This window comes from Saimiri boliviensis, chromosome 4, assembly GCF_048565385.1.
Source record: "Saimiri boliviensis isolate mSaiBol1 chromosome 4, mSaiBol1.pri, whole genome shotgun sequence".
Classification (NCBI taxonomy): Eukaryota; Metazoa; Chordata; class Mammalia; order Primates; family Cebidae; genus Saimiri; species Saimiri boliviensis.
The window spans coordinates 121,925,884-123,079,316 of NC_133452.1; the positions used below are offsets into that span (position 1 = coordinate 121,925,884).

General features: G+C 36.3%; 6 protein-coding genes, 1 long non-coding RNA gene, 1 other non-coding gene and 2 pseudogenes across 15 annotated transcripts; 3 read left to right on the forward strand and 7 right to left on the reverse strand.

The window, feature by feature from the left end:
- The first annotated feature begins 97,106 nt into the window (after positions 1–97,106).
- LOC141579921 (protein eyes shut homolog) lies at positions 97,107–632,170 on the forward strand. Its single transcript, XM_039467768.2, has 10 exons — positions 97,107–97,213; positions 125,860–126,052; positions 127,164–128,933; positions 282,664–282,854; positions 294,223–294,314; positions 337,086–337,236; positions 404,111–404,223; positions 468,528–468,760; positions 620,629–620,775; positions 631,969–632,170. The coding sequence occupies exons 1-10, from the start codon at positions 97,166–97,168 to the stop codon at positions 632,124–632,126; spliced, it is 3,096 nt and encodes a 1,031-aa protein (XP_039323702.2). The 5' UTR covers positions 97,107–97,165; the 3' UTR covers positions 632,127–632,170.
- Positions 173,467–173,570, reverse strand: LOC120363499 (small nucleolar RNA U13). The gene has a single exon (XR_005579043.1). It is a non-coding gene; the product is annotated as a small nucleolar RNA U13 (small nucleolar RNA).
- A 12,499-nt stretch (positions 632,171–644,669) lies between the features above and the next one.
- Positions 644,670–654,637, reverse strand: LOC141584328 (uncharacterized). Its single transcript, XR_012517324.1, has 3 exons — positions 654,549–654,637; positions 653,156–653,310; positions 644,670–651,685 (listed from the first exon to the last, which is right to left on the reverse strand). It is a non-coding gene; the product is annotated as an uncharacterized LOC141584328 (long non-coding RNA).
- A 34,242-nt stretch (positions 654,638–688,879) lies between these two features.
- LOC141584329 (protein eyes shut homolog) lies at positions 688,880–943,782 on the forward strand. Its single transcript, XM_074398129.1, has 8 exons — positions 688,880–688,983; positions 708,710–708,930; positions 824,652–824,824; positions 892,696–892,878; positions 916,497–916,663; positions 917,485–917,629; positions 920,126–920,300; positions 943,505–943,782. The coding sequence occupies exons 1-8, from the start codon at positions 688,882–688,884 to the stop codon at positions 943,761–943,763; spliced, it is 1,425 nt and encodes a 474-aa protein (XP_074254230.1). The 5' UTR covers positions 688,880–688,881; the 3' UTR covers positions 943,764–943,782.
- LOC104651116 (melanoma inhibitory activity protein 2-like) lies at positions 827,756–829,543 on the forward strand (annotated as a pseudogene).
- LOC120363249 (high mobility group protein B3 pseudogene) lies at positions 851,650–852,661 on the reverse strand (annotated as a pseudogene).
- Positions 943,783–982,724: 38,942 nt separating the features above from the next.
- Positions 982,725–1,072,002, reverse strand: PHF3 (PHD finger protein 3). 7 transcript variants are annotated; one of them, XM_003926354.4, is made up of 16 exons: positions 1,071,682–1,072,002; positions 1,060,770–1,061,038; positions 1,029,032–1,029,193; positions 1,022,966–1,024,745; positions 1,016,016–1,016,322; positions 1,012,670–1,012,853; positions 1,009,527–1,009,671; positions 1,009,291–1,009,447; positions 1,007,351–1,007,467; positions 1,005,232–1,005,363; positions 1,004,183–1,004,318; positions 995,748–995,943; positions 994,519–994,666; positions 992,230–992,319; positions 989,901–990,096; positions 982,725–989,680 (listed from the first exon to the last, which is right to left on the reverse strand). In XM_003926354.4, exons 2-16 carry the CDS (start codon positions 1,061,011–1,061,013, stop codon positions 987,555–987,557), a joined length of 6,120 nt encoding a protein of 2,039 aa, XP_003926403.1. In that variant the 5' UTR covers positions 1,061,014–1,061,038; positions 1,071,682–1,072,002; the 3' UTR covers positions 982,725–987,554. The 7 variants fall into 7 exon arrangements, with proteins under 7 accessions (XP_003926403.1, XP_074254227.1, XP_074254226.1 ...); XM_074398126.1 differs by lacking the exon at positions 1,071,682–1,072,002 and adding an exon at positions 1,071,040–1,071,153; XM_074398125.1 differs by lacking the exon at positions 1,071,682–1,072,002 and adding an exon at positions 1,062,374–1,062,476.
- An 11,706-nt stretch (positions 1,072,003–1,083,708) lies between these two features.
- On the reverse strand, positions 1,083,709–1,085,225 carry LOC101035668 (14-3-3 protein theta). Its single transcript, XM_003926356.4, has one exon. The coding sequence runs from the start codon at positions 1,085,117–1,085,119 to the stop codon at positions 1,084,382–1,084,384; it is 738 nt and encodes a 245-aa protein (XP_003926405.2). The 5' UTR covers positions 1,085,120–1,085,225; the 3' UTR covers positions 1,083,709–1,084,381.
- Positions 1,085,226–1,104,527: 19,302 nt separating this feature from the next.
- Positions 1,104,528–1,111,431, reverse strand: PTP4A1 (protein tyrosine phosphatase 4A1). 2 transcript variants are annotated; one of them, XM_003926357.4, is made up of 5 exons: positions 1,110,983–1,111,087; positions 1,109,351–1,109,443; positions 1,108,864–1,108,994; positions 1,108,551–1,108,625; positions 1,104,528–1,107,842 (listed from the first exon to the last, which is right to left on the reverse strand). In XM_003926357.4, exons 1-5 carry the CDS (start codon positions 1,111,085–1,111,087, stop codon positions 1,107,725–1,107,727), a joined length of 522 nt encoding a protein of 173 aa, XP_003926406.1. In that variant the 3' UTR covers positions 1,104,528–1,107,724. The 2 variants fall into 2 exon arrangements, with proteins under 2 accessions (XP_003926406.1, XP_074254231.1); XM_074398130.1 differs by having other exon boundaries at positions 1,105,481–1,107,838; positions 1,110,983–1,111,431.
- A 6-nt stretch (positions 1,111,432–1,111,437) lies between these two features.
- On the reverse strand, positions 1,111,438–1,115,303 carry LOC141584330 (uncharacterized). Its single transcript, XM_074398131.1, has 2 exons — positions 1,115,054–1,115,303; positions 1,111,438–1,111,533 (listed from the first exon to the last, which is right to left on the reverse strand). Exons 1-2 carry the CDS (start codon positions 1,115,090–1,115,092, stop codon positions 1,111,438–1,111,440), a joined length of 135 nt encoding a protein of 44 aa, XP_074254232.1. The 5' UTR covers positions 1,115,093–1,115,303.
- Between the last annotated feature and the right edge of the window lie 38,130 nt (positions 1,115,304–1,153,433).

Below are 1,153,433 nucleotides of genomic sequence, written 5' to 3' on the forward strand. Positions count from 1 at the left end.
TAACAAGCAAAACCTCATCTGTATTTATAGCTGCTCCCCGTCACTCACATTACCGCCCTGAGCTCTGCCTCCTGTCAGATCAGCAGTGACATTAGATTTTCATAGGAGCACAAACCCTGTTGTGAACTGTGTGTGTGAGGGATCTAGGTTGCAAGTTCCTTATGAGAACCTAATGCCTAATGATCTAAGGTGGAGCTGTGGCAGTGATGCACTGGGGAGCAGTGGGGAGCAGCTGCAAATAGAGATTAATGTTAGCAGACAAGTTTGACTGCACAGAAACCATGATGCGTGATTGCTTCTGGACTCCTATCAAAATCCTATTAGTGGGTGGCAAATGACAAGCTGCATCTAGTGGCAGACTTTTAAATCAGAATCTGACACTTGTTTTAGTTGATGTGTGGTCTGCTCATTATTTTATTTGCCACTTCGATCTATAGCATTTTCTCACACTACACACTTGTCTCAGTCACAGTTTTGGTAAGCCCACAAGCTAACCCTAGGCAAAACGAGTAAGAAACAAACATCACTGGAGAGCTTCTTTGAAAACAGGGAAGATTCAATGATGAGACAGCGGAAATAAAGCTGCATTTAAAAGAAAATATCAAGAGTCCTACTTAAATTATGGGTTCATTGCAACAGGTGATTCACATTCTCCAAGCCCACTTTGTATAATACGTGCCAACCAGCTATCCAACAAAGCCATGAAAACTTCAAAACTGCCTCACCAGGTGGAAACCAAGGAAATTGCATTAAAATACAATCCTTTGGGAGTTTTTCAAAAGAAAAAAATTGTGAATGTAAAGAACAGAAGCAATTATTGAAGACCACCACCTCATCAAATGTATCTACACTGAGAGCATAATTCTTAGTGGCTAACTGCATTACTAAAGCTTAGAAGCTCTTTACTGTTGGTGAAGAGTTAATCCTGCCTGTTGTTAAGGCCATTTGTCATGAACATTTAGGAGAGTCTGCAGTTCGAAAGGTGGCAACGTCTTCCTCTTTCAGCCAGCACCATAAGTAGACAAGTGGAGGAAATGGCAGAGGATATTGAAGCAGAATTGTTAGAGAGGATTAAGGAGTCACCATGGTATGCAATCCAGGCTGATGAGTCTAGTGATGTTGACAATGAGGCAAAAATACTTGGTTCTGTGCAACATGTTTTTCAAGAGGATGTGCATGAGGACATGTCGTATGTGTTTTTGTTGCCAACCAATATCACAGTTGCAAAACTGTTCAAGTCTTTGAATGGTTACATACCAGGAAAACTGAATTGGTTTTTGTGTTTAATATATGGACAGATGGAGCAGCTACCATGACTAGACTGCTTTCTGGTTTCACTACTTGAATCAAAGAGATTGCTTCTGAATGTGAGTCTACACACTGTCATTCATGTCATCCTGATACCAAAACCCGGCAGAGACTCAACAAAAAAAGAAAACTTCAGGCTGATATACATGATGAACATAGATGCAAAAATCTTCAAAAAAAATACTGGCAAACTGATTGCCACAGCACATTAAAAAGCTTATCCATCACAATTAAGTAGGCTTCATCCCAGGGATGCAAGGCTGTTTCTATAGACGCAAGTCTGTAAATGTAACCCACTACATAAACAGAACCAAAGATAAAAGCCACATGATTATCTCAATAAATGCAGAGAAGGCCTTCAACAAAATTCAATAGCCCTTTATGCTAAAAACTCTTAATAAAATAGGTATCGAAGGAATATATCTCAAAATGAAAGCTATTTACTACAAACCTACAGCCAACATCATACTGAATGGGTAAAAACTGGAAGCATTCCCTTGGAAAGCTGGCACTAGACAAAGATGCCCTCTGTCACAACTCTTTCAATGTAGTATTGGAAGTTCTAGCCAGAGGAATTAGGCAAGGAAAAAAAGGGGTATTCAATTAGGAAAAAGGGAAGTCAAATTATCTTTATTTGCAGATGACATTATTGTATATTTAGAAGACCCTATAGTCTCAGCCCCAAATATCCTTAAACTGATAAGCAACTTCAGCAAAGTCTCAAAATACAAAATCAGTGTGCAGAAATCACAAGAATTTCTATACATCAATAACAGACTAACAGAGAGCCAAATCATGAGCAAACTCCCATTCACAATTGCTACAAAGAGAATAAAATACGTAGGAATGCAACTGACAAAGGATGTGTAAGACCTCTTCAACAAGAACTACAAACCACTGCTCCAGGAAATAAGAGAAGACACAAAGATGGAGAAACATTCCATGCTCATGGTTAGGAAGAATCAATATCGTGAAAATGGCCATACTGCCCAGAGTAATTTGTAGATTCAGTGCTATCCCCATCAAGCTACCAATAACCTTTTCCACAGAACTTTAAAAAACCACCTTAAACTTCATATGGAACCAAAAGAGAGCCCACATAGGCAAGACAATGCTAAGCTAAAAGAACAAAGATGAAGGCATCATGCTACCTATTTCAAATGATACTGCAAGTCTACAGTAATCAAAACAGTGTGGTACTGGTACCAAAACAGACATATAGACCAATGGAACAGAACAGAGGCCCTGGAGGCAACACCACACATCTATAACCAACTGATCCTTGACAAACTGACAAAAACAAGCAATGGAGAAAGGATTCCCTGTTTCATAAATGGTGTTCGGAAAACTGTCTAGCCATGTGCAGAAAGCAGAAACTGGACCCCTTCCTGACACCTTACACTAAAATTAACTCCAGATGGATTAAAGACTTAAACATAAGACCTAACACCAAAAAAAAAAAACTCTAGAAGAAAACCTAGGCAAAACCGTTCAGGATATAGGCATAGGCAAGGACTTCATGACTAAAACACCAAAAGCATTGACAACAAAAGACAAAATAGACAAAAGGGATCTAATTAACCTCCAGAGCTTCTGCACAGCAAAAGAAATTATCATTAGAGTGAATCAGCAACCAATGGAATGGGAAAAAATTTTTGCAATCTACCCATCTGACAAAGGGTTAATACCCAGAATCTACAAAGAACTAAAACAGATTTACAAGAAAAAAACAAACAAACCCATCCAAAAGTAGGTGAAGGATATGAACATACACTTTCAAAAGAAGACATATATGAGGCCAACAAACATATGAAAAAAATGCTCATCATCACTGATTATTAGAGAAATGCAAATCAAAACCACATTGAGATACCACCTCTTGTCAGTTAGAATGGTGATCATTAAGAAATCTGGAGACAACAGATGCTGGAGAGGATGTGAAGAAATAGGAACACTTTTACACTGTTGGTGGGAGTGTAAACTAGTTCAACCATTGTGGAAGACAGGTGTGGTGCTTCCTCAAGGACCTAGAAATAGAAATTTCATTTGACCCAGCAATCCCTTTACTGGTTATATACCCAAAGAATTATAAATCATTCTATTATAAAGACACATACACACGTATGTTCATAGCAGCACTATTTACAATAGCAAAGACCTGGAACCAACCCAAATGTCTATCAATGATAGACTGGACAAGTAAAATGTGACATATATACACCATGGAATACTATGCAACCATAAAAAATGATGATTTTGTGTCTTTTTTAGGGACATGGATGAATGTGGAAACCATCATTCTCAGCAAACTGACCCAAGAACAGAAAGTCAAACACCACATGTTCTCACTCATAGGTGGGTGTTGAACAATGAGAACACATGGACACAGGGAGAGGAGCATCACACACTGGGGCCTGTTGTGGGGGCCCAAGGGAGTGACGGGGGGTCAGAAGGTTGAGGAGGTATAACATGGGGAGAAATGCCAGATGTAGGTGACGGGGGGACAGAGGCAGCAAACCACATTCTATGTATGTAGCTATGCAACAATCCTGCATGATCTGCACATGTACCCCAGAACCTAATGTACAATTAAAAAAAAAACAAAAAACAACAGAAATGCTGCCAAACTAAAAAATGTCACCTGGACTTAACGGTTTGTAGTATATGATTAAAAATTTTCAGCCACATTAAACTGCACGCCTTTAATTCACATCTGTTTGTGAAGCTCTGTGAGGAGATGGACACATGGACACAGAGCACATGTGTCATCTCTTATACACAGAAGTGAGATGACTTTCTAAAGTAGATCACTGACCAGAGTTTTGGAGTTATAAAAACCACTCTAGAGATTTCTTTTAGTCACCACTGGAAGCACATTTTGATGACACAGAATGGGTTACAAGACTTTCTTACCTGTGTGACATATTCAACCTGCTCAACAAACTCAGTCTGTGACTTCAGGGGCAAATGTGACTTCCGGGGCAAACTCTTCCAGTTGGCAGATAAAGTGGCCGTATTCAAAGCCAAATGGGAATTTTGAGGGCAGTGAGTGAACATCAGGATTTTTGACATGTTTCAAACATTAGCAGAGATTTTCAAAGAGACTGAGCCAGGGCCGCCTTTCTCCCAGTTTGTACATTGTCACCTATCTCAGCTTTCAAGACTCTGAGCATTACTTCCTTCCCAACCACAGACAACCCCAAACTTGGAAGGAATGGATCTGTGCCCCATTTGTGAATAAGCCAGGTTAATCGACTGTGCTAAAAAAGGATCAACTGTTTGAGATCACAAATGATGGTGGCCTTAAAGGTATGTTTAAGACAACTTCAAATCTACATACATTTTGGATTAAAGTCAAGGCAGAATATCCTGAGATTGCCACAAAAGCACTGAGAAGCCTGCTTCCATTTCCAACATCCTGTCTTTGCAAAGCAGTGTTTTCTGCAGTGACAACCAAAAAGCAATTTTGGAGTAGACTGGACATTAGCAACACACTTCAAGTGCCACTGTCTCCCACCAACCCCAGAAGAGACCATCTGGTGGCAGGAAAATAAACTCAAGGCTCCCACTGATTCTACATTATGATGAGTTCTATAAATATTTCATTTATATAAGAATGTAATAGAAATAAACTACGTAATAAATATAGTGCGCTTTAATCATCCCAAAAACCATACCCTACCCTCAGTCCATGGAAAAATAGGCTTCCACAAAACTGGTCCCTGGTGCCCAAAAAGTTGGGGACTTCTGCCTTAAACTATTAATATAATTTGCTTTGGTCACCTACACATTAACACGTCTAGAAAAGGGCAGGAGAGTTTGAGACTAGATGAACATTTTCAAGTGGCACGTTATAAATAATCTAATTTTGTTCTCCTAGCAAATGGTAGAGGGGGTGGTCTCATCAGCCTATTTATTTTATAGGTCATGAAAATGTGTCTCAAGTCAAATGGCTTTATTAATGTCATACATGAGTCCATTGCAGGATGAAGATTTTCAAAATGTGTCTGTCTGTTGACAGTGAAGTCTATTCCATCATATTGCTTTCTGCTAAAGCCATGACTGAGTCAAAAAAGAAAGTATTCTTCCCCATTATCCCTTACTGGGATTTATAATCTCAACTTGGTAACTACAAAAAGACACTAATTAGACTCCTTCCTGTACTAGCTTTCATCTTTTTTCTCATCATTAATCACCGAGTTACTCAAGCCCAAAACACTGAGCTTTCCTTTGTACCCTCTCTTTGTCCACCACATGCAATAATTTACTAGTTATTGTCTGTTAAATGGTTCTTGAATCTTTCCAAGTATTTCCATTTATTTTACCACCATCATTGTAATGCAGACCACATTGCCTTTTAGAGAGACAAAGATCTCCACAATTTACTTCTTTGATTCATCTTCCAAAATACAAACATATTTAGCTTGCTATTATAAAATTTGCAATAAATGGACACAATTAATTCTCTGAGAATATGTGGCTTTGTGAGCCCTTGAAAAGCAAAGAAACTGGAGGCTCATATATGGGAACATAATGCCTTCAGTAATACATTTTTATGCACAGTTTCCCAAGGTTATTCATTTCATGGAGCTTTGCCAAAGTGGGACAGTCCCCTTCCAGGAATTCAGTGGAATAAGAAATACAGGAAAGTCCTTCTTAATATATAAAGAAGTTTCACAGAAAACATTATTTAACATATATATTGAGTGACGATTACATAGGTCTCATAGAGTCACTGAGAAATTCCAAGAAGTGTCACTTCTCAAGCTTGTTGACCTTACCTGAAACCAAGAATAAGTCTTGCCCTCCCCAAAACGTGCACAAGATTTATAAGTAAATATTCTTTATTTCTATGTCCCTTATACTTCCTAGTGTGCCTGATGCAAGCTGCTGCTTATGCCTTAAGGAATCTGTATTAGGTGAGTGATTAATTAATAGCCAGTCTTTTATAAACTTATGAAGGAAGCATCTCCTTTTGAACAAATGGAGAGAATAGCGTTCTTTTATTTCAAATCTGTTTTTAAAATGCCATTTAAAGATCAAGCTGGGGACACAATTGAGAGTTTTCATGCTGACAGCGTCATGAATGTTGAAAACAGTCACATTCTGTGCTGAGACTATAGGTGACAATTGTTCTGATCCAGACCAGCGTATGTTGGATTTGGAGAGGAAGGAGGTTCAAAATGAGTCTTTTTCCCTGCTGCAGTTTTGGAAAGCATATTCTGGAACCCAAAAGGGAATGCTGCTCAATGCTGCCGCATGTTTGAAGGAATATTTATCGCCTTCATTTTATATTTATTACCCATAACACTGGCATTTTAGGACATAAAATTACTTTACAAAGTCATATTAGGTACACTCATCTTAAAAATGCATTTCCCTTGGCTGTTTTCGCACTTCAAAAGATGGATAGGGACCTGTGGGTGTTTGAACATTGTTTTGTTTGGTTTGTGAATATTTTGACTGTGTCAGTGGTGTTAGGGATGATTTTAGAATGCCTTGTTCTAATAGTTGTTTCGATGTGTGCCTTTATGAATTTCATCTTTGGAAGCAAATTGTGCTACACTCCATTGCCTTGGAGAATTTGGCTCTCTTGTTACTGAGTTGTCTCCTGTTTCACCTAGAGCATTTCAGTTTCTTTTGCAGGGTATGGGACCTGAAATGTCTCAGCCTTTCTATGGTTTGAAACAACTTTCAAGAGAAATGAACAAATTGCTTATTCAGGAAATTACTGCAATGCCATTAAATGGCGTTAATAATTAAGGGGTTGCTGTTGTGGTTTGCAACTTTTTGGTGCAGGAAAATTTGCATAGTTGGTGCTATATTCTGCCAAGTATACACAATATTTAAAATTCCGCTGGGATCATTCATTGCTTCCAGAACATTAATTTCTTTTTTTGTTGTTGTTTCACTATTGTCTCAATTCAGGCCTTTATCATTCCTTGCTTGTGCAGGATCCTAATTTGTTGCTCAACAAAAAATTTCCATAATTCCCCAACTTCCTTCCACCAGCCTCCTCCTCCTTTAACATTATCATGATCCTCACAATCAAATCATTTTTACACTGGTGCTGAAGCTATCTCTCTGGAGTAGATGAATCATGCTTCCACCAACACTCTTCTCTCTTTATTCAAGACACTCTATGATGTGTGCTCCACCTACCTTTTGTGCCTCATATACCTTAGCTCCTACATATTCTATAGGTGAGAATGTTAAGGTTGTTTCTTAGACTCACATTCACACACTATTTTATCTCACACACAGATTGCTATGTGTCTTTTTCTCTTATGGAAATGATAGCAGCAGGAGGCAGCCAAATGCCTAGGCAGATAGAGACAGGTACCTAGTGAAATCTCCTCTCCAAGCCATAGACACTTTGAAGCCTGAAAGGTAACCTGCAAGTTAAATTCTGGAACCATATTAAGAACTTGTTTTCCTGTTTACTGCACTCTCCTCTGATTGATCCCTACCCTTCATGTATTTCCATATACCTACACTTTCCTAATTGTTATTGTACACTGTGGTGCCCACCTTTGAGTGGTGTCTTCGATTTAACCATTTTGCAGACTCACAAATGAATCAGCATGCCCTCCCCACCCTATGCCTATAAAGACTGCAGATTCAGTCAGTAGAGGAGGAGATGGCCTGACTTCAGGAAAGAGACAACCTAACTTTGGGGATGATGACCTCCCCTTCCTGTCCCCTCTCCAGCTCCCCTCTCTGCTGAGAGCCGTTTTCACTCTGCCTTCACCATCCTTCAATTTCTCTGTGTGACCTCACTCTTCTTGGATGCCTGATATGAGCTGGGGACGCACTGATGCAAATACCCAGAAAGGCTGTCAGGCACTATCCCTTTACCCTTGCCAGAGGAGGGCAGCTATGTCATGTGATGAAGCAAGGGGCCAATTTAGCTGATAACACACCCCCATTCGTGAACGGAGGAACTAAAGGAACACTGTAACACCCACTCTGGGGCCTCAGGGTTGCAAGCACTCTTATCTGGACACTGCTGCAATCACCTCAAGGTGACATTCCTGGAGTGGCCACAGGCCCTGCATGAAGCTTGTTCTTGTGTTGGCACCTGGAGTGGCTGGCTGGGTCTCACACTCACTTGCTCACACTTGGTCTGGCCATAGGTGTCACACAGAGCTGGTTCTGCATTGGCACCTGGAGTGACCAGAGGGATGGCTCACCTGCTGCCTCCTGCAAGAGGCTGAGCACAGTGGGCCAAGCAGAGGGGGCACACCCTGTAGCAAGTCTGGCAAAGGTTGCAAGAAATAGCATTGAATACTCAGAATCAGAATAGCATACTTAGAATAATATTTATACTTTTTACCTACCTAGCTAATTTGAATTTATCCTTTAAAAATTACCTTATTATTCATTCATTTATCACAGTAGCTGTTCATTGCCAATCATGACTGAGGTATCGTGTTCCAAACTAAGATTATAAAAATGAATAAAATACAGTTAATTCCTTTAAACCAGGCATCCCCAAAGTTTTTGCACAGGGGGCCAGTTCACTGTCCCTCAGGCCGTTGGAGGGCCACCACATACTGTGCTCCTCTCACTGACCACCAGTGAAAGAGGTGCCCATTCCTGAAGTGTGGCGGGGGGCCAGATAAATGGCCTCAGGGGGCCGCATGTGGCCCATGGGTAGTTTGGAGACACCTGCTTTAAACAACTAAGTCTTTCATGATAATCCCCTCTCTTCCCTGGCTTGTCTAATCACAAACACAAAAGGAAATGTTTAGTCCAATCTCTTATCCCAATTCATTTTATTTTTATTATGCTGTGTTATATATTACATCATATGTGTGTCTGAATACCTTCCTTGTTAAATTTTATACCTTTGGATCAATATTTTATATTACCTTGTTTCTACAGAATTAAACTTGACAGAGGAATGAGCTGATTCATTATATTCTTTATATTCTCCAGTGATGCCTAAGACCATGCCAAACTTAATGTGTCTTGGTTAATGGTCATGGTCAGAGTAGAGTAATTTGACCAATTTTAGTAGATTTTCATCTTGACATGCATGCATTATGTGTGCATATAATATGTAAACTAATGAATTGCAATTCTTAGTTGTTTTTTTCCTCTTATTCAAGAAAGTTAAAAAAATTCAACCCTGTGCCACCATTGTGGGCACGCATATATGAGCCACATGTATAAAACAGGGAGTTTAAAACAGAATGAAAGTGTCAGCTGTCTAGATACAAGGGTATATTTTCTATTTTCTAAAAACAGGTGTTCCTAAGTTTAACTTTTAAAATACAGTGTTGCTTCCTCTTTGGAGCAGTTGTCTTAAAGTCTTTACTTTCTTGGAAATCAAATACCGGTGCAATCAATTTTTGAGGTAAACAGTGCCTCTTTAATTATTACTAATGAGATATCTAATTACAGCATTAGCACTAATTCATGCCTTATCAAGATGAGGCAACCTCATCAGAAAATTGTATTTTCTACAAAAATTGTATTTTCTCTCTATTTCTGTCTTATGGTACAGCATTTTTCTTTTTAAGGCAATATTCTTTTTCTGTTGAGCATCAAGTCCACAAAATCTCTGTGTAACTTTCAGGTTTATTAGGGGTGGCAGCACCTATATTATTTCATAAAGTGAAAACCAGACTGCTGCTTTTGAACTATAAAGTAAGTTGTCCTGACCATAGTTCAAGCTACTCCAGCCTCCTGTGAGCACTTGCATAAATGTTCCACAGGAAAACATGACAACCTCCCCCAATCATATTCTAGAGAGCACTGTGCGAGCAAGTGAGCTTCTATTTAATGTTTCACAGTGTCGTTTTGTTAACAGGAAGGAAGAAGGTGAGTGTGAGTTGTCCAGGTCCTTGGTGTTTTGAACAAAGAATTGGACAGAATTGTGCAAAGTAATGAAGGAAGGAAACACGGGAAGGAAGCAGCTAAAGCAGGGGTTTATTGAAGTGGGAAGCCACTCCACAGGTTGGGAGTGGGCCTGAGCAAGTTGCCTGAGGGCCCAGTTACAGGTTTCTCAGTTGTATGTACTCCTTCTGAGGTCCCTGTTGGCTACCCCTTAACTGGATGAAGGATTTGGTCCATGGCTAATTAAAGGCTGAAGTGAATCAGTGCCCTATGCAGATGAAGAGATGGTTCCTGCTTGGCACTCTACATTTCCATCTGAGATGTGGTAGAAGAGGAAGGGTTGTAACACTTTAATAGTGGATATAGAGCTACTGTGAACATGACAATACCTGCTGTGAGATGCCATGTGGAAAACCTTCTATATAATGAGGACACATGGATTTTATTGTGACCCTATTAATTCTTGTCTTTCCAACCTCAGACAAATTATTCTGTATCCGCAATTTGTCATTTATACAATGAGAATTTAATCATTAATAATCATGTCCCTGTTTAGAAGATGTGTTTATTAGCATCTTTTTTTGGTTTCTCCCTCTTTTCTAAAAGGAAATACTTATTTTTAGGAGTATATTTCCTATAAAATATTCATGTTTTCATATTCTTTATATTTTAGAAAATTAATCTGAGGGACTATTTCTGTATCTATCAAGTAAAAGACAATTGGATTATAAGTCACACAGTAGATTCACAGACTGTTAGCTGAAGAGTACCCGAAAAAAAAAAAAAAAACACAGATTAAAAATACTTTGAAAATATGCCTAAAGAAAAAACCACCAGTTTGCAACTGCTCATGATTTATTAATTTTCATGCTGCAAAGTTAAAATAAATGGTCCATCATGTTAATGTACAGCTTATATTTCAACAAGAACAATGTGTTACCACATACTGCTTCCCTAGGATAAATTTTCACATTTGGCATCTAGTTCCTTCATCCATCTGACTTCTCATCTTGGATTTTAATGGACTATACAATTTACATTCAACATTTTGTTAGTACCTTCATTGCTTCAGGAACACCTAGAAGTGATTATGGTAAATATTATTCTGACTTTCCTAACAGAGGTATACTTGTCAGCAAAGTTGTTATTTAAAACACCTAGGTATTGTATTGAATATAAAATATTAAAATATTTAAAATATGAGCAAATTTAGAGATGTACAAAAGAATATAAAGAGACAAAAATGAAATATTTATATAAAGAAGGTGTAATATCTAACTGAGTATAGAAAAATGTTCAGCATTTGATTTCTGACACTGTGATGACTAATATCACTTCGATGACGTATCACAAGTGTAGGAATTTCACACTTTCAAATAAGATGGTATAAGTTACAAAACAAATAAATGATTATTAGAAAGACGAATCCAATAGGAAACAAAGAAAATTCTAACAATCAAAGGTAATTACTGTACCCCTTTGATCATTTTTTCAGATTTTTTTGAACGTATTATATTTTCATCTATATATTTTCCATTGCACATAGATAATTCAGAGCAGCACTTACTGCTCTGTGTGTGTGTGTGTGTGTGTGTGCGTGTGCGTGTGTGCCAGGCAATCATCTTTGCCCTATACATTAACTAGTACAATATTCAAAATAACCACAAGATTTCAAAAACCGGGAAGGGTCAGCTATTTTATGCTTTTTGTAAGCTTACAGGTCAGATTACTAAAGTTTCATAAATTCTAATAGAATGTAAGAGATACCTGAGTCAGAAACAATAGACTTGATTTCTCATGGCGTAACAGGCATCACATGCTTCACATCGTTTGAGTTCTCCTTGCTTCCATGACAATGCAGACAGTCCACATGGATGCTATACATGCTGTGAGTTTGCATCACAGCTGGGAAAGTCCAAGTTTAGGTAATCCCAATCTTTTATAGGAGATATACTAGTAAACCTGCCCAACTTTTGCTCTGGGATACTTCTTTTTCCTAACTAGCAAACAAATCTGTCATTTACCCAGAAGAAAGACAAACATCCTTGTGAAGATTGTCCAGAATATTGCTCCTGTGCACATGACATGCAGAAACGTGAGAGACTCATGGACAATTGTATCTTTTCTAGGTTGTTTGTATGACAGACAGCCTTGGAGGGTAGATACTGTGTTTCCATTGGTAGTAGAGAACTGGTTTGTTTACTGCCTGGTGTGATAAAGTCAATTCTCCCTTGGTGCAATGGTGAGGCAGGTTTGCAGCCCATTATACAAAATTTGGGTTTCCAGACTTGGGGTTCTTTGGTTGTAAAGCTAATCCATTTCATAAGCTCCATCCACTTGGATTACTCCCCATTGTCCTGTGGGATCTGGGGAGCAAGAGGAACAAAAACAATTACAAGCCTATGCCCCTGCTCTGGCATGAGTAATCAGGTTAATCAGGTTTTTTTTTTTCCCTCTTACCTTGTCTCTCGTCTTCTGCCAGTCACCTTAAAACCTTGACGTGCTTATGAAGATACATTTAGCTTGTGATTACAGCAAAATTTCTGAAGCTTCGCAGTTCTTGAGTGTGTGAAAAAAATGTTTAATCACCTTATTATTTAACCACGTATGTCACATTAACAGGTAATACAATGTTTTCTGCTCTCCCCGTTTTTGCAGTAAAATGTTTTTCTCTCGTGCTTTGCAAAGCATTGCTTTTAGCCATTAAGAATTTGTTACAACCAAAAACACTTATTTCCCTTAGAATTAGTTAGTTACACTTTCAATATTTCTGTTTTCAAATGCTTAAGCTTGTGGCTTTAAATATTTATGTCTGTATTCACAGTTCATAGTACAGAGTATAGCATTAAGTGTTCCGTAAAAGTTTGCTAAATAAACAAATGAATAATGGATGCCCTTTCTGATCTTGTATTCTTTTTATGGCCCTTGATAGTATAAACTTGAATGAACCCAGAGATCAACAGAAAGCACTTTGAAAACAGTTATTACACAGGAGAACTAACAGATGTTATTTGAGGTGGCACATTTTTTCAACCTGTTTAAATATCTCATATATCTGAATCTGACATTGACAGTGTTCTGATTACATAAAGTACATAAATCTGTCAATATAAGTAAAATATAGATATTTAAAAGTATTTTTAAGTCTATATTATACAGTTTTAAATTTTATTTTATGTAATTATGTATGTGTGCATGTCCTCATTGTCCTGGTCCCATGTTGAGCCTTTTGAATACATTTTTGTCTTTTAATTTAGAAAAGCTGAGGCCATATGAATGATACTGGTAGGTTCCATTCTCTATTTCATCTGTGTAGAAAGGGTGTGAAACTTACTTCTTTTTTTGTATTTGTAAAAATATTCATTCTGGAGAAGTGTTTATTTCACAGACATGTTTTTCTTTTAAAATATGTAAAACCCATCCAACTGTGTTTGAAGCCCAATTACCTTAGCAGATAATGTCTACTTTATTTATATTTAGGTGAAGTTGAATCAAACAAGGTTTTGTGTCACTGAAAACCAATAAGGAAAAAAAATCATTTTGTGACTAATAACCCAACGGTAGGCCGGGCGCGGTGGCTCAAGCCTGTAATCCCAGCACTTTGGGAGGCCGAGGTGGGTGGATCACAAGGTCAAGAGATCGAGACCATCCTGGTCAACATGGTGAAACCCCGTCTCTACTAAAAATACAAAAAATTAGCTGGGCATGGTGGCGCGTGCCTGTAATCCCAGCTACTCAGGAGGCTGAGGCAGGAGAATTGCCTGAACCCACGAGGAGGAGATTGCGGTGAGCCGAGATGGCGCCATTGCATCCCAGCCTGGGCAACAAGAGTGAAACTCTGTCTCAAAAATAAATAAATAAATAAATAATAATAATAATAACTCAAGGGTAAAAATTATTGCATTTTATTTTAATAGTTAACATATAATATTCTCTCCATTCTCAAAATAAGTCTTATAAATTGCAAAGCAGAATTTTTATTTGTATAAGTTTAAGAGCTACAGAAGCAGCTTTGTTACATTGATATATTGTATAGTGAGGTTTGGCCTTTACTATACCCATTACCTGAATAACTTACATTGTACCTATTAGGTAATTTATCATCCCTCACTGCCCTCTGACCCTTGTGAGACTCCAGTGTCTATTATGGACACTTCATGTCCATACCTATACATTATTTAGTTCACAGTTTCAGTGAAAACATGCAGTATTTTATTTTCTAAGTTGTTCTGCTTAAGATAAGGCTTCAGTTTCTATCCATGTTGCTGAAAAGACATGTTTTAACTCATTTTTATGACTGAGTAATATTCCATAGTATATGCATACTACATTTTCTGTATGCAGTAATTCATTGATAGACTCTTAGGTTGATTCCATGCCTTTGGTATTGAAATACCAAAGGTATGTGAATAGTGCTACAATAAACACAAGCACAGTTATCCTTTTATAATGATTTCCTTTCCTTTGGGTAGATTCTGGATATCGGTCTCTTGTTAGATGCATAGTGTGCAAATAGTTTCACCCATTGTGCCATTTGTCTGTTCACTCTGTTGATTATTTCTTTTCCTGTGCAGAAACAGTTTAATTAATTTTCATTTAACTGTTTTCTTGCTGTTGTTGCATTTGCTTTTGAATTCTTTACATAGGCAAATATCCAAGATTTTTTTTAGGTTTTCTTTTAGTTTTTATGGATTCAAGTCTAACATTTAAATCTTTAATTAATGTTAAGTCAATTTTTGTACATAGTGAGAGATAAGCATCGTTATATTCTTCAGCACATGGCAATCCAGTTTTGCCAGCACCGTTTATTGAATCGGGTGTCCTTTTTCTAGTGTATGTTTTTGTCAACTTTGTCAAATATCAATGAACTATCGTTATGCAACTTTATTTCTGGGTTCTTTATTCTGTTTTCATTTATCTATAGGTCTGTTGTTACCAGGATCATGGTTGTTTTGGTTACCATAGTCTTGTATAATTTGACATCAACTTATGTGATGTCTCCAACTTTGTTCTTTTTGCTTAGAATTTCATCGGCTTACTTGGGTTCTGTTTTGGTTCCATATGAATTTTAGAATTGTTTTTATTAATTCTGTAAAACATGATGATATTTTGAAAGGAATTTTATAAGTCTGTACTTTGCTTTGGACAGTGTCGTCATTTTAACAACATTAACTTTTCCAATCCATGATCATGGGATATTTTTTCATTTGTTTGAATCATTTATGGTTTGTGTAATCAGTGTACTGTAATTTTCCTTATATACATCATTTCCCTTTAGGGGTAAATATATTCCTAGTTATTTTAAATTTTTGAGTATTATAAACATAATTGACTTACTGATTTGTATCTCTTTGTCATTTGTGAATAGAAATTCTACTGAGTTTTGTATGTTGATTTTTCATTTAGAAACATTACTAAAGCTATGTGTCAAATCTAGAAGTCTTATGCAGAAATTTTTAGGCTTTTTTAGGTATAAGAATATATTGTCAACTAACAGATAATTTGACTTCCTCTTTTCCAATCTGGATGCCTTTTATTTCTTTCTATTGCCTCATTGCTCTGTCTAGCACCTCTAGTAATGTGATGACTAGAAATAGTGAAAGTATACATCCTTGTCTTGTTCCAGTTCTTAGCAAATTTTTTTAAGCTTTTCCTCATTTAGTATGATGTAAGTTGTGAGTTTGCCTTTGGCTTTTGTTATTTTCGGGTATGTTCTTTAGATGCCTGGTTTCTTGAGGGTTTATGTCATGAAGGGATACTACATTTCATCAAATGCTTGTTCTGCATCTATTTAGATGATTACATAGTTTTAAATTTTAGTTCTGGTTATGTCTTGAATCACATTTATTGATTTGTGTATATTGACTCACTTGATTATGGCCTATTATCTTTTTGATGGGCTGTTGGATTCAATTTACTAGTTTTTTGGTGAGGAATTTTACACCTACATTTATCAGAGATATGGGAGATTTTTGCTTCTATATTTATCAGAGATAGAAGTACATAGTTTACTTTTGTTAGTATTGTGTCTCGTTTTGGCTTTGACATCAGGGTGATACTGGGTTTGTAAAATGGCTTATGGTAGAATCCCTCCTCTTTGATTTTCTGGAAGAGTTTCAGGAAGTTTGGTACCAGTTCTTCTTTGTAAATTTGGTAGAATTCATTTGTGAATTTGACTAGCCTTAGGATTTTTCATTTGGGAGATTTTTTATTGATAATTTAACGTCACTACTTGTTATTGACCTATTCAGGATTTTGATTTCTTCCTGTATAAATCTTCCTGAATAAAACATAAAGTTGTATGTTTTCAGAAATTCACTCATTTTCTTTACGTTTTCTGGTTCGTGGGTATACAGTTGTACACAGTAGTCTCTGATGATCCTTTAAATTTCTGTGGTACCAACTGTAAAGGAGGCCCCATTTTTATTTCCTAATAATTATTTATTTTACTTCTATTTTAAGTTCAAGGATACATATCAATGTTTGTTACAGAGGTAAACTTGTGTTATGGGAATTTTTTTTTTTTTGTACCGATTATTTCATTACCAGGTATTCAGCCCAGTACCAAATAGTTATCTTTTCTGTACCACTCTCTCCACCCATGCTCCACCTCAAGTAGACCCCAGTGGCTGTTGTTTCCTTCTTTGTAGTTATAAGTCATCATCATTTAATTCTCACTTATGAGTGAGAACATGTAATGTTTGATTTTCCATTCCTGTGTTAGTTTGCTAAGTATAATAAGCCTATAGCTCTACTTGTGTTCCCACAAAAGACATGATCTTGTTCTTTTTTTATGACTGCATCATATTCTATTGTGTATATGTACCACATTTTCTTTATCCAGTCTGTCATAGATGGGCATTTGAGTTTATTCATCTTTGCTTTTGTGAATAGAGCTGCAGTGAACATTCACCTTCATGAGTCTTTATGGTAGACTGATTAATATTCCTCTGGGCATATACCTAATCATGGAATTGCTGCATTGAGTCATAGTTCTTTTTTTTTGTTTCCAATATGACCTTTATTGAGTAAGTACTGCTCTGACATTTAACATCGATCAACATAAGATTGCAAACTGTGCATGTTGATGAGGTTCTCCCATGAACGAAAGTCCATTTTAAATGGACCAGTGAGGTAAACATAGTTATTCATATATAGCTTTCTTAAGGCTAAGAGAGTTCTCTGTTTCATTTATTGTATTTGGCTCAGTAGGTACTTTGCATAATACATCCCAAGACATCCCCTCCGAGTGACCCCCTTCCAACAGCTTAGGATAATCATAGTTCTGCTTTTAGCTCTTTGAGGAATCACCATACCACTTTCCACAATGATTGAACTTAATTTAACTCCCACCAATAGTGTATAGATATTCTGTTTTCTCTGCCACCTTGCCAGCATGTTGTTTTTTGACTTTTTAATAATAGCTATTCTCAATGGTGTGAGATGGTATCTCATTGTGGTTTCAATTTACATTTCTCTGATGATGATTGATACTGAGCTTTTTCTTACGTTTGTTTGCCAAATGTTAATATCTTTTGAAAAGTATCTATTCCTGTCCTTTACCTACTTTTTAATGAGGTTTTTCCTCTTGTGAATTTATTTTTCTTAGAGATCGTCAATATTAGACCTTTGTCATATACATAGTTTCCAAGTATTTTCTCCCATTCCATAGGTTATGTATTTATACTGTTGATCGTTTCTTTTGCAGTGTAGAATCTCTTAAATTTAATTAAATCCCACTTGTCAATTTTGTGAAAAATGGTCATACTGCCCAAATTATTTTTTAGATTAAACACCATCCTTGTCAAGCTACCAGTGACCTTCTTCACAGAACTGGAAAAAATCACCTTAAACCTCATATGGAACCACAAGAGAGGACACATAGCTAACACAATCCTAGGTACAAAGAACAAAGCTATAGGCATCACACTACCTGACTTCAAACTGTACTACAAGGCTACAGTAATCAAAACAGCATGGTACTGGTACCAAAACAGAGATATGGACCAATGGAAAAGAAAAGATGCCTTGGAGGCAATGGCATACATCTACATCCATCTGATCTTTGACAAAGCTGACAAAAATAAGCAATGGGGAAAGGATTCCCTGTTTCATAAATGGTATTGGGATAACTGGCTAGCCATGTGCAGAAAGCAGAAACTTTACCCCTTTCTGACACCTTTCACTAAAATTAACTCCAGATGGATTAAAGACTTAAACAGAAGACCTAAATTCATAAAAACTCTAGAAGAAAACCTAGGCAAAACCATTCAGTACATATGTATAGGCAAGGACTTCATGACTAAAACACAAAAAACATTGGTAACAAAAGTCAAAACAGACAAATGGGATCTAATTAAACTCCAGAGCTTTTTTACAGCAAAAGAAACAATCATGAAAGTAAACTGGCAACCAACAGAATGGGAAAAAGTTTTTGCAATCTACCCATCTGACAAAGGGCCAATATCAGAATCCACAAGAAACTAAAATAGATTAACAAGAATAAAACAAACAGACCCATTCAAAAGTGGGCAACAGATATGAACAGACACATTTCAAAAGAAGACATAAATGAGGCCAAAAAACATATGAAGAAATGCTCATCATCATTGGTCATTAGAGAAATGCACATCAAAACCACATTGAGATACCATCTCACGCCAGTGAGATTTTTTAATGGTGATCATTAAAAAATCTGGAGGCAACAGATGCTGGAGAGGATGTGGAGAAATAGGAGCACTTTGACACTGTTGGTGGGAGAGTAAATTAGTTCAGCCATTGTCGAAGACAGTTTGATGATTCCTCAAGGACCTAGAAATGGAAATTCTATTTGACCCTGCAATCCCATTACTGGGTATATATCCAAAGGATTATAAGTCATTCTATTACAAAGACACATGCACATGTATGTTCATTGTGGCACTGTTAACAATAGCAAAGTCTTGGAACCAACCCAAATGCCCATCGATGATAGATTGGACAAGGAAAATGTGGCACATATACACCATGGAATACTATGCAGCCATAAACAATGATGAGTTTGTGTCCTTTGTAGGGACGTGGATGAATCTGGAAACCATGATTTTCAGCAAACTGACACAAGAACAGAAAATCAAACACCACATGTTCTCACTCATTTGCAGGTGCTGAACAGTGAGAACACATGGACACAGGGAGAGGAGCATCACATACTGGGGTCTGTTGGGGAGGCTAGGGGAGGGACAGCGGGGGTTGGGGAGGGATACCATGGCAAGATATGCCAGATATAGGTGACGGGGGAATGGAGGCAGAAAACCGCATTGCCTTGTATGTACCTATCCAAAAATCCTGCATGAACCGAAAGTACAAATTAAAAAAAAATGAAAAAGAAGAAATAAACTTCTACCAGCATTATTCTGTAGTTTCTAATGTAAAACTCATTCACATTTTTCTTAAATTTGTTGATATTTATATTGTGCTTTCTTAAAAAGATATTCCTATCAAGTTGTAAACATCATTCTTCATAGACAGAGCAAAAATTCTAAAATTCCTATGGAACCAAAAAAAAAAAAAGCCCAAACAGCCAAAGAAATTCTAAGCAAAAATAATAAAGCCAGAGGCATCATAAAACTCAACTTCAAGCTGTACTACATAGCAGCTATAAACAAACCAGCTTGGTGCTGGTACAAAAACAGGCATATAGACCAACAGAAAGGAATTGAAAATTCTGAAATAAAGGCACACACTTACAACCATCTATGCTTTGTTGAGGTAGACAAAAACAAGCGATGGGGAAAGGACTCCTTATTCGATAAATGAGGCTGGGATAACTGGATGGCCATCTGTAGAAGACTGAAGCTGGATGCCTACCATTCAGCATATTCAAAAATTACTTCCAAGTGGAGCAGATATATAAATGTAAGACCTCAAAGTATAAAAATCCTGGAAGGTAACCTAGAAAGAACTCTTCTGAACATTAGCCTTGGCAAAAATTTTTGGCTAAGTCCCCATAAGCAATTGCAACAAAAACAAAAATATCTAGATAAGTTGGAGTGAATTAAACTAAGGAGCTTCTTCACAGCAAAATAAACTGTCAACAGTAGAAACATTACCTACAGAATGGGAGAAGATATTCACAAACTATGAATCTGACAAATGTCTTATATTCAGAATTTAATAACCCCATTAAAAAATGGGCAAAGGATGTGAACAGACACAACTCCAAAGAAGGAATCCAAGTGGGCCACAAATGTGATAAAATGTTTAGCATCACTAAATATCAGAGAAATGCAATTCAAAACCACAGTGAGATATTATCTCACAGTAGTCAGAATGGTCATTATTAAAATGTCAAAACACAGCAGATGCTAGTGAGGCTATGGAGAAAGAGGAAAACTTATGTACTACGGGTGGGAATATAAAATCAGTCCAGCCACTGTGGAAAATAGTATGGATTATTTCTCAAAGAACATAAAGTAGAGCTACCATACAACCCAACAACCTCATTACTGAGTATATAGCCACAAGAAAATAAATTGATCTACCAAAAAGACACACGCACTCATGTGTTTGTACTGGGCTATTCACAAGACCAAAGATGTGAAGTCAATCCAGGTACCCATCAATTATAGATTGAATAAAGAAAATGTGGTACATATACACCTAGAATACTATGCTGCCATTAAAAGAATGAAATCATGTCCTTTGTTGCAACATGGATGGAGCTGAGGGCCATTAGCATAAGCAAATTAATGCAGAAACAGAAACCCAAATACTGCATGTTCTCAATTTAAAAAAGGAGCAAAACAATGAACACACATGGACATAAATGTAACAGCAATGAACACTGTAGGCTACTAGAGGATGGAGGAAGGTGGGAGGGTTAAAAAATGACTTCTGTTTTGGTACCAGTACCATGCTGTTTTGATTACTGTAGCCTTGTAGTATAGTTTGAAGTCCGGTAGTGTGATGCCTCCCGCTTTGTTCTTTTTGCTTAGAATTGACTTGGCTATGCGGGCTCTCTTTTGGTTCCATATGAAGTTTAAGGTGTTTTTTTCCAGTTCTGTGAAGAAGGTCATTGGTAGCTTGATGGGAATAGCGTTGAATCTGTAAATTACTTTGGGCAGTATGGCCATTTTCACGATGTTGATTCTTCCTAACCATGAACATGGAATGTTTCTCCATCTGTTTGTATCCTCTCTTATTTCGTTGAGCAATGGCTTGTAGTTCTCCTTGAAGAGGTCCTTTACGTTCCTTGTTAGTTGTATTCCTAGGTACTTTATTCTCTTTGTAGCAATTGTGAAAGGCAGTTCGTTCTTGATTTGGCTCTCTTGAAGTCTATTACTGGTGTATAGGAATGCTTGTGATTTTTGCACGTTGATTTTGTATCCTGAGACTTTGCTGAAGTTGTTTATCAGTTTCAGGACATTTTGGGCTGAGATGAAGGGGTCTTCCAGATATACAATCATGTCATCTGCAAATAGAGACAATCAGAGATATAGACCAATGGAACAGAACAGAGGCCTCAGAGGAAATACAACATACCCACAACCATCTGATCTTCAACAAACCTGACAAAAACAAGCAATGGGGAAAGGATTCCCTGTTTAATAAATGGTGTTGGGAAAACTGGCTAGCCATGTGCAGAAAGCAGAAACAGGACCCCTTCCTGATACCTTACACCAAAATTAACTCCAGATGGATTAAAGACTTAAACATCAGACCTAATAACATAAAAACCTTACAAGAAAATCTAGGCAAAACCATTCAGGACATAGGTGTAGGCAAGGACTTCATGACCAAAACGCCAAAAGCAATGGCAACAAAAGCCAAAATAGACAAATGGGACCTAATCAAACTCCACAGCTTCTGCACGGCAAAAGAAACAGTCAGTAGAGTGAATCGGCAACCAACAGAATGGGAAAAAATTTTTGCAGCCTACCCATCTGACAAGGGGCTGATACCCAGAATTTACAAAGAACTAAAGCAGATCTACAAGAAAAAAACAAACAAGCCCATTCAAAAATGGGCGAAGGATATGAACAGATACTTTACAAAAGAAGACATACGGGAGGCCAACAAACATATGAAAAAATGCTCATCATCACTGGTCATCAGAGAAATGCAAATCAAAACCACATTGAGATACCATCTCACACCAGTTAGAATGGCGATCATTAAAAAATCGGGAAACAACAGATGCTGGAGAGGATGTGGAGAAATAGGAACACTTTTACACTGTTGGTGGGAATGTAAATTAATTCAACCATTGTGGAAGACAGTGTGGCGATTCCTCAAGGACCTAAAAATAGAAATCCCATTTGACCCAGCAATCCCATTACTGGGTATATATCCAAAGGATTATAAATCATTCTACTACAAGGACACATGCACACGAATGTTCATTGCAGCACTGTTTACAATAGCAAAGACCTGGAACCAACCCAAATGCCCAACGATGATAGACTGGATAGGGAAAATGTGGTACATATACACCATGGAATATTACGCAGCCATCAAAAACGATGAGTTCACGTCCTTTGTAGGGACATGGATGAACCTGGAAACCATTATTCTCAGCAAACTGACACAAGAGCAGAAAATCAAACACCGTATATTCTTGCTCATAGGCGGGTGTTGAACAATGAGAACACGTGGACACAGGGAGGGGAGCACTACACACTGGGGTCCGTTGGGGGGAAATGAGGGAGGGGCGGGGGAGTGGGGAGGTGGGAAGAGATAGCATGGGGAGAAATGACAGATACAGGTGAGGGGACGGAAGGAAGCAAAGCACACTGCCATGTGTGTACCTATGCAACAATCTTGCATGTTCATCACACGTACCCCAAAACCTAAAATGCAATAAAAAAAAATGACTTCTGGGGTACTGTGCTCACTACCTGGGTAACAGGATACTCCAAAGTTCAACTGCACATATTTACATGTAACATGGTTCTGCACATGTAACCACTGTATCTTAAAGAGAAGCTGAAATTGAATTTTTTAAATTGATTTTCCAAATAGTTTCCATTACATATAAAAATTCATTGACTACATGTGCATATATACTATATTCTAAAAAATACTCTATGTATTAATTATAGCTGTTCTGTAAATTCCATACAATTTCTGTGAAGACAATCTTATTCTACATGTATATAGACATATTTGTTTCTTTTTATCCAAACTACGAAAGGGTTTTATGTCACTGAGCACAACGTTTATGGTGACAGAACCTAGGTCACACTGCACCCGGAATATGAGACATGGAGACGTTTGCCTCCCTAGAGGCCTCCTGCAATTTGCCATAGTTTTTTGTCCTCAGAAACTATATGTTATATGTTACTTACATAACTATATGTTCACATGTTACTTATAACCAATTTATGTAGGCACTCTGTAAGTCCTTTCTCCTTCGCTGCTTCCCCCAGCTTTCCCACTTTGTCCCATTGTTACCCTGGTATTCTCCGAGTACGTCTACTTATCCCTCGCACTGACCAGGTTCATTCTCGGGAGTCCTTTGTACATTGTTCCTCCACTCTGTGCTCAGGTGTTCCTTCATTGGGATCTTCAAACTCCCAGGTTTGTGCACCAGAAGAATGTAGGGATCCAGCCCCCACACACCATCTGTGGATACCCCGAGTTCAGTGGCAACAAAGGAATGAGAAAAAGAGAGGTTAAGAATGCACAAAGTAGGACCAGCGGGCCAGTGCGTAAACGGGGGCTGCAAAGGCACCGAGCCCTGATCTTCCACCGTGTTTATTCATTATAATCACTTTGATCTACAATGTAGAGGTGGAGTGATGGTGGGGAGAGGGTGACGTGATGGTGTTGTGAATCAGTGAGCTGGAACTGGTTCATCATTCTAGAAATTGATACCTGGTGGTTTCGGGAGTTTCACAAAACAAGAACATGTGGTTATCTTTGTGCAGCTGGTGGAACATGAGCCTCACAAGGAGCCTACAAATCTGGTTACATTTTAGGGCTACGAAGGGATTTTACATCCTTGAGTACAATGTTCACAGTAACAGAGCCAAGGTCACTCTGCTCCAGAACTTACAGCATGGAGAAGTTTGCCTCCCCACAGGCCTCCCAGTTTGCCACAGTTTGTTGTTCTCAGTTTATACGTTTCTTATAACCAGTCATGTAGGCAGTCTGAAAGTCCTTTCTCCTTTGCTGCTTCCCCCAACGTTTGATAGAATATACTGGTGAAACCAATTTATTTAATACATGTGAGGACTACTCAGATTTTCTATTCAAATTTTTCTCATTTGGGAAAATTGCGTTTTGCTAGGAATTAGTTTATTTTATTCAATTTTTCTATGTTTTTAAATTAAATTATTCACAGTATTCTAATTCTTTTCATGTTTATATAATTCTCTTTCATTGATTATATTGCTAATATTTGTTTTACTTGTTTTTACTTTATCGGTATTTCCAGGCATTTATTTTTTCATTCATGTTTTCAAAAAAACAACATTTGTATTTGTAAAAGTTTAGTCTTATTTGCAATTTAAATAATTAATTTGCTGATGTGTATTTACTTCCCTCTATTTTATGGATATTTATCTTGCTATTTCTACTTACAGGTAGAAGTTTAGATCATTAACTTTAAATGCTTTTTATTTTTCATAAAAGCTATTAAAACTGTATGTCCCTAAGCACTGCTTCATCAGCTTTCTATATGTATTTTAATATGTTTTTATTGGTAAAAGTATTTTTTTTAGTGCAGTGGCACAATCTCAGCTCACTGGAACCTCCACTTACAAGGTTCAAGAGATTCTCCTGCCTCAGCTTTCCAAGTAGGTGGGACCACAGGTGCATGCCGTCACGTCTGGCTAATTTTTTGTATTTTTAGTAGAGATGGGGTTGACCATGATAGTCTTGATCTCCTGACCTCATGATCCACCCACCTTGGCTTCCCAAAGTGCTGGGATTACAGGTGTGAGACACAACACACGGCCCTGTTAAAACTGTTTTCTAATTTTTCTTGAAATTTTTTCATTTGACTCTTGAGTGATTTAGAAGTGTATTGAATAATTTCCAAATATATCTGACTTTTTCCATATTTTCTTTTTTTTATGGTACTTTAGGTTCTGGGGTACATGTCCAGTTCATGTAGGATTGTGGCATAGGTACATACATAGCAAGGTGATTTGCTGCCTCCATCTCCCCATCACCTATATCTGACATTTCTCCCCATGTTGTCTCTCCACAACCTCCCCACCACACACTGTCCCTCCCCTAGCGTTCCCTCAACAGACCCAGGTTCCCTCCCTGTGTCCATGTGTTCTTATTGTTCAACACCCGCCTATAAGTGAGAACATGTGGTTTTTGATTTTCTGTTCTTGCAACAGTTTCCTGAGAATGATGGTTTCCAGATTCATCCATGTTCCTACAAAGGACATGAACTCACTGTTTTTATTTGGCTGCATCTTATTCCATGGTGTATATCTGCCACATTTTCCTTGTCCACTCTATTATCCATGGGCATTTGGGTTGGTTCCAGGTCTTTACTATTGTAAACAGTGCCACAATGAACATACATGTACATGTGTCATTATAATAGAACTATTTATGATCCTTTGGATATATACCCAGTAATGGGATTGCTGGATCAAATGGAATTTCTATTGCTAAATCCCTGAAGAATTGCCACACTGTCTTCCACAATGGGTGCACTGATTTACACTCCCACCAATGGTGTAAATGTGTTCCCATTTCTCCACATTCTCTCCAGCCTCTGTTGTCTCCAGATTTCTTAATGGTCACCATTCTAAGTGGTGTGAGATGGTATTTCAATGTAGTTTTGATTTGCATTTCTCTAATGACTAGTGGTGATGAACACTTTGAATGGGTTTGTTTGTTTTTTTTCTTGTAAATCTGTTTTCATTCTTTGTACATTCTGGATATCAGTCCTATGTCAGATGAGGAGATTGAAAAATTTTTTCCCATTCTTTTGGTTGGTGGTTCATTCTAATGATTGTTTCTTTTGCTGTACAGAAGCTCTGGAGTTTAATTAGATTCCATTTGTCTATTTTGGCTTTGTTGCCAATGCTTTTGGTGTTTTAGTCATGAAGTCCTTGCCTATGCCTCTGTCCTGAATGGTTTTTGCCTAAGTTTTCTTCTAAGGTTTATATGGCGTTAGGTCTTATATTTAAATCTTTAATTCAACTCGAGTTAATTTTAGTATAAGGTGTAAGAAAGGGGTCCAGTTTCTGCTTTCTGCACATGGCTAGCCAGTTATCCCAACGCCACTTATGAAACAGGGAACCCTTTCCCCATTGCTTGTTTTTGTCAGCTTTGTCAAAGATCAGATGGTTGTAAATGTGTGCCATTGCCTCTGAGGCCTTTGTTCTGTTCCATTGGTCTGTATCTCTGTTTTGGTACCAGTACCATGCTGTTTTGATTACTGTAGACTTTTAGTATAGTTTGAAGTCAGGTAGCATGATGCCTACAGTTTTGTTCTTTGTACCTAGCATTCTCTTGGCTATGTGTGCTTTCTTGTATTTCTATATGACGTTTAACGTGTTTTTTTCCAGTTCTGTGAAGAAGGTCATTGGTAGCTTGACAGGGATAGCATTAAATCTATAAATTACTTTGAGCAGTATGACCATTTATACAATATTGATTCTTCCTAACCATAGACATGGAAAGTTTTTCCATCTGTTTGTGTCTTCTCTTATTCCTTGAGCAGTGGATTGTAGTTCTCCTTCAGGAGATCCTTTACATCCTTTGTTAGTTTTATTCCTAGGTATTCTGTTCTCTTTGTAGCAATTGTGAATGGGAATTCGTTCACTTTTTATTTGGCTCTCTGTTAATCTGTTATTGGTGTACAGGAATGCTTGTGATTTCTGCATATTGATTTTGTATCCTGAGACTTTGCTGAAGTTGCCTATCAGTTTAAGATTTTGGGCTGGATGACAGGGTCTTTTAAATATACAATCATGTCATCTGCAAATTTAGACAATTTGACTTCCTCCTTTCCTAATTAAATACCCTTTATTTCTTTTTCTTGCCTGATTGCTCTGGCTAGAACTTCCAATACTGTATTGAATAGGAGTGGTGAGAGAGGGCATCTTTGTCTAGTGCCAGATTTAAAAGGGAATGCTTCCAGTTTTTGCCCATTCAGTATGATATTGGCTGTGGGTTTCTTATAAATAGCTTTTATAATTTTGAGATATGTTCCATCTCTATCTAGTTAATTTAGAGTTTTTAGTATAAAGGGCTGTTGAATTTTGTTGAAGACCTTGTCTGCATCTGTTGAGATAATCATGTGGTTTTTGTCTTTGGTTCTGTTTATGTGGTGGATTACGTTTACAGACTTGGGTATTTTGAACCAGCCTTGCATCTCCTGGATGAAGCCTACTTGATCGTGATGGATGAGCTTTTTGATTTGCTGTTGCAATTGATTTGCCAGTATTTTGTTGAAGATTTTTGCATCTATTTTGTCATGGATGTTGGCCTCAAGTTTTCTTTTTTTGTTGAGTCTCTGCCTGGCTTTGATATTAGGATGATGTTGGGCTCACAGAATGATTTGGGAAGGATTCTCTCTTTTTGGATTGTTTGGAATAGTTTCTGGAGGAGTGGTACCAGCTCCTATTTTATGTTTGGTAGAATTCAGCTGTGAACCCATTTGGACCTAGACTTTTTTTCGTTGGTAGGCCATCAATTTCTGCCTCAACTTCAGCCCTTGTTATTGTTCTATTCAGGGTTTCAACTTCTTCCTGGTTTAGTCTTGCAAGGGTGTAAGTGTTCAAGAATTATCCATTTCTTCCAGGTTTACTGGTTTATGTGCATAGAGTCATTTTTAGTAATCTCTGTTTTGATTTCTGTGGAATCGGTGGTGATATCCTCTTTATCATTTTTTATTGCATCTATTTGATTCTTCTGTCTTTTCTTTTTTGTTAACATAGCTAGCAGTGTATCTATTTTGTTGATCTTTTAAAAAACCAGCTCCTAGATTTATTGATTTTTTTTTGAAGTGTTTTTTGTGTCTCTATCTCCTTCAGTTCTGCTCTGATCTTAGTTATTTCTTGTCTTCTGCTGGCTTTTGAGTGTTTTTTTTTTTTTAATCTTACTCCTTTAGCTCTTTCCATTTTGATGACAGAGTGTCAATTTTATATCTTTCCTCACTTCTCATGTGGGCATTTATTGCTCTAAATTTCCCTTCAGACATTGCTTTAAATGTGTTCCAGAGATTCTGGTACTGTGTGTCTTTGTTCTCATTGGTTTTAAAGTACATGTTTATTTCCTCCTTCATTTCATTGTTTATCCACTCAACATGTAGGAGCCAGTTGTTCAGTTTCCATGAATTTGTCCAGTTCTGAGTTAGTTTCTTAATCCTGAGTTCTAATCTGATTGCACTGTGGTCTAAGCGACTGTCTGTTATGATGTTTTCTTTTGCATTTGCTGAGGAGTGATTACTTCCAATTATGTGGTCAATTTTAGAGTAGATGTGATGTGGTGCTGAGAAGAATGTATATTCTGTGGATTTGTGGTAAAAAATTCTGGAGATACATATTAGGTCTGCTTGATACAGATCTGAGTTCAAGTCCTGGATATCTTTGTTAATTTTCCGCCTCATTGATCTCTCAGTATTGACAGTGAAGTGTAAAGTCCCCTCCATTATTGTGTGGGAGTGTAAATCTCTTTGTAGGTCATTAAGAACTTGCTTTATGTATCTAGGTGCTCCTGTATTGGGTGAATATATATTTAGGATAGTTAGCTCTTCTTATTGCATTGGTCCTTCTAACATTATGTAATGCCGTTCTTTGTCTCTTTTGTTCTTTATTGGTTTAAAATCCATTTTATCAGAGACTAGGATGGCAACTCCTACTCTTCTTTGTTCTCCGTTTGCTTGGTAAGTCTTCCTCCATAAATGAGACTTACTCATTTATTTTGAAAATTTCTTTTATTTGTAGTTATTAGTCTATTGCCATTTAATTTATTGCAACAATTATATGGTTGGATTTGGGTTTGCCCTGTTATTATTAACATTCTATTTATCCCATCTGGTATTGATAATTTACTTCCTGTTCTGTCTTCTTTTCAGTTAACTGAAAGTTTTTAATGTTTTAATTTTTCTATTGACTGTATCTCTATGCATTCCATTTTTTATTAATTCCTTGTGATTGAATCTTTAATTTATTTCAGTTCACCTAGAATTAATATTGTAACACTTCCTATAAAATCTCGAAAACCTGTCATACTATATTTCCATACTCTTGCTAGGCAATTATGTTGTTGTTGTTGTTTGTGTGTGTGTGTGTGTGTGTGTGTGTGTTTGCATGTGCCTGGGTGCACCCACACATATTCCGTGTATCTCTCTATATATTTTTATAATTATGTGTTATAATTGTTGCTTTTAAAATGGTGTGCTTTTAAAAATAAGGAGAAAATATAAGACATGTTACATTTACCTACACATTTGCTATATCTGGTGCTCTTCATTCTTAGTGTTGTCTTCAGTATAATTTCTCTTCAATTGTGTTTTTTTTTAGCATTTACTTTATTGCAGATGCACTGTAATGAATTATTATTGAAGCTCAAAATAAGAGGTTTATATTCAGAAATGTCTTTTTTTACTTAGTTTTCATTTTTTAAAAATACTTGTGATGGATAATATATTTCTGAACAGGTTTTATATCACTGTTGTTTTTGATGGTAATTCGTTCAGCACTTTAAGGATATCATTTCATTGTCTTCCAGCCTACCTTTTGGTTTTCTTTGACCATTCAGTTATTCTCTTGTATAAAAGGAATCATTTCATTCTCTTTTAAGATATTTTCTTCACCTCTTAAAACACGCGTCATAAGGTTTTGAAAGGAAGGCAAGGGTAAAAGAACGGCAGAGTGAAAGAGTTGGTGGCTCAACAGCAACACAGGTTTATTGAACAAAGAACTGTGGAGGCGACAACAGCCAGTGCAGGAGCCTGCCCTCGCTTATAGACTGTGGTAATTACAGGTGTGGGCAGGAGAGCTCTGGGCTTGCTATGAAACGTGTGGGCAATGAGGTTAGCTGCTGATAAGGGAGAAATTTCCTGTGGTCAGTCGGTTAAGCCTGTACTTCTCCAGCAGAATGTTTCTCATGGTCTGAGCCCTAGCGGAATTTTTTTCTCTCACCAAGGTCTGCACAATGGTGAGGTTTTACACAATGGAGCAGCTTGAGCTAACATGCATAAGTTGCAATTTTGACTTTGTATTAATTCTTTGGATTTGTGGAGCTTTTTGTGTGTGCTTTGCACTTTTCACCATGTTTGGTAAAATGTTAGCTATTAATTATAGTTTTCTGCCCCATTCTTTATCTCCTCTCCTAGGACATCTAGACTCCATTTTATTTTCAAACTTGTTCTCTCCTGTATTTTCAGTACATTATAAATTACTATTTAAATTACTTTTTCACTTTTATCTAATAAAATATTAAGCAAATTCAATAAATGCTTTATTTTAGATAACGCAAATTTTAGTTTTAAAATTTTCATTTGGGGCTTTATTATAAAGTTTTCTGTTTATCTGTGAATGTTCCCCATTTGCTAATTCATGTGGCCCTAGCTTTTTTTTTTTTTTTTCTTTCCCTGAGGCGAAGTCTTGTTCTGTTGCCTGGCCGGAGTATAGTGGCATGATCTCCACTAACTGCAGCCCAGCCTCCACATCGTAAGCTTAAACAATTCTGCTGTCTAAGCCTCCAGAGTAGCTGTGCCTACAGGCACGTGCCACCACACCCAGCTAATTGTGTGTATTTTTAGTAGAGACAGTGTTTCACTGTCTTGACCAGTATAGTCTCAGTCTCTTGACCTCGTGATCCACCTGCTTTGGCCTCCCAAAGTGCTGAGATTACAGACATGAGCCACCATGCCTGGCCACTTTTTAAAATTCTTTTAGCTCCTTAAATATATTCATAGTGGCTCCTTTTAATTATTTGTCTGCTTACCAGAACTGTCTAAAATATTTATGATCTTAGTGCAAAATGTATGTGTAGATCACATTTTTTTATTTCTTACCATTAAAAAAAAAAAAAAACGGATTATACCTGAACATTGTGAATGATAGGCTGTTGAGCCTTTGGATTCTTTTTCTGAAGAATGTTGATTCTGCCTTTAGTAGATAGATGACATGTCAGGATTACTACTCTAAACTCTGCCTTGTCTGGAGTGTACAGCAGTAAAGTATCGGCTGAGCTCTGTCAGCCTTGCAGCTACTGCCTTCCGTGTGTATCTTCATGCCCTCTCCTATACATGAACTGTTTCTGTGTTAGTCAAGGAGTAAAGATTTCGTGTGAATTTTTCTTGTGGGTAGCAGGTATCTGAGTTACTGGTGGAGAATCCGTATGGGTCAGGCAGCAACCTCAATTCTTGCCTCCTCAGAAGTAAGAATTCAACTGAGCAGCATAAGGCAGAAAAAGAGACCGAGGCAAGTTTCGGAGCAGGAGCAGAAGTTTATTTAGAAAGGCTTTAGAACACGTAAAAAAGGAAAGTACGTTTGGAAGAAACCCAAGTGGGCATGTGAAGGTCAAGTGTGGTGTTCAACCTTGATCCTAAGATGTTACAGATTGTCCCCTTTCTCAGTATTCCTTCCTGAGAATGGGCGGCCTACATGCAAGGTGCCCTCTTTACCCTTGGGAGGTGAGCACTTACAGTGTGTCAGGAAGTTGTGCACATGCGCCCGTGGGGCTTTCTTCACTCTTCTGGTGTAGTGCCCCCAGAAAATGGTCATACTCTGCCATTTTGTCTCTTAATGAACGTGCCCGGGAGGTTGTGTCTCCCCGGCACCTGCATCAAGTTGACACTTTCATGAACCAGTGTGGACCTTCAGGAATTGGCCTCTCCCTGGTGCCCACTGCCAGTGTATCACTTTTAGAGAGGCAATGTGTTAATTGCTGAACCATCAAATGACATTACTAGTGGATGATGGAAAAGCCCTCTCCAGCCCCACCCATAACTGTCTCACTTCCTAACTAGCAAAATTGTAACATTTTAGCTATATCAAATGACTGTTTCCTTTCTAGTATTTGCCCTGCAAATACTAATATTTCCCCCCTCATCTTTTAGTTATTCTCTAAGTTATTATCACACTCTTTGAGCCAGTGAAATTGCAGCTTTGTATTTGATCTCTAGTAACCCCCACACAAAATGCCATGGAGGTCCAGGTATGACCCTCAAGCAGTAGCCCATACAATAAAGAATTCCCCTCCCTCGGTGCAATTATTTTCTTTCCTTTCAAGGGTTGAATCTTCTTCAGTTTCTTCCTGGTTTTGCTTATGTTCTGGTGCCTCCAGTTATGTTTTTATATTTTCTCCAGATTTTTAAAGACAGCATTCCAAGATAAACTACTGTGTCAATATCTAAAGTAGTTATTTGTGAGGCTAATATCTGAGATATGTTTAAATACTTCCCTCCTGCCCCAGGCTCCTCTTAGCTGCTTTTTTCCCTGTTTCTCTCCGGTAGGCTAATTGGCATAAGGATTAATTTGTTGCTGTCCTATATATACCGGTCGCCTCTTAAATTCTTAACCACAAAATTTTCTTTGTCATCAAGATTGCCTGTGGTTTTGCACTTCCTCACATTATGCTTCAAATAAAAATTAGTTCCTTGGAGAGAGTTTGAGAACTCTCCAAGAGTTTTATGGGCTGTGTCTTCCCCAGGGCAAAATCTCTGACTTACTCCTCCAGGCCTTGGGTGAAGGTAAGAGCTCCGGGACCTCTCTGCGTGTGAAACCCCCATACTATCAGCAAGCTGGGGCTAAGGTAATCAGTCTCCACATATTCTTGGCCTGCTGAAACTGAGGTCAATATTATGCCCTATGAGTTTGGGTTGGGTGCAGAAAAAAGGAAGCCATAAACTCAGTCACATTAACCAGGAACTTAGCCTCTGCAATTCAGCATTTAAGCAGATAAATGCTGGTGGCTTTTCCATTTCCAGTGAGATACAATATCTATTGATTAGGAGTTGAAAAGAGAGGTAGCTTCCTCTTCTCAGCCACATTCTCCATGAGTAGAAACTCCAACACAGTCAGCTGGAAGCTGTGGTTAACGGGTTAACAGACATTCAGCACTCATATGAATTAGTACATTTTCTTAAATGTTTCCTCATTTGTTGTCTGCCTGTCTGTAGAACATAAAATGATCATTCTGTTATAGTTTTTCCCAGTTATGGTGGTTTCACTGTGGATGGCATCCACAGGGTAGGTCATGCTGGATTCTGGAGGTAGACTCCACTCTGCTTTGCTTTTAAGACTGTCTCTTCCAATTGCTTTCTTAGACTTTTCCTTACTTCATCAGTCACTTTGACTGTGGCACACAAATAGTCTTTCCCAAACTCTCTTTATTTTATATTTAAGGGACTCTCTGTTTTATTAATTGAATATGTTTTTTTTCCCATGATCTAGGTTAAAAAAATAATTCTCCATTTTAATGCAAAAAAAAAGAATTATTTCATTTTGACACATGTGAAACCTAATTTATTTTCTCTATGGAATAATTTGGCCTGTACAGTAGGATATCTTCGCAGAAGAGATAAGAATTAAGTTGGAAATTATATAAAGGAGAAAGTAACTAAAGACAAAGAGCTAATCTCTATGATATTAAAGAGTTCTGGTAGAATAAACAGGTTAGAATACATGTATAAAATTTTCAGAAAAAGAAATAAAATAGCCTGTATACATGAAAATAGGCTTATCTCACTCATAGTAAAGCAACAAAAGCCAAAATAGACAAATGGGACCTAATCAAACTCCACAGCTTCTGCACGGCAAAAGAAACAGTCAGTAGAGTGAATCGGCAACCAACAGAATGGGAAAAAATTTTTGCAGTCTACCCATCTGACAAGGGGCTGATATCCAGAATTTACAAAGAACTAAAGCAGATCTACAAGAAAAAAACAAGCCCATTCAAAAATGGGCGAAGGATATGAACAGATACTTTACAAAAGAAGACATACAGGAGGCCAACAAACATATGAAAAAATGCTCATCATCACTGGTCATCAGAGAAATGCAAATCAAAACCACATTGAGATACTATCTCACACTAGTTAGAATGGTGATCATTAAAAAATCTGGAAACAACAGATACTGGAGAGGATGTGGAGAAATAGGAACACTTTTACACTGTTGGTGGGAATGTAAATTAATTCAACCATTGTGGAAGACAGTGTGGCGATTCCTCAAGGACCTAAAAATAGAAATCCCATTTGACCCAGCAATCCCATTACTGGGTATATATCCAAAGGATTATAAATCATTCTACTACAAGGACACGTGCACACGAATGTTCATTGCAGCACTGTTTACAATAGCAAAGACCTGGAACCAACTCAAATGCCCAATGATGATAGACTGGATAGGGAAAATGTGGTACATATACACCATGGAATATTACGCAGCCATCAAAAATGATGAGTTCACGTCCTTTGTAGGGACATGGATGAACCTGGAAACCATCATTCTCAGCAAACTGACACAAGAGCAGAAAATCAAACACTGTATATTCTCACTCATAGGCCGGTGTTGAACAATGAGAACACATGGACACAGGGAGGGGAGCACTACACACTGGGGTCCGTTGGGGGGAAATGAGGGAGGGGTGCGGGGGTGGGGAGGTGGGAAGAGATAGCATGGGGAGAAATGACAGATACAGGTGAGGGGACAGAAGGCAGCAAACCACACTGCCATGTGTGTATCTATGCAACAATCTTGCATGTTCTTCATACGTACCCCAAAACCTAAAATGCAATAAAAAAATGAAAATATAATTAAAGTGGTATTAAAATATATTTTTTAAGTTATGGCAACAGCAAATAACCAAAATGATGACAACATACTCAGTTGTCAAAGCTGCAAATGCCCTCTCACACACTGCGCTTGGGTGTGAAGACCTATTTAACCACATCAAGGAAAATTTGGCCATGTTTTTAAAATGATCGCATTAAATAGCACTGACTCATAATTCCACTTCCGGGACTCTATACTGAAAACAGGATTCTACAGATAGAATCAATATACGTGTTAGACTATTCCCAGCAGTATTACATATAACAGCAAGAGGTTGTAAACAATCAAAATGACTGCAAATAGTTGACCTGGTTGGAAAAAAAAACATATATAGCTACATAAAGGTGTAATAAACAGGTGTAAAAGCATGAGGAAGATTATGGAGTACTTGAAACAATCCTTAGACTGTATGTATCCAAAAAGGTGGTGCAGAAGAAAAACTATGCAGCCTTTTTCCTAAGGAAGGAAGGCAAACACACACAAATGCACATACACACTTAAAACATGCCCAACAATACACTCATACATCCATAGCAAAAAGGACCATCAGAAAGATAAACCAGAAACTAATTAAAGAGGGAAATCTCTACAAGAGGATTGGATTTGGTGGTGCAGAGAAGAGGATAGAAATCAAAGTGTAACTTTTTAAACTACAGCATTTTTTATAGATTGTAAATATATAAACTTTAAATTATATAAAAGTATAACATATTAAACACATTTAAAAATATCAAAGTGGTAATTTTTTTTTTTTTTTTTTGAGAAGGCGTCTCGCTTTGTTGCTCAGGCTAGAATGCAGTGGTACAATCTCGTCTCACTCCAAAATCTGCCTCCCAAGGTCTAGGAATTCTCCTGCCTCAGCCTCCTGAGTAGCTGGGATTACAGGTACGCACCACCAAGCCCAGCTCATTGTTTTATGTCTTTAGCGGAGACAGGGTTTTACCATGTTGACCAGGTTGGTCTTGAACTCCAGACCTGAAGTGATCCATCTGCCTCAGCTTCCCAAAGTGCTAGGATGATAGGCGAGAGCCACTGTGCTGGCCTCAAAATGATATTTTTAAAATACAAAATTGGAAACAAACTAAACAAATAAACTCAACTTCTATCAAATTCATAGCAAAAATACAGAGTGAAAAAACCATATTTCAATTTTTTTTTCTTTTCTTAAGATGGAGTCTTGCTCTGTTGCTTAGGCTGGAGTGTAGTGGCCCCGTCTTGGTTCACTGCAACCTCTACCTTCCTGGTTCAAGTGATTCTCCGGTCTCAGCCTCCCGAGTAGCTGGGATTACAGAAGCTACACCACTGTGTCTGACTAATGTTTGTATTTTTAGTAGAGACAGGGTTTCATCATGTTGGCTGTTCTCAAACTCCTAAACTCCAGTGATCCACCCACCTTGGCCTCCTAAAGTGCTGGGATTACAGGCTTGAGCCACCGTGTCCAACCTATTTTGAATGATTTTTAACACAATATCCTTTTGTCACATCTCTACTAGGTTTTGAGTATCAAAAAGAATAAGTACAATATATTTTGAGGACAAAAAGTAGCACATGTAAATCTAACTTACTCTTTTTGACACTAAAAAGCTAGTAGAGGTGTGACAAAAGGACACAGGCGCTACCCTGAAGGGACCTAGGGGCAAATGTGGCATAATGTGAGCATAAGAAAGAATAATGGGCATAAGTAAATATAAAACAACAATGAAAAAAACTCCTGATGTCTTAGTGTTACTAAAATAAAATAAAAAGAGGAAAAACTTTTACCCATTATCTTTGAAAATTACTATTACTTCAATTTCCTCTTCTTTTTTATAGCCTTTTTTTACTTTTAATTTTTGTTGATACCTAGTAGGTATATATGTAAATCGGCTCTTATTCTTAATGTTGGTAATTAAAGGGAAATAATTATGGACTTTCTCCTTTTGTTTTTCTTTTTTGAGACAGTCTTACTGTGTCACCAGGTGCCAGGCTGGAGTGCAGTGGTATGATCTTGGCTCACTGCAACCTCTGCCCATAGGGTTCAAGCAGTTCTCCTGCCTCAGCCTTCCAAATAGCTAGGACTATAGGCTCATGCCACCATGCCCAGCTAATTTTTGTGTTTTGGAAAAGATGGGATTTCACTGTCTTGTCCATGATGGTCTCGATCTCCTGACCTTGTGATCTGCCCGCCTCAGCCTCCCACAGTGCTGGGATTACAGGCTTGAGCCACCAAGCCGGGCCGATTTTCTCTTTTTAAGACAGATTGTAGTTCATACTGACTTGATGAGGCAAAAAAAAAGAAAAAAAAAGAAAAAAAAAACCATTTTGTTATGTATGGAAATGACAGAATTAGAAAAAATATTTCTTTATAACTAAACAATTGATTTTTGCTGAAACCTCAGTGGATGCTGAAACTATTATAAGAAATATTTCATTTCATAAACCACCATAGTAAAAGTATCATTCACTGCATATTTTCTAATTGCAAACAAAGTTATGAAACTCTGAAATAAAGTGATATGAAGATCATCTTAAATCATCAGTAAAATTTAGCATTACTACTTGTAAGACAATTTGATATTTGTCTTGATGTAATGTTATATGAAGAGCTCATGAAAGATGTTACTGACTGTGGCTAACATGATTTAATCTGGTCTTAGATCTCATTTCCAATTTGGCAGACATACTGAGTTTAGAAAAACTGAGTTAGCAAATAGTAAAATTCATAATTTCAGATATTTAATAAAATAGCATGTTTTTTAAAAAAAAAAATCAGTTAAGCTCTTTTAAATTAAGACAGAGAACATTTCTTTTTTTTTTATTTATTTTTTTTTTTTTGAGACGGAGTTTCGCCCTTGTTACCCAGGCTGAAGTGCAATGGCGCGATCTCGGCTCACCACAACCTCCACCTCCTGGGTTCAGGCAATTCTCCTGCCTCAGCCTCCTGAGTAGCTGGGATTACAGGCACATGCCACCATGCCCAGCTAATTTTTTTGTATTTTTAGTAGAGACGGGGTTTCACCATGTTGACCAGGATGGTCTCGATCTCTTGACCTCGTGATCCACCCGCCTCGGCCTCCCAAAGTGCTGGGATTACAGGCTTGAGCCACCGCGCCCGGCCCATTTCTAATAACTATATGAAACTTAATTCCATCCTGGTTAAAAAACAATGCTAAACTGAAGGCAAAACAGTTATGAAATGCATTAAAGCAGGCATCCCCATGCGGCCCCCTGAGGCCATTTATCCAGCCCCCCGCCGCACTTCAGGAAGGGGCACCTCTTTCATTGGTGGTCAGTGAGAGGAGCACAGTATGTAGCGGCCCTCCAATGGTCTGAGGGACAGTGAACTGGCCCCCTGTGTAAAAAGTTTGGGGATGCCTGCATTAAAGGAACAATCGGGGAGATTCTAATAAGGCCTAGATGTTAGCTAATATCCAATATTTATGATTAATATTGTTAGGTGTGATAATGATCTAGGTAGCATCCAGAATATCCAGATTATTATTAATTAATAACAGACTCATGCTAGAGTATTTAAGGATACAGATTCATGAAGTCTCCCACTTGTTTTGAAGAGGTTCAAAAAGCATGCATTTGCTCTTAAACATATAAAGTGGACAAATGTTTATGTGCCCACCCGAAATTCATAGGTTGAAGTCCTAACTCCCAAAGTGAAGGTATTAAGAGGTGGGACCTTTGGGAGATGATTAGATCATGAGAGCAGAGTCCTCATGAATGGGATTAGTACTTTCAAAAGAACCCAGAGAGAGAGCCCTTGCCATCATGTGAAGTTACAGTGAAGAGAAGGCCATCTATGAAGAAGCGTGTCCTCACCAGATACTGAGACTGCCGATGCCTTGGCTTAGACTTCCCTGTCTCCAGATCTGTATGAAAATAATTTCTATTATTCACAAGCCACCCAGTCTATGGCATTTTGTTATAGCAGCACAAACAGACTAAGATAACATATATACACAAAATGTATGGCAAAATGTTAACAATTATCGAATTTTGGTTTTAGGTTTATTGATATGTATTGTGCTATTTTTTAAAAATTTTACATATGTTGACGTTACTTGTAATGAGAATTATAAAAAATCAAAATAATAAATTATTTTAAAAAGTGAAGCTAGAAATGTAGATAACGAACTATCATTTATTAAGTGCTTATACTTCTCTCTCTTTAATCTTCTTAACATGTTTGAAAGTTTCATATTATTATTCCCTTTTACAAATAGGAACTAAGGCATACAGTAGTTAAGTAATTTTCTAAAATAAGAGACCATAGTGCAGGTAAAGTACTTACAGGATAGGTAGAGAAAGCTGTAATTAATTCCACATGCAGTGGGACCCTAAAAAAGTTTCCAACCACAGGCCAGGCATGGGTGCTCATGCCTGTAATCCCAGCATTTTGGGAGGCTGAGGCAGGCTGATCAACTGAGATAAGGAGTTTGAGATCAGTCTAGCCAACATGGTGAAACCCCATGTTTAGTAGAAAACTAAAAATACAAACATTAGTTGATTGTGGTGGTGGGCGCCCGTAATCCGAGCTACTCCGGAGGCTGTGGCAGGAGAATGGCTTGAACTCAGGAGGTGGAGGTTGCAGTGAGCTGAGATTGCACCACAGAACTCTAGCAAGGGCAAAAGAAGCTAGACTCCATTTCAAAAACAAAAACAAACAAACAAACAAAAGAAAACCAAAACAGAAAAAGAAGGGTTTGCAATCACAGGCATATGATCAGAATCTTAGTTTAGGAGGATTTATTTTGCAATTGCATTTATTAAGAACTGAAATCAGGGAGGATAGCTTTAAAATATTTAGGTAACATTCTAGTGAACAGATGATACATGACTGAAGATACTGAGTGTAGGAATGTAAGTGGGGAGCAAAACCTAAGGCATTTGGAATGTATACTATACATGACTTGGACTCTGACTGAAATTTAAGATAGAAGAAAAATGAGCCAAAAATGCTTAAAGCTTAAATTAACATTACTAAAATATGGTACTGTCATTAATTAAAACTTGCATATGAGGTTTTGAATTTGGTGGTGGAAGTGGGGCGTGGCAAAACAAATTTTATTTTGGACATATTGATTTGGGCATCACTGTAGATAAAAGTGGGTTATTGGCAATTTCAACATGATGTCGGGTCATGGCTGGAGTGTCATAAACATCTGAGTTCCTGAAAATAAAGAAATCCCTAATGGTAGAGCATATGGAGAAACAGAGCTCAGCAGAAGGCTTTAAGCATTAAAACTTAGAAATTTTCTTTCTTCCCCCAAGCAGTTGTAGTATAATAGAGCCTCAAAGGTAGAAATATATACATATTAATGTCAGATATGGTAGAGACATACAGATAAAAGAGAAATATAATTTTAAGAAGAAGGTTTCTGTGTAGGCAAGAACGAGCAAGGTAAGCCAAGAACCTCCTGTTCCTTAGGCAATTAACAGTGTTTTGGTATATTAAAGATAATAGTAAATATGACAGCAGGAATTGGGGATAAAGTGTATCCATCCCTTCATGATTTTAAATGTTTCTCTGTTTTAAGAAACTCTATGAACTGCCTCTTAGGGTTGCCAGCTGAGTATTGAAGACTTTCATTTTACTGACAGTAATTGTGCTTTTCCTGCATAAGTAGAGATCCTGAACTTATTAAATAAAGTTCTTAAACCCTTTCCCATCACATAAGAAAAAAATGTACACACTTTGCCAAATTGAAATATTAGTGAATGAAGTCTCAGAGAAATAGGGACATTTTCTCTTCTCAGAGTACCTATCAAACAATCCTCTACATGATGTGTCAGCTGCCCTCTGCTCAAAAGGTCAAGCATTCCAAGGATATTTGTCCTGCTTCTTCCCTCTGCCAATAAAAGAGATGGATAAATTTATAAGATCTATTCTCAGTGGAGAATAGATTTTAAATATTTATTGAAGTTCATAGTCCTCTATGCAACTTTTATAGGACATTTCTCTGTATCACTAGTCAAAAAATGTCATCTGCATATATATATATATATGTATATTTCATTAAGTTTTTTGGCTTTTCAAGTATGTGGGCTGCTTCATTGCTTTTATATTAGTTACATCTCAGCACATTTGTTTAAATCTTTAAATTGTAGCATTGTTTAGAACACATATTACATCCATTATTTAATTTACATGCTAATTTTCTTTAAAACATAAATTTTTCTACCAGTGCAAAGAATGAATTTCTATTTATTTAACTGTTGCTTTTTCCTAATTTGGTTGTTGCTTTGCAGCATTGTAGGAATGCATTTTTAGGTACCATAGTAGGCATCATTAAAACGTTGTATGAATGTGATTTAGTTGTCTGTAGGTACCTTAGGAGGCATTAAAATCAGCATTGACATCAATGAGATAAAAATTGTCAACTCTGATTATTTCTGAATTTAGCAGGAAATAGCACATCCAGGCCATGTTGATTCATTTTTAAAAATCCTGAAGAGACAGCTTTATCATGATTAGTCTGAGTAAGTATAAGATTAACTCATTCTAATTCTCAGCAAATGTTATTTCCTTGTTAGAGGCAAAATAACTAGACAGTGACTTTTAAAACTTTGTGGCTGTTGGCAGCAGTACATCAAAGTTTCAATTCGTTTTGAAATTGTGGCACTAGGATATTTTATTAAGGGCAAAGAATGAGATAATGTATTCAAATAGTAATTGAACATGTTGCTTCTTAGCATCTGTTCATATGATGAAGGAGTTAGTATTATCATAACTCAGTCATACTATGATGTCCCTATGGCCGACATAAATAATGTTCATCTTCCATCTCATATATATATACATATATATATATATATATATATATATATATATATATAATCAAAATAATTGTTACAGTAGCCTCTGTGTCTTGGATGTCTGTGCAGTATTTACCTGTGTGATGGGTGAGAAAATTCTAAAAGAGTCTATCAAAATAATGAGGTATATACTAATATCCTGAATATGAAATTTTGTGGCATTTTTTTACAGAAATTATTAAAACGAATATCCCAACTTTTGAATTATAAAAGGAAGGATAAAATTGGTTCTAAATTTAAAATACTTTCCCCAGTATAGCTTTAAGCAGAGCTAGACTAACTATAAAGATAGAATTCATGCAGAAGTTGAAAAGGAATGTTTCTAAATTTTAATGTCCTATATCTGTAACTTTTTCTAAATATGAAAGTTCCCCTTTCAACTAGGTTTCAGAATGCTGGCAATATTTCATTTCCCTATGAGGGTTATAAGTTAAGAGTAGTAAAGTAAATAGTTTGAGTCACTATCTGCTTTTCAGGCCTTGGTTCAAGTTCAACCAAAGAAGTTAAATTAATGTTTTCTTCTAGTTGTCAGGAAGAGCCGTCACAAAGAGAAATTTATTAGTTATAACTTCTGTCTACTATGCAGTTACTGAATTCAAAAGACCAAGGCACATCAGCTTGAGGAAGCTATTTAGTTCAGTTGTGTAAGTCTCAGAAATCCAAATTGATAGTGGAAAGGGAATAGTGAGAGAATAAAAGGGTTGAAATTATATATTTTAGAGGAATTTACATTAGTGTGTGTGCAATACAATATCCCCATCATAGAGAGTAATAAAAAGTGAATGTCTCTCTGCTATTTCTTTTATGCCTCCCTTGAATATTTTAAAAGGCTTGAGGGAGGTTCAAATCCCATTATACCTAAATTAGAATCCTAGTCTAAGAAAAGAGGAAGAAAGTTTAGTTTTCAAAGTCATCAAGATACATAGAGTTCAAATACAGGGGGAAAAAAAACCCAGAGAACTCAGACTGTATGTACTTGTATTTAAACAAAGGTGCTGTCTTTCGGTGTGATAGGCTAATGCATTTGAGCCTTGGAATGCTGCCGTTCTGTGGCTGCTGTTTCATTACCGCTGAGTAAGATGATTTGGGAAAAGGACAGAGGCCAGGGAGTGAGTAATCAGAGACCAGAGCATCAGTTAAAATGGAAAGGTTATTGAAAAAAAAAAAAAATCTCAGAAGCTAAATATATGTTTGAAAAGCCTCCGAAAGACATAGCTATGAAATGACTTTCCTTTAAAGTTATCTAGATATGATCTAAAACCAGAATAATTCAGTAAGAAAATGCCACATTCATTTAATTTCATCTAAGAATTCAGTAAAATAATTGTGCTATAAAGATGCATAAATTCTTCTTGGTGGATTTCCACATATTTGTGTATGTACTTACTGTGAAGTGATCATTGATCATAAATTATTGTTTTTTTTCTGTCAACATACTTAATAATAATGTTTTAGAACATGTAGCAAATCTTGTGCATATCCAGGGAAATGAATACTTCTCAAACACTGAGCAAGAATATATTAGTTGCCATATTCTAATGTGGTGAGTGGCTCTGTCTTCTAACATTATTTTAAAAAAAATTTCTATTATAATACACAACTGAGAACCCTTAGTATAATATTTGCCACAAAACTATCAGATGTGTATTTGCTGTTATTTTCATCATTTAAATATATAATCTGTTCAGCGTGTTTTTTAAAAAAGACAAAGGATAACTAGGTTGAAGCTCCTTCTTCATCCCTGAAATGAAAGGCCAACATACTGTTTCAAAAAGATGGTTCTGGCCGGGTGCAGTGGCTCACACCTGTAATCCCAGCACTTTGAGGTGGGCAGATCACAAGGTCAGGAGATCAAGAACTTCCTGGTCAACATGGGGAAACCCCATCTCTACTAAAATACAAAATATTAGCCCAGTGTGGTGGTGTGCACCTGTAGTCCCAGCTACGCGGGAGGCTGAGAAAGGAGAATTGCTTTAACCAGGACAATGGCAGTTGTAGTGAGCTGAGATTGTGCCACTGTGCTCCATCTTGGTAACAGAGCAAGAGTCTGTTTCAAAAGAAAAAAGAAAGATGATTCTTGACTCATTTGTTCTTCTATAACAAACATATCATACATAGATGGCTTATAAACAACAGAAATTTGTTGCTTACAGTTCTGGAGGCTGGAAAGTCCAAGCTCAAGGTGCCAGTAGATTCAGGGGCTGGTGAGGGCTGTCTCTCTGCTTCATAGATGGCTCCTTGCTGTGTCCCCACATGGTAGAATGAGCTGGCTATCCCTCTGGGGTCTCCTTTATAAGGGTACTGTTTCATTCATGAGGGTTCCACCCTCCTGACCTAATCACCTGCTGAAGCCTCCACCTTCTAATACCATCACACTGGGGACTGGATTTCAATGTATGAATTCTGGGGAGACCCATTCAGACCATAGCAGATGGTCTGACCCTTTATCTTCCTTAAGCCTCCTCCAGGTAAAGAAATAGATGCATTTCTTCAGAGTTTCAGAACTTAAAAGTAGAGTAAATTTGAAGAAGTGTTTCTAGCTCTGAGAGAATGGAGGCAAAATAAAGTATTTTCTCCATGTGGGAGGAAGAAATAATAGGCCTGGGAATGAATCTGTGGTCTTTCCAACTTTGGGAGAAGAAATGGGTTCCAGCAGCAGAGTTCAGGTCTCCACTTTTACTTAGCATTTAAGATTGGACGGTTGGGGAGGGAGGCTGCTGTTGAAGGAGAGGGTCTACTGTGAATTACTATCCTTACTATACCTGAGGAAGCAACTCCCAAGAAAAAAAAATGGTAGAACCCTGAGCTCCTGAGCAATGTAGAGCCTGGGAACAGAAGTACAGCATTCTCCGTGAAATGTATTTATGTCTTTGGCCATTTTTTGGCACTAGGACAACCAAGATTCTTTAGTCTTCATTAGCAGACAAAGAGTAGTTCCTAAAACAAGCAAGATCGTATTTCCCTGCTTCCTGGGAAGCTGGGAACTCAGAAGATTCTGACTGTGGTGTAGTGAAATAAAGAAATGCAAAAGATCTCATACTCTTAAGTGTAAACAACTGAAGCTGTGTGAATGCAGTAATAGTAAAGGTCAAACATAACACGGTTCTGCCTGTAATTTTTCTAGTACTATTATTAGCCTTTTTTTTTCTCTCTCTTTTTAATCTTATTTTATTTTTTTTTGGCCACTTTGTATTTTCAAAGTAAAAAAAATGCACCGGGCAAAGTTAATCAGCCAATGAAGACTTCACTTAAGGCTATTCAAATAGGGAGAGGCAATAACTCAGTCTGAACTCAGCTCCTCTAAAACAGGGTGTAGAAGATCTTTTAAAAATGAGTGTGAAAGGGTTTCCCTAAGTCATCCGTGTTTGTTAATTGGCTTTACCCAAAGGAAAAATACACTTTCTTCATGATGGGAGTTTACAACTTGGAGTAATGTACCCACCAAAGTTAGACTCCTACTTGCCCTTAGAGACTGAGAGATCAGGGCACTATCTATATGATTATATTTCAAAAGAGTAGCTCCCGGGTCCTTGAGAAACTTGGTCATAGGTTGCAAAGCTTGTAAGAGAGTTTTCAAAAGATTTGCATTTCAAAGGCTAGAAAGAGAATAGTTAAAAGTCCTCTATGGTAATTGCTCTAAGAAAGGGAAGGTGAGGAGCCTAAACAACCTGTTCAATGTTAATCTGAGAATATTAAGGCCATTTTGGTCAAGATGCAAAATTAAGTACCATCAGATTAAGAATATTTTGTGAATTTGACCATGTTAGTATAATTATCAGTTTTTTTTTTCCCTGCTACTGTCAAATTCTGATTTTAAAGCTGTATCTCATTCTAACTCAACATTCTGAAAAGAACGGAAACCAAAAAAAAATGTCATTTTAAGAACACATAAAATATATGTAGCCTTTATAAATCCTGAAGCCCAAGCAACCAAGGCTCTGCAGAGATTTGCACATATTAAAGCACAGTTCATTGTACAAATATAAATAAGCACAGTCTCTTAATTGTGTCTCTTAAAGGAACATTAGAGGAAATTCATTTCATTATACATGTAATCACTTCTCAAAGCCCCTTTTTAGCCCCATCCAGTTCTCTCATTCACAGAACTGGTCTGGTGTTCTTCAGTCACTGAATTCCACAAAACTCTTACACAAGTCCAAATCCGAGGACATTTCTCTCTCTCTCTCTCTCTCTCTCTCTCTCTCTCTTCATCTTTCCTTTACTCTGCAAATGTCTCTCTCTCTTTTTGCTTCAAAGGATGAGTATCAGTTTCTTTTTTTCAGATAAAGATCAGAATCTGTACAGATCATATCCATTCAAACTTCTTAAGTCTGTTTGCAGCTCCTAGCATCTTAATCTGTGAAGTAAGATTGTTACATGGTCAATGTCAAAATTTCTATTACAGTTTGCTAGTATTTTTAATCCTGTTTGGTAAGGATCAGTTACATATGTTTCAAACTGAAATAAGTCAACTTGTTTCCTTTTGTTTTCTAAGAAACGAAATGAGTGAGCATATAAAGGCCATGTTAAAACATGGGTTCTCATTTTTTACAGTAATATAGAAGATATTGTGGGGGTTATTCTCTAATTTACTTCAGAGAAGAAACATTGGAAGATATAGGCAGAAGTTAAGAAGAAAGAAAAGTACATAGACCACGAACTCTAATTGGCAAAATTAGTGATTTATTTAAACTAAGTAAATTAGGGAAAATGATGGTCAGAGTGCCAGGCAGAATCCACAAGAGTTACGGTTCTAGCTGGAAGGCTGGGTGAGGACAATGCCATAAATAGGGACAGAAGACACGAAAAAGGAGCAAATCATGAAACCTAAAATAGATTAAAGCAACAAGTATGATAATGATTTAGGGAAAATATTTATTTTGTCCTTTTCCAATCTCTACACCTCAGAGGACTTTTTGTGAAGTATATTTTGAAGATAATTCACACTTTTCTGTACTTTTAAAACAAAACAAAATGTTATTATGATAGGTTTTATTTTCTTCTATTAATTCCGAAAGGTTTGTTTTATTTTGGTCATTAACACGATTGTTCTCCGCTAGTCCTTTTAGCATGAAAACATTAAAATAATTAATATCTTAACATGCAGTTTACTAGTCTTATTGCCTGTATCAACTGTATTTGCTAGTTCCAGGTTGCTTTTGCTTTTCTAATCTTTCCAAATATTCTGTAGGTGATTTTACTTCAAGCAGTAGTTCCCACATTTTGAGCAGCAGTAGCCTTATCTGAGAAGTTATTATAGATGTAAATTCTTAACGCCCAACTGTAGACTCACTAAATAAAAACTCCGGGATGGGTCACAATAAGCTGAATTTTTAAGCCCTCCAGATGTTATGATGCATGCTAAATTCGAGACATGTTGGCTTATAACATTTACCTGCAAACAGTGGCTCAAAATCTTTAGCTGAATACATGGAGTCCTTTCACTCCTCTACCAGCTTGTAGAGTATCTTTCATTAACATATATTTGCATATGAATTTATTTCATTCGTGATGGGCAATAAAATCATCATAATGTTAAACTCTTAAAATTATATTTAAATTACCTTTCATTTTGAGTATTTCTAACGTATTATGGTTGCGGAATCTCCCCTTATATGAAAATACAATAATCTCAATAAATGAAAGAAAACTGCTACTCTTTGAAGAAATTTATAAGAAACCAGAGAATGAACTCAGAAAAAAAATTAAAAATAATGAGAATATATGTAAGTCATAAATTATATTATAAGAAAATAGCAAAAAAATTAATAAGTTCCCAAATGACCTTTTTAACAGAATGTCCTCCACAGCCATCCATCCAAGATGTAAAAGACATAATGATGCCATCTGCACATTGTGTCCAAAGCTGCAAGGCAGCACTGGGGGCATCTGCTCTCTCCACCCACGATGTAACTGCCATCAGGACATCAGGGGAAGGCTCCATGTATTTGGCATCTTTAAGAAATTAGGAGTTCTAATAAATTAATTTTTATACTACAAACTTAGATACCAGTGAATGATGTTAATCATTTTAAGGGGAAAATATTTAAAAAGTTCTCACGTTCTTATACATTTAATTAAGCAGAGAATCCTGAATGGGGATATAGGGAAAGAACTTGGTATTCTTAAACATCAACTCTGAAACTCCTCTTGATTTCTGTGTCTTTTTGTGATGTCACAGTGAATAAGATTATTTACTCCTGTCCCTAAATGCTGTTGAGCTGTAATAAAACTATTCTGTCTGCCCATTGATCTCAATGGGGAGCAAATAAAACAAAAACATGAAAGTCTAAGAAAAGGAAAGAATTGAGAAGTATTTCAAACACTCTCAAAGAAGTCAACTGATCAAGATGAAACAAGAAAAAAAGAATTCTTACATAGCCCCTTAGATGGAATCAGGTTGTGAGGAGGAAGTAGAATAAATTGATTGGTTACTGGCATATTCCTTTTGAGGTGTGTGTGGAACATTCATGTGGAGATAACTAAGTGACCACTGCCAATATAGGTCTAGTTTAATAAGAGCATTTAGGACTGGAAACACAAGTTAGTAGTCATAGTCATATCAGTTATAAATAACATTCATTTGTAGTTGGTCTTATTTAGCAATAACTTATTGAAAAAAAAGAAAGAAAGCAGGCAACAGACTCTAGAGCGCAATGAAACAGTAACGTTTAAGACGTAGATGATTGAATTTGACACAGTGAAAGAAAATGAACAAGTAGCAAAAGATTGGAACGGGAATGTCATGGAAACCAAGGGAGAGTTAACTTCAAGGAGAGGGTGATTTATTGCATGAATCCCAAAATGAAGTCAGAATTAGCAGAGAATCTTTACTTTTGTAATCATTAAATTGAATGATTCTTGTTAGAACAATTTAAACATTAGAGGTGAGATTTGTTGTCATGAATTGAGAAGTAAATGAGAAATTTAAAAAGCGATGAGTACAGGTTATTCTGTTTTGTTTTTAACTTTTATTTTAGGTTTTAGGATACATGCGAAGGTTAGTTAGATAGGTAAATTTATGTCATAGTGGTTTGTTGTACATATTATTTCATCACTCAGATATTTAGGCTCAGTCCTCCATGGTTATTTTTCTGCTCCTTCCTCTCCCTCTTTCCACTCTCCCCACTCAATTAGATACCAGTGTCTGTTGTTCATTTCTTTGTTTTCATATGTTCTTATCATTTAGCTACCACTTATAAGTGAGAGCATGCAGTATCAGGTTTTCTGTTCCTGCATTAGTTTGCTAAGGATAACAGCCTCTAGCTCCAACCATGCTCCTGGGCCTCCAGCCACCCCCCACCAGAGTACACATTATGTTAAGGAGGAAGGGAAAACAGCAAATCAGATAATAGGGAGGAAAACAGGGTGTTCTCTTAAGAATAGAAAGACAAATATATGATATGTTAGCAAATAGCGAGGCCCAGCTTTGGAAAACAGTAAGAGCATAGCTTTCTCAGAACAGCAGGAACTGAATTCAGTATAGGAAAAACAAAAGGAGGAGAAGGTTTTGGAAGTGAAAAAATGTGACAATTGGTTAAATTAAAGCATAGTATTAAGTGTGTTTTTTTATGTCAGTATAATAATGATTTCTAAATTTGTTTTAAATGTCTGTATACAGATAATTTTAAGACCCATTAATTTAAGACATTAAAATATAATACAATTGTGCTTTTAGCATAATGATAATTTTTGAAACATCAAAAAAATTGAGAATGACCATATTAATAGTGACTAGAGCTATTTCTCTGAGTTAAAGTTTTAAACAAACCTGGAACCTAAAACACAGTCTAAACAAAAAAAGACTATGAGCCAAGCAAGGCTAAATTTGATTTAGTCTATAATAGTTTGAAATCCAATTTGGCTAAATCCCTTACTCAGAGCACTTACAGCAATGTAATTATGTTTTGCTTTAATCATTTCTACCTCACTCTTGCATTTTTTTCACAATTTAATCCATATTACCTAAAAAGATTATTTTATTATTTAAAACACATATGTGAATTTACTAATTATTAAAAACCTCACAAACAGTGTTTTATAAATGCCAGAACATTATTACAATGGACAACGTTTTGGGGAAAATATACAGTGTTTCATTTAGGAAAACTTTCAAAGTCTATATTGTTTGTATCACAATTGTATCATGTTTACATATTCCCACATATGTATATTTACAAAGATAAGATGTTTCATGTGACTTTTTTCAAACATAGGCAGAAATAAGCAAGAAATTGATATTCTCTATAGTAATGTTAATAGATGTATATTAATATAGATGTAGATAATCACCACATTTCATGTTGTGGTACTTGTCTTGGTCTCTTCTGTTTGCTATAACAAAACACCTTTAACTGATTGGCTTGTAAACAACAGAAATTTATTTCTCATAGTTCTGGAGGATGAGAAGTTCAAGATCAAGATTCTGGCAGATTCATTGTCTTGCGAGGGCCCATTTTCTGGTTCATAGATGGCCAGCTGTCTTCTTACTGTGTCTTCATATTGAAAGGACAAATGAGCTCCCTCTGGCCTCTTTGATTAAGAGTATTACTCCTGTGCATCAGAGCAAAGCCCTCAGGACCTAATCATTTTGTAAAAGTCCCACCTCTCAATGAAACCCAACCTTGAAGGTTAAGATGTCAACGAATGAATTTGGATTGGAGGAATGTAAACATTCAGCTCACTGCAGTATTTAATAACTCCCTTGGCCAAATATCCCACTTCTCCTCTTTCCAGACATACCATATGACTGTACGTCCTAGCTTCCTTCTGTTTGGATGAAGGAGCGTCAGTGTTTTTCACTAATGAAGATGGCTGAAAGTAACATATGTTTCTTTATAAGAAGAGCAATTAAATACTCTTGAGAGAATTTCGAGGCTCACTTCTTTTGCTGATATGGACATTGGCAATGCGTCATCAACCAGGTCCAAAGTGAGGACAATGATCAGAAAAACGTAACCCTGGTGAACCTGTGATAGCTTTGTCTTATAAGCCAGAAATTACCTTTTGTTATTTTAAGCCTCTGAGATTTGGAGATTATTTTTTCAAACAGCATAAGTTAGTCTACCATGACCAATTCACTTATCAACCTTTTGAAAAAGGTATTAACTGACCAATTAATGGTGTTACCAAATGAAGTGGTATCCAATTAAAGTTTTCCTCACTCAGACTTTTTGAGATTTAATGAAAATGAAAAGTTATTTTCCTTATTAGCAATGCTATATTTCATCAGAATATGGCTTTTTTGTTTTACAAGTATATGTAATTACTCTTGTTAGTAGATTTTGAATTTTTAGCATAATTGTTACCAAACTAACGAGTAACATTAGGAAGTCTAGTTCTATTATTTCTTGGGAAAAAAAATCATCAGTTCTTTATGCTCTCATTGACTCTTACAGATTTTTAAATATCTAGCTGTCTTCAATAAAAAGTTATTTTCTCAAATCCATTCCTATTTAAAGATCTACAACTTTATGCAATGTCTGGCATGAATATGCACAGATACTTGGTACTTGTGTGTTTAGATGGAAACAGTCTATGCTCCTTTCAGAAAATGTCTAAAGCAGTAATTCTCAAAACGGAATGATCTCAAGTCAGAATTCCTTGAGTTAGAATCCAAAGCCATTATTTGCTAACTGTGTGATCTTGGGACGGTACTTAACCTTATTAACACACAGTCATTCTCCTTTACAAAACAAAAATAAGAATCAGAACTATCTCAATGTATTATTTAATTAAGACTAGATTGGAGAGCATTTGAAGAGTTGTGCATTTAACGGGAGTTTAAAAACGGCATTTGAGAATAACATTTGCTGGATTAGATGCAAATCTGGTTGCTGTCCCCATGGGACAATAATTGATAACCTTGAGGTTATTTTTGTTTTCTTGTGAACAGAAAGTATTTTCATCTCTACTGAAGAAAAGTCTGTAAACAAACTAAGTCTGTAACTTTTAACTAATAGTCTTAAAGATGCAAATACCTTATCTCCCTCTGTCATGCTGTTGTCTACTGGATGACTATTACTCCTACTGCTCTGATCCTACCATTTCAACCTTTTGCAGCCAATTGCTAGCCAACTGTTTATTTATCTATGAGCTTGAGGGCTTTCAGAAACTGCTTTCATGCAAAGCAGAACAGAAATGCTAGGGAATTAACATTCTTTGTATCCTCATCCTCCCAATTCAGGATGCAGCCCCCAACAATTACTGATGGACGTTTGTGTATACATACTTTATCTTTCTCAGCCCATCAGGTGGGATAATTCTGAAGTGTGTGTTTTTTATGGTTGAACAGAGGTTCCTGGGGTAATACCCCTAAGCACCCACTTCAGTAGTTGACTTAATTTCATTTTCTAAATTCTCTTTCATCTACCAACTTACTCAAATTTAAGTGTGTTTTATATCTCCTAAAAAACTACTTCCAATAAACTCTTTGCTCAAGGTCTGGCTTCTGGAGAATCCCAACTAAGTTATTCCTGTCCTGGAAAGATTCCCAGGACCTAGCATATTCTCCATCTATCAGTCAGGGCTGTAGGGGTAGTTGACAAAATATGTGCCTGAGTTAAGCCTGTTATTCCAGAATAATTGCTGATGCTCTTCTAACTCACTCTCAAAAGAACAGGTAAGGGAAAATCTCTCTCCACCCCCCACCCACCCACTCAGTTGTATCTCTCATTAGACACCGTTGTAAAACATAGTAGCATTCATATTTTCTGTGATGTTTGTTTTTCTCTCTGTATTTGATTATAATATATGCAAAGATCTTGCCCATGGTGCTCATCATTGTATGAAACCTACTCTAGTACCTCATAACATAATAGGTTATTGACAAATACTCCTTGAATGTTGTTCATAAAAGAAAGAGAGAAAATAGAAACAAACATAAAAACGATGCTCTTATCAAAGAGATGAAGACAACCATAGGCAATTCCCCATCTCATGTATTCCTTGGTAAAATAAAAAGTAGAAACATTATAAATTGACATTTTTAGGTGACAACTCTTATAAAGGAGTTAAGAATCAATGTTGTGCTCGATTTTAAACTCTATTTTTTACTTTTATTTTGATGTTTGCATTAAATATACTATTCATTATGGATTATATTTATTACTAAAGCAAGAGCTGTATGAAAAAACCAGTAAGAAGCCAATTTATTTGACAATAAGCCATTTTCTGAAGACAATTATAAGTTGTAAAAGATATCTATTCCTAAGGTACTATGGAATGATAAACTGATATTCCTAGAATCTCTATGTAAAAAAATATGAGTAAGTCAGTCATATTTGTTTGCTCAGAACATATTATGTGATGCATTTTTAGAATTAATGACCATTTTAAGGTATATAATATGATGTTTTAAGACATATGTATAGCAAAATATACATTTTCTTTATGGGTATGTCTGTTTTCCATTTGTTCTAATTACTATGTGACAAAGTGTGAATGCTCCACAATGAAGGGCTAAAATAATAGATGTTAATAAGACTCAGATTTTAACATCATGCATTAGATATTTTATATAAAATATTAATAAATTTAGACATTTTGTAGGCATCAAAGATTGCTATCCCAATAACATTATTAGACCTTGAGCAGAAAATTATTCAAAAGCATATTTAATAAATATGAAACCTATTTATTTTATCAAAATAGAAAGTATTTCACTGTAAAATCAATCACCTCTCTTAATGCAGTTCAGCAAGGTCATTTCTTGTAGGTATTAATGTAACAGGAAAGCATCTAGCTCAAAAAATTTCTGGCAGGTCTAAAGATGTCTGAATTTTATAGCTGTCCTTGATCACTTTTCTTGGGGTGGGGGATGAAGAGGAAGAGGGCTGCAGGTGAGCATTGATTAAATGAATGATAAGTTCTTTGATGGATCGATTTTTTTCACGTTTTTAATTTAGAAAGTAAAACTTTCTATCACAGCTTAAGCTAAAAATTATGGCTGAGATAATAGAGGTCTGATTCCAGTGCAAGTTAAAGAGGAAAAAGTTGCTGCTCAAATGTCAAGACATCTTGTGGTCTGGGATGATTAAAACTAAACTGTTTGCTATATGAATCCCAAGGTGCAGCTAAATCTCAGCTTTGGTGACATTTAGCCAGTGACTTTTCATAGCTTGTTAATAATGTATAGCTGTCCCTATATAAATTTGCAGTGACAGAAGTGGCCATTTGGAGTGGAGCAGTTAATGAGATTTATTCTTGACAGAAAATGCAGATTTGAAAATATTTCTAACAAATCAAGATTGATGTCAAAAGAAATCATGTATTTAAAAGACAATAGCATCATAACAATTTCTCAGGTGTTTTAACTAAAATCACAGAACTTTGTCAAGTGACGTTTATTCTATTTTTAATCTACATTCTATACAGCACAACTCCCAGCTCCCTCTGCAGCTTGGTTCTACTTACCTTGCATACATTGGAAAACTTCACCTTACAAATCACTTCCTCAGAGGGCATTTTATTCACCTTTGACTTGGTTATTTCCATATAATTCATGTTTCCCATTATAAGACCAACCATAAATTTCTGTAATTGCTTGTTTGATGCCTGTCTTTCCCACTAGATAACACTAGCATATTTCTTAGCCAATTTTTGAATTTTGATGGATCCTTAAATGATTATTGAATGATCAAATCAACACTAGCAAGAAGAGATATGCATATTCTTAAAAGTGAGAGCTATCATTAATTTGTTAGACAATGAATTGAAGTTTTATAAGAAAAAATCAGTGCATAGTCTATTAATATTAATCTCCCATTAGTTTTTTTGCTCTAGTAGAAACAGAAAACTGCTGTTTCCAATAATATCTGTTTCTAATACTTCAGTTTAAAACATGACAGATATACAAATAATGCATAAACTGTTAAATGTCATAAGGTAAATATGAAGCGACTGAATGTGGAAAACAGAATATAGGAAAGGAAATAATTTTACAAGCTAGCAGTTCATCTTTATTGAACATCTTTATGAATATAAATAATCTCCATCATTTGCTTAATTGAAGAGGGTTGTCTACTTTTTGTGATTATCAAATGTATTTGTGTATCGAAATAACACGTATTATAAAAACTTCAAAAATTAAGAGGAGGCTAGGTGTGGGGGTTCATTTCTGTAATCCCAGCACTCTGGGAGGCAGAGGTGGGATGATCACTTAAGCCTAGGAGTTTGAGATGAGCCTTGGCAATATAGCAAGACCTCATCTCCACAAAAAATAAAAAATTAGCTGGGCATGGTGGTGGGAGCCTGTGGTTCTGGCTACTCAGGAGGCTGAAGTAGGAGGATTGCTTGAGCCCAGAGGTTGAGGCTGCAGTGAGCCATGGCCATGCCACTGCCCTCCAGCCTGGGCAACAAGGCCCTGTCTCAAAAAAATTTTTAAAAATTCTTAAAAATAATATGAGCAAAAAATATATAAAACAAATTAATAAACTGAAATGTGTGAAATTGCCATGTTTATAGGTTAAATGTGGCCAAATATTAAAAATTGCATGTTAACCCACCTAAATATATTCCCAATAAAGGAGATAGTCACTGTTAAATTTTGTTGCAATTCCATCTATATGAGCATAAAGGTACCAGCATGAGCATAGAGATACATGTATCACTTTCCTGGCTGCCATAACAAACTATCACAAACTAGGTGGTTTAAACAAAAGAAATTTATTGTTTCACAGTTTGGTGCTAGTCTGAAATCAAGGTATTGTCAGGGCTGATTTTTTTTGCTGGGAACTATAAAGGAAAGTTCCTTTCCTCTCTAGTAGCTTCTGATAGCATGAGGCATTCCTTGGCTTATAGATGGTGCTCTCCCTGTGGCCAGATAGGTTTCGTTTGGTGCATTTCTCTTTGTTTAGTCCAGTTTTCCCATTTCAGTAGGGACACCAGTCAGACTGAATTCGAGTCTGCTCCAATAACTCCATCTTACCTTTATCTGCAAAGATTCTCTTTCTAAATAAGGTTACATGTGTAGGTACTGAGAAATAGGACTTCAAATATATTTTTTGAGAGGTACAATTCAGTCTCTAATGAAATATGCAATGTAAAATGTTTGAATGTATGCAAAATGCACAAACACACATATATGTACACACACATGGAATTTTATACACGGTTCTTACAAAGGCTCTAAATAGGCTTTGCAAACATGGGAGTTAATTGCTGTGTGTAGTGTGTCATATTTTGATTACCTGTTCTTTATTGCTACATGTAGAGGGAGTTTTCATTTGCTTCCTACTGTAAATGATGATGGGGATATGGTATTAGTTTCATATTTCTGAATAACAAATTATCTCTCATTTAGAAGTAAGAAACAACAGAAATTTATTTTCTTACAGTTTTTATAGACTAGAAGTTCAGGCATGGCATGGCTGGTTCTCTGTCCAGAGTGTCACTGAGCTAAAATCAGAGTGTTTCCTGGGGTTTTAGTTTTTCTCTAGGCCATAGAGTTCTCTTCCAAACTCAATGGATGGTTTTTTCTTGTAGCTGTAGGACTGAGGTCCATTTTTATGTCAGGTAGAAAATACGTTCAGTTCCTAGATGCATTGTTAGGTCCTTTCCCTCATGTTCACGACACAAATTATTGCTTCCTTCCAGACCAGCCAGAATGAATCTTGCTGCCCCTTCTGTGCTCCATCAGAGTAATAAATGAGCTCACCTAATTAGGTTAAGGCCCACCCACAGATGATTTCCCTGTTGTCATATAACTTGTTCACAAAGTGACATTTCATAATATTAGTAAGTTTCATCTATACTCAAGAGTATATGCATGACTATGGGTCACCTTAGAATTCCGACAACTAAAAATCATCTCATTGGTTCAGCTTTGTGTTTTTGAGAGTAACTTTTCTAGAGTAAGTTCTTGCCAGGGAAATTGCTCCTTCAAAGTAAGTACACAGTGTTGTCAGCTTTTAAAACCTGTTGTCAAAGTCTAATTTTCATTCCCACGAGTGCACTTGGGAATGTCTGTATGCCAGTGTCATCCCAAGTAACAGAACTTTATCTCAACATTAAACAATAATAGCAAAATCTTTTGATAAGCAATATAATAAAAAGTGTGTCTTATTTTATGTGACTGTAGATTATTAAAATTATAAATAAGAGGAAATATTTAATTAGGTTTATTGTTCACTAATATGTCTTTTTGTTCATATTGATTTTGTTCTATTTTTCCATTCTCAGTGATATAGAAAACCCCTTATGTTAACAATATTGAAATTTTCTCTGATATGTATTTTATGTTTTTACAAGTCTGTTGCTTGCCTTGTTGTTTTATTTTCTTTCTCATTTATTTTACTTTACTATCTTTCATATTTTCTCTATCCCTCTCTTCTGATTATTCTCATGAATTTATTCTCTAATGCCTTATTTTTGGATACTTTAGGTAAAACAAACATAATTTTTGAACCACACTTATAATATATAGATACATTCTTAATATGAGAGATTCAAGTAATATAGAACTATAGACTACAAAATTTCTTAAAATAACATCTTTCCCCTGGCAACTATTTAGGTTTTTTTTTTTTTTTCCAGAATAATTACAACTAACAGAGGGATATGTAAGCATTCTATCATTTCTGTATGCATTTATCTATGTATAATATTCATGTATAATATCTATGTATAATATTCATTTCTTTTTTTAAGTTAGAAAGACATTGGAACCAATTTTTAAGTTACAGGCTTTTTTAGTTAATCATATCTTGGGCATCTGTCTACAGAAATAGATAAATTGACTCCTTAATAAAAACAATATAATATTTCATAATATAGGTAAATCATAACTTATTTAAGAGCTATTGTCAGACAATAAGGTTGTATGTATTCTTCTATTAGTCAAACAATAAATATGAAGATACATTTTCATATTTAATTATTTTTAATATATTGCTGTGGTCTTTTTGTTTGTGATTTCGTCACGATTTTCAAAGCTATGTTTATAATTTATTTTAGTAGGTAAATGTGCTTACCTGGATGATTTTATTATCAGATTACTCTAGGTTTGTATGCAGATGTGAAAAACACCTTTTTTTCTATGTTTTAAGACAGTTTATATAACATAAATTTACATATTTCTCAAAATTTTTATAACACACATGGTAATATAGCTCAGGCTTGGTGACTCTATAGGCAGTCAATATTTTTACTGTCTTCTATGACAATTTGTATTTCCCAATTTTCTACCTTTTCTCAAAATAATATTGAAAGTTTATTTTCTTTGAAAAAACATTTACTTAATGTAGGTTTACAAGCATACTGCTGTAGAAAACTAAATTCTCCTATGAATCTTTGATTTAATCCACATTTTCATCGGTTCATCTTTCATATAATTAATGTTTTTTATTTCTTTGTGTGACTTCTCTTTATTTTTAATCATACTGGCCAAAAGTTTTCTACGCATTGTTAATGGAATAAATGTAACAACTAAACATTTTGGTTTTGTTAAGTATTTTTAAATTAATGTTTGATAGCTATTACATGTGTTACTACTTTTATTAATATAATTTTAGTTCATATTTTATTTATTTTATAGCTACTTATGCTAAATATTTAGTTTACTTAATTTTATTTTAATATTTTCTAATATATGCATTAAAAACTTAATTTTTTCTGAGACTGCTTCACTAAACCAGAGTTTTTTGCTATGTAGTAATTGCATGGCTTTATATATAGATTCTTATTTAAATTTATATTTTCTATTTAGCTCATTAACTTAATGGCATTTTCTAAAATTCTCAATGGAAATATTTCTGTTATCTGTGAAATTTTGTTAAACATCAAATTGTATTAAATTTTTATTTTGAAAATTTTTTCTAAATGATTTCTGATTTGGGGAAATTATTAAAATTTATCTGATACTTAAACAATGGTTAACATCTGTGAGTAATCAGTGGCACTGTCACAAAATATATTCTATGTTTCCTTGGCCCATGGTTGTAGATACATATTTTTTAGATCAAATTTCTTAATCATGTATTATATACTTGTTAAAATTCTATGTTTTTTTTTTTTGTTTGTTTTTTGTTTTTGTCCACTCTTCCATCACTTTCTGAAAGAAAGGTATTCACATTTTTTCTCTTGGACAATGATTTGTCATATATTTAAGATACTTGTCAGATAAATTGTGATAGGAAAATAGAAAACAAGCAAACAAAAATGGGAAGCAATTATTATCTCTATAAAAAGAAAGCAGTTATATAAATATATGGAATCCTAGTATTATTTGTGAGCCATATTATTAAAGTTACAAATATGGATTTAACAAATCTGGTTATAACTAAAATTAAAATTATAGTGGTAAAATCTGGAATGTTGAGTGTGTTTGGTGGTGAGGTTTTATGATGGAAAAATATCTTTTTTTTCACAAAATTTTATTATAATTTCAAACTTATAGGCAAATTGCAGTAATAGCAAAAATATGCTTGTATACTCTCTCTGGATTCATGCACTCTTAACTGTTAGATCTGCCAAATCATTCTCTTTTTATCTCTTTCTCTATGCGTAAGATAGTGCAAAATATACCCATACACACCCAAGTACTTAAAAATTTTTTCTGAACCATGAGAGAAAATTTGCAGACATTCAGAGCCCTACCCCTAAATACTTAACCATTTCCTAAGAACAATAATATTCAATTACATAACCTTGGTAAATTATCAAAATTAAGATATTAAACTTCATATAATACTATTTTATAATTCACAGGCTTGACTGAAATTTCATAAATTATCTCAATAAAATTATTTTCAGCTTCCTTCATTTCTACGTTTCCCGCTCTAGAATCCATTCCTGAATTATAGTTAGTGGTTGCATCTTCTGAACAATTCATCAACCTATCTTTCTTTTATGACCTTTTCTTTTTGATGAGTATAAATCATTTACCTTGTAGATTCTGCCTCAATTTTGGTTTATCTGACATTTCCACATGATTGGATTCTCAGGAGTACTGTGTTAATTTATAATTAATCAGTTTTTTAAGTGTCCATAAACCTTTGTACTCTAACCTATAGATTGTAGTGGTTTTAGAACATATTCCCAAATTATCTGATACTCCTCTTACCAATAAGTTATACTATGACACTCCCTTAAACACGGACAGAATTTTATGATCTTCTCAACCAATCGAGGCAGAAATAATAGAGTAGAAATGATGTTTCCATGGGTAGGTTGGAAAACGCCTTTTAGCCTCCACCAGTTTCTCTTGGTGTTCTTTTTCTGGGAGTCTCTGGCTGTCCCAAAAGCCATGCAGTTACATCAAGGCCATGATGAGGAGAAACTAACTAGTAAGACCAGGAGTAGGGCAAGAAGCTCAGCTGTGTCAGCCCCCAGTGTTAGTGTTTTCAGTCCAAATACCAGGCAGGTGAGATAACATCAGAGCCAGCCATTATAAGGCTATGAGTGTATGAGAAACCACATTACCTAGCTGGACCCAATGAACACAAGATTTGTATGCAAAATACATGATTGATTAATCAACCATTTCAGCATACCTGGCTATACAATGGTTGTAATTACCCTGTAATTTACAGGACAATTGGCATGATCACATCAATTATTAGTAGACAAATGTCAGAAAAGTAGATATTTTTTCTATAGAAGCTTGTATTTTTCTTAAAACCATTTATTTATTCATGAAGGCACTCATTCATTCTATAAATCCTTATGAACACCAACTAGAGGTTAAATAAGCAAAAGGTTTCCTATCTGTGAGGAATCAGTTGAACAATTTTGCCAATGAAGAATGACAAATGCTCTTGGATTAAAACCTCTGGTAAAGAAAAAATGTTTGAAAAATAATAATGGTTATTTTTTTTTCATTATTTAACTGCATTTTAATATAATTTATGTAATTTTCTGATTATGAAAACAATTTTTATTATCAAAATATTTTAAAAGGTTGAACAAATAAAAAATGTCAGCCATAATCTTGCCACATAAATGATAATCATCAATATAGTGCCATAAAGCATCCTTCCTTTGTAATAATTTATATATATATAGTTAAAATCTGTACCTAAGTATTTGTTTATTTAATAGTTTCTAAGGTTGTAGAGTATTCAAAATAAATATAATAAAAAATTCCAAAACAATATTTCCTCTATTAAGATGATAATTCTATCTTGTAGAGTTTAAATAACTTACTTCTAGAAGTTCAGTATTGCTAACTAACTCTCATTATATTTGTGTTTGTGTTTATTTAAAAACTGCCTTTCATATGAGAATGTTCTTTTTGCATTAATTTTGACCTTTCTCAGTATTACTGTTGTTTGTACCCATTTTTGTTTAGAAATGCTTTTGTCAAGATGTACTTTACCAAAATTTGGTGAATAATAATAGGAATGATATCATGAAGAATTTTCAAGTGATGTAGTTTACATTTTTATATGAAATGTTTTTGACATATAGTTACTTCACTACAAAATTTTGTATATATTACTGCTTGAAGTAGAATGTATCTCATAGTTACAGGGTAAATGGTTTCTTTTATAAGGTGAAAAATTATTTAAAAAAATCAACTCTTACATCTTTATTAGCATCTTCTTTGACATTCCATTCACTACTGTTTCTTCACCTTTATTAAAATTCCTTACAAATTTTTGTCGTAACCTGCACAAAGAAGTATAAACTAGGCAACACTCCAAGAACTCATCACATGTTAATAGTATTACTATGCTTATGAGGAATAATGCAACTCAGCATTTATAGTTTTCTCACAAATATGTCAAGCTTCATCAACATCTGAAGGCAGACAATTATGTACTTATGATAATGTTTGGGAAAAGAAGGCTAAATGTCTCTTTAAATTACCATTATATGAGTCAGAATCGTATGTCTAGAGAAATTAAATCTTCATAATGAATACAGTGTATGATTCACTTACGATTTTTTCCCTTTTTCGTGTATTTTACCAAAGTTGATCATGTATACTTGTTATTTTTTATTGACAGCCCATCCACAAATCTAGATAGATTTTAGGGTTATATATATGATAATATGTCTCTATGCATCAAATGAAGTAACAGAACAGAAGTGGTACTTCCACAACTAGGTTAGAAAATACCTTGTAGACCCTTCCAGTTTCTCTTGATTCTCTTTTTTCTGAGACTCTACGGTTGTTATATAAGAAGTACAGCTTCTTTGAGACTTTAGGATCCCCAAATAATTATTACTTTCTAGGATAGTTTTTCAATATTAACATTTCAAACTTGTTACCAATAAGTCTAATATTATAACACTTTGTCTGTTTTAGCAGAAACATAAAAAGATTAAAAAATATACTTTGTGATCATAAGAACAGCAAGCTGTATTTCTTTTAGAGTATGTGAGCAAATGAAGACAGATTTACCTTATTCATCTCAACGTTATGCCTTTTGCACTATTATTAATAATGTCAATTTAATAATTATTCCGTAACAACAATCACAGCAATAAAATAGAACAATAAAAGAGAATTTAAAAGTCACCTATTTTTGACAGCATTCTAATTTATATTACACTTATTATTTACATTCATCTTTAAAAAGACCTATGATTTTGGTTCTAATGTAATCCTAATATTGTAGATGAAAAAGCTTATGCATATTTATAGATGAAAAACATCTGTCATTTATGAAGGTCACATGTCTAATTCTCCGTGATCTTATTCATCTTTATGCCATCTGATATCAAGAACTTTAAAACTCTGACTCTTAATATTGCACACCCTTACTATTGCATACTGCTGTTTCTTGGTTTCTGTTAAATTAGAAAATGGTTGTCTGGTGAATTTCCCATGAAGTCAATTTCAGATCCATGATTACATACAGGACTGATGTTCCCAGAGAGAATTCAATATTGTAATTTGTCTAAAATCGTTCTACTTTAAGTTGTTTAAGCACCTCATTGAAATCTTAATGCTTCTGTTTTATTTGTTGATTCAAACACATGACTGCTCCACTGTCTGATTTTCAATGTTTCATTGCTCAGATAATGTGTTCATTTCAATCTCCCAGTTGCTTAGTGTGCAGCCTAGGTTTTAGCAGTGAAATATACCTAAAACTTTCTATTAGTCTGGTGGCAAAGAGAAATGGTAAACAGTATTTTGTTTTCCAAAGAAATTTAGCTACTTCTTAAAGCAGGCGTCCCCAAACTTTTTACACAGGGGGCCAGTTCACTGTCCCTCAGACCGTTGGAGGGCCCCCACATACTTGCTCCTCTCACTGACCACCAATGAAAGAGGTGCCCCTTCCTGAAGTGTGGCAGGGGGCCGGATAAATGGCCTCAGGGGGCCACATGCAGCCCGCGGGCCATAGTTTGGGGACGCCTGTCTTAAAGGATAGTTGATGTAAAATAGTAATCTGATGCATGAATTGATAAGTGATTATTTCTAGTTGTTTACTCATTAAATATCATTAGAGATTTAAAAAACAGTAATAAAATTTTACACACAAAATAACTACTAATAAAAGAGTTCAGGCAGCTGACATGCTGATGCTGCATCCTGTAGGCTCATGTAGAAATTTCTCCCACCCTGTAAATATGCAACATTTTTATTCAGAGCTGTCTGGCACGGGTAAATGATTGCACTAACTCTGAGAATATGACATGAGCTATAGTTAGCAACTGCAAGGTAAGAGAACCCAAGCCATTATTTCACTGCATTAAAATATACATTTATATCAATTCAGATAGGCTGAAATCAGGAACCGGTTTGCGAACATGTTTTTCCATGCATATATAGTTTTCCTGCTCATCATATTTTCATAATATCATAATCTAATATTCTACTACTCTGGATATTAATGTATTTAAAATGGTTAAACAGAAGTGTAAATCTCCAGAATGTATTAGCTTTGTAATAATTCTTGTGAATATAGTTTCTATCCCCAGAGTATACATTCCTAAAAGCATATTGCATATTAAACAATAAAAATGCATACATTCTTATCATGATTAGGCCTCACAATAGAAATAATTTCCTATCTTAATTCCTCTTACTCTCTTGATTCTCACCCTTTTTACTCCATCCCAATTTTTTAAATCCTAAGATGACAAAAATGCTGTTTTAATACTTTCAACTACAAGTTAAAAAAATTAACTTTGCCTAATTAAATCATATATGAAATTTTTATAGCTCATAAAACTAAGATGCTCCATTATGAAGCTAATTTCAAGCACAGCTGGATCCAGGAATGACTCTGTTCAGAAATTATTTCTCTGTCTTTTGACTCTTCTCCCCTGTATATAATGACTTTACTGAAATGTAGACTGTATACATATGGTGGGAAAAATAGCTGCTGATAACCTTGTCTATATATTAGATTACAATTCAAAAGAAAAATCAGGTTAACTCATATAAAAATTAAAGTAATACCATTTGAGTAAAATTCTCACTCCAAAGCAAACAAAATTACAGGAAATATATTATTAACCAGTTTTTGGATTAACCAGCTTGGATCACTGTAGTCCCTTATAGAATGTATTGGTCCATTTTCGTGCTGCTAATAAATACATACCCGAGACTCGGCAATTTAGAATAGAAAGAGGTTTAATGGACTTATGGTTCCACATGGCTGAAGAGGCCTCACAATTATGGTGGAAGGCAAGGAAGAACAAGTCACGTCTTACATAGATGACAGCAGGCAAAGAGACAGCTTATGCCGGGAAACTCCCCCTTCTTAAACCATTATATCTAGTGTGACTTATTCACGATCACAAGAAAGACCCACCCCCCTTTTCAGTTACCTTCCACTGAGTCCCCTCCCGTGACGTGGGAATTGCGACAGTTACAATTCAAAATGAGATTTGGGTGGGGACACAGTCAAACCATATCAAGGGATATTTGGTGGGATATCACTGTTAACATTACACACTTTCCTACACCTGCACTCACCCCCAACTCTGCCCAAGACCACGTGGGTTTTTCCTTAGAGGAAAGATGCAAACATCCAAATAGCGTAGGTACTTTATACATAGGATGACCTTACCTACCACTTGGTCTGAAATTCTTTTTGTTTATTTCTGTTTTTGGCCTAGGACAATTAATAGTAAGAACTGCTTTAAACCTCCAAAGTATCAGGTAAGTGCAAAATTAAGTGCAGTTTTGCCATCACTTTAACTGAAGTTTTGCCATCACTTTAATGGCAAAACTTCATTAAGGTGATGGCAAAACTGCAATTACTATTGCAGCAACCTAACATCTAAATCTAGATGCAAATTAAACAGTCACTCTGTGGATAAAAGTACATGTCTTCTCTCCTTAAGCAAGGAAGTGGGTGCATTTGGACCAATTAAGAGAAATTGAAAAGTTGACTTTTCTTCACTACTATCTATTAATAAAGGAAGGGTTGCACATTTCTTCTGTCCTCTCAGTGTGGAGAAGGAATGAACAGAGAATGAAAATACTAGATACATAGATTTTGTTGTTGTAGTTTGTTTGTTTGTTTTTAGTAATGCATTAGCTGGACAAGTGATAACTCACTGGCAGGAATCTTGGCTATTCGGAAACTGTAAGTTCTCTTCACAGGCAGCATTTCATTTACTGTTTCTCCAAAGAAGAGGAAAACTCTTGATGGTGAAGTAATGTGGACAAAATGATATGGAGACAAGAGCACAGCACAGAAAGGGCTATAGCATATGCCTCATCTGCACTCACAGTAGAATAACCTTATATGCTAGGGGAAGAAAAGGCTATATCATTTGTAAATATAAGAACATATGTGTGTACAACCATGGAGAAATACAGAGCATAATATATAATGGCACTCTAAATCTCAGCTATCATAATTTTTCAAATATAATTATTTCTATGTGTTCTTTGAAAACTAGTAAATATAGTTTATTAAAATGAATGTTAAATATAAAGATAAATTATGAGTGAGATTTAAAACAAAAGTGTTATAAATCAAGATGCTTTTGACTTTAAGAAACCACCAGAACAACAAACTGCCTAATGGACAAACAATACAGATTTATTTTTTTCCCAAAATTACAAAACCTAGGAATTGGTGATTCCAGATTTCTTTCAGCAGCTGGATGATGCCATCAGGTAGTCAGGATCTTTTTGTCTTCATGTTATTTCCAGTCTAACTACATTGTTCTTTTTGTGGACACAGTGATAGAAACAGCTATCTCACCCTTATACCAGCAGTTCCCAATCTTTTTGGCACAAGGACTGGTTTTGTGAAAGACATTTTATTCCACATATGGGAGGAGGAAGTCAGGGTTCGTTTGGGGATAAAACTATTCCACCTCAGATCATCAGGCATTCAATTCTTATGAGCAGGCAACCTAGATCCCTTAAATGTGAGGTTCACAATAGGGTACATGCTCCTATGAGAATTTAATGCGGCTACTGGTCCGACAAGAGGCAGAGCTCAGGAGGTCATGCTCCCTTACCCACCACTCACCTCCTGCTGTGTAGCCCAGTTCCTAACAGGCCATGGACACGTACCAGTGCACAGCCTCAGTACTGGGGACCCCTGCCTTACATAATAAATGTTTTAAAGTATGAAAGTGGACTTCATTCCCCCCACCGCCACCACCACAATATCTCTATGAAAGAGAAAAAAAGAGGGAGAGCAAAACATCGCCTTCTGATGCTATTTTGAACCCATTCATTGATTTGATTTGGTCTTCTTACTGGACCATACAATCTGTACCCTGTAAAGTTGGCAAAATATTGTAAGCGTGACATGGTTTGGATGCGTCCACACCAAATCTTATCTTGAATCCCCACGTGTTATAAAAGGGACCCGGTGGGAGGCAATTAGATTATGGGGGAGGGTCTTCCTGCACTGTCACTATCACGAGAACAGCGCAGGAAGACCTTCCAGCATAACTCTCACAAGATCCGATGGTTCTCACAAGCAGAGCTTTCCTAAAAGATGATCTCTTTGCCTGCTGCCGTCCATGCAAGACAGGACTTGCTCCTTCTTGCCTAACACCATGATTGTTAGGCAGCACCAGCCACGTAAAACTGTGAATCCAGTTAAACCTCTTTCTTCTGTAGATTGCCCAGGCTTAGGTATATCTTTATCAGCATTGTGAGAATGGAGTAATACAAAGCACTTCAATTGTGAAGATATAGCTTTGGAGTGAAAAAGAAAAAACATCTGCCTGCTCTCCCTGGTTAGGCAAACTTTCATTTCAAATGAACATTTCTTTCTTTCTTTCTTTCTTTCTTTCTTTCTTTCTTTCTTTCTTTCTTTTTTTCTTTCTTTCTTTCTTTTTTTTTGAGACAAAATCTTGCTCTGTTGCCCATCCTGGAGTGCAGCGGCTCACTCTTGGCTCACTGCAACCTCTGCCTCCCGGGTCCAAGTGATTCTCCTGCCTCATCCTCCGGAGTAGCTGAGATTCCAGGTGTCTGCCACCACGCCTACCTAATTTTTATATTTTTAGTAGAGATGGGGTTTCACTGTGTTGTTCAGGCTGGCCTTGAACTCCTGACCTCAGTTGATCCACCCGCCACAGCCTCCCCATTCCACTGTGGCTCATGCCTGAGATTACAGGCATGAGCCACAGTGCTCATCCTTAACTGAACATTTTTTGTAAAGTAAAAATGTCATGTCGTTAATGAAAGATAGGATCCAGAAGTCCTAAGTGCCTCCTGAATAGGACAGCTGACCTTAGATTATAAACTTTGTTTTCCATTGGTATTTATCTAAAATGAGACACTAAATGTGTTTAGTGATTACAAAGAACAAGAAAAGAACAAAGAACTATTTTTGTTTTATTTTCATCGTGAAGCTTAATAATGTCTTTTTAAATACTTTGCATGAATTTTAATCTTTAGTGTAAGGGCCTCCCATGCAATGCCTTTTCACTAAAAGGCTCAAAAGGCTTTTTAATTCATGGAATGTTTCGAGGCTTGTATATTAAGAAATGAAAAAAAGTCTGTATAATGCTTATAATTGAGCATAATTTTAAAAGCCATAAAGTGGATGAAGAAAAAGATGTATATTTATATATAATACTCAAGCCTGAAAACAGAAACGTTTTTGAAGTTTCTGAAAATTGATTTTAATAGTTTTCTAACCTGCTTTAAGGTTTTAGAATATGTTTGAATGTCTAGCCTTACGTAGAAATTTCTCTCTGTACTTTTTTCATGTCAGTGTATCCCTAGAATTTTTCTTCTGGTTGTGAGGGAAATGTTATGATATACATTTTGTTCCTTACAAATTTATATCTTGAAATCCTAAACCCCTAGTAAATCAGAATGTGATTGTATTAGAAGACAGGCCCTTTAAAGAGATAATTAAGGTACAATAAGGTCATCAAGATGGGCCTCAATCCAACATGGGTAGTGTACATATAAGAGAAAATGAAGACACAAGGACACATGGAAGGAAGATCATGCAGTGACATAGGGAGGAGACCATCTTCCACAACAAGTCAGGGAGAGAGCTTCAGAGGACACCAGTCCTGTCATCCCACCCACCAATGGGTTTTCGACATCTAGCCTCCAGAACTGTGAGAAAATGATTTTCTGTTGTTCAAGCCACCAAGTCTGTGGCAGCAGGCAAAGATAGAGTTTCCTTTTTGAAAACCTTCAGTTCTTGTGAGACTCAGTCACTATCATGAGAACAGCGGAGGAAAGACCCTCCCCAATAAGTCAACCTTAAAAATCTACTAGAGGCAGGGAGGTAAACAAGGGAAGAATTTACCAAAGCAGCGAAAGAACTGTTAAATACATTAAGAGGTTAAAGACAAAATGAGCGGATGATGTCGGTATTTGGTAATATTAAAACAGCATTTGATAGGGAAGTAGAAACACCAGCACTGTGTTCTAACACTCTTAAAAATCCCAGAGGAAAGATATATTCAGAGAAAATTGCGTGCAGTGACTGCATTTTAATATTTTGAGGCCATGGCTTTAAACCCCCACTACAAAATATTTGTGAGATAGATGTATCAGGGAGGATTTTGTTGTCTCAGGGTGAAGATAGTCTAAAAAGAACGCAGGCAAGGTGTCTTGCTCTTTCTAGAACTCTTCCAAATAATGAAAAAGATACATGTTAAAAATTAAAAGAAAATGAAAAATAGAGAGAAAACTTGCCTGAACTAAGACAGGAGCTTTTTGCTGTGGAGGCAACTAGAAGAGGGACAATTGACGGATCTTAGTAATTACCACATTATACATTTATTTATTTTAATCATTTAATTTATTTGTATATTCTATTGCAAGCATAATTTGTATTCTCACTATTTTAGATATAAAAAGATAATCTAGTTACAGCTTCCTTAGAGAAGTGGCATGTATCTATCTGTGACTAAACACAGTTTTAGAAATAAGCTGATTCTATTTAAAGTTTAGTTCTATCCTTGCTCAGAAGGGCCTGAATTCTTCCCAACATGTATATACAAAGTTCAAAGCAGTTTGCCTGTGTGTAATGTTTTCTGAAATAAATAATTAATTTTTCAAATACCATATAGTCGTATTTTCGAACCATCAGTTTAGGACAGTGGGATTGTCTGAAATGTTCAGTGTATCCTGAACGTTAGTATATTTGAATTCTGTTGGGTTTGTTCCATCAGGGTGCCCGGAGGAGTTGTATTTATTTTATATTTTCTTTTTTAAAATAAAAGTGATCTAGAAATACCATCCTACTGTAAAAAGAAACACTTGAAATTTTTTTCTTTAAAATGTTTTTCTTTTCTGCCAAATCACTTCTCATCTGAAGGAATGATTTCTTTTTTATGTTTTTTTCCCATTAACTTTTATTTTAAGTTTTGTGGTACGTGTGCAGGTTTGTTACATAGGTAAATGTGTGTCATAGTGGTTTGCTGCACAGATCAACCCATTACCTAGGTATTAAACCCAGTCCATCAGCTCTTCTTCCGTATACTCTCTTTCTCTCTGCGCTCTGCCCCTACGGACAGGCCCCAGTGTGTGTTGTTCCTACAGGTTCCTTAGTGTCTATGTATTTATTCTCATCACTCAGTTCCCACTTAGAGGTGAGAATGTGTGGTCCTTGGTTTTCTGTTTCTGCATTAGTTTTCTGAGGATATTGGCTTCTAGCTCTCCATCCATGTCCCTGTAAAGGACATGATCTCATTCTGTATTATGAATGCATAATATCCCATGGTATATATGTATCACATTTTCTTTATCCAGTCTATCATTGATGGGCATTTAGGTTGATTCTGTGTCTTTGCTTTTGTGATTGGTGCTACAATGGACATATGTGTGTATGTGTATAATAGAATGATTTATATTCCTTTGGGTTTATACCCAGTAATGGCATTGCTGGGTCAAATGATATTTCTACTTCTAGATCTTTGGGGAACTGCCACACTGTCTTCAACAGTGGTTTAACTAATTTACATCCCAAATAACAGTGTACCAGGCGTCCCTTTTTCCCACAACCTCACCAGCATCTGTTGTTTCTTGACTTTTTAATAGTTGCCACTCTGAATGGTGTGAGATGGTATCTCATTGCGGTTCTGATTTGCATTTCCCTATTGATCGGTGATGTCAAGTTTTTTTTTTTTTTATGTTTGGTGGCTGCATGAATGTCTTCTTTTGAGAAGTGTATGTTCATGTTCTTTACCCACTGTTTAATGGTATTGTTTCGGCTTTTCTTGTAAATTTGTGTAAGTGTCCTGTAGACTGGGTATGAGGCTGTTGTTACAGGGATAAATTGCAAAAATTTTCTCCCATTCTAAAGGCTGTCTGTTCACTCTGATAATAGGCTTTTTTTTTTCCTTCTGTGCAGAAGCTCTTTAGTTCAATTTGATTCCATTTTTCAGTTTTTGTTTTTGTTTTAATTGCTTTTGGTGTTTTTGTCGTGAAATCTCTGCCCATGCCTATGTCCTGAATGCCATTTCCTAGATTTTCTAGGGTTTTTAGTTTTGAGTTTTACATTCAAGTTTTTAATTCATCTTGAATTAATTTTTGTGTAATGTGTAATGAAGTGGTTGAGTTCCAATTTGCTGCATATGGCTAGCCACTTTTCCCAAGACCATTTATTAAATAGAGAGTATTTTCCCCATTGCTTGTTTTTGTCAGATTTTTTGAAGATCAGCTGGTTGTAAGTTTGCAGTCTTATTTCTGAATTCTCTATTGGATTCCACTGGTCTGTGTGTCTGTTTTCATTGCCAGTACCATGCTATTTTGGTTACTGTCTAGTTTGAAGTCTGGTAGTGAGATGCCTACAGCTTTGTTCTTTTTAGTTAGGATTGATTGTCTTGGCTATACAGGCTCTTTTTTTATTCCATATAAATTTTAAACTACTTTTTTTCTTAAATTATGTAAAGAAAGTAAATGGTAGTTTAATGGGAATATCATCGAATCTATGAATTACTTTGGACAATATGACCATTTTCATGATATTGATACTTCCTATCCATGAGCATGCAATGTTTTTCCATTGTTTGTTTCTTCTCTGATTTCCTTGAGCAGAAGTTTATAGTTATTCTTGAAAAGGCCCTCCACTTCCCTTGTTAATTGTATTCTTAGGTATGTTATTTTTTTTTTGTAGCAATTTTGAATGGGATGTCATTCATAATTTGGCTCTCTGCATCCCTGTTGTTGGTGTTTCGTAATGCTAGAGATTTTTGCACATTTATTTATTTTCAAAGCTGTTCATGGGTCCAGGGGAGGTCAGCTTGTTTATAATGATTGGTATGTACCTATGAGATAATCAGTATATCTAGAGACAGCAAGTTATTCAGAATGGAAAGAGGACTTTCCTGCTGAGAACTTTAGAGTGGCCCAGGTTCTACACACATCTACTTGTCCCAAACCTTATGTTGACCCCTGATTTCATCCTCAAAGAAAGCTTATATGACTCTCACTTGCTCCTGCTGAAAAATCACACTTAGTTACAGTAGCATGTCTTTCCCTGCCTGGCTGGTTTGTCTGTTTTGGAAATCCAGTGGAAAGAAGACTCTGCCCTCTGCTGCCGTACTTCCACCCCATTCCAGCTTCCTCATCTGCCTCACTACCTTGGGGGATAATAGGATTGGCCTTAAAGCTAACCAGCCCCACGTGGATTTTAACCAGCCCACTTTGTCTTCACTTCGCCCCTCAGCAGACTGCCCTCAGTTTTTACTCTAAAGTAGCACAGCTTATTGCTAAGGCCCACTTACCACTAAGGCCTTGCCAGATGCTCTTTGCTGTCTCTGGCGAGAGCTTAGGCACCATCACTCAGTGATGTTGAGAAATAAGTTACATGTGAAGTGCTCAGCATGAATGACCATTCCTAAAATGGCAGAAACTATCTACTAGTGTCATCTGTATATGTAAACCTTTTAAATTCCTTCATCTAGACTTAACTGAGCCTGATTTTAGGTTATCTGTAGATATTTATGAATTCATGATTGAAAGGATCTTTTAGAAACCATGTTATTTGAACCCTGGGAACACAGTTAAAACTATGATCAGACAAAACTAAGAAAAACTTGTGTAAGTGTTTTATATAAATTCTTTTCATAAACACTTTTTATTAAATAAGTGACTATATCTAGACTAACTTTTTATTATATTCTTCAGAAATCTTATTAAAATTACTCAGTTAAAAAAAATAGGGTACAAATGTACAGTTAGAAGTAAAATGTGGTGTTTGATAAATTACTAGAGTTACTATAGTTAACAATAATCTATTGCACATTTCAAAATAGCTAAAAGAAAATAGTTTGAATGTTCCTTGCATTAAAAAAAGATAAATATTTAAGGTGACAGATATTCCAATTATTCTGATTTGATCTTTATAGATTAGATGAATGTGTAAAAATGTCACATGTACCCCAATATATGAACATCTATTATGTATTAATAAAAAAATATTTTATGCCACAGTTACTTCACAGCTATAAGTTTTATAGAGTTAATGGCATGTTCCTCACTATACTTCTTCAGGATAAATACGATTCTACAATATAAATTAGTATCTACAATTGGGGCTTGTACTTGTTTTCCCTTCATTCAGTTTTCTAGCAACAACATCTCAAATTAGAAAGAATGATCATCAGGAAATGTTTTGAAAGTAAGTGGAGATCAGAATAGTTGATCAGTGTTTTAAAAAGCTTAATAGAAATCATAGATCCTCTTAAAAAGAAATCAATTATTTAGATATAAATAATCCTAAAATAATTTCTGAGAGTCCAGTTTATGCATTGATTTATTAATTATAAGCTGATTTTCCTGATTAGTGGCTGGTGAGGTTTTAAATTCACTTGTGTTCATTCATGGAGAATTACAGAAGGCATACTTGCTTTATGCTTAAGAAATCCTCAAAATGTTGGATATATTAGTGATGAGATTACTCACAATTTAACATTCAAAAATTCTTTTATTCCATTCTAAACAAGACTATATATTCAAAATTTATTTTAAAATAAACTCTAGAAATGGCAATTATCTAGGAAAGAAAGTATATTTTAACATGCACCTATTTCTCTGCTATGATTTTTGGCAAGATGGGAGAAAGTAATACCATGCCTTCAGACTTTCATCTTGGTAGAGCCATCTATGTAAAAGGACGGAAATCAGAGAAGTAGAGTTCTTTTCAAACTACATATTATATAGTTAATTAAATGCAAAAGATATTTTCTATGAGTATTCATTAGTTTTGCTAACTTTCCAAATTGTGCTGTTACAAGCTTACATAAGAAATTAAAACTTTTCACTTTTAATGTAAATCCCAACTCAAACAGGCGTTGTTACCGAGTACTACTCACCCATTGAGGAATCAGGAATCAGACACTTGAGAACTGGCAAAAAAAAAATGCAATGCAAATACAAAGGAATGAACTTATGAGTAGAATTTAAAATCTTGTCATAGACATAGGATCTTCCAAAATGGACAAAAGTTCTGCTGGAGGATTGTTTCAATCATACGCTATTGCCAATGGAGATTGGACAAAGTTAGGCTGGCTAAAACTGCACAAGGGAAAATCAACAAGATTGTTTACATGAGAGGTTATTAAAAAAATAATGATTTGTGTATTGAAGATGAAGAGAGACATTTTGAAAACCTGAGAAAGTTATAACAGTTTTATTAAATTAATTTTACTCTGTCAAAAAAGAAATAAAGAATGCAATAAGATAATATTATACATGTTAGGATTGAGGGGCATGTCATAAACCATAACTCATGATTTTGAATGTGCTTTTGTAAAACCTAAGATATCCTTTAAAATGTGTATATATTAGTATTTTTCTAAGATTAAACAAATTTTTGTTTTCACTATGTAATGTGCAATTTTGGTCCCCTTGTTAATTTGCTTTAATTTTAGTTCCCTGGGATTCTTACTCCTGTTACTCCATGATGATAGCTTCTATATCTTAGGTACATATGTATGTTTATCTCTCTATCTACATGTGTACACACACATCCACACCATAGGGCTTACAGGTACATATATGTTAAAATAAAATGCATTTGAAAATGTTCAAATGTAAAACATTGAACAGCTCCACCATAGGATTACTCAGATATTTCTTATTTGTTCACACACAAAAAAGTAGTATAAAATGTATTCTTTGTGAAAATAACCTTGTTTTTCTATTAACAAATATATGTGAGTCCACATACATAGACAAATATTAAAACATCTAAAAATGTAGTATTAGTGTGTGGAGCGTAGGAGTGAATATCTAGTTGTTGGAAGAAACTGTTCTTCCAGAGATGGGTGGTCATGGCAGTGATAGATACAGAAGCTATGCTTTATAAGGAATGAGTGAAGAAAGTTAGGAAATATCCCATTGAAATAGGAAATTTTTGTCATTAAATGAAAGATGTTTTCAAGTACATGTAAAATGGATTAGAATGTTCATGGATCATTTCTGCTAATAGAATGTCATCAAATGGATGGAAGAATATTTTTTTGTAAGATGAAATCTCACATTGTCTGTGGCCCAAGCTGTAGTCCAGTGCTGTGATCTCAGCTCACTGCAACCTCTGCCTCCCGGGTTCAAGCGATTCGCCTACCTCTGCCTCCCAAGTAGCTGCGACTACAGATGGGCACCATCATGCCCATTTTATTTTTGTGTATTTAGTAGAGACAGGGTTTCAGTATGTTGGTCAGGCAGGTCTTGAAATCTTGACCTTGTGATCCGCCCGCCTCAGGCTCCCAAAGTGCTGGAATTATAGGTGTTAGCCACTGTGCCCTGCTGAATTTTTTTTTTTCAGTATATCTAAGATGCAGTGGCTCACACCTGTAATCCCAGCACTTTGGGACACCAAGTCAGCGGATCACTTGAGGTCAGCAGTTTGAGACCAGCCCAGCATAGCAAATCTCCATCTCTACAAAAAATAAAAAAATTAGTCGGGTATGGTGGTACACACCTATGGTCCCAGCTACTTGGAAGGCTGAGACACAAGAATCGCTTGAAGTTCACTAGGAGGAAGAGGTTGCATTGAGATCACGCCACTAGACTCCAGCCTGGGTGACAGAGTGAGACTCTCCAAAAAAAAGTAAGATCATTAAAATAACAAAATGTCAAAAGGCTTGACACTTTGCAAGTGTTATAAAACTGGGGTTAAATTTAAGTTTTCATGTTAGAGCTGTTGCAAAACCAAATTAGCTGTGAAGTTGTGTGTTTCTTGACACTGGAAAGGCCCTGAAACATTCAAATAATAACTTCTTGAATGTGCTTTTTGGAAAATTTCAGCACTAGAAGATGCAGACATTCAAATGAAACAAAAATTTAAAAATATTTTAGCAGAAACCACTTTTATCCCTGAGTATAGGAGTGGCTCAGGATGTGGACTGACTCTTTCCATGGGAACACTATGTTTTCAGTGAAACCTAAAATTGTTCTGTCAACAGAATTTTTTTTTTTTTCATTTAAGCTCAGAGCAGATACAGGGCTCCATTTACTGGTAGACTCAAAATATTTTATCTGTCTTAGATTGTGTTCTCAGGATTTTCAAGTATATATAAATGACCCTGAAAAGTGCACAGTGCATAGCTATAAAAGGTAATTACCATTAACGTTATAATATTTGTTTATAATATTTGCTGACTTGACGGGTAATCTTATATAAATTTGCAAACTTTCTTGATAATTGAGAATTTTGCCTTGAGAAGAGCTTTCTAATCACAGTAGAGTAATATAGAAAAGGTAATATAAGTTACAATAGATCGAGGAAAGTTTCATTGTCAAAGTAGGTTCTGGCTGTTTGCTTGTTATCTCTTAAAAATAATCCCCTGAAAAAAAATCCACTTTCTTTTATATTAAATGTTTTATACTTAAAAGTAGCATATAGAAGAAAAAAAATCTTAACCAACGTTCTCGGTGTAATTTGAATTTATTACAGTCCCTTCTCCATTTTGTCTTATGTGTTTTTTAACATATGAAATAGGTTGGGGCTCCTCACATGGCTTGTGGAGCAGTTGTTTTTAATGCCTTTTGTCTCATCTATGCTGTGTTAGACAATTTTCAATATATTGGCTTTATATTGGCTTTTTTTTTTTTTTTTTTTTTGGAAGCTGGGAGATCTTACTGAGGAAACACACAAGGTAGCCACTCATAGATCAGCCCAGAAGTTCTCCCCTGTTGGCCTATGGGCAACCCTTGGCTAACAGGGAACAAGAATCTGTGAATAATTGCTTCGTTCTCAGTCATTCTGAGTAAATTTCTGATTTGTCTTCTTTACAGATTTTCTGTCAGTGCTCATCGTGTACATAATTATTTATTGCACATACAAATTACCCTCAAAATTTTGTTTCTTAAAGAACAAGCATTTATTATCTCACCGTTTCTGTGAGTCAAGAATTTAGGAACCCCGTTTAGGAACAGCCATTATCTGGGTGGTTGTGGCTGAGTATATTTCATGAGGTTGCATACAAGACACCATCTGGATTACAATTATATGAAGACACGCATGGGGTTGAAAAATCCTCTTCTATATAGCCACTCATGTGGCTATTGGTCAAGGCTCCAGTTCTTTTCCACATGGGTCTCCTTGTAATGATGTATGAGTGTCCTTATGATAGAGCATCTAGCTTGCCCAGGAGCTCCAAACAGCGTAGGAGGAAGCCACCCTTCCGAGGAGAAGGGGAGTAGACTTCATCTTTGCTGAGAAACGTATGAAAGAATTTAAAAACTACTGTAGTCAGATTGAGTCCCAGTTACTCATAGCGGCAAACTGCTAAACAACACATTTTTAGATGACTTTTCTTTTTCCCTGTTTGTTCTTTCCTTCACTTCTGCTTACTTGGATCATCTTCCAGAAAAACAACCGGCACCCAGCTCTGTCTTAATTTCTGCATATGGAGAATTCCAAATTAATGAAATTTAAATACAATCAATATCAATATATAAAACAAATTTTACTGAAAACTGAGGTGAAATGATATCACCTACAATAAAGGAACTTATTTGGAGTTTTATTCATTCACAACTACTGAGACACTTGTAGATAATGTCCTTTTTACCTAAATCCTTGTATATGTCCAAATACAATTTGAAGAGTTATTTAGACAATATTCCAGTTTTTAAAGTGGTTTCAAGAAACTTTGATTTATGTTACAATAATTGCTAAGCATAGCTTCTCTTAATCTGTGTGCATAATTGATAGTAATAATAGAATTACTCAGGATAAAAGTAAAAATGTTAAATTAAAATGACCTTCAGGATACATAATTTAAACAATACTAAAATTGCTTATTTTATAATTCAATTTGGATTATACTTTATACAGTTTACTAAAGGCTATAATAAAATTAAATTACACATTTGGAAATACATATAATAATTTAGATTTCCATCTATCACAATCTCTGCCACAAAAATGAAATGAGGTTAAAGTACATGTATTTTTAAAAATTTAGAGCATATAATGTGCTCAATGGAATAGTAATGAAGATACTGAAATGAGAAGCAGTATAATATTGAACTGATAATCAAGACCATTCTGGTCAGATCATTGGCTTTTCCTAGTCACTAGGCCATCCCCTACTTATCAACTGGAGGTTTCTATTATGTTTGCCAGAGACATAGTAGTTTATAATATCAATTATAAAAATAATGTTTTACAAAAGAATACAAATCAAATTTGTAAGTCCATGGCATTCATCTGAAGGATGAATATAAATAGAAGTATGTGAATTCCAATGACCTAGATCAGCTATAGGACAATTTCTGATCCAGTTAGAAGTTCTGGTATGTCATCAGGACAGAGAAGAGGTCAGGATCCAGTGGTAAGAGAAGTGTAAAATGGTTTGTTTTGGTTTGGTTTATGGTTATTCTTCAGAACTATAGCTCCTTATGTAAAAATAAGGTAAAAATACCCAAAGGTCAAAATTTTTGACAACAGCATAGGTAAATAAACAAAATTAGGCCTAATATCCTAGGTATGTAGATTTCTAATTGGAGGCTTTCTATTCATGACTATGATCAGTTACTGATAAACAGAGTATCTACTATTAAAAACAGTAAAGAAGTTATGTGTAGTTTTGGTCACTAATTATTAAAAAAGAAGAAATATCACAAGAAGGAACTGTGGGGATTCTGGAATTGTATAAAGTCATTTATACAATTGTATAAAGTCAATTATACAATTGTATAAAGTCAATTATACAATCACACATCTGATACTTTTCAATGATTGTAACAAGAATTTCAGGCTTCAGCAAAGTTTGTAAATAAACACTCAGCTTCTGAGCATTTAGAGTTAATGTATTAAAGTCGATGCTTTGCAAGTATAAAAAGCCATGTTATAACATGATTCCCTTCTTGACTATTATTAAACTACATCCCTATCAACCATATTATCAAAGCCCAGCAAATGGGATATTAGAAATTGTAAGTGTACTTCTTTTTAACTGTAAATATTTCAAAGTCAAATAAGAATTTAGTGAGTGTATGTAAGTTGAATTAAGTCACATTTAAATTAAAATTTTATCCATCTAAACAAAAAACGAAACAAGTTTCTGACTAGAGTAGATTCTGGGAGATGAAAATTCTGTTTTTGAAAGCTTCTTCTTTCTTACCTCAGTGGAATGATACTAGGCATATTTTATTTGTTTAATAAACAAAGCAATTCTGGAGAATTGCTTTGTTATGTGCCTCATAACTTATCTTAATAAATGAATCAAGTACTGTTTTTGGAGTGGTAAAATCCATAAAGCTCCCATGGACAAGACCAACAGCAGACATGGGTTACGTTTTATCTTTAAGGAACAGAAACAAGTGAAGGAAATACTGGAAAATAAATAGTATGATGTTGGGCTTAATCAATGTAAAATAAAAGTAGGTGTATCAAAGGAACAGTGTCAGCAACAATAGTAAGGGCCTAAAGGAGGATTTTCAGGAAGGACTTGGGTAATAAGTGGTGCCTAGCGACATGGTTATTGGAAAGTATCCACGCCAGGTGGCTATCCAAACAGCTGCAAACCACACAAAATAATTTAATTTACTTCTTATCTGCAACAACAGGTTGTAAAACAGTGTTTACCAATTTGAAAAATCGTTTGAGAGTGGCTCCTGTCACCTGCAAATAGCAGTTAAACTAAATTTTTTGTATCAGTAAGCTAAATGGAAGCATGACATTGGGCCCCTCTAATGCTAAGCTCTGAGTTCTCATTTTTAGCAATTGCTTTGAGTGTTATATTTTATAGTTGCTATGCTGCAAAATTAATTTGTCTTTTATGCCCATTCTCCTAGTATGGCAGAGCAATTCTTGTGTCAAAACCCTAGTGTGACAGTGTCATTATGTAGTAGTGTTTAATAGTTTTTAATAAATCCTTTTCTATAAACAAGTTGGGTATGTTATTTCAATCTGTCAGGCATTTTATTACAGTGCTTATAAAGTGAATAAATATGTATGGGATAAAACTGCTTATAATACTAATATAAGTAGCACAATTTCCCCATATGTTATAAATTTTTACAGATCATCGTGTAAATATTTTTGTGAAACATAGGGTTATAAATTGTAATGCACTTCTATTTTATAGGAGTTTTGAAAATGCTTCCTCCATTCAAGCTAAGAATGTAAACATCACATAACCTTGAAGGAACGAAGAGTAAAAGTTTAACATTAAAAGTTTAAAATTTAAATCATAGGCGCTTTGTAAATAACAAGAAGATGACTGCAATAACATACTCTGAAATGAGCACGTGGAGTTCATTCCAGGAAAGCAAAGCTTAGCACTCACAAAGTATTTGATGTAATTCACTATATTAACACTTGGTCAAGAAAAAGACATATGACTGTATCAACCATTATCATATCATATATCAGTTAATCAATATAATTATATTATATCAACAGACGAATAAGAAAAATCATGTACCAATAGCTATGGACATTACACTTTAATCAATGTCATGGATCCTCCATCAGTTCTTGAAACATGGTTTAACAGGTGACATCTGAATGGTTTATATAAAAGCATTTAAAAAAATTAATAAAAGGAAATACAATAGTCTCTGAACTATTGACTTTTTCCATATCTTTTCTTCCAATTATGGAGCATACCTTTCATGACATGCCCCCAATTTCTCCATTTTAAGAAGTCTTCGAGAGACCTCTGTTTTATTTCTTTTCAAACAATTCACTTGGATTTAAGCAGATAGACACAATAATATCATCTCCTATATTAGTTTCCTAGGAATGACAACAAATGACCACAAACTTGCTAGCTTAAAATAACAGAAATTTATTTGTTCATAGTTGTGGATATCAGAAGTTCATAATTAAAGCATCAGCAAGGTCATGCTTCCTCTGAAAACTCTAAGAGAAAATCTTATCTTTCCACTTCCAGCTCCTAGAGGGTCTGGGTGTTCCTTGACTTAGGGTTGCATAACATCAATCTTTATGTGTATCTTTATGTGTATGTTCACATGGCCTTCCCCCCTTGGGTCTCTGTCTTCTGTGCTTATAAGAACACTTGTCACTGGATTTAGAGCCCACCGAGTTAATTCAGAACAACTTCATCTCAAGACACCTAATTAAATCTGCAAAGACCAGATTTTTCAAATAAAGTCAAAATCACAGATATTTAGTGTTAAGTATTAGACATATTGTTTTGGGGCCACAATTCAACTCATTGTATCGCCCCAAAATAGGCTCCCAGGTACATGTTATTGGAGCTCTGAAAATACATTTGAGCGATGGAATCCCAAGATGAAAAGTGATATTGCCCATGTGTACAATATATACAAATATATTTTTCATTTTTTTTTTAGTTGTCTTCCTGGATTTTCTGGTCAATTTTGTGACATTAATATAAATGAATGCTCTTCTTCACCATGTCTAAATGGTGCAAACTGTGAAGATCACATCAATGGATATGTTTGCAAATGCCAACCAGGTAATTATTTTAAAAATAATAATCAGGTATATTACATATATATTAAAATAATATATATGTTTATGTAAATGTACATGTGCATGTGTGTATAATACAATTTTGACAGTTTACTCTACCAATACTGTTGTTGACTATTAAGTTATAAGCAATGATTATTCTTTAAAAACCTGAAACGAATATTGTATGATACTCGAAAGCAAGCACTTGGCTATAATCAGGAAATCTTAATGTTTAGACTATAATACCTTATTCATGGATTTTCCAAACATAGACAAATATTTGTCTAAATATTTGTGTCTCCCTTAAAATCACATTTTGAACCCTAATCAACAATATGATAGTATTTATAGGTGGGACCTTTGAAAGATGATTAGGTCATGAGAGTAGAGCCCTTGTGAATGGGATTAGTGCTTTCATAAAATAGACCCTAGAGAGCTAAGCTAGTTGGCTCTTCCAGAGTGTGAGAACACAGCCAGAAGGCACCACCTAGGAATCAAGAAGCAGGCTCTCTCCAGACACAGAATCTGTCAGCAACTTGATCTTGTGCTTATAGTTTCCAGAACTGTGAGAAATAAATTTCTGTTGTGTGTACAAAAATACCCAGTTTATGGTATTTTTGTAGTAGCAGTATAGCTGCTCATTAATAACTGGTCTTTTTGAACTATCTCTACCTTTGGTCATATTCCTTTAGATCCATATTGATATAAGTGATTGGTGTTCTTGCATCTTTTTCCTTCCTTTTTCTTTAGATTTCTAACTTCAGATTTGTTGCTCTCTTCCTAAATCTTCTGCCACTCATCTTATTTTCAACATTCAGTTACATCCACCCAAAAGGGATGTTGGATGCCTAAATTACCTTGAGCAGTGATACTTTTGCAGGAATATGTGTAGGAGATATTTTTGGTCACTTTAAAGAAAATTATTGAGCCAGGCATGATAGTAGCATGCCTATAGTTCAAACTATTTGGGAGGCTGAGAAAAGAGGATTACGTGAGCCCAGGAGATAGAGGCTGAGGTATGCTTTGATTGTATCTGTGGATAGCCACAGATCTCCAGCTTGAGAAATATAGCAGGACTTCATCTCTTAGGAAAAAAAAAATCTCACTATTCACAGAACTCACAGAAGACTTCAGAACGCTTATGGAAACCCAGTGGGTTCTGGGCTTCTGGTTATTGGCGTCACTAAAAAATTATAGCCATGTGAGTATTAGGACTAACATGATTTATGTGAAGTCATGCAAACTGCTGAATAGCTATCAGCTGAGTCTAACCCACATACTGTTTAGAAGTTAAGCATCACTCATAGACCTACTCTATTTTTTGAACACTTATTACTAGTACTAGGCTTTATTTGGTTACATAGAACATCTGCAGAACTTTGCACTTGCCTTTTGAAATACACACTTGTACATAAAACTGGAACTTCTGTAGGTAAAGTAAGTAGAATAAAATTAGTTTTCTTATATAAGAAATGAATACTATTTCATACATTTTGCACCTTTAAAGCAAAATATGTATCTATCTATCTATCTATCTATCTATCTATATATATATATATATCTTTATTGTGCCCTGAACACTTAATACTCTATGGTAGCTAGCATAAACAATAAAAAATTCTACAAAAACAGTTATGAAGTAAAATTCCCGTATAAATTTTGTCACAATAGTTATCTTATAACTTTTACCTTCATTTTCTGTTTCATGTTAATAAATATCTTACAGGTGCTAGATTAGTTTTGATGCTGTAGGTTGATTCCACTATTCTAGATTCACTTGGAAGCATGGGACTGATTTTGAAACTGTTGAATCATTCAGATAAAGCCATATGATGAGGCTGCTTTTCAGATACCTACTGGGAAGCAGAAGGCCTCAAAATGATACCCCACTGTGCTGTTAGGAATTACTCAGAATTTGCTGATATATTTGACTGATTTACACTCTTCAAAACTTAGTTATGGGAGGGAAAACTAAGTGGCAAATGAAAAAAAACAAATTTTTGGAAAATGCTATTGACATCACCCGAAACTCCTGTCTCTGCTCCAGCCATAGCTTTAGCTTTCTTTTCTTTTCTTTCCTTTTTTTTTTTTTTTTTTTGACTCTTTTGTTACCCAGGCTGGAGTGCAATGGCATGATCTCGGCTCACTGCAACCTCTGTCTCCTGGGTTCAGGCAATTCTCCTGCCTCAGCCTCCCGAGTAGGTGGGATTACAGGCACACGACATGATGCCCAGCTAATTTTTTGTATTTTTAGTCGAGATGGAGTTTCACCATGTTGACCAGGATGGTCTCGATCTCTTGACATTGTGATTCACCTGCCTTGGCCTCCCAACATGCTGGGATTACAGGCTTGAGCCACCGCACCCAGCCCCAGCCATAGCTTTTAATCTTGTCAATCCATCCTCCCTTTAATGTTATTTAGGAATAATCCTTCTCCTGCAGATTATTCTTCATCCATTTCTCAGTTTCTTTATGAGCATAGTTTGCTTTAGTTTCAGGGTGTTTTTATTCCCACAGTAACATTAACTCTCTGGTGTATAATTCTATGGTTTTGGCAAATGCTTAAAGTTGTATAACCACCCTCCCAGTAAGGCAATTAACCACCATCCTCCAAAATTTGCTCATGCTGTCCCTTTGTACTAACTTTTTCTTTATCCCCAGAAGGAACTGATTTTGATAGAAAACTATTTTTTCTCTATTTTTAATTGAAAATTCTACCCTTTTTTGAGCTCCTTTCGTTGTATTATGAATTTGATATTTCAAAGGTCAAATGTATGGGTTCTTTGGCATGTATGTGTTTAGGAAATGATGATAATATCAATATTACTGCATAGACACCATGTTATTTTAGATGTGTTAACTGATTAAGTTTTCAGAACAACGTTGAGAAGAGGGCATCTCATTTTACTCATCTCATTTTTCTAATAAGGAAACAGTCCCAGAACCACTGGGTAATGCCTCACAACATGTTCGTGGCAGAGCTAAGAAGTCTGTACTGACACTTGAACATTCATCATCTCTCATATTCCCCCAAAATGTTATATTGGTGAAGAGAAACTCCCCATAAAGTATAAAGTTTCAGTTATGCAAAATGAATAATTGCTAGAGATCTATATAATATCATGCCTATAATTAATAGGAATGTATTATATGAACGTGTTAAATGGTGAGAGTTTATGTTAAATGTGCTTACTACAGTAAAAAATTGAATCATTAAAAAAAATTCAATCATTAAAAAAAAAAAGACTTCCACAATAAAACCCATCAGTGTGGTGCAGCTTAGTCTAGATCAGGCATCCCCAAACTTTTTACACAGGGGGCCAAGTCACTGTCCCTCAGACCATTGGAGGGCCACCACATACTGTGCTCCTCTCATTGACCACCAATGAAAGAGGTTCCCCTTCCTGAAGTGCAGCGGGGGGCTGGATAAATGGCCTCAGGGGGCCACATGCAGCCCGCGGGTCATAGTTTGGGGATACCTGGTAGATGTTAGCAATTCTAACCATTGTGAGAATTCTGAAAGTCTCCCACCCAAATCTATCTGATTTTCTCTTTAAAAGATTCCATTAGCAAAAATATAAAACTTTTCACTCTCCTAAGTCGTTCACAGCAATTTGCTTTCTCCTAAATGCCATAGAAAAACACAAAGGCTGATTCTCTTCATTTACACATGTCCACTTCTCTATGTCATGCATTTTTAAAAAACCTTAAACAATTTTGATAATTCTTTTCTAAGCTTTGACCTCAGTCATGCCATTATCTTTATCTTACACAGTTCCAGGTAGAAAAGTACACTAAGTATTCCTTTGTCTTAAAATTGGTTAAACACTATAAATCATTGCCATTTTCTTCAGTTGTGGAAATCTTTCTTATATTCACATTGTGTTGCCAATTATCAAAATTCTCTGTCTTTCTAACAACACTGCCACTATTGTAACCCTGGGTAACTCCTCCTCTATGCCAAAAGGTTTGTAATTTTCTCTCTTTTCTCCCTTCCTTCTTCATTTTAATACAAACGGAGCTGTGTGACTCCTGCAACATTCTGAACAGAACACAGTATGAAAAACTAAATACTGGTTTCCCTACCAGATATTCTCCAAAACACACTGAAATTTAAACTGGATATAAGGGGGTTAGAAAACATTCTAAACGTTGTTTATTTTTGTGCCACCTCATAGAGTTTGTATTGTAATGAGTCCTGCATGAGTGTTCAGTACATATTGAAAAGGTACAATTCATTTAAGATGGCCTATGTTCAGTTACTGACGGCCATGGTAAGCATAAAGCCCTCCACCATCTCTAGGCAGAAAAATTATATAAATATACCCCTTCCTCCACACCAACAAGGTGTAATACTGGACAAGTGGAGCACAGGGTAGATTTTAGACATCACTCATCTTCTCTGCATGAGGTCTTTGAGCAACAAACAATCTGAATATCATTGAGGACAGTCCTAATTAGAGAGTTCTTTCTGTACCTATATAGGTAATTAAATGGATTTTTGAGCTCATTTCCAATGAAGTATCAATATAGGTATTCAGATGGTTTTTCTAGAACTAGAAAGACACTTTGTTTTTAGCCTAAACAGTATCATGTATAGTGTTGAATATAATGTTGAACACCCAGTAAGTGAAATCAGACCTATCCCATGAGGAGCAAATTGAAAGTAATAGGGAATAGTTTCTGTACTGCAAATTCACTCAGAGTTGTTCTCAATCCCTGGACAATCACTGTGCCTAGATACTTTTTATACCCAGCAGGGGTGCAATGGTTTATATTGGTGGTAATGCAAACTTCAAATGCATATTTTGGTCTTAAAGTAGCCTTGTTCATTTTGTAACAGAAATGCTGCACTATCCTTGGGTCAAGAAAACAGAGAAACAAACATAGATAATATCTGCCTATAATTATTTTCAGTGATGAGGTGGCTGCATTGAGAACAGAAGAGATACTGAATAATCTTTTGAATCAAGATCCATTAAAAGTAAATAAATCCTTATTATGAGATAAAAGAGTGTATACAGTTGTAGTTTCATGAAGATTTACATGTAAAAATTAATTTTTCTATGTATTCTAGAGTTATACTAAGAAAGAAAATAATTTTGTGTTATCTAATTACTAAGTAATATATTAACTTGTAAGATGAAATTATTTTAGGTTTATTTTTATTTTATATTCATGAGATCAGATACAAATCACTATGGGCTAAGAGGGAAAATGAAATGAAAATAAGATATATAAATCTTAGAAATTGTGACATTTATTTTCATTAATAAAGTCAAACTATTATAACTGCTATATTTTAACATAAAATGGTAATATTAAAAATGGTCATTATTTCTAGCTGGATGTATCAATGTATTTAAAGATTTCATTTAGTCTTCAACTTAAGATAACTAATTTTAGGCTGGGTGAGTTGGCTCTTGCCTGTAATCCCAGCACTTTGGGAGGCTCAGGTGGGAGGATTCTTTGAATCTAGAAGTTCAAGACTAGCCCAGGTAATGTATGTTTCTAAAAAATTAAAAAAAAAAAAAAAAAGGAGATGATCCAACATTGCCAAATAGGAACAGCTCTGGAGTGCAGCGAGTTCCCAGCGAGAACACAGAGGGTGAGTGATGACCACATTTCCAAATGAGTTTTTACTGCCCACAGACCAGGAGATTCTCAGGTGGAAGAGTGCCACAAGCCTCCAGCACGGCTGTTTCAGCCGGCACAGCAGGTCTCCACACAAAAACTGATACAATCTGGGTGGCTGTTTCAACTGGCGCCTGGAACACCTGGAAAAAAGAGTTGCTCATTCAACTGAAAGAAAGGAGGCTGAAACAGGGAGCTGGGTGATATGCCTCAGTGGGTCCCAACCCCACAAAGACCAGCAATCTGAAACGCTCTGGACTGAGAGTTTCACAGCAAGCACAGCTGGACCTAGGACAGTCGAGCTTTGTCGGGGGAAGGGCATCTGCCATTACCGAGGCAGTCCGCCATTACCAAGGGAGTCCGCCATTACAGAAAAACTCTGCCATTACTAAGACTGACAGCCATTACCAAGGCAGTTCTAACTATACCTCTATAAGCAAAACCACAAGGAAATTCACAAAGTAACATGGGTAGAGCCCACAGCAGCTCAGCAATGCCTCTGCTGGCAGACTGTGACTAGGCTACCTCCTCAATGGGCAGGGCATCTCTGAAAAAAGGCAACAGCATGTCAGGGATTTATAAATAAAGCCCCACCTTCCCAGGACAGAGCACCTGAGAAAAAAAAGTGGTTATGAGTTCTATTGCAGCAGACTTAAATGTACCTGCCCAGCAACTCTGAACAGAAAATGGAGCTCACCACTCAGCACTTGAGCTCCTATAAGGGACAGACTGTCTCCTCAAGCAGCTCCCCAACCCCTGTATATCCAAAGAGACACCTCATAAAGGAGACCTCAGGCTGACATCTGGTGGGTATCCCTCTGGGACAAAGATAACAGAATAAGAAACTGGCAGCAACCCTGACTGTTCTGCAGCTGCTGCAGGTGATCCCTAGGCAAACAGGGTCTGAAGTGGACCTCCAGCAGTCCTACAGAAAAGGGGTCTGACTGTGAGAAGAAAAACTAAAAAACAGAAATAACTTCATCATCAACAAAAAGGACATCCACTCAGAGACTTCATCTGAAAGTTAACAACTACAAAGACCACAGGTAGATAAATCCACAAAGATGGGAAGAAACCAGCACAAAAAAGATGAAAACATCCAAAACCAGAATGCCTCTCCTCCTCCAAAGGATCACTACTCCTCACCAGCAAGGGAATAAAGCTGGATGAAGAATGAGTTTGATGAATTGACAGGAACAGGCTTCAGAGGAGGGTAATAAGAAACTTCTCCGAGCTAAAAGAAAATGTTCTAACCCGATGCAAAGAAACTAAGAACCTTGAAAAAAAGATTTGATGAGATGCTAAGGAGAATAAACAGCTTATAGAAGAATATAGATGAATTGATGGAGCTGAAAAACACAATGTGAGTACTTCATGAAGCATACACAAGTTTCAATAGTCAAATTGACCAAGTGGAAGAAAGGATATCAGAGATTGAAGATCAACTCAGTGAAATAAAATGAGAAGGCAAAACTAGAGAAAAAAGAGTGAAAAGAAATGAACAAAGCCTCCAAGAAATATGGGATTATGTGGAAAGACCTAATCTACATTTGACAAGTGTACCTGAATGTGATGGAGAGAATGAATCCAAGCTGGAAAACACTCATCAGGATATTATCCAGGAGAACTTCCCCAACCTAGCAAGGCAGGCCACCATTCAAGTCAGGAAATACAGAGAACACCACAAAGATATTCGTCAAGAAGAGCAACCCCAAGGCACATAATCATGAGATTCACCAGGGTTAAAATGAAGAAAAAAAGGCTAAGAGCAGCCAGAGAGAAAGGTAGGGTTACCCACAAAGGGAAGCCCATCAGACTCACAGCATATCTCTCAGCAGAAACCCAACAAGCCAGAAGAGAGTGAGGGGTCAATATTCAACATCCTTAAAGAAGAGAATTTTAAACCTAGAATTTGATATCCAGCCAAATTAAGCTTCATAAGTGTAGGAGAAATAAAATCCTTTATGAACAAGCAACTGCTCAGAAATTTCATCACCACCAGTCCTGCCTTACAGAGCTTCTGAAAGAAGCACTAAACATAGAAAGAAACAACCATTACCAGCCATTCCAAAAACATACCAAATGGTAAAGAGCATCAGAGCATCGACACAATCAAGAAACTGCATCAATTAATGGGAAAAACAACCAGCTTAGCATCAAAATGGCAGGATCAATTTCACACATAACTATATTAACCTTAAATGTAAATGGGCTCAATGCCCCAGTCAAAAAGCACAGACTACCAAATTGGATACAAAGTCAAGATCCATCGTAGTGCTGTATTCAGGAAACCCATGACACATGCAAGGATACACATAGGATCAAAATAAAAGGATGGAGGAATATTTACCAAGAAAATGGAGAGCAAAAAACAGGAGTTGCAGTCCTAGTGTCTGATAAAACAGACTTTAAACCAACAAAGATCAAAAGAGACAAAGAAGGGCATTACATAATGGTAAAAGGATCCATGCAGCAAAGAGAGCTAACCATCCTAAATATACACATGCTCAACACAGGAGCACCCACATACATAAAGCAAGTTCTTAGCTACCTACAAAGAGACTTAGGCTCCCACACAGCAATAGTGGGAAACTTTAACACTTTACTGTCAATATTAGACAGATCAACGATACAGAAAATTAAAAAGGATATCCAGAACTTGAACTTAGATCTGGACCAAGCAAACCTCATAGACAGCTACAGAACTCTCCACCTTAAATCAACAGAATATGCATACTTCTCAGCATCACATCATACCGACTCTAAAACTGACCACATAATTGGAAGTAAATCACTTCTCAGCAAATGCAAAAGAACAGAAATCGTAAGAAACAGTCTCTCAGACCACAGTGCAATCAAATTAGAACTCAGGATTAAGAAACTAACTCAGAACTGCTCAACTTCATGGAAACTGAACAACTGGCTCTTGAATGTTGACTGAATAAACAATGATATGAAGGCAAAAAGAAAGATGTTCTTCGAAACCAATGAGAATGAAGACAAAACGTATTCTGGGACACATTTAAAACAGTGTCTAGAGGAAAATTTATAGCAATAAACGCCCACATGACAAGCAAGGAAGAATCTAAAATCAACACCTTATAATCAAAATTGAAAGAGCTAGAGGAGCAAGATCAAAAACTCAAAGGCTAGCATAAGACAAGAAATAACTAACATCAGAGAAGAACTGAAGGGGATAGAGACACAAAAAACCCTTCAAAAAAATCAATAAATCCAGGAGCTGGTTTTTTGAAAAGATCAACAAAATAGATAGACCACTAGCCAGATTAATAAAAAAGAAAAGAGAGAAGTATCAAATAGATGCAATAAAAAACAATAAAGAGGATATTACCAGAGATTCCATAGAAATGAAAACTACCATCAGAGATTACTACAAACAACTCTATACGCATAAACCTGTAAACCTGAAAGAAATGGATAAATTCCTGGAAACTTGCACCTTCCAAAGCGTAAACCAGGAAGTAGTTGAAACCCTGAATAAACTAATAACAATGGCTGAAATTGAGGCAGCAATTTGGTTGGCAGCTTACCAACCAAAAAAAAAACCAGTTCCAGATGGGTTCACAGCTGAATTCTACCAGACATACAAAGAGGAGCGGGTACCATTCCTTCTGAAACTATTCCAAACAATCCAAAAAGAGGGAATCCTTCCCAAATCATTGGATGAGACCAACATCATCTCAATACCAAAACTTGGCAGAGATCAACAAGAAAAGAAAACTTCAGGCCAATATCCGGGATGAACATAGATGCAAAAATCTTCAATAACATACTGGCAAAGCAATTGCAACAGCACATCAAAAAGCTTATCCATCACAATCAAGTAGGCTTCATCCCAGGGATGCAAGGGTATTTCAATACACGCAAGTCTATAAATGTAATCCACCACGTAAACAGACCCAAAGACAAAAACCAAGTTATTAATTTAATAGATGCAGAGAAGGCTTTTGACAATATTCAGTAGCCCTTTATGCTAAAACCTGTCAATAAAATAGGTGTGTATTGAATGTATCTCAAAATAATGAAAGCTATTTATGACAAACCAGCCAATATCATACTGAATGGGCAAAAACTGGAAGCATTTCCTTTGAAATCTGGCACTAGACAAGGATGCCCTCTGTTACCACTCCTTTTCAATATGGTATTGGAAGTTCTAGCCTGAGCAATCAGGCAAGAAAAAGAAACAGAGGGTATTCAGTTAGGAAAGGAGGAAGTCAAATTGTCTGTATTTCCAGATGACATGATTGTATGTTTAGTAGACCCCATTGTCTCAGCTCAGAATCTCCTGAAACTGATAAGCAACTTCAGCAAAGTCTCAGGATACAAAATCAATGTGCAAAAATCACAAGCATTCCTATATTCCAATAACAGACTTAAAGAGAGCCAAATCAAGAATGAACTGTCATTCACAGTTGCTACGAAGAGAATAAAATACCTAGGAATATAACTAATAAAGGATGTAAAGGTTCTCTTCAAGAAGAACTACAAACCACTGCTCAAGTAAAAAAAGAAGGACACAAACAGATGGAAAAACATTCCATGCTCAGGGTTAGGAAGAATCAATATTGTGAAAATGGCTATACTGCCTAAGGTAATTTATAGATTCAACGCTATCCCTATTAAACTACCTATGACCCTCTTCACAGAACTGGAAAAAAACCACCTTAAACTTCATAGGGAACCAAAGAGAGCCAACATAGCCAAGGTAATTCTAAGCAAAAAGAACAAAGAAAGACATCAGGCTACCTGACTTCGAGCTATACTACAAGGCTACAGTAATCAAAACAGCATGGTACTGGCACCAAAACAGATATATAGACCAATGGAAGAGAATAGATGCCTCAGAGGCAATGCGACACATCTACAACCATCTGATTTTTGACAAACCTGATAAAAACAAGCAATGGGGAAAGGATTCCCTGTTCATTAAATGTTGTTGGGATAACTGGCTGGCCATGTGCAGAAAGCCGAAACTGGACCCCTTCTTGACACCTTACACTAAAATTAACTCCAGATGGGTTAAAGACTTAAACATGAGTCCTAACACCATAAAAAGCCTAGAAGAAAACCTAGGCAAAACCATTCTGGACATAGGCATAGGCAAGGACTTCATGATTAAAACACCAAAAGCATAGGCAACAAAAGCTAAAATAGACAAATGTGACCTAATTAAACTCCAGAGATTCCGTGCAGCAAAAGAAACAATCATTATCGTGAACCAGCAACAAACAGAATGGGAAAAAGTTTTTGCAATCTACCCATCTGAAAAAGGTCTAATATCCAGAATCTGCAAAGAACTAAAACAGATTCACAAGAAAAAAACAAGCCAATTCCAAAGTGGGCGAAGGATGTGTACAGACACTTTTCAAAAGAAGACATCTATGAGACCAACAAACACATAAAAAAATTCTCATCATTACTGATTATTAGAGAAATGCAAATCAAAACTATACTGAGATACCATCTCACGCCACTTAGAATGGCAATCAAATAATCTGGAGACAACAGATGTTGGAGAGGATGTGGAGAAATAGGAACACTTTTACACTGTTGGTGGGAGTATAAATTAGTTCAACCATTGTGGAAGACAGTGTGGTGATTCCTCAAGGAACTAGAAATAGAAATTCCATTTGACTCAGCAATCCCATTTCTGGGTATATATCCAAAGGATTATAAATCTTTCTGTTATAAAGACACATGCACACATACGTTCATTGCAGCACTGTTTACAATAGCAAAGACCTGGAACCAACCCAAATGCCCATCAATGATAGATAGGACAAGGAGAATGTGGCACATATACACCATTGGATACTATGCAGCCATAAAAATTGATGGGTTTGTGTCCTTTGTAGGGACATGGATGAATCTGGAAACCATCATTCTGATGCAAGAACAGAAAATCAAACACCATATGTTCTCACTTATAGGTGGGTGTTGAACAGCAAGAGTGCATGGACATAGAGCGGGGAGCATCACAAACTGGGGTCTCTTTGGGGAGACTAGGGGAGGGACAGCAGAGATAGGGATTTTGGGAGGGATAACATGGGGAGAAATGCCAGATATAGGTGATGGGGATGGAGGCAGCAAACCACAAACCACATTGCCATGTATGTGCCTATATATTTATTTATATATTATTGCACTTTAGGTTCCGAAGTTCATGTGCAGAACATGCAGGATTGTAATATATATATATATATATATATATATATATATATATAGAGAGAGAGAGAGAGAGAGAGAGAGAGAGAGAGAGAGAGGGAGAGAGAAAGAAAGAGAGAAATAAAAGTGGTCAGGGATGGTGGTAGCCACCTGTAGTCCTAGGTGCTTGAAAGACTGAACTGGGAGAGGATCACTTTAGCCCAGGAGTTTAAAGTTGCAATGAATTGTGACCATGCCACTACACTGCTGCCTGGGTGACAGAGCAAGACTGTCTCGAACATAATAAAAATTAAAAATGTACTGTGATTTTGTTACAATGTGCCACCTAAAGTTGTATTTATTTTACACCACCATTATTTTCAATCATTTATTCCTTACACACTTGCTTATTTTGTGTCGATACTAGATTAATGCTATGAGTTTAACACCATAATAATTAGATGACTTTTACTAGATTGCTAATGACAGCTTTTGTTTTTTTGTTTTCAGTTGCCAAACCATTTTCTGAATGTTTGGTTACCTTGTTAAGAGTGAAAATCAAAGCTACATAAGACTCAAGAGATAACATACTTTGTTTCTGAACATTAAAAAAAAAAAACCTCTTGTCCAATAAGTATTAATTTGGCTGATTTATGTTTTGTTATTCTGGTCTAATTTCTTACCATGACATTGTCCTACACCACTATAAGCACCTATTCATCTTGGGTGTTTCTTCAAACCAATGGGTATGATTGACACTCAGTATCCATTCCCATCTAGTGTGGTTTCCTGTACTACAGAGGCAAGAGTATTAAAAGCTGCAATTTCCAGACTCCCTGAAAGCTGGAGTTGCAAATATTATTGAGTTCTGCCAATACTAAACATACCTAAAATCTCAAGGCTCTGATGGAGACCATTTCTGGGTATCTTAGCAGATTTTTCTGTTAAAATAGTCATGGAGAGATGTGGCTCTTTGCAGCAGATCTCACTGTAGAGTCATTAATTCAGTGTGTAGGTGCATTGAATTGGCAGCTTCCTGGTAATCAGCCTTCCTTGGATTGGCACAATGGGTTCTTGAACTCAGAAATTCTAATGGTGCTTTAATATTTCTCATCTTCCTAATCCTGGCTCAGGGGAAAGAATGTCTCTTGACTTATTTTATATCCTTGTTTGTTGTCTTTGACCAAGACAGTCTTAATGTTTTTCTCAGTTTGACTAGGCTTTAAACAGACTTTTTACTGACTACAGGTCCTGATCTCCCTTTCCTTAGAGCATTTACTTTAGAAAACTTGTAGTTGTAAATTATTTCTCTGTCTCTTTGAGATATATATCTTCTCTCAGGCTGTTTCTCATGGACCAGGAAGTCTTTCCTTCAAAATGTAATGTTGTACTCTAGAGGCTGCAGTAAGAAGATTGCTTGAACCCACGTGGTTGAGGCTGCAGTGAGTTGCGATCATACCCCTGCACTCCAGCCTGGGCACCAGGGTGAGACTTTGTCTCAAAAACAAAACAAAACAGCAGTAACGACAACAACAAGGCAAAACAAAACAACAAGTAACCCTGGAAGGCGACAAATAGTGCCCTTATTTTGCAGTTTCTTTGGGAGAGTAGAACCCTAACCTCAGTAAGAGACAGTCAGCAAGTACAGGTGGCCTAACCACATTGACCAAATTCCCACCCACACAAACCTCCCCGCAGTACTTTTCTGTTACTTCACCAGGCATTTAAAAATCTTTCTGCTGCCATTTATTTTACTGGGATTGAGTGCAAGCTCTCTCCCCTACTATAAGAGTCTCTGTCTCCTATTGCAGTACTCTTGAATAAAGTCTTCCTTGTCTGTATAACTGGTCCAGTGCAATTTTTCTTTTATAATTCCCATCTTATGGTTTAAAGGTTTGTCATGTTCTTCACAGTATAAGAAGCAAAAGAAAAACTATATTATCATTTTCATGGCTTAAAGTATATTTGGAAATATTTTATTCAATCAAAAGAAGATACATAAAAATATACACTGTAATAAATGTGTATAACACCATGTGTTCTGAGAAATAGAATATTATCAATAATTCTCACTTCCTCTATATGCCTCCAGGAACATCCCACTCCCTGCAGTAACTACTGTGAATTTTATATTCAACATTCCCTTAGTATTCCTTAGAGTTTTATTTATATATATATATATATATATATATATATATATATATATATATATGCATCCCTAAGCAATGTTATTAAGTTTCATGTGCATTTGAATTTTATAAGCACAGTCATCAGGGTGTATTTTTTATGGAATATATTTTTATGCTCAATAATATGTTTGTGAGACTCAACTATGTGAATGACTAGTATTGGCTTTTTATAAACCCGGCAAAGATGGTTTTTTCCATATCACCTTTTATAGCCTCCTTAGTAGAGTTCCCAATGGAATCAGCTCAGCACATGAAAGAGCATTGGAAAGTGGAAAGAGTCTTGGATGACGATTTGATAAGTTTAGTCTCTTGGCAGCTATTTCTAAGCTTGATATGGATATTGCCATGTCTTTTAAAGTCAGGCCTTATTTTTTTCTTATAATGCAGTATTTCAGTAAATCATTGCTAATTACCTCAAAATATGTATTTAATTGTTTTGTTACAATTTATCAGGGGAGAACAATCGAAATATCTTCCTAAGTATGAACAATAAGTTTTACATTTCCCAACAGCCAGGGTTCAGATTAAATGCTAATAGATAATATATAGAAAAATAAAAGTTAAGAAGTTGTAATTACAGTGAGCATATTTAGTCAGTGAGCAGTGAGAGCTGCCTGTGAAGACCCATTGTCCCTATGTATTAGGGTATATTTAGGTTAACATGATGTTGTGGATAGCATGTTAGGCATATTAAGATTCACTAGAAGTAATTATCTGATAGGGAAGAATCAATGGTTTCGAAAAGTGTTCCTGATATGTATGTACCCAGTAAATTATAGCTGAGATATTAGCTTATAGAGTACTTAGCAATGTTGGTCGATAGGTTGATGATGAAAATAATGAAATGTTTGACTAGCAAAAGCCAAACAAAATACATACAATCAAATTATGTTTTGGTATGGAAAATTAGATTGTCATGTTTAAGGAGAATTTTTACAGCCAATGGCCAAATGTACAAAGATACCATATTTATATTCCAAAGAACCACATTGTAACAAATACTAACGGTAATACTACAAGTATTACAAAAACATTGTATATCTAGATATCCATAGTAGTTGCTTTCTTCGGAATTTAAGAATCATATGAAGGGAATTATGAAGTGTCTTTATTCTGTTGCCTTCCATGTATTTATTCCAACATAAAATAGGTAAAGACATTTGTATATGCAATGTTGAATGGCACCATGAATAAGAGCTGAGACTTATGATACTTGTACTCGCTTTTATTTATACTTAACTGTATGATTTTACAGCAAGTTATTTATTTTCTCTGAGTTTAACTTTCTCATGAACTAAATAGAGATAGACTAATAGCTACCCAATAAATATGATCATGAAGATAGCCGGGCCTAGTGGCTCATGCCTGTAATCCCAGCACTTTGGGAGGCCAAGGTGGGTGGATCACTAGAGTTCAGGAGTTTGCGACCAGCCTGGCCAACATGGTGAAAGCCTGTCTCTACTAAAAATACAAAAATTAGCCAGGTGTGGTGGCACATGCCTGTAATCCCAGCTACTTGGGAGGGTGAGGAAGGAGAATCACTTGAACCTGAGAGGCAGAGGTTGCAGTGAGCCTAGATCACATCATTGCACTCCAGCATGAACAAGAGGGTAACTTCGCCTCCATAGCTAGCTAGCTAGATAGATAGACAGATAAATAGATAGATACATAGATACATAGATACATAGATATAGATCAATTGATCATGAAGATACACTCAGGTAATTTGTACAAAACACCTAGCATAATTATTTTAAATGGTAAAATCCAATAAATATAAGCTATTAACATAACTGTTTTTATTATTTTAAAAAATTGCAGCTGGGCATGGTGGCTCAAACCTGTAATCCCAACACTTTGGGAGGCTGAGGTGGGTGGATCATGAGGTCAAGAGATCAAGACCATCCTGGCCAACATATTGAAACCCCATCTCTACTAAAATCCAAAAATAAATTAGCTGGGCATGGTGGTATGTGCGTGTAGTCCCAGCTACTCAGGAGGCCGAGTTAGGAGAATTGCTTGAGCCCAGGAGGCGGAGGTTGCAGTGAGCCGAGATTACGCCACTGCACTCCAGCCTGATGCCTGAGACAAAGCAAGACCCTGTCTTAAAAAAGAAAAAAAAAATTGCATATCTGCTTTGTAATTTTGTTTAACAGGATGGTCTGGACGCCACTGTGAGAAGGAACTTGAATGCATTCCCAACTCATGTGTTCATGAACTGTGCATGGAAAATGAACCTGGCTCGACATGTTTATGCATACCTGGATTTACGGTAAAGATTACTGGTGGTTTTGGTTGTAATATTTTTTTTCGTTCTCTTGGCTGTGCAATAAATAATAGAAAATTACATGGTGAAAAGTAAGGTTGTAGTAGTTAACCTTTAGTGCATCTCTCCTTCTCTGTACAGGCTACATTTTTCTCAGCATTCCTTTTTCCCTTCTTGTCCGTTCATCACTTGCACCCTCAGTCCTTTCAGGAGAAAAACATTCTGATAAATTGATCCACACTAAGGTGCAAGTGACTTAATGTATTGGCCTTTAATGTCTTAATGCATTCGGAAGGAGGATGCCAATAGAGGAATTACTTAATACTGTCAGGGTCTTGGCAGAACTTTTATTTTGCCCAAGGACATAGTGCTACTTCCAGGGTTGGGCTCAGCATATTGTATGTCCAAGGAGGACAAATCTGCTTCCTCAGCAAATTTGAACTCGTCTGAACTCCATTAGCACTAGAAATGACTTTCCTTGGTAAAAATGTCTCTATTAAAAAATAGCTTTTGACCACAGTCTTTTAACAAAACGGACTGCAGCCCATGAATATAGTAAAGAGACAGCAATTGGTAAGACTGGGTTATCAGAAATCTTAAAAGTGTATTTATAAATATCATTATTAGACCAAGCTTCACTGAGGTTAAGGCTAAATAATTAGAGAGGGGGTATAGTCAGGTGACCCAGTGCAAGAATAAAGAATCATACTCCAAGCATCTGGCCAGTGTGTAAGAAAGATGAACAAATGGAAATAGAAATGCAAATGAAGCTAGAAACTCCTTCTCAGAGCTAGCTGAAAGATCAGAAAGGACAAATCAGAAACAAGAGTCACTAGACAAGGTGAAGGAATTACACAGAAAAATATGATCAATAACTGTCACCAAACACAAGATCTTGAAAACACGATTGTGGAAGGGCTTGGCCTAAGCCCAGTGCTTTTCCCTCTTAAAGGACATTCCCAGGGCTCGTCTGTTTTGGAGGGATATGAAGGAGGTCAAACAGAAGTCTTCCTTTCTCTGAGAATTTTCTAATTTTGGATTTGCCCTAGGAAAAAGATTTTCTCATACTGCTCCCAAAGGGATAGATCTTGGGAGAAAAAATTCAGGTGCTGTGTTACTTAAATTGGAAGTTAGTTGGTATCAAGAAATTATTTTTCTGAAACCTCAGATTATACCAATAATGTCTTCCTCAAAGAGTCAGTATAAAGAACAAAATGCTAAGATGTGTTTTTTATTTAACTATATCTTCTGCCAATGCAGCTTACATACATAGAAATCTAAGTCACTTAGAAAATCAATGCTTATTTTAGAGATGATATGTTTTCATAACCAAAATAATTTACTACCAAATATCTCCCAAATTTCCTAAAATAGATAATCTCCTGGTATATGTTCTTTCACATGTGAAATATGAATCTATTAATACTTGAGCTCTCTCTTTAATAAAAAATAAAATCAGAAGGATAAATTTATTAGTTTATGTTAGAAATATAAACATCTTGAAAAAATATAGCTTCATAAGACCACATATCTACTAAATAGGATAAACTTTTACAGACACAATGCTTTTAAATTTTAGTAAACCATTTACTAAATTAATTTCAAATTGATAGTTTTATAACTATTCTCTAAGTACTTGAAAGCTGAAATGAAATTTAAAAACTTGTCATAGCAAGAGATAATGTTTGTGTGAAATGTTACAATGAGATAAGGCAGATTCAACGTTTGCTAATACATTAGTCATACTTAAAAATGATTAGCTAAAGATAAGGGAAATTTAGTTTATTGAAAAAGAATTTTAACATTGAAATGTTATTCATGCCAATGCTATAGCAGTATATATCTAGTCTAAAGTAGTTATTCTTAAAAAATATACTTTTGAAAATCACATGCAAATTATTAATTGGAATAGAAAGTAAAACAATCTGCTGAAGTATCAGAAAATCAAAGAAAATATTCAAAATATTTGAGTGAAAAAATATTGGTAGCAAGTTAAATTTGTAAATATTGAGACAAAATAATGAAAAGGAAACAGGTATGGAAAATGCATAAAAACATTAGAAAATTGCTTCTTAGGTTTATTTTTCCCTCCCCCATTAATCTTGAGTGCAAATGGGATATTAAAGGAATAAAAGGAAGATATTAAACTTGAGAGAGTCTTAAGAATAAAGCAGTTACCATAAAAATTAGAGAAAAGGTAAATTGATTTGCATTAGTACTAAAAATAAAGGGTGTACGTAGAGTATAGGTGAACATGGAAACGGTTTCCATAGCAGAGAGTTGACAATGTACAGGGGGTAATTCATGGCATTCTAGCACTAGAGTAGATGGGAAGAAACTAAATATTGCATCAGTTATCACTTTCTGGTAGAACATTTGCTCATTTCTCTGTCTAATCTTAAACACTGTAAATTCTTGAAGGACAAAGATAATGCTGGATGTTGCAGTATTTCTCAGAGCACAGAGCACAGTACAAGTGTTCACTAATTTACAGTTTTTCAACTTTATCATTGTACAACAGTAACAAACATTCAGTAGAAACAGCATTTTGAGCATCCATACAACCATTCTGGGTTTTCCTTTTAGCACAGCATTCGTTAACTTACATGATCAATTCAACACTGTAATATAAAATAGGTGTGATGTTGAATGATTTTGCCCAAGCTGTTGGCTAATGCAAGTTTTCTGAGCATGTTTAAGATAGGAAAGGCCAAATTACGATGTTCAGTAGATTAGGTGTATTAAATGCATTTTCTACTTACAATATTTTCAACTTATGATGGGTTTATTGTAGTATAACCCCATCATAAGTCAAGGAGCATCTGCACATGTGTTTTGATTTTGGTCATCATTGTTAAGGTTGTTTTATTAGAGCTCGTGGCATATTAGTCACATTTGTTTTAAATTCCCAGCCTGATAATTGCAGAATCCCTGTCATATCTGAGTCTCACTTCAGTGCTTACTCTGTCTCTTCAAACTGTTTTTTTTTTGGCTTTTAGTATATCTTGTATATACTAAATATACTTATATTTAAAGACAGTATGCATTAGGTAAAAGGAACTAAGATAAACAGGCCTATGGCATAACATTTTATGTTTATCTGGCTAAGAGGCACGCTGTTTGCTCTGCTGTAGATATAGGTGTCAGAGGTTAAAATTTCCTCTCATTTTTATTTTCATCTTGCCTGTTGTATTTTGGTTTCATTAGAAAATTCTTCTCAAATAAGTATGAGGTGTGCAGTTCTTCCAGTTGCAATCTGTTGTTATAAAAGATCCCTACTGATAGTGTAAGGTATGGGGAGAGGGTAAGCCTTTAATAGTCCTATGATGAGGTCTCAGTCTTGGTGATCCTGTGTCTCTGGGCTGTGACCTTCAAATGTGCTTCTCTGTACCCCATTCCGTTAGGTGAGACAGAAAAGCTACAGAAGGTTGGAGTTGGGTATTTCCCTTCCCACAGGTCAATTAGGCTCTGGTAAAATAGTTTCACTTGAGGACGAGCCTCTTTAAGAGGAACAGAATGCTCTGGGAGTTTTCAAAATGGCTCCTCTCTCCTCTCCACGCTGGAAGCGTGAGGGCATTTTTTTTCTCCAGACCTCACTGCGAGAACCTTGTAGCATTTTTGAAGGTAAAGTTCATTACAGTGTGGGATATTCCTTAAGAGTGGGCTTCCCTGTAGTTTCCAAGTAACTCTCAAGCTTGCACACACTGAGCCTCCAGCGTTTCATCAGTTACAGTTTGTTTTCCTACCCTGGTTTTGGCTCCAGCAGAGGTTTCTGCTTCTGAGTTTCTGCTCTGGTAAGTTGTGATTCTTTGTGCCTGCCTGACTGTCTCTCCGGTATTTGGGGCAGTAGATTTCCCTATGACCTCAGTGCTCTTAAAAATCTCAGAAGGGTTGTTGAGTTTTGGTTTGTTTGGCTTTTCTTATTGTGTAGATGGAAGTAATCTCTACACGCCAGACCAAAATCCAGAATTCAGAATTCTGTGAGTGTTTTAGAATAAAAGGACTTATGAATATATTTAATAAGAAAAAACGAATGCATTTTCTTTCATTCGTATAATTCAATGGCTCTTTTAACAAATGGATTTTATTGTTCTGATTAGGCTTTTCGGGTATCTAAGCTTGAATGGTTGTCCTATTTTTCATAGTTGGTAGAAGCCTTTATGAAATTGTTCAAAACTCATTCATTTGGCTGGCAGTCAGTCTCCATTAACATGTAAAAACTTAAATTTAAAAATTGTCTTGCATGTGTGCTCTAATTATACCAGCTAATATAGTAGCACATGTAGTCTGTGTAAACAACATTAAAATAATTCAAGTAATTGAAATATACATGTATTGAATTTTTAATTTAACATGAAACAACAAAGCATAATTCAAAGCAATAAGCCTTTTACCTAACAATTTGTAGCAGTTCTCTTCACAGTAAATTCTTTTTATGTTCACCTGAACTTCCCTCTAACATCTTTCTTCTCAGAGATCTTCAGAACAAAATTGCACTTTTTCCAGATTCCTTTTAAGCTATTGTAAAAGTTTCACTAATTAGGTCATCATATAAAAATGTTAATGCAGCTACATATTTATAGGATTAGAGAGGATTAATATTACCACAATTATTTTTGTTTAATAATGGAGAGTGAATTGGGAGGTAAATAGTCCGTGCTGGATAGGGAGATGGAAAGCTATTTTTTTCTTTATTTCTGAGAATTAATTTTTTGTAGATAACACTAAAGGCCTGAACTCTCAGGTTTTTCTTAATGTTTAGAGCTATGACAATCTCTGACAAGCTGATAATTAGTGCAGATTATTCTTTTTAGCAGATCTAATTACAAAGTGAATCCAAACAAGATTAAAGTACTTACATCATTTTGAATTTCAAATGCTCTGTAAAAGAATTTAAATGGCAGAATGCAATTTTTGAACATCCTAGACTTGCTGAAAAATTCAAGAAAAATGACCGTTCTCTTTTTAATTTGATCAGAAAACTGCTCATTTCTTCCTCAGTAAATGAAATTCTACCAAACAAGATTGATCTTCATACATTAACTCTTGATTGGTCTGGATTATTGTTTTGCAAAAGATAGAGTTGATGAAAGTGTTAATTAAAGTCTTACATTAAAACACAAATATCTATATAGTGTGGAAGCCGTATGTGTGTTAAAATGAGGAAAAAATGGAGAAACTGTTTTCAGAGAAAAATGGATTCTGAGTTCTACAGGAGTATAGTCTGTTTGTGGTTTGGGGTTTTTAAATGTCATCTTCAAAATAAACCTAAAACAGAAGACACTAGTACCGCAAGGCAAACATTTTGATGTATATCTATGGTTCTGTTTTTTATTTCCTCATGAAATAGTGATTAATATTATTAATAAATATTTACCAAGTGTTTTCTGTGTTCAAGATGACTAATTCTATTAAAAAATAATACTCATTATCTCTTAATAGGAAATAAGCAAAGATGTAATTTTAGACACTCATAATTCTCTTTTGAATAGATATCTTTGTTGTTTTGACATTTATCCTTATTTGAATTCAAGTAATTTGTATTTTAGATCAGTCAAAACACTTCCTTTGGATACTCACTAAAACAATGTATTTGGAAAACTTATAAAGAAATCTATATACACTTTTCCTATATTCAAATTAAGGAAAAGAGGACTGGCTCACATCCTTTTGCAATGCACTAAAAAAATCAACAATGTTCTTATTTGGGTGAAATTGATACTTTGTTTTAATATATGTTGAGCACACTTGTTTACAGATCCTTAAAATAATACAAAAATCAGATAGTTTCAATTTGTCACCCAAAGAGAACATTCAGCTGTGTGGAAGAGACAAATAATGTGTGGGATAAAAAGGAAGTCAGCATTGGGTTCAAAATGTAGGAAACTGTATGATGAGGGTAATAAAAGCATTAGCTAGGACACTTATTTGGTAGTAGTATTAAAAAATAATAAAGCAATTGGCAAGCCGTGAGTAAAGTAGTCATTAGGAGAGATTTCTCAATGGACAAAAGATAATGGCTGCTTCTTAAAAATTAGAAAGGTATCCCTAAAAGTGCTAAAACTTAATCTGCACTGCATAGTGGAAGTCCACCCTGAGGGTTTGCTCACTACTACTAATGAGAATGCTAAATATGAAATAGCCATAAGAAATAAGGCTTGATCTGCTTCTCAGGACAGGTTTCACCACAAACAACAGCAAAAAAAAAAAAAAAAAAAAAAAAAGATATTTTCCTCTCCCAAGATCAATTATGCTCTGGTAAAAGAGAAACAAGATGCTAGCTTTTATAAAATCTGTCACCCAAAAGCAGAGGATTGCAGGGGCGAAGAAACAAAATTATTGTTTATTTATTTGTTAATTTGTTTATGGGCAGCAGTGAGTGCTATGGGGAAGAAAAAGGTGAAGGGATATGTGTTCTGAACATTTCTAAGCAACACAGTGACAGTATTTTGTAATGCAAGGTATGCGAGGGTTTGGAGAAGGAGGAAATGGTGAAATCTGGAATGAAAAATATTAATGCAAAGAAGAAGTTTTCTGTATTAAATAAGTATAATATATAATGAAAAAATGTAGTCTAATATTTTCAGTAGAATACTGAAAATATATTGCCTTACATTTATATAATAGACATAGCACAGCTATGATGTACAATCTAAATGTCTTACAACATGCTGGGTGCAGCGGCTCATGCCTGTAACCCCAGCACTTTACGAGGCAAAGGCGGGTGGATCACTTGATGTCAGGAGTTTGAGAGTAGCCTGCACAACATGATAAAACTCTGTATCTACTAAAAATACACAAATTCGCCAGGCATGGTATTGGCTGTCTGTACTCCCAGTTACTCAGGAGGTGATGCACAAGTATAACTTGAATTCGATATTTGGAGGTGGTAGTGAGCCAAGATCTTGCCACTGCAGTCCAGCCTTGTTAACAGAGTGAGACTCCATCTCAAGAACAACAACAACAAAAAAAGTCTTACAACAGTAGTTTTGATTGGTAAATGGAGTAGAGTATAATAATGACCAACTCATAGACCTATTTAGATATTAAAGATAATGAATGCCTACGTTTTATCTTCATGCATCACAGTTTTGCTTGAATGTGACTGGTAGAAGAATGTTTGTATTTGGTAGAAACCTAGAATATGTTTAGTGTCATATGGATGCAAAAATGTAATAGCTTAACATTTTAGACTTCAGTTAGATGGAAACTTCTCTCAGCCTCAGTTTCTTCACTTTTAGCGTGAACACATGGATGAATTGAAAGCTTGGCCATGCAGAAAATAACATTGTTAATTTATTGGAGAGTTGGGCACAGAATCTTAAATGCCCATACTTACAAACTGGTAGATCAGTGTTTCAGTGTTCTTTTCTCCACACCATGTATCTTATCCATTTATTTTTAAGATAGATAAATAAATGTAATATCAATTTATTTTTAAGATAGATAACTGTATGTATGTGTGTGTGTGTGTATATATATATATATATATATATATAAATCTTTTGAGATGAGATCTTTCTCTCCTGCCCAGGCTAGAATGCAGTGACATGATCATAGCTCACTGCGGCCTCAAACTTCTGGGCTCAAGTGATTCTCCTCCATCAGCCTACTGAGTAGCTGGAACTACAGACATGTGGCCCCATAACCAGCTAAAATTTTTTAAAATATTTTTTGTAGAAATGAGGTCTCACTATGTTGCCCAGGCTTGTCTGGAACTCCTGGCCTCAAGCAGTCCTCCCGTTTCAGCCTACCAAAATGCTGGAATGACAGGCATAAGCCACCATGTCTCTACAAAGATATTAAGCTACTCTAAAATAAAAGCATAGACTGGATTCCAAAATCGATTCCAAAGTACTGCAACCTTGCCGTGGTCAACAAGGCTATGTACAGTTTGGCCCCTTCCTGATAACTTCTCTAGCTTCACTTCCTCCTGGTCTCTTACTAGCTCTGTATGGTAGCCTCCTATTTAAGCTTCAGCTGCTCAAATATTCCTTCAAAATTCTGGCTGTGTGTCTTTGCACATGCTACACTTTAACCTAGAATGATCCCCAGTCCTTCCTGCACACTCTCCCAATTCTAGTTATCTTTCGGGTTTAGCATATGTCTCTCTTTTTCAGGAAAACCTTGTGATATTCCCACAACAGATGCTTAGGCAACTTTTCTTAAACTATTTTCTGGAAGAGCTTTAGGTACACAGAAAAAGTGAGCAGAAAATACAGAGAGTTCTCATATACCCCTCCCTATACACATGCACAGGCTCCCTCACTGTCAACATCCCATGACATAGTGAATTTTTTTTTTTTTATAATCAATTAAACTTTACATCATTATCACCCAAAGTCTGTAGTTTACAATAGAGTTCACTCTTGTCCTTATACATTACTCGGGTCTGAAAAAATGCATAATAATATGTAACCACCATTATAGATACAAAATAGTAATAATACCCTAAGAATCCTCTGTGATCCACCTGTTAATTCCTCTGTCCCTCCTCTACCTCTGACAATCATCCATCTTTTTAGGGTCTCCATAGTTTTGCATTTGTAGTGATGCCATATAGTTGAAGTAATACAGTATGTAGACTTTTTAGATTGGCTTCTTTCAGTTAATAATGGGGATTTAATGTCCTTCCATGTTTTTTTCATGTCTTCAGAGCTCTTGTCAGGACTGAATAATGTTCTGTTGCCTGGATATACCTTGGTTTATCAATTTAGCCTACTCAAGTTTTTCTTAATTGTTTACAGTCATGAATAAGGCTGTTATAAACATCTTGTGGAGGTTTTTGTGTGAACATGTTTTTGACTCATTTGATAAACATCAGGGCACACACTCACTGGACTATATAATAATAGTGTGTTTACTTAAAAACTGCCAAACTGCCCTCTAAAGTATCTGTACCATTTTGCCTTCCCACAAGAAGTTAGGCAGCATTTTCTAATTTTTTCTCATTGCAATTACTGAAACTGTAATTCATCAATTATTTGTGTGTTTCTATTTACTGTTTGACCATCTATTTACTGTTTAACCAACCACTCTCACCTCTGTTCTTCTCCTTCTCTATTCCTTTCTTCCTCTCTGGTCTGCTTTTCTCCTCTTCAATACGTTCTATAGAAACAGGAGCTGCACACATATTACCTACTTATTTCCTCCAGGAAGATGCCACATAGTCGATTCTAAATAAAATTGCGTTTATTATTATAAATGAACAACAACATGGATGGATTACAGTTAATTGGTGTAAATCATAACTAAGCACAAGAATTTTGTGGAATAGTCTGTTGGATGCAATATCATAGGCTGTTAAAGATATGAAGCATTGTTTTCTACAATATTTAGTGTGATTTAAAATATCACTTGGGCCATAAACTTCCATTAAAATGTTATTATTTATGAAGGAAGCCTAGCTATTTGCCACGTTAAATGTCTCAGATGCTTTACCTTAATGAATGTTTAAGACAATTTTGCGATGTAAAACTCATTATTTATCCCTGTTGTGATGATGAGAAAACAGATGTTTGTTGCTTATTCATAGGGGGCAAATGTTTAGAATGTAGTTTGTCCGGTGAATTCAAACCCTGTATCCATGAGCACTAAGTCAGAAAGTTCACACTCTGCAACCAAATACAGTTCTAGGTCTTCTCACTCTGAGCTATGCTCAGATTTCTTTTGGTGAACAGAAGACTACATCAACTTATGTAAAGATTTAACTTATAAATTCTGTTATGGCTTGAATGTTTGTATCTGTCCCACTCAAATTCATTGTTGAAATCCTAACCCCCAAGACTATGGTATTAGAATGTAGGGCTTTGGGGAGGTGGTTCAGTCATGACGGTGGAGTACTCATGATTGGGATGAGTCCTCTTATAAAAAAGACGCAGATACCTAGATATTTCGTCTCTTCCAGCATATGAGGACATAGCTAGAAGGCACCATCTGTGGGAAAGCCCAGACACTAAACATCCCTCAGCTTGTACTGCCAAGCCTCCAGATCTATGAGAAATCAATTTCTGTTATTTATAAGTCACCCAGTTGATAGTATTTTTGTTACAGCAGCCTGAACAGACTAAAGATGTGGTTCTTTCATTTTTTTTCCATTTTTTTAACCACAATTTCTTTTTTCACATGCTTCTTACATTATAACAAATGGAACTGTGCATTTTACACCTGATAACTTATTCTATAAATAATTAAATTCTGGCAAGGCAGTGGGAGGAAATATAACTTGCATCTATTGCAGTTTTGATGATAAAAGCCAATCTCTGTTTCTCTGCTTTTTCTGGCATTGCCACTGAGAAACCGCAGGGTTTTAGTGCTTCTCTTGTGGCTTAGAAGTCTTTTTTTATTCATACAGAAAGCACCTGCTTTAAGCTTTTTCCCCCTTAATTAAAAATAAATGAAACTAAGAAAAGAGTCAATGTCTAGGAAGGAAGGAGACCTGTTGGTTGTTGCTTTCCATGCAGCTCAGGGACACTGACGTACAGCACAGAGTATTTTGCTTGCTGCTTTTGATATGTTTTGGATGTTAGGTGGTGTCCTTGTATGCTAGTGTTTGAAGTTTGGTTTTGTCTTATTTTCTGTAACTGTTTTCACATCATTTGCACTTCAATTTCCCAAGTAAGGAGAGGGCTGTATGCATATTCAAAGATCCGCTTCAAAGACATTCTAACTATAAGGCTGATTCACTTCAATCTGAAAGGAGAAAGAAAAAATGTATTGCTACAGTATGTTTTAGAAAATGAGAGAGGCTTGAAAATGTTCAGAAGACATTCTTCTTAACGTTCTAAAATGAAGATGCCAACTTTAAGTTTTTGATGATAGACTACTTAAAGAAAATGATAAAATGATCAGTGTATTCATTGGTATGTGACAGGCACACAACTGTGGCTATTTGGGTTGGTATAGAATAACACTCCATGGGAGAAATGGATAAACAAATAATAGGATATATTAACTAATATGTGATGATAAAGGTATAAACACAAAATGCGATGGATGATAAAGGTATGCAGCCCAAATGTGTTTGCTCAGATTAGCTCAAGTGATAGTCCCTAAAGTAGGTCAAGTGTAGCAAGTATGCATGAAGAAAAGGAGTCATTGTTCTAGGTATAACAAGTAGGAATGCTTACAAGTTAGTTTCAATGAGTCTGAATGGAAAGACGTAGGGTTATGTTTTTTAAAATATCCTTTATGACACATATTTTAGCACTGAATATATATTATTGAACTTAGGGTTTAACAACTATTTAAGAATTTTTTTATGCTAACTAGTTCAAAATCATAGAGGTACAATATGTCAAAAACAATTATAGAATAGAAATGGGTAAGCAGCATAAAATGTAAACACATAAAATTACAGACATTCAGAGGATGAAGACATTATTTCAAATGGAGGAATGTAAAATGTTTCATGAAATAAATGTGTTTTCTCATGAGCAGTCAGTTGAACATTCTGTGACTAAGGAAAGCTTCTGTAAATGGTATAGCTATTTGGTGGTGGGAAAAAGAAAGTTTTAAATTTCTACTTACCAGTTCTCAAAGATCAGTTGGGGTGTACTGGGTTCATCACATTGATGACCCATTGATTTACCTATAGTGTCTGCTAATTTCATGCATTCTTAGTAAAATAGTAGATAAGGTCAGACAATTTGACTTCTGAAATGTCTCATAGCCCTTTTACCTGTATATATTCAGGGTTCTGCATCAGACATCAGCTTCTAGGACTGGTGAGTCATAAACAGTGGTCTCTGGGAAATGTTTAAGGTGTTTGATTTCAAATAGGTGAGAATTTGGAAAAAAAAGCTATTCAGAGGATGCTATAGACAGTAGGACCACAGAGATTTAGTTATATTACATATGACTATATATATTAGTCATACTGATAATTTGTATCTGTAGTAATTATGAGTTATGGAATTGTTCTGATATGATGACTGACAGAACAGTTTCCTGATTTTATATTGTTATGCGGAGTTAAATACAAAGTACTTAAATTAAAAGCAGTTATATTTCCAATAGGAACCGGGCCATAGTCAAGCAAATATTTTTAACATTCAAACTATTTTTGCTTTTAAAACTCAATATCTGTAAAAGTAGTTAGTGTGTAAGAAGGCTCTTGGCACCTCTTTGATTACGATCATGGATATTGAAAATAATTGACATGTAATTAAAGTTAATCATTGTGAACAGTCAAGAAAATCCCATATAGTTAAAATTTGGGAGTAACCTGAGTAAGTTTCTTACCATGTTTTCAATAAGAAAAAAAAAATGTTCAACAAGAAATAGCCAGTAACATTGTGTGGTAGGTTAAATTGTTTTACTTTTTCCTCAGAAGAGTGGTAAATCAGTGATGACTGTTTGAATTTAGAAATGACCTGGTCCAACTTTTAGTTTGAAAGATAGCTCTAGCATGTATTTGGTACATAGTAAATGTGCTTTTGAGACCTTGCCTTGGAAACAATGCATCTTGACCTCTTGTCTCATCAATTTCCTGCAATATTTGTTGCCTGAACATCTGCCTCTAGTATTAACCTTGACATCTCCCATGAGCTGTGCTTTCCATTTCCCTCTTTATTGCATCTTCTTTTGGATAGGCTAGAAACACAAATGAAATTCAGTGCATTCCATAAGACACTTATTCTTCCATTTATTAGTCCTCAAGAAGATCTCTCTGAAGATTAAAATTATATAGAAAATCAATGAACTTTTGCTTTCAGAAGCATTGCCACTGAAGCAAATCCCCTGAAGATCTGGTAGCCAAATTCAACAAGGAAAAATAAAATTATCCTTAAAGACTTTACTTCCAATTATCAGACACCAAGAAAAGAAGTAACTATTTCACATTTATATTGTTGTCACCCCATAAAACTTAGATGGAGCTTGTGTGCTTCTACTATATGGAAAATTTCACAAATTCTTTATGATCTTCAGACTTCATACAAATTGATAAAAATTATGGACCCCTAGTTTTATTCATGGGCTATGATTTTCTTCTCCTCTTTAACCTTAAGAAAGATGAAAATAACTGATTTGAATTAATAATTAATTGACATATTTTAAAAAGTTTTGAAAAGTTTTGAAAATTTGGGCCATACACTGTCATGTTATCAGACAGAAACATTGTTATCCTCCACCAGGAAAAGACATTTTAAACTTTCATGACAGGACATTGTGGATAACCTAGGAAAATAAACAACAATATTACATTGCAGTGTCCCAGGCAATGACTCTCAGGAGTCGTTCTAGATGAATGAGTCTAAGCTCAGAGAAGGAGAGAGACAGAGATACAGAGAGAGAAAAGCACGTAAATTTGTTGCATCATGTTCTACCCAAAAGTAAAAAGGAGAGAAATCATGCAGATTTGGGGAATGAGAACTTCTGTTGTGTGTTGTCAAGTTGTCATAAGGGAAGAAAAGGATACCAGCACTATATATATATTCTTTTTGTTTGTTTTTGAGGCAGAATATCCCTCTGTTGGCCAGGCTGGAGTGCAGTAGTGCTATCTTGACTCACTGCAACCTCTGCCTCCCTGGTTCAAGCAATTCTCCCACCTCAGCCTCTGGAGTAGCTGGGATTATAGGTACAGACCACCACACCTGGATAATTTTTGTATTAGTAGAAATGGGGTTTCACCATGTTGGTCAGGCTGTCTTAACTCCTGGCTTCATGATCTGCCCGCCCCAGCTTCCCAAAGTGCTGAGATTACAGGCATAAGCCATCGTGCCTGGCCTGTACTATGTGTATTCTTGAGATCTTGTCCACCTTTTTGGTAGGTGCTTGAGGTAGAGAAAACAAGCATGCACGCACACATACAAGTATCCATTTATCCTTAGTACTATACACAGCCTAAGCAGAGAAATGATTCATGGGCTATGTAGTACTATTCATATACTACATTAAGATAGACTCTGTACAGAGGACATGCGTAGATCACCCTTCTTCGCATCTGACCACTGACTCACCTCCACAGAAATAGTTTGAATGATTGATGACCATCTACTCCTGGGAGCCCTATCACATATAGAAGACTACATAAAGGGGCTTTCCTTTTTGGAGTCTTAGGTAATGTCTTTTTCAGATCACAGGGTTTATATGAGGCTGTATATGATTTTGATAAACAGCCTACATGGATTGGAAATCTGAGAGAGACTTCACCAGATTCCTCTAAAATTCTGAAACATTTCCCGCCTAATCTAGTTTTTCAAGAAGGGTGAAGTTATGTGTGCTCTTGAGATGCAACAGAGGTTTTTCAGGCACTTAGAGGTCTCCTGATCTCTTATCTCCCTCTTTTCACTTCAGCTCATTGTGTATTAGTCACAGTGAAACAAAATCTCTATGGGGTTATACTCTTGAAGAAGAAAAAGGAAGAGGAGCAGAAGTAGGATAAAAAATAATCAGAGGATGGAGTAGAAGGGGAAGAGAGAGGAGGAAAAAGAAGGAAAGAAAAAGAAAAGCTAAATGAGACTAATTATTTTGTCCTGCGAGCATTTCTTTTCTTATAAATCTTTCCGTGTTTAAAATAGCTTTCCTGAAAAGGGCTAGAGCTACCAGGTAGAGCAGCCATTGAACCTGGAGGCACTACCTTGTGAAAGATTAGCATCCATTATATCAGATATGCTAAACGTCCTAGCCTGTATAGTTCATCAGGAAGTCCACCTAGTACAAGAGGCCATAGGACCTGTTCTTCTATCAGCTTGCATTTTTCCTCTAATGACTTGCTAAGCAACCAGAAAAACTTACCCAGGGCTCTGCTTTTATTAGTCCCTAAAGCCTAGGCTCGACCTGACACTTGTTTAAATGGGATGGTGGTAAATGGCTTTGGCTTACTTAGTTTTCCAATTGCTAAATTTTCAAATAATTTGCCAATTCTTTTGAGCTCATGGTAGTTCCACAGCATTAAGCATTTCTTAAGGAAAGATCTTGTAAAAGGGGGGAAATGTTTCTTGACTGGTTAAATGTCATGGTGTTAAATGGCTTTGAGCTTACTTAGTTTTTCAATTGCTACATTTTTAAATAATTTACCAGTTCTTTTTAGCTCATGTTAGTTTGGCAGCATTAAGCATTTCTTAGTGAGACACCTTGGAAAGGGGAAAAAATATTTCTTGGGTGAAGAGGACACAGAGAAAGAGTGTAATAGTTCTAACTGCACTTCCATTTCATCTGTCATCTCCGGTTTCAAGATGGACTACTCACATGATGTGGGCCCTTATTTCTCAGAGTAAGCTTGATGACTCTCGTAACTTGAAACTGGCACCTGTTGAACTCTCAGATTTGGTTGGTTGTTTTTCTTGTAATATAAAGACATCTAAAGGGCCATTCTGTGTGTCAAATTTTAATTAAACAATTTATGAGTAAAAATACATATATTTTGCCTGCTCAGCTATATTTAACCTAATTTATAGTGACAATTTTGTAAATACAGTTTTATATTCATTTAACAAACACTAATTGGTTAGCAGTATACAAATAGAGTGTTGAATACAATGCAGATTGGAATAAAGATAGACTTCTACCTAGGGACATTTACAGTGTACTAGGAATGACATATAAATTAAGACAACAGAAAAACAAAACATAATTCAAACTGTATTTAGTAGTCAGGAGAAAAAGTTATTGTGACAGAAAAATAAAGTAGATGGTAGAAAAGTTTTCTCTAAGGAAGAGACGTTTAAGTTATAACTTGAGGGATAAAGAGAAATAATCCAAAGAAAGAGTGAGGATATGGATGTGGTGTTAGAAGTTCAGCATATACAAAGGTCATGAGGAAGAAAAGATCTTGTCCTGTATGGCACAGTAAAGATTGGATAATGGGAGCTGAGCACAGTAAGTACAGTGTGGGTAAAGGCACAGAAGTGGCTGCAGAAGAAAGCAGGGCCAAAGTAGGTCGAGAGTCAGAAAAACAGCAATTAGTTTAAATTCTCTTCAAATTCTTTTGACATATATACTAACAAGTTTTTTTCCAAAAGGGAAATGATGTGATCTTAATCAGGTTTTTAAAATATGTGCATTCTTCTGTATCAGGAGCAGCCACAAGAAACAGAGCTCTCAATCACTGAACAGGGAAGGAAGGAGTTTATTATTATTATTATTATTATTATTACGGCCAGGAGCTGGGAGATGATTTGTCTAAGTAACCCAGCTAGTCTGACAAAGAGAGGCTCTGCCTTTATATAGGCTTATGCTCTAGATATTACACATGAAAGAATCTTAGGTTTACAGCCTTAGAAATTACGAGTGAAAGGGTTTCGGCTTTACAGCTCTAGTCTTGGGTTTATAGTTTTAGAAATCACATATGAAAGGGTCTTGGGTTTACAGCTTTAAGAATTACATGTGAAAGGTTTCTGGTCTCCCGATGGGGGAGTGGGGCGGGGGTTTGATCTTGTTTAAGTAAAAACAGTGTCTTCCTGAGAGTTTCCCCAATACCGAGCTTGCTATTTACAGGAAGGTGATTCAGGAGGTGCCAGTAGGCCAGCCTTTTCTTCTATTGAAATGCAGTGTGGAAGTCAAGGGGGCAGGTGATCCCAGATGCCTGGGTCTCCTTCCTCACTTCCATAAAGAAAGATCTAGAAGGAGGTTAAAAGTGGGAGTGAAGAAACTAGCTAGGCTCTAAAGATTATTACGTAAAAGATAATGATGGCTTCATATTTGTGGCAAAGCCACTTCAGAGAAAAGGCTGGATTTGAAATATGTTATGAAAAAAAAATTAGCATGACATCGTCTTGAGTAGATGTGCGAGATATTAGAGAATAAACAGTTGAGGACTTCATTAGTGCAGTGATGATAATAAATTTCCTGTGATCCAACAGATGGTTGGAAGAACATGTTAGCATGGAGGGACTGAATCAGCAGTACGATGCTGTACATGTTATGTTTAAGGTGCCCATGAGATATTTAATGATTTTAATAAGTAGTTGGTTATATAAGAATGTATTGCAGAGATGTGTGAAGTAGAGATATAATTTTGGGACTCATCAATATACGATATCTTTATAGCCTTTTTGAATATGTCACAATACTTTTGGGGAGAATGGATAAAAAAATGAAAACTAAGCTATGGAAAGTTCCAAACTAGAGGCCACAAAGAGAAGGAGCCAACAGAGGAGACTGATAATGAGTAGGAGAAAGAGGTAGAAGGTTAGCAAGAAACCACATTTTTTTGGAAGGTGGTAGTTAAGTATGTTGAATATTGTTGATGATTTAAATAAGATGAAGACCAAAATCTGTGCTTTGCGTTTAATAGCACAGTAGGATTTCTGAAATTTCACTGGAACAGTCCTAGTGGCAGGAAGAATGGCTTGGGGAAAGAATGAAAAGTTTAGATGATTTAATGAATATTTCCTTCAATACATTTGTCTAGGAAAGGGAAAGAGAAATACGTATATACTTAGATAAATATGTGTTTTTAATAGTTTCTCTTAGTTTTTTTTCCAGTAAATGTTTACTGATCACCAAGTACATCAGTATGTGCCATCCATCATGTTAGTCTCTGCCATTCAGTGGAAAATGCAACATAGTTCCTTGTTTATAGGCCCTGGTAGTATGCTGGAAAAGACATAGAGATCAATTTGGCATAACAACAAGAATGCTATTAAAAACTGTAATTAGTACCATAAACCCTATATACTGATTTTGTGTGGAAAAATCTTTTTAAAATACTACAAATATTTAGCCCAGTTATATTCACAAAAATATCTCACTAGTACCTGTTCTAGAGCTAAGTATACTTATTTTTTATTTTTTATTTTTTATTTTATTTATTTTTTTTTTTGAGACGGAGTTTCGCTCTTGTTACCCAGGCTGGAGTGCAGTGGCGCGATCTCGGCTCACCGCAACCTCCGCCTCCTGGATTCAGGCAATTCTCCTGCCTCAGCCTCCTGAGTAGCTGGGATTACAGACACGTGCCACCATGCCCAGCTAATTTTTTGTATGTTTAGTAGAGACGGGGTTTCACCATGTTGACCAGGATGGTCTCGTTCTCTTGACCTCGTGATCCACCCGCCTCAGCCTCCCAAAGTGCTGGGATTACAGGCTTGAGCCGCCACGCCCGGCTAGTATACTTAACAGTTGATATTTGATTATTAAAAGATTTTTTTAATATGGGAAATGGTATCAATCTTCAGAATATTATTCCCACTGTCTGGCTGCCACACCTACTTTGTCTTTTGTCGCCCAATCAAGTTAGATAACCACATAGAGAAATAAACCATATATCTTTCATAGAACATTGAATCTGTTAATTTCTTAACAAGGAAAACAGAAATCATTTCTAACACTTAATAGAATTGGATATACAGGTGAAAAAAGAGAACTGAAATTGAACCAGGGGTTAGTGAGGTAAACAGAAGTCAGCAATGGCATGAAACCACTCCAGGTTGCTGGAAAGACAAACTGAAGAGAAACAAGTCACCTGATGGATGCCGGGCTTTTTCTGTATCACGTACTCCTTATTTCAAGTAGAAAATAAGGATAAGCCACAACCTTTTATCTTCCAGTGTTACTGCCAATAGAATGAAATATACTAATAGTTGACTGGATTGTAAAGTCATTGAGATAATAGAAACTATTATGCCCAGATCTTAAACGTGGTTTCTGATGATTAAATTTAATTGACACCAATGTTTGTTAAGTAGACTGTCAGAGTAGAAGATTGTTTTAGGTTTATTACCTAAAATAATCAACTTTAACATAGAACTGTTGATAACAAATCTTGACAATGTTTCATATATCAAAAATATAGTATAGTGGTTTTAAGTGTGGGTTCTGGAGACCCACTTCTTGTTAAAAATCTTGTCTCTGCCATTTTCTGGCTCTATTACCAGAAAATTAGACAGGACTGTGGGATAACAGTGCTTTTCTTTAAGCCATACTTGTTTACTTTATTGAAACTATTTAAGAAAAATTCTGCCTCAAGAGAGACTCATATTTTCACCTTGTTAATATCTGGTAGTCAGTAAACTTCTCAAATTTAATATATTTAAACAGAAATTGTGATCTACCCTCCAATCTGTAACTGCTCTTCTTTAACTTAGCGAATTTGTTTGTCTTCCTTAATTTTTATTTTTGTTTTATTGACAAGAATATAAATTTACAGATGATTCTCTAAACTTCATTTATTCTCATCCCATACATCTAGTTCATCAGCATATATTATAAGCTCTGCCTTCCACATATATCCTGAATAGAAACCTTACTCAGTGTATTCACCATTTCCACTCTAGTTAATTATAAATGTTTCTCTTTCCTAGACCACTGCCCAATTCCCAAATATAAGCTTCTATTACTCCCTTAAACCCAAACGCCACTGAGGGTCTGTTATCTACAGTAGCCTTTTGATAATATCGTAAGATCATAACTTTCACTTCAAATAATCGGGTAGCTTCCCGTGAGTCTCAGAATCAATTCCAAATTCCGCAGCAAACAAGTAAACAAACCGCATTACCTGGTTTCTGATCACATCTGTGACCTCACTTCTCCCTACACGGCGTTCCCTTACTCTCTTCAACTGTCCATCTTGCTTTTGTGTAAACAAACTAAGCATTTTCTTGCCTCCAGGCCTTTGCACTGCCATTCTTTTTGCCTTCAAAACTCTTTCCTCAAATACTCACATTAACTTATATCCCTGTTCAGAGAGGACTTCCCTGGCCACTCCCTCCAGAACAGCACTTGCTGTTTTTCCTTATGTATTTTGGGATATTGTGTCTTAAAATCATTTATCACTAATTAATATTAATTCATATTTCTTTCCTAAAATGCAAAGTATATAATGGAGAAACTTTACCTGTCTTGTTGAATTTCCAACAGTTAGTCACTGGCACTTAGATATTGATCGATAAACATTTGCTGAGTAAAGACGTAGAGGGCTATACAATGTCCATGTGAAAGCAGATGACCATATTCTCTTAAAGCTGTGATTCAGAAGATCTTGTTTGTATGGTTTTTCTCAAACATAGATTTAGAAAGAAAATAATTTTTAAGTCGTGATGTTGCATAGAAATTACAGTACATCTTGGCACCTGTTTTTAATAAATATCAGTGATGCTGATGTTTATTACATATCAAACAAGTAGTGTGCCTATCACACAAAGTACTGAGTGCCTATCAGTACTTGTTTGAGGCACTCAAATAGTTTGACAGGCACTCAGTACTTGTTTGAGTGCATACTGAGTATGCTATTTGTGATAGGCACTCTGTACTTGTTTGAGGGCCTACTCAGTATGCTATTTGTGATAGGCACTCAGTACTTGTTTGGCAGATAAATAAATGAGGAAAAGAGAGATAGATTAGTAAAACAAATTAACTATAGTAAGCATGAAAAAGAAATATTCAAGTTAAATGTTTACTGAGTTAAAGCTAACTATTTGAACTTACTATATTTGTCCTGTTAAATCAAGCACTTGAGAAAAGGAAATTCCCAACCCTTTTTGAGATGTTTTCTTTTGGTTTTATTTTCTTGTAGGTATTAAAGAATATTAGAAATAGCAGGTGAGGCAATGTTTTGCATGTATGCTAGGGCAATGACAGCTCCTGTAACAATAACCTCCAAAATTCACTAGATTAATAGCAATATATTTTCATTCAAATGAAGCTCAAATGAGTGTCTGATTTTAGCTGCTGTCCTTCAGATAGAGATTTAGGACCCAGGCTGTTTTCTTTTTTGGCTTCATTATCTTTAACATGTGTCTTCACAGATCACCAGGGGGAAGAGGCTGGAGGTTCATACATAGCAGACATTCATGGGTCAGTCTAAAAGTGGCACACTTAATGATCATTCACATTTAATTGATTAGAACTAAGTCACTCAGTCACAAAGAGTGACTGAGACATGTAATCCAAAAGTAGGAGGAATTAGCTTTAGCAAACCTGTATGAAACTTTGCCACACAGTTTGGGATTTAAGGATAATACAGAAATTTCTCTAGAATGATTTGTATTGACATGCACTGGTGTAACTGGTCCTCATATATATATATATATATATATATATATATATATATATAATTTATTTATTTATTTATATATATATAATTTTTAAATTGCATTTTAGGTTTTGGTGTACATGTGAAGAACATGCAAGATTGTTGCATAGGTACACACGTGGAAGTGTGATTTGCTGCCTTCCTCCCCATCATCTGTATCTGGCATTTCTCCCCATACTGTCTCTCCCCACCTCCCCACCCCGCACTGTCCCTCCCCTATTTCCCCCCGACAGACCCCAGTGTGTGATGCTCCCCTCCCTGTGTCCATGTGTTCTCATTGTTCAACACCCACCTATGAGTGAGAACATGCAGTGTTTGGTTTTCTGTTCTTGTGTCACTTTGCTGAGAATGATGGTTTCCAGGTTCATCCATGTCCCTACAAAGGACGTGAACTCATTGTTTTTATGGCTGCATAGAATTCCATGGTGTATATGTGTCACATTTTCCCTGTCCAGTCTATCATCGATTGGCATTTGGGTTGGTTCCAAGTCTTTGCAATTGTAAACAGTGCTGCAGTGAACATTCGTGTGCATGTGTCCTTATAATAGAATGATTTATAATCCTTTGGCTATATGCCCAGTAATGGGATTGCTGGGTCAAATGGAATTTCTTTTTCTATATCCTTGCGGAATTGCCACACTGTCTTCCACAATGGTTGAATTAATTTACACTCCCACCAACAGTTAAAAGTGTTCCTGTTTCTCCACATTCTCTGCAGCATCTGTTGTCTCCAGATTTTTTTTAATGATCGCCATTCTAACTGGTGTGAGATGGTATTTCGATGTAGTTTTAATTTGCATTTCTCTAATGAACAGTGACAATGAGCATTTTTTCATATGTTTGTTGGCCTCATATATGTCTTCTTTTGTGAAGTGCCTGTTTATATCCTTTGCCCATTTTTGAATGGGCTTGTTTGTTTTTTTCTTGTAAATCTGTTTTAGTTCTTTGTAGATTCTGGATATTAGCCCTTTGTCAGATGGATGCATTGCAAACATTTTTCCCCATTCTGGTTGCTGATTCACTGTAATGACTGTTTCTTTTGCTGTGCAGAAGCTCTGGAGTTTAATTAAGTCCCATTTGTCTATTTTGGCTTTTGTTGCCAATGCTTTCGGTGTTTTAGTCATGAAGTCCTTGCCTATACCTATGTCCTGAATGGTTTTGCCTAGATTTTCTTCTAGGGTTTTTATGGGTTAGGCCTTATGTTTAAGTCTTTAATCCATCTGGAGTTAATTTTAGTGTAAGGTGTCAGGAAGGGGTCCAGTTCCTGCTTTCTGCACATGACTAGCCAGTTTTCCCAATAGCATTTATTAAACAGGGAATTTTTTCCCTATTGCTTGGTTTTTGGAAAGTTTGTCAAAGATCAGATGGTTGTAGATGTGTGGCATTGCCTCCAAGGCCTGTGTTCTGTTCCATTGGTCCATATCTCTGTTTTGATTCCAGTACCATGCTGTTTTGATTACTATAGCCTTGTAGTATAGTTTGAACTCTGGTAGTGATGCCTCCAGCTTTGTTCTTTTTGCTTAGAATTGACTTGGCTATGCAGGCTCTCTTTTGGTTCCATATGAAGTTTAAGGTGTTTTTTTCCAGTTCTGTGAAGAAGGTCATTACTGCTCAATGAAATAAGAGAGGACACAAAGAGATGGAGAAAAATTCCTTGCTCATGGTTAGGAAGAATCAGTATCATGAAAATGGCCATACTGCCCAAAGTAATTTACAGATTCAATGCTATCCCCATCAAGCTACCAATGACCTTCTTCACAGTAGCTGGTCTTCTTTATGGATTGGTGTGTGTGTGTGTCTGTGTGTGTGTGTGTGTGTGTGTATGTGTGTGTATCTATATACATATCCAAATTTAACATGTTCAATGAATGCATTAATATATTGGATAGATAAGAGAAAGAAAGAAGGTCAAATAGTTATGATCTACTTGAAGGACCATTAAATAAATTATACAAGTTGATAATTTCTAGTACTTAGAGAACGTAAACAGACATTTGCTTTCAAGTTCAAAATAGAGAAAATAAGTTTGCCTTTGGGAGTTAAACTCCAAGAACAAAACACAATGAATGTGAGCCTAGGCATGCAATATAAGAAAGAGAAAGTATGGCTTCCTGTCTGCTGAACTTAAGTGTAACCAGAAATAATGAATGTGGTAATATACCCAATGCTTTAGTAGTCCACATTATTAGAGAACATATGAAAATCATAGAGAAAATGTTGTCAATACCAATATAAACTTGCGTAAGGATACATAGCTTTACACAATGAGCAAATATTCCAGACCTATTGATGAGATCATTCTTATGGTAATATCTTAATGTTATGTCATTGAACATTTGAATCGCCTAATTCTACATATTCTGATATATAGTGCCCATAGAGGAGACCTGTTCTTGTATATCTATGCTGACACAGAGAGTGGGTTGTTGATCATGAGGCCTTTGATAGTTCCCTGATTCTGTGATGGTAATTTTTCAAGGTAATTAATAATGAAATCTGATTGTGATTTGGGAGAAAACTGCTGACCAGGGCCATGAAAGTATTTATGAGCTCTATAACGGCTACATTTTATGGCAGGCTGATATGTTGCCATTCTTATGTCTACCCTAGTTTTATGTACATTTCTATTAATCTGTAAAGTCTTTGCAGGGCTTGTTTATTAACTTAGAGTGGAGAAAAGAAAAAAAAATCACTGAGTCTTTAAGGTGTGGAATCATATTCCATTATTTTTCTTGCTGTTTCTTCTATTCATTTCCAACTTCTCCTTTTATGGTTCTCTTTTTTCTTAATTTACATGCATTCTTTTTTCATTAGGGTTATGGATCGTATGGATCCTGTGTTTTTGCTATAGATATTTTTCCATTTAATATTTAGGTTTTTATACATAGACACTTTATTGTTCTTTTGTTCTTTTATTTTTAGTTGATGTGTAATTGTACATATTTATGAAATACAGAGTAATAGTTCAATGCATGTATACATTGTGTAATCAAATCAGGGTATTAGCATAATATTGAAGATATCTTTTTTGTTGTGACCATTAAAAATCTCATTTTGCTTTTAAAAAATCTGTTTCAAATTAATGGTTACAAATGCAATTTTATTACATGGTTTATGGTATAGTAATGAAATCTGGGATTTTAATGTATCCATCACTCCAATAACATACATTGTACCCATAAGCAATTTCTCATTATCTACCTCCATTGTCTTCTGCAGCCCTTCTAAGTCTCCAGTGTTTATTTTTCTACATTCTATCCATGTGTACACATTATTTAGCTCCCACTTGTAACTGAGAACCTGTGGGTGTTTGCCTTTCTGTGCCTGGGTTGTTTCACTTTGGATAATGACCTCCAGTTCCATCCACGTTGCTGCAAACACCTGACTTAATTCTTTTTATGTGGTTGAATAGTATTTCATTGTGTATATATACCACAGTTTTCTTGATCCTGTCTTCACTGAAAGACATTTAGATTGATTCCACATCTTTGCTGTTGTGAATGGTGCTGTTATAAACATATAAGTACATGTATCTTTTTGATACAGTAATATTTTTCCTTTGGAGGTATACCCAGTAGTGGGAATGCCGAATTGAATGGTAGTTCTATTTTTAGTTCTTTGAGAAATCTCCATACTGTTTTCCATAGATGTTGTCCTAATTTACTTTCCTACCAAAAACGCTTGAGAGTTCCCGTTTCTCTGCATCCTTGCCAATATGTTTTCTTTTTTGTCTTTTAATAATAGCCATTCTAACTGATATAATATGGTATCTCATTGTGGTTTTAATTGGCATTTCTATAGTAATTAGTGACATTGAGCACTTTTTCATATGTCTGTTGGCCATCTATATGTCTTGTTTTGAAAAAATGCCTATTCATGCCCTTTGTCCACTTTTTTTGATAGGGTTGTAATTTTTATTGTTGAGTTGTTTGATTGAGTTCCTTGTAAAATTCTGAATATTAGTTCGCTGTTGGATGCATTGTGTGAAAATATTTTCTCTCATTCTGTGGGTTATCTGTTCATTCTGTTGATTGTTTTCTTTTCTGTGCAGAAGCTCCTTAGTTTGACTCAATTCCGTTGTCTATTTTTGGTTTTGGTGCTTGTGCTTTTGAGGTCATACCCATAAAAATATTTGCCTATACCAGTGTCCTGAGGCATTTCCTCTGTGTTATCTTCTAGTAGTTTTATTATTTGGGATCCTGTGCTTAAGTCCTTAATATATTTTGAGTTGGTTTTTGTATATGATGAGAGATAGGAGTCTAGTTTTATTCTTCTTCATATTAATATCAAGTTTTCTCAGAACTATTTATATTTATTTATTTATTTATTTATTTATTTTTGAGACTGAGTTTGGCTGTGTTGCCCAGGCTGGAGTGTGGTAGTGCGATCCCAGCTCACTACAACCTAGCCACCTCCTTGATTCAAGCAGTTCTCCTGCCTCAGCTTCCCGAGTAGCTGGGATTACAGGCATATGCCACTATGCCCGGCTAATTTTTTTTTTTTTTTGTATTTTTATTAGAGATGGGATTTCTCCATGTTAGCCAGGATGGTCTCTGTCTCCTGACCTCAAGTGATCTGCCTGTCTCAGCCTCCCAAAACTGGGATTACAGATGTCAGCCACCAAGCCAAGCATCTCAGAACTATTTATTGAAGAGAGCCTTCTTTATCTAATGTTTGGTGTCTTTGTCAAAAATCAGCTAGCTGTAAATATGTGGACATATCTCTTTCTTCTTTATTCTGTTCCATTGGTCTGCATGTCTGTTTTTATACCAATACCATGTTATTTTAAGTTATTATAGCTTCATAGTATAATTTAAAGTCAGAGAGTCTGATGCTTTCAGCTTTGTTCATTTTGCTTAGGATTGCTTTGGCTATTCAGAATCTTCTGTGATTTCATACAAGTTTTAGGAATTTTTTGCCCTACCTCTGTGAAAAATAACATTGGTATTTTGATAGAGATTTCTTTGAATCTGTAGATTGCTTTGAGTAGCATGGTCATTCATATAGCTCGAATATTTGTCCCTGCCCAAATCTGATGTTAAATTACAATTTCCAATACTGGAGGTGTCGCATGGTGGGAGGAGTTTGGACCATGGAGGTGGATCCCTCATCCATTTCTGCTGTTGTCACAATAGTTGGTGAGTTCCTGTGAGATGGGGTTATTTAAAAGTGTGTGTCTTTTACCCATCTCCTCCCCAACTCAGGCTCTCTCTCTTCCTCTATCTCTATTGCTCCTGCTTTTTTCATGCAATGTGCCGACTCCCTCTTCATCTTCTGCTATGACTGTAAACTTTCTGGGCCTACCTTAGAAGACAAACAGGTGCCAACACCATTCTTCCTCTAAAGCTTGCAGAACTGAGAGCCAATTAAACCACTAACTATCAGGTATTTCTTTATAGCAGTATGGATGGCTTAATACCGTCATTTTAACAATACTGATTCTTCTGATCCATAAGTGTGGGATATCTCTCCCTTTATTTCTGTCCTCTTCAATGTCTTCCATCAGTGTTTTGTGGTTTTCCTTGTAGAGATCTTTCACCTTCTTGATTAAATTTATTCATATGTATTTGTTTTGTGTGCCTATTGTGACTGGGATTGCTTTTTTATTTTCTTTTTCAGCTAGTTCATTATTGGTGTATGGAAACACTGCCAATTTTTGTATGTTGTTATTTTTTATTTGACAATTTCACTGAATCTGTTCATTAGCTCTAAGAATGTTTGTGGTGGAGAATTAGGTTTTTTTATATATTAGATTATGTCTTCTGCAAGGAGAGTCAATTGGAATTCCTCTTTTCTAATTTAAATTTCCTTTACTTCTCTCTCCTTCCTAATTGCTCTTGTTGGCACTTCCAGGACAATAGAAAATAACAGCAATGAAAGTGGGCATCCTGTCTTTTTACAGTTTGTAGAAGAAGGACTTCCTGCTTTTGCCCATTTAGTATGATTGCAGTTGTGGGTTTGTCATTTGTGACCTTCATTGTGTTAGGGTATGTTTCTACTATGGCAAATTTGTGGAGAGTTTTTATGAAATGATGTTCAATTTTATCAAATATGTTTCTGCATCTATTGAGACATTTATATAGATTTTGTCCTTGACATTGATGAATGATAAATCACATTTATTTATTTGAATACATTGAGACATCCTTGCATGCCTGGGATCAATCCCACTTGATAGTGTATTACCTTTTAAAGTGTTGTTTTGAGTTTGCTAAGGTTTTGGAGAGAGCTTTTTCAACTAGGTTCATCAGTGATACTTGCCTTTGGCTTTTTAGATGTTCTTGTCTAGTTTTGGTGTCAGGGTAATGCTGGCCACATAGAATGAGTAAGGAAGTATTTCCTTCTCTTCAATGTTTTATAATAGCTTGAGAAGAATTGGTGCTAGTTCTTTTCTAAAAGTATGGTAAATCTGAGCAGTAAAGCCATCTGGTCATGGGCTTTTCTTTGTTAAGAGAAGCAGTTATCTAACATCAGGAATCATCTGACATTTATACAAAACTTTTGGTGTGAGTTGAAAGTGATTACAGAATATGGAACTGTGGAACCACCACCTACATCTGAAACAAGACTTGTATTCTGCAAATTAGATGTAATATTGAACAAATTTTAAAACACCAAAAAAGGGATGCCTGTTAAGTATGTCTTTAGTATTAGGAAATAGACATGTATTTGTATTTTTATTTTAAAATCATTTTGAAATATTATTTTCTTACAAATAAAAATGATTCATATAGTATTACTAGCTTTTAACTCTACATTTATAAAAATATCTCTCTGGTCCACTTGTACTTATTTACACATCATCACAATTTTCTTTCACAGATTCTTCATGTGAAAGCTATTTTACAGGATATGGTAGAAATAGCCTATTTATGTCAAACTAAAACATGTAAAGATCATTCCTACTGTAAGCCAATACAAATTAATATGATTTACAAATCACAAGAATATGTGTTCAAATTGTCTGTTGTAGACACTGCATTTTACATTAGTTTGCAACTAAATATGACTTTTAGAGCAGAAAACTCTTAAAATTTGTAAGGTAGCTTTATATATCCACATTAATTACCATACAGTACAAATTCCTCATTGGAAACTATCCTAAAAACAACTGTAAAATAATATTTTGACTTAAAGGAATTAAGAATAAATTTGGGCATTAAGCTGTGCACATTTCAAATTAAAGGAATTGAGTCAATTTTGAAGTAAGAGTAAAATTTACTGTAGAGCAGGCGTCCCCAAACTTTTTACACAGAGGGCCAGTTCACTGTCCCTCAGACTGTTGGAGGGCCGCCACATACTGTGCTCCTCTCACTGACCACCAATTAAAGAGGTGCCCCTTCCTGAAATGCGGCGGGGGGGTGGGGGGGCGGATAAATGGCCTCAGAGTGCCCCCCCGCAAGCCGGGCCGTAGTTTGGAGATGCCTGCTGTAGAGATTTAATTTTGAAGTAAACTATTTTATTTGAGCTATCCAATGTGTCTAAGAAAATGCAAATGGATCTCAAAACAAACCTAGGGTAAAATTTACTGTAGAGATTTAATTTTCAAGTAAACTATTTTATTTGAGCTATCCAATGTGTCTAAGAAAATGCAAATGGATCTCAAAACAAACTTTAAAATTTCTCTCAGGAACAAAGAAACTGAGCTTAATTTCATTACTGTAATTGTCGTTTGCAGACCTGCTCCGTTGGGCTTCTTTGTGATGATGAAATAAGGAGAATTAGCTGTTTACCTCCCACCTTTCAAAGAACAAATGCCATTTTCACACAGACATATACAGTTCCCCCTTCTGAGACTTTGGTCAGTAGCTTTCCATCTGTAAAGGCTACAAGAATATTGACCATAATGGACACTTACCCAGTTGATCAAGGTAAGTAAAAGTGAGTAAGATATTAAGAAGTTTGAGGTTGAAAAAGTTGTGTTATAGAAGTGTATTTTCTGAGTTATTTAAGTTTTTTTTTCTAAGATACAAAGTATAAAATTGAGCATTATTGGTTATGTGTCCTATTTTATGTTTTGTTTTAAGCAATGTCATTTTCTAATACTATTTCTGGATCAGTAAAAAAAAATGTAAATTAACAGTTTCTGTTCAGCTGTGTAAATTTTGATAGACAACTGGACCTCAATCCCAGCACATTTCGTTTTAAAAAGGCCTTGTGCTACTTGCCTCCATGTCTCCTTATTTAATATTTTCTGAGTCATTAATGTAATTTTTATATTCCTATCAAATTATTTGACTAACACTCAGATAAAAGATATTTGCTTATTTTCCTATTGTGAATTATTGTAACAACTTGAAGCTGTTTCCTACATGTCCTATTATTTAACTTTCTAAATCAAGTGATGTCATATTATAAATAGTACATTGTACATTAAATTTCAAATTTACTCTTCATGTAGCCAGTGTCATGTATGATAGAGTAAGAATTATAGCTCTTAATAAATTTCTTAAGAAAAAATAACTTTGAGAGTATTGGAAATTCTAAATAGAAAAGTACATTTTCTATTTTTTGTCTATGTAATTTCTATTCCTTTAAAGAATTAAATTTAAATAGAGTGTTATCTAATAAAAAGAAGAACATTTTGCCTTTTGAAAAAGCAAAATAATATCTTACACGTTTCTAACCTGATAGGTCAAATATTCATTGATTGTGTCAATGACAAGGAATTATAATTTTTCATGTTTTCTATTTCAAAAGAGTCATTTAGTTGGGAATATGTGAATTATGTGTAATGTCACTTGTTCTGACGTTAGCCCTCCCATGGAGTGTGAATAATAAGAATCTTTGCATTTATGCAATTTGCGAAGTCATTAAACATCCTCATAAACTTTTATTAGAAATATGATTTACGGACCATATTTGTCTGCATATAATGGATGTGAGGTGGCAGTACAATTTGCTGAAGACTTAGCCCAGAGCCAAAGGTGTTCATTTTTCATTCATTTTCCTAATTTTTTTTTTCACTTTTCCTTTTTGTAGGTCTAAAACAGACAGGTATTGTCAAGCATGACATTCTCCCAACCACCGATTGGGCAACTTTAAGAATTAGCACATCCTTGGAAAGCTACTTCCTCGAAGAATTGATTGTCACTAGAGAGCTTTCAGCAAAACATAGTTTTCTTTCTTCCACAGATGTTTCTTCTTCTCGATTTCTGAACTTTGGTATTCATGACCCAGCACAAACTGACCAGGGCAAAACATCTGTATCAAATATGCCTGTTCAAACTTCAGCAGCCACACTAGGTTTCTTTCTCTCCTTTCTTGATAGGAGAGCAAGGACCCCATTTATCATGTCTTCCTTAATGACAGATTTTATTTTTCCTACACAATCTTTATCATTTGAGAACTATCAGACTGTTGCTTCATCTGCTACCACAATGACTTCAATAATTAGAAGCATTCCAGGGGCTGATATTAAGTTAAACAGGCACTCATTACTCTCCCGTGGATTCCTGCTTACAGCTGCCTCCATAAGTGCAACTCCAGTTGTCTCTAGGGGGGCTCAAGAGGATATTGAAGAATATTCAGCTGTTTCTTTAATTTCAAGAAAAGAGCCCTGGAGATTGCTGAGCTCCTCGATGTCTCCCATTTTTCCTGCCAAGATAATTATATCTAAACAGGTAACCATCTTAAACTCATCAGCCCTGCACCGATTTGGTACAAAAGCCTTCATTCCCAGTGACTATCAGGTTATTACTGAAGCTTCAAGCAACCAGAGACTCACAAACATCAAATCACAGGCTGCTGATTCTTTAAGAGAATTAAGCCAAATATGTGCAACATGTTCTACGACTGAAATAAAATCCTCTCATGAATTCTCAGATCAAGTTTTGCATAGCAAACAGTCCCACTTTTATGAGACATTCTGGATGAACTCAGCGATATTAGCCAGCTGGTATGCACTAATGGGAGCTCAAACTATCACTTCTGGGCATTCATTTTCTTCTGCTACTGAAATAACACCATCAGTGGCATTCACAGAAGTGCCATCTTTATTTCCTTCTAAGATGAGTGCAAAAAGAACAATTTTATCCTCATCCTTGGAAGAATCCATTACCCTATCAAGTAATTTGGATGTTAATTTATGTTTGGAGATGACTTGTTTATCCATTGTCCCTTCACAAACTATGTCTTCAGACTTGATGAATTCTGATTTGACTTCACAACCAACTAATGATCAACTGTCAGTATCAGAAAACATTTTAAAACTATTGAGAATAAGACAATATGGCATAACTACAGGACCCACTGAGGAACTAAATCAAGACAGCTTATTGGACATGGAAAAATATAAAAGATTTCATACACCGTTCAAACTTCACCCAAGTGATAGTTCTCTGGATTTTGAGTTAAACTTACAAAGTCATCCAGATGTTCCTTTAAAGACATATTCGGAAATTAGACATGCAAATGACCTAAAAAATAATCTTCCACCATTGACAGGCTCAATTCCTGATTTTTCAGAATTATCCACCAACGTTGCATTGTACACAGTTTCAGCAACTCCAGCACTTTCAATACAGATTTCCTCCATGTCTGTAACTAGGCCAGATTGGCCAGATTTTACAGATTATATGACCTCTCTTAAAAAAGACATCAAGAATTCTTCAGAATGGTTCAAATGGGAACTTCAGCCTAGTGTGCAGTATCAGGAATTTCCTACTGCCAGCCGTCATCTTCCCTTCACTAGATCTCTTACTTCGTCTTCACTGGAATCCATTCTGGCATCTCAACCGCCGATGATTTCTGGTGAGTTTCTCAGTTTCTGTTCAGTAAACTTTTAGAAATGAGTTTCTTTTCTATAGAGAAGAAAGAGTCTGTCATGGTCACCAGGTGCTCTAAACAGTCTTGTAATCAGGGCAGCAGTCAGTTCAATGGCGAAGGCACCTGCTGTTGTACCTGACACAGATGGTTATTCTTTATGCACTGCCACAAAGGCTACCAGATCAATACAGTAGTAGGTTGGAGACAGCTATACTGCTGGCAAGCAATCAGAAACTGAACTAGTTCAATTCATTACAACAGATCTTTCAAAGTTTAGAAATAACTCTTATTATTCTCATTTCTTGAAATAGCTTCTTTGTCAGATTGAACACAATTTAACACTCTTTCTAACGTTACCTTCAGCACTGGCATTTTTTAATATGGGAAAGGTGAAATCACTGGAACTTTATTGCAATTTCCTATCCTCTATGGCATGTTATATCATTGTTAAATTTAAAATTGTGGTGTTTCATTTTATATGATGCAGAATATAAGTTAATTCCATGTCTTCTATTTAACAAAAGCACTATACAAAAATTAAAAGAGATAATAGCGTCTGTGAATTTGAATTCAGAGTCTTCATATATTAATGACAATCCAGTTTTCTTAGATAACACTTGTTACTTTAAAGCACCATTTGAAATCACCAATCTCTTCTCTCCTTGTGATTGCTATCAAATTGGCAAGGATATAAAAAAGGAAAAAACTTTAAAGAATTGCATTTATCAGAAAGACAAAATTTTTCATTATTTAAAGATGTTCTATCTTGTGGAATTTTTAAGTGTTACTTTGTGGCAGTGAAATTAATTTTCCTTTGATAAAAAATGTTTACTCTTTTTAAGTCTGTATATATATGGGTGTGTGTTTTTGCTTTACATATTGCCTCAACCTTTAAAAGGCTTTATGTGTGTAATTTATGGCTGAAAATTCAGTAACATGAAAAAACAAGTCATTCTTCTTGTTGGTATATTCAGTATGCTGTAATTTTCTCTATACAATTTCTTAACATGATAAATTAATTGCAAGTTTAAATGTAGTATTCTCCTTGTATGTTTACAGGCTGATAGAATGTGGTTTAGCTGATATGACCCATATACAATGCCTAATATGTCTTTTCTCACATACAAGGTTCTCGGCAAATGTAGCAGAGTTAAAATGTATCTCAAATAATTTGCCTCCTAACCACCTCTTAAAAATAATTGGGGCACTAATTCTTTAGGACCAGGAAATAAAACTTCAAGTTGGTTCTTGTTAAACATAATCCTGCTAATTTTCAATTTTCCCATCCTTCATTCCCATTGCAACTTTTCTTTTATGATTTTGACCTCACCCACATCTCCTAATCTCCTTCCAGTTTTTCTTGCCTTCCTAATCATTCAGTCATTATAATACATCATTTGCAATGCATTTGTTGGCATTCTCCAACATGTTCATCAGGGTCACATTGGTGAATAAACATACTCTAATTGGGTATTTGGGGAGAGTTTAATAGAGTGATTATTTGCTAAAATGTGGGTAGAGTTTAAGAAAATCTAAGGATAGTATGGTTCTGAGGAGACCCATAACAGCAAAACATAGTTACCAGCCTTGGGCCTAAAGAAACAGAGGATGACGGTTTCCAGGTTCATTCATGTCCCTACAAAAAGACACGATCATTCTCAGCAAACTGACATAAGAACAGAAAACCAAACACTGCATGTTCTCACTCATAGGTGGGTGTTGAACAGTGAGAACACACGGACACAGGGAGGGGAGCATCACACACTGGGGTCTGTCGGGGGGAAATAGGGGAGGGACAGTGCGGGGTGGGGAGTTGGGGAGAGATAGCATGGGGAGAAATGCCAGATATAGGTGATGGGGAGGAAGGCAGCTAACCACACTGCCATGTGTGTACCTATGCAACAGTCTTTGCATGTTCTTCACATGTATCCCAAAACCTAAAATGCAATTAAAAAAAAAAAAGAAACAGAGTAAAGAGAAGGACTAGAACTTTAAAAAGGAAAGCTTCTAGGTTACAGAAGCTCCAGCCTTTGGAAGTAGGACATAAATAATCCAATGCGAACAGACAGGGAGGAGACTAAACGATACCAGACAACCCCTTTCCTGTTGGCTTCTAGTCTTCTGCAGGTGCTTCTTATTAACCAAACCCGATCAGTAGCTGGAGGCTGAAGCCAATCCTTTGAACTGATCTCCAGTGTTTTCAGGGTACAATAAACAAGGGTGGAAAGAAGATCTGGAAGAACAAATGTTGATATATTAGGTTTCTACATTTGTCAATTCCCAGCTTATATTTTGTCAAAATTCATAATAATGTCTTGTTTCACCAAAAATCTGGATTTCCTTAAGTAGGCTCTTAATTTTTTTAGGCTATCCTAATTAATTTTGAATTGGCTTCTTAAAATTTGCATCACAGTGATTATTTTAATTTTTTTCTAATATTTCTTAGCATGAGTGTCATAACCATCTTATTTGTTTAGCAAATGAGCTTAGTTTTAACTTCTCAACTGACAAATACCATCTAATCTAATTAGTCTTATTTCCAGACTCCATCTTAAAATTGTCTAGCAGTGAAGGAAAGGAAAATAAGAAGCCTTGGTGATAAAATTGTTCCAGAGCACTATGCTTAAAAGCCTATTCCTTATCCATGGAATGACTTTCACACCTTTCAGAACTCAATTGATGATAAAAAACTCAATTTTATACATATACATGTGGGTAAACTTCTGCAGTCTTAGTTTTTGGTTTTTGTTTTGTTTTTTTTTTCTGTTAATCCATATGTCTTTCTTTACCCAATTCCAAACTGTCCTGATTACTATAGTATTTTCTTCTTTTAAAATTGTTTTTCACAATGTAAATGCAGATGTTTTCATAGTGGTCATTGTTTGGCATCCATGAAAGATTGGGTTCTAGGAACCTGCATATACCAAAATCTATAGATGCTCAACTCCCTTATGTAAATTAGCATAATATGGCAAGTAACCTACACATATTTTCCAAGATCCTTGTTACTATACCTAGAAGGATATCTGTTTCTCCTCCAAAATCTTGTCATGCTTCTTAAGCTGAATTGGCAAACCATAGCCCTTGAAGCCAAATCTTTTTCCATGCCTGCTTCTGTAAATAAAGATTTATTCAAACACAGACATGCCTATTTGCTTACATATTGTCTACAGCTGCTTTCATACTTAGTGTCACAAAAGAATGAGTAGTTGTCAAGGAGGTCCTGTGACCTACACAACCTAAAATACTTACTGTCTAGCACTTTATAGAAAACGTTTGTCAGTTCCCACGTGAAGCACTTTCATATAGGTTAGCTAATATTTGACTAAAATAAGTATAATGGAAAAATCTACCTATTTACTTGTTTTCCTCTATATGTATGCATAGTTTGTTCTTTGATTTTTTTTTTTTTAACCAAGTTACTCTCTAGGCACAATGTACTTACATCATTTTTTGATTTAAATCTCATTATAATATACTCTAAATAGAAGTAGAATGACAAATATTTCCAAGATGCTAAAGGATTAGTATAGTATTTATCTATTTTATACATACAAGGATCTAGAAAATTTTTATCATTTTATCATTGAAAAACCTAGGTATAGAGATACATTTTTGATGATAAAGCAAATTTGATAATTAAACACTGTATTGCTTATTGGAAATTTGTAATTATATTAAAGTCAGCAAACGTAAAACTAGCATACATTATTATTATAAATATGAACTTAATATAAAAAGGCAGTTGAAATACATATGCAATAAAGTACCTAAGGTAGCTAGCCCATCATTTTAGACTCTCTTGCTCTGGTAATTTTTTCACTTTCTATTGGGCCATGAGGAAAAAAATTGACACTCCCAGGTAGTGAACATAGTATCCAGTAGGTAGGTTTTTCAACTCCTACTTGCTCCCTCCCCTACTTCTATTACTCCACAGTGTCTACCTGTTCCTATCTTTATAGGTACTCACTGTTCAGCTGCCACTTAACACATGAGAACATTCAGTATTTTGTTTTTTGTTCCTGTGTTAATTCACTTAGGGTGATGACCTCAAGCTGTGCATATATTACTGCAAAGGACTTGATTTTGTTCTTTTTTGTGGCTGTGTAGTATTCGATGATATATATGTACCACATTTTATTTATCCAGTCCATCTTTGACTGGTACCTTGTTTGGTTTCATGTCTTTGCTATTATGAATAGTGCAGTGATGAATATGTAAGTGTGTGTGTGTCTTTTTGGTAAAACTATTTTATTTTGAGTATATATCTGGTAATGAGAGTGCTGGGTCAAATAGTAGTATTTATTTTATCTCTAAATGGAAATTTTTAAGTCTGAAAGCAAAATTAGAAAATTATAAATTAAATGTTGATAGTGAGTACATTTTATAGTACATTAACTAAAACTAATGCCTTTCTAAGCCAAAAGATGATCTTAAATATTGTTAAAGAAAATATATGCAGCCATGTCTTGCCTTCTAAGACAGACATTTGATTATTAAGCGTTCTTTTAAATTGATGAGAAAATGCTGACCACTGCAACAATAAAACAATTTCCAAATAAAAGCTATAAATATGCATTAAAATATATTCAAAAATTATTAAGAGCAATCCAGTATCAAATTCAAAGTGGAACACAAATTTTAACTACCTGTTTGTATTTTTTTTTTTCTATTTATAATGGTCTGAAGTAGGAAAGCCACAGTGAAAACACACTACAGGTGAGAGAGTAAATGGCACCATCTTTCTAGAGGATTATTTGCTAACAGAAATTTTAAAAGCATTAAAAATAATTTCAATTTTAGAAAATTATTACTGATGAGAATGATATTATTAAAATTAAAATTTGAAAACAATTATCCTAAGATAGCTTTATTAAATAAATATTGACATGGAAAACTGATCATCTCATCCTATGAAACAAAAATAGTAAAACCATGTATACAACCTATTTTTAAAAACATGTATACATGCACAGCACATATATTTAACCTAATTCTTCTAGAACGTTAGTATTGTTTTTAACACTTATTTATATTTTCTGCATGTTTTACACATTAGTATTTTCTTTTTATCAGAACAAATATGTTTTTGCAAATATGTTTATAGTGAGAAATTAAGAATTTTTCAGAAAGCATATTTGATCATTTTATTCATATTAGATTAAAATATTTACAAAAATTTTGAAAAATATGTAGAAAATTATTATAAGTCATAGCATTATAATAGTTAACAGGAAATCAATTGAAAAAAGTGTAGTATATATCTTGCATGGAGCATAGAGCTATATTTTATGTCCAAACATGCCATCTACATATTTATAATAAGATGATTATGTTTATGTTGAAATCATTAGTCACATTTCTACAGCATTATTTACATTTTAGTGAAATTAGAAGAACAGTTGGATGGAATTAATCACATCATTTTATTCACTATCCAGTTGTTCAACTATGATTGAATTGTTTGCCTGCTTGCTTATTTGGTCCCAGAAATGTTCAAATATGAGCTACAGCTCTTTAAAATAATATCTCTTTGTTTTCTACCTATTTTTAATCACATGTTAATATCCTAGAGTTTTTTGAATAATGTTTACATCCCAGGGTTTTCATACTCCACATTCTTATATTTACATTTTGTAAAACAGCAAATGTGGAAGAAGTTGTCCTTCTTATTAAAACTGTTAAAACACCAAAGATGGTCTTGCTATAACTGAAATGTTGACACTTCCAACCATACCTCCCCAAGTTACTTTACTACGTCAAGAGCCACTCACGACCCTTTTCCTGTGGTCAAGGAAGTATTTGCATAGAAGACAGAAGCTTTTGTACCAATATATAGTAGTTACTTTTGTTCTAACTTACTTAGAATATATACAGTTCACCCCATTTAGAACTGACCCAATGAATGCTGCTGGTTTTCCTACAGTGCCCAACTGTTTCTGCTGAAACCCAGCACACACGAGCAATAAGATCAGAAGTAAAATCCAGGTACTTTCTTTCCTGTACATCTCCTAGCATTTTCCTAAACAATGAAACCCTGGGCTTTTGTGGTGTTTTGTGTTGTGCTAGTTTGCAGTATACCAGAGCATTATTTGCATTTCATTCCCACTAGTCACTGCATGGAATAGTATTATTGACATTATATACAAAATACAGTAGAGTGGTTGTGATAGTTTAATAATACAAACATTTTTGTGCAATGCTACAGGTCTTTGGTTTTGAAATACTTTCATTTTCATTGCTGAATATCCATCTCAGTGGTAAATGACCTTGGAAAAATAGCATAGAACAAGGACTGGCAAACTATGGCCTCCAGGCCAAATCTGCCCCGATCCCCATTTTTGTAGAGTCTTACTGTAATACAGCTATAACTATACCAATTTATGTACCTCAGCAGTGCCCAAAATTTCTGGCACAAGGGACCAGTTTCATGGAAGACAGTTTTTCCGCAGGGGGACTGGGGGATGATTTCAGGATGAAACTGCTCTACCTCAGATCATCAGGCATTAGATTCTCATAAGAAGCACACGCCCTAGATACATGTGCATTTGACAATGGGGTTCACTTCCTATGAGAATCTAATACAACCATTGATCTGATGGGAGGCAGTAATGCTTGCTCCACTGCTTACTTCCTGCTGTGCAGCCAGATTCTTAACAGGCCACAGACAGGCACTGATCCATGGCGGGGGGTGGTTGATGAACCGTGTTTGCATATTATCTATGACTAATTTCATACAATAACAGCAAAGTTGAATAGTTGTGATAGAGGTTGTGTTACCCAATGCAGGCCCAGAATACTTGCAAAATTCTTCTTTATAGGAAAAGCTTGCCAGCATCTGATATAGTGATACAGATAAATTTCGACAATTCTCAGTTTGGTTTATTTTACTTTTCTGGTCAAGTTTTAGTGTCAGCCATGCATGGACTCAGAAAAGTTTAGATTTCAGATTTCCTTAATCCTATTGTTATATCTCAAGTCACAATATCCCTGTCTTCTCTACCACTCTGATGGCACCCTATCATAAAGACATAGACAGTGGTAGACACCCATTATCTGCTCTTCATGAAGCCCTCAGATCTCTCCAGTGTTGGTTTCAGGGGTGTGTGATCTCAGAAGGACTTCACACTTGATGGAGCTGTGATTGGCTGTAATAGCTCAGTGAGACTCAAAGAGAGTGCAAGGTAATGGCGTTATACAAGCCACTGGCTTCCAAAAAGCATTGTTAGAATATGCACAAATCAGAAAGTAAAATGAAAGTTGGTAAGTTAGTTTTCCTCAGTGTTTCTAATGTTGTGGTAAGAATAAAATGCATGTAAGAACCTTGATATATAAATTTTGTCATTTTGATGTTTCCTCCTAATTGTTAAATTCTCTTATTTGTCATTAAAGCTGATGTTACACAACATAAAGATAAATGGTAGTAATGCCAATATTTGAAAATATTAACTTTGCTTACTAGAATGATATTAAACAGCATATAAAATACCATAAAATAATGAAAAAAGACCATAAAAAAAGCTTTGTATCTAATTATCTGTAATAATACATTTTCCCTACTTTTTTGAACAGATAGTCCTGATTTTCATTTTCAACTCAGACCAGAAAATTTTGTATGTAGCCCTGCCAAGGTGCTACTATTTTGTAATTTCCGCCTCTACTCTCCCACCCCAGTTTTATGCACAGACTCCTCTTCACATGCTGACCCCTTAACTGTTAGAATCCTCCACCATGTGTTCTGAGATGTTCCCCATCACTCTCTTTCTTCTTTCTTCCTTTCTTTCCACACATCTTTCATTCTTTGGTCAGTTCTTTTTCCTTTCTTCCACAATTTGTCTTTGCATTTTCACTCATAGCTTCAAGTATGTACAGAGATATATACTGTTGTATTTTGTACTGTTTATTGTGTTTCACCTATAAGCCTGTCAGTACGTTAAACTTGAAATAAAATTGATACCTTTCCAACACCAAAATCTTCATCTCTTTCCCTACCCATATTTTATTTCCCCTGATTGATTTATCACATGAAATTTACATCCATCTGGAATTCTAAACTTCAGGCTAAACTTTATGTTATCAAAAATACTATGAGTTTTCTTTATGAATTGTCTCATTCGGCTTTTATGTCTGTTGATTTTATTCCAGTTTTGGCTCGTATGATCTCTTTTGAACTAATGCAGTACTTTCTAAATGGATAATTTGTAGTCTCTATTCTTTCTATTCTGTCTTCTATTTAGAGGTTTAAAAATAATATATACATTTATGTCTTATTTTCATTCCTCTATTTTAGAAAGATACAAGAGTTACTCGTTTTTTATGAGAAAAGTTTTAAAATCTTTAGCATTCAAAATAGAATATTCAACCTGATTGCAACATCTAAAGTCATTCTCTACCACTCATTTCTAACCTGCTTTATGAGTCACCATTCCTCAGTTCTGTCATACAGTTGCACAACTCTGCACTTCGGTGTTCATAGTCCCTCCTCATGAATGCCCTTTATTGCTCACTTTATCAGAATTCCTGTCAAATTTCACTGCCTATTGGAAGACCTCCGTTTAAAAAAAAAAATCTTGAAGATTTAATTTTTTTTCTTTGTATCCTTGATCCTAGAGAATATTGTGCATAACTCAGTGTCACCTTGACTTTGGCCATTTGTTGTTTCTGTTAGTTTCTTTCAGCAGTATTTGGGCATTTTCAGGAGGAGTGACATGTTAATAGATATATTTTATCCAAAGCTTTGCTGTAAGGATGGAGATCCCAGGAAAGGCTGTAAGACATCTATCTTAAAAATTGTCACAAAGACTTAGCAACTTCATATAGGTTAAGAAGGCTTAGCTGTGAAAGTTTTTATGAACAGAGTAATGTAATCTATGAATATGTAGAAATCTAGGAATGGAGAACACACTGGGACTGAAAAAATAAATAAATCGAATGCAACTGGTTCCTGAGGAAGAAGCTGAGTAGTTCAATATACAGTAATCCCAATAAATTATCAACTTAATAATGGCTAAGAGCAACTTTGATTGGGTAAATGATTTGGTACCAGGAGACTCTAGGCAGCTAGTGAGACATGTAAAGGTAAGAGGTCATGGCTTATTTCTAAGTAACCAGCCAGTAAAGGGCTTGATTCCAGAAGTCCAGAAAACAGGATTCATGTAGGAAAGAACTATCTGTTCTTGAGCAAGGATTCAGTACAGCAGAAATTCAGAACATTAATATCAGTTCTCCACTGAAAGTATGAATGAGAATGAGCATGTTCATGTTCTAAGCAGAGGACCTAAGCCAGTGACCTGGTCCAGTGATAATAAGTCTTGTGAAGGACATTTATAGGGAGGAAAGGGTTCGGCCAAGAAACAGCACAGATACTCAGTGGACATCTCTCTAAATCATGGAAATGAAGACAAAAATTCCTGGTTTCAAGGATAATTATTATAGTAACTGACATTTATTTAATACCTGCTTCATAAATGAGAATGATCTGGGGTTGAAGATTTGGTCTCCGTACAACTTTGCAATGAGATATAGGCAAAGACTATCTTGGCTCAGGTTCCGGTGAGTTGGCATTACAATTTGACTGTCTGAAAGCCATGGATTTTTCCATCCAATAAACTCTTAAAGGAAGGAAGTGAGGTTCTGCTTGTTATTTTTGTCCTTCAGGCCTTCATTGACTTTCCTGCCAGGGCAGACCTTAGCTGGGCCTTCTACTGAAGGGCATCTTTCACTTTAGGTATTGAGAGAGGCTAGGTCAGCATTGGTTAAAGCAAGGGAGCAGGGATCAAAACTGGAATAAAGACCTGAGACTCACATGCTTTGGCCCATGGGTAGGACCAACATACCTAATTCTGCTAATGAGAAGAACTTGCTTCTCCACAGACTTTTTCAATTCGATTTACTAATGTCAGTCACTTGTACATAGAAAATTAATAAAAAGATATTTCTGTTGCCTCCCAAATCTATTTATACTTGAAGCATGTGGTGCAGTATGACAAGTTGTCACTTTAATAGGCATCAATTAGCAATATTTTGAGATGGTATTTAACGTCAGTAATTAAGATACTATTTAAACCCCTCAACAGTGTTATCGCCTAAGTGTAATAGTGATGACCATAAAATATGTTCTTCCATAATAACCATGTTTCACTTAGCAGCATATTTTATTGTGAGCACACCACATCTTGGACTCCATAGTGAGTTATACATGACTAAATCAGAAAACAAAACAAATGTTCTGCCCTCTGGAGCTTAACTTCTAGCAGAGAGGGACAGATAAGAAACAGTAAGGATAAAACACACACACACACACACACACACACACACACACACACACACACAGAGTATATGATAAAAGGAAAAGAAGTAGAGCAAGTGTGGGGTGTCACAAGTTCTGAGTTGAAGAGTGAGAGATAACACTACTACATTCTACTGTCAGGATTGATCTCTTCAAGGAAGACAACTTGGAGAGAGCTAGCTGTGTAGCTGTAGGAGGGAAGACTATCCCGCAGAGCAAATAGCCAGTACTGTGTTAAGGTAGGCATGTATTGACATTTTCTAGGATCATCAGGAGAGACAGTGTGTATGAGCAGGCAAGCGAGGTAGAGACTTGTAGAGGATGAAGTCACATAAATAATGGGGGAGAGGAGTACAATTAGATTCTGATAATTTTAGGCAATTTTAAGAGCTTGTTCTGTATTTCGAATGGAAATAAAGACTTATTCCAGGGGTTTGAGCAAGGAAGCGAAATAATCTGAGTGACCACTCTGGATGCACTATGGAGAACAGATCAGTGTGTGGATCTGGGGCAGGAATACAGGAAGGGAGAATAATTAGGAGGCTAATGCCCTAATCAGGGGAGAAATGACCATGGCTCAGCCTAGTCTGCACTATGGAGAACAGATCAGTGTGTGGATCTGGGGCAGGAACACAGGAAGGGAGAATAATTAGGAGGCTAATGCCCTAATCAGGGGAGAAATGACCATGGCTCAGCCTAGTCTGTCAGCTGTGAAGGCTTGAGAAATGGTCAGATTCTGGATGTATTTTGAAGGTTGAGCCAGTGCGATTTTCTGATGCATTGGATTATTTTTATTTTGACAATCAATTTATTAAGCAGACAGAAGTATTTCTTTTTTTAAACTTAAATATGTCATTTATTGATATGGGCTTTAAATGAATACATTTAATTGTCCTAACAACCCCATGAGGTGGGTACCAATATTATTAAAAAGAAAAAATAGGCAGTAAGAGGATAAGTAATTTACTCAAGGTCTTGGTGTCAGAAGTAGAATTTATTTATTTATTTGTTTTTATTTGAGACAGACTCTTGCTCTTTTTTTTTTTTTAATTATTAGACGTATCTTAAGCCAAGCTGTAAAGACAAAGGAAAATAATGCAAACCAACGTTGAGACATGCTACAAGTAGGCTTCTCAGAAACTTTTATCAGCTATAAAACTGTCTCTAACAACAGCTCTATTATAATGCAAAACTCAGATAAGTTTATAATGACATTCCTGATTATAACCCTGAGGCGCAGAAAGGTCCTCTGATTTCTGCATCTGCCAAGAATTAATACTTTATGTTGACTCTGAAATATATGTTTAGTGTTGTATATCTATACTCATTCTTGGAAATTCATATCTTCACATTGAATTGAGAAATTTTCCTTAACTACAATATTTAATAACCTGAGCTATGAATGTTCTGATCATGTGATTTTAACTAAAATACTCTATGTATCTCTCTCTCCTCTCTCTCTCTCTCTGTGTGTGTGTGTGTGTGTGTAGTGTGTAGTGTGCATTTTAATGTAACAGGAAATCAAAATGGAGTGGAGAGACTTAAATACAATTTGAACTATTGAGAGAGAGAGAGAAAGAGGTACTAATCAGAAAACATAGAACTACAAAATAAAATATTTAAAGAGAAGGGTAGATGCTGAAGACATGGGATTTTTAAATATTTACTCTAAATGTTTTCATTGTGACACCAATGCTGGAATAGTGAATATATTTTGATGAACAATGTAACATCTATTAGTCTTCCAGGGCTGCCATTATAAAATACCAGAAACTGGTTTTCTCAAAACAGCAGAGATTTATTGTCTCACCGTTCTGGAGCCTAGCTTCAGTACTAAAACAAAATGTCAGCAGGGCCATGCTTCCTCAAAAACCTGCGGGGATCATCCCTCCTTTCCTTCCCCTAGCGTCCTTGGTGGCCGTCGGTCTTTGATGTTTCTTAACTTCCAGCTGCGTAACTCTAATTTCTGCCTCTCTTGTCATGTGCATCCTCCTGTCTTCACAGGATCTTTTTATAAGAACACCAGTTGTAATGGATTCAGTCTCCATCTCATCTTAACGAATTACATCTGTAATAACTCTATTTATAAATAACGTCACATTCTGAGTTATTAGGGATATGACTTTAACATGTCACTGGGAGAATATAATCTAATCCGTTTTAAAAAAAACTACGATACTAAATTAGCTTTCTTAGAGATTACAGCTTCCTCCTAATGGCAAATTAAGCACAAGGCTGACACATCATGAAAAACAATTGCTTATATTCTTCCTAATATTATTTTTTAGTAATTTCCTTAAATAAGAAACTAATTTTAAATAAATTTTTTTTGAAAGCTTAAAAGAAATATGAGATCTTTGTGATTCAGATCGAAATTTCCTGAATATACGTAGCACCATAGATGTGTTGATATTCTTCATACTTCTAAAGACCTTTCCCCATAAATATCTAAGTGGGAGCAAGTGAACAAAGACACTCCTAACATGTTTATGTGGTATTTTCTTCCCTCTGGCCCTGGACAGACATATTTTTAAAATTTTAAGTGTATTAACCTGTCTTAATTTTCTCACCTGAAAAATACTAAGGACTTTTAAAGTCACTTCTTTAACATTCTAAAAACCTGGGTTGTGCATATATTTGTTATAAATGAGTCTCATTCTCCAAAAAGATGGATTGTGGAAGATATTTCCAAAGAACAAGTAGGAAATACACTGATCACCGAGTCCTAATGTTGCTTACAGGATTTTGGTAGAACGCTCACTGTTCTCTGATCACTTATTACAGGTTTTTCATTGGCGAGTCAAGGGTGGTATAAATGCTACCACAGTTAAGCAAATGGTAGCTCAAAGTCCTTAAGCATTTGGCAGCCTGTTCTCTAAACTTTTAAAGGCCTTTAGTTATCCAATTTCAGTGCCTGATGATACGGCAGAAGCTTGGAAGGTGAGTAAATCGCAGAATTTCCATTCTATAACTTGCTAGTGCCTTGTCTTTAGAAAAGTTCTATGATATAGCCTCAGTTTTCTCCTCAATAAAATAGGGCTGCCATTAATTTTGTGCAGTCATTTTGAGGATTATATGAATTAGTCTATATGAATTGTTGTCACAGTGCCACCTAAATGTTAGCCTGTCCCCAAACTTTAAGTTTTTAAATGTAATTCCATATATACTATTTAGTTTCTAAACTATGGACACAACCCATTTGTTACCTGTCTAGTTCCTTAAGCTTAGAGGACTTGCAATCTAAACTTGATGCTTGCCTTGAATTTCATTTCTATATACCATACCTTTGACTTGTTCACTTACTACTGACTAATTTACCCTATCTGACGTTAGATTTCAAAACCTGGTTACAATCTTGCCTCTGTTGTGGTTCTATATACCTGACCATACTTTAGCCAGGGGCTTCCAGCACTTCTCTAGATCTTCTTAAGAGCTATTTAAACGTTTTAATGTTTGGCTAGCTCGCTGATGCTCTGAGGCGGTTCTTACCACCTTCCCTGGACTCCATGTTTCTCCCATGAGGCTGTCTCTTCCTTCCTAAAAACCATACTCCCCATCCTGCTTTGACGACTTGAGGTTATACAATATCTAACACCTCTCTTCTATGCTTTTAATTCTAAGAACCTTAAAATGTAGAACCCACATTCCAATAATATCTTCCTTTTTTAATAAAATGCTCTTTTCTTTTTTCTTTGAAACGTTCATAATATTTTACTTTCTGAAAAGCAATTTAATCCTGAAGAAACAAGACATGAAAATTCAATCCACATTTTCATGAGGATACAATTCTATATATAATTTGGAAACTTGAGATAATGAGAATAACTCTTTTGATTCAAGGTTATGACTAGGCACTATACCTTTCTGTTTGATTTTCAATCACACTCTTATTCTGGGTAAATTTCTCTAAGAAGCTTATCATTTTGGATAGATGTTGGATACGTTTTTATCTTCCCTAGTGTGCTTTCTGTCTTTTTTTGATACTAGTTCGTCTATCACTCTCTAAACAGTCTGACGAGCTTTCTGCAATAGAAGGAAATAAAGTTGTATTTTATCATGTTGACACCTTAAATCAATAGAGTGAAATTGTGTTGTGTTAGATCATTTAATATTTATACCTGAAGGCATATAAGTATCATTGTGTATACTTGGAAAATACTTCATTTTAAAAACCAGCAGGGCCTGTAAATGAAATTACATATTTTTCCATCAACTGGATAGAGAAATGTACCTATTTTATTAACCCCACAGGAATTATGCCCCGAATTTTATATTTGATTGAATTTTAAAACCACATGAAATACATATATCAGTATTGTTTGTTTATTTTTGTTTTAACTGTGAACATTTTATTAGAACTAATACTACTCAGGATTTTTGTTTCCAGTTGAATCCCATTATTGACTCAAGGTAGCTTTTGAGCAAATCTTACCCTGAGACTCTGTGACTAATGCATTCTGTGCTTATCAGTATCACACTAGGAAGTGGTTTATTGTTTTATTCAACCAGAGCTAAACTGAAAATCTTTTTTTTTTTTTTTGGATTAATTGATTTTTATTTTTTATACTTTAAGTTCTGAGATACATGTGCAAAATGTGCAGGTTAGTTACATAGATATACATGTGCCGTGGTGGTTTCCTGCACCCATCAACCCGTCGTCTACATTAGGTATTTCTCCTCATGCCCTCCCTCCCCTAGTGCCCAACCTCCCAGTAGGCCCCGGTGTGTGATGTTCCCCTCCCTGAGTCCATGTGTTCCCTTTGTTCAAGTCCCACTTATGAGTGAGAACATGTGGTGTTTGTTTTTCCGTTCCTGTGTTAGTTTGCTCAGAATGATAGTTTCCAGCTTCTTCTATGTCCCTGCAAAAAACATGAACTTATCCTTTTTTGCGGCTGCATAGTACTCCATGATCTATATGTGCCACGTTTCTGTTATCCACTCTATCAGTAATGGGCATTTGTGTTGGTTTCAAGTCTTTGCTATTGTGAATAGTGCTGCAATAAACATGTGTCCATGTGTCTTTATAGTACCATGATTTATAATCATTTGGATATATACCCATTAATGAGATTGCTGGGTCAAAGGATATTTCTGGTTCTAGATCCATGAGGAATCAGTACAATGTTTGAGCTAATTTACATTCCCACCAAGGTGTAAAAGGTTTTCTGTTTTTCCACATGTTCCCTAACATTGTTATTTCCTGACTGTTTAATGATCACCATTCCAACTGGCATGAGATGGTAGATATCTTATTGTAGTTTTGATTTGCATTTCTCTAATGACCAGTGATAATGAGCTTTTCTTCATATGTGTTTAGGCTGCATAAATGTCTTTTTTTGTAAAGTGTCTGTTCATCTCCTTTATCCACTTTTTGAGGGGTTGTTTTTTTCTTGTAAACCTAAGTTCCTTGTAGATTCTGGATATTGGCCCTTTGTCAAATGGATAGATTGCAAAATTTTTCTCCCATTCTGTAGGTTGTCTGTTCACTCTGATGATAGTTTATTTTGCTGTGCAGAACCTCTTTATTTTATTTAGTTCCAATTTGTCAATTTTGGCTTTTGTTGCCATTGCTTTTGGTGTTTTAGTCATGAAGTCTTTGCCCATGGTATGTCCTGCATGGTATTGCCTAAGTTTTCTTCCAGGGTTTTTATGGTTTTAGGTCTTATATTTAAGTTTTTAATTCATCTTGAGTTAATTTTTGTATAAAGTATAAGGAAAGGGTCCAGTTTCAGTTTTCTGTATATGGTTAGCCAGTTTTCCCAACACCATTTATTAAATAGGGAATCCTTTCCCCAATGGTTGTTTTTGACAGGTTTGTCAAAGGTCAGATGGTTGTAGGTGTGTGGCATTATTTATAAGGCCTCTGTTCTGTTTGATTGATTGTGAGTCCTCTCTCACAGTACCATGCTGTTTTGATTACTGTAGCTTTGTAGTATAAAGTCAGGTAGTGTGATGCCTTTTAGCTTTGTTCTTTTTGTTTAGGATTGTCTTGGCTATATGGGGTCTTTTTTGGCTCCATATGAAGTTTGGAGTAGTTCTTTCTCTTTCTGTGAGGAAAGTCAATGGTTGATTGGAATCAGATTGAATCTGTAAATTACTTTGGTCTGTATGGTCATTTTCACAATATTGATTCTTCCTCTCCATGAGCATGGAATGTTTTTCCATTTGTTTGTGTCCTCTCTTATTTCCTGGAGAAGTGATTTGTAGTTTTCCTCGAAGAAGTCCTTCACATTCTTTGTAATGAATTAGGTATTTTATTATCTTTGTAGCAGTTGTGAATAGGAGTTCACTTAAGATTTGACTCTCTGTTTTTCTATTATTAGTGTGTAGGAATGATTGTGATGTTTGCATTCATTTTTGTATTCTGAAACTGCTGAAGTTGCTTATCAGCTTAAGGAAATTTGGGGCTGAGACAATGGGGTTTTCTAAACACACAATCATTTCATCTGCAAATAAAGACAATTTGAATTCCTCTCTTTCTGTTTGAATGTCCTTTATTTCTCTTGCCTGATTGCCCTAGCCAGAATTTCCAATACCATGTTGAATAGAAGTGGTGAAAGAGGGCCTCCTTGTCTTGTGCGAGTTTTAAAAGGGAATGGTTCTAGCTTTTGCCTATTCAGTATGATATTGACAGTGGTTTTGTCATAAATAGCTCTCATTATTTTGAGATACCTTCCATCCATTCCTAATTTACTGAGGGTTTTTAGCATGAAGGGGTATTGAATGTTATGGAAGGCCTTCTCTGCATCTATTGAGATAATCTTGTGGTTTTTGTAATTGGTTCTGTTTATGTGGTGGATTACATTTATTGATTTACATTTGTTGAATCAGCCTTGCATCCCAGGGATGAAGGCAACTTCATCATGGTAGATAAGATTTTTGAATAATTTCAGAATAAGTGAAACGTGCTTCTGGATTCAATTTGACAGTATTTTATTTAAGATTTTGCATTGATGTTCATCAGGAATATTGGCCCAAAACATTATTTTAAGTTGTGTATCTGCCAGGTGTTTGTATCAGGATGATGTCAGCCTAATAAAATGAGTAGGGATGAGTCCCTCTTTTTCTATTGTTTGGAATCGTTTCAGAAGGAATGGTATTAGCTCCTCTTTGTACCTCTGGTAGAATTCAACTGAGTTACTGTCTGCCCTTGGGCTTTTATTGGTTTGTAGGCTATGAATTACTGCCCCAACTTTAGACCCTGTTACTGTTCTATTCAGGGATTCTACTTCTCCTGGTTTAGTCTTGGGAAAGTGTACGTGCCCAGGAATTTATCAATTTCTCCTGTATTTCCTAGTTTACTTGCACAGAGGTTTTTATAATATTCTCTGATGGTAGCTTGTATTTCTGTGGGGTCATTGGTGATATCTTCTTCATCATTTTTTATTGTATCTATTTGATTCTTCTCTACTTTATTATTTATTAGTCTGGTTAGTGGTATACCTATTTTGTTAACCTTTCAAAAAACTGGCTCCTGGAGTCATTGTTTTTTTGAAGGGTTTTTCACATCTCTATCTCCTTCAGCTCTGCTCTGATCTTAGTTATTTCTTGTCTTCTGCTAACTTTTGAATTTGTTTGCTCTTGCCTCTCTAATTCTTTTTATTGTGATGGTAGGGTGTAGATTTTAGATCTTTCTTTTTTTTTTTTTTTTTTTGAGACAGAGTTTCGCTCTTGTTACCCAGGCTGGAGTGCAATGGCACAATCTCGGCTCACCATAACCTCCACCTACTGGGTTCAGGCAATTCTCCTGCCTCAGCCTCCTGAGTAGCTGGGATTACAGGCATGCACCACCATGCCCAGCTAATTTTTTCTATTTTTAGTAGAGACGAGGTTTCACCATGTTGACCAGGATGGTCTCGATCTGTTGATCTCGTGATCCACCCGCCTCGGCCTCCCAAAGTGCTGGGATTACAGGCTTGAGCCACTGCACCCGGCCTAGATCTTTCCTTCTTTCTCCTGTGGGCATTTAGTGCTATAAATTTCTTCCTAAATACTGCTATGGCTGTGTCCCAGAGTTTCTTATATGTTGTGTCTTTGTTCTCATTGGTTTCAAATAATCTATTTATTTCTGCCTTAATTTCATTACTTACTCAGTAGTCATTCAGGAGCTGGCTGTTCAGTTTTCATGTAGTTGTATGGTTCTGAGTGAGTTTCTTAATCCTGAGTTCTAATTTGATAGCACTGTGGTCTGAGAGACTGTTTGTTATGATTTCTGTTCTTTTGCGTTTGTTGAGGAGTGTTTTACTTCCAATTATGTGGTCCATTTTATAGTAAGTGCAATGTGATGATGAGAATAATGTATATTCTGTTGATTTGGGGTGGAGAGTTCTGTAAATGTTTATTAGATCCGCTTTGTCTAGAGCTGAGTTCAAGTCCCAGATATACGTGTTAATTTTCTGCCTTGTTGATCTTCCAATACTGACAGTGGGGTGTCAGAATCTCCCACTATTATCATGTGGGAGTCTAAGTCTCTTTGTATGTCTCCAAGAACTTGCTTTATAAATCTGGGTGCTCCTGTATTAGGTATAGATATATTTAAGATTGTTAGCTCTTCTTGTTGCATTGATCACTTTACTATTATGTAATGCCCTTCTTTGTCTCTTTTCATCTTTGTTGGTTAAAGTCTGTTTTATTGGAGACTAAGATTGCAAACCCCACTTTCTTTTTTCTTTCCATTAGTTTGGTAAATATTCTTCATCTTTTTATTTTGAGCCTGTGTGTGTCTTTGCCCATGACATGGTTTCCTGAATACAGCACACAAATGGGCCTTGACTCTTTATCCAGTTTGCCAGTCTGTGTCTTTTAATTGGGGCATTTAGCCCGTTTACATTTAAGCTTAATATTGTTAAGTGCTATCCATCTGACAAAGGGCTGATAACCAGAATCTATAAAGAAATTAAACAAATTTACAAGAAAGAAACAACCTCATCAAAAAGTGGACAAAGGACATTCAGTTTTCTAGTTGTTTAGAGCAGAAGGTTAAATCTGGACCCCATTATAACATTATGGCTGGAAAAGGAAGGTAGTTTATTTTTTTATTGCTCTTAAGATATCTCTTTTGTAAATGTCATTTTGATGCAAAATTCTTACCACACATTATGATTTTCTATGTAATTCTTAATTCAGTTCTGGTTTTTAGAAATCGTTTTCCAGCGAAATCACTTGATGTCTTTCATATATCACTCTTGAGAGAGGTTTTTCTTCTACCTTCATTTATCTTAGGTGTCCTCATATTGTGCTACCAAGTTATTCATTCTCTTCAGTACTTTATTTTCTTATTTATAACTTTCCTTTCACTGGACAGTGAGTTCCCTGTAGAAGGATAACAATTCTTATATTTATTTTTGTGTATAATATGTAATACCATGCTTGATACCTAGAATGTCTTGAACAACTATTTGTTTAATACACATTAAGTAACCAAATAGATAAATTAATGGCAAGAAATACATTCCTTTCAATATAGAGAATTAGGGTTAAGTGGTGGATGCAGCAAACCACCATCATGACAAACCTGCACGATCTGCACATGTACCCCAGAACTTAAGTATAAAAAGTAAATTAAAGATTAAATAACTATAGCCAAACAAACAAATAAATAAATAAATAAATATATACTATAAGAAAAAATGAGAATTAAATTTACACTTAGGTGGTTATTATTGAATCTTGTTGACTGCATAAAATGTTATACTAAATTTTGTTTTGATGTATGCACTAACTCTGTATTGAGAAATCATGCCACTGCACTCCAGCCTGGGCAAAAAGAGTAAAACTCTATCTCAAAAAAAAAGTTACAATAAAATTGGTGCTATCCTTAATAATGCACAGGATCAAATGCTCTGTAATTTACCTACATGTTTTCCTTTAGTACATGATTTTAACCTTTGTATTAAATACCTTTCACCAACCTTAAGCCTTTGGTGGACTGATGTAGAGTGTAAATAATGTTTAACTATCCAATATAAGTGATAGATTCAATTATTAAATATAAGATAAATGTGTAGTGCCTAGGACATATAGCCGGCACTACTTTAGAAAGAAATATGAATTAAGTGCCCATTTTTATTAATTCTGCATTTTATCCAGATTTGCTGAAGTAAATATTGTTGATTGTTAATACCAATGATGATAATACTGATAATTTTGATGATGACAGTAATAGTAACTACAATTTATTTCACAAGTTTTTCCCAGCGGCACTGTTAGTTTGTAAAATTTCTCAGAATCATGCATCTGGTCACTGTCAGACCTGGGTTTTAAATTTGGGTCTTCTCTCAGAATGTCAATTTTTCTTTCCTGTATAGAAGAAAGAATACAGAGAGATAATATACTTTGTTCTATTTGCTTGCCTATATTATATTAGTGAGATAAGGTGAAGTAAAGCACCATCTCATTATGGAATAATTGTGCATAAATCTCATTCCTCCTCATATAGGATAACATAATGAAAAGCAACCTAGGTTGAAAAGTAGAGAAAAAATTTTGAAATAATATAGAAAGCCACATATATATATATATATATATATATATATATATATATATGATTTCTCTTAGATTTGTAAAATCAGATTTCTTAAAAGCACACATATACACCTATATATATTTTATTAATTTGTACTTTCAATGGCTTCATGTTTATTTTTTTAATTTGTATAACTTTTCTTTCTAACCTTATTGAGATATAATTGAAAAAAATTATATTGTATACATTTAAAGTACCTAATATTATGTTTTGATATGTATATATATTATTAAATGATTGTCGCAATCTAACATATCCATTACCATGTATAGTTCTTTTATATGCATATTTGTGGTAACAACATGTACACATGTAAGTTCTATATTCTAAATTTTCAAATATACGATACAGTTTTATCAACTATAACCATAATGCTACATATTAGAACTTTTGAACTGATTCAGTCTATACAACTCAAACTTGATACATTTTGCCCAGCATCTCTCCATTTTCCCTTACCTCCCAGCCTGTGGCAACCACCATTCTATTTTCTGTTAATATGAGTTCAATTGTTTTGATACTATAGATATAAGTGAAAGCATGTGGTTTTGCTTTTGTTTATTATTTCACTTTGTATATTGTCCTCCGAGTTAATCCATATTTTCATAATAGCAGTATTTTCTTGAAATGCCAGATGTAAGGGATGGGGGAGTGGAGGCAGCAAACCACAGTGCCATGTGTGTACCTATGCAACAATACTGCATGATCTGCACACGTACCCCAGAACCTAAAGTACCAAAAAAAAGTAAATAAATAAAAATGAAACTAAATTTTTTTAAAAACAGTATTTCCTTAAATACCACGTTTTCTTCGTTCATCATCTATAAATGGATACTATTACCTCACACCAAATAAAAATAAACTGAAAATGATGTTAAGACTTAAATGTAAGACCTGAAACTGTGAAGTTACTAGAAGAAAACTTAGGAAATAAAACTTCCTGACGCTGGTCTGGATAGTGATATTTTTTGATATGGCATCAAAAAGCACAAGCAACAAAAGCAAAAATAGACAGACGGGATTGCATCAAACAAAACCAAAGGTAGACAAACGGGATTACATAAAACTAAAAAGCTTCTGAACAGACAAGGAAGCCATCAATAAAGTGAAGAGACAGTCTAGGGAATGGGAGAAAATATCTGCAAACCACACATCTGATAAGAAGATAATATCCAAAATACATAAGAAACTCAAACAGAAAATCAACAGAAAAAGTATGCAAAGGATCTGAATACACATTTCTGAAAAGCAAACATACAAATAGCAACAGGTATATGAAAAAAGTTCAACATACTAAAATCAGATATTATAAATCAAAACCAAAGTAATATTGCACCTCACATGTGTTTGAATAGTTATTAAAAAGACAAAATGTACATATTGGTGAGGATGTGGAGAAAAGGAAACCCCTTGCACAATGTTGGTAGAAATGTAAATTGGTACAGTGATTATGAAAAATACTAAGGAGTGTTTTTAAAATTATTTTAAAATTAAAAATAGCATTAATCTGTGATCCAGCAATCCCACTACTGGGTATATGTCCCAAAGAAATAAGATTAGTTAAACTGATGTTCATTGCAGCATTCTTCACAATAGCTAAGATACGACATTTGTTTTGTTGAAAGCAGGATGAACTAAATGTAGAATCCATACTGAATTAATCAGTGCAATACCTCTGATAATTTTCAAATAGTTATATGAAATAAATGGAAAATTATAAATTTAAAAAATAAAAACTCTTAGATATTTTTTGTTTTCTAAGATTTACTTTGAAAATATTTCATTCCATTTATGTTTTTATTCTGATATATAATACTTTGTACCTTCATTTTGCAATCTATGTAGTTAATATTTTGCATGTGACTGATTAGTCTATGAATATTTCACTAGACTGTCAATCCCTTGAAAAAAGGGACTGTGTCTTTTTTATTCCCAAGTATGGTAGCCTTGATGCTCAGCAAAAGTGTTAGTAGATATTTCATAAGATTGGTTGAATAAATGAGTTAATTACAATGATGGCTTATATAACATGAAATTTGACAAGTATTTTTAGACATCAGGATCTGGTTCAGATTTAGTAGACATAATGAGTACTCTCTGTGCATCAATTATAATAATAAGACTGTGAGAATCCCTTTAAATTAAGTCAAATTCGGTCTCAGAATTTTGAATATATGAGATTTCTCTATACAGCTTAATTATTAATGATTATATTAGTGTTTGTTTGAAAAGGCTCTCTGATGTTCTTTAAAGACCAAGAATTCTTTTTCATCTGCATCAAAAAAGAAAAAGGAAAAAGAACACTGTAAACTAGTTCTCTGAATAAGAGATAAAATATTGAATGTCAGAACTTTAGACTATACATCTTTAATGAGCTCTAAGTCCAGAGAAAATATATTCCAGTAATAACCTAGAAAATGTGAGAACTTAGATGGTCATTGACCTTTTCTAGCCAACCAATTAGGCATTTTGATCGTATAAATTATTAATTTCATCTCTAAAACTAAGTACCTACTTCAATCTCTAATTCCAATGTACTATTGTTTTATTATTAATGAATATACTTAAAGTTAAAATATTTGCATTATTCACAACCATTAAAAAGTCAATTATTCTTAATGCATTTGCATATTGCATGAATTTATTGTGAGAATACTGAGTTTTACCATTGACAGTTGTGCAGTTTACTGAGAATGATTCATTTGTTGGCAACCAGATAAAAACCATTTATTTATCTTTGAAAATCCAGTTAATAACTATTCAGAAAAGTATCTGGCAGAAGCAAAGACATAGTAAATATTGTTTTAAATGAAAGAATGTGAATTATCTTCTGAAAGTTGTGTCACCAGTATTAGACTGACATTAATTATTAAACATAGGAACATAAACATAGAATATTAAAGATAAAAGTTTAGAATTAATCTATAGCAGTCTTCTAATTTTTTCAGATGAAAAATCTGAAATACCAGTTCAGATTTCTTTCTCTCTCTAATAAGTTAGAGGCAGAGGATAAATTACAGTAAAAATTTCCTCACTCTAAGCCAGATACAGGATAATTGTACTCAACTATCATTAAATGAGAAAAACAGTTTTTTTTAGTAAGCAGTATTACTGATTATTTAGAGATTAATGGGTTTCCGCTGATTCTTGAATACTATTAAACCTTAGGTTTTATAATTTGTAGACTTAGTCTATTATTTTTCTCTAAGCTTCTGTTAAAAAACTCACTTTTCACTGAATTAAAGATATACATATTTTTACTAAGAAACTAGATTGAACAAAATATTGGTCATTAAAAAGTATTTTTGAAGACTTCTAGGAAACATCAAATTTTACTAAAAATATATTTTAGAAATTTCAGAATTAATAAATAAAATAAAAAGATAATGATGAATGTCAAAAGTGAAGAAGTGCTTAATCCTAAAATGAAATCCTGATGTTGAATAGAATTCCGTTAATAAATGTAGTCTCTAAGAAGGCCTAACACTCTGAAGTCATTCAATTAATATTGTTTTGAATAGAAGAACAAATAAGGGTATGTTTCCATTGATCTGTGTGCCTGTTTTTGCACCAGTTCCATGCTGTTTTGGTTACTGTTGCCTTGTAGTATAGTTTAAAGACAGGTAATATAATGCTTCCAGTTTTGTTCTCTTTTGAGCTTTTTTTTTTTTTTTGATCCACATGAATGTGAGTTTTAAAATAGTTTTTTCTGGTTCTGTGAAAAATGTCATTGGTAGTTTGGTAGGAGTAGCATTAAATCTGTTGCTTTGGGCAGTATAGCCATTTTAGGGATATTGATTCTTACAGTCAGTATGGGAGATTTTACTATTTGTGTCTTCTCTGATTTATTTGAGCAATGTTTTGTATTTCTCATTGTAAAGATCTTTCATCTGCCTGGTTTGCTGTATTCTTAGGTATTTTATTCCTTTTGTGACAGTTGTGAATGGGATTGCCTTTCTGACATGGCTCTTGGTTTTTCTCTTGTCAGTGCATAGAAATGCCAGTGATTTTTGTACATACATTTTGTATCTTGCAACTGTCTTCTGTTATATTTTAAGTTCTAGGGTATATGTACAGAACATGCAGGTTTTTTATATAAGTATATACAAGTGCCATGGTGGTTTGCTGCATCCATCACCTCGTCATCTACATTAGGTATTTCTCTTAATGCTATCCCTCCTCTAACCCCGAACTCCCTGCTATCCCTCCTCCACCTGCCAACAGGCCCCAATGTGTGACGTTCCCCACCGTGTGTCCATGTGTTCTCATTGTTCGATACCCATTTATGAGTGAGAACTTGTGGTGTTTGGTTTTCTGTTCTTGTGTCCATTTGCTGAGAATGATGGCTTCCAGATAAAGAAAATGTGGCACATATACACCATGGAATACTATGCAGCCATAAAAAAGGATGAGTTCATGTCCTGCAACTTTTCTGTAGATGCCTTTCAGTTCAGTGACCTTTTGGGACAAGATTATGGAGTTTTCTAGATGCAGAATCATGTTTTCTGCAGAGACAGTTTGAATTTCTCTTTTCCTATGTAAATGCTCTTTATTTCTTCCTCTTGACTTATTCTTCTGACTAGGACTTTCGATACTATGTCAAATAGAAGTGGCAAGACAGGGCATTTTTGTCCTGTGCAAGCTTTCAAGAGGAATGCTTCTAGCTTTTGTCCATTCAGTATAATGGTGGCTGTGGGTTTGACATAGACAGCTCTTATTATTTTGAAGTATGCTCCTTCAATACCTAATTTATTGAAAGTTTTTAACATTTAGGGATGTTGATTTTCTGCATCTATTAAGTTAGTCGTGTGGTTATTGTCTTTAGTTCTGTTTATGTGATGAAACACATTTATTGATTTGTGTATGTTGAACCAACCTTGTATCCCAGAGATGAAGCCTACTTGATCACGGTGGAGTAACTTTTAGATATGCTACTAGATTTAGTTTGCAAGTACTTTTGAGGACATTTGCATCACTGTTCATCAAAAATAATTGGCCTGAAGTTTTTGTTGTTGTTGTGTCTCTGCCAGGTTTTGTTATTTCTTATTGTTCTCAGACAATGCTATATCATCTGCTCATATCTCATTAGTACAAATACTCTCATATCTCTATTTTAGACAAAGTTTGGAGAAGTCAGGCACCCCCTTTGCTGAGCCTATTTTTATATAATACACTCTATTTTTTAATGTTTTTGAAGTAAATTTTTTATTAGTAAATACAATGAGGCATTTCATGAAATTATGTAGGACACTGTTTACCTATATATTTCAGAGGGCTTGCCTTCAGGTATATTTTTGAAGTCTGATGAATTAGGCATAATAGTGAGATGGTTTTCTATATTTCATGAACCTTGTTGTTTCCATAGGAAATTGACAGAATAAGGGAATTGAAGTGTATATTTGAGAAAATCATTTGGACTCATACATAATGGAACTTTTCTTTAAACCAGTTTGTGTTTTCTTTAAGAAAAACACCTGTCTTATAATTCTTGTGAAAATTAATTCAGATTAACTATAATAGATGCAAAAGAAAATAAGGTCAATGTATATAATCTTGTCAGAGAAGAAAATTTTTGTATGCACAAGTATAAATTATAAAGCCTAAGATTTCTATAATGTCCATAAAAATTAAATTTCTACACATCACAGGGACTATTCATAAAGTTAAATTTAATGTAAAATGAAACTAGGAAAATATAGTTTAACATATATGGAAAAAAATTAATATATTTTGGTATGATTTTCCATGAAGTAAGAGGCTAGATTATGAGTGGTATATAAATGTTCTCACTTATAAGTGGGAGCTAGATGATGAGAACAGGTGAACACAAATCGGAGAACAGCAGACACTGGGTCCTACCTGAGCATAGAGGGTTCAAGGAGGAAGGGGAGCCAAAAAAAATTGCTCTTGGATACTGGGCCTGAATACCTGGGTGATGAAATAATCTGCCTAACAAACTCCTATGACAGGAGTTTACCTGTATAACAAATCCGCACATGTACCCCTGAAACTAAAAGTATTTTTTAAAACAGTAGTATATAAAACGTGTATGCATTTTCAAAAATTCAAAGTTGTTTAATCTGTATGTAATACAATTGTGTCTAAAGTTTTAACAAAGAATCAGTATTACTTTTGAAATAGTGCATTCTTTTTGTGATAGTTTAAAAAATTCTGTTCAAACGTGACATCATATGGGAAAACATTAGGGAAATACATAAATTTGTTTAATGGCTATATATCAACAGTAACCACAGAAATGTAACTTTGAATCAAAACCTTGCTTTTATATTAGTTTTATCAGCTGTTTGACATGTGAGTAAATAATGGACACTGGAACAAAAATGCTGCAATAATTAATGATAATCAAGAAGTATTATGGAATGCTAAAGTGGAAGGATCTCTTGAGCCCAGGACTTCAAAAGTGCGGTGAACTATGATCCTGCCACTGCACTTCAGCCTGAGAAACAGAGCAAGACTGGGTCTTTAAAAGCAAAAAAAAAAAAAAAAAAAAAAAAAGTGTTAAATAGTTTATGGTCATTACTAATGACTTTAGCAATAAAAATTATTACATGTATTATTTAGACAAAAGGTTTGTAAAAATTGAGCATTAATATGAACAGAATTAAGGAGATTAGACCATGTCATAATTCTAATTTTTGTGGAAATTTTTGGTGCTGAAAATTTTAACATCAAACAAAAATCTTTAAAAACTACATGTGGCTGTTAGGGCATGCTTATCTTTCCTCTGTAGTCAAAAACACACTGCATTAACATGCAAAAACTTTGAAACTGCCTTGTGATGTGATCCTAGAGTGGTTTCAATGAAATAGCCTCAAGGCCATGTAAAAACAGTCCTTGTAAAAGTGACACTTTAACACTGAATTCCGGAGACAATAATATCAACATGGTAACAGCTAATTTTTCTTGCAGGGAAATTATATTCTGAAACTTACTAAAAAGTCCCTAAACTTATGATCCTTGTGATTATATAGTGTTTATTACATGATTTCTGCTGTAAAGAGTCTCCTTATTTTTCTTCAGAAAGATGCTGCAATTGGTGTATATGCAATAAAAGCTGACCTGGAGATGAGAATTCTGAGATAATCTTTTTATCTCGAAATATATTTACTTTATGTTTTTTGTTTTGTTCTGTTTTACTTTGTTTTATCATATTGCTATAGAAAAATTTATCAACCTCAGGATTATTGTCATTTTGGGATTCTCGGTTGTTGGGTTCGTCCTACACATTGTAATGTTTAGCAGAGCAACTGGCCTTTTTGTACTAGATGCCAATAGCATGTTTTTCTTCCTCCACTAGAATTGTGCCAATGAAGAATGTTTACAGATATTGCCAAATTTCCCCTGGAGAGGCAAAATCACCCCTAGCTGAAAATTACTCTACAGAAAAAGTATAAAGTTATTTTTAAGAAATGGTTTTGTAAGGCAGAATGTTCATGATTTAAATATTTAGTCCAAGCAACAGTCTTAAATTGAAGTATAAAAATATGTATTTAGAAAATACTTTCTTCAAGCAATCTACAGTTTTAATTTTCAGGGTTGCATCTCTTACATTATGTCTTTGCTGTCACCCAAATTTTTAAGTTCCAAAGTTAAAGAGAATTCTTTCCTTTTGTCCTATCCTATTAAAAAGAAAATGCAACTCTCTCTTTTTAATTTAGTTGAAAGTGTCTGTAGTATCACAGATGCCTCTATGGTGACTGTATAAGCAGTGCAGAGGCTGACAGGTCTGTAAAAGAACAGATAGTAAACATTGTATGCTTTGCATACCAGAATGTTTTTGTTGGAGCTACTCAGTTCTCCCACTGTAGTATGAAAGCAGCCATGAACAATATAAAAATAAATAAATCTGATTGTGTTCCAATAAAACTTTATTGACAGAGTTTGGAAGCAGGCTGGATTTAACCCATATGCCATTGTTAAACCTTATAATAAATACTGTTTCTTTCCTATAATGTCAAATTTATATAATTTACTGTTAAACTTTTAGTAATAAAGTTAATAGTTAATACATTTTTATATTTGTCCATGTATCACTGTGGTTCATTTTATGAAGGCGATTATAATTTACTGTTTTTTTTTTTTTTTTTTTTTTTTTGAGACGGAGTTTCGCTCTTGTTACCCAGGTTGGAGTGCAATGACACGATCTTGGCTCACCTCAACCTCCGCCTCCTGGGTTCAGACAATTCTCCTGCCTCAGCCTCCTGAGTAGCTGGGATTACAGGCACACGCCACCATGCCCAGCTAATTTTTTGTATTTTTAGTAGAGACGGGGTTTCACCATGTTGACCAGGATGATCTCGATCTCTTGACCTCGTGATCCACCGGCCTCAGCCTCCCAAAGTGCTGGGATTACAGGCGTGAGCCACCACGCCCGGCTATTTACTGTTTTTTAACCTTTTTAAAAATACATTTCTAGAGTGACTAGACTATACAACGTTGTTGTAACTGAAAATAACCAACACTGTGACTTTAAATAAAAGAAAAAAGACTCTTACTTGGAAAATGAGATTGACAATTCAGTAATTTTCTCTTACAATATATTTTAAAAAAACAAGTTTTGGAGAATGAAGTAGTTTTTATATATTTTAATATTAAAAACCACCAAATTAATCTTGAATAGAGTTTAAAAAGATATGAATATGCCAAGTCTTCAAACTTGTAATCACAGTCTTGCTTCTAGTATCAATTTCACTCCATTTGTATTTCTCTTCTTGCTAAACTGAACTCTTTAGGAGTTCTTTTAGAAAGATCTATTTGACAGTAAAATTGTTTTATTTTTATTTTTAAAAACGGTGTTATTTTTCTACTTATTGTGAGCTTAGTTGAGCAAATAATTGTACGTTGTAGTTATTTTTCTCTTAGAAAATGTTCCTTTTCTGACTTCTCCATATGTAATGTGATATCATCAATATCACCTGTCTTTGTTAATAGTAGTATTGAAAAATATGTTTTTGTTCTTCATGTTCTGCAATTTTAATACTGTGATTCTTCTTATTTACTTAGTTTTAATTGTTCTTGTCTTTCAGTGATAACAGATCAATATAAAGATCTATGTCTTCAGTTCTGAAAAAGTTTTGTAAATTTTACTTGAAATATTTATTCTCCATCACCTCTGTTTCACAGCTGCCTATTCTTGTTCTGCAATGCCTTCTTATTTTTTTCAAGGATATAATTTCCTCCTTAATCTTCCCGATAATTTTTTTTAAAATTAAGTCTATTGAGATATAATTTTTTTACAGTAAAATTCAACCCTTATATGTATACAATTTAATTTATATAGATATATAGTTTGCATATAATCAAAATATGGACTATGTCCATTATCTGAAAAAGTCCCCTCATGCCTCTTTGTAGTCAATAACCCACCATCAAACTCTGGATCCTCAAAAACCACTGATAGTATTTCTGTCCTTATAGACTCTTCTCTCCTTAAATATCGTGTACATGGGACCATATACTACATAACTTCTGTGTCTGGCTTCTTTCACTTATCACATCGCTTCTGAGAATTGTCTACACTGATGCATGTACCCATAGTTCATTCATTTTGATTGTTAAATAACATTCTATTCTCTGAATATAACATACTTTTAAATCTGTTCTCCACATAATAAAAATTTAGTTTCCATTCTTGTCAATTTTGAATAACATTGCTATAAACATGCACATGTCTTTGTGAAGACAAATTATTTATCATGAGTAAACATAAAAGTGAAATTTCTCAGTTGTTAAGTATATGTTTGAACACAAAAGAAACTTTCAAATTGTCTTCCAAACTGACTGTACCATTGCATTCTCACTAGCATTATGTGAGAGTTCCAGCTTCTCTATATCCTTGTCGGCGCTTTTTGTCTGTATTTGTTCTTTAACTTTTGCTAGTCTAGTGGTGTTTTCAGTATTATTTTACATTGTACTTTTCAGTTGTTTTTAATGTCTGCTTTTGTTCTTGTTTAATTTTTTATTTTTTGTGGTGTGTACAGTACTTTAATTTCACTTTTCAAAAGAAATTATATATAATAGATGTACATGTTTTCATCATACATGTGATAATTTAATGCATTCATGTAATGGGTGATTCAAATGTTCCTAGCCTAAAGAAAGGACTAATATTTAAGGGGAATAATATCCCAGTTGCCCTGATTGATCATTTTCATTATTATAATAATGACTTTGAATATCTTTTTACATGCCTGTTTGCCATCTGTATTTTCTTTTTGTACCTGTATTTTGTTTGTTTGTTTGTTTGCAACGGAGTTTCACTCTTGTTACCCAGGCTGGAGTGCAATGGCGCGATCTCGGCTCACCGCAACCTCCGCCTCCTGGGTTCAGGCAATTTTCATGCCTCAGACTCCTGAGTAGCTGGGATTATAGGCACGCACCACCATGCCCAGCTAATTTTTTGTATTTTTAGTAGAGACGGGGTTTCACCATGTTGACCAGTATGGTCTCGATTTCTTGACCTCGTGATCCACCCGCCTCCGTCTCCCAAAGTGCTGGAATTACAGGCTTTAGCCACTGCGCCTGGCCTTGTACATGTATTTTTTAATTCATTTTTTAATTTACAAATTATTTTTATTGTATACAACATATTTCAAAGTATTTGTACATTGTGGAATGGCTTTGTTAAGATCATTAATACATGCATTACCTCACTTTTTTATGGTAATAACAATCAAAATATTCTCTCTTCGCAATTTTCAAGAGTACAATGCATTGTTATTAACTGTAGTCACCGTGTTGTACATTAGGTCTCTTATTTCTTCCAGCTGAATAAAATTTGGTATCCTTTGTCCAACATTTCCTCACTTCTCCATGCCCCCATACGTCTCTGATAACCATCTTTCTTCTCTTTACCCTTCCAAAGATTCAACATATATAAGTAAATTGTGTGATAATCTGTCTTACTGTGCCTGACTTATGTCACTTAATATAGTATTCTCAAGGTTAATCCATGTTGTAGTAAATAATAGGATTTCCTTTCTTTATAAGGGGTGTGTGTGTGTGTGTGTGTGTGTGTGTGTGTCTAAAAGATGTACATGTTTATATGACTGTTCATTTTCTGTTGATAGACACCTAGGTTGATTTCATATCTTGGCTATTGTGAGTAGTGTTGCAATAAACATGAAAGGAGAAATATCTTTTTGACATGCTGACTTCCTTTCCTTTGTATATATACTAAGAAGAAGGATTGCTGGAGCATATGGTAATGCCATTTTTAATTTTTGAGGAATTTCCATATTTTTGTAATGCCTATAATGATTTACATTCTCATTAATAATGTGCAAGGATTCCCTATTCTCCACATTCTCGCCAAGGCTGCTACTTTTGTCTTTTTGGTAATAGCCATTCTAACAGCAGTGAGGAGATACATCTAATGGTGGTTTTCATTTTCATTTATCTGATGATTAGTGACATTTTTTCATACACTTGTCCATTTGTATGTCTTCTTTTGAGAAATGAATAGACATTTCCCATTTTTTGATTGGGTCATTTGTTTCCTTACTGATAAATTTTTCAAGTTTTTATGTATTTTCAGTAGCCCCTTATTGAATCTATGATTTGCAAACATTTCTTCCTATTCCACAGGTTCTCTCTTCATTCAATTGTTTGTTTCCTTGGCTTACATTTATGTTTACGTTTCTGAAAGTCCTTTATATGTTAACCATTCAAGGTCTTTTTTTTTCAGGGTTTAAATTATCTACTTATTAATAATTATCTAATTTGTCATTGTTATTTACCATTTTTAGTGTAAGCTATACTTATGCCAATTCTTCTGTACCTAATTGACTCATTCCTTCACCCCAGAAGACACACCATTTTCCTTCAAATTGAAAATGAAACAATTTGGAACCCTGTCAGCATTTTCCTCTTTATCCATTTTAGCACTTAGAGTTATTTCTATGGTATAGCAGAAAATGTAATGGCATTACAATATAAACGCGTAAGTAGGGTTTTGTTTTATTTGGCAAAGATGAAAATAAGAAGCCAGGGACTATAGCTATTTAAAAGTTGAGTTTTCACCTTGTCTGATGGAAAAAAAACTCTTAAGTACCTTTCAATATATGCTAATTAAATGGAATCTACAAACATGTTTCAGGAATAAAGTAAAAAATCTGGTGTGTGATTCCCTTTGATGCCATTTCATCATCTTACCACAGAAAATATTATTTTAAAAGTGAGTCTTATATATCTGTATAAGATAATTGTAGGAAGGCAATGAAAAAAAAAGTGACCCAGCACTGGCTTAAAGTCTTACAGTTATAAGAAATAGAAATAAGAAACACATACAGTGTATGTAGAGGAAAAATTATTAGGAATATGGAAATGATACTATTTTGCCAATTATTTCTTCATAATTGGAGAATGTATTTTCTTTGGTGTATCTGCATTTTTCTGAAATTTAAAATGAACAGTTACAAAGCTGTAATTTATTTTTTAAAAGAACCCCCATTAAGGAATCTAAGACCTATGAGTGCTTTGTTGACAGAGTTAACTCAGGATACTTGAAATGATTTCAACAAAGGCACCTTATGCTATTTAAAGCAATTACTTGCTTGTTGCTATAGTGATTGCTAGAGGAGTATGCACATTTGCCTTGTAACTGCCTTTGGGTCAAACAAAAGTCACAGATGTTTTTGATTTTCATTTCTAAAACTGTTAAAGCAAGCTTTTCACTAATAATTCTCAGATATAAATGTGCTACAAGCCTGTGGAGTTTAAAGGATGGACCTTCTATGGTTGAAGTAGGTAGTAACCTCCATAATACATTGCATACTTTAAATAGAAAGCGTTAAAGAAGGAATATAATCCTGTCAGTGTAATAATAAATTTGATGTAAGATATTAATAAGTGATGAAAGGAAAACTAAAATCACTTACTATGCTTATGATAATTAAGTATATTGCTGGCTAATTTCTTTTAATGCTTTATGTTTTGTTCACAAAAAGGGTCAAATTCTGTGAGATATTTGGAGATTTACCCTGAGCAAAATACGAGTGACTTTGTCTCTATGACACAGCTTTATGAGATCCTGAGAACATGTGCCCAAGGTGGTTGGGCTACAGCTTGTTTTTTTTGTTTGTTTGTTTTTGTTTTTGTTTTATTTTAATATAGACATAAGACATCAGTAAATACATGTAATATGTATATTAATCAAATCCGTGTACAAAGTCGGGACAACTTGAAGTGGGTGGGGAGGGAACTTCCAGATCATAGGTGAATTAAGATTTTTTTTTTTTTTTGAGACAGAGTCTCTCCCTGTCGCCCACACTGGAGTGCAATGGTGAGGTCTTCACTCACTGCAGCCTCCTCCTGCTGGATTTAAATGAGTCTCCTGCCTCAGTCTCCGGAGTTGCTGGGATTTTAGGTGCACGTCACCAGACCCAGCGAATTTTTTGTGTCTTTAGTAGAATTGGCTAATTTTTGTATTATTAGAGACCCTCACCATGTTGGCCAGGCTGGTCTCCAGTTCCTGACTTCCTGATCTCCTGGCCTTAGTCTCCCAAAGTGCTAGGCCTACAGGCATGTGCTACCTCGCCCAGTGGAATTCAGTTTCTAATTGGCAGTTGGTTAAAAGAGTGTATCTGGCCGGGCGCGGTGGCTCAAGCCTGTAATCCCAGCACTTTGGGAGGCCGAGGCCGGTGGATCACGAGGTCAAGAGATCGAGATCATCCTGGTCAACATGGTGAAACCCCGTCTCTACTAAAAATACAAAAAAATTAGCTGGGCATGGTGGCGCGTGCCTGTAATCCCAGCTACTCAGGAGGCTGAGGCAGGAGAATTGCCTGAGCCCAGGAGGCGGAGGTTGCGGTGAGCCGAGATCGCGCCATTGCACTCCAGCCTGGGTAACAAAAGCGAAACTCCGTCTCAAAAAAAAAAAAAAAAAAAAAAAAAAAAAAGAGTGTATCTGAAGATCTGGAATCAACAAAAGGGAGTGCTAAAATCAAGGGCTATGGAGAACCAGGTTTTATTATCTAGATGAAGCCTCCGGGTAGCAGGCTTCAGAGGGAAACATTGTAAATGTTTCTTTTCAGACTTTATAATGGGTCAGACTCCTTGTTAATTTCTCTCCAGATCAGTAAAAACACCTGAAAAGGGAAGGAGATTCTCTACAGAATGTAGATTTTTCCCCAAGAGACAGTTTTACAGGGCCATTTAAAAATATGTCCAATAAATATATTTGGGGGTAACATATTAATACTTCAATTTTTTTAGAACCTGCTGTCATGTAGGTATCTTATTGCTATAAAGAGTCTATTCTGTCAGTCTTAAGGTTTCTGTTTTAATGTTAATGCTGGCCAGCTGTGCCCAAATTATTCCAGCTGAAGAAAGGGGTATGAGACATATCTGTCCACCTATTCCCATCATGGCCTGAACTAGTGTTTTTGGTTTACTTTAGAATGCACTTGGCTGATGGCCGGGCGCGTTGGCTCATGCCTGTAATCCCGTTACTTTGGGAGGCCGAGGTGTGCGAATCTCTTGATGTCAGGAGTTTGAGACCAGCCTGTCCAATATGGCAGAACTCTGTCTCTACCAAAAATACAAAAATCAGCTGGGCATGGTGGCAGATGTCTGTGGCCCCTGATATTCAGAGGGCTGAGGCAGTAGAGTAGCTTAAACCCAGGAGGCAGAGGTTGCAGTGAGCCATGATTGCACCACTGCACTCTAGCCTGGGCAACAGAGCAAGACTCTGTCTCAAAAAAAAAAAAAAAAAAAAAAAAAAAAAAAAAATGCACTTGGCTGAGAGGAGGGGTCTATTCAGTTAATCAGGGGTGCTTAGAATGTTATTTTTGGCTTACAGTTTCCAGATTATTTTTCTGAATTGATTTGACACCCAGGTAGTCAGAAGTATGGGCAAAGTAATCAGATGTGCACCAACAGCCACTAAGTCTCCTCAAATGAAATACTCCTTCTGCCCCTCACATCTACATTTGGTTGTTGGATTCCTCTGACTTTAAAAAGGTACTCTCCAACTCTTTATTTTTTGTTCACCTAAAATCAGATAAATTTAAATCAATTTATTAGGAAGTTACTGCATATACATATCTTTAAATTATGTTATTTTCCAAATTCAAAATATATTTGTAGTTGCCTAAAAATAGAAAACAAAAGTGGGATGCTACTCTAGAAAGGCTTTTCTGCTAAGCACTCAAGAAATTTCTGTTTCTGTACATTTTGAGTAATTACTATTAGAAGTAAAAGCAGTATTGAAGATTTAATGTGTTGTAGGAAGGAGTTAGGAGTGTATATTGGATATTTTATGTTTGTAAATTTGAAATCACATGAAGAGTCAGCTACCTTCTGAAAAATTTTATTTTCCATGAATTTAATCATAAAACCAGAGGAGAAGGAAATAAAAATTTATGAGTGGGCAGGAGAAGTTTATCCCAGAACATAAAAAGGTGCATAATTGCCGTAGAAAGAATTGGTCACATCATTGATTAGCATTGCCTTTCCTTAGCCATGTCACACTTAATCTTCTTCCTGTGGAAGTAGATGGAGGGGCTGCTTATTATTAAAATTGTGATAGAAAAAGAAATGTGACACAAAAATCAACTAAAATATTGAGAAACATGGATGAATTCTATAATATTGGTTGCATTGTTTTACAAATAATTACAGCAGTACCATTGGCATCTTCCAGGAACATGTCAGTTTTTGTTTCTTCACTTGAGATCCTTTGCTGATGATATGGGGAGGCAGAGTGGAGGTCAGGTTTTACATATTGAGTGTATGAGTGTCTGAGTCTGAGAATCTGCTTTGAAGGAATATTAGCATGGGTATCCCCAATAACTAAGTGTAAGGCGATGTTTCTGCCTTTGAAGGGTAGGTTTTATAGCTGTTGAGTACCTAGTACTTTGTCAGAAGTAAGAACCTCATTTGATAAAATGAATACGGTGATTTGAGCGCTTCTCCTCTAATGATCATGTATTAAGAAGGTTGACCGCTCTAGGTGCTATTTCTCTGGATCCCATATTACCTGAAATCTAGCTGAGTCAGCCTCCAGAAACAGGCAATAATAGTAGGGAGAAAGGAACTCAGGTATTTCTCCTCTTACTCCGCCTTAGCAGCTATTCTTTGTTTTTTTGTTTTTTGCTTTTTGTTGTTGTTTTTGCTTTTTTTTTTTGAGATGGAGTTTCGCTCTTGTTGCCTAGGCTGGAGTGCAGTGGCACAATCTCAGCTCACCGCAACCTCTGCCTCCTGGGTTCAAGAAATTCTCCTGCCTCAGTCTCCCGAGTAGCTGGGACTACAGGCATGTGAGCAGCTATTCTTAAAGTGGCTACATGTCCTCCATGTCTCCAACTCCCACGGAAATGGTCCACTGTAACTCAGCTCTCTTCAGAGACTGGTGCTGCTTCAGATAACACCACAATTTTCCTTTCTCCATTCTAGGAGGAGTAGATGGCTTCCTGAAATTCCTAATAGATAGGTTCTTTTACTCTGTCCTCAGTGGTCCTCAGCACATTTTTTACCATCTTAACCAAATCTTTGATCTGAAATCACTTAGTTGCAATGCTTATTTTCCCTAGTCATGCCTTGGCTGAAATAGTCAAAGTGCAACTACATTCGCTATTGAACCTATTTATGTAAACGTATTCCAAATTGTATTCTCCCAGCGAGTGTACAGATTAAAAAGAAAGTTCCTGAATCAAAGGGAAGGCTGTTTTTTGTCTCAGAAACGCAAATGGCAGTAAGAGTTATAGGACTCGTGAACCATCCAAAACAATTCAACCTGTTAAGCAATGGGAGTTAACAGTATTTTAAACACAGTTTCATATATAATATTTCCTAGGACATATGTTTTGTACATTCAATATATTATGGCTATGAATAAGAAATTAAGTAATCTGAATCTCTGTAAGAGATTATGTGCTTACCAAGGAAAATGTAGCATTTTAGAGCAGGGAGTATAAAGTTGAATACTAATATAAAGTTGTAAGCCTACAACTTTCTCTTTGTGACACCTTAGGTCTCTTAGTCTGTCTAGATTTTGGTTTTCATATAAGAGGGATAATACTCATAGGATAGGAAACTGATAAATTGTTTTATTCTCTGGACCTCAAAGTCCAATAACGAGTGTAAAAGTGAAGTGGATTTTTAAGTTTCCAAAATTCTTGATTACAAATGTTTATTTACAAATAATGTGTTGTAAAGTTTTTTAGTGCTCTTTGTTAATACTACTAGAATGCATTAATTGTATTAATTTTACTAGCAAACATTTTATAATAGAGCCTTTAAGCCATTTTCAGAGGTAGCAACATTTTAAATAAAACATAATCTAAATTTATAATACCACAAATATCTTTTGAATTTTAAATTTTAAGAATATTTGTAGTTCCAAGGAAAATTTGTCCAGTTAGCTTTTTTCCTATAAATAAAATCATTATAAATATAGTAAAAAGTCAGTTTCTTTAATTAACTATAATATAAGCAAATGTGTCTGAAATAAATAAGCCATTAGGAAAATTGGCCTGCATTTTAATACTGTGTTTTTTTAAAGTCTGTTTTTTCTGTAATTCATTATGAATGCTATTTCATGTTTCTCTTCTCATCTCTGATGATTTAGATGATCTCAAGCAGTCAAAGGGGAAAATGAGACTTAAAAAGCTCCAGATATTGTGATAACTTAAAATTCTTCTTTGAAACTTAAGGCTCTAAATTAATGGCAATAAAAAATAATAAATTACCTGTTGTAATTTGTGGTGATGTGTCAGATGCTAGACTTCAAAGGACAAGGACTGGTGAAAGCCAACACCTACTCAAACATGGAAATTATGTGACTGAATTATAGAGCTACATAACAGCATTTCCTTTTAAACTAAGACATTAATTTCCTAGGACATAGAGTTACTTGTACATAGTATATTTATTTGTTTTGGTATATAATTGCAAATGCAGGAGTTTCTTGATAAGATTGAAAATAAAAAATGAAACAAATCTTGCATTAGAACCTCTTCTAAAATCTGCAGTAAAATCATTCTCAAGGAAATTGTTCTGTGGTCCCTATTATCATAAGCCTCCTTATAAATACAGCTTTTCTTTTATGAAGGATGTTTAGCCTATTTGTTAGGTTTCTGATGTGTGTGAATAGTCCACATCAGATTATTAATTATTATTGGTCATTTTATATATGTTCCTTTATAATCACACTTTATTCATCTTAAATGTAAAATTGAGCACTGCTTTAATGTCAGTTTTAGAATGCAAAGGAGACAAGGCTCAAAAACCTGCTTTCACAATAACTGTAGACCAAATCAAGATACAAGAGTATCTGGCAGTAAATCTTAGGGGCCCAAAATTCCCACTAATCTGTATCTTCTCTATCCAAAAGCTTTATATTTAGGTAAATGCTAGCATTTATATCTCAGCTAATAAACAATATAATTGAGAGGTTTTTCCTCCCTAAGGAAAGAAGTATATAAACTATGTGTACTAGTAATACTAGAACTTCTAAGTAGGCAGAATAATAATTTGGGAAACATGAAACACAGTTCTCAGGTACATTTTGTTAGATGATGTTTACATGGATTAAGTCATAAAGATTGACTGTGACAGCAATATTAATGTAATAATATAAATGAAAAAAACATATTCGAGCAAGACAGCTATTTTTCTTTCTTGATGGAAAACTGAACATGTTGATTTGCTCATCAAAATTCAGAGATGGACTATTTTATTATTTTTGACAACTAACATTCAGAGCTTTTGATTTCTTGTTATCTTTGCATTTTAACAAACTGAGTTCAGGTTCAAAAACAATATATATTATACAGATACAAAAGTAATAACACTTTTTAAAATGGTGTGTGACTAAATAAATACAAATGAAGAACCACATTTTTAAATGCAAAGGTCTGTTTGAGAGCACTTCCCCATTTAGTATCTTGTTTCTGACTGTATAAAATGAAAGCAGGACGGCCGGGCGCGGTGGCTCACCCCTGTAATCCAAGCACTTTGGAGGCCAAGGCGGGCAGATCACCTGAGGTCGGGAGTTAAAGACCAGCCTGACCAACATGGTGAAACCCTGTCTTAAAAAAGAAAAAAATAATAATAATAAAATGAAAGCAGGATAGTTCTCTAGATAATATGTAAAACTTTGTAACTACAAAACACCTTCATTTGTAGGACCATCTTTCATTCTCACAAATCTGTGCAAAGTAGGAAATGCAGACATTTTTAATAACCATTTACAAATGTATAAATTATGCCTCAGTAGGATGAAGTAAGTCACATGATAATAGCAGAAATGAACCATTTCTGAAATATCAGTGGAATAGGAAGGTGAATGGCAATGTTGAAAGAATAGAAACAAATACGAAAGGGAAGGGAAAGTATACACTAGTAATATGTGAAGAAAGAATAGAAAATATGGTATGTTTGAGGCTTCTGAAAACAAAATGAAACAGAGAGGAAGGAATTCCTAATTGACAAATCAGAAATATGAGTTAAGAGCACAATAGTGGTGGGATACAGTTTGGAGAGATAGATGAGCACTCTTTTTCCTAAGCAAATAAAGAGGTAAATTTCAAAAAATCTCAAGATTATCCTTTTGTTGGCTAAGAAGATTTATTTACTTTTTTAATGCTCTTGGAACCTGTGATAGGAATAATGAAAACAAGTATCTTTTCTTGAAAATGAAGTATTTCTAAATACAAAGCATAGCTGCCCTTGAGTACGGGTGCCATGAAAACTATGAAGATAACTTAATAAGAGGCCTGACCTGACCCCTCCAGAGTCTCTCCAGAGTCCAGAGACAGCTCTGGCCAGTCATTGATGGAGTGGAGAGTATACCCTTGGTCAAGACCAGAATCTGTAAGATCTATTAAGGCTTGATCAATGGGCAAAACTAATTTGATGTTTAGGCATTTTGTTTCCAAGAAATCAAGATGAACTCAGGATTATTCCAATTAATGCAGATATATAGAAAAGACACATGGGAAGTTAAAGAAAAATAAACTCAACATCGATGAATCAACAGATGAGTTTCAAGGTCAGTGCAGCTCTGGGAATAATTGTCTTGGTGAAAGGCGTCTATTGATTCTCTGCTTTCCTGTTAATTCTCTTTGAATCACATTAATTTCCCAAATCAGAAGATACTGGCATAGCACATTGCCATGTAATACAAAATTGTCATGTCAGGACACTTCAATTACATATTAGAAGAACCTGTAGGCCAAGCATGGTGGCTGATGCCTGTAATCCCAGTATTATGGGAGGCCGAGACAGGCAAATCGCCTGAGGTCAGGAGTTCTCAACCAGCCTAGCCAAAATGGCAAAACCATGTCTCTACTAAAAATACAAAAATTACCCAGGTGTGGTGGTGCATGCCTGTGATCCCAGCTACTCAGGAGGCTGAGGCAGGAGAATCACTTGAACCCAGGAAGCAGAGATTGCAGTGAGCAGAGGTCATGCCACTGTACTCTGGCCTGGGTGACAGACCTAGACTCCATCTCAGAAGGAAAGAAAGGAAGGAAGAAAAGGAAGAAAAGGAAGGGAGGGAGGGAGGGAGGGAAGGGAGAGAGAGAGAGGAGAGAGAGAAGGAGAAACCTGTAGATGGACTTCAGTATCAATTTCTATTGGCTTTATCATATATCAGTGAGGGTGGCGCTACAAAGCACAATAGATAATGTATAAATAATCACCTTATGTTGCTCCTCTCAACAAGTGGCTGTTAGCATGGTTTCCTCAAGAGAAAACTTGGAGATTCGCAGTATGAAGGTGAGACCCATAGGTCCTGCTCAGGTTTGGTGAGCTACTTGAGCAGTCAAGCCAAAAAAGGATGTAAAACAGAAGCTGGAACCTGGGATTGAGGTTGCAATAAAAATTCTCCCCACAGGATTTAAAGTTGCTTCCTCAGCTGCAGGCAACTGACGGCGGCTTTTTATCTGGAAAAGATTTTGCCTGATATTTTCTCAGACTCCGGAAAATCATTCAACTTGTCAGTGAAGCTGAAAAGACAAGCTCTTTGATATGTAGCAGCAGCTTAGAAATGGTTCCTCTCTTCTCAGCTGTCAGGATAGGAGAAAACTTTTCAACAAGTATCATCACAAAAGATATTTCAGGACACAATTATTTTAGAAGTTTAAGACAAAAATGCTTCCAAGGCCAAAGACATTATTAGAGTCTGAACTGTGTAGGGAATTGAAGGGCATCAGAAACATTGGGCACTTTTTGCTCACCTGTTTTACTAGTGTGAATGAGGACATGCATGTTAGTTGGAAAGAAATATGGTAGAGAGCCGAAACTCAGTAGGTTTCCTCAGTATCTTACATGCCAATTCAAAGCAAATGGCAGCGGTTTCTTAGAGGTCTCCCTTGAGAAAATATCTGTACCCTTGCATGGCAAAGGGTGCTTACGAACCAGCATCAGCGTCACCTTGGGCTCACCCGAGACCCACCAAATGAGAATCTGCTTTTTTGTTTTGTATTTTTGGTTTTTTTAAGACAGGGTCTCACTCAGTTGCCTAAGCTGGAGTGCAGTGGTACAATCAGCTCGACAGCATCGACCTCCCAGCCTCAAGCTGTCCTCCCACCTCAGCCTCCTGAGTAACTAGTCATACAGATGTGCACTTCCACACACAGATGATTATTTTATTTTTATTTTTGTAGAAACAGGGTATTGCTATGTTGCCCAGGCTGGTGTAAAACTCCTGTTCTCAAGCTATCCTCCTGCCTGGGGCTCCCAAAATGCTTATATTACAGATGGGAGCCACTGTGCCCCGCTAAGACTCTACTGTAAAAACCTGTGGTTAAGCACATATAAAATGTACTAACTTAATTTTTAAGTGTGACGTTCTGTAGTGTTAAGTATATTCATCATGTAATGCAGCCAGTCTCCAAAATTTTTTCATCTTGCAAAACTGAAAATCTATACCCGTTAAACAACAACTTCAGCATGCACAGAACTTGAGGACATTATGCTAAGTGAGATAAGCCAGTCACAAAAGACAATTACTGTATGATTCCGATTGTATGACAGTCTGTGTTTTAACACAGTTCTCAGGTGATTCATTTGAACACAAGAGCACTAATTTAGAGCACATCTGGGCTCAGCAGGCATGAACATCATAAAAGATTAGCAGCACAATTATTAGATACGTTATGTCTGGTAGTGTAGAAAGAATATGGCTTTTTGAGTTCAAACGGATCTGTTTATACTAGTTCTACTGCTTACTAGCCATTTGTTAATGGGAATTTAGGTTGTCTAAGCCTCATTTAAAAAAAAATCTGTAATATGGTTGTAATTAAAACCCATTATAGACTTTTTTCATAGTTAAAGGAGATGCATGCTGAGCATTTATTGCAGTCCTTGGATACAGTAAGTGTACTTCGTAAATAATTTATTAGTATTGTTATCTGGGTGAAAAATACTATCACCACTGGCCTTTCAAATGTGTTCTTTACTATACATTTTTATCTGGGTATTGTTATCTGGGTGAAAAATACTATCACCACTGGCCTTTCAAATGTATTCTTTACTATACATTTTATCTGTGTATTATTATCTTGGTGAAAAATACTATCACCACTGGCCTTCAAATGTATTCTTTACTATACAGCAAGATAATGAGTTCTTGAAGTTTACAAAATCACGGCCTAATAGAAGGAATAATCTCAATATGATTTAAGAGAATATGATTTAAGGGCATGGATATTATGAAAAGAAAAACACTCTACAGTTCTAAATAACCTTGAAATCCATCTTTATAAAAGACTAAATACATATACCTTACCAATTATATAATTTTCCTATTTCTGGCTCCAGAAAGAAAATATCAGTGATCAATTCAGGAATCTATTACAATTATTCAAAGTTATTCAACTTTAATTATCAACAGATTTTAAGTAATGTATTTTTCTCCTAATGAAGAATAAACTAATTTGTCTAAATCATTTATCCCTGGAAACAAAAATTTGATAACCATTAGGTATTATATCAACATACCTCAAGCTAAATGAAAGTTTGGTTCCCTTAGACCATATTATCATAAGCACCAGCCAAAATTTTTATCTTTTCTTTATCCTCATAAATCTGATGCTGGATAATATTCTTTTGCCAAAGGTTTCCTGAATAATTTTTTGTGCACCCTAGATATATTCTTAGTAGCTTGTTTAATCTTTACATCTATGGTATAGACATTTATTAAACATCTTATCCTGTGTGACTAAAGCCAATATTTTAGTTAGCCAGAATTGTGCCTGGGATCTCTTACTCAATGATAAAATATATTCCTCAAACATTTAATGAAAATATGTTCTCATTCATAGTTAGCTCAACTTCTGTTTGCTTTATAAATAAAAAAATACATTTAAAAAAATGTTACCCCAGAGGTGGTAGCAATGAAAAGTCAAAAACAAAACAATGGTTCAGAGAGTTAAGAATAGAAAAAGAAAGTTAAAATAACAAAATTGTTAGAAAAACTTAGGAACAAATAAGCACTCAACATGCAGTTTCTAAAAAATACTTAGGTGTGCTCTACAAAGAGATTATGCATTAAATGGAAGTCCAGTGAGTAACTTAGAGCAGCTATAAAAGTCAATAAATATTATGGTAATACATTTTGAGAGAAAAGCCATATGAATAAAAATATATGCTTTACTTTCAAAGAAATAGGAATCAACAAAATGGAAGTATAAACTGCCACTTTTTATTTATTTATATTTTTTATTTTATTTTTAAGTTCAGTTCTAATGAGTAATATGCTGACGTTGTAGCAAGGTTAAAGGGTGGCACATCTCACACAAGTGTGTGAACACCCAGTCATCATGCTCATGAACTACAAAAGGATCAAAACTGCCACATTTTTAAGAGTATCATAATGTATTTATGTAACGATGTGTTAAAATAAATTTTATGAAGAGGCATATAAATTCAGCTCTGATATATAAACAAATGTATATTATTGAGGAAAAAAGACTCTTGGACAAAATCTATTAAATTAAAAATCATGTAACATGCTTGGCTAAAGAGTTATACTTATTTACAAAAAAGTTATATTTTTGTGTATGTAAAGAAATAAATGTAAATATATATGTGTGTGTGTATATATATATGTATATATATATGTGTATATATATATGTGTGTGTATATATATATATATATATATATATATATATATGTGTGTGTGTGTTAATAAGTACAGATCTTCAGCTAAGGACATTGCATGACATTTACATTATAAGCCAAATGGTAAATGCTATTTATCTTTCTTTTATTAAAATTTCTCTTCTCTTTGTAGAGATCAATATGAATAGTTCCATTCACTTTTCAAACAAATTAGGATGTAGCGCTATGCATTACCCCGATTTGGGGGAGAAAATATAAAAATTAATTTGGCTAGATTTTCTTCTAGGGTTGTTATGCTGTTAGGTCTGATGTTTAAGTCTTTAATCCATCTGGAGTTAATTTTGGTGTAAGGTGTCAGGAAGGGATCCAGTTTCTGCTTTCTGCACATGGCTAGCCAGTTTTCCCAACACCATTTATTAAACAGGGAATCCTTTCCCCGTTGCTTGTTTTTGTCAGGTTTGTCAAAGATTGGATGATTGTAGATATGTTGTGTTTCTTCTGAGGCCTCTGTTCTGTTCCATTGGTCTATATCTCTGTTTTGGTACCAGTACCATGCTGTTTTGATTACTGTAGCCTTGTAGTATAGTTTGAAGTCCGGTAATGTGATGCCTCCTGCTTTGTTCTTGTTGCTTAGAATTGACTTGGCTATGCGGGCTCTCTTTTGGTTCCATATGAAGTTTAAGGTGTTTTTTTCCAGTTCTGTGAAGAAGGTCATTGGTAGCTTGATGAGAAGAGCGTTGAATTTGTAAATTACTTTGGGCAATATGACCATTTTCACGATGTTGATTCTTCCTAACCATGAACATGGGATGTTTCTCCATCTGTTTGTGTCCTCTCTTATTTTGTTGAGCAGTGGCTTGTAGTTCTCCTTGAAGAGAAAAATGGTAGATTTTTAAAATAAAAAACCAATGCATATGTTGGTAATAAGCAGACATTTCAGAATGTTACAGGTACTTGTTTTGGTACTCATACACACTGACTCAACTCAAGAGGTTCAATGTTGAACCCTGTAATAAAGATTACTTATAATTCTCATCATAATGTTGTGAAGTTACCATCATTGAATAAATGACTTATTCTGGAGTTCCTGCTGACAGTTAAGGTGAATGATCTCTGTTACACAGTTTATTAGGAAGCTCTTTTTTATTTTCCCTTTTTGTTCCCTTTGTTTTACTTGATTTTTACTTCCATTTGTTTTCCTGAAGCAGGTAACAGGACAGCAGATAAAATGTGTTTATTCATACAGATTAATAAATTATTTATCATTGGTTAATACAGTTTTTCTTATCAAAAATATGTGAATAAAACTCCTAGAATTTGCTTTTTCATGATTTTTAACCTATTATAGTTATATAAAAATAAATGTTAAAATTATACTTAATAACATATAGCTGATATATTAGAAGACAAACTTCTTTAAAATTTGTATTCTCATTAGTGAGTTTAATGAAACAGTAAATTAAAAATAAAACGAAGCCTTAAAGAAGTTGTAAAATGATTAAATTAATAATACAAGACTTAACTTAGGCTAAGGTTAAGATAGTATTTTATATCAATGTTCTTGAACTTTTTCTTTTAATTTATTTACTATGCTTTAAGTTCTGGGGTACATGTGCAGATTGTGCAGGTTTGTTGTATAGGTATACACATGCCCTGTTGGTGGTTTGCTGCATCCATCACCCTGTCATCTACATTAGGTATTTCTCCTAATGCTATCCCTCCCATGTTCCCCCACCCCCTGCTATTCCTCTCCTATCCCCCCAACCAGAACTGTGTGTGATGTTCTACTCTCTGTGTTCATAGGTTCTCATTGTTAAGTACCCACTTAGGCGGTGTTTGGTTTTCTGTTCTCATGTCAGTTTGGTGAGAATGATGGTTTTCTGTGTCATCCATGTCCTTGCAAAGGACATGAACTCATCCTTATTTATGGCTGCATACTATTCCATAGTATATATGTGCCACATTTTTTTAATCCAGTCTATCATTGATGGGCATTTGGGTTGGTTCCAAGTCTTTGCTATTGTGAACAGTGCCCCCAGTAAACATACGTATGCTTGTGTCTTTATAATAGAATGATTTATAATCCTTTGGGTATATATTCACTAATGGGATTGCTGGGTCAAATGGTATTTCTATTTCTAGATCCTTGAGGAATCGCCACACTGTCTTCCACAATGGTTGAATTAATTTACACTCCCACCAACTGTGTAGAACTGTTCCTATTTCCCCACATCCTCTCCAGCGTCTGTTGTCTCCAGATTTTTTAATGATCACCATTCTAATTTGCATGAGATGGTGTCTCATTGTGGTTTTGATTTGCATTTCTCTAATGACCAGTGATGATGAGCATTTATTTCACGTTTGTTGGCTGCATAAATGTCTTCTTTTGAAAACTATCTGTTCATATCCTTTGCCCACTTTTTTATGAGTTGTTTTTTTTTCTTGTAAATTTATTTAAGTTCTCCATAGATTTTGGATATTACTCCTTTGTCAGATTGATAGATAGCAAAACTTTTTCCCATTCTGTTGGTTGCTGCTTCAGTCTATTGATAGTTGCTATTACTGTGCAGAATCTCTTACGCTTAATTAGGCCCCATTTATCTATCTTGGCTTTTGTTGCCATTGCTTTTGGTGTTTTAGTCAAGAAGTCTTTGCCCATGTCTATGTCCTGAATAGTATTGTGTAAGTTTTATTCTAGAGTTTTTATGGTGTTTCTTCTAAAGTTTTAGGCCTCATGTTTAAATCTTTAATTCATCTAAAGTTAACTTTTGTATAAGGTGCAAGAAAGGGATCCAGTTTCAGCTTTCTGCACACTGGTAGCCAGTTTTCCCAACACCATTTATTAAATAGGGAATCCTTTCCCCATTGCTTGTTTTTGTCTGATTTATCAAAGATCAGGAAGAATTTGAATTCCTTAATAGACCAGTTACAAGGTCAGAAATGGAGGCAGCAAGTAATAGCTTACCAACCAAAAAAAGTCCAGGACCAGACATGTTCACAGACTAATTCTACCAGAGGTATAAAGAGGAGCTAGTATCATTCCTTCTGAAACTATTCCAAACAATACAAAAAGAGAGAATCCTCCCTAACTCATTGTATGAGACCAGTATCATCCTGATACCAAATCCTGGCAGAGACACACACACACGAAATTCAAGCCAATATCCATGATGAACATTGATGTGAAATTCTTCAATAAAGTACTGGCAAACAAAATCCAACAGTACATCAAAAAGTTTATTCATCACGATCAAGTCGGCTTCATCCCAGGGATGCAAGGCTGGTTCAACATCCACAAATCTATAATCATAATCCATCACATAAACAGAACCAAAGACAAAAACCACATGATTATCTCAATAGATGCAGAAAAGGCCTTTGACAAAATTCAACAGCGCTTTATGTCAAAAACTCTCAATGAACTAGGTATCAATGGATCGTATCTCAAAATAATAAGAGCTATTTATGACAAACCTGCAGCCAATATCATACTGAATGTGCAGAAACTGGAAGCATTCCCTTTGAAAACTGGCACAAGACAAGGATGCCCTCTCTCACCACTCCTGTTCAACATAGTATTGGAAGTTCTGGCTAGGGCCCTCAGGCAAGAGAAAGAAATGAAGGATAATGAATAGGAAAAGAGGACATCAAATTGTCCCTGTTTGCAGGTGACATGATTGTATATTTAGAAAACCCCATTGTCTCAGCCCAAAATCTCCTTTAGCTAATAAGCAACTTCAGCAAAGTCTCAGGATACAAAATCAATGTGCAAAAATCACAAGCATTCCTATACACCAATAATAAACAGAAAGCCAAATCATGAGTGCACTCCCATTCACAGTTTGCTACAAAGAGAATAAAATACCTAAGAATACAACTAACAAGAAATGTGAAGGACCTCTTGAAGGAGAACTGCAAACCGCTGCTCAAGGAAATAAGAGAGGAAAGAAACAGATGGAAAAACTATGGTCATGGTTAAGAAGAATCAGTATTGTGAAAATGGCCCTACTGCCCAAAGTGATTTATAGAGTCAGTGCTATCCCCATCAAGCTACCAATGATTTTCTTCACAGAATTGGAAAAAAAAAAAAAAAGAAAACTACCTTAAACTTCATGTGGAACGAAAAAAGAGGTCCCATAGCCTAGACAACCCTAAGCAAAAAAAAAAAAAAAAAAAAAAAAAGCTGGAAGCATCACACTTTCTGACTTCAAACTATATTACAAGGCTACTGTACTCAAAACAGCATTGTACTGGTACCAAAACAGAGATATAGACCAATGGAACAGAACAGAGGCTTCAGAAACAATGCCACACAACTATAGCCATCAGTGTTCCTGAACTTATTATTAGTTGACATTTTAGTAAATTAAAATGACAAAAAAATAGTTAAGTACTTAAGATATGACACTCCCCTAAAAGCTGCAGAAACATCATTTTAATCCATCAATGTTTTAATGGATATAAATGGATTTGAATTTTTTATTTTTATTTTTTTGAGACAGGGTCAGTCTCTGTTGCCAGAGCTGAAATGCAGTGGGCATGATCATGGCTCACTTCAGCCCTGACCTCCCAGGCTCAAGAAACCCTCCCATTCTCAGCCTCCCAAGTAGCTGAGAGTACAGGCACCCATCACCACGCTGGCTGATTTTTTTTAATTTTTGATAAAGACGAGGTCTCACTATGTTGCCCAGGATGGTTGCAAACTCTTGAGCTTAAGTGATTCTCCTGCCTCAGCCTCCCAAACTGCTGTGATTATAGGATTGAGCCACTGTGCCTGACTGATTTTAATTTTGTGATTGTGGACTCAGGGTTATTTTGAATATAACAAGTCAGTATCCAAAACATGTTATTCTGTTCTTCAACTAGAGTTACTCAATGCCTGGTTTGACATAGTAAGATTTGTTCATTTATTATTACATAATTATTTTAGGAGCATATTAATCAGAAGGTAAGAGAAACAGTAAAATTCTAAGGCCTAAAGTCAGATTTTGAAAATTCTAATTCTCAGACTTAAAAATAATTTTTGGTCAGTATTGGTCAAAAATATAACAAATCAGTATCCAAAATGTACGTTATTCTGTTCTTCAACTTGAGTTACTTAATGCCTGGTTTGCCATAGTAAGATTTGTGTATTTATTATTTCATAGTTATTTTAGAAGTGTATTTATCTGTAGGTAAGAGAAACAGTAGTATTCTAAAGCCTTAAAGTCAGATTCTGAAAATTCTAATTTGCAGGCTTAAAAATAATTTTTGTTCAGTATTGGTCAAAAACATTTCAAGACAATTTGGGAGTTTGTGAGTTTGGGGAGGAAAGAAAGGGGGACTAAAAATACCAGCTCAGATAAACGTTGGGAAAGCAGGAGAATGAGCAGGGCAGATGCAAGCATAAAACTAAATGGAGCGAGCTACATCTCAAACTAAGACAATGAGCAAGGCCAGGCAATACCAAAGAGGAAGTTTAGTAGATATACTGAGAAAAATATAGGCGGTATGTATATATGTGTGTATGTGTGTGTACATGCACCTTTGTGTGCAAACTGGATGTCTGGAAAGGCCTGAACAGTCATATTATATGTCAGTTTGCCTGTATCACTAGCTCACTACTGGCTAATTTCCTGATGACTGTCCATTGAAAAAAAAAAGATAGTGTCATTTACATTCCTCAAAATGTGTTGAATTAAGCAATGTGTTGGGAAATAAAATTTGTTGTATCAAAATTAGGGCTAACAAAGTTGCAAAATAATTAATTGGAAGAGCAAAATTTTAGTCCTGGTTGATGAAACAAGTTGAAAAAGTATTTTCAGGCCAAAGATTAGAAGTCAAACTAAAAGAAAGAGAAATATGAAGAATAGCTATAATGACAAGAAAATACATAATCATCAGAGGAGCAGAAAGAAGGCAAAAGGGAAAGAGAAATACAGAAAAAATATATAAAATTTTTGGTTTACTTTAGCTTATTTACTGAATGATTAATATAAACTGAAAGATCTTAGTGAGAAACAAGATTTCTTGTTGAGGCAATGCTATTATTTTATTTATTTAGTTGTTTGGTTTTTTTTTGTTTTTTTTTTCTTTTTTTTTATTGCATTTTAGGTTTTGGGGTACATGTGATGAACATGCAAGATTGTTGCATAGGTACACACATGGCAGTGTGCTTTGCTGCCTTCCGTCCCCTCACCTGTATCTGTCATTTCTCCCCATGCTATCTCTTCCCACCTCCCCACCCCCCCACCCCTCCCCCATTTCCCCCCAACGGACCCCAGTGTGTAGTGCTCCCCTCCCTGTGTCCATGTGTTCTCATTGTTCAACACCCGCCTATGAGCGAGAATATATGGTGTTTGATTTTCTGCTCTTGTGTCAGTTTGCTGAGAATGATGGTTTCCAGGTTCATCCATGTCCCTATAAAGGACGTGAACTCATCGTTTTTGATGGCTGCATAATATTCCATGGTGTATACGTACCACATTTTCCCTATCCAGTCTATCATCGTTGGGCATTTGGGTTGGTTCCAGGTCTTTGCTATTGTAAACAGTGCTGCAATGAACATTCGTGTGCACGTGTCCTTGTAGTAGAATGATTTATAATCCTTTGGATATATACCCAGTAATGGTATTGCTGGGTCAAATGGGATTTCTATTTTTAGGTCCTTGAGGAATCGCCACACTGTCTTCCACAATGGTTGAATTAATTTACATTCCCACCAACAGTGTAAAAGTGTTCCTATTTCTCCACATCCTCTCCAGCATCTGTTGTTTCCCGATTTTTTAATGATCGCCATTCTAACTGGTGTGAGATGGTATCTCAATGTGGTTTTGATTTGCATTTCTCTGATGACCAGTGATGATGAGCATTTTTTCATATGTTTGTTGGCCTCCTGTATGTCTTCTTTTGTAAAGTATCTGTTCATATCCTTTACCCATTTTTGAATGGGCTTGTTTGTTTTTTTCTTGTAGATCTGCTTTAGTTCTTTGTAAATTCTGGATATCAGCCCCTTGTCAGATGGGTAGACTGCAAAAATTTTTTCCCATTCTGTTGGTTGCCGATTCACTCTACTGACTGTTTCTTTTGCCTTGCAGAAGCTGTGGAGTTTGATTAGGTCCCATTTGTCTATTTTGGCTTTTGTTGCCATTGCTTTTGGCGTTTTGGTCATGAAGTCCTTGCCTACACCTATGTCCTGAATGGTTTTGCCTAGATTTTCTTCTAAGGTTTTTATGGTGTTAGGTCTGATGTTTAAGTCTTTAATCCATCTGGAGTTAATTTTGGTGTAAGGTGTCAGGAAGGGGTCCTGTTTCTGCTTTCTGCACATGGCTAGCCAGTTTTCCCAACACCATTTATTAAACAGGGAGTCCTTTCCCCATTGCTTGTTTTTGTCAGGTTTGTCGAAGATCAGATGGTTGTGGGTATGTTGTATTTCCTCTGAGGCCTCTGTTCTGTTCCATTGGTCTATATCTCTGTTTTGGTACCAGTACCATGCTGTTATGATTACTGTAGCCTTGTAGTATAGTTTGAAGTACGGTAGTGTGATGCCTCCCGCTTTGTTCTTGTTGCTTAGAATTGACTTGGCTATGCAGGCTCTCTTTTGGTTCCATATGAAGTTTAAGGTGTTTTTTTCCAGTTCTGTGAAGAAGGTCATTGGTAGCTTGATGGGAATAGCGTTGAATCTGTAAATTACTTTGGGCAGTATGGCCATTTTCACGATGTTGATTCTTCCTAACCATGAACATGGAATGTTTCTCCATCTGTTTGTATCCTCTCTTATTTCGTTGAGCAATGGCTTGTAGTTCTCCTTGAAGAGGTCCTTTACGTTCCTTGTTAGTTGTACTCCTAGGTACTTTATTCTCTTTGTAGCAATTGTGAATGACAGTTCGTTCTTGATTTGGCTCTCTTGAAGTCTATTACTGGTGTATAGGAATGCTTGTGATTTTTGCACGTTGATTTTGTAACCTGAGACTTTGCTGAAGTTGTTTATCAGTTTCAGGAGATTTTGGGCTGAGATGATGGGGTCTTCCAGATATACAATCATGTCATCTGCAAATAGAGACAATTTGATATCCTCCTTTCTAATTTGGATACCCTTTATTTCTTTTTCTTGCCTGATTGCTCTGGCTAGAACTTCCAGTACTATATTGAATAGGAGTGGTGAGAGAGGGCATCCTTGTCTAGTGCCAGATTTCAAAGGGAATGCTTCCAGTTTTTGCCCATTCAGTATGATATTGGCTGTTGGTTTGTCGTAAATAGCTTTTATTGTTTTGAGATACGTTCCGTCAATACCTAGTTTATTGAGGGTTTTTAGCATAAAGGGTTGTTGAATTTTGTCAAAAGACTTCTCTGCATCAATCGAGATAATCATGTGGTTTTTGTCTTTGGTTCTGTTTATGTGGTGAATTATGTTTATGGACTTACGAATGTTGAACCAGCCTTGCATCCCCGGGATGAATCCTTCTTGATCATGGTGGATGAGCTTTTTGATATGCTGTTGCACTCGGTTTGCCAGTATTTTATTGAAGATTTTTGCATCTATGTTCATCATGGATATTGGCCTGAAATTTTCTTTTCTTGTTGAGTCTCTGCCGGGTTTTGGTATCAGGATGATGTTTGTCTCGTAAAATGATTTGGGAAGGATTCCCTCTTTTTGGATTGTCTGGAATAGTTTCAGAAGGAATGGTATCAGCTCCTCCTTGTATGTCTGGTAGAATTCAGCTGTGAACCCATCTGGACCTGGGCTTTTTTTTTGGTGGTAGGCTCTTTATTGCTGCCTCGACTTCAGACCATGTTATTGGTCTATTCAGGGTTTCGGCTTCTTCCAGGTTTAGGCTTGGGAGGTTGCAGGTGTCCAGGAATTTATCCATTTCTTCCAGGTTTACTAGTTTATGTGCATAGAGTTGTTTGTAATAATCTCTGATGATGGTTTGGATTTCTGTGGAATCTGTGGTGATATCCCCTTTATCGTTTTTTATTGCATCAATTTGGTTATTCTCTCTTTTCTTTTTTATTAATCTGGCTAGTGGTCTGTCTATTTTGTTGATCTTTTCAAAAAACCAGCTCCTGGATTTATTGATTTTTTGAAGAGTTTTTGTGTCTCTATTTCCTTCAGTTCTGCTCTGACATTAGTTATTTCCTGTCTTCTGCTAGGTTTTGAGTTTTTTTGATCTTGCTCCTCTAGCTCTTTCAATTTGGATGATAGGGTGTCAATTTTAGATCTCTCCTTTCTTCTCATGTGGGCACTCATTGCTATATATTTTCCTCTAGAGACTGCTTTAAATGTGTCCCAGAGATTCTGATATGTTGTGTCTTCGTTCTCATTGGTTTCGAAGAACATCTTTATTTCTGCCTTCATTTCATTGTTTATCCAGTCAACATTCAAGAGCAAGTTGTTCAGTTTCCATGAAGCTGTGCGGTTCTAAGTTAGTTTCTGCATTCTGAGTTCTAACTCGATTGCACTGTGGTCTGAGAGACTGTTTGTTATGATTTCTGTTCTTTTGCATTTGCTGAGGAGTGATTTATTGCCAATTATGTGGTCAATTTTAGAGTAGGTGTGATGTGGTGCTGAGAAGAATGTATATTCTGTGGATTTGGGGTGGAGAGTTCTGTAAATGTCTATTAGGTTTGCTTGTTCCAGGTCTGTATTCAGGTCCTGGATATCCTTGTTGATTTTCTGTCTGGTTGATCTGTCTAATATTGACAATGGGGTGTTAAAGTCTCCCACTATTATTGTGTGGGAGTCTAAGTCTCTTTGTAAGTCATTAAGAACTTGCCTTATGTATCTGGGTGCTCCTGTATTGGGTGCGTATATATTTAGGATCGTTAGCTCTTCTTGTTGCAGTGATCCTTTTACCATTATGTAATGTCCTTCTTTGTCTCTTTTGATCTTTGTTGCTTTAAAGTCTATTTTATCAGAGATGAGAATTGCAACTCCTGCCTTTTTTTGCTCTCCATTTGCTTGGTAGATCTTCCTCCATCCCTTTATTTTGAGCCTTTGTGTATCCTTGCATGTAAGATGGGTTTCCTGGATATAGCACACTGATGGGTTTTGGCTTTTTATCCAATTTGCCAGTCTGTGTCTTTTGATTGGGGCATTTAGTCCATTGACATTTAGGGATAGTATTGTTATGTGTGAATTTGATACTGTCATTTTGATGCTACCTGGCTGTTTTGTTGGTTAGTTGATGCAGATTCTTGATTGTGTTGATGCTCTTTTACCATTTGGTGTGTTTTTGGAGTGGCTGGTACTGGTTGTTCCTTTATATGTGTAGAGCCTCTTTCAGGAGTTCTTGTAGAGCAGGTTTGGTGGTGATGAAATCTCTGAGTGCTTGCTTGTTCACAAAGGATTTTATTTTTCCTTCACTTATGAAGCTTAGTTTGGCTGGATAGGAGATTCTGGGTTGAAAGTTCTTTTCTTTAAGGATGTTGAATATTGGCCCCCAGTCTCTTCTGGCTTGTAGGGTTTCTGCTGAGAGATCTGCTGTGAGTCTAATGGGCTTCCCTTTGTGGGTAACCTGACCTTTCTCTCTGGCTGCCCTTAGCATTTTCTCTTTCATTTCAACCCTGGTGAATCTGACGATTATGTGCCTTGGGGTTGCTCTTCTTGAGGAATATCTTTGTGGTGTTCTCTGTATTTCCTGGATTTGAATATTGGTCTGCCTTGCTAGGTTAGGGAAGTTTTCCTGGATAATATCCTGAAGAGTATTTTCCAGCTTGGATTCATTCTCTTCATCACATTCAGGTACACCTATCAGACATAGATTAGGTCTTTTCACATAGTCCCACATTTCTTGAAGATTTTGTTCATTCCTTTTTGTGATTTTTTCTCTATTCTTGCCTTCTCTTTTTATTTCATTGAGTTGATCTTCGACCTCTGATATCCTTTCTTCTGCTTGGTCAATTCGGCTGTTGAAGCTTGTGCATGCTTCACGAAGTTCTCGTGTTGCGTTTTTCAGCTCCATCAATTCACTTATACTCCTCTCTATGCTGTCCATTCTCGTCAGCAGTTCGTCCAATCTTTTTTCAAGGTTCCTATTTTCTTTGCGTTGGGTTAGAACATGTTCTTTTAGCTCACTGTAGTTTCTTACTACCCACCTTCTGAAGTCTGATTCTGTCATTTCATCACCCTCCTTCTCCATCCGGTCTGGTTCCCTTGCTGGTGAGGAGTTGTGATCACTTTTAGGAGGAGAGGTGTTCTGGTTTCGGGAGTTTTCATCCTTTTTACGCTGGTTTCTACCCATTTTTGTGGGTTTATCCACCTGTTGTCTGTCTCTGTCCCAGGGAGTTGGAGCTTTATGAGTTTCCGTTGCACTACTGCCTTTTTTGATTTTTCTTTCAGGTCGGACCCGCCCAGCTAGCAGCACACCTAGTCTCTGCCTGCCCGCAGGGGCTTTGCTGAGCTGCTGTGGGCTCCGCCCAGCTGCCCTGAGCTCTTCCCTGCAGTCCTTTTTATATGGGCGTAGTTAGAACTGTCTGGGCAATGGTAGCCCCGCCTCTGTTATGGCGGACTCTCTCTGTTGTGGCAGGTTGCCTCAGCAAGGGCGGGTTGCCTCGGCAACGGCAGCCTGCCTGTAGCGGTGGAGAGTCTCAGTAATGGCGGAAACCCCTCCCCCACGGGCCGACCCATCCGGGTTCAGCTGTGCTTGGTTTGAAGGACTCAACCCAGAGGGTTTCCAATTACTGTTTTTGTCTTCGTTGTTGTTGGGGGTGGAGGGGTGGGACCAACCTAGCCTGATCACCTGGCTCCCTGGCTCAGAGTCTTTTCTTTTAAGTTGAAGGACCCCGTGTTCCAGTCGCTTGTTGAAAAGGCACCAGGATCTCCCATGCTGCGACTCACGGAGTCGGCTCGAACTGCGGCGCCAGCTCCTGGCGGATTTTTTGCCTAGGAATCTCCTGGCCTGACTTGCTATTTCAGATGAATGGGCAACTCTGCCGTCTCAGGGCTCTGCTCACCAGCTAAGAGGGCTCCCAGACCAGTGGCTTTTGTACGGAGAACCGCAGCAACAGGGAGTGGTCACAGCAGCCGCGCGGGTGGAATCAGCCCCGCGGGGGCCAAAACAGCCGCACCGGCTGGGACTGTGACGCTGGCGACCCCTCTGCCTGGGTATCTCCTGGTCTGTAGGCAATAAGAGTTCGTCTGGAAATGCGGCGTCCACTCACCCTCTGCACTTTCACTGGGAGCTGAAGTCCTGAGCTGTTCTTAGGCGGCCATCTTCCCAGCATTCTAGTTGTTTGTTTTACATAGAACAGATTATGTTCCCTGGTAACACAGATTCATTTTTGGAAAATTTGATAAAGAAAACCAAGAAAAGTAATTTTAATTTTGTGATTGTGGACTCAGGGTTATTTTGAATATAACAAGTCAGTATCCAAAACATGTTATTCCGTAAAAATTTAAATTAAAAAATAAAGTTTAGTAGCCAATTTAAATACCTTGAAACCAAAACAAGAAAGAAGAAAATAAATGTCATCATCATGCTAAATTCATATGCATTCAATTTTTATTTTTTAATATTATTTTTATAATTTACAATGTATAGGTCTAAGGTTAGGTTTGATGATTTTTCAGAATTTTATATGCCCATAGAGCACAAAAAAACAAAAGAGAAAATATTCCCATTATAGCGGGACAATTTCTTGTACACTTTTCTAATTAACTCACACCTGCCCCAACTACTCTGTGATTTCTAATATGGTAGAGTAGTTTTGTATATTCTGAATTCTCTTTGTCTTCTTGTCATATATTTTACTTCTGGATGTAATATAAACCCTGTAATACATTGTTAGATTTGTTTTAACTGAGCAACCATTTTTAATATTATTTTAATTATATATGTGCAAATGTATGTGCATACAGTTATGTTTGTGTATATGTGTGTGTGTGTGTGTGTGTATGTGTGTGTGTGTGTGTGTGTTATTAAAAATGTCCTTTGTGTTTAATGGCATTTTTACCTCTTTGGGTTCTAGGTTTTTCTCTAGAGCTCTAGATTTTTGTCTGATATAATATTCTGTTAGCTTGAACAAGTATTTTTAGAAATTTGTATATTGTAAATATGCTAAGGACAACTTATCTCAGCTTTTATTCTGCCTAAAAAGTGTTTTTATTTCTCCTTTCTTTTTGAAAAACATAGATATAGGTAAAGAATCCTTAATAGAGTTTTCCCTGGCATTTTAAAGATTCTGTTCCCGTGTCTTCTGGCCCCAGTGTTTCTTAAGTCAATTGTCATTCTTACCATTGATGCGATAATGTGACATATCCACCCTACTGCTTTAAATTTTTCTGTTTTTCTTTGCTTCTTATCAGTTTGATTTTAATATACCTAGATAATTTATTCTTTGACTTTATCTCGCTTGTAATTTGCTGAGCTTCTCCGAAATAAAGATTTATGCTTCTCATCAATTTTAGAAATTATTACTACATACTTTTTCAAGTAATTCTTTTGCTCCACTCTTTCTTATTTCTCCATCTCTAGCTCTAATTATGTGTGAGAGGCTATTTGTCATTATTCTACAGCTATCATAGGCTCTGAACTTTTTTTAACAAATTTTCTCTTTGTGTTGATTTAGACGGTTCCTATGGAAAGCCTTTAGATTCACTGATCTTCTTCATGGTTTTTAATCTTTAAACCCTTCAAATAGATTATTCATTTATAATATGAATTTTTTTAAGTTTCAGTCTCTGTTGACATCCCGTGTCTTTGCGCATACTGTCCCCTTTTCTTCCTTAGATCTTTTAATGTGTTACTCATAGTTGTTTAAGAATCTTTATATGATGATTCCAGCCACTGAAACCAATTGACTGTTTCTTCTTTAGACCATGAGTTGCATTTTATTGTATCTTCAAGAAACTTAAAATTTTTTATTATATGTTAAACATAGTGTGTGAGAGAATTGCAAGCATTGTAGTAAATAAAATTTTCTCCTCAGAATATTTTAAATATTCCTGGTTTGCTAAATTGAGGGAGTCTGAGTCAAACTAATCTGTAAGTAGACTGGTTCTCAGCTTTGTTGCAATTTCAAGTCAGTGGATCACAGCCTTCACGTATTTTGAGAATGAGGTTATGATGTTTTCAGCAAGATTTGGGATCTGAGCTAAATGAAAATCCTAAGACTTCTTTGTATTTTGTAGATAGCTGTCAGCTTTCCAAACTCTAGGACATCAATTTCTGTTTTGTAGCCTAGCTGATGACTATGGTTTACTGAAAAATTTTCATTGCTGTCTAGTACTGCCAGATTTTCTGAACCTCAGGAGATCCTTGCCTGTCCTGCATCCTGACTCTAGACTTAGGAGGGCTGCTGCAGAGAATTCTATAAACACCCATGTGGCCTGGTAGAATTATCTTACCTCTCATACTTTATGCCTGCCTGTTTAAGTTTGCAGCAGGAAAAGGGATCCAAGATGGCCAAATAGGAACAGCTCTGGAATGCTGTTCCCAGTGAGAACAAGACAGAGGGTCAGTGATCACCACATTTCCAAATGAGTTAGTACTGGCCACAGACCAGGAGATTTCTAGGCTGAAAAGCTCCATGAGTTTCCAGCATGGCTGTCTGAGCTGGCACAGCAGGTTTCCACACAGAAACTCACAAATCTGGGTGGCCGTTTCAAATGGTGCCCGAAATCCCTGGGAGACAGAGCCAGGCACCAATCATTCATATATATATATATATATATATATATATATATATATATATATAAAGATTGCAGCAGTGGATACAATAAAGGCCCAGAAGACTTGAAAAATTTTTTTTCATCTCACTGGCATGATTCCAGCCTCTGTACTTGCAGTGTGCTCAGTGAAGACCCATGGGAAAGAGTTTACATGTTCGTAGACTTACTCCATGGCCAAGGTGCCTTGATATTCTAATCCACCACAGACCTGGCAAGAACATTTAAGAATTTATTAAAATTTTAATTTTAAGTTTATTTAAACTTTAATTTTATTAAAACTCAATTTTCCATTAATTTTATTAATATATAATACAATGTAACCCAGGTATACTATGAAATCCTCTCTTTCCTGTTTCTCTGCCAGGGATAAAAGCTACCATTGACTAATTTATTTCTTTGAGCTGGTAACTCTTATAGCTTATTGTTATTCTTAGGATGGGAGTAATGGTCCTTTAGGACTTTCTATATCATAAGTTATGTTTTTCTTTCAATTTTAATCAGAAAGTGGTACACTATATTTAAAAATATGAGAGCTGTCTCACGTAAAACTTTCTAATTTCTCTTGTTTCTTGACTACTTTAGATATGTTCTTCTTCTGTAACATGAGAACTCCATTTAGTTTTGAAATTGCCCTTAATCACAAAATAGTGTGGCAATCTCTCCAATTTTACAGGTATATCAAAGGTTAGAGGTGGAATATCAGAAGAACTCGAAAGTGGCAGAGATTGTTCAGAAAATGGATATAAGTAGAATACATTTCTTGTGACAAATTTTGGATTAATTAGATTTGGAAAGGATGTACTTGCTTTTAGCCTTTGGAGTCTGTGTGCTGTGATTCTGCTTCATTTTGAAGAAAATTTTATCTTAATGAAACATTTTTAGACTCCTTCCTCCATAGCTAGGTGTTGTTTTTCAATATTATTAGAAGCTTAAAAATCAAGGGTTTTTAAATCCCTAATAGCTTGTCACTAAAAAGGTAAAAAACAAGCAAACACAAAAACAAAACCAAAGTCATTAGTTAACATTTATATACCAAATGATGCTTCTTAACTTGGAAAAATAAAGAAAATGCCATAATAATATTATGTTATAAATCTCCAAGTTATTAAATCAATCCTATATTTGTAAAAAATGATAATACTATTGCATGTATGTTTATTTTCTAATTTTATAATTTCTGGAAAACATGTTTCATAACTCTAGGAACACATGTCCTGCAGATATAAACATATAAGAGTATCAGTCTAGAAAGAGGGATAGAGAAATAAAGATAATTTTTATACTTCAGTTATATAATATCTATTCTTTTCACTTGCTAAGTCTCCTGTTCTTTAAACATTTAATGAAAATCCTAGATATTTTAGTACTTTTCCTATGTAAGTGTCTGAATGCATTTGGTTAAAGTTTTTAAAATTAATGGTTATTTTACTTATCAGTATCTGATAATTACATTGAAGCAGTCACTTTACTTAAAACCACTATACTAAAAAGACTTTTGCATATTACTTAAATAAAATAATAACATTTAGTTGAATGTTAAATATGGACTGAATACAAAAATGACTTGGATATTAAGGTCTAATACTTCTTGCTGCTTATCCTCAATAGGAGAAATATCCATGCACAGATTTCAAGTGACCAGCCACTTTGAAGCTGGCCTTCTACTTAAAGAATCTTTTTCCTCACTAACATTGGATTCTTAGATTCCATCTGAATTCTTTCTGCTGAAATTTATTTCTCTATCTTCATTTCATACATTTCAAAACTTTATATTACTTAACGTGTTCTGCTTGGCACAATCAGCAACTCTGCAAACTTATTTTCTGCTTTAGGTTTGTAAGCTCCTTGACAGCTGAGCTCTAGTATTCCTCTTTTAAAATTTTGTTTTAACAAAATCTCATCCAGTATTGATAATATATCAAGCAGTGTTCTAAATGCTTTACAGTCATTTAATTAATAAAACAATCTCTTAAAATATACTATAATTATCCTCATAAGAAAAACATCATTCATCTTTTAATTTTTATAGTAGGTAGCACATAAGAGAAGTGTATTAAATGTAGAATTAGACTTGAGTCATTTACTTACTAAGCATTTGTTTAATGTCAGTGTTCATAGAACTCCACTAGGGTATATGGATTAAAAATGGTGATTAATCTGGGTCTCATCTTCACAATTAAATCTGGGAGAATGGTACAAATTGGATAATGAATGGAGGGATATAGGAAGATATGATCAAGAATTAAGACTGTGTACAAATTGGTATTTCATAATATACAGACAGGCAATAGAATGTTAATAGGAAGTCAAACATTGTAAGCAAAGAATAAAAAGTTGTGACATATTTGAAGAACTATAAAGTTTGTTGAGGCCAGGCCACTGAAAGATGTACATGAGTAGGACACAAAGTAACATGGCATGTTTCTTTGTTCAGTGCTTTCTTTGTACATACAAAGCATGTCAGATTTAATCCTGAAATAATTTTTCCATAATGTGTCCTAGGGAACACTGTTTCTGTGTGGTTGTTTATGGGAGAACAAATAAATCTGAAAAAAAAAAAGGAAACCTTTTTAGGATCTAATAATTTCAAAATCTCTGTATACTATTGTATATTTTGCTCTAGGAAAGAAACATTGTCATATAAGGAAATTATTTATTGTTGTTTTACACAAATTTCCTTATCTATTTGATGATAGAACAATTTTTAGAGTAACTCCAATAATTATCAACAGAACAAATTTGATAAAGCGGTGTTGTAAAATTTTCACCAAATCTGTAGCATAATTCGACTATTACTCTAGAAGGTTCTGTATACTGACAGCACACAGATGGACTGAAGAAGTCAAAGTAAAAGGTGGCTGGTAGCAGTTATTTCCTCATTGAATCTCCCAGGAGTAATTACCCAGGAGTAATTAGAGTTGCTAAGGGCTGACTAAGGTGGCTGAGATTGGTGGGAGGAGACATTTTTAACACAGCGTTCAAAGTAAAAGTGCTTAGTACTAAATAAGTAATGGGAAGATAAAAATCAATGACTTTCAGATTTTTGACGTGAATGACTAGTTCAATATTTGCCACAAGCTAAGATAAAAAATTGGAAACAAAGCACATTCCAGGAGAGAGATAATGATTAAACATTGCTGTATGAATTCGAATCCATGTGGAACATCTGAAAAGAGCCATCTGCTAGGCTACTGGCTCTAAAGAAGTGGATGAGGTCATGAGGGAGAAAAAGAATAGAAGAACCCTGGGACTGAGAGCCATAAAGGAGGCTATGTAATAAGAGATGATAACAGAAAAGAGGATAAAGGAATATGCAAAGATGCAGAAGTGAAAAGAGGACTGAGAAGTCCTTGGTTGATAAATGATGTAGGGGAGAAGACTCGGGGAAGAATAATACAAGAATACCTGTCAATGCATGAATGAGAGTGGTAAAAGTAAAAACCTGGAGGAACATGAAATATACAGCAATCATTTTTCAAACTTTGGAAAAACGTATTCCAGATTATTTCTTAGAGTCATTCAAATTGCTGATATGTTGTAGCTGAATTCATATTTTACCATATGAACTAATTTTCTACATACTCTAGGACAGTGGTTCTGTGAGTTTATGTATATCCACATATATGTGATATATTTATATATAGAAATCTGTCTTGTGTATGATGCTCCAAATGAAGAAAATTCTCAATTTTTAAACAATGTTTTTCTCTAAGTAATAACTTTTAAGTAAATTGGCACTCTCCTGCGATTTATCTTTTTCCCTTGTCTTTACATTTAAAATTTTCATCATCACTGGTCATTAGAGAAATGCAAATCAAAACCACACTGAGATACCATCTCACACCAGGTAGAATGGCGATCATTAAAAAATTGGGAGACAACAGATGCAGGGGAGGATGTGGAGAAATAGGAACACTCTTACACAGCTGGTGGGAGTGTAAATTAGTTCAACCATTATGGAAGACAGTGTGGCAATTTCTCAAGGATCTGGAAATAGAAATTCCATTTGACACAGCAATCCCGCTGTTGGGTATGTACCCAAAGAACTATAAATCATTCTACTATAAAGACACATGCACACATATGTTTATAGCAGCCCTGTGTACAATAGCAAAGACCTGGAACCAACCCAAATCAATGATAGACTGGACAAAGAAAATGTGGTACATATACACCATGGAATACTATGCAGCCATAAAAAATGATGAGTTCGTGTCCTTTGTAGGGATTTGGATGAATCTAGAAACCGTCATTCTCAGCAAACTGACCCAAGAACGGAAAGCCAAGCACCGTATGTTCTCACTCAGAGGTGGGTGTTGAACAACAAAAATATGTGGACTCAGGGAGAGGAGCATCACACACAGGGGATAGTTGGGGGGTTAGAGGGAAGACAATGGGGAGTGAGGAGGGAGGGGAGGGATAACATGGGGAGAAATGCCAGATATAGTATGCACCTAAAGAAAAATAAATAAATTTATTTAAAAAAAATCTCATGAACCAAAGGGCAAAACAACCAACCAAAAAAAATTTTTTTCAAAAATTTCTATATTTTCTCTTGATGCTACAGGTAAAATGTTGTACAACAAAAACATATACTTTGATTTTCCTTTAAACTTTATTTTTTATTTATAGTTCCTTATTAAATATCATATGTAAAATAAGATGTGCTTACTATACGTAATTTTTGTGTGTGTAGGAAATACCAAAATAATAAACATAAATTTCTTTCTTAATTTACCCTAAGCATTTATTTCAGTCATATTTCATTGAATTGTACTTATAGTTCAAAAAACATTTTGTTTTAGCAAAAGAAAAATAGCTTGTTCACTTAAGATATCAAGATAATCAAGAATAGTTGTGTGAACAATGGAATGTTTCAAAAGTGTATATAGTCGGGGAAATAAGAATGCCTCTGAAATCCTGTTAGGACTGCTAAAAACCTGAATTTTATTATTTGCAGAAGTTGACTTGCAGGTATTATTTTATTAAAAGCATTAAATAAAAAGAAACAGAAGAAAGCCCCTAGGTCTGGGTTATAAATTTCCATTTTGTTTTACTCCTATCCATTTTTCTATTCCCGTTTTGGTTATTTAAAACAGGCAATAGAACTTGGCCATGTATTGAGCCCGGGAGCACTCACTTAAATATGTTTCTGTTTCAAATTCGAGAACATTTGTTAACTGTGGAAATATTCAGTAAATCTCTTTATCTATCTTTTGAACTTGTTGTAGCTATTTCCTTTTAATCTAGGTATTTTTATTTATTTCTAGCAAAAGCCTTCAAAATTTCACAAGAAAGAAATGTTTTAAGAATTTTTTTCTTTACTCAAAGGATTATCAAATATTCTCAAACTACGATTCCCAGGATGGAATCTGCTCTCTGTGCTCTGTTTTGTATAGATAGTAGCCTAAACTATAACCTGTTGGATCACTAGAATTTTACAGTACCTAAGTCAATACAATTATGTAGCTCAGTATCGGCCTTGCTTTAAGAAGAATCTCTGCTAATAAACAGTGGCACAAAAGTCTGGATGTTGGGAAACATGAATCCAAGTCTCAGGCCATTACTTACTTGAAGTATATGTCTTTTAATTCCTTCAATTGATTTAGAAACCTGAACAGAATAGAAATGTCAATAATAACTATTGCCTTCACATCTCACTCCTAATCTTCTTTTTCTTTATTCCTCTTTCCAAAGAACAGGATATGGTAAAATTTCAGATACTCTGGCGTGTACTGCGTCCCGAGCTGCACAAGGGTTCAAAGACATAAGAGGGAACGGTGGGGGATGAAGAAAGACACAAGACAGACATAGGAGAAAGCGGAGGCCAGGCGGTCCTGGAAAGTGAAAGTATCAATTTCTCTGGCCCCATCCTAGCTCAAAGTACTTTATTTTATATGTTCAACAAAGCACATAGCATAGGGAGAGTGCAGTTACCCAGAACAGCCTGTGGCTATAATTCACCTACTTCAGTTAAAATATCTCAGCTAACAACTATCTTGCAACAAGGTCTGTGAAAGCTGGTTGTCTATCTTTAGGTCCGACTGCTCTTCCGCGAGACATACACATCCCCCTGTTAATGGTTTCGCTTCTCTTGGAGTTCACCCAAAGTTCACAGCAGCTTTGCTGCTGATCCTCACAGACAGGGTGGGCTACTCTGGCTTTCTATAAAATATGATGAAATTCAGAAAACAAAATTTAAAAAACTATAAAAATGTAGGCATATATTATACATACATAATAATGTAATGCAGATGGTACAACCCATGTTTAACTGTAAATATGTAATAATTTGGCCATAATCTACATTTTAAGTCTGGAATAAAATATAATTTTTTAAATGAATAAATTAGATCTATTTAATTTTTAAAAATTGTTTTAAATTAAACTTCTTCACTTTGAGGTAATTGTAGTTCACACATAAGAGATAATGCAGAGATTCAATGTACTCTTTAACCAATTCCCCTCGTAACGTTATGCAGAACCATAGCAGAATGTCAGCTGGTATGTTGACCTTGATACAGCTAGGATAGAAAACAGTCCTATCACCACAGGGATCCCTGGTGTTGCCCTTTCATAGCCAGTCATTTTCCTCCTACCCGCAACTCTCTCCGTAAACCCTGGCAATCACTATTCTGTTCTCCTTTTCTATAATGGTGTCATTTCAAAAACAGTCTATAGGGAATCACACAGATGTAACCTTTTAGAATATGTGTTTTTTCACTTAGCATAGTTTTCTGAAGATTTATCTAGGCTATTACTTGTTTCAGTAGTTTGTTCCATTTATTTGTTGCATAATAGTCTACGGATGGCATGAGAGTTCTTTTTACCAGGTTTTTTTTTTTTTTTTTCCTGTTACAAAGAAAACTACCATAAAGATTTGTGTACAGGTTGTTGTGTGAAGACAAATTTTTGTTTCTCTGTATTTGAATGTCCAAGAGTGCAATTTCTGGGTCATATGGTAGTTGCATGGTTAGTTTTTTAAGAAAGTGGCAAACTGTTTTAGAGTGACCGTACCAGTTTACATACTTACCAGAAATGTATGGCTGATCCGATTTCCTTGCATCCTCATGAGTCTTTGGTGTTGTCACTCTTTTTTATTTTTAAACTTTTATTTTAGGTTGAGGAGTACACTTGCAGCTTTGTTGTATAGCTATACTCATGTCACAGGGGATTGCTGTACAGATTATTTCCTCACACAGGTACTAAGCCCAGTACCAAGTAGTACATATTTTTTCTGATCCTCTCCCTCCTCCTACTCTCCGCCCTCAAGTAGTCCCCCGTGTCTATTGCTCCCCTTTTGTGTCCATCACTTCTCCTTATTTAGCTCCCATTTGTAAGTGAGAACATGTGGTATTTGGTTTCTGTCCCTGCATTAGTTTGCTAAGGATAATGGCCTCCAGCACCATCCATGTTCACATAAAGACATTATTTCCTTCTTTTTAATGGCTATGTGGTATTCCATTGTGTATATGTGCCACATATTCTTTATCCAGTCTATCAATGATGAGCATTTAGGTTAATTTCACATCTGTGCTCTTGTGAATAGTGCTGCAATGAACATTTGTGTGCATGTGTCCTCATGGTGGAATGATTTAGATTCCTTTGGGTACATACCCAGTAATGAAATTGCTGGGTCCAATAGTGGTTCTGCTTTTAGCTCTTTGAGAAATTGCCATACTGCTTTCCACAGTGGTTGAACTTATTTACACTCCCATCAAAAGTGCATGTGTTCCCGTTACTTCGCAACCTTGCCAGCGTCTGTTGTTTTTTTGACTTTTTATTAATATCTATGCTGACTGCTGTGAAATGATATCTCATAGTGGTTTTGATTTGCATTTTTCTAATAATTGGTTGCATTCATATGCTTTTTGGCCAGGTGTATGTCTTCTTTCAAAAAGGTTCTGTTTATGTGCTTTGCCCCCTTTAAATGGTGGTACCATAATAGACCCATAGACCAATGGAACAGAACAAGGAGCCTGAAAATAAGACCATACCCTTGCAACCATCTGATCTTTGACAAAACTGACAAAAACAAGCTATGAGAAAAAGACGCCTTATTCAATAAATGATTCTGGGATAACTGACTAGACATATGCAAAAGATTGAAACTAGACCCCTTTTCCATACCATATACAAAAATCAACACCAGATGGATAAAAACTTAAGTGGAAAACACAAAACAATAGAAACCCTAGGAGATAACCCTAGGCAGTACTATTCTGGACATAGGAACAGGCAAAGATTTCATGACAAAGACACCAAGTGCAATTGCAACAAATGCAAAAATTAGCTAGTGGGATCTAATTAAACTCGAGAGCTTATGCACAGCAAAAGAAATTATCTACAGAGGAAATAGAGAACCTACAGAAGGGGAGAAGATATTTGCAAACTATACATCTAACAAAGTTCTAATATCCAACCTCTATAAGGAACTTAAGCCAATTTACAAGACATTTTAATTTTTATCTTAAAGTTTTTAACTTTGAATGGATTTTAAATTTGTCATAGCTGAATTCAAATGTGAAATTATTTTACATACATTTCATATTAAAAAAATCAAGAATATATGTTTTGTGTGTATATGGACAAAAGCATGTATTTCTTACCTGTGAATTGAAAGAAAATAGTTTCTAGCATTTGTTATGGTGGTATCTCAGAAAGTTAAGCTGTTAATATGTGTGATCTTTAGCTCCCTATTTATTTCAGTATGTTTCCTGGATGATAAGTAAAAATCGTAAGTTATAAGTCCTAAGAGGAGAAATAACCAAATAATTATTCAATCATGGAAATCTCTTATTTACATAGATAAAAATTCAATTTCTTTATTTTGGCTAAGCCTTTTAAATGGATGGTTTTTCTAAAGATTTCAGATGGCAAGAAGGAGGAAGTGCTTTGATTGAACATGACAAACATCAGCTAGAAGAATCTTACCACCATTTTAAACCTGAATTTTGGATACTCAGCATTCAGGGAGTTCCACTTGGCCTAGTCACATCATCTTTTCATTTTCCTGAGGCCGTTCTTTATTATCTTTTATCATACCCATGCCTCTGTTGAGAAGCAAATAAATTTTTATCCCCCCCCTTTTGACACAAAATAGTTTATAACTTCCTTACTAAAACCTTGGAACCAGAAAACTTTTACAACTTTGGGGTTGTGTCTTCCATTCCAAGTATTTATCAAAAAATTTTACCAAATATACAGTATCATGCTTAAAGGAAAATGTAGGAATATCCTGATTTGTTAATAATTGTGCATGAGAGTAGTAATAAATGGATAAAAATCCTGCAGTCACATGGCTTATGGATAGTTACATGAATCTACTATTCATTTCAGAAACTCCATTCAAACTGAAAAAAATAAAGACAAAGTGAAAATGGGATTAAATCAGGTAAAAACTATTGAGTAGGAAAGGGACAAAATGAAACAAACTGGCCAACTAAGCCAACGTCATCAAAAGTTATTCTTACTTGTATTTTCTTATTTTAACTCTCTGAGCATATTTGTTTTAATCAATGTTTCTAGGAAGGTCAAAACCATTACTAGTAAAACAAGAACTTCCCACGCCAAGAGGATTTAGTTGTAAGCTCAAATAGCTCTGTTTAAATGCTAAAACTGTTAACCATTTCACCTGTAGGACAAAAACATCTCATAACGTTTAACTAAAATGACATGTCATGCCCTGATACTATTTTTTCTTTTAAACAGGCAAAAGAAAACAGAACAAAATAAATTATCTTCTAGTTTTAAATATGTCATTGATCATCCAGATACTCTTGATCACCCAAATAACTGAGCTGTTTTCTTTTCATCTTTAACTGTGCATTTCACATTGCTGTCACTTGGAGAACTTGGCGTTCAGATACACTTAATGATATTTTGTGCTTCCCTTTGACATCTGTTTTATTTATAAATTGTGCTTTATATTTTTAACCTTCAGCGATCAAGTATATTTGAAAACAAAAAGACTTGAATATGTGAAGGAAACAGTAATTCAGGTCAGAGTCAGTTAGAGCTACATGGTATGGATGAGAGCTATTAATGGGGGCCAGATGCTTCCTGCTCAGTCTTGCCTCCCAATAACCCAGTTTCTACATACCTGCATGGTTGAGAGGAGGCCTTGGGATTATTAGGAAATTGTGTATCAAACTGGTTTCACAAAAGAACATACAGATACATTCAATTTGTCTTTGAACACCACCTAGGCTTCCCTTCTTCCAACATCTTACGTGCTCCGGATGCATGTTGAACTTCGGGAATTTCTTCCCACCCTACTCCACTGCCCGTTTAAGTCTGACTTTATGTTCTTTTCTGTATTCCAACACTAGTTAGTGGTGGTGAGTAAGAATATAGTATGGCTTATTCAATTCATAATGCCCTGAGTGAGAAGCATGATTCATTTATGCTTCTGTATACCATATATGGTGATATCTGCCCTGAAAAAAGACATAAAATGAAACTATTTTTCAAAATGTCATATAAAAGGCATTACCAATTGAAATTGAACATTTGTTTTTGTGTAGCACAAGGAATACACTCCATACTTCAATTTATGTTCCCAATTTTTTAGTTTGTGCATTTAACACATCAGTGCGGCACCTTATCCTCAAATATCTTCCTGAAGTCTTCCTTTAGATACAGCATTCTGTTGTCTCAGAGATAAAGGATTGCTTACTGTCCACATATGAAAAATGTGTCTATGTTCATTCACGGACTTTCAGTAAACACTTGAGTGTTTCTCGTGTGCAAGCAAGTGTGGATGATAAGACTACACTTCTGAGAAACTACATCTTGTCACTCCTTGTGCTCAGAGCCTAACTGAGAGACTGAAAGATAGTCAAAGCAGGCCGGGCGCGGTGGCTCAAGCCTGTAATCCCAGCACTTTGGGAGGCCGAGGCGGGTGGATCACGAGGTCTAGAGATCGAGACCATCCTGGTCAACATGGTGAAACCCCGTCTCTACTAAAAATACAAAAAACTAGCTGGGCTTGGTGGCGCGTGCCTGTAATCCCAGCTACTTAGGAGGCTGAGGCAGGAGAATTGCCTGAACCCAGGAGGCGGAGGTTGCGGTGAGCCGAGATCGCGCCATTGCACTCCAGGGTAACGAGGGAAACTCCGTCTCAAAAAAAAAAAAAAAAAAAAAAAAAGGTAGTCAAAGCTCCCATTATATGCTGCATGGATAAATGAGCAAGTGATTGAATCAGTATGACTCCTGATCTGAGGAGCACCACACTTACCAATATAAAATAAGAGATTGATAGCAGTAAAATGTAAAATGCGTCACTATAAAAATATTCATCAGGGAAAAGGAACAAAATAATAAGTGCCAAGTTAGTTGTGCTGCATGATTGGTTGAAAACCTGGAATCACTGTCATCCTTTTCAAGAAGAACCTTTCTTAGAGTGTTCTGCCCTTTGTGGTTCTGTGTTGTCTGTCAGTGAGGCTCTCGTGCACAGTTCGGAAGGCAGAATAAAAAGAGCAGCCGTATTTCCCTCAGCTTCAGGCACATCTATGGGAAAGCTCCTTGAATCATCCGCTTCAGTGCTTTAAGTAGCTGAGATAGCAAGGAGGTACTTTTTTTGTTGTTGTTTTCGTTTTGAGACAGAGTCTCGCTCTGTCGCCTAGGCTGGAGTGCAGTGGCACAGTCTTGGCTCACTGCAACCTCCACCTCCCAGGTTCAAGAGATTCTTCTGCTTTAGCCTCCCCAGTAGCTGATAGTACAGATGCGTGCCACCACGCTGGGCTGTTTTTTTTTTGTATTTTTTGTAGAGACGGTGTTTTACCATGTTGGCCAAGCTGATCTCGAACTCCTGACCTCATGATCTGCCCACCTCGGCCTCTGAGATGGTGCTTAGGAATTACATCTGTTGGTGCTACAGCCAGAAATAATCTGTGGCAGCCCCTCATGAGTCATGAAATTGACAGTGACTTCTGGGCAAGCTTTTGAAACCTACCAGATGCAGCTGAGATACCTGACCTTCACTTCCATGATTATGTAAGATTCTGATAAACTGAATTAAATTTGGCCTACATCTGCCTTTGTACATAGCACAATGTAACCTCACCTAATATGGAAGCAAACTGCAACTTAACTGAGAGAGTATTCTTGTAACAAAGTCTAGGCCAATCATAACAGCTTAGCTTTAAGTCAATTGCAGCCTGAAAACTATGCAGAGATGTTCAAATAGGGCAAATCTTGAGCTGTAACCAGTCAGGATACTGACTGTAACCAGTCCTCTATGCCACTACCTTTCTCTGTTGATAAATATTGCCTGTCCACATTGCTGGGTGGAGATCTCTAACTCTTTAATGGTTTTGGGCACTTTCTGATTCATGAATTGTATCCCTGCTCAAGTAACTTGGCTAATTTTTTTTAAATTTTTCTTTTAATATCCTTAATTCCTGGGATCGAACTCTTTCTTACCTGGAACACGTAGAGCGGCTTATCTTTTCCTGTTCAAATCCTGACTGACACACCCAGAGTTCTGAGAGTTTTAAATTCAAAAAAATGACATCAAAGTAAATAATTTTGTGTGTGCTATGAAGTTTACAGTGCCTGTAGCAAGGCTAAGTGGTTCATTGGATGAGTAACAATGTGAGGGAAAAAATTGTAAAACGTTGTACTAAATCTTTTCTCCTGGCTGAATGTACATATTCATTCTCTCACCCACTAGAATGAAATAGAATTTTCTTGTCATTCTGAAGTCATAAAAATATCCTGAAATAAATTTATCCTCTACGGTGTTAATTCATTAATATTTATATCCAACTCAGTATTATAATCAAAATTCAAACTCCACTCAAAATCAAGTTCCCACTTCTATAGCTCAGGCTCCTATGGGAAAGAAGTTTATAATGGGAAAGAAATTCTTTGCTGGATTATTTTGTTTTTATTTACCTGGTATTACTGATCTCTAGCCCTTATCGTTGGTAATAGTAGAAAAACAATTAATATGACAGAAAAATAATCTACTTCATAGGCATAAATCTAAAATGTGTTTCTGTCACATTTGTGATGAGTTAAAGCTGACTCGTAGGGGCATTTTTGCATTTTCTTAACATCCCCTCCTCCATGACCGAGTCTCTCACCACCAGTTCTCAAAATAGTTCAAGAACACTCTATCCAGCTGGTGAGCTCCACACAAAGGTTTACAAATACTCTTTGACGGGATCCCATCAGCCCTGCATGTGTACCTTTTAGCCAGGATCTAGGACAGCCCCAAACTGTTTATCCTCCTTTCTCTCTGTTTTTAGAGTTTCACAGTGGGTCCAGAAGAATCACATAATGTTGAACCATGCTTGTGTTGGACGTACAGTTTCTTGCTAAGTTCAGCCCTTTTTTCATTTTGCATATGGTAGTAGTTTCAGTCATTGTTTCTTACCCTTTATATTTCTAGATGTGAGTTAGAGATTTATCCATGCTTTTATAAAAATTCCACAGACACAGAAAACACTGTGAATGGTTTTATGACATCCCTTGCTCCCCAGTTTGGTTTGCAGTGGGTATAGAACACCATCCCTCCCTTATAGTTTAAGGGACTCAAAGAACACAGACAATAATCTCCAAAGATATTCTTTAAGTTTCAGCCTCCTATGGTCTCTATGATGTTAACCTTTCACATCCTCCAATGGGTGAGTAGACAAGGGGCACAAAACTTGTTTATAGCCGCCTTTTTTCCAAAGCCTTCAAAGTGATTGAGTGCATTCCTCTGGTTTTTAAAGATAATTGACAGCTATTTTGAGGGATCTCAGCTAAAAGTGAAACAAAGTCATAGAAACACATAAAGACATTTGAAAGTTACTAGAATTTCTTGCCTCTTTACCAAGGAAAATGTATTTTCTCCTCTTCATTCAGCATTTATGCTTCTGAGTGATTTGTGCATCCTTAAATTAGGAGCAGGCAAATGTCCATATCAAAGACTTACAAAGAAACAAACAAACAAACAAACAAAAACCAAAACAAACTAAAGTCCTCTGTGCTTTTTTTCCTCAAGAAACCCCCAGCACCACTCATGACAAAGCATTTTATTGACAGATTTTGGCAACTCATAATCCCTCCCAGGTGCTGTTTACTTGGTCCTTTCTACTCTTCTCAAGTTGAGCCACTCTTATTTCCTGGAAAATGAGAGGGTTCTCCTTTGCCTTGTTCTACTACTACCAGTGCTCACCCATGCACCTACCCAGCTTCATATCCACTTACCACAGCAACCTCCCGGGAGGCTCTGCATTTAGGATTTAATAATTAAGGTACATGTGGTTTAGTTCTCTAGCTGCTTTAAACTTCATGTGGTACTAAGCAAGAGCCCACATAGCCAAGATAATCCTAAGCAAAAACAACAAAGATGGAGGTGTCACCCTACCTGACTTCAAACTATACTACAAGGCTACAGTAATCAAAACAGCATGGTACGGGTACCAAAACAAGAGATATAGACCAATGGAATAGAACAGAAGCATTGGAAGCAACACCACACATCTGCAACCATCTGATCTGTGACAAACCTGACAAAAACAAGCAACGGGAAAAAGAATCCCTGTTTAATAAATGATGTTGGAAAAACTGGCTAACCATGTGCAGAAAGCTAAAACTGTTCCCCTTCCTTACACCTTACACTAAAATTAACTCCAGATGGATTAAAGATTTAAACTTAAAACCTAACACCATAAAAACCCTAGAAGAAAACCTAGGCAATACCATTCAGGACATAGGCATACGTAACTATAAAAGAAAGTTTTAGTTGCTTTGACTAAAACACCAAAAGCAATGACAACAAAAGCCAAAATAGATAAATGGGATCTAATTAAACTCAAGAGTTTTTGCACAGCAAAAGAAACAGTCATTTGAGTGAACCAGCAACCAACAGAATGGGACAAACATTTTGCAACCTCCCCATCTGACAAAGGGCTAATATCCAGAATATACAAAGAACTAAAACAGATTTATGAGAAAAAGACAAACCCATTCAAAGTGGGTGAAGGATATGAATAGACACTTTTAAAAAGAAGACATTTATGAGGCTAACAAACATATGAAAAAATGCTCATCATCACTGATCTTTAGAGAAATGCAAATCATAACCATATTGAGATACCATCTCATGCCAGTTAGAATGGTCATCATTTAAAAATCTGGGGACAACAGATGCTGGAGAGGATGTGGAGAAATAGGAACACTTCTACACTGTTGGTGGGAGTGTAAATTAGTTCAACCATTGTGGAAGACACTGTGGCGATTCCTCAAGGACCTAGAAATAGAAATCCCATTTTACCTAGCAATCCCATTACTGGGTATATACAAAGGTTCTATTATAAAGACATACGGACACATATGTTCATTGCAGCACTGTTTACAATAGTAAAGACCTGCAACCAACCCAAATGCCCTTCAGTGATAGACTGTACAAAGAAATGTGGCACATACAGGGACATGGATGAATCTGGAAACCATCATTCTCAGCAAAATGACAGAAGAACAGAAAACCAAACACCACATGTTCTCACTCATAGGCAGGTGTTGACCAATGAGAACACATGGATACAGGAAGGGAAGCACCATACACTGGTGTCTGTTGGGGAGTGGCTAGGGGAGGTACAGTGTGGATTTGGGAGGTTGGAGACGGATAACGTGGGGAGAAATGCCAGATATAGGTGATGGAGGGTTGGAGGCAGCAAACCACATTGCCATGTATGTACCTATGCAACAATCCTGCATGATCTGCACGTGTACCCTAGAACCTAAAGTATAATAAAAGAAAAAAGATCCAGCCTAGACTAGGTTACATGATGGAGACCAGCCATAGGATGAAATGGTGTGGAAGGAGTCTGCACTAATCTAAAGGTTTTATTAGCAGTAAAGTGTTTTGTTTTTGTTTTTACATGCAAAATCAGTTAGGTCTATTCCTTAGAAATGTGTAGAGAATGAGAGAGAGGTTGAATTTTTTTTTTTTAGGAGTTTGTCACTTTGTTATGCTGACAGCATCAAAAATTTGGGTAATGTTTTTAAGCTGTTAAACATCAGCTTTCCAGCGCATATGGGAGATTGTAAATAGCATGTAAACATTTGAAATGAGGCCAGCCTTGTAGGGCACTTTTACATCTCTGCCTCTGTTAATGAAATGGCTGGATTACAAAGAAAAGGTAAGTAACTTTTGGAGGACACCTAAATAAACATAGGCAACATCAGCTGGAATAGAGCAAAGGGCTAAATGTGCTTTGCCACGTAAGTTATTCTCATGTTTGCAGCATAAAAGGAAATGAAAATTTAAGTATTGAGAGTTGGTTTATAGATACTTTTCTGGGGAAGTTTTGAGGTGCTCCAAGAATGTGTACAGTACTGTTAGTGGAAGAACAAGTGTAATAGAGTACAGTAGTAGAAGTAATTTTTTTACATTGTCTATTCTGAGGGCCATTTAAATTTCAAAATGAGAAGTAATTAATTGGGCTTTCACAGGCCTCATGCTAACATGAAGATCCTTTCTCTTGGCAAGATAAATGGAAGGAAGCATTCCTAACTGAGCTCTCCACACTGACCTTGTTCCGCTACCTAGGGAATTGTCTTGTTCTCCATCAACTCTTGATGTTTTGAGTTTTTTTTGGCAAATGGAAAATTGTGCTGATTGATATGCTTGTAGTTTAGTGAAGTTTCAACTACTGCCAAACCATTATTTATTCCCCCCCCCCGCCCCCTACACAGTTATCGCCATACATTTCTACTTCTCATAGGAATGGCTTTTCTACTCACTGCCTACTGTTTGTTTACCAAAACCTTCCCCAAATTCTCTCCTGGCAAATTATCTTACAATGTATAGTTACGCATCCCTCAAGTTGTCTGCCTCTGTGCCAAGGCATTCATCTTTGCTCTTGTGCTCATCAGAAATCTGGGTGCCTGATTTCGGGTGTCTTTCTAATTTGTGGGGTTCTTTTCATAACAATTTGGCCCCGTCTGCCCATTACTAAACCTAGAATAACTACTATTGTACTATATTACTGAGAAAGACCAGGATAACTGCAAATCAATGGCTTTTAAGATATGACAGTAAATACTCTTAAAAATGAAGAAGTGAATATTTTTTAACATCTCTCCAATAAACCTGAAAGTATTTTTTCAAAGATATTTATGCTGTGCTGGTATTCAGAGATATCTTTAACAAAGCATGACTTTTCCCTCAAAATAAATTGACATTTGCAATTACACATACTTATGTAATAGACATTTGTAGAGTTCCAAATACGTTTTGATATTTAATTCTATATTTTTTCTACAATTAAACTTAAAACATATTTTTCTGTCTTACTTTGGAGCTAGATCTCATACCAAAGTGAAATATAAAACAACTAAAATAGTAGAAAACAAATTTTATTAGACTAAGCATCTATGAAACCATTTTAATTTTCCGTTTAACCAATTACAAGTGTGGATAGGTTTATTTCCCTCAGTGCTCTGCTATAACAGAATCTGGGACTGTAATTGTGTAGAGAAAAGGGTTTAGGATGGGGAAGGTCTGCTATTGTAGGACTGACTCAACTTCATACTCAACTTCAGGTGAAGTATGTAATTTTAAGGTGATGTAGTTCTGTTTGTAGGTAAATTTAGCTCACTCAATTTTGTGATTTAAAAAAATATATATTTCATTATTTTTAAAAACGTATTTGTTTAACTTTCTTTTAAGTTTAAGGGAACAAGAGCAGGTTTGTTACATGGGTAAACTTGTGTCACAGCAGTTCCTTGTAGAGATTATTTGCACATTCTGGTATTAAGCCTAGTACCCATTAGTTACTTTTCCTGGTCCTCTCCCTCTTTCTATCTTCCAGTGTCCAGAAAAGCTCCAGTGTGTGTTGTTACCCGCTATGTGTCCATGAGGTGTCTTTAATCTTCAATACTTAATTTAATGTTTAGAGATTCATTTAACATGAAAAATATAAATTCAGAATGTTTGATGTAATTATTATAAATTAATTACATCTTAGGTGACTTTTAAAAGCTGTACTTTAATGCACATATATTAATGGGAAAACCTAATTAATATACAATAAAATTATATGAGAATTACTTAAAGTTAGGCTGTAAATGTAAATCACATTCTTATTAGCATATAAAACTTTCAGTATTGCTGTTCTCAGGATATTTAGGCATTGCCATAAAGTATAGATACAGCCAGAGTTATTTTTTTTTTAAATAACAACAGGATTCTTTCTTTTATGTTTTTGGTGATATTAATAATGTATTAATTGCTTAAAAACAATTATACTAAGTGGTAATTTAATGAGTAACATTATCAGCATTGCCTAAAGATTTTGTCACAGATACAGTGACATACGTAGGTACACACATATGTATCTCATGCAACATGGACATAGCAAAAAAAATTAATATATTAATAACAACTTTTAAACTTTTTGATATTTAGCACTGACATAAATCAGGGTCTACATCAATTTTAAAAAATGCCAAAATGACTAAAACAGAAAAATTGAGATCATAAGGTTTTAATAGTACTAACATTTAATAGCAGGCATTCATAACAATTTTTTAGCAAAAATTAAGAAATAAAAAAATTTACTTAAAGTTAACTAAATATTTACAAATTAAATACATAATCATTATGATACTTAAAGCCTTCCTTTTCACTTATTTGTACAAATAAATCTATAGGCTTAGTCAAGGTATTTTCTTATTTATATAGAAAGTGAAGTTACATTTTACTAATCAAGCACAAAATTATTCTTAATCTGTATTAAATTTCAAAAATAAATTACTGTGTTTTTGCCAATGTTATTAAAAAATGCACAGCCAAACTACATTATGTTCACTAATCACTAGTCTAGACAAATTTGCTTTCTAATTATTTTCAAGGTAAAGTAACTGAACTAGTAGAAAATCAATAGTGCAAGTAGTATCTGGAGCTGTAAATTCTGTAGACCTGTTTGGAAAATAAATTCAACAAAAAACACGACAGTAGAGAAAAATTGCACAAATATAAATATAAGGCAGAAGAGTCTTACACATGTTTATAATGTGCAAGGCAAGATTTGCAACACTCAGATATTTGTGATACTGCTTTGCTTTTGTAAATAAAAATTTCCACCCTTAGGATTTTCTTACTAGTCTTTGTTCACTTTCCAATTTTCCAGTTCCCCCACCTCTTTAATGCTATCAGTGTGTCCTGAGTTTGAATTTCAAATTCACCTCTCTATATAGCCCTTTCTTGGATAATTATGATGATATACTAATCAGGGTTAGGTTGAACCTGACTTGGAAAACAGTTGCTCACAGAATCTTGCTCACGGAAGGAGTCCTGAAGAATCCTTTTTTTTTTTTTTTCTTTTTTTTTTTTTTTGCAAGAGAAGCCAGATAAAGGCAAAACTTTGACAAGAGAAACATAACTAGGAATATCATTACTGTCTTTATCACAGCTGGACATTGTGGACATTGTAGTTGCTATGAATAATTTCTCAAACCTTATGCCTTTGCAGTATTCCATTAAAATATGAAGTCTTCTGCAGGATTATTCATTTGGCTATGCTTCAGTCACAAGGCCATGGCCCAGCTGTCCATAATGGATAAAAGGAAGGTGTTTGTTCTTTTAAGATCAATGGGACCACGTAGTCTCATAATTTGCAATCTGTCTGTTACTGTTTTCTCCTTCACTTCCTAATTAGCACTGAAATTCATCATCCTGCACTGATAACTAATATCCCCAATGATTTCTGTTTTCTGACATCTTGGTATTCCCTTACACTTGAGTTTACATATTTGATTAACATTTACCTGAAACAGGTCCAGGGCACAGAATCATAAATCATAATTACATAAATTACGTCCTAGCCAGAGAGAAGATCACAATCAATGGGAGAGCTCAAATAATGAGCCATTCTCCTGTGTAATAAATGCTACTCTAATCACAGACATAGAGTGATATCAATGCAGATGAGGAATGATTCAATGAAGGATACTTTGAAAGACATCATAATTATTTCTACACTATTGACCCTTCCTTGACCTTACTGCCTCTGGTCCATTCGTGCTACGCTTTCTTGTAAGAATATTCTTTCCATAGTACAGCAGCAGTCATACTGTTTTCTATTCTAAGATCTTAATTGTTCTTCTTTTACAAAGATAGAATTAAATCTATACTCTACCACTAGATCTAAAGTTCCACAAGATTGAGCCACCATTGACCATTATAATTTTTCTTCATGTTAATCAAAATTCTTCTTCTCCAGGCCAGGCACACCAAAATTTTACACTAATTATAACATGCACTGAATTAACACATTTACTCACATTTTGCACTCTGTGTGTAATATCTCTCTCTTAATTGTTCCTGTAAAATTCTATAAATATTGATACTTCAAATATTCCTGATGATTTAAAGCCTTACTTGCTTGCCTTGGCATGAGGAATTTTCTTAGTGCCATCCATTAGCTACTCATTATCCATTACCTGTTTAGCACTTAATCATTTGTTGTAGGGACAGTAACAATATTTTCTTCCTATTTCCTGTTGAATGTGTCATGCAGTTAATAGATATTACAAGTTTTTAGGTCTCAAAATTAAACAGTAAGTTAATATTTATCTCTGCTTATACTAGTTTAACATTTCAAATTTTTCATAGAATGTCAATTTAAAGTATAAAAGTAAACTGTCTAATGAGCAGCAACAGGGATTTTGAAAAACAGTAAGTTTAATAATGACACTTTTGCCAATTTGTAAATTTTGTGGGTAGAGGACACAGCATCTCACAAAGAGCTAATCCATTTTAAATTCAATTATGTACTCTTCTATGAATTTTAAATTACCTATCATGAGAATGTCTACCTAGCTATTTTATACTTAAATTGAATTGAATTACCTGATAGGTTTAAGATTTACATGAACTCTATAGTAAATCTATATCAAAGTATTTATATAAGAAGTAAGTAGAAAAAATATGCTATGTATGAATACTTGGATCAATCCTACTTAAGTTACTTTTTTTTTTTCCTTTGAGTAAAATCAATGGGATACACTACTAGGAATTATATATTCATTGCTTTTTCAAACTGTCTTTATTTTTCAGAAAAAAATCTTTTAAAAATAAAACAATGTGCAACTATAAAGATGAAGAGTACATAAAAAGGAGTGTTTTTGTTTGTTTGTTTGTTTGTTTGTTTGTTTGTTTTTGAGACGGAGTTTCACTCTTGTTACCCAGGCTGGAGTGCAATGGTGCGATCTCGGCTCACCGCAACCTCCGCCTCCTGGGTTCAGGCAATTCTCCTGCCTCAGCCTCCTGAGTAGCTGGGATTACAGGCACGCGCCACCATGCCCAGCTAATTTTTTGTATTTTTAGTAGAGACGGGGTTTCACCACGTTGACCAGGATGGTCTCAATCTCTTGACCTCGTGATCCACCCGCCTTGGCCTCCCAAAGTGCTGGGATTACAGGCTTGAGCCACCGTGCCCGGCTGTTTTTTTTTTTTTTTTTTTTTTTTCATCTTTTTGTTTTTTTTTTTCCTTTTTGTGGAGAATGGGGTCTCGCTATATTGCCCAGGCAGGTCTCAAACTCCTGGGCTCAAGCTATCCTCCCGCCTTGTTTTTTTTTTTTTTAAAGAATCATTTTACACCTGATTTAGGGAAAGTTCAAACCCTAAAATCCATTGTGTTCCAAAAACTTCTGCAGGCTGTAAATTTAAGCTGTTTGCATTTCCTTACTTCTGTGTTTATTATTTGTCCTGGGGAAATCACCTGTGCTTTGTTTCCTTCTCTCTCAATTTTTTTCTTTTTTTTAATCTCTTTCATTATTTACTCTTGCGATTATGACCTGCCATATCTTTCAATTCTTTGCCTTTTTTTCCACTTTTCTCAAATATCACAGATCAATCATAACATAATCTTCAACTCTTTGTCTTTCTTAAGACTGCCTGTCTCTTTTTCTTAACCACTCCTTCCTTCCTGACTACAATCCAGGGCAGTCTAGACGGCCCCCTCCCACATCCCCTGGGCCATCACAGTAGAGAACTTCTCTGATGAAGATTACCATCTTCATTTTCCAAGTCAGGATTTCCTCATTTTCATTTTGCTTAACCCTCCTGTAATATGTACTGCCTACTTATGAATTATATTGCCTATTTTGGCTGGTACTATTCTTTTCACATCTCCTGTCTCTTTGAACTTTGTTGGTGATGCTTTGCAGTGTCGCTTCTCCTATATAATAAAATACATTCTAGCTCTTTAGAATCTTTTATAAATACAAGTCTTCATTAACCAGTGAAACCCCGCTCTGGAGAATTAATTAAATGCACAAACGTATCACATGTACACACATGTGTAAGTGTATATATGCATGTATGTATGTGTGCACAAATGTGTATATATACACATTCACGTAAAAGGAGTATTTATCAGAAGGATATTGAGGAAATAAGCTGAAGAGGTTTCAGAAAGGACAAGATACGAAAAAATTTGGGAACAATTGGCAGGAACTATTGATGGTCTCTTCAGATACTGCCATTCCCATGAGCTTCTTCCACATATTTCTTAGTTTATATATTCTTTACCTAAAGATGGACATTTTAGGAAGCTAGCATCTGATTTTCACAGCTAAGGACAGGAGAGGTGACATATTTTAACAACCCCAGGAGCATAGTATCTAATGGCTAAATTACACAAACAAAATTCAGATGTTTTTAAGAGAAAAGGAGAAGTAGACACTGTCTAGACAGGAATAGCAGCCATCTACTGTATGTGCCTTTCTTATTCTTTGAGAAAACACCCTTTCTCTGAGAGGATGTAGAGAGGGAGTAAAGTCAGGGAGACGAACTGAAGCAGGGTTGGTCTCCTGGAGTCACTGGGACCCAGAGTCATGTACATCCTTCCATCTCTATTCAGTGGCACAGCATAAATGTGGCTAAACCACACAGCGATAGTCTCATAATGGACATTCAATTATTACATACTACACTAAAAGCATTAAACAAGGGCCTCAAGAACACAGTTTATTTTTTAGATCTTTTTGATTATATACGGTTCTTTGTCCTAAATAATCCTGAGATTTTCTCCAAAGGGAAATATTAACAGATAAATAAGAAGGAAGCAAACACACTATTTTTTAATATGAATAATTCCTCTATTTGGATCATATATTCAACATATATATATATAAATATATATATATTTGACATATATATAAATATATATATATTTGACATATATAAATATATATGTATTCACAATTATATAAATATGTATATTTATAATTGTTATAAACATATAAATAGAACTATATATTTATAATTGTGGCCTTTTCTTCTCTGTCAGCTACATTGCATCCTTAACTGGATGAAGCAAACAGTGTTATACAAATAATTATTGTTGGTCTTAATAATTATTTTTTATTTATAAAGAAATATTTGTCTACTATGTAATATAGTTCAGATCTTTCTAATCAACCACGAGTTTCTCCCATTTTTGCTAGTCAGAATTAAGAGAGGGCATAGGAGGAGAGAAGGACAGAACAGATGAAGCTGAAGCACTATCCAAGGAAGGATGGGGTCTGGATGTCTTAACTGTGGCCCCAGGTGTAAAGCCAAGTGGCTGTGGGGATACAGACTATCCACTCTGTGGAATTGTCTCAGGCATTACTGGAGAGGAATAGTACAGTTTTTAACATATTTTAGAGATGATATTCACTGGTTTCTTTACAGTAATACATATGTGAGAGATACACAGATGCTTTAACTACATAACTAAAGCAAAACTGAAATCCTGATGCATTTTCCACCTGATTTTATCAAGTACTTGACCAATATTTTGGGATTATGCAAATATACATATTTAAATTATAACTATGATTTATGATTGTAAAACAACATTTACAGCAATTCACTCTTTGAGCAGTGCACTAATAGTCAACTTTTTTTTTTTTTTGAGATGGAGTCTTGCTCTGTCACCAGGATGGAGTGTAGTGGTGCAATCTCAGCTCACTGCAACCTCCATCTCCTGGGTTCAAGCAATTCTTCCACCTCAGCCTCCCGAGTAGCTGTGACCACAGGTGCGTGCCACCACACCCGGCTAATTTTTTTTGTATTTTTAGTGAGACGGAGTTTCACCATATTGTCCAGGGTGGTCTCGGTCTCTTGACCTCGTGATCCGCCCACCTCAGCCTCCCAAAGTGCTGGGATTACAGGCGTGAGCCACTGAGCCCGGTCTAATAGTCAACTTTTAAAATCAGGTTTTATACAGAGGTATTTTTGAGTTCTTAAAGATAATTGTGTTTTTAGTAAAGTCTGCATTTTTAAGTATGCATAATCTTTCCATATATATTTTTCTCCTTAAGGAAGAAGTTTAAAAAATGCATTCATGAATAATTTCTTACAATTTTTTTAAACCTACATGTATCATATAAGACATAAAATTTTTAGAATGGCATTAAATAAAACGTTGTGGGATAGTGTTAAAAGTTTTTAGAAAAAAATTAACTTCTCAACATTTTTGCTAATAATTTTAATCTTTTTTATTACTTCAATGTAAATGTTCATGATAAAGTACATATTAATATTTCCAAAAGCAACGTGGTTCTTGGAAATTAATTATGAATGTTTATACCAATAATATTCTTCCATAAAATTTCATTCAGATGTTGTATCATTTTATGTTTTATCTTTTGTGTTTTTTCTGATCTAAATAATTTGAGGTTATTTGTCTTCTCCACTTTTTCTCAAAGCAGCCTTTAAATTATTACTACTGCTATGCAATCATTTGCTGCTAGACTAAATTTCCTACTGGGTATATTTGAATATGCATTATGACGTATGGGAAAACAAAATAATAAAATCAGTGAAAAAGAGATTGACTCCCTGTATTTATTGTAAGAAATAATGCCCTCATTAAAATTTGTGTGGGAGAAAGGAATTGACATAGAACTATCTTCATGAATTGGCTTAGCTCTTGCCTATGTTGCTCCAAAAGTAGCATTAACAAAAGTTTGCAATGATATTTTTCTTTTCCTTTCTATACTGCACATTATTGCGAATATCACACACATAATTGTTGCCATTCTAAAACAGAACAAAAGCCATCTGTTCTTGATTATTTTGTATGATAGAGAGTTGCTCCTGAAAAAGACTCAGGCCCCTTGATATATATAATTGAAAAATACTCTTTCACTACAGGGAAATTACCGTGTACCACACCACATCCATTAGTGTGTGCCCTGTAGAATTGAAATAGATTATTATTTTATTGTAGCCATGACGGCAGTCTCTATATTTTCCTAACCACATCAATTCCACTGAATACATTTGAAGTTTGTTCCCACAAAGACAATGAGCAAGTGGAGAACGAAGGACAATTACATGACACACTTTAAAGAACATATAATTTCAAAGATGAAATGGTGGAGTCGGTGCAGGAAATTCTGCCACAGAAAGCTTTAGAAATCTGCAACCTCAGACAGTGTGTCAGGAGATCATCTACTACACTGTCAGGCAGACAAGTCATAAAGAAGGAATTACTACCAGGATAAAATTTGACTAGTTCAGCAAATGCAGTGCCATCAACCTTTACACAGCCTAGAAAACATTCTTAAATCTAAAATTTAAAGATAAAGGAATAACCATAATGCCTTTTAAAAAGTATTAAACTAAAAGGACTTGCCACAGCTCTGTTTGTGAAATGGTAGTTTTTGTAATTTAAAATTAAAACTTTAACATTTTTCTTCTTTCAAAATGGATGAACCAAAAGTTCCAGTCTCTTTTAGCAAGAGGAGGTAGAGATGATTTATGTAGTAGACACAGGAGAAATAATATTTTGTTGATCTGCTTAAAGAAGTTGGCAAAAACCTGCCCAAAGAAGAACCCAGAAAAAGGTACGAGCTCTGGCTGAAAGCATAAAAATAAGCAGCTGAGGTCACAGTCTGTAACCTAAAGATACAGTGAGGAAATTTGCTCCCTTTCTTTGAAGACCAATTTGAATCACGCTAAAACTGATGAGGCCAAAGGTTGCTGGAGAGCTTAGGTAGAAATTGGCAAGTGACACTTAACATTCGTGATCACTTAAGTTTTAATGTACTATAATGTAATTCACAAAAACAAAAGCTCTTTGGAGTCCTCAGTAATTTTTAAGAGCACAGGAGAGTTCTGAGACCAATAAGATTGAAAACCACTAAAAGCCTAAGATAACAAAGGCAACAGGCAGTTGAGTCCAAGCCTAATAATAATAGGCTTACTTAGAAAAGCAGAGCTCACACCAGTGATTTCTCCTTTGTCATATGATCTTAGAGCTTGAAGAAAAATTATAGCTCGTTCTTTTTTTTTTTTTTTTTTTTTGAGACAGAGTTTCGCTCTTGTTACCCAGGATGGAGTGCAGTGGCGTGATCTCGGCTCACTGCAACCTCCGCCTCCTGGGTTCAAGCAATTCTCCTGCCTCAGCCTCAGTAGCTAGGATTACAGGCTCGCACCGCCATGCCCAGCTAATTTTGGTATTTTTAGAAGAGACGGGATTTCACCATGTTGACCAGGATGGTCTCGATCTCTCGACCTTGTGATCACCCACCTCAGCCTCCAAAAGTGCTGGGATTATAGGCATGAGCCACCGCGCCTGGCCTAGAGCTTGTTCTTAAACAATTCATTTTAAGGTTGGAGAAACAGACCCAGAATACAAACAACTGCATAATATTTAATGCAGGAAAGAACCTGTAATTCTTGACCCTAGGGCAATGCTGTTTGAGTTATTCTGCATGGCTTTATTTGGAATTTATATTAGTATTTTATTTAGCTTTAAAGGAGCATTATTTCCCTGTTTTGATTGATAAAGAATAACTGAAAGCAACAAGACCAATTTACTTATTTGTTAGAACTTTTAATTTGTGTATGTGTGTGTGTGTGTGCATAGTGTTTTCTCCACATGCATGCTACTTTCTTTAAACAAATATTTTAGAAGAAGCAATAGAACACTTTATTGTTATATACCATTTTCATGTTTCCCAATATTAGTATCTCTGCTAATGTGAAAATATATGAACATTCACAATGTGAGACACCCAAACTACCAAAGTGGTAGAAAGCATAATCTCATTAATTTCAATAAAATTGATTACACCTTGTCATTCCACTCAGGAACAGTCTCAAGTGTCAAAGCCTTTGGTATTGCTTTGTCACTGTATTAAAAATTTGTACTTGTGAGTCCATTCTTTCTGACCTCTTTATTTGTGGTACTAGCCTTTTATTTTTTGAAAGAAAGCAAAACTAAACAAAGAAAACTTATTTTTATGGAAGCCAGACCCTAAGATAATTCCTCAGAAAATTAACCAGTGGAATTTTCAAATAAATGTGGAATGAAGAAAGAGTGGGATCTCTTCGACCCTCCAAGTTTCCAAATCCTTGTTTTGCCTGACTTGAGAGATTCTTATGGCTTTAAAATTGTTTAGTTCTAACTTTATCCAGTTGATACTTATTATAGTACCCTAGAACTTAAAGAATTAAAAAAAAGTTTTCAATTTTTAAAAAAAGCAGTATGATGCATCCTCTTTTTATGGATGCCATATTGAAATAAAAATGCTCCTGGTTCTTTGTTGTAGCAATTGGGAATGGTAGTTCATTCATGATTTGGCTCTCTGTCTGTTATTGGTATTTAGGATTGCTTGTGATGTTGAACATTGATTTTGTATCCTGAGACTTTGCTGAAGTTGCTTATCATCCTAAGGAAGTTTTGGGCTGAGAAGATGGGGTCTTCTAAATATGCAATCATCTCGTCTGAAAATAGAGACAATTTGACTTCTTTTCATAATTGAATATCCTTTATTTCTTTTTCTTGCCTGTTTGCTCTGGCCGCAACTTCCAATACTATACTGAGTAAGAGTGGTGAGAGAGGGCATTCTTATCTGGTGCCAGTTTTCAAAGGGAATGCTTTCAGCTTTTGCCCATTCAGTATGATATTGGCTGTGGGTTTGTCATAAATAGCTTTTATTATTTTGAAATATATTCTTGATGTGCTGTTGGATTCGATTTGCTGGTATTTTATTGAATATTTTCACATCAATGTTTATCATGGCTATTGGCCTGAAATTCTCTTTTTCAGTTGTGTCTCAGCCAGGTTTTGGTATTAGGATGATGTTGGTCTTAAAAAATGAGTTAGGGAGGATTCACTGTTTTTGTATTCTTTGGGATAGTTTCAGAAGGAATGGTACCAGCTGCTATTTGTACATCTTGTAAATTTGGCTGTGAACCTGTCTGGTCCTGGACATTTTTTGGTTGGTAGGCTATTAATTGCTGTGCCAACTTTAGACCTTGTTATCAGTCTGTTCAGGGATTCTACTTCATCATGGTTTAGTCTTGAGAGGGTTTAAGTGTCCAGGAATTTATCCATTTCTTCTAGATATACTGGTTTATGTGTATATAGGTGTTTGTGGTAATATCTGATGGTAGTTTGTATTTCTGTGGAATTGGTGGTGATATGCCCTTTATCATTTTTTATTGCATCTATTGGATTATTCTCTCTTTTCTTTTTTATTATTCTGTCTAGCAGTCTATTTTGTTGATTTTTTCAGAAAAAAACAGATTCTGGATTCATTGATTTTTTTTGAAGGGTTTTTTTGCGTCTTTATCTCTTTCAGTTCTGCTCTGATCTTAGTTATTTCTTGTCTTCTGCTAGCTTTTGAATTTGTTTGATCTTGTTCCTCTAGTTCTTTTAATTGTGATTATAGGGTGTCGATTCTTTCCTCACTTCTCATGTGGGCATTTATTGCTATAAATTTCCCTCTAGACACTGCTTTAAATGTATCCCAGAGATTCTGATACATTGTGTCTTTGTTCTTACTGGTTTTGAAGAACATCTTTATTTCTGCATTCATTTCATTATTTATCCAGTAGTCATTCAGTAGCAGGTTATTCAGATTCCATGTAGTTGTGCAGTTTTGCATGAGTTTCTTAATCCTCAGTCCTAATTTGATTGCACTGTGATCTAAGAGACTGGTTGTTATGATTTCTGTTCTTCTGCATTTGCTGAGGAGTGATTTACTTCCAATTATGTGGTCAGTTTTAAAGTAAGTGAGATGTGGTGCTGAGAAGAATATATATTCTGTGGATTTGGGGTATAGAATTCTGTAGATCTCTATTTAGGTCTGCTTGGTCCAGATCTGAATTTAAGTCCTGAATATCCTTGTTAATTTTTTGTCTCGATCTAATATTGACAGTGAAGTGTTAAAGTCACCCCCCACTATTATATGGGAGTCTAAGTCTCTTTGTGGATCATTAAGAACTTGCTTTATGTATCTGGGTGCTCCTGTATTGTGTGCCAATATATTTATAATACAACTAACAAGAGACATAAACGGTCTCTTCAAGGAGATCTACTAAACCACTGCTCAAGGAAATAAGAGAGGACACAAACAGATGGAAAAACATTTCACGCTCATGGTTAGAAAGAATCAATATTGTGGAAATTGCTATACTGTCCAAAGTAGTTTACAGATTCAGTGCTATCCTCATCAAGCTACCATTGACCTTCTTCACAGAAATGGAAAAAACCAACTTAAACTTCCTGTCTAACCAAAAAAGAACCAGCATAGATAAGACAATCCAAAGCAGAAACAAACAAACAAACACACATACAAAAAAACTGGAAGCATCATGATTCCTGACTTCAAACTATACTAGAAGGCTATCAAAACAGCATGTTACTGGTACCAAAACAGAGCTATAGTCCAATGGAACAGAACAGAGGCCTCGGAATTAATGTCACACATCTACAACCATCTGATCTTTGACAAACCTGACAGAAAAAAGTAATGAAGAAAGGATTCTCTGTTTAAAAAGTGGTGTTGGGAAAACTGGCTAGCCATGTACAGAAAGCTGAAATTGGACTCCTTCCTTTACCATATACAAAAATTAACTCTAGATGGATTAAAGTTTTAAACATAAGACCTAACACCATAAAAATCCTAGAAGAAAACCTAGGCAATACCATTCAGGACATAGGCATAGGCAAGGACTTCATGACCAAAACACCAAAAGCAATGGTCACAAAAGCCAAAATAGACAAATGATATCTAACTAAACTAAAGAGCTTCTGCACAGCAAAAGAAACAATCATTAGAGTGAACAGGCAACTTACAGAATGGAAAAAAATTTTGCAGTCTACCCATCTGACAAAGGGCTTATATCCAAAGCCTACAAATAACTTAACCAAATTTACAAGAAAAAAAACAACCCCATCAAAAAGTGGGCAAAGGATATGAACAGACTCTTTTCAAAAGAAGACATTTATGCAGCCAACTAACCTATGAAAAAATGCTCATCATCAGTGGTCATTAGAGAAATGCAAATCAAAACCACATAGAGATACCATCTCACTCTAGTTAGAATGGCAATCATTAAAAAATGGGGAGACAACATATGCTGGAGAGGATGTGGAGAAATAGGAATGCTTTTACATTGTTGGTGGGAGTGTTGATAAATTCAACCATTGTGGAAGACAGTGTGGTGATTCCTCAAGGATCTAGAAATAGAAATACCATTTGACCCAGCAATCTCATTACTGGGTATATACCCAAGGGATTATAAATTGTTCTTTTGTAAAGACAGATGCACAAGTATGTTCACTGTGGCACTATTTACAATAGTAAAGACTTGGAACCAACCCAAATGCCCATCAATGATAGATTGGATAAAGAAAATGTGGCACATATATACCATGGAATAGTATGCAGCCATAAAAAAGGATGAGTTCATGTCCTTTGCAGGGACATGGACAAATCTGGAAACCATCATTCTCAGCACACTGATGCAGAAAAGAAAACCCACCACTGCATGTTCTCACCCATAAGTGGATATTGAACAATGAGAACACATGAACACAGGGAGGGGAACATCACACACTGGGGCCTGTTGTGGGTTGGGATGGCTAGGGGAGGGATATCAGGAGGTGGGATAATTGGGGAGGGATAACATTAGGATAAATACCTAATGTAGATGACAGGGGGATGGATGCAGCAAACCACCATGGCATGTGTACACCTATGTTACAATCCTGCATGATCTGCACATGTACCCCAGAACTTAAAGTATAATAAAAAATGGAAAAAAAAATGCTCTTTGTTCCCTCTTCAGCTTTCAAAGATACCTTATGTGATGAATGGCCCTGTCTGTTTTACATTATGCATGTATAGGGAATGGACAATTTTTTTAATTACCTATAAATTTTTATAAATACTTCTGTGTTATTTAAATTATCGCTTCATCCTGATTATATAAAAGAGCCATGAAGAGTTCATTTTCTTCTCTCCTCAGCTTTTAAATGGGTAGTCTGCTTAAACAACAGTTTTAATATTCTTTCTATTGAAAAATCCTTTAGAGGTTGATTTATTGTCAGATATGTTATGATAATAAAATTATGGTTGTCAGTACCATTTTACCACAAAAATGTTTAATTTAACTGAACATTTTATGATAATATTTGCAGTATCAGATTTTTATAAAATCCTAAAGATTTTTCCATATTCAGGTGGAAGAACTAAGTCTTAATTGAACTGACTTAATTACTAATAGACCAGCTGTGAATTCAGCTTTTCACTTGTTATAGGAAGCAAGGTAGAAATCACAAGAAAAGGAGGCGGTGTTCCTGTTGAAGCTGAATATAATTTCGATGATATGTTCAGGTTTGCAAGGAAAGAAATACTTTTAAATGTAAAAACAAAGTTATCAGATAAAATCTGTCAAACAATAAACAAATTCTAGTATTATATTCCTCACCCTCATATTTGCAAAGATTAAATGAATAGCTTCTTGTTTGCTCTACCCAAATGGTAAAAATATGTTTACTATATATATAATGTGTCTATACATAATGCATATATAGTTTTGAATCACATGCATGCTACTATATATACTACATATATCCATTATATATGTATATATATACATATATATGTGTGTGTGTGTGTGTGTGTATGTCTTGTTTTATTAGCATGCTTATTCAGATAGAGACAAGAAGAGAGAGTATGGTGGGGGTGTCATTTTGCTTCTATCTGCTACTCCAATTTCACTCCATGTTCTAGGATACTTTGGCTCCTCTCCTTATTAGTTGTTGAGGAGCATGAGAAAAATTGAGTACTATTTATTCAGCTTCCACTTTATTGTCCATGTTAATATTTGTTCCTCCACAAAGGCAGGTAAAATTAATGAGATTGTGGTATTTGTTGCCCTCCATTCCTTTATGATACAGGTCAGTGCTTCCATGTGCCATACACTCTTGTTTTTTTCAGTTCCTCCTAGACTTGACAGTCTTCAGGTATAACAGCCCTTATGCTTTCATTCTCTAGGCAGGACGACTTCCTCTTCCTGAACAAGCTGTCCTCTTCGGCAGTTTGTACAGCAGAGGTGAGGTGAATTATGAGGTCAGTGCATTTTCCAGCCTCTCTACCTTCAACTTGAAGGTAAATGGAATGGAGTGAGCCTGGTTATCGTGAATTAAAGGTGGTAGGTCAGAGACAGAACTGTGATCTTCAATAGTGCTATCCAGCTTTGTCAGGAAACTAGTACTATAATAGAACCAATACTTGGATGACTTTTTGTCTCTTGGGGTTCAAACCAGGGTTAAAAACACAAGAGAGGATAAGAGAAATACATGATTAGATTCCCAACATCCAGCAGCAAGCAAATAACCAAGTTAGAGAGAAAAACACTTACCATGTTTTTTATATAATTAGTTAAACTTTCCCATATAATTAGTCAAATTTTAAGTTACAATGAAGTGATTTAGAAGTCCCATGTATGGAAATTTATATGTGTTCATTATATTTTGAAACCTGTTATAATTAGAAATCGTTTTGCTCTGCACATCTGACAGCACTCATTTTTCTCTTTGCCTATAAAACGTGAATAATCAACAGAACAAATTCCAATCTTTATCCACTTTTTCCTAGTAAACATTTTGATGTATTAAATAACATTTTGGATGCATTGATTCTTAGACTATCTTAACATTTATAGAAAGAAAATAGAAATCTTTCTTTCCAGTGTGCAGTCATTATTAAGGTTCCTTCAGTTAACTCATGCTGTGTTTTAGAAAGCCTAACCACTGTGAGATTTAACAAAAAGCAGTCAATACGCTTGTTCTCCTATGTGGTTAGGAGTTATATTAAATGGACTCCTAGTGAATTATTACTTATCAGACACAGAAATCATTGTAGATCAAATGTTTTAGAGCTTTCACATCACAAATTTAGAAAATAGAAAATCAACACTAGCTTCTTCATATAAGAGTTGGATAGGTAAATAGAGAACATTTGGAACAAATTTAAGTGTTGTTCATGTATGTTTAGGTCTTTAGTGTTAAGCCATGGGACTTTAGATAGCTGGTGTTTGGTTTTGTGACTTCAAATGTATACAAGATTCTGTCACCAAAAACATACCTCCCCTTTGTGATTTCAGCCTCATAAAAATAATTTGGAAACAAAGAGAAATCATAGACAAAATATGGCAAATCCTTACTTTGATTATCAAAAAGAAGACCACTTCAGTAATAAAATAAAATTATTAAAATAATCATGACAAAATATATATAAATAAAATAATCATGACATCGTTCATCCTATTTTAAAATACTGAAAAATTTACATTAAGAAACTAGAATTAATTCAAAATTAAAAGTAATATATGACAGAAGCCCTTGATAATTATAATCTGTAAATAATGTATATACAAATTTTATTTTTACATATTAAAACTGGAGAACACCTCTAGTTTTTATTAGGTAAGGCAGTTTTAAATCATGAAAAACTGGGAAATTAAGCGACTTTGAACTGATCCTTTGTTGAGATTTTCACTCCTCAGCAAAGTGCTATGAAGGATTATTACATTATTAAATTTTATTGTGCTAAAACTAAAGTGAATTTCAATTGTGAATAACAAATATTTGTTCCATCCAAAGCATAACCGTACATGTTTCTTCCTTTAATGTTAGCTTAGAACTAACTCAGTTTTATCATTAAATTATCCCGTTTAGGAAACAGTTGATCTTCAAACAGACATTTTTTAAAAAAATTTAACTTTGTCAGCCAAATTTAATACAGGAGAAATGAATAGTGGGCATAGAGTTTTAAAATATGTCTCTCTCAGAATGAAAATACTAATTTTGCAATAAATTTACTGACTGTTAAAGTCCCACAACCAGAATTTCTATAATTCGCTTACATCCATGTAAAATACAGTTTTATAAACTATACTGTATTGAGATACTTGTATTTACCTTTTTTTCAATTTCTATAATGCTATGAGGGAATAATTTCTGTCTTATAGATGAGAAAGAAGATTTTGGGGAGATTGCACGACTTTCCTAATAATACCATGACTGAGTTGCAAAGGCGGTGTTGAAAGGACCACATTGTCTGATTTCAAAGCTGTCACTTATTTCAGCTGGCCTACATAGCTATGATTCTCAAGCGTACCAGCATACTGAGGTGACTTCAACCATGCCAAATAATGCTTGAAGTCATTATTTATCAGTTGTTTCTATTGTACCCAAAAGCAAGTGCAGATCATAAGTTTTGATAATTGAAGTTTTTATGTGATTGTAGTTCATGGTGCAGACTGAAATTGTTCATGTATTACCTTTAATATTTAGATTCTTAAAGTTGGGCAGAAATCCCAGAAGGCCAAAGAGTTTAATTGATATGTATATCCTTTTTTTAAAGCTGCATTTAGAAATTATCCCTACAGATGACAACTCAATGCTCGAATATTTCTGAAACTACAAAAAATAAAAAGACAAGTGGATATAACAAGGAGAATTGATTTTGCCATTGAGGTTCTAGAAATAAGACTTGCACCCCTGAATGGACTGCAAGCCTCCTCAAGGGGGTGTATCATTGAGGGTGAGCCTGTGACTGTGAGGATCTTTTAAGGTCATTTCTATTTGAATAAGCCCGAAATACATAAGCAGTGTTAACCTAAATAGTTTTCAAATAAATATGAGTTCATTTACACTCAACGTATTTCTGAAACATTTTAGGTTGCTTAGGATAAAAGCTACAAAAGAGTTAACATCAATATAATTGAAACAGAAAATAAAAGCCATAAAAAGGAAGAAGCATGCATGCCAACTGTGAGGACCACATATAATTATTGTATAACTCAGAATTTCCCTGCCTTCAGGAAAAGGAGGAAAAAGTTATGGGAATGTCAATATCCAAAAGAGGAATCAATGGTAAAATGTATCTCAACTCCAACATTATTCTGCATCTCCACCCCTAGACTCTTACAGCAGCCTCCTAACTAAGCATTCAAGTCAACAGATAGTAATTAAGCATATGCTATTTGTTTGAATCTGTTCTACATTCTGGTAATACAGGAATTTTCAAAGCACAGTAACAGTCTATTCCATTAAGAAATTCACAAACAGTTCATCTCATAAATCTGACTGTGTTATTTGCCTTAACTTTAAGTTCATCATGGACCCTTCTTGTTCTACAGAGTAAAACTTAGAATGGATCTTAGCATCCTAAGTTTTTTATGACCTACCCTGAGAGATCCTTTTCATCCTCAGCTCCTGCTAGTCTTCCTAGCCACGTGGAACTTCCCCCTCTTAACTACACATACCTTTTCTCACTGTTTACTTTTCACATCTGTGCTGCTGCCAAAGCTCAAATATCTGTCCCTAAGGCCCTTTCCTGTTCTTCTACATACAAATATTTACTTACAATGAAACACTTTGCCAAATGCCACTTCTTGCTGTAAGCTTCTTCCTGAGTCTCCCAGTCTTCACTGCTTCTCATAACATCCGCTTTTCCTGTCTCTTTCCATGACTTGACAGTGAGTTTTCTGGGAGTAGTAGTGAATATCTGGCATCCAGCACAGACTCTGGTCCCTATGGTAGTTGGTCAGTATTTCTTAGATAAATAAATGAACAAAAAATTAACAGTGACTCTTCAACAAAAGTATTTTTCTTCATGCCCGCAAAACATTGTCAGATGGGATCTTACATTTGGGCAATTCAGCATTGTAACAGAAGTGTCGTTGGTAAGGATTCTGAAAATGTTAGGGTGATTTTCAAATATCCTGATTTTATGAGTCCTCTGAAATTTGAGGGAATAATGATAAAAGCAAGGATGATGATCATTCTCAGAGCTGAGATAATGAATTTCAAGAATGTACCATTTCAGAGATCTAATCGGCCATAAGACTAGAAGTCAATGTATCAGGCGGAAGAGAAGGATGTCAGGGCCCTTCTTTTAGTCTGTTCTCACGCTGCTATAAGGAACTACCTGAGATTGCATAATTTATAAAGAAAAAGGGTTTAGTTGACTTATACATCCACAGGCTGTACAGAAGCATGGCTGGGAACCCTCAGGAAACTTAAAATCATGGTGGTAAAGGGGAAGAAAGTCATGTCTTACTGTGATGGAGCAAGAGAGAGAAGGAGCCAAGGGGCATGTACCACACACTTATAAACCATCAGATCTTGTGAGAACTCCGTGTCTGCCATGAGTACATCAAGGGAGAGGTCTTCCCCAAGGATCCCATTACCTCCCACCAGGCCCTTCTCATGACATGTAGGGACTACAGTTCGACATGAGACATTTGCGGACACAGAGCCAAACCTTATCAGCCCCCAGCTTCCTCTATTAAATATTACTGAGCTTTCCGTGATTCAGAGCCAAGACCATTCTCTACGTTGTGGGCCTTTCTGGCATTAGTGCCCCATGCTGCTGTTTCGGGACAAATGTGAGGTAGCCAAACTATCACTTTGGACGTACATACATTGCAAGAGTTAGAGAGCTGAATCTGCAGCTTTGACACAGATACCTGGCTGGGGGAGTTACCTGTAAACCCATTAAATCTCTCCTGAGAAATTATTACTAACAATCACCAGAACACTTTAATTCCATAGAAGCAGATTTTAAAAAGCCTAAAAACAAGATTTTTCTCAAAAACCATCATCACATTTACCTAGGAGTAAGTAAACTTTGATTCAGATCCCCCAGAGTTTTACAACATAAAGCCCTGAAAGAATGATTTGACGTGGTTTTTTTTTTTTTTTCTTCAAATCAAGCCAGCTTCCTCAGCATTAGAAAATACATCCCAAGGACTGTCTGTCTTTGAACTGACTAGTGTACCTGCCAGGAGAATGTAACTGCCAAATGTTTCCATAGATAAGTGACGAAATGGGCTTACTTTGTAAAATGATTTCATATTGACTATTAAATTACATAAAACATACAAAAAGGAAACATACAGATTTTGAGAGAATGTATGTTTTGTCTTGACAGACAGAAATAACTGAATATTTTAAGCTCATGATAATAAAATAACATCAGTAGTCTAGAGGAGATAGTTATGGCAACTTGTTTTGGAAAGAGGAAGGAAGTTAAGCTCATCTAAAAACAGTATCGGATCATTAAGAACTTACATTGCTGTTAAGAGGCTAAAACAGCTCAGACTTACACCATGAGAAACTATGCTTTGATGTGCTATAAGGATATTTCTTGCTCCCTTTGTTCTCTTTTAAATCCCTATGATGTGCAAATATCAGGCATCCATTTTAAACTGATTTCATTTTAACCAAATATAATTTTTGGTTTCAAAGATTATTGATGGATGAATTTATGTTAGTTTTCCTCCAAGAGTCGAGCATAAGATTTAAAAAGAAAAGCTATCAATAGCAGATAAAATTAAATAAAATTGATTTATTCCTAATAGAAAACTTAAATGTGACTTTTTAAAAGGAAAATAGATATATAAATAGAAAAGGATTATTTTGAAAATGAGTACATTGCTAACATACAAGAAATTGATGGTTAACCTTAGAAAAAAAAAAAAAAGCCTCTTTCTGGTTCTGTCATTTCTTTTAAATCTTTAGTCTTGTCACTCATTCTTATATATATGCACCCATACCACAAGGGGGTTATTAACACAAATGTAAAAGAAATATAAATGTAATGATTACAGCTAATGCTCGTATGGCATTGCTATAAGTACTTGACATGTATTTACTCATTTGACATTTGTGAGAACCCTGTGAGATTGGTGCTATGTTATCACTACTTTGTAAATGAGGCAATTGAGGCACAGTGGTTAAGCAATTTGCCCAAGTTCCAGAACTAGTGCATGCAGGAGGCACTCTGGCACCCTGACAGTCTGGTGCCAGTGTCCTCACGGTCATACATAGTGGCGGTGAAGTACCTCCTAGACTTTTGCTTTCTTATCCTTTTATGCCAAGGAAGCTCACCTGCCCACTATTGCTAATGTTAAGTCACTGCACGCTTATACCAGGAAAACCTAGACCTTTGCATTTATCCTCACAATCTTCTCATTCGTGACTACTGATACTTATTTGGTTTTACTTCCTTAAAATTTGTCCAGACTTCTTTTATTCAAAGTTTGCGTCTCTCTAAGTAGCACTTTGAAGTAAGAAACCCTAAATCAAAGCTTATTCCTTCCTTCCCAAAAGGGCATCTTCAGTTAATAGGTATTCATTTTCCCTGATTAACATTTTAATATTTTTTATGAGGATTTTCTCAAAATCTTGTTTTATTTTTAATTAAGATAAATACATATATATGTGTGTATGTTTATACACATATATTTAAAATAGTATGAAATATGGAACTGCATCGCAGAAAGAAACTAACATTTTTTGTTTATGCTTTTTATGTTGAATCTATCCTAATGATTTGTTATTATTTTTTAATATTTTCAGATATCATTACTTATTTTGGTATTTAACAGCTCAAAATACCACAAGGTAAATGGAATAGACATTTGCTCTCCTGTTTCACTTATGGTGAATAAATACTGTTTATAGAAAAGGCAGTATGCCCTGTGCTATTCCTTCTCTTCTTAGGAAATAAGGTACTTAATCATAGGATGCCAATGACTGGGTTTTTCTAAATTGCAGAGCAATGAAATTAGTAAATAAAAAGTTTAAAAAAAACCTAGATTTTAAGATGGGGAGGAGGAATTCTAGAGTTCTTTTAAAAAAATTCTCCCAAAATGATGGCAAGTAGAATGTACCTAAACAACCCAAATAAAAAGAAATTGTGCCAAAGTCAATCTGTTATTTTAGCAAACTTAATAAGTAAATTGGAGCTCTGCACAGTTAACATAATCAATGTTATGCAATCAATAATGACAACAGCCAAAAACACTGACTAAACCTTGCCATGGTCAATTTAGTCCCATCATCTTGACACAATCACATTGGTTTTCTACAACAGTTTTCTTCCTGATGGATGCTCTGAGAACATAAAATAATCCATTTAGGCTCTGTGGTAACAGTTTACCACACTCTGAATCTGAATTTAAAATGTTTATGCATCTTTCGCTAATTCATTGCAAGGAGGACATACTTGGTGAAGCATAATAAACCAGGGTTAATCAATATAATTAATAACACAATGTCCTTCTGATATATATGTTGAGGATATTTTAAACACCGTTGGTATTTAATTGACACAAAATAATTTTGCCAAACCTACACAATTCTTTTTCTCAGAAATGCACATTATTTGAATGTGTGATGTAGCCTTTTAAAATCAAGAAATTTGAGTATCAAGAATAAATAAAATTATTCCACTAGAAATTCTGAGCCTGTCCTTAAATCTGCAAAAATTTAGAAATGACAATGTCAGCTTAAAAGAGGCTTTATATTATGGAGATTTTGAATCTGGAGCAGACATAAAATTGTTGTTCCTAGGAGCTTGTCTAAGAACAAACAGATATGTATCATGAAGCAGGAAAATTATAGTCCTTCAATATTAATGAAATTTTACAAATGTATCAAAAAAGACCTAGAGCAGTTATTTTAATATTTTATCCAAATATTTGGAATATTCAAAAATATTGAAAAACTGTGATTATATAGTATGGAAACATATCATTTAAAATAAAAAATATTGAAATACATGTAACTTTTAATTGATTTTTATTACTTGAAACTTTAGTAGTTTGCCGTTTATAATTTTGAAAGAATTAGTGTGGTGGTCGTTTTGTGGTTCCGAAATTCCCCTTTAGGAAAGAAAATCGAACTTTCACAGCTGCTGCAAAGGATGCTGCATAAAGCCCTTAGCTATCAGCTCACTGTAGGGACCACAGACCTGCCTAAATCAAGGTCAGGCTTCAGTTTTGGGGCAACCCATGTCTGAGGCCACTAGAGCTTCAAGTTCAAACGTTGTTTTATATTCTGGCTAATCTGTCTTCTTATACAAGCTTCAAAGGAAACAGCTGAATGTTGTTAGTTCACATGTATCTTCATATACTGCAAATACTTATTTAAAAACTTGAAAATAGTAAAAACTCACCTTTTGACTACTAAAGGTAACTAAATACATATGCTACAATTTTGGCTAATTTCTTGTAATTTATAATTAGGTAAAAATTAGGAAAACGTAAAAACTGTATCTGTATACAGGATATTCTGGGGCAGGAGAGGAAATCTGAAAAAAAAAAGATTATATTTAGCTAACAGTTCTATTTACTTATTTTTGTCATTTTATTAAATTTATTTTCATCATAACTAATTTTTTACTTTATGTAATTTATTTCCTTCACTTGATTTTAAGCCCTTTTTATAAAAAAGTAGAGTGTTACTTGTCTACTTGTGGTAATGTCCACATCAAAAGTTACTTTACAGTAGACCAAAATGACTATTTCTTGTAGCATTCTAACTTTCCAAAGTTGTCTTCATTGAGAATGGCATTTTTTTTTTTTCTTTTTTTTTTTTTATTGCATTTTAGGTTTTGGGGTACATGTGATGAACATGCAAGATTGTTGCATAGGTACACACTTGGCAGTGTGCTTTGCTGCCTTCCGTCCCCTCACCTGTATCTGTCATTTCTCCCCATGCTATCTCTTCCCACCTCCCCACCCCCCGCCCCTCCCCCATTTCCCCCCAACAGACCCCAGTGTGTAGTGCTCCCCTCCCTGTGTCCATGTGTTCTCATTGTTCAACACCCGCCTATGAGTGAGAATATACGGTGTTTGATTTTCTGCTCTTGTGTCAGTTTGCTGAGAATGATGGTTTCCAGGTTCATCCATGTCCCTATAAAGGACGTGAACTCATCGTTTTTGATGGCTGCATAATATTCCATGGTGTATATGTACCACATTTTCCCTATCCAGTCTATCATCGTTGGGCATTTGGGTTGGTTCCAGGTCTTTGCTATTGTAAACAGTGCTGCAATGAACATTCGTGTGCACGTGTCCTTGTAGTAGAATGATTTATAATCCTTTGGATATATACCCAGTAATGGGATTGCTGGGTCAAATGGGATTTCTATTTTTAGGTCCTTGAGGAATCGCCACACTGTCTTCCACAATGGTTGAATTAATTTACATTCCCACCAACAGTGTAAAAGTGTTCCTATTTTTCCACATCCTCTCCAGCATCTGTTGTTTCCCGATTTTTTAATGATCGCCATTCTAACTGGTGTGAGATGGTATCTCAATGTGGTTTTGATTTGCATTTCTCTGATGACCAGTGATGATGAGCATTTTTTCATATGTTTGTTGGCCTCCTGTATGTCTTCTTTTGTAAAGTATCTGTTCATATCCTTTGCCCATTTTTGAATGGGCTTGTTTGTTTTTTTCTTGTAGATCTGCTTTAGTTCTTTGTAAATTCTGGATATCAGCCCCTTGTCAGATGGGTAGACTGCAAAAATTTTTTCCCATTCTGTTGGTTGCCGATTCACTCTACTGACTGTTTCTTTTGCCGTGCAGAAGCTGTGGAGTTTGATTAGGTCCCATTTGTCTATTTTGGCTTTTGTTGCCATTGCTTTTGGCGTTTTGGTCATGAAGTCCTTGCCTACACCTATGTCCTGAATGGTTTTGCCTAGATTTTCTTCTAAGCTTTTTATGGTATTAGGTCTGATGTTTAAGTCTTTAATCCATCTGGAGTTAATTTTGGTGTAAGGTGTCAGGAAGGGGTCCTGTTTCTGCTTTCTGCACATGGCTAGCCAGTTTTCCCAACACCATTTATTAAACAGGGAGTCCTTTCCCCATTGCTTGTTTTTGTCAAGTTTGTCGAAGATCAGATGGTTGTGGGTATGTTGTATTTCCTGTGAGGCCTCTGTTCTGTTCCATTGGTCTATATCTCTGTTTTGGTACCAGTACCATGCTGTTTTGATTACTGTAGCCTTGTAGTATAGTTTGAAGTCCGGTAGTGTGATGCCTCCCGCTTTGTTCTTTTTGCTTAGAATTGACTTGGCTATGCGGGCTCTCTTTTGGTTCCATATGAAGTTTAAGGTGTTTTTTTCCAGTTCTGTGAAGAAGGTCATTGGTAGCTTGATGGGAATAGCGTTGAATCTGTAAATTACTTTAGGCAGTATGGCCATTTTCACGATGTTGATTCTTCCTAACCATGAACATGGAATGTTTCTCCATCTGTTTGTATCCTCTCTTATTTCGTTGAGCAATGGCTTGTAGTTCTCCTTGAAGAGGTCCTTTACGTTCCTTGTTAGTTGTATTCCTAGGTACTTTATTCTCTTTGTAGCAATTGTGAATGGTAGTTCGTTCTTGATTTGGCTCTCTTGAAGTCTATTACTGGTGTATAGGAATGCTTGTGATTTTTGCACGTTGATTTTGTATCCTGAGACTTTGCTGAAGTTGTTTATCAGTTTCAGGAGATTTTGGGCTGAGATGATGGGGTCTTCCAGATATACAATCATGTCATCTGCAAATAGAGACAATTTGATTTCCTCCTTTCCAATTTGGATACCCTTTATTTCTTTTTCTTGCCTGATTGCTCTGGCTAGAACTTCCAGTACTATATTGAATAGGAGTGGTGAGAGAGGGCATCCTTGTCTAGTGCCAGATTTCAAAGGGAATGCTTCCAGTTTTTGCCCATTCAGTATGATATTGGCTGTTGGTTTGTCGTAAATAGCTTTTATTGTTTTGAGATACGTTCCGTCAATACCTAGTTTATTGAGGGTTTTTAGCATAAAGGGTTGTTGAATTTTGTCAAAAGCCTTCTCTGCATCAATCGAGATAATCATGTGGTTTTTGTCTTTTGTTCTGTTTATGTGGTGAATTACGTTTATGGACTTGCGTATGTTGAACCAGCCTTGCATCCCCGGGATGAATCCTACTTGATCATGGTGGATGAGCTTTTTGATATGCTGTTGCAATCGGTTTGCCAGTATTTTATTGAAGATTTTTGCATCTATGTTCATCATGGATATTGGCCTGAAATTTTCTTTCCTTGTTGAATCTCTGCCGGGTTTTGGTATCAGGATGATGTTTGTCTCGTAAAATGATTTGGGAAGGATTCCCTCTTTTTGGATTGTCTGGAATAGTTTCAGAAGGAATGGTATCAGCTCCTCCTTGTATGTCTGGTAGAATTCAGCTGTGAACCCATCTGGACCTGGGCTTTTTTTGGGTGGTAGGCTCTTTATTGCTGCCTCGACTTCAGACCATGTTATTGGTCTATTCAGGGTTTCGGCTTCTTCCAGGTTTAGGCTTGGGAGGTTGCAGGTGTCCAGGAATTTATCCATTTCTTCCAGGTTTACTAGTTTATGTGCATAGAGTTGTTTGTAATAATCTCTGATGATGGTTTGGATTTCTGTGGAATCTGTGGTGATATCCCCTTTATCGTTTTTTATTGCATCAATTTGGTTATTCTCTCTTTTCTTTTTTATTAATCTGGCTAGTGGTCTGTCTATTTTGTTGATCTTTTCAAAAAACCAGCTCCTGGATTTATTGATTTTTTGAAGAGTTTTTTGTGTCTCTATTTCCTTCAGTTCTGCTCTGATCTTAGTTATTTCCTGTCTTCTGCTAGGTTTTGAGTTTTTTTGATCTTGCTCCTCTAGCTCTTTCAATTTTGATGATAGGGTGTCAATTTTAGATCTCTCCTTTCTTCTCATGTGGGCACTCATTGCTATATATTTTCCTCTAGAGACTGCTTTAAATGTGTCCCAGAGATTCTGGTATGTTGTGTCTTCGTTCTCATTGGTTTCGAAGAACATCTTTATTTCTGCCTTCATTTCATTGTTTATCCAGTCAACATTCAAGAGCAAGTTGTTCAGTTTCCATGAAGCTGTGCGGTTCTGAGTTAGTTTCTGCATTCTGAGTTCTAACTCGATTGCACTGTGGTCTGAGAGACTGTTTGTTATGATTTCTGTTCTTTTGCATTTGCTGAGGAGTGATTTATTGCCAATTATGTGGTCAATTTTAGAGTAGGTGTGATGTGGTGCTGAGAAGAATGTATATTCTGTGGATTTGGGGTGGAGAGTTCTGTAAATGTCTATTAGGTTTGCTCGTTCCAGGTCTGTGTTCAGGTCCTGGATATCCTTGTTGATTTTCTGTCTGGTTGATCTGTCTAATATTGACAATGGGGTGTTAAAGTCTCCCACTATTATTGTGTGGGAGTCTAAGTCTCTTTGTAAGTCATTAAGAACTTGCCTTATGTATCTGGGTGCTCCTGTATTGGGTGCATATATATTTAGGATCGTTAGCTCTTCTTGTTGCAGTGATCCTTTTACCATTATGTAATGTCCTTCTTTGTCTCTTTTGATCTTTGTTGCTTTAAAGTCTATTTTATCAGAGATGAGAATTGCAACTCCTGCCTTTTTTTGCTCTCCATTTGCTTGGTAGATCTTCCTCCATCCCTTTATTTTGAGCCTTTGTGTATCCTTGCATGTAAGATGGGTTTCCTGGATACAGCACACTGATGGGTTTTGGCTTTTTATCCAATTTGCCAGTCTGTGTCTTTTGATTGGGGCATTTAGTCCATTGACATTTAGGGATAGTATTGTTATGTGTGAATTTGATGCTGTCATTTTGATGCTACCTGGCTGTTTTGTTGGTTAGTTGATGCAGATTCTTGATTGTGTTGCTGCTTTTTTACCATTTGGTGTGTTTTTGGAGTGGCTGGTACTGGTTGTTCCTTTATATGTGTAGAGCCTCTTTCAGGAGTTCTTGTAGAGCAGGTTTGGTGGTGATGAAATCTCTGAGTGCTTGCTTGTTCACAAAGGATTTTATTTTTCCTTCACTTATGAAGCTGAGTTTGGCTGGATAGGAGATTCTGGGTTGAAAGTTCTTTTCTTTAAGGATGTTGAATATTGGCCCCCAGTCTCTTCTGGCTTGTAGGGTTTCTGCTGAGAGATCTGCTGTGAGTCTAATGGGCTTCCCTTTCTGGGTAACCCGACCTTTCTCTCTGGCTGCCCTTAGCATTTTCTCTTTCATTTCAACCCTGGTGAATCTGACGATTATGTGCCTTGGGGTTGCTCTTCTTGAGGAATATCTCTGTGGTGTTCTCTGTATTTCCTGGATTTGAATATTGGTCTGCCTTGCTAGGTTGGGGAAGTTTTCCTGGATAATATCCTGAAGAGTATTTTCCAGCTTGGATTCATTCTCTTCATCACATTCAGGTACACCTATCAGACATAGATTAGGTCTTTTCACATAGTCCCACATTTCTTGAAGATTTTGTTCATTCCTTTTTGCGCTTTTTTCTCTGTTCTTGCCTTCTCTTTTTATTTCATTGAGTTGGTCTTCGACCTCTGATATCCTTTCTTCTGCTTGGTCAATTCGGCTGTTGAAGCTTGTGCATGCTTCACGAAGTTCTCGTGTTGCGTTTTTCAGCTCCATCAATTCACTTATTCTCCTCTCTATGCTGTCCATTCTCGTCAGCAGTTCATCCACTCTTTTTTCAAGGTTCCTATTTTCTTTGCGATGGGTTAGAACATGTTCTTTTAGCTCATTGTAGTTTCTTACTACCCATCTTCTGAAGTCTGATTCTGTCATTTCATCACCCTCCTTCTCCATCCGGTCTGGTTCCCTTGCTGGTGAAGAGTTGTGATCACTTTTAGGAGGAGAGGTGTTCTGGTTTCGGGAGTTTTCCTCCTTTTTACGCTGGTTTCTACCCATTTTTGTGGGTTTATCCACCTGTTGTCTGTCTCTGTCCCAGGGAGTTGGAGCTTTATGAGTTTCCGTTGCGCTACTGCCTTTTTTGATTTTTTTTTTTTCAGGTCGGACCCGCCCAGCTAGCAGCATGCCTAGCCTCTGCCTGCCCGCAGGGGCTTTGCTGAGCTGCTGTGGGCTCCGCCCAGCTGCCCTGAGCTCTTCCCTGTAGTCCTTTTTATATGGGCGTAGTTAGAACTGTCTGGGCAATGGTGGCCCCGCCTCTGTTATGGCGGACTCTCTCTGTTGTGGCAGGTTGCCTCGGCAACGGCGGGTTGCCTCGGCAACGGCAGCCTGCCTCCGTAGCGGTGGAGAGTCTCAGTAATGGCGGAAGCCCCTCCCCCACGGAGCTGGACCGTCCCGGTTCAGCTGTGCTTGGTTTGAAGGGCTCAACCCAGAGGGTTTCCAATTACTGTTTTTGTTTTCGTTGTTGTTGGGGGTGGAGGGGTGGGACCAACCGAGCCTGATCACCTGGCTCCCTGACTCAGAGTCTTTTCTTTTAAGTTGAACGACCCCGCGTTCCGGTCGCTTGTTGAAAAGGCGCCGGGATCTCCCGTGCTGCGACTCACGGAGTCGGCTCGAACCGCGGCGCCGGCTCCTGGCGGATTTTTTGCCTAGGAATCTCCTGGCCTGGCTCGCTATTTCAGATGAATGGGCTATTCTGCCGTCTCAAGGCTCTGCTCGCCAGCTAAGAGGGCTCCCAGACCAGTGGCTTTTGTACGGAGAACCGCAGCAACAGGGAGTGGTCACAGCAGCCGCGCGGGCGGAATCAGCCCCGCGGGGGCCAAAAGAGCCGCACCGGCTGGGACTGCGACGCTGGCGACCCCTCTGCCTGGGTATCTCCTGGTCTGTGGGCAATAAGAGTTCGTCTGGAAATGCGGCGTCCACTCACCCTCTGCACTTTCACTGGGAGCTGAAGTCCTGAGCTGTTCTTAGGTGGCCATCTTGAAAGTCGGATCGAGAATGGCATTTTTGATGAGCTAAGCAGATGATCAAACTACAAGAAATAGCACCATATCTAATTTACTCAGGAGCAGGGATTTGTTTATCTTATTAACATAACTTATGTAGCAAAGTACAGTTCTGAAAATCAGAGACATAACATTTTAATAAGGGAGATGCAACTAAGGAACTTTAAGGCTCTCTGAGGCCAGGTGGATTTGCAGGTAGTACTAAGAGCTTTAAGTAGGAAGAATAAAGAAGCCTCAAAGAAGACAAATAAGAGATGGGATATGAGCAGATCATTCTGGCTTGACCAAAATAAATAATTAAGCCAGGACACTAAAACAGTGCAAAAGTCTTAGTCTTGAATTTCTTGTGTACACTCAATTGCACAGGCATGCCATAGCAGCAAGACTCCAAAAGTCTAGATTTAAAACAAATAAAAACAAAATCAGACCCAGACAGTTGGTGACAACCATAGTATGCTTTACAAGCATAAAAGCTGATTAGTAGTTTTCTAGTTAGCCATGGGAATTTTCTGTTCAGTTGAATTAGTATGTGAAAAGCCAAGAGACATGAAATAGTATGATACAGTCTCTGTGCTTGGAGAGCAGATCATTATAAATGATTCTACTCTAAAGCCACATGCACACATACGTTTATTGCAGCACTGTTCCCAATAGCACAGACCTGGAGCCAACCCAAACGACTGTCAACCACAGACTGGATAGAGGAAATGTGGCACATATAAACCATAAAATACTATGAAACCATTAAAAAAGGGTGAGTTCATGTCATTTGCAGGGACATGGATGAAGCTGAAAACGGTCATCCTCAGCAAACTAACACAGGAACGGAAAACCAAACATTGCATGTTTTCATTCGTAAGTGGGAGTTGAACAATGAGAACACATGGATACAGGGAGGGAAACATCACACACTGGGGCCTGTCAGTGAGAGGGAGGAGAAGAAAGGGAGGTCATTAGGACAAACATCTAAGTCATGCAGGGCTTAAAACCTAGATGATGGGTTGATAGGTGCAGCACACCACCATGGCACATGTGTACCTATGTAACAAACCACATGTTCCGCACATGTATCCCAGAACTTAAAGCAAAAATTTAAAAACGTGAGTATATAGGAGCTAAAAGAGGTAGAATAGATGTGACTTGCTTATCCTAAACTGACTATTTGGTAGGCAGGAATCAATCTATATACCAGTAGATAAGTGGAGAAGATTCTTGGGTTCAAAAATTGTCTCCAGGACTTACTAGCTTTGTTACATTTGCTATTTGATTCTCTGTACTTCCCTGTTCTTATCTATAAAATTATATAATAATTTAGTAAGTCTCTTATAGGGTATTGTGAGCATTAAACAAGTTAAAATATGTAAATCACGCACAGCAGTACATAATTTTAAAAAAAATACTAACAATAGCTATTTATACAAAAACTACTGATTGATGCTTCTTCATAGAGAACAGAGATGGTAGAAAACTGCCACAAATCAAAATAGAGAATGTAAGCATCTAATTAAAGTGAGTCTGGTTTTGATTTACTTTATCATTCACTGTAACTATACCCAATATGGAAGTTTGAAAATTTGATGTGTTTGGTTTTCCCTTCTCTTCACTCCATCTATACCCAGACTTGAAATAAACTCACTTCCCAGTGCCCTTGTCTATATGCCTGTCATTACCACTCTTTTTGTTTACTCAGGCTAAAAAATTTATCATGGCTTTGATTCATCTTTCTTCTTACTTCCTTTTGTCAAGATAGTTACTAAGATGTATTATTTCTGCAAACAAACAAATAATCAGAACATCCTCATCAATCACTCTTTTACATTCACACTTCCAAATCTCAATCCAGGTTGTTATTATAACATGCCTGGATTAATGGGATACCTTCCAAAGTGGTTTGCCTGCGAATCTATCACACCTACTCATTATGAGATTTTACATACACATAAATTTAGTCTATCACCCCCTCTACCTACACTTTTCAGTATAATATGCTTCTACTACCTTTTCCCCTATACATTTGTTCTATTTTGTGTATCAATTCTGCCTCCTACTCTTTTGTTAACCCTGCTCTTTCAGTGCGTTTGTTGTTCTTGCAATCACACTGTACCCATCTCCTTCTGGGCTTATGTTTGTTTGTACAAAAAAATTGTACAACCAAGTAATATACATTATATGAAGAATACAGTCTTGGGTGCAATACATTTTACCTGGGAAACCAGAAAAGATACCTCAGAGAAAGTAGGTGGTGAAAGTCTGAGAATACAGGTAAGGTATTTGGGCTTTATTGTATAGAAAATAATGAACTCATAAAAAGTTTTAATCATGTAAGTGCCATCATCAGATTGCATTAAAAAAACAGCTTTAGCTGCTCTGTGGAGAATGGTTTCAGGAGAAATGAAATCATACCCAAGAGACCAGATGAGAGTCAGTTTCCCCTCTTGGGACAATGAGGATAAGATGGACAGAAATATATGCAGTTCAGAAGTTGAATTTTACATATATAATGCAGGAAAGCATCCTTGTGACATGTGAGTTTTTCTAGCACTGTATGAATAAGACAATTATGCAACTCTACTATGTTCTAGTGAAGATACTGTTGGCCATGTGGCTCAGAAAATAAGCTGAAACAGTACCTTTCTTCAGGATCAGTTGGTCCTTTTAACAATTGGAGTTCCTGTATATCCTGGTACCAAGTCTGAGAACCATGTATTGGGCAGAAGGTGGTTCTGAAAATAAGGAAAAATATACCTTTATGTCAATGCCTCTTGGTAGTTCTTAATTTAGGAGAAATAGTCAACTTAAGTATAAGGAGAAGGGGAGTTATTCCAGTCACCCTGTTATTCCAGATCACCCTGAATGTTGAGACCTAAGTCAGTAAAGATAGAATACAATGGCCTTTTATTTACTTGCAGTATACTCAATAGTTTGGCTTTTGCCTGTTCTTATTTATAACCCTGCCTTCCTTTTCTAGCTGTGAGCAGATTTTCCCTTTTTATGGGCTTCGGAAAGTCCCTCTAGATGATTTCTTATATTTAATTATTTTGATTTGCAGCTCTGCTATTTGGTTTTTATATTCCTTCTTGTTTAGAGTCATGTCTGCTGTAGTTTGCTGCTTTATTAGCTGTTTATTATTAAGTAGTAAAGGCTTCTGAATCAGAAATAAAAATTATAAATGAAAAGGAAGAAATGCCTCTCCTAGTTTTTTGCCTCAATGCTCCAGGTATTCCTCTAGGCATGGATGAATTAGCATGGCAAAATATTTTTTAATAGGAATTAAAACTTAAGAATGCTCCAGGTGTCCTATTCTAGTTTATTCATATTTTGTGTTCAGACTCCTTTCAGTGCTTTTGAATTTGCTTGCGTTATGACAGTAGCAGACAGAAGTTCTTTCCATTTCATCATTGTATCTTTAGCCTTTAGAAATTAGCTTAAAGCAGAGAAGGCACTGACTGAAAAATTCAATTTGACTCATAGCGCTCTCTCATTTTACTCTATCTCTGCTGTCTGCTATCTGAACTAATTTATGTGCTTCTCTCTACATTACTTCCTCATGTCTGTCATCACTTTATCCACCTGATGGATTCCAATTCCATTTGTAAGCCTCTATTCCTGCTGTAGATCTCCAGAGTTACTCCTTGGATAAAGTTAGTTGTTCTTCCCCACAAACTCAGCATCTTGCATCTTCTTCCAACTAATATTTAAGAAGATTAATTATGTAATTCCTTGTCTTTGTTATGACTAAAATCCAGAATCTTTTGGTAGGGTGGCAACATAATTTATCACCCAAATTAGGACATTCTTGTTCAAGACAAATGCTAAATAGAAAAAGAAAAAACACAGGACCGGCATGACTTCAGATGGTTCCGTATATAAGCCAAGGACCGTATTTTCATCTGTGTTAAAATTGCCTAGCATAATTTTGGGCACACAAGAAGTTCTTAAAAATGACTGTGAATTTAAAATGTCTATAAATGTATGTAAGTATTTAATAATACATAGCAGAAATCCTTAAGATTTGGTTATGAATACATTGACTGTAGGCATTGGTCCTATTTACTAATTACATTTATGAACTTGGGAAAATTTACCTTTAGTATTTTCCATTCGCTCCTTGTTGATATAGCAATTACACACCCTTTTATGTAACTAATAAACTAATGTATTATTGAAAAAAGGTATAGGTTATATCGATAGTAAAATAAGTAACATAAAAATGTTAGTAGTCCTCAAATATCTAAGTTGCTATTTTCCTGGACACTACTTGTTTTCTCTTAGCTATAGAGTTCTCATAAAATAAGAGTGCCGTACATTCCAGGCCTGAAGTTCTATGATTAAAATCTCTTGGTAGTAAAAGAATTAATATATGTAAAGTATTTAGAACAAGGAATAGCATGTGTTATTTAAGTGTATGCTTAATGATTAAGTATTAATTTTATCCTATTTTTTTGCATGATGACACTAACAGACAGAAGGATAAATTTACTTTTACAAGCAACCTGCATTATAGAGTCACCTTTATAATATAGCTTCTAAGAGTTTAAGGGTATAAGCTCTGCTTATGAGTTAGGTCTTTGAAACACTACAATTGTTGTCTCGGGCAACATATTTTAGCACTCTCTGTGTTTCCATTAACTCATCTGTAAAGAGAGAATAATGTACTTATTTCATAAGGTAGTTTATGAATATTATAATAGCCATTAAAATTGAGACTGTAAAAAGTATCTAGATCAGTACCAGCACAAAGAAATGTAAATAAAAATTTTCTGTTAGCTATTGTTTGTATAATGTGTAAATAAAATTTCAGATATGTTCATGGTATTCTCTGGGATCAGTCATAATATTTCTGAAAATTTGAAAATGTCTATTAGAATTGAAACTTGCCTGATAAGGAGATAATTTGAAAAATCAAATTTCTATCAAGTAAATACATTTTTTGAGAAAGTTTAAAGATTTTTTTTTTTCTAGGATAAGATTCTGTCAGAAATACTCCATAAGGAGTTGTGGTTTGCTACTTTTCATTTTAGGATAACAGAGCTTTATGTGCAAACATAATATTCTTTAAATGTTAAATTAGATTTAACATTTAAATTGCTCTGTAAGCTCGTGGATCTAGTTGTCTCCAAGCAAGGACATGGACCCCATTAAAAGTGCCTTCACATTTGGTGATATTCTGATTATCATTATTATCCATGCCATCCTTTTCCTCCAAACATTAGTTAATGTTGGTCATTTTAACCTAATAAATAATTAGTTCAATGGTAGGAAAATTATCGGGTTTCTGTAGATTTTATACAGTGTTTAAAACTAAAATCTGTTGATTTTAGTGTTTGTTGGGTTGATATATTTACCTTTTCCTCTTTTTTAATAGTACTACCACATAATACACGTAACTAAAACAAAATATGTAGTTTTATAAGTAATAAAAACTGGTGCTTCATATAGAAGTTTTAAAATACCTTTTCAATCTTCCAAGCTCTGTCCATTTGTCTGTGGTTAATGCTAATCGTAGTTCCCAACATTTTAGTCATTAATATACTGAAAATAATTTAAGAAGTGCTGTTGCTTTTTCAGTATTTATAAATCTTTCATCTGTCTTGTTACTTCATTTCTTGTAATACTACACATTTTATGGCACTGTGTTGAATTTTAAAAAGGCCTTATATTAATATTCCTTGTAATCTTCTGACTTGAAGCATTCACATCTTGATTTGAATGCTGGAAAGATACACGTACCACACACCAGAGGTTTCTGCCATCATTAATCACAAAGAAATTAAAAGCATGAATATTTGGACTCTGAGTTATAAGAATTTGCTCTTATTGATGATAGAAATTGCTTTCGATGTGTATTGTAAAATATTGATTTATATGAAAAAATTAAACAGATACTACCTTCTGTCTTTTAACTACCATGACATATTATATAATCATTTAGTCACTAAAAGAAAATAGTTTACTTGAGGAAAACTGTTAAAACATGGTGTTGTGCTTGGTATGTGGTAGGTGCTCCGTATTTATTAACTGTTGATGGTTCATTTTCAGTTTTAGTGTATTCTATTGTTATTTTAGGCAGTAGTCTTAAATGGCCCAGATTCCCTACATTGCAATTCAATCTGGACCCTAGATTTCTACTTTCATGAAAAGGAAGGATACCTGTTGTTCACTTCTTAATTCACAATTTCAGTTCATGCTATAGAGTGACAGAGGTTTTTTAATGAATAAACATTCTAATCATTAATAAAATTCTCTGAGAACTAAATTAGTTCTGACATTAATTGCTTTGCTGGAAGACTGCCTTTTCAGACTAAGCCAAAGTGTGCGTGAGTCACTCTCATTATGTTATTCATTTATGAGGCCTCTTCATGAAGTATGTGTTCTCGAAAGACTAATTATGAATTCAGAAAGGAGACAATCTTTGTAAAGAGCTCCACAATGGGTAACCAGAAGTATATAAAAATATGTAATGTTAGATGCCAACTCCTGAACATTCTGATGAGGAAACAAGTGGTTCATGTTATGCTTTATGATGAAGTAAGTTTCTTTAAAAAATACGAGAATTTTAATGTACTTAATGACAATAGTCTTTCAGTCTATGATGATAGTAGAAACATTACATTAACAAGTATCTAAAATAAAAATAAGAAATTAGTAGATTTTATATTAAAACTTGATTTTAATATAAAATCTATAGTAGATTTTTATATTTCCAATGTTGGCATACTTTTTTTCTATTTTGAATAAATAGTAAATCGATTTATTTATATTTAAAAAATAGGCATATTGATATGTATAGTCAACACATCACAAATAGTGGTCTCTATTTTTATTAGAGACAAGCGTATACAAAGAAAAAATGTATACAAGTGTATACAGAAAAAAAAAAATCTGAATTACCTGACCACTAGAGACTAGGGTTTAATAAATTTGAATTTGAAAGCCTCTTAACCACAGTTAAAATTCACATAGCAAAAAAATATTTTGAAGTTAGATTTTATATTTCTATGGTGTATATACAATGATATACATTTTAGTAAAACCTGAGAACATATTTTCTTACATTGCTAGTTCTCTAATCTCTAATCTCTAATAAATCTGTCTATTAGAAAACAGTATGTGAGTACTGAAAACTAAAGAACAGAAAGCTGGGTTCTTCATAGTTCTTTTGTTTTTCTGTAAGACAGCGTTTTTTTCATCATTCTTCTTCAACTAAAGCATTCAAAGTATTATAATATAATGAAAAATGTGCTCTAAAATGCTAAGAAATTAAAGTATCATATCATATGGAAGTAAATTTAGTAATATCAAATAGTTCCTAAGAGTTTACTATGTACCTGACACCATACAAATCATTTTATGAGTATTAACTTGTTACCTCTCCTAACAACTCTGGGTTTTATTCTCCTATTACAAAGAAGCACGAAAAGGTTAAATATTTGCAGCATAATTCCAAAGCCTGTACACTTTGCCATGGATATAGTGACAAAGAGTTGTAGCTTTAACATGCTGTCTTCATGTTCCCTCTACTGTGTTTACTTTTCACTGAAGAATATTTAAGCAGCTAATTTGGTTTCTCTTTAGAAATTATTTTTCATTGAAACAAATAATTATAACAAATTCTATATAATATAAAAAGGATTCTCATAAAACTGTAGCATAATGGAACATGGAATGTACTAACTAATTTCAGTTCATTCTTAACAAATAAACATGTTCTTTCTGTGACTTAATCAGTCATAGCAATTGCAGAAATGATAAAAAGAGGCAGTCACTCTCTGGTGTGGATGAAATAACTAATTTTAGTTATTTCTAGAATTAATTCATGTATACTGTATTTTATTTTTATTATTCACATTATCAGTCTTCCTTATTCTAAAGTTATTTATACAGGAGAATTTTCCCAGATTTCGTTTTGAAATCATTTCTTGGTCAATTATCTATTTTGCAGTTGCATATAGTAGAGTGTCTTATAGATAATAGTGAATACTCATCTGTTTAATTTTGTTATAACAATAGTCTATTACAACAAAGTTACCTAGGTGTCCCATAGTGCTAACCACAATAGCACTTTGTAAACAATTACATCTCTTTTTGATTTTATGAATCCTTTCCAGGTAGAGAGAATCCACCAGTCAGCACACAGTTGTATGATTGTGATATCTGGGTTGATTCTGAAGTCTAAGTTTGGCTGAGCCAAGCAATTACACTTGCTATTATATTTGCTTGACTTCCTACCTCTAGCTTGGGATTTGGCTGAATTAAGGGTATTTGAAAAGTCTTCTGGTGAAAACATTAATATTGAATTATCAGAAGAGATTTTTTTTTACAAAAGCATTGTATTACTTAAAAAAATCTTCCATTCTTTTTCAAAGATAGGTCAAAACAACCCAACAATTTCATGTATTTAAAACCAAATTTAGTCAAATATGAACTGCACAGATATTGAGTTGAACCTAGAGATAACATGGGTAATTAAATGTCGAATATCCCATGTTGCCATCAACTGACTTGAAGTATTTTGTTCAACTGGGATCTGGGTTCATGTATGATATTAGATTTAGATTCTGTAAAATTTATTCTACAAAAACTAAGGTATGACTAATTGGTCATATTCCTTGAGGCCTAGAACTACTTTTATATTCCTATTGGTTTTGACTTCTACCACTTACATGTAGTAAATACTCAAAAATATGTATCGATATAAGTAAAAATTATTACACTGTAGATACACCTTTACAATCTAGTAGTACAGAGGCATATTGCACAGTTTTTAAAAATAATATATATATAAACATATGCTTGTTAGAAAGCACACATAAGAATTATAAAACTAAAATTATTTATAGTAACCCACATTTAATATATGCTTATAGATTTAAAATCAGAAATGAAAAAATAAAAGAATTAGTAGCAGGTTTCTTTCTCTTCCTTTAGTTCTAAAATACTTATATGGACACTTGACTGATAATTTTGTTAGGATACAAGTAACATTTTAACTCATACATTTTAAATGGATATTAATAACAAATTATGTTCATTGTTTTATTGTTGCCGTACTAAAGAAAGTATCTAATTAGAATAGATATGGTTTTAGTTTTCTATGGTGTTATGTTTCTCAAAAATGAATATATCATTACCATTTTACAGCTGTTTTTTGTTGAATTCTCTTTTTGCTTTCTCTATTTCTATGTGACTTCAGGTTAAGAATGAGCAGTTTATACATTAACAAACATTCTGACAACAATAAACTGTCATATAAAATGGTGGCTCCAATAAAATTTTCTCTAAGGTTTTCTTCAAAAATGTTATGTCTGCTTAGCATGAAAAAGGCACTCTAAACTGTCTCTCTTAAGTGCCAGTAAATCTCTCTAGATAAATTTATACACAAATGCTAAATTATTTTTTAATGAGCCAAAGTTTAGAAAACGTTATCTTTGCATTACTTTTTACCTGTACTGGAATGATGGAGTATGAAGAAAAAAACCTTGGACCAATGTTCTGAAATTATTAACTAGAATAATTATTCTATGTAATTTATTATAGCGACCTGTATTTTCTAGTGTATTAACTGTAAAAAATAATAAATTAGTGTAAATTGTAGCAGCATGGTTATAGGATTTTTGTAGGAGAAGATTCCACTTCCTAGGAATGTGGTCACCTCCTTGCCTAGGTATCTCTCATAAAAGCCTCCCAATGTTCATTAAGCCTGGATGATTTATGTGAAGGCAGCCACAGACTGAATTAGATGACCCTTTAGGATTCCTTGAGGACTCATGATTATTATTCTAAGTTGATTTTAAGTTCATTCCCGAATTGATCATGTGGAACGCATGGATAGTTTTCCTTAGAAACATATCCAGGGACAGCTTCTGGTTGAAGTTTATGTTTTTAACATACAGACCATATGCTTGCCTCTCTGCTACTATGCAAGCTATTAATCAAGTGTAATCATTGTGCCCCTGTCTACCTACAGTAAATATGTTACATCAATAATTTTGACAACGAGTTATATACACCATGATGACTGTAAAGCAAAGTGCTATCTCTTTAAAAATAACTTATTATTCAAAATCTCCTGAATTTTTTTGAATTTTCTTAGGGCATCATAGCTGTTAACCTCTGTTATCTGACAAATAACAGTGAGTTATAAGACTCTCCAAGATACTGTAAGCTACTTTGTTCCTCTCACAGAGGCTATTTTTCAAAACTAAAGTATTGTGGAATTGATCGTGATATGTCCTTTCACAAAACCACATAAATAACTGTATTCTCTCTTTGCTTTGAGCCAACTTAAGCATCACTTTCCATGTCAGAAAACAGTCTTATGTTGCAGGAATTAAGTATTTAACCTTTTTATTTCTAGTATTACACCCAAACTCTGTAATCATTGAATTTTGAGATCCTCTGTAACTACTTTTAATCACATTTGATTACAATAAAAGGTTAGAGTTGAAAAATAACACTTTTTAAATAGCTATTACTTCTTTAAAACCAGCATGTAGTATCCTTTGTCTGTTTTTCTCTTGAGTTCTTTCTGAGTTTGCTATCATCTTCAAATATAAATCCTCAATATTTATATAATCATAATATAGAAAGTATTTGTTGAATAGTAAATTAATGAATCATAAACATTGACAGTAGTCTACTTCAGTAACCCTTAGGCCCAGTAATTAATACATGTTTGCCTTTGGATTCAGTGTAAAAAGTTCAGTCCATCTGAAGTCGTTTGTTTTGGAGGAGTTTACTAATAGCCTCCTCAACTGAGTATACGACATGCTTCATTTGGTGGTTAGCAATCTTGGGGCTCAGAACTAATCTTCTACAATCATTGAGAGGATTTTCTAAGTGAAATAAGTATAGAAAACAAGGAAATGTTCTCCAGATTTCTGCTAGACCCTAGTAATCAGAACACTGAGTGGGTGGTTTTGGAAGCGTAAGGGTGATTTTGTCACCACCTCAGTTTGGATCAATGAATAGTTAATCAGTGTCTCCTGATTGCCTATTGAGCAAAAACATAAATAAAAATATAGTCCAATGCCACACACTGCCTATGGAAATTTCCCTTAACATCCATACATTTCTTTCAGTTGGGGAATTAGCGTCAAAGTAGTCTTAAACTGAAGCTGGTGTTGTTTTTCAAGTTTTGGCCTCCTAATGGCTTAGAGAAAACCAAGGCTTCTGTCGTGAGCCACTAAATACATTGTCTTTTCTTAATCCTAAAGGGTTCTCTAACATTTCCCTGTCCTTCTCTTCCTTCCTACAGGCCCATTCAGCAAGTGCTTATCAATTTTAGCTGCTTCTTAAGCTGGCCACTTACCATTTCTAACACAGTAGAGGCAGTACTTTCTTTCCTTGGTCTCAACACTTTCCTTTTTTGGGACCACTGTGTGGCCCAAATATTTGTTTTTTCTTTCATATTCCTAAATCAGTAAGCTCTGAGTCTGACAAAAGCATCCACTGTTAAAACAAATATTTATTCCCTTCACATTTTTGTTTGAAAATCGAATCTAGTGAATACCTCCCATTAGAATAACATTTAACTCGGGCCACACCTTCGTCTATGCCTGTCCTACCTGGCTCTTTTTCCCTACTTCAGATCCCTAATTTCATAAATGTCCTTGAAGATGTGCTGTTTCTTACCTTTGATATCTTTGCAACTCATTTATTCTTTGGAGAGTTTTATGGCCCTTAATCCTGAGGACAAGTCCCATGAATTTTCCTTGGTCCTCAGCACCCAATGGAATTTGGGGTACTTAATCTAACACTGTCTTGTTCTAAGCACAGATAATTTAAAAGTAAATCTTAACTAGAGCATCCACAGGAATAATTCATCTTGTAATTTAAGGTAACAAATGTTATGCTACACACCAGTGCTAAATGCAAGCATGGACACTATCCTTTTTCTATATCATGTTAGCCTCAGCCAGGACTGTAAGAAAAACCTAAGCCGTAGCAACCTACACCTAAGGCCAACCAAGTCAGTTAAATCTTTGGAGTGGGCCCTTCGTTCCAACTGGCAGGGCCATGATGCTACTTTCTGACATGCATGAGCAACATTTTTGTTAAAGCTTGCAACAGCCACTCTTTTTGGCTCTTATGCCCTTTGCTGAGGTGCAGTCTTTGCCGAAACCCATAACTTGGCTGAATCAACATAATCTGCCTATGTTTACTAGGCTTGTATACAGCCAGTATTGGGTGAAGGCATTCATGTTCCACCTGAAATTAGAGGCAGTCACTTTTGTTTAAAGTAGGTAAGGGCTTCATGCCATTCCCTTAAGGTTTAGGAAGGTGGTCCATCTGTAAACAGGAACACCAAAAACTGATGTGTCTTAACATACTGAAAATCTCATGTGATTTTCACTCAAGGTGTAATGACACCCACCCAAGTCATAATAGTAAAAAGTCAATTGAAGAACATCTCATGGCTCAATTTAGTCTCTTTCAACTGACAAGATCAAAACTATTTTCCCACATATTAGAACTTAATCCCCAAAGTCATGGACACCGAATACTTCGAAATCCTCTGCAAAATTGTAATCTGTGTCTATATGTCATGAATAAGATTATATATGTTAGAATTTTAGAAAGCACACAATAAATAGCACCTCCCTTCCCCATTAAAGTCTGAAATAAAATAAGACATAGTAAGTAGTGATCTATGTCTTAGAAACATGAGAGATCAAAATATCCTCTTATTATTAATTAAACTAACACTAGAATGTAGCTTGCATCTGAGGACAAATGAGTTGCTAAATATCTCTCCAGGAAATCAGACTTAACTGGTTGTTGGTACTAGATCAGGGCAGGCTTCCCTATCCAGAAACAGAGCTTGCCTCTCCAAAACTATGAAAAAGCAGAGAGGAATCTGATCCCTTGAGGCCACCAGATAGAAAAAGGAAGGGAAGAAAAGGGAGTATTCCAGTTTTAAAATTTTGATTCAGATGAATGATGTCCTCTTACCTAGTGAGAAGTGAGAGAGAAGCTGGAGCTAAGGAAGAATTTAACTCTAAAAGAACTCCTTTTACATGAAAGGAACCACTGATGTTGGGAATACAGAATTCTTCAGCACCTCTAACATTTCCCAGTTTTTTAATACTCTTGACCTGATTTCTTCGGCCATATTTTTGTTTAACCATAGGGTGTCAATGTTTTACTCCTTGAAGGGAAGACAGCAGGGAGTCTTTCCCTCATTTCATAGAAGTTGTACTTTTTGGTACATAAAATTTTATTGAAACATATTTATGCTGATTCATTTTATATTGTCCATGGCTTTTCACACTACAGAGAGAGAGCTTAATATTTGTGTTAGAGCCCCAAACCCACAAAGCCTGAAATATTTACTGTCTGGCCCTTTACAGAAAAAAATTTCTAATTCTCTGTCCTAGAAACAGGAAACATAACTTGATCATATTCAGATCAGCTCCAGTGGCCAACAGAATAAATCTTGCTAAATGTGTTGATAGTTCAGTGATAATACCCATTGTTTAATAAGGTAGATTGGTAGACACTGCCACTGCTATGGTTTTTATTTCTAATTTGGAATCTACGAAAACACTTTATTTGAGGAAGTAGCAAGAAGTTCATTAAGGAAGTAATATACAAGAAATATACTTAGGAATCTGCAGGTAAAAAATTTGTTAGCTACTGTTTGCAACACTTTTTGTAAGATCTTAGCTCCCACCAGATGCAAATTGTAAGCAAAAAAAAGTTTTTCTTAAATCTTCATGCTAAAATACAATTTCTGTGTTGTCATATCAATGATAAGACAATGATAACTATCAACCATAATATAATAATAGCTCTACATTACATTAATAAAATATTTGTTATATGTCATACAACTCTGTAAGCTATTTACTGTATTCATTAATTCCTTCTATAAAAATCTATGAGGTAGAAACTACTATGTCCATTAAACTGATGAGTGAACTGAGGCAAATAGAACGTGAATACTTTTGTCAATATTGATAAAAATGGCAGAGCCATATTTGAAAAAATAAGCTATCTTCTTAAAAAGTAAATCCCTGGATAACTTACACATATGTAGGCAAAGTATTTTGAAAGGTATGATATATGGTGGCCAATACTACTTAATTAAGAATAAACTGGCCGGGCACGGTGGCTCACGCCTGTAAACCCAGCACTTTGGGAGGTCGAGGCGGGTGGATCAAGAGGTCAAGAGATCGAGACCATGCTGGTCAACATGGTGAAACCCCGTCTCTACTAAAAATACAAAAAATTAGCTGGGCATGGTGGCGCGTGCCTGTAATCCCAGCTACTCAGGAGGCTGAGGCAAGAGAATTGCCTGAACCCAGGAGGTGGAGGTTATGGTGAGCCGAGATCGCGCCATTGCACTCCAGCCTGGGTAACAAGAGTGAAACTCCGTCTCAAAAAAAAAAAAAAAAAAAAAAGAATAAACTGATAAATGGATAATGTACATTTGAATCCCCAATATTCACTCCCCACTGGCTGTGTAAGCCAAAATATTGTTCCTATTCCCCTTGTAAGTGAGTAGATCAGGAATGGACAAGTTAAGTTACCTTAGACCAGTGAAATAGAAAAAGCAGCTTGCTAGCACCTTCTAAGAAAAAAAAGGTGATTTATTTTTTGTTTCATTGAATAAAAGCTAGAAAATATAATTGTGATGGTTTCTAGCAGCTAATGATTGAGTTAACCTCAGGATAAATGTTGTGCTATGGAAAGAAAATTGGTAACAGGAGAATATGGCTCAGCCAACCAAACCTGAGCTCACCTTACCTCCTTTGTTCTTCCTATAGGTGAATATATGCATTAACTTAATTTTAACATGGTGCTTGAGTTTGATTTATTTTTTGGCATTCATAGCTGAAAGTGTCCAAACTAATAAAAAATTAAATCAGACTTAAAATCTTAAGTGTAGAGAAAAGATATTAAGCACTTTGTCTAACTTTTATTACTTTGCACAAAGTAGGTGTCTTTAAAGAGCTTGAAATATTGAGCTGATACACTTAAGATATACTGGAATGAACACTTGGTGTGAGTAGATCTGGGTTCTTATTTTGACCTTGTTTGTAACACCATGAGATTACTTGATCAAATTAATTCAGGCCTCTAAGCCTGTTTCCTCTTTGAAGATGAGAAATTTAAATATGTTCTCTGAGTCTATTTCAGGACTAACTTTCTGTGGCATCAGTTTGGGCTGAATTTATACTAAATTTCATACTAATCTTTAAAAGAGGTTTTCCTTAAATATCATATTAATTCATTCATCTATATGTATTAGTGTGTGTGTATGTGTGTGTTTATATATATATGTATATAAAATCACGTATATATACATACACAGGTGAATATGTAATCACATACATATACACACAAACATACATGCAAGATGTGTATACATACATATGATTATATATAATCACATATATACATATGACTTTTTTGGCTATTTGCCTAATGAATGGACAGCTATGAGTTTTCAATGGCTTTTTATAATAATGACAAAAATAGCACACTAAATAAATTCATAACTAAAATAAGTCATATTTAAAGAAAACTGTTCAGCTGAAATATTGGATTTTTTAAAAAACTATCATTGTGCAAACAGTAAATGATAATAAATACCAAGGTTATTTGTGAAAATATGATATGTTGTGACTTCAATTTGAATCAAAACTGGAAAAAAAGTCTTAGAAATATCTGATGACAATAATCAGTATAACTACAACACAATTTGAATGAATACAGATTTTTTGTTTTACCTGATGTCCAGCAAATTAAAATGTATATTGTAGCTTATAGTTGATAATTTACGCAACAGCAGTAGAATAAGTGCCAGACAAATTAACAAGTTGATTGTGCAAGTGACAAACCTCATTTTAGCTAAACCGCATTTGAAAAATTACGTGACATTCTGCCTGGTAAATTTGAGATTTATCATGTTTACTGCTATCAAAAATAATGAAACGGCAGAGAATTTCAATGTCTGACGTTTAATCTGCACATTTTACTTTTCTTCTTATCAATGCTTAATTCTGGAATATATTTTATGTTTTGTTACTCCTTTGGCTGTAAACTTTGATGTAGTCTTATCAACATTAGCTGAACCGTAACATCACATAAAGATTATTTTTCTTCACTCTTCTCATTTTTAAGGATGAGAATTACTGTGGGGAAAATATTTTTTAAAGTTTACAAGAATATCCACAATTAAAACATTTGCAAGTTGAGTTGAAATTTGGTACTGTATCTTTTAAATCACATTAGCAATCCATTGGTATGATTGATGTATGATAACAGAGTCATTTAATGACAGATTTAAAGATAAAGAATCAGTATTTACTGTAACTCCTGGTGGTATACTTATGAATGGTTCACACCCATAAGAAATAAAATTTCCAGTTTCCATGTATGAAATATCAGACTTTTTTTTAAATCTCCAGTGAGTATTTCATGAGTTACTAGTGGTATGAGTTACAAAGTAGACCACTCCAATTGGAGAAAGTGAATGAAATAACATTTTTATATAGGGTTAAAACAATTACGGCTTGCTTGAGAAAGCTTGCCTGTGATTTCTGCATGTGTGTATGTAAGGCATGGCACTGGACTCATGAGACTGATTTTCACACCAAACTGACTGCTCGTTTCGAATTCTGCATTTCCAACTCCCCTGTTGTTTTTTTGTTTTTTGTTTGTTTGTTTGTTTGTTTGAGGTGCAGTTTCACTCTTGTTACCCAGGTTGGAGTACAATGATCTCGGCTCACCGCAACCTTTGCCCCCTGGTTCAAGCAATTCTTCTGCCTCAGCCTCCCAAGCAGCTGGGACTACAGGCACATGTCACCATGCCCAGCTACTTTTCGTATTTTTAGTAGAGACAGGGTTTCACCATGTTAACCAGGATGGTCTCGATCTCTTGACCTCATGATCCACCCCCCTTGGCCTCCCAAATTGCTGGGATTATAGGCATGAGCCACCGCGCCTGGCCTCAAACTCCCACTTTAGAGGCAACAGACTTGCTCTATTTTCATTGTTGTCGCTCCAATATTTTCAGACCCACCCCCCTCCAAGGCTCTCAATAGTCAATTCATTCTCTTTGTGCCAAGTAAGAAAAATGAAAAAGTAAACTGTAGTGTATCATGCCATGGAAATTTGGGTGTTTTTTGCTACTCCAGTTTAACCTAGCCTATCCTGATAAATTCAGCCTCTACAGAAAGAATTCTGTATCTAGTAACATGTCACTACAGCTGCTTAAAGTGTTGAGAAGTAGTTTAATCTTCTGGCTTAAATTGCTTGAAATTATCTTTAAATATAAGATTAGTACTATAGACTGAGGCAAGGTTAAGGAACAAAAAAAGAAGTGGCTTCATATTTAGAAAAAAAAGGATTTTAAAAAAAGAGCCAAGCATTTGTAGTTCAGGGAATGATGCATTTCCCAGTGTGACAGAGAAGAGTGAATTGTCCAGTGCAGCTGGCATTTACAGTAAGAGATTGGCGGGAGTTGGCAATAATGGGCAGTAATGTAAAGTAAATGGCAAAATTAGAAAGTGACATTCTTTGAAAGGTCTTGAATGTTCTACTAAATAGTTTGAATTTTATGGAGCACACAATATCCTAAAGTAGTAAAATGACATAATCAAAACTGTTAAGGGAAAGTAGTGAAGCGGGAAGAATCCTAGAAGACTGAGTCTTGAGGCCAGTTAGCAGGTTTTTGCAGTAGTTCAGACAATACCTAATGAGAGCCGTAATGTTATTAGAAAGACATAAAGAACTATAATGCTAATCTGTTAATTGTTTATTCAAAGCATTTTCTACTATACCATGTTACCTAAAGATTAACTTTCACTACATTTTTCACTATATTGATTGATGATTTTGATAGTAAAAGAAAAATGTTTAACATTGTGATTTCACTAAACAATATATGACATTGAATAAACTTCTGGGAATATCTTGACAATTACATTACTGTCTACCTTCAATTAGTTTACATATAAACTGGATAAACAGTATATTCTTTTATTATTCTAAAACTCTGAAAAAATGAAACAGATTATTTCTATGAAATTACCTTAAAACCTTTGTGTCCTTAAAAATTCATAAGAGGCCGGGCGCGGTGGCTCAAGCCTGTAATCCCAGCACTTTGGGAGGCCGAGACGGGTGGATCACGAGGTCGAGAGATCGAGACCATCCAGGTCAACATGGTGAAACCCCGTCTCTACTAAAAATACAAAAAATTAGCTGGGCATGGTGGCACGTGACTGTAATCTCAGCTACTCAGGAGGCTGAGGCAGGAGAATTGCCTGAACCCAGGAGGCGGAGGTTGCGGTGAGCCGAGATCGCACCATTGCACTCCAGCCTGGGTAACGAGCGAAACTCCGTCTCAAAAAAAAAAAAATTCATAAGAAAATTATTTTTAAATTAAGATAAAGTCAATTACTATTAGACTGTAGATTATTTTTATATGATAGAGTTAAACATAAAATACATATATCCTCAAAGCCATAGTTTACTCATATTAAATTGGGATCGTAATGGTGCCTCCTTCTTAAGATTATTATGGATATTAAATAAAATAATATTTGTAAAGCAATTGACTTATCTGACAAAGAGTAGACTATATAAATGTTAGTATTAATATTGTTACTATATCAATCATCAAATAGAAGTAACAGACCAAAAATAGAAGTAAAAAAATGAAGTGACAAATGAGTCATTTAATATGAAAAATACTGGCAATAATGTTTTCTTTTGCATAGCTTTTAAATAAAGAAATAATTTTAAAATTTAAAAACCTGTAAATACTATAATTGTCTAAATTATTTTTTCCATCCATTCAACTGATTTTAGTAAGTGTCCGTGATGTACATTATTCAAGTTTCTGAGCTGGAAAGATACAAAAACACAGTTCTAGCCCCTAAAATTTTACATTCAAATGGGGGAAAAGCCATTTTTAAAAGTAAATATTATTGAAAACATAATACATTAATAAAATTGCATGCAGAAGGTGGTAGGAATATAGCTAATTAGACCACTTAAATACCTTTTTTAATAGATGGTAGGGTTTTACAGAGCAATTAGGTATCTTTGTTGAATCTTGATGGAAAACAGTTTATTAAGGATATGATGGTGGAAAACTGAATACAGAATCAGAAACGATACACACAGGCATGTAAGACCAAATACATAGTAATGGTACATAGTGCTTTTGCTGGGAGAGAGACGAATGGTAACGACGGGAATAAAAATCAGAGGTCTATTTTACAGATAAGAAAACTGAGATGGAAAGGCTATGGTTTGTTTGACTCATTCAGTCAGCAAATGTGAGGGCACTGATTGGAACACAGATATTTTCTGAAATATTTTTGATGTTCTACATTGCTTTAATTTTTGAAGATATTTTTTCAAATCACATAATTTTAAACATGACACACATGCTTCCTTTTGAAGCAATATCTCAGTAGAGTAGTGTTTCTCAGCTGGCCCATCGGCCTCTATTTATCTTGTAATGTTTCCAAAACACTTACAAATAATAGCGTGGTCTACCATCGTTTCTAGTGAAAAGTACTGATGAATTGTAAGCAGAGGATTTGGAGATACATCTCCTTTGACACAACAGCAATGAATAGAAGGGTGGCAGGGGGTCGGGAGGTGATCAGCAGTGGGCCATGTGGAAAGAAAAAGAAGCGTACTTCCAGTTCTATTTATACATCAGACAACAGACAGCATAAGGTAGGGAACAAATTATTTACTGACCACAGCACGAAACATAAGTTCGAAGTCAGCATATCAAAATTTGTCTTTCAGTTATAAAATATGTTATGCCCCTATGCTCAAGTAGCTTATTCTCCAACAGGTTAAATAGTACGTGTGTATTGGTATTAGAAAAATGAAGGATGCAAGTGTAGCATTAAATCCATAGGAAGTGGAAAGAAAAGAAAACATTATTTTTCATTGGAGAACTAAAAACAAAGTTAACTGAAAAGAAATGATGTGTAGAACCTTTGAAGGGAAAGCATAATTGACACTGAAAGATCTGTAGGGGCTGGTGTGAGGGCCTTGGTGAGTAATTGATTGGGGATGCTCTTGAAATTTGGTAAGAAAATGACAGGAAAGAGAATCTTCTTTCTTTTTGTCATGTTAGAGAATCGTATTCCTATATTCCACTAAATGAATTCGTCTGTATTTTATAATACTGAAATACGGCTAAGTTGGCGGATGTAACATGTGCATTTCATAAAACTGTTGCTTCCCTAAACTACATCAGGTCAATGAGAAACTGAATGGTGTCATTTGCACAGTCTTAGGTAAGATGTTTGGGCTACATATTAATTTTTAGCTTGAGGTATGCTTTTTTCTTGACAAATAAGAAAATTTATACAACTATTGGAAAATGTGTGTATGTGTTCCCCTATGACATGTTTATATACCTTTGAAGGAAAGAAATTATTTTAAACTGACCTTGGCTTGTATCACTTTGCCAATAATAATGAATATAGAGCCAAATGACTAACATAATTGGCCCTTCTGAGATGAAAGGAGCAGTGGGGATCCAGAGAAATTCAAAATGATCCCCTTTCTTCAATTAGTAGAGGCTTTTTGAAAAGGAAGAAATATATATTTTCTATATTTTTTTCACCCTGCAACAGAGTTAACTATATCGTCTTGGATACACCTAGAGATCTTCTGGGGAGAGTTTGTACTATTTTATCATTCTGATAGTGCTTTTTCTATGCTCTCTAAATCTAGAAGCAGAGAAACAGGTACGTTACTTCCAAAAATAACATTAATTCATCGCATCTTTTTATGTTATTTATTCACATGTTAATGTAACAGATCATAGAGTATCTGAAATGTGACACATAAGACAGAGGCATGCAATATAAAGACAGACATGCAAATAGTTAGCTGCAAGTAAAGGCTAAAGGAACAGTAAGGCAGCATGCATAGATAGCAGTGAGGAAGAGTTAACTATTGGTCTCTAGGACTGCTAATTAAAAACTTCCTGGGCTGAATGGCCTAACGGTTTTCTTTAAAAAATATTTAAAAATTCAGAACAAGCCTGGGAACAGTGGCTTACACCTGCAATCCCAGCACTTTGGGAGGCCAAGGCAGGAAGATGGCTTGAGGCCAGTAGTTACAGACCAGCCTAGACAATATAGCAAGACATTATTTCTAAACAAATTATTTTAAAAAATTAATTGGGCATGGAGGCAGGTACCTGTAGTCTTAGCTACTTGGGAGGCCAAGGTGGGAAGATAGCTTGAGCCCAGGAGTTCGAGGTTACAGTGGACTATGAACATGCCACTGCACTTCAGCCCCTGGTCAACACAGACTTTGTCTCTTTAAAAAAAAAAAAAAATCAGAACAGTAATGTTTTTAATACAACAATCTTGCAAATTAAATGATGCTTTTTGTTCTTTTCCCCATTTTAAAAAAGAAGAAGTTAAGGCTTTGGGTGTTTAACTGACTTGTTTAATAGAGCTGGACTGCTAAGTGGCAGCATTGGGCGGAGAACCTAATCATTATGGTATTTGTCTGGTATTAAATGTTTACTATGTGCCAGGAACTGTGTTAAGCACTCAGTATTTTTTCTTCTCATTTAATATTCAGAGGAAACTATACAGTAGACACTATTTGTGGAGTGTAATGAGAGGCAGAAATACAGTATATTGGAAAAATGTAACATATTATTTTCAGGTAATATATACCACATGAGAAAACTTGTCAAATTAAGAAGAGACATTGGGAAAGAGTTATAAGAACTTGTGAACACAAAAATGTCTTTAGTAATTCAAACCTGATAGTGTACTGCTGACTTAATTATAATGTAAAATAAAACAGAAAGATATTTGTAAATTTATGTTTTCTCGCCTATATTTCCTGTTCGCCATTGCCTCATGTCAAGAAACCCACGAGAAACAGCTCAGCTTGAAAGAAAATGTGGCTATCCATTTTCCTGAATGATGTGTTTCCTCTCCTTTATAGTAGCCAAAAAGAGAAAGAACGTAAGTGAGATGTACCATTGAAACAACACAAATGCTGTATTATTTTGTAGTTGAGGAAAACTGAAGTTTCAGTAAATTACCCAAAGTCTCACAGATTGGCAAATTGAACTTAGGCTTTCTGAATACAAAGATTGTTTAAGAAATATACTGCATTGTTCACCTTGAGTACTTACCATGCTGCTTCTTAACAAAGACCTTCTTCTGATGCAGGTTTGTGAAATAGTCTACAATACATGAAAATTTACCACATCAAATCACTTCTGATAAACTACTAATTCATGGTGGCTGTCAATATTAATAACAGGAATTGAAAAGTTAAGACCTGTGGTGCCCGTCATCTAGAGTATGCAAATTTATGATTAACTTAATAAGCTTCTAGGATGCCAAATGGACTTAAAAGTTGCTTTTAAAGTGTTCTTTCATATTCATTCTGTGATTCTAAACAATAATCTATATGGACAAAGAAAAATGAAGGCTGAGTATATGTTAATAGAAAATATATGTGCTGTTTCCTAGTGACTCTGATTCTAAAACAGGGAAGTAACCCCCCATGGTATCATGTATGTGTAATTTCATTATATTTTAATAATAGGAAAACATCATTGAAGATTTATGCTGGCCTTAGATGAACAAATTATAAATTTATATATAGAAGTCACTGAAGCAATCAGTATCCATTAATGAACAAAAATAAATTTATTATAACTCACTATAATGGGTTTAAAAAACACCACATTGACATAATGTGAGCCGTGTCTCAAGAGGAGAAAGTTAGAAATAAAATATTTACTTGGCTCTGGAGAGAAGGTTCAAATGATTAAAGAAGAGGGTCTTTTAGGTTGGGGAACTAAAAACGGACAAAAGTGGGAATATACGAATTTACAATTAATGAGCATAATTAAGGTTTTAAAGCAACTGTTGATAAGTAAACTCATTTTGACCAGATGAGCAAATAATTGTTTCTTGGTAAGAATATTCTGAAACAAAAGGTTATTCATGGGTTTAGTTTTACTTTTCCAGCACAAAATTTTTCTGAACCCAGTAACTAAGTCATGTACCCATAGGTGGTCTACACAGTCTTATCTAAAATCTTGTTGACAACAGACACTATGTGAGACCCCTTCTGGTTGTCGATTCATGGGCCCAAAGTGGGAGTCCCAGAGATCCCCTTTCTTTCTGGTTGTGACCCTTTGTCGCACTGATTACATAATTAATAGTTTCTGTCATTCTGACATGTATCAAAAGGTAGTGAAAACAAATTTTTAATTTGGAAATAGACACATGGTCTTTTATTTACTCTTTTTGTTGAAATTTAACTTAAATGATTATATTTGTTATTTACTAATATTTGCTTTGTAAGTGACATTAAGATTTCCACGCTGTTGCTGTAATCATAAACTCCAAAAAGGTCATGTTAGCAAATTTTTTATTCATTAGTCTTAGGTGTGTCGTTTGGTACTGACTGCGGAGTGATTTATGCATACCAATTACCATTATTTCTATTTATTCATATTAAAGTATTGTAATAATATTTTTGTTCTACATCATTGGGTAAATATTTCACATTAAGATAAATGCCATAAAATTAACATGCCACTAAATTTTCTGTATTCTTTAACCTAATAAAGAACACAGCATGACTGTTACTGATTAAACTTAGACTTCTATATTTCAACTCATAATGTTCCCAAATATATAAAGGTATAAGAAAACAAATATCCCCAGAGTTTTATTAAATTACACATGTATCTTTCTCTTATTTCAGAAACTTCTAATTTTCTTCTACATCTTCATTGGTTTCCTAATAAGTTGACTAATAAATGCTGGATAGTAACTATCATAAACATGATATTTTTTTCATTGAAATAAATGAAAGTTCAGGCTGAAAAATAGTAATTTCTCATGGCAAAATTGCAGGATTCGTATTACAAGTTTAACTCATATCAGTTAGTAAAAATATGCTCTTTGATCTTGCATGGGATATGAAAGTGTTTTTAGTTGAATTCCTTTACAAAAGTATGCTTTACAACTAAGGAGTACTATGTGTGGGATTATTAAAGGATGTCATTGCAGTGATATTTAGCTACTTCTTTTGTCTTCCTTTGTCTTCTTTGTATTAGGTCTCATCTAAACACACCTGAGTGCTATTTTTTATGAATAAGTATCAGGATGTAAATTGGTATTTGAGAAGTACTTTGCATCTATTTTTTGATGTGCATATATCATATTTAAATGTCTTCTGTTGAGATAATCATTTTGCTAAATTTTACTGGTGAAATATTTACATGTTTTCTCAAATTCCTCATTAAATTGATGAGCAAACAGACTTAAAGTTATATTTTGTATTTTTCACAAAATCAAAACCTGAGTTTGACATCCTGAAGGTGGTTGCATACGTTTCTTTCAAGTGAAGATGAGGGGGAAACAGTTGGTTTTAGAAATACGCCAAATCTGTTGAACCAAATTTGATTCTGTATGTTTTTCTTCTGATCTCCATTCTTACCACCACACACAATTCTCTCATGTTGACTTCTGAAATAAATCAATCTGTAATGGGCCACATGAAGAGCCATCTCAAATAACTGAGAGAGCTGACCCTTAGAGGCTCCTTCTCACCTCTACCAAACAAAAGGATAAAAATGGCAGTGATAGCAGCAGGACCATATTTACTTGGCCTGCATTAGCAGGATCACCAGATGTGAAGGCTTATGGACACCTAAATCTTGCAGCTATATATGACTTGTATTTATATTTAGTCTTTCCATTTTATAGTGCATTTTTGTGTAGTAAGCTATAGTACATTTCCAGAATCACTATAAAGCAAACCGGAAATCTCTGATATTGTAATACATGTGTACAATGTGTAATGATGAAATTAAGGTATTTAGGATATCTGTCACCTCAAATATTTTCTTTGTGAGTTGGGAACATTTCAGTTTTCTCTTCTAGCTATTTTGAAATATAAAATAAATTGTTAACTGCAGTCACCTTACTGTGCTATTGAAGGCTTGAACTTATGTCTTCAATATAATACTATGTCTGTACATATTAGCCAATATCGCTCATCTTCCCCATTAGAGAGTGTGATGCTTCCAGCTTTGTTCTTTTGCTCCGTATTCGGAGTCTTGGAATTCCATATAAATTCTAGTGTTGTTTGTTTGTTTGTTTTTTAAGTTATGTGAAGAATGTCACTGGTATTGTGATACAGATTGCATTGACTCTGTAGACTGCTTTGGGAATTATGGTCATGTAAAAAATATTCTTCTGATCCATAAGCATTAAGTATCCTTCCATTTGCTTGTGGCCCCTTCAATTTATTTCATCCATGTTTTGTTGTTTCCCTTATAGAGGTCTTTTAACTCCTTGGTTAAATTTATTTCTAGGTATTTTTTGTAGCTATTGTGAATGGGATTATTTTCTTGATTACGTTTTCAGCTTCTTTGTTATTAGTGTGTAGAAACACTGTTGGTTTTGTATATTGATTTTGTATCTATGCTTTACTGATTTTTAAAATCAATTCTAGGTGTCTTTCGGTGTCGTCTTTAGGCTTTTCTTTATATACAATTATATCATCTGCAGAAAAAGAGAGTTTGACTTCCTCTTTTCCAATCTAGATGGCTTTTATTTTTTATTCTTGCCTGATCTAGTTAAAAATTCTAATACTGTGTTAAATAAGAGTAAGGAATGTGGGCATACTTATCTTGTTCATACAATATTCTTTACCTGCAGAATTTTTTTCTTTTATTACATTAAATATATCATCCCAGTCTCTGCTAGCCTTATGTGACTTGACGCTTTTTTTATCTTTATGTTTATACAACACTTCTTCCTTTGTCTTTGATTTTGGACAGTATGGCAATAATGTCCCTTGAAGAAGACTTTTTTGGGTTGAGCGTATGTGGGGATCCTTAAGCTTCTTGTGTTTGGATGTCTATATCTCTTGGAAGACTTGGGGAGATTTTAAGCTATAATTTTGTTAAATAGGTTTTCTATGCCTTTATCCAACTCATCTCCTAAAATTCTCAAAATTCAAATATTTGTTCTCTTCATGGTGTCCCATATGTTCTGTTAGCTTTTTTTCATTCTTCAGCTTTCTTTTTTTTCTTCTTTTTTGTCAATGTTAGTATAAAAGACTTATCTTCAAATTCGTAAACTCTTTCTTCTGCTTAATCTAGTCTGAGTTTGTCCAACAGCAGCCATGGGCTATATGCAGCCCAGGATGGCTTAGGATATGGCCCAACACAAATTCATAAACTTTATTAAAATGTTATGAGACTTTTCAAGATTTCTTTTTAACTTATCAGCTATCATTAGTGTTAGTGTATTTTATGTGTGACCCAGGACAATTCTTCTTCCAGTGTAACCTAGGGAAGTCAAAAGATTGGACACTCTTAATGTAGTCTGTGATTGAAGATTTTATTTTTCGTTTAATTCACTGCATCATTCAATTTTAGGATGTCTATTTGGTTCTTTTAAAATAATCTCTACTTATTTTGTTTTTTAATTTCTCATTCAGCTTCTCAACTGTTTTCCTGGTTCTTTTTGTATTGTTTATCTGCATTCTGTGGTATCTCATGATTTCTTTAATATCATTCTTTCTAATTATTTTTTCAGAATTTCTGGAGTCTTATTATTAGAATTGCTCAGTAGAAATTATTATAAAAATGAAAATCAAAACTACAATGAGATACCATCCTACACCAGTCAAAATGGCTATTATTAAAAAGTCAAAAAATAACTATTACTTGAGAGGTTGCAGGAAAAAAGAAAAACTTATACACTGCTGCTGGGAATGTAAATTATTTGAGCCATTGTGGAAAGCATTTTGGCAATTTCTCAAAAACCTTAAAACAGAATTACCATTCAACCCAGCAATCCCAGTATTGGGTATATGCCCAAAGGAGTATAAATCATCCTACCAAAAAGACACATGCACATGTGTGTTCACTAAAGCACTATTTACAATAGCCAAGACAGAGAATAAAGCTGAATGCTCCTCAGTGGCAGACTGGATAAAGAAGACATGATATGTATGCACTGTGGAATACTGCACAGCCATGGAAAAATAAGAACATGTCCTTTACAGCAACATAGTTGAAATTGGAAGCCATTATTCTAAGCAAACTAACTCAGGAACAGAGAACCAAATACCACATGTTCTCACTTGTAAATGGGAGCTAAACATTGAGTACATTTGGACACAAAGAAAGGAACAACAGACACCAGGGCCTACTTGAAGGTGGAGGTTAGGAGGAGGGTAAGGATCAAAAAATATATATTGGGGACTATTACCTGTGTGATTAAATAATCTGTACACCAGATTCCTGTGACACGCAATTTACCTGTATAACAAACTTGTGTGTGTACCCTGAACTTAAAAGTTATAAAAAAGGGAGATAATTACTGTGTTCCTTTGGAGTTGTCATATTTTTTTTGTTTTTTCGTGTTTCTTGTGTCTGTACATTGATAACTGTGTGTCATTGAAGGTATCAATGTACAGACACAAGAAACATGAAACAATCACTTCTTCCAATTGTTTAGGTTGGTGTTCATAAGGAAAGACAGTTCCTAAAGATGTATTTATAGTGTTGTTCAGGCAAGGCATGACTTTGGTTCTAAGTAGACGCAGTAATGTAATCGCCATGTGAGCTCTTTAGCTGTAATCAGTGGCAGTGGTGTCAGTTCCTCAGTAGCTTAGACTGTGTTTGTTAATGGAGGCTGTGACAAGGCTTTGTTGGAAATGAGGATGCCAGGAAGTCCAGTCCTTGGACACCAGTAATGATGGCAACAAGCTGAATATGTTGATCTTTGGGCTACTGGTGGTGATGTGGGTACTGGTATTGTTAGGTCTGGGCAGGTTGGTTCTCGGGTCTCCGGGCAGCTTGCTTGGGTTCTGACAGTGAGAGTGATGAGTTGAGGGCATGAATTAGTCCCTCAACCCCCAGGTAATATACATGTTATTAATGGTGGTAGTAGCAGATGTTGGCCAACCCTCAAGCCCCTGAGTGGCACATACAGGTGCCAGCAGTGGCATTAACAGGCTGGGCAGGCAAATCCCCAGGTTCCTTGGGTGGCATATACAGGTGAGTGCCAGTAGTGGCGGTAGCAAGCTGGGTAGCTGATCCCTTGGTCCCCAGAAGGTGCATACAGGTGCCATTGGTGAATGGGGTGAGCACTTCCTTGTTCCTCTGGGTGATGCTTCTATATACTGGTAGCAGTGTTCAGGGAAGGCCTATACCTAGCTCACAAACAATGCACACAAGCAGCGATGGTGGGAGAGCAGGCCCATTCTCATGTTCCCAGAATGTGTGCATGACTGTCTGCAGTGGTGGTAATAAGCAGGGTGGGCCTGCCCACAGGTTCCTGCACATGTTGTGCGCAGATACCAACTGTGGCAGGCTAAGCTGATCGATCTCCAGGCCGTAATTATTCTTTTTGATCAATATTTTACTCATCAGAATTTACCACATTGATGAATTATGCATGCTTCCTAGTACATATAAGCAAGAGTTTCTTTGTAAGCATGCAAGTGGACTTGCTAGATCGTAGAGGGTAAAAACATTAAATTTTTCTTAATGATGTCAAATCAGTTTTTCAAATGCCATCATCTATTTCTAGCCCTACTTACATTATATAACTGTTCTAGCTATTTTATAATCTTGGAAACACCTGAAATTTTCAGACTGTAAAATTTTTACCAATAAGTTGGTTATTTAAAAAATTCTTAATCACAGTAATTGTATTCCCTGAATACCAATAAATATCAGCAGTTTGTCCCATGTATTAGAAATTTGCATTTCCCCTTTCAAGAAGAGTTTTCCTAAGACTTTTACACACTTATCTGACTGTATTAATTTTTTTTTCTCATTAGACTATAGAAGTTTTAGTTTGTCTGTTTGTACTGGTTAATACCTATCTTCTGTCAGTCGCATGTTATACAGAAGTCTTCTTGCTGTTGCTACCTTTTCTTTCCTTTATTTTTTGTATTGTCTTCAGATTAACAGACTTTTTTAGAATTTTAAATTAAATGTATTATTTTACATGATACAAACTGTATATATCATGTACAACATAGTATTTTGAAATGTCTATATATTGTAAAATGACTAAATCAAGCCAATCAACATATACATTACCTCACATACATATCAATTAATGTGGTAGTAACTCTTAAATTATACTCCGTTCATAATTTTTCAAGAATATATTAATATATTGTTATTAACTAGGGTCACCATTTCATACAATAGGTATCTTTTTTTCTTTTTTTTTTTTTTTTTTTGAGATGGAGTTTCGCTCTTGTTACCCAGGCTGGAGTGCAATGGCTCGATCTCGGCTCACTGCAACCTCCGCCTCCTGGGTTCAAGCAATTCTCCTGCCTCAGCCTCCTGAGTAGCTGGGATTACAGGCACATGCCACCATGCCCAGCTAATTTTTTTGTATCTTTAGTAGAGACGGGGTTTCACCATGTTGACCAGGATGGTCTCGATCTCTTGACCTCGTGATCCACCCGCCTCAGCCTCCCAAAGTGCTGGGATTACAGGCTTGAGCCACCGCGCCCGGCTACAATAGGTATCTTTAACTTACTCCTTCTAATTGAAATTTTATATCCTTGGACGAACATCTTCTCAACCTCCTCTCCAGTCCCTGTTAACCAACATTCTACTTTCTGTTTCTTATGAGTTCAACATATTTAGACTCCACATATAAGTGAGATCATGTTGTATTTGTCTTTCTGTGCCTGGCTAATTCATTTTCCATGGTGCTCCCCAATTTCCTCTTTTGTATTGCAAATGACAGGAGTTCTTTCTTTTTTAAGCCTGTATAGTATTCCATTTTGTATATATACTACCTTTTCTTTATCCATTCATCCATTGATGGACATTTAGATAGATTTTATAAATAGCTATTACAAATAATGCTGCAGTAAACATTGAGGTGCAGATATCATTTTGACATATCATTTGATGACCTTTGGATGTATTCCCAGGAGTGGGATTGCTAGATTATATGATAATGCTCTTTTTTATTTTCTTGAGAAACCTAATACCATTTCCCATAATGGCTGTTCTAATTTACATTCCTACCAACGATATTCAAGTGTCCCCTTTTGCCACATCTTATTTAATACTTGTTATCTTTCATCTTTTAGATAATAACCATTCTAACTGACAGGAGGTAGTATTTCATTGTGGTTTCTATTTATATTTCTCTACTGATTAGTGATCTTGAGTATTCTTTTCAGATAATGTTGGCTATTTGTGTGTTTTCTTTTAAGAAGAGTCTATTCGCACCCTTTACTCATTATTAGAGTTGGAATATTTGTGTTCTTGCTATTGAGTTGTTTCCATTTCTTCAGTATTTTAGATACTAATCTTTTAACAGATGTATGGTTTGCAAATATTTTCTCCAGTTCTCCAGCTTGTTTTTGCACTATGGTGATTATTTCCTTGCCTGTGCAGAAGATTTTTACATTAATGTAATCACAGTTGTCTATTTTTTCCCTTTTATTACCTGTGCTTTTGGGTCACATCCAAAAAAATCTTTCCTCAGACCAATGTCATGAAATTCTTTCTCAAAAAGTTTTCTTCAACTAATGTTACAGTTTCAGGTCTTACGTTTATGTCTTTAATCTTTTGAGTTTATTTAATTACATGGTGTGATGTAAAGGTTTAATTTTATTAGTCTGCATGTGAGTAACTACTTTACTCAACACCATTTATAAAAGATATCATCCTTTTTTTGGCGTCTTTGCCAAAATTAATTGGCTTTAAATAAATATATTTGTTTCTGGACTCTATGTTTTGTTCCCTTGGACTGTGTGTGTGTTTTTTGCCAGTTTCATGCTGTTTTGATTATTATAGCTTGGTAATAGATTTTGAGCTCAAGCAATATGCTGCCTCTACCTTTGTTCTTTTTGATGAAGCTTGCTTTGGCTAGTCAGGATTATTTTGTGGTCACAAAAAATTTTTGAATTTTTTATCTATTTGTGTAAAGAATGTTATTGAGATTTTGACAAGGATTGCATTGAATCTGTAGATCACTTTGAGTAGTATGGACGTTTAAGCAATGTTTACTCTTCAAATATATGAACAAAGGATATTGTTTCCTTTATTTGTGTATTCTTCAGTATATTTCATCAGTGCTGTTTTGAATGTACAGGTCTTTTACCTCTTTTATTAAATTTACTTCTAAGTATTTTACTTATTTAGTTATTTAGATATTCACTTATTTATTTTGTAACAGGAATTTTTCTCTTGAATTATTTTTTGTTTTATTTTTAAATGATAGTTCTATTTAAAACATTGCTACTTCTTTAATGATTTGTTTTCCAGATTTAATAAAACATTTTTTTATTTTAAGGTAGCTGTAGTTTACATTTAGTTGTATACATTTGTGAACCAAGATGAAATAATTTTTCTTTCTAGAATTCAGAAATTATTAGTACTTCTTATTGTTATAGTAATGTAGTTATTTATATAAGTTTAATAATAATCTGTTCTCTATATAAAAGAACATAGTGGGAAACATTTGTTATATAACCCAGTTATCTTGGCCTCTTCGTTGTATAGTTTGTTGTTGTTAGTATATAGAGACATGACTAATTTTTGTTGATTTTGTATTTTGCAACTTTGCTGAATTTGTTAGTTCTAATGGTCTTTTTATTTGAGTCTTTAGTGTATCCATATAAAAGATTATGTTGTTTGTAAACAGGGACAATTTAACTATTTCTTTTCCAATTTTGATGCTTTTTGTCTTTTTTTCTATGCTAATTGCTTTGGCTTGGATTTCCAGGATTATGTTAAATACAAAGCTTCCTCATCTTGTTCCTGACCTAAGAAGTGTCAATGCCAATTATTCCCTCCTCTTTAATATTCTGAATGAGTTCGATAAGAATTGGTATTTGTTCATTAAATTTTTAGCAAATTTAGCAGTGAAGCAATTAGCAGGGATTTTCTTTGATAAGAAACATTTTATTACTGATTCAATCCTCTTATTTGGTATCTCTTATGATCCTTTGTATTTCTGTGGTATAATTTGTAGTGTGTCCTTTTTCATTTTTGATTTCATTTATTTGGCTCTACATTCACAGTGACATGCTTATAGAGTAAAGCATAATCTCTTCTTTTTTCTTATATTTTTCACTGTTATGCATCTAATTGCATTATTTTCACTATTCCCCAACTTTCAGTAATTGAAACTTCAAATATCAGAAATATTCAAAGTCTCCCATTGGTTTTACCATATTATATAAAGCTCTGGACTGAAAATTATTATTCGAAGGTAATTCTAGAATGTAAGGATCAACCTGAAGGCAGCAAAGGCTTAACTAATATTTGTAGATTTAGATGACAAGTAGTACAATGTGTCATAATGCAGAATGTTTCACTAGAAGGAAAGCTGACTATACGCCTAGAATCTATTTATAAACTTACATTTTTTACAAACCAGTGATCGGAGTTGCAATCTAATCCTGATATGGGAGGCACAGTCTACACATATATTGAATGTGCCTTTATGATTAAAGCTGAGAATTAGCTGTATTTGAAAGCAATTCTTTAGTGAAGTAGAAAAGAATTTTGATAGCTTTTTAAGTGAAAGATATAAAATAATAAAAATTGGCATCCCGGTTGAAGATAATGAATTATTTTACATAGATTTATGTGTACTCCCTACTGAAATCCCACAAATGATGAGTCAAATATTTGTTAAAGCTAGCAACTCTTAGAATAAAACAAAAGGAGAAAACAGACAAAATCTTGGAAGCTAAAAAAAAAAAAAAAACAGTTAAACAAGAAGTAACAGACTTAGGAGATCTGAGAATTTGGAAACTGAAATTGGCAGTGAAAAAAGTGGTAAAGCATGATGATTTATAGCACAGCACCTACAAAAGCCTCAGGAAGTGGTAGCAGGAGATGACTAGAAGGGTGAGTAAAAGTGAAATAAAAATTCCACTAGTTAAATGTTTTCACGCTGATACATTTTTCACCAAACCGTCTATATGCTGACATATCCAGCAGTCTTTGAATAAAATCAGACTAATTTTTAACCTTAATATGTCAAAGTGTTCTGCATAACCCACTGAGCCCAGTGAGATGTACAAGGACATCCAGATGACGAGAAGTTTCAAATTTGTACAAGATATTTTCTTAATTAAATGCTGAGTTTTAAATTTCCCATTTTGATTGCAATTTGTACTCTGAGCATTATGTCATCCAAGTTAAATTAAATTTAGTCTATACATCTGTATCTTACACAACTCTAAAAGGATTTATTTTAAGTTACAGTATAAAATTATTCCTCAATAAAATTGTGAAGTAGGTTTCTTATAACAGAAAAAATAGAAATATTAAGTGCTTGTTACAGTTTTGAGAAACTGTAATAATTAACACATTTGAAAGCATTTTAAACACAAATTGTTACTTCTTAAATGTTTTATTTTCTGTCCATTCATTTACAAGTATGACATAGATAAGTGATGTAAAATATCTGTAAGTTTCTAGAAGGGAAATTTATTGCTTTTTTTTTTTTTTAAACAAAGGAACAACTTAGCCTTTTTATTGAATAGGACGAGTTACAAATTATTTCTCCAAAAATCAAAATAAAATTAATTTTCAAAACAAGATGGTAGATTAGTAATCTCTGTAAGTTTTTACTAATATTTTTAGTGACCTGGAGAAATATGCAAATATCCCAGTAAAAATATCCCAGTTAACCACTTGCCAAAATTATCACATTGAGAATATTTTAAAATGATAATTTTTATACAGACATATTATCATGCTTCCAAAATTTACACAACTATAAAGTAATTAGTCCACATTCAAACTAGGTCTTCTGAGCAAAGATCCAATATTCCTATTGTTAAAATGATTGCTCTTGATCAGCTTTCGGTAATGTAAATGTGCATTTCTATTAAACCACTGGAATGTCCATGGTAACTGGAATATAAAGAAAATAAGGCAAAATATTTTTAAATGTGTCTAAAGAACACAAAATCCATATTTAATGTATTTGTTCTTCAATCTTTCATTAATGCTTCCACAAGATTGTTACCATATATAAACTCCTGCTACTCATTTCTCCTAATCCCGCCCTCCCTGAATGTGTGTGTATATGTATATGTGTGTGTGTGTGTGTGAAATCCTCTCTCATTTTCTTTCTCCACAATAAAATCCAAAAGACTAATGGTTTGAAAGAATGTCACGTAATGCAAATAATTGAGGGAAAATAACATTTTTATGTGGTTAATGCCTTAACTTATTTCAATCATAGACTTATAGATAACCAAAAGGCATACTAAAATGTTAGTGGTCAGTAAGCCTTCTTAGAGTTTTCAACAGGCAGCTATTTTCAATGTAAATCTTCTTACATTAAATGTCCAAACTCCAGCATTGCCTGAGGGAAAATGTTCACCTGCAGGAACCACTCCCATCAGTGAGTAATATTAAGGATTGCCTTGTGCTTGTGTCTTATGTATATATATATATATATATATATATATATATATATATATATATACATATATATATATGTGTGTGTGTGTGTGTGTGTGTGAGTGTGTGTATGCACAATATATGTACTTTTTTATCTGCATAGTCTTGGTGTACCTATTTCCCCATATTTTGAGAAACATGAATTTGTTTTTCTTCTGTACCCTCCTCTACAGCCAGCTGCTAGTTGATAGTAGAAATCAGTGCTGAATTTTTTACAATGTTGAAAAATCAGAGGAAGAGTTGAAAATTACATTTGATTAAAAGCTGATTGCTAGAAATTAGGTTAAATATGGAAAATCACTGTTGACACCTCTATTCCTCCTAACTGTCAGAAAGTTTGAACCTTAAGAAGAATTAAAGTTGATTTCCAAGACAGCTTCAGGAAGACCATTAGACTATAGGCATTTTTGAAGCAAAGTGATAGATTGTGAAATAAAATATACTTAATAAAAGTTATTAGATTAATAAATACAAAGCATATATGATTTTATCTAATCATATATGAGTAAAGAATTGTTCACTTTTTTAAGCATAGGGAATCTATTTGACTCTCTAACCATTGCCTCAAATAAGCAGTAACGTATCTGGAAAATTAGGAATGAGATTTTCTAATTTGTGTTAGTTGTAACATATATTGTTGAGACAGATTATTTGATTATGTTGCACATGGGAATAGTACCGAGTGTAGCATTTGCATTTTGTTTCACTAGAGATTATACAGATAACGCACATCAGTGATCAACTTTTAGATCTTCTTAAATCCTTAATTTTCCAATGTATTATGAATAATCATTATGGCATAAATCTAATGGCTTCTGAAACCTATATAATATGACATAACTACTTAAGATATAACTACTTAATATTTATCCACATTTGTGCCATAGTATATTATAATGTACATTGAAATGACAAAGTTTCTCATTCAATATATTTTTAACATATTTTGTTATCACCAATCTTCTACTTGGAAAATTGAATCTTTTAAATAGTAAAAAAAAAAAATGATAAATATAGGAACCTAGCATTGAAACAATGGGCTCCATCCAAAATTTGAATGAAAGTTATTGAGCAAAGTTCTGGCACAACAGAAAAATCTCCTGAATCACTAGATTTTTGTCTTTCATATATATATATATATATATATATATATATATATATATATATATTAGTTGGTCAGAAGATGTGATGGTTAATATTGAGTATCAACTGAAGGATGCAAAATATTGTTCATGGATATGTCTGTGAGGGTGTTGCCAAAGGAAATTAACATGTGAGGCAGTCAACTGGGAGAGACGTACCCAGCCTCGGTCTGGATGGGCACTATCTAATCAGCTGCCAGTGTGGCTAGAATAAATCAGGCAAAAGAAAGTAGAATGAACAGACTTGCTCAGTCTTCTAGCATTCATCTTTTTCCCATGCTGGCTGCTTCCTACCCTCAAACATAAGATTTAGGTCTGGGACTCTCGGACTTATGCCAGTGATTTGCCAGGGGCTCTTGTGCCTTCAGCCACAGACTGAAGGCTGCACTGTTGGCTTACCTACTTTTGAGATTTGGGGACTCGGACTGGCTTCCTTGCTCCTCAGTTTTCAGATTGCCCATTGCAGTACTTCACCTTGTGATAGTGTGAGTCAGTTCTCCTAATAACCTCCCCTTCAAATATGTGTATATCCTATTAGTTCTATCCCTTTAGAGAACCCTAATAAAGAGATGAAACGTTTAAGAAAAAATAAGAATTCCTCAGTGTTCTCATACTCTCATTTCACTGCAGAAATATGTTTTTCTCATCAAATTATCTTTTAAATAATGGATACACTTCTAGCCTATTTATAAAACCCTGTATAGCCTATGATATTGTTTACATATTCAACAACAGAAGGAAAAGGAAAAATATTATACAAATCATCTCATAGATTAAATATAAGTTAATTTCCAATTATTATAGACTTGCTATGAGTTTAATGGTAAAACAATTCTTAAAACCTAGCTTATGAAACATTTTTGGAACCCACTGGTAAATGAACAGTGTTTATACATTGACTAACATTAATTGTTACACCACTCTCTCCATGTAGAATTCCTATCAGGATTTACATGGGACCTCTTAAAAATGAGTATTTTTTTAAAAGTATTGCAGAGACTATGTTTAAAATAATAAACAGCCTATTCATACAGGATAAAACTGGTGTTAAAAAATATGTGCCTTATAGAAGCCCATTTCCAATTTCCATAATTTTGATCAAATTACCTTCACAAATCTTTGGTTATTTAGCGTAAAAATACAGGGATCAGAGGATTTCCATGGAGGGGTGAAACAAGATGGTAGAGTAGTAGTCTCCGTAAGTTTTTACTAATATTTTTTGCAATCTGGAGAAATATGCAAATATCCCAGTAAAAAATAAGATTCAATCCAAATAAGACTATCTGAAGATATATTATAATCAAATTGTCAACAAATCAAAGACAATGAGAGAGAGAAAAAAAAAAAAGACAATGAGAGGATGCTAAGAGCATCAAGAGAAAAGAAGCAAGTAAAATATAAGGGAGTTTCAACACACCTAGCTGCAGAGTTTGAAGTCGTAACCTTATGGGCCAGGAGATTGTGGAATGGTATAGTCAAAGTGCTGAAGAAAGTAACAAAAACAGTTAACCAAGATTGCCATATCCATCAAAGTCATCCTTCAGAAATACAGGAGAAATAAAGACTTTGCTGACACACAAAGCCCAAGGGAGTTTATTACCACCAGATTTTGTTTTAAATTAAATGCTAAAAATAGTTCTTCAAGCTAAAAAAGAAGATAATAGGCAACGCAAAACCTTTTAAAAGTATAAAACTCATTAGTACAAGTAAGCATACAGTCAAATTCAGAATATTCTAATACTCGAAGGGTGGTATATAAATCACTAATATATCTTTGGTCTAAATGTTTAGAAGACTATCAAAAACATAAGAGGTGCAATAATTTCTGAAGGTATATGTAATATAAGAAAATGTCATTTATCACATCAAGAACTTACAATGTGAGGCATAATGGAGTCAAAGTGTAGAGAGTTTTTTCTGATCATAGTTATATTGTCATTCATTAAAATAATCTATCATAACAACAAAATATTTTTATATAATAAGCCTCATGGTTACCACAAAGGAAAATCCTATAGATACACACACAAAAAATAAAAAAGCAACAAGAAAGGATTTGCAGAACAACTAGAAAACTGCAGTTATAATTCCTTATCTATCAATAGTTACCTTGAATATAAATGGAGTTATTTCTCCAATCAGAAACATAGCGTGACAAAGTGGGGGACGGGGGGGAAGACCCAACTATCTGCTACCTACAAGAGACTCATTCACTTGTAAGGACACATAGATTGAAAATTAAGAACTGAAAATGGGTATTTCAGAAAAATGGAAACCAAAAGAAAGAGTAGCCATACGTATTTCAGATAAAATGGATTTTAAATCAAAAATGATTTTAAAAAGACAAAGTAGGCCACTATATAATGATAAAGTGGTATATAACAATATATGCGGTACAAGAGGATATAAAGAGGAGAGAGAGATATATATATATGAAGCAAAGATCCGGACATCTAAACACATAAAGGAAATATCAATAGATCTGAAGGGAGAGATAGACTACAATATGATAACAGTAGGCAATTTCAGTGCCTAACATTTAGCAGTGATCAAATTATCCAAACATGAAACCAGAAAACGATCATGAGACATAAAATGCATTCTAGAGAAGATAGACCTAAATACATATACAGAACATTTTATTTAACATCCACAGAATACACATTTATTTTTCCAACTAAACATGAGGCATTCTCTGGGATAAATCATATGTAAGACCACAAAAAGTCTTAAAAATGTACGAAGATTACCATTATATCAAGTATCATTTTTGACTGTGATTATATAAAGTTTGAAATGAATAACAAAAGAAATATTGGAAAATTAATAAATATACATAAACAACTATGGAGTTAATAAATTGAAAAGAAGTTTAACATTTTCTTAAGACAGAAATGAAAACACAGCACACAAAAACTTACGGGTAACCTCAAAAGCGATTCTAAGGGGTAACTTTATAGCAATAAATACCTGCATCAAAAAAGGTCATTGACTTACATACTTTTCAGATTAAAGTTAGACTCAATTAGGTAATGTATGTAAAAGTGCTATGTGAAGAGCAAAGGACAATGTAACATGCATTATTCTCATAAGTAAAATTTAAAGCCTTAACAATGAAACAGGTAAAAATGTAAGCTGCTTTTATAATAATGGGAAATGAAAGCCCTTTATGTACCACAGTGGAATCCTTAGGGCTCCTTCTAGATCTGTTTAATATGATAATGACATGTGATTCAGACTTTTCCAAATACATGCCTCAGAAAAATTTCGAGTACATGCCTGCAAAAGAAACTCACTTTATAAATGAAATTTTTGTGGCAGAAACTTTCTATTTCATAACAAGAATAATGGTCTTCTGTAAATATAAACTGAAACAAATTCTAATATCTAATGTTCTTATGTAGCATAGCACAGCAACCCTCTCATTGACATGGTATTGATGAAAAAACTGAAAGACTCAAGGAGGTTAAAAGATTTCTTCAGTATCCCATAAATGTAAACTAACACAGGAATAGAAAACCGAACGCCACGTGTTCTCACTCATAAGTGGGAGTTGAACACATGGGCACAGGGACGGGAACATCACACACTGGGGCCTGTTGAGGGTAGGGGTCAAGGGGAGGGAGAGCATTAGGACAAATACCTAATGCATGCAGGGCTTAAAATCTAGATGAAGAGTTGATAGGTGCAGCAAACCACCATGTTACATGTATACCTATGTAACCTGCATGTTCTCCACATATATCTGAGAACTTAAAGCAAAATAATAATTAATAAAACAAAAGAACAGATAACTTTAAACTCAAATGTTAAAGCTTGAAAGTCTTACCAAAAAAATCAAAACAAGAAAAGGAATCTTATTGACATTGTTTCAGTTCAATGTTATTTCTGAAGGTTCTAGGCAAAGCAATAAACTAATAAACTATTTTAAGAATTAGAAAGGTTTTATTATTCAAAAATGACATAATATTATTAAAAATAAAGGAGGATTGCCTGAGCCCAGGAATTCAACATCAGCCTGGACAATATAGCAGGACCCTGTCTCCATACACACACAAATAAATAAATAAAAAGAAGATTTCAACAAGGCTGTTTAGTGTATACAAGAATTGTACATCTGTACATCAATATAATGAGTTAAATAGGTGTTATAAACTATTTTAAAATGGCAACAAATTAATAAGGTTTCTGTAAGTTAACTTAGGAAAGTAAGCACATGCTCTTTAAGAAGAGAAATTATGAAACTACATGAAGAATGTTTTAGTAACCATTGTATAAGGGAGATATCACCACATCCACATACAGGAAGATAAAGTATCACAAGGATATAAATTAGAGTTATTCCTACATATCCCTTGGTGGTGGGCATTGCTTCCAGAACTCCCACACACACCACTACCAAAATCTGTGGATACTTGAGTAGTGCAGTTGGCACCACAAAGTCCAGTAGAACTTCTCTGTATGAAAAGTCCCCTACCCAACCCTACATATAGATTTCTTATACCACAAGTATACATATTGCATTTTTGGTGGGCCTTTGGTTGCAGATACAGAACCTACCAATTGGGAGTACAGAATGCATTTATTGAAAAAAGTTAGCATATAAGTGTACCTGCGCAGATCAGATTCATCTTCAAAGGTCAAGTGTACTTACACATTTTCTGTAAAACAGCGGAATTCAAATCAATTTCTGATGAGCTTTTTAAGCAATTTAGTAGGATGCCTGCATATGTAGCTGATTTCAATATTTATATTAAAGGGCACAGGGCAAAAATAAAGCAACACAATCCTGAAGAAGAACAATATCCAGACTTGACCTATCCTATAAAAAAAAAAAACTCATCATAAAGCTAATTAACTCCATGTTTGATTGGTTAATGGTTGACAATCTGTCAAATGGAATAGGATAATGAGTCCAGAAACAGATTCATGTACATGGAAGAACGCTGCCTGACAGAGCTAGTAACACAGATGAATAAAGGAAGGATGATTGTTTTGTATGTTATCCTAGAATAATTGGTATTCTGCATTGCAAGGCCAAAGGCAGGGGTGGAAAGATTCTATGCAGAGTGAATACTAAACAGTTTTGTCATAGGCAACAGGCAAAAAAATGTTTTTAAGCAAGGGAGTGTCATGATTTGATTTTTATTTTAGAAAGTTACTTCCTATCCTTACAAGTTGCTATTAAAGAATATTTTTCCTAATTTATCTCAATTTACTGGTGAAGAGAAATATGACTATATATGTTTTGCTTCCCTTCAAAAAGACAATTGACTACTTAGAGGAAAAATGAAAATTATTCAACTACTGGACTAGTTCTCCTGGAAATTTCCTTGCAATCATCTATTTTCATATAATATGCCTCTATTGCATATATATTTCCTTTGGCCACATTGAGGAGTCTCTGAAATCTTAAACTGTGTAGTCTAGTTTTTAATTTCAGTAATGTTGACTGTTTTGTAATTTTTTGGCATATTATGATTAATACTTGCTCTAAAACATTATGCTTTATTATAAATTGTGACTTACAGTTAATGTGCTAATGAATCTGCAAAAATATGTTAAAGAAAAAATGCTTCATAACTTATTTTAAAATATTTTTATATGACATAAATCTCTACATTGCCAGGGAAAAAAAATCAGGATTTCAAGAAGCCTGTGTAAAGCTCCTAATAAACCTATCACATAGTAAACAGATAAATGCTAATTTTCTTACTTATCCTGCTCTGTAAGTGGGTATTAAGCTAATTGTGATCAACTAAAATGGATTATGTAAAGTTGGATTTTAAGGTGAATTAGAGGCAATTTGTAGCACACAGAAGTAAAAAGTATTAAATATGGAGAGATTTTGTAATGATAAAATTCAAGCTCCTCTTTATAGAGATAACACTAAGAGACCCAAGTTTTAGACAGCATCTGTAGCTAATACACAGTTGCTGATCTTCTTACTATTAGAATCAAGAATCAAGATGTGATACAGCTTTCTTAATAAACAGCACAGTAAGCATTTCAATATTAATTATATTTAAGTGTCATACATAAAATGTTTTTTCAAAATAACACTCCATTTGAAAGAAAAAGTTGCACATACATTATAAACTTCCATTATTATTTCTTAGATATTGCTTTCAAGAAACCTGGAAAAAGGGTCATACTACATTCTGGGTGCAAAAATATTCTCTAACATTTATTTAATGCTACATACTGCAGAGAGCAATACTCTTTCTTGGAGCAATTACTTAAGGATTATACTATATAGGCAATAATGACCAGATATGGAGCTAAAAAATATATATCTTTACTTAAGCTACCCAATCACTACAGAATAATTATCAAACTATCAGTTTTATAGAAAAATCCTAGTATTATTCTCTCATAATATTTCAACTTTAACATTTAATCTTGTATGTAGAAACACTAACTATAAAAAATTTGGTTACTAAAAACTGATACAGAATTTTATGATCTGCTAACCAAAACAAACAAAGCCAGAAAAAAGTCCCAAGCTAAGATTCTTTTACACTTTAAAGTATATATATTTCTTTTATTAAAAGGAATATGTGGTGTTCAAGTAAATGTTCATAATTTAAGAGAAATTTTATACTCGTTTATGTTGTTTTGTATATATATATATATATATATATATATACACACACACATATACTTCACAGTCTCTATTATTTATTCTAAAATATATATATTCTATTATTTTTTCTATTCTATTTAAAAACCTCTCTTTGTTGCAGTAGAGGGGGAAGGGTCATTGATTCCTGATTTTTCTCTTAGACAGCTTTTATGTTTCCTTGTCATGCAATGGGAGTGGCTAATAATGTACATTAAAAAATTATTACGTGTAAAAAAAAGAAAAAACTGGCAACTACCCATCTATCAACAACCACGTTTCAAGTAAATTTTTAAGTGGCTAGACTCATCCATAAACTCAATATAAATTTCTAGATATAAAGGCAAGAGCTACTATATGAAAAGAGAAACAGACAAAGTTGAAGATGAAAGTTAACATCTTCACCCTACACATGTAATTCTGCATCTTAAGTCTCTTGACAGTTAGATATTAGCCCAGAAATAATTCATGAATTTGGAGAAATACTGGAATTTGATGTTGAGGTTTTCCTCCTAAAAGAATACCAGTTTCGCCCATTGTGAACTCCTGTCTATAGCTCTCAGTGGGAGCTGACCCCATCCTCATCTCCAGCAGAGGGCTTCATTCATCACCCAGATACAGCCAGTTAACTTCTAGGAAAGGTTCACTTTAACTTGAGACAGTTCTTTCTTCCTCTTATGACAGAAGCACAGTATTGGAAACTGAGTGATGCCCATCACATTGGAATCATGAGGAAAGAAAGTCTCATATTAAAGCTCAGCTTGTGAATATCAGAGTAGAAAGACAGAAGTAATTTAGGTCTTTTATGAGAAGTCAGTTAAGCTTTTACATAAACACACATCCATCAGGAAACCCACCCTATTCTTGAACTTCCTTTTATGTAAGCTATTTCATTTCTTCATTGCAGAAGCTATTTAGAATTGGCATTTCTGGTTATTTGTACCAAAAGCATACAAAATTATATGTATAGTCACAATATGCATCCATACAATTCAGATAAAGATTCCTCTATTTAGGAAGGTAAATGTAAAAATTTATTATTTAATTATATGTAATAAAAATATATAGAATTATTATTTTCCTTTAGCCCATTATTGCTGAAAATAATCTCTGTATTTATCTTTTCTTCACAAAACTGTTTCATGCTTGCTATAACCATTATTCACATCTGTTTAAAATTTTTGCTGAAGGAAGTATAAAATAAAATATTTACTTACGTATTTGAATATAAAACACCACAAATATGATTGAGGACACTATGCAAAATATCTTCCCGACTAAAAATCTATATTTAACTGTATAATTTTCCAAGCACATTTAAACAAAAGCATTTATATTTTCCATTAGATAGTGTGTTCACCTGTTTTTTGATTGCTATCGAGACCTAAGGCTGGGTAATTTATAAAAGAAAGAGGTTTAATTGGTTCATGGTTCCGCAGGCTGTACCAGCATGGCCCCATCGTCTGCTTGGCTTCTGGTGAGGCCCTCAGGAATCATGGTGGAGGTGAATTGAAAGGCAAGGTATCACATGGCAAGAGAGGAAATAGAGAGAGAGGAGGTACCACACTCTTTTAAACAGCAGTATCTCATGTGAACTCTGAGTGAGAACTCACTCATTACTGCAAGGATTACACCAAGCCATTCATGAAGGATCAGCCCTCATGATCCAAACACCTTCCATTAGGCCCCACCTCCAACATTGGAGTTTACATTTCAATGTGAGATTTGGATGGGACAAATATCCAAGCTATAGTATGTGCTTCCACATGCTTAACAAAATCAGGTATTGTGCTAGGTTGTTGGAATAGAATGATAAACCCAACATACTCTCAAGTACTTTCTAATTGAGTGCCTATGTGGGTTTCTATCCAGAAAATTAGTCACATAATGCAAAAGCCACCAATTTTTTTAATTTAGTCTATAAAACACATATCTTAATAATATTAAGGAATTCTTGAGTTACCTATTGTCAGGCAATATATTTCTATAAAATAATATGAAAAGACTTCAAAACGTTGTGAGAAGTGAAATTAAACATTTTAAAAATAAGCTTTATTTATCAGGATAAACCTCATCAAGGTCAACATATTTCTGTAAGCAATGATACCAGACATTTAGTTCATCTCTAAGGAAATGAGTGTCTTGGGACTTTACCCATGTCACTGCAGCCTTTTGTACATTATTAACTGAAGAAAAATAGATGCCCTTTACACATTTTTTAAAGATTAGAAAAAAGAAAGAAGTCAGAAGGAGGCAAATCAGAACTGTAAGGTGGATGCCTAATGATTTCCCATTGAAACTATCAAAATTACTTCTCATTTCATGAGAAGAATAAGCAGGAGCATTGTCATGGTGGAGGAGTACTCTCTGGTGAAACTTTCCTGGGCATTTTTTTGCTAAAGCTTTGGCTAACTTTCTTAAAATACTCTAATATTAAAGAGAGACATGTTATCCTTCTTTGGCCCTTTAGAAAGTCAAAAAGAAAAATGTCTTGAGCATCCACCAAAAAACTTTTTTCATGACTGTATTAGTCCGTTTTCATGCTGCTGTTAAGGACATAATGGAGACTAGGCAATTTACAAAAGAAAAAGGTTTATTGGACTTACAGTCCCACATGGCTGGGTAGGCCTCACAATCATGGTGGAAGGCAAGGAAGAGCAGTCATGTCTTACGTGGATGGCAGCAGGCAGAGAGGGCTTGAGCAGGGCAACTCCTGTTTTTTAAACCATCAGATCTCGTGAGAACCATACACTATCACAAGAACAGCATGGGAAAAGCCCATTCCATGATTCAGTCATCTCCCACTGGGTCCCTCCCACAACACATAGGAAATGTGGGAGTTACAAGATGATATTTGAATGGGAGCACAGAGCCAGACCATATCAATGGTGTTTGATTTTAACTGGTCCACTTTTGATCTGACTGGACCACATACACCTCTGAATAGCCATTGCTTTGATTGTACTTTGTCTTCAATATCATACTAGTGGAGCTATGTTTCATCTCCTGTTACAACTCTTCAAAGACATACTTAAAGATCTTGATCTTATTTGTTTATAATTTCAGTTGAAATCTCTCTTCTAGTCTACAGCTGATCTGGGCACACAGTTTTGATACCCCTGAGTGGAAAGTTTGCTTAACTTTAATTTTCCATTCAGAGTTGTGTAACCTGAACCAGTTGAGATGTCTATGGTATTGGCTATTGTTTTTACTATTAATTATTGGTCCTCTTCAATTAAGGCATGAATATGATTAAATTTTCCCTTGCAAATTGATGTGGATGGTCAACCACTAAGGACTTCATCTTCAACATAGTCTTGTCCCTTCTTAAGACAAGTTATACACTTGTAAACTGTGAATTTCTTTTGAGTATTGTTCCAATAAATTTTTGTAAAGCTTCAGTGATTTTTACCATTCTGATACCCAAGCTTCATCATAAATTTGATATTTGTTCTTGCTTCAATTTCAGCAGAATTCATGTTGCTCTGATAGGGGCTCTTTGCAAAAAAATGTCTTATTCTTCGTAGTAACTCAAAATAGTTTCTGTTCAGACATGTCATGATGAGTGAAATTCATCCATAGTTTTTAAATAAAACACAATTTATGTGAACTTTTTGAAGAACTCCTGTATGTAGTTGTTTGTTTTAATTTTATCAGTATTGGATTTTTGTTGTAATGTTAGTTTTTGAAAATATTTTATGCTCTTTCACAACTTGGAACTTTAAATCAAACTGATATATGACTTCATTCTCAATTAGTTAAAATAAATGCCTGAAATCTTTAAAACACTTTCTTGTTTAAAATGTTACTGTATTATTCTTTTAATATCACCGTTGAAACTCGGCAAGGGAAAAAAATTCCCTATCATTTAACAACTGAAAAAATTAGAATGTCAAAATTGAAAGGACATTGTTATTTTTTTCAATCATTAAGCTGTCCTTCACTAATGAAGTCAGTCCTTGATTACACACACACACACACACACACACACACACACACACTTTTATGTCTATAAAGTACAAATGTTTCCTGTCAGTATTTTAAACCTTGTTATTTCTAGTTAAAAAAATTAGTTTGAGGTTTAGCTGATTATTTCTTTAGAAATTGTTAAAAGAAGGAAAATGTAGCAAAATGAGTAATTCTAAAGCTTCATTAAAATTTCCAAATAAAGATAGCACACTTAGGATATAAAATTTCTTGAACTTTGAAAGGACAGATTCAAAAACAAATATTATCCTATAATAGCAAACTAAAACTCACATTGTTTTATAAATAACATTTTCTAGTAGTTATACATAATTGGAAAGTTTTAAAAGAGAATGAAAGCTTGTATTGGGGAGGTCATGAAAATAGCAAAATAAAAAAGGAACAGGAAGAAAGATGATATTCAAATCATTTGTTTCAGGAATCATTAGCCAACAGCAATCAATCCAATATTTATCAAGCAAAAAAAAGATTTAATATAAAGTAGTTAACAACTTACTCAAAAGCAAGATAACTTAGTTTTATTAATCACATATTTATAAATTTAAGAAAATTGTGGAGTATTTTGCTCAAAGTGTCATTTTTTGCTGAAACACTACAGCTAATTAGAATATCATTCAGAAGTTGAGGGAGAGTTGTTAAGAAGCTCATATAATTTAGAGTGTTGATACAAAAGGTTAAAAATTTCTCTGCTTCTCAATAATCTCTATCACTTCCCCACAAACCTCCCTAATCAAATTATTAATGTTGATCATAATTTTGTATCAATATCTTATATAAAGAACAAATAAGTATGTATTTAGAAAATACACCTTTTTTCCGTTAACCTGTAACATAAAATCTAAGTAAAAGCAGTGTTGAAGAGTAATCATCTTGACTTCCTTGCCTTACAGTGAGGTTTGTCATGAAGCCATCAAATACAAAGAAGTCATGATACAATCGCTATGAGTATTCCAAAGGAAATAAGTGCCTGAGCTTGAAAGAGGCAGGGAAGAGTCACATTTGAGCCATCCAGAAAACATAGGCTATGTTAATAATGTGAAACCTAAGTATTGAGTATTTATTTCAACCTAAATTGTATGTTCTTTCTGACTCCACAGATTTCAGCTGTGTTCGTTATCATGGAGATTCCTATCTAGAATTTCAGAATGTGCTTTTAAATCCACAAAGTAACATCTCCCTAGAATTCCAGACCTTCGGCTCCTATGGACTCCTGCTCTATTTCAAGGAAGACTCAAATTTAGTAGATGGATTTTTTATTCAATTGTTTATTGAAAATGGTACTTTAAAGGTAAGTTATTCAGTTCATTTAATTTTAAAAAATTTACAAAGTTGTTCTAATTCTGTGCTTTATTGGTTATTTTCAAAATAAAATTTAAACTTAACTCTATATTTTATACTCATTACCAGGATGTCACTTTTTCTTCTTTTATAATTTCTACTTTCACATATACATACATATATATATATATATATATGAACCAACAACAATCAAGTATTTTTCACTCAAAAAATGATTTAATAATAGCATAAAGTGGTTAGCAATTTATTTGAAAAATAAGCTAACTGGGTTTCATTAATCACATATTTATAAATTTTAAACATTTACTTGTCAGAGTATTTTGCTCAAAATATCTCTGTTTCTTTTTTTTCTGAAAAATATTACTAATTAGAATAGCATTCAGAAGGCAAAATAGAGTTATTAAGAAACTCATACATAGAGAAAAATTTACACTCATACAGATAGATCAGTTTATAGATATTTAGATATTTATATTTCAAACATTACATGATTTGAATTAACATTTATTGTCTCTTTTTTCTCTCCTTATTTTTAACTTTTCTTCTACTTTTTTATTGGCCAGTTTCTCGATTTCTTAATTTCTTAATGACAATAATTGTTACTGTTTTTATAACCTTAAGGGCGGGTACAGCCTGGGAACCCCTAGGCAATCCCAAGATTCTTTTAGAGGGTCCTGAAGAGAAAAACCTGTTTACATAAGTTTTCTCTGTAGGCAAGAGGTGTTATTTGCCTTTTTCATGTTTACTTTCATAAGTGTATAGTAGAGTTTTCCAGAGGCTACATGACATGCAATAAAGTCCTTGCTCTAATCGCTAATGTATCATTTTATTATGTATTTTTGTATTTTCAAAATGTCTGTTGTAATTTTTAGCATTGTAAATATTCTTTTATTTTACTTCATTTTATTATGCTTTAAGTTCTTGGGTACATGTGCAGATGGTGCAGGATTGTTACATAGGTACACAGCATGCCATGGTGGTTTGCTACATCTATCACCCCGTCATCTACATTAGGTATTTCTCCTAATGTTATCCCTTCCTAATCCCTCTACCTACTGCTATCCCTCCCCAAGCCCCACACCCCACAACAGACCCCAGTGTGTATGGTTCCCTCCCTGTGTCCACGTGTTCTCATTGTTCAACACTCACTTATAAGTGAGAGCATGTGGTATTTTGTTTTCTGTTCTTGTGTCAGTTTGCTGAGAATGATGGTTTCCAGCTTCAGACACACCCAATTAAAAAAAAAACTCTTTGGAGTTCTCAATAATTGTTAAGAATGCAAAGGGACTATGATATCAGAAAGGATGACACTGTGTACTTTGCAATTGGTGAGCATTATAATAAGCTTCTTTCAAACGTCCAAGATTATGCAGCTAATAACATTTTGAAGCCAACTTTGATTTGAAGCCAAGTTTTTTCAACATCATTCCACCTTGACAAATTGATTCATATTCCTTCCTGCTCTGAATACTTGGTTTAGGGAAGTCGTCCCAATCATTGTTGCAGAAAGGTTTTTAACTCAGCACAATAAGTTAATTAACTCATATAATTCTAATATATGAAACATAATAACTGTATTTGGTCTACCATTTCTTTTATGATGTGATTGAGGTGTACATGTTGTAAATTTCCATGAAAGGATGAGTTATACCTTTTTATTTAAATAGGCAAATTCCCTTACTTTGATTTTCTTTAAATGCTCATGTTTCTTAAGTAATAAAATAAATATACAGCATTTAACACAGTTTATGATATCATAAATAAATGCCAACCAAACATAGTAGAGAATTATATGCAGAAATGCATTTATTCATTCAGGTATTTGTTTACTCATTCCCTGAACAAATATCTACCATCAGTCACTATTCTAGGATCTAAAAATTCAGTGGCAAACAAGACCCACTTTGTATGCCACACACTGCTTTCAAATGTTTTAAAATAACAAGAACAGGTGAAACCAGAAGAAAAAATAAATAAAATACTGTAATGAATCATCAACCATCAATCTGACCCTTTAGGAAAATGTTTGCTGATCCCTGTGCTATAGTATTTTTCTCAATTTAGGCCAAAAACCTCTATTAGCCTTATAAGAACCAGCAAAAATGTAGAAACTTAATGTAAAAAGTTATCAAGCACATGTAATATTGACCATCGGTCACAGAATGTCTCTTCTTAGTACATTTGTTTTATCTGTTAATTTAACTGCAACTGAGTGTCTAACTCAGTCTCCTTAACTTGTTCAAATATATTAGAAAATTATTTTTAGGCATTAATAAGGCTTATTAATTTTCTGTCATATACAGGACTATCAAAATAGAACATATATGAAGTATTTAAGAGGCAATTTTATTAACTTAATTTTTTCTGTTACAACTAGCTGCTGTATATTATGGATAAAACAATAGCTAGTGTTTATAAAATAATTACATCACAAATTTTTAAAAGCACTTTACAAGTGTCAACATAAGCATTATCATTCTAAGGCAAAACTAACAAACAAAACTATATGATGTAGGTACCATCCTATTATTATCCCCATTATTCAGAGGTAGAAACTGAGAAAAAGTGATTGGCCTTCATCCAGAGAGGCACAGTGATTTGTGACACAGTTATGAATACTTAGTGGAGTAAATCGTACTTGAATCTCAATGATGGACGTATCTACTTATCTTCTTAGTATGCAAATGATCCAAAGTAATATTTTTAAAAATTAAGTGTGTTAAATTAAACTTTTCTAAAAACCCAGATTTCCTAAAATAAAAAACATTTTATAAACAATTCTGCATTTCTGGAATTTGAATAGGTCTTAAGTTATGATTACTTTAACAGTGCAAATATAAATATACCTTTGTGTAAATTATAATGCAAATACTTTCCATGTATAATTATACTTTTAAAATAGATGAGGAAATTGAAGCATATGCTCACAAATCACAGCAGAACAAGAGAGATTTTTAAATCATGATGATAGAATAATGCTGAGATTTCTTCTAAATTATTCCAAGGAAGCAATGATGTGTAGTAGAAAGAACACTGCTATTTGGAGTTACGCAACAGTGAAAATTCCTGATTTGCCATCCTTAAGAGATTTAGAAGGGCATATGTAATATAGTCAAACAATGAGAGCTTCATTTTTTTACAGAATCTTTGTGGGATGCAGAGCAAAAATAGCTAGCCTTGGGCTAGGCGTATAGGCTCAGGCCGGTAATCCCCACACCTGGGAAGGCTGTGGGGGCAGATCACTTGAAATCAGGAGTTCGAGACCGGCCTGGCCAACATGGTGAAACCATGTCTCTAAAAATAAAAAATTAGCCAGGTGTGGTGGTGTGTGCCTGTAATGCCTGCTGCTCTGGAGGTTGAGGCAGAGGAATTGCTTGAACCTGGGAGGAGGAGGTTTCAGTGAGCAGAGCTAGCACTATGGCACTCAAGCCTGGGAATTGGACCCAAAAAAAAAAAACAAAAAAAACAAAAAAAACTAGCCTTCATATATGATTATGTCCCAGGTATAATTCTGTGTTCTACTTTGATTGACTTATTTGACCATTCATAATATTTACTTCACAATATTTTTTTCATTTACTAATTTAAATCAGACAAAAATTGTTATTACTCCATTAGTAGATTTCATCACACGGCACATGTAAAGTCTCAAAACTCCTAAGTAACAGAGCTGGATTTAAGCTCTGATCATCTAGCTGTAGAGTAAATGATCTTAAATTTTTTTTAAATGGAGATTGACAAAGTATTACAATTCAGCAAATAATAGTAATCATTATAGACATGTAAGTACATATCCTTTGTTTTACATAAAACCAAAGGGAAAGATACTTCTCTTCACTCATTTATTATTATTATTATTATTATTATTATTATTATTGTACTTTAGGTTCTGGGGTACATATGCAGATAATGCAGGATTGTTGCATAGGTACATACATGGCAACGTGATTTGCTGCCTCCATCCCCCAATCACCTATACCTGGCATTTCAACCCACATTACCCCTCCACACCCTCACCACTGCCCGCTGTCCCTCTCCTAGTACCCCCTAACAGACCCCAGTGTGTGATACTTCCCTTCCTTTGTCCACATGTTCTCATTGTTCAACGCCCACCTATGAGTGAGAACATGCGGCATTTGATTTTCTGTTCTTCTGTCAGTTTGCTGAGAATGATGCTTTCCACATTCATCCATGTCCCAGCAAAGGACATAAATTCATCCTTTTTTATGGCTGTGTAGTATTCCATGGTGTACATGTGCCACATTTTCTTTGTCCAGTTTATCATTGATGGGCATTTGGGTTGGTTCCAGGTCTTTGCTATTGTAAACAGTGCAGCGATGAACATATGTGTGCATGGGTCTTTATGTTAGAACAATTTGTAGTCCTTTGGGTATATACTCAGTAATGGGATTGCTGAGTCAAATGGAATTTCTATTTCTAGATCCTTGAGAAATTGCCACAAGGTCTTCCACAATGGTTGCACTAATTTACACTCCCATCAACAGTGTAAAAGTGTTCCTATTTCTCCACATTCTCTCCAGCCTCTGTTGTCTCCAGATTTTTTAATGATCACCATTCTAACTGGCATGAGATGGTATCTCAATGTGGTTTTGATTTGCATTTCTCTAATGACCAGTGATGATGAGCATTTTTTCATATGTTTGTTGGCTTCATATATGTCTTCTTTTGAAAAGTGTCTGTTCATATCATTTGCCCACTTTTGGATGGGTTGGTTTGTTTGTTTCCTGTAAATCTGTTTTGGTTCTTTGTAGATTCTAGATATTAACACTTTGTCAAATGGCTAGACTGCAAAAATTTTTTCCCATTCTCTTGGTTGCCATTTCGCTCTAATGATTGTTTTGTTTGCTGTACAGAAGCTCTGGAGTTTCATTAGATCCCATTTGTCTATTTTGGCTTTTGTTACCAATGCTTTTGGTGTTTTAGTCATGAAGTCCTTGCCTACGCCTATGTCCTGAATGGTTTTGCCTAGGTTTTCTTATAGGAATTTTATGGTTTTAGGAATTTTATATTTAAATCTTTAATCCATCTGTAGTAAATTTTAGTGTAAGGTGTCAGGAAGGGGTCCAGTTTCTCCTTTCTGCACATTGCTACCCATTTTTCCCAACACCATTTATTAAACAGGGGATACTTTTCCCCATTGTTTGTTTTTGTCAGGTTTGTCAAAGAACAGATGGTGGTAGATGTGTGGTATTACTTCTGAGGCCTCTGTTCTGTTCCATTGGTCTGTATCTCTGTTTTGGTACCAATACCATGCTGTTTTGATTACTGTAGCCTTGTAGTATAGTTTGAAGCCATGCAGCCTGATGCCTCCAACTTTGTTCTTTTTGCTTAGGATTGTCTTGGCTATGTGGGCTGTCTTTTGGTTCCATGTGAAATTTAAAGTGTTTTTTCCCAGTTCTGTTAAGAAGGTCATTGGTAGTTTGATGGGGACAGCATTGAATCTATAAATTACTTTGGGTTTTATGGCCACATTCACAATATTGATTCTTCCTAACAATGAGCATGGAGTGTTTTCTGTTTGTGTCCTCTCTTATTTCCTTGAGCAGTGCTTTGTAGGTCTCCTTGACAAAGTCCTTTACATCCTTTGTTAGTTGTATTTCTAGGTATTTTATTCTCTTTGTAGCAATTGTGAATGGGAGTTTGCTTTTGATTTGGCTCTCTGTTTGTCTGTTGTTGGTGTATAGGAATGCTTGTGATTTCTGCACATAGATTTTGTATTCTGAGGCTTTGCTGAAGTTGCTTATCAGTTTAAGGAGATTTTGTACTGGGACAATGGGGTCTTCTAAGTGTACAATCATGTCATCTGCAAATAGAGACAATTTGGCTTCTGTTTTTCCTAATTGAATACCTTTTATTTCTTTTTCTTGTCTGATTGCTCTGGCTGGAACTTCCAGTACTATACTGAATAGGAGTGGTGAGACAGAGGACATCCTTATCTAGTGCCAGGTATTGGGAATGGTTCCAGTTTTTGCCCATTCAGTATGATATTGGCTTTGGGTTTGTCATAAATGCCTTTTATTATTTTGTGATACTTTTATTATTTTGTGATCAATACCTAGTTTATTGAGAGAATTTAGCATAAAGGGCTGTTGAACTTTGTCGAAGGCCTTTTCTGCATCTATTGAGATAATCATGTGGTTTTTCTCTGTGGTTCTATTTATGTGATGGATTACACTTATAGACCTGCATATGTAAACCAGCCTTGCATGTCCAGGATGAATCCTATTTGATTGTGATGGATAAGCTTTTTGGTGTGCTGTTGCAATCTGTTTGCCAGTGTTTTACTGAAGATTTTTGGATCAGTGTTCATCATGGATATTGGCCTGAAGTTTTCTTTTTTTGTTTAGTCTCTGCCTGTTTTTGATATCAGAATGGCTTTGGTCTCCTAAAATGAGTTAGGGAGGATTCTTTCTTTTTGTATTGTTTGGAATAGTTTCAGAAGGAATGATACTAGCTCCTCTTTGTATGTCTGGTAGAATTCAGCTGTGACCTCATCTGTACCTGGACTTTTATTGGTTAGTAGGCTATTAATTGCTGCCTCAACTTCAGCCTTAGTATTGGTCTACTCAGGGTTTCAACTTCTTCCTGTTTTATGCTTGGGAGGGTGCCAGGAATTTATCCATTTCTTCCAGGTTTACTGGTGTATGTGCATAGGGTCGTTTGTAGTAATCTCTGATGGTAGTTTGCATTTCTGTGGAATCGGTGGTGATATCCCCTTTATCATTTTTTATTGCATCTATTTGATTCTTCTCTCTTTTCTTTTTTATTAATCTGGCTAGCAGTGTGTTTATTTTGTTGATCTTTTTAAAATACAGCTTCTGGATTTATTGATTTTTTGAAGGGTTTTTTGTGTCTCTATCTCCTTCAGTTCTACTCTGATCTTAGTTATTTCTTGTCTTCTGCTAGCTTTTGAATTTTTTTGATCTTGCTCTTCTAGCTCTTTCAATTTTGATGATAGGGTGTCTATTTTAGATCTTTCCTTGTCTCTCATGTGAGCAGTTATTGCTATAAATTTCCCTCTAGACATTGCTTTGAATGTGTCCCAGAGATTCTGGTATGTTATGTCCTCGTTCTCATTGGTTTTGAAGAAAATCTTTACTTCTGCCTTCATTTCATTGTTTATCCAGTCGACATTCAGGAGCCAGTTGTTCAGTTTCCATGAATGAGGTTGTGCAGTTGTGAGTTAGTTTCTTAATCTTGAGTTCTAGTTTCATTGCACAGTAGTCTGAGAGACTATTTGTTATGATTTCCATTCTTTTGCATTTGCTGAGGAGTGATTTACTTCCAATTATGTGGTCAGTTGTAGAGCAAGTGTGATATGGTGCTGAGTAGAATGTGTATTCTGTGGCTTTGGAAGGGAGAGTTCTGTAAATGTCTATTAGGTTCCCTTGTTCCAGATCTGCATTCAAGTCCTGGATGTCCTTGTTGATTTTCTATCTCATTGATCTGTCTAATATTAACAATGGGGTGTTATGAAGTCTCCCACTATTATTGTGCTGGAGTCTAAGTCTCTTTATATGTTTTTAAGAACTTGCTTGATGTATCTGAGTGTTCCTGTATTGGATGCATATATATTTAGGATAGTTAGTTATTCTTGATATATTGATCCTTTTACCATTATGGAATGCCCCTCTTTGTCTCTTTTAATCTTTGTGGGTTTAAAATCCATTTTATCAGAGACTAGGATTGCAATTCCTTTTTTTGGCTCTCCATTTGCTTGGTAGATCTTCTTCCATCTCTTTACTTTGAATCTGTGTGTGTCTTTGAATGTGAGATGGGTTTCCTGGATACAGCACACTGAGGGGTCTTGACTTTTTATTCAGTTTGCCAGTCTGTATCTTTTGATTGGGGCATTTAGGCTGTTTACATTTAACATTAATATTCTTATGTGTGAATTTGATCCTGTCATTTTGTTACTGGTTGTTTTGCCCGTTGGTCAATGCAGTTTCTTCACTGCATTGTTTGTCTTTACCATTTGATTCATTTTTGCACTGCCTGGTATTGGTTGTTCCTTTTCGAATTTAGTACTTCCTTCAGGAGCTCTTGTAAGGCAGGTCTGGTGGTGACGAAATTTCTCAGTAATACCTTGTCCATAAATTATTTTATTTCTCCTTCACTTATGAAACTTACTTTTGGCTGGAAATGAAATTCTAGGTTGAAAGTTCTTTTCTTTAAGGATGTTGAATATTGGCACCCACTCTCTTCTGGATTGTAGGGTTTCTGCCATCAGATCCTCTGTGAGTCTGATGAGCTTCCCTTTGTGGGTGACCCAACCTTTCTCTCTGACTACCCTTAGCATTTTTTCCTTCATTTCAACCCTGGTGAATCTGATAAATATTGCCTTGGGGTTGCTCCTGTGGAGGATTATCTTTGTGGTATTCTTTGTATTTCCTGTATTTGAATGTTGAACTACTTTGCTAGATTCAGGAAGTTCTCCTGGATAATATCCTGAAGAGTATTTTTCAGCTTTGATTCAGGACAGGGAGAATGAGTACTGGTGTACTCTTCAGGTACACCAGTCAATCATAGATTAGGTCTTTTCATATAATCTCATATTTCTTGGAGGCTTTGTTCATTTCTTTTCACTCTTTTTTTCTTTTTTCTTGCCTTCTCTTTATATTTCATTGAGTTAATCTTCAATCTTTAATTCTTTCTTCTGCTTGATCAATTCAGCTATTGAAACTTTTGTATGCTTCGCAAAGTTCTTGGGCTGTGTTTTTCAGCTTCATCAAGTTGTTTATACTCTTCTCTAGGCTGGCTATTCTAGTTAGCTTATCATCTAACCTTTTTCAGTGTTCTTAGTTTTTTTTGCATTGGGTTAGAACATGATCTTTTAGCTCAGAGAAGTTTGTTATTACCCACCTTCAGTAGCCTGCTCTGTACTTCTGTCTGTCTGTCAAATTCAGTCTGTGTCCTGTTTTGTTCTCAGGGGAGGAGAGGCATTCTGGACTTTGATAATTTTATACTTTTTGCGCTGGTTTCTTCCCATCTTCATGGATTTATCTATCTTTGATCTTCGAATTTGGTGATACTGGATGGGGTCTCTGAGTGGACATCCTTTCTGTTAAAGTTGAGGTTATTGCTCCTGTATGAGGCTTTATTTTTTTTTACACAGGGTTCAGTGTACTGCTTAAGGCAGTCTGTCCCTTGTCTGCCTATGAAGGCATTGCTGGGCTGCATTGGTCTCAGCCAGGCTACCGTTTATTCTTCTCCTGGTTTCTGTTTACACTGTTGAGATTATCCCTGCCTTCCCAATGGCAGGTCTTTCCCTTTGCTGAGCTGGCTTGTCTGGAATGGAGCTCAGTCTCATGTGTCAACTTCAAAACTCTCATGCGATAGGGCTTCCACTTGCTGGATCTTGTGGGACTGGGACCTGTCTGCCTGTATCATCCAACTCCCTACTTTGAACTCTCTTTCCTTCTGTGGGACAGGCAGTTCAGACCTGCAAGACTTCTTGGTGTTAGTTTAAGTCTCTGCCCTGGTCTGTGCCGACAATTTGCGGGCACCAGGCTGTCCAGGGCTGTCACCCAGGGCTGCGACTCGGGGTGGTTCTCAGCCAGGCAGCGTTTTCTTGGACTATGGATTGCAGAAGTCATAGAGTGAAGCACAGTATCTGAATTGAAGTACCAAAGGGTGAAGCCCCCAATCCTCTGTGCCAGATGCACTTCCTGGGTAGGGCAGAGCCCTACCTTTTCTTGGCTTGCCCTCTTTGGGCTGCTCTCACTGCCTTTTTAGGGGCTGTTAATCCCACTTTTCAACTAGTCCCTTTGAAAAGAACCCAGTACCTTGTTCAGCGACACAGAAATCACTCTTATTCTGTCTTACTGGGAGCTGCACTCCAGAGACGCTCCCTTTAAACCATCTGGACAGAAGTCCTCCACTCATTAGTTTTGCAGTTCCTAAAATACATTTAACCTATTGTGAATTAATTTTTTATTTTCTTTTTGAGATTGAATCTCACTCTGTCCCCCAGGCTGCAGTGCAGTTGTGCAGTCTAGGCTCACTGCAACTTCTGCCTCCTAGGTTCATGTGATTCTCCTGTTTCAGCCTCCTGAGTAGCTGGGATAACAGGTGCATGCCACCATGCCCAGCTAATATTTGTATTTTTAGTAGAAACGGGATTTCACCATTTTGGTCAGGCTGGTCTTGAACTCCTGACCTTGTCATCTGCCAGCCTTAGCCTCCCAAAGTACTGGGATTACAGGTGTGAGCCGCCATGCCTGGCCGTCTTAATTTTTTCCCATTTGACAGGGAAAGTAGTGGCTATCCATCAGTCTTGGTAGTATGATATTTCATTGTTTTCACCCACAATCCTACAAGTCTCTGATAAGTCTTCCTCATGCTTCTTATTGGAGTTCTTAAAGACTCCTGACAGTAAATAATCTTATAAAGGAAAGGAGTATTTTGCAAAGGCCAAATATCATAAAAAGTTAAAATATATAGCATTATCTTTATCTTTGGACTACATGTGAGGGGATTTGGGTATTTCAACTTAAATATAGCTAGGGGCACAAGTTATGAAACACTATGCAAGTGAATTTCTTAACACATGTGGGTTATAGATCACTTTTAGATAACATAAAAACATTAAAGCCCCTCTCTGGGAAAGAATAGACACAGTATAATTAGTATACATGTAGACACATGATTGCTAAGAAGCTTAATAAGCCACCGTAGCACATCCATGGAATTTTGGGGCATGCTTGGTCAATCATACCTGTTACAAACATGAGTTTTCCTCTCTAGATCATATCTTAGTTGCCATTAACAGTAATTCTACAAATGAACCTAGATACCCTGACATCTCAGAAGCTTGGAATGAATGATTAATCTTCACAATCTTGAAGTTTCCCTTTCTGTGACGTTAATATTGTCCTCTAAATTGTATTAACCAATCTTTGCCTTGCTCAACTGCTACCATGTTAGTAGCTTACCTGCTATTATGTAAGGACAATTCCAGTAATACTTGCTTTCTGCTAGTAGAGGCACTTGCCTTTCTCAACCATGTTCCTCAGAATATTGAAAAAGAATCTAGACTTGTGTGTGTTTGTGTGTGTAGACATGTATGCATGTGTATTTATATCTATATAATACTCATGTTTATGTGTATTAATTTTAGAACTTACTAGTTGTAAACCTTACAGCTTACTAGTTGTAAACCTACTTGTCTTTAAGTTTCAAACTTCATGTCTCTCCAAAGTGATGTAAAATATGCTGATAAATTATAAATTCCAGTACAAATATTAATATTAATTAATATTTGAATATTAATATGTTGAAAATAGAATATTAATTTCATGCTGAGAAACTGAGGATAAACCTTTTTCTCCCAACAGTACCACCTTTACTGTCCTGATGAGGCAAAATTGAAAACCATTAATACTACTGTTAGAGTGGATGACGGGCAAAAGTATACACTGCTTATCAGGTAGGATATACTTATTTCTTTTCCACTTAATCTCATTAAGTAGCAAAGGCTATTCCTCTTAATATTTTCTTTGTCATTTCAAAATTGATGTTATCCTGATTAGTATTAACATGTGCATGTGTGTGAATTAATGTTTGTCAAGCTTTTCTGTATATTCTAAAAATTATACTGAGAAAAGAATATTATAGGGATTATATTATCAGTGAACTTTCATAAGGAGATTTACAAAGGATCCATGAAAGCCTCATATTTTTCCTTTAGGGCAGTTGTAACAAATCAAACAAAATGTTAATTTATTTTGATAAACAAAGTAAATTATATTCAGTGTAGAAACTGTGGAACTTGCAGAAAAGCATGAAGAAAGAAATTAAAATGGCGCACCACAATCCAGGTCGAGTAATTAAGGTGTATGATTCATAGTTTTCAAAAGCTGTGTTTGAAGGTGACCCTATCCCTAGAACCTCTGAAATAAATCAGTTTGCCAATCTGATAAATTTTTCCTTTTTCTTCTTTGATTTTTTTTAAATTTTAATTTTTAATATATATACACTGCTTTTTTGTTATGTATTTTTTGTTTATTTAAGTGATGCTGAAAACACATACCACAGTCATAAGCCAGTATGTAGACTGAATTATTTTTTGGCAATAGATTATTTAGTAAAAGGAAACATCTATTTAAAGTCAATACAAATGAAGGAAAAAGAGTCCTGAACAGAGATTGGGAAAGAAGTTAAATGAGAGGTTTTAAGAAGTTCTACCATCATTGTGCAAGAACTACCCAAATTGTATTATCTAGACTACAGAAATGTCTAGGTAATTGACCAAAAAATAATGTGTTATCAAATAAATCAAGGAAAGCCTACATCACATCTACCCCCACCCCAGAATACTCAAAACGAACATAAGCATTTTATGACCTCTGAGATGCTGTTTTTAAAACATCTTTTTTGTTTATTTTCTTAATGCTTTAGTGTCACTATACTTAAAAGTGTAATGACACAGACAAACAACATTTAACATCTTTCCTCATCATTTTAATCTCCTAAATAACAAGTGTTGGGGCCAGTGCACTTTGGAAAATGACATCTTAGCTATGGTCATCATTTCCCTGGGCAGGGACTACCATCATCTGTAGGGAAGCAAGTGCATGAGCCTTGGGTGGGAGTAAGAATCAAATCATGAAAGACATAGATGGGCTCCTGAGGCAAAATGACAGATCGTATCATGGAGAGACAGAGGGAAAAGCTGCAGAAGCTGTTCTGGCCTCAGGCATGGTTGGACGAGAGTAAAAAAGTATATTGAAAAAAATCCTAGTTACAGTTTATTTAACAGCAATTTATGTCCAGTACTAATTATATTACATATATGGATTTATTCCTATAAACAATTAAAATTATTATCTACATTTTTTAGATGCAAAACAGACAGGGAAATTAAGTACAGATAATGACCTAACTAGAAAATGACAGTCTCAAAGCTGCTCTCATTCCAAAATCTGTAAGTGTGAAGTCACAGGTCCCTTGAACCAAGCTAGAGAATTGTAATATGAATTGAATTCCTGTTTTCTCCCCAACAGCAAAGAACTGCTGTATGTTCAAGATCAAGTAAAGATAAGAATTATAAATGATGTGTCCGGTAAAATTACTAGCAGAAGAAACAGTATTAATTAGCCCACACTAAACAATTACCATGTACCATATGCTTTACACACACACATAACTACATCTAATCACTGTAAAACTTTTAATGCCTTTTTCACTGGGCTGCTGGGCTGCCATAAAAAAATATCACGGACAAGTTGTCTCAAACAACAGAAACTAATTTTCTCACTATTCTATAGGCAATTTAATATCACAATTGCAATTTAGTCTCACAATTCTGAAATTAAAATGACAACAGGTTTGATTTCTTTTGAGGTCTCCTTTTGCTTGTATTCAGATGGCTGTATTCACCCTTTGTCTACACATCATTTTCCCTTTGTATGTATCTCTGGTCTAATTTCCTCTTGTAATAAGATCACCAGACACATTGGATTAAATGTGTCTAATGACCTCATTTTAGCATGTCACTTCTTTGAAGATCCTGTTTCCAAATATAGTCACATTCTCATGGACTGATGCCTAGTGCATCAACATATGAATTTTGACTGAAACACAATTCAGCCTACAACAGTCATTTTGCATATTTGAAAGCTGAGACTCTAGAAGATGGACAGCTTTCTCTATCACTTGCTAGTCAGTAAGGGAGCAAGATTAGAACCCAGATCTCCTGCCCCTGACTTGATCATTGTTTCTACTAAACACACAGGCTGTATTTTTTAAAATAACAAAACACTAGTCTTCCTTAAAAGAAATATTAAATGTGTAAGATTTTTTTAATCCCAAGAATACCTATTTTTCACTATCCCTATTACAAAATGTCACTGTTAAGAGTACTTAACCAAAAAATCACTTTCTTTTATGTTATATGACTACAATGTTGTTTCAGTTTACATACACTGTTGCTTTTTATTTTTATCAAAAAGTAATCGATATCCTGGTTATATCTTATCTAACTAAACTCAGAAATATTTCTTCTCAGGTCTTTGGTGTGTTTAATGTTGTAAAAAATTTATAGAAATATATTTTCTCCATGATTATCACCTATAAAGTACAAAAGTGAAGCTCCATTAGTTTTATTTTTCTGTATCTTTAAAATAGAGTCCTGGGGAGAAAAAAGGCAAAAACCTCAATTGTGAGTTGAACACAATTCACGAATGTTGAAGCTATAATTTTTTGACCATTAACATATTCTTGTTAGTAAAGGTAAATTGTGTGCACACATTTCACCCCCAATTTTACACTCTTTTGTTATTATTGAAATATGGCTTTCCTCGTGAATATGAATATAGGAGAAGGGTCTTTCTTACATACCCTTATAGAACCTTGAAGAAAAAGGACAGCAGAATTGTGCTAGGCCCATGATGAAGATCTGTTTCAGAAAAAGTGAAACAAATATGCTCTATGAAGAAGTAACCTGGCTTGTTATGTTTTAGAACAAGGAAGGATAAGCTGTTCTTCAGAGCAGGATGGCCCTTGTAAAAAAGAAATGTGTGATTGCTTAAAATAACAAAAGCAGGAAGGAAAATGTGGAGTGCTTAAAATCAGGTGAAATATACTTTGGCATAATAAAGATACTAAAAGCACACATACTAAAGTTATTTTAGTGAGAAATTAGCTATAGCTGGTGCTCATATTTTAATGAAAGGGACCGAGAAATGGGACAAAGCAGTAAAGTTAGAAAACAGAAAAATAGCGTAGAGTATGTTATGAAGCAAAATGCAAATGGGTGTGCATTTGTCACTCAACTATTGAACGCCACCAGACAGACCATTAAGGCAGAAGGCGCTGAGAAGCTGAAGATAGTGGTGCATGTATTTTCTGTAAAACACAATTAGGATAGTCTCGTGTTATATTTTATTTATGTCTGTTGGTATAGTTATAATTATGTGTATATATTATGTTAATATATACTAATCTTTATTGCACATATTACACTATAATATACATTACATTATAATTATATACTAAAACATAATTATATTAATATAATTTAATTTGCCTTTAATAACAAGTGTATTATGGGATTTTTTCTCTTCCATTTAAAGTCACTGCTTAATTTCTACCTTGTCCTTGAAGAGGGTAGAATTTGGGATTCAAAGAGAGTTATGTTTAGCTATTCTGACCTCCTCAACTTTGGCACTTTAGATTTTTCTAAGTGTCTACCAATTAAAAATACTGCCATGAATTTTTAAAAATTATTTGTTGCCTTAGACTTAAGATCAGAGTCAGTATCCTAACTTGTAAGTAATTCACAAGAACTCTATCAGTTCTAAAACTGTCTCATGGAGAATTTATTGGTTTGGACCTTTGAGGGCAGGTAGCTTCTATTCTACAATCTCTGCAAAGCCAAATAAACTAGAACAAATGAGAACATCTTTAGTTATCCTTGAGAGAATAATTTACCAGCGATTGTTTATGTACAGTCATCTACATGCATTGGATACAAAATGTATTGTATTACACATGCAATAAATCACAATGAGTTTTGAAAAGGGGTATACAATCTACATAAACAGTAAATGACACTTTAGAAGACTGACATGTACCAATGAAATCCACACATTGGCATATATTTTCTCAAGTGATGTAGAACCAGATTCAAAGACTGAATGCCATGATAATAGGAGAAGGGTGTTCCTTAGTAAGTACAGCTATCAAAAGAAGAAAGGAAGGTAATAATTTGAGATCATTTAGGTAGGGAGGAATAAAAATCAGATATGGAAATGCAGTGGTACTCAGGTTGCACAGGTCATCAAATGGAACAGTAAGAACTTTTTTTTTTATTTTTTTATTTTTTTTATTGCATTTTAGGTTTGGGGGTACATGTGAAGAATGTGCAAGATTGTTGCATAGGTACACACGTGGCAGTGTGGTTTGCTGCCTTCCTTCCCCTCACCTGTATCTTTCATTTCTCCCCATGCTACCTCTTCCCACCTCCCCGCCTCCCCGTCCCTCCCCTATTTCCCCCCAACAGACCCCAGCGTGTAGTGCTCCCCTCCCTGTGTCCATGTGTTCTCATTGATCAACACCCGCCTATGAGTGAGAACATGTGGTGTTTGATTTTCTGCTCTTGTGTCAGTTTGCTGAGAATGATGGTTTCCAGGTTCATCCATGTCCCTACAAAGGACACAAACTCTTCGTTTTTGATGGCTGCGTAATATTCCATGTTGTATATGTACCACATTTTCCCTATCCATTCTACCGTCGATGGGCATTTGGGTTGGTTCCAGGTCTTTGCTATTGTAAACAGTGCTGCAATGAACATTCGTGTGCATGTGTCCTTATAGTAGAATGATTTATAATCCTTTGGATATATACCCAGTAATGGGATTGCTGGGTCAAATGGGATTTCTATTTTTAGGTCATTGAGGAATCGCCCCACTGTCTTCCACACTGGTTGAATTAATTTACACTCCCACCAACAGTGTAAAAGTGTTCCTATTTGTCCACATCCTCTCCAGCATCTGTTGTCTCCAGATTTTTTAATTATCGCCATTCTAACTGGTGTGAGATGGTATCTCAATGTGGTTTTGATTTGCATTTCTCTAATGACCAGTGATGATGAGCATTTTTTCATGTGTTTGTTGGCCTCCTGTATGTCTTCTTTTGTAAAGTATCTGTTCACATCCTTCGCCCATTTTTGAATGGGCTTGTTTGTTTTTTTCTTGTAGATCTGTTTTAGTTCTTTGTAAATTCTGGTTATCAGCCCCTTGTCAGATGGGTAGACTGGAAAAATATTTTCCCATTCTGTTGGTTGCCGATTCACTCTACTGGCTGTTTCTTTTGCCGTGCAGAAGCTGTGGAGTTTGAATAGGTCCCATTTGTCTATTTTGGCTTCTGTTGCCATTGCTTTTGGCATTTTGGTCATGAAGTCCTTGCCTACGCCTATGTCCTGAATGGTTTTGCCTAGATTTTCTTCTAGAGTTTTTATGGTGTTAGGTCTGATGTTTAAGTCTTTAATCCATCTGGAGTTAATTTTGGTGTAAGGTGTAAGGAAGGGGTCCTGTTTCTGCTTTCTGCACATGGCTAGCCAGTTTTCCCAACACCATTTATTGAACAGGGAATCCTTTCCCCATTGCTTGTTTTTGTCAGGTTTGTCGAACTTTGAACTACATCGTATGCAATAGAGACTTACTGAAGGATATTTAAGTAAGAGCTTAGACACATAATCAAAGAAGTACTTACTTTCCTTAATAGGGTGTACTAATCTATAGTACACAGTAGACTCTAGATGTTTGGGTGTCTTCAGATCAATTCACACTACAGTTTGTTTCTCTTGCTTCTTTCTGCACGGGTCCTTTGAGATTTACCTGTGTGGATTATATTAGGGAGCTCTTTTATGGATTGAATTGAGTTTTCACAAAATTCATGCATTGAAGTCTTAACCCTCAGTAGCTCAGAACGTGACCTTATTTAGCTTATAAAAAGAGAAAGTTAGTACACAGAGAGACCCGTATAGAAGGCAGACACCAGGAAGACAGAAAAAAGAGTGACATCTTCAAGCCAAGGAGAAAGATCTAGAACATATTCTGTCATCACAGGGAAAAAATAGGGAGGCTGGAAGGTAAAGTCAGAATGTGTATTCCCTTGACCTTGTGTTGTGTCCCATGGGCTGGATTTCTACCTAAAGTCAAGGTCTTTGCTCCTGGCAAATGGCCCTCTACTCTGTTCTGATAACTCCTTTCTTCCTCTAGTCTTTAGATCTGTAGAGGTAATGTCAGAGTAACTATGTTGTGGTCCTGGCATTCTGTTCTATCCCCTTTGGCTATTCTGCTCTCCGACCACATCCTTGTGAAAAGTTCATTTATTTAACCTTACTCAAATTATATTAGTTGAAATGTTCCACATATATTCTGCTGAGTACGTGAGTCTTCACCAGTCAGTATGGTGAAGAACAGGTGAAAGGTTTAATGAGGCAGGACTAGAAGTGGCAAATTCCACCCCTTTCTGCATTCTATTAGCTAGAGCTTAGTCACATGGAGACACCTAATGACAAGGGAACCTGGAGAAGGTTTTCCAGCTTTGCACCCACGAGGAAGAGTATATCAGCTAAAACTATGTGGAATAAACAAGATGATAATTATTTGTATAATATAACTGTCTACCTTTAGGATAAAAACAAACAAACAAAAATCAGAAAACATAATTTATAACACTTAGTAGTTGAATTTGAACCAAAGTGTTCATATGTCCTTTAATCTTGGTTGTATGTGGTTTATTGTATTGCTTATAAAATATGAACTGATAATATGCTATTTATCAATTAAATAATTATAATTTTATCATAATGCACACAGTGTCAGATTACATGTTATAAATAATTGCTTCTTTCTACTATCCTTCTATTACTTAAACTACTCCAGGATTTACCTAGTGTATTTGTGCATAATGCCTAGAAATGAAAAATTGTTTTATCATCACATCATATGACTTCTTATGCTGTTTGAGTGGTGGAAAATATTATAAAAATGCAGCAAATTGTGCATTCAAAACACAAAGCTGTCTGAAAGAAACCACTAATTTTAGTGACAATTGGAACAAAGACAGTAGAAACACTATCACTACAGTAAACAACCAAGTTTTGCACTTCATTTGGAAGATACTAAGAATGAATCCAAGAACTGAACATGTGTCAATTAGAGCAGGAAAACTATGGCTCAGCATACTAGAAAATCAGCAAAGTGAAAACAAAAGTTAACTATTTAACCACTTCCCAAAAAATAAAAATTTTGCTTCTAATAAAATGTATACATTATTTCATTAATCTTTTAATTAACCCATGTCAGTAGTGTCAAGAAAAGCATTATCATGGAATAATGATTTTACTTAAACTTGAACAAAATAAAAAACAAACAACTGATTTTCATTTTAAATGATACTTATTCACCCAAGGAAATGTTTCTGTAACATAAACCGATTTTTCTATTCCTTTCCAAAGTGGCATATAGTAATTTAACATAAAATATAGAGTAGGAGTGAAACTTCATCATTTAACATGGGTAAAGGGGATTTTAAAGTGTAATCTACAAAGGCCAGTTAATTAGACTAGAAATTAACAATGTTTAAGTTTTTGTAATTTTTTGTTTGTTTTGAAATGAAGTCTCAAAAAAGAGTCTCACTCTTTCACCCAGGCTGGAGTGCAGTTGTGCTATCTTTGCTAGCTGCAACCTCCACCTCTGTGGCTTAAGTGATTCTCTTTCCTCAGCCTCCTGAGTAGCTGAGATTAAAGGTGCCCACCACCATTCCCAGCTAATTTTTGTATTTTTAGTAGAGACAGGGTTTCACCACCTTCGCCAGGCTGGTCTCAAACTCCTGACCTCCGGTGATCTGCCCGCCTTGGCCTCCCAAAGTGCTGGGATGAGGGAGATGAGCCACTGCACCTGGCCTATAATTTTTAATTCACTTTATTCAAGTGTTCTGATAAACTGATTACCAATCACCTTTTAGGGGCTATTTTTAAACACAGATTAACATAATTACACATTTAAAAGTATGAAATTTTCCATCATTCTACTTGAAAACATATTACCTCTTACAAAATTACTGAATTGAATAAAAATATACTACTGTTATTAATGCTGTTAGTCAAATCAGAGGAGCATAGAGTAGTCTTGGTTTTACTTGATACATCCACTTAGCATTAGAGTTTTGGGGGTTTTTCCTCTTGAAAAAGATATTTGTGGGCTGGGTGTGGTGGCTCATGCCTGTATTCCCAGGACTTGGTGAGGCTGAAGCAAGTGGATCACCTGACATCAGGAGTTCAAGATAAGCCTGGCCAACATGTTGAACCCCCGTTTCAATTAAAAAATACAAAAAATAGCTGGATGTGGTGGTGGGCGCCTATGATCCCAGCTACTCAGGAGGCTGAGGGAGGAGAATCACTTACACTCAGGAGGCAGACGTTGCAGTGAGCTGAGATCTTGTCATTGTACTCCAGCTGGGGTAACAGAGTGAGACTCTGTTTCTAAAAAAAGAAAGGATATTTGTTGTTATTCTTTGGAAGTTAAGCTGAAATTAGGGCACCAATGTCAGTCAAGAAGTTGTCTGGACCTTAATGGTTTAGAAAATATTTTTGGTTGATCATCATCAAAAAGTGCCGATGTTATCAGAAGCAGCACATAGCAGCTGCATTTATGCAAATTTGCTGGGAAGCTATTGTATCAGCTATTTTATCATATATCCAGGATATTAAATGTCAATGTGTACACAAGTCAAAGGCCTGAGTCTTACTCTTTCAGCAAAATTAATTTGAAAATGTATTTTGAAAGCACTTTTTAAAACAAGAGAATAATATGGGCTAGAAATAATCAAGATCATAAAGTATAATTGGCTTCCTTCTTCAAAATGCATGCTCTTGGTGAAAACTGGATCATGACAATGTAGTGACATCTCCTGAGCCACACAAATGTATGTCCTTTAGAGGCTCAACAACTTAGGAAAACAGAGATCAGCACATCATAGGGATAGGGTTCAACAGGCACATGCTGACTATTCGTGTCCTTTAATTTTTCCTGAAATATGTCTTGTTTTTATGATGTTTTTTACTCTCACCTCATAAGAGAAGTTCTAATATAAATGACCTAAAGTTAACATTTCTACTTAAATATTTCTGCTGCATAGGATTCAGTTGACTCAGCTATAAATCTAGCTTGCCTCATTTTTCTATCTTTGCCAAGAGGTGAACTCTCCTATACTAATATAAACATATTGAAAACAAACTGAAAGTGGATAGTTTATAATTTTAATATTTCATGTAAGTAAAGAGAGATAAAAAAATATTCTTGCCAAAAAATAAAACAAGGTTATATTAATCATATTTTTGGAAAACCTTCCTGTGAGATATTTTAGTGTAAATATAACAATAAACAAAGTTTATGGTAATCTTATTAACAGAAGTGTAATATTGAAGGCAATTATTGAATGATAAATTTTAATTCTCATTAACTTGTGCTATGATCTAGTTGAGTGCTCTGAATTTAAGTCTTTACAGTGTTTCTTATAGATCACCATAGGGTAATTAGTTTACTGAATCAATAAATGTCAGAAAATTCAAATGTTGAAAGTCAGTTGTGTTAAGGGAGGTAAACTCACTTTTGAGAACCAATTAGAATAATTATCATTATTTCGGAAAAGTTAATAAAGTGATTTTACAAATACTGTCAAAATCTTTTCACAGGTTGAAAAGAACATATCCTACTTCATTAAGTGTTATTTCTTAAGTATCCTCTATTAATGAAAAGTGATCTTGTGAAAAGGAATTCTGAAGTATATATAAAAATCGCTGTCATATGCTTTCTCATTCTATGTTCACTGAGATGACTTCAGAATCAAAAGTCAAGCCCTTATTTGCTTCCTTCAGTTGTGTATTTTCAGGGTTAAAATACATAATATATTTTGGTTTACCTCAAATCTTCACAAAAAGTATAGCTAAATATCTTTTTGTAATACGTCCTTTGTAAATATATAATGAGAGCATACTAAAGGTAGCAAGCTTTGAGTTAAATCACTACAACAATAGCAAAGTTAAGTTTCAAAGTATTCTAATTAGGAAGTGTGACACACTTCCAAAAGGGTCTTCACAGTTAATTGACCAGAGCCCACATGGAATAATGTGGTCTGCATATCATTTAGCTTATATACATCAGTCTCTTCCCAGATTGACATTCTTTATAGTTGTTGGTTTTCTGCTGCTTTGGTATACTCTCTGTTATGACCTTGCAGGTTGCTTTAATTGTTAAAGCCTCATTGATCACCACATGTCAATAAAAATGAATACATTAAGTCTGTATCCACAGATTGACTAGCAGAAAAATTCCAGGAACCATTGAAGTGTAAATTCCTAGATAATCCTGTCAGATGTACTTATTTTTAAGGGAACTAACCATTAATGACTAATTACCATGCTACTGCAATAAAACACAATGCTAATTAAATTTGCCCAAATTTAAGCTAAAAGAAAAATTGATCTATTTATTTTACACTTGATAGCCAAAAGGCTGAGAAGCAATGATCTAGTTTTTTGTTTTGTTTTTCTGGTTTTTTTTAGAAAAAGCATTTTTAGAAAGAGCTTTGCAAGAGTTTCATAAATGTCATTTGAAACAATACAGTAATATTGTGCAAAATTGTCCTTACATATAATTGACTAAATAATTACTGGAAATAGTGATTCTGTAATTACCAGAAACAGAATAATTCTAAAAAAGTCGAAAGAGTTCAGCATAGATGGAGACTTCATTTGAAAACTGTGGATAGTCATGGCATGATAAATTGCTAATAGAAGTTTAGAATAGAATAGTCTGAAATCTAAAGGACAGGGTTTAAGAGAAATAGCTAATCCCTGTTGCTACTTGCAGCACTTGACCCTATTCTGTCCAAAGCCAACCCCTCTGCCAACCCCTAGACGCCATCCCTTTTCACATTCTCAAGGACTTCTCTTCTTCAGGATCACCTTTATTTTCTTGTATTATTCATTTTTTTCTCTCTGCTGGACCATTTCCAGAAAAAAGGGGAGGAGGGGTAAAAAAGGCTTTAAAATTTCTCAGCTGCAACACAGCACCTCTGGAGAGCTTATGTTACTTTGATCCTGATCCTCTTCAAAACCAACATGTCGAAAGTTTGCTACACATGAGATTCTCATTTTGTTACCTGTTACTTATTATTCAATCCAATCCAATCTAGCATCCATGTTCCCACAACTGAGACACCTTTTGTTAATATCACCTACGAGTAGAGAGTTTTATCATTCAAACTGTTAAATATTTTAAAATTTGAAAAAAGAGTGTTGTTATGACTCTGGGACAATGTACAAACAGAGTCTGTTCTAAGCAATACGAGACAGTGGTCACTCTATACAACCTTCATGTTGACAAAGCCAGTTTTCTGTCTTTATTATCCTAAGCGTTTTAGTGAACACGCTCTATCTTCTTGAAATAACTTTGTATGTCTGCTTCAAAAACAGTAAATTTTTGGTGTGTCTCATATCTCAATGGCCAATTGTCCTTTCTCTTTTTATACCTGTACTAGCTTGGACCTTTCTTATGAATTTCAGACTCATCTATCCAAACACCTAACATTTTCTTTTGTATGCCCCATTTGTATCTGAAATTTAACATATCCAAAATACAAGTCCTGTTCTCCTACCCCTAACATTGCTTCTCTACTTTCCTTTCCTTCCTTCTTTCCCACTCACACATCCCCCTATGGCCTTCTTGTCTCAGCAAGTAACACTATTTTCTACCTATATAATGAAAGTCATTTTTTACCCTTTGAAGTTTATCAGCTGTTTTATATCTGTGTGCATATTTTATGTAAGTTGTAAACTGTCAAAAATATGAAACCAGAGTTGATTTAGCTGAGTTATCATTACTGTGGTTATTTTAAATAGATAAAATCATTAACTCGACTTTTGAGGAAAACTTTATCTCCTAATATTTTATAGTTGAAGAATATGTTAATTATTGAAGAAACTTCTCACTAAAATAGAAACTTAATTTTATTCAAATGGTTGAAAACTTTAGGATGGATTTAAAAAGGAATGCAATATGGAAGCTTTAGTGCTGCAATAAACATTTTCTTCCATAAAATGTTAGCATTTTAAAATAATCAAAAGTGATTATATTCATCTTAAGTTTGTTTACAAGCAACTTAAGTAACATGACCCATTCAGAGCTATAAAAAGCTTGTCATTGGTGATCTTATTGGCAACTCTAAAGAATTTGTCATTGGTGATCTCATTGGCAACTCTAAAGTTTCTTTTTTGTTTCAATTTTTTTTTTTTTTTTTTGAGACCGAGTACTCTATCACCCTGGGTGATGTGTAGTGGTGCGATCTGGTCTCGCTGCAACCTCCACCTTCTGGGTTCAAGCGATTCTCCTGCCTCAGCCTTTCAAGTAACTGGGATTACACAAATGTGCCACCATGCCTGGCTAATTTTTGTATTCTTAGTAGAGACAGGGTTTCACCATGTTGGCCAGGCTGATCATAAACTCTTGACCTCATGATCCACCCACCTTGACCAAGAGTTTGTTTTCTTAACATATCTATGAAAGGAAAGTTACGCCTCTGTTGGTACTCTACCACCTCTAGAAGCATGATGATTCTGTAAGGTTAGGAAACACTACCTCCTACACATCTGTCAGCAATTAGAACTAATTAGAAACCTTAATATTTGTATATATTAAACTTATAGTTAAAAGGTTTAGCTGTCTGAATTTGAAATGGACATTGATTTTACAACTAGGAAATTAAATGTCTTAATGGTCTAGATTTGATGGTTCATACTAATCTGTATAGCATGTGACATCTTACTTGAAATGAAAGTGGTTATATTATTGAATTCATTTCCTTTCCAATCAGTTTTCATATCAATAATAGTTAATCCATGAAGAGAAAATACTCTAAAATCAAAAGCTGAGTATTTTGAGAATGAGAACTTTGCTTATTTTTTTTTTCAGTGTCCTCAGGATTTGACAGATTGCACTGCAGAAAAATCAGGAAATGTTTCCTAAATGATTGGTTGAGTGAATGAATAAAATATTTACAAAGTAGGCATTCAACACTTTAAGAACAAAATTATCTAAAAGAAAAACTAAAAAATAAAAAAGTATTTTATATGCCTATAGTCCTAATGGGCACATACTACATTTTAAAAGACAGTTATAAAACGTTATCTATATAAAAAGAACTATTTATCATGCACATTATTATTCTGAAGGAAAAATCTACTACAGATGGAAGTAATGAATACTCTTAGATAAACTTGTAAGGTGACAGGAATATTAAACCAAGTGGTAGCACAAGGTGAACACAGACATTATGCTCATAATAATTAACCTCTCCATCGTTGTAAGAACAATTAAGAACAAATTTATTAATAGGTTCTAGTACGCCAATGTGGTAATAATCATGTGAGGATTACTTCTGAGACTCCCCTAAAAAAAAATAAAAGCAAAATGGGACTCAAAGATAACACTAAGACAGTATTTCTATACTCAATTAACCAATTGAGCCTTCAAAACAGAAAGTTCCATGTTTCCTCCCTGAAGCATCCCAGCCCTTCCAGTTGACCAAGTACTCCAAGGTTTTAAGGTGCTAAGGTCCTCAGCAGATGGAGAATAGCAATACGACCTAACAGCCTTTATCTACCACTGCCCTATTTCTTGCTACAAAGGAGAATTTACATGTTTATCCATATTCCAAGAGGCATAGACCCTCGGCTTGTCTGTATCCCTTTCAGCACTGCACAAATGGCCCACATTTACTTGCCTAATGGAATGAGGCAATTGAATGACTGTTCTCGAAATAAATAAGGTAACATGTTTCCGATAACCTGAAGTCTTTCCTTCAGTGGGCATCCTTTAAATTGTCTTTATTGGAAAAAATGATGTCTGTCTGTCTATCTATCTATCTCAGCACTATTGACATTGGGGCTGGATAATTCTTTATTGTAGGGTGCTGTCCTTTGTATTTTAGTGTGTATAGCTGCAACTCTGGATTCTATCCCTTCCCTCACTTGTGAGGAGCCAAAATCATTCCAGTTGTTGTGAAATATTTCTGGAAAGGGAGAATGGAGAGGAAAAATCACAACCCCTCATTGAAAACCTCTGATCTAAACACACACACCACACACACACACACACACACACACAAAACACACACACACACACACAAAACACACACCATACAAACTCTCTTTCTTTCTCCCTAAACTATTTGAAAACACTAATCAGCAGTTTCCACGTTATTACAAAATGTGGGTAACTTTTTATTTTTGTATCCTAGTTCTGAGAAAGAGAAAAAAAGGAAGCTGTTAATCTGTGCATTTTGAATTTTTAAAAGAGTAAATAGCACATTGATTATGTTTAGGATTTACAAAATGGATTATCGCTAAATGGTTAATGAGTCAAAGGTATTGTTACTTGTCAGCCTAACCTGACTAGAAGAATATATTTAATTAAAAAAAAATTCTCTAGATATGGAAGACAAAAGTAATGTGTATTTCTAGTTGAGAATTTAAGTTATACTAATGAGGAATGACATCCTCCTAAATTACCCTCCCCTTCAACCACAGCCTCTGATACAGTTTGACTACATACCCACTAAACTCTCATCTTGATTTGTAATTCCCATAATCTCCACATTCAGGGGAGGGACTCAGTGTGAGGTGAGTGAATCACGGGGCAGTTTCTTCCAAGCTATTCCTGTGATATTAAGTTATCATGAGATCTGATGGTTTTCTAAGTTTTGTTCTGCCCTCATCTTCTCCTTCCTTGAGCCATGGGGAGAAGGAAATGTTTACTTCACCTCCCATTATGATTTTAAGTTTCCTGAGGCCTCCCCAGCCCTGCTAAACTGTGGGTCAATTAAACCTCTTTCATTTATAAATTACCTAAATTGCCCAGTCTCCTCTGGTATTTTTTTTGAGATGGTATCTTGATCTGTTGCCAGGCTGGAGTGCAGTTCTGCGATCTTGGCTCAGTGCAACCTCTGCCTCCTGGGTTCAAGCGATTCTCCTGCCTCAGCCTCCTGAGTAGCTGGGACTACAGGTGCATGCCACCATGCCCAGCTAATTTTTGCAGAGTCAGATTTCACCATGTTGGCCAGGATGGTCTTGATCTTTTGACTTCATGATCCACCCACCTCAGCCTCCCAAAGTGCTGGGATTACAGGTGTGAGCCCCCACCCCTGGCCCCAGGTATGTCTTTATTAGCAGTGTGATTATGGACTAATACAGGAAATTGGTACCACAGAGAGTGAGGCACTGCTATAAAGATACCTGAAAATGTGGAATTGACTTTGGAACTGGGCAACAGGCAGAACATGAAACAGTTTGAAGGATTCTGAAGAAGAAAGAAAAATGTGAGAAAGTTTGGAACTTCTTAGAAACTTGTTGAATAGCTTTGACCAAAATGCTGATAGTGATACGGACAGTGAAGTCCAGGCTGAGGTGGTCTCAGATGGAGATGAAGAACTTGTTGAGAATTAGAATAAAGGTGATTCTTACTATGCTTTATCAAGGAGACTGACAGCATTTTATCCCTGCCCTAGAGATCTGTGGAAATTTGAACATGAGAGAGATAATTTAGGGTATCTTGTGGAAGAAATTTCTAATCAGCAAGGCCTTCAAGAGGAAGCAGGGCCTAAAAGTTTGGAAAACTTTTAGCCTAATGATGCAATAGAAAAGAAAAACCCATTTTCTGGGGAGAAATTCAAGCCTCCTGCAGAAATTTGCATAATCACCAAGACAGTGGGGAAAATATCTCTAGGGCATATCACAGACCTTCACAGCAGGTCCTCCCAATATAGGCCCAGAGGCCTAGGAGGGGAAAATGGCCCATAGTTCACCCCCAACCCCGCACCACTGTGTGCAGCCTAGGGATTTGGTGCTTTGCATCCCAACCACTATAGGCCATTGCCCAGAGTCCCAAGGCATAGTTCTGGCTGTGGCTTCAGAGGGTACAAGCCCCAGGTTTTGGCACTTTCCATGTGGTGTTAAGCCTACAGGTGCACAGAAATCAAGAATTGAGGTCTGGCAAACTCTGCCTAGATTTCAGAGGTATGAAATCTAGTTATGAAAACTTTCATCCTTCCAGGTATGAAAACACCTGGATGTTTGGGTAGAATTTTGTTTCAGAGGCAGAGCCCTCATGGAGAACCTCTGCTAGAGTAGTGCAGAAGGGAAATGTGGGGTCAGAGCCCCCACCAGCATCCTCACTGGGGTACTGCCTAGTGGAGCCATGAGGAGAGAGACACATCCTCAAGACCCCAGAACGGTAGATCCACCAACAACATTCACTGTGAGCTTGGAGAAGCCAGAGACACTCAACACCAGCCCCTGAAAGCAGCTGGGAGGGGGGCTGTCCCCTGCTAAGCCACAGGGGTAGTGCTGCCCAAGGCTGTGGGAGATCACCTCTTGCATCATCGTGACCTGGATGTGAGACATGGAGCTAAAGGAGATTATTTCAGAACTGTAAGGTTTAATGACTGCCCTACTGGATTTTGGATTTGCATGGGAACTATAGTTCCTTTGTTTTGGTTGGCCAATTTCTCCCAGTTGGAGCAAGTGTCTTTACCCAGTGCTTTTACTCGCACTTTATCTAGGAAGTAACTAACTTGCTTTTGATTTTATAGGCTCATAGGCAGAAGCAGCTTGCCTTGTCTCAGATGAGACTTTGAACTTGGACTTTTGGGTTAATGCTGGAATGAGCTAAGACTTCAGGGGGCTGTTGGAATGGCATGATTGTGCTTTGAAATATGAGGACATGAGATTTGCAAAGGTCCAGGGCTAGAATGGTATGATTTGACTTTGTCTTCACTCAAATCTCATCTTGAATTGTAGTTCCCATAATTCTCATGTGTGGTAGGAGGGACCGAGTGGGAGGTAATTGAATGATGGAGTTGGTTTCCCTCATGCTATTCTTGGGATAGTAATTTCTCAGAAGATGGTTTTTTTAAGGGGCTTTCCCCTGCACACATCTCTTATTCTTCTTCCTGCCACCATGTGAAGGACATTTTTGCTTCCCCTTCCACCATGATTGTAAATTTCCTCCCATGCCATGCTGAACTGTGAGTCAGTTAAACCTTTTTCCTTTATAAACCACCCAGTCTTGGGTATGTCTTTATTAGCAGCATGAGAATGGACTAATACAGCTACTTATAATAGTCTAGAGAGGAGGATTTGTGGGAAACTAGCCAGGATAAAAATTTTAAGAACTCACAGGGAAGCTGTAGCAAAGATTATTTTGTAGTCACACTCAGGGCTGTTCTGTTTGATCTTGCATTTTTCCAGTTCAGCTGACACCCTGCTGACACCCTGGCACCCCCACAGTACTCCAGAGATTTATGGAAGCAGAAACCTAGTGACCATTAACCACAGTTCACAGAGCATCCTTAATACCACAGCATACCTCATCTTTTCTCAGGGACTATGTGATCAAACCACCATAAAAATCTAAGTTGGAACCAAAGTGGGGAATAGAGTGAGGAGCATGACTCTGGTGAAACTTACTCATTTTTCCATGAGACAGAGCCTTCCCCCAATTATAGCCATATTTTTCAATTGCAGCATACAGGAATCTCTGCCAATAACTCAGGTTTTAAGCAAGACATGTAATTTTATTTTCTGCATCTTAATTTACATTTCTAGTCTCCATTCTGATGAGATAACAGAAAATCAATTTCAGTCAATGAGAGTTTCCTTCTCTGTCCCTGTGATTTTATCACAGTGCCAAGGCACAGATAGTACAGGTGATGATGTAGATATTAATATTATCCAATCACATTGGCCTCTGGTGAAATAGACCAATTTTTCCTGGTTTTATCATTCAAACACACAGAAGGCAGAACACAGGAAGGACTTTTTTAGACATAAGGGCAAAAAGAAACTCACTTTAGTGCTTTCTTCCCTGTAAGAAATAGCATATAAGTAGTTATTAGAAAATTAAATGGTTATTGCTTTCCAAAACATTACTCTGAATCTTAAGACATATACCTTAATGTGTACTCAAGTGTATTCAGTCATGAAGAACTAAATAGCCATACCAGAACTTTGCAGAGATTTTTTTTCAAACAAGATCTTATGTAGATAGCTATAGTATGATATAATTAAAGGAGAGCCTCTTCTGTTTAAGACCTGGATTGGAGGTAATAGGAGGAGTTAGATATGGAACTCCTGGCCCTACCCTGTGGTTTCTGTTTCTGCTAGAATTTCTCCTGTGTCACCACTCTGGAATCTAAACAATCACATGAAAACATTTTGAAAAACACTGCTGCATTTTAAATGTTTTAATTTGAATAGCATAAATAGCAAAACTGTTACAGGTAAGTATATGCATTATTTGCTAGAGTTAAAAACTAGAATTTTTAAAATCTTATTCCTGAAATAATAATTAAGATGCAACTAAATTCTAAAATAATAAAAAAATAAAAAATAATCTTCCTGAATATCACTGCTTTATAATTGTTGGAAACTTGTCATTATTCAATGAAATCTAATTCAACAACAACAAATGTATTTAAATGGCCTGTTTTGATAAGGCATGAATATTTTTCACTTTTTTTTGGAGAAGGAATAAAGCATACCACTTAAAACAAGTTTCTGGAAACAAGTAAATTAAAACAAATTCTAATACTGCCATCTATTCAAACCTCTGTGCTTGTTAACAGACAACTCAGAATTTTAAATCTCTCATTGGTTAAATGCAGGTAATAATAGTACCTGCTGCAGAGGGTAATTGTGCATACGGTATAATGTACTGCATGTGCTTTGCGTGTGGAAAGTGCTCAATGTTTGTAATTATTTTTACTCGAACATTTTCAAATTACAAATATATGTGTATAGCTTTTCATTGTAGTGAATAAAAGCTATAATTATCATACCACTGTGTCCAGGAACATGAAGTAATGGTTCATTCAACAATATGTCATTATTATTGCAGTACCATACAATGTTGTCTTGAAAAGAATGTGTCTTGAGTTGGACAGTTAGAGTTCTTCTACCGTCATCACTTGCTGTGCAATTTGAGTCAAGTCCCACAACTTCCCAGTTTTACTGGGCTTATTGAGAATCAAAAAAGCAAAAATAGGTGAAAACATTTAGTATCACTTAATAAATATTAGCCAATATGATTATTAATAGGTTATCATCAACATTGATACTTTTGTTATCTATCATTATCTTTTACTTAAAGGCAGCCACTTTATGCTGGGTGGTATTTGGAAAATTTACTCATGTGCCTGGATAGAACATAGAAAATTTTACTAAGACGTATCATAATGTCTCAAAAAAGTTCAAAATAAAGATGCGTAAATAAAGGTAAACCATTTTCTTAGCACTTAGCTATGGTGAGTGATAAATATTAAGTATTTATAAAGATTTGCCTAATGAATAAATGAATGAATGAAGTGTGAATAAATGAGGTAATCAATACAAGGAAGACAAAACAAACCAGAGGATAAGCAAAGAAAAACAAAGGCCTAATGGCTTATAAAGAACTCATGCAGAGATACATCCACGTACACTAAAATGTGAAATAATTTTAACACGCTCAGAATTTGAGTGGTTTACTGCTGCTCTTGTTAATTTGGCATGAGTTCAGCTGCCATAGATCAGAGACTAGAAAATGAAGATTTTATAACACCAGGGTGAGGATTAATTTAAGCATCAGAATTTTATATCTGAGTTTAGGTTCTTATTCCTTTTGATTATAAATGTAGAAAAAGGGATTTGACTTTGAAAGTACTTGCTAAGGAATGATCATACAGGCAAAAACACAAATTCCAGGAACTGAGCCAGGCTCTGATTTCTTCTGTCCCTGGAGTGTTTTATTTAAGGAAACCATTGATTTCTGCCACTACTCTGAGGAAATTCATGTGCGAAAGTTGCCAGAAAATCTGCTTCCAATTCAGTTTTCTAGGATCCTTTCCAAGGAGAGATCAACTTCTTTTGGATTAGCACATGAGCAGCTTTGCTGAAAGTAGCCTTTTATATATTAAGCTCAGTTTTTGTCCAATATGTAAAAAGGAAAGAGAAAACTCTCTGTGATAGTTTCTATGAAGCTCAGAAACTACAGCTTGCTTTATTTTAATATTTAGCAGAAAGAAAAATACTACTATAATCAAATGAAGTTTTTCCAAAGGGAATGTCAACTGTTTATGATTTGCCTGAGGCTTATTTGAGAGCATTTCCTTACAATATGCTAAAGTACAATTGAAAACATCTAGCTTTATGTCTTGTGATTTGAAGAACACTGCAAAATGACTAGCAAATTTTGTTAATGAGTAAACATTCTTTCAAATTAGGTCAATAAATAAATTCCACACTTTGCGGCTTAAAATAATGGAACATATGAACTCCTCCAAGTAACCAAAGTATTTACTCTGAATGCATATGGACAGAACATGTACCCTCAGAATGGGCCTCAGACTCATACATAAAACATCCGGGAGCAACCTGATACAGGCAGAGCATGCTTGATGTTCTCGCCAAGAGTAATTCTGTATTAGGATGGAGAGAATGTAAACCATGATGGTGTTTAGTCTCAAATAAACATGGCCAGTGATGCCATGACTGAGAAGCTACATAGATGCAGTTTGGTTAAAAAGTTTACTATTTTTTGGAGCCTCGCAGAAAACAGAACCGAAAACACAGGGCTGCCACATGACTTGTGGAATTTGTGCTTTCTGTGTCAGAAGCCATAAGGCCTATGTTCTTGTTTGAAATGAATTTACAATTGCATGAAAAACACCTATGTGGCTCTCAGTGTACTTGAAACACCACCAAGCCTACCACCAGATACTAAAGATGCTGCAATCCATTTAGTGTAGTAATTCATTACCAACATCCAGAATCTTCTTCACCAGTGTGGTTCTTCTGGTCACATATTGCCTATTCTTGTGTGTATGTTCATACAACTATTGTGTTTGTTGTGTTTTTGTGCTGGGTTTTTAATTGGAAAATTAAAGAGCGATAGACACACCGATCCTCTCCAAATCCTACTTTATTTCAGAGGTAATTACTTACATGTTTTTGGAAGTTTCTTCTATATTTCAACATACACACTTCTAAATAATAAGTACATTTTGCTTTTTCTGTATTCAGTTCCAAAATTGTCACTGACTTTTTGTTATGAAGAATGAGGAATTACCTATCTTATATCAACCCTGCCTGTTTTGCTTGATTGTCCCCAAAATTAGATCCATTGTTTGAAAAGCACAAACAAAGTATAAACCATTAGAAAGAGCATATACTGGTATTTTTGCACAGCCAAGTATACTATAGTTACCTTTCCTTATAACTTCACCACCCTCTCCAGGAAATAATGTCCTTGTTTATATTTGCATGATTTTATTATGCTTATCTTTTTTAAACTCTTCAGGAGATTTACTTTATGACTCCTAGCAATGAAAGTTCATTTTGCTATTCCATGTTTGGCCAGATGGTTACTGAATGTCTTATTTTCTCTTTCTTTTAGTTTCATTTGTCTGAAATAAAATGCTAGAACACAGTGTAGATTAGCTTTTTGAATCAAAGGTTGCTTAGAAAGTGACAGTCTTGCCACATCGTTATATATATTTATTCCACCCTCAAACTTAATTTTACACTTAAAATTTATACACAAAATGTGAACCATTTCCCGCAGAATTTGGAAGGCATTGCTCCATTGATTTCTAGCATCCTGCGTTGCTATGAAATGTCTAATAACTTTCAGATATTTACTTATTTCTGTATGATATCTTTTAATTTCTCTTCATTTCTCATGAAACTTTGGAGGTTTCTTCTCTATTTTCAGTCTTCTGAAATTTTGCAAAATTGTAGTCTTACTCCATTGTGGCTGCTATAACGAAATACCATGAACTGGGTAGCTTATACATGATGGAAAATGAATTGTACATGATGGAAAATGAATTGTCATAGTTCTGGAGGCTGAGAATTACATGATTAAGGAACCAGCTGATTCAGTCATGGGTAAGGGCAGGATTCCTGGTTCATAAATGCTGCCTTCTCATAGTGTCCTTACATGGTGGAAAAGGTGAGCAGTCTCTCTCAGACTTTTCTTATGAATGTACTAATCTTATTCATGAGGACTCTGCCCCCATGACCTAACCACCTCTCAAATGTGCCACGTGCTAATAACTTGAGGGTTAGAATTTCAACATACAAATTTTGGAAGACATAAATATTTAGACCATAGCATGTGCTTAGTGTTTTCCTTTTATCTTCCACTCTGCTGGATTCCCATAAGCCCTTCGTGGCATCGTGCAGCAGTACTCGTTTCTTAGTCTCTTACATTCTTTCATTGATTTTCTACATTTTTATCTTTTGTCCTAAGCTTTGGGATATTTTCTTTACTTCATGTTTTTCCTGATACTGTTGTTTTTTGACAAGAATAACCTTCTGTTTTCTCTCTCAGGGTATTATTACATTACAGTTTTTTGAAGATTTTGTCTATTCTCTGATGTATCGATCACGGTCCCAGCCAGAGACAAATATATTTACCCTCAAAGAGTTTAAACACAGAGAGGTTAATGGAAATGTCATTTACAGATGTTTGGACATTGGCATGGGAAGCAGCAGGAGACTCATGATGGCTGAGAAGCCATTACCAACTGCAGGCCTAAGAAGGAGGAAGTATGACCATAGCCTAGATCTTGGAGGAGGCACTATCTGACAGAAGTTTGCAGGATGGAGAATCAGAACCACTGCCAAACCAAGGCAGAGTAGAGGGGATAAATATCTAATCACCTTTAAAGGAGAATGGGGAATATATGGCTGCACAAGGTGAAGAAGGGGAATTTATTTGCCCTGAGCATAAGCTTCAACTAGTAGCCATAGTGTTAATCCTGCTCCTTTCAGCCTGTATCCCATGCCTTTTAGTTTTATGGAATAAGCTGACTCTCTTCTACTAGTATCCTCCTCTGCAGGCATGAATCATAAATTCTGCTAAATTAGTTAGCACTTCTTCATCCAAAATTTAGTCTCCTCTTTTAACTTTACCGTCCACTTATATATGCATCCATTTTCTATATCTTTGTGGATTTTTACTTTATACTAAAGAAAAAGAAAGTAGAATCTCACTAAGGAGAGGCGATAGAGGATAACTGCACATGGCTGATTCTTTATCTTTAAACAGAACTAGTAATACAATTTACTTTTGTGATAATATCCAGTTGCAATGTAGTGGCCATGCTCATTTCTACCAGAAGAATACAGTACATGCTTCACAGCTGCAACACCTGAGGTTCTTTGGGAAAAGAGAGAAAAAAAATTTTAAATGAGAGTCTTACTAGACATCAACTTCTACTATTTTTGAAAATCAAATTTGCCATTATTAACCCCCTTCGCAGCTCAAATGCCTTCTCCCTTTTTTCTGTACTTATTCATCTTCCAGTATATCTCTATCAACCCCAATATTCATCTGACATACTTAGGTAGACACCAAAATAGATAATTAAATACTAACAAATACCTTTCAAGATCTCATCAGTCTAAATCTCCTGAGCCCTCATTCTTCATTATTTGTTTGGGGACAATTGTTTTAAAGGCTATTAAAAATTTTTATTTAAAACTTTTTACTTATACTAGTTTGTCAAAGAATGATTATTTTTCATGTGCTCTTAAAAAATTTACTAAAATATTCATGGTTACAAAAGCTAAAACAAATATAAAATATTCTGTGGATATTAGAAAATTATGTATGTTCTGTTTATAGGCAAAAATTTGATATCTATTTTAATTACGTTTTATTGGTCACATTTTTCAAATGTTCTATATTCTTATTTTTTCAGTTTATTTCATAATCTCGTAATGTATTAAATTTCCAGGCTATATTCAGATATCAGTTCATTCCCCCTTAATTTATAACAGCTTTTACTAATACACATTCATCATTTTAGATATATTTATGTATATATACACATATATATGCATGTGTATATAAATATACATAAATACATAAATTATACACATATACATATATGTTGTATATATACCTACAAATATACACATATGAAAACATATATGTATAGATGCATGTGTGTGTGTGTGTGTGTGTGTGTGTGTGTGTGTGTGTGTATTTGCTATGAGGTCTCACTTTGTAACCAAGACTAGAGTGCAGTGGCACAATCATAGCTTACTGCATCCTCAAACTCCTGGGTTCAAGCAATCCTACCAACTCAGCTCCTGAAGTAGCTAGGACTATAAATGCAAGGCACCACACCTGGCTGATTTTGAAATAAAATTTTGTGTATTAGTAGGATCTCACTATGTTGTCCAGGCTGGTATGGAACTCCTGGGCTCAAATGATCATCCTGCCTCAGCCTCCCAATCTCCATGCTGAGATTATAAATGTGACCCACCCTCCTCGGCCTATTTTATATATTTAAACTGCTTTGGGACTTTTATAAATATATAAGCCTAATTATCTCACTTTCTGTTTTGAATTTTGATTGCTGCTGAATGCTAATGCTTGACCTAATTTTTTGGATTCCATTTGTATGATCTAACTTTGCCAACTCACTTCTGAGTCATTGGTTCTCACATGTATCTTTTATTTAATTCTCCAAATTTGAGAGACTTTAACCTAATTTTAATAATTTGTGTTCTGCTTGTTACTGTTTTATGTTTTATGGATTGTCAACATTTTTCTCCTCTTTGGTGTTATATGATGCTGTATTGTAATCATTTTCTCACTAACTTCTTTTTTTTTTTTTTTTTTTGGAGACGGAGTTTCGCTCTTGTTACCCAGGCTGGAGTGCAATGGCGCGATCTCGGCTCACCGCAACCTCCGCCTCCTGGGTTCAGGCAATTCTCCTGCCTCAGCCTCCTGAGTAGCTGGGATTACAGGCACACGCCACCGTGCCCAGCTAATTTTTTGTATTTTTTGTAGAGACGGGGTTTCACCATGTTGACCAGGATGGTCTCGATCTCTTGACCTCGTGATCCACCCGCCTCTGCCTCCCAAAGTGCTGGGATTACAGGCTTGAGCCACCGCGCCCGGCCTCATTTTCTCACTAACTTCTAACATAAACCATTATTTTGTAATTTGTGAATGGTCAAATTAATTTTATATACAGTCATCTTCAATATATTATTAAATAGCTGTCAGACTTAAAAACAGAACTACGGCTTTTTAACATCCCTTTAAGCAAGATTCAGTGTTTCTCTCCTTATTATCCCCACACATACACTTTGTAATTTGTAAAATCATTCATCTTGAATTTCTAAAGACTTAAAACAGTCCACATTTTCTTAAAAACTGATTAAACTTTATGCTGTTAGTTAAAACCAAGATTGAAATAAAAATTACTACCCAACTAAAAATTTTGATTATCCAAAATTCTAATGTTTTTCACTTATCAGAAATGTTACAGATTTTGTCTGAGGAACAAAAATGTCCTTGAACAGAGCATAGAAAGTTTATCATCACAGTAGGTGAGAGTACATAGAGTAAAAACCAATATATACACATCAGGGTGACCATGTAATATTTCAGTCAAGCCAATGTTCTGGCTAGAGTCTATGTGTTTTATTTGTCATGTTACTCTAAAAGACAGAGAATTTTCCGTGGCTTATGAAAATATGAACATGCTTTTCTCACAAATACAGACACACAACAACAACAACCTGGGCTTCTTAGATTTAAATATGAGTGTGAAAGACAGAATGGCATTTAGAACGAGAAAGACGTTTAGTTTTCATTTAAATCCAACTAAGATTGTCTTTCAATGGCAGTGATTATTAGCCATCTTTTCCCCTTAGAGACAATTTCAGTGCTTGCTTCAGTGGAAGTAAAAGGCTCATTGGCCGTGAAGATTCCCAGTAGTGACAAGAGAGCGAAGACACTCATTTTCAATTAGTAAAGGCTTGAAACTAGGTACAATAAAAATCATATTCAGTCTCAGATACTATTTTGAGGATTCACTCTCATTCTAGGGTAGGAAAATATAATAAATCAGATTTTATTTGTAGCCTTGAGTTTCTATCAGCCATCAGAGAATGCTGCAGAACAGAATCTGACTGTTGGAAGCAAAGAGAAAATGTTAGCCAAGACCCCTAAATGTTGTGTTAATTCTCAGACTCATGGGTCCTGCCTGGCTAAATGTCCTGAATCCCTTTTTTTTTCATCTGCACTAACACAGTTCTATTAAATCTTAAGAGTCCATGGATGCCCTAATTTTACAATTACAAATGCCCCAAGAGTAACTCATCTGTGTTTGCCTCTACTAATAAGAATCACTAGTTACTCTTAAAAGATAGTGCTGGATTTTTTAAACCCTAGAGTACATAAAATATAAACTTACCCCTAAATAAATGAATTTGTTTTCCCTCCTTTTGTCTCACATATAAATCCTCATTAAGAGCACTTTCATAGTACATAGCTTTAAAAAAATTCAGATTTATCAAAATGTGCGTAAATATACTTGAGACTCTATAGACCTATCAACATAAATGGATACATCAACAACTTACTATAGTGTGTGTTATCAGCTGCCATGAACAAAAACCATGTATCTCCTGGCTTTACTCAGATTTCATTTTGCTTTGTACTTTCTGAAGCAAGCCAATGCAGACCCAAATAGTAAGAACATTTTTTCAGATTCTAATAATCCACAAATGGAATTGGTGCTTATTTCAACCAAAGCCCCATGACCAGTGGCATTTTCTATTTATGGTCCTGCCTTGGTAAGGATTTCTTTGTATTTTGCTAGATTAAACTTCTAGCTCTTTGCTGGAAAGAAGAAGAAAAAGGGAGAAACTGTGTTGTGCTGTCAAGGATCATGTTTTTCTTTGCAGAAACTCTTTAGCTTAATTAGGTCCCACTTGTCAGTTTTTGTTTGTATTGCAGTTGATTTTGGAGTCTGTCATGCCTGGTGATTTCTCAAAGAACTTAAAACAGAACTACCATTCAAGCCAGCGATCCCATTGCTGGGTATATACCTAAGGGAATATAAATTGTTCTACCATAAAAACACTTGCACTCATATGTTCATCGCAGTACTTTTTACAATAGAAAAGATACGGAATCAACCCAGATGCCCATCAATGGTGGGCTGGATAAAGACAATGTGGTATTATACACTGTGGAATACTATGCAGCCATAAAAGAGAATGAAATCACATCCTTCTTAGTAACACAGATGTGGCCAGAGGCCTTAATCCCAAGCAAATTAATGTAAAAACAGAAAACCGAATATCACATGTTCTCATTTATAAATGGGAGCTAAACACTGAGTTTCCTTGAACACAAAAAGAACAAGAAGCACAGGGCCTCCTTGAAGATTGAGATGGGAAGAGGGTGAAGACTGAAAATCTTCCTATTGATTTCTGTGATTATTACCTGTGTGACAAAATCATTTGTACACCAAACCCCAGCAACATGCAGTTTACCCACATAACAAGCCTGCACGTTTCCCCTGAACATGACGAAAACTACTAATACTTTTGCACCAACCTAATACAAGTTAGAGGGGAAAAAAAAGGGTCATGTCGATGATGGTATAATTTCAGAGTTGACCAATGCTCTGTACCCACAGGAAAAAAAAAAGGGTCATGTCGACGATGGTGTAATTTCAGAGTTGACCAATGCTCTGTACCCACAGACACTACAGAAGTTTGTTTTTTGTATCTCCCCTTACAGGAGAATGAACACATTCTGTATCGTATTTTCTCTCACATAAATACATGCTATGCAGGGCTTTCTGGAAAAGACAAACACAGTTTTAGGAGAATAGCCTCTCTTGGAATTCGCACTATCCCTGTACCCAAGCTTGGGCTCAAGTCTTGGAATCATTACTTTCTCAGATATACCTCTCCTGTAAGCATTCAGATTTTTTAAATTGTGGAAATATATTTACCAGTATATTTAAAAATACTTGGTCACAGAATTGTCCTTCATGTTGCTTTCAGGCATCCTCTTTCCCTCCTCAGGTGATGGATTTTCTATATAAGAGAAACTGAGTTACACAGTATAAATTAATGTTTTTCTTTGTCTTGTGTAGCAGTCACAGTCACATTTATGTTATATACCTAAAGATCTTACAGGCCTTGAACTAAAAAGCATTATGTTTTAAACACATAGTAATGAGAAAACATTTCAGTTAACTCATTATTTATTCTCCATTTGCTCTTCCGTGAAACCGTTCCTTCTCCATAGGATTAGAACAGAGACTGCAGAAAAAAATACTCCAAAGATAATTTATTGTAAAACTCTGTTACGTATTCCATTGTTAAAAGAATAGTGTGTGTGGCCGGTATGGTGGCTCACACCTGTAATCCCAGCACTTTGGGACCTGAGGTGGGTGGATCACGTGAGGTCAGGAGTTCGATACTAGCCTGGCCAACATAGTGAAACCCCATCTTTACTAATAATACAAAAAATTAGCTGGGTGTGGTGGCAGGTACCTGTAATCCCTGGAGGAGGCTGAGACAGGAGAATTGCTTGAAACAGGGAGGCAGAGTTTGCAATGGGCCAAGATGGTGCCATTGCATTCCAGCCTGGGCAACAAGAAAGAAATTCCACCTAAAAAAAAATAATGTGTGCATACATATACATATATGTACATATGTATGTTAATACCATATAGTTGTACTTTAAATTGCATTTATCTGATTCTTAAAATAGCATATAAAACATTCCTTGAAAGCAATTTACATTTGTATAATACTGAATCAGGCTTAAAATCTCTGGTGAAGAATTAGAAGCCCCACTTCTTTCATTAGCATCAAGTATACCAATATATTCCAACGCTTCTGTTTTGCCATAAATGGTGTTGTCTTCCATATTAATTAATGAAGCCTTATTTTTTGTCTTTTTTGAGACTGAGTCCATCTTTGTCTACAGGCTGGAGGGCAGTGGTGTGATCTCAGCTCATTGCAACCTCTGCCTCCTGGGTTCAAGGGATTCTTCTGCCTCAGCCTCCCAAGTAGCTGGGACTACAGGCACACACCACCATGCCCATATATTTTTTGTATTTTTAGTGGAGATGGAGTTTCACCATGTTGGCCAGGCTGGTCTCGATCTCTTGACCTCATGATCTGCCCACCTCAGCCTCCCAAAGTGTTGGAATTACAGGCATGAGCCACGGCACCCAGCCAATGAAGCCTTTTTCTAGAGTCAATTTGAATTTAAAGAATGAACCATAGTTTTAGAGTCTGGCTATATGCCGCCAATGAAATGAAAAGTTAAAGTTTTGTGGTTCAAACCATCAATTTTCATTTCACTCTTATTGTACATCTTCAGGTTATAGGAAAAAATGGTCATAACTATGATTTCTGGATCTAAAGGTGCTGCAATTCAGGACCCCATAAGTGTAGATATCATAGTGACTGTGGATTTAATGCTGTATTAGGTTTGCCTAAATGTCTTCCCAGGGCAGCTTTTGGCTGATACCAAATGACAGATGGCAAAACCCAACTGCTCATGAAACTTTATTGCTGTGTGTGTGTGTGTGTGTGTGTGCACGTCTAATAAAAGTGAATTCAGTGTAAGTTAATACACACACACACACACACACACACAGCCTTTTTATTTCCATGGATCTCCTATTGCTTTCCATAAATAGACCCTTGGGCACGTGGGCACATGGCAGAGATTCATCAGCACTACTTCATACCCATTGTGGTGGCCTTTATCTGTTTTCTCTCCCCTTAGCATGTGTCAGAGAATGTCAAAGAAAGCAACAGGGTTTTAGAGTGAAGGATCAAGAAATCCCAGCTCTGGAGCCATGAATAGTGACTTTGGACAAGTTATTTGCTCTGGTCAAGTCTCTGGATGCTGATTGTCAGCTACAAAATGGAGATTCTAATAATGCATAAACAAGATGGCATAACATAGAGCACTTAATATCTGACTCAGTCCATTAGGCTGCTATAAGAAAAAGTAAACACAGACTAGGTGGCTCATTAACAGGAGAAATTTTTCTTCTTGTTCTGGAGGCTAGGAAGTTCAAGATCAAGGTGCCAATAGATTTGGTGTCTGATGAGGGTCCCTTTCCTTGTTCATATGTAGCATTCTAAATGAATTCTCACTTGGGACAAGGGGCAAAAAAGCTCCCTTGAGCCTCTTTGATAAGAACATTACTTTCATTCATGAGGATTCTACCTTTATGATCTAATTACCTCTCAAAGGTACCACGTCTTAATGTCATTTTGCAGATTCGGATTTCAACATACGAATTTGGAGGGAAATGTAAATGTTTAGACTATAGCAATATCTAATATAGATAAAGAGATTAATAAGTTTTACCCAGAAAATATGGTAGTAATAAGTGTCTGAATTACTTTATTGGAGGTGAATACCTGATTTCCATACAGTTCCAAGAACAGGACATCTGCCATAGTTCAGTGAACATTGTTTTCCTCAGTTTAGTTTCATTTAGACAGTCTGTGCTTTACTTCAATAGTATTCTGGTTGCTGATGGTAATATCACTTTTACTGTAATTTCTACTCCATTGTTTTTCTCATTCTCTTACTCTCTTAGTGTTAACCTTAGTGCATGCAATCTGTATTTGGTAAATATGTATTTTTTCACGATTAATTTAAAATTATTTTACAGAAACAAAAATAATTTTATACATATGAAAATATGATTATGGTGTTACCCATTTCATGATCCAGAGTTGAATAGTAAGTTAAGACGAACTAGAATACTGACATTTTGAAGCTAGAAAGATGCTGCTACACACAGAGTGTAAAATGCAAGAAGGATAAAGCTAGACAGTTTTTTTTTTTTTTTTTTTTTTTTTTTTGAGACAGAGTTTCGCTCTTGTTACCCAGGCTGGAGTGCAATGGCACGATCTCGGCTCACTGCAACCTCCGCCTCCTGGGTTCAGGCAATTCTCCTGCCTCAGCCTCCTGAGTAGCTCGGATTACAGGCACGCGCCACCATTCCCAGCTAATTTTTTGTATTTTTTAGTAGAGACGGGGTTTCACCATGTTGACCAGGATGGTCTCGATCTCTCGACGTCGTGATCCACCCGCCTCGGCCTCCCAAAGTGCTGGGATTACAGGCTTAAGCCACCGCGCCCGGCTATTTTTCAATTAAAAAACCTCTTAAGAAAAGACTGAGTTCTAAAGATTGTCTGCCCTAGAGTGAAAGAAACAGACAGAATTAAATTTTAATAACAGTCTAAACAAATCAAATGATATGGACTAAACTGTGACACACATGCTTCCCCCAATTCATATGTTGAAGTCCTAACCTCCAGTACCTTGGAATTTGATAGTATTTGAATATAGTGGCTTTAAAGAGGTAATTAAGGTTAAATGAGTGAGCCCTAGTCAAATATATGACTCGTGTCTTTATAAGAAAAGGAATAGACATGAGGGATATTTGCACACAGAGAATAGGCCATATGGGACACCTGCAAGCTAAGGAGAAAGGCCTCAGGAGAAATCAAACCTGCCAGTATTCTGATCTTGGACTTCTGGACTTTAGAACTGTGAGAAAATAATTTCCTGTTGTTTAAGTCACGCATTTCATAGTATTTGGTTGTGGAAACCCTAGCAAACAAAAAGCATAACACCAAATCAGAATAAAACAAACTCCCTTTAAGAGGAAAACGATGATAGACTGGACAAGGAAAATGTGGCACATATACACCATGGAATACTATGCAGCCATAAAAAACAATGAGTTCGTGTCCGTTGTAGGGACATGGATGAACCTGGAAACCATCATTTTCAGCAAACTGACACAAGAACAGAAAATCAAACACTGCATGTTCTCACTCATCGGCAGGTGTTGAACAATGAGAACACATGGACATAGGGAGGGGAGCATCACACACTGAGGTCTATGGGGGGAATCTAGGGGAGGGACAGTGGGGGTGCGGAGTTGGGGAGGGATGACATGGGGAGAAATGCCAGATACAGGTGATGGGGAGGAAGGCAGCAAACCACATTGCCACGTAGGTACCTATGCAACAATCCTGCATGTTCCTCACATGATCCCCAAACCTAAAATGCAATAAATATGTATATATGTGTGTGTGTGTGTGTATATATATATATATATATATATATATATATATATGAAGAAAACGAACATCCATTGAGCACCTAACTGTTCTAATTTCTCACGTCTCCTATTTGACAGTGAATAGATGGGTTAATTAAGATATACATTTCTACCAGTAACTTTAGACACATCATTTTATGGATATGAAAACTGAATGTGACACTGGGGCCTGTTGGGGGAGTGACGGGTGAGAACATCAGGAAAAATAGCGAATGCATGCCGGGCTTGATACCGAGGTGATGGGGTTGACAGATGCAGCAAACCACCATGGCACACGTTTACCTATGTAACATCCTGCAGATGTAACCCAGAACTTTAAAATGAGTAAGAGTATGTAAAAAGTTAAGTGGCCTTGCCTTTTTCCCTAATCCCATTTTCCCCACCAGTGTCCCCACACATGGACTTACTTCAACTTAGGCCATCTCACCTTCTGCCCCCAAGAACTTTTGTATATTCTGTTCCCTCTGCCTAGCACACTCTTACCTAGTTCTGCTGGTCCACTGATTCTTATTTATTATTTAGATTCCATCTCAAATCTCACTTCCTTGGGAGTGTGTTTCCTGACATTTCAGATTAAATCAGTCCCCAATCCCATTAAGCATCTTGATGTTTGATGCATGTTATACTCTCCCTTGAGATTTGAATTACAAAAGAAGGGCTTTAAAGCTGTTTTGTTCATCTCGCATCCAGCATGGACTGTCTTGCCTGACACATGGTCGTATTTTAAAATATCTATCTGAGAAATAAAGAGTAAAAGTTTGCTAGAGAATAAATGGTAAAGCTGTGATTTGAAATGGAGCCTTTCTTACTCCAAAGACCAGGCTTTCCCTATTTCCTCTTACAAGTGCACACATGCACACACACAGACACACACACACTCACTCCACATATGTATAACAATTTAGGAAAGGACTACAGAACAAAAATAATTTAGGTGTTTCTGAAATAAAATCCAGGTGAATCAACAGCATATATGGTTTCAAGTCACTATGAGGCCTTATTGTCTCTTTTATCCCTCATGTGTTACAACAAAGTAATCTAAAGCTCCAGCGACATTGTCAAAGTCTAATTGATTTTATGAGTTGTTGTAGAAATGCAACTAGATTGAGCTGAAAATGCCCAACTATAATGTTGAGTTTTGTCAAACTTAATTATATGACTAATCTGACTAGGGATTTATTCCCCAATTTTACACAATTAAATAGCCATTACTCTTCAAAGTGTAATGGGCTAACCACCACCAGCACGGGATATAAGAAATACACTTTCAGTGTAAGCCCTACCCAAACTCCCAACATCTCAGCAATCTCAGCAACCCAATGGGCTGGTTTTTGGATTCATGAACAAAAGGAGGTGAATCCAGCTTCTCAGAGGAAAGTTGCATTGCACAAATCATTTTGAAGGTGCTTTTTGATCCTCCCTTCACTTCTGTAAATCAGCAGTCTTGATTCATCACCTTCACCTCCAGTGTTTTCTTGAACCGTTCTTCCTGATCTGAGTACTTGCGGGTAGTGACAACATGGCCCAATGTTATCTTCAGGATTGCCCACAACTGGAAGAAAAATATCTAACAAATTAAATTTAAAAATTACTTTGTTGGGGTTTTTTTATTCCTTTTAATAAATAAGAAAAATAAAATTTCAAAGACTTTGAATATTCAGAAATTGTCAAATATCATATTTGTAAATATTTTATTTATAAAATTTTGACAAATAATATAAAATATAAATGCTAAATTAACCTGGTTTTTTTGGTGTGTTCCTTTTATAAAATCAATATTTTATCTTAAGGGAATATTACTATATGTGGCTTAATTGCTCATAATGATAGCGATAATTAGATACATTGTTCCTAATGAAATTGTCAATGATCTTAGTATTGAATAATCTAATGTCAATTATTTTAGTATTAAGTATTATAGCTCCTGAAATATAATTTAATTAGAATCACAATGATTAATGCAGAGTATTAACCATATCACTAATAATTAATCTCAATCACAAATGCAAAAATGTATTTTAAAATCTATTCAGTGGAAAGATCTGAATTTCTAGCAGTTGCTTCAGAAGAATCATGACACAATATGGAAATAATTTTGTCCCACATGCAAACACACACACACACACACACACACACACACACACAAAAATGTCTGTTTACATGGTTTTTAAGAGTATGTACCCTGAAAGAAAAAATTCAACCAGAATAATGTTTACTTTAGAATCTGCCAGGGAAAAACTCATTTGCATGGTATTTTTAATATAGAATTCAAAGTTTTTAGCTAATCTTTGTTCTGCTGCCTATCAGTTTTAGAAAATGTAACTAGTGCTCATTGAGGGCTAACAGTTGCTTTGCCAATGAGAAGAACCTTGGGCAGAGGAATGATCTGATCCTAACATAAGAGACCAGAACCAATCTGTAGTCGAAGGAGGTGGCATTTAAGCACTGGCTACATGATGGCTTCCTGCTAATGAAAAGGTCACTACCTTAGAAGCACATTTATTTAGGACAGAAGAGAGTATTTGGTACATTTCTAGGAACACAGTTGTTTCTATCAACTAAAACTCAGATGTTGTTTTCTAAGATCTTAGTCAAATGCCTAAGTTTTATCAAGAAATCAAAGATGGATAAATCATAACTCGGGTAATTGAGAGGTTATTTTTTCACTGGAGAAACAAACATCATACAATCACATAAAAGGAGAAAGCAATATGTAATTGAATGCACAAATGAGTGGCACCTTTTAATGGGGTTAGACATTAAAGAGATCCCTAAGACTGCAGATTAGAAGCTTTTTAGGTAGTAGGTGGGGCTTACATATGGTCTTAATTATAATATGTAAGTTGATAAAATAAAAACCTTGGCAAGTAGGGAAACAGGATTCAGCAAAGGGCCAGAAGAATTCAGACAAGTGGAGATCTTTACGTAACTAAGAGACTGAGAAGTACAGCATAAAATGTCTGTTGTAGAGCTGTCATAGGTATACATAACCAAATAAGAAAAGCCTAAATTGGAGACTTCGGGGCTTGAATTCCAAATGAATTTTTAGACATATGTAGACTTAATTATTTTGGCACTATTCTACCATTCAAAGTTTTAAGCGAGGAAGTTCACTTTAAGTTTTTCAAAGATATGACAGGATATAGTAGAAAGTGGGAACAATTCCATGTCACCTGTGGAAATTACTTGAATAAATATTATGAGAATTGAATAAGTCTCCTTAATAGACATATCCACTATATCTGTTTAACTCCCTCTAAAAATCGATTTGCAGTTGAAGTTTAATAAATATTTTTAAGCTAATGCATGTATTTTATATTCATTTGAATATAAAATATCTGTAGCTATATGGGGTAATTTGATAAGATTAAAATATTGCAGGAAAAATCATATATACCCCATAAATATGTACAAATATCATGTGTCAATTAAAAATTGTATCATCAAAAATCTAAGTTGATGCTTATAATTTTTATTTCTATTTGTGTGAATAGCCAACTTACAGGCCTATATCTTCCTTGAAAGGGTAAATTTGCTTTTATTGCATAATAATTTCTTTATCTTTTTATGACTGATTAAATACATTTTTAATACAAATACGATAATCAACAAAGTAGACACACACGTGTTCAGGTTCTATAGGAACGTTTTATTACTTTCAATTAAGAACAATTTTGTTAAGCTTAAGATTCAAGACAGTAATTTCTGAAGCTTGATCATTGTAATGCTCTGAAACAATCAGATGAGACAGTTGATTTCCAACATGATGGAATTTTGCTATTTTCTGCCTTTTTAAATATTTAACTACAGAATTTGCCTATTTCATTGATACCCTCTGTCTCTGCTAACACCTGTGCAAGTTTAGAACTTGCTGTGTAATGATACAGTAGCCATGTGAATAATATCACAGTAGGTCCCACTCATCTCTCTGGTGTGCAGCAGCTACTTGACCTTTCCTGGCTTCTACTCTGAATACTTAATGGACAGAATTTATGGCTCACTAAACTTTTCTCCCATGTTGTACTTAGAGAAGAGTAGTTAATGATTACTGTTATTTAAGTCCAAATGACAAACAGGAACAATCACTGCAAGTTTGGAAGAACAATTAAAGGTAGTTCAAACATCAGTGGTCCTCAAGAGAGTTTTACATATAATTACACAAAAAGGAAAAACTATTCTACTCGTTTGACCTTTAAAGCACCCTCTGTGCTGATTTTAGAAAAAGCCTTTAAAAAGCCTCGATGGAAAAATTTTACAGTGCATGGTGAGCTAAGCAAACTGTTCATCAGCAAATGCTAAACAATAATGTTGTAAGACTGTTTTTCTATGTTCAGTCAATTCAAGTCAGATTCAATCGAGCACAATCAGCACAGGATTGCCTCTGTTCTGATAAGCCTACAGGGAAAGATATGACTGCTGTTAAAACTTGTGTCTCTTGAATAAAATAACAACCTGATAGATGAAATATTAGAATTGCATCTATGGCAAAGAAAACCTGATGGTCTACGCAGTTATAATGGAGGCGTGCTTACCTTTCATCTTCCTTCAACATAGCTGCCAGCTCTCTAAATATATGTATGAGAAAAGATGATGTACCATCCTTGTATTCATTTACAATGGGTGATTTATTTCAGATATGATAATATCTTTGAAGACAAGGATAACCATGCAGAATTTTAAGTATGAAAGAAAAATTCCCATATTTATCTAAAGGTGAAAACCGGCACAATTATTATATAGATAATAGTATTCCTGGTGGTAAAGCTGACTAGCCTCTGTGACAATGAATAGAAATTCTACTAAAATAATAAAACCCCTAAGTTTCAAGGAAAAACTTCAAATGTAATATGTCTATAAATAATTTCTCCTATGATATATTAACTTTCCCCAAGACCCTTTTTTCTTCTATTTATTTATTCATTTCAAAAATCATAGCAATTCTCTAGCTTAGAGTTGATAGTCAAAGGCTAATCACCTGATTCATTGCTGTTCAGGCAGAAAATCTTAAGGAACTGAATTCCATGCAGCTAATACTAATTAAGAGAGACATAAATTGAGATTTTAACAGAAAGTATTAACGGGACCGGGTCCAATTAAAAAGTTAAATTATACTCCATCAGCATTAATACAGCTTCAAATAAGAAAATGTAAAAGATATTTTTGTTCAGTGAGTCAAAAAATCAATCATCTTGATACCCTAAGTACTGTAGGTAACACAGTCTCAGTCAGGGTCTTACCAGTGAAACAGAACTAACAGAAAATTTATAGTAAGAGATTTATCTCAAGGAATTGGCTTATGCAGTTGTAGATTTTAGATGAACAGGTATAAAATTTGCAGAGTAGGCCAGCAGTTTGATGATAAATCATTAAAATTATGTATAATTTGATTCAGTAATTCACTTCTAGTGAATAAATTCTCCTTATGAGAAAATAACTAAACAAGGGTGAGATGACTTCCCAAGTATTAATCATTAAATAATTGTGGTGTGCTTCTGTAATTTCAAACGGTAAACAAAATATCCAATCATGAGATCCACTTAAATGGTGATATAGTCATATAAGAGAAAATTATGAAAACCAGAAAATAAATGCACATACATAGTTATTGAGCTATAGTTTAAGTCAATTGATGTAGTAGTTGATATGATTATAAAAGCTAAGTGTGGATGTTGGGTAAGCTTGTTTATTTTTAAAATATTTTATAATGAGCTTATATTGCTTGTTTAGCCAGGAAAGAAAACATAGAGTACATATGTATTGTTTTATGTTAGTCTTTCAGTTGTCATAACCAAAGATCAAATAAATGTGTTTGATATCTTAATGGGTTTCATTTCTGAGAAATGAGTTCATTAGCAAAGTGTGAATGAATAATTATTATGACTATTTTAATATTATAAAACAGTACAAACTCTTTTTCCAAACATTAAATTTTAGAGAATTATTAAAGCAATTGTGCTTTTTTATTTTTATCATTTAATGAATAGCTTCCTGGAAGCTATATTCTCCCTCAGATATTTTTAACAGTTTAATTGTAAGAAGTAATTAACCCAGAAAGCTTCTAGTTTGCTTCTAAATACAGAATTCAAGAATATCTAGTGGTTTCTAAAAATGTTGAACACATTTTTCTTCCATATTTTTAACATAGGGAATATCATTGATATTTTTTAAAAATTGTGAAAGCTTTCTTTATCAAAGCCACAGGTTGGCTGTATGACCATACCTGGTCTTAGGTCTGTGAGGTTCACATCATGATATATATAGGATGCAAAGAATATCTGTAAACATTTTCTTAAGAAGAAAAATGTACATACATGATAAACATGATTTCACTGTTTTTTTACATTCTACATTTATTATAAACCTGTATAAATGTGTTTGTGTGTGTATATTTGTGGTGCATGTGTGTGTGTAAATCCTGACGATATTCACATACCAAGAACACATCACCCAACAGCAGACTTTCCAGTGTTATGTAAATGTTATTAAAATTGACCATATGCTGGGCTGTGCAGCCTCAGTCAACGTATTTCAAACAATTAAAAGCAAATATTTTCTTACTGAAAGAGAATCATTCACAGGTCTGACCTATTTAATCCATTTTAATCCATCTCTTTCCATCTTTTCTAACATACGTTCAAGTTTAAAACTTGCTGTATAGGCCAGGCACAGTGGTTCATGCCTATATTCCCAGCACTGTGGGAGGTTGAGACTGGTGGATCATAAAGTCAAGAGATCAAGACCATCCTGGCCAACATGGTGAAACCTTGTCTTTACTAAAAATAAAATAATTAGCTGGGTGTGGTGGCACACCACTGTAGTAGCAGCCACTTGGGAGGCTGAGGCAGGTGAATCCCTTGAACTCAGGAGGCAGAGGTTGCAGTCAGCTGAGATCACACCACTGCACTCCAGCCTGGTGACAGAGCCAGACCCTGTGCACCTCTTTCATCCCCCACACACACAAACACAAAAAAAAACTTGCTGTGTAATAATGTAGTAACCATGCAAATAATATCAGTTGTAGGTCAGCCACATCTCTATGGTGTTCAGCAATTACTTGGCCTTTTCTGGCATCTACCTTGAATATCTATTATTAAATACCTATAAAATTATTAAAAATTAAAGGATAATATTTTCTGAACAATCTCGATTTGAGCTAAAATCAGAATATTTAAAAAATGACAAGAAAATAACTGTATATTGGTAAATTTGACAATGCAATTCTAAATAGCATTGAGGCAAAAGAAAAAATCACACAGGAAATTAGAAAAAAATTTGAACACATAATAATGAAAAATAGAACTTGTTGAATACAGTTAAATTTGTGTTTAGAAGAAAATTTTCTACCCTGAAAGCATATGTTAGAATAGAAACCTTAGAAACAAAAGATTAAATTAAGCATGGAGAAAGTTAAAGGAAGGAAATCACAAAGATAAAAGCAGATAATAAAGTAAAAACAGAGAATAGAGACTATCAACAGTACCAAAAGTGTGTTCTTTGAATTTTTATGCTTCCTACCAACATTGATTTACAAAAAAAAAAAAAAATTAGGACACAATTATCATACCAAAAAAAGGCAGACATCAGAATTCCAAAACCAATACCAATCTTAAAAAAGGAAATTATGTAACACTTTTTGCCAATAACTTTGAAATTTTAGATTAAATTAAAAAATTCTAGACAAAAATATAATGTGACAAAATAGACATGTTAATTCATAGATAATTTATATCAACTGAATATATATAATTTATATTGATCATCTCCCCAAAGTAAAACAAAGAAAATTTCAGGCTCAGTAGGCTATACCAGTGAATTCGACCATACATAAAAGGTAGATATAAAATCAGTGTAACACCAACTTCCTGAAAAAATGTGAGGACAGCATAACCTTGATACTAAAATTGTACCAGAGCAGTACAAAAATTGAAATTGAAAGGCCTATACTTTATTAACATGTATGTAAAAATTCCTTAATATATGGAAAAGTAAATCCAATGTTATATAAGAAAGGCATACGTATATCATAACCAAGTTAAACTGACTCTAGGCATATATCTAACTTTTGAAAAACAGCAAACATAATTCATCCCAAGTAAGAGAAAAAGAAAAGAAAAGTATATTTAATTATCTCAAAAAACTGAGCAAAGTAGGACAATTTACTGTACAAAATATCTAGACTTACAAAACATTAGCATTAGGCAGTATCAGTATCGGGCAGTGTATTATTTGATACAAAAGTAGAAATACGAACCAATAAAAGAGAACTCAGGAACACACACACACACACACACACACACACACACACACACACACACATATGTTGCAGCCAAAACAATGTAAAGGGGGATAGATGAAGTAGGAGGACTTACTCTACTGGGTACTAAATACTGTATTTTTAGAGTAAGTCTTAAGACAGTGATATATTGGTACAGAGACAGAAAAATTGACCAGTAGAACAGAAAAAAGAGTCAACAAATAGACCTACATATATATGGGTGTGATTTATGACAGCAATATTAAAGAACAGTGGAGAATGGATAGTTTTCTTCCACTCATGTTAGCGAGTCAATTGGATTTCCATAAAGAAAAAATAAAAACTGATACATACTTGGGACTATATAAAAACCAATCTCAGATGGATGGTAGATCTAAATGTCAATTGTAAAATACATTTTCAAAAATGGAGTAGATCAGGAACAACAACAAAATAGTAATTGTTAAGTAAAAGATTGATTAGTTGGCATAAATTAAGATAAAAGAACTTCTGTTTATTTAAAAAAAAACACCAAGAAAAAGTAAAACTGTAAGACATAAAAAGGAAAAATAAAATCCTTGCAAAATATCCTGAACATAGAGCTCTAAATTTTGGGGGGGTAAATGCTCAACAGAAATGCACATTTCTGCACACTAAACAATACATACAAGCACATCTATAGCAGCACTATTCATAGCTCAAAAATTTTAAACATTCACAGTATACCAACATTAGAATAAATTATAAAATATCTGTTTAGATACATTGAAAATGAATAAGCTAATAAATTCAAATATATTATATATATTATATATATATACATATATATATATATATAAAACAATGTTGAATGAAGACAGAAGAGTTGTAAGAGAGAGAGAATGTGTGCTGTGTGCATGCATGTGCATTGGGGAGGAGTGGTCTAGATAGTATTTTGTGCCATTTGGACTAGGTAGTGGGTACTCTAGTATGTTCACAATATAATATTTCATAGAGCTTTATTCTTTACCCTCCTTATTATGTATGCCATAATTCAATATAAATATTTGAAAACCAGAATGTCACATATTCTTGGAACAGAATGACATTGATGGTTGCTGTGTAGATGCCTTTTATAGTATAGTATGTGTAGTATTACTTTGAAAAGGATTATCATAAAGATTACTTGCTTGGTAAGTAGATAAATTGAACAGAAAGTGGATTTACCACCTTTTTCTATAAGGGTTAAATAGTAAATATTTTTGCCCTTTTGGGACTTAAGTCTTGTTTCAGTTATTCAATTCTGTTATTAAAAAACCCATAGACTATAGGTAAAGAAACATGTAACTGTGTTCCAACTAAATTTTATTTACTAAGAGATGGCAGGCAATATTTGCCCTAGGGTGCAGTTTGTCAGTCTCTGGATTAAACGATTAGTTAAACTATGGCTAGAGTAAGTGTCACATGCATTTCTACATGTTAAAGTGTTAATAAAGTATTTTGTCTGTTTCATCTTTTTAAAGAATGGGCATACGGAAATTATTACTCGGAGCTGCTTCATAAAGTTATATTTGATTTGTTCTTTTTTTTTTTTTTGAGACAGAATCTCGCTCTGCCACCAGGCCCCAGGCTGGAGTGCAGTGGCGCCATCTCGGCTCACTGCAATCTCTGCCTCCTGGGTTTAAGCAATTCTCCCGCCTCAGCCTCCTAAGTAGCTGGAAGTACAGGTGCGCGCCACCATGCCCAGCTAAGTTTTTGTATTTTTCAGTAGAGACGGGGTTTCACCATGTTGGCCTGGGTGGTCTCAATTTCTTGACCTCATTATCTGCCCGCCTCGGCTTCCCAAAGTTCTGGGATTACAGGCGTAAGCAACCACACCCTGCCAATTTGTTCATTTTTGAATTTTTCTGCACTTATTCATATAATTTATATTTCTACCACTAACTACTATCTGCAGTACATCATAGAGTGATACAGTGTACAATATATCCTCAGGTTTTTTGGGAAAAAGTTATAGTTTTCTGCCTAAGTATATATTGTATCCTGCATGACTACATTTAAATTTGATTATTTTAAATATTTTCACTCACACAGAAAATTTAACAATGTAAAAAGCTGAAATGGAATATTGTAATTGGTCATTGTTTCAGTTACAATTGAGAAAGATCTGTTTATTGTCCAAATTTATTTATTTCATTAGTTGATTGCTGTAATTTGTTGTGTTGTCAGACTTTGTATTTATGTACTTAAAGCATTAAGGATTTCTAACTTAGAATAGATTGATCTACTTCTGGCTTTGTTTTATTGTAAGATAATCTATTTACTTAAATTTTACTTTTGATAATAGCTCAATTAATTGGTCAGACAAATGTTTATGAAACTCATACCAAAACCATAAATTTCTTTCTTAAATGATTACAGGCAAGAGTTGGATCCATGTAAAGCTGAACTGACTATTCTGGGGAGAAATACACAAACAAGCAAATCTATCAATCATGTGCTTGGAAAACCCCTGCCAAAATCAGGATCTGTCTTTATTGGTGGATTTCCAGATCTTCGTGGGAAAATCCAGGTATTTCTATTGATGTTTTAAAATATTAATTATGTCATCATATTGAAAAATGGATATTTAAGTCTTTAATCCATCTGGAGTTAATTTTGGTGTAAGGTGTCAGGAAGGGGTCCTGTTTCTGCTTTCTGCACATGGCTAGCCAGTTTTCCCAACACCATTTATTAAACAGGGAATCCTTTCCCCATTGCTTGTTTTTGTCAGGTTTGTTGAAGATCAGATGGCTGTGGGTATGTTGTATTTCCTCTGAGGCCTCTGTTCTGTTCCATTGGTCTATATCTCTGTTTTGGTACCAGTACCATGCTCTTTTGATTACTGTAGCCTTGTAGTATAGTTTGAAGTCCGGTAGTGTGATGCCTCCTGCTTTGTTCTTTTTGCTTAGAATTGACTTGGCTATGCGGGCTCTCTTTTGGTTCCATATGAAGTTTAAGGTGTTTTTTTCCAGTTCTGTAAAGAAGGTCATTGGTAGCTTGATGGGAATAGCATTGAATCTGTAGATTACTTTTGGCAGTATGGCCATTTTCACGATGCTGATTCTTCCTAACCATGAACATGGAATGTTTCTCCATCTGTTTGTGTCCTCCCTTATTTCGTTGAGCAGTGGCTTGTAGTTCACCTTGAAGAGGTCCTTTACGTTCCTTGTTAGTTGTATTCCTAGGTATTTTATTCTCTTTGTAGCAATTGTGAATGGCAGTTCATTCTTGATTTGGCTCTCTTTAAGTCTATTACTGGTGTATAGGAATATTTGTGATTTTTGCACGTTGATTTTGTATCCTGAGACTTGCGTGAATCGGCATCCAACAGAATGGGAAAAAATTTTTGCAGTCTACCCATCTGACAAGGGGCTGATATCCAGAATTTACAAAGAACTAAAACAGAAAAAAAAAAAAACAAGAAAAAAACAAACAAGCCCATTCAAAAATGGGCGAAGGATATGAACAGATACTTTACAAAAGAAGACATACAGGAGGCCAACAAACATATGAAAAAATGCTCATCATCACTGGTCATTAGAGAAAAGCAAATCAAAACCACATTGAGATACCATCTCACACCAGATACAATGGCGATCATTAAAAAGTCTGGAAACAACAGATGCTGGAGAGGATGTGGAGAAATAGGAACACTTTTACACTGTTGGTGGGAATGTAAATTAATTCAACCATTGTGGAAGACAGTGTGGCAATTCCTCAATGACCTAAAAATAGAAATCCCATTTGACCCAGCAATCCCATTACTGGGTATATATCCACAGGATTATAAATCATTCTACTATAAGGACACATGCACACGAATGTTCATTACAGCACTGTTTACAATAGCAAAGACCTGGAACCAACCCAAATACCCAACGATGATAGACTGGATAGGGAAAATGTGGTACATATACAACATGGAATATTACGCAGCCATCAAAAACGATGAGTTTGTATCCTTTGTAGGGACATGGATGAACCTGGAAACCATCATTCTCAGCAAACTGACACAAGAGCAGAAAATCAAACACCGCATGTTCTCACTCATAGGTGGGTGTTGAACAATGAGAACACATGGACACAGGTTGAGGAGCACTACACACTGGGGTCCGTTGGGGGGAAATGGGGAAGGGAAGGGGTGGTGGGGAGGAGGGATGAGATAGCGTGGGGAGAAATGACAGATACAGGTGAGAGGACAGAAGGCAGAAAACCACACTGCCATGTGTGTACCTATGCAACAATCTTTCGTGTTCTTCACATGTACCCCAAAACCTAAAATGCAATTTAAAAAAAAAAAATGGAAAAAAATTTAGAAAAGTTTTCTGGGTAGTGGGGCCATCTGCATTGTTTCAAAAAAGTTTTTGAGTGATTCTACTAACGTCTGATACATACTTTATGTATCATACCAAAGTCTAATGTAAGTTGACTGTTCTCGTTAAAAAATTGCTCCAGTGTCAGTCCATTTTCCCATCTTATGGCTATAGTATGTGTATTACATTTCTTAATACATAGCACGTGAGCTCTTGTACACCACTAAACTGGTGATTTTCACTGGCTATTTGAATGGGTTGTCTTAATAACACACCACAAATATAGTTTGAGAAATGAAATTGGAAGACCATCCAAAGTCTCTGTTTCATATGAGCTTACTAAAATGTGAGAACGTTTATTATTACAGTGTTTTGCACACATGCCAGCCCACTCTAAATTTCCATTTAGATAATTAGCTTCTTGTTTTCATTATTAAGCTATATTTTAGGAAAATAGCTTGAAAACTGACTTAAATGCTACTATTTGGTTCCATTTTACGTTATTGCAGCAAATTGCTTTAGAAATTTAAGGTTGTTTGTTAAGTATAGCAGTAGCTTATTACATTTATTAAACTTTTTCTTTATTATATTTACCATTGTGTTTTACCTATTTGAACGTACTATTTTTACATTATTGGAAATATAAAATGCTATTGTTTGAAAGTCCCACAAATAATGCAAATTGATCCACATACATCTACTTACTACAAATTTCATGACTCCATAGTATACAAGATAAAACAATACATAAAAACAAAATTCATAAGCATATTTGATATGACAAGTATGCCTTTAATGAAATAAGAAAATTCTCTATCTGTAAGGATACAGAGATTCAGATTCTGATTTACTGCATTAGCAATATGGTTGTTGATCTTTAAACAGTTGTTTGTAACTTTTTCTATAAAATTAATTTGTTTCATTGAGTTTTTCATAGCTGAAACCATCCTTAAGCTCCATAATAATACAAAATATGTTTTGTTTACTTTTTTATACACCAAAGCAAGGACAGTTCCTGTCACATAGTTGGAGCTCAATGAACAGCTTTTAAATAGAGGTCTCAGTTAAAGCATGGATGAAACATAAATATAACCTTTAATAATTTACATTTATCCTATTTTATAAATATTTTTTCCAAATAAAAGAAAAATTTTAATATAGAACTCAATTTAATTGAATATACATTAATTGAATGTAACTTCTTAAGACTGAATTAGCTACACTTGAATATAAATATGGCTGAGCATTTACTTTGTTATAAATGAAAACAATATGCCCAAGCAATATAGAAAAAATAGAAAAAGATATCTTTTGACTTCCCTGAGGAAATACAGGAGTTTGTAATTAGCAATTTGAAGAAAGATCTAGTGTCTGCCTCATAAATAATATGTAGGCTGTCATTGGAGGCAGAGGCAGGATTGCATACACACAGGCTTAGGTAATGGAAGGGCCTGGGGAGGGGGAGGTTGAAGTAGACATGATTTATTATTATGGAGACATGGAATTTTTTATAAAGTGAACATGAAGAAGACTTGATTTTGGATAGGTGAGTGGGAGCCAGAGAATAATGAATCCTATGTAAAATGCAAAATGGTATGTATTTACATACAGGAGTCATATACATATATACTATACATTATATACTTCTTAAATGGGGGAGCCATTTAAGAAGTTTGAGTAGGAATTGCCATTTTGCTGTGTTCACTCTGATAGCAACTGAAGTGTACACCGGAGGAGTTAGGACTACAGGGTAAGAAATGGCAAAGTCAGGTTTATTCAGAATAATTAACAACGAAAAAAAGGTATTGCAGCAATAAGGGTGAGAGAATAACTATGAATGCTATTGAACTTAAAAATAATTATTGGTAAGGCTGGTTGCAGTGGCTCACACCTGTAATCCCAGCACTTTGGGAGGCTGAGGTGGGAGGATTATGAGGTCAGTATATCGAGACCATCCTGGCCATGGTGAAACCCCATTTCTACTAAAATACAAAAATTAGCCAGATGTGGTGGTGCGCACCTGTAATCCCAGCTACTCAGAAGACTGAGGTAGGAGAGTCGCTTGCAATGGGGATTCAGAGATTGCAATGAGCCAAGACAGTGCCACTGCACTCCAGCCTGGTGAAAGCAAGACTCCATCTCAAATCAAACACCGCATGTTCTCACTCATAGGTGGGTGTTGAACAGTGAGAACACATGGACACAGGGAGGGGAGCACTACACACTGGGGTCCATTGGGGGGAAATGCGGGAGGGACGGGGGGTGGGGAGGTGGGAAGAGATAACGTGGGGAGAAATGACAGATACAGGTGAGGGGAAGGAAGGCAGCAAACCACACTGCCATGTGTGTACCTATGCAACAGTCTTGCATGTTCTTCACATGTACCCCAAAACCTAAAATGCAATTTAAAAAAAAAAGACTCCATCTCAAAAAATAATAATAATTGGTTAAAAAAAAAAAAAGAAATGTAGAAAATTTGGAATTTTAATGACCAGGTTAACTTATGTAAACATAGAATTTATAGAGCCATTCTTAAAATAGGGAATGAATATGGGGAAATGGCACTTTTATCATTGCATTTGAGTTGCTGATATGATGTGACTGTCTCCCTTTGCAAATATCACCTTGAGTTGTAATAATCTCCATGTGTCAAGGATGGAGCCAGGTGGAGATAATTGAATCGTGAGGGTAGTTTCCCAGATAGTGTTCTCCTGGTAGTGAAGACATCTCAGGAGATCTGATGGCTTTATAAATGGGAATTCCCCTGCATAAGCTCTTGCCTGATGCCATGTAGGATGGGGCTTTCCTCCTCATTTGCCTTCCACCATGATTAGGCCTTGCTAGCCATGTGGAACTCTGAGTCAATTAAACCTTTTTCCTCTGTAAATTACCCAGTCTTGGGTATATCTTTTTAGCAATGTGAGAACAGACTAATACAGTTGCTTTTGGGCAGAAATGATTTTCAAATATTTAACAACTGGCTTGTCATCACCACTAATCCATCAGTCCATTGTGTGTTCCTGTTGAATATCATTCCTATTAGCAGAATGTTGTGATGCAAGAGTCATTTGAAATATGGGCCTTCAGTTCACCAAAGATCGGTTCACAAACATATGGCTGTGAGAGTCTGTACAGGAGATAGTGGAAGCCATAATAACTGATTAAATTGATTTTGAAAATTAAGATAAAAGAGGGTTGAGAATTGGGAATCAGCAATCACGAACTAGGCTAAGGAAGAAGTATACACCAAAGTAGTTAAGGAATAGGGAGTTTGGCAGTAGACAAAGGAAAAAAAAGACGCTGTTACAAAAACCAAAGATGGAAAAAGTTTTCAAAAGAAGCATCTGTTGAACACCAGTGCTACAAAAGGTCACCCCCGAGTTTCAGGAGAAGAGATTTAACAAAAATCCAATTGTAATATTGTGAGGAAGAATCCAATAACCTGAAGAAGCAACAGAGTGGGTTTAGAAGCTTTTTAATAAGACAGAGAGGTTGTTATGCAGGGGAGGACAGAGTTTAGAAATTTCAGAGAGATGATGACAATAATTGACTATATTTCTAAAGACTTTTTCTCCTAAAAAACTTGTCTGAAAGATTGACCTTTACTAAAGGATTATCTCACTAAAAAACTTAATATTCATTCTGTGATGTAAGGCAGCTGGACATTTGTTGTAATCGCATTTGGGGGAACATTCAGCATGTGGACCAATAAAGTTACCTTGAAATTAAAAAGGCAGCCAGCTAAGCAGGTTTTCCCTCCTTGTTAAATATGCTGTAGTTGAAAGATTTCATGTCAGCCCCTCATTGATTTTTTTTATTCTTTTCTTATACTGTCACAGTATCACAGTAACTATGTGTGTATGTGTGTGTGCTAGATTATGTGTGTGAGACATATGCTTATATTGCTATATACCAGGTGACTGATGCAAACTGTAAAATATATCTAGATGTTAATACTTAAAGAGAAATCATATGATGAATCAGAAAAAAAAAAGGAAATTCAGTCTTGTGAACCTGTTTCTGGATAATGCGACTCCTCCTAATATCTAAGTCTCATGCAGGCTCTAACTATCTAATGATTGTGTTCTGATTAAGAGCTATTTAAGCACAGTGGGCTGTTAGTGCTCAGGAAATTAGAAACAACAGTTTTGCAATATAAAACACTAAGGAAAAGAGCTATAGTTGATTCCTTGAGCCAAAAAAATGTTAAGTTACATTTATCTTCTCACCTCTAAGTTTCCAATAATGTCTTTTGGAACTAGCCAGAGCCCCTCCACATGATAAGAGTCCCTAATCCAATGTGTAAGTGCTGACAGGTTGTTTAATGCTTCCTTTAACAAAATCACCCAGAACTCAGTATGTGAGAAGAGAATGAAACAGTTAGACACTTTCAGTTTTGTGCCTGGGGTGTGAAAAACTCTGCTTCCCCTGATGACCATAAATGATGATAACTTTCAAGGTCTGAGAGTAAATGCCCTCTCTCTGGTGGTAGAAAAACACTTTCCTTGGTAGTGCTTTAATTGCTTACACTTTTCAGTGCATGGACTCTTGCTTTTGGGTCCAAGTTAGTAAGGACACCAAACCTTAATTCCTAGTAAATACAGATGGTACCAGCTATTCTCCTTGCTAATTAAGAGAGGAAATAAAATAATTATGGAAAGAAATAAATATTGTTAATCCATTAGTAGATTTGTGTTTTTATATATTCAGAAGTTGATATTATAAAATAAGTTCTAGAAATATGCTACCTTTTTCAGATGCAAATCAACCACTAAGATTAAAAACAGATGTGTAATGGCATGTACTATTATACTGGACTGGAATTTTTGAAGAATTAGTGACAGACTCCAAAAATCTAAGCATTCATCTCAGTTTTCAAATTTATAATTTCAGCATAGTAAAGAAGCTAAATAATTTTTAAAAAAATTAATTTCCAACGTGGTCAATCCATTTATAAATAAGGAAACTGGTAAAGCCAATAAGTATTATGCACTTCATGTATGTTCAAGACATTGACTTACAAAGTCAGCAATTAGTTGCCTACATTCACTTTTATAAAAAGGCCTGTCAATCATTAGCCATCAAAATCCTTTTAGCCAAAAAAAAATTACTGTTTAATTAATAGTCTAATCATTAAGAACAGGATTCTCTTTTAAGAAATTTGTGAGAGATTCTTGGAGAACAAATGAAAAAAGAAACCACTTCAGTAATCTGTAGAAAATTTGGGTAGTTTATATTACTTGTCTCAGCTTATCATCAAGTTAGAGACATTATATATATCAAATGGCACTTCACTAGATGTGTTTATGATATTCTGTTAGAAGATGCTTGCCAACCTTTTTAAGCTCTTCAAAGACACTTGTCTAATGGACACAAGAAAATTAGAAAAAATTGGAATGCACCATTGAAGAGATCAAAAAAGGTAGCAATATTCAACACCTTTGGGTTTTGTGAATTATGGAGAAAAAAGGTAATCATTACCCACCCTTATTTTCTGTCCAACAATGTGTAAAAAGAGAATCACTACACAATAAATATAAGTCTCTTAAATAGCCATTTATAGTTCACTTATTGATGAACATAAACCCAAATCTCTGATAAAGTAATAAAGACATCAAGGTTTCACTGCCATGTTTTAAAATCCATTGCTCCTTCTAGAGGGTTTGTGGTAACTGATGCATTCATTCTTCACCTGCTTATTCTGCTTAGCTACCGTTTGGACTTGGGCATCCCGTGTCTAGTCTTTTCACAGCACTTAATCACAAATCAAGAAATTATCAGATGCAGATTCATCCAATAAGAATTGTTTCCCATTCCTTACACATATAAAAATTACTTTCAATTTATTCCTACATGAGGACATGCCTTTTTTTTTTTTTTTTTTTTTTTTTTTGGAGACAGGGTCTCACTTTTGTCACCCAGGCTGGAGTGCAGTGGTGCAGTCTCGGCTCACTGCAGCTTCAACCTCCTGGGCTCAAGTAATCCTCCCACCTCAGCCCCCAAAGAAGCTGGGACTACAGGCACATACCACCATGCCCTGCCATTTTAATTTAATTTTTTATTTTTTGTAGAAATGGCCTTCTCCATGTTGCCCAGGCTTGTCTCAAACTCCTGAAGTCAAGTGATCCATCTGCCTCAGCCTCCCAGAATTCCAGGATTATAAGCATGAGCCACCCACCATACCCAGCCAGGCCTTGCCTTAGTGAGACAACAATCCACCATGGATTGGACCCCACTGCCTGGAGCAGCAGAAACTGGCTCCTACCCAACAGAAAGAAACATCTTTTCCCACCAACCCACTTTTTCCAACCCACAACTCTTCCATTTGTTTTTTTTAGCTCTGATGCATCTTTTTTTCAGTTCTGTACCTATATCTTCCTGTCCTTATAAAACTCTTGAATGACAGTAGTCTAGAAGGGCCTGTCCCTGGTTCTGTCTCCACTCAAGATCCTCTCTTAATCTGTGTGTTTTCAACATCCTTAGGACCTCTGTTTGATCTCTCCGTTTGTGTATACTTCTATTTTGAAACGGTCTCCATTCATTTAATCATAGTTGCCGCTATTCAAGCACTCTCTGGCTTAGATCCACCACTGTATCTAAATCACCCTAATTACTTATTAGAAAATGTAAAACTAAGTTGTATTTGCACATAGACACCTATGAAGATTTGAGAAGGAGATGTCAAGCATCAGCCTTGGACTTCCGGATTAAGTAACTAAATGGAGGTGACAGTCATCACTACGATGGGGAAGAGCTGAGAAGAAAATATTTATGGGAGAATGACAAGTTAATTAGTTTGGCCACTTAAAAGTTTGAGGTGTTTCTGAGGCTTGCAGGGAAAGTTACCAGGTTAACATTTATATTGATGATTCAGGAAGTTCTCAGGCTGTAGTATTTAAACAGTTAAGGCCAGATGATATAACAACCTCAGGAGAGAGTGAAGTGAATAAGACAGAAAAACCAAGAACAAAATTTTGAGTAAATCTGACATTTAATAAGAAAATAATTCAATATCAGGCAGAAAAATAGTCAGAGGGGCAAGGCACAGCCCTTCATAAAATGTATTATCATTGAAGCAAGAAGAACAGAAAATTTTGAGAAGGAGGGGCTGTTTAATCTTGCTACAGTGAGGTCCAGCAAGAATTGGGCTAAAACTTAAACTAAAAAAAAAAAAAAAAAAAAAAAAAAAAAGGATAAGGTCTGAAAGGCATCCATTGGATTCTTTGATATGGGTATTATTGAAACACTTATAAAAGAAATGACCACCTCTATTTAAGTCCATGATAATGAGCAAAGGAGCACCATCTGTATTCTTTAAAGAACTAATGCTTTCCTCTGACAAAAAGGGAATATTTTAGAGGAATTTTCTTAATGTTAACTTTTAAATTTGTAAATTGCAACTGCAGGGAAAATGTTTACCACATATATAGTTTTTCTAAATATGCATTAAAAATCATTCTGGTATCACTTAGAAAGTCGAAGATGTGCATGTCTCAAACAAAAAAAGTTTCCTGTTTAGGTGAAATTCCTTGATGTGTATATAAGGAGACATGGTACTGGAATGTGCATAACAAAATATTTGTAACATAAAAAGTAAAAACAATAATGTCCATTTAAAATACTATGTATATTGTATATACTACAAATATACACATTAGTGAAAATCAGTGACTGTCAGTACATATCAACATGAACACATCTCAAAAAATAATGTGGAAGAGAAAAAAGCAAATAATAAACAGATATCCCATTATATAAATTCCCCAAATAGGAAAACCTAAACAATATGTAATCTCTGATATATTTGTGTGTGTATATGTGTGTGTGTGTGAATATATATGCACATGTATAAATAAAAAAATACATATACTTCTGTACACATGTATATTTGGTAGGTTATAAAGATATAAAGGACAAGGAAACTCAGAAATCAGTATAGGGACAACTAGCTAAGAATGGAGAAGAGACAAAAGAGTAGTTCTCAAGATTCAAAGCAGGTGTCACCCTTGCTCATAATACCTTATACTAACTAGGTAGAGAGTACGTGCATGTTCATTTTATCATTAGTGTTTCAAATACTCCTATCCTCATATCCATTATATATTTGTATGCATATACACCTGTGGGGGTTATAGGTGTAACATCTGTGTTGTAATCCATATTTTTTAAAGTGCCTGTGTTATAACAATCAGTACTAAAATTATTTGGTGTGTAGCAATTCAATTTTACCAGTTTCATACCAATAACTACATTAAGTTAGATATTCCAACTTTGATTTTATAATGTTGTAGTCTTGCTTCTATTTAGCTTGTCGATTTGTTTTGGTTTTATAATTATCTGAGGCAATGAATATAAAAAATCGTTTCTGACATTGTATTTGACATGAAGTGTATAAAGTAGTAATGTTTTACTAAAATTATAAGTAAGGGAATACTGAAAATTTCTGAAAGTTATTTTTCTGTGAAAAATGTCAGTATGTCACTCAGCTTTCGGCAGTATTAGTATTGAGTTTGAAAAGTGAGGCCGCAAATGAAAAGAAACTAGATAGAAGGCCAAAGAGTTTCCTACAGCTATTACACATGAGGTGATTATTGAAATCTCAAACACAAATTAACATATTTACATTTGTTTTTACAAATTCTTGTTTCAAGCATATGGTTATTAAGCATGCATCAGAGCCTTTTGGTATGCAAGCCAAACTCTTTACCCTCAAATAGAATGATGTCTATCATGTAATGCTCTGTAACTCTACCTGGAATAAAAAAAATTTTTAAAGTTGCAAATCGGCAAATACCACTATGTGGGGGAAATATCTATATTTTATATTTATAAAATTTATAATCTTTTTCCAGACACAATTTTGTTTGATAGAAAAAATACAGGCTTGAAACAAGGACACCTGATTTTTAATCATGTGTCCGCCAAAAAATAATAAGTTTTGTAACACTGTTAACCATTACTTGAAATCTATTTCCCCTAAGCTACTCTTCCATAAATGATAAAGTTGGACTACATTTTTTAAAGTTTATTCCAGCTCAAGATGATTCTATGCATATATATGTATGCATATATATATATAGATATATAGATAGATATATATATGTAACATATCATTTCCTCAGCATGTAAATTGCACAGGCATTCATTGTATTAAGATATTATACCAGTCACAAATTCTATTGTGTTCCCCTCACCTAGAATCACCTCACTTTCATATGATATCCCTAAGGACACTTCTTGAGAAACTCTCATCTGGTGTTCCTTCTGTTTCTACCTAAATTTTCATTTAATTGTAAAAGACGTCAAAGGCTTTTCATTTTAAAACTAACAAAAACAAATCAACAAAACCATACAATAACAGGTCCACAGTTTAAACTTTGAAATAAATTAAAGATAAAATAGAGACAAATGGATATATATTCACTTTTTTTCTATGTTAACAGATTTATTAAAATCAAAGTCCTTCAATATTCCCTTGCAAGTGGTTAGGGAAAAATGGGTTAAGTAAAGCAAGAAGTAATCTGGTTGATATTAGTTAGGGAATTCTAGTAATATAGATCACAATTTTAAAACTCTATTGAATTTTGTAATGTAGTCTATGTAACTCAACAGTGAGTAAAATGAAATCAATTTTTGGCTTAAGTGCTTTGGGGCTATTAATTTGGGAGAGAGTTTTCTAGTGAAATTGAAGGACTTAAGGCTAATTCAGCCAAAGGCTATAGAAAAGAATCCCCAGGTGAATGATCTCACATAAGAAAATTATAATGTAAAATTTAAGGAGGCTGAAAACTCAAAAAACATGTGAAGCATGAATTTAGTGAGTTTGCAGCATAATCCATAAAGATGAAAATAAAGTACTTTGTAAAGTCAATTGTAAAATGTTACATAATCCAAAGTTATTAAAACTGCCTTTATCAGTAACTACACTGGCTTCTTCAAAGGCAGAAACAGAACAGTATCTAGTGACAGGGCATGATAAGACAAAACTAGCTTTCTGATAATTAAAAACCAATCCTCTTAGTGCTAAGATTTTGCAAACTTAAGGTTTTTGAGATATGCTCCATTTTCTCCGTGACGTGCAATAGTGCTTTCTTAGGAATTCAGTAGTATCACTACAAGTGCTAGTTCAAAAGGGCCAGAAGAGATGTGGCATTAAGAATTATAGATCTGGAGTTGGAATCCTGGCTTTCTCAATTCATTGCCATGGTGCCGTGGGCAAGCCATTTACCCTTGCTTGGCTTTTTCTTCACCTGCAAAATAGAGACTCTACCTTCTTAAGGTTGTAGGAAGAATGATTAAGATATTGCACATTGAACATTTAATAACTGTTACCCTTCACTATTAAGTTTCTCTCCAGCATTGATATTTCATTATACTCTGTGCTAATCAAACATAAAAAATAATTTTTGAAGTTATTTCTAGTCCTATATAATGTGTATTACAAATGGATTACATATAATCCACATGTAATTATGTACATGTACAAGAACATGTAATTAAGTACATGTGGATTATATGTAATCCACATGTATTATGGATTATATAGGACATATTCTGGAAATGAAACTTTAGAGATTGACTGTGATACACAAATAGATGCTCATGTTATAAAGCATTTGATCCTAGTTCACATGCTAAATATTAATTTTTACATATTTAATTTAAAAATAATTACCATTTTGCTTTTCTAAAATACTAACCATGTTTCATTTTTATATCACTTAGAAAAACATATTAATGAATATTCAGCCTCCTGGTATTTAAGACAATGTAACTTGTCTACCTTTCTAGATGAAGAAAACAAAAATTATTTTCTATACTTCCATGAAATCTTATTCTTCACTGTCATTGACATTGTCTTTTGACTGTTCTTAGGCTTTGACACTTTACCCTTAATCTTTATTATTAAAGGGAGGAAACACATCATGTATACAACACTAAGGGGCATTCATGCGCCCGTTTATTCAACTAGTAAGCAAGCATTCTGGAGCATGTAGCTTTTTATTTATTTATTTATTTTTGTCTAGGGTCAGCTTTAAGTTCATTACAAATACTAGCTGATTTAATTCTTATACCAATTGAGTAGATAGGGACTTACACATATTTTACAGCTGAGGAAATTGAAGCATAGCAAGAACAAGCAATTTGCCCAAGCTTATGCAACTAGTGAGTGATGGAGTGAGTATTTGACCCCATCAGCAGAGCTCCAGCATCGACTTTATTGTAAATCTCAGTTGCTTTGGTTATTAGACTACAGTGGAGAGACAGAGTCTGATGTTTCAATTATGTAAGATGATTTTAGAAGATCATTTGTTTTCTAAAAAAATCAAAAATGCAACTTTATAAAATGCCTTTCTTTATAAAATTATTGTCCTTTTAATTGTAGTTAGTAGTTATTAAATACATTCCCTTTGGTAAATAGTTGTACGAGTACTTCACGTTTACTATCTCATTAATGTTTTAAGTAGCTCTTTGCACTAAGTAATATTAGTATCTCCATTTCACAGATAAGGGAATTGAGGCTCACAGGGGCTGAATGGCCTGGCTTTAGATACACAGTTATTGAATGCTAGGGCCAAAATTTAATCCCACACTTTTAAAACATAGGCTATACTGACTCACTACAAATAACAAAGTCAAACACCTTTTACCAAACCATTGTTTTTTGGTCTACTTTAATGAGAGACTTTCAATTCAATGTCTGTTTTAAACAAAATTTTTAAAACATTTAGTATTATAACAAATTGAAAAATCCTAATATGTTTCATTGAATTTGCTATCTATCGACTCTCCTTTTGAATCAGTTCATATTCTGGAAAACATCTCAATTCATTGGTATGACTTTTTTTTTCAATGAGATAAGAGCCAACAAAAATGAAGACATTTATGCAGCCAACAAACATGAATAAAAAGCTCATCATCACTGGTCATTAGAGAAATGCAAATCAAAACCACATTGAGATACCATCTCACGCCAGTTAGAATGGCAGTCCTTAAAAAAATCTGGAGACAACAGATGCTGGAGAGGATGTGGAGAAATAGGAACGCTTTTACACTGTTGGTGGGAGTGTAAATTAGTTCAACCATTGTGGAAGACGGTATGGCAGTTGCTCAAGGTTCTAGAAATGGAAATACCATTTGACCCAACAATCCCACTACTGGGTATATACTCAAAGGATTATAAATCATTCTATTATAAAGACACATGTACAGGTATGTTTCTTGCAGCACTGTTTACAATAGCAAAGACTTGGAACCAACCCAAATGCTCATCAATGATAGACTGGGTAAAGAAAATGTGGCACATATACATCATAGAATACTATACAGCCATAAAAAAAGGATGAGTTTATGTCCTTTGCAGGGAAATGAATGAATCTGGAAACCATCATTCTTAATAAACTGACGCAAGAACAGAAAACCAAATACCACATGTTCTCATTCATAAGAAGGTATTGAACAGTGAGAACACATGGACACAGGGAGGGGAACATTACACACCAGGACCTGCTGGGGGGTGAGGGAGCTAGGGGAGGGATAGCAGAAAGTGGGGAGACCGAAGAGAGATAACATTAGGAGAAATACCTAATGTAGATGACAGGGTGATAAATACATGACATATGTATACATACATAACAATCCTGCAGAATCTGCACACGTACCACAGAACTTAAAGTATAATAAAATAAAATTAAAACAAATTAGAAAATCATTCATTAATCCAACAAGTCTGTCTGTCGACCTACCTATCCATCCATCCATTTATCCATCTATCATTCCATCCATCTGTCTATTTATTCATCCAGCTAGAGAGTATCCCCTATGTGCCAGGCATTCTGTGGTTCGCGATTCACTGGTGAATAATCTCTGTCTTCATGCATGTTATGCATTAATGAAAAAATTCTCAAAGACTTTCTCTGCCTTCTCAGGGTCAGTGTTTTAAGGTGAAGTAGTGGGTGCAGTCCAGTATAACAGCCAGGTTTCTATTCTGGGCTGATTCAGTAGCTGAGGAAACCTACCCTGAAATGGAAAATATAAGAAAGGAATCAAGTTGATGACAAAAGATGACAAATTCACCTTTAAAAAAATAAATTTGATTACGTATATTTGAGGCTTGTCATAAGCCTCAAATGACGAATCCACTTTTGTACCAGTTAGTCTCAAGTGCCTATGGGAAAATCAGGTTGAGATTTCCCTGAGACAATGACTTCAGCCCAGAGATCATGTCTGATGGGTTAGCTGTAGGGGAAGCAATGAGGGGAAATGTGATTACCCTAGAGAGAGTGCAGAATTCTAAAACCACTTCTCAGAGAACAGAATAGCTCAGGCTCATCACATACCTTCTAGAAATTGCTGGAATTCTCAGTGTATATGGAGCAGACAGAGAAGTTTCTAAAATATATCACTGACTCATTTCAAATTATTCAGCCTCCTTTTATTCCAGTTTGCTAACACTAACTTTTCCCCAGTCCTTAATTTGCCTGGGTTTCATATCTATCCTCAGGTTTGCATTTCCATGTAGTTTTCCCTAGACCCTGTTCTGTCTGTCCTTGGGTGTCAGTTCTTGTCTGTACCTACAGGACAACCTCTAATTACTCCCTGTAAAATGATTTGCTGGCCTATGTCTGCATTTCTCCAGTTATGGAAAATTCTGTACTGCTTGAAGTATGTAATTTGTCCTTAGACTCTGACATACATTCGTATTTTACAATAAAATCTGTCTTCCTATCACCACATCATTAGTCCTTATCTAATTCTAAGGTAGAGATTGAGGAAGAAAAGAATCTTTTTGTGTGTCATTACTTTTTCTTTCTTTCTTTGATCGTTTTAATCACTTCCTAACTTCACCCTCATGTTTACTTTTCCTTGATATTCTTCTGAATAGTTGAGTTTCTGTCTAAATAGAAATAAATTCAATGAGACTTGCAGAGTAAAAACCAACAATAAAAATGCCATTTAAAAATAGTCATCTTTTACTAGTCATACAGGTTATTTTTATTTTTATAGGTGTTGGGGTACAAGTGCAGTTGTGGTATACAGATATATTGTGCAGTGGTGGAGTCTGAGCATTTAGTGTACCTATCACCCAAATAGTGTACATTGTATGCAACAGGAGGTATTGCATCCTTCACCCTACTACCCCCCACCCACCTTTTAAAGTTCCAAACATCTATTATTTGACTTAATTGAACAGTTTTCCTTAAAATGTAAAAGCAGGTAACATTCTTCAATAAAAATTCTTAGAACCACTTAATTTAGGTTAGATTGATTTTTCTTTTTTTTTTAATTGTACTTTAGGTTCTGGGATACATGTGTAGATCATGCAGGATTGTTGCACAGGTACATGCATGGCAATATGTTTTACTGCCTCAATCCCCCCATCACCTATATCTGGCATTTCTCCACATGTTGTCCCTCCGATGCCCCCCACAGCAGACCCAAGTGTGTGATTCTCCCTTCTCTATATCCATGTGTTCACATTGTTCAGCACCCACCTATGAGTGATACCATGCAGTGTTTGGTTTTCCGTTCTTGTGTTAGTTTGCTGAGAATGATGGTTTCCAGATTCATCCATATCCCTATGAAGGGCACAAACTGATCGTTTTTTATGGCTGCATAGTATTCCATGGTGTATATGTGCCACATTTTCTTTATCCATTCTATTTTAGATGGACATTTGGGTTGGTTCCAGGTCTTTGCTGTTGTAAACAGTGCTGCAGTGAATATACGTGTGCATGTGTCTTTATAATAGAATAAATTATAATTCTTTGGGTATATACCCAGTAGTGGGATTGTTGGGTCAAATGACATTTCTATTTCCAGGTCCTGGAGGAATCACCCCACTGTCTTCCACACTTACATTTAAAATAATAGTTGCCTAAATCAAGCCACTGAAGGAAAAATGAGAATATCTAACTCTCACATTTGAAACAAGGATGAGTGTAATTATGTGTGTGTGTATGTGTGTGTTTGTGTGTGTGTGTCCTAAATTATAAACAACTTTGAAGAAAAAAAAATCCAATTGTTAAAGCAATACTTTTGTGATCACTTTTTTCTCAAACCCCAGAGAAGATGTTATTATTAGTATTAGGTCTGTGAAAATTTGTTTTGAAAAGTTGTTGCTTTTGTTACAGTAACAATACCATAACTAGAATGTTTAAATTATCAAAAATGGGTCTGTAGACTACAAAATTTTAATACTATTTTAAAGCCATAGTTGTATCATATAGATTATATTATCTTCTTTCTTCAAATTTAGCTGCATTGTAAATTCTTCGCTGGCCTCTCAGGGAGAATCGATCTTTTCCTTATCTGCATTCCTGTAATATTGTTTACACATTCCTTTACTAGTTATCATATCACTCTGTAGTCATTCTATGTGTCCGTGACATTTTCTGGGCAGTAGTTTTCTAGGAACACTGATGGAATGTTATTTGCATTCTTATCCTGAGGATTTGGACAGGGCCTTGCACATACTAAGCAGAAAAAGACATATTTTCTGATTAAATCATAAAGTTTTCTTTAAGAATGGATTTTTATACTTCTTAATACAGTGATGTGATAATCAAAATATATAGTTACATATTTTTAGAACAAAATTTTCCAGGAAGGGGCACGTTTGGGGTACACTGTTGTGTTCAAACAACCTTCAGCATGATTGTTTCTCCCTGAGATTGATTTTTCTTAGGTTTTCAAGAAAAAAAAAAAAATCCACTCTGAGTCCCTTTGCTGCAAAGGGCTGGATCAGCTAAGCTTCTTTTGTTTGTTTGTTGTACATCTGAGAGCCCATAAAGAATAGGAGCAGGCTAACATACGCATTGAAAAGTACGTCTCTTAAAATCTGCCTTTCTTTAAGAAATAGTTACTTTCTTTGGCATTCACTAACCTAGCTGGTACATTTTATGTAGTAACAAGAATATTGGTGTTCTGTTTAGCATTCAGCAGGCCCAGTTGCATATAGAAATAGAGCTGGGGCTTTATGACTATGCTGTGTGTATGTATATGTGTATATATATATATGTATATATACATAGATATACATAGATATATGTGTGTGTGTATATATATATATACACACAGTAATAACACAAGTTAAAAGAAGAGAGAAACGAATTTTCCATCTAAAGTTTCATATTGGGCTCCCTGAAACTGAGACTACTATCTTATAATTGAATTTCCAAAAATTTTAACTTGACAAAGAAAAATGTATCCACAGCTGAGAAAAGTAACAAGGAATAACTTTCCCTTTCACTTGCTACTTCCAGGTCAGGATAGCACCAAGTCTAGGGTACCAAGAAGGTCTAGCCCAAGAGGTAGGTCATGATAATGACATGGAGGCACACGAGAATGCTGAGTAACTTCTCAGCTAGTGCAGAGCCTCTCCAGTGGTAGCCTGTGTTTCCATCTTCAGTTTAAGGGTGTAGCATGCTTCTCCAAACATCACAACTTGAGGTCAGAGTGTGGAAAAATACATGAAGTTAGAATTGTTAGAATGGTCAAAAGATACACAACTAGGCAGTTGTGAAAGACAAATTGAAGATCTGTTTCCTCTAATAGTTTCCTCATTTCCAGTTTGGGGATAATACCTACCTTAGAATTAGATAAGGACTAATGATGTGGCGATAGGAAGACAGATTTTATTGTAAAATACGAATGTATGTCAGAGTCTAAGGACAAATTACATACTTCAAGCAGTACAGAATTTTCCAGTAACTGGAGAAATGCAGACATAGGCCAGCAAATCATTTTACAGGGAGTTTATCAAAGCTATTCAAATATGAGAAGTATTTAAATTGGGTTAATGGTTCCCAAATATTAATTAATAGAAAAAATGAATTCTCATTATTCTTGGGTGACGTGAGAATTTTTCTTTCATTTTCATAAATTTATTTAAAATAGGAACATTTTAAATCTTATAGTATCTTTTCTATTTATGGCAATAGAATATTCTTTACTTGAAACCATAATATGAGTTTTTAATGCTCTTGAGAAAAATATTAAGTGGACACCCTAACAAATCTTAATATTTTTGGAAATTTGGATTGTCTCTGATATCTGAATAACTAGAAGACAGGGATAAGAGAACTGTTATTTTCTCTTAAATGACCGAAACTTTTAAAGTCTCCCTTTATATACCCAGTAATAGAGGAAAAATAAGACATTGTCTGAAAGGGAAACTTATACCTAAATTTCTGTTTGATGACAATATCATGAATGATCTTGATCCTTCAAGACCCTAGACTCACTTGGCCACTGATTGTAGCAACTTGCCAATTCGTATTTGCTATTTCTTCTGCTTTGACGTATGCTGCTGTCTATCCTCTTACTACTTTGCCTACTCTCAACTATGAATTTCTCAGTTTCCATTTTCTGGCATTGAATTTCTGGCATACTTTAGATTCTGTCTCAACTCAGCATGACCCTAGATCATTACTACCTGCATGTGTATTTACCATACACTGTAAACCTTGTGACTTGTCTTTTAGAATAGACCCTGGAGAGTGAGGAGCACCAACTTAACAATATTCCAGCAGAGGCACTGCAATCCTCATTCATGGCTGACATAGAAATTATGGGAAAGGTTTTCATCCTGAGATCTGAGGGTGGCTAGTTTGGCAGTGGAGGTTGAATGTTCTTGTACTGGAAGGCCCCACATGAAGCTACGCAGACCACACTCCTTGGGAAGGAATTGCATCCCAAACACATATAGGTACCAGAGCACTTAGGGTAATATATTGTAGCTGCTCTCTTTTCATGTGCAATTGAACACCATATTGTCCACCAAGTTTTGCCACTTTGTAGCAGGTTTAACATACCAGGCAGAGCTCTGAGGCACCGTAACTGACTGGCATTCTCTGGTGAAAGAGCCTTTCAGATGCTATTTCAAAGCTATTTTGACAGTCTTTATCCAGTTGCAAGCATCGATGCACAAATACCGATGGATACAGATTGGCAAAGGGACTAGCAATAGACCCCACCTGGGCAAGTGAAACAAGTTTAGTTTTTCTAAGTGGCACAGAAAGATTTCAGTACGGCCAGGATATTCAATCAAGAATTCAGCATCATTATCCAATAAGAGGAGCCATACGCATTTTAGTTACCAAAGGACATGGCATCCCATCAGACCTTCTAGAAATTTCCCTGATTTCCTTTGGTCACAGCTGCATATACTTGAATACAAGCTGTATAGAACATAGCCTTGCTTGAGTAACTAATGGGAAATCTTCCTTCACTAGGTTTACTTCACCAGGCTTGGCATGAGACTATATCAGCAATGAAAAAATACTGCCCTTGGGCCAAATTTGACCTATGCCAACTGTTTACATGTTGCAGTTCTGTTGGAACACAGCCACCACACTTTTTAACGTTTTGTCTTGTGCTGCTTCACACTACAGGGGCAAATTTGAGTAGTTGAGACAGAGATCAAGTGGCCCTCAAAACTCAAAACTTGCTCTCAGTCCCTTTATAGAAAAAAGTTTCCTGGCCTCACTATTGTATAACTAGAATCAGAACACTTAGGCCTGAACCACTTCGCTTCCTTTCCCAACAGGCTTGCAAAATTCCGTTCACACACATCCCTTTATGTAACGCTTCCAAAGTAGAAAGAGGGTAAGTTCGCCAGATATGTCTGAGAGTTGAGAAACATCTTCCAGATTTTTGCCAGAGCCTTGAAAAATTATTTTGAAGTCGTGGCAAAGAATGGGAAGTTTCTTTGTATCCCTTTCAGATGAAAAATAAAAATATCACTTGTCTATCAACTAATAGACAAAATCTATCAACTCAATTGATTTGGCAGTACAATCTGACTGTGGTTTCTTTAAACTGGAAATAAGACAAGAGGCGACTCGCATAGATACAGTTGTTATTGTTTACTTCACTTTATACAGTATTTATGATGTTCTCTGGAAAAAAAAAAAAGGTCATTGACAATTGTCTGTTTAATTCTGTCATGAGAAACAAATAACCAGAGTCTGAATTCAAATTATCTTCACTTCCACTTTTTATGTAGTTCTTTTATTACATATTTTAATTATTTTGTTTTGATTCAACTTAATGTCACCCAAATATTAATTGGCCAAAGAGAACCACTGAATAAATGCAAATTGATTCTGTCCCCAGAAATAGATGTTGACTAATTCAAGTTTAATGAGCCTCAAAATAGAATTTTAAGTATATTTTTATTTTTTATAGACTTTAATCATATCTGTCTTTAGGGCTTGGATTTAGAAATGCTAAAGAACTATTCTGGGCTAATTGAGCATGCTCACCTGACAGGTTTTCCCCAGCTCACCAGATTCTCTGCTGAGGGCGATAGCACCCATAGTTACAATAAGGAAGAAAAGGAAATTTTGTTTAAACAGATTTTGACAATTTAGAGACAATTCCATCCTCAAGAATTGCTCTATATAACAATGTCGCATATTTCTTCAAAATTGTGTATATTTGGCAAACACTGGATAATTGTGTCATCTGTACACCACAACCTGAAGCCTGCGCTGAGATGCCTCCTCTCTGATCAAGGAATTCTTCCAACGGGTGGAAACCTGCAAAGGGCTGACATTTAAAAGATCAGGAAAACAAAATTTTAGTGTTACTAAGCCCAGACTAAGAATATTTATTGATTGTTTTGAATTACAATTTAAATACTCAGAAATATAATTATTCTACAGATAATGAAACACATTCTCCTAATGTATAAACTGCTTCAGGGGGAGGAAGATGCTAAGTAATTTTGGAAGCCTTGCCAACTCTCATGGGACGCGAATGTGGCATTTAATTTTCTAAAGACATAAGTTACTAGAGTAAATAGCATTCAAATGGCAAGCCAGTTTTTCCACAGCTGTGTATTGAACAGATTGTCTTTTCCCCAATGTATGTCCTTAGTGTGCCTTATCAAAACCTCTCATGATGCACACCATAAATATATATAGCTACCATGTACCCACATATAAGAAAATTTTTTTAAAAAATTATAGAAACATAAATGACAAGTCAGCAAGTGGGAAGGAACACAGATGAAACAGTAATTCCAAGCCCCCACATGTAACTTTAAAATTTTTTATAATTGATATTTAAATAATACAAATAAGATGATATGTTGAAATATTAGACCTGGGCTCAAACTTCACTTTGCTGTTACTGCTTTTGCAGAAAATGGAAACTTACTGGCATGGGGTCCTGAGTAAATTAGACAGTGCACATAATGATTTTCAGAGTGTCTGGCACCTTAAAGTTTCTGATCAAATATTAACATCTTCCCGATTCTCTGAGCTGGAAATCTTCTTACCTTTCAGAGAACTTCCAAAGCTAATCTCTTGTGGACCTCTCCTGTGGTACTTGCCACTTGCTAATTATACAAGTGTTATCTGTTAACTCTCCTAGGGATAGCTCTGCCTGATGGATTCATCTTTGTATCCCTTTCATATCATCTGCCTTATGCACAGCAGAGACTCAGCAAATATTTGAATTAAAGTTTGAATTGATTAATGTATGCTCAAAACAATAAGTTAGCATCTCCCAGGAAATAAACTACTCAGGAAAGTGGTTTTAGACTTACTTAGAAGCATCTGCAACTGTATTGAGAACTTGGATTCGGAGCAAATAATCTGGGCTTCAGTTTCAATTTAACAGTTAGTGTTGGAGTATTGAATGCATGGAAAAGTCAATGAATGCAAATATCCACATAACGATTATTTCATACACAGTAAAAATTAGCACAAAGTGTGTGTGTTATGAACTGTGTGAAACTACTCTAATTTTTTAAATGTTATCTCAATTTTCACAAGAACCCTGTGAGGTAGATGATTTATTATTCCCATTTTACTAATGAGGAAACTAAGGAATCTGGAAGTCACGTGGCTAAGCAGTGGGATAAGAAGTTCAACCTGGGCAGCTCACTGCAAACTCCATGCTCTTAACTAATTTGTACACAAAACTGTTTTCCCGTGTGTATTATACACACAATTAGGAAATTACGAGGTAATCGTAGGCAGCACATGGACAAATTTTTATTTTATTTTTTAAATTCTATATTTATTTTAGTGTGTATTGATGTATCATGCACATGAACTTATTATTTCATGAGTATTTTTACTTAGTGAAAGACTAGATTGGGTACTGTTTTGGTCCTGAATTGTTTTAAAGAAACATATGAAGTAAAGATAGGAGGTATTCAGCTACAGCAACAAATGTAAGGCAGTTTGTGAATGACTGAAGTCCACGAATCCATACTAAGGAATATCCCGGAAAAGGGCTCCTGTGTTTCAGCTCATAGGAATATATTTTTCCTTCCCTAATATATTAAATAACCAAAGGAGTTGATGACTATGTATATACATAATTATAATTAAGCATTGCATTATACATATATGGTATTTTTTGTATCATATGTCATGTATTCATACATATGCACATTTTAATAGAATTAAGTAATAAAAATGACACCCTTGATCCATTACACATATTTCCAAACCAATCTAAATAGCATGCAGAGACAACTAATTGACTGGGAAATTTTAGAATGCCAATTTTTTGTTACCTCTCAAATGAAGGAAAAAATAGACCACCACATGAAAGATGAGAAAATCATGGCTATTTTTGCAGATGCTTATATCATCTATCATAGATTGTGAAAGCAGAAAGAAAACATCTAACATTCCCTTTTCATGGATGAGGTAACAAACTGTGAAGTGAAGCTTCTGTCTTCGCTTTTACTTACCCACCTACAGAATCACTAGCATGTAGGATTAGAACATATATGTCCTATATGAAAATTAACTTAAAAATTAACACTTTAAAGGTAACAAAAAGGAATGATCAATAATGGTGATGTTGCTTGTGGGAGTAATTTTTTGGGTGTGCAGAAATAGTCACTTTGGAACTTCTAAAATAAGTGTATCTGTTAACGAAAAATTAAGATTGTGTTTCTGTTTTCCAGAAAAAAAGTATGCAATTGTTTATATCTGACATCTCTGCCAGAGTTTGCTTGAATTAATCAGGGACTGTGATACATATATCTAATACTCTATTGCAGGCGTCCCCAAACTACGGCCCGCGGGCCGCATGCGGCCCCCTAAGGCCATTTATCCGGGCCCCCGCCGCACTTCAGGAAGGGGCACCTCTTTTATTGGTGGTCAGTGAGAGGAGCACAGTATGTGGCAGCCCTCCAGCGGTCTGAGGACAGTGAGTTGGCCCCCTGCGTAAAAAGTTTGGGGACGCCTGCTCTATTGTGTTAACTTTTTGTTTTCAGAAACAAACCTCTGAACTCTATAATTTTGGTTGTTTGGGGTGGGCGTCTAGTGCTTTCAGGCTGTTTTGAATGACGTTTTCCGCCACCAAGGAGAGCAATGTTCAGGCAGGCCTTTGCCAGTTTCGTCACTGCAGCTCCCCTCCCGTGGCTCGCAGTGCCGGTTGCTGTTCTCTGTATTTACAAATTCACTTCTAGTAAACCATCGTTTCTGGCAGGCCCAGCACAGATGTTTCCGTACCTCATCAGGCTGGAAAAACTAGACTGTAGGCAGTAATGAACCCACCTGGCAGGGCTGACTTCTACCTGCCAGTCTCAGGTACCCTCAGTCTTCCTTCACGTGTCCCTCAAGCTCAGTACCCCTGCACTTTTATGAGCTTTTTTCCATCAGTTCTTGTTCTCAGAAAGAAACTGATCAAAGCAATTGTAGCAAGTTGTTGAATGTTTGATAATTTAACATGCCTTCTTTCCCAGGAATAGTTACACGTCAATGACCTAAACGCCTTTATCCAAAAGAATAAATTTCAGAGGATGAGATTTCTGGCATCAACAAACCCATAGAAAAAAAATTTTGTTTGTTTTTGAGATATTCCTAATGCCCTTGAAATTACATCAGGTCTGCTTCAACCAAGTGATAGGAGGATCTCTTAAGTTGACCATATTGCCATTGATGCACAGAATTTTCTAATGCCTAATCTAGAAGATGAACTGGTAATGAAAAGAAGAAATTTTTCAAAACCAAAACATTTTACATGTTTTAGTGCTTGCTGGATTGCTACAAGACTCAAACGATGTATAATGTTTAATTTCTGGTACATTGAACTCAAAGTCATAAGCTTTCCCTTTTCCAACTGACTTTTACAGACTGTTATTCAGAAAGATGTGTGAATACCACCAATATAATATTATATAGCATTTATTTTTTAAATAAATATCAGGGATAAAGCAGGGAATAGGAATACTGTGTCCCTCTATTCATGAAGCACCAAGTTATATTGCATTATAATTATTATTTTGTATGTGGGGAGGTATTCTCTTCCAAACTGGTAACCATTTCAGGGCAGGGATATGACTTCAGCATTCCGTTTGTAGCCCATAGCTCAATTTATAGTGAATGTAAGACTCAACAAATAGTTGTTGAATAAATTATAGAGAAATATTGCTGTAGAACCTAGGTAAAAACCATTAGAATGAACTGTATAATTAGGAGAAATAAACAATTTTGGAAGGAGCTGGGCAAGAAGACAACATTGATGGAGAGAAAATTACAAAATTAACAATAAAATTATATTTTCCCAAGGGGCAAAAACAATTATTATTCAAATAATTATGATTCTGTATCTTTTACTTCCACATAGATATAAGAAGAGGAATTTAAAAATTAGAAAGCAAGTATGTTAGTGTTGAATTTGTCTTTCCATCCCATGTGTTATAAGTTGTTAAATCACTCATTAAATCAACCTGTCAACAGATATTTATTAAGGACTTGCTATATACAAACAGTGAGATGGACTCAGGGTAAGATGAAAAGGCAGGCCGTCAAAATAATAGAGTTCAGAGGTTAGATTGTGAGATAATTTTAGGCAGCACATGGACAAATTTTTATTTTTTTAATTCTGTATTTATTTTAGTGTGCATTGATATAGCATGCACATAAACTCATTATTTTCATGAGTATTTCTGCTTATTGGAAAAATAGAATGGGTAGTGGTATTGGTCCTGGGTTGTTTTAAAGAAACACATGAAGAAAAAATTAATACAGGAGGTATTCAGCTACAGCAACAATTACAAGGCAGTTTGCGAATGACTGAAGTTTAAGAATTCACATTAAGGAATATCTTCAAAAAGGGATCCTATATTTTAGCTCATAGGAATGTATTTCTTCCTTCCCTTATATACTAAATAACCAAAAATTTGATAACTGTATATACACACATAATTATAATTAAGCATTGCATCATATATATATATGTTATTTATGTCATATATTCATACATATGACCATTTTAATAGAATTTGGTAATAACACCTTTAATGACTCTTTTTTAGAAGAAAAATATCAGGGCCTTTGTTCCCCTAGAAATCCTCAGTCATCTGATGATTTACTTACAGACTTGGTATCTATTTGTTTCAAATGACCATGTAGTCCACTGAAACAAATATTAATTTTTTATTTTTGTATATTTTCAATTTAATATAAAGTATTCTACTCTCATGTCTCTTTGTAAATGATGGTGATAGATGACAAATGGAAGCTATCTGTAGGTGGGTAGTCATATTTACAACTTTGGTTATAGTGTATCTCTAGATAAACATAAATATAAACATGATGCAGACAGACGATAGAGAGAGAGAGAGAGAGAGAGAGAGAGAGATTCATACTATAACTATGTAATTAAAGGGAGACAGAAAGAAATTCTAGAATCCATGAATACTACTTGGTTTAGCCTACCTCTGTCAGAATAATTCTTTGCATCTTTGCTACATTTAAATAAATAGAATAAGTGAAAATAAAACTTGCATTGACTAAAATAAGACTGAAAGAATCCCTGAATACTGAACTCAGTATTTTGTTTCTTCCTTAATTTAAAATGCAAGTAGGTTATTAAACTACTATAGCAGTCTTCACTCAATTTGTTCTTGTGTGGAAAACTGAATTTTCTAGATGTATTAGTCCCTTTTCATGCGACAATAAAGACATATCTGAGACCAGATAATTTATAAAGAAAAGAGGTTTAATTGATTCACAGTTCCACATCGCTGGAGAAGCCTCAGGAAACATATAATCATGGTGCAAGGGGAAGGAAACAGGTCCTTTTACACATGGCAGCAGGAGACAAGTGCCAAGTGAAGGGGAAAGAAACCCCTTATAAAACCATCAGAGCTCCTGAGAACTCACTCACTATCACAAGAACAGCGTGGGGGACTTGGCCTCATGATCTGATTCACCTCCCATGAGGTCTCTCCCACAACATGTGGGGATTACAGTTTGGATTACAATTCAAGATATTTGGATGGGGATACAGAGCCAATCTGTATCACTGTTTCAACACACAAAATTAACCTGTATATAGACAAATGTGGCATTTGAGGATGTAAGAATTTTCCCCCAAAAATTCCAGAGCTCTACACTGAATCCTTCTAACTTAGAGACTTATTGCTCTTTTCAGCTATTTCCTTGTCACTTCCAAAATAGAGACTTGAGAAGGATAGCATAGGTAGATGTGCGACACGCTAGAGCAGAGTGGGGTTAAGATCAGCCTCATGCCCAGATCCATCACCTGGCTCTCTCCTTATGATTCCAAAGTCTGAGAAAATGGTATTAAAATTATATGCAACAGCTGGATAGTGGGTTAATAATGATTTACTGTAAACTCTGGAATATAGAAAAATGTTTGTGAATTAATTCATTAATTTTAACATTTGGAATTTGGTAAAATAAAATTTTCTTAAACAAGGGCTTATCATAATGTAACTATCGTTCTTAAAGTCTTAGCCTTTTATTCAGATTCTAAAATAGTCTAAAATTATTTTTTCTAAAATTTGTAATCTATATTCCAAGATTATACATGTGGGTCTGAAGTAATACCATGATCTGAAGAATATTGTGAATGACAAAAAATATTATCATTATTAGACTGAGTAGAGACAGTTCTGTAAACTTGCCAAAATGACTTCTTTTCTGACAAACCTAATACATAATTGAGTTACAAAAGTCCTGGAAGTCAAGTTGGTTACTAGTATCAACACACTGGAATCTCCTTTATTTCTAAACACATTTTGTTTTAGTGAACTGTCATTACCAAAAAAAAAAAAAACCTGAAACATTTGACTTAAAATTCCATTTATTTTTATTGCTGACTTCTTCAAGTTGCCGTTTTTAAATGGGAAAAACTACATGTTTCACTTTGTAGTTCCAGGCAAATACAGGACCTACCTTTTTATTATATTATGCTCTAGCAATAAATATAATTATTGAATTATTATTTTAGAAATCATTCAACTATCAATAGGGCATTAACAAATTGCAGACAGTTTAGGTTTTCTTGAAGAGTATCTTGGATTTTAGATTTTTAAATTGGAAAAAAATTTAAAAAACATTCTTTAATTTTTATTTAATAATCAAAGGAGATTTTTCAACTTATATAAAAATAAATACTTTGTATCTAATACAAGATTCTATTTTATAGAATCAATAACTCTTGCCTAGTATTCAATAATATTACAGACTAAATTTTTATTTTAGCTGGCATTTTCCTTATTGTTCAGACTGAAAACAAATATTTCATTTTTTGCATCTTAAATTATGGTTTAGTTTTCATAAGGTATTTTCAATAAATGTTACATTCATGATAAAATCATATAGGAATTGATATAATTAGCACCTATATAAATTTCAACTTGGAATGGTAGCAGATTGGTGATCCCAAGAAAATACATTGCAAGTCTCAAAATTTGAGCTTTACAGAATGAGTTGGGAAATTTCTGTCTATTCTTTAACTGATTGACAGACTTTTTCTTTAGCACGAACCTAACTGCATAGCTTATTCAATAACAATGGCTCTAATGGTCTAAATTTTCTATCAAAACCATACAATTTGAGTGCAGGTTTTAATAGGAGTTCAAATAAGAGTTTAATCAGAGCTTTTGTTCATGTTATCTCTGTACTCATATGTAATTGATCAAAGAATATGGATAACCAGACACTGCTTACACATTTATATTATTTAGTTTATAGGAATATTATATATTGTGGGGTTTTTTTGTTTTTTGTTTTTTGTTTTTTTCTTTTTTAGAGATGGGGTTTCACCATGACGGCCAGGCTGGTCTTGAACTCCTGACCTCAGGTGATCCACCCACCTCGGCCTCCCAAAGTGCTAGGATTACAAGCGTGAGCCACCACAGCTGGCCCTATATATTGTGTTTCAAAGTTTTCTTGTAATACTACAATCTGATTAATCTTACACCAAAACTGAGTGTATATTCTAATAATAAGGTGCTGACGTCTATGACAAGATTTTTTTCTAACTTCAATGCCATTTCATGTGATTTTAAGGTTAAAAGCAAACAAGACACAGAACACTGTATTCAGTCATCATGTTGAAACATTATTATGATCATGTAATGATCCATTATAATATTTCAAGTCCTAATAAAAGCACTGGACAAAACTACAGAATGTAAGAAACCTTCAGTAACACATCATTTGCAATATTTGAACAACTCAATAATGCCAAATGGCATTATTAGTAAAAGTATAGTGAATACGACTGTAAAGATTCTCAGTATAGTGAAGTAAGGAAGAGCATGTCTGGTGTCAATAGCCTGAAACTGAGTCTAGTACTGTTAAGTCATGTCTTAGGCTTGTGACTTTGAAAAGAATACCTTATTTTTTTTAATTTATGCTTTTTTTTATTATACTTTTAAGTTCTGAGGTACATGTGCAGAATGTGCAAGTTTGTTAGATAGGTATATATATATGCCATGGTGGTTTGTCGCATCAATCACCCTATCATCTACCTTAGGTATTTCTCCTAATGCTATCCTTCCCTAATGTCCCCATCCCGATATCCCTCCCTTAACCTCCCCACCCACTGACAGGCTCCAATGTGTGATGTTTCCCTCCCTATGTCCCTGTGTTCTCATTGTTCAACAACCACTTATAAGTGAGAACGTGCAGTGTTTGGTTTTCTGTTCTTGTGTCAGTTTGCTGAGAATGATGGTTTCCATTCATCCATGTCACTGCAAAGGACATGAACTCATAGTTTTTTTATGGCTGCATAGTATTCTATGGTGTATATGTGCCACATTCTCTTTATCTAGTCTATCACTGATGGGTATTTGGGTTGGTTCCAAGTCTTTGCTACTGTGAACAGTGCTACAATAAACATATGTGTACACATGTCTTTATAATAGGATGATTTATATACCTTTGGGTATAAACCCAGTAATGGGATTGCTGGGTCAAATGATATTTCTATCTCTAGATCCTTGAGGAATCGCCACACTGGTTGAACTAACTTGCACTCCTAGCAACAGTGTAAAAGTGTTCATATTTCTCCATATCCTCTCTAGCATCTGTTGTCTCCAGATTTTTTAATAATCACTGTTCTAACTGGCATGAGATGATGGTATCTCAATGTGGCTTTGATTTGCATGTATCTAATGACCAGTGATGACAAGCATTTTTTCATGTTTGTTGGCTGCATAAATATTTTCTTTTGAGAAGTTCATATATATATATATATATATATATATATATATATATATATCTCCTTTGCCCACTTTTTGATTTTTTTTCTTGTAAATTTGTTTAACTTCTTTGTGTAGTCTGAATATTAGCCATTTGTCAAAATGGGTAGATTGCAAAATATTTTTCCCATTGTGTTGACTGCTAGTTCACTCTAATGATAATTTCTTTTGCTGTGCAGAAGCTCTTTAGTTTAAGTAGATTACATTTGTCTATTTTGGCTTTTGCTGCCATTGCTTTTGGTGTTTTTGTCATGAAGTTCTTGCCCATGCCTGTATCCTGAATGGTATTGCCTAGGTTTTCTTCTAGAGTTTTTATGGTGTTAGTCTTATATTTAAATCTTTAATCCATTTGAAGTTAATTTTTGTATAAGGTGTAAGGAAAGGATCAAGTTTCAGCTTTCTGCATATGATTAGCCAGTTTTCCCATCACCATTTATTCAAAAGGAAATCCTTTCCCCATTGCTTGTTTTTGTCTGGTTTGTCAAAGAACAGATGGTGGTAGATGTGTGGTACTACTTCTGCGGCCTCTGTTCTGTTGCATTGGTCTGTATCTCTGTTTTGATACCAGTACTGTGCTGCTTTCATTACTATAGCCTTGTCAGGTAGCGTGATGCCTCCAGCTTTGTTCTTTTTGCCTAGGATTGTCCTGGCATTGTGGATGGGAGTTCACTCATGATTTGATTCTCTATTAGTGGTGTATAAAAATGCTTGTGATTTTCACACATTGAATTTGTATCCTAAGACTTTGCTGAAGTTTCTTATCAGTTTAAGAAGATTTGGAGCTGAAATGATGGGGTCTTCTAAATATACAATCATGTCATGTGCAAATAGAGACAAATTTGACTTTCTCTTTCTAAATGAATACCCATTATTTCTTCTTCTTGCCCGATTTCCCTGGCCAGAACTTCCTATGATGTGTTGAATAGGAGCGGTGAAAGAAGGCATCCTTGTCTTGTGCCAGTTTTCAAAGGGAATAATTCCAAATAAACATATTTAAAATGTAGGGAGAAATGGAGACTTTGAAAAACTAGGGCATTTTAAACCAATGTGCTGGAGCTGGAAAACTGCTTGGGATATCGTGGTGCTAGGAAAGAAGCAAAGTAAACACCAGTGGAAATCATGTTGGAGTGCCTATACTAAGAGATGTTTTTTAATTTTTTTTTTATGTATCTCCTAACATATGCATAAGTAGATAGAGTAGTATGACAAGCACATTATAGCCATCTGCCAGCTTCAACAAATATAAAAATGCATCCACATTTATTTCATCAAATCCATTAAATGTATCCTACACCCTCCATCTTTAGATTTTTGGAAACGTACCTCAAAGATCTGAAGATTTTAACTGTAAATATTCTATATACATTTATATAAGCTAAGAAGTCTTCAAAATGTATAACTTTAATTGCATTAGCCTGTGTAAAAATTAACAAAAATTTCTTAATATCATATATCTAGTTAGTTTCACATTTTTGACTGTCATAATCTTGTTTTTAAATGAATTTGTTTAAGTCAAACCAAATAAACCAAATACTGTAGATAAATGATATTTGGGAGACAATTAATTACAATATGATTTATAGATTCTTCCTCTATTTTATTATTTGAGCAAAATTTTGTGGAAGAAACTAGGTCCTTTGTACTGTAGAGTTTCCACGGTTTCTTATTTTTCCCTAGATTAGACATTTCTCCAAAGAATGTGATGTAAAATAGCTTTTAGAGATTATAAATGAAATCTTGATCTACCTCTTGCTGCTGCATTGTTACTATTTTAAGCTTCTTCAGTATTCATAGCTAGAAAAGAGTTTGTTGGTTTTATGATAAAACAAATCAAGAGCTATAGTGATACATATAATCAAAATTGAGAAGTATGGGGTTTTTAATCTCCTTCCAAACATGCCAATGATATTATTATAATTACACATTTCATGTTTTGGACAATCAGTAGAAGTCTCCACTAGAGTAACTTCATCTTTAGTAGCCCTATCAACTGACTAAAAACGGTTTAATAATTTAGCTGTTGTTTTCTGTCCTTAAAAACCACTAGAGATGTGTATCCAAATTACTGTGTTTTTAAATCACTGGATTAGACATTTTATGTGTTTTTGTGCCACCAGTGAATGACACAGGATTGTTTATTTAACTTCTGATTTTTACATTTTAAAGTTTATTTCATTCTGTAACTATGCTATGATTATACTAAATGTATACAATATATTTACATCATTTTAAATGAAAATCCATATCTAAAGATCTGTCTTAAGAAATCTAGTTTCTGTTGTGATCTCACCCATTTCCCTCCTTCTAAGTAACCATATTTTATGGTTTAGTCATTTGTTGTTAAACATCAACAAACAACACATGCAAGTACATATTTTCATATTCCTCCATTATTAAATAATAGCACATTCTGTATACTTTTCTTCATTTTGCTTTTCTTAGTTAACAGTGTGCCGTGGTGATCATTCTACCGCAGGTTGTATTCTATGGAAAGCAGACACCGAGATAGACATTAACAGGCAAGTGGTTAGAGAGTGTTCTGGAAACAGCACCTATGAAAGAAAAGGGAAAAGAAGGAATTGGGTACAGGGAGTAGTTTGGATGACATTCAGTCACTTATTTTTTTTTAATTTCAGCTTTTCTTTTAGATACAGGAGTTAAATGTGAGGATTGTTACATAGGAGTAAGGGAGCCAAGTAATGAGCATAGTACCCAATAGGTAGTTTTTCCATATATGTACTCCTCCCAGCCTCCTCCCTCTAGTAGTCCACAGTATCTGCTGTTCTCATGTTTATGTCCGTGGGTGCTCAATGCTTAACTCCCACTTATAAGTGAGAATATGAGTATTTAGTTTTGTGTTTCAGAATTAATTCATTTAGGATTATGGCCTCCAGCTATATCCATGTTGCTGCAAAGGACATGATTCCACTCTTTTTAATGGCATTGTAATATTCCATGACCCATATGTACATCATTTTCTTTATTCAGTCCACCATTAATGGGCATTTATATTGATTTCATGTCTTTGCTGTTGTGAAGAGCATCACAATGAACATATGAGTCAATGTGTCTTTTGGGTGTAAGACTATATTCCTTTGGATATGTGCCCAGTAATGGTACTGCTGGGTTTAATGGTAACTCTAAGTTCTCTGAGAAATCTCTAAACTGCTTTGGGATGGGGTGGCTGAACCATCACCACCAACAGTATGTAAGCATTCCGTTTTCTCTGTAGTCTTGCCAGCACGTGTTGTTTATGATTTTTTATAATTGCTATTCTGAATGGTGCGAGATGGTAACTCAGAATGGTTTCATTTGTGTTTCTCTGACAATTAGTGATAATGAGCATTTTTCAGATATTTGTTGGCCATTTATCTCTTCCTTTGAGAAGTGGCTGTTCATGTCTTTTGCGTACATTTTAATGGTGTTAATTGATTATTGCATGTTGATTTCTTTAGGTTATAGATTCTGAATATTAGACCTTTATCAGATGTGTAGTTTATAAATATTTTCTCCCATTCTGTATGTTGTCTGTTTACTCTGTTGATCATTTCTTTTGCCATGCAGAAGCTCTTTAGTTTAATTAGTCCTCACTTGTCATTTTTTGGTTATGTTGCAGTTGCTTTTGGGAACTTGGCCATAAATTCTTAGCCAAGGCTGATATCAAGAAGGATATTTCCAGTTTTCTTCTAGGATTTTTATAGTTTCAGGTCTTATATTTAAATCTTTTATCCATTTTGACTTAATTCTTGTATATGGTGAAAGGTAAGGGTCTACTTTTATTCTTCTACACAGTCAGTTATTCCAGCACCATTTATTGAGTGGAAATTGAATTGCTCATTTTTGTTGGCCTTGTTAAAAATCAGATGGTTTTAGGTGTGAAGCTATGAGTTTTCTGTTTGTTTCCATTGGCCTTTGTGACTGTTTTAGTAGTCATGTCATGCTGTTTTGTTTATTGTAGCCTCAAAATACTTTTTGAAGTCATGTAGTGTGATGCCTCTGGCTTCATTTTTTGCTTAGAATTGATTTGGCTATTTGGCCTCTTTTTTGATTCCATGTGAATTTTACAATAGTCTTTTTCCTTTTTTTTTTAACACACACACACACACACACACACACATTTTTACTTCTAAAATTTCAGAGGATAGGTCTCTATCATATACTTCTGCAGGACTGAAAAACAGACAAAACCTATTTTTTTTACTTGTATGCTCATTTAACCATTTTTTTCATAGGTTATTGTGATACAGGTGGTATTTTATGACATAAATTCTTTAGTGGTGATTTTGGAGATTTTGGTGCACCCACAGCCCAATACACTCAATTTGTAGTATTTTATTACTCACCTGCTTTCTTTCCTTCCCCCCCAAGTCTCCAAAGTTCACAGTATCATTCTTATCCCTTTGTTTCCTCATAGTTTTGCTCCCACATATCACTGAGAACATACGATGTTTTTCTTCCATTCCTGAGTTACTTCACTTAAAATAATAATCTCCAATCTCATCCAAGTAGCGGCAAATGTGGTTAATTAATTCCTTTTTATGGCTGAGTAGTATTCCATCCATTTGTTCTGCAATAAACATGCATGTACAAGTAACTTTTTTGTATAATGACTTTACTTTCCTCTGAGTAGATACCCAGTAGTGGGATTGATGGATCAAATGGCAGGTCTAGTTTTAGTTCTTTAAGGAATCTCCACACTGTTCTCCCTAATAACTATACTAGGTTACATTTCTACCAGTAGTGTAGAAATGTTTCCTGATCATCACATCCAAGACAGCATCTAATGTTTTAAATTTTTTTTTTATTGTTACCATTCTTGCAGGAGTAAGGTGGTATCATCACATTGTGGTTTTAATTTGTATTTCCCTGATCATTAGTGACATTGAACATTTTTTCATGCTTGTTGGCCATTTATATATCTTCTTTTGAGAATTGTCTGTTCATATCCTTAATCCACTTTTTGATAATATTGTTTGTTATTTCCTTACTGGTTTGAGTTCATTGTAGATTCTGGATATTAGCCTTTTGTCAGATATATAGATAGTGGAATTTTCTCCCACTCTGTGGGTTGTCTGTTTCCTCTGCTGACTGTTTCTTCTGCAAAAGCTCTTTAGTTTAATTAGGTCCCAACTATTTATCTTTGTGTTTATTGGATTTGCTTTTGGGTACTTGGTTATGAAATTCTTGCTTAAACCAATGTGTAGAAGGATTTTTCCAAAGTTTCTTCTAGAATTTTTATAGATTCAGGTCTTAGATTTAAGTACTTAACCATCTTGAGTTGATTTTTGTATAAGGTGAGAGATGAGGATCCAGTTTCATTCTCCTACATGTAGCCAGTTATCAAAGCACCGTTTGTTGAAAAGGGTGTCCTTTCCCTGTTGTATGTTTTTGTTTGTCAACGACAAGTTGACTTTAAGTATTTAGGTTTATTTCTGGGTTCTCTAATCTGTTCCATTGGTCTATTTGTCTATGTGTATACCAGTACCACTACCATGCTGTGTTGGCAACTATGGCCTTATAGTGTAGGTTGAAATCAGACAGTGTGATTCCTCCAGATTTGTTCTTTTTCCTTAGTCTTGCTTTGGCTATGCAGGGGAATTTTAGAATTGTGTTTTTCAAATTATGTGAAGAATGATGATAGTATTTTGATGGGAATTGTATTGAATTTATAGACTGCCTTTAGCAGTATGTTCATTTTCACAATATTGATTCTGCTCTACCCATCCATCAGTGTGGGATGCATTTCCATTTGTTTGTGTCATCTATGATTTCTTTCAGTCGTGTTTTGTAGTTTTCTTTGTAGAGGTCTTTTGCCTCCTTGGTTAGGTATATTTCTAAGTATTTTATTTTAGTTTTTGAAGCTATTGTAAAAGAGATAAATTTATTGATTTGATTTTCTGCTTGGTTGCTGTTGGTGTATAAAAGAGCTACTCATTTGTGTACATTTAATCTCGTATCCAAAAATTTTGCTGAATTCTTCATCAGTTCTAGGAGCTTTCTGGAGGAATCTTTAGGGTTTTTGAGGTAAACAAACATATTGTCAGCAAACAGTGAAAGTCGGATTTCCTCTTTACCAATTTGGATACCCTTTATTTCTTTCTCTTGTCTGATTGCTGTGGATAAAATTTCCAGTACTATATTGAAGAGGAGTGCTGAAAGTGGGAATCCTTCTCTTGTTCCAGTTTTCAGAGAGAATCCTTTCAATTTTTCCCCATTCAGTATTATGTTTGCTGTGGGTTTGTCAAAGATGGCTTTTATTACATTAAGGTATCTCCCTTGTATACTAATTGTGCTAAGCATTTTAACCATAAAGTGATGCTGAATTTTGTCAGATGCTTTTTCTGCATCTATTGAAATGATCATATGATTTTTGTTTTTAATTCTGCGTATGTGGTGTATCACATTTATTGACTTGTGTATGTTAAACCATCCCTGCATCCCTGGTATGAAACCCTCTTAATCATGGTGGATTATCTTTTTGATATGTTGTTGGATTCAGTTGGCTAGTATTTTGTTAAGGATTATAGTATCTGTGTTCATCAGGGATATCTGTCTGTAGTTTTCTTTTTGATTATATCCTTTACTGATTTGGGGATTAAGATGATGCTGGCTTAATTGAATGAATTAGGGAGGGTACCCTATTTATCTATCTTGTGGAATAGTGTCAAGAGGACTGGTACCACTTCTTCTTTGAATGTCTCATAGAATTCTGCTGTGAATCTGTCTGGTCCTGGACTTTTTGTGTCAGTAATGTTTCAATTACCACTTCAATCTTAATGCTTGTTATTGATTTGTCCAGGGTATGTAATTATTCCTAATTTAAGCTAGTAGTGTTATATTTTTCCAGGAATTTATCCATCTTTTCTAGGTCTTCTAGTTGATGTGGGTAATGGTGTTTATAGTAACCTTGAATGACCTTTTGTATTTCAGTAGTGTCAGTTTTATTATCTCCTCTTTGTTTTCTTAATGAGGTTATTTGGAGATTCTCTCTTTTTTTTTCTTGGTTAATTTTGGTAATGGTTTATCAATCAATTTCATTTACCTTTTCAAAGAACTGGCTTTTTGCTTCTTTTATCTTTTGTATTTTTTCATTGTTGTTCTGATTTCATTTAGTTCCACTCTGATCTTTGTTATATCCTTTCTTATGCTGGCTTTCAGATTGGTTTGTTCTTGTTTCTCTAGCTCCTTGAGGTATGACCTTAGAATGTAAGTTTGTGCTCTTTCAGTCTTTGATGTAGGTATTTAGGACTATGAAGTTTCCTCTTAGCACTGCCTTTGCTATATCCCAGAGGTTTTGGTAGGTTGTATCTGTTAGGCACATCGCTCCCATAAAGTGACCTGCACACGGGCTTTGTGTGGACAACAAGGCCATTTATTTCATGCTTGGGTGCAAGTGGGCCAAGTCCAAGAAGGGAGTTAGGCAAAGGGGGTAGGTAAAGTGACTGGTTATAATAGTTTGGGGCAAATGTTCAGTTAAAGGTGGTAATCTATTTTAGGGAGGGAAAGGGCATCACGGGATGCATGGTCACAAGGGTAGGGGGTCATCTATTACAAACAGGCATAAGCATAACACTGGGGGTTATTGGTTGCAAGCAGAGGGGAGGATGAGGTAAATTACATAGTTACAGGTGTGGGGGTCTTGAGAAACCCAGTATCCAGGGGGACATTCTGCAAAGCTGAGCAGGAATGATGGTTGCAAGTTGCAGGTGAAGAGCAATTAGTTGAGGCAGGAACAAATTGTTTCACTTCTCTTTGTGGCCATTTCGTTACTTCAGACTTTGACTCCTGGGGACCATCCAGAGGTGTGCATGTGGGTCACCAAGGCTATAGTGGCCAGGCTAAACTTGAAGACCTGACATTCTCATCTTCTTATATACATGTAAAGAAAAAGGTTAGAGAAGGAAGTAAGGGTGATGTTTCTCCAAGCGTGACAGGGGACTGTGCAGACACCTAAAAGAAAAGTCTGTGATTTTTGTAGTTTATTAAGCATTTGGTTAAGTCCTGGGCTTTGGGCTACACTTTGTGTATTCAACAAGGTGCCAGGTAGCATATTTTTGAGCTTCAAATTGTCCTAATAGGATGAATTCTCTAAAAACAGCCTTTAAACATAATAGCTTTAAGGTGGATGGTGATCAAGCCTTAGGCCAATGTTGGAGGGGGATGATCCCAGAAGCCTTGGATTGAAAGGGCTATGAGTTGGTTCTGGAGAGGTATTATGCTACATCTTGACATTGGCCTGGAGTTCATGAGTGATGGAGTGGTGTTTCTGGTTGATCCTAGAAAGGTGAAGGCTATGAAGTAGAACAGAGGATTATTAGTAGTGATGGAGGGTTTGTCAGTAAAGTGAAGTGATTATGCTCCTACAGTCATATTAATGTGTGTGTCAGGGCCTTGGAGAGTAAAGGAGCACTTGGAAAGTGGAAGATTATGCAAGGGAATTCCAGTAGTTTGGGAAATACATAGAGGAGCAGGAGTGGGGATAGTTGTCTGTGTAGTAAGGGGTCCCAATATGGGCGGAGTCTAGTTGACATGAGGTGAGAATGAGAGTAAGTAGGAGCACTTGATGAAAAAGAAAAGTATTGTACTCCAGGAGGGGATATTGGTGCACTTGCTGCATTCTTAGCTGTTTCGTCAGCAAAAGCATTTCCTTGGGCAATGAGATCTAAATGTTTTTGTGTCCTTTACAATGGAAAACTCCAGCCTCACTGGGAGAAGGGAAGCTTTAAGGAGAGCTTTTATTCAAGCAGCACTGACAATTGAAGATCTCTGTGTAGTGAGAAAGCCCCTTTCTGCTCATATGACAGCATGGTGGCGTAGGATGTGGAAGGTGTATTTAGAGTCACTGTAGATATTTACATGTAGTCCTTTAGCAAGAGTAAGAGCCTGGGTTAAAGTAATTAATTCAGCTTGCTGAGAAGTGGTAGAGAGAGGGAGTGTGGCAGCCTCAGTGATAGATGAGGGGAATACAACCACATAACCAACTTTAGCTGGTGCCAACTGACTGGGCTTTGAAGAACTGCCATCAATAAACTATGTGTGGTTTGGGTCTGGAATGGGAAAGAGAAATAGGTGGAAATGGGGAGGATGCTATATTGATGAGGGAGATACAGTCATGATGTGCGGGGCTTATGTTTGGTATTAGATGAGAGGCTGGATTATAAATCGGGACCCTGTGAAATAGTCACAGAGGGAGTTTCAATGAAGAGTGAATAGAGCTGGATAAGACATGGGCAGATAACAGATGTGGAAGATATAAAGAGGATACCAAAGCCTGAAGATTCTGAGAGCTGTAGAGCGTGAGTGAGGCATAGAATGTGACTTTGAAGGCCTCAAGAAGCAGTAGAGCAGAGGCAGCTACCACATGCCGGCACGAAGGCCAGCCTATGACAGCGAGGTCAAGTTGTTTAGCAAGGAAGGCAACAGGACACGGGCCTGGCTCTTGTGTAAGAACAATTGCAGCCAGTGTGGGAGCAGTTTCCAGAGCTCTCTTTAAAGATGAAAAGGAGGACTGAGGAAAAGATTCAGAATCTATGGGGTCAGATAAGTTTCCCTTGTTGAACTTATATAGTGTGGTATGGTCGGAATGGCAAAACCTGGTATCTACAGGCGAGAGTATCCAAACTACACCTAGGAAGGAAAGGAGCTGTTGTTTGGTAGAGGGAGCTGGTGTTGAAGAGATTAACTGGGTACGGTTGGTGGGAGAGTACAGGTGTTTGTGACAGATGGAGAAGAAATGTGGGCCTTTGAAGGGGACACAGCATATCCCTTTAAGAATAGGTGCTGGCCGGGTGCGGTGGCTCAAGCCTGTAATCCCAGCACTTTGGGAGGCTGAGGCGGGTGGATCACGAGGTCAAGAGATCGAGACCATCCTGGTCAACATGGTGAAACCCCGCCTCTACTAAAAATACAAAAAAATAAGCTGGGCATGGTGGCACATGCCTGTAATCCCAGCTACTCAGGAGGCTGAGGCAGGAGAATTGCCTGAACCCAGGAGGCGGAGGTTGCAGTGAGCCGAGGTCGCGCCATTGCACTCCAGCCTGGGTAACAAGAGCGAAAACTCCGTCTCAAAAAAAAAAGGAGCGTATCTTACTGAGAAGCTTTATAAGAGGGGCTGCACAGGAGGAGGTCACCCATGTATTGAATAAGGTGAGAAGTCAAAGGACAGAAATAGAGCAGGTTGTGAGCAAGGGCCTGACTGAAGTGGTGTGGGCTGTCCCTGAAGCCCTAAAGCTAGACAGTCCAGGTCAGATGTTGTAACTAGTGAGTGTCAGGGTCAGTCCAAATGAAGACAAATAGATGTTGGGAGGAGGGGTGTAAGGAGATGGGGGAAGAAAAGTATCTTTGAGATCAAGTACAGAATAATGGGTTGTTGGGGGAGGAATTGAGGGCAGGAGAGTGTATGGGTTTGGCACTGCAGGATGGATAAGAAGAACAATTTGGTAAGATGAAGGTCTTGGAACAGCCAGTAAGATTTATCCAATTTCTGGAAGGCAAGATAGGAGACTTGTAAGGAGAGTTGGTAGCTTTAGGGGACCATGCTGTAACAAGTGGGTAAAAGCAGGTTTTAGTGTTTTGGAGCTTGTTGGGGAATGGGGTAGTGGCATTGGGCAGGGTAGGGATGACTGGGTTTTAGGGGGATAGTGATAGGTGCATGGTTGATTGCTAAGGATGAAGTAGAAGTGTCCCACACTTGTGGGTTAAGGTGAGGAGACATGATGGGAGGCTGTGTGGTAGGCTTTGGGGTAAGAGCACAGCTGTGAGATGTGGCTGTCGTCCTGGAATAGTCAGGGTAGCAGATAATTTAGTTAAAGTATCTCACCCGAATAGTGATATTGGGCATGTGGTGATGACTAGGAAAGAGTGAGTAAAGGAGTGTTGTCCCAGCTGACACCAGAGTTGGGGGGTTTTGAAACCTGGAAGTCAATTATCCACAACAGTCTTAGAGGCTAAGGAAACAGGCCCTTGAAAGAAAGGCAAAGTGGAGTGGGTTGCCCTGTATAGACTAAAAAGGGGATGGACTTACCCTCCACAGCATCCTTGATGGTCCAGGGGGCTTCCGAAGCAGTCAGGGAGCATCAGTCTTCAGTTGCTAAACTGAGAAGCTCTGGAAAGGAGTCAACTGGAGAATATTAGGCTTGAACTTGTATTATGAGCTGCACAGTTTTTCCAGAGGGGTCCCCCACAGACAAGACATGGCTTAGAGGGTGCATTGGGCTGTGAGCATTTGTTACCCCAATGTCCAAGTTTTTGGCATTTGAAGCAGGATAGAGCCCCAGGCTGTGGGCACTCCCTGACCCAGTGGCCAGTTTTCTGGCATGTGAAGGAAGGCCCTGGAGGAGGATAGCTGGAAGGAACACCCCATGTCAGTTGCCTCGGTGCCTTGAAGTTTCTTGTCATTGAAACAGTGTCTGGGGTTTGCCTTACCGCAGAGGCAAAAAATTGCAGCTCTGAAAAGCGTTGCTGCTTGGTTGCTTTGTTCTTATTGTTAAACACCTGAAGGGAGGTTAATTAAATCCTGTTTTGGAGTTTGAGGGCCTGAGTCCAGTTTTTGAAGTTTTTCCTAATGTCTAAAGCAGATTAGGTAATAAAATACATATTGAGAATAAGGCGACTCTCCGGCCCTTCTGGGTCTAGTGCTATAAAGCATCTAGGAGTTTGCTAGGCGGGCCATGAATTCGGCAGGATTTTCATGTTTGCCCTGGGTTATTTAATTAAGAAACAGTTTTGTAAGCTACCTGCTTAAGTCCCTCAACTAAGCAAGAAACCATATAGTCATGCTTGGCAATGTCAGGTGAGCCCACCTGGTATTGCCAATTGGGTTCTTCCCTAGGTACCGCCCTGAGGCCCTCTTGGAGCGCTCATGCTGTCTGCTGGTGTCGGCATAAGACTGAGCCAGAGTATTAAGCCCATTTTGATCATCTGGGAAAGAGTAGAGATTAGAATGACATTTAAGTCATTCCAGATTAAATTGTAGGACTGAGTAGATACTGAAACTCTAGAACATATTTAGTAGGATCCGATGAAAAGAATTCTAAGCACTGACTAATTTGGGACAGATCAGATAGAGGAAAAGGCACATGCACCCTGACTATGCCCTCCGCTGCAGCCACCTCTCAAAGGGGAAAACTGTTGGGCAGACAAGGGAGAGCTAGTTTTAAGGTTGAATTGTGCCCTGGAGTGGGTATGCGATGGAGAGGTGGCAAAAGAGGTATAAGAAGGAGGGGATGGGGCAGTGGGGAGATTAGGGTTCAGTTTGGCTTGATGAGGGGCAGCCTGAGGGGAAGGGAAAGGTCAGAAGAGTATTGAGAGTGAAGAATCGGGTCAAATTGGAAACAGAGACTGGGAGGAGTGAAAAATGCCTGAACGTCAGAGACTTCAAACCACTTGTACATTTTACAACAAAAGTTGTTTAGATCCTGCAAGGTAGAAAAATCAAAGGTACAATTTTCTGGCCATTTAGAGCTATTGTTCAATTTAAACTGTCACCAATCGGTATTGCAAAAGAAAGTAAGATGCTTGGGTTTTAGGTCAGGTGATAGCTCGAGGGGTTTGAGATTTGTCAAAATGAAAGCTAAGGGAGAGGAGAGAAGAATGGAGGGCAGGATGTTCCCCATAGTTTAAGAAGAGAGGCAGAGACCAGGAAAGTGAATGCATGACCAAGCAGTCTGGCAGGTGTCCCAGGCTAAACTTTGGTCTATACCTGGGATGAATCAGTTAAAGGGGCTTCCCCTGTGTTGATCTGTCATCTATGAGTGTGAGTGAGTGACCAGAGCAGATGTCTCCGCAATGATCAGTCACTGAGGGAAGACCGTCTTCTCAGTTCTGTGACTCATGTAGGATTTTTTCCTGTCATGAACCTCACGGAAAGTCCTATCTTTCTTTTCTGCTGAAAGGGAGAGAAAAATGAAACTGAAAGGAGGAGGAGACTGACAGGTAGCAAGACGGGCCAAAGACGGGTTGAGGCAAACCACTTACCTGATCTGAGGATGGTGAGTGGAGCTGTAGGCTGGTCTGATGAGCCTAGGTCGTAGGTAGGTCTCTTCATCGAGGAAGCACAAGGAGTAGGGAGAGGGGGTTTGGTCTCCTGGGGGAGTACCCCCATCCTGGATTTCAGCACCAAATATTATGCACCTTTGCTCATGTAAAGAGACCACCAGGTAGGCTTTGTGTGGGACAACAAGGCCGTTTATTTCATGCTCAGGTGCAAGCGGGCCAAGTCCAAGAAAGGAGTTAGACAAAGCGGGCAGGTGGCTATATAGGTTGAGGCAAATGATCAGTTAAAGGTGGTATTCTATTTTAGGGAAGTTAAGGGTGTCACAGGGGGAGGGGTTATCTATTACAAACAAGCATGAGAACAAGGGTGGGGGTTATCATTTGCAAGCAGAGGGGAGGGTAAGTTGCAGGGATGGGGATGTTGAGAAACTCAGTGTCCGAGGGGAAATTCCACAAAGTTGAGCAGGAACAATGGTTGCAACTTGCAGGTGGAGAAAAATTAGTTGAGGCAGGAACAAGCTGTTTCACTGCTCTTTGTGGCCATCTGGTTACTTCACACTTTTTATCTCCTGGGGGCCATCCAGAGGTGTATGTGCAGGTCACCAAGGCTATCGGGGCAAGACTTGAGCTTGGAGGCCTGACAGTAATATTACTGTCATTGAGTTTGAATAATTTTTTAATATCCATCTTGATTTTGTTTTTGACCCAATGTTCACTCAGGAGCAACTTATTTAATGTTCACATATTTGCATGGTTCCAAAGTTCCTTCAGGAGTTGATTTCCAAATTTATTCCACTGTGGTCTGAAAGAGTGCTTTCTATAATTTGAATTTTCTTAAATCTGTTGAGGCTCATCTTATGACCTATCATATGGTCTATCTTGGAGAAAGCTGCATGTCTATTGAATAGAATGTGTATCTATTCTAGTGATTGTTGGATAAAAGTTTCTGTATATATCTGTTAAGTCCATTTGTTCCAAGGTATAATCTAAATCTGTAATTTCTTTGTTGACTTTCTGTCTTGATTACCTGTCTAGAAGTATTGATGTCCCCCACTATTACTGTGTTGCTATCTGTCTCATTTCTTTGATTTATTAGTAATTGTTTTATAAATATAGAAGCTCTAGTTTTAGGTGGATATATCTTTAGAATTGTGATATTTTCCTGTTGGTCTAGGCCCTTTACCAACAGAGCCTTGTTTTACAGGTCCTGTGTGATTTATGCTTTAAAGAGGTTCTGTTTTGATGTGTTTCCAGGATTTTTTTTTCAAGATATAGAGCACCTTTTAGCAGTTCTTGCAGTTGTGGTTTGGTAGAGGTGAGTTCTCTCCTCGTTTAATACTGTATCATTCTTAAATATATGATGCTTAGTTTTGCTGGATACAGAATTCTTGGCTGATAATCATTTTGTTTGAGGAGGCTGAATATAGGGCCCCAATCCATTCTAGCTTGGGGGAGTTTCTGCTGAGAAATCTGCTTTGAAACTGATTAACAAATTTTCCTTTATAGATCACCTGGTGCTTTCTCTCACAGCTCTTAAGATTCTTTCCTTCAATGACCGAATAAGAACAGCTCTGGAGCACAGTTTCCAGTGAAAACAATGCAGGGGGTGAGTGATCACCACATTTCCAAATGAGTTTTTACTGCTCACAGACCAGGAAATTCCTGGGCTGAAAAACACCATGACTTTTTGTTTCAGCTAGCCCAGCGGGTCCCTGCACAAAAACTCACACAAATCTGGACAGGCATTTCAACTAGTGCCTGGAATGCCAGGGAGAAAGAGCCACCCATTCAACTAAAAAAAAGGGGGTTAAAACAGGGAGCCAGGTGATCTGCCTCAGCAGGTCCTACCCCCACAAAGACCAGCAATCAGAAATGCTCTGGATTGAGAGTTTCACAGCAAGTGCAGCTGGACACAGGACAGTCCTGTTCTATGCCGGTAAGGGCGCCCACCATTACCAAGGCAATTGGCCATTACTGAGGCAGTCTGCCATGAACAAGGCTGTTCTAACTGTACCTCTGTGAACAAAACCATAAAGAAGTTCACGGAGCAGCTGGGCAGAGCCCACTGCAGCTCAGCAGTGCCACTGCTGACAGACTGTGACTAGGCTACCTCCTTGGGCAGCGGCATGTGAGGAACTTATAAATTAAACCCCTGGGAAAAAAGTGAGTTATGAATTCTGCTGCAGCAGACTTAAATGTACCTACCCAGCAGCTCTGAATGAAACAACAGAGCTCCCAGCTCAGCATTTGAGCTCAAGCAGCTCCCTGACCCCTCTATATCCAAAGACACATCATAAAGGAAAGCTCAAGATGACATCTGGTGGGTAACCTTCTGAGGCAAAGATAACAGAAGAAGAAATTGCCAGAAAACCTTACTGTTCTTCTGTATCGCCACAGGTGATACCCGGACAAACAGGGTCTGGAGTGGACCTCCAGCACTCCAACAGTTGACTGTTAGAAGGAAAATGAAAAAACAGAAATAAATAACTTCAACATTAACAAAAAGGATGTCCACTCAGAGACCCCATCTGAAAGACACCAACTACAAAGAACACAGGCAGATAAATCTACAAAGATGAGAAGAAACCAACACAGAAAGAAAGAAAACACCAAAAACCAGAACACCTCTCCTCCTCCAAGGAATAACAATTTCTCATTAGCAAGACAACAAACCTGGATGGAGAATGAGTCTGATGAATTGGCAGAAACAGGCTTCAGAAGGTGGGTAATAACAAAATTCTCTGAGCTAAAATAGCATGTTCTAACTGAATGCAAAGAAACTAAGAACACTGAAAAAAGGTTTGACTAAATGCTAATGAGAATAAACAGCTTAGAGAAGACTATAAATGACTTGATGTAGCTGAAAATCACAACATGAGAACTTCACAAAGCACACACAAGTTTGAATAGCTGAATTGACCAAGCAGAAGAAAGGATATCAGAGATTGAACATCAACTCAATGAAATAAAATGAGAAGGCAAGATTTGAGAAAAAAGAGTGAAAAGAAATGAGAAAAGCCTCCAAGAAATATGGGATTATGTGAAAAGACCTAATCTTCATTTGATGGGTGTACCTGAATGTGATGAAAAGAATGAATCCAAGCTGGAAAACACTCGTCAGGATATTATCCAGGAGAACTTCCCCAACATAGCAAGATAGGCCACCATTCAAGTCCAGGAAATACAGAAAACACCGCAAAGATACTCCTCAAGTAGAGCAACCCCAAGGCACATAATCATCACATTCACCAGGGTTGAAATGGAGGAAAAAATGCTAAGGGCAGCCAGAGAGAAAGGTGGGGTTACCCACATAAGGGAAGCCCATCAGACTCACAGTGAATCTCTCAGCAGAAACCCTAAAGCCAGAAGAGAGTGGGGGCCAATATTCAACATCCTTAAAGAACTTTCAACTTAGAATTTCATATTCAAACAAACAAGCTAGCTTCATAAGTGAAAGAGAAATAAAACCCCTTATGAACAAGCAATTGCTGAGAGATTTCATCACCACCAGGCCTGCCTTACAAGAGCTCCTGTAAAAAGCACTAAACATAGAAAGGAACAACCAGTAATAGCCACTCTCAACAAATACCAAATGGTAAAGACCATCAAAACAATGAAGAAACTGTATCAACTAACTGACAAAACAACCAGCTCCATCAAAATAATGGTAGGATCAAATTCACACATAACAGTATTTACCTTAAATGTGAATGGGCTAAGTGCCCCAATCAATAAACACAGACTGGCAATTTGGATAAAAACTGAAGACCCATTGGTGTGCTGTATCCAGAAAACTCATCTCACATGCAAGGACACACATAGGCTCAAAATAAAGGGATGGAGGTAGATTTACCAAGCAAATGGAGAGCAGAAAAAAAGCAGGAGTTCCAATTCTAGTCTCTGATAAAATAGACTTTAAAACCAACAACGATCAAAAGAGACAAAAAAGGGGATTACATAGTGATGAAAGAATCAATGAACAAGAAGACCTAATGATTCTAGATATATATGCACCCAATAAGGAGTACCCAGATACATAAGGCAAGTTCTTAATGACCTACAAAGAGACTTAGACTCCCATATAATAATAGTGGGAGACTTTAACAGTCCACTGTCAATATGAGATCAATAAGGCAGAAAATTAACAACAGTATCCACAACTTGAACTCAGATTGGGATGAGGTAAACCTGATAGACATTTACAGAACTCTCCACCCCAAATCCACGGAAATACATTTTTTTCAACACCACATCATACCAACTCTAAAATTACCCACATAATTGGAAGTAAATCACTCCTCAGCAAATGCAAAAGAACGGAAATCATAACAAACAGTCTCAGAGTGCAATCAAATTAGAACACAGGATTATGAAACTAACTCAGAACCACACAACTTCATGGAAACTGAACAACTGGCTCTTGAATGTTGACCAGATAAACAATGAAATGAAGGCAGAAATAAAACCAATGAGAGCAAACACACCACGTACCAGAATCTCTGGGACACATTTAAAGCAGTGTCTAGAGGAAAATTTATATTAATAAATGCCCACATGAGAGGCAAGGAGATCTAAGATTGACGTCCTATCATCAAAATTGAAAGACCTAGAACAACAAGATTTAAAAAAACTCAAAAGCTGACAGAAGACAAGAAATAACTGAAATCAGAGCAGAACTGAAGGACATAGAGACACAAATAACCCCTCAAAAACTTAAGAGAGCAGAACTGAAGGACATAGAGACACAAATAACCCCTCAAAAACTTAAGATCAACAAAATAGACCACTACCCAGATTAATAAAAAAGAGAGAAGAATCAAATAGATCAAATAAAAAATGATAAAGGGGATATCACCACTGAGTCCACAGAAACACAAACTACCATCAGAGATTACTACAAACAACTTTATGCACACAAACCAGTAAACCTGGAAGAAATGGATAAATTCTTGGACACTTGAACCCTCCCAAGCCTAAACCAGGAAGAAGTTGAAACCCTGAATAGACCAATAACAAGGGCTGAAGTTAAGGCAGCAATTAATTGCCTACCAACCAAAAAAAGTCAAATCCAGAGGGATTCACAGCTGAAATCTACCAGAAATACAAAGAGGAGCTGATACCACTCCTTCTGAAACTATTACAAATAATCCAAAAATGAGGAATTCTTCCCAAATCATTTTATGAGACTGACATTATCTTGATAGCAAAACCTGGCAGAGACTCAACAAGAAAAGAATACTCAGGCCAATATCCGTGATGAACATAGATGCAAAAATCTTCAATAAAATATTGGCAAACTGATTGCAACAGCACGTCAAAAAGCTGATCCATCACGATCAAGTAGGCTTAATCCTGGGCATGCAAGGCTGGTTCAACATACACAAGTCTATAAACGTAATCCACCACGTAAACAGAACCAAAGACAAAAACCACATGATTATCTCCATAGATGCAGAGAAGGCCTTCAACAAAATTCAACAGCCCTTTATGCGAAAAACTCTTAATAATCTAGGTATAAATAGAAGGTATCTCAAAGAATAAAAGTTTTTATGACAAACCCACAGCCAATATCATATTTGACATGCAAAAACTGGAAGCATTCCCTTTGAAATCTGGCACTAAATAAGGATGCCCTCTGTCAACACTCCTATTCAATATAGTATTGGAAGTTCTAGCCAGAGCAATCAGGCAAAAAAAAAAAAAAAAAAAAGCAAAAAGGGTATTCATTCAGGAGAGGAGGAAGTCAAATTCCCTCTATTTGCAGATGACATGATTGTATATTTGGAAGACCCCCATTGTTCCAGCCCAAAGTCTCCTGAAACTGATAAGCAACTTTAGGAAAGTCTCAGGATACAACATCAATGTGAAGAAATCACAAACATTCCTATATACCAATAACAGACTTAAAGAGAACCAAATCAAGAATGAACAGCCATTCACAATTGAAACAAAGAGAATAAACATAGGAATACAACTAACAACGGATGTAAAGGACCTCTTCAAGGAGACCTGCAAACCACTGCTCAAGGAAATAAGAGAGGACACAAACAGATGGAAAAACATTCCATGCTCATGGTTAGGAAGAATCAATATTGTGAAAATGGCCATACTACCTAAAGCAATTTATAGATTCAGTGCTATCCCCATCAAGCTACCTATGACTCTCTTCACAGAACTGGAAAAAAAACTCCTTAAACTTCATATGGAACCAAACCAGAGCCCATGCAGCCAAGACAATCCGAAGTAAAAAGAACAAAGCTGAAGCCATCACACTACCTGACTTCAAACTATATTACAAAGCTACAGTAATCAAAACAGCAGGGTACTGGTACCAAAACAGAGATACAGACCAATGGAACGGAACAGAGGCTTCGGAGGCAACACCACACATCTACAACTATCTGATGTTTGACAAACCTGACAAAATCAAGCAATGAGGAAAGTATTCCCTGTTAATAAATGATATTGGGAAAACTGGCTAGCCATGTACAGAAAGCAGAAACTAGACCCCTTCCTGACACCTTACATTAAAATTAACTCCATATGCATTAAAGACTTACACATAAGACCTAACACCATAAAAACCCTAGAAGAAAACCTAGGTAAAACCATTCAAGACATAGGCACAGGAAGAACTTCATGACTTAAACATGAAAAGCATTAGCGATAAAAGCCAAAATAGACAAATGGGACCTAATTAAACTCTACAGCTTCTGTATAGCAAAAGAAACAATCATTAGAGTGAACTGACAACCAACAGAATGGGAAATAATTTTTGCTGTCTACCTATGTGACAAATGGCTAATATCCAGAATCCACAAGGAACTAAAACAGATTTACAAGAAAAAAACAAACAGCCCCATTTAAAAGTGGGCAAAGGATATGAACATACATTTTTCAAAAGAAGACATCAAACATCAAAAAATGTTCACCATCACTGGTCATTAGAGAAAGGCACATGAAAACCACACTGAGATACCATCTCACAGCAGCTAGAATGATGATCATTAAAAAATTAGGAGACAACAGATGCTGGAGAGGATGTGGAAAAATAGGAACACTTTTACACTGTTGGTGGGGGTGTAAATTAGTTCAACCATTATGGAAGACAGTGTGGTGATTCCTCAAGAACCTAGAAATAGAAATTCCATTTGACCTAGCAATGCCGTTACTGGGTATATATCCAAAGGATTATAAATCATTCGATTACAAAGACACATGCACACATATGTTCACTGCAGCACTATTTACAATAGCAAAGACCTGAAACCAACCCAAATACCCATCGATGATAGATTGGACAAGGAAAATGTGGCACATGTACACCATGGAATACTATGCAGCCATGAAAAATGATGAGTTCATGTCCTTTGTAGGGACATGGGTGAATCTGGAAACCATCATTCTCAGCAAACTGACACGAGAATAGAAAATCAAACACTGCATGTTCTCACTCATAGGCAATTGTTGAACAATGAGAATGCATGGACACAGGAAGGAGAGCATCACACACTGGGGTCTTTTGTGGGGGAATAGGCGAGGGACAGTATGGAGTAGGGAGGTTGGGAGGGATAACATGGGGAGAAATGCCAGATATAGGTGATAGGGGGATGGAGGCAGCAAACCACATTGCCATGTATGTACCTATGCAACAGTCCTGCATGATCTGCACATGTACCCCAGAACCTAAAGTGCAATAAAATATTAAGAAAAAAAGATTCTTTCCTTCATCTTAACTTTTTATAACCTGATGACAGTGTGCCTAGGCAATGATCTTTTTGTGATGAATTTTGCAGGTGTTCCTCGTTCTGTATTTGGACATATAGGTCTGTAACAAGACCAGGGAAGTTTTCCTCAATTATTTCCCCAAATATGCTTTCCAGACTTTTAGATTTCTCTTATTCCTCAGTAATACCAGTTATCTTAAATTTGGTAGTTTTTCATTTAACATAATTCCTGATTTTTGAAGGCTTTGTTCATATGTTCTTATTTTTTTCTTTGTCTTTTTAAGATTAGGTTAGTTTGAAGATCTTATCTTCAGGCTCTGAATTTCTTTCTTCTATTTGTTCAATTATATTGCTGAGATTTTCCAGCGAATTTTCCATTTCTGGGTGTCCAGTGTTTTCTGAATTTTTTTTATGCTATCTACTTCCTTAAATATTTCTCCCTTCACTTCCTGTATCATTTTTTGGATTTCCTTGCACTGGGCTTTGCCTTTCTATGGGGCCTCCCTAATTAGCTTAATAACCTTCTGAATTCTTTTTCAGGTTAATCAGAAATTTCTTCTTGGTTTGGATCCATTCGTGGTCAGGTACTATGACTTTTGGGGGATGTTAAAGAGCCTTGTTTTGTCAAATTACCAGAGTTGGTTTTCTGGTTCCTTTTCATTTGGGTAGGCTCTGTCACAGGGAAGTCTAGGGCTGAAGGCTCGTGTTCAGATTCTTTTCTCCCACAGTGTCTTCCCTTGATGCAATTATCTCCCCCTTTTCCTATGAATGTGGCTTTCTGTGAGCTGAAATTCAATGATTGTTCTCTCTCTTCTGGGTCTAGCCACACAGCAAGTCTACTCACTGCCAGGCTGGTACTGGGGATTATCTGCACTGAGTCCTGTGATGTTAACTGTCAGTGGGTCTCTCAGCCATGGATACCAGCATAGTATTTGGGGTATCTCCCAGGCCCTGCAGGAGCAGTTCACTTCCTTCAAAAGGTCTGTGGGTCTTCTTGGGATTCCTGATTTGTCCTACATGAATAGTCTTTTCCTAATTCTATGAAGAATGGCATCGGTACTTCAGTAGGAATAACATCAAATCTTCAAATTCCTTTGGGTAATATGGCCATTTCAATAATATAGATTCCTCAAATTCATGAGCATGGAACATTTTTCCATTTATTTGTGCTGTCTCTTATTTCTTCCAACAGTGTTGTGTAGTTCTCCTTGCACAGTCTTTCACCTCTTTGGTTAGCTGTGTGCCTAGGTATTTTATTTTCTTTGTGGTTACTGTAAACAAGCTGGCATTCTTTATTTGACTCTTAGCCTGGATGTTACTGATATATAGAAATGCTGATTTTTATACATTGATTTTGCATCCTCAAATCTTGCCAAAATTATTGATCAGTTCTGGTAGCTTCTTGGCAGAGTCTTTAGGGTTTTCTAAATAGAGAGTCATATCACAGTAAAGATAGATAGTTGAACTTATTTTTCTAATTTGGATGCCTTTTATTTATTTCTCTGGCCTAATTACTCTGGCTGGATATTCCACTTGTATTGAATAGGGATAATGTGAGGGGCATCCTTGTCTTGTTCACATTCTCAAGGAGAAAGTTTTTGCCCATTCAGTATAATGTCAACTATGGAATTGTAATAAATGGTTCATTATTTCAAGGTATCTTCCTTCAATGCCTTGTTTGTTGAAGGTTTTTTTTTTGTTTTTTGTTTTTTTTTTTGAGATGGAGTTTCGCTTTTGTTACCCAGGCTTGAGTGCAATGGCACGATCTCGGCTCACCGCAACCTCCGCCTCCTGGGTTCAGGCAATTCTCCTGCCTCAGCCTCCTGAGTAGCCAGGATTACAGGCACGCGCCACCATGCCCAGCTAATTTTTTGTATTTTTAGTAGAGACGGGTTTTCACCATGTTGACCAGGATGGTCTCGATCTCTTGACCTCGTGATCCACCGGCCTCGGCCTCCCAAAGTGCTGGGATTACAGGCTTGAGCCACCGTGCCCAGCCGAAGGTTTTTAATCATGAAGGGATGTTGGCTTTTATCAGAAAATATTTTATGCATCTGTCACAATGATCATATAAGTTTTGCTTTTAATTCCGTTTTTGAGATGAATCTCATTTATTGATTTGCATATGTTGAACCAATTTTGCATCCCAAAAATAAAATTTACTTCATCATGGTGAATGAATTTTGTGATGTGCTGCTGGATTGTTTGTTTGTATTCTGTTAAGAATTCTTGCACCTGTGTTCATTAGGGATATTGACTTGAAGTTTTCTTTCTTTATCGTGTTTTTGCCAAATTTTGATATTAGGCTGATGTTGGCTTCCTAGAATGAGTTAGGGAGGAGTCCCAAAGGCTCTCGACAATCGCAGGTGCAGTTTGTAGCTGGAATGACCATTAAGAGTTGTCAAAAGTTAGGGTGATGGGTTCAGGCTGTTGTCCCTTCTTGGCCCATTGTTGAATGCAAACTGCTTCCAGAAAAGAAGAGTAAACTTAGATGATGCCACATTCTCGGGCTAAAGTAATTCCCAAAGAATGCTTATAAGTAAAGTCGACTTGCCAGCAGCACTTGAAATAATGAAAGGAGGGTGAAAAGCCTTTCCACCTAAAGGGAGATCTGGATGGACACTACAGCATCTACTGCACACCCCATATGTTCACACTTGAACATATTTCTACTTCCAATTCATGAATGTAGTTATACATAAAATCAGCATGACGATTTTGCCCCTAGCTACTAGCTCCCTCCTCAAGATTTATACTGAAGTAATTTTACTTTACTGAAGTAATTTTACTTTAGTGTATTCAGGAAACAGGGACTCGAATATTTCACACAAATACATAAATAAAATTCATTTGTTGAGTCGTAATTCTCAAAAGAAATGCAAATATATCTACACACAAATTTGTACATGAAACATCATAGCAGAAGTATTCATACTAGCCAAAAAATGGAAACAACCCAATGGTGAGTCACGTGATGAACAGATACAATGATAATCCATGCATTAGAATGTTATTCAGCAATAAAAAGGGGTGAAATACTGACACATATTACATCATAGAGGAATGTTAAGAAAACTGTGCTAAATGAAGAAGCCGATCACGAAAGATCACATATCATATGTTTGCATTTTTATAACATGTCCACAATAGGTAAATCTATGAGGATACAAAAGTAATGTTAGTATTTCCCTAGCACTGAAGATATAATAGAGATGAATTGCTAAGAGGTAAGGTGTTTCTTTCTGGGGTGACAAATTATTCTAAAATTAATCGTAGTAATGATTGAATAACTTTGTGAACATACTAAAATCCTGATTGTATTTTTAAATAAATTGTGTATGATATGTGAAGTTTACCTCAATAAAGCTGTTAAATAATAAAGAAATCATGGGAAATTAGTATACGGATAGCTGCATTTAAATGATATGTGTGAATGTCTGAGGATGGGGTAGGTGCTGTAGAGATTGTAGTGTGGAAAGAGCATGCCAATGATTATTTGTTCCTGAGTTTCAATACTTTGTCCTCAACCACAAAACTTATAGAGGTTCCTACGCAGCTTCTGTAAATTTCATCTGCCACTTGTAAATTCAAAATACAAGAGGAAATGTCAAGATCACTTTCCTTCTCTCTGAGATATTGGCCCCTCAAGTCCTTCCTTCCATAGAATTTTATCTGAATTCTATCTAGCCCTCTTAATATGAGGTTTGGTCTCCAACAAGCTACCCTGCTGTTATTAGGAACAAATCTATCAGTCTATTTTTTTTTAACTGAACTTTATCTAGGTTTCTACTGACATTATATTGCAACAATACCTAGCCCCACAGATGTTACATGGTGATTTTGTTTGAATTACAAAAAGTAAAGCCTCTTGGTTTACAGATTTTTTTTAAAGCACACCTTTTTTGAGCAGACAGCTTGGGGAAATATTTTAGATTAAATTTTCAGGCTGTACTCCACTGTATCGGCTAGACTTTATCAATTTTCAGCTAGACTTTGTCAATAGACAATGTGCATAATCATACATGGTGACCCTGTGCCTACTATGAGCTTAGTAAATAGTTGTTAAATCAATGTATGAATTTTATATTTGTATGGGGAATTTGACTTCACCCACTTTCTGTTTTACTTCTATATGTAGACTTTGTCCACTTGAACCACATAAATGTTAAAAAGTGCATAGTGAATATATCAAAATAAAACATAATTGAAATATCACCAAATTTTATGAACTAAAATATTCCTATATTTATATAGTTGTTTTGTCGCTAAGTTGCTAAAGTTCCTCATTTAAGATATTTATAGACTAAAGTGACGGTTGGTCTTATACACAACGCATAATTACCATCCAGTGTTTTTTTTTAATCCTATATAACAACTAAACATCAGAAACACTATGTTAACGTCCAAGTTGATGTGTATGGCCGGAGAACCAATTTCTCTCTTTTTCTTGACCTATTATTTTCCAAGGTCCAAAGCCATGGAATGATTTATGAGAAACTAATAATTACTTAGTAGGCATTTAATAAATATTCATAGCATTGAATGGACTACTTCTTTATTTTCATCTTTTCTCCTTTATGTCCCACATGTAATTTATCAAAGTCCATAATTTACTCACCACAGTACCATTCACGTTCTTTATACTTTTATCTAGTGGCTAAATAAGTATAGGACAAAATTACACCAGCCCTATGTTACATTATTAGCTTTCAAATACTCCACTCATTTTGAAGCTGGTACTAATGATATTATCATATTAGCTATGAATATACCAACAAAGAAATAAACTATGTCTGAGTAACATACAGAATTCAGTTAAGAGTAGATTCACCATAAGAGAGCAATAAAGTAAAATTTAAATATGGTAATGGAAAGACTGTAAAAATTTAAAAGATAAAAATAAAAATTAGTAAGTATTCATAGTATTGGAATAACAAAAAGAGGGATTTATATCTGGTAAAGTTTGGTAATCATTGAAGCATAAACACTAAGCCAATTAAAAATGTGTAAAATTTAGAAGTTAATACACAGAAGTATAAACATATTACAGTACTTAGAAAGTTTACAGTTGGTAACAGGAAAAGTTTATGAAAGCGTGTGTAAAATTTTTGAGTAGGGAATCAGGGCAGTAGTCAGGGTTTGGTACTGGAAACTTCATGTTACAAGCCATGTAAAATTTTTTTACTTAAAAATAGCATATTTATTTCATGTTACAAGCCATGTAGAATTGTTTTATTTTTAAAAAAACAATATAGGTTTTCTGGCCATGAATGAGTAATGGCACTACAATATTCTTATTGCCATAAACAATTGGAACATAGGGAATAATCTGGAAAAACACAAAGTAATAATACAGTGTCCAAAATTCAATAAACATGATTAAACATGGAAAAAATTATGAGAAACCATGCCCAGTAATCAGGTTAAAAATTAGTGAAAGAAAACCAGTAAAGAAAGAAATAATAGAGATTATATGATCAGCATAAAAGGACATTAAAACTGTTATTTTCAGTTTGGCCAAGGACTGAAAGAAAAGTTAAATAGGAGAAAAGTGGAAATTAAAGAAGAATCTAGTACAGAAATAATCAACGAAGAGTCGACTAATAAAGAGGAACAAGTAGAACGTCTAAGGATAAAAATAAAATATTTCAACCATGTTTAACAACATATTACACACTGCAGTAGAAAAAAATCATTGAACTTGACAGCCATAGAAACTATGCTAAAAAGGTATAAAATGCTGAGAAAAAAATGAACAGAGACTAAATAACCTATAGACTCAATGACCTAAATGGATCAAAATTCCAAGTAATTGGAGATTCAAAAATAGAAATAATTAAGAACAGAATAACTATTTGAAGAAATAACCAAATTGTCCAGATTTGAAGAAAAATATCAAACCATATAATAATCTTAATAAGACCTAATAAAAAGAAAATTATCACCGACTTCTCATCAGAAACAATGCAAAGCAGAAGGCAATGGAAAAACATCTTTTAAGTGCTAAATTAAAAAAAAAAAAAAAAACCTTCAACACATAACTCCAAATCCAACAAAAATACTACTCAAAATAGTATAAATGAATGACATTTTTAGGCCAAAAAATAGCCTAATGGAATATGCTTTAATTAGATATACATTATAAGATGTGTTAAAGGAAGCTCTTCAGGTGATAACTTGGAAATGCAAGAGGGAATCAAGAGAGTGAAGGGAGGGATGAGGCGTAATGAGAAAAATTAAAAAAACAGCACAGCGGCAGCAGAGAAGAAAGGTATTGTGGCCGCTTAACTGGAATGTTATCTGTAATTTAAGTGGGACTCTTTATCTATGCATCCATCTATCTGAGATTGCCTGTGTTTACACGCACACGCACACACACATGCACAAACATATCTTCAAAAATTTTCTCTCTCTTATGAGGTTTAGCTTAATTTAAGATATATTTTTCAATAGAAGCTTTATTCAAAGTAAATATAGTGCAGAAGGCCAATATAGAGAGTATGTACAAGTAAAATTGTTCCTTGCTAACAAGGGAGCAGAAACCCTATTCATAGTCTTTCTCCTCCTGCTAAACAAAGTTTCTCTCAGAAAACTTAGTTTCCTCAATAGCAGGATGAAAACCATTGATTTAATCAGCTGGTACTGCTAGCTTTAAGAATCCCTATTTTTTACATTTCTAAAACCTTACCAAATTATTAATAAGGTGGTACCTAAAAAGATAATTTCAAAAACAAATAATAAATCCACCATAAAGATGAAACTACTGAAGTTGTTTATGTAATACTCATTGACTATTTCTTAACTGATTCCAAACCAACTTTATTGGTTTTCAAAGTCCACTAATCTAAAAAGTCACTTAAATTGGGCTGAATGAGTTACAATAGATAGCATAGACTACCATTAAAAAACAGAAACAGCAGATTCCCTCCTTTTGAGGGAGTTCTTCCCAAATCATTTTATGAGACCAACATCATCCTGATACCAAAACCTGGCAGAGACTCAACAAGAAAAGAAAACTTCAGGCCAATATCCATGATGAACATCAGTGCAAAAATCTTCAATAAAATACTGGCAAACCAATTGCACCACCACATCAAAAAGCTTATCCATCATGATCAAGTGGGGATGAAAGGCTGGTTCAACATATGCAACTCTACAAATGTAATTGACCACATAAACAGAACGAAAGACAAAAAACACCTGATTCTCTCCATAGATGCAGAGAAGGCCTTCAACAAAGATAAAATGCCAAAAGCAAGGGCAACAGAAGCCAAAATAGACAAATGGGACCTAATCAAACTCCACAGCTTCTGCACGGCAAAAGAAACAGCCAGTAGAGTAAATCGGCAACCAACAGAATGGGAAAAATTTTTTCCAGTCTACCCATCTGACAAGGGGCTGATATCCAGAATTTACAAATAACTAAAACAGATCTACAAGAAAAAAACAAACAAGCCCATTCAAAAATGAGTGAAGGATATGAACAGATACTTTACAAAAGAAGACATACAGGAGGCCAACAAACATATGAAAAAATGCTCATCATCATTGGTCATAAGAGAAATGCAAATCAAAACCACATTGAGATACCATCTCACACCAGTTAGAATGGCGATAATTAAAAAATCTGGAAACAACAAGATGCTGGAGAGGTTGTGGAGAAATAGGAACACTCTTACACTGTTGGTGGGAATGTAAATTAATTCAACCATTGTGGAAGACAGTGTGGCGATTCCTCAAGGACCTAAAAATAGAAATCCCATTTGACCCAGCAATCCCATTACTGGGTATATATCCAAAGGATTATAAATCATTCTACTATAAGGACATATGCACACAAATGTTCATTGCAGCACTGTTTACAATAGCAAAGACCTGGAACCAACCCAAATGCCCAACGATGATAGACTGGATAGGGAAAATGTGGTACATATACACCATGGAATATTACGCAGCCATCAAAAACAATGAGTTTGCATCCTTTGTAGGGACATGGATGAACCTGGAAACCATCATTCTCAGCAAACTGACACAAGAGCAGAAAATCAAACACCGCATGTTCTCACTCATAGGCAGGTGTTGAACAATGAGAACACATGGACACAGGGAGGGGAGCACTACACGCTGGTGTCCGTTGGGGGGCAATGGGGGAGGGACGGGGGGGTGGGGAGGTGGGAAGAGATAGCATGGGGAGAAATGACAGATACAGGCGAGGGGACAGAAGGCAGAAAACCACACTGCCATGTGTGTACCTATGCAACAATCTTGCATGTTCTTCACATGTACCCCAAAACCTAAAATGCAATTTAAAAAAATAAAAATAAAAATAAAATAATAAAATAATAATAACTATTTATGACAAACCCACAGCCAGTATACTAATGGGCAAAAACTGGAAGTATTCCCTTTGAAATGTGGCACTAGACAAGGATGCCCTCTCTCACCACTCCTATTTAATATAGTATTGGAAGTTCTACCCAGTGCAATCAGGCAAGAAAAAGAAATAAAGGATGTTCACTTAGGAAAGGAGGAAGTCAAATTGTCTCTATTTGCAGATGACATGATTGTATATTTAGAAGAACCTATTGTCCCAGCCCAAAATGCCCTGAAACTGATAAGCAACTTCAGCAAAGTCTCAGGATACAAAATCAATGTGCAAAAATCACAAGCCTTCCCATACATCAATAACAGACTTAGAGTCAAATCAAGAACAAACTGCCATTCACAATTGCTACAAAGAGAATAAAATACCTTGGAATATAACTAACAAAGAATGTAAAGGACCTCTTCAAAGAGAACTACAAACCACTGCTCAATGAAATAAGAGCGGACACAAACAGATGGAGAAACATTCCATGCTCATGGTTAGGAAGAATCAGTATCATAAAAATGGCCATACTGCCCAAAGGAATTTACAGATTCAACACTATCCCCATCAAGCTACCAATGACCTTCTTCACAGAACTGGAAAAAAATACCTTAAACTTCATATGGAACCAAAAAAGAGCCAGCATACACAGGACAATCCTAAGTGAAAAGAACAAAGCTGGAAGCATCACGCTACCTGACTTCAAACTACACTACAAGGCTAAAGTAATCAAAACAGCATGGTACTGCTACCAAAACAGAGATATAGACCAATGGAACAGAACTGAGGCCTTGGAGGCAATGCCACACATCTGCGACCATCTGATCTTTGTCACACCTCACAAAAACAAGCAATGGGAAGGGATTCCCTGTTTAATAAATGGTATAGGGAAAACTGGCTAGCCACGTGCAGAATGCAGAAACTGGACCCCTCCCTGACACCTTTCATTAAAATTAACTCCAGATGGATTAAAGACTTAAACATAAGACCTAACACCATAAAAACCCTAGAAGAAAACCTAGGCAAAACCATTCAGGACATAGGCATAGGCAAGGACTTCATGACTAAACCACCAAAAGCATTAGCAATGAAAGCCAAAATAGACAAATGGGATCTAATTAAACTCCACAGCTTCTGCCCAGCAATGAAACAATCCTTAGAGTTAACTGGCATCCAACAAAATGGGAAAAAATTTCTGCAATCTACCCATCTGACAATTGACTTATATCTAAAATCTACAAAGAACTAAAACAGATTTACGAGACAAAAAACCTGATTGAAAAGTGGGCAAAGGATATAACCAGACACTTTTCCAAAGAAGACATATATCAGGCCAACAAAAATATGACAAAATGCTCATCATCACTGGTCATTAGAGAAATGCAAATCAAAACTACATTGAGATACCATCTCACGCCAGGTAGAATGGTGATCATTAAAAAATCTGGAGACAACAGATGCTGGAGAGGATGTGGAGAAATAGGAAACACTTTTACACTGTTGGTGGGAGTGTCAGTTAGTTCAACCATTGTGGAAGACAGTGTGGCGATTCCTCAAGGACCTAGAAATAGAAATCCCATTTGACCCAGCAATCCCATTTACTGGGTATGTATTCAAAGGATTATAAATTGTGCTATTGTAAAGACACATGCACACGTATATTCATTGCAGCACTGTTTACAATAGCAAAGACTTGGAACCAATCCAAATGCTCATTGATGTTAGACTAGACAGGGAAAATGTGGCACATATACACCATCAAATACTATGCCATAAAAAACGATGAGTTCATGTCTTTTATATGGACATGGATGAATCTGGATACCATCATTCTCAGTAAACTGACACAAGAACACAAAATCAAACATCGCATGTTCTCACTCACAGGTGGATGCCAAACAATGAGAACGCATGGACACAGGGAGGGGAGCATCACACACTGAGGTCTGTGGTGGGGGGTATTAGCGGAGGGACAGTGTGAGGTAGGACGTTGCGGAGGATTAACATGGGGAGAAATGCCAGATATAGATGATGGGGATGGAGGCAGCAAACCAGTGCCGTGTATGTACCTATGCAACAATCCTGCATGTTCTTTACATGTACCCCAGAACCTAAAATGCAATAAAAATTATATATAGTGAGAAATAATAATAAAAATAAAGATAAACAGAAGTGGTAATAACAATATAAAAAGAAAGAACTTTACTGATTCAAAAGTAAAAGGAAAGTTTAATGGGCACAAAAATGTAATTAGATACAATGAATAAGAGCTAGTATTTGATAGTACAACAGGGTGACTGTAAGTCAGCAATAATTGGTTGTATATTTTAGATTAACTGAAGGAGTAAAATTAGAATACTCATAAAACAAATGATTGTTTGAGGTGCTTGATACCCCATTTACCCTGATGTGATCATTACACACTGTATGTCTGTATCAAAATATCTCATGTACCACATAAATATGTATACAGTACCTACTATGTATCCATAAAATCAAAAATAATTTTTTGGGGGGACGGAGTCTGGCTCTGTCACCAGGCTGGAGTGCAGTGGCACAATCTCGGCTCACTGCAACCTCTGCTTCCCAGTTTCAACTGATTCTCCTGCCTCAGCCTCCCAAGTAGCTAGGACTACAGGCATGCCACCATGCCCAGCTAATTTTTGTGTTTTTACTAAAGAAGGGGTTTCACCACGTTGGTCAGGATGGTGTCTACCTCTTGACCTTGTAATCCACCTGCCTCAGACTCCCAAAGTGCTGAGATTACAGGCATGCACCACCAAGCTCAGGCTAGTAATTTTTTTAAATAAAAAAATTACACATACAAAAATAAATTTAAAAATAAAAACTCAATTGGAAAAGGCCTTTCAGCTCAAAATAAATGGTACCTTAGTATCAGGTTAACCAAAATTTAGATATTCTTCAAGTAATTGTGTCTCTAATATGTGAAGGGGATATGAACACTTCTCACACTTTCACGTATTTTCATAGCATCAAATATTTAGACACACGATTTTCAAAAAATGTGATGTGTTTGTAATTAAAATTATTTAGTTATAAATCTAGAATACTGTATACAACAGTCTATGCTATCATCATGGAAGCCCTGTGTCTAAACTTTGTGTACCTGCTATTAAATACTAATATGGAAATTGCTTATAGAGTATGGATAATCCACTGATTTCAACTTTCTTTAAAGGAATGAGAGCTAAAGCCATCAAATGCCAGAGAGAGAATTAAATATTACTCTATTAACATGGAGGTAAAATATAACATATTGAAAATATATTTAGAAATTTAAGACAACATGTTTGAAATTTTAAGAGTGTGAATTCTGTTATGTACGGCTCAGTATCATGAATTATATTCCCACTATTATGAGTTGGCCTACTATGTTGCTATTTTACATTATTTAGATATAACCAGAAGTTATTATTTGATTATTTGTCATGGATTAAAAATAAGAACTGTGTTTGAGAAATCACAGCAGCACATGTGACTATAATTTTTTAAATGAAGTTATGCAAATGGTACCACTCTTATAATCTAATGTAGATACTTTTTTATTTCTTATGTTTGTTTTACATAACTTATCATATGAATTGTGTATATTTATTTCCCTTCTAATAATTTTAAGAATCCTGTCCCAGAAACCTAATTAACTAGATTATTTTAAACACAAATTCACGGAAAAAAATGTTTCCCCGCACTCAAAATACTCTAAAAATCATAAACTTAGAGTTTAATATTAAGGCTCAGTATTTGAGTTCAGGTTTCATTTATGTTTTACAAAATGAAATGTTAATATATGCTTTATTATTTTTAATAAATTATTTTCTTTTTGTTGTGAAAACTATATTAAATAAAAGACAAAAACAATATCTACTATCAACAATCACCATCATATTATAAAAGCAGAAACATTTGAAATCAATGAAGATGGAATAAATGTAGACTCTTTATGGAAAATTTCTTCTTTTGATTTTTAACTTTGTTTTAATTGAAAATTTAAATTTTATTTTCATATAAATGATAAATTCATCGTGGTTCCAGCACTTAAAATATATAAAAGAACATTCAGTCCAGTCTTCCTATTTTGGTTACTCACATGCTCAGTTCCCTTTCTCTTTTTTTTTTAACAGCTTTTTAAAGTATGGGTATTTTTTTTAAGTTCAGGGGTACATGTGCAGGTCCGTTACATAGGGACACTGGTGTTGTGGGGGTTTGTTATACAGATTATTTCATCACTCAGGTATTAAGCCTAGTACCCAGTAGTTACTTTTCCTCATCCTCTCCTTCCTCTCACCCTCCACACTCCAACAGGCAATAGACCTAGTGCATGTTGTTCCCCATGTGTCCAGCTATTCTCATCCTTTAGCTTCCACTTCTAAGTGAGAATATGCAGTATTGGTTTCCTTTTTCTGTGTTAGTTTTCTAAGGCTAATGGCCTCCAGCTCCATTCATGTCCCTGCAAAAGACACGAACTTGTTTTTTTATGGTTGCATAATATTCCATGGTGTCCATGTACCACTTTTTCTTTGTCCAATCTATTATTGATGGATATTTAGGTTGATTCAGTGTCTCTGCTCTTGTGAATAGTGTTGCAGTGATCATGTATGTATATGTGTCTTTATTATAGAAAGATTTATATTCCTTTGGGTATGTACCCAGTGATGGCATTGCTGGGTCAAATGGTATTTCTTGGTTAGGTCTTTGAGGAATTGCTATATTGTCATCGACAATGGCTGAACTAATCTGCACTCCCACCAATGGTGTATAAGTATTCCTTTGCCTCCACAACCTTGCTAGCATTTTTTTTTTTTTTACTTTTTATAATAGCCATTTGAACTGATGTGAAATGGTATCTTATTGCGGTTTTGATTTGCATTTCTCTAATGATCAGCGATGTTGAGCTTTCTTTAAATATAATTTTTGGCCACATGTATGTCTTCTTTTAAAAAGTATCTGTTCATGTCCTTTGCTCACATTTTTATGAGGTTGTTTGTGTATTTAAAGTGAAACAAAAATGAGAATTTATTTGGAAGCTAAATAACTATTCCAAACAGTACCACAAAAAAAAAAAAATGTGTTATAGAACTAGAGAGTGGTCAGTCTATTAAAATATAAGAAGTGAAGGAATTCTGAATTACTTAAATGTGAAGGCTAATGTCTGGCAATTTTTTCTTGCCATTTTTCGAAGCCCAAGGTGAATAAATTAATATGCATTTTAAATTTATAATGTGTAAATGAAATTGCATCATCGAATTCTGAGAAGTATCTCAATAGTCATAGAATCACTTCCTTTATAGACCAATTTTCATAGCTCTCTAGTGTCTTTAATTTAAAAGGTATTACTTTCTCTTTTTTTTTATAATGACTAATGAGGATAATAACAGAGAAAAATATCTACTACAATGTAAATATACTTTTATGCCATTGCTGAGCTATGGCAGAATTAAGTTTGAACATTCACTATCATTACAATCAAAAGTATTTTTGTAAGACCATTTTATTTATTTTTAATAGTGAACTATAATGTTTCAGGAGATACAGACATCAACTTTATGTTTAAATTTTAAAAACTAAGTTAATGTGTAACTGTAATAAAAATTAAATCTAAAAACAGAATTAATAAAGCTCAGATAAACTTTAACAATTACAAATCAATACTTTCCCAAATGCAGCATGTAAAAACCAAGTGTTTCTATAAAATGGTTTCTTTGGAATCTACTTGACTTGTTTATAAACTGACTGTGTGAAATACTGCTTTATTTTCTAGGTCAGTCATTTTTGACATTTGACAGAGTATTACTAGGTGAGAGTCTTTGTAGTACATTTGAGCCTATAGTAAGAGGAAGAAAGAAAACTTTCAAAGTTTTTAAACTGAGATTATAATTTAAAAGGTAAAATGAAATATATTTCCTGAAATTTCTTTAAAAAAAGGCAAAGGCTTTATTCTATTAATTATTTACAATATTATATTCAATAAGATACAGAGGCTTGAGATGCAAATAGTGTATAGTTTTAATTCAAAAATCAAGATAATATATTTCTCAGTGTATAAGTTTAGTGGTTTCTCTGGTCATAATTTGTTCCTCCTAAGCTTAAAATTGTTAGTAATATTAAAAGCTTATGAGAGGACAGAACTTGAATGAATGCCTATTTGTAACTATCAAATTCTGATCTATACTCACTTTTATTTTTCTCATAAATATAAATTTAGATACACATATAATTACTAGTATAATATTGCATGTTCATAATGACTTTTTTTTACCAAATAGAATGTTCTTCAATGTATTTATTTTCTCTTCTTGCTGTTGGATCCTTAGCATCACTTTTTTTTAAAATCTTTTTTTTCCCAACATATTGCTAAGGAGGATATGCTTCAGAACACAAAAGGCATGCAAAACATGTTACAAATATTTATAGATTGCTTTGTTAGCTTTGGTCCCTAGACAAGCATTTCTTCTTGATGTTTTGATAGCAGTAGACAGGGCAAGGCAATTGACGTCTGAGAGAAAATACTGCAAGAAACAGGCCAAAGATGGAAAAATGTAGTGTCTTGATGGGAAGGATGAGTGAATTAGCTTTTCTACTATTTTTCCTTGATGATATACTGTAATTATACAGTTTTTTTATTCAAGTATTAGTGACTATGCAATCTATACAGTACTAAGATACACAGCCATAACTTTTGACATAGAAGGTGACATTTTTTCCTACTGAAGTTTAAAATAAATTTTATTGTGTATATTCAAGGTATGGGCCACATCATGTTATGAGATACACATGGGTAGTAAAATGCTAACTATAGTGAAGCAAATTAACATCCATTTAGTTACCCATTTTTCATATGCGTGTGTGGCAAGAGCATCTAAAATCTATTCATTCAGCCAAAGTCCCAAATACAATGCAATATTTTTAACTATAGGCCTTATGTTATACATTAGGTCTGTAGATTTGTTTATTCTAAATATCTGATGCTTTGTATCTCTTACCTAAATCTGCACATTTTCTCCCCACCCCCAGTCTCGGACCTTGGCTTTGTAACGACAGTTTTATTCCCTATTTCTATTTGAGTTCATTTTTCAGAGTCTACATATAAGTGAGATAATTATATACGTTTGTATCTAACTTATTTCACTTAGTATAATATCTTTCAATTTCATCTAGATTGTGACTAATGGCAGGACTTCCTTCTTTTTTAAGGCTGAATAACATTTTATTACATGTGCATGTGTGTGTAGACAAACATAATTTCTTTATAATTTTTCCCATGTTCATTGTAGCATTATTCATAATAGCCAAGATATAGAAAAATCCTATTACTTTTACGATTGATATTTATGAAAAGAGTTGAATTACCGTACTATCAATATGATGAATAAATCAAATCAGCCTCCAAATCCAATTGCATGCCTTGACCAGTTTGAAGCAGGAATAATATATAAGAAAATAACATAAATTCTCTCTACCCCTTTCTCTCTTTCTCTCTCTCCTAGATCCCTATACCAGTCAAGAATTTTACTGGCTGCATAGAAGTTATAGAAATAAATAACCGGAGATCTTTCATTCCATCCAATGCAGTGAAAAACTACCACACTGACAACTGCAGGTAAAATAGCAGTAGTGATCTTTCAAACAGCCTGTTCAAATAACCACGCCAGAAGGTATCACTTCTAACTGAAATAATCTAATCGAGCCTGTACTATACTTCCTTTTGTTTTTGCTTCACATTCCTGCGTTCTACTAACCCTCTTACAGATTATAAGCTATATCCCAATTAAGATGGACCATTACTTATAAATGGTATCTTCTTTGTGATATATACATAAACCATCCAACAAATAATCAGTCACAGTCAGAAATCATCCTCTATCAGAGTTAGGTTAAAAGTTAAGCACGCTAACAAGCATGCCTGTGGTATACTATGTAGAGTGCTCAACTACGTCCTTTCTCCAAATTATCACTGTCAAAGAGTTGTCCTGGTGCTTCAGTTTCCATTATTGGAGACGTATTTCTTTCAGACTCTGCTTCTGGCTGCAGAAATCCCCAAACGTGGCTTTGAATTGAGTGAACTAAAGAGATAGCACATTTCAGACAATATTAGGCATTCATGCATTGCTACGAAGTGGTTAAAATTTTGTGTTTTTCCCTGATATTGTTAAAATGGAACTCAGACAATTAAAATGACCCTTTATAAAAGGGGTCATTTGGGGAGTTTTGTGGTAAATTAGAAAAGGAGAAGACGGCATGGTGAGGCAGGATATTTGATCACAGGAAAGCATAAAAGTTCACATATTCATATGTGAGAAATGCAAATCAAAACTACAGTGAGGTACAGTGAGGTCATACCTTACTGTAGTTTTGATTTGCATTTCCCTATTAATGTTATTGAGCATCTTTTCATGTATATATTGTATATTTGCATATCTTTTCCTGAAAAGATTTTTTGATTTTTTTTCTCCATTTTTGAATTGGATTGTTTGTTTAGTTTTAGGAATTCTGCATATATTCTAGACATTAATCCCTTATCAGATATATAATTTACTTCCATTCTCTGAGTAGTATTTTCTTCCATTCTCTGAGTAGCCATTTTACTGTTGATAATATCTTTTGATGCACAGATTTTTTTAGTTTTCATGAAGTCTAATGTCTTTTTTCACTGCATGTACATTTGGTGTCATATCCATATTCAAGAAATAACTGCCAAATTCTATGTTATGTGCCTTTTTCCGTTTTCTACCAAGAACTTTAAAGTTTAGTTTTTTGAGTCCATTTTTAGTTCATTGTTGTATATGGTGTTAGGTAAGAGTCCAGCTATTTGGGCCCTTCTCTTGTATGTGGATATCCAGTTTCTACAGCACCATGTGTTCATAAGACCAGACCATTCTTTCCCCATTGAATTGACTTGACATTGTTTTCAAAAATCATATATGTTAGGGTTTATTCCTGGTCTCCTTATTCTGCTCCATTGGTCCATATGTTGGTCTTTATGCCAATACTACAAGATTTTAATTACAAAGGTAGCATTGTAATTAAATTTGAAACAGTAAGTGTGAGATAACTAATCTTAATATTTTTCAAGGTTGTTTTGCGTATTCAGAGTACCTTGAGATTCTACATAACTTTTAAGGTGGACATTTTTTATTTCTGAAAAAAGAAATCATTGGGATTTTGCTGGGGACTGCATTGAATCTGTAGATCATTTTTTTTCCAATTCATAAACATGAAATGTGATTGCATTTGTTTATGTCTTTCTTTCAGCAATATTTAATAGTTTCCATTGTAGAAGATATTCAGTGCCCTGGTTAAGTCAGCCTAAAGTCAATTGTATTTCTACACACTAAGCATGCGCAATCTGAAAAAGTAATTATGAAATCAGTTTTATTTATAATACCATCAAGTAAGTTTGGTAAATTGAATCTTCTTTTTTTTCTCTTAATGCATCTAACTAAAGATTTGTCAATTTTGTGGAATTTTTCAAACAGCCAACTTTGTTTTCATCAATGTCCTCTCCACTTTTGGTTTAGCTTGTTCTTTCTTCTTTTTTAGCTTATTAAGTTGTAGTTAACGTGTTGAATTTGAGATCTTTCTTATATTTTAACATAACCATTTATGGCACTAAATTTCCCCCTTACCACTGCTTTCACTGCATCTCTTACATGTTGGTGTGTTGTATATTCATTTTTATCTCTATTTACAACTTTCCATTATAATTTATTCTTCGATCCTTTGGTTGTTAAAAAGTGTGTTGTTTAGTTTCCACAAACTTAGGAATTTTCTGGTTTTACTGCTATTATTGATTTTCAACTTTAACTATCGTTATCAGAAAAGGTAATTTGTTATATAGGTGGTTCCTTCTATTGAAACTTAATTTGTCACCAAACATATACTCTATCCTGGAAAATGTTCCATTTGCTTTTAAGAATGTGTATGCTGTTGTTGTTGCATAGTATGTTCTGTGTATGTTTGTTGGATCTAGTAGGTTTATTGTGTTAAGTCCTCTATTTCCTTACTTATCTTTTATATGGTGGCCCTATTAATTATTGAGAATGGCTATTAACGTCTTCACTATTATCAGGTGTCATATATATATATATATATATATATATATATATATATATATAATCTTCTTGCCGTATTGAACCTTTTATTAACATATAATGTCCTTCTATGATTTTAACACTTTTAAAGTCTATTTTATCTGATATTAAGAAAGCAACCCTTACTCTCTTTTGGTTACTATTTGCATAGAATCTTTTCTTCTATCCTTTCAGTTTTAATATATTTAATATTTGTGTTTTTAAATCTAATGTTTAGTAGAGAGGACACAGTTGAATCAAGTGTTTTTATCCTTTCTACGGGTTTCTCTTTTTTTGATTTAAGAGTATGATCGTTTATAATTAAAATAATTGCCAAGAAGGGATTTACTTCTGCTATTCTGTGATTTGTTTTCCTTATTCCTTATAGCTTTTGTCTCTCATTTTTTACATTACCATCTTTTTGTGTTTAGTTTATCTTTCATAGTGAAATATTTAACGTGTTTTCTAACTTTCTTTTGTATATAACCTATAACTATTTTCTTTGTGGTTACCATGCAAATTAACAGCTTAAAGTCATAATACTCTAATTTGAGTTTATAACAAACAAAAACTCTACTCCTTTAACAGCTCTGTTCCTGCTCCTTTTCATTGTTGATGGCACAAAATTACATCTTTGTACATTGTGTGCCTCCAAAAAACTAGTACTTTTTGAAATGCATTAGTCTTTTAAATTACATAGAAAACAAAATATAAAGTTATAATAATAGCTTTTAGAAAAATTTAGTGTATTCATCTCTTTATTTAGAAAGCTATTAGAAATTATTACAAAACAAAAAGTGCATTATAAATCATTGTTACACTAATGTTAACTTTAGCAGTTGTCTATGAATTTACTCTTATTTCTTCATTCAACATCCAATTATGGCTAGCATCTTTCATTTCACCCTACAGGATTCCCTTGAGCGTTTCTTGCAAGTAATGTCCAGGTATCAAACTGTCTTAGCTTTTGTTTATTTGGAAATGTCTTAATTAGGACCTTTTTTCTTTTTCTTTTCTTGAGACAGAGTTTCACTCTGTTGCCCAGGCTGGAGTGCAGTGGTGCAAACTTGGCTCACTGAAACCTCTGCCTCCTGAGTTCAAGCAATTCTATTGCCTCAGCCTAGTGAGTAGCTGTGATTACAGGTGCATATGACCATGCCCAGCTAATTTTTTTTTATTTTTAGTAAAGATTGAGACTAGCCTGACCAACATGGTGAACCCCAAACTCCTGACCTCAGGTGATGCACTTGCCCCGGCCTCCCAAAATGCTGGAATTACAGATGTGAGCCACCATACCCTCCTCTACCTAACTTTTGAAGGACTGTTTTGTCAAATATAGAATTCTTGGTTTACAGTTTTTTTTTCTTTCAGCATTTTGAATATTTTGACCTTTTGTCTTCTAACCTACAAAATTACTGATGAGAAACCTAATAATTTTATTGAGGAGTTATTTTTTCTCTTGCTGCTTTTAGGATTTTCACTTTCTCTTTAGTTTTCAAAAATCTGATTATAATATATATCCATGTAGCGTGTTTTGAGTTTGTCTTACATGGAGTTTATTAAAGACTTCTCAAGTCTTTTATGAATCCTTTCCTGGGCATGGATGGCCATTTTTAAATTTTCATCATATATATAGTTAGTTATGTTTGAATGTTCTAAACTTTAATGGCTAGATTCCAAAAGTATGAAAAGAGATAAATAAAGAGGAGAAAAATAGTTAGAGGTTGGGGGAGTAACAACAATGGAGGGAAGTGTGTCAATTACCACCATCTATTTCACTGATCAGCTCTATTATCAGAAGCTGTAATCAGTGATCAAAGCACAGATGTCCAATATGTGGAGAACAGGATCCATTTGTCCACTGTGGCCCTCATAAGCTATGTACAGAAACATGCACATGCTGCTAGCCACATGACTAAGGAGTGGGGGGGTTGGGTACATAATATTATTTTAAGAACTAAAACTGACCAAAGTTAACCAATTCAATTTAGGAGCCTTTATCTGGAAAGTTGTAAACCTTCAATAGACTTCACTCTTTCAAAATAGTTACATCAAAAATATTCTGCCAGTTCAACTGTTGTCTAGGTGGGGAGACAGATTTCTACTACTCCCTACTCTGCCTTATTTCCTTTGTTAATTCTTATAAAATAAAATGATAAATGCAGGATATTTTAATATGAATGCAACATAGCATGTTTTATGCAAAACAGATTTACTTTTCCAAATAAGATAAATAATGACAAAGTGGCACTGTTACATGTTTTCAGCAAAGATATTTAATAGCTTTAGGCACATGGCTAGGCCAGTTTTTCCAACACCATTTATTGAACAGGGAATCCTTTCCCCATTGCTTGTTTTTGTCACATTTGTCAAAGATCAGATGGTTGTAGATGTGTAGTGTTGTGTCCAAGGCCTCTGTTCTATTCCACTGGTCTATATCTCTGCTTTGGTACCAGTACCAAGCTGTTTTGATTACTGTAGACTTGCAGTATAGTTTGAGGTCAGGCAGCAAGATGCTTCCAGCTTTGTTCTTTTTGCTTAGGATTTTTTTGGCTATGCAGGCTCTCTTTTGGTTCCATATGAAGTTTAAATGTTTTTTCCAGTTCTGTGAAGAGGGTCATAGGTAGCTTGATGGGGATAGTATTGAAACTATATATTACTTTGGGAAGTATGGACATTTTCATGATATTAATTCTTCCTAACCATGAGCATGGAATGTTTCTCCATCTGTTTGCATCCTCTTTTATTTGCTTGAAAAGTGGCTCATAGTTCTCCATGAAGAGATCCTTTACATCATTTGTTAGTTGTATTCCTAGATATTTTATTCTCTTTGTAGCATTTGTGAATGGGAATTTGCTCTTGATTTGGTTCTCTTTTAGTGTATATTGGAGTATAGGAATGCTTGTGATTTCTGCACATTGATTTTGTATCCTGAGACTTTGCTGAAGTTGCTTATCAGTTTAAGGAGATTTTAGGGAAATTGACTCCAGTTGGACTAAAGACTTAAACATAAGACCTAACATAATAAAAACCCTAGAGGAAAACCTAGGCAAAACCATTCAGGACATAGGCATAGGCAAAAACTTCATAAATAAAATACCAAAACATTGCCAACAAAAGCCAAAATAGACAAATGGGGTCTAACTAAACTCTAGAGCTTCTGTACAGCAAAAGAAACAATCATTATAGTGAACTGGCAACCAACAGAATGAGAAAAAATTTTTGCTATCTACCCATCTGACAAAGGGCTAATATCCAGAAGCTACAAAGAACTAAAACAAATTTACAAGAAAAAAACAAACCCATTCAAAAGTGAGCAAAGGACATGAACAGACACTTTCCAACAGAAGACATATATGAGGCCAACAAACATGAAAAAATGTTCATCATCACTGGTAATTAGAGAAACGTAAATCAAATCCACATTGAGATACCATCTCATGCCAGTTAGAATGGCGATCATTAAAAAATTAGGAGAAAACAGATGCTGAAGAGGATGTGGAGAAATAGGAACACTTTTACACTGTTGGTGGGGGGTGTAAATTAGTTCAACCATTGTGGAAGACAGTTTGGTGCTTCCTCAAGGACCTAGAAATAGAAATTTCATTTGACCCAGCAATCCCATTACTGGGTATATATCCAAAGGATTATAAATCATTCTGTTATAAAGACACATGAACACATAGGTTCATTGAGGTACTGTTTACAAAAGCAAAGACCTGGTACCAACCAAAATGCCCATCGATGATAGACTGGACAAGGAAAATGTGGCACATACACAACATGGAATACTATGCAGCCATAAAAAATAATGTGTTTGTGTCCTTTGTAGTGACATGAATCAATCTGGAAACTATCATTCTCAGCAAACTGACACAAGAACAGAAAATCAAACACCACATGTTCTAATAGGCAGGTTCTGAGCAATGAGAATGCATGGATACAGGGAGGGGAGCATCACACACTGGGGTCGGTTGGGTGGGACTAGGAGAGGGCCAATGGGGTTAGGGAAGTTGAGGAGGGATAACATGGGGAGAAATGGAGAAATGCCAGATACAGGTGACAGGGGGATGGCAGCAGCAAACCACATTGCCATGTATGTACCTATGCAACAATCTTGAATGATCTGCACATGTAACCCAGAATCTAATGTACAATATATATGTATATGAAATTACTGAATCAAAATTGAAATTATTTCATCTGATTATATTTTGCCAGAATTATAATAAATTACTTAGAAACAAGGTAAATAAAAAGGATATTTAATAGCTAGATTCTCATATGTGCTTCTGCATTCAATCTGTCCTATAATAATTTTGCTGAAGTTATTGGAGAAATTCTGGCCTCCCAACACATATATATTTGGAAAAGATAAAAGTGTTTTAATAGACTTTTCAAGTAATCTAGAGTATGCTTCTTTGATATTATACCAAAACTTGATAAGTAATAAATTGTTAAAGGCCAGTAGAAAAGTAGAATGTAAAACCCAATCAGTGGGCATTTTATACTCAATTAAATTAATATTCATTGCTCTGTGGTACACTTTGAATGGATCTTTTATTCATGCACAATTTTTTACTGCCAAAATATTGGTCTCTTGAGTTACTCAGCTCTACTAAATATCAACATATATGTTTATAAAATATTTAAAAATCATATTTGTTCATATCCCCTCCAATCACATAAGAAAAGGTTGTAAGTATTGTATAGCTATCATTCTCACAAAGGTGGATAAGACTTTTCCAAAATTTGGGAATTTTTTGATAGTTTAAATTTTACATTGGCAACAAATCCTGTTACCTGTTTGATTTGAAGTGACAGACCCAAAGGTCTCAATAAATTAGGAATCAATAGAATGTATCTCAAAATAATAAGAGCAATTTATGACAGACCCAGAGCCAATATCATACTAAATGGGCAAAAACTGGAAGCATTCCATTTGAAAACCGGCACAAGACAAGGATACCCTCTCTCACCATTCCTATTCAAAATAGTATTGGAAGTGTTGGCCAGGGCAATCAGGCAAGAAAATAAAGTGTATTCAATTAGGAAAAGATGAAGTCAAATGTCTCTACTTGCAGATGACATGGGATTGTATATTTAGAAGACTGCATCATCTCAGCCCAAAATCATTTTAAGCTGATAAGCAACTCAGCAAAGACTTGGGATACTAAATCAGTGTGCAAAAATCATAAGCATTCCTATACACCAGCAACAGACAAAGCGCCAAATCATGAGTGAACTCCCATTCACAACTGCTACAAAGAGAATAAAATATGTAGAAAGGAAACTAACAAGGGATGTGAAGGACCTCTTCAAGGAGAACTACAAACCACAGCTCAAGGAACTAAAAGAGGACACAAACAGATGGAAAAACATTCCATGCTCACGGTTAAGAAGAATAAATATCATGAAAATGATCATACTGCCCAAAGCAATTTATAGATTCAATACTGTCCCCACCAAGCTACCATTGACTTTCTTCACAGACTTGGAAAAAACCAATATGGAAGCAAAAAAGAACCCACATAGCCAAGACAATCCTCAGCAAAAAAAAAAAAAAAAAAAAAAAGTGGGAGGCCATCATGCTACCTTACTTCAAACTATACTACAAGTCTCCAGTCATCAAAACAGCAGAGACAAACCAATGGAACAGAACAGAAGCCTCAGAAATAACGCCACACATCTAGAACCATCTGATATTTGATAATCCTGACAAAAACAAGCAATGGGGAAAGGATTCCCTATTTAATAAATGGTGTTGGGAAAACTGGCTAGCCATCTGCAGAAAGCGAAAGTGAGTCCCTTCCTTACACCTCATACAAAAATGGATTAAAATTTTAAACTAAGACCTATCACCATAAAAACCCTAGAGGAAAACATAGGTAATACCACTCAGGACATAGGTAAGGACAAGGTTTTTATGACTAAAACACCAAACGCAATGGCAACAAAAGCCAAAATAGACAAATGGGATCTAATTAAACTAAAGAGCATCTGCACAGCAAAAGAAACTATCATTAGAGTAAACCAGCAACCAACACAATAGGAAAAATTGTTTGCAATCTACCCATCTGACAAAGAGCTAATATCCAGAATCTACAAAGAAATTAAACTTATGAGAAAAAAATGAACGACCTGATCAAAAAGTGGGCAAAGGATATGAATGGCCACTTCTCAAAAGCAGACATTTATGTAGCCAACAAATATATGAAAAAAGCTCATCATTTCTGGTTGTTAGAGAAATGCAAATCAAAACCACATTGAGATACCATCTCATGCCAGTTAGAATGGCGATCATTAAAAAATTAGGAGACAACAGACGCTGGAGAGGATGCGGATAAATAGGAATGCTTTTACACTGTTCGTGGGAGTGTAAATTAGTTCAACCATTGTGGAAGACAGTGTGGCGATTCCTCAACGATCTAGAAATAGCAATACCATTTGACCCAGCAATCCCATTACTGGGTTTATACCCAAAGGATTATAAATCATTCTATTATAAAGACACATGCACAAGTATATTTATTGTGGCACTATTCACAATAGCAAAGACTTGGAACCAACCCTAATCCCATCAATGATAGACTGGATAAAGAAAATGTGGCACACATACACCATGGAATACTATACAGCCATAAAAAGGATGAGTTCATGTCCTTTGCAAAGACATGGATAAAGCTGGAAACCATCATTCTCAGCAAACTGACAAAAGAACAAAAAAGCAAACACCACATGTTCTCACTTATAAGTGGTTGTTAAACAGTGAGAACACATGGACACAGGGAGGGGAACATCACACACTCAGCCTGTCAGTGGGTGGGGGCTAGGTGAGGGATAGCAGGGGGTTGGGAGTAGGGGAGGGATAGCATTATGAGAAATACCTAATGTAGATGACAGGGTGACAGATGCAGCAAACCATCACGGCACATGTATACCTATGTAACCTGCATGTTCTGCACATGTACACCAAAACTTAAAGTATATAAAAAAGAAAATATCTGCCCAAACCTAAGAATGCACAGCTTTGTAGCTTGAATGTCAGTTGTTCTTACAAGTGAAACTCTGTTCCACAAAAATTAGCATCTACTTACATCACGTCAAAAATGGTTCATGCTCCTCGTTGAGCCAATCATCTTACTCCAGCTTTAAGACTTTTGACCTTACCCTGGAGTAAGAACAAAAGTCCTATGGCAGAAACACTTTATGCATACTCCCCTTTTCATCATAAGTATTGTTAAAAAGAAATGTAATTCCTAATTTATGATTTAATAAAATTAATGTTACCAAGTACATTTTTAAATTTTTTAGAGCAGTAATACTATATTTAGTACAGTTGGTGCCACTGTTTTTATCATACTAAGCCATCAGTAGTTTTATCCATTATCCTTGACAATAAGTGCAAATATAAACACAGTGAAAAAGTCAAATAACATTTAAATAACCCGCAGATCACACTATGAAAATTGAAGCTCTCTACTGATTTGTCTGGTAGCTCTGTTTACCTGATTTTTACAGCAAAGCTCATCTGGACAGACAGTCCTTGGAAGTCTGCATGTGATGCAGAATTTTATTACAGGGAATGTAGTCCTACTTTAACATTTGATATTAATTCTATCACTGAGGTTCTGTTATTGAGAAGCTAAAAGACCTGCACGCCTAAAGTCACGTGACTATCACCACAAATTATACATCTCTTGCTTGATGCTCACATTTTTAAAATTTACCAAAATATTTAAATTTTTAGAATAGCAGGATCTATTTCCTCACTTCTTTGCCATTAGCTTTATGCTGATGATAAAATCTAGCAATAGTTCTTAACATAGCATTGACAGAGAAATTGATTCACCAATTTGGTATTTTGGGTTTTGTTTATTTGATGGTGGGGATTGTTATTTGGTTTTATGTTTGCTTGAATCATTTTACCAAGGTTTTTTCCAACAATAGAATTGATACTGACTGTATCTGTGTATATGAAAAATAATTCCATCTTTGAATTAATTCTTATAGCATTTTCTGTCTCTATTTTATAGTCACCTACATTTAATTCACCTGTGTTCTTCATAATTAGATAGAATATACCTCAGGCACAAAAACTTTATCATCACATATTTGTTTATGTCTTGTGCCGAAAATATGAAACGTTGATTTTTTTCATTCAGGCAGAATAGACAGGTATCAATGTAATATGACGTTAAGAACAGCTAAATCAGTTATTTTACCTCTAGTTTCTCCCCTACAGAAGCAATCATGTATAATCTAACGACTCTCTGAATAGCCTTATTAGAAATAGAACATTGCAAAACAGGGAAATGGATGCTTAAAAAGGTAATAATTGAGATAGAAAAGTAATACTTGTAAGTCAGCAAAAAGAATAAAATACATCTGTGTGCATCAATATGGATATTTTTTAAAAAAAAAATACTGTGTTGTAAAGAAAAAAAATAGCTACAGAAAACACACCCTTTACATACACCTTTAAAGCTACCTTATATCCAAGCACCATCTTGCCCTTTATTACAGATTCTCAAATTTTTCCATATAAGGATAACTACTCTGGACTAACATGTTACCCTGCCATCCTCTTTTAAATAATTACTATTCCAGGAGGAATGTGTTGTGATAATGAGAAGTATTTAAATAGAAGAAAATGATTCAGAAACCAAAGACAGAAAGTACCAGAGATCATTTTCCAATTTTATCCCCCACAAATCATCTCAAAATGTGATTAGAATCCCTAAATTGGATACTATTTGCTTTTCAAAAGGGAGTAAGTCGTAAAGCATACAACCTGTTTTTATACATCTGTATAAACAAACATGCGCTTTAAATGTTTGCATACGTGTATGTATTTGGCTACTCTTTAAATATTAGGAATAAAGTGACCAGTTTTGTGAAGTCATAATTTTCTAAAATGAATTGAGCCTTTATTCTGTGTGCAAATTCTGTCCTTCCCATTTCATGAGGAAATTTAAGATTAAATGTAGAGCTTTTGTTATAGTCTCTGCTTACGTTTTTAAAGTAAAGTGATATTTTGTTATCATTAACAGTCTGATTCTAAAGCTTAGAACCAATCATATAGAACTGTAAGGAAGAACAATGGTGCTGGAACCATACATTGAATGCTGGTTGTACTACTTATTTCCTACGTGAGTTTATGGTTTCTTCATCTATAAATGGTGATGATGGAAATAATACTGGCCACAGAGTATTGCATGATTTGATGTTCATTTTTCTCAGTCCTCAAAACGGGGCCAAATATATAGCATGCAGGTTATCATTGAAGTTATTGTTACTGTAATTGTTATTTATCATTTTTAATGATAAATCATTTACCATTTTATCATTTGTCATTAAAAATATTTTATCACTTAATCATTTTATCATTTATCATTTTATCATTGTTTCTCCTCAACCTGAAAATCAACATACTCCCTTTTCCTGAATTTTTCTGAAAAGAAACTCCCCTCCCACAGAATTTGGTTGGGGAGGGGTCAGGAAGAAGAGGTCAGGTATTTCAAAAAACAGCACAACAGAGCAGAGATGTAAATAAATAAATATATCAGCTATCCTCGGTCTTAGAAATACCTTGGCTACTGTTACCTCAAATCTTAAAAGATCTGCTCTTGGACTCAGTCCCAACCTTATTGCAAGTTCTGTGTGCTCCCCATAATCTGTCCTCAACTCATTATTCCAGAAACCCTTAACCCCTTGCTCTCTAGCAAATTAATTTATTTTCCTTTATCATATGAAGAAGAACAACTAACTTTCATAATATTATTTTTTAAACTTTTGGACCATGCCCCAGGACTAATCTTTTCACTATTAAATGTTCTAACATAGTATTTCACAAACTAAAGGCTATTCCCAAAAGTAATTTAAGATGTTTCTCCATGTTACACAGACTGAATCACAACACATGGTTAATATGCCGCAACTCCAGAAGAATTGCCTATGCCATGTTACACAGATGGGAACTAGAGAGCTTAACTTTTGGTTTTGTGGAAGTGGGTTTGAGTTAAGCTGTTATATTTCTATGGAGAGGATTTAAAAGTCAGATACACCAAGTTTCAAAGTTCAGCTATGTTGCTTACTATTGATATAACCTTAGGAAAATTACTTAACCTCTCTGTACTTCAGTTTTCTTACCAACAAAGTGGAGACAGTAATATTGGTAATCATAAGGTTGACATAAGGAATAAGCCGTGCACTTAGCACAATGTCTGGACACAGGAATTATTTCAATTTTGTTCACATATAATCAGCCATCTTCACAAATGTTTATTTGACAATATTTCCAATAAATTTACAAGAATAATTTTCTAAGAGTAAAACTTTTCATAACAAATCCAAAAGTCCTACCTTCATTGTTTAAAGTATCTACTTTATTTCAGTAAAGAAAGTGAGAATACACTTAAAAAAAAAAGAAATAGATATAAAGATACTTAAGAGCAGAATACAAATACAAAATTCATCGATTTTTGTTATGTATTGGATTTATTTCTATTCCAATTTGACTTTTTAATTTTGCATAAGTTTTTAACTGAAATATAATTTCACTTCCCTGCACTGTAGAAGTTTGCAGTGTTCTATTCCTGTCTTATTTAAATCTTTGTGCATTGTGTTTTCCTTGACAATTGAAAGCTATCAATATTTACATTTTAAAATCTATTTTAATACTTGGGAAATGAAACATTCAAGAAAATAAAACTATTTTTATTTTTGTAATTAAATAGGGTTTACTTATACAAATATACTCCTATATGAAATAATTTGAAATGAACCATTTTCAGATGTTACCATTTAAGAATAAATATTTTATTATAAAAATAAAACAATTGTTCATTTTCGACTAATAGCATTCATGATAATGTTCATGGTTAATGACAGCCCTATTAAAACAACTGCATATATTTAGAACTGTAGTGACACTGATAAGAGCCATATCCTCCAGTGGCCTGAGGCATCTATATATTGTACTACCCATATATATAATATACATATATACACACATATATAAACATATACGTATACATGCACACAAACACACACATATATTATTTTCAGTATCTGCTTTGGGTATTAACAGATGGCAGTCTTTCAAATACTTATCATGGCCTTCTGAATAAAAGTTAAATTCTCTACTAGCTTTGCAACAGAAGAGCTTATACACCCACTCCACAATTTACAATTGTCCCCTAGAAGTAGTTGCCAGCCAATGATGATTTGGCTCAGTCTCCTCCATCCCTCTTGCATCTAGGTGAGGCTACAGAGCTAGTCCTCATCAGTGGAATGCCAACTAAAGTGTGTGACTTCTGGCTTATGTTTATTAAATGCATTTGCTGCCACTGAGGATGAGGAAGACTTCAAGGACACAGATTATAATTGAAGCTTCTGAAGTTAAGAAAGCTATTTCTAGAGTCTCCCCCCAAGAAAAGAATTAAGAAGTTATAATGCTAGAAGTAACACAGGCTCATTAAGATATGTTAGTGAAATAGAAGAGCCAGCTGCGAAAAAGACCAAATCAAAGGTTGCTCCATTTCCTCCAAGTATATTGTTCATATCACCTCAGGCATCTGTCATTACTTTGAGAGGTAAAGGTATAAAAGGAAAAAAAATAAAGAAATAGAACCAGCTTTAGAATTATGCCAAAGAAAGAATATTATGTGTTGTTATTAACATGTATCAGACTAGATGCAAATAAATCAGTGCTTCCTGCATTTTGAGTTAAGTATAATTTCAAGAAAACGACAAACCTAAGTCAAAAAAGCCTGTAACTATAAAAGGACACTTAGGCCCCCAAATTTATACTAACATGTAAATATTTACAGTATTTGAAGGCTCTGCATTCTCCAAGCAGTATATACTGCCCCAAAACTCTCTTCAGATACGCCTGGAGGCCAGGTGCACCTAGGGCCAGGTACAATGGATGAGAAAGTTACTCCCCGAGAGAATCAGCCTAATGAAACAGCTTAATAGCATAATGCAGAGGTGCGCAGCATTATACTATCATTATAATATCATCATTTTATTATCTATTGTAGTATAATGCTTTGCACCTCTGCATTATGCTGTAGTAATGAATTAGTCACTTTTCATTATTGCTATGCAATCCTGTTCCTCCATTTCTGTATGGGAATTTTGTGCAGTTATCCTCTCCCTGCTCCGCCTGTTTATCTCAAGGGTGGTGGAAGAATTGTCTTTTACTTTGTGGTTCTGCAGACCTAAAAAAGCCACAGCCATATGGAGAGAACTGGACATCACCCAGAAATCATTGACACTGATCTGGATGCAGTAACTGGATGAGATTGCATGCGCTATATTTTGGGAAGGGGCTGGATACATTCTGTATGAGAGAAAGGGAAAATGCATGGATATTTCGTGGCCAGAGGAGCAGCCTAAAGGACATACATCTAGCTGTACACCAAAGCCATGTGGAGCTTTCACTAAAGGCAGCGGTTCAGACACTGGAAACCTTTTCTAGTCTTCTTACCTCTAAGTCAGGGGTCACCAAACCTCAGCCACAGGCTAAATTCAGTCTACCACCTGTCTTTGCAAAGCCTGAGAAACAATATTTTTAAAATTTTTTAATGCTTGGAAAAGTAAGAGTAATAATTTTTGACACTTGAAAATCACATGAAATTTAAATTTCAGCATGTATAAATAAAGTTCTACTGGAACATAGCCACACTGAGCATTTACATATTATTTATTGTTGCTTTCAGCTTACAACCACAGTTGAGTAGTTTTAACAGAAATGTCTGACCCACAAAGCCTAAAACATTTACTATTTGGCTCTTTATATCAAAAAGTTTGTCAATATCTTGTGTAAGAACATAGGACATAGGCCGGGCACGGTGGCCCAGCACTTTGGAAGACCGATGCAGGTGAATCCCAAGGTCAGAAGTTTGAGACCAGTCTGGCCAATACAGTGAAACCCCGTCTTTACTAAAAATACAAAAACTTAGCCAGGTGTGGTGGTTTGTGCCTGTAATCCCAGCAACCCCAGAGACTGAGCCAGGAGAATCACCTGAACCTGGGAGGTGGAGGTTGCAGTGAGCCGAGATCACACCACTGCACTCCAGCCCTGGTGACAGTGTAAGATTCTGTCTCAAAAAAAAAAAAAAAAAAAAAAGAAAAGAAAAAAGAAAAAGAGAACATAGAACACAGACCTAGTTCTCACCAATGAAATATGAGGAGAAATGAATTATTCCACTTAGGACTCAACGTATGAAAGATGAATGATTCTTTGGACTCTCTATGTTTGCTATTCTTTCTCCCTCACCTCTGGCTGGAGGAAGAGGATTCTAAGCCCCTCCCCCAAAATTATATCATAGGATGGAAGTTTCCGAAAATCCTGTCTGTTCTCTCAGTCCCACGGAATATAACCACCAGCAGTAGAATGTTAAGTTAGCTAAAATTAACAATTAAATTAGGCTACTAAAATTTGGTGATATATTTGTTGTATCAGTGAAGATTATACAAACTAAGGTAGGCTGCTAAAATTTTACCCTACCTAACTTGCAAGGATATTTCTGTTTATCCTTGAGCACACTTATTGATCTGTTCCATTGTATTTCTCCAGCTTCCATCTCACTACTGCTCCATACTGTCCTGCTTTTTCTTACACTTTACAGTATTTTAACTCCTGCTATTTGTAAACATTAAGATAAATAAAGTCCCTATCATTAAAGAACTCACAGTATCCTGGGGCGGTGGGGAGAACACATACACAGATAATTATAATAGAAAAGGAAGTTACAAGTGATACAAATACTTCCTTGGTTGCCATAGCAATGCCTCTGACTGATGGACAGATATCAATAAACAGAGCAAAAGACAATTAGTACAGTGTGGCTGAGTAGTGCAAAGTTGCCTATACTGAGCTCATTCCTCTCAGAGAGACAACGTCCTTGGCCTTTAAGTCCCAAAGAAGACCTTCAGCTACAACAAACACCACTTGGTACAGTAGATAGTGTCTTTAAGTCTATTAGATAATTGTCGAATATCATTACCAAACCTTCTCGCCTTTTCTACAGACATTGCCAATTTGACTGCCTACTTACAAGGCATATGTACTTGTTAAACCTCAGAGAATTCTGTGCACTTACTAAGGCACTACATAAAACAAAATTCAAATTTCTAAGAGTACCATGCTCTTCGGCCTCAGCTAGAAATTACCTGAGTTTGCCTAAGGTTTATTCCTGTAGCATTCATTCATTTATTCAGTAAATACGTATTGACCTTTTACTACTATTGATGGTCAGATTATCTTCTAGATACTGAGATATAAAGACAAACAAAACAGTTCCACTCTGTTCCTCATAAAGCATATATTTGTGTAGTTACTTTCAGGGAGTGGGTTTGGGAGAGAGAAAATACCCAAAACCCAGCACAAAACAGGCATGACAGAATCAGAAACCAAATCACTATACCTGGCCTTCCTCTTTCAGGGTCTGAAATACCTTTCAAGTATTTGGGAGAGGTAGAGCATTCCCATATGATGAGAACTCCTGCCCTTGTGAGAAATTGGTGAAATAATATCATATCATTTGAATTTTCTGGGATATGGGATACAACAAAAGAAAGCAAAAGCAAGGATCACTCTTGTAGTGGATATATGAGAGATTTTTTGTTGCCCAAAGGAGAATCACCTTTCTCAGCCTGAGAAAGTGTGGGCACGCTTTGTAAAAGAAGGAATGCCTGAACTTTGTTCAAAAGTGGGAGTTTACCAGAATGGGAAAGAGAAAAGCATTCTAGATAAGGAGCTAAGATTTTTAAATATTGCCATGTTTTTGGTGTTGCAGGAGCATAAAAATTAAGTTGGGAAGTCATGATTGGTAAGCCTGAAAACTTAAGCTCAGAACAGATAATGAAGCCTTGGTGGGTTAAAGAGCTTGGAGCTGCTGAAACTCAGGGTTATGTCAAGATATGTATTTTAGATGAATCACCCAAATCACTTTATGTAGATGTGGAGTCTAAAAGTGAAGAAACGAGACTGGAATTAGGAAAACCAGATAGGAGGCTTTTTGAATAAGAAAAAAATGAGTGCCTGAAACAAATCAGTGTTAGCAAAAATAGAGAGGAGTGATGCATCTGCTCTTTAGAAGGAAATACGGCTAGATTTAGCAACTGTTTCTAGCAGATTGAGGAAGAAAAGGAGGCAAGAATGACTCCTAGAATTTCTACTTCAGTTTCAGGGCAAAAGTGAATAACATCAGCAGATATCACCGAAAGAGGAGCAAATTTTTATGATGTTTCAGCCTGGATTTTTCCTGTGCTACTATATACTTAATTTAAAAATGCAATCATGTGGAGCACAAGAGAGAGAAAAGGAGAATAAAGTAGAAGGGACAGAGAGCTATATGAGGATGTGTTATCAGGACAGATGCTACCTGGTAATAAGTGGGACCAGTGCTTCAGTCTCACTGGACTCAATCTTGTTGAAGGCCATTTAAGTGACTGCCTCTGGAAAAAGTTGCTCAAAGTGAAGAAAGAAAACTATTTTGCTCAGTAGCAGTGAGGGCTGGAAGGAGTGGTCTGAGTCTCCAGAAACTGGTGAGGCAAAGAGGATCTTGATTCCTGTATGTAAATCATACAATTCCATATTGGATATGTAGAATTTGAACTCTTGTGGGAATAAGTACCCAGGTAATGTCTAGCAGTCTGATTTATATTAAAAGGTCTGTCACCCAGTATATGATACGAATTAAAAAGTTTAAGAACATTAAATATAAAAGCAGCAGGAAAAACATTAAAGTTAGCAAAAAGACACCCAAGGAAAGTGGGCAGAGTGAGAAGAGCAGTGGTCAAGTACAAAGACCCAACAAACATCTTTCTTTTTACAGCTGTCAATCCCTGAAATGCATCAAAGACCTGGCTTTCTGAAGTGTCATTTACTGTCTGTTCCCAAACCCCTTTTGCAAATGACTTTTATATATCAGTGACAATGTGTTCTTCACAGGTGTTCCATTTACTTGTTATGTTTTGTGATTCATTTCTCTCACTTAGGTAAATATCAGTTCACTCATTCAAAAATTTGTATTAGAGATCCTGCTAAATGTTTGGGGCTCAAGGCTGAGCTTCCCAGACTTTGTTGTTATCTCCATAGGGTTACTTCATATTAGCCATGGAGACGCCAAAAGTTCTCTATGAGCAAAGCCATGAAAATATGATACTCTTTCAGGTCTACTGTTAACCATGAGATGCGTTTTGTCAAGATCTAGAGGACCGTGAAGACATATTATTTCTTTTAAATAAAGTGATGTCACAACATGCACTCTAACAACAGAGGGTGGTATTTTGCAGAATTATGCTCACTGCTGTTGGCGGCACCATCTCATTACATCTGAGAAGAACCAGTTCCTTCACGTTGCTCCATTGCTGACATTTGCAAAGTGGTGAACTTTCCAGGGCCATGTGTGTGTTAGCCACTTGCTACATTTAATGATGAGTCTGCTGAGATATGAATTGATTTCATTTACTGCATTGGTTAACAAGAATATGCTATGCAGTATTCAATCCTTTTTATTATATGTGTATTTTGCACTCAATATTAAATTTTTAATAACATTTCAGATAAAATCCCAAGCATGAAACATAGCATCATTTTAAAATTTTATAAAAACTTCATATGTGTGAAAATAAAGACATACAAAATCATAGAACATAGCATGATTACTGGCTGAATGGTATGTGAATTATTTTGTGACTGATGCTGGAAAACAATTACATACTCTTTTTGGCTGTTATTGGAGAGTAGCTAAAGGCAGTGACTTAATTAAGGCAAAAGGAGTGAAGGCATTTGGCTTTTTAAGGTTACTTTTCATGTATACAGTTTTAACTTCTAATAAACAATTGAGCTTTAGCACTAACCTTTGTTATTTCAGTTATTTTAAAATGAAAATAAAGGTTGGAGTTTTTGTTTTTACATATAAATTATTCACATCTCACCAGGCTTCCAACATTTCTAGATTTGGCACTGAAAAGTTCAATTTTATTAAGATCATTATTGTACCAGATGTGTTACTATAAAATAAAGTACAGAAAATTAAAATGTATATTCTAAACCTATCTAAAAGGAGAATTCACTCACTAAAGATAAACTGATAATTTGCTTGATTTAATCAAAGTCAAGCCTATATAAGAATGAAAGTACTAAAAATGTCAAATTAGATTAAGTCTTATTCCTTAAAAGAATAAAGTGATAATATTCAAAAATATTAAGCTTTTCTTTTATACTTCTTTATCTTGAGACATAGAGCAAGTTGAAGGAAATCTACCTTGACAGTGTGATGGACAAGATGATTTAAGTTTCTATTTTCCAATTCAAATTACTCCTATTCATACATAATATCTTTTTCTATTTTGAAGATTCTGCAATATCTGTGCAAAGCAGGGCAGCTAAAGGTGATCTCGTTTTAAGGATATCACTGCCTTTGGCACATGTGAATATTACGACATAAATATATCTATTGGTTTACCTTTCTGATGTAAACTATATTTATATTTAACAAACTCTCAATTGACTCTGAAAGAATTATTTAAAGTGCAGACAATTTACAGGAAATGAAAAGCAGGTACCACTCTATTAATTGTGTCATACTGCCTATTTGTTAGAGGAATGTGTTAAAATCCTTCAGCATTTAAGGTTTAAGCTCTTTCAACTTTATTTTGGCCTCAGGGTAAAATTCATGTTCTTTGGCAAAGCCTGTAAGTTTCTTCATGGTCATCCCTCACTACTCCAGGTCCTGATTTAGGGTAGTTTTAGAGGCAGGACATGTGAGATGCTGGTGGAGTTTCCTGGGTATATGAGCTATGAATCTCAATTTGAGAAAGGAAACTCACATATGCTTAAAGCCCACTATATTGCCAGCACTATGCTAAATTCTTTCTTGCGTGCTTAAATAATGTATGTGGCATATCCTATTATTTGTCCATTTTACAGGTGAGAAAACTGGACCAAAAAGGCTTAGAAGCTGATATGATTTGGCTCTGTGTCTCCACCCAAATCTCATCTTGAATTGTACTCCCCTAATTCCCACCTGTTAGGGAAGGGACCTAGCGGGAGGGAACTGGAATCATGGGGGCAGTTCCCCATACTGTTTTCATGGTAGTGAATAAGTCTCATGAGATCTGATCGGTTTATCAGGGGTTTCCAATTCTGCATCTTCCTCATTTTCTCCTGCCTCTGTCATGTAAGAAGTACCTTTTTCCTCTTGTTATGATTCTGAAGTCTCACCAGCCATGTGGAACTGCAAGTCCAATTAAACCTCTTTTTCTTTTCAGTCTCAGATATGTCTTAGCAGCAGCATGAAAATGGACTAATACAGTAAATGGTGCAGTAGAGTGGGGTGCTGCTGAAAAGATACCTGAAAATGTGGAAGCAACTTTGGAACTGAGTATCAGGCAGAGGTTGGAACAGTTTGGAAGACTCAGAAGAACATAGAAAAGTTTGGAACTTCCTAGATATTGGTGAATGACTTTTTAAAAATGCTGATAATGATATAGACAATGAAATCTATTGTAAAGTGGTCTCAGATGGAGAGGAGGAACTTGTTGGGAACTGGAGCAAAGGTGACTCTTGTTATTTTTCAGAAAAGAGCCTGGTGGCATTTTGCCCCTCCCCTAGAGATTTGTGGAACTTTGAACTTGAGGGAGATGATTCAGGGTATCTGGCAAAAGAAACTTCTAAGCAGCAAAGCATTCAAGAGGTGACTTGGGTATTGTTAAAGGCATTCAGTTTTAAAAGGGAAGCACAGCATAAAAGTTCAGAAAATTTGCACCCTGACAATGGGATAGAAAAGAAAATCCCATTTTCAGAGGAGAAATTCAAGCTGGCTGCAGATATTTGCATTAGTAACAAGGAGCCAAGGAGCCAAGTATTAATCTCCAAGACAATGGCGAAAGGATCTTCAGGACATGTCAGAGATCTTTGTGGCAGCTTCTCCCATCACAGTCTCAGAGGTCTAATAGAAAAAAACGGTTTCAGGGGCAGGGCCTAAGGTCCCCATGCTGTGTACAGTTTAGGGACTTGTTGCCCTGCATCCCTGCTATTTCAGCCTTGGCTGAAAGGGGCCAAAATAGAGCTTGGGCCATGGCTTCAGAGGGTGCAAACCTCAGACCTTGGCAGCTTTTGGGTCGTGTTAAGCCTCAGGGTGCACAGAGTCAAGATTTGGGGTTTGGGAACCTCTGCCTAGATTTCAGGAGATTTATGGAAATGCCTGGATATCCAGGCAGAAGTTTGCTGCAGGGGTGGGGCTCTCATCAAGAACCTCTGCTAGGGCAGTGAAGAAGGGAAATGTGGCGTTGGAGCCCCCACACTGAGTCCCTACGTGTATACCACCTGGTGGAGCTGTGGTAAGAGGGCCACCGTCCTCCAGACCCTAGAATGGTAGATCCACCTACAGCCTACACCCATAGAGATTCAACCCCAGCCCATGAAAGCAGCCAGAAGGGAGGCTTTACCCTGCAAAGCCACAGGGGCAGAGCGGCCCAAGATTGTGAACCCACCTCTTGAATCAGCATGATCTGGATGTGAGATCTGGAATCAAAGATCATTTGGTAGCTTTAAAATTTGACTGTCCCACTGGACTTTGGACTTTAATGGGCCCTGTAACCCCTTTGCTTTGGCCAGTTTCTCCCATTTGGAATCACTGTATTTACCAAATACCTGTACCCCCATTGTATCTAGGAAGTAACTAGCTTGTTTATGATTTTACAGGCTCATAAGTGGAAGGGACTTGCCTTATCTCAGTTGAGACTTTAGACTGTGGACTTTTGAGATAATGCTGAAACAAGTTAAGACTTTGGGGGACTGTTGGGAAGGCATGACTGGTTTTGAAATGTGAGGATATGAGATTTGGAGGAGCCAGGGTCAGAATGATATGGTTTGACTCTGTGTCCCCTTACAAATCTCATCGTTAATTGAACTTCCATCATTCCCATGTGTTGTGGGAGATAACTTGAAACATGGGGGCAGTTTCCTCCATACCGTTCTTGCAGAAGTAAATAAACCTCATGAGATCTGATGGTTTTATCAGGGGATTCTGCTTCTGCATATTCCTCATTTTCTTTTGCCACCACCATGTAAGAAGTGCCTTTCACATCCTACCATGATTCTGAGGCCTCCCAGCCATGTAGAATTGTAAGTCCAATTAAACCTCTTTCTCAAGTCTCAAGTATGCCTTTATCAGCAGCATGAAAATGGACTAATACAAAAGCATATCCAAAAGCATACCCATTATAAAGTAGAAATAGGATGTCACTCCAGCTTGTGAGTTCCTTCTAATAGACTAGATATGAAAAACGTGTTTTCACCTCTTACCAGGCAGGTTTGTCATTCATTTATTTATTCAATCAGTCATCTATTCATTCATTCTATAATCCTTTAGAGTAGACCCTATGTGTTCAGTCATGTTCTAGGCTTTGAGAATACAGTGTGAACTAACTGAAATCTGTGCCATCACAGAGTTAATATGTTAGCATAGAAGACAAGCTACAAACTAATAAATTAACAGTTATATATCCTAACTTTTAGAGTTAAGGGATACATAAAAGGCAAAGTAAGGAATCAGAACATAATGATTCTGACCTAACTACTTTAGTTACACGGGGCAAGAAAGGCATCTCTGAAGAGCTGGCACTTTTAAAAAATGTGAATCATAAAAGGACTTGACCAGGACAATATTTGGGGAATATTTCAGGCAAAGAAACCAGATAACATAAAAGTACTCAAGTGAAAATGAAGATTGTATATTCCTGTAACACTGTCACTGGAGCTAAAGTGGACATGGACAATATAGTATAACATTAGATCAGAAAGCTTCCTAGGGAATTTATAGCCCACATTAAAGACTTTAAATTTCAATTTCAGACTGATGGAATCGAGTTTTGAGCAGTGGCGAGACATGATGTAATATATATGTTAAATATATGTGATTCTGGCTGCTGTCTGGTAAACTGTAAGAGACAGAACTGAAGTTAGGGAAATAGTTTTCATAAGCATGAAACAATGAGAATTCATCAGATTTGTGATACATTTGGAATGGAGAAGCAATAGACTTTCTAGAGGATTGAATGCTAGTGGAGTAATTTGAAAGAATGTTTTCTCTCAGTAGTTCAGGCATAAGATGGCAGTGTCTTGATCTAGGGTGCTATTCCAGTTATTATGTTCTACCGTAAAATTGTCCTAAAATGGGACTGCTGTGAAACAATAATTAATTATGCCTAAGAAATCTGTGGATCATAAATTCCAACAGAACACAGCAAAAATAGTTTGTTTCTCCCCCAGAACATTTAGGAAAAAACTTGGCTGGAAGACTTGAAGCCTGTCAGCTGGAGTCATCTAAAGACACATTCACTCATGTATCCAGAGATTGATTCTAAGTTAATTCTAAGCTACTTTGTTAGATTAGAACTAATACTAGTTCTGAGAATTAAATGATTTGATTATATTTCACTCCTGAGAGGGCTTTGTTTTCACTTTCACTTCCAGCGCTAGACTTCTGTAAGAATACACAAAAGGTTGACTCTAATTTGAAAGCATCAGACAAAGAAAAGGGAACTTATTGTAGAACTGTTGCTTGGTTTTCTATATTAAACCCTATCCCAAAATCTTTGCAGCTAAGAATGATTATTTTATCACCCCAAGAATCAAGGTATATAGCTGAACAATTCCAATCTCAAATTGTCCTTCTACTGGCTGCTTAAAATAAATTGATGGGCCAGTTTATATGATGATTTCATTTATTTTTTTCATACTGCTTGCTGTTGCTTTTCAGAATTGACTATTTGTATGTTTACCCAGACACCAGGATAGACACCTTCCTTTCAGTTAGAACCTCCACCACCATGTGTAATCACAGTCAATGTATTCTCTCACCACGCTGCCCTTTATACAGTCAGTAAGTTCCATCAATTTTATCTGCTAAAACTATCTCAAAAATTTCCCCTCTACTCCACATTCAAGGCCAGTGCCTTAGTTCAGGATTATTGCAAAAAACTCTCCAAACAATCTTCTTACCTTCTATATTTGTTCTCCTGAATCTTTTCCTTCTTCTTTTAATACATTGCTGCTAAAGCAAGTCATTTACATTGAACGTCATGCCATATATGCACAGTGATTAATATGAAAAGTTCAAATTATTTTTATGGTGGTGCATTATGCCTTTTATGATCTATCTGTGGACTAGAAATGACAGATATTACCCTAGTCTAAATAGAATTTTAGTTCTTTACTTAAAAGATTTTCGGCCATTGAAAGTCACCTCTGGTTTGAAAATGTCAAGTTAACGTTTATCAGTGCTTTAACAGTGAGTGATAATTGAGCTAAACTTGAACATAAATTTTAAAAATTATATCAGTCTTTACTATAAATACTTGCATATCCTGATTTGAGTTTTAATTAAATTTACAGATTTGTTAGGCATTCATGATCCACATATAATAGTTTAAATGATGCAATTCATTTCTAAGGTACTTCTTTTAATGTGCTTTTGAAATATATGAGACTGCTGATTTTTAACTTCTAGACTTGACTCTCGCATTGGCACTACTCATTTCTCACAGTTTAATAAGATACAAGTGGTTACTTTTGAGATTATTTTGAGCTGCTATATTTTTGAGATTTTTTGAAGGATGTGTTAAGTCATAGATAAAATTTACATAATAATCAGAAGCCTTCTGATCAGAGATTAGCTGACTATAACAATGTCGAAGCCAATTAAAGGATTGCAGTGTCCAAGAATTAAGTATGTCAAATTTTGTTTATTTTTTGAATTTTAGGGCAGAATGACTTAAATAACGCCTCAGCAGTAACATATATTGTCCTTCATGAGCCCTTGACTGGAAAAGTTAATAAAAATACTCCTATCCACAACCATAGTTAGTTGCTGCAGAAAGACAGATACTCTTACCAACAAAGGAGACATTCATTTCCAAAAGCTACATATAAATATTTTACACAGTTACCTAATTTTCTCAAAGTTTAAATTGATTATAAATAGTTTATGTGCTTTTTCTGTATCTGAAACCTGCGGAACTCCTTAATGAAATCTTGCTTAAGCCTTCATCAATAAACCAAACTTGATGCACAGTACAGCAGTGCCCCCTGGAGTTAGATGACTTTACAAATAGGCATTTTTGAGCTCTTTTATTTGATTAGAATTACAAAAGCAGTGATTAATTTTCTCAGGCTTCATTTCTTGCAATCTAGAGAATAACGCAATGGTAACTAGAGAATCATATTCACAGGGTTTTATTTTACTTTAAATGCCTTTCCACAGATCTATCGTATACAGTGTTGTGTACAAATAGAACCATCTATATAAATTTACAGTGGAGTGTTTCTTTAGCACATGATTTAGATTTGTTTTCTTCATTTGCATTTGTGAATGAAGTCACACATCCACAGGTTTGACTCAAACAGCCTTAGATTCATGTATAGTATTTGCATAGTCTAGAAATCATGAGAATAATCGAATTTTTGAGCTGGAAAATACCTCAGAGATCATCTATTAACACACTCATTTCTTATCTAGATGAGGTTAAGTCACCTGCCTGCAGTCACACAATCTGGTTCATGATGAAGCCAAAGCAGTGTATTTGTTCATGGGGTGATCAGTAACTAAAAATGCAAATGCCAGTGTTAGATAATACATTTATTTATATCTATAATGATATATACATTCCTATTTACTTGATATTTTTATTTGAGAATAAATTTTTACATTTCTACCAACAGCTATGTTATTTACAATAACTTATTTATATGTGAGAGAGCAACAGTGTGATTTGTATGACTTCCGGACTGAAAACACGACATAATGGGAAACAATTGATAATCTTTTCTTTCTCTGCATACTGCTGTGTCCAGTGAATCATGCCCTAGTTTCTGGAGCTCCAAGGAAATAAAGAACCAAAGCAAGAAAGTGATTAAATCCAGGCCAAATTAGCCTTAATTATTTAATTTGATGCAGTTGCAGAAACACGAACTGCATTCTAAAATATGTGACTCTTAAAACTTGATATAGGAGTACAAGCTGCTCAGATTGTAGAGAAAGCAAGAATAAAGAGAAGAAAGAAAAGAGACAAAAGAACAAAAGAGGAAAAACGAACAACAGGCTGCTTGCTTCTGTGTGTGGTGGGAGACAGTAATTTAAATATACTAGAGGACAAAAATACTTCTCCTTAGTATTCTTAGTCCTAAGGATAAAATATAGCTGGAAAAATAAACTATCCATTCCTCCAAGTCCTGCCCGTTGCTACAGTAATGTGCATCTGGAAGTCAGATACTTCCAAGATGCAGGAAATGAAGCCGAGAGCCACATCCCTGATGTCTTTCCTAACGCAACAGCCATCATTTGCACCTTACCCTGACAAGTGGATCGAAAAGTCTCTAGAGAGGTATGGGAAGCAGCCATAGTAAAGAGGAATGTGGTCATGGCCTTTATTCCTCAACTCTGACTATAAATTTTGTGCCACCAAAAAAAAACAAACAAACAAACAAAGGAGATCCATTTGTTTTAGCTTCAGGCTGATACAAGCTTCATGCTTTGCTAAAATGCTACCTGTCCCTTTGGAAATCCACAATGTATGTATTACAAATATTCTTGCGAGTAAAAACAGCAGATTTTTTCATAAAATGATCTCAAGTTATTAATGTTTCTTTCCGTGTGTTTTTTTAAAGCAAAAGCTAATAGATGTATAGGAAATCATAAAAAAGTACTTTTTTAGCTTTTTTATTCTACCAAAAGCAAAAACGAATATGAAGTTTTACACGTAAGTTAATAGGAAAATTAAAAGGCAAACAAAAAGGGTTGGAAGATGGCAGCATGTTTTTGTAGTAGTGAAAATTCATTAGTAAAGATTTTGGCTGAGGTAGGAGGATTGCAGGAGGCCAGGAATTTGAGACCAACCTGGGCAAGATAATGAGGCCTCACCTCTACAAAAAATAAAAAAAAAATAGCCAGGGTGGTGGCATGTGCCTATAATCCTAGATATTCCGAAGCGTAAGGCAGGAGAATCACTGAGCCCAGGAGTTTGAGGTTTCAGTAAGCTACAATCATCTCACTGCCCTCCAGCCTGAATGACAGAGCAAGACCCTATTTCAAAGACAGAGAGAGAGAGACAGAGAAATTGATTTTGGCTGACTAAACTATACTAAACCTTCTAACTATGTTAAAAAAAAACTGGGCCTTTTTTTTTTTTTTAAGCAATCAGAATATGACCTTTTGGTATCCCAATTTGTCAAGAAAACTTTGAACTTTTAGACAATGAAATATTTCAGTAGTGTATTTTGGGGTTCCTAAGTACAGTAAACAAACAATTTTATTTTTTCCTTGGGATGGTCCTAAAGAAGTTTCTTAGACCCAACTGCGATATTTTTATTTTAATAAAAATATCTCAAGAATTTACAACTCCAAAGTTCAACTGTGTCACATGAAATTAAAAGGCAGAATGGTTATTATATATGTCAGACATTAAAAAGTATGTTTTTCTTAATAATGGAATAATTTCATTCTTAAAAGCTTATTTAAAACGTGATTAGAAAACATATTACAAATACACGATCTTGGTATTTTATTGCAAAGATAGTAAAGATCTACAAATGACATCCATTAATTAAAGAAATATTTGGCAGTTGCATAAACTTTCTCTTCTCCAAGAGATATTTGACAAGTGGTCATTCAGCTTATGTTTAAAGAGTTAGTGGCATTAATTACTTCATAAGGCAGCCAATTACATTTTCAACTGCTGTAAGAGCTCTAATGCTGAAATCTTCAACTACAGCTTCTTTGACTTAGAATCATCTTCTACATGCCCATCTGATTTCTTAAAGACAGGCCTATGCTAAATATTTTCAAGTCAAATGTCAGCAGTTTTGATTTTAAATGATATAATTTCTGAATGTTTCATACTCTTTCTTTTTCTAGTTTTGATAGATTTCATCATTTAGTATTTACTTTTGGCCCAGAACCAAACTTTTTCAAATGGGATCTTAAAAGTATGAATTAGACTGAATGTTGTTTGCTCAGAATTTCAGCCTGAGATTGCATTGGAATTTTTGAGCTCATCCAAACACTTTTTCTCCATCCTCCTTGATTATTCAGATATTTAGGTATTTACATCTGCACGTTGTTTCAGTACCTTGAGATAGATTTGACTGACACTTCAATTCAATTCTGCTTTATGGTATGCAGGATAAAGTTTCCATTTTGCCACTCATTCTCCTTGAAAGGAAAGAGTTATATAATTACATTTCATTTCTGGATTCCATGGACATTATCTTATCTGACCAGTGACTAGGGCCAGCTCTTCAACTTATTTCTTCTTTCAATAAATATAGAAAATAAAGTCTCCTGTGCTATGGATAGTTTTATAAATCCAGCTCTTCTTGTGTTTTTAATCTTACAGGTTTAGGTAACATTAGCATGTGTGCCCTTGATAATGAGAACTTCTTTGCAAAGCCAAATTAATTTTCTCATCGGAATTTTTTGAAATTGGGTTATCAGACTGTCTTGGGATCCCTGCGTATGTTCATATATATGATGCTACATATGTGTAGAGGAAGATGTGTTCAACACACCTGTGGAAACTGCAAATGTGTTTCACAAAGCTGTCTGTAAACATCACTTTTATTTTTATTTGGGGGACAAGAACTAGGAGAGAGTTTGTGTTCTGTTCAATACATGAATGAGTTTAACAAGTCCTCGTGTATTCTTTGTATAGTGGGTGTTACCCATGGTCACAGAAAGATTTAAGAAATGCTACCATAGAATATATTATTTTGATTTGCACAGATCCTGAGAAAGACTGCATCGATACATTAGCTGTTACACATTTTCACAAGCACTAAATTTTTTGGCTTGATTTATAAAAGTTTTTGACATTTTGCAGAATATGTTCAAAACTAATTCTATTTTGAGAATAGCTGATGTTAATCCACTCTTGCGACAACAATAAAAATGAACCTAGACTAAAGAGGCCATGTCTAGGTTTTGACAAAAAAAATTACATTATCATAGAGCAGGGTATCTGACTTCCTGTTTTTCAAGGCAAAGAAGTATTACTCTTCATGAACCAATTTTATTTGAGTATTTCAAGATGTTGAATACTGCATATAATCACACATACGCTTTCACCATTACTAACTTTTTGAAAGGCTTGTTACAGGTCTAGCATTACACTCTTTTATTGATATTACAGTAGTAGTGTGGCTTGTTCAGTCTCTGAATATTCTAGATTTCTTTGATAATTAGATATTATTGCATGATTTAGGTTGACTTAAGTGTTTAGGCATAGATTAAGTTGCAACTATTATGGAACTCATTTTATGACAAAATAGTAATTAATGGACAGAGATGAGTAAAATGTAAACAGATTTTCTAATTTTAACCCATTTATTTTAGAAAAGAGCAAAGAGGAAGGAAGACTTTTGAAGAATACAGTTGACATATCTAATTACAGAAAGCATCTTTCAAGGGTATAAAATTGTATCGATCAATATATTAGCCAATAACAAACCTCCAGCCTAGTAATCAAACTATCAATCATGAAGTTAACAAAAAACAAGTTCAAAGTGTATCTAAAGTCCAGATGTTAAAATATTCAGAAGGAAAGAAAATATCTTGATTATCATTGGGCTATACAGTTTTGGGGCAATGCTTTATTAGAAAGATAAGAAGCTATATAGTTTATTAAAAGTGTGATTGAATGTACCTTTTAAGGTAATAAGCTTTAAAAGAAGATAAGTGTGTAATCATAATTGGCCTCGATTCTGTCAAAATTTAGACAATGTAGAATAGAGCTTCAAAGTTTCTTCCAATCATATTAAAATGGCCAGGTCTATATGTCTTTAAATGCAGACTTATGTGTACTCCACCACCCAGTCATTTAAGATTAAATGTAAATAAGCAAATAAAACTCTATCAAAACTTGAAAGATGGGTTAGCACCAGTTGCAAACTTATTTCAAAGTATATATGCAGATTTAATTTGGACTAAACCAAGAGGATGCTTCCTGTTTATAGATATTTCTAATTTTCTCCCCAGAGCAATAGAAGGAAAATAGATTTGAAGGAAATCAACATAGAAAACTGTGAAAATATCCCATTACTTGCCACCAATTTGGAGGGCTGAAGGTTGTAGGTGTGACAAGGTTGCCAGTTGCATGCTTTATGGGATGTTCTCGAAGATCAATAGCAAGCTAGAGAAACAGAACTTGAAGAAAACAGCTGAGATTATGTGCAGAGCTTATGGCAGTCTTATCCCAGCTTCCAGTTCCCAGATAGTCTCCATTAGGCATTCAATCATTTCTCCATTTATTTAGTCAACAAACAGGGATTGAATGCTTATGATAGCCAGGCAGTCTCCTTAGCTCCATGGATACAGCAACGAACATGGTCAGGCTGTCATTCTCACCAAGCCTAAGTTCAGTACTTGTAGACAACTCAGACATAACAAAGACACCATACTAATGTCACAACCTAAGTAGGAGTGGCAGGACTTAAGGCTTTAAATAGAATGGTCAGCAAAGTTTTCTTTTAAAGTGGAATTCTGAGTTGAGATCTGATTAAAGAAAAGGAGGATAGTTACCCCACTACAAAATCCTTAATGTGACCATACTTGGCAAATTCGAAGGTCAGTAAGATCAGTGTATCTGATATGTTTAAAAAAAAAATGGCTGAGTATAGTGGCTCACACCTGTAATCCCACCCCTCTGGGAAGCTGAGGTAGACAGACTCCTTGAGCCCAGGAATTTGAGACCAGCATAGGCAAGATGGTGAAACCTCATCTCTACTAAAAATATAAAATTTAGCCGGGCACGGTGGCACAGGCCTGTTATCCCATCTACTCAAGGAGCTGAGGCAAAATAATCGCCTGAACCCAGGAGACACAGGTTGCAGTGAGCCAAGACCGCACCACTGCACTCCAGCCAGGTCGAGGGGAGTAAAACCCTGTCTCTGAATAAATGAATGAATAAATGAATGAATGAATGAAGGGAGGGAGGGAGGAAGGGGAGCAGATTAAGTAAGCAGGGCCATACCGTATAGGCTGAAAAGTGAATACCTATGGACAGTCATTTAAAGGTTATACACTGGGATCAGAAAAACAATTTTCTGAAGCACGTTTAGTCTAGATCACTAGGTCATGAGTAGAAACATGATTTGGAGGGATGAAGTCTGGGAGCAGGAGTTAGTTGTGGAAACAGAAAGTAGTCTAGAGGCAGCCAGTGCCAGAAATCCAACCAAATGGCAATAAGTGTCTGCATACAGAGAAATGCGCTTGACTCAACCAAAAAGCCAGAGAGACTTGAAGGTTTAATAACTTAACAGTATACAAACACAGTTGCAATGGGAAGGAAGAAAATAAAGTCACTTTGCCAAAGTGACTTTTCAAACTGCACAAAAATAGAAAATATGCAAGTGGAGTTTCCAAGCTGCAAGTAACCATGACCACAGCTCAGCCTGCCCAGCTAGATTAAGAGGACAGATAATGCACTGAAATAAAATCTAGTATCTGTGAGATTTTCAGTATTTAAGGAAAGAAACGAATGGTGCCCATGAACAAAAAGAAGAATCTGTAAGGAAAGTATGTCCACATAACTTAGGTTAGTAGCTCTCAGAAGAATTAGGAGCTTATAAAATTGATGAATTTCAAAATACACAAGCCTATACAAAAACTCAATAGAGGAAAAAACATAGAGACTATATAGTTAGTTAAAAAGAACTTTAGAAAAAAAATGGTGGAGAAAAAAAACATTGAGAACAGATTTATCTCAAGAAAGATTAGATTGCAGATAATGACTTTAAACTGACAATGATGTTAAAGGAAATATGCCCTTATGAAAAATAAAGAATTCAATCAGAAAACAGAAATTAAATTTTAACGTGTGACTGTCTCAATAAATGCTAGACATTTAATAAAATGTAATATCTAATCACGATACAAAGAGTTAGCAAACTAGGAACCTGATGAGCAAAAAGCAGAACAGACACATTGTAAGCAACTGAGAAACGTTAAGCTTTTTAACACTTCCATTCATCATGTTAATAAACTTTCTAGCTAGTGCAGTAAGAAAATAAATTAATGAAAGTTTTGTAGATTTGTTTAGAAGAAAAACAAAATTCATAGATTACCTCATAGGAAACTGAAAAGATAATACAAAAACATTATGGGGATGAATAAAATTGGTTTGGTGAAACTATGTATGTGAAAACAAATTGCATTTCTACATATCAGTACCGAAGTTTTAGAAAATATAATTTATAAATGCATAAAATACATATAAAAGAGTATAAAATTACAGCATGTGTATGAAGATTATAAAACCTTATTGAAATATATTCCCTCACCTCTTAAACGGATATCTTGAATAAGGAGATTTAAGATGTGCTATTGTTTATTCTGCCCTACCTTACATGTACATAATGTTAATATACATATAATTACATACATATTTAATACAATTTCAGTCAAAATCCCTATGGGTTTCTCTATCTTTTGAAGAAGAAAAAATAAAACTATGCTGTTTCAAATGGGGGTCAAAACAAAAAATATAAAGGAAAGCAAATTGAAATTCAAAATAAGGAATGCTTTGTGGAGGAGTATGAGGCGGAGGACTGGGGCTGAAGAGACTAAACCCGTGCTACTGATGTTTTAGTAAGTCACTAGGCTGATGACTATATTATTATGCTTTAAAAGTTAAACACATGTTGCATATGCTTATAGGAATATATTCTTTATCTGCTCTTACAATTTCTATAATCCCTCATATATCACTCTTCCACTTAGATTTTCAGTTAATATCTTAACTTTATACTTCAGTGCATATAAATTTTTCATTGTCATTCAATACCAGCCGTTGATTATGTGAATTTCATTAAGTGTTGATTTATCCATTTTTAATTTTTAATACTGTGTAGTTAGATAAGATGTATATGCTTTCCCTCACCTCTCAATACCCCAAATAGATCTTTAATTACTAGGTCTGCAAAAGCAGAAATTGCCCCTCATCTTCATCACTATCTTTTACCAAGTAGTGACTGGTGCTGTATCTCAGAAAAAGTTGAGTACATAAGTATATATGCTATGTATTACACATGCAAGTCATCTTGAAGGAAATTCACAACTACACTAAAATGAAAAGAGGATACCTTGCTGCCGTGAACCAAATAGTGTATGTAAATAGCACTATTATTCATTTTAAAAATGGTTCAATACAAAATAAAATTGTAAAAATATGTCTAAGCCAAGAATTATGATAAGTACTAAGGCTGCATTTTGTGGTATCAATCATTACCCAATTATCCAACAAACTAGATAAACAGAATGTTAAATTAATTGTCTAAGAAAAGATTTACTTAAAGTAGGTTGATATCATCCCATAAAGTAAGTTTTATTTTGGACCTTTGTAAAAGGATTATAACAGAGCTTTTTAAAAAATAGGAATTGTTTCTTTTTTTACTGCAAAATCAAGATATGTTTGTTGTAACATATCCTAAAGACAATAGCTTGCTCATATTTTGCATATATATACTTTTGAATGTATTAAAATCTTAGCAATATTAAAAATATAAAAGTATCACAGACATCTATTAGAGATAACAGAATTTAATGATAAAAACAAAACAATTTCAGAATTTCAAATAGCAGGAAATACAGTAGAGTCAAAAATTAAGGAAAATATTATGTCCTAAAAATAATTTGGCTGACAATATATGTATATCAAGTCTGACATCTAATATATCAGTTTGCTAACCTGATACCTCTTTTTGAGTCTTTATGATTAACAGAAATGTAATTAAAATTAGAATAATTTCTGAAATCTATTTTTTTGTTTTGTTTTTCTGAAATCTATTTTTTTGTTTCATTGGTTTTAGGTATCTTGCAAAGATTACCTGGAGGAATTACTATCTTTTCCCTTCTAGATATTAAAAACACAATGAAATTACTTTAAAGCAATGAAGTAAAGCAGCATTAATCACTCCAGGATTTTTCAACAAATTATTTTTATTTTCCATTTTTATTTTATTCTATGAAATAATTATATGTTACTCACACTGATTTTTCAGCCCCCAACTCTTAGAGTATTTTGTTTTAATTGTTCCTTACAAGGTTAATCTATTCCCTCTTAGATGGGCAAATTGTGGTTTCCTTGTTCAAGCTCTATAGTAAGCTGGTACCTGCTTCAAAGACAAACCATTCTTGATCATGATGCCATTGCCCTGTCATAGCCTAGTTGGTACACAATGATGGGTCAGTTAGAATCTTTTGCTCTCTTTGAAAGCACTGAGAAAATTTACCAATTTTCTACTAGAAATATCACACAGGAGGAAGCATACTTTCTTTTTTTCAGACAGTGGAAGATATATTAATACTGAGAAATGCTCTCATTTTCTGTTTTTGTTAATTCAGATATATGTTATCTTTGCAAAGTGTTGTCAATGTCTGCAGTATCCCCTGCTAAGGCAATGAATAGCATTGATCAATTCTTTCATCTCAGAGAAAGAAGAGCTAAACCACGGCAAATCTCCAAATACAATTTCCTCAGCCTGAGAGCTTCTCCTATAACACTGCCCCCTCCCACACTCATCTCATTTTTGTAAATAGCACCGTTATCTATTCAGTTGCTCAGGTCAGAATCCTCAAACAATTCTTAACTCCTTGCATTTCAGTCACCAAAATTCTATCTATCAGAAAGTGCTGTGTATTGTACCATTAATATATACTTCCAACAGATTCATTTTCTTCACTTCCATTTTCTCCCCAGCTCCTATAACATCATCAGTACTTGGGGTGCTGCGACAGCCTCCTAACTGATCTCCCTTCTCAGATGTGTTTTCCACATAGCAATCAGCACAGTCTTTATATTGTTCTTTCACTATTATGTAAATAATACAAGTAAAACACTTTACCCAAAAGGCTATACATTAGAAGTGATTCTCCCTCCCACCTCAGAACTCTATCTCTAGTCCCCAAAATTGTTTCTTATATACCCTTCCTAACGTTTTCTATTTCTATATATACCAATTTATATGCATATATATCCTCTTATTTTCCTACATCAGAAGATGCTATAAACAGAATTGTGTTCTTTGATGTTCTCTTTTAATAGTAATTACTGGAGACTTTTCATATCACTACACATAAACCCACTTCTTTTTAACAGCTACATAATATTTAATTTTATGGATGTTACATAGTTGACTTACATTCCTATGATGGTGGATTTGTTGGTCACAGTTGTGTGCTAGGAAAAAATGCTGTGATTAAAATATCACCCACTATATATTTGAATATATGTGCAAGTATATCTGCAGGCTAAACTAAATGGAAAGACATATGCTTTTAAACACAAAATCAATATTGGCAATTAACCAAATTTCAAGGAAAGGGTAGCAATTCAATTCCTGTCACCATCTACAACATAACAGAGCAATAGTTTCTAAAACCTCACTATAATCAGGTTTTTAAATTTTGCCAATCAGATATGTAAAACATGAAAATATTTAAACTGTGAGTAAGGATGAGCAATTTTTTTATTGTAAGATATCTATATTCCTTTTTCTGCATTCCGACCTTTGGTTATTTTTACATTGGCTTTTGGGTTTGTTTATATTTATTCCCTCAGTCATAAATGTTGAAAAATTAAAATTTTTATCTAGTCAAATTTGTTGGTTCTTCCCTTTAGCCTTTGTTTTTGTGACTAGTTTCAAGGTTTTTTTGCATTTCAGTATGTTTTATGTCTATACAGTGTTTCTGTGCCATTACAGGTTTATTTTATTTCTTATATTAAGATCTTTAATGCCAGTGGAATTCATTTTGCTTTAAGACTGCATCTAGTGGGAATGCTAGGAGGAAAATGCAGCTTCATTATAGGGAGCTATCAAGGGTAATGGAAAAGAAACTGCCCACAGACCACATGGATAGAAGAGAGGTGAAGTATGGGTGTCAGAGATAGTAAGAAGGGAAAGAGATAACAGAGCAAATATAAGAGGCACAGAACCCATTTCAGGACTTGACGTTTGAGGAAGTCTTTTAACTACTTTTCTTTATGACACTTGCTCCAATGAATAGCAGCCCCATTAGAGCCTCTCAGATATTGAGCGTTGGATTGTGGTGTTAATTTCATGCAACATTTCCCCTCCAAAAATGGTAGGATAAATAAATTTCTTAGAAACATACAAAAAGCCTTTACTTGACTAAGTATCTTTAGATTGTTCAAAAATTAAAAGTCCCCCCCTTTCTCTCTCTCTCTCTCTCTCTCTCTGTATATATCTCAACATTTTCTCAGTAACCCCCCAATAGCATAATTCTACATCATTATTTTGAAAGTTGAATATTTAAAGCATGCACAGTGTGACTATTTTCACATTTTCTTACTTTTCTAAATGAATACATAGGCCATAAGCAGGTGCTTTCTTCAAAACATCAACTATCTTGATAATAGCTTTAATGGTCACTATTTGCAGTGGTTTTATGTTTCTAGCACTTTTATCTTCTTTCACCATGGTCAGCCTATTGCACTGTGTCTAATTTGGTGGAGACTTACCAAACACCCTGGTTTTGGTAAGTGCCTAGTTAACAGCTTACAGTTAGCCTGCCCCTAGAGAATAATGATGCTGACTCCTCAGACACATGTGGTTGTACAGAGGGTTGGTTCACCAAGCCTTCATTAGAACTGTGTTCTGGATGAGTGAGGTTGCCATAAATCTAACCTCCATGTAAGTGAAGTGTCATTGTGACACTATCTCAAATTTTGTCCTTAAATGACTTGCCTTTAAGAAAAAAACAGAATTGGTATATAAGGTCTTAAATCAGCATCAGTTCAGTAACACTCATTTTAAAAGTGGTTTGTAATAATGGAACTGTAAACTCACTGAACTGAAGACAGTTTCACCCCGAGGAATATAACTTTTGTACACTTTTGCTGACTGGTAAAACATTACTCACTCGGGTTTTTTTAGTTCGGGGGATTTTTTTTAAGCTAAGCACTCTTTATTGTTCTGCTTTCCAACAGGAATATTTCACTAACCTCTCACCCAAACTTTAATCATAGTTGCTTAGGTATTACCCATGTATTAATACCAAACTAAAACTTAATTGTCTTAATGAAAATACCCAATCACTAATAAATTGAGTATTTAGTGTCTGGGTGTTATGTGCTTATAATTTTGTGAAGTAAAATTACAAGCTAAATACATAAAGCAAGCTGATTTTCTTAGAGTTTTATTAACTCTTTGTAATAGCTATTCCCTCTTGATTCTCTTCATATACACACTTAAAAATTAGATATATTTAATAAAAAAAAATTAGACATTTTCAGTTCCTGTGAAAATGGAAAATTTCATTTCATGGGTACTTGAATGGGTAACTGAATCTAAAAACTATTACCACTCATAACTGTTTGACTGAATGATTAAAACAACAAACAGGGAATGTGGAGGTGAAGAACCTAGAGCAAAAGTATGGTCATAATTTTATAATTCACTATACTAACTCCAGGAAGTCCTGATCAAGGCAATGCTTTGAATGAGAAGGGTTACTTTTTGGGAAATACATACTATGGTCCAGACATTGTACTAGGCACTTTATATAAAAATCTCATTAATACCCAGGACAGCATTTTCAAATCTGGAATCGGTTGTCAAGTAACTTGCCAAAAGTCACATGGGAAATGGGAAGTACTAAGATGTGACTAATGTCAACATGCCTGTCCTTTCTATTTTGAGTTTCTGAGGTGTATTATTTAGTAAAGTTTACTCGAGTTATCTATTCTCAATTTCTGATCACTACCTGGTCAAAATTAGTTTGTCAAAAGATGATGAGACCACACCATATTCTACAAATTCTTTTCTAGATATAAAACATCATGAAAATTTCCAGTTCAGGACCAGGAGAAGTTCAAGCATCTTCATTTAAAATCAAGATAATTCAGCATCAGGCTAACTGCTAAGTATAGTCTGGTCCAACATTGGATCCTACAGATTCAATGTTGGACCAGACAGAATTACAGGCACCGGCACCCAGCAAATATTTGTATTTTTCATAGACATGGAGTTTCACCATATTGGCCAGGCTAATCGTGAACTCCTAAGCTCAAGCGATCCATCTGCCTCAGCCTCCCAAAGTGCTAGGATTACAGACATGAGCCACCATGCCCAGCCAGTTGCTGTTTTCCTTAAAAAGTGTGATCAAGTCCTACAGGTCCAATGTTGGACCAGACTACACCTAGCAGTTCTGTCAACATATTATTAGTGTTTTCTTTAAAGTTTTCAAATTACTGTCAAAAACTGACTTTTAAAGTAAACTGTCAACACAATGAAAAGAAATATTCTACAAAATACATATTGGCATTTTTTTGTGACTTTAAATGGCATACTGTTTTCAGTCTTTTACATAAACCATTTATACTTTCTGAGGAAATAAAAATAAGAAAATTAAAGTAACATCTATAATCTTTGCCTTAAATTTTAAAATAAAAATAACTCTCAAAATGACAATATTGAATGAGAGAAATAGTCAAATAATTTTGTTTTACTCTAATAAAATGTTATAAAACATTTTATGGCTTCTCCACTGACAGATTGGTGTAAAATGTCCATCCATACTGTTTACAATGTGAATTAATGGCTCTTTTATTTTGTGTGTGTGTTTTTTGTTTTTTGAGACAGAGTCTCACTCTTTCACCCAGGCTGTAGCGTAGTGGCACAATCTCAGCTCATTGTAGCCCCAGACTCCTGGGTTCAAGAGATTCTCCTGCCTCATCCTTTTGGGTAACTGGAATTACAGGCACCCACACTTGGCAAATTTTTGTATTTTTACTAAAGTTTCACCATATTGGCCAGGCTGGTCTTGAACTCCTAAGTTCAAGTGATCCACCTGCCTCGGCCTCCCAAAGTGCTAGGATGAAAGGCATGAGCCACCACGCCCAGCCAGTCGCTCTTTTCATTAAATAGTGAAGTCTATTATCTCACACTTTGACTCTGAGTGGGTTTTGTGACTTACTTTTGCCATTATTTTGCAGCAGAAATGACATGGTGCCACTTCCAAGCTCAAATCTCAAAAGGTATTACACACCACTCTCCTGAATTCCCTGTGACCATTCTGTAAAAAAAAAAAAAAAAAAAAAAAAAAAAAACAAAAAAAACACTGGCAAGCCTGCAGAACAGAGAGAACATGTGGAACAGAAATGGGTAGTCCTAACTGAGACCAAGTTAGATCATTTGGATCTAATAGAGGCAGCAGCTGTCAGAGGAAACCTGATTAAGCCTAGGTGAACCAAGAAGAACTGCCCATCCAAGCCTAGTTCACATTACCAATCTGCAGAACTGGGACCTAAGTTAAAAAAAGCATAGTATTTTGAAGTGGTTTGTGACATGGCATTAGTTAACTAATAAATCACCATTAGCTAGTTGAGGGTCCTAGGTTTTATTAGAACCTGAAAACTAGGCAGCCTTCCCATTACCATACAGGTACTTGTATTTTTTTTTTTTTTAGCTCACTAGAGTATTGAATATTCCATCTGAAATATCTATAACAACAGAGAAGACTAAGCTTTAGCTATGCAACATGTAAATATGTGGGTGTGGAATATAAGGATAAAATCTGCCTTTGTAAATATAGTTCTGCAAATTAAAGCACTTGCTGATGGGAAAGACAGAAAGATTACTGCATAATTTTGCATATTTGAAGTTGCAGGTTTTAACTTGTTCTTCCTGTATTGAGAGAAGATATTGTTTTGTTTTTCATAGAGCCACAAAAACAGAACAGTTTTTAGATCCTAATTTTTTGGGTCAATAACTTTAGGTATCATGCTACCTTCTGGATCTACATTTAATAAGGGTCTGTTTTTCAAATCTATATGTCCATGTGGCTTGTCAGTCCTCAGAGCCAAGGGAAATGACCATCTCCTGTTGGTTAGGAAGTCCTCATTATAGCCACGGCTATAATGATAAATTAAAATGAATACTGATAAATTAAAAACAACAGTGACAATATGGCTTTCATGAAACAATACTAATGCACAAAAGAAAAGACACATCATCTTGAAAAAGAAAGAGCACCTCTAAAATGTAGCTTAGTATAGATCCATGGGAAAATGCCATATTAAATCAAATTCAAAAGTTATTAAATAGGACAATACTGTCATAAGGAAAGAACAGTCTGGCTTAAAAGAGTGAGAAGATGAGATATAAAATCAACAAGCTTAGATGAAAAGGGATCTACATAAGATAAGAAAAGATTTCAATAAAACTAATATTGCAGAAGTTTGAGTAAAATACACATTGGATTTACTGAAGAAACTTGGTGACATGAGAAAAATCAAATCAGAAGAGAGAAACTTTTTCAGAATTGTCCCCAGAATAAAGAAGAAAAAGGAAAAAGAGAGATGACAGTGAGGAGATGGTAACAGTTAACATTTACTGAGCAATTACCCTGTGCCAGATTCTTTAATAATACAGATTACTTTTTTATCCTTGTAACAATTTCATTTCGTTTGCACTATCATTTACTATCATCACCTTACACACAAAAAGCTGAGGCAAAGAAAGCTTATGAAAGCTTCCCTAGTCTGCAGAATTATAAATAATTGACCTGGAATTTAAACCAAGATAGTCTGACTCCAAAAATCATGCTTTTAGCACCAGTGTAATAACGTTACTCCCTTTTTCCTGAAGAATAAAGACATTAAAAAGAAAGTTTTCTGGTGCTGAAATGAAGGCTGTGTAAACATAGCAAAAGAATTTACTGTGATGGCCGAATAGGAACAGCTCCCGAGTGCAGTTCTCAGCAAGAACAATGCAGAGGTTGAGAGCCCACTACATTTCCAAACAATTTTTCACTGCCCACAAACCAGGAGATTCCCGGGCCGAAAAGCACCACAAGTTTTCAGCATGGTGGTGTCAGCTGATGCCAGCTTGGTGCAGAGAAACTCACACAAATCTGGGCAGCTGTTTCAACTGGCACCTGGAATGTCTGGGAGACAGAGTCGCCCATTCAACTGAAAGGAAGAGGGCAGTGACAGGGAGCCAGGCAATCTGTCTCATCGGTACCAACCCCACAAAACAAGCAATCTGAAATGCTCTGGATTAAGAGTTTCCCAGCCAGCACAGCTGGTCCCGGGATGGTCCAGCTCAGTGGGGGAAAGGGCAACCACCACTAATGAGGCACTTCATGCTGCAGCTAGGCAGAGCCTGCAGCAGCTCAGCAATATCTCTGCTGGCAGACTGTGACTAGACTACTCAATGCGGGGCAGGGCATCTGTGATAAAAGGCAGCAGCATGACAGGAACTTATAAATAAGGCTGATCTTCCTGGGACAGAGCACCTAGGAAAAGAGGCGGTTATGAGTTCATCTGCAGCAGACTTACAAGTACTTGCTCAGCATGTCTGCATGGAACAACGGAGCTCCCAGCACAGCACCTGAGCTCCTATAAGGGAGAGACTGTCTCCTCAAGTAGCTCCCTGACACCTGTATACCCAAAGACACCTCATAAAGGAGACTTCAGGCCAGCATCTGGCAGGTACTCTTCTGGGATGAAGATAACAGAAGAAACTGGCAGGAACCCTTACTGCTCTGCAGCCCCCGTGGGTGATCCCCAGGCAAGCGGGGTCTGGAGTGGACCTCCAGTAGTATTGCAACACAGGGGCCTGACTGTTAGAAGGAAAACTAAGAAACAGAGAGAAATAACTTCATCATCAACAAATGGACATACACTCAGAGACCCCATCCAAAAGTCACCAACTACAAAGACCACAGATAGCCACTGAGATGGGAAGGAAACAGGACAAAACCGATGAAAACACCAAAAACCAGAATGCCTCTCCTCCTCCAAAGGATCGCAACTCCTCAGCAGCTAGGGATCAAAGTTGGATGGAGAATGAATCTGATGAATTGATAGAAACAGGCTTCAGAAGGTGGGTAATATCAAACTTCTTAGAGCTAAAAGAACGTGTGCTAACCCAATGCAAAGAAACCAAAAACGTAGAAAAAAGGTTAGATGAGATGCTTAACTAGAATATACAGCTTAGAGAAGAATATAAACGACTTGATGGAGCTGAAAGACAGGACAAGAACTTCATGAAGAATACACAAATTTCAATAGCCAAATCAACCAAGCAGAACAAAGGATATCAGAGATTGAAGATCAACTCAATGAAATAAAATGAAAAGGCAAGAATAGAGAAAAAAGAGTTAAAAGAAATGAACAAAGCCTCCAAGAAATATGGGATTACATAAAAAGACCTAATCTACATTTGTCAGGTGGACCTGAATGTAATGGAGAGAATGAATCCAAGCTGGAAAACACTCATCAGGATATTATCCAGGAGAACTTCCCCAGCCTAGCAAGGCAGGCCAACATTCAAGTCCAGGAAATACAGAGAACACCACAAAGATATTCCTCAACAAGAGCAACCCCAAGGCACATAATCATCAGATTCACCAGGGTTGAAATGAAGGAAAAAATGCTAAAAGCAGCCAGAGGGAAGATCGGGTTACCCACAAAGGGAATTCCATCAGACTCACAGCGGTTTTCTCGCAGAAACCCTAAAACCCAGAAGAGAGTGGGGACCAATATTCAACATCCTTAAAGAAAAGAACATTCAACCTAGAATTTCATATCCAGCTAAACTAAGCTTCATAAGCAAAGGAGAAAGAAGATCCTTTATGGACAAGCAATTGCTGAGAGATTTCATCACCACCAGGCCTGCCTTACAAGAGCTCCTGAAAGAAGCACTAGACAAGGAAAGGAACAACCAGTACCAGGCACTCCAAAAAATACCAAATGGGGGCTGGGCATGGTGGCTCAAGCCTGTAATCCCAGTACTTTGGGAGGCTGAGGCGGGTGGATCACGAGGTCAAGAGATCGAGACCATCCTCCTCAACATGGTGAAACCCCGTCTCTACTCAAAATACAAAAATTAGCTGGGCATGGTGGTGCATGCCTGTAGTCCCAGCTACTCAGGAGGCTGAGGCAGGAGAATTGCTTGAACTCAGGAGGCGGAGGTTGCGGTGAGCCGAGATTGCGCCATTGCACTCCAGCCTGGGTAACAAGAGTGAAACTCCATCTCAAAAAAAAAAAAAAAAAAAAAAAAAAAAATATATATATATATATATATATATGTACCAAATGGTAAAGGCCATCGACACAATGAAAAAAATGTGTCAGCTAACAGGCAAAATGTCCAGCTAGCATCAAATGGCAGGATCAAAGTCACACAAAACAATATTAACTTTAAATGTAAATGGACTAAATGCCCCAATCGAAAGACACAGACTGGCAAATTGGATAAAAAGTCAAGACTCATCAGTGTGCTGTATTGAGGAAAGCCATCTCATGCGCAGGGACACAAATAGGCTCAAAATAAAGGGCTGGAGGTAGATTTGCCAAGCAAACAGAGAGCAGAAAAAAAGCAGGAGTTGCAATCCTAGTCTCTGATAAAATAGTCTTTAAACCAACCAGATCAAAAGAGACAAAGGAGGGCATTACCTAATGGTAAAAGGATCAATGCATCAAGAAAAGCTAACGATCCTAAATATATATGCACCCAAAATAGGAGCACCCAGGTACATAAAACAAGTTCTTAACAACGTGCAAAGAGACTTAGACTCCCACACAATAATAGTGGACAACTTTAACACTCCACTGTCAATATTTGACAGATCAATGAGTCAGAAAACTAACAAGGATATCCAGGACTTGAACTGATATCTAGACCAAGCAGATCTAATAGATGCATACAGAATGCTCCACACCAAATCCACAGAATATACATTATTCTCAGCACCTCATTGCACCTACTCTAAAACTGACCACATAATTGGAAGTAAATAACTCCTGAGCAAATGCTAAAGAATGGAAACCATAACAAATAATCTCTCAGACCACAGGGCAATCAAATTAGAACTCAGTTGAGAAAGTAACTCAGAACCGCACAACTTCATGGAAACTGAACAACTGGCTCCTGAATGTTGACTTGATAAACAAAGAAATTAAAATAGAAATAAAGATATTCTTTGAAACCAATGAGAATGAACACACAATGAACCAGAATCTCAGGAACACATTTAAAGCAATGTCTAGAAGGAAATTTATAGCAATAAATGCCCACCTGAGAAGCAAGGAAAGATCTAAAATTGACACCCTATCATCAAAATTGAAAGAGCTAAAGGAGCAAGATCAATAAAAACTCAAAAACTAGCAGAAGACAAGAAATAACTAAGATCAGAGCAGAACTGAAGGAGCCAGAGACACAAAAAACTCTTCAAAAAAATATACAAATCCAGGAGCTGGTTTTTTGAAAAGATCAAAAAAATAGACCACTAACCAGATTAATAAAAAAGAAAAGAGAGAATAATCAAATTGACACAATAAAAAACGATAAAAGAGATATCACCACCGATTCCACAGAAATACAAACCACCATCAGAGATTATAACAAACAGCTCTATGCATATAAACCAATAAACTTGGAAGAAATGGATAAATTCATGGACACTTGCACCCTCCCAAGCCTAAACCCAGAAGAAGTTGAAACCCTGAATAGACCAATGACAAGGGCTGAAGCTGAGGCAGCAATTATTAACCTACCAACCAAAAAAGTCCACATCCAGATGGGTTAACATCTGAATTCTAGCAGATGTACAAAGAGGAGCTGGTACCATCCCTTCTGAAACTATTCCAAACAATACAAAAAAGGGGAATCATTCTCAAGTCATTTTATGAGACTAATATCATCGTGATATGAAAACTGGTCAGAGACTCAACCAAAAAAGAAAACTTCAGACCAACATCCATGATGAACATAAATGTAAAAATCTTCAATAAACTACTGGCAAACCGATTGTAACAGCACATCAAAAAGCTCATCCATCACGATGAAGTAGGCTTCATTCCAGGGATGCAAGGCTGGTTCAACATATACAAGTCTATAAACGTAATCCACCACATAAACAGAACCAAAGACAAAAACCACATGATTATCTCAATAGATGCAGAGAGGCCTTTGACAAAATTCAGTAGCCCTTTATGCTAAAAAAAACTCTCAAAAAACTAGGTATAAAAGGAACATATCTCAAAACAATAAAAGCTATTTACGACAAACCTACAGCCAATATCATACTGAAGGGGCAAAAACTGGAAGGATTCCATTTGAAATCCAGCACTAGACAAGGATGCCCTGTCTCACCACTACTATTTAATATAGTATTGGAAGTTCTAGCCAGGGCAATCAGGCAAGAGAAAGAAATAAAGGGTATTCAAATAGGAAGAGAGGAAGTCAAATTGTCTCTATGTGCAGATGACACGATTATATATTGAAAAGACCCTATCTTCGCAGTCCAAAACCTCCTTAAACTGATAAGCAACTTCAGCAGTCTCAGGATACAAAATCAATGTGCAAAAATCGCAAGCATTTCTATACACCAATATCACACTAACAGAGAGCCAAATCATGAATAAACTCCCATTCACAATAGCTACAAAGATAATAAAATACCTAGGAATACAACTAACAAAGGATGTAAAGGACCTCTTCAAGGAAAACTACAAACCACAGCTCTGGCTCAAGGATATAAGAGAGGACACAAACAGATGGAGAAAATTCCATGCTCATGGTTAGGAAGAATCAGTATCATGAAAAGGGCCATACTGCCCAAAGTAATTTACAGATTCAATGCTATCCCCATCAAGCTACCAATGACCTTCTTCACAGAACTGGAAAAAACTAACTTCAACTTCATATGGAACCAAAAGAGGGCCTGCATAGCCAAGTCAATCCTAAGCAAAAAGAACAAAGCCAGAGATATTATGCTACCTGATTTCAAACTATACTACAAGGCTACAGTAATCAAAACAGCATAGTCTGGTACCAAAACAGAGATAGACCAATGGAATAGAACAGAGGCCCTGGAGGCAACACCACACAGCTACACCATCTGATCTTTGACAAACCTGACAAAATCAAGCAATGAGGAAAGGATTCACTGTTTAATAAATGGTGTTGGGAAAACTGGCTATCAGTGTGCAGAAAGCAGAAACTGGAACCCTTCCTGACACTTTACACCAAAATTAACTCCAGATGGATTAAAGACTTAACATAAGACCTAACACCATAAAAATCCTAGAAGAAAACCTAGGCAAAACCATTCAGGACATAGGCATAGGCAAGGACTTTATGACTAAAACACCAAAAGCACTGGAAACAAAAGCCAAAATAGACAAAAGGGACCTAACTAAACCCTAGAGCTTCTGTACAGCAAAAGAAACAATGATTAGAGTGAACTGGCCACCAACAGAATGGGAAAAAAATTTTGCAATCTACCCATCTGACAAAGGGCTAATATCCAGAATCTACAAAGAACTAAAACACATTTACAAGAACAAAACAAACCTATCCAAAAGTGGACAAAGGATGTAAACAGACACTTTTCAAAAGAAAACATATATGAGGCCAACAAACATATGAAAAAATGCTCATCATAACTGATTATTAGAGAAATGCAAATCAAAACCACACTGAGATACCACCTCATGCCAGTTAGAATGGCGATCATTAAAAAATCTGGAGACAACAGACACTGGAGAGGTTGTGCAGAAATAGGTACACTTTTACACTGTTGGTGGGAGTGTAAACTAGTTCAACCATTGTGGAAGACAGTGTGGCGATTCCTCAAGGATCTATAAATAGAAATTCCATTTGACTCAGCAATCCCATTACTGGGTATATACCCAAAGGATTACAACTCATTCTATTATAAAATCACATGCACACGTATGTTCACAGTGGCACTGTTTACAATAGCAAAGACCTGAAACCAACCCACATGCCCAATGATGATAGACTGGACAAGGAAAATGTAGCACATATACACCATGGAATCCTATACAGCGTTAAAAAACGATGGGTCTACGTCCTTTGTAATGACATGGATGAATCTGGAAACCATAATCCTCAGAAAACTGACACGAGAACAGAAAATCAAACACCGCATGTTCTCACTCATAGGTGGGTGATGAACAATGAGAACACATACATCACACACTGGGGTCTGTGAGGGGCCCAAGGGAGGGACGGGGGGTGGGGAGGTTGGGGAGGGATAACATGGGGAGAAATGCCAGATGTCAGTGATGGGGAGTGGAGGCAGCGAACTACAGTGCCATGTGTGTACCTATGCAAGAATCCTGCATGGTCTGCACATGTACCCCAGAACCTAAAGTACAATTAAAAAAAGAGAGAATTCAACAGATTCTTCCAAAGTTCATGAAGAGAGAAACATACTGGAAAAGTCTTGGAAAAAATTGTTCATGTTGAACAGGTGTATTGACAGGTGTATTAGTTAGGATCCAAACAGGAAACAGATGCACAACATGTCACAACAACGCAAGCAGGATTTATTTACTATGTGGCAAGAATAAAGGAGTGGATGAGGTTTAGTGAAATTCCAGAAATAGTCCAGAACCTCCAGGCAAGCACCTGACAAGCTATTACTATCCCTGGGCCCTGGGGACAAAGCAAGAGGGAGGGTATATAGGAGTCAGTGACTTCTATCAAGGGATGCAGTCAACATGATGTGACCTCAAAGATGGGAATTTATAAGGATGAATATTACTCTAACCCCAATGTCATGCCTCCCTCCCAGCTCCTACTAGGACTTCCTTTTGGGCCAAATAGTCTAAAATCTAGGGCACATAGAGGCCCTACTGATGTAGAAAGATAGGTTAGCTCTCCTGACATAGGCCATGCAGGAGCAAGCTAGAAATTGACCCTGGAAGAGCAAACAAATAATCTGTCAGAGTGGCATAGATTGAAAACAGTATGCACCTTTCTTGTTATAGTGCTACTTTTTAACTACACAGGTGACACCAAACACGTAGACACAGACTGTTTTCCAAACTAACATGTCCTTCTGTGAAATGTTTAAAAAAATTTTTTGAGAGTAATATTGTAGCTAGAAAACATGGGGAAGACATGTTCCTGGGAGGCAAGAGGGTGTCACATGAGAAAGGCCAAATAATTCTTTAACTAAGGCCTCCCTAGAGCAGAACCACTGTCTGCCACCAATTTCCCAAATCTGGCTTTCTTGTACCAGATTTCTTTGAAAACAGAACGTGAATTAAAATCTTAGGTTGATTACAGTCCCCAGAATGAAGGCAAGTTGGGGGTTAAAGTGCATACAGAGGACAAATAAGGAGGGGCCATTACTAAGCAGACCACAGTTTCCTAACAGTCACAGTTGATGGCTCTACCACATGGGGCATCTTGAGATAGCCCTATACACACCACTTCAGAACAGTCTTTTAGTGGAAAAAAAAGGTGAATTTATCCAGTGGCCCTGTTCCAGCCCTTGACTCATACTGGGTAAATCTGTCCTCTTGAGAATCAGCTCCCTTGGCCAGGCACGATGGTTCACGCTTGTAATCCCAACACTTTGGGAGACTGAGGTAGGTGGATCACTTGAGGTCAGGAGTTCAAAACCAGCCTGTCCAACATGGCAAAACCCCATCTCTACTAAAAATGCAAAATTAGCCAGGCATGGTGGTACATGCCTGTAATCCCAGCTACTCAGGAGGCTGAGGCAGGAGAATTGCTTGAACCTGGGAGGCAGAGGTTTTAGTGAGCCAAGATCGTGCCACTGCACTCCAGCCTGGGCAACAAGAGCAAAAGAGAATCAGCTCCTCTGCACTAAGTTGCCTCAGTGATCAGTACAGTTAAATTTAGAGGATAGGCAAGAATCCTGCTGGTTCAGGGTACAGGTGCAGTGATTTTTCCTATAGATGACAGCATATGAGGGCCAGGTGTCAGTACAGACCTTTTACTTCTTTAGTGATGTGACAGCTAAAAAGACACTGGTGCTCGCTATGGTCTCTGGACACAGCAAAGAAAGTCTTAAGACCAGGAAATAACCTGTAGCACTGACAGTGACCCACGACTGTAACTATGGTAGTGCAAAATTGTGCAAGTCTTTTTTGTTCTCACAAGAAAGCACTGATGTGTAAACTATGATGCCACTGATGTGTAAACTATGAAACTATCACTTGCAATGAGAAGATGTGACTTTCAAACACATTTCAATCTGGGCCTATTATTCCACTTCACATAAAGCCCACTGATATCTACAACAATATTTCTAAAGAGTTTCTGATGTGTGCAGTAAAGGCTGAGAAGCATAAGGAAATACAATATTTTGTGCCTTACTCTAGTAGCAGAGTACATAGAATATTTTAGTAAAATGTTTTATTTTAAGCCATACAAATGTTAAATTTAGTTTAAACTGTTTAACTGATATATTAATTAGCTTCAGGGAATACTGACATTCCCAGAAGCTACCCCATGTGTATCCTATGGGTTTCAGTGCTTCCTCACATATAGTTAAAAGTATTGATATAAAGAATAAGGTCCAAATTTCTCAACATAATATGGCCTTTATGGTAAAGGCTCTAACATTTTATTTATTTATTCAACTACTCTGCAACTGTTGAATGCCAGCACTGTTAAAGGGAATGTATTGGGCACACAGACATAAGCTATCGCAATATAGGGTGATAAGATTTCCAGTACAAGTACAGGGGGTTAAATATATAGGACTTGTCTAAATTGTACTAGAGGATTGTCAGGCAAAGCTTCTTAAACAACTATCTTCTAAGTTAAGAATTAAAGTACAAATAGGCATCCATCAGGGAAAGTAGGACAAAGCGGAGAACAGCAAATTGTTTGAAGGCTGAGAGATTAGAGATGAGACTCCTCAGGAGGCAGAACCAGTTTGTGAATGGCTTTGAAAGCCATGGTAAGAAGATTAAACTTAATACTAAGAGCCATGGGGAGTCTCTGAATGTTCTAAGAAGCCGAGTTATGTGAACAGGTTCACATTTTTGATCATCCTGACTAGGATGATTGACAGGGTGATTAAGACTGGAGGCAAGGAAGCCAATTGAACTGTTTTTGTAATCACTTAGGCATGAGGTAGTGATAATCAACAGTGAACGGAGATATATGCCAATGGACTGAAGATACCTTGGCGATCGAGTGAATACGTAGAGAAAGGAGGAGGAAAAACGATTATGCTCAGGTTTCTATTTTGAGTTTGGGCTATATAGGAGAGCATCCATGAAAGAGTGGAGAGGGTGAGAGCTCAGGGGCCTATACTGCATTTAAAGAGAGTCGCACAAATGGATCCCATCTGAAGCACTAAAGAGAAATTGGGACTTTTCAACACCTGTAAGACAAAATATTCCAAAGCTAGCATTTAAGAATTTTCAAATGACAATCCCATCATAATTTATACTGACTTCTAAATCTATCCTCTAAAATTTATTAAATTTTCTGGTTGCCAGTACTGGAAATTTTTTACACGTTTTCATATACTGTTTTTTCAGCCAAGAATAACCTTTTCTACCTTGAAATCTCCTCTCTGTTCTTCGGGATTTAAATCAGTTGACCTCTCTTTGAAGCCTTCTTAAATTCCTGATGCAGACTTAATTTCTTCCCTTTTGCCTTTGGAACTTCTCTTCACTTACTTTGTCTGTGCATCTCATTAACATCTTCAAGAGCTGAATAGTGTGTGACCAGATGATCTTTGCATACTCACAACCTAGCACATACTAGGCACACAGTGAATATTTATGGAATAAATGGATAGGTGAACACAATTATTTCAACAAAACATAGTCATAATACTGGTTTTATAGTAAAACAAATAGAGAAGATGAATAAGATGGCATTTTATGTTGGGAGAATCATATAACTGCTTACTTTTTTAACAGAAGAGAAGAAACAACTCTGAATAATTAGTTCATAATTATCTCCCTTTAACTGTGCCTCAGTATATTGTTGTCATATTCTTCTCCTCTGAAGTGAATCCCCCTTGGCTTTCCTGAAGGTACTTTAATACCTCATTAAAACAAGATTGCTTATATAGACATCAGAAGCAACTCTAGTTATTGAATACTGCTATACAATAATTCTCTGAGGTCCACATATTCTCACCTGAAATAGTTCTAATAGTTCTCTGAAATTTGATGTTCAACTCATGGAGATTACGAAATTGAGTTGCTGTAAAGTTTATTAAACAAATCTACCTGTCTTGAGATAAGCCGAAGGATTGTAAAGACTATTTTAAGGCCTCTTATTTGACTGCATAAGAAGTAATGGTAAATAGACTATCTCTATTGTCCTGAGGATACTGCCGGTTAAAGCCAATTACCCAGCTTTTCACAGACAAGCCATTAATAAACGTTCATATCAGACAAGGCAAAATCCATTGCTTCAGTAGTATAATACTCGGTGTAATGAACAAGGTGAGATAAAGAGTGTTGCTTTAATTTATTAACTATCCTTTCCCTCAGCACCTTTTGATCTACTTCTGTTTCCTTACATTATCTAGTGTATTTTTAGAAAAGATTAAACTATACAAATAATTTAATGTTCTTTTTTATTCCAGGATTTGCATAAAAGAAAAATAGTATGCCAACACTTCTATAAATAATGAAAGATATATCTCTACTTGGTTTCTTTCCACAGAACTCACAGAGAAATTAATAGAAGGCCCTATGTGACTGAGCTTGTTCTTTTTAATACAACAGAATTTTAAGTAATGACTTTACATTTGGATTCTAGTTTTTTAGGTGCATGCTTTTCTAAGATCCAACACAAATTTATCAGCGCATTTGTGATTCCTCACGGTAATCAGAAACTGATGTCTACCCTTCAATGAAAGCTATTGCATTCTGAATGTAAAATGATTGTGTCTAATTTTTAAAAATTCTTTTGAATTTTGAAATGAACGTTTTTCCATCTTTGCTTTAGCTATTTATGGCTCTATTTTATTAAGCCTAGTATGTTGAAATAAATCTTTTAAATCATTCCCCTGATGCAGTAGACATTTGTAATAACTGTAAGGTTTTCTCTTTAGAGAAATGAGTCTTTTCCCCTGGCCACAGTTGCCTGCAATTCTGCTGGCTGCCCCCAGGTGAATGATGGTATTGAGGGTTGTGATATTATGACCCAGCAGAGCAGGAATGTTATTAAATGGATCACTGTTTATTTGTAAAAGGTATAGTTTACTGACTTCTCATGCAATGTGGTGACATAAGTTCATGTGCTCAAGTTTCCACTTTTCCAAATTGCCAAAGAAATATTTTTAAAAGATCAAAATAATAAATCAGATCTGGAAAAAAAAAAGATACAAAATGTGAGGAATTTCTATAAGATATACAATTAGAACCAGATGGAGTGAATTTTTTCTCAGCATGAAATTTGTATCTTCCATTTCAGTGAATTGTACTGTTCACACAGTTACCTAAATTCAAAGCCTGAGATTCATCACATTTTCTTCCCCTTCTCCCCGGCTCGGTATCTTCTGCCTCACTTGCGGCTCTGCTCTCCATTTTTCCCCACTCTGCCTCATACCCTAAGAGGCTGACTTTTATTGACTGCAACTACCAAACTCCCCACTGCCTCTGACTTCCAGCTGCATTTGGGCAATGTGATGGGAGGACACTGAAGGAGCACAGAAAGAAAAAGGTCAGAGGATTTATTCCTTATTCTCTATCTCTACTCTCTGTGTATCTCTAGTACAAGTTTGTGGTAGATGCATTCCCCTCTCCAGGACCAAAACTCTTATCCGATGATTCTTCTGATACAGGGAGATCTGTCCACATTGCAGAAATTATTCCATCTGCTTGCCTTTTCAAGTCCGTTGATTATTATCAGATTCTAGCCCTGGGAATCTTCCTATCTCTTGTTGATTCTCTTAAACTTTTCCAACTTGAAATAGTCTGTTCGTTAAACTCATTTTAATTACCCTTCCTATTTTTTTATTTGTATAAATTTATGGGGTGCAAGCACAATTTTGTTACGTCCGTAGATTGCATAGTGGTCAAGTCAGGGCTTTTGGAATATCCATCACTTGAATAAGAAACATTGTATCCATTTAGTAATTTCTCATCATCCACCCCCTCCAACTTCCTCACTCTTCCTAGACTCCACTGTCTATCATTCCACTGTCTGCATCCATGGGGACACATTATTTAGCTCCTGCTTCTGAGTCAGAGCATGTTATATTCGTCTTTCTGTGTCTGACTTGTTTCAAATAAAATTATAGCTTCCATTTCCTTTCATGTTGCTGCAAAAGACATGATTTTATTCTTCCTTATGGCTATATATACTGCATTTTCTTTGTCCAATCATCTATTAATGGACCCTTATGTTGACTCTATATTTTTGATATTGTGAATAGTGTACCCATTTACCTTCCTCCCAATGGTGAGTAAAAGTTACCCGTTTTCTGTATCCTTGCCAATATCTGCTATTTCCACCCTTTCTGAATGTACCATCTGTTTCCTGACAGCCCCTGACTGGTGCACACTTCATACTCAAAACCAATCACAGAGTCCTTTTGGAAACAAACCATATTTCTCCCAAATTGCTTTACTTTTTTACATTCCCACTAACCTTCTCTTAGTTCAAGTATCAGTCCAATTCTCCTCCTCCTTCAGCTGCCACCAGCTCCTTTCCAAAGCATCCTCCATACAAAAATCAGAGTGGAGTTTCAAAAATAAACATGGATTATTAATTTCCTGATTAAGAGACACTGATGACTTCACTTCGCCTTAAATCATGGCCAGCAAGCCTCCTCATATTCCAGTTCTGTCTCTCAAGACTCACCTACTGGCAACCTTAATTGCACTACATACACACACACACACACACACACACACACACACACACACACACTCCCCACACCAAATCGCTTGCGATTCTCCGCGCAGGGTATCTCTTTCCTCTAGATCTTTAAACACGTAACTTCATCTGGCAGGTTTCTGAGAGCCCTTCCTAACATCACAGGCTTCTTTGCCTCTCCCACTTTTCCTATAGCAAACTCCATCTGGTCTTTTAGGACCCAGCCTCTTAAGGATATCCTTGCTGATAGTAATGTCAAATATATTCTTATCCTCAACACTGTCATCAGTACGTCGCCTTTTTGTGTCCTACCAACCGTGTGTAGAAATTTTAGGAACTTTTAGTTCAGGGTTCAAACTATATGAGTTCAAATTCATTTCCACCATACAAATATTTACCTTGAGACCCTGAGCCTGTTTATTAAGTATATTAAGTGTTTTCTCATTGTGCACTTAGGAAAATAAAATTAGGGTTTATTTTAGTTCTTGTGAGAATTAAATTATAATTATATAGAAGCAGCATTTAGAGCAGTATAGGTATAGAGTCACCCTCCATGCATTATGCAATTTTACAACTGTGTTTTTTCTCAACTCCACAAAACTGAATGTTCCTTAAAAAGGGTCCAGGATTTATTGGTCACCTTATAATTTTGATGAGTGAGTTATTGTTGCATAGAGGGTAATTTAGAAGTCCTTTTTGGTTACATAAATGAATTAATTGTGTGTAATTAATCCTAGATCGATTTACTTGGCTTTTCTTTTGGTCTATGTTGTTTTCCAAATCCTGGCTGGTGTTGTCTATGTCTAGATTACTTAAAGGAGTCCTTTCCATGAAACAGATACTTTTTGAGATCCTGTGAACCTCAGAAAGTTCCTTCCTCCTTTTAAGGCTCAGAGGACACAGTTAAATTTGTCTTTGCCAGCACCTATGTTCTTACGGCTGGAGCTAAGCATGTGATTTTTAATTATGTCACCTTGATTACTCACTTGTCTTTCATTAATTTGGATTCACTTTCCAGGTAATAAATAATCACACATTTTTAATGTTGGCTAATATTTTAGAATATTTCTCTTTCCTGTAAGTTTTATGTTAATTTGGAAGTCTTCCAGAGTACTATCTCTCCATATTTAAATGCATAAATTTAATTAATATAATAAATGTTTCCATTTGACATGAAACACTTACTAAAATACTGCATATTTATGTATTTCTTACTAACCATAGTGGCAAGGCATTCAAACTTCAGACTTCCAAATCTAAATGAAGCCATTAAGAAAAAACATAGCCTTAGTCAAATACAAAGTTTTTATACAGTTTTCAGTTTAATTTCTTGCATTCCCTCAAATATCTACATACTTTTTGCATTTGAATGTGAATTTGTAGATTTAAGAATCCATGCTACAGAGTTCACTTCCCACAGGAATTCACCGCATTTATATCTAAAAATGATTTGCTTTTTAAATGCCTTTTCTCGGAATGTATCTATGGATTAGAACATATATAAAATCAAAAAATACTTCTCTAGCAATTACTAGGTGTCAGAACTATGCTAAGTATTCGTTACTTAAGTAAACAAATGACATTGCTTTAAGGTTTTAATCATAGAAAGGGAGATGGTTATAGAAAAGCAATTAAGTGTTCTGTGGTACAAATACAGTATATAGAATATTGAGCTTTGCAAACTGTACACACATATGTAAGTCTACTTCTATCTAAAATCTATAGGAAATGCAAGAGCATAAGGACATCACACAAACACAAACATACCCCTTCAAAACCTACATTCATACATATCAGTGTTGAAAGCAGTAAGATTCCTTTAAGAGATAAGCATTCTGAGAAATGTCTGTAAGATTTAACAGTAACTATGACTTCCATTGCAGGTAGTATAGCAACTGAAAAAAAAAAATTACAGCTGTAAGACATATGAACATATATGCTAACACAGAGAAAAAGTACTAAATTACTATGAGCCAAGATAATAAAAATTCTTACAGCTGATAGAAAGAAATTAAGAAAGAAAAGAGGGGAAAAAGGATACTTAAGGAAACTTAAATATCTCGCCTTTATGTAGGAGGAGGAAAATCTTCCCCATTTATTTGCGACAGTAAACTAGCTGGATATGGAGGTTAATGGACCAAACCTATTATTTACCCAAACTTCTTAAATAACATTTTGTTTTATAACATTTCCTATTTGGAATTGTCCTTAAGCATGGACAAAGCAAATGCAAATTATCTCTGGAGTAATAGCTTATCCTCGGGCATCAAAGTAGACAGAAACCAGCCGAACAAAGCGGGTGGCTTGGATCTGCAAAGACCAGATGTTGCCATTATCAAATACAGAAGTTTTTAAAAGGTATGCTTATTTTTTTAAGAAATGAAACAGGAAGATTAAAGTAGGTATAAAGAAAAAAAGATGTCATAAAAACACAGTAGTAGCCAGGCACATTGGTTGACATCTATAATGCCAGCACTTTGGGAGATTGAGGTGAGAGGATCACTTGAGCCCAGCCAGGAGGCTGAGGCTGCAGTGAGCCATGATTGTGTCACTGAACTGCCACCTGGGCAACTAAGACGCTTCCAAAAAATAAAAATAAAAACCCTGAGTAAAGAGTTTTAAAATATAAGCAAATAGAAATTCAAAAAGTAAAAATATATATAAATTTTTTAAATAGATGGATTAAACTTCTGTTTAAAGAGAATTAATAGCAAGATAATATACCTAAAAAAATATTACGAGTTGGAAAAGGTATGTTGCAAAAGGAGCTGAGGATATGGAGAAAAAAATAAGAGAATTTGATCTCATATAATACACACTTTAACAGGACACAATAAAGTGAAGGTGAGATGACTATATTTGCAGCATAGATAAAAACCATAAATTGTCTCAATAGAAAAGCCCTCTGAAAAACACCTAACCCAGATGAATAAAAACAATTCTTCATCTCAACACATCACACTGAAAAAGTTCTGTTCAACCAAGACAAAGGGAACTCCTTAAAAATATCAAGAGAGGAAATACAAGTTTCCTACAGACGTGATAACTGGACTTAACAAGCGAATTTTCAACAGAGTCAATGGAAGAGGGAAAACAGTGAAAACATTACAAAATTCTCAGAAGACCAACAAATCTTTTTTGGAAAGATGTAAAATGAACAAACATCCATTAATAGAATTATGTCCTACAAATTGAAAAATGAAAACAATTGAAGAAGTGAGGAAAGAATGTTTTCTAGCAATTCAAAATAGATAAAATATAAATGAAAAATGATCTATCAGATATATAACCAATTAAATGAAGATTACAATTAATTTTAGTGAGGGATTGGGGAAATTAGTACTCAAAAATATTTGGAGAGCTTAATTTTGTAATAGTTTTTATGGAGTACATATTAAAATGAAAACTGGGCACATTTTTTGACCCAGTAAGTTACATTTCTAGATATTTATTCTTCAGATGAACTCACAATGGTCACAAGATATTTGTATGATGATATTCACTGTAGTATTTATAACTTTTGAAGCAACCATTATGTTTATCAATAGGGAAATTATACAATACATTGTGATTCATCATCACTAAAAACTTAACCTCAGTAAAGTTTCTGAGTTATATCATGTATAATGACAGTAAAAGATCCCCAAGATCTTTTATTGTGAAAAATGTGAGATTTTAAAGTTAAAGTTAGCCTCAGAGGAATCTCAGCATATGAAAACCATAAAGCATGGAATATTGAAAATATTATTCGTAGATGTAGCTAGAACATACATAGGATATATAGGAAGACACTCCAGACCGATGAAACTGAAAAATGGGGTAATGATAATACAAACCAGACAAGAATGCATACTTTGAATTGGAAAAAATTGGGGCTAAGAATAATACAAGAAAGATGAACATCAGGAGAAGGATGAATTAGAGAATGATAGGAACTAAAGTAAGGGATGTCAAAAAGGAAATATGAACATAAACCTGTTGAAAGGTCTAGAGGGCATTTTACTGTACAACAATAATTTAAAAAATAGGGTAGAATTTGAGGTGTGGAAGAAGAGAAAGAAAAGGAATCCAGTTTCTGATACTTCGATTTGTTTTATATGCAGAAAGTATCAATCTAAATCCCATCCAGCTTTGGGCTCCAGTTTCAAAATGCCTAGAGTTTGCCTGATCTCTGTGATCAAGAATAACCCTCTGTACTCTGGTATGAGACAGGAAAATCATAATCTATCAAGGCAGAGTGAGTGTTTCAAAAATACCCACCCTGCATACTGAGAAACAGCGGTCTGGAATGCCCTGAGCTGCCAGTCTTGCCTAACACACAAGGATGCAGGGAAAATGAATCATATGACAAACATTATAATCTAAGATATCTTATTTGTGACTATGTAATAGCTAAAGAACAGAAGATGGCAGGAACAAAATGCATTTGTCTAGTGAGAAAAATTAGGAAAATATGAAAACAAGATCCATTAAAATTACACTATTATGTGGAGTGAATTAGTTCATTTGCATTTTTAAATGACAATCTTACTAAACTTATTAAAATGTAATTTTTATCCTATTAGATAAATGTTAAATTCAAAAAAAGAGGAGTAACACTTGGGATTATGTTTCTCCAGATTAATTTTTCCATGTATAATTTGTTTTAATATCTAATATTTATTTTGAATGGCAAATGAGAATTTTTCATGTACTAACAGTAATTTTACATTTCTTTTTTAATAATGACAATTATATACATTTTAAACAGCAAAAGTATTTTTCTATATTGCTTTGCCCTCTGACAAAATTCCCTGTGATTATTTTCAAAATTATTAATCAAACTAAAAACAACATAACATTTTGGAACTAGCTGAGCATGCTGACAATTTCAACTTTTGAAGTCATTTTTCCATATGTTTAAAGCTTTATTTATTATGATGTTCTCAATATTTGAAAGTTAAAACGATAATTGAATTATTTTCTGGATTTATTCCTCTTAGCCACGCCACTAAGACATCATTAGCTGTTTTCAGTTATCCTGTTAGAAAACTGAATACCTGACAACTAAAAAACTCCACAGAAATAATATAGGAGATGATACAAGTTATACATATAGGCATAGATGTAGATATAGACATAAGTATATGAAATACATGTGTATGCATTTATAGCTGTGACATTTGATAATGCATGGAGAAACAGAGGGCTTAGAAAGAATGGTAAGCCATCACGCCCTTTACTGTACATTACCGGCAAAAGGCATTCTACTCAGCTGGTCGGCCCATGTGTGACTCCAGGTGAATGAAGCAGATGTTAGTTAGGCAAGTTCAGAAAACTACTTTTCATTTAAGCAGGGTGGTGGGGAATTATTCTGCATGTGATACTTACTAACAAAGAAATATAATTAGAAACATCAAGTTTCCAGTTTTTATGTAATTGCAAAATTGTAAACAGCAAACTTTGATGAAGAAACTATTGGTGTAAGTACAGTAAAAGTTGTTACTGTATAAACTGTGGCAACTATTCTGAGGCAAATTTGTCAAAATTCATAAAAAACTAAGTGTACATACTACTTATAAGAGTTTGTGATGCCCAGAACTGGGGGATAGAACAAATAAGGAGATTTTTGTCAAAGATACAAAGCAAAAAGAATTTTTGATCCAACAAGGATATAGAGAATTTGAACTCTTATATTTTGCTTGCAGAAAGGTAAAATGGTGAAGCCTCTTTGGAAACTAGTTTGGCAGTTGCTCAAAATGTTCAACATAGAATATATAATCCAGCAATTCCATTCCTAAGAATATTCCCAAAAGAAATTCAAACATACCTCCAGACAAAAATTAGAACATGAATGTTCATAGTATTATTTACAATAGCCACGAGGTCAAAAAGGCCCACATATCTTTCAACCAATGAATGAAAAAATAAAATATGATAGATCCGTATCCATGCTAAAAATGAATAAAGTTCTGATTGAGGCAACAATATGGATGAACCTTGAAAACATTACACTAAATGAGAAAGACAGTTGAAAACAATATGTTATATGATTTTATTTATATGAAACGTCTGAAATAGGCAAATTTTTCTATAGAGACAGAAGGTAGGTTAAAGGTTTACTGAGACCAGACTGAGGATGTGTGGTGGAGAGTGGCTGTTAAGGGAAATGGCACTTCTTTTACCAATGACAAAATATAAAGCTCGATTGTGATGATGTTTGTACAATTCTATATCTACTAAAAATTACTAGATAATGCATTTTAAATGGGTACACTATGTATGTATATTGTATCTCAGTGTAACTACTGAAAATAAAGTTATGATTCAGTTAACAAGAAAAAACTCGAGACAGCTAAAATATATCAGGTAAACATGGGGAGAAATGTCAGATATAGGTGACAGGGAGGAAGGCAGCAAACCACATTGCCACGTATGTACCTATGCAACAATCTTGCATGTTCTTCACATGTACCCCAAACCTAAAAAGCAATGAAATAGATAGATAGATAGATAGATATAAACTTATAGAATCCATGATGATATATGCAAACAATGAAAACACTCTGCAGCTTTTAAAAGCAAAGTGAAGAACAAAGCAGTCCATCAAGAACTATTTTTAGGTGGAAAAAAAAGAGTAGAATAGTGTATCTAAGTGGAAAGACAAAGTGGAATGAAGTATATCTTTAGAGTATATTCTCATTTTTGTAAAAAAGTCCTTGTTTTCTGTACATGAGATATATGGATTTTGTTTTCCAGATTATAACTCATTTATTTTACTACTCTTTACAATCAAGCACAATTATTTTTGAACCTTTTCTTCCCCTTAGACTATTAAAGCTCTAAACTGAAGAGTCTTCCAGCAGTGTTTATTTAATACTTCATCATCATTCTAAAAATGATCCTACTTCTGTACTTGAGAAGCCGTGTTTCTAGGCACATTTCTGAATCAGCCCGCTCTTCCTTCTAAAAATTTGTGCCAGACAAATGTCTGTTGAGCAGTGGTGAAGTCAGCTGGCAATGAGCAAAATCCTTCAGGCTGAAGCAATGTGAAATGTTTAGTCCCATGGTTTTCATGGGCTGCTTGCCGTGGGATTGAAACAATGAGAAGTATGTTTTCCTTTCCTGTTCCAACTAGAGTTCCCCAACATGAATTGAAAATTGCTGTCCTAACAAGGTGTCTTTCTCTAATGATCAAGTTTGGTTTTGAATCAAATGAGCATATGTTATTCAGACATTAATTCATTAAGAAAAAGTTATTGAAGACTTACCTCTTGCTATAATAATGGCTGATTTATCACTATAACCTTGTACAAAGTTGCCTAAGAAGAAATCGAACAGATTTCTGCACTTAACTGTTTTCTAAACTCTCATACATTTATGATTTCTAGAATTTTAAAAATGGTAATTTTACTGTTCCTTTTTTACATTGTTAATTATATTACTATGTCCATCATCTAGTTATGTTTAATAAACCTCCACAATCAGTTGATATTTTTAACCTGTATGTGAAAATAAAATTTCAGCAGTGTGAACTAATTGTCGTTTTTAAACATATAACAGATTGAATACATTTTAATTCTAAGTTTTAAAACAAGTAAATTCATGATATAATTTATAACCTGCAAAAATAAAACTGAAAGCCAAAGACTATTAATAATTATATATTGAATATGAAATTTGATCTTTTTAACAAAGATCAAATGATTAATGTTGCTTTCAAAATGATTTGTTATCCTGTTTTTAGATCAATTGATAGCAATTATTTTTGTGCAATCAGTTAACAAATGAAATGTGCAAAATATTGATATTTTTTCAGGTGAGACACAGGCTCCCTGGGTAGCTACAGTAGGAAAAAGAAGTAGTGGCATTTAATTCTCTCGAATGTATTCCTGAGAAAGTAGTGATTGACTGCAGTTCATGAAGTCCATGGTAAATGTTAGATGAAATGGTAAAACTATTCAAAAACATTAAGACTAAAAATTAAATTAGAATTCAGAATATTGAATAATAAATCCCATGTCATTCATATTAGCATTGCCATTTAACTTAAATTGCCTTAAAGAGACAAACTGATAGTGTAAGTGCTAATAGGAAGAAGCATGCTAATTTTCTAATAGAGCAATATCAGAGAAAGCTGATTACAAAACTGTATCAAAAGAATTAGAATTTATATTATTTATAAAATTATAGAGTTATATAATAGAGTTATAAAATTAACCCGGGGTGGCAAAATTATTTCACTTGCTATTTTTCTTGTTAGTAGTGTGGTACAGGACAGGTGTGGTGATTCAGGCCTGTAATCCCATCAGTTTGGGAAGCCGAGGCTGGCAGATCACCTGAGGCAAGGAGTTAGAGTCCAGCCTGGCCAACAAGGCAAAACCCCATTTCTACCAAAAATGCAAAACATCGGCCGTGCATGGTGGCAGGCACATATAATCCTAGCTACTCGAGAAGCTGAGGCAGGAGAATTGCTTGAACCCAGGAGCGAAGGCTGCAGTGAGTCAAGAGTGCACCATTGCACTGCAGCCACTGGGCAACAAGAGTGAAACTCCATCTCAGACAAACAAAAAAACAACAACAAAAAGTAGTATGGTACTTTGCATTTTTACAAAAAATGATTCAGATTCATTTATGTAATATTTATTGGAGAGCCTACTGGAGATCAAGCATTGTTAGGAATACAATGAAAAGCACAGAAGTCATCCATGTATCCTTCATGTAAATTGCAATTCAGAGGAAAAAGCAGTGGGTCAGGCTCAATTATGAATAAAATCTGTGATGAACTTCATGAAGAATTTCAGTTTGCAAAAGAACTGACCTGCACATTAACATACCAGTAAAATATAAATTATCTATTTCACTTTCTTCAACTCTTTTATTCCAATAAGTTGACATTAATGTGTGTGGTACATCTAAAAATAGGTATTCCAGTCTCTAATATCAGTTGGGGATGTTTGAAGTGACTTCTTTTGCTAAGGTTTATCTTTAGGACAAGGTACAAAATAAAATTTCGTATATTTCATTGTTGGTTATTTTTATTGTAGCAAGGTTTTATACATTAAAAAGATAATTATCTCATGATTACATTAAGGGGAATTCTAAAAACCCTTCCCAAACAGTATTTAAAACTCATGAGTACTTTGAAGACAATCATTCAACACATTTTCATTAAGTATTATAAAGATTTCTGATAAAATGAGAAACTTTTGTATGGAGGGAGGAAAAAAACCGAATATGTACAACCTAAATAGTAGAGGCTACACATGAAATAACTGTACTACAAGTGCATGGTAAATATTCTACCAGTGCTACAAATGAGATGTGCAGTTGTAGACAGGAGAGAAACATCAGTTACATCTTGTTGGCCGGAGACAAAAACTAGTACAAGCATGGGCTTAGCACTGTGGGCAAAATTTAGATAGGAATTGAGAAACAATGCATAAAAAAAAAGTAGACTCAACAAACTTCCAAAATTAGGAAATTTCAGGGTTTTTAAGGAATAGTCATCTTATTTGGTTTGAGAGAATTTAAGGTACTTATTAGGAATCATGAAAAAGTAGGCTGGAAGAGCAGAGAGAAATCAGATTGTCAAGGGGTTTTGAATCTGAAAGTAGGAAATTTCACGTAATTCAGAGATAATTTTGTCACTATTTATTAGAAAAGATTAAAATGGTATTAAAATTTGTTAAAAAAAAAAGTTAGGGAGTATATGTGGCTATTTCTAAGGTACCTCTTGGATAGCTCCCAGAAATTAATGCTAAGTCAGACTGATGATTGCACATTTCTAGCAGTTAACTTAGAAATTTTTCAAATTCAAACCATTTTAGCATGAAAATGTTACATGACCTAATTCTTGATCTTAGGCTCATAAGATAAGAAACAGCTAAAGGAGGACTATCTTTTTTCCATAAAATTACTGAGAAGTTTATGAAGATCATTTCTTCCACGATTCTTCCTACTACAGGGTCATATGTGGCTCAGAAATTTTTAACATTTATGTATCTCATAATTGTGAAACAAACATTATAATTTTGTCCTCAGTTAAACCTTGGATCAGTGTTGCTTTGATTTTCTCTTATATTAAGTCAAATTTTATATTATTTCTATTTATATTTCTAGTTCTTTTACTTATATTTTGTTTTCTGGTCTGTTTATAAATCACAGGTCCCAGGGTTTTATGCTGTCTCCAACAGCCTCCTTTGTTGATGATTCTGATGTGACACAAAGGATTGATACCATGTGGACTTCCATCACTCCCTCTGTTGCAGCGCCATCTGCGTGCCAGGAGAATCTATGCCACAATGGAGGCACATGCCATCCCATCTTTCCCTCCAGTGGTGTAGTCTCATTCCAATGTGACTGTCCACTACATTTCACTGGACGCTTCTGTGAAAAAGGTAATCAATCTTCATTACCCTTTTATATTTCTTTTTAAACGCCAGAGAATGGATGGGAGTTGAAATGTATTATAAACACAGTGATGGGTACTAGCGCAAACAAGAAACATCTGTATAATTTTACTTAAAAATGAATTCTGATAGAATAATTTCAGTTTAGTACTGTAGAAGCAAACCTAAGATTTTTTTTTTCCTTTTTTGCCCTAGGAATGCCATTCAGCGTATATTTCCAATTGCCATATAAAATAGAAGTTAAAATTCAGTGTTTTATATGTAGGTACTTCTAAAAGTATGGTGAATCCTTCCTTTGTTTTGCATAGAGACAGTTAGGTTCTAATTAATAGTATTTTTATTGCTTAATTGCCAATCAAATAGCCACATTTATATACTTCATATGCAAATCCTTTATTTGAGTTTAGTGCTAAGAATAGTACATTAATTTTTTATGCTTAAGAATATGGCTTTAAGATGAAGCTGTTAATGAATTTTTTTAAATTCTTCTACTGTCAACATCTAAAAGCCTCCTAAGAAGTTTTCAGTTAATTAGGGAAGTGCTAGACAACTAAAGCCAGAATCACGCTGGACAGATTACAAAAACGTTAGGTCATGACGCAGCCGACTGGTTGTCTCTGCACTGATAGCTGAAAAGTGTCATTGTTGTCTCTGTACAACTAATCTCTAGTTATAAATTAGGGAGGAGGGAATGGGGATTTTTATTGGGTTATGATTCAGAGAGCGGATAATTTCATGACTTATCCAAGACTGTATTTCCTAAGTCCCCTTTTAAGTGCTAAAATGTGGGACCTCCTAATGTTAATTCAAAGGCGGGTGTGTGTGCGTCTGTGTGTGTGTTATTCAACCCTTCTTCCAAAATGACCTTGTATGACTGTGAATGTTTACCAGTCAGCCATGTAAGCAAGCAAAGACACTAAAAGGCGCAGAAATGGAAACAGTCTATTTTCATGTTCAAAGAATTGGAAACCTACCCTATTTTTGCTGTAGGAATTATGCTTCCCTATTATTAATCATTTCTACTTCTTAAGTTTTTAACTATTTTTCTTGTTGAATTTACAATATTTTAAAAACTAATAAATTGGATGTTTGGCTAAGCACTAAGTAATCTACTATAGAGTACTTTTTTCAAAGTAGATGATAATCAGACACTAATATTTTTTAATAAGTAGTAGTTACAAAATTGTATTTTAAAGAGAAATTTTAATTCACTAATACCTGAGACATATGATATACTAAACAAAATTAATGTAATAGGACTATTTTTAGATTATTGTAGCATAGAATCTGTAATTTTTTTGTTCTCGCCTCCTTTTGGAAAATGATTCCATATAATACATAGAATGCCATGTGATGTGCATGTTCAAAACTGAAATTTTATTTATAAATATTAAAATGACAAACATTTATTTCTCACCATTTACTCCTTACATTTGAATGAAGTACCTTGCCTCATTCTGTCATAAAGAAAGCCAAGGGCAGGATTGCGTTTTCAACCTATTGCTGTAAACGTAATTTGCGATGTTGCACGCCTTAGAATCCACACTGACACATGTTGGCTACTGCTACTGCCTAAGGCCTATAATTCAGGAATCTGGTAGTAGGATGTAGTTTTTTATAGGATGTTTCAGGTTGGCCAGATCAATCATCCTATAAAATGACTCATCATCCTATAATGATGAAATCTAAGTGCAAATTTCAATAAATATTATATACCACTTTTAAGTTGTTCAATGTCCTGGTAAAAACCTTGCTTTGGATAAACAATCCCTAAGTCTTCCCTATTTATAAATATTATACTTATGTAATTTCTTAGAAATGTTGAAATGTTCTCAGTAGTAAATGCTTACAATTTACAAGGAAATCAGAATTTACAGATAGAGTACCATGAAAATGATTTTTAAATAAATTCCTTATTGAGTACAATCAACACCTAAAATATATGAACTTCTGCTTCAGCAATGAAATTTGCATAATATTACTGTGAAGAGACCGGATTTACCAGACACTGCACTGAGAGCTTCATGCATCTTATTTCACTTAACCCTCAGAATAACCCTGCTGAAGTAGGCTCTCTAAATTACCCCCATTTACAGATGAGCGATCTAAAGCTTAGAGACGTCACTTTGTCAAGGTCACACAGTTTTTACATGGTAGAAATGGGATTAGAAGTAATCTTGGCTGACTCCAGATTTCACATTTAACCACCATGCTATATTACTGTACTACTTGGAAAATGAAATTTAACGCGATGGCATGAAATAAAATTTTTAAATTGTCCCACTGTGTCATCTGTTTCTAAAAATCATCTTTGCTTCAGAAAAAAAGTTTTTGACAAATAAAATTTCAAAAATTATCAAATCAAAGAAGTTAATGTTTATCTAGTAAGCTTTTAATTAAGAAGATATCAAAATCCCCATAAAATGAAACTAAAAAACACATTAGGTAAGCCCCAAAATTTGTGTCTAAGTGGTCATATCTTTTCATAATGATTTCACTTAAACTAAAATATAGAAGGTAGATTTTAGAGTATTTGATTTTCAGAAAAATCTAGACATAACTGATAAAAGAGCATGACTGAAAAAATATATAATTGCATAAACATCCAGATATAAAGATATGTTGGAAATTCATTTTTCTTCCCAAGCCTTGCTCCTTTTTACTTCCAGTTAATCTTCTTAACCTGTGACAGAATGTTAGAATATTTTATTTTACAACTTTGATGTTTCACAGTAAAATACAGTTGTCACTTAAAGTATAGGGCCTGAGCTAAAATAGTACTAGAGCCAGTAATACAGAAAAAGAATTTCTGGAGCTATAAGACTCAAGAATGGGTCACCCACACACTTACTTCCCATTTACTTGGCATTACATCATATGCTGCTCTACTTTATCAAATCATCCATATCCAATCTGCTAATAACATTGACTTACAGAATTAGTTTGATTTAATATGTGCTTTTTTTTTCTTCAACACATGCTATCTTAATTCATATTAGCTAAACCCTGTTGCCTACTTCACCATAATGATCCTGCATCCCACCAAGGGAAACATAAGAGCGTATATTCTTGCTTTGTTTTATATGGCTGCATGCAGGCAGATGGCTGTCTCCTACTGTAAAGTTCAGAATGACAGATTTAGAATATCAGTGTCTTGTGCTGGGGAAAAGCGTATGCCTCTGACTATTAATTATAGGATTAACATTTTTAAAGAGCCTCATACTTTTTAGTGTTCTATAAAACAGTTTTATAAATAGTACAATAAAGGAGTATTTAAATGCCATACATTAAAAGCAAAAAATATTTTGTTTTAATTGATATTCTATCTGCATATATTCCATATATGTTTAAAGGTTAACTGTACTGAGTAAATTACAAACATAGAAATAAAAGTGAGAGGCTTTACTAGGTGTTTTGTTTTGTTAAAAAAAATAGACTCCCTTGATATCTTTGTTTTTTACTATAACTGGAATGTATCTTAAAAGTGTGTAAGAGTAGTCCGAATTTATTAACTTTAAATCAGGTGGCTGAGTGTCAGGGATTCCTGGGCTAAGAAGGCAGGGAAACAGCATCAGCAAGCTTCTTAAAACAGTGATTTATCTCTTTTCCAGAGAACTGATGGTCTATATCATCAGAAAAGGACCAAGACATAGGTATTTGCCTTTTCAAATGTTAATATCTGTGTCTGAAAATCTGTATGAAATCACAGCAATGCTGCATATTTATTAATAAATGACAATGGCTGGAATACTGATATGTTAAATTGAAAATAAATGGGGATTTAAATCAAGAACAGAGGCTGACAGGAGACAAGATTACCTATTATCAAAGACAGGGGATTTCATTTTTGAAGTCAGAGGTAGACTGGAGGTTTATAACCTGCTCTGCTCTTCTTCTGTATGAACTGCTACATTCTCCAGCAGGGAACACCGGGCTCAGCTGGAGACAAAGACAGCCTGCTCCCTATTCTCGTGCTTCTAACTATGACACAATCCTCAGTGAGCTTAAATCAAGGTTTTGACAGGGCTGTGTTCCTTACTGGAGTATCTAAGGGAGAATGCATTTCCTTGCCTTATCCATCTTCTAGAGGATGTCTGCATTTTTTGTCTCAGGGCCCCTTCATCTCTTTTCAAAGCCAACAATGACAAGTCTAATGTTTCTCACATTGTATCTCTCAGACATACTCTTACAACTCTCTTTTCTATGCTTAAGGAGGCTCGTGATTGTATAGGGCCCACTGAGATCATCCAGGATGATCTCTGTGTCTCAGAGTCAGCCGGTTAGCAATCTTAACGCAATCTGCATCCTCAGTTCCCCTTTGTCATGTAAGGTAAGAGAGGCGCAGTTTCTGGGAACTGGGCTTTGGACATCTTTGGGAGGCCATTATTCTGCCCACCAAAGGATCTCTGGTCATCTCTTGGGGGACTTACATGATTATATAAAAAAAAAGAAACCTATTTGGTTTATCAAATATCTAGTGTTCATCAAATTGTGGGAAGTAAATTAAATCAGTTTAGAAAATGTACTGAAGGATGTTTGATATTCTGGAGGGCCACGGAACAAGAGCCATCATGAGGCTGATCTAGGAACAGACTGGTCTATCCGCCCCCAGCACTGGACATGTGCCATGTTCTGAGCCACTTGATCAAGATTCAGAGTCCCAGGAGATACTCTGAAATTGTCTAATTGGCAAAACCTCAACCATATGCTAACCCACTGCCTGTGCAAGAGAAGGAGGAGAGGAACAAGAAGGGCCTTTTGCCTTGGGCTTCTGAAATAGTAACTAGACCATACAATCCAACAAGATTCACAAAACAGGCCTGTTCTTTATTTCAACACAAAAGATAATCATTCACAAAAGGCATTCATAGCATGTGTGCAAATTTTTTTCTCCCTGGATTTCTGTCTTTTATATCCATTTATTTTGCAGAATAGTTTAGCAAAACTTTTTGTTGCCTTTCATCTGTGCAAACACACTGTAAATACATCATCAAAATATTTTCATAAACAAAGAATTTTCCCTTTCTTCTTATCAGTTTAGGTCATCAAGAAAAATGTTTTATGGAGAAGACAGTATCTGAAATGGTAGTTAAAAGGATCCGTTTAAACGGTGCTTAAAAAAATTAGAATGAACAAGTACATGAAGGACAAGGGAGCTGTCTAGTTTGGTTTGGGAGCAGGGCACATATGGGATCAACTGAGAGGTAAAGCTGGAAATTCAGTTGCGACTTATACTGCAGAGAACCCTAAATGACAGATTAAAATATAAAACCATTAGAAAGGTTTTCAATCAAGCAAAAGACATAATTGACCAGAATTGGGCTTCAGAATGATACATCTGAAAGTAGAATATAGAAAGGATTATGGTTGGGAAGGAGATGAGATAGGGAGAAAAATTGAGAAATAATTACGACAGGCTAAAAATATAGGATGATAACTCTTTAACCCTAATGCTTTGTAACAATTTGGAAGCATAGAAGATGTTTGTGTTCTCATGTGCAGAATACAGTATTGATTTTTTAAATCAAAAATGTACCAGACTGGGTAACACTTTTATCCTTTTGTGTATTATTTTGTGAAGAAAAATATGTGGTATGAAATGTGATCATAGAAAACAAGTCACAGTAAATGTTCCTTCCATTCTCTCCTCCTTTTTGGCACTATCTTCTGCCCCACCTATTCACCAAAAAACTGAATTATATGCAGTAAAAACTGACCATGGCACAAATGATATGGATAATAAGGGAAACAACATAGGCCTGTTATAAAAAGGTTACAGTCAAAGCAAGAATGACCAACTAGCTAAACATTTGCAAGTACATGTAAACATGCACACTGGGAAGAATGTTTTATCTTATATTTCTAATTCAGGACTAACTTTCTTAACAGCCATTATTTCATTGCATGCATTCCTATTTGTTTTTAATTATTATATACATCACATGTACACCGACACATAAAGATAATTTAGCACATAAAAGATAATTAAAATACGTGTTTAAAATTTTTGTAGAATTATTACAATCATTCACTATTGGTAAACATCTTAAAATTAAATTAGTTGAAAGTAACATTTCAGTGGTACAGAAACAATGTTCCAAAAATGTATAGTAACTTAAGTAAACTACTAAAGGCAAATATAGAAATAGAATACAAGGTCCCTACAGAAAATGTACCACACAGCATGTGTCCCCCAAAGTTTTTCAGGGATATATTCCAAGTTGAATTGCAAGAAAAATTCACTGAGTTGCTTAAATACGTGAAATAAGCAATAGAATAAATAGATAAATTAAGATACTGATGACCTCAAGTATACCAAATTATCTCTAGAGAGATAGACAAATATTTTACTTGAGGTATAGAAACTTAATATTTGATGAATTTACTAACAGTCCTTTTAATTGACAGGCATCTTTAAAGGCATTTTTTTTTACTGATATCAATTTGCTAACAAAAATGGCAGAAAAGATCATTATAATTTCTTATTTGCTGCCAATGAAATCACTTTATGCGATAATATTTAAACAGTGGGAATAATTACAAAAAATTGATATTCAGTGATCATGCAACTTATTTTTAATGACTCCAAGACAGGGTGCACTGGGAGTGGGAAAAGTCCTATTTAAAAATCTACAACATGGAAATGTCATTTAAGCCAAAACTTAAAAAACAGAAAGTCACCATATTTTGAAAAGCAGAGGAATGTTCCAAAGACAATAGTATGCTCCCATGAACATGAGTATATAAGAATGATTTTATGAGTTTAAAAAGGAAAAACTCTAAGTACCAGTAATTTTCTTAGACTTAAGACTAAAACAAATTATTGAAGAAAAAACAATGCCTCTTCACTGATGTATTTTAAATTTATAATGAGCCTATTGTCCCTCATCTCATTAAATTGAATAAAGTTTTATGGCCAAATGCTAAATATGGCTATTTTTTTCTGATACTGCAGCTCATAGTCTTTCAAAGAAAACACTACACTTTTTCATAGAACACATTATCTGATAATTAAATTAATGGGGTTTAGTTGAGAATTTTAATATTATTTGACATCTTAATATTTTAAATAACAGCAGAGGAACTAAACTAATACTTTTTATTATACTATTTACAATAAAATAGTAAAGATGTGAAAGAAAATGCTCTTCTCTAGTTAACTGAAATAAATCAGGAAAAAGGACTGAATAATATAAATTTGGATATGAAAACAGGCCAACAATAAAAACAAATGCTAATGTGAACCTGCCCTAAAACATTATTACACGATGGCAAAACAACAACAAACTATAATGAGCAGAGATAATTAGGAACAAAATGTTCAGTCTCTGAGAAATTGATTTTCAGACATTTTCATCAACATGTGATGTGTCTTTGGTAGAAAAAAACTTAATTTAAGAACTTGCAGGTAAAAGACAACATCATGCCCTTACTTGTAAATACAATCATATTAATGAAACTAAAAATTACCTGAGCAGAAGAATTTATTATTTAACTGTCCTGGAAATACTAAATCAATTTCCACGGCTTTAATCTATTTTGGTAAGCTTTTTCTGTGGATGTCTCTATTCTTTGTCCTCGGATCATACATACGATATGGATGTAAATAAATATGAAGAGATATGAAGCAAAATGGAAATTTAAAATAATCTTTACACAAATGCCACCTTTTGCCTGCAGTTCTCTTAGTTGCCTGTGGTTCAAAAGTAGGAAATGGATACTTTGGGTAATCTCAGTTTTTCTGAAGATGACAGTAGTCCCCATTAATCCACAGGGGATAGAATTCTAAGACCTCCTCACCCATGCAGTGTATGCCTGAAACCTCAAATAGTACCAAGCCCTATATCCAGTCATCGTTTGTACTTACGGGAGATTGGCTCCAGGACTCCTCTGGGATACCATCAACAATCAAGTTTCTTATATAAAATGGACAAAGGAATTTTTCACATCCCAGGTGGGATGGACGGGGATGGTATGAGATTTCATCATGGTATACAGAAAGATGTGCAATTTAAAAATGTGTGAAGTGTTTATTTCCGGAATTTTCTATTTAGTATTTTTGGACTGCATTTGACCAATGGACTAACTGAAACTGAGGAAAACAAAGCAGCAGATAAGGAGGAACTATTGTAATATCAGATTGTCTTAGCCCATTTTCTGTTGCTGTAACAGTACCACGGACTAGGTAATTCATAACAAACAGAAAGTTAATGGTTCATAGTTATGGAGACTAGAAAGTCCAAGATTGAGGGGCTGCATCTGATGAGGACCTTCTTGCTGTGTCATCCCATGATAGGAGACAAAAGGAAATAAAGATGGTGAAAGACAGAAAGAAAAAGGGAGCCTAACTACCCCTTTTAATAATGAACTCCCTTCTGTGATAAAGCGTTAATCCATTCACTTTGTCCTCACGGCCTAATCACTTCTCATTACACCCCACCTGCCAACACCGTTGCATTGGGGAGTCAATTTCTAACACATTTTGGGGTTTACATGCAAACCTTAGTACTAATGTAGTAACTAAGAAACAGAAAAGCAACAGATAATAAAAGCTAATATTTGCCATTGTACACTTGGTACACACTGTGCTACACCCTTTTCATGCATTTTCTCTTTCATTCCACACACTGACTCTGTGAGTCAAGTAATAATTTATTAGTTGAAGGTTTTCTTGTCTCCAAGTTATAGAAACCAACTCAATAAAAAAATAACTGGTAGTAACTCATTTAATTATCATGAATCAGTATGATTTTGAAGTAAAAATTATTCTGTCCACTTAATTCAAGAGAAAAAAAACAATGGAGGCAGAGAGTTTTAAGTGTCTTGTCCATGGTTACTGAGCCAGTAAATTCTGGAACTGAGATTAGAGTCCAAGCTTTTTGAACTAGTCTACCTAACCAATCCAAGTTAAAATAAGCAAAGACAGAATCAAATTTATTATATGAATATAGAGATGGAATTTCACAGAACCCCAGAATGAGAATACAAAGATGTTTGCAGAAGGGAGCTACAGGTAGAAACAAAAGCCCTCTCAGTATTTTTTCTGTTCAAGTGATGTTTCATTCTTCCTACCGTGTCCTGATCAACAACGGATTTTGAATGAACATTGTAGAGTTCTTCTCTCAAAAAAAAGAGCTGAACTATCCTTAGATTAAACCTGGGGAAGAGAAACTAGCTATCCAGTTTGGCTAAGAGAACCACTCCTCATCCAATGGCTCTAGCCAAAAGTATGCCATGCCAGCCTGTCTGCTCACTCATCTATCTACAGATCACAAAGGAGCTGCCCAAGAAGGAAGAATTATGGTAGGCTGGGAATATACCATGAAAATTTTTAGACTACAACTATTCATATTCCCATCCTAGTGGTGAAAAAACTGTGCACAAAGAAAATAATTTGTGGGGTCAACAAAGTTGGAACTCAATAATTTGTGATTACCAAAGCAAGAACTCAAACCAAGGTGTATTTAATGCCAGGAACGGTTTTCTTAAACTGCCATACATTTCTATTAAAAAAAATTTTCTTAACAAAACCAAAAATAATGTCATCTATATTGACATAGTAATGCATTCAGTTATTAAATGACCTGACTTGGTAGATTGTACTCAAGAATAATTTCATTTCTTCTAACGCTGACTAAAGAAATGTTCTATCAGATTTCTCCTGCCCTCTTATTTTGTGACAAACAGAAAATATCCCATAGATCTCATGTCACTTGTATTGAAAAATCTAATCCAATTTGAAACTTCACTCCTATATTCAATTTGAAACTGTCCACACCCTTCTGCCTTCCCTTGAATCCACTTCCTCCTCAAAGCTAGAGTCTTCAAGGTCACGTCAGGATAGGAGGAATCAGAAAAAGCATCAAAAGTCCTATTATTTAGCAGGTGTTGATTTAATTCTGCATGGGCAGCAAATGCATTCTGTCACTGCAGCTACATCAATGGTTTGATGGTGATTCCCCACACCACCTTTCCCTGTCTTAAATTGTGCACTGTCAGCTGATATCCTGCAAATTCTCTTCAGCAGCTCTTGGGGAAGTGCACGCTTGCCCTTTTTGACTGGTGCTCATGACAAGTTAGAAATGTTATTAGACAAGATTATTTCTAGATGACTTGAGCCTTGCTACTCTCCTTATCATGAATTGGATCCCAGAAAATATCAGGCATCACTGTCCTGCCAACTAAGAGAAGTCTAAGTAAACCCATGGGTGAATTCTGACTCTCGTCAATAACTTCACAGGCTACTCCAGCTCTCCAGCTGCCTTCAAGATTCTCCCAGCAAGAAGCAGGCTCCGGTTTCCGTTCCCTGCTTCCTAACTGTAGAATGTCAAAGGCAAACAAGGCTAGACATTATTTAAAGCAGTGGAAACAGATTTTATTCAGTACTGACAGTAGGAGAAGAGCTGAGCTTTATTCTGACTTGTGTAGAGGCGATGGAGTGTTTTTCAGTGAGAATGAGTGAGGGGGAAAAGTAGGAACTCAAGTAGAGTGACGGAAGTGAAAAATCACTAAGGGGTGGTCAGCGTGAATGTGATTCGGCCAGCTGTGTCTGCTCGCTGGCAACTCTCCCAGGTTAAGGCTCTGTCCTCTGAGAGAGGATAGAAGAGAGGTTCGACCCTTCTTGATGACAATTCAAAGAAAAGGCTCTCTCTGTCTTTAAGAAAGAAACTTCTGAGTTTTAAGAGCTACAGTCATCTCAAAGGAACACAGAAAGGAGTCATGATTGTAAGGCTTTTTAGTAAATCCTCTATGAAAGGGAGGGCAGAGGCCTCACTTCAGGCATGGCTGAAGCAAATCAATTTACCTGGCAGTATTGCGCTTTCTCAGGTAGGCATTTCAATGGAGGGGCAGGGGCACCTGTGGTCATCCTGTGGACAGGGCTTCATGCTGCTAGAGATCCTGCTAGACTGTGATCCTCTCAATGCAGAGACTCATATGAAGTCATTATTTGCTGAGATTTCTGCGCTTCTCACGGAACACGTGTCTAGTACTCCCAAAACTCTCTCTACACAGATAGCAACAGAGAGAGTACTACCAACTGCTTCAGCTCTACGAGCATGTGCCTCGCCATCAACTATTTCTGCCTGCTGCTTTTGGGGATTTCCTCACTTGGTTTGTGGTGGGGGTGGGATATGCCTCAGTGCTTTCTACTCTTCCATTTTTCTGAAGCATCGCTCTCTTTGATAAACTCGAGCTTTCTCTCACAAGATTTGGGGAGATGGTAGCTAGGCCAATGATAGGTTTAATACCCATCTTTAGAAGAGGAGGTAGTATATCACCATTGTTTGAAGTCTGCAAACTTTAATAAGAATTTTGAGAAAATAGGAACAAGTTCTCTTATAAATATTATCATATTAATGTAAAGATAGAATGCATTATAATCAAAACAGAAATGAATCCACTTTTGAGGGTTAATGGTACTTCTGTCTGGAGTTCCTGTTTTGGTTTTTGTTTTTTTTTTTTGAGAGAGAGTCTTGCTCCGTCGCCCAGGCTGGAGTGCAGTGGCCTAATCTCAGCTCACTGCAAACTGTCTCCTAGATTCAATGGATTCCCCTGTGTCAGCTTCCCAAGTAGCTGGGATTACAGGCATGCACCACCATGCCCGGCTACTCTTTGTATTTTTAGTAGAGACAAGGTTTCACCATGTTCACCAGGCTGGTCTCAAACTCCTGACTTCAGGTTATCCACCTGCCTCAGCCTCCCAAAGCGCTGGGGGTAGAGGTGTGAGCCACCATGCCCAGCTCTTTCTGCAGTTCTTTTCTAATATTTATGTTGACTTACGCCTAGTGGCAGAGGAGTTTCAACTATATCCAAAAGGGTTCTGAAGACATAGTTAAATTCTAAAGATTTTGAGATTGTGCCACTGTACTCCAGCCTGGCAACAGAGTGATACTCTGTCTCAAAAAAAAAAAAAAAGAAAAAGAAAAAGAAAAAAGTCACGTGGTACTTACATTCTACAACACATATATTGTGGTATAAACATTAAATAAAATCATTCTCCATGAATTTTTATGTTTCTCCTGACTACAAGCAAATCTGTTATGCTGGTGCAGTTTCCTGGAGACACATCTATTTGAGAAGCACAAGTTTACTGAAAAAAACTGGGAGTAAGAAGATAGGGAATTCAGTCTCGGTCCAATTCTTAGTTATATCGCTTTGGAGAAATCTTGACTTTTTTGACCTTCAGTTTCTTTATCTCTGAGAGCCCCTTTTAGCTCAAAATTTATTGATGCCCAGGTTGAGTGTCTAACAAGAAATCGTGTGAGTTCTGTTCAGCCACTGCTCTGTACTTTCTCAGACTAAGGAGCAGCCTATGAAAGTATGCTTCACCAACAGGGATGTCTCTTTACCTTGGCAGAAAACCTTGTTAGTCAGGCTCATTTCTTACTTTGCTACCCATTTTTTGCAGAATGTGTTCTCTGAGAAGCAGAATCCAACAGAGGGATTGTCATGTAGGAATTGTATAAAGGGAGCACTCTCAAGATCAGCACATGTGGGGAAAAAGAGGTAGCAGGATTGTGGAGGGAGAGTTTTGTAGCATCCACCACACCTGTATATCCCCCTATGACCTCTTGAATTCAACAGTAGAGTATCCCTGTGTTTATCAAATAAGAATTCTACCATGGGCTTCTCTTAGGCATATTCTCTGACATTACTCACAATCAAAACAACTTCTGAGAAACAAGACTTTGGGATAAAAGATGTCGTTTGGAATTGTAGAGAATATCTTAAAGTTCATAGGAATTTTGTATTTCTAATTTGGAGACTTTGTTTCTCTCATGGAGTTTGAAAATACGATTTCTTCTTACACATGATTACCTGGGGTCTTCTCTTGGACTCTCAGGTGTTTCACTGATCTAGATCTATTACTGACTTCTTTTCCAAAGGATCTGTGCTTAATTCTTCTTCAAAATATGTTTATTTACCTGACATATGTCCTTCATGAGCCAATGCCTGCTAATTTGCCTATCTTTGTTTTCCCTCAACTTCCTGCTATCCAAACCTATAATCCAATTATACTAAGTGCATCTTAATTCCCCAACATTTCATGTCTTCTTGTCTTATGTCCCATGCCCACCAATGTTTCTTTCATGTGGGACAATATTTCTTAACCTGGTTAGCTCTTTTTCTTCCTTAGAGACTTGAATCAATTATCAGTTTTGCTGGGAATTCATTTTTTTTTTTTCACCTACACTTCCATAGTATCCTGTGCCCTTCTTTATTTAACATCTTCTCTTTTCACAGTGTATTAACTTAGTCTATCTCCTAGATGGGAAAATACTAAAGAAAGTGACTTTTTTGCTTTCATATTTTTCTTTCCCTGCATCTAGCGTAGCACCTGGGATATAGGAAAAAACTAAACATTTTTATTACATTTTAAAATAACAGGGTATTTTTGTAAATAGTTAAGTAATCATTTAGCTGTTTGGGTATATCTAGCAAGTAGCTTGGTATTTAGAGAAAAAAGTAAAAATTTATAAAAATTTCTTCCATTTATAGCAAATTAGAGGCACTATCCCTGATTTTTCCTCCACTCAAATTAGTTCTGAATTTGAACATATTTTAAAATTTTACATTCACTTCAGTCTGTGCCCTGAATATTCAGGCAAGTCTCCTAACTTTAATTCACTGAAGATCCTTTTATAAAACTCACATTTACCCTCTATTCTTTTGCAAATAAAGTATAGAATATTTGGATGATAATATTTACAAATATACTTGAAAAACACTTAAAAAATTCCCCAGGAAGCTTCCTCATGGTTATCACAGCATTTAAAACATGACAACTCAACAGCTAGATAAAATATTTTGGGTACATCTCTGAAACTTTGTTATAATTTCTTTTCCTGAATAAATTGAAAACAATCTTTCATTTTCATATTTCATATATTCATAAATATTTATTACTCTCAAAAAATGCAAACAACTCAACAATATTTTGATCTCAATTTTAGTATCATAAATCACTGAAGATTATCCTCCAGATCTTTGTATGATAGAATTCAGAATAAAGACAATGAAATGACTTACAATCACTTCAACTAGAGTGGAAATTTAAAACCAATTCTGTAAATTTTCTAGAACTCCTTTGACAAATTTTACTTATTAGCTAAATCAGATTTGCATAATTTTACATATATATTACGTGCATTTCACATTAAATATTACATATATACAATATGCATATCAAATGGCATATTACAAGGACTTACCAGTTAATGTTGTTGCTAATTCCCTTCCATTAATCAAATAATAAATTCCTTAACATAAATGTGCATCCCATAAATGTGTTCTAGCCACACATGCCTCATACTGCAATGCTCACTGACAATTACATTTAAAAGATATTTATTATATATTTTATTTAGTCACAACTTTTTATGTTACTTCTATGATTATGACTTCCTATGGTATTTTGTTATCATATTTACTTAAATACATATTTAATCTGTGTAGACATTAATATGTATTTAGTGTACATACTCTGGGATATGTGGAAGTATATCCTGTGGAATGTGCATTGTCATGAATAATTGTGTAGTTATATTTCTTTCTACTACCATAAAAGACAGATGGAAAATGACAACTATTACAAGATGCAGTTTAATTACTCCAGAAAACAATTAATAAAATGTTCTATGGCTTAAGTGCTTCCGTAACACAGTCTTTTGCTTTTTCACATATTTTTAGCACCTGGGTTAAGAAAGAATCTAAAAGCCCTATCTGTGTGGATTCCAAAGTGCAGCACATCTGTCATATCTTGGCATAAAATGCAAAAGAGCCACTTAAGATTACTTCTCATATTCAAATTAGCATGTACAGTGCCAAAACTATATTCTGAGAAGAACTTGCGTACAGTTAACTTTTGGAAAATGAGAAGAATTAAAACAAAACGAAAAACAAAAGCCAAGGTGAATTTTACTTCTTACACAGGGATTTTATATTGCATTTCTGTTCCCTTTCTAGGTTGAAACTTAAGATCTGTACACATATTCACATTAAGTTGATTTATAATTCACTTTTTGTAGAGGTAATAAAAAGGCATTATGTGTAACTATCAAAAAAGATTACTGTGTAATCACTTGAAAATAGCCGACATTGAGAATTGCTAAAATGATGAATGTATGACTGTGGACACAATTAGAGTTTGTGAAATCAACCATACCACTGTTCAGATGTTTGAACATATGTTGAAAAGCCCAAAGCGTATGTGTATAGAATTGTTCCTTATTGTAAAGCAGTGTTTCCTTCATTTTAAACCCATTTGTATTATAAAAAAGATGTAATCCACATATATCAGGTTAATTTACATTTAGATCATTTGAAATGCTGTCTTTTAAAATGCCTTCTAATGATTCACTGTTAATATATTTTAAGGCATTAACATCTCACATTAATGCATCTTAAGTCTCTGGATTAGAGTGTTATCTACATTTCATTTAAAGCCAGAAACTTTAATGGTAATTGTGGCCCTCATGCAAACTTCATTTTATATGTATAGAGGTTTTCATCACATTTAATATAATAATTTTTATATTAATTTACAAATATAATACTTATACAGTCATACTGGTCATGCTGATGCATTTTCTATTTTGATCTGTTCCACATCAAACTATTCATTGTATTTTGAAATAATATTTTCAGGGGCTTCTCAGAGGCTTTGCTAGTAAACATATTTTCATTTATCTCTAAAGCAGAGACCTTTTCAGTTGAGCTCATGATGACTCAGATTATAGAGCACTTGAACAGAGAAAATTTAGAAGGATTTTTTGATATGTATTTACTGCAGTTTGAAAGTCCCCACCAAAACTCATGTTGAATTTTTTTTTAACTTTTAATTTCAGGGGTACATGTGCAGATTTGTTCCATAGGTAAACTTGTGTCTCAACGGTTTGTTGTACAAGTAGTAAGCCTAATATCCATTAGTTATTCTTCCTGATCCTCTCTCTCCTCCCACTCAGCGCCCTCCAATAGGCCCCACTGTGCGTTGTTCCCCTCTATGTATCCCCACTTATAAGGGAGAACATGCAGTATTTGGTTTCCTGTTCCTGTGTTAGTTTGCTAAAGATAATGACCTCCAAGCTCCACCCATGTTCCTGCAAAGGACATGATCTCATTCATTTTTATGGCTGCATAGTATTCCATCATGTCTATGTACCACATTTTCTTTATCTAGCCTATCACTTATGGGAATTTAGGTTGATTCCATGTCTTTGCTATTGTGAATAGTGTTGCAATGAACATACGTGTGCACTTGTCTTTATAACAGAATGATTTATATTCTTTTGGGCAAATAATAATGTATTCCTGGGTTGAATAGTATTTCTGTCTTTAGATCCTTGGGGAATAGTCAAACTGTTTTCCACAATGGTTGAACTAATTTACACTCCCACCAACAGTGTTTAATTGTTCCTTTTTCTCTAAAACCTCACCAGCATCTGTTTCTCTTTGACTTTTAATACTTTAAAGGTGTTAAAAAAAAAATCAGTCAGCTCACAAATTGTAAATGAGAAGGTTGTGAGCTATAGTTGGTGTAGAAGCCAAGTTACATATGTATGAGTGTATATGTGTGTGTATATATGTAACAATATACAAGTTATTTTTAATATATTATATATACATAAACCAGATTTAAATCTTCCTATTATAAAATTAACATTTTGTCATTTATTTTGATGTTTTGCCTTTTAGAACTTACTGTTCTTTGTATTATATGTATTTATCTTAATTATATATCTTGTCATCTGTCTTTTATTCATTACTTTTTAAAAATCTGACCTAATCAGTAAATTGTTTGAGTAGTCCTACTTTTGTAATTATATGCTTCTCCAGATTTTCTCTGTGAAAATCTGGAAAATTATATTTCCAGATGATCAGAAATTACAGTGACAATTTAACTCAATATTTTACTTCTCTTAAGCTATTATTAAATTATTAATTATTAGTATTATTATTTGAGATGGAGTCTGGCTGTGTCACCCAGGCTGAAGTGCAGTGAAGCAACCTCCACTTACTGCAACCTCTGCCTCCAGGATTCAAGCGATCCTCCTGCCTCAGCCTTCCAAGGAGTTGGGATTACAGGCACATGCCTCCATGCCCAGCTAATGCTTGTGTGTTTAGTAGAGATGGAGTTTCACCATGTTGGCCAGACCGTTCTCAAACTCCTGACCTCAAATGATCCACCCTCCTTGGCCTCCAAAAGTACTGGGATTACAGGCATTAGCCAAGGCACCTTACCAAGCTGTATTCTTTTTGAGAGGATTAAACAATATTATGCCTGTTTTATATTATAAATACTATAAATTACAAAAGGCTGTAAACATATATGGATATGTTATATATATGAATTAAATTAGATTAATTTAGCAAAATTTCAGCCAAGGAAAAGAGATGCTAGATATCATCCACATAAGGGTGAAAACAGACTCCATGAGATTGAGTGACTGAGACATCACAATCTGAGAGCAAATTAAACTTTATCCACTGACGGCATGGGAAATGATTTTAAGCAGTGCTTGAACCAATAGTATTGACATTTTAATACCCAATGAGGAAGTTATTTTTCTAGCAACTGTCTTTTGATCCTTCTGATTACCTAAAATCTCAATTTGTTGTTGTATCTCTAAAATGTCTACATTTGCCAATTAAAAAATGCAGACCTCAGATTGAGAACCTTGCAGTAATGTCATTAGTCAGGGTTCTCCAGAGAGACATGACCAATAGAAGATAGATGGAAAGATAGATCAGAGGGGATTTATTAGAGGGATTGGTTCATGCAGTTATGGAGGCTGAGGTTTCATGACAGGTCTTCCACGACTCCAAGACACAGGACTCAGTCTAAATTCAAATCCAAAAGACTCAGAACCAGGAAAGGTGATGGTGTAACTCTCAGTTACCGGTTGAAGACCTGAGAACCTGGAAGGCCAGTGGTGCAAGCCACGGAGTCCAAAGGCTAGAGAGCCTTGAAGTTCTGAGGCCCAAGAGCAGCAGAAGAAGCTTCAGCAGGGAGAGAGAATTCACTCTTCTGTTTTTTGTTATATGCAGGCCCTCAGCCAATTGAATGGTGCCTACCCACACTCAGGGTAGATTTTCTCCACCCAGTCTACTGATTCACACACCAATCTCCTCTGTAACACCCTCACAGACACACTCAGACTTAACACTTCACCAGATCTCTAGGTATTTCTTAATCTAGTCCAACTGACACCATTGAGAAGACACAATATCCATCCTGAATTTAATCATTGCAATTAATTTTAAAGTTCCTGTTGTGGTTTGAATCGTTTCCTCGCACAATCTATATGTAGAAATGCTCTATCCCAGTACTTCAGAATGTGACTATATTTGGAAATAAGGCCTTAAAGAGGTGACAAAGTCAAACTGATGCTATTAGTATGGGCCTTAATTCAATTTGACTGGAGTCCTTATAGGAAGGGGAATTTGGACACAAAAGGAGACAGCACAGATGCAGGCTCACAGAAAGATGAGAGGACACCGAGAGAAAGCAGCTATCTGGAAGCCATGAAGAGAGCCTTCAGTAAGAACTAGGCTGGCCAACACCTTGATCTTGGACTTCCAGCCTCCAAAACGATGAGAAAATTAACACTGTTTAAGCTACTCAGTCTGTGTAAAATAATTTGCTGTGGCAGCCCCTAACAAACTAACATAGTTACCGTCCATTTTTGGAAAATGCTCATGTAACTATTTGCCATAGTGATGTGAAGCTGTCTTTTAAAAATAAATCAGGTTATTCAAAAAGGAAAAAAACAATAAATTAGAACAGCATTAACCAAATTCTTAAAGTTTAGGATATGTAGAAAATAAGTTGTAACCTACACATAGGAAACACCAAAATTTAGAGTTACATGAGGAAAAGAATGAATAAAGAGACAGAAGATTAAGGAGTTATCAAAAAGGCAGGCAATAAACTAGAGTAAAATAGCATCAAGGAAGTTAAAGAAAAGTTTAAGACTCATGGTATGTCATTGTGTAAAATACAAAGATCAAGAAAAATAAAAGTATCTAAAATATACTGGATTTTCCATTAAGAAACAGAGGTTGTGAAAGGCAGTGTGGTACTTCCTCAAGGACCTAGAAATAGAAATTCCATTTGACCCAGCAATCCCATTACTGGGTATATATCCAAAGGATTATAAACCATTCTAATATAAGGACACATGCACACGTATGTTCATAGCAGTACTGTTTACAATGGCAGAGACCTGGAACCAACCCAAATGCCCATCAACAACAGGCTGGACAAGGAAAATGTGGCACATATACAACATGAAATACTATGCAGTCATAAAAAACGATGAGTTTGTGTCCTTTGTAAGGACATGGATGAATCTAGAAACCATGATTCTCAGCAAACTGACACAAGAACAGAAAATCAAACACCGCATGTTCTCACTCACAGGTGGGTGTTGAACAGTGAGAACACAGGGACAGAGAGGGAAACATCACATACTGGGGTCTGTTGAGAAAAGCCAAGGGAGGGACAGCAGTGGGAGGTGGGGAGGTCAGGGAGGGATAACGGGGAGAAATGCCAGATATGGGTTACCAGGGGATGGAGGCAGCAAACCACACTGACATGTGTGTACCTATGCAACAATCCTGTATGTTGTGCACATGTACCCCAGAACCTAAAGTACAATAAAAAAAAAAAAAGAAAGAAAGAAAGAAAGAGAGCCACAACCAGACTTTTGGAAGGTGATTGGAAAATAAGCTGAAACAGTGGTTAAGCAGATAGGGAAGAACAAGGGCAGCAGCTAAAGGCAGAAAGAGAAAGTAGTAAAGATTTTCAAATTTAAGAACAAGAGCTGTCCTAAAAGCAGAAGGAAGGGACTAATAAGGACAAAGATTTGAATTTAAAAAACAGCCTTGTAGAAGTGAGATCCTGAAGAGTTACTGCAGAAAGAATATAATCGAGAATAGAATAGAAAGCCTGGTGGAAAATAATCAAATTGAGGACAAGCATAAATAAATGATATTTAAGACTGCGTGGCCATTATGCAGATATATGAATATTCAATATGTAAAGAATTGAGAATCATATATTCAGCTGTGATATGAGAAACTGAATTCATGTTTAGATGCAACTATGACAAAATATTTCAACTTAATCAGTTCTCAGGATTCATGAGAGAAGGAATTAATAAGAGTGAAAAGAGAGAGAGTCTCAAGAAATGACCAGTATGATACCATATGATTTATGCTGTCTTTGAAACATAAACCTTGTGCAATTCACATAGCATGATTATTAGTAGGAAAAAATATGTATTATTGAATGATAGATTTATGTAATCTACTCAATCTGATTTATAATTTTTAAAAAAATGTAAGAAATATCACCTTACAGAGTGGCTTTTAAAGTAAAAATTGATATGGCAGTCATTAAGCAGAATTTCATTTCCTTGGTATTTGCATGGTTTACTAGCTCATTATTTTTAGATAGTAAAAATATCCCCTTAATGCTGAAATGTCAATGCAAAATATATATAGTACAATGAAGAAAAATAATATAGTAAAAAAATTAAACTCTGAAGAGGCCTTGTCATATTCTTGCAAGAGAATATTAGTATCTGTTCATCAATTTAGTCATGCTTTTATTCAAAAACATTTATTGAATGTTTAACATGAGCAATTAAGGGTAATATGCACATAAAAACAGAATATTTCTCTACTTTTGATTTAATATTTGTAGTTCCCTCTACTTTTTTTCCCCTGTAATTATGGTGACAAATATATTAATTAAATTAACGATATACTTACATTCAAAAGTGTATTAAAGTAGCTCATTAAGAGAAAGTAAGCATAAATACTTGTAACCCAAAATACTATCACACACCATAATTATTAATTTTGGATTTCTAAAATATTTGCATTTTATACTGTTTTATATTTTTGGCCTTAAAATGTACCTCAAGTAATCTGAGTTCTAAACCTTTATTTGAATAGCCATGAAAATTCACTGTAATATAATGCATTTTGTTTCTTTTCTGTGGCTAACCCTCCCAGAGAATAGCCAGGCAAAGTCTGGTATTTTAGTAAGAGAGGAGATACTAAAGACAGACTGATTTCATATACTAATATTTACTGTCCCTAAAGCATAATGTGCTCTTTTAGCTGTATAACAATGTAATAAAATACATATTTAAGATTCTACAATGGCTTTAGGAGAATTCAAAATACATAAATGGATTTAAAAGGCTGTATAATATTATAACCTATATTGGAGGAAATCAGACAAAAAAGTTTCCTATTATAAATACTGTTTACATCATCCCCACACACAGGATTGACAAGAGAATTCTCACAGAGATGGTTGTGTGGAACACATGAATGATAATGCTGTGGTGACATTGCCATCCTTCACATCACAAGATAAACTAGCTGAGAATAAATTATTTTAATAATAGGGCTTTACCCCATAGTGCTCCACATCTCATATATATTTAGGTCAGAAGAATGACAAACAAATTTTGAGATCTGCACATGCTTGCATCACCTGTATAAACAATACCTGAAAGTTGGCCTAAACCTGACCAGGTGCAGTGGCTCACACCTATAATCCCAGCACTTTGGGAGGCCGAGGCGGGTGGATTACTTGAGGTCAGGAGTTCAAGGCCAGCCTGGCCAACATGGTGAAACCCCATCTCCACTAAAAAATAGAAAAATTAGCCAGCTATGGTGGTACGTGCCTGTAATCCCAGCTACTTGGGAGGCTGAGGCAGAATCACTTGAACCCAGGAGGCAGAGGTTGCAGTGAGCTGAGGTCGCACCACTGCATTCCAGTCCGGGTGACCAAAAGACTCCCTCAAAAGCAAAAAAGGAAGTTGGCATAAACCTGATATATGAAAAAAACCTTGATGAATTCTGTTTTGTAAAAAGAACCCATTTTCTCTCCTTACCTTCTCACGTCTTTCACTCCCCAAACTTCATGCAGTGTCCTTCAAATAATTAAGACTGAGGTGATTCATTAGCTAGTGTGTAAACTTTTCCTGTTATAAACAGCTACCATCAGTGAAGTGTCTTAGTCTGTTTTCTGCTGCTATAACAGAATACTGCAGACTGGGTAATTTGTAAAGCAAAGAGACTTAGTGGGCTTATGATTCTGGACCTTTAAAAGGCCAAGATTGAGGGACCATGTCTGTTAAGGGCCTTTGTGTTGCATTATCCCATGGTGGAAGAGCAACACACAAGACAGAGAGGAGATGGGGACTGAACTTGGGAGTGGGTTAATTATCAGGAGCTCAATCCCACAATAATTAACCCACTCCCAGGATAATAGCGTTAATCTGTTTATGAGGGCTAACACCCCTTTAAATGCCCATCTCCCTATACTGCTACATTGGCAATTTAATTTAAACATGATCACTAACACAGACCCAGAAAATCAAATACCGCATGTCATCACTTGGGGGCTAAATGATGAGGACCCAGGTACACATAGAGGAGAACAACACACTGAGACCTACTGGGGGTGGGGGCTGGGAGAAAGGAGAGGTTCAGGAAAACTAACTAATGGGTATTAGTCTTAATACTTGGGTGATGAAATAATCTGTACAACAAACCTCCATGACACAAGTTTACATATGTAACAAACCTGCACATGTACCTGAACTTAAAAGTTAAAAAAAAAAATTTCAACATTCATTTTGGAGGAAACATTCAAACTATAGCAAATACATACCAAAAAATCTGTTTTTCTAAGTCTTCGTTGTTCAGATGCTCTACAATCTGAATTCCCACAATCAATATAGTGTAAGACAGTTAAGTCTGTCATGATGTGGAATATGCATCAGTAACACGACGGCCCTGTCATTCATCCTTGGGTAACAAATGGCTATCATGATCAATCCAGTTCCCATCTTTGGATGTTGTAATCTTTCTCTATGATTTTCACATATCATAAAATTCATGACAAGCAAATCAATTCTGAAGTTGCAAAGATGACAAAAGTCACAGAATTTTTAAGGTCAATTATTACATAAAAGCCACTGTCCGATAATAACCTAGCAACTGTAAACCACATAACGATTAGTTTAAATTAGAGACTCAAAAATAAGTTTTATGACAGAAACGCTGTTTCAAAATGTTATTTGAATAACAAAATAATAAGAGAGGCCCTTGGGAAAAATAAATGAAGTCCTCTAACATTTTTTCACAAAAATGTCTTTGGAGCAAAACATGAAAAGTCAAATGTGGTGTAAATAGTGCTATATTGTGCTATTAGACCGATTTTAAGAAGAATTATACCAGTAACTAAGATACAGTTTTAATTTATAAAATCTACACATTAAATATAAAATAAACTTATTTTTATAGTTTTTAGTTTCTTTCAAGAAGATAAATTCTTAATCAAATATTTTACGTGTGTGTTCCTTTTTTAAACTGAGTTTTACTAAGTAGATTATTTTGGACAGAGGGAGATGCACATGCCACTTATTCCTTCAAATGAAAAACTTGGTACATTCAGAAAAATTTCTGAACAAATAGTAAGTTAAATGCCTAATAATAAGATACTTTCTATAAAAAATAGAGTATACTGGCCGGGCGCGGTGGCTCAAGCCTGTAATCCCAGCACTTTGGGAGGCCGAGGCGGGTAGATCACGAGGTTAAGAGATCGAGACCATCCTGGTCAACATGGTGAAACCCCGTCTCTACTAAAAATACAAAAAAATTAGCTGGGCATGGTGGCACGTGCCTGTAATCCCAGCTGCTCAGGAGGCTGAGGCAGGAGAATTGCCTGAACCCAGGAGGCGGAGGTTGCGGTGAGCCGAGATCGCACCATTGCACTCCAACCTGGGCAACAAGAGCGAAACTCCGTCTCAAAAAAAAAAAAAAAAAAAATAGAGTATACTTTGAGTGAGCAGTTGATAAGGCCACTTGCAGGTTTTTATTAGTGAGTTATAAAATCTATATAAATGCCTATTCCCTTTGAAAGGCTTTCTCAAATATTATAAAATGTTGCTGATAACATGAGATTTTGACATGGTGATCTTCAGTATTTCAACATCAAGGGGTGTCTGTAAATCATCCTAAGAAATAGCAGGATATCCTGGTACCTGGTTTATTTAGAGACTAGGTCAACCCTAAATTACTTCAGAAAAAATCCTGAACAAAATTGTATGTCTGCACATAATTACTCTCATTATAAAAAGAATTAATCTATATATCTAGATTATTATATGTTCTGGTTAGTGAAATTTCGAATGAGAAAACTTCAAATAGCTGCAAATTTACCATTTTATTCTGCTTATACACAAATTGCCTTCAGTGGACTCAAGAAAGTGCTCAAATTGAAATCTATCAGGTCATTATCATCAGACGAATGAATCAACTCTAAATTGTACCGTCGTGTGTATGTATAAAATTAACCGTGATTATAAAGATCAAAGTGCATCACTCGATTATAATTTAAAAACTAGAAAACACAAAGGAATAGTACAAATATGACTGATCTTAATAAAGAGACAAACTAAATTGAATAAAAGCTTGTAAAGAAATAGAATTATGCAAATCTTTTTGGTTTCTATGGAAATACAATATTTTTAAATGATTTTAAGCAATTCCTATGTGAATGTTAATTAGAAAATGGAAGCATAAGCTACGAAAAGGGCTTTCAATTTTTCCTCTACACTTTCTTATGTCAATCTCAAACTACAGAAGAGCTGAAAGAATTCTTATAACTGTATCACCACCACCTAAATTCTGTTAACAGTTTACCATAAATATTTCATTAATACCTACCCATATCTTTATCAATCCATCAGTGCATTTTTGATACATGTCAAAGCTGCAAGTTTCAGTCCACTACACACCCAAGCACTGTAGCATGCATATTACAGAGCTTAATATTTGCTTATAAATCTTACTTTTGAGGTAAAATTCACAAGAATGAAATATTCAATTCTTTGATGTGCCATTAAATGAATTTTAACAAATGCATGCATCTGTGTAATACAAATCCCTATCAGACATTAAAACATGATTCCAGAAACTTTTCTTGTCCTTGTTCATAGTGAATCCCTTCCCCAGAACTTCCAGAAGCATGCATTATATTTTTTTCTGTTAGTTTAACTTGTTCTTCAGCTTCATATAAATGGAACTCCTATGCAGTGTGTATATACTGCTATGCAAGACTGTCAGCATGTTTTTGAGATTCATCTTTTTTTTTAGTGTATCAGTAGTTCATTACTTTGTTTTCTTGAGTAACATTTCATTGTATATTTCCCCTTCCTAATAATGGACACTGTGGCTACTTCCAGTATCCTATATTTGCTACAATGAGAAAAGATGCTATGATATTTCTGGAAGAGTCTTTTGGGGAACACATGTTTTCATTTTTCCTGAGTAAATTCCCAACAGTGAAATTGCATAGGATAAGTTTATGTTTAACTTTATGAGAAAGTGCCAGATCTTCCTCCAAAGTGATTGTGCTTTTCTTTTTAAAATAAAATGTTTCCTGGATATTGATTTTAAGCAACAACCTGCAATGTCAACCTGAAAGTCTTAGAAAGAATACACATCAATACCTATGTTTCCAGAGGAGAGACATAAATTATTCTCCATATTGACCCCTTTTAATTACATGCTGTACTTAATGTGCTTAAATAAAATATTTAATGCCAGATATCTTAGCCTCAAAAAGTATATTTTCATATATAGTTAAATGTGATTTAATTTTTAATCTACAAAGGTAAGAACCTTAGAATGCATAAAATTTATATTAGTTACTAATATATTTTAAGAAGGAAATGATAGTAATAATTACTGGCACTGTGGCTTCAATAAAGAATTTGTTGATTAAAGAACTGAATACAATTTTTGTTTTATTTTTTCTGCTCTCCCCTAAAGCACTTGTTCATTCATATATAAATGTACTAATCAACCCAGTAATAATTTATGGAGTGCTTACTGAAATCTGGAACAAGTCAAATATATTTACTGTAGTTATTGGTATAGTTCTGTAACTGTTTTATCCTCTTTATTTTTAACATACAATCTTTTTCGTTTTTAATGCCCCTCCTTTTCTGTCTCCTATTAGCTGTCATTGTAACACATTCAATCCTAAAACATACAGAAAAACACGGTCAGAGACAGAATTTTTGGCATAATCGTGTAGAAACCATGCATGCATGAGCTATACTGCCTTCCAATTAGTCAAGTGGATGCTGTGCTTTATGGGACCCAAATAATACTGCAAGAACAAAAGCCTCCCTGACCTGCAGCCTGGCTCACCTAGATGCCCCTACCCTCTTCTTTATGCCCTCACTCTAGCTGGTGACTAGGGTCCTGCACCCAGGGCACTATTCTCAGGTTTACAGTAATGCCATCACCTAACAGAGAACTTTACTACTGCCAAGCCTTGCCCACCACTTGGGTCCTCTTTAGCTTCATTTCATGTTGAAACCAAGCCCTTTCAGACACTGACTCCACTGGCTACTCTGTTCATGAACTGGCTTCCAGTCGTGGATTACTACCCTTTAAAACAGACATCTAGCACATTTTGACACTCATTTCTGCCATTATAGTCAATCTCTCAAATGACTTGAAATTATCAGACTTATTACTCCTCTACCTTCAGGGCTTCCTGGACATAGAGAAAACTCTTGTGGTGCCACCTCATATCTCTCAGGTCTTTGACTCTGTGTTAGTATCTGAGGGCTGCCTGTAACAAATTACCATAACTGAGTTACTTAAAAGCAAGAGAAATTTGTTCTCTCACAATGTGGAGACTACAAGTCTGAATTTAAAGTGTTGACATGACCCTATTTCCTCCGAAGAATGGATGGAAGAATCCGTCCTTGCCTTTTCCAGCTACTGGTGACTCCAAAGCATTTCTTGACATGTGGCTAAATAACTCTAATCTCTGCCTTCATCTTCACATCACCCTTCCTCATATATCCTCTCCCCTTCTCGTCTCTTCTCTTCGAAGGATACATATCGGATTTAGGGCCTACTCTCATGGAGAATGACCTCCTCTCAAGGTTCTATATTAATTACATCTGCAAAGATCCTTTCTCCAAATAAGATTACATTTTTGAGTTCCTGGTAGATACATATATTTTGATGGGTCACAATTGAACTCGTTACAAGCTCTCTCAATACTCTTCGATTATCTATGCTTCTTCATGTAGGCCTAATCCAATTTCACACTTGAATGAAGAATACTGTCAACTTGCACATATCTTCTGAAATAAGTTTTAGTGATTATTGTTAAAGTAAAAAATAATTGTTTTTTGATTTTTTTCTAAAAACTAAACAAGAAATTTCATGCAGCATGTTAGCCTTTTGGTTTCGTGGTGATGGGTAGAGTCTAAGGGGAGAGAACGTATCTTCCTTCATCTTCCTACAACATGATTTTAGAGATGCTTCTTAGAAAATAACTGGGAGTGGGATTTTAAAGGCCAACTTGAGTTTGGTCTCCCACTCCAGGGATTGATCTGAGCAGTTCACGGTATGAAAGAAACCCAGCTAAGGGAAAATACATGGAGCAGACCCAGCCCTCACACTGACAGCAGTCTGCCAAGACTCCTGAGGGTGTATCAGAAGAAATGAGTAGGGAATCCATAACCATTGGTACTTCTTGATGTACTCCAAGTTGTGGGGACCAAAAATATTTCCAGACATTGTCAAATGTCCCCTAGAGAACAAAATCACTCCTAGTTGATAACCATTCATCTACATGAACAGGATTAATATTCACCGGCAAAATTATACCCTTAAATTATATACATTTCTGTTACTTTAAAGTTGCTGTGAAGCCATCTTATGAGATGCAGGAGTTTTTCAATTAAAAATACTTTAAAAACCTTTTGGATTCTCTGTAGTTTGACAATTTTTTGTTCCATTAAGTGTACCTTTTAGATAGGTGTAACATCTATTTCAGCTTTTTGAGGATTGATATAATTTTTTTCAATGTAATAGGTCTATTTAAGCCTCTTATATTCCAAGTCATTAATTTTAATGGTTAAGACATTGTTATATGGCACTCTCAGACAGCAAAGGTGCACGCTGATAATTCTACTCCTGTGTGAGGAAATATTTTCTTGGTAAAGACAAAACATTCCTTTGAATTTAGAAACATTTCATTTCTAAAGCTCCATTTTATTTAAAGCTCCATTAGCCCCAACATATTGAATAATAGCTCACTATTTTGCCCCACATATGATTCATTTGAAGAAGTAGAAAAGCTCATAAAAATATCTAACTGGTATTTATAGACCTTCTGTTTCTCTGTAATACAATGGGAAGTGTTTCTAATTAAACTGGGATAGAAAGAAAGCAAGCAAACAAAAGATGTGAAACCACAGCCTATCCTTTATTTCAGATAATTTCCTATCCTTACTTGAATGGATAATACTGTAAAGTTATCTATTAATATGTCAACTCTCCTTCATCTGGCAAAACCTGTACTAAAATATTTTAAGTTACTATTTAAGAAGCATATAATATGATTAAAAGCTGAATCACATTGGCTTTTATGTTTCAGATGCCAGAAAATTCCAGAGTTTGGTAAATTTCTAAGAAGATGGATCAATTTGGGCAGTTTCAGTCCAATAAGACATTTATTATAAAAATATGATTAGTGGGCAAAGATAAAAGACCTACCTGAACGAAGTATGCACTAAATACTCACGACTCCCCCCTTCGGAGACTTTCTTTTATATGGTGTTTCCAGGTTTTGTGTGGACTAACATGTAATTCTGAGGGAGTGGGCCTCTTAAAAAATAGTACTATCAATACTAATGTAAGCTCACAGTCACAAAAAAAGAATCTTGCAAATTGATAACCCTGAAGCTTCCCAGCCACTGCGTTTATCAGGATCCACTGTTTTTTCTGCCTCTCTCCTACTTCACATCAAAATACCTCCAGGAATTCTGAGCTATAATGAACTGCAAATGTGACAGTCATTTCCAACAGCTCTGAGGAAGAGAGAGGACAGAATGACACAGTGGCACCCTTTCTTTTTGGTGTTTTCTTTACTTATCATAAGCTAGTATGCAATACTTGGATTTTTTTTTACTTTATAAAAATGTTTTAACTGTTATTGAGCACATTGTACAGAGTTATATGTACCCTAACAATTTCCTCTCATTAACAACTTGTATTAGTATGATACATTTATAATTGATGAATGAATGTATTATTGTTAACTAAAGTAGTTTAGAGTTCACTCTGTGTTGTACGGTGCTGTAGCTTTTGACAAACGTGTAATGTCATGTATCCACCAGGAGAATATCATGCAGAATAATTTTGCCACTCTTATATCCCCTGTGTTTTACTTATTCGTATCTCCCCATTTCCTTGTAAGCCCCTGAAAATCACTGGTCCTTTATACTGTCTCTAGTTTTTGATTTTCCAGTCTGTCATATGGTTAGGATTACATAGCCTTTTCAGACTGATTTCTCTCAATTAACAATACATATTTGCATTTCTTCCATGTATTTTTGTGGCTGGATGTTTATTTTTTTCCTAGTTTTTTTTTTTTTATTTTCTGAGTACATCACAGTTTGTTTACCCATTCACCTATTGAAGGACACTTTGGATGCTTTCAGTTTTGGGTAATTGCGAAAAACCTGCAATAAACGTTTAGGTGCACTTTTGTGTGGACATAGTTTCGAAATCTTATCTGTAAAAAACAGCATTTTTTTCATATGTTTGTTGGCCATGTAAGTGTCTTCTTTTGAGAAGTGTCTGTTCGTATCCTTTGCCCACTTTTTGATGGGTTTTGTTTTTTTCTTATAAATTTGTTTAAGTTCTTTGTAAATTCTTGATATTAGTCCTTTGTCAGATGGGTAAATTGCGAAAATTTTCGCCCATTCTGCAGGTTGCCTGTTCATTCTGATGATACTTTCTTTGCAGAAGCTGTTTAGTTTAATTAGATCCCATTTGTCAGTTTTGACTTTTGTTGCCATTGCTTTTGCTGTTTTAGTCATGAAGTTTTTGCACATGCCTATGTCCTGAATGGTATTGCCTAGGTTTTCTTCTAGGGTTATGATTGTTTTAGGTCTTATGTTTAAGTCTTTAATCCATCTTAATTTTTTTTTGAGATTTTTTTTTTTTTTTTTTTTTTTTTTTTGCTTTTGTTGCCCAGGCTGGAGTGCAATGACAGGATCTTGGCTCAGTGCAAACTCTGCCTCTCAGGTCCAAGTGATTCTCCTGCCTCATCCTCCCGAGTAGCTGAGATTACAGGCATGCACCACCATGACTGCCTAATTTTGTATTTTTAGTACAGATGGGGTTTCTCCATATTGGTCAGGCTGGTCTTGAACTCTCAACCTCAGGTGATCCGCCTGACTTGGCCTCCCCTCCCAGAGTGGGATTACAGGTGTGAGCCACCATGGGCAGCTGAGTGAATTTTTGAATAAAATGTAAAGAAGGGATCCAGTTTTGGTTTTCTGCATATGGCTAGCCAGTTTACCCAACACTATTTACTAAATAGCGAATCCTTTCCCCATTGTTTGTTTTTGTCAGGTTTGTCAAAGATCAGATGGTTGTAGGTGCATGGGCTATTTCTGAGACCTCTCTTCTGATTCATTGGTTTATCTATCTGTTTTGGCACAAGTACCATGCTGTTTGGGTTACTGTAGCCTGGCAGTATAGTTTGAAGTCAAGCAGCATGATCCTTCCAGCTTCATTCTTTTTGCTTAGGATTGACTTGTTTATACAGGCTCTTTTTTTTTTTGGATCCATATGAAATTTCAAGTAGTCACTGGTCATTATAGAAATGCAGATCAAAACCCACAAATGAGATACCATTTCATGCCAGTAAGAATGCTGATTATTAAAAAGTCAGGAAACAACAGATGCTGGAGAGGATGTGGAGAAATAGGAACACTTTTACACTGTTGGTGGGAGTGTAAATTAGTTCAACCATTGTGGAAGACAGTGTGGAGATCCCTCAGGGATCTAGAACTAGAAATACCAACTGACTGAGCAATCCCATTACTGGGTATATACCCAAAGTATTACAAATCATTCTACTATAAAGACACATACCCATGTATGTTAATTGCAGCACTATTCATGATAGCAAAGACTTGGAACCAACCCAAATGCCCATCAGTGATAGACTGGATCAAAAAAATGTGGCCCATATACACCATGGAATACTATGCCACCATAAAAAAGGATGAGTTCATGCCCTTTGCAAGGAAATCATTCTCAGCAAACTAACACAGGAACAGAAAACCCATGGACACAGGCAGCAGAACATCACACACCAGGCCTGTCACGAAAAGGGGGGCTAGGGGAAGAACAGCATTAGGAGAAATACCTAATGCAGATGACAGGTTGATGGGTGCAGCAAACCACCATGGCACATGTATACCTATGTAACAAAACTGCACATTCTGCACATACATCCCAGAATTTAAATTTAAAAAAATAACAGTTGTACAATAGCCTGTCTCATGGAACCTCACATGAAATTCTGTTAATGAAAGCTTCCTCAGGCACAGCGACAAAGGCGGGCTGCTGGAAACTGTGTTGCTCAAAGTTTTATCACACTCCACAGCTGACTACAGCCTCAAACTGGTATTTTAAGCTTAATTCCTGCACACAGAGTTTCGGCTCAGCTGTGGACAACAGATAACCACCAAAAGAGAAAAAAAATAAGGGCTCAGAGAAACTAAAAACACAAAAGCAATGCATTGTTATGTTAATAAAATAACTTTATATCGTGTGAAATACGTAGCTTAATCTGCACACAGCCATTTTTTAGCCTAAGCACAACTGAATAGCTACCTTGTTTCAAGTCTTATCAGTGTCTTTTTTTAATACCAACATCCATAGCCACACACACACAAAATAACTAAGAGCATAATTGCTGTATCATATTATAAAGCTATATTCAGGCTAGTAAGAATCTACTAACTTTCAACCAAAGTAACAATGACATTTTTATTCCCATTAGCAATGAATGAGAATTTGACATCCACACGAGCATTTGGTAATGTCACTTTTTTTTTTTTTTTTTTTTTGAGCCTTTCTAATAAGCATGTGTGGCATCTCACAGTTCCCTAATGAATTATATGGAACATCTTTTGTATATGTTTGTTTGTTATCTGTATATATTTTGGTCAGATATTTACTCAGATATTTTGCCCATTTTTAATGTTTCTTGTTGACTTGTTTTTGAGTTTTAAGAGTTATTTTACTTATTGGAACAGGAATTTTATGAAATATGTATTTTTCAAATATTTTCTCCCAATCTGTGGCTCATCTTTTTTTTTTCCAAAGTATCTTTCATAAAGCAGAGATTTTAATTTTAGTAAATTCTAATTTACCAATCTTTTCCTTCATAGGTTTTGGTTTTAGTGTTGTATCTTAAAAACTCACTACCAAACCGGAGGTCACTTAAAGTTTCTCCTGTGTTGTCTTCTAGAAGTTTTAAAGGGCTACATTTACATTTAGGTCTATGAGCCATTGTAAGCGTGTGTGTGTGTGTGTGTGTGTGTGTGTGTGTGTGTGTGTGTAAAACATATAGAGTCTGTGTATTAATCAACTTAGGCTGCCATAATGAAACATCATAGACTGGATGTCTTAAAAACTAGGATTTTATGGGCTGGGCATGGTGGCTCAAGCCTGTAATCCCAGCACTTTGGGAAGCCGAGGCGGGTGGATCACAAGGTCAAGAGATGGAGACCATCCTGGTCAACATGGTGAAACTCCGTCTCTACAAAAAAATACAAAAAATCAGCTGGGCATGGTGGCATGTGCCTGTAATCCCAGCTACTCAGGAGGCTGAGGCAGGAGAATTGCCTGAACCCAGGAGGCGGAGGTTGCGGTGAGCCGAGATCGCGCCATTGCACTCCAGCCTGGGTAACAAGAGCGAAACTCCGTCTCAAAAAAACAATTAAAAAAGTAAGATTTTATTTTCTCACAGTTCTGGAGGCTTAGAAGTCCAAGATCAAGATTTTAGCAGGGTTTAGTTTCTGATAAAGGCACTCTTCCTCACATTCCAGTGGTGGACTTTTCTCTGTATCTTCACATGATAGAAAGAGATTTCCCTATCTTCTTACACAGCAGCAATCCTATTGTATTAGGGCTTCACTTTTATGAACTTATTTAGCCTTAATTATCTTTCATAGACCCTAACTCCAAATGCAGTCACACTGGTGATTAGAGCTTCAACATACAAATTTTGGAGGAATATAGTTCAGTTCATAGGCGGATATATTGTGTTTATATTCACTTTTGCATACAGATACCCAATCATCTCAGCATCATTTATTTAAAAAAATCTTTTTACACAGAAAAAGGATTGTCATTTGTTGAATCGGTACATCGAGTTGAAAAGAATGGACATCTTAACACGATCAATTCTAAAATCCATGAGCATGAAATATCTCTGCATTTATTTAGTTCTTGCTTGATTTCTTTCATTAGAGTTTTATAGTTTTCTTTGACTAGATCTAATAATTATTTTACTAGATTTATACATAAATACTTTCTCTCCTTGCTTTATGTTAAAGTATTTTTTTAATTTCAATTTCCAGTTTTTCATTCCTGCTATACAGGAAAGCAATTAACTTTTGTTTACTAACCTTGTATTTTGAGACCTTGCTGTAATTGCTTATTAGTTCCAGCTTCTGCTGCTTTTGTTCATTCTTTACAATTTTTCTACATATGTCATCTGCAAAGGTCATTTTATTTCTTCCATCTGTACAAATTTCTTCCAATCTGTATTCCTTCTAATTTTTGTGTCTTATTATATTAGTAGGACTTCCAGTACAATGTTAAGTAAGAGTGACAAAAGGGGACATCCTTGCCTTGTTCCTGATTTTTAAAAGAAAACATGTTGTTTCTCACCATTAAGTATGATATTAGCTAAAGGTTTTGTGTAGACTTTCTTAATCAAGTTAAAGAATTTCCCTTTCACTTTCAAATAACATTATATTGTTTCAGAGGTAGTGTATTTTATGACAGTTCATCTCTGTTATCTCTTATAACATTACTGTCGTTTATTTTACTTCACTTTATTTGCACTGAAATCACCAAATACAGGTTGCCGTTAAGCAAATAATTATCTATTAGAATAGCCATTATATTAAGCAAATAATTATCTATTAGAACAGTTATATATAAAAGACTTTATTTTACTTTCACATATTTCTTCTCTAACATTTTTCTTTTCTTATGTATTTATGGTCTATAATATTTTCTTTCCTTTGAACTTCTTTTAGCATATCTCACATGTCAAGCATACTATGACAATTCCTTTAATTTTGAGTTGCCCAAGAAAGTCTATTTCTCTTTCATCTTCTCAGTATGTGGAATTTCAGTTTTACATGTGTGTGTGCATGTTTCTCCCTCAACACTTTAAATGTTCTGTTTCATTATCTTCTCTACTGTATAGTTTCTGAAAAGAAATCTAGAGTGTAATTCTTATTCTTTCCGTCTTTAGGTACAACTTTATCTATACCCACTAGTCCATGCCCGGCTTCTTTCAATATTTGCTGTTGGTTTGGGGTTTTCTGTATTTTGAATATGAAATGCAAACCCAGATGTTGGTTTTTTATAATTATACTGCTGTTTCTTTGAGTTTTTGGATCTATCATGAGTTCAGTTTCTGTCATCAATTTTGAAACATTTTATCACTACTTCTAATATTTCTTCTGTTCTTTCTCCATTTCCTCTCTTTCTGGTATTTTTATTATGTATATGATGTATTCTTTGTGTTTGTGTCATGAAGTTTGTCATATTAAGCTAGAAAGACTTAGTTAAAATACAAAATCAAGTTACCTCTTAAGAAAAAAACTGCTGAATAAACAAAAGTTTGTTTTTCTTACAGTCACAATAAACCAGGGAAAGAATCACACTGTTGAATAAAACATCACAACTATAAGCCTCTATGGTCATTCAAGAATAAATTTTCCTTTTGTTCCATAAAATGTGCATAAAATTAAAAGGGTAATAATGTAATATAAAAAGTCAAACACAAAGATAGCATAAACTTAGTTTATATAAAATGTACTGTCTTTAAATCAATGATTAGCACTCAAAGTAATTTGTCCTTTTCCACATTAGAAAAAATTTGTAAGGGGTTTCCACATAACATAGAGGAGCTTCCCTTTTTAGTTTAAGTTTTGTGACCTTTAATCCTCCGTATTCTAAGTCTGTCATCCCAGGGGTGTTACGACTATAAAAATCTAAAATATTAGAGAGCAATTACTACAGATGTGGAAGAGATAACACTTGTATAAGACAATGCCGTAATGGACTTCTATAACAAGGTCCCCTGATATTTATGCCTGTCTTACGTTGAGGGATGCTGAATAAGGAGACCATCTCCCTGAAATATATTAATAATTTTCAGAATTATGGACAAAACTTTTCTGAAGCAGAATTAGACTTTATTTCCCATTTGAGTGGAGCTGTGGGAACAAGTTCATATTGCAGTGGAAACGTTAAATCTCTGATGCACTGTTAAGTGTCAAGGCTACTGTGGCAATGTGTTTTGCAAAGTTCTCAGTAATTTCCTCTCTCCAATCAAATTAGGGTTCATATTTAATTTGCAGATTGTCTCATTCATTGCCCCCCACTGCTCAATCAAATCAGGTGAAATAATGTAGTTTTACCTTTTTTACAAAATGGTGGTTGGTTCTTCAGACACCATGTTATTACTCTTAATAAATCTACAAAAAAAAAAAAAAAAGAAAGAAAAAATTTTGTGGGGGTGACTTGAATTACTGATAATGGGAATAAGCTGGTGCTTTTTTTTTAAGTCTGAAGATAGTTGAACATTTCATTACATTCTAATTTTTAGGTCTGTAATAAATGTTAGAGATGATGATTGTAGGTGATGGATAAGTTGAAGTTGGGTTAGAATATTACCTTAATTACTGACTCAGCAGTTCAAAGTCCAGTTGCTTGAATCGAGCATAACTAAGGTTCAGAAAGCAATAAGCCCATTAAAGCACTCTTTTTCATTCTTCTCTACTCTATTTACTGATATACTTCCAGCTATCTGATTAACTCTTTTATTAAGATTTAAAAATATCATTGCCATAAAATTTTCATAGGTTTTTATTTTAAACCTCTCTCTCTCTCTCTCTCTCTCTCTCTCTCTCTCTCTGTCTCTAACTCTCTCTCTCTTTGGAATGTACAGAAGAGATTTCTGGGGAGATGTTCTAAAAAAGATTTGTTATATCTCTATATTTAAATCTGCCTTTTCTTAAGACAGTGGGCTGCAAGTGATACCCTGAGTGGTACAAAGGTGTCAACAATGAGAATCAGGATAGGAGAGGCTGGACACTAGCATTGAGAGTCTTAGGTCTCACCTTATTGATTTGGATTATGTAGGGTTTTGAAAGAACTATCTTTATGAGAGTAGGTGAATTTTTTGTTAGGAAGAGAGTTTTTAAACAGCAATATTGAAATACATGCTAGATTAAAAGCTCAGAGAACACATGAAAATATTTTACATGGAAAATTAAAACAGAATTTCCAAATTATCAAGAGAAAATTTTGAATTAATAGCAACTTAATGAAATCATCAAAAACTAAGAAACCATAGATCATTCCACGATGGCCAAATAGGAACAGCTCCAGTCTGCAGATCACAGTGAGACCAGTGCAGAAAGCAGGTGATTGATTTCTTCATTTCCAACTGAGGTACCTGATTCATCTCATTGGGACTGGTTAGACAGTGGGTGCAGCCCACAGAGGATGAATAGCAGCAGGGTGGGACATCATCTCACCCACAAACTGCAAGGGGCCAGGAAACTCCTTCCCCTAGCAAAGAGAAGCCCTGCGGAACTATGCTACCTAGCCCAGATACTACACTTTTCCCATGGTTTTTGCAACGTACAGACCAGGGGATTCCCCCTTGTGCCTACACCACTAGGGCCCTGGGTTTCAAGAACCAAACAAGGCAGCAGTTTAGATAGACACCAAGCTAGATGCAGGATGCAGGAGTTTTTTGTTTTTTTTCTATCCCAGTAGTGCCTGGAACCCTAGTGAGACAGAACCATTCACTCCCCTGGAAAAGGGGCTAAATTCAGGAAGCCAAGTGGTTTTGCTCAGCAGATCCCACCACCATGGAGCCCAGCAAGCTAAGATCCATTGGCTTGAAATTCTAACTGCCAGCACAGCCATCTGAAGTCGACCTGGGACAAGCAGTTTTCCATCCACAATGTAAACAAGCCACCTGGAAGTTTGGACTGAGCAGAACTCATCACAGCATGCCAAAGAGGCTGTGGCCACACTGCCTCCTAGATTCCTCCTCAATGGACAGGGCATCTCTGAAAGAAAGGCAGGAGCCCCCATCAGGGGTTATAGATTAAACTCCCATCTCCCTGGGACAGAGCACCCAGAGGAAGTGGCAGCTGTAAGCACAGTTTCAACAGACTTAAACATTCCTGCCTGCCAGCTCTGAAGAGAGCAGAGGATCTCTGAGCACAGCACTCCAGTTCTGCTAGGATACAGACTGTCTCCCAAAGTGGGTCCCTGACCATCGTGCCTCCTGACTGGGAGACAGCTCCCAAGAGGGGTCAACAGACACCTCATACAGGAGAGCTCCAGCTGACATCTGGTGGGTGCCACTCTGGGATGACACTTCCAGAGGAAGGGACAGGCAGCAATCTTTGCTGTTCTGTAGCCTCCACTGGTGATACCGAGGCAAACACGGTCTGGAGTGGACCTCCAACAAACTCTGGCAGACCTGCAGCAGAGGGGCCTGTTAGAAGGAAAACTAACAAACAGAAAGTAGTAACATCAACATCAACAAAAAGGGTGCCCACAAGAAAACCCCATCCAAAAGGCATCAGCATCAATGACAAAAGAAGATAAATCCGGCCAGGCACGGTGGCTCACACTGGTAATCCCAGCACTTTGGGAGGCTGAGGCAGGCGGATCATGAGGTCAAGAGATTGAGACTATCCTGGCCAACATGGTGAAACCCCGTCTCTACTAAAAATACAAAAATTAGCTGGGCATGGTGGCATGTACCTGTAGTCCCAGCTACTCGGGAGGCTGAGGCAGAAGAATGGCTTCTACCCAGGAAACAGAGCATGCAGTGAGCCAAGATCGTGCCACTGTACTCCAGCCTGGTGCCTGATGACAGAATGAGACTCTGTCTCAAAAAAACAAAATGTAGATAAATCCATAAGGAAGATGAAAAACCAGTGCGAAAATGCTGAAAATTCCAAAAAAAACAGAATGTCTCTGCTCCTCAAAAGTATCGTATCTCTCCTCACCAGCAAGGGAACAAAACTGAATGGAGAATGAGTTTGATGAATTGACAGAAGTAGGCTTCCAAAGGTAATAACAAACTCCTCCAAGCTAAAGGAGCATGTTCTAACCCAACGCAGGGAAGCTAAGAACCTTGATAAAAGGTTACAGGAACTGCTGACTAGAATAAACACTTCGGAGCAGAACATAAATGGCCTGATGGAGCTGAAAAACACAGCATGAGAACTTCGTGAAGCATATACAAGTATCAATATCGAATCAATTAAGCAGAAGAAAGGATATCAGACATTGAAGATCAACTTAATGAAATAAAGTGTGAAGTCAGTATTAGAAAAACATGAATGAAGAGGAATGAAAAAAACCTCCAAGAAACATGGAACGAAATCCAAACTAATTGTAGGTTTGGAAAAGACCAAACCTACAATTGATTACTGTACCTCAAAGTGACAGGAAGAATGGAACGAAGCTGGAAAACACACTTCAGGATATTATTCAGGAAACCTTCCCCAACCTAGCAAGACCGGCCAACATTCAAATTCAGGAAATACAGAGAACACCATTAAGATACTCCTTGAGAAGGACAACACAAAGACACAAAATTGTCAGATTCACCAAGGTTAAAATGAAGAAAAAAACGTTAAAGGCACCCAGAGAGAAAGGTCAGGTTATTACAAAGGGCAATCAGACTAACAGTAGATCTCTCTGCAGAAGGCATACAGGCCAGAAGAGAGTAGGGGCCAATATTCAACATCTATAAAGAAAAGAATTTTCAGCCTAGAATTTCATATCCAGCCAAACCTAGCTTCATCAGTGAAGGAGAAATAAACTGTACAGACAGGCAAATGCTGCGGGATTTCATCACCTCCAGGCCTGTCTTACAAGAGCTCCTGAAGGAACACTAAATATGGAAAGAAAAGACCAGTACCAGCCACTGCAAAAAGATACCAAAATATAAAAACCAATGACATTGTGAAGAAACTGCAGCAATTAATGTGCAAAATAACCAGCTAGCATTATGATGGCAAGATCAAATTCACACATAAACATATTAACCTTAAATGTATATCAACTAAATGCCCTTATTAAAAGACACAGACTGGCAAATCGGATAGCATCAATACCTACTGATGTGTTGCATTCAGGAGATCCATCTCATGTGCAAAGACACACATAGGCTCAAAGTAAAGGGATGGAGGAATATTTACCAAGCAAATAGAAAGCAAAAGAAAAAGCAGTTGTTGCAATCTTAGTCTCTGATAAAACAGACTTTAAACCAATGAAGATCAAAAAAGACAAAGAAGGGCATTACATAACAGTAACGGGATCAATGTAGCAAGAAGACCTAACGAATCTAAATATATATGCATTCCATACAAGAGCACCCAGATTCATAAAGCAAGTTCTTAGAGACCTACAAAGAGACTTAGACCCAACACAGTAATAGCGGGAGATTTTAACACCCCACTGTCAACATTAGACAGATTAACAAAACAGAAAATTAACAGGATATTCAGGACTTGAACCCAACTCTGCACCAAGCAGACATAATAGATGTCTACAGAACTCTTTACCCCACATCAATGGAATATAAATTCTTCTTAGCACCCCAAAGCACTTATTTTAAAATCAACCATATAATTGGAAGTAAAACACACTTCAGCAAATGCAAGAGAAAAGAATACCACAGTGTAACCAAATTAGAATTCAGGATTAAGAGACTCACTCAAAACTGCACAATTACATGGAAACTAAACAACCTGCTCCTGAATGACTAGGGAGGTAAATAATGAAATGATGCAGAAATAAGTAAGTTCTTTGAAACCAATGAGAACAAAGACCCAACGTACAAGAATCTCTGAGACACAGCTAAAGCAGTGTTTAGAGGGAAATTTATAGCACTAATTGCCCACAGGAGAAATCAGGGAAGATCTGAAATTGATATCCTAACATCACAATTAAAAGAACTAGAGAAGCAAGAGCGAATAAATTCAAAAGCTAGCAGAAAACAAGAAATAATTAATTTCTGAGCAGAACTGAAGGAGACAGACACACAAAAAATCCTCCAAAAAAATCAATAAATCCAAGAGCTGTTTTTTGAAAAGGTTAACAAAACAGACTGCTAACACACTAATGAAGAGAAGAGATAAAAATCAAATAGACAATAAAAATGATAAAGAGAATATCACCACTGACCCCACAGAAACACAGACTACCATCACAGAATACTATAAACACTTCTATGCAAATAAACTAGAAAATCTAGAATAAATGAACATAAATCTGGACAAATACACCTTCCCACGACTAAAACAGGAAGAAGTTAAATCCTAAAAAGACCAATAACAAGCTCTGAAATTGAGGCAGTAACAGCCTACGAACCAAGAAAAGACCAAGTCCAGACAGATACGTAGCCCAATTCTACCAGCGGTACAAAGAGGAGTGGTGCAATTCATTCTCCAGCTCTAGAAAAAGAAGGACTCCTCCCTAGCTCATTATATGAGGCCATAATCATCCTGATAACAAAATCTGGCAGAGACACAACACAAAAAGAAAATTTCATGTCAATATCCCTGATGAACATAGATGCAAAAATCCTCAGTAAAATACGGCAAACCAAATCCTGCAGCACATCACAATCAAGTAGGCTTCATCCCTCGGATGCAAGGCTGGTTTGACATATATAAATTAATAAATGTAATCTATCACATACACAGAACCAGTAACAAAAACCACATGATGATCTCAACAGATGCAGAAAAAGCCTTCAATAAAATTCAACACCCCTTCACGTTAAAAATAATAAACTAGGTATTGATTGAACATATTTCAAAATAGTAAGAGCTATTTATGACATATCCACAGCCAACATCATACTGAACAGGCAAGAGCTGGAAGCACTGCCTTTGAAAATCAGCACAAGACAAAGATGCCCTCTCTCACCACTCCTCTTCAACATAGTATTGGAAGTTCTGGCCAGGCCAATCAGGCAAGAGAAAGAAATAAAGGGTATTCAAATAGGAAGAGAGGAAGTCAAAGTGTTTTGGTTTGCAGATGACATGACTGTGTATTTAGAAAAGCCCATAGTCTCAGCCCAAAATCTCCCCAAGCTAATAAGCAACTTCCTTAAAGTCTCAGGGAAAAAAATCAATGTGCAAAAATTACAAGCATTCCTATATACCAAAAACAGACAATCAGAAGCCAAATCATGAGTGAACTGCCATTTTCAACTGCTGCAAAGAGAATAAAATACCTAGTAATACAACTTACAAGAGACATGAGGAACCTCTTCAAGGATAACTACAAATCACTGCTCAAGGAAATGAGAGGACACAAACAAGTGGAAAAACATTCCATGCTTATGGATAGGAAGAATAAATATTGTGAAAATGGCCATACTACCCAAAGTAATTTATAGATCCAATACTATTTCCATCAAGCCAACATACCTTCTTCACAGAATTAGAAAAAAACTACTTGAAATTTCAAATGGAACTAAAAATGAGCCTGTATAGCCAGGACAATCCTAAGCAAAAAGAACAAAGCTGGAGGCATCACGCTACCTGACTTCAAACTATACTGCAAGGCTACAGTAACATAAACCATGGCGCTGGTACCAAAACAGATATATAGACTAATGGAACAGAACAGAGGCTTCAGAAACACCACACATCTGGAACCATCTGATCTTTGACAAGCCTGACAAAAACAAGCAACGGGTAAGGATATATTACTTAATAAATGGTGTTGGGAAAACTGGCTAGCCATATGCAGAAAACTGAAACTGGACTCCTTCTCTACACCTTATATAAAAATTAACTCAAGATGGATTAAAGGCTTAAATGTAAGACCTAAAACTATGAAAATCCTAGAAGAAAACCTAGCAATACCATTTAGAACATAGGCATGGGCAAAAACTTCATGATTAAAAACACCAAAAGCAATTGCAACAAAAGCCAAAATTGACAAAACAGGATCTAATTAAACTAAAGAGCTTTCATACAGCAAAATTAACTATCATCAGAGTGAACAGGTAACCTACAGAATGCAAGAAAACTTTTGCAATCTATCCATCTGACAAAGTCTAATATCCAGAATCTACAAAAAAAGGAATTTACGAAAAAACAAAACAAAACAAAACCCAATCAAAAAGTGGGCAAAGGATATGAATAGACACTTCTCAAAAGAAGACATTTGTGCAGTGAGCAAACTTACAAAAAAAAAGCTCATCATCACTGGTCATTAGAGAAATGCAAATCAAAATCACAATGAGATACCATCTCAAGCCTGTTAAAATGGTGATCATTAAAAAGTCAGGAGACAACAGATGCTGGAGAGGACGGGGAGAAATAGGAATGCTTTTACATTGTTGATGGGAGTGTAAATTAGTTCAACCATTGTGGAAGACAATGTGGCCTTCCTCAAGGATCTAGAATCAGATATACCATTTGACCCAGAAATCCCACTACTTCATATATACCCAAAGGATTATAAATCATTCTACTATAAAGACATATGCACACATATGTTTACTGCAGCACTATTTACAATGGCAAAGACTCGGAACCAACCCAAATGCCCATCAATGGATAAAGAAAATGTGGCACATATACACAATGGATTACTATGCAGCCATAAAAAAGAATGAGTTCATGTCCTTTGCAGGAAGATGAAGTTGGAAATCATCATTCTCAGAAAACGAACGCAGGAACAGAAAACCAAACACCGCATGTTCTCACTCATAAATGGGTGTTGAACCATGAGAACGCCTGGACACAGGGAGGGAAGCATCACACACCAGGGCCTGTTAAGGGGTGGAGGGCTAGGGGAAGGAGAGCATTAGGAGAGTTACCTAATAAATGTGAGCCTTAAGACCTAGATGGCAGGTTGATGGATACAGCAAATCACCATGGCATATTATACCTATGTAACAAACCTGCAAGCTCTGCACATGTATCCCAGAACTTAAAAGTATAATAACAAAAAATAAATAAATTATAAAAGAAACTGTGAAATAAATGATGGAGCATAACTGAATAAGTAAAATTAACAATTTAAGTCATTAGAGTAAATGTATATGAATTGAATTTTCCCATTAAGATTCAAACCCCAGCTTTAAGACATTTTTTGAATTTACAAGAAGTTAAAAATAAAGGTGCACAGAAATACCTGGTAAATATAGCAAAAAAAATCAATCTTAAACAAGATGGAATTTAAAGTAAAAACCACTAAACGGATTAAAAAAGCAATACCATATAATTATACCATATAATGATAATGGGTACAATATATTTTTGATGGGAACATTATAAACCTCTGGGCACTAACATTAAATTAAAAAAAAAAAAAACAGCAGCAAGTCTATACAAAGATAAAACTTTTGAAATTTGAGGTAACTATTTCTGACAAAAATGATAAGCCAGACACACTTATTCTCTTGCCAAGAATGATTAAAAAGGAGAAAACAATGAGAAAAAAATGTTTTAATTTTAATGAACTAGAAAAAAACACAGAAGCCAAAAACTAAGTGAACTTAAGAATTCAAAGAGATAAATGGAGCACAAAAATGCCTTTCACCTTGATAAAATTTGCTTCACTAGTGAACTTGAGCACTAGTGAACTTCAACTGATGGGACATACGTTTAGGGACAGGAGATAAATCTTAGAACCTATTTCCAGTGAATAACCAAGTAGATTTTCCCATCTACAGGTAAAAGTGAAATTCTATGGCTGAAAGTATAATGGTGAATTGGAAATTTCAATGTGCATGTGTGCGCACGCTAAGAAAATCACCTCTCTCAACAGCACAGGGTTGATGGAAATAAATATTTCATAAAAATATGTAACTATCTTCTAGTCTTTATGGGTTTTCAGCCCAAACTAATGCTACCTAAACAGTATGAAAATAATTTCAAGCCAGTAACTTTCACTGAATCTCTGCAAGTTGGTAATGCCCTAAGACCTGGGTGATATATCTTTGGAAATTACTTTTACAAGGAGACACAAAGAATAATGACAACTACAGCTGCAAAATATTAAAACTTGCAAAAAAAAAAAAAAAACCACAAGGCGCCAACTGTAAAGACAAACAGGAATCACAAAAAAAAAAAAAAAAAACACAGTAATATCCTTAATGACTTCAAATATTAAAATTATCAAACACATAAAGTAGGTGTGCTTTCTGGCTTTCTGTTCACAATAGCAAAGACTTGGAACCAACCCAAATGCCCACCACTGATTGACTGGATACAGAAAATGTGACACATGGAATACTCTGCAGCCATAAAACAGGATGAGTTCGTGTCCTTTGCAGGGACATGGATGAAGCTTGAAACCATCATTCTCAGCAAATTAACACAAGAACAGAAAACCAAACACTGCATGTTCTCACTCATAAGTGGGTGTTGAGCAATGAGAATACATGGACACAAGGAAGGGAACATCATACACTGGGGCCTAGTGGGGGTGAGGGCTGGGGGCATCTAGAAAGGGGTGGGGGCATAGGGAATGGATAACATTAGGAGAAATACCTAACGTAGTTGAAGGGGTGATGGATGCAGCAAACCACCATGGCACATGTATACTTATATAACAAACCTGCACGTTTTGTACCTGTACTCCAGAACTTAAAGTATAATAAAAAGCAAAGTATTTATGCCTTATTATGTTTAAAATTTTAATACACTGAGAAAATGAATAAGAAACAAGAGACTATTTTAAATGATCAATTAAATTTGAAAATAAAGAAACAGGTATTTGGGGTAGCAATTTATTTAGACATATATACGTAAACACACACAAATACAGAAACATCATAGTAATATAGAACAAAGACAAATATACAACCATAAATTCAACAAAAAGTAATAAAAATTTATCTCAAATAAATAAAAGTTGAGAATTTAATTTTCAAAGGAAACAATGGAAAGTCATTGAATTGCATTTTTTAAATTGAGAGTCAAATTAAAAATTAATGTCAAAAAATAGTTTGTTGCCAACAGACCTTTACTGAAGAAAAATTTAAGTGATAAATTTCTAACTAGAATAAAGGGATTCAGTTGCATAAACTAATATGCAAAAAAGAGAGGTGCTTAAAGAAAATTGTAAATATATAAATGAATATAAATAAATATTGACTATATATAAACAAAAAATTTCTGGGACTAAAAAGAAGTAAAAAGTAGAATTAAAATATATAAATGCAGTAGAATAATAGGAAAATGAAGTTGCAAACAGCAATGTTTTAAGGTCATTGTTATACATGAGTTATGCATGCAAATTTTAAACCACAAGTAGAATAGTAATTCAGTGTACAAGTTCCAAACTCTAGCACAGACTTAAGGACTCTGTTATCAGATAAATACGATTATATTATGAAATTTTAGCTTATCTTTCTCAGCATTTCATAGAACAATTAGGCAAATTACCTCAGGATATTAAAGATTAGAATAATAAAATTAATAAACAACACTGACCCAAACCATCATAGAATATACATTGTCCCTAATCACAAGAAATATCCCTGAAAATTGACATTATCTGGTCTAAAAAGCAAACCTAGTATCATACAAGTCATATTTTCTGACTAAAATGCAATTATATTAAAAATCAAAAACCAAAAGGTAATTATAATAAAATATTTTTGCACAATTAAGAAATATACTTCCAATAAGTATATGACATAAGTTATGAAAGATCAAGGAAGAAACTACAATGAAAGATATAAGGTATTTAGAACTCAATAGTAAAATGTTTACACAAAAACCTATTTGATGTAAATAAATTATTAATAGTAAATACAGGAAAACTTATACCATTAAATGTTTATATTAGTAAAGATGAAATTCTAAAGTTAATCATCTAGGCATTCCACTTGTGAAGGTAGAAAATGGCAGGACAAACTCAGAGAAATTGAAAGGCATTAATTAATATCAGAACAGACAAGCCTTCTTGACTCTAAAGAGTAAGGTCTGTGTGTTGGGTTGGTTGGGGGATGTTCTTCCAGGTACTAAGTTTTGTTAAAACCTACAGTATCTCATTTTATGTGAGGCACATAATTAAATATGCAGAGATAGATTCATCTTCTTAAACTGGAACATTATCTTGTATATATTTCAATTCTGCCCCAATTGATCTATAGCTTCAATTCAATTCCAATCAAAACTACTTCAATTCTATTTTGTAAAATTTGATGAACTGATTCTAAAATTTACATGGAAGAAAAAAAATTCTACAAAAAAAAAAAAACACATTTAAATAAAACAAGGGGAGGGATTTTTGTTTCCAGAAATGAAAAATTATTTTAAATCTGTAAGAATTAAAACAATGTCACACTGACATGCATATTGAAAAATGATGCCAGCAAAACACACTGCATAGAGCACAAACAAACCACACACAGAGAGAAACATGATTTACTGAAGGGTTGGCAACAAAGATCAATGGGACAAGGATAAACAGTTTAACAAATTATGCAAGGGTAGTTAGTTATCCACATGGGAAAAAGCAAACATACCTCTCCCATTAGGCCATATATGAAAATCAATTACAAGTGGGCCTTAGAAATGAAAGAGAAGAAAGCTACTTTAGCTGAGTATATAAAAAATTTCCCTGTGATCTGAAGGTAAAGAAGGATTTCTTAAAATAAGGCACCAAAAATGTGTAACAATTTTAAAAAGATAAATAAGACAAAAATGCATTCGTTAAGAATTTTAATACCATAAAGAAAGCAGAAAGAGAAGCCAAGAATGTAAAAATATACATATATACACACACACACACACCCCCAAAGATAAAGGATTACTATGCAGATTATTTTTAATTCATACACATCAATAAGAATAAGAAAAAATGACCTATGGAAAACTATGCAAAACACATATATTTCTCAGAAGTAGAAATAAATGGCCAGTAAATGTATGGAAGTGTTTATTACTAATTAGAGAAATATAAAATAAAACCACAAAGAGACACTGTTTTTCTCCTGCTTTCTTGAAACGTCAAGACACCTGGCATAGTTCTAGCCGGTGACATAGGTAGTTAAGTAAGTGTTTACATGTATAATTAATGGATTGCTTGGAGATAAACTTGTTCATAAATGTGAAATTCTTCTCCAGCCTAACTTTGACTTCCATTTTCTTATCTTACAATCCTGTCCTAACACATCCTCAGGCATCCTCCACGGAAGGAAGAGAGAAAATTGCAGTGGTAACCAAAAGACCTGTATTCCAGTCAGATCACTGTCACAAATGGAAAGATTTCAGTCAAATCCCCTAAGATCTTTGGGTTTTAATTCCCACTTATGAAACGAGAAGAGCTAGTTTTACCTCAGGAATTTTAAGCTGGCAGCACTTGAAACCTGAAAATCTGCTTTGTTTGGCATGCACCATGCCTTTCTGAATGTTTCCGATGTAAATGTCAGTACCTGAAGATTGCATGCTCTGAGACTTCACAGTCTCCCTCATTCCATACTGTGTTAAATCCTAACTGCTTAATTGATATGATTACCCACCTGTCATGGAAGCAATGGTGGTGACTTCTGTTTGATAATATCTGAATTTTCTTTCTGAAGCTCAAAACACATGTACAGCAGGCTCATATCCAAAAATGTACTTACTTAAAATAAACAAGGCAAAGTAGGATGTTCAGTTCACATGTGTGTTTCACTTTGAGGGTACAGTTTCATTTAGCTTTCCTAGGCATGGGCTGTTTGTACTAGATGTCTCTCCAACGTTCTCATGCAGCACACCTGCTTACCTACCAGTACCTTCACAGCATTGCCACTTTGACGATCTGTTCCCAATCCAGCCTGTCTGATAAACCAGGATAGAAAGTTTATCTTGTTGATTGTATTGCTATGTAGCTATTCCTGCTACAAAAGCATCAATAAATATTAACTGAATGAGAAAAGGTATAGATGAGGGAAGGAAAATGATTTAGCTCCAATTTCATCTGTGTCTAGCACAGGGTTCAGTCAATTTTTCTGTATAGGACCAGAAAGTAAGTATTTTCAGCTTTGTAGGCCATACATTCTCTGCTGTAATTATTCGAATCTGCTGTTGTAATGTAAAAGGAATTGGCTCACACAATTGTGGGGGCTGGCAAGTCTAAAATCCATAGGGTAAGTCAGCAGGCCAGAAATTCTGGTAGTTAATGCTACAGTCTGAAGGCAGATTTTTTTTTCTAGAAAAACCTTTTCTTCGAAGGCCTTTAACTGATTGAGTGAGTCCCATTCACATTAATAAAGATAATCTCCTTTACTAAAAGTCAGTTCCTTCAAGATGTTAACCATATCAATAAAATACCTTCACAGCAACACCTAGGTTGGTGTTTGATTAAATAACTCAGTACTAGAGTATAGCAGAGTGGACACATGAAGCTAACTATTACATAATGTCAAGCAATCATGAGCAATATGTAAATGAATGGACATGGCCATATTCCAATAACATCATATTTGAGTATCATATACTTTTCATTTATCACAAAATATTATTCTTTGGATTTTTTTTCCCAAACATCTCAAAATGTGAAAACTATTCTTAGCTCATGGGTAGGGCATGCAAAACCAGGTGATGGGCCGTACTTGGCCCAGTGGCCATTGTTTGCTCACCCCTGCTCCAGCATAACATTATGCATGTTTTTATTTATAGACATTATAAATGCATTATGCTTAATTATATAGCATTTATTTACATATGTACTTATAAAGGACTTTAAACTGGTGCTGATGACAGCTATTCTCAAAACAGGGCTTAAAAGTAATTTTAGTTATTGTGGTTCTGAGGTTGGCAATGTGATAAGGGAAATTGTAAAAATTCAGTTTTAGAGTTTTTTAATGATATTACACCTATTATTTTCTAGAAATGATTTTCTGTAATGTTCTCTGAGGAAAGAACTATGCAATAGAATATCTACCAAGGTCTTGCAAGATCTTTAATTCCAGACAGCAGTGGCCAGCAGTAAAAAAATGATGAAACATCTAGATAAAAGGGAGGTGGAATGTAACACTTCCCTAATGTAGAAACCACCCCTTTTCATACTAACTAATCCTCAGCACCAGCTTCTGAACATGTGCACGCACGCACACATACTTTATTATATATTACATGCATTACTAATGTTATTATTATGTGTCAGGCTTTTAAACCAGCACTGGTGATTTAAAGATCAATGAGACAGGTTTCCTTTTTTATTATTACACTTTAAGTTCTGGGGGACATGTGCAGATCATGCAGGTTTGTTACGTCGGTATACACATGCCATGGTGGTTTGCTGCATCCATCCCCACATCATCTACATTAGTTCTTTCTCCTCATGTTATTCCTCCCTAAGACAGATTTCTTTAAGAGTTCACAGGATTCAGCAAGAAAAAAAATTGTTGGGTATCCACCATTTTCAGAGCTGTCAGCTAAATTACCTGATTTAATGCCCAAAATAGCTCAAAGCGGAGTTGTCAGATAAAAATACAAGATCAATTAAATTTGAATCTCATATTAACAGCAAATCACTTTTTTTTATCATAATATACCTCATGCAGTATTTGGGACATATGTTTACTAAAAAGCAACTGAAACATACTTATGTTTAAAAATTATGTGAAATTCACACTTGTATTTTTACTTGTTAAATATTGCAACCCTAGTTCAATGAGATGTAGGCCTTATTGAACCCAATTTATCTCTTAAGGAGATGATGAGAACGATTCAGTTTTTTAAGTTCCTAAATCTGGAATTCCATGCAAATTTTCTTTGAGCTAAAACCAGATGGGGAGAAAAAAAATATAAGGAAATGGAGTACCACTTAGGTATATTGGCAAGGCGAAAAGGATGAAATTAATGTAATCTGTGGAACTTCAGATGGTTAAATGTTTGAGTGAAGACTAAAAAGTGATTAAATGTAAGTAAAAATAAGAAAAGAGGAAACAAATTTGGACTACTTAAAATGATTATTTCATCTGAAAACAATAATCATTTTTTCAAAATTCTCTTTGCAGTTAACATCACCATCTCATTACTCTGTATGTTACAGATATATTTTCAATAGATAATCATATTTTCTTACTCTTTTCAGAATACACAAATAGTTTTGAAGATGCTAATTTTGAAGATGTTAATAGTGTTAACATCAACATTAAAAAGTTCAAAACGTTATAATTTGTAAAAAAAAAAAAAAAAAAAAAAAAAAAAACCCTCTTAAACACAGAAAGCCAGTGAAATTTTAAAAGAAAATTTGTCTAGTTACTTTCTTATAAGGAGTTCATGGTAGATCAAAGGAAGAAAGCTAAAGAAGCTAAAATAGTTATTTCATATATGGAGTCCTTAATGAGATAAGAATATCTATTGCTTCCTGGTTTCTTCTCTGTAGAAGATAACGATAATTGTAACTGACAGTTGAATTTTGATTACATGCAGTGTGTAATTATATCTTACTATTCTTATTTAGGTAGGAAAGATTCTTCATTCCCCCAAACTGTATAGCTTGACAGTAATATAAACCTCTGCAAAAATTGTTATAAAATATTTTTTCTTTTATTTAAATTATTTAATTATAAAACTTATTTCCTGTTTGTATTTCAAATGGTTTTCAACACAAAGACAGACACTAAATCTCACCAGTAACCATCATGATTTCTCTAAAATAGATACAATTTTAACATGGTAACTTAAGAATTAAGCCATTTTTATTTTCTTTTTATTTCTTGTGACATCATTAGAAGGTTTAAAGGAATGAGATTTAAGAAAAGAGATTCTTCCCAGCACTTTGGGAGGCCGAGGTGGGTGGATCACAAGGTCAAGAGATGGAGACCATCCTGGTCAACATGGTGAAACCCCGTCTCTACTAAAAATACAAAAAAATTAGCTGGGCATGGTGGCGTGTGTCTGTAATCCCAGCTACTCGGGAGGCTGAGGCAGGAGAATTGCCTGAACCCAGGAGGTGGAGGTTGCGGTGAGCCGAGATCGCGCCATTGCACTCCAGCCTGGGTAACAAGAGCGAAACTCTGTCTCAAAAAAAAAAAAAAGAAAGAAAGAAAGAAAAGAAAAGAGATTCTTCACTGTGAGATTTCTATATACCGCAGATGAGATAGAAACAAGGCACAAAGTATGAATAAAAATTTTAAAGGTAAGAAGGGAGATTAAAAAGCACCAAGTACAAATGCACACTTTGATCCAAAAATGTAAAACTTGCAGCGGAAGCTAAAAAGGCGTGGCAAAAAATATCTTCAAATCTAGACAGTTTAGTCAGGTGGTTCATCTATAGACCAGATTTTCTTTAAATTGTCACAGAATTACTGTTGCATAATTTCAGAGGGAAAACAACTACACATTCGTCAGCCTCATTTGCTACCTTACTCAGAAGTATCATGAAAAGAAGTGTGTGTGCTCCTCACCCCCGTGAGTGGCGGGGGGATAAGAACACAGTACAACTAAGCACTCTCTGTGGTAAGCGGTCACTTATGATATCCATCTTCATACATTGAATCACTGTTGCTATTGAGTTTTAAAACATAACTTAGGTTACATGTGCCCATATTTAAAACACAGCCAAAGCTGAACTGTAAGAGTCCTTTTGCCACTTCCAGTTTTCTTCATCTGAGAGAACCAATACCTAATAAGGGACAGAGGGAGGCAAAATGCCCTACCTCCAACCAGACAGCGTTGCTTCTGTTTAGTTGCTTTCACTAGCAAAGAAAGATGTCGAATTTGTTTCTGTTTACAAGAGGCCTCAAGTGATTTTCTAATACAAGTCTTAGTCCTGGTGATATTCTTTTAAGGGGTCCAAAAAGTACAAAGCAAAGAAAAAGGAAGATCTATAGAAACTGTTATCCAAAAATATGAATGGGTGCTGGAGGCTGAATTATACTCTTACTTTGCACAAAAGTTTTGAACATCTGCTGTGGTAATAAACTCATTAAAATTTATTCAGAATGTTTTAATCTTATTAATATAATTAAGAGGTTGCAACATAATTCCCCCAGATAATGTGTATTACATGTCTCCCACATTACTTTCTTTAAACATGATTTTGATTGCCTTCCAAAATCAGAAACGTACGTGTGTGTGTGTGTGTGTGTGTGTGTGTGTGTGTGTGTGTATTGTAACCTACATGTAAGTCTGTATACCCACAATCATCCAGGTTTCTGGCCTTTCCTGGAAAGCCACAAAATCAGAAACCTTACATGCACATTCACATGTGACAGCCCTTGGTAGGACCTGAAAAATCACTGTCCTATGCAAGGGGCTTGGGTGCTCTTCTCTGTAATAATCCAACATCTGCTTTGCTTTACTCGTTTAAATAATCTTCTTGGGCCTGAGAAGTATGTGATTATTTTAGCCTGATGGTTATTACCTGAAATCACAAGGATGCTTTTTAGCCGGGTTTTGTGAAAAGAGCCTTACACGAGTCTAGGGCCAGCTCTATCAATTTTTTAACTTTCTCATCTAAAGTGAAAATGCTACGACTGTCAACTTTCCACGTGTAGTAAGGATTAGACAAAATGTATATTAAATGAAAAGCAATCTGGCATGTAGTAGCTCTCTGCAGGTGGTTGTTTGCACGAAGATGATGATAAGGATGGCAATATGATATTGACCATAAAGTCACTCAAGCTTTGAAAACCAGTTTTTTCCATGGAAAAGGAAAATGAATTTCATCACAACAGAGCCCGTTGGCACTTAATATCTTCAATATAGGATATCAGACCTGCTCCTTTTGATTTTAAATTTCTATAAACTTCCAAGTCTTCATATTGTTTTTAAAGCAGGTTTATAGTAGGACAGTTGCCTTTCAATGTCTATAATAAAACTCAGCTTAAATAAAGCATGGTTAATTTGTCATTCACTGGTTGTAGAAAAGGCAGATGGACTAAGAATTGCTGTGAAATTCTGAGTTTTTCAAGAATATGACTTGTGACTTAGAGGATAATTATATGTTTGAATAAAACAGGATAGAAAAATAATCTTAAGTGAATGCAGTATCTTCTCTCTAATAAATTTTTTATTTAGTTAATAATGATGGTCAATATGTAGTTGACTATGGATTAGAAGTTAAATTACTTTCAGAGCATTAAAAATGTCTTAACGTACTGGTGGGCAATGATTTAAAATACATGGTTGTTTCAGTCCATTTGGCTGCTATTGAGGGAATGTGTTCTTTTACTGGGTCCATGAGGGGGCGTAGCTTCTAGGGCAAAAACTTCCCAGTGCCATATTTTCTCCTCCTCTCATTGGTCTTCATCGGGGAAATTTAAGGGTTTAAGTTTCAGGGGTGCAGGATAAGAGTCAATCACGCCAGCAGAAGTTTAAAGGAACTCCTTTCATTGACCAGAGGAACTTGGGGAGATGGAAATTTCTCCCAGGAAAAATTCCCCTGCTCCTTCACCCACACTGGATTTCCAGCTCTCTGGAATTCTTTCCCACATAGTACGAGCTCTTTTTCCCCTCCTGGATTTCCCATCTGGGGTCCCCCTTCCATCCAGTGTGGAAGCTGTGTTTCCTCTCCTGGATTCCCTCTTTCTGCATTCTCTCACTCAGTTTGAGGGGAGTTTTCCTTCTCTGGTTTTCTCCCTCTGGGAACCCTTCTCACTCAGTGTGAGAGTGGCTTTTCTTTCTCTCATTCAGTTTGAGAGCTAGCTATTTCTTTCTCTCTCCTTCTCCTTTTTTTCTCTCTGCCTAAATAAGTCACTTTTCTGCAACACTTTTGGGGTCTGGTATTTATTTCATGAGCGCACTGTGCCGTGGTCTCCTCTCTCATTCTTGAGAGAGTGACAGAGCAAGAACCTGGAGAAATGTCCTCTCAGGGAAACTGAGGGCTCCCCTGAACCCCAGAACCCAGAAACACTATGACATATTTATTACTTATTTCTCACATTTTTGGGAGCCTGACAAGTTCAAGAGCTAGGTACTGGCAGATTTTGAGTCCGGTGAAGGCCTACTATCTGGCTTATATATGGTGGCTACTCACTATCCTCACATGGTAGAAGGGGCTAGCCAGCATTCTAGAGCCTCTTTTATAAGGGTACAGATCTCATTCATGAAGACTCCACTCCCATAATCTAATCACCTGCCAGATGACCCCCCCCCACCCCACATCTAATATCATTGTGTTGATGATTAGATTTTCAACATATGGATTTGGGGGGGAAAACATCATTGGGACCATAGTAATGTCACAGACAATAGCAAATTGCCTTGAACATGAAGAAAGGCTTACTGGTGGATATAAATCTTATATTTAAAAATAAAAAAATAAAATTATTCTCTAATCAGATTTATGAAATCATTTCAGATTTCACAACTGATTTGTGAAATCAATTTAGATTTGTGAAATCAGAACAAGTAGCAAAAGGCAATTTTCTATTTTCTAGCTACCATTTTCAGTGTCTTTTGATAGTTTACTTCTATTCAAGTAGTTTCAAGTGTTAGCCTTCCAAAAGAGAAAACGTGTAAGATGCCAGTAGTTCAAAGACATTTTTTTTGCATAATGCTGACTTTTTATTAAAATAGAATTCAAAGAAGCCAGAAAACTAAGTGGCTTTATGGAGGAGCTCAGAGTTTCTTTCTGCTTACAGAAGTGAAGTGGGTATTTAACATGCTAGCCTTTTGCTACATCAATGGATGGTATACCTGCTTTACTTTTGAAAAAGAAGAAAACCTTAAAGTAACATTTTATTATTAGGGAGAAGGTAAATGGTTATGTAGGCTTTTTGATCAAAGAACTACAAGATTCATTTACTCATGTAGTATTTAATCAAGTGTCCATTACATGCAAGGCACTTTGGAATACTGTGGTGAGAAACATGGACAAGACACTTGCCCACATATGGCTTATATTCTAACACAAGAGAAGGGCACTAAGGAGCCAATGGCACAACAATTCAATGGTGACAAGTGCCATGGAAGACAATAAAGCTGACAGATGAGAAACCCCAGAACCAGGACAAACAGGAGAGACACTGTGAGGAGATTATTTTAAATGAGGTAGTCAGGGTCATTTCCCACAACTGTGCAATGAAATAAAAGCCCTGATCTAAGATGGGGATATTTTGCTAACAACTAACATGTATAAAGCTCAATAAACTAAAATTGAAAATTGTGGTACCAAATTTTTAAAAAAGAAAAGAAGTGTTTTCCCACAAATTAAAGGGAGATATATTCCTATGGGTAAAATTCAAGAGAGGAGACCTGCCACACAAAAAGGAAAATTTTAGGAAATCAGACATTGGTTTTGAAGGCTGTAAAATTTTATTAAGTTTTATGACCCACCACTGTTTCGGTCATCCATATAAAATAATTTTGGAAAACAAGGTGAAAACTTTGCATTTCCCTTTAGTTAAAAAATAAGTGTTTTTATAGTTTTTACATTTCAATATTTTAAATATTAAAAATTATGCTAGCCTGTATAATCTGAGTTTGTAAGTAATGTTTCACAAATAGATTGTTATGACAAACTTTGTTTCTTCAATAGTCTGCTAATATTATTAAACAGTATTGAGTGTCCTCAATTTTTCCTTCCTTTTTCCATTCAAATACAAATATTTTTGACTGCCTGACATGTGCCATGTCCTGAGTTAAGTGCCAGGAATACAGTGGTAAATGAGGTAAAGTCCTCACCTTACAGAATGTCCACTCTTACTTGGACAGGCTGTGATAGAGAAGGGCACACACATGAGCAGGGCACTAATCTAGCTAGAAGATCAGATCTTATTAGTTCATTCTCAGGCTGCTAATAAAGACATACTTGAGACTGGGTAATTTATAAAGAAAAGAGGTTCAACTGACTGACAGTTCAGCATGGCTGGAGAAGCCTCAGGAAACTTACAATCATGGTGGAAGGGGAGGCAAACATGGTCCTTCTTCACATAGTGACAGGCAGGAGAAGAATGAATGCTCAAAGAAGGGGGGAGCCCCTTAAAAAACCATCAGATCTTGGGAGAACTCACTCACTTTCACAGAGAACAAGACGGGGGAAATCACCTCCATGATGCAGTTATTTCCACTTTTGTCCCTTCCGGTGACATGTGGGGATTATGAGAACCACAATTCAAGGTAAGATTTGGGTGGGGACACAAAGCAAAACCATATGAACGTCCCTGCAAAAGTGCTGTGTCAGCAAACGCATAAAGGATGCCTCAGAGGCAGCCAGAAACAGGAAAGAGGATAAACAGGAGTAGGGTAGAAGGAAGGCACAGAAAAGTGTGTACCAGTCGGTGGCACAGCTGGTGTGAAATCTCAGGAGCACAGTGAGTAGAAAAGTGAATTGAGAATGGCAGGAACTTACAGCAGAAGTGCTGAGGCTGAAGAGGTAGACGCAACCCCAATGGGAAGATTTTTTCCTTGAAGTTAAGGGGAAGCTTGGGATGCATTAAGAGAAGCAGGACATGTTCACTGATGGTAGTGGATCACTGAAGTAGCAGAGACGAGATAAATGACTTTTATTTTAAAATGAACAAAATAACGATATGTTTATATGCTGATGAAAATGGTACAGCAGAAACAACAAATATGAAAGAACGAAAAGAGAATGGAGGAGTGATTCCCTTGAGTGTGTTAGAACAATGGACTCTAAAGCCTTGCCCATGTGTTAGTCACCCAGAGGAACACAGACGCCTCACCTCTGGTTGTTTGTGGTGTGACTTGTGGGAAGTCTCCTTAAGACTACTCTTTTCTCAATAAAGGGGAAGGTGATATAATTTTGAGGAAACAACAAGCATAAAGTAGCCATCTGGGTGATTGGAAATGAATGAGTTAGAGGAATAGTGTAATTGTAGGAGTGATTCTATATGATGATTTCACATGGGGATAAAAATTTGAAAAGTAGTCTTAAACAGAAAATTGCTGTATGTCTAAAGCAAAATAGATATAATTAGAAACATTTTAAAGAAAAGCAAATTCTTCACACTATAATTCTGCATGGTTTTTTATATTAACATTAAATTACTGTATTAGTGAAAATGAATATTTAATCCTGAAGGACATGGTGAGTCTTTCTCAACCAGAAAGCAAAAGAATGATTGAATGACACATGTACAACAATAAATAGAAATAGGGAGACAAAAATTAAATTCTGCCAGATCAGAAGTAACATCATAGAAGTCTTTTGCCTTTTTCAAGTGATTGAGAACATTTCTAACAAAACTGAATTGCTTGCAAAATCTGTGACCTATTTAGCAGCTAATTTTCTAACCCTTAGAAAAATCTGCCATTTAAAGTAAGTTGAATATTACAACCTTTGCAGAAGTGACAAGTAATTGCTTTTTTATCCTATCTATGGCATTTTTGAGATAAAAACACATCTTTTTTAGTGGACTGGAATGCTACCATTTATTCTGTTAGTGATAATTTTCCGATAATTGAGTAATCTAATGAAATGTTATGTGTCTCCTCAGGCTTTGTGAAAATGTAACGTGCATCTTGTTTTCAAAGGTGATTCATTTGCATTACTCCACCAGAAATGTAATAAAGAAAAGTTAATAACTATTCATTGTGTGTTTATAAATAATAATTGCAGTTCAATTTTTCCAAAATTGTAATTTTGGAAAACAAAAATAGAGAATATATTTTGGCTTTTATTCTGCTACAGGGATTTCTGATTGGCATGCATGAATATATCCAGGATAAAACATTTTTAATAATGAATAATTATTATAGACTGCATAATTTACTTTTATTATTTATTAAATAGTATATTGAAAGAGCCTTTACCTGAAGAAATTTTTTAATATGATTTAATGATTTAATAATACAATGTATACAGCCAGGCCATTACTTTTAATCTAAAATATTTAATGTCTAATGGAGGATGTTGTCTGTATCATAGAGCACAGTCTTTGACTGTGATGAGTTTACCATGTTATAAGACATTATTCTGTATTTTGGCAGTATTTTCTTTTTTCTTCACTTGTTTTATATATTAGTCCTTGTCTCCTACAAAAGATTACATCGTTTTCAAAGCAGGAGCAGAAAACCAAATACAACAAATTCTCACTTTCAAGTAGTAGCTAAACATTGGGTACACATGGACACAAACGTAGGAACAAGAGACACTGGGGACTCCAAAAGCAGACAGGAAGAGTTGGGCAAGGGCTGAAAAACTACCTATCAGGTACTGGGCTTCCTACCTGGGTGATGACATCAGCAGCACCCCAAACCTCAGCATCACTCAATACACCAATGTGACAAATCTATACATGTATCCTCAAATCTAAAATAAAACTTTAAATAAAAACAACAACAACAAAAAGATTACACAGCTCATTAGGGCAAAGAATGGAATGGAATTTTGGAATCTTTTCTGATACCTACAATACCCAACTGAATGTTACACTTTCAGTAAATACTTGTAGAGTTCTCTTACTAAGATGAGGTCTGTGCATGTTCTCATTTATAAGCCAGAGCTAAACAGTGGGTAAACATAGACATAAAGATGGCAACAACAGACCCTGGGAACTACCAAAAGGAGTAGAATGGAAAGGGATGTGGGTTGAAAAACTACATATTGGGTAGTATGCTCACTACTGAGGTGATAAGATCATTTATCCCCCAAACCTCAGTGATAAGCATTTTACCCTTGTAACAAACCTGCATGTGTACCCCAAACCTAAATAAAAAGTCAAAAAAAAAAAAAAAAAGAAAATGAGGTTTAAACCTAATTTTTTGGCCTATTTTGGTTGGTGTTAGAACTATGACTATTTGTGAATAAGTAATAATTTTGCTCTTAGGTGTTCAATACAAGGAAAGATTAAACATGTATGGAACATACGCATTCTTGACAAGTTTCCTGCAATGTATGAAACTTTATTTTAAACTCTAAGATAATTGTGTCATTTGTGTTCCCTTATTAATGCTTTATCATTGTTAACAAGGGAAAATATTAATCCAACTATTCTTTCCAGTCGATAGTATTCTGGCTATTTTAATAGATCAAAAGTGTTATTAATAGAAAAACCTTGAACCACTTTAGATCTATCCAAACCCATCTCATTTCTCCCCAGTACTTTATCCAATATATTTACGCATTCATTTTTTTATCTCAAACCTCAGATTTGATAACGTCTTCCTAGTGTGTTATCTGTATACGATTTGGAAAATAATTTTCTTCTGTCCACTTCCCAATTCATTCACGTATTTATCAATTTTATAGTGCGTTCCCTCTTTGAATATGCTTAATTCACTGTCTGCAATGTGCAAAGTAGACAAAAATCCTAGCTCTCATAAAGACTTTGTTTTTCTAATCTGTCCTCAGTGCCTTAAGAATCAGTTCCTAAGCTCCACTACCAATTTCTGCCTAAAACACAAACCAAAGTGTAAATGAAGTCTATAGGAATAAGAAACAGGTCATGAGTAACAATTAGCACTCTGAAAGCAAAGAATTAAAAATTTCATGACTATTCACTTGGCACCAACGATATTTTATAAACTCTGAAATGTACCTTTTTTCATTTAATTAGTCACTAATTCAACATTTTTGGAAACGTGTGAATATCAAACTAGAATTTTATGGGAAATAACAAGCTCATAGTTTTGTATCTTAAATTTCATCACACAGTTGATATTTTGCTTATTTCAAAACTCTAAAAGTTAGTTTGGTGGTTTACACTGTGATTTAAAGCTGGCATTTTAGGTCTTTTTAAAAATGTAATTTCTTGAGTCTCATGCTCTGCCAGTTTTAGTGTGGAATTAGCCCAAGGTAGTTTTATAGCAATAAGGGATGTCTTATTGAAGAAGCCTGCAAGTCCTTTATCTTTTATTTTTATATTTCTTACCCCAGAACAATTGAAAAAGTACAAACTGTACCCAAGGGAACTAGCTTTCAAGTATTATCTGAAACTATTTGGACATATGTTCTTTAGTTTTTAAATAAAATAATATGCATTACATTATTGCACTAGAAAAATTATTGAGTTGGTTTTAAATGAATCAATATACTATACCGGAGGCTTTGGATTGCCTTTTAATGCCAAGGAGATGTCCAGTAATTCTAAAAGCTGACCATTACAAGTTTATTGCCACACTATGAGTACAATTTCAAATTACAAAGCAAGCAGAAAAGTAAGGGGAAAAAGCCAACATTCTTGCCTAGAGAGGCAATTGTGAACTTGCTTGAAGGCCAAACTTGGTTTATAAATTTTGGTCTCCTGGTAATAATGATTTAATATTATTTTAAGAGCACGAGCAAAGAACTACCGGTGTCAGGAGTAAGGGATTATATATTACTTACATAACTTTTTTATTATTGGTGCTTTTCTTTTGCTGCGTTTAAAGTGCTTTTTAAATATCCTCCTGACAATGCTAAAAACTCCTTTGTTTGTCATGTCAATTCCTTCCTTCAGAGTAGGCAAGTGAATTCAAAGTGTATTATGGGCCAATGGTCACATCTCTGATTCCTAGTAAGAGTAGAGGGATAATTCTCAGACACAGTGCTAACGTCTATCCTCCCCCTCTTTTCAATCCGTAGAGTTAAGCGTATAGGCTCTAGCCATGATATATGTAAACTCATTAATGTGATTTACTACATAATGATTGGTCACCATGTATTTAAGCAACCCAAACTAATTCCACTGAGGTAGAAAAGTAGAAAAGTACAGAGTCAGGAGCAATTTAGATAAAACAAGGACTCTGTTGTCTTCATATCACTAAACCAAAGAAATGGCCTGGTACATGTTAAATTCAAAGATGATTAGCTTTAGAGCTGAAAACATCATCAAAATGCCTTTTTATTTAGGATCCTTAATTTTGTTTTTATCTGCTGGCTAACTTCTTTTATCTAGATAGATAGCAATGCAACAAGAAAACAAAATTAGATGGGCTTCCTAGTAAAATACACATCCACATTCACACTAAAGTAACTGTTTCAGAAAAATTTAACAGCTGGAAAACTTATAACCTGTGTCACTCCTTTCATAGCAGTGGTTTTTATTCCAAGGAAGAAAGACAAACCTAGGGAAGAATACTGATTGGTTAGGTTTGAGTCACATGCTTAGTGCCATTGGCCAATGATTCTGTTACTTCAATTAACCAGCCACGTAACAGCCACATGGAACCAAGGGTTGGAGTAAATGGAATACAGTAAAAGGAGAATTAAGTAGTCTATCCTAAAGATGTGAGAGTTTAATATCGCCCCCAAAAGGGGAAAGACTTCTGGAGAGATAAAACATAGACAATCATTGAAATTATAAAGTGAAACTTCTGACCACTAAAGACTTAATTGCATCAAAAGTATCAGAAAAATCAAGTTATGCCTGAGAGAAAAAAACAAAGCATGGAAAATTAAATAGAGCAAGTGTGAATCATAGGAGATGAAACCACACAGGGCTCTTACAGCACCTGTCATAGCAGTATTTCATAAACATAAGTCTCAGTAAACATTATTTGATGAGGATAACCAAAAATTATCTAGGTGATTAGCAGTGCAATCAGCAAACTAAATTAAATGGACTTCCTAGAAAAATATGGCATGCATATTCATATAAAAGTAATTAATTCAGGGGTTAATGACATTTCACAAAGGGAGAACTAATTAGAAGAATAATTTAAAATATAATCTCATTAATGCTGATTAGCTTTACAATAGTTTATAAAGGAAGACTAAAGAAAAGCAATCAAATAATAAGAGAAATGGTGAAAATCATCTAACAAAATAAGAAAAATATGTGAAATTGTCTCATTTAAAAGAAACAAATTAGCTTTCCTTCTGAAAGTGAATAGAAAACAAAAAACACACACACAAAAATAAGGAGAAAAAATGGATGTTTTCTGGAAGTCAATAATTTCTAATCACTGTTTTATATATTAATTACAGTTGTTATAGAATAACTTTGATAATTATGAACAAAATATACAGTTTTGCTTTCTTTCAGGGATAAAATTACCAAATCATGTAAATTGTGAATAATTTTAAGTAAATTATTTGTAAAATCTATTCTTCATAATTTGATTTCAATTAAAATATCATTAATCGTGTAGCCACAACAACAAATAATAATGGAGGGAGAATTTTCAAACTATTACATCTTTCATATCAGATTATGAGGAATTTTATTTTTAACTCAACTTTACCATAAAGTCAAATGGAAAATATACTGAAAGCCTACGTTTCTTTATGTAATCTTTTTCAATAATGGTCCTTAAAATATAAATTTCCTTCTACATAAATATATAACAGTGAACTTTAAACTCAATTTTAAAGCCCTTTAAAAACTGAACAACAAATTAGATATTAGAAACAAACTGACTTTGAGAGGTATTTCCTTAAGAAAAATTAGCATCATATTTGAAGGCACCCACTTCCTCAGTTACAGAATTCAGAAGTTTATTTACCGTGGTAAAAATCCTTATTTTAAAATATTTGAATGAAAAAGGATTGTTTTCATTACTCTGCAAAATAAAAATGAGTTAATCAGATTCCAAATTTCAAAACAAAACTTCCCACATATTTAGTGCATACATAAACACACACACACAATCATGTGATATGTTAAAATGTATTCTTCCACTATGCAAATGGTATCTTGACATCAAAAAGCTTATCAAATTATTTTCATCTTAAAGAATCACACAACTATTTGAAATTAGTTGGAATACTCAAATTGCCTTTTTTCTGGCCTTTCTGTTCCCCCCCTTTACTTCCTTTTGTCTCTTCTCCAGCAAGAAGCCAAAATCCAATATATGTAATTAATATAATGCTTTTCTGGCTTGAAGCACTACTGGGGTTCTCCCTTTTATTCAGAGTAAAAAATGAAATTCTTGCACAGTCCTCTAAGGCCCTGCCTTATCTGGTGTCTCCTTTCTGATCCCGTCCCCACTGGACCTTACCATTCCTGCCACACTTGCTTCCTACTCATTTGCCAGCAACAAGGGACTGTGTGCCAACTGCCTTTACTCTAATGTCACCTTCTCAGTGAGGCCAAACCTCACCATATTTAAAATTGAATCCCACCACCCAAACATTCCTTATCATCTCTTACCTGCTCAATTTTTCCCATGGCACGTATCTTCTACTATGGGATCTAAGTTACTTATATGTTTTTCTTTATTGCCTTTCTCCCTCTACCAGAATTCAACCTCCAAAAAAGGCAAGAATATCTGTCTGTTTTCTTCCCTGATATATCCCCCTTGTAGGTCCTCTTACCTTTAGGTCTTCTGGAGATCTAGTCTCTGGGGATTTGGCCTCTTATACTAGCCACAGTTGCCATTGGAGTAACCAAGTTTGTATGACTAACTTCACAGGGTACAACCTGACAACACCTTACCTCATGCCCATCCTGTGCTCGTCTTACCTACTACACCCTGGGCTTCCCCACTGAAATTGATCCAGTGCGATGCCCTAGTATTCTTTATGCTCTGGCATGTGCAATTCAAAAATGTAGCGAAACTAACAATCTCACCATAAAGAGACAGAAGCTAGTGAAAAAATTATTTCCCCTTATCAGACTATCTGGAGAAGTGATTATTTACATATGTTCTCACGAAGCAGTGCACAAAATGAAGCAAAAATTTATCCTTGACACTCAGCGGTAGCCAGATTATGCAGCCCTGCATTGGTTTTCTCTCCATTCCTTCCTGACTGCTGTGTTCCCTCACTTCTGCTCCCTGGGACTCTATTTCCTGAAAAGGATAGAAGCACACTAGCTTTTGTCTGAGGCTTTGCTTTCTGTTAGGACAGCAGATACTAAATAAGTACTTATTTATTGAATAAATAAATGAAAATTAACAATGCCAAATAAAGGCATCGAAATTTTGAGTGAGTTACGTTTATGTCAGTATACATACCAAAGAATCAGACATTGTATCAAGCCTGAAGAGAAAATACTTATCCAGGAGTAAATTTATAACAAGAAAACTAACATAAATGCACAATATGCTCTAAATTTGTTTCTTTATACATGGGAAGAAAAGAAATCTTAAACTGTAAAACATCAAGAAAACGTCGGTACCTTAGATGCTGTATTTTTGTGGTAGGCATTTCAAACAACTTTGCAAAGATAATCTTCTTTAGTCTACTAGTTTTAGAAAAAAAAAAAAAAACTCTTGAAAATCTAACATGAGTTCTTACTGACTCCTGATTATGTGATTAACATATCCACTAGAGATTTTACCTCTTTTTCTTAAGCAATTTTATCATCCATCTAAAAAAATATGATCAAGACAGGCATTGAGATAATAGAATAAATTATTATGTGTATTTTAGTGAGGTATTATCTTCATTTTAATTTAGGACAGAAGTCTTTTACAGTAAATAATTGACTAAAATTTGTTAAACATATGTTTTATGAAACATATCTCATTGTCTTCAATATCTTTTTATTTATATTGTATAAATTACCCTAATTGTTTCACAGAGTAAATGCCTTCATTATAAAAATGATTGTAATATTTTAGTGTAGGGTTATCCTTTACATATGAATGAAATGATTTTCTATTTAACTTTAAATTTTTAATTTTAGAGCTTTAGATTAAAAAATTATATCTTTAGTGATGATAAAAAGATATTACATTTTGCAATTTAAGAATTATTGTCATAAGTAACATTCCCCAAAGCAATATAATTTTGATACTTAAGAAAAATATTTATTCAACAAGCAAGTGAGCAATTGAAAAGAAATTTATTCCTCTAAATTACATTTTACTTCTAGCATATGCCTAGAAATTTAGCAAAAATAGAGACAAGAAATTCATCTACATCTTTAAGAAATTAAAAACTGTCTTCCAGAGAGAAATTTTTGCACTTTCAGCTGAATAATGAGACTTGGCTTTTATTGGCCAGGTATTTTATCTAAAGACATACAAAATTATTAATAAGGATAAATAAAAATAGGTACATTTGACTATTTTAGATGCCGCATATAAGTGCAATCATGCAGTATTTTTCCTATGACTGGCTTATCTCACTTTGGCATATCTATCTCACTCTAGGTTTACCTATGTTGTCACAATGGCAAGATTTCCTTCCTTATCATGGAAAAATAATGATTCATCATGTTTATAAACCACATTTTCTTTATCCATTCATCTATTGAACATTCAAGTAGTTCGCATCTGCCGTTGAGCATAATTTCCAATTAATATTGGAATGCAGAAATCTCTTTCAGATCTTTAATTTTTCTATTATAGTTTAATATATTAAGATACACTAAGAGCTGGGTGCAGTGGCTCAAGCCTGTAATCCCAGCACTTTGGGAGGCCGAGGCGGGTGGATCACGAGGTTGAGAGATCGAGACCATCCTGGTCAACATGGTGAAACCCCGTCTCTACTAAAAAATACAAAAAAAATTAGCTGGGCATGGTGGCTCGTGCCTGTAATCCCAGCTACTCAGGAGGCTGAGACAGGAGAATTGCCTGAACCCAGGAGGCGGAGGTTGCGGTGAGCCGAGATCGCGCCATTGCACTCCAGCCTGGGTAACAAGAGTGAAACTCCGCCTCAAAGAAAAAAAAAAAAAAAAGATACACTGAGATGAAAATATTCTACATAAAAATTTTACCACTCATTAGAGATTTTCTATTTTCACACATTTATGTAAAAGTAAGTATCTAGCAACAAAGTGAAATGACTAATCAAACCCCACTTTTTAAGTAAAAGTTCCCATTAAGGTATCAAACATAAAGTCTTAAAAGGATGAGTAAACAGATTTTTGGTAGTGCTACTAAAAAATAAGTACATGTGGCCTTTATAAAAATCCATCCTTACCACTTAAAATTCTGAACTACGACTAACATGGGGGATAAATGGGAAATGGGTGGAGAGAGGGAGAGAATCAAACAGGTTAAGAGTGCTGTTTCAGTTTAAAGTTTTCACGTGAAACTCTGAAAGGACAATAAACTGAACTCCAAGGACTGATTCCTACCAGCCTCTGGACCACCCAGGTCATTGTACTATGACAGGGCAAGTGATGTGTTAACATCCTCTAAATGAATGTCAATACTACTGAACTTTTTCCCACAAAGTTCTTTTGTATTCATATACTAGATAGCTTTCATAACTTTAGTTTTTTGGCTTAATCATATCCCATGGTCACTATCATGGTTTAAGTATTAAACACAGTGGTAGGCGTTATAAGAACTTAACAGATATGAAGTCACTGAATTTTCATTAACTGTATCTTTATGAGTTAGCTGCTATATTCAAATTCCATTGGTGGTCAGAAGAATACTCAAGACTATGGGTTCCTGTCATGGTAGGAACTACATGGAATATATCTGTGTAGTGTCCCTGCTGCTCACCATACCTAGTACCTGGGACATGCCAGGTATTCCGTGTTGGTCCCTTGAATAAAGCAGCAGTCCCCGATCTTTTTGACAGCAGGGACTGGTTTCGGGAGAGGCAGTTTTCCCTGAGCAGCAGGGGGAAGTGGAGGAGACTGGTTTTGAGATTAAACAAGCTCAGATCATTAGGCATCAGATTCTTGTAAGGAGCTTGCAACCTAGATCCCTTGGATATGCAGTTCACAATAGGGTTCGCATTCCTATGAGAATCTAATGTCACCACTGGTCTGAAATTAAAAGCATAGATATGATTCTAGATTAGACTTAAACAACATCTCAGTTATGATTCTTTTTTTATTTTTTATTTTTATTATACTTTAAGTTCTGAGGCACATGTGCAGATCGTGCAGGATTGTTACATAGGTATACAGTTATGATTATTCCAGGGGTTCCCAACCCCTGAGCCAGTACTGGTCCATGACCTCTTAGGAAATAAGCCACACAGCAGTAGGTGAGCAGTGGGTGAGTGAGCATTGTTGCCTGAGATCTTATTGTATTTGTTTTTAATATATGCCCAGAAGTGAGACTGCAGTATCGTAAGGTAGTTATGTTTTTAATTATTTCAGGAACCACCGTGCTGTTTTCCACAGCAGCTGCACCAGTTTATATTCCCACCTACAGTGTTGATTTCACTCACATGCGGTATCTAAAATTCTCAGACTCACAGAAGCAAAGAATAGAATGCTGGTTTCCAGGGGCTAGGGGCACATAGGGGCACAGGAAAGTTGGGGTTTCTGGTCAATGTGTATAAACCTTCAGTTATATAAGACATACAAATTTTAGAGATCTGCTTTATAAAATAATGGCTATAATTATACTGTATTTTGCATTTAATAACAGAAGAGATCTCAAGTTGTGTTCTTACCAGAATTTAAAAAAAAAAAAAAAAAAAGATGATAAAGAAAATAAAGTACAGTAGTTTAATTGTGCATGCATTTTTTCTGGAGTGATATCCACACTCTGCAGAGATCAGGAAAGACTATTGAAAGGTTGATAGGTGTATGTTAGAGACATCTCTTGATTATTCTGCCATCCCTCTTCTTAAAACCTATTCTAATTTTCATTCAAGTATATACCCTTAACTTCTGACCCAAGAATAGCTCCTATTTTCTCTGGAGCCATCAGCACATTTCATTCCTCCTGCCTGAAAAAAGGCTCAGTGAGTACGTGACCACCCTACCCACAAGCAATGTGACTTTCAGACTTCTCGATGTCAACACTGGAAAAGTGATAGACCAGCTGTGCATACCAGATGTGGTTCAGTAGCTTTCTTGCTTAAGGGTAATCAACCCTGATAAAAAGTCAACAGATGGAGAAGGAAAATTCTCAGAAATGACAGATAAATAAACCCTACTCCCTGATAAAACCTGTCTAAAACTTTTTCTATCTATAGAGACTGTCAGTTAACCTGAGACATTAATTCCTGTTATTACTTAGGCAAGTTTGAGTTGGGTATTCTGTTATATGCAGTGGAAGAATCTGTTTTATAGATAATAATTATTCAATATTATATTTTCAAGGATTTCTTTTGTTTCAAAATCTTGCTTTATCTAAGAATTTCTCAATGTTACTTTAAAAGTAAGCACATTCTAGTTCAATCAGTAAAACCTAGGTTTATCAGTAAAGCATAGATATGGCTATAATTGAAATATATTTACACAGTTATTCAACCAACTCATTCATTTTTAGAATCCAACAGACAGCCTAAGGAACCTGAATGCAAGATTGTTATGACATTACATGTCGACTACTCCAGGCATTATTCTAAACTAAAAATGTTTTAAGGGTCCACGGATCCCTGTAAGATGTTTTACTGTCTTTATATTCCACTTACTTACTTTCCATATATACATGTATAAATTCAGAGAAACAGTCAAGAGTATAGATGGATATTACTGAAACTCTGATATGAATAATTTTAAACAAATTCATTAACTAAACTAATATTATCATAAAATCATATTTAATGTTAGATACACAATTAAAAAAGAAATGTCCTTTGTATCATAAAGTAGTGGGCAGGTTTTCCCTGCCATTCTAAACCTATAAAGGAATAAATTTATTCACAAGCAACATAGTAAGCAAAAGAAGAAAAGGTGTTCATGGGTAATGGCTTCAGAGGGTCAAATCACAGCCCGAGCTGCAGAAAGTAAGCTCAATGCCTTTATACTCCAGTGCTTCAGTATGTCATACCTAACCTGCCTACCTCTCAACACAGTGATTTTTTTAAAAGATGAGAAAAAGTTGAGATAAAAAAAGGGAAAAATGAATATAAGAGTACTATGTGAAATGCTTCATAAAAATGAGTTTATCTTTATTATTTTTATTATCATGTATTCGTGTGGGTTGAACTATGTAATTTTAAAAGATGTGTTCAAGTACTAATTCCTGCTATCTGCAAATGTGAACTTACTTATAAATAAGGTCTTTGCAGGTGTAAGAAAGTATAGAAAATGTCATACTAGTTTCAGTAACTAGTGCTGTATAAAGAGAGATTTGGATACAGACAGAAACACACAGAGGAATGACAAGGTAGAAATTACAAGGCAGCAATGCAACCAAGAACCATAAGGGATAGAGATTGCCGGTAGCCACTGGGGGCTAGGAGGAAGCAAGAAAGAATCCTTCGCTAGGGCCTTCAGGAGGAGGATGGCCTTGTTGATGCCTTCGTTGTAGACTTTTAGGCTCAATAACTATGAAAAAATACATTTCTGTTATTTTAATAACATAATGTTATTTGCTACCACACTTAGCGGTAATTTGTTACCGCAGCCGTCAAAAATACATTTATCTGAAGAAAAGCAAGTTACTCTGGAGATACATTCTGCTTTGAACCCCTGCTTTTTCACTAGCCCATGTTTCTTGAATCGAGATTTTTAAATTTTGTGTTAGTGGCTATTTATTCTCACTCTAGAAAAGGCAGTCAATGGTTTTTCTTTTTTCAGAGTGGGAAAACGCAGAAAAGCAAACCTAGTGACGTTCAGAAGGGCAGATGCGATCAGCACCTGCCCCTCCCATCTCTTCACACGGCAGCCCACTAATTGCCCACCTAAAATCTCGGCCTGGCCATACTTCAAAGACAACCCAAATATAAGGTGTATAGTATTGAAACCTCATCAGTCTGTATTGGTTGCACTAGTTATTTATCCAAGCTAGGGGTTTAAATCCTCAGTATTAATCTTCAGCTTCTGCCTTATGCTTAAATTTCTTCCTCCTTTCAGTTAGGCCCAGCCTCCAGTGGCCTAAGGCTCACTCCCATTACACTCCATGTGCACCCCCATCTCCACTTTCCATCTTTCTCTACCATGTTTCTGCAGGAGAAGGCTGAGCTATCTGTCTACTTAGCAGACTTCTGTGGGCCCAGACTTTTGTTTGGGTTGAGCAATGAAAACCCAAGCAGGACATAAGAAAGCGGGAGAAGAATGAGATGAGTTTTTTTCTTGTGTTGGCTTTTGCCATGAGAAGTCATTATGGGCTAAGACCTTAAGCAAAGGTTTCCATTCAATTGTGTCCATCTGGGCTTCAGGAACACCCCCCTCCTTTCCTGACTCAGGACTCTCTGCTGAAGCCCCTCCTGTTTACTAGCTCCTGCTTACTCTATCTTTATGATTTCTTTTTATCTTCAGCATAGTTTTGTCAATAATCCTTTTTGGAAAAAAAAAATCCTCCTCAAATTGTTCAATTTGGGTATGTCACTGATTTCCTGTTGGAATTTATTAATAACACTCCTCTCAGTCTCAGCCTTCCCTGTTCTTGTGTATCTCTGATCATGGATCAGGCCTTCTGCTACCTCCTGTTTCTTTTTTTCCTCATCAATATCCACATGCCTGTTTCTAAACCCCCACTGAATCAGTGGGAAACTTCTCTAAGTTAACCAACTAGATGAGGATCATATCATTTGTTCATTTGTCAGTATTTACTGAGTAACACCTCTGAAGTAGAAACTGTCCTAAATGCCAGGAAAACACTGATGAACAAGGTCGAGATCTTTACTGTTATGGAACTCACAAATCTAAGGACAGCAATCATTGATACACAACATCAAAATAAATTTTAGATAAAACTTTGCATATTCAAACTTTTTGAAAAATTTCTTCCTGGAATTACAGAAATGTTGAATTTTCTTATTTTCTCTGAATCATGTTTTATCCTGCTGATTTTTACCTTGAAATTTTAATATAAGTATCTAAAAGTATAATTTGCTTTTTTAACAGAATTCAAGTAAAACTGACATAGCATGAATTTCACTCATTTTAAGTAAATTTACTACCTTGTGCAAATATCACTACGATCTAATTTTAGAAAATTTCCATCTCCCCAAGAAGTCCCTTTTCACCCATCTGCATACAGTCCTCATTGTCACCTCTAATCCCAAGTCATCATTAATCCTCTTTGATGATCTAAGTTTTTCTTCCCTGAATATTTCATAAAATGGAATTGTACAATATGTGGTCTTGCATATCTGGCTTTTTATTTTTACTTAGCATAATGTTTCTACTGATTTTTATTGCTGAGTAGTATTCTATTGTATGGATATACTACTTTTTATTGATTTACAAGTTGGTGGACCTTTGGATCATTTCTAACTTTTAGCTATTATTAAAAATGCTGCCATGAAAATTTATATACTGATTTTATTTCACTTGCATAGATACCTAGGAGAGAAAGCTCTGGTTTGTATTGTAAACTTATGTTTAACTTTTTAGGAATTTGCCTAGCTGTTTTCCAAAATGACTGCAACCATTGTGCATTCTATAAGCAACATAATGAGTGTTCCCACTTCACTACATTCTCATCTACACTTATTATTATCTGGCTTTTGAGTTATGGCAGCAGTGATGAGTAGAAAGTAATATCTTATTGTGTGTTTTCTTCATTGTGTGTTTTTTTCTAACGACAAATGGTGTTAAATATCTTTTAATGTACATCACGCCACTCATATATTGCTTTTGTTGTAATGTCTCATCAAATGTTTTCCTTATTTTTATCTGATTCTTGATTTTCTTATAAATTTAGGATTAAAATTATTTATTAATGCAAGATTTGCAAATATTTTATCTCAGGCTATTGCTTATCTTTTCATTTCACTAATCTATCTTCTATATATGTGTGTGTGTATATATATATATATATACACATATAAAGGCAGATGTGTGCATGTGCACTTGTGTGTTTGTCTGTATGTATGTGCCCTTTGGACTTTGTGCATTACCTGTAAGTCAGAAAGTCAGAGTCAGCCAGATTCTGAATCTTTTCTTGTAAGCTGCCTGATTTTGAATGAATAGTTTTAGAACTTTGGGACTTCAGGAGACACAGAATGTATACCTGTTTGCCATAAATAAACCCATGAGCTAAATTTGAAAGAAAAAAAAGCCAAGTGATGTCACTATTCTGAATATGGGCATTGTCATATTTGTGTTGTGAAAAGTTCGTATCATTTTACTCTCATGAACTTAAATATCGATAATTCATCATCATCATCACAATCCTTACTGCCTGACATTAAAAGAGCTCAAGATACAAAAAGTCCATCTGGAAAACATGTATGTATAATTTAATTTCATATCATAGGCACCATTTTACACACCAGAAACAACTAAATAAATATATGATAATCATTCCATACAGTATGATTTTCTTATTTAGGAGCATGACTTGCTACAAAATTTGCATAACCATTAACTGAAAGTACAAGAAGATTTAGACTGTCTAAATGAAATCTTTCTCACTTCCTCTATCAAAGTATTTTGGATCAGCCAGCAGGACATCTTCTACTGCTCATATAATTTTAGAAACTTAAGAAAAAGCTATTTGTGTGCACATGGTGAAAAATCTAAATGAAGCTCTATTATTTTGTAAAATGTGATTCTACAACTTTAGCAAAATTTCTATGACATCGTGAGTTAAAAAGGAATATCACATTACCATGTCCAGGAAATATGCCACTAAATTAAAGCATAATATTATGCAACTATGAGATTTTTAAGATACATTATCATCAGCAAGCTACTTTTACAGAGAAGCAGGTAAAGTGGGATTAGTTACGACAAGCGCTATGATCTGCTCCCCAATTAGCTTTTGTGATTCGCTCTCAAAGTAGAATAAAAGAACATAAACATTTTGGTCTCCTTGCTTTGTTGCTATTGATCATGCCTTGCCAGAATGCTTAATTAGCACTAGCTTTGCCCTGGCCCTGCACACAGCTGATTTGGAGATATCCTCTTTGTTCACATTGGCAGGTTAATCCCTTCAGGATGGCAGAGTACAAATTCTAGACCTGGACGGGCCCCAGCTGTATCCTTCTGTATTTCTCCTGCTTCTCTCCAGATAATTTTGCTACAGACTATAAAATACCCTACTGATTGAAGTCTGAAGATTGTAATTTATGAGCTGTATTTGATTAAATGTCTGACTGTTGTAAGGGACATAGACATTTCTTCCTATTAGTGGAAGCCCAGTGCAAATCACTTGAACCTAACCTGGCAGGTTGGAAGCATCTCCTTTAAAAAGTTGAGTCAAAATCGCAAGCTATGGGAATATTCCTAAGTGAATATAAGTAGCAGTCATATCACCAAATGTGTTTTAGGTGGATAATTACTGTTTTATTATTATTAAACATTAACTATGATCTATATTTATCACCTGATCAAACTCGTACCATTTAGCATTGTAGCAACCTGAGTATTTAAAGGGCAAAGTTTTTTTTTTATGAAAAAAGCAATTGAAATGAATGATCACATTTGCCTCCCAACAGTAAGATGCTATGAAAGATTCAACATTAGCACCTGTGATAACAAAAATAATACACTCAATTAATGCAGGTATTTTAGGAGCCAATTTGGCTGACTGAATATGCAGGAATGGAGGAGGAAACATCTTATTTGATAGAAATTCCATTCATTGTGATGGTTTAATGGTTAGTCACTACCTTTTCCTACTTTCAGAATTAGTCATAATCCCTATATAAACATTGCTTTTATTCTTCTGAAATCCATACATCTCCAATAATGAAATATAATATGTTACATAAGCACTCAAATACCTAACATAATTGAAGTCCTGAAGAACCCTTATGGAAGTCCATGATTTTTGGTCTGATGGAGCTATATTAGTGGGAATCATCTTTAAAGCATTAAACAACCTGTTAAACTGTCAGAGTTCAAACTCCTTGCCAATGCCCATGAAAGCCCCAGAGAACTCCTTAGCAAACTCAAACAATCATCATGGAAATTATAAAGTAAGTATAAATCACAGCTGAGGACATCATCTATGCTTTGTCTTTTTAATTACATAATAGTCAAGCTCCAACATATACATTTTCCAATTTCTAATCCACCTACACAATTAGAAATCATATCAAAGTAAATATGAAGACTTTAAAAATTTTAATATACATCATTTTAAGAAAGAGGATCTTAAAGTTTCCATTTAAAACTATTGTTATTTAATACATTAAAGTTATTCAAATAAAATCTTATTAAAATTGTAGATTAATTATAAATTAAAATTATAAACTTCAACAGTGTAATTACTATACTATATTGGAATTACTGTATTAGCCTGACAATTTGAAGCATTCTTTCTATTCTGCTTTGTTTTTATGAAAGATTGTAGTACAAATTTCTTTTCAAATATACACTCTGCATTTTTAGTTTTAACAGATTTATTGAAGTATAATTGATGTAAAAACAACTGTGCATACTTGATATGTACAATTTCATGACCCTACTTATAGTCAACTATTAACATAATTGCCTAAAAATAACTCACTAAATTCATTCATCATTTTTACTAGGAATGTGCACAAACCTTGTCCTGGGCATATCATAGTTTTATTTAAGTTGCATTTGTTTCATTTAACTCAGAGAGTGAAAGATGCAAAAATGCTTAACACAGGGGAAAATAAAATCAAAGATCCATATCAGTACATGCAGTACTTGAGAGGATTTCATGTAGAAATAATTGCTAATCTTTCTATTTAGAATTATTTGTCTGCTTATAGTCAATTGACTTCAACATAATGATAAGGCAGAGGATTAGGACCAACAATTTTCCTTTTTAGTCATTCAGCAAATCAAAATGTAATTTCTTTCAGTTTATTTCTGAGGTGAGGTTCTGCAAAATTCTGAGGTCCTTGTTTCTTAGATGGCCTAGGTGTTATTAATGGGAAATCATAAATGAAGCATTAAACAACCTGTAAATCTGACAAAGCTTAAGGGTCTCATTGATACATGTAGAAACCCTGCCACCAACTTAAAACCAAGGTCTCACTTGTGAACACTATCAACATGGTGGCTGTTTAACTAGCTTTTAGTATAGTGCAAAGGAGATATTGCTAAACAAAAATGTAATAACATGAGCAACTATAGGAAACTGAAAGAGCTAGAGGAGCAAGATCAAAAAAACCCAAAACCTAGCAGAAGGCAAGAAGTAACTAAGATCAGAGAAGAACTGAAGGAAATAGAGACACAAGAAACTTTAAAAAAAAAATAAAAAATAAAAAATAAATAAATCCAGGAGCTGGTTTTTGAAAAGATTAACAAAATAGACAGACCACTAGTCAGATTAATAAAAAAGAAGAGAGAGAAGAACCAAATAGATGCAATAAAAAATGATAAAGGGGATATCACCACAGATTCCACAGAAATACAAACCACCATCAGAGATTACTACAAACAACTCTACTGCACATAAACCAGTAAACCTGGAAGAAATGGATAAATTCCTGGACACTTGCATCCTCACAAGCCTAAATCAGGAAGAAGTAGAAACCCTGAAAAGACCAATAACAAGGGCTTACATTGAGGCAGCAACTAATAGCCTACCAACCAAAAAAGTCCAAGTCCAGATGGATTCACAGCCAAATTCTACCAGACATACAAAGAGGAGCTGGAGCCACTCCTTCTGAAACTATTCCAAACAACATGAAAAGAGGGAAGCCTTCCCAAATCATTTTATGAGACAAACATCATCCTGATACCAAAACTTGGCAGAGACTCAACAAGAAAAGAAAACTTCAGGCCAATATCCATGATGAACATAGATGCAAAAATCTTCAACAAAATACTCACAAACTGATTGCAACAGCACTTCAAAAAGCTTATCCCTCATAATTAAATAGGCTTCATCCCAGAGATGCAAGGATGGTTCAACATACACAAGACTATAAACGTAATTCACCACATAAACAGAACCAAAGACAAACATAAACAGAACCAAAGACAAAAACCACGATTATCTCAATAGATGCAGAGAAGGCCTTTGACAAAATTCAACAGCCCTTTATGATAAAAACTCTCAATAAACCAGGTATTGATGGAACGTATCTCAAAATAATAAAAGCTATTTATGACAAACCCACAGCCAATATCATACTGAATGGGCAAAAACTGGAAGCGTTCCCTTGGAAATCTGGCACTAGACAAGGATGCCCTCTCTCACCACTCCTATTCAACATAGTATTGGAAGTTCCAGCCAGAGCAATCAGGCAAGAAAAAGAAATAAAGGGTATTCAAATAGGAAAGGAGGAAGTCAAATTGTCTCTATTTGCAGATGACATGATTCTATATTCAGAAGACCCGATTGTCTCAGCCCAAAATCTCCTGAAACTGATAAGCAACTTCAGCAAAGTCTCAGGATACAAAATCAATGCGCAGAAATCACAAGCATTCCTATACACCAATAACAGACTTAAAGACAGCCAAATCAAAAATGAACTGCCATTCGCAATTGCTACAAAGAGAATAAAATACCTAGGAATACAACTAACAAAGAATGCAAAGAACCTCTTCAAGGAAAACTACAAACCACTGCTCAGCAAAATAAGAGAGGACACAAACAGATGGAGAAACATTCCATGCTCATCATTAGGAAGAATCAATAATTTGAAAATGGCCATATTACCCAAAGTGATTCATAGATTCAACGCTATCCCCATCAAGCTACCAATGATCTTCTTCACACAACTGGAAACAACCACCTTAAACTTCATATGGAATGAAAAGAGAGCCTGTATAGCCAAGTCAATTCTAAGCAAAAAGAACAAAGCTGGAGGCATCACACTACCTGACTTCAAACTATAATAGAGGGCTACAGTAATCGTAACAGCATGGAACTGGTACCAAAGCAGAGGCCTCGGAGGCAATGCCACACATCTGCGACCATCTGATCTTTGACAAACCTGACAAAAATAAGCAATGGGGAAAGGATTACCTGTTTAATAAATCGGCATTGGGAAAACTGGCTACCAATGTGCAGAAAGCAGAAACTGGACCCCTTCTTGACACCTTACACTAAAATTAACTTCTGATGGATTAAAGACAAACATAAGACTTAACGCCATAAAAACCCTAGAAGAAAATCTAGGCAAAACCATTCAGGACATAGGCATAGGAAAGGACATCATGACTAAAACACCAAAAGCATTGGCAGCAAAAGCCAAAATAGACAAATGGGACTTAATTAAACTCCAGAGCTTCTGCACAGCAAAAGAAACAGTCATTACAGTGAATCAGCAACCAGAATGGGGAAAAATGTTTGCAATGCATCCATCTGACAAAGGGCTAATATCCAGAATCTGCAAAGAACTAAAACAGATTTACAAGAAAAAACCAAACAAGCCCATTCAAAAGTGGGCAAAGGATATAAACAGGCACTTTACAAAAGAAGACATATATGAGGCCAACAAACATATGAAAAAATGCTCATTGTCACTGTTCATTAGAGAAATGCAAATCAAAACTACATTGAGATACCATCTCACACCAGTTAGAACGGCAATCATTAAAAAAAAATCTGGAGACAACAGATGCTGCAGAGAATGTGGAGAAATAGGAACACTTTTAACTGTTGGTGGAGTGTAAATTAGTTCAACCATTGTGGAAGACAGTGTGGCAATTCCTCAAGGATATAGAAATAGAAATTCCATTTGACCCAGGAATCCCATTACTGGGCATATAGCCAAAGGATTATAAATCATTCTATCATAAGGACACATGCACACGAATGTTCATTGCAGCACTGTTTACAATCACAAAGACTTGGAACCAACCCAAATGTCCATCGATGATAGACTGGACAGGGAAAATATGACACATATACACCATAGAATACTATGCAGCCATAAAAACGATGAGTTCATGTCCTTTGCAGGGACATGGATGAACCTGGAAACCATCATTCTCAGCAAACTGACCCAAGAACAGAAAATCAAACACTGCATGTTCTCACTCATAGGCAGGTGTTGAACAATGAGAACACATTGGCACAGAGAGGGGAGCATCACACACTGAGGTCTATCGAGGGGAACTAGGGGAGGGATAGCAGGCGGTGGGGATTTGAGGAGGGATAACATGGGGAGAAATGCTAGATATAGGTGATGGGGAGGAAGGCAGCAAACCACATTGACATGTATGTACCTATGCAACCTTCCTGCATGTTCTTCACATGTACCCCAAAATCTAAAATGCAACAACAAAATATATATAATATATATAAAGAATTACCAGTATGATTTAAGCATATAAAACTGAGATATGCATTAGTATTTCCTCAATTACACCATAAGGTATTCTTTTTCAACAAATATTATAGTTTTTAAAGGGATGTCAGTGGTCAAGATCAATAATTTTTGTAATACTTTTTCCATTATTTATGGTCAAGTAAGAAGTATTTTAAGCAAAGGTTTAAAAGTGTATTTTATTAATATAGTCTCATTCTTAAAGCAGTTTTTTAAAAAAAAAACTCTGTGCTGGGATAAATTAGAGTTAACTATTGCCGTATAGCAGTTAAGAAGTAGAGAACACAGTGGTTATTTTCCAGGATGCTAAGAAAGACTTCATTTCAATCACCACATTTGAGAGGTTGCCTGCAGATACATCAAGATCACCACTTAGTTTACTTTACACATTTTCTGATGCTTCAAAACATTTTCTGAGAGTCAACACCTAGGAATAACACATTTTTCCAAACTGGAAAACAAAATCAACCCCACAATTTAAAATCTTCCTTCGACATTTGTAGAAAAAGCAGTGTGTCTTTTTCTTATGTGACTAGCATGTTATAAACTAGTTCAGGATTCCGTCTGAAATAGTCTTTCATGTCTGCTTCTTTCCCCTCGCTTCCCACCCTCTAACAGCTGTTTGCCGTCACTTGAAAGTTAAATGGATTCCAAAGTAGAAACGCATGTATCAACTGAAAGTTTTCAAATCTCACATGTTTTTATAAAGTACTAGATACAATTTTTAAAAATCGCCTTATAGAAAGATTGGCCTTAAGTCCCACCCACAAAATATGACTTTGTTATACAATTATTATTTACTCCCACTTATACATGACATTCTTCACACAATAGCTGAACAGTTATCATTCCTTTTTTCTAGAAAACTCTTAGAAAAAACCAAAGCACAAATTGTACTACAGTATAAAAATGTATGCAATTAGGTAGCTACATGTTGTCCAAGGCAAAAAATAATTAAGTAAAGATTATGTAGATTAGATTTACTTTCTTTTGGGTGTGATAACATGTCAGAATATTCGCCAAAAATATCCATTTTTTATTTTAGCTTTAATTGTCTTTCTGAACACTTTTGGAATTTAAAATATAAATAAATGAAAGAACTTTTTAAGACTTTCCTGCCTGGCTGAGCTGAAGATATATGGAAATGTAATGAACAAGAAAAGATACTGCCTTTTTGTTCACAGAGCATATGGTCCAGGGAAGATGGCAGAAATTCATCAATAACTACAGACACGTTTTATACGTGTCATTTTATGAATTAGAGGTATCTGTGTTCTGCCTGAAAAGGGATGTGCCTGAATCTTCAGAGATTCTTTCCTGACTAGTTTCTCATGTACCCTTTTAAGTAGGTGGAAGGGAGTTACGCTGACAAAAGCACACTTTCTGTAGCTTCCCTAGAGGCCTGGAATCTCTATGCAGGTAGAGCAAGAGGGTACAGGGTTTAAGGGAATCTCTCCTGTAAACAAATTTCCACAAACCAAAATATATTGGGTTTAACAAACAAGCAAAACTTAAAAAGAATATAAAAGAGGTAAATGTAATATTCACATAACCATTAATTGTTAACTTTTCCTGATAATGGATCTAGAAATTACAGCAAATGGGGAAATCCTTGAATAATATCAGTATCTTACAACTAGCAGGTCTCCACCTATATGCAGAGATCATCTGAGTCCCTTCTTACTAGTTTGTTGAAACAAGCCCTGCATAGATGTTTATATAATTCCACTTTAAAGTCATTTTATAATGAAACAATCTTTAAAGAATTGTTCATTTTGTATTTAACAAAGTATCATGAAAAATAGTCACTTTCAGTGACTGATTATCTCCACTGTTTGCTGGCATTCAAAATCATAGGTGCCTTTTACCCTCTTTCAAACTTAATATAAAACATACTTCATGTACTTCTTCAAAAAGATTACTTCGCACAAGAAATAATAGTGTGTTGTAAATGATCTTGCATTAATGCAATTACTAAGACATCATTCCTGAGATATACCATTTGTATTTTGTTGTGGGAGATCTTAATTCATTACCTCATGGCAGCAGCTTTTCACTGACAGGAGACAAACATTTGCTTCCCCTTGGGTCTGGCCTGCACTAACTGCTGGTTCTCAGTTATCAACAATCTATCTTGATTAGATGTGGCCAATCAGCTCCTTAAATAGCTATTATTTATGTATCTTCACAGATGGTCTGTCACCTCACCCAGCAGTACACAAGTGTACACTATAGAAATATATTGTTTCTTTATCTCTTCTATTAAAAACTTTTTTAAATGCTTGTGCTGTATTTTCAGTTTTTCTGTAAGGGATGGGGAAAGTATTGCTATAAAATTAGTATTTCAAGTAATATGTTTTGTGCCAATTCATTAAGGTGATTGTACATTTAGTAATGTATCTCTCTTATACAGATTTTTTTAGAGAAATGAATAAAATCATTTATAATGATATTCTCTGAGGCCTGCAAGGCTTTGTTTTCGTCCCCAGGATACCTAGACTGTGAACTAGCATGTGCCTTTCTTGACAATGGAACAGCAGTCCTGGAATCATTCACACAAGTACGTCTATATAGTTCCCAAAGAAGTCTGTTACTGAAATCTGGGAGTGGACCACAAGAGAAAATGCATTCCTGAGAATTCTTTCATCAACTAGTACATAGGCTGTGTATTTCGCAGGTGCACACACCTCCTTTTAAGAATGTATTCTATCAAATAGCTGCACATGCCCTATCCTTCATTCTTAAACAGCCCATGGCCAAAAAGATAAAGATGTGTTAAAGCAGAAAATGCCTGCATTGAAAATATAAAAATTAAGTTCAGATTTAAACTACTTCAATGAATTCAGCAGAGGGCCCCAAGTTCAGGCAGCTAGTATAATTGCTGTTTTTTAAAGACTGGTTTTAGCTATATCTTGAATAAACAATTATCCTACTTCAGAGGAGACTGTATATACACAAAGACTAAATACAAGTGAATTTTACTTTCATGTCCCCAGGAATGCTTTAACTGGTTAAATATTAAAATCAATTTGGTGTTCAATAGGAAGTCAATATAGTTTCTTTAGAAAAATGATACACTCAGTTCATGAGAATGAATAACCTAACTTGGACATTTCATGCAATTCAATCCAGTGGTTCAATTTTCAGGAAAATAATATCATATGTGTTACTGTAATCTAATAAATGTGCTTATGAATTTTTTAGATACTGTTCAATTTGAAATCATTGTTCCCATGTCCCAAAAGTGAGTAGAAAATAAGACCATAAATCTATTTTTAAATGGATTTTTTTCTTTTAACCAGAGATCACAATTGTTCAGTGGACAATGACTGGAGGTCATTTTTCACCTATACAAACCAGACAAGATATGTTTAGATCACTGGGCTGGCGACTTTGTTTTACCATTTCACAACTCTGGGGCCTTTAGTAAGTGAGCTATTTGTACCTCAGTTTTATTATTTGTAAAATAATAGGACCTACTTTATTTGTGCTCAGACTTACTTAATACAAAAAAAAACTATTATTATTCTGAACAAAAGCAAACCTATAACAAGCTTAGCATTGAGACTGGCCTTTAGAACTTCAAACCTTTAACCAGGTGTATCTCTAAGGAGCGCCTATCTCCTGCTATACCAAACATTCCTGGGGTTGTAGATATCCTGTAATATAGAAAGAAGGGCCACAGAATAAGAGAAAATTTCTTAAATGGAAAAAAATATTTAGGATAGTTGATAGTTGGTTGACAGTTAAAATACAATCAGCTTCCCTATCTGTGGGTTTCACATCAACCCGAATTTAAAATATTCAGAAAACACTGGGTGGTTGAATACGTATAGACTTTTTTCTTGTCATTTTTCTTCACACAATACAGTATAATAACTATTCACCTAGCATTTACATTATATTAGCTATTATAAATAATCTAGAGATGATTTAATGTATATGGGAGGATGCACATAGGTTGTATGCAAATATTGTGCCATTTTATATCAAGGACTTAAACATCCAGGGATTTGGGGGTTTGTGGGGATTTGGCAGCTAATCTCCCATAGATGGCAAAGAACAACTGTATATACTACTGCATTTTTATTATAGTTACCATTTTAAAATCCGTCTTCACAATAACACACGGAAGATCAATTTTTGCTCATTGATTTATCCACAACACCCAATGTTATTCTTGCCTATAGTAGGTGTTCACTAAATATTTGTTGAATAAATGGTATGACAGGCTGAATTAATGAATGAATTAACCCTAAGCCCAAGCCTTCTTTTCTTCAGGTATTATAGTGCAAAACCTAGCAGAATCACATCAGGGTGATTTTGTTGTGGTTAGCAAGTGAGTATTAAGATCCTCAAAAAAAGCTATAATTATTGAAGTTTGATAGGTGATTTAAATGAATGAGTAGAAAAAAGGGGGTAAAGAGGTGAGTAAATGTACAGACAAATATAATTGGGGACCCAATGATTGTTCAGGTAAAAGGCAGTAAAGAGTGAGATGGAGTTAGTGACAGAAGTGCTTACAAGAGAGATTCTCTTGTAAATGTTGATTTTATTCAATGAGCAGGAGAGAGTGAGAAAGAAAAGAGAGAGAGAGGCAATCTCACTAACTCAATGCATATAGCTGATAATCTTCTAACTCACCACTGCAGGTATTTAGGTAGCCACCTGAACAACTATGTTTGTGAACAATTTAGTTTTCTTTGTAGGGTTTTCCCTCAACCTTAAATAACACTTTGCTTAATCAAAAATATCTCTTTTACATGAAGAAAACAGAAGTTTCAGTTACATTCCATCATCAAGGTATTCATTAAGTCAGCAATGTAAGTGAAGTTTCCCAAACTGAAGTTCTTGACTTCTGCACATTTGCAGGCTCAACATCACACCAAGGCTTGGGGCTTACACCTGAAGCCATGGGCCAAGATCTATGTTGACCCCTTTCTGCCTCAGCTGGAGCAGCTGGGATGCAGGGCACCAAGCCCCCAGGAGACCCACAGCATGGGGACCCTGGGCCTAGCCCATGAAACCATTTTCTCCTAGACCTCCAGGCCTGCGATGGAGGAGCTGTGGTGAAGACCTCTGACATACCCTGGAGACATTTTCCCCATTCTCTTGGGGATTAACATTCAGCTCATTACTTATGAAATTTTCCTTGTTACTTATGCAAATTTCTTCAATTTCTCCTCAAAAAAATGGTTTTTCTTTTCTATCACAGTGTCAGGCTGCTAATTTTCTAAACTTTGATGCTCTGCTTCCCTTATAAAACTGAATGCCTTTAACAGCACCCAACTCACCTCTCAAATGCTTTGCTGCTTAGAAATTTCTTCTGCCGGATACCCTGAATCATCTCTCTCAAGTTCAAAGTTCCACAAATGTCTAAGGCAGGGGCAAAATGACACTGGTCTCTTTGCTAAAACATAACAAGAGTAGCCTCTGCTCCAGTTCCCACCAAGTTCCTCATCTCCATCTGAGACCACCTCAGCCTGGACCTCATTGTCTATATTACTAACAGGCTTTTGGTCAAAGCCATTCAACAAGTCTCTAGGAAGTTCCACACTTTCCCACGTTTTTCTGTCTTCTTCTGAGCCCTCCCAACTGTTCCAACCTCTGCCTGTTACCCAGTTCCAAAGTTGCTTTCACATTTTCAGGTATCTTTTCAGCAATATCCCATTTCTGGTACCAATTTACTGTATTACTTCCTTTTCATATTGCTCACAATGATATACTCAAGACTAGGAACAAAAAGTGATTTAACTGGACTTACAGTTCCACATGGGTGGAGAGGCCTCAAAATCATGGCAGGAGGTGAAAGGCACTTCTTACATTGTGGTAGCAAGAAAAAATGAGGAAGATGCAAGAACAGAAACCCCTGATAAAACCATCAGAACTCATGAGACCTATTCATTACCATGAGAACGGTATGGTAGAAATCACCCCCATGATGCAAAATTATCTCCCACCGGGTCCCTCCCACAACATGTGGGAATTATATAAAATTCAAGTACAATTCAAGATGAGATTTGGGTGGGGACAGAGCCAACTCTCACACACACACACACACACACACACACACACATACTATATATATATATATATATATATATATATATATATATATATATATACACACACACACACACATATATATATATTTAGTATATAGTATATAGTGAGTGTATAGTATATAGTATATAGTTTTGTGACACACACAAAACCCTTCAGCTACATCTGGGGACGATGACATAGGCTCAAACATATCATTCATACACACATAGACACATACACACACACACACACACACACACTCTGAAGAATCCACACTACTTCCCCCTTTACCTAGAAAAGGAAGCTTCTAGTCTACCTCCTCCTCAGCACACTCCTCAAACTCCTCCTCCTCAGCTGTGGCATCTTGGTATTGCTGATATTCTGACACCAGGTCATTATTATATATACTGTATATATATTTATATATAGTACGTACTATATATATATATTTAGTATGTGTGTGTGTCTGTGTGTGTGTCTGTGTGTGTGTCTGTGTATGTGTGTGTGTGTGTGTGTGTATATATCAATGATATGTTTAAGCCTATGTCATCATCCCCAGAGGTGGCTGAAGGGTTTTGTGGCGAGTTCCACATGTTCTCCACTGTCAATTTTTTTTCTCCTGAGGGGATTAGGATGTGGCAAGTAAGGTGAGTAAGAAACTCCCACAAAATTTAAGGAGATACCATGAACCTCAGTAATCAAGATAAATATTATTATAATACAATATAATACTTTAAAAATCAAAATTAATCCAACAATCCATGATGAATAAAATATACAAATTTTAAATAAAGGATCAGACGTTACACAACGTCACTTGCCTTATCCTAAACCAGAACCTGACATTGCAACCCTTCCTTTTTCCAAATAGCAAGGAGGCAACTGGTAAAGTTTACATGATACCCTTCCTAGGGTTATATTAGTATGTCACACACACACACACAAAAAAAAATCTCTAATTACATTTTTCACAAATCACAATGGACCCATGGCTACAGAGGACTGTTCACTCTAATCAGTCACACAAGGCATATTTTACCAAAAAAAAAAAAAAAAATCTGTGCTGCTATGCTGTGCTGGTTGGAAATGGTTGGAAATGATCACACCATTTTCGTATGCTTATGATAAATTATGTCTCAGTCAGTGTTTCTAATAATAAGCTATTGCTTCAAATTGTATATGAGATACAGTATAACATTAAATCCCGTGTATTGATTCATCCTTCTCTCCAGGGCTAGCCCACAGCAAAATTGTAAAGCAGGTTAAGTTTATCCTTCATAAACCACCTCTTAGTAATGCAGGCAGAGGCTGATTCTCCTTGACTCCCCAAAGGGTTTATTGACCTGCCCATTATACCCTGTCAGTCCTTTAGAAAGCACACCAAACTTTTGCCCATTCTCATTATGGAAATATGCCTGCTAGTTTTACAATCCCTCAGGACTTCAAATTAGGTGGCTGTGATTGAAAACAAGCTCAAAATACTTCACCTGGAGGTGTAATATCCAATAATATTATCATGTGTTGTCATGGTTAGAATATTATTTTTAATAGAGACTAGAAGAAAAAAAACACATCATAGCCTATCTCTGCTTGGAACACACAATTGTGTATATGGTATACAAATAGCTATAAAATTAATAGTATGATCGTAAGAAAATAGGCTGATTTTTAAATTGTCTTTAAGTAATGGGATAAATGAGGTGTTTCTGCATTTTCTATTTTCTTATAAAGAGCACATGTTTTTATTGTCAAATATTTTATTCACATAAACAAAGCATAGAAGATAATGAATGTCAAGTAGCTACCCTCCCATTTTATCAAATTTCTAAATTTTTGTATATTTAAAATGTATGTTAAATAAAACATAAAAGAAAAAGCTGAAAGTCCCTGTAAGGCAATTTTCAAATCATCTTTCCTGGAGGTAACCATTACTATGTATAAATTTTGGTGTTTATTACTACTTTATAAGCTATTATACTATTTGAACAAATACCTATCTAAAAAAAGTATTATTTTGCAATTTGCAAGTATTGTATAAATCCTATCATACTGTATATATCTTTGGATAATCTGGTTTCCTTAGGTCCACTATTTTTAAAATTTGTTCATTTTTGAATCTTGCAGCTCTTGTTCATTCATTTTAATTGATTTATATGCTCTCCACTTGTTTGTGTTTTCCTCTTACAAGCAATGCTGCAATAATAAAAACTTTTGTAAAAGTCTCCTTGTGCACATGTGTAAAGATTTTTCTAACATGTATACCTAGAAGTAAAACTGTTGTGTCAAAGTGTATAAGCATCTGTACAATATCAGATAATTCTAAATTGCTCTTCATAGTAGCTTGTACTCCCTCTCATAAAGTATGACAGTTCTTGTGTCTACACATCATCACCAGCACTTGATACTGTCTGATTTTATTTTTGCCTATTTAAAGAATGTAAAAATGTACTTCACAGTTGTTTTAATCTGTCTGCTTTCCCTAATAACTTATGAAGTTGAAAATATATCCGCTTATAAATTATCCATTTAGTTTTCCTTTTCTGATCATTACCTGTTTATTATTACAGTCTATATTTTATTGTTATAAAAATAATATATTCCAATGAAAACAGAACGTGACTCTTCAGTTAATAAGAAAATTAATGGTGAAGATATTGTTGGGCTAGGGGCCTTCCGTATTCCTTAAATACACCTAGTTCTGATTTCCCTGTGTTTCAAAGACTAATTCTGATTGCCTCAGTCATTTTTTTATTGGGGTCTACTAAATATGATACATTTATAAACATAAGTATCAAGGTTTTTCAGTTCAAATTCTCATTTTTCCCTGTTTATGTGTGACTATGGACAAGAAACTTAACATCTCAGTGGCTCACTATCCTTATCTTAAAATGAGATAGTAACTCCAATCTCCAAATTCCAAATAGAATAGAATTGTCTGGAGTATATAATGATAACTGGTAATGGGTGTAAAGTTGTTAAATTGGTACCTGGCAAAGAGAAGTTATTATTATTAGGCATTATACACTTACAGTATATTATAAATCACTTGACATCTTAAGCACATTGAGATGCGAGATAAGGCTTTGTAACCACATTTTAGTTTTCGTAATGTGTTTCTTCCTACACAGCATACAATTTTTAAACCATTGTTTTTTCCTCATCTCCACACGTTTTATTGTTACCACTGTCCTGTTAAGCTACTTTTATTCTCTATTTCAGAGAAATTTTCTCTCTACTTACATATATAGCCTTGTAAACCTTAATGAATGCCATAAAAATTATTTGAAACTTTTTAGTAAAAGATATTGTGAAAAACTGCATTGTTTTTTCTTTTCAGATAACTCAGAAAGGTGACTCTCTAGATGCAAAATCATAGCCCTTTCCAAAGTCTTAGCAAGAAATGACAATCTTAGAATATGGCTATAACTGGAAATGTCATTTGATTGCAATGGAACAAAATAATATCCTTGACCTCGCTTCTAAAAGCTAGGTTAAAAGCTTCAGAACCAGAGACATCCCTTGTAATTGACTGTGAAGCCCCTAAACTACTAAAAATTGAGGGATCAGGATAGAAAATTATAGAAGCAGTAAGGTATAGTTGATGCCTGAGAGCACTAAAATCTAATCACAAAACCGAGCACAAGACAGATGCAACCACATTTTAAAATAACCTCTAATATTTCTTCTGTGTGACCTATTCATGGCTCATGAGTCTCTCTTTGCTATTCATCAAGAGAAAATACCCAAAGTGATTAAGGTAATGAACTTTCATATTTGTTATCACTCTTCTTTCTCATAATCTAAACATATTTGGAAACCATTATTTTTCCGACTTGTCCAGCACTAATTCCTGTCTTCTTTCCAGTCCTCTTATTTCTCATGCCCTAAAATTGTATTTGAATTTTAATGAGCACACTTACTTTTTATTTTTTATTCACAAAGTTTCCTTGGATTTCTAGTAAACAAGATAAAATAATTTTAAAATTGAAATAAAGCACATTGTTTAAAACCCTGACTGTATTGAACTTGTGAATTGCACAACAGATATTCCTAAGGAGGAGAGTTAATTATTTAGCTCTAAGAAAAGCAGTGCTCAAAGAACAAAGCAGAGGCTCAGAACTGTCACAAACATTGGTCTTGTTAATAAATATAATGAAAATATAGGAAAAAGTGCCATTTGAATATATATTTTAAATTACAATTCTATTTGCTTCCTATAATAAAATCAAATAATACAATATGTCTGATGCTAAAACTGAGTTACTCATTCTTCTCCACAGTCGCCTCCACATATCACTGCTTCTACAGTTTTGCTTTTGTATTTTTCAACCTTGTTTTATATATAAGAAAGTATGTAATCATATCAATATTTTAAAGTGATGATATATACTTATATGAATATACATGTATGAAAACATATATATCCACTGTAATTTATTTTCACTGAAGTATATACCATGGATAACTTTAACATAAACATTCTTTAAACTATCTCATTGTTTTTAAATGAAGCAAAGTATTTCAATATATCATTGCATTATATTGTATTTATCCATCCTCCTAGACATTTGTATGTCTCTATTTCTTATTGAAAAGTATGAGTATGATTACACAAAAATATCTGTATATCTAAGCAAAAATAAATCTATGTTATATAAGAATATTTGCCCAAAATGTAATTACTTGGTTATTGGATATAACCATTTTAAGTGTACATAGATCCAAAAGAAACTTCCAAATACATTGTGACAATTTGTATTCCTATAAAAAGTATGAAGATGACAAGTTCCTCATAAAATTGTTAATATTTGAAATAAGCCTTTCTAAGGTGCGCCAATCTGACAGATTAAAAAATGGTATACTTTTAAACTTCCAACTTGCATTTTCTTGACATCTAATGAGAGGGTCTCAAACTCCTGGCCTTAAGCAATTCTCCTTCCTTGGCCTCCCAAAGTGCTGGTATTATAGGCATGAGCTACTGGGCCCAGCCAAGGTTGAGGATTTTTTTAATATGTTCAATGCTTACACATATACCTTGCTACATATTTTGGGGGTGTGTGTGTGTGTGTGCACGTGTGTGTATGTGTGTGTGTATATATATGTTTATATATATATTATGTGTCTGTGGCTCTTATCTGTGATGTATTTTATAATATGAAAGTTTTCACTTTTTATGTAATCTAATCTGAAAATGGAAATTTGGTAATACCTTTACTTAAACATTTTATTCTCTCAAATATCATCTCCTAAAAATATTTCACAGTACATTTTACTACACCATTAGAAAGAATACTTGAATATGTCAGAAACTCAAGTTCTAGTCTAATTGTTTCTTACATCAGTTGTGTAATTTTTTAAGATCTGATAACCACATGCAATTCATCTAAAGATATCCCAGCAATCTTGAAATCCTTGAAGGAACAATTTATAAGGATCCCCATCTGCTTCCTTCATTAAGACCTAAAATCTCTAAAACTTCAAAACAGATCAGTATCCTTAATCTAGATTTCTTTTCAGTCCTTTACAATGGCTTTTCAAACATAATGTGCTTAAGAATCACCTGGAAATCTGGTAAAACTGCAGGTTCTAATTCACTAGGTGTAGGGTAGGGCCTGAGATTCCACATTTCCGACAAATTCCCAGGAGATGCTAAAACTGCAGCTCTGTAGACCACACTTTGAGTCCTAGGCCCTAGAATCATTCTTTACATGAGAGGAGCTGCAGGATAGTTCCAATTATGAAAACAATTACTATTAACAGTAATGGTGACTATGAAATAGTTCTCATTTATATGGCATTTCAAGTTGACAGAGCACTTTGACATTTGTTAACTCCTTCTGATATTCACAATAACCCGCTACCCCCATGAAGGCAGGGCATTAATTTTTGAGAGAAGGAACTGAAGGAGTGAAAACTTTCATGCTCAATGTCACACAGCTAATAAGAGACAAGGTTATCTGTGAGGTTAACTCAGACATAGAGACAATATAACACAATGGCTAAGAGAGCAGGCCTTAAAGGCAGAAAAATCTGAATACTGTCTCCTTCATATTTTAATTGTGTGCATTGTATAAGTCACTTAACCTCTCTATTTTAGTTTCCTCATTTATAAACTGGACATGCCTATTTCTTATACTTGTTAGGCTTAACAACCTCTAAAGTGCCTGGTATAAATGCTTATCACATGTTAGTCCCTAAATAACTGCTGCTGTTGTTTGCTGTCATCCTTATTATCCCAGAAAATTCTGCTGAATTATTGTAGATACTTCCTATCCTCCCAAAATCTTAGTGACCATCTAAGAGAATATTTAACTTTCCTGTAGCACTGGACCACCACGGGCTCTACATAAAATACATGACAGGATTAGACACTTGGCACGAGTCTCTGTTCATTGAGTCTCTGTTTAGCTGGATATGGGGGAGGACATGCAGTGTAGCTGCCTATTGATGTGTTGTTATGTATGTAAAGAACTTCTGCCTGCAGAGTTTCTGCCGTGGCTCCTTTCACAAGCCCACAAATGCATCCTCGTTTTTTTCCAAGTGTAGAATAGGAGTTGTTTTTGATAGTGAACTATTATACTTGGCTACGCTTCAGATGATTTCACCAGTTGTGATTGCTGCAAAAAGTAACTAAGCAGTGCCACTAGAAAAAGCTGAAAAATGATATCTATGTCAGGGATAGATAAATGAGAAAAGCAAAACAAAGGAAAATGCTGTACCATATTGATAGTGTGTGGGGTGTCACCTAGGAAATTGTTTCAGCAATTATTAAATATAGATTTTTTTGTCCTTTATGAATACTAACATCAAAGCTAGAGCAATTTACTCTTTAAATGTCTTAAAAATTTTCATTTTCTCATGGATTAGTTATTGCATCAAAGGAAATCAAATTGCAGTATTTTTCCTATTTGAAACTTAACACTTTTTTCTGTAACATTTCTCAGGTCTGTGGTTGGAAAGTTCATAGTTCAAGTTGTTTTAACTTCTAATCATTTCTCGTCTAACTGAATTGCTATTACCAGTAAATATTACCTTATTTACTGCTATAATATATTTCAGAGATCCCTGATACACAAGAAAAATAGAAACAAAGGAACAAAGTATATGACAATGATAAAAATCTAAGGTAAATTTTAGGGTAAAAAATACAAAATTATAATTTTATAGGACTGTCAGTAAGGCAAACAGTTGGTCAGCTCAAACACTCAATTGTTACTTTGCTTGAATATTTGATTAATTCACTGTGAGAAACTTAACTATTGATGTGTGAGATGAAATTTAAACAACATTTCTCATCATAGGGAACTGGGCTCCTGGATCAGGGAACAGATAAAATGCCTATTTTCTTTGTGTAATAAGAAGTAATAAGGAATGTGTACTACATAACAAGAAAGAGAGCTAGTAGGTGAGATAAAGGCAAGAAATTATTTGCACACTTTCACCAAGATCCTTAAAAAATAGGTCAACAAGTATGTCTAATTTAACAAAACTCAGCAATGATATTTAATGTAAAAAGGATACAAAATTTTAGTTCCTATATCAATAACTTCAAAATGTATACATATACATACACAGAAAATGAGATGAAATACAACAAAATTTTATCTGGCTTTAGACTATGAGATGATTTTCTGAGTGTATTGTATATTTTTCAGTGTTCAAACAGTTCACAAATTACTTCACCAAAAACATGATATACGAAAAAAAAAAAAAAAAAAAAACAACAACAACAACAAAAACCCTAAGCAAGAAATATTTTAAACCTGAAGGAAAACAGATGGTCTTTGAAATCACTTTGGCCTAGGTTTTTTTGCATCCTGCCAGTCAGTCAGTTTAGTCTATAATATGCTATGGTATCAAGCAACCCCAATGTCTCATTGGCTTAACGAAACAAAAGTTTATTTTTCATACATGCAAAGTCCACTGTATCTCCAAGGAAGCTGCACTCCCTCTGCTAACTAAACCTGCTAGACTAATTTGCTCCTACGGTTCCTCTGCAGAAACACGTGCTTCTACAGTCTACCTGGCACAGGCAAAGAGGGCTGGAGAGCTGAGCAATAGCAGTTAAGCCCTTTTCAGTTAAAAAGTGGCCTTCATCATTGCAGCTCACATTTTATTGCCAAGATCAGTCACAGGACTAGTCAAAGTATAGTCCCCCTTGTTCTGAAAATACAGGAGAGACAGATAAAGTGTTGGTAAACTTTAGAATTGTCTAACATAGCCACTAGCCTCCTGGCAGGTCATTAAGCAATGGACTTCTCTCATCTATCTAATAGCCTCATTTAATGGTCATGGCCACAGTGCCTGGCATGGAGTAAGGAATTAGTAAATATTGATTGTATTCTCCCTTTGCCTACAGCTGAAGCCAAATATATAAACTTTGCTCTAAGTCATCTATTATTCAGTATTACTATTCCTCCTACCTTTTGAGTTATCTGACATGATATGGGGAACTAACTACATTTTCTTTGGGTTTACAACAGAATTATTTTTCGTGTTGTATTACACCTTCTAAAACAGGGTGTTCAGTGAGTTAATGTAAATTAGTGATTTGTTCACAAAGCTCAATCCCCTTTTCTACAAACAATCTCCTTCTCTATATGCCAGGAACAATTGATCTCCCAACAGCAGACACGAAAAAAAAAAAGACTAACAAAGTACTTAACTAGCACATTAGCTTCATCTGTTCCCATCAGCCCAAGTCAGCAATTTCATCTTACAGAACAGGGTCAAGTGTAGACGACTCATTGGCTTAGAAGATCTCACCAAGCAGGCATGTGGTGTGATGTGGTAGAAAATGACTGACCTTTGGCCTCAGGCAAATGCGCATTCAGACCTCATCTCTACTACCTATGTGCCAGTCTCAGGCAGCTGACATAGCTTCACTGAACTTCACATTTTTCATCAGAAAAATGGCAATAAAAATATTTGCCCATTAGATGGTTTTTATTTTCCACATTGTATCTCTTAAGCTAACTTCTAATTTCAGTCTTAATTCTGATAAACAACGGAGTCAGCTTCCAATGCCCCACCTCAAGGATGCGTCTCCACTGTTCTGCTTTAGGGCCATCTCCCATGGTGCCTGTTCAACTCAGTGGAGCTTAGCTGGAGTGGAGGGAAATTAACAGCCCTTGGGAACAGAAATAATCAGTAAATGTCCCCGCCTTCTATTCTTTAGACTGACTTTGAGAGGCATGTCCTACACTTCTCAAAGTACTGGTGGAACCAAGCCTGCATTCCCCGCAGAAGAATCCTCAACTACATAACCCACATAGGCTCTTCCTTCTTCCCTTCGCCCCTGCTGCCTCGGTCATGTGTCTGTGAGTCACATTCCATAAAAACTACACTCAAGTTCTTGCCTCAGGTTCTGCTCTGGGACAACCCTAACTTAGATTATAACAAATTTTGGAAAACATCTATAATATTTCTTTTCAATATGGTACAGTAAAATTTCAGGGCTAAAGTGTTCTTGTGCAATGATTAACCTTAAATACCTCCACACACTTCTGGTGACGCATTTATATTTTGACATGACTTTTCTATATGTAATTCATCACCATAATATGAGGTGAGTGAGTACAATGGATAGTAATATTCCTGAAATTGATTCCTATATGGGGACAGCTAGAAATAAGCTAATTATACTCACAAGTTACTGTGAAACTCATAAATACAACCCAAGAATCCAAACTAAAATGTATTTTCAACCAAATTGCTGAAGAAGGTCCCTACAACTGTGACTCCACAACTGTGGCCACTTCAACTTAAAACGGTGACAGAGAGGATTCTGTCATGAAAAAGGAGAATGGTATATTTTAAGTTGGAGTGACACTACCTTACTTTGGAAGATGACAAAAAAACACAAGGTCACGTGAACACATTGCTAGGGCCCTTCTAAGGATACTAGAAGGGCTCAGTGTAAATTAGGAGCCCTGAAGCTTAAGCTACATGAACTTCATGATAAATCCATCTCGGGTCATGGCTATTAATAAGTCATTATTGGATGACAGCAAGACTTGGAGAGAAAGAGGAATAAAGAGCAGATCTTCCTATGGTACTATTTTGCATTCCCTGTGAAAAATGTAGTCTGAAGTCATACAGTAAACCTTTTATTTTTTCACTCAATTATTAAAATCTTAATTTAAAAATGCAAGTAGAACTTTCTTACAAGAGTAAAGAGAAAAAGATAAGGTTTTAAATTTTAAGCATGTACTTATTCTGGAGAGTGAATTGGAAATGCAGCAAGAGGATAAGGAAAGCTTTAGTCTTTTGGCACTTGTGATTTTTCATACATGGGTGTGAAACTAAAGAAAGAATTGGACCAAGGATTTTAAGAGAGTAACAAAGTGGCAGAGTCTTTTCAAACATTTTACATATAATGAACATAGTGATTACACTTTTATGTTTTATTTCTAAGTGTCATGGTAGATCCACTGTTTAGTAATGCTATAGTTGTTCAATTTAAGTATTGCTTGCATTAAAAAGTCATTTATTTCCATGTATTTTGTGTGTATTTCAGGTTAGTCTTTCCTCTAGTTAGAGAATGTTTGTCAGTTTAGAGTTAGATCATGTATGTTTAAGACTGATGATACGGCTGCTCAGTTTATAATCCTAAAACAAAAGCATAGAGAAATATGGTAGAAAAAAAGTTACAAGGCAGGGAACTACAATATTAGTCTAAAAGTAAAAAAAAAAAAAAAAAAAAAAAAAAAAAAAAAAAAAAAATCTGTAAAATAATGACACTTCTTATTCAATAGAAGTTGTCACATTTTCATCCCTCAAATTTATCATTCCTTTGTGTTTATGGAATAAGTTCTCAGGTAAAATTATATGAAACTGATATATCCAGTCACCAAAAGAAAAAGACAAGCAAACCTTTCTTTGTGGTAGTTGGCTTGTTAGCCAGAGATACACAAACATGTGCACAGGAGGACCCCTTAATGCGAAATGAAAATATTGTTCTCAATATTATAGAAAATTTGGAAGAGCAAGCATTTTTGTCATCCATCCCCAACACATGGCCAGCTAGCCCCTCTTGTTCTGCATGACCTACTCACATCAAAGGCCCATACTGTTTCACAGACTAAGGGAAGTTAGGCAAATGTAGCTGTCACTTCTTCCCAGCCCTCCCCAGCTGTAGTGAAAGGACCCAGAATGACGAGAACATGGGGTTGGAGAAAGGATTGGGGTTTCAGTAAGCAGCAGAAACAGGTGTTCACTTCCATGCTCAGAGCTGATGGGGCAGCACACCGTGTCGGAGAACCCAGAACATAAGTGCTGTGACTTGAGAAGTTCCAAGCAAGGTCCCAGAGTCCTAAGCTAGCATTTCAGGGATTGGGTGGCCACCCCCGAGCACTCTCCGGGCCTCACTTGTTTCACAGCAAATTGAACTATAGTGCATATAACAGGACCAGTAGTTACACAGAAAGATTAATGAAGCTATTTTCCTTTTGGGAGAGTTTTCTGTTTCATTCTCTAACCTAGCTAAATTGCTTGTTAAGTATTTACAGTCACGGCTTTGTGAAACTTACCTAGTTCTTAATCTCAAAAAGTGAAACAACATGGTAGTATGAAGCATGAACAAAGTACGAAAAAAGTAATGTCAACTGTCTCCTAATATCTACTTTCTGGCTTGCTGTGGCATAATTCTAGACCTATAACACTCTTCAGTGAAGTGAAAAGATGTACTAGCCTGACAGAGGCAGTCAAAGCTGAGGCCATAGCAAACCCCAACATTAGCAATTCATTTAGCTTAATTAGTTGTTGTACATGCCTGTGAATTTCATTTCCTCAGCTTGAGACCCCTAAAATTCTTAAGTCTAACACCCTTCTGAAACCTCTTTTCATGTTTTGATGTTAGATTAGCTAATGAGGGCTTGCAGTATAAGCAAAATACATTTCAGAAGTTAACCTACTTCAAAAGGGGATACCCTAATGACTTCCAAAAGAAAAACATGATGTAGAAATCTCCATCATAAATATCCTTTATGTTCTCTAAAGGATGCCATATAATTAAGAATAATTGACTATATACATACAAGAAGCTCATTTTGGCTTAACTAATCATTGGCAGGGTCAAAAACATTTTGTAGAATAAAGAGACTCTGGTCCCTGACTTACATTCATGTGTCTGTGGCTGAAAGAATGCTGATGTATCTGGCAGATAAGCTGGGAACATCCATGCCAGGAGCTGGGGACAGGGTCTGGGGAAAGAGGGACCCAGTTTTCTGCCCTGTGATGCAGAAACGAAATCTCATTCATTAGTAGATATCTCCACCTGAATCTCTCAAAGACATCTCAAATTTGAACTTATTTCCCAGAATCTGAGCCATGTATTTTAATACCTTATTTTTAATTTCACTTTTAGGTCATAGCAAAATTCAGTGGAAAGTATAAAGAGTTCCTCCATACTTCTTGTTCCCCCATATACACAAGCTCCTCCACTAAGGATACCTCACACCACAGTGATAGATTTTTTTGAAAATAAATGAACCTACATGTACACATCATCACCCAAAGTCTATAGTTTAATGTTAGTGCTTACTCTTGGTGTTACACATTATATGGATTTGGATAAATGTAGAACGACATGCATCTACTGTTGTACTATCATACAGAGTAGTTTCGCTGCCTTAAAAATCCTCTGTGCAACGTCTATTCATCCCTCACTCCATCATCTTTTGGCAACCACTCATATTTTTACAGCCTCCATAGCTTTGCATTTCCAGGATATCGTATAGTCGGAATCTATGTATCATGTACCTTTTTCCACTTCCTTCTTTCATTTAGTGATATACGTTTATATTTCTTGCACATCTTTTCATGTCTTTCTCACATGTTGGCACTGAATAATATTCCATTGTATCGATATACCACAGTTTTTATCAATGTACCTACTAAATCCATTGATACTAGAGTGAATACCAATCCTCTTCAGAAACACAGATTTCTTTCTCTTCCTTCCACATTCACTGTAACTTGTCTCCTGAACATGTCTGAGACTTGTTGCATCTATCTACTCCTATCGCCTTCCCCGCACCACCACTACACTAATTTAGGTCCTCATCATTTCATCATTTCCTACTTGATGTAAGGCAACCTAACAGTTCTGTCACTTCCTATCAGATTCTTCTTTTCTAGCCAAACAATGTGTGCCTTCCACTACAGATGGAATTATCATTCTGGATCCTAAGGTTGATGGTGACTCCTTTCCTAAATCTCTGATGGCCTTCTATAAACTTAGCAAACACAAGGCATGCTATGGCCTGGTCCTGCATGCCTGGCCAACTCCATTATTAACTATTTCTCCATTTCCTCTTCTGCACAGACTACTATGCCTCATACTTCAGAGGCACTGCCTTCTCACTGAGCTGGCCATGTTTTCTCCTTTCTCTTTCACTCTGAACGTGATACTTCAGTTTTGGGGGCTGTTCTTGTAGCACTTTTCTGGCAAAGTCAAGCCCTTTTCTAAGATCTCAGCTTATTACTCACTTCTGCTTGAAAGACTTTCCTGACATATGTGACCTGTATTAAAGAGCCATATGTGTTTCCATATATACCAGACTATTTATTTTACTGCACTGTAACGATTTATTTGCTGGATACTCTTCAAGTGCCCAAGACCAGAAATAGGGAGGTGCTCATAGGTAACAGTCAGCATGAGGATCCCGCTATGGTATTCAGTGAACTTTTTCTCTCCACCGCAAGGACCCCTAGGCACTCACCACTTATCGTCTAGTCTGCTTCTCTCCTTTTTCATTTAAGGCCAGTATTAGCTAATAAAAACGTTACACTTCGAGCTCAAATATGAATATATCTGATTCAAACCTTGGTTGGTAGTTTCACTGACATGGATTTTTGTTTTTGGCATGGGATTACGAAAGGAAAACTAGCCTTGGGGGTGCCAGTGAACATCTGGGTGAGGGAGAGAGTACTGGAGACTAAATATGCAACAAGTATGCAAACTAGACTTCCAGACATAAATCACCACTCTACAGTCAGTACTGGTTTTAAAGATCTAACATTTAATATTATTCTTACAGTGAAGAAAACATTGCCCATTGTTTTATAAGTTAAAATTAGGCTATAGATCACTCTAAGTGATTAAAACCAATTAAGAATGAACTGAAAATGTAGTTTTTATATGATTATATCTTATGGATTTAAATGCTTTTTTTTTTCAGTTTGTCTATTTCAGCTTGAAATACAGATACTACATTAAAAGGGTTTATTTTCATGCCTATTAATGATCTTCCAAGTAGTCGTTTTTGTTCATTGGCAAAATATTTTTTAAAATAGGTTGTTTTAGGTATTAACACTTCTGTTCTGACACATGGTCTTTGTTTCTAGTCAATCATCTGCAGTATTAAAAGTAATCAACCTGCTTTCCAATTTAACTAAGAGCTTCTGGTAAGTGATTTCTCTCTTTTCATAGTAAAATTGCATCCTATGATCAAATACACCATATTCCTGCCAGGACAAAAGTCTTCCGGCTTGTTAGCAATTCAACATAACCATGCCAACCAACATCATTGTCTAAAATGTTTTTAAAGATGGGCACATTTATTTATACCTAAAGAATTTCTCTAGAAATCTCTAGATATCTCACAAGCCAATGAATAAAATATTGTGCTACCAAGAATCTTACTTAGTATAAACTAATTAAGAGACACAGCTACATTTATATCTGGGAGTTTGCCTTCCACTAAATGAACTTAAAATGTAAATGAAAATCATAAAGTAACCCAATGAAATGAATTTTTAAAATGTAGTATACTGATACATGGTAAAAGTAGTATATGAGAAAATATTACAAGGTTGTAAAAACACATTTTTAAACAGATTAATAACAAGGTTGTTGATAATGTTTTTGATTTTGCCTGAGTTAGGGTCCCAGTTGGAAACAGATGGCACAGTCAAATTAGGAAAATTTGAGGTTGGTTTTATGAAGGAATATTCAGGACTGTATAGCCAAGGAGCAGAGAAACCATAAAGGACAGTGGGGAACGCCAAGCCTAACTGTAGAGGAGCTTTTTATTACTCCCAGACCCTAAGAAGAGAAGACAGTTTGCAGTTGCCAATATCTATAGTAAGAGAGCCAGCTGTATAGAGAGGACTGCGTGGAGAGGACCCATGACCTTCTGTATAGGAACCCAACCTAGTAGAGGACGTGATGCAGGAATGAAACTGGGGCATACACAGCCCAAGCTCATTCTGCTTCTTCCCACTGATGTCTTGCTAGAGTTGCTCATTGGCTGAATTCAGTTGGTCATTGGAAGGTTAGATTACCCCATTGAAGCCATACAGGTCCACCTCCTTGGGATGAGAGCCAAGTGGAAATAGATTGAGAGTATGTCTGGAGAGGTAATACAAAGTATCCACCTGAGCTACTAATATGAAACATTATATGCTGTATGAATAAAGCACACAAGAAATTTTCAGTTAAATATTCTGTTAAGCAAGAAATTAATTCAAAATCACCAGAAGCCTCAAAGCTAAGAAATAATCAAATAGGGTTTCTCATTATTAGATATTTTTGGATATTAATGAAATATAATTTTGTGATCCATGGTGATTAAACAATGTAAATATCAGACAAAATAGATGGGGCGGTGGTTACTGCAGGAATAGAATATATTTTGGCCCAGATGTTTTTCCTATTAATTACCTCCCCTTTTCATTCTCATTGCTATCACTATACAACTTTCATATACTGCCGTTTACACTGTGTTTCAGATGCGTTTTATTTACTGTCTACTCACTCATCCATTATCTTATTTACTTATTTATCATTTTAATTTTTTTGAGACAAAATCTCACTCTGTTGCCCATGCTGGAGTGCAACGGCACAGTCTCGGCTCACTGCAACTTCTGCCTCCCAGATTCAAGCAGTTCTCTGCCTCAGCCTCCCAAGTAGCTGGGATTACAGATGCCTGCCACCACACCCATAGAACTTTTGTATTTTTAGTAAAGACATGGTTTCACCATCTTGTCTTAGGCTAGTCTTGAACTCCTGACTCTGTGATCCTCCCACCTCGGCCTCACAAAGTTCTGGGATTACAGGTGTGAGCTACCACACCCAGCCTCCCATTTATTTATTTGCTTATCAAATATTTAATACAGCTAACTTTGTGCCACTTCTGCTCAAACTCTTCAATACCCATATTGATAATCTTTCTAGCACTTTAGACTTCAGTGACAAAATCTTATCCCTTTTAAATATGTGAAACTTTTCAAAACTAAAAATCTCAAGATCTGAAATCACTTTCTGACCATAACTACCTGTGCCTTTCATGTTCTCTTTTTTTAAAAAAGTGTTCTTAATTGTAATTGTGACTTCACAGCCACCTAACTCCACCTGCTGAACATGATAATCAGCCATCTCAAGAAAGCCCTTGCTGCCACTGTAATGTACTACTCCTTATATCTCCCCTTTAAAGTCCTTAGTTCAGGATACACTCCCCAGGACCACTTCCTAGTTGCCAAATTTTCTTTGGGAAATTCATGAAAATGCATATATTGGATAAACATAAATTTGGGATTCCAACTGGATTTTTATGTTCTGAAGACTTTTTATTCACCTCTTTGACTTTCCATAAATTTTCTTATAGTATTTATGCCAAAATTATCAGTCTTCTCAAATTCTTTTCTTTTCAGAGTTGGTATTAAAACTTACATATGCTGCACTTGTTTTATTTCCTAAAAATCCCAACACCCTGGGATGGGAGTTTTATCTAGATCCTAGATAACCAGTCTATTAACCCATTTATTCCTGAAGTTGCAACTTTTTGAATTTTTACAATCAGACCTTGGAGATATCCTTGAGCAGTAGGATATAATTAACTCCCACGTTTAGTACTCCAATAATGGAACACTAGGCATAAATATCTAACATTCATTTTAATTTCTTACCTGCCAATATAACATGTTATATTTAACTCAAATAGTTTATAACTTAAAGCAGCCAACCTCTCATTTGATGCTATTCACGTCCTTACATGAATTTTCCACCTGTACAAGCAGGCTGCTGAGTGCTATTGGAAAAATAGCACAATTATGAGGACAGTTTGCATTTTCTTCAGTCAACTAGGGTCTTTTTTTTTCCCTTTTTCTTGAGACAGTGGTTCTAAATCAGCAACACTCTCCCAAATGCCCTACTTAATTGCCTTGCCTCTGAATTTGCAATTGAAATGGAAGCCATAAGAAGTATACTGTCTTTGATTTTTCTCATCCCACATATATCTGTAATTATAGCTATTGTTTTACATGCCCTCTCCTCCTATTCCTTGAAAATGAAAAGTTCTGTCTCTGAAATGAATTCAGGCAAAGATAGCCTGAATTCTGAATCCCAACCCTTCCTTCTCTGTTCCTCCAAGACTTTGCTGTTAAATACCCTCTTTCCCCAATACCTTATTTCTTTCTCACTTCATAAATGCCCCGAATTTTTTCATCTTTATAAAATAGCTGTACCAGAAACATCATTTTGAGTTTCATGTTCCCATTTAGCCATTGCTCTTTCTCTTTCTAGCCAACTTTTGAATGTCAACCATTTCTCTTCTACTATTTACAGCTCACCTATTTACATCTACTGTCTACAACTGAAGTTCTGTTCCAGCAGACACAGGCACAGAAATGGTGCCTGAGTTTAGGAATGGTAAATCCAAGGGACACTCACTAGTCTTTTTCTTGATTCATCTCTCTTTGGCTTTGACATTAATTATCATTTCTCCTTTAAGTGCTTAAAGTCACTATTCTCTCAATTACTTTATATAAAAAATCTTGTGATTTTCATCCTATAGAGGCATACTTCATTTTATTGTGCTTCATAATGAGTTTTTTTACAATGTAAAGATTTGTGGCAACTCTGTGACTAGCAATTCTATAGGTGTCATTTTTCCGAGAGTGTGCATCCTTGTGCCAGATTTTGATAATTCTCATAATACCTTAAACTTGTCCAGTATTATTATATGTTATGGTGATCTGTAGTCAGTGAACTTTGATATTACTATTGTCATTGTTTTGGGATGTCACAAACTGCACTCACACGAGATGGCAAACTTAATTGATAAGTGTGTTGAGTGCTCTGATCATTCTACCAGTCAGTCATTCTCCTCTCTCTTGGCCTCTTTCCTGAGACGCAATGTTATTAGGTCCATTCAAAATAATAACCCTATTATCATGGCCTCTAAGTGTTAAAGTAAAAGAAGAGTCACACCTTTAAATCAAAAGCTGGACATGATCAAGCATAGCGAGGAAGGCATGTTGAAAACTGAAGTAAGTCAAAAGCTAGGTAGTTAGCCAAGCTGCAAATGCAAAGCAAAAGATCTTGAAGAAAATTGAAAGTTCTACTTCATTGAACATACCAATGATAAGCAAGTGAAAAAGCCTTATGACTGATATGGAGAAAGTTTGGTCTGGATAGATCAAACCAGCCACAACATTCTCTTAAGCCAAAGAATAATCCAGAGCAAGGTCTAACTCTCTTCAATTCTATGAAGACTGAGAAAGGTAAGAAAGCTGAAGAAGAAAAGTCTGAAGCCTGCAGAAGCTGGTTCATGAGGTTTAAGAGGCTGTCTCCATGCCACAGAAATGCAAGACCGAGCAGTAAGTGATAATGTAGAAGCTGCAGCAAGTTGTTCAGAAGATGTCCCGAAGATCACTGATGAAGTTCTCTACACTAAACAATAGATTCTCAATGGAGATTGAACAGCCATCAACTGCAAGATGTCGTTTACAACTTTCACAACTAGAGTGAAATTAATTCCTGGCTTCAAAGTTTCAAAAGACAGACTGACTCTCTTGGTAGGGAATCATGCAGTTGGTGACTTTAAGTTGAAGCCAGTGCTCGTTTATCATTCTAAAAATCCTAGGACCCTAAAGAATTATGCTAAATCTACTCTCTCTCTGCTTTTGAAATGGAACAAGCCTGGATGATAGCAACACGCCTTAATGACCATTTTAAGCCCACTACTGAGACCCTGCTGCTCAGAAAAAAAGATTCCTGTCAAAATATTATTGCTCACTGACAATGTGTTGTTCATCCAAGAGCTCTCATGGAGATGTACAAGGAGATTAATTTTGTTTTCATTCTTGACAATACAATATCCATGCTGCAGTCACTGGATGAAGGGGTAATTTCAACTTTCAAGTCTTAATGTTTAAGAAATACATTTTTTTAAGCCTATAGCTGCCATGGACAGTAATTCCTCCAATGAATCTAAGCAAAGTCAGTTGAAAACTTTCTGGAAAGAATTCACCATTCTAGATGCCATTAAGAGTATTTATGATTCATGGGAAGGGGTAAAAATATCGACATTGTCAGGAGTTCAGAAGAAATTGATTCCAAAGCTCAAGGATGACTTTAAGGGATTTAATATTTCAGTGGAGGAATTAACTTCTGTTGCATTGGAAATAGCAAAAGAACTGGAATTGTAAGTAGAGCCTGAAGAGGTGACTAACTTGCTGTAATCTCATGATGAAACTTTAATGGATAAGAAGATGTTCCTTAACAATGAGCAAAGGAGATGATTTCTTTAGAAAGAATCTACTCCTAGTGAAGATTCTGTGATCATTGTTGAAATAACAACAATGAATATAAAATATCATCACATAAATTTAATTGATAAAGCAGTGGCAAGGTTTGAGAAGACTGCAGTTCTGAAAGCAGTTGTCCTGTGAGTAAAATGCCATCAAACAGAATCACATACTACAGAGCAATCTTTTCTAAGTCAATCAGTGTGGCCAACTTTATTGACATTTCCTTTTTAAAAATCCCCATAGCCACCCCACCCTTCAGAAACCACCACGCCGACCAGCCAGCAGGTATCAACATCAAGTCAAGAGTCTCCACTAGCAAAAACAATCACTAGAGGCTCAGATGATGATTTGCATTTTTTAGCAATGAATTATATTCAAATTAAGGTACATATGCTGTTTTTAGATATAATGTTATTGCAAACTTAATAAACTATAGTATAAACGTAACTTTTATATGCACTGAGAAACTAAAAAGTTGTGCCACTCATCTTGTTGTAGTGGTCTGGAATTGAACCTGCAATGATCTCCAAGGTATTCCTGAACTCCTTTTTAAGGTCAGTTCCACCTACACTCAAGAAATCCCAAGTCCTATTAATCTTGTTTAAATATTGTCCACTGTTCTCCCTTCCCATTACTCTTGTTTAATTATTCTATTTTAAAATTGCTTCATATCATAGTATTATAGTGTCTGTTTAAATCTCCTCCCACCCACCCCTGAAACCATCCCTCTGTTTTGATCACAGAAATATTTCTAATAAAATTTTGATCATATGTGCAATTGTCTTGATAATACCTAAATACTACACCATAATGTTCACAGTTGTTTATGATCTATTCTTTGTTTCTAATCACTTTCTGAACTTGAGGACCTCCCATACTGAGAAACTTGTAGTTTTCAATGTCTAACTTCATTTTTCTGTCAAAAAGCCTTCCTTCTGTTGAGAATTTCCTCTCTGTATTTTTCTGTGCCTACTATTTGAGTACCTACTTATTCTTCAGAAAATCACCACCTACTCTGTGAAACCCTCCCTCAGTTCCTTAATTTAGTCTGAAGACTGAGGCATATCCCAGAGATATTGCAGGTTTGGTTCCAAAAGTCACTCCTGGTTACCCATATTGTCTTGGAGATGCTTCTAATGCAATGAAAAATGTGTTTGACTTTTTGCCTTTCTTACTAGTTGTGAACATTTTGAGGACACAAAATGTATCTCACCATTATATCCATAGCACCTAGCATATGCCCAAAAAACAGATGTTCACAGATATTTGTGAAATAAGTAAGAGACATTTATCAACCTCACACCTTGTCTGATGGAGATCTGTTTTTCCCTCTGTCCTTCCTTGCTCAGAATCTCTCTAGATCAATATACAGAGCTCTTCACTATTGAGGCTGAATCTCAGTCTTTGATCGGAATTACGTTGAGACACTGGGTTCTCTTTTTCTCATATTTGCTACTTTTGTCTTTAGCTTCTATTGCTTGCTTTCCTTCCATCCACTACACCAACATTCTCGATATCTGCATTCCCACACATCTCCTTAACTATACTTCCCTGTCAGGTTGGAATTTATGTATTTTTGCCCTCTAATCCATCACCAAAATTTCTGAAATTATTTTCTGCATTTGTACTCATTCTTCACCATTTGTGTATTTCCTCATCTGGGCATATATTTTCACTAGACATATTTTTTAGAGCCCTCATGCTTCATAACCTTTTTAGTATTTTCTATTATTAAAAACACATAATTTTTTTTAAATAAAAACACCTGCCTTCTTAGTCTGGAGACCTGAAATATATTGAATCATTTTTCTACCTATTTCACCAGCTTTCTTATTCTGCAGATGAAGAAATGCAGGTCACTGAAAAGGTCTGCTTCATCATTTCTATATTATTTTAAAAATAACCCTTATCATTCCTTAGCTTAAAACTGGCCAGTAGCGTCTTTAAAGTAAAAATAAATTTTAGAACTCTTATCATAGACTACAAAGCCCAGGATGACCCTGATCCTGCTTCAATAAATCTCATACTTTTTAAGGTACCACTTTAGTTTCCCCATGGTGCTAGACTTTACCCTCCTTACCGTAAGTGCACACAACTTCCTTAGAAGCTTTTTATCTAACTATTCACTCTTCCTAAATCTTTGCATGGCTCAAGCTTTAGCTCAAAGATCTCCACTTCAGAGAAGCTTCCCTTAGCAGCCACGTACAAGAACCATCTCTCACCGCAGTCATCCTCTGGGAGCTACATCAAGATAAACCTTAGGCTATATACCAATAACAGACAAACAGAGAGCCAAATCAAAATTGAACTCCCATTCACAGTTGCTACAAAGAGAATAAAATACCTAGGAATAAAAGTAACAAAGGATGTAAAGGACCTCTTCAAGGAGACCTACAAACCACTGCTCAATGAAATAAGAGAGGACACAAACAGATGGAAAACACATCACACGCTCATGGTTCGGAAGAATCAATATTGTGAAAATGGCCATATCGCCCAAAGTAATTTACAAATTCAATGCTATCCCTATCAAGCTTCCAATGATCTTCTTCACAGAACTGGGAAAAAACCACAAACTTCATATGGAACCAAAAGAGAGCCTGTATAGCCAAAAAAAATCCTAAGCAAAACGAACAAAGCCGGAGGCATCATGCTGCCTGACTTCAAACTATACCACAAGGCCACAGTAATCAAAACAGCATGGTACTGGTACCAAAACAGAAATATAGACCAATGGAACAGAACAGAAGCCTCAAAAGCAACACCACACATCTACAATCATCCGATCTCTGACAAACCTGAGAAAAGCAAGCAATGGGCAAAGGATTCCCTGTTTAATAAATGGTGTTGGGAAAATTGGCTACCAGCGTGCAGAAAGCAGAAACTGGACCCCTTCCTGACACCTTACACTAAAATTAACTCCAGATGGATTAAAGATCCAAACATAAGACCTAACATGATAAAAACCCTAGAAGTAAACCTAGTCAAAATCATTCAGGACATAGGCATAGGCAAGGACTTCATGGGTTAAACACTAAAAGCAATGGCAACATAAAACAAAATAGACAAATGGGACCTAATTAAACTCCAGAGCTTCTGTACAGCAAAGGAAACAATTATTAGAGTGAACCAGCAACCAACAGAATGGAAAAAAAATTTTGCAATCTACCCATCTGACAAAGGGCTAATATCCAGAATCTACAAAGAACTAAAACAGATTTACAAGAAAAAAAAAAAGAGCCTATTCAAAAGTGGGTGAAGGATATGAACACTTTACAAAAGAAGACATCACAAACATATGAAAAAATGCTCATCATCACTGGTCATCAGAGAAATCCAAACCAAAACCACATTGAGATACCATCTCACACCAGTTAGAATGGTGATTATTAAAAAAATCTGAAGACAACAGATGCTGGAGACAATGTGGAGAAACAGGAACACCTTTACACTGTTGGTGGAGTGCACATTAGTTCAACCATTGTGGAAGACAGTGTGGTGATTCCTCAAGGACCTAAAAATAGAAATACCATTTGACCTAGCAATCCCATTACTGGGTATATACCCAAAGAATTATAAACTGTTCTATTATAAAGACACATGCACACATATGTTCATTGCAGCACTGTTTACAATAGCAAAGACCTGGAACCAACCCAAATGTCCATCAACAAGAGACTGGATGAAGAAAATGTGGCACATATACCCCATGGAATACTATGCAGCTATAAAAAATGATGAGTTCGTGTCCTTCACAGAGGCATGGATGAATCTGGAAGCCATCATTCTCAGCAAACTGACACAGGAACAGAAAATCAAACACTGCATGATATCACTTACAAGTGGGTGTTGAACAATTAGAACACATGGACACAGGGAGAGGAGCATCACACACTGAGGTCAGTTGGGGGTTCTAGGGGAGGGATGGAGGGTGGGGGAGATGGGGAGGGATAACATGGGTAGAAATACCAGATATAGGTGATGGGGGGAGAAAGGCAGCAAACCACCTTGCCATGTGTGTACCTATGCAACAATCCTGCGTGATCTGCACATGTACCCCAGAACCTAAAGTACAATTAAAAAAAAAAAAAAGATAAACCTTAGGAAAGGGAAAGAAAAAAAAAAAGGAAGACATGGAATTCAGGAAAATAGGGAAACCCATTTGTGAAGGCAAGTCCTTCTATAAGAGCTATTTGAGTAGGCCCAGAGATCAGCAGAGCAAATGGGAGCATACTGGAGAAATAGCTCTAGAGAAAAAAATACATGTATGGGTAGTATTGATAGACTAATTAACGTGATAGAGTAGAACTGATGACTGAATAATGGTAAAAGTACAAGATATGGAGAAAATAAAGCTTAAAACATCATTAAAACATGTAGGGGCATATAAAAAATATAAATAAATCTCTGTATTTGCTCTGAGCACTATTGACATCATTAAACGGATACAAATGGATTTGTTTGTGTGTGTGTGTGTGTGTGTGTGTGTGTGTGAAGAAATGCAAAAGAAAGCCAAGTTCTCCTCTATCTTAGAAAGCCCACAGATAATGCCTAAACTTAGTATGACAAAAAAAATCAGTAAATATTTTTATAGATATGTAGGGAGCTACCAAATGAAAGAACTGAAAATGTTAGTAAGCCTGAGATGTGGGAATCCCTACCATTTTTAAGACTAGGTTTTATAAGTTTTCTGGCACCACCCGACATTTTTTTATATGTCCCTGTATAAGCTTGATTGCATTTTTAATATTTAAATAATTGAATATGAACAAGAGTAAGGTTAACAATATGAGAACAAATCAAAGTTTTTATCCTTTTTTTTTTCAGTTACAAAAAATACTAATTATTTCTTCCTGAGACTGACTTTAAAATAGTATTTTAAATGCCCTCTGTCATAGTATGTAACATTTATAGGATTCAGAATTACAATGTAAAAGTAAGACACAAAACATATATTCAAACAGTGTGTAGAGTAATATCTACTTAGTTACATTCAATTTTACTTACATATAAACATAAAAACAGAATGATACACTATAGTGAAAATTTGCATTTCATATATACCTTAGCATGAAAAATTTATAATAGTTACTTATTTCTGCCTGTTGTATGCTAGTTTATTAATCTTCAAGCATCAAATATATTAACACTCATTTGTATTCATTTCTTTAGTTTTTTATTGAAAAGTGTAAAAATTTTAAAAAACTAAACAAATAGTATTGAGTATGCTGAAAGTTCTTTAAATGTTTCTATAATTTTAAGAGTCCCGTATATTTTATTTTGAATGAATAGGCTAAGACTGGGTTGTGGATATTATTGTCATAACTCAAATGTAATTGTCTTGTTACACGAGAGAAACTTTCATTTACCCTATAATTAAACTCAGATTTGCAATGTTGAATAATTACATTAAGCTATGCCATGTCTCTTTTCAAAGAAGAAAAGGCACACACAAACTCAGAACGAAAGAGTTTCTTGGTTTAATTTATTCTAAAGATTGTTCCACTGTCTCCATAATCATTTTTGGACCTTTTTAATCTGAAAATTATTGGAGATAGTTGGTTCCTAAATTAGATAATTCAACTGCTGTCCCTTCACCAAAATAACATTAACAACTGATTATATTCAATTATAGTTTACTTAACTTACTATATGACAGGCCATTTATATTTTTTTAAAAATATATATAACCTTTTATACCTTACTTTTAAACTAATAAAGGAATTTTTCAATCTGTATTTGAAAGCAAATCATCTAGTTGTAAGAACATAATTTAGTCTTATGCAATAAAACATCACTGACAGATATTTTACTCCGAAAGACAACTATAATTAATGAAATATAAAAATGAATACATTATACAACAAAATTAATCATCTGAAAATTTGTAGTCTATAAATAGAGAATATTATTTTGGCTAGCAATTTGGTAGATTGTAAAGAAAAAAATTAAATGAAGGCTAAGAAAGAGAATAGTCTTTCACCATAGTTTAATCATATTCATGTTACTCTTCTGGAAAAACAGAATTAGTTGCAGGGTTAAATGCAGTTGTCTTGGTCTATGGCACCAGGTATGGTTTGTGCAAAGCAGTATGTTATGATTTGAAGTGTTTGTTCTCAACAAGAATCTCCAGGCTTAAACCTGAATGCATGCTTTTCAATCCACTTCCCACTTCACCACTTGTCAGCACTGAATGTAGGTGACTGGTTCTTTACTGAAACCTTTCTTCCTCTAAGTCATTCCTCTAAGTCACCCATTTTTCATCTTCACAGTCAGTCTCACTGCTCAGGTCAGTACCATTTACTGCACTTTTCCTATTTTTACAGTTCCTAAGGAACTCATATTCCTGCTTCTGTAAACACGCAAACATAATGTACTCCCCGCACTGCCCCCACATACCAAAGTCACATAATCTACTCTGTATACCACAGGCAAAGTGAGGCTGTACAACATAGTGGTTAAGAGCACAGACTCTACATGACAACTCTTTGGATTCAAATCTTGCCTCCACTATTACAGATGTATCACATTATTTTGGGCAAACAACATTACTTTCATTTGTAAACTATGTGTTCCGATTGGACTTCATAATATGGAAGAATTAAATCAATGCATATGAATAACTTACAACAGTACACACAGTTAATTACTTCATGAGGATTAGCTGTAAAATCTCTGAACGACGCAAATCAGACCACATCACTCCCCTCTAAAAGCTCTCCAATGGCTTTCTGTAATCATGAGAATTAAAAATTCATACCATTCACCACAGCCTCCATGGCTTAGCATAGCTTGCTTCGTTCCCACAAGCCCCTCCTGCTTCACCTCTTGCTACCTGGCTTTCTTTCAGTTTCTCTAATATGCCACGTTTTGTTTTATTTTGCTTTAAGTGGCATTGCTCCTGTTACCCCTTCTCCATGGAAAGCTCCTTCTCCCCTCTTTGTATGGATGTCACTGACTGCTAGGGATCTGGAAACTTTTCACATAAAGGAGAAGATGCAAAGATTTTCTAAATTATAGGCCATACAACCTCTGTTACAACTACTCAACTGTGCTGTGTAGTGCAAAACACCTATAAACAATACAGGAATGATGAGCGTGGCTGTGTTCTAACAAAACTTTATTTAGAAAAAGAGGCAGTGGGCAAGACTTGACCAGAGGGTTGTCTATAATTTGCCTGACACACTGATCTATTTATTCATGGCCAAATTTAAATGCCATCCCTCAGAGAAAACTTTACTGACTCTATTATTCCAGATCTGAGCCCTGCGATTTTTATAGCCCTTATCATAATGCATAATCATTTGATGTATTGCCTTGTTTGCTGTTCCTTGTGAGACCCTTCCATACACAGTGAGCTGTGAGCATTTAGCATATGATTATTACTTAGAAGGCATACAATAAATACTTTTGGAATGATTATTATTTATTTGACTTTGAAAAAATAGGTAGAACATTGCTGAATGAGCTATATAGATTATCAATTGTGAGAATGTATCCTTTATAAGGAATATTTGAAATAAATTCTATTACAGAATTTAGAAAATTTCTCTCTTGCAGTTCAGAGCTCATGAGATCCCGCAATGTTGATAGCCCTTATGTTTCTGTCAGTTGTCTAGTGATTGCCTAGGGATTAGAGATAAACATAGCCTCATTTTAGATGAATATGTATGTTATGAGAATTAGACCTGAACAGGCCATCTGAGGGAGAGTGTCTTCCTTTAGTATTGTCGATTTCATAGTATATACATCAAGGATATTCATTTCATGGAGAAAATTAAGAAGTCACAGCAATCAAAGCATGCTCCATTTTAGAAAGTTCATGGTATGCTTTAGGGCTAAATATTCACAGCATGCATTTTAAAGATGCAATTAGGGGCAATGATGCACAAAATTGCTTCTGCAATGAAAATATTATTTTTAGAAATGCAATTGAAACATCCAAAGGAGCTAAAAATAAAAGATTGTACTGCTCAGGTAAAAACATGTAGCAATGTAATAAGCTCTGTACACAGCAGAAGTTACTATTATACTGGAGAAAGTTAACGTCTATGAAGCACTTTAGTTGTCCCAAGTTCAATACCTTTGACCTAGGAAGATAGATCTCTTATCTAGGAGCCTCAAGATTATAGATGACATTGGAAAAAAATGTTTAGATACCAATGTTCATAAGTAAATATATTCATTAGATTTCTGTTATGTTTCATATCCCATGTTAAAATTGTTTCAAAATATCAAAATCGTATTTTTGAGATACAATTCTTTGCCGAGTTTAAACTTTCTAATTAGCTTTCCATAAAATAAGTAAACTATGGTGATCTCTGTGCTCTCGTTGTTGGTCAAGATTCCCTGAAAATTTCAAAACCCTCTGGATCTGATAACCTGAGATACTTTTCTTTGCTGTTCATTTGGGTGTGCTGCCCCAGACATGTTTGTTTCTTAGTCTATTGATTTTTAAACTATTTTTCTGTATATATTGAGCCATAAATATAGCTTACATTATTTTCAAAAGCTTGTGAATTACATTTTCAATAGAAGCAATTACTTTACATGAACTATAAAGAAAAGTGAATGTGAAAATTTTTATAAATTTTAGTCACTCTAAATAAATGGAAATAAGGAGAAATTATTTTGAACACAATATAAAACAAATCCATAGAGAAAAGAAATAACCTAGTTTGTATTAATATTCGACAGTACAAAAGGGAGCAAATCTAGTCCAACTAAAGCTGAACCTTTTGGTTAAAAGTGTCTTTCAATGAAGAGTAATTTTCACAGCTTACCTTCCCGTAATTTTTTAGATGATTGTAAGTAATTGTAGCTATTGTATGGCAGTTACTACCATTTGAAGTCACTTAGTCTAGGAATTATACCCATACAATACTGTTCAAGTAAATTAGTGAGTTTTCTTTCCTTCCATGTAACTCATGTTCAATCTGTATTTAAGCTTCAGAAACCTAGATACAAACAAGACGTGATGTATCATTCAGGTTACAGATTGGTAAACTACATTACTTTATAAATACAAAGTTTTTAAAATTGTGTGTTCCTAGGGAAAGACAGATTAAATATTTTAAATAAACATTTACCTCTCAGAGTTAAACTTGAGTATATTTAATACTAACAGAAAGTTATTTCCTTGTTATGCTAGGTCAGCTGAACGTATCACAGTCATCATCTCTAACCCTTAACTATACTACAGAGTAGTGTGTGTGTGTGTGTGTGTGTGTGTGTGTGTGTGTGTGTGTAGCATGATCAGAAAAAAATTGGTTGGGATCTATCCTGCTTGTGCAGAGGGACCGCAAAAATATATTCCAAACTATATTTAAATTTTGATTAGAACTTTTGTCTTTGTTTAATGTGGGATAACATTAATTACATTCTCGAAGAAAGGAATTTTTATACTGGACTATCTCGTCCTTCAGTGACCAAGTTATTTTCATCCAGTGGGGCACAAACCCAATACTACTCAGGTCTGAGACTAAATCAGCTCTATTGCTCTTTGGACATCTTTTTCTCTCATTTCCTCTGCCCTCACTTCTCCCAACCCCCTTTTTGATAATGTCATGCTGACTTGAATTTCTGATTATGTTTGATTATTTGAGAAGTTTTATTTGTATGATACAATGAACAGGGTTCTTTCAACATACCAGTAATCAAGAAATTTGCTTCACTGATATAGCTTCTAGAAACACCAAACATAAGAAAATTGTTGGCCATGCTCTATGACAAGCTGCTGAAATAATTCATAAATTGTAGTCTAGGGGGAGCCTAGATTATTTTCAAAATTATTTATGGTGTAAACATTTGTTTTCCACTGAACTGCAGTAACTCCAATATCAAATGTTGTGTTAAAATTCCGGCCTGTAGAAATGATCACTCAGTCAACAAATATTTGGTTCACATCCCACAGAGGTCAGATACATATGTTACACTGGATGCTTGGAGCAATATATTTAACACTTCTCAGGGAAAACTTACTTTTTATTTGTTTCTAGTCAGCTTTCCAAAACTTTCCCCTAGAGAGAAGATAAAGTAGACAAGAGTAGGAGTATCCCAAAGGCCGGAATATGGAATGGAGACAGTAAGAAGAATCTCATATTATCAATACGTTTCTTATACTTATTTTGAGTAAAAATAAAAACTAGTGAGATATTTCTAACCTGCCAAAACAAAGTGAATCTTTGCTCCTGGCTACAGCTTTCAAATGAAAATAAGACACTACAAGAATCCTTGCTTTAAACTTCTTTTATAACTGTACACTTTTCCCTGCCTTTTCTTTATATTGTTCCATAGGGCTTGCTATTTTATACATCATTTTTATTTTCTTTAAGCCAGCAAAATCCTGGTTTGGATGCTTTGCCTTCCACTGACCCAGCTGCCTTATCATTTTATCTAATAGCTGTAAAATTAGAAAGCTCTGGCAAATCCCTTATGGCAGTACTGAGCCCAAGGAAAAAAATTTCAGTGAAGCCTAGAGATGGGAACTGCAAAGAAAGTTTGCTGCTGGTAACTTTTAAACCAAAGGCACAATCTTTGAATGGGGATCTTGAGACTAAAATAAGTCTGTAATTTAATTGTATCAATTTTAATTTTGTATCTGTATCTCGTGGTTTGTTTCTGCCAGGCCCTGACGGGGACGTTTGTGGCTGCCATCTCACTCTGTTTCCCAGTATATTTCCCAGAACAGAACTCCAAAGAATTTATGACCCAATTTTTGCCTTTTGATTTAATCTGAAAAATATCCAACTCATACCAAGTACAGAGCTGGCAGTTACGAACGATAAAGCTGTCTTTCTCCCAAACCAAGGTTGCTAAAAGGTTCATATCCAGGCTGTGTCTCACCTCCTGTGCTGCCGTTTTTCATATGTACAAATAGATTTGCTTTTATTTTCCAGTGTTCATTTATCCATGCTTTTTTAGAGAAATTAAACTACCTAGACAACATTCTTCACAACTATGTCAACTAAAAGAACCAATTGAAGAAATTTGCTCCCAGATGAAAAGTTGACCTCATATGGGAAAATTAATAATATAAAATAAGAGATAACAGTGATTTTAATATAATACTGGTAATTGTATGAGGCCTTGTTTTCTCTATTAAAAAAAATGCTTTGTAAGCATTTCTGTTATTCGTCTTTGGGTAACTTATTACTAACAATTTCTAAATTACTTTTTGCATCATAAACCTAATGTTTTAAATAATTATCTTTAAAGATCTTTATACTAGGAAGAATTAATCTTTAAATATCTTAAATATTCTACTAACATATTTGCTTGTTTAATAGTGATTATAAGGTACAAGCTCCCAAATTCTTTAAAATATTTATTTCATTCTTTTAACATAACAATGAGGTTAATGCTATTAATATTTCCTGTTAGAAATAATTAACCAAGACTCAGAGAAGTGAAGCATCTTACCAAAGATCACAGAACTAGTAAATGGAGACAAGGAGATAAAAACTCAGGCAGTCTGTCTCCAGGCTCCTCAGTCTTAGCCGCTCCCCAGTACACTTCCTTAATACCATAAAATGTTTGTTCATATTACAATCATTTATTCACATCTGCAAATAGTAAACCTAGAAAAATCTTTCTGGGTGAATTTTCTCAGAAATCTGGAGCTAGAAAGCATATCTAATGAGTTATTTTACTAACTCATATCCATAAGCAATAAAAAGGTAGAGAAGATTTCATGCTATGCTATGAAAGTGGTTCTTCAACCAAAATGCCCATCAATGATAGACTGGACAGGGAAAATGTGGTACATATACACCATGGAATATTACGCAGCCATCAAAAACAATGAGTTCGTGTCCTTTGTAGGGACATGGATGAACCTGGAAACCATCATTCTCAGCAAACTGACACAAGAACAGAAAATCCAACACCGCATGTTCTCACTCATAGGCGGGTGCTGAACAATGAGAACACATGGACACAGGGAGGGGAGCATCACACACTGGGATCTGTTGGGGGGAAATAGGGGAGGGACGGGGGGTGGGAAGGTGGGGAGAGATAGCATAGGGAGAAATGACAGATATAGGTGAGGGGAAGGAAGGCAGCAAATCACACTGCCATGTGTGTACCTATGCAACAATCTTGCATGTTCTTCACATGTACCCCAAAACCTAAAATGCAATTAAAAAAAGAAAGAAAGTGGTTCTTATATATTTAATAGCAATTTAATACTTAGAACGTATTTTCCAATCTCAGTTTGGTGGTAACAATTCTACAATTCATTCTTATTTACTAATATTTCAGCATTGAGTCCTACTTCTGTAAGCAAATTACATGCACTTGAAATGCTACTTCAAGCAAGGGTAAAGCTGTGCATATTTGCAGCATTTGGAAAACAGCTAATATATTCACTTTATTAAATGACTAAATAAAGGTGCTTACCAGAAAATAAGGGCAAATCACACATTATCATTACTGTATATAATGCCAATAGTAATAAAACAAAACCAGTGGAAATGTTCTTAATATTTCAAATTAAGAAATAAAAGCATTCGTTACTGACTAGCCCTGAGTACCAAACAAAAACAGGTATGCTGACTAAGCCCTATCTGTAAATGAGCTCCATCATGGGTACTAGGAGAAAAGCCCTTCATTAGTTCATAATGCTGCAAAGTAGACAGAGGTATAAAGATGGCAATGCAGCAAGAAAAATGGTGTTGCACAACCTGAAATAAAGTGGGATTTAAAAAGGGTTATTTTTTAAAATTGGTTTTGGATGAGTCAGATGCAACTAGGTCATAAAATTAGAAAGTTGCCGAAGATTTTAAGAGATAGGGAAATATAGCTCAAGCAAGTCCTCAAGATTAGAGAGATAAATTTAAGCCTTCTGTATAGACAAGCGAATGGAAACTAAAAAAGTAGATTAACTATATGAAAGGTAATTTGATTTCTGTACCATTAGGCCACAAGAGGATGTTAAACGTAATGGTTATGTGTCCTATCTTTTATATTAGACATCTGTTACCCGCCACATGAATCTAGGCAAATCAATTACGCAACCTTTCTAAGTCCTAATCTTCTAATCTGTAAAATGGAAATAACATGTACATCACTGTGATCAGAAGAATCCTGAAATACTTCTACAAACTTCTGCTCCCTGGCAGTCCTGTTCCACATAATTGTCTCCCTTTGAATGTGTGTTAACCTATGAATGTAGTAAGATGGTTATTCCTTAATTAGGTTAAATTATGTGGCAAAATATCATGGCCTGCTCACCCACATGATTATGCTCATTTTCATCAGACTAGGTCATAGTTGACTGGAAGGAAAAGTTGGAGAGATATATTCCTACTGGCCTTAAGGAAAGCAAATATCCATCAGTGTTGTAAATTGTCTGTGGGGTGGGAGGGAGCACATGGAAAATAACTGCAGGTGACCTCTAGGAACTGAGAGCAGTCTCTATAGTTTACATCAGCAAAACAAAAAATAAACGGACCTCACTCCTACGGACTCAAGGAAATGAATTGCCAATAACCACTGAGCTCAGTAGTGGATTATGAGTCTCCAACCCACATCTTGATTTTATCCCGGTGAAATATAGGTATTGAGCTTAAATAATGGACACTATGAAATTTGTGTCATTTTAAGTCATTAAGTCCATGGTAATTTGTTATGCAGCAGCAGAAAACAAATATATTCACAAACATGTATACATAAATATAATAATTTAAAACTACCTATAATAGTATGTCCCCATAAGTACCATCCCATAATTGGACCTTGGTAGCTTTGTTAGATATTCTCCTGACTCTCAATCTATTTCCAGATTTGAAAATAAGTATTAATTTATATTCAGGGACTTAAAAATATAAAACATTTTGACCCGTGTTAAGTTTTTTTTTTTTACTTTGATATTACAATTCAACTAGAGGAAGATTCTCAGAAAGTAGTTTGAATAGGTCATCACTGGCAAAATTTGTATTATCATTGTTTTGATCGTTATTTCCTTTGTCATCTCAAAAGACTTAAGTTTTTCTAAAATGACTTAAACCCAGTAATACTGGTAAATTTGTTCAGGTCCAAATATAATGTTAAAGCACTAAAGAATTTTTTTCTTTTATTATTATTTTTATTATGCTTTAAGTTTTGTGGTACATTTGCAGAACGTGCAGGTTGCATAGGTATACGAGTGCTATAATGGTTTGCTGCATCCGTCACCCCATTATCTACATTGGGTATTTCTCCTAATGCTATCCCTCCCTTATCCTTCCACCTCCCCTGCTATCCCCCATGGCCCATTCACCCCACAACAGGCCCTGGTGTGTGATGTTGCCTTCCCTGTGTCCATTTGTTCTCATTGTTCAACACCCACTTATGAATAAGAACATGTGTTTGGTTTTCTGTTCTTGTGTCAGTTTGTTGAGAATGGTGGTTTCCAGCTTCATCCATGTCCCTGCAAAGAACATGAACTCATCCATTTTAAAGGCTGCATAGTATTCCATGGTGTATACATGCCACATTTTCTTTACCCAGTCTGTCACTGATGGGCATTTGGGTTGGTTCTAAGTCTTTGCTATTATGAACAGTGCCACAATGAACATACATGTGCATGTGTCTTTATAACAGAATGATTTATAATCCCTTGGGTATATACCCAGTAATGGGATTGCTGGACCAAATAGTTATTCTAATTCCAAATCCTTGAGGAATTGCCACACTGTCTTCCACAATGGTTGAACTAATTTACATTCCCACCAACAGTGTAAAAGCATTCCTATTTCTCCACATCATCTCTAGCATCTGTCTCCTGATTTTTTTATGAAGTTTATTTTCATCACAAGAAGCACGCACACTATATAGAATACACACCAACAGAAATTTTTTAAAGTGCATTATATATTTATATATATATAAATTTGTACTGCAAATTCACAGTAAAAAAGATCTGCCTTTTAATATCTCCTGATTTTTTTAATGATCGCCATTCTAAACTGATATGAGATGGTATCTCAATGTGCTTTTGATTTGCATTTCTCTGATGACCAGTAATGAGCTTTTTTTCTTACGTTTGTTGGCTACATAGATGTTCTTTTGAGAAGTATGGTGTCACATTTTTTGGAAACTAAGTTCAAAGTAAAGTTAAACATAAAGAGTTAATCGTAGAAAAAGAATTGATTTTTTTAAGGATCCAAAATGTAGGGCCAAGAAAATGGCACGAAAAGTAAAATTAAATAACTTTGATCTCTCTGAGATAGTTGTCCTATGCATTTTCACTCACCTCTATGATTTGCATTTGCTTTGCCCTCTACATGAAATGCTCTTTATAATCAATTTTACCTCTGTTTAATGTTTTCTCTTACAAATAAAAAAGTTGAATAAAAAATAGTCTGTGTCTATATCCTTAGCTTCATTACATTTTGCTACATAATGTCTTCAGAGAAAAGATTTATTTAAATTACCTATTACTGGAAATGGGTATGAACTCACTAAATTTTTATTAAACACAATTGATAAAAACGTTATCACAAATTTAGCATGTTTAAATATTTATTTGGCAAGTGAAATCAAATGTTAACTAATTGTATTATCTAAATATCCTTCTATTAATATCTTCTAGCAAGTTGAATTTAGTCTTGATAGCATTTTTGTAGGTGACTTTTAGTGACTGTGTTTATGCTGTACCAAAATGGCAATCAGAAAGTTGCGTCAAATTCAGTCAAGTGGTTTATCTAAGCCAAAAATATTTCAAATGTCTTGACATAGTTTTCTGGTTAAACTAATTATTTTAATTTTATGTAAAAATACTCAATAAAATGGTTATTTCAGTGAAAACAGTCTTTAAATAAGATTTGGCATTATATAAATTAGAATCCTGTCACTGAACTCTTTCACATTTCTACTCTATCTAAAGACATGAATCAAATGATTACAGAAATCAGTTCAGTAACATAAAAATGAACTCTATCGGCCGACTTTCAAGATGGCCGCCTAAGAACAGCTCAGGACTTCAGCTCCCAGTGAAAGTGCAGAGGGTGAGTGGACGCCGCATTTCCAGACGAACTCTTATTGCCCACAGACCAGGAGATACCCAGGCAGAGGGGTCGCCAGCGTCGCAGGCCCAGCCGGTGCGGCTGTTTTGGCCCCCGCGGGGCTGATTCCGCCCGCGCGGCTGCTGTGACCACTCCCTGTTGCTGCCGTTCTCCGTACAAAAGCCACTGGTCTGGGAGCCCTCTTAGCAGGCGAGCAGAGCCTTGAGACGGCAGAATAGCCCATTCATCTGAAATAGCGAGTCAGGCCAGGAGATTCCTAGGCAAAAAATCCGCCAGGAGCCGGCGCCCTGGTTCGAGCCGACTCCGTGAGTCGCAGCACGGGAGATCCCGGCGCCTTTTCAACAAGCGACCGGAACGCGGGGTCGTTCAACTTAAAAGAAAAGACTCTGAGTCAGGGAGCCAGGTGATCAGGCTCCGTTGGTCCCACCCCTCCACCCCCAACAACAACAAAAACAAAAACAGTAATTGGAAACCCTCTGGGTTGAGCCCTTCAAACCGAGCACAGCTGAACCAGGACGGTCCGGCTCCGTGGGGGAGGGGCTTCCGCCATTACTGAGACTCTCCACCGCTAAGGAGGCAGGCTGCCGTTGCCGAGGCAACCCGCCGTTGCCGAGGCAACCTGCCACAACAGAGAGAGTCCGCCATAACAGAGGCGGGGCCACCATTGCCCAGACAGTTCTAACTACGCCCATATAAAAAGGACTACAGGGAAGAGCTCAGGGCAGCTGGGCGGAGCCCACAGCAGCTCAGCAAAGCCCCTGCGGGCAGGCAGAGGCTAGGCGTGCTGCTAGCTGGGCGGGTCCGACCTGAAAAAAAAAATCAAAAAAGGCAGTAGTGCAACGGAAACTCATAAAGCTCCAACTCCCTGGGACAGAGACAGACAACAGGTGGATAAACCCACAAAAATGGGTAGAAACCAGCGTAAAAAGGATGAAAACTCCCGAAACCAGAACACCTCTCCTCCTAAAAGTGATCACAACTCCTCACCAGCAAGGGAACCAGACTGGATGGAGAAGGAGGGTGATGAAATGACAGAATCAGACTTCAGAAGATGGGTAGTAAGAAACTACAATGAGCTAAAAGAACATGTTCTAACCCATCGCAAAGAAAATAGGAACCTTGAAAAAAGATTGGACGAACTGCTGACGAGAATGGACAGCATAGAGAGGAGAATAAGTGAATTGATGGAGCTGAAAAATGCAACACGAGAACTTCGTGAAGCATGCACAAGCTTCAACAGCCGAATTGACCAAGCAGAAGAAAGGATATCAGAGGTCGAAGACCAACTCAATGAAATAAAAAGAGAAGGCAAAAACAGAGAAAAAAGCGCAAAAAGGAATGAACAAAATCTTCAAGAAATGTGGGACTATGTGAAAAGACCTAATCTACGTCTGATAGGTGTACCTGAATGTGATGAAGAGAATGAATCCAAGCTGGAAAATACTCTTCAGGATATTATCCAGGAAAACTTCCCCAACCTAGCAAGGCAGACCAATATTCAAATCCAGGAAATACAGAGAACACCACAGAGATATTCCTCAAGAAGAGCAACCCCAAGGCACATAATCGTCAGATTCACCAGGGTTGAAATGAAAGAGAAAATGCTAAGGGCAGCCAGAGAGAAAGGTCGGGTTACCCACAAAGGGAAGCCCATTAGACTCACAGCAGATCTCTCAGCAGAAACCCTACAAGCCAGAAGAGACTGGGGGCCAATATTCAACATCCTTAAAGAAAAGAACTTTCAACCCAGAATCTCCTATCCAGCCAAACTCAGCTTCATAAGTGAAGGAAAAATCAAATCCTTTGTGAACAAGCAAGCACTCAGAGATTTCATCACCACCAAACCTGCTCTACAAGAACTCCTGAAAGAGGCTCTACACATATAAAGGAACAACCAATACCAGCCACTCCAAAAACACACCAAATGGTAAAAAAGCAGCAACACAATCAAGAATCTGCATCAACTAACCAACAAAACAGCCAGGTAGCATCAAAATGACAGCATCAAATTCACACATAACAATACTATCCCTAAATGTCAATGGACTAAATGCCCCAATCAAAAGACACAGACTGGCAAATTGGATAAAAAGCCAAAACCCATCAGTGTGCTGTATCCAGGAAACCCATCTTACATGCAAGGATACACAAAGGCTCAAAATAAAGGGATGGAGGAAGATCTACCAAGCAAATGGAGAGCAAAAAAAGGCAGGAGTTGCAATTCTCATCTCTGATAAAATAGACTTTAAAGCAACAAAGATCAAAAGAGACAAAGAAGGACATTACATAATGGTAAAAGGATCACTGCAACAAGAAGAGCTAACGATCCTAAATATATATGCACCCAATACAGGAGCACCCAGATACATAAGGCAAGTTCTTAATGACTTACAAAGAGACTTAGACTCCCACACAATAACAGTGGGAGACTTTAACACCCCATTGTCAATATTAGACAGATCAACCAGACAGAAAATCAACAAGGATATCCAGGACCTGAACACAGACCTGGAACGAGCAAACCTAATAGACATTTACAGAACTCTCCACCCCAAATCCACAGAATATACATTCTTCTCAGCACCACATCACACCTACTCTAAAATTGACCACATAATTGGCAATAAATCTCTCCTCAGCAAATGCAAAAGAACAGAAATCATAACAAACAGTCTCTCAGACCACAGTGCAATCGAGTTAGAACTCAGAATGCAGAAACTAACTCAGAACCGCACAGCTTCATGGAAACTGAACAACTTGCTCTTGAATGTTGACTGGATAAACAATGAAATGAAGGCAGAAATAAAGATGTTCTTAGAAACCAATGAGAACGAAGACACAACATACCAGAATCTCTGGGACCCATTTAAAGCAGTCTCTAGAGGAAAATATATAGGAATGAGTGCCCACATGAGAAGAAAGGAGAGATCTAAAATTGACACCCTATCATCAAAATTGAAAGAGCTAGAGGAGCAAGATCAAAAAAAACTCAAAACCTAGCAGAAGACAGGAAATAACTAAGATCAGAGCAGAGCTGAAGGAAATAGAGACACAAAAAACTCTTCAAAAAATCAATAAATCCAGGAGCTGGTTTTTTGAAAAGATCAACAAAATAGACAGACCACTAGCCAGATTAATAAAAAAGAAAAGAGAGAATAACCAAATTGATGCAATAAAAAACGATAAAGGGGATATCACCACAGATTCCACAGAAATCCAAACCATCATCAGAGATTATTACAAACAACTCTATGCACATAAACTAGTAAACCTGGAAGAAATGGATAAATTCCTGGACACCTGCAACCTCCCAAGCCTAAACCTGGAAGAAGCCGAAACCCTGAATAGACCAATAACATGGTCTGAAGTCGAGGCAGCAATAAAGAGCCTACCACCCAAAAAAAGCCCAGGTCCAGATGGGTTCACAGCTGAATTCTACCAGACATACAAGGAGGAGCTGATACCATTCCTTCTGAAACTATTCCAGACAATCCAAAAAGAGGGAATCCTTCCCAAATCATTTTACGAGACAAACATCATCCTGATACCAAAACCCGGCAGAGACTCAACAAGAAAAGAAAATTTCAGGCCAATATCCATGATGAACATAGATGCAAAAATCTTCAATAAAATACTGGCAAACCGACTGCAACAGCATATCAAAAAGCTCATCCACCATGATCAAGTAGGATTCATCCCGGGGATGCAAGGCTGGTTCAACATACGCAAGTCCATAAACGTAATTCACCACATAAACAGAACAAAAGACAAAAACCACATGATTATCTCGATTGATGCAGAGAAGGCTTTTGACAAAATTCAACAACCCTTTATGCTAAAAACCCTCAATAAACTAGGTATTGACGGAACGTATCTCAAAACAATAAAAGCTATTTACGACAAACCAACAGCCAATATCATACTGAATGGGCAAAAACTGGAAGCATTCCCTTTGAAATCTGGCACTAGACAAGGATGCCCTCTCTCACCACTCCTATTCAATATAGTACTGGAAGTTCTAGCCAGAGCAATCAGGCAAGAAAAAGAAATAAAGGGTATCCAAATTGGAAAGGAGGAAATCAAATTGTCTCTATTTGCAGATGACATGATTGTATATCTGGAAGACCCCATCATCTCAGCCCAAAATCTCCTGAAACTGATAAACAACTTCAGCAAAGTCTCAGGATACAAAATCAACGTGCAAAAATCACAAGCATTCCTATACACCAGTAATAGACTTCAAGAGAGCCAAATCAAGAACGAACTGCCATTCACAATTGCTACAAAGAGAATAAAGTACCTAGGAATACAACTAACAAGGAACGTAAAGGACCTCTTCAAGGAGAACTACAAGCCATTGCTCAACGAAATAAGAGAGGATACAAACAGATGGAGAAACATTCCATGTTCATGGTTAGGAAGAATCAACATCGTGAAAATGGCCATACTGCCCAAAGTAATTTACAGATTCAACGCTATTCCCATCAAGCTACCAATGACCTTCTTCACAGAACTGGAAAAAAACACCTTAAACTTCATATGGAACCAAAAGAGAGCCCGCATAGCCAAGTCAATTCTAAGCAAAAAGAACAAAGCGGGAGGCATCACACTACCGGACTTCAAACTATACTACAAGGCTACAGTAATCAAAACAGCATGGTACTGGTACCAAAACAGAGATATAGACCAATGGAACAGAACAGAGGCCTCACAGGAAATACAACATACCCACAACCATCTGATCTTCGACAAACCTGACAAAAACAAGCAATGGGGAAAGGACTCCCTGTTTAATAAATGGTGTTGGGAAAACTGGCTAGCCATGTGCAGAAAGCAGAAACAGGACCCCTTCCTGACACCTTACACCAAAATTAACTCCAGATGGATTAAAGACTTAAACATCAGACCTAATACCATAAAAACCTTAGAAGAAAATCTAGGCAAAACCATTCAGGACATAGGTGTAGGCAAGGACTTCATGACCAAAACGCCAAAAGCAATGGCAACAAAAGCCAAAATAGACAAATGGGACCTAATCAAACTCCACAGCTTCTGCACGGCAAAAGAAACAGTCAGTAGAGTGAATCGGCAACCAACAGAATGGGAAAAAATTTTTGCAGTCTACCCATCTGACAAGGGGCTGATATCCAGAATTTACAAAGAACTAAAGCAGATCTACAAGAAAAAAACAGACAAGCCCATTCAAAAATGGGCAAAGGATATGAACAGATACTTTACAAAAGAAGACATACAGGAGGCCAACAAACATATGAAAAAATGCTCATCATCACTGGTCATCAGAGAAATGCAAATCAAAACCACATTGAGATACCATCTCACACCAGTTAGAATGGCGATCATTAAAAAATCGGGAAACAACAGATGCTGGAGAGGATGTGGAGAAATAGGAACACTTTTACACTGTCGGTGGGAATGTAAATTAATTCAACCATTGTGGAAGACAGTGTGGCGATTCCTCAAGGACCTAAAAATAGAAATCCCATTTGACCCAGCAATCCCATTACTGGGTATATATCCAAAGGATTATAAATCATTCTACTACAAGGACACGTGCACACGAATGTTCATTGCAGCACTGTTTACAATAGCAAAGACCTGGAACCAACCCAAATGCCCAACGATGATAGACTGGATAGGGAAAATGTGGTACATATACACCATGGAATATTATGCAGCCATCAAAAACGATGAGTTCACGTCCTTTATAGGGACATGGATGAACCTGGAAACCATCATTCTCAGCAAACTGACACAAGAGCAGAAAATCAAACACCGTATATTCTCGCTCATAGGCGGGTGTTGAACAATGAGAACACATGGACACAGGGAGGGGAGCACTACACACTGGGGTCTGTTGGGGGGAAATGGGGGAGGGGCGGGGGTGGGGAGGTGGGAAGAGATAGCATGGGGAGAAATGACAGATACAGGTGAGGGGACGGAAGGCAGCAAAGCACACTGCCATGTGTGTACCTATGCAACAATCTTGCATGTTCATCACATGTACCCCAAAACCTAAAATGCAATAAAAAAAAAAAATGAACTCTATCACTCAAATTAAAAAACAAATTTATAGAATGCACATGATATAATTACTAGTATTTGTTATTTTTTTAATAGTCATTCTATCTGGGGTAAAATGGTATCTCCTTGTGGTTTTTAATTTGCATTTCCTCGATGATTAGTGATGTTGAAAATTTTTTCATATATCTGTTGGCTATTTCTATGTCTTCTTTTGAGAAATGTCTATTCAGATCATTTACCCATTTTAAACTTAGATTATTATTTTGTTTGCTGTGGAATTTTTTTAGTTTCTTGTATATTCTCGATAATAATCCCTTGGCAGATGAGTAACTTGCAAATATTTTCTCTCATTGTACAGGTTATCTCTTCATTCTGTTGATTGTTCCTTTGTCATACAGGCACTTTTTAGTTTGATATAATCCTATTTTTCTATTTTTGATTTTGTTGCCTGTGCTTTTGAGGTATTCTCCCTGTATATGTCTTTGCCAAAACCAATGTTCTGAAATGCTTCTCCTATTTTTATAGTTTAACAGCTTTGTGTCTTACATATAATTATTTCATCCATTTTGAGTTGAATTTTGTATATGGTAAAAGATAATGGATGTAGTTTTGTTTTTCTGGATATGGACACCTAGGTTTTCCCAGCACCATTTGTTGAAGAATCTCTTCAACAAACATCCTTTCCTCAATGTATATTCTTTGAGCCTCTGTCAAAAATCAGCTGGCTGTAAATACATAGATTTATTTCTGCGTTCTATATTCTATACCATTGCTCGATGTGTCTGTTTATATGTCAATGCCATGCTATTTTGGTTACTATAGCTCCATAATACATTTTGAAGTTAAATTATGTGATGCCTCTGGCTTTGTTTTATGCATAGGATTGCTCTGACTATTCAAGATGTTTGTGGCATTATACCAATTTTTAGCATAATTTTATTTCTGGGAAGAATGTCATTTCTATTTTGATAGAGATTACATGGAATCTATAGATCACCTCAGGAAATGCAGTCACTTTAACAATATGTTTTCTTCCAATCCATGAACATGAGATAACCTTCCATTTTTTCATCAGTGTTTTATATTTTTTATTGAAGAGATCTTTTATTCTCTTGGTTAAAGTTATTCTTAGGTATTTTATAGCTATTGTAAATGGAATTGCTTTCTTGAATTTTTTTCAGTTAGTTCATTATCAGTACACAGAAATGCTGCTTATTTTTGTATGTTGATTGTGTATCCCAAAACTTAACTTCATTTATCATTGTCAGTTCTAAGAGGGTTTGGCGAAGTTTTTAGATTATTTAAGTATGCAAGACCATGTTATCTGCAAACATGGACAGTTTGACTTCCTTCTTTCCAATTTGTATGCCCTTTATTTTTTTCCTCTTGTACAAATGCTCTGGCTAGGATTTCCAGTCCTATATTGAATAAGAGCGTTTTGGTTTTGTTTTGTTTTTATGATTCATTCTTGGTAGGTTATATTGAAGATTTTGTTCATTTTTCTGGGTATCCAGTTTGTTGGCATATAATTGTTTACAATAGTCTCCTATATTTTTTCTTATTTTTCTGAAATTATTGTAATGTGCTCTCTTTCATTTCTGATTTTAGTTAGTTGAATATTCTCTTAATTAGTACAGCTAAAGGTTTCTTAATTTTGTTGAAGTTTTTAAAAAACCAACAGTTTCATTGATCTTTTTATCTAGTTTCTATTTCCTTCATTTCTGCTCTGGTATTTCCTTCTACTCATTTTGGGGGCTTTGTCCTCTTTCTAGTTCCTTGAGGTACAAAGTTATGGTATTTTAGGTCTTTCTTTTCTTAATGAATGTATTTATTGCTATAAACTTTCCTCTTAGAAGTGCTGTAGCTGTAAGTTTTAGCACGTTATCTTTTTCATTTTCATTTGATACCATCTCACACCAGTTAGAATGGCGATCATTAACAAATCTGGAAACCACAGATGCTGGAGAGGATGTGGAGAAATAGGAACACTTTTACACTGTTGGTGGGAATGTAAATTAATTCAACCACTGTGGAAGACAGTGTGGCGATTCCTCAAATCCCATTTGACCCAGCAATCCCATTACTGGATATATATCCAAAGGATTATAAATCATTCTACTATAAGGACACATGCACACGAATGTTCATTGCAGCACTGTTCACAATAGCAAAGACCTGGAACCAACCCAAATGCCCAATGATGATAGACTGGATAGGGAAAATGTGGTACATATACACCATGGAATATTACGCAGCCATCAAAAACGATGAGTTCACGTCCTTCGTAGGGACATGGATGAACCTGGAAACCATCATTCTCAGCAAACTGACACAAGAGCAGAAAATCAAACACCTCATGTTCTCACTCATAGGCGGGTGTTGAACAATGAGAACACATGGACACAGGGAGGGGAGCACTACACACTGGGGTCCGATGGGGGGAAATGGGGGAGGGACGGGGAGGTGGGGAGGTGGGAAGAGATAGCATGGGGAGAAATGACAGATACAGGCGAGGGGACGGAAGGCAGAAAACCACACTACCATGTGTGTACCTATGCAACAATCTTGCATGTTCTTCACATGTACCCCAAAACCTAAAATGCAATAAAATAATAAATAAATAAAAATGAAAATAAAAAAATATTTTTAAATTTTCTTTCTGTTTTTTTTTTTTTGAATCATTGGCTGTTTAGGAATATACAGCATATTTGCCACGTATTTGTGAATTTTTCAGTTTTCCCTCTGTAATTGATTTTCAGTTTTAAAACACTGTAATCAGAAAATACACTTCTTAAATTTGTTAAGAAATGTTTTGTAATTGATTTCCAGTTTTATGACATTGTAATCAAAAAATATACTTCTTAAATTTTTTCAGACTTGTTTTGTAGCCTAACATATAATCTATACTGGAGAATGTTCTGCATGTGCTTGAGAAAGATGTGTTTTGTTCAATTGTTGTTTGCAATAATCAGCATCTCTCTGTTAGGTACAGGTGGTCTAAATTGTATTCAATTCTGATTTTTCCTTACTGATTTTCTTTTGGGATAATCTAGCCAATGCTGAAAGTGAAATATTAAATTACTTTACTATTTATATAATATTGTCTGTCTCTCCCCTTGGATCTATATGCTTTATATATGTGTTCTGATGTTTAGTACTTACATATTTATAACTGATATATACTCCTAGTAAAGTGACCCTTTTATCATTATACAATGACCTTCTTTGTCTCTCTTCAGTTTTTTGACTTAAAGTCTATTTTGTCTAAGTGTAAACCCCTCTGCTCTCTTTTACTTTCCATTTACATTGAATGCTTTTATTCATCTCTGCACTTTGTCTACATTGTCCTTAAAACTGAAGTTGGCCTTTTAGTTCTTAAAGATATTTCAGCTTTTAGTCCTTCAAGCTGAAGTGAGTAGGCAGCACATACTTGAGTGTTTTCTTATCCATTCATCCACTCTATATCTTTTTATTAGAGAATTTAACCTATTTACATTCAAGGTAATGATTGATTGGTAATAACTTACTATTGACATTTTGTTAATACTTTGTTTTGTCAATCCTTTTTTCCTTTCTGACCTTCTCTTTCTTTGTGATTTGATGATGTTCCATAGTATTGTGCTTTGATTTTTTTCTCTTTTTCTTTGTGTATCTACTATAGGTTTTTACTTTGTGGTTAGTATGAGAGTTACATAAAATAACTTATCAGTATAGTGGTCCATTTTAAGCTCATAACCATGTAACTGATTACATAAATTATAGACTTTTACTCTTTTCCTATCTTATACTTTTAATATTACAAATTACATATTTTTATTTTACATGTGTTAAATTATTCTACCTATGGTTACTTTTAATATTTTTGTCTTTTAACATTTATACTATACTTTTAAGTGATCTACACATCACCATAATTATTGCTTTACAAGTCAAATTTTATATTTTTATGTTTTCATGTTACTTATTAATGATCTTCTGTTTCAGCATAATGAACTCTATTTAACACTTCTTGTTACCTGGGTCTACAAGTGTTGAACTCCCTCAGCTCTATTTGTCTGGGAAAGTTTTTCTCTTTTATTTCTGAAGGAAATCTTTTTCAATAACATTATTGACTGGCAAGATTTCTTTTCTTTCAGAATTTTAAATTTCCCTACTCTTGCCTGGCCTGCCAAGTTCTTCATAAGAAATCCATTGGTAGCCATGTAGAGGTTTTCTTCTATGTTAAAAAGTTCTTTTCTGTTGTGGCTTTCAAAATTCTTTTTGTTTTTGACTTTTGACTGTTTAGTTATAATAGGTCCTAATGAAATCTTGAGTTGAATTTGTTTAGACATTTGGGGTTATTATGCACTCGATGCCATATGTTTTCCCAGATTTTGGAATTTTTAACCATTAATTCTTTAAATAAGCTTTCTGTCCTTTCTCTCTTCTCCTTTTCAGACTTCCGTAATGTAAAATTTACCTCCCTTATTAATGTCCTTGAAATCCCAGACACTTCTAATCCTTTTGTTTTTCCCTCTCCTCTGACTGGATGTCGTCAAATGACCTGTCTTCAAGTTCACAGATTCTTTCTTCTGCTTATGACTGCTGTTGCTGCTCTCCATGGCATTTTTAATTTCATTGTATTCTGTATTTCCTGAATTTCCATTTGATCCTTTTTTTGTATTATCTCTTTATTGAATTTCTCATTTTTTTCATGTATTGTTTTTCTGATTTTGTTGAGTTGGGTATCTATGTTTTACTGTAGCTCACAGAGCTTTCGTTAAAGACTTACTAGGTTGGTGCCCAAGTAATTACAGCTTTTGCCATTAAAAGCAATGGCAAAACCCACCATTGCTAGGGCATGAAACTAATATTTTGAATTTATTGTTAGGAAAGTCATAGATCTCCACTGTGGGGAGTCTGTTAATAGAATATTATTTTATGATGTCATGTTTCTTTGATTTTTTTTTAAATTTATCATCTTGAGTTAATGTTCATGCATTTAATAGAACAGTCCTCTTCAAGACTTCATGGACTGATTTAAGCGTGTAAAAACCTTTGCCTATGGGTGGATGTGAGGACACCAGCTGGGTAGCATCACGTGATTCTGGCTTGGTGAGGGTATCCTGGTAAAGTTTCTTGTGCAGTTCTATCAGCTGAGGTCAATGCTGACAAAGACTTCAGGAATCCTCAGCTGCTAAAGCTATGAGTATCCACATTAGGGACAAAGACTCTTGGGATCTTTAGTGGTAAAGCCTTCTGGGGTACTCCTTGTCTCTTTTTCTCTCATGGGCAAAATCATGACCAAAGGGATCCTTCTTGATGCCATGTCCAGCTTATGAGCCTGCTCACAGTAGCAAAGGCAGTGATGTTTGGTGTGTGGCACCTGGGTAGTGAGCAGAGTTGGTATTTGGAGCTCAGGTGATATAGAATGACTACAATTCCATTGTTCGGGACAATGTTACCATTCACTCCCCCCACCCCCATCCACAGCAGCATTGGTAATGGTGCATAAGGCATAGATGCTTAAAGAGAAGCCTGAAAGCCAGGACCTGGGACATAGTCATGTGCAAAACAATCACTGCTCCTGGGTCTGGTCCACAGATGTACCTTCTACAGAGGCAGCTTCGGTGTCCATGGTATAGGCACTTGTGGAACAGCCATAGAGCCAAGGTTTACAGTTTGGGCATGCATAAAGTGACAGCAAGTCTGAGGTCCAGGGCACAGACTACCTCATTTTGGCGGTGGCTCCAATGATCAAGGCATAGAGTGGCCATGGCTCCAGGGCCAGGGACATGTACAGGACTGCAGGAACGCTGGGGATCTAGGCCCCAGGGAAGCACATAAGCACTGGAGTCCATGCTTACAAACACCAAGGAGTCCTCTTCTGTTAAATCTGTGGAGTATCCGCAGCTACTGTGATGGCTGTTGATATTCTTGTGACAAAGACTGCCAGAGTTCTCTGCCGAGCAGGCCACTAAAACTCAAGGTGACACTCACTGCATGGCTGACACTGATAGCCCCTTTCTCTTTCCTTTATTCCTAGCTATGTTGAGAAGTTTCAGGCCCACCAATCGCCCAGGCAATCCTCTCTGTGCAAATATATATATATATATTTATAGATATATATTGCACCATTGTGCTGCTGTAGATTCTTGATGAGACTCTTGAGCCCTCCCTAGGGCTATTTTTACTCATGGATACATGTGTAATTGTTGTTCTTTAAAAGAATGGAGACTGGGGGTCTTCTACTCTACCACCCTGCAAATATCAGTCCTTCAGATGGCATACATTTTTTAGTTTAGAAAGGCATTATAAAGAGAAAAGCAAATACAAATAACAATAAACAGCAGAAGTAAATTTTTAAAATAAAAAGTATAATGGATATCAAGTAATAGAAGAGAAAAATACTAGGGAATTTTTTTCACATACTTTAACTTCTGGGGTGTGCAGAACATGCAGGTTTGGTACATAGGTATATATGTGCCATGTCGGATTGCTGCATCTATCTTCCCGTCATCTATATTAGGTATTTCTCCTCATGCTATTCCTCCCCTAGCCCCTCACCCCCTGCTATCCCTCCCCTAGCCCCTCATCCCCTGCTATCCCTACCCTAGCCCCTCACCCAACAAAAGGCCCTGGTGTGTGATGTTCCCCTCCCTGTGTCCATGTGTTCTCATTGTTCAATACCCACTTATGAGTGAGAACATGTGGTGTTTGGTTTCTTGTTGTGTCAGTTTGCTGAGAATGATGGTTTCCAGATTCATCCATGTCCCTGCCAAGGACATGAAGTTGTCCTTTTTTGTGCCTACATAGTATTCCATGGTGTATATGTGCCACATTTTGTCACCACCAGGCCTGCCTTACAAGAGCTCCTGGCAGGAGCACTAAACATGGAAAGGAACAACCAGTACCAGCCACTGCAAAAACGTACCAAATTGTAAAGACCATCAACACTGTAAAGAAACTGTGTCAACTACTGGGCAAAACAAGCAGCTAGCATCAAAATGGCAGGATCAAATTCACATGTAACTAATTAACTTTAAATGTAAATGGACTAAATGCCCCAATCAAAAGACACAAACTGGCAAATTGGATAAAGAGTTAAGACGCATTGGTGTGCTGTATTTAGGAGACCCATCTCATGTGCAAAGACACACATAGGCTCAAAATAAAGGGATGGAGGAAGATTTACCAAAAAAAAAATGGAGAGCAAAAAAAAGCAGGGGTTGCAATCCTACTCTCTGATAAAAACAGACTTTAAACCAAAAGTCTCTTAAATCGAAAGAGACAAAGAAGAGTATTACATAATGGTAAAGGGATCAATGCAACAAAAAGAGATAACTATCCTAAATATATATGCACCCAATACAAGAGCACACAGATACATAAATCAAGTTCTTAATGACCTACAAAGGGAAACTCCCACACAATAATGATGGGAGACTTAACACCCCACTGTCAATATTAGACAGATCAAGGAGACAGAAAGTTAAGGATATCCAGGACTTGAACTCAGATCTGGACCAAATGGACCTAACAGATATCTACAGAAATCGCCACCCCAAATCCACAGAATATGCATTCTTCTCAGCACCGCATTGCACTTATTCTAAAACTGACCATATAATTGAAAGTAACACTAGGGAATAATTCCATAATTATAACTTCTTTAGTAAATTCCAGAATTTTGCACATTGTATCAGTATTTTTTTTTTACCTAGCACATAATATTTTTTAGAAACTTTTCAAAAATTTATCTACCCCTTTTTTCCTCATAGCTTTCATGGTTTTAATCAAGTAGAACAGAGGCTGGCAACTTTTTTCTGTACAGGGCCAAATAATAAATTATTTTAGGTTTTGCAGGTTATATGGTCTCCAGTCAGTTCTGCCAATGTACTGTGAAAGCAGCCATAGACAATATGTAAATGAATGGGCACGGTTCCAAAAAAATTTTACTTACAAAAACAAGAAGCATGCTGGATTTAACCTGCTTGCCAACCCCTGATGTAGATTGATGTTAGCAACTTCCATAGCTGTGTTAACCAAGAGCATAAGAAACATTCCTCACAATTACTAGTTGATATATAAAAGAATATAGCCATTATAACATTTAGAAACAGTACCAAAATTATATGTGATGCATTTATAAATGCTTCCTATGGAAAAATTATAATTAAAACTAATTCCATTCAGAAAAATAGAACCGATTTTATGTATAGAATTTTTGTCCCCTTCTCTTATTCTATGAATGCAAAAGTAATATCTGTTATGGAGTGAATAATGTAAACTAGAGATTGTTCTTTATACTTTATAAACAAATATAGTTATTTAATTCTTACAACCTAATGAGGCAGATAATGTATTTCTTGTTTTACATACAAGTTAACTAAAGCTAAAAGATTACATGATCTTCTCTGACAACAACTATTACATGACAGATCTGAGATTCAAACCCCAGTATCACTGTCAAAGCCTATGTCATAGTATCGCAGTGATTAAATGAGAGCAAAAAACTTCCTTAAAATTTAATTTTTATTTATTCCTAATTTGGAACAAATAAGACATTTACTCTTATAAAAATTTATAGCTTAGTATAACTCTTTTTTAAATTATACTTACAGGTTGAAACATAGTTTCAAATGGACTTCACGTATTACGTTGCAGTCAGAATTTTGTCTATAATAAATTTTTTGTTTATCAACTGGTAACTGCAAAATTAGTTTTCAATCAACATAATCTTAAAGAACAGAAAGAATGAATCTTTGATTTATAATTACAGAACTCTAAATTGTAATTGCATTTTCATTGTCACAATGCCAGTGCAGTATCTCCTGATTAACATCTTTGGAGATAGATGGTATTAATGCAGCTCCCCCTGGGAACTCATTCACAGTAACATTTGTAACCAAAAAAATGCTAAAAAGTGGAGAATCAAATTTCCTGGAGACATATAGAGAGCTATATAGATATTAATTATAGATATATAAGATATTTATTATGGATGTATATTTATTACAGATCTATAAGATATATATATTATATATATTTATATTATATAATAAAAATTAAGCAAATTTGTATTCTTCATAGAAAATAAAAATGTACTTAATATGTCAAAAAACAATTGAATGTAAAAATAATTCGATTCATGTGATAAAAAGGACTAGTGTATAAAGAGCCACCAATTCCAGGACTGGTTGTCAATGTATACTGTTGCAGTTAAATGGGAGGAATAAATGACAAGTATTTGAGATGAAGTGTACGTTAACTAACTTGATTTAATAATTTCACATTGTAAGTGTATATATTTTATATATACTATAGCATCACTTTGTACCCCATAAATAACATATACATTTTAATTTGTCAATTTACAATTTAAAAAATAAAAATACATAGATACAAACTCAGTCTGATGTTGAACCTCCACTACCTAGTTGCTGACCTTGGGAAAATCAATTAACCTTCTTGAGCAACAATTTTCTCAGCTGTGAAAAAAATACATGGGGTGGGTGTTTGGAATAGCTATGTAATTTTGTGATTCTATCACTGAGAAAAGGATTATTAAAATCCCCATATCTAAGCATTTGGATTAAACTTTTTAAAACAATGTATTAGAGGGTTATATAATTAGCCTTCTCTTGTTCAACTTTTTCATTAGTAATTTGGATTAAGATATTATCTATCATATTTCCAGGTGAAATAAAGCCTGAAAGAAAAGTAATATAAGGGATGACAAAATAACATTTTAACCAGCTGCAATGGAATAACAGAGCAACTAAATTAAAACAAAATATATAGTAGAGATAAATATCTGTCCTTATGAGCAGACACTAATGGCTCAAGTACACCTGAGACTTTATACAATAACATTAGCCAATGGCAGTATGTAGCTACTTGAATTCATTTGGTATTTTTGCATCTATAATGTATTTCTTTCTATTTTCTTCAAATTGTCATTTTTCTCTACCATTTCACAGGACTTTCAACCAGAATTTACATCTGGATTAGCCAGAGTATCTGTCAGCTCCATGTCACCCAGGCTTGTGATTACGCTTTAAAAATAAAGCCAGCTAGCTGGGAAGATTGGTACTACTATAAATTCATGGCCACCACTTCACACTGAACCTTCCACACAGCTTATAAATATTATGTCATTTTTCTCAGCCTTCTCTCCCAGTCTCTACAATGACTCTTAAATCTTTTCCACATTTTCAAACCTCAGACATTGACCATTCCTTCAGTCTCAATTTGTGTCCTACTTTTCTGAGAAAAAAGTTGTTGCCCTCAGACAGCATCTTTCAACACTGACTTGCAGACCATCACACATTTGCTTTTTCTTATCTCCACTGCTGTGGTGACAAGTTCTAAACTACTAACTAAAGCCAATTCTTTCATCCAGGCTTGACTCCTGTAGCGTATTTCTTTCCCACCATGGGTGCCTATCATTTTTATAACACCCTTTCTGTATTTTACGAAGTATCTTGCTATGAGATTTGCCTCTACAACATAACCTGTGCCTTGTAAGGCAGACATAAACGTAAGACAGAGTCTCTGGCAATGAGACACAATTATTTTATTTGGCTTAAAATAGTAGAGTGAATTTTGCTTTTTGTAACTAAGACCCTAAGTAATTCAGATCATACTCCCCCTCTCTGTTACAGGAACTATGAAATGTCCACTCTCATTCCTGTATCTTCAACTTCTTCTCTTCTACTAGGCCCTTGTGATAACATTTAAAGTCCTCTAGTCCTTTCTATTCAATAAAATTCATCCAAAAATCTATTGCTGTGCAGCTACTGCCGAATGACTCTTCTCCTTTTTTTCAACATTCACTTATAGGTTCTAACGCAGTACTGCCGGTTCCTTACTCCCTAGTCCTCCCGTAACACAGGCTGATCTAGAAACTTTTTACACAGTGGAGGGTTCCCTCTTGCTAAAATACTGTCTCCTTTCAGCTTTTCTAATGCCATACTTTCTTATGGTGCCTGCCTCTCTGGCTGCCTTTTTTAGGCTCCTTTGCTCTAACTTCTCACTTTTTATAGTTACTTAGGTCTTAATATCAAACCTCATTTTCTTCTTTATCTTCCCATATTCTCTAAAGAAATCTATCTCACACCTAAAATAAAAAAATGTGTGTGTGTATATATATATATATATATATATATATATACACACACACACATATGAAATCTCTCCCACACCCATTGCTAAGCTTCAATTAATAAAATTCCTTTAATTCTAAAATTTGCATCTTCAGAATAGATCATGCCTCTAAATTTCAGATCCGTATAGCCAACAAACACCATACAGGCATCCTCACTAAAATGTCTCTTTAGGCATCCAAGTTAACATTAAAAACTGATCTTCTGATCTACAAACGTACACACACAGGGTCATCCACCATTTTTTATCATGGCATGTTCATCCCCTCAGCACCTAATATAAAAAAATCTGAGAATCATTAACGGTCAATGCAGAGTAATCTGCGAGTATGTGTAAGTTAAATATTCTATTTCATTCTTTACCCCAATATCTGTATTACTGACGTGGAGTATAGAAAGAGGAGGAAGTGAGAAAGCCTTTAAATTTCTTCCATGCTCACCTTTAAAAAGATTCTTTAGATTCTATGTGCACAAAATAACATTAATCACCAAGTTCATGCTGTGTAGCACTTTGCAATGTATTTTTATGCTTAATCCAACAGAAGCCTATGTTCTGCTACAGTTAAAAAAAAAAAAAAAAAAAAAAAAAAAAACAGGGAGCCTACCATCCAAACAATATGTTTGCAATCTCTAGCTGTGATTTCAAAGAGGTTTCTTTGGAAGCAGTTTTCTATCCCACTAGTTTTTAATAGAAGAGAGAAAATTGGTTTACAATATGAACTTTTAAACTTTCCCTTATTTTCATACCAATTGTTCGCCCCACACTTGAACCCAACAAATTCCCATATATTCAAGTGTCTTTGTACTCATGGTTCTTAAGCAAAATCAAAGCAGTTTTATTGAATGAGACTGTGCTGTCATATGGGCTACAGATAAAAAGACCAGGCACATAAGTGGCAGCAATTCATGGACTTTCTAATGTATTTTTCCCATTGAACTGAACTACTGAACCCTTTTAGGTTTATCTCTCAATTTTCACCATCATTTGTCCAAGTTCTCCTTGCATGTAAAGCATTTGAAATAGTGAAATCGTGTGCTCATGTGGTTATAGTTATAATCCCTTACAGTTGGTAGTTTATTCATTAACTTTTTCAGTTTGTGATTATTTCCGTGAATGAGATAACTTGATAATTATATATCATTGGCATTGCATTTGTGATCTCAAAATAGATATAGCAAGCTAAAAATTATTTTATGTTACAAATAAACATAGTTCTTCAAAATGCCTTTCACAGGTTTCAAAGAAATGAAGGAAATCATAGAAGGGACAAATAAAAGTGATAAAGGATGGAATAATGAAGAAAATAGGATGGCTGAAGAAAGTAAAAAAAATTAGTGTGATGCTTAAAGTATTAGTAGAGTGAGGAAAAAAAGAGAGCATTTAAAAATCGATTATTGGCATAAAATTGGGAGGAAAGATGTAACATGATAGAGTAATTAATGTTTACAGAACATGATAGAGTAATAATTAATGTTTACAGAGGTGGCTACTTCATATTGCAAAATGGTAAATTACAAAAATACAGTTTGTTATCCAAACACATAAGGCAGCCAATGTAAATGTTGTACTGAATGCAAGAGCAGTAATATATAGAGGAGGGTCTCTGAAGTTACAGCATCTAGGTTGGTATTTCCTAGCAACATGTTCTTGAGCATGTTACTTAACCTTTCTAGGACCCTGATTTTGCCTTTGTAAGAGGGGGTAACTACAGAGTTGTATTTAAGGTCAAAATAGATTATCCAAGGAAAAATTATATTTGGCACAGTTCTCACACCAAATTAGAGTTTAAAACATGTTAGATAATATAGTAATATGTAATATGTAATATGTATATGTAATATGTAATATAGTATATGTAATGTAATATAGTAATATGGAAGGAATATTATGGGAATGATGGGATCTCATAACAGACAAACTCTTCAAGGCAACAGGGTTAGTGAGGAGGAGAGATTGGGAGGAAAGTCGGAAACATGGCAGTCAAGAACCGAATCTCTGTGTGGGAATCATTCTTCCATAACCTTTTCAGAGTCAGGCAACATTTTCACATTATCATTTTTAGAATTAATAAGCAGCAGCATTAGTCTTCAAAGGCTAGTATTTCTAACTGCAACAATCGGAAAATTGCTTTCCTTTTAGGGAGGCTTTAAGATTCAGCTATCTTCTAAAACATAAAATGTAAAAAAAACAATAGTGGACTTCTGATTTCCAGTCCATTATGTAAGGAGCTTGGAAGTCACCATCCTGTCACAACAAGTAAAAAGCTGAAGAATCTAAAAATCAAAAACTTAACTTTAATGAGCTCCATCAAAGAAGTAATGTCACAGTGCAAACAGCAGCCCTCAAAACTGGAGAAACAGGTGAATACAGAGAATTCTAATTTATTGGAGCAGAAATCTCCCTGAGAACCAGTCCCAAAGCACAAAAATGTGAACTGTAATTGACAAGTGCTGGAAGCTCAGTGTAGACAAGTCTGAGAAAACTCCAAGGGGACACAACCATAGGAGGATCCTCACACTTTTTTGAGTTTCCCCCCAGGATCCCTATCAGCTTCTCATAATGAACATCAGAGAAGAAATCCCTTCATGCCTCCAGCAAGAGGAAGAGGAAAGAATCATTTTGAAATATGACAGAACATTCTGTTCTTCTTCACAAGGCCTACCCTCAGAAGAGATTATTTTATCAGAGCCTATCCTACCTCAGGAAAGAGAAATACACAACTCCTGCTCACTCCAATCATCCTTTCCCACCTAACAGTGGGGAAAGGGAACTAAGAAGTACTGTTAAGTTCCTCGTCTGAGGGCACAGGCTAACCAAAAGATTGAGGCCTAATTGTAGGTATAGAACACTTCTTCTCACCCTACACCTTTTACCATTACACTACTAAAGGCCTCTTTACAGCAGGTCCTTTTACCCAGTGCATTATGACTACCTTTCAACAAAAAATATGAGGAATACTATGAGGCAAAAGACACTGTGATGGTTAATAATGAGTGTCAACGTATGTGAGTTCATTAGGCTCCGATAAGAAAGTTTTTTCTGAGGGTAGGCCTTGTTAAGAACAGAATGTTCTGTCGTATTTCAAAATGATTTTTTCCTCTTCTTCTTGCTGGAGGCATGAAGGTATAAGATATATATATATATGTATCCTATTAGTTCTGTCCCTCTAAAGAACTCTGACTCATACATTGCTTGAAGAGACTGTACAAACGTCAGAACCAGAGTCAGATATAACAGGAATGTTGAAATTATCGGGTCAGGAATTTTTAAAACTATGATTAATATGGTGAAGGCTTCAATGGAAAAAGTCTACAATATACAAGAATAGATAGTAAAGCAAGCAGAGAGATGGAAATTCTAAGAAATAAACAAAAAGAAATGTTAGAGACCAGAAATACTTTTACAGAAATGAAAAATGCCATTACGGGCTCAGTAGACTGGGCATTGCTGAGAAAAGAATCTTTGAGCTTGAGGCTATGTCTACCAAAAATCCAAAACTGAAAAACAGGAAAAAAAAAACTGGGAAAAAAAGAACAGAATACTCAAGAACAGTAAAAACAACTACAAAAGGCATAACACATATGTAATGAGAATATCAGAAGATAAGGAGAGAAGGGAAAAAAGAAATATTTGAGGCAATAATGGCTGAGTTTTGGCAAATTAATGTCAGATGTCAAACCACAAATCCAGGAACATCAAACGGGATAAATGCAAAAAGAAAAAAAAATTACATGAAATCACATTATATTCAAAATGCAGAAAATAAAAGACAAAGAAAAGAAAACACACCTTGCCAAGAATTGCATTTAACTTCTCCTCAGACACCATGCAAACAAATACAGAATGGAAAGAACTAAAGTGCTGAGAAAAACAAAACAAAACAAAAAAACAAAACACTACCTCTAATTCTGTATCTGCAAAATTATTCTTCCAAGATCTGTTCATATTTTTTCTATTGTATCTGCAAAATTATTTCTCAAAAGATTTTTTTCAAGCAAACAAAAATGAGGAGATTTGTTGCCAGGGAGTACTTTGAAAGTACTTATTCCTCAAAAGATTTTTTTTTCAAGCTAACAAAAAAATGCTCAATTAAAACCACCAATGGCATAAAAAGGTAGAAGACAAAAAATAAGAACAAAGAACAAAGGCAATAAATAAAAAACAATAACAAATATGGTAGCTTTTAACCCAATTAGATAAAAACTTTGTTAATAGTCCAAATATACCAACAAAAGACAGAGATTGCCAGAATGTATCAAAAACAAGACCCAACTATATGTTGTCTAAAAGAAGCCCAGTTCAAATATGAAGACACATACAGATTAAACGGAACGAGATGGAGACAGATATACATGGTACCACTAATCACATAAAAGCTGGAGTAGCTATGTTCATTGCAGATAAACCAGATTTCAAAGCAAGAAAAGTTAATAAACCGGTAGATCCAGACAGTGAAATACTACTCAATGCTAAAAAGAAATGAGCTATCATGTCATAGAAGAGCATGGAGGAATCTTAATTAAATGTGATTAAGTGGAAGAAGTCAATCTGAAAAGTCTACCTATTGTGTAATTTCAACTGCCTGGAATTAGGGAAAAGGTAAAACTATGGCGAGTGAAAAGATTAGTGGTTGCCAGGGGATGAGAGGGAGGGAGGGATGAATAGGCAGAGCAGGATTTTTAGCATAGTAAAAATATCCTGTATGATACTACGATGGTGAACACATCATACATTTGTTAAAACCCATGAAATGCACAACACCAAGAGTGAACTCTTATGTAAACTATAGACTGAGTGATCATATTTCAACATAGGTTCATGAATTGTAACAAATGTACCTCTATGTGAGATGTCATTAGCGGAGAAGGCTGTGCATGTGTGGGGATGGGGAGTATATGGAAACTCTGTACTTTTCTCTCCAGTTTTCTTTGAGCTTAATGCTCTAATAAAGTTTATTAATTTAAAAAAATAACAGAGATAATAATAGTGCTTTTGAGAGCATTGCTTGGCATGTAGTGATGTTCAATAAAAGCTTATCAGTACTAAGATATAGATTCTTCTGACTGTGATTCCTCACAATTTCAACCTTCTTTCCTCTTACTCCTTTATCCTCCTCCTCCTCCTCTTCTCCCACTCTCTTTCATTTTCTCTCTCCCCACCTCCTCTCTCTCCTTCACTCATTATCTATTTCTCAGGGTCTGCCTCAGAGACATAAAATTATCTGTACTGGTTGAACTGAAAATGATGCTGTTCATTCTTTTTCTGTCAACTCCCAGGACACACAAATAGTAGGCAATGTGTACAGTTTATACGGAGAATTGACTTAAAAGACTGTTGGTAGTCATGACTACCAAAACGAGATGTTTTAACAATTTTAAGACTGACCAGGACTAATGGGAATTCCACAAACTAAAATCTTTGGAAACTATCTGTATATATCTTAAAAAAAAAAAAAAAAAAAAAAAAAAACTTAGCAGAAGAGAGATACTATAAGTGAGTTTTACCCAGAACATCTTCATTTTCGTAGAGACATTACCATCTTTTGAAAGAGTAGAAAGTGTCTGACTTCTAATCTCTTTTAAAATCCAGAGGCTTTGAACTGACTACTATAGTAAGACACTCCTTAGAGGTCCAACAAAGTAAACTGCTATCATTAAATTCAGTTCATTCCCATATTCAAATCAGGGATGAAAAAGTATTGCTGGATTGGACGTGACAGTGAAGGATGAGAAAGAGTGTTCTAAAACATTGTTTCCTTGTGCATTGCTGTGGTCAGATGTAGAGCCGTTCGTTTCATCCTTTAAATGAAGGAATGAAGTGGGTATGGTCCAAAGGAGAAATGTTAGTTCTGCTGATTTTTAGAAGTTCTTTTCTGTGAGGGAAAAAATAGATGTAGCACAAATAACAGCTGTACTAACAGCAACAACAGAGTAGTAACTTTTATCAGCACATATGAAACTGAGCAACATTTATGGATTAATAGAAATGTGAATGTCTAATGTGAATAAATTATTCAAGTAAAAGTAATAATTTAGTGTGTGAAACTCAGGTCATCTAAATCTAAACTAATTTTGTAAATTCTAAAATAAGCAAAAATATATAATGTAGTAAAAATGTTTAATATGATTTATATATACTATATCATAGTGGTATATACAGTATTATATTTACATGTAGTATGTGTACTACATGTAAATATTTAAGATATGGACAATCATAATTATAAATATTTTATTGTAATCACTGAAAATTATAAATTGATTATTCTTACCTATATATAGTATTTCATGCATCTTAAGATTTAATTTCATAATATTGTACTAGTAAGATAATTATAGTTTGTATACCTTTGAATATTACTAGTTAGGTTTATTTATTTTTTAATAAATGCCTCTTCACAAAAAGAGATTCATGGACTTATAAACTGGTAATATTCATTGAAATCAGATTTTAATAAAATTAGACTCGCATGTAGAAAAAAGTAGTATTTTTAAATTAATTGCATCATATCAGTCACCTCCCTTTTTATAACTCAGTCATAGAGTTTGTATGATATTCTTTCTGGGGAAAGTAAAATACTAATCAGCAAAAACATGTCAGTAATATAAATTTTTAAGTTCTATTGAGTAAATCAAATCTATTTCCATTATAGCAGAGAAATGGCAAACAATATGATGTTTCTTCTGACACAAAGAATTACAATCAACCTGTATATGAATAATTTGTGAGCTATTCTATTTGTAGCTTTATGTGTGTGTTAGTGTGGCACTGTGAGGTTAGCTCATAGAAGGCCTTTATAGAAGGCTACGGGGATTTGTGCTGAAGACAAAGGAGCACCATTTCTATTCAGAATCAATAATATTTATTCTGCTAAGTTGCAATGTGTTCGGGGTAAAGATATTAGTCTCTTTTGCGTTTTCTTTATAATAAAGTATTCTGTTGTACTCTTTCGGATAAAATTTCAATACGTTGTTACTAATTGGTAGGGGTCCTGATTCATGCTATAGAACTATTACAGACTCACTGCTGTGCTTCCTATCTTCCTTTGCCAAGTTGAGAGGGTTTTTTAGATATAATTTAGTAACTTATAAGATCCACCTTCTTGGTTAATTTATTAGATGTTCCCATGACTCAGAATTAACTTTATTTTGTAAAGCATATCAAAGTTAATATAATTAGTTTAAATCTATATGATCTTTTAAGACAGCAAATATTGCAGAGTATTATTTTAGATGTTATTTTGTAATCAGAAGCCAGTAATTCAATACTATATAACATAGTTTGTAAGATATTTAATACCTGTTTCATATAAAGACCTTGTTGGTTTTTTCATTTATAATTGAAAGAGAAATAAATTTGGAGTGTGTTCAAATAGAATTGCCAGAAGAGGCTTTTGGAAGCAGCAGGAAAACACTCTGCCTAACCCCAATTAGTCTTGTTTTCCATATTCAGGGCAGTTCTGTTTTTCAACATATCCACTAAACAGGCTGATAATGAAAATTAATATGGTTAGAAAGCAATTCAAAAGGAAATGTTTACTGCTTATAATTGTTGTTTCTTGTCATCATTTTCATAAAACCTGTTAGCACTGAAAAAAGGTTCAAAGAGTGTGTGAGCCAGAAAGTAGGCAGGTTGCACCTGAGTTATATAATAGATGCGCTCCTGCAAAGCAACATGGAAGTCAGTTTTTAGAAAATTGAATTATATTTTTATTGCACTGTTTAAATTTACTGCTTCTCAGAATATGTAAAACCTAATTATAGAATTAAATAATTCATACATAAACCCATATGTAAAGACTATCCTTTTTCAGATATTTTCTGGTGGACTTATCAATAGTGTAAAAAGCCCTAACCATAAGAAAAATGCTGGATACTCATTATTACCTTTTCTCATCCCATTTTATTTATAAAAATATTTTTCTGATTTTTGTTTCATAGTACCACAAATCATTTTAGTTGTATCTGTGTTTGTCTAAGAATATGGCATTTGCCTAACGTGCAGAATTGGACATGCCATAGGGGGATCAAAGGTGAATCAAACAGAGATCTATTTTTCAGAGAATGTATAGTATAGGATAGATGACATCGTTTACAGACTTTTTTACCTAGTCTCACATCTCACATTAGTTTCAATGCCCCTGGTGACAGCAAATATCAGGAAAAATGGTGAAGGGAATGAGATGGCACATTTGTCCAGGACCTCCCAAAACAAACCTACAACTCCTAACTTGGAGTTTCCTTCTGTGAAGCTAAAATCTGAGCTCCATGAGGGTAATCTTTGCATATTTGCTCAACACTATTCCTTGATGAGTACTTGGGATGTAGTAGTCACTTGATAGATGTTTGCTGAATGCGTGAATTCATTAGTGACTCCCAGTAGGACAGGCAAAAATAATCTGAAGAAACAGTGTCTAAAGCCATATCTATCGTAGAATCAACAGATATACAACAGCCACGTAGTTTCCAAGTTGTATGCTAAGGGTCCTATTTACTTACCACCCAAGTTCATCTCTTTGTAAACATAACCATTTTCCTCTACTAATGGCATCCAGACTTCTTCCAGTGTCTAGCTAGCTACATTGTATCTCAACTTGACTGGCATATGGCTTTTCTTCTTACAGTATCATTAAAAATTGCTGCACGTGCAGTTCAGAATCTGCAAACCTGCTTCATCAGTGAAATTCCAACTATATTATAGGCTTTTTGGGTCACAAGAAAGCAAACTCACCCAGAACTCATTCTCCTCCATGTCTTCTTAGAATTCACACTTAGAACATTCTATTTCTACTAAAGTCTCTTTACTACCTTCATCCAAATTAATTAGGTTTACTGTATCAATTCTATTATATATTTATGCCAATCGTAATGTAAGATAAAAATATGCATAGACCAAACAAGTTGTGGATGGAAAGCTTTGAGGAGCTCAACTTTGGGAGAATATTCAAGTAGGCCTTGAATTAAGGAAGAAATTTTCTAACTAGGATTTGAGGATATTCCACAGAGATAGAACAGTATGAACACTAGTAGAGCAACAAAATGAAGTGTGGTTCCACTTTACCAGGAGATAGGTATGTGCAGAGGCACTGAAGAGTAGGACCATGGAGGGCCTGGCTTACTTGATAATTATACTGTAGCCACTGAAGTTTCTTAACCAAAGATCTCAGGTAATTATGATTGAATAAAATTGACATGGCAGCAACGATGACTAATAGACACTCTAAGAAGGAAGGCCAGTTAGAAAAAAACTACTACAGGCCGGGCGCCATGACTTGTGCCTGTAAGGTCAGTACTTTGGGAGGCCAAGGTGGGTAGATCATGAGGTCAGGAGATCGAGACCATCTTGGCTAACTAAAGATACAAAAAATTATCTAGGCTTGGTGGCGTGTGCCTGTAATCCTAGGCTGAGGCAGGAGAATTGCTTGAACCCGGGATTCAGAGGTTGCAGTGAGCTGAAATTGTGCCACTGCACTCCAGCCTGGTAACAGAGCGAGGACTCCGTCTCAAAAAAAAAAAAAAAAAAAAAAAAAAAGAAAGAAAGCAAGCTTCTGCAACAGTTTAGCTGAAACAATGAGAACTTAAAGAAGTGTAATGGGCCTGGCGTGGCGGCTGACACCTGTAATCCCAGCACTTTGGGAGGTCGACGTGGGCGGATCAGGAGGTCAAGAGATCGAGACCACCCTGGCCAACATGGTGAAACCCCATTTTTACTAAAAATACAAAATTTGCTGGGCATGGTGGCGCGTGCCTGTAGTCCCAGCTACTCGAGAGGCTGAGGCTTGAACCTGGGAGGTGGAGGTTGCAGTGAGCCGAGATTGTGCCACTGCACTCCAGCCTGGCACCTAGTGACAAAATGAGACCCTGTCTCAGAAAAAAAAAAAAAAAATACTAATGGAAGAATACAAGGTTTGATCTAAGCAAGAGGTGTCACGAACTACCAACTAGTTTGGGAAGAGATGAGTGGATAATGATGCTGAGTTTCAAAGTTTGGAACACTAAGTACTATGAATAAGAAACTGAAGGAGATGTAGAAAAGACAGATGATTAGAGGACTCGGGACAGATCACAGAGCCTTGGAAACGATGTGTAATATAAAGTGATTGAAGGAACAGTCTGCAAAAGGTAGGTGAGAAGACAGCCAAAGTACAGAGAAGTGTCATGAAAGGCAAGGAAAGAGAAAGTTTTAATAAAAGCGGACGTTTAGTATTATGTAGATTTCTAGGCATACAGGCACTGATGAAGGATTTGCTAACAAGGCCTTAATATACTTTGGAAAAAAAACAGATTCTTCACCTGGATCATCCCAAACTGTTCTTGTTAAAAACAAACAAACAAACAAAAAACAAAAAACACATTCAGTAAAATGCAGAACCAGGTAGATAAATTTCAAAAAGTAAAAGATAGTGCATAGAAGGCTGAGAAGTGGTAACTTTTGCGATACTTAAGTCAAGCACTTTAATAATAGTTAACTTCTATTATTTATATCTGACTCTCACAAGTAACCTTCACAAGTCATATGCATCAACAGGGTGTTAACTTTCTTTTGCACAACAGGATATAACACTGTAAACAAATGAGGTGCCATACCTAAAAGCAAGACTTAACTAGAAAGTATTCTTGATTTAAAAAGGGTTATTATTTGGAGGAGAGGATTTTAGAGATAATTTTGAGAAAATGTTTTTGGAGAAGGCTATTTTGTAGACCTCACTCCCACCATCTTCCACCACCATATCTGATGTGTCTGGGGATAGCTACAGCTGGAGTCCTTGGAAAGTAACACCATGGACTGTGGACCTTATAGACTCATACATTGATAGCTGGGCTAAAGTAGCACTCTGTGTGTGTGTGTGTGTGTGTGTGTGTGTGTGTGTGTGTGTGTGTCTGGAAGGAAAAGGAGAAGAGAAAGGAAGAGAGAGAAGGCTGGGTGCAGTGGCTCACGCCTATAACACCAGCACTTTGTGAGGCCAAGGCAGGTCTATCACTTGAGGTCAGGAGTTCAAGACCAGCCTGTCCAACATAGCAAACCCCATCACTAGTGAAAACACAAAAATTAGCGGGGCATGGTGGCGTGTACCTGTAATCCCAGCTACTCAGGAGGCAGAGCACACAGTGAGCCAATACTGCAGCACTGTGCTCCACCCTGGACAACAGAGCAGCTAAAAAAAAAAAAGAAAAAGAAAAAAAAAAAAGAAAAAAAAAAGTTTTGTTGGAAGTTAACTATATCCCACAGCCTGGACAACAGACTTCATCTCAAAAAAAAAAAAAAAAAAAGAGTATTTGGTTGGAAACTAACTATATCCCACATATAGTAGGTAGGAGATGGCAGGGAATTTAAGAGTTTTACCACGGACTAGATATGTACCCCTCAGGAAAAAACAATTGACCTAAAGTCACTTTATATTCTTTCCAAATGCTGCTTCTTGTTAAGTGACCAAGTTGACCTTATCACTCTCGTTAGCTTAACTAAACTTCAGAAAGTCTTCTTGACCTTATGTCCCTGGTCTCCCTTAGAGTACTTATTTTAGAAAAATTTCCATATTGTTATTTCTTTACTGCCTTTGAAACGTAAATCTTTTAAAGATCTTCCTGTCAGTTTTACCAGCAGCAATATCTTTCTCAAGTATCTTGGAACCACAGCCCCCTCCCCACCAAAGTCTAATTAATGAAGACAGCACCCCATCTGACCACTGCTACTGGAGAGTATAAGACTAATTTCAATAGGTACATTGACTCCAGTTGTAAAACTATATTCTGATACAAAGATAAGAGTAAGATTACTTATCCTTTGAGTAAACACAATTAGCAAACAGGGACAGCCTGAGTTCTCTCTCTCACCCCAGCTCTTAAAAACTCCCTTCCTTTATAACAAAGGAGTTGAGCTCAGACTGAGTTCTGAGCTCTCACTTACTGCAATAGCCTTGAGAAAAGTCTTCCTTACCTATTTAACTTGGTCTGTGCAATGTTTGCACTGACACAGGCAAGTCATTGCCAACAATAAGAATTTGAAAAATCAGAACAGGACTAACATAGAATTGACCAGCCAAAGAAGACAAGCTATAGCTGCAAATCCGACGCACGACAATTGACAAAGGGTTTCCAAAGACTGAATCAGTGCTCGTGAGTTACAGCGTTACCAGATTTAGCAACTAAAAATACAGGATTCTTAGATTTAAATTTGTGGTTTTATTGAGACATACTTACACTATACTTATACTAAAAACACCAGACACAGTGGCTCACACCTGTAATCCCAGCACTTTGGGAGGCCAGTGTTGTGGATCACCTGAGTTCAGGAGTTCAAGACCACCCTGGCCAACATGGTGAAACCTCGTCTCTACTAAAAATGCAAAAATTATCTAGGTGTGGTGGTACATGCCTGTAACCCCAGCTACTCAGGAGGCTAAGGCAGGAGAATCGCTTGAACCCAGGAGGTGGAGGTTGGAGTGAGCCACGACCACACCATTGCACTCCAGCCTGAGTGACAGAACAACACTCTGTCTCCAACAAAAAAAACAAAACAAAAACTTATTTGTTGTTTAACTAAGCAGCCTGTATTCTATCTGGCATCTCTACCATGAAAGAAACCATCAGTTTTAAACATGTTGCATTCCTAAAGAGCAAGATGCCTGGTGACAACAGTGCAATTGCCAGTTCTTACAGCTCTTCCTTCCTGTGTAATCTCTACCCACCCCACCTTGCTTTCTCCCCATTCAAAGCTGGAAGGGTCAGAAACAGCAGCTAACCTGAAGGAGAGGTAATAAAGAGAAAAAGAACAGAAACCAAGTTATTTTTGCCCCTCAAGGAAGACAACAAGTTTCAGTCTACCTACAGAGACAGGCTGGTGGAAGAGGGTAGGAGAAATCACGTATCTGATGGAAGATTTAAATGTTACTAAATTTCTTAGACTGGATATTAGTTTCTCACTCATTCTATGACTTAGAGAGAAGTTAAGAATCATCAGAAATTCTACATTTCCAACCAGTGGCAGAGAAAATTCCCCCCACTGTGAGAAAGACAAAAATGAAAGCTGGCTGGGCACAGTGACTCTTGCTTATAATACCAGCACTTTGGGAGGCTGAGGTGGGTGGACTGCTTGAGCTCAGGAGTTTGAGACGATCCTGTGCAACATGGTGAAACCTCATCTCTACTATAAATACAAAAATCAGCCAGGTGTAGTGGCACATGGCTGTATTCCCAATTACTTGGGAGGCTGAGGCAGATGGATCACCTGAGCTTAAGAGTGTGAGGCTGAAGTGAGCCAAGATTGCTCCACTGCACTTTAGCTGGAATGACAAAGTGACACACTGTCTCAAAAAAGAAAAGTTGTATTTCCAACATCCCGTGTCTTATGATCGTTTGATGTACCAATTATATTTTAATAGATATGAATACAGATCTATGACAATGAAATAATATTTTACATTTTATGTGTACCAAGATTTGGAGAGATTAGTCATTGAACTAAAAAAATATACAAGAAAAAAACAAACGACCTATCAAAAAGTGAGCAAAGATATGAACAGACACTTCAAAAGAAGACATTTATGTGGCCAACAAACATACGAAAAAAATGCTCATTATCGCTGGTCATTAGAGAAATACAAATCAAAACTACGTTGAGATACCATCTCATACCAGTTAGAAAGGCAATCATTTAAAAAATCTAGAGACAACAGATGCTGGAGAAGATGCGGAGAAATAGGAACATTTTTACTCTGTTGATGGGAGTGTAAATTACTTCAACCATTGTGGAAGACAGTATGACACTTCCTCAAGAATCTAGAAATAGAAATTCCATTTGACCCGACAATCCCGTTACTGGGTATGTATCCAAAGGATTATAAATCATTCTATTATGAAGACATATGCACACATTATGTTCATTGCGGCACTGTTTACAATAGCAAAGATCTGGAACCAACCCAAATGCCCATCAATGATAGACTGGACAAGGAAAATGTGGCACCTATACACCATGGAATACTATACAGTTATAAAAAAGGATGCATTCATGTCCTTTGCAGGGATATGGATAAAGCTGAAAACCATCATTCTCAGTAAACTGACACAGGAACAGGAAACCAGACACTGCATATTCTCACTTATGAGTGGATGTTCAACAATGAGAACACATGGACACAGGGAGGGGAACATCACGCACTAGGGTCTGTTGTGGGATGGGGGGCTAGGGGAGGGATAGCAGGTGGTGGGGAGATGGGGGCGGGATAACATTAGGATAAATACCTAATGTAGGTGATGGGGGGATGAAAGCAGCAAACCACCATGGCATGTGTATACATATGTAACAATCCTGCAAGATCTGCACATGTACCCCAGAACTTAAAGTATAATTTTTTTAAAAGGCAAAAAACATCTAAAACTAATAACCCTGCATACTATAGTAATTCTACTTCTATAACACCCAAGTATTACTGAAAAGCTCTAAATAGTAATAAACTTTAATAAAACTCCTCTGTGTAACAGTTCTCTAATCTTTGGGTGTCACAGAATTTTTCTCACTTTTTATTGACATTTAATTACAAATAAAATATATCAATTTTAAGTGTATAACTTGATGTTGAATTGTTTGTAACACAAAGGATAAATACTTGAGGTGACTGATACTCCATTAACCATGATGTGATTATTATACATTGTACTCCTGTATCAAAATAGCTCACGAAACCCATATATATGTATGTACCTACAATGTAACCACCAAATTAAAAATTTGAAAAAACATACAACCTTTGCATCAGAAAACATCACAAAAAAATCTAGTGAAAAACAGATTTCACGTATGCAAGTACACAGATTTGTTTCAGACAATTTCAGGGTGTTTGTTACTTTCGTAAACCAACCCATGAATAAAATTCTTATTCAAAGTCTTTTCCTCTGTACTGGTTGTAAATTATTTGAGGCAATAAATATAAATTTATTATACTTCTATATCTAAAGTTCTTAAAAATGGACCTATTGTTTAAAATATTACTGTTGCCTTTTTAAATGAATCCTAACTGTAAATGCTAAGTTTTTATCTACTTGAGTAGCAATATAATGCTATCAGAACATATTAATATGATTTTCTTTTTAGATGCAGGTTTATTTCTTCCATCTTTCAACGGGAATTCCTATGTAGAACTGCCCTTTTTGAAGTCTGTCCTGGAGAAGGAACATAACAGAACTGTTACCATCTACCTGACTATAAAAACAAATAGTTTAAATGGAACTATTCTTTACAGTGAGTATTAAATGTCTGACTTCCTATATGTCATATTTCTTTCTGAAACATTAATCTATTGTATCAGTGAATTATTCATTTAAATATTGTGGCCGAGCTTTTCCAGACCAGTGCATGAAGCATTACCACAAAGACATTTTAGTTCTTTGTAGTTTCTCTAGAAGTTTCTTTATGAGTCACTCAATGGAATGTGACTTACCAACAGGCTCTGAGCTGGCAAGACAGAATTTAGCAAGCATATGAATTTGACAGCATATGGCTATAGCAGTAAAACATAAATGCTGCAAATGTTTCAGAGCATATTTTTATGATATAAATTACTAAATATGAATTAAATTCAATACTTGATAACTTGGGAAAAGGCATTCCAAAGCTGTGGTTCATTTGGCAATCAACTTCCTACCACTCTTTTAGCAACATCTATTATCTTGATATAAGCTGTATTTTTTTAAAAGTGGTATTAACAGTATTTGCTTTAGGAAATGTCTTTTCATACAGAGTTTTCTGCATTATTATATACTTTGCTCATAAGGGTCTCTATAAGTAGAATTTATAGGCCTCTTTCTTCTCTGAATGAGTATCACTAAGGCGTATTATCGACAGTATTCAAAATATGACAATGGTTTTCTCTTTTGAAATAAATGCACAATAGTTTTAATAATTCCTCATATTGGAGGTATAATGTCTTTAGTACTTTACTAGATTATCCTCCTTGGGGCAACTTATGATTTCCCAAATGATTTGCTCCTCTACTTTGAAACAGTTTGCTAAATTGATTCATCATTCTGTACATTCAGAACAAAATATAAAAGGTTTTATTTTTTGACTATGAGTAAAATGCCTAAAAGAAGCATTTGGGAAAGCTCGGTGAAGTTAGTAGCTTTTAACATTAAATTAAAACTAAGAATTTATGTTATATTTTAGAAAGAAATCAACTTGTCAGACTAGGCCAGTATTATTTATCCCCCAGCAGCAGAGGCACTCATGTTTAAATGATAGCTTTAGAATATCTGGTTTATTTATGTTAAAAGAGAAAGAGAAGAAAATACCAAAGAAAAAAATTGTTTTTGTATACAGAATCTAAGTGCTGGCAAATGACCATGAAATTTGGAAGTAATAGTGCATTGCAGGAAAAACAAAACAAAACAAAAACACAAAAGACACAAACATAATTGAAAGCCACAGAGAAAAGTGATTTTCGGGTTTTGCAATTTTTTAAGTTATATAGAATTGGAAGGTGTTTCCTCAGGGAAAATGTATTTTACCAACTAAAAACAGCTCATAGTTAATGCAGCACCCAACCACTGGGAATTCTCCTGCTCTGGGTTCACGCTTCTGGCTCATGTTCATACCGACACTTGGGTATGTTCTCTTTGAAGGCCAGAGAAGTACATGCCAACTATATATACATTCCGAGTTGGTACTTTAATTTAAATCCAATAAAAGCCAAGCTGATGATAAAGCCATAGGATCGTTATTGCCTTCCTTATTCAATGACCTATAGGAACAATCAAACCAGAAATTGTTAGTAAGAAAATAATGCCATTGTAATGATTATCAATTTCTACCCTTGTCTTATGTAATTGTTGTTATAGTACTGTTTATTCTAGAGAGTTCCAGAGCCAGTGAAGGGAGAAAATATTTTTGTCTGTAAAGCATTCTTTCTGTGCATTTGTAAGGTGGTAATTTAATCCTACACTGTTGGGAATACCTCAGCACAATGTTTCCTGGGGTTGCTACCTTCTATCCTCTTAGAATTTGTCAACCTCATAAAAGCCTCACAACAGATGAACACAAAGATTTTTGTAATTCAGTTAGATACCCGTAATTTAAAAGGTGTCCCTTAACTTGACTTAAGGGATAATTATATTTGTTTTGAAATCAGGTTATTACTTGCAGGAGCAATTAGAAGTAGTGAGAAAATTAAAACAGATGTTTTACTTCAGATTTTAGGTGTTGATTTTGTTTGAGTTGCTTTGTTTTGCTGATTTTATTATTAAACATTGCAGTTCAACTCAATTCCATTTCACAAACATTTTTTGAACATTTATATTTTATATTATCAAACATTTAAGGGACAAGGAAAGAGAACTACCAGGCTGATAAACCAATGTCAGCTTTGAATTATATTCCTGGTTCAAAACTGCACATTTATTTTGTCTCAGTTTGCCTCACCAACTAATTGATGTTGAAAAGGAACAAAAGAAAGATAAAACTTGAATTCTTATGGGGTTACAGTTAAAAATCTTTAGAAAGGATAGCTTTAAAAAGAACCCTCTGTGGGAGAGAGACAGCTCTGAGAGCAGCAGTCAAGATGAAAAGAAAGCTTTTTGAATCTGGCATTGAACCAATTCAGAATTCTGGAACCCGGTCAAAGGAGCTACTAATAGGTCATGAGAGAAGGGATGAGACCACACAAAATTCTTTAGGTGCACTTTCAGACAATGAGCTCTATTACACAAGCAGTATCAATCAGGAGGTTTCGTCATGGGATATATTACCATGCAGTTGGATCCATTCTGTGCTGCTGCTTTGAAAAGAAATAAGCATGCCCTGTGGAAGTACGTGATCTTTGAGAATTAGGAGCAGACATCTGACAAAGTCCCAGGAAGCAAATTACATGAACAACTCCAGTGGAAGAAGAGGACTCAGAAGCAATAATTATATTACTTAATGTTTGTATTTAAAATAGGAAGCAAAAGAAGGACCACTTTTAGATATTTGTTACAGAGAGTAATTGACAGATGAGTGGAATTATTGAGACCTCTTTTTTTTTTTTTTTTTTTTTTTTTTTTGCATTTAGAAAGGACTAAAAGCAAAGATTTCTGATACTCCTGGAGAAAACAAATTAAATCTAAAGAGTTGTAACACCTGCCTTTCCCTATAAAATGATTTCCAGTAGAATATACAGTATCTTCATTAGATACGTATTATATTCGATTCAAATGATGTGGCAAGGCCAAAGAAATCCCACAGCATTTTCTGGCATCATGTTAGATAGCATCTTCTTTTTTTCTTCTATGGAAAAAGATTGCTCTGTTTTAATCAATTTATTGTGTGCACTGTACAATTCTTTGTCCCTCCTTAATGGGTCCCAGTAGAGGTAGCTCCTGACAGATATAAAAAGGAGTAGGTTTGCAAATATGGATGGCTGAATTCTCAAGTCATTCATGAGAAACTGCTTTTCATCATATTTCATCTTTTTTAGGACAGCAAAGCCAAATTCAACAAATTCTGGTTGCCGAAAAAGTGCATAGCAGTCTTTGGGCAATGTGAGGGATACAAAGTTAAATAAATGATGGGCTACATCCCTAATTTCTCACCTTTTTGTAGATAGGTACATAATTTTTTGGGAAACCTGATTGTGATATGTCTTAAATTAGAAGTATGAATTAAGAACTGGCACAGAGTAGAGAGATTCATTTTACCAGCAGTCTGTGCTTACATCTCCTCATTAAATAGAAAATACCTTTGTATTAATCTGTTTTCACACTGCTGATAAAGACATACCCAAGAATGGGTAAATTATAAAGAAAACGTTAATGGACTCAGTTCCATGTGGCTGGGGAGGCCTTACAATCATGGCAGAAGGCGAAAGGCACACCTTACATGGCAGCAGGAAAGAGAGAATGAGAGCCAAGTGAAAGGGGAAACATCTTAAAAAAACCATCAGATCTCATAAGAATTATTTACCACCACCAGAACAATATAGGGGAAAAAAAAACACCCCCATGATTCAATTATATCCCACCAGGTCCCTCCCACTGGGAATTATGGGAGCTACAATTCAAGATGAAATTTGGGTGGGGACATAGCCAAACTATATCAGCCTTGTAATCTAGGACTGTTTTGTAGTTCTCTTTCCCCTGCACCTCCTAAAAACCTCCACCAGTGCCTTGCATAAAGTAGTCACTTGACTGGAATTGTTCTTAAGTTTTATGTCAGTTACTCAACCTTGATGGTAGTGATAAAATCTAAGTAGGTATTGAATTGAAAATCTAAGTAGGTATTGAATTATCCCATTGAACATCATTATAATTTCTTCCTCTGACAAATGGAAACAGACACAAAGTTCCAAAGTTTAGTCAAAATGTAGCTTGAATCAATGATTTTTCATGGTATTAAAAAATCAGGAATATAGCATGGTTTGCCAAGTTTTTCTGTAACTATCAGAAATATTTGAAGTAGATGTATTTGCAAGCTGCACAGTTTACTTCTGCCATTGTAGCCTGAAAGCAGCTATGAACAATATATAAGTGAATGAGTGTGGCCATGTTTCAATTACTAACTTTATTAACAAAATCAGACAGTGTTGGAATTTGCTCCATCGGCCACAGATTGCCAATCCTTGACCTGGAATTATGTGATTCATTAAACTTCATCTAAAATAGAATAATTATATTCTACTGATACAATTGAAATTTATGAAGAAATAAAGCAATGAGATATACATTTAACATGTTTAAAACAGTGATTGGCAAATGGCAGGCCTGAAGAAAGTGACTTAGATAATGCATTCACTCTCTTCCTCTTGTCTAGGGAATTAAGGTCTTAGGATGCAAGATTTTTGTCTAAGAGGTCTCCTGAATATTATATCCATTTAATAGCCATGTTCATCCTAAAAACAAGGAGACTAAAAATCATGGCATCAAAAATGGGAGAGTAGGAAAACAGACAATTGGTGAAATTTGGAGTTTTCATTTTTATTCATTTCACTCAAACGAAGAGGACCCATTTCCGTGTTTTTATTGGTTAAACACAATTAGCAGGATTACAAAATTTAAAATAGGGTCTCTTTAACTTTCAGAAATTGGCCCAAAGCCAATCTCCAATAGCATGTAATAAACATGGGTGCAATCATTAGTTACATATACCAGCCTGCTGCCATGATCCTTCAGTTCTCCCCAGAACATCTCTGTCTGCCAACTTCCCACTGGCAAACTAGCTAATGCTGACACTGGTTATCATCAGCCCATGTCATCATTGCTGCTCTAAGAGGTCTTCATACCATGAGCAACTGCTGCTGAGGTTGCTACTGGAATTACTGCTGTATACAAATCCAAACGATTAGGGAGAACCAGGAAAGGAGAGTTCTAAAACTACAAAAGCAGCATCTGTGTTCCAACAGAGATCTCAATGCAAGATAACAGAACAGACTTTATCATATGCTATGAAGGCAGCACCAGGGATAAAGAGATCATCTGAATCTGACTGCTGTCACAGGTATCCCTAATTGAAACGTCAGCAGATAACCAAGGATAGATTTGAACCCAAGTCAGTGTGAGCTAGCTGTACAATACAGGGTAAATTTGTTCACCTTTCTATGTTTTAGTTTGACTACAAGTGATGCAAATATGTTTTTATTACCAAACTTCACAAGGTTTGAAATGTATTATCTATGTAAGTATTTTAAAAAATATAAAACACGATGAAAATGCAAGGTGTTTTCCTTTAAAGTAGAGAGAAATCCATGTCATTTGCCAGGCACGGTGGCTCACACCTATAAACCCAACACTTTGGGAGGTCTAGGTAGGTGAATCACCTGAGGTCAGGAGTTCAAGACCAGCCTGGCTAACATGGTGAAACCCCGTCTCTACTAAAAATACAAAATATTAGCCGGGCGTGGTGACGGGCACCTGTAATCCCAGCTACTAGGGAGGTTGAGGCAAGAGAATTGCTTGAACGCAGGAGGTGGAGGTTGCAGTTAGCCGAGACTGTGCCATTGCACTCCAGCCTGGGCAACAAGGCAAAACTCCATCTCAAAAAAAAAAAAAAAAAAAAAAAATCCATGTCACTTTATGGAAATTTCCAGATTTAATAATCTAGGTACCTGATTTAATAATGTAACATCTGCACTGATAACTATTAATTCTATAATGAATTATGTTAGATGTTATTTTAATTCAAACTGATAACCAATGAACCTCTTTTGAGTGTTTACTTATAAATTATCTCAATTGTTGTCGATATTTGAAGCATTATTACAATAGCTCAATTAGAGAAGAATACCCATGTTTAATGAAAGTGATACCATATAAATAATATCTTCAATATTTCAATGACATAATAAAGTATCCATGTCTAGAAAATTCCCAATGTACAATTCAACTCATTATCTAAGCAAACGAAAATTGTAAAAAAGTTGACTAGGATATCATTTTTTCTCCCTTTATGTGATATTTATTTCATTATTATTTCTTTTTTATGAGACTAATTATACATATCTTTACATATCAGATTCAAACTTGTTAGGATTATCTCTCTAAAAGCTATGAGATTTAGATAATAGAATCTATTGTTTTGAAAGGAATACTGTAATTACTATTTATTCTTCTAAGCAGCACTTTTATGCTTAACAAATCTTAAATTAGCAGACACAACCATTTTATAAGCGATAAATAAAATTTGAGAACTAGAGATTTTATACAGTTTTGAAATTTAGTCTGATAAAACATTCAGAAAAAGAAATCAATAAATAATTCATTTGAAAAATTACTGCAAAGCCTGAAAGCATAATGATTACCATAATTACTTCTGCACCAACCTAATATTTCAAGAAGAGGATAGGTTCACTCCTCTCTAATGGATCATCAAGCATCTTTTCAGTAAAACAACAGAATGACTTTCTTTCAGTGGCTTAATAATTAACTCTTCCAGGGAGCTTTCAAGTCCTGCCTGAAGGTAGCACAAATTAGAACATTATGGGGAAAATATTCTAGACACTGCCTTTAACATTTGCCCTATACATGTATTTGCAAACATACATATATATATACACATGCATATATACATACATAGAGAGAGATTCACATTTGCTTGATGTCTAGATTCAGTGAGCAATGTTGAACTAAATTTAATATGACATATGGATTCCTCAATCCATAAGGCTTAATATAAAAATACATACATTTATCTAAGAATAGTCATTACTTAACAATTTTCCTAGTTCTAGTTCGAAAATTCTCAAGTTTTTCCTCTTTTACTAATTACCACTAATTTTTCCATTCTAAAATCAAATAATTTTTATAACTGTATTTGAAAAAATGTCTTTAATACTGTTTGGAAAAACCAGAGTTCCTCCTGAATGTGTTTATTCATAGCTTTTCTCTACTGAAAGAATCCTAGAGTTACATGATACAAAGTCAACTGATTTGAGGGTGAAAAACGTCAATAAAATAATATGTCTTTTATTCCCTACAGTGGTTAATTTGCTATAGAATCAGAGAAACACATCAGCAGTGTCAGATCCTCCAATTTCCCACCTACCATCACATGCTATTTGCATATTTAAAAAAGTGTTACTTAAAACCACAAATTGCTTAATAGAATGAATCAATGTGATAAACTAAAAGCTGTTAATATATAGCAGACTGTAAAGAGAACTAAGTTTCATTGTTCATTTTTATTCCATTACCTTTATTAAAATAGTCTTATTTGGTACTGTACAATGCAATAAAGCCTCTATGGTCCATAATGGGATGTTGGTATACTTGATTAAGACTGTTCATCTCTATAAAAGACTGTTCATCTCTGTCATTGATGCTGAGCTTCCTTTAAAAATTACTTATTCTTGCATCGTACTACATGTATCTTGTTGAATGTGTATAGTCAATCTTTAAAACTCAGTTTTGGAAGTTTTGAAAAACAAACCTTGTGCATATGGCACAACAGCTTGACCCAAATGTTCAGCTGTTCTGTTTTACCCTATGCTATATATCCTATTTTTAAAGCTTATCTCAAAAATGTGAGTCTGAAATGGTAACAACGCAGTTTATAAAAATATTAACAAGTAGAAAACTTCTGAGTAGAAATAATAGAATGCAGCAAGATAACAGACTGTCCTTTAATGCATTCCACCCTTCCTACTCACAAAATCATGGGAGTGGAGAACAAGTCAACAACTCAGGAAAGAAGAACCTTATGCCATTTTATAGTATAACCTTTTACAGATCCACGGAGAAACATATAAGGGCTGGTGCAGTTTTGTATTTCTAAATATGCTCCTTCTCCCAACCACCACCTCGCTTCCACTCCAGAAAAAGGTAAAAAATAATACTAAAAGTTTTAAATTATACCCTCAACTTCGGATAAAGGTAGCCTGGTCAACTGAATAGGAAGCCAGGGGGGAAATAAGGAAAAACACTGAAGAGTGAAGCCAAAAAAACAAAACAAACAAAAAAACCTGCTAATGGATCTCAGAAGATACAGAAAAGGTAAAGCTGCATTGCCCTATGCCAGGCAGTGGGCTAATTTGCACATTGTACAGCTGAAGTCCTCAAAAGTGATAAAAACCCAGATGGGTTGAGTGGATCCCAAAATAGGACATTTAGAAGGATCTCAAATGAGTGATTTTCAACCATATGGCCTTTTGTCATTCTAACTTATTATTAAATCTTTAATGCTGTTATTTTATCTATTTCCTTACTTATGCAATATTGATTTAATCTATTATTATGTATTACTTTGTGTTGCTCTCATACTGAATTTATATTCTCAATAAGTTCTATAGCATATATAGTTCACAAATAAACATCTGAGAATTCAATATTTACTTAAGAATTGTTTACTTTGATGATTTTTTATTAGAAATCAAAATGAAAAAATTAAAAATTGACCCCTGCATTATTTTCGTACTGCTGCTATACAAAGTTACCACTAAAACAACAGAACGGTATTCTCTTACAGTTCTGGAGGTCAGAAATCTGAAATTAGTCTTATGGGGCTAAAGGCAAGCTGTCAGCAGGACTGGTTCCTTCTGGAGGCTCCAGAGGAGAATCCATTCCTTGCCTCCTCCAGCTTCTGGTGGCTGTCAGCATTCTGTGGCTTGTGGCTCCATCACTCCATCTCTGCTTCTGTAGTCACACAGCCTTTTCTCATGTGCCATCAAGTCTCCTTCCTTTCTTTTATAAGGACACTTGTGTCTACATTTAGGGACCACCCAAATAATATAGGATAATCTCTCCATTTCAAGCTCCTTAATTTAATCACATCTGCAAAGTCTCTTTTACAACATCAGGTAACACTCACAGGTTCCAACAACTAGTACGTGGGTGTCCTTGAGTGTCACAATTCAGCTTATTCCAACTCCGTACTTTACATTACACAGAAAAATTAATTCTAGGTAGAGTGTAGAGCTTAACTAAAGCTTATCAGAAGCTAATGGGAATAACTTTATGACTTTTGGGAAGGCAAAGATATCTTAAACATGACATGAAAGGACTAATCTTAACTCCAACAGAAACAATTCATAAACTGATGTACACTAAAATCAAGCATTATATGCTTATCAAACTCACCCTTGAGAAACTGGCAAGTCAATCTACAGAACTGAATAAGATATTTACAATCTATGTAGTTGACAAAGAGCTTGTATTCAATGAGAAAAAAAGCAAACAACTAAATATAAATATGAGCAAGAAACACAGAGTGACATTTCACAACAGAGTGTATCAAAACATACAGTAAACATGAGAATATGTTCAACTTAACCAATATAAGGAAAGTAAAATTAAAGCTATAATAAACAGAATAGGTGAAATCTGCAAGGTCACCAAACCAAGTGATAGTAAGGCTATGGATCAGCTGGCACTCTTGTACGCTGCTGTAAGGAGTTAAATACAAACAATGATTTTGGAAAACTGGCAATAGCTACTAAAGTTAATCATATTTATGCTTTTTGACAGAGCAATTCAACTTCTAGATGTATACACAACAGAAATGTATGCAATTTAACTGAAAGACATATGTAAAATGGTCATAGCAGCATTATTCACAGTAACCAAAACCTACGGGAGAAATGGTTATCTACACTAGAAAGAATAATTGAAGAGATTAATTTAATGGAATATTAACAATGATAATAAATGAATGTGGCATAATGCTACCTTTCAAACATAACACAGAGCAGTAAACAAAGGTAGTAGTCCCTCATTATTTGCAAGGGATACATTCCAAGATCCACCAAACACTATGGATAGTACTGAACCCTATCAATACTACGTTTTTTCCCATACGTGCATGCCAATGATTAAGTTTAATTTGTAAATTAGTAACAGCAAGACATTAATACCAACACATAACAGAATGATTATAACTATATACTATAATAAAAGTTATGTGAATATGGTCTCCTTCTCAAGATATTTTATTTTACTAATTCACCTGTTTTTGGACTGACATAAAGAGAGGATTACAGTAGACATAAAGAAACCATACAATATGATTCCACTAATATGAAGATGAAAATTAAGTAAAACTAACAACAGCTATTAAACATCAAGATGGTGGTTACTTTTGGTGAATAATAGAAAAGAGTAGTTATTGGTAGTACTTCTAACAATGCAGATAATGGTCTTTTCCTTAACTTGGGTGGTGTTTAGGTAAGTGGGTTCACTTTGTGATACTCACTGAGCTTTAGGCTTATAATTTGTGCTATTTCCTGTGCAAGTTACACGTTAATTAGTAAAGTTAAAAAGGGTTCCATGGGCTTCCAGGGAGAAATGTCCAAATTTTAAGTAAAAAGAGAAAGATGAATGAAGCCGTTTATTAAATTTATGAATAAAGTATGATCTCACTTTTTAAAATAAAATTGGGATATGTAAATAGTTTCATGTGGGGAGACAGGTGATAGAAAAGAACATTTCGAAGTGGGGATGAAGAATGAGATTAGAGAAAAGAAATATTTCTCTTTTTTCCCTATATATTTTGAATTTTGTAAAAGATGCATATTGCTTTGTAATTAAAATACAAATAAGAAATTAGAAATCAAAAATAAAATTTACACATTAGATTCAATAATAAATACAAATTATAAGAACTTATTATGGCACTTTAAATTTATTATTTTATTTAATTATGACAATAGTTCTAGTCAGCACAGTAATCACACTCACTATCTCATTTTAACATACGGGAAACAGTTTTAAAATAGTTAAGGATATCTGGCTACTAGGTAACAATCAGAAGTTAAAATTCACATCAAGATAATGTTGTTAATACCACGCTATCCTCAGCCTGTTGAAAATAATGTATATTCCTAATACGGTGCTTATTATATTGAAAAATTATCTAACAGCACTCCTACCAACCCCCTCAGTCATTCTTCTTTCATGGCAAAGGTTATGTTTGTTGAATGAATATTATTCAAAAAAATACATATCTACATTAATTACTGATGTATTTTTTTTCTTAAAGGTAACGGGAATAATTTCGGAAAACAGTTTCTTCATTTATTTCTTGTGGAAGGAAGACCCTCAGTTAAATATGGATGTGGAAATTCTCAAAATATTTTAACTGTTTCTGCTAATTACAGCATTAACATAAATGCATTCATCCCTATCACAATACGGTAAGTTCTGTACTCCACAGTAGTTCTTTGAACTGTAGTGCTGAGACGGAGTTTTTTGAGACGGAGTCTCACTCTGTCACCCAGGCTCGAGTGCAGTGGCGCGATCTCAGTTCACTGCAACCTCTGCCTCACGGGTTCAAGCGATTTTCACGCTTCAGCCTCCCCAAGTAGCTGGGATGAAAGGTGTACATCAACACACCAGGCTAATTCTTTCTATTTTTAGTAAAAACGGGGTTTCACTATGCTAGCCAGGCTGGTCTTGAACTCCTGACCTTGTGATCTGTCCACGTCGACCTCCCAAAGTGCTGGTATTACAGGTATGAGCCACCACACCTAGCCTGAACTCTATTTTTCAACTGTTATTTATATGTGTAATAGCCACCCAAAAATGAAGAGAATTTAAAAAGTGCATCTGAAAATTGTTTTATTTATTTTATTTTTGCTTTTGTTTTTTTATTTTTATAGTTTGGTGGAATAAACTACAAATTGAACTAAGCTATAATTTAATACTATCCTATGGCAATCAATCAAATTGCACACGGAATAAATCAATTTTATTTGAAAATACTATGGTGCAAACAAATAAATTAAGGCATCAAGCTGTTCAGTTAAAACTAAGATCCAGTTTAATTGTTAAACAAAGTATCTATGGAGTACAGCTGCTAGGAATTGGTTAGTGGGAGCCAATGAGTGCACAAAAAAAAACAAAATCCAGTATTTAAAAAAAAAAATCACCAAGAGAATATTAAACGGAAATGTCTTTCTGGATTATGTAAATTTTTGGAAAGCAGTCTTTGAATTCATTTATGCTTCAAAAGTAGGAAAAATCAAAAAAGAGAAATTCCTAAATATGATGGTCACATCTCAGGGACATTAATAAACATAAGTTACATGTAGGATCTAAGAATTTAAAATTTTTCATCAGTATAGCTCAAATTTTTCATCTAGTCATAATTGTCTCCAGAGTTTCTCTATGTCATTGAAAAATATCATTCTGAGACTGAGTTCTTCTTTAAAATTACAATTAGATAAGTTAGTCTGATCAACAGGAATCTTGACTAACCTATGAAGGTTATATAAATTAAACTTTCTCAGAGACTGCATCACTCTGAAAATAACATCAACAAAATTGACACCAATCTGAAAATGAAACTCCTTACAGGCAGGAATGGTTTCTTACTCATTTTTAATGCAATTAACAGAGCATCTTGCAAGTAGGAGATACTCAGTAAATGTCTGAATGAGGGTGTCTGGGCTGGGCAATTCAGTTGATTATAACAAGAAGGCAATGAAATTACTCTAAGGCAATGAAATTATTATTTGCAGATTAGGTATACCCTTCAGAACACTGAGTTCCATACAGACAAAACAAACTCCTTCATTGCAACGGACAAATATTTCAACCATTTCTGTTTTAAGTGTTTACTGTTAATCACTAAAAAGAACCACATGAGAAGCTGAGTAACAGAAAACTGTTTAAAGAGCATTTCTATTAATAAGATCATTGTTTTATACAATGTCAACATTTTATACAGTCAACAGCACTTTCAGTTATACATGAAATAATTTCTATTCAGGGTCAAATTCTTAGAGAAATTATTTTCTTGACTTTCAAGTAATAAACCAATAGTGCAGTCCTCCAACCACTCAGATTTCTGATATAGCCTCTGGAAAAAAAAACAACCTGTAAAGTAAATATTGATGCTTCCAGTAAAACTGAAAATCAAGGACTTTCCCAGTGTTTGGATTAATTTAATCAAAACTTTAGAAAATAAAAAGGAGTTATCACTATAAATTTAAAAATGCAAATCTGCTTTGTCTTATAGGCTAAGCAAGCTCTCAAAGTCTTAATATTTGCATCTCATTTTTCTTTGTGTTTCTCCTGGTTTCTTTGTGTTTCTCCTGTTTAGTTTCAGATATTCATTTAACAAATGGTTCTTACTCTATTTGTAGCACTATGCTAAGCTGCTAGAATTCAATGGTAAGCCAAAGCAGAAAAAAAATCCAAATTCTTATGTGTATAGAGTTTAGTGAGGGAGACTGACAAGTAGACACGCTAATGAAGGAGTAAGTATAATTTGAGATGCATTGTAAATGAAACATGATGCAGGAAGAATAAGTTAAAAAAGTAGCCTGGCCTGTGCTAGAGAGACCAAAGAGCTTTAAAAATGAATAGACGCGAACTTGGTAAAAGAAAAAACAAACAGCCAAATCAGTGGTTATGTGTTTCAGGCAGAGGAAAGAGTATGTGAAAAACCCCTTGGGAAGCAGCTGGATCACCTGAGGTCAGAAGTTCTAGACCAGCCTGGCCAACAAGGTGAAACCCCGTCTCTACTAAAAAAATATGAAAAAAAAAAAATTAGCCAGGCATGGTGGCATGTGCCTATAATCCCAGCCACTAGGGAGGCTGAGGCAGGATAATCCCTTGAACACAGGAGGCAGAGGTTGCAGTGAGCCAAGATTGTGCCACTGCATTCTAGCCTGGTGACAGAGCAAGACTTCGTGTGTGTGTGTGTGTGTGTGTGTGTGTGTGTGTGTGTAAACCCTTCAATAGAAAAAAAATGGCATATTTAGATTCAGATAGCCAAAAGAACAGTGTGTTTTGAACAGACAAGCAGAAGAAAGTGGCTTAGTAATGGAAGACAAAGTTTGAAAGGTAGACAGTTTGCAAATGTCTGGCCTTGCAGCTGTGTTAAGGAATAATTGCAGGAGCCAGTTAGATGGTTATTGTATATCCAAGTAAGATATAATGATGGTTTGGACTAGACTAGTGTCAGAGATAAAGCAACATATCTATGACATAATTAGGAGGAAAATTGTGACTCATTAAATACTAGGAGTAAAAATAAAGGTGTCAAAAACTAATACTTATTTCCTTATGTAAAACTGGATAGCAGATTTTATCATGCACTGAGATAATAAACAATGCAAGAAGAGCAGATTAGATTGAGAAGATCATGAGTTTAAGCTTGAATATGCTGAGATTAAGGTGCCCTTGAAACACAAAGTGGAGTTTTCAATTGAATATATGGAAGTAAAGGTCGGAGAAGACATCTGGATGGAAAAGATGAATTTATGAGTTATCACTGTGCAGACAATTTTAAAACTATGGGAATGGATAAGTGTATATAGTAGAAAAAACTGCGTGGAATGACTCTCAAGGAGCTAAGATTTAATCACTATAGAGTGGAAGATAAAATCGTAAAGGAGTCTGAGAAGGAGTAACTAGGAAGTAACAGCCAACAAAGGAGTAGAATGTCACGGAAGGCAATGGCAAAGTTTATCAGATGCTCCAGTCCACTGGACTGTCCACATGATTCCATGACCTCAAGACTTCAGTATAACAGGATAGAGGAAAAAGCCTGATTGGAGGAAAAAAAAAATCAAAGTAGTATGTTTACACAACTCCTTGAAGAAGTTTTAACATGAAAGTGTAAGAAGAGGTAAGATGTTAACTACAGAAAGGTGAGGAATCGAGAAAAAAAATGTAACATGAAAGAAATTTTAGTATGTTTTATTGTTAATTGGAATTACTGGTTGACTAGAAAGTGTTAATACATAGAACACTGAAGAAAAAGGGAGAACATAGTTATTAATTTAGAGTTCCGCTCTCGTCGCCCAGGCCGGAGTTCAGTGGCACCATCTTGGCTCACTGCAACCTCCGCCTCCCGGGTTCAAGCAATTCTCCAGCCTCAGCCTCCCTGAGTAGCTAGGACTACAGGCATGTGCCACCAGGGCTGGCTAATTTTTTTGTATTTTCAGTAGACACGGGGTTTCACCATGCTGGCCAGGCTGGCCTTGAACTCCTGACCTCGGGATCTCTCTGTCTCGATCTCCCAAAGTGCTGGGATTACAGGACTGAGCCACCGCGAATGGCAGAGGACATAAGTTTCTTTAAAATTTGGACCAATAAGATACCATGTACAGGAGAGAAGATTCCTGCCAGAGGGCAGGGAAAATAGAGATACATAGCTTGAGGCTTCCGATTTCTGTCATTGCAGATGTCCCTGGATTTATGATTGCCTTCGCTTTATCTGACCAGCTGTTTATGCCACTGTCTCTTGCTGTCTCATGTGTTTAGTCTTACTTCATCATTAACTGGGCAAAAGTTAGAATTTGAAGGTCTTTCTGTATGGCATTTTCTAACTATCTGAATTCTCACTAACAAAACTCTTGCTATGCAAATGCAGGGTAAATTTCTCCTTTAAAAGGATGTAAATTAGGTTCCTTTTTCATCATAAGAACATTGATGGAATTTCTTTAATATTTAAGAATTTCACAATTAAAAAACACAGCATGATTGCTAAAAAACTGCCTCAAGCCACCAAAGTAGCTGGTATTACAGGTGTGCACCCCATGCCCAGCTATTTTTTCTAATTTTAGTAAAGATGAGGTTTCACTATGTTGGCCAGGCCAGTTGGTCTCGAACCCCTGACATCAAGTGATCCACCTGTCTCAGCCTCCCAAAGTGCTGGGATTACAGGCATGATCCACCATGCCCAGCGTGATTTAAAAAAACCTATTTTCAGAAATTAATGGAATAAACCATAAGGCAAACATGTAAAATATGGCTTTATTTTTTATTTGTTATTAGCTACTATTTTTTATTTTGTTATTAGCCAGTACTTCCTTCAACTAAATCCACCGTACATCTGTAGGACAGAGACAGAAGTAGAACAGACTTGAATAAGCCAGTTGTAGTGATTGAGGTCAATTCAGTATCAAGATAGAAGTTCTTCTTAAATGAAATGGAGCAGAGATCACAGTTCTACAGATACATTGTAATTCATACTCATGCACAGTTTGTCTTTCATTTCAACAAATTTTGAAAGGGATCACATAGAGAGTGCTATTGGTTTTCACAAGGGTTATTCTCTTTGGGGGAAGTTCAGAAAAATTGTCTTACTATATATATACTTTTTTAAGTTTCTGAAGTTTAAATTTTTCTGGCACCTTTAGTGTCTGTTTTACACAAAAGCTAACTTTTCCCCAGTATTTTGCTCTCTAAAAAAGTCTGTGGCGGGGGGGAAATAGGGAAGGGACAGCGGGGGGTAGGGAGTTGGGGAGAGATAGCATGGGGAGAAATGCCAGACATAGGTAATGGGGAGGAAGGCAGAAAATCACACTACTGTGTGTGTATCTATGCAACAATCTTACATGTTCTTCACATGTAACCCAAAACATAAAATGCAATTTTTAAAAAAGCCCTGTGTCCTTTCTTCTAGGTGATTTACAGTGCTAGCTGCATGTTTTAAAGCTACATAGCCCATTCCGTCTTCCTTAGATGCTACTAACACACCTGAGAACATTTCCTAAAAGATTTATCCAGAGTTGTAAAATTATCCATGTCTGTTGAAGGCACACTCTAATACCTAATAATTTATTTTGGTCAGCAAACTCTTAGGGTAGCCAAAGTAGGATGTTGGTCAAGAATTGTATTACTGCCTGAGTAACACATCTTCATTACCTACTTTTTAGTAGGTCAGTGTAAAGAAAAGCATGGTTTAAGATCAACTGGACAGAGGGTGAAAAACTGTCTAAGAGTTGGGCAGCAAGAATCTTTATGTTTGGGTTTTAGCAAATACTAAGAAGTCAGGTGAAACTGTAGACATATTTATCACATTACCTTTAGTACTGTTTGGTTCAGAAAACAAAATAAAAACTGCTAATTTTTATAAATTGACTGAATTTTATCTCCTGTTGTCTTTCCACATCTGTAAGATAAAACCTCATACATATAATATATGTATATCGGTGCAAGATTTTTTAAAAATTATTTTAATTAGCTCATTTCTCACAGTTGTTTAAGAAAGCAATTTATTATAATGCAAAATCGGTATTAACATCACAAAATGGGAAGAATGATTCTGAGTAGGATTGATACTGGTCATATAAAATTAAGATATTTATTAGTAAGCAATTTATAGAAAAATATGAAAGGAAGAGACAACTTCTTCTAATACTCCTATTTGTTAAAAGCTCTCAGACACCTCTGCTCAACCTCAGATTCCAGTTTTCTGCCCTTTCCCCACATATATTCTCTGCATTGCATCTTGCTTGCCCAGATGATAATGACCTACAGGTCAATACAGGGCATGAGTAAGAGATCCTTCAATGTCATGTAAGAACAAAAGAATATCCATACTCTCTTACATATAATTTTGACAGTAACTAAAAATGTTACCTGTGTTTCTAATTTTCTAAAACGTAAGTTTTTCACATATTCCTGATAGTTATTATATAAGCTATGGATTGCATGCCGGTAGTCTCAGAGCCAAGAAACTATGTAATAGTGAGAGCCTTCACTTCTTGAAACAGATGGTGACTTCTGAACTGTGCTAAATCTGTAAGATATTAGATTTATTCATAAAATGTTGCCATGTCAATATGGAAAATTTGGCAAGATTTTCATCTTAAAAAGGTCAAACTTCATCACTTCAATATTAATTTCTGTATCTTTTTATCAGCTCTTCCATCTGGTATTTCTTAGAGAAAATGTAGGAAAACTCAAGCTCAATATGGGAAGTACAGATAATACCTTATCATTATATTGGAATGTATGTGAATATATAAAGCTAAACGTTACTCCTGCACCTTTATCCATACATAGCCTGTCCATATATAATAAACATCAAAACTAGCTGGACAGCAAGTAACAATGCAATTTATTCGTATTAAATTGTGACTATCTATTTTAAAACTACAATTTCTTTTATAACAAGCTTATGAAAATCTTCAAGATATCTATTAATCTGTAATTTGATAAATTTAGTACTGTTTAGGATTATTGGATAGAAGGTTCTACTATATAAGGTTGTCTCTAAAATCAGCATATTTCTTGAGAAACGTGGAAGTATTCGTTTGGTGCTTATTGATTCAAAAATTAATAAGGTGAAGCTTTTGAAGCAAAATCATCTTAGTCTGCATACGAACTGAACCTGAGTCTACAGAGCACATTTATGGGATAATGTACCAGTGGACTCTACCAGCCAGTTTGATGTTTAAAAAACATATTTGAAGTGATTATTTGACAGTGTAATCACATTTGTGCCCTTAAAATTGTGCAATTCAGTTCAAATGGTCAAAACAGAAGGGCAACTAGCAAAATTACAAAAGGGAAAACTCCAGACCCAAATCTTCATCTTACGGAAGGCTGAGAAGACAGAACTGGGTAATCCTCAAGTCCTGAGAGCAACCACGAACACCCCACTGAAGAGAAAGGGACAAGTAGCAAGTACATCTCTAACATGAAATGAAAAATGAACTCCATTTTGAAGATGAGAAATTTATTGGGGGACAACAGATGAAAGAGCATCTGCATGCTCATGGAAGAAAATGTTTGAGAATGAAAAGTTCCGGGTGAAAGGATGGTTAGCTCTTCAGCAAATCACCATCAAATACTATCATTTCTGATGCATAGAGTAACAATAAATAAAAATAAAAGGCAAGAAATGTTTTTGAGCACTAGGAATGCATGCTGAGGAAGACTCCAGATTTTTTCCATCCTTTATTATTAGTGGAACATTTCTACCACTGTCAGAAAAGACTACTGAGGAAGTGTGAATTATTTTTGTGCCATGGCAGAGCATACAGCAAAATAACTTCCATTCTTAAAAGCCTTCTCTCTGTAATTCTAAAATGTGTATAGTTTATCACTTTCAAGACAAGACTTTGACAGTTATATAAGAAAGTAATATGCAACAAATGAAGACTTGGGGCAAATTGAAAATTATAAAAATTTGGACAGCATAGCAATAGTTGATGGGGGTCAGAGAACACTCTGGTGTACAGCACAGTTAAGTAATAGGATTTAACATGTTGAAAAATAAGATTCAGGGGAAATATCAAGAGATGATTTGTTAATTAAGTAATGAAGTTAATTAAGTAATGTCATTTAATAATATATTGATATTTTGTGTATTTTTCATCCCACTTCGGTAGTCCCCCTAGCTCTCCTTAATTGGAATTCATCATTGTGGTTAGAGAGTATTTGATTACTGCCTTAAAATGACTATCAGACTTTATCGTGAAAATTTTTGAAGCCTATTCCTAGTGGTAGAGCTCAATCCTTGAAAACATTTCTCTCAATTACCTTCTTTAGAATTCTAAGTTCACTCAAAATATAGAGCATTCTATTAATTTAAAAAAAAAAAAAAAAAAAAAAAACCTGGCCGGGCGCGGTGGCTCAAGCCTGTAATCCCAGCACTTTGGGAGGCCGAGGCGGGTGGATCACGAGGTCGTGAAATCGAGACCATCCTGGTCAACATGGTGAAACCCCGTCTCTACTAAAAATACAAAAAATTAGCTGGGCATGGTGGCACGTGCCTGTAATCCCAGCTACTCAGGAGGCTGAGGCAGGAGAATTGCCTGAGCCCAGGAGGCGGAGGTTGCGGTGAGCCGAGATCACCAAGATCGCGCCATTGCACTCCAGCCTGGGTAACAAGAGCAAAACTCCGTCTCAAAAAAAAAAAAAAAAAAAAAAAAACCTATCTTTGTAAATGAAGCTAAAGGAAGCTATGCCAGCTTCCTCTTCAACAAATTGCTCATGACTTTATCAACATACAAAATGTAGATATATGATGATATAAATTGTTTTACAATTTAACATTTGTGAACTCTCTTCCACCTAATACAGAATTCAGAATAATTTAAGGCTTTTTCAAAGATTTACTAATTTTCTTTAAAATTGAAAGCTGGTTCCATAGACAGGTACTGGTATTGAGCCAAAGTATTTGAACTCAATAAATATAGAACAAAGTTTTAATATTTCTTCAGATAATTTATTTTAATGCCATCATAAGACACAGTAAATTTCTATTTTATGGTATTTGAAATAGAATTCTGTCCTGGTCTCTGTTACTTTCTAACTTTGTAATAGCTGGCCTAATTCTAATTGCCAGTAATATCAAAACTCCATCCTGCCCTTCAAAGACAAAATTTAACAAAGATATAAAGAAGGAGCTTGCAGGACAAAGCCTTATGCCAATTACCACCAAACAGGAATACACTGTGCCTCGTGATGACTTTGTATCCACAGTGCCCAGTGTTGTCTGCTGATCTACATAGGGGCTAGTTTGACACCTAAATACAGCTCCCACCATTTGAAGTGCAAAAAGTTCCAGTCACATATGATGGACATGCCCTGGGAATCCCTTCCCCTCTACTCAAAGAATAAAATAGCAAAGGAGCATTCTCCTGTTTGCTTGGTTATAGCAGTGTCCCTCATCACTGGGGTCCTGTAGCAGAAATTAGGGTGAAGGAGGATCCCAAGTCCTCTGTCACCTCAGCCTCAGAGAAAGTGACAGTTCCGGTTTGGCATAACCTCAAAGAATAGGAATATACAGAATTCTTTGAATAGGAAATGCAGGAATGTAACAGGAATGTATAGAATTCTTACAACAGGAAAAAGCAAAGTCTTGGATGATACACAGAAATCACCAACAAGCGAGTCTGATATTTGGCATACATGTGCAAGCAAGTCCTGAAGGTTTCTAAACATATCTGGAGAGGGATATTCTATGATGGTTTATAACTCCTGCAGTTAAGAGAGTGTTCTCAGTCCCCTGAAACTTAGTAACTGCATCTTAGGTCAGATTCCTTGGAAACAGTCTGTGCTATGGAGATTTGCATGCACAAAGTTTATTAGGAACAAGACTTGGAAGGCAGCGAGGGAAACAGGATTGAACAGAGGCAGAAGTCGAATTGCAAAGTAGTTGCGGCAGAGGCCTCAGCTGTCCATAAGGGGAGTCTGGACTTAAGATGTTCATATTTTCCAGAATGTAGTCAAGAGGACCAGGCCTTCACGTCCCCTTTCATCCCAGAGGCCTCTGGGCAGCACATCACATAGTATTCACTGTTACTGATTGAGGCCAATAGCTACAATCAGCCCTTACCTCTTGAAGGGGCCTGAGGCATTTGAATTCGACTTACACCTAAGCAAGCCAATGTTGCTTTCAGATAAACTAGACCCACCATAGTAACCAGGGAGCTAAATTTCCTGTGTTCATGACTGGTTCTACTGTTTCTTATGAGGAGTGACCCAAAGAAACAGTGACTCTTCCAAAGAACAGCTAAATACTAATCATACCAAAACCACAAAATGCTAATTGTATAAATGTGCATCAGCACGGACATACGTAACTCCAAATAATGCCACTCACTGATACATTATTAGAACATAGAGCACAACCCAAATATAGTATACCTGGGTATAGAATAAAAAGAGGAATCTTTATAGATTATTCTGCTTCAAAATGAAGGCACAGGACACCTAAAAGGCAGAATCCTGCAAGTGGGGAAGTGAGGAGGCAAAGCACTCTTTGTATAACTGCAAAGGATCTTACCTGTTTCTTTTTTGAAACAAAGATATTAACACTCATTTTCTGCTATATAGGCTTCTGTGAATTTCATATGTATGAAAGTGCTTTTAAAAACATCAAGTATCCCTCAGATGAAAGTATTATTGTTATGGTTTGTTACACACACACACCTATTTCTTCTATTGCTGCTGTAGGACTAGAAAAAATGCTCGCTATTTATTTTATAGCATCTTATTACAAACACTTCATGATTAGGTATAGCAGAGTGACTAATCCACTATCCCTGGATAAAATGTCTTTGAAGGTTCTTGCTTGTTAGGCTTGTCTCCTTTGCAGTTTCATAAACGAGAAAGCAATAGTCCTGGTGCCATCAGAGGCCAAGCTCTGGCAGGGTCACAGAGTGGACACATGCCTCTTCCTGTCTGTACTACAGTAAGCATATCTGTTTCTGTATCAACAGGGAAGAAAACTGTCCAGATGATTGTGAGGTGGATATATAAGTGTCTGTTAAGTTTTGAGTCTGTTATAGTTAAAGGATATGCTGAAAACTTCACCTGCATTAATCTCATTTAGTCATTTCTTCAGGTCCATTACTAGTTATGTCATACACATTTATTTTGCACTTACATGACAGTCACTATGATAAATATTTTTTACACACTTATTCTTTAAAATATTTTTAAGGATTAGTTTTTTTTATGATATTCATTTAAGAAGTGAGAAAACTGGGACTTAAGGAGATTAAGTAATTTATCTAAAGTCATGCAACTGTAAGCAACTAAAACAGGGTTCCTAGGCCATTTTACTCTAGAGCCCTTATATTTAACCATGCTATACAACCCATTCCTGAAATATTCTTTAAATGAGGTCACTCTCAAAGCACATCATCAATAGAAAACTTCCCCAATCTCCATCATTTATCATTTCATGAACAAATCATGTGTCTTATAATCAAGCTTTTTTTCTCAGCTCCTTACATCTTTATCCTCCTCTAACACCCAAGTTTCATGGGCTTCCCACTCTTTGAAGCCATAATCTCTACTGGCCCAAACACAGTCCCACATTTCCCACCACATGCATCATAGTTAATGTTACAATTCCTTCCCTAAGTATTCTGTTTTATCCTATGAAATTGTATACTATACTTTCTGCAAGACAATCCCTCTCTAAAAGCTGGCTTAGACTGGTCCCAACACACACTGAACTCCTTCGTTCTCAATTCCCAGCATGCCCGTGTCTTGTGAAGGATTTTTCTATTAATCTTTTGTTATCTCATCTCCAAAAATCAAATAAATGGTGCAAGATCTCTTCCTTTTGTCACATGTAAATTACTATAAGAACGCTAGGAATAAAGTATGTATTAGAGATAATCCCCAGGACCACATGTGAAACTGAATCAACACAATATAAACAAGAGGGTTGAAATGTTAGTCAGAAGAGAATCAATTATACAGACTCTACCGCAGAAATCTTACTAAAGGGGATTAGTTAAGTATGTAAAAACCATGAAAATTTAGCTTTTTAGAGAGATTTGCAGTAGGTTTGCCATATGCAAATACACAAACAATAAAATGTTCATAAAGAAGAAAATTGACTTAAACCTAATGGGAACTCCAAAAGTTATGTGTCAAAAAAAGGAAGGACATTAACACAGGGCCTTCAGGTTAAATGGAGAGGCTGTTGATTCTTTTTTCTTAAAGAAAATTTCTTAAAGAAAAAAAATTTCTTAGACATTTTCTTTAAGAAAAAAGAATCAAGTTATATTAATGATAATATAGCTATCACTAATTAAGCTCTTACTATTTTCTAAGCATACTGCCTAGTCTTCACCTGTAGTTAATTATTTACACCTGTATTTCATTATTTATTCATAATATTCAACCAGTGAGTTACTATTATACTTATTTTAAAGGAAAGGACAATGAGGCATATAAGGGCCTCAGGACACTGAAAAATCACACAGAAGTTGTCACAGTCAAGAAATTTTAATCCAGAGTCTAACTCTAATCACTACTCAATATTGCACAGCAACAAATGAAGCTAAAATGTCTCATACTTTACATTTCATGAAAATCTTAAAAAATATTCAAAATTCTCATTTTTAATTCTAAAATAAGCTTTATAAAATTAGTGAACATAACAAAATTTGAAAACTCAACTGTAAGACTTAAAAACATACAAAATCTAAAACTTTTATTTTCTATTTTCACATATGCAACTGCCATTTTTCTATTAGAAATTTCACACAATAAAATTTAGCACAAGTTTTATTCTAATCATGATAATATATTGCAAGAAACATGGAATTAGCATACCATTTATAAATTCAGGAAATTCAAAAAGGGGTAGGAAAAGTTATTTTCACTTAGCCCACAAAGTGCATATGATAAATTTAAATGTATTTTAAAGATGTTTATAAGTTATTATAGGATGCTATACTTATAACAAATTAAAATTTTTAACGTATTTGCTATTATGAGAAAAGCCATATATTAGTCTGTACTCACACTGCTGTGAAGACACCTTATACTAAATAATTTTAAAATAAAAGACGTTTAATTGACTCACAGTTTGGCAGGCCGGAGAAGGCCTCAGGAAATTTAAAATCATGGCAGAAAGCACCTCCTCACAGGGCGACTGGAGAGAGAATGAGGGCAAGCAGGGAAACGCCAGGCGCTTATAAAACCATCAGACCTCGCGAGATTCACTCATCAGCGAACACAGGAGAAACCGCCTCCATGATTCAATGACCTCCACCTGGTCCTCTGGTCCTGCCCTTGACACGTGGGGATTATTACAATTCAAGATGAGATTTGAGACACGGAGCCAAACCACATCAAGCCATAACATTCCATTACTTAAAATTAATTAGGCTGTAATTGGTAGGTACTGTTTAAATATATTTTTTCATCTTAGAAAATCACGTGGATCAATTACAGTTCTATTGTAGACACATGTTTTTAATTCCATAAATCCAGCAAAGTTCAGCACATTCCCCTTCTGTCTAATACAAGGAGGTATGTTACACTAAAATGAGTATTTATTTCTAATTAAAAGATTGACACAAATTGATATGCTATTTTTCAGATTTTTATCAACCAAGATTACTGATTATTGTTTGAGAGATATGTGATATTGTTTTAAAATATCACATATGATTGTTCAAAAATATATCTAAGTGTTTAATTAAAGAATTTTCATTGCTGGGTTTATTCCTAGGCTCGGGAATAAGAGGAGTGTTTTTTTTTTTTTTTTTTATTACATGACTCTAACTGATCCACTGAGAAGAGAGCAAATTTTATTTCTAACGTACTATTTTAATGGTCCAAAATAATTAAGTGTTCTCACAAAATATATGTTTACTTTTTTCTAAAATACTTAAATGTAAGATTGAAAAGTTACATCAACAGTAACGTAAGTTCAATCCCCTCATTTTTCTGCTGAAGAAACGTCATGCCTGAGAAGAAAGGAGATGTGTAGATCCACCTGACTCAAGGCAAAAATGGGAAAGTTAGAACTAGATGCACAATTGGCAGTCTTTCTCCTCCACCCATCTTTTATATTATTATAGGTGACATGCTGCTACCTTTATCTTTCCCCTCTCTGTGACCTATGTTTTACTTCCTACTATATATAAAGAAAAGAGCTATCAGTTGTTTATTATGCCAGGCTCACAAAACACTTGACTCTTTTTCTTTGTGAGAGGATCAAACAGTCCACATCAAGTAACTCCTCTTTTTCAACCCTGACCTGGAAGACTTCTGTTTATAAGAACAATCATGCTCATTTCTCTGGTCATCATAAGTGAAAATTAGTGATCTTGAGTAACACAAAATCACAGAATCTTATTTTTTAAAAGCTATGGGCAAGTCTGTATTCTCATCACTAATGCATATGGGATTTATCTAAAACCTTATTAAGACTTTAAAGCTTGACAGCATTAAGTAAATTTTAACAATAATGGGAAATTGCTATTCCAGAAGGCATCCCATTTCATTCCACATTTATAGACTCTGTGCATGTTAGGGACTTGTTTACATTAAGGAAATGTATTTATCCTTGCAATTTTATGTGCATTCCTCTACCTGTTCTTTAAAAAAAAGAAAGAAAGAAAGAAAGAACACGCATAACCATGAATTTATCTTCCTCTTTTCACTTTACTGTCCTTAACTATTTCCTAATCATGAAATATAAACTCCGTGCAGGCAGGACTAGTGTTTTTAATCACTTTTTCTCCACAGCACTTAATTTATTGCTAGTATACAGTATGTGTTCAAAGGAAATTTCTCAAATGAATGAAGCAAAGTTTTCTTATCTCCCCTGTGTTTTTTTCTGTAAACAAAATACTCCCGGCTCCTAACCTATTTTCAACAACATGATTTGGGAAATTCTCACCATGCTAACTATTCCCTACATTCTTAATTCAGTGTATCAGCCACCAGATAATCTGTCAGAGACAGTGGAATTCAGTATTCCCCTTATAATATAAAGATGTATAACAAAAGTGAGATTATCATATGCTCAAAGAAGAATGAATCCGCTTTTCTCAATTTTCAAATCATTCACATTGTGATTTTAGACAGCTGAGTCTCTGTTTCACCTACACTGTCTGAAATTACTTAAGTTCCTTAGTCATACCACCAGATTTTACCACTCTCATAACAGGTAAACATCCTCAGGAGATTTAACACATTAAGCAAAGTTCTCAATCATTCACAGCTTGTGGTCAATTTCTTCCATCAGATAAAATTTTCTCCTAACCCCTGGCTGTGAGAGCCACTTGCTGAAGGAATGAAAGTTTACAGATAGAGTAGATGATTTTCTAACTTGTGCCACTGCCCAAAAAGTCAAGTTTGAGCACAGGCCCCAGTCAAGGAGCCAGGATATATAAAAGTACTAGAAAATGAAGAAAGGAAAGAGCCAGGGTGAGAGTTAAATTTTCTCCCTATTCATGTATTTTCAGTATACATGATTCAGTACATTTTAATTAGGAGTCTACTATGAGTCAGGTACTTTAAGACCCTACAGTTACAGAGGATAATGGAAAAATGTGTTTCTGACATTATGAAATTTTAGCACACTAAGATAAATGTAAGAAACAAGTTAAAAAGTATATAGTTAGTCATTTTGAAAAATGTTTCAGGTAAAATGGAATGCAGAGATACAGCATAATGGCAGGGGGGTGGGAGGGATTCAATGAAGAGTCAGGAGAGAATGCCAAAGAGGTGATGATCAGAGACACGTGGATGAGAAGAAACCTGTCATTTGAAGAATGAAGCAATGTATGTGGATGTGGATATGGATATAAATAAATCTCTGTTAAAGAAAGAAGTCAGGGTGAATAATGACTGCTATAGTAACATCTTTTAAAAAGTGTTACCGAATCTGAAAAGCACTGTGACTTTCTTTCCCCTAATAAGATGTCAGAAACTCACTGCCTACACGGATTCAGGAAAGCAGCGTCCTTGCAAAGCCATCGTCTGCCTGGTCCCAAATTGTCTCTCCGGAGAGTGTGCTGGCTCTGTAAGGAGTTAAATTTCCACCCACCTGGGTTCAATGGAACAGGCTGCTGCACATGAACCCCATTTTTATGACTATTTTATAACCTCATTTCGAACTACCTTCAGATAAACTAGAATATCTGTCTCTTATTTCTGCAGCATCAATGTTCTTAGTATTTCAGTCAATCAAATGGTAGCCTGTCTAGTTTCTCAGCCAAGTGCCTTCTCAGACTTTGCCTGCACATACTCCTAGGACATATTTGAGAAGTCACAATTTGGGCTAATACAAGCTTTGTACAGAGATATCTTTTCCAAAAGTCTGTAAAACACACCCACCTCTATCTGCCTCTGAGGCTCCAGAGACCACTTATCTGGGCTTAAACACCTTTAGTTTCATATGCTTTTCAACGTGGTACCTAAATTCAATCCAGGGAGAAAGAATTGAACATCTACAACGTGGTCAGTACTCTGCTGGAGTCTATGGAGAAGAGAAAAGTTAATCACAAAAAATATAAAAAAGACTGACCCACACTTTAAGCATGCTGAAGTATGCCTCAGCATCTGGTGAAATACGCTCATCTCTGCAGCTTCTTTTGCAATGCAAACAGAAAGGTGAAAAGATGGACGAATAGCGGGATATATAAGTATGGTGCAAAGATAGCAAAATGATAATCAAGTACAGCAAAATGTGAATTGTAGGTAGGCACACCACTGTTTACACTGTGAAATCCTTTTGATTTGTCTGAATGCTTAAAATGTTTGATACTAAAATATTGGGGGAAAGACCAACTGATCATGGTTGATGTGAATCTTACCATTCAGGTAAATACTCACATAAAATAACTACTATACTGTGAAGTACCGATTGTAAGTGCTACGGGAATTCAGAGAGAAATCAACATAAATTGACACATGAAGAAGTTAGGGCCACTTGAGGTTTGAAGATAGTACAGGTTTTTCAAAGATAAAGTGGGAGAGAAAGAGCATTTCAAGTGGGAGAAACAACATGAGCAAACATCTAAAAGAGAGAACGGAATGGCAGCTCTACGGGAAAACGAGAACAACTGAACAGGGTTGAGAATAGTCAGAATAACTGGAAAACCTTGCGAGACGATGAATCACGGGTCCCGGTGGGTAGAAAAAACCATGGTCCCTTTAAGAAGTTGATCATATTTGCTATCGACAAGAGCAGGTTGGCCCGTGGGTCACATGCGGCCCCCTGAGGCCATGTTCCCCCCCACCCCCGGCTGCACTTCAGGAAGGGGCTCCTCTTTCATTGGTGGTCAGTGAGAGGAGCACAGTATGTGGCAGCCCTCCAACGGTCTGAGGGACAGTGAACTGACCCCCTGTGTAAAAAGTTTGGGGACGCCTGAACAAGAGGAAATAAAAATCAGATTTATAAACAGAGTGGTCATATAGTCATATACAAATGAACAAAGAAAGTGACTAGATAAACATGGGCACTTAAGAATACTTCAGACCTCCACCAGATAATCATTAATCTGATGATGTAAAACAGGTGAAAAAAATTTGAGATTCCCTTTATCACCATGATTTTATTGTACTAGACAAGTAAGGCACCATGTTTGTCCTGGGGCCATTTGAACCCCTCCTTTCCCAGGACAAAGGTTTCCACCACATTAGCTTTTCCTAGGCCAGCTCAGGCAACAGCACGGATGACTGTGACAGGGCACTGTCATTTGCCTCCGTCATACACCAGACCCCCTCACCCAAGCAGAAAGCCACACAGAACCAAAGTCACAATGGAAACAACTGAATGGAAAGATACGGAGTAGCTCAAGGATCAAAGTAAATTCTGAAGAACCACGTTCAGAAAGCACATAAACTGGGGTATGTCCCTGGGATCCAGGTCGTTCTCTACAGGGATACATTCCGACAGTTCTCATTGCCACTTAAAATTCAAAATCAAGGCCAGGCACAGTAGGTCTCACCTGTAATCCCAGCACTTTGGGAGGCCGAGATGAGCAGATCACCTGAAGTCAGAAGTCTGAGACCAGCCTGGCTAACATGGCCAAACTTCGTTTCTACTAAAAATACTTCGTTTCTACTAAAAATTAGCCGGTGTGGTGGCATGCATCTGTAATCCCGGCTGCTTGGGAGGCTGAGGCAGGAAAATCACTTGAACCTGGGAGGAGGAGGTTGCAGTGAGCCGAGATCGCACTACTGTACTCCAGGCTAAGCAACAGAGTCAGACTCTGCCTCTAGATTAATTAATTAATTAAAATTCAAAATCAAAGGAGAGAACCTCTGAAGAGACGAGCTTCTGCTGCAGCCCACCTCTGGACCAGAGAAGGACAATCACCTAAGTGATAGTCCCCATGAAAACGGTATTGAGTAGGGACATGTAGTTTTTCCAAGCAAAAGACTGCATCTTCTGAGGCACACCTGAAGGGAATAATAGCAGTATCCACCTGATAGAATTATGCAAGGACCAACTGAGATAAAAATAATACAAGGGAACTCTTACGGTGCTTATTATGTGACAAACACTCTTCTGAATATGTTGCAAATACTAAGCCACCTAATTCTATAAACAACTCTTTGAGACTTAGGTGATTAAACTTTGCAACTCATGTTTTAAAATTTAACTCAAAATTAACATGAAACAAGTCTTGTTCTGTGAGGCATTTTTAAGCCTGACTTACGAACACCTATCAAGTATATCTCTCTAAAATCATCCACTTGAAAATTTGAGCCTATGTATTCGTTTTTCACTTTTGTAGATTCTGTCACATTTACTCTTTACCTACTGCATCTTGATAGAATCAGTTTTTGTGTTTCTGTGGTTTTGCATTGATGATGATCCCATTGGTTTCTCTTTGCCTGCAGACGATCTTTAATAACAACCTCTGGTCTCCTAAGTGGAATGATTGAATTATTACTTCTCCTCACCAATATAGTTTAGAACATAATTACCACAGTTTTATCGTGTTTTTTTTTTTAACCTAGTGACACACTTTAAAATTAGAGATGGGAATTGAAACACATCTTTACCTAGGGAAAAAGGTGCCTAATTTTAATACTCGGTTAATTTCAAATACAGAATAATGAGAGGGGAAAAAAGCCTTGGTGCCCCATGTTATCATTAACACTCAGCATAGCATATTATAAAAATAAAGGGAATTTGCAGTGACTGGCAAGCTAAGCCTGACCTCTGCTCTACAACCTCAAAGAAGATAGAGAATGTAAAGCTAGGCCTGACCTCTGTCCTACAGCCTTCAACGAGAATGGAAAATATATTGAGTCACAGAAATTATTACCCACTGACAGACTCTACCTCATTTCTAGGGGAGGATGTGGAGGTAGTAAATATGGAAACAATTTTTCAGGCAAAGAAATATTCTGATGGTAAGAAATATAAACCATAATCAAATGTGACTGTCAGTGTGTGATGTGCTGACTGTCTGAAGTTTATTAAGAAAAAAGGCAGCACTTACAATTCAGTCATCTCCTTGTTTTTAAAGACACCTAAGAAGCTTTTGAAAATACTGCTCTGCTACCAGGAGACTGTTTCTCCCTCAGCAAAAATAAAGAAAATAAATTCTATTGTGTTTCTGTTTCGAAAAGAAAAAAAAAAGAAAAAAAAAAGAAAGCTTGAGCCTCCTTTCAGCTGAAATTCATGCTTCAGAATTAAGTTAAGATGTAGAGGATGATAGGCACCAGCCAGCATGAGTCCTCCCAGCTCCCTGCAAGATGCTCATAAAGATGGTCCTTTTCATCCTCTGGCGAATCCAAATAGATGGACAGATGGAAAGAGAGAGAGAGATAAACAGACAGATAAATCAGTAGATAGATAGGGACAGGCGACATTTCAAATGTTCTTCCCCTTAGATGCCTTTTTGTACTCTAGGTCTGAAATCTATCCCTTTAAGTTGTCACTGCTTACTGTTAGGCAAGCAAGATTCAGGTCTGATCTCAAACCTCAAGAAGCTAATGTTCTCAACTATATTAAAAATCTCCAAAATATATTACATATATATGTTATATATGTAAAATACATTTGTAATAAATTTCAATATAGTACATAATGCAATCATATGTAAATATATGTAATATATTTATTATATATAATATATATTATATATTTCATACATAAAAGATCAAATCCATATATTGTATGTATTACATGTTTCATATATAAAATATATGATATATATGTATTGCATGGTACATATATGCATATATACATATATATCTATGTATATACACATACATGTATAATATTACACATTGCATAATATTTAACTGTTGTTAATAACTTGTTTTACCCAAACATTAAAAAATGGAGTTACTCTGAGGGTGAAATAATATCAGTATTCCCCCTCAATGAAAATGTTTGTCAATACACCTAAAGTATTTACATTTATCTTTTTAAATTATTTCTGAAGAAGCTTTTCATTATTAAAAAAAAAAGTAAAAATTAGGCTGAGTTTTCATTATCAGAGGGCAGCTGGATTACTATAACTTGGCTTTTGGAATTTTTTAGTACATTTAAAAATTAGTTTCAAGTGCCTGTAGCCAAAGGATGTACACACAGTCACAGACACAACTCACTCTGACCCCAATAGCTGGTGGCTGAAAATAAAGGTTGTTCTATGAATGGCCTGTGTGCTCACAGAGAAAGATGGCCAAGTAAGGGGTGTTCTTTTCCACTGGATTGATTACAGTGAGATAATCCTTTTCCTACCAAAGATTATCTCAATGTTCTATATACCATGTTCTACATAGAGCTAATTCCCAAGGCAATTACTAAATTTAATCTTAACTACTGCATTTCACGTTTTTCAAGAGTTGTATCTGTCATTTTGTTTGTGATATCTACTGTTTGATCTAAACTGTTCACTTCTGCCTTTCATTTTCTTGTGCATCTGGAAGCTAAATCAGCAAAACAGCTTGGCATAGTAAATCATATGTTCTCACCATGGAGGTCTATCATAATTTTTAAAGCAAAAAAAAAAAATCACTCAAAATATTCTATTATCAATAGTAAAAAGGAAGTACATTTTTCCCCTGAAAGGAACAGAAAGAATGTTAAGCACTCTAAAAGATGTGTGGGGAATGTCAAAGACCAAAGGGCAAATACATTTTCATAACTACATTAAGTAACAAATGGAGCTGCACAGAATTATTCAGCTAAAATTCAAGCTGAGTTGAACACCAGGGTACAGACTCACCTTACATGAGTGCTTTACCTTATAAGCGAACTTATGTTCCACCTGGAGTGTTCTCGGCTCTCTGCCATTTTGATTTTAGCCTTCATCACATTTTAACCAGAAAGCCTTGCTCTGAATCATCTTGAGGTAATACTGATGGGCAGAAAGCCAGTAATGAAAGGGCTGTAGCAACTCTACATGTGAACAAAAGCAGATACATCATTTTATCAGTGATCAACGCTCTCTACTAATTAATGGAATTATTTTGAAACAAACTTTCCATTCAATGTAGGACCTATAACAGCATAAAAGGAAGACAGAAGCTATGTGTTTTCCAATAAACTGCTGTAAAAAGGAAGTGAGCTTTTTTCTGAAAAGACCTCTGAACATGTTTGGAATCCTATATTCAAAAGATATTGGAATATGGCATATTCACATGCACAAGGATTCACAAACAGGCTAAAAGAACATGTGCCTCAATAGCATAAGTAATGAAACCACTTCCCAGGTCCAGGAGTTGCAGGGAAAGGTTTTCATAAAAAGTTCCTCAAGTTATGTGTGGAGTTTAAAATAACGATGAACAAGAAGTTTACTTAGTATATTTTTTTTAACTGGTGAGATATTAAATTTGTGTGTTTTCATTTCATCTTTAAATCTGTTTTAATCAACCATATCCAAAGCTGAGGCTTCTTAACCAGGAAGTTACCACACCTAACAAAGCATCTTAGCTTTGACCTCCAAATGACTTCCTGTATCTGCAGCGATACAGTCTTAGAGAGTATGTTTGGAGTAGATCAATGAAGTGATTGCCAGGATCTTCTTCCCTATACCCTCAAGGACCTACCCACACCTTGAGAAAAAGAGGTGATTCTGTAGAACTAACCAAAAAGAAATGAGGAACTAGAAAGTAATGGGCATGTTTGTCGCAGAACCTCTAGGTGTTCGAGAGGACTCTAACTTTGAACTCAGCATTAGCTCCAATATGGTACATAGGTGATGGCACAAAAATAATGGTGAAAAGTGGCTGAAGGGTAGTTATCAAGCAGTGGTCCTAGTTTCTCATGACCTGCTTGTGACACACAAGCAATCTAGATGTCCCCATGCTCTTCAGTAAAGCATGCAATAAATATTCTGTCGCTATGAACGTTCCAGAATAATGCATACCTATATATGGAGTACCGAGCCTTGTCGTGGTGCATTTCATATTGTACATGAAGGCTGTACCAACTGTACTTTTGCCAGCAGTGCCCACTTTCCCACCAGCACTAAATATTTTCAGTCTTTTATAAAATTGACAAAATATTATGTAGAAAATGGTATTTTATCACTAGTTTTAAAAATGTTTATTCAGTACCTATTCCGTAGACATAGGTCATAAAACTTTATGGGGCCCAACATAAATAAAAACAACGTTCTTAAATATTATACTTACTGTTTCTCCAGCAGTATTCCAAAATTTTCACCCGTATTAACATTTAATCGTCATGACAACCCTATAAGAAAAATACAACTATCATCCCCTTTTTACAGACGAGGAAGCTGAGCACAGAGATATTAAATAACTTGTCCAAGGTGTCTCGGCTAATTAGAATTCAAACTCGAACAATCTGGCCCCAGAACCTGCACCCTCTGTTATTATGGAAGCAATTTTCTAATAGTATATGACATGAGGAAAGTGGAGTGGAAGTCCTTAAAGATGGTGGATGTGGAGACAAAGGCAAGTGTTATTGACCAGAAGCAAGTCTGCCGAGACAAGCCTCAGCGTTCAAGGTAGACTCGTGATCTCTGGATCAGGAAGAGTCTCTTAAGCGTCCAGTAAACAAAAAGATATAGAAAATTACAGAGTCCTGGGAGGAAAAGCAAAAAGCCATTACATTGAACTCAGGTCTTATAAAGATTGTGGTTTCCATGCGGTCACAAGAAGTGAATCTGGAGAGCTAAAGAGGGAAGTGTGTGCACTAAATGGACAAAGAGCTTGTTTCCCGGGGCACGGCCTGGGCTATTCATGGAAGGCCTGTTGTTCGCAGTCTTCTGAACACTGCAGAGAAACGTGCACTTCCTATTTATATAAGCATTTAATAGAGATTGTCCTGACTCTACCACGAAAAGTAACCCCCAAGTGAAGCACTTTTGGAGTAGAGCAGAGCATGCTATTCCCCATTTTCCAGTAACTAGCTAAAGATTTCCCTAGAGTGGTTTACAAAATAAAAGTCCTGTTACTAATGGAGAAGCAAGGTATTGATGCACATTTATGAAGATTCTAAAGATTCAGAAGAAACTTTAATAATCATGGAATTAATTATTGTTTCCTGATCCTGACCAGTACACCAAATTAATCCTACAAATGACTCCAAGTCCAGTCCATCAGTAACCAAAAAAATGACCTGCTGCCGTATAATTCTTACTTTTTGAAGTATAAACAGATTTATACTCTCATTCATCATTCATATGTTATCTTGTATATTCATGAACTTTCTAAAGGAAAGAGATTTTTCTAACAGCTTTTTACCTTTTCTCACTTACACTGGTATTTTAGAAACTGAAAGAGAACTATGAAGACGAGAGTGGGTGAGTTTCGAATGCATGAAAAGCAAAGGCAGGTAACACATGAAGAGAGTGAAAAGAACCTAAAATGCTTTGAACATTAAAAAAATGATTATATTTACTTTAGATTCCAGCTGAGATACAGACTCATATTTGTTTTCTTTCTGCCTCCGATATCAACTTGCAGCTAGAACTATTAAGATCTCCAATTAACATGAGGACAGCAAAAATTTCAAAATAAGGAAAATGAAAAAGAGGCAAAGGCAGTTTTATTCCTAGTCAGTATTTTCTCTCACAGTTTCTCCAATTTTCATCCCACATAGGGAAATTGGTATGTACTGAAGATAGTTACTGCCTTCTGAACATGTAAGAGCTTTGACACAAAAGGAACTTTGGGGCTTTATGATTTATTGCTTTATCATTTTTAGTGCCATCTCTGTTCATCCTCAAATCCAGGGCAGGCTATAGGACATATTAAAAGGGCAGCATTTTCCGGATTCCCTTTTTAAAGGGCAAAGCACTTACCATTTTCTACGTAGAAAGCACTTATCTTTTGGCTCAGTGTTTTCAGCGAGCAGCACTGAAGGCTGCATTTTAGACCTCTTTAATACCAGAAAATGTATTTTTCCCGTACGCAACCAACTTTTAAATTTTTATGTACCATGATTCTTATTTTCCTGAAAACTGTAACTATTTGGGTCTACTTTAGGTCTACTTTTAAGGCAATTGTCTTTTTTCATACACACTATACACGCCACACACACACACACACACACACACACACACACACGTACAGATCCATGATGGAACTGCCTCCAAACTGCGGAGGTCTATGGGACCCTTTCTGTCATAATCAGCAGAGTCTATCACTCACTGTCTAAAGAGGCAAAGCCGCACTACCACCTCCACCCCAAAAGGACAGAAATCTTAAAGGTATAAGTCATCTAGCATTACAGACATATTACCCATACGTTTAATATGTGACCATGATTAAACTTAAAATGTAACCAAATACCTTCTCGAGTATATTCTAATTTTTAAAAAAAAAATTTTTTTACCATGAACCAAAATCCGATTGCAGATTTTGAAATGAATACCGTAGGCTGTATTTGTTTCCCCCTTAGGCTAGCACCCTTCATTATTCTTTTTCATGGGCAATTGTAAAGCTCGGCTACAGCTTTCTAGGAGCTCCAGGGTAAGGTGCTGACAAACACTCCTGAAGAGCCAGATAATGAATATTTTAGGCCTTGCAAGCCGTAGAGTCTATGCCAAACTACTCAACTTTGCCACCGCAGCTCTAGAGTCGCCATAGACGATGTGGAAACAAATGGATATGGCCGTGCTCCCACAAAAGTTTGAGTGTGCTGGATTTGACTCTCTGTCCTCAGTTTTTGAGTCATGAGTCTAGTATATAAACCAATGCTTTTTATCTTAGTCGTGCACCACAGTAAAATTTCCAAAACCAATTTAAAATGTGAGAAAATAAAATTGAATTAACATTCGAAAATCAATAGGTGTATGTCCCAAATAATACCAAATTTCTAACTCTACCTAAATGTTTACATAGACTAGTTTTTAATAGCTCATTAACTTTTGCAAGGTTGACAATTTTCAGAAGCAATGAGTTATCGAATACACATAATTAAATGGAAGTACATTCCAGCTACAATTCCAGATAACACTTAAGTAATTTTTGTCTGACTGTCACCACCACCCCCATGGCATTAAAAGTAATTCTGAAACATCTTCCATATATCACCATATTACCACAAGCACAAAAGACAGAAACAAAGATTTGGTGCCAAAATGTTTGCTGGAATTAAAAATACTAGGATCAAACTTCCAATTTACACAGTATGGAAATGCAGAGATAAGAGTTATTTTAAAAGGATACCTCTACAAAAAAACTTAAGTTTACCGAAAACATTTTCTCAGTTCTAACTTGGAACTGATTAAGTTACTGCTAATTAAGAAAAATTAACTTTGCAAGTTCTATCTTACCATATGGACACAATGCCATTCAAGAATTTCTTCTTTCCATCTATTTTAGTCCCAGTGCTGTGAGGTTATCTTTCTAAGATCAGATTTAAGTATGCAACATGGCAATCAAAGATTTAGAAATAATCCCGATGTTATTAGCATTATACTTTAATTCTGCACATAGAAATTCTTAAAATTATTGATAGTACCAAAACAATAAAATATGTACAAATAAAAGAAAAAGGAGATTATTAGACTTTTCTAAAAATTTGTGGAGAATCTCAAAATAATAAAATGTGTAGTTTTCTTTTTACCTTGTCACCTGAATTCCTGCCTCTCCATGAAGCCACACATTTCATTTTATAAACAAATTTCGTGGAAACATTTTTTTTTTTGCCATTGAAACAATAGCAACATATATTCCCATTTAAATACATTTTAAAACTGCAAAACGCATTTTTATTCCAGTTAGTAACCAGTTTATTTGCAAAATTTCAGACTCTAAAACCCAAAATGTCCTGTCAGGGATCTATTTAAAAGTAGAATTACTCATAAATTTAAAACTTTAATTTGGAAAAAGATTCCTGTTTTATTTCTTCCTCTAAGATGCTTATTGAAGTCAAATTTCCCAAATTCACTTCTGCTTTACCATTTCTAATATTTTTCACATGCATTCCCTTGCTTTGCAATACTTTGCCTCAGAAATTTTACTCTCCTTTAAAGCAGTTGACTTGAGTTAGATTCCTGTCCAAAAGAGTCTGGTTTTATTCTTTAGTAACTATCACAGTAATACTTACCTAAATCATTCTTATCTATAGTAAAAATTCAATCTGTCTGAATGAATAATCTATTAACAAATTTATTTTGTGTAGACTAAAGTATCTGACATACCGATTTCTACATTTGTCAGTCAGGTACTTAAAAATTAGTTACAATAGGCCAGGCATGGTGGCTCATGCCTGTAATCCCAGCACTCTCTGAGAGGCCAAGGCAGGCAGATCACCTGAGGTCAGGAGTTTGAGACCAGCCTAGCCAACGTGGCAAAACCCCATTTCTACTAAAAATACCAAAATTAGCCGGACACAGTGGTAGGCACCTGTGGTCCCAGCTACTCAGGAGAGCAAGGCTGGAAAATCACCAAACCTGGGAGGCAGAGGTTGCAGTGAGTAGTATTCCTTCTATCTTGTTTGAAAATAGCAATTCCACCGAAGAATTCTATGTGCCACTGCACTCCAGCCTGGGGGACAGAGTGAGACTCCGCCTCAAAGAAGAGAAAAGAAAATTAGGTAGAATAAAGTAAATAAACCACTAAAAAATGTTCTACTCTTTGAAGATATGCTCATAAATGAGAATTAGTCTCATATCACTAAATAAAAATGGAGGAAAAAAGAAATTGCCCATGACATTTTTATGCACATAACATTCATTGAGTTAATTTTATAAAACATATCTGTACATCCTAATATTGCACAATTAAGTTTTTTGATAGTCAATGAGGAATGTGAATATTAAAAGTGACAAAATCCCAGCTTTAAAAGATAATATTTTTGTTTTATTATTTTAAGACAGGTAAAATTACATGTATCATGTATAACATGATGTTTTGAGGGACATTTACATTGTGAAATTGTTAAAATATAGCTAATCAACACATATATTACTGCACACAGTTATCATTTTCATGGTAAGAATACTTAATATGAAGTCTCTTAGCATTTTTCAGAATATGATATATCATCAACTGTAGTCATGCTATGAAATAGACCTCCTGAACAGATCCGTCCTGAGTTTGTATCTTTTAACCACCATCTCCCCAGTTCACACCCCCACTTAACCCCCAGCCCCAACCACCCCAGCCTCTGGTAACCACCATTCTACTCTTTATTTTTGTAAGAGAAATTGAACTTGATTAATTTTGCATAGGGAGATTTTAAACTACCACTAATCAGAAACAGTCAGTTTGATCTAAAATAAATTTTAGTTCATTTTGGATGTTTATTCAATTTTATTCAGATAAATTGAAACTTTACCCAGTGCCTAAATCATAATTTAAGTATCTATATGATTAATGTTTCCACAGTTTTAGAAAATGAAATGCCACATTTCAACTCATCTGAACTAATGAAATATCATTCAATAAATTAAACCCTGATGTGTTTTGAGGCAGGCATAAAATTCACAGTCTCTTTGTACCCTATTAAGGATTTTAGGAGGAGGTGAAAACTCAGAAATAATGACAGACGGGAATTTCTAGTAAATCCATAGCAACCTAGGATCTCATCTGCATGTGTATATTTATTCATTATTTCGTAGTTTACTAATGATTCATATTCACTGAATATGATCTTTTTAAGATGCTGCCAAAGGGAGTACTTTATTCAAAACCTCATTCCTTCATTAGGAAATCTATCCTATTTCACATAATCTTCACCTATCTTTTTTTCACGAGTGTTTCACATTTTACATTTTTTAAGTGACTGGCAATCTATCTTGTTTGAAAATAGCAATTCCACAAAAGAATGAATTGCACATTTTGTGATACAAACTCAAATACATTTGTCTGGTTTTCTATTAATATTCATGAAATTTTTTGCACTATTTGTTTTCTAGATTGTATTTAATTCAGTTTCCACTTTTCTACTAAATGTGGTTGAATATAAAGCCCAAATTGCTACTTTGTGAAGTGTACTGAAGTGTTAATGTATAATGTGGTTAAAAATGACTAATGAAAAAGTTAATAGAACCTTTTTCCACAGTCTACTTGCCAAAGTGTTCTGTAACATTCTTTCATTATCGCTGGTCTTTTTAGATTTGAGCAAAATATAAAAATATTTGCCACTGTAACCATTATAAAATCCAATAAGCTAGATTATAAAGTGGCAGAGTAGTAAATTTTAAAATTCCACTTATTAGTTGCCTATTATATGATCTAGCTTTGTGTTCCACAGTCATATGAATGAAGCTCCACATTTCCAAAACATAATGCTTTACTTTATCTCACACCTCACATAGTCATTTCCTCCTGTAATACTCATCCTAGTTACTAAGAGTAGTTGAAATCGTGTGCATTGGAATTAGGTGGTCCTGAGTTCCAGTTTTAGGTTTGCCATTCTCCTCTGTGTGGTCTAGGGCAAATTGCTTAAGCCAAGTATCCTCATCTGTAGAAGGCAGATAATATTTATTACATCATAGATTAAAAGAGAAGATACAGGTAAAGTATTTAGCAGCATCCTAAATCAGTAATGCATGATCTTACTTAGTCTCCTCATCAGCCAATCCAGGCTCAAGTTTTGTTACTCCTTAAATGTCTCAGTAACTCAAACTACCCCTTTCTCTTTATCCCCACTATGACAGCCTTAGTGTATGCTCTCATTGTTCACCTGTGTGATGACTGTAGCTCCTCAATGGTCTCCCTACCTAAACACTGACCCTCTCTAATCCATCTTCTAACAAGATTAAGATTAGAATTTTTCCACCTTATTCCAGAATAATAACTCTTTCCTAGTATTCCAGAATAATGTCACTAAATGTCTAGAACAATGTCACTACATTACAAATCTCATTGTTTTACTTTTCCAAATTAAGTTTTCAATATTCCACACCCAAAATTATTTGTACGATTGTTAAGGCCATCTATGATCTGAAACATAGCTCCTGCATTCTCTCTCACTACTTACTCCCCATTCTGCACCCAAACTCTTTCACCCTTAATGGTCCTATCATCTTTACATGCCTTTGCGTATGCTGTTTTCAAGTCTGGAATGGCAGAAAAGCAACAAATACTTAGGTCTAAGTTGTCATTCTACATTATTGTATTACACAACAAAATTTATAGACGATCTCTTAAAAGATTACTTATTTGGTTATTACAGAAAGAACAAGCATAAATCAGAATTCTAGTTCAAAATCTTTTCAGTCATGCAGCACTACTCTTTAATGCTAACACAAACTAATGCCTTCAGCAAGATCAGAGGTAGAGCTTTCCAAACCAAAACTTCAGAAGTAAGCCCAGAATCCAATTTTAATAGGATATGCTAGAGTGAATCTCTGAGAACTTATAATCAGTTATGCTTGTAATCACTTTCTTATATAAGGTTAAATGGAATAGAATTTAAAGAGATGAAAATTAAAAATTTTTTAAGCACTGCAGTGAAAAGTAAGATGCATCACTTTCAACATTATCCTCTTACTGGTATTACTTTGAGTAATGTGTCAAATTTCCCCTGTACATTTTCAGGGATGTAGTTGCATCTTACATGATTCTTTACTCTGGTTTCATAGAAGGTGTATTACTTATTCATAGACAGGTGAAAAGAAACATATTCCGGGCTCCAAAGAACCAGTATCAGAGTATTTGCAAGGCCTGGCTCTGGTTTTCTCATTCAGTGGTCTGGAAATGTTTGATATGTCAATTCCATATCTAGCCCTACTCTACCTAGTTTCCTTCTCCTTCCAATGAGTCACAGATTTTAAGGCTGTAACTGCATTTACCCTCATGTCTAGAGAATTTTCTAGCCATGAAAGTACAGTTTGTAGGATTTCAATGGTGGTTTTAATTATTCTAATGCTGTTATATAAAGCTGTCACACTTGTTGAGTAAACACAAATTAACCATAATCCTGAATGAATTAAAATTAAACACAGTTACTCTCTTGACTATCCCTGTAATTAAAATAAAATAGTCATTAGTAAAGAGTTTCTCATACTGGACACTATTGACACTTCAGATCAGATAAGTCTTTGCTGTGGGGCCTGTCATGTGCCCTGACATGTGTTCAGCAGTATCCCTGGCCTCTATATGCTACAAGTCAGTAGCCTCCACCCCACCCCTCAGTTGTGACAATCTCCAGACATTGACGTCTAGCTATTCTCTCTTTATGAACATAATACCACTTTTAACTCCAAGTAGAAAGCAGATGACTTAGTCCTAAAATGCTCATTACCACATGTTGCTTTGGTGAGTAAGGTATTAAAATTATTCCCTTGTGTTGCTTGTCACTATTCACTGTATGCTTAAGATTGTCCATTATTTCTCTTAATGCCCTAGGTGAATTATTTCCTGGCTCAATAACACTAATTCCTTTGACCTCTACAACTTTAAGACAGCATAGCATAGTACAGAGATTCCCAAACTTGGCTACACATTGGAATCATCTTGGAAGCTTCAAGAAATCTTGGCATCTGTGTGCTACTCCCCACAGACTGGGAGTTAATTTGTTTGGGGAATGGCCTGAAAACTGTTATTTTTTTAAGTCCCTCCAAGAGTTTCCAATGTAGAGACAGCATTGGGGACTACTGGGATAAGAGTTAAGTGTGCAGACTCAGGGCCAGGCTGCCTGGAGCCTCATCCGGGCTCTGCCCCTTGAGAGTATGTGCAAGTCACTTGCATTTCTGTGTTTTGATTACCTTATCTGTAAAATAAATACTGTAAGAAACATTGTCTACTTCTGGAGGTTATGAGCTAATATATGTAGTACATAAATAAAAGAACTTGGTCTCTGGCATTGGTAAGTCTTATTCAGTTGTAAGCTAGTGGTGGTGGCAGTACTAGCAGTGGTGATGGTGTTAACAACTATCATCTGTTATCACTTTTTATTGTCCCCCTCAATCATTCTGTCTTCAAGTTTATTTTTGGTTAGTTGTTTTCCTTTTAACTGAGCACTTACTAGACCTTGAATTTGGCCTACGTTTAATTTGACAGCACTCCTATTGCAGACTATTACCTAATACAGGCACAACCAATAACAATCTATTAGGTCTCCAGATCCATTTTTACTTCCCTTTGTTTTGTTGAATTTATGCTGATTAAATCAGAGCTTCTGACAAATTAGACTATACTATAAAAATGTTCAAGATGTTTCTGATTTTTTTCTCAGCTACTTCACACCTGATTATTTGTTAAGGCCAAATTGTTCAGATTCTATGTGTATTTTGACAATGTAAGTCCACTCACAATTTAATACATATATATATATAGATAGATAGATAGATAGATAGATAGATAGATAGTAAGCTCATTTGTGTTGTAATTACATTGTAATTATTAAATTTATGTATAGACAACATTACCAACATAACTAGTTTGAATGAGGAAGTTCTAGAAAACTTAATACTAATTTTTCTAATAATTTTAAATTTGTTTTTGTATCAACCATATCTGATCTGAATATAATTAACCTGTTAAATATTTTAAATGTAAATTTAAATAGTTAAAAATTTTGGACAATTAATGAAAGCATTATGTCCAAGTTTACATAATTTATTTAAAAATATTTGTAGCAGAACTTCTGAACCATTTGAGACAGTAATTAACCTTATTATTATAGTTACCATGCATGCTTTGAAATTCATTTATTAATATTCTTTTTGAGGTTCAGAGATGAAAGTTATCCCTTGAATTTACCTAAAACATTTTAGAAAATTAAATCTTTGATATGTTTCACTTTTATCTTCATCCTCTTGAAAAGTCTTTTCAGAATTTACCAGAAAAGCACATTTAATAGCTATGTGCCTATCAGAGTGAAAGGAGCCTGTCTTCTCTAAGGGAAGTAGACTTGTGATGAGTAGGTGAAAAATTATATGAGAAGTTCTTGACTCACTGTGTGACAAGTAGAAACAACAATAAGACAAATAATCTAATGAAAAATGAGCAAAAAACTTGACTAGACATTTCTTCAGAGTAGACATATGGACGGCTGTTACATAATAAGAAATTTAAATTTGGTCTCTGTCTCCAGCTCCTGGCAGAGATTCTAAAATCCTTATAAACTCTTGAGTCATAGGAGGATCTTTTGTTACAATATTTGGTCTTAGCCCCTGTTTCCTGACAAAAGAGCTTCTGAGACTCTTGGAATCTTCTCCAGAGAGGACAGAGTAGCTGGGGAGTGAGTTAATCACCATTGGCCAATGATTTACTCATTCATGCATTTGCAGTCGAACCTCCATAAGAACATTAAAACAATGTAGTTCGGAGAACATCTGGATTGGTGAACAAATTGAGATGCTAGAAGGGTGTGGCACAGCTGGAGAGGACATGAAAGCTCTGTACTCCTCCCTCATACATAGCCTAATGCACCTCTTCCCTTCGGCTATTCTTGGGATGTATCCTTTATATAAATGATTATTAGTAAGAAAAGTGTTTCCTTGAGTTTAGTGAGCTGAATAGCAAATTATTAAAATCAAGGGTGGGCTGTGTGTACCCCCAATTTGTAACTTAGTCAGACAAATGTGTAGGTAACCTAGAGACCCACGACTTACTTCAAATTGACATCTGAAGCAAGGAATAGTCTTGTGGGACTGAGCCCTTAATCTGTAGGGTCTGTGCTAACTCCAGATAGTTAGTGTCAGAACTAACTGAGTTAAATGGTAGGTCACACAGTTCGTGTCCACAGACACTTGGCAGAGAAACCCCACACATTTGGTGTCAGAAGTGTTGTAATTACAGAAAAAGTTCTTCCCTGTAATGGCCAATAAGCACACAAAGAAGTGCTCAAAATCATTTGTCATTAGGGAAATGCAAATCAAAACCCCTTAAGATACCACTTCACATCTACTATAATGCCATAACTTAAAAAAAAAATGAAAAATAACGAGTGTTGGTAAAACTGTGGAGAAATTGGGACCGTGCCATTTTACACGGTACCATGTAAAGTGTAAAGTGTTAAGTGTACAAGTGTATGTTTTACCATGTACAGTGTAAAATGGTAGAGACAAAACAAGGGGTAGAAACAGTTTAATAGTTACTCTAAAAGTTACACACAGATTTACTACATGGCATGACAATTCCACTCCTAGATGCATATGCAAAAGAACTGATAACAGGGATTCAAACAGACACTTTAATGTCAATGTTCATAGAATTGTTCTCAACCCAAATGGACAAGTATCAATCAACAGATAAATAGATTTTTTAAATAAGCTATATACATACAATGGACTACTATGCAAACCTAAGAAGGAATGAAGTTCTGATACCTGTTACAGCATGAATTAATCTTGAAAACTTTATGCTAAGTGCAATAATCCCGACACCAAAAGACAAGTATTACATGATTCCACTTAGGTGAAATATATAGAATGGACAAATTCATACAGACAGAAATTAATCAAAGGTTACCTTACCAGTGGCTAGGGAAGGCCAGAAAGGGAATTTATTGCTTAATGGTTTGTTGAAGTCAAGTAAAAAAATAAAGACAAATCTCTAAATATAAAACATTTTATTTGGGAAACAATAATTTTAGTTCAGGGCATACACACATAACAGGGTGGGTGGTGTTTCTATGTCATATATATTTTAGCACACTACAAATGGGTTAGAAAAAAAATCTTCCATGAATAGATTCTGGATACCTGAGTGCTGACTACATTTTAGATGCAAAATATTATATTGTATGGTCACCTATTATTTATTCTCAGGTTTTGATGACAAGAATGAGAACAAACTTTTTAAATTATAAAGTCATCTAAACCTCTTTTATATATTTATGGCCAAGTGTGAATGGAAACAGATTCAACTTCAATGGAGGGTAATGACATCTGATAAAAATTAGAAGCACAAATTTGCTTATTTGGCAATTCTGTTGTAGGACTCCAACTCACAGATAAAGATATTTATTGATCAGTGTTTGTAACAGAAAAAAAATGGAAATAATCTAAATACCCATAGAAAGGGGAATGGTTACATAAAATAGAAAATATGCATACCAGGTACAATGTAATACTCTGCCATATTAAAAAGAAATAATGAGGAAACTCTTTGTGTCATGATAGAAAACAATCTCCAAAATGAATTAAGTAACAAAAGCACAATGCAAAGAATATGTATAGTATGTTCTGTGCATGCATATAATTTCTTACAGAGGCCTAGAGAGCTTTTGGGTAACTAAATAAGAAACTACGAACACTCTTTCCTCCAGGGAGGGAAATTGGGTGAACCAGGGATGGGGTGGGAGGGAGAGACTTGGACTATAACTGCTTGAGTATCTTTGGAATCTTGGACCATTCATAAATGTAGTGAATGTATTCCCTATAAACAGCAAAATGTTATCAGATAAAAAATATTTTAAATTCATCCATTGTAGAAAAAAAAGTCTCATTGTTCCTCCTATTTATAACAAGACCTATCATTTATTTAGCAATGAACAATCACTCTTCTTTTACCTTGAAACATTTTTTCTCCAGATGTGTACTGTTGACAATTTAGGGTATCCTTTATTATTCCAGGGAGTCCTGTGCATTGTGGGACGTTTAGCAGCAGCATCCCTGAGCTCTACCTGCTAGATATCAGTAGCATCCTCATTCCCTGTTGTGATAAACAAACATGTGTCTAGACATTGTCAAATGTGCCCCAGGAAGCAAAATCCCCTCAGTCCAGCACTACTGCCTTGAGACAGATCATGTGTAGTGTTGAGCCCAGTACTCGGCTTAAGAAAATGTTCAATAAACGGTAATTGCAGTGGAAAGAAAAAGAATGGCTTTTGCAAAAGCAGCAGCAGAGCTGTTAAGTAATAAAGAAATGGTCTTTTATTTTCTTTGAAAACTGTCACTTCAAGGAATTTTAGTCTCTGGATGAGATATAGACAAAATGAGAACCATTTCTCAATTCAGAAAATGCTTTTGGGTAGCAAAGATTATTAGGAAGCCAAAAGTAACAATGATAAGGTTTCCTTATTTGTGAACACTTCTGGGTTCTTCCCCTAACATTTTATTAATATAATGCAGAGGACTTTCTGTAGTCATCATAATTCTTTGATTCCCAGGAAATCTTTTAATATAAGAATAGGATTTCTCCATTTGTCTATAGCACCACCATTAGGATCTTTCTTTGGTATTAATATTATCTTAACATTGGTAATATTCTCCCCAAAATTAGGACATTATCTAGCATATCAGATGATTCAAAGTTAATGTAACCCCAAAGTTAATGTAATCATGGAAAATCTGCTACATTGACTGTCTATCACTAAAATGCAGTGAGCAAAACCCTTGAATATCAAAATTTCTTTTTTTCCTAGGTAGTAAATATAATCCCTTACCCAAAAATCACCCAAAGAAATTAACTGGGGATGTTTTAGACTCTAAAATATCACAGAGTAGAGGAATAGAAATTGTTGGATAATTTTTACTCTTTCTTTTCCAGTCATTACCATATGTATATTCACCCCAAGAAGCTCTTGGTACCTGGAATAATAGTGAATGTAATCCACTTTATACTTTGCACAGAGTGCTGTTAGATTGTTTTCATGACTCAATTTGATGGGTTTTTTTAGTTAAATAAACAAATATATATGTTTATTTAATCTGGATAAAAACATTTCATCCACATTTTTAAGGAAAATATTTTTTGATATATTACATTTATACGTATTTATGAGATACATGTAAAATTTTATACATGTATTGAATGTGTAATAATCCGGTTAGGATATTTAGGGTATTCACCACCATAGTATTTGTCATTTCTATGTGTTGGCTGCATTTCAGGTCCTCTCATCTAACTATTTTGAAAAATGCAATGCATTGTTGTTAATTATAGTCACTCTACTCTGCTATCAAACAAGATTCATTCCTTCTACCTAACTGTTACTCCTCTATTTGAATTGCAATAAATGTAGATACCAGATTTTACATGTTTGTAATAGAGTTATGTTGATTATATCACTGTTTCTTGTCACTGACTACTCCGTGAAAATGTTAAGAGGAGATGCACTATTGCTTTCTGATCTATTTCATACCCTCTGCACAGCTGAGGTATTTGTTAAACCCCAAAGCATTTAGCTTATCTGTATATCTTAATAGACTGTCCACTTACAATTCAATATATACACATTCTAATCTCATTCATCTTCAGATTCAATTTTAACTGTTGAACACTGCTAGTATTCAAACCTTTGCTTTTTATTTTTAACATTGCTTCATTTAAAAAAGGAAGAAAGAAAATCTTCGACCCTATATTTTTTTCTTGTAGCTACTACAAGAAATTGACACAAACTTGGCCTAAAACAACAGAAATTTATTATCTCACAGTTCTGGAAACCAGAAGTTTGAAATCAAGATGTTGTGTAGGCAGGCTTGCACTATCTCTAGAAGCCCTGAGGGAAAATCCATTACTGCCTCTTCCAGCTTCTGCCCACTGCAGGCCTTCGTTGGTATTCCTTGGCTTGTGGTTGCATCATTCCAGGTTTTGTTGCTATCTTCACATCGCCGTTTCCCCTGTGTGAGTCTCCAATCATTCACTCTCTCTGTCTCCCACTTCTAAGAATGTGGGCCAGATGCAGTGGCTCACACCTGTAATCCCAGCACTTTAGGAGACCCAGGCGGGTGGATCACTTGAGGTCAGGAGTTCAAGACCAGCCTGGCCAACATGGTGAAACCCCATCTCTACTAAAATACAAAAATTAGCTGGGTTTGGTGGCGTATACTTGTAATCCCAGCTATTGAGGAGGGTGAGGCAGGAGAATCACTTGAACCCAGGAGGCAGAGGTTGCAGTGGACCTAGATCATGCCAGTGCAGTCCAGTCTGGGTGACAGAGTGATACACTATCTCAAATATATATATATCATTTGTGTTGACATTCAGGACACTCCCAGATAACCGAGATTGATCTCGTCATCTCAAAAAACTTTAACTTAATCGTATTTGCAAAGACCCTTTTCTAATAAGGTAACATTTACAGATTCTTTCTTTCTTTTTTTTTTTTTTTTAAGATGGGGTTTCACCATGATGGCCAGGCTGGTCTTGAACTCCTGACCTCAGGTGATCCACCCACCTCGGCCTCCCAAAGTCCTAGGATTACAGGCGTGAGCCAACGTGCCCAGCAACATTTACAGATTCTAAGAATTAGGATATAGAAATATCTTTGAGGAGGCCATTTTTCTACCATATGCTGAACATCAGCATATGAAAATCAAAAATGTTACAAAAATCAAATTTCAATTGAGACATCGTACAAAAAAAATTTTGCCATCCAGCTGTATAATTGCAAAACCTAAAAGTATTAGTTTATTTCTACTCAAAATAATGTGCAAGTCAAAACATATTCTTAATGCAGATATTTAAAGAGTTTAGATTTAACGAGAAAGCAAGAAGGAACATCTAAACCAAAAAAAATAATAATAACCCTAAATATATGAAAGAGATCATTTTCCTGATGTATGCTGTTATGAATCCAATCTGAGTTTTATACTATTTCTAGGTCACGACTATTTCTTATATACTTTCCAAAGGAAACTGTTAATTTATGTTGTCAAAGGAAATATTCCATGGTAGTATATTTTTGAAATATATCGTGGCTCATGAATTCAGCTTCTATTTATGTGTGTGTGTGTGTGTGTGCGCGCGCACACACGTGCGTATGTATTCCACGTCTTTTCTCAGGACTACATAACAACAAATTGGGCATCAAAGTTTATACATAAGACATGGTTATAAATAAAATGTCTATAGAAATGCTACTACATGGATCTCTGATTTCCCAGTATATTATTTCTTATATAAAATAGTTGAACATTGGGCAATATGGAAGAATTTAAGAGTTTAGAAGAAAAATGAAAATGTGAAAATGTATAAGTTCCTTTACATATCAGGAAACAGAGAGGTTTAAGTAACTTGCTGAAAGTCACAGAGATAGCTAGTTAGGGTGAGAGTTCAATCTATCATTAGGAGCATATTGACTGTTCTCACCACTTCATATTAATGAGCAGATGGGCTATAGGATGAACCTTTCACACTGGTAAGCAGATAAAATTGTCATTGGGCTGTGAGCAGAGCAGACAGCAGGTTAAGGAAAATGGTTTCTCTAAGAAACAGTTCCACTGGCCTGTTTGATCCCACATCACCCAGGTTCACTGGCTTGCGGTCAGCAGATGTGCCTTGTGTGCATTATGCATCAGGTACTGTACTTACAGCTGAGGCTACCCGGGAGAATCAGATGCAGCCTCACCCGAAGGAACAGAAGGCCAGAGAGAAAAACAGACACGAAACCAACAACTATGGAATAATATAACATTGCCTAATTTTTACAAGACCTCACCAGCCCTTGGAAACAAATGAAATCTCACATTGCAGCAATGCAGCTTCTTGAACATCTTCAGTACTCACAAATCCCTCACACCCGGGATGCAGAGAGTCCCACAGTTGTAGATCACAGATGTTCCCAAATAAATCCACTCCCACAGCCCTGTCAGGCACTGTAATTCTCTTCCAGGTACCCTGCCAGGAACCTGTCACCAACACAGCACCAACACTACACAGTGTGGTAGTACGCCTCCTTCTCCTTCCTATTACTTGCTATTAACAAGGTCCAGAAAAGAGTGCTTGTGGGGTCTTGACAGATTTTGCTTTCAGCTCTCCCTCCTTGCCTTAGCACTCATGTAAGCAGTCAGTCAAGTGATGGATATGACAGCAGCCTAGGTAGGTTCAGGCAGAGGACAGGAAATAGGAGGAAAAAGACCAAGTACCTGTGGCATGCAATTGGTGGAAAGATGATGATTCAGGGAGACAGGAAGAAGGGAGTTCTCCATCTTAAGAGAACAGGGTGAGTGGTGGAGACAAGGATACCTTCAGAAGTAAAGAAACTGAAAAGTTTTCCTGTCTCAGGAAAGCCAAATAATTAGTCATTTGCTGCTAATCAGAGATAGATCACCTAATAACAGACGAATAAGAAATTTACAGTACAATCATTAGAAATCAAAAAGAGGCAAAGCAGGGTGGCTCACACCTGTTAACTGTACTTACAGCACTGTGGGAGGCCAATGTGGGCACATCGCTTAAGCACAGTAGTTTGAGGCCAGCCTGGGCAACATAGCGAGACCCTGTCTTTACAGAAAATACAAAAATTAGCCTGGCATGGTGATGTGCGCCTGTAGACCTAGCTGCATGGGAATCGGAGGCAGGAGGATTGCATGTGACTGGGAGATTAAGGCTGCAGTGAGCTGTGATCATGCCATTGCATTCCAGTCTGGGTGACAGAGCGAGACCCCGTCTCCAAAAAAAAAAAAAACCAAAAAGTTTGCATAACACAGCAGCCAACAGCATAGATTCTGGAGCTACAATGTACAGGTTTACAACCAAGGACTGTCATTTATGAACTTTGTGACCTTGAACAAATTACTTAACCCCTAGGTGCCTCAATTTCCTCATCTGTAGATGGGAAAAAATGTTTCCACTTACCTCAGAGAGTGGCTGCTGAGTAATATTTTAAAGCATTTGAGATAAGCCTGGTCCATAGTAAATACTATATAAATGTTATTAAATAAAATAAATAATTCTATTAAACAGTATTTAATTATAAGAAGCCATTGCTAATAATAAAAACACATTGCTGTGAAGGTCTCTGTCACTTTGAAACTTGTTATTCCAATCTGTCCTGATTGTTTAAAAAAAAAAAAAAGGCAGCATAACCAAAGTCTTGCTCTGCTGCCCAGGCTGGAGAGCAGTGGTGCAATCTCTGCTCACTGTAACCTCTGGCTACCAGGTTCAAGCTATTCTCCTGACTCAGCCTCCTCAGTAGCTGGGACTACAGGTACAAGCCAACACTCCCGGCTAATTTTTTGAATTTTTACTAGAGACAGGGTTTCACTGTGTTAGCCAGGATGGTCTCGATCTCCTGACCTCGTGATCCACGCACCTCAGCTTTCCACAGTACTGGGATTACAGGCGTGAGCCACTGCACAGACCGGTTGCATTGCTTTTAATCAGAGATAGGACAGAGCAGACTAAATGGACCAGGTGGTGAGATGGGATTTGCCAAAGAAGAGGAGCAAAAAAAAGCCAAACATGGGAGAAAAGATAGTTCTTTTGTTTGTTTCTTTGTTTCCTAGAAGCAACAAAGATCAGCACTCAGAATTCCTTACTTTCCTTTTAGCCTCACAAGCCTGTGTTGTATGTGTAAACTCATCCTGGCATTACTTGCTATCTCTATTTAAATGCAGCCTTGAAGCTGGCAAACAAACCTGTCAGCTCTCATTAACACTAACCTATACGGCTGATGCTGGTGTCCCGGCTATGCTTGCTCTGGTTCCAGTGAAAACTGACCTCTCAGATGGTGACAATGTCTTTCCTCCTTAACCTCTGTGACGACCTCCAGATTACAACTGTTATTCACCTCCACCTCCCCATCACCTACCACCTATATTTCTTATATAATGGGCATTCAGTCATTTGTCTGTTGAATCAATAGATCTATTTTCATTTGTATTTTAAAGTATTTGCCTGAAAAGTAATTTCTTTTATCCTGTATTTTGTTATCAAAATTTTCTTTTTTTCTTCTATTTTTTTCTCTTTTACTGTATATTAAAAGCTACCTTAAATCATTATTGGATTGAGACTATATAAATAAATAAAATTCACATAGATTATAGATTTTAGAGTTTATTAAATTTGTTTGTGGTCTTCAGCCTATGAGCCTTGCAATATTTAGTGTGCTATTTGTATCAAGCAGTACAAAAGATTCAAACCATTGTCTCTAACCATCAGTGATTTTTCTCTTTATATGAGATGCTGTGGATTTTGGTTCCACTCAGAGAATTTTATGTATAATCTTCTGGAAAAATTCCAAAATGTTTAAGGTAATTGTTTTTTTATCAGAGGCGATTCCAGGAACGTATTGTCTCTATTGTAAGAGTGCAAAACAAAGCACTTTTTTAATCATCATCATGACTTACTCAATTAAATTTCTCTCAATCTTTAAAATGGAAGTGCTCTTGTGGAAGGTATTTAGAAGAAATTGACTCAAAGCAGGGCTAGTAACTCTTCTTTCAGTTGTTAAGTCTAGATTAGAGATATTCATCAATTCTACCTATTTTTATATCGGTTGAATTTCTAAAAGTTTACATGTCTGGGTTATCTCCAAATTGAGAGTTTGCTTGGGGTAAAGTTTTAACTGTTCTTCTCTCCCGGTAGGAAATTTTAAAGATGGGGAGCCATGTTTGGCAAAGGGTATAAAAAGGACAGTTAGAAGGGAATTGGTATATAGAAAACCTCAGAAACAAACAAACAAAAAAACTAAATAAGCCAAGCCAAAGGACATTTAGACAGTGTGCTAGCTGGTAGAGAAACATGAAACACCAAAGAGGTATCGATCTGAGACCCAGCTCAGTGGATCACACTACAGCCTTTTTACACTTCGAGTGATGAGAATATTTACAACTTCGGCTCAGAGAGTGCTTCAGAAATTTAAATCTTTTATATCTCTATTAATCTCCTCTCTCTTCATATTTTTAATAAAAATGTTAAGCTAGGATTATTACTGACTTCACTGGATTAAACATAATACAGTATAAATAGCCTAACATTAAAATATTTTCTGATTCTTCATAAATCTCAGTAAAATATACTTCCAGGAAAATTATGTACTGCAAATAGTACTAACCATGTGGAAACTGTAGTATTTAGAAAACAAAAATTCTACACACTTACTCTTAAGGCAATTTTATAAAAAGAATCCCTTGCTATAAAATGTCTTTGTAAAAAAAAAAAGAAAATGGCAGGGACACACATGGCCTTTTCATTTACCACCTAATGGGAGTGAATCTCCACCTACTAATATCATCTGAATTGCTTTTTGTTTCAAATTTGGTAAAGTGATCTGCTTTTTACCTAACTGAATTTCTTTATATGGTTTTTTAACTTGAAGAAAAAAAAAACTTTACTTTCCCAAAATATGTGTGTGTGTGTGAGTTCAGAAGTTCAAGATAAAAGGATCAGAAATCAATGTTTTATGTTCTGAGTTTTGATTAATTACTCAGAGGAGTGAACAGTCCTAAAACTACTAAAACCAAATAAACTGACCACATAATAAGTATTGGAAGTGGAGGATAAAATTAAATACTAACTGGTATTTGTAAACTGAACATATATAGGTTTTACGGTTATATTCTTAGAACTTATATTTACCATCAGAGTGAATTGGCCCAATATAGAACTGTGAAATAATGGATTTTTTTTAAAAAAAAGAGTTTTTTAGAGAAATCTCAAATGAAATGGCAACAGTAAAGTTGAGTTTTTCAGCTTTCTTAATGCCCTTGTTCTAAGTGGGTACTTACATGCTACTAAGAAATGTTCAGGAAACTCAGTGGCATGCTGGTTTTTAAGAATCATCTCTCAGGGGGGAAAAAAGAGAAAGGGGGTGACTTGTAGCATTTGCCGCTTTCCTTGGAATAAATACTTACACCATGGCCTATTTCAAGTTAACAATGTGAATTCACTGAATGTGGCATTTAGAAAAGATACGCAAAATTAGCTTTCATGAGCTAGTGCCAGCCTGCTCCATCATCCCTTTGACACTCCTCATCGTCACGTTCAGAGAGGTTAGAAATGGATGTCAGGTCAAAAAACAGGAAGCTTTCTGGATGCAAATTTCTATTTGTGTAATTGTAATTGTCATTATGTGAATGCTTTTACTGGGTAAAGAAAACAAGAGAATCCTGGGTATTTGCACATTTAGAAGCGCTACCAGGAGACCATGAAATCTAGAGAATATGCTGCGAGTCCCATTGCACATGAATTGGATAGTGTAGTCAGAAGGAAAATCACAGTTCTTGGAAAATCTCCAATATCTCGTGATGGCTGGTTGTATGTTCCCTTGACGACTGCTCAGGTTAATCAAGGGTGTAAGTGAAGCTCCTGCTTCAGTGGTCCTCAGGAATCATCACAGATCCTTTTTTAATATCAGCATATCATAGGAAAACGGCTTGGTTTTCTCTGTAATTTATTATAAAGTGTATTTTTGGGCTGTTTTGTCAGAGAGAAGACTAACTAAAATATTCTAAAACTAGTGACCACTGCACAACTATCATCCAGGGCAGAAAGTCCTCAGAACAGTCACTTATTAGAGGTCATGGAGTGCTCTTTATACAAGCTGTATGGTCAGGCTGGCCAACTCTGTGACGTTTTAAACAAAAACAGGATGCTTTTTAAAAACAGTGTGTTTATATTGCTTTTATTTGACAAAGGTCCTGACACTGTAGCTTTTGTGCCTGATCCTTTTTTGATATTGTTTAACATTTATTTTGTGCTGAGTTACACAGACAACCTCAAGAAATATGGCTGTGCTGATGGGGCTGTATGGAAACCATCCTACCTTTAGGAAACAGCACTTCCTTAAATTTGCTTACCCAGCCATGACAATCACACTGGATAAGTGAAGTGGCAAGGAAAGCTGTATGTCTCTGGACAGTTTCACCCATACTGCCTAATGTCTAATCTTTGAAATATATTTTCCATGTTTTTCTGTTACAAACAGGGAGCTAAAACAATCATGCTGTCAATTAGATCTTAAGCCAGTCTTTGTAGGGACCAGATTCCTTTCAGTGCCTCCATCTCTGCCATGTACCTTTACTGCCATCTGCTGATACTGCGTCTCTGGGCTCCCAGTCTCCCATCCCAGCTATTCTGGAGAGCTGTCACTAGTCAGCTAAAACTTCTGGCTGAGCATGGAAATCATAGTGGTTAACAAGTGAACTTACCCTCTTTCTATCCTAAATGTAGCCTAAGAAGATTTTTTTTGGATGAAAGTTCTGAGCTAGTGCTTTATTCATGTGTTACCACCCGCTTCAGAGCTATAGACTTAGATTTATTCCGTATATATTAAGCCAAATTATTATTGGTCAGAAATTTAATACTTATTAATCTGGAAATAATTAAAATCTGGAATATAGATATTTTTGCATTTAGTTTTAACATTTAACTGAAAGGAAAGGAAAGAAAGGAGAGGAGAGCGGAGGGGAGGGGTGGGGAGACAGCAACGGAGGGGGGGGGAGGGGAGGAGAGAGCAGAGCAGAAACTTATTAGCTATGTTAATACATACCCCAAATCTAAAACAAACAAACTAGTGTTATTTGTGGGTAACTGCCAAGCCTAAAGACAAGAGAAAAGAACATTTATGTTTTGCACCTGTGAAAGCATTCAGTATCATCATCAATTTTGCAATATTCCCTAGAAGCAGTTGGTGCTGTTCAGTTTTGTTACTGTTATATCATGGCTTCATGCTGCAATTATACGTGAAGTATGTTTTGCACACCTTCGGCCCAGACCAAGATACTGCTTTAAAGCATTTAATTTCTTTCTAGTTTAATGCCAGTAACTCATATAACTACCAGATTTGACAAATAAACCGTAGGTACCTTAAAAAGAAAAAAATCCAGACGTTCTATTTCTCTCTGGAAAGAAAACAAACCACTTTACTTATGTGCTGTTGAAATATGCCACTGGAAAAAACAAATGTGAGACAGATGAATTCAAATGCCTTCAACACAAAACAAACCTGAGATGGAAAAGCCAAAGAAATTAGTCCTTCCAAATGTAAAGCCTGAAAAATATGAAGGCACTACCAAATGGCTTGGTTAACGTTTTTTCATCAGCCTCTCACAAATTAAAGACAATTTTCATTTTCATGTCCCTTCAAAGGCAAGGACTTAGTTTGATCTTTCATTTTTGTGTTTTCTTTTAGTAAAAAAAAAAAAAAAAAAGAAAATGTGGGATTGGGGGTCAAGATGACTCTATAATTTCACATTTTTACATGCTAGCAATGATAGAAAAAATAAAGAGAAGAAAACTGAAAACAAAGGCAAGTTTAAAAATGGGGCAAACATATCTTTAGATAAGAAATAGACAAATCTGCAAAACAGCAAAGAAGCTAACAGTGCATACTTGCTAAGATGTAAGTCTAGAAATAGCAAAGCTTAACTCCTATAAGGTAAAAGGAACCAAAACTATTTGCTCAAAGAGATTTGTGAAAGGTTTGATATAGATATAGGTATATAAAGAGAAATAAAATGTGTAGAGGGATATAAGTATATTCATATAGATATATATTCAGAAAAAGAAAGAGCCTGCCATCTGGAATTCTGACTTTTAGCAATCTGCCAGCCCAGGAAGAGAACAGAATGCAATCAAAGTATCATGACCTGAATTATGCCAAGCAGTCTGTCAGCTCTGTGAATGGACCTGTGAATATTTCCAGTAACACTGTAGGACAGAACAATCAAATATGTTTTATCCAAGATTTTGGTTTCGGTGTCAAAAGATCAGGTACAGTTCTCATTCAGCAGGTAGGATTGGGCACAGAAGAAGAACACAGGACTTAAAGAATGGGAGTAGGCAAAAAGAAAGAAAAAGAAAAACAAGCCCCATTCAAAATAGGCCTGTACTGCACAATATTGGAACCAATGTTAATATTGGAAAAGGAACCAGGCAAACCAACAAATGGACCAGGAATCATTCTAGGTGAAATAATTTTTATGGAAGAGTCCAAAAAAACTCTAAAGTATTTTTAAAAACACTAGAAAGCATAAATGAAGGAATAATTTTACTATTTAAAAAGGGAAATTACAGGCCACAGCCCTGTCCACCTTCTCCCCGTACCCGACCCACACATACATACACTGTCAATGCCACCAGTGCAAATGCATACATGGAGGCTGGAAGCCCTGCGCCTGCCAGCACCCTGTGCCTGCCACACCACCACCACTATCAAGGCAGGAGCATCGCATCCCCACTCCCACAGGTATTCTGCCCCAGCCAACATGCATGCACCCTACTGCCCTGCCATGGTGCAGGCATGTGCAACAGATCCTGCTGCTGCCACCCTGATGCAGTGCTTTGACCAGCACCCCTTCACCAGAGTGTTCTGGCCAGCAGACTGGAAATATCTCAGCCCCGTCATCACAGCAGGTTCATCACCTCAAGCAGCCACAGAGAAAAAGCCAGGAGTCTGGCAACAGCTTTACCCCTAGAGTTAGAGCACATAGCCTTCAAGTGCTGAGCTGAGCCCTGGTCCCCTAAAACCTTCCAGAAATGAAGCCAGTTGACTGAACCCACTTTGTACCACAATCAAACCCACAAGGAAATCAAAGAAGATAAAAGCAAACAAACAAACAAAAAATATATCCAAAGGATAGCAACTTCAAAGACTGAAAGCCTATCAGCCTATACAGATGAGAAAGAACCAGTGCAAGAACTCTGACAACTCAAAAACCCAGAGTGTCTTTTTACATCCAAACAACTGAACTAGTTCTCGAGCAATGGTACTTAATCCGGACAAAATGGTTGAAATGACAAACTGAATTCAGAATATGGATAGGAACAAAGATCAAGATGCAGGACAAAGTCAAAAATTCAAGGAATCTAAGGAGTACAATAAAAACATGCAAGAGATGAAAGATGAAACAGTTTAAGAAAGAACCAAGCTGATCTGGGACAGCTGAAACTCTCTTCAAGAATTTTCTAACACAATTGCAAGTATTAACAGAATTGACCAACGGAGGAAAAAAAATCTGAGCTCGAAGACCAGTTTTCCAAAATAACTTAGTCAGACAAAAATAAAGATAAATGAATAAAACCTCCAAGAAATATGAGATCAGGTAAAGAGACCAAATCTACTACTCAATGGGCATCCCCAAAAGAGAGGGAGAGAAAGCAAGCAACATGGAAAACATTTCAAAATATTGTCCGTGAAAATTTCCCCAACCTCACTAGAGGGGCCAACATTCAAATTCAGGAAATGCAGAGAACCTCTGCAATGTACTATATAAGATGTCCATCCCCAAGACACAGTCATCAGATTCTCCAAGGTTAAAATGCATTTAAAAATGTGTCAACAGCAGCTAGAGAGAAGGGGCAGGTCACCAACAAAGGGAACCCCATCAGGCTAACTGCAGACTTTTTAGCAGAAACCCTGCAAGAAGAGATTAGAGACCTATATTCACCATTCTTAAAGAAAGAAATCCCAACCATGAATTTCATATTCAGTTAAACTAAGTTTAAAAGCAAAGAAGAAATAAGATCCTTTTCAGATAACCAAATGCTAAGTAAATTTGTTACCACCAGACACACTTGCAAAAAATCCTTAAGGAAGTGCTAGATATAGTAAGGAACTACAACTACCAGCCACTACAAACACTCAATTAAGCATATAGACTGTTGACACCATAAAGCAACCACCCAATCAAGTCTGCATGTTAAACAACTAACAACTTGATGACAGGATCAAATCTGCACATATCAATATTAATCCTGATTGTGAACAAGCTAAAAGCCTCAATTAAAGGGCACACAGTGGCAAGTTGGACAAAGAAACAAGACCCAAATATTCAAGAGACAAACCTCATATGCAATGACACCCATGTGCTTAAAGTAAAGAGATAGGGGGAAATCTACTAAGAAAACAGAAAATGGAAAAAAGCGGGAGTAGCTATTCTAATTTCAGACAAACAAACTTCAAACCAATAATAATAAAAGAAGATAAATAAACTTACTATGTAATGGTAAAAGGTTCAATTCAAAAAGAAGACCTAATTATCCTAAATATATACACACTCATCACAGGACCCAGATTCATCAAGGACATTCTTAGAGACCAACAAAGAATCTTAGCTAACCTTACAATAATAGTGGGAGATTTAAACACCCCACTGAGAATATTAAACAGATCAGTGAGGCAGAAAACGGACAAAGATATTCAGGACCTGAACTTGACACTGACCAAATGGACCTCACAGACATCTCCACCCAAAAACAGCAAAATAGACATGGTACCTCCTGTAAAATAAAGGACAACATTTGGCATGAAACAATCTTCAGCAAATTTAAACAAACAAAACCATACCAGCCGTACTATCAGATTACAGTGCAATAAAAACAAATCAATACTAAGAAAAATGATTAAAATTATACAATCATATGGAAATTAGACAACCTGATCCTGAATGACTTTTGAGTAAATAACAAAATTAAGGCATAAATAAATAAATTCTTTGAAATTAATATGAATAAAGATACAACATACAAGAATTCCTAGGGCACAACTAAAGAAGTAGTAAGAGGGAAAGTTATAGTGCTAAGTGCCCACATCAGAAAGTTAGAAAGATTTCAAATTAATAACCTAACACTACATCTGAAGGAATTAGAGAAATAAGAACAAACCAACTGCAAAGCTAGAAGACAAGAAATAACCAAAATCAGAGCTGAACTGAACAAAACTGAGATGTTAAAAACACACACACACAAAAGATCAAAAACTTTATGTGTTTCTTTTTCTAAATAATAAATAACACTAATAGACTGCGGCTAATTTTTTGAAAAAGACTAAAACACAATCAGAGATGACAAAGGGGACATTACAACCAACCTCAGAGAAAAACGAAAACTCTCAGAGACTATGAAAACACCACTATGCACACAAACTAGAAAACATAGAAGAAATGACTATATTCCTGGACACACACATCTCCTAAGATTGAACCAAGAAAAAATTGAACTCCTGAACAAACCAATAATGAGTTTCGATTTTGAGTCAGTAATAAAAAGCCTAAGAAGCAGAAAAAGCCCAGTACCAGATAGATTTACAGCCAAATTCTATCGGAAATATAAAGAAGAGCTGGTACTGTTTCTACTGAAACTATTCCAAAAAATTGAGAACAAGGGATTCGTTCTTAATTTATTCTATGAGGTAAGCATCATTCTGATATCACAACCTGGCAGAAACACAGCAACAAAAAAAAGGAAATTCAGACCAATATCTTTGATGAACATCAATGCAAAAATTCTTAGCAAAATATAGATAAACCAAATCCAGCAGCACATCACAAAGCTTATCCATCATGACTGAGTAGGCTGTATCCCTGGGATGCAATATTTGCATAAACATATGCAAATCAATACATGGGATTTATCATCTAGAACTAAAAAGAAAAACCACACGATTATCTCAATTCATGCAGAAAAGGCTTTTGATAAAATTTAACATCAATTCATGTCAAAAACCCTCGATAGACTAGGCATTGAAAGAACATACATCAAAATAATAAGAGCCATCAATAACAAACCCACAGCCAACATTGTATGGAATGGGCAAAGGATGGAAGCATTCCCCCTGAGAACCAGAGCAAGAAAAGAATGTCCTCATACCACTGCCACTCAATAATAGTACTGGAAGTCTTAGCCAGAGCAATCAGGCAACAGAAAGATAAAAAAGTCAACCAAGTAAGAACAGAGAAAGTCCAACTATCTCTCTTTACAGACAATTAATTCTATATTTAGAAAACCCCATACAGACAATTAATTCTATAGCTAGAAAAATTCCCACAAGATCTGCTCCTAGGAGTCTCAGCTCCTAGATCTGATAAACAACTTCAGCAGTTTTAGGATAAAAAGTTCACATTAAAAAAATCAGTAGCATTTCTATACGTCAAAAACATAGAAGCTGAAAGCCAAATCAAGAAGGCAATCCTATTCACAAGACTCACAAAAAGAATAATACCTAATAATACAGCTAAGCAGGAAGGTAAAACATCTCTACAATGAGAGTAACAAACACTGCTGAAAGAAATTGGAGATGATACAAACAAATGGAAAATCATTCCATGATCATGATTCAGAAGAATCAGTATTGTTAATATGGCCATACTACCCAAAGCAATTTACAGATTCAATTCTATTTCTACCCAACTACAGATGACATTCTTCTGAAAATTAGAAAAAAAAAATTTAACTCATATAGAACCAATAAAAAGCAAGTATAGCCAAGGCAATCCTAAGCAAAAACAGCAAAGCTAGAGGCATTATGTTGCCCAACTTCAAACTATGCTGCAAGCCTACAGTAACCAAACAGCATGGTACTTGTACAAAAACAGAAACATAGACTTATGGAACAGAATAGTGACCCCAAAAATAATGCCACACACCTACAACCATCTGATCTTCAATAAAGTTGACAAACAGAAGCAATGGGAAGGGACTCCCTATTCAATCAATGGTGCAGGGATAACTGGCTAGCCATATGCAGAAGATATAAACTTACACTGTATATAAAGTCAATTAAAGATGGATTATAGACAAATAAAACTATAAAAACTCTGGAAGATAACCTAGAAAATACCATTCTAAATATGAGCCCTGGCAAAGATTTCATGACAAAGACATCAAAAGCAATAGCATCAAAACCAAAAAATGACAAAGACCTAATTAAACTAAAGAGCTTCTGAAAAAGCAAAAGAAACTACAAACAGAATAAACAGGCAACCTACAAGATGGAAAAAAAATGTTTTAAATTATGCATCTGACAAAGGTCTAATACTTAGATTCTATCAGAAACTTAGATTAACAAACCAAACACAACCTTATTAAAAAGTGGGCAAAGAACTCAACAGAATTTAACAGACAATAAGACATACATGTGACCAACAAACATATAAAACAATGTTCAACATTATTAATTATTAGAGAAACTTAAATCAAAACCACAATGAGAAACCATCTGACACTAGTAAGAATGGCTATTATTAAAGGTCAAAAAATAACAGATGCTGGAAAGGTTGTAGAGAAACAGGAACTCTTATACACTGCTGGTGGGAATATAAATTAGTTCAGCCATTGTGAAAAGCAGTTTGGCCATTTCCCAAAAAACTTAAAACAGAATTACCATTGGACCCAGTAATCCCACTGTTGGTTACATGCCCAAAGAAATAAAAATTGTTCAGCCAAAAAGACATATTGCACACATAAGTTCATCACAGCACTATTCACAATAGCAAAGGCATGGAATCGACCTAAATGCCTATTAGTGGTAGATTGAATAAAGAAAATGTGGTAAATATATACCATAGAATACTACACAACCATAAAAAAAGGAGATCATGTCTTTTGCAGCAAAATGGATGGAGTTGAAGGCCATTATTCTAAGTGAACTCATGCAGGAACAGAAAACTAAATACTACATGATCTCACTTATAAGTGGGAGATAAACATTAAGTGCTTAGCTCAAAGGGAACACAAAGAAGGGAACAACAGACTCTGGAGCCTACTTGAGGGTGGAGGGTATTAGGACAGTGAGAGTCAAAAAGACTACCTAATAGTGCTATGCTTATTACCTGGGTGATGAAATAATCTATATACCAGGACACACAATTTACCTACATAATAAACTGCAACATGTACCTCTGAATCTAAAAGCTTTTAAAAAATGATTACAACTTTAATAACACGTATTGCTGCTTATATAAAGAGTGGAAACTAAATTCCAATATTTTTGATTAAAAATAACATTTTATAATAAAGTATATTAAAATATCAGTTAAAATATGGGGAAAATTATAAAATCATAGCCAGAAATAAAAAACAACAAATTTTGAGAATAAAAAATTCATAGACATTTAAAACTCAGTAGATAGGATCAACTGTAGTCTAAAAACAGTTGAAGAAAAAAATGACAGCTAAGAAGACTACCAGACAGAAAAATTAAGAAGTTTTTTAAAGAGTAAAAACAAGATTAAGAAACTCAGAGGACAGCTTAACAGGCTTCCATAAAATGTCTAACATAAGTTCTACAAATAGAGATTTCAGTGTATTAGTCCATCTTCATGCTGCTATAAAGGACTGTACCAGACTGGCTAATTTATAAAGGAAAGAAGTTTAATTGAAAGTTCTGCATGGAACTTTCAATTAAATTTCCGGGGAGGCCTCCAGAAATTTACAATTACGGCAGAAGGGGAAGCAAACATGCCCTTATTCAGATGATGGCAGGAAGAAGTGCAGAGCAAAGAGGGGAAGAGCCCCTTATAAACCATCAGATCTCATGAAAACTCACTCACCATCAGAAGAACAGCATAGAGGTAACCACTTCCATGACTGAATTACATCCCATGACACGTGGGTATTATGGGAACTACAATTCAAGATGAGATTTGAGTTCGAACGCAGACAGACCATATTATTCAGAGAATACCAAAAAGCAATATTCAAGATGATTCAGGTAAAAATTTTCCAAAGTTTGAGGAATTTGTTTTTAATTTTAAATATTTAATTTTTGCAGGTCTGTAGTGGATATCTTTATTTATGGAGTATATGGGATGTTTTGACACAGATAATGTGTAAATCACAGCAGTTTAAATGGGGTATCCATCAACACAAGCATGTATCCTTTGTGTTACAAATAATCCAGTTATTATTTAAAGTGTACAATTAAGTCATTATTGACTATAGTCACCTGTTGTGCAATCAAATAGTAGCTCTTATTCATTCTAACTATATTTTTGTACCCAGTAACAGTCCTGACAACCCCCCAGATTCCTACTATACTTCCCAGCCTCTGGTAATTATTCTATCTATGTTCATGAGTTCAATTGTTTTAATTTTTAGCTCCCACAACCAAGTGAGAAAGTTTGTCTTTCTAGGCCTGATTTATTTTACCTAACATAATGATCTCGAGTTCTATCCACGTTGCTGCAAATGACAGCATCTCATTGTATTTTAGAGCTGAACAGTACTCCACTGTGTCTATGTCTCACATTTTCTTTATCCATTTGTCTACTGATGAAAACTTAGCTTACTTCCATATCTTGGCTATTACGTACATAGATGTACCTAGAAGGAAGGCATGGAATCCAGGAAACAGAAAAATGTTGGGAAATTATTTAATTCTTGTTTTTTAATAAAAGCTGAATTTTTTTCTTAAGAGATAAGATTTAAAAACATATATTCAGTGTCCAAAGTTTAGAAAACACAAATAAGCAAAAGACACAATTTAAAAATCATCCTCAGGCCAGGTGCAAAGGCTCATGCCTATAATCCCAGATCTTTGGGAGGCAAAGGCAGGAGGACCACTTAAGCCCAAAAGTTTAAGACCTGCTTAGGCAACATAGTGGGACCCCATCTCTACACACACACACACACACACACACACACACACACACACACACACACACAAACACACACACACACACACATCTTCATTCCTAGTGAAACAGGAAAGTTCCCAAATTACCCTCACAGGATGTGCAACAGGGATGTGACTCACCTGTGTGGTAATCCTGCAGCTCAAACCCCTAGGAGTGGTATGCAGATGTTCAGGTATAGAGGCCAGGGCGAGTGCTTTGGGCTCTCAATCCCTCAGTAGCATCTAGAAGTGGGTGTCTGACTCCCAAAGCCCAAGTGGGCATATGTTACAGTGTGCTCCTTTAGCTTTGCTATCTGCAGACGGCTTTTGTGTTAATCAGCTCAATGGACCCTCTGTCTTATTGTAAGGCCAGCGGGCCAGTGTGATGCCAGGAAGAAGTGCAGAGCACTTCTGTTTCCTGAGCTCTTGCCCAGTGTCCCAGAAGATTCACATGATACACAAGCTTAAAGGAAAAATGCAAGGTTTAATTGAGGGATGGAGGTGGCTCTCAACAAGATGGATGGGAGCTGAAAGGGGGAATGGAGTGCGAAGATGGTCTTCCCCTGGAGTCGAGCCATACAGCAGCTGAACTCTTCTCTGATCGCCCCCGGCCAAATTCCCCTTCGCATCCAGACATCCCTCCTCTTCTGTCTTTCTCTGCTACATCATTCCCATGGCTGGTCTCCTAGTCTGCTGGTCTCAACCTTCAGCTTGTTCTGTGTGTGCCTGCTAAGGTCTCAGGTTTCTATCAGCACAGGATGGGAGGTGTGGTGGGCCAGAGTGGTCATGGAAAATGCAACATTTGGGCACAAAAACAGGAGTGCCTGTTCTCATTTAGGTCTGTGGGCACAGGCCCAAGGATGGAGCCTCACCAGGGAACTTGCCCTTCTCTACACAGCATTTTCCTGCCCACCTCCCATATCACTAGCAAACAGGCATAGCCACTGTTAATATTAGTAAAAGTAGCTCTGGTATTATCCTATGCATATTTTTATTAAAATTATATTATGTAACTTGAATTACATGTATTCCTTTTCCTATTTCACACAAATACCTCTCTGTGTTATTATTATTCTATAGCTCTTGTTTAAGAGCTGGACAAATTATTTAAAATACTTGATTTAATTAATTAAGCAATGCACTCTTCTTTTTTCACATTTTTACAGGGCTTTCATTTGTTTTAGATAAGCTGAACCTCCATTTGGGCAGGTCCTCTAAAAATCCACAAATAAATTGTCCGCGAAATCAGAATGTTTCCTCCGCTATTGCTTAGCATAACTGAAGATTATAAATCTAAAGTACAAAAATGTTAAGGAAACTGAAAAAAAAAGTCTGTTTCACCGAGTTTTAGCTTTTAAAATAATGCAACTTGAGTATTTGATTTTGAATTTCATTGTGAGCAATATCAGTAGAAGTGGATGAACACTTCAACTTGACTGTGTAATTTATTTTTACAAAAATCTCTTTAGAGATCCCTGTCTAGTCAGCAAATAATTGCTTTAACTTGGATTTTAATATTAGCACTGAATGATTTAGGTACATTAAATAATGTGATTCTCACTAACCATTTATGAGCTTAGAATGATTATCTCCTTTCTGTGCATAATCACACTTCAGGGAAGAAAGGTTAAGTGGTTTGCCTAAGATCACTCAGCCAGTCAATGGATTATCTCAAAATATGATCCTTAAGTCTTTAAATCATTATACTCGGCTGGCCTCAGCAATACTTGAGAGGCATAAAGGATATGCACTTAGTCTCTTCCACAAACGATTTATGTGGCATAATATCTCGTTTGTTTATAGGGGTTTTTTTTTTCTTATGAAACAATTTGGTCTGTAAGTAAACATGAGAGATCATTAAAATAAACATGATATGAATTAACATGTGGAAAAAATTGTGAGAGACTTAGCAGAACAATTTCCAACATAGTACATAAACCCGGCACATAATATAAACTATCGTTTGTGGAAGGGTCAGAGGGAGAAAAGAAGGAATAACAGAAAGCTAACAGAGTAGAATAGCTTCCTTTGGTGGAGCTTCGGTTCCAGGTCAGATTTCAACAAGCTCTGAATGAAACAAGCAGAAATCTTGTGCATTCCCTGAGAGCAGTTCTCTCCATCTCCAATATAAAATCATCCACATATATCAACCTGGCCGTATCCACACTGATAGCAAATGTGCTTCACATATTTTTACAACACACAATTCACACTAAATGGGAAACTACAGAATTCAAAAATTTTAACTGTAACCTGATCAGAATTAGAAATGACCTTGGTAAATTAGAGTGGAAGCCAAAAAGGTAGTGGAATGATTTACTGGAAGGACTGTGTCAGATTCGTATTACCTAGCAGGCGGGGAGAAGGAACCAGCCCACAGCTGTACCTTTAAGAGCAGCAAAGGAAAGAAGGAGCTTAGGGTTTGTTTTTGTTTTTGTTTTTTTCATTCAACTAAGTCAACAAAATTATTTTAAGAAAAAATAGTACTAAACTATTTAACCAATAATTGTTTAATAAAATTGACTTTTTGTTTTAAAAATAAAATGACCAGCTTCTCCTGGTCTGCGAGGAATGACTCTGGTTTTAAAACTGAAAGTCCCATGTCCTGGAAAACTACTCAGGCCCAGGCAAAAAAGAAAGTCTGGTTAAAATAAAAAATAAAAATTAAGTGTGATCGTTGTTCAAAATGTGAAAAATACAAATAAGCAAAAATGAGAAATTAAATCATCTACACTCTCAGTATGCAGAAACAGCCACTGTTAATCTCAGTAAACATACTTGTATTATCTCTATGAAATAAACTTCATCCAATGCAAGTTACTATTGCTACAATATGGCAGGTACCAGGGTAATATTGTTTGGATTTTCTTTAAAATTCTAAATAAACTGTTTTAAAAGTATGTATGCGACGTACCTTAGTATAGGTACCTTTTCATATAATTGCATCATTTTATAACCCCTGATAAATTTTCAGTTGTGTATTAACCATTTCTGCTATTCATTCTATAAATTCCCTTAATCTTATACTTTTCTTTATCTCTAAGACACAGTACAAGCTGCTACATTAACAGCATGCTTTCTGAGTTCTGATTACTGTATTACAGTGCAATCTCACTGCTCAGGGGTGTGCAGCCTTTCATTTCTTATTCCATTTCAATTTCCCTGTAGGCCAGTGAGGGGAAATTTCTACCTAGGGAGTTTAGCATCATTTAACATAGATGTTACTTGTCCAGCAATCTCCTACATGAGTGAGACCATATGTCAACCACAGTTAGCACTTAAAATTTATCAATACCTACTTATATACAAGAAGCTTTTTTCGTTTTGTGGGAGGTTTAACTTCCTGAAAGCATTCCAAGTCCAGTTTTAAAGTCAGTAGGAGAGAAGGAAAATAAAATATAATGTTAGAAAAGAAATACATCTTTTATCTACTTGAAAATGTCCACACTTGGCTGGAGCCATATTTCAGGATTGTTGTGATCCAGAAAGTACCTCTCTTAAGAAGTACTTACTATCCACGTGTGAAGTTATGCCTTTCTTGCCAATAACACATATAATAATGGCCTCTTCTGTTTTATGTTTAGCTACACAATGCCTGTTGGCAGTCCTGGAGTTATTTGTATGATTGAAATTACTGCAGACGGAAAATCTCCAGTACAGAAGAAAGACACAGATACTTCCCACGCCTCTCAGGTAGGTATGCAGATATCCAGTTCCAAACACTAATTGTGCCCTCAGTATTTCAAATAAGTATTTTTTTATGTTACTAAGCAGTAGTCATTGGTTTTGAAGAACATCCTTATTTCTGCCTTCATTTCTTTATTTATCCAGTCTACATTCAGGAACCAGTTGTTCAGTTTCCATGAAGTTGTATGGTTTTGAGTTAGTTTCTTAATCCTGAGTTCTAATCTGATTGCACTGTGGTCTGTGAGACTGTTATGATTTCCTTCCTTTTGCATTTGCTGGGGAGTAATTTACTTCCAATTATGTGGTCGACTTAGAGTAAGCATGATGTGGTGCTGAGAAGAATGTATATTCTGTGGATTTGGGGTTAAGAGTTCTGTAAATGTCTATTAAGTTTGCTTGGTCCAAATCTACATTCAAGTCCTGGATTTCCTTGTTGATTTTCTGTCTCATTGATCTGTCTAATATTGACAGTGGGGTGTTAAAGTGTCCCACTATTTTTCTGAGAGAGTCTAAGTCTCTTTGTAGGTCATTAAGGACTTGCATGATGTATCTAGGTACTCCTGTATTGGGTGCATATATGTTTAGGATAGTTAGCTCTTCTTGTTGTATTGATCCTTTTACCATTAGGTAACACCCTTTTTTGTCTCTTTTTTGTTGGTTAAAAGTTCGTTTTATCAGAGACTAGAATAGCCACCCCTATTTTTTTTGCTCTCCATTTCCTTGGTAAATCTTCTTCCACCCCTTCATTTTGAGTCTATGTGTATCTTTGCACATGAGATGGGTTTCCTGATTACAGCACACCAATGGTTCTTGGCTTTTTATCCAATTTGCCAGTCTGTGCCTTTTGATTGGGGCATTTAGTCCATTTACATTTAATGTTAATATTGTTATGTGTGAATTTGATCCTATGATTTTATTACTGCTTGGTTGTTTTGCCCTTTGGTTGGCATGATTTCTTCATTGCATCATTGGTCTTTACCATTTGGTTCTTTTTTGCAGTGGCTGGTACTGGTTTTTCCTTTCTGTGTTTAGTGCTTCCTTCAGGAGCTCTTACAGGGTGGGTCTGGTAGTGACAAAAGATGTTCTTCAAAACTGATGAGAATGAAGACATGACATACCAGCATCTCTGAGACACATTCAAAGCAGTGTCTAGAGGGAAATTCATAGCAATAAATGCCCACATAAGAAACAAGGAAAGGTCTAAAATCGACACCTTATCATCAAAATTGAAAGAGTTAGAGGAGGAAGATCAAAAAAACTCAAAAGCTAGCAGAAGACAAGAAATAACTAAGATCAGAGCAGACTGAAAGAGATAGAAACACAAAAAACTCTTCAAAAAAATCAACAAATCCAGGAAGCGGTTTTTTGAACAGATCAGCAAAATAGATAGACTGCTAGCCAGACTATTAAAAAAGAAAAGAGAGAAGAATCAAAAAGATGCAATAAAAAATGATAAAGGGGACATCATCACCGATTCCACAGAAATACAAACTACCATCAGAGATTACTACAAACAACTCTATGCACACGAACAGGTAAATCTGGAAGAAAGGGATAAATTCCTGGACACTCACAGTCTCCCCAGACTAAACCAGGAAGAAGTTGAATCCCTAAATAGACCAATAACAAGAGCTGAAGTTGAGGCAGCAATTAATAGCCTACCAACAGAAAAAAGCCCAGGTCCAGACTGGTTTACAGCCAAATTCTATCAGAGTTACAAAGAGGAGCTGGTACCATTCCTTCGGAAACTATTCCAAACAATACAAAAAGAGAGAATCCTCCCCAACTGATTTTATGAGACCAACATCATCCTAATACCAAAACCGGGCAGAGACATAACTAAAAAAGAAAACTTCAGGCCAATATCCATGGTGAACATCGACACAAAAATCTTCAATAAAATACTGGCAAATAGAATGCAACAGCCAATCAAAAAGCTTATTCGTCTTGATCAAATAGGCTTCATCCTGGAGATGCAACGCTGGTTCAACATATGCAAGTCTATAAATGTAATCCATCACATAAACAGAACCAAAGACAAAAACCACATGATTATCTCAATAGATGCAGAAAACGCCTTCAACAAAATTCAAAAGCCCTTTATGCTAAAAACCCTCAATAAACTAGGCATCGATGGTACGTATCACGAAATAATAAAAGCAATTTATGACAAACCCACAGCCAGTATCATACCGAATGAGCAAAAACTGGAAGCATTCCCTTTGAAATCTGGCACAAGACAAGGATACCCTCTCTCACCACTCCTATTCAATATAGTATTGGAAGTTCTAGCCAGGGCAATCAGGCAAGAGAAAGAAATAAAGTGTATTTAAATAGGAAGAGAAGAAATCAAACTGTTTCTATTCACAGATCACATGACTGTATATTTAGAAGACCCCATCATCTCAGCTCAAAATCTCCTGAAACTGATAAACAACTTCAGCAAAGCCTCAGGATACAAAATCAATGTGCAGAAATCACAAGCATTTCTATACACCAATACCAGACAAACAAAGAGCCAAATCAAAAGTGAACTCTCATTCATAATTGCTACAAAGAGAATAAAATACCTAGGAATACAACTAACAAAGGATGTAAAGGACCTCTTCAAGGTGAACTACAAACCACTGCTCAATGAAATAAGAGAGGACAAAAACAGATGAAAAAACATCCCATGCTCATGGTTGGGAAGAATCAACATGGTGAAAACGGCGATACTGCCCCAAGTAATTTACAGATTCAACTCTATCCCCATCAAGCTACAATGGACCTCATCACAGAACTGGAAAAAAAAAAAAACACTTCAAACTTCATATGGAACCAAAAGGGAGCCCACATAGCCAAAAAAAAAAAAACCTAAACAAAAAGGACAAAGCTGGAGGCATCATGCTGCCTGACTTCAAACTATTCTACAAGGCCACAGTAATCAAAACAGCATGGTACTGGTAATAAAACAGAGACATAGACCAATGGAACAGAACAGAGGCCTCAGAGGCAACACAACATATCTACAACCATCCAATCTTTGACAAACCTGACAAAAACAAGCAATAGGGAAAGGATTCCCTGTTTAGTAAATGATGTTGTGAAAACTGGCTAGCCATGTGCAGAAAGCAGAAAGTGAATCCCTTCCTGAAACCTTACATTAAAATTAACTCCAGATGGATTAAAGATCTAAATGTAAGACCTAACACCATAGAAACCCTAGAAGAAAACCTAGGCAAAACCATTTAGGACATAGGCACAGGCAAGGACTTCATGGCTAAAACACCAAAAGCAATGGCAACAAAAGCCAAAATAGGTAAATGGGATCTAATTAAACTCCAGATCTTCTGTACAGCAAAAGAAACAATCATTAGAGTGAACCAACAACCAACAGAATGGGAAAAAATTTTTGCAATCTACCCGTCTGACAAAGGGCTAATATCCAGAATCTACAAAGAACTAAAACAGATTTACAAGAAAAAAACAAACAAACCCATTCAAAAGTGGGCAAAGGACATGAACAGACACTTTACAAAAGAAGACATTGATGAGGCCAACAAACATGAAAAAATGTTCATCATCACTGGTCATTAGAGAAATGCAAATCAAAACTGCATTGAGATACCATCTCATACCAGTTAGAATGGCAAGCATTAAAAAATCTGGAAACAACAGATGCTAGAGAGGATGTGGAAAAATAGGAACATTTTTACACTGTTGGTGATAGTGTAAATTAGTTCAACCACTGTGGAAGACAGTGTGGCAATTCCTCAAGGACCTAGAAATAGAAATTCCTTTTGACCCAGCAATTCCATTACTGGGTATATATCCAAAGAATTATAAATCATTCTATTATGAAGACACATGCACATGTATGTTCACTGTGGCCCTATTTACAATAGCAAAGACCTGGAACCAACCCAGATGTCTGTTATTGATAGCCTGGATAAAGAAAATGTGGCACATATACACCATGGAATACTATGCAGCCACAAAAAACGATGAGTTTGTGTCCTTCATAGGGACTTGGATGAATCTAGAAAACATCATTCTCAGCAAACTGACACAATAACAGAAAACCAAACACTGCATGTTCTCACTCATAGGTGGGTGTTGAACAATTAAAACATGTGGACACAGGGGAGCATCACACATTGCGGTCAGTAGTGGGTGGCTAGGTGAGGGAGAGCTGGGCGGGGAGAATGGGAAGGGATAATGAGGGGAGAAATACCATATATAGGTGATGTGGGGATGAAGGCAGCAAACTACCTTGCCATGTATGTACCTATGCAATGATCCTGCATGATCTGCACATGTACCCCAGAACCTAAATTACAATTTAAAAAGCAGTAATAATATTTCTTAATTGAACAGATTCCCTATAAAAACTCTCAACAAAGCACCAGAAAATTCAACTCATACTTTAGGGATAAATAAATATATTTAATGTTGCCTGTCACTATAAAAGTATCATCAAGGCAGGGCATGGTGGCTCACGCCTGTAATCCCAGCACTTTGGGAGGCCGAGGCGGGTGGATCACGAGGTCAAGAGATCGAGACCATCCTGGTCAACATGGTGAAACCCCGTCTCTACTAAAAATACAAAAAATTAGCTGGGCATGGTGGTGCGTGCCTGTAATCCCAGCTACTCAGGAGGCTGAGGCAGGAGAATTACCTGAACCCAGGAGGCGGAGGTTGCGGTGAGCCGAGATCGCGCCATTGCACTCCAGCCTGGGTAACAAGACCAAAAAAAAAAAAAAAAAAGTATCATCAAATTTAACAATAAACTGTTTTCCATTCACACTTTGGATTTAATATATTGTGCTTGATTTAAAAAAAAAACAACTTCATAGTGGGGAAACATTAGCAAATAGAACAATTTGCTTTAAAAACTTAACGTTTTTATAGGATATGACAGTAGTTGTGCTGTTAAATAAAATTTAAAAAAAGGTCATTCCCAGTCTTTCAGATCTGAATTGGCCAGAAAATTTCTCTTAGAAACATCAAATGAGTCTAAATTAAAAGAATAGAGAATGTCTGTCCTTCTGGAGACAGGGAAATGTGCTGAATTCTTTCAGTTTTAATGATGTGGTTGGTTACACGCTTCTTAGTCTATCTTTATTGCAATACATAAGTTAAAGAATTTCTGGTTCATTTGATCATCATGGAGAATTAATTTGTATAATTAGAGTTCTAATTTTGGTAGACATTAATGCTGCCACTATGCACTGCCTTAATGAATTGGAAATTTCATTTTATTTCCATTTATTTTATATTGTCTCTTTTGAGTATATGTAGGCTTCCAAAAGAAGCACATAATAACATATAACATTTGTATAAGCGTATTATATTTTCCAAAATATGGCCTTAAATATTATCTCATTTAATATCTGCAAGAAGCCTAAAAAGGTAGAATGATTATCTCTTTTCTGCAGCTGAGGGATACTGAGTATCTTATTTGCCCAGAATTTTATAGTGAGAAGATAGGAGACTTGACCTCAGGCTCGGTTTCCCAGCGCTTTTATGTTTCTTTATAATGCACCATACTGTTCATCATTTGCTACTGTAAGCAACTCAAAATTGTTCAAGTGGGTTGTTAGGGTAGGAATAAAATTGTTTTTATGTTTTAAAACATAAATGTTTTTTGTGAACAAATAAATTGTGAATCCCGAGAGGGCTACATATTTAGATTCAAGACATGGAATAGTCACGCAGTAAAATACATATGAATCACTTATAGTGAAACATGTAAAGCATTCAGTATGACTATTTCTTTACTAACTCCTTATAATCACCCATTTTTTATATTGAAAGTTCTGTTTTCTTATGACTAGCATAAAATATTCTACATTAATTAACTTCTACATTAATGAATCACATTTTTAACAAATAGAATTCAGTAAGTGCTTAATAAATATCTTTTTGTTGTTGAAAATGATAAATATGACATATTTATAGCATCTTTGACAAATCAGTCACCTTGCTCTATAGGCTGATCAAATGAAATAGGGATCAGAATACCCCAAGTAATGCACATGCACACACAGAGACTAACACAGGAGAGTAGAATTTATTATTTCAGTGGAAAATCGTCTGCTAATTTTAGGGTGGTAAAGACAGAATGCATGTAGGCACTCTAAAGCCTCAGTGACTGTTCCTTGCTGTCACATGCTTTTATAACTTGCTGCTTCCATAAGTTCAGCCCAACTCAAGTGCTCCTAAGCCTGGGTGAATCAGTGTTTTCTAACAGTGTTCACCCCACAGCTCAATATGTTCACTCATGTGGAAGCTGTATGTGGTTAGATTCTCTCAGATGCATTTCAGTCCCAGAGTTATGGTATATTACAGCCTCCAGGGGCCAATCTCTATGGCATATGCCCTCTTTTCTCCAAGTCCTGGCAGGATCTTGTCTGAAAAAGAATACCAGAGGAAATACAACATACCCTCAACCATCTGATCTTCGACAAACCTGACAAAAACAAGCAATGGGGAAAGGACTCCCTGCTTAATGAATGGTGTTGGGAAAACTGGCTAGCCATGTGCAGAAAGCAGAAACAGGACCCCTTCCTGACACCTTACACCAAAATTAACTCCAGATGGATTAAAGACTTAAACATCAGACCTAACACCATAAAAACCCTAGAAGAAAATCTAGGCAAAACCATTCAGGACATAGGTGTAGGCAAGGACTTCATGACCAAAACGCCAAAAGCAATGGCAACAAAAGCAAAAATAAACAAATGGGACCTAATCAAACTCCACAGCTTCTGCACGGCAAAAGAAACAGTCAGTAGAGTGAATCGGCAACCAACAGAATGAGAAAAATTTTTTGCAGCCTACCCATCTGACAAGGGGCTGATATCCAGAATTTACAAAGAACTAAAGCAGATCTACAAGAAAAAAACAAACAAGCCCATTCAAAAATGGGCGAAGGATATGAACAGATACTTTACAAAAGAAGACATACAGGAGGCCAACAAACATATGAAAAAATGCTCATCATCACTGGTCATCAGAGAAATGCAAATCAAAACCACATTGAGATACCATCTCACACCAGTTAGAATGGTGATTATTAAAAAATCAGGAAACAACAAATGCTGGAGAGGATGTGGAGAAATAGGAACACTTTTACACTGTTGGTGGGAAGGTAAATTAATTCAACCATTGTGGAAGACAGTGTGGCGATTCCTCAAGGACCTAAAAATAGAAATCCCATTTGACCCAGCAATCCCATTACTAGGTATATATCCAAAGGATTATAAATCATTCTACTACAAGGACACGTGCACACGAATGTTCATTGCAACACTGTTTACAATAGCAAAGACCTGGAACCAACCCAAATGCCCAACGATGATAGACTGGATAGGGAAAATGTGGTACATATACACCATGGAATATTATGCAGCCCTCAAAAACGATGAGTTCACGTCCTTTGTAGGGACATGGATGAACCTGGAAACCATCATTCTCAGCAAACTGACACAAGAGCAGAAAATCAAACACCGTATATTCTCACTCATAGGCGGGTGTTGAACAATGAGAACACGTGGATACAGGGAGGGGAGCACTACACACTGGGGTCCGTTGGGGGGAAATGGCGGAGGGGCGGGGGGTGTGGAGGTGGGAAGAGATAGCATGGGGAGAAATGACAGATACAGGTGAGGGGATGGAAGGCAGCAAACGACACTGCCGTGTGTGTACCTATGCAACAGTCTTGCATGTTCATCACATGTACCCCCAAACCTAAAATGCAATAAAAAAAATTTTAAAAAAAGAATACCTAAAGGTGGCTTCCAGTTGTGAATTATACCTTCTGCTTCTGCCTTTTCCTCTATTATTAAAGTGGGAGGAAGATGGAGTTTTGTGGAATAAGGATACAAAACTGAAAATTTTGAGCGCTGAAGCTATTTAGTTTTAAGAGTCATGGACTTTGGCACAAAATATCAGAATGTGTTCCAGCTCTGCCTCTACTCGTTATAACTTAGTAGGGATTGTTAAGTATATTCAAAGAATCATTATATGCAAAATCGTATTTTTCAGTGCATAAACCTAAAACAAAGCCAGAGTAAAACCAAAGGAGTTAAATCTCAAATGTGATATTCTAGGTTGGATAAGGAAAAAAAAAACCACCTATATTAATTTGGAGGTCTTTTTCGTAATTCTGAAAGTAAAAAGTAAAAATTTATTCTTAATACTACTAATAATAGCTAAAGTATATAATGCTATGTCCCAGACACCGTTCTAAGCATTTTTCATATTTTAAATTATTTAATAATTACCAAAATATGAAGTAAATACTATTATTATCTCCAAATACAGAGGAGGAAAATTAAAGCACAAAGAGGCTGAGTGTTCTGCCCAAGATCACACAGCTATTTAGGGATTCAAACGCAGACATTCTCACTATATAGACCATGCTTTTAACCAAAACTATGTGGTCTTACAACATTTTATATGATATTTTCCTTTTTTTATTTCTAATCTGATTTTTTGTTTTGTTTTTTATTTTACTTTAAGTTCTGGGACACATGTGCAGAACGTGATAGATGATGTTTTCTTTTATTCTATTGCAACTATTACTAAGCAAACAAAAGTTGATGTGTACAGTAGATCACTGTACCCAGAAGTGGTATTGCTAGATCAGATGGTAGTTCTATTATTTATTTTTTTTTTTTTGAGAAACCACATACTGTTTTCCATACTGGTTGCATCATCTTACATCCTGACCAACAGTGCTCATAAATTTCCATTTCTCCACATCCTCGCCAAGACTTGCTATTTTCTAGTTTGCATAATGGCCATCATAACAAATATGATGAGATATTTCATTGTGGTTTTGATATGCATTTCCCTGATGATTGGAGATGGTGAACATTTTTTCACATACCTGTTGGCCATCTGTATGTCTTACTTGGAAAAATGTCAATTCAAATCTTTTGCCTATTTTTTAATCAAGTTATATCAGGGTTTTGTTTATCTGTTTTGTGTGCTTGTTCATTGCTATTAAGCTGTATAAATTACTAACATGTTTTGGATACTAACCCTTATCAAACACACAGCTTGCAAATATTTTCTCACATTCTGTGTGTTGCCTTTTCACTCTGTTAATTGTTTTCCTTGTTACACAGAGACTTTTTAGTATGACATAGTCCCACTTGCCTATTTTTGCTTTTGTTGCCTGTGCTTTTGGTGTCATAGCCAAGAAATCATTGCCAAAACTAAGAAAGCATTTTCCCCATGTTTTCTTCTTGGGGTTTTATAGTTTGGGGTGTTAAGTTTAAGTCTTTCATCAACTTTGAGTAGCTTTTTATATACAATGTAAGACAAAGACCCAATTCTTTTTTTTTTTTTTTCAGTTTTCAAAATCCTTGCTTTTTAAATGATACCATTATTTCCTCATACAATAAAGGGAGTTCAGAAGAAACAAAGGAAAACATACTATTGACTCTCTTATTGATACATTGACAACATCATTATAGAGCTGAACAAACTGATTCCTGAGGATGAGTGGGGTTACCTTCTTGAAAGTAATTTCCTACTGTGTGGAAAATATTGTGGAAAGTGGTCTAAAGCAGGCGTCCCCAAACTATGGCCCACGGGCCGCATGCGGCCCCCTGAGGCCATTTATCCAGCCCCCCGCCGCACTTCAGGAAGGGGCACCTGTTTCATTGGTGGTCAGTGAGAGGAGCACAGTATGTGGCGGCCCTCCAACAGTCTGAGGGACAGTGAACTGGCCCCCTGTGTAAAAAGTTTGGGGACGCCTGGTCTAGAGTCTTCCTTAGAATGTGAACTTGCCTTAATTCTTTTGCTATTATAGTCAGTATAATGATCAATAGAATGTTTCCAATCTAAGATATTCCTGTAGTTTTCCTGTCAGGAACTGCCTTAATCAAAACTAAAGATTTCAAGTCCTCTCAGGGTCTCTCAGTTCCTAGTGGAAAAGAACTGACTTGTGACTAACAGAGAATTCCTGGGACATTCTTAAAATAATGACAATCCTTGGGAACATGTACTATTTCCTACTTTCTTTAGAGTAATTGTTACATAATCAGATTGAACATACTTATCTATTCCTACTTAAGATTTGCCACTTGACTGACATATTAGAATTTTAATGCCATATAATTATATATTGTAAATTAAAACAGTGTAGCATCCTGGTTGAAAATAGAATATTTTCCATTTTATTACATTTTCAGTGACTGTACCACAGTTAAGTTCTGAATTTTCTACTGCCTCGAGACATCTTTAGATATATGCCAAATGCTTGCTTATTTTTAAATGACACTCTTTTGCATGTGAATGGCCAGTTTTTCAAAGACCATTTGTTGAAGACTATTCACTATATGTATTCGTGGCACCCTTTCCAAAGATCATTTGACCCTGTGTGCATGAGATTTTTCATAGCCTATTATGTTTCATTGGTTATACATGTCTTTATGCCAGGACCATCCAGTTTTGATTATTATAGCTTTGTAATATACTGTGAAGTCAGGAAGTGGAAACCTCTCCCATTTGATATTCTTTCTCAAGATTGTTTTGGCTGTTTGGCATCTTTTGGTCCCATGAGTTCCAAGATTGTTTTTTCATTTTTTGTAAAAATGTCTCCAGAATTTTTGTAGAGATTATATTGAATCTGTAGACTACTTTGGGTAGTATAGGCATTTTAGTGATGTTCCATGAATGTAAAAAGTCTTTCCATTTATTTGTGCCTTCTTTTCTCTTTCAGGAATGTTTTGTAGTTTTAAATAACATGTTTTTTGCCCTCTTGGTTAAGTTTATTCTTATACTATTTTAACCGTTCTCATGTATCATAGATAAAATTGTTTTCTTAATTTACTTTTATGATAGTTAATAGTCTATAGAAATGTAACTGATTTTCAGGCTGATTTTTGTATCCTGAAATTTTGCTAAATTTGTTAGCTCTAACAGTTTTTGTGTGTGTGTATGTGTGCATGTATGTCAAATACATCTGTGAACAAAGATAATTTTACTTCTTTATTTCTTATTTGCTTATTTGGATGCCTTTTTTTTTCTGCCTAACTGCTCCAGCCAGGACTTCTAGTACTATGCTCAATAAAAGCTGTGAGTGGGCATTCTTATCTTGTTCCTCATCTTGGAGGAAAAGCTTTAAGTGTTCACCATTGAGTATGATATATATTCTGTTGAATTAATTTCCTCCTGATCCTAATTTGCTGACTATCTTTTTCATGAAAGAGTTCAAATTTTGTAAAATGACTTCTTTTCATTTATTGAGATGATTCTGTGATTTTTATCTTTCAGTTTGTTAATGTAAAGTATTATTACATCACAAGGTGGCAGGAGGAAGGATAAACACAGGAGAAAATACCAAAGACTTATAAAACCATCAGATCTTGGGAGAATTCCCTCTTTCACAAGAATAGCATGGGGAAATGATCCCCACAATTAAATTAACTCAATCTAGTCTTTCTTTTGACATGTGGGGATTATGGGAATTAAGGAGATTACAATTCAAGACGAGCTTTTGAGTGGGAACACAAAGCCTAACAATATGAGCATGGAATATATTTTTCTACACTTTCACTTTCTGACTGTATATAAATCTAAAGTCAACCTCTTGTAGAACAAGTTTTCTTGTATCTCCTTTCCTTTCTTGCTTTTTTCCTTTTTGACATTATAGTAACATAACTTGATTTCATTTTTGTTTTTTGTATCTTCTATAGACTTTCTATGGTTGCCATGAAGCTTACACAGAGTATTTTATAGCTATAGCAACATGTTTTAAGCTGATAATAACTTCAATGATATACTAAAACTCTATTTCTTTATTGCTCCTACATACACACTTTATGTTATTAATGACAAAAAAAACCTCATTTTATATTGTGTACATGTTAACATATTTTACAACTATAGTAATTTTATACTTTTGTCCTTTAATTTCTAAATTCCAAGGTTAACATGCTATAAACCCATGTAACAAACATGCACATGTACCCCCTTTCTCTAAAAGCTGAAATCTTTAAAAAGAAAATAATCCAGAATAAAAACCATAAAAATAACAATACAACAACAAAAAAATTCCAAATGTTATATACACACCATGATTACAGTATTATAGTATTCTATATTTGTATACATATCTGCCTTTATTAGCAAGATTTATACTTTCATAAGCTTTTGTGTTGTTGTCTAGTATCCTTCTATTTCAACTTGAAAAACTTCCTTTCACATTTCTTGTAAGGAAGATCTAATGATTAAATCCCTCAATTTTGTTTATGGTGAAAGTGTTCTTCATTCTTGAAGGACAGTTTTGGTGGCAATAGTATTCTTGTTTTGCAGGTTCCTTTAAAAAAATGTTTACTTTAAATATATCACTCCTCTCCCTTCTGATGTGCAAGGTTTCTGTGGATGAATCTACTGATAGTCTCATGGGAGCTCCCATTTACATGACAAGTCACCTTTTTCATGCATCTTTTAAAATTCTCTGTTTTGGGCTATAATACGTCTCAGAGCGGATGTTTTTAGGTTCATTCCAGTTGCGGTACTTTAGCTTCTTGATTCTGGGTGTCTTTCTTCCCCATAGTTATGAAGTTTTTATTCATTATTTCTACGAACAAGCTTTTTCTTCTTTCTCTTTTCTCCTTTTGTGACATCCAAGTGATCTGTCTTTGAATTTTATGATTCTGTCTTCTGACTGACCAAGCATGCTGTTGAACTGCTATAATAAATTTTTACATTCAGGAATTATAGTTTTCAGCTCCGAAATTTTTGGTTGGCTCCCTTTCACATTTTCTCTCTTTTCTGATATTTTCATTTTGTTCAGCATCGCTTTTCTGTCCTCATTGATCATTTTCAAAATGATTATTTTGAATTTTTTGTCAGGTAATTCAGATAGCTCTCTTTAGAAAGGGTTGTCTCCCAGAGATTTATTTTGTTCCTTTGATTATGTTATGCTTTCCTCTTTCTTCCTTTGCTTTGTATTTTGTGGTGGAATCCACACATTTAATAAAACATTCACTTCTTCTAGTCTTTTTGGACTGGCTTTTTGTACAGGGAAAGATCTTTAACAATCAGTCTGAGAGGTCCTCTCAAATGTTTCCTATGGATATGTTTTCTCTGAACTTGTGCATACAGCCTCCCAATTAAAGTGATTTTCCGATTTATTTTCCAGTAGCTCATAATCTCTTACTTCCTTTGGTTTCTGTATATGGTACTACAAGTTCTCTGGATCCGTCCATGTCTCTTATTCTCAGAAGCCCTCAGAGTTCTAGAGTATGCCAAGTCTCATTAGCATTATCAGTCAAACAAGACAAAAATTAGTCTCTCAGGCAGCATTCTGAAAAGCCAGAACATTGTGTGCATGATCCACTCTTTTACCCACTCCCTCCTGAGGGAGAGGCCACCAAGCCACACCAGCCTCTGTCTTCTTTACCCTCGGTCCTTTGAAGCAGGAGTAAGTCTCCCAACACTCTTTTGTTCTCAACAGCCCCCAGATATTGAGAGTAAGCCAGGTTCCATCAGCATTCTAAGACAGGTGAGACAGAAAGTGGTGAGACAAAATCCCCAAAAAGCCATAACACTGGATGCATGCCCCAATTTTTAATCTCCTTAGGGAGAAGATAGAAGGTGAGAATTTTCTCTGATTCCATGCCAAGCCAGGGCAAGAGACTGTGGTGAATGATCACATATTAGTTTAAACCATCACTTTTTTTCTCAGTGATCCCCAATGTGGTACCCTTTCCTGAGTCAAAAAAAAAAAAAAAAAAAGCCAATCTGTTAGACAGCTCCCCAGAGAGTCTGCATGCTGGACATGTTTTAGTCTTCTCTTTCTCTTCTCAAGGAAAAACTGGAAGCTGCAAGTTTTCTCTTCATTACGCCATGCTGTGTTGGGGAGGGGACCTAAAATGAATGAATGCCATACATTTTTCTTACAGCTTTAATGTGGCTGGCTTCATGATCACCTGACATGTGGGAGCCTCTGAATTGTTTTCTAAATTTCTGACAAAGGAAATTGGTTCATGTATTTTTGTTGTATCTGTGTCTCCACAGGAGAAGGAGGGTCTGGGGATTCCTATTTTGCCATCTTGCTGACCTATATCTTATTATTTTGCAATTTTTTTATTATTTAATTCCCCCAATTACATTTAATTTCTTTATAGACAAGAGTAACCCCACATACTTTTCTATGTACACTTCCCTGGATCAATGTGCTCAAAAAGTAGCACCTCAGTTTATTGCCTGCTTCTCTAAAATTTAGTTCTCCCTTCAACAAGGGAAGGAGATATTATTTTGAGAACATTTCCTAGCCTAGAACACCTTAAGAATCAAATATTAGCTGTGAATTATAGGACAAATAATAATTTAACTCATATTTATCAAATTTTTAAAGAAATAACCTTGTGTGAGCTACTGTCCTATGCACTATGCCATATATATATATATATGAATATATTAGAATAATAATATAATATTTATTCTGAATGGGATCCCTTGTGCTGAATATAGCAAAATATCAAGATTCTAAGGCAGCATAACACAGGGAAAGAGGCCTAAAAGACAACTAAGAGACTGAGGAAAAGCAGGATTAGATTTCATAGAACAGGGTCACTTGTAAAAATCTTGTATGAAACATCCAATTTTCAAGGCACTTCTATGGACTCAGAGAATCCAAAGATAATTAGGATGGAGGCTCTATTCAAAAAGTAAATATAAATTAATATAGAAAATATCATATGCTCACAGACTATTATACTTTAGGGAAAAGTAAGAAAAAGAGAGAGATATCTTTTAACTGCAAAAGAGAGGGGAATTTTGATAAATACTGCTTGCATTATTTTTTAATCCCTTTTCACTTATTTTCTTTCAACAATTTTAAGGAATTTAAGCCTTCTTCACATGTGATAAGTTACTTCAATAAATTCTTCTGAAATACGTTATCCAGCATGTCTTATACATCTTTATTCCAAGACTAATATTTCTGATTTTAAATTTGTTTACATGCAATTCAGATAATGTTAAAAACCAAAAATTGGTAGTGGCTCTTAATAAAAGCCAGTTTATTTCAATTATAAGTCATTATATTCTTAAAGACAAGTGCGTTAAGTCATTTAACTTCAGATGCAGATTGTGAATGTAAAATAAAAGTAAACATTGAATCAAAATGTCATTACAGAAAGATATGCAGTAATCCAACATCTAAATTTAAATTAAAACAAAACAAAAAATAAATAAAACAGCTTCTTAGCTACCCTCTCCTCCATCCTGCTGGATTTTAGAATTTTTACTTGCCCTTTGCCTATTTTCTTTTTTATTCATACCTATTACAAAAAAGTAACTACATTCTTCCTTTAAAGAGAAACTCTGAAAGGAAAGGTAGTGTTCATTTCACTCTTATCAGATATGGAGTCCTTTTCCTGGATTATCATTGATATTTTTTATTATTTTCATGATTCCTCCTTGATTGTCCATGTCTGTTCTCTGGGCTTTTATCTTGTAACATCATATCTTGATGTCAGACTTTATTCTTCATAGTCTGATTCACAAGGAATTATTAGAAAAGACATTTTAAAGACCTGTCTCCTTAGGAATAATTAAACACGCAAAAGTCATCTCGTAGATAATTGAAAGTCTGGGAATAGAAGAAGTCAACCATTTTAATGGTTATCTATGTGCAGCCAGCAGCATTTGCTTTTTTAGACATTTCAGGACTCCAGCTAAGCGTGAACCTCACATCGGAAGAAATACAAGAGCCATCTACTTCCATTGTTTGGGTGTTTTTTAATGGTCCAATAAATCATTGATAGCTCTGTAGACTTTCCTTCATATCTTTCTACTGCTGACAGAAAAGGAGAGTATTCTTCTATTCTCTACCAGTTTTTTGCTAAAACACAACACTTGTCAAAACAGTGAAAGGTTCACTTTTCCAGGTGTGTGATCAATACACAAAGATGTCAGAGATCCTCGGTGAGAGGAAGGTCATCCTTTGGATGCAGAGTCTGAAAGTTCATGATAGTTTCCAATTGCATTAACAGTGGATCACTTATCTTAACTGATAGAAAGCTCTCCTAATAGTTTGTAGAATGTGAAAACAGACATACACCTATGCTATGTGACAGCTCTATTGATACATCTTGAAACTTTTAGCTTCCCATACCATACCCAAAGATAACCACCCTCTGGGACTTAAATGAGAAACACTCAGGAAAAAAAAATTAAGGATGCCCTTAGGAGCAGAGACTTGGTCTTTAAAAAAGAACAAGAACTCAAATAGAGAGTTAGCTTGACCTGTTATGGGTCATGGAGGTGCTTTGCTCTTCCTAGAATTCAACATGCTTCTGTTCTTTAAAAGTACATCCACATGAAAATGCACATATTAGTATAAATGTGAAACAAAATTGCTGGGCATCTCTCACACTCTCCTCCCTCCAGATGCCCAACCTAATTATTTGGCTTTAATTTTTTAATTCTGGCAATGATAGTGTTCCATTTTATTGTATCTGTAATACCAATTTAAATACTTTTCAGACGTCAGCATGAGGTATGAAAGTGTGTTTTGGGAACGAGATATCAAAGACGTTACCCACACAAATGCTGCTGTGTCTACCTGCCATATGCCTAACAGCCCTGAAGAGCAGAGTCTTGTGACCAGTTTATTTAGATATCAATTGTAGCTCATAAATTCTTACAGAGAGGATCTGCATTTTATGTACATATAAATTATTAGAATTCAATTATATATGTTGCTAAGGGTGGGAAAGAAGAAATCGAATAGCAACTTAAATCATGTTAAGTGATTTTAGTATCATTCCGGTCAATGCATATAACTTTGCAATGAACATCAGATGTGAGAAGTGAATTTATTGTACTCAGTATCAGTCCCCTCTTATGTCTGATAGTGGTACATCTCATCACACAGAGGGGGGTTCTAGAGTTTTTATACGACATGATGTGAAATGCCAGCTTCATCTAAAGCTGCACTGAACAAAACAGCAGCTATTACAAGCTGGAGGAAATATGTAGCTCTGTTGGAATTATCTGGAGAAAGCAATTAGTCTCCAATGTGATGCCTACAGGATTTCCAAAGACAATTTAACTTCTATGAAATATTAATCTTATGTGCAGTCTTTAGAGCTAACTCTCATGTAAGATATGGCCCTGATGTATTGATCAAATAAAGGTAGATCAAGGGCCTAATTTTACAGACTCTCTTTTTTCTCCTAATTTTCCACAAATGGGTTAGTTGCCTTTAAGATAGTGTGACTTCTTTTTCTGTTAACTTTTATTTTAGGTTTAGGGGTACATGTGAAGGTTTATTATGTAGGTAGACTCATGTCATGATGTTTTGTTGTGCAGATTATTTCCTCAACTAGGAATTAAGCCCAGTATCCAATAGTTATTTTTCCTGCCCCTCTCCCTCCTCCTATCCTTCACCCTCAAGTAGACCCCAGTGTCTGTTGTTTCCTTCTTTGTGTTTGTAAGTTCTCATCATTTAGCTCCCACCTATAAGTGAGAATCATGCAGAATTTGGTTTTCTGTTCCTGTATTAGTTTGCTGAGGATAATGGCCTCCAGCTCCACCCACGTTGCCACAAAAGACATTATCTCATTCTTTTTTATGGCAGCATATTATTCTATCCATGGTGTATATGTACCGCATTTTCTTTATTTAATCTGTCATTCATTGGAATTTAGGTTGATTCCATGTCTTTGCTATGATGAATAATGCTGAAATGAACATTCTGGTGCATATGTCTTTGTGGTAGAATGATTTATATTTCTTTGGGTATATATCCAATAACGGGATGGCTGGGTCAAATGGTAGTCCTGCTTTTAGCTCTTTGAGGAAGAACCATATTTTTTTCCACATTGGCTAAACTAATTTACACTCCCACCAACAGTACATAAGTGTTCCTTTTTCTCTGCAACCTAGCCAGCATCTGTTTTTTGGGGTTTTTTTGTTTTGTTTTGCTTTTTTACTTTTTAATAGTAACCATTCTGACTGGTGTGAGATAGTATCTCATTGTGGTTTTGATTTGCATTCCTCTAATGATCAGTGATATTGAGCTTTTTTTCATATGCTTGCTGGCTGCATGAACAGATACTTTAAAAAGTATCTGTTCATGTTCTATGCCTACTTTTTTTCAGTTTTTACAGTTTTATTTCAACACAAAATGTGCACATGAGCTGTCTATTCATTTTCTTTGCTGCACAGCCTGGAATTGGGGTGATATCCACTTTTAAATGGGGTTATTTTTCTCTTATAAATTTGTATACATTCCTTATAGATGCTAGATAATAGACTTTGTAAGATGCAGAGTTTGCAAAAATTTTCTCCCATTCTGTAGGTTGTCTGTTTACTCTGTTGACAGTTTCTTTTGCTGTGCAGGAGCTCTTAAGTTTAATTAGGTCCCACTTGTCAATTTTTGCTTTTGTTGCAATTGCTTTTGGTGTTTTTATTATGAAATCTTTGTCTGTTCCTATGTCCAGGATAGCATTGCCTAGATTGTCTTCCAGAGTTTTTAAAGTTTTGAGTTTTACATTTAAGTCTTTAATCCATCTTGTGGTGGTGGTTTGGTTTTTTTTGTTGTTGTTGTTTTTTATATGGTCTAAGAAGGGGACTAACCTCAGTCTTCTGCATATGGCAAGCCAGTTATCCCAGCAAGATGCTATGATTTCTTTGTGTCTTCTCAAAGCAAGAGTCTTTTCTTGATTTGATTTTTTAATAAAAGGTGAATTAAGGAAGTGAACATTATCCAAGCAAAGTTCTACTTCTCATGCATATTTATGTTCAAATTTAAGAGAAAGGAAAAGGTAACATTTTCAATTTTCCAAGCACCATATGTAAGCACCATACATTTTGCTCATATTTTAGGATATTTATAATACATTATTATTACATTAGTTTGTCAGGGTTGCCATAACAAAGTACCACAAAGTAGGTGGCTTAAACCACAGAAATGTCTTACGGCTCTTACAGCTCTGGAAACTAGAAACTCAAGAACTGTAAAGTTCTTTCCATATGATGGCTTGAGAAAGATCTGTTTAATGTCTCTCAGCTTGCTTTTGGTAAGATATTGACAATATTTGATGTTCCTTGGTCCATAGATGCATCACCCTGATATCTGCCTTTTTGATCACATGGCAATCTCCCTTTGTACAGGTTAGTCTGTATTCAGTATAAAAGTCCTAAAAAGACAATTGCCCTTATAAAGTCCTTATAAATATCCAAAAGCTCTTGTTGGATTATAGGTTTTCCTTATTCCAGTATTGACCTCATCTTAACGAATTATATCAACAATGACCCTATTTTTAAATAAAGTCACATTGTGAGGTAATAAGAGTTTAGAACTTCAATATATGAATTTGGAGGGAACACAATTTAACCCCTAACAACAATTAGTTAACATGGCTGTATTTCCTTTTTTAATTATTATTAGGTGATGTTTACACAAAAATGCAAACACATCAGCTTGAAAAATCATTTCAAACTAATCAATTAACAGGTTTCACTGAGTGTTTTTCTGCTAAATATTATTAGATATTATTAGAGATTTTAAAAAAGAGATGTAAAAAAAAGACCATTTTCTAAAATAACATATCATCCCACCTAGTAGAACAGACAAAACTAGCCAACAACAACAACCTATTTTACTAGAAAAACACACTAAAACATCCAATTACAGAACCAAACATCCTAAATCTTTTCCACATAATCTGACAACACCTTACAATATTTTTTGTTGTTGCTTTTTCTACAGGCATTTTTTGAATCAATGTTCCTTGGTCATATTCCTGCAAATGTTCAAATTCATAAGAAAGCAGGTCCTGTTTATGGGTTTAGGGGCTGCATTCTAGACCTTCAAGTAAACAACAAAGAATTCTTTATCATCAACGAAGCACGACGTGGAAAGAATATTGAGAATTGTCATGTCCCTTGGTGTGCTCATCATCCGTGCCGCAATAATGGCACCTGCATCAGGTCAGTACTAGTCTCCTGATTCCCAACCCACTTTACATGACCCCAAATTCTTAAAACGACAAAAGCCGGCAGCATTGTCCTCTGAGAGATGGAAAAGACATGTCCAGAACTCTCAAGTTTTTCTATGCATCAACTTGATGATACACACATGTGGTAAATTCTTGTTTGTCCAAAGAAATGTATATATTGTAACTCAAGTGATGAGAGATTCTGACTCTGACAATAGCTAGGTAACTGGACCTGGTTTTGGCAATTTCAAATGCATCCAAGTTTTTATCTAAGTGTTCCAGCTTTTCATAAATATGAATAAGAAGCTATTATTCATTGGTGATGGTTTTGATATATTTATTAATTTTTATCATACTTGTTTTTTATTTATCTGCAAAAAAAAGAATCTGCTTCGATTGCTAAGATTTGAGATGAAGCAAAAATTACCTATGTCTGTGTTTTTTTTTATTTGTAATCCTATATCCTATCATGCTTATAAACTGAAGAAGATTTTAATTAAAATTACTTTCTGCTTCACTTAAATGTCTTAATTGAATCAACCCTGAGGGAGTCTCATTTGAACAGTATAAAACATATTCCCAATTTCCTTCAGTCATCTGAGAATTCTTTATTTTGGGACTACAAATAGCAGCAGAATGGAAGCTGAAACAGATACAACTTAACAATAATTCAAGTCAAGAAAAAATTGACCAAATCTCACAGGAACTATTTTAATTAATTAATCTCAGTATATTCAATGGAGAAGCTATCAAGTAGTCAATAAGGACTCCATAAAAGTAAACATCTCTATACACAGTGTAAAAAGAGAAATTGTATTTTAAAAAAGGATTTAAAAATGCTAGGCAGAAATAAACTCTGAAATGATCATTAGAACAGAAAATAAAAAAAGAGGGAGAGAAAAGAACCAAATTGCAAAGACAAGAAACAGGACTGGACAAGTTGATATAGTTACCACAGAATTGCAGAATGATAGTAATAAATTTGAAAAAAATAAAAATCAAGGCATGGTTAGTGGAAAGGGAAGAGAGGGTTTCTTAAGAGTGTCTAGAAATTTGGCTTCTGATTCACTGTGGAAGTATGACTTGAGTTATACATTGGTACAGTAACAGCAACATAGACCTATTCAACATAAGAGAAGTACAACAGATACAGATTTAAACAATGAAAAGTGAGTAAATTTGGGGGCTAAGAGTGAAGATATCTCCTTGACCATCATCACTTTCCTCTAGTCTTTACTCGATAAATATTTTGCTTTATAATGGATCCACTAATACCAATTGTTTTTCAAAATATAATAATGCAAAACTAATTTAGCAAGGCAATCTTCAGAACCCTGCAGAAAAGCCTGCAATTCTGTAGAATTAAGTGAAATAGAAACAGGAAAAAAACTTCTCAACTGACTTTATTAATGTCTGAAATATTTGTGTCATTCAACCTAAGTAAATATTTTCCATAAGGCTTTATCACTGATGAAATTAAGAAGTGACAAAAATTGTGATTCCTCTCTCCCTATATGTGGTGAACGTACTCTGCTATGGCCCTGCAGTCCCCCACCTGTGTGTGATCCTTCCTCCCTGAATATGGATGAGACTCGTAACTTGCTTTTAACCAATAGACTACCCAATAAACTAAGGTGATGAGATGTCACTTCCAGGATTAGACTACACAGAAGTGTAAGGTGTATGTTACAAAAAGATGATCTCTTTTGCTGGCTTTGAGGAAGCAAACAGTGGTTTGGGGAAGGACCACATGACAAGGCACTGAGTACGACCTCCAGCCAACAACCAGCAAGGAGTTGAGGGCGGCCCCTGGCTGACAACCAGCAAATATTGAAGCCCTCATTTTTACAGCTGCAAAGAATTGAATTTTACCAACAACCACCTGAGGTTGAAAATGGGCCCTTTTCCAGTCAAGCCTTGAGATGGGATCCCCAATCTAGCCAACACCTTTACTGCAATGTGAGATTCTTAGACAGAAAACCCAGTGAAACCATGCCCAAACTTGGCCCATGGAAACTGTGAGTTAACTGTTAGTACATTCTGTTAAGCTGCTAAATTGGTGTTAATATTATTATGCAGGAATAGAGCACTAATACACACTCATTTTCTTGAAAAGTGTCTAACATTACCAACTCAGACAAATAGGTAAGAATAAGATTTACTTTAGAACATTAACTTTCTGATATTTTGTAAGCCAAGAACACGTTAAATAAAATAAACCTCTTATCTGCAAGGATTAAAGAACATCACATTAATTCCAATCTCAATTATCTAATATGTATTTGAAAATAACAGTAAAGATAATCATCCTGACAGGATATATATAAGCAATCCTAGATTTGTTTATCCTTTACATATTGATTCTCTTAGACTTATTCCAACAAACATTATCTGAGAGCCAACTAAGAGCCAAGGTATAGATAAATCAAAGATGTATATTCAAGACACCAGGTTTGCGCACAGAGTTTTTAATGTAGTATGGAAGCTCTATCAGCTCTTCAAGACTCAAGGTAAATTTTCCCACAAAAATATATTAGTCAGCCTTCATCATGTACATTATCTCACCTTCCATACTCATCTCTAAATCTCTCAACTTCTCAACCACAACTCCAGAGAAATCTACTGGAATGTCAACTGACTGGGCATGCACTGTTGAAAGACTTCCAGATCTATATGTTTCCTTATACTGCTGGCCAAATAGAGATGTGCTACTTGTGTATCATTAAGTATAACACCCTTCACATCTTATGAACAACATGCTTTCTGTCTTGATTGCCAGTGCTTAACACCTGTAAACTACTCCTTGCACTGCCGCATACAGGACACGCTGTTCCATAGCAGCTGTGACTTATATTCCTGCAATCCCTTGTGTATTCCAACACCACAATACACGGGAGTTGGCCAGTTCCAAAACAGCATTGTTTTAAATTATTAAAAGGATCTGAGAAGAGGTGCCTGCAGCGTATCAGAAGTTTAATACAAGAGAGCAGATAGCTGTGGGGCCACGGAGATTATCAGAATAAGAATGCTGCCTTTCACCCTTCCCTGTTCTGTCTAAAACACCAATATCCAACCCTACAGCTAGCACTCCGGCAGTCTGTGCAGTAATCCAAAAAGGAGAACCAGAAAATGTACTGAAAGAGAACACAGACTCCCAGTGAGACCATAAGCAGTTTCAGCTCATTAAGAAAAACACAGGTCAAAGAGGTAGGACACAAAGGTCCATCACCGTGACCAACATTCTCCCTCAACAGACGCATGCTCACATTTGGCATACACTGAGCAGTGTAGAGGCTTCCAACAAAGAAATTTAGAGAAACCCGGTCCTATTGAGTGAGCCCCATTCTGATTTTGACAAAATGGATCTGAACTGACTTCATTATTTTGGTCACTCACTTCCTACCTATGTTGTTAGTGGAAGCCAAAGATTCTCTTTCACTTTCTGCTGTTACATCATAAAGTGGATGTCTCCACAATCTTCTAAATTCCCTTCCAGTTTCTTCTCACACTTTGGTTCCGTTTTTTTCCTCAGTCCATGCCATCTGACCTGATCTCACTTCTGAGCCCATCTAGGCAGAGTTTTAAACTTCCCTTCTCTTTTCTATTTTCTCAGAAGAAATTGGATGCAAGACAGCTTTCAAAATAGCAGATCAATTTCAATAACATGTGTTAATATTCAGCCTCTCTAGATTCAAGGGGAATGAACAAGATGGCCTGATGAAATTCTTTATAGGCTTACAAGTTATATTACTTTATTTTCAAAGTAATAGACTGTTTATGTTCAGAATAAAAGAGTGATTATTACATAGACAGGAAGAAAGACCTTTTACCTCTCTGCTTGCCTGTCAAAATACAGAGACACTGATGTTTTAATACTATAGCATGTATGCATAAAGTTTATACTTTGAAATGCAAATAACAATATCTCATCACAGTTTAATAGTTCTAGGATAGGACTCTATTCCAAAGGTTGGGGAATGCTTCCTAATGGGGTATATGAGAACCTTAAGAAAGAGAGATATTTTTAACCACACACACACACACACACACACACACACACACACACACACAAACTCATAGACTTGAGCATTCTTATCCACATCTCCTGAAAATACATGCCTATTTTCCCCAGTAAGTAAACAATAATAGTGCTATAGCATGAGATAATCCGTAAAGAAATTGCCTCTCTACACAAGAGTAGGGTAATGAATGGAGTTTTGGCCCCCATAGAGTCAGACTTTAGGGTTCACAAAATGAAAAGCTGTTACCATGGATATTTGTAAAGAAAATCATCACTAATTTTTCTACTTTGGTTGATCTAATTTACTGCTATAAAGAGCTGTTCCTATACCGTATATGAATGTAATCTGCTTACAAGAGGACAAATTTCATGTTGAAAAGTATTAAGGAAAGTAACACTTCAGAAGCTTTACTGAGCAAATGTCATTCTGCTTTGGGTACCATCACATGTTTCTGAATAGTGTCCAATCTTTGTTCATTTTGTTATAAATCTGCACTAGAACTTTCAAACCCCTGTGGTTGCTCATTTCAAGAAGTTCAAATTGCGTATAGTGAAATTCAGCTTAGAAAGTAATATAGAAGGGTTATTCTTAGTATCCAAATCTCTATGGATTTAAAACAAGCTGTTTCCAAAAGGGCATAGGAAGGTTAGCAAATTAAACAGATAATATTTAAATCAATTTTCCCTTTCTGAGCCATATGTTTTTAAATAAATTAAACAATAATTAAAAGGAGCATCAGGTTTGGGAATATACCCTATACAACCACACCACTAGAAACTTACATCACTGACATTAAAGCAAATAATTATTGAGACACTAATTTTAAATTTATTCTTAATTGTACCAGGAGCTAAGCACATATAAATGTATTTTATCATACACTGAAAGTCAGTAATTCCCATCTCAGTGAGTCTGCTTTCTAAGTTTCTAACTGTTCTCATAGCTTTTACTCGTCACTAACCAGTGCTATCCTCCATGTTCTAAGACAGAGGCTAGCAAACATTTTCTGTAAAGAGGCAAATAGCAAATATCAGACTTTGTATTGCAACAACTTAACTCTCCTATTGCAGCAGAAATGTAGCCACTGATAAAATGTAAACAAATGGATATGACTGTGTTGTGTTCCAATAAAACTTTATTTACCAAAATAGGTAGCTGGCAGGATTTGGCGAAAGGGCCATCATTTGCAGACCACTGAACTGGGCAATAAATGGATAAATTAGTGTTATTGAACTAACTGAGTAAGACTGAAGAACTCAAATCCAACTCAAATTAATAATTTTTTAATATTAAGCAAGCTTCAAACAGGGTATGTATTTCTTTAACATTCAGAAATTATCATTATTCTCAGTATCCCATGTGAATAGAGATGAGTTTTTTCTTTATTCTTTACTTTCAATTCATTTTTCCCTATTCTCATTTTGTAGACATTTTTTTTAGCATTGGCAGAAAGAAGGCAGTTTTTCATGATTACTGAGATTTTTAGTTTCCAACTCATTTAGCACTTCAAAATGAGCTAGGAGTCATAAATTGAATTTGAAATTGCAATAGTAAGAACTGTTACACAATATAAAGAATGGCTATCATACCTTAGCTTTTCCATTTGTTCTGTAACAAGTTGCAACCCCTCACAAAATTTTTTATTGTCTTTATGGTCATTTCACAATGTCATGTAGCTAGGAATCACCTGCTGAGATCTTGTAGTTTTTGTTCTGTATCTAGTCCAGATTACCCCAGTCTAGTTCAGCAGTCTACCCTATTCTTCTAAATACCACAGGGGAAAAAGGGCCTATTTCAGATCAATTTCTTACCACACATTTTGAATAATAACATTTTCAAATATTTAACCCTTCTTAATTGCTACACTTTCTGTCTGTAGTCTACATCCTTGAAATTGTACAAAGATTTAAGTGCCCCTTGTACCAGAAGACTATTTTATATTTGGTTAGATTATTTGCAACTGTAAAAGTTTGCCAGTGCACCTCCAAACATCTCCATTGTAGGCAGCCCTTGTTGCTACAGAAACAGGGGGGGAAATACTAACCAGGTTTTGGGTAAGAACTTAGAAGCATACATGGTTTCAAAGTTTTCCCTATCTTTCTCATTGTACTAATTAATTGAATATTTGAGGTATTTTCTACATAATTCAGTCACTAAAATTAGTCTCTAGTGTGTGAATATCAAAAGAATTTTTTCTTCTGTCATCAATATTGTCCATACTCTGCAGGACTCCACTTCGTTTTCACTCACTGGAATATCATGCAGGTTCCAGAGCCTTCTATGTATGTTCACATATTAAATCATCTGGTTCAAACTACACCAATTTAAACTTTCTGTCTCATAATCCAATTTAGTGATCACCAGCCCTCTGCCAGGTTAGACAAATCTCAAGTTCAAGAATTTAGAGTAGGGAAGGAATGTGATGTGTTCTTGATTTCTTTCTATCCCTCTTCTGTTTCTAGTTTCTCCAGGTTTGGGTCTGGCTGGGGCAGAAGGGATTTGACTGAAAAAATATAGAAAGGTTTTCTTATGAACTGGTGCAATTATGGTTCTGTATTGATTTTGTACCCCTGCCACAGAAACTCAATGCTGGATCTCCTGTCAGATACATGCAGGAGTCCTCACCAAGTCTTCCTCCAAGGGCCACTCTAGGGTTCAGTTGCCTGAGGGGGGAAATGTTCTCTGGTTTATTCTCTCAACCCAACCTTCGCAGCTCCACACCTGCTGACATCCCCTCACCCAGTAGCAGCGTTGGCCTACTTAGAAGCTAATGAAGCTTAAGAGGCCCTCAACCTTGCACTTGTCTTTCTGAGACTGGGAGTTGCTAGAAATTGCAACAGTTTCTCACAGTTTCCTTTGGGAAGGGAAATCAAGTTGCAATCAGGAAACATCGCCATGTAACCGCTAGTGTTCGATAGCATAATAGGATAACAATATTAGTTATTGACAAATTATTAGCTATCAATAATTTATTGCATGTTTCAAAATAGCTAAAAGATAACATTTGGAACGTTCTCAACACAAAGAAATTATAAATGTTTGAAGTGATGGATATTCCAATTATGCTAATTTGATAATTACACATATGCATATATTAAAATATCACATGTACCCCATAAATATGCAAAATTATTGTCGTACATATTCTATATTATGTATAGATTACTGTATATGTAGAGTAATATGCAGTAATATTTATCCCTTTTACAATTATTATGTATCCATTTTTAAAACTACAGTACAGTAGGAGGCTGTATTGAGTAATAATAAAACTCTGGTCTCCTGAAAAAAAAAAACAAAACTGTAGTACAATGTAAAAGAGAGTTCAGAGAAAGAGACCTGAAACTCCAAATATTGAAGTAATTTGCTGTGATTTATTTTCTCATTCTAAATAATTACTTTTATGTATAATTTTTATTTGAATCTGTAAAATAGTTTGCTTATAAAATGCCATAAAATTATACGAGCTCAGGCCCCACAAAATCTAAACTTTCCTCTGCAATTCTCTGAAATGGCATTCTGGCAAGATAACTCAAACTCAATGTCAAAGTTTAATTTTCAAAAAGTTATAAACATGATTTTTACGCAGTTGTATAAACCACATACCAAACATTCATTTAGCTCCTATATGAAGCAACTATCATGAAGGTGAAGTTGGTTGAAAAAAAATTCAAGAGATTGAGCTTTTATAGGCACTGAAAAGATGCTAAAATAAGATTGCAAGGTTAGAGACAAACTGGTTAATATTCTATAAGGCAATAAAATGTGATTTTGTGATGTTTTCTACCAGCCTGTATTCATTTGTCTCCGTCAAACCACAACCTACAAGTTAGCATGTAACTTCACAGAGTCCTCATCTAATTAATAGTATTAACAGTATTAATGCACTTCATCACAATGTTTCAGTCAACAACAGACCAAATATATGATGGTGGCCCCATAGGATTGTAATGGAGCTGAAAAGTTTCTATTTTCTAGTGATGTTGTGGCTAAGGTAACATCATAGCACAATTACTTTTGTTTTTATAAATTTAGTGTAGAGTAAGTGCATGGTATTTATAAAGTCTACAGGAACATACAGTAGTGTTTTAGCCCTTTACATTCACTTACCACTCGCTCACTGATTCACGCAGGGCAACTTGCAGTTCTGTAAGCTCCTTTCATAAGAAGGGCCCTATATATATAGGTGTACCATTTCTTCTCTTTTAAACTGTATTTTTATGGCATCTTTTATTTGTTTAGATACACAAATACCACTGTGTTACAATTACCTACAGTATTCAGTACATGTTTCAGTACTACATGCTGTACAGATTTGTATTATAGCTTAGGAGCAACAGACCATACTGTATAACCTAGGTGGATAGTAAGCTATGCCATCTAGGTTTGTGTAAGTATGCTCTGTGATACTCAAACACTGATGAAATCACCTAATGAGGCATTTCTCAGAAGTGTTATTGAGTGACACGTAACCGTAAACAGTGAGCCAAATAAAAATGCACCTTCTAGAGAATTACATAATCCTCAAGCCGGCCCATGAGACAACGCTCTAGTATGATATTAAAAGAACATGCGGCTCCCCTTTTGTATTATTCCTAATTTTTTAACCTTTTCTGAACACCAGACACTTTCTGCATTACCAGAAGATAGGAGCTCCAGCTGCTTCAGTGTAACCCTCTGCTGTCCTTAACGTTTAACAAGAAAAGGTCGTGATAAGCAAAAAAGTACTTACACAAACATACACATGCTATTAGGAAAGAAGAAAAGAAGAAACACAGGCATGCTTTAACTCATTGTTACTTAGACAGAAAGTAGTGCACCATAACAAAAATTTTGATAATTACTTCCTGTTTTTTTTCCTAGAACATCCATGCTTATAAATTATTTTGATCTAAATCTGTCTGATTAAAATAGAATTTGTGTCCTTCATACCATCAATCTGTCCCTTCTTTTATAGTATGAGCACTATGGAGTCTCATTTGTAGTAAGCAGTGTAATGATCATTTGATTCACAAAGATAAACAAGACATGGAAACCTGTTCCACATATTACTTTGCTGACGATAATCTCAAGTGTGTAAAACATTAAGGCATGCAGAACAAATTGTGTTTCTCCATTTATGCATATAAAGTGCAAGTTAGGTTAAAAAGTCTAGGTTTCACAATTTCTATTGTTTATCTTGTTTTATCTCATTTCTTTACTCCATTCTACAAGTGCCAGGTCTTGTGAAAATGGATTGATGGGAGGTCATTTCTTCTTGCTTGGAGAGTGTGACTGAAGCTGCAGGGTTTTTAGTTGCTTATAAAAGTGGATCACATATTTGGAAAGCATAACTCTTACCAATGTAAGTGTCACCAGTTCTTGGTAAAGTACAAATGCAGTTTAAATTGATTTTCTAACCACTTTTATTACTGCCATCCTTGAGTGTAGCAACAAGGGCTGGGCATTTGTTTTTACAGGGCATAAAGCATTTATTAATAGTCGGCAAATCAGAGCTTTATTAAAGTCACGATTACAAATGCAATTATATTTTAATGAGAACAAATGAGATTAAATATGAAGAAAATTCCTTACGCCAAATTTGAAAAGCCTCAAAGAGTTAAAAGTTTCAAGGATTGACCAATGGAAAAGACCACTATCAAATTCCACATATTTTTTATATCATATTTATGCAGCAAGGTCAAAGAAGTAGAGGGAAAAATCTCATCTTCAATTTTCTGTGCCCTTAGGTAATCATACATGGAGAACTCATTTACCCTGATTGATCTTCCTGGGCATAAGAGACTTCTGTGGCTTAAATCCCATCTGAAAACTATCTTTTCTATCCTTTTTTACAGAATGCTAATAGTTTCTCTCCCCAGCTCTCTTCTTCAAAGAACAAGCTCACTAAATTTGACCTGCTAATATGGTTTTCTTGGCTGTCACTTTCCTTCAAAAACTATTTATTAATGTTTTCATTAGTAGGAAAAGATGTGTTAAAGCCTGTTTATTTTGTAAGTAGAAGCATTTATTTTTGTTAACCACTTACAGATTGAATTCATGCACCAAAAAAAAAAAAAAAAAAAAAAACATAAAGATACGGCAAATTGTGTTAATCACTATGATTTTTACATATAATTAAACATGCCACTGTTAAAATTGTGTGAAAAGCCTGACAAACAAAATGAAAACAGAGCAAAGTTAAAGCTGGAATAAAATGTGAGATATTCAGAATTCTTTGGCTTTTGGCTTACAAAATGATTAAAATAAGAAGTTTAAATGATTAGTTTAGAAAGAAAACAAAACTATCCTTTTGGTTAAGTAGTAGACAAAGTTCCTGAGCCTTACATTTTTTTTCTCACCCATTTGCTGCTAGATCTTGTATCTTAAGAAAACTGCTTAACCTTTTATTCTAGAAAAATGAAGTAAAAATTGCTCCCACCTGCCTACCTAAACCCTGAGTAATTTGAAGCCAAAAGTGAAAACTTGGTAAAGACTTAAGAGTATATAAACTACTTGGGAAAAAACTGGAAAATAAATCTGGATATTGTTTACTGATAGTAAAATGTCATGGTCTCAAGCAAGCACTGTCCAGATATTACCACCACTGATTACCATTAACCTAATAATAACCAAGTGCTGTCTGTGGTGGGATATGCATAGTTGCATTGTTCTCATACTAATTTATCGTAAAATAAAGTTACTACTTAAAATCTCTTTATAACATACTTTTAAATTTTTGTTTCAAAAATAATAAAATGTAGTATAAATGAATTAAGAGATTCGTTCAAATGAACACTAATAATAAAGACAGGATAAATTCTAATATTTTAGACTTTAATTCAATGCTCTCTATCCTAATATCTGAAATGTAAATTAAGCATTTCTTCCATGACAATTAAAAAGGTTAGTTCTCTTCTTGCAAATTTATGTTCCTTGTAGTTTCTGGACAAGGAGAAGACATTTATTCAGCCAACAAACATATGAAAAAAAGCTCATCATCACTGGTCATTAGAGAAATGCAAATCAAAACCACAGTGAGATACCATCTCATGCCAGTTAGAATGGCTATCATTAAAAAGTCAGGAAACAACAGATGCTGGAGAGGATGCGGAGACATAGGAACATTTTCGCACTGTTGGTGGGAGTGTAAATTAGCTCAATCATTGTGGAAGACAGTATAGCAATTCCTCAAGGATCTAGAACCAGGAATACCAATTGACCCAGCAATCCCGTTACTGGGTATATACCCAAAGGATTATAAATCATTCTACTATAAAGTCACATGCACATGTATGTGTATTGTAGTGCTGTTCACAATAGCAAAGACTTGGAAGCAACCCGAATGCCCATCAATGATAGACTGGATAAAGAAAATGTGGCTCATATAATTCATGGAATACTATGCAACCATAAAAAAGATGAGTTCATGTCCTTTACAGAGACATGGATGAAGCTGGAAGCCATTATTCTCAGCAAACTAACACAGGGACAGAAAACCAAACACGGTATGTTCTCATTCATAAGTTCCCACTTGTTCAACTCCCGTTGAACAGTGAGATCACATGGACACAGGAAGGGGAACATCACACACCAGGGCCTGTCAGGGATTGGAGAGCTAGGGGAGGGATAGCATTAGAAGAAATACTTAATGTAGATGACAGGTTGATGGGTGCAGTAAACCATCATGGCATGTGTATACCTATGTAACAAACCTACACGTTCTGCACATGTATCCCGGAACTTAAATTATAATAATAAAAAAGGTTACTTCTCTAAATTAAATTATTTAGTAACTGTTTTTAGAAATGGGAATTAGACATAAAGACTAGTCTATATAAAAAAAATCATAGCTTCATCATTTTAGATTACTCTAACAGGCTAGAGGTCTGTGTTTTGCCCTTCCTCTTAAGTATGCCGCTAACCATTTCTGAATCTCACTTTCATCATTTGTGTAGAGAGGGAATTAAACTAGACTGGAATTTTCAAAGCTATTTTTCAAGTATGGTAATAAGCATTCCTCGGGGAAAGAAAGGCGGGTAAGGAGAAATTTCTGTAAGACAAATTCATAAAATGTCCTATGTTCTATTCGCCCTCTTGGAGTTTCAAAAGAAATCCTATAGAAAAGAACTCATTTAACTCTGCTTAGAAGAACCTAAACTAATCATCAAGAAAAATAAAGTATTTTTTCCAGGAATGCCTATGAAGCACTAATATCACATAAAATATTCTCTTTCTCAGAAATAGAGTGAAGAAATGCTTTAACAAATGATATAAACAAGGCCCAACAAGTGAAATTTGCTTCTACTTTTAGAAGATTTCTAGAGTAGAAGATTATACAGCAACAGTTGGGAAAGTCTTTGAGTTGAGCATGCTTCAGTACCAGGAATCCTTTCTTCATATCTGACCTACCTTGCCATGTGCTTTAAGATACGCAGTTTTGTCTTTTCAGTCCGAGATTAATAGAATTTATGACAAATACAGTTGAAAAGCAACAAAATTGGCAGAAAATCATGCTTAAAATACTTGAGTTCAGTCTTCAGGTAGGAAATTACCTACCTGTTAGATCTACATGGTGGGATTGTGCCTGAATACCCACCTGACTAATTTCTTTCCCCTCTTCTCTCCCACAAACACTCTGGGGCTTGTTTATTTCCTTCTCCAGTCTACCTATCCACATAGCAACACAAGTTAAAGCCTCAAAAATGTTCTAGACCTAAATGTGAGCCACAAATATTTATACGCATGATCGCAGATTGACATTTTCTTCTCCCATAGAGAAAACTGAAGATCAACTTAGATTTAGTCTAAGAATCTTAGACTCCTTCCAGTGCTATTGTTTATAGTCTAGAAGCATATAATCTAATTGAAGTATTCAGAGAATGCATGTTGAATTAAATATATTGAGGAATATTTTCCTGTTTTATACTCTATCATTGTATGTATTAAACATCTCTTACCATGCATACCGAGGGCTGCTGAGAAAATCTTTTAACATGTTAGTCAGGTGAAGTAAAAACTCAAATAATGCTAGGATGGAGCAAATCACACTGACAGGTAACTCATCCTTAAGTTGAAATAGAGAGAAGAGATTACTTAGATGTTGTCATAGTGCAGTTCTTCATCGCTGGGCTTGACTACCTATTGTTTGTTCTACTTTACAACTTTGTAGGGTTGGAGGTTAACTTGTAGATTTTTGTCCAGCAGAAATGGGAATAACTTGTTTCCAATAAAAATGACCCTAAATGTTACAATTTATGAACCTGTTGGACATTACCTATTTTTATATCCAACGCAGCAATCTTAATATTGCTTTTCAAATGTTCTTTAAATTACTTTTGGCATTTTACTATTTTCCTCATTAATTACTGAGTTAAATAAAATCTTGACATGCATTCATATTGTATTTGCATAAGTCATGATTTTACCATTACAAAATTATACTTTATCAAAACTGTCTTCCAGTTTCCTTCCTCTCTCATTTTTAAATAAAAGAACATGGATTAAAATGAAGATAAAATGCACATTACGTAAGAAAGCAGTCACAGTGGAGAAGGGGAAAGGCAATGTCAACCCTCTTGCTTCAGGACTGGGAAAAGGCATCACTTCTCTGTCAGTAAGATGTGCTCCATCATCCTACAAATCTTCTATCTAGGGAACCATGGCCAGCTTCATGAACACAGGGCCAGTGCAGCAGCTCAGGACACCTTGCTCACAAGGGCCTTCACTAGGAGTGTAACGCTGTGAAGTGGTCACCTTAAAATTCTTAACACAATATCTTTCGTAAATGAAATAAGTTGGAACAATGGAGCAGGTGTCAGGGCTTTGGAGCCACGGCTTACAGTTAGTCCCACTCTCACCATGTCTCCAGGAAAAGTTCTCAGCTACCTGCTTTTCTTCTCCAACCCAGTAACCACAGTCATCCACTCGTAGTGGGGTCTGGGTATGGACACAGGGAGAGTCAGGGTTGGGTACATACACTGAATGTGCTCAACTCAGTGCAGGTCCCAGGTGCCTGTGAAGGTCTGCCGTCACCCCATCAGTGTCCCCATGACTGAGGAAATGGCATTAAACGCAAATAATTTTTTTTAAAGTGGTAAAAGCTTGCGAGAGAGAGAGAGAGAAACAGACAGAGACTACAACAGAAAGTCAAAGCTGTTCTACTGCTTTTCTGAGTTAGGGACTCCTCATTATCGTCATGAACTGGGCCCCACAGATTATGTGGCTGGTCCTGTGGGGGATGAAGAACGGAAGAACGGGGATTCTCAATGCTGCATTGATTGATGTGTCCAATCTCCACAGACATGGACTGGCCACTACAAATATATCAAGTTAATTTATCATTGATCTTCAAATCTTTGTTTAGCTTCAAATCTGTTTTATTTTTTATCTTAATGATACATGCTCAGAGAACAAAATAATTCCTACTAGTACAGCTTGAGGTTATTTAAGGATTCTATAATAATTACAGGGGGTATACAGAATACTTACTCTCTATTAGTTAGTGTTATACTAATCTATAGAAATCCATTAGGTTATTCTCTGTGCTTAGAATTTAGACACTGGAAATGAAATAAACAAAAATTCCTTATGCTCTTTTTTAAATGCAAACTCACAAAAGCCAGGTTAGGAATACTTTAAATCTGGTTTCTAAGACTTTTACTGGTGTTACCATCTGTATTGATTTTACATATGAAATTGTCTTTAGACAAAAAAATCCATACTCAGGTCAGTTTTACAAGTACACCGAAAGAGAGCCTACTATGCTAGTCATTTTGCAAGGCATAAAAATAATAAAAATAATAAATCATAAACCTTATGCTCAAGAAGTTTAAGGAAGCATGAGGATATCACAATATAACATATAAGTAATAAAATATATTTGTGCCATATTGAAAAATATATCACTGTGAAAACACTCAGAATAAGAACAATAGAAACAGATGTATAAGTGGAATATAACATATTGTGCACCACAAGTTCAATTTTGATGTATAATACTATTAGGTAAAAATCACATATTACATCTGTATAACCAAAAGCACACTTTGTGTAATATAGATCGACTTCTCACATACTCCTACCAAGTTCTTCTCCTTTTGGATTTGCATTACTGACTAAAACATGTCAAACTGCCAAGTAAGTAAAAATTCCAATGAAATTTCTGAGCTGCCTAGCATGGCTGACTGGAGACTTAATAGTGGTGAACATCATCGTTTTTGAGCTCATCTTGGGGAGCTTTTTACTGAAAGGAAGACTGAAGTTTATCAAGGGTCATCTGGCAGAAGAGTCTTTTATTAGAGTTTTGAGAAACCTCTGAAATATTCTGCCTTCACCTTTTGAGCCTTGTAGAACAGTGAACTGCAGATCTCATAGCTAATATTCAAGCTGAAATTGGACCACATAGATATGAGAAATCAACTTGACATCAAAGGTTATCCCTCTTCCCACATTACTTTTCTTGCTCAAATCTCAATTCCACGGGTGCTTTTATTTTTTACTTCACTTTTTGGAATAAGAAAATAAAAAAGATCTACACACACCCCTGCATTTTCCCCCAATTAGATGCATCTGCAAACCCAGCTGTGATTCTTTTGTTTTCTCTCAGATGCAGATATATAAGCTCATAACCAAGACTACAAAAATAAAGAATAGTATTTGCCCTTGAAAATATTATGATGTAGGCTACCATATCTTTATTTTCATCTGAAGCTCTCTTCTAATCTTTGCAGTCATAACATGTTTTTCTGATATCTGAGTCTTTTTCAGAGAATATTCCTAGAAAAAGCAGAGAAATGTCAAACTAAACTAGCCCCAAACAGCATATATAAATATAAAAGACAAATACTAAAAGCATGTTACAAAGGTCTGTCTTTACTATAATTAGTGAACGCAGAAAAAAAATCAGTGTGGCAGAAATTCTAATGATACTTGTGACAGTACAATCTCACATAATCTAAAACTAAGCTGCAAAAGCCAACATTATCATACACTGTTGAGTTATTTTTTTAACTTAATCTGCTGCTTAAAAGCTATGTGATTTGAGACATGTCACTTCACCTCTCAGAACTTATTTCTTTGAGATAGAGGAGATACCAATACCAGCTGGGATTACTCCCCAGGGCTGTAAGAGGCTGACATAAAATTACATGTATGGCAATGCTTTTAATTGCAAAACATCATACAAATGCAAGGATGTAGGCAGTGGCTCATGCCTGTAATCCCAGCACTGTAGGAGGCTGAGGTGGGCGGATCATGAGGTCAGGAGTTCAAGAACAGCCTGGCCGATATGGTGAAACCTCATCTCTACTAAAAATACAAAAATCAGCCAGGTGTGGTGGCATGTGACTGTAATCCCAGCTACTCGGGAGGCTGAGTGCAGTGGTGCGATCTCTGCTCACTGCAACCTCCACCTCCTGGTTCAATTGAGGTTGCAGTGAGCAGAGATCACACCACTGTACTCAGCCTAGGAGACAGAGCAAGATTCCGTCTGAAAACAAAAAAAACAAATGCAAAGACATTTTATTACATTGGCACAGAATGTTGAAAAAGAGAATGTGAAGGCTCTTTTTGATTTGAACAATCAGCTTCTGTTTTGCTTATGGGGCTTAATTACGGATTTTGACGTTTCCAAAATATTCACAAATTTATTTAAATAGATTCAGAACAGAATGAAACATGGCGAATTGATCAAAAGTCCAACAATGTCTCCAATCTTGCTTACAGTCATTTGTGTCAGAATCACATCCATGCTTTTGATGCAAATATTCAGAGAGAGGTAAATCATCTTACCATTGGGTAGCATTGCCAGTATCATTAAGTCACTGTCTCTCTCCCCTCCAGAAAAATCACAACATGTGGCTATACACCACAGTTTGTGAAATATATTTTATTGTCCATTAACACCACATGGGCTACCCCTACACAGTAGTTTACCTTTATTTGCAGTTTCACTTTGGAGGTTTCAGTGACTGGCAGTCAACCACAGTCCAAACATATTAAATAAAAAATCCAGGAAATAAACAATTAATAAATTTTAAATTGGGGGCACTCTGGAACAGCATGATGAAGTCTCTGCTGTCTTGCTCCATGGGACATGAATCATCCCTTTGTCTAGCATGTCTATGCTGCATACGCAACCCGCCCACTAGTCAGTAGACATCTTGGTTATCAGACCAACTGTCACCATATCAAAGTGTTTGTGTTCAAGTGACCCTTATTTTACCTAATAATGGTCCCATACATTAGAGAAGTGATGCTGGCATATTGTTGTAATTGTTCTATTTTATTACTAGTTATTGTTGTTAATCTCATACTTGCTTAATTTTGAATTAAATTTTATCATAAGTATGTACTAAAAGGAAAAAAAGAAATACGGTATATAAAGTCCCTAGTACTGCCCACAGTCTCAAGCATCCATGGGGGTCCTGGCTTGTATCCTCCACAAATAAGGGGAAACCACTGTATTCTTGCCAGATAAACCTCTTGCCGGGGGAAGGTAATAATAATAATAATAATAATAATAATAATAATAATAAATGGCAGCCAGGTGTGGTGGCTCATGCCTGTAATCTCAGCACTTTGGGAGGCCAAGGTGGTCAGATCACGAGGTCAGGAGTTTGAGACCAGCCTGGCCAACATGGTGAAACCCCATCTCTACTAAAGATACAAAAAATTAGCCGAGTGTGGTGGCGGACGCCTATAACACCAAGCTACTCAGGAGGGTGAGGCAGGAGAATCGCTTGAACCTGGGAGGTGGAGGTGGCAGTGGGCTGAAATCACATCATTGCACTCCAGCCTGGGCAACAGGGCAAGACTCCATCTCAGAAAAAAAAAAAAGCTAACATCATTGATTGTTTATACTGTATTAATTACTCTACACATATTATCTCAGTTAATCCTTGTAACAATGCTATGAGGCTCAAGCTTTGGTTATCTCCATTGTATAAATGGCAAAGCTAAGGTACAGAGAGGTTAAACAATCCATCCAAGGTCACACCAGTAGTAAAGGGGGCAGGGGTTAAACCTCAGGCAGTCAGCTTAGCCTCTGCTGCATACTCTCGCCCCTTACTGCATCCTATGGTACGTTCTACTAGCTCTTTCAATGAAATGGCTCTTCAGTGGCTTTGAGCAGCTACTAAGCTTTTTTTTTTAATTTTTTCATAAGTTGTAAGGGTACAGGTGGTATTTGGCTACATGAGTAAGTTATTTAGTGGTGATCTGTGAGATTTTGGTGCGCCCATCACCTAAGCAGTATACACTGCACCATATTTGCAGTCTTTTATCCCTCACTCCCCTCCCACTCTTCCCTGCAAGTCCCCATAGTCTTTTGTATCATTCTTATGTCTTTGCTTCCTCATAGCTTAGTTCCTCTACATATTAGTGAGAACATACAATGTTTGGTTTTCCATTCCTGAGTTACTACACTTAGAATAATAGTCTCCAATCTCATCCAGGTCGCTGCGAATGCTGTTAATTCATTTATTTTTATGGCTGATAGTATTCTGGGATATATATATATCCCAGTTTCTTTATCCGCTCGTTGATTGACCAGCTTCTACCAGTTTTTAAGTGCTCTGAAATGCTCATGAAGGATGCTAACTACTTTAATGATCTCATTAGTTAGCACACGTTTTAAAAACAGACATTGCAACCCTTTGTTATAAAATAACAAAACTGAGGTTAAACAGTTTACTCAAGTTCACAGAATAGGTGGCATTAAATAGCTTAGCTGGGATTTTAGCGCAAATCCATTTGAATTCTACAGTTCATATTCTTTCAACAATTTTATGGTAAAATATCCACGATCCTTTTCACTGGTACCCATATTTACTATTACAGGCTCTGTTTTCTGGGTCTTACTTATTCGTACTTTCTAACTACCAGTTAGAACAAGCTGTTCCCCTAGCAAACTATGGAGCTGTTTATGTTTTTATAAAAATCAGGCAAATCAACCCAGCTGACACAGCCACCACTTTCTGGCTCCACAGAAAATGATTTATGTGAGTTAGAATTGAAATAGAAACAGCTCTTAACTCACAAATAAGTTTCTATACATTGTCATGCAGTTCTTTTATATTACCAGCAGACTCTTACAAGAGAAAGGAGGACAATTTGATACCTGGGTGCTTGTCAAAGGGTTATATTTTCTCTACTTATCAAAAATGAAATGCACTTTGCACTTGTGAAATGTTCTGTTAAAATTGAAAACAAACTACTTAAAAATAAAAATTACAAAGGTGCCTAAATGTTACCTATTAGATTGAGAAAGCAGAAGCAGAAAATCTTAGGTTGGGACACAATGACACACCCTTTCTTCTGCCAGCTGCACCAGGATTAGAAAGTACAGAATCCCTGCCTTCATGGCTCTTGTGGAGAAACAAAGCTTACCGATGGCAGGCCATCTTACACAAAGTAAGAATTCTACCCTATAAAGAGTAAATACATGGACAGAAAGGCCCTTTTGGGCCAAAAGCATTTTGTAAGCACAGGAAAGGTGGAAATGTTAAGCATATATCCCAAAGTTATTTTTTTAAATAGTCAACTTAATCTCTGTAGCCTGTGTTAAATGTTTTTAGAGACATCAAAGAACTATGTCAGTATAAGCTGGTTTACTGCAATAGGAAGAGTCCACGAAGCTAAACTAAGCAAACATGCAAAGTATTCACCATGGTGAAGGCTGTTTTTATTTTAGAAACCTGGCAGTATCTGTTGGCATAATATGACAGTAACTGCCTCATCTTACTGGCTATGTTTTTTCTTTTTCTATGGCTCTGTCTACTGTAGCCTGAAATTGTCACTTTACTTGGCTAACTGTTAAATCATAAGCAATAAAGGAACTGGTTGTTGTTTTAATTGTGCTAACAAGAGGAGATGAATGAGGGGAGAAATCCATGTTTCGCTCTATTTGCATTACATTTTTGGATCCAGTGTTCTGATTTATACTGTGACTTGTGCTGCTTCGAGACTACAAGCTAAATTATAAAGTCAGTTTTCAGCTTCAGCAAATCCTCTCTGGGTCCTGCTGTGTTTCCCTTAATGGCAAGGACTAGTGGATTCCATCTGTAAGGAAGCATGTTTTGCATATGAACTACCACAAGGCAAAAGACAAGGCAGCAAAGAATTGCAAATCAACGATTCCTTTCCCTTTCGTGTTTGTGGTTGCTTTTTGTTTCTTTTAAACACAGGAGGGAAATCAGCAAGCAATTTCAGAAGAAATCTTTTTTATTGTGGAATTGGAAGAATAATTATTTGATGTTTTGTATGCATATACTTGAAAGCAAAATGTCATTGCTTAATATAACAGTAGGCTTTAAGATCTGAACTAATCTCGCTTAGACACACAGCAGAAGAAACAGTGGGTTTCTTCAGCTGCTGACTTATACAATGCTCTTCTTTGTTGTTCTAGGTTTGTTTAGCCTGATGTGAACATAAGTTCATCCTAGCTAGAGGAAAGTCTATTGAGAATACATAAGTATTTCAATTTTACTTCAAATTAAAATGGGGGAAGGAATCAAATTTCCATTGGAAAAAAAAACTGCTATTGTTCTTTATACTGGCCCAAAGGTAGAACAATATTCTCTTTATATTCTGTTTCTCTTAAACCAGATTTAATCTTCCTTCCACTGGGCAGAATAACAAAAACTTAATAACTTACTGCCACCTACAGATGGAAGATAACTCTTTGGAAATGTCTGCTACTAGCAAGAAAGATGAACCTGGAGTTCACACTAAAGACCCACAGGTCAAAGAACATAGATCTTATAGGTGTTCAATGTGAGAAATGAATACTTCTCCACCATCAGTAATTAGGCTGTGCTTGTAGTTTATGAGATTTAAATGAAATTCAAGCTCCTTAAAAAGAATATTCTCCCATAGTATATTCAAGTCATTTTCTTCTCATAAAAGTTTCTTCCTGATGGCAGTGAGTTGTCAGTTACTACAGCCTAAGTTTTAAAGAGAGGGGGAAGAAAAAGAAAACCCATAGTCTGTGACAAGCTTTGTGCCAGTCAACATTTGCAATAAGCTGTCACCTTGCCCAGCCCCAGGATTGCCACGTCTCGGCCCTGTGAGCAAGCTGAACTAGAAGCAGAAAGCAATGCCATTTTTGTGTTATTTCCTGAAGTCACGTAACAGCAGTTTTTCTTGGCTCACATCTGAAGCATCTCAGATCTACCTCTTACATTTCTCAATGTGCAATTAAATGAATATTTCTTTTCTCCTTGTATACAGTATTGGTGCACTTTTTTTAGTCTAATTTTTTTATTTTATAAAATTAAAGAGTTCATATGTCTTGGCTATATGATTGGGTTTTATGGGGTTTTTTTAATATTAGCATTTCTTATATTTTTCTAAGTCTGTAATGTAAATTTGGAAGAAAAAAAACAGAATATGCAGGAAGATTCATGAAGAGACACTGAAGATTGGCTATGGTCAGAATGCTGGTGTCTCATCAAAACTGAAATGTTGGAACACAATGCCCAAGGTGATCATACTTAGAAATTTGACCTTTAGAGGGTGATTAGGTTCTAAGGACGCCACCTTCATGGATGGGATTAGTGTCCTTCCGAGGGACTGTTACAGAAGCTTCTCTTTCTGGGTCCGCGAGGGGTGTGGTTTCAAAGGCAGGAGTTTTCCCAACCACATGCCTTCATCTGGGAACCAGAGGAGTTTCAAATGTAAAGTTCTTTGTCTGGGTTTTCTCTCCTGGGCTAGGTAAGGAAAGCCAGTTGAGGCTCCTTTGTCCTAAAAATCCCTCCAAAAGCTCTGGGAGGAGGGGGCTCTGTAACTCAGAGTTGTGGACCACGTAGCCAATCTGGTATCAGAGTCAAAGATCAATCACTTCAGAGGACATTTGAAAGGATTCCTCTCATTGGACAACAACATGAATAGGGAGGGAATAACTCAAGAGTTAAAACTCTAGCTGCTCCCTACCTCAACAGATTCCTTCTCTGGGTCCCCTCCCACCACAGCATAAGAGCTGTCTTTCTTTCTCTCTGTGTATGTCTAATAAATCACTTTTCCACAAAATTATTTGGGTTTTTGAAGAGCAAACTCACCATGCCTCGAGGCCCCTTTCCCCATTCTTCAGGGTTAGCGAGGCTAAGAACCTCTTTGGATCGGGGAGCCTAGCCTGCCTCCCTCCATTACCCTTCCCTTATGAAAGAGACTTGAAGGGCCTGTTTGTCCCTTCCAGCATCTTTGAAGCAAGACTTAACTAGCCAGCCAATCTGCTGGCACCTTGATCTTGGACTTCGCAGCTTCTAGAACTGTGACCAGTATATTTCTGTGTTTATAAATTACCCAATCTATACTATTTTGCTATAGCAACAGGAACAGACTAACAGGTAATCTAAGATGTAGTAAAAGGCAGTGACTAAGAACAGATTCACATACAGGTAGGTAGGTGGTTGAATTTGGGCCAGGTTATTTACAGACATGCCTTGGAAATATTGTGCATTTGTTTCCAGAGCACTACAATAAATCAAGTATCACAATAAAGTGAACAGATGGAATTTTTGGTTTCTTAGTGCAATAAAAGTTATGTTTACACCCAACTCTAGTATATTAAGTGTGCAAGAGAATTATGTCTAAAATATACATACCTTAATTCGAAAATACTTTATTACTAAAAAATGCTAATGATCATGTAAGCCTTTAGCAAGTCCTAATCTTTTTGCTGGTAGAGAGTCTGTACTTGATATTGATTACTGCTGACTAATCAGAGTGGTGGTCACTGAAGGTTAGAGTGGCTGTGGCAATAAGACAATAATAGTGATTCTCCTTATCATGAAAGATTTCTCTGTAGTATCTAATGCTATTTAATGGGATTTTACCCATAGCAGAACTTGTTTCAAATCAGGCCACTGCTTTATCAACCAGGTTTGTGTATATATTTTAAATCCTTTGTCATCATTTCAACAATGTTCACAGCATCTTCACTAGTAGATTCCATCTCAAGAAAACAATTTCTTTGCTCATTTATAAAAAGCAACTCCTCAAATTCAAATTTGATCATGAGATAATAGCAATTCAGTCAAATCTTCAGGCTCCACTTCTAATTCTAGTTCTCTTGCTTTTTCTACCACATCTGCAATGATGTCTTCCACTGAAGTCCTGAACCCTCAAAGTCATCCACAAGGATTATAATCAACTTTTTCCAAACTCTTCTTAAAGTTGGTATTTTGACCTTTTCCCATGAATCATGGATGTTCTTAATGGCATCTAGAATGGTGAATCTTTTCCAGTTTTCAATTAACTTTAGGTATATCCATCAAGGGAACCACTATTTATGGCAGTTTTAGCCTTAACAAAATGTATTTCTTTTTGTTTTTTAATTTTACTTTAAGTTCCAGGATACATGTGCAGAACGTGCAGGTTTGTTACATAGGTATACATGTGCCATGGTGGTTTGCTGCACCTATTAATCCATCATCTAGATTGATAGGTTTTAAGCCCCACATGCATTAGCTATTTGTCCTAATGCTTTCCCCTCCCTTATCCCCCACCCCCAACAGGCTCCAGTGTGTGATGTTCCTCTCCCTGTGTCCATGTGTTCTCATTATTCAACTCCCAGTTATGAGTGAGAATATGCAGTGTTTGGTTCTCTGTTCCTGTGTTACTTTGCCAAGGATAATGGCTTCCAGCTTCATCCATGTCACTGCAAAGGACATGATCTCATTCCTTTTAATGGCTGCATAGTATTCTATGGTGTGTATGTACCACATTTTCTTTATCCAGTATATCACTGATGGACATTTGGGTTGGTTCCATGTCTTTGCTATTGTAAGTAGTGCTGTAATAAATATACAGGTGCACATGTATCATAGTAGAATAATTTATATTCCTTTGGGTATATACCCAGTAATGGGATTGCTGGGTCAAATGGTATTTCTGTTTCTAGATCCTTGAAGAACTGCCACACTGTCTTCCACAATGGTCGAACTAATTTACAGTCCCACCAACAGTGTAGAAGTGTTCCTATTTTTCCACAGCCTCACCAGCATCTATTGTTTCCTGACTTTTTAATAAGCACCATATGGACTGGCATGAGATGGTATCTCATTACAGTTTTGATTTGCATTTCTCTAATGATCAGTGATGTTGAACTTTTTTTTCATATGTTTGTTGGCTGCACAGATGTCTTCTTTTGAGAAGTGTCTGTTCATATCTTTTGCCACTTTTTTATGGTTTTTTTTTCTTATAAATTTGTTTAAGTTGCTTGTAGGATCTGGATATTAGACCTTTGTCAGATGAGTAGGTTGAAAAAATTTTCTCCCATTCTGTAGGTTGCCTGTTCATTCTAATGATTGTTTCTACAAAAAAATACTTCTTACATAATAAGACTTGAAAATCAAAATACACCTTGATTCATAGACTTCAGAATGGAAGATGTATCAGCAGGCTTAAAAAACAACATTAGTCTCCTTGTATATATGTATCAGAACACTTAGTGTCCAGCTGCAATGTCAATTAACAGTAATATTTTGAAAGGAATCTTTTTTCTGCACAGTAGATCTCAATAGTGGGCTTAACATATTCAGTAAACCATGCTGTAGAGATTCTGTAATCCAGGATTTCTTGCTCCATTTGTAGAGCACAGGCAGAGTAATTTTTGGAATGGTAAGTGAGCACTGACTTTGACTTAAAGTCATCAGCTGCATCAGTTTCTAACAAGAGAGTCTGCCTGTACTTTTAAGTTTTGAAACCAGGCATTGACTTCTCCTCTCTAGCTATGAAAGTCCTAGAGGGCATCTTCTTCTAATATAAGGCTGCTTCATCTACATTGAAAATCTATTGTTTAGTGTAGCCACTTCCATCAATGATCTTAGCTTAATCTTCTGGATAATTCACTATAGCTTCCACATCAGCACTTGCTGCTTCACCTTGCACTTTTATGTTATAAAGACAGGATTAAGTTTCAACCTGAATGTTGTGGGAGGCCACAGACACTCAAACCGTAGCAAGCCTCATGTAATACTTGCCTCCATCCTCCTCCACTATGACCAGTATTCTCATCCATTGCCAGACATTTCCTCCTCTATAATTTACTTCATAATCTATATTTATATAATATTTTTCTTTTTTTATTTGTAGAGTGTATATCTCTTCAGGTAGATGGCTAGCTTTATTGATATGGAACCATACCTATTCTATTCATAACTGATTTCCAACACCTAACATAGGTCTGACACACTCTCAAAAAATATTTGTTGACTCAAAGTGAATTATATTAGTTGATTGTGACCATAGGTTTGACTCTCCACATTAGCACATTAGCTTGACTGTTAACCATGGTCATAGATTATAGAAATATCTATCTATAAACATCTTTAAAATTCTTGTTCTTGAATTAAAGAGAAACAAGCAAGAGGATAAATACAGGTCAATTCAAAGTCTTTGCTAATTAAAGATCAATCCAAAGTTATGCCTCTCAGTAAGTTGCATTAAGTTGTTTCTCTGTCTGTCATAATCAGATTTTACAGAAAATGTTTGTTTTGGATATGATGGCATTCAATTGACTTTGTTTCTTTACTAAAAACAGAACTGTTTTATAGAATGCTGGAATGTCAACTCTAGCTTTCATGCATTTATGTTTTTGATAGATCAGGAATTTCAGCATCAGAGAGAGCAACAATCTGGAGTTGCTAGTTACTTTTCTTACAGAGATGAGCACCACTTATAGATATACCTTATATTTTTATAAACATAAAAAAAGTTTTAATATTATATAGAATTATAACTGGTAGCTTATGCCATGGAGAAAGTACTTAAGAATATTATAAGTAAGAACTAATATACATGGTATCCACACAAGATTTTTCTTTAATTTTTAGGCATTGTCATAGAAATGATTTTTCAGATTTATAGTTTGATTAAAGAATTTAATTCACTGAATGTGAGAAATAGCTTTCAGCATAGCATGCAAGCTTCATTCTGTGGGCAGTTATTGAGCTCTGATTACTTAATAGAAGAATACAGTTACTCTACATTATTTGTGAATTCCGTATTTGAAAATTCACCTACTTGCTAAAATTTATTTGTAACCCCAAAATCAATACTGGTAGCATGTTTGCAATCATTTGAGGTCATGCACAGATATGCACAGAGTGAAAAATTGGAGTCACTTGAGAAGAAAGCTCTGAGCTGAGGCCAAACAAGGTTACACTCCGCCTTGCTATTCCAGCTCTGCACATAAACAAGGGTCCTTTCTGAGGTCTGTTCAGTGAAGCCTCTTTTTTACATTTTCTGCTTTTTGGTGGTAATTTCACTGTTCCAAAATAGCCCACAAATGAAGTGCAGAAGTATTATCTAGTGTTCTTAACTACATGAAGACAGTAATGTGTCCTTCAAAAAAATATTGTGTTAGATAAGCTTCATTTGGGCATGAGTTATAATTGCTATTGGCTATGAGATCAGTGTTAGTTGATCATCAATATAGTGAATCCAGAAAAAGGAAGGGGAAATTCATCAATCTGTGCAAAAGGACACTCCAAAAAATGCTGAAGTAACATCTGTAATGTGTGACGAAGCTATACAAAAAGTGGAAAAGTGGTTAAATTTGTAGTTTTATGACATGATAACCAATATTTTAAAAGTGTATTGGAGACCACTGTTGTAAGGCTAAAAGGCAAAAATAAAAAAAAAAGAAAATTCGTCACACAGTCCAGGGGCAGGAAAATTTTAAACTTGTTTGGCGAGCACTGGTTAACTTGCACATTTCAAAAGGCAATTTGTGTGGGAAATACATGTTAAAGTTGCAGACAAGGCAGGTTTTGCAGATAAGGAGGCTGTGGAAGATGAATGTGGTAATTAGCTTGATTCAATAATTTCATAATGTATATATTTATATCAAAACATCACATTATACTTGTATCTTCTAAAGACATCCAATTATTACTTGTCAATTAAAAATAAAATACATATGGAAAAAAATTTTTTTAATAGTCACCAAATGTTATATGGGAAAAAAATTCATGTGGAAAAGTAGGTTTTTAACGCTGATCAGTCTGATTTGTTTTATAAGGACATTGACAAATGAACCTACCTAATGCGACAATGTTGTGACCAAAGGTTCATAGGAGCCCAACTTGTTATTTTAGGAATAATAGTCACATATTTGTTAATTTAATATTTACTCCAACTTTATACAACATAATTCCCTGAATAATGAGAATAACCATATGTCTCTTAAGGAGGTCATAGTCTGGTGGATGAGAGGCATATCAGCAGACAGTTATGCAAATGGCATCTATTATGCACACAATAAATATTTATTAAGCAAATGAATAAATGAGTGAATAAAAAGGACAATGAAAGAAATATGTCTAAGATATGAGCTTTAGGAGGCACCTAACCCAGCCCTGAGAACTGAAATTGTGAATATCTTTCCAGAGAAAGGGACCACTGAATTGAATATTTATTTATTAAGAACAGCTACTTAGGCAAAGACAGGAACTGTGTGTACAAAAGTATGGAAGGAAGATAGTCTAGAAAGTTCAAGAAATTCCAAGGAGATTAGTAGGGCTAGAACACAGGATACTTGCAGGATAGTGTAAGTGTTAAGATGGGCAAGCCATCTAGGGCTGGACCAATAAGTTTAAATTTTATGCTAAAAGGAGTGGGGAATAATAGAATATGAAAAGCGTAGGCACTTCTCTACCGTTATTTTGTCTCCTAACAGAATTATGTCTACCTGTGTCTGATTTTGAAGTACCTATTGATGAGTCTTTAATTTTCTGTGTGAGTTTCATTTTCTGTTAGTTTTTAAGCTATATGGAATCTTCACTAGAAGTATAATTTTAAATGTTCATTTCTGATGTTAAAAAGTCTCAAAATATTATAGGTAGTATACTGCAGTAATTGAATAATTCTGAAAATACAGAAGTAATAATACAGGTAAGATAAATATACCACACAAAGTAGAAGATAATATATATATATAAGAATACATATATATAGCATATCATGTATATATAGCACATATTATATGTATTACATATTATATACAGTATGTAAATAATTATGGAACAATACTTAAATGCCCAGATACAGAATGCCCGTTGCCTCTTTGAGCCAGTAAGGAACCTAAACCTAATTTTATCAACACTGTGCACTTTTGTCCCTGGTTTGGAATTAAGTTAATAGAATGCTGTTGAGCTTGCTTCAAATATTAGTATGTTTTAGAAAAAAAAAAAAAAAAAAAAAAGCTTGTTCAGGAGAAGGCAAGAGAAAGAAAGGGAGAAAGAAGGGAGAAAGGAAGGAGAAGGGAAGGAAGAGAGAGAGAAAAAATGTTTGTCCCCTAAAATGGAAAAGCAGGGCATTGCTTTCTTTCAAGCTGTCTGATCAGCACCTTGTTGAGATACATCCCTGTGGTGTTTGTCACCAGCTTGCTACTGGAGACAGACATCAGGCACCTGACATTTTAAAGAGCAGCTACATGATGAAGCAAAAGGCATTTGTCTCAAATTTCTGAGAGACAAAGAAATGGAGAAGCATGTTCTCCTCCAGTGCACAAAAGGCAAAGCTAAATGCACATGCTATGAGGAAGCGATTGAGATTGAGAATTCATCTTGTGGGAGAAGTGGGAGAAAAAAGGCATATCCATCTTCACACAATGGCAGCTTCTACAAAGAAAGGACACATCGCAAGTGTTCTGTGCAGCCAAGTATGATTAATAATGACAGGAGAAGCCTAGAAGCTCTAAAACAATGTAAAAGCAAGACCTTTTTCATTTTCTTTCAGTCTTTGAGAGGTGCATATGTGTTTAACATGTTTTATTCAAATACTTGATGCATTTTTTGCATCCTTTAGTTCACTGTATTTTTACACAGGAGTCATTAGTATTGTGTTTAATACTTCATCTTGATAAAACCTCAACAGAATGTAATGTGGGCAATGAAAGTACATTCAAAGGAACTTCCTTCCTAAGAGTTCTCACTAAAAACATTGCTATCTTGGCCTAAATAATGAATAACATATGTCATGACCTTCAGTATGAAACAGCTCTGTTTTCATAACAATAATTTAATAGAAAAGGACCATTTAATCAATCATGAAACAGAAGAGCTCAACCTAAAGCATAACCAAGGATTGCTTTCTGTCAGGGGGCATTTATTTTCTTATTGCTTATTATGCTATGATGACAATATTCCTGCTCGCTATAAACATTTAACATCTTTACCACTGACTTTGCTGGCATACAGGAAACAGTTGATTGTAACAGTGAGTAAAGGCAAGAGGTTAGAGCTTTGAAAAATACCAAGCAAATCTCATAAACTGTTGGGGCAGGATTCACAAACCAATTATATATGTCAACCCTTAATAGTAGGTAAATTACAGATCTTTTTTTAACTAGAACAATCATTTGTTCTATAAACATTTGTTCTCCTTCAAACGAATCAAATGAAATATAGCAAAATGTAGGCTAATACCAGTAATTATTTGTCATTTTTAAGGAGTGATAATATAAAATAATTTTCTATTTTTAATAAAAATGACTAATCTATTGTTCTTAGTACTTTTTAATGTATGTGTTTAATTGTCCCAACAATTCTTTGAGATAAAAACAGCTTATTATCTTCATATTTTTAGATAAAAAACTGAGTTACAAAAAGATAGAATACTTTTGCCAAGGTCATACAAGGTAGAAAATTTGAGAGCTGGGATTTAAGTGCAGTTTCACTCTACAGGTAAACTCATAACTACCAGACACACAAATCGTATTATAGCATTTTGAAAACTGCTTATTCAAACTCAATATATTTTTCCAAAAAAATATGTTTTAAAACACCATCCCTCACGTTACAAAATAAGAACTTCCAAAATCATAAACTAATATTTTAGAATTTTAATAAAACATTACCCTTGAGGCACACTTGGTATTCCATCATGGACATTTTTAAAATTTCTTTATTTTTAATTTTTGTGGGCACATGGTAGGTGTATATATTTATGAGGTATATGAGATATTTTAATAGACACATACCATGAATAGTAATCACATCATGGTAAATGGGATATTCATCACCCCAAGCATTCATCTTTTCATCACAGACATTTTTATCCAGAATTCTTAAAGGTCTGTTGCTTCACAGTTTCTAAAAGGATATTTTATTCCAAAAACAGAGACTTCCTTCTAACTCTTTCATGTAGCCAAAAAGAATGATGGCACATAAAACTAGACTATATTCAGGATTTCATACAAAACTACTTATTCAATTCAATATATTTTACTCTGTTTACTATGTAACTGAGATGTAACATAGTTACATCTTGTGTAAAACAGCTGTGTAAACCAGTTCCCCTTACTTAATCTGTCAACTTAAAAACAAACAAGTGACACAAAATGTAGACTAAGACTGCCTAGATAAAAGAGAACTTAATGAAAAGTGAATAGGATTACCAGAAAAAATGACTAGTATGGTTTTATACTAAAAAAATCTAAGAATCATTTGTATGAGTTAATACATATAAAATGCTCTTAACAGAAATAAAACTCTATATAGAACTCTTACTCTTCAATAATATTAACTTTTTAATTATTGAATATGACAATCTATTCAGATTAATCTAGTAGAGATTTATGATGTTATGTTGAGATATAAAAACTTGCATAAAACCAAATCAATACAATGAAAAGTCCCAAGTGGTGTGCAGAGCCATCTGAGTAATGGCTTTCCAATAGATGCACTGGACTGGGCCTCTGGGATGTGTCTCCAGGACCAACTCTGCCACTTGAAACCTTGGATGGGTATGTCAGAGCCCTGAGCTTGACTTTTCATTTGTAGAATTAGTAAGTGAAATAGGCAATTTAGAGTCCCTTCCAAGTGTGGAATTCTGCATTTCTAGCATTTAGTGGTAGCAATCATAAAGAGAACCCTGAATTTAAGTGGACCAGTGAACTCAAAGTCAAAGCATTCAGGTTTTATTCCTAGGTTCAGGAAAGGGAATAAGGAAAGGGCTGTTGGGACAAATACTTAGGAAACCATTAGAGGGTGATCTGCTATGATAGTGTGAGTTACTGAGGTGGTGTTTATTCATAAACCAGTGCACCTTACTTGATTTGTTAATTCAACATATTAATTCAGGTAAATACTTTGATGAAACAGAAATAAGCAAAAGAATCAAACCTATCAACATGTAAACAGACTGAAATATAAGGATTTCTTACTCTGCCTGTTCAATGACATTCAAATTTCTTCATACAATTTCATTTCCCTTGATTTATTGACTATAAATTTGCACTTAACCCAGTAATAGTTTTGTAATGCGCAATAACTAAGTATATTTGCATGTACTTTTGTGTATGTATGCTGAGGGGGTGGAGGATGGTTTAAAGTAATTTTGAATATTTTGCCATTAAATTCCCTAAACTTTGAATCTTTACCTAAACCTATCTGTATATATGTCTGTGCCCCCACCCAAATCTCATCTTGAATTGTAGTTTCCATAATCCCCATGTGTCATGGGAGGGACCTGGTGGGAGGTAACTGGATCATGGGGGCAGATCCCCCATGCTATTCTCATGATAGTAAGTAAGTTCTCACAAGATCTGATGGTTTTATAAGGGGCTTCCCCCTTCCCTGGTTTCTCATTCTTTGCCTTCCTGCTGCCATGTAAAGAAGGACTTGTTCACTTCCCCTTCCACCACGAATGTAAGTTTCTTGAGGCCTCCCCAGCCATGCTGAACTGTAAGTCAATTAAACCTCTTTCCTTCATAAATTACCCAGTCTCGGGTATTTCTTCAGAGTAGTGTGAGAAGGGACTAATACAATGGCAAAATAAATGGATAACTTGTCATTAAAGAATGTATCAAAAGAGTGATTTACTCTCATATGTCATTGACAATATTTTTAGTAAGGTGATCAAGCTTTGATGTGTAAATATACTTCTTTTACTTTATTTTTATTTATTTATTTTTGAGATGGAGTCTCACTCCCATTGTGCAGGCTGGAGTGCAGTGGCATGGTCTCGGCTCACTACAACCTCCACTTCCCTGGTTTAAGCAATTCTCCTTCCTCAGCCCCCAGAGTAGCTGGGATTACAGGCATGTGCCACCACGGCCGGCGAAATTTTTGCATTTTGTTTAGTAGAGATGGGGTTTCACCATATGGCCAGACAGGTCTCAAACCTTTGACCTCAGGTGATATACCTGCCTTGGCCTCCCAAAGTGCTAGGATTACAGGCGTGAGCCACCACGCCCAACCAATATACTTCTTTTAAAATCATTATTGTAATCCTAAAAAAAGCTAAGAGTAAAGTGTTCTCACCACAAAAATGATAACTGTGTTAGGTAATGCATGTGTTCATTATCTAGATTTAGTCATTGCACAGTGTATACAGACTTTGAAACATAATGTTGTGTATGAAAATACGTTACAATTAACTAATTTTTAAAATAATTTTTTAATTTAGAAATTTAAATAAAAGCAATTTTAAAAAATTAACTGGCAGACTAAAGCATGTTGTACAATTTTGTAAAATGTACTGTCTCTATGTTTGAGATACATTAAGGCAAAAATTCTTTTTTTCTTTTATTATATATCTGAGTACACATAAAAAGCTCATTTTGCCATATGTGGCTAAGAACTAGGTGCACTGCCTTATATTTTGCTGTAAATTGTTTCCCTTTCAGCTTTTTCTATTGCTTATTTGTTGAATTAGCCAGGATTATTTTGGCTGTGAGGGACAGAAACCCAACACAAACTAGTTTATAACAGAAAAAGAGTCATTGTCTCTTATTAGAAAGTCTAAGGCTTCAGGCAGGGTCAGGGCCTGCGCTCTGCAACTCTCTGTCTTTACTCTGCTTTTCTCTCTGACTTTTTGTCCCAGCAGCTAGAAAAGAAGGCTGTTGGCATTCCAACTAGATGGTCTTCACAGCATGTGATCCAGAACAAAGAAAAATCCTCTCTTCCTGCATCCACTTATCAAATGTGAGGGAAGCCTCTTATTGAATATTATTATGGACAGGTAGATCTGTTTGGTCAGCCTGTGTTGGTAGCTACACAAACAAAGGAAACTAGGTAGGCAAAGGCAATGTGCATAGTCCATCCATGGACAGAATAGTAATTATGTCAGGTTACTTACTAACTGGAGAGCACGAAATGCTGCCGAAAAACAAGGGCAATGCCTCTGATAACTAGCAGGGAAACGCATTCCACCAAAATATGAACAGTACAAGTTAGAATTGCTTTAAATCTATTTCTTTAAAACTAAACACCATTTTGGCCTAATGCATAGTTTTAATTAAATTTGAACTTTGAAATTGAATTGCTCAAAACCAATAATTTGCATGTCTTCTTATCAAGAAAAAATAACGTGCTTTAATTCATTTTTGTAACGTTTAGGTTTATGCACATAAATATATATCTTCATATTTCCATGCAGAGTAAAGCTAGGCAAAGTATTTATTGAGTCTGACTCTTTAATGTAAATTACCTCACTTGGCATTTTTGCACATGATAGAAATCAAACCAACCAACTTTGTGATTAAGTAATCAAGTACCAAATGTATGGATAAGACCATTAGTAACTGCCTAAGTAAGTTAACTCCGAGTTTGATACCATTTCTCCTGAAAATATTTTTATTTGGAGAGTCTTGTCTTTCTATTGTTTTGCTCTATGGTTCAAATAATAAATACATCCAGAATTTTGGTTCTACAGCTGATGCCTGAACAACACAGGAGTTAGTCTCCATGCAGTCAAAAATCCACATATAATTCTTGACTTCTCAGAAACATAACTGCTAATAATCTACTGTTGATCAGAAACCACAGTTATACCGTAAACAGTTTATTAACATGTATTTGATATGTTAAATATGTTATATACTGTATTCTTACAATAAAGCTAGAGAAAAGAAAACAGTATTAAGAATATATTTACTATCCATTAAGTGGAAGTGATCATAATAAAGGCCTTCATCCTCCTTGTCTTCACATTGAGTAGGCAGAGAAGAAGGAAGAAGAGCATTGCTGTCTCAGGGGCAGCAGAGGTAGAAAAGGTAGAAGAGGAGGCAGGAGAGACAGGCACATTTGATTTAACGGTACAGAAATATGTCCTAATTTCTGTCTGATGCTTTTGCTTTTTTATTTCTCTAAAAATGTTTCTATATGGTAGCAATTATTCTTCTACTGCTTGCTTTAGTCTCAATGTCCATGTCATGGAAGAGTCCATGTTTTAAAAGAATTCAAAAGCAGTCTTGAGTAATCAGAACCCTCTGCCAAATCGTTCAAAGTCAATTTGTTTTCTGGCACTGCTTCTTCTACATGTTCTTCCTCATCATCTGCCACTGGATTGGAAGCACACATCTACACTAAGTCTTCCATTAATTTTTCTGTTAATTAGAGATACCTTAATACAGTTGTCTATTAAGCTCTTGAACTTCTCCAAGATCCTATATTGAAACCCTCACCTGCTGCCTTTTTGCCATATCCATAATCTCTTTAATAACTCCCTTGATTGGCTTTGTCATAAATCTTATGAAGTCATGCATATCTGGACACAGTTGTTTCCAGAAGGAATTTGTTGTTTTAGGTTTAATGGCTTTCACAGCTTTCTCTATGACAATGATGACATTTTTTAGTGGTCTTATCATCTAGACTTTTAGGTTGCTCTCTCTACTGGGATTTTCTTCCATAGCATTGACAATTCTTTCCATAGAATGCTGTGTATAATCAGCCTTAAAGATCCTTACAACCCCCTGATCCAGAGGCGAATTAGAGACATCATGTTCCCCTAAAAACTATGTAGATTATTTCAACACAAGTAGACTACTGCAACACCTTTAGTGTTGGACTCATGGTACTCTGAGTGGCTAGTGGCTTTGTTCAATATCAAAAGAACTTTAAAAGGCAGTCCCTTATAGGTATGGTAATTCCCGACTTCAGAGACAAAGCATTAATGGAACCAACTCAGAACACATGTTCTCATTGTACAGGCTTTCCTGCTGCACAACCAAAAGACTGGCAGCTAGTGTTTATCTTTTCCCTTTTAGCCCTAGTAGCTTAGCAGCTTTCAAGGCAAAGACAGTCCTAATCATAAACACAACTGCATTTGCTTAAATAGTTACATTAGCTTATTCTTTTCTGTCTGAAATTCTGGTGCTTGCTTCTAGTCCTTACTGGTAAGTGTTCTCTGTGGCATTTTTCCCCCCAAATAGAGCACTTGTCTGAATTAAAAACCTATTCAAGCAGATATGCTTTCTCCTCAATGATTTTCTTAATGGCATCTGTGAACTCATCTGAAGAAATTGCTTCTCCTGTTATCCTGATGCTTTTTAAGCCAAGTTAGTTTCTAAAATCACCAAACCATCCTTTGCTGGCGTTAAATTCTCCAGCTTTACATCTATCACCTTCCTTTCGCTTTAAGTTGTCATATGACTATACTTCTCAAATCATAGCAATCCTGCATCCACATAAAAGCTGAATTTTCAATATGAGATTAAATGGTATTTTGCAGAAAGTACAAAGTTTTTATGCCCACTGGCGTAGCTGCAGCAACAGCTTCACAAATTTCCTTTTTTTTTTTTTTTAACACAATGGTTTTATGCTGTGTTCATTTATCTTGAAACAGCAGCAAGCACAACTGCAGATTTCAATCTATGGTACACAGCAAGCAATTAGACATTTTCTTGTAATGTCATGACTTTTCTCTGCTCCTTGGAAACACTTCCAGTATCACTAGTGGCACTTCATATGGGTCCCATAGCATTATTCAAGGTTTGCAATAAAGATGAAAAATATGCAAGACCCACAGGAGATAACTTTTTACTGCAATATGCAATTTACTGGAGAGATTAACTGCTCATGCAGCGATGGTTAGGTCACGTCGCATTTTAAGTGGATACTCAAAACACTTAAGCTTACCTCAATAGCCAGAAGACGTAGCCTCAGAATTACTACAGTAGTATTTTCTACTGTTAATTTCAGTGCAGTTATGATTAATATCGCATCTTTATATTTGTTTACATTTCTCTCAACTATTAATGTCACCATGTACCATGTGTCTTAAAGTATGAGTGTAACTTTTAATAAATTTCAACATTCTATAACAGATTTGTGTATATTTTATGGCAATATATGAAATAGACTAGTATCTACATATATATCATGCATTTATGACATATCTTTTTCTTAGTTGTTTTCAATATTTCTGGGCTTTGTGGTTTGTGAGTTTTTTCAAACTGTTACAAACTTCAATAAATGTTTCAATATATTTATTGAGAAAAAATCCATATACAAGAGGACCTTTTTGTTCAAGGTCCTGCTATATTTTTATGTTCGATGACATTAATTATGGAAAACAAAACTTATAAAAATATTTCTCATTAAAATTCCCTTTGTAAAATTCCTACACCCAGAAAGAAAGTAAGTTTGTCTTACACTTTCTTTTGAAATTCAAAACTGAATTCTGAAACTTTCCCAACCTCATTAATAGTGCCATGCTTTCCAACTGGTATTTCTTTGTTTGTTTTATCTAAAACACTAAAGAAATGAGTAGGGGTGGTGGGGATTTTTGTGCATCTTTATCATGCCTATGAAAATTTTACAAACTTGGTATTCCTCTTAAACTCACTCCTCTAGTACCCTTAAAGTGTAACTTTGAAAGAGTAATTTTAGAGATATTGAGCTTGAAAGGGCTTTTGAAATATTTCATTTCTGAGCTGAGTCAAAAATAGGCATGTTTGTCAAAAAAAAAAAAAAATCCCCTCACAAAGAAGCTTGTCTGGGAAAAGTATTCTTCAAAACTGCTTTCAGAAAGCCTCTGTTCCAATTCATGGAGCTTATTGTTCTGATCTCAGAGCTCAGTCCCCGCAGCTTGAATTTCTTTTCAAAATTGTTTAATGATTTTTAAGACTGTGTTTCTTGCTAAGTCTTGAGCTTCCAGTGTCAATGTTTGCCTTTTGATTCCTGTTCTTGAGTTCACTTTTGTGCTCCTGACCCATGATAAAACAAGGACCAGAACTGTCCAGCTCCTTGTAAAATATGTGTTCATCTAACTCAAGACCCTTGAGAACACGTGTGGCTTAGAAATTAGGCTTTTCCTCACTGAATCTACTTGCGACATTTGCCAAATATTTTTATATATCCAACTCATTTTGCTATGATTTTGGATAAAGTAGATGTGATATCTTGCAAATGCTGCAGATGTGACTAACTAAATCATACTTGACACACCGAGCAGAACTTAAGAGAAATTAAGTCCAAAGTTTACAGTGCAATCATTTACAGATCACATTTTCTTTTTCAACCAAGAGAATTAAACCACATTTCAATATTTCTGTCATGCTTAAGCTATGTTAGAAAATGTACTTAAGAAAGTAACTTTGTGTTTTCCCATGACTAACTGGACTGCCTGGATGATAATGTTATCTTTAAATGTTAAAATCCTGTGGTTGCATCCAGAAGTTAGGAACAATTCTGAAGAGCCCTGTTTTCTTAGAACCCGAGGGACATTCCTTTCTTAGCACAGTACTAACAATCCTGAAATCCTACAAGGACTAGTCATTTTAACTATATTTCATGGTCAGTAGCAGACTCAACTCCAAGCCTGGTAATTAGATTGTGGTTGGGTCTGCCTCACCACTACTAGACCAGAAATTCTAAATATGTGTTATTCCTGTAGGATTGGGTAAGGCTGGCTCGTTAGTTGAGTTTTCTATTTCCTTTCTACTTTGACATCTCGTCTTCATCTGTGCAGGGTTCAGAAATCTAATTTTATTGGTTGTTCTAGGTTAACCAGTTGATTTACAAATCTAAGTGCATGTGGAAGGTTTATCAGTCATATTACTAACTCATTATTTTGTAGTGAGAAATATCATTCCAATGAAATGAAAACAATTTTATCAGCTAGTCAGTGCATGCTCTTCTCAATTTTGACACAGTGGAAACTTGTTTAAATTCGGAAGATGGTGTCTTAGTCTGTTTGTACTGCTGTAACAAAATACCACAGACTGTATGTATAACTTATGTACAGGGAGAAGAGTGGAGAAGAATGAAATGCATTGAGAGCGGAAAATATTACATATCCAGCATAGTTCCTGTATTACCCATCAAAATGTATTGACCTCCATCCTGTCTTGTTTTCCACTATCAGACAGAAGTCTTAGAATTGTACTATGTTCCTTTCATTAAGAGGGAAGCCTAGACTATTTGGATCTTGACAATATCTGATGTCACTTCAGATGATAGCATATCTGAGGTGTTGCTTAATGTTGCTAACAGCCACATTAGCTTCACTTTTACATCTAGTAAAGCTAGGATTTTATGCTGTTTCCCCACTGCTTGAGGACACGTACTATATCCAATTCCTGTTTGCATTCTACAATTGTCTAGTATTTAGGGATTGCTCAAAAATGTTTGCTAAATTGGACTTATTATTTTATTCAGTTGTCACTCTCACTAACGCTCTAGTGGTGAATAGAGTTTCTTTATCACAGGCAGCCCCCGAATAGCACAAATCTGTCTTTTTCCTTTTTCAGTATTCTAGATCCTCAAAAACTTCAGTTGTCCCTTATCGTCACACCACTGCTTGCCTTCATTTAACATATCCCCATGGCATGTTATAATTTCCCAGTTTGCAACTTATTTGTTATTGATTTTATTTTACATTGCTTCTTGGTGACATGTAGAAAGATACCTTAATCTCATCAGAAATGTGTTTTCAAATTATAAATGCATGTTTGAATTAATGAGTTAATTATTAACAGAAATCTAAGGATTAACTATCACAGATCATGCCTGGACATTGCCTGCCTAACAGCAGTCATAGGTAGGATAAACAGAGCCATGGAAACAGACTAACTAGGCACAGTAAGTTGGGGGCTTTAAGGGAGATTCAACTTCCGATTCTGGAGAAAGTGCATGGAAAGAATAGAACACTATGTATAAAGGCTCTAGGGAAATATGAACAATCATGATCCAAGGATGTAATCATATCAGGCTAGCAAAGATTCCTACACATGTAACAGAGAATAGAAACATGGAATTCTGAGACAAGTGAATTTTTAAATACATGTCAATTGGTGTGTGTATATAGCCAGGATACCTATCAGCCAGCAAGCAGGATCCCCATAATTCAGTCTCATCCCAGAAGGGGTCTAGGTTTAATGTCAAAGGGCCATGGGAAATAATATGAGACACCTGTCCTGGAGAGCTAAGCAGATTCCTGAGCAGTCATCTACAAAATTTTGGAACTCAACATAAAGTAAAACAAATATCACAATATAAGTTTGAAGCCAAAGTGGGGGAATTTAGTGAAAAAAGACATTTCCTCTGGCACTACAGATGGTTAGCATTTACCATTCAGAAGTGAAGGGGAAGGCATACCAGGTAGACGGAACAGCATGAATCAAGTTGCCTACATTCTAAATCCTGGCAGTTTGACCATAAAAAAGTTAATTAATGTCTCAATTCTTTCATTTCTTTATCTGTGAAATGGGTATCATAAAAATATCTACATCAAAGGATTCTTACTAGGATTATATGTAAAAGGTTTCACAGAGTACTCCTGCAAAAGTAAGTGCATAATAAAAATACCACAGACTGAATGACTTAAACAACAGAAATTTCTTTTCTCATAGTTCTATAGGTTAGAAGTCCAAGATCAAGGTGTTTTCAGAGTTGATTCCTTCTGACGCCTCTCTGTTGGCAAGAAGAACTTCTCACTGTGGTCTTTCTTCACATGGCATTTCCTCTAAGTGTACTTTCATTCTATATCTCTCTGTGTGCCCAACTTTCCTCTTCCTCCTTTTCAAATGTTTTTACAGGAAACCAGGGAGATTGGATGTACCGTCCTAAAAAACTGCTTATTTTTAATGTAATCACCTCTGTAAGGCCCTATCTCCACATATAGTCATATTATGAGATACTGGGTGCCAGGGCTTCAGCATGTGAATTTTAGGGAAAACACAATTCAGCTCATAACAGATAAATGCTGCCTAAGAGGGCAGGTGGCCAGAAAGCAGAAGATAAGGACAATAACTCTTCTTGAGAAGGGATCCAAGATGGCCAAATAGGAACAGCCTGGGAGTGCAGTTCCCAGGGAGTACAATGTAGAGGGCAAGTGATCACCACATTTCCAAACGAGTTTTTTACTGCCCACAGATGAGGATATTCCTGGGCTGAAAAGTGTCATGAGTTTCCAGCACAGCTGTTTCAGCCAGCGCAGTGGGTCTCCACAAAAAATTCACACAATTCTGGGCATCCATTTCAATTGGTGCCTGGAATGACTAGGAGACAGAGCCACCCATAAAACGGAACAAAAGGGGGCTGAAACAGGGAGCCAGGTGATCTGGCACAGTGGTTCCCACCCCCACAAAGACCAGCAATCTAAAACGCTCTGGATTTAGAGTTTCACAGCAAGCAGAGCTGGAAACGGGACAGTCCAACTCTGTAGGGGAAAGGTGTCTGCCATTACTGAGGCAGTCTAACACTACTGAGGCAGTCTGCCATTACCAAGACAATCTGCCATTACTGGGGCAGACTACCATTACTGAGACAGTTCTAACTATACCTCTGTAAACAAAACCACAAGGAAGTTCACACAGCAGCTGAGTAGAGCCCATGGCAGCTCAGCAATGCCTCTGCTGACAGACTCTGAATAGGCTACCTCAGTGCTGGACAGGGCATCTCTGAAAAAAGGCAGCAGCAGGTCAGGAACTTATAAATAAAGCCACACCTTCCCAGGACAAAGCACCTGGGAAAAGAGGTGGTTATAAGTTCCTCTGTAGCATACTTAAAAGTAACTGCCCAGCAGCTCTGAATGGAACAATGGAGTACCTAGTACACCACTTCAGCTCTTATAAGGGACAAACTGTCTCCTCAAGCAGCTCCCCAAGCCTCATATATCCAAACAGACACCTCATAAAGGAGAGCTCAGGATGATATCTGGTGAGTATCCTTCTGGTACAAAGACAATAGAAGAAGAAACTGGCAGCAACCCTTACTGTTATGCGGCCATCACAGGTGATCCCCAGGAAAGCAGGGTCTGGAGTGGACCTCCAGCTCTATAGCAGAGGAGCCTGACTGTTAGAAGGAAAACTAAAAAACAGAAAGAAATAACTTCAACAACAACAAAAAGGATGTCCACTCAGAGACCTCACTGGAAAGTCACCAACTACAAAGACCACAGGTAGATAAATCCACAAAGACGGGAAGAAAAGAAACCAGTGCAAAAAGGATGAAAACATCAAAAACCAGAATGCCTCTCCTCCTCCAAGGGATCACAACTCCTCATCAGCAAGGGAGAAAAGCTGGATGGAGAATGAGTCTGATGAATTCACAGAAACAGGCTTCAGAAGGTGGGTAATAACAAACTTCTCTGAGCTAAAAGAACATGCTCTAACCCAATGCGAAGAAACTAAGAACCTTGACAAAAGGTTAGACAAAGGGCTAACTAGAATGACCAGCTTAGAGAAGAACATAAATGACTTGATAGAGCTAAAAAACACAGCCTGAGAACTTTGTGAAGCATACGTAAGTTTCAAAAGTGAAATGGATCAAGCAGAAGAAAGGATATCACAGATTGAAGATCAACTCAATGAAATAAAATGAGAAGGCAAGACTAGAGAAAAAAGAGTGAAAAGAAATTAATAAGGCCTCAAAGAAATGTGGAATTATGTGAAAAGACCTAATCTACATTTGATAGGTGTACCTGAATGAGATGGAGAGAATAAATCCAAGCTGGAAAATACTCTTCAGGATATTATCCAGGAGAACTTCCCCAACCTAGCAAGGCAGGCCAACATTCAAGTCCAGGAAATACAGAGAACACCACAGAAATACTCCTCAAGAAGAGCAACCGAAGGCACATACTCGTCAGATTCACCAGGGTTGAAATGAAGGAAAAAATGCTAAGGGCAGCCAGAGAGAAAGGTCGGTTTACCCACAAAGGGAAGCCCATCAGACTCACAGTAGATCTCTAGGTAGAAACCCTACAAGCTAGAAGAGAATGGGGGTCAATATTCAACATGCTTTAAAAAAAGAACTTTGAACCTAGAATTTCATATTCAGACATACTAAGCTTCATAAGCAAAGGAGAAATAAAATCCTTTATAGACAAGCAATTGCAGGGAGATTTTGTCACCACCAGGCCTGCCTTACAAGAGCTCCTGAAAGAAGCACTAAACATAAAAAGGAACAACCAGTACCATCCACTCCAAAAACATACCAAATGGTAAAGAGCATCGACACAATGAAGAAACTGCATCAACTAACGGGCAAAACAACCAGGTCACACCAAAATTCCAGGATCCAATAAACACATAACAATATTAGCTTTAAATGTAAATGGGCTAAATGCCCCAATCAAAAGACACAGACTGGCAAATTGGATAAAAAGTCAAAATCCATTGGTGTGCTGTATTCAGGAAACCCATTACACATGCAGGGACACACAAAGTCTCAAAATAAGGGGATGAAGGAAAATTTACCAAGCAAATGAAGAGCAAAAAAAAGCAGGAGTTGCAATCCTGGTATCTGATAAAGTAGACTTTAAACCAGCAAAGATCAAAAGAGACAAAGAAGAGCATTACAAAATGGTAAAATGATCACTGCAACAAGAAGAGCTAAAAATCTTAAATATATAGGCACCCAATACAGGAGCACCCAGATACATAAAGGGAGTTCTTAATGACCTACAAAGAGACTTAGACTCTCACACAATAATAGTGGGAGACTTTAACACTCCACTGTCAATATTAGACAGATCGACAAGACAGAAAATTAACAAGTATATCTAGGACCTGAACTCAGATCTGGACCAAGCAAACCTAATACACATCTACAGGACTCTCCACCCCAAATCCACAGAATATACATATTTCTCAGCACCTTATCACACTTACTCTAAATTGACCACATAATCAGAAGTAAATCATTCCTCAGCAAATGCAAAAGAACAGAAATCATAACAAACAGTCTCTCAGACCATAGTGCAATCAAATTAGAACTCAGAATTAAGAAACTAATTCAGAACCACAAACTTCATGGAAATTGAACAACTGGCTCTTGAATGTGGACTCAATAAACAATGAAATGAAGATGTTCTTTGAAACCAACAAGAACGAAGACACAACATATCAGAACCTCTGGGACACATTTAAAGTAGTGTCTAGAGGGAAATTTATAGCAATAAATGACCACATGAGAAGCAAGGAAAGATCTTAAATAGACAACTTATCATCAAAATTGAAAGAGCTAGGAGAGCAAGATCAAAAAAAAACTTAAAAGCTAGCAGAAGACAAGAAATAACTAAGATAAGAGCAGAACTTAAGGAGATAGAGACACAAAAAACCCTTTAAAAAATATACAAATCCAGGAGCTGGTTTTTTGAAAAGATTGACAAAATAGACCACTAGCTAGATCAATAAAAAAGAAAAGAGAGAATAATCAAATAGATGCAACAAAAAATGATAAAGGAGATATCACCACCAATTCCACAGAAATACAAACTACCATCAGAGATTATAACAAACAACTCTATGCATATAAACCAGTAAACCTGGAAGAAATGGATAAATTCCTGGACACTTGCACCTCTGAAGACTAAACCAGGAAGAAGTTGAAACCGTGAATAGACCAATAACAAGGGCTGAAATGTAGGGAGCAATTAATAGCCTACCAATGAAAAACAGCCCAGGACCAGATGGGTTCAGAGCAGAATTCTACCAGACATATAAAGAGGAGCTGGTATCACTCCTTCTGAACTCTTCCAAACAATCCAAAAAGAGGAAATCCTTCCCAAGTCATTTAATGAGACCAACATTATCCTGATACCAAAACCTGGCAGAGACTCAACAAAAAAAGGAAACTTCAGACCAATATCCATGATGAACATAGATGCAAAAGTCTTCAGTAAAATAATGGCAAACTGATTGCAACAGCACATCAAAAAGCTTATCCAACGTGATCAAGTAGGCTTCATCCCAAGGATGCAAGGCTGGTTCAACAAACACAAGTCTATAAACGTAATCCACCACAAGAACAGAACCAAAGACAAAAACAACCTGATTATCTCAATAGATGCAGAGAAGGCCTTCAACAAATTTCAACAGCTGTTTTTGCTAAAAACTCTCAAGAAACTAGGTATCGACGGAATGTATCTCAAAATAATAAAAGCTATTTATTAAAAATGCCCAGCCAATATCATACTGAATGGGCAAAAACTGGAAGCATTCCCTTTGAAATCTGGCACTAGACAAGGGTGCCCTCTTCTCACCACTCCTATTCAATATAGTATTGGAAGTCCTAGCCAGAGCAATCAGGCAAGAAAAAGAAATAAAGGGTATTCAATTAGGAAAGGAGGAAGTCAAATTGTCTCTATTTGCAGACAACATGATTTTATATTTAGAAGATCCCATCATCTCAGCCCAAAAATCTCCTTAAACTGATAAGCAACTTCAGCAAAATCTCAGGATACAAAATCCATGTGCAAAAATCACAAGGATTTCTATACACCAATAACAGACTAAAAAAGAGCCAAATCATGAGTGAACTCCCATTCACAATTGCTACCAAGTGAATAAAATACCTAGGAATGCAACTAACAAAGGATGTAAAGGACGTCTTCAAGGGTAACTACAAACCACTGCTCAAGGAAATAAGAGAGAACACAAACACATGGAAAAATATTCCATGCTCATGATTAGGAAGAATCAATATTGTAAAAATGGCCATAATGCCCAAAGTAATTTACAGATTCAACACTACCTATGACCCTCTTCTCAGAACTGGAAAAAAATACCTTAAACTTCATGTGGAACCAAAAGAGAGCCCACATAGCCGAGACAATCCTAAGCGAAAAGAACAAAGCTGGAGGCATCATGCTACCTGACTTCAAACTATACTACAAGGCTACAGTAATCACAACAGCTTGCTACTGGTACCAAAACAGTGATACAAACCAATGGAACAAACAGAGGCCTCGGAGGCAATGCCACGCATCTACAACCATCTGATATTTGACAAACCTGACAAAAACAATGGGGAAAGGATTCCCTGTTTAATAAATAGTGTTAAGAAAACTGGCTAGGCATGTGCAGAAAGCTGCAACTGGACCCCTTCCTATCACTTTACACTAAAATTAACTCCAGATAGATTAAAAACTTAAACATAAGACCTAACACCATAAAAACCATAGAAGAAAACCTAGGCAAAACCATTCAGGACATAGGCATAGGCAAGGACTTCATGACTAAAACACCAAAAACATTGACAACAAAAGTCAAAATAGACAAATGAGATCTAATTAAACTCCAGGGCTGCTGTACAGTGAAAGAAACAATCATTAGAGTGAACTGGCAACCAACAGAATGGGAAAAAGTTTTTGCAATCTATCCATCTGAAAAGGGGCTAATATCCAGAATCCACAAGGAACTAAAACAGATTTACAAGAAAAAAACAAATAGACCCATTCAAAAGTGGGTAACAATTATGAACAGACATTTTTCAAAAGAAAACATATATGAGGCCAAAAAACATATGAAGAAATGCTTATTATGACTGGTTATTAGAGAAATGCAAATCAAAACTACATTGAGATACCATCTCATGCCAGTTAGAATGGCTATCATTAAAAGATCTGGAGACAACAGATGCTGGAGAGGAATGGGAGAAATAGGAACAATTTTACACTGTTGGTGGGAGTGTAAATTAGTTCCACCATTGTAGAAGGCAGTGTAGCGATTCCTCAAGGACCTAGAAATAGAAATTCCATTTGACCCAGCAATCCCATTGCTGGATATATAACCAAAGGATTATAAATTGTTCTATTATAAAGACACATGCACATGAATGTTCATTGCAGCACTGTTTACAATAGCAAAGACCTGGAACCAACCCAAATGCCCATTGATGATAGACTGGACTAGGAAAATGTGGCACATATACACCATGGAATACTATACAGCCATAAAAAGTGATGAGTTCATGTCCTTTGTAGGGACATGGATAAATCTGGAAACAGTCATTTCTCCACAAACTGACACAAGAACAGAAAATCAAGCACCACATGTTCTCACTCATAGGTGGGTGTTGAACAATGAGAACACATGGACATAGGGAGGGGAGCATCACACACTGGGGTCTGTTGGCAGGGACTAGGGGAGGGACAGCAGGAGGTAGGGAGGTTGGGGTGGGATAACATGGGGAGAAATGCCATACATATGTGATGGGGGGATGGAGGCAGCAAACCACATTGCCATGTATGTACCTATGCAACAATCCTGCATGATCTGCACATGTACCCCAGAACCTAAAGCAATAAAATATATATTTAAATAAAATAAAAAATTTTAAAAACTTCTTCTTTCATTTATTCATTTGTCTAATGAATCTTGAGCACATGCTATGTATCAGGCTATGTTCTCAGCTCAGGAAATTCAGCAGTGAGCAAGGCAGACAAGCTCCTGCTTTAGGCAGCTTCTATCGCAGCTAAAAATTTGGGAGGGGAGTACCAGAAAAACGACTCAAAAATCATGTGTGTTACATTCTGGTAAAAGCTCCATGAAGACATGTAGTACAATGTAATGTTTAAATACAGATATAAATACAAGTCTAGAAGTTTAGAGTTTATTAAGGGGGTAATGGGGAAATGTATATGTATTAGCAAGGAGGAGATGCAGGGCTGTGTTTCTGGAAGAGCTCAGAGAAAAAGCAAGCAGATGGTTATTAAAATGATTAAGATTATATACTCCTTTACTGGATGATATATGCGTGTGTGTGTGTGTGTGTGTGTGTGTGTGTGTGTGTGTGTGTGTCTATCAAAACTGCATGTATAGAGTTCCATCTTGTAATACCGTGAAATATATATTTGGTCTTGATCCCACTTCCTGGCACACAGCTCTGTCACTGGAGCAATGACCGTGTTTTGTAGGCTCAAGAGATGGCTGGTGGCTCAGATCCACTAGATAGCTTCATGATGGAGGTTGGTCACTAAGAAAATCCATTAGAGGATTGGGACTTTCAGCCCGCCTCAGACTTCCAGGAAGAGGAGAGGGGTTGAAGGTAGAGTTGATTACCAATGGCCAATGATGTAATCAATTATGCCTACATAATGAAGCCTCCAGAAAAATGCAAAAGAGGTCAAGTGTGGTGGTTCACATAAGTCTATAATTCCAGCACTTTGGGAGGCTGAGGTTTGTGCATCATCTGAGGTCAGGAGTTCAACACTAGCCTGGACAACATGGTGAAACCCCATCTTTACTAAAAATACAAAAATTAGCTGAGTGTGATGGCGCATGTCTGTAGTCCCAGCCACTAAGGAGGTAGAGGCAGAAGAATCGCTTGAACTCAGGAGGCGGAGGTTGCAGTGAACCGAGATCGTACCACTGCACTCCAGTTTGGGAGATAAAACAAAATAAAAATAAAAACAAATAAATCAAACCCCAGAAGAGCAGGATTCAGAGAGCTACCAGATCGATGAGCTCACTTGTGTAGGTGCCTGGATATGGCATGGAAGCACCATGCTTCTTTCCACATGCCTTGTCCTATGAAGCTCTTCCATCTGGCTGTTCTTCTGCATCCTTTGTAATGTCCTTTATAAGAAATGAGTAAACATAAGTAAAGTGTTTCCAAGTTATGTAAGCCACTCTAGCAGACTGATCAAACCCAAGGAAGGTATCATGGCAACTCCTGATTTATAGCCAGTTGGTCAGAAGCAGCTCACAGCCTGTGCTGTGCCTAGCATCTGAAGTGGGGAGAGGTCTTATGGGTCTGAGTGCTCAGCCTGTGGGATCTGACACTATCACCAGGCAAATAGTGTCAGAATTGAATTGAATTAGTAGAGGATGTCAACTCGTGTCTACTGGAGAATTGCTTGGTTGGTGTGTGGGGAACACCCCCTACACATCTGGAAGTAGTCTGTTGAGTAGAGTGTGAGGGATAGAAAAACACTTGTTTAGTTTTTTCCTATATCTTTATTAGCTTTTCATAGGAGAATTTTTACTAGAATCAGAACTAGGAAAGCAAGGCAGCAGTGGGCATGGAGAGAAGAAGAAAGAACATCAGATATTAGGAAATAGAACAGGACTAAAAAGTTCACTGAAACAAGAGTGCCAGGGAAGATGTAAAGAATAATTACTGAGTTTTGAACCAGGTAACATGAATGCTAGAATAATTTCAGGAAGAAAAAAAAAGAATTCATTTAGTTTAGGCCACTTTTTTTTATCAGAAGTCAGATGAAACTTCAAATGGGAATATCCAAAAACAGTTGCAAATATTCCATAGAAGCAGAACAGGAAATCAGTATATTAAAGAGATACCTGCACCTCAATATTTTTCGCAGCATTATTCACAAGAGCAAAGATAAGAAATCAGCTTAAAAGTTCAACAATAAATGAATACATAAGGGAAACGTAGGACATACACAAAACAGAATACTTGTCAGCTGTAAAAAAAAAAAAAAATGAAATCCTGTTATTTGTGGCAATATGGATGGGCCCAGAGAACATTTTGTTGAATGAAATAAGCCAGACACAGAAAGATAAAAACTGCATGTTCACATTCATATGTGGAAACTACAAAAACATGAGCTCATAGAAGTAGAGAATAGAATTGTGGTTATTAGAGGCTGGGAAGTGTAAGGAGGAGAGATACTGGGAAACAATACAAAATTAAAGTTAGCTAGTAGGAATAAGTTCTAGTGGTCTATAACACTGCAGGGTAAATACGGTTAATGATAATTTATTATATGCTTTAAAAACTAGAAGAGAAATTGTTTAATGTTCACAACACAAAGCAGTGATAAATGTTTGAGGTGGTGAGTATGCTAATTACCCTGATTTGATCCTTATACATCGTATTTGTGTATCAAAATGCCACCCTGCATCCCATAAATATGTACAGTTATTATGTGTGCCAACTAAAAAGAAAAAGAAAAAAAATGTTAACAATAGTCAGGGCTGACACACAGATTTGGAGTCAACTGCATAGGGCTCAGGGTTGAACCAGGTACTTCCTGAAAGGAAGCCAAAACAAGAGGAAGGCAGAGCAAGAGAGCGTTTTATAGCAAAACTACATTGCCCAGAGTCGGAAGGGAGCAGAATGAGTCGTACAGCAATTACAAAAAGAGAACAAAATATGGACGAGGCCATTCAAAATAAAATATTCAGCAGAACGCAGTGTTAGCAACAAAGGGAAGGACCTTGAGGAAGAAGTTATAGGTAGCAATGATGGATGATGCAGAGAGGTGAGTGAGTGAGTGAGAGAAATGGAAAGAGCTATTGTGCTTAGATTCTAAGAGTTTGCTCTTGACTCTCAAGGAAGTAAACTTGGGAAAGTGGAAATCAGATGCATGGCATGGCTCATGAAGCCAGCTGGAATAACAGACTCTTCTTTAAATAAGGATGAGGGTGAAAAGTAACTGTTTTCTATTGAAAGTGTTTTCTCTTTAAAAGACAAACCTGGCCAGGTGCGGCGGCTCACGTCTGTAATCGTAGCACTTTGGGAGGCTGAGGCGGGTGGATCACAAGGTCAGGAGATCGAAACCATTCTGGCTAGCACGGTGAAACCCCATTTCAACTAAAAATACAAAAAATTAACCGGGCATGGTGTTGCACGCCTGTAGTTCCAGTTACTCCAGAGGATGAGGCAGGAGAACGGCTTGAACTCGGGAGGCTGAGGTTGCAATGAGCCAAGGTCATACCACTGCAGCCTAGTGACAGAGCCAGACACTGTCTCAAAAAAAAAAAAAAAAAAAAAAAAGAGGGAGAGAAAGCTAATCTCAGGTAATCATACAACCCAGTTTATGTCTGTTATCCCAAGTAAATGACTAAAAGTGTGCCCTTTCACTCTTTAAATATAATCTATTAATAAGATACCCTTGGTAATTCCTGGCAAGGCAAAGGAAGAGCAGCACTCTTGCTCTCAAACAACAAGAAAGAGGAAGAAAGTATATAAAAATACAAGGAAATGCTAATATGATGATCAAGGGCGTTTATGAGTTCAGTCAAATGTTCTTTATTTTTCCAATAAATTATAGACTCGGATAAAAAGGTGGGTTGCAAAGTTTGAAAATGTGGCCTCATAATTAATGCCTGTGGTGACTGAAAACACATACCACTTCCCTGCAGTGTGGGAGGGGTCAGTACTGCAGTATGGGGTGAGGGGGTCAATCTAAGTCTTCAACCTACCATTTCAATGGAGAAGAAGATCAAATTTGAAAATAACCCAAGATGAAGTTTTGACATACCTTTGTGTTGTGGGATTTTTTTTTTTAATTATTCTTGAGACATTTCTTCTTTACATTTTTCTTTTTCTTTATTATATTTTAAGTTCTGGGGTACATGTGCAGATTGCGCAAGATTGTTACATAGGTATACACATGCCATGGTCCTTTGCTGAATCCATGCCCCCGTCATCTACATTTGGTAATTCTCCTGTTATCCTTCTCTAATCCCCCAACCTCCTGCTATTTCTACCCTGGCCTCCCCACCCCCTAACAGGCCCTGGTGTGTGATGTTCCCCTCTGTGTGTCCATGTGTTTTCATTGTTCCACACCCACTTATGAGTGAGAACATGTAGTGTTTGGTTTTCTGTGTTTGTGTCAGTTTGCTAAGAATGATGGTTTCCATTCATCCATGTCCCTGCAAAGGACATTAACTCATCGTTTTTTATGGCTGCATAGTATTCCATGGTGTATATGTGCCACATTTCATTATCCAGTCTATCTTTGATGGGGATTTGCATTGGTTCCAAGTCTTTGCTATTGTAAACAGTGCCACAATGAGCATACATGTACATATGTCTTTATAACAGAATGATTTGTAATTCTCTGGATATCTACCTAGTAATGGGATTGCTGGGTCAAATGGTATTTCTATTTCTAGATCCATGCAGAATTGCCCCAGTCTTCCACAATGGTTGAACTAATTACACTCCCACCAGCAGCATAAAAGCATTCCATTAGTCTATATCTCTGTTTGGGTACCAGTACCATGCTGTTTCGATTACTGTAGCCTTGTAATATAGTTTGAAGTCAGGTAGCACGATGCCTCTAGCTTTTTTTTTATATATTGGCTTATGATTGTCTTGGCCATGCCAGCTCTTTCATGGTTCCATATGAAGTTTAGGGTGGTTTTTTCCAGTACTGTGAAGGTCAATGGGGATAGCATTGAATCTATAAATTACTTTGGGCATTATGGCCATTTTCACCATACTGATTCTTCCTAATCATGAGCATGGAATATTTTTCCATCTGTTTGTGTCCTCTCTAATTTCCTTGAGCAGTGGTTTGTAGTTCTCCTTGAAGAGGTCCTTTACATCCTTTGTTAGTTGTATTCCTAGGTATTTTATTCTCTTTGTAGTAATTGTGAATGGGAGTTCTCTCATGATGTGGCTCTCTATTTTTCTGTTATTGGTGTGTAGAAATGCTTGTGATTTTTGTATATTGATTTTGTGTACTGAGACTTTGCAGAGGTTGCTTATCAGCTTAGGGACATTTTGGGCTGAGAAAATGGCATCTTCTAAGTATACAATCATGTCATCTGCAAATAGAGACAATTTGACTTCCTCTTTTCCTAATTGAATACGCTTTATTTCTTTTTCTTGCCATATTGCTCCAGCCAGAATTTCCAATACTATGTTGAATAGGAGTGGTGAGAGACGGCACCCTTGTCTAGTGCCAGTTTTCGAAGAGAATGCTTCCAGTTTTTGCCCATTCAGTATGATATTGACCGTGGGTTTGTCATAAATAACTTTTATTATTTTGAGATACATTCCATTGATACATAGTTTATTGAGAGTTTTTAGCACAAAGGCTGTTGAATTTTGTCAAAGGCCTTCCCTGAATCTATTGAGATGATTATGTGGTTTTTGCCTTTGGTTCTGTTTATGTACTGGATTACGTTTATAGATTTCCATATGTTTGTAATGGATAGGCTTTTTATGTGCTGTTGGATTTGGTTTGCCAGTATTTTATTGAAGATTTTTGTATCAGTGTTCATCATGGATATTGGCCTGAAAAATTCTTTTTTAATTATGTCTCTGCCAGGTTTTGGTATCAGGATATCAAAAAATGAGTTAGGGAGGACTCCCTTTTTTTGTATTGCTTACTTTGGTGATCAATTTTTAAAAATTATTTGAAACTGAATCAATTTGTTGTTTTAGGTCATGAAGACCCTTTCAGCATGCTAGTTTGAAGAGGATTGTGAAGCCAGGAAAGAACAGTAATTACAGCACACTAGTAATCTCTGCAGGATGCATTTAAACAATAATGATGCTACAAGCACTTACTGGTTTTCAATATTTGGTTATTACTCATCAGTAAAACATATAAAACTGAAAGAATGTTACAAAACTGAATGTAAATGTGATCAACCTTGACAGTTTTTGTTGTTTTTTTGTGGTAGGGGGTGGGTTTCTTTACATTTTTAATTGACAAATAATAATTGTATATATTTTGGGGGCACAATGTGATGTTTCAGTACAAGTATACACTGTGGACTGAGTACATCAGGCTAATTAATACAGCCATCTCTTCACATACTTATCATTTCTTTATGGTGAGAATATGTAAAAGCCACTCTTTTGAAGTAAAGGTGGAACTGACAGAAGACAGAGCTGGCAACGAGACAGAGGACAGCAAATAAGGCAAGGTGTTAATATTTTAATCTCACAGAGCAGGAAGGCAAGAGATATTGAATAAATGAATAAATAAGAGATGTGAAGAAACGTAGGTTTCAGTTTATTATATTGATAGTACAACAATAACTAATAGGGTAAGGCAAATATGGTGCACAAATATTGGGAGAAAGTAGATGAAATAAACTAAACTCTTTCCTAGCATAGAATTAATAGAATTTGATTGATCAAGAAAAGGTAAAATCATACAATGAGAGGAAAGAACAGAACAGCATAAAAACCTGCTGTCTCGAGAACAGTAACTCAGGATAGAAAAAAGAAGGGGAAGGAACTGCTATCTTTCATTATGAGTCCTTCTATTTTACTCAGATTTTTACCCTGTGAATGCATTACTTTGCTAAAATATTAAACAGAGGGAAAAATTAATAGTAATAGATGACAGAGTCTTCCTTTCCAAGCAGCTGAGAGAGCATTATACTAGTGCAGTCTATGATTTTAAGACTTCAAGCTATGCTGAAATGATTCCAGATTTACTTGTACAAAATGTTGGGTTCAATAATGTGGAGAAGCAAATGATTCTAAGAAATTAAAGGGATACTCAAACCTTTCAATGACAAGTCCAGTCTTGAGATTTTATTCCTTCTAACCTAAGGAGAGAGAACACTCCATCACTTGGTTTTTCTCCTGTGGAAATAACAGCTCTCTGTGTCTCGAGGCAAGTGAGAATCAAGAGCACCAAAGAAATTAGCAGTTGACACAGTCCCTGCAGACTGCAGTTTTCTTACAGTCTACTGATCAATACTTATTTGTTTTTGTTAGATTTCCTGGGGCTTTTGTTTAGTAGGGGAGAGCTTAGCTTGATGCATAGTAATCAGATTAGAAACAGTTCACTTCATCTGACTTGGTTTTCATTAAAATGCCTTAAATAACAGATAAGTAAACATTATTGATGACATACTCCTAGATCCCATTTGACCCAGTCCACTTGTCTAGATAAATCCAGGCAACGTCTTTCTAGGACTCAATAGAAATTGGACATTGCATATTTCAGTCAGCCTCAGATTATTACTGATATTCTTGTGGATTTGAATAAATCATAAAACCACTCCTGTTTCTCTGACTGGATTTTAGCTCTCACAGAAACTCTTCATTTAAAGACCAATTGTGTTGCCAACACTCTCCCCCAAATCCTATTAGTGATTCCTTCAACGTGCTGGCCTCCTAGGTGGGTTTTGGTAATTGTGTATCCCTGTAAGACTTTCAGGAAGCTTGGTAGGGTATTATTAAGCTGAGTGTACTAATGCGTTGATCTAGGGGCAACCAGAACTAGTGGGATTTGAATTTTAACTTGAATTAAAATGTCAGGAAGAAATTGTCCTTTAAGCAGATGCTACCTGACCTAATACTGGAAATCAAGAAATGGAAACTTTACCATTTAAGATGAGATAGATGATATGTAATGCCATGTACTTATTATTATTATGCCCACCTCGGCGCCTATACATACACACACACACACACACACACACACACACACACACACACACACAGTCAAAAAGATGAGCAACAGTAGATGCCTGTGCCTTCCTACTTCAAATTATCTGGTCATTTGACAAATATTCACTGAGCATCTATTGTATGTCTGATAATGTCATAAGCACTTTAACCACCTCTGTGAACCAAACATACAAAAACGCTTGCCTTCATGGAGCTTATTTTCTAATGTAACCCTGGGCAATGAGAAGAATGAATCAGTGTAGCATTTTGTACTTTTTTATTAAGATAGGCACAAAGCTAAACCTGGAGCCAGTCTACTAAGCACTATAGAAGAGTCATAGAGCATTTGAAAAATAAGTCAATATAAACCTTTCTGCTAGTAATCAGTTATTTTACAAACCAATATTGCCTAAGACTTTAAATTTTCAAAGCATCATATACATATCAACATGACTGATATTCTCAACTTCTATTATACCATTGAGAAAAGGACACAGAGAGGCTAAGTGATCTACCTAACATTACACAGTTCATCAGAAGCTGATACTTTTTCCATTATGCCTTACTGTTTTTCTAAATTAGTGGAAAATACATGAGACTTCAGTCTTGAGTAGAGAATCCTGTCTGAGCATTGAAAGAAGTAAAGTCTGAGAAGGTCATAATTTTCATTTAATTTCAGGGATGGAGGTCATCTCAACAGTCATGATTATAAAAATCCATTTCTTCACCAAACTACCTGATATAGCCATCCTATGTTCATTCAGTGGTTTAAAGCATCCCCTGTCCAACATCTGTCTTAGAAGCCTGGCTTCTGCTTCTAGCATCTACTTAATGATCTCTTGAGCCAGAGATTTAGCAGCAACTGGTTTCAATCTTGACACATTGATAATATGTCACAGTTAAAGTTAAGGAGTTACTGAGTTCTAAGTTCTGACCACAGGAGAAATATAGAATATAGAATATTAAACTGAAATGATATCTCAAAAGTGCCATCTCAGAAAACTCACCTCAACCACACTCAGCCCTCAAGGAAAAAAATTTAAAAAGGAAAATCCATCTCAATTCAATTGACATTGGTTCTGGATCAGCAGAAATGTTAATTGTTTTATGATTACGACTTTTTGAGCTTCCATAAGACAAAGTGATAACAAATCTTCAGTCTGTCAAGTGTTTGGACCATGGCTCATGATACAATGACTAGCAAGTTATTGCCTTAAATCTGACTTAACACAAAGAACAACTAGCCCAAAGTCAGGAGACACGACCTCTGATCTCATTTTTGTTTTTAATTAAGTGCAGGATCCTGAGTAGTAACACTGAGATAGAGACATGCATGCATAATCTCGTTTATTTCTAAAAATAACCATTTGATGGCAATATCTCTACTTTTTTGCTGAAAAATACTGAGGCTCAGACAGGTCAAGTAATTTTCCCAACATCACACAGCTATTAAGAGCAGAACCAGACTAAGAACCCAAGTTTTCCTATGACTCCAAGCCCATGCCCATTTTATTAGTCTTTATCCAATTCACAGAAAATGAGCATAACAATACCCACTGAATCTTTCTCACAAAGCTGTTGTGAAATCAAGTGAGCTAATATTTACTTAAAAAGCTCTTTGAAAAAATCCACAAATTTTTATTGAAATCTTATTTCTGCTTAGTACTCAGTTGCGTATTAATATAATAGTTGAATTCTAAAGTCTAAAGTACAGCCTTTACACAAATGCAGGTCATTATCATTGTTAACTTGTACGTAACAATAACGACAGCAATAAATAACATTCCTTATGTTTTAAGTACTGAGTACTTCTGGAAGCATTATAAGCAGAAGTACCATTAAACACTATACATTATTCACGACTATTACTGTGAAGTTATTACTATCATAGGCATCAACAATGATCCAAAATCTGTGATTGAACGTCTGGACTAACTCTCAAAATGTGACTCAAGTATTCAGTCTAGTTCCTCTACCGATAATCATTTATAAGCCACTTACCCTCTCTCTCCCTTCACCTTCTGTCTTTAATATAATAGAAAAAGAGTAACCTGCCATTAGGTGTGCTATTGAGATACTGCAGCTCTCAGATACTGGCTGTAAGACATGCTGAGCCCATTAAATGCACTGTAAAAGTCCCAAGTGGTATTAATGTTTAACTTTTACATACAGTATGCTACAGGAGAAACAACTACACATAAAATAACAATGCTAAGGGCTAGGTCATTATAGCTAAGAATAAAAAGCCAATTGTTCCCTTTGTTTGGCTTATCATAGCATGTGGTAGGGATCTTTTCATTTCCGTAATGTTTTTCTGGAGTGACTGAAAATTAAGAATATGCTTGACTAGATTAATTCCCACTTTCCACAGAATTTAACTAAACATCTTAAAAGGTGACAGTTATTGGGAACTTTGAAAGATTATGCAACAATTGACAAGCCCATGCTGATAGGATGATCTGTGTGGATAAAGCACAATGCCATGCTCTCACGCATAGGTGGGAGTTGAACAATGAGAACACGTGGACACAGGGAAGGGAACAACTCATATGGGGCCAGTCAGAGGGTAGGGGACACAAGGGTGGGAGAGCATTAGGACAAATAGCTAAGGCATGTGGGGCTTAAAACCTAGATAACGGGTTGATAGGTGCAGCAAACCACCACGGCACAACAACCCTACATGTTCTGCATGTGTATCCTGGAACTTAAAGTAAAATTAACAACAAAAAAAAGCAAAATGCCAGAGAAACTTGAAATACGTAGAAGTCATTAAACACCAAATAAAAGGTTCCACAGCTTCTATTTTAGACACCAGTAAAATGAGTTCAAATTGTTGAATTTTCATGTAAGAATGCTCAAATTTTTCTGCTACCTAGGATAGGTAAAATACACTCATTTTCTTTAGTATTTTCCTTCTATTTCTTTTGTTATCCTTTCTGATGAACAGGACTGATAAAATTTAGAGCTGGAGAATATCAGTAAATCAGAAGGGCTGCCACTTTGTCTGGAAACATACATTTTTCAGGGATATTTGACAGCATTGCCAGAACTTCTCCCTTTAATAGGGCATTTGAAAGAACATTTGTGTCTTTGGCTTAATCCTCAGGGCTGCTTTCTTAAGTCATTGGTAGTTTCATTTTACAGATATGAGGCTCAGAAGATTAAGCTGCCCAAAGATGTCCAGCGCATAAATTTTTATGCTTGTGAGTATCTAATGCTGTTGTCAAAACCCAAACTATACATATGGACTATCTTGTTTTATGTGCTTAGGTTCTGTGTCAATGTTGCTGGGTAGTGGCGGGTGACAGAAGAAAATCTCACTTCTTAGTTCCCCAGGCAATCAGTGGCAGCATTCACCAAAAACAGTAATGATCCCAAACCTCTTCACATATATCATTTATTTTCAATTTTTATTTTTCTGTTACATGTCAAAGAGGAAAAAAGCCACACTGAGAAGATAAATTCTAATTTTGAAAATCTGGTTTGTTCATTCTAGCTTGCCCTTAATAGAAAAACTGTTACAGAATCTTAGAAAATAACCACTGAAACCTAAAGATTATCTGGCATTGGCTTCATATTTTACACATCAGGAGTCTGCGCCTTTAGAGAGACTAAATGATTGCCCCTAGGTTACAAAGATTAAGGGCTGTTTATACTGGTGACAACCCCTCAAAAAGAGTTCTCTTAATACCAGTGCCTTCTCAGTTGCAGCCTCACCATTAAGTCATCGTTAACACACCTTGCATTGCCTACGAGATGTTTCACAAACAATGATGCCATTTTGTGCTCTAAACAACATATTTCTCTGAAACTCCATGCAGAAGTTATCCTTGCACAGAATATATCACTTGTGTTCCACCTACATAAACAACTTCAAAATGTTTTTCTCCAGTAAAGAGGCTCTTCTTTTTCTACACAAAGCATTTCAAGGGTAGCTCTAAGCAATTCACTTTGCATAGAAACTGGTAATAAACTGAGTTTTGATTCACTACAAGCCTAAACACGTAAGTCATGTTTAGGCTCGTAACATGGCAATTGCCCCAACATTTCACATTTTTGAAGCTATAGCATAAGACCCAATTCATTTTGAGAGGAAGAAGTAGATATACAACTTTTTAAAGAGTGACATGTAAAATTATATGCAATGTTGTACATTTTCTTCCCATCACTGTATCAAAATAGCATAAGCTTTAGATAATTCCTTTTTAAATTTATTAGGCATTTTCTCTGTAAGCTTTTGAAAAAAGAGGTCTGTGAATAGAACCATTTGACTGGTTCTCCCATTATGCTTGTAGAACAATCAGATCCTAGAAATTAAGATAAAGGATTTAGTATTTAATTTTTTATGGTTCCAGCCAGAGTCTATAAGGAGAGTAAAGGTTAAGCTTGCCTTATCCTAAGCAAATTAATGCAGGGACAGAAAGCCAAATACCATATGTTCTCACTTATGAGTAGAAGCTAAACAAGGGGTACTCATAGATGTAAAGATGGCAGCAATAGACACAGGGAACCATAGAGCGAGAGAGAAAGAGGGAGACAGGAGTTGAAAAACTATTGTATACTGTGCTCAGTACCCAGGTGATGGGAGCAGTCATACTCCCAACCTCAGCATCACGCAATATACCCAGGTAACAAATCTGCACAGGTACTCTCTGAACCTAAAATAAAGTTCAAAGTATTAAATATTTTTTCTTATAATTTTTTTAAAAAATTGGCTTCAACAGTAGTCCATATTAATAAAAAAGGCACACGTAGGCAGTGTTATTTACTATTTTCTTTTCTAATTAGCATCTTTGAAAGGAAATATAACCTATAATTTTAACGACCTTTACTATCCAGAAATCTGCTTCCTTTACCATACTGCTTTCTAACCTTTCACACGTTGGCTTACTCTTTGCTTCCACCTAGTGTGTAGTGGGTAGTATAGCAAAATTTTTTAAATGGCCTATTTGCATAAAATGTTCTTGAAAAAGAACACGTGGATTTTGTTCCTTTTGTCTTGTTATTTAAAAATTATAGTATTTTATTTTCTATTCCAGGGGAATGAAGTTACCACATCAAAAAAAATTAAGAGTACAATTAATATATTTTCTTTTCATTAGAAGTTCCTATAAGCATTATTTTAGCAACATCCTCTAACAGCCTGTGGCATCTTTCAGATGCAAACACTACTTTAGCAAACTTATGATGCACTGATGTACACATTTATAAAGTGTGACAGCTCAGAGGGACCCCAGACACCAGTCAGGTACTACTCTTTTATTTTTCAGATGAGGACATCGAGGCCTGAGGGATAAAATGACTTCTTCAAAGTCACAACGTCAGTATTTGTCAAGGCAGGACTAGAAATGAGGTCAGCTAGCTCCCAACCCTGGGTGCCTTTTACTATATACCCTGCTTTTCAGATTAGATGTCAGAGTGAGTGTTCTAAAATGACTCGTGTTAGATTGATAGAAAATTACCTTTAGATAGCTTTAGAAAATCTCTGTCTCAAAGTTAGGCTAGCTGCCACAAGGTGTTTTTTCCATATGCTTGTGTGCTCTCTGATTTTGTTGAGCAGTGGTTTGTAGTTCTCCTTGAAGAGGTCCTTTACATCTTTTGTTAGTTGTATTCCTAGGTATTTTATTCTCTTTCTAGCAATTGTGAATGGGAGTTCATTATTAATTTGGCTCTCTGTTTGTCTGTTAGTGGTATATAGGAATGCTTGTGATTTCTGCACATTGATTTTGTATCCTGAGACTTTGCTGAAGTTGCTTATCAGTTTGAGAAGATTTGGGCTGAGATGATGGGGTCTTCTTTTTTTTTTTTTTTTTTTTTTTTTGAGATGGAGTTTCGCTCTTGTTACCCAGGCTGGAGTGCAATGGCACGATCTCGGCTCACTGCAACCTCCACCTCCTGGGTTCAGGCAATTTTCCTGTCTCAGCTTCCTGAGTAGCTGGGATTACAGGCATGCACCACCATGCCTAGCTAACTTTTTGTATTTTTAGTAGAGACGGGGTTTCACCATGTTGGCCAGGATGGTCTCGATCTCTTGACCTCGTGATCCACCCACCTTGGCCTCCCAAAGTGCTGGAATTACAGGCTTGAGCCACTGCGCCCGGCTGATGGGGTCTTCTAAGTATACAATCATGTCATCTGCAAATAGAGACAGTTTAACTTCCTCCTTTCCTAATTGGATAAGCTTTATTTCTTTTTCTTGCCTGATTGCTCTGGCTAGAACTTCCAATACTATATTGAAAAAGAATGATGAGGGAGGGCATCCTTGTCTAGTGCCTGATTTCAAAGGGAATCAGGCTTTTGCCCGTTCAGTGTGATATTGGCTATAGGTTTGTCATAAACAGCTTTTATTATTTTATGATATGTTCCATCAATACCTACTTTATTGAGAGTTTTTAGCATGAAGGGCTTTGAATTTTGTCGAAGGCCTTCTCTGCATCAATTGAGATAATCATGTGGTTTTTGTCTTTGTTTCCGTTTATGTGATGGATTATGTTTATAGACTTGCGTATGTTGAACCAGCCTTGCCTCCCTGGGATGAAGCCTACTTGATTGTGATGAATAAGCTTTTTGATGTGCTCTTGCATTCAGTTTTCCAGCATTTTATTGAAGATTTTTGCATCGATGTTCATAATGGATATTGGCCTCAAGTTTTCTTTTTTAGTTGAGTCTCTGCCTGGTTTTGGTATCAGGATGATGTTTGCCTCATAAAATGAGTTAGGGAGGATTCCCTCAATTATTTGGTATAGTTTCAGAAGGAATGGAACCAGCTCCTCTTTGTACATCTGGTAGAATTCAACTGTGAACCCATCTGGACCTGGACTTTTTTTAATTGGTAGCTATTGATTGCTAACCTTAACTTTAGCCTTTGTTAGTGGTCTATTCAGGGTTTCAACTTCCTCCTGGTTTAGTCATAGCAGAGTACAAGTGTCTAGGAATTTATCCACTTCTTCCTGGTTTACTAGTTTATGTGCATAGAGCTGTTTGTAGTAATCTCTGATGGTGGTTTGTATTTCTGTGGGATCAGTGTTGATATCCCCTTTATCTTTTTTATTGCATCTATTTGATTCTTCTCTCTTTTCTTTTTTATTAGTCTGGTTAGCAGTCTGTCTATTTTGTTGATCTTTTCAAAAAACAAGCTCCTGGATTTATTGATTTTTTTTGAAGGGTTTTTTGTGTCTCTATCTCCTTCAGTTCAGCTCTGATCTTAGTTATTTCTTGTCTTTTGCTAGCTTTTGAGTTTTTTTAAATCTTCCTCCTCTAGCTCTTTTAATTTTGATGATAGAGTATCAATCTTAGATCTTTCCTTGTTTCTCATGCGGGCATTTATTGCTATGAATTTATTGCTATAAACTGCTTTAAAGGTGTCCCAGAGATTCTGGTAGGTTGTGTCTTCATTCTGATTGGTTTCGAAGAACATCGTTATTTCTGCCTTCATTTCATTATTTATCCAGTCAGCACTCAGAAGCAAGTTGTTCTGTTTCCAAGTGGTTGTGCGGATTTGAGTGTGTTTCCTAATCCTGAGTTCTAATCTGACTGCTTTGTGGTCTGATAGACTGTTTGTTATGATTTCCGTTCTTTTGCATTTGCTGAAGAGTGATTTGCTTCCAATGATGTGGTCAATTTTAGAGTAAGTGTGATGTGGTGCTTAGAAAAATGTATATTCTGTGGATTTGGGGTGAAGTGTTCTGTATAAGTCATTAGGTTCACTTGGTCTAGCTCTGCAATCAAGTCCTGGATGTCCTTGTTAATATTCTATCTTATTGATCTGTCTAATATTGACAGTGGAGTGTAGAAGTCTCCCACTATTATTGTATGGGAGTCTAAATCTCGTTTTAGGCTGTTAAGAACTTGCTTTATGTATCTGGGTGCTCCTGTATTGGGTGTGTATATATTTAGGAAGTTAGCTCTTCTTATTGGATTGATCCTTTAACCATTATGTAATGCCCTTCATTGTCTCTTTTGATCTTTGTTAGTTTTAAGTCCATTTTATCAAAGAGTAGGATTGCAACCCCTGCTTTTTTTTTTTTTTTTTTTTTGGTTCTCCGTTTGCCTGGTAAATCTTCTTCCATCCCTTTATTTCGAGTCTATATGTGTCTTTGTATGTGAGATGGGTTTCCTGAATACAGCACACCAATGGGCCTTGACTTTTTATCAAGTTTGCCAGTCTGTGTCTTTTGATTCGGTCATTTAGGCCATTTACATTCAATGTTAATATTGTTATGTATGAATTTGATCCTGCCATTTTGTTACTGGCTGGTTTTCTTGCCCGTTAGTTGACTCATTTTCTTCATTACATTTTTGGTCTTTGCCATTTGTTGTGCTTTTGCAGTGGCTGGTACTTGTTCCTTTCTGCGCTTAGTGTTTCTTTCAGGGGCTCTTGTAGAGCAGGTCTGGTGGTGACGAAATCTCTCAGTAATTGCTTGCCCATAAAGGATTGTATTTCTTCTTTACTTATAAAGCTTAGTTTGGCTGGATATGAGATTCTGGGTTGAAAGTTCTTTTCTTTAATGATGTCAAATATTGGCCCCCACTCTCTTCTGGCTTATAGGGTTTCTGCTGAGAGATCCACTGTAAGTCTGATTGGCTTCCCTCTGTGGGTGACCTGATCTTTCTCTCTGGCTGCCCTTAGCATTTTTTCCTTCATTTCAACTCTGGTGAATCTGACAATTTTGTCTCTTGGGGTTGCTCTTCTTGAGGAATATCTTTGTGGAGTTCTCTGTATTTCTCAGATATGAATATTGAACTGCCTTGCTGGGCCTGGAAAGTTCTCCTGGATAATACCCTGGAGCATATTTTCCAGCCTGGATTCATTCTCCCCATCATATTCAGGTACACCAGTCAAGCATAGATTAGGTCTTTTCACACGATCCAATATATCTTGAAGGCTTTGTTCATTTCTTTTCACTCTTTTTCTCTTGTCTTGACTTCTCTTTTTATTTCATTGAGTTGATCTTCAATCTCGACATCCTTTCTTCTGCTTGATCGATTTGGCTATTATAACTTGTGTTTGCTTATGTAGTTCTCATGCTGTGTATTTCAACTCCATCAAGTCATTTATGTTCTTCTCTAAGCTGGTTATTCTAGTTAGTGTTTCATCAACCTTTTTTCAAGGTTTTTGGTTTCTTTGCATTTAGGTAAAATGTTTTCTTTTAGCTCAGAAAAGTTTGTTATCATCCACCTTCTGAAGCCTGTTTCTGTCAATTTGTCGCACTCTTTCTCGGTCATGTTGTGTTCCCATGTTGTTGAGGAGTTATGATACCTTGAAGGAGAAAAGGTTTTCTGGTCTTTGATGGTTTCATCTTTTTTTTTTTTTGCACTGGTATTTTCCCATCTTCGTGGATTTACCTGGCTGTGATCTCAGCAAGCTGCTTGATGAGGTGGCTTGTCTGCCTGTTGAGGCACTAGTGGGTTTCTAGGGACTCCTTCAGGTTACTCGGTAAGCTTCCTGTGTCTTTTTTGTTTACACTGGGAGGTTAGACCCACCTCTTCCACTTACCTGGAGACGCTGCTGGGTGGTCAAGAACACTGTCCCCATTGCTATGTAGGCTTCTTGTGTTTTTTGTTAAAACATGAAGCCTAGTCCCACCTCTTTAATTGTGCGTTGTGTCTTTCCTCCACAGGGCTGGATTATTCAGGCTTCAGCTCAAACAGAGGCACTGGCTGCATAACCCACTAGAGTTAGTGCTTCAGCCCTCTGGGGTTTATGGAGGAGGGAAGGGACCCACCCAACCACACTTTCTGTCTCCCTGCTTTCAGTTCCCTCTCTCTACTGTCATGGGGGAGGGGCCCACCCTGCTGCTCCATCTATCTTCCCACTTTCAGCTCCCTCTCTCTCTGGGCAGGGGAAGGGGGCAATAGCTCTGTCCACAGGCTCTCCCGGCTGGCTTATGGGCTTATGCATTTGCTTAGATCTGTGTGCCAATCCGGGACACCATCCTGGATTATTATTCATCTCTGTGCTTGTAATTCCCTGCGCTTGACTGGCAAAGATCCCCTGTTCTGTGTATTGCTGAGGCTTTGGGGGAAGTGCTGTATCTGGACCAGAGTGCCAGAGGGGGAGCCTCCAACTCACTGGTCAGATGTACTTTCTGGGTGAAGCAGCACCCCTCCCCACCTCAGTCTGTCCTGCCTGGGCTTTGCTCACCATCTGACCAAACCCATTGAAATGCACCTGGTACCTCAGTTGGAGCTAGAAGATCTCTCTATTTCTGCATCTCTCTCACTGGGTGTTGTGCACTGGAGTTGTGTCTATTCAGCCATCTTGACTTCCCCGACAGCATAATGGGTTTTTTGTTTGTATTTTCAGTAGAATCTCAAGCAAAATATTTCTATCTTATGAAGTTGGACTAAAACAACCAATCTCCCAGCCTGTACACAAATTTAAAAATCTCTGTTTCCTGTCCCTCTTCCTTCTCCCCCAACTTCTGAGCCCCACCCCCCGCCACACACATATACTTTCTCCACTTCTGTTGCCCACTTGTCCTGTGGTGTTCCCATCCAGCCTTTCACTACTGGCCCCAAACTCACTGCCACCATATTCTGGGACCATAGTTGCTGCTCTGCATTGCTCAATGATGCCCTGCTCCTTTCTCCCCAAAATTTATTTCCCTTCCTTCCCCTAGTTTTCTTCAACTATAAAAATGACCTCAAAGCACAGCTGTGAAGAAAGTTGTCACTCAAAGTTAAGTGTATTACAGCCCTGGGTACTGAATAGCCTTGCATGTAAATCTAATGCAAGGCTTGCAAAAGATTCTCTATACATCTTGCAAATTTATTGAACTGGAGCAGCCACTCCTGAAAGCCTTTATGTGATTTAATAAAATAAGGAATATGTACTTTGCTTCCTTCTTCCAAAGGTGCTTGCAACTAATTAAAGAAGCAGAAAAATGTGACACTTGTTTAGCACTTGTTTAGTGTAGCATTTCTCTGCCTCTTTAATTAGTTATAAGTACTTTTTAAATGGAAATGTACTTCTTTAGATGAAAATTATTTACAGCACTTATAATAACTGAGGTGAGTACACCTGGCTTTGAAGACCCTTGCTGCCAGCCGGCTAATTCTCCCTCAGCTTCAACATTTGGCTCCATGTCATCTTCTTGGACTCTTTACTGATACTGCATGACCAGGGAGAATCCCTTTCCGGACTCACAGGCAGATCTGTGGGTGAGTTCCTTAGTTGTCTCCCCATCTATTGCCAGTGAAATATCTCAAGGATATTGTTCATTCTGCATCTTAGCAATTAACACAGTGTCTATGTTACGGGGTGGAAATGTAATTTTTATCTGTTGAATTGAACTAATAGTCAAAGAAGCAAGAAGAATTACTATATTAAGTAGGCATGCCACCTAGTATTCAAAATTATGATCAATGAGTTCATGTTAATAAACCACCCTACATTTTAGGATACTACTTTCCTTTTATATAGTAAGTATAAAATATTTCAGTAATGCTGCTTATTTAAATAAATCACATAATCACATACCATTACATAGCATCAGATTACAAAGGATGGCATGGATCTTACTATAAATGTCATGTAATTCTCATCATTAGTACTATTTATGCAATATTTTATCAGCATTTGGACTTAGTTGACAATATCATCTGCATTACAGAATACCTTGAGGTAATCCTTAAACCTGCACAGCCTGGGATAAAGACTCTCTAGTACACTGAATAACTGTTTATGTGCTAACTGGATCTCCTGAACAATAAGCAAAAGAAGCCTACGCAGAATTTTGAATACTTTCTTTGCCGAGTGTCTCTTACCTCAATAGTACCCCAAACTAAGGCATGGCATGTGCTTTGTTAAGGGCTTTGGAGCCAGAGATAGGAAAGGAGAGCTGAAGAACCTATTTTCCCTGGTTTCCCACTGATAAGGCTCATTAAAGTAAATAGGAGTGAAGCATACACACCAATGGGAGCATACATCTCCAGGGTTCTGTCTACTCTAAAAATTGGACTCATCATAAAAGCTATGTAACTCAGCCTTTTATGAAATCTACTTTATTGATTTTACCTTTATTGCCTCTTTCGTGTCTGTTTTAATTTCAATTCCTGCCATTTGACATTTGGTACAAACAATAATTTTAAGAACGTCGTATCCACAATTTTTCTCAATGTTTCTAAGTTACGCATTTATCTAAATGGACTTTAAAATGCAAAAGGAAAGGTAAGAACAGGAGTTGGTCAGGTCCAAAACTGAAGGTAAGACTGTTCCTTATCTTATTGCTATGTCTTTTGGCATGAACAGAGGAAAATGGCAAAGCCTTTAAAAAAACTCCTGAATATGGTGTATTTTTCTGAATCTACAGAGGTTGTTTGTAGTCAGCTTTAGCATAAATATTAAGGTCTTAACTACAGTGAGAGCTGACTATGTACCTTTGTCCTTATATGACTTTTTCTACAGTTCTATCAGCAACCTCTGTCAACTGGTATTTCTATTCTTAGCCAGACCAATAACTGACCTTCAGAAAGATGGCTCTGAGCTGGGCTGCAAGATCCTAAAGTGCATTCTCTAAATACAAACATGTGCACATGCACATACACACACACACACATACGCCCACACACATGTGACACTCTGCTTGTATCAGAAACCAAAGAATTTCATAACACTAAGTATTTTTGAAAAAATTTTAAATTACCATCATGAACAGAATACATAACTAAATTCTTTCTTCTCCTCACCGGAGAAGAATTAGCTACATTTTCTGAATAACATGCTGTAGCTTCTACCAGCATTTGCTGCTTCATCTTCCATTTTAATGTTATTGAGATGGATCTTTCTTTAAACCTCATGAACCAACCTCTGCTAGCTTCAAACTTTTCTTCTGCAGCTTTCTCACCTCTCTCAAGCTTCATAGAATCACAAAGAGTTAAGGCTTTGCTCTGGATTAGCTTTTGGCTTAAAGGAATGATGTCTGGTTTGATTTTCTAGACCACTAAAACTTTCTCCTTATCAGCAATAAAGCTGTTTTGCCTTCTTTTTTATATTGAGATTGGAGTCTTACTCTGTCACCCAGGCTAGAGTGCAGTAGTATAATCCTGGCTCACTGCAACCTCCATTCCCCAGATTCAAGCGATTCTCCTGCCTAAGCCTCCTGAGTAGCTGAGATTACAGGCTCCTACCAGCATGTCCAGTTAATTTTCGTATTTTAGTAGAGATGAAGTTTCACGATGTTGGCCAGGCTGATCTTGAACTCCAAATATCAAGATCTGCCCAGCTCAGGCTTCCAAAGTTCTGAGATTACAGGTGTGAGCCACTGCACCCAGCCCTGTTTTGCTTTCTTATCATTTGTGTGTACACTGGATTTTTTTAATTCCCTTCAAGAATTTTTCCTTTGCTTTTACAACTTGGCTGTTTGGTGCAAGAGGACTAGCTTTCTAGCTGTCTTCGCTTTCTACATGTCTTCTTCACTAAACTTCATCATTTTTAGCTTTATATTTAAAGTGATTTGGGCAGTTTAAGTGAGACTCTTTTACTTAAACATTTAGAGGTCACTGTAGGGTTATTAACTGGCCTAATTTCAATACTGTTGTGTCTTGGGGTATAGGAAGTCCTAGAGAGAGAGATATGGGGGGAGAAATCAGTCAGTGGAGCAGTCAGAATACATACAACATGTATGAATCAAGTTCACTATCTTATATAGGAGTGGTTTGTGGCACCTGAAAACAATTACAATAGTAACATCAAGGATCACTATTCATAGACTATCATAAAATACATAATAATGAATAAGTTTGAAATATTACCATAATTACCAAAATGTCACAAAGAGACAGAAAGAAGAAAATGCTGTTGGAAAAATGGCATTGATAGACCCTCAATTTGTAAAAAAAAATCTGCAATGCACAATAAAGCAAGACACAATAAAACAAGGTATGTCTGTACATGAATCCTCATAGCAGCATTTTTTATAACTAAAAGGTGAAACCCTAAAGGTCCATTATCTGATGAATAGATAAACAAACTCTGGTATATCCACACAGAAGAAAACTATTGTAATGATAAAAGGAATGAAATACTGATGCATGCTACAGCACAAATGAATCTTTAAAAGTAATACTAAATGAAATATACCAGTCAAGCATTTTTAATGATACAATTTATATAACCTGCTTGGATTAGATAAATCCATAGAGACAGAAAATGTATGAGTAGTTGCCTAGAACTGGGGACATGGGAGGTATGTATAGTGAGTGCTAATGGGCATGGAGCTTCTATTTATAATGACAACAATGTTCTGAAAATAGATTGTGATGATATTTGCATAACTCTATACATGTACTAAAACCATCGAATTAGTACACCTTAAATGAGTGAATTTTCCCGTATATAAATTACATCTCAATAATTGTTATCACATTTATATATACAAAATGAAGAGTTCATGTGTCAGTTTTCTTCCTTCTCTTATACCCAAGTCCCTGGAGTAATCTTATGGATGGGAAGGGAAATATGAAAACTTCCCAGTGTTTGCAAGAATTTAGAGCTAAAGCAACTGAGACATTTATAACTCCCGTAGAGTTGCTTTCTAGCTCCCTGTAGGGGATATGAAAAGATGACTTACCCTGGTTCAGCCTGAGAAAAAGCTGTCTGGCAAGTTGTCAAAGTTCATTTATATACAAAGGAATAAATAGATTTTTAAAAAAAGAAAGAAATCCTAAAGAGTTAAATGTCTAGAACTGTGCTGTCTAACACAGGATCTACTAACCTCACTGTATTAATCCATTCTTGCACTGCTATAAACACCTGACACAGGGTAATTTATAAAGACAAGAGGTTTAATTGGCCCATGGTTCTGTGGGCTATACAGGAAGCATATTGGTTTCTGCTTCTTGGGAGGCCTCAGGAAGCTTCCAAACATGGTGGAAGGCAAAGTGGGAGCAGGCATCTTCACATGGTGGGAGCAGGAGCAAGTGGGGGGTGGGTGGGGAGTGCTGCACACTTTTAAACGATCAGATCTCACAAGAACTCACTAACACCTGAACAGCACACGGGATGAACCTAAACCATTCATGAGAAATTCACCCCCATAATCCAACCACCTCCACCAGGCCCCACCTCCAACAATGCAGATTACATTTCAACATAAGAGATTTTGGTGGGGAAACACATCTAAACCGTATCACTGGTGCAACTACCAAGCATTTGAATTTTGGCTAGTCTGAAATGAGTTGTGCTCTAAGTAAAAAATACACACTGGATAGTTTTTTAAAGTAAAATATATCATTAAAAGTTTGTCAAATATTGATAATATGTTGAAATAATAATGTTTGGGGTATATTGGGTTAAATAGAATATATCATTAAAATGAATTTCACCTGTTTCTTTGTAATTTTATAATGTAGCTACTAGAATATTTAAAATATTATATGTGGTTCATATTATATTCATATTGGATAGTACTGGCCTAGAAATCTGAGTACGAAACAAAGCTATCAGAGTAGCCAGTGAAAAATCCTAGCAACATGGAGAGACTTAGGACAAAAAGGATGCTTCACTATCAAGGTATTGAAACAAAGGTATAAAATGGTAAGAAATAGAAAATGCAACGCTCCTTCCTGCTTAGGCACTGCTTTTCTCTCCCTTCCTCTCTACAGCTTTGCAAATCCCAAGAGACAGACCTTAATCTAGGGCTTCATGAGTCTGCATGAATGATGTCAGCAAAAAATTAAAAATAAAAATAAACAAAACTTGGGCTTTCTGAATATCTTAATGATTGCACTTACCATAATTACTAGTTTACATCAATCTTGTCCGTTAAATTATTCACTCCTTAAGGACAGCATATATGCTTTACATGTTTTATCTTTGCACACATCTAACACATAGTAGATGGTCAATAAGTACTTGTTAAATTTGAGATACATAAAAGGAATATAGTTGGCCAAGTACTATTTGTTTTATGTTTTTCACAGATTGCCAAATCTGGTTATAATACCTCATGGTACCTCCAGTTAGTATAATAATTAATTTTAAAAATTGTCAAAGGAAAAATATTTGTATTTAACCTAAAAAATTAGAATCTATGCCAGACTGTATCTTCAGATGAAAAAAGAAAAAAAAAAGATCATAATATCTAACAAGGAATGACCTAGGTCATACTGTCCAAAGTTATGATAATTTTTAGTTTTATTGCTCAAGGATTATCAACTATGATGTAAAATATTAAGTAAAAAAAAATGAAAAATAATATGAATAAAACCCACGCCAAGTCTGATGTCAGTGGGAGTTCTGAATACAGAATCTGTTCTTGGCAGTTAGCCTGTGTCAGGCTGTTCACTTATTAGTTTGTTTTTAACTGAATTTCCTATTTTTAAAAGCAATTTTTAATGAGTATAAGGCCAGAGGTTTATCCTGGAGAATAAGTTATATTAGTGTTGGAGGCAGCAGACGTGTATACCTCTGGGACATTTGTAACACAGAATAAATTATTTCTGACACTTAAGAAACCAAGCAGCAGGAAGTCAGCCTCAGATTTTTATTGGCGTCAACTGCTAATGGAGCTGATAAAGCTGATTTGTGGGAAAAGTGACTGCAATTGAAATGTGTGTCAATGCATTTACATTAGGGGCTTTTTTTCTTTTTAACCAATGACTTCAACCTAGATTTCAGAATTTTCTGCTTTGCTAAGCAATATCTTAATCTGTGAACAGTCAAGTTCAAACCAAATATGTCTGTTTCTCTCTCACTGATAAAGCATACTGTTTTGGAAAAAGCAGAATCAAGTAACCTGTCATGAATAGAAGTTATTCTGAGAAATATCTATTTCTTTTTTCCCTTCATTTAATTAATGCTGAGTAATTAACAATGCTATCTAAAACAATTTTGCCATAACTTTAAGCAAATCAATCAGGCAAACATAGAAAATAGTAGTGGAAATCTTCTTTTAAAATGCTAAGCATATAAATATTTAAACTATCGTATTTTCTTGTTTTAGGGGAAAAAAAAGTACACTTGAAAAAGACTCATATCCCCTGGCAAAATTTAAAAGTAACTGCCCTTCAAAAATATCTAAAATGTCAGCATGCTTTAAAAGAGTTTTAGTCCTGATATTAATGTAAAGTTCCTTCTGTATGGTAAGTACAATCAATAACACAATACCAATGGCAGTAAAACCACCATACAACACAGAAGCCATGCAAACTAGCATGACTGCATTGAATCACAGTAAAAGATAACCCATGGCCATTTGGCAGACATGTTTATTTATAACGAGTTAAAGTGGGCAATCCTAAAAACTTTGAATGATTTTTTTTCTGTTTACTTTTACCATGACCTTTCTGTACACAGAATTCTATCTTAAATTAAATCAGAATCTCCTATGATTATATAGTCATTAAATTTTAGCATCCCTTCAGTCTGAAGGTTCTTCATCAGTAGTCCCCACCTCCCCTTTAGTGAGGCATGCTTTCAACAACATCACTGACATATAGTCATTCGGCTTCTGGGTTCCTTTTTAAAGAGACCCATTCTGTTTGAGAAAGTCCTAATAGTTAGGAAGTACTTGTGGGGAGGAAAATATTCCTACTCTTGCTTCATTCTACCTTATAGGACTGGAAACTCTAAATCATTGATTTCTGTAATGTTATTTTCTTCTGTTTCTCCCATTTTTCAGTCTTCTTTTAAGCGCCTCGTCTTCCTCCTTGGTCCACCCCTTAACAGTGATATTCCTTGGTTTACATCTTTGGCTCAATGCATTTCTCTCTTGACATGTTTTCTTTTAGTGGTGTCATCCACCCTCATTTTTTAAAAGATCACTTCATGACCTTGACTTTCAAATCAATATCCAACATTGACATCTATTTCAAGCTGTATGTAGTTCTGTGGTTCTCAAACTTCAGTGCTTATTAGGATTACCTGAGGAAAACTTTAATAGTCCTAATGCCCAGATGGTACCTTCTACAAGCTTAACAGGAATTTCTAGGGGTGTCTCAGGCACCAGAATTTTTTATACCTCCCCAATTTAATTCGAATGGGCACCAAAGTTTGAGAACTAGAAGTGGTGTGTTAGTCAAGGTTTAACAAGCAACTCTCTGCAAGGAGGATGTGGGGAAGAAGTGTCTGATTTGTAGCATTTGCTGATTTCACTGGTTTAATACCCCAACCACAGTCAACTTCAAGCTACCAACCTGATGACAACTAGCTATCAAAATTTCTGAACTTTAACCATTGGTACATATCAACTCCAGCAGACCACTAGAACTGGGGTACTGGTGTATTCAGTGTCCTGATAAATGTATTAGCCAAATTATCCAGTCAGAAATGTATGTCAGATTTTATTTCCAAAGACATTCTTATTGTGGGCCTAATAAATAAAAAATAGAGAGAGATAGCAACAGAGTGTAAAACAGGCAGATGATAGATAAATGATCGAGAGATTGATTGAAGGGAAGAAAACACAGACAGAAGGGGATTGTGCTGATGCAATAGTGAGCTAGGAAACCAGGAGTCTCATTCACTTGCCATTATTCCTCCTTGCTCCCTGCGGTGATAGATTAAGGATTTCCATAAAGTCAGAAGCCACACAGAGGGCATTTTCAGAACCACAGCCCTGCAGAATGAAATCCACATTTCTCATCTTCACATATGCATCCCCTTCACGATCTGGCTCTATGGGCCTTTTCAGCCTCATTTCCTCCGTATCTCACCTCACATTCAACACTGTAAGTATAACCAATAACCCAATGTTCACACCTTGTATTCTGCTTCCCCTTCAAAAAAAAATTGCCTTCAATTATCCTACCATTCCCCTAAAACAGTCTCAGGTTTAGTAGAAAATTATTTGAAGCAGAAATTTTCTTTCAGTCCCAGAAACATCTTTTTCCACTCCTTTTCCTTCCTTTAATGAAGAAGTGAGGTCAAGGGTAATGCTGTAGCCATTTATATAGAAAATAATGATTTATTTAAAATGAATGTCTTTTCTGGCCAGGCACAGTGGCTCACATGTATAATCCCAGTACTGTGGGAGGCTCAGGCAGGTGGATCACCTGAGGTCAGGAGTTTGAGACCAGCCCGGCCAGCATGGTGAAACCCTGTCTCTACTAAAAATCCAAAATTAGCCAGGCATGGTAGTGGGCACTTGTAATCCCAGCTACTGAGTAGGCTGAGGTGGGAGAATTGCTTGAACCTGGAAGCAGAGGTTGCAGTGAGCCGAGATAGCACCACTGCACTCCAGCCTGGATGACAAAACAAGACTCCATCTCAAAAAAACACAAAAAGCAAACAAAAAAATGAATGCCTTTTCCAAAATACTGAGTAGTTCTCTGAGAAATCTTCATACTGTTTTTCATAGAGGTTGTGCTAATTTATATTAGTGTGTAAGTATTCCCTTTTCTCTGCAACCTCATCAACATTTTTTAATTTTTGTCTTTTTAAATAGCCATTTTAACTGTATAAGACTGTATCCTGCCGGGCACGGTGGCTCAAGCCTGTAATCCCAGCACTTTGGGAGGCCAAGGCGGGTGGATCACAAGGTCAAGAGATCGAGACCATCCTGGTCAACTTGGTGAAACCCTGTCTCTACTAAAAAATACAAAAAATTAGCTGGGCATGGTGGCATGTGCCTGTAATCCCAGCTACTCAGGAGGCTGAGGCAGGAGAATTGCCTGAACCCAGGAGGCGGAGGTTGTGGTGAGCCGAGATCGCGCCATTGCACTCCAGCCTGGGTAACAAGAGCGAAACTCCATCTCAAAAAAAAAAAAGACTGTATCCCATTGTGGTTTTAATTTGCATTCCTCTGATGATGGTAATGTTGAGTATTTTTTCGTATGTTTGTTAACCATTTGATATCGGCTTGTATGTTTATCATAGCACTATTCACAATAGCAATGATATGGAATCAACGTAAGTGTCTATCATGTGATGACAGGCCAAAGTTATAGACTGATTCAAGATTTAGATATATTTACATATATATACACATGTATGTGTGTGCATGTATGCATATATATACACATGTATACACACACACATATATATATGCAGTCAATACTATACAGGCATAAAAAAAAATGAAACGTCTTTTCCAGCAGCATGTATGGCACTGAAGGCCATTATCATAAGTGAAATGACTCAAACAGAAAGGCACATATTACATGTTCTCACTGATAAGTGGGAGCTAAGTAATGTATACACATGAACATAGAGTGTGGAATGATAGGCACTGAAGTTGCAGAAGGGTTGAAGGTGAGAAAGGAGTAAGAGATGGGAAATTACATAATGGGAACAACATACATTATTTGGGCGGTGGACACACTAAAATCCCAGACTTCACCACTATTCACGTAACAAAGCTGCACTTTTATCCCTTAAATTTGTATGACTATCAATGCCTTGTTACTTATATATTTAAGTTATGCTAAGAGGAGATAGTTTTAAATCTTTAGAGCACGGTAAAGAGGAAAACAGAAAAGGAGTATATCTGTGGGTTCTTAGAGACCATATTATTACTCACATCGGAAGCTGGCTTAGGAGATCTTGAGGGTGAGAAAGAGGAAAAGGAGACAAAAATTGGGTACCTCAAAGATTTAGGAATCCTTGTTCGTGAAGATCCAAAGTGATTTGGATCATGGCGGGTAGAAGTAATCCCCTCACTCCCACAGCCATGTGTGTGCACTTGTCTTTATCTACGGCCTACGTAAATCTAAAGAGATATGTGCCCCACTTAAGCCAAAGGAGAGGTATAGGCTTCACATGTATTAACAGAAAGGGGAAAGTGAATAAACTCCATAAGTCTGAGGACCCAATACTCTTAATTTATAAACTAGGCCTGAAAGAAAAGATAACAAGGAAGATACTTTTTCCTTGCAAGAACCCATCAAGCCCTAGTCTAAGTCTACATGCCACAGTAGGAGAAACACAGATGCAGAAATAGAACACCAAAGTCCAGACGTGAATCTGCCGTGTACACGCTATGCAAACTTGGTTTTCCTGTGCAAAGGAGTAGTGAAGATAAACACACTACGAAACTTTGAAGAGCTAGAACAGTGTTTCTCAGCCTATTGTTTTTTCATTATTGCCCCCCTCCAGGTGCTTTTCTTAAGGTATTTTTCTTCCTAACTGACCCATCCAAGATATTTCAATACCATCAGTATACTGAATATATGTTTACATAGTATATGTATATTTGTATGTGTGTGTGTATATGTGTGTGTATATGTGTGTGTGTATATATATATACATATATACTTATATACTTGTGTGTGTGTGTGTGTGTGTGTGTGTGTGTGTGTGTGTGTAAAAGCAAGCTTTTTGCCACTCCTAAGAAACAGTTTTTACTTCTTGGGAACAGTTTTACCCTCATCATTCTCAATGAGCTAGACAGATAAAGGTTGATTTTACTCTCATACCTGTGTTACCCAAGCAAGATAGGAAATTTGCAAAGCTAGTATAAGTAAAATGCTATGAAATTTTAAGTAATGCTAAAATGTAACATTAAAAGCTTTTTAAAAAGCATTCAGTAAGTTTCAAATACAGAAGACTTAAGTTCTAACACAGAAACTAAACTAGGCCACCAATTACATCCAAAATCTAAAATGTATTTAGAGACTTTGGTTTGAATAAACATGAGGATTATACTAGCATCTCACTGACAATGGACACAGTTATGGCAGAGATGAGAAGCAAGGTGTAAAAGAAATCAAGCCAAATGCCAACAAGCGGCCCTAGTACAAATGCAGCAGACTTCTTTTGCAGGCATTATTTGCATAGTAGGTGCTGTAATCTGCAGATGGCACCTCAGATAAAACATAAAAGGTCTTTCAAACCTTTGCAGTAGACTAAAAATATAGTGGACAAAATGCTAAATGAATTACTAAAACTTTATGGCGTTTTATAGCTTTGTAAAGTAATTATGCTTCACAACCAGAAAAACTGGATATAATTTTGAAGAATTGAGGTAGATTCTCTCTTACTCAAAATATCTCCCTACGTTTTATAACAAATTAGAGATTGACGCAGCATAGTGACAACATTAGCAAACTATGGTTATTTTTTGCTTCAAGGTGGCATACATTGCTTTTTAAATATAAGAGCAGACATTCAAATGAACTTTGGGAATTGAACAACATACACGTCATTTTTGAATGTCCTCACTAAAATCAGCAGAAATGTTTTTTTCTGGAACTTCAATTATCCTGTTTGGTCTGGATGCTGACCCAGACGAGAAAGGCCATAACTGGGGGATAGGAGTAGGAGAGACAACGGACACAAAGATTATTTCTGAGCAGAATAGGTATATGCCAAGAAAGGCTTACAGGTTAGCCATGATCATTTGGTTGGAATCACTGTAAAGGCCAAAAAGACAGACAAATTCTAATCCACTGGCTTAGAGAATTTAACACAATATCGTACCTTAAAATATTCTGCTTCTATTAAATTTTACTCTTGAAATCTTTTTATTTAACTGGCTACATCCTCTCTAAAATGATCTTTTATTTAAAAGGCCTTTCCACTTAAAAGGTAACAAAGTACTGATGCATGCGACCACATGGATGAGCCTTGAAAACATTATACTAAGTGAAAAAAGACAGACACACGCACAGAAGGTCACATGTTGTGTTCCATTTCTATGAAATATCCATACTAGGTAAATCCATAGAAACAGAAAGCAGTGATTGTTTAGGACGGGAGCCACTGGGAAATGAGGCGTGATGCTGAATGGGCAGGGTGTTTCCTTTGGGGTGATGAAAATATTCTAGAACTAGACAGTGATGACCGGTGCACAACACTGTGAATGCACTAAATGCCACTGAACTGTACACTTCAGAATGGTTTAAACAGCAAATTTTATGTTATGTGTATTTTACCACAGATGCAAAGAGGCCTTTCTAATTTGTCCACTTTGACTCATACGAAAATATGCTTCTTCCAGATCTAGATTTTGTGAGTCCCTGAAGCTTTGCAATTTGAAGGGGCTGCTAAGAAAAATAATTCACAATAGCAAATACACATACCTGCCTTGACTTCTCTCCCAACTTTGCTTCTCTTGGCAAAAACTATGCAAGTGAAGGAACCTGAGGCTCATCCTTCCATGGCTTCATGACAGTCACCTCTCAGTTCCTTCCTCATGAACTGCAAAAAGAAGAGTCCCATTTTCTGGCCTAAGGTCCAGTTCAGTTAATGCTTGCCCACATTCCCAGAGGTGATTTGGAAGGTCCCCATTTTCTACACCATTGGGTCAATTTTGAAAGACTTCCCCTGTTATCCAGGATGAGGAGCCAAAGGTCTGACACTGCTTTCCCAGGCTTAGGGTGCATGCTTCCAGCTACATGGAAACCTAACCTATGTTTAAATTGCTAATCTTGGGAACTAGCTGGCATGGACACATTGCTGTATCATCAGCTGCTAAGTGTAACAAGGGTCATTACAGTGTGAAGATAGAAAAAAGAAAGGTTGGGTTAGTCGAAGTCAGAATCTATTAAGATGAATATGGGAAATAAATGTATCAGACTGAGTTCCCGGAAACAACTAAGGTCAAGGAGTCATTCAGAAGAAACACAAGCTGCACATGCTTTATGACTCCAGGACCATGAAGTAAGGACAATTGAGACCAAGAGCCCAGCCAAGCCGAGAAAAGAGCTGAGCCTTGCAGGCCCGCTTCTTGCTGCCACAATTACAAATGGGACTCTTCATATATTTAAGACACTACATGAGATAAGCTGCAGAAAAATAAACAGCAGATAACAGTGGAGCAATGCTGATCTATTTATCTTTGCCTTAAAGCAAGCTTTTGGCACTAGGAGAGCTATATGTAGAAAAGGACAAAATTGAGGGTAATAAATAAAGATGTTTGTGTAATTTCACCTTTGCAGAACGTCTTAGATTCTACCTACTTTTGTGTGTCTTTCTCACACAGTGAGTGAGACTAAATTGGAGGCATTGACCATGTATATTTTCTACTCTGCCCCACCGGATAGTTATGTCTGCACAGGAGGGTACCTCCTGCCTGTGTTCCATCAATATCTTCTGAGGATGACTACATCCAGGGTCCTGTTCTATATACTAAATAAAACAGACAAAACATCCCTGCTTTCATAGAGCTTACATTCTAGAGGCGAGAAAGAAACCATAAATCAGTAAGTTACAAGAATTGTATAAGTATAGTGGGGTAGGGGGAATAGGGTGAAGGGAATGAGAAGTGCCTTCACAAGGCAAAGTAGCAAGGGAAGAGTATTCCATTTGAGATAGGGTCAGGTTAGGCCTCCTTGAGAGGGACGGAGCCATACACAGAGAAGGAGTCACAGTTTGCCTGGCATGTGTGAAGAACACTGAGAAGACCTTTGGGTTGCAGCTGCAAAGACAAAATGGAGAGTGGTAGGACATAGGAGGAGGCACCTGGTCATACACGGCCTCCTGGGCCATGGAGAAGTCTTTGGCTTACTTACAGGCTGGGAGAAGATGGGACTCACTTTCTCATCATATTGACTTCCATGAGTGAGCCTGACTTGCTACTGACTGGAGCAGACTGCTGCCTTGACTTCTCTCCCAACTTCACAACTTTACTGCCACCAAAGATTATTAGATAGTCTAGAATAACAATGAAATTAAGAATACAGCTAAGTGCCATTTCAGTCTATATTCCCTAACAAATTTCATTCCTACAAATTTTCCTTTCCATACCTGTCACATCAGTCAGGTCTAACTCCTTCCCTTCCTTTACACATTGTGTTTATTTCTATTCTATGCTTTTGCTCAGGTTGTTTCTCAGCTCCCTGAATCTCCAGCTTGATGAGCCTCCTACCCCTCACATGTATTAGTGTAAAGAGTATTATTTTCTTCCTTAGGCAGCTCAGATTCCACTCCAAGCTTAGATTCCATCTTTGATCAACATATTCATTATTCCATATAACCTCAAATCTGCTTTTCTTTGTCCTCCACTGCACCTACACCTGTAAAGCTGACCTAGGCTGGCAAAAAACACATGACTGTGATAACCAGTTGCACGTTAAATTCATAATCGCTAGCTTCTAATGGTTCCGTAGTGCACCTCCAAAACCTTACATATCCCAAATTTATTCACTCTTTCCTTCTCCTAGGTGACATTTAGTACTTCTCCTTTCTTCTCTAACACCTAGCACCTCCCCCACTACTTTGGGCTTAGTTAATTACCCTGGTATATGTAATCAGAAGAGAACTTCCACCAAACCTCCATAAACAACCTGCATCTTTATTCATATGCTGTTACTGCCCGCGCCCGCTCACCTTTCAGTAAACGCTTGCTCTATTGCTGTTTTTATGCCTTCTTCTATGGTGAATATTTTTAGCGTACTACTTAAATTCCCTTTTTGATTTTTTTATTATTTTGTATTATTTTCTTCATTTTTTTAGGGATTATAAAATGCATCTGAATTCACCACAGTCTATTTCAGAATACTAATATAATTCCAACAAAAATTATAAACTTTTCTCTTTAGTAGTTTTTCCTCCCAACCTTTGCACTATTATCATACATACGTTTATATGCTATAACTCCAAGAATACAATGTTATAATTACTACTTAATACAATTTTACTTTCTCTTAAGGAAGTTTAAAGAAGAAATGAGAAAAAATACAGATTCCTTCATGTTTGCTGCACATTTATCACTTCCAGTACACTTGTTTCTTCCTGTGGACTTAAGTTACCAACCTGAAAAGAAAGAACTTCTTTAATATTTCTGCTATCAAGAAATTCTCAGCCTTTATCTATAATGTCTTTATTTTACCTTCATTTCGAAAAAAGTTTTGCTGGACATAAAATTCTCATTGACAGGTTTTTGTTTTGTTTTGTTCAACAATGTGAATACAGGTTGACTATCCCTAATCTAAAAATCCAAGGGCTGGGCACAGTGGATAACACTTAAAATCCCAGCACTTCGGCAGGCCAAGGCAGGAAAATCACTTGAGGCCAGGAGTTCGAGACCAGCCTGGCCAATATGGTGAAACCCTGTCTCTTTTAAACAATACAAAAATTAACTGAGTGTGGCAGTGGGTGCCTGTAATCCCAGCTACTTGGGAGGCTGAGGCAGAAGACTCACTTGAACCAGGAAGGCGGAAGATGCAGTGAGGCAAGATTGTGAGAAAGACTCTGTCATAGATAGACAAATGAGTGACAGATACATCAATAGAAAAAATCATAAAAATCAAAAATCGGAAATGCTCCAAAATCTGAAACTTATTTTGGATTCTGGTTTTTGGATTAGAGATACTGAACAGTAACTCTAATGAAAATATTCCAAAGTTCAAAAAATCCAAAATAGTTCATGTCCCAAGTGTTTCGGATAAGGGATACTCAACCTTATTCTAGCGCTGACTGGCCTCCATTATCTCTAATAAGAAATTAGCTATTAATAATATTGTGTTTCCTGTATTTGAAGAATTGGTTTCTTTTGTTGCTTTCAAGGTTTTCTCTTCGGTTTTAGCTTTCAGCAGTGATTATTACGTGTCTAGTTGTAGATAATTTTGTGTTTCTTCTTCCTGAGGTTCATTAAACTTCTTGGATTTGTAAAGTAATATTCTTCATACAATTTGAGAAGTTTTTTAGTCACTTTCTCTTAAGAAAGTTTTAGGAACATTTATTTGCTCTCCTTGGCATATTACACGTCTGTATAGTTCATGTTATCCTATAAATCTCTGACAGTATGTTTATTTCAATCTTTTTTTCATTCTATTCTTCAGTTTAGGTAATCTCTGTCTATCTTCACATTTATTGACCAGTTCTTCTAACATCTCAGCTTCTGTTGAGGCCCTATGGTGCATTTTTTATTCGTCTTTGTATATTTTAACTACATAATTTCCCTTTGATTTTCTATTTTTAAAATAATTTTCAACTCTTTATTGGGATTTTATATTCATTAGGTGTTGGCATCACAATTTTCTTTAGTTATATGAACCTATTTATAATATCTGCTTTCGACTCTTTGTATGCTATCTCTAACACCTCAGAACACTCTGTGATAATTTATACTGATGACTTTTATAGTCTAAATATGTATCACAGGTTGTTTCTTTGTATGTCTCATATCTATTTTGTTTAAGTACTAGCTTTTTCATATAATATACTGTAGCAACTCTGGATTCTATTTTCTACCTCAGGTGTGTTATTTTCTTTCATTTGTTTGGTAAACTTGCCTAGACTAAATTTATGAAGTCTGACTCCCCCAAAATGTCCAGCTACTGCTATCTTTGTTCAGTTGTTTTCATTTTTAAGCTTGCCTTCCTATAGGTCATTTCTGTATTTGCATAGCTTATCAGTTAGCTAAAAAAAAAAAAAAAAAAAAAAAAAAAAAAAAAATTGGCGGTTTCACTCCAACACGTCAGGCCAGTAAGCCTTCCATTTTCTGCGGATGGATCTGTGTGTGAACCGTGAAGCACATTAAAACTTTACATAATTTTTCACTCTTTCCCTGCTTTTAACTCCCTGTCAAGTTCTCTGATATCTCCTATATACCTGTGTGCAGGTTCTGTCAGCTGGGGAGAGGTAGGTGACTTGGGACCTCTGAGGGCTCTGCTATGCATGCACACAGCCTCAATCCTTAAAATCTGTTTGAGTTCTAAATATATGGGAAAGTTGTATGCTGTTTTTAAAAAGTGGAATTTTCTTGTTTGCTATTAAGAGACATTAAGCGTAATGTGATTTCTCTTAGATTTCACACCCCCCTCCTCATTATACTTATTTTCTCGTAGATAATAAGGGTTCTTATAAAGCAAGGGCATTTCACAACAGGGCACCACCAAAACTGTATATATTTTAATATACCTAACATGAACTTCTACTAATGCATTTGTTATTGAATTTTTATTGTTATTATTCTGTGCTAAGGATAAATAAGTAAATAACACCTGCAGGCTGTTCAATGTCATTAAAAAAGATTGTGTTTTTTAATAGCCATACAAGGAAGAAGTAACATGTTAAAAAAATCTAAACAGGTTTGACTTCATAGGAAGGTACAAAGCAAACTATGTAGCTATTTGTGATTATTTTCCAATTACTGCACTAAGGAAAAAAAAGGCCATCAACTGATAATAGGTAAATAAGTAGGTGTTCTTTCACTGAAAAATATTCTCATGATCTTAATGCTATAAATTTAGGTTTCAGCCAAAATTAACAAAAAGGCTACTCCTCTTTTCTTTGTTACTGAATGTCTTCTCTTTACTTCTTAAGAAATCTATTTATTCAACAAACATTCATCAAGCACCTGGCAGGGGCAAAACATTCTGCTATAAATACTCTTGATATATAGAGCATATGAGTCAGCCTCTGCCCTAACAGACCTTATAGTTGAGCAAGGGAGAGGCATGAGTAAACTTAAGATGAGGGTGTACTATGCTCAGTGCTATGAGAAAGAAATGTGTGTGTTCATTGCAGCACTGTTTACAATAGCAAAGACCTGGAACCAACCCAAATGTCCATCGGTGATAGACTGGACAAGGAAAATGTGGCACTTCTACAACATGGAATCCTATGCAGCCATAAAAAACGATGAGTTCATGTCCTTTATAAGGACATGGATGAACCTGGAAACCATCATTCTCAGCAAACTGGCACAAGAACAGAAAATCAAACACTGCATGTTCTCACTCATAGGCAGGTGTTGAACAATGAGAACACATGGACACAGGGAAGGGAGCATCTGACTCCCCCAAGATACTGGGGTCTGTTGGTGCAGACTAGGGGAGGAACAGCAGGGGGTAGGAAGTTGGGGAGGGATAACATGGGGAGAAATACTAGATATAGGTGACAGGGGGATGGATGGAGGCAGCAAACCACATTGTCATGTATGTATAAATGCAACAATCCTGCATGATCTGCACATGTACCCCAGAACCTAAAGTGTAATAATATATATATAGTTAAATAAATAAATACGTACATACATAAATGCCACCAGAAAGATCAGAGAATGCTTTCCAGAAGAGGTGGCCTGAATGAGTCCTGAGGCATAAACAGGAATTGGCCCGGCCTTTGAAGAAGGGACAGCATGCTATGGGTAGAGGCAAAATTGTGGCATTCTGGGGGGAACAGTAAGTAGTTTACTAGCTGGAGTATAGAATTGGAAGGAGTTGTGGAAAAGAAAGTTAAAAATAAAGGCAGATATATATCATAAAGTACCTTATATCCCAAACCAAATATTTGGCATCATTTCCACTGTGAATGGAAATAAATCTCTGCTAGATTATAGAAAGGGGAATGACATTTGGTGCCCTGCCCCAACCCTGTGCTTTGGGGATCTGGTTGGGGAGATCTTCATTAACTCAACATGTTATGAAGATACTCGGAAAAAAATCCTACCACAGATTTTGCTAATTCTTAGACAGCAGAGTGAAGGGAAGAACATTAATAGGCAGTATGAGTCTGGTAGGGACCTTGAATTATCTTCATGTTTAGAGGTTAAAGGTACTTGTTTGAAATTTAATTATCAATTAATCATTCCAGAATTGTCCAGTCTCTGAGAACCAGTGTCAGTCAATAAATGTAATCATCTGCACTCTCCTTTTTTCCATTTCAGCTGTTTTCAGCTTAACCTTTAGGCAGGTCACAGCTGCTTTTACTTGACATTTATTAACCTTTTATAAAGTAATTATTACTAGGAATACAGAGCAGCCTGGTTGTGATTCCATGTTTATTAATTTCTTTTGAACAAAATTTGCACTTATTCTTCATAATGATGCACTAAAAACTCATTGCTTCTTACCTACTAGTCTATTTATTATTAGAAAAATATTGATTTCATCAATATATAGTTGAAATGCTATTAATTTAATTTTATATTTTTCTGTGAGGTTTAATACTGAGAAAAATAGTTATGACTCTTCACAACAATTGGATTCATTGAGTGATATTTGAGTTCAGCTAAAATAAAATCACCATGTTAGTAATCTTTCCTTGATGAAAGTTGTGTGTGATATAAATTTCTGTGTTAAGTCATTTTTTTAGAGATTTATTCTTAAGAATAGACACTATCAAGAATTTGGAAAAAGACTATTTAAAAATTCTATCTTTAGAAGAACATTATCCCTGATTTTTAAAATTTCAAAATAATACTCAAAATATTTTTATGAAGAACTGCTGTGATTTAGTTAGGAAAAACCCAAACATCTCTGCAGAAATCATTATTAGGGTCAAGATGTTTGGCCCAGCATGGTAGCATGACTCAAAAATGTAATTGCCAATTATATTTAATTCTACTCCACAAAATTCTCTTAAACTCGAGCTTCTTCTTGGTACTGCTACCACGGTCACAGTGCAAATTCTTGTCAGGTCACATGATTGATAATCTTATCAATGTCTCTGCTTCCAGTTGCCTCATCTCCCTCAGAAATAAAGGTGATGATTCCACTTCCCTGCTTTACAATCTCTGCCAGCTTCTTCTTTATTGATGGGAAACACAAAAACACTATACTCTGGTGTATAGACCTTCAAGCCATAACCAATCTGTCATATAAACTCTACTACCAAGTTTTCAAAGTCACGACCTATTTGTCTTTTTACCTGCACCAGACAGCCCAGTGAAGAAACACTGTAAGGCCTTGTATTAGTTTCCTATCATTGCTATAACAAATTACCACAAACTTAGTGACTTAAAACAACAGATGTCTTCACTCACAGTTGTGACACCAGAAGTCCAAAATCAGTTTTAATGGGCTGAAACCAAAGATGGCTCAGAGCCACACTCATTCCAGAGGCTGTAGGTGAGAATCTATCTCTTGCCTCTTCAGTTTCTGGTGGCTGCCAACATTCCTTAGTTTGAGGATATATCACTCCAATCTCTGCAGTCACATTGCTATCTCCTCTTCAATCTGGGTAATCCGTCTCTCCCTTAAAAGGATTCTTGTAATAGCATCCAGAGGGCACCCACATCAAGATATACTCTTCCCATCTAAAGATTTTTAACTTAATCACAACTGCAGATAACATTTACAAGTTCCAGGGTTTAGGATACGGTATCTTTGAAGACAATTGCTCAGTCTACTACATGCCTCAATGCATGTTTTGGATAAATTCAGTCACATCTTTGGCCTTTAGCTGGTTCACATATTCAATAAACTTGTCATTGAAGGTAACTGGAAATGTATACACTAAACTCTTAACAGATCACCTGTGGTGACTGGAATACAGAGGAGGAGGAAAGGAGAGATAACAATATCAGTACTTACTGCTTTATATATACTTTTGTATATTGTAATCATAATGTGTTTTTGCATTCTGAAAAACAACTAAGCAATAGCAGCTTTATTCATAATTTCTAAAACTTGGGAACAGTAAGACGTACTTCAATAGGTGAGTAAACTATGGTGCATCTAGACAATAGGTTGGAAAAAAAAATGACCTATCAAGACATGAAAAAAAACATAGAGGAACCATAAATACGTATTAGTAAATGAAAGAAGCCCATCCCAAAAGTCAACATACTGTATGACTTCAACAATGTGACTTTTGGAAAAAGGTCAAACTGTGGAGATGATGAAAAGATCAGTGATTGCCAGAGGGGTGTTAGAGAGGAATGGATAAATAGGCAGAACACAGAGAATTTTGAGGGCAGAGAAAATATTCTGCATGAATGGTATTATGTCATTACATATTTGTCAAAATTCATAGAATGTACACCAAGAGTAAACATGAATGTAAGCTATGGATTTGGGGGTACAATGACGTGTCAATGTAGCTTCATCAATTGTAACCCATGTACCACTCTGGATGGGATGTTGATAGTGAGAATGGCTGTACATGTGTGGGGACAGGAGGTATATGGGAACTCTTTGCTTCCCACTCCATTTTGCTGTGAACATAAAATTGCTCTAAAAAATAAAATCTACTAAAAAATAAGCAAACAGGTACATTCATTGAGTACATAAAAATCAGGTATACAAAATAATCTGAGGGGCACATAAAGAAGTCCAACCTAAAAACAAATGATTCAGTGCATTGTGATATATGTAATGAGAAAACTGCTTACATGATACAGTGGAATTAAACCTTGGTACTCAAAAGATACATCCAAGATGTACATAGAAACTAGGAACTCATAAAAAATAGGAGATGGCTGGAGTTACGAAAATCATATGAACAATTTAAAAAATCGTTGGAGACTGATGTTTCAGCCCAAGTGTTCCAGGTCTTTGAAGCAATATATGACATAGTTGGACAGACAGAAAGATACCATATTCTAATAATGTGATAAACACTAATATTAAAATATTCACAATGTATTTTTGCAGTAATAGAAACATTTAGCCCAAGTTCTTGGAAGTTCCTTCAAGTTTATGAAAAGCTTTCTCAAAAACAAGTAAACAAAAAAGACAACCAATCACATTCTCAAAGATTAAATAAGAATTGTCCATGTAAATAAGAGGAAGATTTGGAGAAAGAGTGTATTCAACAGAGAAATAGTTCAGCGAAAAAGCACAGAATACTTTCAATACTATGTTGAATAGGAATGGTGAGAGAGGGCACCCTTGTCTTATGCTCGTTTTCAAAGAAAATGCTTCCAGCTTTTGCCCATTCAGTATGATATTGGCACTGAGTTTGCCACAAATAACTCTTATTATTTTGAGATACTTTCCATCAATACCTAGTTCTTAAGAGGTTTTAACATGAAGGGGTGTTGAATTTTATCAAAGGTTTTTTCTGCATCTATTGAGATAATCATGTGGTTTTTGTCATTGGTTCTGTTTATGTAATGGAATACATTTACTGATTTGTGTATGTTGAACCAACCTTGCATCCCAGGGATGAAGCTGACTTGATCATGGTGGATACGCTATTTAATATGCTGCTGGACATTGTTTGCCAGTATTTTATTGAGGATTTTTGCATCAATATTCATCAGGGATATTGGCCTGAAATTTTTTTGCATTGTGTCTTTGCCAGGTTTTGGTATCAGGATGATGCTGGCCTCATAAAATGAGTAGGGAGGAGTCCATCTTTTTCTATTGTTTGGTGTAGTTTCAAAAAGAATGGTACCAGCTCCTTTTTGTACCTCTGGTAGAAATCGGCTGTGAATTCGTCTGGTGCTTGGCTTTTTTTGGTTGGAAGGCTATTAATGACTGCCTCAATTTCAGAATTTGTTATTGGTCTCTTCAGGGATTCAATTTCTTCCTGGTTTAGTCTTGGGAGGGTGTATCTGTCCAGGAATTTATCCATTTCTTCTAAATTTTCTAGTTTATTTGCATAGAGGTATTTCTTGTATTCTCTGATGGTAGTTTGTGTTTCTGTGGGATCAGTGGTGATATCTCCTTTACCATTTTTTATTGTGTCTATTTGATTCTTCTATCTTTTCTTCATTAGTCTCACTAGTAGTCTATCTATTTTGCTAATCTTTTCAAAATACTAGCTCCTGTATTGATTTTTTGAAGGGTTTTTCATGTCTCTATCTACTTCAATTCTGCTCTGATCGTATTTCTTGTCTTCTGCCAGCTTTTGAATTTGTTTGCTCTTGCTTCTCTATTTAATTGTGATGCTAGGGTGTTGATTTTAGATATTTCTTTCTCCTGTAGGCATCTAGTGCTAGAAATTTCCCTCTAAACACTGTATATTCTGCGGGTTTGGGATGAAGGGTTCTATAGATGTCTATTCGTTCCACCTGGTCCAGAGCTGAGTTCAAGTCCTGAATATCCTTGTTAATTTTCTGTTTTGTTGATCTAATACTGAAAGTGGGGTGCTAAAGTCTCCCACTGTTATTGTGTGGAGTCTAAGTCTCTTTGTAGGTCTCTAAGAAATTGCTTTATGAATCTGGGTGCTCCTATATTGGGTGGACGTATGTTTAAGATGGTTAGCTCTTGTTGCATTGCTACAGGAGGGAATCTTTGAGTTCACTAAAGCTGCGCCCACAGCCATCCCTTCCCCCAGGTTCTCTGTCCCAGGGAGATGGGAGTTTTATCTATAAGCCCATGACTGGGCCTGCTGCCTTTCCTTCAGAGATGCCCTTCCCAGAGATGAGGAATCGAGAGAGGTAGTCATACTACAATGGCTTTGAGGCACTGTGGTGAGCTTCACCTCATTCAAACTTCCTTGTGGCTTTGTTTACATTGTGAGGGGGAAACCGCCTACTCAAGCCTCAGTAATGGCGGACATCCCTCTCTCGACCAAGCTCAAGCATCCCAAGTTGACTTCAGATGGCTGTGCCAGCATCGAGAATTTCAAGCCAGTGGATCTTAGCTTGCTGGGCTCTGTGGGGGTACAATCTGCTGAACAAGACCACTTGGCTCCCTGACTTCAACCCCCTTTCCAAGACAGTGAACAATTCTGTCTCACTAGGGTTCCAGGTGCCCCTGGGGTAGAAAAAACATTCCTGCATCTAGCTTGGTGTTTGTCCAAACAGCCTCCCAGTTTGTGCTTGAAAACCAGGGCCCTGGTGGTATAGGCACCCAAGGGAATCTCCTTCTGTGTGAGTCATGAAAATCATGGAAAAAGTGTCGTGTGTGGGCTGGATAGCACCATCCCTCATGGCACAGTCCCTCACGGCTTCCCGTGGGTAGGGGAGGGAGGTCCCCGAACTCTTGTGCTTCTGGGTTGAGATGATGCCCACCCTGCTTCTGTTTGCCCTCTGTGGGCTACACCCACTGTCTATCCAGCCTCAGTGAGATGAACTGGGTACCTCAGTTGAAACTGCAGAAATCACCCACCTTCTGCATTGGTCTCGCTGGGAGCTACAGACAAGAGCTGTCCCTATTCAGCCATCTTGCCCAGGAATCCCTCCATTCTATTTTCAAAGACTGAAAGTTCTATTTTCCCTTTTAGTTAAGGCCTTTTCAGTTTTAGTCACTTAATGGTCTGAATATTTTCTCATTATATTCCATGCTCAACATAAAGAAGTGAAACTGTAGCATGTCCTTGGAAAAAGATAGTGTACTTATGTATTTGAAGCTTGTATTAATATCTAACCGGTGCTTATGCCTGCAGATGCTGTCTCACTGATGGGTCCTTGTTCTGTTAATTTGTTTCTAGGTCAACTGTTTGCATGTTTTTATAATAAATGAGCCAGACAGTGTCCTCACCTACCTGCCCTTCGAATGTCTGATTCAAAGGAAAATAAGAGCAATTAAGTGTTTAATTACATTCCATTAGCAAAAAGTAAGAAAACAACCTTTTGTGTCAAATACAAATTTGCCTCATCCTCTACACTCAGATTTAACTCTCCCAGGGCCAGTTTCTTTCCATGGTAATATTCAACACTCTAAAATTCTCACGATTGCACTTTTTGCACTTTTGAAAAATGTCAGCACTCAATTTTATACCATTTGATTTAACACTTTCAGGGGCACTTTCAACCTTTTGTAATGTATAGCCGTCTCCCAAAAATGTGTGATAGGCACAGTTAAGGTTGCAGTCAGAATAAAAGATCAGTATGTAGACTGAAGTGTTAAAAGACATCAATAAGGATAATGGACTAAAAAAAAAATTCAAAGCAGAAACTAACTTCTTTAGCACCTCATCATCTTGTTATCACCTTATTACCAAATTCCCTAAAGTGTTTTTCATTTTGAAAATGTGCTATGTTGAAACTTGCATAACATTACTTCCCCCTGAAATGTTCCAAACATTTAACAAAATGATCTAAAGGGATAACATCATTTTTTTTCAGAATGCAACCATACATATACAACAATTTGTTTTTTGTTTAGTCTGTACAAACTATGGGACTTCCAACTATAACTTGATTTTTATATTATCTTACCTAGAAAACAGCATAGGCCTTGTTCTGTAGATAACATATCTTAAAATATATCTATTTTTAATCCTGTAAAATGTACTCAAAAGAATATTTAATGTTCCTTGAAATAAAATAGATTTAAGATGATCCTTGTATGGCCCAAGCCAGTAGATAAAAGGTTGTTTCCTTTTGCTCAATATAAAACTTACAAATTATTTAGACATTGTAAAATCAAAGCATGATGAAAAGCATTGAACATCAAGTTACCTTTCTTACCCTAACTACCAGGAAACTTAGATGTCAACACATAAGTTCCTTTATAGATCTTAAAGCCATACCATAAAAGATGTTTAGCCTGAAGAGAGCTGAGTTTGAATGGTTAAAAGACTGTCAGTCATTTATTGTTTGACAAATATTCATTGGATATTCACTATATGACATTCAATTGGACAAAGAATATTGCTCAAGAGAGTACACCTATAGCCAATGATTACATCTGCAACAGTTGGGAGACTTAGATCAATAAAAAGATTTTCTTTTTGTTCCCAAATTGAATCAGGTTCTTGCAAAGGGAATATTATTGGAGGGTCAAAAACCAGGCCATCAAAGCTTTGTATCTCTAATCTAGGAACTTGCTCAGTTCCCCTGTCCCCAAATTCTGCTTCCAGTAAGTAGCTCCTTGATGAGACCTGTGGATCTATATTTCTGACAAGCCTCCAAAGTAATTCTGATGCAAAAGAACTAATTTTAAGAGCTACTAATTTAGACTAAAATCTTGATTAGATATGGTCATACCTTGTGTGGCTTTCTATCTTAGCAAACTGGCTAGCCATGTGCTGAAAGCAGAAACTGGACCTCTTCCTGATACCTTACACTAAAATTAGCTCCAGATGGATTAAAGAATTAAACATAAGACCTAACACCATAAAAGCCCTAGAAGAAAACCTTGGTAAAACCATTCAGGACATAGGCATAATCAAGGACTTCATGACTAAAACACCAAAAGCATTGGCAACAAAAGCCAAAATAGACAAATGGGACCTAATTAAACCCCAGAGCTTCTTTACAGCAAAAGAAACAATCATTAGAGTGAACCAGCAACCAACAGAATGAGAAAACATTTTTGCAATCTATGCATCTGACAAAGGGCTAATATCCAGAATTTACAAATAACTTAAAGAAATTTACAAGGATAAAACAACCCCATCAAAAAGTGGGCAAAGGACATGAACAGACACTTTTCAAAAGAAGACATTTATGCAGCCAACAAACATATGAAAAAATGCTCATCATCACTGGTCATTAGAGAAATGCAAATCAAAACCACATTGAGATACCATCTCACACCAATTAGAATGGCGATCATTAAAAAATCTGGAGACAACAGATGCTGGAGAGGATGTGGAGAAACAGGAACACTTTTACACTATTGGTAGGAGTGTAAATTAGTTCAAACACTATGGAAGACAGTGTGGTGATTCCTAAAGGATCTAGAAATAGAAATTCCATTTGACCCAGCAATCCCATTACTGAGGATTACAATTACCAAAAGGATTACAAATCATTCTATTATAAAGACACATGCACATGTATGTTCATAGCGGCACTGTTTACAATAGCAAAGACCTGGAACCAACCCAAATGCCCATGAATGATAGACTGGGTAAGAAAATGTGGCACATATACACCATGGAATACTATGCAGCCATAAAAAGTATGATTTCATATCCTTTGTAGGGACATCAATGAAGGTAGCAACAGCCATTCTCAGCAAACTGACACAAGAACAGAAAATGAAACACCACATGTTCTTACACATAAGTGGGTGCTGAACAATGAGAATTCATGGACACAGGGAGGGGAACATCACACACTCGGGTCTATTGGAGTGTTGGGAGCCAGGGGAGGGATAGCAGGGTGTGGGGAGACTGGGGAGGGATAACATTAGGAGAAATACCTAACGTAGGTCACGGGAGGTTGGAGGCAGCAAACTACCATGGCATGTGTATACCTATGTAACAATCCTGCAAGATCTGCACATGTACCCCAGAACTTAAAGTATAATTTTTAAAAAAGTGTTTCAAATACAGCTCTTAAAAGAAAAACATTATTCTATATTCTATTATCTCACCTTGAAAACACATTGAATTTCATTTGTGAATTCCTTCAACACATATTCACTGTACGACCATTATATGACAGCCTTTGTTCTAGACTTTTTGAACATAATTCTTCACAGTATAGTAAGGGTTCTGCTCTCCTGGAACTTTACATTCTGGGTAAAATGCAAGTAAATGTATAGTAAAATAAATTAATAAGAAAATAGGAACATCTCAAAAGTGATCAGTTATAATAAACATTCTAAGAGTTACATAATGAAGTAGTGACAAGCAGCTGAGGACAACACTGGATTAAAGGAAAGGATCCTCTCGGCAGATAACATTTAGGCTGAAATGGAATGATGAGAAGGCCTCAGCCACGCAAATATCATACAAAGGAGAAGGAAGTTTCTAGTCCAAGCACAAAGGAACTAAATCGGGAGCAAGCACAGAATGTATGCAAAATTTAAAAGACCAGACCATAGCTTGGAATTCCTCCAAAAGGATAGATTGTAGCACAGGCTTAGTTACAAGCAATTTATTGGAGGAAGTCCCAAGGAGCAAGGGAAAGATGTGGAACAGGAAGACAGAGCAAAGGAAAAAGCCAGTGTTAAGCAGAATTGTGGCGTCCCTGCTGTGAGGCCTTTATTCTGTTGGGACATCCTGAGAAGCCTACAGAATATCTGCAGTAAGTGTTCACCTAAAGGCAGAAGCAATTATCTGCTGCCGTCCTGCCACACTGGTTGAGAGTTTCCCCCATGGGGCATTAACTCTGCTCTTTCAGACTGTGTTTTCACAAGGGTAGAAGAAATGGTCTGCTCTTTATGGTGAGAAGTTGTCAGAGTGCAGTGAGTCTGAGTTCCCAGGGATCTGTCCAGCATAGTTACATCAGAAGTCAGTTGGAGCCATGGTGATATGGCATGACATACCAAGGGCATGTGGAGCAGGAGCACAGTGAGAGACTGGAAAGAGGCCAGTCACAGAGCGAAGTGGGGGTCAGATCATGTCCAGCCCTGGATGCCTTAGCAAGTAAGTTCCAACTTTGGCTTCCAAAATTTGGTTTCAAATGTAAAGGAAGCCATTGCTTTAAATGCTAGGTGGTGTTGTGACTGATTACTGGCTGAATCAATTCTTTGAACAAAGGTGAATACTATGTTATAATATATATTTGGAATGTTTTTGTTGAATATTGCCTTAATCAGCTGCTGGGGGGTAAAATCACACTAATTATGGCTAAGTTAGATGTTGAGTACATTTTTTTATACAATCAAAGACATCCTGCATGGTCTAGCCTCTGTATGGTTTTTCAAATCTCTTCCTTTTTGCTGAACTCTGGACAAAGTGGCTACTTTTAAGTCCTGAACTATGTCAGATTTTCTCTCATATTTTAAACACTTCTTCCTCCTCACCTAACCCAATTTTGCATTTTTTTTGTTTCAGTTTAATTATTAATTCCACTGAAAACTCTCCCCCAACCACCTGCTGTGCTCTCCCATAGCACCGTGTGATATTCTTTTTTAGGACTTAATAAAATTTGTCATTTTCTACTTAGTTACTTAATTCTTATCTCTCTGTCTAGATTGTAAATTAAATGTAAACAAGATGGTATCTATTTCATTCAACACAATGGTATGGTGTCTAGCAGTGCCTTGGATAGGGGAAAAGTTCAGTAAACGTTGAGTGGGTGAATAAATGAATGAAACAAACTAACTCTAGCTGAGGCATGGCAGAGTGGATGGAAGGCCTGTTGCTCTGCCCCTCATGGTGGCTTATGGAACAACTTCAAGGAACTCCAGTGTAAAAATAAATGCAGTATGACAGTTTTGCCTTTGGCAAATGGCATATCCCTGAAAGCATATTTGTATGAAGCATTTATTGGAGACTTGAGTGACAACTTTTGTAATGAGACAAAGTATGCCTTAAATAGTCTGTTCTGTATATTATGATCTTTATACCTTCAGCTTTCCTGAAGGAATTGGGACAGTCCATAAAAATACTTTGATAATAAATGACTCCTGAACAACTTCAAGATTAGCTAGTTCTTTTTCTTTTCAGAAAGAGATAACTTGATTTTAGATATCAGAGGTTGAAAGTAGCTTCAGGTTTTTTTAAATTAAAAGTTCTAGTGTGTCTCTTCATTCTAGTACAAAAGGTTAAATCAGTTTCAGGAAAATGCTGACATGGTATTAAGATAAATCATATCCTGTCTTTAAAAAGCCTATAGAATAGTCAACCTTCTCTGAATCTCAAGGATAGCAAGAGCTTCCTACATCTGATTAAACTAGCAAACAATTCCTTGTCCCTTTACCTGCATTTTTTTCTTGTTTCTATTTTACTTTAATTATATTGAAAACAACTAATATAAACCAAGATTTTTTAACCCGTCTTACACTTTAATGTATATAAAATCTATGTCAAATATGTGACCCTATTCCATGAGTAATGGAAATAACATTTTCAGGATTAAGGTTAATATTTTACATATATGTGCCATGGGAAGCGGGAAAAAGGATTACCCTAAGTGAAATAAACTCAGAAACAAATTCAATATAAGATTTAATAAGTTCTGAAAAAAAGAATATGTAAGTATGTGTATTCAGACATAATTTTAAGTTGCTTAGAAAATTTTAATTCAGAACTGGAAAGTTTGCAATAACTTATCATTTATATATATATATTAGTTACCAAGGCATTTTTTTTACCAGGAAATAGTTAGACCAATGAAACAAAACTTCAAATGACCCTTACTAAATATAATAACATAAAAGTTCCTTCTGGCATTCAGAGATCTGCTCTGTGCCATAACCTGTCTCAGAGAGGTTTTTCTGAACCCAATAGGTAATCCCTTTCCAAACCAGTTCTATTTCTGTGCTGTAGTGGGCCTAGCAGTTTTGGATTTGTTGAGTGAAGCAATTCAGGAATTGCTGCCTGCAGATAGAGATGCATTTTATAATGAATCATTGGACCTTTAAAAATAACAAACTGCTATAAAAGAAGCTTAAAATGATCCCCCCAAATAGTGAAATCTTATCTAGCCCATCTGATGGAGCAATTGAGGGGAAAGAAACTAATTGAAAGTATTGAAACAGCAGGGAAAGTTGACTGTTCCTTTTTTCTTTTATCCATTTAATGTAAAAGAAAATTGTCACATCTGATAGTGTGTCAAAAAAAAAAAAGTGTTAACTAGGTATAAATGCCTTTTGAAACTGTCCTTTACCATCCATAAGGTTATAGAACTAAGAAGCTTGCCTGCAGCCAAAACACCTTTTGATGAGAACTGGCCATTGCACATGGTTTTTAAAGAAACAGCACCGTCTATTTTAACATCATGTCAACCGATTCCAAGAGATTTAGTCTTTGCTCGGGCAAAGAAGTTGCAAACTAAATCTTTTAATTGAAAAAGCCTGAAGCCACTTTCAGCCTCTTATATTTAAAACTTAAATTACCCCTTTCAGGACTATAAAAAAGAAAGAAAGAAAAACCGGAGCTACAAAGAAACACATTATTTCAAAGGCAGCAAACCAGAAGGTTTGATAACAAATCAGTAGTTCCTTCTTCGGGAAAACTGTTTTCAGTTCTCTGAGCTTTGTTCCTCAGTTTCATCAACTTAACACAAAATATTGCTCCACGCCTGCATTAGGGTTCCCTAGAGGAACAGAACTAATAGATAGATAGATGATATAGATATAGGCATAGATATATAGATACATAGATATATAAAAGGGAAGTTCATACATATCTCCCCTTATATGTGATCAATCAAGTTAATACTTTTATTAACTTATATGATCACGAGGTCCCAGAATAGGCTGTCTGCACACTTGAGGAGCAAGGAGAGCCAGTCCAGCTCTCAAAACTGAAGAACTTGGAGTCCAATGTTTGAGGACAGGAAACATCTAGCACAAGAGAAGGATGTAGGCTGGAAGGCTAGGCCAGTCTCTCCTCTTCACAATTTTGCTGCCTGCTTTACATTCGATTACAGCCGATTAGATTGTGCCCACCAGATTAAGGGTGGGTCTGCCTTCCCCAGCCCACTGACTCAAATGTTCATCTCCTTTGGCGACACCTTCACCAACACACCCAGGATCAATATCTTACATCCTTCAATCCAATCAAGTTGACACTCAGCATTAATCGTCACAAAGCTCATGCCCTAAATATATGTAACTTTGAACCCTAATAGAATGAGTTTCCAGATAATACAACAATTAAAATAAAATTGCAGCAATTCGACTTCACAATTAGTTTAAACAGAAACTCTTTATATTTAATGTATTCAGTACAATAGGCTATGGAAAAACTGTTATCACCCCAAATAGAAGCTGGCCATACCCTTGGTTTGGCTGGGATAGCCCCTGTTTACTCCTGGTATCCTGGCATCCTGTCCAGTTAGGCACTCAACCCAGATGCTTCATTTTATAATGAATCAGCAGCAGCAGCAACAACAACAGAGGTATGAAAATGAGCTGAAATTCTTTCTACTTAGTTAGCTCTCTTTCGTGGACATAGTTTACATCTTCACAGCTATCCCCAAGAAGCGAACCAAACTGTCCCCAGGATGAACAGGCATTTCATAGCTACTTCACGCATGGTAATTCCATTTATAAGAGAAAGAGTATACATGCATTTAAGCCTAAAAAGAATTCTGCCACACCATGTCCCCACACACAGATGTCTTTCTATTTGGTGATAAGAAAGGTACAATGGATAAACACTTTTAGTGCAACCTTATCTTTTTAAAAATGTTTTAAAATTATACACTAAGTTCTGGGGTACATGTGTATCTCTAAGTAGCTCTAGTACTTTGAATTTGTAAGATATTTGAGTCAAAGCTTATTTTTCTTCAGTTGCCTCTCCCTCTCCACCAGCCAGCATTGTAATCGAGAGGTTTTCTTAATTTTAATCAAAGTCTAATTATGTTTAAATGTTACTTTTAAATAAGTTATATTCGTAACTTATTTCTACACTACTAAAACATAGTTACCAGCATGTCCATGGATACTTCAAATAATATATGCCTAAAAATGAGCTCATTATATTCTCCCTCTACTTCCTAAATTTATATATTCTTCAGTTTCAAGAATGTCACTAAAATCTACTCATCTGGACAAACCAGAAACCAGTCATCAACTTTGATAGATGCTTTTTTCTCCAAGCATCTCTCAAATTATTTCTCTCCATTTCCACTGAGCTTTTCTACACTTCTGCTTGGATTTCTGTGTATAACTCAGTGGTTGGTCAAGAGACAGAGCCACACAGTAATTTTGGAAAGTTTCATATGAAGACTTGTTATCCAGTAACATAGAATTAATTTCTAAGGGGCAAAAAGTACATTAAATATTTTAGGTGGGCCGGGCACGGTGGCTCATGCCTGTAATCCCAGTACTTTGGGAGGCCAGGGCAGGCGTATCACCTGAGGTCAGGAGTTAGAGACTAGCCTGGCCAACATGGCAAAAACCATCTCTACTAAAAATACAAAAATTAGCCAGGCATGGTGGTGTGTGCCCATAATCCCAGCTACTCAAGAGGCTGAAGTAGGAGAATTGCTTGAACCCAGAAGGCAGAGCCTGCAGTGAGCCAAATTGGCACCACTGGACTTCAGCCTGCCTGTATAGAGGATCGAAGTATAGAGGATGTAGGGAGCTATTACTACCTCTAGGGCTGAGGAAGAGTCCTCCAAGGAACAAATCAGAAGACACACACAGACACATATACACTCTCACACACGCGCAGAAACACATACAGATGTGCGCACATACACATGTACAAACACACGTGCACACGCACACACACACACCCCACCTCATATGCAGAGCATGATGGAGAGTGGCCACTGAACGATAGAAAAGTTCACTGGGATATCTCAGGCCAAGACTGGGAGAGAGGAAGCCAGCTTTTGCAATGCTGCTGAAACTCACTGGGAAGCTACTGAACTTGCTAAGAATTTGCCCACTGAAATACCTAGGAGTCTAGCCAGAAAGCCAGGTGGGTCATGGGCGATCTCTCCTAGTGGTAATTCTCCAGAGGAAACGCTGGGGGCAAGCAATACTGAGTTTCCTGCCATGTCTCCAGCAGGAGTGAGAAGACAGAGCTAGTAAGGGAACCCCTTCTTCCTTCAGTGTCCCAAGTCCCCTCTACTGACAAAGCTTAACATCCTCCCAGCTGGCAAAGGGAACGTGATTTTATACAGTCCAACTCCAGCATCACAAGCAAGGACGATAAAGGGTGGATTTGGAACTAAGAGACAATCATTTTTTTTTTTTTTTTTTTTTTTTTGAGACGGAATCTTGCTCTGTCACCAGACTGGAGGGCAGTGACACCACCTCAGCTCACAACAACTTCTGCCTTCCGGGTTCCAGTGATTCTTCTACCTCAGCCTCCCAAGTAGCTGGGATTACAGGCACCCGCCACAACACCTGGCTAATTTTTAGTATTTTTAGTAGCAACGGGGTTTCGCCATGTTGGCCAGGATGGGATCGAACTCCTGACCTCAAGTGATCTGCCTGCCTTGGCCTCCCAATGTGCTGGCATGACAGATGTGACCCACCATGCCCAGCAGACAATAAATTAATACATGGTACACTCTGTCCCTCCGTTTACTGTTCTGCATACATTTTCCATATCGTAGCCCCAGAATAATCATTATAAAACATAATATAATTGATTCCCGGATCACAAACCTTTCAATGTCTGTCTATTGCCAATAAGATAAAGTCGAAATTTTTTTTTATTACATTTTAGGTTTTGGGGTACATGTGATGAACATGCAAGATTGTTGCATAGGTACACACATGGCAGTGTGGTTTGCTGCCTTCCGTCCCCTCACCTGTATCTGTCATTTCTCCCCATGCTATCTTTTCCCACCTCCCCACCCCCCCGGCCCTCCCCCATTTCCCCCCAACAGACCCCAGTGTGTAGTGCTCCCCTCCCTGTGTCCATGTGTTCTCATTGTTCAACACCCGCCTATGAGTGAGAATATACGGTGTTTGATTTTCTGCTCTTGTGTCAGTTTGCTGAGAATGATGGTTTCCGGGTTCATCCATGTCCCTACAAAGGACGTGAACTCATCGTTTTTGATGGCTGCATAATATTCCATGGTGTATATGTACCACATTTTCCCTATCCAGTCTATCATCGTTGGGCATTTGGGTTGGTTCCAGGTCTTTGCTATTGTAAACAGTGCTGAAATGAACATTCGTGTGCACGTGTCCTTGTAGTAGAATGATTTATAATCCTTTGGATATATACCCAGTAATGGGATTGCTGGGTCAAATGGGATTTCTATTTTTAGGTCCTTGAGGAATTGCCACACTGTACTCCACAATGGTTGAATTAATTTACATTCCCAACAACAGTGTAAAAGTGTTCCTATTTCTCCACATCCTCTCCAGCATCTGTTGTTTCCCGATTTTTTAATGATCGCCATTCTAACTGGTGTGAGATGGTATCTCAATGTGGTTTTGATTTGCATTTCTCTGATGACCAGTGATGATGAGCATTTTTTCATATGTTTGTTGGCCTCCTGTATGTCTTCTTTTGTAAAGTATCTGTTCATATCCTTTGCCCATTTTTGAATGGGCTTGTTTGTTTTTTCCTTGTAGATCTGCTTTAGTTCTTTGTAAATTCTAGATATCAGCCCCTTGTCAGATAGGTAGGCTGCAAAAATTTTTTCCCATTCTGTTGGTTGCCGATTCACTCTACTGACTGTTTCTTTTGCCGTGCAGAAGCTGTGGAGTTTGATTAGGTCCCATTTGTCTATTTTGGCTTTTGTTGCCATTGCTTTTAGCGTTTTGGTCATGAAGTCCTTGCCTACACCTATGTCCTGAATGGTTTTGCCTAGATTTTCTTCTAAGGTTTTTATGGTATTAGGTCTGATGTTTAAGTCTTTAATCCATCTGGAGTTAATTTTGGTATAAGGTGTCAGGAAGGGGTCCTGTTTCTGCTTTCTGCACATGGCTAGCCAGTTTTCCCAACACCATTTATTAAACAGGGAGTCCTTTCCCCATTGCTTGTTTTTGTCAGGTTTGTCAAAGATCAGATGGTTGTGGGTATGTTGTATTTCCTCTGAGGCCTCTGTTCTGTTCCATTGGTCTATATCTCTGTTTTGGTACCAGTACCATGCTGTTTTGATTACTGTAGCCTTGTAGTATAGTTTGAAGTCTGGTAGTGTGATGCCTCCCGCTTTGTTCTTTTTGCTTAGAATTGACTTGGCTATGTGGGCTCTCTTTTGATTCCATATGAAGTTTAAGGTGTTTTTTTCCAGTTCTGTGAAGAAGGCCATTGATAGCTTGATGGGAATAGCGTTGAATCTGTAAATTACTTTGGGCAGTATGGCCATTTTCACGATGTTGATTCTTCCTAACCATGAACGTGGAATGTTTCTCCATCTGTTTGTATCCTCTCTTATTTCGTTGAGCAATGGCTTGTAGTTCTCCTTGAAGAGGTCCTTTACTTTCCTTGATAGTTGTATTCCTAGGTACTTTATTCTCTTTGTAGCAATTGTGAATGGCAGTTCATTCTTGATTTGGCTCTCTCGAAGTCTATTACTGGTGTATAGGAATGCTTGTGATTTTTGCACGTTGATTTTGTATCCTGAGACTTTGCTGAAGTTGTTTATCAGTTTCAGGAGATTTTGGGCTGAGATGATGGGGTCTTCCAGATATACAATCATGTCATCTGCAAATAGAGACAATTTGATTTCCTCCTTTCCAATTTGGATACCCTTTATTTCTTTTTCTTGCCTGATTGCTCTGGCTAGAACTTCCAGTACTATATTGAATAGGAGTGGTAAGAGAGGGCATCCTTGTCTAGTGCCAGTTTTCAAAGGGAATGCTTCCAGTTTTTGCCCATTCAGTATGATATTGGCTGTTGGTTTGTCATAAATAGCTTTTATTGTTTTGAGATACGTTCCGTCAATACCTAGTTTATTGAGGGTTTTTAGCATAAAGGGTTGTTGAATTTTGTCAAAAACCTTCTCTGCATCAATTGAGATAATCATGTGGTTTTTGTCTTTTGTTCTGTTTATGTGGTGAATTACGTTTATGGACTTGCGTATGTTGAACCAGCCTTGCATCCTCGGGATGAATCCTACTTGATCATGGTGGATGAACTTTTTGATATGCTGTTGCAATCGGTTTGCCAGTATTTTATTGAAGATTTTTGCATCTATGTTCATCATGGAGATTGGCCTGAAATTTTCTTTTCTTGTTGAGTCTCTGCCGGGTTTTGGTATCAGGATGATGTTTTTCTCGTAAAATGATTTGGGAAGGATTCCCTCTTTTTGGATTGTCTGGAATAGTTTCAGAAGGAATGGTATCAGCTCCTCTTTGTATGTCTGGTAGAATTCAGCTGTGAACCCATCTGGACCTGGGCTTTTTTTGGGTGGTAGGCTCTTTATTGCTGCCTCGACTTCAGACCATGTTATTGGTCTATTCAGGGTTTCGGCTTCTTCCAGGTTTAGGCTTGGGAGGATGCAGGTGTCCAGGAATTTATCCATTTCTTCCAGGTTTACTAGTTTATGTGCATAGAGTTGTTTGTAATAATCTCTGATGATGGTTTGGATTTCTGTGGAATCTGTGGTGATATCCCCTTTATCGTTTTTTATTGCATCAATTTGGTTATTCTCTCTTTTCTTTTTTATTAATCTGGCTAGTGGTCTATTTTGTTGATCTTTTCAAAAAACCAGCTCCTGGATTTATTGATTTTTTGAAGAGTTTTTTGTGTCTCTATTTCCTTCAGTTCTGCTCTGATCTTAGTTATTTCCTGTCTTCTGCTAGGTTTTGAGTTTTTTTGATCTTGCTCCTCTAGCTCTTTCAATTTTGATGATAGGGTGTCAATTTTAGATCTCTCCTTTCTTCTCATGTGGACACTCATTGCTATATATTTTCCTCTAGAGACTGCTTTAAATATGTCCCAGAGATTCTGGTATGTTGTGTCTTCATTCTCATTGGTTTCAAAGAACATCTTTATTTCTGCCTTCATTTCATTGTTTATCCAGTCAACATTCAAGAGCAAGTTATTCAGTTTCCATGAAGCTGTGCGGTTCTGAGTTAGTTTCTGCATTCTGAGTTCTAACTCGATTGCACTGTGGTCTGAGAAACTGTTTGTTATGATTTCTGTTCTTTTGCATTTGCTGAGGAGTGATTTATTGCCAATTATGTGGTCAATTTTAGAGTAGGTGTGATGTGGTGCTGAGAAGAATGTATATTCTGTGGATTTGGGGTGGAGAGTTCTGTAAATGTCTATTAGGTTTGCTTGTTCCAGGTCTGTATTCAGGTCCTGGATATCCTTGTTGATTTTCTGTCTGGATGATCTGTCTAATATTGACAATGGGGTGTTAAAGTCTCCCACCATTATTGTGTGGGAGTCTAAGTCTCTTTGTAAGTCATTAAGAACTTGCCTTATGTATCTGGGTGCTCCTGTATTGGGTGCCTAAATATTTAGCATCGTTAGCTCTTCTTGTTGCAGTGATCCTTTTACCATTATGTAATGTCCTTCTTTGTCTCTTTTGATCTTTGTTGCTTTAAAGTCTATTTTATCAGAGATGAGAATTGCAACTCCTGCCTTTTTTTGCTCTCCATTTGCTTGGTAGATCTTCCTCCATCCCTTTATTTTGAGCCTTTGTGTATCCTTGCATGTAAGATGGGTTTCCTGGATACAGCACACTGATGGGTTTTGGCTTTTTATCCAATTTGCCAGTCTGTGTCTTTTGATTGGGGCATTTAGTCCATTGACATTTAGGGATAGTATTGTTATGTGTGAATTTGATACTGTCATTTTGATGCTACCTGGCTGTTTTGTTGGTTAGTTGATGCAGATTCTTGATTGTGTTGATGCTCTTTTACCATTTGGTGTGTTTTTGGAGTGGCTGGTACTGGTTGTTCCTTTATATGTGTAGAGCCTCTTTCAGGAGTTCTTGTAGGGCAGGTTTGGTGGTGATGAAATCTCTGAGTGCTTGCTTGTTCACAAAGGATTTTATTTTTCCTTCACTTATGAAGCTTAGTTTGGCTGGATAGGAGATTCTGGGTTGAAAGTTCTTTTCTTTAAGGATGTTGAATATTGGCCCCCAATCTCTTCTGGCTTGTAGGGTTTCTGCTGAGAGATCTGCTGTGAGTCTAATGGGCTTCCCTTTGTGGGTAACCCGACCTTTCTCTCTGGCTGCCCTTAGCATTTTCTCTTTCATTTCAACCCTGGTGAATCTGACGATTATGTGCCTTGGGGTTGCTCTTCTTGAGGAATATCTTTGTAGTTGTTCTCTGTATTTCCTGGATTTGAATATTGGTCTGCTTTGCTAGGTTGGGGAAGTTTTCCTGGATAATATCCTGAAGAGTATTTTCCAGCTTGGATTCATTCTCTTCATCACATTCAGGTACACCTATCAGACGTAGATTAGGTCTTTTCACATAGTCTCACATTTCTTGAAGATTTTGTTCATTCCTTTTTGTGCTTTTTTCTCTGTTCTTGCCTTCTCTTTTTATTTCATTGAGTTGATCTTCGACCTCTGATATCCTTTCTTCTGCTTGGTCAATTCGGCTGTTGAAGCTTGTGCATGCTTCACAAAGTTCTCGTGTTGCGTTTTTCAGCTCCATCAATTCACTTATACTCCTGTCTATGCTGTCCATTCTCGTCAGCAGTTCGTCCAATCTTTTTTCAACCTTCCTATTTTCTTTGTGTTCGGTTAGAACATGTTCTTTTAGCTCACTGTAGTTTCTTACTACCCACCTTCTGAAGTCTGATTCTGTCATTTCATCACCCTCCTTCTCCATCCAGTCTGGTTCCCTTGCTGGTGAGGAGTTGTGATCCCTTTTAGGAGGAGAGGTGTTCTGGTTTCAGGAGTTTTCATCCTTTTTGCGCTGGTTTCTTCCCATTTTTGTGGGTTTATCCACCTGTTGTCTGTCTCTGTCCCAGGGAGTTGGAGCTTTATGAGTTTCCGTTGCACTACTGCCTTTTTTGATTTTTCTTTCAGGTCTGACCAGCCCAGCTGGCAGCACTCCTAGCCACTGCCTGCCCGCAGGGGCTTTGCTGAGCTGCTGTGGGCTCCGCCCAGCTGCCCTGAGCTCTTCCCTGTAGTCCTTTTTATATGGGCGTAGTTAGAACTGTCTCTGCAATGGTGGCCCCGCCTCTGTTATGGCGGACTCTCTCTGTTGTGGCAGGTTGCCTTGGCAACGGCAGCCTGCCTCCTTAGCGGTGGAGAGTCACAGTAATGGCGGAAGCCCCTCCCCCACGGAGCCGGACTGTCCCAGTTCAGCTGTGCTTGGTTTGAAGGGCTCAACCCAGAGGGTTTCCAATTACTGTTTTTGTTTTCGTTGTTGTTGGGTGTGGAGGGGTGGGACCAACGGAGCCTGATCACCTGGCTCCCTGACTCAGAGTCTTTTCTTTTAAGTTGAATGACCCCGCGTTCCGGTCGCTTGTTGAAAAGGCGCCGGGATCTCCCGTGCTGCGACTCACAGAGTCGGCTCGAACTGCGGCGCCGGCTCCTGGTGGATTTTTTGCCTAGGAATCTCCTGGCCTGGCTCACTATTTCAGATGAATGGGCAACTCTGCCGTCTCAGGGCTCTGCTCGCCAGCTAAGAGGGCTCCCAGACCAGTGGCTTTTGTACGGAGAACCGCAGCAACAGGGAGTGGTCACAGCAGCCGCGCGGGCGGAATCAGCCCCATGGGGGCCAAAACAGCCGCACCGGCTGGGACTGCGATGCTGGTGACCCCTCTGCCTGGGTATCTCCTGGTCTGTGGGCAATAAGAGTTCGTCTGGAAATGCAGCGTCCACTCACCCTCTGCACTTTCACTGGGAGCTGAAGTCCTGAGCTGTTCTTAGGCGGCCATCTTCCCAGCATTCCCCCAAGTCCAAATTTTTAAAAGGAGCAAGGCCACTTTTTGTATCTCAGCTCAGATCTGCTTCTATTCTATGCTTTAAATATATTGATAGGATTAAATTAAGTGAAATTCTAGCATTGGAAAGAAATACTTGTTATTGGGAATTGGGGTAAGAGGAAAAGAGGATGGAGAATAAGTGCTGGAAGAGATAATGTGGGAAGTCAAGTGAGGTGCTGAAGACTAAAATTTTATCTACAGAGTAGGAAGTGACGTCATCTCCTCTGAGCATAGATCACAGGACTTAGAAAGTGGGAAAGATCTGAACAACGACTGGGTAGAAGGAGAATTTAATATTGAATCAAATTTGATGAATTTCGATGAAGTGGTGAATTTGATACTGTCCTTTATAATTGTACACCTAACTTCATGTCTAGGCTTCAGATTATAATCTAAATATACCAAGGGGTTCAAGAGGTAGGCATTAAATATCTTGCCAGTTAGTCAGCTCTGGTTTTCATTGCTCAGTACACTGACTATAGGAGATTTGGGACAATTCCAAAAGTCACCTGCTTGTTCTAAGTGGCAGACACAAACTGTGCTTTTAGAGCAAGCCTGCCAAGTCAACATATTTAGAGGCTAGAACACTAAATTTCTCGCTTTATTCCAACCCAAAATTGGAGCAGAAAGATTTGACAAAATAAAGGATGTAGAATAAGTGAGAAACTGCCAAAAAATTAAATTCTCATTGCAAATTCAACATAGGAATACTCATAAAGGATGTTTTAGTTCATAAATGTGTACCTTTCTAGAGAGTAGTTATCTACTATTCCTTATGCTTTTAAGGAATAAATTTGCCACCCATAGCAATTTGGTAAATAGTTCTTAACATCAGGAAAGAACAAGCATCAGCACTGTGTGGTATGTTTCTACCTTCCTAAAAACAGGTGAATTCACCATGGTACAGTTGAGTAGAAACTGTGTGTATGTGAACATTACTGAGGTCAAGGGAATGGGTGAAATGGCACTCTGTAGGCTTAAACATTTTAAGAGAGTTTTTTATGTCTTTTTAGTAGAAGTTAAAATAACATTTTAAAAGCTTATACCAACTCTTCTAGCCTTAAATGGCCTCCAAATAGGGACATTATCTTTACAGGAAATTACCTGAGAGTTCCTGAGTTTCATAAGCACTGAATTTGCAGATTCTGTTATATTAAATCCTTCTCAAATTGCCCTTACCATGCAGGGGGCTGGAGACTGGCTAATTTTGCAGTGAGCACAGAGTGAGAAAATCTATTATGAAATTGTAGTTTGGGCACAGAGTATAATTGTAAGATTCTGAGGTTTTTTTTTAATTGTACTTTATGTTCTGGGGTACATGTGCAGATCTGCAGTATTGTTACATAGGTACATACATGGTAAGGTGGTTATCTGCCTCCATCCCCCCATCACCTATATCTGTCCTAGCTCCCCATGTTATCCCTCCCCAACCTCCCTACCCATCACTGTCCCTCCCATCGTGCCCCCGACAGACCCCAGTGTGTGATACTCCTCTCCCTGTGTCCATGTGTTCTCATTGTTCAACACCTGCCCATGAGTGAGAACATATAGGGTCTGATTTTCTGTTCTTGTGTCAGTTAGCTGAGAATGATGAAGATCCTGAGATATTTTAATGGGAGGGGTAATTCTAGACAGTGAAATGATACATTCATCCAACAAACAATTCTTAATGCATTATTTTATTTTTTCTTGTAATACCCTCCACACCTCATCCTTCTTTCTCAACTTACTTCTCTTTGTACGAGATTTCATCATATTGCTCTTATCTCACCGTTAACTGATTCAGACTTGACTAATTATATTTTTTACTTATTTTTACCTCCTTTTCCTAATATATAATGAGCAGGTGATCAATGCCAAGTACTATGTTGGGCACATTTTCATCCATACCTCATTTAATGTATTCAGATAATGGCCACATTTACTATGTTTGCTCCTCTTTTGGGCTTCATATTCTCTGAGTTTCCTCCCTTGGAAGCAAAACTTTAATTCCATTTCATAAGAACTAGAGGGACATAAGATCAGAGATATGGAAAAGATACCTCTTTCTGGAAAGGAGATCCTCATGTACTTGCTGGGAAAGAAATTTTGGTCATCTTTCTTTACCAATGAAGTTTGTTTTTTGTAAAGTGAACCATGCCTGTCAGAGAGAAAATGAAGAGGAAAGAGAGAGATGGAAAGAGATTATACCATGTATTCAATTTTTCTTTGCAAAATGCCTACAGGATTAAATTGGACAGATATTAGAATAAGAAAAAAAATCTTTTTGTTTATGAATTTTTCACTTTATGTATTATTTCTTCATATGTTATTCTATGACTTTTATTATTGTTGTTATCCTTTCTTATGTGTCTGCTTTTAGAAAAATCCTTTCCTATGAAGAAAAAAGTTTCTATGGCAGAGGACATTTTCCCTGAGTGCTCTGGTCATGGGTATATTACATAGACTATGTTTTTCCAAGTTTACTTTCTAGGCCACCACAAAGTAATTTTGGTTTTGCATTTTTTTTTTCTATTATTTTCATGCTTGGCTACTTTTAAAAAGAAAAAGTTAAAAACGAAAAATGTCAGACGTAGTGGTGCGCCTTTCAGCACAAAATAACATCCGTTTAGGCAGCTCTGTCCTAGAAACAGACAAAGAAGAGCTATCTACCGTGCTAGAGCCAGAATTTCCACACGCAGCTAGCAACTCATTTGACAGAAATTCAAGATTTTTAAGGAAGATTCTTGCAGGGGACGAGAGGTGCTCTTTGTAATTAGCAGGCTCTTATCATGGTGGTGTGAAACTCATGAAAACAGAATGAAAATTCTACTGGAACCACAGCTACTTGGGATCTCATTTGCATACCTCCTGAAGCCTGGGATCTGGTGCTATAAGAGCCTATACACAGAGATGGGTTATTTCCACCAGTAGCAATTTTATTTTTTAGAAATATCTGGAGACATTATTCATAAGGATTCATTTCTGCACTCTTTCCTGCTGAGAACCTCCCTCTCTTGACACTGTGGGTGGCCAACTTTGAAATCGGCTAATGATCCGTTAGATACAAAGACTGCAAGAAGAGTTATTTATTTTTTTAAGTTAATACATGCAGGAGTCCTTTTAGTTCTAGAAGACTTTTGGCATTTGGCTGTGTTATATAAATAGTGGGTACCCTTTTCAAGTCAGCTTCTTCGATTTTTTTAATCAGCTAAATTTTTCTAAAGATAACTTTCAATACTCATAAAAATGACACTCACTTGATACTCTAACGACATTGCAGACTTGTAATTAAATATCCTGTAGCAGTTACCATGCCAAAATATACAGATGTTTGCATATACTTAGATAGGTGATATTTTTTAAACTAAGCTTTAAAATGACTGAGTGAATTTTTTCCTCTTTCATGTTGAAGTTAAATGCAATGCACATACAGTAGACTGTATATGGCACTCCTAAAATGAAAACCTTCTAATCTTTGTACTTTGATGGATATATATCATGTTTGCAGATATATGTTAGTCAAAAGTCAAAACATAGCCCCAAAACAGAAATAAAATTATAATGTCCTGTAAGGACACAGTAATAACTAATGCCCATGAAGCTTTTCTTCTGGAGAGAATATTTGTCTCGGCGGGGGGTGGGCTTAAGCTCAAAGTAGGCTCTGCAAGAGAGTTTCCTAATGACATTTTTAAAATGCAGACTCTTGAGCCTTACTTTAGACCTTCTAAATCAGCATCTCAGAGGGCAAGAGGAGCATGGGAATCTGCATTTATCAAATGCATGCAGGAGAGTCCCTAGTAAATCCTTTGGTGCCAGTTCACAGACCACCTTTTAGAAACTACTGTCATCTGAATCCACATATTACAGAGCTGAGACCTTAAAACACTTGATACTTTCTCTATTCCTTTGTCACATATGCTGCGTCTTACAGAGATTTGTTCATGCATTTATGATGTCTCCTTCAAATAATACAAAACTGAGTCTTGGGAGGGATCCAAGATGGCTGATTAGGAGCAGCTCAGGATTGCAGCTCCCAGTGAAAGCACAGAGGGTGAGTGGATGTTGCATTTCCAGATGGACTTTTATTGCCCATAGACCAGGAGATTCCCAGGCAGAGGAGCCCCACGGGTCGCCAGTGCAGAAGGTTGGCCAGTGCGGCTGTTTTCACCAGCTCAGCTGTTTTGCTGGTGCCCCGGCGCCAGGGTTCTCCATACAAAATACACGGGTCTGGGCCCATTTCAGCTGGCGATTGGAGCTCCAGGAAGGCAGAGTCACCCATTCATCTGATTAAAAAGGGGACTGAAACAGGAAGCCAGGCCAGGAGATTCCCAGGCAAAAAAAGTACCACGAATCTCAGTGCTGCTGTTTGAGCCAGAGCAGTGGATCACAGCACAGGAAATCGCACCGAGGCCAGCGCCTTTTCAACAGGTGACTGGAACACCTGGGAGACAGAGTCAACTGTTCAACTAAAAAAAGACAAATAAAAAAGGGGGCTCTGAGGCAGGGAGCCAGGGGATCAGGCTTGGCAGGTCCCACCCCCACAAAAAAAAAAAAAAAAAAAAAAAAAAAACAGCAATTGGAAAGGCTCTGGATTGAGAGTTTCACAGCAAGTACAGCTGAACCCAGGACGGTCTAGCTCTGTGGGGGAGGAGCGTCCTCCTTTACAGAGGCAGTCCACCACTATGGAGGTAGTTTGCCATTGCTGAGGCAGCCTGCCATTACAGAGAGAGTCCGCCATTATAGAGGTGGGCTGCCATTGCCAAGGCAATTCTAACTACACCCGTATAAACAGGACTGCAGGGAATTTCACACTGCAGATGGGCAGAGTCCACAGCAGTTCAGCAAAGCCTCTGCAGGCAGATAGTGACTAGGCTGCCTCCTCACTGGGCAGGGCAGCCCTGAAAAAAGTGAGCAGCACAACAGAAACTCATAAATAAAGCCCTAACTCCCCAGGACAGACAACCTGGAGAAAAAAAGGGCAAGGTTTTATGAGTTCTGCTACAGCAGACTTAAACGTACCTGCCCAGCAGCTCTGAATGAACAACGGAGCTCACAACTCAGCACTCGAGCTTGTAAAAAAGGACAGACTGTCTCCTCAAGCAGCTCCCTGACCCCAATATATCCAAAGAGTCCCCTCATAAAGGAGAGGTCAGACTGACATCTGGCGAAAAAGAGAGCAGAAGAAGAAACTGGTAGCAACCCTTACTGTTCTGCAGCTGCTGCAGGTGATTCACCAGGCAATCAGGGCCTGGAATGGACCTCAGCAGTCCTACAGCAGAGGGGCCAGACTGTTAGAAGGAAAATTAAGAAACAGAAAGAAATAACTTCATCATCAACAAACTGGACGTCCACTCAGAGACCCAATGTGAGAGTCAACAACTACAAAGACGACAAGTAAATAAATCCACAAAGATGGGAAGAAACCAGTGCAAAAAGGATGAAAACACCCAAAACTAGAATGCTTCTCCTCACATCAAAAATCTTATCCAACATGATCAAGTAGGCTTCATACCAGAGATGCAAGGCTGGTTCAACATATGCAAGTCAATAAACATAATTCACCACATAAACAGAACCAAAGACAAAAACCACATGATTATCTCAATTGATGCAGAGAAGGCCTTTGACAAAATTCAACAGCCCTTTATGATAAAAACCCTCAATAAACTAGGTATTGACGGAACGTATCGCAAAATAATAAAAGCTATTTACGACAAACCAACAGCCAATATCATACTGAATGGGCAAAAACTGGAAGCATTCCCTTTGAAATCTGGCACTAGACAAGGATGCCCTCTCTCACCACTCCTATTCAATATAGTACTGGAAGTTCTAGCCAGAGCAATCAGGCAAGAAAAGAAATAAAGGGTATTCAAATAGGAAAGGAGGAACTCACATTGTCTCCATTTGCAGATGACATGACTGTATATCTAGAAGACCCCATCGTCTCAGCCCAAAATCTCCTGAAGCCCGAAATCTTCTGAAGCTGATAAGCAACTTCAGCAAAATCTCAGGATACAAAATCAATGTGCAAAAATCACAGGCATTTTTATACACCAAAAACAGACTTAAAGAGAGTCAAATCAAGAACCAACTGCCATTCACAATTGCTACAAAGATAATAAAATACCTAGGAATACAACTAACAAAGAACATAAAGGACCTCTTCAAGGAGAACTACAAACCACTGCTCAACAAAATTCGAGAGGACAGAAACAGATGGAGAAACATTCCGTGTTCAAGGTTAGGAAGAATCAGTATTGTGAAAATGGCCACACTGCCCAAAGTAATTTATAGATTCAACGCTATCCCCATCAAACTAAACAATCAATGGGGAAAGGATTCCCTGTTTAATAAATGGTGTTGGGAAAACTGGCTAGTCATGTGCAGAAAGCAGAAACTGGACCCCTTCCTGACACCTTACACTAAAATTCACTCCAGATGGATTAAAGACTTAAACATAAGACCTAACATCATAAAAACCCTAGAAGAAAATCTAGGCAAAACCATTCAGGACATAAGCGTAGGCAAGGACCTCACGACCAAAACACCAAAAGCATTGGCAACAAAAGCCAAAATAGACAAATGGGAACTAATCAAACTCCACAGCTTCTGCACGCCAAAAGAAACAGTTGTTAGAGTGAATCGATAACCAAAAGGATGAAAAAAATCTTTTGCAGTCTACCCATCTGACAAAGGGTTGATATCCAGAATCTACAAAAAACTAAAACAGATTTACAAGAAAAAAACAAACAAGCCCATTCAAAAGTGGGTGAAGGATATGAACAGACACTTTACAAAAGAAGACATACAGGAGGCCAACAAACATGAAAAGATGCTCATCATCACTGGTCATTAGAGAAATGCAAATCAAAACCACATTGAGATACCATCTCACACCAGTTAGAATGGTGATCATTAAAAAATCTGGAGACAACAGATGCTGGAGAGGATGTGGAGAAATAGGAACACTTTTACACTGTGGGAGTGTAAATTAGTTCAACCATTGTGGAAGACGGTGTGGCGATTCCTCAAGAACCTAGAAATAGAAATTCCATTTGACCCAGCAATCCCATTACTGGGTATATAGCCAAAAGATTATAAATTGTTCTACTATAAGACACATGCAGATGAATGTTCATTGCAGCATAGTTTACAATAGAAAAGACTTGGAAACAACCCAAATGCTCATCAATGATAGACTGGACAGGAAAAATATGGCACATATACACCATAGAATACTATGCAGTTATCAAAAACAATGAGTTTGTGTCCTTTGTAGGGACATGGATGAACCTGGAAACCATCATTCTCAGCAAACTGACACAAGTACAGAAAATCAAACACCACATGTTCTCACTCATAGGCAGGTGTTGAACAATGAGAACACACGGACACAGGGAGGGGAGCACTACACACTGGGGTCTGTCAGGGGGAAATAGGGGATAGACAGTGTGGGGTGGGGAGTTGGGGAGAGATAGCATGGGGAGAAATGCCAGATAAAGGGGATGGGGAGGAAGGCAGCACATCACACTGCCATGTGTGTACCTATGCAACAATCTTGCAAGTCCTTCACATGTGCCCCAAAACCTAAAATGCATTTTTAAAAAAGCTAAGTCTTATTCACTGCTTGGCCAGTGCTCTATCCATGATGTAGGTGGACAGCAAACTTTGGACAGCAGCACTTGCAAAAAAAAAAAATAAATAAATAAATAAATAAATAATGGTGCTCTGGTGTATATGTAAAAACTTCACCATAATCTGGATTATTTTCCAGACTTATTTTAATTCAGAAAAATCTCCTCACTTGCTTAAAGGAAGATTTCTAAAATAGGTTTCTATGTGGTTTACAGGTCTTGTGAAAGATAAAATTTTTAAAACATTAGGGATGAAAAGATATATTTCATGAAAAAAACATATTCCATGTAAATATATTCTCTCAAAGCTAATTATAATGAGCAGTGACACATTCACAGCAATACTGCAATATTTAAAGTAAACTGAGCAAAAGAGGATGACACTGTTTCAAAAACTGTTTCCAAAAGTCAACTGTCTTACATAAGGTCCATCAGTCTTAGTGCATTCCCTTTCTGGGTCAACACTGCTTTTGCTATAAGTTGTGGAGAGACATCAAAGTAGGTTAAGTGACAGAGAAAACAGGAGACTTGGTAGCTTTTGAAAAAGTTGGGATTTAATAACAGGATCTTTGACAAGATCTGGATAAGAGAAACCTTTATGTCCAGGTATAACACAGAATATAGCAAAGCTAGATTTAGGAAACCAAAACTGTTGGTGAAATATCTGACACTCCAGGAAGTCTTTTGGAACTTCAAGGTACAATTTGAAACCCATCATCTGGCAACATCTCAATTGATTAAAGCTGACTCTTGCTAATGAAGTGCTAATGAGATATCAAAACAGGCCAGAAGATCTGGACACTTCCCCTTGGTTAGATATGGTAAGTTTCCCTTTTCTTGGAGAGTTTTCTACAGAATTTCTGTTTCTCTAGTTTCCTGCTGATATACAGATGCACGCAGTTAGTCATCTCCGCATGAATTTACAAAACCGACTTCTCACAACACCTGATGAAATCAGATAGAGGAAATGAGGCTTGATTTATCTATAGGACCTGATTAAAAACAGCGCCTTCCTTGGTTTTCACCACAAAAACATCTTTCCTGCATGCCAAATCTGTTTAGGTTTATATGATTAAAGCATTTAAATCAATCAATGCTTAGATTAGTTTGACTTTCACATATGTAGCATTCTCCTTGATCTGAAAAAGACTAATTTGGTCCTTTCAGAATGCAGCTCTCAAGAGTGCTACTTTCCTAGACTTTATCCCAGAATAAAGATGCCTGATGCTGACCTTTCCCCTCCAAGTGAGGTCGGTGAAAGCAAAATTACATCAGATTTATCCATTATCCCCAAACAACATTAACTTCCTAACTGACACTGTGGGTAACACCAGAAATATTTCTGTACTTGCCAGGTGGTCCAGCTGGGCTTTTACCACTAGTCTCAGGAAACAAGGAACAGCATTGGCTAAGCAATCCTCAAAACTTTATTTTACAGAAACACAAAAGCCTGCTTAGGGTACTTTATAATCATCTTAGGGGCATTGATCTATAATTTTTTCCCAATTCTGAAAACTTATGAGATTTCATATTTGTCTGTAATGTATAGAATGCTATGCAGGTTGCCATGAAGATTGTAAAATGCATAAATTACTGATTACTTACAGGATAAGCCTTATATATTGGCAAGATCTGAAGGTTTCAAAGTCTTATGACCCCCACCAAAGCCAGCTTTACCTGCTATCTAATACATAAACTTTCTCGATAGTGTTTCATAACATTAACATAGAGAATTAGTATTAAAATATGAACATTTTATAAGTATTTAGAAATATTATTAGAAATATTTAGAAAAATATTTAGAAAAGAAAACACCTTCATATTTCTAAGTGAGGTACTCATTACTATGAAAGAAATAAATCTGCATGTTCTACACATGTACCCCAGAACTTAAAGTACAATAATAATAATAATAGAAATGGTTGTTTCCTACACACAAAATTATTTTGGAGTACGGTGATTCAAAGACATTAGGAAGGTACTGAGAAACCATACAGATAGTGGGAAAAATTTCATGGTATGGGTTAAGATCTACAACTAGATTAGGAGGCTGTGTCACAAAAACATAAAAATATGTTAGTTTCCTAATTATCAGGGCTAATCCTGGCACCTGTGCTTAAGAGCTAACAGTCACATTGAGAAGGTAACATGTAAAACCCTAAATCTGCATATGGCAGAGCATATGAACTAAAATAAGAAGAAGAGAGAGCAAAATAAAGAAGAAAAGATTAAATGGAATTCTCTAACTTCAAGTGACAAAATCCCCAATCAAACTGGCTTGAAAAAATGTAAAAGCAGTGGAATATACTGGCTCACATAACTGAGAGTACTGGCTAGATCTGGTACCCAAAATATCATCTATATTTCTCAGTCACTTATATTTACAATGCTAAGTATTAGCAATTTATTCTAGGCTAGACTCTTCCCTGTGAACAGGCACATGCCACCGTCAGCCACCAGTGTAGCAACACCAGCAGATAAACAGAGTACTCTCTAAAGAGTTCTAGCAGAGGTTGGCCAGTTGGCCTAGTGTGTTGTGTATCCATCCTGCACTACACACTATGACTGACACCAAGAGTGGAGACTGTCCCTCCCAGACAACATGGGCTGAGAATGGTGAAGGGATCTGTTACTTTAAATGTGCAATTGATGCAGAGAAGGCAGAAATAACAAACTCCAAATCACTTCCCCTCTTTTCTTTAAATTTATTTCTTTTACTTTAGGTGCATACTATATCTGGCATTTCTCCCCATGTTATCCCTCCACACTCTCCCCTACCTCCCCACCCCCTGCTGTCTCTCCCCTACCCCTCTTGAGAATGCTTCCCTGGCAGGTAAGAGGAGTATTTTTCCTGAGATCTGCTTTCGCAGGCAGTCTCAGCCTGGGGCCACCAAACCATATTTTAAACTGAAGAGTTATATAGTCATTATAGCTCCCCACTGTGTCTTATTTTCAGAATTACTACAAATACAGCTCTTGGAGGACTTTGTCCTCAGTGTGGGGAAGCTTATCACCACCTTAAAATTCTCCTCTGAGCTTTGAGCCTAAGATGTTTTTGGCTAACAGACATTTGATGCACTTTATTGAGGCAACACCACACATATTCACTGAGGCCCTGAAAAGGCACCCAGTGTGAAATAAAAGATGAGACAAATAAAAAATAAAAATAGATGGCTTGAAATAGAATTCATGGCTTCAGATAATCTATAAAACTGTTCATCTGCTTTCAATGCAAAGCACACAGCCGCATTTACTCAAAAGTTGAAACAGAAAAAGGAGGGAGAAAAATTCAATTAGAAAAGATGTGATTATAATTTTATTTCCATATACAGTCATGCATGTTTGTGTGTGTAGAAAATTTCAGTTGTTTTCTAATAGATTTTTTAATTTTTTTTTTCCCTTCTCAGTGATAGTGAAAACCTGTTTTGTGAGTGTCCAAGGCTGTATTCAGGCAAGCTGTGCCAGTTTGCAAGTTGTGAAAACAACCCATGTGGAAATGGTGCCACCTGTGTTCCAAAATCCGGAACAGATATTGTCTGCCTCTGCCCATATGGGAGGTCTGGACCCCTCTGCACTGATGGTAAGAGCATTTGATTATTAAACATGGAGCACAGACAGAAAGAGTTGAAGACGATAGAAATCACTCAGAGGAAACAAGGCCAGCACTTGACTGATCAAATACATCAGATCCTTTTCTGGGTTCTTTTCAAGATATTAGAGACAAGACCCATTAGTGAGGCTGCTCACTGAGGAGGTATGTCTCATACCCATCAAGTTGACAAAAGTGGTGGCGTGGTGACTCACGCCTACAATTCCAGCACTTTGAGAAGCCAAGCAGGGCAGATTATGAGGTCAGGAGTTCGAGATCAGCCTCACCAACATGGTGAAACCTCATCTCTAGTAAAACTACAAAAATTATCCAGGCATGGTGGTGCACACCTGTAACCCCAGCTACTCAGGGGACAAAGGCAGGAGAATTGTTTGAACCCAGGAGATGGAGGTTTCAGTGAGCCAAGATCATACCACTGCACTCCAGCCTAGGAGACAGAGCAAGACTCCATCTCAAAAATAAAATAAAATAAAATAAAAAAGTGGTAATGAGTTTTCTTGAGGTTAGAGTACGGAAAAATCTCTGTATTATAAAATTTCAAAGTCAAACAAAGTATAAGAGAATAACAAGGGGAATCAAGAGCAATATATAAAATCAAATTATTTCACGTCATTTTGGCAAACAGAGTATAATATTAACAAATCTATGCATCATAGCCCAGTCGCCTTAAATGTAACAAAACCGATGATGCAGTTATTACATACCAATAAAGTAAATCACAAACAATAGACCTGCATCTCTCTTTAGGAAAATTCAGTATGAGAAATCCTAAATTACAAAAAGCTGTAAGATGCTGTAATATAAGATTGTTTTAAGAGAAAAAATTGCCTAATAATTTAATAGTAGATTTGACATATATAAATGTGTGTAGATATTTTCAGAAATAATAAAAATTGATACTAATAGTTAATCAACACAGGACTAGACTTGCTTTATCATTATTTTCACCATAAAAATAAAAACATTTACTCCTTTGACACTCATGATATTTGGCATCAAATTTTAGAATAAGGCTACCAAAGTGAGCTCAGGGCCCTCTGCCCTAGAATCACAAAATGAAGCAAACAGATGCAGCCCGTGATGACATTCAAAAGCTGGGCACCACATCCTGATGTAGCAAGTATGAAAACTGAAACCAAAGTAAAAGAAGCATCTGTGATTAAAAGGTATTGACGTTTTGATACACGGGTCTTTGAAAGGAATTGAGACAATGAATTTTTATGTATTTTAAGAGGGGAAGAATTAAGAAGTACTAAGAATTTCATTCTGTGTGTAGCAGGATTATATTAGAAGTTAGCCAAGTTATTCTTATAAAAATAAAAAACATTATAGACTGAATAGAATTGAAGGCATTTCTTTTCCCATAGAAACTTCACGCTTCTCAGATGTAATCATTCTATTTAAATAAAAGCTATTGAAAAAATATAATTGGTTATAATAAATTTGGTTACTAAGAGATAATCATCAGTTTTGCTTCCTACTTGAAAATAAAACTGACCATATAAAATAAGAAGTGAAGTTTTAGAAGAATGTCTTAATGTATTCACACACAAGAAATGATTATTTACTCCCATCTCCTGGTCTCATTAGGGTTCCAAAGATGCAAGGATGTATAGATTAAGAGGCAGAAAAAATTAGACATTATTAGGTTCCTTGCCTCAGTGTAAGAAAAAAAAAGTCCTAAATGCACCCATCTGGAAGAATTTCTCAAAATAATTATCCTATCCATTTATATTCAACAAAGTTGCCAGATCTAATTTAGAAATATGAAACGTGTCAAGAAAGATTTCTGAACTTATAGAGCTTATCTTCTAATTGAAAAGATAAAAAGAAAAGAAAAATGGCTCAAAACACAATACAAAATTTCTGAGAATTATGAAGGAAAAAAACAAGTAGTGACAGACAGTAACTAGGATGGAGGGCATTTTAACAGATCACCAAAACAAGAATGGCTCTCAGAGAAGATACTTGTCCTGAGGCCTAAAGAATAAGAAGTATGGACCATGAAAAGCAGGAAAAGGAACTATTCAGGCAGAAGGTTCAGCAATGGAAGACGCTGAGGAAAGATAGAAGCTGGGCTTTTCGGAGAATGAAGATACTACTGTGGCTGGTGCATAAGTGTCTTTATTCACTCCACCTGCTATAATGGAATACCATAGACTGGGAGACTTACAGACAGCAGAAATATATTTCTCACTGCTCTGGAGGCTGGAAAGTTCAAGATCAAAACACCAGTGGACTTGGTTTGGTGCGGACTGCTTCCGGCAGCAATCTCACTATGTCCTCACATGGAAGGGACTAATTAGCTCTCTGGAGATTCTTTTATAAAGGCACTAATCCCATCCATGAAACCTTTGCCCCGTGATCTGATCACCTCCCAAAGACCGCATTTCCAAATACCATCACATTGGCAGTTAGGTTTTAACTTAAGAATCTGGGGTCATAGGGTCCTCTTCCACGGCGGTCGGGGTGGAAGCCATCTTTCTCTCTCCTGGATTTCCCTTCTGGCGTCCGCTTCCACACTCTCTCGTGGAAGCCTGTCTTCCCCTCCTAAACTCCATCTTTCTCCATCTCTTTCTTCTCTAAGACCCCTTCCACTCAGGGTGGAAGCTGCTTTCCTCTCCTGGATTCCATCTTTCTGGCTTCTCTCACTGTGTGAGAGTTAGCTGTGTCTTTCTCTCTCCTTCTCTGGTTTCTCTCTCTCTCAGTAAATCACTTTCTACAAACACTTTTGAGTCTGTGGTCTCCTCTCTCATTCTTGAGAGGGCAGGAGACCAAGAACCTGGCGAAACGTCCTCTCAGGGGAGCTGAGGGCACTCTGAACCCCAGTATTACACTAGTACTCACAAGAAGCCAAAGGTCACAAGTAACTCTACTAGGATGAAGCTTCTGCACATTAATTCATAGCAATCTAGATGACACTGAGAAGTAACAGATTCTGACTTTCTTTGACATCACAGCTGCTGAGAAGCTATTTTGGGCCTCACTCTGTTGCCTCAACTGGAGTGCAGTGGTGTGGTCTCAGCTCACTGCAACCTCTAACCTCCCAAGCTCAATCAGTTCTCCTGCCTCAGCCCCCTGAGTAGCTGGGATTACAGGAGTATAAAGGCCACGAAGTAGAGTTATCTTTAAATGATGCCAGCTTTGAGAAGGAGGCAACAGAAGCACAAAGCTTGGAGGTAACCTGTGAAAAGCTGAACAGATCCAATGCGGAACTTGAGGAAGAAATACTATGTCTAGTAAAAGAGTTAAAAGAAGAGAAATCAAAACAGTCTGAACAAATGAACTGATGGTGGATATTTCAAAAAGGAGACAGTCTCTAGAAGATGAGTCAAAATCTCTCAAATCACAAGACACTGAAGCCAAAATGACCTTCAAGACTTTATTTCCAATGAATGAAGAACCACTGGCGATAGCAATAAAAGATGCTTTGGATGAAAATTCTCAACTTCAGGAAAGCCAGAGACAACTTTTGCAAGAAGCTGAAGTGTGGAAAGAACCAGTGAGTGAGCTTAATAAACAGAATTTAACATTGGAAAACTCCAAAGTACATGCAGAACAAGTTCTCAGTGCTAAAGGCAATCACATCAAGACTGACTGAACACTTGCTGAAGATGAAAGATTGGGCGGCTATGCTTGGAGAAGACAGAACAGATGAAGATAACTTAGAGTTAGAAATGAACGGTGAATGAGAAAATGGTGTATACTTAGATCATCCTCCAGAGGAGCTTTGAAGAAACTGATTCATGCTGCTAAGTTCAATGCTTCTTTCAAAAGCTTAGAAGGAGAAAGAACCCAAATTTGTATTCATTTATCTGAAGTTGATAAAACAAAGGAAGAGCTTACAGAGCATATTAAAACTTTTGAGAATGAAAACAAGCATCTTTGCAGTCAGAAAACACATTTTTAAAGTGAGAATCAGAAGCTTTAACAGAAACTTACAGTAATGACTAAATTATATCAAGAAAATGAAATGAAACTCTATAGGAAATTAACAACACAGGAAAATTACCAATTAGAGAAAGAAGAGAAACTTTCTAAAGTAGACAAAAGGATCAGCCATGCCACCGCAAAGCTGGAGACCTATAGAAACCTAGCCAAAGATCTTGAAGAAGAATTGGAGAGAACAATGCATTATTATCAAAAGCGCACTATTTCCTATGAGAACAAAGCGCATGATAATTGGTTTGCAGCTCAAACTGCTGAAAGACATCTCCATGATTTAAGGAAAGAAAATGCTCACAACAGACAAAAATTAACTGAACTAGAGTTTAAATTTGAACTTCTAGGAAAAGATCCGTATGTACTGGATGTTCCAAAAGCACCATTTGGCAGAGAGCCTTCCCCATATGGCCCCTTACCATTGGGTTGGCCTTCATCTGAAATGAGAGCTTTTCTGTCTCCTTCAACTTCGTTGAAGGGTCCACCCAGACTCTCACCTTTGCTTCCAAGGAGAGAAGGAAGAGACTTAAGAGGCCCAGGCAATCCTCTGGACCATCAGATACCAGTGCAAGAGGAGAATCAAGCTCTGATACGTTAATTGATTCTCATAGGGGTCCTTCTGACACTGGGCCCCTGTCACCTCTGTGGGAAAAGGGAGCTTCTACAGATTATTTCCGCCAAGGGATTTCTCAGGTCCACCACATGCTCCATTTGCAAGTATGCTTGTTTTTTAAAATTTGTTTTTAAAGCTCAATATGTGTTTTATTGATCAGAGTTACTAATTTTACTATCTGTTCATATAATAAAACAGTTGAAGAAAAAAAAAAAAAAAGAATCTGGGGTCATAAACATTCAGTCTATAGCAACAGTGAACAAGAAAAAATAAATCTAATGTTAGCAGGGCCTAGATCATATAGAGCCTTGGGAACATGGAAAGGTTTTTTACCTTTATTTCCAGATGCCTTAGGAAACCACTGGAAGGCTTGAAACAGGCTAGTGATTTATGTGTATTTATTTAAACTATTCTGATGGTATTATCTCTACTAGATTTTATAAGGCTACTGGAGTGGTCCCGACAAAAGACAGTTATGCCTAGGACAAGGGTGATAGCAGTAGGGATGAAGATAAATGGATAAATTTGAAATCTGTTCTGGAGATATAATATTCAGAACTTGCTGGGAAGGGTGTGAAAAGGGTAGAACCACCAAGAATAACATCGAGTTTTCTTTGTCTGAACTATAGTGTAGATGGTGGTGCCATGAAAAAGAATAGGGGTGTAATGGCTTATTTTGTTAGAAACACCTTACTTTATTTTATTGGGAGGTAAATAAGAGTTTTATTGTGTACAAATGAAGAAAAAGATGCCAGTTAGACCTCCAAATGGAGATGATATGTGGGCATCTGGATATATGATGCTGGTGCTCTGAAGCAAGATCAGGACGAAACATATCATTCGGGAAGGCATTAAAATAAAGGTGGTGTTTAAAACCATAGAACTGTAGATTGTCTAAGGAGAAAATAAAGATAAAGAAGAGAAATGTTGATAAAGAAGAGAAAATAAAGACAAAGAAAAGATGATTTAAAAAGAGCAGATAAATCCCAGAGGAACCTTCCACAATTCTAATATTTAGACACCTGGTATAGGAGAGAAAGCTGTATTAAATGCCAGCACCGTATCCTGACAAACACCTCCCTGTCATCTCTCAGCCCATAGATACTGCTCCTTTTATGATGTGGCATTATCTTAGTCTGGGGTCCCCATAAGAAAACAATCTGGATGAGAACTGCATTCTGGTCGTTTACTCTGGAAATGATTCCAGGAAATAGGAGTGAAGATCTAGTGAGAATAAAATGAGGAAGGAGAGAGTCAGTGCAAAGGCACACAGGACATTGAACATCACCGTAGGCAGTCGTGCAGGACTTCACTCAGATCTTATGAGGAGATATACAAAAAGTCTCAAAATTGGCTGCCCAAGGGGCAAAAGAGAGAAACATTCGACCATCGTCTCGGCTTCTTTTTGATTGAGGGTTTCCCTACAAGATATTATTCCCACACTTCTAGATTGCCACGTAGGACTGCTGAGAGTGCAGGCTTTAGCAGGCATCTTAGGTGACAGCATCAGAAAAGCTGGAAGTTACAGGAAGAGAGCTTATCATATCAGTATTACATAGCATATCAATATTTAATACTTTTGAGTCAAAAAATCCCCCCTCGGTGTTAGATCCCTCCAGAAACCTTTTTTACATCAACAGGCATCAATACTTTCTCTACTCCACCACCTACTATGAGGTGGTATCCCAAGCCATCTATTGGATCCTTCACTGTTACTGTTACAACCTCTAGAAGATTGTCTAGAACGTACTGAATATGTATTTTATAGAGAAAGGCAAAGAGCAATCCAATAACCCTAGCTGTTGCTTAATTACAACTATTCTTTAGAAGAGGCACAGAATAACATCTGGGACTTTGCCTTTTTGCTAATACCAGAAGATGAAAAATCAACTAGTTTTATTTCATTAGCAATTGTGTCTACTACATAGCAGTTTTCTTCCAAATTATGTCCATATATACCATCTTAATATATTCTTTGGGGCTAATAGAAAATATAATTATTACATTTCCTACCTTGTTGCTATTTCCACTGGGGAGTTCATCCAGGAGCCATCGCGGCAGTGATGACTGGAGCCGACACAAACACACACTGCAGATGGGAAGCTTGCAGCTGCCTTCCTTTTTAAAGAGCTTTGCTTTCCACATTTGTGCTCCTCATCCACACTTCCTGTTGCCTCTCCTTATACACGAATAATCTCTTCTTTTCTTTTTTTCCTGGTGGCAGTAGGATTTATTAGAATGTGCTCTTAATATATAAAGCCCAGCCCAAGTCTTTTTGTTTACTTAACCATACCATTCTAAAGACAAAGGTGGAATGTGTTTTCTTATCTCTTGTTCTCTTTTGTCCTTTCTGTAAATATTTCTTAATTCTTTATCTCCCCAACTTAGGCCTCTCAATAGAACAGGGTCCTTGAGGAAAGCAATGTAACTAACTGCAAATAGGCTCTGAAATCAATCTGCCTGGGTTAAAAATCCCCATTTTATTGCAGACTAGCTGGCTGAGTGACCTTGGGCAAGTCACTTGGTCTCTCTGTACTTCAGTTTCAACGAGTCTAATAATAGAACTGACCTTGTAGATTTTATGAGAATTAGGTGAAATACTGTGCATGTAAAGTGGCTAACACATAATGGGCATATAGAAAATGCTTTTGTTTTTTAAGGGTGGTCAAAGTAGGATCCTTAGCCTTACAGGAAACTGCTCTCTTTTGTCATTGTGGGACAGAACACTGCATCTCCATCCCAGCTAAAAAAAAAATAAATAAAATAAAATAAAAAACTCTCTCGGATGTCAGTGGAAATCAAAATTAATTTTCTTTTAAGAATTTTTCTAAGATGGTGACACTCTTTGCTGTGATTAAAGGCAAGCCGGGGTATTACAAAATCATGCAAGAAAGCAGAGCTCCAGGGACACGAATAATCACCAGGCTATTTAAGGACATGATACCTCTATAAGGCAGCTTAATGTCAGGCTGGCATTTTGTAGTGGCATATTTCAAGTACATGCAATTTACTGTCATGTTAAGCTCATAAATCTTTTGATAGCATCCACTCTGATATGATCCAGCTTTCTCTCTCCAGCTCAACAGCTATTTGATTACCCTGCTGTTCAACACATCTCAGTATCCCTCATTTCCCACCATGTTTAAATCTGTATTTTCTAACTCCTGGTTCCAAAGAAATACTAAAGAGTAAAGCCTAATCCCGGATGGGAGCAAGGAGATGGGGATGAGAAAAAAAAAAAGTTCTCAGGAAGGTGATTCCTCTTTCTCTGAGTTGACGGCAGACTAAATGGCCTGCACTTTTTCTTCCTTAACAACTGAGGGAAATTTCCTTTCCTCTTGCTCAGGGAGAAGGTGAGCACTGCCTGCTTTTCTCTTTTTCCCTCTACCTCAGCATCTATAAAGAGAAAAGTTTAGGTTGGCACTTGTTTAAAAAGCAGCACTTGTAAACCTATATTTCAGTGCACACTGAAATGTTCTTTAAAAAAAATGGCCTTGATGAGCCAGGCGTGGTGGTTCATACCTATAATCCTAGCACTTTGGAAAACCAAGGTGGGTGGATCATCTGAGGTCAGGAGTTCGAGATCAGCCTGGCCAATATGGCAAAACCCTGTCTCTACTAAAAATACAAAAAGTAGCCGGGGTGGTGGCCAGTGCCTGTAATCCCAGCTACTCAGGAGACTGAGGCCAGATAATTATTTGAACCCAGGGGGCGGAGATTGCATTGAACTGAGATCCTGTCACCTAACTCCAGCCTGGGCCAAAGAGAGAAACTCCATCTCAAAAAAACAAACAAACAAAACTGCCTATCAGTGGCTGGCAAGATGGCCAAATAGGAACAGCTCCAGTCTGTGGCTCCCAAAGAGATCAACCAGAAGGCAGGTGATTTCTGCATTTCCAACTGAGGCACCTGGCTCATCTCATTTGAACTAGTTAGACAGTGGGTGCAGCCCACAGAAGGAGAGCAGAAGCAGGGTGGGGCATCACCTCACCCAGGAAGCACAAGGGCTTGGGGAACTCCCTCCCCCAGCCAAGGGAATCGGTGAGGGACTGTGCCATGAGGAACAGCACACCTCATCCAAGATACTACACTTTTCCCATAGGATTTGTAACCTGCAGACCAGGAGATTATCTCTGGTGCCTATGCCACCAGGGCCCAGGGTTTCAAGCACAAAACTGGGCTGCCATTTAGGCTGACACTGAGCTAGCTGCAGAAGTTTTTTTCATACCCCAGTGGTGCCAGGAAACCAGCGAGACAGAACTTTTCACTCCCCAGGAAGGGGGCTGAAGCCAGGAAGCCGAGTGGTCTAGCTCAGCAGATCCCACCCCCATGGAGACCAGCAAGCTAAGATCCCCTAACTTGAAATTCTCACTGCCAGCACAGCAGTCTAAGTTGACCTGGAACACTCAAGCTTGGTGGGAGAAAGGGTGTCTGCCAATACTGAGGCTTGAATAGGTGATTTTCCCCTCACAGTGTAAACACAGCTACCTGGAAGTTCAAACTGGGTGAAGCCCAATGGAACTTGGCAAAGCCACTGTAGCCAGATGCCTCTCTATATTCCTCCTCTTGGCAGGGCACCTCTGAAAGAAAGGCAGCAGCCCCACTCTGGGACTTATAGATAAAACTTCCATCTCCCTGGGACAAAGCACCTGGGAGAAGGGGCAACTGTGGGTGCAGCTTCAGCAGACATAAGTGTTCCTGCCTGCCAGTTCTGAAGAGAGCAGCAGATCTCCCAGCGCTGTGCTCAAGCTCTGCTAAGGGACAGATTACCTCCAGTGGGTCCCTGACCCCCATGCCTCCTGACTGGGAGACACCTCCCAGCAGAGGTCAAAAGACACCTCATACAGGAGTGCTCCAACCGACATGGGGGTGCCCCTCTGGGACAAAGCTTCCAGATGAAGGAACAGGCAGCAATTTTTGCTGTTCTGCAGCCTCTGCTGGTTATAGAGGCAAACACGGTTTGCAGTGGACCTTTGGCAAACTATAGCAGCCTGCAGCAGAAGGGCCTGGCTGTTAAAAGGAAAATTAACATACAAAATGGAATGGCATCAACATCAACAAAAAGGATATCCACACATAAACTCCATCCAAAACTCACCAACATCAAACACCAAAGTTAGATGAATACATGAAGATGAGGAAAAACTAGTGCAAAAAGACTGAAAATTCCAAAACCAGAATGCATCATCTCTTCCAAAGGATCACAACTTCTCACCAGCAAGGGAACAAAACTGGATGGAGAATGAGTTTGACAAATTGACAGAAGTAGGCTTCATAAGTTGGGTAATAACAAACTCCTCTAAGCTAAAAAAGCATGTTCTAACCCAATGCAAGGAAGCTAAGAACTTGAAAAAAGGTTAGAGGAATGACTAACTAGAATAACTAGTTTAGAGAAGAAGATAAATGACCTGATGGAGCTGAAAAACACAGCACGAGAACTTTGTGAAGCATATACAAGTATCAACAACTGAATCAATCAAGCAGAAGAAATAATATCCAAGACTGAATTTCAAATTAATGAAATAAAGTGTGAAGACAGGATTAGAGAAAAAAGAATGAAAAGAAACAAACAAAGCCTCCAAGAAATATGGGACTATGTGAAAAGACCAAACCTACAGTTGATTGGTGTACCTAAAAGTGACAGGGAGAATGGAACCGAGTTGGAAAATACACTTCAGGATACTATCCAGGAGACCTTCCCCAACCTAGCAAGACAGGCCAACATTCAAATTCAGGAAATACAGTGAACACCACATAGTTACTCCTCGAGAAGAGCAACCCCAAAACACATAATCGTCAGATTCACTAAGGTTGAAATGGAGGACAAAATGTTAAGGGCAGCCAGAGAGAAATGTTGGGTTACCCACAAAGGGAAGTCCAGCAGATTAAAAGTGAATCTCTCTGTGGAAACTATACAATCCAGAAGAGAGTGGGAGCCAATATTCAACATTCTTAAAGAAAATAATTTTCAACCCGGAATTTCATATCCACCCAAACTTATCTTCATAAGCGAAGGAGAAATAAAATCCTTTACAGACAAGCAAATGCTGAGAGATTTTGTCCCTATCAGGCCTGCCTTACAAGAACTTCTGAAGGAAACACTAAATTAAACATGGAAAAGAAAAACCTGTACCAGCCACTGCAAAAACATACAAAATTGTAAAGACCATCAAAACACTATGAAGAAACTGCATCAACTAACAAGCAAAATAACCAGCTAGCATCATAATGATAAGATCAAATTCACACATAATAATATTAACTTTAAATGTAAACGGGATAAATGCCCCAATTAAAAGACACAGTCTGGCAAACTAGATAAAGAGTCAAGACCCATCAGTGTGCTGTATTCAGGAGACCCATCTCATGTGCACAGACACACATAGGCTCAAAATAAAGGGATGGAGGAAGATTTACCAAGCAAATGGAAAGCAAAAACAAAGCAGGGGTTGCAAACCTTGTCTCTAATAAAAATAGACTTTAAGCCAACAAACATCAAAAAAGACAAAAAAGGGCATTGAATAATGGTAAAGGGATCAACGCAACAAGAAGAGCTGACTATTCTAAATATATAATGCACCCGATACAGCAGCACCCAGATTCATAAAGCAAGTTTTTAGAGACCTACTAAGAGGCTTAGACTTCTTAAAATAATAGTGGGACACTTTAACACCCCACTGTCAATACTAGACAGATTAATGACACAAAAATTAACAAGGATATTCAGGACTTGAACTCAGCTCTGGACCAAGCGGACCTAACAGTCATCTACAGAACTCTCCACCCCAAATCAACAGAATATACATTCTTTTCAGCACCACCTGCACTTATTCTAAAACTGACCACATAATTGGAAGTAAAACACTCCTCAGCAAATGCAAAACACAAAAATCACTCAAAACCACACAATTACATGGAAATTAAACAACTTGCTCCTAAAGGACTACTGGGTAAATAATGAAATTAATGCAGAAATAAAGATGTTCTTTGAAACCAATGAGAACAAAGATGCAACATACCAGAATCTCTGAGACACATTTAAAGCAGTGTGTAGAGGTAAATTTATAGCACTAAATGCCCATTAAAGAAAATAGAGGGCCAGGCACAGTGGCTCACATCTGTAATCCCGGCACTTTGGGAAGCTGAGCTAGGCAGATCACGTGGTCAAGAGATGGAAGCCATCCTGGCCAACATGGTGAAGCCCCATCTCTACTAAAAATACAAAAATTAGCTGGGTGTGGTGGTGTGTGCTTGTAGTTCCAGCTATTCGGAGGCTGAGGAAGGAGAATTGCTTGAACCTGAGAGGCAGAGGTTGCAGTGAGCCGAGATTGCACCACTGCACTTCAGCCTGCTGCCTGGCAACAAAGTGAGATTCTGTCTCAGAAAAAAAAATAAAAATAGGAAGTAGAAAGATCTAAAATCAACACCCTAACATCACAATAAAAAGAACTAGAGAAGCAAGAGCAAACAAATTCAAAAGCTAGCAGAAGACAAGAAATAATTAAGATCAGAGCAGAACTGAAGGAGAAGATAGAGACAAAGATTCTTCAAAGAAAATCAATGAATCCAGGAGCTGGTTTTTTTTTTTTTTTTGAAAGGTCAACAAAATAGACTGCTAGCCAGACTAATAAAGAAGATAGAAGAATCAAAGAGACACAATAAAAAAATGATACAGGGGAGATCACCACTGACCCCAGAGAAATACAAATTACCATCAGAGAATACCATAAACATGTCAATGCAAACACACTAGAAACTCTAGAAGAAATGGATAAATTCCTAGACACATATGCCCTCCATAGACTAAATCAGGAAGAAGTTGAATCCCTGAATAAACCGAGAACAAGTTTCAAAACTGGTGTAGTAATTAGTAGCCTATCAACCAAAAAAAGCCCAAAACCAGATGGATTCACAGCCAAATTCTACCAGAGATAAAAAGAGGAGTGGGTACCATTCCTTCTGAAACTATTCCAAAAACAAAAGAAGAGGGATTCCTCCCTAACTCATTTTATGAGGCCAACATCATCCCGATACCAAAACCTGGCAGAGACACAACAAAAAAAGAAAATTTCAGGCCAATATCCCTGATGAACATCCGTGCGAAAAATCCTGAATAAAATACTGGCAAACTGAATCCAGGAGCACATCAAAAACCTTATCCACCACGATCAAGTGGGCTTCATCCCTGGGATGCAAGGCTGGTTCAACTTATACAAATCAATAAAGATAATTCATGACATAAACAAAATCAATGACAAAAACTACATGATTATCTCAATAGATGTAGAAAGGCCTTCAATAAAATTCAACACTCCTGCATGCTAAAAATTCTCAATAAACTAGGTATTGAAGAAATATATATCAGGATAATAAAAGTTATTTATGACAAACTTACAGCCAATATAATACTGAATTGGCAAAGGCTGAAAGCATTCTCTTTGAAAACCAGCACAAGACAAGAATGCCCTCCCTCACCACTCCTATTTAACATAATATTGGACGTTCTGGCCAGGGAAATCAGGCAAGAGAAAAAAATAAACCCTATTCAAATAAGAAGAAAGGAAGTCAAATTGTCTCTGTTTGCAGATGACATGATTGTATACTTAGAAAACCCCATTGTCTTAGCCCAAAATATCCTTAAGCTGATAAGCAACTTCAGCAAAGACTCAGGTTACAAAATCAGTGTGCAAAAATCACAAGCACTCCTATACACCAATAACAGACCAACAGAGTGCTAAATCATGAGCAAACTCCCATTCACAATTGCTACAAAGAGAATACAGTTCCTAAAAACACAACTTTCAAGAGATGTGAAGTATCTCTTCAAGGAAAACTACAAACTACTGCTCAAGGAAATAAGAGAGTACACAAACAAATGGAAAAACATTCCATGCTCATGGATAGGAAGAATCAACATTGTGAAAATGGCAATACAGCCCAAAGTAATTTATAGATTTAATGCTATTCTCATCAGGCTAACATTGACTTTCTTCACAGAATTGAAAAAAACGTCCTTAAATTTCATGTGAAACCAAAAAAAGAGCCCATATACTCAAGAGAATCCTAAGCAAAAAGAACAAAGGTGGAGGCATCATGATATATGACTTCAAGTTATACTGCAAAGCTACAGTAACCAAAACAGCATGATACTGGTACCAAAACAGATATCTAGACCAATGGAACTGAACAGAGACCTCAGAAATAACACCACACAACCACAATCATCTCATCTTTGACAAACCCGACAAAAACAAGAAACACAAAAGGATTCCCTATTTTATAACTCGTGTTGGGAAAACTGGGTAGTCATATGCAGAAAACTGAAACTTCCTTACACATTATACAATAATTAACTCATGATGGATTAAAGACTTAAATGTAAGGCCTAAAATCATTAAACCCTAGAAGAAAACCTAGGCAATACCATTCAGGACATAGGCATGGGCAAAGCCTTCATGACTAAAACACAAAAAGCAATGACAACAAAAGCCAAAATTAACCAGTAGGATCTAATTAAACCAAAGAGCTTCTGCAGAGCAAAAGAAACTGTCATCAGAGTGAATAGGCAACCTACAGAATGGAAGAAAAATTTTGCGATTTATCCATCTAACAAGGGTTAATATTCAGAATCTACAAAAATACTTAAACATATTTACAATAAAAAAACAACTCCATCAAAAAGTGGGTGAAGGATATGAACAGGTACATCTCAAAATAAGACAGTTATACAGCCAACAAACATAAGGAAAACAGCTCCTCACTGGTTATTAGAGAAATTCAAATCAAAACCACATATCTCACATCAGTTAGAATGGTAATGATTAAAAAGTCAGGAAACAACAGATGCTAGAGAGGATGTGGAAAAATAGAAACACTTTTACACTGTTGGTGGGAGTGTAAATTAGTTCAACCAATGTGGAAGACAATGTGGTGATTTTTCAAGGATCTAGAATCAAAAATATCATTTGACCTAGCAATCCCATTACTGGGTATTTACCCAAAGGATTATAAATCATTTTACTATAAAGACACATGCACATGTATGTTTATTGCAGCACTATTCACAATAGCAAAGACTTGGAACCAACTCCAATGCCAATCAATGATAGACTGAATAAAGAAAATGTGGTACATATACAGCATGGGATTATAAGCAGCCATAAAAAAGGATGAGTTAATATCCTTTGCAGGAACATGGATGAAGCTGGAAGCCGTCATTCTTAGCAAACTAACACAGGAACAGAAAAACAAACACCGCATGTTCTCACTCATAAGTGTGAGTTGAATAATGAGAACACATGGACACAGGGAGGGGAACGTCACACATCAGGAACTGCCACAGAGTGGGGGGCTACAGGAGGGATAGCATTAGAAAAAATACCTAATATAGATGATGGGTTGATGGTTGCAGCATGGCACGTTGTATCTCTGAACTTAAAGTATAATAATAATAAAATATTTTTTATGGAATCCTACTATCCAATCAATTGACATACTCAATTAGCACCTTTTCCTATGTATGCAAGTAACAACCTCAGCAACGCAAAGTTATGGTTATACTTCCAATAATTATCACTAGAACTTTGAGTAAATGAATCTTTTTAAAATATATATTTATCTGGAAAATATTTTCTTATCAAAGGCTTTCATTAGATTCACAAATTGCTCAAGTGTCTGTACGTAATGGTATTTATAGTCTTTCTGTAAAGTCATTGTGCTTCTTACCAATGATTGCTGTTAGGTTTTATTTATATGCATATGTATAATATATAAATAAATATACAAAATTTATACACATACACACAAACCTGCACACACACACATATATACACATGCACACGAAATAAGAAAATAAAGATATTTTGACTTGGCAAATTGTATCAGTTATGGCAGAGTCTGCTAGTTGTCTGGTCAATATAGTCTGTCCTTCTTTATCATTAATACACTTTTTTCAGAACACGAAATATGTTATCTACAAATATCACTTACAGTAAAATCAAATTTCTACTTCAACTAATATAACAGATCAACTATATCGTTATGATTGTTGCTATAAGTTTAGTCATACCACAAAAATTGACATATTTAAAATCTTCAAAATAGTTTTAGCACAGGTGAAATCTTATTTAGCTAAGTCCCTGAGCTCTTTGAGCAGGCTGGCCTTATGAATTGGCCTCTTCCCCAGCCACCCTGGTCCCCTTGCTCCAGAATGCTTTGCTCCCTGCTCTGGCCTCAAGGCTACTTTTGCTGCCCCTCACGTTAACTCTAAGTGAATATTTAATACTATCACCTTTCTAGACAATGATGCTCTGCAGAAAACATGCAGCTTCTCTGACAACAAGACTGAGTCCCCACCCCAAAGAGGACCTCATACCATTTTCCTGATGCTTATTGACAAAAGATGAGCCACATAAGAGTATACTTTGTGTATCCTTATTATTCATAAAATTGCCTGCATAAATGCCCATCGATGATAGATTGGACAGGGAAAATGTGGCACATATACACCATGGAATACTATGCAGCCATTAAAAACGATGAGTTCATGTCCTTTGTAGGGACATAGATGAACCTGGAAACCATCATTCTCAGCAAACTGACACAAGAACGGAAAATCAAACACCACATGTTCTCACTCATAGGTGGGTGTTGAACAATGAGAACACATGGGCACAGGGAGGGGAGCATCACTCATACACTGGGGTCTATAGGGGGGAAATAGGGGAGGGACAGCTGGGGGTGGGGAGATGGGGAGAGATAGCATGGGGAGAAATGCCAGATATAGGTGAAGGGGAGGAAGGCAGCACATCACACTGCCATGTGTGTACCTATGCAATAATCTTGCATGTTCTTCACATGTACCCCCAAACCTAAAATGCAATAAAAAAATGAAAAAAAAAATGCCTGCCATAGGTCAGTGTTTCAATGTCTTCCAAGCCTTATGTCTCAGATGCTCTCATCCAAGCACTGGATGCCAAAAAGGTCAAAATCCACATCAAACTTACTGGCAAACAAGCGGTGCTTGAGCAGCACCCAGTTCAAGTTGCCAGTTCCGAAAATGCACACTGAGCACACGCGGACCCCATCGCATGGTGGTCAGGAAGCACCCTAGGAAACATCACACTCAAAGTACTGTCAATTGGCAAAGCTAGTCATTGCGTGCATGTCAGAGAAATCGTACTTATGACTTGTGGAGAGTGAGCTGGGGACTTCAGGGAATCCTTTGGATAGTGGCCCAGAGATACTCATCAGGACCGTATTAATGCACTTTTGATTTTCCGTGGGGCACTAATGTACACTGTTAAGTTTCTCATCCTCCCTTAGAGCTTAAAGTGTGCCCATGGTACTAAATTCTGAACAATCAAGATGTAAGGAGAAGTGTTAGGGTACTATATTGACCTCTGGAAAATCTCTTGGAGTAGCATGAGCTCCAAATCTTCCTTCTTTCTGAAGACTAGAATGTGAATGAGATGTCTTGAATTCCAGAAGTCATTTCGGATTCTGAAGTCACCTTGCAAATGAAAGATATGTGCTAAGATGGTGAAGAAAAAAAAAGAAAAAAGAAGTTTAAATCCTTAACTATAAAACCACCATACCAGCCTGGAAATGTTCACTAAGAAACTTTCAGTTAATTAGAGAAATAATTTATTTTGCTTAAACCTCTGTTTTTTAAAAAGTTATCCATTATATGCAGCTAAATCTAATCCTGATATGGTGTCAAGATTTCCCTGATCTACATATTCCAATATGTTTTCTTAAATATTTCTGATTTTGTTCATAAACTCTTAGACCCCTTCTCCAAAAAAACAGAATTTTTTATCATATTTATCTTATTTCAGTCTAATAGATTTAATAAATTATAAGTTTATAAAATATGTTTTTGCAATCCAATTAAAGTGTTAAAAAATTTTTAATACAAAGAAATATCATGGGAGGCAGCAAAATATAAAACTATATTTTTCTAAATTAGCAAAATAATAAAAATGATATTTTATATCTTTCTTTTGAAACATTATCTCTTATCTTAAAACTATTCCTATGAGGCAAGTTTTAATCATATTAAATGAAAATCAAGTTTGCAGAGTTTCACATCTCAGTTCCTAGGAAGCTACACATCTGTTATTTTCCACTTTTACACAGAGAACAGACTATTCACTATTAAACTGTGACCGTTTGCCTCTATCAGAACACTGACTGTCAGTAGAACACTAACCTCTCAAAGCCAAATGTTTTCCTTTCTGTTTATTCCAGCACTTTGTCATTATTTAGCATCCTCACAGAATTCTCCCTTCCGACAGAAGCATTTCCTGCTGTTAAAAACATCTAAAATGGATAGACTATGTGTTCACAAAGGGAGACTGGTCTCTCCTGCATATACTTATGGCAAATTGGTCTTGCAGACCATGTGTGGAAACGTAAACCTCTGCAGTTTATTCTCAAGCTCACCAGAGAACTTAACTTTGCAAGTCTGTCAGTCCAGGCCCATTAGCAAAGAGTCATTGCTTCATATCCAATGCATACTGTCAGGTCCCACCACACCTATCAGGCTCTGCTTGGTTAAGAGCTACGTTAATGTGACGCACCTGCCAGTTAGCAAGCAAGGGAAAGCGCAAGCGCATTTGCGGCACATTAAAAAAAAAAAAATTCTTCACAGAAACAAAAAATTGATTAGACACTGAGTAAATTTATGCCACATGAAACGCTGTGAAGTTGACATTTTATGAAGTGGCAATGAAATGGATTGATAGGAATGAAATTAACAGTAGTTAGAGATAGCTCTGTGTGATGTATATTGCCTTCCATTCTATACAATGATGGCAGGTATTCTGTTCAAGGTTTTCTTTGTTTATATTCAGTGACACGCTCATATTGTGTGTTTTCTAATATTTTGTCCCTTTATACCTTTGGCCTAAAAAATGATCACCTATTTTCTTTAGCATAAAGTAAGAACAGTTTAAAATGATGTCCAAGTCTTGCACGGGCAGACCTCAGCTAACCCGATAGCCCCCATCTTATTCACCCTTTATCAGAACACTCTTTATACTATCTTGCATTTACCTTGTAAACATTGGCCATGCATCATACTGGTCCTTCCCTTAGACTCTAAGCTTCATGAAGGTAGACACCATATCTGCCTTGATCATCTTCATATCTACAAAGCAGTACATGATGTCTGATACGTAGTAGGCTCTCAAATTTTTTCTGAAGTTAAAAATAATTTAAAAGTCCTTCAGAATATTCAGCTATGTATGCTGTTACCCTGAGCCTATTATTACATCTATACTTAGGAAACAGTCAATAAGTATTTGTCAAATTTGAAAAAGGAACTTAAGAATATAATCAATGAATAGTTTAATCTGAAACATTTCCAAAAGTATTTTCCACAGTACAGTAGTGCAACAAGGTACCCATAAAAAAAAAAAGTCTGTGATGAAATGAACTTACATCTGCTGAGAATTCACCATATGCTAGACATTGGACTAAGTGTTTTACATTCATCTTCTTACGTAATCTGTGTAATAACCCAAGGAGATATGTTGTTATTGCCATTGTACAGATGGAAAAACTGAAGTTCCAAGAGTTTAATTAACCAGTCTAACGTTATATTGTTTATGAGCGGCAGATAGATCTGGAATCTCTGATTTATCTTTCTCTAAATCACTACACAGTACTCTGTTGCCCCTTCAGGAATTCACCATGTGCAGTAGCAAAGTAAAACTCTAAGAAGTCCTGCAATAACAGCATTAAACCAAGGAATTCTTCTTTCTCACATGACAAGGCTTTTAAAGACTATCCCAGTCCAATGGGTGCCAGAGTAGGGTATATACACTCAATTGTGATATTGGAAGAAAATATTAATTCCCTTTTTTTAATTGATCTTTTAATTTCTATTTTTTTATGTTTCATGATGTCCATATGAGTAGATGTATAGAATTTTAAACAAATAATGTCTGTGAAGTATGATTAAACAAGTTTAGAGACCACTAATCTAGAGAATTGCCTTCCAAACATAATTTGAGATTTTTACTCCTTCTGTTGATTTCATAAAACTGTTTTTAAGTAAATGACTTCAAATTACGCTTAAACTGCTTGGGATATAGTAAATATTTTATGTATATATATATATATATACATATATAAAATTTATTGTGTAATTTCAACTGGTTGCTATTGTTAGAGGAAACAATGAAGTGGCATATTTTATTTTTTATTTTAATTCCTTGATTATTATTATACTTTAAGTTCTCAGCTACATGTGCAGAATATATGGCTTTGTTACATAGGCATACATAAGCCATCATTGTTTGCTGCACCAATCAACCTGTCATCTAGGTTTTAAGCCCTGCATGCATTAGGTATTTGTCCTAGTGTTATCCCTTCCCTGCCCCCCAAACCCCTGACAGGTCCCAGTGTGTTATGTTCCCCTTCCTTTGTCCATGTGTTCTCATTGTTCAACTCCCATTTATGAGTGAGAACATGCAGTGTTTGATTTTCTGTTCCTGTGTTAGTTTGCTGAGAGTGATGGTTTCCAGCTTCAACTATGTTCCTGAAAAGGACATGAACTCATCCTTTTTCATGGCTGCATAGAATTCCATCATATATATGTGCCACATTTTCTTTATCCAGTCTATCACTGATAGGCATTTGGGTTGGTTCGAAGACTTTCCTATTGTGAATAGTGCTGCAATAAACATACATGTACATATGTCTTTATAATAGAATGATTTAAAATCCTTTGGGTACATACGCAGTAATGGGATTGCTGGATCAAATAGTATTTCTGGTTCTAGATTCTTGAGGAATCACCACACTTTCTTCCACAATGGTTGGACTAATTTATACTCCCACCAACAGTGTAAAAGCATTCCTATTTCTCCACATTGTCTCCAGTGTCTGTTGTTTCCTCTTTCATGATCGCCATTCTAACTGACATGAAATGGTATCTCATTGTGGTCTTGATTTGCATTTCTCTAATAACCAGTGATGATAAGTTTTTCACATTTGGTGGCCACATAAATCTCTTATTTTGAGAAGTGTCTGTTCATATCCTTTGCCCACTTTTTGATGGAGTAGTTTTTCTCTTGTAAATGTGTTTAAGTTTCTTATAGATTCTGGATATTAGCTCTTTGTCAGATTGATAGAGTGCAAAGATTTTCTCCCATTCTGTAGATTGCCTGTTCACTCAGATGATAGTTGCTTTTGCTGTGCAGAAGCTGTTTAATTAGATCCCATTTGTCAATTTTGGCTTTTGTTGCCATTGCTTTTGGTTTTTATTCATGAATTCTTTGCCCATGCCCATGTCCTGAATGGTATTGCCTAGGTTATCTTCTAGGGGTTTTATGACTTTAAGTCTTACATTTAAATCTTTAATCCATCTCGAGTTAATATTTGTATAAGGTGTAAAGAAGAAGTCCAATCTCAGTTTTCTGCATAGGCTAGCCAGTTTTCCCAACTTTATTAAATAGGAAATCCTTTCCCCATTGCTTGTTTTTGTCAGGTTTGTCAAAGATCAGATGGTTGTAGATATATAGGGTTATTTCTGAGGCCTCTGTTCTGTTCCATTTGTGCATATATATATTTTTATATATATATATAAATATATATATACCCACACATATATACACACATGTACACACACATATATACATATATGTTTACATATATGTATATATGTGTATATATGTATATATATGTGTGTGTCTATGTATGTATATATGTGTATGTGTACATATATATATATATTATATATATATATATATATATATATATATAGTCTTGGCTATATGGGCTCTTTTTTGTTCCATATAAAATTTAAAGTATTTTCTTCTAATTCTGTGAAGAAAGTCAGTGGTAGCTTGATGGGAACAGCATTGAATCTATAAATTACTTTGGGCAGTATGGCCATTTTCACAATATTGATTCTTCCTATGAATGAGCAAGAAATGTTTTTCCATTTGTTTGTGTCCTATCTTACTTCCTTGAGCAGTGAGTGGTTTGTAGTTCTCCTTGAAGAGGTCCTTCACATCTCTTATAAGTAATATTCTTAAATATTTTATTCTTTTTGTAGCACTTGTGAATGTCAGTTTATTCATGATTTGGCTCTCTGTTTATTATCTGTATATAGGAATGCTTGTGATTTTTGCACACTGATTTTGCATCCTGAGACTTTGCTGAAGTTGCTTATCAGTTTAAGAAGATTTTGGGCTGAGATGATGGAGTTTTCTAAATATAAAATTATGTCATCTGCTAACAGAGACAATTTGACTTCCTCTCTTCCTATTTGAATAGCATTTATTTTTTTCTCTTGCCTGATTGTTTTGGCCAGAACTTCCAATATTATGTTGAATAGGAGTGGTGAGAGAGGGTACCCTTGTCTTCTGCTGGCTTTCAAAGGGAATGCTTTCAGTTTTTGTTTATTCAGTATGATATTGTCTATGGGTATGTCATAAATAGCTTTTATTATTTTGAGATATGTTCCATCAATACCTAGTTTATTGTTTTTAGCCTGAATGTGGTACTCAATTTTATCAAAGGCCTTTTTTGCATCTACTGAGGTAATCATGTGGTTTTTGTCATTGGTTCTGTTTCTGTGATGGATTACATTATTTTTTTTTTAATGGAGACAGACCCTGGCATACAGCACTGGTGACCCATGTACATTATTGATTTGTGTATGTTAGACCAGCTTTGAATCCCAGGGATGAAGTTGACTTAATCATGTTGAATAAGCTATTTAATATGCTGTTAGATTCAGTTTGTTAGTATTTTATTGAGGATTTTTGCATCGATATTCATTAGGGATATTGGCCTGAAATTTGCTTTTTATTGTATCTTTGCCAGATTGTGGTATCAGGATGATGCTGGCTTCCTAAAATGAGTAGAGAGGATCCCTCTTTTTCTATTGTTTATAATCGTTTCAAAAGGAATGGAACCAGCTCTGTTTTGTACCTCTGGTAGAATTTGGCTGTGAATCTGTCTGATCCTGAGTTTTTGGTTAGTAGGCTATCAATTACTGCCTCAATTTCAGAATTTGTTATTGGTCTATTCAGGGATTCAGCTTCTTCCTAGTTTAGTCTTGGGAGGATGTATGTGTGCAGGAATTTATCCATTTCTTCTAGATTTTCTGGTCTATTTGTATATGGGTGTTCATGATATTCTCTGATGGTAGTTTGTATTTCTGTGGGATCAGTGGTGATCCCCCTGGTATCATTTTTTTATTTTATCTATTTGATTCTTCTCTCTTTTCTATTTTATTAGTCTACCTAGTAGTCTATTTTGTTACCTTTTCAAAAAAAAAACTAGCTCCTGGATTCATTGATTTTTTCTTTTTTTTTTTTTTTTTTTTTTCTTTTTTTTTTTTTTGGCAGGGTTTTTTGTATCTGTATCTCATTCAGTTCTTCTCTGATCTTGGTTATTCCTTGTCTTCTGCCAGCATTTGAATTGTTTGTCCTTTCTTCTCTAGTCCTTAATTGTGATGTTTGGGTATTGATTTTAGATATTTTCCACTTTCTGGTGTGGGCAATTAGTAATACAAATTTCCCTATAAATACTGCTTTGACTGAGTACCAGAGATTCGGATACATTGTGCCTTTGTTTTCCGTGGTTTCAAATAATTTATATATTTCTGCCTTAATTTTGTTGTTTACCCAGTAGTCATTCAGGAACAGGCTCTTCAGTTTCCATGTAGTTGTGCAGTTTTGTGTCAGTTTGCTAATCCTGAGATCTAATTTGATCCTGTCGTTTAAGAGACTGTTTGTTATGTTTTCTCTTCTTTTGTATTTTCTGAGGAGTGCTTTACTTCCAATTATGTGGTCAATTTTAGAATAAGTGTGATATGGTGCTGAGAAGAATGCATATTCTGTTAATTTGGGGTGGAGAGCTCTGTAGACGTCTATTAGGTCTGCTTGGCCCAGAGCTGAGTTCAAGTCCTGAATACCCTTGTTAATTTTCTGTCTTATTCATCTGTCTAATATTGTAAGTGGGGTGTTAAAGACTCTCACTATTATTGTGTGGGAGTCTAAGTCTCTTTGTAGGTCTCTAAGAACTTGCTTTATGAATCTGGGTGCTCCTGTATTGGTTACATACATATTTAGGATAGTTAGCTCTTCTTGTTGCATTGGTCTCTTTACCATTATGTAATGTCCTTCTTTGTCTTGTTTGATCTTTGCTGGTTTAAAGTCTATTTTATCAGAGACCAGGTTTGCAACTCTTGCTTTTGTCTTGTTTTGTTCTGCTTGTTTTGTTTTCCATTTGCTTGGTAAATCTTCCTCCATCCCTTTATTTTGAGGCTATGTGGATTTCCTGAATACAGCACACTGATATGTCTTGACTCTACCTAATTTGCCAGTCTGTGTCTTTTAATTGTAGCATTTACATTTAAGGTTAATATTGTTATGTGTGAATTTGATCCTGTCATTATGAGGCTAGCTGGTTATTTTGCACATTGATTGGTGCAGTTTCTTCATAGTATCATTGGTCTTTATTTGTTTTTGGGGGGGGAGAATGATTAAGAAACTTTGTAAAAGAAAATGAATGCATCCAATGTCCCCAAATACATTTCTGACAACAATAAACACACACAGGAGACACAGACAATAGTCACTACATCACAGCCTTGTTCTTTCCAAAGGATAAAATGTCATTCAAGAATGAGGTGAAACCGGGCGCGGTGGCTCAAGCCTGTAATCCCAGCACTTTGGGAGACCGAGGCAGGTGGATCACGAAGTTAAGAGATCAAGACCATCCTGGTCAACATGGTGAAACCCCGTCTCTACTAAAAATACAAAAAATTAACTGGGCATGGTGGCACGTGCCTGTAATCCCAGCTACTCAGGAGGCTGAGGCAGGAGAATTGCCTGAACCCAGGAGGCGGAGGTTGCGGTGAGCCGAGATTGCGCCATTGCACTCCAGCCTGGGTAACAAGAGCGAAACTCCATCTCAAAAAAAAAAAAAAAAAGAATGGGGTGAAGTAGTTAGATGGAGCAGATACTATCCTTTTAACTGGAAAAAATGAGCAACAAGTTGGCATCTTAAGAACATACACATCGGGCTCAGAAATCAAGTTAAGCCTAAGCCTTATGTAACACAAGGCCACTGATAGCATCTCAGAGAAACTAGAGCATTATTCCATTAGAGGAGCAATCTTGTGACAGTGTGAAAACATTTAGTAGTGGTCTTGCTGCACCAGCTAATGGACCAAGTGGTCTCAACAGCCTCTTTAAAACTCAGTGTTTGCCTAATCAAAGATCATTTAAGTAAACTGCTTCCCCACTTCTGCTTAGCATTTTTGGAAGCACAAAAGTTACCCCTTTCCATCCTTTTACTTTCCCTTGTTGGTATGTCTAATTACAGAATAGACGGGCACCACTTAACAGATCACTCCCTTTTGACTACAGGTTGTTTCTTTTCCATGTTTGATGAGGCTGGCCACAGCTCCCAAATCTTGGCCTAGCACATCAGGGATTGGGAAGCAGAATCTTTAGCTTCGAATGCCAAGTGACAAGGACATGGCTGAAGCAAGAGGCAATTCTGGAACAAGTGCCTGTGGGCAAACCTCACAACCGAGTTTTTTAAGTTAGTGGTGATTTTCTAGAACTAGAGAACACATTCAGGACAAACAGTTCTGATGGGAGATACAGTGGCTATGAATACATTGAGATCAGGCTGTGGTTGTGATCATAACTTGTACTCATCCAGGACCCAAGAGTGGAGAGACCACCACCTCCAGACATGCAAGTTTCTGAACAGTGAATTTTAAGCAAAAGCTGCTTTCTCTTAAAATTAATATAATACCACAAAAACACTTCTGTATATTTTATAGCCTCAAACATACACACCCAAATATTAATGCTGGACAACAGCAACATTCACCCACAGCACAGTATTGTATCCTTCATTGCTACAGACAGTAATGATGCATGTACATATCAGCTTTCAAGTGGTATTTAGTGTCACCACTTGTCACTGTGGCCTGTCACTATCTCCCCTCACCCCAACCTGGATAAAATATTACACTACCCACTAATATAACCACTGACACACAAATCAAGCTTCCTCCAGTTTAAGAATATTGAACCTCAATCTACATTTCCAGTCAATAAACTAAACTTGTGAGTAGGCCATTCAACTTTTCATGATACATTTAGTGCTTAGAAATGGTTGATTTCATTAGCCTTCCCTATAGCTCAGGGGGCCCAAGTTGGAGCCTACAATCTTCCTTGGGGTGTTTGGTGTTTTGAAGGAATAAAGTAGGAGCACAACAATGGATACTGTTCCCTACCCTACCACCATATCCTACACACCATCACTGGCATCCAGGAGACAAGCAGCAAGCTCCAGACCCCAAATGTTGGGCACCACAAATAATGCAATATGTGCTGGGAGCATGGGGATAGGCGTGAAAGAGGAAAAATAAGGTCTGGATTTTTGACACACCATATGGGGTCTGAAATTGCTGTTTAGCAATGCATTTGGTTCCACAAAATAGGGGGTGGAGGTGAGACAAAAAATGTTAAACCTAGATAGTCAGCCACAGTCCTAATCACCCACCTTCCAGGACTTTCGAGGCTGCTGAATGTTGCCTATGTTCTTCTCTAGGCTTCTCCAGACTTTTTTTTAATGCCAGTCAGACACAAACAAAATCACACAGTAGCTTCAAGTAGCTCTCTCCTTCATCTCAGATCTAAGTGAGCTGGCCACTGAGTAATAAAAGAAGCTATTACGTTTATAGGGAGGCCAGTCTCCAAATACAATGGAGCAGGCATTTGTTCACTGCTGTGAGTCAGAAATTGAATGTTATAATTTTAAAAATATAATACTACTTACTTAACTTCAAAAACATTTCATCATTCTAAAACATACCAAAAAATAATAGAATGTTGCAAATCATGTTTAAGTACAGAAGGTTCTTGAACTTTCATTGATGCAATGACTCTTTGCTGACAATGAAGAGTTCTACAATTTGCTTAAAAACAGTTTAAAAACTACTGCACTTAACTAAAAACAAACAAACAAAAAAAAACTTCCTAAGTCAGCTGACCCCTCTTTGTCCACAGCTAAGATGGCAGCAGAATGCTATGTCACTATGTACAGAAACAAGACAACCAGAAACTAAATGGATGTCTGCTGCTGTCAACAGATCCAGTCTCACAGAGCATGCGCCCTGAGCTACAGCCCCTCCAAAAGGCATCTTCCCCACAGCCTCAATGCCAAGCAAGGAGCATCAAGAGTTTGTCTCAGTTGTTTCGCTCTTTTTACAAACTATAGATATATACAGTTGATAACTCAAGATTTCTAGCAAATAACCACATAGTTAACACCACCTTACAAATAAAAAAAAAATTCCAGAAACATCTTTAAATGCCTTGTCACACCAACAGCAAAGTGCAGAATGAGAAGGACAGGAGACTGCTTTTTTATTTTTAAAATGTCTGGAAATATATACAACTTTGATACAGTTTCAGGGTACTCCAGACACCTATGGCCACTTCTTGTAAACCACGGACAATTTCTAGAGCACTGTGAGAGACCACAATATGACAGTGATCAAATTTTGTAATTAAACCTAATGAGAGAAACAGACACTTCTCAAATAAGAGAAGTGTCACTTACTGCACTCCCCTACTCTAAGTATTCACAAGGAGACAGATAAACAGTTTCTTTACTCATCCTCTTCCTTCTCTTCTTCCTCATCATCGTCGTCTTCTTTTTCATCCACCTATGTCTGGGCAACTTTAGCAGGACCCTTTGTGCCATCAAACTTTCCTTTCAACTTATAGTCAGGAACATCCTTCTCACATTTCTCCTTCAGCTTTGCCACCTTCGTGATGGAAGGCTGCTTTTCACTGTCATTTAGTTTATTCCACATCTCACCCAGCTTTTTTTCCATGACTCCAATAGAGATGCCAGAGTTTGTGGATTTAATCTTAGGGCATAATTCTGAACAGAACAGGAAAAATCCAGATGGTGGCCTTTTGGGGACATTAGGATCCTTCTTCTTTTTGCCTCCCTTAGCTGGTCCATAATCTTTCATTTCCCGATTATAGTGCACTTTATTCAGCCTTTGCCATTTCATCATATTTAGATTTCTCTCTCCTGGACATTGTCTTCCATCTCTCAGAACATTTCTTGGAAAATTCTGCAAAACTGACAGAGACCTCTGAGTTTTTCTTATGTTCTTCTCTGCACAACTGCACAAAGAAAGCATAAGCAGACATTTTGCCCTTTGGTTTCTTGGGATCACCTGTAGCCATCCTGACTGTATTGTTTGCTAGTCTGGGGCCTTTATATTTTCATTTGCTTTTGCAGTGGCTGGTACTGGTTTTTCCTTTCCATATTTAGTGCTTCCTTTAGGAGCTCTTGTAAGGCAGACCCAATGTGAAGAAATTTGCTTATCTGTAAAGGATTTTTTCTCCTTCTCTTATGAAGCTTAGTTTGGGTGGATATGAAATTCTAGGTTGAAAATTCTTTTCTTTAAGAATTTTGAATATTGGCCCCAACTCTCTTCTGGCCTGTATGATTTTTGCAGAGAAATCCACTGTGAGTCTGATGGGCTTATACTGTAGGTAACCTGACATCTCTCTAGCTACCCTTAACATTTTCTCCTTCATTTCAACCCTGGTGAATCTGACGATTATGTGTTTTTGGGTTGCTCTTCTCGAGAATTATCTTTCTTATTGGTGTTCTCTGTAATTTCTGAACTTGAATGCTGGCCTTTCTTGCTAGGTTGGGGAAGTTCTCCTGTATACTATCCTAAAGTGCATTTTCCAACTCAGTTCCATTCTCCCCATCACTTTCAGGTACACCAATCAATCGTAGGTTTGATCTTTTCACCAAGTCCCATATTCTTGGACACTTTATTACCTTTCATTCTTTATCCTCTAATCTTGTCTTCACACTTTATTACATTGATCTTCAGTCTCCAATATCCTTTCTTCTGCTTGATCAATTCAGCTATTAATACTTGTGTATGCTTCACAAAGTTCTCATGCTGTGCTTTTCAGCTCCATGAGGTCATTTATGTTCTTCTCTAAACTGGTTATTCTAGTTAGCAGTTCCTGCAACCTTTTATCAATGTTCTTAGCTTCCTTGCATTGGGTTAGAACATGCTCCTTTAGCTGGGAGGAGTTTGTTATTACCCACCTTCTGAAGTCTACTTCTGTGAATTCATCAAACTCATTCTCCATTCAGTTTTGTTCCCTTGCTGATGAGGAGTTGTGACCCTTTGGAGAAGAGAAGGCATTCTGGTTTTTGGAATTTTCAGCATTTTTGTAATGGTTTTTTCCCATCTTTGTGGGTTTATCTACCTTTGGTCTTTGATGCTGATGACCTTTTATGGGGTTTTTGTGGGGGTGTCCTTTTTGTTGATGTTATTGTTTTCTGTTTGCTAGTTTTCCTTCTAACAGTCTGGCCCCTCTTCTGCAGGTCTGCTGCAGTTTGCTGGAGGTCCACTCCAGACCCTGTTTGCCTGGGTATCACCAGCAGATGCTGCAGAACAGCAAGGCTTACTGCCTGCTTTTTCTTCTGGAAGGTTTGTCCCAGAGGGTCACCTGACAGATGCCAGCCAGAGCTCTCCTGTATGAGATGTCTGTTGATCCCTGGTGGGAGGTGTCTTTCAATCAGGAGAGATAAGGGTCAGTGACCCAGTTGAGGAGACAGTCTGTCCCTTAGCAGAGCTTGAGCACTCTGCTGGGAGATCCACTGCTCTCTTCAGAGCCAGCAGAGAGGACTATTTAAGTCTGCTGAAACTAGGCCCAAAGCCACCTCTTCCCTCATGTGCTCTGTCCCAGGGAGATGGGAGTTTTACTATACACCCCTGACTGGGACTGCTGCCTTTCTTTCAGAGATGCCCAGCCCAGGGTCGAGGAATCTAGACAGGCAGTCTGGCTATCGCGGCTTTGTAGAGCTGTGGTGGCTTTCTTTGCACTGTGACGGGAAAACTGCCTACTCAAGTCTCAGTAATGGCAAACACCCCTTCCCTGTCCAAACTGGAGCATTCCAGGTTGACTTCAGACTGCTGTGCTGGCAGCAAGAATTTCAAGCCAGTGGATCTTAGCTTGCTGGGCTCCTTGGGGGTGGAACACACTAAGCAAGACCACTTGGCTTCAGCCCCTCCTTTTCAAGGGAGTGAACATTCTGTCTCACCGGGGTTCCAGGTGCCACTGGGGTAGGAAAAACCTCCTGCATCTAGCTCAGTATCTGCCCAAACAGCTGCCCAGTTTCATGATTGAAACCCAGGGCCCTGGTGGTATAGGCACCCAAGAGAATCTCCTGGTCTGTGGGTTTCAAAAACCATGGGAAACGCATAGTATCTAGGCTGGATAGCACCATCTCTCACAGCCCAGTCCCTCAGGGCTTCCCTTGGCTAGGAAAGGGAGTTCCCTGATCCCTTGTACTTCCCAGATGAGGAGATGCCCCACCCTGCTTCTGCTCATCCTCTGAGTTGCACCCACTGTCTAAGCAGTCCCTGTGAGATGAACCAGGTACCTCAGTTGGAAATGCAAAATCACCTGCCTTCTGTGTTGGTCTCATTGGGAGCTGCAGACCAGAGCTGTTCCATCTTGCCAGGTCCCCAAAGTGGCATACTTAAAACCTGCTTATTGTTGGCTTTTAAAACTACCCACACACCCCAATACGATTAAGCTTACTTAAATTCTCTAAGCTTATACTAACAGAGAAGTGGAAAAGATTAAACACTGTGAAACTACAATGTTCAAGACTACGGATTCAGGAGGATGACTAAAACTTCAGCTAATACAGCAATCTCACCATAAAAATTCAAGGATTATACATGCATGTATGTTTTATGGCCATTTTATAGAAATATGTTCATTTATGGTAGGCATCTTCAAACATTAAGAACAGAATACAGTTATTTAGGCCTAAAAGAAGTAGTAACCACTTTTACTCCCTTCTCTGTGCTGTAATTTAATAAAAATCAAAAAAGCTTGAAATCGTATTATATATGTATCAATCTTGTTTTGTTTTGATTTTCCCAATGAGTAAATGACTTGATCCTTGCTTTATTATTTCTCCTTTTACCAAATGATGGCTCTTCAACATTTTAAGTATCTTGAAAAGCATTCAACATTTGATAAAAAGCCAAAAATAGTTATTTAATATGAATCTTCACTGAAAAAATTGGGTAGGTACAAATATAGACACTAAATTATTTCCCATATATTTTTATAAAACCAACTAAACTTGAAAAGACTGACACATTTAGAGGCATCATCATTTAACTGGAAAATTCCAAAATAGAGAGCTCCATTGATTTTGTCAACCCAGGCAAATAAACAATTTATTAGAGAAAAATATTAGTCTAGCAATGGAGTATTTTTAGAAAGACTCCCAGTTATTGTAGAATTGTCTAGTCAAAATAATTTAACTGGGTAACTCCAATAATCTCATGGCCTATGTATATTATTAATGACTTGACCACGGGCTTCTGGGATTTCTATGCATTTCTAAGACAAATATCAAATTGGAAAATGAAAGAGAAAGAGGTAGAGCAAAGAGAGAGGATGGAGAGAAGGAGAGAAAAGAGAAAGTGGGAGAGTAAGGAATAGGAGAGAAAGAAAGGAAAAGTATTTCTGAATATTAATTATAGCTTGTAACCAAATTCTGACTTCACATATACCTACATTGCATTAAGATTACACAGTGTATCCAAAATCTACATGTTTTCCCACAATGTTGAATGTTCCATACACCTTCCTTTGTTTAACTAAAAAATAAAATATACATCCAAAGGTAGGGATAAGCAGTCTTGCATAATCAAGTCACAATGCCAAGTTTGTTGTAATGGTGATATTGTAAACTCTGAATCTAAACATGAACTGCAAAAGGGAGGTATAAACACCCAATATCAGGAATATAACTCATTTCTCAAAACATATGAATTATTTAATGTTATCCATGATTCCTGAAGGGCTATATGAGTTTTTATTTTCCTAGGGAGAGACTGTTGCAGGTGTTCCTAAAAACTGGCCTTCCTATTTATTTCTAAATGTTAAAAAATAAATTTTAGAATTTAAATTTTTTAAAAGTTTGAAAAGCAAACAGGAATAGCCTGCAAAAGCTCACGTATTCATATATATTAAACTGTTTTTTTGTTGATTCCAAAGACAGACAAATATAGGTATGTTTTTAGTTCCCTTGTTCTAATAAGATAATGTGTGGGACCTGAGTAAGAAATGTTTGCCAGCGGTGAACTAACTCTTCTCTCTCTGCCATCAGTCAGTCACTTTAGAGCATAACTGGTATGTTAATAGAGCTCTTTGAAACTCAGCTTTTTTTCTGCCCATTTTAATTTATATTCATGATTAAACACCTGGCAGGAAACATCCAATCTTTTCCAGAGGGTAAATCTGAATATTGCATGCACTTAATGATTCCGTTTCAACAATGACGTTTCGTAATTCTTTTGCCATTCTAAAGTGGCCAAGGGTTTTTTTGAACCTCATCTTTTTTTTGTTCTTTTGTATTAAATCAACTTGAAATTGTTAAAGTGAGACTCTGTCTGCCCCAAGTCTGTAAGCTCTAGAGAAAGAAGAGCTGTCATCAGGGTGAGTGGCTGATAATTCTGCTTGTTGGAGTGTATCCCTGTCACTCTCCAAGTGGATGGCTTAACATGCACCTTGTTGACAGCAAACACCAAAGGGGGCTTCCCAGAAGGAATATCACAGTGGCTGCCCTGCTAAGTGAGTCCCTTAAGTACATGTCAGGGTTGGTTTCTTTCTTAACCATGGAGAGTTGATTTTTCCTGAGATAGCTATATTCATTGCATTTTAAGTTTGATGCTTTAAAAATACAGTGTTTAGGAAATAACGTATTTCAGAGGTTTGTTGTTTTTACGTTTGAGGATTGTAAAATCCCTTTACAATGTTGTTTGTTTCTTAATGCCACTAAACCTCTCTCCTCCATGGCTTGTTATAACTGCCACTTCTGAGAAAAGTGTATCTTTAGGATCCTGAATTCTGAGCTTCTGAATTTTAGTTTACACGAGTAGAGCAGAAGCAGAATTGAAAGCCTCAACAGCTATTTCTCCCACATGTTATGATAGCTAGGGAATTGCACAATTTCCCATCCTGCAAATTAAAGGACTTAAGGTGCCTTTCTGCCAATATCTAAAAGCTCTTTTGGTTATTCAAACTTGCCCTGTTGGAATGGGAGAATATCAGAACACCTGTGCAATACACAAAAGGTTGCAAATTTATGGGTGTGTCAAGTGAAGTCTAATTATAACTCGATTAAAAAAATCCCCTAGACAAAAACCCATTTCCAGAGAAGCAGCTTTTGTAAGAACAAACTTAGAAATAATTACATCCCAAATGTGCTGCTAGGTAAAATTGAAAAGAAGTGTTACTCAAAGCATTCTTAGATCTGGAAAGCAAAGAACAACACCTCTTTTTTGCTCTTTCGCCCTCTAATCTCTAGAGTAAAGGGTAGTGTAGTGCTGCAGGTTATTCCTTTAACATCTGCATGCTGTTAATTAATGAACATCACTTTCTAAACAAACTCAAAGTTTTATTAATTAAAAAAAAAATCCTTGCATCAGTTTCTAGTGATTACATTAAAGTTGGTAGTTGATACTATTAATGTTGTGTGATAGGAAGGCTCAATATTTTGAGAACAAAGACGTAAAATAACCAGCTGTGTGGCCTTGCACAAGTCATTTTGACTCCCTGCATCTCACTTTCTTCATAACTAATGAGATAGTTGGAATAAATGTTCCCCATCTTTAATATTTTTAATTTTAGTCAGGACCTTTAGATTTACAATAGAGAAAATAAATTATGAGCTAAACCTACTGATTGTAAATACAGCTTTATTTTGTGTCTCCCTCCATAGAAGTCATTACAGTTCATGGCCACCCAAATGCAGAAAACTGAAACTGGACTCCTTTCTTAAACCTTATACAAAAATATACTCAAGATAGATTAAAGACTTAAATATAAACTCCAAAACTGTAAAAATTCTGAAAGAAAATCTAGGCAAAATCATTAAGAACACAGGCATTAGCAAATATTTTATGATAAAATATCAAAAGTAATTGCAACAAAAGCAAAAATTGACAAATGGGACCTAATTAAACTAAAGAGCTTCTGCACAGCAAAAGAAATTGTCAACAGAGTGAACAGACAACCTACAGAATGGGAGAACATTTTTGCAATCTATCCATCTGACACAGGTCTAATATCCATAGTCTACAAGGAACTTAAACAAATTTATAAGAAAAAGATAAACAGCTCCATTAAAAAGTGGGCAAAGGATATGAAGAGACATTTCTCAAAAGATGACCTTCATGTGGCCAATAAACATATGAAAAAAAGTTCAATATCACTAATCATTACAGAAATGCAAATCAAAACCAATGAGATGTCATCTCACACTAGTCCAAATGGTGATTATTAAAATGTCAAGAAACAACAGACGCTGGAGAGGTTGTGAAGAAAAAGGAATGCTTTTACACTGTTGGTGGAACTGTCAGCTAGTTCAACCATTGTGGAAGACAGTGTGGCTATTGTTCAAAGACCTAAAGGCTGAAATGCCATCTAACCCAGCAATCCAGTTACTGAGTATATACCCAAAGGAATATAAATTATATATGCATGCATATGTTCATTGCAGCACTATTCACAATAGCAAAGACACAGAATCAACCCAAATGCCCATAAATAATAGACTGCATACAGAAAATGCGGTATATATACAACATGGAATACAATGTAGCCATAAAAAGAAATAAGATCATGTTCTTTGCAGGGGCGTGGATGGAGTTGCAAGCCATTATCCTTGGCAAACTAACAAAGGAACAAAAAACCAAACACCCCATATTCTAATTTATAAGTGGGAGCTGAATGATGAGAACACATGGACGCAGGGAGGGGAACAACAGACACTGGGGCCTCTCAGGAAGTGTAAGTTGAGGGAAAGCATTAGGAAAAATTGCTAATGAATACTGGGTTTAACAGCCAGGTGATGGGTGAATCTGTGCAGAAACCACCATGGCACACATTGACCTATATAACAAACATGCACATCCTGCATATGTCTCCCAGAACTTAAAAGGTGAAGGTTTTCTAAATATACAATCATGTCATCTGCAAACAGAGCTAAATTGACTTCTTCTCTTTCTATTTGAATACTTTTATTTCTTTCTCTTCCCTGATTGCCCTGGCCAGAACTTCAAAAGGAGTGGTAAGAGAGGGCATCCTTGTCTTGTGCTGGTTTTAAAAGTGAATGCGTTCAGCTTTTCCCATTCAGTATAATATTGGCTGTGGATTTGTCACAAACCACTGTAATTATGTTAAGATACGTTCCATCAATACCTAGAGTTTAAGTGTTTTTAACAGGAAGGGGTGTAAAATTTTATGAAAGGCCTTTTCTGCATTGATTGAGATAATCAACTTAAAAAGTCCTTAAGCTGAAGGATAAGCAACTCAGCAAACTCTCAGGATACAAAATCAATATGCAAAAACTACAAGCATTCCTCTACACCAGTAATACACAAACAGAGAGCCAAATCATGAGTGAATTTCCATTCTCAATAGCTACAAAGAGAATAAACTACCTGGGAATACAACTTACAAGGGATGTGAAGGACCTCTTCAATAAGAACTATAAACCACAGTTCAAGGAAATCAGAGAGGACACAAACAAATGGAAAATCATTCCATGTTCATAGATAGGAAGAATCAATATTAAGAAAATGGCCATACTGTCCAAAATAATTTATAGATTCAATGCTATTCCCATCAGCCTACTATTGACTTTCTTCATGAATTGAAAAAAAGTACTTAAATTTCATATGGAATCAAAAAAGAGCCCATATAGCCAAGACAATCCTAAGCAAAAAGAACAGGTGGAAGCATCATGCTATCTGACTTCAAACTATACTACAAAGCTATAGTAAACAAAGCAGCATGGTACTGGTAGCAAAACAGATATATAGACCAATGTAACCAAACAGAGGCCTCAGAAATAACACCACGCATCCACAACCATCTGATCTTTGACAAACCTGACAAAAACAAGCAATGGGGAAATGATTTCCTATTTAATAAATGGTGTTGGGAAAACTGGCTAGCCACATGCAGAAAACTGAAACTGGGCCTCTTCCTTACACCTTATACAAAAATTAACTCAAGATGGATTAAAGATGTAAACATAAGGCCTAAAACTATAAAACTCTAGAAGATAACCTAGGCATTATCAGGACATAGGTATGAGGAAAGACTTCATGACTGAACACCAAAAGCAATGGCAACAAAAGCTAAAATTGACAAATGGGATCTAATTAAGCTAAAGAGCTTCAGCACAAAAAAAGAAACTATCATAAGGGTGAACACACAATCTACAGAATGGGAGAAAAATTTTGCAATTTATCCATCTGACAAAAGGCTAATATCCAGAATCTACAAGAAACTTAAACAAATTTACAGGAGAAGAACAAACAACCCCATCAAAAAGTGGATGAAGGATGTGAACAGACACTTCTCAAAAGAAGACATTTATGCAGCCAACAAACATAAGAAAAAAAACACATCATCACTTGTCATTAAAGAAATGCACATCAAACCACAATGAGATACCATCTCATGTCAGTTAGAATGGCAATCATTAAAATATCTGGAGACAACAGATGCTGGAGAGAATGTGGAGAAACAGGAACGCTTTTACACTGTTGGTGGGAGTGTAAATTATTTCAACAATTGTGGAAGACAGTATGGTGATTCCTCAAGGATCTAGAACTAGAAATACCATTTGACTCAGCAATCCCATTACTGGGTATATATCCAAAGGATTATAAATCATTCTATTATAAAGACACATGCACATGTGTGTTTATTGTGGCACTGTTCACAATAGCAAAGACTTGCAACCAACCCAAATGCCCATCAATGATAGACTGGATAAAGAGAATGTGGCACATATATAGCATGGAATACTAACCAGCCATTAAAAAAGATAAGTTCATGTCCTTTGCAGGGACATGGATGAAACTGAAAACCATCATTCTCAGTAAACTGACACAAGAACAGAAAACCACACACTGTATGTTCTCACTCATAAGTGGGTATTTAACAATGAGAACACATGGACACAGGGAGAAGAACATCACACATGGGGGCCTGCCGGGGGCTGGGAGGCAAGAGGAGGGAAAGCAGGGGGTCAGGAGATAGGGGCGGGATAGCATTAGGAGAAATACCTAATGTAGATCATGGGGTAATAGATACAGCAAACCACCATGACACGTGTATATCTGTGTAACAAACCAGCATGTTCTGCACATGTACCCCAGAACTTAAAGTATAATAATAATAAATATTCCCCAGACTTTTAGACTGAGGAACTTACAGATAATGGAATCCTTTACTGAAAACTAAGAATAATCATCTCATGATGGAAATAGGGTTTACTTTTTTGCTTCAGATGCCAGAGGGATGGGTAATTAGAGATGTCAAATCAAAAATTAGGTATTTGATTTTGGTCTTCAAATGAGACACCTGGCCCAGAAATGAAAAATTGAGTGTTGTCTCTCAAAATGCTAAGTACCTTAACAGAAAAAAAGAGGGGGCCATGTATGACAAACTCATAGCCAACAACAGACTCAATAGGAACAAGTTGAAAGCTTTTTATCTAAGATCTAGAACAAGACACAAAACAATGATACCCACATTCACTCTTTCATTCAACATAGCACTAGGTCCTAGGAGAGCAATTTGGTAAGAGAAAGAAATAAAGGGCATCCAAATAGTAAACAAGAAAGTGGAATTGTCTCTCTTTTGCACTCGACATGATATACCTGTAGAAAACCCTAAGAGTTCCACCAAAAAATTCTTAAAACTAATAAATCAGTAGCATTTCTACACACCAATGATGGTCTAGAGGAAAAGGTAATCAAGAGTGCAATCCATTTAAAATAGCTACAATAAAATAAAATATCTATGAATAAATTTTACCAAGGAGGTAAAATCTCTGTCCAAAAAAAAAGCTTTAAAACACTGTATTAGTCTGTTTTTATTCTGCTGATAAAGACATACCCATGGCAATTTACAAAAGAAAGACATTTAATTGAACTTACAGTTCCATGTGGTTGGGGAAGACTCACAGAAGGTAAGGAGGTGCAAGTCATGTCTTACATGGATGGCAGCAAGCAAAGAGAGAGAATAAGAGCCAAGTGAAATGGGTTTCTCCTTACCAAAGCATTGGATCTTGTAAGACTTATGCCCTACCAGGAGAACAGTATAGGAGAAACTGCCCTCATGATTCAATTATTTCCCACCAGGTCCCTCCCACAACACGTGGGAATTATGGGAGTAAAACTCAAGATGCGATTTGGGTGGGGACACAAAGCCAAACCATATCAAACACTAATGAAAGGAATTGAAAAGGAACACACAACAAAAATTGCAAGCCATCCCATTGTTCATGAATTGAAAGACTATTAGGAAAATGACTGTAATACAAAGTGATTTATAGATTTAATGCAGTTCCTATCAAAATACCAGTGACATTCTGCACACACACACACACACACACCCTAAAATTGGTATAGAACTACGAAAGACCTTGAATAGCCAAGGCAATCTTGAGAAAAAAGAACAAAGCTAACTTCAAAATATAGTCAAAGTTAGAGTAATCAAAACAGCATGATACCAGCATAAAACCAGACACATTGACTAATGGAATGGAACAGAGAACCCAGAAATAAATTCATATATTTAAAGCCAACTGATTTTTTGACAAAGATGCAAGAACATTTTTGGGGGAAGAGACAGTATCTTCAAATAATGGTGCTCAGAAAACTGGATATCCATATGAAACAAGACCCCTGTCTCTTACCATATACAAAAGTCAATGAAAAATGGATTAAAGATGTAAATTTAAGATCTGAAACTCTAAAACTACTACAAGTAACATAGGATAAATGCTTCAGGACATTAGTCTAGGCAAAGGCTTTATAGAGAAGACCTCAAAATCACAGGCAACACAAGCAAAAATAGCCAAATAGGATTACATCAACATAAAAGGTTTCTGCACCTCAAAGGAAAAAAGTCAACAGAGAAAAATGACAACCTGCATAATGAAAGAAAATATGTGAAAACTATTCATCCTACAAGGGATTAATATCCAAAATATATAAGGAACTCAAGCAACTTAATAGCAAAACAAACAAACGATCCAATTAAGAAATGGGTAAATGAGCTGAACAGACATCTCTCAAAAGAAGATATACAAACAGTTAACTGGTATATGAAGAAAACGCTCAACATCATTCATCAGCAAGGAGATGCAAATCAAAACCACAATGAGATATTATCTTACCCCAGTTAGAATGGATATTATCAAAACAAAAAAAAAAGGAAAAATAACAAATGCTGGCAAGGATATAGAGAAAGGGGTACACTTACATACTGTCAGTGGGAATGTAAACTAGTCCAGCCATTGTGAAAAACAGTATGGAGGTTCCTCAAAAAACTAAAAATAGAACCACCATATGATCCAACAGTTTCACTGCTGGGTATGTATTCACAGAAAAGGAAAACAGTATGTCAAAGATATTTCTGCACTTCTTATGTTTACTGGAGCGCTACTCACAATACCCAAGGCTGGGCATTGTGACTCATACCTGTAATGTCAGCACTTTGGAAGGCAAAGGCAGGAGAATCACTTGAGTCCAGGAGTTCAAAATCAGCCTGGGCAACATACTGGGACCCCATTTCTATTCTATATTTTAATTTTTTAATAAATAAATCCAGGATATAAAATCAACCTAAGTACCCATCAACAGAAGAATGGATAAAGAAAATGTATACTTGGAATACTATTGTGTACTTGGATTATGCAATGGAATACTATTCAGCTTCGACAGAGAAATAAATTCTGTCATTTGCATCAACATAGGAAAGTTGGAGAACATTATGTTAACTGAAATAAGCCAGGAACAGAAAGATAAATATTATGTGGAAGCTAAAACAGCTGATTTCAATGAAGTATAAAGTAGAAAAGTGACTACTGGGCCCAGCGCAGTGGTTCACACTTGTAATCCCAGCACTTTGAGAGGTCAGGAGGGTGGATCACTTGAGGTTGGGAGTTCAAGACCAGCCTCACCAACATGGATAAATCTCATCTCTACTAAAAAAAAAAACAAAATTAGCCAGGCATGGTGGCACATACCTGTAATCCCAGCTACTAGGAAGGCTGAGGCAGGAGAATCATATAAACCCAGGAGGTGGAGGTTGTGGTGAGCCAACATCGTGCCATTGCACTCCAACCTGGGCAACAAGAGTGAAACTCCATCTCAAAAAAAAAAAAATTGTGATTACTAAAGTAAAGGCTGGAAATGATTTAGAGAGAAGGGGATGGGGGATAGCCAAAGGTTAGTTAATGGATACAAAAGAACAGCTAGATGGCAGAAAAAATTCAAGCATTCTCTAGCACTAGAGTGTCTATAATTAACAATAATTTTCTGCATATTTTCAAGAAGCTAGAGCAGAGTTTATTCCCAACAAAAAGAAATGATAAAAGTTAAACATGATGAATATGTTAATTCCCCTGATTTGATTATTACAGGTTGAATTTATGTATTAAAATTTCACACTGTGACCCATAAATGTGCAATTATCATGTATCAATTTTAAATAATAAAAGAAAAAATTGTGAATTGTCAGCATATAAATAGTATTTAAGCTCAAGGAAATATCTGAGATCACTTAATAAAGAAACTGTAGAGAGAGCTATAATATCTAAAATTTAGAAAGAGGAGAAAGGGAGACTGAGATGTGGTCATAGAGGGAGCAGAAAAACCTGGAGGGCAAGTTGTCACAGAAGCCACAAGAGGCCTACTCTTCAGGAGAAAAGGCCTTCTCCTATGTGGGAGACTGACATGTTTCCCACTTCAGCCCTCAATGGCCTTCCTGTCACCTACAGGAGAAAAATTCTAAGCAACATTTGTGAAGGAGCACAGCCTACTAAAAGACACTGTTTTCGTTTTGTTTTGTTAATTATTTATTTTAATTATTCTTTTTCTCATAACAATATGGATGAATGTCACTAAAATAATGTTAAGCAAACAAATCTCACAATGAAAAAAAAGAACACCATGACTTTATTAAATGAAGTTTAAATATACTCAAAATCAATCAGATTAGAAGTCAGGATAGGGGTTACCTTTGGGTGAAGGTAGTGACTTCAAAGGCTCACAAGCAGAGTTTCTAGAGTAAGGGTATTGAAAATATCCTACCTAGGATGACTGTGTTGAATCTATGACCCTTCATCAATCTGCATTATAATTTATGTAATTTATGCATGTTATAGGTGATAGGGATGGAGGCAGCAAACCACATTGCCATGTATGTACCTATGCAACAATCCTGCAGGTTCTTCATATGTACCCCAGAACCTAAAGTGCAATGAAATACGTGTGTGTGTGTGTGTGTGTGTGTGTGTGTGTGTGTGTACAAATGTGTCCCAGAGTCTCTGGTACATTGTGTTTTTGTTCTCTTCTCATTGGTTTTGAAGAATATGTTTATTTCTGCCTTCATTTCATTGTTTATCCAGTCAACATTCAAGAGCCAGAGCCATTTGTTCAGTTTCCATGAAGTTGTGTAGTTCTTAATTAGTTTCTTAATCCTGAGTTCTAATTTTATTGCACTGTGGTCTGAGAGACTGTTTCTTATGATTTCTGTTCCTTTGCATTTGCTGAGGAAGTAAATTGTATTTACTTCCAATTATGTGATCAATTTTAGAGCAGTTCTTAACTGGGAAGACAGTTACACCAAAACCACAATAAATTCACTCGGTTAATTCTTTAAAATGTACACTTATGATTTGTAAACTTATGTGGGTATGTGTTATATTTCAATAGAAAGTTAAATACAAGGCCAGGCGCAGTGGCTCAAGCCTGTAATCCCAGCACTTTGGGAGGCTGAGGTGGGTGGATCACGAGGTCAAGAGATCGAGACCATCCTGGTCAACATGGTGAAACCCTGTCTCTACTAAAAATACAAAAAATTAGCTAGGCATGGTGGCGCGTGCCTGTAATCCCAGCTTCTCAGGAGGCTGAAGCAGGAGAATTGCCTGAACCCAGGAGACGGAGTTTGCAGTGAGCCAAGATCGTGCCATCGCATTCCAGCCTGGGTAACAAGAGTGAAACTCCGTCTCAAAAAAAAAAAAAGAAAGAAAGAAAGAAAGTTAAATACAAAAAAAATTCCAAATTATCAATCTTCACTTCATCCCTTTGTCTAATTAGAAAGTTAGAGTGCCATTTGGTTAAATCGCAATCACTTATGATTTAATATATTTTTCTCCCTTTCTTATTTCTTGTTTAGGACACACTCTGGACATGTATTTGCCACCTCACACACAGAATGCTAACTGAAAAAGACATAAACAGAGATAAGCTGCCTCATTTTAGATGACTAAAATTTTATCTATGTAGCAAAAAAAAAAAAAAATCAGTACCAAAATTCTCTACTCAGATGAGCAAATTCTTATCAATTTTCAAACTGTTTTTAATTTTAACCAGGGTGCTCAAGAAGGCTAGCATATGAGTAGCATGCAGAAAACAAAGTAATCACTTGTCACTGTGAAAGTTACAGCTCTAGGAATTACCAAATGTAATGCTCTTTTTTTATAAAATATTTCTATGTTTTTTTAGTTCAAATCAATGTTAATATAAGACAGTATTGTCAAAAAAATATTGATAGAATGTCACATGTGAATAGATGGAACATCATAGTATCAGACACTGTGGGGAATACCAAAGAAAAATAGTCCCAACCCTCAAATTTACTCTTTTGAAAGGAGGAAAAATACTCTTTTCATTTCAAAAAAAAAAAAAAAAAGCAGAAAATGATACAAGGCCAAGTTATAGCAAATGACTATGTCTTAGTTATCTTTATGTTCTTCAGAGTTATTAGATGCTGTGATTTTTACATCGGTGTTAGCAGACTACTAAATATTTACTAAATAAATTGCATTAATGAGTGTGCTGTGGTCAAATGAGGACTATGTCATTATTCCCCAAGCAACAGAGATCCTAATGAACCCATCCCTCTGTAACTATTTGGTTGGTGCAAAATAATTGCCATTTTAATGGCAAAAACTGCATTACTTTTGCGCCAACCAAAATATTTTGAAAATCTTCACTCTTTTATAAATATTCCTGTTTCTTCCCATACTGTATGATTTTAACATAGAAAATTAATTTGATATTTTCTTTCTACTTTTTTAGAACAATGACTTTTTCCACTGTTGACAGTTAATTTCTAATAGACAGGTTTATTATGTTCACTTTTTCTTTTTCTAACATTAAACTAAAATTGAATATTTTTTAACAATTTCATGCTTGTAAGAACAGTGTTGATGTAAATAACTTTATGTTAATCTTTTTCTCTTTTTCTTTTTTGCATTTTGTTAAAAAATGTCATATTTTGGTAAAAGAAAAATAATTTACAAAATTTGTTTTGTAAAAGGCAAATTTTACATTCACCCAAGAGCAAACAGAATTTCTCTTTTACCAGAAACCATTAGCCTTTTGTAACTGGCTTCTTTCACTTAGCATAATGCTTTCAAAGTTCATCCATGTTACAGAATCTACCAATAATTCATACATTGCTAGTAGTAGTCTAAAACGGTGCAACAAATTTAGAAAACAGCTTAGCAATTTCTCAAAATGTTAAGAGTTACCATATGACCCAGAAATTCCACTCCAAGTTATATAATCAAGAGAAATAAAACGTCTGTACAAAAACCTGTGCAAGAATGTTCATAGGAGCATTATTCATAATAGCCCAAAAATGGGAGTAACTTAAATGTCTGCGAACAGATGAACATTGACATAATAAAACCAAAATGTATTATATTTGTACAATGGAATCTACTAGTCTTTTGACTCTGTTTTTCCACATTTTTGGCTTTCAGTAGTTTTAAGTTTTAAGAAGTTTTAAATAGCCAAATTTATTACCTTTTTCTTTCTACTTTCTTCTATTATGTCACAGTTAGAAGGATTAATAAGTATGTTGACCTATGGGTCTTATTTCTAATACTGTTGTAGTTTCATTTTTAGAGTTTAAGTTTTTTTATTATTTTTCCATAAGTTACTGGGTTACAGGTGGTATATGGTTACATAAGTTTTTAGCGGTAATTTGTGAGATTTTGATACACTCCCCACCCAAGGAGTATACACTTCATGATATTTGTAGTCAAATTCCTTGCCTCCCTCCTACTCTTCTCCCAAGTCTCCAAAGTCCATTGTATCATTTTTATGCCTTTGCATCCTCATAGCTTAGACAAAATTGGAGCAAAGAGGATCCAGAAGAAAAATGTGAGAACTTGGGGTTAATATTAGCATATTAGAAAAAAAGAATAATGCAAATAAAAGTAACTTAGGAAAAGGAAATCATTGAAAATAAAGCTAAAACAAATAAAATAGAAACAAAGACAAAAGATAAAAATATAAGAATTAAGTACTCATTTTAAAATATAAAGTATAGAAATAATCAAAATTAATTACAAAAAGGCAATTTGAAATAAATAAAAAAAGAAATAAAGCATAAAAGACCTTGGTTATTAGTAAAGCTAAAGAAAATTCTTCAAGGTATGTATAGAGTATAAAGAGGGAAAATATGATTAGGAATGAGAATGTGACATAATCACAGATACAGGAGAAATTATTTTCTTAAATAGAGAATAAAATATGTACGTCCATTGCAAACAAACTTTAAAACTTGGAGAAAATAAACGTTTTTCTAGAAAACCATAATTATTATGAATAAAAAAACATTTTAATTGCTACATTAGCATCTTCAAAGGTAATTAAGGAGGTACTATTTTAAAAGTCACCCCAATGATATATATTTGTAAGTATTCCATCTTATCTGTTAGGAATAGATTATCTCAGCAATACTTATGTTATTTCAGACAATAGAAAAAGGTGAGTGCTTCTCAATCCATCTTATTAACCCAGCATACCATTAGCACAAGAAAAGAAAACTATAGACCAATTTCACTAAATGCCTGTAGAGGGAGGAAAAAAGTAAATACTAGCAAAATAATCAACCAATGTGCCAAAATATACATTATTACTAAGGTAGGAATGTTCTAATACCAAGGTTATTCAATACCAAGAAATTTATCAACATAATCCAATATCAAAAAACTAAAAGAAAATATTATTTGATTAATCAATACTAAAATGTCATTTGATAGATACAAATAAGACACCCAATCAAATTTGGCAGACATATTTGTTTTACTGTTTATAAGAAAATTAAAATAAAGAAACTAAAAAATGAGTAACAATAGTAAAATGTAATAAAGCCTAGCTGGACACCAAAAGCACATATTATTCCTAGCTATGAAACACTAAAACTTCCTCAATTAAAATCAGAACTTGACAAGGATGTCTAGTATAACTATTGTTATTTGCCATCTTCTTGGAAAGGTCTAAGCAAATGCCATGAGATAAAAATAATCAATACTCATACTAGAAAAGAAGACACAAATCTATTTTTGTTGGTGATATAATTTTAATGAGAAAAATTTGTGCAAGACAAAAAAATAAAAATCAATAGCTTTTCTTAATAGCACAGCTGTATGTAAACATAAAGCAACTTTACTTTGTCTTCCACTCTTCCTTTAAATTTGCCCAGTGGCAGCGACTAATTTTAAATACTCTTTTAAGTTGCTAAAGGTCATTGAGCTGTTTACTGTTAAGTCCTTGTTTTAAAGGTGTAGTAGAAATTGTCGATGTCAATATTTTATGCCACAACAATTTTTTTTAAGTTTTAGTATGTTTATGCGGTTCATTCTTCATCGAGTGATTGTCAAATAAGCTAGGCATCTATTTAAAAGGCATTCCTTCCCTTCAATAAATTACTGCTTTCGACTGGGGGAAAAAAAAATTGCCCAGTGGGTATTAATCATCTTTTTCCCCTTAAATGAAAATCCAGACACGGTCATTCCTAGATCACAAAATATCAGTCCCACTTAGTAATTCGGTTTTCCATTTTTATATGATAGGCAAATCTTCTATCTGCATTAAATTTCATGCTTTCTTGTGGCCAGGTGCGGTGGCTCATGCCTGTAATTCTAGCACTTTGGGAGGCCTACAGAGGCAGACCACCTGAAGTCAGGAGTTCAAGATCAGCCTGGCCAATATGGTGAAATGCGTCTCTACTAAAAATATAAAAATTAGCCAGGTGTGGTGGTGCACAGCTGTAATTCCAGCTGCTCAGGAGCCTGAGGCAGGCGAGTCGCTTGAACCCAGGAAGTGAAAGTTGCAGTGAGCCAACATCGCACCATCTCACCACTACACTCCGGCCCGGGCAACACAGCAGGACTCAGTCTCAAAAAACAAAAACCAAACACAACAAAAAACAACGCTATGCTTTTTCCCTTGGCATTTGGGAGCGATTTAGCTAGAAAGTTTTAAGTCAGGGAAAAGGGAAACTGAAATTCTTTCTCCCCTGTTTTGCGACTGGCAGCACGTGGTCCTTCAGCATGGAGTCCAGGGACAAGAAAGGCAGATAGGAGACTTCTTTCTTCACGAGATGATTGAGTTCATTTAGCTTCACTGCTCTCTGGATTTGGCATTCAGTCATCCATCCTTGTCTTGTGGAACAGTTTCATGGATGCTTTGGAGACCCCATGGCTGGAATTCTTCCACTCGTGATTTTCTTTACTTTGGGGAAAGGTGCATCTATTTCAGCTGGTTGTTTGCTCTGTCTCCATCCTCCAGCATCTCATGACATCTTCAGCTTTCCCTGCTGAGTGACCTTTGTCTCTTAAGGTGGTTCATTTGGTCAGAACTTAAGAAAACATCGCAATATCTCTGTCCCGCAGCTGAGCCACATCAGATTCAAAACAACATGCTTACATCCTTTCCCTGACAGCCCCTGGAGTGCTGAACAACTCCAGTCAAGAAGCAGCCTGTCATTGGCTCTCTCCTGCATTGCAGCCAATTAATCTCCCACCTGTTAGACTTTCCAGGCAGAAGTCGGTACACTACCTCCCCTTACCTCAAACTTCAGGGATACATACTAAGCTCTCCAAGTTGTGTTTCTAAAACCCATCCTCTTGATTTGACGTGCAAGGGTAAAAGCTATAAGCCTTTTATCCTCTCAGTAAGAATGAGGAATTCAAGCGTCACCGGCTGGTTTCAGCCACCTGCTTTATAAATCCCTCACTTTGATGTGTTGTTTCTGCTTTATTTGTGCTTCAACTAGAACTTCTATGTTAATCTCTTGTTATGCTTTCAAACCCAAACTAGAATTAGAAATAAGAAATTTTCCAGTCACAACCATTACCAAAAAAACCCTACATAATTTGAAAAAATCTGATGAGAAAGGTGCAAGACTTCCATGTAGAATATTATAAAAACTTAATGATAATATTATATATGAATGGCTTACAAAACTTTGCCATGCTTTCAGATGAGAAGATATAATTCATGATTTCCTGAAATTATATTATTTATAATTTGAGAAAACTGAGAAAATTATTTTAATACTTAAATAATATAATTTCATAAAATTTCAAAGCTTTTGAGCCTCATCTAGAATAATATGCATAATAGCAATCCATCAATACCCAGTGAAAATATAAAAAGTAAATAAATGTGAGAGGGAACTGTCTTTGCCCGGCCTTGCCTCACTAGGTATCAGAACATACATTAAACTACTATCATCATTATCAGTGTGGTAGTAGCATAGTAAGATACAAACACATCAACAGGACGAAGAGAAAATTAAGTGAAAGACCCCAGCATATATGAGAATACAACTGACGACAAAATTGCTGTTTTGTTCAGTTGTGACATACGCATTTAGTTAACAGATGAAATTGGCGCAACTTATTCTCCACTGGAAGAAGACAAAGTTGAGTTTATCTTATATTATGTATTAAAATAAAATCTGGAATCATTAGAGACTTAAAAAGAAAACATGAATCAGTATCTCAGGACCAAATCTAGGATTTTGGAATAGCCTAGAGGTGAAGAAATGGTTCTTAACCAAGATAGAAAATTCTGGAGCTATAAAAGAAAATATCTGGACGATGTTTTCTAAACTTTTGAATTGCAAAGGATTTCACATCTAAATTCAATAGGAAAACAACAGATTTGAAAAAACTATTTGGGAGGTGACAAAGGTTTAACATAATATTCAAAGAGCTGTTAAATATTGTCAAAATAAAGATAAATTCAAAGAAAAATAAATAAAGGATATGAACAGACATCCCACTGAAGAGTATACAGATGGTGAACAGGTAAAAGGTGCTCAAACTCACTAGTAATCAGGGGAAAACAATTAAAGCAATAACTAGACAAACTACCCTCATCAGACTGTCAAAAATTAGAAAGAGCAATGATAGCTATTACTGAAGGGAATTCTAGAAAATTATACAAACTTTTTTATGGAAACATAAATTGTAATTTTATAATGCACTCTGACAGCTTGTGGAAATGGCTGCGATGCAAGAATTAGAGGCTATGCGAGCCTCAGCGTGGACTTTCCCTCAAGAAGTATGACTTCAGAAGTGTCACTGTTCAAGCCTGATTTCCTCATGGCTTCAAACAATCCCGATCCCGGTTAGAATCCCAGGGATGAAAGAACGACTGCTCAGCCTAGTGGCAGGCTGATTACACCATAGGAGAGGCAGGAATTTGTCCTTATTGCCCAATTACTTATTCTGGATTTGCATCCGCTTTCCCTACTAGGCATGCTTCTTCCACCATTTCTTTTGATGGACTTCATCAACACAGTAGGTCATTACGGTGTCCTGCACAATATTACTTCTAAGCAATAGGCCTCACAGTGAAAGAAATAAGGCAAGGAGAGATACTGAAGTTACCATGAAATTTTTCACCCAAAAGTTGTTGGCCTTATAAAAAGGTAATATCGTATATTAAAGACTGTGGCTACATCACCTGGACCACCTTCCCAGGTCATGGCACCATTCTGAAAGATGTCATGTGTGCTGTGAAACTTTAACTGATACATGGTGCCATATCTTCCACAACCATAGTACACAGATTCAGAAACTAAGTGGGAGCAGAAGAGCAGTCTGTCTCATGATCACCCCTAAAGACACACTCACAATTTTTCCTCTGTGACTCTGAGCTCTACTCATTCAGGGGCTTTTGGCACCTGAAAGGGAAAAGCTCTCAAGAGACTTAGCCATAGTCCTATTGAATCCAAATTCATCGGGAGAATGCTGGGAAGATGGCCGCCTAAGAACAGCGCAGGACTTCAGCTCCCAGTGAAAGTGCAGAGGGTGAGTGGACGCCACATTTCCAGACAAATTCTTACTGCCCACAGACCAGGAGATACCCAGGCAGAGGGGTCGCCAGCTTCGCAGTCCCAGCCGGTGCGGCTGTTTTGGCCCCCACGGGGCTGATTCCACCCGCGCGGCTGCTGTGACCACTCCCTGTTGCTGCGGTTCTCCATACAAAAGCCACTGGTCTGGGAGCCCTCTTAGCTGGCGAGCAGAGCCTTGAGACGGCAGAATAGCCCATTCATCTGAAATAGCGAGTCAGGCCAGGAGATTCCTAGGCAAAAAATCCGCCAGGAGCCGGCGCCGCGGTTCGAGCCGACTCTGTGAGTCGCAGCACGGGAGATCCCGGCGCCTTTTCAACAAGCGACCGGAACACGGGGTCATTCAACTTAAAAGAAAAGACTCTGAGTCAGGGAGCCAGGTGATCAGGCTCGCTTGGTCCCACCCCTCCACCCCCAACAACAACGAAAACAAAAACAGTAATTGGAAACCCTCTGGGTTGAGCCCTTCAAACCAAGCACAGCTGAACCAGGACGGTCCGACTCCATGGGGGAGGGGCTTCCACCATTACTGAGACTCTCCACCGCTAAGGAGGCAGGCTGCCGTTGCTGAGGCAACCCGCCGTTGCCAAGGCAACCTGCCACAACAGAGAGAGTCCGCCACAACAGAGGCGGGGCCACCGTTGCAGAGACAGTTCTAACTACACCCATATAAAAAGGACTACAGGGAAGAGCTCAGGGCAGCTGGGCGGAACCCACAGCAGCTCAGCAAAGCCCCTGCGGGCAGGCAGAGGCTAGGCGTGCTGCTAGCTGGGCGGGTCAGACCTGAAAGAAAAATCAAAAAAGGCAGTAGTGCAACGGAAACTCATAAAGCTCCAACTCCCTGGGACAGAGACAGACAACAGGTGGATAAACCCACAAAAATGGGAAGAAACCAGGGCAAAAAGGATGAAAACTCCCGAAACCAGAACACCTCTCCTCCTAAAAGGGATCACAACTCCTCACCAGCAAGGGAACCAGACTGGATGGAGAAGGAGGGTGATGAAATGACAGAATCAGACTTCAGAAGGTGGGTAGTAAGAAACTACAGTGAGCTAAAAGAACATGTTCTAACTGAATGCAAAGAAAATAGGAACCTTGAAAAAAGATTGGACGAACTGCTGACGAGAATGGACAGCATAGAGAGGAGTATAAGTGAATTGATGGAGCTGAAAAACGCAACACGAGAACTTCGTGAAGCATGCACAAGCTTCAACAGCCGAATTGACCAAGCAGAAGAAAGGATATCAGAGGTCGAAGGTCAACTCAATGAAATAAAAAGAGAAGGCAAGAACAGAGAAAAAAGCACAAAAAGGAATGAACAAAATCTTCAAGAAATGTGGGACTATGTGAAAAGACCTAATCTACGTCTGATAGGTGTACCTGAATGTGATGAAGAGAATGAATCCAAGCTGGAAAATACTCTTCAGGATATTATCCAGGAAAACTTCCCCAACCTAGCAAGGCAGACCAATATTCAAATCCAGGAAATACAGAGAACACCACAAAGATATTCCTCAAGAAGAGCAACCCCAAGGCACATAATCATCAGATTCACTAGGGTTGAAATGAAAGAGAAAATGCTAAGAGCAGCCAGAGAGTAAGGTCAGGTTACCCACAAAGGGAAGCCCATTAGACTCACAGCAGATCTCTCAGCAGAAACCCTACAAGCCAGAAGAGATTGGGGGCCAATATTCAACACCCTTAAAGAAAAGAACTTTCAACCCAGAATCTCCTATCCAGCCAAACTAAGCTTCATAAGTGAAGGAAAAATAAAATCCTTTGTGAACAAGCAAGCACTCAGAGATTTCATCACCACCAAACCTGCCCTACAAGAACTCCTGAAAGAGGCTCTACACATATAAAGGAACAACCAGTACCAGCTACTCCAAAAACACACCAAATGGTAAAAGAGCATCAACACAATCAAGAATCTGCATCAACTAACCAACAAAACAGCCAGGTAGCATCAAAATAACAGTATCAAATTCACACATAACAATACTATCCCTAAATGTCAATGGACTAAATGCCCCAATCAAAAGACACAGACTGGCAAATTGGATAAAAAGCCAAAACCCATCAGTGTGCTGTATCCAGGAAACCCATCTTACATGCAAGGATACACAAAGGCTCAAAATAAAGGGATGGAGGAAGATCTACCAAGCAAATGGAGAGCAAAAAAAGGCAGGAGTTGCAATTCTCATCTCTGATAAAATAGACTTTAAAGCAACAAAGATCAAAAGAGACAAAGAAGGACATTACATAATGGTAAAAGGATCACTGCAACAAGAAGAGCTAACGATCCTAAATATATACGCACCCAATACAGGAGCACCCAGATACATAAGGCAAGTTCTTAATGACTTACAAAGAGACTTAGACTCCCACACAATAATAGTGGGAGACTTTAACACCCCATTGTCAATATTAGAAAGATCAACCAGACAGAAAATCAACAAGGATATCCAGGACCTGAATACAGACCTGGAACAAGCAAACCTAATAGACATTTACAGAACTCTCCACCCCAAATCCACAGAATATACATTCTTCTCAGCACCACATCACACCTACTCTAAAATTGACCACATAATTGGCAATAAATCACTCCTCAGCAAATGCAAAAGAACAGAAATCATAACAAACAGTCTCTCAGACCACAGTGCAATTGAGTTAGAACTCAGAATGCAGAAACTAACTCAGAACTGCACAGCTTCATGGAAACTGAATAACTTGCTCTTGAATGTTGACTGGATAAACAATGAAATAAAGGCAGAAATAAAGATGTTCTTCGAAACCAATGAGAATGAAGACACAACATACCAGAATCTCTGGGACACATTTAAAGCAGTCTCTAGAGGAAAATGTATAGCAATGAGTGCCCACATGAGAAGAAAGGAGAGATCTAAAATTGACACCCTATCATCAAAATTGAAAGAGCTAGAGGAGCAAGATCAAAAAAACTCAAAACCTAGCAGAAGACAGGAAATAACTAAGATCAGAGCAGAACTGAAGGAAATAGAGACACAAAAACTCTTCAAAAAATCAATAAATCCAGGAGCTGGTTTTTTGAAAAGATCAACAAAATAGACCACTAGCCAGATTAATAAAAAAGAAAAGAGAGAATAACCAAATTGATGCAATAAAAAACGATAAAGGGGATATCACTACGGATTCCACAGAAATCCAAACCATCATCAGAGATTATTACAAACAACTCTATGCACATAAACTAGTAAACCTGGAAGAAATGGATAAATTCCTGGACACCTGCAACCTCCCAAGCCTAAACCTGGAAGAAGCCGAAACCCTGAATAGACCAATAACATGGTCTGAAGTCGAGGCAGCAATAAAGACCCTACCACCCAAAAAAAGCCCAGGTCCAGATGGGCTCACAGCTAAATTCTACCAGACATACAAAGAGGAGCTGATACCATTCCTTCTGAAACTATTCCAGACAATCCAAAAAGAGGGAATCCTTCCCAAATCATTTTACGAGACAAACATCATCCTGATACCAAAACCCGGCAGAGACTCAACAAGAAAAGAAAATTTCAGGCCAATATCCATGATGAACATAGATGCAAAAATCTTCAATAAAATACTGGCAAACCGATTGCAACAGCATATCAAAAAGTTCATCCACCATGATCAAGTAGGATTCATCCCGGGGATGCAAGGCTGGTTCAACATACAAAAGTCCATAAACGTAATTCACCACATAAACAGAACAAAAGACAAAAACGACATGATTATCTCAATTGTTGCAGAGAAGGCTTTTGACAAAATTCAACAACTCTTTATGCTAAAAACCCTCAATAAACTAGGTATTGATGGAACGTATCTCAAAACAATAAAAGCTATTTATGACAAACCAACAGCCAATATCATACTGAATGGGCAAAAACTGGAAGCATTCCCTTTGAAATCTGGCACTAGACAAGGATGCCCTCTCTCACCACTCCTATTCAATATAGTACTGGAAGTTCTAGCCAGAGCAATCAGGCAAGAAAAAGAAATAAAGGGTATCCAAATTGGAAAGGAGGAAATCAAATTGTCTCTATTTGCAGATGACATGATTGTATATCTGGAAGACCCCATCATCTCAGCCCAAAATCTCCTGAAACTGATAAACAACTTCAGCAAAGTCTCAGGATACAAAATCAACTTGCAAAAATCACAAGCATTCCTATACACAAGTAATAGACTTCAAGAGAGCCAAATCAAGAACGAACTGCCATTCACAATTGCTACAAAGAGAATAAAGTACCTAGGAATGCAACTATCAAGGAACGTAAAGGACCTCTTCAAGGAGAACTACAAGCCATTGCTCAACGAAATAAGAGAGGATACAAACAGATGGAGAAACATTCCATGTTCATGGTTAGGAAGAATCAACATCGTGAAAATGGCCATACTGCCCAAAGTAATTTACAGATTCAACGCTATTCCCATCAAGCTACCAATGACCTTCTTCACAGAACTGGAAAAAAAACACCTTAAACTTCATATGGAACCAAAAGAGAGCCCGCATAGCCAAGTCAATTCTAAGCAAAAAGAACAAAGCAGGAGGCATCACACTACTGGACTTAAAAACTGTACTACAAGGCTACAGTAATCAAAACAGCATGGTACTGGTACCAAAACAGAGATATAGACCAATGAAACAGGACAGAGGCCTCAGAGGAAATACAACATACCTACAACCATCTGATCTTTGACAAACCTGACAAAAACAAGCAATGGGGAAAGGATTCCCTGTTTAATAAATGGTGTTGGGAAAACTGGCTAGCCATGTGCAGAAAGCAGAAACAGGACCCCTTCCTGACACCTTACACCAAAATTAACTCCAGATGGATTAAAGACTTAAACATCAGACCTAATACCATAAAAACCTTAGAAGAAAATCTAGGCAAAACCATTCAGGACATAGGTGTAGGCAAGGACTTCATGACCAAAACGCCAAAAGCAATGGCAACAAAAGCAAAAATAGACAAATGGGACCTAATCAAACTCCACAGCTTCTGCACGGCAAAAGAAACAGTCAGTAGAGTGAATCGGCAACCAACAGAATGGGAAAAAATTTTGCAGCCTACCTATCTGACAAGGGGCTGATATCCAGAATTTACAAAGAACTAAAGCAGATCTACAAGAAAAAAACAAACAAGCCCATTCAAAAATGGGCAAAGGATATGAACAGATACTTTACAAAAGAAGACATATGGGAGGCCAACAAACATATGAAAAAATGCTCATCATCACTGGTCATCAGAGAAATGCAAATCAAAACCACATTGAGATACCATCTCACACCAGTGAGAATGGAGATCATTAAAAAATCGGGAAACAACAGATGCTGGAGAGGATGTGGAGAAATAGGAACACTTTTACACTGTTGGTGGGAATGTAAATTAATTCAACCATTGTGAAAGACAGTGTGGCGATTCCTCAAGGACCTAAAAATAGAAATCCCATTTGACCCAGCAATCCCATTACTGGGTATATATCCAAAGGATTATAAATCATTCTACTACAAGGACACGTGCACACGAATGTTCATTGCAGCACTGTTTACAATAGCAAAGACCTGGAACCAACCCAAATGCCCAACGATGATAGACTGGATAGGGAAAATGTGGTACATATACACCATGGAATATTACGCAGCCATCAAAAACGATGAGTTCGGCCGGGCGCGGTGGCTCAAGCCTGTAATCCCAGCACTTTGGGAGGCCGAGGCGGGTGGATCACGAGGTCGAGAGATCGAGACCATCCTGGTCAACATGGTGAAACCCCGTCTCTACTAAAAATACAAAAAATTAGCTGGGCATGGTGGTGCGTGCCTGTAATCTCAGCTACTCAGGAGGCTGAGGCAGGAGAATTGCCTGAACCCAGGAGGCGGAGGTTGCGGTGAGCCGAGGTCGCGCCATTGCACTCCAGCCTGGGTAACAAGAGCGAAACTCCGTCTCAAAAAAAAAAAAAAAAAAAAAACGATGAGTTCACGTCCTTTGTAGGGACATGGATGAACCTGGAAACCATCATTCTCAGCAAACTGACACAAGAGCAGAAAATCAAACACCGTATATTCTCACTCATAGGCGGGTGTTGAACAATGAGAACGTATGGACACAGGGAGGGGAGCACTACACACTGGGGTCCGTTGGGGGGAAATGGGGGAGGGGCGGGGGGGGTTGGGAGGTGGGAAGAGATAGCATGGGGAGAAATGACAGATACAGGTGAGGAGACGGAAGGCAGCAAACCACACTGCTATGTGTGTACCTATGCAACAATCTTGCATGTTCATCACATGTACCCCAAAACCTAAAATGCAATAAAAAAATAAAAAAATTTTTAAAAATAAAAATAAATAAAAATTCATCACCACCTCCCTTACAGGCTTCCTTGAAACCACACAAACAGGTATGAGGGGGTTTGAAGGTGTTGCCCAAAGTGACTGATCAAAATGGGCACAGAAAAGAGGGTCATGTATTCATTTATTAATTCAATAAAGAGAGCCTGCTATGGGCAGGCAGCGTTCCAAGTGCTTAGGACACAGCAGAAAACAAAAAAATGACAAAATCCTGCCTTCATGGACTTTACATTTCGGTGAGGTGGGGGAGACATTCTATTGAACTGTGAGAAGGTAGATAATACGTGCTGTGGAAAAACAAAAACAAAAAATACTGAGAATTAAAAAGAAAGAGAAGAAATCCCCAGGAAGGGATCGGGTGTTTTTGTAAGATTTCAAGATATTTTTGGACGGAAGGAGACATACTCACTTGGATAGAAGAATGGCAGAACTTTTTGTTACTTACAGCTTCAAATGGAAGAAGACTGCCAAAGGGCCACGTGGAGGTTTTGCTTGGAGAGGGCTTTTGTGTGGCAAGTCAGGTGGGGTTAGTTAGGTTTTGAGGGCTCTCTATGGATTGGCTAATTTGCGTAATTCTGAGGTCTCCAAGGTGGGTTCCTAGTTGTCTGGTGTCTGACCCAGAACAATTAGGACAGGTGTGTGGTGGCCTGAAATGTGAGCATCCAGGGAAGTGACTATCCTCTAAGCAGGGCCCCAGACTGAGTTAAGACAGCAGTTTTTAAAACCCTTCTCACACAGAGGAAGGTTGGGAGTAAATAGAGTGTACAGGGTAGGACAAGGTAGGCCTCAGGGAGAGGGAGAAAGGTGGGATTGAAAAAACACTGAAGGTGAGAGAATTATCCAGCAGGTGAAAAAGTGTTCTGTTAAAACCCAGGTAACCCTCTCAAAGAAGTTGTGATTGTGGATGAGCGAAAAAAATTACATCTCTCTGTGAGCTCCAAGAGAAACCGAAAGTATTCTTAACTGAAAATCAGCATAAAATCACAGCTGTATTATCAGCACCTGCAACTTTGTCACCAAAAGAAATCAGACCCCTTTATATCACATGACAGTTGTTATATACTGTATTCAAATACGCTTGTGTCTCCCTCAATGTGAAACTGCTATAGTTATTATACCTGCTGCTATTGCTATTTAAATACATTATGAAAGAACTACACTGTTTCCTTCATGACAAAATGTTTGTTATAATTTATTAATTGATTTCAAAAAGGTAGATTTGTTTTAAATCTTATGTATTTTACTTTATGAATTTAAAAACATTATTCTGAGGAGGGTTTCCACTAGCTTCCAAGGACTGCTATAGAGGCCCATGACACACATATATATAGCGTGCGCATGCCCACGCACACACACATGCACACACACACACACACACACACACACACACACAGTGAAAAGCCTGCCTTTGAGTAGTGCCTCGCACATCCAGTGCTAAGAGTTAACGGAGGCCTTGTGAAGCTCCTGAACGCAGGCCCACCATGGCCTGGCCTCTCAGGAATGAAGAGTTGCATCGCCACACCAGATAAAGAATCCAGACAGCTGCAGGGCTGGCAGCAAGCAAGGAAGACATAGAAGAAAGAATTTAAATTTGCTTCCCCTCCATGAAAGGAGAGAGCATCCAAGGAAGAAAGTTATAATATGAGAAGTGGACTTCTGACTAGTGTCAGGAATCTGGAGAGTAGCCCCAGGGCTTCCTACATTGGGGTGAATGCCAGTCATTCGCAGGTTTGCTCCGAGATCCATTTCTCGCAATGTGAGAAAATGTAGAAAACTACATTTTCTCCTGCCTAGGGAACGTCCCGTCAGGAGACAGGAGAGGGGGGGGAAGAGAGAAGCTGGAGAACTTCTCCCCTCTCTCCTCCACTAGGAGCTGCATCTGCATTGCTTCCAGCTCCCACTTCACAAGTCTTCGAGGTACCCATGGTCCGGAGTCCTGATGAGCAGCCCCATCACCAGACCCAGGCCCCGCCAGCAGGTTGCACCTCTTGGGCTTTTCTAACACTGTCTTCCCTTTCTTGGTTCTTTCAGCCATAGAGGTGGCAGCTGCTTTCAGCTGTTCAGTTGTTGCTATCCTCCAGGTGGCCTCACCAGCCCCTGTTTGCTCTCCCTGCATAATTAGCTCCCTGCATCAAGTCTTTCCTTTGGACCATCTCTTGTGGATGCTGAGAAGCAGAAAACCCCAACAGCAGTAAGCAGTACCATTGATTTTGTCACCAAGAAAAATCATAGCTACTTCCATATCACATTGCAGTTGTCATATGCTCTCTGGTTTCTGTCAAGTATTTGGGTTTAGTAACTGAATTTTAGTCCGTATCAGGACAGGATCAGAACATAAACATGAGAACAAATGGCCATTATGCAGAGCTCCATTCTGTACTTGGAAGAAAATGCAGTAAAAGAAAAGACAACTTTAGGAAGGTTCCAATTGGGAAAGAAGGGTGCCACTTTCTTTAGTTACACGTGGGATTGTTGCATTATGTTAAAAGGAAGTTATTATTTAAAAATGCAAGTGTAAGAATAATGCACATTGGCACTCAGCAACCAAAGGTCTGTGGGAAACATTCATTGGGTGTTAACGTTTTGTTTAAGTTTTGGATTTTGGCCACGTAGCGCCTAAACTTCTGTATTTGTGTGCATATACATGACTTAGTATAGGCCAATGGGATACTCTCCCCAGGATTTACACCCTGAAGAAGTGGTCCAAAGAGAGGATAATATTTAGAAATTATTTGTAGATGAGGTAGTTGCACCGCTATCCCAAGTAATAGAAATACCAGCAGCTGCATCCTGAAACAGCTGTTCACTCAGTGTGAACTAGGCTAGTGAACTTGGCTGTATTCGAGCTACCTGTGTTCCTTTGTTTTTACCTATTTTCCCTGCTAGTTCTCCAGCCTTCCCACTGACTATGAGGTAATCTGTCTCCAGCCCATAAATTTCTTTCCTGCTTAAGATGACCAGGGTTGGTTTATATTGCCAGTAAACAAGAAACCTAATTGGAAGTTTTATTCCAGATACTTCATGCTATAGCAAATAAAATATTTTCTTTCATTACGTTTTCTGATTGTTGTTTGCATACTTAACAACTCTTAATTATTCCAGTCATTTCTTGTAATTCTATAATAAGCCATTATAGTTTGAGATAGGCACCAGCTCACTATAAGTACATAAAGTCTTGGGGTTATTAGATATAACAAAATCCTTTCCAATTAAAAACAATACTCAGGATAAATGTTATACCTTGGGAATCATGTGTGATATTTTTCTTTTTATTAGCATTGCTTAGAATAATCTCTTATGCCATGTTTATTAATATAAAACCTTTTTTATATGCTTTTGAAACATTATGGATTGTGGCCCCCAGAAATGAGTTAGTATTTTGCAGGATGCCACTGCCTTGTTCTAGCACTTTTACAACAACAGCTAAACCACAGTTGTGTAAAATTATAGTTTTCTCTATAGTATCCCTGGTTAAGATCTTTTTCTTTTCTCTCTCACAAAGTACATATTGCTTTTTGATAAATCATCCTTATTAGATTTTTGCTTTTTCTAATCTGCTTTTATACAATATCAAAAACAAAAATGAAAGTTATATCAGTTACCTGTATATTTGTGTATGCATGTGTGTGCATGTGTCTCCAAACATTCAAGCACTTAGAAACCTTTAGGGACATACTGATTAACCACTGTTTTTTATTGTCTATGCATATTAGAAAACAAGCGAGCTTCTATTAAAACCTATTTGTTGATAAATTCATTGGAATATACTGAGTATCAATTAAATGCTTGACACTGCAAAGCAGTTAATGTGTGTTTACATTTCCATTAAATATAGAAGGAGGAGTTTAAGAGTTCTATGGAATTTTATGAGCCCATGGTCGGGACTTGGGAGCATAGTAAAGTGGTAGAAAACCAATTCGTGAAGAGTACCTACTTTACTAATGTAATACTTGAAATTACATAAAATACCTGCTAGGGGCTTTTAATTGGCAAATGTCATGAATATTCCAGCCGTCAAAGAGAGATAGGTAACATGACACGTTAGAAAGAGCACAGACTTTGGAGTCAGATGAACAGGGGTTCAAATCCTGACTCTGCCATTTCTTAGCTCCATGACTTAACATCTCGGAGCCTCAGTTTCTTCATCTATAAGATAGGAATAGAGATAAAAGGACATCTCACTGGTGTTCTATGAGAAATAAAGTAATTTAAATAGAGCATCTAGCAGTTGGGACATAATAGATACTATAATTGCTATTTTTAATACTTTAGAATATACAAAAGTACATCTATTTTTAATACTTTAGAATATAAAAAAGTACATATCTTAAAAAGTGATAAAGTAACAAACTAAAAAAAAAAAATCTCCACTGAACTTGAGTAATAACTCATTCCAACCTCAATGTTTCTTGATTTCTTAACTACATATTCATGGTCATGAAGAAATTCATGAGTTAGAAATAAGAAAATTATTCAAAATACATCAGTTCCAGAATATTCTGTGTGTGTAATAGCAAGGAATCTTATTTTATCACAATAAACTACTAACCAAGGGCATGTAATCTGGTATAAACCTGCACAGCTTATGTAATGTGAATTATAAAGGATGTGAAAATCTTACCATTCTCAAAGCTTATGCCATAAACTGTATGTAATGCAGATACTATGATTATGATTTGAATCTTTATGTTTCAGGGATTTTTTCCCCTTTTTGACATTTTCTGACACTGTAAAACATCCTACCAGTACCTAATTTAGTTACTTTGGAAAGCCAGAAGATGGCAGTAATTTCTAAGAATTATACATCTAAAAAGAATGCTTTGGATTCTAGCTTTTGCTGCTGGAAATCATAATGCTCTATATTTTCAACAGTTTTTCTATCTTAATATAAAATTCTGTTTGTTCTTAGCTTTCTCCTGACAATTAGATAAAGAAGTAAGAAAGGTAAGAATTAAATATCTATACAGAATGCGTGAATAATTTATTACACACAAGAATTGGCAACCAACCAATCATATTTATTTCATGTGTTTACCTGCGGGTGAACTGAGTATTATATATCCATTTGAATAGAGAGCTCGATTTTATTCATGTTATTGGGTATCTTTGTCTTGGTTCAGAAGGAAAAGGTAGTGTATGTTTTCTGTACAAGCTACCATCACCTCTAACTGTTGGTGATATCTGAGGACATACTTATTTCTATTCCCTTTAAAAGATAATCACATTTGTAGGTTGCCATTTTTTATTTCTAAATGATAATGCTGAACAGTGTGGAAGCGTATTCCACAAGGAGCTTGTTCAACAACAAAAACGGAGGCAACAAAGATAATGATCACACACATAGTTTTATAACCTAATTGCATTTTGGCAGGATATTGCACTAAATCTAGGGCTACATTACTAAGAAGTTAAGAACAAAGAGAGAGGAAAGATGTTTATACTCAAAGCTAGGAAGGAAAGCCAGAGAAGCAAGCAATGGTCTTGTATTTTTGCAAATTTATCCATCTGCCTAAGGGTAGATTAATTTTCCTGGCAAAGTTAAATGTATATTTCAAGATATGCTATGCTGCTGAACACCATGCTTGGAAAACTGACATTCTGGAGTCTTTCAAAATCAGCAGTTTCCAAGGGAAAATCTATCTACCATCTGCTTGCTTCATTAAAATACGTAATAGAGGAGGAAGAACTGAATTGGATTTTCACTAGCTCAGCGCTCCCTGGTGTCCACTCTGCTGAGGTTATACACAGCAGCCTATACAGAAAACAGAATCCAAGTAAAAATCAACCACAGGCTTTTGTCTTTTGTATCTGCTTAAAAACAGAGCAACGAACTCCAAAAATAAATACATTTAGACCCAACAATCTATCTTGAAAATACTTAAAATTTTTAAGTATTTTTTGATGAACTGAAGGAAATTTTTTCAACAGCATATGTAAAATTTTAAACATGATCATAAGGGTATCATACAGATACTTTGTCAGGTAAGAGGCAAAATATTCTGTCAAAATCTATCAGTTGCCCCACAAAACCTACTCAGTATTTTTAGCTCACAAATTAAAGAAAACATTATATTCAAATATTAAAGGGAAACTAATGTTTATAAGATAGAATTTATAAAATTATAGTTATAGTTATACAACTTAATTACTAAAACCAACTGATTTGGGCCAGGCCTGATGGCTCATGCCTGTAATCCCAGCACTTTGGGAGTCCAAGGCAAGCAGATCGCTCAAACTCAAGAATTCAAGACCAGCCTGGGCAATATGGTGAACCCCATCTCTACACAAAATACAAAAGTTAGCTGGGCATGGTGGTGGCTGCCTGTAGTACCACCTACTCGGGAGGCCAAGGTGAGAGGATTGTTTGAATTCGGGAGATGAAGGTTGCAGTGAGCCAAGATTGCACCACTGTACTTCAGTCTGAGTGACAGAATGAGACCCTGTCTCAAAATAAAAAAATGAAAATCAATAAAAAAGGAAGTGATTTGTCAGGTTAGGGGTCCTTATGCCTTGATATTCGGTATGTATTATATTATCTGAATTTTTACCTACACTAGAAGAATTAAAATTCTCATATTATTGCAAAAATTTAGTAAAATTACTTTTTAGAGACAAAAAACTGAAAGTACAAAAAACAAATTCAAAAAGCCATGGTTAGCATTGGTGATGGTGTAGAAATCTACTTCACAACTTCACCCAGTGGCTCCATAAGTGCAGAATAGTTCGCTTAGTCACTTAAGAACGGAGTTGTAAAGATAGATATCACTATGTCCTTACCACTACATTAACCCTTTAAATGTATTCATTCGACTATTTGAAAAATATGTGACTGATACCCAGTTGAAGCACTATGAAGGACAGGCAAGCTCTCTGCTATAGTGGAATCTGCAAACTGTCCAGGGAGAAAAATATTAAAAATTAAACGAATAAATAACATATAATGGAGTTGGGTCATGTAAGTAAAGCAGGGTAAGAAGCTAGAGAGTAAGGGGGATACAAGGCGATTAATACTTTAATAGGGTGGTCCCAAAAAGCCCTCTGAGGAGAGAACACCTGAGCGAGTCTTGAAGGAAGTTGGGGAACAGGCCGCGCAGCTTTTGGGGAAAATATGGTTCAGGCAGTGGGAACAGGAGCAGAAGTCTTGAACTGGGAGTGTGTTAGGTTTGCTTGAGAAACACAGAGAAGTTAGCCTGGTTGCAACAGAATGAGCGAGAAGAAATGAGTATAAAATAAATCTGGAGATCAGGAGATTTAGGCAATCTTCATGAATTTTTATTTTATTTCAAACTTCAAGGAAAAACACTGGAGGACTTTTGATGTGCAATTTATATTTAAAAGGCCACTTTGACTGGTAGGGTAAAGAGATTGTAAAGTGATAAACGTAGCAAGAGGAAGACCAGTGAAGAAGCAAATATCATAGTTTAGGCTAGAAAGAACAGCCGAAACTTTGCACTAAACTTTGATGTATCAACAGAGGTGGTAAAAAGCAGCAGTGGGATTTGGGATGTATTTTGAAGACAAAGTTAACAATATTTCGGTATTTATCAGTCTGTCAGTTGAGGCAGCAGAGAAAGATACAATTTAAGGATGGTGCCTAGATTTTGCTCTGAGTGAAAAGTGACTGGGAAACATTTTATTGCAAAGGAAGGGAAGGGATTGGATTGGGGGGAAGATAACAAATATTGGGAATAAAGAGTTTTGCTTTGTGTACGATCAGTTTGAAATTCTTATCAGACATACAAATATATATCCATTATCTAGTCGTTGGCTGTATATATGAATCTGGAGCTCTGGAAAAAAGCCAGGGATAGCAACTCCAGGTACTCAGGAGTGGTACTCATGATCAAATACAGAATGATGGTAGATGGAGATAACTGGAAGAAAAGGAGAATGAGGAGCAGCAGTCATTAAGGCAGGATAAATACCAGGAGAGTGCAGTGGTCATGGAGACCAAGTAAAGAAAGCATTTTAAGAGAAAAGAAATCATCAACCATGTCAGTTGCTTCTGAGACACTGAATAAGATACAAAAAGAGAATTGACATTTGAGTTTAGAAAGATTGTGGTTACCAGTGATCTTAACATACAAAAGTTCGAAGAAAAGATAGAGAAGGTAGCCTGACTGAATAAAATCAAGCATGAATGGGTAATAAAATTGTGAAACAGACAACTCTTTAGAAGCCCCATGCTAGAATGGTGAGCAGAGAAACATGCAGTAGCTAGAGGGTAATTTGGAGTGGAGGGAAGCTTTTTACTTATAATGGGGACCTTCTAGCATATTTCATGGTAAAGGGAATGCTCCAGTACAGAAGAATAATTTGGTAACTCCTGGGAAGCAGGCCAGAATTTCTGAAGTGATGCCCTTGAGCAAATGAGAAGGGGTGGATGGAATATCCAGGCAGAGTCAGCCTTGTCAGCAGAGGGAGAGCAAAGCATATAGATAAAAAAGATTTGAGGGTGGGAGAATCTGACAATGAAAGCATTGGGTAGTTCTCTGTTGATGGGTTTATTTTTCCCAGCAAAATAAAAAGTAAGATCATTAACTGATGAGAGATAATGAGTATCAGATGTTTGAGGAGAGAGGCAGCATTAAATAGCCATTTTAGAGACTGGGGAAGTGATTGGACTGGAAATATGTAGTAGGATGGCAGGTCTGGTGCAAGAGTTTTGCCCACTTGAATTGTATAGTTAGCTCAAGTGTGATGCTTTCAGTCATGGGCTTTTCTCATTCTCATTTTATGAATGAAGAAACTAAAACAGAACAGTGAAATAACTTGCCCAAGTTTACACAGAACGTGAGAATATCTAGAATCGGGCCTGAGCTGGCCGGCCCCAGCTGCCTCCCACCATCACTATGCCATAGAGTAGCTCATGTTTAAAAGCCAGCAGGCTTCAGGATGCATCACCGCAGAGTTGAGGGAAGATGTTCTGAGATCTGGGCTGTTTATATGTCTTCTTCCCACATTCCAATAGCTCATCTTAGCCTCTTACGTGCATAAAACTTTAATAATTCACATTAAAAGGAAGACTAACTGCAGAATATTTTAAGAGGAAAAAATAGTAACATTAAAAACAATAATGCCTTTTTCTCTGCCATATTGGGAATGACAAAAATTTGCTTTAGTAAATGATTAAAAAATAAAATTTTATACCCTTTCTGCAGTAACATTTGCTAAAATGTGTTTTGTAAAGATAATATAAGATCCTAAAAAGATTATATGTTGAGCCTATAACATAGCACTATAATATAATAGAAAATATCACAATATTCTCTCTTTACTCAAGGTTCTAGAATTTTTAATGGCCCTAGATGATGTCTGGATAGCTTTTGACTGTGCCTGAAATGGTCCCGGGCCATTATTAGTGATTTTGCTTTCTTATTCCACAAACTAAACAATTTATTTTAGTTTCAATTCCAGCATCCCCTTTTTTTCTCATATGCCCAATTCATTGATGTAACTTTTAAAAAACTGACAAAAATGCATGACTTTACAGATGGCATCTGTGAGGCAACTAGAGATTACCAAAGAAAAAAATGCATTTAATAGTCCAAAAATATTCCCATTACAATCTGCTCAACTTCCTGGTTCAATGATGACTGATCCTCCCAGAAGGCTGATCTGGGCATTTGTGTAACCAAATTAACCCAATGTTACCCGGTTGGAGATGGCAAAGGGCTTAAAGCATTGGAAATAATGATTTGTAAGGCTGAAAGTCTTCTTTCTCCTTATCTGAGTCCCTCTTGATCTCGTGCCTAATCAAGAGTGATAGAGACAGTGTGGGTGAAGACATAGAAGCCTCTTAGTGACAGATTATATTATCTTTGACCCCTTCTCCTGATTCCTATTGCTTCCCCTAAATGCCCTATCCTTTTACAGGTTCAAAGTTACCAAAAGAAAAAGCCCCTTGAAGTAAGTCACAACTAATGGTTTAGAGAAAGAGCTTACCTATCAAGACATACTTGTGTCTCTGTGTGTTGCCATTTAATAGAAATACAATGTGAGCTGCCTATGTAATTTTTCTAGTAACAACATTTTTTAATGTAAAAGGAAACAGGTGAAATTTATTTTAGTAAAACTAATTTAGCTCAATGTTTAATGGATATAGAAATTTACTAATAATATATTTTACATTCTTTCTTTCATACTAAGCCCTTCCCACACAGGCCTAGCCACAATTCAAATGCTAAACAGCTGCAGGTAACAAGCCGCTGTGTTATTGAACAGGGTACCTCCAGACAAAGAAATGCTGAGCATGTGACAGATCTATTCCTATGGGTCATAGTTATTATCAGCCTTCATTATTATTCTCAAACTTCAAAAGTACTTCTTTTTGATAGTATAAAATTATATCATGAAATTAATTGGTTGTACTGATAACGTACTTCTATTAACTGTTTAAATATCTCACCATTACCTTCTTTAATGAGTTATCCATAAACTGCCTTACATTTAGACTTCTGCATAAGCTTAATTCATTGTTAGATTTCTTGCTATCATAGAAGTTCTCACTTTCATCCTGACCAAAGTTAGGTCCTCCAGCTCTGTGTCTAATCTATGATTCACATGTCATCAACAGAGTAATATTTCTAAAAAGCAACTTTGATCATTGCCCAACAACTTTAGGATAATAAAGAAAATATAAAGTTATTCATAATTTGACCACTTTCTATTTTGTTTCATTTTCTTCCACTCTCACTTTTATTCTTCATTCTAAAATTTGCAAACTTCATTATTTCCCTGAGTATGACACGCTGTGTTGGTCTTTACACCCTAGAACATGCTATTTCTTCTGCTTGAAAGTTCTTAGACCAGGCCTTAACTTTCAGTCCAGCTGCGTAAATGTGTTGACCTCACACTAATTCCTTGAAGGACTAGTGCTTTTTAATCTTTGTGCCACCAGTATCTAGCACAGAGTCTGACAGTAAAATACTACATATGTGAGATATGTATTTGTCAATCTAGCCTAAATGTAATGAAACCTTTAGGTAGACTCAGTTGTAAATTATTAACAGGAAGAACTATTAAAAGCAAAAGATAGTCATTCCCTATTTTAGTATTAAATTTAACTGAATTCTATTTTCATAGTTTCTAATGCCAACATTGAATAATGGTCAGTATTTTTATTCTGTTTTAATGCCAGTACATTTCATTTCCCTCAATCACCCTCGCCATAGTACTACTGAAAGTGATATACCTGATGAGAAGAGTGTTATTATCATGGGGACACAAATCATAAAATTTTCATTAGACTGCAAAAATAAATATAAGAAGCAATATGTCTCAAAGTCCCTACTTCACATTCTGGTGAGTTTTGAGAAAATTACACCTAACTTATGCCACATATCCCAGGGAATAAACTGATAAGATTTTAATAAAATATCAAAACAAAGTATTCAGGTTATTTACACAAATATGTTAATTTCATAGTCATATAAAGCAAAGATACATAAGTCTGATAATGAGAATCATTTTTCCCAGGTTAGCACAATTATTTGCCGCATAAACAATTATAACGAGACGTAATGAGCTCTTTTAAACATTAGGTACCAGAATGAGGAGGATATTTCATAAGGCTTGTAAAAATTCTAGTTTTATAGCTACCCCACAGTTTCAACATCTCTTGAGAAGGAAACAACATAAGCTCTTATTTTCTCAACCGAGCTGTCCCCAACCTATAAGAATAGATTTTAGGAACATCCCCTAATGTAGTGATATCATCAATAAGAGACAGGAACGGGGTATCAAAAGCCTTTTTTTATTTTCTGTTGTCCTCTTGGAGTAAGGAAATGTAAAAAGCCAACTGGGATTGATGAAGGACAGTACAATTGAAGAAGAGTTTGATACAAGAAGATTAAAGGTACGATGAAAAGAGGGAATAGATAGTTAATGGCACCCCTCCATTAAATTCCATTTTGTTCACACTGGCCCACGAACTTTGGTTTTACCATTTCCTGTTTTTAATAAATCTCTCTACACTTTCATACCTATTGGATTTCATGCTTTCATTACTTAACATCCCAGCAAAGAAAGAATGAACACTGCTTTTAAACAATGATTTTTACCTAAAGAAGAGTTCTGGTGACTCAGCGACAGTGAAAAACTGATCAAATTCCTTCCTATTTCTTGACTTTCCTATCCCTGACCTGGGGCTGTGGTTCATATAAAGGTGCAGGATTAGAAAAGCAAAGTTTGTTGAAAGCTGTGAGTTCCTCTCTAAGTCATATCCAGGTTTTGGATGCTTAATCATGTTTACGAGGCACATGAGCAAAAACTGGCTGCCAGTAATCTTTTCTATTTCTGAAATTAAGCTTCAAAATATGGGGGTTTGCTTTTTGAGTACATTACCCATTATGTAGAAAGAGTATGCTACTGAAAGCATTATATATAAAATCTCAAAACGCGGCACTTCCTTTGTTCTGGTTTTGAAATTCTCTATTGAGTCACTTAGTTGCTCAATGTTGAAAGGCACTAAAGTATAATTAACGTAACAGTAAACAGACTATCTGGCCCGATGCATCAGCAAAACATAACCTTCCTTTTACAAGTACATGTACAGTTTTATTTTAACTGTTCTGTTTGGGTTTTTCTACAGCTATTAATATTACTCAGCCCAGGTTCAGTGGCACAGATGCCTTTGGGTACACTTCATTCCTGGCTTATTCACGGATCTCAGACATCAGCTTCCATTATGAATTCCACCTGAAGTTTCAGCTGGCAAACAACCATTCGGCATTGCAAAATAACTTGATATTTTTTACTGGACAGAAAGGCCACGGTAAGATTAATTGAACCCTCTAGGACTTGTCTTGCTCCTTTAAAAATACTTTAGAGATTCCTCAGGGACACTCTAATTGGCTGTGGATTTAAAAAAAAAAAAAAAAAAGACTTTCAGCTAGATGCAGCCTTCTCCTGTTTTCTGCCTGGAGCATGTTCCTTGTGGTCCCAAGTATTTAGCAGTTCCCTGACCATTTCTGAAGCTCTACTTTACATCAGGGCTACTGTATTAGTTTTAATGCTACTATAAAGAACTAACCGAGACTGGATAATTTATAAAGGAGAGAGGTTTAATTGACTCACTGTTCAGCATGGCTGGGAAGGCCTCAGGAAACAATCATGGTGGAAGGTAAAGAGGAAGCCGAGCACCTCCGACACAAGGTAGCAGGAAGAAGTGCCCAGCAAAAGGGTGAATAGCCCCTTATAAAACCATCAGATCTCTGAGAACTCACTCACTATCACGAGAACCCATGAGTAAAACCACCCCCACAATTTAATTACCTCCACCTGATCTCTCCCTTGGCCCCTGGGGATTATGGGGATTACAGTTAAAGATGAGGTCTGGGTGGGAACACAAAACCTAACCATATCAGATACCCTTTATGATCGAGAGAAAAAATTCCCACATGCAAAATGAGGACAGGGAAGGTGACCAAGTCACATGGGAAGTAAGTTTATTGATTAGTCCTTTTCTCTGTTTCTTTCTGTTTCCATATGTGAAGAGAGAAGGAAAATTCTCATTTTTTAGTAATGGTTGTTGTCCTCAAAGAAAACCATTCTAAGTTAAAGAAGCAAGAAATTAAGAAAGTACTCAGCCTGTAACAAAGAACTCCAGTGACCTGGAATTGGTGGAACATCAACTTATAACTTAAATTTGTCTCTCTTAAGTAGAAAGTAGTTACTTACGTATTAAGTCAAGGGAAATCACATATATTTCACTTTTAAGTCTCCAATCAACAGTTAAGCAATTAATCACCTAACTTTTCTGAGTTCAGTGTTTTCATCTGCGAGATTAACCTATTGTAATAGAAAAAGAGCTTTCTCTCAACTGTCAGTGGTTCTACTGTGCTAGGGTAAATAACATATTCCATTTTTTTTCAATTCAATCAGTGACTGTCTCTTAATACCAAACACTCTTTTCTGTATTAGCACATGTCTGAAAGGAGCCTACACCTTAAATGAAATGTGATATTTCAGCCTCCCACCATGTCTGCTAGGATGGGGTACTCTATCATGTAAAGGGCAATTCATTCTACATCCAAAATTTGTTTTTGAATCTCTTCTCCATCTCTATGCTGAAACCTCATGACCTCCTCCTGACTGGTCTCCCTACTGATTTCCTGCCTGCAATTAATTCTCCACATCGTAATAAGAGTTAGCCTCTTAAAAGGTTTATTAGATCATGTCTGAACTATGTTTAAAACCCATCTATGGCTCTTTACTGCACTTAGGATGCAATCCAAACCTCCTTATCATATTCTCGAAGGTCCTTCAGGATCAGATCCCAGTCTGTATCTCTGAACACAACCAGGCCACTCTCACCCTCTCTGTGCTCTTCTCCTACAGCTCTTTTTCCAGTGCCTTAACCATTAAGTGCGTTCCTGTCTCAGAGGTCTTGTGCATGCTTTTTCCTTGGGCTTGACAGGAAATCGCTATCATGGTGGTCAAGGTAACAGGCTCTAGAGACTGGTGATGTAGCCATAAATCCAGTCTCACCACGTACAAATTATATGTCAAGTTACTTAATGTCTTTGTACCTCTATTTTCTAACCTATCAAATGTGTATAGTAACAGTATATTTCCTTATAACATTGTGAGGAATAACAAACTTAATACATGAGAAGCTCTTAAAATATTGTACTCAACAAACACAGTACTGTATATTTTCTCAGAAGGGCCTTCTGTAGCCACCGTCACCAAAGTAAGTCTTGTCCTACCCCATCCAAGTTACTCTGTACCTCAGCTTCTTATTTACTTCCTTCACTGCCATTAATTTAATTTAGAAACTTTTTATTTATTTTTAATGTAGTTGTTTCTTGTCTGTCTCCACTAATAGAATGGGAGCTTTATACAGAAAGAGACCAAGTCAGCCGTGTTTGACTTTGTACACCCATACTTAGCCCAGTCCCTGACCATGTCAGTATTTAATGAATGAATACAATAATCACAATAAGAACAAATAATTGCAGGAGATGTAAGTCAGTAACACAGCTTCACAAAGATTCCTAAAGAGTGGTCATTCTTAGGGATTCTCAGTTCAAATGTTATGTCCTCTATTAGTATTTCCCCAGTGGTTCCCCTCCTCCCAACTCTTCCAGCAATTACGCTTCATCTGAGCATGGACAGCCTGTTCTGCATTAGGATGTGGAGCCTTTGTTACAGGCTTCGGCTGGCTGCAAAGTTCTTAATTTCTCTTCTCATTTATAGAAATGGTGAGTTATCGCTGAATCACTCACAAAGCCTCTCTCCAGCAGTTTTAATAAATATCTGTGAATTCCCACTATAGGCCATGCAGGGAAATAAAGAATTCCTGCTTCTAACCCTTTACTCTGCATGCTACCTCTCATATATTCTTCAATTAAATCCTTCTCACTTGAAAAAAGGGAAACATGACAAATGAAAACGTCAAATGAGTATTGCTGACCCTAGGTCTGTCTTGATTTAAAACAGATATTCTAAATCCTAAAGTCAAATAGGGAGAACCCAAGCAAAAGATAAACACCTGGACCATGATACCAAAACACTGCCACCAAAAACCCATTAGTACTCATCTACCAAATACTCCTTCAAAATCTTTAACACACACATAAAATATATAAAGCAATGTTTTAGCCACCACATTTCTAAATTGTGGAATCTTACATGTGACGTTTTCTAGTCTTCTCTAGTATTCTGCTGTGTATGCAAAGGAATTAATGCTAATTCTACACTTGCATTTATAGGCTTATAGCGTGGTTAAACAAAGGCTAGATAACAGACTGATAAACTGTGAAGTTCATTTTCTGAAACTGAAAACGAGAACTCTAAAATATATGATTCTGCATTTCACCACATGAGGGAGCAAGAACACCAGCTTAAAAAAATACAAATAGCACTGAAGAGCTTTTTCTTTAAATGGACACAATAATTGTACATATTTATGGGGTATAATGTCATGTTTCAATACATGTATATATTGTGTAATGATTTAAGACAGAGTTTCTCCAATAAGAGCTCTTGACAAATATATTAAAATCACATGAATGTGCTTGTTAAAACTCTAGTTCCCAGGCCTTCTTGAATCAAAAAACAGAACAAAATAAAATTTTATCAAGAACCTTAGGTGTTTTTTATGCAACTTTTTAAAAATGTTACTTTAAGTTCTGAGATGCATGTGCAGAACGTGCAGGTTTGTTACATAGCTATTCATATGCCATGCCTGTCATCTAGGTTTTAAGCCCCACATGCATTAGGTATTTGTCTTAATGCTCCCCCTCCCTTGTCCCCCTTATGTAAGTAATATTTGAAGGCAACTACTCAGAACCTTCAGGAGCCAGCTAAATTAGACTGCATGCAAGTATGAACTAAGGTATATAATTATTGGCCATAATATCATATATAGGGATGATTTATCAATTTATATGGCATAAAGCTATGAATTTAAAAATACGTCTTTTAAAACATATCATGATTATTACCATACAATTTACAATTATGTATTCTAGAGAAGAAATTGCCCAGGTCAATGTTTTCAATAGTGGTATATGCACATTTAGATGTTATTGCTTAGTAATACTGATCTCTGACCTACATATTGGTTGTTACTGCAAAAATCACCATACCATATGCTGCTTTTATCTTCCTCAGGTGAAGAGACGTACCAAGTCACAGAGTTTATAAAATAACTTGAGTAAGATAACGTCTCATTTCTGATATGTCCACATAAAAGGCAAGGGGACAACACAGATGATAGTCTTCTCGGAGTCACTCAAAGCTGAACACTCATTGTGCAAAACTTCATTCTCATTGAACTCTTTGGAAATACCCTGTCAAACACTTCATCTAGAAAATGTTCCTTTGACTTATGATTTGTACCTAACCCAGTCCTCTTCCTATGCTTCTGCAGTTGTATTTGGCATTTCCTTCATTGCCTTCTCTTCCTTTCCTGCCCTCCACTCTCGTGTAATGTGCATCTTATACACGGACTCTTCTAGAACCCACCTATATATCCCACAGTAGTACACAGACGAATACATGACTTCCCCTCCTGTATCCCTTCTGTTGGTAACTGGTACAAACATTCTTCTTCAGCCAGAAACCCATGAGTCGTCTTGATTTCTTCCTTTCATTCATTTGGACAAACACGGATTGGGCACCTAAAAGACGCCTTCTTTTAGGTGCTGGGAAAGCAGTTACTAACAAGACAGATGAGGTCCCTGTCTCCCTCCATTTCATCCACCATGTTCTATGAAACACTGAGATCTGTCTAGTTTACCTCCAGGTTACGTTTTGCTTTTTCTCCTTCTTTCTATCCTCAATGCTCCTGGCTTATCTGTCACAAACTACTGCAATAGCTTCCTTTCCAGTCTCTGCTCGGTCATGCCCTTCTTCTCCTCTATTCTCCTCTTTGTTACAGCAGATGGTTTTAAAGTCCAAACATTTCTTGCCTAATCAACATGTTTCATCACATCATACCACCTAAACTCCTCTGTATAGTACACAAAGATGCTTTCTCAGCCTGTACCCACTTGCATCATCTCCTTTTGCTTCATTCCACCCCATACTTGGCGATATTAGCACATGTGTACATCCTGTGTCATGTGACTATGCACTCTGCTTCCGTGCTTTTGTGCAGGCTATTCCATCTTCCTGAGCCACCCATGCTTCATAGGCATGCCTCCAAAACACTGCCCTTAAGCCTCAACTCAAAAGATCATTCTTCTTTAGTCTTTAACTCTTCTAGAATTTTTTTTTTCTTGAGGCAGAGTCTTGCTCTATCACCCAGGCTGGAGTGCAGTGGCACGATCTCATTTCACTGCAACTTTCACCTCTCAGGTTCAAGCGATTCTCCTGCCTCAGCCTCCCAAGTAGCTGGGACGACAGGCACCCACCACCACACCCAGCTAATTTTTCTGTGTTTTTAGTAGAGGTGAAGTTTCACAATGTTGGTCAGGCTGCTCACAAACTCCTGACCTCAGGTGATACACCTGCCTGGAACTCCCAAAGTGCTGGGATTACAGGCATGAGCCACTGCGCGCCCGGCCTCTTCCAGAAAAATTTAACAATTAATCTCATTGCAGTTCATTGGTAACAATTCTCATATCTTTTTTTTTAAAGAAAGAAAGAGAGAAAGAAAAAGAAAAAAAGAATAATTTTTTAAAAAAAAGAATAAAGAAGAGGAAGAAAGAGAAAGAGGAAGAGAGAGAGAGAGAACAGGGGTGTTGCTTTATTGCCTGGGCTGGAATGCAGTCTAAAAATGGGTATGCCTATAATTGTGCTTAATAGTGGAGACATGAAAAAAAAATGAGGGAAGAAAATAACAAACAAGCGGCCAACCAATATTTCATTTAAACCTGTAAGAAGGTATGATGTGGTACTGATAAGAGTGTATATTTTGTGTATTTAAAGTGGAGAGTTCTATAAATGTTAATTAAGTTTACTTGCTCCAGATCTGAGTTCAAGTCCTGGATATCGTTGTTAATTTTCTGTCTCATTGATCTGTCTAATGTTAATGTTGAAATCTCCCACTACTATTGTGTGGGAGTCTAAGTCTGTTTATAAGTCTTATATATCTGGGTATTTGTGTATTGGGTGCGTATATATTTAGGATCTTTAGCTCTTCTTGTTGCATTGATCCTTTTATCATTATGTAATGTCCTTCTTTGCGTCTTTTGATCTTTGTTGCTTTAAAGACTATTTTATCAGAGGGAAAAATTGCAACTCCTGCTTTTTGTTTATTGATTGATTTTTGCTCTCCATTTGGTTGGTAAATCTTTCTCCATCTCTTTGTTTTGAGTCTTTGTGTATCCTTGCATGTGAGATGGGTCTGGATGCAGCATATTGATGGGTTTTGGCTTTTTATCCAATTTGCCTGTCTGTGTCTTTGGATATGTGCCTGTCTCATATCTTTTTTAAATGATCTGGATATCTTTGCAAACCAGAACCACTACTTTCCTTTTACGTCACTAGTAACCATCACATACAAATACTCCGCAATTGTTTAAATAATAAATATAAAAATCCATGGTCCCCAATACAGTATAACTTAACAATCAATTTAGAAAAGGAAAACATGTACTTGATGCTTTGTTAATCAGCAACACTAAACCAGGAACCACGCCTGGCACACACAACGTCTATCACACTGTCTAATACATACCTGGAATATAAATATCACTGAATGCAAAGACGTACATAAGTTATAGAAAACACGGAAGTCAGAAAGTAGAAATCTCTTGCAGCAAGAACCGTCAGAGAACAGAACACATCTTTCAATGTGTTTCTCATCCTTTCCCTTTCACTTTGAGCAATCCTCCACAATTAGTGCCACAGCAGCCCAGCTGATATTTGCAGTTGCATTCTCCTCTGCCCAGTTCCAGCTGCTCAGTTCCAGCGGTGCATAAACAACCAGTTCATGCTACCCGAGATCCGTCACCCTCATTCAGTCCACTGTCAAGCTTCCTCTCGCCTGAAATGCTTGCCCTAGTCCTCATTACCTCTCCCAGGACCTACTCATTCATGTAATGTTCTCTGACAAATTTGGATCTCTTATATTCTACCTACACAAAGCCTACATAGCACCTGGGGTTTTATCCCATAATTTGGTATCTAATTAAATACTGTTTTGTCATGTACAATCACTGCTTTGAATTATATGACCTTTTCATAAATCAAAGCAAGATGAATCATAAATTCTTTCAATTTCTTTTGGATTCCAAACTGCATCATTCCCATGCTGGATAGTATGTGAAAAATCAATAATTACATGTTTATCGATGATTTCACTAACTGGAAGTCTCTCTGTAGACAGAGACTATCCTAGTCAGCTAATAATGCTGTGTAGGCATTGATTGATTCAGACTGTAGTGAAGAAGTTAGGATCTCAATGAAGGGGGAGGAGAAACAGGTAGCACCGTTTACATCATTGAAATATAAGTTACAATCACAACTGTAACTTGTATTAAAATTATATAATACAGTGATTTTAAAATGTTAGAATAAATGTATTTCAATTCCTGGAAATTTGATCTGTGCACCTAAGCATTTTATGTGCATAGCTTCTTTCTGTCAGTCACCAGCATGTAGACATTCCATGCTGTGGTAATTATGAAAGGTTGCCTCATATTTTCTGCCAAATAATTTCTTGTTTGCTTCAAGCTCTTAGTTATTAACTGTAACAGAAATAAGAGCACATAGATATAGCTTGATGATTTTTCTGTGGAATAAAATAAAATGAATGTCACCATATAGAACAGAAAAAGAAAATTGAAGGGGAGAGTGTCACAAAAGCAATCAGCTCAGCCTGTTCTTCAGACAGCCCTGGTAAAGAAACGGCAGAAGGAAAATGCCTGATGAATGAGACAGCAGGCTGCGGCCAATTCCCTAATACAACACATCATTCAATTGCACAACACTAAGGTATTTTATAAACAAAGCTGACAGTGGATGCCCATATTCAATTTTTTATGACAGAAAAATGCTCATTCTTTTCCTCTGCACTCACATCAGGAAGACTAGAAATCGTGAGAATTTTCTTCCTGAGAACCTCAAAATATCAAATCTCAGTTTCCATGGAATTAAATGTGCTACAATGTCAAAATTGTCTGTTTTCAATTATTTGAGTCTTTTAAAATAGTTTAAAAAGAAGTTAAGCTACTCACTTTCCTGACTGACTGAGAAACATAAAAATGGTCACATGTGAATAGTATTCAAAGAAATTATAAAGATATATAGATAGTTGCAAATCCTCCCCATCTTTTTTCAAATGTATTTCTGAAGAGGAAATATACATTTAAGTATGGTTCAGAGTGAGTAACCCTGATTTCATAGGGGAACATGCAGAGAACAAAAGAGAAGGGGCCAAGTACAAATCAATCAACTACAAGACTTTCAAGTTTGTTCTATACTTGCAGTAAACCCATGTGGTTTCATCTTATGGAAATTTAAGTTTACCCACAAACTGGTAAGCTTACATCCCTCATTTTTACAGTCTCATCTCTGACAAGAGAAATGCAGACTTGCCACTTTTTCTAATCTCAATTCCTTTTGCTCAAGAAATATAAAAATGTGGGCCATATGTAGCCCCAAGAAATGTATTTTATCACATTTTCATATGCTCTGAGCACAGCACTGGATTTGTTGTTACTATCAACCCTTCTACACTGTCTCTTCACTGGCACAATGAGAGTCAGAACACCACATTAATTTGGCCACAAGAGCCAGTCTACACTGCCTACATTTTAATCATTTAATCCCATGAGGTAGACACTATATTGTATCCATTGTGCTCAATGACTAATGATGAAACATCATGGTCATGGCTGTACGTGGTTCTAATGTTCTCAGAACCCTGGAATATCCATAACTGAGTAGTCATATCGACAGAACAAGAAGCTGAAGTTTGCCACTATGAGCAGGAGCTATACAGATCTAAGATAAATAGAGACTGTATGCTCTTTTTTTTTTTTTCACAGCAGAATTCTACCAGATTCTACAGAGGAGCTGGTGGGACTGCATGCTCTTTAAGAGTTAATCCAAAATATTTAGTCATCTTAATTTTAGTTTAGCATCCCCTAAAGTAGAGACTGTCACTGAGTATGGGATAAAAATGGCTCAAATATCTAAAATCCTATACCATTCAACACATATTGTTCTGGTAGTAATGACTTTTGTTTGTTTGGGTCTTGTTTCTCACATATGAACCTAGATACATTTTTTCCTTTGTTTCACTTTAGTTTTGAATCTAATTTCACAAACTTCTATAATTTTCCTAAGGCCTTTCACACTTACATAACTCTTCATTAATATCTAATTTTACTTTTTTCCTAAAAACTAAATACACTCTCCCATACCCAGTTGAACAGTCAACTGAAGCTGTTTGGTTCATCTTGGTGTCTCTGTCTCAGAATCATTGTTTTAAGAATATTTATTCAAAAGATAGTGTCCTTTCAGAAATCAAAAAGCAATACACACCCTAGAACTATAATCAAATATGGCTGCAAAAGTCTCTTTGTGAAAGGTTCCTCCAGATGGGAACTCCCATAAGTAATCATGTGCCATTCTGTAAGTAATATTCACTCAGTCAGACAGCCACAGCCCCTTCTTTGTGGCTCCCCTTACATTTTCTCTCTCAGCCATGACAGGAAAGGAAGAAGGGAGAAGAAAAATTCACTTGTCACTTAGAATTTCTGAATCCATTTGGAAATATCTTTTAACACTTGAAGTTATTCCTAGAGACAATCCTATGAGGTGTTATCTTTACCACTGTTTTCAAAAGAGTGAGATAACTGAAAGTGAGCAGCCAGAACTTAAATTAGTAAAACATTCAAGATTAAGTGCTCATGTCCTTGTACTACTTGGGACTTTGCTGAACTCTGCAAAGGACATTATCATATTTAGAGGAATAAATAAGATTTAATAAGTGACAGTATTTTATCGCATTAGAATAAGAGCTTGAAGAAATAACAAATTACATCTATTAAATCTTTCCTTCTAAATGAAATACTTTAGAAAATTTAATCTATTAGAATTAAAAGACTACTGGATCAGCTAAATGAAGATTACTATGTTTCTATGTTGTTAAAAGTCACAATATTAACCTTTGCATTAACTGGAACCTGCTGAAATACACATGGATTTCACAGCACTGTCTATATAAATATTTTAGAGTCCCAATGTGCCCGTTTAGAACAATCTGAGGAACAGCCTCTAAACCATTCTGAAACCTTAGGTAAGAGACTTGAGAGTGAGCTTCTGCCACTTCCAGACAAGTAGTTCTAATTTCTGGACTCCCCTAAGCACACCAAGTCAGAACACAAGCATTCAGAACACAAGCATATACAGCTTCATAATTTACAACACACAATGATTAGTCAGAATCAGTAGGAGAAACAGCAGGACAGATGTGCCTCAAAAGTCTCTCCAAAACACAGACTTGCATTACATCTTTTTTTTTTTTTTTTTTTTTTTTTTTTTTTTTTTTTTTTTTTTTTTTTTTTGCGATGGAGTCTGGCTTTGTTGCCCAGGCTGGAATGCGGTGGCACGATCTTGGCTCACCGCAACCTCTGCCTCCCAGGTTCAAGCGATTCTCCTGCCTCAGCCTCGCGAGTGACTGGGACTACAGGCATGTGCCACCACGCCCAGCTATTTTTTGTAGAGACGGGGTTTTACCATGTTAGCCAAGATGATCTCGATCTCCTGACCTCACAATCCGCTGCCTCAACCTCCCAAAGTGCTGGGATTACAGGCATGAGCCACTGTGCCCGGCCAAATTACATCTTTTATAAATGAGTTTTATGCCTCCTTTTGAGGGAATGGCTCTAACAACTAGCTACTCTTGTCCAGGCCATCCTTCAAGGTGGAACTAATTAGACCACTTGTAATTACAGTTATTTCATGGGCATGTTTTTTTCTCATGAGAATTTCATAATGATTACCATGCAGGGTTGCCACACAGTTCTGACAATCTTCTCTCCTTGTTATGTCTCTCTTTTTCCTTCAGGTCAAGCTGACTTGCACAATTTCTTCTGGGCTTACTCTCTGAAACCTTTGATTCTTTTCCTCCTTCCTATATAATAGATTTCCCTTTCTTGTTCATATGTGCGAATTAAATCAGAGGCTATGCTAACAAGCTTCAGCCAGGTTGGAGAACTACCAATATAAATAGCAAAACCTTTAGGTTTAACATCAAACCACCTACAGAAAAAATCTTGCAAGCACATCTAAGTAATGTAGGAAAGAAAATACCATAAGCCTAACTCTTTATGCTCATGACAAAAATGTTTTTTCATATTTGCTCCCAAGATTGTATATATTTAAGATCTATTACTATCACCACCACCCATACCTCCTGCATCACACTTTGAAGACCCATCTGAGACAGTTTAGAATGTCCTGGCACTCTTGTCTCAACCACTTTGCTCTTTTCTTCCAGAATATTCATAGCAGCATCCTTCACCTTGTTTCCGTGAAGGTGAAGGATCATTCCCCTCCCTAACAATGTCACCATCCATTTCTTCACCTAGACTAAGTCCTTGCCTCCATAAATAAATCACTATTCTTGGTGCATTATGAGGCCAAATGGTCTTCTGACTACAGCAACTCATCTTGTTCCCCCCTGAGATTTGCTCTTACCAAACTTATGAATTGCTGTTATAATGCTAAGCGTAGCTGGCCACAACACACCCACTTTGAAACTTACTGCTTAATGGTGGTGATGGAGTTGTTACGCCTTTTCTTTCTAGTCAGAGTTGTTTTTGTTTTTTTCCTGTGCATTCTAAAAGGATTTTTATTCACTTCCTAGATGTCATTTTTCTTGACTACTATTCACGTAGGGTCACTTCCTGTTGTTTCCTCCCTCCTATTTTTACTACTTACACAACATAATCTCTCTAAATCCTTCCTTCTTAACACCAGCTCTCAAGTAATATCCAACAGCCTTGTCTAAAAACCTTCCTAAGCCTGATTTCATTAAGATTCGCTGTGGGTTTGTGTTCTGCATACCAAATGAGCTTGATTCCAATTTTTTTCATCAAAACAAACTCTCACCATGTCCATTGCTAAACATTTCTGTATGGTGATATAAATGTGGATTACCACCTGTTACTTTGTGACTTGACAAATATAAAAATATGAATTGCTCCTATATTTCCCAAAGCTACTCAAAGAATAATGTTTAATAGAAAACTGAATTTGAGAATGAAATAATTCTGTAGCATAGGTGGTTGTTTGAATATGCCATTGCTTATATTATTATGTGCTGCTAAGCCAAGAAATTCCCATTACAAGAACTTTCAGGAAAGTGACATGAGACGTGAATTGATGTTTAAAAACCATGCCTTCGAGTCATTTCATTTCATTTCCATGTTTGACCCTCCAAAATTTTTTTAGTTGGATCAAAGTAACGCACTGAAGCAATTTTGGCTATAGCTTAAAAAAAGAAAGAAAGAAAAATTGTACTACTCCTGTTTCCAACCCCAGAGGTTAACTAGGAGCCAGGAATAGCTGCCTCTCAGACTTTATATTAGTAAAATGGGGGAATAAAATAAGGTACACAAAGTTAAGGTCAGGCCAGCATTGCAGAGAAGAGGAACGAAATGTGCATTTATTGAGTACCTACCATGTGCTACGTTGGCACTGGGCTAATACTTACACATAAAATCTCACTTCATCCTTAGAATAATCTGAAGAGATATTACTATCCCTTCTTATTTCCAGAGAGAAGCATTTAGGAAGGAGGTGCAGAAGGTGGGAGGGAGGGGCACAACCCCAGTCAGACTCACTTCTCCTCTGCTGCATGGACAGTGTTTAAGAACACAGGCTCGGCCGGGGACGGTGACTCACGCTTATAATCCCAGCACTTTGAGAGGCTGAGGCAGGTGGATCACGAGGTCAAGAGATCGAGACCATCCTGGTCAACATGATGAAACCCCGTCTCTACTAAAAATATAAAAATTAGCTGGGCGTGGTGGGGCACGCCTGTAGTCCCAGCTACTGGGGAGGCTGAGGCAGAAGAATTGCCTGAACCCAGGAGGCGGAGGTTGTGGTGAGCCGAGATCACACCGCCGTTGCACTCCAGCCTGGGTAAAAAGAGTGAAACTCGGTCTCAAAAAAAAAAAAAGAGCACAGGCTGTCCAGACTCAGACTCCGCCGCCGAGCAGCCATGTCACTTGCAGACATTCATGTGTGCATCAGCATCACCCACACATCCTGCCCCGACAGGTTTCAGTGTCTCATCTATGTACAAAGGCTCTACGCAGCCTCAAATGTTCAGGCCAGTCTCACTTTCATTTTGTTCTTTCCTGCTTTATTTTATGAGGACACCAAGGAAAGACAGCTACCTAATTTGTGGGGCTGGTTGCAGAATAAAAAAGCAAATTCCCTTGTTCAAAAAGCAGGGAGAAATACCATTAAAGATACTAAAATATAAAGCATTTTTCTTTCTTCACTGATCTCTCAGCATTATGGTGATGGAGTGACTAAGAATAAGCTTAGAATGACTAAGCTTAACTTAGACACTATAGTGTCTTTTATTTGCTATTTATGTCATTCTAAGCTAAGAAAAATTAAAATATCATATTTTACCATTCATTTTTATATTGCACAATGCCACTTTAAAATGCAAATGGAAAATTTAATGCACATCGAAAATTACACAATTGATCTTTCAAACCTTATGCATGCATATGTACTTCCTTCTTAGCAGAACTCCTGAGACACTACACAAATTTAAGTAACTGTCTTTATTTTACTTCTTGATATGCACACATTCTCTCAACACTCTTAACCAGGCATCCCCAAACTACAGCCTGCGGGCCACACGCGGCCCCCTTAGGCCATTTATCCGGCCCCCCACCACACTTCAGGAAGGGGCACCTCTTTCTTTGGTGGTCAGTGAGAGGAGCACAGTATGTGGTGGCCCTCCAACGGTCTGAGGGACAGTGAACTGGCCCCCTGTGTAAAAAGTTTGGGGACACCTGCTCTTAACCTTTGGCTACTGGTGAGTAAGGTAGGACTGAGAGGAAGAGGAAGTGTGGACTTCCCTCTCTCTCTCTTTTCTTTCCTGTCATCATATTCAGGCAAATAATTAGCTAATACAGAAAAGTAACAGGAGTAATGGTAAAATAAAAGGATTCCTTGATGGTTCATGTTTCTTAGACCACTACTCCCTTCTTTCTTCATTTGAAGCAAGTTCTGGCTCAAATGGAGCATGGCCTCTTGGGGTTGTCAATTCCCCCATTTAGTCGTTAAATATAACATATTTACCTTGTACTCATTTTGAGTATCACTGAACTCCCAGTACTGTGGGAACTTTGTTCTCATGGGATATCACAAGCCTTACATGTGAAACAGCAAACATGCATATTGCCTTTATGGGTCTTCTCTGTCACCACTCATGTTTGCTATTTCATGGACTTCACTTTCAAAACACAATTCAAAGTGAAAAGTATTTAGAATTTCAAAACAGTGACACAGAACATTAAACCAAGCAACAGGGCCCTTTGGAACTTAAAGCCTCATGCAAAAGCCCAAGTTTCATGCCTTGGCCCTCCTACAGTTACTAATACCAATAAGACCTTACTAAGAAAAAAAACAATTGGGGATCCTGTTAAAAAAAAGTATGTCTAGGATCTAGCTTCAAAGAGTCTTATACTATAAGTGGCATAAGACAGGTTCTAGAAAGTGTATTTTTGAAACACTCCCTAAATGATTGTAAAAGACTTATAGGTTTGGAAACACTCTAGAACAATTCCAAGCCACATTCTAAATACTAGCCACGACAGCAAACTGCTTTTCTTCCTCTTACCTACTCCATCATTCACTACCAGAGTTGACACCCAGGGAAAGTTTAGAGTGGAAGGATTAGCAGAAGAAAGGAAAGCAACCTGAAAGACCCATGGCATGGGGGTAGGATGCTGTCATCTGCTTGATGGACTGATTGGTTCCCTGGCTCTCTTTGTCCCCTCCTCTGGGTGCATCCCCAGTCCTTTGCCCTAGTACAGGTCTGTAGGTAAGGGCACCTATAAACTGAAGTCAGCCTTTTTTACCAGACTGTTCCTTTCCTAGGCTCCTAACGCCATGGCTGAGCCTCCTACTGCACCTGGTTCTTTAGGCCAGATTCTGCAGAAAAATCCTCAACTTCTCTCTCTTCCTCAACTCTTCACCCAAATTGATCTGTCCTTTTAAACTTTCCTTCCAAGTCCCAAGCAAATTTCCTCCCCTTTTTTCTGTCCCCTCTGTCACTACCTTACTTTATTCAGGTATTTAATGTATTTAGGTGTTGTTTCCTCTTCTGAATCACTTGAATGACTTTCTAATGAGCCTCCTTATCTACCTCTATATTCTATCCTCAACATTACTAGGAGATTCTTCTAATATTCACATCAAATGCACTTCTCTTATTCAAAATCCTGTCACGGTTTCTAAAAGTCTCTGGTCAAACGCTAAAATCCTTCACTGTAGCATATTAAGCCCTTAAAGATATAGCCCTTTCCATCTTTTCAGTTTTCTTTCCTGCCACAGGCACTAAATGCCAGTCAAGCCCACATTCCCTCAGTTCTTAAGCATACCCTGTTCTTCTCTGCCCCTTCTGGGTTGCTGCAAAATACTCCCTTCTGATTTAAACAGCACTCTTGGGGGAGTATCCAAGATGGCCAAATAGGAAAAGCTCTGGATTGCAGTTCTGAATGAAAACACACAGGGTGAGTGATCACTGCATTTTCAAATCAATTTTTATTGCCCACAGACCAGGAGAATCCCGGGTGGAAAAGTGCCACAAGTGTCCAGTGTGGCTATTTCAGGCTGTGCAGCTGGTCTCTGCAAGAAAACTCACACAAATCCAGGCACCATTTCAACTGGCAACTAGAACATCTAGGAGACAGAGCCACCCATCCAACTGAGTAAAAGGGGACTGAAACAGGAAGCCAGGTGGTCTAGCTCGTCTGGTCCCACCCCCACGAAGACCAGAAATCTGAAATGCTCTGGACTGAGAGTTTCATAGCAAGCACAGCTGGAACCAAAAGAGTCTAGCTCTGTGGGGGTGGGAGGGAAGGGCATCCACCATTACCAAGGCAGTCTGCCAGTACTGAGGCAGTCCACCATTAATGAGGCAGTCTGCCATTACTGAGATAACTGAAGCAGACTGCCATTACTGAGGCAGTTCTAACTATACCCCTATAAACAAAACTGCAAGGATGTTCACACAGCAGCTGGGCAGAGCCCACGGCAGCTCAGCAAAACCTCTGCTGGCAGACTGTGACTACACTACCTTCTTGCTGGGCAGGGCATCTCTGAAAAAAAGCCAGCTGCACTTCAGGAACTTATAAATAAAAAAGCCTGACATTCCCAGGACAGGGCACCTGGGGAAAAAAGGCAGTTATGAGTTCTGCTGCAGCAGACTTCAACATACCTGCCCAGCAGCTCTGAACAGAATAACGGAGCTCACAGGTCAGCACTTGAGCTCCTTTAAGGGACAGACTGTCTCCTCAAGCAGCTCCCCAACCCCTATATAACCAAAGAGACATCTCATAAAGGAGAGCTCAGGCTGACATCTGGTGGGTATCCTTCTGGGACAAAGATAACAGAAGAAACTGGCAGCAACCCTTACTGTTCTTCAGTCACTGCAGGTGATCCCCAGGCAAGCAGTGTTGGGGTGGACCTCCAGCAGTCATACAGCAGAGGAGCCTGACTGTTAGAAGGAAAACTAACAAATAGAAAGAAATAACTTCATCAGCAACAAAAAGGACGTCCACTCAGACACCCCATCTGAAAGTCAACAACCACAAAGACCACAGGTAAATAAATCCACAAAGATGGGAAAAACCAGTTCAAAATGGATGAAAATACCCAAAACCAGAATGCCTCTCCTTCACAAAGGGATCACAACTCCTCATGAGCAAGGGAATAAGGCTACATGGAGAATGAGTCTGATGAACTGACAGAAACAGCCTTCAGAAGGCAGGTAATAACAAACTCCTCTGAGCTAAAAGATCATGTTCTAACCCAATGCAAGGAAACTAAGAACCTTGAAAAAAGGTTTGACGAAATGCTAACAAGAATAAACAGCTTAGAGAGGAATATAAATGAATTGATGGAGCTGAAAAACATAACACGAGAACTTCGCGAAGCCTACACAAGTTTCAATAGCCAAATCAACCAAGGAGAAGAAAGGATATCAGAGTTGGAAAATCAGCTCAATGAAATAAAATGAGAAGGTAAGATTAGAGAAAAAAAAAAAAACAGTAAAAAGAAATGAACTACAAGAAATATGGAATTATGTGAAAAGACCTAATCTATGTTTGATAGGTATACCTGAATGTAATGGAGACAATGAATCCAAGCTGTGAAACATTCTTCAGGATACTATCCAGAATTTCCCCAACCTAGCAAGGTAGGCCAATATTCAAGTCCAGGAAATAGAGAACACCACAAAGATACTCCTTAAGAAGAGCAAACCTAAGGCACATAATCATCAGATTCACCATGGTTGAAATGAAGAAAAAAATGCTAATGGCTGCCAGAGAGAAAGATCAGGTTACTCACAAAGTCTGATGTGAAGCCATCAGACTCACACCGGATCTCTCAGCAGAAACCCTGCAAGCCAGAAGAGAATGGGGGCCAACATTCAACATCCTTAAAGAAAAGAACTTTCAACCTAGAATTTCATATCTAGCCAAACGAAGCTTCTCAAGCAAAAAAGAAATTAAATCCTTTATGAAGAAGCAATTACTCAGAGATTTCATCACCACCAGGCATGCTTTACAAGAGCTTCTGAAAGAAGCACTAACATAGAAAGGAACAACCAGTACCAGCCACTCCAAAAACGTACCAAATGGTAAAGAGCATCGAGACAATGAAGAAACTGCAACAACTAGTGGGCAAAGCAATCAGCTAGCATCAAAATGGCAGGATCAAATTCACACATAAAAATATCAACCTTAAATGTAAATAGGCTAAATGCTCCAATCAAAAGACACAGACTGGAAAACTGGATTAAAAAGTCAAAACCCATCAGTGTGCTGTATCCATCCAGGAAACCCATCTCACATGCAAGGATACACAAAGGCTCAAAATAAAGGGATAGAGGAAGATCTACAAAGCAAATGGAGAGCAAAAAAAGAGCAGGAGTTGCAACCCTAGTCTCTGATAAAATAGACTTTAAACCAAAAAAGATCAAAAGAGACAAAGAAGTGCATTACATAATGGTAAAAGGATCAATGCAACAAGAAGAGCTAACGATCCTAAATATATACACACCCAATACAGGAGCACCCAGATACTTAAAGCAAGTTCTTAATGACCTACAAATAGACTTAGATTCCCACACAATAATAGTGGGAGACTTTAACACTCCTCTGTCAATATTAGACAGATCAACAAGACAGAAAATTAAAAAGGATATCCAGGACTTGAACTCAGACCTCGACCAAGCAAACCTAATAGACATTTACAGAACTCTCCACCCCAAATCCACAGAATATACATTCTTCTCAGCACCACATTACATCTACTCTAAAACTGACCACATAATTGGAAGTAAATCACTCCTCAGCAAATGCAAAAGAATGGAAATCATAACCAACAGTCTCTCAGACCACAGTGCAATCAAGTTAGAACTCAGAATTCTGAAACTAACTCAGAACCACACAACTTCATAGAAACTGAACAACTGGCTCTTGAATGTTGACTGGATAAACAATGAAATGAAGGCAGAAATAAAGATGTTCTTTGAAACCAATGAGAACAAAGACACAATGTACCAGAATCTCTGGGACACATTTAAAGCAGTGTCTAGAGGAAAATTTACAGCAATAAATGCCAACGTGAGAGGCAAGGAAAGATCAAAAATTGACACCCTATCATAAAAATTAAAAGAGCTAGAGGAGCAAGATCAAAAACACTCAAAACCCAGCAGAAGACAAGAAATAACTAAGATCAGAGCAGAACTGAAGGAGACAGAGACACAAAAAACCCTTCGAAAATCAATAAACCCAGGAGCTGGTTTTCTGAAGAGATCAACAAAATAGACAGATCACTAGCCAGATTAATAAAAAAGAAAAGAGAGAAGAATCAAACAGATGCAATAAAAAACGATAAAGGAGATATAACCACTGATTCCACATAAATATAGACTACCAACAGAGATTACTACAAACAACTCTATACACATAAACAAGTAAACCTGGAAGAAATGGATAAATTCCTGGACACTTACACTCTCCCAAGCCTAAACCAGGGAGAAGTCAAAACCCTGAATAGACCTATTGGTCTATTCAATAGGTTGAATAGGGCAGAAGTTGAGGCAGCAATTAATAGCATACCAACCAAAAAAAGCCCAGGTCCAGATGGGTTCACAGCCGAATTCCAACAGACATACAAAGAAAAGCTGGTACCACTCCTTCTGAAACTATTCAAAAAAATCCAAAAAGAGGGAATCCTTCCCAAATCATTTTATGAGACCAACATCATCCTGATATGAAAATCCAGCAGACACTCAACAAAAAAGGAAAACTTCAGGCCAATATCCATGATGAACATAGAAGCAAAAATCTTAAATAAAATACTGGCAAACCGATTGCAATAGTACATCAAAAAGCTTATCCATGGCGATCAAGTAGGCTTCATCCCAGGGATGCAAGGCTGGTTCAACACACACAAGTCTATAAACGTAATTCACCACATAAACAGAACCAAAGACAAAAACCACATGATTATCTCAACTGATGCAGAGAAAGCCTTTGACAAAATTCAACAGCGCTTTACGCTAAAAACTCTAAATAAACTAGGTATTGACAGAACGCATCTCAAAATAATAAAAGCTATTTATGACAAACCCATAGCCAATATCAAACTGAATGAGCAAAAACTGGAAACATTCCTTCTGAAGTCTGCCACTAGACAAAGATGCCCTCTCTCATTACTCCTATTCAATATAGAATTGGAAGTTCTAGCCAGAGCAATCAGGCAAGAAAAAGAAATAAAGTGTATTCAGTTAGGAAAGGAGGAAGTCAAATTTTCTCTATTTGCAGACAACATGATTGTATATTTAGAAGACCCCATCATCTCAGCACAAAATCTCCTTAAACTGATAAGCAACTTCAGCAAAGTCTCAGGATACAAAATCAATGTGCAAAAATCACAGGCATTTCTATACACCAATAACAGACTTAAAGAGAGCCAAATCAAGAATGAACTACCATTTGCAATTGTTACAAAGAGAATAAAATACCTAGGAATACAACTCACAAAGGATGTAAAGGACCACTTCAAGGAGAACTACAAACCACTGCTCAACAAAATTAAGAGAGGACACAAACAGATGGAGAAACATTCCATGCTCACAGTTTGGAAGAATCAATATCATGAAAATAGCCACATTGCCTAATTTATAGATTCAACACTATCCCCATCAAGCTACCAATGACCTTCTTCACCGAACTGGAAAAAAACACCTTAAACTTCACGTGGAACCAAAAGAGAGCCGGCATAGCCATGTCAGTTTTAAGCAAAAAGAACAAAACAGGCATCACAGTACCTGACTTCAAACTATGCTACAAGGCTACAGTAATCAAAACAGCTTGGTTCTGGTACCAAAACAGAGATTATAGGTCAGTGGAACAGAACAGAGGCCTTGGAGGTAATGCCACACACCTACAACCATCTGATCTTTGACAAACTTGACAAAAACAAGTAAAGGGGAAATGATTCCCTGTTTAATAAATGGTGTTGGGAAAACTGGCTAGCCATGTGCAGAAAGCTGGAACTAGATCCCTTCCTTCACACCTTACACTAAAATTAACTCCAAATGGATTAAAGACAAACATAAGACCAAACACCATAAAAACCCTAGAAGAAAACCTAGGCAAAACCATTCAGGACATAGGCATAGGCAAGGACTTCATGATTAAAACACCAAAAACATTGGCAACAAAAACCAAAATAGACAAATGGGATCTAATTAAACTCCAGAGCTTCTGTACAGCAAAAGAAACAATCATTAGAGTGAACCAGCAACTAACAGAATGGGAAAAAATTTTTGCAATCTACCCATCTGACAAAGGGCAAATATCCAGAATCTACAAAGAACTAAAGCAGATTTACAAGAAAAAAAGAAACAAATCCATTCAAAAGTGGGCAAAGGATATGAACAGATGCTTTTCTAAAGAAGACATATACGAGGCCAACAAACATATGAAAAAAATACTCATAATCACTGGTCATTAGAGAAATGCAAATCAAAACTACATTGAGATACCATCTCATGCCAGGTAGAATGGTGATTATTTAAAAATCTGGAGAAAATAGATACTGGAGAGGATGTGGAGAAATAGGAACACTTTTACACTGTTGGTAAGAGTGTAAATTAGTTCAACCATTGTGGAAGACACTGTGGCAATTCCTCAAGGACCTAGAAATAGACTGGGTATATATCCAAAGGATTATAAATTGTTCTGTTATAAGGACACATGCACACGAATGTTCATTGCAGCACTGTTTACAATAGCAAAGACTTGGAACCACCCCAAATGCCCATTGACGATAGACTGGACACGGTGTAAATGTGGCACATATACACCATGGATACTATACAGCCATAAAAAACAATGAGTTCATGTCCTTTGTAAGGTCATGGATGAAACTGGAAACCATCATTCTCAGTAAACTGACACAGGAACAGAAAATCAAACACTGCACGTTCTCACTCATAGGTGGGTGTTGAACGATGAGAACACATGGACACAGGGAGGGAAGCGTCACACACTGAGGTCTTTGTGGGAGGACTAGGGGAGGGACAATGTGGGGTAGGGAGTTGGGAAGTGATAACATGGGGAGAAATGCCAAATATAGGTGATGAGGATGCAGGCAGCAAACCACATTGCCATATATATGAAAATGCTGAATAAGCACTTAAAAAAAAAACCACTCTTCACTGTCTCCTCTTTTTTCATCTAACAAGCTCTTGCTTGTCATTTTCTGGGTGACCTCAGAAACCAACTCAAAAAATCAGCCTTTTGCTTTCCTAACCCCCATCTTTACCCTGGCTTAATGGCTGCTCTCACTTGTTTCTACCCCGCTCCTCATGGAACTTGAAACAAACCTCCTGTCTCCTCCTGACCAGGCTGTCAAGGGCCTAAGGATAATGATGCTCCTGGCATGAAATGGGCTTTCAATAACTGGAGGAAGGAGAGCACAAGACAGAAAGGAAAGAAGGATATGGCTGAAATGAATATGCCCTTGCAGTGCCTTATAGTTCAGCTGGCAGAATACTGACTCCATCCCAACAACCTGGACAATTTGAAAGACAATTCAGATCCCCCCCCACCCAGAATCTCTCAGCAAAATTCCTATTCACAACCCACAGAAACATCTCATAAGTTTCCTCCTCCACCCCTCCCACTTTCTTCTATATTCCAACAGCTGCCTGAAAGACTATCTCCAATCTCTAGTAAGAGTTTTTCTCCTCTCTGCCTCTCTAACTACCTTCCTGAATCTACATTTTCTCCTGAAACATGTAACTTTCCATTTAAAATATACAACCCAGCTAACCTGATGCAGCATTGCAGGTGGTAAGAAATCACCAGAATGAGAGAAAGAAAAAAAGAGACTTGCCATAAGTTCTCAATGTACTTGGTCAATGGTAGGTCACTTAATACAGTTGCTCTTACCCATGGCTGCATATAAGACTCACCTAGAGAGCTTTCAAAAGTAACCCAGCTCAGGGTCCATGGCAAACCCTTTAGAAAAACAGAGGCAGTGTTCAAGTATCTCTAAATAATATTTCTGTCTTTCACTTTCCAGTGTTTCAGGAAACCCACCTCTCTCCACCCTATCTGGAAACCTGCATCCCTACAGATCTTTCTCTCCTTTACCCAGATTAAGGCAGCAATAGAAGCCCCATCAACAGACAAACATCATTCCTATAAATGCAGAATCAGGAGGCTGTGCATACTCCTAGTAAATTTTTTCTATGTCAAGGACTCAATTCAGCCTTATCCCCTATGCTTAAACCTCTTACTTCTAGGGGGTTCTTATGTTCTTCCTCTCAGCAGAAGTCTTTGCCTCAGTTTCCTTACTGCTAGCCTCAGTATTGAATTCTTCTTTTGCCCCACTCACTAACACACCTTTCAGAAGCTGGGTGACACATTTGGGTCCCTGTTTCCTGTGAACAGATCTCTTGCTGTATACCGACTGATCATCCTGGAACTTCTTAATCCCACCAAGGATAACTGCTAACACCTTCCCCTAGTGATTAATTCTGGGTCTTTCTCAACCACTTCCCTTGTCCTGTGGGTCTATAAGAACTGTATCCTGAGTGCTCTGGGTCCTGGAACTCACTGTATTGTATTGTATGGATGGCTCTGAACTAATGAAAGGAGAGAGAGAGGAAAGGGAACACAGAAACAACCCACCTTTAAATGGCCATGGGGCATGGTTAAGAGCTTTTGTAACAAAATAATGATAAGAAATTCTGAACAATCATAGGAATAAATTGGTCTTTATGCTATTCTGAAATCATAAAAAGAACTTCAAAGCGGACGCTAGGTCATCTCAGCCTTTCAAATTTCATTAGCTACCTGAGCAGTTCTATTCCATTGTGAAGTTCTCTTTATTGTAAAGTGCACCCTGAATTTCACTCCAAAAAAAGGAGATTTTAACCCCAGTCAGCTTTTTAGTTGATCATTGATCATTCCCCAGACTGACCAGAACCTTCATGTCTTCAAAGACATAAACTCTTGGTGCTCTGTTTCTGGGGCTGGGAATAGCAATAGCCAGATGCACATACACCTAAATGTTGACAAAAGACTAAATGTGTATTATAACTTAGCATACTGAGCTGTAATTCAGAACCAGTTAGTAAACCAAAGCTGACAGAACTCCTGAACTCCTCTCAGTGAGCACTCCTCATATGCCTTCTTATTCCAGGGTTGAATGGCGATGACTTCCTGGCTGTGGGCCTGCTCAATGGCAGCGTGGTTTATAGTTATAATCTGGGGTCTGGCATAGCAAGCCTCAGGAGCGAGCCCCTCAATCTGAGCCTTGGAGTCCACACTGTTCATCTGGGGAAGTTCTTCCAAGAGGGCTGGCTAAAGGTAAAGAGTCATTCCTTCATCTATTCCACAAACTGAATACTAGCATATTGTCAGATCCCTGCTAAGGTTCAGTGGTGAATAGCCCATGATGCTTACATTCACAAAGTTCACAAACTATTGTACCAACTAGGAGAATAGAGAGTTGATTGCAATTAAGTAGTATGAGAACAAATAAGAGGGATGACTAATATAGAAAAGGGTGAGCGAGAGAATTCAGTAAGTGCTTCTCAGAGAAGGCAATGCTTGAGCATAACTTCAAATAGGAGTTAGGAAAGAGAACAGTGGCCAGTATTAGCTTAAGGAATGCAAGTAGTTCAGCATGGTTTTCAGGTGAGGGGAATGGGGGAGCAAAGAGTGGTAAGATACAGGTAAGGTCTATATTATCAAAGGACTTAGATGTGCTAAGGAGTTTATATTCTTATCCAAAGAACTATGAAGAGCTACTTAAAACAGGAAGGTGGGTACCATGTTGACTTCTAATTTTTGATAAATGACTCTGGTGGTTCTAAGGAAAATGGATAAGAGAGGGGGAAGGCTAAATGGAGGGGAATCAGCAGGATGCCAGCACGTAATCTTTGAAGAACTTTGATTTTTATTGAAACGCAAAACCGTGACTGCTATATTAATATATCCCTAGTAACAGACACCAGCAGAGAAGTAGAGAATTGAGTGGTATCATATTTTTTATTTTTTCAAAATTCAGGTCTTTGTAAATTTTTCATGCCAAGTTAATGGGAAATAACAAAAGAGTATCTTAACAGTTCACCCTGGGGATTTAATTTCTTTTTTAATAGGTTTTGATTTTTTTTCTCCTTTTGAAGGTAGATGATCATAAAAATAAATCCATTATCGCCCCAGGAAGACTGGTTGGTCTCAATGTCTTCAGTCAGTTTTATGTAGGTGGCTACAGTGAATACACTCCAGATCTCTTACCAAATGGAGCAGATTTTAAAAACAGTTTTCAAGGTAAGGCATGGACTTCTTTTATGCTATAAGTACTTATTTCAAATGTTGAGGGATAAAAAGATTTTAAAGAGTATACTTCTATTTCCCAAACCAGCTATAAGGATTGCTTTCAGACTTGAACAAAGTTTAATTTTAATCAGAAACATTTATTTACCTTTTTTTTTTTTTTTTTTTTTTGAGACGGAGGTTTGCTCTTCTTGCCCAGGCTGGAGTGCAAATGGCGCGATCTCGGCTTACCGCAACCTCCGCCTCCCGGGTTCAAGCGATTCTCCTGCCTCAGTCTTCCGAGTAGCTAGGATTATAGATGTGCTCTACCACACCTGGCTGATTTTGTATTTTTGGTAGAGATGGGGTTTCTTCATATAGGTCAGGCTGGTCTCAAACTCCCGACCTCAGGTGATCCACACACTTCGGACTCCCAAAATGCTGAAATTACAGGCATGAGCCACCACATCCAGCCTCATTAACTATTTATTGACCACTTACTGCATATGTACTAGATGTTTAGAATCCTTTAATGAACAAATCAGATTTCTGCACTCATTCTAGTTGGAGAAAGGAACACTAAATGTAATTAGTTAATTACATAGTTGTATAATGCGATAAGTTCAATAGGAAAAGGGAAATAGCATGATTTTAAGGAACCAGGAGTACGGTTCATTTTTTATACAGGGTACTTTTTAATACAGGCTGAGCAGGGTAGACCTTAAAGAGTCACAGTAAAAATTAAAACTTCATCTAACTTTGGAATTTAAAAGACAAGAGACAGACTGCCGTCAACCCATCCTTACCACCAAGGGGTACCCCACAGAGGCCACAACAAGCCAAGAGGATAAGGGGAACATTGTGCTTGGGTGAGCAATCTTATTGCCACAGTCTGTCTTCCTGTGTTCAAATAGGAATACAGGCTTGGCTCTTCCTTATAAAGCTGATTCATACTGTATAAAGACATGCTTTGAAGTGTCATAATAATTTATTTGGTGAAAATAATCTTTGGTAGATCCAGGTCCCAGGGCATTTGGTCAAAGGTCTGTTCTTACTGTGTGTCCTTAGCCACTCAACCAGGTCCATGCTATTCTCTGTGAGAAGTAAAGGACCAGAGATCAGGATCACTGAGAGACAGAGGCTGTCATCAAGCACCATCTCAGGCATTGGAGTTATCTGCCTACTTTATTGCATTCTTTTCCCAAGCTTGATTGAGTTTTGCCTAAACAGAAATGCAGGAGGCCATGTACTTGAAACATAAGAAAACAACACAGCTAATCCAGTGTAATACAAGGTCAGGTTCGAACAAAATTATTTTATCAAGGCTCTCAAAGAAACTTTTTCTTTGAATTTGTAATCACTGCTGATTCTCAAAAGGTGTCTTAAAGAATCGTTTAGCGCGTATTATTGAGCTAACTGTAATAGAGAGTTCAATGGGTCTTTCTCAGCAGGAGACTATATGAAAAGGATTGTAAGGGCATAACAAATCAATGAGTTTTTTTAAACATTATATTCAAGGAAAGGGATGGGTAAAACTATGAATGTGAAAGAAGTATGTCTTCCACTAAATGATGCAGAGACACTGTAGGGGGGTAATCAAAACCTGTTTTCTTTTATTCATAGACACAATCCTTATGTAAGTACTTTGGAATGGATAACTCCTCTGTAAGAGAGGCTAGTATAGCATCAAGAATAAGAGTGTGGCTTCTGGAAACCGACTTGTAGGATACATGCCCAACCTCTGCCACGTATATGCTTCATGACTGGCCAGTCACCCAAACTTCCTGTGCCTTATCTGCAAAACGGGATAGTAACAGCACTTCTTTTGCTATGTAGTTCTGAGAGTGAGTTAATGGAAAGAGAACACAGATTGGTGCCTGGTTAAAGTCCTGTGTATTAGCAGTGCAGATGGTGCTGGAGGTGGGAGAGGCACAGCTCCATTCAGGTGCTTGCCCATCTTTCTCTGCAGCACAAACAGGTTAACAGCACTGACTCTGAAATCAGCTTGTCTTCAGATGCAGATACCATCACCTATCAGCTTCATAACTTTTAGCAACATTTACAACAATTATAGGCTTATTAAATATATTTTGGTATAAGGAAATATTAAGCCATAATATTAAAATAGTTACTACTACAAGAGAAAAGTTAATGGTATTTATGATCAACTTTTATGGTATATTATATTTTCTACAGCATAACGCAGATTACATTTTTGTTTAAAAGAAAATATGACTAAGCATAGAAAAAATCAAATACTGCACACACACACACACACACACACACACACACACCGAAATGTTAATAGTTGTCTTCTCTGAAGTGATATCATGAATGACTTTTTTTAAAAAAAATTTTTCTGTGCATTTCTGTCTTCTCATATTTCTTTTAAAATTTACATGTATTACTGTATTTTGAAAAACTTTTACTTTAAAAATGAAAAATAATCGTCTTTTTGTTTTATCTAATTCTTCTGTTTGTTAACATGATGTGTTTTTGCCTTTCTTCAAGGTTGCATTTTCACTCTTCAAGTTCGCACTGAGAAGGATGGCCATTTCAGAGACCTGGGAAATCCTGAGGGCCACCCAAATGCTGGACGCAGTGTTGGCCAGTGTCATACTTCTCCCTGCAGTTTAATGAAGTGTGGCAATGGTGGGACATGCATAGAGAGTGGGTCTACTGTTTAGTAAGTATGACATTATTAGGAAAGAAACTAGCAGGTTGTTTGCAGTCTAACTGGTATTCTACTTGTATAAACTAGGGACACAAACAGATGCCCATATTTAAAATGTTCTTATGTAGACTTGTTAGATGATGGGCAGACAGGTGAAGGCAACTAGAAATAGGATCAGCACAGTATTTATGCTGTCTTAGTCCTGTTAAACAACAACAATGAATCACTACATCTCATTCCAGTCACCATGAAAAGTATCACTTAAATCCAGAGCACTGAGGCAGTAGACAGAAATGTTAACCACACAAAGGCTTACATATTGAGATTTGTTTTCGTATGCAGGTTTGAGTCCCTTTAGAAAGGACAATAGTAAAGCTACACAATTGACTTCTGAACTACTTTAGTATGAAACCAACATGGACCCATTGAGTGACAAGGAAAAAAGAAAGGAAATGTTTTTATATTAATAACTCCTTTTGCTGAGCATCTCATCCATGCAAAGGTAGTATATAAGGGGTACTGGGAATATGCTAAAGAAAGAGGAGGTAAGCACTCTGTCATTCAATGTCTTACACTCTAGCTACTCACAAATTTCTTATGTCTCATACATGTATAACACAGCTAAAGAGAGATTTGTCAAAATGCTTCCCACAGGACACATCAGAAGGCATAATAGGCTTCACCAGGAACACTGGCTACCTGCAAAGCAGCTGGTAAAGTGGAGTGTCAGAGTTTCCCCTGGAGCACAGAGTCTACCCTGAAGAAGGTGTAGTTTTAAAAGACATAAGTGAATCTCTTACCCTCCCTGAATAATTTCCCTCCACCTCCTCATGAGAAAATGTTCAAAAGCAAAGCTCAAACAACTGCTAGTCACAGTAAAATGTTTGGAGAAAAAGAAATGTATAGTTTGACTCAGCCAAGGAATTATTGAGGACAAAATCTAAGGCTTGAGATGCCACCATCACAGAGCACTATTTTTTGGCATTAGCTTTACCACTATAATTGTATCATTACTGCTCTATAATTTTTAATGAAACCTTTAGCTTGCTTTACAAAATATGCATTCTAATTTGCTCTACAACTAACCTTAATTAGAAGCACAAGTTTACCTCACTTTATCTAAAGAGTTGCAGTCATTTTCAGGTGTTACTACTACACATCTTTGTTATTAGTATTATTATTGAGATGGAGTCTTGCTCTGTCACCAGGTTGGAGAGCAGTAGCACAATCTCGGTTCACTGCAACCTCCACCTCTCAGATTCAAGTAATTCCCTGCCTCAGCTTTTTGAGTAGCTGGAACTAAAGGCACATGCCACCACACCCAGCTAGTTTTTTGGGGGATTTTTTTGTTTGTTTGTTTGTTTTATTTTTGTATTTTAGTAGAGACTGGGTTTCGCCATATGGGCCAGGATGGTCTAAATGTCCTAACCTAGTGATCCACCTGCCTCGACCTCCCAAACTGCTGGGATTACAGGCATGAGTCACTGTGCCCAGCCTATTTTTGTTATTTTTTGATGTGATAATAAACAGGGATCTAGAAAGTGGCAATAGGGAAAGCATATGAAGTTGAAGGTGAAGGTGGGGAATCCATTCCCACCCTACATTATTCCATGTGGACCAAACAGTCTAACAGTTTAAACCTAAGAGCCATATGTATTTATCTTGGAATACATAGTGCCAAGTATAGACAGGTACTTAGAACCATTTGCAGATTATTTTGATTAATATAGAAATTTTCTTGAGTTCTGATATTAAACATAATATCTTACAATTGCACAGGACTTTGTGGGTAACAAAGTACTTTTCATATATTATTTCCATTGCTCCTCACTAAAACTGTCTAAATTACTCAAGGCCAGTATCCTAATTTCAATTTCATAGGAGAAAAATGAGCCCCAGAAACTAGTAATTCGAGAGGATGTATGAGCACCCTGTGAGTAGTACAGCAGGACCCAAAACTGAATCTTCCATTTCCTGGGTCAAGATTCTCTCCAGAATCTAAATAGTGAGAAGTGAACTGAAAGCCAGTGAAGGGAGATCCAAGATGGCCAAATAGGAACAGCTTTGGAGTGCAGTTCCCAGCAAGAATAATGCAGAGGGTGAGTGATCACCACATTTCCAAATCAGTTTTTACTGTCCACAGACCAGGAGATTCCCAAACTGAAAAGTGCCATGAGTTTCCAGCATGAACATTTCAGCTGGCGCTGTGGATCTCCATACAGAAACAAATCCAGGCAGCCATTTCAACAGGTACTTGGAACACCTGGGATAGAGAACCACCCATTCAACTGAAAAAAAAAAATAGGGCTGAAACAGGGGGCCAGGTGATATGGCTTAGTGGGTCCCGCCCCCAACAAAGACCAGCAATCTGAAATGCTCTGGATTGAGAGTTTCGCAGCAAGTGCAGATGGACCCAGTACAGTCTAGTTCAGTGGGGGGAAAGTCATCAGCCATTAGCAAGGCAGTCCACCATTACCGAGGCAGTCCGCCTTTACCGAGGCAGTCTGCCTTTACTGAGGCAGTCCACCATTACCAAGGCAGTTCTAACAGGAAGTTCACAGAGCAACTGGGCAGAGCCCACAGCAGCTCAGTAATACCTCTACTGGCAGACGGTGGCTAGACTACCACCTTACTGGGCAGGGCATCTATGAAAAAAGGCAGTAGCATGTCAGGAACTTATCAATAAAGCCCAACCTTCCCAGGAAAGAGCACCTAGAGGAAAAGGTGTTTATGAATTCCGCTGTAGCAGACTTAAATATACCTGCCCAGATGCTCTGAATGGAATAATGGACCTCCCAGCTCAGCACTTGAGCTCCTATAAGGAACAGACTGTCTCCTCAAGCAGTCCCCTGATCCCTGTATATCCAAAGAGACACCTCGTAAAGGAGAGCTCAGGCTAACATCTGGCAGGTACCCTTCTGGGATGAAGATAACAGAAGAAGAAACTGGCAGCAACCCTTACTGTTCTTCAGCCCCTGTGGGTGATCCCAGGCAAGCAGGGTCTGGAGTGGACCTCCAGCAGGCCTACAGCAGAGGGACCTGACAGAAGGAAAACACAAAAACAGAAAGAAATACCTTCAAAATAAACAAAAAGGAAATCCACTCAGAGACCCCATCAGAATGTCACCAACTACAAAGACCACAGGTAGATAAATGCACAAAGATGGGAAGAAATGAGCGCAAAAAGGATGAAAACACCAGAATGCCTCTCCTCCAGGGGATCACAACTCCACACAAGGAAAAGAACAAAGCTGGATGGAGAATAAGTCTGATGAATTAACAGAAACAGGCTTCAGTAGGTGGGTAATAACAAACTTCACTGACCTAAAAGAACATGTTCTAACTCAATGCAAAGAAACTAAGAACCTTGAAAAAAGGTTAGATGAAATGCTAACAAGAATGAACAGCTTAGAGAAGAATATGAATGATCCGATGGAGCTGAAAAATACAACATGAGAACTTTGTAAAGTATACACAAGTTTCAATAACTGAATCGACCAAGCAGAAGAAAGAATATCAGAGACTGAAGATCAACTCAGTGAAATAAAATGAGAAGGCAAGATTAGAGAAAAAAGAGTGCAAAGAAATGAATAAAACCACCAAAAAATATGGGATTATGTGAAAAGACCTAATCTACGTTGATAGATATACCTAAATGTGAGAGAGAATGAATCCAAGCTGGAAAACATTCTTCAGGATATAATCCAGGAGAACTTCCCCAACCTAGCAAGGTAGGCCACCATTCAAGTCCAAGAAATACAGAGAACACCACAAAGATATTTCTCAAGAAGAGCAACCCAAAGGCACATAATCATCAGATTCACCAGGATTGAAATGAAGGAAAAAATGCTAAGGGCAGCCAGAGAGAAAGGTCAGGTTACCCACAAAGGGAAGCCATCAGACTCACAGTGGATCTCTCCCCAGAAACCATACAAGTCAGAAGAGAATGTGAGCCAATATTCAACATCCTTAAGGAAAAGAACTTTCAATCTAGAATTTCGAATTTCATATCCAGACAAACTAAGCTACATAAGCGAAGGAGAAATGAAATCCTTTAAGAACAAGCAATTACTGAGAGATTTCATCACCACCAGGCCTGCCTTACTAGAGCTCCTGACAGAAGCACTAAATATAGAAAGGAACAAATAGTACCAGTCACTCCAAAAAAGGACCAAATGATAAAGAACATCAACACAATGAAGAAACTATGTAAACTAATAGACAAAACAACCAGCTAGCGTCAAAATGGCAGGATGAAATTTACACATAACAACACTAACCTTAAATGTAAATGGGCTAAAAGCCCTAATTAAAAGACACAGATTGGCAAATTGGGTAAAAAGTCACAACTCATTGGTGTGCTGTATCCAGGAAACCCATCTCACGTGCAAGGACACATATAGGCTCAAAATAAAGGGATGAAGGAAGATTTACGAAGCAAATGGAGAGCAAAAAAGAAAAAACAAAAAACAAAAAAAAACAAAAAACAAAAAAAAAAACAGGAATTGCAATCCTAGTCTCTAATAAAATAGACTTTAAACCAACAAAGATCAAAAGAGACAAAGAAGTGCATTACATAATGGTGAAAGGATCAGTGCAACAAGAAGAGCTAACTATCCTAAATATATGCACACCCAATATAGGAGCACCCAGATACTTAAAGCAAGTTCCTAATAATGTACAAATAGACTTAGATTCCCACACAATTATATGGAGACTTTAACACTCCTCTGTCAATATTAGACAGATTAATGAGACAGAAAATTAACAAAGATATCCAGGACTTGAACTCAGACCTGGACCAAACAAACCTAATGAACATTTACAGAACTCTCCACCCCAAATCCACAGAATATACATTCTTCTCAGCACCACATCACACCTACTCTAAAATTGACCACATAATTGGAAGTAAATCACTCCTCAGCAAATGCAAAAGAATGGAAATCATAACAGTCTCTTAGACCACAGTGCAATCATATTAGAACTCAGGATTAAGAAACTAACTCAGAACATCACAACTTCATGGAAACTGAACAACTGGCTCTTGAATGTTAACTGGATAAACAATGAATGAAGGCAGAAATAAAGATGTTCTTCAAAACCAATGAGAATGAAGACACAATGTACCAGAATCTCTGGGACACATTTAAAGCACTGAGTAAAGGAAAATTTGTAACAATAAATGCCCACATGAGAAGCAAGGAAAGATAAAAAATTGACATCCCATCATCAAAATTGAAAGAGTTAGAGGAGGAAGATCAAACAAACTCAAAAGCTAGAAGAAGACAAGAAATAACTAAGATCAGAGCAGAACTGAAGGAGATAGAGACACAAAAAACCCTTCAAAAAATCAATAAATCCAAGTGCTGGTTTTTTGAAAGGATCAACAAAATAGACCACTAGTCAGATTAATAAAAAAGAAAAGAGAGAAGAATCAAATAGATGCAATAAAAAGGAAGACAGTGTGGCGATTCCTCAAGGACCTAAAAATAGAAATCCCATTTGACCCAGCAATCCCATTACTGGGTATATATCCAAAGGATTATAAATCATTCTACTACAAGGACACGTGCACACGAATGTTCATTGCAGCACTGTTTACAATAGCAAAGACCTGGAACCAACCCAAATGCCCAACGATGATAGACTGGATAGGGAAAATGTGGTACATATACACCATGGAATATTATGCAGCCATCAAAAATGATGAGTTCACGTCCTTTATAGGGACATGGATGAACCTGGAAACCATCATTCTCAGCAAACTGACACAAGAGCAGAAAATCAAACACCGTATATTCTCGCTCATAGGCGGGTGTTGAACAATGAGAACACATGGACACAGGGAGGGGAGCACTACACACTGGGGTCTGTTGGGGGGAAATGGGGGAGGGGTGGGGGGGTGGGGAGGTGGGAAGAGATAGCATGGGGAGAAATGACAGATACAGGTGAGGGGACGGAAGGCAGCAAAGCACACTGCCATGTGTGTACCTATGCAACAATCTTGCATGTTCATCACATGTACCCCAAAACCTAAAATGCAATAAAAAAAAAAAAAAAAAAAAAAAAAAAACAATAAAGGGGATTTCACCACCAATTCCACAGAAATACAAACTACAATCAGAGATTACTACAAACAACTCTATGCACATAAACCAGTAAACCTGGAAGGAATGGATAAATTCCTGGACACTGGCACCCTCGCAAGCCCAAACCAGGAAGAAGTTTAAACCATGAATAGACTAATAACAAGATCTGAAGTTGAGGCAGCAATTAATAGCCTATCAACCAAAAAAAGCCAGGTCCAGATGGGTTCACAGCCAATTCTACCAGACATACAAAGAGGAGCTGGTACCACTTCTTCTGAAACTATTCCAAGCAATCCAAAAAGAGAGAATCCTTTCCAATAATTTTATGAGACCAACATCATCCTGATACCAAAACCCAGCAGAGACTCAGCAAAAAAAAAAAAGAAAACTTCAGGCCAATATCCATGATGAACATAGATGCAAAAATCTTCAATAAAATACTGGCAAATGAATTGCAACAGCCCATCAAAAAGCTTATCCATCATGATCAAGTAGTTTTCATCCCGGGGATGCAAGGCTGGTACAACATACAGAGGTCTATAAACAATATCCACCACATAAACAGAACCAAAGACAAAAACCACATGATTATCTCAACAGATGCAGAGAAAGCCTTTGACAACATTCAACAGTTTTTTACGCTAAAAACTCTCAATAAATATATGCACACCCAATATAGGAGCACCCAGATACTTAAAGCAAGTTCCTAATAATGTACAAATAGACTTAGATTCCCGCACAATAATAGTACTATGTATAGATGGAATGTATCTCAAAATAATAAAAGCTACTTATGTATAAACTATGTACAGATGGGATGTATCTCAAAATAATAAACTATGTATAGATGGAACGTATCTCAAAATAATAAAAGCTACTTATGACAAACCCACAGCCAATATCATCCTGAATGGGAAAAACCTAAAAGCATTCCCTTTGAAGTCTGGGACTAGACAAGGATGCCCTTTTTCACTACTCTTATTCTATATAGTATTGGAAGTTCTAGCCAGAGCAATCAGGCAAGAAAAAGAAATAAAGTGTATTCGATTAGGAAAGGAGGAAGTCAAATTGTCTCTATTTGCAGATGACATGATTATATACTTAGAAGACCCCATTGTCTCAGCCCAAAATCTCCTGAAACTGATAAACAACTTCAGCAATGTCTCAGGATACAAAATCAATGTGCAAAAACCACAAGCATCCCTATACACCAATAACAGACTAAAAGAGAACCAAATCAAGAGCAAACTCCCATTCACAATTGCTACAAAGAGAATAAAATACATAGGAATACAACTAACAATTGATGTAAAGGACCTCTTCAAGTAAAACTACAAACCACTGCTCAAGGAAATAAGAGAGGACACAAACAGATGGAGAAACATCCCATGTTCATGGTTAGGAAGAATCAATATTGTGAAAACGGTCACATTGCCCAAAGTAGTTTACAGATTCTACATTATCTCCATCAAGCCACCTATGACCTTCTTCACAGAACTGGAAAAAAAAAACCCTTAAACTTCATATGGAACCAAAAGACAGCCTGCATAGCCAAGACAATCCTAAGCAAAAAGAACAAAGCTGGAGGCATCCTGACTTTAAACTATACTACAAAGCTACAGTAATCAAAACAGCTTGGTACTTGTGCCAAAACAGAGATATAGACCAATGGAACTGAACAAAGGCCTCGGAGGAAATGCCACACATCTACAACCATCTCATCTTTGACAAACCTGACAAAAAGAAGGAATGGGGAAAGAATTCCCTGTTTAATAAATGATGTTGGGATAACTGGCTAGCCATGTGTAGAAAACAGAAACTGGATCCCTTCCTGACACCTTACACTAAAATTAACTCCAGATTGATTAAAGACTTAATCATAAGACCTAACACCATAAAATCCCTAAAAGAAAATCTAGGCCAAACTGTTCAGGACGTATGCATAAGCAAGGACTTCATGACCAAAACACCAAAAGCATTCACAACAAAAGCCAAAATAGATAAATGGGATCTAATTAAATTTCAGAGCTTCTGCACAACAAAAGAAACAATCATTAGAGTGAACTGGCAGCCAATAGAATGGGAAAATATTTTTGCAATCTACCCATCTGACAAAGGGCTAATATCCAGAATCCACAAGGAACTAAAACAGATTTACAAGAAAAAAACAAAAAGCCCCATTCAAAAGTGGGCAACAGATACGAACAGACACTTTTCAAAAGAAGACATACATGAGGCCAACAAACGTATGAAGAAATGCTGATCATCAGTGGTCGTTAGAGAAATGCAAATCAAAACCACATTGAGATAGCATCTCACACCAGTTAGAATGGCAATCATTAAGAAATCTGGAGACAACAGATGCTGGAGAGGATGTGAAGAAATAGGAACACTTTTACACTGTTGGTGGGAGTGTAAATTAGTTCAACCATTGTGGAAGACAGTGTGGCGATTCCTCAAGGACCTGGAAATAGAAATTCCATTTGACCCAGCAATCCCATTACTAGGTATATATCCAAAGGATTATAAATCATTCTGTTGTAAAGACACATGCACACATATGTTCACTGCAGCACTGTTTACAATAGCAAACACCTGGAACCAACCCAAATGCCCATCCATGACAGACTGGACAAGGAAAATGTGGCAAATTTACACCATGGAATACTATGCAGCCATAAAAAATGATGAGTTTGTGTCCTTTATAGGGACATAGATGAAGCTGGAAACCATCATTCTCAGCAAAGTGACACAAGAACAGAAAATCAAACACCAAATATTCTCACCCATAGGCAGGTGTTGAACAATGAGAACATATGGACACAGAGAGGGGAGCATCACATACTGGGATCTATTGGGGGGAATTAGGGGAGGGACAGAGGGGGTTGGGGAGGTTGAGGAGGGATAAAATGGGAAGAAATGACAGATATACGTGACAAGGGATGGAGGCAGCAAACCACATTGCCATGTATGTACCTATGCAACAATTCTGCATGATCTTCACATGTACTCCAGAATCTAATATACAATTTAAAAAAAAAAAACAGTGAATAATTTTAATGAGGTAACAAAAATATTAAGTAGTTCTTTATCTACTGGTTGTAACCTGTTCATTTTGTCTAAAATTAAAAATAATAATAACATTGAAATTGTCTTCAATCAGCACATCCAATTGGAGAAATTATTTTCTCCAAATTGGAAATACCTTTCTTCATAACACATATTTTGGGGATTTCATAGATTGCCGTGTAGGTGGAAAGCAGTATCTCAAACATGAGGGCCTTAATTTGAAAAACAAATAGACTTAAGCAATAAGGTACGGTGGGAATCATACATCTGGCAAGTCTGCTTATAGGATTCTAAAAATTTTTCTTATCAAAATTGTGACCAGTTTTGGGATCCTCTTGTTGAAATAATCACAAAATATTTACTACAATAATTACTAACTAAAGATTTACTACAGAGCCGGAAGTAGACTTTGTGACCATTGTTTAATAACATTAAATTTACAGATTCCCGAACTTAAAATAGGTGAGTTTTATGGTAAGTAAATTATACTTTAATAAATCTATTCAATAATATTAAGGCTGTCATTCATAGATATTCAGATCCAATGGCAGCAGCAGTTTAAAGAATTTCATTCCTTTTGACGTTTTAAAATAATTATTTTCTAATCTCAATAGTAAGAATACCTCCTTTACAGGCCGGGCGCGGTGGCTCAAGCCTGTAATCCCAGCACTTTGGGAGGCCGAGGCGGGTGGATCACGAGGTCAAGAAATCGAGACCATCCTGGTCAACATAGTGAAACCCCGTCTCTACTAAAGGTGCAAAAAATTAGCTGGGCATGGTGGTGCGTGCCTGTAATCTCAGCTACTCAGGAGGCTGAGGCAGGAGAATTGCCTGAACCCAGGAGGCGGAGGTTGCGGTGAGCCGAGATCGCGCCATTGCACTCCAGCCTGGGTAACAAGAGCAAAATGCCGTCTCAAAAAAAAAAAAAAAAAAAAAAAAGAATACCTCCTTTAAAGAAAAAAATATTGTGCTTTCTACTATACTTTTCAAAAGTGTTTAAGAAGTTGATTTCTTTCCTCCTAATCTCAGTCTCTTAATTTTATATGGCTCTACACTTTATTTTTCAACTGAAGCAGGGTCATATTAAATAGAATTTCTAGGTAACTTTATAGACAGCTCAAAGCTAAAGTTTAATCTTTTCCTGAAAAATAACTAACACACCATATGAAACATTTGTTAAAAGCTCAAGAGGCAAGCCCCAACACAGAAGCACCAATTTTACGGTGCTTAGAATCAATTTTAAAAGCAAAACCTCAAAGCTGATCAAAATGTCTTAATAATGAATAGTTTTATGTTATAAATTTAAAATAACAACTCAAAATGCTCCCTTTAGTTCCCTTCCTCTCAGCTGGGATGGGAGGCATTGTTTTGGTACATAAGGGAAAGTCTTGTTCCAAGTAGAGAGAGAATTGGGGCCATCACTGATAAGGTTTCCAATGTGTGCATGGCCCTGGTAAAGTGCTGAAAGTCCTGCTCTCCTGCTCCAAGTTCATCAGCACATGCAGATGCATCTGTGTTCTAATAGAATTTCTCAAACGTGAGTATCATAAGGCAGAGTTCATTTCAGGACTTTATGCTCCTGGGATGAGCTCTGATTCAACAAAGAAACAGAAAACTTTTTCTGTTCTTTGTTGCCAAGGACAAAAAAGAAAAGATATTACATCAAAACAAAAATTTTAAGCAAAAAAAAAAAAAAAAGGGTTTAGTTCTTAATCCTACATGTGTAAATGCTTGGTAGGTGTCTTTTTTTTTTTTTTTTTTTAAATAAATAAAGTGCTTTCATGAAATGGCTATTTGGTTCCAAACCAAAACTGTTTAGTGAGAAGAAAGATATTATTTTACATTTTTGCAAATTTCTTCCACCATGTCTAGCTTAATAGGTGTTTTTGGCTGGGCACAGTAGCTCACACCTGTAATCCCGGAACTTTGGGAGGCTGAGACGGGCGGATCATCAGAGGTCAGGAGTTTGAGACCAGCCTGGTCAACATGGTGAAATTCTGTCTCTACTAAAAATACAAGAATTAGCCAGGCATCATGGTGGGTAATTGTAATCCCAGCTACTCAGGAAGCTGAGTCAGGAGAATCATTTGAACCCGGGAGGCAGAGGTTACAGTGAGCCGAGATAGGGCCACTGCACTTCAGCCTGGGAGCCAGAGTGAGACTCCATCTCAAAAAAAAAAAAATAAAACAAGTATTTTTAAGAAAGTTTTATTTTATTTTATTTAAGTTGTACTTTTTTCCTTTATTTTCTTAATTGACAAAAATTGGATATATTTATCATGTAGAACATGATGTTTCAAATATGTATATATTGTAGAGTGGCTCAAATGAGCTAATTAATATAAGAATTATCTCACATATTTATAATTTTTTCTGATGAGAATATTTAAAATCTACTCTCAGCAATTTTCAAAACATAAGATATTGTTGCTAACCATAGTCACCATGTTGTAAAGTAACCTGTGACTGAGGACAATATGCAGATGTGTCCCTTTCAGAAAAGCACAGGTAGGCTGGACATGATGGCTCACACCTGTAATCCCAGCACTTCAGGAGGCCTAGGCGGGTGGATCATCTAGGAATTCAAGACCAGCCTGGCCATCTCCACTAAAAATACAAAAATTAGCTGGGCATGGTGGCAGGTGCCTGTAATTGCAGCTACTCAGGAGGCTGAGGCAGGAGAATCACTTGAACCCGGGAGGTGGAGGTTGCAGTGAGCCAAGATCGCACCACTACACTCCAGCCTGGACAACAAGAATCTCAAAAAGAAAAATACAGTGTAGCAAAAACAAAACTAAAAAAAAAGTTATATGTTAGTTATGTGTTAAAGTGAGTGGCACAGACAGTAAGTACAATAGGAATTAGAAGAATGTGGTTGCCAAAATGTAAAATGTATCAAGGATTTACATTAAGTTCATAAATGAGGCTTATTTATAACATACATCTATCACTGATCACAAATTCTCATTGATTCAGGATTTTCTTTTTTTTTTTTTTTCTCAGAGATGCCTTTGAGCATCAGCTTAAAGCTAAAAATCCTTTCTCCTAAAAACTGAACATACTTGGAACACAAAAATGTACATATCATATAACACATTTACAAACCCCTAGAATCCAATAATAGATTTTCTAAGGTCTGCCAGAGTTCCAAAATCAAGTGTCTTTTGCCCAGACTGTCTTCTTCTATATAGTTTGTCAACAATGTTTAATTCAGCCTTCTATTACTCTTCGGCTGGACATGTGATTGTTTTCCAACTACTGACCTGTTCCCTAAACACTCCTTACCTTAATCCAGGTTGAATCTTGCTAAAATTCCCTTTGCTCTAAATTATTTTCCTCCTCAAAATGTTTCCTGGTTTCCATTGCTAATGCTGCAAAATGCAAATTTTTAATCTGCTGTCAAGTTATACATGACTGTTATCAACCTGTCTCTTCCTGCTATACTTTTCCTCTCTGCATAGTAATCAAATTAATTGTACTACTCTATCCCCACTTCCAAGAAACACCCTTTCCTCCTCACCAAGCAATGAGCTGTGTTTCTGCTGGAGCTATGGCCAACTTGGGAACTCGTTACCTTGTACTAGTTCTCCTTTTTTCCTCCTCCCTTTGCTTCTCTCTTACTGTTGCTTCCTTGAAAGAGTACCCGTTACTTCCATGGAATTGCCTTTAACTCTAGAAATTCTAATTTTAGATAGGTAATTTTTCTTACCTATACAGTTGGCAAAAAAAAAAAAAACTTTCAAAATGTTTAATCTATTAGTGAAGCTGCAGAGAAGCAGATACTATTATGTATTAGAGCAAACTAATTTCTCTATTTGTTAAAACACAGACTGGAAACTGCCCAAATGTTCATCACTAGGTACTTGGTTGAAAAAGCTAAGGAATATTTATATAATGGAGGAATACATATATAACAAAAGGACTTTATATGTTGCTGTGGTGTGATCCTCAGGACTTAAGTGAAAAAATCAGGATAAAGAAACATGTAAGAAAAGGGGATTATAGATATAGATAAACAGATATAAAAACATAAATATACTCACACATAAAGATATACTCACATTTTTCTAAGAAAAAAATGCAAGATTACACACACACAATTTATAAATGATTATCTATAGGGTGAGGGAGAAAACATAATAGTAACAGGATAAAAGTTAGGCTTTCTAACTATCATTTGCTTTATAATTTTTACTTGGAAGCAGTTAAAATGTTTCACATGGTAAATCAAAAAAGAAAAAGATCAATTTTAAAATACCGAAGGAATACAAGGAAATGAATAAATTCAACTGTACTTCAAGTTGGTAGCATAACCAAGCAGAAAAGATTTAGTTCAATTGATTTTAAAACACAGTATTTTGACTCTACAGATTATAGCCTAAAGACAAAAAGAACATAAAGATATTCTATTGAATCCTGTAGTCTTGATGTTAGCAGTAACATCGATATCGCTATTTTGAAACTATAGATAAAAATACCCAAATATCAATATATTTATGTAACAGATAAATATATATAAACCAAATGAATAATTATGTTAATATTAATCATTAGGAACTAGAATTTTCAGCACGAAAAAGATCTAGGCATAAAATCAAAGAAGTAAAAATCCTTCTAATCCTTAATATAAACTGGAATTAATGTATGAACTCATGACTTAAATTTCTACCCAGGAGGCTAAGGCAGAATAATCACTTGAACCCAGGAGACAGAGGCTGCAGTGAGCCAAGATCAGGCCATTGCACTCCAGCCTGGACAACAGAGCAAGACTCCACCTCAAAAAAAAAAAAAAAAAAAAAAAAAAAAAAAAAACTTTCTCTTTTTAAAAAATTTCCCAGCTCTATTCAGTAAAAAGATTTAGAAACAATAATAACTCAGTATCAATGAACACCTCTAGTGCCAAAACTCATCTAAATACCATTTTACACTAAAATGAACCAAGACTTCTTAGAGAATTGTACACTCAGCTCTAGGAGAGAAAATGTATGACATAAACCTGGATATCCTTTTATGCCTGAAAGCAACAATGTTAACAAAGGTAACTATGGTTATTTTAAAACACAACAGGAGCCAACTTAAAGAGACTCCCACTGGCCAAAGATGAGACATTTTCAGAAAATTATCTTTCTATAATCAGAAAATATGGAAAACTTACTTGAAGAGTGTAGATTCTAAAATAAGCTCACATTTTCTGTTTATTATTTAAGTAGCTAGAAAATAAGAGTCAGAGGTAAGAATTCACCATGGATTTTCATCAAGCCTCCCTACATTGCGGCTTAAAAGTAATCTCTTTTCTCTCTTGGTCTTTTTATAATTTTGATGTCAGTTACTTTCTACCAGACTCTTGAGAGCTACATAAATTGTGAATATTCCAAAAGGAAGGTTTATGTTCTCAAGTCATCTCTAGTTTAATAGTCGTTCACCCATACTGACTATTCCATATCACAGATGCCTAAAAGCTACAATCAACTTCTTTAATTTCTATCAAATTAACAAAGCACTTTTAGATCAGATTGTTTTGATTGCTGCAGGGGGTGGGGAGAGGTGAAAAATGTTGAAGCCAAAGGTTTATATCATGGCCACCTAAACAACTTCCGACTTGTCTTTTGGTCTCCGCACCACTGCAGTAAGTACATGGCAATTCCACTCCAGTTTTTTGTCTTCTGTCCTTTGCTTTCCTTTGCTCCAACTGAGTCTGTAGGTTAAAATAAACCACATTTCCTTCCTGGTCTCAGGCAGAGTAATTTATCATCTTATTTTGTTGCCTAGGCTCATGTTCATCCCAATGCAACCAGGGCCTACCATCTACTACAAGCAGCTCATGTAGTTTCCCAAACACAGTTCTCTCCTTAAAAGGAATTCTGACTCTAGCTCTTAACATAGTAAAATGTTCAGGCCATTACACCTGGAGAATAGAACTAGAAAATATGGGCTACAGACAACTGCCAGTATTTTCAATAGCATGTGAACCGTCATGTCATCTCATCCCTCTTACACTCTGTGAGGTATCACCAAGGACCTAGGTGAGTATCACACCAGCAAAGAAAGGAAGGCCCTGGGAGAAAGTCATCAGGTGAAGTGATTATTACAGCAACCTGTCCTAGTAAGCATACTGAGTTTCACCATGCCGTCACATTCCATGAGGTTTATTTGTTTTAGCACTTGATTGTATTTTCTTCAACGGCTTAAATTTTGAGCAAGTCATTTAACATCTAGCAAATTTTGGCAGGTAAAATGATATACATCATATCACACGTTATTCGCCCAACTTGTTACTCAACTGGAAATAAACCATAAAGGAAAGAAACTTGATATGAATTAAGTCATTCAACACAGCAGATTACCTAATGAGAAGATAATTCAGCTATGTTTCCCTTTTTCGTTAAATAGCAGAGAAATGAGTCATGTATGCAGAACTGATTCCTTTGGATCCTGTGATCACCCACTGCTAAATTACAGGCATTTATTCTATTACACCTATGACTTTATCATTACACTACATAGATTTTGTGTTTTTGCTTTTGCTTATGCACAGAAAACTCACAAATCTATAACCAGAACTGTTTTACAGATTGAGCTCAAGGTAAATTTTCTCTTTCTGTTCTTATTTCAGCCTCAACATATGCAGAAGAATCTCTCTTATCCAAAGCATCAAAATCCATATTTGATAGGTAACCTGAAAAACTAGGCTAAGCAGAGGCTGTATTTTTCTGTATTAGCTTCTCATCTGCTAACTGAGGGATAATAATATTTACTTTGTAAGTTTTATATGGTAATTAAACAAATTACTGCATCAAAGTACTTAAAATGGTGCCTGGCACTTATGATAGTAAATCTAGAGATGGATATTAGAATATGTTCTTACTAATATAATTATTTTACTTCTGTGCATTTAGAACAAAACTTATTTAAATTCCTTTGCAGATAAATTGTTTAGTTCTGACTTGTCAATTTGATAGCTTAGAACCTCTATGGGTTAAAGTCCTAAAAAACTTTGAATATTATATTTTACATACATCATATATTTTATACCAATACATTATTCTAAATAAAGTAGCAAGTCCTCAGGGTGGGGAACAAAATTATGTTTTCTGTTTTGTACTCACCTTGGTAACAAAGATAATCTGCTCTATACTCCCTCTTTGGTAATATTTAGTGAATAATATTTAACAAAAAATATTAAATCTTTTATTATCTCATTTTCAGTTAATTTTTGTAAATCCACGTTCATACTAAACTCTTGCAGCCTTAGACTTGCCTAATTACAAGAAAATTAAATTATTCATGTTTAATTTCTATCCTAATGAGAAAAAATTAACCCATAGAGGTTCTAAGCTATAAAATTGACAAGTCAGAACTAAACAATTTATCTGCTAAGGAATTTAAATAAGTTTCGTTCTAAATGCACAGAAGTAAAATAATTATATTAGTAAGAACATATTCTAATATCCATTTCTAGATTTACTATCACAATGAACTGTTACATAAAGTGTTTAACATTTTATTCTCTGCTATCATCTATTTATGTTTGGAGACAGAAGAATCCACAAATTGTTCTTTGTACTAACAATTAAGGATATATAACATTTTTTGAATGGTCTTGAAATAAGAAAACAGTGCTCTGAATAATGTCAGTGATTCCTCAGAATAATTTAAGTAGTCATAACTATTGTATGCCGGGTGCATGTGTCCCAGCTCTTTGCCTGCTAGTCTAATTCACAAATCTGCCTTATGTTCTTAACTATCATCAAGTTTAGCAGCCATGTCCCTAGATGGTTAATTTAAAAAAAAAAAAAAAAAGCAATTTTATCACCTACTCTTACCTCCAATGTAGTCTAGCTAAAAGTGGATTTTTTTTCAACTTTTATTTTAGATTCAGGGTGTACATGTGCAGGTTTGTTATATAAGTAAAGTGTGTGTTGCTGAGGTTTGGTGTACAAATGATTTCATCACCCAGATAGTGAGCATAGTACCCAAAAGGTAGTTTTTCGCCCCTTGTTCCCTCCCACCTTCTCACATCAAATAGCCCTCAGTGCCTGTCATTCCCACTTGTTTGTGTCCGTGTGTACTCATTGTGTAGCTCCCACTTATAAGTGAGAATATGCAGTATTTGATTTTCTGTTTCTACATTAGTTTGCTTAAGATAATGGCCTCCAGCTGCATCCATGTTCTACAAAGGACATAATTTTGTTTTTTCAATGGCTGTAGTATTCCATGGTGTATATGTACCACATTCTCTTTATCCACTACACTGGTGATGGGTATCTAAGTTGATTCGTGTTTTTGACATTGTGAACAGTGCTGCAATTAACATAGAAATGCATATGTCTTTTTGATAGAATGATTTATATCCCTTTGGGTATATAGCCAGTAATGGGATTGCTGGGTTGAATGGTAGTTCTGCTTTAAGATTTTTTAGAAATCTCCACACTGCTTTCCTCAGTGGCTAAAGTAATTTACATTTCCACTAGCAAGGTGTAAGTGTGCCCTTTTCATTGCAACCTCACCAATGACTGCCTTTTTTTTTTTAACTTTTTATAATAGTCATTCTGACTGTTGTCAGTTGGTGTCTCATTGTGGCTTTGGTTTGCATTTCTCTAATGATGAGTGATGTTGAGCATTACTCCATCTATTTGTTGGTTTCATGTATGTCTTCTTTTGAGAAGTTCATTATTTGCCCATTTTTTAAATGGGTTGTTTGGTCCCTGCTTGTTGAATTGTTTAAGTTCCTTATAGATTCTGGACATTAGACCTTTGTTGCTGTGTAGTGTGTGAATATTTTCTCCCATTCTGTAGGTTTTCTGTTTACTCTGTTGATAGTTTCTTTTGCTGTGCAGATGCTATTTTAGTTACTGTAGGCTTGTAGTATAGTTTGAAATTAGGTAGCTTGATGCCTCTGGCTTTGTTCTTTTTGCTTAGGATTCTTTCTGCTATTTAGCATCTTTTTTGTTTCCAATAATTTCAGAATTTTTTTTAATTCTGTGAAAAATTATGTTGGTAGTTTGATAGGAATAACATTGAATCTGTAAATTGCTCTAGTCAGTATTGCCATTTTAACAATACTGATTCTTCCTTTGCATGGGCAGGGAATGTTTTCCCATTTGTTTATGTTATCTCTGATTTCCTTGATCAGTGTTTTATAATTCTCATTGTAAAGATCTTTTACCTCCTTGGTTCCGTATTCCTAGATACTTTATTCTTTCTGTGGCTATTGTAAATGGGATTTTATTCTTGCTTTGGTTCTCAGCTTGAATGTAATTTGTGTATAGGCATGCTACTGATTTTTGTACAGTGATTTTGTATTCTGAAATTTTACTGAGGTTGTTTATAAGTTCTAGGAGCCTTTTGGTAGAGTCCATGGGATTTTTTTCAGTATATAATTATATCATATGCAAGGAGAGATAGCTTGGATTCCTCTCTTTCTATTTGAATATCTTTTCTTTCTTTTCTTGCCTGATTGCTCTGGCTAGCACTTCCATTACTGTGTTGAATAGGAGTGATGAGAGTGGGCATCCTTGTCTGTTTCACTTCTCAAGGAGAATGGTTCAATCTTTCACTTGTTCAGGATGGTGTTTGGTTGTAGATTTGTCATAGACTTTTCTTATTATTTTGAAGTATGTTCCTTCAATGTCTAGTTTGTCCAGGGTTTTTAACACAAAAGAAAGTTGAATTTTACCAAAGCCATTTCTGCATCTATTGAGGTCATGATATGGTTTTTGCTTTTAATTTTATGTGATGAATCACATTTATCAATTTGTGTATGTTGAACCAGCCTTGTACCCCAGAAATAAAGCCTATAAAAGTGGGCTCTTTATGCTTTCCCTTTACTATATTGCTATCCAGTTGTCCCTATTTCACTAACAACATGGTGTGCTTTCATGGTCCCAGCATTTCTACAGGAAGGGGAGACATAAAATGGTGATTAAGGGTGGACTTCCTCACTCATTAGCAGACTTAACCTCTCTGTTCCTCACATTTCTTCTATGCAAAATGAGGACAATAATAGTACCTTTCTTATAAGGTTATAGAGAAAATCAAAAAGGTTAGAAGAGTGCCTGGCACATGGTAAGCCTCAAATAATCTTTGTCTTTACTGTAATTTTTTCTCTTTCATACCAGCGCACTTAACAAAGCATTGAAAATACCTCTTACATCTACTTCAACCTTTGTATCCCCACAGCCACTTTCCTGTTCAGGACTTTTTCCTCTATCTGCTTTCTTATCCCAGCCATTACCTATTAAATTTATTCGTTTATGTGTTTATTCCCTGAATAGTCAATAAAAAATTACAATATACCAAGAACTTCTTGGGGCATTGGGACAATACTAAAAAGCAAATATCTCTGCTGTCATGGAATTAACGGTCTAGAGTGCTGGGGTCACAAAACTATGGCATATGGGTCAAATATTGCCGACCACCTATTTGCGTAACTAAAATTTATTGGCATACAGCCACATCCATTTGTGTGTTTTCTGTGGCTGCTTTCAACAATTACAGAGTTTAGTTAATGCAACAATATCTATATGGCCCACAGAGCAAAACTGTAATCTGCCTTGCCCTTTACAGAAAAAGGTCATCAGCTCCTTGTTTAGTAGCAAAAATATGCTAAGATCTCAGTAAGATTAAAATTACATCACCAGAGAGCTTATTGTTACACTACGTGGTCATCCTACACATAACAGATTAATATTCTTAAAATGTGCCTCATTATTCATGTCATTTTCTGTACACCTGTCACTTAAAAGTTGAACTGAAGCCAGGCACAGAAATGCAAATATTGCATATTCTCGCTTATTTGTGGGCTCTAAAAATCAAAATAGTTTAACCCATGGAGATAGAGAGTAGAAGGATGAGTACAAAAAGTAGTGAGAATGAATGCACAAGGACTAGTATTGGATAGCACAACAGGTGACTATAGTCAATAATAATTTAATTGTACATTTTAAAATAACTAAGAGAGTACAACTGGATTGTTTGTAATACAAAGGATAAATGCCTTGAGGGGATGGATACCGTTTTCTATGATGCGATTATCATACATTGCATGCCTACATCAAAACATCTCATGTACCCCACAAATATATACACCTACTATGTACCCACGAAAAGTAAATAGCTTTTAAAAAAAAAAAAATGAACTGTTTCAGCCTGTTAAAGTCCTTTAATGCCTCCTCTCAATTTGTACAGGCAAACATCACTTTGGCAGCCTTTTCTAAACCTTACCTAAGTTTTCCCTAAGTATTTCACTAAAATTACTTAGGTGTTCATCCCACAGGCTCCCATAATACCCATTTTAGCACTTGTTCCATTTTATTAAAATTGTCTCCTTGCTAATCTGATTTCTCCAAAAAACAGAAGTCCACAAGCTCAAAAAAGGAGTCTCCTGTGTTGTAGAATCTCAGTACCAAGCACAGTACTATGCTCAGTCCTAAGACAAGCACACACCTAGCCTGTAAAAAATAATGATAAATATTCTTTAAATAAATACCTACCACTCTTTGTTTTGCTTTTACATTGCCCATTATGTGGCCACCTCACCTCACACACATACTTCTCAAAATCTACTCTTCCTCAGGGCAGAGTAGAATATGTGGTTAAGGGAAGAAGTTAATTAACATCAAGAGTTAGAAAAATATCACCCAATATAGAGAATAACTAATAAAGCCTTGAAATATGTTATTATCTATATTTCACAGGGTGCTAAAGAAACCAAGGGACAAAAAGAAAAATCTGACTTTGCACGAAATCATTCCCATTAGAATTATATAACTAATTATACATTAAACATATAGCTAATTGTTTCAGACCTAAAAATTTTGAGAGAAACTATATGAGTCTCTGATTCATTTGTTATTTTTTCAAAGATTTCAGCACCTACCTTATATTATTCTTAATGTGATTTATCTACTTTAATATCCAAGCAAGTATTTTATTCCCATAACACTATATTATATACCTTAAATATATACAATAAAGTATAAGTGAACTAAATAAAATAAATATTTCACCATTGTAAGTTCTGTCTATAAGGCAGTGAGAATAATTTTGTTTCTAAGCTTTTTTCAAGTATATAGAAAATGAACCACTAGATGGTGCAATCATCACTTTTAAAAGTAATGACAGAGACTCATGTTTATTTAAAAATTAATTAAAAAGAATTTTTACTATAGTTTTAAAATTTTTTTTAATTCTTGTTTAAAAATTCTTTAACAAGAATTTTTACTATAGTTTAATTTTGTTTCAGAAATCATTTACTCATTCTATTGTTTGTATAAGAGGTCTTTATACATTTTTATACTCTGCGATCTTCAAAATAATCTTCAAAATATATAATTTTGTAGCAGATTCTGTATTTTCTTTGTCTCTATTTTTGAAAACCCTATACAATTTTCTAAACTTTGTTTGCACAACTATTAACTTAGATGCAACAAGCATTTAAAGTCCACGACATAAATAAAAGGTCTGGGAAGATATGCTCATTTGCTGTCTTTCTCCAGCTTAACAGATTCTGACACTTACACCTCACACCCATTCTAGAATGTGCCTTTTAGACTGGCACTATTTTTTGGTGGTTTATTAATACTCTCTGGCTCTGACAGGAATTTTAAATTAATTCTTTCTTTCATGTACCCCTTAGGATAGCATTACAAGAGGAAAGAAAGGAGGGGGGCAGAGGAGAGAGGAAGGAAAGGAAGAAAGGGAGAAAGGGAGGCAGGGAGGGAGGGAGGGAGGGAAAGAAGGGCAGAATAAACACAGGGTACTCAGATAAATTTGAATTTCAGACAGACAACAATTTATCAAATATATATAACAACAAGATATATAACAATGATATCACAAATACTATTTATTTAAAATTCAAATATTGTAGGGAACATGTATTAGTCCATTCTCATGCTGCTAATGAAGACAAACTTGAAACTGGGTAATTCATAAAGGAAAGAGGTTTAATTGACTCACCGTTCAGCATGGCTGGAGAGGCCTCAGAAAACTTAACTATCTTCGTGGAAGAGCAAGTAAACATTTCCTTCTTCACATAGTGGCAGGAAGGAGAACGAATGCCCAATGAAGAGGCAAGTCTCTTATAAAACAATCAGATCTCGTGAGCACTAACTCACTATCAGGAGAACAAGATTCGAAAAACCACCCCCGTGATTCAATTTTCTTCACCTGGTGCCTCCCACAACATGTGGTGATTATAAGAACTACAATTCAAGATGAAATTTGAGTGAGGACACAGCCAAACCATATCAGGACATACTTTTACCAATATTCCTTGTTTATCTTGTGTTTAAATTTAACTGGATGGTCTGTGTTTTATCTGACAACTCTACCTTTGATGGGTCTATCAGAAAATTTTCTGCTGCACTCCGCTCAATATCATTCTCTCAACCCAGACAAGGTCTCTCTTTCAGCTGAGTATTCTCCATTACCCCTCAGCCTCTGCTCCAGCAAAAAACCTCTTACTGCCAAAGAATCCTTAGCCAGCAGGACACCTCTTAGTCAAGATCGATTTTTATATGTCCTCAAGCTGATGTTCCTGACTATGAATCCCTTTCCTGGGATTCACTCACATTTGACTTGTCTCCAGCAGGTTTGCAACTCCTTCTGCAACCACAGGAGCTGAGCCTGTGAGTTTGCCAACGCCAGAGAACACATAGCAAGCTGCCCAAGTGGTCCAGCTAAATCTCTTTTCACTAGGCTTGAGGTTAGGAGACAGCAACACCATGCACAGCTTTTTCTCTGGGTGCTGGTGTAGGAGTTGGAGGAGAGACTTATAATGCAATTTTGTCCTAAGAAACGATTCTCAAAAAATTCTCTTTCAATTTTTCCACTCTGAATCTTTTAAAGTCTTTGATGTGGATTTCAGTAATCCTACAACCAGTTATTAACTCATTACTTTGACAATGTAGGTCTTAGTAGTTCAAATCACAATTAATTTTGATCTCTTGGAACTTCAGTTAAAATTGATATGTTAGCAACAGGGCAATACATAGTGTGTATCCATCTCTGCGCAAGTGCTCAAACCATGTGGCTTTCTCTCTCAACCCACAGCTGCAACTGTACCACTGGGTGGAAAGGAGCATTCTGCACAGAGACAGTTTCCACCTGTGATCCTGAACATGCCCCTCCACACAACTGTAGCAGAGGAGCAACCTGCATTTCATTACCTCATGGATACACCTGTTACTGTCCTCTAGGAACCACTGGAATCTACTGTGAACAAGGTGAGACAGAATTTCAAATCATTTTGCTGTCTACAAGTTTAACTAAAATTAGGAACTTCAAAGTCAGTTTTCTTTTTGGAAAGTAAAAAAGGACATATAATAACATTTGAATCCACTCTCTTCTTTTTCTAGTATACTTGACATTATACTTCACAGATAGACTGGTATTTAAATTGAGTAGTACAAAAAATACACCTTTATTTTTAGTATTGCTTTAATTGATTAACTCTAAACTCCGTATCTGCTTTGTCTAGAATGTTTTGCGCCAAATGCAGTTAAGTGAGCTCAGAGGTTCATAACTCAGTTCCAGATCCATACTTCATCTCTGTGAGCCTCTCCCTTCTGTACCTTCCATCTCACTTAAAACTCTCAGGAATATCACAAGACCATCATCTCCACAGGGAAATTTGAGAGAAGAATCGCCCCAAGTCTAGTAAGAACAGTAAGAAGCAACAATGTCCTAACCACTGGGGCAACTTATAGTAGTGCCTCCAAGAGAGCGCAGCAATCTGTGGGTGCTCCCAAGCTGGGCTTTGGCTAAGGGCTAAGGGTACTTCTAGGTCTGAGCTATCTTCTTTTTAATCCCTGGCTGGGATCCAGAACAGCATTAGGGAATCCAGGAAACTCCTAGTTAAGGAAGATGGAGAGATTAAGCCAGGAAAATAAAGGGACGTAAGAAACTCCCTGCCATATCCTAGCTTCCTGAGGCTGTACTATCTGCTATTTCTCTATCCTGTCTCACCCAGCACCCAGAAGATGAAGCTTTAGCTCTCTCTTCCCTATTTTTGAAACTGAGGCTGGGATAGAAAGAGTAAGGAGCCAATCACCAATTGTGCTATATCCACCTTTGCATTATTTGGATGTTTTATTGTAACATATTTATATGTGTGATAAAAAAATTAATACTTCTAGATTACTTTATCAAACATATTAATACAAACATTTTATTCCTATATTCCCTGAAATTCTACTTGTGTTTAACTCTCCAAAAGTTAAAACTGTTAATAATGGAAGACATTTGGAGATTAGAATAATAGTAGTTTACTGGAAAAAATGTTTAATCATGTCTAAGAGTGTGATTATGAAATAATAACATGACGTTTTGTATCTGGCTTATATAAATCAGTCTCTCATAACGACATTAGGAATTAATCTTGATCTTTAGGAAATGGTATTTCTTAATTCCTAGACTATGCCACACTCTTTCCTGGAGTAGAGATGTTGTGTTGCTTCCCTCTGCCTAAAATGCTTTCATCTTCCCCTCCACACCAGATGCTAATATTTTATCTTGCTAATTTAGGGAAGCCTTTCCTGATTGTCTTTCATAGACAATCAGTGATCATGCATGTTCAGTGTCTAGCACCCGTCATATAGTGCTGAGGAAAAAAAAATGGTTAAACATTTAAACTTAACAGCAATAATAAAAACTGATTGTGATGGTTTTCAAAGAATAACTCCTTAGTGAAAGGCAAAGTACTCAAAAATTAACCAAGATGAGTACCTTTATAACTCCCAAAGGGATAGCTTTTAGAAATGGAAAGAAATAATAGGACAAGCAACATAAGGGCTAGTGAATTTAACAATAGGGCAAGCCACAGCTTTGATGCTTAAAGGCTCAAGCAGTGAAAGTTTGGAAAATAAATTAGCCTAAAATTTTTGTGGGTGTGTGGATGTATATAAGTAGATTATATAGACAGAGGACAGATGAAGATAGATGAATGGATGTATAGATAGATGATAGATAAATAGATACATAGATACATAGATGGATACATACATACATACCTACATACATACATTCATACATATATACATACATATTTGAATAGTCAGAGTAATGAGATTATTTTTACAGGGAGCCTACAAGGTTTGGTTAAAGGTGCCATAATATGGGTGACAGCCACACAGAATTGTAACACAAAGTTAACCAAAGATATATCTTGATATTCTATAAAATAACAATTTCATTAGAATATTTTAGAATCCAGAGTACTCATTAAAATATTATACCAAAAATTGTGGTTCACACATTTTGCAAGATGGACAATATGTTCAGTTACTTTTCTCATACACTCCAGTCTTGCTTATTTGCTCATTTCTTTTATGCTATAGCTGTCTTTCCTGTTGTAACTTATGACTTACAACTATACATATAACCTCTCCTAAATCAAAAAAAATCTCCTCTCGGTTAATTTTTTCCTCATGTTATTGGTAAATTGCCTTTTTCATGGACTAGTTTTAATACTACTAAATTCTAGCTTTTGTGCATCAATGACATACAGCCAAGTTAGATTCCATAATGTGTATGTTTTTGACTTTTAACCCAGCAAATATTGAAAATGTTTCCTTTCGTTTTCACATTTTTCCATTCACAGTATAGTATAATTTTCTTTTCACTAATTTTTCATTCCATAAGGTAAAGAAACCCACACACTGGGCACTTTGAATGAAACAGGCAAATGTTCAAACTAGTTAAACATTTTTCTCATGCCAACAATTTTTTATGTTCCAACAAGTCCCCGATTTCCACTGAAACTGATTCTTATTAATAGAGAAGTTCAATTTTGAACCCCTTACAACACATGGGATGATTTCTGGTCAAGTCCTTGATTTTCCTAATAGTAGAGAAATTGGTCCAACACACAGTAGATGGTAGTTTCAGGAATTACTACTGTATTTTCCTGTTTTCAAATACTGATTTTTAGGTGTATTTGGCCATGTAGAACACAGTAAGCAATGCACATGCTTTCTTCCTAGGAAAAAAATAAGCTTTAGTCTTTATTTCACTACTTTCAATCCCATCATGATAATTAATAGAGAGGTAGTTACATGCGTATTAGATTCTCCGTCTCTATAAACTTATAATAATCATAAAAAGTAAAAGATAAGTAGGCAGTAGCTATGATTCCTAGGAACACATATTTTACTTGTTTAGTCTTCTGTGCTCTTCAATACAACCTGCTAAATTATTAGTAAAACTCAGAAAGAAAGTGAAGTATATATAATAATTCTGAAGTTTATATGAACATCAAGGTTTTTGAGCATTAAAAGGAATAGATATGGCAGCTAAGCCTTAGTAGAAAGAAACAGACACAACTTCCATTTCTAACCTTGGGCATTGCGCAAGTAACTTAACTCCCCTGAATATCAGGTTTCTCGTGTGTGAAAAGGAGATATTTAAGAATCTCTGTTCTCAGGGAAGTTTTGGCCAAAGTCTAGGGAGATTTCATTCTACTTGTCAAGTCCTAACTTATTACTAGTTTTCATAAAGCAGTGAGTGAAAAGTTAAAAACTTTAAGAGACGTATATACAAGGTTATTTTTTCAATCAAGACGTTTTTTTCATTTCCATTCAAGTTAAGTAGAAAATACATACATTGAATTTTTAGCTCCCGATTCTGAAGTTTCCTCCTTCAAAACGTTTTATATACTGAGTCATAAATACCCTGCCTCCCATTCTAGGAAGGCAGACAAAAATAGTGTTGGTTTACAAATAATTTGTACAAATAGGACTTGTTTGCTACTTCCTTTCAGTATCTTTTAAACTGAGATGACTGACAATGATTAGATCCAACCACAAACTTGACTTTCTAATTTGAGGCACTAAGAGGAAGACTCCTTTAGTTTTCAATCAAAATATTGCTGGTGACAAGCAAGTTGAAATTCCCATGACCACAGTGGAAGATACAAAGATCAGAAAACAGCTCATTATTTCATTTCCTCCACTTGATAAAATCTGTAAAGTTTACATTAACAAAAATAAAAAAGCAAGCCTTCTAGGGCCATGTTCTTATAGTAGCCAAGGAATATCACAAGGCAAATGGTAAAGAAAGCCCTAGTCTGAGAGGTAGAATTTTCCAAGACCCTCCTAGCACACCTCCAAAACAAGTATGAGAAGGAATCAATGAAATAAAGAGGCTTCCACAGTGCTTAGCATATAGCTAGAACTCTATTAGTATTAGTCATCTCCTACAGAGAAAGAAAAAAGTGTCAGATTACACTTGGGTAAAATGCAGGCTGTGTTCATGTAGATATTTTGATTATTTTCACTTTAATAATATAGATTCATTTTAATAGATTCTTAAATTGAAATATTTTAAACCTCCTGCTTTAAAAAGATAATGTTTTCTATATAAAAGATGTAAAGATTTTCAAACTATTATGATAAATGTAGTAGACTTTAACTTTCTAAAATGACCAAATAAAATGTTCAAAACAACAATATTCAGCCAGGTGCAGTAGCTCATGCCTGTGATCCTAGCACTTTGGGAGGCTGAGGCAGGAGGATTGCTTGAGCCTAGGAGTTCTAGACCAGCCTGGAACTGGAAAGAGCAAGATCCTCATCTCCATACAAAAAAATATATATAGAATAATTAGCCAGGTATGGTGGTGCATGCCTGTAGTCCTAGCTACTCAGGAGGCTGAAGCAGGAGTATCGCTTGGGTCCACAATTCAAGGTCACAGTGAGCTGTGATCAGACCACTGTACTCCAGCATTGATGACAGAATGAGACCTTGTCTCTAAGTAAAAAGAAAACAAACAAAAAAATTCATTCTCAATAGAGTAATAGCAAATTGTTAAATTTTAAATATTTGTGGAGAACCCACTCAGGCAATATGAAGAGGTCCAAAGCAGTATAAAATAGTGTCCCTCCATTCAAAGAGCTAACCATTTAGGTTGAGACCAGGCAAAAGTTTGTAAAAATTAAATACAAGTATATAATTTAAATAAAAGTTCAGGGGAAAAGAGTAAGAAACATCCCAGGGTGTTTAATGCTTTAATTGTCAGATCGATGACACAATAAATGCATTACTTCTGGCTAGTTGGACCTAAACAGGCATTAGAAAGTGATATAATTAAATTAGATTTCAAAGGATGGGTAAGACTTGAGTAGACTCATGGGAGAGGGAGATAGCTTTCCTAAGGTGAAAACCACTTCAGAAAATCATGGTGAGGAATGAAAGGATGGACTTGCATATATATGTACACCCCTTCATCTCAAAAGAACATTTCTGGCAGATAAGGTCTGAATTATTAAAATACCAAACAGAACAGAAGATGATATGGTTTAGTTCTAAGTCCCCACTCAAATCTCATCTCGAATTGTAACTCCCACATATCGAGGGAGGGATTGTAATCCCAACATGTAGAGGGAGGAAGAGAATTGGATCATGGGGGCGGCTTCCCCCATGCTGTTTTCATGATAATGAGTGAGTTCTCATGAGATCTGATTGTTTATTAATATAAGGGTTTGGAAGTTCCTCCTTCATGCTTCTTTGTCCTGCCACTATGTGAAGAAGTCCCTGCTTTCCCCTCACCTTCTGCCATGATTGTTTTCTGAGGCTTCCCCAGCCATGTGGAACTGCGAGGCAATTAAACCTCTTTCTTTTATAAATTACCCAGTCTCAAGTATTTCTTCATAGAAGTGTGAAAATAGACTAATACAGAAGATCTTTTTCAAAAAAAAATCTCTAGATTTAAAAATCTCCAGGACTTGCTTAGTGAGCTGGCAGGTATGCCTTTCAAATAGGTGGGTCTCAACATTTGTGAATTGGATGATGATTATTCAAAGTTTAAAAACCTAGATGACACATGCACATAAACCATAGAATCTGCCAAAATCTTCTGTAAATAAGCCTTTGAGACTCCTAAAACATCCATACATCTTCCTATACAATTTACCTGGCTTAATATTATTATGACACTTTCAAATAGCATAAGGGAGAGTTCACAGTAAAAAATACATATACATATACATATACACACACATATATATTTTTTAAGTAGCCAAGACACTGAAAGAAAAAGAAAATATGCCCTCTTGCCAAGGAAAGAAAAAAAAATAGAAAAAATAAAGAAGGGACAGGAAGGAAAAAGCAAAAAAGATCAAACAAGGCTAGTCTAAAACATGGCAAACAACTGTACATAAAACTAGCTTTGGGTTTCCGGGAGTCTAAGCAAAACATAACATATAACAGGTTGCTAGTCAATAAAAGAAAACATTCCAGCCATCACACCAAACACAGAGCACTATGTCCTGGCACTGAACTCTAATAAAGATGTATTGAACAAACTTCAATTTATAAAAAAGAAATTAAACAATACAATATATGTTATCTTGAGGACAATTTTCTAGAAAAAGAAGAGACTCTATATAGATGGTCATTTCTTATATTGACAAAATGCTATAATAATATTATAGGCATAATAATATTGTCATAATACTGTAAATATACTTTCATAAGCTAAATTAACATAGTAGCTTGCTAATGATCTGGCATGTTATTAGAAAAATAGTGAATTATCTAGGGGAACAATTGTTTAACACTCATTATTAGATAGTTGCTCTTGGATATCAAGTGTGTCAGCCAGAAAATAGTCAAAAAATTAAAACCTGAAGTCCCTGTAGAAGTCCATGTATCCTAGTTATTGACTGAAAGGATCACTATATGCTTTATTTTTCAGATTTATAGTTGACAAACTCAATGTTTTATTATGAAAATTTTAAAGTTAACCTTGGCATCTGTTCAAACCCCCCAATTCAGCTTCACAAAACATGGAATAGAACACCTCATCCTGGAAGATTTTAGTAGCAGGAATCACCAGATGTCTTTGCCTATCATAAAACAATCGTGTGATTTTGTAAAATGCTTAATTTTTAAGCAACATATCATCCTGATGGGTCTCCAAAGATCATTCGGAACAAAATAGCCACCCAAATAACTAAATGACTTAAACTGTTAAATAGAGTTGTTTGGCATTATCCATCTGGGTCCTGAGGAAAGTGTGCCTAAAGGGATGACTTTATTTTTTCAATAATTGATACTTAACCATTCCTTCTGTTAGCAATTAGACAACAGGTTTAAATGCTCATTCACACAACTCCCAGTGGACTCTGACAATAATCCATGCCTCCAGCAAAGAAAGACACTCAGCTTTCATTTTTGCTACAGTAGCTAGGTATGTACCTAGTTAATTAAAAATTTGTCAGACTGCTTAAGTTGAAGTGGAGAGGTAAATTCCTAAGACTTCAAATAGTTAAATATGGGGGGAAAAAGTTCTTTTTTATCCATTAGATTCTTATTGTGATAAAGTTTTAAGGAAGAACTTACTAGCCAGTATGAAATCATATGCACTTAGCCATTGACAAAAAGGCAAATAACAGATTAATACATGCTATAAACAGTCTTAAATTATTCTTGCCTCTTTTTCTGTACTAACTGAACAGATAATGGCTATGGTACAGTAGGAAAGCTGTGGCTAAAGTCGAAATGTTTTTTATTACAAAATGAAATTTAGAGCATTTTAGTTAAGAATTCTGTAATTTGCTAAGAATGAAGCTAATTGTATGTGCAAAGATTATCCATTTAAACTCATAGGCTTATAGTATGCAGAGCTAGAAACCTATCTCTTTATGAATGACATAGACTAAGCTTTGAGTCCATCTTAAAGAATAATGCTCTGGGAATTAAAGTAACCTGTTTTAGAAATCTTGAGGTCCACCAACAAGAACAGGAGGATTTTGTAGCAAATAACCTTCAGTAGGAATTGTTCAACTTAAAGTGATTAAATAGATGTGCTGCAATAATCAAAATTAATGCATCCAAGGTAAGAGTGGTGAAATTTACAAAGCATAGGGGAAACTCGCAGAACTTTAGATTTGGAGGAAAAAAATACACTTTAAAAGCAGAGGTGCAGGTAAGCAAATGATGAACTAAGAAGGTACTGGCTCTCCTTTCCCCACAAAGACACCAAGTTAACAATAATATATGGACCACAATACATCTATAAGAATGCTAGAGACCAGTTGAGAAGCTATAGCACTAAGGCTATTGTAACGCAAAGACAGAATTCCAGTGAAAGATGAAGGAAAATATGTGGCATTTGTTATATACATTTCTGCCCCTTCCTCTATGCAGCATAACACAGAGCAACTGGAAGGAATCCTCTATATGAGTTATCCTCCTTTGAGACAGAAAATAAACAGTAGACAATGAGTCCAATGTTCTGACTTGTCTGAGGGCTGCCCAAGGGACTCATGTCTGTATCACCTGACTCAGAGTGATGACAGTATTGACACAAGAATTCAGAAGCCACTAGACACAAAGGTGAGTGTAATGTTAGAAATGCAGTTCAGCAGGCAGATTCCAGGGAGAGTAAGAGATTAGCAAGGGTTTGAGAGGTCTTCTAGCTGGGCTAATTAAAGAAGGTCTCCTCCTGTACAAAACTAGTACATAAAAACTGGGATAAGTGGGTATTTTTCAAATGCCCAAACCCCAGCAAAAAATTATAAGGCATACAAAGAAACAGAGGAACATGGCTAAATCAAAGGGACAAAGTAAAACTTAAGAAACCAACCCTAACAAACGCAGATATATGAGCTGCTTAACAAGGGTTTTAAGTAACTGTCACAAGTATCTCAATATGTAAAAAAGATAACACAGGCAACTAAAGAACAGGAACACTATGCATGAACAAAATAAGATGATCAATAAAGATAAACTACTTTTAAAACCCAGAAATTCTATAGAAGAAAAATACAAAAACTAAACTGAATAATTTATTATAGGGGTTTAATAGCAGACTTGATCTGACAGGTGAAGGAATTGGCAAACTTGAAATCAGGTCATTTAAAATTATTCAGAGATTTGGGCAAGAAGGCCAACCAGACGCAGCCAAGTGGAATAGCTGCCACCAAAGGACTGAGATAAGTGGCATACAGGGCTAACGTATCTTCAGAGGGAAGGCACTGAGAGCAAACTGAGGGAAGACACAGAAGCCGGGCTGAAGAGGGAAGAAGTTGAGGCCCCTGGAGGGGGCTACTATGCACCAGTGCTCATTCCTAACCCCCAGTGACTCTGGGAGAATGGGTGAGTTGAACTGGCAAGGAGCAACCTACTCTCACCACAGGCCTCTAGAATCCTGGCAGCAGGAGACCCCTCGACCACCACAGACACTTGAGTTGGCAGGGAAAGCTACTTGGAGAAGTGATGGGGAAGCACACCAGCTGATACAGAGCCCAGAGGGTTTGTAATGGGAGCATCTATAGCAGAGTATGGCCAGGGGATATTGTTTGGCTCTGTTCTCCCCTTGGGTTCAGCTGCCCAAGGCTGTAGGATCCCACTTCTTGCATCAGCAAGACCTAGATGTGAGACATGGAGTCAAAGGAGATCGTATGAGAGCTTTAAAAGTTGGCTGCCCCACTAGAATGGGGACTTGCATGGGGCCTATAGCCCCCTCATTTTGGCAATTTCTCCCATTTTAAATGGGTGTATTTACCTGTACCCCCGTTGTATCTTGAAAGTGATTAACTTGCTTTTGATTTTACAGGCTCATAGGTAAAAAGGACTTCCCTTGTCTCAGATGAGACTTTAGACTGTGGATTTTTTAGTTAATGCTAAAATGAGTTAAAACCAAATCTCCCCTTGAATTGTGATAATCCCTGTGTGTCATGGGACTGACCCAGTGGGAGGTAACTCATTGGGGTGGGTTTTTCCCATGCTGTTCTCATGATAGTGAAGAATTATCACGACATCTGATAGTTTTATAAAGGGAATTTCCTCTGCACATGCTCTCTTGTCTGCCACTATGTAAGACATCCTTTGCTCTTCCTTCATCTTCCACCATGATTGTAAACACTCCCCAGCCATGTGGAACTGTAAGTCTATTAAACTGATATTCTTTATAAATTACTCACTGTCAGGTATATTTTCATTAGCAGCATGAGAACAAACTAAGACACAAGGGTTGCCATCCTCCCAAACTTGACTTGCTCCCACAGAAGACTTAAGATCTTGAGGAACTGTCACACCCGAACTCTCCAGGGCAGTGTTGCCCATCAGACAGAGCTGATCTGACCTGAGCACCCCTTGATGTGCTGGCCTCTCCTGGGGACCCATCCTGGCCACCCACACATACTTACAGGGCAGCCTCATGTGCACTGGGGGCCAGTATCATAGCTCTTGTGCTGGCAGACCATGCCTGATTACTGGAGAGGTCCAGCAGTCAGTCCCCATGGCCGTACAACAACCTGCCTTGTCTCTCTCCTCACTGCAGCTTTCCCTGTGCCCATGGCCATCCCCAACACACATATGTGTGTGTGAAGGCAGATTTTGTCTTCCCTGTCCTGCCAGCATGTTGGTGCACATGCACCCTGCCCTACCTCTGCTGCCATAACTGACCTGATAAAGCTGAAAAACACACTACAGGAATTTCAGAATGCAATTGCAAATACTAATAGAAGAATAGACCAAGATGGGGAAGGAATCACAGAACTTGAAGATTGGCTTTCTGAAATAAGAGAGTCAGACAAGAATAGAGAAAAAAGAATGAAAAGGAATGAATAAAACCTCTGAGAAACACAGGATTACAGAAAGAGACTGAATCTATAACTTATTGGTATCCCTGAAAGTGATGAGGAGAATGGAAGCAACTTGGAAAAGGAATTTCAGGATATCTTCTATGAAAATGTCCCCACCGTAGCTAGAGAGACCACCATTCAAATTCAGTACATGCAGATAACACAGGAAGATACTACCATCCCCAAGACATAATCATCATATTCTTCAAGATATAAATGAAAGAAAATATGTTAAAGGCAGCTAAAGAGAAAGGTCAGGTCACTTACAAAGAGAAGCCAATCAGATGACAGCAGACCTCTCAGCAGAAGAGTTTGAGAGCCAATGTTCAATATTCTTAAATTCCAAACAAGAATTTCATATCCAGCCAAACTAAGCTTCATAAGCAAAGAATAAATAAGATACTTTTTAGATAAACAAATGCTGAGGGAATTCATTACCACCAGATCTGCTTTATAAGACCTCCTAAAGGAAGCACTAAATATGGAAAGACCATTACCATCCACTACAAAGACACACTTAAGTACACAGACCAGTAACACTTTAAATCAACCACATAAATGAGTCTGCATAATAACCAGTGAACATCATGACAGGATCAAATCAACACATATCAATACTAACCTTAAATGTAAATGGGCTAAATGCTTCAGTTCAAAGTCACAGAGTGGCAAGCTGGATAAAGAACCAGGACCCAATGGCATGCTGTCTTCAAGAGACCCATCTCACATGCAGTGACAGCCATAGGCTCAAAATAAAGGAATGGAGGAAAATCTAACAAGCAAATGAAAAACATAAAAAAAAAAGCAGGGGGTTGCAATCCTAATTTCAGACAAAAGAGACTTTAAACCAACAAAGATCAGAAAAAAACAACGAAGGGCATTACATAATGGTAACAGGTTCAATTCAAAAAGAAGACCTAATTATTCTAAATATATATACACTTAACACAGGAGCGCCCAGATTCATAAAGCAAGTTCTTAGAGACCTATAAAGAGACTTAGACTCCCAAACAATAATAGTGAGAGACTTCAACACCTCACTGACAATATTAGACAGATCATCAAGGCAGAAAATTAACAAAGATACTCAGGACCTAAACTCAGTACTGGATCAAATGTATTTGACAGACATCTACAGAGCTCTCCACCCAAAAACAACAAAACATACATTATTCTCATTGCCACATGCAACATATTCTAAAATAGACCACATAATCAGACATAAAATACTCCTCAGCAAACACAAAATAACTGAAATCATAACAACCTGAAATCATAACAACCACTCTGTAAGACCACAGCACAATGAAGTTAGAAATCAAGACTAAGGAAATTGCTCAAAACCATACAATTACATGGAAACTGAATATGCTGTTCCTGAATGAGGGAACAGGATAAATAATGAAATAATGAAAATAATGAAATTCATGCAGAAATCAAGAAGTTATTTGAAAATAATGAGAATAAATATACAACATACCAGAATATCTGGGACACAGCTAAGACAGTATTAAAAGGAAAATTTATAGCACTGAACACTCACATCAAAAATTTAGAAAGATAGTGTAACAACCTAACATCACAAACAAAATCACAACTAAAGAACCAAGAGCAAATCAAGCCCAAAGCTAACAGATAAAGAAATAACCAAAATCAGGGCTGAACTGAAGGAGATTGAGATACAAAAATAATCATTCAAAAGATCAACAAATCCAGGAGCTGATTTTTTCAAAAAATGATAATAAAATAGACCACTAGCTAGACCAATAAAGAAGAAGAGAGAAGATCCAAATAAATGCAATTAGAAATAACACAGGGAATATTACCAGAGACTCCACAGAAATACAAATAACCATCAGAGAATATTGTGGAAACTTCTATGCATACAAATTTCAAAAACTAGGAGAAATAGATAAATTCCTGGATATATGCACCCTCCCAAGACTACACTAGAAAGAACCTGAATCCCTGAAAAGATCAATAATGAGCTCCAAAATTAAGGCAATAATAACTAGCCAACCAACTGAAAAAAAAAAAAAAACCCAGGACCAGATAGATTCACAGCCAAATTCTACCGGATGTACAAAGAAAAACTGGTACCATTCCTGCTAAAACTTTTCCCAAAAAATTGATGAGAGGAGACTCATTCTATGAGACCAGCATCATCCTGATACCAAAGGATGCAGAGATGCAACAGCAAAAAAGAAAACTGCAGGCCAATATCCTTGATAAACATTGATGCAAAAATCCTCCACAAAGCATTGGCAAACCAAGTCCAGCAACACATCAAAAATCTTGTCCACCAAGATCAAGTAGGCTTTATCCCAGGATGCAAAGTTGGTTCAACATAAGCAAATCACTAAAATATGATTTATCACATAAACAGAACTATTGTCTTTAGTTCTGAAACCACGTGATCATCTCCACAGATGCAGAAAAGGCTTTCAGTAAAATTAAGTACCCCTTCATGTTAAAATCTCTTAATAAACTAAGTATGGAAGGAACATACCTCTAAAATGATGAGAGCCATCTGTGACAAACCCACAGCCAATATCATACTGAATGAGGAAAAGCTGGAAGCATTTTCCTTGAAAACCAGCACAAGACAAGGATGCCCACTCTCACCACTCCAATTCAATATAGTATTGAAAGCTCTGGCCAGGACAATCAGGCAAGAGAAAGAAGTCAGCCAAATAGGAAAAGAGGAAGTCAAACTGTCCCTGTTTGCAGATAACATGATCCTATGCCTTGAAAACCCAATAGTCTTAGCCCAAAGATTCTTTAAGCTGATAAACAACTTCAGTGAAGTCTCAGGATACAAAATCAACATACAAAAATCCTAGCATTCCTATACACAATAACTGAGATACCTCCTCACACCTCTAGGATGCCTATAATAAAAAGAATAACAAATTTTTTTAGAAAAAGAGGATAAGTTGTAGAAAGAACTCAGAGAAATTGGAACCCTTATATATTGTTGTAAAGACTATAAAACAGAGCAGCCACTGTAGAAAAGTTTGGCTTTTCCTCAAAAAGTTAAATATACAATCACCATATAACTCAGAACTTCCACTCCTAGATATATACCCAAAATAACTGAAACCTGAGACTCAAACATATGATTGTATGCCAATGTTCACCACAGCATTATTTACAAAAGCCAATAAGTGGAAACAACACAAATGTTCTTCAACAGTTGAACAGGTAAACAAAATGTAGCACATACATTTAATGGAGTATTATCAGCCATAAAAAGGAATGAAGTTCTGAGACATGCTACAATATGGATAAAACTTGAAAATATTATGCTAAGTGAAATAAGCCAGAAACAAAAGAACAAATATTGTATGGTTCCATTTATATGAAACATCTAGAATCGGCAATTTTATAGAGACAGAAAGTAGATTAGAGTTTATCAGGTGCTAGAGGGGGGAAGGGGAGAATGGAGAAATTGATTAATGGTTATAGAGTGTCTGTTTGGGGTGATGACAAGTTTTAGAAATAGTGGTGATGGTTACACAATATTGTGAAAGTAATTATTGCCACTGAATTGTACACTTAAAATGGCAAATTTTGTTATACATATTTTACCATAATAAAAAATTTCAAAAAAATATGAAATATATTTATGTGAACATACATACGTGTTTATGTATTTGTACATGAATGTATGTATGTACATACATATATAACATGGTTTTGTCCACTGAAAAGGCTAAGAAGCAAAGACAACCCAATAGCAATGAACACACTTAGCACTGAGAGCTTGATCTCTAATACCATTCCTCCCTAAAGGGAACCACAGATCATGAGAGAAATGGCTTAATCCATGGTTTGGGCACTGTAGGTAAAACAAGACTTAAAACAGATTGTTATAGGAGGCAAAGATAAACGTCTTCAAATAATTATAGATACTAATTACCAGGACCCAGGAGTCAGATTGAAGAGGTTCCCACCAGCCAGATCTGGGATAATTTCATTACCAAAATAATTAGATATAGTAGTAAGTTATAAACCACTGGAAAAAACAGAAATTATTTTATACCCATAGTAAATAGATGTGTGAATAAGATGGATTAGATAGATGACTAATAGATGAGAGAGAGGATAGATAAGTAAGTGGGAGATAAAGGATAAAGGAGGAAGCACTCATTCTAGCAGAATGCTGAGAGCTGACTGGTAATTGTGGAGAGACTGATAAAGTTGGAAAATTATCATTTTGAAACCATCAAAGAAAAGATTGGTTCAGGCTAGAATCATCAACAGACTTTAAATCTAGGAGGTAGTACTGATGAAAAGTCAATTTGCATGGTCTTACAATTATTTCTCCACCAACGGCATATGAATTGCAAGGGAAAAAAGTCATGATTATACAATGAACCATTAAAAGGAGAAAAATCAGTCAATCCCTTGACCGAAGTAATTAATAACTTCACCAGAGAGGGATAGATAGACATCATGTGCCTGCAGATGTGATTCCTTGAGGAGAATACATTATTATCTATCCAATGTGAAGGCCAAAAATGCATAACTATAATCTAATCATAAGGGAAAAATTGATAAACCCAAAATGATGAACATTCTTCTCAAAAAAGGAGAAGAAAATATTCTTTCAAAAAATTAATGTCACAAAAAAAAAAGAAAGGCTGTGGAAATATTCTAGGTTAAAAAACATTAAAGGGAAATGACAATTCAATGTAGCATCTCAGTTTAGATGGGATTCTGTACCCTAAGGGAGAATGTTACAAAGGACATTATTATTAGGTCAGCTGAAAAAATCTGAATATTAAAGTTAGACTAAACAAGAGTATTATATTAATGTCCAATTTACTGAAGGTGGTAACTGTACTATAGTCATGCAGGAAAATTTCTTTAAATTTTTTAGATATAACGGGCTGTAATGTATGGAACTGACTTTCAAATAATGGAAGTAAAATATAAAGAAATTTTTTAAATAGCAGAGATGAACAGCTAGATACAGCTACATAAAGCAAATGGGTAGACTATTTAAGGAAAGGTGAATCTAGGTACAACCAGCTTAATTATTTAGTGTATGACCTATCAGTTACTATAATAGCTGTGTTAAAAATAACATCTGATGGCTAACAAGATGGCTGAATAGCAACAGCTCTGGTCTAGAGCTTCCAGAGAGATCACTGCAGAAGATGGGTGATACCTGCATTTCCAACTGAGGTACCTGGCTTATTGCATCGGGACTGGTTAGACAGTGGGTATAGCCCACGGAGGATGAGCAGAAGGTGGGTGGCGCATCACCTCAACTGGGAAGTGCAAGGGGTCAAGGAACTCCCTCCCCTAGCCAAGGGAAGCCATGAGGTACTGTACAGTGAATGATGGTGCTATCCAGCCCAGATACTATGCTTTTCCCACCATCTTTGCAATCCACAGAGCAGATTTCCTTGGGTGCCTACACTACCAGGGCCCTGCGTTTCAAGTTTGAAACTGGGTGGCCATTTGGGCAGACACTGGGCTAGATGCAGGAGATTTATTTTATATACCAGTGGCACCTGGAATGCCAATGAGACAGAACCATTCACTCTTCTGAAAAGGGGGCTGAAGCCTGGGAGCCAAGTAGTCTAGCTCAGCAGATTCCACCCCTATGGAGCCCAGAAAGCTAAGATCCATTGACTTGAAATTCTCACTGCCAGCACAGCAGTCTAAAGTCAACCTGGAATGCTCAAACTTGGTGGGGGAAGAATGTCCGCCATTACTGAGGCTTGAGTAGGCAGTTTTCCCCTCACACTGTAAACAAAACAGCCAGGAAATCTGAACTAGGCCAAGCCTGCCACAGCTGTGCAAAGCTGCTGTAGCCAGACTGCCTCTCTAGATTCCTCCTCTCTGGGCAGGGCATCTCCGAAAGAAAAGCAGCAGCCCCAGTCAGGGGCTTACATATAAAACTCCCATCTCCCTGGGACAGAGCACCTGTGAGAAGGGGCTGCTGTGGGCACAGCTTCAACAGACATAAACATTCCTGCCTGCCAGCTCTGAAGATAGTAGCAGATCTCTCATTACAGTGCTCAAGTTCTGCTAAGGGACAGACTGCCTCCTCAAGTGGTTCCCTGACCCCTGAGCCTCCTAACTAGAAGACACCTCCCAGCGGGGGTCGACAGACATCTCATACAAGAGAGCTCCAGCTAGCTTCTGGCAGGTGCCTATCTGAGACAAAGCTTCCATAGGAAGGAGCAGGTAGCAATCTTTGCTCTTCTGCAGCCTCCACAGGTGATATTCAGGCAAACAGGGTCTGGAAACTCCAGCAGACCTGCAGAAGAGGGACCTGTTGAAAGGAAAACTAACAAACAGAAAGGAATAGCGTCAACATCAATAGAAAGACCATCCACACAGAAACCCATTCAAAGGTCACCAACATCAAAGACAAAAGGTAGATAAATCCATGGAAATGAGAAAAAAAAAAAAACAACAGTGTAAAAAAGTTGAAAATTTCAAAAACCAGAATGCCTCTTCTCCTTCAAAGGATCACAACCCCTCACCAGCAAGGAAACAAAACTGGATGGAAAATGAGTTTGATGAATTGACAGAAGTAGGCTTCAGAAAGTGGGTAATAATGAACCCCTCCAAGCTAAAAGAGCTTGCTCCAACCCAATGCAAGAAAGCTAAGAACCTTGAAAAAAAGAGGAATTCCTAACTAAAGTAACCAGTTTAGAGGAGAGCATAAATGATCTTATGGAGCTGAAAAGCAAAGCACAAGTTTCATGAAGTATATACAGGTATCAATAGCTGAATAGATCAAGTGGAAGAAAGAAAATCAGAGATTGAAGATCAACCTAATGAAACAGAGTGTGAAGGCAAAATTAGAGAAAAGAGAATGAAAAGTGATGAACAAAACCTCCAAGAAATATGGGACTATGTGAAAAGGCCAAACCTACATTTGATTGGTGTACCTGAAGGTGATAGGGAGAATGCAACCAAGTTACAAACACCCTTCAGGATATTATCCAGGATAACTTCCCCAACCTAGCAAGAGAGACCAACATTCAAATTCAGGAAATACAGAGAACACCACAAAGATTCCCCTCCAAAAGAGCAACCCCAAGACACATAATCATCAGATTCACCAAGGTTGAAATTAAGGAAAAAGTATTAAGAGCAGCCAGAGAGAAAGACTGGGTTACCCACAAAGGGAAGCTGATATCAGACCACTGCACTCCAGCCTGGGCGACAAAGTGGGACTCAGTCTCAAAAAAAAAAAAAAAATAAGAAGCTCTTTTAACAGATACTGCATAAAGCATTAAAAACTATAGAAGAAAGTTAAGCGTGCTATGATAGGACATTTACAAGTGGGAACACCATCATTTGGTCCCAAGTTTTGAGGAGCAGATACTGCTAGAGCCTAATCAGTGATTTTAAGGGTGGGGACAGGACACTGATTAAAACGAAAGTACATTTAGTGTACCAGCCTGTAACTTACCCCTCCACCCTCATTAAAGCAGCAAGAAAGAAAATAAAAGTGTCCTTTTTCCTTTTTAAAATGCACTTGGTGTAAAAAAATAATTATGTATGCCCAATATCATGGTAACTCAAAGACAGCTTAACTGATGAATTAAAAATTAAAGAATGCTTGAACATAAGATGTAGAGTATACATGAGAAAAAATATATTATAATAAGAGAAGCTGCTAAATTATATTTGTAATCCTGGTATTTTTATAGTTCACTATTTGGTGTGTGTTTTGGGGGAGTACTTCACTATTTTCAAAACCTAAAATGAGAAAATATGTTCACAGAAGATGCTGGCTTGTAACATCTGCAAATCTGCTCATACCATTTCCCTCACTACTGCTGACTCAAATTGCAGCCTAGTAGTTTCCACAACCTCCAGACAACCCTCCTGTCAGGGACCTTATCCATTACTGCTAGAGACATCAAAGTGCCAGAGTTCAACTGTTCGTTTTTTTTTTTTTTTCCCCTCAGAAATCTGGAGATTTCTCTCCTTTTTATATTGTGCTTGGTTTGAAGAATACTCAAACAGTTTTTCTCTAAACTCAATGTCTTTCAGAATCTGAATAAGAATGACTCTTCTAGTATCTTTAATTATAGTTTCCTCTACTTTCCTATGCTGAATTTGAGTATAACTTGGGAGACAAACTGTGCATAAAATTAGCAAACCTATCTAACTGGCAAATATCATAAAGTTCACAAAAACTGACATGCCCTTCCATCTGGCAACTTGGAAGCTTGGTTACTAGGCAAACCTGTCTGCAAAATTCTTTCTTTAGTATGAGTAATCTCTTAGGAAACTTGTATGTCTTGAATGTAAATAGATTTCTGGCAGACATCACCACTGTATCAGACATGCCCAACAATCATAAAACAGATCAGAAGATATAACTTAGGTGCAAGCTGATATGCCTGCCAAACTATATTTGAATTCTAATTAGCATTCTAATTCCTTCCTGGAAAATCTTAGCCTAAGTCAGAGGTTGTCTGAATCACTGTGCAATGAAATACTACATTTTTTTGTTGTTGTCTAAGAGTTCAGGCTGAGGCCTCAAAGCTAGCAAGTATAATGTATAGCCACAAGTCTAAAAAGTTTATGAACGATGAGATATCACCATGCATCTGCTGGAACGACTAAAATTTAAAAATGACGATGCCAAATGGTGGTGGGGATGTGGAGAAACTAGGTCCCTCACATGTTAATGGTGAGAATGTAAGATGATATAGCAACCATAGAAAAAAGTACGGCAGTTTCTTATAAAACAAAACGTACACTAACCATGCAACCCTGCAATCACACTGCTGGGCCTTTATATCAAAAAAGAAAAACTACATCCACACAAAATCACATACATGAATGGTCTCAACAGAGTTATTATAATAGCCAAAACCTAAAAACTACCCAAATGTCCTTCAGTGGATGAATAGTTGAACAAATTGTATGGAATCATCCCATGGAATACTGCTCAGAAATAAAAAAAAAAAAAAAATTTAAATTTAAAAAAAAAACTATTGAATCATGCAGATATTGAATCAGAATATCAAGGGCATTATGCTGAATGAAAAGAGCTGATAGATGATCCATATAGACTATGCCAAGAGATGGTACCACTGGTCTTTCATTTGCTCCCCGACTATATTGTGGGGTAGGGGTAGGATCTAAGAGAATTGGTTCTGAGAAAAGGGTGTGTTTTTTTAAAAAAAGCATTATTGGCATAGGAAGAGGGGTTAGAATGTACCCAAAAAAATGAGTGAGAAGGTAATTAAAATGTACTCAAAGAAAGTAAATGCTCTTGCCAGAAGAAAAACCTAACCTTTCCTTCCTGGGGTGGTCAATTTCTGCTGAGCTGACACTGGCAGTGAAACAGAAGTGAAGCATGGAAGAACAAGATCTCAGAGTCAGATCTATGTCCCTGGAGTGCCAGAATACTTAAGACCAGGGCCTAACCCACATTCAAAGTAGCTTAAAGCTGAGAGGCTGGCTGTAGCCTTCCCTAATAGCAGGACCAGAGGCAGAGCAGCTGGGGAGCAGAGGTGCCTTTCCACAGAAAACAAGGTAAGAACCGTGACCAAGACAAGCAAGCATGAGTCACCTTAAAATAACCTTGACCAAAAAGGTAAGCTGTCTCAAAAAGAAATATGCTGGAGGCCTCTCACAGAGCAAAAACTGACTTGGATTCACAAAAGTTCTGGCAAGGAGCATCAGCCTTGTCAAGAACTGAAAGACAGATGTACAAGTGAAGAGTGAAAGAGCTTTCAAAGATCCAAGAGTGTCTGCCATGACAGAAAATACCAGACAGCTGATAAAGAGCTACAAACAGCAGCAGACAAAAAAGACCCTTCTCTTGTCTCCTTCGCACTTATCCTCATTGTGATCTTGGAAAAGCCCAAAGCAGCAGAATGGAAAGTGAAGAAGGAGAGTAAGGACCACTACAAACGGCAAAACAAACACATACCACTTCCCCCACTACGCTGCTACAGCTTTCCAAACTTGAGTCAGATAAGCTGTGGAAAAAAGGATAGGAGCTTAGAATTAGGTGGAATGTTGGTGGTTTGATTCAGATTGAGTGGGGTCTCTTAGTACCTGAAAATGGAAACATTTCACTGAAACCTGAAAATTTGCCCAAGGTATCATCAAGGATGAGAATGGAAGATTTCACAGACATATCCAAAGAGGAATCACAGGGGAAAATCAAGCTACTTCCTGGGTGACTCCTACCAAGTTCAGCCCTTTCAATAAATCGTGACAAATCCTTGAATCCTTTTCTTGATCTTTGATAATATGCCCATCTGTGCTCTCTCTGAAGCAATCCTTTGCTCATATTAAAAACATCTTCCTTTGGGTCGGGCTCAGTGGCTCATGCCTGTAATCTCAGCACTTTGGGAAGCTGAGGTGGGCAGATCACTAGGCCAGAAGATCGAAACCATCCTAGCTTACAAGGTTAAACCCTGTCTCTATTAAAGTTACAAAACTTAGCCAGGCATGGTGGCATGCACCTGTAGTCCCAGCTACTCAGGATGCTGAGGCAGGAAAATCACTTGAACCCGGGAGGTGGAGGTTGCAGTGAGCCAAAATTGCCCCATTGCACTCCAGCCTAACAACAGAGTGAGATTCTGTCTAAAAAAAAAAAAAAAAAAAAAAAAAAAAAAAAACTTCCTCTGCTATTCCATATCATTTATCCTTAAGTCTTTTGAGAAGACATAATATTTTTACTCAAAATATTGCTTGTTTTAGAAATCTGTGGATTTCATAAATCAGATGGTGCTTCATTGCAATCCAGTGTTTCCACTTCACTAATCAGCCTATTCTTTTTTTTACTAGATGGTACTGGTCTGGTGCCAGTTAATGCTGCAGTTGTTAAAGAGGAGTAAATAAAAATATTAATTTCTCTGAGGGATTCTATATATAATAAATATAATAAACAAGACCATAAAAGTGGTGATAATGAGTGAATTTTGTGTAATTTAGAAGTAACTTGAATTATTAGTTATTATTCCTCTCAAAAACTATCCCTTTTGAAACTGCCCCTTTCACTGACCATCCTTGAAGCTATTGGCCAGAACTCAGTAGATCAGTTATCCAAGAAGAGCAGTTGTGGAGTTTTCTTCTTAATTAATCTATATGGATTTCAAAAGTATCCCAAAGATGATTCACTGTCAGAAAAACTTTGTATGAGTCATTGAAAAACCTGGACCTTTCCCAAATTCTACCTCAAAATGAACAACAGAGTAAATGTTTAGCAGCTAATTTAATGATGGTAGATACTACTTACTAAATCAGAGTCCTTTGAAGTCCTATTTGTGGCTTATGCTGCTTCTACAGGCACATTCAAAAGGCATCAGAATTTTCAGTACTCAAGCTGTAAAACCTTAATACACATAATTCCGAAATAAAAGTATCAACTATCTATGCATTGCTTCAAAAGGTACAATCTATTCTAAATAGTTCTTCACCTATCTCATCTTTAAAATAGATCCATCCCTTATCTAAGAACATGGGACACTGAAATTCTTGAACACAGAGCTTTATTATAAGAATTTCAAACCAGGTAAGAGAAATGGAAGGTGCCAACTTATATTCAGCTCTTCAAGCAAAGCATTTTGAAAACAAAAAAGTCAGGGTCTGTATTAGTCCATTTTCATGCTGCTGACAAAGACCTGAGACTGGAAGAAAATGAGATTGAATGGACTTATAGTTCCACGTGGCTGGAGACACCTCACAATCATGGGAGAAGACAAGGAGGAGCAAGTCACTTCTTACAGGGATGGTGACAGGCAAAGAGAAGAGAGCTTCTGCGGGAAAACTCCCATTTTAAAACAATTAGACCTCATGAGACTTATTCACTATCAGGAGAACAGCACAGGAAAGACCTGCCCCCATGATTCAGTCACTTCCCAGTGGGTTCCTCCCATAACATGTGGAATTAAAGATGAGAGTTGGGTGGAGACACAGCCAAACCATATCAGGGTCTTAATTAACATCTGGAATATAGCATTTCAATCTAATTAGGACTACACTTTGTTATAAATAGTTATCTTTTTAGAACTTTTGTGGTTTCAAAAGTGCTGAATATTTTCATGTAATCTTAAGTGCTATAAATAAGAAAATTAAGAAGTTTACTTTCTGCCAGGCATGGTGGCTCACATCTCAGTCCCAGTGCTTTGGGAGGCTGATCACCACAAGGCAGATCAAGAGGTCAGAAGTTCAAAACCAGCCTGACAAACATGGTGAAACCTCATCTCTACTCAAAAAAAAAAAAAAAAAAAAAAAATACAAAAATACAAAAATTAGCTGGGAGTGATGCTGTACACCTGTAATCCCAGCTACTCTGGAGACTGAGGCAGGAGAATTGCTTGAACCCAGGAGGCAGAGGTTGCAGTAAGCCAAGATCGCACCACTGCACTCCAGCCTAGGCAACAGAGCAAGACTGTCTCAGGGGGATGGGGGTAAGGGGAGAAGTTTACTTTCTAATTTATAAAGTAAAACAGTACCAAGGTCAATGTTGAATTTCCTTGAAGTAGATGTTATGGTACATATGCAGATCTGCACCATACAGCTTTCTGAATGGAGGTACTCACTTCCTCGATTATTGGGAATATTGCCAACAGATAGCTCAAAGTCCCTCACCAGGACTGAAGAGAGTTGCCTTGTCCAAGTTTACACTGCATCCCCAGTAGCAGCTTGAATCCAATATCTGTTTGAAGAGAAGATGACAAGTGAATATTTGTATTTTAGTAGAGACAGGGTTTCACCATGTTGGCCAGGATAGTCTCGATCTCTTAACCTCGTGATTCTCCCTCCTCGGCCTCCCAAAGTGCTGGGATTACAGGTGTGAGCCACTGCATCCGGCCTACCTCTTAGCAGTATTACAGTAATAACCTCTTGATAGGGAGAGCCTCTGTTCCCATATTTGCATTTGTCACTCTTTTCTCAGTGCAGCAACCAAAACGATATTGTTTAACTTCAGTCAGATGATGACACCTCTATCCTCAAAGCTTTCCAATGATTTCCCAACTCATTCTTATAAGACAGTCTCAATGTATAGTACAGCCATAATGTATAGGGAGGCAATTTTCTATTGATCTCTCATGTTTCTACATAACTTTTTTTTCAGCTTTTATATTAGATTCGGGAGATACATGTGCAGGTTTGTTACAAGAGTGTATTGCGGCCGGGCGCGGTGGCTCAAGCCTGTAATCCCAGCACTTTGGGAGGCCGAGGCGGGTGGATCACGAGGTCGAGAGATCGAGACCATCCTGGTCAACATGGTGAAACCCCGTCTCTACTAAAAATACAAAAACTAGCTGGGCGTGGTGGCGCGTGCCTGTAATCCCAGCTACTTAGGAGGCTGAGGCAGGAGAATTGCCTGAGCCCAGGAGGCGGAGGTTGTGGTGAGCCGAGATCGCGCCATTGCACTCCAGCCTGGGTAACAAGAGCGAAACTCCGTCTCAAAAAAAAAAAAAAAAAAAGAGTGTATTGCATGATTCTAATGTTTGATGTACAACTGAACCAGTGACCCAGGTAATGAGAATAGTACTCAATATAGTTTCTCAAACCCTTATTCCCATCATCCTCTCCCCAATTTTGTAGCCCCCAGTGTTAATCGTTCCCATCTTTATGTCCATGTGTATCCAATGTTTAGCTCCCACTTATAAAGAGAACACTCAGTATTTGGTTTTCTGTTTCTGTGTTAATTCACTTAGGGTAATGGCCTCCGGCTGCTTATTAGAGGTACTGGCTGTTTAGGTTCTTGGTTATCTTTTCAAGTATGTTTGTGTAGAAAATATCTTTGAAAGACAGGGATAACATTTTCCTTTGGAGCAATAAGCCAGTTTGCTTACTGCCTTATAAGGTAGAGACGCTGTCTTTATTTGGAGCAAAAAGCAAGCATGCTTTTTGCATACCCCTTACAAAAATATTTTGATCTCTAAGCTCAGATTTCCTCCCCAAGCAACCTACTGCATCTTTATAACCTGGTCCCTGAGCAAATTGAGGTTCATAGAACTGACTCAAAAATGCTGATACTTTGGCTACTGCTAATGCTGTAATAAACTATCCTGTGTCTGTGATCCAGGAGTTTCATGTGTTTTACTATCATCTTTGAAAATGTTGCAAGCATATGGATGCAACTGGAGGCCATTATCCTAAGCAAATTAACACAGGAGCAGAAAACCAAATACCACCTGTTCTCACTTACAAATAGGCGCAAACATTGAGTACGCAAAAATAGATATAAAGATGAGAATAATAGACACTGGAGGCCACTAGAGGGGGTAGGGAGGGAGGAGGACAAGGGCCAAAAAAACTACCTATTGGGTACTATGCTCACTACTTGGGTGATGGGATCAGTTGTACCCCCAAACCTCAGCATCATGCAATTTACCCATGTAAGAAACCTGCACATGGACCCCTGGACTTAAAATACAAGTTAAAAATAAAGAAAAGAAGAGAACATTGCAGGCTAATAAGTTAGCTAGCCAGTAGGTAAATGTCTCGAAATCTTCCCAGTCTTTGACAATGTGATTTGGCCGCCATAACCTCTCTGACCTTATCTATTAAAACTCTCCCCTTCCTTAATAACTGTCCAGTCACACTGCCATCCTTCCTGTTATTTAATCCTGGTAGGAACCCTATCACCCCAGAGTTCATCATTCCCTCTCTCCTCAAAGACCCACTTAGCTCAATTCTTAACCTCCTTGAGGTGTTTATTCAAACACCACCTTCCTCATAATGCCTTTCCCGCCCCACACGCACACATCCCTTTCTCCTTTCCCTGCTTTTCTAAGATGTATCAACATATATTTATTTATTCACTATTTCAACACATATATTTAGTTTACTAACATATATCAACATGTATGTTCATTTAGTTTACTATTTCCACCCACAAGGATGAAAGCACAAAGAATTTTGTTTGTTTTACTGTTATATCCCAGACAGGCAGCCAAAATACTTGAATTCAACTTCTGTAAACCTAATGAACGTGTTGGCACAAACCTTTGCCTATGGTGAAATAAGGAGGATTGCCAATGGTCACTAAATGTAGATGAATAGCCAATCAGGAAACATTAAGGTTTCAAAATGCATGTGGAATATTTTCACCACAAAGTGATCATTTTTAGGAGTTGGCAGACATACAAGAAATAATTGGGCAGAGCTCAATGACTAATCACTGGTATGATCACCTCAAATTTTCCCTTAACTTTATTTTAATCCATAAACATTTAAATCATATTGAGCATAGTCATTTTTCCAGTTCAAGTTTATCCCTGAAGCCTGCTAAGTAAAAATGTACCTCTTTTTGAAATGACACCTTTCACCAATATTTTGAATGTATATTATTAATGTAATCCTCCCCAGTACTTTCTGTTACTGAATACTTAATCAAATAATAAGCTATTAGAGCCAAAATCTTTCTCATTATATAAAAAACAGGCATTGAGTATCTTCTGAAAACATACAATGTCAGAGCTATTAATAAAATTTATTTCTTGTGATTTTTAGTTCAGTAACATGCACATATAATTTCAGTATGTGTCACTTCTTTGGAAAAGCACTAGTTAGGTCATCAGCTGTTTTATGATACACTCACATGAGCACAGATAATTCTCAACTCCTGCTGTGACCCAGTATCAACAATAGTTTCAACAAAAACCTCCTCCTGAAATACAATTCGAGCTCCTCCCTACTTGGTGACAGGGAACCCTCTTATCATGCTGTTGTTGACTGACCTCTTCCATTCTTGAGATTCCCTCCCAGATGTTCAATCCAGCCAAGGGAAAGCAGTAAAACCATAAAGGTACTACCACAAAACCTAGTCTTACAGGTGTTTTTATCTGCCTTTTTCATTTTTTCAATATTTCCTACAAACTCTTCCTCAAGAGGGAGAGGATAGAGAAAAGGTTACTTGTAAGATGTTAAAGGTGGGTATCAAATATAAAGAAAGAGTACAAACTATTCATTAGTTTTTGGAAAATATTAGCTATCTGCTAATAACATAAAGCTTGACTTCTAGCTCAAACTATTCACAATAATATGAACCACATAAGTTAAAGGCCTATAAATTTAAAAACATACAAATTTATGGTACAAAAATATAGAATGCAGAACTGGAATCTGAGGAAGAAAATACAGGAGATTTTATATATAACTATGTGTTGAATAATGTTTTTAAATAAAACAAAACAAATAAATTGTAAAAGACAAAGAATTTTGGTAAATACAAAATTAAAAATTTTGAATAACATACCATCAGTAAAGTCAAAAGAAAAATGACAGATATGAGGATATACTTGCAATATATTTAAGAAAACATTAGGACCCAGAAGGCATTTTAAAAACTGCAAATCAAATTTTAAAACATACGACATGAACAAAAAAGTCACAGAAAAACACAAAAGGCCAATATTCACACAAGAAACTCAGCTTCACGTGTAATCTACAAAATGCAAATTAAAATAAAATGGAATCATCTATGATTGCTAAAACTTAAAATTTTAATAATCTCAAGTGTGACTGAGGACATAGATAAGGATATTCTGTCATCCTCTGCTGGTTGGAGTATAAATTAATGTGGACAGTTTGGAGGGTAGTTTGGTGGCATATTAACTCTAAAAATGAACACAGACCATCACACTGCAATTCCATTTCTCACGTTTGCACATGATAAACTTTCTCACATGTTTACAACGAGATAAAATCAAGTATGTTTTTTGTATCAGTATTAGTAATAACAAAATAATTTTAAGCAACTGAAGTGTCTGTCAATATGGCAGTGGTTAGGTAATCTAAGATGATCAAACTATAACAAATGCAGTAGCAAAAGCCAGTGCATCTGAAGTTTAAAGAACAGGAGGAAAGTGTACGGACAGTAGCATCATATTTCCATATAGGTTGTTCATTGAACATCTTCAGGGAACACTATTCACATAGATTACAATGTGACGACTTCCCCTTGGGATTGTGCTGTGCACCACAGGCACAATGATGCATGAAGGGATAATGTTGGGAATTTAACAGAAGCCAAATCATGCAACACTTCAGAGGCTATGGTAAAGAATCCACATTTTATTCTAAGTAAAATCCCTGAAGAGTTTAAAGAGGGCAATGAATTGATGTTTTAAAAAGGTTTCTCTGGCAGATATATAAAAAGAATGTGAATGGATTAAGACAAAGAGGAAAAGATCAATGAGGAGTATATTGCAACGGTCTAATCAAAAGTTGATAGTGGCCTTAACTTGGATGGTGGCAGTGGTAATGGAAAAATGGGGCAAATATGAAATATATCATTCAGATATAATCTACTAATGCATTATATTGGGAAAAGTAGAGGAGATTTTGGAAAAAATGCAATCAAATTGATTACCAAGTTTCCATATGGGGCCTTGAATTGGTGGTGGGCCCATTTACTGATCTGAGGAAGGCTGAGAGAAGAACATCTTTCAGCAGTACAACTTCAAACATGTTAAGTTCGATATAACTGAGATAGCCAAAACAAATAATCAATAAGAGAGATGACTACATAAAACTAAAACTAAGAGAAGAGGTTTAGACAGATGTAAAGTTTCAAGGAGTTATCATATGTATAGGTATTTCTTAAAGTCATCGAAATAGAGGAGAGGTCACTAATAGAAAGAAGAGAGATGGGCCATGAAAAGCCTTAAGGAATTATAAAGTTTATAAGACATGGACACATGAAGCCAGAGAGATAAGGTGGGAAATCAAGAGAAATGGAATGCAACTGAAATAGCCTAGTTACCCTTCAATGAGAGAACTGCTAAGGAAATCATCTTACATCCATTTTCTAGTTTTGCAGAACTAGAATCTGAGGAAGATTAAAGATTTTAAAAAATAGACAAATATCCTACAAAATACAGTCAACTGATCTTTGACAAAAGAGAAAGAATAAAATGGGGAAAGGATAATCTTTTTGATAAATGATGCTAGAAGAAATGGATATCCACATGCAAAAAGAAAAAAAAAAGAATTTAGACACAGACATGACATCCTTCACCAAATTTAACTCAAAATGAATCCAAGGCTTAAATGTAAAATAAAAAAACTATAAAACTCCTAAAAGAAAATATAAGAGAAAATCTAGATGACTTTGAGTTTTGATGATGAGTTTTTAGATACCATACCAAAGGCATAATCCATGCAAGAAAAAAGTGATAAATTAGATTTCATTAAAATTTTTTTTAAAACTAATCTGCCAAAGACACTTGAAAGAGAGTGAGAATACAAGCCACAGACTGGCAGAAAATATTTGCAAAATACATATCTGATAGATTACTGTTATTCAAAAGAATTCTTAAAATTCAACACAAAAATTAAAAACTTAATTTTAAAAATGGGCAAAAGATCTAAACATAAACCTCACCAAAGATGAGCAAAGTGAGTATATGAAGATGCTCAACATTACATATCATTAGGAAATTGCAAATTATAAAAACTGTATAACACTGGATACTTTTTAGAATAGCTACAACCCAAACACTTATCACCCAAAGTCGGCAAGGATGTGAAACAACAGGAACTCTCATTCATTACTGGTAATGCAAAATTGAACAACAATTTTGGAAGAAAATTGGGATTGGGCAGTTTCTTACAAAACTAAAAATACTCTTACCATTATGATCAAGCAATTGTGTTTCTTGATATTTGTCCAAAGGAACTGAAAACTAGTGTGCATATTATATGATTACAATTCTATGATATTCTGAAAAAGGCAAAACTATGAAGTGAGTAAAAAAAGATCAGTGGTTGCCAGGGTGGAAAGAGGGATAAAATAGGCAAGCAAAGAGGAGTTTTAAGGCAATAAAATGATGTATGATTTTATGGATGATGCTGTAACGGTAAACACATTTCACAATGCATTTGTCGAAATCCATAAAATTACATAAGAGTGAATCCTATGTAAATGAATTTATGTGATAATGATGTGTCAATATAGATTCATCCATTTAACAAATATATTCTGGTGGGCGATATTGACAGTGGAGGAGGCTGTGCATGTGTTGAGGCAAGGGGTATATGGGAACTCTAATACTTTCCATTCAGTTTTGCTGTGAACCTAAAATGGCTCTAAAAAAATAAAGTGTGTTTTTTAAAATACCAAACATGTATTTAAAAAACAATAGGCAAACTATGCTAGTATCAGTTTCAAAAAGATAGGTGGAAAAAAATCAATTATTTATGCATAGTTCATATAAAATGTGGTTTATTTAAAATAAGTGTTAGATATAAGCAAACATTAATTGTATGTGTATTTTTTTTTAAGTCTGGCTACATGTACAGTAAACTTGGCAGTAGTTCTCAGAATTAAGAGAGGAGAAAGAACAATGAAATTCCACTAAAAGAAGTTTTACACTCTTTTATAGTGTTCGTCTTATAATAAACATGTATTAATTTAGCAATATTTACAAATTAGTTTCAAAAAGACACATTTTAAATCACCCTTATAGTCTTAAAAGTTTAACCAGATTTTATGAAAATGTAGTCCAAGGAACCCTATGTCAGAAACACCAGGAGAGTTTGTTAAAAATGGGGTACTTTCTGAATCCCATTCCAGCTTTTCTTTTTTGCTTTTTTTTTTTTTTTTTTTTTTTTTTTTTAAGACAAGGTCTCACTCTGCCACCCAGACTGGAGTGCAGTGGTACCATCTCAGCTCACTGCAACCTCCACCTCCACCTCCTAAGCTCAACTGATCCTTTCACCTCAGCCTCCCCAGTAGCTGGGACCACAGGCATTCACCACCATGCCCAGCCAATTTTTTTATTTTTTTGTAGAGATGGGGTTCACCATGTTGCCCAGACTGGTCTCAAATTCCTGAGCTCAAGCAATCCTCCAGCCTCAGCCTCCCAAAGTGCTGGGATTACAGGAGCGAGCCACTGCTTCTGGCTTTAATAAATCCAGCCCTCCAGGAATGAGGTATAGGACTTTGCATTCTTAGCAACACCATCAAGTGATTCTAACCTCTACCCTTCTGAATAAGTCAAAATGAATGAATGATGTTTTTTAAAAATCAGCAAATGCCAACACCTTCTGGATAAACACCTACCAATTGTTCAATCTAAAGTAAAAGGTGACAGCTCCAAAGAGTGAGAAGAAAACTAAATAACTAGATTAACAACTAAGCTATGTCCTGAACCAGAGCGCACTCTAAGTAGCACTGTTACATTATAAGAAGAGACATAGATTCCATAGGGATTAAAAAAAACTGGCCAAATGTGCAGAGCTTTCCTTCTTCCTCTCATAATTCCCACTGGGTCCGTTGTACACAGAAGGAAAAAATAGTATCAATATATTATGCCTTAAAATCTATCATGACTTGATTATACTCTATATCTGAATCAGAAATATAGAGGCTGAAGAATAACTCAAATACTGTTTGAACTACCATTTGAACTACCTTTGAACTACCTTTCTGAAAGCATTATAAATGTAAGACATTTCCAAGCATCTCAGCTATGCATCTTATTTCTCTATACAACGCAATCTAGAGGAGAAGATTTGTGTCACATACGTATCAGCCAGAAACTCACCGTTACCAGAAGTAAGAGGCTTTTCAATAACTGGCTCCATTACAAAAGCCTAAAGTTAGTGGAATTAGAAGAGACTCACAAAGTTCCCAAAGTTCTATGTACTCACCTACAAGCAACTCTTGGAAGATACATCCTTAAATTACAAAATTATGTAAGCAGTTTACTGTATTTATGAGCAATGTTTTTAATCCAGCAGATAACTCACAGAGTTCCCTTTCTCTCCTCCCCCTAGCTTTATCCATAAGCGATCCATCTTTCAGAAGCAATGAATTATCCTGGATGTCTTTTGCTTCCTTTCGTGTTCGAAAAAAGACACATATTCAATTGCAGTTTCAGCCTCTTGCTGCAGATGGTATCCTATTTTATGCTGCACAACACTTAAAAGCCCAGTCAGGTAAGATTGGCAGGTTGTTTGTTTGCAGAAATGAAAGAGGGAAAAATACCTAATGAATTTCTAATAGTCTATTAAGTAATGTATGATAGTGTTTATTTTGTGTTACCTAGTCTTTAAATATGTAACCGTTTGATCGTTTTATGTTAACACTGCAAGTGTATGCTTATGAATTCAGAGGCCCTAAATATAGTGAATAAAATAGTAAGAGATTTGTTAGAATTAAAGTTAGCAAAATCTAAATAAAGTATACGCTGAACTTTAAAATAATCCCATAAAAAAATTAAAGCCATGCATGATAGTCCTATGACAGAGTAGACAAAATATGCATGGAAAAGATTTTTTAAAAGGAAGGCCTAGCTGATATATTTCATGTAGATTCACCCACATGTATAGCTTGGAAAAATTCTCTTTAACTCGTTCTGTCATCCAAACAGTAAACCCAGGATTGGATTTGTGTTCTGGAATTCTTATATAAACATTTTGGAACTTAAAAAGATGCATATTTACCATAAAATATGAAATAAAGTATCCAATTAGTGTTTTAAAATTAATTTTTTAGGTTTTACTACTTTACCTTTGATTTTCATTTTCATACATTTCTCCAAAATTCTGACAAAGACATTTGGACATATAGTTACATCTCTATTGTAAAGTATTTTTTAAATCTTACATTTGACTTTCAATTTCTCAGAAAATGAGAAACAAGTTTGGTATTGAGAAATAATTATATTTGCTTATTTTACATCATTAACAAAAATGGTGCTCTAATTTTCAGAATCTAAGTAGTTCTTATAGAAGTGTCTTGATTTGCTTCTAAATGATAAGAATATCAGGGAATTGGACCAAAGTGATTTCATGTCAATGCATTTCTGAAATACCTTCAAAATAATTTCAAAGAAAAAAAGCATAATTGAGCTATAAAATAAGGCTTAGAAGAAATCTGTTCTCCTGAGATTTGATATTTGGTTTTAAATTCATGATTAAATCTCCTGTGAAAATGTCAAATAGGAGAACCACACACAAAGAGAAATTTTCTATTTATAAATCGAGACATTAAAAGACAATCATCTTCAGTTACATTGCTCATAAACCTCAAAATTAATGTAAGCAAGACCTATGTAAAAGAGCAGAAAATCAAGGTATATTCGGGATTGTGACTGGCCAGAAATATTGTACTATAGTTTTATAATCAGTACAATAGACACATATCTGTGTTTATGTATATGAAATATAAAGCTCATACACATTAATACACATGGGAGGGCAAGAGCACATCTTCTTACATCTGTTATTCAGTGCATGTACTTCATGACAATCAAGAGTTTCCTTTATGCCATCAGACACTATTTACAGAGATTCATTAGTTTCACATAATTGATGCACTTGACACTTCTATAAGATCATGAAAATTTTAAAATATTAAAAATATAAGTTTACATGCTTAAACCTAGATTAATCAAAAACAATTATCAGATGAAAGGCATAAACTTATTTTTTTAGTAATAAGTAATATAATAAGTTTATTTGAAGTCTAAGTTTGCAGAAAATACAGCTGACAGTCCTGTACTGTGTACCTCCTCTAAGAGCTGTGTCTGATGTAAACATTAACCAAGTCTTCCTAGTTGATCCTCTGCTAAGAGGACCTATTAGTAAAAAACAACCACTTAATACACAATGTTAAAATCCAAAAATTTAAATATAAGCAGCCAATGTGGTTTTCACATGTTCAAAATGAAATTCTAAATTAATGTGGCTTATCTCTTTAGAGATTAATAATTTGAGTACTCTCAAGTAGTGTAAAATTTAAAACAAAATAACTTGAAAAGTATACGAGATGATTTCAGATCTCTGACTTTTGAAAGATGTTTTAAAGAAATAAGACCCTGACCTCTTTTATTTCTGCTAAAAATGTAACACCTTTAAAAGATTTTTGATATATATAAATTAAGCACAAATTAAAACCTGAATTCATCTTGATATAGTTATAATTCTCCCAGACTAATGTGTACAAAAAGTCCTAGTCATTGCAATGTGAAGTTAAAACATACTCGAACAACTGTAAGATTTAAATTACTTTGCTTTCGTTGTCTACAGAAAAGAATGTATATACAATTTCCCTGATATGCTGATTCTGTAGTCTCTTCACAAATATTAGGTCCTATAAGTTTTCTCTAGTCTATAATAAAGCACAGTGGGATAGCAGGTGATGAGGTAGAAACAATAGCAGAACAGAGGTGGGAAGAGCCTCAGCCATGGTTGAGTGGGCATTAAATAGCCAAGGTGAATTCATTTATGATCTTCATGCTATTTGATCTCTCTTTCTTGTAACGACTCTTCATTACATTTTCTTACTCTAATGCCAATCTGAGGTCGGGTGCGGTGGCTCATGCCTGTAATCCCAGCACTTTGGGAAGCCGAGGCGGGCAGATCAGCTGAGGTCACAAGGTCAAGACCAGCCTGGCCAACATGGCAAAATCCCATATCTACCAAAAATATAAAAATTAGCAGGACGTAATGGCCAGCACCTGTAGTCCAAGCTACTCAAGAGGCTGAGGCAGGAGAATCACTTGAACCCGGGATGTGGAGGTTGTAGTGAGCCCAAGATTGCACCACTGCATGAGCAACAGAGCAAGACTCCATCTCAAAATAATAATGCCAATCTGTATTTATGACCCATAACTAGAGCATCATATCCTAATGCACTAAAATTAAAAGCCTATGATTTTTTTGTTAATACAGCTTTTAGTTTCCATAGCCAGAAAGAGAAAACTTTTTGTCAGTTTTGCACATGAACATACTAGCTGAGTTAAAATAACCTTTCTTCACAGAAGCTATCCTTGTTCTTTCTTCTGGTTGGCAACATAACTAGTCATAGTATAGATCACAGCTTCAGCTTTCCTAATCATTTCTTAGGTATTTTTTATTCCAAGGTACCTCTTCACTATAAAATTGTTACTACAGGAACACTCTACAACACAAGGAGCAAGAAAAGCTTCCTCCATAATCCTGTGAAAGGTAACTGGCTTGTGTTCACTTGCAGGCCACAAAGTATATTTAGGTTGCTGTAAATTTTTTTTAACTTAGTATCAATAATGTTTACTTATTCTAGTTTTTTTGTGATATAACTCAATGTATTTTTTCTTTCCTAATCTGAAAGTTTATGATGCTCCTTGTCTTTCCTTATAGTTAAAAATGCTGTACATGTTAGAAATTAGTATGCAAATGAACTTTTTGTTATGAATTTTTAAAACAATTTTCATGCCATTATAGGAAAAGTTTCTGCTTTCAAGCTAAAACTATTAGTTGAGAAATATTGAGTCATCTTAACCCATAACCCTACACAAATATTTCTTTATTCAATAGTTATTTGTTTAGCATCTATTTAATGTGCCGATAGCATCCTGGGTGCTGGGAATAAACTATTGGACCAAACCAGACACAGACCCTGTTCTCATAAAGCTTACAACCTAGCAGATCCAGCAGCTATTAACCAAATAATCACATATGTAATTGATATACTAAATGACTCACTAAAAATTCCCTATGAAGAAAATAAAGCAAGAGAACCATAGTTTGATAGGCGAAGAACTACAGAGCTGCCAAGTATTCCAACCACTCTAGAACGGCTTGGTATAGACCACAATGGAGAAGGGAAGTGAGGAAATACGGCACTTCGAAAGGAGGAAGAACTAGTGTAGCACAGTGCCAAATGTCCCTGGATAAGGAAAGAGAAAGGTTGGGAAATTTCAGAGGGTGAGGAAAACGTTTCGTGGAAGACTTCTGCATGGTTCATTATGTATTAATTAATAAGTCATTTTGCTATCTTCTTGAAGCAATCTTACATTGAAGAGCAACACACTTTTTCCGAGCAAGTGGAGTTGTCTTTACTTTTCTTCTGAATGCCTCACTGTAACTTCAGATGCTGGATGGTATTTGTTCCAATTTCTTCACACGACTATGTAATTATAAACTGAGATATATTGTAACGGAGGGAAACCTAGTGATTTAAAGCACTGACAAAAAAAATATCTGACCAATTCTGGGAAATCTAGGAAAACTTCTCTGAGGAAGTGACATTTTATCTGAAACCTGAAGAATGGGTAGGAGTTACCTAGTTGAGGTGGAATGGGGTGGCGGAGTGTTCCTAGAAAAAAGGCGGATGAAATCCTTAACAAGGTCAGTGTTGTTCAAGTAAAGAAAGTGTAAGGATAGGGAAAGACAACATTCCTGGTAAGGCTGGAGAGGAAAGGAGCCGGGAATGTGCAGAGAATTTATAGGTATGTTAAAGAGTTTAAGTACCTAGCCTGACAATAGTGAATGCCATTAAATAGTGGCATAAGGATCAGGCTTTCATTTGAAGAAAAACCTCACTTTAATTTACAATCACAATACATTCATTCAATAACTTTCCACATCTAGGGAAAATTTAGCCAATTGCTGAACAAAATGAAGGAACACAGAACACATGCATTTTTCTCTGTGAGTGGAACTAAAACTAACACAATTGTGCTCAAGATCTGTTACTTTTTTCCCCATAACCAAAACTTACCCAACTTAACCAGAAAGAGCAAAAGTTTTCAATTGAAAATTTTTACTGTTGCTAATTAAACATACTATTTGGTTTCTTGCAGGTGATTTTTTATGTATCTCTTTAGTGAATGGTTCTGTTCAACTTCGCTACAACCTTGGTGACAGAACTATCATTCTAGAAACTCTCCAAAAAGTAACTACAAATGGAAGTACTTGGCACGTAATAAAAGCAGGAAGAGTTGGTGCAGAAGGCTACCTGGATCTAGATGGGATAAATGTAACAGAAAAAGCCTCCACTAAAATGAGTTCCCTGGACACAAATACAGACTTCTATATCGGAGGAGTATCTTCCTTAAATCTTATAAATCCCATGGCAATAGAAAATGAACCCATAGGTTTTCAAGGCTGTATCCGGGAAGTTATCATAAATAATCAAGAATTACAATTAACTGAATCTGGAGCAAAAGGTGGTACAAATGTAGGTGACTGTGACGGGACAGTCTGTGGGTACAACATATGCAGAAATGGAGGTAAATGTACAGTAAATGGCACAACGTTTTCTTGCAGATGTTTGCCAGACTGGGCTGGAAATACATGTAACCAGTCTGTATACTGTTTGAATAATCTTTGCCTCCACCAGTCTTTATGTATACCTGACCAATCATTTTCTTACAGTTGCCTATGTACTTTGGGTTGGGTGGGAAGGTATTGTGAAAACAAAACTTCATTTTCAACTGCAAAATTTATGGGTAATTCTTACATTAAATATATTGATCCAAATTATAGAATGAGAAACCTCCAGTTCACTACTATATCCTTAAATTTCAGTACTACCAAAACAGAAGGTCTCATTGTATGGATGGGAATAGCTCAAAATGAAGAAAATGATTTTCTGGCAATTGGTCTCCATAATCAGACCTTGAAAATAGCAGTTAACTTAGGAGAAAGAATATCTGTGCCTATGAGCTATAACAATGGCACACTCTGTTGTAACAAATGGCATCATGTAGTTGTAATTCAAAATCAGACTCTTATCAAGGCCTACCTAAATAACAGTCTAATTCTTTCCGAGGATATTGATCCACATAAAAACTTTGTTGCTCTAAACTATGATGGTATTTGTTATCTAGGGGGCTTTGAATATGGTCGAAAGGTAAATGTCATTACTCAAGAGATTTTTAAAACCAATTTTGTTGGCAAAATTAAAGACGTATTTTTTCAGGATCAAAAAAAAATTGAACTAATTAAATCAGAAGGATACAATGTTTATGATGGAGATGAACAAAATGAGGTTACATAGGTTAACACCAGAGATTTTAGTACACACTATATGTAAATGTAGTTATATTGATAGTTATTTCTTTGGTGCATTGCCCACAGGGAATCAACTGTTTACTTTTACCTAAAATAGTCTAAATGCTAACATATCTTTTTGTTAACACTGGAAAATATCACTGAAAGTTCTGATTGTTTTTCCTACAATCTATATGTTTTTCCTACAATCTAATTTATGTGTATATATTTTGATTCATGTTTTAACTCCATTAATTCATTCAGTGCTTACTCACGGAATGTGCTTATTCACGGAATGTGCTTATTCACTTATCTACTTTGTACCTGTCCCTCAGGTTTAAATTTTAAAATCAATATGTAGACATAATTTTAAAATCAGTGTGTAAACTGAACTTCAAAATGTTTAAAATTCAGTTGGGAGTGAATTAGGGATAGGTACAAATAAGACAAAAAGCAAGTTATTAACCAAAGGAAAAATAAAAATTATACAAAGCAATGTAACCATATTACATGGCTTAGCTCCAACTATTTATACGATTCAATGATGTAAAACTTGAAAATAGATATAAATCAAAAGTATTGCATGAATGCAGAAAAGAAAGAGAGGTGAACAGGCTGGTAAGAGCTAAATCCTTATCTTTTATAGTAAGACATCAATAGATATTACAGTATGTGCAACTTTAAAAAATAGCATATGCATATCACAAACATGAAGGCAAATATCCTAAGTGTCTAAAAGAAAATGGTTGCCTCTGGAGAGAAGAGTAGTGCAAAGGCCTGTTGCTTTCTGTTTATAAACCCTGTAGAACTGTTTGACTTTTTAAAACCATGTACTCATATTAACTGATTAAATGAAAAAATTAACCTTAATTTTTTAACTGCTTTCAAGTCTAACAGATCTCAACATTGGGCATAAAATAAGCTCTAAACAATGCCACTGAAAATTACTGTCCTAACAATATAGTACTGTTAAAATCATAAGTTGAAAAAGTATTATTTTGCCCAAATCAGTTACTGATATAATTGTGAATGGAATTTTCACTTCCCATGCCCAGTCCACCATTGCAGATTGGAAAGCAGTTACTGCTGTTGTTACCTAACATTTGCTGAGTTTGATATCTGTGACAATTTTGCCACCTGGCAACTGGAAACATATGACTTGGTGAATTACCAGATAGAACAGGTTCTAGAGAAAAAATATCTTAGTAATAAGCAGCATGTAGTGTTAAAAGAAAAAAGTGATTATTCATCAATTGGAGAAAAGAATTTACAAAAAATAAGGGCTAATGAATACACAGTTAATGTCTTAATACCTGTGCAGATTCCAGTCTATACAAAGGAACTAGGTAATTTATCATTCAAAAAATATTACAGATTATTGTCTCATTTTAGCCACTCCATTCCAATCAAAAGGCTACAGACATTCCTCAAAGGATCTAGGCCCACAAGTTAAGAATGTTGGCACCATATGACAAGGGCACAAATTGCTTCCAGACCTACTGTTCCTATTAACACTAGAAGAGTGAGAGTAGAATATAAGGTAGAATTGCAGAATGTTTACGCATTCAAGGGTTTTTTAAAATAGAAACCATTTAAGACAACGTCAACAAATTTTGCTGAAAAACGGTGACCTAAACTTGTATTGGTCCATACTATTGCATTTAACTTTGGAGATACTTAGATGATAAAGATAAATGCTCTTAAGAAATTCCTTTTGGCAGCTGGTAATCAAATCGAACTTTTCAGAAAACATACTTTATGTATAAACCAAGAAAGCTGCTTTATGAAAGGTTACAAAATCTTTGAAGAAATGTTCCCATATTAGGCCACGTGTTCTCTCATAATAAAGTGTGCCTTTTCTTTAAAGTAGCAGTTCCTGAAGTGTGGCCCAAGAACCCCGGGATATTTTCAAGGAATGCAAAGATCCTCCCTTTCCCAAAAACAAATGCACATATAGCCAGATTTTCTTCATATATTTCAAATAAAATAACATATTACAAAACACTGAATGCAGAGCAGGTAAGAGAATCCAGCCCTGAGTCAGAAATTGGAAATATGCAAAAACGAAAACAATGATACTCTTCTTACTAAATTAGTTTGGAAGTTGACTTTTACATAAATGTTATATTAACCATGAGATTATCATTTAAAATGTTTATCATTTTAATTTCTAGTTTGGTAAATAATTATATAACCCATATAAACAAAAGCTTTGGCATTATTTAAAAGTGTAAAGGGGTCTTGAAACCAAAAGTTTGAGAATTGCTGCCTTAAAGCTTCTTTTCACAGTTGCAATTTTATGTTCAGATTTTAAAACCTAGGAGCTCCACAAAACTGGACTTTCCCATGTTGCCCATCATTGAATTCCAAATGCAGATTAACTGTGCTTGCAAAATAAGCACACAATATTTAAGAACTGAAAATGCTGTCTATTCTCCTATAAATCAAAATGACTTGAAAATATATTTTTCCCCTTAAAACCCTGCAAATTTCATGTAACAAATTAACATTATTCCTGCCTCCTGTCGTTGCTATCCTGGTGATGATGGTGTTGACAATTTCCTATGTGAAATGCTTTTCCAGTATGAAATAAAAATAATTGCTATAAAAGGACCTTTAAGATGATTTTACCATAAATGTCATGAGGTTTCTTAAACTGTTGAATGTAAACAGAACTTTAAAAAAAAAAAAAGAAGTGTAGTAATATTTATCTTTTCAGTCTCCTTTTAAGTAAGTTCCTGAAAAAAATCATTATTTTGGAAAAAAAAATCTTAAGGCATATTTTTAAAAGACAGCTTGGACTAATATATACACACACATGCATACACTGATTTATTTCGTAGAAAACCTATTTTGGGGATATTTGGATTTATATTGGATTCACAATGCCCTTTAAGCGCTTAGGCTGTTATTTGCCTTAATGACGGCTCTACGTCTATCTGATTAAACATGCCAGGACAGACTGAAGTTTTCAAAGCACTTCCAGCTACTGATGTTTGTTTTCAACTCACTACCTTCTTGCTCCACATATTAATTACTATAATTCTTTATAAAACAGAAATCAAAGAATCAGTGTTCTGCACCTTTTTTAAAAGCAGTAACCAATTCTATTTGCAATTTGCTTTAAGAAACAGAAATCAAACCTGATTATGTATATAGTTCTTTGTAGTCTTTAGTGAGTGGTAGCCTTACCAGTTTTAGAGGGATCTTAAAAGATGAGCATAGTACAACTAGTATATCCAAATGTTAAAGCATCTTTCACTAAGATCTGGTTCATTACCAAGCTCTCATAATGCATTTAAGTTTGCTTCATATACTTTAAAAAGTTACTATTAAAAACTTAGGAACAACAAAGTTACCTGTTAATGAGTAGTTTTACGTTAACACACAAACATGTTAATACGATGTAACTTTCCATTTTCCTCTCTATTGCTGGTGTTAATTGTTCTTAAATTTTTAACATATATTTACTATAAATTTAGCTATTCTATAATTTTAAAGATTTAAGATTCACCCACAATATAAGCTACAATTAGAGAGTCAAGGGCTGTGGTAGATGATGGCCCTCCCCGACCCCAAAATATGTCTACATCCCAAACCTTGGAACACCTGTAAATAGGTTACACTGCAATGGGGAATTAAGGTCACAGATAGAATTTAGGTTGCTAATCAACTGACCTTAAAATAGGAAGATTACCCTGGATTATCTGGTTGGGGGTCAATGTAATCACAAAGGTCCTTTTAGTGGAAGAGCGAATCAGAAGGGAAAGTCAGAGATGGTAGAAAAAGACTGGGTTCCACACCGCTGGCTTTAAATATGGAAGGGATCATGAGCCAAGGAAACTGGGTGCCCCTCTAGAAGCTAGAAACCAAGGAGGAAAAAAAAAAAAGAATCTCCCTGAAACCCTCCAGAAAATGAATGCATCCTGCTGATCTTACCTAGTGAGATCTGCATAAACTTCTGATCCACAGAACTATAAGATCATAAATTTGTGCGGTTTTAAGCCACTACACTTGTAGTAATTCATCACAGCAGCAAAAGAAAACAGGACTAGAGAATTAGGATTTGTGATTAATATAAACTTTGCTAATCTGTACAAAAGAACCTATAGGTTTTTGGTTATGTCTTCTGGCTCATGCTGAGGAGTCGGGTTGCTTAGTTTGGCAAACTGCAAAGACAGACAGCTATGAAAGGTATATATAATCATCAGGATTTTGCTTCTTTTTCTCATTCTCAATTCTCAAAGCACAACTGCTAAGCACACAAAGAGAAAACTGAGCTAGGATTCCAGCTCTGACAACAGCAGGATAACCTGGGCAAGTTTCCCAGCTCTCTAAGTTCGTTTCCTCAGCTCTAAGCCTTCACTTTGAGCTGACCAATGTTAAATATTAAGTGCTCACAACCAGGGTTGGCTTACAGAGGGCTCACGAGGCTTTCTTATGGCCACAAATATTACATAGGGTGAACTTTACAGGTACTAAGATGCCCTGGTACTGTTATCTAAAAGAGGTATGGGTAAGCTGTCTTAAGATGATTCTAAGTTTTTTTAAGTATAAAACTTTAAGGAACAGGTTTTTTCTTACAATAGGAGACACTGAAAGATGAAACTCATTAATTCACTAGTTTTTGTAAGGCTGAGACTGAGAATTAAGGTTGAAAACTTCTCATTTTCCCTTTTCTCCCTTTAAAGGAAAACCTCAAATAGTTAGTATGACCATACTTTTCCTACTCTCCACACAATGTCTCAGTCAATCAGGGGTTACAAGATCTGCTTCTAACCCCAGGAGATGTTCATCCCTAACAGGTACCTATATAGGCCTTGCCTATTTTAAGAAAAAGTATCTATCAAGATTCAGTAAGATCTGATTAAAGAATCTTAGAGTAAGCATCACAATATGTAGAAGAAACTATTAGCTAAGAGGTGATCCAAAACTGACCTGAAAGCTTTTCAATCATTAGCCCATTCTTTTTTACTTTTACTTTGCAAAAGAAAACTGGTGTCTAATAATCCCTCACTCAAATGTATCAGTAAAGGCAGATTTATTGACAACATAAACATTTGAAATTGAAAAACTAGTATTTTTGTTTTTAATGTGTAAAACCCTGACAGCAATTTTTTTGGTAATGGTGCATATTATGACTAACTTAGGCTTTGTTTTGTTTGGAAACTTTGTTTTCTAACAAGTTAATTTCCAAAGGAAAAGTGGACCAGAGTTAAACAGACTTTTAATACAAGTCCTCTGTTTCAGAACTTTCTGCTGATAAATTTCAGAGGGCAAGGACAGGGAAAGAAGTACTGCAAGTCACTGCAAATTAGACAGAATCTTTGGTACTGAATTTCCTCCCTTCTCTCCAGCAAAAACAAGGATAATTCTGTTTCAAAACCAATTTTTAACTTTCATCTTTAAGTTCTTTAGGAAAACAATCAGTCTTAATTTTTGTGGATTTATATTTTTCTTCATTAAGACAGGTAAGTAAATACACTGAGTTCTCTTTCTTCTGTTTTTTGGGTTTTTTCACTCTCAAATGTCTGTATCATTTGGTAGCTCTTGCTTTAAGTTACAGCCATCAAAACCATGTGTTTTAGGATGTAAATAAATTTAGATATGAACAATAGCCTTCTTCATATGCTTTCAAGTGAAACTGGCATATGAAACTATATAGTTACTATACAAATTAGGCTAAATCACATTTATAAAAAGATTCAAAACACATTTCTCTTAAAGTTCTGTGGTTTTAAATTTTAATCATTAATGAGTCAGAGTACCAAATTGTGATGGTGTAAAAGTTTTCAAAACTTATCTATAAAGTGGGCTATAGCTGCACAGTGTTTCATAGGTAGTTCTACATTCTAGCCTCTTTAGAACCACACAGTTCATCTCAGTCTATCATTTAAGATTTTAAAAAACTGTTTTTCCTCTCATCTAATGCCTGACATAGATAGTCTATATGTTCTTGGCTCAGTAAGAGAAAAACAATGTCTGAAGGTAATTAAAGCTTTAAAGAAGAAATTCTTCCACTACAGAATTTCAAGTCACACACACAAAATAGGTGAGAAATTCTTTTATCATATTTAGAATCAAAATATCCCTTAAAATATTTACATTTTACAGTAAAAAGGATAGCAAAACACAAGATCATGTACAAGCTTAAGTATTCAAGTTTCTGAAGAGCCAAAAATGAAAATAATGGCCTACCACAAACCTGTAGTATATGGTAATAAGTGACTTCAATGAGTGCAGATTAAAGCATTAAATGTACCCCTTGGGCTTCTGATTCTTGGTCAAAAACTGCTCAACTAAATGATTAGCATAATCTGATTAAGTTGCTTGGATTTTTGTTGCTCCTCTATAGTTTCTTTAAAAACAGTGCAATTTAAAACAAACTTACAGAGCACACATTACTCCCAAATTAGTCATCATATAAAGGACATTCACTAGAGGCAGTAAATAGATCCCATAGTTAACCATATTTACCAATTAAGGAATAAAACTAAAACTTCTAAGCCTTTATTGCATATTAATAAAACAAATCTTTGAATATACAGCAATGTAAAACTTTTAAAAATATTAAATTCCTATAACTAGGGACAATTGGTATGAAGAAGGGATGATGAGCACTGGTACAGAGCACTCTGCACCAACACACAGAATTCACTGTTGTGCAAATGACCAATAGTAAAAATTTTAAAGATGGCACAATCCTAGCAGGCAATCTTTCTTTTGTTTACAAGATACAACATTTAACAGTTATTTAAATGTAACCCTGAAGCAGCCTGCAAATTTTACCTTTTGCTTTTAGTTCTGTCAGTGTGGTCCCTATCTTTGTGGTACCTATCCCTGTCCTTTTCTCCTTCTCTATGTTTACTTTTCTCTCGTTCTTTGTCCTTCTCATAGTCTTCACTTTTAGGTTTATCTGGCTTCTTGTCTACATTCCTACTATCTCTGCTCGCTTTGCCATCTGTTCCTCGATCACCATGTGATAATCGTGCCCTCTCTTTATCCTTGTGCCCCTCCTCCCTGCTTTTTCTGTCTCTGTCTTTGTCTTGGCTTCTGTCTCTGCGTCTATGCCTTTCAGATTCTTGCTCCCATTCCTTTTCGTGTCGCTCTCTTTTCAAGTGGTGTGAATCACTATAAAATCTCTGGCGGTCCCCTTTACCCCTATTAAATGGCCTATCCAGTTGCTGCTGGTCTTGCCTACCCCAAGGGTCACTATGGCGCCTTTCTGGTCTCCGAATGTCTTTAACCTGGTAAAAATTCTGAGGCCCTATATACCTTGATGCTTGTGAGAGAGGACCCATCATACGCTGTGGCTGACCTGGGAGATGAACAACAGGTGGCCAGGGAACCATGGGATTTTGAGCAAAGCCAAAGCCTGGAGGGGGAAGTAATGGAGGTGGCAAATGTGGTGGAAATCCAAACATGCTTTGTGGGGGAAAATTAGGAGGCCCTGGAAATGGAAATCCAGATGGGCTAGACTTGAGATGTTGAAGGTTGGGCTGCTGTGGCCTCATGGGTGAAAAGTTTGTACTTGTTCTGGGGCTGGTGCTTCTGGAAGTAAAGGTGATGCTTTTAGAAGGAAATTCTGATGGACATGTGTTTCCAACTTCAAAATGAGATGTTACTGCTGCTGATCCTCTTCTAAATGGGTGCACAGTTTCAATATTTTGCATTAAAACATCTTCCTGTAAGGGTTTTGCTTGTTCTGCCTGAGAAGTCTGTATGTTTTCTACTGATGGTGAGTTTTGTGCAACTTTTAAATTATCACTCTGCTGAACACCTGAGTTTTTCTCTGTAGAACACAACTTTTCCTCTATATTGATTTGTTCTGTTAAGTGCTCCTTGTTGTGTGATAGGCCAGGCAGGATGTGTTTTTCTCCATTCCGGCAACTATCTCCATCTTTGCTTTCTGAAGCAGTTACGGGCTGACTTCGTCCAGCTGCCTGCCTAGGGTCCCTTTTCAGGTTGATAAACTGTGGAGACCTTGTTGTATTAGCAACCAGGTTTTCACTACAACTCGTGTTACCATCTGTGTTTCCTTTTCCTATACTGGATCTGCATGGAGAACTATTTGAAGTCTGGTTTTCTTGCAAATTATTCTCTTGATCTTGCTGAAGCTGTCTTTTTAATGTCTTCTCTTTACTCTCCAACGTTTCCTCTTGTTTTGACTGAATTGATAAATTTGTTAAAAATGCTTCTGTAGAAACATCTGGTGGTTTACCTCTGAGACTAAGACTTGTCAAAGGCCCTGTAGAAACGGAAGAGGACCCTACTACTGATGTTTCTTCTCCCGTTACTAGTGAATTATCTGTAGATTCTGAAAGAATATCTTCTTTAACTTTTATCTCCTTGTTTTCACCATCAGTTACTTCCACTTTATCTGTTTTCTCTATTTTCGAGTTGGTTTGCTCATTTAAAAATGGAATTTCTTTAAGAGTGTTTTGTTCTATCACTGACTGAGCCTGATCATATACTTGGCCAGTGGTGCCCAAAAGGCTCTGAAGTATATCATCCACAGGAAGAGGTTTATTTGCTAATTCCAGAGTAGTAGGTTGATTCTCCCAGCCAATTAATACGCCAGGAAGAAATCTTAAAGGTTTTGGTGGCTCCTGTTTGGTGACTTCCATTAAAGGTTCAACTGCTGCTGGAAGGTCTTCCTGAAGATTCTGCTGAGGTTTATTTCTCTGTTTGTGTAATACAGTTGTAAAAGAATTAAAGAAGTCATTTTCCTCCTCTGGTGCTGCTTCTGTTGAAACTTCTATTTTACTTTTTTTATCAGGTGGCAATGCTATCGGTGCACTTTCAGGAGTCTCAGCTATATGACTAGTACTAGCAGAGGCACTGTGCTGCCGCTTCAGTTTCTGACGAATAATTAAGCCCAACAACAGATTAGGTCTATGCAGTTCAAGCCCTGTATAAAACAAAAAACATCAATTAATCACTTTTAATCATTACCCAAAAAAAGGGTAAAATTCTTCATCTAACTCATTACAGGATATTAAATAGTGTCTGGCCCTGTCAAGCTATCTCTAGAGGGCTGAATCCTGGGAAAGAAAGCAGAGTAAGTCTTTTCTCTGGTCCCACCACCCATGTTATTTCATTCTTATCCTATTATTAAAACGTATACCTACCAGGTCCATCAAAAGGCACAAGAGGGTGTGGAATTTTATCTGTGGCACCCAAAGGAATAAGGTACATATCTTTAACCTGCTTCATGTTGTTAGCAGCTACTCCATAGCGTTTTCTGCTACTGAAGTATGCAAACAGCAAAGTATAAGAAATTTGATCTTCTTCAGTTACTGGTGTAAAGCGAACCACACAAATTTCCTGTTCAAGAAAATAACAAATGATTGTTTAAGATAGTAAGCTAAAGAGTAGCTTGGTTTTAAATACTATTTCTCAGTTAATAACACTCTATTGAACTTTATATTTATGGTACCAAATAACATGGTTTACCAACTTAAATACAGAAAATATTAAAAGGAAGTAACTCTTAAGAGCTTTGCTGATCACATTAATAGATCTGTTTTATCTGATGGCTTACATTTCTTATGGAAACATAAGATATGCAGTCCTGAGGTGATTAAACAATTTTTTGAAGGAGACAGATACAACCTGTCAGTGGCAGAGATGATACTGAAACCCAGATCTTCTGATATCTATCCTATATCCTGATTTCCAATGCTGTAACAGCCACAAAGGGCTTCCTATGTTCTTGACCCAGTGGGAACTAAGAGCACCCAGCACTTCCACCCTACCATGCATTTATATACACAAACAGACAAATCAACTAATAATCCAGTTAATAGGCACGAATTTAGGAATAAAAAGGGCTGGATGAAGAGACCTTAAATACATACAGATCATAAATTCTGTAAAGTAATTTGGCTTACTTAGGACTTTTCTTGCTTGCTTCTAGGTTCTTGACTTCGTTTCAGATAGAAAAGACAGTCCTAGCCATCCAATAAACATTACATTTCCCAGCCTCCAATAAAGCACATAGCCATCAAATAAACATGACATTTCCCAGCCTCCCTAGCAGCTATGTATGGCTATGTGACTAGGTTCTTTCCAATGGAAGTTGTTGACTGCAATTTGTAATTAATTTCGTAGCATTAGAAAACAGTTCTTTCCAGTGGAAGTTGATGATTACAATTTGTAATTAATTTGGTACTGTTAGAAACAGATTTTTTTTTTCATGATGGTATACGGTTGAAATGTGAGAGTCAAATTTGCTGCAAATCCTAAAAACTGATGCAGGCTCCTAAGGAAAACAGGTGAATGAGCTGAAATATGACTCCATTTCTTATAAAATGTCATCTAAGCTGCCCTCTTTTAGAGTAAAAATCAGCATACGTATGTTAGTAACAACTATTACAGCGTTTAAATCTGTTTAGTTGGAGATATACTATAAAGTGTTAGATTCAAGATGATTCAATTCTTGGATTCAAGAGTGATATGTCCAAGAGTAATACTACTCATTTTTATTAGTGCTTTAAAGTTTATTTGTATTTTAACGCTGTATCAATTTAAATTCTAAAATCTGTATTGGAACACAATATTCTTTTCAGCTTAAGGTTATGCATTTTGGATCACTTCAAAGAAAAACTAGAGACTTCCAGAAAAAGAGGTAGAAAAGTAACATTCATTTATTCAAGACTTCAACATTTACTGAAACCTGTAATATAGCAGGTACTACTGCATCCACTAGAGGGAAAAACGATTTCTTCTAATGATTAAATTTTCCTCTGTAATAATATTCTATAAGTTAAAAAAAGAAAAAGAAAAAATATAGAGAGATAAAGGAAGAGGAGAAATATTACTGTGATAGAGGCATTTCATAGTATCTTTTTTCCTTTCCTCCTATTACTACTGAGACGCCCTTAACTTTTAGCCCTTAACACATAGCCATCCAATAAACATTACATTTCCCAGCCTCCCTAGCAGCTATGTGACTAGGTTCTTTCCAACGGAAGCTGATGACTGCAATCTACCTCTGAAACAACTCGACAGGTATTCCTCATTTACTCCTATTTGGTATGTTTGACTGATGAGGAAGGACAACATTCCAATTAACTTCTATATTCTTAGAGTTACTCTATTTTAGAGTCTCTTTTTTTGCAACAGCTTAGCTGTGCCCTAACTCAAAGAGATGTCTATAATAGAAGCAAGGCAAAATTCCAGGGTGAATCTCAATAATTACTCTAAAACATTTCTTCTAAAACATTAAGAGAAGCCACAAAGGAGCATCCCAGAAGAGGAGAGGAAAAAGAGAAATGCTATATTCTTTAGTCTCTTAAGCAAATGGCTTTAGTTCAGTTTTGTGAGGTGTATTATGTACACTTAAAACGTGTATTGCCTCCTTTCCCCAGGAGACCTTTCACCCTTGCATAAGAATTCTGAACTGTTTCCCTCCTAAACATTTTCCCATGCTGGCACAGTGAAAAAAGTTTTCCTCACCTTGGTTCCTGATGCTTTTATTTTTTCCACATAATCCCAAACTGTCTGAGGTGATATCCTGCCACCTACTTGAATACTATCTGGTAGGTCCTGTGGTTAAAAAAGAGAGAGAGAGAGAGAGATCAATATATATATAGAATATCTTTATTATGACATTAATAATTCAAACAAATTGGTTCTAAGACTAATTTGAAACAGTAATAAAAAGTCAATAAGATTATAAAAAATGCATCAGAAAACACAGTATAGACAGAACAATTTGGCTTTACTTAAAATGCCAACTACAAATGACTGATGCCTAAAATACAGCTACTAAGAAAAATTCTGAGTTCTGCTCAATCTCGCTATGAAAGATGGGAAAGGGAAGCAATGGCAAACATACCACATTACCAATTCAGGAAGAACACTGCACATTCTAGAATATTGGGAGAGACTGTAACCTCCCCTTTTGGTAGTACTAGGCAGGAACATTTCTTAATAATTAACAGCTGAATTTCAAAGGTTACCAAATATAATTACAGAGCATATTTTTGCACAGAGGAGGATAATATTGTAATCATTTAAGGTTTTTTTTTTTTTTAAGGCACAATCTTTCTGAAAACAAATGACTACACATAAAAACAATTAAGAATCTTTAAAACTTTCTTCAGTACATTCCTATTTTTTCCATGAAGACTGAGAAAAAACACAAAAACATAATTGATATTAAATTCAATTTAGTTTATTCAATTATTAACTACTTTAAAATATTTTGTTTGGGAGTTTAGTCCCAAACTAAAAACAAGTACAAAATTGAAGTGAAAATCTGGAAAGCAATCACATAAAAACCGTGTCTCAGAGGGGAAAATAATTATGTTTAAAAATGAAAGGATTTTGTAGTTAAGGGCTTAACTCTCCATTTAAAGGAATAATTATGTTCACCATGGACTGACCAAACATTAAATTTCTAAACACCATTTCATTTTTCTCTTATAAAACTCACATTTTAAAAATATTTATCAAGCAAACTGTATCTAAAAGTGATTAGGCTGTTTATTAATTGAAAACACCGCTAGGCCGGGTGTGGTGGCTCACATCTGTAATTGCAGTACTCTGGGAGGCAGAGGTAGGCAGATCACTTGAGGTCAGGAGTTCAAGACCAGCCTGGCCAACATGGTGAAACCCATTTCTACTAAAAATACAAAAATTAGCCAGGTGTGGTGACGCATACCTATAATCCCAGCTATATGGGAGGCTGAGACCAGAGAACGGCTTGAACCCAGGAGGCAGAGGTTGCAGTAAGTGGAGATCATGCCACTGCACTCCAGCCTGGGCAACATAGCAAGACTGTCTAAAAAAAAAAAAAAAACTACAATGGCTAACCAAATAAACTGATCCACATTATATAAACAATATTACATTGAATTAAACTAATTCCAGCCTAATCCAAAGAAAAGTTTATGTTAGCCTTAAAAAAAATAGACATATATGATTTAGGCTTTTTGAAATACTAAACGGAATTTTTAAAAATCTTTTAATTCTTTAAAATAAGCAAATGGAGAATAAATAAGAAAGGTCAGATATGAACAAAATAGCAAAATATGATCATATATGTACTGATTTATTTTCCTCCCATAGACATATGAAAATATATTTCCTTCAAAATAGTTCAAAAATATCATCTCATTTATCACAATATTATATTACTGCTGCTTATTTTCCATAAATACTACATAATAGTTTCTTCCTACTTCCCTCAGGTGTAAAACCAACCAAGGGTACTGCTTGCAGCAATTACGGTCACTAGTCTCAATAGTTTTCAAATAGCTATAAAGCTTCAACTCCCAGTCTACATAAACCACATTCATAGAAATAGGCAGGTAAGAACTGCAGTCATGAAGCTGGGGAAACATAAACAGTGGGGAAACAGAAGACTTGTTCAACAATAAAAAAATCTTCTTAATGGGTTAACATTAAAGGCCAACAATGTGTAAATCTTTTACTTAAGTGTGTATTCAAAGAAAAACTTAGACATACATATAGACTCTCGTTGATGTTTAATTCTCTGACACAGAGAGGCAGTACACCTTGAGAAAAGTGCAGGACATAGGAGTTTAAAACTTTCAGAGTATAGTTTGTTTTTACAATTCTAAAGATCCATTTGTTAATTCATAATTATATTACTTGAACTGTTTAAGAATCACTGTTAATACATATTTTTATTACTAACTCCGTCTTATATCCCTGTCTATTACTTTCAGAAACACACATATCAATTCATGCACAGAAGAGCAGAAAAGTTCACAGTACCTCTGTCAAGTATTCAGGGGAGCCAGATACGGGATACGCTTTGGTAACAAATTTTGCCACAGACGGCATGTTGATAAAACCTTTCCAGATGAAGTTCAGTCGAGCCAGAAAGGTAGACTCAACCTCAACAGTTCCAGGCATCTCTGGACTAGAAAATGATATGAAAAAGTCTAAAGACAAGCTGATGAATAAGTTGATTTCCTACTTAGACGTCGTTATTTTAGCAGGTGAAGAAGGCCAAAATATGAGACTACTGACAAAGAATTCACACTTTCATTTTATAAAATTACATTCATATTTAAATAATAATGTTTTACAAAATCTTCCCTCTTGGCTGGAGCATTTCTTCTTTAATAATCTATCCCTGACTTTTGAGACCAGCACAATAATAATATTTTTTTTTTTGGAGACAGAGTCTCGCTCTGTTGCCTAGGCTGGAGTGCAGTAGCACCTTCTCGGCTCACTGCAACCTCCGCCTCCTGGGTTCAAGCAATTCTCCTGCCTCAGCCTCCTGAGTAGCTGGGATTACAAGCACATGCCACCACGCCAGGCTAATTTTTGTATTTTTAGTAGAGACGGGGTTAGACCATTTTGCTCAGGCTGGTCTCGAACTCTTGACCTTGTGATCCGCCCGCCTCAGCCTCCCACAGTGCTGACTTTTAGGACCAGCACAATTATTATTATTATTATTAATTTTTTTTTTTTTTTTTTGAGATAGAGTCTCATTCTGTCGCCCAGGCTGGAGTGCAATTGCCTGATCTTGGCTCACTGAAACCTCTACCTCCCAGGTTCAAGCAATTCTCCTGCCACAGTCTCCTGAGTAGCTGGGATTTCAGGTGCACACCAACCACTCAGTTAATTTGTATTTTTAGTAGAAATGGGGTTTCACCATGTTGGTCAGGCTGGTCTTGAACCCCTGACCTCATAATCCACCACCTTGGCCTCCCAAAGTGCTGCGATTACAGGCATGAGCCACTGTGCCCAGCCAGAATCAACACAATTAAAGAGAATTCTAAAGCAGTTTCCCCACACACTCATATCTCTCACTCAAACCACTCATAATAAATTTACTTTCAAAGTCTTGTTTTATCTCAAAGTACAGGAAAGCACAGTTACTTTCTCAAACGAAAAGTTCCCAATATGTCACTTTTCTGTTTTTGAAGATTTGCAAGTATAATCTGGTAAAGATCTATAATGAGTATTACAGAATTTATAACAGAGAAAATTACCGTGGAGCAGGAGAGAATGTTGACTTTGGAGATTCTTGTTTCTCCTCCTCAAAGAATTCAGAAGCCAAAATATTTGAGGTTGAAGACAATGCATCTGCTATACTTTCTGCTTCATTGTCTGAATGTTTACGAGCTACTCCTACAACAACTTTTACTTTTTTTGGAGAAAGATCATCTACAGGTGGTGCCATTCGACCTAAAGAAACCAGTTGTTGTTAACTGCAACTTTCACAACTTGATCCACTTTCATTTTCTTAAGTTTTTCAGGTTCTATGATTTGATTATTGAGTAACCATACATTTCCTGGGGTAATATCTAACTGTCATCATTTAGTTATATTACAACCACATTTAAGAATCAGCAGAAAATTCACCTGTATTCTTCCCCCTGCCAGCTCTCTTCTATATACAGGGATCTAAGCTTATCTAAAATGAAATTCAAAGCAAATCGTGCATGGTTCTACCTATAATAAAGTTAATTTTCCCTTAAAATCATTTTATAATTATTTCCTACATGTAAAACTTATCATAAGAAAATATGGAAAAGATTAGTGGTCCCCAACCTTTTTCTCACCAGGAACCAGTTTCATGGAAGACAATTTTGGATGGGGGATGAGGGAGGAGATGCTTTCAGAATCAAACTGTTACACCTCAGATCACCAACCATTAATAGTTAGATTCTCACAAGGAGCACACAACCTAGATCCTTCACATGTGCATTTCACAATAGGGTTTGCGCTCCTATGAGAATCTAATACAACCACTGATCTGACAGGAGGCCGAGCTCAGGCTATGGTAATGCTCAGTCGCCTGCCACTCACCTCCTGCTGTGCAACCCAGTTCCTAACAGGCCATGGACCAGTACAGGTTTGTGGCACTGGGGGCTTTGGACCCCTGGACTAGAGAGTATAATTCCTTTCTTAGTGATGTGAAAACTTAGAAGAGAATGATAAACAACTGAAACAAGCTACAATAAAAGTATTATTACTAGAACCTAAAACAGGTTTCTTAGTTCTCTGACAATCATCTTTCAACTAAACCACACCAAATTCCAATAGTCTTGAGAAGTAACATAAAGAACTAAGACAAATCTTTATATCTGTATCCAGGTTTGGATTATCAGCGACAGTTCATGACTATACATGCCTGAAGAGATATTTCAGCAGAGAATCTATACGGATAGCATATAAGCATAAAAAGGTGCTCCACATATGTCATCAGGAAAATGCAAAAGTAAAACAACACGGAGGTATCCCTACACAACTATAAGAATGGCCAAAATCTAGAATATTGACAACACCAAATGCTAGCAAGGATGTGGAGCAATAGGAACTCTCATTTACTGCTGGAGGGAAGGTTAAAATGGCAAGGCCTCTGTGAAAAATAGTTTGGAGGTTTCTTAAAAGATAAACACGGCCGGGCGCGGTGGCTCAAGCCTGTAATCCCAGCACTTTGGGAGGCCGAGGCGGGCGGATCACGAGGTCAAGAGATCGAGACCATCCTGGTCAACATGGTGAAACCCCGTCTCTACTAAAAATACAAAAAATTAGCTGGGCATGGTGGCGCGTGCCTGTAATCCCAGCTACTCAGGAGGCTGAGGCAGGAGAATTGCCTGAACCCAGGAGGCGGAGGTTGCGGTGAGCCGAGATCGCGCCATTGCACTCCAGCCTGGGTAACAAGAGCGAAACTCCGTCTCAAAAAAAAAAAAAAAAAAAAAAAAAGATAAACACACTCTGAACATACAATCCAGCAATTGTGCTCCATGGTATTGACCCAAAGAAGCTGAAAACACATCCACACAAAAAGCTGCATACAGATGTTTATACTAGTTTTATTCGTAATTGCCAAAACTTGGAATAAAACAAGATCTCCTACAGTAAGTGACTCAAAAAATAAGCTATATATCCAGAAAATGGAGTATGTTATTCAATGCTACAAAGAATGAGCTATCTGTAAGGCATGAAAAGACATAGAGGAACCTTAAATGCATATTACTAAGTGAAAGTAGCCAATGTGAAAATGTTACATAATAAATGATTCCAACTATACAGTACTCTGAAAAAGGCAAAACTACAGTGACAGTGAAAACATCAGTGGTTTCTAGGGGTTGGTGGGGGTGCTGGGGGAAGGGATTAAGAGACAGAGTAAAGAGGATTTAGGACAGTGAAAATACTCTGTATACTACTATAATACCAGATCCATATCTTTAACATCTATCTATAACCACAGAATGTACAACTCTAAGAGTGAACGCCAATGTAAACTATGGATCTGGGGTCGTTATTTTTTAGTGTAGGTTCATCAGCTGTAATAACTGCACCACTCTAGTGTGGGATGTTGGTAACAGTGGAGACTATGCATGTATGGAGGCAGCAAGTTATATGGGAAATCTCTGTGACTTCCACTCAATTTTGCTAGGAACCTAAAATTGCCCTTAAAAATAAATAGCTTTTTAATAAAAAGTAATTTTGGTTTCTGATTTGTCTGTTATATATAATAATAAAATATAAATGCTATTTTACTCCTTTCCTTTAGTAAATGACAGTATTATCACTACTGCCCACAATTTCAGATGTTTATTTTAATAGTTAAATTCTTGTCATCTGGTGGGACTGATCCAAGATGGCTGATTAGGAGCAACTCAGGATTGCAGCTCCCAGCAAAAGCCCGAAGGATGGCAGGGAAGTTCACACGGCAGCTGGGCAGAGCCCACAGCAGCTCAGCAACGCCTCTGCAGGCAGACTGTGACTAGGCTGTGTCCTTGCTGTGCAGGGCAGCCCTGAAAAAAGGCAGCAGCATGACAGAAACTTACAAATAAAGTCCTAACTCCCTGGGACAGAGCACCTGGGGGAAAAAAAAAGTCGTTTATGAGTTCTGCTGCAGCATACTTAAATGTACCTGCCCAGCCACTCTGAATGAACAACAGAGCTCACAGCTCAGCACTTGAGCTTCTATAAGGAACGGACTGTTTCCTCAAGGAGCTCCCTAACCCCCATATATCCAAAGAGTCACCTCATAAAGGAGAGCTCAGACTACAACTAGCGGGTAGCTTTCTGGGATAAAGATAGCAGAAGAAGAAACTGGCAGCAATCCTTACTGTTCTGCAGCCGCTGCAGGTGATCCCCAGGCAAGCAGGACCTAGAATGGACCTCAGTAGTCCTACAGCAGAGGGGTCTGACTGTTAGAAGGAAACTAAGAAACAGAAAGAAATAACTTCATCATCAACAAACTGGACATCCACTCAGAGACCCAATCTGAAAGTCAACAACTACAAAGACAACAGGTGGATAAATCCACAAAGATGGGAAGAAACCAGCACAAAAAGGATGAAAACACCCAAAACCAGAACGCCTCTCCTCCTCCAATAGATCACAACTCCTCACCAGCTAGGGAACAAGGCTGGAAAGAGAATGAGTGTGATGAATTGACAGAAACAGGCTTCAGAAGGTGAGTAATAAGAAACTTCTCTGAGCTAAAACATCATGTTAACCCAAGGCAAAGAAACTAAGAACCTTGAAAAAGGATCTGACGAAATGCTAACGAGAATGGACAACTTAGAGAGGAATATAAGTGAATTGATGGAGCTAAAAAACACAACACGAGAACTTTGCAAACCATACACAAGTATCAATAGCCGAACTGATCAAGCAGAAGATAGGCTATCACAGGTCAAATAACAACTCAAAACAAAACGAGAAGACAAGATTAGAGAAAAAAGGGTAAAAACGAAGGAATGAACAGTCTCCAAGAAATATGAGACTATGTGAAAAGACCTAATCTACGTTTGATAGGTGTACCTGAAAGTGAAAGAATGAATCCAAGCTGGAAAATACTCTTCAGGATATTATCCAGGAAAACTTCCCCAACCTAGCAAGGCAGGCCAATATTCAAGTCCAGGAAATACAAAGAACACCACAAAGATATTCCTCAAGAAGAGCAACCCCAAGGCACATAATCGTCAGATTCACCAGGGTTGAAATGAAGAATAAAATGCTAAGGGAAGCCAGAGAAAGGTCAGGTTACCAACAAAGGGAAGCCCATCAGACTGACAGCAGAAACGCTACAAGCCAGAAGAGAGTGGGGGCCAATATTCAACATCCTTAAAGAAAAGAACTTTCAACCCAGAATTTCATATCCAGCCAAACTAACCTTCATAAGTGAAAGAGAAGTAAAATCCTTTACAAACAAGCAATTACCCAGAGATTTCAACACCACCAGGCGTGCTTTACAAGAGCTCCTGAAAGAAGCACTAAACATAGAAAGGAACAACCAGTACCAGCAACTGCAAAAACATACCAAATTGGTAAAGAGCATCGACGCAATGAAGAAACTGCATCAACTAATGGGCAAAACGGCCAGCTAGCATCAAAATGGCAGGATCAAATTCACACATAACAATATTAACCTTAAATGTAAATGGGATAAACAATCAATCAAAAGACACAGACTGGCAAATTGGATAAAAAGCCAAAACCCATCAGTGTGCTGTATCCAGGAAACTCATCTCACATGCAAGGATACACAAAGGCTCAAAATAAAGGGACAGAGGAAGATTTTCCAAGTAAATAGAGAGCAAAGATAAAGTAGGAGTTGCAATTCTCTTGGATAAAATAGACTTTAAAGCAACAAAGATCAAAAGAGACAAAGAAGGACATTACATAATGGTAAAAGGATCAATGCAACAAGAAGAGCTAACAATCCTAAATATATACGCACCCAATACAGGAGGAGCCAGATACATAAAGCAAGTTCTCAGTGACATACAAAGAGACTTAGACTCCCACACAATAATAGTGGGAGATTTTAACACCCCATGGTCAGTTTTAGACAGATCAACAAGACAGCGAATTAACCAGGATATCTAGGACTTGAACTCAGACCTGGACCAAGCAAACCTAATAAACATTTCCAGAACTCTCCACCCCGAATCCACAGAATATACATTCTTCTCAGGGCCACATTACACCTAATCTAAAACTGACCACGTAATTGGAAGTAAATCACTCCTCAGCAAATGCAGAACAACAGAAATCATAACAAACAGTCTCTCAGACCACACTATAATCAAGTTAGTACTCAGAATTCAGAAACTAACTCAGAACTGCACAGCTGTATGTAAACTGAACAACTGGTTCTCGAACACTGACTGGATAAACAATGAAATGAAGGCCGAAATAAAGATGTTCTTCGAAACCAACGAGAACGAAGACACAACATACCAGAATCTATGGGACACATTTAAAGCACTGTCTAGAGGAAAATACATAGCAATAAATGCCCACATGAGAAGCAAGAAAAGATCTAAAATCGACACCCTATCATCAAAATTGAAAGAGCTAGAGAAGCAAGATCAAAAAAACTCAAAACCTAGTGGAAGACAAGAAATAAATAAGATCAGAGCAGAACTGAAGGAGATAATGACACAAGAAACCCTTCCAAAAAAATCAATAAATCCAGAAGCTGGTTTTTCAAAAAGATCAACAAAATAGACGACTAGCCAGATTAATAAAAAAGAAAAGAGAGAAGAACCAAATAGATGCAATAAAAAAACGATGAAGGGGATATCACCATAGATTCCACAGAAATACAAACCACCATCAGAGATTATTACAAACAATTCTATGCACATAAACTAGAAAAACTGGAAGAAATAGATGAAATCCTGGACACTTGCATCCTTCCAAGCCTAAACCAGGTAGAAGTCGAAATCCTGAATAGACCAATAACAAGGGCAAAAATTAAGGCAGCAATTAAGAGCCTACCACCCAAAAAAAGCCCAGGTCCAGATGGGTTCACAGCCAAATTCTAGCAGACATACAAAGAGGAGCTGGTACCATTCCTTCTGAAACTATTCCAAACAATATAAAAAGAGGGAATCCTTCCCAAATCATTTTATGAGACCAACATCATACTGATACCACAACGAGGCAGAGACTCAGCAAGAAAACAAAACTTGAGGCCAATATCCATGATGAACATAGATGTAAAAATTTTCAATAAGATACTGGCAAACCAATTGCAACAGCACATCAAAAAGCTTATCCACCATGATCAAGTAGGCTTCATCCCAGGGATGCAAGGCTGGTTCTACATACGCAAGTCTATAAACATAATTCACCACATAAACAGAACCAAAGACAAAAAACCACATGATTATCTCAATTAATGCAGAGAAGGCCTTTGACAAAATTCAACAGCGCTTTATGATAAAAACCCTCAATAAAGTAGGTATTGATGGAACGTATCTCAAAATAATAAAAGCTATTTACGACAAACCAACAGCCAATATCATACTGAATGGGCAAAAACTGGAAGCATTCCCTTTGAAATCTGGCACTAGACAAGGATGCCCCTTCTCACCGCTCTTACTCAATATAGTATTGGAAGTTCTAGCCACAGCAATAAACGGTATTCAAATAGGAAAGGAGGATGTCAAATTGTCTCTATTTGTAGACGACATGATTGTATATCTAGAAGACCCCATCATCTCAGCCCAAAATCTCCTGAAGCTGATAAGCAACTTCAGCAAAATCTCAGGATACAAAATCAGCATGCAAAAATCACAAGCATTACTATACACCAATAACAGACTTAAAGAGAGCCAAATCAAGAACAAACTGCCATTCACAACTGCTACAAAGACAATAAAATGCCTACGAATACAACTAACAAGGAACATAAAGTACCTCTTCAAGGAGAACTACAAACCACTGCTCAACGAAATTAGAGAGGACAGAAACAGATGGAGAAACATTCCATGCTCATGGTTAGGAAGAATCAGTATCGTGAAAATGGCCATACTGCCCAAAGTAATTTACAGATTCAACGCTATCCCCATCAAGCTACCAATGACCTTCTTCACGGAACTGGAAAACAACACCTTAAACTTCATATGGAACCAAAAGAAAACTTGCATAGCCAAGTCAATTCTAAGCAAAAAGAACAAAGCTGGAGGCATCACACTATGGGACTTCAAACTATATTACGAGGCTACAGTAATCAAAAAGCATGGTACTGGTACCAAAACTGAGATATAGACCAATGGAACAGAACAGAGGCCTCGGAGGCAATGCCACACATCTACAACCATCTGATCTTTCACAAACCTGACAAAAACAAGCAATGGGGAAATGATTCCCTGTTTAATAAGTGGTGTTGGGAAAACTGGCTAGCCATGTGCAGAAAGCCACTGGACCCCTTCTTGACACCTTACACTAAAATTAACTCCAGATGGATTAAAGACTTAAACATAAGACCTAACACCATAAAAACCCTAGAAGAAAATCTAGGCAAAACCATGCAGGACATAGGCGTAGGCAAGGACTTCATGACCTAAACACCAAAAGCATTGGCAACAAAAGCCAAAATAGATAAATGGGACGTAATCAAACTCCACAGCTTCTGCACGGCAAAAGAAACAGTCATTAGAGTGAACTGGCAACCAACAGAATGGGAAAAATTTTTTGCAATCTACCCATCTTACAAAGGGCTGATACCCAAAATCTACAAAGAACTAAAACAGATTTACAAGAAAAAAACAAGCCCATTCAAAAGTGGGTGAAGGATATGAATAGACACTTTACAAAAGAAGACATACATGAGGCCAACAAACATATGAAAAAATGCTCATCAACACTGGTCACTAGAGAAATGCAAATCAAAACTACACTGAGATACCATCTCACACCAGTTAGAATGGCAATCATTAAAAAATCTGGAGACAACAGATGCTGAAGAGGATGTGGAGAAACGGGAACACTTTTACACTGCTGGTGGGACTGTAAATTAGTTCAACTATTGTGGAAGACAGTTGTGGCAATTCCTCAAGGACACAGAAAAAGAAATTCCATTCAACCTAGCAATCCCATTACTGGGTATATAGCGAAAGGATTATAAATCGTTCTGCTATAAGGACACATGCACACAGATGTTCATTGCAGCACTGTTTACAATAGCAAAGACCTGGAACCAACCCAAATGCCAATCGCAGATAGGCTGGACAGGGAAAATCTTGCACATATGCACCATGGAATACTATGCAGCCATAAAAAACGATGAGTTTGTGTCCTTTGTAGGGACATGGATGAACCTGGAAACCATCATTCTCAGCAAACTGATACAAGAACAGAAAACACCACATGTTCTCACTCACAGGAGAAACCTGAAGATTTTCCAGAAATCTCTAGATATTAAAAAATGCAAGCAGAATGTTAAACAAAAAAAAAAAATTCTTGTCATCTGACTCCAGCAAGAGTTTTTAAACTATACCTCAACCCAGACCACCAGTCACACAAAAGTGTTACTGCTCAAAGACTCAGTGAGTACCTTACCACCAATATTGGGAAAACAAAACCTACTTAAATTACATATACTAGCATATAAGTAACCTCCTTTGATAATGAATGCAAAATTATAGGAAGAAAAACTTATAATTACCAATGCAAATTTTGCAGTTGAGATCAAAGAGATGCTGTCTGTGTTGACTAGTGGTATCTTTAGACATGGAGTCAACCTCCTCTTTTTGTTTTTCAGATCCTTCTGGCTTCTCCAATGACTTATTGGCAGTTGGTTCCTAACATAAGTGAAAGCAAAAATTAGTTTTAAATGAAAAATTTTGGACTCAGTTATCAAAGTCCAATTATATTTCCCATTTATATTTTTTCTAAAATGAAATTGTTCCACTGATAGGTTTTTGCGTTTGTTTAACTATTTCTTAAGAAAATGAATGCTGGCTTTTAACTGTGACTTAAAGTAGAAGAAAATTTTACACATTCCACATTCTTCAAGGCTTCTCTAATAAGACGTTCAATTATTTCTAATAAGACTTTATTTCTTCACTGATTTTTGAAAATTAGAAAAGCTATGCCACCTATCAAATGACAATCTGCCTAAGAAGCATTTACAGATTTCTAAGCCTACTAAAAAATTCACTAAGTCAGGCCATGCATACTTGGCTCACACATGTAATCCCAGCACTTTGGGAGGCTGAGGTGGGCAGGTCACTTGAGGTCAGGAGCTTGAGACCAGCCTGGCCAACATGGTGAAACTCTCTCTACTAAAAATATAAAAACTAGGAGGGTGTGTTGGTGCATGCCTGTAATCTCAACTATTTGGGATGCAGAGGTGGCAGCATCACTTGAACCTGGGAGGTGGAGGTTGCAGTGAGCAGAGACTGCTCCACTGCAGTCCAGTCTGGGCAACAAAGCAAGACACTATCCCCACCATAAATAAAAAGAAATTCACTATATCAGAGCACTCCAGGAATCTACATTTTAATAAGTGTTTAACAGTACCTATCATGCAATCTGCACACTAAGAGAAACATTACTCAACACTCAAAAATGCCACTAAACCAACAAAATAAGTTACTTTAAAATGGATGCATATTTTAAAAATTATTTTCTCTACTTTAAAAGCATTAGGAGAAAAAATCTTTTCTGAATCTTAATGATTTGAGCTATAAAACATGGCTTATCTATCCTTACCTGAATCTCCATGGCTGCTTCCTGTTCTTTCATTGGGGCATCACTCTCAATTTCTATTTCACCTTTATGAGTTATTTTTGTGATTGGTCGTCGTTCCACTTCTCTCTGCTCTTTCTCAATCATTTCTATGGTCTAACAGAAAATACTTTTTAAAAATATTAAAGTTATGTATTTCCAAACGTACACCTTAAATAAGGATAAGAGCCTACCCAAAAATATATGAATCATCACAGATGACTTTTAATCTTCAGGTAATGTCTCATATAACAAACATTTTCTGAGTACCTTTATATGCCAGAAACAGTTTTAAGTACTGGGGTTTTAAGAATTAGACCCCATACATCAACCATGAGAAGTTCACATGTACATTTATAACAGGAGGCAACTGAAGTCCAAAGTAATTTACAAAGTGGTGAAACATACTACTTATATTTGAAATCTGTTTGCCAATTTCATACTTTTTAGCAGCTGCCACAGGGAAATAGAAACTATCTTGCTCCTAAATTCCTCAATTGATGTGTCAATATTCCCCATAATAGAAGTTTATTCAAATGACCAGTCTGACAGTCCTTTATTAGTTGTCTCCTAAATAAGCCAGCTTAGTGACCCTGAAAATTCAGTTGAACAAACCTAGCAACAAAACATAAAATTTAAGCAAGTATAACAAGTACTAGTATAAAGGTAGCTAGGAATAAAAGGGTATAGATGAGACTGCCTTTGCTCATCCTTTAAAGAAAAATCAGGTAAATGGCCTTTAGAAAGAACAAGCCAGCATTTTCTGATGCAGATGGTACTTGCAGCCACAGTTTCAAAGCAAAAGAGAGGCATGCGCATATTTGGGATATGGAGGGAAAGAAAGGGAGATGATATTATTTTCAAAACATTAAGAGGAGGAGAAATTATACAGGATGAAGGTAAAGGAATGTATGAAGAAGTATATGTCAAATAAAGGTCTCTAGATGAGCTTCAAACTAGATGTGGCATACATCTATATGGAGGATTAGTGCCTCCAATGTAACTAAGTATTATGAACAAAAATAACAGGTATCTCTAGAATAAAAGACTAACATTCTGATGCCATTGCAATAAAAAAAAAAAAAGGATAATATGGTTATCTCATTGTCACAGTAGTGCTAAGTAACATACTTTTAACATAATTTTTAAAGGTACTTTAAGTATCTTTTTCACAATCTCCAAACAAAAACTCTTGCTATCTTAGAATTTTTAAATTTAAAAATGCAATATGGTGTACATTCTCTATATTACATAACACTCCAGTTAGATCTGAGACAGCACCACATAATCAAATATACAATATTTCTGTGAATATGAACATTCATACAGGGCAATTAAGGTCAGGCTTTATCAATAAATTAGTTATGCAAAAATTATTTTTCAGAGCTTTTGGCATTTGAAACTTTGAATAAGAAATAAGCCTGTACACATTTTTATTCTGACTTAATTCACCTCGCTCTACAAATTACCAATATTCAAAATACCTTCAAACTGTGCTGTTGAAAACTACAGATATGATTATGGAAAGATGTTAATTCTTCTCACATTCTTATTTACATACTATAATATAACACAAGATAATTCTGTAACCTGGTAACTGGAGAAAATGAGAAAAAAAAAAAAAAACTGGCAAGATCAAGGAAACCACAGAATTTAAAAAGTAGAGGAATGGAGAGTAACTAAAAGCAGCATGTAGGCCAGGTGTGGTGGCTCACGCCTGTAATCCCAACACTTTAGAAGGCCAAGGTGGGCAGATCACAAGGTCAAGAGATCGAGACTGTCCTGGCCAACATGGTGAAATCCCGTATTTACTACAAATACAAACATTAGCTGGGCATGGTGGCGCATGTCTATAATCCCAGCTACTCAGGAGGCTGAAACAGAAGAATCACTTGAACTTGGGAGGTGGAGGTTGCAGTGAGCCAAAATCGTGCTATCCAGCCTGGCAACGGAGCTAGACTCCGTCTCCCAAAAAAAAGGAAGCATTTAACAGAAAGTCTGTTTATTGTGCAGTCTGTGTTGAATTTACCTCTATATAGTTTTTATCCTATGGCTGAAAAATACAGATTTTGATAGTCAAATGCATATTTATAAATAATCTTACATGTCTGTTTTCTCTTCGTCTCCAAGCAGCTAACTCTTTAGAAGCTAGTTCTTCTGGACTCATTCTTATCAGATGATCAGGGGTTACTTCTCCTTTCAGTACTTTTTTAAATAATATCTGAAAGGATTTTAAAATAGGAATAGAAGGGGAGACAAACATTTAAAAGAGTGGTTACTACACAGAAACTTGTAATAAAGATGTAATTTTTGAAGCCTGATTTACAAATATTTAATAATTTATATATTACCTACTACATAGAGATTAAATGACATGTGTTCTAGGAATTTATCTAAGGCAGCAAAACACACATTTCATATAAAAATCAACATATATGGAGAAGCATGTACAGTAGAACTATATTACCTATCCAAAAATTGTATTAAGTCCACCAGGGACACAATCTAACCATAATAATAATCAATCTATAGTATAGCAAGGTACTGCATCAAAGAGCTTTATTCAATAGTTTTAAGATTTTACGGGCCGGGCGCGGTGGCTCAAGCCCGTAATCCCAGCACTTTGGGAGGCCGAGGCGGGTGGATCACGAGGTCGAGAGATCGAGACCATCCTGGTCAAGATGGTGAAACCCCGTCTCTACTAAAAATACAAAAAATTAGCTGGGCATGGTGGCGCTTGCCTGTAATCCCAGCTACTCAGGAGGCTGAGGCAGGAGAATTGCTTGAACCCAGGAGGCGGAGGTTGCGGTGAGCCGAGATTGCGCCATTGCACTCCAGCCTGGGTAACAAGAGCGAAACTCTGTCTCAAAAAAAAAAAAAAAAAAAAAAAAAAGATTTTACATATTTAAATCCTGACAGGCTTGGAGGAAACTGCAGAGCAAAGAACCAACTGCAAGAAAAAAACCTAAGGAAAATAAATCTTCATTTAATTACTGAAGAAAAGTTTCAATTATATAATTCTAGAAACATCGGATCCCCCAGAACATAATGGCAGAATGTACAGTGTATATTTTTATGTCTCTGTTAGTATACATCAAGAAAATACCTCAAATCACATATTTGTGTAAACAGCCTTATACAAATTTGCATTAGTTATGTGAAAACCTTTTATGCAAAAAGGTTGCTCTAATTACATTCTGTTACCTAGAGTCATCTATAGTAAAAAACTGCTGATGGACCTCGCTAAATGTCACGCACAAGACATCAGTCATGTTCTTAACTTTTAAAATGTTCACTGGCGTGACTTTTGCTTATTGTACTTATCAGAGACCTACTTTTGGCATTGAGACCTAACAATGACACTGACACACACACACACACACACACACACACACACACACAAATGCACACAAATTTACTCCACTGCTAAAAGATACTTGGAACTAAAGTCATATTTAAGACTATGCATCAGCACATGCACAGAGTTCAGATTTCTTCTGTCCCAAACAAGAAACCCCAAGAAAAAATTAGGGGGTTAATCAACATTTACTCTATTGCTAAAAGATACTTGGCACTAAAGTCATATTTAAGACTATCTTTAGGACTAAAGTTATGTATTTTCTTAATAAATTACATTTAGATAAAAACAATTTAAAAGCACTTTTACTCTATCTTCAGATGTAAGTACAAAACAGCTCTATATCCAGATTTAACCAAAAAATCGTGTTACAAATTTTAGCTTACAAGTTTTTGAAGAATACGTATGGACTTTTTAATAAACTGGATTATATAAAGAACAGTAAAAGAAAAAAAATCATATAAATCAGGTTAAGAGATGTTTAGCATTTCAGTAGACTAAACGGTTACTGCTATCAATTAGTATGCAGAACTCTTAGTTCAGTAGCAAAAAGACTATTAAAATTATATGTTCTACATCAAAGGAAATTCTAATCTCCAATTAATAAATGACGGATCTGCTGTATTACAATCTCAGATACGTATTCAGGAAAGTTGGAAGCATAAACATGAACAAAGCATACTTACATTGTTTTTAGGATCTTTTAAATTGAACATTAAACTTCTATATTTGTTCTTATATTTAGCATCTGTGTCCCGAAAAAAAGAGTAAAGCTCTTTCTCAATTTTTGTGGCAACTTTTGCTGCCTTTTCCTCTGGTACCTTCAAATTTGAATCTGTAAGCCTTAAAATTAGAACAATTCAATTATTTTTCAAATACATAAAGCATAATTATTAAATCTTATAATAATAATATATGTTACCTCTTCATAAGAATGTCTTTGAGAGAGTGTCTGACACTTTGCCTGATCTGATCTGCAGAAGGCTTGGAAGCAGAAGCAGGAGGATGTACATTAACAACTCCTTTTTCAACTTTCTTCTTTTTCGTGTCTTGCTTCTCATGAGTACCTAATTTAAATAAATATCACAACTCATTACATTGCTTTTAAAAATATATTTCCTTTTTAATGTATAAGTTTATAAACAAAACTGATTAAAAGTCACTATTTAGAAGTAAGATCAGAACCCATAGTCCATACTGAAATATTCCTGACACTGAAATTCTCATTAAAATTAAAATGAATAGTGACTAAAAACTGGTCCTACTCTTTCCTCAACTTAGATAATAGCTTTCAGAGCCAGTTACATTTCCACATATATATACTAACTTTTATAAAAAGCTATTTAGAAATTTTGACCTGAACTTATTAGGCACAGACAATAACCCAATACCACAAAACGGATGAATCTCTTCTGGTTTTAATTGTGCTTAATATTAATCATTTGAATGTTAAGCTTTTCAAATTATTTTTATTCTATCATTACTAATTCCCACACATCTCCAAAATCTCAATGTCAAACATCCCACTGCTCTGACTTATTATACCAGCACAATTCATTCTAGAATCTCCTAATTCCAACAATTTTTAAATCTATCATTTTATCATCTTCATATATTCACCCTTCTACATTATAAACTTATTAGATAGTCCAATATCATTACCAGCCCCTGTATACTTAATATCTTTATTTTCTCTCTTTTAAACGTCTGTGTTGGCAAAACCACAACCCTGCTGAAAGCCAACTTTTATCCTAATAGACAACAAAACAGCTGAAGACAATGGGAGTCAAAGAAGCACTGGTACTGACAGACATCATTTCAAACTTATAACAAGTTTTAAGTAGGTATCTCACATTTTGCCCTAATCCTATTAACTTTTCCTAATAAATTTGCTCTCCCACTTCTTAAGATAGTTATTTCATACTTTTTATCCTCTCATCTCAAACCAATAATACCTCCTTCTCAACTACAACCTTTTTGATTTGCTCTTCATATTTCACTGAGAAAATGGGAAAATGTCAGCTATCACATTTTCCCATTGCCAAATCCAACCTACCTGCATCAGTTCCTCTTACCACATAAAGTCTTTCCTACCATACAGTGGCTGAGCTGTCCCTTTCTATGATAAATACCTCCCTCCATGTGAAGTGAATCCCATCCCCTCATCTCTTCCTGAGTTTCGTATCTATACTATCACCTCTCTCCTACATCATCATCATCCTCTCTCTCTCTCTCTCTCTCTCTCTCTCTCTATTGGATCATTCCCATTAGTCTTTCAAACATGCTATAATATCTTCTTTAAAAAAAAAATTCACATCCACTTGTAGCTACTAGAGCATTTGTTTCTTTCAACAGTAAAATTCCTTGAAAGAGTTATCTGTAATCAGTATCTCCAGTTCCTAACTCTTCCATTCATTCATTCATAAGCCACTACAACTGGCTTTTGTCCCTACTGCTCCACCAAAACCATTCTAGTCAAGGTCACCAATGATTTCCATTTGCTAAGTCATAGACTTCACAATCTTGTATTTATCTTATTAGATGTCCAGACATCATTTGGTCATTCCTTTCTTCTTGAAACTTCACCTAGCTTCCCGATCACCAGTCTCAGTTCTCCCATCCTTACAGGCCACCTATTAGTTTCCTTTGCTAAATATCCTCTTCTCTCCCCAACTCCTAAATGCTGATAGCCAGTATCAGTGACTCAAGCCTGTAATCCCACCACTTTGAGAGGCCAAAGCAGGAAAAACCAGTTGAAGGCCAGGAGTTTGAGACCAGCCTGGCCAATATAATGAGACACCATCTCTACAAAAAATTAAAAAATTAGCTGGGTGTGGTGGTGCACATTTGTAGTCCCAGCCACTCAGGAGGTTGAGGCAAGAAGACAGCTCGAGCCCAGGAGCCCAAGGCTGTAATGAGCTGTTACTGCACTACTGCACTCAAGCCTGGGTGACAGAGCAAGACCTTATCACAAAAATAATAAAATAATAGTAAATGCTGGTGCTCCCCAAGGGCTCTGCTTCTGTCCCTTCATTATCAAACTCTCTGTAGCTATTTACATCTAAGCTCATGATTTTAAATCCCCTTACCTAAAATGCTTGGGTACAGAGTATTTCCAATTTTGGATTTTTTCAAATTTTGTAATATTTGCACTGTACTTACCAGTGAAGCATCTCAAATCAGAAAATCTGAAATCTACAACGCTCCAACAAGCATTGTCTTTGATCATCATGCTAGCATTCAAGTTTCTGATTTCAGATTTACAGATTTGGGATATTTCACCTGTACTAACTGCTATGCACTAGTAAATCCCAAGTTTATATACCAACCTCCAAAGTCTTCTAATAGGCTCTAGACTCATCAGCCAAAGATTTAGTCAAAACATTTCCACCTGGATGTCTAATAGGAATCTCACAAAGGCCAAAATATAATTTTCCATTTTTCCTCTCCAAACCTTTTTCTCTTTTCTCAGACTCTCTTTCCTTTACCAACCTATATCTAATCTATCAACAAGTTCTGTCAACTCTATTATAAAACATATCTGAATCTGACCACTACTCACTACCTTCACTGTGTTTCTGTTCCAAACTACCATCATTTCTTTCCTAGGCTATTGCTATGAGTCTACTCTCTTTCTCTCCTGCCCTCCTACAATCCAAACTGTATAGAGCAACCAGAGTTCTGCCTTGTACAAAACCCTCTAAAGGTTTCACTCAACCCAGTTGTGACTATCTATCCCATGACTCCACTTTTTCTTCACAAGCTGTAAAATAACATGGAATTTTCTTACTTACAAACTTACTGCCTTCCTCCTTCCTCCATTAGTATTTAAGTGCCATGAGAAGAGGGGTCTTACCTTAATTTTACTAGTGCTTCCCCAGAATTTAGAGCAACAGTTTTTAATTACAAGTAAGGCCAATCACATTACCTATTTTTATTGCCATTAAAAAGTTAAATTTGTAAAAATTCCCTAAGTATACTAATTGTATATTAAATGATACACACACACACACACACATATATATATATATATAAGTATATAATTACTTCTGTTAATCTCACTACCTGGTTTTGAAGCTTTTTCTCCTGTGCAAATAACAGTTGTAGATTCTTTTGGTATTTTTTCACTTTTCTCTTCTGAGGATCTCCGAGGTAAAACTGGTTGTCCCATCTTACGAAGAGGAGCTAGCTGCCATTTTTTAATTTCATTATCTCTATAGTCTGATGAATTTCTGCCTTCACCAGACTCCTGAAAAATAGTACTTAATTCATTAGAATGAAAACCACTAAACAATCTTTAAATATAAGGTAAGCCTCAATAGTATGTGGATAAAAAAAATCAGACCTAATATTATAACCTATTAATATAGCAAATATAGTCCATTCTTTGGCCCAGTTAAGTGTTTAAATGTTTTTTAAGATGTACAAAAATAACTCTTGATTATTAGTAAAATGAGATTCACTCTTTCATTCAAAATCTGTTCTGCACCTACTGTGTGTAGAACACATAATAGCTTATAAAGAGGAAACAAAGGATCTAGAGATCATGCTCCCAATACTGTTAGTACAAAGAAAATAAAAAATAAGGTAGTAAGAATTCTCTTATTTGGCTGTGGATACGGAAAAAGGAAAAGGAAATTGTGAAGAAACAAGTATCTATATTTTTCAGTGTATTTCTAAAACAAATGAAATTAAGTTCACTAACAGTAAGTGTATCAATTTAAGTTCTCAGTGTGCCTAATGGCAATTTTAATTCCCTTGAGGTAAAATAAACCATCAGAGTACCTGACACTCTGGTTCTAGTTATAATCCACCGAGAATTACTAGTAAAACTAGAATTCTGAGACACTTGGGAGACAGTAATCACATCCTGCTAATGTGCCTAAAAGACAGGGAGAGGAACGCCATATAGGCAGATATATCATCAGGTTTTAAAACAGGGTACAATCAAAATAGTGATTTTTCTCTAGACTAAGAATCCTCTAATTTTTTTTTTTTTTTTTTTTTTTTGCCTCTGCAACTAGACATTCCTGAGAGTAGGAACATGCTTCAATACTATACACCCAAGGCAGGTAGTGCTATGCCATACAACAGAAACTCAATAAATAGTTCGACATAAAAATCCAGGGATAAGAAAAGCAGATTTCATAAACTAACATCAGACAAGTCCAAATAAGAGTCAACAGTTAACATCAACAAAAAAAGGAAGTAGTGATCACTTGGATGGTACATGCATTTGCAGAATCAGACTTACCTCAGTTTCTTTTCTGATACAGACTGGATAGAAGGCTTTCTCAAAATATTAACAATTGTTAATGTTTGTTTGTTTGTTTATTTATTTAAGAGACAGAGTTTCAGCCGGGCGCGGTGGCTCAAGCCTGTAATCCCAGCACTTTGGGAGGCTGAGGCGGGCGGATCACGAGGTCAAGAGATCGAGACCATCCTAGTCAACATGGTGAAACCCTGTCTCTACTAAAAAATACAAAAAATTAGCTGGGCATGGTGGCACGTGCCTGTAATCCCAGCTACTCAGGAGGCTGAGGCAGGAGAATTGCCTGAACCCAGGAGGCGGAGGTTTGAGGTGAGCCGAGATAGCGCCATTGCACTCCAGCCTGGGTAACAAGAGCGAAACTCCGTCTCAAAAAAAAAAAAAAAAAAAAAAGAGACAGAGTTTCACTCTTGCCCAGGCTGGAGTGAAGTGGCACGATCTCGACTGACTGTAACCTCCGCCCCCTGGTTGAAGCAGTTCTCCTGCCTCAACTCCTCGAATAGCTGGGATTACAGGCACCGCCACTACACCTGACTAATTTTTGAATTTTTAGTAGAGACAGGGTTTCACCATGTTGGCCAGGCTGGTCTCAAACTTCTGACCTCAAGCGATCTACCTGTCCCCGCCTCCCAAAGTGCTAGGATTACAGGTGTGAGCCACCATGCCCAGCCTTTATAATCTTTTTAAGCAAGATAGAGACAACTTAGCTACCGGACAATAAAATGAGCTATACTTCTAAATGGCCAAGAAGTTGTACATAGAGGTGATTATTAATGCTAGTTAATAATAAATAGAAGTTTTCCAAAGACATGCTATAACCTGTTCTCACTGTGGCTCTCAGATCCATATTATCAATTACTTTGATGATCACATCAACAAAGTAATAACATGTATCAGAGGGACAGAATCTGATTCTCAAAAAGTCTTGAGAGACCAAAAATATTCGATGCCACAAGGATATAGCAAACTGGAACTTAATCCATTTGTCATACAAGGAATGCCTGAATGAAATGTATCTGTAAATAATAGGTAAGGTTCTGGAGAACACATGCTCATGCTCTTCAACCTAAATTAACTTCCATATCATGTTGTACAGAAATTAATTTTAACAAGGAGGCTTTAATTCAGGGATGCAAACTTCAGCTCAAACTGATGAACTTTCTAACAATTAGAAATGCTTCAAAATGAAGATGTATCCCTTTGCAATGGATTTCAAAGAGAAACTAGAGAATCACTTCCTAGAAATGTTGTAGGGCATATTAATAAATCAAAATGGTTGGACTAAAAGATTTCCAAAGTTCCGACTCTAAAATTCATGTTCTTTGTGTTTTGGATTATACTTGCCTACTCACATACATTTGTTGCCACTGTGCTTCCTCTCTAAAAGTATTAATAACAACAAATTAATGATTAAAAAATTGATAGGTAATAAAAAGGTAGACAATGAGACAAGAAAATTTAATAAGATAAAATGCTGTGTCCTTTATACATTTCTCCTATTAAAGCCTAAATATCTTGAAATTTCTATTTAGAAAATACTTTCAGAAGTCAGTCAAAAAATAATCCCAAATTATCAAAGGTCAGTAGATGTTTATGAATTGAAAAGGTTTTTAAAAAATAAAACTTAACAAGCTAGTGGTCCATTGTGGGGAGCTAGGGGAGGGACAGTGGAAAGGAGGGTGGGAAGGGATAATGTGGGGAGAAACGTAAGGTACAGGTGATGGGAGGATGGAGGCAGCAAACCACCTTGCCATGAATGTACCTATCCAACAATCTTGCATGATCTGCACATGCACCCCAGAAAATAAAGTATAATAAAAAAAAATTAGCAAGCACAATTTACACTTAAAGCCACAAGATTCACACACACCCTACAACAGAAAATTCAAGTACCAAAATAGAGGCTAGAAATAGCATAAGAGACTACAAGAGATGAGGTAAGACATGCATATTCTAAAAGTCACTATCTGGTTTTACCAAGACTGCCAAAAAACTTTAAATGAAAACCTATTCACTTTTATGGAAAAATAAATTTAAAAATGTAAAAGAACATTAAAACTTCTAATGAGAAATTTCAAGATGCAATCAGTCCATACTAAAAGCTCTTAAATAGACAAAATAATGCATTAATGAAGAGCTCACCCGTTTTAAAATTTTGACCTTGTGCTTCACTGTATCATCTATATATTTGGTTCTATCATTTGTTGTGTGTTTTGATAATCCAAGCTTTTCACACTCCATTGTTTTATCTTCACTATGGACTTCAACTGTAGCTTGGCTTTCCAAAATATCTGGATCTAATACTTCAGTCTTTTTGTCTTCTTCAGCACAACACTTTACACAGACATATTCTTTGTCTTCCTCGCCCATTTGTTGTGCTTGAGAAAGACTTAACCCAACACAATCACCATGAAACCAGTCATCACATCTCCCACAGCCAACCATAAACCTGGAAAACAAAACACCAAAAAACTTTGATACCTTTTTTTAAGAAGAAAATCAATGTCAAAAATAAGACTAAAGTAAATTTTCAATATTTGATTTTCTGAAACTTTGCCTGTTTTCTAACTCTATCCATTCTGTAAGTTCAACATAACACCAAGTTTTCAAAATAATATTCTATTAAAATGATACCTTTTAAGACTTCAAATATTTCCTTTCTAGTATGAATGAGAAAATGCTGGGGAGGGAGGGAACAATAAACGGAAGAATAGACAACTGGCCTTTGTCAGTCTAGAATAGTATAAAGAATAACAAAGTATAGACTAACAATGTATTTCCCCATTGAGATGGGTTATAATATCTCAGTAATATTTCATCGGACAATCCAAAGTTACAGCTACCTCATCACAGACTTGTAATCATACATAAAATTGGGAAGAATTGTTTATCCAACAAATCATTTTAAATAAAAGAGAATAGCAACAAAAATGGAACTCAAAAACTAACAAGACGGCACCTCTCAAACTGTGTATTAACCACCTTAACTAGGTAACCTCAAAACATTCTAGTCATGGTGTCACACTGACTTACCTAAAGAATCTTTTACCGTACTGTCAAGTTCAAAGGACTTCCCTACTAATGACCACGTGTTTTAGATAACTTGTTTTTCCAAATAAAGATCAATATCCTAACATAAAAATATTAGTATTTGGATTGGATTCAATCTCCAATCTCCCTATAAGAGTTTTCCCATCATTGTCTTTTAGCTAAGTAGTAACTGTCACTAATCAATAGGAAAAGAGATGTGAGATTTATGACTCTAAAAGAGCTTCTATCTTCCCACTTAAAAAGGAGTATGAATAACTACTTTTGAAAATAATGGCAAATGAGATATATACACAGCAATTTAATGTACGTGCTTTTTAACCCTTGTTAGGAAAGCTGCAATGCTAAAACAATCATCCTTAAGTCTTTTTTTCTTCTTCAGACTAGCAAGTTACGATATGCTTGGACTTAGAAAAATTTAGGAAAGTACTTTAATACTCTAAAGACTGTGCTACTGATTTTGATAATAGTGGCAATACCAATAATGCCAAACTCCTTTCAAAAAGGTGTAGTCCAAAAGAGAGGATACTGAAGGTAATACACTGGGAGATAAGGCCAACTTAAAATACACCAGAGGTCCCATTTTAATGTTACAACTGTAAAAACTGCGAGTTATAATCCTTATAGTGTTTTTAAAAACTCTTGCCGGACACCTTATTCCTCAGTAGCAGCACTTCCTTTTCGACTTCCTCAGGTGCCTGTTGCGTATAAAACCACTGCTATGCTGTGAGACTTGACTTCATCACATCTGTGATTTATCATTCTTTATCTTTGCCGGTGATGCCTGTGCTAGCTTTATCAGGTTAAGTCCTCATCTTCCTAGGGATTCATTTGGTTTGAAAAAAATAATATAGAATATTTGGGGTTGACAAGAAAGAAAACTTTCACATGTGACATACAATTGCAAGACAGAAATAATTTCTCCAGGTTTGAGAGTTTTGATGGGCCCATAATGATACAGATATTCTAGCAAAAGGGGAATAAACTTTGAAATGCAGGTGTTTTGAAAGTTCTTCCACTTCAGGTTGCAAAGTTAAAATATTAAAGATGATTACTAGTACTGAGCATTGTAGCTTTCCTAATAGGTTAACTGCTATATCTTGAAAGCAACTGTCTAACATGAATGCTTCTGAAATACTGAAGGAAAGCTAATGATTTCCCTTTACTTCCACAATCAAAGGTATATTAAGAGTTCTTCAAAGCAAGTTTGGGATAGTTTCAGAGAGACGTGTCTTAAAAACCCACAGTACAAATCATGTTCTTATCCCAAATCCAAACCTAAAGGTCAAAATATAAAACATATATTAAGGAATTTTCAATTTTTATTTGATGACCAGGAAAGAGTGGTTTGAGGATCATAAACTTTATCAAGCAACTATTTCAATAAGCCTCATTTCAAGTTTACTTTGGCAATGTCTTATTCAAACTTGAGGGGCTATGAAAATCAAAACTCTAGTGCCATATACAGATGTACCTTAATAGTTTATATTTTAGGTTAAAAAGTTACATAAAATTTTCTGAGAAATCAAGAAAAAAAGACCTTGACAAAAATCTCCACACATCCCAGAGATAAATTTACTTTTTATACTACAAATATACTCCATATATACTTTTTATACTCTATATATACTCCAAAAATGTATATATGGATCACTTGAGGTCTAAAACATGGAAGTACACACCACTACACTCCAGCCTGACAGAGCAAGACTCCATCTCAAAAAAAAAAAAAATTACTGTCTTTTAGATATGTATAGAAGTTGCTTATGGTCAGTTTTTTTAGAAAAAAAGATGGTCTATCACATAAAAAAATTATATTTTCTTTCCTTTTCATGCTATTGCTCCACTTTAAAAACATGGGAAGGTAAGAAGCATGGAGTACCAGAGGGAGTTGCTAGAGTGGCTGTAGCTGACAATTACTCTACCATTTTCTGCCCCATCCTTAAGTTTCTAATTACCAAGAGGAAATAAGGAAAAGGCTACAGCCTAGATGGGGCATCCCCAATTTTTTACACAGGGGGCCAGTTCACTGTCCCTCAGACCATTAGAGGGCTGCCACATGTTGTGCTCCTCTCACTGACCACCAATGGAACAGGTGCCCCTTCCTGAAGTGCGGCGCAGTGCCGGATAAATGGCCTCAGGGGGCTGCATGCTGCCCGCGGGGCCGTAGTTTGGGGACGCCTGGCCTTGATGTTAAATCTTTTACTACAAAATTAATGTTGTGTAGAGTTCCACTGTGGATCAATTAACTGGACCAAGTCAGTATGAATCATTTAATTAGAAGAGTTACAAGCAGTATTTACGTTGTCTTTTCCTACTGTCACATGTTCACATACAAAATTAAAAATTAAAAATTAAACTAAGCCTACTAAGAATAATTCAAAACTATTATCATTTTAGCATGAGCAAAATTTTAAAGGTTTTCAAAGTAAACTACAGACATAACATTGGTAACTCCTCTCTTAATTCATTACAAATTAACTAACTTCGTAGGAATTTCAAGATGGGCCTCCAGTTCTGGTGTTCCCTTTAACAGATGAGAGAGAGAGAGAGAGAGAGAGAGAGAGAGAGCGGGAGAGCGAGCGAGCGAGAGAGCGCGCAAGCGAGATCGAGCGTGTGAGAGCATGCACATGCAAGTACTAATTCTTCTAAGATGAAAGAATTCTATTTCACATAAATATTAAATCATTTCTGTTACTAACAATCTAATCTGCAGAGAAAAGTAGAATCAAATGTTCTAGAAGAAAATTTCCTCTCAGAAGTATTGTTTGAAAGCTATAAATCCATTTTCTAAGTTTATTTTTTAAATATTATCTGATATACTAATGTTCTACAATTGAGGCCAAGAAAGTATAATGAGAACTAAAAACTCAATCATCTTTTGGAGACGTAGAAAAACAGAAACCACAAGATATATAATATGAAAAAAACTAAGACTTCCTCCTTAGAAAATGCCAACTGGCTTATGTTTAAAAGAAGTTTAAAAGCCACATTAACTTAAAAAAATCAGAGGATTAAATAATCTAGTCTTTAAAATCATGTACCTTTGGTATAAGGCTGAATCAGGAAGATAAATAAATGAAAGCAATCAAAACCTAGCATGATATGTTGATTCTTTAAGAGTCTATTGTCTTTAGGATAAGCAGAGAAGTTGCTTATGGTCAGAATCACATCTAGGCATGACATAAATAGCAGTATTACAAAATATAAATTCCACCTGGGAGCACATACAAGGAAGCTAAGTTCAGCTGCAATATGTGAAATGACAGAGTTAATACAGTCTTTACGGAAGCAAAGCAGTTGCAAGTACTAGAAAACGTTATATTAACATCTTTCAACATACCTAGCACATGAAATTCAAAGGATCAAAATTATTTCAAAACATGCCCTTTCTAATAAGGATTTAAATTCTTACATAAGGATTAAAACAGGAAAATTACATGCTGCATGACACGTGCATTTTTTGAGTAAAGGAAACGTATATAAGCACAATATATCAAAGGAATAGGATCACAGCAGTAGTGAAGGCTAGTTAATATGTACAAAAAACAAGCCGTGGCTCGTGCCTGTAATCCAAGCACTTTGGAAGGCTGAGGTGGACGGATCAGCTGAGGTCAGAAGTTCAAGACCAGCCTGGCCAAAATGGTGAAACCCCGTCTCTACAAAAAAAAAAAAACAAAACAAAACTAGCCAGGCGTGGTGGTGGCCCTTGCCTGTAATCCCAGCTACTTAGGAGGCTGAGGCGGTTGCAATGAGCCGAGACAGCGCCACTGCATTCCAGCCTGGGCAACAGAGTGAGACTTAGTCTCAAAAAAAAAGAAAGAAAGAAAGAAAAAGAAAAAAAAAACAATCAATTACACAGCCTTTTAAAGAAATTGAAAATGCTGCTTCCAAAATGATTTCCAATGTTAATATATATTACTCAGATCAATTATAGAGTATTAATCCAAAATCTCTATGCACCTAACATTCCATAACTCTAGATTCTATACAGTAGATCCGGAAGGTGGCAGAAGATAAACAACAAAGGGACTAAGACCTACTCTTCAATTTAGGAAAATTACCTACTAAACGTTGGTGATGCAAGAGTCATCATTAAAAAGTCTGGGGAAACTCCTGAAGACTAGACTGGAAGTTTATCTACAAAGTAAGTTACATTACAACTTACTAACATGGCTTCCAACTCTATGCCCAAGTTTCATTTTAGAAATTCATTTACTTAAGGCTCCTATTCCATCTCTCCGTCCACCTGACAGTATGATAATTTAAAGATTCTGGCAGAGAGAAAAAGGCTGGTTTAAAGGAACACTTAAAAGCACACCTCACTCTTAATTCTTTTTGGCCTGAAAACATCAGGCTCACTTTAGAACATCTGAGTAAGGCCTTTTATTTAGTTAGTTAGTCTTGGGGAGACAGAGTCTCACTTTGTCAGGCAGCTGGAGTGCAGTGGCTCGATCTCAGCTCACTGCAACCTCCACTTCCCAGTTTCAAGCGACTCATACGCCTGAGTCTCCCAAGTAGCTGGAATTCCAGTCATGCACCAGCATGCCCGGCTAACTTTTGTATTTTTGGTAGAGACAGGGTTTCATTAGGTTGGCCAGGTTGGCCTCGAACTCCTGACCTCAAGTGATCTGCTCACAGCCCACCTTGGCCTCTCAAAGAACTGGGATTACAGGTGTGCACCACCGCGCCCAGCAGAGTAAGGCATTTTAAATTTAAAACCATATAATTAAAAGCGTGTAAGGGCAAATGTAGCACTGTGACATCCTTTAAAAACTGGAATATATTGTTATAAACTAACCCTTGACACTAAAAATAGGCCATGGGCTAGATCATAAATGAAGAAATATGTTGACATAAAACTTAATTTTACACAACAGCCCCAACATGTCCTTTCCAAACTCCCCAATCACCCTACTACCACCAAAATATGTTACAACATACTTTATTAAATTGTCCCTCCCTAAAGAGTTTCACTTTTATGTAGTAACATAGTGCTGGAGAAAATCACTCTTAACACACACTTTCATGAATAAAGATACTATATTCTTATACAGTATAAAAATTATGTTCTTTTATCATATCAGCGTTGATAGACGTTCCAACAGCAATATGAACACTTGAACACGATAATCTTGTAGCTGCCAACTCCACTTCATCTCTTGCTTTCCTTTTCTTAAAAAGCTAGCAAAAAAAAACATTGGGGATTGGGGGGGTGCAGTGTCATAAAACTACAAATCACTGAATACTAAAAAGAATGATGAAAATTAGTGCTAAAATCATCTCTAAAATTTTAAAAGATTAGAATTCACAAAAAATTATTGAAAACATTAAAACATTTAAAAAAAAAAAAAGAAATGTATGTTTTCACTCTACTCCAGTTACATAAAAAATTCACCTGGGTAATCTAACAATTGTTTAGCTACCAAATTTCACTGCAAGCTAAAGTTTGATGGTTATGAAATGGTGGTTATTAAGTCTTTAATGTGTTTCACTTTAAGAGAAAAAAAAACTTCAAAAGAAAAATTTCCATATGACCTTCATAGTTTATTACTAGTTCTTCTCACACCAAAGAAATAATACATAACTTAGAGACCCAAAGCAGCATAGCAAGTTTCTAATTACCAGAAAGTATTTGGCCTTTTTTTGCACATGCGGTGGCTATATTATACTGCCTAACCAGTGACAATGACAAAATATTTTCATGTATGTCAGCTGTTGGCCAGATATGCTTTTTTAAATGTTCTAGAACAATTTATTTGTAAATTGAGTAGATCCATCTTTCTATAATTTATCCAAGACTGATGAAGCTTTTTGTTTCTGCACAAGTCTCTGGGTATCAAATAATTTGTCTATAAAAAAATTCTCACATTAATCCCACCCCCCAAAAAGCAATTTCTCCTCAAGACTTTGTTTTGCACAAGTCTCTGTGTATCAAATGATTTGTCTATTAAAAAATTCTCACATTAATCCCACCCCTCAAAAAGCAGTTTCTCTTCAATTTCTCTTTAACACATCACCCATACACACACACACACACACACCTGTTGCCATGGGGTTTTTTGCAAAACCCACACTGCTTGCTGGGAGTCCACATATATTTGCTTTCAAAGGAAGAGCTATGATCAGAGCCTTCTCTTTTTATGGTAGCTATATTGTCTGGAATGAACAATGGTGGCTCATCTAAAGAAAAACTTTTGCTGCTTCTTCTTTGGCGGGGTTGTAGGTTCTTCTCAGGTTTTTTCAGTTTCAGTTTATCTTCCTCCTTAAAATGCTCAATGCCTGGGTTTTCAAGCTCTTCCTTCACGTGACTATTGGTTTTCATTGCTGGGGCCTGTTGCTGAGGCTTATGACATTGTTTCTGGCTGGAATGTGCTAAATGTCCAGTTTGTGCAAGATGATGAGATTCTTTCAAGCAAACAGGATGAGCATGTGGCTTATCACTCAAAGAGTGAGTTAAGGGCTTGAAAATCTGTACTAAAGTTTGATCCTGTAATGTTTTTTTCAATACAGAATGAGCTTGGTTTTTCACAGATCTAACCCCAGAATTGCACCTCTGAATCTTGGGCTCCTTATCAACTTGTTTTTTTCTGACTTTGACGGGCCTATGAAAATTTTGCTGAGATTCTGGTTCATCGGTATTTCGTTTCACACTTTTGACATTAACTTTAGTTTTGCTGTGCATTACTTCATACTTTGCTGCAACAGTTTTCTTCGGAGTATCTGTAGTCATGTTTTGCTTAGAATGAATTACAGGTTTTGTATGTTTGGGTTTTACACTTTTTGACTCTAAGTAAGAAACACTACTTGACTGGCTGTTTCTGTCATCCTGAAGGCTTGCTGTTTCATGGGACTCTATTTTAGTACTTTCTACAGCATTCAACTGTTTTGAATTTTGGTCAGGCACATCACAAATAGCATTTTCCAAAATATTACTTTCTGGTTCAAAAGCACTAGTATCAACCACCTCTAAGTCTGATTTATTCAACTCAGTGCTCTCCAACTGCCTATTAGACTCTGCATCTTCACAATAGCCCAATGGTTCAATTTTATTTCTTTCAAGGGTGTTCTCAGCTTTATCAGCAATATCCATGGTATCCTTCAATTCCAAATTACATTCAGTCACTTCATCCACACAACTAGGCAAACCTACAAGGTTTTCTGTCTCATTTGGATTTGTACAAGCAGCATCACCAGAAATAGTAGAAGATCCAGGTTCTTCAAGAATGTGGTCTTCTTCATGGGATACTTTCACTGACTCCTTTGATTCCTGTTCAACTTTTCTTGTTGCTATCATTTCTTCAACAACATTCTCATCCATTTCACCTGAAATGGAATCATTCTGTTCATGTTCTTCTTTATCTGAAAACTGAAACAATGGGCTACCAACAGGCTTAGCTTTACATTCCATCAGAGCTTCATTTTTCTTTTCTCCAATAGTAACACAAATCTCTGAAAGAGGTGAACAATTTAATTCATGAGATGGCACATCTGCTTCTCCCTGATTATTACACTTATGCTTAGAATCTAATTCAGCTTCATCCTTCATTTCAAGGCAAGATGACACTGAAGAATGACTTGAAGACACTGATACTTCGGGTACCACTTCAATTTGTCCACTATTTCGGCTGCTCTTTCTATTCTCCTTATGGTACTCAGGTTTCAGTGATGTACAAACTTCTTCTTTAACCTGACTCCTTTCTGGTTGTTTCATTCCTGCTTTAGGGGTAGATACACTCTTCCCAGATGCTTTTTTTGTGTTACTTAATGGTGCTGCATTTGAACGCTTGGCAATAGTGCTCTGTCGCAAACTTCTTACTTGTTCTATCACAGGGGAAAAAATAAATAAAAATACTTAGCTATTTTGTCATGTGCTTTTATTCCAGTACAATTTAGATTATATCACTTCTTCATTCTGAGCTATAATTTGCTCAACAAAAATGTACTGAATAGTACTCAAAATGGTGATCATATAAATATATATTAACATGCCAAATTTTTTTATTTATCATAGTTCTCTGAATTCTAGCAGAAGGGAAAGCCTCTATAAAATTCAGACTAATATTATACCTTATTACAAGAAACATTTTCAGCAAATCTCTTTTCCATAAAAAGTAACCTCGGAGTAAAGTAAAGTAAAATGAGCTTCCTTTACCCTTAATGCCCATATTAAAACAAAACCATCATGCATTTTTAAATATTAAGTATTTCTAAATTTATAAAACCAAATCAATTCCAGTGCTAATGAAATCTGAACTAAAAACCTATCATAAAACAACATCTGTGTGAGTTTCAAGATACAGCGTCAAACTAACTTTAAATCCTTTATCAATGGTCTTCTCTTAGATCACCATTTTAGCATTAAAGCTATTCCTAAGAAATGACATCTACAGGCCGGGCACCATGGCTCATGCCTATAATCCCAGCACTTTGGGAGGCTGAGACGGGTGGATCGTGAGGTCAAGAGATCGAGACCATCCTGGCCAACATGTCAAAACCCCGTCTCCACTAAAAAAAAAAAAAAAAAAAAAAAAAAAAAAAAAAAAATTATATATTATATTATATATATATATACACATACATACATACACATACACACACACACACACACACACACACACAAAGAAAGAAAAAAAATTAGCCAGGCGTGGTGGCATGCACCTGTAGTCCCAGCTACTTCTGAGGCTAAGGCAGTACAATCATTTGAACCTGGGAGGCGGAGGTTGCAGTGAGCCAAGACTGTGCCACTGTACCTCAGCCTGGCAACAGGACAAGACTCCCAACTCAAAAAAAAAAAAAAAAAAGACAGAAATGACATCTACATTAGAGTACCACACACAGATCATAAAAAAATAAACACAACTTAAAAGACTTAAACCAAGAAAATGTATCAGGGAAAAATATGCATGAAGAAAATTTAAAAGCTTCCCATACAATGCTCCTAATAGTCTATTAGAAAAAGTCTCCTTTCCCTATTCTGCTACATCCCCTTTTATCAGGAGAAAGGAGAAACACAAAGCAAAAAGAACTAAAAAGAAAGAGAGCTAAATAATTCACCATACAAAAACAACCCACAAACCGAGTTTGTCATTTATCACTGAACTGTGAGAATCTTTAAAAACGTAAATGTTCAGGTGTTCCTTGTAGTTCTGATGTTATTATTAATAGCACACTTGTCATTCTCAAAGTATACCCAATTTGAACAATAAATTATATAGTCATCCTAATCTTAGAGACCCCTTTCAAATTCCCCTAGGACTTAACAAAGTATCTGAGTACTCAGTTAAGTACTGAATAACTTTTAAAAATTATTGGGTGGATTATGAACATGTTCAGTTATATAATTTTTTTCATACCCCAAATTTTAATAAAGCTTTGTTTCAATATTTAGGTAATTTTTAAAACTTTGAAGACAGATTATAGTAATTTACAGCTCTATTTTATTCACCCTTGAAATGAAACAAATGAAGGATATTAACACTTACTACACATTAATAAAGATCTTTTAACACCCAAGTGGTTGCTAGAGGTGACAAAGGAACAGCATATTCAACTGTAAAGAATATTCAGATTAAAAAAAGGTTTTCCAATAGTAAGGAATTTATTAAGTAAAAGCTAAACTCACTTTTTCTCCTCTAAGTATTAATTGCTTTAGTTTGAAGCCTAACTCTATAGGCAAAAAGTTATCATTATTTTCCTACAATGTTCATTCTATTGTTTTCATTTCTCAAAGTCAAAAGTCTATAGCAAATAACTGACTTTGATAATGTATTAAAAACATAAATCAAATAAGAGATGATGAAATAAATACATGCATCTAAATTTATTCACTTCTCAAAACCCTACTGAAGTTGTAACAGCAGGATATTTTTTGTAAAATCCAAAAGGCAAGGAAGAACAAGACAGAAAAAACAGCAGCAAATTTTGAAAACCAAAAGGAGTCGATTACCAAGTAATTGATATAAGAGACCCAAAGGTAACAAACACAATGCTGGCAGTGTTGGCAAACACTACCACCATTAACACCAGAAAAGCCTTAAGAATTGGTGGTTCTAGACGATTCTAAAGTGGGAGTGAAGACAAATGGTTAATAGTTAGAAGAGTTGAAAGCTCCTTAAAAGAAGCAGTTAAATTCCTAGATCCCTCTTTCCCCTACTCCATTTGCTGGGCAACTTCCCTTCCGTAGTCCTGAGCCAAAACTGGTATCTTATTCTGTGGAGATAGTAAAGCAAGGTTTCTAGACTAAGGAACATGAGGCACAGTTGAGACTGGCTGTGAAGTAAATTGAAATTTTAAGATTAAGTGAATTTGTATATACTGTAAGTTGAGAAACCCCAGTAAGTTTCCCTTACAGGCTTCTATAATATACTAGCAATCTAATATGCCTATGGAAAATTACCTAAATTCTGTTATGAGTGGTTCTACCAAATAACAGTACAGCCAGATTATTATACACTGATGCTCAGAGCTGGTAAAACCCAATTCCCACACTTAGAAGTTTCATAATTTTAGTTCCCTACCCTTAAACACGAACAATAATCAAGGGTCAGACATTTCAGGAAAGCCTCTAGGAATGATAGAAGCCAAAAATTTTTTAAATTTTTTTTTACAATAATGCAACATATAGAGTTCAGAAACAACAAAAGGAGACAAAAACTGTTTAAACGCTATTAGTATCTTAATAAAGACAAAAGAAGATACTATATCTATGAAACATAAATGAAAAGCTACAGAAAGGACCATTCTCAACATAACAACAAAAAAAAAATATTTAAGAATCAGAAGTACAAAACCTGATTGAAAGGTTCAAGGATAAATACGAGAAAATTTAAGCACATAAAAGAAAAATTACAAAGAGGTGGGAAGTAGGCAAAATAAAATGGGCCAGTCCCTGTTACATGATAAATAATAAAGGTTCCAGAACTCAAGAGCTAAGAAAATAAAGAGAGGAATTAACGATGAAATAATTAGGAAAATTTTCCCAGAATTGAACAATAACATTTTTCAGACTAAGGTGATCTACTAAGTGTGTCTTAAGCTCCATACACAAAATACATCAAAACCAATACACATCATGAAATATCAAAACACCAGAGCTGAAGAGAAAGATTCCACAAACTTCCGGAAGAAATCAGGTAACATACACTCCTCTATACACACAAAAAAAATCAAAATAAAGTTCTCAACAACTCTAAAGTTAGAAAAAATAAAGCAACACCTTCAGAATTGCAGAAGCAAAATGATTTGCAACCTTGAATTTTATGTCCAACAAGACCATGATTCCAGTATAAGAACAGATTATACACAAGGTGAACATACAAGGTTTAAAAAGTCTATCTCACTGCTCCTTCTTCTCACAAAACTACTGGAAGAGGTGCATCACTAAAATGAAAAAGTTCAATCCAGAAAGAGGAAATAGAAACTTCAACAAAAACATAAAGCACCGACTTCCAGAAGAAATGGTAAAGGGAGATTCCTGAACAGCTTTGCATCAGCCTGAGAGGACTAACAGGATTCTCTCTACATAGGAGGGAATCAGAAGGTTCCAAGAGGCATTTTCAATAAAATGAATATGACAGAATGCCTGAAATGCATAATATCTCTAGGGTAGATTTAGACAACTGGCAGAGCAGTTTAACTACTGGTAGGTATACACTAAACTAAGCAAATGAGAAAACAAAAACAAATCAGAAAGACAAGAAGTAAGATGTTCTTTTTCACCATGAGGACCAGTAGTAGAAAGAAAATTATCCAGAGTGGCCAATCAATGGATGAATAATAAATCAGAATAAATAAAAAACAGCAACATATGCATGTTATCTAGAGATAAAAAGGTAAACACACACACACACACACACACACACACACACACAATTAAACCAGCTAAAAGAGTTACTAGTGGTTTCCTCTGGGGAAGGAGAAAATGGTAGTGGGGTGGTGGGTACTATAAATTTATAAAACAAACTGATATGATCTCAAAACTGATTGTCATCAAAACAACTGGATTAGCAAACATCAAGAAAATATGGTTTCTGTTCAGCAGGTTTATAGCCTAACACATCTGTCCCTATACCTCAGATTTTCCAGCTAGACCTCTTTGAAAGGATTACCTTGTGCCATTAAACGAGGTGATTTTCTTGGTGATCTCACTGAATTTTCTTCTACCTTTTCCCTTAAGTTCCTGTTAGGTAAAATCAGTTCTTCATCATCAATGGTATCATTGCCACCTTCTTTAACAACTCCTTCATCCATAATATCGTCAAGACCAACAACTAGAAAAAAAAAAAAAAAAAAAATTAATTTTTAAAAATATCAGGGATGTTACGAAATTAAAGGCAGTATAGAAAATACTGTGAGATACAGTCTTAATGTAATACTACATCTCTTGAAAATCTAGTGTGAGAAATCTTCTAATACGTGAAATTGCCACTATGAAACTCCCAAATCAAGTAAGTTTTATAAACTTCCACCTTGTAAGATAATTAGTCAAAGAGAGTATTAGCTACACTATACTGTTTCCTGATTTGGCCTCAAATATCACTTCCATTTATTACTTGCTGACCCCTTGTGAAAGATATAGGTGACCATACCTAGAGTACTGAAGTATCACAATTTTGGTTAAGGTAGTACAAGAGTTCCATACCCTGAAAAGCTTGATTCTAGGCTCATGATAGAATAAAAAAATTTTACTTCTAAATAGTATCCCAATACTCTACTAGAGACTTTATGCTACATGTATGAAAGTAAGCAATGTAGATATACTTTTGACTAGTACCAAAAGAAAAACAAAGGAAAAAACATTTTAAAGAGAGAGAAAAATAAATGAAAAACATAATGTAACTTCCCCTTCCCCCAAATGCTGAAGAAAATAGATGTTTAATATAGCTATAGAATTACATTACCTTCTCTAGTCAAAAGAGAGACAGAGTCATGTATTTAATTTGTGGGATGGAGAAAGAATGTAAACAGACTCAGAAATATTCAAAGAAATAGTAACACTGCATTTATATTGTCATTAGGTTTATTTCTGTATGGAACAAATGCCACTTAACTAGCCAAAATCTATCAGTAATTCTAAATGTGCAGCTGTATGAAATCTTGCCAAAAAGAATGTGATTATTTAGATCAGAAGGTCTGGAATCAAATCCTTACTAGACATTTTAAAAAAAAGAAAAAGAAAAAAATACTTGATCAAGTCACTTAACCTCGCTATCAGTTTCTTTACCTCTAAAACGAGAATAACAATACCTGTCCTACCTACCTCACAGGGCTGTTGTGAGGATCATGTGAGATGATGTATGAGAACTCACTCTGTAAACTTTAGAGCACTATACAAATGTTAGTTATTATCTTCATCCTAGGGGTTAGAAGGAACCTCAAGGAGTTATCTAGTCCTCATCTTTGTGTCCAAGTAGAACTTCATTTAAAAGAGCTCAACAAGATAGTGGTCTATCCTAAAATTTAAAAAGAACAAAATTCTTCATAAGTTTACTTTTAAATGACACAATCTTTTTGAAGAGCAATTTGACAACAAACAGAATCATGAAACTGCTCATATGCTTCGATCAAAATAAATTTAAAGAGAGAGGAAAGAATGGATTGTGAAGAAAATGCTGATCAGACAACAGTGTGATAATCTTGTTAGAAACAAACACACAAATAAAATGCACACGTATGTACACTTAGAAAAAAACAAGACTGGCAGGAAACAGAGGAAAATTATACCAGTAATCATAGGCAGTAATTCTTATCTATAAACAGATAAGAATATACTTTTTCCTGTTTTCCAAATTTCCTGCTATACGCATGTATTTTAAGAGTAAAAACAGAGCCTATGTTTTTAACCATTAGGCTATGAACTTAAAGTTTAGAGAATATGCTTTAGAAAAATTAATCAGGATTAATTTAAGATATAATTTGTGCAAAGACAGGTAGGAAGTCCAATTAGGCTATTCCACCATGACACAATATTTGTTTCCATACATTCACATATATTCTCAATTTTTTTTTGTTTTGGTTTTGTTTAGTTTGCTTTGAGACAAAGTCTCAGTTTTTCTGTTTTGAGATGGAGTCTCAGTCTGTCGCCCAAGCTGGAGTACAGCGGTGGGATCTTGGCTCACTGCAACCTCCGCCTCCCAGGTTCAAGCGATTCTCCTGCCTCAGCCTCCCAAGTAGATGGGATTACAGGCGTGTGCTATCACGCCCAGCTAATTTTCGTATTTTTAGTAGAGACGGGGTTTTGCCATGTTGGCCAGGCTGGTCTCCAACTCCTGACCTCAAGTGATCTGCCCACCTCAGCCTCCCAAAGTGCTGGGATCACAGGCATGAGCCACCACACCTGGCTTCAAAAAAATTTTGACATTAGATCACAGTCTAATACATTCCTTTAAATACAAAAACTTTAGGACTACTTTTCATTAATTCTATATAAAAGCATGTATATAATATATGCATTACAAAGATGCATAAACTAATAGGAAAAAATGCAACGAACTGTTCGATCAGTGATTATCTTTAGTTGTAAGGTGAGTAAGGAATTTTGCTGTTGCTGTTGTTTAATCTTCATTACACTTTCTCTGAGTTTTCCAAGTTTTCTATAATGAGCATGTAGTCTACAATGTAAACAGGAGAAAAAAGAACCATCCAAAATAGAAAAACAGACCAGGAGGAAAGCCTGATTGACAGTATGTGTTGACAGGGAGTAAAGTCATGTAGTGAATTTTACGACTGCATTACAAAACAGAATCAACAGGATTTAGCAAGCCAAATCCAAAGGCCAATTATCAGGTTTTAAATTATTCCATATCCTAACAGCATCTGACATAACTGATTCCTCTCCACTCTTTGAATCTGTTTTTTTCACTTCACTTCCGGGATAACACATCCTCCCATTTCCCTAGACATTTGTCACCACCTTTGATAAAGCCTGCCCTTCCTGCAGACATCTACATACTGAAGGATCCAGCAGTTCAGTCCTCCCATGTTTCTTCTTTATCTACACTCACATTCACTCATCCCTTCACATTCACTCATCCCTTCACATTCACTCATCCCTAAGACGATCTTATCCAGGTCCATCTATATCTAATGATTCCCATAGGTATTTTCCTCAGCCCAAAGCTCACGGTAGACCTTCAGAAGAGTGTATTCTGGGGCCGAGCGCGGTGGCTCAAGCCTGTAATCCCAGCATTTTGGGAGGCCGAGGCGGGTGGATCACGAGGTCAAGAGATCGAGACCAACGTGGTCAACACGGTGAAACCCCGTCTCTACTAAAAATACAAAAAATTAGCCGGGCATGGTGGCGCGTGCCTGTAATCCCAGCTACTCAGGAGGCTGAGGCAGGAGAACTGCCTGAACCCAGGAGGCGGAGGTTGCGGTGAGCTGAGATCGCGCCATTGCACTCCAGCCTGGGTAACAAGAGCAAAACTCCGTCTCAAAAAAAAAAAAAAAAAGAAGAAGAAGAAGAGTGTATTCTGACATCTCCATTAAGTTATCTAGTAAGTACCTCAAAGTTAACATACGTTAATTTTTGATAAAATAAACACTGATTCTACCCATCCACCCTCTCCCTCAAAAAACTGTTCCTCCCAAGGTATTCACAGTAAACGGAACCTCCAATCACCTAGGTCAATTCTAAAACTCTAGAAATGTCCTTAGCTCCTCTCCCCATATTCGACAAATCCAAGATATCAGCATATTCTGCTAGCTTTATCCTGAAAATTTATCACACGTCTGACCAGCTAACATTCCACTCCCAAATCACCATCATCTCTCATCAAGACTGTAACAGCCTCCTGGCATCTCAGGTTTCTCTACTGCCACTCCCTCTCCCCTGACACAGTTTATTCTCCACACAGTTATCACTGTGATCCCTCTAAAATATTAAGTCAGATCACATTAATATTCTTCTGTTCAAAATCCTCTAAAACTTACCCAACATATTTAGACATAAAGTCCAAAATCCTAGCCAGGGCCCATAGGGTCCTATAACAAGATCTTCTCCTGCTAACTTCTCTGACTTCATCTCCTCCCCCTACTGATTCACTCTCCTCCAGTCACACTGGCTTTCCCAGAACCAAGGGAAGCATACGCCCATCTCCAGGTTTTTGCACTTGCTATCCCCTCTGCATGAAGGCTCTTCTCCCAAACAACCATAACTCACTTTTTACCTTCATTGGAGTTTTACTTAACTATCACCCTCTCAGAGAACCCTTCTCTAACCACCTTCCGCAAAACAGCACGTATTCCCATTACTGACTACAGATCCTTAGCATACTTTATCCTTTAAAATGTTTCTCTATGTAACATTAAGTATCTGTTTGAGGATCTTCTGCATTAGAGTGTAAGCTGCACGAGTAAAGATCTTTGTCTCTTATTTGTGGCTGAATCCCCAGAACCTAGAATAACAATCTTGTATATAGTAGGTATTCCAGAAAACTTGTGCTGAATAAAAGAATTATGGGAAAAGATGGATTGGGAGAATTTAAACTTTGATGAGTGAGAGAAAATATTTCTATTGACCAAAGAGAGAAGTTGGAAAGAACAAATTTGGAAATAAAACATTGACTTTACTTTTTTGATATATTGATGATATGAAGGAGAAAGATCAGGCAAAAGACGCATCAAGGTAATGCAACATCACAAAAATTTCTTAGTAGTGGGAATCAGGAAGGTTAACTGCTAAACAGAGAACAAATAAAGTAGAAAAATCCACTAGTTTGGCACACAAAGCAGAGAATCAGATGGTGAAAGGTTAAGAAGTAAGTAAATGAAGAATGACAACAATTGTAGCCGCTTTTAAGTTTAATGGAGGAAGTGGAGAGAAGGAAGGGAACCGAAGAGGGAAAAAAATCAACAGATCTGACTATGTTCATATGTGCTAGAAAATAACTTAGAAGGTAAGTGATACCTTGAGGTTCTATCAATGAAAATCTTCTTGGTCAACAGTCTACAATTAAGATAACTAAGAGTGAATATCTGATGTTTCTCAAAGGGAAGATTTCCAAGCATGCATCTTTTTTTGAACTCCTGCTCCTCCTGGGAACATACATCCTTCAATCCATTTCTACATTAAATCAAGCTCTACATTGACTTCAGAGTTTCCAGAGCTCTCATGTTGAACAAGAAACCCAACAACAGAAGCACCTCTAGTATGTTTTTTCCTCCCTTCTATATTCCAGAACTAGGTACTAGGTGCCATTCTCATTCCCCGGCCCCTAAGTCTGACACTTAATGTCAACTTTATTGCAGAGTAAATAACTGATCTAGAAGGAGTTAAGCTGGGTTTGACCTCTGTGCTGCCAGCATAATTATCACATCACAAATGTGAAAAATTCCCTACTACTCCTGCCTTAATTATCCCTTCTGTGTGGTATTAAAGTGATTTACATCAATTCCTACTGTTAAGAAATGGAATAAATTTAACCCCAAAGGGTTTTGAAATTTTGGCATAAAATCCATGATCATACTCAGAAATTACATCACATTAAAATTTCTCCCATCCCAACTCCAAATTGCCCTAATTAAACTTGCTTAAGTGAATTCCTCCTGACATTAATACTACTTTTAACTCCAGACTATTTTATTTAAACCTATCTTTTTGAAAACAGGAGGCAAATGAGATAAAGAGAATAAAATCAAACCATTCAGAGTTAAATTTATTACACTGCTCAACAAGAGAGATTTATTTAAATTGCTTTAATACCATATAAAGTGGGAGAATTACAAATCAGGAACGGGGGAGCTCTTCACATTTGGAATACATTAATTACACAGGCAGCACAAACGTCAAAGTTAGCTCAACTATTATACTTCTAAGTCAGTTATTTCCTCTGTTACGAAAGTGGCATTAAGTATCAGACTCGAGGGGGAAAAGAGCATGATATCTGCATAGCATCACAACAATATAGGATAGACATCTATTTTAAAGGGCTCATGTTTTTTAAGTATAATAAAAAAAATATGGGAATACTTCCTCTTAACAGAACCCCTACAGCTTTCCTGTCTAACACTGTAGAAGACCACCAGTCTCTATTTGGCTGCCCTCTGAAGAGAGTTCTTTCTTTCATGGATGAGTCACAGATTTACTCCAAAAAGAGGCTGAGGAATACTCCATCAAGTTGTATGTTACATAAAATTAACTATTATACACTCCATCAAGTTATATGTTACATAAAATTAACTACTTGGGAATGAATTTATCCTTGTAGATATCATGTTCTTAATTAGAAAAACTATGAACAGTGCAATAAATAATGCTTTTTTCCTCTCTTCCTTTATGATACATTTTAAAACACAGGTTCACTGAGTCAAAGATGATATACGTACGTGTGTGTGTGTGTGTGTGTGTGTGTGTGTTTTCATTTTACTCAAATAGATATCATCAAATGACTTTCCAAAAATATAGATTATTTATAGTGGAAAGAGCTTCATATTCAGTCTCAATAAAAACTCACTAGCACTAATTTCAGATTTTTAAAAGAAACATGGTTACTAAAATAGCCTGAATACTTTATGGATTTATATACTGTCTTTTTGTATGTCTCTGTTATTAAGTCAAATTTTAAATTTCCCTATTAATTCTTAAATACTTTGCATAAGGGGAAAAAAGTTTCTATAAAAGAGTAATTAATTTGGCTACCCAGGAATGGCAGCTTTATCCAGCCAGATAGAGCAAAGGCCACCCCTATCCTTTGACTGAATGTTTTTCTCTGCAATATGGTTTTCGTCTCAACTATGGAAACTGTTAAACAGGTAGCGTCAAATACTTGGCTCTTGTCAACTCCCTTACCTTTATGGTCAAAAGCAGGAGATAGTCACCTTTTTGATAGAGCCACAGTTTGGTGCCTATTTGCTACTTGTTCTTACCAGGTGGATTAGAGTTTCATTTTTAAGGTGTTGGGATGCTTTTGCTTAGAAAGGGCCTGGCAAGCACTCCAGTCTCAAGAAGGTACCCTGCCCTCTAGATTTTTCAAGGAACCATCAGGCCCATCCTTGAAGAAAACATAAGGATGTTTTGCAAGTTTCTAGAAATCTGACGCAGAAATTAGAGATCAATTTCCTGATTGTTGTGGAAGTGAAGGATCAATCTTAAGAAACAGACAAGAGGCTGAGGGAAGTGAGCTGGGTCTTGCTTATCCTGTTATTAGGTGTTTCATAGAATAAGCAGTTGAAGATGGAGAAGGATGAGAAGAAAGGGTGATTTTTTTTGTTTTTAATGTTGCAGGGATTGATTTTTCTCCTACAGTTATTCTGAGTTGGGGTTTGTAAAGCAGCACAGACTGCCTAATGACGTTTTGCTTTTGTTTTTTTAATGAACTGAAATCACTTTGGGATATTTTTTTCTGCAACACTGGAAAATTTTATTCAAAAACAAAAATTATTTAAGCAGGTATCTATATTCTTTTCAATCCTTTTCTAAGAGACAGTATTTATTGGGCCTGCATCTCCATACTGCAGCTTGTTAGAGATGCTGTGTCTGCTTTAGCCAGGTTAAAGTGTTCATCCTGCACATTTGGTAATGCACGATAGTTGACATTAAAAAAAATTTCTCCAAAGCACAGACAAAACAAAGAATAAGATAATGTTAAAAGAAAAACTTCTGGAGAAATAAATTTAAAAGAGCTTAACTGAGCAGTGAAAGACTTGTGAACTGGGCAGCCCCCAAAATCAGAGCAGATTCAGAGATACTCCTGGGATGCCTCATGGTCAGAACAAATTCATAGACCAAAAAACAGAAGGGAAGTGATGTACAGAAACTGGCAGTAAGGTACAGAAACAGCTGGATTGGTTATAGATTGGCGTTTGCCTTATGTGAACACACTCTGAACACAGCAGTCTGAGTGGTTGAAGTATGGCCACCAGGAGTGGCCAAAACTCAGCTATTGTTACAGGCATATACTCCCAAGTTAGGTTTCCAATCTTGTCTGTCTATTAAGCTTGGTTAGAAGAACTCATCCACAATGACTCAAATATACAAGTAATGCTTCCTCAGGCATATTTAGTTTGCTTTAACAATCCTATCATGTAGCCACAAACCATACCTGTGGAAAACACAGCAGTAGAAACCTAACCATAAAACATGATCTTGTAATTTCATTAAAGGAGTATCTAAATATAGGACATTATAATAAAAGCTAAAAATGTATAAAAGTATTTTTTTAACCCATGAAGCAACATTATGAAATCAAGAAAAATATAAAAAATACACATTCCAAATTTTCACTTGGATTAGATCTGTCTGCCCTATATGTATAAAAACAGGCAGAGAAAAGGCACTTGGCCACCCACTAACCAAGTCTGGAAAACCTACAGTGAGATAAGGTATACATTCTGTTAATATGAGTACATGTGTCTCTGGGGAAGGGGAGAACACTTTAGGGACTGCTTAATTGTTTAAATATTATTTTTATTTCTTAGATTTTTTTTTGATGCAATAGCACATGAGAAAGTTACTGTCTCATAGTTCATTTACTTACACAGTCCACTAATTACAGACTTGGTTCAGTAAAAAAAACTGTAAATATTAATATAAGCATGTAAACACAACTTTCGGAGATACTAGAACCATTTACTAACACTGAATTACTTTAATCTTATAAAAGTATTCACTAAACATCATTTTTAGTATACTTCATTTGCCGTATCTCTGCTTGGAACGTACTTTACTTGCCTAGGATTTTCAAAAGGCTGGCCACTATATGTATCTCAGCATACAGCTTCTCTCAATGTTAGAGGCCTGCCCTCACTATCCCAAGTCAAATAAACCATGATCTCTGTCACGAAAAAAACAATTAGACATTTTCTATCACCTTACAATCTATTAAGTTGATGCAAAAGTAATCACAGTTCTTCCCATTGAGAGTAATGGCCAAAGCTGCAATTACTTTTGCACTAGCTTAATACTTGCAAGCTCCATGACGGCAAGGACTTTGTCACAAACACCACTCCAACCTCCAGCACTGGAAACAGTATGACATATGACAGGTATGCAATAAATATTTGTTAAACAAATAGTACGATACCAATCACTTTTATCTCAAAGCAAATCATTATACCTTACATACAATTGTTGTGAACTGCTGATACCTGGAATGTTATTTAATGAAAATCACGTTACTGTAAAACAGGAATATGCTTAAAAAAAAAAAAAAAAAAACAAATGAAAAGCAAGCAGCTCAACCATCTAATAATATGGATCTCACTATTAATCACTGAGATTCACATTCTAATAAGTCAGTTCCCAGCTAGGCACTTTGTTATGTAACATTTCAGTTGCATTTTCTCATAATATATGAAAAAAACAGACACGAACAGGACCACCCAAAGAGTTGTTAGAGAATCCCTATTTTTTTCAGTAAGAGAGACCAGGAAAATGAGTTAAACAATCAACAACCCTAATCTGTAGTAGCTCAGGAAAAGATTTATGGTACTATATGTTCCACTAAGTAGAATATAAACTCCACTAGAGCAGGAATTTGTTATTCTTTTGTTTTCTGATATATCAATAGTACTAGAACATTAGTTCGACATAAAATATTCAGTCTTAAAACACAGCTTAAATGAACAAATGAATGAGTGCATACAAAAATATCATAGCTCTATCTGAAGAGATGAGAACTTCCATATTCAACCAGACTCAAATCATGAAGTTATCTTCAGCAATCAAAAGAAATAGAATAAAACACCTCCAATCCATCACAATAGTGATGAGAAGAAGCACCCACACATAGAATAACCAAATAACTAAAAAAAAACAAAAACAAAAACAAAAAACAAAAACCTCACTCATTCAAAAAGATACAATTAGTAGCATTTTTGCCTAGGAACCAAAGTCTCTTTTTAAAAGAGTATAAAAAAGGATTTATAAAAGGAACTTTGGTCAAGTATATCAAAGGGATTAAAGACATGAACCTTAGAAAAAAACTGTCAACTCTGCAATAAATTTGGAAAACACAGGAGAATTATTAGAACTTGGAAAACACAAGAAGAGAATTCTGATAAACATAAATACACTGATAAACATACCTAGGTAAAGATCGTAACATAATGAGGAAAAAAACAATAGTATATGTATTTAGCCTTCAAACAACTGTATTTCTAGTAAAATGTATATTGCTCCATTCTATAATGTAGGTTTAGAAGTCAGTAAAAGCTTCCTGTTATCACCCATAAGGCTTTCTGGCCTCTTAGGAACAGTGAATGAGTAATGCCTTACATCAAGTTCATTTCAGTTAACCTTCCAACTCTAGAGCCTTCCTCAAGAAAAATCAAGTACATAGAAAGCCTCAGAGAACAATTACTTTAATACAGTTTATTTCTGTACATGTGTTTTACATATATACACACCTTTATAAGAGTGTAGTCCCTTATTTTTATTTCACACATTTCTAGTAACTCAGTTTCCTGGCCTCTCAATTAGATGAATGGATCAAATATTCTAGATGTTTGAGAAAGATAAACTACTAGGTTCTAAGACAGTCTAATAAAAAGAGGAGAAACATATCATTTAAAAGAAATTTTTTCCAAGTGTATTTTTCCCAGGCCCAGTTAATGTAGGGACCAAAGGCCTTACCTACAAAAACGGTACCTAAGGATGTTTGCTAATAAATAATAATACAATCATTTGTTTCCCAAGACTACTAAATCAACAGTTAAAAGTTGAATTATGGTCACTATATTGCTTTAAAAAGGAATATCAATATAGTTTTTTAAATGTCAGTTTCTTTAAGATTTAATTTATTTGCAATAATTATTTTCCTAAATCATCAAAAGAACGTTTCTGTATTAAAGTCAAGACTGCTTTGTCCACTAACCAAGGTCATTTTTTGGACAATTTTCCTGTCACTAGTGTGAAATGAATTTAATTTAAAGCATTTCTTCAACATTCAGCCTTAAGCCAAGGAAAAAATTTTCTACCCAACCTTAACAACCAATCAGTTAATTTCCAAGGTGACCTCCTTTTACGTATTTCATGTGCTTTTTTGAAGTTACATATCAAGAAGTCTTATACTAAAATTGATTGTAATTATACACATAACAGAGGAAAATATTCTGAGAGCAAAATTAAAAATCACAGAATGCAAAAAAATCAGCATGTACTTTTAGAACCATTCTTCCTCTATAATAGTAACAAAACTATACAATGGAACACACATTTAAAAGTACATTTCAGTGACATGTGAGCTGACTTGGTTAAAAAATTTTGAGTAACAAAAGAAAAAAGCAATATGACACATTTATATTTTTATAATCTATGAACTCATTATAACCATCAAAAAGGAAAGAGGGCCAGGCACAGTGGCTCATGCCTATAATCCCAGCACCTTGGGAAACTGAAGTGGGAGAATCACTCGAGCCCAGGAGCTCAAGACCAGCCTGAGCAACATGCAGAGAACCCATCTATACAAAAATAAAAAATAAACAAAATTAGCAGGTACCTATGTGTGGTCCCAGCTACTGGGAACCACAGCTATCTGGGATCCTCCTCAGGCAGGAGGATCACTTAAGCCCATCATTTGCTACCTCTGGCGTTAGAAGTGATCATTTCACCAACTCCTTACTCTAAAAGATCATTCCTCCAAGTCCTAACTTTGCAAAGTTCATTCTTTCCTTCTAATCTGCCTCTTCAGTAGGAACTGTAAGCAACCAGGTAATGAAATAAACTTTCCCTTACCAGAGTATCAGCAAATAAATGTAAAAGTAAAGTTATACTTAGAAAGCCATCACTTTGCTACAAGTGATCCCAGCGATTATCATCAATGGATAGTAAAACCATTAAAAAGGCTGATGAGAAACTAAATGTTTTCATATTGCCAAAGCTGTATCTCTGCAGATGATAGGTCATCTGAAGTATTTAGGAAGAGTTTTTGCTCTCTCCACCTTAACCCAGTAATCCAACTTAAAATCGAGTCAGATGCTAAACATTCTAAGATGTGACATTACACAGCTTTACCTATGAAGTTTTCTGAATGCCAAGGATGTTTGTCTCTAATCCAGCTTTTAAACCTCATTTCCCATATGCAGAAAATACCAACAACTTAAAAAATCTAAAACTCAGGATGTTGCTAAGAGGCATCTTACCAGCCGGGCGCGGTGGCTCAAGCCTGTAATCCCAGCACTTTGGGAGGCCGAGGCGGGTGGATCACGAGGTCAAGAGATCGAGACCAGCCTGGTCAAGATGGTGAAACCCCGTCTCTACTAAAAATACTAAAAATTAGCTGGGCATGGTGGTGTGTGCCTGTAATCCCAGCTACTCAGGAGGCTGAGGCAGGAGAATTGCCTGAACCCAGGAGGCGGAGGTTGCGGTGAGCCAAGATCGTGCCATTGCACTCCAGCCTGGGTTAACAAGAGCGAAACTCCATCTCAAAAAAAAAAAAAAAAAAAAAGAGGCATCTTACCTCTTCAAAATGTTATTAATGGGAAAAGGACTGCAGAGACTTGAGAAATACAATTTACTGCCAAACTAGGTCCTTGACTACAACCTGAGTTTACAAACCAGGTGAAAATAGCTTGAAGAAAAATAACAAATTTGAATATGAAAAGGGTATTAGATAACACTTGGAAATTTTCTCTTAGGTGTAATTATGGTATGTGTAAGTCCTTTTTGGGGGCATATATGATGACGTTCTAAATGGACAGACTGGATGAACTGGTAAACTAATAAATTAATACCACAAATAGAGCAAAATATTAACACCTGTTGAATACTGGTAATGACTAAATGTGAGTATACTGTACTTTTCGTTTTTCAGTATGTTTTAAATTTTCAAAATACAAAATTCAAAATTTTTTAAAAGCTTAAAATAAAAAGTATCCTTAACCACATTATCTAAATAGAATATATCTGATTTATTCTACTTTGTTCTAAAATATACTTAAATTGTCTTTTAAAAGGACATACAACTTTTTGGAGTCAACCCTCCAAATCTATGGGTTCTGCGTATGTGAATGCAACCAACAGCAAATCAAAAATATTTGGGAAGGCTAAGCATGGTGGCTCATGTCCGTAATCCCAGCACTTTCGAAGGCCAATATAGAAGGACTGCCTGAGCCCAGGAGTCCAAGAACAGCCTGGACAACATAGGGAGATCCTGTCTCTGCAATCTCAGCACTTTGGCAGGCCAAGGCAGGCAGATCACTTGAGGTCAGGAGTTCGAGACCAGCCTGGCCAACACAGTGAAACCCTGTGTCTACTAAAAATACAAAAAGTAGCTGGGCGTGGCGGTGCATGCCTTTAATCCCAGCTACTTGGGAGGCTGAGGCAGGAGCATGGCTTGAACCCGGGAGGCAGAGGGTGCAGTGAGCTGAGATTATGCCTCTGCACTCCAGCCTGGGCAAAAGACTCCATCTCAAAAAAAAAAAAAATGGAGGGGACAATTATGTCTGTATGATATATACACAGACTTTTTTTTCTTGTCATTATTCCCTAAACAATATGGCACCACAACTATTTACTTAGCATTTACGTTGTATTAGGTATAATTCAAAGATGACTTAAAATATATGGGAGGATGTGCACAGGTTATACGCAAATACTACGCCATTTTATATCAGAGACTTGAACATATAAGAAGATTGTTATTGTGGCAGGGAAAAGTCCTGGAACCAATCCTCCCTGGATACCAAGGAATGACTCTAAAATACAAGGGATATTAAAAAAAAAAAAAAAAATGCTAACAAAAACTAAGCAAATATATATATGTATATATATATACCTATGAATAAGAAACTAAGAACTCAAGGATGTCAGTACCCAGAATAATTTACAAACATTTACTTTTACTAGGTGTTACCTGACCTCAGGAGGACTAAAAGTCAAGGTCTGTCAGGTATTCAGCAAAACTCTTTATGGACAAACATACAAAGAAACAGTATACGTTAAAAAGTACTACCTCTAAATTGATTACTGTTTCAAAAGACACCTTTATAGCAGCTTTTATTAGACTTTATACATTAAGAAAATGGTTTCCTAAGGGGGTGTAATCTTAAGGGGGTGTATATAAAGGAGTAGACAATCTATGATTAACTGCTACTTAAAAACTAAAAAGAAATCAAACTTAACTAATACTTAATCAGACTACCACTAGTATCCTTGATGGATACATGTCAATTTATCCAAAGCATGTGCAATCATAATGCATTCCAAGTAAGTTCTTATACAACTAATAATTTTACTTAATAATTTGAAGAGTATAAATATTTTATATGTGGCTCAACATTTTAAAATATTTACTATCTGCTGTATTTGTTATACAAAATACACTGATAGACAAGTAGTATAAATACACATAAAAATACTGGTATACACTCAAATGTCTTACATATAAACATGTACAGTAAAAAAAATTAGATACCTTACCTTAATGAAGTATCTCCAGTACACAAGTAGCAATTTTGACACCCATCTCCTTCAGAGTGAAACAATACAAGCATTTAATCTCTAAAATTTCTGATATGAGCAAATGATCATGCTCTATGAACAGAGACACAGACTTTATTTGATTTTCAAGTCCCATTTGTTAGGGAGGAAATACAGATATACAGCCTGGAAGTCTTTGACAAGTGAGGCAGGATGAGCTCTGGAAAAAAGCCAAGTAGTCGCCAGGCACGGTGGCTCATGCCTATAATTCCAGCACTTTGGAAGGCGGAGGCTGGCAGATCATGAGGTCAAGATATCGAGACCATCCTGGCCAACATGGTAAAACCTCATGTCTACTAAGAATACAAAAATTAGCTGGGTGTGATGGCGTGCACCTGTAGCCCCAGCTACTCGGGAGGCTGAGGCAGAAAGATCGATTAAACCTGGGAGGCGGAGGCTGCAGTGAGCAGATATCGCACCACTGTACTCCAGCCAGGCAAGAGTGAGACTCCATCTCAAAAAAAACAAAGAAAAAAAAAGCCAAGTCATCAAACCTGGGTCCCAAGATGACCAGTGAGCTAGGAAAAGGTACTGATCTTAGATTCCTCAAGGAGTTAACTATACAGAAACTGTATTTGAAACTGTTAGCTGTTGCCCAATATCCATTCAGCCATTCTTCCTCATTTACCGGAATTCCTATTTTATGGTACATGGTTACTCATTAGAAAAAATTAAAAAAAAAAGACACTTTTCAATCTACCTTATTACTAGATGTGGTTACTAAGGTGTGTGTGGTCATTTGGGAAATGAACATCCAACTTTCAGGATATAGTTTTAAATTAAGGAGATATTACCTTTCCCTCCCCTTTTTTGACTACGTGGAATTAATATTTGACAGGTGAAGGGGCCATCTCCAACTATGCAATAAAGGTGGAATTAGTAATCACACATGATAGCAAGGCAAAAGGAGCTTGGGTCCCCAGCACTGTTCAACTCCGTATCAGCTCTCAGTCACTTCCTTCTGGGCTACTGCATGACCAAAAAAAATTTTATTTATACCACTGTTATCTAGAGTTTTCTATCACTCTCAGGTAAGCCTAATCCTAACTAAAACCAAGACAAAAAATTCTGAGTCAATATAATGACTCAGTAAATTACAACCTATGGAAAGCAAATCCATGATGGCAACAGAGACTAGGAAAGTAATACAGAGTCTGGAGTACAGAAAGTGTTTCTTGAGCCAGCCGGGAGGCCGAGGAAATGAGAGATGGGCAGCCAGGGAGGCTGAGGATGCCTTGGTCTATGATTTGGAGGAAATCTAGGTAGCCAGATAGTTTGGGGACACCTGCTCTAGAAGGACAGCAGAATAGCCTCCTATTCTAAGAAATACTCCTAACAGAGCCTAAATTTATGCAATCTCATACCCAGCCCTGATGATTAATAAAACTTATCTCTACAGCAAAAGAAAACAAAAGGCTAATTACATTTTCAACAGTTCTCAAGATAGTATCATATAACTCATCTTCTTATCAATATATTTAAAAATCTAGTGAGAACTGATATCCAAAGTAGGCTGTTTGAAAGGTAACTTAAAATCTATCCTGAGATTGGATCAGTCAGACCATGTTAGTCTCTGTAATACTGCTCACACCAGAATATCTACTGAAAGATATGAGAAAAAGCCCTATGTTTACTGAAATTATGTTAAGGATTTTCTTTTTCGTATCACACTGACTGAAATTTTTTTCCAGTTTTAGTGTCAAAATAATTTTCTTTTTTATGGGTACTAAAGTTGTTTTTACATTCAAGACACTGTATTCCTCACCTTGGAATGTTTCCTCTTCAACAGTAATTGCTATAAATCTGACAGGCAAAGTTGAAACCCACCTGTAACACACATTTTATTTTTTTTTAACTTCCATTCCCATTATCTGATCCCACTTTTTCCTTGTGCTTTTTCCCAGTCAAAATTTACTAAATGCCCACTATTCTAGTGCCTGTATGAACAACATACTATAGCTGCAATTCCTGCCTTCCTAGAGGTAAATTATTTAAATTAAAATATCATTCATAATTAAAGTATTGCTAAACCTCCATGAATAATTCCTGATTAAACACAGTAATGTTGAGAACCGCAAGGACTGTAAAGGGTCTGGGATTTTTACCCTACTCACAAACTAACAAACTAGCCTATTACTGATTCATGTTCACTGACAGAAGACACAAGGCTACTGGGTAAAAGAGGAAGAACTCTGTCATCCATGACACAGCAAGCAGCATAATGACAATTTTCCCTTGTCTCCTCAAGTTCCACAGGGACAACACAGTATGCCTACATAGATGCCTACACACATAGTGGGTTGAAATACAGGAGAAGACCAGTTTTGAGAATGCATTGCCTTTTAGAATGAGCAGTAAGCAAGCCAGCTGTTTGTCTGAGGTAAGGGAGAGAGAGGAAATGTTAACATCATCCTTCAATGCTGCTTGCTGTAATTACAAACCATGCAGGAAAATAGTCAGCACCTTGCATTCTTGCCATACTGAGCAAGAAAGCTCAAAAAACACTGAAAACTCAGGGCACACAACCTCTCCCAGTGAGTTTATGCTAAATAACTACCCTACTAAACATCCTGGAAAAATCAGAAGAAAATTTATTTCTATACTAAACTTTAAGCTCCATCAGAAGAAATCAAGTTTTGTTTTATTCAACATTGTATGTCCACTGCCTGGAATATTAGCTGGCATAAAACAGACATTCAATAAATGAATAAAGCCAAAATCAGCTCATTTGTATAAAAAAAAAAAATTCTCCAAGTTAATGTTTATTCCTAAGATACAATTTCTTCAACTATAAAATGGGTATGAAGTTAGAGTTTTTTTCTTATATCAAATTGCATTGCATCTTGAATCAACTTCATGTGATAAAGAAGGGTTCGAGTAGCTTGCAGTACATGTCTACCTGTTGGCATTTATCAAAGGCACACCTTGAGAGCATTTCTCTGGTATTCAAGATTAACAAAATCATTGGCCAATGACTGTTTTTCTCTTTAACTCTCTTGGTCTTTAAAAACTAAGAGCCATTTCGGGTACTCATACATCTTTCCTATAAACACACATACTCTTTAAACAGGAAAGAGAGCTATCTTCTTTGTTCTTTCAAAAACAGAACTAAAAAGAAACATACACACACTAAAATTAAAAAAAAAAAAAAAACCTCATCCTAATCTTGCTAACTACAAAGCTAAACAAAATTTCATAACTAATTTAGAGCACTGTGCCTAATGGCATTTACGTACTTGAAGGCAAAAAATATTTAGGATGGATTGCAATCCATGTACTATGACTGACATATTAGTAACCCTGAGAAATTAACCATTCTCAAAACTTCAGTTTATTGGGCTATAAAATGAGATTAATAGTACAGGCTGAGTATCCCTAACCCAAAAATCAAAATCCAAAATACAAAACGTTTTGAACACCAAAACGACATTCAAAAGGATATGCTCACTGAAGCATTTTGGATTTGGGATATTCGGATTAGGCAAGCTTATTGAACCAAGAGGTATAAGGCAAACATTCCAAAATTAAAAAAAAAAAAAATCCAAAATCTGAAACACCTCTGATCCCAAGCATTTCAGATAAGGGATATTCAACCTGAAGCATTCTACAGTTCTTAAAGTTTTTGTGAAGATTTAGTAAGATAGCGCTAGCAAAGTAGTTTTGCATGGTATTTGGTACATTAACATCCACACATTAACTATTTTTAAAATTTCCTTTAAGTATAATCCCTTAAGAGAAACGAGCTAGGGGCTTTCTTTTTAAGCTGTATCTGCCTACAAACTCATCTCGAAATCACTTTCTCAGAAATCCTAAGATTAACACTAGTTTGATGGTAACATATATATAAAACAGCAGTTCAAAGAACTTATGTTCTGAGGTTTTCTGACCTTGCTGTGATACCTAAATTGATTTTTTTAATTATTTAGTTGACAACAATATATGTTTACCATGTACAGCACGTTTTGAAATATAAATACACTGTGGAATGGCTAAATCAAACTAATTAACTCACATCCATTTTTTTGTGATGAGAGATGGTTCATTGTACATGACAACCTAGCTAGGACACGATACCCCAATATTTGGTCAAACACCAATCTAAACGTTGCTGTGAAAGTATTTTTAAATTAGCACTTAAACCAAAAGACTATGAGTAAAAACCATTACTCTCCACAATGTGGGTCAGCCACAACCATTTAGGTGAAGGCCTTCAGAGACAAAATGAGGTCCCCTGAATAAGAGAAATTCTGCTTCCAAAATGCCTTTGGACTTGAAACTGCAACACTGAACCTTCCTTAGGTCTCCAGCCTACCAACCTACCCTGCAGACTTCGGGCTTGCCAGCCAGTCTCCACAATCATGCAAGTCAATCTCTCATTCTCCCTGTCTCACTATAAACACACACACACACTCACACACACACACACACACACACATACATTGGTTCTGTTTCTCTGGAGAATCCTGCAAACTCAGAGAAGTTTGTTAATAGGTCTAATATTAACACAAGATTAATATTTCTAACAGGTGAAAAATTATGAAAGCAAAGAAAGTACTGCAAATTCACCATGCTCAACACTGACAAAGACAAAGTAATAATGAACAGGGTTCCAAAATCCCTAAGTAAGAATTACTGGATGCCAGAAATTTTATTTACACTTCATTAAAAAGAGTCACTAGTTCAATGTGGCAGACTTCGTACATCTTTATCTTCTCTCCTCACCCCCAAATCCCATTAAAAAGAGAAGGAATAGAAGGTAAAAACCCGTAACAACAAAGTGAATAAAAAGGAAGACCAAAAGCAAATAAAAGATTTAAACACATTTGTAGGAGATTAAGAGAAAACTCAATAGAAGAAATTACTAAAATAGAGCATGAAAAAGTCATAGCCCAGAGTTCAAAGGAGCTGAAGCTTAAGAGGTTGTGAACAACCTTGTCCAACACTTTTAGAATCCCTAAAAATGCAATGATAGATGGCATAAGTAGTCAGCTGGGCTAGACATAAGGATTAACTGAAAGCCTTAATACTGAGAGGTCAGCCTCATCTCTTCCCCAACTTCAACACCCAGCAAGGCCTACAACCAAGCATTAAACCAGCAAGGCCTACAACCAAGCATTAAATGCCAAGTAAGAGAAAATATTCTCTTAACCCTAAACTTAAGTTGAATGAACTGAAGGAAGTAGGACAGTTAACACCTAATGCTAAGGTACTTCTCACCCTGGTTCCCCAAAATAACCTCAAGCTATCTATCTAAAGCCTACTTATCCCACAGCAGAATTTGACTAGATTTCTTATTCACTGTAAACATTAACAACCAAAATTAATCTGACCTTTGGGGAAAGCATGCAGTAATGTAAGAAAGATCAAAATAAGTAGAAACATTAATTCAGATTATAAAGAGACACTTATTCAGCTGACTCCTGAACAACATGAGTTTGAACTGTCCAGGTCCACTTACACATCAATTTTCTTCTACCTCTGCCACCTGGGCAACAAGACTAGCCACTAGCCCCTCCCCTTTCTCCTCCTCCTCAGCCTGCTCAATATGAAGATGAGAATGAAAACCTTTTTAATGATCCACTTCCACTTAATGAATATTAAATACATTTTCTTTCTGATGATCTTCTTAATGACATTTCTCTAGGGTACTTTATTGTAAGATACAGTATATATAACACACCTAACATATACAAACATGTGTTGATCAGCTGTTTCTGCTATCAGGAAGGCTTCCAGTCAACACAGGCTATTACTAGTTAAGTTTGGGGGAAGATAAAAGTTACACGTGAATTTCTGAACGCAAGGAATGGTGGTTCTTTGCCCCTAAACCCCATATTATTCAAGAGTCAACTGTATATCACTATGAAAATAGGATACTACTAAAAAAACTGAATAAAGAGAATACATTAAAGAATTCTTAGAAACAGTAAAATATGTGTCAAAATGAAATATTCAAAGAGGTGGAAAATAATGGCAATAAATACCTAGAAAGACATAAAGCAAAATGCTGGAAAAATGCAAGAAATAGGCTAAAAGCACCAGGAAACACCTGTCTTCCAGGAGTTTGCAGAGAAAACACAAGAAAATTTCCCAGAGTTGAAGAGAACACGCTCCAAACTGAAAAGGCCCACCCAAGAAAATAAATAAAAAACTAATGCAGATATATCACTACAATTTCAGTACATCATAAGGTCAAGAGAAGATCCTGAAGCTGGACTGGAGAAAAGGCAACCTAACAATGTAACAAGACTTCTAAGTATCAGGCAACGCAGCAGCAACATTAAATGTTAGATGGCTAAGAAACACTGCATTAAAATTTGAGGAAAAAGTGATATTCAACTTTGGATTCTACCTAAAAGCAAGTCATTAGTCAAGTATGAGGGTATCAGAAAACTACCAAGGACTTCAACAAAGAAACAAAGTATGGAGTTAAAAAAAAAAAAAAAAAAAAAAAAGATGAAATATAGGGAAACAATAGCTCTAATCAAGGAGAGCAGTAAAGCTCAGAGACAGAAGATGTATAACATGCATAGAAAACGACAAGCAAACCCAGACAGGCGGCTCTGGGCAACAGATCTCCCGGGTAAAAATGAATTCAATAGACCAACAGTATGCTCGAGACCGTGGAAAACGAAGTCTGTTACAGCAGCACAGAAATGCAAGTTTATACACACACGCACACGCGCGCACACACAGCGCAACTGTACTAGAATAAAAACTGTTCTAGTCGTGGTCCAAGGTTTGTTTCTTGGTTTTGCTGAGCAGAATTAAAACAGAAAAGCCACAGAATATGCAAAACAAAAACTTAAATTGGAAAGCTCTGGCCTGGAACAGAAATTCCCTACTCTGGATTTTCTGAATTTAGAAAGGATATTTTAGTACTAACAACAATAAAAGACTGTATGTTGAGTTCAATTGTTATTTCTGTTATTAAGGATGGCTAGAGCAATTACTATGGAAAAATATCTGAAAAGAACTGCTTAGTCTATTCGAAATATCTAAAGCAAGGCCAGGCACGGTGGCTCATGCCTGTAATCCCAGAACTTTGGGAGGCCAAGGCAGTAGAATAGCTTGAGCCCAGGAATCCAAGACCAGCCTGGGCAATGGGGCAAAACTCCGACATGGCAATAAAAAAAGAAAAAAGAAAAAGAAGAAATGTCTACATAGAACAACAGTCTATAACCCAGAAAAAGCACAAGAACTAAAATGACAATAAACTGAACTAAGAGTAATTAAAGCTACTTACATAAATGTAGTTATCAATTGTGCTTTTAAGCTATGCTGCATATAATTTAAAGAATCTATGAAATACATAAAGCCTACAAATAGGACTCAGGACTAAAGGGAACATAATAATTTTTATTTTTTTTTAATAAAAAGAGGTAACAGTTTCATGGATAATTGAGGTTGAAAAAAACTTTAAGACATCACCTAAAGCCGGGTGCAGTGGCTTACACCTGTAATCCCAGAAATTTTGATCTCAGGAGTTCAAGACCAGCCTGAGCAACATGATGAAACCCTATCTCTACAAAAAATACGAAAATAGTCCAGTCGTGGTGGCCAGCACTTTGGGAGGCCGAGGCAGGTGGATCACCTGAGGTCAAGAGCTCGAGGCTGGACTGCCAAATATGAAGAAATCTCATCTCTACTAAAAACATAGAAAATCAGCCAGGCATGGTAGGGGGTGTGGTGGCGGGTATGGTGGCAGGCACCTGTAATCTTTCTTAGCTATGTGGGAGGCTAAAGCAGAACTGCTTGAACCCTGGAGGCGGAGATTGCAGTGAGCTGAGATCATGCCATTGCACTCCAGCCTGGGCAACCGGAGCGAAACTCTGTCTCAAAAAATATATATACATACAAATACGATAAGGAAGGCATGATGGCACACACACCGGTAGTCCCAACAACTAGGCAGGCTGAGGTGAGAGCGTCACTTGAGCCTGGGAGGGGGAGGATGCAGTGAACTGAGATTGTATCAGTGCACTCCAGCCTGAGCAACACAGTGACACCCTATCTCAAAAAATCAAAACAAAGGTCATCTAATGCAAGTAACTATCTGTGCCTGAATCCCCAACGAAACACCTCAGTCAAAGGGTCATATCCAGTAAAAGCAAAAACTCCATATGCCCAGGGAACCTATAATTCCATTTTGGGAAACCACAGGTTCCTCCTTTTAGCCACTGAAACTGCCTCCCTCTAATTGCTGCCTAATGGACCTAGGTCTTTCCCTTTTATTCATAAAGAAGTCAAAGTTCTTGTCAATATGATCAACTTTCAAATATCTATGGCAGCTACTAGGTCAGATGCTTCAGACCTTTCAGCATTTTCCTCTTCCTAAGTTACAACTCTAGTTCTATGAAGTGTTTACCTCTATCTTTTGCTCTCTTCAAAACATACTACACGTTCATCTAAACCCTTCTACGTAAAACTCAAGAATGGTATTTAATCTTAATCATCAATCTTACAGAAATTAAGTTTTATTCTTAAAGGCTAGGCATATGCTCACAAGACTAATCCGTTAATCTTGTTTAACATTTAATTAAAAGTATGTATTTTGGGGCCAGGCGCGGTGGCTCAAGCCTGTAATCCCAGCACTTTGGGAGGCTGAGGCGGGTGGATCACGAGGTCAAGAGATCGAGACCATCCTGGTCAACATGGTGAAACCCCGTCTCTACTAAAAATACAAAAAATAAGCTGGGCATGGTGGCGCGTGCCTGTAATCCCAGCTACTCAGGAGGCTGAGGCAGGAGAATTGCCTGAACCCAGGAGGCGGAGGTTGCGGTGAGCCGAGATCGCGCCATTGCACTCCAGCCTGGGTAACAAGAGCGAAACTCCGTCTCAAAAAAATAAAAAAATTTTAAAAAGTATGTATTTTGTCTTAACCAATGTATTTCTATCTCATTTGCATATCTACATGCATTAAATTTGTATTTTTCCTGTCAAATGTGATTCTCTCTGTAGTAAGAAGTGTCCTATCAAAGAAAAGCCCAGGACCCAGTCTTCACTGCAGAATTCTACCAAACACTTAAAGAACAAATAATAATTCTCAAACTCTTCCAGAAAATTGAAGAGGAGGCAATTCTTTCTAAGGCATTCTATGTGACTGACATTACCCTGACCACAACCAGACCAAACATTACCATTACCAAAACCAGACAAAACACAACAAAAAGAGAAAATTATAGGCCAATATTCCAGATTAATATAAATGCAAAAATCCTAGCAAACTGAATCCAACAGCACACTGAAAAGATCACTCACCACAATCAAGCAGCATTTATCCAAGGAATGCAAGAATGGTTTAACATATAAAAATCAATAAATGTGATACATCATATCAACAGAATGAAGAACAAAAATGACATGGATCATCTCAATAGACATAGAAAAAGTGAGTGCTAAAATTCAACATCTCTTCACAATAAAAATTCTCAACAAGTTAGGTATAGAAGAAAAGTACCTCAACACAATAAAGGCATGACAAACCCACAGCCAACATCAAACTAAACAGGGAAAAGTTAGAAGTTTTTCCTCTAACACCTGAAACAAGACAAGAATGCCCACTTTCATTCAACACGGTACTAGAAGTCCTTCTCTAAGCAATTAAGCAAGAGAAAAAACAAAAACTAAAATGCATCCGAATTGGAAAAGAAGTCCAACTGTGTATCAGCACTGTTAGAACTTAAAAACAAATGCATTAAACACTTGCAGGATAAAAAATCAACATATGAAAGTCAGTAGCATTTCTACATACCAAAATAAAATAGTGGAAAAAAAAAAAATCAAGAAAGCAATGCTACTCACCAAAAACTGTAGAACACTTTGGAATAAATTTAACCAAGAGGTTAAAGATCTCTGCAAGGACAACTACAAAAGAACTAATAACAGAGATTAAAGAGAGCACACACCAAAAAAATGGAAAGACATTCAATGTTCATGGTTAGAAAAATTAATATTGTGAAAATGACCATACTACCTACCAAAAGCAGTCCATAGATTCAATGCGATGCCTATCAAAATACCAACAACAATCTTTACAGAAATAGAAAAAGAAAATACTAAAGTCTGTATACAACCACAGGGGGGAGAAAAAAAAACAAAATAGTTGACACAATCCTGAGCAAAAAAATAAAAATAAAGCTGGAGTGATCACAATACCGGACTTCAAAGCACATTACACAAAGCTACTGTAACCAATGCAACATGGTAATGGCCTAAGAGCAAAGACAAAGACCAATGGAACAGAATAAGAAACCCAGAAATGAATCCACATATTTAAAACCAACTGATTTTCAACAAAGGAACCAAAACATTCATTTGGGAAGGAATAATCTATTCAATAAATGGTACTGGGGAAACTGTACATTTATGAGCAAAAAAAAAAAAAAGAGGCCGGGCGCGGTGGCTCAAGCCTGTAATCCTAGCACTTTGGGAGGCCGAGGCGGGTGGATCACAAGGTCAAGAGATCGAGACCATCCTAGTCAACATGGTGAAACCCCGTCTCTACTAAAAAATCCAAAAAAAAAAATTAGCTGGGCATGGTGGCGCATGCCTGTAATCCCAGCTACTCAGGAGGCTGAGGCAGGAGAATTGCCTGAACCCAGGAGGCGGAGGTTGCGGTGAGCCGAGATCGCGCCATTGCACTCCAGCCTGGGTAACGAGAGCGAAACTCCGTCTCAAAAAAAAAAAAAAAAAAAAAAAAAAAAAAAAAAAAAAGAAACTAAACCCCATCTCTCTCCACATACAAAAGCAACTCCAATGGATTAAAGACTTAAATGTAACACCCAAAACTAAGAAACTACTAGAAGAAAATGAAAAATGCTTCAGGACATTGGTCTGTGCATAATTTTAGAGACCTCAAAAGTACAGGCAAAAAAGCAGAAGCAGACAACTGGGATTAGATCAAACTAAAAAGCTCTACACAGCTAAGGAAACAATAAACAGAGTGAAGAGAAACCAACAGAATGCGAGATAGTATTTGCAACTGATCCATCCAACAGATGATTAATATTCAGAAAATACAAGGAACTCAAACAACAACAAAAAGCAAATAATCCAATTTTTTAAAAAGGCAAATAAACTGAATAGACATCTTTCAAAACAGACATACAAATGGCTAACAGGTATATGAAGAAAATGCTCAACATTACTAATCATCTGGGAAATGCCAATCAAAACTATAATGAGATATCATCTCACCCGATTTAGAATGGCTACTAACAAAAAGACAAAAAATAATAAGCACTGGCAAGAATGCAGATAAAAGGGAACTCTTACACACTAGGAGGGAATGTCAATCAGTACTGTCATTATGGAAAACAGTATGGAAGTTCCTCAAAAAACTAAGAACAGAACTACCACATGATCTAGCAATTCCACCACTTTCAGCGTATATATCCAAAGGAAACGAAATCAGTATCTCTGCACTCCCATGTTTACTGCAGCACTATTCACAATAGCCAAAATAAGAAATCTACCTAAGTGTGTACCAACAGGTGGATAAATAAAGAAAACGTAGTATATATACACAATGAAATACCAACTAACCACTAAAAAAGAACAAAATTCTGCCATCATGGGAACGCAGATGAGCTTAGGGGACATTAAGTGAAATAAGCCTGGCACAGAAATATAAATACCACATGCTCTCACTCATATACCAACAAAAGAGTTGAGCTCATAGAAGCAAAGGGTACAGGCGGGTTGTAGTGGCTCACTCCTGTAATCCCAACACTTTGGGAGGTCGAGGTAGGTGGACCACGGGATCAGGAGCTCGAAACCAGCCTGGCCAACATGGTGAAACCCCATCTCCACTAAAAACAAAAAAATTAGCTGGGCATGGTAGCCCATGCCTGTAATACCAACTACTCAGGAGGCTGAGGCAAGAGAGTCACTTGAACCCAGGAGGCAGAGGCTGCAGTGAGCTGAGACAGTGACACAGCACTCCAGCCTGGGCGACAGAGTTGAGACTCCATCTCAAAAAAAAAAAAAAAAAAAAGTAAATGGTGCAATAGTGATTACTAGAGTTGGGACAGGGTAAGGAGCAGGGGGAATAGCCAAAAGTTTGTTGATAGATGCAAAATCACAACTAGACAGGGCACGGTGGCTCACACCTGTAATCCCAGCACTTCAGGAGGCCAAGGATCATTTGAGGTCAGGAGTTCAAGATCAGCCTGGTCAATGTAGCGAAACAGTCTCTGCTAAAAATGCAAAAACTAGCTAGGCATTGTGGCAGGTACCTGTAATCCCAAACTACTAAGGAGGTTGAGGCAAGAGAATCACTTGAACCCAGTAGGTGAAGGTTGCAGTGAGCCAAGATCAGCCCCTATACTCTAGCCTGGATGATAGAGAAAAACTCCATCTCAAAAAGAAGAAGAAAAAAGAAAAAAATTACAGCTAGATAGGAGGAATAAATTCCAATATGCTATTAACACTGTAGCATAACTGTAACAATTTATTGTACATTTTCAAATAGCTAGAAGGGCAGCTTTTAAATGTACCTAACACGAAGAAATGACAAAAATTTCAGGTGATAAGTATGCATATTAACCTAATTTGATCATTACACACTGTACACATACATAAAAATATCACACTGTACCCCATAAATGTGTACAATTAGGTGACAAATAATTTTTTTTTTTTTTTGAGACGGAGTTTCACTCTTGTTATCCAGGCTGGAGTGCAATGGCGCGATCTCAGCTCACCGCAACCTCCGTCTCTTGGGTTCAAGCAATTCTCCTGCCTCAGCCTCCTGAGTAGCTGGGACTACAGGCATGCACCACCATGCCCAGCTAATTTTTGTAGACAAATAATTTTTTAAAACTCAATTCTCAAAAATAAGATTAATAGTGTAAAAGGTTCACTGAAGCTTTAAAAAAAATCAACAAATACTAATAACAACAACAGTGAAAAGACTCCAGTGCAAATACAGAAAGAACTAATACGTGTAGTTGGATTCAGAGATGTATTTAGTATGCACAAATAGCCTCACCACTCCCCAAAAAAGTATAAATAGGGAGCAAAATAATAAACATCTGAAAACTGAATTTTACTAGACCAGAGAACCAGCATGTTTAGTTCAATGTCCTGTCTGATTGAAAATGCTGTTCAAGAGAAACACGAAGCCATAAAACCCAAAACTAGTTAAACGAATCTCAGTGTCACACTGGTACACCAAACCTTTTTTCCAAAACAGGTACAGTATAATTTTTTTCCATTATTACATAGATGAATTCTGTCTAGTGATAAAGGAGCATCAAACTAGGTATGATTAAAAGTTTAAAATGCATGTGCCAAAAATGAACTAAATCACACTATTACTGATAGTCTTACTAACTGTAAAACTAGCCTTAACATATATTACAAGTATTACAATACTTGCTTGAAAAGAAAGCAATGCAAGCTAAGATTCTATTAAACAACACTGCTTGATGTCATATCACATCAATGTCACTTATGATAGAAAAGCAACATGTGATGTAAGCAGGTATTCTCCTTTAGTTGAAAATATACTCAATTACACAGTATGAATCGACTCTTCAGAAATATTAAGGATACCTGTAAGAGTTCAATGACTTTTTAATTTGCTTAATCTCCAAAAACCGTACTATAGGAGGGTTTTCTTAATTAAGTGAATGATGATTTTGCTAGCCATAATGTAGCCTTGAAAGGATATCGTTTCACTAAAGGATGCAGTAGCTACAAGTAGTAATCTACGGTAATAGATAACAGTGTTATTTGAATGAAAGGCTGCTCTAAATACTCATGTTTCTACAGTGTGTCTGTTTTCTTGGTCTTAAAACAATGTTGAACTGTATCGTAAAAACTAAAGATATCAACTTACAGACATTGAACATGTCTTTGCAATATTCCTATTAAGAAATGGATTGTAAACATGAGATTGTTTCACATTTATGAATCATAGTTGTCAATGTAAAAAGGGAACACATTTGTTTACAAAATGAGAGAGAAAACAAACATTTTCTCATAATACTGATAATGCCAGCATACACCATTTCAGTGATTCTGAATACATTCTCAAGTGGTATATGTAAACAGTATATTCAGTATCTCAAACCTATTACTTGGGAAAATACTCTTTTGCTCACTCACTGGAGGTTAAAAAAAAATGTATTACTGGGCACACCTAAAAACCATCTGCAAACTACAGTTAGATAAAGTAATACTTTACACAGTCAAAAACATTCAAAGAATACTGGCTGCTTTCTCTCAAAATGAAACAGCTGGCATCCCAATTTTTGTGCATCCAACAGAGAAACGTAATCTATGTTTCTTATTTTTATGACTTTTAAAACTACTTTATAGTATTTTTGAGACAGCTGAAATATAATCCAAATCACTAAACTATGTCAACAGAAAAAATGGTCTTTAACAACTACAGAAACCAACCTAGTTCAACATAACAGAAAAGATGATGTAGCAATTATTTTGCTAGTTAATTTTAGCACTAAGGTTACAAAATAACCACAATCTACAGCTTTTATTGTTGTAAGGAATAAAAATAGGATTACTTCCCTGCTTGATGTCAATGAAAACCCTTAGTAAAAGCCTATAGTGCCAGGAACAACAATCTGGGCAAGAACTACGTTGTTTCTATTTTACAATAAAAAGCTGAAGTTATGGCCGGGCACGTTGGCTCACGCCTGTAATCCCAGCATTTTGGGAAGCCGAGGCAGGCGGATCATGAGGTCAAGAGATCAAGACCATCCAGCCAGGCCAACATGGTGAAATCCCATCTCTACTAAAAAATACAAAAAATTAGCTGGGCATGGTGGCATACACCTGTAGTTCCAACTACTTGGAAGGCTGAGGCAGGAGAATTGCTTGAATCCGGGAGGTGGAGGTTGCAGTAAGCTGAGATTGTGCCATTGCACTCCAGCACTCCAGCCTGGTGCCTGGTGACAGAGTGAGACTGTCTCCAAAAAAAAAAAAAAAAAAAGGTGAAGTTATTTATAAATAGCTGAAAGCTACTGTCCACATAGGGTTTTCATTAATAACTACTGTAAGATTTCCCAGGCCAAGCACAGTGGCTCATGCCTGTAATTCCAGCACTGTGTGAGGCTGGAGGATGGCTTGAGGTCAGAAAAGAGACCAGCTAGAGCAATATAACACCACCCTGTCTCTACCGAAAATAAATAAATAAATAAATAAGATTTCTTCTTTGCAATTCTCTCTTAAATCTAACAAAAAGTTAATTTTTTCTTCAAAAATGTTTTCCATTTTGCTTTCAGAAAATGTGTGGGCCTTTTAGTGACCCAAACATCTCATAGGGCAAAAGGAACTTCGATGAAATCAAGATAAATCCCCTGCTAGATGGCACAATGAAATTTTTAAAATCCTAAACAGAAGAGCCTTATTAAGTTTCCCCCACATATTTTCTTACATATCTTAAAAACATATATACTACACATATATACAAACATTCTGCTAAATAATTGTAGTAAACAAATCTTAGTATCAGAAAATTTAGGAAGTAACTTAAGTTCCTAAATTCAAAAGTTCACTTAAAAGATAACAGAATCATAAACAAACATATCATATCACAAAAAATTTCTAAGTACTTCATAAAGATACACTAAGTCTTCTACTAGCAAAAGAAATGTAAAACAAAACTGAAGAGATTTTTCACACTAGTAATTTTTCATATCAACAGAAATCCATTTTTTAAAAAGGACAGGAAATAAGAATAAAAGTATTATGATAGGGCTGGAATTTTTTAAGTAAAAAGGTCTAACAGAATGACACATGTCAGTTCCACACCCAATATAACATCCTTGAAGGTAACTGTAGTTCCAGCAACCACCATGTTAATATTCAATAAACGTTTTTCCTGAATTTGAACTAAACTAAAAGACAGTAAGCATACAACTAAACACTGTCAAAGGTGCTTAACAATAAAGATAATTAAAGCTACTATACTGAAACAATCACTAAAGTAAAAAACTTGAACAATGCATACATAAAACAAAATTTTTAAAACTTTAAAACATTTAGAATACAACAACAGAAACAATGTAAACCTAAGCAATAACACAACACAATATAAATAAATCAGAGATACACTATTAGCAAGCAATTCAAAAGACTTCAGTATTAAGGAGTTGTTAAAATGAAGATGCCTTGTGTTGAGGTCCTCAGGCGGAGTAACCTGATAAACTTGTAGGTAAACAGCAGACCACCTATTCCCAACTTTAAGTATTGCTATAATAAATTTAAAATATACATAGAAAATGATTTAAGAAATGAAAAATATGCTGAACAAAACTGTACAGAAGAAAAAGTCTAGTCATTGAAAAACAAACCAACATCACATAAACCTGAGAACTACGTACACTAGGGAATGGTGAAGGAAAACCTCACTGTTTCATGGGAGGCTGATTTTTACCTTTACCTCTAATTTTACTCACAGAATAGGTATTAATAATTGCCACAAAGTTTACAGTAATATTTGCTTTATAAAAGAAAAACTATGTTTTTTATAAATTAACATAATGATAAAGTAATTTCTTATTAAGAATAGTTTAACCTTACAGAAAATTACCATCTTCAGTCTTTGAGTTACTTCAACTATAGACCCTGTTCTGTCCAACAGAAATATAATGTAAGACATATATGTAATCTTAAATTTTCAAGTTGACATTTTTCAAAAGGCAAAAAAAAAAAGCAGGTGACATAAATTTTAACCACAAATATCCAAAATAATTACCTCAGCACATAAGCAACATTAGAAAAAAATTGAATAAATATTTTTTAACTTTTTTTAATACTGAGTCTTCAAAATCTAATGGGCATTTTATAGCAGACCTGAATTAGGACCAGACTCATTACAAGTGACCAATAGTTACATGTAGCTAATGTTTACTATATAGGGCAGCAGAGGTATAAAGTTATTTCTCTGGTTGTAAGATACATGTATACAAAATACCAAAGGAGCTGAAATGGGAGCAAACAATGTAATATATTTCAGGGACTGGGAGGTAAGCTGAGAAAGGTCAATTCAGCCATCCTCCTTGACTGAAGAAGGCCTAAGGTGACCACATGTCTCCATGTGCCAAGCAATCCCTATTTACTAAAGCATCCCAATTTACACATGTTGTCATGCTATAATTATTAAAGTACTCCCTGTAATTCCAAAAAGTATCACACACTGAGTAATAAATTATATGGTCACCCTACCTATATCCATAATATCCTTGAGGATAACGCCACACTCCTTGGAAGAAAATTTAGTTTTAATTCTAATTCTGATGCCTGGAAAAGAAGCTCTAAATTCAAAGGAAAGAACGCTATATTCACTATCCTCCTCATTAAAAAGAAAAAAAAAAAGAAGAAAAAAGAAAAAGCTGCTGAAAATTTTCTTATTTTAAATTGCAGACTAAAAAAAAAAAAAAAAAAGTAAGAATTACCTGTTGAACAAGGCATCTGGAAATTGGGATCATTGCTATCCAAAACAGGCAAACAGAACTGGTTACTTGCAGATCCTAGCATAGGATCCTTATCGCTGAGCATGTTCTTCAGCGAGTCCTCTAAGACATTTTGACTTGCACTAAAATCCTCACAGACTTCATTCTCCAGGTTGGATCCTAGAAATAGGGCATCATCTAAGTGTTCAGTAGGAATTAAATGATTAAATGTATCAACTATATCCATGAAGACTTCTGTGTGTCTTTCAGCCCTATAGAAAGACAAAAAAAATACCATAAGAAATAAAGCTATCAATTGAAAATCACCTAATACCAAATTATTTTAATAGTTTTGAGTCTAAGAACACACTTAAGGTATTTCTGAATTATTGTTTTAAAAAAACCTCACTCGTTTTTAAGAAAATACATTTGGAAATGTAGAACGAACCTTTACTAAATAATGTTTCTTCATCATGCATGTAGTATATAATTTTACCAGAAATCCTATTAAATGTTTACTCAGTTCATCATTTTTAGGGGGAAAAAAAACTATGTACATGGTATTTTAACTTGACACATACAAAAAAATTACATGGCTTAAAGCATAAAAACAGTTGTTTTTTAACCACAACCTTTTCACAATTAAGCATCAGACACTGCTTTTACAATAAATCCACATAAAAGAGCTAAAACCAAATACTTGAAATTTTTATCCTATACCTATTAAAACCATAAAGTATCATTGTTTTACTCACAAAGTATTAAAATTATTTAAAGAAAGGTAACATATATAGACAAAGGGTTTTTATTGTGGCTAGGCATGGAAAATGAAAAAGAAACTATTAACCCAACCAATCAAAACTTAAAAAACTACACACACACACAAAGATGTGCACAAACACACCTTTTTGCAATGTCCTCTTTTAGGAGAAAAACAAGATAAGTGACAAGAAGACAATCTGTATCATGTACTTAAGTTTATTTATGTGTGTTCTATACAGGTATCAAGTTAGTCTCCCATTTGAATTGTACCTATATATTCAGCAAAAGTCATTTCAAAGCTCTACAGGAGCCTCAATTATGAAAAGTTAACCAATTAAGTTAAACTGGTTCGAGAAAAGAACAAATCAACATATTTCAGATGGTGGAAAGTCAACCAAAAAAAAATTAACCAAAAATTCCACTGATTAAACTAGAACATCCTAGGCTCCTTAATTCCAAGATTTTTGAGATTAGCTCCAAATCTAACAAAATTTCCTCAAACTAGTCTTGAATTCTTTCCCCCTATAAAAATGAGAGAAGAATTTCAGATACAAACTAACATTCACTGGTTATATATTGTATGTCACACTGCACTAAACATTTTACCAACATTTATGTAACTTAATCCCCAATAATAAATAGGATCTATTATCATCCTTGCATTATTTTTAAAAAACGCACTTGAATAATTTAAATGTTTTCCCCAAAGTCATAAAACAGAGCCAAAATTCTAACCTGGGTTTCAAGCTCCACAGCCCATACCCATTAAGTATTACACTTTCACAGTGAACTAAGGGCTGGGATGATTTCACTCATTAAAGGCTCTTTAAAAACAATTTTCTCACCAGGCCCAGTGGCTCATGCCTGTATTCCTAGCACTTCAGGAGGAGGCCAGATCACCAGAGCCCAGGAGTTGGAGACCAGGCTGGGCAACAAGGCAAAACTTCGTCTCTACAAAAAAATACAAAAATCAGCCAAGTGTAGTAGAGCATGCCTACAGTCCCAGTTATTTGAGAGGATCACTTGAGCCCAGGAGGCGGAGGTTGCAGCAAAATCAAGCCACTGCACTCCAGTCTGGGCGAAACAGCAAACTCTATCTCAAAAAAAAAATCCAACAAATTAGTGACTGCCTGGGCCACAAATAGAGGAAGGATGAACTGCAAAGGGCACGTACCTGAAAGATGATGGAAATGTCCTGAATCTTGACTGTGATAACTAACGGTTTCAAAAATCTGGTCATTTTTAATGAGTGCAATTTATTATACCTCAATTAAAAAAAAAAAAAAAGCCAAGAAAATTTCCTCACAAAAGTTAATGCCCTTCTAAAGACAAGAGTTTCAGTATCGCCGGGCGCGGTGGCTCAAGCCTGTAATCCCAGCACTTTGGGAGGCTGAGGCGGGTGGATCACGAGGTCGAGAGATCGAGACCATCCTCGTCAACATGGTGAAACCCCGTCTCTACTAAAAGTGCAAAAAATTAGCTGGGCATGGTGGCACATGCCTGTAATCCCAGCTACTTAGGAGGCTGAGGCAGGAGAATTGCCTGAGCCCAGGAGGCGGAGGTTGCCGTGAGCTGAGATCGCGCCATTGCACTCCAGCCTGGGAAACAAGGGCGAAACTCCGTCTCAAAAAAAAAAAAAAAAAAAGAGTTTCAGTATCTCTTCTCTTTTCTTTTCCATTTATTTACACTGAAATGTTAATAAAGCACTGAAAGAAAATGCTAACTACTTTACAGACTTGCTGCTTATCTTACATGCATTCTCTCAATTGACAGAAAATTGTAGCTAGCAATGCTGAAGAAAACTCAGGACAAGTTCCTTTAGGAATTCTCTACCACTATATGATCTCAGTATCAAAGAAAGCCTCAATTATCATACATCACCAATTCTTCCACCTAATATGTTTTTAGGTTCCAAAAAAATTTAGTATGTTAAATTCTGATAATCAAAAATAATTTATGAAAATATTTACTAAACGTTTTTACAATTAAGTAGAACTACCAATGGATTCATTTATTTGAATGTGCTGGAATCCAAGCCTTACTGCAGGCCAAACCTACCTCCTCTTCAGAGAATTACATCCTAATTAGTAATCTTTTTTCTCAGATCAAAAAGAAAAAAGGAAGTTTCGGCTCTACAAACAAATGGCTAACTTTCCTTCAAAAAATGGTATGCTGAATCTACTGAAAAATAAATGCACTTGTTCCCACAGGAACACGAGACTAGCAAATTCTGCAAACTTCTCTGAGGTCTTTCTGTAGTACTAACTATATGCTTGCTGTGTGCTTTCAAGTGATGGGAACATTCGTAATATTCGGAAGTTATAGTCACAAAGCTCAAGATCACACAGCTGTACTTAAAACCAGCCCATTCTAACTAGTCATCTAAAAGAGCAATTTTTTTCTTCAAGAATATTGCTATTAGTGAAACTATCCCAAAACTCCTTCACTGAAAATGGTTTCAGAGTCTATAACATATTTCTTGAAGATCAAATTTTTTAATAAAACATATTATAAATAAAATGGGTCAATCTTTCTAGTACCATTTTTAAGTCAAAATTATTATGACTTATAAAGTATGTTTCCCCAGATTTAAACAGGCATTATCAGGAAAAAGGTTTCCACCGTCACAAGTGGAGAAACACTGAAGTTAGATTTCCGTAACAATAGCATTTACTTATTCATCAAATGTTTACTAAGTAGCTACCACTGTGTAAGACATGTTTAGCAAGCTAATGAAAATGAAAATTCTTCTAAGAACATATTAATAAAGTGTATCACATTTGTGACTCCAAAGAAGACAATTTCCACAGGACAAATCACAATCCTAGTGTTTTGTGGAACACATTTTAAAGAAAATTGTTACAGATGAGTGAGAATAATTTTTCTTATGTGGTACCAACTGGCTGTAGAGGTAATTCCAAGAGAAAATGCCAAAAATGAACAGTATAGAGCCATCAAAAAAAACTACCTCAAAAGTAACATTTATTGGAGATATAATTCATTTTTAAAAATCAGTTTCAGATATAAAGTGAACAGTCTGAAAAATAAAATCACTCTAATGCTAAACAAATTAGCCAAATGTAGAAATATTTACTCACTTGTAATGGATACACTAATCTACTAAACACAATGTGGTACCCCGGATTAGATCATGGAACAGAAAAAGGACAATGACAAAAAAACTGGTGAAATCATATTAAAGTCTGTAATTTAGTTAACAGTGATACACCAGTAATAATCATCCCTCAGTTCTGATAAAGGCACTAGCATTACCAGGGAAACTAGATAAGGATATACAGAAACATTACACACCCTTTGCAACTTTTCTGTAAGTATAAAATTATTACAAAATAAAGACTTTAAAAAAAACACTAATCTAAGATAGAACGTTCTGGGATACCTAGTAATGTGGTTAACAAAGATAATTAAATCTAATTAAGGGGGAAAATTGGAAGCCAATTTAGTATCTTTGTTAATTAAACAAATCGTCCAATTTAAACAAATCTCTGTTTCTTACACTGAAATTTTACTTAAATGCTTCCCTATATAATAATAATAAGCCTATCTACTGGCATTCTAAATAATTAAAACATAATAAGCCTATTTAGGGTGTATTTTAAATGGCTAATGATATGTGTATATCCAATTAAATCAGTATTGGTAATTTGCGAATATACATGTTAAAGTCAAATTGTTTCTGGGTAAACTCATGTTTACAGACAACAGAATATATGTAGCTAAGTACGTAAGTGGATAATCTGCATAATTCAAAATGAATTTACTCATGTATGTATTAAGCATCTACTACAACACATTATTAATTTAGTGAACTCAACTCCAGTCTGAAAGTCAAGGAACTCACAATTCAAAACAATACAGACACATAAACAAATACAACACATAAAAACATCACAACAAAATGCTAAGTGCCATATTGAAGGGCTGCAAATAATATTACAGAAAAAAGTGAAACTCAGGAAGCTAAGAAAGGCTAGGCAGGTGATGTGTGCTAAAGATCCAGAAGATACTCCAGGCAAAGGGAACAAACAGCATGTCTTAATTATGAATGGCTGGTCCTGATGGACCATTTGTAAAGATTCTATTTCCCAAATAAAATTTAATCTGAGTTCAAACATATCTCCTGCTTTAAAATATGTGTTTCATCTGTAATTCTTAGAGAATTATACTGAAACCAGGTTTAGTTTATACTAACAAAACACGCTAATTATTTTCTAAGTGTTTCAGATATGAATAGAATGCAAAAAGATGAGATTTAGAAAGCGTCAACAGCAAAAAATAATTTAACTTTAGGCTGGGTATACCGTCTCACGCCTGTAATCCCAGCACTTTGGGAGGAGGCAGCCAGATCACCTGAGGTTAGGAATTCAAGACCAGCCTGACCAACATGGCAAAACCCCATTTCTACTAAAAACAAAAAAAATTAGCTGAGTGTGGTGGCGTGCACCTGTAATCCCAGCTACTCAAGAGGCTGAGGCAGGGGAATATCTTGAAACCAGGAGGCAGAAGTTGCAGTGAGCCAAGATGACACCACTGCACTCCAGCCTGGGGGACCAGAATGAAACTCTGTCGGGTGGGGGGGAAGGATTACACTTTCAAAAACTCATTTACTTTCAGAGCAAATTAAAATTTTCTATCCCAACTTTCTAAAAACAACTTCAAAATAAACCTATGTATTTTATCCTATTATTTCTTAAACCACCCCCCCACACACACACACGCAAACACACACACACTCCTATCTAACAATAAATCACTACTGCTATCAAAGGCCAAAGAGGTTATATACTAAAATGAAGTACTCTCTCACATAGTCTACATTTGTGTCTGTGAGTGTGTGTACCAGGTGGTATGAGGGGAGCAAAAATATATCAGAAAACTATTAACTCTGAAGAAAAGTTATACAAGGCAGTAGTGATGGTGGTGGTGATGGGGAATTGGTCTATGTATCATGGTAAGTGAAGGCCTCACAGGGTAACCTTTGAACCAAAATCTGAAGTGAGGTAGTGATAAATGCATAATGAGTTAAGAGCAATCCAAAGACCGAGAAGTGCAAAGGTCTTAAAAGTGGAGCACACTTGACGCCTTCTGGCCCCTATACCATCATTTAAATTAAGCAATTTCATCAGGCATTCTTACTAAAGGCCTATTTCTAATAGGCAGTAGTGGTAGAACAACAAAACTACTACTAATAGCAATGGTAATAAAACAAAACTTCTGGTACTCAAACTTCATGCCAGGCATTGTTTTACAAGCTTTATATCTGTAATTCTCTATCAGAAGTGAGTATGCCCATGCAGAGAACATTTGCCACGTCTACAGACATTTTTGGTCATCACAACTGGAAAGGGTGCCATTTGCAACTAGTAATGCTATAATGCACTAGGACAGCCCCCCACAAACACATACACACACACACAAATTATCCAGCCAAAAATGTCAACCCATTTAAGAAATTCTGCTCTTTATTTATTAATTTATTTAATCCTCAAAGCAACCCTATATTATCCTGATACACACACACACACAAAAAAATGAAAATGAAATTAGGATCAAAGAGATTAAATGATTTGCCACAGTAAGTAATGGAGCTAAAAGTTGTTCCGTTTTATTTGTTTGTTTGTCTAAGCTATCCCTTACAGGAAGGACAAAGCTAAAATTTGAACCCAGAAAATTTAAGAGTCAATGTGCTTACAATTACCCTATGTGTTTATAAGGTTAAATTCACTGGATGCTTACTGTGTGCAAAGCACTGTGTAAACAACTTATATGCATCATGCCATTTAATCCTCACAACCAAACCATTAGGCAGGTACTATCATGCCCAATTTACAAGAGAAGGGCTAAAGTTTAGCAAAATTACACCCAATATTATAAAATAAATAAGTGGCAGACTCAAATCCATTCTGTATTACACCAAGGTCAGTTCTTAACTACTATGGTGTAACAACACTGAAGATGAATCATGGGTTATCCTTCTAGGACAGTGTCAAATTATTAAGTGGTTAGGCCATGTAGTATGACACAATACTATAAAGTACCATTCTACAAAGCAAATCAACCTAGTCAAAAATTCTGCACCCCCAATTCAAATTCTGGTTCAGTTTCATTAGTTAGAATCTACTGGCAAGACATCATTAAAGAAAGCAAGGATGATAACTTTTTTTCTAAATATATCAGGTGAAAAGACAGCAAGGTGTCTGCTGTACACAGATAACTAACACCAAAGCAGACCTAAGGCCCTAGGAAAGGATCAGATGTTAAAACTGGCAAACACAGAATTACAGTAGCCAACAGTAACAAGAAAGAGTTAACTTCAAAGTTTACAGCTTTATTGGCATTATATGATAACTGACATTATAAGCATTAGGAGTTTGAATAAACCACCAAAGCAGTGGAGTTGGCTCATCATTAAAACTATGGCCTAAGTAGTAACAGCCCAAGCTAACATGTAATTGGCACACACTGTATGCCAGGCCCTGTATATTGTACGCATTATCGCATTAGCTCCTCACAAGGACCCTGTAAGGCAGCTGCAATTATTAGTCCTTCCTCTTTAGAGCAAACTGAGACCCAAATAATTAAATAATTTGCCCAAGGTCACATATCCATTATTCTTAAATTTGAACCCAGGCAGTATGATTCCTGAGCCTACGCTTTTACACTCTGTAATGTACTCTACACGTTAATTTTTATGCTTTTAATGTGTCATTAATGAAATCTTTAAAAATGCTAGAAACAAAAGTGACTCATCCTTCCAAAATAAAGCAGGAATATGCACTTAGCCACCGTCTACACATTAAAAAAAAAAAAAGTTAGCCTCAATGCATATATATAATTATCGTCGGAGGAAAAGCAATTTATCAGCTACAAACTTTTCCATTTATTTTTACTCTAAAAGTTCGTGTTTTCGTGTGCCCAGTTCACAAAAACTACAAATAAATTATTAAAGTTCAACCTTTCTGTATAATCTACCATGCTCTTCAAAACTGTCTAATAAAGTTAGATTATGCCAACAGATTAAAACTTCTAATCTTAAAATTTTTACTTAAGTATTTCTCTATATCCACTCTTAACTGTATCAGTCATAAAAATTTAAAATACCATTTAAAATGGTCTAAACTAAACACATTATGCAGGACAATAATTTGGAAGTCCACACATACGGCAATTCCTCAGACAATGCCTTTTAAAACTCAACATTTTCCCCTTTAACTCTTATATTTTTTTTCATCTTCTTTTTTCTTTTGTTTTGTTTTGTTTCCCCTTTAACTCCTAATACACTGGTTTAACATCGGATGTCTATGACTCTTGTTTCCCAGTCTATACTATCTTCACTGAGAACAGAAATTGCCTAAGGTTCTCATGTATGTTTAACCACATCAACACTGTCAATATCTTTCCATGTGTAATCAAAGGGCAACAATTAATACTTTTTGACTGTGTTCCCAAAAATGCAACAGTATCATAAATGTGTAACAGTTTGCTAAGTAATTTAATTTTTATAGTTGGAAAAGGGTCTATCCTTCTAAAAAGCTACTCCAGAATTCTCAGAGGGTGCTCCAAGAAGAAATAAGAGAAACATAGCCCAAGATGTACTTTTCCAGAAAAGAAAGAAATCCAGCAGCCACTTGTCAGAAAGAATTCTTGAAATGTGGATGAATAAAACCTGTTAGAAATCGGCACTCTAAGAACCCTGAACTCCTTGACACTGTGTGGTCAAACAGTTATTGGTAATACACAAACCTAAATGCTAACCAAAAAAGTCTCATTACCTCACTAAAAAACAGAAAAGTTATTATCTCCAGAGAAAAACATATGTAAAAAGGATTTTATGAGAAATTTAAATAGATCTTAAGAAAGCAAAATATATCAAAAAAGCAAACATCATCCCACCATGTTAAGGAAGATAAACATCATCTATTTCAATAACTGAAACACCAAATTGTATGTGTAATTTTTATTCATCAGTTTTTCCAAGTAGGCCTCATACTATGGAAAAAAAAATCTAAGCTCTTGATTTTGCAATACTCCAAATTGTCACTTGCTACCTCCCAACTTTAATAAGTAATACATTACATAACTCAAAGACTGTCAACCTTTCCTAGGGGATTCTAATAATAATAATTTAAATTTTAATAACATGGTTTGAAATGATCAAATTCCTTTCAATTTTTCTATCTTGAAATGTGCATCTGACCAAACCAATTTTTTTCACCTGTGTTTACATAGAACACTTCTCTTAAGACTTTTCTGATTATGCAACATGTAAGTATACCATAAGATCAACATAATAAAGTTATCTGAGGTCTATCCCAACAAGAGAGAATGTATAATTAATTCAATGTAATAAGTAAGTTCACTTGTCTCCCAACAGTATGCAAAAGAAGTATAATAAACTACATTTCTCTATTCTTCGATAAATGAACCTATAAAGAATGTAAAGAAGAGGCAAACTTTGGTCCCATCACTGGCTCATTTTTATCATTTTGACAAATCACCAGGTACAGCTATCTGAAAAACCTTAAAAGCTAAAGTTGTAATCTTTTAAAATAAAAGTGGCCCATTTCAGGACTGACTGTGTGGCACAATCAGAGGAATCATCACTCCTAAAAGTCTCTCCCATTAAACTCGAGGCTACTATCACCGGAATAAGAAGTATGCATTGTAAAATAACAGTGATAATGGCAATGATGATGAAGCAATCATTACGTTAATATATAACCAGTAAACAGATGAATGAAAATAAAATTTAGTGGGAAAAAAGTCTAAGTGATAACTAAACTTAAAAATTACTATTTAAAATAACCTTAACACCTTTTGTGCTGTAAATTCAGAAACGTATGCTATAATAGCAAAGTTTCTGGTTGACTCACATGTCGCTCTATCACAAACATACCTTATTCTACAAATATTTTCACAGAGCCAAACATTTCATTCAGGAATCAAAAAATCAGTAATTGAGGTGTAGTTCTGTTAGAGCATAATCATTTTGGCAATGGGAAGACAAGTTCGACCCCCAAAATACTAAACACAACAATCTACTGTTTAAGTACTCCCTGTGGAGTTTACTGCATTGTTTTTCTAAATTTAGCCTAAAATAAATAGTAAAGTTAATATTTAGAGAAGGCTCAATAATCGGTTATTCTTTTTAAATTAAATATCTCTACATATAATGAAGACTTAGGACCAGGATATTAACGCAGTGTTGCCACTTAACATTAACCCATGAACATATTCTAGGCGTGACTACTGAAAAGCACTAATAACCACCCCAATCTAAAGTCTCTAGGAATTGGCATTTAAAAGCCCAAAGAAGGAGAAAGGTCAGCTGACCCGGCAACACACTGCTGAAGAGACACAGAACTGTGAACTGTACGCGGTATCAACATTTCTCCCTTTCTACTCTCCGCACCGCCCCCGCCCCGCGTCAGGTGATCGCTTATTTAGCACCATTAATACGTCCGTATCGACAAGTGGTTCATTAAATTACGTGTATCATCGGAAGGCAAGAGTCTAGGCTTCTCATTTCAAACTAAGCAAAAGGAGTCGATAGTTTGGGTCCCGGGCACAAAAGCCCGCGGTAACCGGAGGATAAATGGAGCAGCAACTCCCATCTCCAAAAAGCAGCCGTAGGCAGCAGCCTCGCAGCCAGGGCCGGTGCCAGTTTCCCGAAACCAGGACCCAAAGCTCCATGCTGGGGATCCCTGAGAGGAACGAGGCCCCAAGGCCGGATCCGAGGGCCTGCGCGCCTAGCCTTCCAGGCAGAGCCCGCCGTGTCTCGGGCCTGCGCGCCCGCACCTCGGCGGCGGCGGGGCGCACTCCCAGCAGACGGCTGGGTACCAGCGGTCGGGAGAGGCCGCGGTCCCAACCCTCCGCCTGGCGACCGCGCCGCTGCGGCTCCCTCACCAGCCCGCCGTCCGAACGGTCCACAGGCGGCAGAGGCGCGGCCCAGGTAGGCCGAGGACGTTGCGCAAGAGGCCCGACAGGCGATCCCTCGGCTGCGCGGGAGAAAGGCGCGGAGAGTCCGCCGCGGGAGGGGCGGAGAGGCCCGCGGAGGCGTCGTGCGAGTGGAAGGGGATGGGGGAGGGGAGGATTGCCCGTCTCCCTGGCCGCGGCCACAGCCGCAACTCACCCAGCTCCGCCAGACGAGCGCTACCACTGGCAGCAAGAGGAAGATGGTGGACGCTGCCGCCGCCGAAGAGGAGGAGGAGGGGGCCCGGTGGGTGCCGCGGAGAGGGGGTACGCGCAGGACGTCGGCGTCGCTGCCACAGCCTCTTTTCCTCCAGGGACCGAACGGCTGCTGCTGACGACACTATTCCTGGCTTCCGCGCCGCCCTCCTAATCCTCGTTGCAGCCGCCGCCGCCCTGGGCCCGAAGGTCGCTTGCCTCGTGGAGACCGTGCGGCGGCGCGAGACCCCGCAGGCATGGGCGTGCGGCGGCGGCGGCGCGGGAGCTGTAGAGGGGCCGCGTCACGTGACCCCACTGTTTACCGTTCCGGGGGCCGCGGCCTGCGTCGCTGCCGCGCCTGCGCGCTGTGGGGCCTCCCGCGCCTCGCCGCCTTAGGGCCCAGGGCTGCCGCACTCCCCGGCGCTTCCGCCCTCCTCCCTGTCTTCCGAGGACGCGGCACCGCCTGCGGGCCTCTAGCTCGCACCTCCGGGCGGCCGGGAGGGGCGAATCAGATGAGCGCTTTTTCTCGGCTGTGATAAGCACTAAGGCTTCACAGTTAATATAATATTGATATGCAGCTCCCCCACCCCGAGGTGCTTTTTATCAATTAATTGACTGTGAGTTCAAGAATGGTAGACTAGGATGGAGTAGATGAGCCCTCTGCCCAGATATCTGTGCTAGCTCGGCACAACAGCCTCACCATTAACTACCTCCGTTACTCTCACCCCACATAAAGATTTTCTAAAATGATCTACCTCAGGACTCAAATCGCTTCCTCCAGGAAACATTCTGGGTATCCAGCAAAGCAGTCTTCAGAATACTGTCCCGGGATTCCCTGAGGGGTCCCCAAGACCTTTCGGAAGAGCCTCCATTCCTTTGCCAGAAGCGTGAGTCTAAGGCCGAATTTTCTTCCCACCCTGCAGCCAAAACAGCATACAGCAGCTGATTCAATGCACAAACAGATATGAGAATCCAACCATGTTCTAGTAAGCCAGAAATCGAGGAGATTTGCAAAAATTTTAAACATCACACTTTTTATTAATTTGTTGGAAAATATACTTTTCATAATACATTATTTGTAGTAACAAATATTGGGTAAGAGTCCAGAGACAAAAACGTTTCAGACCCACTGGTCATGGTTACATGCTTCCACAGCCACTTAAGCTAACCCCTGCCTCAGCCCTTAATAAGCACTGTGAAGTAATTGTTGCTTGTCAGTCACTCCAACCAAAAGGAGCTCCTTAGGGACAGGATTTGTGGCTTTTATCTGCAGGGACCATTAGAGTATTCAGCCAGTACCTGCTGAGCACCTTGCTGTGTGGTCTGCACTGTTCAAAAACCTTTGCAGTACTTGCTGATTTAAGCTTTAGAGTAGGGCCAACCACAGTCCACATTGTAAGATTAGTGCAGGGTGGAAGAATAAGTCACAGGCATGTGGTGAAGACCTGTTCTTTCTCTCTCCACTCTTCTGATATTTTAAGCACTCCCAATACCAAATGTTCTACAAAGGAGGTCTGGGTTGTCCTGATGTCACTGGATTCCTAGAGTTCCACCCCATGTCTTGACATCAATCCCTCAGGACTTTGTTTTACAATCTTTTTGTAATGTGTTTTTGAGAAAGGAAAATAGATATAAGTAATTTTTTTAATGATCACTTGGGATGTCTTGGATAAATTATAAAAATAAGCCTAAAGTTATCTTTACTCTTCTGGTGGATCTCAGTATGACATTTCAAAAGGGCATTCAGAAAGAATAAAATTATGGTTATAAACAAAACCCTGAAGGAATTCAGTAGAGTAGAACTTGGTAAGGGAAACCACTAGCTGAAAAATCCCTTAGAAGTACTGAGGAAAACTTACCTTTTCAGAGAAGTGACAGAGACAACAAACAAACAACAAAATATCTCAAACTCATTTTACTGAGATCATCATTGAATTTGGAGGCTTAAGTTAAAACACTTTTTCTTAACGTTGGCAGGCTTGCTCCCTTCCACACATTTCCGTTTCTCCAGAAAGATGGCCCACAGGTACTCAGGCTTTCAGCAGTGAACAGTGGGTGAAAAGAAGTACAAGCCCTACCCCGGGCGGGGGGCGGGGGGGGGGGGGTGAAAATTTCCATAGCATACCAGGGTTGTGGGAGTGAGGCCTAGAAAGGCTGAGTCAAACCATAAAATAAAGCTTTTCCATGCATCAGGACTGCAGCAAGCTATAAAGTACCTTGCAAATTTCAGCAACTCTAAGGCCCAGGAAAAGAGCAGAGAGAGACCTGAGGCATCAGATTTCTAAGCTCCTCTGCCTTACTCTCCCAGCCAACACATTTCATTTATTTGCTCATTTGTTTATTCATTTATTCCATTATGCACCCCAATAGGTTTCAGAAATAAATGGTATTGTTCTTGCCCTCAAAGAACTCAGAAGAGTGGCAGTAGATACTTAGGATGCAGCCTGGTGTGAAAGCAGTTGCTGTAGAGGACCCATATTTGTATGTTATCTGGCCTGGAGTAGGCATGGGGGCATTTGTGACCAAAGGGATGTCCTCAAGGTCAAAGATGTACCAGAGAACTTGGTGTGTTTCAGGAACTACAAATGATTCATTATCTGAATTGAACATGTTGCAGCCATGAAAACAATGAAATTTCTTTTTTCTCTCTCTTTTTTAAGTTTTTTGTTTGTTTTATTTTATTTCCTGGGTTATAGAAGCATCTTTTGTTCTACGGAGGTGACTTTTGGTGGGCTCCTGAGTAGCCTCAGGATGGTAGCTTGTTGCCAAGGGAAGCAATTGTGTAAGCGGAAGATTGAAACTTTCAGTGTCATTCCCAACTTCTGGGGAGGAAAGAGGGGCTGAAGTTTGAGTTAATCACCAACAGCCAGTGCTGTGATCAGTCATAGGCCTATGTAATGAAGCCTCCACAGAAGCCTAAAAAGACAGGATTCAGACAGCTTCTAGGTTGCTGAACATGTGGAGGTGCTTGGAAGATGGTATGCCTGGAGATGGGGTGAAAGCTCCCGCATACCTCTCCCTCTCTGTGCATCTCTTCTATCTGGCTGTTCACCTGTATTCTTTGCGATATTCTTTTTTTTTTTTTTTTTTTTTTTTTTCGAGACGGAGTTTCACTCTTGTTACCCAGGCTGGAGTACAATGGCGCGATCTTGGCTCATGGCAACCTCGGCCTCCTGGGCTCAGGCAATTCTCCTGCCTCAGCCTCCTAAGTAGCTGGGATTACAGGCACGCACCACCACCCCCAGCTAGTTTTTTGTATTTTTAGTAGAGACGGGGTTTCACCATGTTGACCAGGATGGTCTCAATCTCTCGACCTCGTGATCCACCTGCCTCGGTCTCCCAAAGTGCTGGGATTATAGGCTTGAGCCACCGCGCCCAGCTGCAATATTCTTATAATGAGTAAATATAAAGTGTTTCCCTGAGTTTGTTGAGTGTCCTTGCAAGTTATTGAACCAGGGGAGCTGGTCATGAGGATTTCAGTTTATAGCTGGTTGGTCAGAAGTACAAGTCACAACCTGAGACTTGCAACTGATGCCTCAAGTGAAGCTAGTCTCATAGGACTGAGCTCTTTAACTCACCTTTCTTGTTGGAATAACTCTCTAGGTTCTACTTTTCCTTCAAATGTGGCCTAATAATTCCCTACTGTCTTGTCATTAATTCCATGCTCTTAAGAATAAATAGGAAGCCAGACTAGAAAGGAGGGGCAGGCAAAGTGAGGGAAAGTTTAAAAAGCCTAAGAGCGGAAGGGAGAGGGAATCCGGCTGCTGGTCTGGCATACAGTCAATCAGCTCCATCTAGTTTTCTCTCAGTGGAGCTGTGACTAGGGGCTGGGCTTCAGGGTCCTTCATGTCTTTTGAAGAAAAATGACCTTCTAGATTGAGAAAATCTACAAGCCCAACAAGCCAATCTCATGTTAATATTGACCCGATATGAACTCAATAAATATTTGCTTAATGAATAAAGGAAGCTAATAACCTGAGTGCACTGACTTAATGCCTATCTATTCTTCAGTAAAGAAATACGAAGGAAATAACCCCATAGCAGTAAGTAAAATGGGAAGTAGCAGAAAGATGGAAAGTGGATGGCAGTTTGTTGACCAAATAACATAAAACATGAGCTTCTGGCCAGAAGCAGTGGCTCACACCTGTAATCCCAGCACTTTGGGAGGCTGAGGTGAGTGGATCAGTTGAGGTCAGGAGGTTTGAGACCAGCCTGACCAACATGGAGAAACCCCATCTCTACTAAAAATACAAAATTAGCCAGGCATGGTGGCACATGCCTGTAATCCCAGCTGCTCTGGAGGCTGAGGCAGGAGAATCACTTGAACTCAGGAGGCAGAGGTTGTGGTGAGCCAAGATTGTGCCATTGCACTCTAGTCTGACCAACAAGAACAAAACTCTGTCTTAAAAAAAAAAAAAAAAAAAGCTTCTGCCTAAAATACAAGGAAAAGAAGGCTATAGTGAGGTTATAATGAGGTAGGATCTGAACTTGCCAGTGGAAGTCAGAGAGGCTCCAGTCTGGGAGCTTCTACTTGGGTAGTTAGTGAGCCTGTTTCTGGAACAATCATTCAGTTGATCCTTCTGACTCCTCTCTTTATGAAGCAGAGCGACCAGAGGTCCTAAATTTACTAGGAGAGTTGAGTGGAGACTATTTTCTAAAGAAATTGAAAGAACTTCCTGTTGCTGGGTGCAGTGGCTCATACCTGTAATCCCAGCACTTTGGGAGGCTGAGGCGGATGGATCACTTGAGGCCAGGAGTTTGAGGCCAGCCTGGCCAACACAGTGGAAACCCCATTTCTACTAAAAATACAAAAATTAGCCTGGTGTGGTGGCGCATGCCTGAAATCTCAGCTAACCCCGACACTGAGGCATGAGAATCAGTAGAACTAGGGAGGCAAAAGTTGCAGTGAGTTGAGATCACACCACTGCACTCCAGCCTGGGTGACAGAATGGACTCTGTCTCAAAAACAACAGCAAAAAACATTGTATCCTAGAACAAGGCTCAGCATCCCCATTCTGACTATTTGTTGCTTCTCCGCACTTTCCTCTTGGTTTTTTTTTTTTTTTGAGACGAAGTCTCACCCTGTTTACGCAAACTGGAGTGCAAAGGCAAAGGCACAATCTCGGGTGACTGCAACCTCCACCTCCCGGATTCAAACGATTTTCCTGCTTCAGCCTCCCAAGTAGCTGGGATTACGGGCATGCACCACCAGGCCCGGCTAATTTTTTATAGCTTTAGTAGAGATGGGGTTTCACAGTGTTGGCCAGGCTGGTCTTGAACTCCTGACCTCGTGATCTCTCACCTCAGCCTCCCAGAGTGTTTGGATTACAGGCGTGAGCCACTGCGCCCGGCCTGTCCTCTTGCTTTCTACCTAAAAAGACTAAATGAAGTTGGCCAACAAATAGCCCTCACTCATCTACACATATGTTGCTGCCAGCTAGGGAAGAGACCTACTGGAGAAACAACACACAGCTGGAGAAATTCATGCCAGCATTGATACTGACTAGCCTATCTTTTATTTTGTAAATATAAATGGACATTTCCCCAGAAAAAGGAAGAAAATTAACAATTTTAATGTAAAAGGCCAGGATGAACAAACCAAAAATGAGCAGAAACAGAGCCAATTTGAGAAAGAGAAGAGAACTTAAAACATTGATAAAACTCTTATTAGTATCCTCTGAAAAGTTAGAAGTCATATTGTATCTATAATACTATGCTAGATACTCTGCTGGAAAAAACTATGCTAGAAACTATGAAAAATGAACCATCAGGAAACACAAAAAAGTTTTTAGAAACAAAAAACAAATGTGAAAAAAAAAAAAAAAAACAATGCAGCTGGGCACGGTGGCTCATTCATGCAATCCCAGCACGTTGGGAGGCTGAAGCAGGCAGATCGTTTGAGGTCAGGAGTTTGAGAGCAGCCTGGCCAACATAGCGAAACCCTGTCTCTACTAAAAATACAAAAATCAGGCCAGGCGCGGTGGCTCAAGCCTGTAATCCCAGCACTTTGGGAGGCCGAGGCGGATGGATCACAAGGTCAAGAGATCAAGACCATCCTCGTCAACATGGTGAAACCCCGTCTCTACTAAAAATACAAAAAAAATTATCTGGGCATGGTGGCGCATGCCTGTAATCCCAGCTACTCAGGAGGCTGCGGCAGGAGAATTGCCTGAACCCAGGAGGCAGAGGTTGCGGTGAGCCAAGATCGCACCATTGCACTCCAGCCTGGGTAACAAGAGGGAAACACCGTCTCAAAAAAAATAAAAATAAAAATAAAAATACAAAAATTAGTCGGGCGTGGTGGCTGAGACAGGAGAATCGCCTGAACCCAGGAGGCGGCGGTTGCACTGAGTTGAAATGGCACCACTGCAATCCAACCTGGGCAACAGAATGAGACTCTAAAAGAAACAAACAAACAAAAACACTAGAAGTACTGCAAGGAAAGTCTCCAGAATAAAGAGCAAAAATGAAGATGGGAAGCATGAAAGAAAAGGTGATATATAGAGGCTCAATCTAGGAACTCCAACACTTGACCTAATGTATATTTCAGAAAAAAAAAAAGAGTTGAAGAAATAGAGGAGAAGAAATTCTTAAAGGAAGAAAATTCTTACAACTGAAAACAAATAAGTTTTTAAACTGAAAGGACCTATAAAGAGTCAACTAAGCTATATAAAATATAAAATAAAATATGACATTCACACATCTTCATTATATTTCAGATTACCAAGGATAAAGACAAAATTCTAAAAGCTTCCTGAAAGAAAATCCAAGTTCAATTACAGAGTAAGGAATATCCAACTGTCAACAGTCTTCTAAATAGCAACACTAGATATGAAAAGATAATCAAGAAAAGTGTTTATAAACTTCTCAGATAAATGATTTTGGACTTTAATATTTTATGTCCGAATTATCAGACAATTGTGAGTACAAAGAAATAGATTTTTAGACATGCAAGAATTCAGAAAGTTGATCTCCCAATCATCTTTTTTGAGGATACTATTTAAATACACAGTTTAGCAGAATAAGGAATAAAACTGAAAAAGAGGAAAGTATGGAAACAATGGAGCTAAACCAGGGGAAAATTAGGACAAAGTCTGTCCATATGGAAGCAGGAAATTAGAGGGATCTTGGAACAGTCCTGCAACAGACAGTAATTTCTACAAGCTGGATAATCCTCACATAGAGTAAAGCATTATGTTTCTTTTGTCAGCAAGGTGAAAGAGAAGCAATCAGAAGTATCAGTAAACAATAAAGGTTTTATAAGAAATGATGGACTGGGCAAGGTGGCTCACGCCTGTAAACCCAGCACTTTGGGAGGCCGAGGCCGGCGGATCATGAGGTCAGGAGTTTGAGACTAGCCTGGCCAACATAGCGAAACCCCGTTTCTACTAAAACAAAATATTAGCCGGGCATGATAGCAGGTGCCTGTAATCCCAGTTACTTGGAAGGCCGAGACAGGAGAATTACTTGAACCTGGGAGGTGGAAGTTGCAGTGAGCCGAGATTATGCCATTGCTCTCCAGTCGGGGCGATGGTATGAGACTCCATCTCAAAAAAAAAAAGGAAAGAAATGATGGTTTACAGAATGATGGCTTTGCCCCCTTTGCCCTTCTGTCACCTGTCCCTTATATGTAGCTCTTTTAAGCTTCTCAACTTTCTCTTGGGACACTTCATGCATAACTTGTAATAGAAATGTTACTGAAAAGCTGCCTAAACAAAAAAATTGTATAAAGTAGGAATTTGTATAAACTAATACTGTTGTAAATAAAAAAAGAGATGGGTCAAAAATAAAGCAAACCAAAATATGGAATGATTGAATAGGCAATTGAATGTAAGAAGAGAACATATTTTATCTTGATGTTTGGAACTTTTTAAAAATTGGTACAGGGTAATGATGTTAGACGTATAACAATATAACCTTATTCTACTTTACTCTGTGGTAAACAATATTAAAGTTGTCATAAAATGTAACTGCTATCTTTTGAGGGTTTCAAGTTTCAAGATCATTCTACACAAAACATAGAAATCTTAATGTTTGTTACAGAACAAATGACTGAATTAAATGAATTCATTTAATTACATTAATTATTTAAGTCTTATAAATTAGGGGGTGCAAGGTCAGAAGGAAAGATGAAGGAAAATGCAAGAGTAGCTTAGAAAACAGGGAGCCAATATATTCTATCTAAACTGAATATGACACTAATGTTTAAGAATATGTGAATTTATCAATAGCCATTTAAAGAAAAGCAAGAGTAGTGACTGCTATTACTTACTTATATAGTATATATTATGTGCCAGGCATAGCTCTAAGGATTTTACAGACATTAAGTCATTTAATCCTCACAATAATCCCTCAAAGAACTTTGTCCATTTGAAAGACAGTAAAACTGAGTCACAGAGGGTTAAGTAACTTGCCCAAGTTTACATATCTAGGAATGGTGGCTCACAAATGGAAATAAAATAAAAATTTAATTGAGAGGTATGGATGGGAAAATTGGGAAGTATGAAAAATGATTTGTATTAGGAAGCAATATATAGTATATATTATCCCAAGTTGGTAAATCTAGAGTAATAAATGATTTAGAGCTATGGAGTTACAACAATAATTACTAAAAGAACTAGAAGCTGGGCAGCAGAGTACTTTCTATTTTACTTTCGATTTTAAGCCATTCTACACAGTTATTTAATATACATATATTTTTATTTAATTTTTAACTTTTTTATTAAAAAAGAGAGAAAACTTAGGCCAGGCATGATGCCTGTGATCCCAGCACTTCGGGAGGCTGAGGCAGGTGGATCACCTGAGGTCAGGAATTCGAGACCACCCTGACCAATATCGAGAAACCCCGTCTCTACTAAAAATACAAAATTAGCTGGGCATGGTGGTGCGTGCCTGTAATCCCAGCTACTCAGGAGGCTGAGGCAGGAGAATCACTTGAACCCAGGAGGCGGAGATTGTGCCAGTGCACTCTAGCCTGCGCAACAGGAGCAAAAATTCATCTCAAAAAAAAAAAAAAATTTAAACTGGGCCAGGTGTGGTGACTCATACCTACAATCTCAATACTTTGGCAGGCTGAGGTGGAAGGATCACTTGAGCCCAGGAGTTCAAGACCAGTATGGGCAACAGGGCAAAACCCCAGCTCTGAAAAAATCAAAAACTTAGCCAAGCGTGGTGGCATGCACCTTTGGTCCCAGTTATTCAGGAGGCTGAGGCAGGAGTGTCACTTGAGCCCCAAACAGGACAAGGTTGCAATGAGCCATGATCACACAACTGCGCTCCCACTCCCACCTGGATAACAGAATGAAACCCTGCCTTAAAAACCAAAAATTAAAATTAAACTGATCTCCTCCCTCCAAACATTTTACTCACTCACACATAATAAAACATCTCTCAAGATAACTTCCTCCTGATGATTTTAGATATTAGTACATTCATACTTGGGGAGACTGCAGATAATACTACCAAAATATAAAAGATGTCCTCAGCTCATTTTGGTTGAAATTGCCTCATCTGGCCGGGCACAGTGGCTCACGCCTGTAATCCCAGCACTTTTGGAGGCCGAGGCAGGCAGATCACAAGGTCAGGAGTTTGAGACCAGCCTGACCAACATGGTGAAACCCCATCTCTATTAAAAATACAAAAATTAGCTGGGCATGGTGGTGCATGCCTGTAATCCCAGCTACAGCTACTCAGGAAGCCAACGCAGGAGAATTGCTTGAACCCAGGAGGCTGAGGTTGCAGTAAGCTATTGTGCCACTGTAGTCCAGCCTGGTGACAGAGTGAGACTACTCCGTCTCAAAAAAAAAAAAAAAAAAAGTGCCTCATCTGTCATGTGTCTGTATTCATAAAAGCTGACATTAAAAACATCTTATAAAGCTGTTAAAATGTTTGTGTCATCTTAGCACAACACTTACTAAAGCAATGTAGTGAATAAAAATCCAATGGCTTGGGAGGGCAAAGATGATGAAAATGTTACAGTCAGAGCAATACAGTAGAAATACTGAAGAGTTAAAGATGCCAAATTAAAGAGCACCCAAAAGCAGAGTCCATGAGATTATAGAAAGGCAGAGAATGTTAACTTATCCATTCTCTTACTTAACCAATATTTATTGGGCATCTATATGTTTTTAATATATATCACATGTTAAATGCTGACCTTATAAAGAATTCGACATGCAACTTCCTCTCAGTTTTCAGTTTAGTAGATAATACAAAGGACACATATAAATACCTTTAGTATATGATAGAAATTGATAAGTAACATCATGTGATAAAAATATGATACGGTAACAAAAAGTAAGGGAGAAATGTTCCAGCGAAATTATAAAACATAGAGCAATTTTGTAATTGCATTGTGTTCTCGATGACAGGTAGATGCAAGCTAAGATGTAGGCCCATCAATGGGGTTGACAAATATAGGTCAGAAGATAAGGAAACATCATGCGACATTGCTACTGAAGTAATCACATGTAAAAGTAGCCATATATATATATATATATATATATATATTTTTTTTTTTTTTTAAAGATGGGGTTTCACCCTGATGGCCAGGCTGGTCTTGAACTCCTGACCTCAGGTGATCCACCCACCTTGACCTCCCAAAGTGCTAGGATTACAGGCCTGAGCCACCGCGCCCCACCAGAAGTAGCCATATATTTTTGTTAAGAGAGCTACCTTTATCAGTTCTTTCTGGAATAGGACAGTTATCCATGCCTCTGCTGGGCACTCAGCCTACCACAAGCTAGAATAATACAACGAGAACATGATAGAGAAAAAAGTACAATACCCTTTAGCAAAATTACACACTAGATTCAATGTTCAGTATTAAAAGGTTTGTGTGGTTTGGTGATTTTGACCTTGAGACTGAACCTGGTGGCTGATCTTCCCACTTCTCCACTGCAGGCAGGGTCTGAGAGGCTGCGGTGCTCCTCCAACACCCCTCCCTTACTCCTCCACCCTCACCAACACACACACAGTCCTTTGCTCTCTCTAGCTTGGGCTGTTCATTAATCAGACTCAGAGAATGCCTGAGCCAGAGAGTGAGGAGAAAAAGGTGGGCTGGTAAGGACAGGGAGGGGAGAGAAACGGGATGGCAGCTGGCTCATAAGGTTCACTGGACAAGCACAGCAGGAGAATGTAGAATAAAAGGTTGAGACTTTTTCCGTTATCTGTAAGAAGCTCATTGGAAAGGATGTCCATTTTGAATTCCCAGAGTTTCAGTTGTAAACAAAAATAACTAAATAAACTATATTTATAGTGGCAAAAAAAAAATCCGTCTTTAACACATTTAAACACTGAATTCAATCAGATCTAGTACTAGCTTTAGTGAACATGAAAAGATTTTGGAAAAGGTTCATTTAAATAAAAAATGCTGAGTGGAACCCAAATGTTCATTAGCATTATGTCTAGAAATTCAAATACAGATGAGGTCTGTTGAAATACTCTGCCCCTGCTCTCCCAGAGTTTCCAAAATATTGACATCAGACATGTGCTCTCCTAAACTGTCTCTGAAGATTGGGCTCTATCTAGGTCTACGGTTTCCATAGCAGTGAAAAACACGTTCATCACTTTTTATTGTGAAGGTTTAACTATATCTCTCATTAGACAATGAGTTCCAACAGCATTAGATTCATTATAAATCAAATGAATTCATTATGAATATTCTTACTTGTTTTCCTAATAGTGTTACTTTGTATTACACAGATTGCTTTTCTTTCTTTTCCCCTTTTCTTCTTTCTTTTTCAAGAAAAGTAATAAAATGTTCCTCAAATGCCAAAAAATGCTAAGGACGACTCCCTTCATTAAAATAAGGCTTCCTTTTGTTATTCAGTATGTCATTGTTTTCATTCACTGTGAGTCTACTGAATTTTAAGTAGAAGCTTGCAAGACAAAATCTTTATAAATTATTATAAGATGACAAATACTCCAACAGAATATAGCAGCAAATAGCTACTCAAATTCCAACAAAAGAGATTCTTTTTTTTTTTTTTTTTTTGGAGGTGTAAGTGAATTTTTATTGGGAAGGGAGGTTGTCAACTTAAACAGCAGCAAATAAAGAGTGAATAAGGAAACTCCCTGTTGCCACAGATTTACATGACCTCCGTATGTGACACAGGAGGCATTTCAATTTGTTACCCCTAGCCAGAAATGGCAAGTGCTTTTCCACTCGGTCTAATACTTCTGGATTCCTACTAAAAAGGAATACATAAAGAGCATGGAAAAGTTGCTTATTGAAAGAAACCCCCGAAGAGTAAGGGAGGGAATGTAGAAATTAAGAAGTTATGTGGAACACTCTTCAAATTTTAATTAACTACATTTTCGTATCTTCACAGTAATACAAAACACAGTCACTTGCAGAACTGGTTCAGATTACTTAAATACCAAATACATTTTTAGTCCTCTACATAAGTGTTTGGAAGTTACTTATGTTTATATGAAATGAAGCTATTAATACTTTCCTACAGCAGGAACTGCACACCAGGAAGGCCAAGACAAACACAAATCAAGGAATGAAGTTTTCCCAAAGCTGCAGTGTGAAAAGACTATAAACAGTTGATTCCATACACACGAATGGGTTTCTTTGCTATAGGAAATCCAAGTGGAATAAGGAATGGAGATGTGTAAAAAGGTTTCTTGAAGCAAAGAGGATGACACCCTGTATGGATTTAGTTTTCAGCCCCTTCTGCTGCATCACATTCTTCTCCTGCACTGTCTGATGTCCAAAGTGTTAAGCTGTCTCTAAGCAACTGCATGATGAGAGTGCTGTCTTTGTATGAGTCTTCATTCAGTGTATCAAGTTCAGCAATGGCCTCATCAAAAGCCGTTTTAGCCAGCGTGCAGGCAAGCTCTGGGTTATTAAGAATCTCATAGTAAAATACAGAAAAGTTAAGAGCAAGCCCCAGGCGGATTGGATGTGTGGGTTGCATCTCCTTCTTGCTTGTATCAAGTGCCTCTTGGTAAGCTCCTTGGGAATTATCTATGGTTTGTTTTCGATCATCACCACATGCAACTTCAGCAAGGTACCGGAAGTAATCACCCTTCATTTTCAGATAGAAGACCTTACTCTCTGGATTAGTTGCATTGGCTATTAAGTATTTATCCAACAACTCCAGGACCGTGGTGCAGATGGATCTCAGCTCGGACTCCACTTTCTCCCGATAGTCCTTAATCAGCTGCAACTTCTTGTCGGAGGTGTCGGTCTTCTGCTCGATGCTCGAGATGACCCTCCAGGCGGACCTGCGGCCCCCGACCACGTTCTTGTAGGCCACGGAGAGCAGGTTGCGCTCCTCGTTGGACAGCTCGGCGCCCTGCTCGGTCACGGCCTTCATGCAGGTGGCCATGTCGTCGTAGCGCTCGGCCTGCTCGGCCAGCTTGGCCTTCTGGATCAGCTCCGTCTTCTCCATGGCGGGCGCGGGGCCGGGGCCGGGGCGAAGGGCGAGGAGAGCGAGGGCGAGCGCCGACCCGGAGCGGGAGGAGATTCACGAGCTTCACGTCTCCGCGGCCGCGACGCGAGTCAAAAGAGATTCTTTACCTAGTTCGCCTTACAGTTTTAAATGCTAGAATTGAATTTAGTGATCGCACAGAGAAAATTCACAGTTTTAAAAAGTAATGAACTACATATATAATAGGACAGAAGATTTACTAAGCTGAGGTAATTTTATGTGTCATACACTTCACACTAATATTTTGGACAGAAAACTTTATCAATCCAAAATAAGTAAGCATTCCTAACAACTTTTAAAACTGTATTTGAAAATAATGCACCAGGAAAGTAGAAACCTTTAAACAAGATTTGCAAAAAATGTTAAGTCAGCAAAATTGTGTTCATGTGCTGGGTTTTTATATGTTTCTGAAGACAAACGAACATGCAAATATCTGAACCACCCTCCTGATTACGATGTGAGTACAACATATATTCTCCCTAAAAATATATATACTTTTATATTAAAATTATATATACATATTTTATATGTACAATACACATATATACACACTTAATATATTACATGTTATATATACATATGTGTGTATTTATATATATATATGCATATATATAAAACATTTGAACCTCAGAAAATGCTTTTCTTTGGCCTCTGTTAAAAGCACTCAGTAACTAAAGAGAAAATTTGTTCTATATTCAGATTCTGTGACTGGCTTCCTTATCAATGGAAACATTGGCAAATGTTAACTTCACTTAAGATCAGATTTATTTCTGTTATATATGCACATAGTTGTAATTGATTGTTTTCTATGTTAGCTTTCTAAGAAACCAAAGGTTAGTTTATAAGAAGCATTGTGGGTAATACTGAAATCCAGTGAACAAGAAGAGGCAGGAGACGTGATTGAACATTCTTTGCAGCGGAAAAAAAAAAAAGGCATTCAGAACTCGTAATGTGTTCTAGAGCAATTAACTACTGCTTGGTAGTCATAACATTACAAGAAACCAAACGTTAGGTTTTTAAATGATTAATGTGTAAATGAACTGTTGTGCTACCTACTGCTAAGATCTCTACAATCAAAGTACTTTTAGCACTATCTTGGAACAAAAACCATGATTTCTAGGGCTGGATTTGCTTTTTCTCCTCATAAACATGTGTATGTTTTACATGATTAGGATGAATCAAGCCAAAAGTGAAAATAGGCTAGGTGCGGTGACTCACACCTGTAATCCCAGCACTTTGGGAGGCCGAGGCAGGTGGATCAGTTGAGGTCAGGAGTTGGAGACCAGCCTGGCCAACATGGCGAAACCCTGTCTCTACTACGAGTATAAAAATTAGCTGGGGCATGGTGGCATGTGCCTGTAATCACAGTTACTCAAGAGACTGAGACATGAGAATCACTTGAACCTGGAAGGCAGAGGTTGTGATGAGACGAAATTGTGCCACTGCCCTCAAGTCTGGGTAACACAACAAGACTCTGTCTCAAAAAGAAAAAAATGTAAGTTGAAGTATATTTGTATTACAACTGCAGTTTTGGTTTTTTATAACTCATATTGCTGTATAAAAGTTAACACATAAGGTAAGGAAAACTTAGTACATTATGGCAATTAACTGATTTTATTTCCTCCGATTTTTAAATTTTTTATTTTTAATGTTTTTGGGTACATAGTAGCTATACATATTTATGAGGTATATTAGATGTTTTGGTATAGGCATGCAATATGTAATAATCACATAATGGAAAATGAAATATCCATCTCCTTAAGCATTTATCATTTGTGTTACAAACCATCCCACTATGCTCTTTTAGTTATTTTTAAATGTATAATTAAGTTATTACAGACTATAGTCACCCTGTTGTGCTATCAAATACTAGGCTTTATTCATTCATTCTATTTTTTGTACCCATTAACCATCCCCACCTGCCTCTCACCCTCCTACTACCCTTCCCAGCTTCTGGTGGTCATCTTTGTACTGTCTAGCTCCGAAGGTTCAATTGTTTTGATTTTTATATCCCACAAACACATGAGAAGATGTGATGTTTGCTTTTCTGTGCCCAGCTTTCACTTAACATAACGACCCCCAGTTCCAACCATGTTATTGCAAATGACTGAATTTCATTATTTTTTTTTTATGGCTACTAGGTAGGCTGATGCAGGAGGATTGCTTGAACCTGGGAGGCAGAGGTGGCAGTGAGCCGAGATCACGCCACTGCACTCTAGCCTGGGCGACAGAGTGAGACAACATGTCAAAAAATAAAATTAAATTAAAATAATAAATTTAGAAAAAAGCTTAGTTCAGCCAGTAAAAAGATAAAAAATATGATTATGGACAAATAACCACTGAGACGCTAACCAATTTAATTTCTTCTCATATATGGTCAGAATGAAAGCTGACTTTCCTTCATAAGCAAGAAGTCATTTTATGCCATAATACTCAAAAGGAAATGAAAACCACAAAGCAAAACTTCCCAGAGGATCATGAGAACCAGAGATCTTTTAGAAGACATTATAAATTCTTGGCATCAGGTCATATTTTGGCTTGCTTCAAGAGTCACTGTCTTTAGGAAGACATTTTGTGAGCTCCCAGCTCATGAAGCATTCAGGACACAGCAGGGACCCAGTAAGGAGGTTGTGGGGATTCTATAGAAACTGGCACAAAGGATTCAGGTGACTCTGAAAGGTGGAGCAGTTGGTGTTCTAGGAGATGTTGCTGGGTGTTAGTGGCAACACGTATATGTGAAATGAGTGGCCTGAATAGGGAAACAGAAGCAGTGTGATAGGCAAGGTTTGGCTTCTAAAAGTCATGGAGGGAGCTGTTACTTTCAATAGTGGCATAATACATGTTGCTATTAATACTAATGGTACATTTTATTTGATAGAAAGCAGACAATCAACCCAGAACACCAGCTGCTAATGGTGGTGGGTCTAAGTTGAGTTACTGGGGCCTCAAATATTTCAGAATGCATTATTCTTTCAGAACCTAGGTTTGGTTAATGACTCTTCAGTCAAACCAAAGAACGTTGTGTCCCAAGTCCAGCTAGACTTAGAGGTTGAGAAAATCCTGGAAAATGCTGAATACTTGCTGCAACTGTCCTTGCAGCCAAACATGGAGTGAAGGTCAAGCATCTCTTTTCATAGCACCATAGCGTCACACTGTTATTGTCTAAGTCTGTCTCTTCCAACACTCTATAACAAGAAAACATATATTTTTGTATCTACATTGCCTTGACCAGTATCTGAGAGAGAATAAATATTTTTACAATCAATGACCGGATTAAGCAGCTAACGACTAAATCAGAGGGGAAATCTAAAGCTGGAACGAACGTTAATCTATCAGAAGAGAGAAGTTCCAGGCATGGTGGCTCGTACCTGTAATTCCAGTACTTTGGGAGGCTGAGGTTGGAGCATTGCTTGAGACTAGGTATTCAAGATCAGCCTGGACAACACAGCAAGCCCCCTGTCTCTAAAAAAAAAAAACAAAAAAACAAAAAAACTTAAAAATTAGCCATGTGTGGTAGCAAATGCCTGTAGTCCCAGCTACTTGGGAAGGTGAAGCAGGAGGATCACTTGAGCACAGGGGTTAGAGCTTAGTACACTGTAACTGTGCCACTGCACTCCAGCCTGAGCAACAGAGCAAGACCTTGTCTTAAAAAAGAGAAAGAGAGAGAGAGAGAGAGAAGTGATGGAGCCTGAGTTATTATTGTAGCTGTCATTGAAGTTTGCCAATATGCCAACCACTATGTTAAACATTTTCCACATATTATATAATCCTCACACAACCCTTTGAGGTAAGTATCGTCATAAGTATCATGATAACCCCTGTGATACAGATAAGGAAACTAAGTAAAAGAAACACACACACAAACACACACAAAACCTGGCCTTATGTCTCAAAACTAATAGGAATTGAACACCATAACCTAAGAGTTTTTTAATTAATTAATTTTTTAAAGCAGTTTTACGTTTACAGAAAATTAAGCATATAATAAGAGAGTTCCCACATACCTCCTTACTCTTCAGCTTACTGTTTCCCCTATAACTGAAATTTTGCATTAATGTGGTGTGTTTGTTATAATTAATAAACCAGTATCAGTATATTATTATTAACTAAAGTCTATAGTTTATGATCCCTATTTTGTGTTATAAAGTTATATGGCATTGACAAATACATACGTATCTTAAAATTGTAACCCACTATCACAATAAAAAGATACTCTAGAATCATTAAAAAGAAGTTTGAATGAATTCTGAGATCTCATCATAAATATGGCAATTCTTCCAAATTAATCTATGACATTAATGCAATTTCTATCATCCATCCAAAGATTTTTATAAAATTTGAAAAACCCATGCAAAACTCAAATGAAAAAGGCCAAGAAGAGCCAGGGCAATTTCAAAGAAGAGGAAGGATTATCTTTACCAGATATCAAGCTTTTACTAAATGTATAATAATTAAAACATGCTCTTTTTACAATTAAACAGATAATCAAATAGACCATGCATATATTTTTTTAAATTTATAGTAGAATTTTTATTTATAAATATTTGGAAATGATAAACTATTCAATAAATGATGCTGAAACAAATGATCCTCCATATGGGGTAAGAAAGTTTTGCCACTCCCCAAAAATTAAAATGAAATAGACACTAAACATGAAAAACAAAACTATAAAACTTAAAGAAGAAAACACAGGAAAATATCTTCATTATACCTGAGCAAGAATAGATTTCTTTAATAAGGCACAAAGAGCACAAGTCATAAAGGAAAACTGATAAATTTGCATATAATAACATTTGTGCATATAATATTTGAAATTTTGTATAACAAAAGATACCATAAACAAAGTGAAAAGACAGGCACAAATTGGAAGAATTTTGCAATTCATATAACAATATATAATAGAACTTACAAAGAACTGCCACTAGATAAATAAGGCAAAGCAGAAGGGAAAAATAAAGCAATTGATTTAAACAGAAAAGGAAAAAATAGATGGCAAAAGAAAAATATGTAAAGATGTTCAACCTTGCTATGAATCAGAGAAACGCAAATGAAAGACACAGTGCTAGGCTGTTTTATACCAACTGGCTTGAGAAAAGTTGAAAATTCATATTATGTATTGGTAAAAGTGTAGAGGAATAGAAATTCTTATACACTCCTGGAAATACAAATGACTTCCAATACTTTAGCCGATGAGGCAAAGACTGCTTATTCTTTATCAAATTCATTTTCTTCTTTTTCCTGAGCATGCAGCTGGACTATCTTTCCCAGGTTCTTTCCAGTTGGGTGTGGTTACCTAATGGAATCTTACTGGTGGAATGGCATTAAAAGTGACGTGTTTCTCCATGTACTTTCCCCCTTCTGGCTGACCAGAATGGCTATGCCAAGGGATATTTATAACAATGAACATGAAATCTAAAGACAATTCAGAAGCACTAAAAACAAAATACATGTTAAAGGGTAGGCGCAGTGTGGCAGATTACATTTTCCAAAAATGGCCACAACAGTATCGTTTATCTCACCTCTCTTCTTACCATATATTTTCTCTCTTCCCATTGAGAGATGGGGTCTAGACTACGACTTCTCCCCAACCTGGGCAGGTCTTTGTGACCTCCTTGACCAAAAGCATATGGCAGAGGAATGTCATGTGACATCCAAGGATAAGTAATACATATGCCGCACAGTCACTTTGATCCACACTGGGGAATGCTACCCACATATAAACAGTCCAAATATTCTCAGGCTGCTATGCTTTGAGGAAGCCTAAAATAAAGAGGCCCCGAGACTACTACAGAGATGCTTGACCTGCCCCCAGTTGCTTCAGCCCTTCATTTGCACAGCCAGGGTCTGACTATAATTTCATTAGAAACCCAAGCCGAAACCATCTAACCAAGCCTTTCCTGAATTCCTGACCCACAGAAACCATGAGAGATAAGGAAATGATTGCTGTCTTAAAATACTATGTTTTGGAGTGTTTTCTTAATGCCACAATAAATAAGTGGAACATACAGAAAAGAGGATAGAAGAGTGAGTATAGTTAACAATAATTTATTGTGTCTTTCAAAATAGCTACACAAGAAGATTAGAAATATTCTCAACTTAAAGAAATGAAAAATGTTTGAGGTGATAGATAGCCCAATTGCCCTGATTTGATCACTATACATTGTAGGCATGTATCAAAACATCACATGGACCCTATAAATATGTAGTTACTATGTATCAATTTTAAAAACCTATAAAACAGGACACACAAGGTGGCTCACACCGGTAATCCAGGCACTCTGGGAGGCTGAGGCGAGAGGAACAGGAGCCCAGGAGTTTGAGACCAGCCTCGGCACCATAGTGAGACCCTCCTATCTCTACAAAAAATACAAAATTAGCTGGGTGTGGTGGCATGTGTCTGCAGTCCCAGCTACTCAGGAGGCTGAGCCAGGAGGATTGCTTAAATCCAGGAATTGGAGACTGCAGTGAGCTAGTCTCACCACTGCACTCCAGCCTGAATGACAGAGCTAGATCCTGTGTAAAAAGAAAAAGAAAAAGAAAAAGAAAAACACCGAGAGATAGACAGTGCTTCTTCTTCTCTGACTTCACTTTCACTCTCATTCTCCAATTAAAAACAAACAGAAAAGATTATAGAATCAGTTCCTGATTCTGAAATTTTATTAGTATCAATTGGTAGGTTCTGGTTTCTTCTTTCCACATACACAGTCCCTTGGGTCTGGTCTCTGGTAGTGTTTTGCCCCTCAAGAGGGAACAATTAACGTTTGTGGAATAGATCACTATTCCGCCCCAGCCGAGCATTCTTACCCTAACATCAAAATGCTGGGTTTTCACCTAGCCAACATGGTGAAACTCTGCCTCTACTAAAAATACAAATAATAATAATAATAATAATAATAATAATAATAAAATAAGCAGCAGGTGCCTGTAATACCAGCTACTCAGGAGGCTGAGGCAGGAGAATTACTTCAACCTGGGAGGTGGAGGTTGCAGTCAGCTGAGATCGTGCCACTGCACTCCAGCCCAGGCAACAGAGCAAGCCTCCATTTTTATAGTTTTTTAAAATCCTGAATAGAATTATAATTAGAATTAAGAATAATAATAGTTTTTTTAAATCCTGGTTTTCATAAAGTGAACCAACATTGAACACCCTTGTCTTCTCTTCATTGTACTTCCCACAAACAGGACATATACTTATTTTGTAAGGCAGTCCAGATAACTCTTCCCCTTAGAACTTTGCCTAAAAGCTTTACTAGTTTCATTTTTTGTCCTGGTGTTTTCTTCTTGGTATAAATGGTAATGTGCTGTCTTCAAAATACTAAATTAGGTCTCTGAATTTTTTATCCACTGTATAGCTGAAGAACAAGTGTGTTCGGTTTTGAGGTATTGCATATCATATAGTCCTAGGTATTGCATATCATAGTCCTAGGAATCCTTTCTATATGTTATTATTTATCATTCTTCAAATCTTGGAATTACCACCTTTAAAGGAAGAGTAGACAGCAGGATTTTCAAGGAGTAAGGATTAAAAATTAATTGTTAAATAACCAAATCAAACATTAAAGAAAATTAAAAGATTCGTTTAACTAAAATTGGTGCAATAAATAACTGGATAAATTTCCAAAAACTGCTTGTCTAATAAAATTTATTATTACTCCTGTTTGAAAATTAAAAAAAAAAAAAACCCTGGTTTAGGGAACTAGTTTGGGCAAAAATCGGAATTGGTTGGCTCATTTAAACAAACCCTGCCGGGCTCATGCCTGTAATCCCGGCACTTCGGGAGGCAGAGGCAGGCGGATCACCTTACCTAAGGAGTTTGAGACTAGCCTGACCAACGTGATGAAACCCTGTCTCTATTAAGAATACAAAATTAGCCAGGTGTGTGCTGGGTGCCTCTAATCTCAGCCACTTGGGAGGCCGAGGCAGGTGAATCACTCGAACCCAGGAGGCAGAGGTTGCAGTGAGCAGAGATTGCACCATTGCACTCCAGCCTGGGCAATAGAGGGAGACTCTGACTCAATAAACAAACAAAATAGAACAGAAAACATATTAAGTCAGCAGTACAGTTAGCATCAGAGGTGTTTGCAACCAGGAACTCAATATATTGCAGTCTCTCTCCCTTGTACCATCTGTTGTGTTTTTTTTTCTCTCTCTCCCCATTTTTTGGTTTGCTTCTGTCTACTTTTTAATCTCAACACTTTTAAAAGTAGAAGTTTCCTGTTTTTAATTCCTACATCCGTCTGTTTTTCCTATCTATTGAGTGTTTTAATTCCCATCAATCTTTATTTTAACATCAGTCTGCTTCTTCAAATTTAAAATTTTTTAAATCCTTCTTAGCCTTCGAATTTTTGTCCCTAATCTTTTACTCTTTGTTGATAGTGTGTGCTTATTATCAATTTATCTCTGTAAGAGAGAAGTACCAGAACGTAGGAAGAGGCGCGGGCCTACACATGTAAGGAAATTCATTTGCATTTATAAATAAGAGGGACGGCAAGCTTCTGGGAAGTAGTCAGCTGGTATTGTCTCAAATTTGTCTTTATTATTGATTTTTAACCACCAAATTTAGACTTTCCATAAGGATTGTAACTTGCGTGTTTATCCCATTTCTTGGCTGAGGAAGAGAACTACATTTCCCAGAATCCTCTTTCGTCTATGGTTCTGGGTTAGACTTGAACAAAAGAGGAATGTGTATGAGATTTGGAAAGTGAATGAAACTGAAGTGACTGGGCTCAGAAGGTCATCGCTGTGAAACCCGGCGACAGGTAGAGACAGAAGCCGCGAGTCCCAGCTTGTCCTTCCGGTCTCCAGCCCATGTCTTGCCTCTCTTGCCACCTGCTGGCGCGGCTGATCAATAACAGCCCCTGACCCAGGGTGTGGGCGGCAACCACGCAAAGGCAACCCTTTCCCCAGAGATGGCAATTTCAAGAGACCCTCCCTGACTGCGCTCTTTGCAGCCCCACTTTGGCCACTGGTCACGCTCCATTTCTCGGCTTCCTCGGCCAGCTGCAGTGTGTGACCCAGGTCAGTGCTTCGGTGGACTGCTCAGCCCACTTCTCTGATTCTCTGACTCTCCCTTCCAGACCTTCACTTTTGAAACCCTTTCCACATTCGTGTGAGACTTCGCTCCTATCGTAAATCAGTTATTCTCCTTGCCGTTACAGTGACTCTCGGAACCCTCCGGCCTTCGCGCTCAGCTGTCTTGATGGCTTCAGTTGTCTTCCCTGAGAGTCGCAAAATGGCCACCGCAACCCAGCCCTCCCTACTCACCGGATGTTGCTCCAGGCACCAGGCACGCCACGGATACTTCGAAGCCTTTCTCCTGATAACAGAATTCCCCTCTAAGTCTCAGAGGTACAGCAGGCACCTTCCCCTGCTCACTGATAAAGGAGCTCAATTGCCGTGATTGGCTCAGACCCGTGGACCCGCTCCGTGACTGCACGTCAGGGAAAATGTTAAAACCTATTTTCACCTGGATCCAACTTGCAACGATTCTGATGGAATTGTTTTGGGGTGGTGCTGTAGCTCAGTATTTGTAAAATTCTCTCACGGAGAATATGATGTCCAGCCAGGGTTGGGAACCACTGCTTGGATCCAACGTGATTCGTTCTCTGACGCTATTTCAAAATGCCTGAGCAGATGGGCCTTCTGTAAAGGAAGAAAAGGTAGAAGTGCCCGAGGACCTGGCAATCAAGATTTATTCATCGAAATTACCACATTCAAGGATGACCTATGCAATAGATGAAAATATGACTAAATTTCCCACTTGATTTTCATCATATGCCATCACTAAGAGCTACTAGAGTCTAAACCGGTTACTTGATTAAATCTAGGAATAGTGATAGAACAGCTGTTCTCTATTCCTTAGTTACTGGAAGTAAAGCCTTTCTTAATGATCTACCAAAGCACGTGGCACAGAGCTCAAGAAATAACTATTTCTTTCTGGGGCACCTAATTAATTTGCCTGACTTAAATAATTATAAAATTAATCGCGTGATTGATATAATTAATAATGGGGGTGGGAAGATGGATAGTCAAAGGGTACAAATTTTAGTTAGAAAACATGTTTTTGAGATCTATTGCACAGAATGGTGACTACAGTGAACAATAATGTATATTTCAAAATTGCTAACAGGGCAGACTTTAACCACAAAAAATAATTATGTGAGGTGATGGATTTAATTTGCTTAATTTAATCATTTTACAATATATAGATATATCAAAACATCACATTGTACCCCACAAATATACATAATTATTTGTCAATTAAAATTTCTCTCTCTCTCTTCTCTGTCTCTCTCTCTCTCTCTCTCCGTCTCTCTCTCTCTCTCTCTCTCTCTCTCTCTCTCTCTCTCTCTCTCTCTCTGTCTCGCTCCTTTTTGAGACAAGGTCTAACTCTCTCCCCAGGCTGGAGTGCAGTGGTGAGGATCTTGGCTCACTGCAACCTCCAACTACTGTGTTCAAGCAATTCTCCAGGCTCAGCTTCCCAGTAGCTGGGATTATAGGTGCACATAACCATGCTCAGCTAATCTTTGTATTTTTATTAGAGACAGGGTTTCACCATGCTGGCCAGGCTGGTCTCAAACTCCTAACCTCAAGTGATCTGCCCACCTTGGCCTCTCAAATTGTTGAAATTACAGGCATGAGCCACAGCACCTGGCCTCAGTATAGTTAATCTTATACTACAATTTAATTATCTTCATAATGCACTTATTTATTTATTTTTTTTTTTTTGAGACTCGGTCTCCCTGTATCACCCAGGCTGTAGTGTAGTGGTGTGATCTCAGCTCACTGCAACATCCACCTCCCAGGCTCAAGCTATTCTCTCACCTCAGCTTCCATAATAGCTTGTATTACAGGCACAGGCCACCACGCCCATCTAATTTTTGTATTTTTTGTGGAGGAGGTTTTGCCATGTTGCCCAGGCTGGTCTTGAACTCCCGGTCTCAAGCCATCTGCCTGCATCCGCCTCCCAAAGTGCCAGGATTACAGGAGTGAGCCACCATGCCTGGCCTATATAATGCACTTACTTCTTAAACTCTGACTTTCTTTCTGCCACTTCTTCTTATTACATATATTTTTTTCCTTATAATATCATAATATTTACCCTTAGGAGAAATCAGAATCATACATCATTCTTCACAGAAATTGAGAGACTTTTTTCCTTTTAAACAGTATTTTGTTTTAGTTCTACTGCCATGGTGAGGCAAGCCAGGTCAAATCAGAGGAGAATATTTAGTGGAATGTTCCGGAAAATTCTTATCTTCGCTTTTGTGAATGGATACAGAATTGTGTTTATTTCATCAATTTCAGATTAACTCATACAGAAAGGTCATTATGCTATTCTCTAAAATGCAAAAGGAATTTTTAAAAACAACTTTACTAAGATATAATTCACGTACTGTATAGTTCATCCATTTACCACTCAGTGTCTCTCAACAATATTCACAGAGTTGTATAACCACCACCACAATCAATATTAATACATTTTCATCACCACAAAAAGAAATTCTGCATCCCTTAGCTATCGCTGTCGCCCTCTTCCATGCTCCTTCACTTTCACCATTCCTAGGCAAACACCATCTATTTTTTGTGTCCATAGATTCGCTTGTTCTGGACATTTCATATAAATAAAGTCATACAAAATGTAGTTTTTAATGACTGGCTTCTTTTTTAAAAATTGTATTTTATGGGCTGAGTGCAGTGGCTCATGCCTGTAGTCACAGCACTTTGGGAGGCTGAGATGGGAGGATCACCTGAGGTTAGGAGTTCAAGACCAGCCTGACCAACGTGGAGAAACCCCATCTCTACTACAAATATAAAATTAGCCAGACGTGATAGCATATGCCTGTGATCCCAGCTACTCGGGAGGCTGAAGCAGGAGAATCACTTTAACTTGGGAGGTGGAGGTTGCGGTGAGCTGAGATCATGTTAGTGCACTCCAGCCTGGGCAACAAAAGTGAAACTCCATCTCAAAAAAAAATTGTATTTTATTTTAGACTCAGAGGATTTGTGTGCCTGATTGCTGCATGGGTATATTGGTGGGTATTGGGCTTCTAGTTTACCCATTACCCAAGTGAACACTGTACCCAAAGGTAATTTTTCAGCCCTTGCTCCTTTCCCACCCTCTTCTGGAGTCCTCAGTGTCTATCATTTCCATCTTTATGTCCATGAATACCCATTGTTTAACTCCCACTTATAAGTGAGAACACGTAGTGTTTGGTTTTCTGTTTCTGAGTTAGTTCACTTATGATAATGACCTCCAGCTTCACCCATGTTGCTGCAAATGATATGATTTCATTCTTTTTTGTGGCTATGCTTTTTTTTTTAAGGATTTTTTTTTAACCTTTGCCCACTGAAAAAACGTGGAGATAATGACTGACCCAGTAAAAATAACACCTAGCACACAGACTGTGCTATAAATGCCATTTCTAAATAGATGGAATTGATGCTTCTTAGGGGAATGGCTGATTCTAGACATGGACCAGAAAAGGTATATGATGAGGCTGAAACATCATGTCATAACAAACAGCAAAGAAATGATCCATTCTGCAGGGATCAGATCAAAAACACTTGGTGTCAACTTGCAGAAGCTGCCACTGTTCAAAGACAGGACAATTTGGCCACAATATGAATGATGGATTAATCTGGATAATCTGATTAATCCATTATTCATATTAGTGGTCAAACAAGATCAAAACTCTGTCTGAAAAAAAAAAAATTCCCAAAAAGGAGCTACCTAGCATTTGTGACAAATGCTGGGAACTGATGACAACACATATTGTCAGTAAATCAAAAGTTACTAGTCCTAGTTTTTGCCTGCATTGTACAGTCATAAAAGATGAAATTTTCTAGAAGTAAAAAAAGTAAGGAAGAAAAGCAGTTTTCATTGACTGTGTTGTCAAGATGGCTAGACCTAACTCATGATAACCTTTTTTCATCCATCAAGATTAGGCGGAATTAGTGGGCAGAATCATTTCTCAAATAGAAATGTTTGGTAAATTTTAGATCTTCCACAAGGAACAACCTGATTTATATGTGCAGCCAGTCCAGCAACTTAACGGCAATATTTATGCTTGGAAGTTCAACCTGTCAAATTTTTGCTTTTCGAGCTGCATTTCTGTGCTGGATTTGAATATTTAGATGTACCAATGAACACTGTTAAACATGGCTGTATTTACTTTTTTACATAGCATATTTAGCTGGCGTAACTACAAGTGTTATTTAATTAATGTCTAAACATTTGCTTTCTTTTTCTTTTCTTCTTCTTCTTCTTTTTTTTCTTTCCATGATGGAGTTTTGCTCTTGTTGCCCAGGCTGCAGTGCAATGGTGCGGCCTCAGCTCATTGCAACCCCCACCTCCCGGGTTCAAGCGATTCTGCTGCCTCAGCCTCCCAAGTAGCTGGAATTACAGGTGCACACCACCACACCCGGCTAATTTTTGTATTTTTATTTTTATTTTTATTTTTTTTTATTTTTTTGAGACGGAGTTTCGCTCTTGTTACCCAGGCTGGAGTGCAATGGCGCGATCTCGGCTCACCGCAACCTCCGCCTCCTGGGTTCAGGCAATTCTCCTGCCTCAGCCTCCTGAGTAGCTGGGATTACAGGCATGCGCCACCATGCCCAGCTAATTTTTTGTATTTTTAGTAGAGACGGGGTTTCACCATGTTGACCAGGATGGTCTCGATCTCTTGACCTCGTGATCCGCCCGCCTCGGCCTCCCAAAGTGCTGGGATTACAGGCTTGAGCCACCGCGCCCAGCTTGTATTTTTAGTAGAGATGGGGGTTTCACCATGTTGGCCAGGCTGGTCTTGAACTCCTAACTTCAGCTGATCCACCTGCCTCAGCCTCCAAAACTGCTGGGATTACAGGCATGAGCCACCATGCCCGGTCAGTATTTGCTTTCTTTAAATCTGGGTTTTAATAGCATCCAGCTGATAGCTAGCTACCAATGAAAATTATTTGAATATAATTTTGCATCAGGGGTATTTTAATATGTTTCTTTTGCAATCCAGAACCTTTAGGGAGAAGCTGTTTTGATTTAGATTAGTTGTTTTTATTATAATATAGCCAGTAGTTCATGTTTAAATTTCAACCTGCTAGTCTAAGTCCCATGAAGGTAAGGACCAGGTTCGTCTTCATCACTTTGTCTTCATTGCCTGATACATAGGATGTAATAATGTTCATGCAGTGAGTGTCTATGGAATAAATGCATAATTTCCTGATTCTCAAGTTGAAGAACTCTGTAATTTCCTAAAGACTGGAATTTTAAAATCCTAGCATACATGATAAAAGTTAAGTCATATATGTCAAATACTAACTAGTAAAAACAGAACAAACTTTCATAGAGCTGTTTTCTTAGCATACTGTGATTTTCTTATAATTGCATTCAAGTTAGGGGCAATACCATGATAGAGATTTTTCTGAAATAGTTTCCTTGCAAAGGAAACAGATATTTAGATACAGTATGTTGAAACTGGGGCAGGCCTGGTTGCAGTTATTATCATGTTACAGATTTTGTGTTATGATAATTAAAGAAACCAGCTATTGAGTTATTTCTCTCAGGCTGGATTCTTCATTGACAGGAAATGGAAGTTACTGGTGAAGTTCTGTGGCATCATCCCCACAACACTATTTGTTGGCCTCTAGTAGAATTACGATGGATCACACCTACCTAAGTTGCATTTGCTCTAGTTGAACTCTGTTACCTACTCCTTCAATCTAGGGGCTTTTAGCTGCCCCACTGTTTTGAGTTCCTATGTTAATGAAGCTGTAGTGAAGGTCCGCTTGTAAAATAGGTCTTTACTTTAGCATCAGTATTGTCCAGTACATCCAAACCTATTTATTGGTCTTCTTGCCAATGAATGTAGCCAATAACACAAGGTAAACAAATGAAACTGGAATTTAAGTTGCTGAATTTTATGAAGTTTTGAAAGTTGTCTGAATCAAAATGCAATCATTAATGTTAAAGCAACAACAAAAAAGCCTCTAGAGCCAGGAAAGGCCATGAAGACAGGGTTCACATGCTTGTTTGCTTGATAACAAAGACCATCACAAAGGCTCTCCAAAAACCAACCTTGTACAAAGGCCACTGCAACCTTATACAACAAATTCTTTTGCAAGGACATCTGCCCAGCAACTGTCTATCTAACCCTGGACTTCTGTCACCCTTGTTTTTGAGCTTTGTTGCCAAGGATAATTATTTGAAAACAATTATGTCATCCTCATTCTTTTCTTAAAAACCTTTATATTCCTTTACCTTCCTGAATATGAATAAACTATGAATATGCACATAGTTTACTCTGGCTTGAAGAATTCCACTGCAATGCCCTATTTCCAAATAAACATCTTTTCTTTTAGAGAGCCTCTCTCTGTCATTTAAGCTGACAAAGTCAGTGAAAGTGTTGCTTGAGAACTGCTCAAATAAACAAAAGTTATTGTCGGATAAGGATCTGGCAGAGTTAAGTCAACTGAAAATTAAAAAGAGGAACATTTATATGGACGTGTATAGTGCTTCAGGACAAAATTATCTAAATCATAACTGGCTAAGCCTGGCCTTTGGAAAAATTAAAGTCCTGAAAGATTTTTGCAAAAATTATCAAGCCTGTGATCACATTCTTCAATTCAAAAGTGAAATGAACATTATGTTGTCTCTTCCCCAAAAACCAACACTTGATGGCAGGGGCACGGTGGCTCATGCCTATAACTAAAGAAGGTCCCAAGGGCAATTCTTTTTATTATTTCACTATAAAATCTGTATTTTTTTCATGACTGAAAAGTAATGGCCAGGTGCAGAGGCTCAGGCCTGTAATCCCAGCACTTTGAGAGGCCGAGGCAGGTGGATCACCTAAGGTCAGGAGTTCAAGACCAGCTTGGTCAACATAGTGAAACGTCGTTTCTACTAAAAAACACAGGGCCAGGCGCGGTGGCTCAAGCCTGTAATCCCAGCACTTTGGGAGGCCGAGGCGGGTGGATCACGAGGTCAAGAGATCGAGACCATCCTGGTCAACATGGTGAAACCCCGTCTCTACTAAAAATACAAAACATTAGCTGAGCATGGTGGCGCGTGCCTGTAATCCCAGCTACTCAGGAGGCTGAGGCAGGAGAATTGCCTGAACCCAGGAGGCGGAGGTTGCGGTGAGCCAAGATCGCGCCATTGCACTCCAGCCTGGGTAACAAGAGTGAAGCTCCGTCTCAAAAAAAAACCCACACAAAAATTAGCTGGACATGGTTCCACACACCTGTAATCCCAGCTACTCAGGAGGCTGAGGCAGGAGAACTACTCGAACCCGGAAGGCAGAGGTTGTAGTGAGCTGAGATCGCATGCCACTGCACTTCAGTCTGGGCGACAGAGGGAGACTTCATTTCAAAAAAATAAATAAAATAAAAAACACTTGAGTCATTAAATTGAAATTGAATGAATGAGCTGTTTCATATTACTGTAGATACCTCCATTTTATTGTCACTTCCAAAAAATATATGTATTGCCACTTTTAAAAAACAAAATGTGTCAGTTTGGAAATCTTAAAAAATGAATAATGTCAGCTTTCCCCAGTGTATTCTGCAGTTCACTAATCTCAAGCAGTCATCTGTGAAAAAAAGGCATCTGCAGTGGTACAGGATGTTATCTGTTTCCTACACCCTGTTCTCTATTCTGCTCTGTTTCCAAAAGGTTGATCTGTATAGACTGCAGGTCCCTTTGCCTTCTGCCTGGGGAGAAGGGAAAAGGGAGACCAGTAGGACATCAAAGGGGTTGCAGAAATGAGGCTGAATATTTCTTGGTCTTTTATTGGCCTCCACCTGAATTGCCGTTAGTTGGCTGTATCTTCCAACTAAGGTCACAGCTTCTTTGAGGAAGTCCTATCCATTTAGCTCTTCTCCCCAGTCCCAGTGACTGGTCCCCCTGCCTTGCCTCTTTAGACTGAGAGGCGGCAACAGCATCGCAGTATCCCAGTAGGCTTCCCTTTATTAAATGCTTCTTTTGCCAGGAGCAGTGGCTCATGCCTGTAATCCCAGCACTTTGGGAGACTGAGACTCTGGGGTTTTCTAGATACATGATCATGTCATCTGCAAAGAGAGACAGTTTGATTTTCTATTTGAATAGGTGTTATTTCTTTCTCTTGCCTGATTGCCCTGGCCAGAACTTCCAATGGTATGTTGAATAGGAGTGGTGAGAGAGGGCATTCTTGTCTTGTGCTTGTTTTCAAGGGGAATGCTTCTGGCTTTTGCACACTCAGTTAAGATATTGAAATAAATGGTTCTAACTATTTTGTGCTACATTCCATCAATACCTAGTTTATTGAGCGTTTTTAACATGATGGGATATTGAATTTTATCCAAGGCCCTTTCTGCATCTGTTGAGATAATCATATGATTTTTGTGTTTAGTTGTTCTTATGTGATGCGTTATGTTTATTGATTTGCATATGTTAAACCAGCTTTGCATCCCAGAGATAAAGCCAACTAGATCGTGGAGGGTAAACTTTTTGATGTGCTGCTGGATTGTTTGCCTGTACTTTATTGAGGATTTTTGCATCAATGCTCATCAGGAATATTGGCCTGAAATATTTTGTTCTTGTATCTCTATTAAACGCTTCTTAACCACTGAGAGTGAGCAATCTGTTTTCTTCTAAGACACCGACTTATACAATGGCTAAACACAATATTGTTCTCTTGGAAAGATTAAAAACTCACACCAGCATATTAAAGGTTCTAATATTGCAATAAATAATGTCTAAGATTAGCCCATTTCTCTAATATACCTAAGACTGTCCCTTGAAAACATTTGATCATAAAATTCCTTGCCTTAAAAACCACAAAACCAAACTTGGCCAAGCGCAGTGGCTCACTCCTGTAATTCTAGCACTTCGGGAGGCCGAGGCTTTGGATCACTTGAGCTCAGGAGTTTGAGATCAGCCTGGGTAACATAGTGAAACCCCGTTTCTACCTAAAAATGCAAAAGTTAGCCAGGCGTGGTGGTGCATGCTTGTAGTCCCAGCTGCTCAGGAGGCTGAGGTAGGAGAATCACTTGAACCCAGAAGGTTGAGGCTGCAGTGAGCCAAGATTGTACCACTGCACTCAAACCTGGGTGCCAAGTGAGACCGTATCTCAAAAAAAAAAAAGGAAATGCAGCAAGCACTGAACACGCACACACACACACACACACACACACACACACACACACACACACACGGTAACTATGGGCAATCATTATAAGCATCTAATTGTGCTGTGCAGTGTGTGAAATATCGATGTCCTTAAAGTCAATTGAGGTCTATAAGCTTAAAGCTGTTAGTCACAGCATTGACTTGTCCCAAATGGCTGTACTTTTTATATCGTATAGTTTTTCATTCAAAATTTCTCTTGGTATCAGGCTTACAAGTGTATCTTAATTGCTACCCTCATGCTTCTCAACTTTGGTGCCTGAACATCATGACATCTATTTTGGCTGCCTGGAAACTTTAACCCTTTATGTATGGCATTTCAGTTGTGTAGAACGTTGCTATGGATGTACTCTCCTAAATCCTCAGGTGGAGGTGATTAATTCTGTGCAGTTCTGGCCCTTCAGCACATGATACAATTGCTCTGCATATAAGTGACTTGTATCATTTCTTAGTCAAGCATTTAGTCACCAAGTGAGACACTAAATCTCTTCTGCCACAGCTAGCACTGTTCCAAAGAGTAGATGGCTCCATTAGCCTGGGCCCTTATGATGGACATAAATTTTAAGAAATAATTCTTAAATTGTCTTAGTTACTGAGACTTCAGGGTTGTTCCTGCAGCATAATTTAGCCTATTATGATTTACTTCAAATAAAGGTTTTTCTGCAAAGGTAGAAAAAGGGCTCAATTTAAATGAAAATTATAAATAATTTTCATAATTAAATGAAGAAAATTACAACAGTCTTCACAAGGAAAAAGTGAGGATTTCAACAAGAGTTCAAAACTCAGAATTGCTTTAGTTACGTAAAAGTCTTGTGTATTTATTTACATAACTGTGCGGTGTAGCGGATAGGCTCAAACACAGGTTTGAATCCCTGACTTCTACCACTTAACTAGCTAGCCTATCTGGACGCTCAAATCCCTTACTATAAAATTGGGACAAGACTGTCGGACGGGAATCAAATTATAAAAATTACCTGACAATAAAATCAGTTAATAAATGGTAGCTATCAATTTATTGTTACTTTGCAGAAAGTACATTAACTGGCTTCTCCGGCAATATATATATATAATTATAAAATCACCATCAATCCTTTCATTCATACCTTAACATATATAACTGGTTTAATTCATTGAAGGCAAATATAAATTTTCCCCTACTTTCCTTCCAACCACTTAGGTGGGTTACCCCAAATGTAATGGAGAAACATTAAATGCCACTTTTAAACCAGTCTTTAATTTTCAATTCAGGTGTGAGGCACATATATACACACAAACATATTAATTTAAGGAAGCAAAAATGTAGAATATAAACATGTAAGGCAGACACTACTTCATGTATTTTGTTTAAAAGTTACTTTGAAATAACTTCATTGTTTACATGTAAAAGAAAAACATCATTCATTTATACTTCCACTTCCCTTTGAAGTATTCTCAAATTATATTTCCTGAAACTCTAATAGAAAACATCCTCTCTTAATCATGGCAAGGGGTGGGGTACTCATTGGTGACCAAAATCTGGTGACACCATCTTTCATGCTCTTTGCCATACTCTTAAATGCCCAGCAAACAGTAAATATTGACCAGATGACGATTAACATTTAAAAAACAGATTTCTAGAGACTGAGATTCTTTAGCCAAGTTGAGGGACCACATCATTTTGAAGCACTCCAGAAGGGGGATGTGATTAAATGTGACTGCATGCCTGGGCTGGCTGCTTCTAGGTATGGAGCTGTGTTAAGGCATGGGAATAGGAGAGCAATGCCCTAGGGAAAGGAGGGCACTAGGGGAAACAATGGTTACAGTGCACTGCAGAATGATCAACTGCACCTATTTCTAGAGTTTTCCTTCAGCTGAAAAGAGACGGCATTTTCTTATGATTCAGTAACTGCATTACTTACATCAGCAACATTATGGTTTCTATAGACAAGCCTAGGCAACTAGTATCTATTTACATCATCCCATTAAGGGTATCCAAACCCAACTAACCAAATTTTAGACACCATCAGATAATTTCTTGCATTCAAGACTTCAACTCATAACTCTGAATTCTTATTAGATATAAGGAATCTAAGATATATTATAGGCATTCCTATAATTAGCCATATTTACAAGATACAAAATATTTGGATAAAAAGCAAATTTCATCACATTGTATATTGTACAGATAAGGTTTATAAAGTAAATTTATTTTTAGCACCATATATACAATCCAACACTGCAAATTAATTTCTTTTCAAACTCAAAAGGTATTTTTCATTAATCATGTTACATCCTCTCTCAATAAACACAAATGCTGTTTTATGGGCTGTGTGGTAATAGTTTAACATTTAGTAATTGGTTATATAAAATTATGTTCTCATCAAGACTAGGCTGTATTTCCTTAAAAAAAAAAAAAAAAAAAAAAGCTCAGGTTAACCAATAGCCAAAAATTTGTGATTATTATCACAAATAACCCAAGATTTAAATAATCATGGGCCTCCAGAGGCCCCTGTTCTTCCCTTTGCCCTCTCTAAATTTCAGTAATAGAATATATTAGGCATTTAAATGGTATGAAGAGATGGCATTAGAAACACAAGGTGGAGTACCACTTTTTACCTGAACTTTGAATCCTTTACATTTGTAACTGCTATTGAAAAAAAAAATTAAGACAAAGACATCTACCACTTTTAGATTAACATGAGCTATCAAAGGAATTATTTTAGATCATTAAAGGAAACTTAACATTAAGTCTTCAATGTGTCAAATACTAATGTTTAAACTAATTTCAAAATCGATTAAGTTATGTAATTATTAATTTGCAAAGGAGAAAACTGAGGCTCAGAAGTTGCACAAAACCATTAATTAGTGGAACTGAGCTTTAGAAATCTAGGCTGTCCTCTACTATACACGATTTCTCCTCAGTACACAATAAACTGGTTCAAAATTATCTAGACCTTTAAAATGTAATGGAAAGTGCTTTTAGTATTAAACTGTTTTCATGAATGACTCTAACAAATTTTGTCTAAAAGCTTACTAAAATGCTGACTTCATTTATAATCCTTCATTTGTAAAAAGATGAGGACACACTATACATCAAATGGCATTAAGTGAAGTGCAATTCGTTTTCTACAAAACAAGTTAATTTTAAGCAAAACAATCTCAATGATGATAAATGCATTTCATTATTTATTTAGATGTTTAAGCTCTCGCACTAAGTTTTTACAAGCTGGTGAACACTGACAAATTATTTCTCCCACAGAACTATAACCACACATCCCCAGACAGTATAAATACATGGTTGAACTAACATTAATACACATCACCATTTTATCAATTACATAATAAAACAAATTATCAAGTATCCAAATATTAAGTTACACAGCTCAAAAGGCATATAAAATATTAGATGTCTGCTCAATTCATTAGCAGAAACCCACTTCTTTTTTTGCAAGAGAGGCTCGGAAGGAAAAAAAAAGAATCACACTTTCAAACAAAAATAAGTTGGTAAACAACTTCTGATAAGTATGGAAAAAAAATTACAAGAATTTCAGGAAGTTTATGATTACAATAACAAAGCATCTCTACCTTTTAAAAAAATATTTTACTAAATTAAAGAGCATATTCTACATGTTCTGCACAAGACAAAGGCAACACTTTGCTAAAAATAATTAACAGCCCCCTCCCATTCTTTCTCAGGCCCTCCCTGTTAAGTTGCACCTCAGAGTGCAAACATTAAATTAACTGTAAGGCTTTTTTGTCTGAAGACATTAAAGACATGTGCTTCTGTACAATGTAGATTTTCAAAATGGAGGTTTTTTATAACAGCACAAAGTGAGATTTATAGAAACACATTAAATAATCACTTTAAGACTTGGTTTTAAAAAAAAATGCAATGGTTAAGCAAACCTGATGTATACTGGTATGAATGTGGGAGATGTAAACATAAAGCGAGCAGGCAAATAACAATGTAGGCCCTACTTTCAATGTCTGAAATGATTGCAGGAATAAACCACATAAGGTCTAGAGTGTTCATAGTTCCTGGGATTTAATTCTGTATGGTACTAAAAATATATATATAAGTATTGTGCTGGGTATTTTGGCACCTAAATCTTCCTACATATGTATTGATAAGATTCTGGCATGGGAATAGATTGAAACAAGTCATTAACTCAATACTACATGATTTTGGGAATGGTCAATTGGTACGAATGACAGACACATTTGATATGCTGACAACAAGAATCTTTTGCCAAGTGTCTAAATAGGTTGGTTGCCAAATCTGTCTAGCTTGTGGCCTGGTAAAAATGCCTCTCAATACTCCTGTGGAAGCTTCATTAGACTTATTCACTAAGCCAACATGTTGGCTAATCTGTGTAACAAATTAGGTCATATCTCAGATTCCACTTTCAATAGCATTAGGCACCCCAGTTTTATTGAATGCAACAGTTGTTTCTATGACCATTGGAATCTTTGAAGCGCAGCCGCATTTTAGGACGATACTTCTCCAAATACAAAAGTTGCTTGCTGTTAAAAGCTCCACGCCGCTTTCTGGGAGGGAAAAAAAAAAAAAGGAAACAATTACAACAAAAGCCCCCACAGTAATATTTAGTGTCTACAGACAACTATCACCTCTCTTGTGGCAATTTATTTTTTGATTAATTAGGTTGCGACCTGATGCAGAGAGAAATATGAACAGGCACATCAGTGCAAATGGAAAAATCACACAAAGTTAATTTTCTATATTGAGTACTGGTTACAATAGCCACAAATCCATTTATAGGTTAAGTCCAAGATAAGACAAAACTAATTTATAGTGATGAAGTCAGAAGTTGCCTCTGGTGGCAGGGAAGATGACTACAAAAGTCACAAAGACATTTTCTAGAGCACTCAAAATATTCTATGCATTGTATTAGATAGTTAATTTTGCTGTTATTGTCAACTGGTCTCTTTTGGAGACCTGTGCATTTTACTGTATCTTACTTATACCTCAATAAAAATGAAAACTAATAATCAACTTATTCAATAAAGTATTTAAAGCAAAACAGTAATTCAAAGAATCTTGCTGGATTAGAATCTTAGTAATATGCGCATCTGCATGACATGCAAAAAAGAATGTAACATCTTGATTTCCTGGTTTTAATCCTATCTCAAAAAATAACCATAATAATTAGATGGACTATTAGGCTATTACTTAAACTCACAGACATTCAACAAGGAAATGAAAGAGTGCAAATGAAAAGAGAATCCATTACTTACTGTCTTATGAATTGTACTGCATCTTCATACTTCATTCCACCTTCAATTAATGCTAGGGCAACAAGTACTGGAGCTCTGGTAAGGTAAGAATTTTGATAAATAGGTTTTTCAAAACCAAATCCTGGTAAACTTTTATCTCCAAACATTCCCCAACCCAGAAGTATCATTATCTACCACCCTTCCTATTTAAGTAATTAATACTCATAAGAAATCCTGACTTTATAGTAAAAAAGGAGATTTTTTTTCCCAAGTTTCAGTATTTTTTATATCAACTCACATTTTTACTTAGAATCAAACTGATAAATTCACTTACCTCCCAAGGCCTGCAACGCAATGAACAGCAATACAACAACCAGGTTCTTCACGAAACTTGATTTTTACAAGACTTAACCAGTCATCAACAATCTGGTTGGACGGTGGTGCCCCATCATCAAAAGGCCAATCCTAAGTCAAAAGAATAAACATTTTAGATCATTAATATGAATACTGTGGTAGTAATTCTAAATTTCTGACATCCAAATGTTTTCAAAAGCATTCTCATTTTAATGTTTAATCACATCTTATTAAACCTCTGTCCACCAAATGTGACTAAACGCTCAATCTTCACAAAAATGTTTCACAACTTCAAATCCTTGCTTAGCTTTTCACCTTTATTTAAAAATAAAGATACTGCATAATAATTAAAATTTTTTTTAGCTTTTTGAAGTCTATTTATGACTTATATATTTATTTGAATTTACTATTTGAATAAACTTTTGTAACATAGCACCAGAAACACATAGAAACTGTTAAATACTTACGAGAACATGGATACCTTCTTTCTCCACAAGAGTAGTGTCATAAGTTGCTTCACATACTCTTACTATTGTGGTAACTCCATACTTCTTAAGTTCCTGGATAAAACATACATTAAAAAAATCTTAATGAAGTCTTCATAGCAACATGTTCTGATCATCTCTGATTACTAAGTATGGTGGTGAACAGAAAATCATTTAAAGAATGGTATGTTTAACACAGAAGCAAATTTTGTTTTAAATGACAATACTAGTTCTTTATAGTCATGGTAATACTGGACGGACTGGGATGAAACATTAACCAAAAAGGGCTAGCAACAATGCAGAGAAAGGTAAATATAACTAAAGGAATGATTTATAAACTAATCAAGTAATCTGAACTGACTCAATTATACTCATTCCTTAAACTATTACCCATTTGAAGTACATAAAATGAAGCCTTGTAAGTGTAGTCAAAGATTCTAGAATCCTGCTGGGCGAGGTGGCTCACACCTGTAATCCCAGCACTTTGGGAGGACAAGGCGGGTGGATCACCTGAGGTCAGTCGTTTGAGACCAGACTGACCAACGTGGAGAAACCCCGTCTCTTTAATTAAAAAAAAAAAAAAGATTCTAGAATCCTGAAAATACAGTAAAAAAGCCCACATATCATTTAAAACTAAAAGCTTCAAAATGCATTATTGCTAATTAGTACTTTTTAAAAACTACTAATTATTACTAATTATAACTCTCCCGACATTTATTATATATATATGTGGTAATCAAAAATAAAAGCACCATTATAGTATTTCCCAGCCTGGGCTCGGTGGGGTGGCTCACATCTGTAACCACAGCACTTCGGAAGGCTCAGGCTGGCAGATCACTTGAGGTCAGGAGTTCGAGACCAGCCTGGCCAGCATAGTGAAACCCTGTCTCTACTAAAAATACAAAACCTACCCAGACACGGTGGTAAGTCTGTAGTCCCAGCTACTCAGGAGACTGAGGCTGGAGAATCACTTGAATCTAGGAGGCAGAGGCTGCAGCGAGCTAACGCCACTACACTCCAGCCTGGCAAAGTATTTCCCTATGTTCTGAGAGGCCTATTTGCCGTTTTTGCCATTTCTTAACAACTGTCGATATTTATAAAATAAAACATGTACACATCTGGATATATTATTCAGCATTCCATTCCCTTCTCCTAGTAAAAAGGGCTAGGTAGAGTTTCGGCTTCATAGTTACCATTAAGAGGGAACAGAATTAGTAGTTGAAAATTGGATTCTAAGCATCAAATGGGGTCCAAGAAAAATCAACTTTGGTTTATAGCATCTGTCATTAGGTTAAGCAGATATATTAAAAAGATCCATAAATGGCAGCCTTTCCCACGTAAATTTGTTACAAGCTAAGTGACAGCTCTACTGTTTTGCTGTCCACATTATCAATTTAAGCAACATAGTTCAGATGCATGAACAATTAACTAAAGCACATGCCCTTCTCAAAATGTATAAATATACCTATAACCTACAGATGATATTGGCATTTATTTCCGGGAACTGAAATTGTAGCTACACCATTTCATATTTTCCAAAATAGTATTTACTTTGTTAGTTATAAGCTATTATATTGCAATCAGTGTAAGATATTAAAATTTATAAAATCTTACCTCTATAAATTTGTTTAAGGTCGCATTGGTTGGATTGTGTGTAATAAGAAATCTCATGTTCTTGTATGTGACTTCCACGGGGGCTGGGCGGTTCATTCGAGCCATGTTAATTTAGTTAAAAAACACTCAATAGGGTTATGAAATAATTTAAAAAACTGAATACAGAAATGATGCAAAGAAACTGAAGTCTACTTCAATATACTCCACTTGAAATTCTCAGTGCTCTTGAGTATGAAGTTGTTAAGTAATGATAAATGAAATGAACCTCCTAACAAGAAGCAGCAATTCTTCAATCCAGTAATACTGAGGCAACAGAAAAGAAGTGCACTGAGGTCTACCCCATCCAGGTCAGAACTCTTGTAAAATGCTCTGTGGATTTCAATTAAACACTTCTGTGTCCAGGATAACCACTCTTATGGGGGCTTCTTGGTGGAGTAGCAATCAATTTCTACAGTTCACTTGTCTGCATAGAGGTCGTGCTGTGCCTGGCAGTAATCTCCACTACCCTTCAGAAACTCCATAAATGTGTGACCCAGAACACCACAGAATTGCTGTTTAAAAGAAAAAGAGGGAAAAAAAGAGAGAAGTTATTTTCCAATTCAAAAGAAATATATTATGCCTTTACATTATTTAAGTGCATAACTATCTTTCTAATAAAGCAGGGCCAGGGCCACTTTATCAACTTTTACTTGAATCGCAAAACTCAAGGGGTGAATACAGATTAAATCATCAACAATCTATTACTAAGATTCTTAAAAAACCAAACCAAACAAAAAAAAACCACCATTGTTACATTTTGGTGAAATTCATACATAATACATACACATTGATACAAACTTCACAGAAAACTCTGAAGTTATTAGTCTTGCATGATTTACTTAACTCATAAACTGAAACATCTAAGTTCCTTTTCAATTTTTTGCTTTTATATCCTTTTCTTAGACTGTTTTAAATGCTTCTATATTTAGAATCTCACTTTATCCTTAACAATCTGTTATCATTCCCATTTAACTAAAGATGAGGAAAATGAGTCAGAAAATCAACTTGTTATATGAAATATCTTAAGAATGTACACTTATGAATTTAAAGGAACGAACTCCCATTTATGACTATAATGTTCATAATTTTAATAATATTCTTTTATATTTTAAAACAAAAATTTCACATATACAACCCAAAACTGAAATCCAACTCAGAGAAGGGGGGACAACGGGAGGTTAAAGGTGAAGTGGTGGGTCTCAAAAGCAAGGTAACTACTGCCACCCATAAATATAAATAAATATGTATTTATATTTTCTCTAAGTTTTCCCTTAAGAACTAAACCATTTTTATGCCAATAACAAACATTAAATGATACTTTCAAATATGTACATGGAAGACATTGATGTTAATAATTAGTCTTCTCTCAAAATAGTTTATAAGGTATCTGTGTACTTGGTAGTAAAGAGGGGACTAAGGAAAGTATTAATAACAGGTTTACATGAGCACTAAGTCTCAGCCACTGCCTCAAGCACTTCATGTATACTCTCATTATCAAACAAAATGTGTTAACAAAAGGTTCCATTAGTTTCCATGCTTAAATTTAAGCATTTGAAAGCTTAAAATTAAAATTCCAACAATCTGCTCCCATTTTCATTTTATACCTTTAAATAGTCCCATGGTAGTTATAGTTTCTAGAACTTTGCCAAATTTTCAAAAATAATTCTTATGGTGATCTAAGAGTCCAGAAAACATCGTCAAAAACCCAGTCTACTTTTCTGGCAAAACACAGGAACTAGCATTAGCAGCCATTTATCAAAAGGTCCCATAAGGAAGGTGACTCACTAAAAGTTTTTTCAAACTAGCCCTCACGGGTTACTTCACCTAGTTGGTCAGCTGGCTTAAAAAATTCGTGTCTAAATTACTATTAAAGACATTGCAGTTACAGTTAACAGAGACTGTAGTAATCTTTCATTATACTTTCACCCCAAATTCTAAATACTACCTCCGTAGAATATACTAAGTGTATTCTGACACTTACCCAAAGACATACAATGATCTTTAAAGGCTTTTTAAATGACTCATCAGTGTTCTAATTTCCAGGTACTACCTTTTTTCAATTGAAAGCTGATTTGAGACCGTATTTCACACTATTAATTCCATATTTAATAGCTAAAACTCCTGTTGGCTACAACCTAGCCTGGCCATATCCCTTCACATAAGTAAGCACTTTCACCGGGAAGCAAAGAAAGCACTACATTAATTCCTTTCCGGAACAGGTTATTTTTACTGAGTGGAGCCACCCAGTGGCTGGGGGGACTCACCTGTTAAAATAAAGCAGTGGTGACCACTGACAGCTTTCTGTTATGCCCAAGACACTCCTCCATTCCCAATCTCCTACCCACAGGAAAAACTATCCATGATGGGTATTTTTTTTCCTCCCACATATCAGTTGCATTATAATTACAATCATATACAAGGGGGAGAGAAGGAAAGAGCAATTTCTGTGCAGAAGCTTAAGTCACTACCATACTGCAGCGTCAAGCCAACTAACGTGTATAAGTCCTTTGTCAAATAATTCATTGGACAGTCTGTTCCACATCTACTTAGGTCTTAGGCAAGGCACTTAACAAAGCATGTGTAAAATGTTGCTCACTCTTGGGAATGATCTAGTTTTCAATTGATTGAGAAACTGGAAGCACTGCCTCAGAATCTGGATGTCTAGCAGGTCAACGGTTCCAATCATAGTGTAAATAACAACTTAGTACTCATGGACTGGTGGATAATTCCGAGGAAAGAAGATTAAAAAAAAAAAACAACCACCACCCTCAGAATTCTGGCTCTGGTTGGCTGCTGCTGCCACAACCCAACAGGAGGCAACAACATATTACACCAGAGTTCAGCAACAGTTTTAAACAGTCCTCGATTAAAAGGCGCCATACAGGGCCCTTCCAAAATTGGCAGGGGAAATGTATGCTGCTGCCCGGACGGGAAGTCCTATGCTTCAATCTAACTAACAGTAGCCCTGGCAGTTTCCAAGACGCTACGACCTGGGCCATTTCTCGACGACTGGCCCAGAGAAAGGACAAGACTCGACTTGTTCCCATTATCCAGAGCCCGAGGTGGGGCGATAAATCCGGAACAGCTCGAATTACCAGGTGGCGCCTGGGAGGAGGGCGGGGCCGAGAGCCGGACTTCTCACCTAGCAGAACCCCTCTTTGGCCCGGACAGGGGTGCAGCTCGTGGACTGCCCCCGAGGGTCGCCGCCCCGTGCACGCGGCCGTGTGCTTCCGAGCCCGCCCGCTGCGCCCCCTCTCCGCGCCGCAATCACGAGTTCGCGCCGCGCCTTCAGTCAGGCGCGGGCGCCGAGGCCATTTTGTCTGTGGCTGGGTCCCGGCCGTCGAGCACGGGAGTGCGGCTGCACTCAGCTGCAGTTCCGCGCTCACCCGGGAGCTCCGAGAAGCTCAGGGCCCAGATCGTCATCACCAGTGCCGGGCTGTCCCGCCTACCCCACGCCCGCCCGGATCTGGAGGCGAACCCGCCACCGCCGCGCCCTCCTCGTATCCGGCTCCGCAGTGACACGCGCAGCCCTCGCCCCACCCCGGGCCACGTCTCCCGCTCCCGGGGCAGCCACTCTCCACCGGCCGAACAAAGAGGCCCCGGGACGCCGCGGAGCCTGCCGTGCCCGGACGGGGCGCGCCGGACCAAAGGGCCAAGGGCGGAGACGGCGGTCACAAAGCGGCTTTTGTGCCACCACCCGGCCCGCTGCGGAGGCCGAAACTGCCCTGGGCCGCCGCACAGAACGGACCGCGCCGCCCCCGCTGCCCCGGGCTCGTGAGGGACCGAAAAGCCGGTGCCTCCGGCGGCCAACGGCCACACAGTAGCGCCGAGGGGCCAGGCGTCCGCCTCCGCACAGCGGCCGCAATCGGCCGGCCACGGGGCCGTCACCCGCCCGCTCCCACCGGGACCCACCGGAGCCGCACCCGGGGCCACCTGGAGCGGTCGCCGGGCTCCGAACAAAGGCGACAGCCGGGATGGGGGGGCCGGTCGTGGATTCCCAGCCCTAGAGGCGGCGGTGCGACGGCTACTCACGGGAATATGTTTACTCATTGAAGATTGTGGCCTAATCATACAGCCGGTCCCGAGGCGGCGGCGACACAGGCGGTGGCGGCGGCTGCAGGGCAGGAGGCGGCGGCGGTCGTGGCGGAGCGGCGGCGGCGGCGATGCAGGCGGCGGCGGGGGCACCAGACTCTACCATGCAGTGAGCGGCTCCGAGCAGAGCGCGTAGCCTAGCCGGCCCGCAGCCGAAGGAGCCAATACGCGCGCCGAGGCGCCCTTGCGTCACAAGCCCTCCCCTTTATAGCCAGCGCGACGTGCAACCCTGCAGCCACCAATCGCGGCCTGGAACTGCGAGCCAGGGGCCGACAGGCGGGGGCGGAGGCCCGCCCCCCGCGGACGTCACTCCGCGGCGGCCGCCACCGGTGTGAACCGGTTGATGAATGGCTAAGCGCCGAGCTGGAGCATCCCCGGGCGGGGGAGGGAAGGGGCTGCCAGGGGGACTCCGGGATGCAGGAAGCCTGAGGTTAAGAAGGGGTGGGAGCCAGAGAGATTCCGCTCTATCGACTGGAGGGAATCACGCTGCAAACTGCGTTTCGCCTAATTAAAACCATCTAGGAGTACACGCATGTCACATGAGGAGACTCGAAGTTTGCCTCAATCGTAAAATGCAGTCCCTGTAGGGCTGGAAGTGCGTCTCAGTGTCGACCCAGCTTTCTAATGCCTTAACCACGGTCGTCTTTGCCAAGGGTTTACCTTGGCACCTGAGCCTGGAGTACCTTCGTCATCAAATAATATTTATGTCGCATGACCGCTGTACCCGGTGACTCAACACCTTGCCTGTCACGGCCTTAGGCTTGATCAAGATGAATTCTTGTCCCTGGGGGCGCTTTCAAGCGGGGAGAAACTTAACTTCGCAAAACTTAATGCTATAGAAGATGGGGAGAGTATCTTTTTATGCAGATGAAACCCTATGCTCCCTATATTCTTTTTTTTGATCCCGCCTCCATACTACATACGCGTGCAACTGCAGTTGGCTCAACTGTGGCATTTCGAAATCACATGTATCCTTTGTACTGCTGCTCACTTGATATGTTGTCTCAGATAATGAAAGGTTAGGAAGTGCTTAAAGGAAGCGTTTTTAAAAATGAAGAATCTTCGGTTTTCTCAAGCACTGATGCAATTCTTTGCGTCAAAGCTAAAGCTGTTCTTTATGTTCGTTTTCAGTCCTGTTCCACTGACTTCATTATTTAAGCCCCTAAGAAGTAAAGTCTTATCCCAGTTCTGTGCCATACAAGGGCAACTCTGTTACTTAAAATCTGAAAACCCTTTCTCAGCTCTCGGGAAGGAGTAAACAGGACCTTTACCTGCTTTTGAAGAACTCAGTTTTCCACTAGCACTGAAGCCTTTTGTTTGCTATTTTCACTGAGTGTGAGATTGGAGAGGGCTTTAGGGATCAAATTTTGTCCTCTCTCAGTACCCTGCAGCATCTTAGGATTTGTGAGAACTTCTACTTAGAGACTCTGGTTGCATAGTTATTCAACTTTCATATAAACTCTGTAAGTGAAGTAAGAACTTTCAAAAACAAAAACAAACAAAAATCCTGGGCCAGACTTTCAAAGGAACAAAAACAATTCATCTTCGTTTTGAGGAAAATGGCTCACGTAGGAAACATTTGAATCCATTTAAATCAAGGAAAACTAGCACATTTGAGAAATCTGTCCCTTCACAAATAAATGATTTTAGAAACTAAAGACTTTAAAATCTTAAATTCTAAGAAAATATAAAAATCTTAAAAAAAATCGTGGGGTTATGGGGCAAAGCTAAGCAGGCTGGGGAACTCAAGTAAAAAAAAAAGGACAGATTTCATCATATATAACAATTTAAAACTTTTATATGGCAAACAGCTTTTGACAAATACCAGTTTCACACTGGGAGAAAATATTGGTGCTACTTCATGGGTAGGGTTAATATAAAAAGCTTGGCCAACATATAAATAGTGTAGTTTAAAAGCACATATTCAATCAGCAACTCTTACTCCAAAAGTTGTTAAACACAGATAATTGGAATGGTGAAACTTTTTCCTGTAATGACATTTCAAAAAATACATTTGGTGGGACAAGATATAAACTCAGCAAATGATTAACAGAGCCAAATCTGAGTTAGCCAGTTTTCTTGTAGAACTTGTGATACAAGTTACGAGCCTTGTGATCCATAGATCCTGTAATTACCACAAGCAGTGCTGACATGAAGTATCCAGTCAGCTATGCTCATCAAGTTCTAAAAGCTCTCAAATTGTCAAGTGGCCTGAGGGTCTTAGTCTCTCAGAGAAGGTACCATCCTATCCTACTATGAAAAGAACATATTTCAAGGCTGAAAAAATAGAGAAGGATTTTGCTGTTAAGAGAAAGGATGCATTTTATTTTACTTTATTTATTTGAGATGGAGTCTTGCTCTGTTGCCCAGGTTGCGGTGTAGTGGTGGGATCTTGGCTCACTCCAACCTCACCCTCCTGGGTTCAAGTGATTTTCCTGCCTCAGCCTCCCAAGAAGCTGGGATTACAGGTGCCTGCCACTACACCTGGCTAATTTGTTTGTATTTTTAGTAGAGATGGGATTTCACCATGTTGACCAGGCTGGTTTTGAACTCCTGACCTCGAGTGATCTGCCCACCTTGGCTTTCCAAAGGAAAGGACACATTTTAAACAAGATATAAGTGCGGTCTTGCTGACCAGTCCACTACATGTTCCTGCTTCTTTGTCAGCTGCCATTGTGGTTCACTGCTATGCTGAGGGTGTCTGCTCTATTTAGTTTAATACTTTTAAGCTGCAGATTCTTGGAGAAGAGTAGAACATCCCAGCATTGGTCAGGAGACTCCTGTGATTTGAGGACTCACTAACCCTTACAGACTTGCACTCAGAGCCTTAGCACTTGTACTTATTTAAAGCAGGTCTCTAACAGTCTTGAAAACAGCGCTCCAGACACCAAGAAGTGAGAAAACACCTTTACAAGCCAATGCTTACTCTAAGCTCCAGAAGAAGCTCTAATATAGGGGACTTTCTCTCTTGCTAAACGAGATTCTCGGCTGGAAGTTACTTCTTTCAGCGAAACATGTGTCCTTGACCTCATCACAATAGACAGGACTTTATATCGACAATTTAAAATATAAAAGCCAACACTTGGAAAATAAGACTGGAAGACTATTACAAGGAGGCCAAGTGTAGTAGCTCATGCCTGTAATCCCAGCACTTTAGGAGGCCAAGATGGGTGGATCACTTGAGATTAGGAGTGCAAGACCAGCCTGGTCAACATGGTGAAACCCCGTCTCTACTACAAATACAAAAAATTAGCCTGGCATTGTGGCAGGCACCTGTAATTCCAGCTACTTGGAAGCCTGAGGGAGGAGAATAACTGGAACGCCAGGAGGCCGAGGCTGCAGTGAGCCAAGATCCTGCCACTGCACTCCAGCCTGGATGACAGAGTGAGATGCCATCTCAAAAAAAAAAGAGAATGTTATAAGGAATATTTTAATGTAAGGTGAAAGACTGCAGAAGGCAAGAGTGCCCAGGAAGACTGGCAAATCTTGATGAAGAACAGAGAAGACTTTACAAGAACAGCATACCTAGTAAACATTGATTCTATTTATACCAAGTTTACAAAAGGAGTGAAGGATTCCATGATTTTCAATCTTGGATTGGTTGGGGCTAAGAGGAAGCCTGATAAAAACATTTAATATAGCAAGCATAACATATTGCAGGTATGGATTAAATGTGGCAATACCAACCTAAAAAAAGACACTAGATTGCAAGATATAATGACACTGTAGCAAATATACTTAATAGAGGCAAACACCCCAGTGGGCCATAATCTAGTAAGTATCTGGTTACCAGTGCAGAAGGTAAGCTTCCACCCCCATATTTAAGACAAGTCCTAAAAATTCAAGTATCCCATGGCTCCTGTCAGCATTGTTGAAATTTATTTCCCTTTTGCTGTTTTAGAACAGTCTATTTCATATCCAATTGATTTTATTATATGATTATTAAAGTAAATATACAGTATACAGGCATACCTTCATTTATTGTGCTTTGCAAATACTGAGTTTTTGTTTGTTTTACAAAACGATGGTTCGTGGCAGCTTTTTGTCAAGCAAGTCTATCAGTGCCATTTTTTCCAATAGCATGTGCTCATTTCATGTCTCTGTGTGACATCTCGGTAATTCTGCCAATATTTTAAACTTTTAAATTATTATTACATCTATTATGCCAATTTGTGAACAGTGAGGTTTGATGTTATTATTGGCATTGTTTTGGGCCACCACAAACTGTACCCACTTATGATGGCAAACTTATTTGATAAATATTGTGTATATTCTGTTTCGCTGATCAGCATATTTATCAGCGAGACACAGCAATACTGAAATTAGGCCAATTAATAACCCTACAATGGCCTCTAAGTGTTCAAGTGAAAGGAAGAGTCATTCATCTCACTTTAAATCAAAGCTAAAAATGGTTGAGCTGAGTAAGTTGAAAGCAGAAATAGGCTGAAAACTAGGCCTCAAACCCAAAACAGTCAAGTTGTGAATGCCATGGAAAAGCTCTTGAAGGAAATTAAGAGTGCTACTCCAGTGAACACAGGAATTATAAGAAAGTGAAACAGCCTCATTGTTGATAAGGAGAAAGTTTTAGAATTTTGAATAGAAAATCAAACCAGCCACATTCTCTAAAGTCAAAGCTAATCTAGAGCAAGGCCTTAATGCTCTTCATTTTTGTGAAGGCTGAGAGAGGTGAGGAAGTTGTAGAAGAAAAGGCTGAAGATAGCAGTGGTGGGTTTATGAGGTTTAAGGCTAGAAGCCCCTTCTCTAACATAAAAATGAAAGGTAAAGCAGTAAGTGCTGATGGAGAAGCTGCAGCAAGTTATTCAGAAGACTTAGCCAAGAACATTGATGAAGATGGCTACACTAAACAACAGATTTTCAGTGTAGACAAGACAATCTTATATTGGAAGAAGACGCTATCCAGGACTTTCATAGCTATAGAAGCTATGGCTTCAAAGCTTCGAAAGACAGGCAACTCTCTTGTTAGGGGCTGAGGTGGCTGGTGACTTTAAGTTGAAGCAGATACTCATTTACCGTTCTGAAAATCCTAGGACCCTTAAAAAATATGCTAAATCTACTCTGCTGTGCTCTATGAATGGCAGAACAAAACCTGGTTGACAGCACATCTGTTTAGCATGGCTCACTGAATATATTAAGTCCACCTTTGAGACCTACTGATAAAACATGATTTATTTAAAAATATTATTGGTCATTGACAATGCACGTGGTCACTGAAGGGCTGCGATGGAGATGTACAAGTAGATTAATGTTGTTTACATGCCTGCTAACTACAGCATCCATTCTGCAACCTATGGATCAAGGAATAATTCTGACTTTCAGGTTTCAATATTTAAGAAATACATTTCATAAAGTTATAAGTTGCCACAGATGGTGATTCCTCTGATGGATCTGAGCAAGGTAAACCAAAAACATTCTGGAAAGGATTCTAGATGCCATTCATGGAAGGAGGTAAAAATATTAGTATAAATAGGAGTTTGAAAGTCAATTCCAACTCTCATTGATGACCTTGAGGGATTCAAGACTTCAGAGGAGGAGATCACTACAGGTATGGTGGAAATAGCAAGACAATTTGAGTTAAAAACAGAGTCTGAAGATGTGACTGAATTGCTGCAATCTTATAATCAAACTTGAATGAATAAGGAGTTCCTTCTTATGAAGTAGAAAAGAGTAGTTTCTTGAGATGGAATCTACTGCTGGTGAAGATGCCGTGAACATTTTTGAAATAGTAAAGGATTTAGAATATCACATAAACTTAGCTGATAAAGTAGTGGGCGAGTTTAAGAGGACTGACTACAACTTTGAAAGAGGTTCTCTTGTGTGTAAAATACTATCAAACAGCATTGCATGCTACAGAGAAATATTTTGTGAAAGGAAGAGTCATCAATGCAGCAAACTCCATTGTCTTATTTTAAGAAATTGCCACAGCCACCTTAACCTTCAGTAACTATCTCCGTGATCAGTCAGCTGCCATAATTGAGGCATGATTCTCCACTAGCAAAGATTATGCCTTGGTGAAGGCTCAGATGATTTTTAGCATTTTTTAGCAGAAGTATTTTAAATTAAGGTATTTTAGGGTACCTGTTTCCCCCACTTTCTTTCTGTGTCCCGACCAAAATCACAGTGACCCAACCAGCTGTAGCCATAGGTTTTCCTCAGGTGGCTTGAACCCAAACCAGGTCCTTGAACATTCCCAGGCACTGATAATAGTATCTAGGTTTCCTGGAAAGAAACTTAAACTGACCCGGAGCCGAATTCCTTAAATTTTCCTGTGAAAGCCATCCCCTCACCCCCTGGCTACAGACTTGCATGGGTAAAACATCCCTTTTATCTTGCTGTCCATCACAATGATATATTGCATGCAACACCCTGTAAGTCCCTTTAACAAATGTTTTGGACTGATCACTCTGGCATTGAGAGCTTCTTTCTTTCGAATCTCAAACCAGCCCTGTCTCCAAATGGTTTTGTGTACTCTCTTGTGGGAATTCCCCTGCTGCTGCTTTTAAGGCAACTCCAGCTATGGGTTCAGTGAGACAAAACAGGTATGTACCTTGTTTTTTAGACATAGTACTATGCACACTTATCATGTAAATGGGAAACCAAAAAATGCATGTGACTCCCTTTATTGTAATATATGTTTTAATGTGGCAGTCTGGAACTGAACTTGCAGTATCTCCAAGGTACGCCTATGCTTAAATCTCTATAAACATATGATTTCCAGTGCATACATATTGTTGAAAACTACAACATGCTTTATGTTAAAAAGTGACTTAATTTTCTACCTTAAGACATTGATTTAAAGTTTTATCAAAAGTCTTGTGAATAAGTTTTGATGAAGCATCAAAACACTGCAGCAGTGCTACATCCTAATTTCTGTGGGAATTTTAAACACAGAAATTTCCAATGAGCAAATAAGCTTGCCAAAACAAGCCTTTTAAGGAATCTGGCCTAAGGACAAAGTCCAAAGGCCAATAGCTGCCTATGGGCCGCTGTGTTTTGTACAGAGCCAAACAAATGGAAACAGTCACCCACCCAAGAGGGTACTACAGATGTAGATATTTATATTAATAAATGAATCCTGCTGGATCAGAAGTAACATCAAGTCATCAAATCAAACCATTTGAGGTAATATTTTCTCTGTAAAATTGATTAAGGCCGTTTTGGACTTTTTTTTAAAGTCTATTTTAAGAAACAATTATCTTGAATCAATCTCTATTATGCCCATTCTCTGTCCCGTTATTTTTCATGTCTAATTGTAATCAATTTAAATATAAACCTGAAAGTTGCATAGGTAGTCTCCAAATCAAATGAGAATGTGTCTTCACATTAGTAATTCTGCTGCTTAATATAGAATTTACTTCTGTAGGAGTTTCGTGTGCATATTAAGATATGACAGACACAGCCTGGTCAACACAGTCAGACCCTGTATCTACAAAAAAAAAAAAAAAAAAAAAAAAAAAAAAAATCTGGGCCTGATAGTGCATTCCTGTAGTCCTAGCTACTTGGGAGGCTGAGGTGGGAGGATTGCTTGAGCCCAGGAGTTTGGGGTTTCAGTGAGCTGTGCTCATGCCATTGTACTCCATCTGGGGCAACAGACCAAAGACCTTCTCTCTCAAGGAAAAAAAGAGAAGAAATAATGAACAGATTGATTGGTAACAGAATATTTTTCATGTGCACACTGAAAGGCACCATTTCCTTGGGGCATGAATAAAGGACTCAAGAATCTATAAATAACTCGTGACTGATTTGCCTACTGGTACCTGGAGGAATCTAGTTTGATAAGACACTTCTTATTTTAATAAACTTGGTGAAATTTCTGTTGCTGTTCTATATCCTGAATAAAAATCATTTGTGAATTGAAAATCAGGAAGGCCACAGTCTCCATGTGATTGTTTAGAATATGTTGAATTATGCCACAGTCTGAACTGAGGCAAAAATAGCTTAGGAAAGGAGAATTTAATCTGGCTAGAGAAAGGGAATGGAGTATAAATAAATTTTAAAGGTTGGATATGCATGCTAAGGCAAAGCTGTCACTTGACAGGTTTAATTTACAGAGTTGGCATTTAGGCTGCAGATAATCCAGACAGACACTGACCTAAGCAGCATTACTGGGGCAGGCCTTACATAAGGAGAAATGTTGTTGGACAATTTCCTGCAAGCATAATAACATTTATTTAACAAAAGCTAGAGTAGTCATGTTTTTTCCCTATCCTAACACAGCTGAAGCTAGAGTAGTCATGTTTTTTCCCTATCCTAACACAGCTGCTTTTTAACTGGGCATGTTCAACGAACATTGCTATCTTAGTGTGTTTCTATAGCTCCATTCATGGTTGGAAGATACTGAACATAAGAGAAAATGAGTATAGAAGCCTCTTGAAATTTTCTTTTTTTCTTTTTTTATTGAGACAGAGTCTTGCTCTGTTGCCCAGACTGGAGTGCAATGGCATAATCTTGGCTCACTGCAACCTCTGTCTCCCAGGTTCAAGTGATTCTCCTGCCTCAGCTTCCCAAGTAGCTGGGATTACAGGCACCTGCCACCACACCCAGCTAGTTTTTGTATTTTTAGTAGAGATGGGGTTTCGCCACGCTGACCAGGCTGGTCTTGAACTCACGACCTCAAGTGATTTGCCTGCCTTGGCCTCCCAAAGTGCTGGGATTACAGGCGTGAGCCACCATGCCTGGCCTGAAATTTCTCCTATTTTAAACATAGTTGTCATATAATGTATTTCTTTAATCTTCAGACATTACATTAATGCACATAATAAATACTCAACCACTATTTATTGGGATATTATCATGTTACTTTCCCAACTAAAATTCTATTAGGGCACCCTATTCCCAGTTTTTCTGAGTTGCCTTTGCAGGGTTCCTAGTCTCTCAATCCCGTTAACAATGGTGTTCACTGAAGTTTTGTACTAAGGCCTCCTGAACTCACTTTCCACTCTCCTTGGGGTTTTCACCTACAACTTTATCTGTGGCCGTCAACCTTACCTCCCTCCCCAACACATATGTGTTAAATGCCTAGCATATGCCAGGCATTCTGCTATCTTATGAACATAAACATGTTTTTTGACTCAATGAAATTTATATACAGTGAGAAAAGAGAGAAAGTAACAAGTAAATAAGTGAAGAATATATTTATAATCTGTGCTGTGAAGGAGGTCAACAGAATGGTTGGGTGACTTACTTTAGACAGTGAAGTCAGGGGTGGTGTCTGCCAGGAGATCCAGATCTAAATGATGACAATGAATCACAAAAAGAGGGGGAGGAAGAGAGATATTTTTGGTGGAGGAAATGACAACACAAAACTTCAGGTGGGAGTTTGGTGGTACTCAAGGAGTTGGAAGACCTGAGGGACTGCAGCAACACAAGGGAAGGAGATAAGCCTGGATGTCTCATAGGGACTGGATCATGCAGGACCTCATAGGCCATGGAAATAATTTGAATTTATTTCACTGACAATGAATTACACCACATATCAGGAATTGTGTTTTAAGAAAATTGTTTTTCAGGCCAGGCACGGTGGCTCACGCCTGTAATCCCAGCACTTTGGGAGGCTGAGGCGGGTGGATCATGAGGTCAAGAGATCCAGACCATCCTGGTCAACATAGTGAAACCCTGTATCTACTAAAAATACAAAAAATTAGCTGGGCATGGTGGCACGTGCCTGTAATCCCAGCTACTCAGGAGGTTGAGGCAGGAGAATTGCCTGAACCCAGCAGGCAGAGGTTGTGGTGAGCAGAGATTGCGCCATTGCACTCCAGCCTGGGTAACGAGGGAAACTCCGTCTCAAAAAAACAAAAACAAAAACTAAAACAAAAAACAAAAAACCAAGAAAATTGTTTTTCTGTTCTGTGGAGAATGGGTTGGAGAAGGCCCTAGAGTAGAATTATTTTAACAGGGTGAAACACTTGAGATTTCCTGCCTTGTCAAATGAGAGACAACATTGGTGTTGGCTATGTTCAGGACAATAGAGGCAGAGAAAAGTGAAGAGATTAGAAATATGGAAATAAAATGGGGAAGACATATTACATCACAAAATGCCCCACTGCTTCCAAAAAAATTGTTGTCAAAGGCCAAACATAGATGTAAGGTCACGATTTTGAGCCTATTTTATGCTAAAGAAAAAGAAACCACGCTGTCAAAAATAGAAAGAAATAAACCAAAATGTTAACAGGCAAAACTAACATTTAAATCCTTTATGGGTGTCATTGGGTGATGTGATGATAAACAATTTTTTTATTTATAACTTCCAATATTTTGTAATTTTTTTCCAAAAATGCTACTCTTAACAGTTGGGGAAAAATCATTTCAGATGAATGCTCAAAAAGGTTGCACTGGTAGGTCTGTAGTCTCATTGTACTCTCTGCAGCAGAGATAGAAGCACCAGGTTATCCTAACCTGACAGCAGCTGTCAAAAATATTATAACCACTTTCATTCTGATTCCATGTTCTTGGAGAATTAATCTGATTATAATTTGCTTTTAATATGTATTTATTTGTCATCAAATGTGAGAGTATAGTCCAACCAGTAAGAAGCTGCCTGGGAGCTTAAAGTTGTTTATGTATCATGTTTGTGGCTATAAACCAAGAGATTGCCTCTAAACATTTGGAAACATCTAAAACCCAAGGTGACTTTGGTGTAATGTAAGGGAAGCTGCCCTGGAATGTGACTGTAAGCGGAAACAAAATCAATTCTGTTTTATCTTCCCAGAGGAAGATTGTGAGAACAGTAGGAAGATGATAACTGGGTACACAAAAGAGAAAGGTCTAAAGATTTGAGGGTTGTCAGTGTTTATCAGGCACTGTCTAGGAAAGGGGCATTGAATCTGTACTGAACATGCTCGTAGTTGTAGAAATATACCTTATTATGGGATAGTATTAACAACGTTGACATTTATTTAGTGCTTACTATATGCTGAGTACTGTATTAAGCAGTAAATTAATCCTGTCACAAATCTCTCAAGATTGATATTATCCCCATTATAAAAATCAGGACACAAGGACATGCAGGCTCAGAAAGCTTAGGGTCATACAAGTATGTGATGCAGCTGGAATTCAAATCCCAGTGGCCTAACTGCAAGACTCCCTGCTTCCACTACTCTGTTAGGCTGCACTCATGGCCTTGAAATATCCCTTAAGGTTGTTTACTTTCTTATGCTCTGGTTCTTTGCTAAACAAACAAGCTTTTAATTATTAATTTGGCTTCCTACAGGTTCTGATCCTGTAAAGGAATTATTCCATTACAAATGCACTGGCATTTGGGCTGATATGTCATCCTTCCATGCGTTTAGTAAAAGCAAATCATAAAATATGATTATGCAATACTTTACTGAAAATCTGCCCTTCCTGTTCATTCTTGTGGCTATTTCAAGAGAGGTTATTCCCTAGACTAACGCTACTCCAAGTGTAGTCTGTGAACTGGTGCCAATCTACTAACTGTTACTGGTCTGAGAAGAGATAAGCATAGAAATTGAGAGCAAGCATTTAAAAACTTTTATAGCGATTTGACAGGCTAACTTTCTTACTATTAAGCTTAATTTCAAAAATTAGGCTTTGTGGCCGGCTGCAATAGTTCAAGCCTGTAATCCCAGCACTTTGGGAGGCCGAGGCAGGAGGATCACCTGAGGTCAGGAGTTTGAGACCAGCTTGGCTGACATGGTGAAAACCCAGTTCTACTTTAAAAACATACACAAATTAGTGGGGCATGGTGGTGCATGCCTGTAATCCCAGCTTGGAAAGCTGAGGCAGGAGAATCGCTTGAACCTGGGAGGTGAAGGTTGCAGTGAGCCTACCTAGATCATGAGCACTGCATTCCAGCCTGGGTGACAGAATAAGACCCTCTCTCAAAGAAAAAAAAAAAAGGCTTTGTATTTTGTTTTTTACTTTTCGCTTTTCTTTTCTTTTTTTGAGGCAGGGGCTCTCTTGTCACCCAAGCTGGACTGCAGTGGCGTCATCTCGGCTCTCCTTAACCTCTACCTCCTGAGTTCAAGCGATTCTCCTGCCCCAGCCTCCTGAGTGGCCAGGATTATAGGTGCCAGCCACCACGCTGGGCTAATTTTTGTATTTTTAGTAGAGACAGAGTTTCCCCTTGTCTGCCAGACTGGTACTTCTCACTTTTCAAGTAATCCATTTTTATTAAGAAGCACTATTATAAATGATGAAAACTATAAAAATTGGTCAGATACGTTATGAAATGCATTACCATGAGAGTACCTTCCTTACTCTTTCATGAATTAGGCCACTTTGTGATCTTTCACAGTATTATATATTCCTGTATGTCCATCCTGGGTTGCTTTTGTCAAGAAAAAACACCATTCTGACCAGGAATGGTGGATCACCTCCATAATCCCAGCACTTTGGGAAGCTGAGGCAGGAGGATTGCTTGAGCCCAAGAGTTCAAAACCAGCCTGGGCAACCCTGCCTCAGGCTCCCAAAGTGCTGGGGTTATACACACGAGCCACCATGCCTGGCTGTGAAATTCATTTTTTAAACCAAATGATTTTTTTTACTGCTGTTTAAACCATTTTTCTTTTATTTAGTGTTTATTGTGAAAAGTAAATTTGCTGTTTTTACAAGTAAGGATGGAAATGAAACTATCAAATAGCTTTATGCACTATCACTTCCCCAAATAACATCACTTAAGTCCCTGCTGTTTACAGTCATTATCTTATGATCCTTTTAATTGATGTAGAACAGCTTTAATCATCTTTGTTACAAAGGAGTATTTATAAGATATTTTTCTTCATTAGTGTGTTATTTGTAAGTATAAACTGATTTCGGTGAAATTAAACTTGTTAATTTCTCACTAATGGACGTGGTGAACATCAGTGATTCATCTCTCCAGTGCTCTTTTGACTGACAAGGGGAGCAGAATGAGCAAAATGATCTATCCTTCATGCCTCCATACAGTCCAGTCATCCTTCTGGCCTTTGATATGTCCAGTTTAAAACGAGCCATCCTTCAACATTTATCAGTGCTTACTATGTGCGGGCATTGTAATAGGTGAGCATTGTAGTAGATGAGCACTTTATGAGCATTATCTAACTCTTAGGACGATCCTACTTGACAGATGAGGAAACTCCTTCCATATCTTTGTTTCTTTCTTGAAACGCTCTTGCTTTGCCTACACTTCTTATGTCTTCCTCTGCCTCCCTGCCCTATAGGTGTTGGTATTTTAAAGAATATTTCATCATCTTTCTCTGCCATTCTTATACACTTTACAATTTCAGACTTAGAGGACTTCTTTGTTCTCAAGTTCCAAACATTCAATAATGACTCTAAGATGTGCTTCCAGTAAAGTCTTCTCTTCTGAGCTCTGGATGTATATCTGTTGCCATGGGATGAACTGAGACACCTCATATTGAACATGGCTTAAGCTGAACTAATAATCTCTCTTCCCCATGAGACCTGTTTATCTTACTGTTATCATGAGACAATGACTGGAAACTTTGTCCCTCAGGTGCTCAAGCCACAGACATGACAGTCTTTCTAGTTTCCTCCCTTTTCCTCCTTTCTGTCTGACTGGCTATTACATTCTATTGAGTCTGGAGAGCAGTGGCTCAGAAACTGTCCCCCTCCTTCTAATTGTTTACTATCAAAAGTCTTATTTGTTCATTTGTTCCTTTCTTCCTTCCCTGATTCCTTCTCCCCTTTGTCCCTCCCTCCTTCCCTGTTTTACTTCCTTCCACAATATTTTCTGAGCTGTATTGCAATAACTTAATTCAATGACTTGTCTTGTCCCATCCAAGCCATCCTGTCTTTAAAAAATCCCTGTGTTCAGTATCATTTTTAAAAATGCATATCTGATCTTGCTATTCTCCTTTTCAAAATCCTCCAAAGATCCTACACTGACTTTTAGATAAAGTCCAAACTCTTTTTCAAGGTATTTAAGACTCTTCAAGATCATGACTGCCTTATAGCCCTACCTCCTGCTCCACTCCATTATGCTTTCTAGACATTTGAAACCAATGTGTGATTTCTTACATATATGCCACACTTTTTCAGACCTCTGTGGCTTTGTATCTGCAATTCCTTTCACCTGGAATGTTCTCTTGCTACTTCCGCTAAAACCTAATATTATTTTTTATTATTATTTATTTTTATTTATGTATTTTTTTAAAATGGAGTTTCACTCTAGCCCTGGCTGAAGCGCAGTGGTGCAATCTTAGTTCACTGCAACCTCCGCCTGCGGGGTTCAAGCGATTCTCGTGCCTCAGCCTCATGGGTAGCTGGGACTACAGGCATGCACCATTACACTCAGATAATTTTTGTATTTTTAGTAGAGATGGGGTTTTCACATGTTTGCCAGGCTGGTCTCAAACTCCTGCCCTTAGGTGATCCACCTGCATTGGCCTCCCAAAGTGCTGGCATTACAGGCATGAGTCACCAAGCCCCATAACTAATATTAATTTTTAAATTTTAAATTAAGTTTTCCTGACTTACCCATCAACACAGGTATTCCATTCCCTGTAATTTCACTGTACCTTGCAAATATCTCTATTGCAGCTTTCATCTCATGATGATAATCATTTTTTAAACGTCATCTATCTCCCTCATACCCTTTGAAGAATTCCAAGGCAGAGGCTGTGTTCTATTAATTTCCCTGTGCTTAACACAGTACTTGGCACATAATAAGTATTTAATAAGAAACTAGCATGTTTTATGCTATTATTGTTTCGTGCTCAATTTAAGGATGTTTGCATGACTGTGCTAGTGTTTGGTAGAAAACAGAAACCCTAAGAAATAGGATCTGGCAGCAGACAATGAGATTAGAGGATGAAATCAGGAAATGATGATGATAACAGATGGGTTTATCTTGAATGGTATCACCTAAGTGCTACAGGTTGTTTACTAGTTTCTGCTTGTTATATTTGGGCATTTCTTGTAAAAGCCGATTAACAACTCACTTTTATGTTACTGTTTAGGATAATCATACTTTTTATTCTTTGAAATGAATAACAAGAACTGACAAGCAGTATCAGTGACTCAGGAATAAATTATTGATGTAGTACAGATTCACCCAAAGCGATAGGGACATGCTGATCTCTTTGGCGAAGCCTTTGCTCAGAGAATTTTAGACTTAACTTCCCCTGTGGTATCATCCTCCCATTGTGCATTATGAGGCATATGGAAACCATGCCCTGAGAAAATACCTAACAAGGCACATCTAGGGCAAGCTTGCCGTAATATCTTTAAGTTGTTTTATTAGGCAGAGGATGGTGGCTCATGCTTGTAATCCCAGCACTTTGGGAGGCTGAGGCAGGCAGATCACTTGATGCCGGAAGTTCAAGACCAGCCTGGCCAACATAGCAAAACCCTGTCTCTACTAAAAATTCAAAAATTAGCCAGGTGTTGTGGTACACACCTGTAATCACAGCTACTTGAGAGGCTGAGGCAAGAGAATCGCTTGAAGTGGGGAGGCAGAAGGTGCAGTGAGCTGAGATTACACCATTGCACTCCAGCACGGGTGACAAAGTGAGAATCTGTCTGCCCCCCCGAATAATTGAGAAGTGTATTGTAGGCCGGGTATGGTGGCTCACACCTGTAATCCAAGCACGTTGGAGGCCAAAAAGGGTGGATCACCTGAGGTTGGGAGTTCAAGACCAGCCTGACCAACATGGTGAAATGCCATCTTAAAAAAAAAAAAAGTGTATTGTATGTTCTGTCGACTAGTGGATAATCTACAAATACATTCAAATTGCTGACTGATCAGTGGTATTGATAAAGAGCTTATTTAAGAACAGATTTTACAATACAGAGGGCCCTCTACTTATAATGGTTCAACTTACAGGATTTTCCCACTTTTGCCATGGGTGTATTAGGATATTAAATGTATTTTCAACTGAAAATATTCTTTGACTTAAGATGGGTTTATTAGGACATAACCTAATTGTAAGTTGTCAAGAAGCATCTGTATTTACAATAGTTTTCCTCCAATTACATCCTTTTTGAGAAGGGAAAGCCTAGTAGGTGGCTACTGTACATATAGGGCCTAATTCAGTATAGCAAATGCCCTGTCTACCTGCAATGGTCATTGAAAAAGGAAATTGTGAAGTGTTTATATCTACATGCCTTGTTGAAGGAGCTGAGATTTAAAAAGATCTTAGAGTGATGAAAAGCAGCAAATGCAATAAGGGGCTGGGAAAGAAAGTTTTTCTAAACATAAGATGAAAGACTTTTAGAGTCATGTAAAGGTAGAGCTGAAAAGGCCTGGAAGATCCTCCAACTATACCTCAGGAAACAGAGCTCTGGAAGGATAAGCGACTCATCCTATCGAAGTGCTCACAGAAAGTGGCATTTATCTCAGAGCCCGAAGGGAAGTTCTCAGAACAGAAATGAATCTTGCATTTCCATGCAATTTAACTCCTCAAATGATTTCCCTCTTATTATCTGATTACATTTCTTCCTGACTCTCACACTGTATTGGGAGGAGCTATCTCATTTTACATAAGAAGAGATTAGAATTCTCCTAGTAAATGAGCTAGTCAAAACTTAAAACTGGGCCAGGTGTGGTGGCTCATGCCTGTAATACTAGCACTTAGGGAGATGGAGGCAGGTGGATCACTTGATGTTAAGAGTTTGAGACCAGCCTGGCCAACACAGCGAAACCTCATCTCTGTACAAAAAAACCACAAAAATTAGCTGGGTGTAGTGGCACACACCTGCAATTCCAGTTACTTGGGAGGCTGAGGTGGGAGGATCACTTGAGTCAGGGAGATGGAGGTTGCAGTGAGCTAAGATCCTGCCACTGCACTCCAGCCTGGGTGACAGAGCTAGACTGTATCTCAAAACAAAAAGAAAAGAAAACAAAAAAACTAAAACCTGAACTCCCAGACTCATTGTTCCTTTCATAAAATTGAGATCCATAGATCTATTAATTAATACTCAAATTTCTCTGAGGTTGTGGCTTCCAAACCTTTTAGAGGCACTTGGGATGATTTTGATTCACCGGGTGAGGTCTGTAAATCCTAAAAGCTCCCAGGTACTGTTGCTGTTAGGTAGCTCATCATTGCTAGGCAGAGTGGATGTATGCCTTTAGTAATATAAATTTAGTATGTCATTCAGGGAGACAAAATCCCCTATAATGGCTGCAACAGGCACAAGAGTTTTTGTGGTGCCAAGAACTGTGATAGCAGCAGCAGCTACACTGGCAGTAGTAATACTTCTGGTAACCCAGACCCCATGACATTTATACAAATGGATTGCTGAAGACACAGGAGAAAGGGAGATACTCTTTGGCCATCATAATTTCAAGGATTTTCCATCCTATTAGTCTAGATCTAATCTAATGAATGTGACAAGAATATTGAATTATTAAATATTCTGATTTCCAGGGAACTCTCCAAAGGTCTTTGTTTTCATTCTAAAAATCTGACTCAGTCCTCTAATGATGGAAATGTTTGCCCTGGAGGGTCATGTACTCCTATTCAGGGCAGCCTCTAAAGATCTACAGAATCCATTTTATTTTCATTCTTTCATTCTTTTGTTCTTTCTTTCTTTGTTTCTTTCTTCTTTTTTTTTTTTGATACTGAGTGTCACTTTTGTTGCCTAGGCTGGAGTGCAGTGGCGCAATCTGCTCACTGCAACCTCTGTCTCCCGGGTCCAAGCAATTCTCCTGCTTCAACCTCCCAAGTAGCTGGAATTACAGGCATGTGCCACCACACCTGGCAATTTTATATTTTTAGTAGAGACAGGGTTTCTCCATGTTGGTCAGGCTGGTCTCAAACTCCAAACCTCAGGTGATCTGCCTGCCTCAGCCTCCCAAAGTGCTGGGATTACAGGCGCAGCCACCGCGGCTCGCCCAGAACTCATTTTCTTTGCTGAGCCAACTAGATCTTCTTTGAAGAAAGGGTCAGTTAGCACTATTCTTATATTACCAGAAATGAACAGCAATTGTGATGGGAGTGGAAAGATGAAAATAAATGGAAGTATGAATCTCCCAGAAATATATGGAATAATTCCTGCTTTGCTTGGCTGTGCTGATATCAACCACATGTTAACAGAAACCATACCATGTGCTTCAGAAACCATACCAATGAACTTCCAACATTGCTGCTAAAAACACGATTGTCTGCTTGTATGATTCCAACAAAATTTCTGCAAAAATCTACTACATACCAGCATTGCCTAAGAGGTGGATTTACAAACATAAATAAGAGTAAGACTGTCCCCAAAAGTGACCTATATGTGAACAGTGACAATACAGCTTGTTACATTTCTTCCTTTCTTTTTTGAGACAGAGTCTCACTTTGTCACTCAGGCTGGAATGTAGTGGCATCATCTCAGCTCACTGCAACTTCTGCCTCCCGGCTTCAAGCAATTCTCGTGCCTCAGCCTCCCTAGTAGCTGGGACTATAGGCCACCATGTCTGTCTAATTTTTGTGTTTTTAGTAGAGATGGGGTTTCACCATGTTGGTCAGGTTGGTCTTGAACTCCTGACTTCAAGTGATCTGCCTGCCTTGGCCTCCCAAAGTACTGGGATTATGGTGTGAGCAACCTCGCCCAGCCTAAATTATATAATAGATGTTCCTTATTGTGTGCTGTGGTAAGGCTAAGGAGAGACACCTAATTCTGCCTGGAAGGTTGTAATGTGAGAGTTGGGGTAGCCCGTGAAACAGTCTTCTAAGGATTTGGGACTACAGTCTAGAAGAAAGTATGTAAGAATTTCTGGTCAAGTTTTGGACAAGATACTCCCAGTATTATGATAAAAGAACATGAATAGAATGCTTTTCATATGCTTTGAGATTTAAGAGAGACCAGAAGCTTGACAATAATACAGAAAATTCCTACTGTAATGGAATATACTTAAAAAGAAACTGTAAAACTAAATTATAACTAAATAAACTTCTGGTGAGGATTGTAAAGTCTTTTATTGCCTCTGAGAGGAGGCTACCATCTGTTAATTTGAATATTTGTGCTTTCAGTTTTCTGAATTTTTTTCGAATTTACAGCACTGAATTACTCCTCCCCTCCCCAGATATAGTCGATGTCTATAGAAATTTCTATATTGGTAATTGGAAATTTTCAGGTGTGGTTCTAAGCTTCTTAAAATAAGGCCAACTGACGTCAGTAACTTTGATGCCCTGCTATTTTTCTTTTGTATTTTCTGTTTTAAACAACTGTAGCCATAACCTTTAAATAACCTGAGTCAAATATGTTAATTGTACTCCATTACAATTATAATCCCAGGCTGGGCAACGGTTTTGTTTAGTTTGGTTACGTTCATGCCACAATTCCTCTTCCTTTCTCCTCTCCTACAGTCCTTCAGTGAATTTAAAATCATGAATAGTTTTCCTACTCCTATACACAAAGATACTAAATTTGAATTCCCCCAACTTAATCAGTGATAATTCCGTCAACTCTTTACGGGGAAGCTACATGTTCCTTAGCTATCATTCATTAGTTAGAACACCAAGATCTAAATATGTGTTAATGTCCAGGGAGGGCTGACAAATTTAGCTACACTGACACACTAAAATAGCTATACTGCATGACAGGATACCAAACTGGCTTTCATTAACCTGTCTTGGCCAAGAAGAACTTTATTTTTAGGCCATCCATGTAACTAGTTATTTATAAGGAGGAAGCACCTTGACCTTTCGCTTTCACTATTGAACACACAGCCATTGAGACCAAAACTGTGTGTGAAAATCATTCAGTTACCACAGGAGTCTATCTGAACCCAAGTCACCAACAGCATCCTGTTACTTTAAGGCCCTGAAGCATAGTTTCCAAAACCAAACTTCAGCCTTGTGTTAAAAGCTGAGCTTTGACATCATCAACAGATTGCATAGAACTAAGCTGTATCGGCCAGGCGCGGTGGCTCAAGCCTGTAATCCCAGCACTTTGGGAGGCCGAGGCGGGTGGATCAAGAGGTCGAGAGATCGAGACCATCCTGGTCAACATGGTGAAACCCCGTCTCTACTAAAAATACAAAAAATTAGCTGGGCATGGTGGCACATGCCTGTAATCCCAGCTAGTCAGGAGGCTGAGGCAGGAGAATTGCTTGAACCCAGGAGGCGGAGGTTGCGGTGAGCCGAGATCGCGCCATTGCACTCCAGCCTGGGTAACAAGAGCGAAACTCCGTCTCAAAAAAAAAAAAAAAAAAAAGAACTAAGCTGTATCACACAATTACTAAGGACTTATTCGATTAGACAAAATTTGTAGTTCAAAGTTGAATAGTATACTTTGAAGGAAAAATGGCTTGAATATAATCAATGTACACGGATATACGCTTTCTCTACTACTTTGCAACTTTGGTGACAAGTTAAATGCAGTTCTGGTACATCTATATGAAGAATCTTGTGCAACTACCTACATCAGATCCCAAGAATATTCATTAAAATAGGTTATGATCATAAAACAATGTTAAAAATAATGAACTTTAATGACATAATGCTAGTTTTGAGACAAAATATTTGTACATAGGAAAAAAGCCTGGAAAGAAATATGTGGCCGGGCGTGGTGGCTCATGCCTGTAATCCCAGCACTTTGGGAGGCCGAGGCGGGTGGATCACGAGGTCAAGAGATCGAGACCATCCTGGTCAACATGGTGAAACCCCGTCTCTACTAAAAATACAAAAAATTAGCTGGGCATGGTGTCGTGTGCCTGTAATCCCAGCTACTCAGGAGGCTGAGGCAGGAGAATTGCCTGAACCCAGAAGGCGGAGGTTGCAGTGAGCCGAGATCACGCCATTGCACTCCAGCCTGGGTAACAAGAGCGAAACTCCGTCTCAAAAAAAAAAAAAAAAGAAAAAAAAGAAATATGTGAACATGCATATAGTGACTATTTGTGAATCAGTATGAATTGTGGATGTTTTATTTTCTATTTTCTATTTTTTTAAATTGTTGTCCAAATTACCCACAGTGGCCAGGCATGGTGGTTCACGCCTGTAATCCCAGCACTTTGGGAGGCTGAGGCGGGTGGATCACCTGAGGTCAGGAGTTTGAGACCAACCTGGCCAATGTGGTGAAACCTCGTTTCTACTAAAAATACAAAAATTAGAAGGGCATAGTGATGGGCACCTGTAATCTCAGCTACTTGGAGGCAGAGGGAGGGAGAATAGTTTGAACCCAGGAGGCAAAGCCTTCAGTGAGCCGAGATCATGCCACTGCATTCCAGCCTGGGCAACAGAGGGAGACCCTGTCTCAATTCGAAAACAAACAAACCAAAAACCAGAATCACTACAGAAATGTTTCAAAACAAACCTCCCAACCACATATGCACCCCAACAAAGGCTCAAGGAGCTCTTCTTACAGGCCCTTTATCATGAAAGTTGGTGTGGCCTACTCACCTCTCTCAGTAGCAGTGTTCTTTCTTCAGGTAGAGATGTCCGAAGAGCACTTCAGCCTTAGCAGCTTCACTCTCAGCTCACCAAGTGATAACCCTAGCCTCCTGCAACTCCTTTTATACTCCAGAAAGAGACGGTGGGCACACCTCTTCCGCCCTGGTTGATTACATTATCTCTGAATAATTACATTATCTTTTTTTCACACTACTGTTAATTGCAAACCTGGGAGGGGCTTGTGAAGCATTTTGTCTCTGAATAATTACATTATCTTTTTTTCACACTACTGTTAATTGCAAACCTGGGAGGGGCTCGTGAAGCATTTTGTTTTGAATCTATTATGTAGATTAAAAAACCCAATCACTGAGGGTTATTTAGTATGGCTCACATTTCTCAGTTTAAAAGTTTTTCTTTTAGCATTTTTTATTTGTTTAAACTTTTGAAACTGACACATAATAACTGCACATATTATGGAGTACATAGTGATGTGATATATATATATATATATATATATATATATATATATATATAAAATGTATAGTGATTAATTACATCAGAGTAATTAGTATATCCATCATCTCAAACATTTATCATTTCTTTAGGGTGTGAACATTCAGTAACCTCCTTCTAGCAATTTGAAACTGAATATCATTAGCTCCCTACGATGCTACAGAATACTATAATTTATTCCTATCTAGTTGTAATTTTGTTTTATATATATATATATATATATATATATATTTTTTTTTTTTTTTTTTGAGACAGAGTCTTGCTTTTGTCACCCAGGCTGGAATGCAGTCGCACAATCTTGGCTTACTGCAACCTCCACCTCGTAGGTTCAAGCGATTCTCCTGCCTCAACCTCCAGAGTAGCTGGGATTGCAGGCGCCTGCCACCACATCTGGCTATTTTTTTGTAGTTTTAGTAGAGACAGGATTTCACCATGTTGGCCAGGTTATTCTTGAATTCTTGACCTCAGGTGATCCACCTGCCTCAGCCTCCCAAAGTGCTGGGATTACAGGCATGAGCCACCGCACCTGGCCTAATTTTGCGTCCTTTAACACATCTCTCCCTATTTCTCTCTTCCCTCTACCCTTCCAAGCCTCTAGTATCCTTTGTTTTACTTTTTACTGCTGTAAGATCGGCTTTTTTTTTTTTTTTTTTTTTAGCTTCAAGTATAAGTGAGAACATTCTGTGTTTAACTTTCTGTTCCTGCCTTTTCACTTAACATAATGTCCTCCAGTTCTATTCACGTTGCTGCCAATGACAGGATTCCATTTTTGTATGGCTAAATAGTATTCCACTGTGTATATACATATCCCAGAAAGGTTTTATTTTATTTTGTTTATTCATTTATTTTGGAGACAAATTTTCACTCTTGTTGCCCAAGCTGGAGTGCAGTGGTGTGATCTTGGCTCACTGCAACCTCTGTCTCCCAGGTTCAAGTGGTTCTTCTGCCTCCTGTAGTGAAGAAGCAGGAGGCCAAGAAAGTGGCAAATCCCCTGTTTGAGAAAAGGCCTAAGAAATTTGGCATTGGACAGGACATCCAGCCTCAAAGAGACCTCACCCGCTTTGTGAAATGGCCCCGCTATATCAGTTTGCAGTGGCAGAGAGCCACTCTCTATAAGCAGCTTAAATTGCCTCCTGAGATTAATTAGTTCACCCAGGCCCTGGACCATCAAACGGTACTCACCTAGCTTAAGCTGGCCCACAAGTACAGGCCAGGGACAAAGCAAGAGAAGAAGCAGAGGCTGTTGGCCCCAGCAGAAAAGAAAGTTGCTGGCAAAGGGGACGTCCCCACTAAGAGACCACCTGTCCTTCGAACAGAAGTTAACACAGTCACCACCAAGAAAGCTCAGCTGGTGGTGACTGCACATGACATGGATCCCACTGAGCTGATGTCTTCTTGCCTGCCCTGTGTCACAAAATGGGGGTCCCTTACTGTATTATCAAGGGGGAGGCAAGACTGGGAAGTCTAGTTCACAGGAAGACCTGTACCACTGTCGCCTTCACACACGTTGACTCAAAAGACAAAGGCATTTTGGTTAAGCTAGTGGAAGCTGTCAGGACCAATTACAACGACAGATATGATGAGATTTGCCATCACGGGGGAGGCAACGTCCTGGATCCCAAGTCTGTGGCTCGCATCACCAAGCTCGAAAAGGCAAAGGCTAAAGAACTTGGCACTAAACTGGGTTAAATGTACACTGTTGAGTTTTCTGTTCATAAAAATAATATGAATTTTCCTTCAAAAAAATTAAATCAGGGTTGTGTTTAAATTAACTCAGTACACCTTTTCTGAACTTCTACCATGGCCCCTGGGCTGTGTTTGAAGACAGGAATAGAAGGAGCAATAGGACATGGTCACAGGCTCTACATAGCTCATAGGCTGCTATGATGGAGACAAAGAAACTGGGGCATCTGTGTAGGAAGTTGGCATAAGGATACATCAATACTGCTGTGAGTAGCAAACACTTTATGTGCTTGCCTGGTGCCATCCTAAGCCTGTTCAATGTATCAATTCATTTTGTCCTCACAACAAACCTATGAGGTAGATCTTGTGATTTTCTTTACATTACAGATGACAAAACTGAGGTACAGAAAAGTTAGATCACACAGTGAAGAATCTGAATCTGGATTCAAAGCCTGGCTTCAGATTATAACAACTAACAGTAATGCAGAAAGTGCTATCATAGGGAAAATAGGATGTGTTAAGGGAAATCAGAGAGGGTCATCTAACTGAAACCTAGGATTCAAAAAACATCAAAGAGATTATGACTTCAGGGCTGAGTTGTGGAAGAGTAGCAGGTTTTGGAATATGGCGGGTGTGGGCAGGAAAGAAACAGGAAATGCCTAGAGAGAATTAAACAAGTTCCTGATTGTGAAAGAATTTATATTCCATACTAAGGAATATGAAATGGTGAGATAATGGGGAATTTCAAGAGGTTTTAAGCAAGAAAACCTTAAGTCAAATTTGTGGTTTTAAAATAAACAGGTCTTGGAGAGAGCAAGAACAAAGACAAAGAGATAAATTTGGGGCCTGTGTAGCATTCAGAAATCTGCCCCCACCCCGGCCGGGCAAGGTGGCATATGCCTGTAATGCCAGCACTTTGGGAAGCTGAGGTGGGTGGATCACTTGAGGTCAGGAGTTTGAAACCAGCCTGTCCAACAAGGTGAAACCCTATCTCTACTAAAAATACAAAAATTTGCCAGGCATAGTGGCACACACCTGTAGTCCCAGCTACCTGGGAGGCTGAGATGGGAGAATAGCTTGAACCTGGGAGGTGGAGGTTCCAGTGAGATTGCACCATTGTACTCCAGTTTGGAAGACAGAATAAGACGCTACCTCAAAAAAAAAAAAAAAAAAAAAAAAAAAATTCTCTCCCACTAACCTGTAAATTCTGGAAAGGCATTCTCTTGAGTGTGATTAATCTTATTTTATTTTATCTGAGTAGGGCAGAGCCAAAATGGTGCCTGTCAAAGGAGAATGCTCAAATACATTTTTGGTGGGAAATAAGTGAAAACCAATTATCACTACTTTAATCCAAAACTTTTTTAAAAGAACGTTTCTCAATTTTATTAAGGTTTAAAGAATAATCGACAAAAATTAAATGTATTTATGGTGTACTGTGTGATGTTTTGATATATATGGATATACACTGTGAAATAAATGAAGCTATTTAACATATTCATCTCCTAACATATTTTTTCGAGATGAGAAAATTTAAGATCTAATCTATTTGAAATTTTCATGTGTGTAATACATTATTATTAACTATAGTCACATGCTGTGTAATAGATCTCCAGAACTTATTCACTTATTCATCCTAACTAAAAGGTTGTACTTTTTTTTTTTTTTTTTTTTTAGACGGAGTTTCACTTTCATTGCCCAGGCTGGAGTGCAAGGGCACCATCTTGGCTCACTGCAATCTCTGCCTCTCAGGTTCAAGTGATTCTCCTGCCTCAGCCTCCCGAGTAGCTGGGATTGCAGGCACGCACCATCACGCCTGGCTAATTTTGTATATTTAGCAGAGATGAGGTTTCACCATGTTGGTCGGCTGTTCTTGAACTCCTGACCTCAAGTTATCTGCCCATCTCAGTCTCCCAAAGTGTGGGATTACATGCACGAGCCACTGCACCCAGCCAAATGTTGTACTCTTTAACCAACATCTCCTCGTTTTCCCCTGACCCTCAGCCCCTGGTGACCACCATTCTAGTCTCTGATTCTATGACTTTGACATTTTTAGATTTCACTTATGAGATCATAAAGTATGTGTCTTTCTGTACCTGGCTTACTTCACTAAGCAAAATGTCCTCCAGGTTCATTCATATTTAGCAAATAACAATATTTCCTTTTTAAAGGCTAAATCATATTCCTCTGTGTGTGTGTGTGTGTGTGTGTGTGTGTGTGTGTGTGTGTGTATACTGTATATACATGTTATGTATACGATTTTCTTTAACCACATTTTAAAATCTACATTTTCTTTATTCATTGTTTATTGTGAATGATGCTGCAATGATCAGGGGAGTATAGATGTCTCTTCAACATACTGATTTTATATCCTTTGGATATATACCCAGAAGTGGGATTGCTAGATCATATAATAGTTCTATTTTTAATATTTTTAAAACTCTGAAACTACTTTTTGGATATTCTTGATTTAAGCAAATGAGTAAATACATTTTGAATAACAGAACCAGGTTTCTTTTCAAAAAATTTTTCTTTTTTTTTTCCTTCTTAGAAGTAGGTTTCTCACTAGAGAAAAATAGATACAAACATGGAACATGCAAAAGCTAGAATGAATCTTGGAATATTCGATTGAACTTTGAGCATGTCTAATAATATTCAGATTTTGGTTCCTAAAAACTATTTTCCTTTATAAGGAAACAGTCCTCATTGAGAAATGACTGGTTCCAGGACTAGGTCAGGATAAGTAGAAGATAAGACTGGAAATTTTTTCCATTTTTTTTTTTTTTTTTTTTTTAATACAGAGTCTCACTTTGTTGCCCAGGCTGTAGTGCAATGGGACGATTTTGACTCACTGCAGCCTCCGCCTCCTGGGTTCAAGCAATTCTCCTGCCTCAGCCTCCCAAGCAGGTGGAATTACAGGCGCCCATCACCAGGCCAGGCTAATTTTTTTGATTTTTAGTAGAGATGGGGTTTCACATGTTGGCCAGGCGGTCTCACTCCTGACCTCATAATCCACCTACCTAGGCCTTCCAAAGTGCTGGGATTACAGCCACCAGCCTGGCCTAAATTGTTTTTCTTTAAGAAATCTTAAGGGCTGCTCTAGAAGGATGGGGAGTAGATCACAGAGGTTTTCAAACTTTGACTTTCACCCGGGGAACTTGTTTAACATATAAATATCCAGTCTCCACCCTGACTCTACTAAATTAGAACTTAAATGATCAGCTACCTCCAGATTTGTATTGTTTAACAAGCTCCCCAGGTGTTCTGAGTCACAGCAAGGTATGAGAACCCTGCCTCAGCAAAAATTATCTGAAGAGAATGGGACACTAGCTAGGAGTCTAAGAGTGAGGTAATGGGAGATACTGAGGATAGTAGTAATGGAAGAAAACCAGCTTTGATTGCTGTCTTTCTTCTAGGATGAGATGCAGATTTCTTTTAAACTATATTGAACTCAGGTTGAGTTAATTATACTCCTTAGTTTGTGGCACATTATTTGCCCGCTGTGGATTTCCTTTTTATTCTCTTCTATTCCTGTTTGCTATTTCTACATTTCTCCCGACCTCTACAACCATTCTGATGTGTTTGATGTGCATCTTGTTTTGTGTGCACACATCTTAACTTACATAAATGATATTGTGATAGAAATCTTATTTTGCGTCCTTTTTTTTCCTTTTTGAGGCGGGGTCTCTATCTGTTGCTCAGATTGGAGTGCAGGGAGTGGCACAATCTCGCCTCATTGCAACCTCAATCTCCTGGGTTCAAGTGTTTCTCCTGCTTCAGCCTATTGAGTAGCTGGGATTACAGGCATGCGCCACCATGCCCAGCTAATTTTTGTGTTTTAGTAGAGTTGGGGTTTCACCATGTTGCCCAGGCTGGTCTCAAGCGCCTTAGCTCGAGCAGTCTGCCTGCCTCAGCCACCCAAAGTGCTGGGATTACAGGCATCATCCACTGTGCCTGGTCATCCTTTGCCTCTTTTAGATTTCCTGTTCCTTGTTGATTTGCAGACCATAAAGAATAATGATTAAACATGAAGGATAATGATTACCCCTATGATTGTGGTTGGAAGTAGAAGTGAATCCTGGAGGGAGATATAGGGGATTTTAACTGCATTGTAATGTTTAATTCTCCAGGTAGGTGGTAGGTCAAGTATACTTACTGAATTATTCTTTATCTCTTTGTTAATATTACACATTTTGTAAATTTATTCATTGTTTTAAATCAGTCCTATTCTCTTCTGATAATTTTTATTTTATTTATTTATTTATTTATTTTGAGACGGAGTTTCGCTCTTGTTGCCCAGTCTGGAGTGCAATGGCGCGATCTCGGCTCACCGCAACCTCCGCCTCCTGGGTTCAGGCAATTCTCCTGCCTCAGCCTCCTGAGTAGCTGGGATTACAGGCACACGCCACCATGCCCGACTAATTTTTAGTATTTTTAGTAGAGACGGGGTTTCACCATGTTGACCAGGATGGTCTCGATCTCTTGAACTCGTGATCCACCCGCCTCAGCCTCCCAAAGTGCTGGGATTACAGGCTTGAGCCACCGTGCCCGGCTCTATTCTGATAATTTTTTTTCAGGACAGGTGTGGTGGTCATGCCTGTAATCCCAGCACTTTGGGAGGCCAAGGCAGATGGCCCACCCTAGGTCAGGAGTTTGAGAGCAGCTTGACCAACATGGTGAAACCCCAACTCTTTTAAAAAAACACAATTTAGCCGGGTGTGGTGGTGTATGCCTGTAATCCCAGCTACGTGGAAGGCTGAGGCAGTAGAATTGCGCTTCAACCAAAGAGGCAGAGTTTGCAGTGAGCTGAGATTGCACCACTGCACTCCAGCCTCGGCAACAGAGTGAGAATTCATCTCAAAAAAAAAAAAAAAAAAAAAAATTAGTGCTTCTCAAAGTGCGCTCCCTATACCTAGTAGGATCACCAGAGAACTTGTTAGAAATGCAAAATAGGCTTGCACTTCAGATGTCTAATATCAGAACTCTGGAGACGGAGCCCAGCAATCTGTTTTAGCAAGCCTTCCATGTGATCCTGGGACAGCTAAACGTTTTATTGTAGGAAAAAAACTAAAGCACATTTACATGCTATCTTAAAAAATAAGAAAATCTCTGTTGAAATATCAACTATTTTTCTTCTTTTTGCATGCTATTTTTTGGTATTTACAGTATTTTATATGCTTTGACCAAGTTTCAAAATCCTATTATTTATTGTTTATGCAAAGCTAAAGCTTCAAATACTGGAACATGTAACTTTATCACTAAGTGTCTTCAACTGGAAGTTTTTTTTTAACTGAAGCTGCAATAAGTTTAATTTCCAGTACATGACATATTTTCATGCATTTGCTTTATCCCTGTACAATACTAAGAATCTTTAACATACATTTTGTAGGTTTTCTTTACTAACATTATATTCCTTTACTAATGAGTAAACAGTTCTAAAACATGAATTCATAATTACAATGTCATTTATTTTAATCCTGTGGCACACACTATGATAGGCTTGGAAAAAAACACTTTGATATTTCCTTTGTAGATTACTAAATGTTACCATTCACTTCTACAAATTAAATTTACTAAAAAAATCCACAGTTTAAAAACCCACTGGAATTAAACTAATCTATTTTTTTTTCTTTTTCTTTCTTTCTTTTTTTTTTTTTTTTTTTTTTGAGTCGACTTTCCCTCTTTTGCCCAGGCTGGAGTACAATGGCATGATCTCAGCTCACCGCAACCTCCACCTCCTGGGTTCAAGCCATTCTCCTGTCTCAGCCTCCTGAGTAGCTGGGATTACTGGCATCTGCCACCAAGCCTGGCTCATTTTGTATTTTTTACTAGAGATGGGGTTTCTCGATGTTGGCCAGGCTGTTCCTGTACTCCCGACCTCAGGTGATCCACCCACCTCCGCCTCCTAAAGTGCTGGGATTACAGGCGTGAACCATGGCACCCGGCTACTAATCTAATTTTTATTACATTAAAAAAAAAAACCCAGAATATCCAACATTTATCTTTTGTAATTCAATTGCTAAATCCCTCAGTCTCAGTTTTTGCAAGTCTATTCTTTTTATGAAGAAAGGAAATCATAAGAATGTTCACTGAATTTTTAGTACAATCTTTTGAAATCGCGTTGCTAGAGAAACTAATAACAGTTCTAGATTTCCCTCTTTCTCTGATGCCAGCTCCCAACCAGAACTTGGGAAACATTTCCTTTTAAACAACCTGTCATTTCCCTACTGGTAAACACCCAGACTCTTATTCCAAAGAACTTTTCGTGGTGGTGGTTAGACGCAACCTTGCTAAGACAAACCTCTAAAAATGTGCATGTATACTTAATGTCAGCAAATTTAAAAAGTCTTCCCACTATTGTTTAAAATAATTTCAGAGATAATTTATCTTTCTGTCTTACTAGTCTCCATTTGGCTATACAAGGCTGGCCTCAGGTAAACTCTGATTGATGCAAGTGAAATTTGTCTGTGACACCATGTCCGCTTTTTTGTTTTTTTTTAAATCCTGTCTGGGCCTGCCTGTATTCCAATGGTAGGATTCTCCCCAACTTCTCTCTCACTAGGGCTGTGGCCCTTTCTCCAGATTCTTGGCGGTTGAGATGTCCTAACTGTGCCTACGGGTTAGGATAGTCACCCTCCCTTCCCCCTTGCCACATAAACACAAATTAACCTGAAGGGTCCCTATTTCCTCAGGGTTCTGATCTGCTGACAAGGGTGTTAATGGTTTAAGTGGAATTAATCAACCTTGACTGATTGTACTCAGCTTGTGGTTTCACACTTCTTAAAAAAAAAAAAAAACTTTCATTGTAAAAAGAAGTTAAACAAACAAATGCAGAATTCAACTGATCCATTGAGTGAGGGTTGGTTTTGACACTAAGCCAGTTGGCTTCTTTTTCTAGAGTGAAAAGGTATACTCTCCAAGGCAATGGTTCTCTACTGGGGAGCATTGAAAACTATATTGATGCCAAAATCCTGTTTCCAGAAATTCTGGTTTAATTGGTCTGACCCTCGGCCTGGGCATTGGTAGTGTTAGAATTTCCCAGGTGTTACTAATGTGGTTCCGCATCTTTATCCTGCTTTAGAATCACCTGGAGAGCTTGTTAAATCAGGATTCCTGGCTCCACTGCACAGTTTCTGGTTCACTAAGTCTGGAAAAGGGCCTGATCATTTGCATTCTAACAATTCCTAGGGGATGTTAATACTGTTGGTCCAGGAATCACATTTTGAGAACTACTGTTTTAGTGAAAATTTGAAAACTTTGGTTAGATGAGTTTTGCCTCGACCAGGAAATAATTCTACCCTTCTCCCCTCCCCCAGCTCTTAAAAATACTTGTAAATTTAAGAATGGTTAGGAACCGTATTTTCCACAATTCATTTACTTTATCATTTTGTTTCCATGGAAGCCCCTTTCATTTTAGTTTTTTAAAAAATATTTGACCTTAATTCCCAATCACTACTCCTGTTCTTTCTTTTCCCACTTTCTCTGACTCATTTGACATGTTACCCTGAAAATCCCAGTTGAAGTGCCAATCCTTATGCTCTGAGGACAATTTTAAATTGGAATGCTTTAGGGGTAAACTTATGTTACAAAAAGTTGTATGCTGCTAAGACTATCAAATATGTTATACTTTAAATATGCTATTAATCATTATTTACATAAATAATATAATAAAACCTTATCTAAAAAATAAAAATTAAGACTGCTTTTTCTTGTACTGATACTTATTTTCTGTAAAGTAGGAAATTCAATAAAGAAATTCTTTAGAAAAAAAAAAAGAAATTCTTTAGAGTGTTTATTATCCCTGTGGATAAAATACAGTTAATGTAACTGACACAAATATTACAGTGGAGAAATATTGTAAATCACTCATATATCAATTTCAAAACAGGATAAAATTATATGAATAAAATATAAACGGTGATTCGTTTCCCCTAAAATTCCCGAGTTCAGATGTTTTTTAATACTACTGTTTTAATCTAATCTTGTTACATAATTCACTCTCTCAGAGAAATTAATGAGATTTCCTTAAACTTTTGTGATTGTTTTTCACATACCAGCAAAGCAGAGTGATAAAATGACCTGTGCCAAAATTAAGTACAGGTATTGATTTTCCTTTTTCTTTTCTTTCTTTTTTTTTTTTTTGAGACGGAGTCTAGCTCTTCTTGCCCAGGGTGGAGTACAGTGGCACGATCTCAGCTCACTGCAACCCCCAACTCCTGGGTTAGAGTGATTCTCCTGCTTCAGCCTCCGAGTAGCTGGGACTACAGGCACCCGCCACCGTGCCTGGCTAATTTTTGTATTTTGGGTAAAGACAGGGTTTTACCATGTTGGCCAGGTTGGTCTCAAACTCCCGACCTCAGGTGATCTACCCACCTCAGCCTCCCAAAGTGCTGGGAATACAGGCGTGAGCCACCATGTCTGGCAAGAGTTTTTATTATTATTTTTAGAGAGACGATGTCCTGCTATGTTGTCTGGGCTAACTACTGGGCTCTACCAATCCTCCCGCCTCAGCTTCCTGAGTAGCTGGGATTATGGACTTGAGCCACTGCACCTAGCATAAATGTTTTATAAGTACTGCACTGATTTAGACCCTAACTTTAGAGATGTCAGGGTGTGTGTGTGTGTGTGTGTGTGTGTGTGTGTGTTGATGGCTCCTGTGTCATTACTTTCGCCCAGTGGAGAAATATATCAGATGTACAAGTTCTGTAGTCAAATGTCCTCAGAGAACCATTTTCTCCTCATTTAGAGTGAACCTGGATCCCAGAGAGATTGCATGGCACCAGATGTAGCAGAAAAACATATTGTTTTCTGTTTCTTTCCAATTACACTATTAAACCAAAGTAAAGCTTTTTTTTTTTTTTTTTTAAACATAATTGCCATACTTTTTGATGTGTGTTCAATCTGTGATGAATGGCAGTTTCCACGTTTAAAAACGTTTGTTTGGCTGGGCACTGTGGCTCATGTCTGTAATCCCAGTACTTTGAGAGGCCAAGGTGGGTGCACCACTTGAGACCAGAAGTTCTAGACTAGCTTGCCAAAATGGTGAAACCCTGTTTCTACTAAAAATACAAAGATTAGCTGGGCATGGTGGTGTCTGCCTGTCATTCCAGCTACTCAGGAGACTGAGGCACGAGAATCACTTGAATCCAGGAGGCAGAGGTTGCAATGAGCTGAGATCACACTACTGCACTCCAGATTGGGCAACAGAGTGAGACCTTGCCTCAAAAATTAATTAATTAATTTAAAAACTTTGTTTAGGAATTTGCTGCATTCTGTTTGCATAGCTTCAAAAAAAAAATCCGAAGTATACTTCCCATACATTTATCAATGCTATTGCTCATCAGTCTATATGCCTCCTTCCCCAGCTTTACAGGGTCATTTGGAATTCTAATCCTGTCCTTCAGAGTAATAACGATTTATTCCAATTTGCTGTTATCTGAAAATTTAGTCATGTGCTCTAGTCCCTCAACCATAAAACTGATACAAATGTTAAATAGCTCCATATTCAAGATAAAACAATGCATACTATAGTTTGGTAAGCATTATTTCTTGAGCAAACTCAGTGTGAATCTCCAACCAAACTTTTTTTTAAAGAGTTCTACTCTAGCCTTTGTTTTTTCATGTAATTATTGTGTGTAATACAAAATATATTCATCTTATTTTTTCTTTCTTTCTTTTCTTTTCTTTTTTTTTTTTTTTTGAGACAGCATCTTGCTCTGTGGCCCAAGCTGGAGTCCAGTGTCATGATCTTGGCTCACTGCAACTTCTGCCTCCTGGGTTCAAGTGATTCTTGTGCCCCATCCTCCCAAATAGCTAAGATTACAGGTTCACACCACCACATCCACTAATTTTTGTATTTCCAGTAGAGACCAGGTTTAACCATGTTGGCCAGGCTGGTCTTGCACTCATGACCTCAAGTGATCCTCCCACCTTGGCCTCCCAAAGTTCTGAGATTATAGGCGTGAGCCACCCCACGGCTGGCCTTATTGTTTTCTTTTAATCTATCAAGTCTTTTAATGGAGAAAATGAATACTTAACAGATTTTAAGATCTCTGTCAGTTCAGCAGCTCTTCAAAGGCAGGGTCTGGATGATAATATTTCTGTGACTACCCCTCATTTCCATGCCACAGGATGTAAGCTCACATCAGTTATGTAATATGTTAGTGCAATATATTAATTATTAATGGATTAGCTAAAAAGCAGATATAGGCCGGGTGCGGTGGCTCAAGCCTGTAATCCCAGCACTTAAGGAGGCCGAGGCGGGTGGATCACGAGGTCGAGAGATCGAGACCATCCTGGTCAACATGGTGAAACCCCGTCTCTACTAAAAATACAAAAAACTAGCTGGGCGTGGTGGTATGTGCCTGTAATCCCAGCTACTCAGGAGGCTGAGGCAGGAGAATTGCCTGAGCCCAGGAGGCGGAGGTTGCAATGAGCCAAGATTGTGCCATTGCACTCCAGCCCGGGTAACAAGAGGGAAACTCCGTCTCAAAAAAAAAAAAAAAAAAAAAAAAAAAGCAGATATAATTTGATCAGCATAACAAAAAATGTCTTGTGCACTTTTTTCCAGGCAATATTTTTTGATAGCTTATTCCCAAATTGAATTCAGTCTTTTGTGGCCTAGATACTGATTGAACATGCTTGTATGCTTCTGTAAAATTTATAACAATGAAATATTTTAACTCTCATAGTTATGATAGGATTGATTTTTTTTTCACTCTCAAACATCACCCCCACCATCACACTTGCTCTTCACTTAAAAGGTATACAGTGGCATAGGACATTTTTGAGATTGAATTATGGGGATGGTGAATGGGGATTTTAAAATGTAGATTTAGTGGCATTTATTTACCTGGTTTGCACCTGCCTGCATGTACAGCTAGCTGCCTTGGTATAGAAATGGCTTCCAGAAATAGCCCTACCATCCACTGTGCTGTGCTGACCCATACAAAGAATGTATGAAGCCATGAGCAGGTCCTGCAGTGCATGGTACTGGTAGTAAGTGGGCATGGAGGAGAGTCAAGATTTGAGCGATATGAATCCAGAAGCTAAACTGTGGAAAATCTTATAGCCAAAGATCAAAAAACAACTTAATAGAGGTTTACCAAAATTTGACAATATTCCTCAAAATTTGTGTGACTTCACTCATAATAAACTGTGATATGAAAAGAAAGTTTTCAAAATTTCAATGACAATTTCAATTATGCATGTTAAAGACTGAATTGTATTTCTATTTTTTTCTTTATTAACTATTACAAAGTTGTCATAAGAAGAGGCGATGAAAGAGTATGTGATCTGCCAGGTGCGATGCCTCATGCCTGTAATCCCAGCACTTTGGAAGTCGGAAGCAGATAGATCTTGGGGTCAGGAGTTCAAGACCAGCCTGGCCAAGATGGTGAAACTCTATCTCTATCAAAAGTACAAAACTTAGCTCGGTGTGGTGGTGGGTGCCTGTAATCCCAGCTACTCGGGAGGCTGAGGCAGAGAATTGCTTGAAGCTGGGAGGCAGAGTTTGCAGTGAGCTGAGATCGTACCACTGGACTCCCCAGCCCGGGAGACAGAGTGAGACTCTGTCTCAAAAAAAAAAAAAAAAAGAAAAGAAAAGAAAAGAAAAGAAAAAGAAAAAAAGTATGTGCCCCAAAACACGCAGATAAAAGTGTAACAGGAGGCCGGACATGGTGGTTCATGCCTGTTATCATAGCACTTTAGGGGGCCAAGATGGGTGGGTCACTTGAGTCCAGCAGTTAAGACCAGCTTGGGCAACATGGTAAAACCCCATCTCTACGAAAAAATACAAAAAATTGATCAGGCATGGTGGCTCATGCCTATAGTCCCAGATACTCAGGAGGATGAGGCAGGAAGATTGCTTGAGCCCAAGAGGTTGAGGTTGCAGTGAGATGAGATGGTTGAGGCTGCAGTGAGCAGAGATGGCACCACTGCATTAAAGAAAAAAAAAGGACAATAGATATGGGTCAGGAACTTAATAAAAATATTACGTTCTCTCTCCTGGATTTTGTGATGTCTACATAGGTGTTGTGCATTAAAAAATTCTAATTTGTTATATTTTTCTAAATAAATGTTAATTTTTGGAATGAATTTTTTTTAGTATTTTTGTTAAAGAGAACTCCCAGACTGAATACACTTCAGGCCTCACAAATTGGTATATGCCTTTGAGTCCATCTATTCTCCACTAGTTAAATAAATTATCTTATTTCCCCGTGATTAGTTTAGAGGTGAACAGTCTCTTCCCATTGGCTGTGAACCAGGAAGCATGTAACCCTCACTGCTGGCAGTTATCTTGATGGAAGCCAATCCAAGTTTAGATGGAAGCTAACCCAAGAGGTAGGCAGAGGACTTCAGAGCCTGAGGGAACTGTACTTGAAACCTGATCTATCTTTGGACATACAATATAAAAGTTCTCTAGTATTTCTAATATCAGCATTTTCACAAGCCAAGCTCATTCTTATATTTAGTTGAATAGTTGAAATTATAAAGCTAGGTTAAAATGCAAACAAATGTAGAAAAATAGAGCTCATTTTCTAAAGAATTTTCCATTAGAATACAAAATTGTAATCATTTTACATCTCTGATAGTTTATAACATTGAAGTTATAAGTAAGTATCAATTTGGATGTTTTAAGGTACTATTTTTATTAAATGTTGTTAATTTATTTTAAAACTGCTAATTTATTCAATGTGAAAATATAGAAGACTAGGAATAAGAAAAAATGAATTCATGTATACCTCTAGAAATTTTATTTTGATGTACTTCCTTCTGATCATTTTTCTATGTATGTTTTATTTGAAAAAAATCTTTATTATACTTTATATACAATTTTATCTTCTCCTTTTTTCCTATTATTCCCTATGACCCTAGTGGTTTAGTGCAGAAGGGCCTCCATGTTCACCAATTCAGAGGTCTTTTTCACATTGCAGTCTATGTGAACAATGTCCACTGGACTTGTGCAGTAAATAGCTTGTGTGACTGTATGAGGCAGCCATTTACATCTAGGTGTCTGAGCCTTCATGTTTACCCAGAGCATCTTATGGTACCATCTCAACTACGGATTTGGGAATAAAAGGCAGGGCAAACCTTTCCTGGCTGCCTTCCAGCACCACCATAAAAATTTAATATCCAGCCTTGTGCCTTTTTCTCAGGCTGGCTCTGTCTGCAGCTGTGTCCCACAGCTCTCCTCTTACAAGGTTATACCTATGCCTTTTCTTCACGTTGGAGTAATCTGCTGACTCCAGTGGATGAAAACAAAGTGTTAAGTAAATTAACCTCATGGCTGTTTCAATGATCACATTTCATTTAATGATCATTTTAATGATTGTTATATCATTTTGCATGGTTCCAATTTGACTTCCTTCTTTCAGTTTGGAATGATTTTTTATCTGCTCATTTTCAGAAATCTATATTGTTATTATCCTTGCCATATCTTGCGAAACAGTTAATCTTCGTGATTCTAATTTTCTTTTTGTCAAAAAATGAAATATTACTCATAACCCTATTAAGGTACCTAAACAATGATGAAAAGCCAAATTACATAACCATTTATAATGGTAAAATATCCTATTTATATAATAGTGAAAATACTAACTTACTGGTAACTACACTTAATTGATAATGTTTAGTTATCTGATAATTCCTGCCAATTCCTCTTACGCACATATTTTGCCATTATAGGATGTGGGTAGATGAGGGATTGCTCAGAAAAACTGAACCTCATTCTTGGCTAATAGGATGATGAACTGTGTGATGAAATGTATAACCTTTTCCTCCATCCTTGGTTCACAAAAGTTTTAGCTTTCTAACTTTTATTTTATGCAAACAGGGTTGGCTGCTCAAACCCAGCTTTTGAGAAAGTACAGCAAACAAAGCAATTTCTTCTTTTTTTAAATTGCATTTTGAGTTTTGGAGTACATGTGAAGAATATGCAAGGTTGTTGCATAGGTACACACATGGCAGTGTGATTTGCTGCCTTCCTCCCTATCACCTATATCTGACATTTCTCCCCATGCTATCTCTTCCCACCTCCCCACCCCAACAAAGCAATTTCTTAAAAGGTTGAGCCCCTCCTTCACAAAAGGAAAGAAAGGGATAAGAATTTAAAAAGAGAGAGGAATAAACGGAAGGCTAGGTTGTTAGAAAAAGAGGCAAGAGAGGCAAGGGAGGGTGAAGGAGGAGGGGCTGGAGTGAGAGAAGCAGAGTAATCTGGTCAATTATTTTGCCTAAAAGTTTTAGAGACATCTGCTTGAATCGATATAGGAAATTAAGCAGCTTGATCTTTGTTCTAACATTTGTCTTGCAATAAGACAATCTTAGGTATCAAATGTTATGTAGAGAAGAGTAGATATTATTTTTTGAGACTCCAGAGAACCTAGACACCTGTCTAAATTATATGAAATTTCTTTAAAGTTATTAGAGAAATATTTTTATAAAACATATTCTATTGTATAAATACTCTGTGCAGGGTATGACTGAAGGTGTTATTAAACCTTTCTTTTTTTTTTTTGAGACAAAGTCTCACTCTGTCACCCACACTGGAGTACAGTGGTACAATCTCGGCTCACTGCAGCCTTGACCTTCCCTGTGCTCAGGTCCTTCCTCTTCAGCCTCCTGAGTAGCTGGGATGACAGGTGCATGCCACCGTGCCTGACTAGTTTTTTGCACCTGCGTAATTTTTTTTTTCTATTTTTTTGTAGAGGTGGTGTTTCACCATGTTGCTCAGGCTGGTCTTGAACTGGGCTCAAGCAATCTGCCTGCCTTGGTCTCCCAAAGTGTTGGGATTACAGGCATGAAACACTGTACACGGCTTAAAAACA

Excerpts from the sequence above, each read along its gene's own strand:
- LOC101035668 (XM_003926356.4), bottom strand. The coding sequence starts at position 1,085,119 with ATGGAGAAGACGGAGCTGATCCAGAAGGCCAAGCTGGCCGAGCAGGCC.
- PHF3 (XM_074398124.1), bottom strand. The coding sequence starts at position 1,061,064 with ATGGTATTTTTTTTGTCTTTCTATAGGGCTGAAAGACACACAGAAGTC. Across the intron at positions 995,944-1,004,182 it reads CAACTGCAAAATTTGCATTG|GTCGAATGGCACCACCTGTA; the intron begins GTAATTATAAGT and ends TGGTTTCTTTAG. Across the intron at positions 990,097-992,229 it reads TAAAAGCATCAGGAACCAAG|GAAATTTGTGTGGTTCGCTT; the intron begins GTGAGGAAAACT and ends TTTCTTGAACAG.
- LOC141579921 (XM_039467768.2), top strand. The coding sequence starts at position 97,166 with ATGGAAAATGAACCTGGCTCGACATGTTTATGCATACCTGGATTTACG. Across the intron at positions 337,237-404,110 it reads ATCTTCGTGGGAAAATCCAG|ATCCCTATACCAGTCAAGAA; the intron begins GTATTTCTATTG and ends TCTCTCTCCTAG. Across the intron at positions 468,761-620,628 it reads TGGACGCTTCTGTGAAAAAG|ATGCAGGTTTATTTCTTCCA; the intron begins GTAATCAATCTT and ends TTTTCTTTTTAG.
- LOC141584329 (XM_074398129.1), top strand. The coding sequence starts at position 688,882 with ATGCCTGTTGGCAGTCCTGGAGTTATTTGTATGATTGAAATTACTGCA. Across the intron at positions 688,984-708,709 it reads ATACTTCCCACGCCTCTCAG|GCATTTTTTGAATCAATGTT; the intron begins GTAGGTATGCAG and ends CTTTTTCTACAG. Across the intron at positions 916,664-917,484 it reads TCCAAGAGGGCTGGCTAAAG|GTAGATGATCATAAAAATAA; the intron begins GTAAAGAGTCAT and ends CTCCTTTTGAAG.
- PTP4A1 (XM_074398130.1), bottom strand. The coding sequence starts at position 1,111,087 with ATGGCTCGAATGAACCGCCCAGCCCCCGTGGAAGTCACATACAAGAAC. Across the intron at positions 1,109,444-1,110,982 it reads CCTTAAACAAATTTATAGAG|GAACTTAAGAAGTATGGAGT; the intron begins GTAAGATTTTAT and ends TGTTTTATCCAG. Across the intron at positions 1,108,626-1,108,863 it reads TGCGTTGCAGGCCTTGGGAG|AGCTCCAGTACTTGTTGCCC; the intron begins GTAAGTGAATTT and ends TTACCTTACCAG.
- LOC141584330 (XM_074398131.1), bottom strand. The coding sequence starts at position 1,115,092 with ATGATTAGGCCACAATCTTCAATGAGTAAACATATTCCC. Across the intron at positions 1,111,534-1,115,053 it reads CAATGAGTAAACATATTCCC|CAATTCTGTGGTGTTCTGGG; the intron begins GTGAGTAGCCGT and ends TCTTTTAAACAG.